We start from the raw sequence: 1,127,667 nt of genomic DNA on the forward strand, positions 1-1,127,667 counted from the left end.
AACCACTTTGGCATTATCCCTTCAAATGTATTAAAGGTACACCTGCAGTCAGGTTAAAAATAGTAAATGGTGATCAGCCAAAGTAAGGGAGGGTGAAAAAATGTGCCTGTAGGATGATCAATTTGAGATAACTTATTTCTTTCTTTATGTAATTATGTTCAGTATCAACAGGCAGTTTTTTTTAGCTATCAGATATCAGACAGGACTGCCAGCCAATCTACACCATGGAGTGGGCTGATTCTAATGTCTGGAACCAAGCAACCCGTGACCCCTGTCTATTTTCAGAGCTGTTCTTCAAAGTCCGTATTGTTGCTAGGTTACCCAACCATCTTCCAGTGCATCAACATTCCTCCACGGTGAACCTAAAGATTTTCCAATATTGATCCAGGTAACTCTTCAATCCCGGATTGTAAATAACATGCTGGAACCATGATCAATTTGTCCCCCATTACTGATGAAATTGTTGATATCACAAATTCAGCCTCTTATTGATTCTGTCTGTATATGGGAGAAATGTGATACTTATGAGCACAGCAGGGTGCTCCAAAAGTTAATTGAAACTGCTATAGGTTTTGTAGAACAATAAAAACTTGTTCGAAATAGAAACTTGGACACTCTCATCCTTGATATTAAAATCAAATTAATTCTGACTTTGAGAAAAAAAACAGTTCAGCGGTCTTAGTCAGTGCACTATAAATACAGCATATATCTTCACTAAGCGTTGTCCCTTTTGTTGGCAGAAATAGGAGTTCAGTTATATTGGTTGGCTTCCTGTCTATGGTTGTCAGATCTACTCCAAACCAAGATTTTATGTGCAGTCAGCATCTAGGTCTTAACTTCGAGAAGATGAACAGAAATTCCCTTGTTTTAAAAACAGCAAATAAGTGTTTGAGCAGATCAATATAAAACCTTCAGGTTGTAAAGGCATGTGGAGATTGTACCCAAAGATGAAGTCTGGTTTACCCCAGGTTGAGCCAGACTTTTCAGAGAGCCAAAGAGAGCCTAGGCCAGGCCAGCAATATTAGATTGTTATATTGTCTTATTTCCCATACACCAAACAGCAATGACAAAAAATCAAAGAATCCAAGTAAAATTACAACTCTCATTTACCCTAATAATTATAAATATGTATGCACAAAAACTTTCACATATTGTCTTTTGTGTTTAATGTTCCAGACATGCATATAAAAATGTCAACATTATTAAACAATTCAAGGCAAAACAAACAGGGAATAGGAGCTGTTCGTTCCTCCACTTGCAGATTTTGGTGTCTTTCACCAACATTATTTCCTATTCTTTGACAAAAAGCCATAATTGCATGCAACATGCTAATGCTAAGCGTCCAGCTGCCGACACATTTGCTAAATACAGAGAGCTAAGCACCTGAGAAACTGTGATAATTGAACACTGCAACATGATGCATGGCACCATAAAACCTTTGCACAGCTACTCGCCATGCTGTTGTAAGAAGCGCCTGCCAAAAAATAAAGCTGTTCAGGAAAATTAAGGCTTACGGGGACAGTTGTTGTGCACAGTGAATCCAATAATGTAGGAGCCATTTCCCATGTTTATTTATGCTAGCAAGCAGAGGAATTATCATCTCCACTGAGCTGACACTTACACATGCAGGGGTGCTTAGAATGCCTAGACAACTCAACATCCTCAACCATTTCTGAGCTGGATGTGTACCAATAAAAAAGAAAAAATCAAATTTATGTCACGACTAGGATTTAATATAATTGCATGAGAAATATTTGCTACTGTCTACTATTACACAGAGAACTTTGACAGTAATTCATAGCCAATTCAAGATGCCTTCGTATGTATTACCACATTTGTATTTGCTTATTTGTTTGATATTTTTGCCCTCATTGGCCTTTATTCAACAGCAATTTGACAGTAAAACAGGTGGGTTAAAGGAGAAAACCTACAACAAATGGCCTGTGGCCGTGAAATTAACCCTGAGCAACCATATGTAGACAGACTGTGTGACAGACTTGGGAACATAGAAAATTTTTTTTGTTTTTTTTTGGCACTAATGGTCTTTATTCATTTGTAGTTGCAAAGGAAGAAGAGCTCAGAGACAAGGGAAAGACATGCAGTAAATGAGTCGGGTCTGGGTATTGAACCGTGGACAGCTCCTCTGCATATGATGCGCCTGCTATACCACTGAGCTCTGTGGGGCCAAAAAAGTTTTGTTATTGGTGAGATACAGGACTTTTTGTTCCAGGAAGTTCTGGTCAAAAATGCCACCAAAAATATAAAACAGCTTCTAATTCAAAATTTAAGAAAAGGAGAAAAAAGACAACAGCAAGGCAATTCCAGAAGTTGATTCAAAATTCAAAGGACAGATGATAAATATTTCAAATATACATAGACTTCAACTTTAAGAATTTTTGTTCTAATATAGAAATAAATGAAAAAAAATGGAAATAAAAATATTCCCAACCTTTTGAAGGAATCCAGTAATGACTTGGATCCCCCTCAAAACATGTAGAATCAAACAATAAGGTGAGATTTACCAATATTCAATTGATAGTAATCATAAACTCATTTTTTTTATATTTTCAATTATTAGAAAATATTTGATGCTGGAAATACACTTTTTATTTTCTATGCTATTATGACAAAATGTTTTCAGTAAACTATTGAGGTGGATATGATTCATTACACAAAGTTAATTATCTTCATATTGATGACAGGCTTATTTAAAACAAGCTCTATATTGAATGGATTTAATCTAACACCATTATGTCTCCTATAATGTCTGTTTTTGAACTTTGGAGACTCACAGTGAGATGCAGTGTAATATTTTACATAAAGGCACAAACAAGCAATAGTGATTATAGCTACAACAAAAGCATTTTTAAGTTCAGTTCAAAATCTGGGAGCCCAAACTTTCTAAACCTGTTTGGATAATACAGATTATTGTGCCTAAAAGTTTTTGTTTTTAACCAGATGCACTCATGGCCACCCACAGTCAGTGGGCTTGTACCACAGCAGCCTACATCTCAGATTACATCAGCGACAGCAAAGTACAGCAAAGCAACACCTACAATTTCTCACCCACTGTGACCTAAATGCAAGGGCATATGGCAAATTTAAAAAAAAAACAAAAAACTTGTAATTACCTCATGTTATAAAGACGGCTGTAAAAGTTGGTGAAGAAGCCCATAATGAGTCACCACCTCCAACACAGTGGTCGTGACTGTTTGTGTGTCAGCTTGTGGGAGTGTCTCTGCCTGTTGTTTCTTTTTTAGTTTAAACAAGATTATGGTTTCTTTTACCTCACATTATTCACATTATATCAGTCTAAATTGGAACATCTGACTAATTTAACAGTGAAGAGAAATTCTTCTGCCAGAATATCAATTGCCATCCTCACCAGCTTAATTTGTCCTAGTGATTAGATGTAAAAAGATTGAGGCACAAGGTGAAAAAATGAAAGTATAAGCCAGCAAGTAAAAGTACAAAGTGTTTTTGCTCCAGGGTTTAAAAAGAGTCAGTAAAATCATTTGGTACATCAGCAGTATTAGTGGGTTAGTTCTGACAATGTATTGTAGTCTTCCATCCACATGTGTGCAAGAATACATGATCTTTTAATAACCACAAGACTGAAAAACTTACTGTGGCACACAGCAGAAGCTCTGCATAGATACACAAATAGAAGAAAGGAGAAAACCTGCAGCTTTGTGCTAAAACAGAGCCTCCTGAACAACTCTGCATTTCAGAAAGCTCTCTACTAACTGCACATAGTTTTTGCATAAATTGCAAAAGCATACACACTTATTAAAATGTTTATTTACAAAAAGTTTGGTTTAAGGCATTGTCATTGCATTTCAAGTTATTTAAAAATAGGAAGGGAAGATATCAAATTTGCAAAAGATTTAAGCAAGTACAAAAATAGAACTCATGCTTGACCTTTTTTTGGAATTCTCATTGGTTGGCTTGGGTCCAATCTGTATTGCTTGCTAGCTGCACCACTGGAAAGCTAAAGGAATGGTGCAAAGACTTCTTCTCTGCTTCTGACTTGATGCACGATAAATACTAGAACACATTATGTATTTTTGGAAATTACTTAAACACAGTCCTTATCTCTAGAGAACTACCTTAGGTATTGGATCAACTGTTGCAGTCTAATATGAAAATTAAAAAGAAAAAAAAGAATAAAAATAAACTCCTTTTCTGAACTGTCAACATACGTAATTTTTTGTACGTCAATTTATATAAAATAAATTTAAAATACAATACTATATCCAAACACTTCTAAAACACAGGAGCCATCATTGTTAAAGCTGAATTTTTACTTTATTAAGAACTTTAATCTGCTTTAACATTTTTCTTCTATCCTGGCATGTACACTGTCAAGTCATCAGTCTCATTTTTATCTCAAGCATCCAGTATCCTGAGGTGAGTGATGTATGACATTAAGTAATGCTATTATTGGTTTCTTAATAATTAGGTTGCGGTCGGAGCGGTTCTTGCATGTGTACTTGATGTGTGATGGCTGCAGTGCTGAAAAGGCATCAGTTTTTGATGTTAAACTTGGGGTATTCTGTCTTATCTGGTACTCAAGCTACTTGTCAAAAGAGTAGGATGCTGAAGTGTTTATCTGGCAGTGCGTCTTTGTACACCACCACAACAATAATGAGTACATATATGCAGACATACAGTACAGACCAAAAGTTTGGACACACCTTTTAATTCAATGAGTTTCCTTTATTTTCATGACTATTGACGTTGTAGATTCACACTGAAGACATCAAAACTATGAATAACACATGTGGAAATATACACTAAACAAAAAAGTGTAAAACAACTGAAAATACCCCTTATATTCTAGTTTCTTCAAAGTAGCAACCTTTTGCTGTGATTACTGCTTTGCACACTCTGCATTTTCTTGATGAGCTTCAAGAGGTAGTCACCTGAAATGGTTTTCACTTCATAGGTGTGCCCTGTCAGGTTAATAAGTGGGATTTCTTGCCTTATAAATAGTCATGAAAATAAAGAAAACCCATTGAATTAGAAGGTGTGTCCAAACTTATGGTCTGTACTGTATATAATTAGCAACAGCGGTTATACAATCAAACAGATTTTGAAAATAATATGCTGTAGCAGTTTCATTTGTTTAAGTTCTCAGCCATTAAACTGGATGAGGACCAAAGGTTTTCTTGGCACTATTCAGTGTGCAGAAAATATTTATATAAAGAAAAAAATATGCTGTTAACTGCAACACAGTTTGCATCATACAATTCTCAAGCCAACCTTAACGTCTAATAAAGCTCTCACACGGCTGCTTGGGTTTGATTAAAGTCCAAGAATCTGTTCTATCGCAACACACCTCAGCACAACCCATTCAAAGTATGTTAACAGCTCCAATTGAATGCAGCAAAGTGTTGTAAAGTCTTTAATACAAATATAAAGCACAATCTGCGTACCATTGGGTATGTCTGGGAGGCATGTTTCTAGCATCACAAGTGTAAATATGTCGCCCTTGCAAAACACTATTGAAATTTTAACTGGAATTATGGGCTCTGATCAGAAGAGGGTAAAAGTGAACATTTTTACTGTCCTGCATTCCTGCTGGCCTTGCATGAAAAACAGGATGAATATGTAAAAGAACAAGTAATGCTCAATTGTAAATATGGTGGAGAATCAGCGATGTTATGGGTGTGTTTTTCAAAAGCACTGGGGAGCTTGTTGTTGTTCTTGACATCATGAACTCTTTCAAATAGCAGGGTATTCTTTTTAAAGACCTGCTGCTGTCTGCCACAAAACGTCGTTGGATCTTTAGAAACTGCAATTTTAAGCTTAAGATCAAATTGACACAAAAAGGGATCCCCAGACACAAAGTCAACCTTCTTCCATGGCCAACCAAACCCTCAAACATCAATCCTTTAGTCAGGACCCTGGAAGTTGCAAGAGGTAAAGAATTCCTCTCACTAAAATATTACAGAAGACTATGCGCTTTCTAAAAAGAAAAGGGATTGATAAAAATATAAAAGCAGTCAGATGTATCACTACATGAAAAATCCGCCTACAAGCAAACAAGTTTTCACAGTGATGACAAGTTGTGTTTTTTCCTTACTGTCACACAAGTAACATGGCAGTTACTTCCCCAGTAATTAACAGCACATCCACAAGAACACTACATAATTCATCATTATGTCTTGCTTTGACAATTTTCTGCAACACTCCCTTAGTAAAGACAATGTGAAAATGCTGACAGAATAAAATGTTAGAAGGTATCTTAATAAGGAGCTTAAAAAGTTGATTCAGAGACACACAAACCAGCTTAGATTATTGCAACAAATTAAAAATGACAAAATAAATTAAAAGAAGGTTCTTTCGCATCACCAAGCAATTAAGTGTATGTTTGCATGAACGCTTAAAGACAAATAGTTCTTAAAAGTCATCATATTAAGTATGTGGTTACTAAGTCTGACTTTTTTGTGTTGCATGGATGTTTAAATGAAAGGTTCACAAAGAGAAAAAGCACAAAGACCACAACTAGAGTTGTCATCTTCAGAGGGAAATGCAAATTCTTGAGTTGCCTGACAGGCCATGGTTTCTACACTATTCTTTCTGTACTGGACTACATCATTATTAAATGCATTAGCATAAAACCTACCTGTCTGCTAGTTTATCACACTTTAAACAAAGAATAAATGGCTCTCTGCAAAGGAGGACAGACGGAATCTTTGAAAACGGGGACCTAGACAGAAATAATTGAGGCTGTCTTTACAGAATGCCTAAGCTTTTAAAGTCACATTGAAATCGAAATGAGTATTAACCTCCTGAGACCCGGGCTTTTGTTTGATGTGCATTTTTTATGTCTCCTTACTATTTGGGATTAGTATGACCTAATTTTAGTTGAAATTAAATTTTAGCTTTCTATGTGCTCTTGAACTATGTCAAAACCAATGCCCTCATATGAGGACAACGGGTCTGTTTTTGCATATACATTTCTCCTTGTCATTTGGGATCATAAGGACCCAATTGGCCTAAAAATGAAATTTCAGCTTTCTACAATAAGTGGTTTTCTCAAAACCCAATGTCCTCAGACGAGGACATTGGGTCTATCTGTGTGACGATAAGACCATTCAATCAATGTTATTATTTACATCTGTGTTTACAAAAATGTAATGTCCTCATATGAGGATGCAGGGTCTCAGGAGGTTAAAAGTATTTGTGGTAAGTCTCAAAATTTGTATCCGATCCATCCCTCTTTCTGTTTGTCTCTCCATTTTCTGCTTATCCAGTAGAAGGTGGGGAATCCTTTACAGGCTAGAAGAGGTAAATCATCCCCCCAACAGGCTGTGGGTCTGACCCAGGGACTCTTCCCATGCATGGGGCCTAGGAGACATCTTGATCGGATTCCCAAACCAGATCAATCATTGTTTTTGATGTGCAGGAGCAGAGGCTCTACTTCAAGTTCCTCCCAGATGGTTTAACTCCTAATCTTTACCTCTGAGGCTGAGCTCAGTGACCCAATAAAGGGTTTTCTATTCAGCATCACATCCTTTCAATCATGATCCATATGCCATGACCACAGGTGAGTGCTCACATTAATACAGATGAGGGTCCAATACGTCCCAATCCATCTGTTTCCCTATTCGGCTATGACTCCTAAACACAACACAACACCAAGACACTTGATTTTCTTTCTTGATGTAGAGAAGGGCCCTGGAGGAAGCATTTCATCTGTTTTCCTTTAAAATTAGTCAGGCCTTAGACTTTGAGTAGATGACTCTCGCTTTCAGTTACAAACTGCTCCACCACATACTCTGCAAATAGCAAAGATGAAACCCCCTGAAACTAGTTACACTTCACTCTGGGACTAAAACTCTGAACACAGCACACCAAAGGTAAATGAGTTTAATTATTTGTACAATTAAATAAAAGCTCCTTGATTGATGTTTAAAGATTATTTAGGCAAGAATGTGAGTGTTTTAGTCCATAGTTTTCTATGTAAGTGGGAAAAAATAAAAAGACAAAATATAGACTGAAGTTGTGAAAGAAGCTGATGAATAATCAAGATAAATATTTGAAAATCTGTATCCACAGGCTGTTTAATATTGCACTCTTTTCAGCGTATATATTATGTACAGTTTATCCATTCTAAATTCTTATAATGAGATATTTGTGTGTGGAATTTTGAGCAAAGATATTTATTTAATAGAATTTGGAATAAAGCTGTGTGAAAAAATGAACCCTTGAAATTACTTTCCGGATGCACTGTTGTGTAGTCGACTTTGAATCTGTCTGCATGACAGAATTCAATTTTATTTCATTTTTTTTAAGTACCTTCAAACACTATTTCTTGTAAATTGAGTCTGTTAAAATGAACTGAATCAGTCAAAACTGGACAGTTCATCTTTCATCTGCTGCATGTGGGAAGTCTAGTTCAACATGACAAAGTCAGGGACAGCTTCTGTAAAACAAAAGTGTCTCTCTTTGTGTACTTAAGGCACTAAAGACTTTTCTCTTTCTGTCTAACGTTGTTACTCACATCACCACCCTGGTCTTGGCCTATCTCAGAGGCAACAGGCTGTGGCAGCTTGACTTGCTGTGCTTTCATTCAGAATATTTTTATTTTATTTTTCTCTCCCAGTGTGTGGCGAGGCTTGACAACTTGGAGTATACATTGTCAAGTGCTTTTTCTTAAAATATCAATTTATGTAGCTTTTCAGCTGCATAAAGCAGAATATCTATTTGTGGTTTTAAATACAGAAGATACAGGAGTACAAAAAAAAAAAGAAAACTCCTGCCCCAAAGGAAAAAAAAGATTCACATTTGAAAGTTATAAAAATAAAAAAAAAGTGTTTTATGAATTAGCATTTTAAAATAATTTAAGGCTGATCTCAAGCTGTCAAAAGTACAAACCACTGATTCCAAAATTAACAGTTTATAATTATAGAATAAATGAAAAAAGGTCATGGGAAAAACTAATTACACCCCTGCTGTTTATTACGGATGTAGAAAAGAAAGGAGTTGTGAGGCGCTGCTCTTTTTTAAAAAAGTGAGAGCCTTCTTAGTTTGGAATAGTTAAAACAAATTAAACTGTGGACCAGCCCTTTTCTTGCCCTAAAAAGAAACAACAAAAAAAACCCACAAAACAAAACAAAAAATGATAGAGCAAAATTACACTTTTTATTAATCTTTCAAGGAATCCTGGTTCAAAATGGAGTTTTGGTCTGATTAGGATTTGGATTTTAGATACTGAATAAATGCAGTCTATCTCCCACTTACCATTGAGTTTACATGTCATTTGATGATGAGATCAGAAGAAAATAGAAAACATTTGGCCACAATGCACAGCACAATTTTTTTTCTGTAAGAAAAAATATTATTCTAACTTTTCAGTTTGGTGGTGGATGGGGTGACGTCATTTATTTGACCTCCTAAACCTTTATGTAACGTCAGGAGCTCAGGAGGCACGAGTTTGTCTTGTTAACCAGTGTATTGCCACACCAAAGCCCTGTTCTGTGAATAATACAAATGCAGGCCATTTACCATTTACCTACATATCCTTCAAATGTAAGGCCATCTGTAGAATGGCCATCTGTTGAATTGTCCTGGGTCATAAACAGGACAACTAATCACAGCAGAAAGCAAAAGAAAAGGAAAGACATTTCGTCAATCAACCTGGTGGGAATGGTGTTATGGAAGCTTAACAGACATGTGCATAAAAAAATGCCTGCAAACCTCAAAGAACTGATTCAAGTTTGTATCGAACAGTGAAGCAAAACCCTCCTCACAACAATGTAAAAGATCGTTAAAACCATGTTCCAGATGACCGAGTTATTTTTTTTTTTACCAAAAGTGCTTCCAAATCAAATGTATTATGTGGTATATTCTTATTTTTTCTCACTAGTATTAAAAAGTTGGAATCTGTTGTGTGTTTTGGTATACACAAACCTGGTTAAAAAAACAACAAAAATCCCCAAAAACTTTTCTAGTATAAAACCTGCCTTCGTTTCATATCTGTTCTTGAATTCCTTTAGATTGGATCGTAATCTTTTGCTTTTTTGAGATCTTCTAGTCAACGTCATGTTGTCAGGGTACTGATAAGGATATCCTTGAATTCTACAGTTCTGGAAGTAATCAAGAGAGAGAGAGAGAGTAGCTAATGAAACTTAACAAAAAAATTGGTTAATCACTGTGTATTCATAATTTACCAACAGGAGCCATTATGTTTTCAAACAGTACCAGACGGTTTTGGATAGCTTCTTTCCCATGACAAATGAAATCATAATTTGAAAACTGCTTTTTTTAATTTATTTACTTGAACTATCTTTGATGTCAAAATTTGCTTCATTATCTGAAACAAATAAGTGACAAAAAAAGAAGAAAGAAATCTGCAGGAGAGGGAGGCAAATACTTCTCTCTGCAACTTTGTTGGAAATGGAAGAGAGACTCTTTTGCTTATTCAGTAAAAGCGGAAATTAGTCATAAGTAAATTGCCCTGTAGTCATGTACGAGATGTACTGTGTGCAAATACAATATTAAACAGTATACGAATCACAAGCTTTCATATCTAAGGCAACAAAAGAGGATATTTCTTTCTAAACAAGACTAATATTTACCTTTAGAGAGAGAGACCCAGTTAAAGAAATTTTTGATGAAATCATTCAACATTTTTTCAAGAATATATAGCCTCACCTCGCCTGCCGTAACTCGCTGTGCTTTCGAAATGTCTGGACTACACTTACTATAAGGAAACCAAGAGCCTTAGATGGTGTGGAATATTAGCTTTAAAGTCCTAATTTCAGCTCTTGGACGTACCGAGGTCAGATATTGCAGAGTCATGGGTCGGTTAATAGCTCTCATAGTTCTTTCAAGTGAAGCGGCTGGTAATGTTACAAAGACATGAAATGAAGATGGTGGCAATAAATTGTCAGTAATGACCCCCCCATGCCAGATTAGCAATCAGCAACCTGTAGAAAAGCCTGGTACAGCTGCCAACTCTTATAGACTCAACACAAGTCCAATCACATTTCCTCACACTGCAACTCTTGATTATAATATAGTTGTCAAGCTAGAACATACAAATATGAACTAATAATGCATGTTTGTTATTATGTTTGCTCTAGCTGTTGTGCTAGCAGATTTGACTATCATCTTGCACCCTTCCTCTTCAGTAACACTTGATACAAAGACCCTTTTAATGCATCAAGGAATGTTATGAAAAAACCTGACTGTGATGCCTTTTTAATATTTTCACATTGCTACAATCCAAGTTTTACAATTGTAATTTTTTAATGAATTGTATGTAACATAATTGCGAAAGATTAACTGGAAAATTAACCCTCCACACAGCTCCCTGAACCAATAATCTCCAAGGTGAGAAATGGCATCAGAGCTGATAGGGAGATGTACAGCGCAAATACAGGACAACCCTTGAAGGTCACAACAGCTTCAAGAATACATACAGCACAAGCTCAGTTTACAGCAGCCTACATTATACTGTACTGCAGTCCAGTACTGGTGCATATATAAGTTTTTTTAATGAGAGTTTTGATGAAAAGCTTTTCAACAAGTCTAGACAAACGTTTTGTGAAGAATTAGAAGTCAAAAAATTTGACTGCAGCACAATGTATGTCTTTTTTAGTCACAATTTTCATAATAAAAAGGAACACCCATTATTAAACTTGAATTTAGTGGGGGTTTTTTAAAAACTGCGTTTTTATTTCTGAGAAGGGACAAAAGAAAGGAAAAAGTTAGGCAGGTTGGAATAACAAAACAAAAAAGAAGAAAAAACACCAAATGTTGAATTTGCATGGTACTTGCTGAAGACATAACCAGTTTTCCATTCTTATTTAAGTTGATTCGTAACGTTTGCCTGAGTCTTAGCAAAGTGGCAGAGTAACACAGAAATTACAGGGTGGATAAGAGAGAAGCAAAAAAAAAAATATATAGATCATGAAAGGAATTGGGCAGTATTGGCTCTCTGATGGTAACTTGTTTTCTTGGCCCTGGTTTATCTGGAGGTTTTTTTTATTACTTCTTTTCTGTAGAGTTTTAAAAGACTTGCCTCTGGAATGACCAAGATACATATAATGTCTAACATTTGGTCTTTCTGATGCACAGTTTCTGAAGCCATATTGCATATTCGCGTTTAGAGGTTATAGCTACAGAATATACACAATAAAGCGATGGATAAAACTTCTATGGAGATTGTCTGACCTATTGCGAAATATTGTCAAATTGATTCCAGGTTTTTACTGGGATTTTCTAATATGTGATTATGCCATTTATTTGTCGCTTTGGTTTTATATTTGGGACTGATTTCCTACTGGAAGGTAAGCCTCTGCCCCAGTTTCAAGTTTTCTGCACCCTCCCACAGCCTCATTAATTGTTCTCCATTTGCTTCCCATATCATCCCATCAATTAATTTCCTTCTCCAGCTGGAGAAAAAAAATTGAATAAATTCAGGTGTAACACCAGCAATGAGCCATGTTGGTTCACACAGATAAAGATATAAAAAATATATAAAACAAAATGAGGAATAATGTACTGTACATAAACAGGCTTATAATATAAAAGTACTGTGCAGTTATACCAGAAACTCTGATCCAAGGAATTTCCCAAATTAACAGGATAATTAAAAACAACAAAAAAAAACAACAACTTGCATGTGTACTTCTGCATTAAAAACAGACTTTTTAACAATATGTGAATAATAAAATTGCGCAGAAATTACCAAATAATTTTTGGAAATTTCAGTTGTTAACTTTTGAAAAGATAACAATAAAATATAACCACAAAAAGAGAGTGAGAGAAAAGAGAGAGAGAGAAATCCATAGTATAGCTACATTTTTCATGTTGTAATTCCCAATTTTTTAATATTTTTAAATAAAGATAACCAAATTTCTTGCATTGGCATGAATAAATGGGTTAACTTTTAAACTACAGCAAACAGTTCAACACTAGAAGTGCTGGAGTTAGTCCACTTTGACATTTACCTATGCAGTCTAGAGATAGGCCAAATGACCTGAAGGATTGCTTTTGTTCTGTAAATAAGGCCATTACCTTATAAGTACCCTGGTAATGGCCTCAACGCATCTCACAGTTGCACAATTGTTCCTTAGACTTCGACTTAGTCTTAGACTGGATAATGCAGCACAACATCAGCTGCAAAAGGTCACATCTCTCCAAAAACACTTCATGTATGCTTCAAAACTAGACTGAAGAGCATTACCTACAGGAGATCTGATCTCCTGTTGGTATCATAGATACCCACCCCCAACATGGACTATTCACACTCCTACCTTCTGGCCTGACGGTCAACGACCACATTTACATTTGAAGAATGGATGCTAATTTGAGCTATCAGAGTCGTCAGTTTGGACTCAGGTTCTTTTGGCACTGTTTCAGTAAGTCTGGGGAGAAATCGAAAACCTAGCACTCCTAGTGTCAAGTGGTCAGATCATATCTGTGGAAAATATTTATAAGTCTATAGTCCAGTATTTAATTTGATAAATAGGTAAACATATAAATAATCAAATTAAAAATATTACAGAAATAAAATAATTTATACATTTCAAATTTTTTTTAAAACAAATTAGTTAAAGCTATGGACGGAGCAGAATTCACATTTGCATCGGTCTTAAAGTATTTCCCATGTACTCATATTTTAAAATCTACCTGGTCTACATCAGCATAAAAACAAATTGATCTATTTTCCAGAGTGTAACCTTGAAAGTGAAGACTTGGGTCAAGATGGGATCTTAAATATTTTTTAAAATGGACAGTTTATATGTTGGTTATGTGTAATACCTTACCTAAACCTTTTCGACATATGCCTGCTTTATTCCTTACTCATCCAAACAAATTGTTGCATCTGCAAATATGTAGTAAATTAGTTTATTGTCGTATCAGATTCGTGGTTGCTATGGCACCGGGAGGCAGGCCAGGTTGGTGCGTTTGGCCCCAATGGGTGTGAGGGCCGCCAGCAAGGGGCGCTTTTCAGCTCCAGCTGAACCGGTGGTGAAAATGTCCACAGAGAGGATCGAGTTACTCTACGCCCCATCTTTAAGCCCCGGTCAGTGCGCCGTTAGCTGCAGGACAACAGAGGAAACCAAACGGGGAGGAAGACTGGCTGTCTGGGAAAGAAACAGCTCTACCCTCATGTAAGTAACTCGTTGAGGACATTTTTCGCTTGAGAAAACGTCCACAAATGTTTGGTGAATGACATTTGTAGCTAAATACACGCAGGGCCTTTGTTCGTTGCAGTGTTGGCTAATTAGAAGGAAATAATGAGGCGCCTGTTGCTGCTGCTGTCGGGAAATGTCTGTTTTAAACAAGGTAAAACCGGATTTATACTTTTGTTTCAAACGTAAAGCGTGCCACTGCGGCGTAAAACAGCGACCGCAGCCGCTGTTCTGTCAACAAATCTCCTGTACTATCAAACTTCTGCTCGGAAAGCCTGTTGCTTTTTCACTCCATGGAGAGATGGGGAGGAAGGAGCAGGAGGAGGAGTTGAAGAAAAGCGGATTGACCCAGACTAGTCTGTATTCAAAATACTAGCAAACATCGACTAGATTTACAAGCACTACTAACCAAAATAATAGTCTTTTAGCCACAGCGCAGCACAGCTCCCACTAAACCATAGATGTTACATTTAGAGACATTTATCGCCTCCCCCCAAAACTCCCTGACGTGTTTGTGGTTTAAGTCTCAGGCGTTTTAAAGTTAAAAGCTTTGTCAGACGTTGGGTGAATCATTACAAGCCACCTCAAGGGTAAAGCATTTCCTGCTTTATTGGAGAAACACGGCAGCTCTGCTTGCAGTAAATGTCAACATTATTTCACATGCTAGTGAAAAAAAATGTTTTTGTTTCATTATTGCTGTAAACACATGGCTGGGAGGTCAGAGTGCAAAAAGATAGGAAAAAAAAAAAAACGTAAAAGAAATATACTGTGGAGAACTTTAACAATCTACAGCCCTATATGGTTCACATCACCTGCTTTAGAGCTTTAGTTATTTGGCCAGTCGCCTTTAACTTGTGATGCGTCTCTGAGTCATGCCTTAACAAAGTCCTTTTGTTAAGTCTATTACAAGTTACAGTGCGGGGGAGTGGAGAGTCATCACGTCTTATTGTCCAAGGAATTTTCATTCTTTAAACTTTCTTACAATTTGTCACAATTCAAGCACAGACATCAATGCAACATTTGAACTCCGGCATTGGTGGTTGTTAAGGAGCAATGCTGTTCACGAATAGCTAAAATCAGCAAGAAGACAATGTTTACAATCGCTTAATTTAATAGTGTAACACTAAATATACGTAGTTTAAATATGCGTTAATATGCACAATGGAAACTGTGTCAGAAGCTAACATCTACAGTCTTCTGTTTTTGTTAGTACAGCCAGTCAGTCCCAAGGAAAATAAATGGCACTCCTGGATTGGCTGCTTTGCAAATGCCAGCCTACAATGTGTCAAATAGCGTTGCGCCAAGGTATTTTAGTTTCCCACGCTGTATTTCATTCAGGATATTTTACTCTACACGAATAATTAGGAGTCACATTGCACAGAAAAATATATCTGAATCTGCATTAACTACACAATGAATAATCAAGAGTCCATATTGCATCACTGTGAAGTAAAAAAAAAGTACAAACTACATAATTTAATAATTTTTTCCAAATGAAGAGATGGGACTAAATACACGACAATCCTGGAAGAAAAATTGTTAGAAGCACTAATCCCCAACATACAACCAGCACTACAATTAAAGTGTTTAGATCAAAGCTTACTAATGTGATTGAGTGGCCTAGTCAAAGTCCAGACATGAGCCAAATTGATATTTGACAAGAATTGAAAATTGCTGTTCATTATCGCTCTCTATTCTTACCAAGCAAGAAAGAATTTGCAAAGAAAAAAATTTATTTGGTAAAGTTATTCTTCAAAACAGTTGCTGTTACGGGAGAAAAAAAACGTGATTTTATGAAGTAGTGACTCCGTGGAGGTTATGTTTCATTTTTCTTCCAATTCAAAGGAGAGCTCTAGCACTGTAATGGCCTTGCATAGAAAATAATAAAATACATTTTAGTTTCTACTGGTAATTTGACCAAATGTCAAAATCTTTTGACCTTTTGAGGCTCTTAGGGGTACCAATACTTCTATAAAGCATTTAATCTAAAGCCAGTTCACAAGACATACGAAGACGTCTCTTCTCTAATGCCGCATTTCCACTGAGCAGTACGTCATAGGTCGATGTGGTTTGGTATGCTATTTCACGGTTCAGCGTATTCAGGAGAACTTCTCCACCACCACCTGGACTCTCATTGGGAAGGCGGGGTTAAACCCGAATGCTTGATGTGGTGTCATACTCGTGAGGCGACAAAAGTGGTTACGTCTCATGCTTGTTGTAAGCAGCGACATTTGTCTGTTCCCTTGTCAACTGACTGTATTGTGTGACCACAGTAGCGCCACCCTAACTGTCTGACTCTGGGAATGTTGTGGTGTAGTGCAGTTGTATCGGCGTCTTAAAGGAAAACAGATAAAGTAGCTTTCCAAACCAAATCAGTTAGAACGAGGCAAACTATAATCTGGCTTTTAAGGTTGCTTTTCAGGTAAAGCAAAAGCATGCTTAGACTTTATTTTTCTAGGTTTTTAAAAAATATATATTATTTCACACTAAAGCAAAAGGTCCAAATAAATAATACCTCTCAGATTAATGATTATGATCATTAAGACACAATAAAGTACCTCATTTGTTCACTACAGCTTTTTATTATGTGCTCTTGCTTTACTTTGTTTTCCTGACCTGATAGCAAATTGCTCAATTTTGTGGGATTTAAATATGTTCCTGGTTTGCAAATCTTCTATGTTTAGTGTGATGAGTCATGATAAGAATGAGTAATTTCAGTTCCTCATCTTCATTATACGTCCTATGAGACAACAAACGTGACGAACAGAACCATCTCTGAGCCTGAAGAAATGTCAAGCTGTGGTTATTTTCCCAAAAACTGTGGGAGAAAAGCTTGAGCGGGAGGCTGGATTGATCACATGAGACGGGTGTTACCTTGGTTTCAAAATAACTGATAAAACCATTAGCCTTCGTAGGACTCATGATGATCTGTTCTGCAAATGTGAACATCCAAACGTCTGATAAGATCAAATGTGTTTATTCCACATTTTAAACCCTTTGACTGACTGAGGTGTAAGAAATGTAAATTACCTGGCTTTAATTAATCTAAGATTAATCAAACAAAAACAACAGTTTGCTACAGCAGAAATGCTTTCATTCAGACTAATCTTTATTGTAAAAGCTTTTTCTGTTTTTCTGTTTAACTACAATTTCAGAAAACATGACAGTGGAGGTGAGGTTAAATCAATGCCCTATTTCATCTATAAATAATGTTCATCCATTTAATCCAAATTAGCATCTGCGCTCCTATAGTTAAAGTAACAGAAATGTGTGAACTTGTCCTCAGATGATCTAACGTAGCATGTTGATCATTTTCAGGCCTTGAAAAAGGGAGAAAACTTCATTATCACCTGGCAGCTGAAAGATGATAGAAACAATTGGTAAGTTTCTCCTTTTTCTTAATTCTGACTTGAATTAGGTCCGTAAGCTGTTACTTTACACATGCATGTTCTTTTTTTTAGTCTCACGTTCATCTCATACCCGTTAAATGTTTCAAGTATTGCTATAAAAGCAGAAATCTGAGTCTACATGTGATTCTTCAATTTTCAAATCTGCAACTTTTGCTCAGTGAGTTACGTTTCATGTTTTGTCCTAGCTCTGCTTTTCACATTTGACTCCTGCCGAGCTTCCTGAAGCCATGTAAGATGCTCTGGCTGCAGTTCAAGACATGTGGATAAAACTGACTGCGTTGCCGTCTCGTATACTGTTGCGGAAAATGTTATTTATTTGTTTGTCCTTTGAAAGATTTATTTGTCACGCACGGAGGCAAATTCTTGCTGCCAACTTCTTTCGGTAAAAGCTGCCAACATGCAGCCCAGGTTTTATTTACAGCTTTGGAAACTCACACTTCACCTCATTTAAATGAACTAATATTCATAATAAAGGTAAACTTTGCCATTATTTATTTAGAGGGGTTTAATCATTGTTTAGGTGTCTTAACAGAATCAGATACCTTTTCCTTTAAGTGGCTTGGCCAACAAATTCAACGCCAGATCACTTACTGCTTTGGTTCCTCTGACCGAACCCAGGCAAAAACTCTCTTAAAACAAATTGTGTCTTTACTGTAATTGACTGTAATATGAACCATTGAAAAGACTGGTTCAATGGTTAACTCTGAAGCAGTTATTTGCTTTAACTGCTTCAGAGTTAAAGCAAATAAATTATTTTCTTGTTCCTGGAATTTATCTTATTCACAAAGTTTAGTAAGGTTCTTTGTTGGTATATTTCACTCTAGATTCAAAGTTTGCCTGCAAAACAGCAATCTGTGCTTTCCTACTATTTTTAACATGCCTCCGGACTTCTCTGTTTTATTGGTCAAAAGCAAATAAAACTAGAACGGCTACATGTCATGGGCTGGTAGGACTCTTCATTATCTATGTTGAGGCAAAGATGATGAAAACAACAGAGCTACGTGCTTAGAACCAGAAGCGAGCAAGAACTAAATCTGTTCAAGCTCAAGTGTTATTGCCCTATTTGCAATCTTTGTTGCAACAATAAAGCTTCTCAGTTCAAAAAGAGCTCCAGCCCATTGTGCGTGTCCTGCTTGGTGTTAGTCACAGTTGGTCAGCTACAGAAATTGCTTTATTTTTGCTCAGAAGACTCCTGGCTGGCTTTTTCTCGCTAACAAGCCGCTCTGGAGTCGCTTGATTTGTGAAGCTTATGTGGGGTCCAGCCTGCTTCTCTTATCTCTTCGTCCTGATAGCCATTCTCTGCTCCCAGGCATACCCACTATTGACCCTAACAGCAAGAAAAGGAAGCAGAGCTTTTCTGTCAACAAGCAGAGCGTTAAAAATGGAGTTTTTACTTTTGTGCAAAACCTGTGGCGACACGATTTTGATACAGTAAGGTCTGTTAAGCATCAATCAGCCTTAGCTAAGCCTCGTTTGTGGATGTACAGCTCTATCCCTTCATTCTTGTGGGTTTCATGCATAAATGGATGTCAGAACTGCACGAGTAAAAGTGAAAAAAAGAAACTCTTTTAAAGCATAATACCCTATATAAGAAAAAGGAAAAAAAACAATGTACATGTCTTAACTTCCCTTCCAGCGTTCACAGTCTTTTCTAATAAAGAACTGTCTCTCCCACGCCTGCTTCTCTCTACCTCCACGCCTGCGCTTCGGCCGGCTCTGTCACTGAAATATGCGACGGCTTGCAGATACCCAGCGTGCCTTGCAGGCGGTGGAGCGTCTCCAGGCCAAACTGAAGGAGCGGGGGGAGGTGCCCACCGAGGAGAAGCTCAGCCTGCTCAGATCGGTGCTTCAAAGCCCACTCTTCCACCAGATCCTGGCCTTGCAAAAGTCTGTCCAGCATCTCAGAGATCAGGTTTGATATAACCCCTGCAATACCTCCTCTGACCTTATTTTTCTCTCTTTTTACCGCTTGAGTTGGTACTGCAGCTTACTCACCATTACTTTACGGCAGCATAAGAGTAATTATTACTTTCTCAGCACCCACAGTCTTGAAACATTTGCTTTTTCACAGTCAGAAACATATTTTATAGTTATTTTAGTAATGTTTGCTTTTCTCCATACATGGTTGGTGGAGAACTGCAAGCAGGACTTCTTATAGCTTTCTTTCAATGATGGCTTTGTTCTACAATAATTAATTAAATTAGAAATACACACAGGTGGATGATATTTATTAACTTCAGTTCTTTCGAAGGCTGAACATGTCCTGTCATCAGTTTGTCCCACCGTAACTCTGGAGTTTCACCAGAGTTACAATAAGCCTTTTCTATGTATTCATAAGTTCACAGTGGTACCATACTCTTTGCATTTAGGACAATTAGATTAAACCGTTCTCTATAAGCTTTTCAAAACTCCAGATATTGTTTTATAATCTGATCCTGGTTTAAACATCTTCACCGTATTAACCCTAATTTATCTGAGTTGGGGTTGATCAGATCTAATCCAGGTGAGTCTGAAGCTCATTGATTGCACATTATTTGATTTAAAGGCATCAAAGGGACCTGAAATGAATAAATCATATCAAAAGTTGTGATTTAATATGGCAAAATGTGAAAATGAAAGGGTGATTAATCCTTTGCTGCTATTTCCGCTCATTTTCTCAAAGTGGAGTATTAGAAAAGTTATTTAACATTTAATTGCTTTTGCCAACACTGAGTGTGGGCCTCTATGTTTAATTAGCTAGCATAATTTATATGGCTTTATACAAATAAGGCTCAGATTCCTCCCATTTCTAACTTCTTCATATCAGTAAAATTGCTCATCATGGCAAAAACAAAGATCTGATGCTAAAAGAGGAACTGCTTGCAAAAACGTGGAAATGGCTGCTGAATGACTATCATATTTTCACAAGTGACCTCCGTTTGGTCCATGTTGGAGGTGTGGACCCTGGACCTGATGGTCACTCTGGGGGAGTTTCAGAGATCTCGGAGACATTCCCAGAAGGATAGTCATCACTTCAATAAGCAGTCGCACCAAGATTTACGTCCCAGTTGCCAAATGGAAATCGTTCTTTAGTGAAAGCCAGAAAAATGTCCAATTGAGATTTGCAAAAAGAAAAAAAAATGTCTCTCAGGACTTTCTAGAGTGTTAGAAAATGATTTTAAATTAATATTACACTGACTGGCTTCTTGTTTTCATGTTGTGTCTCACACACTCGACCAGTCTGATAACCCACTTCACACTTTTTGTACATTAAAGTACGGTGAAAGCAGAATCGTGCTGATGATTGCCTTGTTTTGGATGGTAGGAGAGAAGTGTCATATCCAAAGACTGGGCTTTTTATTTATCCTCCTACAGGACAATGATACACATTCTTGTGTCCTAGTTGAAATGTATCTTTTGTCCAATTGTCTCTTTTTATCTAAGAAGTTTTGTTTTCGAGTGTAATCGGAACAAATATTCTTGACCTGTTAAAAAAGAAAATGGACAAACTCAGTACAGGACATCAGGAAGATTATATGTAGCCTATCAAATTCCTGATTTCTTCTTCCTATGTCTTTGCTGTCTTCACAGCAACCTCTCTTATTTAGTTTCTGCCTCACATCAAGACGCTGTGTTCCTCCTCTGCTTCCAGTCCTTATTTATCCCCAGTTGTGTTTTCTGTGGCCGAATTGCTATCAGGGTTCACACAAACCACATCCTACATCAGCAGAGATAGTTGGTACAAGTGGGAAAGTCATTTTTGTTCCTTTTGAGATGATTTTTCCCGCTGAGAGTGGATTTAGGTGGAAGTAAAGAGCTCTTAAGTCAAAGCGGAAAGGAACAGGGTAAGTATTTGAGAAGCAGGAGAAAATATGCGAGCTATGCAGTGGGAGGCACTGGGATGAGAGAGCTACCTCCCTCCTACAGAATTTTGATCATAAAGTGTCTTGTAACAGTCCTTTAAAAAAAAATAAATAAAAAATTGCTTTCGCGATTGAAGTTTCGCTCTTCATCATAGATTCCTTCCAGATCTAAAGCTGAACCACTTTTTTTCGAGCTAAAGGGACATATTTTAATAAAAGACGCAAATCTGCGAGTGTGTCTAACATCTTTATATTAGATTCAAACCCAACTGTGCTTGTTTGGCTCCCTAAAGCAGAAACAATTTAGAGAGGCATGTTGTGTTTTGTTCAGAGAAGAGAGCCAGACACAAAGGCATTCAGTTTGTCTTCTGGCTTCTGTTAGTTAGGCCTTGCTCGATCCATGTTGCCACGGTAACAGGGCCCCAGCTCCTCAATGAGAAAGAGGCCTGCACTGCCACCGCCGCTACTGCTATGTGAAGTGGGGCAGAAACAATTTCTTAAATGTGCAAGAACCAAACTGGAACTTTAATCCTCTTAGCCAGGCCTCGGCTAACAAAGCTCGCACATGAGGACAGCAACTTAGCCGCGTGCTACACTAACTTAAACCAGCCCGCAGGGTTTGGTTTGCAGCACTGATGCGTCCTGTTAAGTGGATTTTTGTTGCTTAGGACTAATCTGGGACTTTATTTATCTGAGACATTATAAACAAGTTCCAGATGCAAATTTAGGAACTCAAAAGGGATAGCTTTAGTTTATGTACATCCTCTTGAAGCCAATTTAAATCCTTTCGGCTAATAAAATCAGGAAAGCATTGTTTTGTACAGTTGTCTCATTTGTGCTATTCATCTGCCGCACAGCTAAAAGTCGGCGCACTAATTAAAACTCGAGCATATTATGGAATCCAGATGGCCTCCCTCCCCTCCCTGCCATGATAGAAATATTGTATTTGGAGCAGAGTCGTTGTTGGAACGTCGGCTAAGAGCCATTATCTCCTCAGGGATTAGATGGCCACAGATCCAGCTAATCGTGGTGGGATAACAAGCTATCCACTGTCCCAGTGGTTTTAGGCTGCCCACAGTCAGAAGCTTATTCTCTAAAATTAAACTCTTTAAATGTTTACGTTCACAGCAATGTAAACATTTAACGTTTACGTTGCTGTACTTTAAATGTAGAACTAGGTATGTTTAAAGTACCTAGTTCTACAAAAATGGAACTAGGTAAATATTACACAACAACCTTTTTTCCTCTTTTTTAAATTTTTTTATTCCAGCTTTCAGTCAAGCCACTACACAAAACTAAAATTCTTGGTTTTAATTGCTAGCAGGAGCTTTTGTTTAAGGATCTGTTTAGAAGAATATAGTGGCACGTAGCTCACGAGAAGTTTTTCTGTAAAATTTATATTTTTATTGCATTAATTTCATACAGTTAACATTTGACTTAGTTTTAGGTATGTAAAAAAAGTGCGTAAAACATTGCTGCATTTATAAATTTGGTTTTTCTTTTTAACTTGATGTGTTTTGTGTTATTTTATGGATTCTACTTTTCTCAATATAGCGCTTCACAAAAGATTTCACACCCGTTTTACACTTTCTTACACTGCAACCACAGATTTCAGTGCATTTTCTATGAATTGCATATGATAGACAAACAAAGCAATAAATTAGGGATGAAGTGGGAAGAAAACTCACAAAGATAAATCTGCAGTGTGTGGTTTGCATTTATATTTTTCCTTAAAGTCAATACATTGCAGAATCACCTTTCTCTGCAACTAGAGCTGGTAGTCCTTTGTGGCATGTCTCTACTAGCTTTGCAAATATAAAGACTGATGCTAAATAGCTCAAACTGTCAGATTGGACTCTGTATCCACATTCCCATCCCTAACTTGCCTGCTGTGCTCCTTGGTCTTCATGATGTGGTTCCTTCTTTAATGGCATCTAGCAAACCACTGTGGCCTTCACAGAACAACTGGAAGTATGCTAAGATGAAATTAGAAAGATGGAGTCAGTTTACCAATTAGACTGGCTTTATAGGCAATTGTTTGCTCTGGATTTTTTCTTTGGGTGTCAAACTAAAGGGCATGTTTGTATCATTTTTATTCCATTTTACCAGTTTGTATTGTTTTTCATTGAAGTAAGTGGCTATAACAGGGCAAAATGTGACAGAGAATCTATATATTCTTTTTATTCTTGCAGGGTAGTATCACATCATCCAGAGGAAGTGACCTCAATGATCACAGCATCAAAGCCAATGGCAGCCATGCTTCCTATTCGGATGACTCCGCAACTTCACATATCAACGGGAAAACCTCTTTGGAAGAATTTGAAGGCATTATCCACTCTATGGCCCAGGTAAAATCACATGAAGGGTGTAATTTTGAGCAAAAAGAGAATCAGCCCCCAAATATCTCTGAGTTTTAATTTTAAATTCATGTATTTGTGTTTGGATGACAAAGGGTCGCTATGTGACAAATGTGGAGCTGCAGAAACCAGCGTCAGGGGGTCTCGGCTTCAGCGTGGTGGGGCTAAAGAGTGAGAACCGTGGAGAGCTGGGAATCTTTATTCAAGAAATTCAACCAGGAAGTGTTGCCTACTGGTATGTAAAAAAACTGTTAACATGGCAGTGTTGACTTTAGGTACATATTCCAAAATTATGGATGTTTAGTCAAATTTTGCCTGAATTACCTAGTTACCATAATACCTTTGGATTAGACATTATTGATCCCATTTAATTTTCCAGGATTAGTGTAATCCATCCAGTTTTGAAAACTGAAAATTTGTGTCTAGAAAATGACTTGAAACATATGTAGGGACCCAATTTTGTGGAAAACAGCAGGAAACTACTCACCAATTTTGTGCATTATATCCTTTTTCTCTCTGAAAGTGACGGGAAGCTAAAGGAAGCGGACCAGATTCTGGCGATAAGCGGTCAACCTCTGGACCACACGGTCACCCACCAACAAGCCATCAGCATCCTGCAGAGAGCTTCAGAGAAGGTGCAGCTCACCGTGGCCAGAGGGCCGATACCTCAGCTGACCAGTCCAGTTGTGTCACGCACACCCTCTGCTGCTAGCACGTTATCAGCCCACTCCAGCAAGGTACAAAAAGAAAATATACACATACAGGACATTAGTTTGGATTTCACTGAATTTTACTAATTTCGCCAACACCTTTGAAATGTTCCCGTTTTATGGATAACACATCCAAATCAGTGTTTTTATTTTATTTTATTTTTTCCCAGTGGCAGCACGTGGAGACGATTGAGTTAGTAAATGACGGCACTGGTCTCGGCTTTGGGATTGTTGGAGGAAAAACTACGGGGGTTATTGTCAAAACCATAATTCCTGGAGGCGTCGCAGATCAGGTGATTGCACTGGTGTATTTCAGTTGGGTTTAGGATCGTCTAAGTTCCTAACTTTTGAAATCATGAAAACACATTTTTTAATCATAGGATGGACGCTTACGAAGTGGGGATCACATCCTGCGAATCGGAGACACCGACCTGTTTGGCATGGGCAGCGATCAGGTGGCCCAGGTCCTCAGGCTGTGTGGCAACAGGGTGAAACTGGTTGTTACCAGGGGGCCTGTGGAGGAGACGCCATCTGCCGTCATGTCTGTGGTGCTCCCCACTGTCACTGAGCAGCAGGTAAATGAGACTTTCACTAAAATATAGAAATGACAGTATAAAATGCAATACAACAGGTTCTCATTTTTTGCTACATCTGTGCTGCATTCTCAAATTACTGCTGAAAAATGTCAGTTATGCATTACATTTTCAGTACTGCACATGTTTTATTAACCCAATATATTAATTTATTAAGAATAATTTTATTTAAACTATGTTTTTTATTAAATAATATACATACAATTCTTGTACTCCCCAGTATCTATGTGAGTACAGCCATCAGTGCCCATCTATAGAATGCACATAATAGCTCCTCCATAACAAGTGGTTTACTGCACCGTATACACAGATTATACTCATTATTTTTCAGTAATTATACAGTGTAAGTCCTTGTAATTCCACTGGCTGACGTGCATCACAGATAGCCGTCAGCTTCAGGTGAGTTGCTTCTCACTAATATGCAGTTCTCTCTTCCAGTCTGTGGTTTGTTTGTTTAAGGCGTTAATTTAGACAGAACCTCACTGCCAGACTGTGTAAAAATACTGCTGAACATCTTTCACTTCAAATAAAGTTGGAAGACTGCATTTAGTTGTCCAATATGTTGAAATGATCTGACTAGTTGGATTTGTGCTATTCATCATGTGTTGGGTTGAGGTGAAAAAAAAAACTAAACTGGTTCCCTGTATCAATACTTAGATATTTTTTATTTTTACAAATAAAATGCTTGGTCTGTTATTTTCACCTCCTGCTGTCTGTTGCATCACTCACTAGCTCAGAGTTAGTGTAACATTTGTAATGCACCAATGGGAATTTTGTGGCCAATTTCAAGTTTTTATAAATAATAAAGCAACAATAGAAACAGAGAGTGTGAAAGAGAGAGCAGTTCTTACATTTATTTTAATCATTTTAAAACAAAAAAAAAATCCACAAATAAGCACATATTTGGCAAATAAGTTAGAGATACAGTCCAAAGAAAAATCTGAATAGGTGAATCTGCAAATAGTGAAATCTTGGAGATTTCATGGGAACTGAGACAATCACAGAAATAAACACAGAAACCAGAAAATTGTGCCCAACGGAACACGACCCAACATGAGAATGACTCAAAGACTAAACAAATCCTCAACATAACCAGATACCTTCACTAATTGGAAAAAGATCAAAATTTTCTGATTCCCTACTGGTGGTCATTAGTCAGGGTCAATCAAGCAATAAACCATTTATGGTCACCAGCCTGTTTCTCAGAATATCTCCGCATTACGCTGGGGAAAAAGAAAATACAAAGCTCTTAGCCATACACTTCAAACATAAAATTTTGGGCTGATATGAACAGTTTTAAACCTTCATACATTTTTAGGATTAACAGTTGAAAATAATTAAATACACCAGGAAGTTGCATAAGCTGTGAAGAAGCACGGAGGTGTCAATTTATTTCTGTTGAAATGTTTCGAGGATATGCACTTCAATATCCATTCTGTACCATAATCATGATGCAAAGATGAGTAACTTTTATTTACCCACAATAATAGAATTGTTTTAGTTTTTCTCCATTCAATGCAAGGTTAAAAGAAAAGGTTTTTGCTAATCTTGCTTTTGTTGACATTTACTTTAACAGGGAAGTGAAGAAGAGGAGATTGAAGCATTTGATGTGAGCCTAAGCAAGAACACACAGGGACTGGGCATCACTATTGCTGGCTATGTTGGCGATAAGAATTCAGGTGAGAATAAAGTGGAGGTTGAGTTCAGTTATTATCATATGACAGGATATCAAATTATATGCATGTATTTATATAAACACGGGTTTTTGTGGAAGTCACAAGCAAAAAGAAAAACTGCTGAATAATTAATGGAGTTATATAATTTTATAGGGGTATTTCTGTGCCAGATTGTGGACTCACAATCAAACAGTCCCTCCGAGATGCTGATTCATCTATGCACACATTAAATGTTTTTAATATTGCCATGATCATCGTTGTCAACTGGAAGAGAGTTTGAAAAGCTCCATGGAAAATATGATCAAAAAGACTAAATGAGGAGCAGCTCTGTATGGTGCCAGTCATGTTTTAATAAACATCGTTATAAAGGATATATATTCATTTGGTGGCGATTTTACCATCCTAAAGGAATGTTGGTTAAAAAATATCTACATTTTTTTTCTTGATAAAAGTTGCTCAACAATATATATATATTTGCTTGTTTATTGTGAGCTTATGTAACTCCCAAAGTTGAGCATATTTCAACTCAGAGAAAATAACTATAGTTTTAATTCCAAGGAGTTTAGTCTCACTCTTGCCTTGGCAACATACGCACGGCAGTATGTACATTGACAATATAGAGTGTTTAATAAAAACCAACAGGAATAAATGCAAAGGAAAACAGGTCAATGAAGGCAGGCAGACTAACAGAAGGAAGTAATAGAAACAGAGAGGCTTAAATACAAGAGAGTGTGATTGCTGACAAGATGGAGGTGGTTGATTACAAACAGGGTGCAGACGTGAGAGAAGATAAAGAGTAAAATAAGGAAAATAAAAGTAATGAATCCACAAACTGAACAGGGACTAAAAGGATCTAGAACCAAAGGGAAAACACTAACAAATAATATAAGAGAATCAAATGCAAAAATACAAGAAACAGAACAGAGGAATAAACTAGAAAACTCAATAGAAAGGAATTAATATATGGAAAGACCTGAAAAGCAGTACTTATGAAACTGTATGGGGCAAGACCTGTTAAGCAATAATAAGAAACACAAATATTCAAATATAGTGGAAATAGTGTGAAAACCGCTGATGCAAACACGAGGGGATAAAAACACATCAGGTGGGTTACCAGAATGGAGTTTGAACCACACTCTGTACCAGTAGGTAGCGGTAATGATTATATGATGGGGTTTTTGTCAACTGGCAATAAAAATCGAAAAGAAGAAGATAACAGTTGAGATGGAGAAATATGTTGACACAACTGAGGGAACTAGCTAAAGGGCATGACTAAATAAAACAAACATAAGCGAAAAGGTGTGAAAAACAAATGATTGGAAACCCTTTTGAACACTAAAGCAAAACTCCTTTGGGACATGATGTAAATATGGAAAACCTAAAAGTGAAATGATGTACAACCAATATCTATATCTAATTTCTCTTCATGTTTTTCTAAAGTTTAAAAGTAATTAAGATACAATTTCTGCTGAATAATTACAGTGAAATTATTTACATGACAAAATCAGTTTAAAGATGTGTAAATATTAGATATTATTTTTTTAAAAGTGCTAGATGTTTTACTACTGTACACCTGTACTTCTCTAAATATCATGTTTGACCTACACACATGATTTGTGTGAGTGTTTTCTAGTCTTCAAAAAGAAGATAAAGCACAGTGTAAAGTGCAAATTGCAAGTTGCTTAAGTTTAACTCTTAACTTTACAACTTGTACTGACTCCTCAGAGCCCTCTGGCATCTTTGTAAAGAGCATAACAAAAGACAGTGCAGTGGATCAGGATGGCCGGATTCATGTTGGAGACCAGATAATCGCCGTGAGTACCTTGATTATTCCCCTCGGAGGAAAGACTGTTTTTACTGTTTTCATTTGGTCTGGACTAAAATATGCAGTGAAAGGTTCAGGTTGCGTTTTGTGTTACATTTATCGCATTTACGCACTCGGCAGAGGGACGTTATGAGATGCATAATTTTGAATAATTCACAGTTTACAGATAGCAGCAGCTCTTTTTTGCAACCATGAATATAATGGAGTGTTTAATTAGCATATTGAGAAAATATGTTTTTAATATTCTTGCTGAGGATTTTTATGGTGCATTGTTTTCATAATGTTCAGACTGATTCCTCTAGTTTTATTCTGCTCTGTGAGAATCTTATAATTACTTAAATTCCTTTAATTTATTACCCATCTGAGAAGGATCTAATTAAATACTCCCAGCACATACTCCCAGCTCTCTCAATGTTTTCTACATAGCCCCTGGCGTTTACAAACTCTTAAATTACTTTAATTTCATTTTCTTGGAGCTAGAGTGCATTTGACAGCATTACTTCCCAAGAAATCTTTCTGACATTTTCATATCTGGGTTGACCCCAATGGTCGCCCCCTGTAGGTGGATGGCGTAAACATCCAGGGATGCACCAATCAACAGGCAGTGGAAGTTCTCAGACACACTGGCCAGACAGTCCACCTTAAGCTGATCCGGCGAGGCTTCAGGCCCGACGACGAGGAGGAACCCCCCACCGTGACCCCTATCGTCTCTATCTTGTCCCCTTCTGCCACCATCCCGACCACAGCCACCATCATGAAGGAGCTGGAGTTGGACAGGAGCACGGCTCAGCAGCCCACTCATGGTAGGAAAAAATTTATTTTCTAAAAAATACATACAGAAAAACAGAAAAACATACAGAAAAAAATGATCTATTATTCTGCTTATCTCAATGTGTCTAGAGAGGTTTTATCTTATGTGTAAATATGGCTTCGAAAACTTTTTTTTTCTTTTTTATGGGATCTCAGATTAAACATGCTATCTTGCTACAGTTAGATATTTTATTGTGAAAACTGATATTTCTTTGTATAATAAATTGACCTTAATTAAATGTAAAATTTATGACACACAAGGTGCTTTTGTTTCACCACACACCCATCTGGATTGTCCCAGTACAAATGGATTCCAAATGTTTACAGTAAAGGGTTATTCTATGGTTTGGTTAACCTAAGATAGCACTCCTTGTTGCAGCATACAGTTAGTTTTTCTTCATTGCGTTGTCCTCCCTACTTTGTGTCATAATTCAAAGTTTTTATTCCACATTGCTTAAAGTAAACAATCATTCTAAACTTTTTATATTTTGCTCTGACTGAAAATTAGGGCTAAGCTTATGCTAGTTCCTAATTTTTTGTAGCCATTTCCTGACTTTTGAAGATCAACACAAATCTGCCTTACTTGAATGGCTTGTTCTCTTGCCTTTGGCATTTGGAAGAATTTCACATATTTTTAGACAAGGGAAACAGGAAGTCATGGATTTCAATTAAGAAGCTTATTAACACTCTAATCAACGTTGAAACTAGGTGATCCATTAAAAATGCTTGTGTTTGTTTAACCTAGCTTTCTTGTTCTCCTTTAATGGGTCTAACAACTTTAATGAATGAGGATAAATCACATTTCTAAAAGTGTTTAAATTATATTAGAAACACCGGATTCTAATAAATGGACTTTTTTTTTTTTTTTTTTTACCATAGCCTCTAAAACCATTTCTTTTTAGTGTCACATTTGAAATGGGTTCTTATTTTTAGATTAAACCCCCTTAACTAATTTTTTTTTACTTAACTTTGTGTACAGGACAGTATTAATTTGTGCCATGTTTGTTTTAGACGTTTAACATTAATCAAGTTAGAGACAGGAAAGTGAAATGTTTTTGTCTCCAGCTGCACTGACGGAGCCTCCAGGGTTTTACAGAAGCAAGAAGCCAAGTTGCATAAGTGGCTTAGTGTCAACAAGGATTGATAGAAATTGGAAGTAATTAGATTTGGCATGGAGTGATAGTAGCCCAAAAGTCTGGACACAGACTTGATAAAAACTTTTATTTTTATGAGTGCTATGATACAAGTAAGAAAATGACAAATACAAAAACACATAAAAATTAAATAAATAAGATCTATGCATATTATATTGCTGAAGAGGCTGGTGGCGAAAACAGCTGGGCCCAGAATCTCCTCCACAGCTTAGGTCCTCCAACAAAGGGAAAAATGCTGAGACCTTACCAACTCTCTGCCGGGTTTCATAAGAAATCTTTCATTGCTATTTTATCCTTTGTTTCCACTGAGTGGTATGGAAAGGATTGATCCACTTTGGGATGCTATTTGTCTTTTTAAATTGTAAAAGAAACTACAACTGATCTGTACCACACCATCCCTGGGGCCCCTTCTGTTGAGTCAATAGAAATTGTTACTGAAATTCACTAAAATTGAAGGTATGGTAAGGGAGGAGCTACTGGTGCCACACAACACAGTCGATTGATTGGGGAACAGTGTGTCACATTTGTTGTCGCACAAGTATGACATGTTTGGGTTTATTCCCGTCTGCCTGGTGAGAGTCCAGCTATCAGTGGAAACAATCTCCTTAATTTCCCACACCACTGAACTTCACTGACCCATGCCGTACCACTCAGTGGAAACAAGAGTAAATAAACACTTATTTACTTAAATAAGTTTAACTTATTTATTTAAGTTAAACTACAGAAATAAAAAAGCGCAAAGTGCATTCAGCATGTTGTTTACAAAGTCCCGATCTGGTTAGATTTGTAAATCCTTCTTGCAACACTGGGGCAATGAGATCAGTACTGAGAACAAAGAAATCTAATCGTAGACTCTGATGTGCTGATGTTCATGAAGACAATTGCATTTTTGTGCACCTGTCACGGTTTCTCTGTGTTTCAGCAGCCGTCGTTGCTCAGAAGCAGTTCCAGACAACAGGAGAGGGATCTGATGTCAGCTCCGCTGTGGATCATCTAACAAAAGACAAACATGGTAGGAGGCTGGGATTATTCAAGTCATTCTGCCACAGAGCTACTGTTCCCACATTTAACAGATAAGGGCTATTGTTTACAGGACCACACAGACACACAATGGGAAGAAATACTGAGATGGGAGCAAAGCGCTAAAGTTAGATTTTTAGGCTGCCGCATATAAAAGAGGATTGATGTTTGTTTTTATAGAAAAGTTATTTTAAGTACTTAAAATATATTTACAATTAGGATGTTGTGATTCATGCTTTTTTTCTTTACATTAGGGCCGAAGTTAACCCCTACTGAAGAAGACGAACTGATGAAGAAATGGCAAGAGATTCTTGGTCCAAATAATGAAGTTGTGGTAAGGATGGATTATATATATATATATATATGTGTGTGTGTGTGTGTAGGGGTGTGTGTGTGTAAGAGTTACCATATTTGAAAAACAAAAGATATTGAGCACCTCACGAGTTATCATGATGTTGTCTGGGTGTTATAATTTCTTGTTTCCTCTGCAGGTGGCTCAGGTGGAGAAGTTTACTGAGAACAGCGGCCTGGGCATCAGTCTGGAAGCTAGCGGTGGTCATCATTACATCCGTTCAGTCCTTCCTGAGGGACCAGTCGGCCGCTGTACAAAGTTGTTTAGTGGGGATGAATTGCTGGAGGTAAACCTTTGCTCAAAGAAATAAAACCTTATTTTTGTCTTGATCTAAACATTGATTTTAGGGGATTTGTTCATGCTTCCATGTGATATAGCACTAGTATCATTTCGTAATGGGCTTTTTTTGTACAAATAGCTGCTGTAACAATAAATAAATGTTAACTTTTCTTTTCTTTAGAGAAGTTAAAAAACTAATTATTGGGTCAATAAGAAAATATTACTGGTTAAAATTGAAATGATTCCAAAAGTAAATGTGTTCAACATAAGTGCAATACAGGAACAGCATCATATCTACTATTGTATTCTTGATGTTCAGTCTTTAATCCAGGAGTTTCACCACAGCTCTAAGCTAGTCTAAATTTTAATCTCTAAAACAAATATGTAATTTCCAAGTCTACACAGTCTCACCAGCAACTTAAATCATTTTTAGAAATCTGTAATGTGGAAAGCTTTTTAAGAAAACAAAAACACAGTAGTTTTGCACAGTATCTAAGAGTGGACAGGGACTAATTTACTTGTCTTCATAAAATAAATAAACCATTGTGTTTGAACTTGGGCATATTACTTCCTCAGGGCCAAGTCTATAGTTCTTTAATAGTCCCGGAGAAGCCTGTGATGTTCAGCGGAAAATGTTTTCCAGCTGTTGAGTCTCACTAGAGTGGATTTTCTCACCTAACACCAGGTGTTAGAGTGTTGAAAGCATTAGTACCACAATCTAATTTCCTAATACAACGCAACCTGACTCTGAAGTGTTTATTTACTAAAGTCAAAGGTATTGGAGCTTTGTTTGTAGAGAACAGACTGTTGTTCTCAGGAGTTAAAGCTTAAAGATAGTTAAGCTTTAACTCCTATAATACAGGAAAATAAAAAAAAATTCAGTCAGCATGTCATGTTGGAAGTCATTGATCAGTTGCAATGAGTCCTAAAAAGGTCTAACTTCTACTAAAAATCTTTATTAATAAATATGTTTGTGGTAATTGAACTCATCCAATAATCTGACCTTCAACAACTGTCATAGTAATTGCACAAGACTCATTTCCCACTTCTGGTATGGTTATGCAGATGGTTTTGCTGATGAAATCTGTAAGTACACATGTAAAACAGCTGAGATTCAAAGATAAAGTGGTGACAGTTGTGGGCAGTTTTTGATCCAATATTTTAAAGTTAAAATTTCTTGACAATCCAAATCAAGTTATTGGTTTGATATTTTGTTATTTTAGCAGGGCATTTTTAGTCACAGTACATCTGAATCATAATGTTGTGCTGAGAAGTGAAGTGGTTGCTTGAAAGTCAGGCCTGAATGTCAGGTCTGATTAAAAAAAAAAAAGGAGTCTCCATGTGTTATAAAGTTAACACTGACATCTTCCTGTTTAGGTGAATGGGATTTCTCTGATCGGAGAGACCCATAAAGAGGTGGTGAGAATCTTGAAGGAACTTCCAATCTGTGTGTACATGACATGCTGCAGACCTGCTCCAGATATCCAGATAGATATGGATACAGTCCAACCAGAATCAGATGTGTTTCCTACAGAATATAAACTGAAGGTACAGTCATATATTTGTCTTTTTCTACAAAACATTTTCTGTTTAAAGAAAAAGACTAAAACACTAACAAACTATAAGGTTTTAGTAGCACGTTATGTAACATATTCATACATTTAAAACCTGGAGAAACAAATTTAAAGAAAACTAGTCCAACCTGACTGTCAGTGGCTCCTTTGGCTTTCCTCCTTGATAGCCATGATGGATTAAGACTTACTGATAAGAACAGGAGGCTTAAAGTTTATTAGAAACAGTCTCAGCAGCAATACCTCAGCAGTTGCCAGCATTACGGAGATATGAGACATCAAATACAGCTTTCCTTTGGGTAGAGGGGTTTTTCATCTCTGTAGCTTTATCTGTGATAATGTTCTGAAAGCTGAGCATCCCAGAGATGTTTCCCCTTTTTAACTACTGCCAGAAACCTGATCCACAAACAGACTTAGAGGGTAGGAGCCTGTGGGCTGGGAGGGAAAGGAAGGACGGCGTGCTGTCTCATTGTGGTTTTGGGTTTTTCCTCTCCCTGCAGAATAACATCAGCAGTGCACTGGTTTCTGAAGTTTCAGAGACGAATGACATAGAAGATCCACAGGATACAGTTACCGAAGAGGCAATTGGATCTCCTTTGGCCATGTGGGAGATGGAGATCCAGAATATCGAGCTGGAAAAGGGAGAAGGGGGATTGGGATTCAGTATTTTGGACTACCAGGTGGGACTACTTCCTTTAAAAATCTGTGAGAGGAAGCAGGTTTTTGTCTCATTTAGAATAAATCTTTTGTTTCTGTGTTTTCTAACTTCTAACACAATGGAGATCACCGGGTGATGTTACCGTTTTTACCGCCAGGACCCGCTGGATCCCTCCAAGACAGTGATCGTGATACGCTCGCTTGTTCCGAACGGTGTTGCGGAGATGGATGGCAGACTTCTGCCCGGCGACCGACTCATGTATGTGAACAGCACAAACCTGGAGAATGCCACCCTTGAGGATGCCGTCCAGGCCCTTAAGGGGGCCAAGGTTGGAAAAGTCCAGATTGGAGTTGCCAAACCTCTGCCTGTAAGCAACGTTATCTCAATTCTTGCTTTTGATTTTATTTTAGAGCTGTGTGAAATACTCAAATGTACTGCAGATCGTGGCTTATAGTTTAAAGAGGGTGCAAATGTTTTGGAATTAGTTATTTAATTTTCCAGCCACTGTGAGACTTAAGGAGGCAGACCTTTTCATGTCACACAACGTTGGGCCCAGTTACGAGGGCTCAACTTACAGACAGCTTGAATTTTTTATGCAGGAAAAAGTTGTGGAGGTAGGCTGCATGGTGTAGCGTTCCACCCAACCCTCTGTCTCAAAGGGTGATCAGCCCGGAACACTTTGCACGCTTAGTTCCATTATATTAGGGAATTTTCCATGAGCACCCACCCTCTTGAACACTTAAACACATGAAAGCACCTGTTATAACAGCGGGTCCATCGGACGGCATGTTTGTTGCTCCAGGCTCCCGAGATCTTTTTGCTATATCAAAAAAAAAAACAGCTTTCGTTTTTTTTCTTTTTCTACTGTAGAGATGCATTTTCCTGCATTGAATGTGCTGTTGGATTACTCAGCAAGACCTCTGGGCTGCTGGGGTTAGCTGGATTACTGAGCTGTAGGGAGCTCTCCTGCAGGATATGGAATGTGCTTTCTGAGGGGGATTTTTTGTCATATTGCCTTGACTCTGATGTGTGTTATCTTCCCTGTTTGCCTTGATCCTTTTCATATACAGATCCTTGCAAAAGTTACAGCCCTGGAACTTTTTCCACATTTTATCATGTTACAACTGCAAACTTTAATTGTTTTATTGGGATTTTATTTCATGACCTAACACAAAGTAGAACTTAATTGTGAAGCACTCCATTATGAAACCTAATTAAGTCCTTGTTGCTTATTCCTACCTCTCAATACTTCATTTATGAGGGGAATAATTTGTGGAGTGGGGAATGATCGACAAGAAATTGCTGTCCAGTGGTTGTTGACAGATTTATCTGAGGTATACTTGGAAATAAAAGGGTAGGAGCAGTGTTAAGATATATACAGATTAATATTTGTTAGTTAATATGCAATATAATGTAAATATAGCTCACACGTTTGAGGTTGTAAAGTGAGAAAATATGAACAGGTTCAAAGGGATTGAATATTTTGTCAAGGCACTGTATTTTTATGAGCTGAACCAATCAAGATAAGGAGCTTTTAACTGAGATTCCTTTCGGAGCTTTTCTGTTTCAAAATATTCTCATTTAGTTTTTTAACTTCAATCAATCCTAACCACTTCTTTTCATCTTCATCCCATACTAATACCTTCATCACTAGATTTGGTAACAGAAAAATCTCATTCCATAAAGCTGGAGACACTGAAAGAATTTCTCCACTTTCCTAGGGAATATGTGGATATTCCCATTCTCCACACCCTTTTGGTGAGCAGGAAATACCTTCATCACCCATCATCCATTCATTTGACTTCAGCAGTATTTTGATTGAAGAAGGAGAGGAAGGAGGACTGACTGAGGGCACCCTTTACCGAGCAGAACCTGCATTGGTTAGTTAGCTTTTGGAGACAAAAACAACTGCAAAAAATGAGAACACTTGAAAAGAGAAGCAGTTTGTGCTTCACTGTGATATTTACTTTTGTATAATTATTACAAAACATGGTCTGCTTAGTTGAAATTATGTAACAGCTCAGGGTATTTTGACAGAAAAAAATTTAATGAATGTTACAATGTGTTTTAGATAATTTTGCTGTTACATATTCATAACGTACCTTTTTGTAACTGCAAATCATGTTCAATAACTAACATTATTTTAGAGTCTCACTTAGATTTCAATCCGTTGTCCCAGATTGACACAAGTGAAGGAGACCTATCTGATGATAAGGTGTTAGATCATACTTACTCTGGGATGGAGGACGATACATTCCAGACATCAGTGATCGCTCTCCATGGCAGCAGCTGCAGTGCTGACTTGGATTGCCTGCAGTCATCCACACCCAAGGTAAAGAAAAACATTTCTCAAATCACAACTCCTGGAATAATGGAAATACTCTGTGTTTAATGCCTTCAGAGTGCTGAAACTTTTTTTTTTAACTGTTTTTACTACCTTTTTGTGCAATCCCTGTAGTTTTTAAAAAATATATATTTTCCAAGGAACCGTGGCAATTTTATCAGGCTTTAATAGGATGGTTTTGTGCTCTTGTTTCAGAGCCTGTAGTTTCTTAGCACTAAAAGAATCCATTAACGTCAGTGGCTCCAGTTTCAGCGCTACGTTGTTGAAAAGTTGAGAAAACGTCCAGGATGTAGAGGTCTTTCGGGAAACTCCAAGAAGGCCTGTCGAGGTGTATATTCTGACTTTCTAACATGCCCAAAATGTTTATAGGGGAGTTTTGACTCTATGTCATGAAGTGTTTGCAAATGTTAGTTCTGTGCAGAGCAGGATGGGCACTTGCACATTAAAATTGCCCAGGCACTCACTCCTGGGGAGGAGAGAACACACCTTCAAATTGCTCACGACCTCAGTTGTTTGCTGCAAGGCCAAAGGAAGTTGTAATTGTAACATCCTCAACTACATATCTCTTGTTCACTGAATTTGACAAGTTAATAAGTTAAGCAAGCCACACAACTCTTCTGAGTGGAGACATCTGAATCAGACAGATTTTCAGTTTTCTCAGCTCTCAGCGCTGACCGTGTTTACCGGAACATCCTGATTAATTTATGATGTTACAGGGCAGTCTGAAGGGACAGATATGTTCCTTGATGTCTGCAAACAGATTATAGCCTTTGTTTCGGGTGAGACAGTTCAGCCTTCAAGATGTGCTTTTCTTTAAAAGACAGACAACACGCCTGCTGATCATTCTTACAGCCAAGGTCAGTTGTGTCGGCTTCCTGAAATTTATCTAAGGTCACATTCTTCTCCGTTACATTAACAATTCTAGTTTTAAACGGGTAAACGGTCTTGGAGAGTTCTTGTTTCAAATCACAAAATTGGCTCCTTGAGTAACACCTGTACGTAATGCAAGCAAATTGGCTTGAGTTTAATGTTTGCAGACAAATTTTATTGTGAATCTGACTGCGCTATGTGCAATTCTAGTTGGGGAAAAATGGAGTTCATGATGGCTTGCAAAAGTATTTAAAACCCTTGAGTTTCTTCCAATTTGTTCATATTACAAGCCTCAGTCTAAGGTGACGTGTCATTGTAAAGTAGAGAGGAAATGATACATTAATAGTGCAAAGTTTTTAACTAATAATGTTGTGTGTATTGAGCCAATACTGTGCTCAAGACACAGTATTAGCCTTTAGAAAGATACTTCATACTGGTGGAATGTTACAGGCCATTTTTCTTGTCAATAGGTTAGAAACACATGTGTTACATGATGTAACAATTTTGGCTCTAAATTAGTTTTTGCTGAACTGAGAGGAAAAAAAATATATCTCCTTGGATTGTGAAGGTTGCAGATCCCTGATCCTGATTTCTATTGTAGCTCTGGCTTTATATTTAAGGTTGAAATCTTGCTAGGAGGTGAGCCTTACACAGTAACAATGGGCTCTTGGCTGCTTCCCCGTTGAATTCTCCCCTTGGCCGAACTGTCAGTTTAAGTAGCCTCCCCATCTTGGTATGTTTGCAGCTGTGCTATAGTCTTTCCATATTCAGATGATGGATTGAACAGAGAGATTTGGATACTATTTTATAACCTAACTGTGGTTTAAGCTTGTCCACAACTTTATCCCTGCTGTGTTCCTTGGCCTTCATGATGCTGTTTGTTCACTAAAGTTCTTTAAAAGACCTCAAAGGCCTAAAGTAAAAAAAGAAACCTTTACAAATTTTTATTTGTATCAAATATTTATTTGAAACAAATGCTGAAAATGTTACCTCATTTGCTTCCAAATGAAAATGCTGTCTTCTGATTGATTGTTACTCTTAGAATAATCAATCTCTTTCTCTCATAACTCTTAGAACAATTAATTTACTCTCTGCAAACATTTTTCTGAGCCACACTAACCTTTATTTTCAATAAAGCTGGACTGCTTTTATAACGAAAATGTAGAAATGAAGTTCATTTTACCCTTTAGATCAACCTTTTTCTATAGCCATTGAAGGCTTTTCTGTGGCTTGTTAAAAGAAGAGCAAGCTGGATGGAGCCTGAGTGTGATTTATCCTCCCTGAGTGGATGTTCATTCATCTGCCATGCTTTGTTTCACTGTAGCTGACAGCCCGTCTGAACGTGTTGGATGAACACCCCGGCTTCGCAGACGACGCTCTGGCGTTCTCCACAGAGAAGTCGGCCTCTTACACTCCAGCGACTTTGACAGGTCACATCCCGGCGATTAATACCATTCTAAGCAGCTCAGATCAATACTTGGCAAAGCACCCGAGTGAAGAACAAGAACCAGTCGGGTGCTCAGACTCCTACAGCCTGTTTGCAGAGATAGAGGCCAAACACATTGACCAGGAGGCACCTGTGGAGCACCCTCTCTGTCTGATCGAACCAGTCATCTCTTTTAGCGATACGGAAGACACAACGGTAACTTAAATTCTTTTAGAATCAGCTTTCGGGGGTTTAACTAAGCCATTAAACTTACTTTATCTCTGTTCATTTTTGTAACTTACTTAATGTTGTGCACTTTGTCTCAGTAAACTTCTCTTAGTTAAAGCATCCTCTCAGATTTTAGATACACAAAAGTAAGACATGAATTGCTCAAAATTAATTTTGACATTCAAATTGCTTCATTCTTCTCTCAAGTGGTAGCTGTGTTTGGAATCTGCTTTAGTATTTTTCAATTTGTCATGAACAAATGTGTTGAATTATCACTTTTAGGATAAGGAGAAGGCTGGTGTGAAAGAATCTGCTGAAGACGACAACAAAGCAGCTCTGACCTCTAAGAGCAATTTTGAGAGGACCATCACAGTTGTCAAGGGCAACTGCAGCCTCGGTGCGTGTTTAGTTCTTCACGTTCTTTAAATTATTTGTTTTTTCTTAGTTTTTGTTTTCCTCTCCTGCCCCACAGGGGGTTAATGAAGTGTCAGGCCTGAAAGCGGGAGCTGGCCTTTAGTTTTGTCTTTGGCTTTATAAAATGTAATTTTTCAGGCAGAAATGATGGCAGTAATATCTCGTAGTTTTTATACTTAGTGACGATGAGTCTGCTGCTATTCAAAACATTAGCATTTAAAAAAATGCCAGAGGGGCTCTTCCTAGCAAAAAGAAACTAAAGTTTGAACTTTAAGAACAAATGCGTATTTAAAATGGTCTCTTTTTTTAGCTTTGTTGTACTCTTTAAAGGCCTGTTTAGGGTAAATAATTAATATATCTGGCTTTTTTCCTGTTTTCTGTTTCTTTTTTCCTGTGCACATTTTTATTATGTCATGGTCAAAAATTTACACAACATTATTATTTCTTTCAACTTTATAAATAAACATTAAAAGATAATATGTGTGGTCAGTTTTTTAGATAAGCTTTTACACATTACTCCAGTTTCTAAGATGTTTTCTTATGGTACAAATATTTCATAACCACTGCTTGTGTGTGTGTTTATCTAATACAAATGTTAATGACGCTTTGTTTTACCATCTGCTCTAAAGGGATGACAGTGAGCGCCATGAAAGACGGGCTGGGGATGGTGATCCGCAGTATCATCCATGGGGGGTCCATTAGCCGCGACGGTCGTCTGGGAGTGGGCGATCTGATCCTGGCCATCAACGGAGAGCCCACCACCAACCTGTCTAACGTCCAAGCTCGTGCCATGCTCAGGAGGCACTCTCTCATTGGACCAGACCTCGGGTAAGAGGCGGAGTGGCTCAGTGCATTAGTGTGCATGAAACTTGACAGAATTATGCAGCATTACATAAATATGATGGCACATTTTCAAAACTGTAAGGGTTTTTTTTGTTATTAAGTGGCAGTGTGGCGTGCAGGTAGTCTTCTCCCAAAGATCATTGTATTTATGTAAGGATGTGCACTCACATATCCAATGAGTTTTTTTTGTTTTTACATCCTTCTCCTGACTGCAGGTGGGAAAAGTTTTCAAATGACTCAATGCGGTCTTGTTTTACATCCGACAAACATGCATTGTAACATGGGTCTGCACACTTTTTAGACAGACAAAAATATCTTCAGTTTCTGTGCTGCTGAACTGTATTCCCACAATCACTTTGAATCCTTGTTGGACCTGCAAATGAATTAGATGTGTAATTATGATGTTTTCATAAATTCTGCTTGCTGAACTAAACTTGGCAGTTTGTTAGCTTCGGTGCATAAAAAGCCAACTCTTCACATTCTAGATCTGCTTGTGCACCTGAGGACGATCTGTGCCCGTTTTATGTGTGAGTATGGCTAACTTCCACACCGACGGATTCTCAAAAAGACGCTGACACTTTGTTTTTTTTGTTTGTCTGGTGAGAGGTTTATCCAGAAGGATTAGGTCACTCGAGTGGTCATTTGTTTTCAACTTAAGAGTGAAAAAAATGTCTGAGGAAACAGAATGTGGACGATTGAATCTTAAAACATCCACCTGGATAAATCTTGACAGGCTGTGTCGCCTATTCATCCTACTAAATGTGCTGCCTAAAGTTATTTTCTTTCTAAGACCATTAATACCTTTTTCTAACTCACTTTTTCATGTGCATCACTGACATTTTGCTCACTGCATGTTTTGATGATTTTAATGAAGCAGCTCATCTTTCCCCTTTTTTTTTTGTAGGATTAATTTTCTTCCCCTGTCTGCATGCCATCAAGTAAAAAATAAAAAGGCGAAGAAAAAAAAAAACAATTGCACCCATCTGCTGAAGATCTGTCAGCCTTTCTCTGATGTGTTAATGTGCCCTTGAGAATCAGCTTCTCTGAATTGTTTTCAGATGGATTTGCGAGTAGATGGCAGTTTGTCACCCATCTCTCAGCTCGGCTCGTTCGACGTATGAGCCGTCTGCTCTCTTTCAATTAATAATAGATTAAAAGAATCCTTCAGATTTGTCACGTTTGTCCCACAATGGGTGACTGAAGACTTGATTTGCTTAGACTTTTATGAAGGTAAACAGCTGTTTTCAGCAGTCAGGTGTCAAAGTCCTGCATATATAATTCATGGACGATTCACCTTGAGCTTGATACGAGGAGAATGTGTTTACTGGAAGGCAAAGTGGGTTTGGTTTTGAAAAGTATGCCTCAGACTGTAAATGACAACAGCTGTAATGTTATTCTCTATTTATAGTAAACGGCGCACATTTCAGTCATGAGTAGAGTTACTAATTTTCACTATGGTGGGAAAATTAGTTTTTAAGTATGAATGCAGGTTTGTTGATAAAAAAACAACAAACATTTGTGAACATATCTTTGTGTGTGCATTTGGGTTTAGTGTTACATACGTCCCTGCTGAGTACCTGGAGGAGTACAAAGCCAGCCTCGAGCAAGCTACGGATGATATCTTCACTGAGACGGCTCAAGAGTAAGTTCCCATCCCACACACAAGGTCTGTAACCAATGCCTGTCCTCAAGATAAAATGTATAATGCCATAAAACATTTTTTTGTTTTATTTGTTTCGGATCAGCAAATTTCAATAGCAGACGAAGATGACCCGAGTTAATACAGGAAGCGTTTTTTCCAAGTTATGTGTTGAATTATATAATTTTGATTCTTACTTATTGCAGAACACTGCCAGTTTTTCTGTTGTGCTGATTAACCCAATTTATGGTGGGGAGTTAAATAATTTCCATTTCAACCAAAAAAAAAAATCTTTGATACCCGTCACATTGTTGCAGGCTGGAATTAGTTTCCTTCCATCTTTTGAAGCATAAGTTGTGGAAGCTGTTATCTATTTAAATTTCATTTTATTTAAGTCCTTATTATTGTACCTAGAGATACAGCCAAGGTTTTTCTAAGGACTATAACATATTTTGCAAGTTCTTTGATAGCGTTGGTAGTTTTGATTCTAAAAGACAATGAAAGAATTAAAATATAGTCTTTGCATCAGAATATGCATCTCTAACCTTTATTGGATTCTAATTAAACTAAAAGTAATAATAATAAATCCCAGGACATGGAGTTGCTTGTTGTATTTGCAGAACAAAAATAGTTTGAATTCTTGATTTTGGTGCCAAAATCCAAAGATTACTGATTAAAGGCGATCAAGAGAATCTCAGCTAGTCTTGATCTAAAGCCAATTGATTAGTGCACCTTTCATCTGAAATTTAATAATAGATTAGGTTGCCGCATATCTTTTATATCAAAATCATGCACCTTTCCAGACTGAAATGTCCAGGGCTCTCTGTCATCTTATAACCCCTTTTAATAGGATAAGTACATATGCTTACAATAAATCTCTCACGGGAGATGGTCAGTGTTGTTATAGATAGATAGGACAAATTACCTTTAGACTCTTATGTTGAAGTTTTGTCTAGAAAGCAACATTCATTTATCATCTTGGATTTACCTAGATTTCTTATCTGACTTTGTTTACTTGAACAACTTTAGGATGCCTTGAAATGACATTTGTTGTGAAGTGGCGCTATATGAACAAACTGAATTTAATTTGCTGTTTCCCTAAAGACACAATCTTAACGGATAAAGTTTGTTTTATATGTCTGCAGCTTTAATAATTTTCAAAATGTAAGCACATCATTTAATTTCTCTAGCTTGAATATAATATTCTTTCCTACCTCATTACGTTTTTAGAGATATTCCCAACCTCCCAGAGCGTGAAGATGGAGAGGGAGAGGAGAGTGCCTCATACAGCAACTGGAATCAGCCAAGGAAGTAAGTATACACTTAAAGTCTCAACTGTAATTGTCTGAACACATTTCATCAGCACAAATGGCCCAGCTTTTAAATAATAATTATGAAAAATGGGAATGCTGCCTTTTCTCAGAGTGGAGCTTTTCAGAGAGCCCGGTAAGTCCCTGGGGATCAGCATTGTCGGCGGCAGAGGGATGGGCAGCCGTCTGAGCAACGGGGAGGTGATGAGGGGCATTTTCATCAAGCACATCCTGGAGGACAGCCCTGCTGGACAAAATGGGACACTAAAGACTGGGGACCGGATAGTGGAGGTAATGAAGCATCTCAGTTCAGCTAGAGGTTATTTTCGGTTACAGTTTATGCTGTTATTTGTATTTTTATGATGTTTTTGTTTCAGGTGGATGGCGTCGATTTACGAGACGCAAGTCATGAGGAAGCTGTGGAAGCCATACGGAAGGCAGGCAACCCTGTTTCCTTCTTGGTCCAGAGTATTATTCACCGAGCCAGGGTGAGTCTGTAAAATAGAGCCAAACTAAGTGCTATTTAGCTTCCTCGTAATATAAAGGTCACTGCTGCCCCATGTTGCCTCTTTTTCTTTATCTCATGGGACAATTTATTCTGTTTTTTCAGGCTATTTAGGGCATTTTCAAAGCTAAAAAGTGCTATTTATGTGCCACCACTGTACTACAGTGGTTCTTAGCAGGCTGAAAGTAATTTTCAAACATTTTGTTTCTAAGAGCAACATATCCTGCTTGGAATATTAACTATAGTACAAAGGTTTAACCTTTTTAAAGAGCCCCCCATTTAAAAATCACCACATCAACAACACCGTTTGTTGTTTGAAAGTGCCCTCAGGCCTTCAAACCATGAGTAAGTACCTTCCTGCTGGGGCTGCCGCTGGCCTGGCTTCAGTGCCGTATCACTCTCAGTCAGATGCCTCTTAATTTTCACATATTCCCTTCTGCTTTTGCTAACAATTTATTTTCTCATTAGGCATGTTGCGACTCATAATCTAACACAGAGAAGACTACATTCCAGCTTGTACAGCAATTAGCATCCCTGTTAGAATGTGTTAAAACCTTAAGATAGGTGATTCTTTTAGGGAGTACATTTATTCAAGTCCAAAAACTGATATCTATAAATGAGGTTCTAAGACCCACTTGTTTGCTGTAGTTTCTATTTTATTACACAGAGATGAGTTGTGTTACTACTAATATATTTTCGAGAAATAAAGTAATTGTTTACATTGCATTTGCAAGTTCACACTTTTATTTTAGGAGCATAATGTAAAAAGTTAGCTTCTATTTTGAAAAATAAACAAAAAAAAAATACTGCAGTGATAGTTATCATTGTCTCCTACAGTTTATTTAAATGTTAGACTTTCCTGTCACAGTGCTGTTGATCATTTTTGCTTGGGTGACCATTGGATCAACTTAAGGCACATGTGTTTCAGGGGATTCAGATACCAAATATAATATGGAAAATCTGGTTTGTGAAAGGATTCCAGTAAGTTTAGGGACAGATTCTCATTCATACCTGAAATGAAAAGGCTTTATAAATACTATTATGTAAACTATATTATGAGTTGCCTCATTCCTGCATCTCTCCTCCTCTGCGCGACTCTCTCAGCCTGAGTCGATACATAGCCCAGCTCCATCTCCTGCTGTGGAGAAACGCACTGCAGTTTTCACATGCATGCCAAATCGCGCACGCCAGGTAATCCATCTCTCTCCTTTTGCCTCCTCCATCTCTGTTGCATCACCCATCCATCACATATAATCTTGGTCGTATTATCTCTCCTGTCTCCTCTTTCTTTTTGTGTCTCACACTGCTTAGCCAAGTCCCTCCTCTTTAGTTCTGCATTTGACGTACAAATAATGTTTGCTCTTATGTATATGAAGTAGACTTGGAAGTTTTCCCTGGAGAGAAACAAAACAGGGAAGGTGTGTTTTCATCTGGCGTCATGCAGCTCTGTTCTGTTGCAGAATAATGTGGCGGTAACTGAGAGTTCAGGCACAACGATGATGAAATGCCATTGTTACATTATTTATCGACACTCAGCTCTACAGTTTCAGGGTTGCCAACTTTCTCGTAAGAGATTTTTCAAATATGAGTCAAGAAGCGAGTCTTAAACACAATAAATCTTTTGGGAGGTGGAGGGTGCTTTACATGTCAGGTAAAATAGTATTCACCAAAAGCTGTGGGTTGCTTTTTTATATGACGTTCAGGTTATCAGCAAAAATACTAATTGTTGGCGTGCCGTGGTGGCGTAGGGGTTACCGCGACCCATATTTGGAGGCCTTGAGTCCTCGACGCGGCCGTCGCGGGTTCGACTCCCGGACCCGACGATATTTGCCGCATGTCTTCCCCCCTCTCCTTCCCCATTTCCTGTCAGCCTACTGTCATATAAGGGACACTTGAGCCCACAAAAGACCCCCTGGAGGGGTTAAAAAAACAACAACTAATTGTTAACATAAAACAACGAGTGTCAGGGCTTATTTATATTAAATATATAATTTATATTGTACCAATGTAGAGTCAAAGCACTTTACATCAAAAATATATACATCCAGTTGTTTAGAATTCAACTGTGTCCAAATGTAATTCAAATCAATCTAATTGTTTCAATGCTAGACAGCCAAATAGTTAGATGCATTTTCAAATTCAAACCTACTTAACACACATTACAGTCAAATTCAGTTGATCATAAAATGCCATTGGATAAAATGTTGGCTATCATAAAATGTGCAGACAATTGCATCGAGTCACTGCCTTTGGACATCCTGAGCAATCATTTGGTGACAGTGGAGAGAAACTCCTTTTTTACAGGAAGAAACTTTCAGCAGAACAAGGCTTAGCATGAGATGCACTGGAGAAGATGCACCTTATTTTGGAAAGAAGAAGAACAACAGAAAAGATACTTAGTAACTCTGCACCTTTAGAATAAGAAGCAGTTAGCGATTGGGTGGATGTCCTTTGCTTCACCAAGTAATGTAGCACAACTAAATAGTTGTGTAAGTGGGAAACAAAAGAAAGACCTTCCAAAAAAAGTCGTGCCACTTCAAAGACATTTTTGGTCATAAATTTAACAAAAGTGTATTAATTATTTAATTTCACAAATAAAAGCTAAATAAAATTAAGCCAGTATTTTCCAAACGCCCTGATTGTTTTAAGTGTCTTACCCATTGAAAAGTGAGGGAATGCATTTTCTGATTCCTTTTGCCTTCAGATGAAACAAACAATGGCGCTGTTTCTTAACAGTGTTTTATTTTCTGTTTTATTTTTCACAAAATGAGGCAAAGTTGTGGTCCACAAAATCATCCAAAGTTTTCTATGATTGTTAAAAAGACAAATCAAGAATCCTCCATGTTTCATCAGAGGCACTTTTATTAAGTGGTTGAAAAAGTGAGCCCCCAAAAGCATTTAATTGCTAAAAATGTCTGAAATGGTCCAATAGTTCATGGAAAACCTTTGCTGTCAGACATAAAAATTGATATCTAAACATGTTTTGCTTATCCTCTTTGTGTTTTCAAGTTTGTCTTTTCTTATTTTGTACTGCTTCTAATTTTTATTTGGTTGCATCAAACAAAAAGGGGATGTAATGTTTAAGGCTTTTACTGAAAGTGATTATCTTGTCTTGCCTGTATTTTTGAAAAGTATTTCTACACAAAGCACTGTGTTGTAACTTGACAAAAAAATACAGTTTTTTTTTAGCTGCTAAACGAGCCTTCAACCAGCTGTTTGTGTTGAATTCAAATGCAAGGTGAAATTTCTTCTGCAAGATGAAACAATGCATTTTTTTTATAAAAGACCAGCCAATAATAGAGAAAAAAAACATTAAAAAGGTAATGGTAGAGAAACTATTTATTGTTAATAAAAGAAATATCTCTGCAGGAAAACATAAATATGAAAATGTTATATTCATCCGCTGTCTATACTCGAGTTAACCTCTATCGTTCTGTGGGGTGCTACATGCATCTTTATTTTTTTTTATTGATTTGGCAACCTTAAACATGTAAAATGGTGATCAAACATATTTTAAATTAATTGTACCAGTACAATTGGTCAAATTCCCAGGTAGAATTTTGACATGATTTAGCTCTTTAAATTATGAATGGAATATAATTTCAGCCCGGAAAAGAAGCTGTTTAAGTGCATCATTAAAAGGCCAAAATTAATGGCATTCGTGACCTCGATGGCCAAAATACAAGCGATAATTTGTGCCGCTTTTCGTGGGGAAAAAAAAAATAAAAAATCTGTCCAGTCACTTACTGAAAGTGAATGAGTTCCACTAAAGAACTGTAATTTATTACCCTTGGCTGTAAAGTAAATGCAGATCATTCAGGGACCAGTTGTGCCGTGTAAAATGGAGCCTATCTGTTCAACCTTGAGCTCTTTCCCCATAAGATCCTGATATTTCTTTTGTGAGCAATAAATAATCTCAAGGTATCCTGCAGGTATCTTTAAACATTCTGCTAAAGTGTTTCAGAGAAAGTGGCCCCTCTCCAGTTTTTTTTTTTATGTTAAGGAAATTACTTTTCTCAAGCAAACCGTTCATTTTAATGGTTACTAATTCAAATTAAGCCTTTTGTGCTCATGTACGTCCTTTGTTCTTCTCCCTTCCAGCTTTTGATTGGATTCTGTCATTAAGTCAAAGCCATCCCATTATAGTGTCATGTTGTCAGCTTGTCCGTCTTGTGTTGCTTTTTAGAAGCTGCCCCTGCCCTTTCTGCAGCTAAATAGCCACCGTGACTCCAGCCTTTGCAGCACTAATCAAAGCTCCTTAGCGCCTGCCCTCCCTCAGGTTAGAAAGCCACCCTGTGTCTGTGTCCACTTTCCACTTGACCTTCTGTTCTGTTCTGACTTGGGAAATCAATGTTAACAAGCTGCACATTCGGAGTAAAAAAGTGTGGCAAAGAAGAAAACATATACATGAGTGTGTTGAGGTTTACCACAGCGGGGCACTTTTATTGAGGAAAATATCAGAAAGACGATCATTTTCCTTTTTCTTAATTTTGGACATTTTGTAGCTTGACTCCTCCAGTCAGAAGAGAACATATTTAAACAAATTCTTTTCTCATTTTCATTTGCAAGTTAACCATTTTCCCTTCCTGGTTTCATCAAACAAAAGGACAAATAATATTTGAGGCTTTTACTCTGAGAGCTTTTTCTTTTCCTCCTGATTCCCATGTTTGATAGGGAGTTTGGTTTATTATCACACCTCAAACATTATTATAACAGGCCTGGAGTCTGTATGAGAAAGACAACTTGCTTTGAGAGATGGCCAATAAAGATTTGTACGGACCTTAAAGTAACTACGCTTTGGGTTGTCAAATTCTGGACAAAGCCTTTTTAAGCCTGATTGCTGATCAAAAAAATTGTAGAAAAACAAGCAAAGAAAAAAAGAAGTATTTAAATTTTTATTACAGTACTATGAAAAACATATTTATCTCCTTCAGGATTCTTCTCTTTTTTTGTCACGGTGGTTATGTTCAGATTGTAAAGCAAATGTTAACATAATGAAAAGATAACTCCAGTAAATGCAAAAATATCACACCTTCAACCACTATTTTTGTTCAAAATGTCAAAAGCATCTCACACTGGTCATTTCCTACATATGATTTTGAGCTAAACTCCAGATTTTACCATAGTGTCTTTCCTCACAGCTGCTCTATGATATACTCTCCTTAACGCACTACTGACATTTCAGTTGATATCATGAATTTGCTCTCCCTTTAAAGTCTCTTCACACGCTATCTGCTGCAGAGCAGAGTGATTTACCTTCTCGTCTGTCTTTAAAGCAACCGCCATCGATAACAGACTCCGTCGAGGAGAGAGCCGTGCCGAATTACAGCAAGGACAAGGTTGGTATTCCAGCCGCTGCGCAGTGATATGTCGTCTCCGACGGCAAAGAGCGAACCAGCACCAGTACATGTCTGTTCATTCATGTTTGTTATTGTCCCGTGCGTGTTGCCCTCTAAAGTTGTTGCCCTTGTTTTCTTCTCTGTAGGAGGGTGACAGTCACAGTAGACTTTTTCTCCGCCTCTCCCCAACTAACCCTTTCACTCCTACCCCGTTTAAGGTTTGTGCGTCTTTGTGTTGTGCCTTCCACCTCTCACCTCTGTGAATGCTTGGACAGATGCGTTCACCTGCCGCAGTGAGTTGCGTGTATTTCCTTGCAACAATCTGTTCATGCATTCACACTGTCTAACTCCTCCTCTCTCTTTCTGAGCTCTTTTACATCTTGTAAAATCAACATTTGTCCTTCTATTTAGTTTTTGCATTTTGCGTTTAGTTGCTTATTTTAATCAGTCAGTACTTTATTACGAAATTACAAAAATTACAGCTTCAATGTAATTTACTTGGGAATATTAATTGCTAATGGGGTTTTTTATAAGGTAAGTAGAAATATCTATTTAATTTTCTGCACAAATTTATGGAAAAATTTGTCTCTAAGTCAAAACAATGTGCACGTTTTGGTTGAAGAGGTGTAATCAAGATTGGCTGGAATGAGCTAAATAGTCTAATGCTGATTCATAACCAAATGCCAGGGTTCCTATGCACTCTTGAAAAGTCTAAAAGAAAGTCTGTTTAGATTTCCATGTCTGGATAAATATGGAAAAAGAAAAAAATTAATATTTTCTTTTTTGCACCAAAGTCCATTAATTCTCAGTAAATGCAGTGGTTTTACGTTTGATTATGTTTTCTTCAATTTGTCTCATCACACATGAATTTAAAATTTATACCCATCAGTATTTAGATTTTTCTAATATTGACATAATTCATACTCATTAAAGAATGAAAGAACTGGCTATTTTACTTGATGTTTTATCTCCAAAACTGTAAATTCAGTTTGAACTGGATTTCTTGATCTTCAGAACTCAATAAAGAGAGACACCAAAGTGTAGTTGATTACAGTATTTTGAACCAGAGTGGAAAATAAATCTGGTTCAGTTTATAATGTGTAAACTCAATAGAGATTTCACTCTATTCATAACATTCCAGCTCATTTTATGTCCATAATGAGATAGGAGAAGTATAAACTTACTCAATCCTACCATGGCATTCTCAAAATAAAAGCTGTCCTTGTCTCATCATGTTAAAGGGCCAGTGGGTAGCCCTTAGCCACAATACTTTTGTTTTACCATTCAGCATTGTTGTTTGACTTTTGTCAATTTTTGCATTGAGTTTAGTTTATTTAGATACCACCATTTCGCAACAAATATTGTCTAAGCATACTTTATAAAAAAATAATTATTTCAATCCAATCATACAGACTAATTCAAAGTTCTTGTCATAACCTCCAGTTCAATCCTAATTATCAAAACATGTCGTCAAGGGCATGTTTCGTTTTTTAATTAAATTCAAAAAAAGGTTTCTATCTAATCGCATCATGTCATTTATACATTTGTTGAATCTGCAGATAAAAGACCATCTACGATTCAATCAGGTTCAGATCGAATGCTTTGTCTTTAAATGTTCAGATTTTCTTTTGAAAATATCAAAACTGTAAGTCTTGAAAACTGTGTAATTATGAAATTAAAAATGTGTAGGAACCCTGCTAACGCTTTGAAGACATGTCATTCATTTTCTGCCTGAAACTAACCTGAATCGAAGCCAGGCATATAACCCGTCGTTGATGACATCAATTGCTCTTATATGCCTTTGCGTCTTTGTAAAACAACTGATTAAAAACTGAAACGCAGAGACAAAACGTCCAATCTCTTCTTTATCTATTACTAATGAACTCTCCCTGCTTCCCCCTCCTGTGGCGTGACAGCCGGCGAAGCGTGAAGCGCCAAAGGCATCTCCCACCGGCTCCGTCCTCCCCCTGCCAGTGGTGCCCCATGTGGGAGAGAGCGATACAGACAAGCTCACTGATATTCCTGGAAGACCTGCAGAAACGGTTGAGCAGAGCGAGGAGGAGGAGGAGAAGGAAGAGGAGGACGAGTTTGGATACAATTGGAGTGAGTTCAGTTTGTCCTTTTCAGAAAACACAGCTTTTGCTATGTTAAATCCTAAAAGTATACATGTTGATAATAAAATGATTGCTTTTTCTTATGAAAATGAGACTGAAATTAATAGTTTAAGAAGTTTTCCACCTTTGTTGTAATGTCATACACCACTCAACTAGAAAAGTTGAGTGGTGTAGCTCAAATGCTTATTTACATCAGAATCAACAAAGAATGACTTCGCCGGGAGACAATTGTTTGGGATTACCTTGCCAGAGTCCAAAACCGAAAATTTGCAGGTTCACAAAGAATAATATAAGGAAAGACTTGATGTTGAAATTTAAATTAAAGGGGTTTCAACAACGATTGACAGCAAAAGATGTCCACACCCACGCAATCAGATATCAAATATAGTATTTTGTCACACTACAGGTTATTTTTATTAATGCAATGTGATTGATTTACATTTCAATCACATTAAAATGATTACCTCGCAGTGCAACAATGGCAAAGTACCATTAGAGGTCAGCCTTGCAACATGTTTGCCAAATGCACCACAGATGCTCAGCTTTAGGGTGAATTTAACACTTAAGAGAGAAGACTGCTGGCACTGGGGACAGACTCCCAACTTACAAACACCTGAGACTGTGGACGGCATCTGTGTGTCGATGCATGTGTGTGTTTGGTGGGAGATAGGCAGAGGCTCATCCTGCGGGAATAAGATTGATGAGGTTGGGCCTGGGGAGGGGAGTGGTGGAGATTAGCACGGGGCTGATGGTTTAACAGTGGCAGGGAGCCCAGAACAACAGAAGCCCGTTGAACCGAGAGGTTATCTAACACACCGGAGACAGAAGAGAAGAAGAGGAGAGACCCAAGATGGGAGCACAGATAGATGATGAAACAAAAGTCTCATTGGTTGGCAAAATCTTGAAAAGTTGTGAGCAATTCTATTTGAGCTAATGAGGTTCAGGACAAAGCTGCCAGTGGCAGGAAGCACAGACAGCTTAGAACATCTTCTGCCTCTTACAGAGAACATAATCCAGCGCTATGGCAGCCTCCCAGGGGTCCTACACATGATTGAGCTGGAGAAAGGCAAGACGGGCCTGGGTCTCAGCCTGGCAGGGAACAGGGACCGCTCCCGCATGAGTGTGTTCGTGGTGGGAATAGACCCCAACGGAGCAGCTGGCAGGGACGGACGGATGGGTGTGGGGGATGAGTTACTGGAAGTAAGATCTCTTGCTATTTGAAAGTCAGAGTTTTGTACTATTTAAAATGATGTCGATGTTTTAACTCACACAAGTGTCTTTTGGGCTGTGACTTGAAAGCTGTTCATAACCCTGTAACGTTTTACACATTTTCACGACCACAACGTTTATGATATGTTATTGAAATTTATATAAATCAACCAGCAAAAATCAGCCCTTAATCGTGAAGATGATGGAAAATTAAAAAATCTAAAATTGTGGCATTCTTTTATATTTAGAGCCCGTGAGTACTTTGTAGACACAGCTTTTCCAGAATTAGTTGGAAAATTGAGGTTACAGATTCTCAATTTGATTTAGCCCTGGACTTTGATATGTTAGAACGAGACATTCTAACATATCACAATGCTTCTAAATCATTTCATTGTACCTCTGGTTGTATGTTTAGGGTCAATGTTCTTCTATCCAAATCTAATGTCAGGTTGACAGGCAGAGATGGCCTGTATTTACTTCAACTGAATCCATTTTCCTACAGACTTTCACCCCTTCTCTGCTGAAGAACCCCCCCCCCTCTTCCCACAGCATTAGGATAACCACCATCCTACATTTCTTTAGGCAAATTGCTAACAGTACTTTTTAAGACTCTCTTTCAACAATGGTTTTCTTTTTGCCACTGTTCTATTAAGGCCATATTTATGGAGTTGTCCTGCTGACTGATTCTCTCTCCTGAGCTTTTTCTTAATAAAGTTCTCCTTGCCCTGACCTGTCAGTGATACTTTTTCCATTTTCAGATGATGGATTAAACTGTGCTCAATGAGTTGTTGTTCGAAGCACTTATTGTTTTATAACCTATCTCTGCTTTGAACTTCTCCACAACTTTATCTCTAAAGTCTGTCTGTTGTCTTCATGATGCTGTTTGTTCTTTAATGTTTTGCACACATATGGACTCTTTTAAGTATTCAGTAAGAATAAAGGAGGCTAAATACAAATATGTGACCCACTTTGCAGATTATTAGAAAAGTATTTTATAAACTATGGACCATTTTCTTTTCACTTCACAATCATGCACTGTTTTCTGCTGATCTGTAACATTAGTTGCAATAAAAATACTGAAGTTCTGGGTTAAAATGTAACAGAATGTGACAAAGTTTAACCAGAAAGTCATTACACATTTTATGTGCTTTCCAACACCCACATTTACTTAGCATTTTTTTCAGGCACTTGTGATCAACATTTCTCTGGCGTTCTGAACATGATTCAATTTATTTATTTATTTATTTTTTTTTACTTGGGCTAGATTTTAAGTTCACTTTCACACTTGTCTTTACGTTCTTTTAGATCAACGGACAAGTTCTTTATGGCCAAAGTCATCAGAACGCATCGTCCATTATCAAGAGCTCTCCATCCAAAGTTAAAATCATCTTCATCAGGTAGAAAACCATTACCTTTCTTTATTATTATTTTGATGATTATTATCATTATTATCAATATTACAAGATAGATAGCGTTAGAAGTACTGGTCATACATTAAGTGTAATGGTTTGTAGGAGTCACTAGAGGGAGCTGTTGTCATTCTGTATTTAAAGTGAAGCTTTACTTTTTGACATTCTAAGTAAATCTAACAGGTTCATTGGTTTGAAAATATGTAATATTATGTTAGTATTATGTTTATTATTTCTTTATCTATAAAAAAAATTATGGTATTGCTCTACTGGCTGCATTACATTTGAACTGAAAAGCAGTTTGTCCTCAAGTCCCACAGTTTTTATTTCACATAGCAAGTATGTTACTTTCTTCATTTCAAATGTTCTGACTTCCCAGTCTTTCTTGTTCATTTCGTACGTTTATGGCTGGCTGGATATGGAGTGGTACAGGAATTACCAATATATTTCCAGACTTCGGTTTCCCCCCACCCCCGTCTAATCCAGATCTGGAAAATACATGAACAAAGTTCCAAATGTTTTCCAAACTATGTCAAAACCCCTGTTAAATATCCATATAAAAATCCATGTTTGCAGACATCAGCTTGTTCATAAATGCCTGATTTTACTACCTCCAAATGATTGCTGTCTTGAAGCAGTAGAGTATCAGCTGCCACATCTCCAACAGATTCATTTGACCCCTGACCCATGTTTAGTCTTCACCAGGATCGCAGTACTTAACCTCCCACTTAACTCACATCCCAGTCCTGGTCCCCTCCAGACAGACACACTGTGATCAGCTTGAGTAAATTACCGTTCAGCTGTCCAGAGGCAGAAGAGCAGCGATTTATGTGAGTTATGACTCTGTGAAAACAGGAACACAGAGGCGCTGAACCAGATGGCTGTGGGACCTGTGAGAGAGCAAGAGGGAGACACGGCAGAGTCCCAAACTGAGGTACGAGTCAGCTCATGGCAACACACATAAAACACTCCTGACACCAACATCATGCAGCTATTATAGAGCAACGCTCGAGCTGCTTCACCATTTACAGCAATTATGACTCAATTTTTATCCCTATCTGTGGTCCTGGAATTTCCAGCGTCAAGCGAGTCTTAAGGCACCCTAACATCAAAAACCACTTGCTGTTTTTAGATTACATTCACGCAAGACTGAATTTCCAGCTGCTGTCTTTTCCTAAAAATGTGCCATCTTCTCTCACAGCCAAATACATCTCCCGCTGACGACGATGATACTTCAAAACATGTTCATCACATCATAAAGGTGGAGGTGAGGCAAACGCTGTTCACTGTTCAATTCAGTCATCGCAAATAAAAGGCAGAATGTAACTAGAAGGGCGGAAGCCTACAGGGTAAGACAAAACGAAGCCAGGGTAGACAGAAGCATTCAGGCTTGATGAGCTGCAAAAACCGGAGACAAGTAGTAGAAAAATTGTGAAATAAAAAGGGAGAAGTAAACAAATCCTGTAGTGAACAGAAGAAAAGGCATGTTGAGGGAATTCAAGGGTTCGGTTAGCTCATACAAAGATGAAAGGAACGGCTTTTTATCTCTTATAGTGGGACCTAACGGAAAGCTTTTTAAAGGTCGTTGTTTGATCTTTTCAGCATCACAGCTTTAAAATGTCAGATATCTATAGGAGACCCCTACACTCATAAACAAACAATGAAGAATAGTACAAAATCAACCTCTCCTATAGATAATTTATTTAAGAACATGAAAGCTGTAGAGGAAGTGAGAATGATCCGAGGTGAAGTTTGAGATAATTATACCCCTTGAGGTAGCACTTGTCAGTCATACCAGTTTTCGTTTGCAAATCGTTGCTTCGAAGGAAAGCAGAAAAGAAACTAATATTTAAGCATTTGCTGGAAAGGACCACATAGCAGCAAAATAAAGAGTTTATCCAAGCGAAGCTTCCACACAAAATCCTACAGGTTAAATGGACTGAACTTGTATAGCACCTTTCTAGTTGTATTGACCAATCAAAGAACTATATGTCCTATCCACCCGCTGCATTCTCAAATTAATATGCAGACAAGTAGGCAATATGGGGTTAAATGCCTTGCCGATGGGCATATTGTCATGTGACAGAGAGGAAGCAATAATCACACCCATAACTTTCCCATTGCAAAATAACTACTCTTGCCTCTGAGTCACATTTCTCCACAACCTTATCTGTAATTAAATCACCTTTTTATGGACATTGAGATGTAAACATTTCTAAATGAAGAGATTAATACTTATTGGGATGTCCTAACTTTTTTATGAAACATTTTTATTTTATTTTATTGTAGCTGCGATGTTTTTTGTCTGCTGCATTTTTCTGTGGATGTGTCATGTGGTTTGATGAATTACTTTCTTTTAAAGTTTAGTGTGTGGATTATCCCTGTCTTTCCAACTCTTACCTTCAGAGATATTCTATTTACAGGAGGATCTCTCTAAACTCTGAACTAATTGTGCGTTTTGGTTCTCTGACAGGAGGACGGGATTGCGTTTGTAGAAGGGAACACAGAGTCTGGCCTTGAGATTCAGAGCATATCTGAAGCAACCGAACACACAGGAAATGTATTAGGAGCTTTCAACATAAACTAAAAAAAAAATACCGAATGTGTGAAGGTTTTGCAAATCATATTTTCTACTTTATTACAAGGACGGCTGCATGAAACCAGGGGACAAACTGTTGGCTGTGAACGGGGAATCAGTTCTTGGATACACAGTTGAAAAGGTTTGCTCTGTTGTTGCAAACAAGGTCGAATTTGTGTCTCTGTAACATAAGCAGTCTAATTTTTTAAATGGCTCTCAGGTGAATTCTTTATTGAGAAAGGCCAAAGGTCCAGTGAAGCTCACATTTGTAACGAATGAGACCGAGTCCTCCTACCCAACTCCCCAGTCGGCTTGTCAGGACACCATTAGCTCAGATGGAGGACACACCAGCTCACCCAGCATGCTTAGCACCACGCCGAGTACTTTAAGTCAGCCAGAAGCAGAGATAAACACTGGTGAGTTAACATATCCACACCTCTTATTTACATCCCATATTTTACTGCATCTCACTTCCTTTGCTTGCTCTGTTTCAGGTCTGAGTCGCTCTTCCACCCCTTCCACGCTGGCCTGCGACCCGGCAACCTGCCCCATCATCCCCGGCTGCGAGACCACCATTGAAATCTCCAAAGGCTGCACCGGACTGGGCCTGAGCATCGTGGGGGGCTGCGACACCCTGCTGGTAGGAAACAGTGTGTGAAATGAGGCTTGCCCTTTACTCTTAACACGACTCTTACTGTCATGCTTCACATCCACACCAACAAGGGGAGTCGAGGCTTCACTAGCTTGTAAGAAAAATAAACTGTAAATGTACTTGGTCAGCTCCCACCCATGGCGCCAGCAGTATATCTCAGGTCTGAAATAGCCGTGGCCGTGGCGGCTGAGGAATGTAGGAAATGATGTTGTCACAGGCGTTCCTCCTCCTCCTGCCGTCGTCCTCTCAGTCCGTCCATTCTGTCTGCTCAGTCAGGCTTGGGGAGCCGCTTGCTCTTTGTTGGGCTTCGGCCGCAGCAGACAATGTTCAACCCAGGAATGTAACAACCCCTCTGGACCCCACAGGAACAAGTGCGCTAAAACACCAAAACTCTTGACAAGTTGTTCCCCCCAAAAAATACTTTTTATTTTAATGTATTGTCATATAGGGCTTTGCACATATATTGATGCTGAAATTTCTTTTTTGAATTTTGCCACAAACGTTGTTGCATTTTATTTAAATTTTCTATGACTTTTTGAATATGATCAAGTAGTGGAAACTTATGGTAACTAATCAGTTTGGACAATTGTCCAGGTCTGGATGAATATACGTAGAGCAAATGTGAATCTGGAAAAGACCAGAGTTTTTTTGTTTGTAGGTAGTACAAGAATTGTTGCCTGCATGTATTTAACCTTCTTTACTTTAATACCCCTAAAGAAAATCCAGGGAATCTGTTGACAGGAAAATAATGAGTGGTGTAAGACTTGACACTCTGACCTTGCTTCCATTTCGTGCTGCTCTATAACTTAATAAATTGCATTGACATTTGTGGTTATAACATGACAGAATTTGAATTATTTTGTGAGGCATAGTTACAAATAAACTCTTAAGGGTTCCTCTTTTCTCCTGTCTTTTGGTCATCCTCCCTTTTTTCTCTCTCTCTTTCTCTTCTCAGGGAGCCATCATAATCCACGAAGTGTATGAGGAAGGAGCAGCGTCCAAAGATGGCAGACTTTGGGCAGGAGATCAAATCCTAGAGGTTCTTTGTAAAAATAATAAGCTTTTCTGACCCAGATAATAAAAAGACCAAACAGATTTTAAGGAGACATTAGCAGAGACTTTGGCTTTCTTAATTTAAGGATCAACTTGTTTCATATGGCACATCTGAGAAACAGAAGTAGCTTCTTAGGGCTTGATCCACAATGCCTGTAGCTGTTAGTGAGATTCAAAACCCAAGTAAAACTTAATAGAAGGAGTAGGAGTGGTGTATGTCAAGTTAAGTATAAGACTCGATGTGGACGTGCCCTCCCTCTGACCTCCTGCTTTGTCACAGAGGGGCGGAGCTCATGATTGCAGTTATTGTAGCGCAGTCAGTAGACCTAAACTGAAAGACACACGCACACAGGCACACCCACACACACACATCATTATGACTTAATTGCCCCCTGCTATTCTCTTCTGCCTGTGAGCCAAGCTGCTGTGTTTAGAAAATAAGGTCAAAAGTAAGAAAAGAAAAAAAGTTTCCCAGTTAGCTGCTCTGGGAAAATTCCTTGCATGTCCACGGGGAAAGCTAATGTGGTATTTCCCCCTTTAATGTGGTGATAAACTCAAGTCCTGGACGTCGCTCGTTAAAGTGACCGCTGGTCTGTGGGAAGGCTTCCCTGTGGCTACTTTCTATCCCTCTGACAAATAGCAGCCCAGCCTGTTATTTCAGCCATCCAGTTTCCAAACATCTCAGCATTTTTGAAGCAGTTAAAAAAAAATTGTTTCAGCATTAAATTAGGCTATTAGTGCTTTTCATAGTCCCTCGCTGTAATTACATTTTATCTATAATGAGGAGAATGAGGTTGTGTTGTTCTTGCCGTTTAGCTATAGGGAGTAAACTTACAGACAGGGTTTTGAATTAATAAAAGTTTTTTTTTTTTCCCCCCCCACACTTCTCAGGTGAACAGCATTGACCTGCGAGCAGCCAGCCATGATGAAGCCATCAACGTGCTGCGGCAGACGCCCCAGAGGGTTCGGCTGACGGTCTACAGGGATGAAGCCCAGTACAAGGAGGAAGAGCTGTGGGACTCCTTCACTGTGGAGCTGCACAAGAAGCCGGGCCAGGGTCTGGGTCTGAGCATCGTAGGGAGGAGGTGGGAGAGATTTGTTAGTGTCAGTGTTTCTGCATAACATCCTCTGAAAAGCGAGGAAGAGCTCGTAGGCGCATCTCCATGCATTTGTTGAAGCCATGCGACTTAACAACATGTATTTTATTCAGATTCATTATGCACAGTAATATATTTTAAGTGTTTATTTCTGTAATGTTGATCGTCATATTGAATAAGATTAATAAGATCAGGATTTCCACTTCAGCAGCATTGTGGTCTAAATAATCACAAAGGCAGCCCAGCAAACTAGCTTGTTTGGCAATATGTTGACACAGATGTATACTAATATTGAGTAGAACAATGGAATTTATATGAAAATATAAAAATGATTAGTAATGGTCATTGTGTCATTGTTTTTTTCCAATGCAGATCGCGGGATCACAGGTAATTCGTTTATCAGAAGCAGTTATGCAAATAGAGCATTAAAATAAGGTTTAAATTTGCACAACAGTTTTCTGTTATCTTTGGGCTTCAGCTGCCATTAGAGCCATGGAATTGTAATAGTTGCCTCCTTTTAAGTCATTTTACAGTGAGATTTTTGGGGGTTTAAGTAGACAGTAGAATAAACCCTCAGCACCAGGCAGGATTTCTTTTTACGGCATTAATGTGAACAACAACAACAGTTCTGACCTCAGTGAATGAGGAAATCGGCAATTATGTGTCGTCTGTCTAGATTGTCAGATAAAAGCCCTAAAATGTCAATGCCTGCTGGTTTTTGAACCCTACATCTGAGCCAAAAAGCTCTACATGACAACATACCGAGTTTGCTTCTTCACTGGGTGCTTCAGGACTGCAGATGGAAACACACGAGTGAAATAACAATAATGTGATTATTACTGTTATTATAGATTTTTGTATTGTCTAGCCTTGTTTCTAACAGTTTCAATTGTTTTAGACTTTATTGCTCTTATTGCACATATTAGGAAGGTTCAACAAGAACATCTTTCCTTGTCTTTCCCATTTTGAAGAGTTAATGGTCCTCAGTGTGTCATGTCATACAGAAAGGCAATTTTTATTATTATTATTTATTATTAAGCATTCTTCATTCCTTGATCATGTTATTATGTTTGTAAGTGTGAATTACAAAAATGCTTCACATGGATTTTTCAGGAGGTTTTAGTGAAGTTGCATGTGTGAATCAGTGATTTAGTTAAAACTGTTATTTCTTCATGTGGGATATTTTTCCCCACAATATAAATAAATATTTTGCTACAATAAGGGATTAATTAATACATTAGTCATTGATCCCTTCATGTTTGTCCTTCCTTTCACTTTTCTTTAGAGTCTGATTTTTTTTTTCCATGTTCCACCTTGAGCTCTTTAAAATCTTGTGATTTTTTTCAATATATTTATTCTTAAAATAAAGCAAATCTGGAAACAAGAGTCTAGAAAACTCTCTAAGGCCACAGGAATACTGGAAGAAAAAAGTAGATGGAACCTTCAGTGTGCATGTGTGCAAATATTTCCTTTTATAACCCCAAATACTTTTTTTTAACCTATCCCAGTGTTGCTGTGTGCTGCGTTTTGTCCAACAAGACTACAGAGATGAAAGAACCACCCAGCAGTTTTATGCTTTTAATATACCTGTACATTGGTGTCTCTTCCCCAGTGGTTTTGCAGCACATGTGCATATAAAAAAAGAAATGCTGAAAAGAATGAAAATTGCTTAGATAACCTGAAACCTTGTGGGCCAAAAGGGAAAGTACAAGCTAGCAGTTAGTGGTGTAGAAGCTGCGACAGCCAAGTGTCTCTGGCCGTGGATATTGAGTTGAATTGAGCTGCTTTGCTTCATATCTTTCGTTTCTGTTTGTCTTTATCCACGTGGAGATTGGCACCTACGAAACGCGGTCTGCAGTAGCAGTGTCCTCTTTTTTTTCCTTCACCACTTCTCTTTTTCCTGTCCTTGTACTAAAACACACAGTAGCCTGAGAGATAAATGACGGTTAAAGGATACAGGGTACTATTTCATTCTCTGACAAATATATACCCGTTTTTTTTTTTTTTTCCTGTTTCCTGACAGGAATGACACAGGAGTGTTTGTATCCGACATTGTTAAAGGAGGTCTGGTGGACGTGGACGGCCGACTGATGCAGGGCGACCAGATTCTGTCGGTTAACAGTGAGGACGTCCGGTCAGCCACTCAGGAGGCCGTGGCTGCGCTGCTCAAGGTGACTGAACTCATGCTGCTCATCTACATGAGACTCAAATTCAAAAAATAACGAGGTGTACTGTGTTCAGTGCTGCGTTGGGCCAATAAAGATGGAAGTCGGGAGGTTTAAGGCCGGTCCATTTCACTCCGAGAGACGGCTTTCCCAAAGTAGTCAGGTGGTTCAACTCCGACCAAACTTGTATTTTTATGTGGTTTGTCTAAAATCTGAACTCTGAACACCTTCTCTTGTTAGATGAGTGAAACCGGCAGCTCCAAGGTGGCCAGTCAGTCTGGATCCGAATCAGAAAACCCTCCAAGTGATTCTGACATACCAAGCAAAAATCAAGAGTGTAAGTAAACTGTAAGACTTCAGCTACTGAAATAAGAGTCTTATCAAATCAGATCAGTCATTTTGGTCAGAAAAGTACTCATAAGTACTCGTAATCCTTAAACCTTTGAAAAAGCTCAAACTTCATTGAGGTTTTTGGGATTTTTTTTTCTGAAAGAACAACACAAATTGGAGCATAATTGTTAAGTGAAGGGAAAATGATGCATGTCTTTTTAAAACCACACATTGTATGTTTTTTTCCCCCTTTAATAAAATTTTACTAATTACAGTCTGGTGTCTTTGAAATTTATAATTAGTTATGCATTCTAGAAATCTGGCCTTCATGGAAAAGTTGAAAAGAATAAAACCGTTGAAGGAAAGTTAGATTGCCACAAACCAGGAACACATCAAATATGTGGAAGAAGATAGTTGGTCAGTTGAAGCCAAAATGAAATTGGTTGGTCTAAATGCAAGATGCAATGTATGCACATTATTAACAATATGCAATCATTATTGTATGCAATACAATACAATAAGACTACAACCCGAGGACCATGACCTTAAACATACAGCCATAGCCACAATGCAATGGTTTAGTTAGAAGAATAAAAATCCAAATCTAAATCCAGTTGATAAATCATGGCACATTTATGGCAAGACGTGAAAATTGATGTACAGACATTCTCCATCCAATCTTGAGTTTCAACTATTTAGCAGAGAAGAGCAGAGGGAAGTGGCAGTCAAAGGGGCCGACTGCAAATGCTTGCTACACTTTTCTTTTCTTTTTTTTATCTTTCTTTGTAAGGAAGATCCTTCAAGTCTTTATACTCTAATTTGTGTTGGTCTTTCACATACATTCTTAATAAAAAACTGGGAAGTTTATCAGTGTAGAGTTATGAATGCTTTTGTAAAGAAGTGTACCAAAACCCAAAAAATGCATTGAGGTCTATTATAAAGTTGTGTATTGTGACCAACCTTCCAGTTGCAGAGCACCAAGACACCAGAACGGTTGAGTTCACGAAAGGCCCTGGTGACTCTCTGGGAATCAGCATAGCCGGTGGAGTGGGCAGCCCTCTGGGTGACATACCCATCTTTATCGCCATGATGAATCCCAACGGCCTCGCTGCTCAGACGCAGCTCAAGGTAGAAGATTTGCCACGTTTTTGCTGATTGTTTTTGACCCTCAGTAAAATAAGAAATGTGCAGACTTCAAATTATGGGTTTTGTTTCAATACAAACAATCTCAGTTATGTGCCACAGTTTTACTCCTCGCCTCTTTGTTTGCGATTCCTAAAACTTTCAAAGGTCAGCGTTTAAGCAGTCGCTCTCTGAGAAGCACTGACAATTGTTTCTGTGTTCGACACAGACCGGGGGAGGACAATAGCTGTAGCTAACATAGATGATAAATCTCCCACTCTTTCATTTAAAACACAAAGATTCATTGAAGGGAAAAGAGAGAAACATTTCAGCACAAGTGAAAAATGAGAAGACTAAACAATGAAATTATTTAGCCAACATTAAATTTTAATTTGCTTTTGTGTGGCCTTGAGAAGAGAATTTGCACGTCATATAATAATAGGTTCACACAAAGTCACTATAGTGTGACCAAATTGTTGTTTTTGCACAAGCTTTAGTGGTGCTAGATCTTTTGGTGAGATTTTTCTGTGGTATATCAAAATTCAGTAATTTCAAATCTCAAAATGATCTTCTCTTTGAGAAATTGTAAGTATTTTCAGTATCTTAAGTTTCTAGATTTATCTGAACATTCTGGATAATACTGTATGGTGTCTTCACCTATTTTTGCCAATAACCACTAAGAAAACTAACTTTTGATAGCGAGAAAGAAACCACAATCTCTTCAACTCTTACAACACTATAAAAGCCTAGATTGTAAAATTGTGTGGATTACCTATATCTGTGCTAAATGTGTTCAGATCATATTTAGCATTCAGTGACTACTCTTATGTTGTTGAACAAAAATAAAGCCGATCAAACAAAAATTACACATCAGAGCTCCTATCTCAGGTCACTTTTATTTATTGACATACAACATACACTCCATTACAGTGACTAAATTAGTTTGTCCATAAATGGATGAGTCATAATTTACCGCAGCTCAATACAGAAAAGACAGAAATTATCTTTTGGGTCCGAAAAATTAGATGTTTGGGATCAGTGCTGAATTTGACCCTTGTGAAGCTAAAGATCACAGACGACTGTAACCTGTTTGACATCATGGATGAAAACTTTAATTTGATCCTTTTTTTTTTTTCCCCAGATGGGAGACCGAATTGTCAGCATATGCGGCACATCTGCTGAAGGCATGAGTCACTCGCAGGCTGTCACTCTGCTCAAGAACGCCACGGGAGCAATACAGCTGCAGGTCTCCCCGATCGCACACTCGTTCACTCTTCCTTATGTTCTACCGCATCCTCAACACAATGCCTTTGAGACGAGCAGGAGTAGCGCCAGCAGACGCGCCATAAAACCCTAGACCATAACAGGACACTAACAGCAGACTTTCAGTCTTTATCTCTACAGTAAATCAAGACTGGAACATAACAATGTCACTTTGTTTGTACGTACGTGTTATCGCACCTGTAGGTGGTAGCAGGTGGCGACACCACCGTGACGGGGCCCACTCTGAAGCAGGATGGGGGTTCTCTGACGCCCAGCTGCATCTTCCAGGATGATATTGGGTATTTGTTTCCTCTCAACAGAAAAAAAAGAACATTATGTTGTTGCCAAAGGACAGGAGGCTTAATGTGGAGAATGAAGGAGTAAACACTTTTTATATCTGCTTTGTTTTTCCTTCCAGCCCACCTCAGTATAAGACGATCACTCTCGAAAGGGGACCTGATGGACTTGGTTTCAGTATAGTCGGAGGGCACGGCAGCCCCCATGGAGATTTACCTATTTACGTCAAAACAGTGTTTGGAAAGGTAGTTGGAGCCCAGCTGCAGCCATTTTTCTTCCCTGAATCAACTTGTTTTTCCTGTCTTTTCTGAAAGGCCTAAATAGAAGACTTTGAAAACGTATTCCATTTGCTTTATTGGGATTTGACGTGATAGACCACTACAAAGTAGTTTTAAAGTAGAATTTAATTACTGACGCAGGAGTGGAAATGACAAAGAAAGCGAAGGGACTAATCAGAGGAAATGAGGAACAGCTGAGACAGAACGCAAGCAGGGAAAACAGAAGGAGGGAGACTTATTACACCAAAGCAGCCGAACCAGCAATTACAGAAACTATTTATCAAGAATGACAACAGTTTGTGAGGAAAAAATATACAAATGCAAGAAGGAGAAAAACACAAGAGTAAACTGAGAAATTAAAGAAAAGGGCATTAATTAAATACCGCAACACCTTTAAAGCAATACTAAACACAAGAATGAAATGAGTATGGCAAGACCTAAACAGATATAAATAAAAAATAAAACCAACATCCAGGACTGTGACACAATTGGTTGCAATATATTTATTTAGTGGTATTTGAGTAAAGGGAAGTGCATACAAATGTACTCTTGACTTTTCAGATTGTAATGGAAAAAAAAAAAATCTTTTTACAATTATGCATTAATGTGTGATGGTACATCACATAAAGTCCCTTTAAAATATTCTAAGGTTGGGCGTGCCGTGGTGGCGTAGTGGTTAGCGCGACCCGTATTTGGAGGCCTTTGAGTCCTCGTCGCGGGTTTGACTCCTGGACCCGACGACATTTGCCGCATGTCTTCCCCCTCTCCTTCCCCGTTTCCTGTCAGCCTACTGTGATATAAGGGACACTAGAGCCCACAAAAAGACCCCCTGGAGGGGTAATAAAAAAAATATATATATATTCTAAGGTTGGTGGCGTTAATGTGATACACTATTTTAAAAAATTAATTCAAGAGGTCTGAATACTTTTGAGGGACTGTATTACTGGCTCTCTTTGGATTCAGGGAGCGGCAGCCGAGGACGGCCGTCTGAAGCGGGGAGACCAGATCATCGCTGTGAACGGGCAGAGCCTGGACGGAGTCACGCATGAAGAAGCCGTCGGCATCCTGAAGAGGACCAAAGGAACCGTAACCCTCACTGTGCTTTCATAGACGACAAACCACAATCAACGTTTTGCTGTCCTGCAGAGACCGAGGCTGAATCCACAGTGATCTTGTTACTAAGGTGACCGTGTGCACCTAGAAGAGTTTAGATAATCATGAAGAAGCTTTTTGTTTACTGTAGGTCTGAACACTGTGGTTCATCTGACAGACTGAGAAGAGATCCCAACAATAAGTATTTTTAATTATGTGAAGCATTCCCTGACACTGGATCAAAGTATGTAAATGCTGCTCTGAAGAAACTTCCTGTTTTAAGCGTGTTTCGGATTTATTTGTTGAAGTATAGTGCTGCTAGCGCTCGTATGTAAGGTCTTATGACTCTGTATTTGTTTTTGTACTACGCGTCATTAAATGTACAGAAACATACATGAACTATTTTTAGAATCACGTCTGGAAAAAGTGGGTCGTCTGCACTTGTGATTATAAGGTTCTTGGTTGCCCAAAATAAAGTGATCCGGTGTGTAGTTCTGGAGGTCACTGGTGTGTGTTTTGGAGTCTAGGTGGAAAGATAACATGTCTGTTTTATCACTTTAAATGTATTTTTAGTACTGTTTATGTGAACACTGAAATTAAACAATAAAAGTGACCTTCGGCTTTAATTGGTCTTCAGCTCTTTCCTTCTTTCCTTCCTTCTTATGTTTTTCCCTTGTGCATTTCCTTTCTTTCCCTTCATACTTTTCAACATTGTGTCATTTCTTGCTTGGTTTTATTCATTTTTTTTATTTCTTTCATCTGTCCTTCTTTCCTTCCTGGTGTCCTTTTTTATGGCATTCTACTCTTGTGTCCTTCCTCCCTTCCTACCTTGTTTCCTGTCTTCCATCCTTTGTGATCCCTGACCTTTCTTTCCTTCCTTCGATCTTCCTTTTTTCCAGTTTCTTATTTTGCAGACTTTATCAAACTGAATCAATAGATGTTGTACCCACTGCAAAAGTAATTATCAAGAATTTCTAGTAAATTTTAATATAACGAAACGAAAGTACAGAAAATTCTGGAAAGCTGGCTAGCTGCAGTTACTTACTAGAAGAGATTCAGCAAAATAAATCTATATAACTGAATGAAGAGGAATTTGAAATTCAGACTAACCTTCCCAAAGCTGCAGCTGTTATAGGAAACACCACAACTGCCTTACATCCCCCAGATCAATTTCCTACCTAGGAGATAAAAGCATTTCACTGCTGACCCAGGTCCAGTTTATATTGAACCCAAATAGATCCAAGCCAGCTGCTACAGTTAGATGAAATGTATGAGCAAAGATTTATACAGGAAACATCTCATGTGGTTTTACTTGAGCTGAGCCTGTTGTTGCTAGAGACTCGGTATAGAGCTCTCCATTAAAACATGACACCCCTCCACCCCCCTTCTGTACTTCTGTAGCACAGAAAAGATCTCCCTTTAATGAGCTCTGGGGCTTGTTCGGAGTCTGTGAGTTGTAGTAGACAGACTTTTGTTGTAAAAGTGGGTTTGTTCAGGTTTTTCCTCCCCCCAGACTGAAACTCAGCACTCTTACCTGCAGCTGTTGCTAGCCAAAGAACTAGCAAGCTTCCTGTCTGCAGTTAACAGCTGGAGTTTCATTCAAGCACCTGTTGTTGTTTTAAAGGTCTCAGAGGGTTCAGAGGTTGCACAGCTGGACTATTGCAGTAGGAGATCCTGGAAAGCTCGGCTACACAAAGTCTACAAAAATTCAACCTAGCAACACTTTAGTGATCAAACTCGCTAAGCTAGAATGATTAAACTAAAACTACTCAAGATAAATCTGAAAAAATATATTAACAACTTAAAATTGAACCAATAAAATGATGCAAACAGTTCAGTATGTGAATTGCGACTATTGAGAAACCAAATTTATTTCATGATTAATTTTTAGTTAATTCATTAATTTCAGCTGATTGAGATTTGTTAAACCCAAAATAACATCACCTTCCTAAAGTAACAGTCCAAGTTATTTTTTGCCCAAAGATGATTTAGGAAAAAAAAAGACTTTGGGCAAAAACTGACTTTGGCCATTATTTTAGGAAGGTGACATATGTGCTGTGTTTTCTTCTCACAGCAACACCAGAAATATGTTCAAATATAAAATATCACGTCGAATGATCTGTTGTAATACCTTACTGTTGATTACTACAAAGAATCCTACTTTGGAAAAAAACAAAACATTTAATTTTCTATTGCACAATAAAGCAAAGCTGTCATGATGCCACTGTGTATCCCAAGGTTGATCAAACGAGTGCCTACATACCTCAGAATCATACCATGATTAGCCAACAAACAGTCTGAAGAGATAGCATCATGCTTGATCGACAGCAATTAAGGGAGAGCTGTTGGCTTTAAATGTGATGGGCTGCGGGTGAGCTTGATAGGGCTTGAAAACAGTGGATGTCTTTGACATGATGAATTTGTCATTTCTGCAATGACTTGAGGATTTGGCCACAAAACAGCTGATTTTAGAAAATTGATCTCTTAGCCATGAAGAGCCACTGTGTCAGTGCATGTAGCGTTACTGATGGTGCAGGGATGAGGGCGAATTCCACTCACCATTGGTAAATAAATGTTGCCATGGCATGACTTGTTGGCTGATGTTCTGTAAGTAGATATATAGATGTAACTAGACTTGTAAGTAGACTTGTAGATGTAACTGCCGCAAAAAGGGCGAGGAAGCAAATGCATGCCACACCTTTCTGATTTTATTTGCCGAGAAAAAAATACTAAGAAACCATCATTTTCCTTCCATCTTGCAATTATGCGTTACTTTGTCTTGGCCTGTCACGTAACATACAGTGAAGTTTGTGGTTGTACTGTGACAGAAATGTGGAAAACTTTTAAGAGGTATGACTCTTTTTACAGAGCACATCTCAGTTTCCTTTAGTCTCTCGTGGTGGATTCTCTTCCGCAGCCTGACCTCACATACGCAAGCTACCACACATAATTAAATTTCCACTGCGGTTCGTGGTCTTAAATTGCTTCTCGATGGACGCGCCACTTTACGCGGAGACGAGGCTTCCCCTCCAGCAGCTTCCAAGAGCGCAGCCGCTAGATAGAGCGACCTCCGGGGCAATCATTTGACCCGCCTGCAAGGTGACTCTGCGGCCTCTCGGTGTAGCTGTCAAAAAGATTTAACTCATCACGGGAACACGCATGCATTGTCTGAGTCATCACACATTAGCTACTCTTTAACAGTCCTTCCTCTCTCAAAAAACAAAGGCCTAACTGTAGGCATGCCAGAGTGGAGGCTGTCACTATCCATCTGACACAAATATGGCAGATTCAGAGGACATTTATCTAAATTAATATCTGGGACGGATGTATAATTATACGACAAGTACAGACGGGAATGCAAGGAAGCGGCTCACCGCGTTCTTTGAGGCTTACAATTGAAGGGCATGATTAAACTTTATCAATGTAATGATTAACAACAACTGCCAATTTGGTCAAATATTACCTGATGCGGCCGAGCAAGTTCTGTCACTTAAACTGAGTAAAATTGTTGGCTTCTAGTTTCAAATTATGCCACTTAGGCATATTGCTTTCAAGACAAACAAAGAAAGAAAAGAAAAACATCTAACTATTCTATTTTTATTCATATGGACACAATTATATTTCTGGGCAAACTGTGAAGATACAAACAAACACATATATTTACTTCCTCCACATGAGCCAGAATTATGCCAAAGTCATACTTTGCGAGCAGGAAGCCTGCTGTTATCATGATTTACAGTGAGGTCTTCCTCTTTGCTCGGTTAGCTGCGGCTAGGCACAAAGTCTCACATTCCTCTTCTGTCGAGTTGAACCTACAGAGTTAAAGCCAAATTACATCATGTGGGCGTCGTATTACCTCTGCACCTTCTCTGTGGTTGTCAGTGTTTAAACAGACAACAGAGTACATGCTCAACAAGGGAACACCAAACACTGGCATTAAATGTTTGCTGTCGATTCCCCCCCCCACGTCACCAGCATGCACTTCTAACATGTCAGCAGGACAAACTGTGCTCTCAGCTCAGACCGTGATAACAGACAACAGAGTTTAATGGTTCTTCTATATCAACAATGAGCTGCAGCTTCTGTCTGATCAGCTGCTCCACTGCTGCTCATCTCAAACACACCTACTGTGTCTCGCTTGATGTGTTTGCATTGGAGTTACAGCTCCAAATTACATCATTGCGACAAAGACCTGATAAGGCTGCCTGTGTAATCATTGCTTTATGAGCTGCGTGTGAAGCAATGGTGTGACACAGCCACCCTGAACTGTGTGCAGAGCCATTGGTGGCTGTGAGAAGGGCTCTTGTTTGACTTTTTGATGGCAGTACAAGGATGTTAGACGTGAGCAGAAAAAAAACAAAATGACAAGATGAAGTATCTGCATGCACACACGTATTCACTCATTCAAATAATTGAATTCCGGTCAAATCAACCGTCTAGGCGTGCAGAAACGTTTGAGAACAGTTTGGGAAGAACCCCTTTGTGTTCCAACATGACTCCATTCCACTGCACAAAGCAAATCTATGCCTGACTTCAGCCATGAAGTGTTAGACGTGCAAATCCGATGAGGTTTATAGTGCGCAGAGATCGAATATTTTTCACAAAGTCAATTGGTACAGTCTTGAAACTTCATATTATCTCAAGGCCATGTATAGCGTTTCATGCAATGGGTTTCCATGGGCAACACACTAAAAAGAACTGAACAACTGCACTCTAGAGAAGTAAAGACATGCTTTATGGAGTGACAATCATGAGAGTTGCTTGGACAAGGGCATTTGCCCGACTACATTGTGTCAAAGTGTGGTGCAAAGGAGATTACCATGTGAGGCAAGAAATTTACAACATTTTTATGCTCTCAAGCTTGCGAATTTTGGGAAGTGAAGACATGAGTAAGCAAGTTTGATTAAGAAGAACTTCACCACACAAAGTCTGGACCTTAACCCAGTGAAATTACAGTAGTTTTATATTTTATCCCATTATGACTGTGAGTCATTCCTTCTCATCCAACATCAGTGTCTGACCGAACAAATGAAGAAATTGTTTTAAAAAAAATCCTTTTCTAATCTTTTGGAAAGCCTTCCCAGTAGAGCTGAAGCTATTCAGCTCCAATAAGAGGCCGGTGTATTGCTGCACAAATATATTTGTTCCACATCTATAAGTGTCATGAAGCGGTGTGTAGAGGTGGTGAGGCAGACGCTGTAGACCCAGGTGGGATGAAAATGATGATTTTAATGGTGAAAATAAGTCCAGTAACAAGAAGCAGGCACAAGGAAACACTGACGAAACATAGACGAGGAACAAAGAACACAGGTGGAGTTAAATACACGGGAGGGTAATCACAGAACGAGACACACCTGGGAACAATCAAGGGGAGGACAGGACAACGAAGAGACTAAGGACACAGAAAACTCTAAATAAACACAGAAAAACACAGATCCTGACAGTACCCCTCCCTCAAGGGCGGCTACCAGACGCCCAAAAAAAAAAACCACAACAAGGGTGGGCGGAGGGGCGCCGGATGGGGGGCCAGAGTCCAGAAAAAACAAAAACACAACAAGGGTGGGCGGAGGGGCGCTGGACGGGGGGGCCAGAGTCCAGAAAAACAAAAAACTACCCACCATCGTGGGCGGAAACACAGGGAGGGCCAAGAGTCCAAAAACAACAAAAAACTACCCACAGGGTGGGCGGAGGCAAAGGAGGCGGGAACCACGGAAGTGGTCCGGCGGTCGTCCGCGGCGGCGGGAACCACGGAGGCGGTCCGGCGGCCGTCCGCGGCGCTGGAGGCGGGAACCACGGAGGCGGTCCGGCGGCCGTCCGCGGCGCTGGAGGCGGGAACCACGGAGGCGGTCCGGCGGCCGTCCGCGGCGCTGGAGGCGGGAACCACGGAGGCGGTCCGGCGGCCGTCCGCGGCGCTGGAGGCGGGAACCACGGAGGCGGGAACCACGGAGGCGGTCCGGCGGCCGTCCGCGGCGCTGGAGGCGGGAACCACGGAGGCGGTCCGGCAGCCGTCGGCGGCGCTGGAGGCGGGAATGATGAGTCCCTGGGGCCGCCCACAGACGGCGACGACGAGCCCCCCGAGGCAGGCTCTCTGGTGGAGCACAGAGAGTCGGGGTCTCGGTCAGAGCACAGGGGGTCTCAATCGGAACACATGGGGTCTGGGTCTCAGGTGGAACACTGGGGGTCAGGGTCTCGGGTGGAACACTGGGGGTCAGGGTCTCGGGTGGAACACTGGGGGTCAGGGTCTCGGGTGGAACGCAGAAGGTCAGGGTCTCGGGTGGAACGCAGAAGGTCAGGGTCTCGGGTGGAACGCAGAAGGTCAGGGTCTCGGGTGGAACGCTGGAGGTCAGGGTCTCGGGTGGAACGCTGGAGGTCAGGGTCTCGGGTGGAACGCTGGAGGTCAGGGTCTCGGGTGGAACGCTGGAGGTCAGGGTCTCGGGTGGAACGCTGGAGGTCAGGGTCTCGGGAGGAACGCTGGAGGTCAGGGTCTCGGGAGGAACGCTGGAGGTCAGGGTCTCAGGAGGAACGCTGGAGGTCAGGGTCTCAGGAGGAACACTGGAGGTCAGGGTCTCAGGAGGAACGCTGGAGGTCAGGGTCGGAACGCAGGGAGTCTCGGAAGGAACGCTGGGGGTCTGGGTCTCGGAAGGAACACTGGGAGTCTCGGAAGGAACACTGGGAGTCTCGGAAGGTGCGCCGGCTGGAACGCCGGCTGATTCGGCCTCGGGTGCGCCGGCTGGAACGCCGGCTGATTCGGCCTCGGGTGCGCCGGCTGGAGGTGAGCCGGAGCGGAGCCTCGGGGCCGGCTGCGGGGGCGAGCCGGAGCGGAGCCTGGGAACCGGCCGCGGGGGCGAGCCGCAGCGAAGCCTGGGAACCGGCCGCGGGGGCGAGCCGCAGCGAAGCCTTGGAACCGGCCGCGGGGGCGAGCCGCAGCGAAGCCTTGGAACCGGCCGCGGGGGCGAACCGCAGCGAAGCCTTGGAACCGGCCGCGGGGGCGAGCCGCAGCGAAGCCTTGGAACCGGCCGCGGGGGCGAGCCGCAGCGAAGCCTTGGAACCGGCCGCGGGGGCGAGCCGCAGCGAAACCTTGGAACCGGCCGCGGGGGCGAGCCGCAGCGAAGCCTTGGAAACGGCTGCGGGGGCGAGCCGCAGCGAAGCCTTGGAAACGGCTGCGGAGGTGACAGCTCCGGAAGGCGACGAGGGGCCGGGTCCACCGGCGGCTCACGTCGCTGTCTCCGGGCTGACCGTGGAGGTGGCGGCTCCGGAAAGCGACGAGGGGCCGGGTCTGCCGGCAGCGCACGTCGCTGTCTCCGAACGGGCAGCGGAGGTGACAGCTCCGGAAGGCGACGAGGGGCCGGGTCCACCGGCGGCTCACGTCGCTGTCTCCGGGCAGACAGCGGGGGAGGTGTCTCCGGAAAGCGACGAGGGGCCGGCTCCACCGGCGGCTCAGGTCGCTGGCTTCCCGGACGAAGGAATCTACGGGGGCCATATCCTGGGGGTGCCAACACCAGTCTTGTCCCCCGGAATAGCTCCCGCTGCAGGTCGGCGAGGGCTTCAGCTAGCTCCCTCTCCTCCCTGCCAGATCTCCGCCTCCTTCCGCTCTGCCTTTTTGGAGGGAACCTCACTCCAGCTGGGTCCATGATGTAAAAATAGCGTGCCTCACCGTACTTTCTGGTCGGGTCCTACTGTCATGAAGCGGTGTGTAGAGGTGGTGAGGCAGACGCTGTAGACCCAGGTGGGATGAAAATGATGATTTTAATGGTGAAAATAAGTCCAGTAACAAGAAGCAGGCACAAGGAAACACTGACGAAACATAGACGAGGACCCGACGAGGAACAAAGAACACAGGTGGAGTTAAATACACGGGAGGGTAATCACAGAACGAGACACACCTGGGAACAATCAAGGGGAGGACAGGACAACGAAGAGACTAAGGACACAGAAAACTCTAAATAAACACAGAAAAACACAGATCCTGACAATAAGTAGGTCATGCTATTGACTGATGTCTCTCTCCCCCTGCTCTGTTGCTTTTAAAAATATAGAACATCTATTGATTTTTAGGACATAATAGAAAATAAAGATCAATGATGAAAGTACCAGTCATGCATTGGACCTTCTTTGCTAGTGGAGTCATATTCAATCTTTTATCAGCAAGCGCAACCCCCCCACTCACATCCCCAATCACACTGAAGCAAATATTTCCTGAAATGACAGACTGTCGATTGCCTTTTCTAAAGTGGGACATGTGCAGGCTTTGACTTGCTTGTTGAAAGTTTGAGTTATGCTGGTCTCCTTATATCATCCTGACGTTGACATTTTTATAGCTGGTGTTTCTGACCCCGAGTTACAATCCTGGCGTTTATCCAGTCTTTAAAGACTGGCCTAAAGTTGTTTTTAAACACTTAAACCAGTAGAGCCCATCTTAAAACTTTCATGTTCAATGACAGGTTTCTGTGGGCTTTGATCTTATATGTCCCTGGGTCATTAGTTGCATCACATACCTGCTATCTGACTTTAATGATATGCTTTAATAAAGGCTTGATAAAGTAATAAAATCTTATTCTTTATGGAGTTAACACATAGCTCATTGCTTAAATGATGGAAAAGTAAAATGACACTAAAGTATCTGAAACCCATGGTAAAGAAGGCTCACTGTTGTAAAGCTGTTTTTAATGTTAGGTTATGTCATTTTAATTAGGCCTAACATGGAGCAACATGGAGGATATACTAAGTGAGCAAAGACAGGTTTCATGTTTGTAGCTACACTACAAAACTAAATCTAAATACTGAACTCTATTTTGATGAAGAGATTCATTGTATTAGACTGCTCTGAACTGTTGGGGGGGGAAAAAACACAACAAAAAAAACCTAACTCTACTGAAAGTGGAACTGGTGCAGAGGTGGAGAGCTGCAACCCAGGTAAAAGAAAAATAGAGCTGTATCATGTCATAAAGTGAAAGCTTCAGTGTTCACTAAAACACTTTTCACCTTTTTCACGCAAAACTCTTTTGCGTTCTTAAGATGTAATTATATTGCATTGATCATTCCTTGTTCAAACGAGGTAAAGACATTCTGACTATACGTTTCAGAACAAAACACGTTTATGTTCAGAAACACAATCAGTCGCCGCTGTGAGGATTTGGTGTTTTTCTGTGTGTTAATTTAGGTTTCTGTGTTCTGTTGAGTCTCCGTGTTGTACTGTCTACCCTAGATCGGTCCCAGCTGTGACTCGTATTCCCTGATTACCCTCCGTGGATTCAAATCCACCTGTGTCTCTTGTTTCCTTGTCGTCTAGTCTGTCCTTAGTTGTGTTATCCTGTTCAGTTGCTACCAGTGTGAGAGTTTTTGCCATTGCTCACCCTCGCTGCCTGGATTATTGAGTGCATTTCTCCATTAAAGTCATCATTTACTCTTCATGCCAGGGTGAACCGCGTCTACCTCACCACCACACATCATGACAGCCACATCTATGCATATTCAAGAGACTTGTGTTTGTCGTAAGAATCACATTCTTACGACAAACAATTTTGTAATTTTTGGTCAATTTTATCTTTGCTGAATCCTGTGTGCGTCCAGATATTTCTGTAAATCTTGCTGCAGAACAACATAACCAACCTGACTGCAGTTCATGTGTTTCTTCCTGTGCCCCTCAAGTTAATCAATGAGAAACCCTGTCACCTCAGTAGGATCAGACGCATTTGTCCTACAGCACCACATGTTTTAAGTTTCTTTTCAGTGGACACGTGATTACCACAATACCGCCTAAGCTGCTGAATTACTGCAAAATCTCTCCATGGCTCAATCTAGTCATGAAATGTATAACTGCTTATCTACTGAGTCATTGACTTCTTTATGTTAGATGAAATTATGTTCTAAGATTAAAAGCTGCTGTGTTGTATCATGAAAGCTTATTGTTTGAACAATTTAATTTTCATATTTGTGCAATATATCATCATGTTGCTATGTGACAATATTTATATTATAATAATGTGAAGTTTTTGTTTTAATGAGGTAAATATGGATGTTGTAATATTTTAATATACTGTTCTGTGAAAAGTATATGTATAACATAGTATATTGTACAGACAAGATATATATGTTATAAAACAATAAAATTTTCAAGTCATAAAATAAAATAGATCTATTATTATTAATTTTTTTTTGCCTAGGTGGCAGCTCTACACTTCTGTAGAAATACACTTTGAGTTACTTTCTTGTATGATTTACGAGAATGGCCCATGAGAGGGGAGGCAGAAAGGACTTCCACTGGGCTCTAAACCAGGACACTGAGCCGTGGTCTCAGTTGTGCTCTAAAACATGTTTAAACGTTGCTGACCAGACAAATGTATCCCTGGGCTTCATGTCTGGTTTTCCTGCTACTGTTTCCCCCCCCCCCCCCCGACTATAGATCACAGATGGCGGATAGTTCAGCATGCTTGACTTCTTTCGGTGTCTCCAAGTCTTTAGCAGGTCCGTGTTCCTTCCCTTTTATTTACTCATTTTCCATTTCTGCTTTTTCCTCTACAGGGTCACCAGGGGACGGATGGGGGACACTTTGGACAGATTCCACACAGTATCCACTTCAGCTGGCTTTCATCAAGGAAACCAGAGAACCCAGAACTTGTCCTGGGGTTTATCCTAATACTTAAGGTCAGTGCAATTTAAGAGTAGTATAAAAAACGGCAACAAACAAACCATAAAAGAAGCATAGAAAACAGAATGAAAAACTACTACTGCAAATAGTATCTAGAATTTATAATAGTAGTTTTAACAGATGTCGTCTGCAGGATAATAAAATAAATCAGCATGAATTAAAAGTCAGATTCTTATGTTGAAGTACAGTAAGTACTTCTTGAGATGACTCGTTGTCTTGACAGTCAACAAATTAACAATCAATGGGCTTCTTGATGCTAGTTGGGCTGATAATAAATCAAGTGTTGAATAAGCGTCCACCACTTTTAAAGATAAATTGTTTATTTGGCAGAATTGTGGGTATATGGTAGGAAAAAAAGTGGTGACTGTGACAGTGTAAAAACACAGAAACTTTCTAATATCAGAGGCTAATGTCGCTAGAGCTAGAATGTGCTATGTAGTTTCTTATCAGAGCTATGCTAATTGGATCTTCTCTAGTACCAAAAAGCAATAAAATTCAGTCTGACATTCATAAAACCCAGACACCTTTTGCTTGTGAGGCAACCGGTGTCCTGTAATCAAACAGTCAAAGCAGGAACAGACACACCCTGTTGTCATCTGCATTGCTACCAATGAAAAGATGTCAGAGATAATATTCCTGGACTGCACCGGTGTTATCTGCACCGGTAGCTGCCTGACATAACTTGGTCTGATGCTTGTATCTTGACGGGAGACATGCAACACCACAACAATGCTTTTTGGTATTTGAGTTTAAAAAAAATAAACACATACTGACAATATTTAAAGCCATCTCAAAGGATGTCTGGAACAGATAATCTGTCACAAATACATTTACAAAGTTGGAATGAGTGGATATCTCCATAAAGGATTTCTTCATAGCAACATTTTGAAGTCAAATCTGCATGTGAACAACTTCAATTAAGCAGCATTTTTCTTAACAACTCTCTTTGAGCAACTTATAAGTCAAGTTTGTTGTTTTTAGTGTATAGGTGGTGAGAAAGTGTCTACAAGGAATTTAATTTGCTAAAGCTCTAGGGAGTTGAAGGAAAACATTTCCATCAGACTTGTGTGGACTTGTATTTTTGGACCAATCTGAACTGTTTTTTGAAGTTTTTAAAGACTCATACATACCAACCGGTCAAACGGTGTGAAAGTAATAAAATCAGTACATTTGCACTTGTTGACAACCAATAGACATGACCGCAGGGCTAAACAAACACTGATGAGGGAGTCTTTCACATGACTTGATTGGCTTCCTTATGTCTTGGCCAGACCCGACTTCTACAAAGTAATAGACATTTAAATAGTAATTTACCAGTCACCTTTCCAAATTTCTCTAGGCAGTTGCATTAGTATACTTTAGTTTGCAAGGCAGTAAATCAGATCGCTCAGAGAACCAAACATCTTTTTTAAAACCTGTCTCAAGGAAATAGCATTCCTTTGTAATGACTTACGTCTTTGCTGTTGCTTTAAAAAGAATCCCTTTGAAATAATAGCAGACACTTTCCTTAACATTCGTCAAGCCGAGACAGAGACTCAAGGAACCAATGAAGTAGCTTCTATAAATATCAAAATTAGTTGTCTGTCTGCTTTAAGCTTAGCAATGTCGGTTGAGCTGGTAAATACTATACATAAATATGAAAAAGAAAATACAAATAATGCACATCAAGTGGTGCTATGAAATGTCTTCCACCACAATCTGTACAACAGAGAAAGCAGTCTACAGAGGCTTGAAGCCGCACATCTATCACCCAGCTGTTTTCTGAAGTGGGACGTAGTGGAATCTATGCAATGTAGCTCTGCTTGCCAAGATCCAGATTCCTCTTGAGTTTCTTGAGTTTCTTCCTCCAGTCCAATAAAAATAAGGAGATAATAATAACTGCAGCGCATTAATACACAATCTATATATGGACTGTAGTGACATTCCCGAAGAGTCATTATACGTAGAGCTGTACGCCACGACGATTAGTTATCTGGTTATAACCAAGTGTTCCGCGAGAATAACTTTAAATATGTTTGTTTGACACAAATTCCATTTAAAAGAATGATAAAAGAACTGGTACAAGATTTTAAAACTGGATTAAGAGAACTTTACGATAACTGCAAACAACCGTGAATTCACTCAGTAGGTCATAATAATTCTCAAAGAAATTATATACATCAACCCGTCTATTTTCCTTCAGTATATCCGTTGTAGTTGTTACATATTCATGGAAACAGAGAGGTCCCTTTGCCAAGTGACACTTTACAACTCATTCTTTGGGAATCCAATACAATCTAAAGGAATAGGGATCTTCTTCAGGGTCTCCTACCGAGAAGACGGGCCACACGAACCTTCAAAGGGATACTATAGGTATCCTAACCAGAAGCTCAAACTACCTCAGTTGAATCCCTTTGACAGAGGAGAGCAGGTCCTCTGTTATGAGCAAAAACAAGGAGGTTTTGCTTCAGGGTTGGCGATTGTGGGGCCATTATCATAACCTGACCTTGTGTCAGACAACTGGAGGAAACCTCATAAATAAAAGAGGTCACACAGATGGTAAAAGGGTTGTTTAGACTGTTCTTCTGTGAGAAGCCTAGGTTCGTATATCGTGTCGGTCACATTCCCATAGAGCTTTTTGGAGACTCAATCTGATGCAGCAATGCCAAAGTATAAAATAGATTGCAAAATAGCATGAGACATGGAAATGTTTCCGTAAGCAGAAGCATTACAACTGACTCGCGTGGAGGCTTATAAGCCCAGGAAATCTGCCTGACTCATCCAATACTTTAATTATTTATCATCATTATTTTATTTCTATAAAAGTAAAGCATCTTCATGTTTTTCAACGTAGACTTTGGATAACGCGAGGTCACAATGCACAGCCGTCTATCTGCATGAGGAGACAAGCTGTCAGTGAACACACCACATGCAACATGGATTCAAATAGCGATTTGGTCAAAGGCAATTATTAACACTGCCGCTGGCCTGAACATTGTTGGGTCAGCTCCAAATCACTGCATTGACTTTACTGTGTTTAACTGGTGATGTCATCTTAGCAGGTCTGCTTGTCGGCCATGTGGTTAAAACCTAAACATGGATTCGGGAGCTTTCATAAATAATAATTTAAAAAACCTAACCACAGCCGCAAAAATAAAAAATATACACACCAATAGTAACTTACTAATAAGACAGTAGGAGGTCCGTGCTACCATAAAAGACTCCCGTAAGCCCTCCCAGACAGCTGAAGTCCTCCTGAGTCCTATCAGCAACAGCCTGCTAAGAGGCTTTATCCTCCCAGTCCACCCCGCCCCGGCACAAAGAGTTGTCTGTTAGGACGGGGAGGCATCGCAGGAGTCAGCCGAGACAGGTGGCTATCCCCGCAGGGTATGAACGTGGGGGCTGGGAGGCTGAGCAGTGCAGTCATCAAAAAACAAGCCCAGACAAAACCCGGGTGTTATTTCAGCAGTGTGGTTTTTCTTGTAATAAGTAGAAGGAAGCAGCATTGGCTTTTTTCAAATTTGAATCAAATTGTTTGGTGGTGGAGCTAATATGTTGGTTTTGATTGAGCAAATGATCCTTACTGATAAACAGTGTCTATTTCCATAGCAGCTGAAAGTTAGACAACAAACTTAAATGTTGTAACGTATTTTTGGCCTGCTTCATCATGTGACACCAGAGGGGATTATACCAGGTCACTGCCAGGATGTGAACAACCTTTGTTTTCTACATTATAACCAGCAGGCAAACACTATGACTTATTGCTGGGACATGAGTCATGGAATCAGTCAACATTGTGGGTCAAGTAAGTCGTCTGCAAAAATGGTATTAAAAAAGATTACTGATATTTATATGCCAAAGTAATCATCATACAAAAAATGTAAACAGATAAACGATGATTTTAAAAGCAATTGATTATGGGAGTTTTTAACTTTTCTACAACAGATAACTGCAGCGCTAACACCAGTTTGTTCAAGAGAACAACAAGGGGAGAGTTGGCTTCAGCCGCACCCTCACTCATTACTTCCTGAGCAAAGAGCAAAACTGTTTTTGGTCACTTTGTATCACGTGATACTATAGTCGATCTATTAGTGGCTACCAATATTTATATGAATGTTTCCATGTTTGCAATTGCAACCAATATGTGACCTTAACGCATAGTGAGTGATCAGTGTGCTTAGCAAAATATCATGTAAGTTCAGTCCACTTGTTAGAGCTCAGGAAAGATTTAAAAAATCACTCAAAAGCAGACAGGATCACTTTCGTTTTGCACAAAGGCATTCTTTAAACGTCCCTGAGTCAGAGCAGCAGTAGAGATCCTCCAAATCCTACTCAAACAGACATGATCCTGTTTTTTAATCAAATTTCTATAATTGGAATATCGGGAGGCTGTCAATGAAACGTTGCCAGTTTTGCATCCTAATCACTCATTCGGATATTATGGCTGCTTGAAACCACAGAGCAAAAATATTGACAATGCTGTTACAGGGATTTTGAATTTTTTTTCCAAGAATTGAAGTCAGCCGTAGCTGAAAATACATTTTTGGCGATAAATGGTACTTACAGGATTTCAAATGCTGATGACTTGCTGGTGTGCCCTGGGAAGGCAGGACAGTAACAGGGGAGCACAGTGTTTGCTTCTTCCCAAGAGGATCGGATCTCTTTCACATTAGAGATGACAGTTAATGAGGGAGTGCAGACAGAATGGTTGAGAAAATGGGATCTGCAGGAAATCGGCTGTTTTGGGGATAATGTGCACAAAAATTATGGAGGAGAATCAAATGGAACATAGCTGATGATGAGTATTCAGAACTGAATATATGGCAGGATATCTTATGAAATGGAAATTTGGGGGAAAATTATGAGGGGTGAGCCAGCAAACATCGCTTTGAAACTGAAACCAACATTCATGGAAGAGGATTGATACAACCTCAAAATGCAGTCAATCAAAACAGCAACATGAGCTAACATTCAGCAGATTAGTCAAGTATCTAAATTACTTCACCACAAAAATTTATGTTTTTTTTTATTTATTTATTTTTTGACGACATTGAGTCAAATAAGCATTGCGGTTTCCTCCGTGACCGCAAGTTGCACTCTTAAGACCTAAAGGGGAGTTCTGGTAATTAAGGACCATTCTTCCACAGGGAATTATTTTCAGAGGGAACGAATGTGTTTGCCAATGACACGATTGATTGTCTCCTTTTTATGGCAGAGTCATCTTGTTGCCAGGAAACACTTCATATGGCTGCTGAACTTTAGGCCCATTGTCAGGAGAGCTTACCAGTCATACTGGGTTCTAAATAATTAATGTGGGGATAGTTGAGGAACCAGCAGCACAAAGCAGATTATTTTCTCAATTGAAATGGTAAAACTAAATAAATAAAAATCTCCTAACCTTAACACAAAAACAGTTATTTTACCTCTATCACTGGTCTAAATTTGGTTATGAACAAGTAAAGCAGAAGTCCTGCCAGGGTCAGTGTCTGCTGCCTTTGATTCCTATTATAGTCGTGGGGAGGACGCCAGGACATGAGGACTGAAACGGGTTTATCAAATGAAGTAAAGGTTTATTTTGTTACCTACTTTATCTTTGCCGAAAGGTTCCCGGCTGAAGTGTTTTACTGTTTAATCTCACAGCTCTGGCTGTGATCAGGAACAGGCACTCAGTCCAAAAATGCCTTTAAAGGTACACCACTGCAGCTCAAATCTACACAATGAGAAAATGAGCAGTGGAGGGAGAACAGTCCCTGAACAGCCCTGAACGGCACAGGCTCCTTCAGAGCCGCCGAAGTGAGGAGCTAGCTGTTAGCTGTGGCTCTGCAGCACAAACATAAAACCCTCCAGTAAGTAAATACTTAAAACAAAAGACATGTAACACCTTTTAAACTTTCTGAAAAAGGCTTAAAGATAAAGCAACTTAAGTTATAATTTAAACAGTCCATAACTTGTATTGGGAGTCATTTCAATAAACCAATGTTGATGAGGAAATTTTATTACGAGCAGTTACTCATTAAAGCCTTTTTTTATTTAGAACCTTAAATTTTTGTAAAGGTGTAGTAGAGATTAGATCAGTCAGACTGAACAAAACTCATATCTGAGCAACATCTGAATTTTAGTTTTACTTCTCAACAGGTTGCTTACTTAGAAAAACATGTTTGATGTGCATTACTGGTCATTTTTGGTCCTGCAGCTTGAATGTGGTTTAAAAACTTTTACGTTACATTTCACTGTAACTTTGCCGACCCCCCCAAAATTGGTCTTAAGAAATTTTCCTGTTTATGGTCCCCCCCAATAATGAGATGGGATTTACGCCCTTGTTTATGGTGTGCAAATTTTACTCTTCCAGAAAGTGAAATACAGGTGAAATGTAGATTTAAGGTTAAGGATTAGTGTTATGACGAATGATGAGTATGTTTTTCCAACCACAAGAGCTTAAAAGGAATTTTAGTCTTTGGAAAGCTTCATAATGTTTGTCTTTTGTTGACATTACCTGTGGTCATGGTGTGAAACTGGCTGCACCGGTTTATGTCTTCACAAAAGAGTATTTCACAGCTAGCACTAGATTTTGTTTGCACCTCACAATCATGAAACTAATAGTTGTGTCCTTGTGCTTCCAAATCCTGAAAGACATTTGGTTTGGAATATATTCTTTAATGCCAGATTTATTTTCATAGGCAGAGATAATCCCACTGTTTCTGATACTTATATAAAACATCTTCTTTGACTCCCAAAAGCACTCAAGAGCATTAAAGCTCATGAGTGACTTTTCATTAACCAGCAACATAAATTAATATTAATCAGAACGAGTTTATAAAAATAATTTACCAATAATTTTGTAATTGCCAAAATCTTGAACATCCTCATGACCTTGAGGCTCCTGCAGAGTTTTTACTTGAAACATTTCTAACTTCCCGCCTTAGCTAGCTGGACTGTGTACTAACAGTAGGTTAGTTGTTTAGCTAAGTCTATAAAGCGTTTACTCAAAGCAAGAGGGTTACAGTCCCTAACCCAAAATTGTTTAAAAGCTTACTAATTTGGTTAAGGGAGCTAATGTGTTTGACTTTACAGGCAATAAAATTTAAAAATGTTGTTTTTAAAATTATGTAGTTACGTAATTATGTAGTTTAAAATGATGCATTTACGTTTATCAAATTCTCAAATCTGTTTAGATTTGAGAATTTGAATACATTTAGCTTCCACCCTTCCATCTGGGTCTTCTGCTATATTTTGTCAAGAAGTATTTTATTGATAGCTAAATGCTCACTCTCTCTTAACTTCAAAATTGGTTATCTGTGCTAAAATGCTAACAAGCTAATGTTCATTTTGTCTGTTAGCTCTGTGGCAATCAGCTCGCTACAACAGCTGGCTGCAAAATTAATTAATCACAATTTAATCTGTGCATAACAAGGACTCGGTTGTGCTTCTAATTTAAAATATAAAATCTAACCTAGCGCGGTTTGATTAAAAAAGAAAAAAAAAAAAACAGCAAGATTTTCACTATAAACAAATGCTTTCCTTATTAACACCAAACAGCATTACAGTGAGTTACAACTAATTAATCTCTATAAATAGTATGCATGGAAATATAGAAGCCTATTATAATTTTTGAGACAAATTTGGAAAACTATACAAATCTGTTTTTGTACTTCTTTGTAGTATGCATGAAAGAATTCTGCCTTGCTCACTTTGACACTCAGTGATTTACTGATCTGTAAGGCATTGTGGTTCAGTGAATATATGAATATTATCTTCCAAGATGAGATTGCTCAGGGTTAGCTTAGTTTGACTGGGGTCAAGATCTGCAGAGATCATTAATTTGAGTACAACACCGGTGGCGTACGAGTACAAAATGTGGGACGGCAATTTTGATGAAGGTGGAAGTTGACATGGAGCTCTGATTATGTAAATTATAATTATATATATATACTTTATGTGTAAAAAAAAAAAAAAAAAAAAAAAGCTGCCTCGACATTGTTGGATGCTTCTTGTAGTGTTTACAGAATCTTCAACCATGGGTTAAATCTAAACCTCAGAGACCTTTAAAACAGCAGACTTAACCTCTGAAGTTTTTTTTTTATTAGCAGGAAGAGTTTCAAGCGTTCCCCTGCTCCTTCTGAATGCATTGGTTCCCAAGAGCAGCAGAGTTTAATGAGCCTCTCTAGAAGTGGCACTCAGATTCACAGCTTGGGAGATGGCCAACAACTGCTCCCTCAAGACTGTCTTCTCATAATGAATGTTTTCCTGATGGGAAGAAGTCAAACTTCCTCTTATGCGATAATTTAATGAAAGCTATTTGCTAGCCCTGAGAAGAAATGCTCTCAACATCACTAAATATTGAATAAAATGGACTTCAGGGTAAGGCAAGGCTTGGTGTACAGCTAAGTATTTTCCCTGGGTGAAACGAGATATTCTCCTTACGGGTAGGCCCTTTTCCACTGCATCATAAAAATTCTCAACATGCAGCTCTTTGGCCTGGAAATGCAATAAAGGAGGTAAAAGAAATATATTCTTATTTGCTGTGTCCTTTAAAACAGTGAACACACTGGCTTCACAATCATTTATTCTTCAGTTCACAGTACTTGGGACAAAACCTAGCAGATATGTTCACAGGAATCAGGAGTTTATTTATTGTTGAAAAATATAACATAGCTCTGGAATGAGCCGCAGCCTTGCAGAGAGTGAGACAAATTAAAACAGACTGAAGCAATTTCATAGTTAGTATATTCTGAATCCGTGGCTTCCTGTCTGAGGGGTCTGCTTTGTCTTCGGCTCGTTTGATGTTCCACATAAAACCCCAATCCAATAACCCATATCCCATAACCTCATTTGGTAGCATGGTGACAGTTTCCCAGATACCAAACAGTATCCGTTTCCCTTCATCGTGTGGCATGGGTCCAACCTTCATGACTAATTTGGCAAATGGATCTGCACTAGGAGTCATGGCTTGATTGTACAACTGTGTAATTACTGATGCTGAAGCAAATTTGCTTTGTTAATATGCATGTTAACAGAGAGGATAATAAATCTTTTTTTTATTTTTTTTTTAGCATTTTTCAGTAGCATTTTTTGCTTCTGAACTTAGGAAATTTGAGTTGATTTGTGATTGTTTGCTCTCCACACAGCCAGGATGTCACTGAACTTCAGATTGGGGTGAGCATAGCTGCTGATAACAAAGACGGTAGAACTTTACTCTGAAATATACACACAAAACAGTGTCTGTGTGTTCTCCATTTAATTTGACGAAGCGTGAGGTGTTTTGCAAAGAGGAGTAGGCATAGGTTTCTGCAGCATGATCAAATGTTCATGGAATACTCTGCCTTATTCCTAGAAAACATAAAGGTTAAGCTATTTCTTCCCATTTTACTTCACAGGATTTAGACCCTAGTGATCATTTTTCAGCCTTTCTGGAGATCTTTCAAAGATTTCCGTTTTGTATTTATGACTTTCGTCCTCATTCCCAGACATTTGACCTGACAAAGAAATGGGTTTAGATGTTGGTTGAGTCACTTGACACTCACCTATGACTTCTTCAAGCATAAAGGACAAAGATAAGCCAGAGGTTGTTTTTCTTCTTAAATGTTCAAAGAAAAACTGATTGACCCTCAAAAAGCCTGGAGAGCTGTTGCTCAGAACTACTCTGAAAGATAAGGTGTTCTTGGAAACCAAGATGTATAATAATGAAGGAGAACATCTACATTTTAGCACAGCATTGTATATTTCTGACGACTGTCTAGGCGCTTCAGGAGACACTTAGTGCCGCAACAAAAACTTGTTGTTTTAGTCGTTAGTGCAGCAAATGTACACCTAAAGTGCTGGTAAAACGCCCAAAATGTCACTCACTGTTCGTGTTTATTGTACCGTGTAAGACTCTGGAATTCTGCTTTAGACCGATCACAGCATTGACTGACAGAACCTGTTCTGACTGTCTCAATTATTTCACGGCCACTGGCTGCATGTATTCTTGGCTTTATGTTTCTTTTCTACTAAAGGAATATTAGTCAGCCAGCGCATAGCTGCATTTGTTTGGACATGACATTCAGGCAAGTTCGGAGCAGCTTTTTTGTGTGTGTTTTTAATTGAAGTGCTGACAAGGAGGTCGCCGTTCACGGAGCTCTTTTTGGTTTATTGGCCCGGGTCAGCCTGACTGAGAGCTTAAGCTTGTCAGAGCCCCTGGGAGGCAGAGATAAGGAAAGAAAAACCAAATAAAGCGGCTTTGCTCATGGACGAAGACAAAGTTACAAGTATGCTTAGTGTTCTAGGATAAAGTGATTATACCCGTCTGGACCAAATGCAACACTCCGAGTGTTTATGTGTAGTTTGGTTTTTGTCAACACTCTATTTAACACAAGAAGACTGAAACTCAAAAAACTAGTGATCTGTCGCAAGTGCTTTGTTCCAAATTAGAAGAGTTCTTTCTGATAAAGCAAGGGCGGAAGAAACTTATTCCTCCGCCTTTGCTTAGACAGGGATGTGGCATCCCTGTCTAAGAACTAACCCAACATTCACTGGCCAGGTTCTCATATTTCATATAATGACTTGTCCTATGTTCTGCGTCTGGAACCGAAATTATCACAAGAAAGATAAGAAGCAAATGACACAGAGTTTGAGATGAGAATACCTTTAGAGATAAAAAAAAAATGCTCTGCATGGTTGGCATTTCAAGTCCAATTTCGCCTCATTTCTTATTTTTGAATTGTTAAATCACTAATGAGATGCAGCAGTGAGGCACAGCAAAGGCTGACAAATTCAAGAGAGCCTGAACTGTAAAGATTTTAAGCAGCAAGAACGCTATGAAATTTCCAACTCATTTCAGGCAATCCACAGTGTTTCCATCTTGATATTTTTCACACTCAAATTTTCAGATGTTTATTTTTTTTTTAATCTTACTTCAAGCATGTATGCTTACAAACACTTTGTGTAACATGATGAGTTCTTTAACGCTTTCACTATAAGCATTAAAGAGTGAATAGAAAGACAAAGAACAAGATTTTTTCAACATGAATGGAAGGTTTAAGGTCTAATCACAACCATGGACTTTGACTAGTTCACTTTAAGGCCTTCATTTTATTTATTTATTTTTGTATATATGTAGAGGTGGACTTGGTGGTGATGGTTCCATCAGTTAAATGAAGTCATCTAGATCCTGAAGCAGCCCTTCACTATCACATGACCACCAGTATTTCTGACCTTGGGATGGTTTTTGATCTGCTCTTGTACTTCTTTAGATCAGAGCAACATGTGAAACAGATTCTATTTTATGTGATTACTTCAAAACTAAGCTCTTTTACCGTCATCATAGTGTTTGTAGAAATTAGGAACCACAGCCAGATGACGTCTGAAAGTACTTGAAACCTACTCCAAAAAAATGTAGGACTGCCTATTTTAGTAGAGAGCATTTTAGGACTACCACCGAAACTAACATTTTCAGTCTTCCTTATTTCTGCTCTTGGGGGTACAGCCAATCAGCACCGAACAAAATGAATGGTCCTTGTTGATTGGCTGCTTTGTGAACACCAGCCAATAGCATCTCAGATAGTACTGTGTCTAGGTATTTCAGCCTCTCATGCTGCATTTTCATCTAAATGTTGTAAATATGTAGTAGGAAAAAAAGCATACACAAATTTTCCATAAATAATTTAAGTCACATTCCACAGAAAAGACTAACAGCCAATAGGTGAATCCATGAACCATGGAGAGGCAGGGTTTATATTTCCCTGATATTAAGATTCGTAACTGCGATATGAAAATTTTAAATGTAAAAACAATACACAAAATAGTAAAAGAAAGCTGGAAGAAGGCACATACTTCATCACAGTATCAGTTATTTTGGGAATAAATATAGGGGCAAAACAACAAAAACACAATATATTATTTTATTTTCTCAACAAAGATAGCAACGTTGAATAAAATGTTTGTTTTTGCCGGCTTCAAAAGCAGACATCATTAAACACAAACATGTCGAGACGAATCAACAAAAGCAATTTTACAAACAAAGAACCTCATCAGAAGCCGAGACAACAAAAATGTGCCCTCAAAGCGAGCATGCGTTTCACACACGCCTACGGATAACAAATCTCTCATCTGGTGCTATAATGCAGTTTAGCCTCAGGTGTTAATGACCTCTGAGAGAAATTTCTTTGGTTTTCAGTCAAGCTTTGAATAAGACTACATGCTGAAGCTACCACTGATACCCGCTGGAGGCCAAAAGCTTTATTAACTCCAGTCAGTTAAAGCAATAAAACTGGAAAACATGTGCTGTAGGTGGCGCTCAGCATTTGGCATGGGGGAAAATTGCACTTGCTTTGAAGTTCAAAACTAATAACTTTGCCACCTGAAAGAGTTAAACTACTCGAATCGCTCAGCATGAAATGTCCAATTTTCCAATCGGCTGCAAAGTCCTAACCCGCTGGTTTTTCTCAGAGAGTGACGTTTTCCTTAGAAGGAGAGGAAAATCTGCTGCTCAGCTCAAGTGCAACTTTTGTTCAACCTGTTTTCAGATGGAAACCACAGACATACAGGGTAATTTAACAATAAATATAATCATAAATCGTAACTCGGCACCTTCTGAGTTATTTTTTTTTAAAGTAATACAAATATTAAGCAGTCATTGCTACAGAGAGGATTTCTCTTGCATCTTGTGACATTTGTTAAAAAAAATAAATAAATAAATGCTTGAGGTTTTGCTAATCCACTTCAGGAAAATGGTGTCAAGGGAAAATGGAACATTCCCAAACGTGCCCACGTCTTCAAAAACCTGAGAGAAAAATATGTGAATAAAAAAAAAGGACAAAGGAGGTTTTTTTTCTTCTATATATCTCAGTAGTCTTTGTCTATCTTATCACTATTATCTAAAGCAGTAGTATTCATCAGATTCCACCCTGAGTTTCAGCGGCGACTTGGTGAAGGATTCGCCAGAGATTACAGCTTTATCCATTAAACGGTCGAGGTCCGTGGGCGAGGACGAGTCTCCAGGTAGGTCCTCTGCCAGAGTGTCCAGGTAGCTGCCAACGGACAGGCCGTCCAGGCCGTCGCCGTTTCCATCGTTCAGGCTGTTGAAGCTGCCCCGCAGGGAGGAACCGTCCTGGCTGTCCGATAGGCTGTACAAGCTGCCCGTCAGGCTGCCGTCCTGGCTCGTTGCGTCCCCCTTGTCCTCCATCATCCAGCGGATGGACTCGATGCCGTCGTTGATCGACATGAGCTGCTGCATGAGCTTCACGTCGATGGCTCGCAGGTTTGCCTGTGTGATGGAAATAGAACATTGTAATTCAACATGGCGTAAATACCAAGTTACACCTCAATGTTTAATGTGTTACAAGGGGAAAAAAATGGAACTGGTTATCATCTAAATCGGCAAGTCTGAGCTGCACAATATATATTAAATCACAGGAGTCATCAGAGTACCAGTCTGCCATATCTTACTCACAAAGAATTGAGTAGGATTTGCACGATTTGGTTAAATAATGTATTATTACACCAATAAATTCTGCATGTAGATATTTATAGCTTGTTGAATGTCCAATTCACTGCCCTCGAATGTCACACTCGACTAAGAAAATGACTGTCTTAGTCGTTTTCCTGACTAAGACATTTTTCTTAGTCAGGAAAATGTGGGTTAATCTTAATCAATAATGTAGTTTCCATTTGATACAATGCATTCACATTTGCTCATTTACCAACAGAAGTTAAAGTCATTATCTGTCTTCCACTCACTGTCAGTACGGTTATTTAATAATCATAAGACTGAGTTGATCCAAACAGGGACCAGAACAGAAAAATAAATGTCAACAGAGGGCAGTAAAAGGTTTTCAGAAAATAATAGAATAAAAACTGTTCAGTAATAATGAGAATGTTATATGCTTAACTATAAAATAAACAGAATCTCATATGTAATGATTTGAGTGGATGAGTATAATATATAGTTGGTTGATGGAAATGAAATGAAAACAAGGACAGAAGGACGAGTATGTAAGAAATATTTATGCCTGTTGGCAAAGCGGTGGACTGACCTTGAGCCTCACTTATGAGATAGATGATTCATAACCAAAGAAATTGCCAAAATTCTGATGTAACAATAATAAAAATGTCAACTTGAATAACACATATTGGCAAAAAACAAAAAATAAATACTAATCAGTGCAAAACCTTGACTTCCAACTCCACTCTAATTACAGTGACTTAACTCCCCCCACAACTACAGTACAGACCAAACGTTTGGACACACCTTTCTAATTCAATGAGTTTCTTTTATTTTCATGACTATTGACATTGTAGATTCACACCGAAGGCATCAAAACTATGAATAACACATGTGGAAATATGCACTAAACAAAAAAGAGTAAAACAACTGAAAATACCCCTTATATTCTAGTTTCTTCAAAGCAGCAACCTTTTGCTGTGATCACTGCTTTGCACACACTCTGCATTTTCTTGATGAGCTTCAAGAGGTAGTCACCTGAAATGGTTTTCACTTCATAGGTGTGCCCTGTCAGGTTAATAAGTGGGATTTCTTGCCTTATAAATAGTCATGAAAATAAAGAAAACCCATTGAATTAGAAAGGTGTGTCCAAACTTTTGGTCTGTACTATATATTGGTTTCTTATATTTAGAAGGGAAAAACAAGAAGCAGGACGAACAAAACCATCACCACGACTTACTAACCAAACACTGGATCAAGTTGCAAAGCTCAGCTTAGACCTTGTAATGAGCAGATGCAGTTGGTGGCTGATGTTTTGTTTTTGTTTTGTTTCCTCTTAACTGTTAGTGTTCTCATGGTTGGAACAGTCAGTGCTGTTTTCTTTAGACTATCAGCCTTTACTACGTGGCACAGACCACTAGCAGTTTCCTTGCACGATAATGATATATGCCAAACACAGAGGGACCATTGATTGAACTCTCTGGCATGATGAACCGTGCCAGTGGGTGTGTGTGGGGGTGGAAGTGGACTGCATTTTTGCAGTGTTTTACAGGGATTCCCCCGTCTGTGGGTGACAATCAGCGTGAATGAAAAAGAACAAATGGGCAGCTGTTACATCCTGCCACCAGGACACGACAGCTCTTCTCTGTTCCTGCGAAACCGGTGGAAAATTTTCCATCAACATCTGTTTTAGGTCGTAGCATCCTGAACTTACGCCGTTTCTAAACTAATTGGTTTGTTTACTTATATGGCAATGACTATTTGGGATTTTTGAGGGTTTGTCCTGTGGAGAAGGCCAACTGAGATAATTGCAAGTGTAATAATATCCCTGACATTATAATAAATCAAATCCTAACAACACAAACTCTGTAGTGCCAGAACAGTCCACTGGTCATCTTAGATGGCTGCTTCACAGAGTAAAAACCCGGTCAACCAGACCATCTGCTCAGGACCCGTAATACTTTTGTGACCTTAGTCAGTCTAAACAGTAGTCAGCTGTCTGGGAAAGCTCCTGTGTAGAATATGTGAGAATAAGTATCTCTGGGTGTACTTAAAACAAAAAAAATAAGACAAAAAATGTATGACATCAGCTAACTACCTTTATTAAAAACAAAACAGGCAGAAAGTATTGTTACAGTGGCTAAGATGACAGTTATAATTATGTTACCTGTGACATTTTTATTGCTATTTTGATTTTGATACAAAGATCTAACCACAACACAGAACAAAGACCTGCTAAAATTATCTTTTTCCATTTTTACAGAATGACTGTCCATGTGTGTAACACATCTTAAAAAGGTTGTTGCTCAAAACATATTATTTTAGCTGAAATTAAACCATCTGATCATCCGTGGAAGTTAAAAATGAAGTTATTAAAATCAATTAAAAAACTGATTAATAACAACAAAATCGACAGGTTCAACAAATTCTATGAACAATAAGACTGGAAGAATACAGTAACTGCATCTTTTCTATCAGCAGGTCTGCCACTGCTGTTTGTCTCCCAATAACTTAATTTGTGATTACACTACGAGCTGAATTACCTCCTCAAAAACAGCTGTTTTTATTTGTTATTGGGATACCACAAATTTTATTAGCCCACACAACATCTTGATTTCACAAATATTTTTTTTTGTTATTTTTATTTCAGAAGTTTACTATGTGTCATTTAAAGGGTGAATGCCGTATTTGTTTTAGTGCAGACTATCCTGTCTTGCTGTTTGAACCACATCACAGCCCTTCCTCCACCTGTTGCTATGCACTCCCATCAGCTGGCTGAAAGAAAGCCCTTATATTTATTTAGAAACATAGCTGTTTATAAATTCCAAGAATAGCTGCCTAGATTTGTATTATCTTTAATATATTGTGTATCGTCAACCTGAGGTAAACATACATGTGATTCATTATTTTCATTCCTCTTAGCAACATTTAGCAACAAATGGAACAAATATTTAAGCTTTTTTGTCTTTGCTACTTTTCTCTTATTAAACTTTTTGAAGAGTTCTCTAACCAAAACTGATTGTTTTGTTCTCAAACAAAAAAGTTACTTTAAGTAAGTTACAAAAAAAAAAAAAATAGGTTTCAGTGTCACGACTCATTAAAAGGAAACTCATTTTAATGCAGGACGGAAGTTTGATTTAAAAACACGAAGAGAAGAAGTTCTATGCTCACCATCTCCTGTCTCAAGAACAGCATTTTACCCTGCAGTCTCTTCAGGTCCGTTGAATTTGCGCAGAATTTGCAGTTGGCTACGTGAGGCGCAGCTGACTTGTCATGCTCGTGCCTGTCGCTGCGTCTCCCTCCCGCGAGAGACCGAACGAGACCGTCCGGAACTTTTCGACCCAACTTGGTCTCTATGTCCGTCAGGTCCGGAGAGCCGCTGCGCTCCTCGTCCATCGTCACTCTCCCAGAAAAGCCGCAGTAAGTGCTCTCAATGTGCGGCTCTAGGGCAAGTTAAACTGAGGCGCTATGGCTGTTAAGGAAGTCAAATACAACTCGTATGTGATCCGCAGCCACACCAGCAGACCTCCCATTGAAGCCTGTAACCAGTAGGAGGACAGTTTAACACCAGCATGCTCTCTGAGGACACTCCCATTACAAGAAGGGCTGTCTCTGAAACCAGACACCCGCCAGGTAAGTGCTGCCGCTTACACCTCGCTCCCTTGGGTGGAGAGAACACGCTTTATGAACAATGTGAACTTAGGAGTCCGTGTTTTCGTGTACCTCTCTCTCTACGTTGGAACAGAATGAGTAAATAAATAAAAAAAATATACAAATAGTGCATGGCCTCCTTGTGACATTAAATAAAGGCCTATTTCTATATATTAATGGATCTATCTACCTTTGGTCAAAAAGTTTAAAATCCTAAATAATTGTACTCAATTTGTAGCTTAATTATGTTGCAATGCTCACATTCTCCAAAAACAGTTTATCAGTTTTAATAATATATTGTAGCAAGGATGTCACCATGTTGTTTACACTGCAATGCATTGGTGCTTGGTCCCATTCTGTCACCTCAGTCCAGTCAAATAAACAATGAGTAAGGTTGTTAAGCCTTTTCAGTTTGAACCGGAGCTCGTTGAAATAGATGGGAATGAAGGAATCACAAGAGGTGATGAAGTTGAGGAGGACCAAGAGGAAAGAGTTGACGGGTGAAGCTGGTGTTTGTGCTGCTGTTGTCACCTTCAGCTTCATAAATGAAACGATGAATGACACGTAGAACTGGTCGGACTGTATGATCCGGTATGTAAGTAGCTTTGTGTCCAATGAGGTAACAGCTGTTTAGGGTCTGATCTTCGGTCAGGTGTTGGGGCCCTAGTTTCACATTGTGTACCATCACGAAGCAATGGCTCCGTTATCATTGAAAAGAGCTTCCAGCGTTTCCTGGCTTTCGCTCACTAGCTGGCAGTGGGGTTTAGGTTCTTCGTGGATGAAGACAGTTGGCATGGTACTTGGTTTTAGCTTGTGAGGCTAACGACCACCTGTTAGCAGGGGTCTCAAACTCCGCAGTCCTGCAACTTTTAGATGTGCCTCTGCTGCACCACACCTGAAAAGAATAATTAGGTTGTTAGCAAGGCTCTGGAGAACTGATCTACACCAGGAGGAGGTAATTAAACCATTTCATTCCAGTGTTTTGTACCTGTGGCACATTTAAGAACTGGAGGACAGCGGCCCTCGAGGACTGGAGTTTGAGACCCCTGTGTTAGAGCCTTCATCAGTTTTGCTTGTACAAATGACTCAAAATCTTCTGGAGATAAATGTTGACGGCACAGATGTAGGCTCTTCGGAAGTTGTATTCAGCTCTCTCCCACATTATTTTTTTTTCAAATGGGAAATGATGAAGACTTACCTCACTATTTTTTATTTATTTTTTTTAGTTAAAGCCAACAGCGACACACTGTGGCATTGTCTAAATTTACACCAGTCAAAGGCAATACAATTCAGAACAGAAGGCTAACTTCTCTACAGAAGTAGAGAAGTTAGATAAGATAAATACAGGATCTGCTGGACTAATAAAGTGTGTAAAACAATATATTCTTTAAAACAGAGCTGGGGTTTTGAAACCTGCATTGTGCTGATATAAGATGCAAAATGGGGTGTTCTTAATGAGGATTTTTGGTATTCAGACCAACTTACAAGGGGTCCTGCTTTAAAACAGCAGTTGTTTGACAAGTAAAACCTGAAATGAAGTATTCTATATTGATGAAAGATGACCAAGAATAAAATTTATGAAAATATAATTTCTGCTTTTCTTTTCATTCTGTATTTAGACCACATTAGATAAGAAGCATATTAGAAAACCACTAAGCATAGATTTATCAAAAGTGAAAAGGCTCATTCAACAGATTTTTAAAAACAACTCATTTTGAATCTGCTTGTGAGAGTCAAAAGCAGAATCATCAATGATGAAAGTCAAAACATTCTTAAGTTAAAAAAAAGAACAGACATTAAACTTTTGACTTAATTTACTTTTAATTACCTCTTGTTTTTTTTTTTAGCAACTTTAATACATTAGTTGGCTAAATAAGGTGTAAAAAACAACGTGCAACTCTTTTTGTAAATTCTGCGCAAGCAAGATTCTTAGAAATTGAACAACAGCACCCTCTTGTGGGCATTTCTGCACCCTTAACTTGGACATGCTAGTTTCTCACTGGCAGAGATTGTTAAAAGCTGTGTTTATGACAAACCTTGGAGTGTATATTACAATTACATTGTACACCATGTAATAGGTTGGAAAGTAAATTACTTTAATATTTTTTACCTCATTATTTGACAGGGGATCATCTTGTATGAATTTTACTGGTTTTTCATTAAAAAAAACAACAGTTTTTTCAATGCACAGTAAAAATTGCTGTGATTGCACAATGCAAAACAACATAAGTACAAAGAGTTAGGAATTTTAACTTTTTAGGGGGTTGGGCATACCCACTGCAAGATTTCCTTTTTTTATGGAGAACTGAACAACATTGCTTTGTTGTTGGAAAAAACAGGAGAAAAGACACGTGTTGGGGCTGTGATCTCAGACTACAGATTGGCCTTTGTCGTCGTCGTAGCGCTGGTACTGATCCCCGAGCAGAGGCTGGTGGCCCTCCATCTTGTGAGATCGGGCACGCACAGCACACGTGGTTGCTGCGAAGATGAGTGCCACCAACACGAGGGCGGCAACTATGGCTATGGTTATTATTTCAGTCAGGGAGAAAGGTGTGCCTAGAGGAACAAAAGCAGATGATTATTACTTTCAATGTGCTTAACATAGCCAAAATCTTTATATTATAACCACAAACTTCAATGTTTTTTTATTTTGATATTGTGTAACAGAAGGCAAAGAGAAGAACACATAACCTATGTTTTGGGATTTTCTTCTTGGCAAATAAAAATCTGCATTTGTATTCAACTCCCTTTACTCTAATACTATTTAATATAATCAAGTACTCCCATTTGCCAGTTGATACTAATGTCCCCACCAACTTTGCACATCTTGAGGCTAACATTTTTGCTCATTCACTTTTGTGGAATAGCTTAAATGAAATAAAATTAGATGGAGAGCATCTATAGAAGTACTTTTTTAAGTCTTGCTACTGATTTTTAATTGGATTTATGTCCTGGATCAATCTACCAGATGCTTTGATCTGAACCATCCCATATGTTTGGGGGTTACAGTCTTGGAAGGTGAACCAATACAGCAATCTTAAATACTTTGCAGGCTCTTACAAGTTTTCTTCCAGAGTTATTTAATTCCATCAATCTTTAACTTTTGTTTTCTGTATTAGACAGTGTTTTTTGTATACCAAAATGCCATCTGACTTTGTTAATTTAACACAAATCCCAATAAATTACACATTTTGTGGTTGCAAAGCGGCAAATTCTGAAAACGTTTAAGAAGTAGACTTGCTTTTACAAGGAACTACAAGAGTAAATTAAAAAGAATTTGGCATACCTGGCCATTCAGCTTCATAAGAGTAACCCAGATTTTCGGGGGCAGTCACAAACATCTCTGCGTTTGTCACGGGAGGCCAGAAGGGTACCATGTTGTAACCCCTGTTATGACCAATAGGGGCGTTTTCTTCAGGATACACAGCTAAATCTGTTGGGAAATTACTCAAGTAAGAGAAAAAAATACTAGACATGCATAGACTGCATAACAGAATTAGTTGCTATGGCACCTGGACCGTGTCTCCTGAGCCATTCATCGAATATAGCGTCTGTAAAGGTGTGTAGCAAGACGAAGATGGGGTCATTGGGTGACAGGTGTGTCTGTCCTCCTGTTCCATTCAGGAACAAGTGAGCCAGGTTGTGGAGGCTCCTCACTATGGGGTCGTAGTTCCCCTTGGGGGCGCTGTAGCCTAACAAAACAACATGGGAGGCCTTTTAGTGACATATTATGTTCATGTAGTAAAGACTAAGACATCACTGAGCTCTAATTCACCTTCAACTGTGTTCCTGAAGCTCTCAGAGGAGGTGGAGTAGAAAGGTGGTGTGTCGAAGGTGCTAACTTGTAGGCAGTCGGCCACGTCCTGGGGCTCTGGGAGACGCTGGACCATGGGCCTGTTGACGTTTCCTGCTGGGTTTCTCCTGATGGGAGAGGTCTCTGTGCCTGACAGAGAACAGAAAAACTAACCACTGGTGTCGTCATTCGCACACTTGTTGTTCTCTTCTGAAAGAATAAAGGGAATTTAGCGTGGTCATGAACACTTGTCTTACTGTTACAGATGGTTCCCAGCGTGTCATAGTCCTCAACACTCTCGCAAACGACCCTCCACTCCGAGAAGATGGAGTTGGGGCTTAGGGAATTTATGTCAAAGCTGCTCCTGGCTCCCATCAGGTCGTCTGTGCAGATGTCACATGTGTTCCCGCCGATGGCAAAGTTCCAGTAGGGCAGGGCGAAGGAGGGATCCTGCAGCATGTCCTGCATGACAGAAACAAGAGTCCAAAGTTGCAATAGGTTTTGTTGTATTATGCTCAAAGCGGCAGATTAGGAGGAAAAAAACAAAACATTTACCTGGTAGTAACTTCATATGAAGGTGATGATTATTACATTCTAAATTTGCAATTTACAGTATCTGGAAAAGCATTTTTAGATTGAGATGCCTTAAAAAACAGAGACTTGTTAGTCAGAAATGACTGATCGGTGGTCTTGCTTACTAGCCTGTGCGTTCACCAGAGGCTCTGCTATGGCGGAGGACCTATAGAGCAGCAGGAGCCTACACAAGCATGATTGACAGTGATAAGACTCTCCTCCTGGTTCTAATTTGTTGTACCTGACTAGAAGAGGTGTAGTTCTGCAGATATCTGTAGGACCACTGAGAGGAGACAGAGGAGCTCTTTTTTTCACAGATTATCTGCCTCATTCTACTGTTAAGACAGTTTTATCAAATATGTAAAAAAACATATTTTTATGAAAGTGACCTACTGCAGGTTTAATTAAACTAGAAATAGGCCATCGACATTCTGAATTTAAGGTACTCTACCCCCTCTCTTGATACCGAGGAAAACAGAAATGTGATGCCATGAGGATTTTACTGATTCAAAAGCAAAAATAATACTTGAAGTAGACCTGATTTCATCTTTTATATGCACACAACCACCTTGACGCACATCAAAGAGGGCATATTTTTCCTTAAAACAGATAAGAATCATCCCCATGGTTCAAATGTAGGTTTTTGTTTTTCTCGTGTTTTTGTAGGATAGAAAGCTTCAGTGTTTCCCAAATTAGATTTTTCTCTAACTCTGTTTTGCCAGGTTTGAACAAAAGCCCCTAATTAAAGAGCTCAAGCAGCAAACCTGCACAGGATATAAGGATGGAGTTTCTCTGTAGGAGTCCAGTACTCTGCCAAGGTTTCAGCTCCACATGCCAGCCCCGTTTTCCACTCTCAGCTGTAACCCGCTTGTGAAAGGGATTATTAAAAATGTCTGGTACTGTATTTTCAAAAAAAGAAAACCCTTCTCACTCAAGATTTTATCGTTTCAGGGAAAAAGATAGAGTGTAAATTCAGTGGAACCAAACCAAAGATTGTTTATAGTAGCATTTTGCACGCTGCTTGTTTATTAAGGCGTGACATTGGAAAGTCAATTAGGGTTTTCTGGTAACTACAGAGGACTGAAGATACATTCAGTAAAAATAAACAAGCAGAGGAAGAAAGCAAAGTAGCGTATGAGCATAATCATTTAATATGTTTTATTAATTTCACCTCACCTGCATGTCTCGCTCAAGCTGCAGCAAATGGAACCTGTGCCAGGTGAGGAACCCGGGGCCTTCGTGAGAGAAGTCCACCCCGCCAAAGCTGGCCTGCCCAGCGCCCAGGAACGTCTTGCTGACAGAGTAGTAATGAGACCAAACGAAGTAGTTGTACACTGTGACGTCTTCAAACTGCGTGGCGTTCCCGCCAGGGCCGAAGATGTCCGAGTAGTGGCGCGTTGCGATCACCAGGTCAGGGTGCACTGTGCGCTTGGCCTGGTTCAGTGCATTCACAAAGGCGCGCTTCTCTTCAGAGCTGAGCTGCATCACGTTTCTCCTCACTGTAGGGAAATAAAAAGATCGTTTTTAGTTGCGAGTTGACGCCATTTTGTAAAGAGACTCCATCATGTTAATAAGTCAGTTGTGAAACTAATATACTGTCTGCTCAAACACAATGCATCCATTATGTAAAGCAGGAATCTCTCTTTTATTTAACAAATTTTTGTGGTTATTGTTATTTTATACACATATTAGAGTCAAATAAAGGTGGTCTAAACTGTCTTTCAAACTGGTTCCAGTCTGCATGCTCATTCTCATTATTGTGGGGAGATGAAAACGCAATTGACAGCTGACCACAATATTTATGAAAACAGGCAACAGTACATGTGATAAGTTGAAACTACTTGTCAGCTTCACCACAGAATGTCCACAATTTAACAGCAAAACAGTTATTTTAGGTATATCAGCTGCTGACAAACTTTGAAGGGGAGTAAGACAAATAAATTCACATGTCTATGAAATATTCAAATAAATACTAATATAACTGCATGGAGTGGTGGTTTTTGGTGCCCATGGCATAACCATTTGTTTGCACAAACCGTTTGTTTGTTTGACATTCCTTAGTTGCATGTCTAGTCAATGGATAGTGGACTCCCCTGGGTTAACAGTGTAGCCAGAGTATGAAAATGATGCTGAAGTTGATGCCTGAGTGTATTTTCAGATTAAGTGCTAAACTAAAGGGCTATTGCACTTTTTAAAAATGAATTTGGATAAAATTTAATCATAGTTCAAAACCTAAATAATTAGACTGAGCAAACCCAACCTGAGCTATTCTAGGTAGTATAAGGATGAAACCTTTAATCTATTTGTAAACAAGCACATAAGAAAAAAATATTGATGTTTTTTAGACATTAGGGCTACCTTATCAAAAGAAGTACAAAACCATCAGTATGTAGTTTTATTCAACTTAAAATTGACTATTTTATAGTTATTACAATTTCTATAAAATACAGTTTTTCCATTTCTGAAATCTTTATTTCAATGGTGAAAATAAGACCCAACATCAGTCAAACACATTGTTTTTGTTTTAAACGGATGTGGTAAAAGCAAAAAAGTCACTTTGTCTTGATGTTTTGGGCATAAAAACATCAACTGTCTTCACACTAGAGGCGCATGGGTTTGTGTATGGTTGCAGCTGCACAGATGTAGGGGGCTCAACCTGGATAAAATTCATGCAAGAGCTGCATTTAATGCGTGATTTACACGTGCAAATGTTTTTATAAATCACTGAAACATTTAGACAATTGTAGATAACTCGTTTATTTTATTCATTTCCTTGAAAATACCACTTTTATGAGTCTGATAGTAGTGCTATATTTATCATGTTTTGATCCATTTACTCAATTGTAGCACTTTTGGGCCTCGAATCCTTTCATGTTGTTTAATTTGATCTAAAATGATTAAATACTTAATAATAAAATAGAGAGAAATTATATTGTTTTAATTGAAACTCACCGACGGAAATCCTTTGATCACAGTTGGCTCCGGTCCATCCGTGTCTGCAGCGACCGCAGTTGTACCCGCTGAAGTTCCCGGTGCATTGGCAGGTGCGGTTGAAAAATCGGACCGGCCACCGTTCCCGGTCGTCCCGACCGTCGTGGGGATACTGCGGCCCGTGCGGCCGCGCGTCGGTCGAGATGGACACGCACTGTCCGCGCCCCGCGCTAGAACCGCAGGGGTCCCCGGGGAATCCGGCGGGCGCCGGGCAACACTGTCCGCTCCTGAGCCCCTCCGGTGTTGTGCACTCTCTGGGGAACTGGGCGCTCACCACCACCGCGCACACCAGCATAGAAACACAGTACGGCCACATTCTCCAAAACATGATGTCACCAGATTTTTACGCACGGGTGCTTCTGGATTTAACTCAGTTTGTGACCCTTTTTATACCTGAAAATTACAATCCTAAATTTTTACTCAAAAAATAAAAGTTCATTACTTCAACACACCTGAGCTTCAGCCAATATGAATGTTAAAAAAAAAACTGCCCGTCTTCGCTCGCCCATGCAGGCCTCTTTCTTGTCTTTCCCCCCAAAACACTGGAGCGTTGACCTTAAATACCAGATTAGCGCATGACTACCAGGATTTTCTGACTCCCGCGTGATTCCCTCGCATAACATCACATTTCCTACGGGAGGAAAGGGAAGGTAGTGTGATCCGGTCATGCAGAGTATTGTTCTTCTAAAAGTCATTGGGTGAAAGCAGCTTCTGAAAAGAATCAAAAAGAAATACCAGCGTGAATGAGAAAAGGCTTTTACTTTCTGCATACCTGACCTGCTATAACTCTGCCACGGATGAAAATATTTACAAAGTAAAATTAAAATGAAACGAACTTATACGACAGTAAATACGTTTATTTAATGAGAAATGCAAGAATGCAACTCTAAAATATCTTAAAACTTTGTGTTTACAAAAAAAGAAGTCATATTTGAGATCACTTGACCTCTCACTAAAGCCCCTCTTTTTGTTTCCCCTCCCCATTAGAGCATGTGAGATATTAGAGCACAAATGGCATTCACAAAGAAAAAAAAATCTCCTAATACAAAACTCTTTTTAGTCTTTAAGTGCTTATAATTTCAGACCCAAACTGGTGTTTGTGTGTTTCTGTGTGGTAGACCAAAACAAAACACAGTTTAGTAATGAAGGTAGAGAAAATGAGGCATGGGTTTAAAAAAATAAAATAAAAGAAGTGTGGCATGTATTTTAAAAAATAAAAATAGTAAAGATTAATAAGTTCTTTAGGTTCAGCTAAAAATATCCCTGTTATGTTATATATATATAAAAAAAGATTTGGTTTAAAATATACCATTTTGTCTGTTCCCAGTGCCACGGAAACGGTAAACGTCTACACTATCCTTTACGCTGGGTTGAAGCGTGATCTTCAACACAGTGTTATTATTGCAAACAAACCACCAAAACAAAATCTAGTCAATTTTTTTTCACAATTGTTTGTATGCACATTTTTGAAGCAGTGATAAAAAAAAAATATATAGAAAGCTCCCCCATCCCCTTTCTGTCAATTATGGGGTTTTAATGTCAAAATAAACAGGTGATCTTGCGTACTTTTGCACAATAACATCCTGTGACTTTGACCCTTTTTGCATGCAAGAGCTGAGTCGAATCCACAATGAGTTGACTCTGGAAACGCTTGATGACTGGAGTACGCACAACTCTACAGCGATGGGCTTGTTAGCGAAAGAGGGCATGCTGGGAAACTTTTCCAGTGACACATGGTGAATGATTAAAACATCTGCATGGTTAAATACATTTGTATTAAAGCATATAAAAAGTGAATAAAAAAATACCTTCAACATCACTGGCTGAAGAGGAAAGACGGTGACGAGATCGCAGCTTTAGAGACTGAGTATTTTTTAGTCCAAGATGATTATGACTTTTGTTGTGTGTACTGAGCTGTGGGTAATGTTGGTTCATGACATCCAGCTCCCATTATTTTAACAAATTTAATTCATGCCTCAGAAAATCCACCCAAAGCTGCCAGTTTATGATTCAGATTAGTGTGCCAGGCTATGCTTGTGATTTGTTTCTTTTGTACAACGAAATTGTAGTAGCAATCCACCACTGTTAACTGTTAACAGTTAAAGCCTATCCTTATCATCGCTGATGAAAATATCCTGCAATTAAAAGTCAAATAAAGCACATACTGTATGTTGCAAGAATATTTTTCATTGATACTATACAGTGTTTTCACAAAAATACAAGAATGTCACCTTTTTATGGAGGATTTTGCTTCAGAATCTAATATTCGCAGGTTTGTTTTAAAAGTTATTTGTACGGTTCTGCGGGACAAAGTTGTCACAACCTTTTATTTTGTTGCAGAAAACACCCCGACACACACACAAAGCAGTAAATCATTTAAATGTTATCCGGAGGCTCCTGAAACAATGAAGCATCTTTCTAAAAGAACGGGGAAGATTTCTCCAGTGTGAAATGGTTCCTTAATCCAGTCACATGTGCTTCACGTTGCCGACCAAAACTACAGTCGGGTAGCATCGTTTTATAATCAGGGCGTGACGGGCGGGATTACACAAAGCTGGCAGCTAAGCTCATTCTCATGTATTAGAAAAATGCCACCACATTCCTTATGCATGAGCCCTGTTGCATTTGAAAAATGGTAGGAGGCCTTCTGGGCATGGCTGTCAGGAGCATTTTAACTTTATATTTTTACGTCTCCATCTACTGCATGTTTAAACATCAGGAGGGGCACCGTGAGAGCATATTTATAAATTATTTTGATCTTTCAGTTGAGGCTTAAGCCTCCTGTTATGTTGCGGGTCAAATTGACCTGTTTTAAAGTTTAAATTTTTTGTTTTTTTAAATAATTGGAAGTATTTTTTTGCATGAAACTTTTTCTATTTGTCTTAATAGGTGCACTCTACATATAAGTTGAAAATTTATTCATTTTACACATTTGCACCAACCCCTGCATCTACTTTTTACATAGATACTGTTTGGGTCCACGTGACCCGGCAGTCAAGTTGAAGTGCAAAACAAGATAAAAAAAATGTCAAATTTTATATGTTTCCTTGCAGCTATGAACCATGTTTCACCACATACACAACACACCACACGCATACATGCACACGTGCACCCCCACAAGCCCACTTTCTCATTATTCTTTTTACTTCGCTAGGAAACTGCGAGAAAGCAGGTGTTCAAACAACTTTTGACAGGAACCTTTTCTGTTCCCGTGGACAAACTCCACCCTCTCTGAGCGGACACTCAGCAGAAGTGGGGGAAAGCATAAATACTCTCTGCATGATTGATTTATCTTGATTTTAATCAGCGGGTCAATTTGACCCTGAACAGTATGTGTGTCTCAAGTTCAATTATAAAGATCACCCATTGAAAAAAAAAAATCAAAATGTCATAATTTTTTTTTACAAAAGATCAATTTCAAGGAAATAATTGTTTTTCTGTGTCTAGGTTTTCTTCAATGAGTAACGAGTAAGTTGTCGTCATTGGTCCTTTATTTGTGAGAAATAGAAAAACATCATTGCACAAATATTGATTGAAATGTTAGTATTGGACTTAATAATCAAATACGAAAATGTTTTGGAGGAATTTTTTAGCTTCTGACACTATTGTATGATTAAACACTCTCCGGATCAAATTGACCCACGAACATTATTGCTGTACCCTAGAAACGAACACAATAGGAGGGTTAAATAGATTGTTGAGGATTATTCTTAATAAGAAACATGGATGCACTTAATAGGTCAACGTTTTAATAAATTGAAAGAGATTGCTGTTTTAAGGTCACATGTCAGGACCGGAAGAGCAAACTGGCTGCTGATTCTCTTTGATTTACTATGTATAATGGTTTTCACACACCCGTCTCTCTTTTCAGTTTCCTGTATGCAATATATTAGTTTTGAACCTTCAAAACAAAATACATTGAATGAATAATAAATAAAAATCATAGACTTCCACGTTTTTTATTCTTTTTTTTAAAAAAAAGGCAACTTGTCTTGACCTGCAGGGTGTAGAAAGAGGCTGCATTGATTCTGTTATACGTTTAAGTTTATCTTCTGGTTGTCCCATGACTGCACCTCAGCCGACTGCCTGTTTCGTCCCCATTCTCTCTCCCAGCTAACCATTCTGTGTGCACTCGCAGCTCAAACCTTGGGCAGTGAACGGGATCATGTGAGAAGATGTGACTCGGGCTTAATGGTAATCCTTGCCTTTAGTAAAAACGGCACAGTGGGAATCATTAGCAGGGAGCTATGTATGAGCTGTTCATATGACTACCTTGCTTCTTCCCTCTCCTCTTCCCTCGTACAACGGGGTTGTCATTCACTTCCTCATGAAAGGCTTCTTCAGGATGCTTGTTTTATAGTAGTCTCTATTCCTAGATTTCTTCTCATCTGGAGTATAAGGGAACCTGAAAGTAACCTCTGCAAGATTTGTTCAATGCGCAAATTAATGTAATTTAATAACACACAAGCGTGTGTGTTAGGTAGAACTAGCTGCTCATGTTGTTACTGCTAGTTGTTTTTTTTAACTACTAACATGCCTTTCTCTCACATCTTATATGGTATTTTCCACTATGTGTAGTGTACTATTATGCTATTTACGGCTACTTACAAGGCCCATTTTCTGTATTTACAATTAAAGAAGTAATCTGTCATGTCATATACAGTCACCCCCAAGAGCAGAAGTAAGGAGGACTCTAGGTGTTGCTTTCTGCTGGAGTCACAAGGTTTTCACTCTGCATATTAATGTATATTTAGGTATATTTGGTGGTTAAAACATTTTTACAGGGGTCTCAAGCATTTGAAAATTTTAGCTGTAGTCCTTTTTTAGTTGTGGTACTTTTTAGACCCACTTTTTAATATTTACATATGCACGTCTTTGGGGGTATGTCTCCACCAGGTTTTTGTTCATATTTTTATTTATTTTTTGTATAGAAAGGCTCAGTCAGCGTTCTGGGTACCTAGGCATTTGATCTCACATCTGAACTCTAACACTCGATGTTTGTTTGCTAATGTTCTCTAGCAAACCTCTGAGACCTTTACAAAACAGCTGGGTTTATATTGAGAATGATATACACATGAATGGACTCTAATCTATCAGTTGGGCGGATTTCTGAAGGCATTTGGTTGGACTGGATTTTACCAAAAGGTATTAGCATACAGAGTGCTGAAAAGAAAGGCACACCACATGTTTAGGATTTTAATCAATACAAATTACAGTAATAAAAATAAAATAAATAAATTTAAAAAATCAGCTGCTAGTTTTTTTTTTCAGTCTATTACATGAAATCCTAATAAATGTCTGTGTTTGTAACATGACAAAATTGAAGAATGTCAGAAGACTTTTGCAAGGTAGTTTGAATAACACAAGTGAAAGTAAGACCAGCCAGTTGGGCTGGTCTTACTTTGGGCCAGCCCAACTGGCCCAACTGTTTTTTAAACAGTTGGGCTGTTTAAAAAAAACCAAACTGTTTATTTAGGGCTCCATCAACCACATTGAAAGGAAGTAATCATTCATTCAATATATTAAGAAAATTACTTCCTTATGTTAAAGTGACCATAATGTGCAGAGGAATAATAATAGTTAACAAACATTGGCATCATATTAAAATACCTTTTTCCAAACCATCTAAAGGTAATCATGCTTTATAAATGAATGAGAACTAATTGTAAAAAGGTTTTGGACTGGATATGCAGTTCACTACTGAAGAGAGCAGGGAGCAAACAGAAGCCTGCGCTGTGGCAAAGACTGAATAAACCTCGTGACCAAAACCCCAGAGGCCGAGGTTGAAGGAGTGCGTCTGAGAATGTGGAGGGCTCTTATCTCTGTTCATGCAAGCTTGCTCCCAGGACAACATATTTTATTCCTTACACTGCATGAAAGATATTCATTGTTTATGCCAACAGCTGTAACCAGACAAGAACCCTGTGGGCCATGATCAATGGAAATCTATATTTTTCCAGAGCGCAATCTTAGATTAAAAACCAGAAGTAATAAAAAAAAAAACCTTGACATTTTTGCAGAATTAGAGTACTACAATCTCTTACTCAAATTGGTGATTGTTCCTATGTTCTTTCCATTTGTGGTTATGACCGAGGTGGTTGTGCTGAGGAGAAATTAATTTGTCTCTATGAATAGAAGGGAAAAAAATTTGCTTAGCACCATCTGCTCCTGGAATACTAATAAGTAGGATAATAAGAGGCTACATCTCTATTGGAAAATGCTTATGTGCTGGGAAACACAAAGACATTTTAAGCAATTAAATAAATAACCCAGAAGTAAGCAAATTAACAAGGCAGAGTCCTGCACTAATTACTAATGTCAAAAGTGAATCTTATGTTAATGATTTGTCACACACAGAGTGATCGAAAAATTTATTTCCAATTTTGAAAATGATGGCTTAGAAGAAATTAAAGTAATGTTTCTCAAAAATTCTGTTAAAAAAACAAATAAAATATGGATTTCTAATACAGAAATTTTATATTATTGGTAAAACTTCAACATCCTTCTTAACAATGGAATTCACAAAAGGTCATGGCTGTTCACAAAGTACTTATTTTTTACAACAATCCATTGACTCTGTATGGCGTTCAGGTGAGTGGCTTGGGCACCTTTTTCTATCACATTTTTTCCTTTCACCAACCTTTCCATTTATATTGTTGGATAAACTTTCATCATTACTTTCAGTAGCAATTTTGAGGGTTGTCATTTCTCCAGTCTTTCTCCTGAGTGTGTAGGCCCCAAAATGGCCACAACATAACAATATTTTATATATATATCTTCATATTAGACTCTAATATTTTACATTTGTGAGTAACCACATATTTTGTGTGTATGTTTCATGGCCTGTAATATTTATAAAACAAAAGACAGAACAAAAAATCCAGAATCCTATATAATATAAGTCTGCATCAAATTCAAGTTTCACTTGTGAATTGAAATGCGGTGTGTGATTTGTTGAAATGCAACATAAAACAAAGAAAAAAAAAACCCTACAAATCAAAGTTTGTCCAAAAGCAATCTACACACTGTAGACGCAATACACTCAGTAACCAGTAGAGGGCAGTCACGTTTCACTGAAAGATTTCCAGACGAGCCAAGTCGTTAGCTGACCTGGGTGGGGCTTTTATCTTCAGCAATTATGATGAACAGTTCAGACAGATTGAGGCGTCTATATTGTGGCATTTATTTAGTTTTAAAGGCATTCAACACATTATTGAAACTCCAAGAGACCAATAACTCATCATTGTTAAACTCCCCCCCCCACCAAGAAACCCCCCAGAACTTTAAGTTTACACTGGCGACGCATAATCTTTTTTATTGGGAAATTGAGAATTGTTCTGCTGATAAAATGCTTCCACTACAAGTTTGCTGGAGGTGAACTACATCCATCAGCTGCACACCAGTATTATTTTACACACAGTCAAAGAAGATTGACATTTGGGAAAAATCTCTACTCCATAAGCTGGTTGACAGAGAATGTAAAAGAAATTGACAAATACGTATCAGACCAGTCATGCATGTCACATAAAATTCTCCAGCTAAGCCCCAAAGCAGGTTATCGTGCAGATACCAACTGCATTATCATTGCAACACCATGGCACCCCGCAGAGGTATTTCAATTGGGAGTCACAAGTTGAACTTCATTTGTTCTAGAAGAGAACTTTTCAGAATACGGTGCCAGCTCAAGGTGGACCGACAAGCTGACAAATGGCAGGAGTTGGTCTCTCAAATGGAGACCTACACAAATATCGGGATGCTGTCTACTTAGCACACGCACCAGCATCTTAAATCTGCTTCCTCCCCTCCAACACCGAAGCACTTCAGGTGATTTACATACCAATAATTTAAACAGCTGAGGTGCCGCGACTGGGCCTCCAGCAATAAAACACAGAGATCTACTGCCCAGACTGCTGTTACGACTTGATTGCTTTTTAACAGTCATTAGTCTTGCTGAAGCCTCTTGAAAGCACATAGCTTTTTTTGGGAGGGGTGGGGGTCAAACCTTTGCTCCACGTCACAAGTTTCTTACTGAGGTATGAAAATGAGGAAGGATATTGACATGCGCTGTAAGTAGGAGTAGTAAGGGTAATTCATTCGGGGCCTGGCTGTGTCACAGATCAGGGGAGTCAGCAGTAGTAATTAGTGAAGAAAACTGTAGTCTTGCTCTGGGATGTGACAGGGAAAGAGCTGGATTTGGAGAGCTAAGCAAACCTCAGCCAATTAAATTAGCAGATAGGTGTAGATAATGACAAGGATAGAGGCTAAGAGCTCATCCATTTAGGACGAAAAACAGCTTTTTAAAAAGAATGTTTTTCAACTGTCTAATAAAATAAATACCATCTGGCACATTTAAAAAATGCTATTGAGATTTTCATCAAATTCTAGAGGTCTTCACTGGCCACTTTATGTTCACCTTCCTACTAGCATGTTGGATCACATTGTCTATAGTAGATTATCTATGTAGAGTCCCAGGGGTTGGTTAAAAATCTCCACTGGTTAGCAAAGTGATACAGTACACACTGGTCAGGCTGTCTGTCCATCATAGGGACACTTTAAAAGTGTATTGTTTTGTTAGGCTAAACAAAGTGGAAAAATCATTCCTCACAGATTTTGGTTTATTATAACTTAACTGCAAATAACCCCCTAAACCGTTACATTACCAGCAACCCAGCCTGGCCATTGCCTTCCTGTGCTCTGTCTAGGCTTTCTCCCATTCACTTGGATTCAGGGCCGGCCCAAGCCTCCATGGGGCCCTATGCGAAATTTGGTTTTGGGGCCCTCTAGTTCTGCTAACAATGTGGACTGGCTGCAATCAGCAGTTTAATCATTTGATCATTTACACACCTGCTATAAACATCATCCATAAGCATCTCTGGCAGTGCTGTTTACATTATATATATGTATAATATAGGACACATTTATTGGCCAACTGATTTATCGACCAGTTGATTTCTGGGCGCCGATTTCCTTAATTTTGGGGAATCGTGATCGGTCCATACTTACATGTGAAGTCCATCTTATCCCCTGATCTGATCTTTGTCAGCAAAGGTTTAAAAATCAGCCTCTGTCCTCTTCTGCTCTACAGTGAGAGGTTTGACTGACAGACCGGCCCACTAAGTCAGGTCTGAACGTTTACAGTTAACAATATTCACCCCACTGTTGCCAACTCAGAGACTTTCTTGCTATATTTAGTGACATTTCAGACAAAATAAATTCATATCAACTAAAATCAAAATGGGCAGATCAGGCTTTTTAAAAATCGGCTACCAGGGATTGGCCAGCAAACGGCAATCGGTGTTTAAGATGGAATACATACACACATACTCATGACATTCTTTGATTAAATTAATTTCTCTTAAGTGTTACTCCAATAGCTAAAACTTTAATTTATACTAGGTGAGTCTTTCTCCCCTGAGAATGTGGACCAGTACTGGGCTGATTCTGTGCCTTCAAATGATTTTAACAGAAGTTTCACATAACTTAGAAGTTGATGTAAAAATAATGTTTGTTTTAGCCACAAAATGTTTATGCTCAGCAGCAAACAACAAATCCCCCACTACAGCATTGAGCAGCTCATCCATGTAGCAGCCATATTGCCTGACTTAAAAACATGTTGCTAGACAATGTCAAACATTGAGAAGTTTTAATTCTTCTTATCAAACGTTATCAAACACGGCATTTCGAAGCCAAAAATACCTCAGAAATATACAGAGCCAATCATGAGAATCAACTCATTGAAAGTTTAAACTTAGTTTCACACAAACACAAAGACCCTAGCATAAATGTTTGGCTGTTCAACTGAACCGTTCCAGGATTTGTAGCAGCTTTACAAATCTTTTACATTACATTACGAAGACATATTAAAACAAACCTTTATCTTGGCTTTTTTCTATTCTTCCTCTTTCTTTTCTCCCTTCTTGAAGGATAAGTCCTTTTTGAGACATTATTTTGCTTACTTAAATTCTGACCAGAGCTTCAAACGTCTGGATGGGTACTGCACGTTGCACGGCAGCTCAAGTTACCGACGAAGCGTGCGGTACCTACCGCGACCACCAGGGGGCCCCAAGAGCAATTATTTTTTTCTTTTTATCCATAAAATAATGATTTTTACATATATTATCCAATATATATTATTGTAAAAACAAATCATTTCATGGTGAAATTGTGGGTTTTGATATTATAATGACAGAAATTATTACTAAAAAATAAAATAAAATAAGCTCCACTGAGGGATTAAGCCCAGATGCCCTTGGGCTTAATGGTTGGTCATTATAAAGTGTTTTATTTGTGGCAATATAGGAAACTGTGTGGCACACAATAGTGTTACAATAGCAGATTAAAAACAATGTGATGTCAGACCAAAGCTAAGATTACTTGGCCCATAGAAATTAAATATTACTCAAGTAAAACCCGAAATGCAAAAAGTGAGATTTCCACTACTTAGTCCTTCATAATGTTCCTAATGTTGACTTCATAAAGTCAACATTAGGGCTCATTTTCATTTTCCATTTGACACTGTATACATTTACCATATGGTATATATAGATTGGTCGTTACGTAATTTTCTTACTCTGCAACATCCTGCAGGGAAGAAACTTTCTTTAGCAACACATTTTTCTGCACTTTTGTGTAGAACTTCGAAAGACCATGACTACACCATCCCATTTTCTTTGAAAACAGGGTTTGTTGGAGCCTCTGTAAGGCTGTAGCTCTTACCTTGATGCTTCCCCAAGGCAGCTGGCTAAACCCTACATTACCATTACCAAAAAAAAAAAAAAAAAAACACTGGAAGAATGTGGAAAATCTAGGCTTTGGACAAGGATCTGAAAAGTCCCAGGGACAGATCAATGTCAGTGACTTTGTGCACATAGTTTGGAAAATGCTCTTTGAAAGTGCTCTTCAGACTTTGGTAAAAGTGAGACATGCATTATGTTGTAATGTATGGCAGGTGTTGCATTTCTGAGCATAGAGTGATTCAACCCTATCTGCAGGCAGATGAGAATTAGGCATTGATGTGGCATATTACTTGTCAGCATGAGACATGCGCGAACAATATAATAAATATAAAATGACTTCCCTGAGTCACTTTCTTTTCATTACAGTCTGAGGTCTGTGCATCTCAGTAAAAAAAAAAGTCACATTCCCTTTGTACCATGTCACACGTGGGGTTCTGAAAGTTTTATGACTGACACCAACTTTCTTCAAACTCGCTCAATGTGAACCGACAACATGTTAGTCTGAACTCAGTGAATAAACTTCCTCTCATCAGTAGGTGCAACTTTCCCTAAAGGAAATTAATTCAGCAGAACTTCTCAATATAGACGCCCATTGATCTGGTTCTGCAGCGCATCTCTCGCTGGTTTGACGGAAAAACTCCCATAACAATCCAAACTACAAAGACAAAACGAAGCATGGCTCCTCTGCATTGAGGATGTAGCAGTGTTGTGGGCTATTTATTATGAGAGCAGCTCCAGTTAAGTTTTGGAGCAGAGGCGCAGAGGTGATGGCGATGAGTCAAGATGTTTTAATGAGACGAAGCAAAATTAAACCTCACCCTGTACGGCTTTGCCGGAGTGAGACATAACCTGAAATGTGGGATGAGTCATGCTAGTTTATTATTATCTCCTTTGAACCCCGATGCTCTGCCTTCTCCTTAAAAATTTCCAGGAAATCATAATCGGGCAAATTTCACATCCTTCCTTCCTCTTTTCACACTCAGTGTCCTGCTACGGTCTCTGAACCTGACTCAGGTGGCGAGTTATTTTTCAGCACTCCATTATGTCACATAGCCCAGTGTATTTCATTTGTTATGCAAGCAGGGGTGACAAAGGTTGAAATGTTCCTGCTAATTTAATGCCTATTGAGACAGAAAATTGGATCTACTTCGGGGGAGCCACGATGAACGCCGGGATGCCAGAGCTGCCAATTTCTGCCCAGGATTATTAATTAAAATGAAATTTCCATGGGACCCACGACAGTTGCACTATCTTCTGCACATATTTCTTCATAATTGGAATCTTCATCAGTCTCTGGAGAAGAGGGGAGTTTTGTGGTTGCTTCCCTATTGGAACTTTGGGAGATTAGCTTAGTTGTATTTGTGTCTGGATAGCAAACACACAGGCACATCTTAATAAATTAGAATATTATGAAAAAAATAATTTATTTTAATTATCCAATTTAAAAAGTGAAAATATGGATTATTTTCTATTTTCTCATTTCCGGTGAGAGTTGAACTCTGCCAGGGCTGCCCTTTGTCACCGATTCTGTTCGTTACTTTCATGGAAAGAATTTCTAGGCGCAGCCAAGGTATTGAGGTGATCCGTTCTGGTGGCCTTAGGATCGCATCTCTGCTTTTTGCTGATCATGTTGTCCTATTGGCTTCATCAGGCCGTGATCTGCAGCTCTCGCTGGAGCAGTTCGCAGCCGGGATGAGGATCAGTGCCTATAAATCCGAGGTCATGGTCTTGAGCCGGAAAAGGGTAGAGTGCCTTCTCCGGGTCGGGGGTGGGGGGTGTCCTGCCCCAAGTTGAGGAGTTCAAGTATCTCGGGATCTTGTTCACAAATGAGGGAAGAAGGGAGCGGGAGATCGACAGGCGGATTGGCGCAGCGTCTGCTGTGAAGCGGGGGCTGTACCTGTCTGTCGTGGTGAAGAGAGAGCTGAGCCAAAAAGCAAAGCTCTCAATTTATAGATGAGGTTTCTCACCCTCATCCAAGGTCATGAGCTTTGGGTCATGACCGAAAGAACAAGATCGCAGATACAAGCGACCGAAACGGGTTTCCTCTGTAGGGTGTCTGGGCTCTCCCTTAGAGATAGGGTGAAAAGCTCAGTCATCCAGGAGGGTCTCAGAGTAGAGCTGTTGTTCCTTCATGTCGAGAGGAGCCAGTTGAGGTGGCTTGGGCATCTGGTCAGCATGCTTCCTGGACCTCCCTGGTGAGGTGGCACGTCCCACCGGGAGGAGGCCTCAGGGAAGACCCAGGACACGCTGGAGGGACTATGTCTCTCGGCTGGCCTGGGAATGCCTTGGGATTCCCCCGGAGGATCTGGAACAAGTGGCTGGGGAGAGGGAAGTCTGGGCCTCCCTTCTGAAACTGCTACCCCTGCGACCCAACCCCAGATAAAGCTGAAGAAAATGGATGGATGGATGGCCTTAAAGGCTTCAGTTGATAACTGAAGCCTTTAAGTTACTGACTTAAGTTACTGACTTAAAGGCTTGGGTAGGGTATGTTATTTCTGTATGTGGCTTGATAATTTACAGTAGTGGCAGATGGAAGGACAATGAAAGACAAGCTCACTTTCTTTCCAGCACTGAGATAAAAAAACAAAACAAACAAAAAACAAAGAGCATCAAGACAGAGCCAAACTGCAAGAGATCCAAGTCAATACGGCACACTCTTCAAGTTTTGTGGTGACTCATGCATAACTAAGAGACTGTAACACGACTAAAACCTACATTATTTAATATGCTGCTGTAGCTTGAAATAACAAACCCAAAACAAGCTGTGACACTCAGTGATTCAGGACAGGTGTGCTTCCTTCGCTCCTCTGGGTACTCTTCTGGAGCCACAGCAGTGAATCATTTCAAACAGCAGCTCTACAAAACAAAAAGATGTTTCACCACAGGGGCCTTCGTTTTCCACCTTTTGTTCTCCCGTTAGGTTCACGCATTCTGGGAAACAGGTATTCATCAACCAATATAAGGTGTCTGGTGCAAGTTTGATTTTTTTTCTTTTACCGCAATCCAGAAGTTGCAACCAACCGTAAAATTGTGGACTCATCAACTTTTACAGACCAAACATATCCAAAAGTATTATACTTTATCCAATCCAGTGGTGTATCATGAATAACTACATATTTAGAGGAACTAGGACACAATGCGTTACTAGCTTACTCAGCTAAAAATGTACTGCTATTAAAAACTTGATTATTCAATAAATAAATGTTTATTGAGTACATTTGCATAAATTTTACTTAAAGAACATCTTCAAAGGTTTAAGATGATGTTTGACATAAGATTGATCATTCTTATTTGACTCCAGGCCTGTTCATATCAGTAAATTTTTTTACGTTAGCCCAATCCAGTGATTTGAATGTTCCTTTCTTTGAAGACAGCATTTGGACCCATAAAACTCAGCGCTGGAATATTCACCTACATTTGGTATATGCATCATCGCTTGTGATGAAGTTTCACTCACGGTTGAACTGTGCTCCCTGCAAATTTCCATGTTTTAGGTTGAGATGGTTCTGTTACAGTACTCAACTTTATCCTAAATCATGAAAAGAACTGAGCTGACCCGAGCCATTGATGTGAACACAAAAAACATGGCATTCACCTTGAGGCACTTTGGTGTTGCTTCACTTCTCAGCTTCAGGTTCTACTTTCATCTTACATTTTAGATACAGTTCACACACAACTGAGGCTTATGTCGTAGAACAACGCCCTTTCATCACGAAAGCGGTGGTTTAGTCTACATTACACCAAAGAGTGTGATTTTTATCTTCTTAGATTTTTAAAAGCATTTGCTTAAAATATATCGCTGTAAAATGAGGCAGGACTTCTTTCATCTCTCCTAAAACATAATTTTGCTATATTTCAACCGGTCTATAGTTGTATAGCTCTGCATTTATTTATTTTTATCTGTACTGCCAAAGAAAATCATTTTATGGTGAAAATTCCCCAACAAGTAAAGCAAGATTTATTGGATTTTATTTTTCTCTTCCATCCTTTTTGTAATCCTCAGTCAAAAGATCAAGCTGCTGTCTTACCTTTTCAGGCTGACAGGAGCTTAAGCACTGCCACTGGATGGATTTGGACCATATGCAAGCTGTCTGAAGTTTCTTTTGAATTACTTGGTCAGATCACAACTCCTTAGAAATGCATGTTCTTGTCAAAGCAGGTGCACACAGATGAGCACACGCTGCACAACTCTTCTGAAATTACAAGATGTTATGAAATTACAAAATGGGAACAGAAATTAAGTAAAATATACCGTTGAAAAGATGTATGAAAGCAATAATTTTAAGAAGTTGGATTGATCTAAAATAAAATGCATAACCTCTATAGTCTGACATAAAGACAGTGAATGGAAGTACCCTTCAAATAGAGTGCTAATTAAGGGCCTACATAGCACATAAATCTGTCTTTATTTCCATTCCGGAGCTGCTCCTGGAGAACTGACGACTTCTGATGCAGACATAAACTTAATTACAGAAAAGGAGTTTTTGCAAGTGAAGGGAACCATATGTTTTTAGATCATTTCACTGTTTCCAATGCAGCTATTACAGTGCAAAATTATTTCAAATTCTGCTAGGCTTTGGATGTTTTTTGTTGAAACCAAATTGTCTGGAGACAGTAAATTGTTGAAACATAACAAGGAGCAATTAACCAACTCATTTCATCACCCCTCTACATTCAGTTTTTTTTTTTTTTCAATCATTCTTTTTGGAACTGGTGCCAAACAGATCCAATATCTGTATTGGATAGAGTACTAACTGATACTGTTCTCAGATCAGATATTAGGCTGATGCTTTTGCTCTAAGGATCGATCCAGACATTTTGGTTCTGATGTCATATTTAGTTGGAAGATTAAAATAACAACGGAAAAGTCGATGCAATAAAACATACTTAAAATTCAAACCAGCATTGCCACCTTAATAACTTATATATATATAAGCAATATTTAGCAGGTATTCAGACCCCTCCATCAGCTTATTGTTTTTAGAAATGCAACTATTGACAAACCTAGTTGCTTTTTATGGCGTTCATGTTAAAGCATTGATTATTCAACAGCAGGGGGTCCTGCAGTTCTCTTTCCAAAAACACTCACAGGTATACCTCTCCTCACAACACAATCTCTCTCAGCTGCAGTTATGGTTGTTTATGGTAAAACCTCATCAACCATGTTCAAATTATTTCTACACATTAATATGGAATGTTTTTTTTTTTTGGTAAACTGAACTTTATGTCACATGCTCATGCACGCTTTTCAAATCGTTTATTTTCTAAATACACGCAATATGCATTTTTTTTTTCATCATCCTCAGCATGCTCTTATTTCCATCACATTCTGATGAGCAAGGTATTTCTCAGGTCAGACAGACTCCAGAAGATCATACTTTTAGTCTACACCAGACTCCTACTGCTTCTGCTGATGTCTTCACTATCATAGAACTACATCATAGCTGTTTCTCAGTGCCATATTGACGTAATAATTTATAGTCTTTATGGGTTTGTGACTTTTGGGTTTGAACAAAAGTCACAAACCTAATACTTAAATATTTAAGTATTAGAAACAATAAGTAAAACCACAGACAATACATTTGCCTATAGGTATGTGTACATCTAAAAACAATATCAAGTTCAAAATATGTATTGAAATACAGACTGTAGGCTTTTAAATAGAAAGTTGTCATAGACAGAAATTTCACATATAAGTTTGCCAAAATGATCTTTTTAATAAAACTCAAACTCTTTTAGTTTTCCAGTTGTTCTTCTAGTTTCATTTCTTATTCCTTTTGCATATTATGGTCACAAAATGGTATGCATTTGGCCACAAATGTAATACATCGACGCATGAACATAACCTTTGGTACACCAGCCTTAATATCAAACTGTGCTAAATAATTAGCTAGATTTATTATCAAAATGTTACAAGCCAATGCTTTAGCAATGTGTGTCCTGCCTCTCTACCAGCATCTTCATCTGGTCAATTTGTTTATGCCATCTGTCAAAATACTTTGCTGGATGAGGGAAAGAAGCACAAAAGGGCGTTTGGCTAACCTGCACTTTGACCTCTGAAGCAGTCTCTTATATTCTTATGTCTACTTTTCTTTTGTTTAGACATCCTGCCACCTGGCTGTGCCTAATTACCAAAAACACATCACCAGACAGAACAAATATCCAACATGTTAACAATTTACAGGCAGATGAACAAGGATTCCTGGCCACCTACCAAAACACCAAAGAATATAGAGTGACCATGGGGATGGCCAATCACACGTTAGCAAGAAATGGCAGAGCCAATTGATGAGCTTGTCAGTGGCCTAAAGGGAAACAGGCTTCAGTTTGAGCAGCTGCTTTCTGCTTGGTTCTAGTCCTTGACCTGTATTCATTCAATATAGCATAACACTGTTTTTGGACTGCATAAACTGCAGCAGAACAAAATTCAATTTTGAAAAAGTGCAGGAGACATACAACACCCTTCCTAATCCACACAGACATCAGACAGAGGAGCAAAGACACTGAATTAATTCAACAAGCACAAAGAGCAGAGCAAGTCAACATCTTATGGGAGGGCCAGAGTGAATGTACCATGACGGAAACCTTAGAATATCTAAGAAGTGTCTGTTTGCTGCCGCCAACAGTGTCCCCAGTCTCCATGTTCCTTTCAGCTGACATGATCTCACAAAAAACACACATATGTAAGGCCACACACTCAGGGGCAGGGAAACATGGTGAAATAATGGAAGTGGACACCATAACACAAATCAAGAAAGGCACAGCCTCTGCCATTTCTAAAAGAGACAGTCATGTCTTTTTATCCCATTTGGGCCACTTACATAGAGCTGTTATCAATTATGCAAAGGCGACCGTATTTAATTTAAAACGCACGTCACGTTGAAGCAACTTTCATTCAGGGTTTGCATGTTCTGGTTTTCTGTGGAGTCAATGTGAGTTGGGTTACATAGGAGGAAAAGTTTCCAAAGTACAGTGTACTGCCTTGCTTCTGTGCGATGGAGCTCAAAGGTGCAAGCTAGATCCTTTCCATATAAATGGGAGGAGAGGACATCCATCCCCTGTCACAAGGAATTAAAAAAAAATTACACATTTCTGCTTCTTATAAAGTGTTCAGAAAGTTTCAGTGGTAAAAGAAAAAAAAAATCTAGCTGACTGAAGTCTGTTGACTCTGTGGCAGCTGTCACAAAGTTTGTCAGCTGTTGTTAAGCCCTGTGTATTTTCAGGGAACTACGTTGGAGGCTTTGGAGCCATAGAGCAGGTGTGCTAATTTACACAACTCTGTGGTTGAGCTAGTCAATCCCTTCTGATGCTACCTGCTGTGATTTTACACTTTTGCCATCAAAGATGTGCCTATGTGTCTCCAAACTATTCCTCAGAAAATAACATTTGAAGAAAAAAAAAAAAAAAAACTCCAGAAGGATGATACTGTTGTCAGGGAGACCTGAAGTAGAATCCCTTGGTGATTTCATGGGCAAAGTGATGCTATAATGATATTGAGAAGTTAATTAATGAAAAACTGTTGCTATAGTTAGGAGGAAATATGTATCATGAAAAAAAATAGCACTCCTAATGGAAACCTTTTTTATTCACCAACATATTTATGTACATGGCTACTTAATATCAGTTATAGCAATAGTGAAATATTTAAGTATTAGAAACGATAAGTAAAACCACAGACAATACATTTTAAATATCTAAAAACACGTTTTGTTGAAGGATAAATTAGGACACCTCTACATCTATTCCCCCTTTAAACGGCTAAAATTACACACGAGGTTTATCAAGTCTCTAGAATTAGAACATCCCGACTCAGCATTTTGAAGGAGGTTTGCCCTGTGTGTACCCCAGACATTGCATTTGGTATCCTTCTGAGTGTTCAAATGAGAGTGAAAACAAAGAGCCCTCTGAGGTCCTCACAAAAAAATTGCAGAAGCTTGTGAGTTTGGTGAGGGATCCAGAGAGGTCTCAAAAGGATCTGAAATTGTCAATTTTGCTGTATAAGAAAAGTTGTTCATGTGGAATGGAGGACATGTTTGGCATAAAATAAATACAGCATTCGCAGAAAAAGAATTCAAAACACCTGAAAACCACAGAGGTGGAAGTATCAAGATTTGCTTTGTTGTATCAGCAATTCAGACTACTCAAGTTCTGGTCTGCTCTGCATCCATGACCAAACATGGAGTAGCAGCATTCAGCTTCTATGCACCACAATCTGGAACAAACTTCCAGAAAACTGCAAAACAACTGAAACACTGATTTCCTTTAAATCAAGGCTAAAACCCCACCAGTTTAGAGTTGCTTTAGAACCATGAAAATGAAACACTGACCAACTTATTGATGTGCATCGATGATTTTGGTGATGACACTTATCAAAATGTAATGTTTGTTACTGGTTTTCTCAACTATTGTTTTCTAGAACTTTGTACTTTTGTGTTTTTATGATGAAAAAATTTTTGAACTTTGAACTTTTGAAAATTTTGAATTTTGAAAGTTCAAGGCATTGCTACCAAAAATGGAGGAAATATATATGCAAATTTCTGATTTGACAGACATTAATAAATAAACCTCTATATTCAGTGAATATATTACTTTTTGAATGCTTCTGATGAAGACAATGCTTTGGTCAAAATTGATTTTATTCAATTTAATTCATTTTTATTAAATTGTTAAGTAAAAAAAAATATCCTACTCCATAGCACATCATTTGTTATTCTTTGGCCAATTCCTGATTTTACAGTGGGATTTTTTTTTTTTACTGAAAGCAAGAAAGCAAGAGGATCTTAAGAAAACAAAAATGAATATTTACTTTTTCTGCCATTGTCTCACCTCATAGATAAAAACTCCACAAAAAGAACTAAGGAACAAAAGATCTTCAATATAATGCATGACATTTAGAGCCAAGATTTATGAGTATACGTGTGAACTCTCTGTCAGACCTCTGTGGCATTTGTTTTTCAGACATTCAAAAACTGGCGAACAAAAGAGGGGTCTTTCAGAAACATCCCCTTGGCTCCGTTAGGGCTGCTGATAATAAAATCCACTTACACAGTGAGTGCTATGACATCCCTGGCTCCCCCACAGGGATCATGAAATTTTAATCAGCATTTGCACAAAGAGGGCCTAAATACATTTTTCATTATCATTGTGTATATCATCCGCAGTCAGTGGCCCTTTAATTCTTAAATGTAGACAAGCTTCAGAACTTGCTGCTAGCTGAACTGAACCTTAAACGGATAGTCATATTTTAGAGCTATCCAATTTCTAAACTTTAGAAAATAAATCATAATTGGACTTTTTTTGTTTTTGATAGCTGCTCAGTAAGAACACGTTTTGTTATAAATAGACATTTGCAGCCTCAGCTCTCTTAAAATCTGGAAGTGAGCACCATTATGCCATTGCTGTACATCTTTTTAACAGGAATAGGTCAATTGGATGTGTGACTGCCATTTGATTTAGTAAAAAAAAAGGAAGAAATGAGCACTTTCAAGACAATCTATGAACAAAAAAAAAAAACATGGGTAAAACATGTTACTTGAAGAAACAAGTTACTTCAAATAACATAAACAGACCAGTTTCTGTACTATGTGTTTGAATTGAATTCAATTTTACTTAGTAGAAGAAATGGCAGAAAAGCAGACATTTAGAAATGTTCTACCCCCAGCCTGTGAGCAAGCTGTAAAAACAGAAGTGCTCGGACTGAAACTTAAACTGCTGGGTCTTCAGTTCTTGGCACAACACTGGCAACTGGCTGGACAAACCTTGTTTAAAACCTCAGAGAGACGGAGAGGCTCTGAGTGCCAGCCCAGCTTGTACAGAAAGTCGACCACTTTCTGCCTCAGATAAAGACACATCACTCAGATTCAAAGAACAAAACAAGACTGCAGCTGTATCATGCTATCTAAGCTGCATCTCTGTCATAAACTGCATATAAAAAATAATTTCCACAGGAAGATGGAGCCCAACGCATTTGAAAACTGGCAACAGTGAAATAGGGACCCATGGTTATTGTCAGAAAAGACATTTCCTACAAGGCTTCTGGTTAAGACAAACATGTCAGTCCTAATATGTGTTTAATTAGAAATCTGGGCAATTGGACAATGGTTTTGTTTTATTTTTGGACACACTAAACTCCAATGTGATGGCCGCAACTGACCATCACATTCAAGTCCTTTGTTGACTACACTTGGAGAGAAATGTCCCCACTGCTTTGGCAAAGTTAACTCAGTGACTTTGAGTCTAAGTGCATTTTAATTGCCTACTTTTTACTTTGATTGGATTAGATTATTTTCAAAGTATTTTTTTTATTCTACCAAAGCAAGATCTCCCAGTCCGTCTTTTATTTGAATACATTATTTTTTAGCTACTCGTAAAACATCTGCATATAGTGACATTAAAAAGAGAAGATTCAGACCTTTTGTGCTGATGCAGGCTGACAAAAAGAAAGGAAGGATTCTGTATCACAGCATTGATCAGGCCTGTCTGTGTCTGTTACTATGAGATGCCCTTAGGCCTAATTAAATATTAAACCTTTTATTGACTTCCACTGAGGTATTTGTAAATAAATTTCCAGCCAGTGAAGATTACAGTCTCCCCCCACCCCGCTCCACTTCCACCTTTCCTAAGTCAAAGTAGTGGTTATTGCTGCTCAGCCCCTCCCTCCAAAACCATTTAGGCACATTTAGAATGATGAAAGAGGAGCTAAATCGCTACCGATAGCTTCCAGGGGAACAGATAGTATATACATCTCAGTCTATCTGTGAGAAATTACATGTTCCCTTCTATGAGGTTATAAAAACGGGTTATAAAACAATGCGACATTCAGGGACTCGTCCTACTTTACAGTTATTGTAATTCTGATTATCAGATAAAAGAAGCCGTCAATTTCTATAAAGAAGCTTGAGGGCCAGATAGAGCGGAAATTGTGACTGGATGGCGCACTTTCTGTTTTACAGCTTCATGCCTCGGAGTAATCGCAGAGGAGCAGAACGGAGAACGGTCGTTTCTGCCGAGGTGGCGAGAGCACATCCAGTCAGCCATTAATCACAGGTGACGGTTGCATTTGACATGTCCATCCTGACAAAGTGCCTTAATTGATTGTCCTGCCTTTCCCAGGCCAATAAATCAGGAAGTCCATCATCAATGGGACTGAAAAACTATTAAGTCATAACCCTGGCTAAAATAAACAGAAGTAGTTGTGATGATATAAAACGCGCTGGCCTTCACTGGCTTCACGTGTCCATAATTCATGGGCATATATTACGCTGCCTCAACAGCCTCTGCTTGTCCCTCTTCGTCCAATGGGAGGAGGTGATGTGCGTCAGCCGGAGCTCTCATCAGGTCGAACAGCATGAAGTTCTCAAAGCCTAACAGTAGATGGAGCTCCTTGTATTGTCTTCCCATACACCGGAAACATTACATCAGTGATTTATTTTCCCCTCCAGCTCCATATCATCATCATTACATGCCATTTATGTCATTATGGTTGGTGTGTGTGTGTTCCACTTGAAGTCTCTGAATGGAGAGATAAAAAGCAGCACCCAAGCAACGCAAGGTAAAAGGCGTTTGGTTCTAAACAGCCAAGCAAAATATGAAAAATTATGCAAAAAAGGAAAAGGTTGTATACCAAATAACTTGGATTTGTCAAACTGAGTTTATATTGTATTTTGCCATCAAATCCCCTTAGGTTAGTTTCAGAATCAACTTTCTATCCATTTTTTCAACATGAAGTCTGTCTACCTCTAGGCTATTTGTTGTCTTTTTTCATTTTTCTGACTGCTTACTGAAATAAATTGGTGCATTTGTCCTTGACCTGCCTTAAAACCCTCACATAACCCTCCCCAGACTTGCAGCCTATGTTAAAATCATCACCAAAATCTGCCCCCCGTTTTTTTTTAGCATTTAAGATTCAACAAACAAAACTCCCACTTTTCCTAAACTGTAATCCTACACCACGTTAAAGAGTAGAAACTGACCCACACTGGATTACATTAGTGACAGTCCACTGGTGCATAGATGTTTGGTCGCCTTGGGAACACAACGAGACATGAATATGATGAGAGATGACATTTAAAGGAAGGGAAAGAAAAGATGAAGTAAGCAGAAGTAAAAGCTTTGTGGAGAGCTTTTGGCTCCGATGTTGAGGCACGGAAGACACGTCTTAGCTCCGATTACTGCCACTACTGAAGAAAGCTGTGAGTATGAGGAGAACCCACCGACATTTACAGCTTTCTTTAACAAAGCCTTGACAGAGTGGGATTGGAGTTGCTTGGACCACAAACAGCAAGCAAAGAATCTGAGCTCTTGCAACTCTGATTCAATGCCTTCAGCATGCAATTCTAGTCAGATCTATCTATCTCTATTGACACATCTGACTGAATATCTATCTATTTATACTTCTGGCTGAATATTTGACAACTGTTGGCAACATTGGTAGTTTTTTCATTTTAATTAGACATGTGCAAGATTGTGCCTAAGCTTGACTTGGCTGCTGCCTCAACAAAAACCACTTTGGTTTTTGTTGAGTTTACCCTTCTTGTAAAGAAGGGTAAACTTATTTTTTACTTTAGTTGTCTGGTTTTGTGGCATAGATCAGGCTTTTAAGCATAGTTTGCAGTTGTTTTATTGTCACACTTATGTCACAGTTATGATGTCTTTTGGGGATTATTGGCTATCTGACCCAAATTGTCATCATGTTCAGATAAAAGGAAGAATGAAGGACTAGGAGGAAACTGGAGACAATTCTCATCTGTAATGAAATGGTGACTACTGGCAGCGCTTAAGTGGTTAATAAATCGACTGAAATTTAATCATTGGAATTTACGGGTTTAAATTTTTTTATTTATCATTCAGTTAAATGTATTTCTTTTACTTTTTTGTAAAATAGCTGAAAGCATTCACTTATTATGTCTGTGCCTTGATACCAACCAATGAAGATCAACCTGTACTAAAAAACAATTTGCTACTAAATTGGATGGAAGTGGAACTATTTGAGCTGGACCCCATATGAGTTGGAAAAAAAACCCCACTCCAACTTTTACTCAAAATTATTGTTCCTAAAGATAATTCATGTCAAATGTTGTATCTTCATTTTAAAGAGAATGGTCAGTCTGCACATCTCCAGAGTCCAAGCAAAAACAATGGGTGCACAATTCAGGAGAGAATTGTAAATTTGATAACCAGCACTCACTATTAATCCTTCATCTAATTTTAGTGTAAACAAGGTGACCACTTGTAGGGCAGATGCCTTTGTCAGCTGAGGCCAGAAAGAAAAATCTACCAATTGTTACAGATGAGACAATCAATCTAAAATGAAATTTTATATGCCATTTTTAGTGCTCTACACAGTTTTCTATTTTTGGTTTATTGACTGATCTGCTTCTGATTCTGTGGGTTGTTTTCTCACCTGTTTGTAAACATACATATTTGTTCAACAGTGTGAATGGCATCTGGCCTAAATGTGTTCAACTTTCTCATATTAAGAAGTGAAGTAATATGAATACCGAGTGCTGATTTTCAGTTTTTGCATTATCATTCCTCGCTGCAAAAAGAAACGGCTCAAACACATCATTAAAAGCCTGAAATTAATATCGGAGTCATGCCCTCTTTGAAGGAATGTAAAGTTCAGTTTTTAATTGCATATACTGACACACATTTGTTACGTTTTATGTCTATCTTTCAGTCTCAAAAATATTCAGCTTCATATATCCAAATACCCGTCACATGCACACCCATAAAACAGGCGCAGTGCTGGTGGTGCCAGGCCAGATTGCTATAGCTGAAGATACATGGTGGAATCATCAATCACTGGAGCCTCCTTCTGGTCAAATCAAGTTTGTCCTGGTGTGAGCAGAACGCTGTGCCAGCCTAAGAAAGTCGGGGCCTCGCTGACTGGTGGGGTGCGTGGGGCACGGCAGGGCTTTTTTTTTTCCTTCCTCGACATCTGGGAGTGCATCGATCTCATAGCAGATGGATGAACGGACGATGATTAGGATGAGACTGCTGCTTCTGGAAGGCCGACTGGGACGCGTCTTCGACTTGTGACAGATTCTTCTACTCCGCAGTCCACCCCACAGCAAAAATTAGAAACAGCTGGAAAGATGGAGCGCTCATTGTTTAACCAGCATCTGTTCTCAAGATAAAAGACAACTTTTTGACTCTCTTTTCTCCTAGCTGAGAGTTATGGCACTGGATGAATAGCCAAGTGAAAGCCAAGGAGTATGTACGCCGTTCACATTCTGAGGCCAAATTGTGTGCCCTGACCTTATAGCAGAACTAATAAATATTATGAAGACCAAGTTAAATCATTGAATACATGACGACGAGCTTCCATTCGACTTCAAGAATGATTTGCAAATTCAAATTACAGCCGCATTCACATGAGCCTTCGGCAACAAAGCTGCTCTGTCCTCTGTTTATGAAAAATACATTTCATTCTGGCTCATACATGGAGTTGCAACAGCAGAGGAGTTCTCCTACCCCGAGCATCTGTGTTGCCACTTCCTGTCTGAATTCTGCCATTTGTCAAGGTCAACCAGTTCATGGGGATGAAATCAGGGTGAAAACCAGGTTTGAGCAGCGGGATTCAGGGAAATGAAAAAAAGCTGAAGTGCAGCTCAGGAGTGTAATTGGTCTCCCAGCATCTTCACACGCCGCATGATTAACATGCCTTTGATGGATTCCAGGCACATTTGCCAGCAGAACAAAGACACGGGAGATAATTATGATCCGAAATGTCTGAATTTCCACCAGTTATTGACGGACAAAGTATTCAAAATGTCTCGGACATTGGCCTTTGATGCAAATTGATAGATTTATTCAGTCCCTTTAAGGTGCAGTTATCTTCAAAAGACCAGGCGGGATTAAAAATGGTTAGAGGTGAGCAAGAGAGACGTTGCTCTTAAAGACAGGACGGAACAGAACAGTGCTTCCATTTGCTAAATTGATTTTGTAACTGGATAGGAGAAACATTAGTTAATAGATTTCACTCAGCCGTGGGACAAGATTGATAATTTATTAATTGGCTTCATCGCTAAAATTGTGTCAGGATTGCTAGAAGCAAGAAAGAAATATCAGCATAAAAGCTACAAGATATAAAAGAGGTTTTTCTGTGTAACCTAATTATATCGTCAGTGTATGGCAACCACAACCTTGGTAATTGCAAACCTGTATCACTGTTCAGTTGGCCAGAACTCACAATCTCTGCAGGGGGGCTTTCTGTGTAGTGTTTGCATGTTCTTCTTGTGCACGTGTGATAAACTTTGGGTGATCCAGTTTCCTGCGACAGTGCAAAAACAGCATTAGCTGGTAATTCTATAACTTACTGACCTTAGGTGTGCTTGTGAGCATGAGTGGTTGCTTATCTTGTGCGACCTCAGAAACCAGAGATAGAAAATAGAGGAAGGTTAGTCTTTTTTATGATATTTTTTAAACTCAATCCACACACGCAGCACTGTAAATATTTTCCCCATTCAGGGTATCCAGAACTGGCCGTACTGACTTAGCCTTTATCAACTGAAAACAGTCAATTACATAATGATTTTTTTAAAGTTCTTAAACACAAAACTTTTATGATTTTTAGTTTATTCATTGGTACCATAGAATCTCATTCCACTGTTACATACCTGAACAGCAACAGCTAGTTGAACATGACTTTGTCGAAGAGCGGATTTCGATAATGGACTTCTATAAAAGAAATGCGATATCTAATTAACACCATATTGGGGTAAGAAAATAAGTGCATTTATCTCCGGGCCAAATTACCAGGCCAAAGGCTGGTAATTTTTATAGTGGTATCATTAGAGGTACTGCATTACACCTTTAATAATTAGCTTGAGAATGGGGCAGAACCATCAACAGAACACGACGTGGTAATCAGAGACTCATGGAGGTTTGGTTGCCCAGTCCACATGTATTTCTTGTATCTCCAAATTGTGCCCCTGCTGTAGGAGTATAACTATCTTTGCCTATTTACTTCATTGCTATCCACTTACAGTATTTCTTCATGCAAATCTGTTCTCAGTCTAGGCTCTGCAAGTTCTCTGAGCTAAATGTCATCTTAAACCTTGGGTCTGTGATGCTCTATTCAAAGTGAGCAAAGAGACAGCAGTTACCAGATCTATATAGCATGCATGATTTGTGTTTAAAAGAAAAAAAAAGCAAAGTGGATTAACTCCTCAGAGTAGTTCACTGATACCTATAGAATAATGTTTACTCTGATCCCATGCTGTTCAGTCAATGAACACAACAGAAGCAGGTCCCAATACATCTAATATGTAGCATTTGTTTCTTTTTTACAAAAATACTTTTACATAAAAGGTACTTCTAAAACCAGATGATGTGATGAATAATTTATCTACTTTCCCCCACACAAGGTATTCCTTTGTTTTGTGGGTTTTTTTTATTCACTGCCAATAGAACACCAGCAAAATCTGAGCTACTTTAGTCCGTCTGTAATTTCTCACAGCAGCATGTTCACACAGCACAAGAAAGTATAAAAACCTTTTTCTGCCGTCATGTGAACCACCAGCCTCTTATATAACCGTACTATTCAAACACTGCACCAAGGCTGGAATGCAAATCAACGTTTGAGGGATCTGAAAAGCCGCAAAGGCAGTTCATGACAGTCACATCATGTTTTGGAGGGAGACAACATCAGTGATTCAGTCAGATATAATTCAACAACTTGCCTTGCTTGGTCAAAATATCTTATTTTCCTAAAATATATATGGCTATGTAAATGTTTTTAAAATATGTACAAACTGACAGTGAATTCCAGTAATCAAATGTACTGCAAGTGGAATAATGTTACATCAGTAAAGGTGAAAGGGTGAGTAAAAAAAAAAAATGTTAAAATTTTTACCGCCTTTTAAATCTGTTCTACTGAGATCAAGGCTGAAAACAAGGTTAACCCGGCGATGAAACTCCTCCAGTTTCAGACAGTTCTGTTTTTATCCAAGTTCACGCAGCATCCTTGGGAGTTGAAGTTCTCATTTTTCCGTTGCATGAATAGTCAAACAGAACAGAGAAGAAAGAGGGTAAACAATTAAAGAAATGCTGTTAATAACTCCAAATCTGGAGCGCCACACTGTTGAAAGAGCTAGAGTAAATGTAGAGCTACATGAATATTCTGGTGTACTATGCAAACGTGTAGAAGAGAACATGTTTGTCCTTAAAGAATGGTGAGTGTTTTTAATCCCTTTGGGACATAGTCTATATATTACAAAATTGTATTTGATCAGAATTATGCCAGAGATAACTACTATATGATTTCACAGTGGATATTATATATTTTTTATGTTTTCTCCAAAGTAAATCACATGACCATTTTGTTGTGAAAACCTCCAAAACATCCATGTTTTCGATTTTCTTTAGGACATTGCAGTGTTGTAGTCAAGACCACCTAACCCAAGACCAAGACCAGAGTGTATCGAGACCGAGACAAGACCAAGACTTCTAGGGTCCGAGACCAAGTCAAGACCAAGACCAGCGCCCCACGATAGACTCTAGTAGGGGACGTCTGGAAGTGGCTGGTTGCTAAATTTTATTTAGGAATATCCAATTAAGTCGAGAAAATAAATGCTATCCATATTTTTAGACTTCTGTGTGGAAAAAAAACCAAACATTTGAAAGCCATGTACCATTTTATTTCCGCTTCAGAATTTTGTTCTGATTTATGTTTCATCTATCACATAAAAACCCAACAAAATAAGTTTAAGTTTGTGGTTGTAGGGTGACAAAATGGGAAGAGGTACAGGAGGTATGAATACTGCAAGGCACTGTAAAGAAATGAGGGGTAATTTGGAATTTTTCTGTGGCAAGAGCAAGTAAAAATCTGTCACAAGCAGAGGGAAAGAGAAGGTCAATTAATAGTTAACCTCATCACACTCACTGAGAGTCCTTTGAAGCCCTTTAGAGAAGTTCTTTGTACAGATATGAAGTCAAAGACTGCCTGTTAAATAGAAGTGTGTTTTTCTAAGTGTTCTGTTCCACAGCATGTTTTGATGGCCATATGGGTACATAGAGAGGGGTGTGTGTGTGTCGCTGCTATGCCACAAATCTGTCCGAAAAGGGAAAGAAGAAAGAGAGGGAATGAATCATCGCATTCTGTTCTTAGTTGGTAAAAAGGAAAGCTGTGCTTTTGAAGTCACTTCGGAGTTTAAAACTCCCAATCTGAGGACAGTTTGAATCCATAGCTAACAGTTCAAACAGCAGCTTGAACAGCTGAGATGAGGGGAAGAGGAAAGGTTGTCCAAACACACTTGCTAATTATGTCTTTAAGCAAGTTATACATATATTCTGTAACTGCTGGTCTCCGATAAGCTCTAAATATAATAGTCCAGTGGAAGTAGTTTGCGTTTTTCCATGTGGCCTTCAGTTTTGTTAAAAGCCTTCACGTGGCACACAAAAGGGAGGAACAACATGTTGCATGGCTTCACTGCCGTGCTACTCACTTGTCTGAATCCCAGTCAATATTTGATGAGGTCAATATTTTCTTTTTGTTTCTCAGTGAAAAATGCATCAAAATATCAAACGACGCTTTGCTGTAACGTGACACATCCAGCGCTGTTTTCCATCTTGAAATGCTTGTCAGTTCTTGGGGAGCTTTTATGCCACAGATCAAAGCATCGCAAGGCTTCTGTTTTTACACTGACTGCATAAAAGATCAAGGCTCATAATGAGGCAACCTGAGAGGTGATAGTTCAGAAGATGAAAGTATATGGGCTGCTTTGGGTATGGTAAAGAGATGTGCCGCACTCTGAAGCATAACCGTCACACGAGTTGACTTTGATAGTGGCAGAGGTATTATTAACAGTATAATATGCACTTGATCTCTGCTCACATTCATTACATTAAGTAAAATCTATGCATGCCATCAGATAGGTTTTTATAGCCAGGAGTGAAGGGTCATTACCTTTATCCCAATGTGCCAAGACTTGAATCTTTTGTCAGCGCTTAAATTGTCTTTAAAAAAGACTTAAGATGTTGTTTGCCTTAAGAAGTCAAACAACTGCTCCAAATTGAAAAAAGTAAATATGTGCTTTAGACGTTTACTGACTGAGAGTGAAATTCAACTAAATCTCAGTTTTATCATTTCAAAAAAATTGAATACTATTAAAAAGTCAATATATTTCAATACCTGAATTAAAAAAAGTTAATTTTGTACAATTGAGAGCCCATGTTTACACTGCATTAAAATAACTTTTTTCACTGCCTAGAATTAAATGAGGCTCAGCCTTTCCTTTTAAGTTTATTACCAAAATAATTTCTCATTGTTGAATGTCATAAAAATGATAAAGATATGTTTAGTCAAAATTTTATCTTGGATTTGTTTTTGGTCACATGTGTCACCTTATATTATGGCCAAACATTTCCACTTGTTTTGTTTTTCCAGACAACATTGTGCTTAAATCCGTCTTTTTAGATCTTGTTCTTTTCAATGAGTAAAGGTTTCTTCCGGTCAACCCTAGAAAACAAGCTTTCCTTGTTCCTTCCTGGTGGTGCAGTCAGGAAGTTTAACATTTGACCTGCCAACTGAGGCAAGTAAAGTCTTTTATTTATTTGTTTTTGCTCTGTCCTTGAATGGAGTTCTGGATATTTCTAAAAGTCAATGTACTCCCCTTTTGATAACATTAGACTTTTTCTCTAACTAGGGTATATTTCATTGTAAAGGTGTTGGAAAGAGAAAGAAAATAATCCGCTGTGTGTTCTATTTTGTTTTAATTATATTGATATTCATATTTTAATGATGAGGCATTAAGGGATCAAATCTTTGGTCACTTCATGATTTAATTAGATTTTTATCCAGACGGTTCTGATGTGATTTAAACTGATTATCAATATGACATGCCAACTCTTCCCGCAAAACAAACCTTACACACAAAATTATAATTTGTCAGGCAAGACGTTTTAGTTTAATAAAACAAACAGGGATGTAATAAGTCAGACAAAAAAAAAAGTTCAGTTACAGAATACATTTAAAAATCCAGTACAACCAGCTATAAAAAATGTTCTGGACTGGTGCACACTCCGAACTAACAAACAGCTGACCTTGTTCACTAAGTAATGAGTTCAAGATCTTACTTGTAACAACAAAATCTTTAGAAGTTTTCAGTTTGTCTGCTACATTTTATAAAACCCATTCATATTTATATCTGTATGACTTTCTTTCACTTTTTCCGTTTGTCACACATCACATAAGTGTAGTCACTGTGATTCTGTGGGAATAGCTGTCTATGCATCACAAGCTATCTTACCTACTTGTAATTTTATGACCTTGTCTTTGATGTTGCTGTAGTAGTCTATGGGTGTTTCAGTGAAATACCTGGGATGTATTTCACTGAAACACAGAATTTTGTACTACTCCGAAGTACAAAATCCTGATTTAAAACAACTTCTGCTGTTGCAGATCCTTTGCAGTAACATTAGCAGTAAAATGTGTCCATATAGTTATTATGTTGGAGCTATTGGCCAAGCCAGTTTCATTTTGATGCAGAGGGAGCGCAACGTAACCTTAAATACTCAATATGAACTGTTTTGGTGAGGTGGTTCTGGGTCCTATTTTTAGGTTCCTCAAAATTACTTCACAAATTACCATTAAGATAAGATCCACCTTTTAATGCCTCTAAAAGAAGATTTTATCTCCCATTACTAGTTGCCATTTTGAATAATTTTTCTCACTTTACAAAAACAGTGGGAGAATTCCTGTGTAACGAGTGTTAAGGTATAGTTGGCAAGCTGTTCAGTCATTGGCAGTTTATCCAATCTTTTTAAAGATGAATGTCTTTAAAAAGAGAGTGAGACGAACTTGTTAGCAAGCTAACAACTTTGAGATTGTTATGTTTGTCTAGAAGTTGTAAAATACAAATATCAGAGGACGAAATCTGACAACAATATGGATAAATGTGTGGAAAAAATACTCAACTAAAATGTTTGGTTACAAATTTGTTCAATTCCAGAAAGAAACACTTGAAAGTTGGTCACTTTAAGACACACACCATGTATGCAATACTGTGACAACCCTCCTCCTGCACAAAGCTGTTTGCACTACTTTCCGCTCTCCTTCGGCCCCTCCCGTCCTGCCACACTTTCAGACACGCCCCTGATCACAACACCGGGCTTCTCAAGAACTCACCTGATTAGTCCGCCGTTCAAGCCCATTCCTTTTCCTCTTTGTAAAGATGGCGCTTTCCCTCAACACGTTGCACTAGCAACAACCGTCGCCCCATTTCGCCAGCGTTACGTCCCTTTCCAGGAACTATTACAATGAAATCCGAGGTTGTGTTTTCCCTTGCCTGTTCCTTATAGCATCACTGCCATGCTAGTGGCTACAATCACCATGGACCGATGAAAACAAAAGTTGTCTATCTCGCCGACTTGGCAAGCCGGAAGTCCTGGGAAGGGTGTGACGTCATCGGGTTAAAAGATACTCGTGTAAGTTCTAAAGTTAAACATCTAATATTACTAAAAGCAAATCATTTTTATGCTACATAATTTTAAAATTTTACATTTGTCCAGTGCAGATGACAGTAAAAAAAGAATGGATTCCTGGTTCTGATTTGTGAGACTATCATGTGGTTTAAACACTTGGATTCAATTGCTCTCGCTCATCAATTCTGTTAACAATAAAACTAAAACCAGCTGGTAGTTGGATTTGGATTCAATTGCTCCCGCTCATCAGTTCTGTTAACAATAAAACTAAAACCAGCTGGTAGTGTCACTGGCTACACCAAATGCATTATGACATCTCACAGATGAAAAAATGTTGGCTTTTCATTTTCAGCTGCCGGCTTACTGGGAAGTGATCCATTCTAACTCCTAAACATCATTAAGCTGTCACTCGCAAGCGAGTGGTTCCATGAACATGCGGCTTGTTAGGTCATTGATTTCCATGTAGTACTCTCATGTACTTCAGTCAAATCTGAATAAATAGTAACGGCTTAATGTTCTCGCAAATGTTTCTCTTTTAGAGGAATGAATAATCAGAGTCAATCAAAAATAAATGAGGACAGTGTGATGGCAGGGAAGAAAAAGAAATGACTGACATAAAGGTTTATATGTACCCAACATACAGCCAGGGCTCACCAGTGCCAGTCAGTGTTTAACTTGACCGCCCCTTGTTGTCTGTAAGCAATAATTTAAAACCCCTCAGTCATCCACGGGCCTTGAAACACAGCGGGTTTCTAATTTAGGTCTAGAAAATGCTCCCACCGTGTAACTAATTCTGTGAAGGGCACCGAAACTCACTCAAAATTTATATTGCTGCCAAAACTCTGAGAACTCACACTTGAGTGTGCTGAAAATGAAAAGCTTAATTGAGGGTGTCCATCTGGAGAATGCTTAGCAGTCAAACCCTTACAAATAACAATGGACTAGAGCATTATTATCTAAGGTCAGTTATTTCTGGTTCAAAAACCGAAATGTTTGTCTCTGTCTACATCAGGTCAGTTATTTCTTCTCTGTAGTATATTTATGTATGGTTGAACAGGTGCATTTTGGCAAAGTAGAATATTATTAAAAAGTTAAGGATCAAGTTATGACCATAATTGCAGTTACATAGATTTATCATTCATCAAAATTATATTTTTCAAGTGTTCTGGAAATTTTGATTATTAAATCTTAAAGCTGAAGAAAACCTAAAATTCAGTTCCTTAGAAGATTTCAAGTATTATATGCAAATAGGCTCAGCTGGGGTAGAGGGACAATCGTGTTGTTCCCCACAAGAAGCCGCCCTGAGTGGTTGCCCAAGTTAACAATGAGTTAAACAGCTGCAAAAGCTGAAAAAAGTGTAGAAGACAGAAGGCACAGATATAATAAGTGCGTCAGCCGCAACTGTATGAAAATGAGATAAGAATAATAGAAAGCTGGCAACTCGGAGGTAAAACAACAAAACGAAAATAAAATAAAGGGCTTCTAGTCCAGGGGTGCTGCCTTTCTGCATCGCGCTAAAGAACAGTGGATATGCCTCGATAGAGATCCCACCTCCCCCCAAATAGCTTTTGTTATACTTTCTGTTCTCTCTGAGATGATTTTTAAAGTATCACACTGGTACTGAAAAAAAGCAAAGTCTGAGTTTCCTTTCTAAAGTACCAACCTCAACACCAAAGAGTGCTGTCAGTTTGACTTGTTAGTTTCAGAGTGATTTTCCAAAAAGGATAGGTTTTATCTTTAGTTTCTACTGTTCAAGCTAAAAATGAAATAACCAATTCCATTATTTTTTATGTAGTTGTCTTTGCCGATGATCATTCAACAATGACAGAGATGTGATGGCAGGTTGAGGAGAGCGGAGAGCTTCTGTTCTCTTTTGAGAATAGCTAAATATGTTTGTGTAGGAGGGAAAATCTGGCTGAAGGAGAACCAAACAGAGCATTCTAGTTGTTTTTTTTTGCCTTAAATTTGTTTTGGTCTTTTAATTCACAATGTGAATATTGTTACTAAAACAACTGGTCATGGCAAATGTATTTTTATGTGTAACAAACAGATGTCAGAGATGGCTATTTATCACAAAGGGAAAAAAACTTGCATTTAGTCATTATTTGAGGGACTTATATGGGCAAAGGATGTAAAACCTGATCTTTCACCAGTTTAGCCTACGCATTACTGCTTGGTGATGTTAAATGCTGCAACTTTGGCGTATATAAATATTTGCAGTATAACTACTTGTTATAACAGCATTGCAAACAGTGACTTTTCCTTTTTTTTGTTTGTCTAAGCATGGATTAATTTTCTTTTCATCACACAGATCTGATATTTTAAAATAATGACTTTACATATTTGAGATGCTGTTTAGAGATTTTCAATTTACTCTGTTGTTGCAGCAGACATTTAAATGTAATATTCCCAAATATATGGGGTATCTTAGGCCATAGAAGGCCAGCTTACCACTTGGTAACTGTTATAGCCATAACAAAAGTAAGTAGTTTTCTCAGTATTTGTGACTGTATTTTACAAGTAGTAGTTTCTTGAAGAACATTTAAAACCACTTCATGGCTCACAATGCATTAGATGAGTATGAGTCTGACATTTAATGACGCATGTTCCTGAAATTGTTTTTCTCTTCCTTCGCTAAGAATTCATCAGGCTTTCTAAGAAAAGGTGACTTGTCAGGTTTGTGAAAGTGACCAGTAAAAGCTGACTCTGCATGTTTATGGTAATTTCGGGCTTCCCAGCTTCTGTTTCTGTAAGAAACATGGAAATGTGGAGCTAAATGGCGCTTTTGCAAGCAGTTTTTTGGGGAACTTCCAATGGGAGAGTCAAATAAGTGCGTACAACAGCTGTCATTTAACAAACCACTTAACGGTTGCTTCTTCTGAACAGAAGTAATTTGACACCGGCATTTTTGGTAACAAATACAGAATTTGTGACAAATGATTCAAACAGTGCAGTAATTTTAGAAGATTATTTTTCTAATTTAGTAAAGAAGCTGAATCTGTTGTACAGGGTTTCTATTTTACAGAGCCTCTCAAAATAATTAGTACTCCTTAAATTTCATTCACATTTTTCTCATATTATAGCCACACACTTGTATGTTTTATGTGGATTTTATGAGTTAAGTAAACAGAAAGTAGCACAATCCAAAGTTTTAAAATTTGCAAATAAAAATTTGAAAAGTGCGGTGTGCTATTAGATCGAACCCCCTGAATATTTTTGTTGAACCATGTATAGATTCCTCCAGCTTTCCCCCACTGTTAGTATTTATTTAAATGTTTTCCGCCCAATATTTCACTTTTTCTCATGTATATTTGGATTACAAATTATTTTTGTTTTGAGGATTTATAAAGGAGTGGCTGAGGGAAAGCACTGATTGTAAGGCAAAACCAGGAAGTGGAGCAAACCATCAGGCTGTTGGAAGCAGGGCCCTTGGTGCTGAAGACTCTATCTCTCTCTACTAACAGCACAATTGCTGAATATTTTTGGTGTTAGGTTATTCTTGTTTTTACATTAGTGTTGTAGTCCAAATTTGTTGGTTTAAATTAGTTGTTTAGGCATTGCTTGTCTTTGACTCCTCCCCCGTCCCTCCTCGTTTGTGTAGGCTAGCCTCTGTGTATAAATTTGCTCCACGACAAAAATCCTTCACCATATTGCCCTGTATTTAGGCCTGTCCACTCTGAGCAGCTTTTGTGTCTCTTCCAAAGAAAGACGGCCCTGCAGTATTATGCTCCCACCATCATAGATAGACTGATTCAACAGTCCTTTGTAAGATGTTAGGAAGCTAGGCATATTGTTTCATAACTTAACTGCTATAAAGTTCTCTACAACTTTCTCCTTGACCTTTTCTGCTGTGTTCTTTGTTCTTGATGATGCTGTTTGCTCCTTAACATTTTCTAGCGAACCTCTGAGACCTTCACAGAACATTTGTATGTATAGTGAGTTTAATTTAGGCCCAGGTGAACTTTATGTGCTAATTAAGTGTCTTTAGAACATATGTGATTGCTCTGTACTTTATTTTGGGAGTTGGGGGTAAAGCAGACCAGAAAGATGCTTTCTGAAATCTGAAAAAAATAAATAATATAATCATTAAAGATTTAAAATCTTTATCAAGCAGGAATATTTTTATTTATTTATTTATTTATTTATTTTTTTTTACAAATCATCAAACAAGAAGTAGAGCAAAAAAAAAATAACCCAGCAACAAACAACTCTCTTACAGGTTTCTGAAGAAACAGAATATTGCTTAAAAATGCAACTGCAAGTGGTAGAAACAAATATAACCAAGAAATTGTTTTTAGAGACCTTCATCATAAAAACTCTGCCTCAAACAATGCAATATATTCTTTCAGGGGGATTTTCTATTCCCAGCCTTCATTCTACAAGTTTCACATCAGATGCACAACAAAGCCTTTTCCTTTTTTATGTGTTAACTTTTTGATAAGCAAGGGGAGACATCTTAGCCACTTGTCAGTCACCCACCATTTCAGCCACATCAGTTTAAATGGACAAAAACAGCCAGAGAGCCAATATTTAAACCAACCAATTCAGCTTCAGGACACTCCAATGATATTGCAGATTTGGAGGTTTCATCCAGCCAAGTTTAAATAAGCATTTCTATGTTCTGCATTGGGTGTGTAACATGGTGTCAGGTAGCTGCAATGAACGCAGGAAGGCAGAGGGAGAGCAATCAGCCAGCCTTCGCCTGGCTGATATGGAAGGCCGTTGCCGCACACACAAACAACCAATCACCATGGGACAGTGATTGATGTCTCATCCCGCTTTGAAATCTATCACCCGACCAAGTGGCTGTCAAGAGCTTGCCTCATAGATTGTTAAACATGGCCTAATATGCATCACCCTGGCAAATAGTTCATTCATCCTTTATTATGTGGGTCTGAGTTGTGTAAGCAATTGTCTAAATGTCTTTTTAATGCACTAAGTGCTTCAGTGTCCACAATAGCATTTGTTTATAATTAAATTGATTTGGTGCGTTTTAAATTTGGCCAGATGCATTTCTGACTCTTGAAATTCAAAAGCAATGAAATTACTGGTGTGATCATGAGAGTAATTGAAAGGATCTTTATCTCATAATTATTTAATGCCAATGATGAAACTCTAGTGCAGACACACACCTCGCAGTTGACCTTTCATCCACAGGGGGCCTGTTTTCTTGTTTTCTTCAAAAAGGCTTTGCCAAGCTTTAGATTCAGTTAAAGCAAACTCTCTCTTGCTCCATCTTAATGAAGACAAATTGAAAAATACATGTTATGTAGCTCTAAATGTGAAAAAGCAGAAGATTCATATTTGAGAATCAGGTGATGTTCAGGGAATTAAGCTTCAAGGTTCAGTGAAAACCCCCAAGAGGTCAGATGATGATTAGCTGAGTTAATCAGGTAGCAGGTTAATTCACCTGTTTCATTTTCAGTTTCCTGATGTAAGTCTTTAGTAGTGCAGATAGCACAGTGTGATATCAGATTATTATTACTGTTGTCATATTTGTTTGCTGTCGCATCATTGCTGCTGTTTATGTTGCGTGTGAGAATTTTGTGATGGGTCTAAAAAAAAAAATCCAAAGTGGATAATTAAATTGAGAATGTTACAGTCTGAAATGCTAAGGAAGGCAATGCGTCATTTTTCCATAGTGCGTTTTCAAGTGCTATTGAAAAAACTGGCTAATATGCAGACGTAGAACTGTGGTATAAATGTTTATTTAATATAAAACAGGCCATAAGTCCCTCCATATATTAAGATGTTATCCTAAAAAAAATCTCCTTAATTGATGAGCGGATGAAGTAGAATTAGTGTAATATATTTAAGTCTTTGTATTTGTTTATGTTTCTCATGCTTAATCATTACCAAGAAGAGATTGGATGATTAATAATAAATGTACCTTTTGATTGTATTAGTGTTTAGCTCTTGTCAATTTCCCCCTTTTAGTTTAAGTATTTATTAATCTTGGTGTTGATTTTTAATCAATGCTAACACTGAAAAACAAGAAGGCCTAAGCAATTTCAAATACAGATTGCTCAGTGCAAAGACAGAAACAATCAGTCTGCTGAAGGATTGTTTTATGATGAACATAATTATAATTTTATGTGTAGCATTGCTGCAAACAAACTGGATTGGAAAGAGGAGGAAACAAAATAAGGATAGATGTTATGTAGAGACATAAAGCATGAAATCCACCCCTCCACAGTTAATTAGCAGAAATCAAACACAAGTCTACTTGCAAACTCAGTGAGACAACAGTCTGGTTTATTCTAAGATCTGTGAAATCACACTGCATCCTGCTTGTGTCATTTACCTCATCTCACCCTTTACTGAAAAAAGACTTGTGAACAATAATGTTTCTTGCTTTTCAGACTCACTCTGTTCCCCCAGTTTGGTTTCACAAAGGCATAAGGGTGCAGCAGGCAGATAACTATGATCTAGTGCACACGTATCTTGTGTAAACCTAGTGAAATGGTCTGAAAGATGTACATGAGTCTCATTCGTCACAGATGTGAGAAAAGCCGCCCAAGAGGGTCAGCAGTATCACTTAAACTCTCCACCCACGTGGAGTGTTCTGTTTATCATCCACCATCTTGACAAGTCTGTCCTCATCACCACACTTATGTCCTCTCCAGACGCTTGTCCTCTCCCACTGCAGGCTGAGGAAGACATCGGGAAAATGGGGGAGCAGAGGTACATTAACTGCGAGGGTTATTTTTCTCCCCTGATCCCTGTCAGATAACAGTGTTTGGTGTTTTTTTGTCTGCGGCTACCCTTAATCAAGAGGAGGTGGGATATCGAAGAAATTTGAGTGGGGTGTTTGTTTCCAGGGCCCAAGGATACAAATGATTTTTTTAAAGATTTTGGCTGCACCAGAGGAAGAAACTGTCACTTTAGAAAACGATGAAACTTTTTTTGTGCGTCGCTCCCTTGAGATACGACTTGCCCATTGTCTTCCAAGGGCTACATTGAGAGGTGAAAATTACCATTTGCCATAAGTCAAATTGCTTGAAAATTTGATCAAACAAGCCATAGTAAGGCATTTGAGAACTGGAAGAGAACTGACAGTTCCATGACTGACTAGATCTGGGTCATCTTTTTTCTGGTGTTTGGTAACCATTTTAACCACCAGCAATTCACAGCATGTTTCTATAATCTAATCATGTAGTCTGACATATGGAGATCTATCAGTTATTTATGTTTGATTAGGGATCGTGGTCTTGCCTCTACTTCATTAGCGTGAACTTGCTCAAAGACGCATCAAGCTTAATAGAAAGTGGATCAGATAAGAATTTTTAAAAGGAAAATATTCCGAAACAAATTCTTCAGAAAATAATTGTAACTAAATAAAATTATGTGCAATATGTTTTTTGTTTTTTTTTTTGGAGGGGGAAATTGTATACCTATATTTGTTATTAACCAACATGCACAGGTTAAGTTCATGTATTTAACATAAAATACATGTAACTCCAGTCACAAGAGACTGGAGTCTCTTGTGAACTCCAGTCCACAAGAGACAGTGAGCTGCAGGTTTTAGATTTGTCAACACAGCTGATTTAAATGCTTATGTTACCTCCTCAACATGTCTTGAAGTTTTCCAGAGGCCTGCATGGTCATAAGCCAATCATTTGATTTGGCTGTTATACCAGTGATGCATTTTTTTTTACCATGAAAAGATTAGCTTCATTTATTAGCTGAGGATGTTCACTGACCATGTGGTTTATTTAGTTCATAGTAACCTCTAATATTAACTTTCTTCTAGCATATTCTCTTACTGCGTCATTAAAGATACTTCATGCTTTCCAAAACTAAAGCTCCCTTTCCCAGCCTGTTCATTTAATAACTAGGTATTCTCTCTCATTAACTCTCTACACTATAAGTTACTCATTATGTTTAAATTTAATATGCAACTTGGAAGCACTTTGATTCATTCAGAAATTCTGAATTGCCAGCTGCTAGTCTTAATTATTATTTTAAACTCAAATGCATATTTAAAATTTCCATCAAGCTGGTTTTAATTTTGAAATGTTTGCAAGTTTAATAAGGCCATACATGATTTAAATTCTAACCTTACGGCAGTACAGTGTTAGGTCTTGGCTAGATGCCATGTGTTTGTTGAAATAAAAGTGTTCATTTCAATAATTTTAGACCCAAAATGTTACTTGATTTTAACCCTCAGACTTGTCATGGGAAAAATGACTCACAAAAACTGTCAGAATGGCATAATGGAAGATCACTTTCATCCCAACAATTGGAGCCCCACTTCCATACCATAAATGGAAGTAAACACTAGATCAGGATTCACTAAAATGGCAATTTACTCCTCCAAATCTATATGGTCTGCACTTCAGCTGTGAATAAAAATGCAGTTGCAGAATGCGTGGCACCTACAGGATTTTGAGGAGAGAACTACACAGAAAGTATATATGCAATATGGGTAACATGCAACCACTTTCATACAAGAAATTGGTGACATCTGATGACAGAAACAGTTTTTGAAGGAATTTCTCATTTGGAGAAAATTTTAACTGCAACTATGTGTGACTTCAAATTAGCTTCCAATGGAGATACAAGGAAATGAGATTTCACTGGCTTTACTGACTTGTAATACTTTACTGTTCCACAGTGTATTCACATTTTCTAAGATAAAACTCATGAAGAACTGGTACAGGGAGCAGGGACGACAAGAATTTAGCATTTCAAAGTTATTCCACAGTTAACATCAAACTTAACTCCAGTCATATAGCCCATCACAAATACATTTTTAGCCTCTTGAATTCTTCTATCCCTATAGGCTCTGCCCCCTGGGAAATATAACTATTCTCAGGACTGAAATCCTTGGTGTGTTCGCCATAGATCAAACAAGCCTGGTGGTGAATTGCCAAGGCCACTAGAACCTGTGCAGCCAGACACACAGAGCGCCTTTGTTAATCCCTGCTAGTCAGCCGCCAGCAGCTCCTCAAGAGGATTTACTTATTCTCCCAGGACACACCACTCTGGAAAGTATCACATGCTGGATGAAGTCACAAGATAAGAACCAAACTGAACTTGATATCCGGCATAAAAACAAGGGCTTGGAAGATATTTTCCCCCTCCTATGATGGAGATCAGACTTCACTGCCCACCCCCATTGTCTTCCTACTCGCTCTCATCCCTGAGACATCCCAATTAAGAGTGAAGTATTTGTGTGTGGGCTTCGTCTTGGTTCAAACAAAGACCTAATCATAGAGCTGCACTGGCACAGCAGTTGGCAAAGGGGTAAAGCATTGGCCTGGATTTTGATGAAAAGTTTGTTTCACTTTTTTCCCCCTCCACTTCTCACTGGTCTCAGAGTGCTTTCTGTTTGTTGCTCCGAAATCACAGATCAGCATAACTGTTTAATGTGAAATTTACCTTTGATCCTGCTGTGCTAAATTTAGCATGTCGCATGCAGAGCAGCAGTTTTTCTTTTTTGTTTGTTTTTTTTTTTTTTTAAAGCAGAGTGAAATGATGATGTGTCACACTTCAAGATATTTCAACAGAAAAAAAAGTGAAATGGCCATAAAAAAATGAAAAAGAAGGACTTTAAAGCCCACATTCCACCACTAGTGATCCCTCTAATTTATACTTGCCATGTTTAGGAATCAACATGTGCTGAAAAAAACTAGCTAAAGTTAAAAAGTATCAGAATGGGAAAAGAAAAGGGATAAAAGAGACTTTGAATGTAGCATGTTTGTTGGTGCCAGATGGGCTTATCTGAGTATTACAGAAGCTGCTGATGTACTTGGATTTTAACCAGTTTTTGAGTTGCAGTGAATAGTTTCAAAACTGAGAAAATGGTTTAGAAAATAAGAAAATATCCGTTAAGTAGCAGAAAAATGCCTCGTTAATGTCAGAGGACAGAGAAGAATGGGCAGACTAGTTCAAGAAGATGGCAAGCTCAAATATCCTGTCTTTATAAGAAAGGTATTCAGAAGGTTATGCACCTGTTCCTGTAGGGCAGTTTTAGCTCTGCTATGTGGCCCTGGCACATTTTGAACATTTGTTTTCCAGTATTGTTGGAGAGATGACTAAACTCAAACTGAAGGTTGCCCAAAACTGGTTAGGGTGGGGGTTCAAACTGGCAAACCACTGGATACAGGACAAGCCTCCTGAGCAACCGTCAACAGTTTTAGGAGTTAATTCTGTAACTGGTGGGTTGCTGGTTCGAAGCACCACTCCATTGGTCTCAGTCATTGTCGTTGCCCCAGGGAAGCTGTGGCTCCAATGTAGGAGGGTACCACTATTAGCGTGAATGGGCGAATGATTGAAGGTAGTAGAAAGCACTTTAGAGTCCTCTGGACTAAACAAAGTGCTAAACAAGTACAGATCATTTACCATTTGTACGTTGGCTCAGGAAGCACCAGCATTACTGCAGATGAGGTCACAATATTTCAATCCATCTCCTACTCCCATCAGTTATGAAAAAGTCTGCAAGGTATTTTAACTCCAATTTAACGCAAAAACTATCCTCCATTTTGGAGATGCAATCCACCCTTTTCAGGTTAGGACCTAAAGTCTCAAAATTGGATGTGAGCCACTGAGAGGGCACTGATGGTTATGTTTTCATCTGCAAAAAAACAAAAATGTTTCATGTCCTTTGTTTTACTTATTCTTTGTTTTATCCATTAAATTATAATGCAATGACAATTGAGCGTTTACTGGGTAGCTTTATGATTTATTCATTTATTTATTTTTTTAGAAATGTGAAAGGTCATTTATGTGTTGTTGAAGAATACTTCAGATATTTAGCCATTCTTAAGATCTTCTTTAGAATTCCTTAGTGCTGATGTTATTGCCACTTACTGGTGCAGAAAAGCTAGAACAGCATTTTTTGACCATGTGCCATGTGGCTGTAGAGTGGGTACCCAGTATACGAACCCCTTTAGTCTGATGACCTTTGCTATACCTCTTCCCTCCTTTATCTATCAGAGAAATCCCTTTTAAATTGTTAAGCTATTGATTTTTCAGTAGTAATTTCCAATTTACTGAGTTAATAAACAAGGCAATAACATTTTCTGTATGAAACTTTTAAGGTGACTCATTCATCCTACTTTGTCTAACTTTTCATGCTAGCAGCAACTCTGGCAATGGTCTACATAATCCAAAAGAAAACACTTAAAATATTTTCATTTATGTGTTTAGAGATGTTTATGAGATACATGAAACAAAACGGTACAAAGAGAAAATTTAAATAGCTCAATAGAACAACTTCTGAGATCATTCTTATAACTCTAATTTGTTTTATTTATTATTGATCAATTAAAAAAATGTAATCAGTATGCAGTCCATTCACACATGACTGTGTGCATTAAATGTATGGATTTTACATGCATAATGTTTAAAAAAGACCTTAGCTTCATAGGTAAAGATAGGTCAATGTTTGCAGTGTGATTATTTCAGACTTGCACACATTTACTCTCTTTAACTATTGCAGGCCCTCTGTAGACTTGAAATCTCCCATGGGCTGTCCCAAGGGTTTAATTATGCGAAAGTGCTGAGATAGGGAGAAATGAGTGAAATCTTAATTCATTCTGACTGCCAGTAAAAGAGAAATAAAGGAGCAATACCTCATGGTGAGACATGGGAGCAAATGCACCTTAAATTAAGTCAATGTGAGGTAGATTTAGTTGACTGATGCTTCACTTCTGATGTTTCACTTTTGAGCTTCTTATGTGAGAAAACAAAGCAGAGTAAAGCATTTCCCCCTTCGCCCCTGTTCACCAATGTTCACAAACACAAGCAACCACTGTGACCTTAATTAATATGATAAGATGCTTTAATAGTCTAGAGCAACGCATTGAAGGAGCAGAGAGTAGAAACGGTAGAAAGGTACTCAACTTTTTCTACTACTTTTACACGACTTCACAGGCCCTCGCATACAGGTGCTGGTGCGAGGGCTTTCACAGGCCAAGGCCTTCACATGCCTTCGCATCCAGGTGGCGGTGCGAGGGCCTTCACAGGCCAGGGCCTTCAAGGATCCCTGGCCTTCACAGGCCATCGCATCCACGTGGCGGTGCGAGGGCCTTCACAGGCCAGGTCCATGAAGGATCCCTGGCCTTCACAGTCCCCTCGCGTCCACGTGGCGGTGCGAGGGCCTTCACAGGTCAGGTCATTCAAGGATCCCTGGCCTTCACAGGCCCTCGCGTCCACGTTCGGTGCGAGGGCCTTCACAGGCCAGGTCCTTGAAGGATCCCAGGCCTTCACAGGCCCTCGTGTCCACGTTCGGTGCGAGGGCCTTCACAGGCCTTCACATTACCACGTGGTCGTCTTATTCAAGCACTTCTGAAGGAACAGCCTGCGATGTCATCGATGACATCACGTTTGTTTTGTCGGTCTGATGTCATCAGTGACAGTCAGGGACGGACGTGATGTCATCGATGACATCGCAGGCTGTTACCTCAGAAAAAATGTTTTTTATACCTATGTTACATGTCTCAGCTGTATTGAAACAGTTGTAACAATTGATGTTTGTTTTGTTTTGTCTCTTCTTCTCCTTTCTTCCGAGTGGGAAGCCTGGAAACAAGAACAGCTTTAGTGAACGAAGAACGACCGCCGTTTTCTTCCCCAAACTCTGTCTGTTTTATTACAAATTGTCAAAATCATGAAATCATGCAATTAAAAAAATATATTTTTAAGGGGGTACATCACTGAAAAAAGTTTGAGAACCACTGCTCTACAGCATGTATGCTTGAAATAGAAGATGAAACAGTGTTTGTATAACAACACCTTTATTATTCACATGTTTTATTTTCAAGTGGCCTCCTCATTAATCTAGGCTAATTACGGCTGTAACACTTAGGAGAGTGGATGGAAGAAACATGATTGGAGAGCACAAATGCTCTCTCAAAGATACACAAAACAACCACTAAGGGGGTGTGATTTGCAGCGAGTTGCCCTAGATAACACAGAAGTTTGTTTGTAGTCATGCATGAAACCTCAAACATACCGCTTAATTTGTACTTCTTGCTTTAGTCTAGGCTTTTTTTTTAGGTTGATTGTTTATTTTTTACTCTATATCAAAGAGTTTCCTTCTTTAATCTTGACCACAAGGAAAAAAGAAAAACTTTTAATGCCCAACCATCCAAAAAATATCAATAAACGTAATAAAAAAATGTTAAAAAAAAAACAAAATACAATGAACATTAGAAGAACAGGTTTGGTTTCTCAAACAACTTAGGCTTTCTTTTTTCCTCTGAATGTCAGTTAAAATTACTGATTGCAACAATCAATAATGAACTCGCCTATCAAGAATCTGTGGTGATAATTTGGCAAGATTGAACTCCAGTAAAGAACACAATTTAATTTGCAGACATGTCTAGAATGTACATGAGGAAGGAGTGCGGTAAGTGATGACTTTACAAGTGTTACAGGCAGTTGCTGGAGCATCCAAAGGCCAAAGTGCAAAGAAATCCCGTCCACAGAAAACATGCTGAATTATTAATAAAAGAAAAACATAAAAATCTGACCACATCTCAGAAGCAAGATGTAAAGTAAACGAGGGATGGCATCACATCCATGCACCTTTGTGTGAATGTCAATAGTATCTTACACAGTGGAGTTCGTAAAAAAAAACGCTAGTATAAGGCTGAACCTGCCACGCACATTTCCACATCTGGTAAAATTGAGTGAAAAAGCAAAATTAGGAAAAATTGTTGCAAACATCATAATTTATTCCTTAAATGAAAAATAAAGGACTAAGGATCGTCTGAAAACATTCGCCTGGCACTGTAGGTTCTGTTGAAACATATGCACTTTTCTTGGGCTTTTCCACCAGAACATGAATGTGTCTCCTCTGCATTCAGTTTTCCTGATCCCTTATAGGTTAAACACATACTGAAACACATACTGAAGATTCCATAGTCAATATCGCAGCTCCGATAATTACACTAGTGGTGCTTTTGCTTGTCGTAGTTCACCTCCGAGACAATATGTGCTCCACTAACTCGAGTAAAAACACTGAATTCCCTGTGAGACCTGCTGGCAGACTGCTGCTTGCTCTTTGAAAGTAAGTTAGAATATTTAATCAGGTTGTTTGTGATCCAGTTTGCACATTAACTATTGATATTCCAAGCCTTGTGCCATTACACTGCATGCGAAGACTAATTACATTATATTATAATACTAATTACAGTCCTAAGGGTTGCCTAAAATTGTTGGCTGTCATTTCCATACCAAACTAACATCCGAGGGGCAGGGTATGCATAGCTAGCCTTGAAAAGGAGATGTGTGTGTACTGTATCAAACTGTGCTGACCATTTTCTTTTTTTTTTCTCCTCCTAATTGACTGCACATATGAAAGCTGATTTGTGTATGCTTCTTAAAAAACGGCTATAAACATAAATGATAAATGTCATGTTCTTGTGAATTAATCTCAGAACCATAAACATGATATTGTTGGCTTTATTTCTAGAGTGGAGGGCCTTATTATTCTGGTTCTTCTGTTTGACACTTCTGGGTTGCGTCCCAGTAGAGAGCCTCGCAGAAACTGGGTCGAATGTTAAATCGGCTGTTGAATCAAGAACAAAGTGTTAGAGGCTCAAAAGGAGGCTTGATTTGCTGAAAAGAGGTATCATTGTATCAGCGTTTTCTTCTTATTTAAGCATACCTTAATTATGTGGACTTATTCCGTAACGAAAGGGCAAACCAGGGGAGTGAAAATAAGATTTTCTATCATAGAAAAATCACAATTTAATTTAAGTGGAATTAGTACAAGGTACAGTGCTTTGCCAAAGTATTCAAAATAATTTTTTCCACAAACTTTACAGCAATTTATTAGTGTCATTTGTGTGAGACAAGCAACATTTTGAAGTTTATTGAAAATTATACAAAAAAACACGATTAAATAAAATCTAAGTGGGGCTTGCATTTGTATTTAGCCTCGGGGTGATGCCATGGCATAAGCAGTGGGCAAATGCTATAAGTGTCAGCAGCCCACAGGGTGCCATAAAAAGGGGCAAGAAAAACAAGTAGCTTTCACTAAAAGGTTTATGAATCTTAGAGGTAATAAGAATATTAAGAACTACATCTAACAAAGATGATACTTTTTTTAGCCCCTCCTTCTCTGCTTTGAATAAATGATAAATACAAAGTCAACAAACACATAAAAAATGTCAGCCTTTTACATTTGTCTTGCTTCAGGTATGATCTGCTTATGCAAATTGATGTGAAGACATTCTGCAGACTTTGAGGATTTTTGGTTTCACCATCTCCTCCTAATAAATCTTCCTCTGGAACGATGGTGGTTGGGGGAGCACCACAGTGCATTTGTTCATAGGACACCCAAATGCCTAGCAATAGTCCTGCTTAAGAGGATGTTCACCTTCCAGCAACAGGAGCTAAAATGGAATGATTTGGATCAAAATATTTTTTTGTCTTTAAAAATGACATAGTCAAAGTCTAGATCTAAGTCCAATTGTTTTAAGGCAGGGTTGTCAAACTCCAGTCCTGGAGGGCCGGTGTCCTGCAACTTTTAGATGTGCCTCTGCTGCACCACACCTGAATAGAATAATTAGGTCATTAGCCAGGCTCTGGAGAACTTATCTACACAAGGAGGAGGTAATTAAGCCATTTCATTCCAGTGCTTTGTACCTGTGGCACATCTAAAAACTGCAGGACAGTGGCCCTTGAGGACTGAAGTTTGACACCTGTGTTTTAAGGGATGTGATTTATTTTTTTATTTTTTGCAAACCACTCCATTTCATCACCAGTTTTGTTTTCAATAACGTTCTTATCTTAATAAATAGTTCTGTTTTTGGCCAGGTGACATGCATGTTGCTAAGATTTCCAAGCTTTCTAATATCCGCTCAGAATGAACTTGATAATATTCTAAATATATGTGCACATAACTTTGGAGTGTTCCGTGCTAGTCACCTCCAGATGTAACACCTTCGAGGCTCCATCTTCTTGGTGTCATGATGTAAATTGGTCCCTGATGCAACGTCTCTTCTGCCTTGTGGTGCCCCCTCATTTGGCACAGAACTTTAGGGAAGTTTGCTACTGTACCAAACCTTGGGAGGTTTTTAAGGAAAGGGATCTGTGGCTTGGGAAGAAAAAGCAGTTTGACTTCCCTGTCTATTTTGTGCATCGTGACGTTTTCAACTGAGACTGTGCAGTTGATGGCTGAGTGACAAGTTACTCATCAAACACGGCAGGGAGAGCAGTCATTAGAAAGCCGCTTTGACAGATTCCAGGGTGTTTCTCTAATGCGACGGCAACAATGCATGCTAATTGTTACCTGAGGTTTAATGTGACTGTTGTTCAAGATGTCTTCTTTTTTTTTTTTAAATTCTGTGTTTTTTGTATACAGTAACTGTACATTTATGTGCAAATAATGCATCATAAAATAATTGGAACTTCATTGATGCAATAGATTGCAAAGACTTGGCAAACTTAAAATCAACTTGAACTGCACTGGGTAAAGTTAAACAAAAAAAGGAATTGTGTTGCAGAGCATTCTGTTTGTCAGGAACAATATCTTGGCTTATCTTGGAGATGCATTTTATTTTCCAGATTTATTGATAAAAATATAATCCGGAAAAGAAAACACTCTATGCAGGACATTAAAATTTATACAGAGAGGGAAATGGGAAATAAATAAAAAAATACAACAGAACACAAGAAAAATGAGACAGAGAAGAGTTCATTAAAAAGAAGAGACAATTGAAGAGGTGAGAGTGGTGGAGAAACAAGTTTCAGAAAGTGAAGCGTGAGGGACTGGGTCACAATGACAACGTCGAAGGAAAACACATCGGAAGCAATCTGACATGTAGCCCAAAAGTGAAAGACTTAGGAAGTGATTCAATAAAGGACGTACTCTGATTCTGCACTCTAGTATTGGGTCTTTTAAGCGCCATCATGCTGGAAGATATTTCGGTATGACGGGTTTCCATCTGTAGGTTTTATTATGTAATAAAATAAAAATAGTTATTTTGCCCTGATTAATTGTTTTGTCAATATGAGTTCTCAAAGGTTGAAAATTTAAAGAGAAGTCCCCTGAAGTTGGAATTCTGAACGGGAAAGTAGAACATTTCTTACTCACCCAGATGTCAAAATCTAATATGGCCGCTGTGGTTAATAGAAAACTTTACTCCACCTCCCAGATAATTCCTTTCCCCTTTCCTCACAAACAACTCTAGCAACTTTTTATAGTAAAGCCGGCCTTAATACCAACTGACAGACAATAATTGTGTATAATGCTTTAATCTTACTGGCATGACTTATGTACTTAATAAAGTCAGGGATAAGTGTATTTCACAACATGAACGTAATGCAATAGTTGGTTATCACAGTTATAAATGGTCTTCTATCACCTTTCCACTATGTGCTTGAACTGTCACCTTAACTTTTTGTCCTGCCAAATGTTTCACCAAGCCTTTTCTTTTGTTGTTGTTGTTGTTGTTTTTTTGCCTCAGTGCAGAAGCCAAAACCTATTGTGCAAGATTGCTATTTAAAGAGAGGAACCGTCAAGATGTCCAGACTGTATCAAAGAAAAACACCCCCTAAACTTCAGAGTGACCTCCCTGGGCAGACAGAGTAGCTTTTGGAGCCAAGACTGACACTCCCTCCAGCTGAGAGAGAAGAAGAAGAAAAGGCCTACAACTTACAACAGCAGAAACCCAGGATGGTACAGAGAAAGTACGGTAAGCAGCCATGCATAATCTGAGGCCGGTTTTTGGCATCGGAACCTACTGGATTTCAAAGGCCTTCTTCTGTTTGAGTTCATATTTCTACATTTTTTCAAAATTTCCATCAGGCTTTTAGTTGGGTTATTCAGACCTCAGATTAAGTGTAGAAATCCTGACTTTACATTTCAAAGAGAGTGACATTTAAGTAAGTTAAATATTGAATCACATAATGGTAATCTGAGCATTCCTTCCCAGGAAAAATCAACTCATGTTTGTATTATTTCTTCATTTAATTATTCATCAACATATACAGTACATAGTTATTGTTACCATTAAGAGAATTATTGACCCTTCAATTAGATCATTAAGTTCCAATAGCAATGTAAGTTTGTGAATATACATTTTTGTAATAAATTACTGTAAGTTTCTTTCCAGAAAGTATATAGGCTTTTTTTTTTTGCATATTTTCAACATCAAGAGCAGGGTATAAGTCACTCTTTCTTCCAATACTCTTGCTTTATTTTGCGAAATAAAAGGAACTAGTGCCCATAACTACTTTTGAGAGAAAGTCACTGAATATGTGTGGTCAAATTTGAAATTAAGTGAAAGCTAAATAAACTGTGGCCAATAAAAGGCAAATTATTGTGTTGCATAAAACATTTCCCATTTGAGGGAAGATCTACGTTGCTGGTGAAAATCTTGCCCCCCAAAATAGTTTAAAAACGAGCATCCTTCTGCATTAATCACTTATACTGGCCAGAAGTGTTACTTCTAAACTAAGTTAATCCACCTGAGTCTGCTCTGATTTCCAACCCAATTTGATTTCATATTTCACATTGAAATCACATTGAAATGTGATCACAAGGCCATAAAACACATGCGCACATTATGTAATTTATTTTTAAGTTTTCCTACACTATTATCCTATTGTAGCTCTGGAAACAGCACAGAATTTGTGTTATAATCTTGTTCGTACTCTACAGATTAATATTATTATTGTTCTTTAGAATTTTTGAGAAGACGTTTTGATCTTTGTGTGAAGATACATACCCCAATGCTGCTGTGACACTTGAATCTTCCTACAGTGAGACAAATACATTTCTATTCTACTCATAAACGTGTTCATGAAACCTGCTGTAAATATTTCCTTCTTTTAATGTCTTTGAGACCTTGTAGTTTATAATCTGTGGTCTATTGTCTACATGAAAGTAGTCTTATGGCATCATAATGTCTGTTTTTTGCCAAACATCCAGATAGGAGCCAGCAAGGTTGATAAAGGACATCTCACCGCGGCTCATTAATTACAGTCAGATACCAAATTCCATCTAGAAAATCCCAAACTACAGTTGGGGAGGAAAGAAGGAGGTAGAGAAAATCAAGTAATTCCAGGAACTGACAAGAGAAACATATTATCCTGGCCTTATCTTTACACAGAAAACAGGGTTTTGGAGCATTTCGTGCAAAGATAGAGGACGTACAAATTGCTGCACACTTCCTCGGTGCTGATGTAGAAAACCATCAGGGATAGAGACCATATCTGATGAGGTTCTCAGCGTGTAGAACGTGAGGGTTAAGAGCATTAGCAACACAGAGATGTAACTAGCATTAATTCCGTTTCAGTTCAATTCAGTTACTTTATATAGCACAACAAATATAATCTTAAGGCATCTCACAAGACAAACGGGTTAAAATTATATCAAAAGATACACAACCAAATTAATTTTTTAAAATAAGTTAATTTTGATACAATTTTATAGTCGGATTCATATCTGATTTAATCTGAATTACGATACAATGCAGTCAAGTTTTGAAATTTTTTCAATCCCAGTTGATAAAACGTTTTCTAAGAAGTACAAGACATTAAACATTAAAGCACTTTACCCAGTATACCTCTCAATAAATGACAAAAATTGTTGTGACAATGGATCATCGTATGAAAAACAGTTAAACACTGCATCCCTGAGCCACATGTACTTGTGTAAGAAAGAAAAAACTTAAAACAAAAATGGCAGCAACAGCTCAAAGACCCATCCAGGAACGACACAGGCACCACATTAAGTAGTTATTCAATCATTGCAAAGTTAAAAGCAGTAATATGTCAACCAATAACTCCAGCAGGAAAAACAAAGACACACTACTTTCTAAAGATAAAACGGCAATGAAGGCACATGCAGTTAATGGAGGCTAAAGCTTTGTGTCAACTCCATCAAGAAAAGAGACAAAGCTAAAAGATACATACAGCTACTTTTATTTTTCTGAGGAGAAAGATAAGAACACAACAATAGCAATGCCATCTGTGTGAGTGGCTGTGACACAGCTAACACTGAAACAATGCACCAGCAATGCCATCAAAAAATGAAAAGTGGATAGCAACAATAGCTCCCGTGAATGACTCGCTCTGGGAAAGAAACACAGCCAAACATGGAAGGACCGGGATTTTCTACGGGAGGGAAAAACAAGCAGCAGCATAATTAATTTCAGCAAAGGCGATGGCATCAAAAATACAAGTGATGCAGAAATGAAGAATGTGAGCTAGTGAGGAAAATTGGTTGTTAGGCCCTTCCTAGCCTAGCCTAACCACAAGAATGACTTTAGCCACCAGACCTATAAACTTAATCAAAAAGGAAAGTATTAAGGCTAGTTTCAAAGGGACCCATTCTGCTTGTTGAAGGTGTAAAACCTCCAGTAAGCCTGCATTTTAAGAGCAACCTCTATAGGTAATATATGAAACAGTCACGTTTAACATAAGATAGCATCAGTGGTGTTGCTCTTTGCATTTCAGGTTAGAGGTATTAGTTTCACTAGACAATTGAATCTACACATCCACTAGAGTCCAAAAATTTCAAAGTTTTGCTGACATGCTTTTTCTATTCCAATGTCTTTATAGTTCAGGGAACAAATTTATTCCCAACACCATCTTCCATTTTGCATGAGCTGAGAACAACGGCAATATTTTTCAAAAGAATTGTAATTAGGCCATGCACCTCGCAACTCACTGAGCTGATATAATTTAATAACAGCAGTATTCAGCTGAGAAATCCATCTGCTTGTGTTGAGTGTTGCCGACATTTTGCACATTCACACTTCCAAGCAGAAAAATGGAAGTTGTTTTTTCTGAGTAGCATAACTCGTGAAATTCTCACGCAGACCTGAATGATCGCAAAACAAGTGCGTGCACCTTTCATACTAGTACTTTTATCAAATTTGCAGCAGAGATTGAAACACTTTTTTGACACTTCTTTCCAAAAACAACAGTTGGGGGTAAAAGAAATAAATAAATAAAAAAAAGCTTTCTCTGTATAACACACACAAAGAGATCATGTCTTCAGTCATCAAACTTCTTTGGGAACCTTCCAAAGGGGCTGGAAACACATTCACTTCAAAATACTAAATAGAGAAAGACAGAATAGATCTTCTCACATTTTTTTCCTGTTAGCCCTGACTAAACAATCCGTTTTCCTTAGTGCAACTTCAGTCAGTAAGCTTCAGATTCCTTCCAGATGGAGAGGCCTACAAGATGCAGCAGAGTGACATTTCAAACAACAGACCGGTGTGGCAGGCATCATTATTATGCACCGTAACGGTACATCGGTTGAGATACATTGTGTACTTATGTATCTCAATTCTTACATGTATTGAATGTGGTATGCATGCATGTTTATATAAGTAAACTTTCTGCATAAAATGAAGCTATCTGCCCAAATTGAAGAAAGAAGAACTATGGATGGCACAGACTTTTACCACCAGCAAGAAATCCCAGAAATATCAAGAGCTGGATTATCTTGGAAAAGGCCACCAGCTGTTCCTGCTATGTCTCTAGCAATGCAGCAGGCCTATGGCAATTTCCTCTCCGTCACGAAGCTCACTTTCTAAAGTGTGCTGCCAAAATATCTGATATTTATCGTGGAATTGGCAAGCATTGCTAGCTTCTGTTCTGAAACATACCAGCAGCCAAGACCCTGCATTACTCATGCAGCACATTATGGTAGACTTTGGCCTATTCATTTTCTTACATGATATGACTAATGGCTCTGCCATTCTCTGTGTGCCCACGAGGGTATTTATTTTAGATCTCTCCATGTAGAAGCTTGAAAGTTAAAACAATCTTAAAGAGTTTGAGGTTGTTTTTTTTTTTTTCTATTTTGATAATAATGTTAATTTGGGCCAGCATATGTACATGTTAAGTGTAGCTTTACTAGGAATTAGGCTGTTTTAATGGCATAAATTGATTCTGTCACAACAGAAATTCAGTGGAATTTGTATTCACTGAAGGCCTGCTTCACAAGAAATGTCGTTTGTTCAAGGGCTTCATGTTCAGGTCACTGTATGCTAGCTGAATACAGCTATCTGTGTCAAGCACCTGAAGCTGCTCTGTCTTATTCTCTCTTTCCTGTCACTTAATGATTCAGACTTATCTCAGGAGCAGACAACAAAATATTACCAGTCATCTTGTTTAGACCTCTGCAGAGCAAAAATCCAAATCTGTGGGTGTATGTCCTTTTGTACACAACATGATGTGGTCTGAGGAGGTGGGATTTCCAGGCTTATCTACTAATCAGCTCTATAGGTGACTGATAGTTAAAAAAGGTGAAATGGTGGGCAAGAAAATGACTGAAAAAAATAAACAATCAGCAGGTCAGAATGCTGCTCAGAGTTCATTCACCATAAGACCAAAAATAAATAAAGAACCTGTGGCAAAACTGTAGAACTATTTAAATTCAGCAATTACTCAATGCTTTATGATGGGAAATTACATAAATTCCTGCTGAGAACTGATGGAAATGATCTGCATAATAAGGTGTGAACATTTGACTAAACTTCAGCTTGACTGAAGTATAGGTTAAGTTTAACATCCATCCATTATCATGTTTATTGTTTAGGGCGCCTATTGTTTGGAGAGGTGGGGTAGACTCTGGACAGTTCGTTAAGTTGAACAGTTCAACCTAAAAAAGCAGCTTACATAATGTCAAATGTTTCTGGATGAAGACACAAAATAAGTCAATGAATGCTATGTTACCTGCTAGTTCAATAGTTCAAGACTCTGGTAGACTAGACAAGCATCCTATGCCTTGTTCCCTTGTTGTTGCTCTGAGGAGGAGGTGCCCTAAAGCACAACTCTGGGATGTCAACAGGCCTGAAACTAAATTTGAGGGAAGCAGTTTCCTGTCCCCTTGATGCCTGAGGGAAGTATGAGTCCCAAAAATTGTATAATAAAGTCAGAACAAGTCAGTAGTTTATGGAATTAAGATTTCAAACTTCCTTTCTATCATTTTAAATCCTCTGCTTTGAATCAACAGCAGCTGGCCTCTTGGCTATTTGTCCCTAACGTTTTGCTCATTGTGTATGCCAGCTTCTTTGTCATTTTAGTTTTGTTAGTAAAAGAGTTTCATGATGTTTTTAAATCTTCTTAGGCTTCCCTGGTCAAGAAGAGATCATTTCAATTAAGTCTTAATTTGTAACAGAAGACAAAGTTTGAACCTGAATCGCAACCGGAAATAGTTGCTACTATATGTTTGATGGAACAAAACATTCCTGATGGTGAGGTATCTGAGGAAGCAGGACATCCTTCTTTTTTAAGATTTAGTTTTCTATTTTATTTTTTTTTTGGACCAAAAGCTGACCTTGCTCTGATTTAAAACAATGGTCAGGACAAGAAGGGGAAAAGTCGATAATTATAATGGAAAGCCCTTTGGGAGATCTTGGAGACCATTAATAATGGGTATAATTTCCCTACTGGCCACTCTGTTTCATGGCGTTTGATAGATTATTTTCCCACATGTGATGGAATAAAACATCAGCACACACGAAATGAACACAAATGTTTTAATGGATGGAAGAAGCATTGCTTTGTCCTTGTTCTGAAATAAGGAAGTTAACTGGTCAGAAACAGGCTTGTTCCTTTCTTCCTGGTGCTTTTGTAACAACCTGCCAGTTTTGTGCTGCAGTATATTACAAAAGTCGACACAGTCTTTGAACTTGTTCACATTTGTTAAAACTACAAACTAAAACCATTTCATTAGAATTTCATGTGATGGGATAGGCCAACAAAAAGTTGCGCATTACTGTGAAGGAGAAGAACCTTGTACTAAGACTATATTTTACTACTATTCAAAAACTTCAGACTACAGTGACACATCATTGAATATCCAGACTCCTGTACAATTGTGTGGTTCTTTAACTAGAACGCCTTAGACTTCAATTAGTAGCATAGAATATTCAAATAAGAAAAAATAAATGCATCTAACCAAACTTATTTTTCCCCAATTATAAGTGGAGGCTTTTAGAAGATGGATCAGGCTTTCCGTACCTCAGTCAGACCAGATCTTCTGGAAATGAAGGGTTCGTAAATATTCTTGGGTGGAACTGGAGCTTCAGCTCAAACTTTTTCTGCACCTTTGACTAAAAGTCTTGAACACCATGGATTTCTGGGGTTGGATCTCATACGCAAGGCAACATCGTCTTTGACCGACTATCGTCCTGATCTTTGGCCTCGATGTCTGCTTGGAGGATTTCTCCAACTTCTGCTCTGACTACATTCTTTTTTTATTCCCCCATGGAGCAGCTAGGATCAGCCCTCTGGCCATTCTATTGTCCACTGATGCTTGCTGCATTTTTTTTTTTTGATTGGTGCGTTTGGTGAGACAGCTTATCCTGTGTCTGCACCTCATGTCGACAAGATCCATCCTGTTAGCTCTCCAAGGCCTTTCTTCCACTCTCTCTCTGACTTGTTTCACTTCTGGTACATAATTAACCTTCCTCTCATAAGTACGCATATGCATTTGCAATCATCACAGATTTAATAGACACATGAATCATTGCTTTTTCAGTTTTAATCACATTTGAATTGATGCAAATGTATTACTGTAAAAGAAAACATGAATCATGATCTTTCTTACTCTTTGTCATACCAATCGTAATTACCACTCCTGTAGGAGAGAAATGAATACAGTTAATTTTATGCCTTTAGATTTTTGGCCTTGCACCACTTAGTTACTCAGAGTGACAAAACCTTTATGCTTTAATTATGTATTATTCAATTAGTTTATTAATGGGAATGTGGAATGATCTCACCTAATCTTTTGTGACATGTCTGGGCACACCAGATAAATTTGGATATCTACAAGCATAGGACTTTCTTTTCTTTTTTTTTGTCAAATAGCTCAAACTCTTTCAGATTGGATGAGGGAATTCTGTGAGCAACAATTTTTTGAGTCTTGCCACAGATTTTCAGAAACAATTTTGGCTGGATTTTTATTCAGTGTTTTCAACATATTTTCTGTGTCCTCTACCTTGCTCAAAGGGATGTGTTATGTAAAATCTAATTTTTTTTTTAACCTTACTTCAAGTAAAATTGTGAAATGCATGAATCTCTGCTAGAACCTGAACGTTTGCTCCTACATAGCTTGGTCTTTTGTCACAAACCTCCTCCTTGGAGCTCCAGCTTCACTGAGGACCCCTTCAGTGAGGCTCCATCAGACCAGCAACAGCAACAGTTAGCAAACATTTGGTGGAACTGCTCAGTCTGAACTACTTCTCACACAAGCGCTCCTATGAATGACTGTAAATGGGATAATGGACGAACGTTGTTGTCATGAGGTTGTTGTCGGGAAGAGGATTAGCTCCTTAAAAACAAACAGAGGCTCAATTTCAAAGCATCAAATTGTGAAGTGAAAGTTATGTCTAATATTTACAGCATTTTTGTGAGAACTAAAGGTAACGTAGTTGGTTGTTCTATAAAATGGCACCTTTTATAGTATGTATATAGTGGCCCTTTAAGGTAAAATGTAATTTTTAATGCTTTCTTTAAATAGTGACTTTTTTCATTGCCTCTATTTCACAAACTAGATTTGTGAAGAGGGCTGCACAGTGGCGCAGTTGGTAGCACTGTTGCCTTGCAGCAAGAAGGTCCTGGGTTCGATTCCCGGCCGGGGTCTTTCTGCATGGAGTTTGCATGTTCTCCCTGTGCATGCGTGGGTTCTCTCCGGGTACTCCGGCTTCCTCCCACAGTCCAAAAACATGACTGTTAGGTTAATTGGTCTATCTAAATTCTCCCTAGGGGTGTGTGTGTGTGAATGGTTGTTTGTCCTGTATGGTTGTTTGCCCTGCGACAGACTGGCGACCTGTCCAGGGTGTACCCCGCCTCCCGCCTGGAACGTAGCTGGAGATAGGCACCAGCAACCCTCCCGACCCCATTAGGGACAAAGGGTGAACAGGAAATGGATGGATGGATTTGTGAAGAACAACATACAAAGTTTTCCTGCCAACAGATAGTCCTACACGAGGTGTGGTTCTCTGTAGGTCCTACAGAGTGACCACATGCTTCTTAAATGAGAACTGTTAATATTCTCCTCGCAGACTTTTTTAGTGTCTGATGCAGGTGGTTTGTAATTGATTTTTTTTATGGGTGGTTAGAGTAGAGAGGAATTAAAATGGATTATTTTTCTGTTCTTCACAGTTAAACTCTATTTTGACTCGGTCTTTCTTGAAAATAAAACAAAAAATAAAATAAACATAAGTTTGTGGCTGTAACATGACAAAATGTGAAAGGGGGCATGGATTCTTTTGCGAGACACAGTATCTCCTGCATATTTGTACAGTCTTAATAAAAGATAAATGCTATAAAAAGCTGGGACGTTTGGGGCAATGAAGCACATTGGCGTAAACGTGTCATTTAAAAGAATAAACAAAAAAGAAGTTCTGCAAAGGTTATCTTAAGATATCTCCCGGTACATCTACTTGTACAGTTTATACATAACGCAGGCAAAAAGAAAAGCAGGTATGTCAGCAAGAAAACGACCAACTCCGTAGGGTCCAGGTGGGAGTGTTGAGAAGGAGGGGGCAGATGCTAAGAAAAGAGATGGCAGTGGGAACTGTTAATGAATGACTATTGGAAACTCTAGGCGGACACTGCGTTGAAATGCTTACTCGCCTGTGATTAATGACTACTAGGTTGCCGTAATAGGTACCACTGGGACCTCAGACACTGGCACCTTTTTATAGAATAGCCCCAAAAGCAAAGAGATGAAGTCCCCATTACAATGCTGCTTCAAGAAAAAAAAAAAAACATGAAGTCTCAAAGTGGCTCAGTGTGCAACTACAATCTTAATCCTAATATAGCTGGGGTTTTTTACTGCAAGTTAAAGTGTTTTTTGTTTTGTTGTTCAAATTTACTCAATTTATATCATGTGGAACTTGATTTTTTTTTCTTTTTTGGATTCAACAAAGCTGAGCAAGCTCAAGTGAAAATAGTGTCAAAATTTCTTTTTGTTATTGCTATTTGAGAATGCATAGTACAGAGAGGAAGATAACTTTATAGAAGTCACATTTCAATGTTTCGTATCCATCCATCCATTGTCTTAATCAGCACATGACTGCAGGGTCTATTGGTGGCTACTGCCTGTGGTCATTGGGTGAGAGGTGGGGAATGCCTTGGACAGGTCACCAGTCCTTCAGATGGCAACACACAGGAAAACACGACTGCACACACACACACACACACTGAAACCTTAGGACAACCTGGAGACAGACAGATTAACAGTCATGTCTTGGGACTAGGGAAGGAAGCCAAAGTACCCTCCCATGTGTGCATAGGGAGAATATGTAAACTCAATGCGGAAAGACCCCAGGATCTTCTTGCTGTAAGTCAACAGCACTACCATCTGCACCACTGTGCAACCCCATGTTTCATGTTATCAAATTAGATTTATTTTCAAACAAATACAACCAGACTGAGTATAAAATTCAGCTTTTAAATGTTGTCTTAACTGTTTTTCTGCAGAAACAAATCTATCCAGATCAAACTACTGTTGTTAAAAACTAATTGTAACACCTTTATTAAATCATCAGTATGCTGTTAGCATTTCTCAGAAAATGAATTGGATTTCACTAGCTACCTTCAAAATGATTCACTGCCAAACCTGTTGAATAAAGTATTCCCTTATATGAGAGATATTATCCATAATTGGGCACATCAACGACTCAGCCAGGAGGTCACAAGAAACTGAGAACATATAAGGCACCGAAGGCCTTAGTTACCTCAATTAAGGTCAGCTTATGTGATTAACAATAGAAACAGTTGGGCAGAAACTGGGAGTTGTGGGAGAGATATGATATCCAAACCACTATAGAGCAAAAAGAATACAAAGGCCATTTTACATTTGTCAAAAAATCGTCTTGATGATCCCTAAATTTTCTAAGAACCCGAGAAATTAAGAATCTTTTGGATGTTGTAGATTTCATAACGTCCGGTATAAAACAAACACAGGATTTCAAAAAAATCTTACTGACAGTCAAAAATGATAAAACATGATTGTGTCACAATGAATTCAAATTTTCCGTAATTACTGAAAGAATTACATTAATTCAGTAAATCCACCTATGAGTCCAATAAAACTCCTACAAAGTTACTATTATCACATTGTTAATGCTCTGAAAAGTTTTGACAGACTTCAAAGAAAGATTGGTCAAAATTCCTCCACTGATTACTGTAAACACCTGAGGACAGTTGCTGCTGCCAAAAATGGTAGACAAAGTAATTAGGTTTCATATTGTTTAGTTGATTTTCTTCTCTAACAAATAAAATCATTTGAAAACACCATTTCATATTTACTTGTTATTTTTGTCTGATATTAAAAGTGGACCGCAAGTAAGTAAAAATAGAAGTAATCTGTAAGTGTTTAAAGATTTCTTTTTTCCCAGCACCAGAAGGCAGCCATTTTCCAAAAAAAGAAATAAATAGAATTTTCTTTATGAAACACAAGTAAGGCTTTTATGTGTTTTGAAGACAAATTACTCACCTTAAAAGGGTCTCTGCTTTATCTCGGTAGAAAGTGTTTAGGGCTCACACACAGAAACGGAAACCAACACTTGTATGTCTATGACTGCACTGCATTTGAGTGGCAATAAATTATTCATATCTCTTTTGTTCTACACATTACCTAATCCTCGGAGTAAGAAACAGAGTGCTTCTTGGGTTTCTCCTGCAATCCATTTGACTTTAAAACAACTTTGACTACGAATGTTTGCATATGTGATTCTGTAGCACTGTAAACCGCTAGGGCCAGAAAGTGATGGAATATCTCAGTGGCTTTAAAACTGATTTAACGTTTGCTTTCTGTTTTTTTGTGTTTTTCCGTTCACTTTTGCAAAAGAAGATTTAAATTTACAAAAATGAATCGTGCTGAAGTCCTCTTGCAGCCAGAAACGGGCAATTCAGAATTGAATTAATCACACCAACGCTGCTGGCCTCTTTCAATTTTTAAGAAAATATATTGAGTTACTTTTTTCTAAGAGAGGCTGATTAAGGACAGAATATTACAAATATTTCTGGTTGAATTTCTTTAACTTAATTGCTTGACCAAGGAAAGGTGTTTTACTTTTTCATTTCAAGTCTCTTGAATTGTAATTTTGACTTATCTACAGGGACTGCAGGCTGCAAATTTGTAAATCTTCTGTACTGCATATTGATTAGCTTTAGACATAACAAAAAAAGTGAAGTTTATATTGCAGCAACTCGGAAAGAGTTTCATTTCAAGTCTGAAATTACTTGAAATTATGATGACTTGAATAGATATTAATTCCTTATTTAATATCTATTCAACAGTAGATATTAATTAAGAAATTAATATCTACTGTTGGAGTCAAGACCACCTAATCCAAGACCAAGTTCAGTGCCCCTCACTATGAAATCTGAACCATGATAAAAGGTACTTCCCAAATTGATCTCAAAGGTGAGGGTCAGGAAAAAAAAAAAATTATAGAGATTGCTAACATTAGTAAGCGTGCTTTGCCCAGACTGACACATGACTTATCTTTATTTGTGCTTCCTGTCTAAGCAGCGCTGTTGTCTACCTTTTGGAAGTGTGAGCTTCATCTTACATAGTCTTACACACTGTAGTTTTCTTGTATGGATATCCTGCTTAAAGCTGTAGGATGTAACTCTTACAAAAAAAAAATCGTTTACATATTTGTTAAAACTGTCTTTATGTTGTGACAGTATGGTATGAGACAGTTAAAATCTAAAAAAACATTAACTCCTCCACCTCCTCCCCAGTCTGGTAAGAACCAGCCCCTTGTCCTACGCTTTTTGCTCTCGGCTGTTGAGAAACGATTGCTTCCTGGAGACATGGACTGAGGTTTTAAATTTTACCCAACTGCTAATGTTTGCCTGTGAAATATGTAATGTGCTAGTTTGGTACTAAGAAATTTAGCAGCAATTGACTGCACTATGAACAACCATCCTCCACTACGAAGAGAGAAGTGCCGGTCCGAACGAGGACACTGTTAATGTTCATTCAATATTTGGAAGTGTAACTTACACGGACTGGGCGGATTTGTTCACTTCCTCCTCTACCTTTGCTAAAACTACAGGCAGACAATGATATTAAAACAGCACAGAAACCATCATCGTTCACCATTTCTCTTTCTGTTCACTGATTGACCCGGTCAAAGACTGACCAGAAAGAAACTGAAAACCCAAACTGTGCTGGAAGCAAGAATGTTTTTTGAGCAGAGTTGTGCAGGAGGGAAATGGCCAGGCTATGTCTTCCCAGGGCTACTATTGACGTATGCACAAGGGTTTTTGAGAGAGCTAAGAACCTCCTCCTGGCTGTGATTGGTTGTTTCTTACTGAGTTTTTATTTATTTTTATTTTTTTGCATATCTGCCTTATTCGGTCTTGACAAAAATAATAATTTTAACAAAATTTTATTTTTTTATATAAGTTACATTCAGACTTTGCCTAGACTAAATAAAAAACAAAACTATTTTACTTCTATTTTGTTTCTCAGTTCCATCATTTACAGGAAGTTGCCCGTGTGGCATTGCCGGTCAGATTGTCACAGGTCCTCCACTATGTCTTATACCTATATGTGATCATATGCAACAGAATGTGCACCAGTCCACAGAATATTTCCTCAAAATATTGTTTGGGAAATATGAGATGGGCCTTTGTGTTCTTTTTGGTCAGCAGTGGTTTTGGTTGTGTAAGTCTCCCATGGATGCCAGTCTTGCACCATCTGTATCTAGTGTTGAGTCATGAGTCTGCAGAGCTTTAGATGCTGTGCTAGTTTTTTGTGTCCTAAAAGGCTTAACAATGGTTTCTCAACCCCTTTTAGACCGAAACTTTTGATGTCAGAGACTGTAAATGCAGCTTTTTGTATTTATTCGAGTTAAATCTAAAGTCAGTTTGATCTGAAAAAAATTTTGTGACAAGAAACAAAAGAGAGAAAATCTGTAGTTGAGCAGGACTTTTTCTCACCACTGCATTCTTAAAACATTTTCATTGATATCAGAGTCAGTGTGCTTACACAAATGTAGAGCACATTATCAATAACTTTGCCATATGTTATAGCAATGATATTTGTAGTCTTATGATAGGAATTTAATAAATCGGACCTGCAAAGACATTTCCATAAACAGGTAGCCCACATTGTCTCATAATTATATTGGACTGATTTGTGACATTTTGGTTTTGACAAAGCCCAAATGTAAAGTTCAACCTGTGAATGTTCAGTTTCCCAGCAGGAAATTGTGTCAGACATGACAACAAAACACTATCTAGACATAATCATACTCATTGAGCTACATCCTATCTATCCCAGGTTACTCTGTATGACATAATACCTTTTTGTTCTCTTCCAACATGGGAGCCAACCTGTTCACAAGCCTTATTGAAAAAGTCTCTTTTCATGGTGTCCTTACAGGAGAAGATAAAAAAGATTTGGCTCTGAGATTAATTGAAGAGGGACCTTTACAAGAAATGAGACAGGGACAGTGTGATTGTCCCACTTCTTAGCCAGATAATGGTGTCTTGGCTGCAGCGATCCCTCTGGAGCTGTCTCTAAGCCTCAGACAATGGGAAAAAAAATAACCTTGCCGTATCCCATGCTGACACTGGGCCCACCCAGCACAGATTGGTACCATTGTGCCACGCAGGCAATCTTAATTAGATTTGACGTCACTATCCTGCCAGCTGTATTGATCTAGGCCTTAGGTTTATCTCTGGAGATCACAATTTGTGAAGAGAAATTGCAGTTTTAAGGGTTTCCAACCATGACCAATCAAGCCTTTCCAGGAATTCTTCTTCACTGGTCAGTGGGGTAAGTTGTCTTCTATTTGTATCTCTTATGATCACAGCAAAACCTCAGCTGACAAAATAAAACTAGCAAGGTATGTCTTAAAAGAATAGACATCTTTAGGAACCCTTGTTATAAATCAAATATCTGGTAATCAAATCTTAACTGCTTTTGACAAATTTGACACTCTAATTAAGACACATAATTAGGCCCTTTCACTGAGGAATTGACATATTATGTTGTTATAGTTCATATTTCTTGAGTTTTATTTTCAAGAAAAAAAAAAACTTTCACAACACATTTTCTGCCATATCACAGACATTTTCGTAGAGAAATTAAGGCAGTAAGTCAACCTGCTATGCATCACCACACTCATGTTATTCCATATTCTCCATCCTTACCGACTTTATTGAAACCACTCCCCACGGCTCCAAGGTGTTGTCATACATTCTTTATGATACTGTAATAACGGGGCAGAGGACTGGTCAGAAATGCAGCTTGGAAGGGGAAAAGAGAGACACATGCGACGCTCTCAATATATCTCCGATGCCCGGGGCAGATTTGATAATCGAGGTCTGAATGACACAAGTTTAAGAGGCAGCATCAGCAACCTGTTTGAATCTGCCAGTATCCTGACAGATAAGCAATCTGCCTGCAACTTAACCTCAACCCTGACATAATGTGATTCACTTTCAACAAGACATAGAAAGATGGCTCTCCGAGAGTCGACTGAGACTAAGCAGAAATCAATTTTAAACTTCTTTAAAGAAACTCAGTTTGTTGAAATCCTTTTACCGAAAATAAGAAAGGCATGATTACATCAGTATGGCGACGTTTGCGTATTTGCTGTGTCTATGCGTTATTAATCATTAGGGCCTGTGGAATAGCAAACCATATTAGGTTTTTCCTTTGCTAACCAAGTAAGGCATTGTTTGAAATGGCCATCAGTCTAATGGCAGCTGTATGACAATCTCTGACACAGAATCAGCAAACAAAGTTAGGGTCATGTCCAGCAACCGCAGCCCTCCTGTAAGTCATCCTCTGCATAGCATTCACAATGATCCCTAACAGGAGGAGAGATGGAATATTTATTTTATGAATTTTTTTTGTGGATGATTTCACTGAGAAATGCTTCAAAACGACACCAGGGATTGTCAAACAGCACCATTGTGAGATTTTATGGAGGTATCTAGATCTTTTCTGCTTCTGTAGAGCAGGTAATTTACCACAGATAAAAGTAAACACAGACTGAATCCCAATTAGCCCATCTGAGCATTCACAGCTAAGATTTGAGGGTTTGCCAATTTTCTGGTGATTGAAAAACATTAAGCATTTTTTCTTTTAGAAAATATGTTTGGTTAAAAACTTCAAGTGTTTAAATGCATTACCCACCGATATAACACACAGAAAAACAGAAAGTAAGGATATTCAACATGATTATAATTTCTAATTGTCACAACAATTGTAATGTTACTGATGCATTTTGTTCTGTCATTGTCAAATTTCTATTTTGTAGCAGGTAAACTTTGTGAATTTGAATTATGTGTTAAAGTTTAGGAGAAGGGCTCAGATAATGGGATTTGGCCAAGGTCATAGCACTGTAAGGCTGATTACATTATACAATAACATGTAAGCAGCCACTTTCTGAGACATAAATCTTTCTTACCTGAATCTTATAATATTGTTGTGAAAAATTATGATACACATCACAGCAAAATTTCAAAACCATGTAACCTTTTACTTTTATTGTATTTCCCGTTCATTCAGCACTTTGTGTTCGTTTGTCGCCTGAGATCCATTTGCATAAACCGATGTTTGTAGTTGTAACATGACGTGTAAAATTTAAAGTGGTATGGATATTTTTGCACAGCAAATTGTCATCAAACAAGACAAATAAACTTTTGTGTTTAGGTTAAAATATGTGTTCAACAAATCAATGCTGTTGCCACTAAATAAAGACGTATGAAACTACAGAGGCCTTTTCAATCAAATTGGTTGTGTTGCTGTGGTGCTAACTTTCCAGCAATTCTTAAGTTGTCTGGGTCAAAATCTGTGGGTCAAACAAATACTTTGATCGGGAAGTGGGCTACAATTAAAATGTGTAATGTTCCACGTATGAAATTCCAAAGTTATAAATGTTTCATATAAGATTTCACGTCCACTAACTTTTAGAGTCTCTTATTTTAGAAAACGGCTTCTTTCTTCTTCTTTGTGTGTTTGCAGGCCTGGTCTCACACCTTGAGGCACAGCTGAAATCACTTCTTCCTAATCAGTGGACTGCATAAAAGCTTCTGTCCTCCAGAAGGCATGTGTTGACTGTTAAACTTAATCATTGGTACTGAGAGCCATGCTGCAACTAGCTCTTTTGTGAACTTTTTAAATTCATCATATTTTGTTTTGGATGAGAGGTTTGGTAGGGATTTTCTGGAATTTTCTTGCAGCTAGTTCCTTTCTTGTAGTTAGCCAGGGTGTTTGTTTTGCCTTTCTTGATGAATGATCTGCTGGATCTATTTAGAGATGGTTTGTAAAATTCATCTCCAGACTGATGCCGTAAAGAAGATTCACACTCATTGAGTGTTGTTCAAAAGTTAATTTATAAAGGAAGATGCTGATGTTACATTTTTGTAAGGATACTAAGATAAATACAATGAGATTTTTAATTAAACTGGCTCCATGCAGTGTAATCTTTGAAAGAAAATTTATAAACAGCAGAGCAAAACGGACCATTTAAGGTCTGGCTCTGCTTTAAAAAAAGTAGCACAAACGCTGGCCAAACCTTTTTTTTTTTGTAGAACCAGTTAAGAATCAGGTGGGAAGGCCCACGAAAATCCCAAAATGTTCAACCCATCATTTAGTAACTACATGAATTTAATTTGAAAACATTTTAGAGTGACTGAGATCCAAACAACCTTGGCAAATTAGAATAATTGCAATAAAACATTATTCCAGGTACATAAACTCTCTGACAATTTCACTACCGGAGTGATGCTTTTCTTTTTTTATTAAGTGCTACTGACAGCTTTTGATGTGTTAAAATTTATTCATGCTCAATTGAAATGCAGTATATTTTATAATGAAGTCAGTTATAATCATGTGGAGGGAGAAAATGAGTGGTTCCCATTTGAGGATAAAAATGCTATACCTGCACTTACCATTCTTCACTATCCTCTTGCTTTACTCACTCACTCAGTCTTTGTCATGTGCACCTACAGCTGTCATTTATCTCACTCGTGTCCCCCATAATTTATAGTGACTTGTAAATGAACAGTAGGAGTAATTTTCTCAACACGGTTGGTCCGTTAATCAGCAGTCTACAAGCACGGATACTTTGGTAGTCCAGGTGGAAAAGGCGCCTATGTGTACTCAAATACACACATGCTCACTGTGATATGTAAATACAGGCAGATGCTCATGCATAACATTTCCAAGTCATCCCTTAAGGTGGATAAATGCGTGAAAGTGGAACTCTTCTACAAACCAGGTGCATTAGCTCTGATGCGCTGGATAGCAGCGTGGCAGAGGGTTAAGGATAGGAGGAAGTTGCTCAATGCTTTGAAAAACCATACTAATGGGGAATGAGGCCATTTTTTTTTCTTTTTCTTGACGTGATCCTAGAAAAAAAATAAAAATCTATGCCTGCTGGCTGCATGACATCTCTCTGCAGGACGTGAACCGTCAGGGATTCCAGCCCTTGAGCATCATTCCTGTGCTTGACAGAGAGATGACACGCTGTCAATCACTTATTCTCTCTGCAGCAGCCCATTCACAGTGATAGCATCCACAAGAAAGCAAAGAAACTTCTCACTATCTTAATGTGACAGAGTAAGGGCTCTTTTATAAGATTTGTGTTATCTATTTGAAGGATTTGCTTTGAGAATGTTCTCTACAGATACAAGTAAATGGAAAATCATAAAATTGACACAAAATACCTGTTTATTTGAGGTCTTAGAGGTATTCGGGGAGTAAAGGTCTAAAAACTGCATACAGATTTGAGTGTTCCTTGCTCAGAGGGGATGTATGTCTACATATATAAGTAGTCCTGCCCCACATGTTGGTAAATATCCACCTGATCCTCAATGCGTGGATTGAGGATCAGGTGTGATCAGAGTGAAGGATCAGGGTGTGAAGGCGTGAAGCCACACCTTCACACCCTGAAGGTGTGGCTTATTGCATCAAGATGTTAGCTGTAAGTTGCAAGGTATGTTCTTCATGGACAGGACTTGTTTGTCCTGGAACTTTCCTGAAACTGGAACTTTCCCATCGAAGCAGGGACATGTTGGCATTGCTGTGGGAACTGCCCAGGCTAACAATGTAATAAATAACATGTTTACGAATTTATGCTGTACAGTGGTACGTGTGTGGCAGATTTAATGAGGTAGTAACTTCTAGAAGTGCAAATGAGAAGTTGTGTTTTGCATCTTTCTCTCATGCTGGGCTGTTCTGGGATCGCTGACACTCAAGTTAAAATTCCAACTTTTTGCCTTTGTATTATGACTGAGGCTGCTTTGAAAGCTTCTGGGGTAAAATGATAAAATAACTGTCTTGTCCGGAATAATAGGAATATTTTGCACACCTGACATGTTTATTTGTGCAAGCATCATTTAACTGAATGCATGAGGCTTTGTAAATTGTGTTTTTTTTAAATCACTGACAGAACCCCAGTCATGTTCACTGTTGCTTTCTTCAAACTACACCAATGCCACTGGGTTCACGGGGTTTTAATGGTGTCACCATTAATTTCCAATGTATGATGAACAAATGATTGACTTCACACCATACATTTATATTTAAGAATATATTTGAAGTAAGAAAGTTCTTACGTTACCTTGTTGTGCTAGTTGGGTCGCTAACGAGAAGTTTTTGTTGGCTGGCAGGCTGGTTAAAAAACATGAAAAAAGCCTCCAGCACTTTTGAATTGTTTGCGTGGCAGCATTCTCGGTACTTGGGAGAAACAAAAGAAACAGTGCAAATTCAGTTTACAAATTGTTTGTAATAGAATACTGCAATTAGCTGATCATTAAAGGCTAACAATGCAAAATGTCATATTTAGCGTCTGCTTTGCAGCTTCCCAATGGTGCTTCTTACGCTGCTATTCTACAGTTTTTCAGGGAGTAACTGGAGGGCATTTGATCATTTGTAGTTCAAAATGTGAAATAAATGCACTGTTATAATTTGATCTGGTCTGTTTTACAGACAACCTTCTGAGATTATTTGGACCTTTTTATTCTATTGTTGAAAATGCAACAAATTTCAATGCTTTTTTGGCATTAGGACCAGAATACCTCAAAATAACAATGAAAGCAAAAAAAAAAGTGTATAATGTATTGTCTAAATCAACGCAATTTTCCCCAAAATATTTAAAAATCTTTTCTCCTCATTCTTAAACCCAATGTTTTATGTAGTCTCTCTCATGTTGTGAAGTGGATGCATCATTACATTTCATTACGTATTTCCTGTCATCACATTTTTTACTTAGAAAATCCTGTCAACAGTTTTAATTTTCTATTCTTTCTGAGTTCTGTCTGTGTGACTTTGAGAGTATCCAAGAGTATGAGTCATTCTTTGTTAGGAAAGTGTCCTAATTTTTAAATACACTGTAGACATGATACATCTTTTCAAAAAAGATTAACTGTGTCTTATTTTGATCTTTAAATAAGCCGATTATTTGGGCAGAGACAATGTCGTCGTTACTGATGTCCTTTGTGTTTATGCTAATTACAAGCTAATTAATCTTTACAAATACATTTTATTCTGCGATGGTATTAATTGGAATGCTCTCCACTCGCTTTTTCCCCCTTGTGTTCCTGCTGGGCCTGCTTGGGTCTTGTGTTTTGGTTTTTGATGCTATTAATGATGGATTTAGTTGCCAGAGTTTGCAGGAAAAGAAATGCAGAACCTAACTTTTTTTGTGGAATTACGTGAATGTATCCATTTTTCATTATTGCTGACACCCTGCAGTTGTTTTTGCATGTAAAAGGGATGCATTATTCAGTCAGGGAGCAGCTAAATATAAACAGATTAAATTTTGAGTGTTTGTCAAAGCCCTTCTCAGAAGAAAGTGTCAGTGTAACCCAGTTTTCAATGTGCCTCTTGTGCAATCATTTTTGACTCATTACACAATGGGGCTGCAGTATAGAGGGTCACAGACTCTTGACTAAATCTATGTATTGTTATTGATCCATGTTTGACTGAATCCTTTATCAAGTGCAGAGTCATTTGAACTTATTGGCACTTCTGTAAAAGATGTGTAAAAAAATCTTACAATTCATATTTTAGTAGCATAACAACATCTGGAATTTTTTTTTGAAAAGTCTGCCTTTGAAATTCCATCCATCCGTTGTCTAACACGCTTATCCTTCCAGGATAGCAAGGGGTTTGGTGCCTATCTCCAGCGGTCACCAGCCAAGAGGCTGGGTAGACTTTGGACGGGTTGCAAGTCCATTGCAGGACTCTTATAATTGTGTATGTTTATTAAATATAAAAATAATCACTTGTCAAAAAATATTTTTTTACAAGTCATACATGTGTTAAGTTATTTAATCAGCATGATTTAAAATAATGTTTGTCATATTGTCACTGAACTCTCCAAAAAGGCAACAAAAAGAAAATAAATCTGCTACCTGTTTAATGCTTTTTCTATTATTATTATTATTATTATTATTATTATTATTATTATTTGCCTTATCACCAAGTGTAGATCTTGCTTGAATGACTCCATGGTTAAACCCTTTATTTACTTTATAATGATTATTGAGATATGTATTTAATTAATATCACTGCTATTCATGGTAAATGGAGTGTACTTGTATTGCCCTTTATCAAGTTGAGAGGACCCCAAGTGCTTCACACTACATTCAGGTTCTTAAACTGCCTAGCAACAGAGAAAAACTAATTTAGATTGGATGTAAACTTGGCCAACGGGTTTGTTAATTCATTAAGAAAAAAAAAATCTTATTTGTCTTTTTTATTATTAAAAGATGCATTCAGAACATACTTAAAATGTTGTTAGGTTCTCAGAGAGGTACCTGTCAGTTCACCTCTGGTTTTAGTTATGCTTTATTCAGAAAAAATATCCAACATCTAAACAAAAATATTTTAGATTTTGGAGGATAAATGGTGAAATGAACTCTAAGGCAGTGGTCCCCAACCACCGGTCCGCGGACCAATTGGTACCGGGCCGCGCAAGAAATAATGAACTACTTCCGGATCTTTTATTTTGAAAATAATAAACCGGATTTTACCGGTTACGTCTTGCGCGTCAAAATTGAGCAGAATGAGTAACAAAACAACATCGGAGTACTGCGCGCGCACCCCCCCCCAATCTGCAATTGACATATGATCAATGAAAAATTTTATGATTTGGACCCAGTGTCATTAGACATATTGGGAAAATTGTGTCAATTTACAAAGTGCCTAATTTGAATGAGTTTCATTATATTCTTGGCTTCATAATTTGTAATTGATCCAAAATACACTTTGAGCATAAAATGTTTGAAACGTTAACTACAAGTAGTACAACAGGGTCTGTGAAAGAAGGCAATAACAAGAGGAAGAGAAAAACAATGTGGACTATTTCCATCATTTGTCATGGTGTTGTGACGTTCCATATGTTCAGCATCATCCACAGAGAGACAAAGAAATGTTGAGGCTTTGGTTTAAAGCCCTGAGCATAAAACTAACTGATCAAAGCAAAAGCTTTTCCTGAAAAACTTTTTTTTTGTTTTTTTTATCTGGATTTGCTGTCAAGAAGTAAATGCTCATTGTTGCTCCTTCATTATGTTATTCAGTCTTAAGGTTGCACATCAGAAATCTGTAGTTTTATCTTTCAAATTCAGATTTTTTGGCTACAAGTTTAATAATAATAATATTAATATTGAATTGGATTGCTTTTTCAGTGATTTCATCTGGATAGTGAAGAATGGTAAGTGCAGGTATAGCATTTTTATCCTCAACATCTTCCAAAGCATAGTGGGCTCATGGAAATAAACCGATTTCTACAAATACAGATGTGGATTCAGATGTTCTGTTCTTCTTGGCGTTGAAACAAATTATATCTCTTTCATACTTATGTCTGCACACTGCAATTTACTGGAAACAGACAGTAAAAGATGTTTTAATAGTTTGTCTCATTACATAGCCACTTATATAATGAGGCTCTGCAAAGTGAATAAAATGGGAACTCATTTGACCTTGGATCATTTTTGCACATAATCCTCCATTTCACAGATTACTAACAGATACATGACCTTCATATCTGATTATAGCAGATTAGTGGCTGAGTGTTTCTTAGTTAAATTTTCTTTTCTTCCATTTTTGCATGTCTTCAAGCTGAAGCACAAAATCATTTAAATATGATTCATGTTGACGAAGTAACATAGGGCTGAACAGTTCCAGTGGTGCTTGTTGTAGATTTTCCGCTGCTTGAACAAACATGAATGACATGAACTGGTCATTAACCAGTTCCCACAGAATTGCAAAAATGGCAAAAATAGAGATGCCAGTTCTGCAGGCTTCTGTAGATTAAGTTGATTCCCTTTTGGAGTAGGGACACACCTAAGCTCCTCCTTTTCCTCATCAACTTTGACCAGCTGTCCTGTCATAGCTGAAGAAAAGCATCACCGCACCACATCATGATGCACCCATCACTGTGTTTAACAGTGAAGAGGATGTGTTTAGAGCAGGGGTCTCAAACTCCAGGCCTCGAGGGCCACAGTCCTGCAGTTTTTAGATGTGCCACAGGTACAAAACACTGGAATGAAATGACTTAATGACCTCCTCCTTGTGTAGATCAGTTCTCCAGAGCCTTAATGACCTAATTATTCTGTTCAGCTGTGGTGCAGCAGAGGCACATCTAAAAGTTGCAGGACTGCGGCCCTCGAGGACTGGAGTTTGAGACCCCTGGTTTAGAGTAATGTACAGTCATAGGTTTTCACTCCAAATGGCGCTTTACATGTAGGCCTTAAAGTTCTGGTTTGTTCTTGTCAGATCACCTTTTTTCATTTTGCTTGCTGTGTTCCCACATGACTTGCGACAAACTGAAAATAAGACTTTAATGGCTTTCTTACAACAATTGCTTCTTCTTTTTGCCATTTTTGCCAGATTGTAGAGCAGAGGTGTCCGAAGTTGGTCCCCGAGGGCGGGTATTCTGCACGTTTTAGTTCTCTCCCTTATGGTAGTTACTACTTCGTCAGCATGGTGATGTTCTGAACAGGCCATTACTGTGGAGTAACTAAAACTTGTCCAATTGACACATTCTCCCACCGGAGCTGTGGATAAATGTATCTCCTCCAGAATAACAATGTTGCCCTTTAGATTATTCATCAGACATCTGAAGTTTTATCTTTCAACTCTGGATTTTCCACTTACAAAACTTAATACTATTATTGATTTGTAGACATGGATGCATATCTCCTAAGTAAATACTGCTTGCTATGCCTGTGAATGTAGGTGGACACTGTTGACATATAGATCTGCAGCTGTGCCATGCTCCTGTTTTCAGACATTTGAATGAACTGTGCTTCATGAGATGTTTGGAGCTTTGGAAATAGTTTCTTTTACTCCAATCTAACCTACAACTATCCCTGACCTTAATGACATTTTCTGACCTTTTTGACATTTTCTGACCTTTTGGCCATTTCCCTTGGTCTTCATGAAGCTGGTTATTAACCAAGCTTCTCTAACAAACTTCTGATATCTTCTCAACCTTTATTTTTTTTTGCTCCCTTAAGAGTAGATGTCATTAACTTTGCAAAAGAAAAATTGGATTGTTATTTTTTCAACTTAGCTTCAATTAATAATGCATATTTAAATGCGTTAGAAAGTCCCCCCACCCCGTGTCCATCAAAATATCACAGTGTAAATCTATTTCATTATTTTGAGCAACTAGATGTGTAAGAACCTCTAACTGACCATTTACATTCAGTGGAGAGCAGAGTATACAAGAGTGAACCACTGTATGTATTTTTCCTTTACACTTATATTGGTCCAGTTCAACTCCCAAAGGCTGCAAAGCTAACCAATAGGGGAGGGAGTAACTCCTGTTCGTTTGAGAATGACAAATATAACGCCTTTTCCTCACCCCAGTAATGGATTTTTCCTTGTAGCTCTGACAACTTTCTGCTGACCTTGGCACTCAGCAACTACACCTGGGGGTCAGCGACTCGCTTTCCTTTTCATATAAAGGGGAATGTGCTTTGTGAGGGGACAGGAGGCGAGTGATTCAGTAATCAGATATTATGGAAAAAGTTTGGATTCATCAAAATTTGGGCTTTTTGATGACATTATTTTCACACTGAGGACAAGCAGAAAATTTAATTATATGAAACTAAAGGCTGTTTGAGAGTGAGTAATCTTTTATCATACTCTTAATTAATGGGTAGACAGGTTACATATAAACAGGTCAAGTTGCAGATCTTTTGTGAAAAAACAAAAAAAAAGTATATCAGTTTTCTTAACCTTCCACTTAAATAATTACAATCCTTTCTTGTCTGTGAAGTACTCATTTTGAAAATGATAATATGGTATTTTTGAATGAAAACTTTTTCAAGTGTGGGAAGACCAGTGGCCAGTAAACACATCAATTTCATCTTAAACAGATTACTGTTTACTGAAACAGCCTCCCTCCCAATCTCTGTTTATCCTCTGGCTCATGTGCTAAATCCCAAACTGGATAGCGTTGCTCTGGCACGGCACAGTGCTGCGAGGCTCATCTCAGCCCCACAATGGAGGGGAGGACAAACGGACTGATGACCTGACATGTATGAGAGCAGATTGTGAAAGACAAATGAGATCAGGATGGTGGGAGGATGACCGTGTCACTCAGATGAGACACTCAGGGTGAAGCTACAAAGGCAGAAGATCATGATTGTCGGTTGTGCTCAAAAATGCCCAAAATGTTGTTATTTTTAAGTTGCTTTAATAACAGCTTGTCTTCACATTATCTAAAGCTCACAGTGCTTATGATGAATAACAGTTTAATGAGACATGTTTACCAATAATCTGTGTCTTGCAAACTTTGGTCTTAGGAAAAATTTATATATATATATATATATATATATATATATATATATATATATATATTTTTTTTTTTCAATTTACTGCATGACAATAATAATACTTTTATACTTCAGGGTGTATTAGAAGCTAATAATATGTCTATGGCTTTAAAGCCTCCATTGATGTGATACGTTTTGCAAGACAGCTTTAGGAAAACAAAGAAAGAAGATAACTTAAATCCACAGCACAACCAGCTACTTCACAACAAAAGGTGTAAGACTACGTTTAGCTCAGTGTTTGAAATACAGAATATTGCTACATTGTAAAAAATTGACTTAAATGCGCTGTCATAGGTATGTTACGCATATCCATATAAAGAAAACACAAGTCTCTTGATAACTCTTCCTTTTCCTGATATTTACCAACATAGTGATTCCTGCCATTAACTATGCATAGTTTTTCTTTGTCTCTTTTAAAGAAAGTATTCCTGGTCCTGAGCTCTTCTGGTTTATTATTATTATTATTATTATTATTATTTATTGTTATTAGTTTCATGTCCCCCCGACCTCCACCTGGGAGCAGCAGATGACCTTTCTTACATGCTGGGTTCTATTGTATATTGCTGTTTGCCAAAGTAAGAGCTTCTCCTCCACTGTCATCAGATGTTGCAGTAATGTCCGTAATTCAAAGCAATCAGTTGCATTGAATATCTCCTTAGATATATAAATTCTTACCCACTGCCATTATATAAACATCAGAATCTGAAAATATTACTGAATAATTTTATTTTAAACTTTAATTCGTGTAATTGGCCATGAATCAGAGTACTTGATTACATCCCATTGAGCTCAATTGCATTGATTTGAACTGAATTTGGGTCAAGGTGGACTCTATATGAAATGTACCTTTTTGTCTTGTAAAATACGTTGAGATGGCACTGATCTGAATTGAAGATTTTTTAAAATAAATTGCTTCTTTCTTCTCCCAGGTGAAAGGCCAACTCTTAATGAATCAATCTCTTCATATTTTTACAACTGCTGCATGTTTAAAAAAAAGTGTTATATTAAAGCAAAACATGTTGCTTAAGCTTTATTTCTCAATAAAAAAAAGATAAGACATTGATTGATTTGATAAGATTCTTGGTGTTTTTAAAAAAAAAAAATCCCACTGTATTTGTATTTAAAAAAAAAGCACAAATGAGCTGCACTGACACTGTTACCCTCGATGAACACCCAGGTAATTACTATAGATAAATGGATCTGCACAACTTAGGAGCTAACTACATAAAAAAACGACAGAATGTAACTTTCATTTTTTTTATTACAGCCACCCACACAAAATCATACCAAAGGGCAGATTAGGGTAAAAGATGTTTAGAATTGATGTAGCTGATTAATTCATAAAGTGCAGAACAAATGTTTTGACAGTTTATTACAAAACGAATCTGGAGAAAATATCAAATAGGACTGAGCCATAAACATTTTTTTTTAAGTTTATTTGCCCTTTTGGTTCAAATTTGAACCAATAATTTTCCAGAACAATTGCCCTTGAAAACAGCCTGATACAAATCCCAGAGATATTCTGTGTGATTCGTCCATAGATGGACCTTCAACATCCCTGGTGGCTGAGTGAGTCAGCAGCACAGGAAACACAACCCCAGTTTCAGCAGCTTGTGCATCACATTTGATAAGGAGGACACGTGGTCAAAGTATGTTCAGCTGGAAGTGTCAAAGTATTGATCTGCCATCAAGGAGGGAGACATTGAAATGCTTCACCATGTACGAGTCTCAAGGCATGTTGAGAAGGTGAGAGAGGTTTAACATGCCATACGCGCATCTTTTCATTCCTGTCTCATGCGTTGTGTCGGCTGGAGGAAAAACGATGGATCAAGAAACAGCTCAATCCTTCTCAACAATTTTTAGGACTCCTGGTGAAGATGTGCAAAAAATAACAAAATCCCTTTATAAATGGTTGAAACCAGTTGAAATGCACTGCATAAAGAGAAACCTGATTTTTCTTCTTTTTTTTCCCTCAATGCTGTTAGCATTAAATGAAACTAAATAGTTCCCTGTTCAGGTCAGACAGGGTTACCAAAATTATTTATATTTGCCAAAGTAATGACTCAGAGTGTCTTATTTTAAACTTTCATTAAATTATGAAATGTATAATGTATACATACAATTCTTTAGGATTTGCTTGAGCTACCTTTTAAACTCTTTCACTTGGCTCAGATTTTTTGGGTACCCTTTACAACCGTCTTACTATAGTTTGCTGGTATTTTGTCCCATTGTTTCTGACAGAACTGCAGTGACAAAATCCGTTCTGTCAATCACCTTGGTCACACACACTTTTTCAGGTCTGCTCATGCATTTTTATGACCCGGTTTTCCTTATGGTTCTTTGTACCTAATTTGTCAGTATTGGGGTCATTGTCCATTTTGGTCACCCAAATGTGTCCAAGATTTTATTTCTAGGATAATGTTGAGCATTAGTATTTTCTAGCATTGTCTTTCCTCGTAATGTCACATTCATTTTGTGAAGGGAACCAGACAGAAGTAAGTAGAACACCCAAAAATTGTACTCAAGTAAGAGTAATTGTACTGCAACATATTTTTACTGGAGTAAAAATAAAAGTAGTCATCCATGAAATTATTTGAGTAATAACATTTTTGATAAAAATGTTGCCAGTTGTTACTGATTCAATGTCGTACAATGATGTTGTGTATTAATTTATATGTAATATTTGATATTTAAAAGACTAAAACCACAGAAATATTGCAAATTAATTACAAAATAACAAATGCAGACAGCAGAAACTCTTTAACGAATGATTTTGTTTCAATATGAAACTCTAAACTCTTACTGATGGCAAGTACTAAATATATGTTAGAACAAGGTAAAGTACTTGCAGTGACAATACATAGTATTTACTGTATGTTCTTTTCCTAAAATGGCACAAAAGGCTCAGTAGATAGAAAACAGCATTAGAACAACAAATCTGGTGTACAAACAACAAATCTCACTGTGACATAAACTGTAGCTGTGTCTATTTGGTTCATTTTTGGTCACATATTTCTTCTTCATTCAGAGAATGTACTCCGTGTTGCATGTAAATACCTGGTTTTGACAATAAATGAATCTTTTAAGCAAAAACTTTGACCAGAATTCCAGAATTCAAGGAAACAAACAAAACACCTGATTAGCTTGTGGTATTTATTATATTAGGGCTTATTTTCACCTCTGTGACCACCGGGCTCTACAGTGAGCCGCTTGCGAAGAGTAATTTGTCTTTATCACTGGCACTCTGTAACAGACAAACTCCATGCTTCTGTGTGAAGCCATGCGCAGGGGAGAAGCCAACAGCAAAATATTATCATGTATTAAGACGGATTGTCAAACGACAGCAGGAACCAGAAGCAACATTAATCTTTGTGTTTGCAACCTTGCCTGCTTCAGACTCATTGTGAGCTCTGGGGACAATTCTGATGTCTGTCCGCACACAAATCAATCTGTGGCTAGAAGCATGTTTTGCCAGGCTCTTTATTGTTTCACATGTAAAGATAATCTTGACAAAAAAAACAGCACTACTTGGTGTGATACATTTTGAATGCACCTAATTTAAAACTACTTCTTAAAATCAAAACTGACTCATCTTTGCACTGATGTTGAATACACATTAAAAACAAATACCTACTTGGTGAAGAAGTTCTGAAGTAGAAGACATTTGCTAAAAGGGAGGTCATTTTAAAATAAAAGCTGTACTTTATAAGCTTTCAAATTCAGAAGACAAAGTTATTTGACTGCAGAAACAGACATGACACAAGGTTGTCACGTCAGGGCACAGAAGGACTTTAACGTCACATTGGTACAGTTCAGTGAAGGAAACAGGAGAGCAAAGTGACAGCCCGACTTGCCTGAATACTGTTTTGTAATGGCACATGTAGTGCGATCTAAAACCCTAACCTCTGGCTGTTGATTTCTGAATGAAAAAAAAAAAACTTGTTAAAGAACATTGGAAATCAAAAAGACTATGGGGTATTTACAGGGGTCCGGTCTGAACCTGGGCTACTTAGTAATATTGTGTACAATCTCAAGCTTATTCTGGATATATGACACACACACACACACTGTTAAAAAAATGCTAAACTTACACACCGTGACTAATAGTGACTATTGCAGAGGTGTGTAAAAAGGAAACGAAAATACATCATTTCCTAAAAGACAGAGGTAAGGCCATTCTCCAAAAGACACTGGTCAACTATAGACACACTTTTCACATTTTTAGTTGGAAAACATTTTTGAACATAGTGCCATTATCTTTCCACTATGCATTTCTGTCATTCTTGATTTGATCTATTATATAAAGTCCTAAGAAAAATACACAGTTTATAGATTTACATGAAAAAAAAAGTTCAAAGGTGTTCAACACTTTTACTAGGCACTGCTGTCTTCTGAATAAAAATCTTATTCCACATTAGGCGTAAAATATTGTATGCAACATTTTGATGTTCCTCAGCGCTCTGCAGAATGAGGTTGAGGTTCCTCATTAGGTTTATTTCCAACCAGAACTTGGTGCCAAAATGATGGCCTTTACTCCTCGGTGCCTTAAAAATCTACCCTGTGCCATGCTGCATGCTACAGCAGAAGCAAGCGGCCAATCAATAACATGTTTGTAAGCCTCAACAGAGCCATTGGCAGTGGTGCTGCATGTTTACTGGCCTGCAGTCACAACAAAATCCATCATGCGTAGTTTGAGGCACCTTTGCTCCATTGCATCAGTTTATCTTGCCAAGCATGTTAGTCATCTGTTTATGGTGGTAAAGTACCTAATAGCTCTGATCACGTTGAGAAGAAAAATAACTATTCATGATCAAATATTAGACAAAATCCCATTGGAATACATTTTATTTTGTCTCCTTTGCAAATATCAAAAAGGCAGGTATTTTTGCCAGGCTCTGTACTTTTCAACAAGACTAGTTTTGAACAAAATAACTTAAAGGATGAAAAAGCTCTGAATGTGGTCAGAAGATTTTCAGTGCCTCCAAAAATCAGCTTTATTCATCAAGACAAACCACCAGATGGGGAACTGGCAGTGCCACTCACACATCCTTGTCTTTTTTTGTTTTGTTTTGTTTGTTTTTTGCCAACTCTCTCAATCAATTCTAATGCTTCAATAAAAGCAGTTTGAAAAGACTGAAAACATATTCCTAAAGAGACCAATTTAGTCGTCACTCCTAGAGGAGGGCAGCCCATCGGCTTTAAAAAGATACGATAAACAATTGGAAATGTGGGTGACGGTTGTGATGGTGATGGTGTGAGTGGAAAACATTACGGAGTCAGTGGAGTTTCAGATGAATCAAGCAAGGATGTTTTTTCTAATAATATTCCTACGCATTATCTTTGTGAAAATTGCATATTTTTCCAGAATCAGAAATTCAAAGTTCTTTTTCCTTTGTAGGACATTTGATATTGTGAATAAAAACAAAAACTGTTACGGATAGATGGATTTAATAGGAGATAAAATCTGAACATTCTACTTATTTTCTATTGTCTGCTTCCTTTCTCCACATTGACCTGACCTGGAAAAACATCAGTCACATTCCAGAGTTTTCCTCACTTTCCCAGTAGAAACTCTTTGAACTGATCAGTTAGCCCCACAGAAATAGAAACAATAACTACGATAAACAGTTAATATTTAAGTTGCATTAAGATGTTTTGCAGAACACACTCTATCAAGAAAAGGACGCCGCTCACATCGATTTGGCCTGCATAGCCCTCCCGTTTTAGCACCACACATCTAGGATGACGACGTTCATCCTTTCTTTGAGTTTGCATGCAGGCATGGTGCAGGTGTTTGCGTATGTGTGTGGGCAAAGCTTGGCTCTGATGTGAAACCTGTTCCCAGACCTTGACGCTCAGGCTTGTGGGGGAAGAAGAGAGAGCAGATTGAAATGTAAGGAGCTGCCGCCCTGGCGCCAAAGCGATCTGAGAGGTGCCATGGAGATGCCTGTCACAGGTGGGGTGTCCTCAGAAGTTGACGTGCCTCTCTCTGCAAATGCTTGACAACCTGCTAAAGTCGAGCTCCTCTGATGATGTGCTCTATTTGTGTGTGTGTGTGCACATGTATAATCTACACATCATGAGTGTATTTGTGTTTAAGTTTCGCTCGGTGCGTAGGCGTGCACCCGCCCTTTATAGATGCCTGCTTTGATTTGAATATATCCAAAGAAGGTGCTGCCTGTGGCACAGTGACAGGTTCAAAGGAAGAACGACCCAATTACGACCAGAAATGGTGTTTTCATACAGAACCCATGAGTACCGGAAGAAGCTGCCACAGAGTCTTAAAACAACACTATATTATTCTTGTTCTACTTTAAAGATGGGAGAAAAATACTAGCATAATAATGTTTTTACCACCTGTGACTGAAGAAGTTGGCTTCCTCAGAGGATCTTATAAGATCTTATGTAACTGCAACTATCTGGAGCGCTTGTTTTCCAAGCTATTTTTTGAACAAATAATTGAAGTCATGACGAACTTGCCTCTTCTGAATAGCCTTTTAGGCAGAGATAAGAAGATTAACTGTTATATACAGTTATGCAGCCATTGAGGAGTTGTTACCTCTTTTTAAAAATGCGTGTATCTATAAAATCCAGTCTGCACACACAAAAATTGCATTTGATAGCCAAAAGATAATGATGAACATTTTTCCAAGGTCAAGTAGCACTCTGACCCACCCTAGCTCCAAAGGTTATAATCATTAGTTACTGATTTTCTCTTAATTAAAATGCCTTAGCTCTAGTGTTATTATTGTAATTTAGATCCTACTGCACACAGTTACTCTTTAATATTTTGGACTTTTGAGTTTCGTTATTCCCATGTTAGACTGTTTTATGTGATTTACAGTTTTCTGATTTCTGATTGTTGGTTTTTGTTCAGCCAGTCCATTTATCTTTAGATCAAGTTGTCTCTGTAGCAAGTTGACAACTCCGGGCTTCAAGGGTCAGCGTCCTGCAACGTTTAGATGTATCCCTGGGTAAACAGAGCTGACTCAAAATTCAAATCATAGTCAAGTACTATAGAGTCCTGCTAATGAGCTGATTATTTGACTCAGGTTTGTTGAAGAACAGGTACATCTAAAGATTGCAGGATACCAGCCCTCAAGGACTGGAATTGAATAACTACTAGACTCTGGTAGTTAGTCTCCCACCTGCTTTTCATTCCAGTGATCACTCCTTTCAGCATAAATTCATCTACGGTACAGTCAGTCATTAAGCTGACTGAAGAATAGCTGCTAACAACTTCCTCTCTAACAACAGAAGAAACACAACAGCCATTTATTTTATACATAAACTTTCAGAAATCCTGAATGTTCAGGCTATTAAATTGAAGCATCCCGGTTGTCCCGGGATACCATTGGGACTACAACCTGTTTGCTGGTGTCTCTTAAACTGCTTCATTTTTACAATGTATAGATTTCTTTGTGGTTCGGCCCAGGAGTGTTTTCTTGTGGTTTGTGGGGATATTTTTCACTGGAGACACGTGACCTCACACAGGACAAAGGAATTCAATCATTTTCTACTTCTCAGGAAGACTCAGTCCCATTGGCAACCTGTCCAGGGTGTAATGCGAATTTCGCCCAATGAGTGCTGGAGACACTCACAGGTGTTATGCACAGATAGTGATCCCCAAGAGAATTTGTGTCATACATACAGCAGGAAGAGTGGATGCCCCTTTAATCAAACCCATAAACCTATGCGGATAAGCAGGAATAACGATGGATGAATGGATTTAGTATATTTGATCTCCTTATTACTTATTGACATGAAATGTCAACCACCAGTTTTTGTCTGTATAAAAACTCATTGACAAAATATTCAGCCCCAGTAGTATTGCTTTATAAAACTAACTCTGGACTAGGACTGTTTTGTTATTTCTTCATCATGTCTCTCTGCCTGTCTGTATTCAACCCTACAGACAACACTGACAGGTGAAACTATGGAAATCAGAGAGACAACAGAGATCCTGACTTAGGATCACTTGCCATATAAATATGGTGTTTGCAGCTCCTGTATCTTAAATGTGTTGTGTTACAGCAAAAGTACTAATATTTCTATTTTCGACAAAGCAAACCAACTCAAATGTAAAAACAATGGCACTGCATTTACCTTTAATACACAATTTTCTTTCTATAAGTCTTCTCAACTTCCATCTCTGCCAGAAATCTCGACTGTAATTTTCCACTTGTCAGCTTCCGCTGTGATTAATTTGGGAGTCTGATAAATGGCAGCAACAGACTAGATTACTTTTTGTCTGTCGTTAATTTGTTTTTACTTAACATCTGCAAAATTTCAAAAGGATTTTGCAGGTTGTGTTTTTTGTTGTTGTTGTTGCTACCTCAACTAATACAAGTTCATCCTAACTGTGCCGTCTCTCTTCCAGGAGAATATTACATTTCTAGGTGTGATTGAGTCAGGCACTGCCTGTTCCTGGATGTTCTGAACTCTTGATTTGTGGTTTTGATGTAATACTTCCAAACTCCCAGCCAATCTGGGCTTGCGTTGCTAAATCAATACAGTCGCAGATGAATGTTCAACCGGACGGATTGCAGGTGACAAAAATCAACTCAAACATTTGCTGTGTGTCCATTCAGATATCCATTTGTATATGGGGGATGAGTTGATAGCACTGGGGCTTCAGCAGCTCCATCCCTGTTTCAATTACAGCAGTCATCCCTCTGGAGGATTGGGTTGAAACAGAGTTCACATCAGGAGATATGAAGAAAAGCATTTCTTATGAATGGAGAAGGCCTGATTTTAACAGAATAATATGCTCTGACTCGCATTTGACTCGGCTGGCTTACATTTGCTCCACGGAAGTGTGAAAACATGAACTTTTATATCTGAAAAAAAAAAGATCTTTTGAGATAAATTATTATAAACAAACATATGTATATGATCAAACTCGCTCACCTGAAATTTATGAAAGTATATTGTGATCTAATGTGTAAAAATAAAGTGTTATGACTTCAGAGAACAAACTGTGTGAACGTGTGAGAATCAGCAGGAGGAGGGAAGTTGTCACTGAGAAAATGTGTTATTTTTAAACTGTCTGACTCATCCCTATTTACTTGTACTGACTTGTCCTGTGTGACAAGATGCTAAACAGTTTTAAAAGTTACAAGAGTAAATCTGTGCAAACTTTTTTTTGTCTTGCACAGCAGCATACATAGATGACGCTTTGCACCAGTCCCTTGGAAGAAAGAACTATGGTGCACTCATAAATACATCGTCGCTGCAGGGAGTGTAGCTCTAAACAACTTTTGACAATGATTTTTGCCGGGAAAATATCTTGCATGTGTTACCCCACTACCATGTGGCGATGACACAAGATAAAGCAGAAGGTGTTGTCTCTGCAGAAGTATACAATATCACATCAATATTGCATATTGTAAACCTGATAAATCATTCCCTACTTGGTGCTCTAATTGTCCACAGCCAGTAAACGTACTTGGGCACAATAAGGCTGAAGACAGTCATATTCTCTGGTGGACCATAAGCAGTTTTCTACCTAAGCACATTTAATGTGTCTTGAGGGGCCCTAAACATGAATATCCTAATGGGTGAAACAGCAATTCAGTCATGAATCCAAAAATCAGAAGAGGGAAATATAAAAGGGGGGAAAAACGTGCCGTGAGGCAGATTGGGAATTAATACCATCTATGGTTTTAGGCCCATATATCAACATGATGGGAGTTGCCCTACTTCTGTAAGCAGCTGTTACATTTGCAGAGGGGATTTTTTCATCTTTTGAAAAACTCAAGCAGAAAAAGGACAGGAATAAGAATGGTTCCAATCCAGTGCTCAGTGTGCACTGAGGAAGCATTGTGTAATTACCAACAAAGTGAAGCCCTTTTCAGAAGTTGCATTATTGCTAACTGGTGACCCAGTTGGTCATGTCTGGGCTCATTCCATCCTACCCAACAGTACGAAAGTTTTGTAGTTAGATTTTATGGTATAGCTTACTTTGTTGATGATAAATGTACAAATAATTGCTGTTATAGATTATCATCTGAGAATAAAATATATGGATGTACATTCACAGGCTGAAAATTTTAATTATGTTTGGTCATAATCTTTTGGTAATACAGATTCAACAGGTTGACGACATCTTTACTATTAATAAAGAAATGCACAGCTTTGTGATGTCTACCTTCCATATTAAAAATGATGCTAATTTGATGTTGTTCTCCCACCCTTAAAACATAATCATTTCCTAGATGTGCATAGAACACTTGAATAGAAAAGCATTCCACCTAAAAATACACCCGAAAAAGACTCGCAGATGTGAGCTAGAATGTCAGAAAGCCTTTGTACAATATTATCAATGCTAACAACATGACAAACCTGTGCGATGAGAGGCAGCAGGTAAAGAATGCAGTCCTGAACTGCTCTGTGTCTCACACTCATCTGCATCTGTCAAAATCCCTGTTTACAGGCCCCCCGGTCATGTCACCGAGTGAGTGAAAATAGCTGCAGAAAGGGAGAAGTAGATGGGAAGAAGTAAGAAACAGGAGCTGGGAGTGGGAAATCAAGCAATGATGAAATGAGAGCAAGCAGGATAAACAAGGGAGAGAAATAAAGTGATAAGAAAAAGAAGAGTGAAACCGAGGTGGGAGGCTAGAGAGAAAATGTAGAAACAGTAAGAGAGCAAAATCCAATGGACATCGAATCTTGATAGCCAGATAGCTTCCACTTTAAAACACCTAAATCTCCCATCTGAACTGTGATTTAGAAACAAATTCAGATGACTTGAAGGTTTCGTATTCTCATGTCAACTTGTGCTCACTTATACTCAAGTGTTTTTCACAAAAATAAGCAAATATGTACATCCATGTGTGAACTAAACTTTAAATCAAAGAAATCTGGACTTTCTCCATCCTTAAAGCCGCAGTAGGTAATGTTTATAAAAATGTTTTTAAATATTTGTTAAAACTGTCACCAATGTTGTTACAGTAAAACATGAAACAAATAATCTGTAAAAAAAAAGATCCATCATCCCTACTTTATTCATCAGTCACCCGTAGTTTCGTCATCTATCGTCAATATCTCCTACATCCCTCATCCCTACCTCCTTCAAATATCATCTCTGCCTCATTTACTACCTACATTATTCCTACCTCCTTCATCCTTTATCCATACCACCTGCATTTGACACACCTGATCATCTGTCATCTGCTATCTGATCCATCCGTTATCCCTCTCTCTTTCATCCATCATCTCTACCTCCTTTATTCATACTGCCAGTCCACCATCATCCATTTCTTCTTTATCTATCAGACCTACCTCCTTCATCCATCATACCAAGCAGGTGTCAGTCCTACCTTCTTCTTCCATCATCCCTATCTCCTTCATCCATCGTCTTTACCTCCTTCATTCATCATCTCTGCCTCATTCATTTCCTACCAGCCATCATCCTGACATCCTTTATCCATTAGTCCTACCTTCTTCATTCAACACCCATTTGTCATTTTCATTTCATTCTGCTATCTGTGCCATCCATCAGTCCAACCTTCTTCACTCATTCATTCCTCATCCCTACCGTCTTCATCCTTTTCCACTACATCCTTCATCCCTCAATCCTGCCCTTTTCCCCTGTTTCAACCTTAAGTGTATATCTTTCAGTTGTCTTTGCTCTTCTCAAATCTTGAAAGCTTCTAGAGCTTGTACGTATTCACCTCTTGTAACACCATCCCAGTGACGGAACCTCCACACTCCGAGTCTTGAGCTCTGTAGCCTGTAGCAACACGTTTCCCCAGATGATCCCAACAAATACATTTTCAACCTCACATTGTTGTGAACCGTATATATATATATATATATATATATATATATATATATATATACAAAATGTGTTTATATAATTATATTGTTATTGCTCACCCTCTAGGACAAAGAGGTTTGAAAATGTTCAGATTACAAATTACTTCTGCTCATTGTTTTAATTCCTGAAAACAGTACAGCAGTAAAAACCTTGACGTCATATCGACACACTAATTATAGGAGTCATGTAACATCCTGCTGTAGTAGTATCATCAGACAATATCTCAGAGCAAAAATATAGTGATCAATAGATCAATAGAGACAGCCTTTTGAGGGAGAAATGCTGAGGGTGTGTATGTGTGTCTGAGGGTGCAAAGCTGAGCCTCATTGACTAGAAGCTGATCTGTGGAAAGAGAAAAAAGGTGGGAGAGAGCACAAGGAGGAGGAGGGTTCCCTAAGGGTAGCACCGTTTCATAGCACAGAGCTCAGTAGTACCTCCTGGGTTGGAACTAATTGGTGCGAGATTAACTCTGCAGTGAGATATAACAACCCAGAGCAATGCCACATATCTGTGGATCAGTGACATCGGAAAGGGCCACTCCTACACTACGTGCCCCACGAGATGATTACTTGGTCCCAGACTGTCTGGTTACCACTGTAGCTGGACATGGCAAAAAATAGCATCAGCATCTGAAAGAGGTGCCTGGCAGTGATTTCTGATTATGATGCAGTGATGAGGAGCTGCTGTGTGTTGCACTTGCAGATGAAGCATAGTGGTAAAATCAACATCAGACAGGATCTGAAGAAGACAAAAAGTTGTTGTTGGTTCTACTTCTGGACATTTTTTTATATGTCTCACTGCACTAATTCATGGTGCTAATAAAATAACTTCTTTTTTTTTAAATTGTGAAAGCTTCTTTTATTTTCACAAAGCATCCCTTTCGAAGAGGGTTCCTAAACTTGAGCCCTCCAGAGCCAGAAACTGTTTAGCAACAGCAGCCACTCCACCTACAGTCAGATGTGGAGGTAAAGATGCCGACAGAGTTATCTGCAGGTGCACAGATGTTCAAGCAACATCCACAGAAGAAAGTGTGCAGGCAGCCAATCTCACCTGTACTCAACACACAGAAAGCACAACACAGAAACACATGGCAACATGTCTCAGCCAAACAAGTTTCTGAACCTGCTGTTTACCCCTGCTTTTGTAGGGACCACCCTCTAGTGTCAGATGCTGACACACTTCATCCTGCCACACATACATAACAATAACTACAACATCTCTGTGAAGTACACAATACATGTTCATACAAGATTTGTTTAGTTTGTTTTGTTTAGAGCCTAATTTAATATATCAGAAAATACCCGTGGGTGTGTGTGTGTGGAAGGAGCAGTAGAGGGATATCAGGGATGTTGAGCGGGCCCCTACCCGAGCACCCAGCCCCAGACACTGAGAACCAATAGGGAGTGTGACAGAAGGAAATAGATCCCACATTTGGAAGGAGACGCAAGATGATCCAGGAAAGGGGGTAGTTCAATCTGACAGAAAAACAGGCACACACAGACTCAGTCACATGTTCCCACCTTCTTGCATTCACACACATACATTCACCCCCACTCACCCTGTGTAAACACAATGTAAACACACCGCCCAAACAACCCCGACCCACACATCAATCCCAGCCCCATCCAGAGACGGGGGGCCAAAAAAAAGTCCACACAGTGCAAACAAGCAGCAAGGAGAACCAGGAGAGGAAGGTCAGTGCAGTACACTGAAGACCAGGCACCCACTAACCCCACAACCCCCATTGCGATTTCCCACGCCAAGCCTACCGACCAGTCCCTCCACCAAAAGAAAGTGACACACCCAATTGCCGACACATTGGAACACTCCCTCAGATGACCAGCAGAGGGTTTTGGTAGAATTTTCCAGGTCTACAATATTCTAGAATGACCTGGAGAGTGTGCTTGTGGAGAGGGTAACATAAGTTTCCTTTATTGGATAAGCAGAAAATGATGGATGAATGATCCTCAAAACACTGCTTGTTATGTTTGCACCAACTCTCACCTTCTGATCGCAACAACCTGAGGGCATTCGTCAGTCGATTCCTTTGTTGATCCACTTGTTGGTATTGGACATTTCTTGTTGACATGTTGATCTGCACTTCCATTGATCGAGTCTCTGTTTGATCATTTGATGACAGCTTGTTTTCCCAGGATTAGGAGTCACACTCTGCTTCAGTCAGCTGCACTGCTGTGTGTTCTCTGTAAATATGTTGTTGATTCAAGTCAAGCATTTTACCTGGGTCAGAAAATGTTGCAGAAGTGACTTTTGTCTGGTGCAGCTCTAGGGCGTAAAATAGGGAAAGGAAGTAGCATATATCAATCGCTCTATCCTCATTATTGTATAATATTGTATTGGAAGTGAATATACTTAATATGTTGAGTCACTCTTCCAGATGCCAGTGGATATTAAACATTGAGAGAAACTATTTTAAAGGCAAACATAAATAGTACCGTTTAAGTCTTAATAAATGTACTATGACCCACCAGGTAGATTGTATTCTTTTTTTCAAAACGCCACAGAGGCTCATTTTAAACCTTACTGAACTCATTTCATCTGATATCCTCTCATCTCTCCAACCCATTAATGAAAACACTCTCACATGCAAAAATGTGCATAATTGCTGTCCTTTTCTGCCATATCTTTTTCACTTTATTGTTCATCCTCTGCATGGATATAATGGTCCCCCTTTTTGGCATAACTCACAGTAGCTTTAAGAAGAGTAAAAATATGAGGGAAGAAGACAGTAGCTGTTAGTTTCTTGAATTTGAGTCAGCTTCCCCAGTACTCATTGCATAATTTACAGTATATACCAACTTACCCCTGTATTGATGATGATGATTGACACTCAGTGGTAGAATGTATTTTGCCAGGGAACTAGACAATTTGTGGGTCATTTCTCCTTTCAGGGTGTGCAGTGTTTCATAACACCTCAGTGGCCTCCTACCATCTCAGAAATTGTTGTGTTTGCCTTCCAGCATGAGAGCTCGTCTTATAACAGCAAAGCCATCATACTGAGAGTTCTTAGACAACACTATACCCCACATTTTTACACTCACGTTTCAAAGGCAATGGTAAAAGAATGCAATGCAAGATTTTCATTGAAGACTACATACAACACACATACGTGCAACACTTATATATTGGATTAAAGTGGTGCCTGGTGTTCAGTGTCGATGATAAATGTGTTAATTTGATTTTAAACCAGACAGGTGTCCACTGCTGTGCAGAAGTAGCTCTGCATATATTTTCAAGGTCACAGCAGGATGGCATTTATGTAGGCGCAAACTGTGTATTTTCACAGTTTTACAATCATAAGTCTCTTCGTAATCAAATGGAAATGTCTTGTTTTTCAATGATATCATGCTGGTATAAGGTGTGTGCATTGTGAAGAAAAAATTCTACAGATTTTTTGACAAAGCTCTTCTGTAGACTGTGTTTTGTCTTGATCTAAAATGTCTGGTTTGTTGACCAGACGAATGAACAAGGCACAAATGCTTAAATGTCACCATTTATTACTTAACAGGAGATAGAGGTCATATCAGTGCAGCTGCAAATTCAATAAGTATCCCATGTTGTGTCTTCAGCCATGAAGGACTGAACTACACGAAACAAAGAGACTGCTATAAAAACTGTTAATCCCATTAAGCACTACATTAACAGACTTTTGGTTCCAGAAGGATGAAGAGGAGATTTTTCAGGAACGTAAATCCTGTGATGTCATAGGGACTATACAACCCTAGGAGAAAAACTTGGGTTGGACATATACAGTCCATCGTTTGTGCAACTTTATTTAGGTCAAACAAATAAGCCTTGGCCCCTAACATATATACAATTCTGCAGAAGGAATCATAGAACTATACCTTCCCCAAAAGGAGAGTTCGTCTCTGATTCCATTGCAAAACAGATGCTGCTGTCGATGCAGCCCTTTGGTTGCTCCAGTCCCAGAGATGCGAGGAGGATATACCGCAGCTCCAGATGCTATCCCCTCAACTAACCAAGCTGCAACTCCCTTTGTTCTCTCCAGTTACTAGATGAGCGGCCACACACACACACACTCTGCCCTGCCGCTGGCCGAACATCTAACCCCAACTGCTTCTCCTCACTTAGCTGCAAAAGCTCCTCTGATCACGTTTGCTTCAAGCCAGCGAGATGAAAGAAAAGCAACAAATCCAGCACAGGCTTCCAGTGTTTCATGAAATCTTAACAGGGATGAATGAAGTAAGACTTTGTATGGGCAAAGATAAATTAGCTAGGATAAAACTATTAAAATATTCTTGCGATCATGTATTACATTTTGATTTTTGCATTGTTGATGCTTAAAACTGTTTGTTTTGTTAGAATTTTTTCTTTCCTCTCTTCCCACTAAATTACATAAATGGCCCTTTAAGAGTAATATCCATTGTCCTTATGCTAACAGATAAAAGCCAAGCACTAGCCAAGCTAAGGTAACTATTATTGAATCAGCTGTACGCCTGCTTCCCTCATTTCATGCTGTGGTCAAAGATTCTTATTGTTGTTTGCTTAAACTAGATATTTTAAAAACACAAAACTATAGCTACTATGTATTAAGTAACCATCATCACATGAGAGGTGACATGTTTCATGATGCCAAAACCATCACTGTGGTGACTAATCAATAGCTTAAGACTCAATTGTCCAATATTTATAAATATAGACAGATACTGACTTGGTCACATCAAATATGTCTCTTTCTGTCTATCTATCTAGGTTCCTCATCTATCACCCCTTTTTAAATTCATAAAATTCACACAAACATACACAAATTATAACTATGCTTTGTATAATCTCCTGGTTGCACTTAAACCCATGAAACCAGCATGTTGCGACTGTGTGGGTGTTAAATTGTTGTCCCACTTAATTAGCCTTAAAGTTTTTATTTTTCATGGAGATAGCCCTTATTAGTCAAACACCTCTCTGTGTTTGACTTGGATACAGCTGGGTTTTGCAATATGTTCTGGAAAATGACCCAGAACAGACATTGAAAACAAATTGTAGAGTATATACATTGGGCATTTAGCTTATGGAATGGCCACGCAGAACCCCTTACATGAATCCTGTTAATAATGGTATTTTTGCTTACAGTTTTACAGTTAATTTAGTCCCTGTGTTGACGTGTCTACCCTCTGATTGTTTCCAGCTGTCTCTCGTCCCCCTGATTAATCCTTCATGTAATTAATCTCAACCTGTGATCCTGGTTCCCCGCTGGATCCTAGTCTTTTGTCGTTTGTCTTGGCCGAGTCATTGTCCTGCCTGTGCCACCTGAGTTCTTGTTCATCTCCTCACTCACTTGTACTTTCTGGATTTTGTAGCTTCAAAATCATCATTATCATCATTAAACTCTTTTCTTGCACTACACCCTGGGTGTGACCGCGCCTAAATCCTCACCTCTTAACCACCTATTCAAGACATAGACATTTGGAAAACAGTGAGTGCATTTCTCAAAACAATTTGTACAACCAGCAAAATACCATGGCATATTTGTCTCTGTCTGCCAATCTGTTTCTTAAAATCCTTAGTTCATCTCTCAAAAATCATCTTTTAGTGTCTTATCCAGCCACACACTGTTATGTAAGATAAAGTCAGGATTCATCTGAGAGCAATTTACCAATTCAGGACATATTTAGAAAAAACATCTAATTGAAATGTATAATAAGCATAATATGTTTGACATATGACAACTTGTTCGACCATTTTGCATGTTGAGGCATATGCAACAAACTTATGCTTAAATGCTTTGAATGTTGAGGCTTTTAAACAGACCTAATTTTTTATGTTATTTGAGACATAAGCAATATGACATAAGCAGTTAAATGTAAGAAAAAGCATAATCACTTGTGTGGATGTACAGAAGCATTGGCTCAGATATAAACAACTGCTTTTTTGATGTCCACAAGTGACACAATGAGGTGGAGACTGAAGTATTCTTGAACACTTCAAATCTATTCTGAGGAATACAGTGATCCCTCGTTTATCGCGGGGGTTACGTTCCGAAAATGACCCGCGATAAGTGAAATCCGCGAAATAGAAAACTTTTTTTTTTTTTTTTTTTTTTTTACAATTAGCAACTATTACATGTATACAAATACAGTGACTCACGTGTAGGCCGTTTCACTGCTCTTCAGACTGGGGCGCTGCATCCTGACTGCGCTCTGCAGTGTTCTCTTCTTCTGAAGCCCGCGGTGCAGGTGTGTTTGTTCGGGAGAAGAACATAGTGATAGGCAGCTGTTGTCGCTCTTTTTTCTTCTTTGCAAAAAGATCCTTGTAGACCGACATGCCACCATCGATTATGTTGGAGAACTGTAATGAACGGCTCATCAAAGGGTCCCATTCCTCAGCTACTCGCTTAAGTTCAGTGGCCATTCGCACCATGGTTGCTAAGCGGCCAAGCGTTAGTCCTTCCTCCTCATCTCTCGTGTCCTCTTCTCCCTCTTCTCTTTCATCGTCGCTTTGTGGCTTTGTCATTTCTGCCAGCTCTGCATCGGTCAGCGGCTGTGCGTCTCCATCAATCAGGGCGTTTATGTCATCCGGACTCATGTCATTAAAGCCGTCTCCTCCAATCTGTTTAGCCAGATTCACAGCTGTTTCTACGGCAGATTGGTGGACCTCGTCAAGCGAGCCTCCGGTTGCGTTTTGCACTGCCTCTAGCCATAGTTTTTTCCAGCAGGCCTTCAGAGTTTCCGTTTTCATTTCCTGAATGGCCCTCTGAATGTTTTGGAGACACAATGCGATGGTGTATCCACGCCAGTAGTCCTTCAGTGAGAAATCTTGATCCGAGTCCATAGCGTCAACAAGATGTTGCAGGGTGTTGCGCGTATAGAGAGCCTTGAAAGCACGGATGACTCCTTGGTCCATGGGCTGAATCAGGGATGTAGTGTTTGGCGGCAGAAATTCGATTTGCACACCATCATATGCCAAATCATTACCGTGACCTCCGGCGTTGTCAAGGAGCAGAAGCACTTTAAAGTCCAGTCCCTTTCCTCTCAAATAACACTTGACCTCCGGGATGAAACAGTTTTTGAACCAATCCAGATTGAGCGCTTTTGTCATCCAAGCCTTTGCATTGTACATCCAGTAAACAGGCAAATCATCCTTATTTTTGTTTTTCAGCGCCCTGGGATTTTTAGACCTGTAAATCAGCCCCGGTTTAATCATGAAACCTGCGGCATTTCCGCACATAGCCAGGGTCAAACGGTCTTTGTGAACTTTAAATCCTGGGGCTTTGGCTTCTTCCTGCATGATGAAGGTGCGGGAGGGCATTCGTTTCCAAAATAAGGCAGTCTCATCCATGTTAAAAACTTGTTCGGGCTTATATCCCCCCTCCTCAATGATCGCCTTGAATTTATTGTTCACGAAGGCTTCTGCCTCAGCGGTATCCGCAGACGCCATCTCACCGTGCAGACAAACATTTTTAAGTCCAAAGCGTTTCTTAAACTTTTCAAACCAGCCCTTGCTTGCATTAAATGCGCTTGGCACTTTGTCAGCAGCACTTGCTGAGGGCCCGGCATCCTCTCCCTCTTCCCCGTCACTGACAGCAAAGTTTTCATACAGCATTCTCGCTTTTGTGCAGATAACGTTTGTATCCAGGGTTATGTTTTTTTTCCTGCAGTCATTAATCCACAGAGCTAATGCCGTCTCCATCCGTACCATGGTCTTGTTGCGGACAGTTACAACCCTTTTTGCATTCGTATTAAAATTGACTGCTGCTGTCGTCCTTATGTTTTTTTCATCCTTCTTTATGTAACGAACGGAAGATTCATTGATTCCGTAATGGCGAGCAACGGCTGCATAGCTTTTACCTTCCCTTAGCATGTCCAGAAGTTTAACTTTATCTGAGATAGGTAGCATCTTCCGCCGTTTGGTCCCATCCGCAGGTGCTTTTGTCGGTCCAGGCCGTTTCGTCGACATTATGGGTTTAGGAGATGTTCGAAATTACAAGATAATTTTAAATTTGCCAAGCTGTTTTACGTACGTACACAACTGCACGAGACGACAAAATGATAGCACAATTCGTAGCATGTTTTGATACAAGAAGCGGGAGTGAGTTTTTAGCGAATCAGAATGCAGAGCACAATGCAAAAAAAAAAAAAAAAAAAAATGCATTATGAAAATCCGCGAAATAGCGAATCCGCGATAAGTGAACCGCGAAGTGGCGAGGGATCACTGTACACCAAAGAGAAAAACTGTAAACACTGGGTCTGTGCCAGGAAATCAACCAATTCAGATAAACTCTATAAAGTTCTGCAATAAGTCACTACTAGATGCTTATTGATGGCTAAAAATCCAGGTGTTTCCCAACTTCTTAATTGACATTTAACCAAATGTTTGCAAGGCTTTAAGCATATATTTGAGCTTGAATGTATATTTTCTAATCCTCTGAAGATTTGACTAAATGCACTATAAATTTCCAAGCTTTTGCACTCCATTCCTATTTTTGAAATTGAAGTTAAAATATACAACTCTTGAAAAAGATAAGTTTATATAAATAAGTAAAAGAACTAAAATTTATTTGAAATCTCTATGATGAGCATCGGTAAACTCAAGAAAAACTAAATCAAATTAACAATGTGGTTTTATCAAACACTTGACAAACGCGGCTCCATTACATATATATTTGCAGTGATGTTGCAACTCTTCTCGTCTCGACACTCCTGAGAAATCAACTGCCTGTCTGTGATTTGCCAGATGTTCATTTTTCATTAGTAGAGACTTGTTTACGTTGGCTCCTTTCCAACTATTTTGCACACAAGACAGTTAAAGGAATAAGTGGCAGTGGGGGCCGTTAACTGTTAGCGGGAACAACATGACCCTTTATTTCCATAAAGAATTTATTTTTGGTTAAGGTTGTGCATGCTTAGTCTTGCTATGCCAGAGTCTTTCCTTCTGTTATAACTATGCTCAGCAAAAATGCCTGAATTGGCAGTCCATTAGTGATATGAGGAGGATTTGGTATAGTTTTAGCAGAGGGATTTATTTGCAGTTGGTAAGACTATTTTAAAGCATTTAAATGGGAATGTCCAAAATTACATACATTACTGTCATAAGGTAGAAGACAATTACTTTCAGGTTTAAAAAGTAGCCAAGAAAAACACCCTTAATAATCCTTTTATGCAAGAGCCATACTGAACACAAATGACAACCATGTTTAATATTGTAATCCATATTGTAACACGTTAATCTGTTGTCTGCTCCTGTCACAGAGACTCCCTCTTGTAATTCAAGCCTGTCCCTTGTACTGGGATCCTGGGATTCATGTCATATGAAACGTCAAGCCAATTGTAGGAATGTCCCGATATACATGGTTTTAAATCATCTGCATGAGTCCCTAACTTTGTTCGACTTAGTTCCTGAGCTGAGGTACTGAGCTCAGGGAGACAGCGTTCTAGTTTTTAAGATTTACACTCTAAGCAAAACTGCAAGCTTACAAATTGGGGCGAAAACCTTTTACTGTAATGTTTATTCACGCACAATTTAAATGATCAAAATGTGTTACAAACAGGCAGAAAGAACTTAAAAACAATAGTGACATATGTCAAATCATACATATAAAAAATTAATTTATATATATATATACTGTATATATAGGCTCTTCTCATGAACCCTTAATTTTTTGTTCACGTTGCCAAATTGAAGGATATTTTAATACATTTCTTAGACATGTTTGTTTTTGTTTTTTTAATGCCTCACTCTTTGTCAGGTCCTGGGTTGTTTTGGAGTTTGATTTATTGATTCTAGTTTAATTCTTGGTCTCTGTCTCTTTAATTGGATCAGCCTTGTCTCAATTTTATTTTAGTCAGTCCTTTCTAAGTGATTCTAGTGTAATATGTTCATTTATTATGTCTAGTTATACAAATTTGCTCTGATTTTATTACATTCCTTAGGTCTAGTAATTCCTTTGTGCTAGATTTATTTCCTAATCCTCTGTGTACTTTCTCTCTCTCTCTCTAGCCTGCCTTCTGCTCTCTCCCCTCACACCTGCAATCAGTTACCCAATCAGCCCTGGTCCATTGTGCCACAGTCACTCTCCCAGTACTTAAAAACACTTCTGCTGCTGTCACGGTTTGCTGGTTCCTCCCGTCAAACCCTTTTACTTCCCAGTAGATTCTTTGCTGTTGGTTTACTTTGGATTACTGTTTTTGTTCTGATATGGCTCCCTGTGTTTCCCATGTTGTAAGTTTGATTTTTCCTTATTTTTTTTCATTAAATACCTAAATCTGATCAACTTTTAAAAAGGAATGATTTGAGCTGATAAATCATTTTAAGAATAATGAAATGCAACATGTTTTTAAGAGGCTATCTCTTTAATCGGGGAAAACAAATTGCAAAATACATAAACACTTTTATCAATTGAGAAGCCCATGTAATGTTTTTATTTTCTTTGCTGGTTGTGTTAAGTATCCAATTAATTTAATTAAAAACAATTTTTCAGCCATTGTTAATTGCATGGGAAGTTAAATCTTGATTTATGCCCAATGTTGAGTAGAATCAAAGCTTTAAGGCAGGCGTGTCAAACCCCAGTCCTCAAGGGCCGGTGTCCTGCAACTTTTAGATGTGCCTCTGCTGCACCACACCTGAATAGAATAATTAGGTCATTAACAAGGCTCTGGAGAACTGATCTACACAAGGAGGAGGTAATTAAGCCATTTGATTCCAATGTTTTGTACCTGTGGAACAGCTAAAAACTGCATGATAGTGGCCTTTGTGGACTGGAGTTTGGCACCTGTGCTTTAAGAGGTCCAATTTCTTATAATTACATCTTACAGTGTAGTTATCCACCCTATTATGAAACTGATGGAGTTAAATAGCTGCTCACTAAACTTTAACTGTTAAGAGCCTGTTAAGGAGGTAAAGAAATGGCACTAGAGCACAAAGATAAACCAATTTTACATCATGATAGCAAAAAGATGTTATGGATGTTGAAGAATGAAGAATGTTGATCTGGCACAAAAAAGGACAAACAAGATATTCTTTATTCAATTACTGGTATACAGCATTGATTACCAAAGTGCCAATGTTTTGTAATTCACTAAGAGGAAAACGGTGTTAGATTTAGAATATATCATCTGCCAAGTTTCTTCTTTTCTCAAATCAACATGAAAAATAGCATTGGAGTTGCTGCATTTCATTGTGCCAAGAGAGACTTGACCTACATTATATGAGAAACATTAAATGATGTAACATTCACAAACGGTGCCCTTCACAGGTCATGTTTTTCCAAGTCTTATCACAACCACAATTGATATAAATATCTCTATTTTCTTACAATTTCTGCCCCTTTTTTGTTTGATAGAAAGCAACACAAAGGTAAAGTGAGATTGTGCAGGATAACACCTGACTTCCTACATTCAGGCAGGGAGCTGCTGTTAAAAATAGCCACGAGCTGAACACACAAGTTTCCTCCTACTTGTCTCACTCAAAAAAAAAAAAACACACCACAGTGTTTGCCACTGAATTACATGCAGCGGCTCTGTGAAGACAAATATATCCCAAAACTGCACTGGCGGTGTGGAAGAAAATTACCATCTGTGTTTGGCTTTGTGATGAAGTACACCTGCTGGTTCTGGGTCCATTCTGAGGTTTGTGTAGCCCGGTTCTAACACAAAATCTCTGACAAGATTTACATGCCACAAGAGAGAAGTAATCAAACTCCTCCCATGCCTGCTGGTAAATCCAGATATTTGGAAGAGTAGTCAGACTTCACTCTGTGCACTTCACTTTGCTAAACTTTAAAAAAAAAAAAAGAAAATAGAAAAATGCCACCAAAGGGAAGAAAGGGCAAAAAAAATGAAACAGTGATCCAACAAGATTGCTGGCAAGACTGATTGTGAGATAACCTTGTAACATAATTTTCCACCATGTTGGCGTTGACAGCCGCAGGTTGCCTGAAAGTTTGGATTTTGTCAAACCAAACAAGTTTTCTTCTTTCAACCAAAGCAGCTGGAGGAAGCCCCTCATTTTAATTTCATACATGGTGCCCTCCATGTGTTGGCACTGCTAGTAAAGACATGTGAAAAATCTTAAAATGACTCGATAAATATAAACGGAAAATAAAACATTGCATTTTCCAAAACATTTCAGATCGTGGTTTGACCATAAAAAGGCAAAGAAAATTGTGTGTTTTTTCCTTTGATGGCTTTACCAAGGTAGCCAGTATGTCAGGGGTCAGTGTATAAAGCATTATTCTACACTCTCTTCATTACTGTTAAGTAGAATGGGCTTTAGGGCTCTTCTTTTCACATTAACTTGAAAAATTTCCACAGCGGCAATCAAATAGATGAGAAAAGAGGGCCAACCTGTGAAGAGGATTCCCAATTTAAGGTGCCAATCTGACAGTTTAAGGACAAAAGCAGAAATCACCATTGTGGTGTAGAAAGCTGGATTCATTAGTTTGACAGTGTGTCTGGGGTTCATTTTACTTTCAATTGCAGTCACAATGATGACACCCCATCATGCTATGTCCTTGGGCGATGTATAAGTCATTCCCGCCCCCATACACCCCAGTCCTTAATAGGCTGACCTCAGTTAAATGAGCCCCTACACAGGCTACTTTAGCTTTTTATTTGTATTTTTGCATCTATGTTAGATCTCTGAAGAACTAATTTACTGCAGTAAAAAGTGCATTTAAAAAAAAAAAGCCAATGATAAGTAAACATAATGAAAAAAACATGTATGGGGTTTGCATGTTCTCCCTGTGCATGAGTGGGTGGGTTCCCTCTGGCTTTTTCCAACAATCCAAAAACATGACTGTTGGGTTAACTTGTCTCTCTAAAGTGGGTAAAGAATCTACCTTACTGTTTGCCTAGTGACAGCTGGAGATAGGAACCCTGCAAGTATAAGTGGCTCTAGATCAGTGTTTCTCAAACCTTATCAGGCTGAGGACCACTTACCACATTTAACTAACTCTCAAGGACCACCTAATTTCCCCCGCTCTGCCCTCCAATAGCACAACATCTTACTATATATAACCTGAAATGAAAATATTAGTCTCTTAACTCATTGCTTTTGTTCCTCCTAATGTGAAAGATGGCGCTGTTTTATAAGTGTGACTGGCTACAATAAAACCATGAGCGTGTATGCTTGGGGCGTTTTGAGTTATTTACAGATCCTGAAAGTATGAATTCTAAACTTTCCAATTATAAAAAAAAAACGCTTGGAAATCAAAAAACTACTTTACTACAAGTATTGTGTGAACTGATGTTATTCATAAGCATAAATAATTTTACTTTAGGTGTTAAGATGCAGTCAGTCAGCATGGGGCTCAGTTCTGTTCACTGCCTTGACACCATCACATCACATTTAGCACACCCACAGACCTACATCTATGTATTGTAATGGTGTTCAAAAACAAAACTTCTGCAACTCACCCTGAGAAACTTTCCACTGATATCTTCAGGCTTTCTTTTTAGTGGCCCGATGAGAACGCACTTATCCATTATTATTTTTAAACGCAATCTTTTGGTAAGCTAACTGTAGCGTCGCACTTTGAGCTCACGTCAAGGGAAATAAATGGTTGTTTACATGTAGTGCCTCACATTGGGCACCCGCAGACCACCAGGAGTACGGGGACCACCTTTTGAGAAAAAACGATGATTGAATTAATTAATTTTGTAAATTGTTTTATTTTTTGCTTTGATTTTTATCTGAAAACCACTGGAAGTGGATACATGTCATAATATCACTTTTACTTCTGCTTTACCCATTAAATTACTTTTTTCCCCCCACAATTGTTGACTGTGAAGTCATTTCCCAAGGTTCAGCTACCTGCAGCTGATTTCAATATAACCCAACTATAAGGTCAAGTGGCCTTTTCAGTGGACGGAGAGTGGGCTGGTCTCATGTACGATGTTATAGATTGGTCTAAATGTGAGGTGAATATGTTTCAGAGCGAGAGAGGAGTAAGAAGAGACCACGACTGTGTTCCACCACTGCTGAGCTTCTTTGAGTGAATCATTTCCTCCCCCTCCTCTGTTTTTATTTTTCACTCTCACACTCAGACACAAACGGCCATACATCAAACCATGCATTTATGCCAAGCAATTGAATTCTTATTGGATATAAATCTGAGCAGTGACAAATGAGAGGTCCGCCTGTGTCTTGATCTTATAAACCGTGCGCATCTCTCATGACTGATACCTTTAATTAGCACAGCAGTCTCAGAGATGCAGAGCTCTGTCATTCACCTCTGGAGTCAACACACGCCCTATGAATGGAGTCACAGTTAAGAACCACCTTACCGCTGAGTTCACAAGAGCTGCAGGAGAGTCGCGTATCTTCTTCAAGCCAATAAAAATAAAAAATAGGTGTAGTTACTCAAAAAGCTAATTTATAAAGTCAAGTTCTTAACCAATTTAAAAATATCTGAATTCTGGCTGAATTTTGAATTCTTCATTTAATTTGTGCCAATAAAATGAAGTTGACATCTATATCTAAATAAAAGCTACGAGTTGTCAAGAAAATCCGAGCTCATCCCACTTCCCCATGCTGGAGATTTTAGTTTAACAGTAATAATAAATAAAGTTATCTTTAAATTGAATCACTCAAGTGACATCTAGGCCCAACAGTAGACTTAAGTGTCAATAAAATAAATCTGGTTGTGTGTGTTGTTTTTGTCTCATGCAAACTTTGCTTTAATTCTACTTTTTTCTATCTAATCATAAGAAATCATAGTCAGTCAGAGAGAGTCATTAAACAGGAAAAGCAGGTTTCCTGGAAAAAGAGGAAGTAAGTTTCCAGCCTGCAGATTTATAAAAATAGCTGAGACTACTCCTTATTTTAAAGCATGAAAGTTTGAATGAAATCTAAACATTTTGAGTAATTTGATAAGATTCAAAGTAAAATACTTATATTAATATTGGTTTACTTGTAATAATACTTACACGTACATTTGTGGGAACACTTACAAGAAAAACAAGTAACTGTAATTTTGGTACCAAATAATTAGAATCATGTATTATTCTTGGTTTCTTTTCAGAAAAACATCTGTAATAACTCACATTAAGATTATAATAAGGATAATTAATAAGTTGTGGTTATAAAATCATAAATGAATGCTAAATCAGAGAAGCTAAAGAAAATAAATGTGAGATAAATGTGATTTTGACATTAAACTTGAAATGGTGTAAAAAGGTGTAACTGCAATTAAACATCACTGATATGTTGGAGGTAGAGAGTAGGTGAAAGGTTGTGCAGGCAAGAGACATAGGAGGTTGAGCAACCCTGAGACATTAGCACAGACATCAGGACATAATGTCTGTAAGACAGTGATGGATATGAGATCATCTGTCTAAGCAGACAGCCAATGAAAACGCACCAAAAGGATGGATAAACCCTATAAAAGGTGGGTGCAAAAGAGGAACCTTTGGTTGGATCCTCCGGGCAGCTTCGAGCCAAGATCGAGATGGACAAAGAACTCTGCAGCTGAAGAAGAGCCGGAGCCACAGAGCCGAAGACTGTCCTGCCATGGGGACCAACCCGTCAGGCCCACAACCTGTGGCTTCACATCGCACTTCTCTCATCGGCTGGGTTCAGACCCCAAAGACAAAGATGAAGACAAAGACAAAGGCAAAGACAAAGAAGAAGAACTGGTGCCTTCCTTCCTGCCAGCACCAAGTCCTGTGTGACCTCACCATCCATGCGGAGAAGAAGCTCATCAGACCTACAGAGATTCCTGCCTTCGCCGATCAACTTCCTCCTCCTGCTGCAGCACCTTCTTCATCATCAGGCCAGGTCTAGGGTTCGAAACACCAAACTCCGTCCGTCTCTCTCAAAGGTTCCCTTTTTTAGTTCTCAGTGTCAGCAGTAGGGAAAGATAGACTAGATGATTGATTTTACTTATTTGATTATTTCTGCTACTGAATTAAGCTGTACTGACCCTTGCAAAAATGCCTTACTAATAAAATATTTAGCATAAAGAAAATCTAAAAGATGTTGTGGACATTCAGTTAATGAGTCACCTTAAAGTTCTTTGATGGTTGTAAAATAGCTATGATGTTTGATTCTGAAGAGGAAGAAGTGGAAAATGTTTTTAGGTTGCTGGTAGCTCAAATTTAAAACGTCATCCTTGGGACTCGCCCGAGTCACTAAAACCTACCTGGTTCAATAACAAATGCAAGTTGTAAAATAGAGAACGAGCGACCGTTAACAGGTGTGCTCTGTGAAACTAGTTGGCTGTAGGCTGCTCAGTCTGGCTAATTCACAGGGGGAAGAAGGGTGGGACACCTGGATGTAGGCAGTCAGATAACCAGGCGAATCGTTTCTCGAAACCAGCTTAAACAGAGTTTACTTCAGTTCTGGACAGGGTAAATCCCAGCAGATTTAGGAAACTCAATTAACCCGTTAGAAGGAGAGCTGGTAGCACATCTCCCCTCTCAGAAGAGGAAGTACGAGAGTGAGAGAGTAGAGACAGAAATGAGGGGGGGGGTGTTGCGCAACAACAGAGTAAATCAACATGAACACTGGAAGCAAAAAGCTGCAGCTTGGTGTTACAGAGTACGGGGAAAGATCATGACTTCTTAACGCCTCATTATGAGCCATAACACTCTGTCCTGCCAAAAGTGGTATTTCAGGCTTTTCTCAGATTAGTGAGAAAAACTGCATCCAGTTTGACAATAGAAGTATTGCACTGGCATGTCATTTTAATGCATTACAAGCCAGCGCCATCAGGTAATCATTTCCCATGTATTTATAGGAAAATAGTAAAAGGAGCACAATTTAAAATTAAGTTTATGTATAGCATTTTATGGAACTTTTCAGACCTTTAAAAATGAGGCAAAACTACCTTAGATGAAGTGTAAGACTGGGAATATTCATCTTAGAATTTAAAAGCAATCTGTGAAAATGCAATACTCCTCTAAGATGCTGTCACACTGTTTCTTCCCACATGTTTCCTTCTCTTCAAATCTGAAGAAGTAAAATGTATTTTGCAAAATGTCAAGCTCCGTCATATTTATGAAGGATATGTTTAGCTGTTGGCACACCTTGTTTTGTTCATGGTTATGCTTTGGAATGAAAAGGTGTAAAAATGTACAATGTTCTTTAGGTTTTTCTTTGATTGAAATAAAGAAATAGTTTCTTACTTGGAATAAATTAGCGTAACCTCACATTTAATCTCACTTAAAATTGAAAAAGGTCTCACAGAAGGGGTGCCACCTCAGGTGTGCACCCAAATGTTCTGAAGGCCATTTCAAAGCTTTTGAACCTCAAACATTTAGGTCTGTGTGCTCCTGACTGTTGAAGTGAGAGTGACAAACCAATTGAGGTTGCAAGATCTGTCTGAGGCCTTCAGAAAGTAGTGTATGAACTTTCAAAATAATTGGAAACAGCACTTGTGCTGTACAGTGGAACAGCTTAGAAGTTTACATATTGTCTGAAAATAATGACAGAAAGAAGAATAAATCTGTAATACATGTCCATAATTGTGAAATTCTGGATACTAATTAACCATTTGCATTCATATTGGAGCAAATATCCTCCATTGATCATTTGCACCATTGGTCATCTCCTGTCTGGATATTTATATGACTTACCCTGCGGTGGACTGGCGACCTGTGCAAGGTGTACCCTGCTTTTCGCCCACTGACCACTGGAGATAGACACCTGCATCCTCATGACCCTACAAGGATAGATAATGAATGTATGGATGGATGGATATTTGATGGATATTTATATGATTCAAGGATGTGTAAATTTCTGTTTTTAAACTGAGGTATTAACAATATTTCTGTTTAAAGATTACTAAACTCGAGCGAGAGAATTTTCCTAAGATAGAAGCAAAAAAAGTGAGCAAAATAGAAAGAGTGGTCAAAATTTAAATTCCACAGCAGCAGGATCTGAACCGTCCCAGCTTATCTTTCTTAGCTCAGCTTTCGCTTTTACAGGGATTTTTTCCCATCAGCCTCTTGAATTTCTCTTTCTTCAGCGCATGCTCTGCCGCGACAACACATAGTCAGAGAGTCTTGTCTTAGCACTTTATCTTCTTCACTTTTCCTTCATGCACTTCTCTCTTCTTTTTTTTTCTTTACACCGCATGCGTTCTCAAACAGGCAAGGATAAACACCCAAACACTGATGCTGCTCTCATTTACACGGGCCCTCACCGGACCAATCGTGGCCTGACATTTTGTCTCACAGTTCACTGCATGCTATTCCCAAAGGGATCTATTAAGTTATGGTACGCACTGAGCCAAGGAAAGGGAGAGCAAGGCTTCCAAGTGGATTAGTTAATCGATAATGTGCGGAAGCATTAAAACAGATGCTTTCTAGCACCGATACTGAGCAGCTCCGGGGAGCCATCCACCATTCAACACTCCCAGAGTTATTGATCTTGCGTAATTGTGGGTGGACTTTTGCAATGATTATCATCACAAGGGTACTTTTTTGGTATTTATGTAGGTCAGCATGGATTTCACTTTAAAAATGATCAGTTCTGTACTCCTATGTAGGAAAACAAGCACAACAATTATTTTCTTAATAACTTACATGAACCTGGACGAGCTTTGGACAAGTTATTTGTCCTAAATGCAGCAACCCAGTTACTTGTGTCTCTGTGGAACATTAGTGCTTTAAAAGGGTTGTTGTGTTGACGTTGTCTTCTTGCATTTAAAACATAATTTGATAACATCAATCACAAGGCTCTCTAACTTTAACACATTTGCTGAACAAGTTGTGTTTTGCTTGATGTGATTGTCAAACAAAAATTCATTATCAATTTGTTGGTTGTCTAAGCAACGCATGGAAGGAGCAGAGAGTAGAAACGGTAGAAAGGTACTCAACTTTTTCTACTACTTTTACACGACTTCACAGGCCCTCGCATACAGGTGCTGGTGCGAGGGCTTTCACAGGCCAGGGCCTTCACATGCCTTCGCATCCAGGTGGCGGTGCGAGGGCCTTCACAGGCCAGGGCCTTCAAGGATCCCTGGCCTTCACAGGCCATCGCATCCACGTGGCAGTGCGAGGGCCTTCACAGGCCAGGTCCTTGAAGGATCCCTGGCCTTCACAGTCCCCTCACGTCCACGTGGCGGTGCGAGGGCCTTCACAGGTCAGGTCATTCAAGGATCCCTGGCCTTCACAGGCCCTCGCGTCCACGTTCGGTGCGAGGGCCTTCACAGGCCAGGTCCATGAAGGATCCCTGGCCTTCACAGGCCCTCGCGTCCACGTTCGGTGCGAGGGCCTTCACAGGCCAGGTCCTTGAAGGATCCCAGGCCTTCACAGGTCCTCGCGTCCACGTTCGGTGCGAGGGCCTTCACAGGCCTTCACATTACCACGTGGTCATCTTATTCAAGCACTTCTGAAGGAACAGCCTGTGATGTCATCGATGACATCACGTTTGTTTTGTCGGTCTGATGTCATCAGTGACAGTCAGGGACGGACGTGATGTCATCGATGACATCGCAGGCTGTTACCTCAGAAAAAATGTTTTTTATACCTATGTTACATGTCTCAGCTGTATTGAAATAGTTGTAACAATTGATGTTTGTTTTGTTTTGTCTCTTCTTCTCCTTTCTTCAGAGTGGGAAGCCTGTAAACAAGAACAGCTTTAGCGAACGAAGAACGACCGCCGTTTTCTTCCCCAAACTCTGTCTGTTTTATTACAAATTGTCAAAATCATGAAATCATGCAATCATACATTGAACATTCCTTTGTGCATTCATGTCCATGTGTCCTTCCGTTGCTCCAAAACAACCATATTCCATCTACTTCAATAAACAACATCAGCCCACACCAGCTGTGACAGCATCCATGGGCCAAATCAAAACAATTCAACAATCGATTTAAATCTTACAGATTTACATAAAAAGAAAACTATTCCTCAAGTTCAGTGAAATTGTAAGGCTACTAATTTCTTTGAATTGTAATAACTCTGAAAAATGTAATCATATTATTAGTTCTATGATTTAATATGGGCATATTTAGAGGACTAGATCTAGCTTAAGCTAGTACAGTAGAATCAATTACAGGGTAGTAGGGGAAAAGTGGTAACGTCTATAATAAATGTTTGAAACTGATGAGAACTGATTTCCGGTACATGTAACAGAGTAACTTTAACACTTCCTATCAAAAGATAACACAACCCGTCAGGATACCACCGAAATCTTAATAAGGTTGGTTCGGAGAGTGTATCGAAGTTTAGATACATGTAGCAAACTTCTATAGCGGCTGTTTTACGACCGTTATAGCTACAAACCGTAATTATGAAACAAAATCACTCTTTTTCCCTCGAACGTCTAAACACGTCTAGCAAGTAATTACGAAATCAGCACCGAATGAACTTGTAAATTTACATTTTAGCGGGGACAGTTTCCACCAGCTTCACACTACTAACCTGTAAACAAGAACAGCTTCAGCGAACGAAGAACGACCGCCATCTTTTTCCCCAAACTCTGTCTGAGGCGCAAGGGGGAAAGGGGCGGGGCTCCTCACTCTAGGTCTCCTGGTTAAACGCTGTCTATAATTTGGCTCTAACAAAACTATAAACATCAGTATGAGACCTGAAAGAGCGTAGGGACACCCTAGAGCAGTGGTTCTCAAATGGGGGTACGTGTACCCCTGGGGGTACGTGAAGCTTTTCAAAATATCTTTAAAAAATCAGTAGGCTCTTCATAACAAGTCTTGGGAAAAATTATTTTGTGAAAAGTTCGATAAAATATAAATGTGTGTTCATGCACTAAATTTTATATTCAGTATTTAGTTTCAATATCCTTTAAAATAAAACGGTTTGACTGGTTTTATACCTTCCTGGTGGTCACTGTCTTCTGTTTTTCTTTTTTGTTTAACCATGCAATGTTTGCAATATGGATGTATTTGTCAGGTTCACTGATATAAGTTGTTTGGCTTTAATAAATCAGACAGTGATTTTACAGCACTGTACCCCTTTTTAATTCCAAAAATGTTTTGCCCGTGTCAGGGGGTACTTGACTAAAAATATATTTTTAAGGGGGTACATCACTGAAAAAAGTTTGAGAACCACTGTGTTAGAGGACCTGAACTTGCAGTGAAGCAACTGAAATTGTTTTAAATTGAGAGTTTTATGTATACATCCAAATAAGAATTAAGCATACCAGGAATATTCCAAAGAAAATTAAGTTTTGGAACATATAAAGATGATAAGACATCAAAATACAAAGAAGTTGAATATGAACGTAGCTTGTAATTTGTTCATAGCAACCAATGTTCCTTTTTGTAGCGCCTTTTTGACACAATCAGGATAAAACTTGACAGACTCACTGGAAATACACAAAGCAATACTGGACATGTGTAAAGTAAACTGCATTACAAATGTTTTCTAAAACTCTCAAAGGAAGCCCAGGTTCACTTTATGCACAAATATACGCAGCACAAAATGCCACTTAAGTGATACAGAAGTCCTGGTATGGAAAAGCCCTTCACCATTTGGTTCTCACTGCTAACTAACAATGCAATTGCTAAATTATTAAATTTGCTGTACAGTAGGAGCTTACAAGCTGTGTGAAACTGTTTCACAATGAATTAACTTCCTTTTTTTCCAACTCAGAGGTCAGCTTTAGGCAATTCAGTGGCAGCCAATCAAGCAGCTCTGTGTTTTACACAAGTTGGCAGTCTGTGGGGAAAGCGGCAAACATTTCCACACTAAGCAGCCGAGTTTATGGATTGTTTTACTCATTTCTTTGCCCACTGAGAGCGCTCCATGGGTTGTTAGCTGGCTTGTGTCACACTCCCCAGTCATAATTAGACTGGCACAGAAAAACAGACATTACCATACAAATATTTGTACATTATACAGCTGAGTGTGCATCGCAATGATTCCACAGGGAGTTTGAAATGTGACACGAAAAGAGGGAGATGTAAAGATGCTTGGTGGAGAGGCGGAGGCATAAAATTTGCAGAAGTGGCATAGAGAGGGAAGGCTTTCCCAGCAGAAGCAGGTGAACAATCAGTGAGATAAAGAAGCAATTTGTATTCAGTTTCTGATTGTGTTGCATGTGTCAACATTTGAATTCAGCATAATTAGTATTTCTTTACAGAAAATAATCAAAGTCTAACCAAGCAATGGCAGGAAAACAACAGCAACAACAATGCATGTTAGGCCTTAAGTTATGCTAAACAGGATCATGATTTAAAAACACAAACACCTCCAAAATAAACTATACAAGTTGTTGAACTAACATGAAATAACATAACATGATTATTTCATCACAAATAAGCAGTCATATATTGTTCTAGCTAATGTCTAACTGTAGCTCAACAGATAATGTGAAGGATTTACTTCACTTTCTTTTTCTTTACTGGATCTGCAAGAATACAACCTATTGTCCATCCAGTGAAATCTGGCTCTACTCCAGAGGCTCCTCCTAGATGTACATGTCCAGAAAACCTACAATCGAAGCAGCCCAGGAGGCATCTGATCAGGTGCTAGGAACGCCTCAGTTGACTCCTTTCAATGCAGTCGCACTACATTGAGCTAACACTGGATGATGAATTTTCTCGTTTGTCTTTAAGGCCACCCTTTGGAGGAAATTCATTTTAGCCTATTATATTCAGGATCTAGGGATCTTTGGTGAGGGTTTGAACACAAAGTGTTAATTCAAGATCTTCATGAAAAGTTAAGCTCTTTCTTCGCCATGTCACAATGCAGAAATCCCTTCAAACAGCAGATGAGGTCTCGATTCATCATTCCATTTCCTGCCAACACTGCAACTCATCCACTTGAGGCAGAGAATTATACCCTCAACCTTGGAGGAGCAGTCTATTTTAGACATTAGACGTTGAAAAATTGACTCTCATCCCAGCTGTTTGGCTAAAAACTGCCCAAGGGCTCTCTGTAGATTACGACTTGGAAGATGTCAACAGCATTACCTAATCTGCAAAAAGCTCAGAGGTGAAATCCTTGGGTTTGTTCTGCTCCATGACTACCCCTGTGGATCCTACCCATGAGCGCCACAAAAATCAGAGAAGGGGAATCTCCTGCACAGAGAACAGACTCAGTTTGGTGCAGGAAATATGCACAGTCTGCAAAAAACAAAAAACAAAAACCATAAACACAAAAAAAAACTGCACCCTGTACTGCAGCAACCCCAACAGAATGCCTCAGGTGACATAGATGTACAGTGCTCATGTAAATAGACCATGAGCACTGGACAACCAAATGTCTGTAGCTATCAAAATAACTTTATAGGTCTAATTGTGGTCCATTGCTCCTCAGCCAGGCTGAGTGTCACATTGCTGCTCCTGAATTTGACAGTCGTTTCTGTCATCTATTCCGACAACATGCGGAAGACCTTCCTAGGAGAGTTGAGAAGTGTAAGTCCTCACAAAGTTGGACCTTTCTCTAAAGTCCCCTGATCTGACAATCCACAAGTGTTGTCCCAGCACTATATGAGACATCAATTTTATTTTTCAACCATCACAGTGCTATAATGCCCAGATGTGTTATGAGCTGTTTGCTTATTTTGGCAGATAATGACTGTATTGCCGCAGTACAGTTGTTTTGAATGTTGGCACTGCTGCAGGCTTTACTTTAATAACCATTATAATAAAACTTATTCCTGCAGTGAGTCATCTGCTTCTAGTGTTAGCAGGATGGAATGACTCTGCAAAGCAAAAGCAACAACTCCACTTTAGCCATATGCAAACAAAATACACAAAATGCTGGTCATTCTTTTGCAGAATGCTACTTCCAATACCAGCTCCCACCCTCTGGGAAAGTTGTCAATCAAAGGTAACAAACTATTGCTAAGGTAAAAGTAGAATTTCATCAACTGATGCACAAGCTTACAAAACAAGGACAAAGAAAAGACTACAGGGTGCAACATCAGTATGTGTAGTATATTTATATTTATTGAATATAAGCATCACTTTCTGTGGAGTTGGCTCCAACATCGCCTCTCTGTTATTTATTTATGTTTTTAAGTAGGCTTTCTTCTGCCTTCAAAAGGTGCCATCATACATTGGATAAACTGCAAACAGCTGAAGAGTCCCTTCTTTGCTTTTCCAAACAACTGCTTGGTGAAAATTCACCCATCAAAGAACAAAAAGAACATCACACAGCACACTTTATTCCATGTGCTATAAAAGACAGATGAAGGGCACTTTGTATTTTACTGAGGCTACATTCACAAAAAAAAAGAAATAAATAAGACTACCTTTCAGCCTTTTGCTGTGTGGTAGTCGAATGGCTTATGATTAGTAGGAAGTGATTTATTTACCTTTTCAGCGAGATTGACACTGAAACCTGACACATTCTGCTGGGTTTCTTCTAAGACAAAATATTTCCAGCTCTCAGGATTTATTTCTTTCGTGTTTCTGAAATATCTTGCTATGACATCATGTCTGCATTGCAGTCAAATACCAGTCACTGATTTTGATTTGATTTTACCAGCATACTGACTGATAGAGTCTGGCAACAATGATGAAGAAGAAGTGGTTTTGCCAAGAGTGCCCCCTATTGTTGCTGTACATTATTCTTTGGGTCAAAGTTCCTTTAAGAAGATCATTTGTGAAGAAATATAAATAAATAAAGGAATCAAACACAATTAATTTTGCATGTCAAGGTTTTCTATTCTTCATTAAATCTGATTAAATCCTTATGCGCCTTGTTGAGATCTTTTACAGCTGACACCCTATAACAAAAAGCTGAGCAAAAGTTAACTTATGGTGAGTCCAGGATTTTCATTTAAAGGACCAAAGTGAATCATTTAAGCCTATAAATGTGTCAGAATAGGCATTAAGAAGCACAGTTTTAGTGCGGCTGTCAATGTTGTGATAGACAATTGTTTAAACAGACTTTGCCAAGAAGCACAAACCATTTAGAAGGTAAACTGGGGACACAACAAAATCACTACTAGAATCAACAAGTCTGCAGTGCTTTAAAAACAAAGTGCTTTTGTGAAAAATCGTTTCAGTTAATTCTTCTTGTGGTATGATGGAGATCTTTTTCTTCTCATATCAATTTGTATTTACAACCAAAAAGATGCAATTAAAACACTGTAGATGCTCTGTACTCCATCTTAGATGCCACACAGTTTATAGTTTTGTACAAGAGTGCTGGGATGGAGACTAGGAAGGTTTTATGAGGACATATCTCTTAGAAAACCCATAACTGTTATTTTAAGAATTCTTAAATTCTTTCACTGGACCTCACATCGAGTTAAATCTATATGAAATTAATTGCTTTTTAAACATTATTAATGTTTGTTTTGTTATTGCTATCGATCTGTACGCCCACCATGACATGTGGTCTTGCCCTTTGGCCAAGTCACCCTTATGAAAGGTCATCATTTCAATTGTTCTTTTATCTGGTTAAACAAAGATTTAATAAAATAAAGACCTCTTTTTTCTTTTTACCACTTTGTAAAACTCTATTTTCCCTTTATATTTATGCAGCATTCTTAATCAGGTGCAGATGCCTGCTCTTTTGGAGTGTTAGCAATGAAATATAACTGCACTTCAGGCGCCTTATACTTGCTTGTGAAACATAATATTATCATCATCGACTTTCTTTGTAAGTCTAAGTCGACCAGAAACTAGGTTAAGAAAATAGCTTTTCGAGTTCTTCCATAAGGCAGACGGTGACCCAAAATGATGAGCTTTCTTTGTTTCTTTAAAAAGACTGAATGCATTTTAATATGGCAGCACTATAAATGTACTATAAACGTGGCAGATTTGGCCAATTGATATTTAAATTTCCCTGTATCCGCTAGCAGGGAATACAGGGAATTCGCTAACACTTTTTAAAAATAAAAAGGTACATTATTCAAAGAGCAAATATTTAACAAAACGCACACAAGATAAGAGAGGAGTGCTTCTTCAGACGACAATAGTAGCTCAGCAAGGAGATGGAGGAGATGAGACTTTTCATCAGATTATGTGTCTTATAAACATATTGTCACAAGAAATGTTACTACAAATTGACTTAATTTCTAAAGCAGACCTTTAAAGACCTTTTCTTAAAGCCAGGTCTAATAAAGCAGGAAGCACTTCCATATTTTGATGATGACGTGTAATATTTTAAAATATGTCACTTTCTATGGATACAGACAGGAAAATGACTTTTCTTGATTACAACTGACAGAATTATGTCAAATAAATGTCTTGCCACTTTTGGGCGACATAGAGGAAGAATGCTTGGTGCACTCTTTCTCCAAAGACTCCTCTTTGCAAGAGACGTGGGTGTGTTGAGTGAAACTAAACACATGTGTGGAGGATGGATTTGCCATCGGTCACCAAAAACTGAGAACAATTCTTAACAGTTACCAGGCAGCTCTTCCAGGAAGAAGTGTGGAGAAGAAGCTTAGGAAGCAGTTGTGCTCTTACCTGGAAAGCAAAGTGTTTGAGCCCAGAGTAGTTGAATTTTATTTCATCTTTAAATACTGATAACGTAAGCAGCCAACTCAATGACAATCAAAAGTTTTGTATATGGAACGTAATATTTATGAGTATCATTCTCAAATCGTATTACCATGATGCAAGAACCTCTTTTAAAAAAGGTTTGAAAACTTTCTTTACAAGTGATAATGTTGTTTGACCCTACCGCTCAAAGCGTCTAAAACTAGAGTTCACATCATACACACTATAGTTTGTTTTTTTCGTTACTCATTAATAGACATTTTAAAAAGTTTATTGTGTCCTCACAGACAGAAAGATTTTGGGAACGTAGGATTTTTGTGTAATATTTTTTGCATCTGAAATAATCATTATATCATCTTCATATGATCGAACATCAACATTTGAACGGACAGCTGGAAAATTATTAATGTAAAATGTTAACAAGAATGGAGCTTTGATCATTCAGAGCAATATGAGTTGATTTAGACCAGTGGTTCTCAAACTTTTTTCAGTGATGTACCCCCTTAAAAATATATTTTTAGTCAAGTACCCCCTGACACGGGCAAAACATTTTTGGAATTAAAAAGGGGTACAGTGCTGTAAAATCACTGTCTGATTTTTTAAAGCCAAACAACTTATATCAGTGAACCTGACAAATACATCCATATTGCAAACATTGCATGGTTAAACAAAAAAGAAAAACAGAAGACGGTGACCACCAGGAAGGTATAAAACCAGTCAAACCGTTTTATTTTAAAGGATATTGAAACTAAATACTGAATATAAAATTCAATACATGAACACACATTTATATTTTATCAAACTTTTCACAAAATAATTTTTCCCAAGACTTATTATGAGGAGCCTACTGATTTTTTAAAGATATTTTGAAAAGCTTCACGTACCCCCTGCAGTACCTCCACGTACCCCCAGGGGTACACGTACCCCCATTTGAGAACCACTGCTCTAACAGAAGCCTGAAAGCATGAAGGTTCTCCACAGGGTTATAACATGGAGGTGTTTAAAGTGTGGCCGGGGCCCCATCTGCGACCTTTGGATTGATGCTGTGCCGCCCCCAATAATTAATTCAGGAGAGATGCAATTTGAGAAGAGCAGCACAGGTGTTTGATGCAGATAGAGACTTCTTGTATTTAATTCTTGTGTTCAGATTTAATTTAAATTTGAAGTCCTAAATATCGTTTCTTAAGAATTAAAGTTGTTAGTTCAGGTGTGAACTTCCTACTATTTGAGACATATCCCAGAGGAATAAACTAAAACTTTAACATCCCTAATATCATGGTTTTCCATGAAGCCTTTTGGCTATTGTATTTTTATTTACTTTTTTCCTCTGCGATAAAATAACCATGCTTTTCACTGTAAGCCTACTGGCCTGGAGTGTGGATAAAATTAGAAATCTATAATTCAGTTCAAACTTTGGAAAGTGTGCCCAGGAGAGTAAATGTTTGGCAACAGAAAGACACAGAACACACACGTGTACTTTACACACACCGAATAGAACAAGTAAGTAGTTAGAGGAAAGAGAAAAAGATTTAATTTCCTTCGCCTCAGCTGATCAAACTGCTTGCAGCACAGCACAGCAAAGTCCCACGAAACAGAACACCACCTTTAATAACATGTGCATAAGAAGATATTGCTTCTTCATTTTGAAGGGCAAGTGCAAAATGCAGAGCAGTAAGTAAAAAACACAGCAGCAAATAACAAGCTGGAATAAACTCCTACCACCAACAGTTTGACAAGTCTTCACAAGGAGCCTGGAGAGGAGTTCAATGCTTGATCTTCTGACATGATATTTGACACTTTTTCTGATATAATTGCTGATGGAGGAAGCTCCAAAGAGCCCCATCCACATTATAAACTTTTATTCTTTTTTTTTCTCTCCTTTTCTACAGAAGCCTCCGCCGCTGATATAGTCACTTCAAAGATTCGACTCAGAGGAAGGTTATTGAATTTCGACAGGGGTGGAAGGCGAGCTGGAAAAGATATTGCTCAAGAGTTTTTCACAAACACTCAGACCAATATTATCAGATATTAAACATGGGGAGAAATCACCGCCTTTGAAGAGCAATAGAGGTCCAAAGAATGAACAAAGGCAATGAAACACAAGATCTATTACCCAAGATGTTGACAGAAATAATAATTTTATATATTTCAAAGTTGGCTCCAGGTGAGAGGTGTTCTAACCAGATTCAGATGAACGCTCATCTTTTCATTCCATTTTATAGCCTTGTTGTACATTTCAGAGGATTTAGATACATAAAGTCTAATTGTTGTAGGACAAACTGAAATGGTGGGACTACTGTTAGAGGAATAATTTGCATAGAATCAGCACCAATATCAGCCCAGTTGTGGTTTGTACTGCTCACTTGATCTTGAAAGGACATGTTCTTCAACCTGTGCTGAAATAAAATACCCTTTTTGTGGCAGAGAAGCAGGGCTGCACAATGGATATGCCGCAGAGCAATGTCACTGAAATTTCAGGTCAACTGTCTGTAAACACATTTGTGGCTGATTTTGAAAGGTTGACTCATTCTGTGCTAGATGAGTGACAGTTAAACACAAAGCGGTGCTTTCCGCACGACATTCGTCATTTACCACATTTTTCTTTTTCTTGTATTTTAAGCAAAACCAATTATTCGTCTTTATTCACCTTGAAAATCAGAATTACACCACATCCCACTCAACCATGCTTCCACCTTAAGTTAGAAAATCCAGGCGATCTCCTCAGTGTATTTCTCTATAACATATGCATTCAGTGTTTTCCACACAGAAGCTGTTCAGGAGCATTTGCACTTCTGATTTACCAAAATACAATTAAACAGTTAATCACCCAAAATACACCCCATTTTTGTTTTCTCAGTCATTTTTGTTTGAGGTCAAAGTTGGTAAGTTGCCTACTCCTTCTTGAGAAAAGTGATGACTGGCTGTATTAAATGTTTCTGAATGACATCATGGCCTTTTTCGGATCATTGATGAGCTATAAGTAATTGTAATGGAGCCTGAAGATGAGGGGAAAGGAATCTCGGAGAAACACAATGTTGTAACAAATCTACTTTTTTCTTTTGATTCATGTATTTTTACAAGGTACCCTGGTGAAGAAAACTTTTTTTTTTGCCAACAACAGTCTGACCTTTGCCAGTTTTGCACATTTATATTCCACCTGGGCATAAACAGGGCAACATCTCTGGCTCGAACTACTGTGTGAGGCAAGGACTAAATTTTGTGTGTGGTTCCCAAAAAAAAGAGGAGAAACTGTGCTTTCCCATCAGCTCTGCAAAAGTTTCAACATTTGAAAAAGTTGCTAGAGCTCTCTTCATTGAAAACGTGGCTATACTAAATATAGCAGCAGTCAACAATGCAGGGTTGGTGGATAAAATTTGCAACTCAATTTTCTTATTTTTGTGGTCATCCTGCTTCATTTTTAGAAATAAGAAAACAGACATCCACCTTTTGAGTTCATAGCCTCTCAAATGGCAATGACTTCCTAAATGATATGTAAACATAGCTGAAAGTAAAATGTGAAAACACCAAAGCTGTCTCTCTATTACTGATTATGCTCATAAGCAGTAATAGAGTCTCTGTGTGGTGTGGGGACATTCCAGTGGCAGGCACCCAAGAGGCATCCTGATCAGGTGCCCACATGACTGCTTCCTTTCAGTTCAAAAGGTTCTGGCACTATGAACTTTGGACTTTTGAACTTTGGAGGACACTAATTTCAGCTGCTTGTGTCTGTGAATCACCATCATAATAGTGGAAAGGTGTGATGAGGACCCCTCTAATCATCTGGCAATGGAGTTCGGGTCTTTAGTTCTTAGTAGTGTGTCCACATTTCATATAAGAGCAGTCAGACTAAAAAGGATTTTAGCCTAGGTTTGCCTGTCGATGTATTTGGATTATCTGAGTGGCAATCACATACATCAATAGGCAAATCTAGCCTGCATTAGGAACACCAGGGCATGTTTCTTGAGCCAGGTCTATGAAAATAAATAGAAATGGGGCTCTGCATCTCACCGTATCGTATGAATAAATGTATTAGTTGTTTTAAGCAGAATTGTGCATTAAATGAACAGTTCTTTAAGTCCTTTGGTGTTAAATGCAAAAAATAATGTAACATCTTGAAAAAGGCGATTGAAAGAAATTATATGCCACTATGTAGTGCAACCCCACTGGAGCAGAGGTTACTGTATAAGTGTTCAGATCAGTTTAGTTTAATCAAGCAAATGAGCAGCTGACTGTACGAGTGCACTCCCCTTCACTCATCAGTGATAATTGAATCATGCTTATTTCCAGCTTCGAGTAATCAGACTTGATGATAAAGGCTAAGAGTTTGAGACAAGAAAAAGGTCTATGACTACAGAGCTTGGCAACACTGAATCATTAGTTAAAACTGCAATTTTGTGTGGCAACGGACCAACACAGCAGAACTAGCTGCTCTTTGTTCTGCAGGAACTGCGTGTGCTTTATATCTATAAAATTTCCCCTAATCAAAAAATGTTCTATGCTAAAAATAAATACAATTACACAGAGCCCAGCAAAATAACGAACGAGGAACGGATCAATGACCCACATGCTTTACCTCACCTTCTGTTTACAGACCCTTTTGCAGATTTTGTATTCTGTTTGAGAGCAATGCCACACAATGATATTAGAATTAACCAAAAATATTTTAGCTATTTTAATACACCAAATTCAAGGATGTTATCTCTGTTTTCTTGACCTTTCTAGGCAAAAAAACCCCCAAACAAAACAAACAAAAAAAAACAACTGTATACATTAAAATTTTCTGGAAACAACCTTTAAGCCAAGATCTGTTTTTAATGGAATTGCACAATGTATAAGAAAGTGGAAAATTTGGTCAGTCGGGCTGAGGTACCTCAACTATTTCAGCTCATTGGAGGAAGTAGGATGTCTGTGGCAGTTAGTAGCTGGCTGTGTAGACCCAAAAACTCTTTTTTTATTAGCATATTTAGAAGTCTAATAAGGTATGTCTAATTTAATTGTTCTTTTAAATTCTGACCCATTTTTCTGAACAGTACAAGTATCAAAACTCCAAGATCACCTACACCAGTGGTTCTCAAATGGGGGTATGTGTACCCCTGGGGGTACGTGGAGGTACTGTAGGGGGTACGTGAAGCTTTTCAAAATATCTTTAAAAAATCAGTAGGCTCCTCATAATAAGTCTTGGGAAAAATTATTTTGAGAAAAGTTCGATAAAATATAAATGTGTGTTCATGCACTGAATTTTATATTCAGTATTTAGTTTCAATAAATACTGAATACTACTTTTACACGACTTCACAGGCCCTCGCATGCAGGTGCTGGTGCGAGGGCTTTCACAGGCCAGGGCCTTCACATGCCTTCGCATCCAGGTGGCGGTGCGAGGGCCTTCACAGGTCAGGTCATTCAAGGATCCCTGGCCTTCACAGGCCCTCGCGTCCACGTTCGGTGCGAGGGCCTTCACAGGCCAGGTCCATGAAGGATCCCTGGCCTTCACAGGCCCTCGCGTCCACGTGGCGGTGCAAGGGCCTTCACAGGCCAGGTCCATGAAGGATCCCTGGCCTTCACAGTCCCCTCGCGTCCACGTGGCGGTGCAAGGGCCTTCACAGGTCAGGTCATTCAAGGATCCCTGGCCTTCACAGGCCCTCGCGTCCACGTTCGGTGCGAGGGCCTTCACAGGTCAGGTCATTCAAGGATCCCTGGCCTTCACAGGCCCTCGCGTCCACGTTCGGTGCGAGGGCCTTCACAGGCCAGGTCCATGAAGGATCCCTGGCCTTCACAGGCCCTCGCGTCCACGTTCGGTGCGAGGGCCTTCACAGGCCAGGTCCTTGAAGGATCCCAGGCCTTCACAGGCCCTCGCGTCCACGTTCGGTGCGAGGGCCTTCACAGGCCTTCACATTACCACGTGGTCGTCTTATTCAAGCACTTCTGAAGGAACAGCCTGCGATGTCATCGATGACATCACGTTCGTTTTGTCGGTCTGATGTCATCAGTGACAGTCAGGGACGGACGTGATGTCATCGATGACATCGCAGGCTGTTACCTCAGAAAAAATGTTTTTTATACCTATGTTACATGTCTCAGCTGTATTGAAACAGTTGTAACAATTGATGTTTGTTTTGTTTTGTCTCTTCTTCTCCTTTCTTCCGAGTGGGAAGCCTGGAAACAAGAACAGCTTTAGTGAACGAAGAACGACCGCCGTTTTCTTCCCCAAACTCTGTCTGTTTTATTACAAATTGTCAAAATCATGAAATCATGCAATCATACATTGAACATTCCTTTGTGCATTCATGTCCATGTGTCCTTCCGTTGCTCCAAAACAACCATATTCCATCTACTTCAATAAACATCAGCCCACACCAGCTGTGACAGCATCCATGGGCCAAATCAAAACAATTCAACAATCGATTTAAATCTTACAGATTTACATAAAAAGAAAAACTATTCCTCAAGTTCAGTGAAATTGTAAGGCTACTAATTTCTTTGAATTGTAATAACTCTGAAAAATGTAATCATATTATTAGTTCTATCATTTAATATGGGCATATTTAGAGGACTAGATCTAGCTTAAGCTAGTACAGTAGAATCAATTACAGGGTAGTAGGGGAAAAGTGGTAACGTCTATAATAAATGTTTGAAACTGATGAGAACTGATTTCCGGTACATGTAACAGAGTAACTATAACACTTCCTATCAAAAGATAACACAACCCATCAGGATACCACCGAAATCTTAATAAGGTTGGGTCGGAGAGTGTATCGAAGTTTAGATACATGTAGCAAACTTCTATAACGGCTGTTTTACGACCGTTATAGCTACAAACCGTAATTATGAAACAAAATCACTCTTTTTCCCTCGAACGTCTAAACACGTCTAGCAAGTAATTACGAAATCAGCACCGAATGAACTTGTAAATTTACATTTTAGCGGGGACAGTTTCCACCAGCTTCACACTACTAACCTGTAAACAAGAACAGCTTTAGTGAACGAAGAACGGCCGCCATCTTTTTCCCCAAACTCTGTCTGAGGCGCAAGGGGGAAAGGGGCGGGGCTCCTCACTCTAGGTCTCCTGGTGAAACGCTGTCTATTATTTGGCTCTAACAAAACTGGAAACATCAGTATGAGACCTGAAAGAGCGTAGGGACACCCTAGAGCAGTGGTTCTCAAATGGGGGTACGTGAAGCTTTTCAAAATATCTTTAAAAAATCAGTAGGCTCCTCGTAACAAGTCTTGGGAAAAATTATTTTGTGAAAAGTTCGATAAAATATAAATGTGTGTTCATGCACTGAATTTTATATTCAGTATTTAGTTTCAATAGCCTTTAAAATAAAACGGTTTGACTGGTTTTATACCTTCTTGGTGGTCACCGTCTTCTGTTTTTCTTTTTTGTTTAACCATGCAATGTTTGCAATATGGATGTATTTGTCAGGTTCACTGATATAAGTTGTTTGGCTTTAATAAATCAGACAGTGATTTTACAGCACTGTACCCCTTTTTAATTCCAAAAATGTTTTGCCCGTGTCAGGGGGTACTTGACTAATATATATTTTTAAGGGGGTACATCACTGAAAAAAGTTTGAGAACCACTGCCCTACACCATGTGTCCTCAACTCAAGGGAAAGAGTCCTGCAACTTTTAGATGTGTCCCTGGTCCAACACCACTGAATCAACTTGACAGCATGCAGTCAAGTTCCCCATGTTTCAGACTACTATTAAAAACTTGATTATTTGACTCAGGTGTGTTGAAGCAGAGAATCATCTAAAAGTTGGCCCTTGGGGCCTGGAATGGAAGACTTCTGACCTATACCATTATTATACAGCTGTCCGGATTCTGGTCTGTGTGTTTTTGTGTTCTCGTGAGACTCTTTTCTGAACAGAGTATCTCTGTTAGAGGGCGTGGCCTACCTACTGCAGACTCCACACTTGTCTGCAATAAGCTCACCACTTGCTGTGGACTTAAGGAGATAACAGACAAACCCTCTCAGTCTGATGAGGAACCTTTCTGGTTAGAGTCAAGCCACAAGTACTTTTCTTGTTCTCCGCCTCTTGTACTTCCTCTCCTCCTCAGCGGCAAGTGACAAACATACATCTCAAACTAAAGTCTGCATAATAAACAGGTATGTGTGAGTGCTAAATGTTGGCAATCCTAAGTTTACAGTCAGTTAGTCAGTACAGTCAATTAGTGAAAGGTAATCTAAGGAAAAAGTAGGTTGTAGTAGATATTCACTCTCACCCTATCCCATATCCTGAGAAAGAAAGTGATGACAGAGGAAAGAAACCAGGTTTTTGTTTGGGTAGAATATGCTGCAGTCCATCACGAAGGGGTGCCATCTCTCCATCAACTGCACATCCTGGTTCAACTTGTATCCTGTCCCAATGACACCCTGGGTATCTGCAAACACAGCTCATATTAAATTTTCCACTACTTACACAATATTTATAATAAATGGAATCTCAAGCAAGGTGGAAGACCAACCAGGTTTAATAAAGCCCAATTATGTGCCACTAAGATGAAGTCCATATTTATTTGATTCTGTCTATTGCAGTACAATACAGTCAGCCTCACCTGAACTGTCAAAGCCAATATAAAAAAAAAAACAGGTTCATCTTATGTGAGCAGGAAATTATTGTGAGAAGGACCTGTTCCCTCTTTTAAAAAGGAAAAAGAGAAGTACTGGATCTTAAGTTGCAAAACAGATCATGTCCTTTCTAATTGTAATGACAGAAATACTCAACTTGTACCAGCTAAAGAACAAACTTTGGCAGATATAAACTGATGGGAAAATACTTTTATATTCCAAAGCAAACTGATGTTCCTTGAGGTTTGGAATCACTCACTGTAAGCCTGGTTTATGACCCTGTCCTACTTCAGATAAAAAAAGAACATATATTTTACCAAAGTTTGTTCTCCACATTCTCTTTAAATCAGTACACAGACTCTTTTTCTCAGTTGAGACTTGGTATCAGCCATCATTCTTATTGTTTGCCTTTAGTAATGTAACTTAGTGGACACCTTCAGAGCAGCTGGCAAAGTTTAATTGCTTGGTTTTCTATGAAGACCTCAGGTCACAATGAAATCTATCACTAATTCCAATAAATCTACACTCCCCTATAAAATACAGTCTAAGCGGTGGGGAATCCAAGTTTTTCTCTATCAGGCAGTGTAATGACCTAATAAGCTGGTCATTATGGCCTAAATCCACAGTTTTCTTAAAATAATGACACTACTGCAAAATTGATTTCAGCTCTTTAAGAGGTGAAAATGTCAAACCTCTCAGATCTGCTGGTGTTCCACTGTGGGGTAAAATTTTTTCCACTCGGGGATCCAGTAATTATTTTTTTACTCAATACTTTTCTAATATTGACCTTATTTAAATATCAGTTTGATTAATCATGCTTCCACGGCCAGTAGTTTAAATTGTAATGTCTACAGTGTGCATTTAGAGACTAAAACCAATCTAATATTTGGATCATTGAGAGACTCTGTTCCTGGAAATCTTTCAGTGTTTTCAGTTGATCTGTGGAAAACTTTTGAATTATTTAGTTTTAAGATCTGCACAGTTTTATTGATACGCTTATTTGGCTGTGTATTGGGTTTCACTTTGAATTGATCTGTTCACCAGTAAAGAGACATTCTCAATCCACTGAAGAAGCATTTTAGAGGTTTGATGATGCCAAGCATCAACAAATTGCCTGGAAGAACTCTGGTCAAACCAGGTTATTCATATTTTCATATGCAATACATCACAGTGTTTGTTGGAAAAATATGAGTGAGATTTTTTTTAGTAATGCATATATAAAAGAACAAATGAGGGGTTTTAGTAATAATTCACATTCTTTAGGCATTCATGCAAAGCTACAACTGCCAAGCTTAATCTCTATGCAGCTGAAAAGTGCCAGACAATAAGGCAAGCGGCCACTTTAGTTAGCCCTGAAGGCCATCTGCCATGGACACACCTGAAAACCGTATCTGACAGGCAATCAATAAGAAAGCCTCTGGCTGTGGTGGCCAACCTCGGTGGCATATGTCGCTCTGATGACACCAGTTTGTCTCCCGTCCTTCTAGTGTGGTCTGAGGAAAAGATTGAAAAAGAGCACGCCTTGCAATGCGATTGCATTTTGTGGATTTGTTAACGAGAAAACGTCTCTTTCCTAAACAGCAGACGCCTTTATAAACAGCACAACAAACAGAATAGCAGATGCTGCTGAGCTTTATTTTATTTTAAAATTGAAATCATTGCTCTCTGCACTGCAACAATTTGTTTGTAAAGCGTTGCTATCCAACGGGTGTTCATGTTCGTTCATGTGTTCTGTTTAACTATTAATTCAAGGGTGTTCATGATTTACTTGATGAGAAATTCACTTTGGGAATGTTGCGTGATTTTAACCTTAAGATATTGAAATATCCTTGAACTTAGAGTTAGCCTGTAAAGGCATCTTGTGAGTTCTGCTTATTCAGCAGATGGTCCAGATGTTCCATCTGAGTCATTTCCCAAAGCAGTCTGTAAAGAAGGGGTTAGCATGTTTAAGATTGCTCTATGTAATTGTCACTTTCTGTGACCTGGATATCTACTGCTAATATATTACATGCTCGCATGACAGTTTTTTTTTCCTTTTTTTAGCAGCAGAAGCAACAATTAGCAAACACCTGGAGGAACTACATGTCTGCTGAGTTTATCTCATGAACTACTTCTCATTCTAACACTCCTAAGAATGGTTAACAGTAGTAAAATGAGAAGCAATATTGTGATGATGTGCTGAGGGTGGAGTGTCAAAAAGAGTAGGAGCTTCTTAAAGAGACAGAGGCCCAATTTCAATTAGAAAATTAGGAAGTCAAGTTCATTTTAAGTTAGGTTTGATATATTTATGACAAGTGAAGGTAACATAGTCACTCCATTGTGCTGTAAAAGGGCAATAAATGTGCCTGGAAAATCCATAAGTGTACCCCGTGAAAGGTTTATTATAGTTCAGATCTGTGGTTCATATTGTAGGGATTGCAAAAATAAAAAAATATATATATTCTGCACCAGCTACGGATAAGAGCACAAACAATTTTACAAAGGTGACTAGAGAGAGTATGTCAAATGGTTGGTGGAGTCCAACAATGAAGGGATTAAAGACCTTAATTCTTACACAACAGAGATATTATTAAAAACTTCATCTTTAAATTCAGCTTGTTTGAAAAATACTATTTGTATTAAGGTGGTCACCAAAGTTCTGCAATTAAGTGAGATTCTAAAAAGACAGTTTAGTCTTTGTGGGTGGAAAAGTGCAAGTAGAATATTTGACCAACATATTGACTTTCTGCAGACTGTCAACCCCAACAGTCATCTCCTACTCACATTCTTCTTCATGTATCGTGCAATGATAAACTCGTTACAGGATTGAGTGGGAATTGTAATGCAGATGAAAGCTGTGTGGGTTTTTGTGTTTTTTAACCATCAAGGCAAACAAGAGTGTTGAATTGGCTGTTTCATGGAGTGATTGAGCTATCCCATTACACACGTAGAACTTATAAGAGAGCAGTCACTTTTCATTTATATTCTTATTAGGCAAACAAATTGGTATTATATAAGTGCACAACCACCACACTGTGCATGCGGATCTTTGAATTGCCTTACAGTATCTCCTCCAGAATTCAGAATTAGCTGCAGCTATGAATCCCAGAGATTCATTGGAGTGTAGCCATTTTTTAAATAAAAAATATGTAAATGAGTGAGTTTTATGAGAGGATACTCAAAAACTTGCCAACCCAACAAAAAAACTAAGGTTTGCCAAAGTAAAAATGTACCTTTCAGTGCAGCAAAAGAAGTGTAAAATATTGATTCACCATATATGTCATCATAAGATAGGTGGAACGACTATACTGAGTTACTCAGAAAAGATGGTGGAAATAGTTTATCAGAGCCCAAGTTCAAATCTATTTCTTGTCTTGTGTTTGGATGCATAAAAGAGAAATATACTGTTAATTGCTTGTATTGCTAATAGCAGTTAGCAAGAAAACAAACAACAGATCCCAACTGTTCAACTTGTAACCACAATGCTTCTACCTCAGGTGTGACATCTACCCAGCACCAAGAACAACTTCTGAGACAATTGGAATGCTGTAGTAAATATACAGTTACATCTTCCTATATGTACAGATGTCTTACTCACAAAGTGCTATCCAGTCAGCAAATGGCTTCACCTCATGAATTAGTCTGAAAGTTGCAGAATAGGATCTCTTGAGTGCTGGAATTGAGCACTTGTGCAAAGCTGTTATGAACACAGGAAATTAAGTTCTTTTGCATCCTGCTGCACATCCTGTTTGTTACTTGTGTTTTGATATACAAAACCTGAGTAACATGAGTGACACAGGGTTATTGTGTTGAGATTGTTGCATATACATAGTTCTTGCCACTCAGTTACAAAAGAATTACAAGCTTTTTAGGTCACTTGTGAGGCAGCAGTTTGAGTTCTCAAAAGCAAGAAGAAGTGATGGCGGACATTTTCACCGTTAGTCGCTGAAAATTGTCACCATCTAACCAGTAGTTTCTAATGACGCTAAAGCCAGAGAGTAAGAGCTAAAGTGGCATGTGTTCAGTCAGACAGGATAGAAGGGACATCCCTATGACCCAACTGCTGAACAGATCAATTGGATAGCTCTGCAGTACAACTGTTGTGACAACATACTGAATAGAGGATTTATTTAAAAAGACCGTAAGGGTTTATCAATTAAAAAAAGAAGAGAATGTTTTAAAAAGCAGTGAGTTAGCCTTCAGGCACATCATTTAAAGGAATGTTTAATTTAACAATGACCTTTCCAAAGTCATTATTATAGCTTAATTATTTTTTTTTTAATGTTCTATCACACCAGATGCTCGATTCATTGACAAATGGTCAGAACTGCAAAATTATCAGAAAATATTAAGATAATACAATAATTTGCCAGCTTCAGCAGTCATCAGTATAAAAAATGAACAGGAAATACATAAACCTGAAGCAAACGAGAAGTGACGAACAGAGGTAAGAATAAACTCAGCAGGGTATAGTGTTAATCAAAATATACTTTTTAAAAAAAAGGTTATAAAGTGGGGTTCTTTTCCACTTTCACCACACTCTTACTCAGAATCAGGTGTTGCTGCAGAGCAAACAACTCATTTAAGAATGAATATGGTTGGTATGGGTTTCATTAGTGTGATTTCTGGATAAATGAACTAGACCTGCCTTTCCAGCCAATTGCCTTAAGAATTTGATTTGTTGTGAATTGACTCTGTGTAAAAGGGAAAAAAAATACTGAATAGCTCAGTAAAGGTCTTGTCCTGTAAATATACATCATGTTTATGAGATGAGGCTGCTGCAGTAGCAGTTTTTATTCTGCATGGCCTCACATTATGGTCAATAACGACTAGACACCAGCTTAGCAGTGTGATGTGTTCTGATTAACTGAAGGTGGTTTTGTGACACTTTTTCTAAGAGTAAATTTTTTTTTTAATTAGCTGCACAGATATACAACTTCATGGTGCTACAACTGGTGCCACCAAAGGTGAATTTGTTCCTTTTCTGATTTTTTTCCTGCAAATATATTTTAGTTGTTTGTTGAGACATCTAGAGATTTCACCCTTGCAAATTTTTTAAAACATTGACAATGGGTCTGTTATGCTGATAGCTATTTATCGATTACGAATCGCCTTCTAAAATAAACTACCTTAGGAATCACTTTGACTTTAAGCTACTAAAAACAGCATCTTATATGAGACATGCATATAGTTACAAGGCTGGAAGTAATATTTTGGTGTGGGGATTCTTCTTTCAGTACAGTCTTCATCAGTGGTTGGCAAATAACGCTGCATAAACTGGTAAGAAGTGTCAAACAAGATTCTAACATCTAAATGAATAAATAAATAATTATTGAATTAAAAAGGGGTTATTATTTTTCCTACTGACCTGGTTGTAATCACCAATCATCACATCTGCATCTCTTAAGTCCTTGCCTTACCTAGGATGTTGTACTCCTGAGTTTCGAGTATTACATGTACACAGGAGCACATGTTGCTTCATAACTCGTCCTTTTTCAAACCATGCCATGGATTACAAAAAATAATATGTAAAGTTGTTTTTTGTAAATCAACACCAGTGTCAACGGATGGGATCCAAAGGGGACTCAAACAGTGACGCACGTTCAGCTGATGGATGTTGTCAGAGTTTTGCAAATAGTTATCTCATGAATAAGTTTGTCTCTCTACTCTAAGCTGGGAATGGGGTGAGGTGGACCATCGTGTTCTTGGAGAAACCGGTTTCAGCTAGTTCAGAGAGACCCCTCTACTCCTTGTCTTTAAGTTTCTGTTTTATGACCGACCCACCGCCCCACTTTGAATAAAACCAGGATGCTGCAGGGGCACGAGTTGGAGTTGTCCTCAGGCACCACTGAGACGCTCCCCCTTTCCAAAGGCTGAAGTGATATTACTCTCTGTGTGGTTCTTTATATGTACAGGTAAAAATACCCAACAGATGTCCTTACTTTCTCTGTCACAGATGGCTGTCAGTCTAATAAAAAAGAGACTCCTGATGCAGCTGCATCACAGGTGTTCATGTATTCACACAGCACACAGAGTCAAAGAGGCTTTTACATCTATGCTTCTATTGTTGGACCTTTTTTTTTTTTTTAAACAAATGAAAAAATAATAAATGGAGAAAAATCATCATGAGAAGTCAAAAGGAAGGTATCCTTACAACTAAGTAACTGATTATTTCCTTGGTAGAAGTTCTGAAAGCTTGAGTGCCATTTATCTGTCATCAGATCTCGACGTAATTGTTACTTTCTTTGTGTGTGTGCTTTTCGTTTTGTTTTGTTTTTACATCACCATTTGTGGAGAACTGGAATGTGAGCCAAGGAAGAATCTCTCAAGGCCGTGTGCAAATCTGTTTTACTTCTTTAAAAACGGAGGCCACTCTTCCCCTCGACAGATGAGCCTGTTTGACTGGAGAAGAAACCGGTAAAAATGCTTTTATCTCAGTTTCCCTTCATCTCTCCTTCGAGCCTAACTTCTTTTGGTTAATACTCAAATTAAAACAGAGAGCACACAAGTAGAGACATTAAACATTTTGAAAGATAAAATCAGAACACGGCAGAGTACCTGGGTACAATTTTCATTTCCTTTTCTTGCCAGACAGCCAGTCGTATTCATTTAGACTTTTATCTGTGCTGGTAAGATTTGTTCACTTGAAATTGGGTTTCAAATCAGACTGTACAAGATTCTGAGCTTGGATAATAATGTTCACAACTGATGCATGAGATTTGCATCAGTTGTGAACTGATGCAAATCTCTTGGACAAACTGGCTTCTTGGCCAGTTTGTCCAAGAAGCCTGGCTGCAACATTCGAATTACAATTCAGTTAACTCAAAATGACTACACAAGTCATTTCACCCAAAAAAGATGATGTTGCATGAACTAAAGTCATCTGGTAAAAGTGTGCTTCCACAGATCAAAGACACCAGAGCTTAAAAAATGACTGGGACATCTGGCTGTGCTGATACCAACATGCCCCTGACAGCTGCTTTGCTACTATCATTATGTAATTCAGCACCTTGCTTTTGTGAGGCTCTAAGAAAAGTTTCAGTACATTATTTCCATGTGTTATATTTATTCATAACCTGGTTTGTTTTTTGGGACAAAAGAAGGAACTTGGACAATAATTCAAAATGCAGTTGGATTATTATTTATCCATCTGTTTGCTAATTTATTTGCCATGTTTTCCCAGCTAGAAAGCATGATTCTGTGTGACTTTAAGCTATGGTACACTTAACCACTTAAAGCCTACAGCAAGAATTAATTGTGGAAAAAAATAACATTCAATTGAGCTAGAGTTGAAAGGTTAAAACAATTCAAACATCGGCTGATTTTGCATGCTATCCTGTCATCACAGTCTAAAAGTACTTTTCAGACCGGAGTCTTCATTTACAATGTATTGAGATTAGTTGATACCGAACCTGAAGCTAACAGCAAATACAAGATCGGCCAAGAAAGAAGCAAATTTTACTGTCTTAAAATAACTCCAATCATGAAAGCATCCCAACAGTTCATGTAAATGATATAATAATGAAAATGTACACAGTCAACGTCAGACATTTTTAAAACTGTTTTGGCTAAGTAGATGCCCACGGTGTTTTTCACTTACTGAATAAACTTAAGTACCAAAAATTACAAATTAATTCAATACATGTATTTATCTTAAACTTTGGCAAAGTGAAACATGACTTGACAGTTAAAATAACTGATTTCACACACAATGCATTGCTAGCAACACTGCTAATAATCTTTAATAAGTTGCCACAGGACACCGATTAATTTTACTTACGTACTCCAGACATTAAGAAAATGTTAATTCAATTGTTTTCTCCAGAACTAAAATTACATTATTTCATTAAACTATTTTGGAATAATATAATGCAATATTTGTAGATCTTAAATGATTAATGTAAAAAAAATGTCTATCTGGATAGATTTAGGGACTGTTGTCCCTAAAACAAAAAACAAAACAAGCTAAATGCACCTTGGTAATACCACAATAATAAAGGGCAAAACGCTAACAAAAATCTATGTTTGAATCTTTCATATTAAACAAATTATGATTCACATAAAGATAACCAGTAAATATAGAATGCTGCTTGTTTAAAATTTTGTCAAAGTAAAAGAAAGTGATCCAAACCAACCTCTCCTTGTATATATATATTCCTTTATTTAATCAGGAAAACCCCGTTGAGATCTAGATCTCATTTTCAAGAGGGACCTGAGCAAAAAATTTGCAATACATAGCAACCTGGTTACAAAATAAAAACAATTAATATGAACTGTAAGCATTTATAAGAATTGGTAATCAGTGTTTCCCATCATTGTAGAGAAATGTGGCCCACTCCTCTTCAAAGAATTGCTTTATTTTCACTACAGTGAATAGTTTTCTAGAAAGGCTTTAATGATATCACAGCATCTCAATGCTCTTTAAATTTGGACTTTAAATAGGCCACTTCAAAGCTTTCGTTTTGGCCCTTTTTTGAGTAACTGAGACCCAAACTTGGTGGTGTGTGTCAAACCATTGTCCTGCTGTTTAACCCAGGAGTGTTCAAGCTTAAGGTGCCAATGACCACTGATGACCAGACATACGATTTTCTGCTTGAGAATTTACAGTGCAACGATTTAAAACCTGTTCTTCAGGTTATGAATTATGGGCAATTTTCTTTTTGCTCATGACAAACTTTTTTTTCTTTTTATCCAAGGCCTTCTGAGTTGAAGCTCCTACTTGCCCAGTCACATTTAGACTAGATCATTTGAATAATTGATTAAGCTGGGTTCTGTTGATGCAGTGCTAATGTCAGTCCAAATGCAACATCAGAATTCTGCTCAGCAAATGCGCTGGCCTTTTCATTATGGCTGTCTCCCTAATTCCAAATACTTTCATGATGTCTCGCTGAGTACTTTAACGCATCAAAATTAATGTCATCATCATGCATAATTGCACATAAAGGCAGCAGCCCAAGATACCAGAAACATTGTGGTAATTACTGCTCTAATAATGATGTTGTAAGATGTCTATGAAGCTGCCGCGGACCGGTAGTTTCATCTGGTTGGAAAGTGTTGTGTTATGCAGTCAGTTGCATGGCTGAAACTGCCATCTGGATGTCACGCTTGGTCGATAAACCACTCCTGTAAAGCATCCTGGTTTCTCTGTTAGTTTCTGCGGATACCCCTGTGAGTTAGTGGTTTAATACAGGGGTCCTCAAATCCAGGCCATAGACCTATCTTTTTATTCTAACTTTCTTTGGTGCCTGCAGCAAAAAAAAAGACAGTTCTATTAGTGCCATAGATAAATAATGTCCACTATAGGGTGATTTCATGCATATGCCTCCCAACGTAAGATCAGTGCTCCAATATGCTGAAGCTGCTAAGATGCTTCAGGAGTTCATTCAGTCTTGATACTGTCTGATTTTACAGTTGTTGTTGTTGTTGCTTGATTCATCTGTTTTTCTTGCTCTTGAATGTCATTTTCAGAATAATAAATATTTAGCCAAAAGCCCTAAAATATCAGTAAGAAGTTCAATTGCAGTTTTGAAGATGACTGACCCACCTCAACCACCTCAAAGGTGCTACAAGCTGGACCGAGCCGAGTAGTGCAGGCAAGCAATTTGATTTGCAGCTTATTACATTTGTGGAATCTCCTATGAAACCGCAAAGGTTGATGCAAATAAATAAAAAAAAATAGCCAAAACTGGAGGTCTTAACACTTTTTTATCAATTGTGGCTGAAGAGTGCATACAGCATCAGCTGGACTGGGCACCAGTTAACAAACAAAAATATACCGAGAGATTTTGGAGAAACTGACCGCCTAAGAGTACACAAGAGAAATGACATAATCAGAGCATTGACCACAGCTCATGGACGCCCATGGTCCATTTTCATGCCCTCATAGTGAGAAATAAACAAAATAACTAAGTGGAGACACACCCAATTTGGCTGAAAATGAACCAGATGTTAACTGGTTATAGTGAGACTTGACAATGGAAAAGGTCATAAGATTTGATGACAGCCAAAATGATTATTCTGTGAGATATTTCTTCATAATTCAAACCCAGCTTTGGTTTTCTTAGTCCTTTACTATCAAAAGTTTACACTTGCTGGCAAAATGCATGGCTTTGGTGTCTAAAAAAAATTAGACCATGGAAAAACTTTTCAATCTTTGTGACATTTATTACATATAATTAAACCAAACAAAAATTTTGATCAATAAAACTGGTTGCTTAAGAGTGGAGATGCTCAAATTAACACAGTGTGAATCCACATTTTGATTCAACAACAGTAACACTTGGTGCTTATCACAATACCACATGCTGTCGGACCACTCTGCCTTGCAAAAACGTTAGAAATCTAATTGTGAGGACATTTAGTCTATAGCCCACTTCAGGTAACCATTGTTTTGACTGATTCCTCTCTGCATTTCTAGTGGGACCCAAATGGCAGCAAGGCAGATGCAGGATGGAGATTGAATTTAATTATGAACTGAACAAACTAACAGAGAACAAAGGAACCAGGGTGGCAGCAAAAGTTTAATGGAAGAATCCAGCAGAGAGTGAATGAAACTTAAATGCTGTTGTTGCAGCACGCAAACCAGTTGATAACAATCAATGAATGCAAAGGAAATTGGGAGGAATCTAAGCAAGGTCCTAAGGGAATGTAGAATAATGGGCAAGGGAGAAACTGGATGGAAACACAGAAGATCTAAAGAGAAACAAAAGTAAACAAAACAGCTGTGGCAGAATCAAGGACAATAAGGGAGAGAGACTAACTCAAGAAAGAGCCAAACACAAATTCTAAAGGAACTAATATAGAGAGAAACTTCTAACACTGAAATGACATAAACACAAATAAGAACCAAAACATCAACATCCAGAGACCAAATCAAAAGGTGCATTAGAAGTATGTCTAGAAATGTGCACACTTAGATAAGTGGCATATTGTAGCATTTTATTACTATTTTACATTTAACTACAACAGAAAAGTTAATTTCATTTAATTTTCCAAGATTCCACAAGAAGAGGAAAAAGTTTTTAAACAATTTAGTCGCAACCTTTGCCCAAAATATTTGGGTGCTATGCACAGAAGTCCACTTTAAAAATGAAAGAAAATATAGCAGCACAGTTGATATAAACCTCCTATCTCAATTAATAACTCAGCCACAAATGATCTTGCTTCCTTGGTGACAATCATGGGAAAAAAAATCCTATTCCTATCCATTCAAAACTAAACCTGGAATTTTTTTAGGATACATTATTTAGGTTGTGATTTGGATGTGATTTTTGAAATTGTCATCTGTAAACGTGGCTTCTAACTCTAGGGGAAACTTATTTATTGCAATGTTTTCTTGTTATTCTCACCATCCACAGCCCTCTGCACCTCTGGTGAAGATGTGTAAAATAAGTGATAGTGGCTGTGTTTTGTAGGTCAACAAATGTTTACAGACATCTTGATTAAACAGTATCTTCTCATCCGTTTCTCATTTTAAAGAGCTTCTAAAAAGAATCTGCTACATCATACTTAAAGGGATTTATAATGTGACCTTCCTAAGAAGTAGAATAAAAATGGCTTCATTGTTGTTGGAAAGTCCAATCGCTATGGCACCAGTTATTGACAACACCAGTTATTTTTCAATATGGGATTTGCGTAATGTAGTAAATTAGGTGGTGGACTTATTTTACAGTGAGAGAGTATGTTACAGTAGCAAAAGATACATTTATTTAAAAAGCTTTTTAAACCTTTACTAGAGATAATGAGGATCCTTTTGCTTAAAACCCTCATAGAAGTATTACACAAAAAATATACTTTAAAAAAAATTCTCAACACAAGCACATTTGCAGGTGACGTGAGCACTGACACAATTGTGTATAAACTCAAGATTCCAGACCTTACAGATTGCTTGATGAAGATCTAACTGCAGGATGGATGCCTTGGAGGCTGAAAAGTTCTGGCAGGGCCACCATGACGTGAACAATCTAACTGGAGGGCATGAGTCTTTGAATGATTATGCGACTGTTCTCCATCTCCCTTAGCTGGAGACTCAAGAGACGTGATCTCTGAGGACAGGAGAACTTTAGACCAGTGTAATTGTTTGTGACAAGCAAGTTCACTTTGGTGCTTGCCCTACAAACTTGACTGTCAGACATTTTTGTAAAACGAGCAAATTGTTTTTAGAAACGCAAAACAACATGAAGGGCTTTCTACAGTTTTAGTGTTGGACATAACCAGCTTGCTTCAGGCAAGGACTGTGTGAAGTCTATGCTCTAATCTAAAGACCTATTAATAGCATTACACGGACTCTATTCTTTATTCTTTTCTACCATTTTTTTTCTGTACATTCACCAGACATCCTTTTACCAACAATAACACGTGTTGAAGATAGACTCTTAGCAGACTTCGCACTTGTAACATAAAATGCTGTAAAAGGTCAAATTAATTCATGGTAAAAATGTGAATATGAGTCTGTTTTGCTCGAACGCAGCAGTAATCACAAGTGGAACTGAAGTGCTGTGGAGGCTTGGAACTGCACCCCTTGAAACAAGTGTGAGCAAGAGAAAGCTCCAAAGTCTCCCAGAATAATGCAGTGACTCAGAAATATCACCTTGCTTCTGTGGACCAAAGTGAATATCAGATACAAAGCACCCAGCAAAGCTTCACCCACTCAGCTTTTATTTATATTGCACTTGGCAGAATCCCAGCTGCAAAGTTTTATTCAAGTCACATACTAAAAGTCAACATACCGCTTTAAAAGATGAATCCTATTTGTTGTTCTTAAATTAGAATATTCTAATGTTTTAACTTCATATTCAGCAACCACGACTTGATACTTTGCTGATCCACCTTTTCCTGGAATTACACCCGCAAGTGTTTTGAGAATGTCTGTGCCAGCCTTGGACATCTGGACACTAAAATCTGTGCAGTCTAAGCTCAGTCAGACTAGATGAAGAGCATCTATTGACATCAGTTTACCTCTAGCGCATGACTTTGGACTTTAATCCAAAGTATGGAGTCGTTGCTATGTTTAGATTTGTAGTACTGATGGTAGACAAACCTCTGCCACTTAAATGATTTCTTTCAGTATTCCCCCTGTATTTAGTTCACTCTATCTCCTGATCAAGTTTTATCAGCTTTCCAGTTCATGCTGAAAAGAATCCACACAGCAACATGCAGCCGCCAGTATGTTTCCATAGCTTATGAAACATTGCAAACATGCAGAGTTGTGTCAAGGCCTTAACAATTGTCTTATCAAGATTCTCCTACTTGAGCCGTTGGTCTTTGCAGCTCTCTTCAGACTATGTAGGCCATCTCCTGATAGGCCTCCATTGTGCTGTACTCTTCTTATCTCTGTATGATGGATTTTAACATCTTAGAGTGTCTCAGGATAGCATCTACACAGTATTTTGTTCACCATGTCTGCTTTTGTTGCCCTCAGTGATTTCTACTCTCTAAACAAAACAAAGCATACACATAGCAGTCAATCAACAGGTCACTGGATCTCTGTTGAAGCAATGGTAATGAAATCTTCATGAGACACAACATCTCTGTAAAAGGTCAAGAGCACTTTTGTAGTGCTGCTCTCCTGCTTGGACAGCATAACCTTCAGTGACAAATATTAAGGTTACATTAACCTCTTCAATTCAACTGATGAACTGATGCAAGCAGTGTGTTTATAGAATCCCGTTAAGAACCTAAACTTAGATTTCAAAATAATTTAGAGCCATTACACTGCACTTCTACGGTGATGATTTACTTTGGCTCTTCTTTCTAGGGATCTGTGTAAGTGCAGCATATCCACTTCAGAAAAAGGTTTCTCATAAAAATGTATGAAACACATTTTTTATTACTTTTGGTAAGCTTGTGCTATTGTTAATCAATGACTTGACTAATGAGAGAGCATGATTGGAAAGCACACAGCAGAAAGTTTATTGTGCGTTTTCTAATATCTTGTTGCATGAAAACACATGGTTTTTAATAATGACCAAAAATATTTCAAGTTTGATTGAATCACCTAAGAAGTTTTCTTTTGTTTATATTCCCACTATGAGAAGACAGTGTTTTGTTCTTTAAAGGTTGCTAATGTGGGCTTTAATCTTACTGATGTGAACAATATTTTGAGAAGGTTAAAAATGGTCAGAACTGCTGCCAGTCAAAAAAGTACTCTAAGGCGAATCCTTTTGTTTTTTATAAAGGCTGTCAAGTTCTTTGGTGATCCATCTCAATCGTGGGAATTGCTGCTCAGACATTATGTATATCTTAATCAGTTATTCCCCCTTTCATTCCACTGATGATTTACTTTAATATATAATCCCTCTCATATATTCTGAGAAATTGCCTTTTAAAAGAAACAAAAAAATGTGACTAACGGCATTTCAAGCTACATTATAAAAAGAATGTATTCACTTTAGTAGGTTTAGGGATATACTCGATTCTGTATAAGGTTTGCATAAACTGTCTGTACTGTACTTCAATGAAATTTCTCCCTGTGCTGTCTTCCCCCTCCAGTCCAAAGGCATGAGCTCTGGGTTAATTGGTGATTATAAATTTCCAGTGGATGTGAGCATTTATGGTTGGCTGTGTCTGTGTTAGCCGTTGCCTTTTACAGAGCTCTGGAGGGCTTTAGAATCCTTCAGGTTTCCAGCTGGAGTCATTGAGAATCATAGTTATTTACACTAATAAACTCAGATTTATATACTTCTTCTGGAGAGGATTTTTTCCCCTTCAAGTGTATAAGTAAATGCTAATTAGTGGCAACATATTATTCCATGCATTCAGGTCCATTCAGCAAATCCAAATCCATATTGTTGATTTTAGTTGGTAGAATACCGGATAAGGTACCAGGCAAACATTGAAAACATATACATAAATGTTAAAGCAGAAAACAAATTGCATATATATTGGATAAAGAAGAAAGCTAACAGATATGTAATAAACAATAAATCACTAACATTTGCAGAACAGGCAACTAAAATGAATTATAAAGCAATTAGATAAGTAGCATAATGCCCCCAGAAAGTATTCACACCCTATTTCCTTTTCTAAATGTTGTTTTGTTGCATTAAATAATTATTCATGACGCTGATTCATAAATAACACAGACAGAACGTTGCATAATGACAAAAGTAAAACCACATTTTCAGATGTTTATTCAAAATTATTAGTTATACTGTCGGATGTTATTTTATCTATAGCCTATTGATGCATTCTATTTACTAGTTGGTACATTTCGGAATTTTCCTGCTATGGGATTGATATTTTTTTTAAATATTATCTTACATTTTTGGATTTTTTTAAATTATTATTTATACAGCTAACCATAATTACCAAAGTATTCCCATCCTTAGCTATGACACTCAGATGTATCTGATGTCCAGTAAAGTGGTGGAGCAGAAAATACTTTCACACAATCATGTTCAATGAGCAACAGATTCTGCTGAGCTGCTCTACTGAGAGACTAAAGAACTTGTTTGTCCCTCATGCCACTGGTCTACTATAAGGATAGCTTCATATTGAATGATGACAATTCATCTTTCAAGACAGCTATGACTTGAAGCACATACTGTAGACCAGGATATGTAGGCTTGACTACAGTTAGCAGTCTGAACTTCAATGAAGGACCCAGCCGGTTCTCATACTTAAATCCAATTGAACATCTTTGGAAGGACTTATGAATTTCTAACAAGGCTGTCCAACCAGCCCGACTGAGCCTGAGTGTATCTGCAAAGTAACAACAGTGGAAGTTTACAAAAGAAATCCGCACTACGTTTCTAGAGACAGACTTAAAAAGATTTGAAACTGTCATTGCAGTCAATGTTATGGCCCTAGGTTATTTGGGTTGCATTGTTTTTTTATGACCACCTTGTTTGTTTATATTTATGTCTTGCCATATTCGATCCTGTCCTCTGTATTCATTATTGTTCAAAAGTTATTGCCGTGTATACACCCATTTGCTGTTTTATCTAATTTTTCAGTTTACTCTTGTTCTTTGTGGTTTTGTATTTTGTTCTCTTATTTCAGTGTTGCCTGACTGACTGTATTAATTTATTACTAACAGTGTTAATCTATTCCAAACACATCACTGTGCAAATTAAACCACAGCAAAGAATAATGTGTATGGAAACAATCATTCCAACTTCATGGGCAAGATTTTAAAGGAATAACCTTTATATTTCATTCCACAACTAAAGGATAAGTAATGCAAAGCTATTGTAAATAACAAATCCCAGATCAATATTGAATGAGTAACAGGTAAATTATATTTAGTAAGTAAAGCTATCTCAAGATAAGCAGACTTTGTTGGAAAAAAAATATTGCATTTAATCTGTGTTATCACTCTCTGGTCAACAGCAGTGAAAAGATAAAGAATAATGAATTCCTGCTTTTAAATGTCGAACATTAAATTGAAGCATTGATATGTCCACACCTGGCCAACTGCTTAAACACAATGTGATTAATAATTCTAAAGGAATCCTCACATTGTGCATCAAAATCCTTCCTCCTGCTGCAAAACTCATATGGTCATTCACAGAGAACATTACATTTAGTCATCTTGGATTAACTTGAGTTGTATTTCATTCCACTGCTGACCCAGTTTTCATTCCATGCGAAGAATTTGAGATTCTCAAGGTGCTCAAAGTGGGCAGGAAATCTGAAGACGTATGCGTGGAATGTGTGCAAAATTACATTTAGAGCTGATAGTTGGTCCAGTCAAACATTGGCTCTCGTGAAAGTATGACAATGAGTGAGTGAACTAATGGCAGGGAATCTGAGACACACAAATTAAATGATTTTTTACATCATGACTTGTAAGAAATCAGCTCTAAAATGATTTACTTAACCAACATTTTTTTTTCTTACAGTGGGTCTTCATTGGTAGCAATGTGGAATCATACTTTAAAGTTTTTCTCGCATTAAGGATATATAAAAATATTGTCTCTGAAGAATATACCAACTTGCCATTTGGTCTTTATGACAGGTGTGTATGCAATCAAGTGAAGCATGACCCTAAATTCAATAAATAGTAATTCTATAAAAACATCTGGGTGTGCCTTGGTGGCGTAGGAGATAGCGCTACCCATGTTTGGAGGCCTTGAGTCCTTGATGCGGCTGTCGCTGGTTCAACTCCTGGACCTAGCAACATTTGCCGCATGTCTTCCCCTTTCCTGTCAGCCTACTTTAAAAAAAAAAAAGGGACACTAGAGCCCACAAAAAGATCCCCTGGCAGGGTACAAAAAAACATCTAAATATCATTATGAGGATCATTACAGATAAAAAAAACCCAGCATTCCCTATGTTGCATTATGTTTTTGCTTAAACAGCTTTTCCCTGAACAAACGCTGAGAAGCCCTTTAAGTTTCACACTGTCATTGTTTGGTGATGATTGGACCCAAATACAAACAGGCTGAAGTGAGATGGTGAGTAATTTAATAAAAAATAAGAACTTGCAAAACAACAAGGAAAGGGAACAAACAGGGATTAGATACAAGAAAGTAATGGAATAATCTCGCAGTGAGTGAGAGGAGTTTTTAAACAGAGAATCTTAATTAGTAGTAGTCTCAGTGCTTCTCCACTGCTTTTATTATTTTCTTTTTTTTATTTCACCTTCCCTCAGCCTGCCAGTATGCTTCCCTTCACAGCTGTTTCCTATCACTCGATTTTCCTCTGCCCGCATTCTGCCTCAGGTGTTTGCCATTTGCCTCTAATTAGCTCTCCTGGTTGCTTTGTCATTTCCACCTCTGCCTCAGTATGTAAGCTCATCAGTACTCGTTGTTTAGGATCCTTTGCTTATCATGCCTGTTCATAACGTGTTCCATAACCTGCTCTCCCTACAAGTCCTCCTGTAAGTTTTCCTTTTTATTATTAAATATCTTCAGTTAACCTTTGTCTGTCTCTGGATTTTGGTTCTTTTCACAACATATGCAATATGACATTGAAAACACTTGTCTGTGTGTAATATTTCACTTAGTGAAGTAAGTTACTGAAATAAATGGCTTATCCAGTAATATTCTGAATGCATTTCCAGTATCAGTTCATTGGTAAGAATAAAATTAGAAGCAGAAAAGCTATAGGAAGCTTCTAGCAAGGGAACTGCATACAACCGAATATAGCTGCAGGCAAAATAGAAATCAAAGTAAAGTTCATTTATTTTGCTTCTTTTAGGGAGTTCACTTTTATCTGACATTGAACATATTGGATCAAAAAATGTCGGGCATCGTTCCCTTAATCTTTACAGTTAAGGTGAGGCTGTAAAAGAAAAGGGAAAACACATAGGCAAAGAGTTAGCTATATGCTAACCCTGCTGAGAACCAATAGATGCTAATGATAAAAGTATCTCTAAATATTATCTCATTAATTTTGTCTTCCTCTTGAATTAATTGTAAAATTATAACTAGAAAATTTCTGAATAAATTTAAATCGGGCCTGCCAAAGTGTGCCCATTGGTTGGACCCAGCGTTCTGATGCTAAAAACTAGTATCAATGCTAAAGTAAGCTACGATGTACAGCATGTGGAGAGTCACAAGCATGTTGAGTAACTTGGACTTACTCCATTCAGTGTGTTAAAATTAGTGTATAAGGTAAAATTATCCAAAATTCTCATGTTAGCCTAAATGCTGCCAATATTGTTTTACATTGACTTCGTCCACTAAGTGTGCTAAACATGACTAATAAATAAATGAATAAAAAAATAGCTAAAAAGCTTATTTTACAGAAAAGTGAAAATGTTTTTTGATTTGTTTTTCCTTTGGTGATGAATATATTATAAAACAGACATTCAACACAAAAGTAAAAATCAGGTTTATACTTCGTGGCAGTTCGTTACCAGAAAAAAACACACTCATCTCTTAACACCAAATTAATAATATTACTGTTTATAAAACATAAGCTCTTTTGAAATACTGCTTATCTGCTTAGAAAGAAGAAATTTACAATTGGTAAATTTTGCAAAAGTAAAAATCTGATGTTTACTTCGTGGCACTTTAAGAGAAAAACACGCTCAACTCTTAGCAACAGATTAACAACAAACAATAATAGCCTTAGGTGGCACACTAACCAGAGGAATATTGAAGCTTTTATTTTGAAATTTTCAGTCAGCTTCATTTTAAGGCAGTTGGACATTTTTGCTCGTTTTTTGTTTATTACGTTGCCATTTTTACTCGAAACCCCAATAAAAGTAATAGCCTTCGTTTTTAATTTTATTTGAAGATACTTATAGTCCACAGTGCATTATTTGCATTATTATTATTATTAATTACCAATGATGGAAAGAGAAAGCCCTGTAATGCCAGCCTGTTGTAGAGAAAATATTTGTTCTCCTTTTATACATGCTAATGTGTTTTTCTCAGAGGTGGGTAGAGTATCTAGAAATTCTGCTAAAGTACAGATTGCACTAGTTGTACATATTTTTACAGAAGTAAAAAGTAACAGTTCAACAAATTACTCAAAAATCTTTCATAAAAGATTTTTCAAGTATGTGTAACTGATCAGATCATCTGATTTGGTATTTAAAAGCAAAAAAAAATAAGCTTATATATATATATATATATATATATATATATATATATATAGAGTCTGTCATGGAAATATACTGTATGTTACAAAGCTTGCAGAGAAACAAGAGGTCTTACTTCATCTTAAGTAGGTAGCTCCACCATTTGGTGCTTTTGCTTCAGTTGGTGAAGATACTATTGGCGGAACTAGAACTTTCACTCGAGTAGTGATACTTTATAAAAGTACTAAAGAAAAAGTGAAAAGTACTGTGTAGTAAAACTACTCCGAAAAGTTTTTTTTCTCCCCATGAAGTTAATCAAGTAAATGTAACTTGTTACTTATTTACTTAGAATTTGTTATCTACCCACTTTTGATTTCAAATGAAAAATCACAATTCGCTGACTTTGTTTTGTCCAGGTCAGAGGTTCACAAATGAACTTGCTGCAAAACTGGTCTGTGAGTTTCTATGCAAAACGGAGCTCGTTTAATCAAACTGGACAACCAAATTTGCTTGTGATTATGTTTATTTAGGCATGAAAAGCCCTTTAGTAAGAGAAGTTGCATTTTGGAGGAGCTTTTATTTGACGTGCCACTGTGTCAGGTGCAATTATTACTGAATGGGGATAGTAGTCACCCCCTACTGCAGAATATCTTTAAAATATAACCTTAAATGTTGGTAGTTGTTTTAGGACCTTCTCAAAGGCCAGCGGTCTCGAAGTGTAGCGGTTAAATTGAGTATGTTGTGGAAACCGCCAGGTGCCAGGTGCCCTCCTCTAGCCGGCCATCCAGCGGCTCGTCTGAGCAGTGCAACTCAGAGCGCAGCAGCATCCCAAGGCTCCGCTCCGCTCGCCTCTTCCTCTTCCTTTTCTTCCTCCAGCAGTCTCCACGTCCGTTTGAATGTGTGCAGCTCGGGATGTGACAGCATTCTGGCTGCTGCGTTTCCACAGGAAAAAATAGAAACAAACTAAGAAGGAAAAAAAAGAAAAACAGCTCAGCTCTCTCTGTGTTTTCCGTCCGTCTTTTTGCTGCTCTTACTGTCTTTTGCCGACAGTGATAAAGAGAGCAGGTACACCTATTTGTCTATTTTGCCAATTTCTCACGAGTCGCGTTTTTTCCCCCCCTTTTCATTCCCGATGTTATGTCAACACTTTTTGGGTGGTGTGGGGTGGGGAAAGAGGAGGGGATGGGTTGGACTCTCGGTTCTAACGGAATTCTTGTGGGCTCTTTTGGTGTCTTATCTCTCTTTCAGTAAAAATCGGGGGTCCCTGTGTTTTTTGGAATAAGAACATAAGCATTGCTGTTTTCTGACTTTGAGACAGAAGAGAGGAGAGACTCCTTAGGAATTTCCCAAGGAATTTATCCGGACGGCTCCGGTAAGTACATATTTTCATATACATACGCTCTGTAAAATAAAGCACGCAAAAATGAGCACAATAATAAAACAATGCGCATTTGTTTTGCGTTCTGCTTTAATTACAGTCACCGGAGCTTTATGTTCTCCTGCCTGGGTGCATAGTAAGTAACAGCTACTTTTTTCCTCTAAATGGTTCTCGGTTAATGAGAGTAGCAATTGTGCATTTGTTTGGATGTAGATTTTATTTAACAATGCTGCATTCCGGATGGGGTCGAGACATTTTCAGCAGCATGGTCAAGTAATTAGTGCAAGCGCTGTTTGCTCCGTAGTGTTTTGGTTTTTGTTTTGTTTTTTCTCTCTCCCTCAAACATGCAGAGAAGACGTAGAAATGGCTGGAATTGCTGTTGTTGGGAAAGTTTAATTTTCACGGTTGGTTGTTGCTGTGTGAGTGGTCTGAGAAAATAAGTCCTAACTCGGGTAATGCAGACTGTGGGTGGGCTGTGACTCACCCAGTTTACTTATTTTTTTTCCCGCTCTTATCTGTCAGGCTTTGATGCCAGTTTTGACTGACTGACAGCGGATCATGCGCAGTAGGTGTCACCACAAGTCCGCTTTTTTTCTTCTTTGTAGTTTAGTCTATAATTAGACACTTAGCTGCTAATTTAGTCAACCTGCTTTCTTGTTTGGCTCTTTTAAAGGTGTGTATTGGTAATTGTTCCCTTACCTGCATTAGAGAAACAATGACGGTAGTTGAAGGCTAAGAGTTTCTCCTGGCATGTCAAGCCCTATTCTTCAGAAGCTGGTGTCCTGCATGTTTTGAATTCTCCCCTGGTTCAGGAAATCTGAAAGAAATTAAAGGTTAATTAAGAGAATTCTGCAGAACTCGATGACACACTGAGGAGTTAATTCAACCATTCATCTGGGTGTACTGTGGTAGGAATTCATCTAAAACATGCCAGACTGGAGCACTTGGTGACTGGAGTTGGACACCCCTGAGCTAATCAGAGGTACAGCCTCTGTTTTTGCTGGTTTCCTCTTCCTCAATTTAAATCAAATGAAAATGTTTGACACAGCTTTACTGTTAAGAAAGCATTTTTGTTCTAACATGTAAATGGCGCATGTAGGGTAGCGTTTGAATGTATTTGGTATAAAAGTAGAAGTTCTTGTAGACGTGAATAGGATTGGACATGTTTATAGCCCCCGCAGTCTAAATGTAGGCTTGGTAGATAAAATCAACGAGCATAAAAATCCGAAAGCATCAATACAGCAAGACTTGAACTCTAGATCTTTTTATTACCCGTACACTTTACATATGCTTCATTTGTACGAGTCACAGTTTTATTGTCATTCTCCTATTTGTTTTATTTAAAAACCCAAATTAAGCTCTTTACTATGTTTTTATTTTATTCATTTATGTTTTAATCTGCCCGGGGAATATTCCGTCTGCTTTCTTATGAGAAGTTGGCGAGTTAAGGGGATCGGTTGCTGCCATTGTATAAAACTGTACTGGTTCGAGTTGGAAATTATCATTTGTGCGGAACAATGCCATTTTGATGATGATGAAAGTTGGTCTCTCGTGATATCTAGAAAGCAACAATGTTGATGCCCACCCTAAATAACTGCAATGTTTAATGAAGTCCAAGATATCAATGAGTTTCCAACATTACTGCAAAGCACAAATATGTAAGAATTTTGTCATAGTTGCTTAATTATTCAGTTAGCTCTGAAATGAACAAAAATACATATTTCTGCACATTGATATTAATGCAGTAATATCACAACTAAAAATGATTACTTTAGTTCATAATTAATCAAATTCAGCTCTTACTGAGTTTTGCCTCAGGACTTCAAGACACAGATTTTCATATATTTGAATATCCTAAATCTCCATTGTTAGATTCCATTTAGACCAAGTAGTTTTGCTTTATCTAAGCTTGGATAAAATATGTAAATCTGGGTTATTTTTAGATATAACATTGTGTCATTTTTAACTTATTGTAGTCTCTGTTAAAATCAGGTCTGTTCCACAATGAGCTGTTGTTGAAAGTGCCATAATGGATTTGTATAAAAGTGAAGAAAACCTCAAAGTCGTGGAAGGCAATCTGCTAGTTAGATATGTGTCGCATTTAGATTTCCATTCAGCTGACCAGTAAATGCTGTTTACCGATCTGTTGTGAAAGTGTCATCTGTCCAATAAAGCCATGTATTTCAGCTTTGAGTTTTAAATGGCTAATGTAATTAAAAAGGGGCTATCCATCGGGCTACCATACCTTAGCTGCTTCTTAAGGACTGCTTGTGATTTCACCTCACACCATTACCACTCTAAGCATGGCCACTGGGAATCTTTATCCCATTGATGCCAATTGATAAAAACTCCACACATGCCAAGGATTACATTGGAAGCATTGGCAGAAATGCCCAAATTTAATGCCTTATACATGTGCTAAATTCAAATGAACAATCTGTAGTTAATTTGCATCTGCTTGACAGTGTGCATATACAGTATATATTTTAATATAATCTTTTTTAGTATATGTTTTTTTCTTTTTATATCATTTAAGTGAATTTAGACAAGGGGTTACAGAGTCTATCAGCCTATACTGCTGAGGAGTGATTCATATGTAGCCAATTACCCGTGATTTGCAGTCATACTTTGCTTCTGAGAAAGAAAAGGAAAAAAAAGCAAAAAAAAAAAACTCCTAAAAGGCGAGATAATGAACTGAAAAGTTTGTGTGGTTCAGTGTTTTTGTGGCAAGCTGAGCTGAAGAGCAGCAATTGCAAATGAGGTCCAAGGGCAGCACACTCACAGCCAGACAGATGCGTCTTCCCTGGCCAGTGTAGAGTGACAGAGGGCTAAGTGAGCATGACCATCGAGGAGAGAGGAGAGGTAATGGCATTACAGTCTGCCAGTCAGGAGGCGTGCGAGAGATGGGCTACTGTTGCATTTCTAAAGGAATTAAATGACAACACAGGAAACAGATATGAGGACACATGCTTGGTTGGTTTTAGATTTGAAAAAATGTTGCTTTGGTGTCTGTGGTCAGCACTACAGATGTGTCTCTGTCTGTCATTAATATTAACACTTTGATTATGCATTATGAATAAACAATTAATTTTTCAATGTAACATTGCCAAATTGAACCACAGCAGATGGATCTGCCAACAGTTTTCTCTTTTTGCACAGTAAATAGTAGCTGACAAAAATACTGTAAGACTGCAGTTTCTCAGGTCAGGTATCCTCAAGTTTAAGGGCACAAAGTAATTTGCTGTTGCTCAATGAACCTGCTTCATAGCTTTCTAGCTCTTTTCACAGTGAACAACATTTTATGAGAACATTCTGTCATTTTTTCATTTGTTCAAATCTAAAAACAAATTCAGTGAATCCACTTTTAGTGCCAGTGGGACCTTGAGCTGAAGCTGTGAGATGATCTGGTTGTGCACACCCTTCCACTGTGACTCCCAAGAACCACAGTCAGGAGAGTGATAAAGATGCATATCTTATTATTAGTTATTTTATTAATTATCCCTTAACATATGGGTGCTCTGGGGTTGACAGAATGCAGAGTTAACTATGCTTTACAAATGTAATTTATGAGACATAATCCAAGCATTTGCAGAAATAGAAATGGGACTGTCCCAACACCTGATCAGTTTGTTTTTTATTTATTTTATTTTTTAGAAATGCACCAATAACGCTTTTACTGCCCTGTTCTCATTTTCCTCAATGATCTGATTGACTTTGATTTTAACCATTACATTCATTCCAGTTTCCAATTTGATCATTATATCTCCTTGATAGTAGAAAATAAGGAAATTACAAAGAATAATCATTATTAATTCCCCAAAACATATGCCCATGTCTGCATTTAATTAATAGGAAAAAACAATTCTTCTGCAAATGACCTACCAATCACAGATCAGAGTCCATCGATGATGGTAGGTAATTCCCAAAATTTTCAGGCTATTTTCTTTCTGTACATAATCAAATTTGACAGTTTGAGGTTAATGTATTTCATTTCTATGTTCTTGAGAAACATGTAAAAACTGCCCAGTCAAGTACAAAAAATGAAAAAAGGTGAATGCACTTAATCTTCAAGAAAAGTATTGGCTTGTCATCCCTTTGTTTGTGATGAAAAGAGCATCTTGATTGCGGTCCAGGGCTCAGAACGCCGAGTCGCCCACTCCCATGGGCCGCTTTATAATGAGGATACGCTGTCAGATAATTAGATACACCTGGCGCAGGCGTTTTCAGGAAATTTTTGATTCATCCAAAAATAAAATGCCTGTGCCTGCCAACATGAAAGCGGGGGTAAAAAATCTCCTGCTGTCACATCGCCTCTCTGCTCACAGAGGCAATGTTTTATTTATTTATCCACATCTTGGCGCTTTTGGATATGGCGAGGCTTCATTTAGTAATAGCTGGAGCATTTGGTGCCAAAGTTTTTCGTCTCTCTTGCAGAGCTCTCTCTCAGAAGGGCGCTGTGGTCCCTCTGTGGACACAGTCCCCAAAACTGAATGTTCTGGTGGTGCTAAATATACCAGCTCTTCCTGGCTGCACAACACAAGATTCATCTCACATTTCTCATCCGAAGACAGTTGTATGACAAAGTAAATCCAGCTCCAAATAGATGTGGGTAAGCATGTCAGATAGCTTCAGAGAGTGCTGCACACAGGTGTGTAAACTGGAAGAGGTCCATATCAGAGGTGGATTTTTATGTAATGATATGCTAGCTGTCCCTTCTTTCCCTATTAAATACTGACACACAATGCTGCTGGAAGGTCACAATTGAGCAGACTTTTCATTCACACACTCTATGGAGTGAGTTTTAAATACCTTACTGAATTCCATACAGCACACAAACACAAAAAGCCGTTTCACAAGCTAATGTACTCGAACACAAACTTAAATACAAATGTTCTGCTTTTGGTGTTTACTAAAAGATCTTCAAAAGTCCTTTTCTCGTGCATTGTGCTTGATTAGACCAATGATTTGGTTATATAATGAACACTTTAGGTTTGTTAAAGAACAGCAAGAAGCCATCATTGCCGCTTGTACAGACTTAAGGCAGATGACCTAGTGGTAACAAGTTATAAAATACTCATGGAGGCTAATCATGTTGGGGCTCTATAAGCCTTCCAATCTAAAACTTGGAAAACATCACCAAAGATTGGTGTTTTTCTATGCTTTTACAGTTTTGGTTGGTTTGCACCAAACATTTTCTTGCACTAGATGGGGCTGTTATTATTTTTATTTTTTTTATTTTTAATGACAAACAAATAGTCAACTAGGAAGAATGAACATGTAGATACCAAACAGGACGTTCAGTCAGTTTGTGTTTGTAAAAAGTCAGTATCATATTGTATACAGTTAAACTCCAAATTATTTAATCCATAGGTGATTTAGGTTTAAAGTTATCTTTAAATCTGACCAATATGTCTCTTCTAACTGGTCAAGATTTTGGAGCAGCCCATCATCAAAATAGGAGTGGAAACATACACAAGAACTGTTAGCAGCCATATGAATGGCTTGATTGCTGTAATGCTAATAAAGAATTTGCTTTGGTTACTGGGAAGGAGGCCATTTTTTATTTAATTTTTTATAGAACAGAGTTGTTTGTTTAAATTTTTAGCAAAGTTATACTCCCTTTACATTGTATGTCTTTTGAGACACACCTGTCTCATTAGCCCTCAGAAACAAATGTTTTGGTTAAATATTTAATTTACATTTAATTCTGCCGGGGGGAGGTGTAAGGGGGAGTTTGGGCTTAAATGTAAGAAACTGATCAACCAGTTATCCACTATCTTAAGGAATAGAATATAATATCAAAACTTGAGGCTATACCCGGATTTAAAAAAATGTAGGTGCCATTCAAAACACCATTAATATTGTGTGCTGCCAACATTAATGGTGCAGTTCTTTTTTTTTTTAAGTTCTGTGAAGTTATTAATAAGCTTAAATGTAGTAGAAGGATATTGTTTATTCTTTGGATGACTTAAAGTTAATCGAACATATTCGATCATATTCTTGAACCTCAGACAGCCAGTTTTGGTGTCCAAACCCACAGAGTATTAGCAAATAAAAATTATCTGCATTCAATTTCTCCAAGAGTAAATGGCAGTTTCAAACAGGAATTGAATGAAATCCCTCTTATAATTCCCCTGCCAGCCTATGAATCTAAATTGCTTTATACTGATGTTTGATAATAGCTTTTGTTTCTGCCATCAGATATTGTCGCAGTCACCGTGTTAGAGCACAGATGCTAAGAAACCCTATTTGCTTTGACTAAAATACAGAAATAAATTCCCTGAGATTGAGTGACCAAAAATGGGCAATGCATAATACTCATCATTGTTTATTGTGTGGCAAGGTAATGTCTGATTCTGTGCTAATTCTATAAACACACATTACACCCTCAAAATGTGTGATATAGTTGTATAGGTTATTCGTTACCTCATTTTAAGTCATCTGTCTGAGTAGAACAAAGATCAGAGAAAATGTATATTGTGTCTGATGCAGATTTTAGTTCCGACGAGAAAAGCACCAGGTTCTTTCTTTATCAACCATTTTAAATATACCACTCCATTTTGACACAGTGTTTTATTGCACATACCTGACGGCATATACATTTAACCCCTTTCAATCACTTGAAGAATAACTTCTTGGTGTGAAACCGTGATTAAGTTCGGCCATAATTTCATGCATTTGTGGTAATGCAGTTAAGTAGATTCAGTCGTGCACAGGTCTCACACAGGTCTCAACCATAATTATTAGTTGTGTGGTTTAAACTCCTCCTAGTTTTTAGTAATGCACTGTATTCTGGTCTGTTTTGAACGGATATAATTCCAATCTACATATTCAGGTCTGAAATCTTTAGGTTTTATAAATAATGAGTTCTATAAAGTAGATTGCAATATCATCTGGCTTATATTCCAGTGTTCTTTCAAAGACCATCAGACATGCAAACTGAAATTATATGCATTAATTAAAAGGAAAAGAAATAGCTTGCTGTCTAATGGTGGTTTTGTTTTTTATACTCGATTCTGATTTTCAACTTCAGCCTGATTTATGAGATTGAATTAAGATTTCAAACTTGGCACTTTGTCAACACACTTCCCTGTTTTCCTTACCCCTCTTGGTGTGTTTCTACATGAGGATTAAAATGAGTGTGATATTTTAAAAATCATTATAGGTAAAATAACTAATATTGCAGTATGTGATATTTTAGCAATAATAGTAGATAATTAAAGAAAATCATATATCATAATTTCTGTTAAAGATTGTTCAAGGACATACATTGAAGCATTTTTGTTTAAGATTATCATTACCATTTAAACCCTAAAAACACCAGGCCCACTGCAGAGATTGAGTTTGGATGTTAATTTGTTTCAGACAGCTCTCTTGTCAGTGATAAGTGCTCGCTAAAAACATGATGTAGTTTCAATAGAGCAAATATCAGTTTAACCTTACAACATTTTAGTTAGCTACAAGTGCAGTACCATGGTTTGGTATTTTATCCCCAGCCATGGAAATGCTTTGGCAATCCTGTACTGTCTAGCACCTCGCGAGAGTTCCAAAGGTTCTGGTGTGTTGTGTATTGACAGCCGAGTCTATTGGGATTTGGAGGCAAAGAAGAAAACAGAGCAATAATGCAGGCAAGCTGGAGCCAGGGTACTCTGCACAGTTCGATGCTGCTGCCTCTAACCGACAAGAACAAGAGAAATCAATTAGACCTACTTCGGTTGCTATCCAAGGGACTTCCACCATTGGAAAGAGTAGAGAGAATCAAAGTGTTTGGCAAAAACAAAGGAGCAGAGGACAAAAGTAAACTCAAGTAACAGTTTTGTTTTTTTCTCAGACTAGCTGTTGACCTCAAAACAACTTTAAATTTCTCAGCTTTCACTTCTTGGAATTTTCCCACATTTTTTTTTAAAACCTGATCTGATGCAAGCCTTTTCTCTCATGGTTTCTTTGGTTCAGTTTATGAAACAAGATGGGGAGGTGAAGCTGTTCCCTGTACTTGATAGAAATTTCAAAGGAAATTCTTTAATCTCAGTTCCATTAGCCCTCGCGTATCGTTTGGTTTATGTACCTGATTTATTTTAAACCACTTGGAGGTCACTGTCAATAACATTTTCATTCCATAACATGCAGTGCTGCTTTGCCAAGTAAAAATGTAATATCTAGCTATAGCTGTATAGCTTTAAAACTCATATTTAAACAGGATTTAGATTTACTGAAGTCTTTATTTGGTTTTATAGGAAAGAAAAGTCCTTCAAGTCTAAAGGAAGAAATTTAAATCCAAAATTGGAAAAAGTCCAACTATGGGATCAGTGAGACTTGAATCCACAGGATATAATTTATTAATCATGTTTTAAAGCCGGCTAAACTACAGTCTGAATGTAATGGGCAAATGTGGGGAGTCTTAGTAAATACTGAAATAACTAGTGTCTACTTCTAAATGTGACCACAGGAACTTTCAGTGTAGCATTGCAAGCTTATTTTCCAAAAGATATAGAGGTGATCAAAAGGTTTATGCAGATAATGTGGTTTGCATATTTATTAAGTGCAGCTTAGACATATACTGTAAATACAGCTTCTAGGCTGAGAGTGCGTAGCATGAGTTTCGCCATCCTGAGGCTTCATTGACTTTGATACGAGTGAAAAGGGACAGTTTTGATCAAGCCTTACCTTGAACATTTTAAAGCAAATCCCTGACAAGATCACCAGCTCTTGGGCTGTGCAAAGTGTAATCTCCACACAAAGGGGAATGTGGACGTCCCTTGGAAGGATGTTGAAGCGTATTACATTGTGCATATTAAAGTCTTTTCCTCCTATCTATCTTGATGAATATCTAGGACATGGTGGACAGAGGACGGGGTGGTATTTTATAGAGTGGGAATTTAATTTAACAAAGGTGCCTGTCTGATAGTTTTTAAACGATTATGATTCCAAGTTGACTGCGGTTTAACGGCTCTGGGAGGATTACAAGAATTAGAGTTCAGTCCTTGTTACTTTCTTAACAACCAAATGAGTATTTTATGGTTTGAGGGACACTGAAAGCTTATAAAAGCTGTCAGTAAACATCTCTACTAAAATTGGGCTAAACACAATTTGCATGTGAAAGTAAAATGAACATCTAAGTCTTATTTAAAAGGTAAGCCAAACCTCATAGAAGAAGTTGTTTAGTTTTGAGCATATTGCTTTTTAGGCTTCTATTTGGAATTCATGCTTTTAAACAACTCCAAAGATGATTTTTACATATCCTTAAAAGTAGGGGTTAGGGGGTGAAATGGGGGTTGAGAGAGGCTATGTAAAAACTGTTTTTCTGAGCTTTATATCATGTCATGCTATTCCATCATCAAAAACATACCTGGTGTGTTGCTTTGAATCGTTCATGAATGTTTGAGAAACTGCTGAATCTCCAGTGGCAGCCATTTAGAGGTGCTAAAACATTTGCTCTCATAAAGTGCTGCCTATTTCCACAAAGCTCCTCCTTGGAGCTGCAGTCTTCAGCTCAACCTGCATCTCACTGAGTGCAAGTTTTGAGGCATCTTTCTGTTTCTGACATACAGAGAACATGTTATGCTCCATCTGAACATCAAAAACACGGAAACCCACAAAAGAGTTTAAACAAGCTTACAGCCATCACCATAGCCCCAATATCTATAACCACATCCGCAGATATTAACAAATAACTTTTGAAAATTCAGGCTCTGACATCACCATGTTTTTGAAAAGGGATATACAGTATATATGTATATATATATCTTTGTGAAACAATTTGCATCCACACAATTCACACAGGCGCTGTAATTTCTGCTAAAATAATTTGTTTTTAAAAACCCATACAAAATTCAAAGGCTAAAAATATTCTAAAACAGTGGCAGCTCTTCCCCTCATAAACGTTTCCTATTTTTCATACTTTGAATTTTAATGTGATCACAGTAAACATGGAAAACAGGCTGTGCAAACCAATAATAAAGGTTGTTTTTGTTTCCAGCAAAAATGAACATTGGGCATGCATAAAGTACAGTAGGGTGCTCACTGTCATTTGTAATTGCTATTGACCAGTCTTTTGGTTAGCGTTTTCCACAAATTGAAGTGTTAGTGGACAGGAGACACAAATACTGTATACTGTGAAAATATTAATGGGAGTATAGACATAGCCTGAATTTGAAAAAGTATTTTTCTAAAAATCACATTCACTGGCATGTCCAGCAAGATAGGAATGTACCTTTGGACTTTTTTAAAATTGAAACTAGTTTTTGCATCCAGTGAGTGTCATTGTTTATATTTTCTGATTTTAACCAGTAACTATGTAAATTTACTTTTAACTGATCAGTGCTGTGGTTTTACACCACTCAGTAATTTCTGGATCCCACTCTCACTGTCCATCCATAGTTGATTTTAAATATTCAGTAAAAGTGAATATAAGAAAAGAAGCGGCGCCAATCTGTTAAAATTTACCTTGACATTTAGCATAATTCCCAGACATGAGTTATGTGCTTCAGTAAAGTTTTTATGTAAATGAAGTGATATAAACTAAACTGTTTGGGTTTATTGCCATCTAAATTTAGCCAAAAATCAAGGCCAGATGAGTCTCTGATCTAGACTTGGCATTGAAATTGGCATCTCTTGCCCTTTTGAAATATAAAACTGAAGATTTAAAACGGGAAGACGGACTCATATTCTCATGAAATGGACACCTTTATAGCAAAACCCTCCAAAGTTGTTTCATCTGTAATCCTGTGTGTGTGATACCGCTGTCCCCTGAAAGAGCACACAAAGTAAACACAGCACACCCTCCTCCCACTCAGCCCTCCTGTAGGTTTGGCTGTGGGTGCTCAGCAGATCCCTTGGCATCACAGCAGAATAACAATGAGGGTTTTGGAAGGGATCAGTTCCCCAGCACAGAGTCATACTGGGTAGGGTTTTGTGTAAGACCCGGGATTCCTCAGCTTACTGCCAGTTTAAGACGACAAACAAATGGTAGCGAAAAGTTCAGAGTCGCTGGGGGTGAGGGGGAGTCAGTTTGCATCTCCTCATGCAACCCCTGCTGCTTCACACAGAAAACAGCTTCCTCTCTGTTCCTGCCTGGTTATATGTTGTGGCTTGTGATATCAGGTCTCATGTGTATCCATGCAGGCTGACGTGCGTTTCCTCACAATTCGTTGGTTCTGCAACCCTGTTTCCCACTTTGAAGCCTCTGCATGCCGTTATCCTCCACCTTCCTTCTTTTGTTTTCCTCATCATATGATCCAATGAAAGAGGCTAGGATCTGTCAAAATCACTCCTTTCTTCTGTCTGGCATGTCAGCTTTTTTTTTTCTTTTAGGTCTGCCAGAGAGATTCACTCACCAGCCCTGACACACCAACACCTCCTAAAATGTCAAAACGAGGTTGACATGTTGGCCTTTCTAATGATACAGTTTATGTTGTGATCAGCAGCTTCTTTTTCTTCATTTTTTCATTATCTAGATCTTTTCATGATGTCACAAACTACACCCATTTTAGGTTTTTAATAGGGAAGTTGTTTTTTTAAGCTTTCTAAGCACTTTAATTAGGTTACAATTTGACATATAACCTGGAACAAACTAGATATGCATTTTTGAATTATTAGTATTTTTGGTCAAATAAAATCTTAGTTTGACCTTTAAAATAACTTTGGTTTGGCAATTAAGAAACATGTAAATATAAAAAAAAAATCTTAACATGTTTCTTAATTGCCTAAAACAAGGACATATAAAGTATCGACCAGAAAAATGTGCAGGAACCCTGAATTTCACAAAAGTTGTTGAGCTGAAAAGGTGGTAAACACACATAAAAAAGTTTATAATCTTCCAAGTATAAATCCTAAAACCAAACCTGAGATTCAAGCTAATACAAGTTGTTAAAAATTGATTTTGGAACTGAGATAAGACCCGCACAGAAACACAAAACGGCTAGTTCTTCAATCATGTCACTCCCTAGTGTCTAGAGGAAGACATATTGTACCTAGTGTCTTCTGACATGTAGTAATCTACAGCAAGGTCTCCCTTTATTTGCACTTAGCACAAAGAAACACCATAGAAACATTAGGTTCCACTGAGCTGTGAGTAGGGAGAAAATCAATGTAAGGTGAAAATTAAATTTGGCCCAAAGAGCCTTTAGGCAAAGTGCAATTTGAAAACACATCTTTTATTTTCCCCTGACTGTCTAATAGGGCCTAGCATGAGATGGACAGTGGATTTAGCCAACAATGGGAAAAAAAAAAGTAGAGGTGTGCAATGTGCAAAAGGGACACGCCTTTCTCTAATGTGCATCCCCCCACTTGTCTAATTTGGTTAGGGTGAAGCGTCCCTTATTGGATCATATCAAAGGTCAGAGGCGTCCTGTAGACAAATCAATCTCTTCGTCTGAGGAGGTGCAGAGGAAGCATGGGGTGAGAGGGGGCTGATCCATCTAGAGGGTCTAAAATGAAAGTGGGTGAGGGAGAAGGGGTATTCCAGCAAGAAAGATTATAGCATCTGCTTCTTGAAGAGAAGTGGGCGATGAAGGTGAGATTGAGCTGTTGACTTGGGGAATGCAATGTGTTTTGGGGAAAAAACAGTTTAGATTATTGCTTGAAAAGGTAGGTGAAATTATCTGGGAAGATGGCAGATGTTTTGAGGTCACTACCATCTGGCACTCCACCGTTATTGATGTGTACGCTTCAGAAACGATTCTTTAGCAGCAGCTATTGAAATGCATAAAATTTTATCTGATTTTTTTAAGACCAGTCTTTCTCAAAATGTGGTCCATGGGACCACTGTTTTTCCATAGGCGCCCCCCAGTGGTCCTTAAGGTACTGCATCTATTTGCCATGATGTGAGCGCAAAGTGAAAAACATACAGCCAAAGAATTGCTTAATCGTATATCCATTCAAATTGATTCTAGTTATCCAACAATGCATTCAAGTTCAGTTCCTTATTCAAATTTATTGAGGCTTTCTATTGAAAGAAACCCTGCAGATTTCATCAAGTCATTGACAATCGCTTGCCTTGTGTTGTTGGCTTTGCAGGGATCTTTCCTACTGAGCATGCAAGTTGTGACAGTGGAGAGGAAAAGCTCCCCTTTAACAGGAGAAAACCTCTAGCAAAGCATAGTTCTGTGTGAACAGCACTGAACCAGGAATATCAGAAGTAGCAAAGTAATAAAGAAGTTATATTGTCCTTTCAGAATAAAACTTAAAAGTATTCCTAAATAAATTCCTGAATATGTTCAGGATTTTGTCAGTAGAAAGTTTGCGTAACATGTCTAATGGAGCTAATGAAGCCATAAGAATGGATGTTTTTCATGTAAAAAAAATATTAAATGTATTCCTCAAGATAACATATTATATCTAAAGACATTTAATTGCTTCCTTTTAGATTGGTTCCATTATGATGACTTGCAACAACAATAAAGTCCAACTTAGCAGCTCTTGAAATTTATGAGCCCTGACTCTTCCAGTTCCAGTCTTCCAGTGGCTTGCATCAGTCACAGCAATGCTATTTCTCTAAACACAGAAGAACACATTTACACTTTTGGCGGCCTCATTTCTCTGTGCATTGTGTTTAAAGAGCAGATTAGCAAAATCAGAAATGTTCTTCAGTCTGATGAGACGGATACCTAAATGACTGAATGACAGCTGCAGGGAAAAGTTGGGAGGAAAATTGCAACATAAAAAACATTGATATCAGACTTAATAACTGTTACGAATTATAAAAGTTGTACAGCTACTTGTATGCAAGATTTAAGGCACTACTAGACAGTTTCTGATAGTTATGCCTGGGGAGATGACAGATAAAACCAGATTAAAATGAAGAGACAAGTTTGGGATTAGAATTTAGCACTTTTTTTTTAAAGATTTTATTGGCTCTAGTGACCTTTATTTGACAGTGAGTTGATAGGAAAGAGGGTAATGAGAGAAGGGGGAAGACATGCGGCAAAGGTTGCCAGGCCGGGAATTGAACCTGCGACAGCCGCGTCGAGGACTAAGACCTCTATATGTAAGTTGTGCTTAACCCCTGCGCCACCACAGCACACCCCAGAATTTAGCACTTATGACAGCAAGCTAGTAATTTATAGCAGGGATAGAAGTTGCAAATTTTAGCTGAATATGTTTTACATAAATTTAACTTAAATCTGTTTTAACTTTTGCATCTATATGTGGAAAATATGAGCTACTTGACTGTCATAAAACATTTAAAATTGATGTTATACATTATTTTCCGTATTAATTTTCCATCACTGTGTGGATAAAATCAATACACTGGTGGATATATTAGTTAAGTGATTGATGGATGGAATAAAGGATGCATTGGTGCAACAGTAGATAGAAAATAGTCTTGAAATACAAATATTTTAGAGATTCTTTTTTTTCAATCTCAATGTTTTTCCAGGCATGGAAAATACATACTTTCACAATCCTTTACAAAGCTATAGTATCAACCCTGTGTAGCAGTTGGCTGAGGATAAAGTTGATCTTTTTAAGCTGGAAATTCTTTTTCAAATGTATTATTATAGGGGAAAATACCTACTTGATAATGCACATGTAAAAGTCAGTTATGTTATTCTACTAATGTATTTTCATATTGTATTATATTTAGAATGAGTTAAAAATGACTACAGTATTTTACTGATAATCCACTCCTCTTGGCTTGCCCAACACAAAACAGTCATAAATAAACCAATGATGCTTTTTCTGTTTTTGCTGTGAATGTTCTGTAACCTCTGTGTGCCTTTGCCAGTCTTGGTCAGATTTCTCTTGCAAAAGAGATTTTTCTTCTGTATGGGATTTTCCTGCTAAAATAAAGGTTAAATAAAAAATAAAATAAATACCTTCAGGTGAAGGGCATTAGTTATAGGTACAATTTTAGATGTGGGTATAAATCATCCAAAGTTTAATGCAAATGTGATTCTCAATTTGAATCTTTAGAGAGCATAATTAGTTTAATTAACTTCAGTTCTACTTAGAAAAGCATATTCAGGATGGACCCAGGTAGCCCACCAGTCTTCTGCCACTTAATGACAACAATGAATTCACCTCCACGGGATTAAAACTGACTGTGCATTAGAACATAACGTTTTTCGTCCAGCCGCCATTGAAGCAGGTCAGGGTGAGATAATGTTTTCTCAGCCAACACTCAATGAGAGGCAGCTCTCCAGTGACACCATTACTCTGATCAGGCTGGGTAGGTCTACCCTGCCTCGGAAAGTCAAAGCGCAGAGGCGCCAGAAGAGAGGGCACCTCTCGAGACAGATTACATGTCTGTGTGCAACCGCTCGTACTTCACCTCTGCCTGAGACGGGCAAGTTATTATCTTCTTTTCTTCTTGTGCTCTTGTCGGTCATGCAACGCATCTAGGACAAGGTGCTTCCTCGCCGGGGCTTGTAGGTGGACAACAAAGCAACTTGCACATCTTTTTTGCTAATAGCAGGCAGTTGCTGGAACATATCCAAAACGAAGATGACGGTGTGAGTCTGCAAAGGAAGTCTAAAGCCGCCTAGGCCTGAGCCAAAGTGTTTTAAATGGATTACACCAGTGTGTCATTGCAATTACATGCTCCTCGTAGACTCCGCAGCAAGATGAATTGTATTTAATGGCTTTACAGCAGATCTTTTCTCGTTTTTTTCCACCTAAAAGTTGAATGCCTTTATCCATTTTTTGTGCACCATGGGATGAATGAGGAATTGTATTTCCCTTCAAACTATCTCACAAATACTTAATCTCCTGTGTATTAAACTAGGCATTTAATGTTTATCTTTGTACAGAGTGCTTGGTAGAAGTGAAAATATAAATGCAATTTACCAGTTTGTAAATTACATTTCACATTAGTTTTGCCTTATGGTGTCAGACTAGAACACCAGAAATGACCTTTTTTGTGTTTAATACAGCTTGATCTCTTACCTTCTAGAAGCACACTCTCAAACTCAAACATCAAATTGCCTGGCAAATTAAAAACATATTTATACATGTTTTCCCCATGATTCTTTACAGCTTATGAAACCTTTGCACATAGAAGGTGAAGTGTGTTGCATACTGTGCGACTATAAGGAAAGCAACAAAAGCACAACTAGTGAACAGAATTGGAAAAATTTTACTGAAGATACATAAATAAATCTGCTATTGCCTAAAAGGTTTTTTAAAATGTTAATACGTATAATATAATGTAATGTTTGTCAGATTTCAGCAAGCCCATTAGTGAACATGTTTGACGTGGCTTTAAGAGTTATTGCTGGGAGGGAAAAAACATTTTGTGCAAACAACATAAAGGCCCTGAAAGTTAGCTTTCTCTTGCCAACATTTTAGAGTTAGTACAGAAGCATAACAAACAGCTTGATTTGACAACAAGCAACCTAACTGGATCACTGTTGATGTTTTGAGCTCTCCATGTTTTTCTGCCAAAGAAATTGTGGCCTGTTTGTACAGTTTAGGAGAATCTAGAAAATAAACAGCTGCAACTGTTGCACATTAGCAGTTCTAATCACTAATAAAAGTTACTAAAATAATTTAACTTTGTTTCAGAAAAATTGCAAGAATCTGATTTATTAAGCTGCTTGGTGGTCACACATGGTGTAACATCACCTCTGCACATGGATAACTAACAACGTTTAGTGGAAGAGCATCTTAAGTTGTGCTTTTCCAGTATTTTGGTGACCATGTATTGGTTTTTTGATCAATTTCCGAAACGTTTTTCCCCCACAAAACATCACAAGATGGTAGCACCAGGTTTAGAAAAAAAACCTGTTGAATAATTATAAATATGGGCATAAAATCATTGTGGAACTTCCTTACTACTCAATAATCTTGTAAATGTAAATGCAGCTGAAAATACAGCCTGAAATTTTTGGAGTTTCCTGTGTGATATATTTTCGCAAATGCAACACCTGGACCAAAAACAAAGCTCATTTTTTGGTATGAATTCCGGATCTGAAATTTTGCTCTGGGCAAATTTAACTATCCGGACTGGATAGCTAGAAAATAAATTCAAAGAAATGCCGATTTAAAAAGAAATTGAGGACAGAGCTGTACAAAAATTAAAAATTAGGTCACATAATTGCAATTGGGACATCTGTCACTCTTACTAGGTTCGTCTTGACATTTTTTTGTTTACACACACAGAGTTTTCACATATCAATTAGATTTGGCAAATATAGTTCATTTTGTTCCAAGCAGGGATCTGGCTCTGACCAATAAGTCCCTTAGTCCTTCATCTCATACCAACAGATTGTGGCGCTCTAACTTGATTTCAACCCACTGATATTCTTAAGTCCTCTGGCTACTTATAGTTCCAGCCCCTGTGAAACTATAGAAGCCCGAACAATGAGCACAGTGGCTCCTATTGAGAACTATACAAATTAGCCTCACTGCTGGTGACCACTGGGACAATGTATTGTGCAAGCTTTATCATATCTCGCCTGAGCCTGCTATTAATCTTGTGGAGAGCAAGTGATGAATTAATGCATTGAGGAATTTGAAAAGGTTATGTGTATGGATTACACTGAGTAGCACTTTATTTGAAATGGTATCCCTATGTAATTCCAGTGCCCTGAGATAAAAAATAATGATAATAATAATAATAATAATAATAATAATAATAATAATAGCAGATAATATACATCTGTGATGCACCACAAACTGATTTGTATTTTGTGCTTGGCAACTTAGCGTGACCCAATATTATCCTAGTCTTCAGGAGGAAGAAATGGTTGCATGGATTATCTTAAATTGGTTTATTTTTGGATCAAAATGACAGTTCTCTTCTGTTCTGGCTGAAAGTATTTGAATAACTGCACTGAAGATATCAATATTTAATAGGGACATCTGCATTTTTACAACATGTGCACATGTGGATATAATTGTTGGTACCCCTCTGTTAATGACTGAGAAACTCACAATGGTCACTGAAATAACATGGAAGTGACAAAAGTAATGAAGAAAAAACTACTGAACATTTACCAATGAAAATCAGACATTGATTTAAAACGATTAACAGAATCATTTAAAAAATAAACTAATGAAATAGGCCTGGACAAAAATAATGATATCTAGAAAAGACTGAATTTGACAATAGGGACATTTTAAACTGAGGCGTTCCCTCTAATTAGCATAGTAGGTGTCTTCAAGCTGATAATCAGTCTGCTTATTCAAAGTATGACAAGTAGTCACTGTGCTGTTTGAATGTGGACCACAGGAAGCAAAGAAGACAGCTGTCCCAGGAGAATAGAAAGGAAATCATAGACAAACAAGTTAAAGATTAAGGCTACAAGGCTTGAAGCTCCTGTGACTACAGTTGAGCATATTATGTTTAACATCCCCAAAGATTAAAAAAAAAAAATTCTAAGTTTAAAACCTCTTCAATTTTATGTCAAACCAGCTCCCTAGAGGTTAAAATCATTTAAGTAATATTCCAGATAAAGTACAGAAGACTCGAAATTCCTTCGGCAGGTGTAGAAATGGTTTCAGAATTGCAAAAAATACCATATTTTAAATTTCACGTAAGAGGCAAAAAGTGACAAAATTACCAGTTTTCTCTATTTTAAAAAGTGTTTCAAATCCATTTTAAAAAATTTAAGTGGTTTGCAATTATTATGCTGGTAACTTTTCAATCATGTCCGTCCCTATCAAATAAACTCAAAAAAAAAAAAAAAGGTTTAACAATGACCATGAATACTTTTAGCCTCACCAGCCTGATCTGTTCAGTGCAACTTAAGAGATATTAAGCTATAAACTATGTAAGATGCAAAGCCACCTTTCATTCAAACCCATTCCCCATGTCTAGACTGTGGCTGCTCTGTCCTTCCTCTGAGTCGTTCTGTTGCATTACATCGCATTACTGAATGCATAGCTCATTTTATCTTTCTCTGCACTTCATCCCTGACGTTTTCCATCTAACACCACCTAAAGTTTTATCTTTTCCCTCTTTGCCATTTCAGATCAACGTCCAACTGAATTCTTACAGATTCATAATTGTTCTCCAGCAGCAAAATATAAAGTTGTGGTTAAAAGTTAATGTAGTTCAAAGGATTTTTTTTTTTTTTTTTTTAAGAGTTACTTTTAAAACCTTCCAACAGCTGAAAAAAATCATATCTCGCTAACTACTATGACTATGAACATTTGGTCTAATTTTCTCAGGGTTATGTCATTCTGTACCTTGTAGTTTTCGTCAGACTGCAGTCAGATGCCAGCTAGGGAGTATGTGGAGGATGGGGGAAAATCAGCATTCAGCTCAAATCTGTGCAGTAATCAAGGTGGGGGATATCTACGGAGGAACACCAGCATCCAAATTCCAATCTTGTATATTCAACAGCAGCACTTCCACTTCTTTTTATGCACTTCCTTTTATGACTTGGCCACGCCAAGGGGAGCAGCTGTAGAATTTAGCTTTTTATGTTCCCCAAGGAGTCGGAGAATATTTGATTAGCTGTCGTGATAGGTTCACACACCTTCAGAGAATTTGTTGGGAGTTTCTTTTCACTTTGGCATTTATGCAAAATGCTCGCTTTCATTGGATTCACACAAACACCTTCTGTAACTGAACTGGGAGGTGTCGGCTCTCAACAAAACCTGTTCATTCAGGTTTATATTTTTTTGTTGTATTTAGAGCTGACCCTGGCATCGACTCGGCCTTGCTTTACGATCGCCACGGATGCCTGGATTGCCTGCATAAAAATTGCAGAGTGGAAATGAGGGCCTCTGCTTCCATTAGTGGCCTCTTTTTACTGGAAGGGCCAAGTGTATCCCTCGGGTAAAGGGGAAAAAAAACTTGCTATCCTCCTTGGTCTGTCAAATAGACTGTAATGAAGGAGTGAGCTAAGTGGATAGCTGCACTGATGGAGATGTTCATAAAATGATTATTCATCGTGCACAGAGTAACTGAGTGTATGTGTGTGTTTGGGAGATAACTGAGGGCAAGAGTGTTTTCACACAAGAATCATGATGGGAAAAAAATTAAAGTACCGTCATTGGCAATCATTTGATTTTGATAAACTGTTGAGTAACATTTGAATCATCATGATTTTGAGCCGTAGGAGGCAGTGGCTGAATCGATATGTGATCTTTCATTAGTTCTTATTTGCTGCTTGGATGCAAAGCAGGAGGAATACATATAAAACAGATACAACTATCTTAGAAAGAATCCATATAGATTGTTATACTTATTATGATATGTAAGCTACAAATATGAATAGGTCAAAACAATGTAAGAAGCCTGCTGTATGTCTATTGCAACCAACGCCTCAGATTAGTTACGTCATTTTAATTTTGGGAATAGAAATTTGTTTTACCAATTCTTCGGTAGAGTAAAAGTACATACAATAAACTTCCATTGTCTGATGGGTTAGACTTACCTGCTTTGCTTGGAGAAGATATATTTTTCAAGGAACTATTCAAAGAGGTAAAAAATTCAAAGGTTGTGCTGCATGTAAATCTCAAAGCAAAAAAAAAAAAACAAATCCCAGCAGCTTGGCAATTATTTTGAGTAGCATTGGGTGTGTGAAAAAAAAGGTACATTTTCCATTTCTTAAAGTCATTAGAATAAAATGTAAAACGACTCTTCGAGATTCTCAGAGGAAAATGGCGCATTAATATGTATAAACAGAAGGAGAGATCAATGTTGCGTCTTATTTCCAGGAACATTCTGACACTAAAATACTCATTAGCTCTAATGTGTGATATAAATCTGCCAACCTTTACTTTCATTGTAATGTATCCCAAAAGAAGAATAGAGCAATTTTGCATGAGTCAAAAGTGACAGATCTCCTTTGGCATGAGTATCCATGGGTAAAGTAAAAATTAGATCATAGGCATGAAAGATGGAGAAGGAATGGAAAATGCTTTTTTTTATTATTTGGGAAAGCTGTACAAACTTTGACCTACTTTGGCCAAGTTTGTTAGGAGTCTTTCTGCAACAAGTGAGGCAAGCAGCTCATTTGGAGGACTTTTAACAACAGGTTTTGGTGATGTACTAGTTTTTTCAAAGGCTGCTGTCAGTTTGATGTTGAAGCATGAAAAGCAGGTTTACATACAACCATTCCTCTCGCATAGTGTTTTTTTTTCTCTTCTGTTATGAAAAGGTACTACAGTTATAATGTCATGGTCTAGTTCAGGAAGTGACCACAGTGAATTACTACCTTCCTTAGCATGTCCTTGTTATTGCTGGATAAAAACACTTTTACTATGAAGTTTTTTGATTAAGTCCCTAGGAAAAAATCTGTGGCATATATACTACTAAATGCTATATAGAAAGTTGTTTCTGACATCTTTGTGACTATGGAGAACATAACAGACACAAGCTTCAATATACCTTAGAACAAATGCAACTGTAAACTCTTTAAAAAGAAAAAAAATATACTTTAGCTGCTCTCGTAACCAGCTACATACGATTAAAATATTAATCTTATAAATCAGAGCAAAACAATGGTTTCATGGAGCGATGAGAAAAAACAAAAGTAGCAGGAAACAGATTGCTACTTTGTTTGAATCAGTCATTAAAAGCCTCCCAACCAACTAGAGCAAAGCTCTAAACGAGGATATACAATATGCTGGTGCACATTGCCTTCAGTAACTGTGAGTTTTGTTAATCTTTTAGTAACATCATCATAAATTTCAGCTTGTTACATAATCTGTCAATGTTTTTTTTCTCCACAGCAGTTTTGTAAACATTGATCATGTCTTACTAATTGGCATTAAAAGTTAAATTTGACTGCATTACATTAAAGCTAAAATAAACTGGCATATATGTAACTGAACTTGAATGGATTTTACTTTTCTGTTTACAAATTAGACCCGTTTGTCTCGTAGAGTGCTTTCAGATTGTATTTGTTGTGAATTGCAGCTATATATAAATAAACTGAGCTGAGTTTAATTTGTGGTAAATGCTTCACTTTTTAATTTAATGACATCAGCGTTATTAGAGCCGAACGGACACATGCAGTAAGAAATAACTCAATTACAAGAAATTCTTGTGGGAAAATCTTTGATTAAATTCATCATTTAATCTGGGTGAGTGTGTGTGATGCTCAATAGTGAATGTGTTTTACTTTGTTGATTAAACTGTCGCACAACGTGGCTTGCTACATTTTTTGTTAAGGTGGAAGAGGGAAGCTGAATGGGACAAAACAAATGAAAATTGTTAGTATATTCTATATTGAATGTGAATGTAAATATCTGATTTCAGCTAGTACCTCCAGGATGAAAAACAGTGTGTTTGTGCTTGGGTAACAGTTATTTCAAGAAATGTTTCTTACAAAACAAAGGCAAGCAACTTCTCTTACCCTCCAGCCATAGTTTTGTTTTGGACACTTAAGATCAACAGTGCAGAGTTACACCCTCTAAGAGAGGAAAAATAATCTAACACTAGACTTTACTCTAACTTCTGTTATACATTGCAGACTTAAAGATAAATACTAACCTTTCAATGACAGTTTCTGTATTACAGTCTGAGATCATTGCTTCCTTTTACCTCAGTCATATTATTTATTCATCTCTAAAATCACATTGCTCTCCCGGCACGTTATAATAACCTGTCATATACTATAAAGGTCACCTTAATGCTCTTTAAGATGCTCATTGACTCCACAGAACCTCTGAATGTTTTTTTTGTGTTTCATCAGATACACTGAGTCTGCTAAGATGCAAAATGGGGCATCTAAAAACTCCAGTTTATTTATTTTTTTTATTTCACAGATTGAATGGACTGAAAGTGGGATAAAAGTAGCGGTCACCTGCCAACTAGTTTTTAAAAGTGCATGCCCTTTTCTGAATATGACTTCTGAGATGGATCTGTGTACCAAACCATCTGGCACATCCAGTTTGGGGATTTGGAAGATGAGTCGTAACCTTGAACTCAAGCTTCTTGAACCATCGCTGAATACTGAATGTCAGTGTTTGAGGGTACATTAACCTTATTTCAAAAATATATTCAGTGAAAGAAGACACAGGGGCCAGTCTGAAACCAGTAGAACAATAAAATAACCCATCTGAGAAATGAAAGGTTTTTCAAAAATATCAAGGTTTATCTAGTATAACTTTTTTGTCAAGACACGGTTAAATACAATTTCATTAAACGGGCCAATGATAGCCGTAGCGATACAGTTACATAAAGTTACAGAATATTTTAGAGTAGGCACAGCTCTGATTTTAAGAACCTTAATGTCGTATTTGGTCAGGAGCTGTTTACAACAAATGCCAAGTCCAAAATCACTCTATTTGGCTTCAGGGTCTGTCACTCTTGATCACAACATCCATACTTGTTATTTTACTGGGTTATATTCCCCAGCAGATAGCTTTTAGCAGCACTGCTTATATTTTATTATGGGTACACATGACAAACCAAATAGTTTGCAATAAATGTTCATTTAAAACCTTTAAAAAAAAAGTAGGTGATGTTCTTACAAGATCTTGGTTTGTTGTCAACTGAGTAGTCCATTGTAGTCGGAAGGTTTTAGATTCACTTGCAACTTCCTCCTGTCACATGGGATTAAGTTGACAAGGCAGTTAATCCCATGTTACCTATTAATCTGTGTTTAAATTTGTTTGTGAGAGTTCAAATAGGTGAATGTGGCTCTAGTGTAAAGCACTTTGAGTGGTCAGTATGACTGGAAAGGTGCTATGCAGATCCAGTTTGTTTACCATGTGAAAGATTAAAAGTTCATTGAGTTTTCTCTCATTCAAGTTTGTACACTGCTGATGGATGGCTGTAGATCGGGACGTGGCACATTAGACTACACTGAGCCTCAAAATCACCACTGTATCTGGTATCAGAACGTTTCTACACATTAAAACCACTGGTTTAGGGGTGGGCAATATGGCAAATGTACAGCTAATACCAGTTTTACTACAGCTGCTCTATATTAAAAAGTGAACTTTTTGAAAAAAATGAAAACATAAAAAGTCCAGAGAACATTTCTGTACTTATTTTCATCTGTTTTGCTGTTTTGCCTCTTGTAATAATTATAACTTATGTATATTTATCACTCTGACCTTGAATTACAAATAGTTGACTCAAAAATTGTCACTCCATTCAAACTTTGTCTATACCCACTTATCCTTGCAGTGTTGCGGAGGTTTTTTTTTGTTTTGTTTTAATTATTTAAATCCACCTAAATTTAAAATTCAGACCTACTTTCACAGAATTGAATACTCGCATGAATGTTCAGGCCCTGTTCAGTGTTTCTCAGCACACCACTCTGCTTCAAATACCTTCCTATTTTACTCTTTCTTTATAGCATTACACTCATTCCATATTCTAACATAATCCAGATATGGCACTTAGATGCCCAATGATAGATGTTTTAAGTGGTGGGCATGACTAGACTTACAGATACATAATCCCATAAACAGGAACTCTATGACATACATCATGTTTTAACACTTTGTTTCCCCTATAATAGGCAGCAAAAAGGGTTTTTAGCAGTTTGTCTGGTATCATAGCACACAATCGTATTACTGAGCCATTACTGACCATGAATCTCATTATCATTCCATGGAATAGTTTGACTATAAACTGTGAATGCACCAGAGGGCCGTCCTTTTTAGGAATGTTTTGAACCAGTTGCCTTGTTTTCACAGTTTGGTCCCTGTCAGCATCATTCAGTCAATAAACTCCATCCTCTGACCGATAACGTTGTGCTTAGATAACATTATTTAGTTCACTTTGCAATGTTTTTGATGATGCTGCTGATTACAGTGTCCATTATGTGCTCTCACTCTGTCCAACAATCCCATAACAACAGCTGAAATATTTTTATTTCCATTATTTCCAAACATTATTTCTGGAAAATTGGCTGAATTATGCAAACAGTTATGCCTCATAGGCAATTGGTTTGTCTTTTTAGACCGTCAAGTACAAATGCACTTTGCAAATAACTGTCTAGATTGGTAACCCAAAGTTGTGACTGCACAGATGCACATAAAGCTAAGATACTGGTAAGCAGGGAATTAAGCAGCAACAACAGCAAAACTAGATGATACATGACTGGTTAGAAGAGCGAAGAGGCAAAGAGACAGGAATTTTCCTCTGTGGGCATAAGTAATTCACATCTCTCCACAAACCAGCATGCAGCTGCATAATTACTGCTATTTTGCTCTACATTCTCAATTTTGACTTAGTTCTTTTTCTTGTTTGAGTTAAAATGTGATTGAATCTTTAACGAATAAGATATTTCATTATTTTAAAGGAATACAAGGTCAAGTCATATAGAAAGAGCAGCTGTAAACAGTGAAGTATTTGCCCCCTCAACAATGTGTTTTTACTCCTGAATGCTTTTATCATCGAACATATTTATGTCAAAGATAACCTGATTAAATACAGACAGGATTTTTTTTTATGTGATATCATTTATTTAGCATCTAGATTCCCAATCCAATCTGGCCCCATGTGAAAATGTAATTACCCTCTTTGTTAAATAATTAACTTCACCTTTTTTGTGGTTGAATTTCAAAAGCTACACCAAGCCCTAATTTTGCATGACACAAAGAATCAAATTCCCTAACTAGAACCTATTTGACATGAAGTATGCCAAAAGATCATAAAAAGCATAACAACATGGTCTGATCTGAAGCAGATGAAGACCAGCAATCTGGTTTGAAAGGGTTAGAAAGTTGTTTCTAATTCTTTGAGATCCCAGTGAACCACAGTGAATGCCAGTTTCCCCAAATGGTGAAAATATGGAAAAATGATGAACCTTCTAAAGAGCAAATGGTTTATCAAAGCTACTCAAACAATGCATTCATAACTCATTCAGGAGGTCACAGAACTCAGAAAATGTTTCTTTTTATCCCATCCATCAGTGTAGCAGTCAGTATTGTGGCCTGAGTGCCAAGGAGCAACCCAACAGATTTACTTTCGCAAGTGGAGCATTACAGGTAAAATGACATCCAAGACCAAGACCTCTGCTGACCAAAAAGAACATAAAGGCCCATCTCATATCTTCCACACATCATTGTGATAATCCACAAGATATCATTTGTTGAAAACTCATTTGTTTTTCTCCTTCAAAATTTTGATGCCCAATTGAGAGGGATGTTATTTTTTTGGGGCTCGTAAAATGCTTGGGACTTCAGACACAAATACTTTCAGCCATAGAAAGATGTGAAAAAATTCACAATATTTCAACTTTAAAACCCTTAAAAATCATGGTGCAACACAAATACATTTGCTGTTGAAGTGTAGTAGCACTAAAAAGGCTTTAATGGTAATCCATTCCAGTGATTGACAGCGAGGGTATTTTCCCTCTGCCCTTTGATCAACAGCAGGCTGTCTGGGTGCCGTGCACCCCTTCATATCATCACCATAATTGCCGTGCAGCAGAAGCAAAAATACTGTAACAAATATTGAATATTTTTACATTCCTGTGTTTTGCTAAGTATTGTGCACATCCTGTCTGTGGCCTGCAGTTCATAAATTTTCTCTATCAAAAGCAGTGGTGAAACACAGCAAACAAAAAAAAGAAGGGAAAAAAAAACAACAACCTGCCTCAAAGCTTTCAGCTCTCTGCTGTTACACCCAGCTGTCTCTGTTTTTGTATTTTCTGCTGAGAGACTCTGTGATTGCTCCAGCTCAGTGAAGGGAATTTGTATTTAACCTAAGGGTTAAAAATACCCCGTCATTGTTATAGATGCAACACATTGCAAAAGTATTTATATCCCTTGACTTTTTCATATTATGTCACTTTAACCAGAAGCTTCACTATATTTTGTTTGGGTTGTCTGTGATAAACTAACAGAAAATAGTGGATTTTTTTTTTTTTTTTTTTTTGATTAATGGCGTTAATTTGTATTAAGTTGATTTTATTTCAAGGTTTCTAAATAAAATACAACCAGTGCAACCAACAGTTTTAAAAAGTAATCTAATTAGTAGAAAGTGGCACGGTGGTAGCAGCATCTTTATGTGGGATGCCTTGCTTCACCAAGGAGAGGAAAACTCTACGGAGTTGATGGGAAGGTGGCTGAAGCTAATCAAAGGGCAATCCTGGAGGATCCTGGAAGACTCTGTAAAACCTGAGACTGAGACAGTGGTTCACCTTCCAACAGGAAAGCTACACTAAAGATAAAGCTAGAGATAAATAGGCTGGATTACAGTGGAGCTAAAGTCCAGACGTAGATTGAGTTAGAAATTTGCAGAGTGCAAAATTTCTTCTTAAACTCCTTTTGCAGATGTACAACAGAGATTTGTATTTGTTAAAACTTAAAAAGAAAAGTAAATCATTTTTGTTCCACTAAATACATACTAATTACTCCTTGTTGATTGATCACATTAAATCATAACCCAATATCTCATTGTTGGTTGTTTTTTCGCGCTGGTTTCCACCTGTTCACAGGACCTAAAATGAGAATTATGACAGGGATGGACTAAAGAGGTTGTAAGCTTTGAAAGTTTATTATTTTCATATACTATTACATGTGTCAAGGATGCATGTAGCCACAGCTATAAACCAACCTGAGATGATTAAACTTCCGAATTGTTAGTGTTACACGTTCGTTTAAATTTACGTATAAACTTAATTCAGTGGTGTCCCTTCTCACTAAGTGCGAGTGCATAATCACTTCTGCCAGGCTTGCACCTGCACAATTGCCAACGTCTAAGAACCATCTTCTGCTAAACTTACCCTGCAAATGTGTTTATAGTTCCTGCCCACTGCATGCATAATGATGTGCAGGTGTTTAAAAGTGTAAATACTGTCAGGAATTCATTACGCCTGGGGAGCTCCTTGCTTTTGGACTTGAAACATGATGTTGCTGAGATCTTCCAAAGAAGAAAAATTAGGCCAGTTCATGTGTTTGAAAAAAGAGAGGGAGCGGGAATTTCTTTTGGCGGAAACACAGAAAATGGAGCACATATTTTTATAGTTAGGTTGCAGGTATTGCTAGTTGAGAACTAATGATGATGTCAGATGGGAGTTTTAGAGATTCTTAAAGATTAAAGACTCTTCTTCTTTTAGTTCATTGTGTACCTCCTGATGGCAATCTCCCAGCATGTGCATTTTTACACTACCTTATTAAATTTGTCACTGGGTGATTTTTCTTTTCTGCTCATTTGGGCTTCTGTCCGTATGGGAGAAAAGTGCTAAATAGGATTATTTTTTCTTGGCTTCATGTTCCCTGACGTCACTTATCTGCTGCTTTTCTCCTCTAGTAGGAAGGTTTTTTGAAAAAGTTACTAAAAATTTACGCATCCTATCTATTTCTGTTGAATTCTTGAGCACAGCTAGTCATCATGTCAACCAACTGCAGCACTAGCACATCGAGAAGGTGGTAATAAATTTCGCCCCTTTGTCACATTGTGTGCTCATCGTGCTTTATGGAGAGTCTAAGAAATATAAGCGAAAGGTTGCTAGGGCACTGGAAAGGTCAGTGCCAAGCCATTAGCTAATGATAAGAGTAATAATAAGGAGATAAATGAATAATATAGGTCCAGTTTAATGAGACAGCATCAATCGATAAGCTCCTACGACAGCAATCACTGCAGCTTCCTTAACAGTGATTTAATGGGATGTCATTCGCGCTGCAGACTGCACGGCTCTACGCTCTTACATTAAAGCTCATCGAGCTCTATATGTGAACAAGTGCCCTTAAGTAAGACTATGATTACAAAATCTATGTTATGCATTTGTGTAAATGAACACATGCATCGGAGTTTGTATTTACAGCTTTCTCAGAGTCATTAGCATTGATTTTTTTTTTTTTTTTTTCTGACGGGGGGGGGGTGTGCTCGTCTGTCATCCCCCACATCTCTTCCCATTGCTCTCTACACCTGCAAAACACTATAATTTTGTTCTCACGGTCTTGGTCACTGTGGGGTTCGTGCCACCTGCAGAGTAAAAGATGGCAATCATCGATCGGGGGCATCTGGATGCTCTGCCTCCTGCATTGAAGAATCCCTCTGTCGATGCAATCTCAGGTAAGTTACGAGCACTCCTGCACGGCTTCCTAGAAGAAGACCCGATGGCATCCAGCCACTGTCTTGTCGTCTTTCTGCAAAGAAGCTCTCACCTTCCATGGGTCTTTCTGGACTACAGTGCATTGAATTAGAATTTTATGTGATGGACTAGTAAAACGTATTGTATGAGTATGAAGTAAAAGTGTGCGCAAAGTACAATGTGCTATTATATTAACTTCCTTTATCTGATTCCCTCAATTAAAATTCAGTCCAGTCATTTGCTTTGAGGAGTCAGAAATGTAAATTTCTAAATTGCCTTACTATAATTCCAGCTGCTCTGTGAAGGCCTCACAAGTGTGTTTGCAAACATGAATGAAAAAAACACCATCATGTAGGCCAAAAAGAGCAGGGGACAGGTCAGCTGGGTTGTGAACCCAAACTTTTAACATCTTAAAAGCAATGTTCAGTCTATCGTAATGGAATGGCATGCCTGTAAAGGCTTGTCCATCTACCAAAACCAAAGGTCTACAACTCCAGTCCTGGAGTGCCAATAATCTGCAACTTTTTAATGGGTTACATCCTCAATATTGTAATTTGTCACAGCTCCTTGCCATGCCGATCATTTTACAACATCATCTCTTTGATTTTGATGTGGACACTAAGCTATCAGGAATAAACTGTGATTGCATTCCTGTATAAACTTGCTTGACCTGACAAAAGGACCAATATAAAATAGGAGTATAGAACTCAAAACCAAACAGGACAGAGCAATGGTTGCTGTTGGCACAGTTCTGTCCATTTTCTGACAAATATTTCTCCTTTCCACCATCTTTTCACCATCTCCCCCGTTTAGGACAGTCTTAGGCTCTTAAAAGTATTCCACTGTTCCTATCATGTTGAGACCTCTCTTAAAGGCCAAGGTGATGTGTAAAGGATTTTTACCGTGAAAAAATTCTGACAAAAATTCTATGATTTTTTTTTTTCTTTTCTAAAATGACTTCAGAATACCGATCTGGGTCTTTGCAGAGCTTAGTGACACTACAAGGAGGTAATTTAACTTTTTGATTCACATTTGTTGGAGCAGCGATGCATTCAACAGTTGCAGGACAGTGGTTCTCTGGGACTGGAGTTGCAGACCACTGACCAAAACTGACTGCTCCGGCAAGGAGAAGCAGCTAGAGGCCCATGGTAACTGGATTAGCTGCAGGGATGCACAGTTCAGGTGGGGACTCTGACAACAGGAAAATAACGGGTTATGTACTTCACAAATCTGGCTTTCATGCAGGACAGGCAAGAGGATAGTCATAAGAAATCCTGTTTTCTGCTTACAGCAGGGTCAGCCAAAGTACAGACTTAAATTTGTTTTAGAATTTGTGACTAGACTTGAAAATTGATGTTCACAGACGTCTTCCATCCACTCTCACTGAGCCTGTTATTTTTTAATTTTTTTTTTTTTTTTTTTACCAAAATTCAGTTTCCTAGAAGTATAAACTTCTACAAAAGACTTGCAGCTGTAATTACAGTGAAAGTTTGTTGTGGTATTGACTTTAGAATATTTTAGCCATTAGAACGTACCTGCCTTCTTAAGAGCAGTAATAATCAGAACAGGCAAAGACGGCACCAGTGTGCAAGGAAATGTTAAAGCTAAACCAAAACCCTGGGCGCTTATGCTTCAATTAAAACTCCAAGCCAAAAATAATTATTTCACCATAGATTATTTCAAGTATCATTTGGGGGTTTTTCACCTTGTTGAAGAGGCAGCTAAAGAAGTGAAGCATTAAGCTTTTTCCCCCACTCTTCATTATAAATGACTAGATCTCTTTACAAGTCCCAGAACATTACGGCCTGATAACTCTAATTTTTTTTCTCCATTTTTACGAGTAAACCCAAAGATTCTGTCATTTTGCAGGCAGCTGCTGCTTTTCTTTTCGCCCAGTTTGCTTCCATCTCTCTGCAAACCTTCCCCACAGGCTCCTAAAGCCCAACGGGCCCAGCGGGGGTTAAGATCGAGCTATCCAGGTAATGTGAGCATAATAACGCCAACAAAACATCTCATTCCACAGCTAATTTGGAGTAGAGTCTGGGCCCGCTATGAGTAAAGATGGAAGACAATCATGTCTGCCTTTCCTCTTTACTACATCCTGTGGAGGGACTTCTCTTAATAGGTTTTTGTGGTTAAAAAAAAAAAGATCAGACAAATGCCTTCAAAGAATGCAGAGCTCATAGTGATCTTCTTTTTCCTCACCACCATTGTAATAGCACAGTTTGGGCTTTTGTGAGCCATCTTTCAGAAACAATGCAGTGAATGTAAAACCTACTTGATTTCAGCGGCCTTTTGCGTTATTGCATTATGAGAAGAGCCCAGGGCGTTGTAATCAAAGGCCTTCATGCTTTCTCTTTTGGAATTCCAGCCTATGGGTTCCTGGTTTCATCAGCTATATTACAGCCCTCATTACTTGAGAGAAAACACAGTGGCCCATATTTTAAGTCACTGCTCATTTTATGAGCTTCCTTTGCCCCGAGCATTGATATCATTGGGTCTTTATTGTCCGTCTCCCTTGTAGTGAGGATATTCGAATGGGGTATTTTGACTTGGCTCTTTCTGGCCTGCGGGATCCTTCTTCGGTGACGATAAATTCCCAGTTGATCTGTCAGCATGCATTAATTAATATGAATAAAATAAATTATTTGCTCTGAAATAGCTTGTACCGTCTATAGATTGTAAAGTTGAGTTGTTCTGACAATATAAAATGGTTTTTGTCTGCACCATAAAAAAGCAATAAGCATAAGAGAAAATTTACTGATTTTGTGCTTCACCTGTAAGTCGCTTGAATTCATTAACATGTATTCAGTTTTCTGCTCAACTGTCCGTTTGTCCATCTGACTAGCTGACCGACCGACTGGACAACCAAAAAGTGAAAATACTTTCACAGTATAAACAAACGGCTAAATGAATTTGTTCTGTCATTAATATGTTAAAGATAAATGTTATGTTAAATAAGGAACAAGAAACTCTAGCAGTTGGTTCAGATTTACCAAAACACGGTATGCTGTTTTTGTGTTCAGTTAGTTTATGTTTTTACTTAATTCAGTTTATTTATAAAGTGCCAATTTGCAACAAAATTTGTCATTGGACTTAAAAAATCTAAAGTTTACTTCAAACAATGAAAAAACAGAAATAATAATTTCTTGTAGCAGTGAAAGTTTTGACCGTGGATAATCCCTTTTACTGTATTTATATTAATGACCCAATCAGCATCCCTCATTTTTAATTTCTACTACAATTACCAGTTTACTGCTTTATTGCATAATAGGTAATCTGTATGAAGAGTCATCCAGAGAGGCTCAGAGGGACCTTGAAAACTGCTGCCTCCTAACTCTCATTAATTTTCCACTTATTACTTCTCTCCACATTCAGGGTTTGTCCATCACTTTTATGTCCCATGCACATTCGTTTTTTTGCTGTCCCATTTTCCTCCTTACATCTGAGTGTACTGGGACTCACGTCAGCCCTTGGTTTCCCAAAGCATAATGGAGCCAGCATTATTTTTTTTAAATAGCCAATCAAACTTAAAAGTTGTTCACCATCTTTTGAGGGAATTTAGTCATACTAGTAATTTAACAAAGCAATCAGTTATAGAGAAGAGCTCCAATGTGTTCCAGTAGACAGAACAGTGAGGTTTAAATTGATTTCTTATTTAAAATTTGTTGTTGATCAGCAGAGATGTTCCAGTCCAATGCAGTAAGTTGTGTCAGTAAGTCTGCCTTACAACAGAGAACAGTTCTTGAAGACTACAAGCATTCCCTGATTTTCAAATCTTGGAAAAGCTGCCCCTTGTGGTTCAGTCACTGTCCATTGTCCTGAACTTACCATTTTGTGTTGAGATAATGTACTCCTCATGCAAAATTAGATGGTTTACTTGTCCCAGGGTTGAATTAATCTAAAGCTTCAGTATGAAGAGCCTTTCTAAGACCAGTGAACCAAACCATTATTTTCCTACTTGCACTGAATGTTTCCTAAAAGTGCACACATTTTAAAACGGTGAGATATTGAAATGGCAAAGTTGTTTCTCTTGTTGTGTGTGTGTCAGATTACAGATTTTAAAATAGCACTTAGTTTTAGCCTGTTGCTGCTACTAGAACTCGGTGTGATAAAGGTGAGTATAAGCAAAATGCACATCTTGCATCCCTCTTTCTGTTATTCCCGGCCACAATTCCTATCATTGCGGAACCTTCCCATGAATAAATCTCTCTCCACACCGTTTGACCTCGCTTTCATCATGCCCCGACTCCCAAACATCTCTTTTAGAGGTGCAGGATTTGAGGCTGCACATTTCCTCCCCTGACACAGGACCTCTTCACCTCGCCTCCGTAGCGTCATTAATGGGTTGGGGTCGGGAGGTGCACTGGCGACAGGATGGAACTACTCTATACTCATTAAACTGACTTTTGCACGGGGGCCCATTGTTTGGACCCATCATCAATCGTACACTGAAATAAGCTGCGGCACCTCTGAGTTTTCTAACTCGCAGAAATGTGCTGAATGGGCGGCGAGCAAAACCCTCTATAATCTTCTCGTAGTGCAGCACGCACCACTTCCTGCTCTCCTCCATCCCTGCTTGTGTTTGATATCAAGCAGCTCTTTATTTGTGGTGCGGCACATAGGTGCGCCAACTGCAAGGCGTTGTTACAATTTCCATTACCCGGCCTACTTATGAGCGCAGAAATATCCACCTTCATTATGCATAGGACTCTTGACAATCTCCTCCTAGGATTAGATATGTGTGTGACGGGGAGGGTGCGAGCAAGTGGGGATCAGCCAAAAACGGAGAGAGAATATAAAAATATGCAAGGTAATGTGTATATTTCTCCCTCACCTCTGTCTTAGTGCTATGCTCACCCGTCTGGGTTGCATAGCGTATTATATGTTAAACTGCCTATAATAACAGTGATCCAGCATATTCCAAATGAAATGTGTGGGGGGAAAAAAAGCCTTTGGGATTTTTCAAAAAACCTGCCTGCATGCACAGGCATATCGAATTATAACGAGCCTAGAATGAATCTTCTCTTTGTATTTTAATCCTGATTGGCAATGAGAAAATGCTCAGGGATAATGAGGTAGATAACACACAGGGGTGTTTATAAAAAAGTCTTTGTTTTCGGTTTTTGCCTTTTCATATGACAGGGTTCCTAAGTTGTCCAGAAAAGTCTGGAAATGATAGAAATAATAAAATAAAAAAATCAAGTGCTTGAAAGGTTTGTTTTCAGATATTTACAAATTCTATTCTGTAAAAGACAAAATACATTTGAAACTTAGTTGATAATTACTTTTGATTAGTCACATCAAACTTTAAGTTTTTGTTCAAATGAATGAACATTTTGCTTTTTGACTATAACAATAAATGTACAAAAAGGCTACTGTAGCTATTTTTTGTTGGACTACAAATTCAACTGGTTTTGATTCGGATGCTAAGAAATGCATGAAAATTCCTAATTTTGTTTTTTTGTACCCACATTAGATCATCAACATTTTTTATATCAAAGATAACCTGAGTAAAAAGGCAGTTTTCAAATTGAAAAATGGACTTGTTAGTGTGCATTTAGCTTATGGTCAAAAAACTGATGGTTGAATATTCTTCTTTAGGATCTTTTCACTAGAAAGCAGTCTCTATGTCTCCATCCATTACAGCATGAAACCTTCTCCAGATTCCAGATCACACTACTGATATGTTTGTCAATGATTGCCGTTGATTTTCTTTTGCCTGAAAAGTTAGTTTTCCACCAGATGCTATGGGAAACACGCATTTTAAAAAGTTTCACTTTCATTTTCATTAGTCCACAAACTATTGTCCTAAAAGAGTTGTTCAAGATGTTTTCTTTTTGCAAATATGAGGCTTTGTAGTTTTTTTGGTCAGCTGTTATGATTCAATGTCTGTCTGGTCTATGAACCACCACACCCACCTCCTCCACTGCAATCAGTGCAATATCGCTCACCTGTGATCCACACTATATAAACGCCCTCCAGGCTCGTAGTCTCTGCCAGATTATTGAGAGCTACTGCCAGTGTTTTTTCCTTGCCCTCATCTGATCTCGTTACATTGTTTTTGTGCCTTGAATTCTCCTGCCTTGCTCTCATCTGACTTCCACAAAGATTCCCCATCTCTGATCATCAACTTTGTTTCTGTACCCGGACCTTAGGGTTTTGCCCTTCCCTTGGATAAGTCATCAGACCTCTGCCTCCTCATGTATGACCCTAGCCTGTCTGCTATTATTTTTATTTTTCCCTTTCTATTCCAAATATTAGTGACAGATTCCACTACATGTGTTTTTAACTGAATCAAGTCTGCCCATGACTCCATTTCCACTTTACCTACTGTGACCCTTGTCTGCCAATCCCTGGTTTCTTTCATGAAGCATGAGCTCTTTGAGGTGTATTCTGTTCACCAGATACACCTCAAGGCCCTTTTTGCAAGGCTCTTATACTTATCCTGAGAAGGAGAAGGTTAGTGGCTTTTGTTTTCAGTCGTTGACTCTTTATAAAGCCATTAATCTGTCTTCCCTCCTTACAGAGTCTATGGTATTCTCCTGCAGAGGTTTTCTGACTCCTGTGAGTTTTAGACTTAAAATATATTTAAATGTGCTCTGTATCTGGCTCAATGTCTAGGTCCTTTGTCTGGTTCATCCGCAGTAGTTTTGGTCTTTGAATGCTCCCAGTCGCCTTTATATTGTTGAATCAAGGACACCGACCCTAACCTAACCAAGACAAGGAACCTCGTAGTTGAATGATCTTCTGGATGAGTCATTGATGTGCCCTTGCAGTCATTTTCATAGGCTGGCCAATCCCAGTGATCCGTATTCCATGCTTTTGGGCCATTTGTGGATAACAGTTCTCCCTGTGATTTACTGGAGTCATAAAGGCTATGACTTACACTTGGTAACCTTTTCCAGGACTCATGGATGCCATTTAATTTCTCATCTTTTCTTGCATCCCTATAGATCAGGGTGCAATTGGTTGCTTCCTCCTACTTTATGTTTATTATTGCGTCATCTATGAATTCCTAAGGGCTGGCAGGAAGTGGACTTGACAGCTTCCTGCAGAAGCTCCATAAATTGCAGTCAACAGTGGTCAATTATTGGTTTAGCAAGAGGGCATTTTTTTTCCAAATATGGCCATGTTGGTTTGTAAAGGTAATAAATATTTGTAAACTGCATTTTGTGTTCTCACATCGTCTTTGTCCCATATTTAAATTAGTTTGATCCGTGACATTGAGTTTGGTCTTGCAAAAGGCGAAGACAGAAGAAATCTCTGAAGTAACACTTTCAGAGAAATGTAAGACATTCCCTTTATTAAGTCTGAAACTGCCAATGTTTTATACAATTATATGTTTGGGAAAGGTATATTTTTATTATTTCCATATCTACATGAGCATACTGTTAAAAGCATGTATTCAGTAAGAGTTGCTGCCTAATTTCCATACAGCTCTCTTACTACTGTTTTGAGGTGAATGAGATGGGTCGGACCGGGCCACAGTCGAGGTGGCTCTGGCTTCTACAAAAACTGTGGGAATCTTTCATGTCACCCACAAAGTGAAAATGAAGATCTTGTGTTTTAACACCTTAAGATTTTGCCCGTACATTAACATGTTCTTCCTCATTATCACATCATACATGCTATCTCCCCTCACAGCTTCCAGCGCAAGAGATTTTCATTAAAGTAGTGCCTTAATTATGTAGGTGTTGAAATTTAATTAATGAAAGAAGAGAGCAGCTCAATTACTCTGGCACATTTTTGACACTTGTTCAGACAAAGAGACAGATCTTGTATTAGCAGCTACGACGTCCCTTGAACATATCTGCTTTTTTTTCCCTCCAGCCATTGTGTGTGTAGCCTATGCTACCTGACTTCACAGTTGCTAAGCTTACACCTCGCCATCGATCATCCCCCAGCGCTGTCAGAAGACGTGGCAGCAAGATTCTCCTTTCACTAGTAAAGTAAAAAAAAAAAGTGTTCAGTGACAATGGGAGGAAGAAAAGCCCTTCTTTTTCTGAACTGCTTTTCGATATCAGATTTCCATGCAAAGAAAGTTTATGCTCACAGCACACAGTGTTCTTCATCACCTGAAACAGAGTAGAGGAGACATGTTCATTAGAAGTTGAATACAAGCCCTGAAAACAGAACATTTCTGTCTGCATCGCCACTAATTTTGTTGCCATGAAATGCGAACAGAGTTCAAATATTTGAAAATGTGGAAGTTTTGACTTGCTTTCTGTGTAAAAACCAATAATTCTTGGTTATTGGTTTTTATTATACCGACGTTAATATTCTGTATAATAATAATTTGAAGAGCATTGCTAATTAGATAATAAATTGAAACAACGAAAGATTTATTTGTCTTGACCAACGATTAGCTGCCAATATTACTGCTATGTAAAACCCTGAGATTACAAAATACCCACCAGAAGCAAAAGTCTAAGACAGGCAGATGATAGCTTTCCAGCTTAATATATTTTCTGATGTTACTTGCCGTATGTGTGTGTGTGTGTGTTTTTCCCAAATCCTTTGGTGTTTTTTTCTATTGTTTTGAATTTTGTTCCATCATTTTCTTCTCTTTTCCGCTAAAATCTGATCCGTAATGTGTGATAATTGTTCTTAAATTGGGATACATCTTTAAACACCTATGTAAAAAAGGGTTTACTCATTTGACAGTTATTTTAGCTGTTTTAAACAACATTACCTGTCAAGGATTGATTGGTGGGGTTTTGGTGGTAGCCAATGGATTACGTACTACTATGACTACTTCTGCTTACCAGAAAAAATCCCAAGCAACTGACTTGGAGTATTTCCAAGGGTGCTGGAAGGGCTAGTCAGAGTTTCATACACCTGGGAAAATTCTTCCAGTCTTTAGCATAATTTTAACAGTTAAAACCACAAAAAAATTATGTCACAGTGTGGTTTCTTTTATTTTTCCACACAAGGTTGTAAGGGTGTGTTTTCCTGTCCAACTCCACTACTGATTAACCCGGAGACAGGGAACACCCCAGATGGGTTGTCAGTCTTGCGTAAGGAGACACAGACCTACAGGTCTAATGGCAATGCACAGAAACACTTACGCCACTCTAGAGAGACCAATTAATGTTACATGTGTCGTTTTGTGCCATGAAAGAAAGCCAAAGTACTCAGAGGGAACCCATGTATTCATAGGGAGTCAGTTACAACTCCAATTAGAAGGTTTCTGGCTGGGACTGAGAACCAGGATCTTCTTGCAGCAAAGTAAAAACTGTGCCACTATGCTGTGTAACTAAATTAGTCTGTGAAAACATTACATTGAAATTTAGTTGTGTCCCAAAGTAGGTTTTTTTGATTGCAATTCAAGATATTCGACTTTTTTCTCTGAAGCATCGAAACATGCAGCCCTGTCCGAATCTTGATGTGTTCATAGCTTCCCAACAGGTGCCTACCTAGCCAGCTTCCCTGCTCCGTTCCTCAGAGATACAGTGTGTCCCACAAAGGGTCCTGAAGTGACCTCTCCTCATTTAGGATTGAAGTCTGGAACAAAGTGAACCACACAAGTCCAGAACTTTACGTTCCCGTTTTTCAAAGAAGCCTAACTTCTTTAAACTTGGCCTCAACAAAGATTAGCTGTGCTACTGCCACAGTCGGCTCTGTATTCCTCTGTGAAAGGTGCAGAATGGTAGGCACAATGGATGCAGGATTTCTCATTGAGGCATCTTTGATGGAGATTAGAGAAAAAACTCCAGGGAAACATTTGCCTCGGCAGGGTTATTTTTTCTTCTTCTTTTTTTCCCCTGGTGATGCCAGTGAGACGCTATTACACAACCCTCGGCAGCGTGATCTCTGAGAAAGCATAGGGACCGTGAGCATGCTGGTCCGTGCCAGAGCACCGGATGGAATATAATGAGACAAAAATAAAAGAACAAAGTTTGTGTCGTTCTTGCTTCACTGTGGGGATGTTCATATAGTACCAAACCCTGGATGGCCTTAAGTGCAGCAACTCCAGCCAGCCCAGTCAGCTCAGCTGAAGCCGTGTCACAGACTGCCTTTGATGTTGGGTGGGAGTCCAGAGGGAGGAGAAGACGAGGGGAGGAGGGATAAAGAGACAGAGTGTGGTGATGGTGGATAGACTGCAGCTGTTTTGGCCTCTTCATCGGCACAGCTGACATGGCGAGAGCTAACAATAATTCTTCTTTCTAACTCTGCGCCTCGACCCTCATCCTCCTTCATGCTAGCCCCCTCTTTCCAAAGCTTCCTCTCACTCCTCGTTGGGGTGGCTGCAAATGAACACGCCCACACCCACACACACACACACACACACACAACCATGTGAATCAAAGTAAAACTCCAAGCACCAGAAGAAAAGACTGTCTGATTGATTCCAAAGCTGCCCTGGTTCAGGCTCATAGAAGCACATAAGCTGTCCATGCACAAACGCAATCATCACCCAGTGAAGGCAAAAACGGCGAGAGAGCAGGGTCAGTTGTATTCTTATATTTCAGTTAATGTTCAAAGCATTAAATGATTTGTAGGAGCTTATCCCTGAGAGAGCACTTGGACAGTCAGCCACAGAACTGCAGCGTTCTTGTTAACTTCAAGTTCCCACCGCTGTGACATGGCAATACTCTGCACAAGACAAACCACATCCTTCTAATTTCTTTTCTTGCTCAGAAAACCTTTAGTGAAAGCATTTTTTGGAAGCTCAAGCTGATGCCTTTTGCTTGTCATTGTGTAGTGGAAGTATCCTGTGACACAATGAAATGGTTCAGATGACTTTGGCTTTATTTAAGAGTGCAGTTTCCTTAGCAATAATTGTGAAGAAGAAAAACACTTTTATGGCAATCTAAGTTATTTCTTTGCTGACTGTTCAGGGTAGAAATACATTATACTGTGTCATTAAAATGCAGTTGGTGAGTAAAACGTACCCTATTTATGGGTAAAAATTTACCAAAATCTTCACGGAAGCAAAACAAAAATTTTAAATTGACTTTCAATTTGCAGCTCTTGATAATCTTCCATCATTCAAAAATGGAAAGAGTGTGGCACAACAGCTAACCTACAAATACGGTACCTTCCACCTAAACTCAAACCGGGACCAAAAGAACTTCAATTAGAGAAGCGACCAAAAGGCCTATAACTCTAGTTGTATGAATCCACAGCTCTGGTAGAAAAATCTGTTTCCTGAAACAACTAGTTGTTGACATGAGGTGTAGAGTTTAAAGATAGTCCTCCTTTACTTTGTCGTGCAGCATGCTGTATCCCACAGCATGCTGCTGTCACCTCTTTTTGTGACAGTTTGTTTAGTGTTACTGTATTGCCAGCCTTGTGTTTAGTCCTTCAGACGTTCTTCTTTTCATTGTGGCTTTGTCTTTTCTCCCATGACGGTGTTCTGGTAAGATGAGATCAAGATAAAACTCTGGCTTCCATTTGTAACACGATGCGAGGCAAAACAAACTTTGGTGCAGTGTTGCCTAATCTGTGCATGGGCGTAAACGAACAGCACTATTCATAGGTACTGATTCATTTCCCATCCCTCCAATTCTATCTTTAAAGATGAATTCAAACATCTCTTTACAAACTTGGTTAAATAAAAGCCAGATATATTTATTTTAAGTTATTAAATCAAAGCTGCTGTCGGACTCTTATCTCTGTCTGTAGAAAAAAGTTGAGTGAAGCACATGAATATTGGCACTTTTTTTCTCCCCTGGGCTACTTGAGAGTCTGATTCATACTGTTCTGTATGATTTTTCTAACATAGCTAAAGACCCATTTCTCTTTAAAGTTGGTTTCTAGACGCCCACAGATTATGGTTGGTGCTCGATGGAATAGGTTAGATATGTCCAGATATTCTGTGAAGATATAAATGAACAGGGGACAATTTCCCCCCGTCTGAACTATTGTTAATTCTCAACTTTTTAATGATGCCCCTTAGCTCCAGAGAAACATCACACACCTACAGGCATTGGTACCAATGCAGAAGAAAAGAAAAAGTCATTATTGTAACAGTGAAAGCTAATTTCCCATGATGTTTAACATTACCTTTAAAGAAAAGGCATGACTATTGGGATTTAAGCCACTATCTGTGCCACTTTTACACACAAAAAAAGACGATTTCAGATTCAACAAATTACCAATATGACACTCATTTGCCAATAATTATGATTGGGAGAAACCTCTGCTGTTTGCATATAGTATTGTGGTGTTGGATATATTATTTTTACTGCCAGCAATACTTTGAAAGATATTTCAAGATGAAGTTTCTGTTTGATATTGACTACTCCAGCTCTTAAAATGGCTTCTCTATTAACATTAAATATTAGAAAGCGGCGAATTACATGTACTTTTATGAATGACTATGTTGATATTTTCACTTTTTTTTTTTCTTTTTTTTATTCATTTCATTCAATACAAATAAAAAAAATTTTAATACAAAGAAAAAAATAAAATAATTTAAAAAAATGAAATGAAAGGTAGCAGAAAGAAGAAAATAATCTTATAATATCTGCCCCTTTTTCTCAACTATGGATCAAAACAACAAAAAAAAAACAAACAAAAAAAAAAAAAAAACTAACATTTTTTTGATTTGTCTTATGTGACAAAAAAAATAAAACAAAGGAAGAACAAAGAAACAAGGTCAATCATCAATCTCAACTGAACAATACTATACTTTGACTTTATACTATTTCATACTTCTTCAAAAAAACAATCTTTAACATTCTTTTAAACATGTGTAATGATTTAGCATTTTTAACATCGTTTTGCAGGTCGTTCCACAGTTTGACTCCTTGCATCGAAGTACATCGTTCTTTCAAACAAGTTCTGAATTTAGGTTTCTTAAAAATCTGTGTCCCCTTAAGGTTATAACCACTCTCTCTCTTTTCAAAATTTTTTTGGATGTTTAAGGGTAATGTTTTTAGGTGTGCCTTATACATAACCAACAAAATATTATAATCAACTAAATCATTGAATTTCAAAAACCTCAAATTACAAAATAATGTATTTGTTGGATATTTACCATGTTTTCGAGCAATAACTCTTATTGCCCTTTTTTGCAAAACAAAAACAGATTTTATACTAGTATAACATGCCTTTCCCCATACCTCAACACAATAAACCAAGTGTGGAACAATTAGTGCATTAAACAACATAAATAGTGCATGATCATTCAGAAAATCCCGTACTTTATAAAGCACTGCAATTGATTTTGCTAATTTTGTTCTTAAATAATTCAAATGGGATTTCCATGATAATTTCTCGTCAATTATCACACCCAAAAATGTCACCTCACTAACTCTACAAATCTCTACACCATCAACTTTAAATGGAGTATTTACAATTCTTTGTCTCCTTGTAAATAACATATAATTTGTTTTGTCCAAATTTAAAGATAATTTATTTAGTTTGAACCATTTATTTATTTGCATAAATTCTATTTTCATTTCTTTTAACATCCCTTTTATATCATTGCCCTGACAAAAAAAAAAGTGGTATCATCCGCAAATAGAATACATTTGAAAAACCCTGATACATTTACCAAATCATTTACATATAAAATGAACAACTTTGGTCCAAGTACTGAGCCCTGTGGAACTCCACATGTAATTTCACAAAATTCGGATCTAGTATCATGTACTTGTACAAACTGTTTTCTATTCTCCAGGTAGCTCGAAATCCACTGTAATGCCGACTTTAATTTCTTCTGCTTCCATTCACTACTGTCACATCTTTACACACCTCTACATGGCTCGCTGACAAAAAGTATTCAATTGATTCAGTTTGTAGTAGCTAAAAATAAAAACTAAAAATATATATATTTTTTTCATGCTTTTTAATGTAACAATGGTGGCCACATCTGGTGCAGAAATAACCTCCACCCAAATTTCATCCAAAATCTCTTTCTATTTATTTATTTTTAATCAGAAGTGGTGTTTCAGCACTGTGGCAAGGAATGAAAGCAGATTGGGTCATTTTTAAATTCACAGATTCCAGCCTTTACATAACATTTCTTCTCATGTTCTTCCCCTCACTATATAAATGTTCATTTTATAAGTTAAAAGGCGACTTTTGTTTTGGATGCCCATTGATTCCAGAGTTTGGTGTTTTAAGTATAATGTCATTGCCTTTTGAAAGTTGTCGGATAATGATATATATATGATATATTGCAGTTATTTAATTTTTCACTAATTTGTCCACCTGGATGTTGCCATTTCAGTTTCCCGTCCCACACACATTTTTAGGCTATACAGTATGTTGCTCTCAGAATACATCCGCTTAAAATATATCTCCAAGCCACACCAAACTGTGTATAGCAATATATTTCGTCTTCATCAATATTTTATAAGAGCAGGTATTTTCATCCCGACAATGTTTGGATATTATAATGAAATAAAGATATTTGCTGTCACAGTGCAAATGAATCTGAGCACATTCTGAAGCATTTACTCTGGGCTCCCATCACAGTAACAGTTATATCCGAACATTTGCATAATTTTGTTGCAGCTATGGGCTCATTACGCTGCACAGCGGCAGAGCATCCATCAGTCCAGTGCAACCTTTATATCGATTTTGTTGTCTTTTTAAGGTGATGAGATTCTATCTGATTGCTTCTCTGTACAGTGGGTGAGAGTCTGCATTATTACCGTGTTGGTATTCTGGCCATGTTTCCCCTCGGCCATCCCAGGAGGAAGTTCATGCATAATGGATTAATTGTTGCGCACATCCACATGTAAAGGGCCTACAGGTTAGTATGCCCACAGTCTCACGCTGCTCAATAGGTCAACTAAAAGTCCATGCCCAGCAATATCGTTGCAAATCTATAAAAACAGTTCAATTAAGTCCACAAATGCTGAGCAGTAACCGGTGAGCGAGTGCTAAAGGGCCATAATAGGTACCTTTCGAGAAGTCCTCTATTTCCAGTATCTTCAAAACTGATATTTGTGCCCGGGTGTTCTGACACACACACACGCAGATGCGCGTATTTAAAGGCACTGGTCCCAGTGGAGAATGACTTTGTGAATGTCAATGCGATTCAGTGGTGACAGGGAGCCGTGTCAGCAGTGAAATGGGCCCTATGTTGAGAGGAATGTAATGACTCGCAAGACAATTGGAGTCGAATATGGAACGGCTTTCACTTTGTTGTGACGTGCTGAAAAAGGGTGACAGGCGGACTAGCAAAGCGAGCAAAGCAAGCAGGAGTCGTCCTCCTCCTTTCAGCCGGTGCTCCCTTGGAAATACGTTTCCACTCAGGCGTTTTTTATTTATGCCAGCTCCACTGTGGGAATGCTCTGGGATATTGGTTCTGTCTGAACCTGAGTGAAAGGCCCAACTCTGTTCTTTCTTGTTATACTTGCGTTCTTAGCTGCTGGTTTTATCGGTGCAGGAGACTCAGGCCCAGAGATAAAGCAGCACAAGGTTTTAAAGAGGATGATGAAGTAGTAAAAGGTGATTCAAACAATAGATCTCCCACATCCCAGGTAGACCTTAGTTTTTGTTGAACATATTTTTCCCTTCTACAACAGAAACTTAATTTAGTCTTTTGCCTGGAGAAGCACAGAGATATATGTCTTTTTCATTATTTTAAAATCCAGATGCATAGTTTAGATTTAGTGAACAAAACAAATGATATTCTTCTTAAAGTGTACCATTATTTATTTCATTAAAATGCTGACTTTTTTGTCAAAGCTGCAAAAATGTTCACATAAAAGATGCATTTTTGATAAAGTTTACATATACTCATGATTGGGAGGAATGTGATGTTAATTTTTTATTTATTTTTTTTACATAAACTGTTTTGCTTTGGTGTGGAATGAATACGTCAACCTGCTTCATCCATTCTGAAAACCAGTTCTGATGCCTGTGTGAGAAATCATTGTCCTGTTGAAACACTTGCTTTTGCTTATGCCAGCAGATAGTTTGTGTTTAGGTAAAGTTGAAGAATTTGGAGGTAGTCCAGTAACAACAGTGGCAGTGAAACAGGCCCACAGCACAATTCTGCCACCTCTGGTCTTAATAGTTGGGTCCTCGGGTGTAAAAGCCTCAGGGGTGTATGTAAATATGTGCTCCTCGGGATTAGAAGAAATCTGCAATAAATTCAAATATATTGAAAGAGCTGTGGTTTCTTAAAAAAATGCACTTCAGTTTTATGTTGCATTATTAGTTCACCCAAAACAGAACAGGTTCAAACATATCATTAAAAACTCAAAAATGATGAGCAAGGCATTTCCTTCAGTGAGTGTATGTAAACGTTTGATGTGTACAATGCATTTTTATTCTATCAATGACTTACACAAGCTGACAACAAATCACCAAATGCAGAACATTATTCTGCTGTGAATGAGAAAATCGAGCAATGAAAACATCTTTGTTAATGGTGCTTCATAAATGGTGTTGATGTTACGCGGTGCATAAATGCAATTTTTGCACAGTCTATTCATGAATGCAGAGCATCGAAACAAACACCACCAGCTGCCTCTCTCCAAGGATCTTTGTAAACATCACAATCAGGCGCTTGGAGATTTAAATCCTACACAAAAGCCTCCTCGTTTCAAACATCTCTTTGAACTCTCAGCTGACGAGAGCTATTATTTCTTATTTCACTTATGATATCTACATCATATTTGCTAATGTTGAGTGTGAAAGCACAGGAAACATCGAAAAGAGCTGCATATCGTCTATACTATTGAGGTGAATGTAAAGCCTGATGTAAAAGCTCTCACTGGTTTTGTGTAAACAGATGTCACAAAATGGCTGGCGAGGGGATCCAGCCGCCATTTTGTGCTGTAATGAGCTGATGATGAACATCGGCAGGCTCAGGCAAGCTGGAAAGTTCTCCACCAGGCCTGTGAAAGTTAAAATAAGTTTTACAGAAGGACAGTGTGGGAGAAGCGGCATAGTAGGGGTTTTGTTGGAGATTAATCAACACAGCCAAGTGCTGGAGTAAGTGGCCTCAGAATTAACAAGCTGCTTGCAGTTGTTCCACCCAGAGAGCAGTGTTCTTAGATCAAAGTTGGTCATTGTTGCTGTCAAGGACATCTTATCGCAACTATCTGTTTTTTGAATCTTTTAATTGCAGAAGTTTTCATGGGAGTGCTGAAACAACAAAAAGTTAACGGGCACAATTAGGGAAATCAGAAGCTGCATCCATTTTATTGCTTCTAACTTTGAAGATTGTGGAGCCATACTGACTTTTTAAAATTTCCTTGTCTTTGATGTTACTTCATTCAGTTCTGGTATATAAGCGTTAATAGCTGTAAGATCAGGGGCTATTCCAAATGTTTCTGAAATAAAGACTTTATTAGTGTTCGATTATTAATTACCATCCTTGGAATACGTTCTACCTGTTTTAGAATGTTATAGGTGTCAGATCATTTCACAGGAACTCACTATAGTATATTATAAATGACAGCAAAGTCTGGTGGGGGCTGTACAAGATTTCACTAAATAAGAAGCAACTACTACTAGGTGTGTGTTTTTACACTACACAAAACCATCTAATGCAAGCGTCTCCAACTCTGAATCCTAGAGCTACTGTCCTGAAGCTTTTAAATGCATTCCGGTTCCTGCACCAGAATCAGATTGTCTCATTACAGGCCTTTGTCAAACTAGATGGCATGCTGAAGGGGTCATTCAACTATTTGATTCAGCTTTGTTGGAGCAGGAATGCATCTAAATATTGCAGGACAGGAGCTATCAAGGCTGAAGTTGGAGCATTCCTGTTTACATAAATTAAAGTTTTGCTTGGGCACAAGCAAATCAATAAAGGTCCCCTTTACTTGGCTGCTTGATCACAGCAAATCTGTCATTGCCAAATGATTTATTTTTTCTTCTGCAGGTAGGATGTCTGCAACATTCCCAGACATCCTACTGAAATGCTATTGGATCACATCTACATGTACCCATCTAAAGAACCACCTAAAGAATTTCCTCTGAATAAAAGTGGGTGGTTTCAGCACCCTTTCAAAGAATTGCAGTCTTCAGTTAATGTCATCAGTCCTTTCAACAGATTATCAGGACCATAAGAGATTGTAAGTGGGTTTCTTTCTGTGAAACGTCCTGCAAACTTTTGATCTGGTCAGAGGCTCTCTCTGCACCATGATCAGTGCTGTCAAAAGAAATAATGCAAAAAAAATTGTAAGGGTCTTCCTTAAATGATGGCCCACAATAAGATTCTTTTATATGTTGTAGGATTATTAGCTTCTACTCAAGCTCTGTCCTTGCCCTGATATGAACCCTCTTTCTACCCCGTAAAATAAATACTATGTTAGATCTTTGAGATTGCAGGAATAGGCTTAAGTGCAATATTGAGTTGTGAATTTTCCATCTATTACATCATGAAATATTGCTCTCTGTGTGAAAAGCGAATCGTCATTGTGCTGAATTTAAGGGTAACTTATAGATCTTAGACAAGGAGACCAGGAAAGAGCACAGGCAGAGTAACAGGAGAAAAAAAACACAATGAAAACCAGCAAGCTTTTAATATACAGAGGGGAGAGTTCAGAATGTCACAGGAAGCAGGTGAGTTAATCAGAGCATTATGAACAGCTGTGGAAGAAAGCAAACAGGGGGAGTGCTGAGAAAATAAACTAAACTGAACTAGACACCAAGAAACAACAAACCAAGGTAAAAACAAAGACACAATGATGTAAGAAGGAAAGAAAATCCAAATGCACAAAGAATTGAACAAATTAACATTGTTGGCAATAATGAATACAGAAAAGTGAGCTGTATATGACAAAACCTTTTAACCTGCCCAGGATCTGAGCACGACGCTCAGGAGGGGTTGGCGGAGCAACGGTGGGAGGTTGATGGAGGTCTGTCTCGTCAGACCATCAGTTTCTATAACCACACCAAAACCAAAATCCTCATAAAAGCATATACTGGGTCAGTGCACCTGTGCCTGACCGCACACAGAGTAAAACACTTGTGGGATCAACAACCCTATTTCTTAAGACTGCGGGACGGTTAAACAACAATGAAGAATTCAGAAGTGATCAAAACCCAAACAAGGATAACAAGTTTGTAATCAAAAGTCTTCTCTTCAAATTAATGTAGTGTTAGAAAAGAATATAATTTGTATGTTGTTAGTCACATTGGCAGGTCAGAGCTTTGTAAAAATCAGCTATTTAAAAAAATAAAAGGTAAAGTTCACCTTGCAGATGTTATATTGTCACAATGAAAGCATTAGCAAGCTGACATACAGTATATTGTATCAAACATCAAACCAAATGTAAAATAATATAGCAAGCCAATGATTCTGAGCTTATTTCAAAAATTTGTTTTCATTCAACACAAAAACACAAAGGCAACCCACCAGTACTAATTCCCTCACCCCCAATGTGTTGCAGGGATTGAAACGTCTTTTAAGTGCTCAGCCACAGTCAATTACTGTTGACTTACAGTAAAAGACAAATCAATTCTTTCTCTTTCGCTGTGTGATGTTGACTCCTGCTGAGGCAACACAATGGCTTTTTGAGAGCCACAAAACAGTTTAAGCGCTCCACTTTTCTTATTTTCAGCAAGAACAGTTTGCTGCGGCGGTTGTCTCAGAATATCAAGCATGTCGACCAAAATGCTGGCTGGATGCATCATCAGTAACAAACTCGAGCTGCATCTATAGCTGTGTTTACTCTGGAAAATGCAGTGAAACTTGAGTGACAGAACCAGTGGACCTAGCTTTTCGGCTTTCACAAGGCACCTGTGCTCAAAAGTGCAACAAAATGAAAAAACATTATCTTGTCACTGTGGATGGCAGAAAATTCAATAATGAAATAGAGCTGCTGCAGACATGTGCAAAAGAAGAGCTGCATCATAGTTTGTTCATACATAATTCCAAAGTTTTTGTTTGCCCAGAATGCATGCTGGTGCAAAAACCAAAGGAAGAGTTGAAATTGCTTGTGGGGTAAATCTCTCAGCTATAAAATAATTAAAAAAAATGTTCATTTTCCAAGTCACGAAACATCTATGGCCATTTTTGCCAAATACATATTTTTGAGACTCAATGTTCAGTGGCCCATCCTGTAACAAGACCACCTTGTTTTGAAGGGGCAGTTAGGGTCAGTTAATACCTCAGAAGGTCGTAAGGTGCAGCCGCACACTGTGGCTTGCAGGTTAAAGCTACAGGGAGCAGCCTGTAATGGTTGTCACTCGAGCGCTTTTTTTTTCTTTTCATTTTTCTGTTTTGGGGAGAAAAAGGCCAAGGAAGTCTTCCTCTAAGCTGAATATTTTATAAATTCAGGTTAGAGAAGATGGTGTGATACTCAGAACAACTGACCTGCCACCTTCACGCTGCCAAATGAACTTCTTTCTTGTAGCCCTCTATAATCGTCTCAGCTTTCAGTGCAAGCTCACAGACAGGAGCGTCAAAACATAGCGCATTGGGAGTTGATTGTGTAAGAGTCCTTCTAAAAAAAGAGTGAGTTGCTTAGTAGATATATCCAGACTGTAGATTATTCTACACAAATGAGTTGCTGTTACCATAAACTGACATAATGAAGATAATGTTTCATTATTTTCACATACTTATCAAGACTGCAGAAAACAAATTATCTTTACTCTCAAACATGCTAATATGGTTAAGGATAAACTATGTAGGGATTGCTTTTTCCACATTGCTCCAAATAGATCCTGAGTGAAACATTTTCACTCTTTAAGAGAGCCCTTGCAATGTCTCAAATGAGGATGGTAAACCAAATAAAACTCAGTATACCATTTGTGAATTTCAAATCATGCCTCTGAGCCTAATAAGAATAATTACAATGGAGTATAGCTGAACTATCATGAACTTCGCTCTCTAGAAGAGAAAAGGCTAAACACAGATGGGATTGACAGCATGATTTTGCTGTTTGTATTTAAAAGGGGGTAATGGACTCACTTCGATGTTTTTCCAATCTGTTCTTTGATTTTGGTGAGGCTGTGTGAACGGTAGCCCCTGATGTGGTTTTCTGCTGCTGTAGCCTTTGCATCTAAGGTTGACAGGTTGGGTGTTCAGAGGTTTTCTGCATACCAGTTGTAAAGAGTGGTTAGCAGAGGTACTCTTGCCTATCATCTCAAATGAATCAGCCCAGCTCTGACGGCAATAAGGCATTTATATACACACAACTGTTGCTCACTGTTTAAAAAAGAGAAACTACCCGTTCTCTGTAAACGAAATGACTGGCCGAGAAAATCGCAGGAGATCAGACATTTTTAACATACTGAGAACATCTCATTGGACACAAACACCCACGCCAAGTTTAATAAATTCCATCATTTCCTGATGCTCTGTTTGAACTTCAGTAAGTTGTCTTCTCAACTATAAACTGAGTTGGTGGCATGTAGCCGATCCGACTCTGCCTGATTCAGTTTTTCTGTTAACAAGCTGTTGAAGAAGTGTATCTGCCTGAGAAGTATATTTGGAACAACAGAATATGTAACACTGAAAATAGTTCAGATGGAAATGCTACCCTGAACCATTGCACAGGTTTAAGCTAATGCTAATGTTAGCAAACAAAAAGTCAGCACAGTGGCAACAGTTCTATCTTACATAACACGTTTTGTACACCACTGTTAAACTAATGTTTAGTAAACTACTTAGATGAAAAACTACAGCTGAGATTTAAAATTCCAACTTAATGTGACAGTTAATGTTGTTACACAGAGTGTCAATTAGCATTACCTAGCAAAATATCAAAGGGATAAGCAGTAGTCATTAACTGTACTTAAAACTTAAATATATCTAAGTTCAACTGTGTGTACAACAGATACTTTATTCTCCATGTGTTGTTGGTTTGGTAATTCTGAGTATTAATTTACCTCTGTTATGTAAAAAAAAAAAAAAAAAACTATCCCAGTGGGCTACATAATTTACATTTGTTTGTATTTTTAACAGGTTAATCAGATATTAGCATTATAAAATTAAAAGTATAGTACGGGCATGAGTGGCTTTGACCTAAATTAATGCATGTCAAAAGATTATTTATTTAAACTAAAATCACAATGGATCCTATTGTCAACTATTTGTCCAATTTCTGAACTTTGTGTCCAGCATCTTGTAAATCAGCACAAGCCTTCATTATATCTTGTCTGACTCATAACATTTCAGATTTAAAAATTACCAAGCACATTGTAAAAAAAAGGAAAAAAAGATTCTCCTCCACAACTTAAACTTAACAAACCCACTCCTCCTCACTAACTGAGCATGCCGTCATAGTATAAAAGAGAGATAGGTGAAGCATCCACAGCAGGAGATGTTTATTATTTTGCCTTCTGCTAAGCAATGCACCTTTGGTGTCCCCGGAGCCAAACACCGTTGGGCAAATATAACAAGATGACCTGACCACAGTACTAAATAAGAAAGCATAGCAAGGGGCTGCAGAGCACAGTGTATGTCCATGTCAATCCATACCACTTGATCCAGCATTACCACATGCTCCCAGGTAGCTCACAGCGCTTCAGTGTTGTCTAGAAATCAGAGTGGAGGTGCATCCAGACTCTCATTAAAATTTCACCTCTTGACTAATGCTGACAGTCCATGCAGTTTTGCCCATATTTGTGTTAGTGATGATGCCTGCAGTAAAGGATAGGAGATAATTAAAACGGTTTCCAAAGCACAGTGATCTATTTCAGGATTTTTGAGTCAGTCAGGAGAGTTGGAGTAGGACGCTGTCATACTATATTTGGCAGATTTTACTATGGCATAGTCTGCTATGCGTTACAGAATTTAAAAACTCAACCTTTTTTTGTCAAAAAAAAAGAATTTATATTCAATTTAAAACTTAAACTAAGCGGAGATTAAATCCTAGGTAGCGATAAGCGATGTAAAACTGATCAGAGGTTCATTATCGCTAATCTTGAGTTTTGTGTAAATCTTTGACCTCTTTAGCAGATTGTCATTTCACTTTAAGAAATTAAAACCAATTAACAACAATAAAAATGCATATTTTCCCCCCTCATGCTTTGAGCCTTCTAATCATTTATATAAGTTGCAGTGGTGAGGTCACATTTTATGTGTGAGAGTAGCTGCTGTAAAACAAGCTTCTACCATGATTGTAAGGCAATAACCAAATAATGGAGGCCCCATTTGAAATGTTTTTAGCTAATACGTAGCACAGTCAGAGGGGCTAGCATTAAAAAAAACTGCAGTCTAAGTATTTCCCAACCCAAAATGTCAACCCATACTTTACCTCTCAGATTTGTCAGAAGGCTGTCATCACCTCTTTAACTACCAGAGGTTGAAAGCTCAAAAGCTTAAAGCATAAATGAATGCTCTTTTACATTTAGCCTTCCTTTATTCTGAAATTATTATTCTCTTAATTGCTATAAGGAATCAAATGTCTTGAAATACCTGGTTTCCTTTGAAATGGCTTGTTCCAGCTCTAAGCTTCCTCTGACTTAATTTAAAACACCTCACCGGACTCTTTAGTACTATATGGTGGCACCGTGTATGTAAGTACTATTATAGTGCTCTCATGTTCAGATAAAGTCTGTAAGTTTGCCAGAAAATTAAAATCTCTCTATATTTTGAAAAATATTTCACCCCAAATTAGAAAACAATTTTGCCGTACTGTCAACAATATTTTCTGTGGAGTCATAATCATTTGACATAAACCTTTACATTCACATTAACATGACATACAATTGAAGGAAATTGTGATTCAGACCTTTCAGAAATATCTGATGATGATGTTGCTTGATCTCACTGGCTCATATTCAGTTCCACAAAATGCTTTGTCCAATGTTCTGGGATATGAATCATAAAAAATATCATAAATTAACTCATTGCTCTTTGACAGTAACTTTTCTCATTTTTCACGTGGTTGGAAAAAAATGACTTACTGAAAGATCATGCAGTGTTTTGCTGCAAGATGCTTTTTTTTCCTGCAAGTGTGTAATTTGACACATGACAAAGTGTGGTGGGTTTTATGGTCGCTGGTTTGCGAGCAACCCGCATTTATTTGATTGTGAATTCCAGGGAGTTTTATATATCTTTATTTGGAGTTCATCTTTCACTTCTTCTTTTTTTAAATTTAGGGGTAAATGATTCAGGGGATAAGATGACAGACCTGTGAGCTTAAACAAGAAGTTGCTGCTTGCAATGATGGAATTGATGCCCAAGAGAAGGCAGGAAGAAAAACTGAGCACCGCTAAGAATGGAGGAGAAAATCATGCAGAAGAAAAACACATTTAATGCCTTTAAATGGACTCTGGAAGGATCATTAATCGAGGAGGTGCCGCTGTTCTTTTTATCTTTTCTTTCACACAGAATAATCCGCTGACGATAAATGTAGTTTATCTGCTAAATCCCATCTTCCCATCTAAAAACTTATTTCCTCCCGCAGAGTTCAAACGATGGCACCTTTGCGGCCACGTTGTCATTTGAAACAGATCGGCTGTGACAGGTCGGTATCTCTCTAGAACCGTGGCGCCTTCAAGAGGTTCATCATAAATTCATGATTTAACACCTGTTTTTCTTAAGATGCATGCTAAAATTTTTCCCCAGAAAGAACGTGAGGGGTTGAATTATTGTTAGTTTAACTCGAGCAGCAGCGGTTTTGGTTTGAACACGCGTGAAGCTCCGTCAGTGTTTTGGATGATTTTTGCTCTGTGAGGCTCTGACCATGAAGGTCACCTTTCTATCCCACTTGACTGGCTCTCAACATTAATCTGCAACAATAAGGGAGCAGAGGTCCATCTTAGCACTGATTCACGCCCATGTTGTCTGAGCATGTGGTTTTCCCAGAGGCTGTTCAGTGCGCTGTACTGCCAAACTCTCTTAAACATGCCAGGATGCACTCCTGCTTTGACGTACGTCACTTCCAAAACAACAACGCCTTGTCGAGTGAGCAACATAAATCCCTTTTTAAGAGGGCTGTAGAAACATTTATTTCTCCTCACGTGGTTCAGCATTCTGCCGGGTTCTCCGAGGTGCACCTGTTGATCTGCACCACAGGCCTTTTATGGTGTAATGATATGTATTTTTGCACCAATTAAGAAGAGTTTATTTGTCCATTTGCTGCAAAATCCCCTCCAGTCCTAAATGATCTCTTTTTGCAGTCGGGGCAACCTCAGCTTTCAGCTGTTATTGAGGTCGTGTCCTCTTACCATCTGTCTTTAGCTGCATCAGGAGTAATCCTTGAGTGCACTCCCTTAGCCTTATTTAAAAGATGAAGAGAGGCAAGCAACCACTGAAATTTAAATTTAGCAGGTATAGGAGCTAATTCTGCCTCTGAGTAGTGATATAATACCAGTTCTCTTTCCAGTTCTCCTGTTGGTATTACTTTTAAGTCAAAATTACATTCCGTCTTCACTAAGGGTTGGCAGTGAGATTCAACATTTAACAACCTTCGACTTTGTTAAGCATGATTTCAATAGTCTTCAACTCGTTAATTGTTGTTTCACTTGTAGCAAAGGGCAGATTTAGGAAACCAGCTTTTCTTTCAGCCATTTCCTGAACAATGAAAATCAACACTCATCTGTCTTACTTGGAAATGGGACGCTCTCTTGTCTTTCTCTTTTTGAATAGTGGTCAGCAGAACCTTTAGTGTCACATTTATAACCTAGGAAGACAGGAAGTAAAAGTTACCTGAGAAAAAAAACAACAAACAAAATCAGAAATAGTGCCTTTAGTCAATTACTTTACAAACGATAATCACGCAGAAAGTGTTAAACAACACTAACCCAAGCTGACCCGAAGCTGCCACTGGGCGAGATCTCTGCAGAATCCATATCAGGAGCTTAAATCTACCTGTCTGATATCAAATGTGATGGATAAAAGCCAGCCAATGCCGAAGTCAGCTTTTTCTGAGGAGCTATCTGGTTCAGATTCACTCAGGCTCAAATCTGAATGTCACAGCCTCGCTCACATCAAAGAGCTCTCCTTTTGGAGTCATTAATTCAAAGAGATGGTCCTCCCTATCAATTACTGCCAAGATTAAAATGTTTTCGAGTTGTCTTGCTCAGAGTTGGAATATTTTTTTTCACTCGAGGCATAACATCAAAGTACGGAGCTGTTTAAAAAAAAAAAAATCTTGTTTTTAGTTTATTGGGTAAACTGCTTTAAATCAAGTATACTGTAATGAAAAGGTATATTTCTAGTGAGCAGAAACCTTGAACACTGCTGCTTTAAAGCTAAAAGACGTAGAAGTTGTGTGTTATAATCAATAATTCATTTCTTGTCAAAATAATCTAGTAGCTGGTTTAAACCTTTCCCAACATACACGAGCTAAAGTTTCATTTTCTGCCCATGTTCCAAGGATATACAAATCAAATTTGATTAAAAAAAAGACAAACTATATATTTTTTTGCAATAACTACATATGACCACCCGATAATATGTCTTGTTTTTCCCCAACTTCAATATACAATGAAACATACAAACATTTTGGAGCAGGTACATTCAGAGTACATACGAGTCGAGATGTAAAAGAATTTTCGGTTTAAAGTGGAAACGCCTGGAGTTTTAGCCGATGAACGATTGAGGGATTTGAAGCCTTATGCACACTAAACAAAAAAAGCAAAGAAAACAAACCCTTCAGAATGTAAATAATGCTTTGGTAGGACTTGTTCCGAGAGCCGCCGCCACCCTTCCCAGCTCACCCTCCTCAGACTAATTTTCCTCATCTATCCATTTGGCTTTAAAGACTCTTTGAAGAATCTCTTTTGAGCTTGTTTGTGATGTTTATTTCGGCGGCGCATTGGCACTGCCTCGTGGTGGCACAGCTGGGAGTAAAAATGAAATTGATTGATGACATCTCCAGCTGCATTTTGATGAAGAGGGCAGCGTTTGTTTGTCGACTGATGGTGGAAGTGGGGGTGCGTTAGATCTTAATTGTTTGAAACAGAACTTTTAGCTGTCGCAGAATCAGCATGTTCACTTTTATGCATTACGTGGTTCTGACGTCTGAGGGGGCGGGGGGCTGGCTGCTTTGTTCAAAGTATTTTGTGTTGCTGATAATTCTGGATGTTTGGCATCAGTATCTATTGCTGTTAAATAAAGTCTAATATCAGCTAGAAGAAATTCAAGTTTTGACAAAACCTCCATACCAGGTTATATTTACAATAAAGCCCTATTCGCACAGGATGAGCATTATCTGGCCACCACATGTAATAAAAAAATGACTCCCCAACATCTGCTTTTTATGTATTTGCATGGCACAACCGGATCCTGAAATGTTGCCGAAATTTACAGATGTCTCCTGCATGGTAACGCATTGTTTCGCATTGAGTCGAGGAATGACTTGAGTTGCTCTGGAGTTGACTTGACATGGTGTGGAAAAAGGGAGAGCCCAAAAGCAAAGCTCTCAGTTCACCTGTTAATCTTTCAATATGCAGTATTTACATATATGGATCATGACAGAAAATAGAAGATCCCAGATCCAAGCAGCTGAAATGAGCTTCCTCTCGTAAGGTCGCTGTGTTCAGGAGCTCAGTCACTGTAAAACATGAAAAACATGGACAGAGGTGGGCAGAGTACACAGAGATTGAATTCAAGTAAGCGTAGCAATACTTAAGCATATTCTGAGCTTAAGTAAAAGTAAAAAGTGGCCATTCAAAATATTGCACCAGTGAGAGGAAAAATGTTTTTCTTTAAAAGGTTACTACTGAGTAACTGGTAATGCCTAATTGAATGTCTTATAACGAGGCCATCAGAGTAAATGTGACTAGTTACAATCCACCTCTTAACACAGACAGTAAGAATTCTGTGTTCACACCTGCCTTTTTTTTACATGTGAAGTTTCTGACAGCCAAACTGTCAAGCTGTAGTGATGGATGCCTTTTGTGTAAAGCACATAAAACAACCTTGAACATCAATCGTCTTTGCATTGTATGGTTTTCTTTCTTGCAGGACTGCGGTAGCTTTGTGTAGGCTAGAAAAGACAGTAACTTAAATGATAGTGAAAATGATGTCCTCCCATTTACAACGATAAGTTATTGGTGCACTCTCTTGCAAACCTCAGCAGTTGAAACCCTGTGTTCTGGGGGTAAAAAAAAAAGGCTCTTTGTCTGCCTCCTTTTTTCCTTCCTTCTTGTCCTTACGTCAGATGTGTTCCTGAAGGTGAGCAATCAATACTACAGCTCTCATGCTGCAAGGCTGTAAACCTGAAATAGTACCCATGACAAGCCCTTGCAGGTAATAGGTCAGATGTATTGACAGATCTGTTCATAAACACACATTTTAGGACGGCTCCGTGTAAAATGTTATGTTGAGGTACGGAGTGAGGAGCGATAAATTTACGTGGTTTACCCATCTCCAGGTGAAAATGTTGACGTTCACAAGCGCTGTGGCTCTGAGTGGTTTGTTGGCAGGAAAGACATGTTTGATAAATCACTGTTAGTGCCTCAACTTTTCTGAAATTTAAAGTAACCTTTACAGTCAAAGTAATTCTGCAGAACTGCAATCTGTACTTTGGACCACATACCATTTTCTCCTTGTGAGTTCACCTTGCAGTTCCCGGCAATTATATTTCAAAAAGTGCCATCATGAAAATGACTATGCAGTAATAAGAAGTTAATGCTACAGCACAAACTGACATTTACTGCTCACTTTAGTTGCATCATTGTGTTTGATTGGAGGGCTTCCATGCACTTGGGAGAAGCCATTTTTCTAAGTAAACAGCACTGGAGGCTTTTTCTGTAACATCGTATTAGCTCCTTCTTATCATTCATTCCCTTTAGAGACGATAGGAATAATTACACTTGGAAAAATGTGAACCGAGTCTTTGTTTATTTCATACATCTTATTAGCTCCTAAGTGCAGTAAAAGTTCGCAGAATATTTGCAGTTTCAGAGTTTGAACCAAATTTACTGTCTTTGTGTGTGTCCCGCTTTGCATAACTCATTTAATTTAATAATTTAAAACTTCAAGTAAATTGGGTGCTGTGGTGGTGCAGGGTTATATCGCACAACCTCGACGCGGTCATCACAAGTTCGCATCCCGGCCTTTTGACCTTTGCCGAATATTTTCCCCCTATCTCACAGCTTGCTTTCCTGTTCACTCACTGTCAAATAATAACCAGTAGAGCCAAGAAAATCCTTTAAAAATATAATAAAAGTCAACCAAGCAAAAAAAAAAACATTAAAAAATATCCTGGAGAGATTCATTAATTTTCAGTTCACCATTCTACATTTGTGAATATTGATTAGCTTGCATGTTGGTAAACAACATCTCAAAATATTAACTTGAGAAACATTACTTTGACTCTCAATTCAGTTATACAGAGAAACACAAAGCATCAGGATTACTTCCAATGGAGAAATTAAACAGACACAAAGTTAATGTCTGCAACAGTTTCGTCAACTGTTCTGTTCAGGAAAGAAACAATCGACACATTAGGGCTGGGCTAGGAGTACTTTCTATGGGGAAGAAAAAGAGCACACAAAACTTTTGTCAATGAAAGGAAATGCAGCCATAAAGATCAGCACTGAGCCAGGAGCAGTTCCTATGGAAATACGATCAAAGAATACATCCAAAGTCAATTGGAAATTGATGGCAGCAATAGCTCTGCCAGAAAGCTTATTTTTGCATCACTTTTAAGTGTTTGTGTTTTTGACACATTTTCTCGACGTGGAGGTGAACCACATAACCTGTCTTTAAGATTTTTTTTTTTTGTTGATAAACAGAGAAATTGTCAGGTGTCAAAGTATGCAGACCGCAGTTACCATCAAGACAACATTCTCAGGTGATTACCATTACACTGACTGGATCTCTGCCCATACACACAGAGTTAAGTTTTTACTGAGTTCTACGTCTCTTCTTTCTGTGCAGCAGGTCAATCTCACTATTTGACAATTTGCTTATTAAAATCTAATGGTGTGTATTCTAATAGTGAATGTAAAAATGAAGATCCATTCCTTGAATATCCATCCATCCATCTATTTTCTACTGGGGTCAGGTGGGGTGCCGGTGCCTATCTCTTGCTAAGGTTCCGGGCGAGAGGCGGGGTACACCCTGGACAGGTCGCCAGTCTGTCGCAGGGCAACACAGAGACAGAGAGGACAAACAACCATACACACAAACACTCAAACCTAGGGAGAATTTAGAGAGACCAATTAACCTGAGAGTCATATTTTTGGACCTTGGGAGGAAGCCGGAGTACCCGGAGAGAACCCACGCATGCAAACTCCGTGCAGAAAGACCCCGGGCCGGGAATCGAACCCAGGACCTTCTTGCTGCAAGGCAACAGTGCTATTCCTTGAATAACTTCCAGAAATTGTATTTTTTTAATTTTCTGAATGCAAATGTGGTAGGGTTTTGAAATCATCCTTGAAGGCATTAATATGGATATTGGCTCCATTTAAAAGTACAAATTATTGCTAAAAATTAAGACTAGTTAATGGTTAATAACATATAGCCTCAGATTTGATTGGCTTTGCCTGTAAACTCTTGTCTCATTAGAAGAAGGCTCCAGGTTTGAGTTTCTCCTGGGTTTGAGCTGTGGATTTTTCTCAGGGGAAACTGTGTGTTCTCACTCCGCATCCGTGAGATTTCTCAAAAATGCTCTAGCTTCCTTTTCCAGTTCAAATACGAGCCCGATAGAAAATCTATTCATTCTGAACCAAGTGTACTTGTAATTGTGCATGGCAGCCTCCGATAGGAATATCTTGGCTATGTTTAATGTTGTTACAGGAACTTATAGTTTCCATTTGGTTCTCTAATACTTCTAGAAATAGTCAAAAAAAAAAAAAAAACGGACATTTTCTGTCAATAAGTTTTTGGTATCTTTTCCTCCAGTCGTCCTTCTTCCTCTTTCATGTCCAAAATTCTTTCTTTGTCTCTTTAATTCGTTCATTTCGTCCTTCCGTTTTTTTGCCTTACTTTAATTCATTGCACTTGTCCTTCTTTTCTTTTCTTCACTGTATCATGCCATGCTTTTTTTGACTCCTTGAACTCTTGCCCGTGTCCTTTATTCCTTATTTTATGTCCTACCTTGAAAGTTTTCTACCTTACGAAGTTCCTTCCTTCCTTCCTTCATTGTGTCTATCCTCACTTTAACTTCTTTTCTGTGTCTTTCTCCCTTTCTATCTCTTTTTTTCTCACATTGCTCGTTTAAAGCCTGCCCACTGTTAAAATATTGACCCTAAATTTATGGTGAAATGTACTGCTTCTATTTTTAAACGATTTTAAAGCACTGGAAACCCAGCAAATATTTAGTATAGAAACAAAATTTGTAGGAATCTCAGAAAAAAATATTTAAATGCCTGAAAAATGTCATATGTAGACGTCTCGAAGTCAAAAATTTAATCCCAACATACGTTCAGTGGAGACCCTCACAAGGATGAAGCCATCTGCCCTCTCCCCCTCTTTGTCTTTCTGTCTCTCCTCACTAATAAGCTGTGCTCTTTTCTTCATGCATGAGGGACATGTTTGCTCCTGTCCTTCAGTCAGATAGATGGCAGGGGAGATGGATGTGTCAGTCAGCACTGCCTCATCTCTCGCCGGTGCCCTGTGTACTTCAGGTTGTTTAGAGGTCTTCCGGTTGCTAAACCACATACGGCTTGTTTTCGAAAGTCTTAGACTCTGTTTTGGGAAAGCAGGCTGGTTTATTTTTGCATACATGTTTTTGCAGCTGTTCTTAGATGTTGGGTTTCATGTATTTATTTTTATTTTTTTTAAAGATTTCAACACTTAAATATGTAAACAAACTAATAAATGCCCCAGATATTGTGATGATCTTAGCATTTGGTTGCATGGCTGTTTGTTCTTTATCTCTTTTTGTGTGACGACGTAGCCACCCCTCTCCAACAGGGACTGGAACAGTCAGTTCAGTACATCTCCCCATCTGCCTCTTTGCAGCGTCGTGTCAATGAATAACAAGCACCCAGCCACAATCTCCAATTATGCAAATCAATGACAGGATCCAGATATAGGGTTGCTTTTTGGCAGATTTTAATGCAGATGAACTGATGGTTTAGAGCTTTATAATACACCGCCTGGCATAGAAAAAAATAAAAAAACAATCATACTCCTTTCCATTGGTCCTGCTTCAGCCTTGATTACGGTGTGCATTTGCCAGGACATCATTTCTATAGGCTTTCGCAACATTTCCATACAAATTTCCTTTAATTGTTCACCAAAAATCATTTAATATTTCATTTATCCAGCTGACCTTTTTTGTCTGGGCAGATACTCAAAATAAACGGATCACCTTCAGCTCATAACGAGCAGAAAGCATTACCCAGGATGGTGCAGCGATTTAATCAACCCTTCCTTTCTTAATTTGGGTATCATTCAGGAACTGGGTATCATTTAAATGAATCAGTCCTTGTTTCCATTGCTCCTGTTGTGTGTTTGTGCTCCTCAGCAAACTGAAGTTTTGCCGTAGTATGTTTCATTCACTTCCCTCAAGATTTTCTTTCAATCGACTTTTTTACTTTGATGGTTCTCCACTATATTTCCACGTTTTACGAGCTTATTAAAATGACCCCGTATTGGACTGATATTGGTTTGATTCAGGCTAAGTAACTTACGCTTTATTTATTTTTATTTTTTTCTGGCCTGTACTTCTACAGCCCTTTATTAAGTCCAGAGGCCCTCGGAGCATTTCACATTACATTCAGTCATTCACACATACTTTTTTTTATATAGCAAAACAACATCTGGCTTGATTCTGATGGACTCATAAAGAAAATCTGTCTAGAATAGTTAGAATTAAAGAAAAATATTCCCATCTTTTCTCAGGTTACTGCTCTACCTGTTCATGTGTATGTAAGGTGAAGGAAAATAGATAAATTGATCTTAATGTTCAAATTGGAAGCTCTTGCACTTTTCCTTGGTTTAAAGGATGTGATACTTTTGTTCTGCTTTTGACCAGAAAGTGTAAAAAATAAAAAAAATCTTTGACTTCAGTCTATGTCATGTTTGTAAAATGAAGACACACTTTGTTTCCCCTTTGTGACATTTAAGATAAAGGTGCAGGGAGCTTTTTTTTTTTTCCTTCTTTAAAGACCATTAATTTTCTGCACATCATTAACATGCTTTTTGTTTGACAATGTGATTTCAAACAGGCCAGAAACTGATGAAAGGTGGCACGGTTGCAATTAGTTCCCTTCCTACATAAAGATTCTTTCACCACAGTTAGATCTCAGGTCTTTGTAGCAAGTCCACCCAATCAGCTCCCTTTTGTTTTGAGCAGTCCCTTGTAGAGACTCTTGTAATTTTCTGTCAGCTAATGACAGCTAAGAGCCACATTAAAAAATTTCACTCATTTGTTCTTGTGCTGAATACCATGAGCTCATGCTTAGTGGTGTATTGTTGCACAAATGACCCTTAGCAGTTTTCCTTTCAAATTCCTTAACCTTTTATAATGTATAAAGTGTCTTTTTCTGATCAGAGATCCAAAAAGTTTACTCACCACTTATACATGGAGGTTTTATTGAACTAAACATACCAGATGCTTTCAGAGTTAGCTGTACATTTCATGAATTTTCCAGACCAAGGGATCTAAGTTTTATAATTGCTGAGTTCCAGATTAAGAATCAAGGATATATAACCGATTGCCACACAGGAAAAATGAGCAAGTCAAACTAAAATAGTTTTTCAGAACTGAACAGTCTCGTACTCTTAATCTTGTTTATAGGTTTTATGTTGTAACCTTGAAAGACATTAACATTTTCGCAAATATGGCCATTCGGGTGTTCTAATTAGGTTTGTACTCGAAACACTAACTACAAGTTTATTCTTTTCATCATCTTAAATAAATAATATCTCTCTATTTCAGATAAAAGGAAACACTTTAAAAAATAGGAGTTGATACATTTTTTACAATATCTGTTTGTTTTTGGGGAGGAAGTGTTCATCTTGTTATATAAATTACTGAGTTATCCTGACATTGAGTCCCATGACAGAAATCTGAGCTCCTGTTAGTTGTTGGAAGTCATCAGGATGTCACTCTTGAATTTTTAGTCCCATATATTCCTCTATTTAATCAGGTAAAACCCGTTGAGATCTAGATTTCATTTTCAAGAGGGACCTGAGCAAAACATTTGACCCATGAAGAAGTATTTGTGTTCTTACAGACTGCTTATGTCAAGTGAAAGTGATCTTTAAGTGATGATGTTGTTTGAACAGATCCAATCTATCCAGAAATTAAAGTAATCACCCCCCAAAATTGAAAATCTGGTTGTCACTGTGGATTAATTTTAAACCGGATTGATCCCTTGCAGAAATGTTTAAATTTAGCTACATCAAGAGGGTGTTTGAAACATTAGCGACCTGTTTAATGTCATGCTCAATCAGTTTTCAGAACATATTTTGACTAGGCCACTCACACAACTTTTTAGTATCACTGACTTGCTGCGTTACCTAAGTGCACTTGAGCTTAAGGTCATACATCGATGGCTTTACTTTCTCTGTCAGGATTATCAGTCACAGAGCAAACTTTATGGTTCCATCTGTCGTGCATCCATCTGAAGCAGCAAATCAGCCGTAGACAATCACACTACCACCACTGTGTTTGACTGCCAGTTTGTTCTGTGCGAGATGTGAAGAGAGCTCCCCTTTGTTCTTGTCAGTATGCACCGTATTTCTACGAAAGTGTTGAGGATCATCAAAATCTTTTCTGGCAAATACCTTTGTTTTACTCCTCCATCCATTACAGCAAAATCAAAACTTAAAGTGAAGCAACTGAAAGCTGCAGAGCTTTAGCTGTTATCTTGTTTCAATGTTTTGCAACCTCCTTGATAAGTTGTCAATCCACTCCTGGTGCATCAGTCAGTCACATCTTTCATACTCTTCTTTTATGGCATCTTTATGAGATCTTTTTTCTTCCCTGTGGGTTGTTTTATATCTCTATGTATGTCCTATTATTTACTTGAATTGTTGTTTCTCATATGCCTCATTGGTTGTTCTTTTTTTTCTATTTTTAGATATCCTTCCTAGCACATTAAGTGTACGTTTGTCATATAAAATGTGCTTTATAGATGTCCTTAATGAGATCCTAGATACGTAAAATGCCTTTGTAAGCCTTTTCAGAGTGGCGCATGTTAACATGTTTGTCATCTGTTCTTGAATTTCTTAAATTAGAGCACGACGTGATGCTTTTTATCACATTTTAGCCTAATACAGGTTGTCAGGCAAGTTCTTAAGTTATTCACTGACTCCACATTTCAGGGAGTAATCTGACCTGGGTGTGATTAGTGAACTTAATCCTGCAGAATTTGATCAATACCACTAGATTTTTCACTCAAAAATTTGGACAGATTTTTTTGTTTTGTTTTGAACAAGGCCAGGTGTTTGAGCAACCTGTTTCAATTTTAAAAAGTGAAATAATCATTTAAAAATTACTTTTAGGCTGTACCTGCTGAACTGCATCACATTGGTAAATAATTTGCTCTTTACATCATATTTGGCACAAAAGAGCAACTCATTGATCTTAGTTTCAAATTAAGATTTTATCACAAAAATAATAAAATTATTATTAAAAGCTGTGAATGTACTCCTGTATGGATACATTTGATCAAATCTCAATCTCTATTCTCTGAACACCTTTTAAGAAAACTCGCATCATCCTCCCTACGGAGGTATCTTATTAAACATGCAAACCGCTGTGGGCCAGGCAAAAGAAAGGAAAAAAGAAACTAATTGAAACACTTTTCAGTTTATGAATAAGAGAACACCCATGCTTCTTGAATAACAGAACATCTTTAACGACCTTGCATCATCGCACAAGGATTGCTGGGCAGCCCTTCACATGAATGTAATACCCACCAATGTAGGTGCAGCTCTTACCGATTGGCCGTGAATGGCAGGTTGTAAGTGACGGTGCAGGCAAATGACAAGCGAGGAGTTTTACACGCCTCTACGAATCCCGAGGCAAAAAAAAATTAAATAAATTCTATTGAGCCAAAAGAGACGCGAGTTTGTCAAAGCACCGTCATGAAAGAGTTTGAGTGTTGACGTCAACACAGGACGCCCAAAGTGTCTGCTCTCAGACATCTAACAGGAATAAATCTGAAGGGTGATCACAGGAGAACAGTTTTTGTTTCCTCCATTAATACTTCATGACTGATAAGCCTCTAATGACACGTTTCTGTTAAAGTTAAATGCCGCATCAAACGGCACAAGCAGAGCTGGGTGCAGCTGAATTAGACTCGGTAAAAGATGGATGTGCTGAGGGCGTGAGCCGCTGCACACCCTCAGAGTTTCTAGCAGCTGTTTGGGGTAGGGACTTGGCAGGTACAGATCGCGAGGGATCTTGCAAGTAACTCTCTCCTCCTCCCTGAGCTAGAGATGGCCTCATTTATCTGTCGCCACCCCCCCATACACCCTTACCTTTCCCCCTCCCTCCTCTTCAATCCAGACGTCTTTGTCTAGCGCTCCTTCGGCCGTCGAGCTAAAACAATTCCTGTCACTTTTGCTTTTATTTCATCACCTACTTACCTGCTAAGCACTTTTTATCATTCACTCTGAAAGCTGCTCACTGTTCCAATAGCTTAACATCTTGGCTCCTGCTTGATTCCTGTCATTTAGTGACGTAGTACTAAGCTTGTACTAGTCATTTGTGTCAACTATTTCCCTCTAACATATGGTTTCAAAAATACCTGCACATGTTGTGCTGTTCTGAAACACGTCTTTTCAATTGCTAGTGAATGTATTCATGAACATTTTGAATTTAGTTTCTCACCTGACTGATACCTGCTTCTGAACTTTTATTGGGAATTTAATATCTTCTACAACATGCTCTAGCATTATTAAAACACAATATTTGTCTTGAAAATCGAGTTTGACTCATGTAGCTTCACCCTGTCGCTGTCAGCGTGAGACTTTGTCTGGTGGAGTAAGCATAAGCTATTATTAGAAGCCCCAGATATGACGGATATGATATCACTTTAATCTCAACAGTTTGCGTTTGCAATGACTCTCAAAAGTGAGCGCACTGCTGTTAAATGGCGAGGTATTTGTGACATTACTATAAGTCATCTTTAAACTTTTTCCGTATATGTCGCGACAAATATTCTGTAGTGTTGCATTATGGTGTGATGAAACTCTATAGACCTTTTGCCAAGGTAGTTGTTCTGATGAACAGATCCAAATAGCTGTCCGTTCTACTCCACAACCTTCAGTGTTGTGCTGGATAGCTGAGGGTAAGAGATTTTTCCGATAATACCTCTCAATCAACAAAAGAAGGCGAGAAAAATTAATGTTTCAGAATGGCCTTGCCAGAGTACATAAATAAATACGATAGATCTGTGGTGTAACTTGACGACGGCTGTGGATAAGAGGTGTCCTGGGAACCTGAACCCTCTCGACCTGAGCGCATGTCAGGTCAAGAGGGCAAATATTATGAAGTCGAGATGTGGAATGCTGCTAGATCCCTGCCAAAGAAGATGGAACTGAAACTAAATCCCAGAATACATGCAGAGAAGGATTAGTAATAATTTAAAATGTTTTGTTTTTAATAGGAGTGTTTATGCATTTGATTTTTCGTGGAGTCTGCTAATAGAGACCATATGTTTTTTAAGTGGTCCATAACTGGTTCCTTTTTCTACGGTGTACCAGAAATGCTCTCAGATGTGATGTGAAATTATTATTATCAACGCTAAACTATAACGTGCTAATTTATGTTTTGAATGAGTATAGTCAGTGAACATTTTCTGTCCAAAATGTAAAACCTTCAATCTGACTAAATGTCTTTACCTCTTTCTAATCACTTGTGTTGCAGCAACTTGAATATTCAGTCCTAAGAAAATGCAGAATATTTGTTAAACCTAAACTGGATAATTAACTTTACAATAAATGTTTTAAAATCATGTTCAATAATAATTTGGGAAAACAAAAGAAAAAGAAGGAGGATTTGCCATTAGGTGAGGGTCGCATTGTGACAACCTTTGGAATAAAAAACACATTGATAAATAGACTAGAGAAACCTGTGGGATGTTTTACACTTCATACAGATTCATTAAAGAGTTGTAAACTACAGATTCTGCATTTTCTTAGAATATTAGAAAATTTTGTCGTCTTGTTTATTGAATCTAGGCGACTAAGGCAGTATGTCTTCTTGTCTCCAATGCTGAATATATTGTTTCACTACTAGTAATTTTATTTTCACCAGTAATTCATTTGGTAATATAAACCACACACCTCAAAAAAAGTTTAAAACCTTTTTAATTACTAGAAAAGTTATTTAGATTTATTATTTTTTTACCTCAGCAATATGTTTTAAATTTAGAGTTGACACAGCTCAAAGCAAAACAGAGTGGGGAGTCTTCCATTCAGCAACATATGCTCATATTTTACTTTTTGCTGATGAGAGATGCAACCAAAACTAATTTAATTACTGTAATCTATAACTTTCTATTCATTGAACATGAGTGGCTCTACAAGGGTATCGAGCATGTATTTTTTTAGAATTTATTGCTGTGGCTCTCCAGCAGAGGTTTGAATTGTCCCAAAGTCTGACATCAATCATTGTGCTGCTGAAAGCTGAGCGTGTCGCCGTTTGGACGGCCTACGCCGATGACAGAGCTCCGAGTCTAACAATCAGGCCAAGCAGGTGTTTGGCATTGCATTGAGGGAATAGGGCAGCTCAACAGCACACTGGGAGATCAGAGGAGTGCTTCTGATTCGCCAAGGCCTCCCTCACCACGCAATCTGGCCTGTTCTGTTCCTGTTCCTGCTCGGTGGCAGACGCACCTCCACTGGCAGGCTCTGACGGACGTTAAACTCTTCTGGTGACAAATGTGGAGCTCATTCGCTCCTGCCCACGCGACTGTTTAATCATGATGCACTGCTACTGCTGCTCACACTCCAGATATTATACGGCATGAAGCCCTGTTATGCTTACATTCTGAGAGCTAAAGGAGAGTTTTGAATATATCAAAGGAAATGGCTGTAATTTTTATTCTGTTTTGTTTTAAGAAGAATTTTACAAATTGATTTATTTGGCAAACATCCTGGTTTATGGGCAGTGGAAAACACTTTGCCTGAGTGAACCAAGCGGTTCTTTTATCACATAAATAAGCATAGAAATCCTTTTCTGTGCATAAAATACATCCAATGTTGTCCATACAGGCCTTTAGCAGATAGCTTCCATCTGACTCCATCTAAATAAATAGACTGTTTATATGTTAAAAACTAATGCTTTGCAGAGCGAAACATTTATGCATAATATTGTAGCTAAACAATTTATCTTAACATTAAATCTCATTTATATACTTGATGGGAAATGACTTTTTTTCTTTTGGGTTTCGCCACATGCAGGGTGAAGAATAACCTCTGTGTGTTAATTTATTCATGCTTTTACATTACTTGAGTTGACATTGCTACAACTTAAATTGTACAATTTATCTTCAAACCTGCAAGCGGAGGCGAGTTTTATCTTGTACCAGAGGAAACGGGTCAGACTGAAGGATCATGGATCCTAAGAAAATAATTGAATGAAAGGGTATTTTACCCAATGTGGTGCCGTGATGGACGTGAAATCCAATCAGTTTGGATTATTAGTGCTTCAGCTACATTGTGTTATAATATAAACCCCCAGTCCCTTACTGGCAAGTGTAGATGTTTGTTACTAAATTTGAGATTTCTGGTACCAGCTTAGTGGGTTCACCAGTCAGAACTCATCAAGCCCTGGTTTTGGTCACTGACAGATTTATTGGTGAATTTCTGAACATTTCTTCAAGTTAAGTACATATAAGCTACCTTCCAATAACCTGGTTTTAAGAGTGGCATAGTGTCCACTCGTTAAACACAAAGGTATTGTGAGACTCCAATTTAGCACAGTCATAGTGAGGAATGGCCTGCTTAAGCATGCACAGCTGTACAAACTTGACCAGTTCTGATGAGAACAGCAGCTTTGTAGTGCAGTCTTCTAATCCACTTAAAATCTAACTCAAAAACATTTTCCTACTTCCTAATTTGTGTAGAAATACTGAATAAATGCCCCAAAATGCCCTGTTCTGATTCTGGTTCAGCCTTCAACTACTCAAAGCACATTTTTCTATTCATTTTTAAAATATTCAAAGGTTTTTTTTTTTCTTCCAGTGAACGCTTTGCCATTGGTTTTGCAGTTTGTATATATTCTTCGATTTCTAGTTAAGCTACACCGCGGGTTGGGATCCAGTTGATCTCTTGAAAGCCTAATAATTAAGCTTTATTTACAGCTCTGTCGTCAGTATCCTCTTTGCTTTGTTACATGATGTCCAGCTGGGTTGACACTGAGCTTTAAAACACCATGGGACATCAAGGACAATCAAGGTGAGGCCCACAGGAACAGAGTCTCTGGTACTTTTTATTGCACTAAAAACGTCCAATGGCACATCAACAGAACCTTGGTGGTAGAAGGTAACTTTTTTCCACGGCAGTAAAACTTGTCAATACCAATTAGCAGTGTGGATGCTTTAAAGCCTTAACTTTATTGCTGCTTTTGCTGTTTCGAGTGTTTCCTCAAAAGTTTTCCTTATTTGTTGCTATTCAGCTCTAAAGTGGGTTGAACTTCTTTCGTTACAGACAGTTTGTCTGTGGAGTTGATGTGTGCAAGAGTTGAGATACTGTATGCAGGCAGTGTGTTCATAAGGTGTTGCATGACAGCATGAATCGGCCGGGCTGTTTCTCGCTCAGAGCCATGATTGCTCAGAAGTGTGAACAGCAGGAGTGTGATTTTTCTTTTCAGCTTCACTCACACAAATGTTGATAATTGTACTGAAATGGATCTAGGAGAAAATAACATTTGAACTCAGACACACAGCAAGAGGTGAATAAGGTGCATTGAAAAAAGTATTTGTTCCCATATACATTTCCAGACTTACCTGAGTCTGTGTTGAAAAGAGTAGTAGCCCTACGGTGAGGTCATGAATGAAATGTTAAGTCCATTTTCTATGGTTCAGTTTCAGTCACCACACTGACAGCTGATTACTACCAGACCTGTAGAATCAAGAAATTACTTAAAGAGAACCCATCTGAGAACATGAAATAGAATATAAGATTTAAAGCTTTTCTCAAGTCCTGTCCTCCAGGACTTGTACTTGTAGTTGAACTTGTAGTTGTAGTTGTGTCACTTTTCCAACACACCAGAATCAAATGAAAGGCTCGTTACCAGGCCTCTGCAGAGATGAATGGCAGCCTGATGAGGAAATTTAGCCATTTGATTTGGATGTGTTGGATAGCAGGTCTGGAGGACTGGATTTGGGCACTGCTGGCCAAAAGAAATTGATGAACATTATAGTGACTTTCAATATGGAAAAGGGGTAAAAGACCATTTCCAGTTAACCACATAGGGCAAATACTGTTTTTCGTTGTTGGTACCACGGTTATACTCTGATGGTAATAACATTAAGAGGCATCTAAGCAGTTTTATGTTATATTAAAAGGTAACGCTGAAAATAAAGGTAGCGTTGAAAATCTACAGATTTGCTTCTCTCTCATTCTTGCTGTGATCTGATCTTTGGAGCAATTAGTTGTCAGAAACTGTAATCGCTCTGAGACTCTAAGCATGCATTTAATTACAGGAGCATTAACAAAAAAATAATCACTCTAACACCAGTCACACAGAATGAGATCTGGCGCGGGACTCTGAGATGATTACTGCCTGTAAATCCAGCCATAAAATTGGGGGCTATTATAGCTAGTGCTCAAATGGCTTGTTCAACAAAACTCTAATCGCATGCATAATTTTACACAGTTCATTACTGTAGTTCATTAGAATATGAGAGGTGCTTTGTGAGAGTCATGGCTGGGTCCTGTGTGCTGCACAAGGATTCATTCATGGCACTCTTTTAGGTCTAAATGGAAAAACAATGTAAACATCATACGGTGGCATTAATAACTGACATTACTGCAACCATACTCTACAAGGACTACAACAAATGACTAGATCTGCTTGTGAATGGCAGCAATAATGACATTGCTAACATCACCCTGAAATATCTATTAAATCAAGGGATGCCTCAAGCAGTTATTTGGGTTTCAACTTTACTGATCAAAATTGTATACTTTTTGGTTGTTAACATTCCAACTGCTGGTTGTTGCTTTCTTGTAGATTTGAAGTGGTAGTCTGTTGCTAACCTGGCTTTTGTTTTTTGTTTGAAATATCTGCTATGGATTTCTTCAGATGCACCACATGAGGCTCACTTTGTTCCTGCTTTGACATCTAATAATTTCAGTCCAATGTATGAAAATAGGCTGTGCCTCTGCCTATATACAGGCAGAGGCTTTTCTACATTCTCTCATACTTAAAAAGTCTCCATCAACTCAAAGAAGGATAAGAATTATAATGTCTGCCATTGCATTTATTAACTAGAGCAGTACTATATACTGAATTCTAATCAGCATTGTGGTTTCAGTGTTTGCAATATCCCATTCCCAAAAGATTACTTGGTATACTAGATCATTTCAGATGCCATGCATTTCAACCCAACCATTTTGTGGCGTTGACTTCGCCTCCAAATTGACCAGATCTCAATTCAATCGAGCATTTGTGGGGTGTACCGTACAAACAACTCTGATTCATGAAGGCAGTGCCTTGTATTTTTCAGTACTGAAAACAAATGGTGTTAAGATGTTCATGGCAGATGCCACAGCCCACCTTTAAGGCTTTAGTAGAGTCCATGCCCGTACAGGTTAGGGCCGATTTGACTGAAAAGCCAATATGTCATAAAGTTATACATGATGGGCGTATTCTTAACAGCATTCTGTTAAGAATGCAGCATACAGTATTCTTAGCAGTAATTTAAACAGCTGACGTAGTGTACTTGTCCACATTAAGGCCAACGCACATTGCCAGATGCCCATCAGAAAACAGGCGACTCTTGTTTTCTATCAACCACACAGGTAGCATTTTGTTGGCAGCTGATGCTCCAAGGAGCAGTGTCTATTTTGAAGCACTGTCATTTGATAAAGCTGATCAAAGCTGGAGTCCAGTCTTTAGCTTAGCATAATCCACCCAGGATGTGTTGAAAGCAACATTTGTCGTCAGTTAAAGAAACGCACCCTGGTGCTCTCCCCACACAGTGGGTGGATGAACTAAATCAAAGTTCCTCCCTTTTAAGGTGTAAGAAAAAGATCAGCCTTCCAGGCGTCTAATGGTACGAGGAGCAGGTTAGAGTATTGCAGTAACTGGAAATCACTAGATGTCAAGAAAATATTATGCTTGGCCATGTAATTAAAATAAAACCCTTGTAATTTGTGCAACAACGTCCAATGGCTGTGCTCCCCCACAGCTGCCCCCTACTTTACCTTAGCTGTGATCAGGCAATATGCAGCGCACCAGGCTGCACAGCAGGTGATTTCTGGGAACCGTGTGCTCTCTCTCCCTCTTGCTATGTCGCTTTCTTTCCCCCTCTCTCAGGCATCCGTCCTCTGGCAACCACTGACCTCATAACACCTGCACAAACTCATACGCTTCTAACCATCCGGCATGTCAGCCGTGGCATTGTAGCTGCCCGGGAAGCCTGTCCGACACGCTGAGTCGACAACAAGGCGAGCTCAAGTGGCAAAGAGGACAGCAGCCCCGGGGGCTCCCTTACAATGGACCTCTCACGCTGTAGCAGATAAAAAAAAAAGGAACAGAAGTTAGTGTAAGAATGTGAAATGTCCTCATAAGCCAAAGTTGCTGAGTCTTGCTGTTTGCACATTTGAGAAAGCAGTAAGTAAGCTTGGTCTAGGAGAAATTTGGGGCAATTCGTTAAGTATTTTAGGAGTAAAAACATACATAGCATAATCTTATGCAGATGTACTGTATAAATAAAACCATAGACGGTAATGTGGGAACAGTTGGCCATTTTTAAAGTATATTTCAGCTCAGACTATCTGCCCGTGTTTCTGGAAAGAACAAAAATCAGCATGCATATACACAGACTATAAATAACACTCCCACAGACGGAGGGAGAAAAAACAAAAGGAAGGCTTCCTTGGCTACACAAAACAACGACGACAAGTCGACCAGCAGTCATTTGTCTTCAGTCACCAAAATTGGTGTTGAAGCCTCATTCCCAGTCTTATCACACTTGGCAGTTTGTGTTATGTTCATATGCTGCTGCATACAGTCAGTGCCCTTCTGTGTGACGGCTGGGCAGCCGTGAAGAAGCGGACATATATTTGCGGGGGGGGAGTGTGCCCTGCTGCTCAAAGGCTCAGAGGCTTAATGTTGCGGGTTCATGGTATTTCCTCGGAGATTACCTTTGGTATAATCAGACACAAATGTGGCATCTGATTGACTGCACGGATGAAAACAAACACAGAAACAATCAACTGAGCTGCAATGAGATTTTGTGTTTTGCATTCATAGACCGATTTTTGTCTTGCAGAGAAATCCCTGAATTTGCACTTACAGTTTGTCGAAAAGAGGGTCATATTCATTTTTGGCTTCAAAGATTTACTATTTAGCTTTCTCAAGGGAACATCTAAAACGTTCACCTGATTTTAAATATTTTTTTAAACAGAAAGTAGATATTTAAAAATGAGTATTCTTCTGTAATGCATACGGTCAACATTATATATCAATATTTAAATATTTTCACTCATGTCCCTTTCCAACTTGAAGGTTAACAACACACTACTTGCAGCCATCATTGAGCCTCTGGTATAATTCAGCCTGAAAATATGACCTCTGTTCCCGGCAGATTTGTTAAATGTTTTGAAATGGCATTGCTTTCTGTCCCAAAATTGGCTGCATGGTTCAAAGCATTTCAATAGGTCTTGATTTGCAGATTTGTAAGACCTTTACATAAGATAATGTAAGACCTTTACATAAGATAATGCTTAGATGTGTCTTTTAGTTTCTATTATATCATTTTTTGTTTGAACATCCACTCATTTTCACGTTTCAATCATCTAAAGTAAAGTTTATCAGTCTGGACTCAGACATTATTTCATCTTACTTGCAAAATATGCTAACAGCAACATGCTACCATCTTTCACAGTTGGTACACAAACAAGAAAAAGAAGTTACATGTTAATTTATTTAACAAAACTTTTATAAACACCAGTGATGGACACCACTAATTAATGGTTGTTGTGCTTACCCTAAAGCACTAATCAAAACATTGGTTTAGTGAACAGAAAAGCACTACACTAAAATAGTATTTTAGTGAAAGCTAGTGCTAAGGCACAAATTTTAATTCAATTTACCCTTGAAAAACTACAACCTACAACCTTCGAACATCAATTTGATCTTATAATTTGGATGTAATTTAATGCTCTTAGATATTATTTTTATTTTTGCATCATGTTCTCTGGTGTCAGTGTTGTATTTTGTTCAGGTATGTTTCTTGTTTGAAATAAAATTAATAAGGACATGGAGAGAAATAACATGACAAGAAATAGAACTGCTGCATGAACCGTCTTTACCCCCCTTCAAAACAAGATGATAACCAAAATGTTGCTTTATACAATTGCTCAATTAAAAAAATAATAATAATAATCTGCAATTACACACTTTGATTAGAATTAGGAGAAAACGTGCAAATAGGCAAATTCTCAAGTACTAAACTGTGAATAGGTGGGGATCCACTGTATAAACTTGAAATAACAAAGTATTGACCCACTGTGCTGTCCAAGGTTTTCCTGTACTAACTGTGTAGTTCCAACTTAAAAGTAAAATTACTACCAGCGCTCCAAATGGTATGCATAAAAAACATAGAAAAAGCAGGGTTATACAATTCATGAACACTTTGTATAATAACAAACCTCTTGAATCCAGACGAATGTTATTTTTCCGCACTTTACTGGGAATTTTAAATTACCTAAAAGCAGCAATTCAGGAACATTTTTTCTTCCCTGAGACTTGGAATTATGCCACAATCAAAATGCCTTTTATCACACAGTAGATTAAATGACTCACTGAAATTACAGAGGACTTCAAGTGTCATTCAGCACACCGCATCAATGAGCATTCATCTGGCAAAAGCACTGCTGATTGAATGACCGGAAACTCTGGCACTTTTGCAGAGTAGCATTAAGCCAAACAATCCTTTTTGTACGCACTCAGACAGTAGCTAAAGAACTGCTTTTACCTACAATTAGTCATTCTTTTTTTTTTTTACTTTTTGCTTTTGTTTCGTACGACAGTGGCAGAAATGAGAGCAGGAATCACTCATGCCGCAACCTATTTCCTGCTGCTAGAGTGTATTTGCTGGAAAAGTAGTGCACTGAAACAGGGGAGAGCAGACACGGTTGGGTAGCAGATTGCAGCGAAGCCTTTCTCCCTGCAACCGTTCAATAGCAGGTTAAATCAATAGTCTCTCACCTGTTCTTTGTGCAACACTGCCTAACGCAGGCCTGCTTTTGATCTGCAAACATCGTACAATAATTAACCAAATTTAACAAAACCAAGTGTGGGAGATGGAGTGCAACTCCGGACTCATGGGCCTGTTTTATTCAATGAATAGAGCAAATCATCGTGGGGTGTTTAGTGCTTTAATTTGCACAGGTCAAGGCAGGGCGAAGCTTTATCTATAGTTATGATCCACAGGGTCTGGTTCACAGTCGTTCACCTCTAATTGAATGTGTGTTTTGAAAACTTAATCTCAGAAATATTTGACAGCACAGCAAAAAACAAGACTCCCATATATTAGACAAAAGGAAGGACTTACGCATGACATATTAAATTGTGTTATGCGAAAACTGTTGAGAGATAATGAGTAGTGCATACACATTATCGGCACCGCTGCGACCTTTTTCACCTTTGGGTTAGGTTACATTCAGGATTTTATCAGGATTTCAAAACAGTGTGATGTGAATTCACATTCAGTCTGCGTCTAGTCAGATGTTCTAAAATAAAACAGCACAACTTTCAACCTGCAAAGACATGCCAATTGAGGTAAACTGACAGTCTGAGACAGAAAAGCATTAATCAGAGAAGCAGTCAAGAGGGCCACGGGAGCTTTGGTGGAGCTGCAGAAATCCAACTGCTCACTTGCGTCAAGACAGTTGATCATTCTCTTCACAAATCTAGAAGAGTGGAAAGAGAAAAACTCTTGCTTAAAGGCAGCGTTTAGATGCCAGACTTCATTTTTCCAAGAGCAAGTTAAAATTAGTGGAAACATTATGTTTTGGATGTTGTTAAATGCATGGCAGATCCTTAAAGAGAACCAGTAAATGTGATTGTTCCAACTGCAATTTATGGAAAATCACAGATGCTCATCGTCCAGTCTGAATGAGGTTATTGGCAAAACTCTGTTGCCATTTGATGAAATTTGGAGAAGTTCAGCAAGTATGAATACTTTTTGAAAGGCAATGTAAGCATGCCTTTAGAGATGTGCATGCCTGTGTACATTCATATTTTTTGGTTCCATCAGTCTCTGTAATGTTCAGTGATAAAGTCTGCACTTATCTAGTGATTCAGAACCGATATGAGACGTAATTAGCTTGTTTATCTCCTCAGAAAACTCAGGGCCCTGGAGTATTTAAAGCTGCGTTTACAGCCAAAAGTTGCTTCTAAATTAATACTGTGAGTCTAATGTGGTATAGGATTTAGGTGCACCTGCAGGTATAAGAACTATGAGAAAATAATTATGCCTACAGGCAAAGAACACTTTCCGATAAAAATGTGTTAGTGATGAGAACAAATGACAGACCCTAACGAACTTTAAGTGCAGTGTAATCTGTCATCCATTGGTGTCTTGATAAAGGTCATCCCTTAAAAGACTATTTAAGTCTGTTCAGTTAGTGCCAGATGCTGTGATTCAGCTCACCAGTCTAGAGGGATGACAGCACCCTAGGTGTGATCACTTCACATTTCTGCAGAATAAAACTGACAAGAGGAGTTTGTAATCCCTCGCTTGTCCTGCTTCCAAATTTTGGCTATAATCTCAGATCAATGTCTAGGAAATATCTTTACAAGACGACTGCGCACAAGAGGGAGATGTTGCAGCATACTGTTAGTCACCTATTGTTGCACTGGAGATTGCAGATTTGTGTTCATGTTCTGAGGTCCCTCCAGATCTCACCAACCAAAACACTGTTGGAAAGCTGCCTGGTCAAAGAGAGAAGTCTGTCTAGTCATCTCATTCTTTCATTTTCTGTTCTCCTACACAGAAAGATATTTGCAGTTAAGCGATTCAAGGGTTTGAAGTTTAATTGCATATGAAGCCTCTCTAGAACTTTAAAAAGAGAGGCCTAATTATATATATATGTATATATATATATATAGTTTGAAATTTTTAATATATTGGTTAAAATTTTTAATTTAGGCCTATAAATGTATATATAATTACAGTGCTAATTTCTGAGCTGGCCAGTATATTTTAGAGAAACAGTAATGCGTCGCCTATAAGGTAAGCTATAACATAAAATCTAACTACCAGAATAACTGTAAAATCTAAGCTTTGGGCCCTCCAGCTGTCTATTGTCTCATCTGGGTCATCATCACTCAGTCTATATGTAAAAAAAAAATGGTATAGTTATTGTGTAAAGGGCTACATAAATAATATTCAACATCCATAACAACAGAAAAAAATAATTTAGAAAAATAAAACAATGCTAACTTGACTTAAGCTGCTGCAAGTACTGTCATCTGAGCTTTCATCATGTCTAGAGGAGATACCAGACCCAGAACTAGAGGAAGGATCACTAAACAGGTCAGAAAGTTTTGCACTTGCTACTCTACTCTCCTGGATGGCTTTCCTTTTTAACTCTCAACTTTATTTAATGTTGCTTGTAGCATCAGTGATTGGCAGGTAATATTCAACATAGTTATGACATGATGACATAGCTGGTCCAAGGCAAAGCAAGCTCAGCAGCTGCATAGGACCCTCAGACCTTCAGGGGCCTCCCCTAAATGCTTGAATTTTAACACAGACCATAAATCTAAAATTTTAACATTTGTTTACTAAAAATGAGAATGCTATTATGTTTAACGGATTTAGCACAAAGAGAGAGAGACTAAGAGAAAAAATTGTAAATGGCTTAAAATTTAAATTTAACATTTGATTGACAAGTTTACATTGTTGAAGTGTAGAGAATAATATTCGTAGCTTGATTATTCTTACCACAGCTTCAATCTGATGCTCAGGAAATAATTAATCAGTGATTGCTTTTAGGCTCTGCCAATTGATCTTGGCTCTCTTTACCAGATGAACTGCATTAAAATATTGTTAGTGGTGTTCGGAACAGGAAGAGAGGACCCCAATGGGGACCCGTTCTGCCTTGGGTCAGTCCTGCATGACACACTGGATCCAGACTTATCTCTCTGCTGGATGCGCAAGACACACAGGGCACTAGTAGGGACAGATTACATTTTCTGTTTTGTAATTGTTAAATTTTTAATAAACGCCATAGAGGCAGTTTGTTTATGTAGACCGGGCTGTATGGGACAAGTTCTTCTGACCTCCCCTGGCTGGTTCTGTAGTGCTCCTATACATATTTACAGGTCCATTCCGCTGCTGCGCGCTGCACCGCTAAACAACAGCATGCTGTGTTGCTATGGGATGGGCATGACTGCTTCTCTACGGGCCCACAAAACCACTGACCCACCAAGAAAATCCCTGGTAGTCCTGTATTCTAGTCTGCCCCTGCATGTGAGTAAAGCAGACTAGCATAAATAGCTGCTTAAAGATTAGGTTTTAGAAACAGTGATATAATACTGTCCATCTGTTCATTCATATTTGAATATCTCAAATTCAACAAATGTCACATTACAAAAGTAAACAAAACAAAAAGAACCAATGTTTCTTGACTTTTGCAAGATTAAAACAGACTTGCAAAAGTCTCTTTTAATTGGATTAATGTCAAATCAATCCAGTCCATTCCAACCATATTGGATATAGATCAAATTACACACAGTCCATTTGACTCCCATCAGTGTGAATTAAACTTTCTCTCAAAGTCTGTCCACCAAAACACACATTTAAGAACCAGAGGACCGTTCATCTTTTGTTGGTAAAAGATAGTAAAACTCCCTGTTGGACATTTTTCTGTTTGGATGAGGATTCGGGATGTGGTCTCTGCTTGTTTGTCTCCCTGTAAAGACTGGATGAGTTTATGGGAAAATGGTTTCAAGCATCACCGCATCTAACGTGTCCACATTCGCTGATGAGGTGGTGGCATGCTGATAAGCAAAAGTTTGTTTCTTTCTTTTATAAACTTTCCAAATCTTTACTTTTTTTGTTAAGTTTTCACTTCGGTTCTCTGTCCTCCTTCATCGCAGATGATGCAAGCTAATGTGCTGCTTAACAATGGTATTTGTTGCTATGATACAGGGATTGCTAAGTAATATGAGGTGCACATCGATTAAACGAAGCAAAAAAAAAAAGAATTTCAAGGATTTTATCTGACGGAGTTATTTAAGATTCAACTTTTGAGCCTCCAATTTGTTGAGCGAGCCATAAAAAGACAACATAAAGCTGTACAGGACAGTGGCAAAGCCTTGAACAGTGACTTAATGCACTCCGAGGCTGCTTCACATCCCCTCTAATGGATCATTTTTCACTTGGGACCTCACCTCTCTTAAGATCAACTGAGAGGTATCAGCTGTATCGACCTCCTTCCCCTACACCCATCTGAATCAATAAAGATTCCTCTATTATGAAGCTCTTGGCATCATTTCCAATGCTGCTGCAACCCATCATTATTTCACCCCTGTCACTTGAAATTGCGTAATGAATTACGCCGATACAACTCATTAGCTCAAAGAATGGCTGCAAGCTTGCTGATGCACTTTAAGCAAAGCCACACCTTGGAAATGATCCTCTCCCATAGTCCTCTAATTAAAAGTGATTGATTGTAAAAGCATTGTGATGTCCATCTTTAGCCTCGAATGCAGCACTTAAAATGACAACTGCTCCTGCAAGATGTCTTCATCAATACCCAGATGTATTCCTGGGAGCGTATTCTGGCGGTTGATTCATTGGCATGTTGAAATAGCAGTTGGACGTCTGCAAGATTGGTAAAACATGCAGGGAGGAAATACATGCACTCCAGTCGGTGTGCAATACATCAAAGATGCTGAGGCGCCCTGATGATTCGCTCGCCGGCATGATCAAAACAGCGTGCTCAAAATGCAAAATCCTCCTATAAGGCGGCAGGGTTGCAAAGGCAGCAGTAACACAAACAGCAATTGTGAAAGAAAACAAAAGGCATCTTTTTTTTTTCCCCTCCCCTTGCAACCGTATTTGATCTACACAAAAATGGAATCACACTCTAAAATCTGGAGATGAACATGAAAGAAGTTTCCTTTACAGCTTGTTGACACTGGTGTGAAAGGGGAATATTTTGGGATAATTTTACTGGCTATTGGGATTATTTTTGGGGTGATGTACCCCAAGAACAACAAAAAAAAGACATTGTAAACAATTAATTATTCAGATAAAAGTTTTGTTATGGAAAAATACATGGCTAAACACAGAAGAACTAAGCCAGGGATACTTTCTGTAGATGTGAGATATTGAGAAAACAAAATTAATGGCAGCAATAGCTCTGCCAGCAGCACCATCCAGGAAAGATGCACAACCAAACACAGAAAGGCTGACTTACCCAGGAGTACTCTTTATGGGAGACAAGAGAACATAAAGAGAAAAACAGATGCACTTAAAGACATGACTAAACTTTGGATTGAAAAGAAATGATCTCTACACCTTTTTGACACCAGCATTTAATATTCTAAGACATTCTTGATGGGTGAAGTGGTGCCAGGTGTGGTCGCAACTGCTCAATATCAAGACGCCTCCACAACAGTGAGGATTGACTATGCACTCCCACAAAACACCTTAAGAAAGGAAAACATTGTCTTTAGCTGAATAACAATAGTATATTATCCATGCTGTCTGGGGTGTGGTGGGAGTGATAGTTTATTTCACCATGCTATGTTTCATTTATGAGAAGCTTGTTAGACTTGGTTTATAGTCATGGTGTACACACAGAAATTTGAGGCAGAAAATATATTTTACATGAGGAAGGAGCGATGGATGCAGGGAAATGTCGATGCTTCGAACCCTGTGATATAAGCACTTTTCCCCCCACCCCCGAGTGGCTTTGGATTTTGTGAATGGATGCGTTCTTATCTTTGCTGCCGAGGCTGCCGATCACTAAATGCTGCCCTAGGCAAAGTCCTCTCTCCGGGGTGCAAAAGATTTCGAGCACATTTGCAAATGAGCCCGATTCCCCCGATTTTCAGAGCTTGGAGGTAAAACATATCAGCCTGGCCTGGCTGGACCATTACTTGATAGCAGCGTGCAGTATTCCCTCGGGTTAGACACGGAGCAAGGCTGCTGTGACACTGAGATGATGAGCTTGTGTTTCCCACCAAACCCGGTCACGTCAAGCGTAGCTTCGCCTTTTATAAGGTTAAACAGATGCCCCGAGCTGTGAATATGAATTGCCTTGCAAAAATGTTCAAATTTTGTCATTACCAAAATTTCAGTGTGTTAAAATACAACAACATAAAGTTTTGTTGAAGACGATGCATGCTTTTTTTAAATACCGATAAAAATCTGAAGTTTGACAAACATTTTGTATTCAGTTCTTTGTAATCTGACAGCCCTAAATAAAATATATTACAACAGTTATCTTGAGAAGTCCCCTAACTATTGAAGTCTACCTGAGTAATTGTCACGTCTGTAAGAAAAGACCAGGGCTAGAGTTGTGAAGTTTAAATTAGGATAAGGTGATGACACAATATTCTTAGTTTTCTCATGGAGTGCTGTTCAAATCCACAAGCAAAAGATAATGTGGTATAACTGCAAACCTACCAAAATATGGCTTTCAATCTAAACTGACAGGTGGGTCATGCTAACTTTGGAAGAGCAGCAGATAACCTCTCAGGAAGTAGAAACTGTTTCTGGGATTATTATTATTATTCATGCATTTCACACGTCTGGTCTTTGTGGAAGAATGGTAAGAAAACAAAGCAGGTGTTCCTATAAGATGAGACTAAAATTGAACTCACCGTCAGAAAACAAAGGATGATGAAGCATCGTGTGGCGGGGATGCTAACCTTCTGCTTAGACAGTAAAGCTAATCACTGTGGCAATGGGGATATGGATGGAGCTAAATACAGGACAGTCATGGAAAAAAAACAATTAGAGGCTGCGAAAGACGTAGAGCTGGTGTAAAGGTCTTTCTTCCAGTCCAGATCTAAATCCAGTTGAGAGTCTGTGGCAAGACCTAAAAATGTTCACGCTCCAGTCTTACTGGACTTGGGTTGTTTTGCATGAGGGAGTGGGCAGAATGTGACATGCACCACAAAAAAAGACGTGCAGCTCTAGATGCAGGAAAGCCGTGTCTCTACCACATATTGATTCAGATTTTATTTGTGATTTTCAATTCATGTGTTGCTTTCCTGTCACTTCAAACTTATGTTTTGCATCAAATTCACAAAAAATTTCAGTAGAGATATGTTGATGTTTTTGATGGTGATAAGACAAAACATTGAGCAAACAGAATTCTTGTTTGCTACAAGTCATTCTGCCATTCTACTAGTATTAGTAAAATATACAAAGTAAATCATTCATAGTTGCAATTTAGTTGCAAACCTTATGGATTTTTAATTAATTGCTACTGTGAAGCTAATATTGTGCAAAAAAATCTATTTTACTTGATAAGACAGCTTTTATATCTAGAGAAAGTGAGATGAATTTTAAGGATTTGCATGACAATCTGCGTGGTAATTTCATATTTATGTAGTAGAGAATTCGTATTTGGCTCTGGGTTTTTCATACTTTTCATTTTTTTTTTAGGTTTCAGCATATTTAGTTTAATCCAGTTCCTTATCAGCTGTCCTCCAGTAATAATGAGCACGCACTATAATTAGAGCCCGGCGGAGATAATACGGATTAAAAAAATTACACAAATTAGCAGTGCTCTGAAATCTAAGTGCAATCTAAGTACAACAGGGTTTATCAGGAAAATGTCTGTATTATGGCTAATTAGGAAATTATGCTTAGATTTGGAGTTGTAGAAACATGTATTAGCCAGTGGTACAGTTCATATCTGAGTCATCTGCTTTATGATGGCTTCTAAGTTCAACACTTAAGGTTTTAGAATTTTATTTTCTGCAAAGGTAAGGCTTATGTAATTACACAGCTCTTAATGTCCTTCATTTACATACAACTAAATATATTATTTGGCGCATATATAATATTTTAAACACATTTAGTAGGGGTTTTGCAGTGGAGGTTTATCGGGCCATGGACTGAATTAAGTGAAGTGACTGCCATAGACACACAATGTGAAGCCCCTTATGACGATGTGAAGAACTCCGTATGAATGCTCAAATGTTGCTCAATAGTGCTGTTCAATTATGCTTTCATTAAGATGTCTACTTTTGTAAAAGAAGCAAGAGATGCCTAGTTGGAGTTGGTTTATTTTAAATGTTTAAGCAAAAATAACTGCTGAGTTGGAACTGTTTGTCAAAAGAAAACAACCGTTTCTTTGTGTGAGCATCAAGGCTTCCAGACAATTCTACGCAGAAAACTGGAAAAACCATAAATTGTTCTGGAGTGAACCCAACATACAGAAAATAAACTGGTGAAAGTAAACTGTATGTAAGGTCTAGATGGCAACAGTACATATATAACTCATTTAAAAGATGGCAAAACATAGTTCTTAGTAATCCTGACTTGAAAAGCTTTGATTTAGTTTTGGTCTGTGGTTTATGGTATTTTGTGATTCAGTATTCTTGCATTCACATATTCAAGGATTTTTCTGTCATAGAGCACATTTAAAATATTCCAAAAAAAAAAAAAAAATGCAGCTTGGGAAGGTGAAATATCTCGGTGCAATACAACTTGATACACTGTTGGCTGGATTTTGCAAAGCCAGTCTAGAAGTGGCATTCTTTTTCCTTGGTTCTGATTGGCTTTACCCCCAAGAAAGACTGTAGATATTCTGTGGTGTTATTGTGCATATGAATGCATAATAAAGTATAATGTTTAATGGTTAATATAGGCAGTTGTTAGTATTTTAAAAAGGGTCTCAAGTATATGTGAATATTACCTATTGTGGCCCATAACCCCGTGAATACCATGGGTCGGCTATACTATAATTTACAGACTTGGATCCCACTTCAAACAGGGTAAATTGCTTTAGTGGGATGCTAAATTACCCGAGCTGAAATTGGTTGTATGTTTCTGAGAAATATTTAAGCTAAGTTATGGCAATGCTTGGTTTATAGTTTTGACTAAATTAGTTCCTCATGGAAATATTGTAGGCAAGGGCCACTTTCTGGTATGATGACAGGTAATAAGACTTGCATTTTCTTGCTGTTCCTGTGGTTATAAATTATTTTTATTGAGATGCCAGAGAAAACTAAAGTGTTTGAAGCCTGAAGTAACACAGTTCTACTTCCCCACTACGAAGTGATGTTGCTCACAAGAAATAAATATTAAGGTCTTCAGAAGAATTACCCATTGAATTGAATTGGTGTTACCCATTGAACCAAAACATGGACAGTCTTCATTTGGGAGAAAAAAAAAGGATTGTCACTCTTTCCTCTTTTTAACATAATAATGCTTTGAAAATGAGCAAAAATAAAAATTCCATTGGACATTATATTCTGGTTTCTGCCTTGAGCTACTTACTGGAGTTGTGACACCCTTGTGCAGAGTTTCTCCTCGTAATGCAAAAGCAAAAAAAAAAGGGTCAATTGAAGAAAATGAAGAAAATTGCAATTTAAATATTCATAAGGCTCTTTGTCTTTTCCTCCCATTGGTGTTGGAGAGAGATCATTTTATTCCACTGTGGATTTTGGCAATTACCTCTCACCGTAACCTCCCTATGTCCAAAGTCACCTCTGTGCTCTTGAGAGGCGTCAGCAACCCTAACATAATTGTGAGGTTAGGAGAGGATGCCGACAGATTGGATACCCCTCAAGCTGACATCATTTCACATTTATTGAATAGAGGCACGTCTTTGCTTTGTCTGCGGCGAATTAATCCTAATGCCATGGCTGTGCAGTCAGAAAAAGATTACATTGTATAATTGCGTGTCACGCTCTGGCAAAATGAGCCTTTGTTAAAGCCAAACACAGCCTTGTGATGTCAGATGAAAAGTACTTTGTTTTCTTTGTACCCACAACAGTTTTTAGTAGTTTGCACACCTTTTCTTTACAAAATCTAACCACGTCTACCAAAGAATGACTAAAATAAAATATGATGCACCTAACTATATGTTGTGACATCCCCTCCATTAGAGGGAACATGGCTCAGACAGGATCTTGGCAAAAAGCTGCAGCTAAAGGGCAACCTGCTGCCAACTCTGTCACACAATCATTCCTACATGCACCAACGGGAGTCCGCTCCCCAGTGTCTCCATTCTGAGTACCAATTACACAATCCAATTGAATTATGCCCTTGAGTGGTATTATTAGCAGTTGTTGAGGGATCTAAACATTGGATTCATTAAGAGTGGCTCACAGAAATGATTGACTGACCAGGCAATCTAATTGCCATATGAATAAACACAAATTAAAATGTTTATGACCTGCAAGCATTTCAAAAATGGCACTTTCCCTGGATTTGATTCTTTTCCTGAAAGGCAATTTTGGCCATCGACTGCAGCACTTTTAGTCATGCTCTCCCAAAATTATATTTCAAGTCGTAGCCAGAGCTTGGCTGGAGGTCAGAGCACAGTGGATTGTTCAATGTGCTGAAGCTGTGAATCAGAAGTCTGCAATTTTTTCCTGGCTAACTTTGTGTCCTAGGCTGAGTGCCTCTAACACAAAGATAATTTAGTCAATTTAAATTGACTAAAGTAATTTAGTCAAAATGACAGACCACAAAAACAGACGTGTTAAGCGTCTTCACTGGAAATAAAGAAATAAGGGACGTGGAAGTTGATAGTTTTCAAAATAAAAGATGCCTCAAAATAAAATAGCAGTTCCAATGAGAATCATGACAGACTAGTCAAGTTGACTTGAGCTGCACAGGAGTGAAAGAAAAGCTGCAAATAGTTTGTGAGCTAGTTGCTCGTTTACCACTCCTGCCTTTCTCAGTAGGTCAGTTCTAAACTGGACAATTTAGGAGAAGATGGATAGACCCAATAGTAGGGCAATCCAACACTTGTTGAGTCATTGTAACATTTTTTAATAATTTAAATGCTGTATTCCTTGTCTTGTGTTATTGTCACTCTGGAGAATATTGAAGGTTTGGCCAAATTTGATATTATGCATTTACAAACAGCAACAGCTGAGAAAATTTCAAACCATTTTTTCACTCCTGGTTAATGTAGGAATATACTCCAAAACAAACAGCCTAAATAAGAATTTTTAAAAAAAAATCTCATCATACCAGTTTTTCCTCCACTCTTGATCACAGCCAATTTATCTTTGGACTAGCTTTGATCATACTGTGACACAGCAAAAGAGCTTTGGGACACAAAGCCAGATGGCAGAATCCCTCCACTCATTCCAACAGCCTTGGTTCCTGCGTTGCCCTATCTGGGTCAGAATCAGCTTGCTCCGTCTTATGTGTGAATTCTACCCAATCAGGAAGTAAGGGTCTTTTCCTCACCTCTTTTTTTTTTTTTGCTCTTTCTGGAGATATGTGTTGAGTTTTAAGGCTGTTGGTTGCTGCAGAGTTGCTCTCTTTCCTACTTTCTTTCTTTCTTTCTTTATACATCTGTAAGGTTGTTGGTCTGCTCTCAGGATGAATGCAGCATACAAGTATACAAGGAATCTGACTGCGTGTTCTTGAGGAAAGTTTTCTTCCACAATAGCCATAAAAAAACTGTTACATGCCAGAAGCACTTCATCCATAGTTCCTCCTTTTTTGCTTCATAGCACCTGGTGGGGTTGTTAGGTGAAGGTTTATCAGAAAATTTACAATACAGTACATTGCAATCATATTCATACTTTTGATGTTCCACATTTTGTTTTGTTGCAATCTCAAATTTAATGTATTTTATTTAAATTTTATGAGATGGACTAACAGAAAGTAATCTCACCAAAAAGGAATATAAGCTCATATCTCATTCTGTGTCTCATTTAACCTCTTTACAGATGTAAAGATGTAACCTCTTCTGTGAGGTTCTCAAAGGTGCCTTAGTGACCATAGAGCATCATGAAGACCAAGGAACACACAGAGGTCAGGGATAAAGTTGTGAGGAAACTTAAAACAGGTTTAGGTTATAAAGCGATTTCTAAAGCTTTACATATTTCAGTGGTTCACAGTTCAGTCTATCATCTGGAAAATTAAAAGAATGTGGTAATTCCCAACAGCCATCATGCACATTTTAGATGTTGGGCTCATTACCAGGACTCTATAGAGCTTTATAGCATAAGTAGGACTTAGTGGAGTCATTATTTACCTGTGCTGGAGGAAGGACACGTGCAAATCATGCAGAGCACAAAATCTGGACTCGAGATGGATGCTGCTGATTTAGATCAAATCCAGATCTACAACTATGAAAAGTTGTTCATATATTATCTCCAACAGGGTTATCACAGCTGAAGCTTTTTTGCAAAGAATAATGGGTAAATTCTTTAGTTTGTAGTTGTCCGAAGATGATGGTTCTACAAAGTGTTAAGTGTGCATGGCACAAAATCACGGATCATTTTCCTTCTACTTTACTTAGTGTTGTTGTTTTTTCACACATTGCATAGAAATACATTGAATTCTATGGTTGCAACATAACAAAACTAATAAGATTGCAAGGTACAGTTGATACATTTTCTTTTTAGTATTTTTTGTGCATTACATTATCCATTCCAAACAGCTTATTTCAAAGCCACATTTGTAACATTTCCTGCCTTCAAGTTCAATTCTCACCAGTTCCTTTTCATGGAATGCAATCATGTACACTCCTTTGCTGGAAATGCAGATAGCTCCCCAAGATTTGATTAAAAGTGTAACAAAACCATGCCATGAAAATTGAATTAAGGACATGAATGCCTCAGTCAATCAAGTAGTAGGCTGTAAAAACCTATCAATGTCTTTCCAAGTTTAGTTTGTGTGTAAAGTGTTGGTGCTGGGGATGGGCGGGGTGTGTACGCGAATGTGTACATGACCCTGCCATCTCTGTGTGCTAGATAATCCACATCTTGCAGAGGCACAAACTGCAGTCTTCCAGAACACTGCAGAAGGTAATTACAAATTAGGCCAAGCCTTGGATCACGAGGCGAACAGAATTCTCCGGCACATCCTATCACCAGACTTTCCCTGGCCAGACCAGGCCTGGCCTGAGTGAACAATGACTCAGAACCGCCCCAATGTGACAAAAACACAGGCAGGCATCCTGTGCTAGGCCCAGTGGGGACTGTTGTCCGTGGTGAATGGCTTACCAGTGAATTAGCACAGAGGTCACTGGCAGGACGGCGCTACTGAGAAATCCTGAGGTGGTATATCTCAGACTATTGCAGAGACACTACTTCAAACTTTATGCAAGTTATTTTAATCTGTCTGCTGAATATACTTGATGTATTTTCCCCAAGGCAATGCTAAAAATAAACATTTAAAAAGTGTATCCAGCTGTTACATGTCTTCTGTTACTTTAAATAAGCCAGTAAACAGACACTGGAGGACCCAGAGGCGGAAGATAAGGCAAATGAAGAATTTAAACAAATTTACACGACGCCCAGTATGTGGCTGGTACCCAGAAAGTAGGTGGCTGAGTCATCACCCTCTGATAAATAGAACATCGTCATTAAGTGACAAGCCTACAGTAGATCTAGACTTTTGATACCAACCCTCAGAGAGCCTGTGGCAACGCAGACAAAATCGTGTGCCCACTTGTGTGTGTGTGAAAGAGAGAGAGGGAGGATGGGAGCCTACACAATGATTTTTTTTTTCAGTCTGTCATTGTGCGCTCACATGCATATGCCTCCAGTCATTGAGACTGTGCAGGTCATTGAGACTGATGATGCGCTCAAGGGGCCACGGCAGCTTTGGAATGGCGCATAGGGCAAACACGAAGGGGAATACCAGCCATTGAGACGTTCCAGTTCATGAAGTGTTCAAATCAGGTGTTTAGGGGAGGGTGGGGCAGAGATTATAGAGAAGGATGAAATAGCGAGGCCAGGGCCAGACCACCTCATCTGGGAGGAGATGGATGGATTAGAGAAAGAGGAGGCGGATAATGGAGGGAGGACAGAAGGAGAAAGAATGCTAAATATGGCGGACACTTGAAGTTTGCATTTCTTGATTTGATATCTCCAGTGGAGCAGATTTTTTGGTGTGTTGCTTAGCTTAGACAGTTTTTGGTCTGTTTTTTTTTTTGTTTGTTTGTTTTTGGTAAAACTAGTTACGGCATGAATTAACCAATGCACTGTGCAAACATGATACATTATACATTCTGCCCTCCTTTGGAAGTGATAAACAAGTCTGCACACAAAGTCGTCTTGCATGTCATTTTAGCCTTGGGCATCAAAAATACCGGGCCTACGATAGCTGGCTTTCCAGCATCAAGGTTTCAAATGAGGTCTTTGTATGTTGATTCCCCCCACACCCCAAATCCACCCCACTCCTTCACCCTTTTATAGTAACCATGGCAACATGACTTGAGGATTTGTCAAAAAAAAAGAAAAGAAAGCTTCTCAAGGGTTGCCAACATTCACAGACAAGTCCTTGGCTCCCTTTACACTTTCCTTTTATTTACAAACTCTATTTCCCCTCTTCATTTTACCCCCAACCATCCGCCATTTTCCTGTCAGTTTTCCAGTAATTTTCAAATAACCAGATTAGTGTGAAGAGCAGTGCTGGTGTGAAGTGGTGGATGGAAGGAAAGAGTGCCAACAGCAGAGCCTGGCAAAAGCAACAAGACACCAGGGTGCATTTTAATTTGCCTGTTTGATTTAACTTCCACCATTCAGCAAGAGTGCATTTGAAGAGTTTTCTAAAGGTTACATCAGACTAGTGCAAATAATAATAATTTCTATATGATAAATGTAATGCAAGACAAATTGTAAATATATATATATATATATATATATATATATATATATATATATATATATATCAAATAAAACTCCACTATATTTATCCTGTCTGTTTTCAGAACTTGCTACCATCCCAATTTAAAGATAGGTTTCACTGAGACTAAATCTTATAAGTGATTAAAACGAGTAACCGCTTGTTTCCAAGATGATAATATTAAGAAAAAAAACAAGCAAATTATAGTTGTCTGCGTCATTTCTGAGAAGCATGTGTGTGTGTTTCTGTGTTGTAATCCATCTTCTGTATAATTAGCAGTGAAAGAATAGAAGGACAGAGGTGCATACACTGTTATAAATGAAGGCTCTTTGCCTGTACATGAATCTAAGTTGTGTTTAGTAAGTGCAAATTATGTCAATTTCTCAAGGCCAAATTAGTTTCTTCTACCGTACCTGAGGACTCTAGAGCTCTTTTCATGTAATAGTTGTAACTTTGCAGATTAAAGAGGACAGAGCCTCTCGTTTAAGCTACTCTTGTTCTATTTTTGTACCCATGATGCGCTGTTTACACTCGATGAAATTCTGACACAATAAAGTCTTCACAAATTAATATACTGTCTTGCCTTAAACTAAGAAAGTAATATTCCTCATTGTAATTAATAGCATTTTAGGGATCCTTTACACATGCAATATGTTTTGACTTGCAGAAAAGTTTCATTTTTTCTGTGAAGTTGACTGACCAATAAATATAGAGGGCCCACTTTCAGCCCCGAACATGATATTGCTAGTAGCCCACCAACTAGGCTAGTTGACTTTTTCAGTTCTTAGGATTAAATGCAGAGAGCAATTTATTTCTGTAATCTGTGAATAGCTGACTCAATACTCCTTAGTACATTAATCCTTTAGCTCTGATTCTGCTTGTTTTTCCATTTTGTGTCCTCCAACCTCTGCTGCACCAATTTTTTCCCATTTGTGACCTTAACCTTTTCCAGGTTATATTTTGATTCTTACAAGCCTTTTGATGGCTACTGGACTTTTTGAAATAAGGGAGTCATTTCAGCATTGGAAAATTTCAGACATTGGCTCTTTTGGTCATTTTTTATCTGGATGGATGCATACATAGATGGTTGAGTGTGTGAATGGATGAATAGGTTGATGGGTGGATGTGTCAAAGCAGGCATGTGTTGAAATGATGACTGGTACATGAATGAATCGATAGCAGGATGAAACAAAAGATGGAAGGGCTGATGATGACGGACAATTGTCCGTGAACCATGGTTTAAAATATTTTAGAATAATTTAAGATGTAGACTTTTCAAGATTTTTCAGGAACCCAACACTTTCTCACTTATCTACGAAAAAGTCATTTAACTCCGTGTACGGCACAATTCAATTCTACGTGGAGTAGAAAAACCTTTGCATAAAAGCAATCCTCCATTGTCATCAGCAATGACGATGCTAGTAATAATACACAGACTGTAGACGCTTTTGCACATTATGACGTATAGTAGACAATATTAAGTACAGCAGTAGTCTGGGACACTTGGGATACAGTGCGGGCTGCATGTGAATTGAATGTCAATGTGACTCTTGCGGCGCAATTATAGCTTTCACATCCCATTGTAGAAACAGGGCACCCTCTGACAACCCAACTCTCACACAGCCTCATGCTCGCAGAAGACCAAACTTCATCGCTTCAGCGTGTCGGAATCAGATTTATTTCTGGAGCCTAAGATTAAATAAGAGCACGCAGGCACGGTGCTGACCAGCGACAAAATAAGTCTGCACTGGGAATATGCGGTGCAGGGGCTTGTTTCACTACATGTGCACTTCAGGCTATGTATAATTCATTTGAGTATTTCAAGATGATGAATGTAAACAAGAGGACATGTGTTTGTGCTTGTGCTGTTTCCACCAGTCAACAAGGCTGCCCTTCCTTCAATTAGAGACTCTACCAAGTTTCTTGTTTAAAAACAACAAAAAAAAAAAAAAAAAAACGCCTACTTATTAAACCCAAGCACATCCATCCACACAGACGCACAACATGTAATCATGCCTGCTTCTCTTGGAAGTGTGCGCGCTTTGTATTGGTGCTGCTGCTTTTTCCAGTAAGGTGCCTGTCAGGACTCCTGGGTGGGGTCAGATAGAGAGGCCATTAATCAAGACAGACAGGAGTAACCCTCCCTCGCGTACCCAGGATGATGGTGCTTCTGCGAGCAGCAGGTCCCGCAGCCCAGAGCTCTCCGCGATCAGAGCGCCAATTAAGAGACGGGCCGTTTCGCTCCTCGGCAGCAGCAGCGGGGTAGACAACCTTTTGTTCCCTGGCCTTACATCGCTCTCTGTGAAACAAGAGCCCAAGAGCATTAAGGTCCTGCTCACTTTTGCTGCAAAGAACACTTGCTACATTTTGAAGGGAAAATACATTGTTTCTCTAACTTACATTAAGGCAGCTAAAAGAAGAGAGGAGGAGAAAGGTCTATTTATACTTGAGATTACATCATGCTTGTAAAAATAAAAGACAATCAAGAGGTAGTAAGACGATCTCATCATTAACAGTAAAAATATCCTTCAGTGTTTTAATTTCACTCATCAAATTGTCGGGCCTTAAGTCATTTTTATTTTCCCAGAGAATACTAATGATCAGTTCTAGCCTTCAGCATATTTATTCATGTGTAAATTACACCTAGTTCCCTCTTTTGTTGCCAGTGCATTTCCTCAAGTATTGTGTGATGCTTTACCTCCCACACTCCTGGCTCTCTTCTCCTGCTCACCACCAGGCTTTGTTGAACCTCTCACGTGCACGCGTTCACATGCTGTCTCCTGGTTATTCTCATTGGAAAATGGGAGCTTGTTTACTTAGTCCTCCTCCAGTGTGAATCAATTTATTTCCAAGAGAAACTTCTGCCTTTCAAGTATTTTGCATCCACAGTTATTATTATTTCTTCTTTTTGTTACGTTCAACTCGTATATTTTCTTCTTAATTTAAATGTAGCCTATATGTGGCAGCATGCAGCAAGTTTGTGGAGCTGCTCTCATGCATACAGATAAGTGTATTCAGGGCTTTTTTGCATTTTATTGGAATGTTAAGGGATTTAATTACACAAAGTAGTACTTAATTGTGGTGGAGCGATTGTTTTTTATTTTAACCTACTTTACTTTTAAACTCAATCAAATATGTCCCAAAAGTCCCTAAAACAATGGACATTTTTATTTTGGTAAGTATGTTTTTTAGCAGATTTCTTGTCTTTGTCATGTGACATCACTGCCAGAAAACACTTGTTCCCACAGTCTGTCAAAAGTATTTCAATTGCTCTTGAGTTAACAAACTGCAAAGCACTTTTATCAAAATTTGATATATATGGACAATGTCAGAAAAAAAAGTTTACCTTGTCAATATGTCCATTTAACTTTCATTTAAGATTAAAAAGACAACCCTGTGAACACAATTACAAAAGCTATTGTGCACGCAGTTGGATAAAGAAACTACTGACCATTTAGACATTGAGACTATGTGAGGAACAGATGAAGTGAGAGGCTGGTGTGGGCTGAAAGAAAATTTCGCACTAATGTTATTTAAACTCATAGAGTGGTAAAGACGCCTGTACACCGAGTTAGTCCCACATGAGTCATGGACAAAATAACTTTTATTATGCTGGGAGTGAATCGCAGATATTAAAACAAATATCTCAGGAACATAAAAAGTTTTCTAATTCCTAGTTAATTTTGGGAACTAAATTCAAAACGTTCTGATCATGTTACCCACAAGCAGCTCCTCCATTATTGTGACGTTTACATTTAGCATAGTGTTACCTAGGCAAGTCCAGAACAGGCTGGTGTCTATTTCGGCTCGTTTGCTGGTAACAAGCTCATAGGCTCTGCTCTGCTGGCGGCAAAACAAGGAGGAGGCAGATGAAGAACTGGTTGAACTTTATTCCTCTTCTTGGCAAAAACGGACAACAACCACTCCACAGCTCGAGTCTCTAACAGCTAACACACTTGGCTCTTCTTCCCCGTGCTCCTACTCATTGCTCTCTACCGCCCCCCCTAGGGAGAGGCTGGGGCTGTAACAATAGTTTTGCTTGCAAATGGTGATTTCAAAGGTTGTCTAAGACAGAGTACCATCCTGGTTGAAACAGATTGAGTCTGTGAGACATGCTTAAAAAATATGCCTTTCATTGCTTTAGGTAATTCTAACCAAAACCAGAAACATCTGGAAGGCAGCCACCACCTGAAGTGGAGTACAGTGAAAGTTGAAGCTATTACAAGTCGCCTAAACAATCTGAAATTGGCAAACAAGATATAAAAGCTTTTAACAGTCAAATCCCAACCCATCTATCATTTTACGCTTATGGGAATTTTGGTCACCAAGGCAATAGAATATTTGAAAGACAGAAACCCAGACATCAATCTGACCTTCGGAATCCCAAAGCAGTAGCATTGTCTCTGCTTACTGGAGAGATGATGTGGTAATGTTAGCCAACATTATCACAATTACAATAGAACAATCTACTTAGATTGTGCTATTGAAATGAAGTAGAGGACTCACTTGTTCTGACCAAATATTCTGGACACAGATGTAACTTGGGCTGGAGTAAAGGCTGGAGGCTCATCGGTGAAGCTAAGAGAATAAAGAAATGTTTGTCATGAGACTGACCATTGTGACAAATGTTAGGGTGATGAGAGTTCGTTTAACAATGTTTCTCCCATTTGGCTTTTGAATCAAGGCTTTGAAAGTTCATAAACTATCATCTATGTAGATTTTCAGGTGTCAGAAGCAAAATGGCCAGGTGGAGATGCTGGTAGAGAAGCAAGAGACTCACAGCTGAAGTATTGTAAAAATGTGATGAGTATATTTAGCTAGTTATTTAGTACAGTTTGATATTAAGGCTGGTGTATTTTAGCTGCATTACAAATGTGGCCAAAGTCATATTGCAGAAAGAGTTGTAGTTGTAAGCAGTGAGTTTGTGAACAGGTTCAGGAAGACACAGCAGGGAAGGGATAACATCATATTTTGCAATATTATTTGTCATTATTGCAGTGAATTAAATGATGCGCTATGTATAAGCCGGAGCAGCAATCAGGATCAGCGGATGCTCAGGCCGTAGAGGAGTGTAAGATGGAAGAGCAGGGCCAGGTCAGATAGCTGAGCCATGTCAGCTCATTTCAAAAGAACCAGGAATTCAAATACTTGCAAGTAAAACTTCACTTCCAAGAGAAATTGTTAAAAGAATTCCCTGGGTTTACAACAGTCATAGTGTTTGTATTTAAAAGTGTCTAGGCTGTAGGGATTTACATAGTCATATTGTTTTCCCAGACTCAATCCAGTTGTACCCCTCACCCCACCTCTAAAATGAGCATTTTGTCGTTGTCACCTTGCATGTTGACTAAAGATGCAAAATCTGCTGAAAATTTGTGTTTTTCTAAAATAAAATAAAAATAAATAAATGTGACATGCTTAAATAGGCCCTTTGTTGCTTCCTATAGACAATTCAATGTGGATGATGGACAACAACAACTTCCGCTGCATTTTCTTCAAAAACCAGATGCATTTTTGTTTTCAGCTCATTTGTTTCACATTTGGCACTCTCTAGACTGTATCACATCCTTGAAGCAGTTACACAAATTAGATTTCCTTGCTCCTCACTGTTTTCTCTCTATATATCTCACTAGCTCATTGTATTTTACTTCTTTTGCACTTTCTCCCTCACTAACCTCATGCACCGCCGTCATAGATCAAGCTCAGTTTCCTGATATGATTATGTATCATTAGCCAGTTCAGGCTTTTTGGGCTAGCCCAACACTTAGCAAGAATAAGTAAGATTCATGGCGCAGCCTGCTTCAAACTGATAAGATTCTCCTCCAATCTTTGTCCTCATTTAACTCGAATTGAGCTATACTTATGTGACCTACTCTTAGGTTGGACGTTAAATAATAAAGAATGGCATGGCTATATGTCTACATATGGGTCTCCATTTGTCTCTGTATCTGTCCATCCATCTCCTGGTCTCTCTCCCTCGATGCCCTGCAGCCATCTCCACCCTCGGCGGTGTGGTCGCTGAAGAATATAAAGTTTAAGCCATGGCTGTCTCGCTTGGGAAATATGAGTTGACTGGCTATTGCATTACTGTTTCTGGGCTTCACATCAGGAGGTTATCAGATTCCCTGAGGTTGAAGGAAGAGAGGGGATGGAGTGGGGGAATGATGGAATGTGTGCTGCTCTCTTCTCTGCGTGTTATGTGGATTTATCTATTTTTTCTGTGCACTTTGCAGCTTTTACTTAACATTAAAGCAGTTGTAAAAAGCCATTTCCAAAAGTATCTTTGTTGGTCAACATATTATTTTGTGATGTACAGTACAGACCAAAAGTTTGGACACACCTTTTAATTCAATGAGTTTCCTTTATATTCATGACTATTAACATTGTAGTTTCACACTGAGGGCATCAAAACTATGAATAACACATGTGGAAATATGCACTAAACAAAAAAGTGTAAAACAACTGAAAATACCCCTTATATTCTAGTTTTTTCAAAGTAGCAACCTTTTGCTGTGATTACTGCTTTGCACACACTCTGCATTTTCTTGATGAACTTCAAGAGGTAGTCACCTGAAATGGTTTTCACTTCATAGGTGTGCCCTGTCAGGTTAATAAGTGGGATTTCTCGCCTTATAAATAGTCATGAAAATAAAGAAAACCCATTGAATTAGAAGGTGTGTCCAAACTTTTGGTCTGTATTGTACATGAAGAGTGAGAGCTCTTTCTTTACTTCATGCTCATCGTCATGATTGCAGCCAGTCCAGTGAGCTTATGTAAAGAAAAAGAAAATGTAGGTAGCTTTCACAAAACACCCTGGAAATGACATTGTGTGCACCCTAGTTAAGTCAAAATATGATGTAATTGTTAGTGCATTGACAGCATGGTTGTATTTTCAGAAATAGACCTCTGGACACCGCGCTATCAAGATTTTTGCTGCGGATGGTGTGTTACTTGGGAAGAGCTTGCAGTCAGCAATTTTTACAGGGAGAAACAACTTGTCACCGAGACAGACCTCTGAGACAGTGGCCAGAAACTATTTAGCTAACAGTAACAAGTGCAAGGACAAAAATATGTGCAATAAATTCAAAAGTAGATGATTTAAATGCAATCTTTGTGCATTTAAACCATGTACCAATGCAATACTGACAAAAAAAATGTACAATCCTTTTATTCTGAAAGCATCAATACTATTCACTCTGTCTGCATTCAATCCTTCAGTACAAGTCGAGCACCGTTCTAATGTTTTAGTATTCCTATCTCCTGAGAGTATGCACCATTTTATGATCAAACCTTTAAATTTTACAGTGCAACATAACATCAATCTCACATTGATTTTCTAGCAAGTACTCACCTTATGAACACACCATGCTTGTCCCATTACAACCACAAGCTTGGACATATTTCACTGGGAAATGCTAAGACATTTACGATAAATACTTTGCTCTAAATGATTCCATTGTAGCTCTGGTTGTGTGTTTATTGTCATTGTCCTGCTGGAAGGTAAACCTCTGCCCTATGTCTCAAGCCATTCCAAGCCTCAAACTGGATTCATTTCACAATGTGTTCTCCTTGTATTTGGCTTCATCCACCTGATCATCAATTCTAACTAGCTTCTCTTTCCCTGGTGAGAAAAAACTTATTCATGGCTTTTGGTGTTTGGTCATGTCTAGTTAGGTTTGCAGTTGTGTCATCATTCTCTTTACATTTTTGAATTGAATGATTGAACAGAACTCTGTGAGAAGTTTGGGTTATTTTGCTATAACCTAACCCAGTGATTCCCAAAGTGTGGGGCCATTGCAGGGGGAGGGGAGGTGTGGGAAGCAAAAACAAACAAACAAAAAAAAACAGTTACACAAAAGTGTTTCACTGTAAAGATGGTTTGTAGTGTGTTTTGTTGCAACCTAAAGTGTGAAATAAACTTTAGTGGAGTTTGAAAACCAAATATGTGTACCTATAGGTTTATGTCTGGTCATTCCAGACGATGTGTGTGCCCAGTTGTTGTTGTTTTTTTTTTTCCTTTTTTGGGGGGGATTTTACTGTAATCCATAGGGGGGCTCAGAAAATCTTTGGGAACCTCTGGGGGGGCCCAGAAGAAAATTTTTGGGAACCACTGACCTAACCTAATTGTTTTAAACTTCTGGACAACTTTATTCCTGATTTATCGTCTGTGTTCCTTGATCTTCCTGAGGTTTATTCACTGGTATTCTCCAACAGAAGTCCTTACAGAGCAGTTAAATAAATACTGAGATTAAATTACACACAAATGAACTCTATTTACTAATTAGATAAGTTATTAAGGGAATTTGTTGCCCAGGATTTCATTTAGGGGTGTGTTAGGGGATTGCTTTGTGGTTGTAATGTGAATGAAGTTTCCAAAGGTGAAAAAAGTTCCACTGAAAAAAATTAGCTGATGCTTGCCTTCTTTCTAAGCCTTCAGCTAATCTTTTGTGTATACAATCCACAATTTAAAATGTGTTAAGTTATGAACCAGCAATCATTAAAGGATGTCAGCTTAACCGATGGTCAGGGAAGTTTTGACTTTACCCAATAACTATATTTCACTTGACAAAATAATCAGTCCTAATATTGTTGTACGTTTTTCTAATTAGGAGGATCAACTATTATACCCTGGTTGAAGATTTTTTTAAAAACTGCTTTTTTAGATGGAAATCCACACTGATCATGACTGAAGCCCCTTGGCTGCTTATGCTTTACTAAGTCAGGGTAAGCACTTTATCCAGTAGCCTTTAACAGCATGGAGCAGCAATGCTGCGAGTGCGCGGAGTTCTGCTTTGACACTGAGTAGCAGCTTAACAGGCTTATATCGGAGCAGGGGAGCGAGTCAATCAGCTGCTATTGAGTGACTCTGTAATGGCCAGCCTGACCATCACACTCCCCAGAGAGCCAGTTTTATTTTCCATTAAGACTGTCATTACGCTGGGAGGCACGACACCGCCTCCATGTGAGACCATCTTGTGACAGAAGCAGAATTTTTACTTGTTGCTACAGCTGTGTGAGAGAAAATGTTTCCTAAAATTCAGGTAAACTGCAAGATGTATTCAGAACATGCAATGCTTCCATGTTTTAGTATAAATCATTGATGATTATCACTTTAATATATTCAGGGTCTGCTAAAAAAAAAAATAAATTCATTTAATCTAAGATCACCTCGTGTCCCAAAACAACTAGAGGAACATGATGCGATTTCTTTCATCCATTCCACCCCATAGAGAAATGGAGCCATTAGGTTTAATCATACATCACTGTAATTGAAGGGCCTCCCATCTTTATGAAGATAATTACTAGAAATGTCAGGCTACATAAATGCTGCCCAAACAACCGACCTTCAGCATAGACCACAAGGCTTGACATCCCTCTTTAAAAGAGGGCAAACCATGCCATGAAGTTGATTGGAACAATTAGTCAAAATTAGCCACGGATTGCCTACATAGAAGAATTAAATGCTGTTGAGTTGCTGATGATTACTCTTGTTTACGTCTTCAGTGGCTTATTGTTTCATTAACAAAAGAACAGAGGGGGCTTTGGATGACAACCCAATCTCTTTCTATAGCTTTGCATATGATTTACTCTAAATTGACATAGTTGCCCCATGATGACCTGGCAACCTGTGCAGGATGTAAACCGATCTTCAACCTATGACTCCAGGAGATAGGTGCCAGTCCCTTGACCCTGCAAGAATAAGTAGACAATGGGAGGATAGATAATTGACATCCAGTGATAAAATATAGATAAATAAATAAATAATCATACATTTACTGACTAATAGACTTTTGTGTGATGATACTTTCTAGACAGTTTGGAAAAGAATTCTGCTAAATTTCTTTGTATTTACTGTTTGTTTCTTTGAGTAGTGCAAAAATAATGTTCATTAGTTTAACTGACTTTAAACAAAGTTACTAAGCTAAACGAACAACCTTTGAATCACATTATCGTTCCTTATAGGGGGGTTATCATGTATTGTCCAGGGACACAGTGCTGATTTATATGGCAATCAAGCAACTATGTTACCTTCAGTTTTTTTGGAAGATGCACCATATGTCAAAGACATCTTAAAAGCCGTCCCAGGTATATGACTACTGGCCTTGGAATGACTCAGAATCTATTTGAATGAGATGGACGTTGTTGCTAGTGACAGACTACCTGTAAGACTTGATCTCAGATAAGCAGAAACGCATGGATGGATGCGTAGAATTTCAAAAACCAAGGTACATTGCATGCCTGACAACAGGAACAATACTCTCAGTAATCATTGTAGATCATTTTAACTGTACAAGTACTATAAGTACAACTGTCCAATGACTACATCAGTACTAAATGTAGAGCCACAGAAGCTTCCGTCCATGTAGTATAAAATCTATGGCACTTCAGTTGTGCTGGATGCCCAAAGATGAGCCACATTTAGAATGACAATAGCAGAGAGAGAGGCATGCGACTCTGAGGGACGTTTATTGTTGGGACGCAGATGGCAGCAGCTTCGGTCACAGAGCCTTCTCAACTTGTGCTACAGCAGTGACTGAACAAACACCTGTGAGTAGATCTTTATAAAAGACATGAGTAAATAGCAGATTTGAAAGCACACATTTGATGTCTGTGATACATCCTCAGCAGTGTATTATGTAAAGAAAAGCAGAAGAGCAACCTTTCCCCAGGCAACTAAGAACATAAATACACCCTAGTCTAGTCTAAGAATTATGCACCATAGAGGGGTTGTTATGATGGGACAAGTATGCAGACCTCTAATTACAAATTAAACTGGAGTGGGGGAAAGGTCCTGAGCTTTGGGTAAAGGGATGGAGTGAAAGATGAGTAGCCTGTCTTCATATTCTTAACTGGAAGATTTAGTTTTGTTGTAAAATTACCAAATAAAATGTTGGATTCCATATAGTATATTACATCAAGTATAGCCTCCACATTTACAACCCATTTAAACACCAATAATGACTCATAAACCTTTTTGAACACCATCAGTAAAATACCACAAAATTTGTGGTGACAGTAAGCAATCATTTGTGTTGTTTCATTGATTTTACAGCAATTCGTCCTGCTGAGCATGCATGTTGTGATAGTGGCGAGGAAAAACTCCCTTTTGAACAGGAAGAAACCTCTAGCAGAACCTGGCTCAGTGCAAGCTGTCATCTTCCATGACTGACTGTGGTTTGATGCACAAAAAAGAAACAGAAGAGCTGATGTAGGAGTATTTTCCATGTTAATAAAAACATAAAATGGTAATAGCAGGAGGGAGAGATTGTTTAATTGTTGGCAGGATTATCTCATCTGATGTCCTCTTCCAGGAAGGCACCACAGCCAAACTGAATGCCAGACCAGATGTAGCTTCTGTGGAGAGAAAAAAAGACTGAGAGAAAACATAATGATTACGGCTGAAATAACAGCAAATAATGTAAATTGGAGAACAGAAGAAGAAAAAAGTGGTCAGTTTGTCTTCCAGTAGCATAAGCCTATAAATGCATAAATACATAGACAGCTCAGCCTTAGAATGAGCACCAAAAGGGAGAAGGGAGAACCACATCTCCGGATTGTATGCTCCACCAGATCGGGCTGTACACTGTACCTCTCTCAACACCCCCACTGACCATAGTTTAGCCATCTTCTAATTGCTACTTCACGCAGAAAAATGCATCATCCCAAACCAAAAATCAACTCGAAATGTTATTTCAACATGACAAAGACTTAACTGTATTACAGAGGCCTCCGTAGTAACTAAATCAACCCAGTAGAGCACTTCTGGGTGGTGGTATAACCTCAAGGTAGCAAAACATCAAGTTGTGAAAGCCATATTTTCTGCAGTAGCTCATATCAATCATATCAATATTGATTAAAATGCTGCAAAGAATATTGGCATTTCTGAAGTCAACACAGGTTCCAGCCCAGTGAGAGCCAGATCTTCTTAATAAAGTGCCACGAGTGTAAAATGAATACAAGCATCGATTAAGCTGTTCTGCATAAAACTTCCACTGCTGCCAGCTTAGGTTAAAGACCAGCTGGAATATAGCTGTAGAATGTAGCTCTTTGTCCCAGCATCCCAAAGTCTCATCAGCCCTTTGATGAAATGTCCCTGTCCACTGAACTTTGAGTGATCGCTCTCTCTGGGACTCGGCAGAGTGTCAAGAGAATGGATGAGGTGGTGCAGACTGAGTGACAGCTAACAGGCAGTGGCTGCTCCCCCTCAGAAACAGCCATTCAGCCACGCCGACCTGACAATAATGGAATAATAAGTACATTTTAAGATGCAGACGATGCTTGGTGAATTTTGACACTTAACGGCTTCCCTTGACAACTTTCCAAAGATGCTTCTCCTTCTTATTGCTACCATTACTCATTATGAAGACAGAACTGTATCATTTCTTGACATACATCTGTTGTGCATGTTTTAATTAGTTGTGCACCAACAACCTGGTAGGATATCAAACATATGGTAACCAATACAAGTAAATTGTTATGGATCTTTGATATTCTTCCTGTACAGGTGATAATTTTGGCCGTCCCACGCACAGGATATCAGGAAATCAATATTGCTTTCCTGTGTCTATGCCCGTGCTAGGTGGATCTAATTGAAATGTATGAGGGAGCCTGCTAAATGATCTGTGCAGGCAAGGGAGCCAGAGTGATTGCAAACATATGGAATGGGTCCTTAGACAAAAGAAACATTTGTACAATGTTGTGAGAGAAAACAGACAGAGCAGCAACAGCGAGAAGGTGAGAGAAAGACAGAGAGACCTGAGAAAGCAGTCAGTCATTTCGCCCATTGGCACATGGTGCTGCTTAGCGTTCACGCAGGTGGACGCAGATTAGACATTTCCCGAGACTGTGACAGATTTATAGCTCACTGCACAAGATAGTCAGAAAGTGGAAGGTAAAAATTAAGGTTGAGATAGATGTGGGTGTCTGGTACATTACCAACCAATTAGAAACAAAAGAAGGCACAGCGCTGAAGCTCATTCTCGGAGGTTGTCACGTTTGCAGAAACATGAAGCTTTGACCCGCTTAGATGGGATTAGAACTTGTGAATTCAGGTTACAGTCATCTCTTCCGCTTTCCCTCGCTTATGCATCCATCTCTCTTACCATGTCTACATCTTTCAATAAACTATTGACATCTTGCTTAGCAATGACTGCAAGAATAATGGCTGTTGTACCATTCAGAATAAGCAATGAGAAGCTGGGGCATTTTTCCAGCTTTCGCCGCTGAGCTTGTTCAATTCCACACGTTTGGTTTAATTGGGCTTTCACCTTTAGGTAAAGAGTGTCATCCCCTGTGCAAGGAGCTGGCACATTAGCACTCCAGTGATCCATGATGGTTAGTCACAATCTTGTTGAGGTAATGTGTCACAACAAGACGGAGACATGTCCATCAGCCTCAAATCACCACACTGACATGCAGTTGTCTTTTAACGTGCTTAGAGGAGGATGTAATGACTAATGTAGTGATGCTGCCGCATTTAAATGATACTGATCATCATTTTTGCATGCACATTTAATTCAGAACATTGCTCTTAGCAATTGTTTCCACTCGTTTTGAGTTTTTGCATATTGCATTCAAACATCAAACTCATACCAAGGTCAGACTGAGCCCCTGTTTCATTAACTAAAGTGAAAAACAGCAAGTTTGCCTGAAAAACTAGTATTTTCCCTTTGCCGAAGCTACTTACAGATTTTCACAAAAATCTCAGTTGTAATGCATTCATGGTTTACAGATGAAAAGAAGAGTTTCACCTGCTTTTGCCATCACTTTGGTGCAACAGTAATTGCACTACATATAACTGAAATTATTGTTAAAAACAAGAACTGCATACACAAGTTTGAATTTTATTAGGGGTTTTATTTAACCCCTCTAATATTTAGTAAAATTTTCTTGAGAAAGTTGCAAAAAAGAGAAACTCTGGCAAGCTTTTTGCAGCCTTGAACAGGGTTTTGAAATTAGACTGCTGTGTATTTATTCTGGAACCAATTTGGATGTGCATTTGGGGTCATTATTATTTTCTCTTTTCCAACAAATTGGTGCACAATTTTCCAACAGATTGTTTTTAAAATTAATTAAATGTTTACCATGATACATAAAGAATGCATCAGTAAAAGTCGCAATACGAGCCCAACATTTTAAGTGAATGTAAACTTCTGAACTGAACTGTACTTTCATGAGCCAGTCCGAAAGAAATAAATCCTCTAAACTTGTCTGGGAAGAGTTTGCAACATTACCAAACTTAGGAGAAAGGGGATTATTTCATGACAGCCAACGGGTAATAATCATTGCTCGAGGCTATAAACAAAACTGGAGACACCTGCCTACGGCCTAAGTGAGGTTTATGGGGAAATGTCAAATGTGCTGATTGACATTCTTCACTGACCCTTGAAGGGGAAAAAATCCATGTGCAGTCATTCAGGATAAGTGTTTAGTCATGAATTGTAAAAATGTTTAGTATTACATAAGAGGTCTAATAGCATGAGCAGCTTGAGCTAATAGGACACCTTAGCCCAAGGGTATAGCAAAAGTCCATTCATTGGTACAGAAATCTCATGAATATTTGGCTAAGGCTTCAACAAATACTTATTCTGGTGAATACAATGTTAATGTGATAAATGTCAAATAAGTTAGCAAATAGATGTATGTTCTGCAAATCTGAACTATTTTTATGGATACTAACGTTTACATAAGTCTGTCTTTATTTATATGGGTTGAGGTAAAAAAAAAATAAGATTGACAGCCAGGAATGATTTGGCGAGCACAGAGTAGACATCATATGCACTAATGCAGAAGAGTTATTTTTTTCCCACTGTCATTTTTGGTATTTCACCAATTTTCCTGTTTTTCCACTCCATTCTCATTCCCAGTCTGCCACTGCAGTGTTTTTGGAGCGTGCATGATCCAGCAGAATGTGTACAGATTTGGTAATCCATTTGTTTAAATATATTTGACATGTTCATTAAGCTGCTAAGCCACACACCCTCACATTTTTCTCTTTTCTCTTTCAATCCTCCTACCAAAAGCTGCTTTTTCTTACCGCATTGAGACGGTAATTACCATGCAGTCAAATGAGAGGATGGCAAGCAGAAACACAAGCGTTTGTCTGTGGCTGCCTGCCAGCCGAGCTACTTACACTGTAGAGCACACAGTGCCCAGACACTACAGGCTAGATAGGGATTGCATATTATTCTGGCTTTATAAGCTTATAAAGATCGTATCTCTGACTGGGGACATTATGTGAACATAATATGGCACCCTGACATTCTGCAGATTATATATTTGTGGATTTTAGTTCAGTAACACAATAATATGCACTACAATAATCCTTTTTTTATTGAAAGAATGTTAAATATTTTCTCAAACACTTTAAATCGGGCTTGTTCAAGTTTCTAAGTCAAAATCAATGAAGAACTAGAGCTGTTCTAATTGATGCAGCACATTTTATCCACAAAAGGGAGGCAATGAAAAATAATCAAACTGTAAAGCAGAAATAAGGAAAACAATAGAAAATAAGCTAAATCAGACTAAGCACGGAAAAGAAAGATTTACAAATTGTACCACTAACAGAGTTAATGTTCTTTTGAAGGAGTAAGAGGAATAAATTATCCATAAATGGGAATATATCTAAAAATAAATAAATTAAAATAGGGATATAATTCAAACAGTTGGTAGAAAATTTCAGTAATCATAACAACAAAACAAAAAAAGCATTAAATGTTGATTTAAAATGCGTTGATTCTTGTATGCGTATTTAAGAAATCTTTTGACCTCCTGTGGCAAACACTCTGGTGTGCAAAGGGTTGACCTCGTGCGGCCTTTAAGGCGCAGCTCCTCCTTGAACCGACCAGTTCCCAAACTTCTGAGCTTCCGACTCACAGAGCAACTCTCAGCTCCTTCAGACTAGCCAGCAGCAATTGGCAAACAAATGGTGGAACTGCACATCTGCTGAGCTCATTATACAAGCTACTTCTCAGTGCAACGCTGGCAAAAACGTTATTAAAGGGTTACTAGAGAAGTAATGTTGTGATGACTTCCTGAAAGTGCAGTTTCAGAAAGAACAGGAGTGTTTAAAGAGACAGATGCCCAATTTTGAGGATTTAAATTACAAAGTCAAATTTCTTGTTAGTCATACTTTATATACAGTATACAGCATATTTAAGGTAAGACAGTTACTTGATTGTACTGTGGAATACCATTATGCCTGGGAAATGCACAATAGGCCCCCTTCAAAGGCCAGCTAACCTAAGGAAAGAGAAATGTCTTAACTTTACTTTTTAAAATCAACCGTGGTTTCCACTGACATCTTCAGGAAGAGATGCACAAAGAATCATTACAATTGACTGGCCATGATCTGCAATCAGCACGTCAAAATCTTAAAACTTGATTCAGTTGGTGAACAAATAATACAAATGCTTTAGCAGGTTGTACTGACACCATTACGCCTTAGTAGGACAGTTGTAACAGAGCTTAAGAAGACTTGAATAATCATCTTTAGCTTTGATAAGCTGTTTAAAAGTAAAATCTGAAGGTATTCAAAAGGAAACTGTACTTTTCTACAGATGAATGTTGGACATTCCTTCAGGTCACTACAGCAAATTTCCTGTGTCCCTTTTGAAGAGGCAAATTCTGTCTGCTATAAAAGAGGCTAAACAAGAAAATGATGTTAATCTTTAACGGTTAGAGGTCTACTTATTTCATTTATTTGAATTCCATGTTTTTTGTTAATCCGATTTGTTTTGAGCTTCAAATCAAAACAAATCTGATTCAGCTAAAATTTGTATTAGATGAGAGCTTTACTAAATCAGCAGACGACCACAAAATCTCTTAACGGTGCATCTCCATCTGTGACATTTTCATCGATTTTTGAATGAAGAAGATGTAACATTCTTCACCATCTTTCCTCTCCAGGAATGTTGGGCACTCTGCACTTGTTTACCCGCCTGCTTTTCAAGCATGCCCGCTGCCAACTTGGCATATTACCCGGCCGCTCCGCTGGTGTCGGCAGCGAGCCATCTCCGCCAGCTCCAAGATTGCCATGATCTGGGTCGGCAAGAGTATTACATGGCCACCTGGAAAGAGGCGAACACCTGGGTGCAGCTTAGTGCCCAGCTCAACCATAATGCAGGTCTTTTCTCTGCCAGTGTACACAAACTCCCTCCTTTCTTCCATCGCGCTCTCTCTGGGTGCGGACATGCGAGCTATAAAAAGAGGAAGAAAATCACTCTTTATTCAGTGTGCAACCTCTTTTTGGACCAGGTGAGCTGACTTGGATCTGCCAAATGATTATTCCGTGAAATGTATTGCAGTGAAGGAGTGACTAAATCTACCGCGGATGTTTTGCATGTTTTGTATTTTGGAGGCCTATTGCCAGAACAGAGATGAAAAGTGTGAGTTGTTTTTTGTGGACACGTACTTTAAATCTGTTGTTCGCATAACTACTTCAGTGGTCACGAATCAAAACTGAAGTATACCGACCAGCCTTTAAAGCTCTTGTAGCGCTTTACCGCTCGATGAAGAGTTTTTCTCAGTACTATTGTCTTTTGTAACGTCTTCCAGTTATATTAAATCAGGAAGGTTTGTTTATTAGTATTTGCATGCTCAATCTTGCAAAACAACCCCCCCACCCCCCAAAAAAAAACACAGTGACCTGCAGTCAACCTCGATGACATCACCATAATCCGGTTGACCTTTGTTGCCACATTTCATCAAGGAATGCCTTTTTCCTTGGCGGATTTATTATTTTTTAACAGAGGCTTAATCCATGCTTTTCTTACTTTAAGAGATAAATTCAGAATAGGGAAAAATCTATTTTGCTGCCTCATGCAAATAAATCTGTTCTTTTTTTCTGCTGGTGGTTGCTCTTAATAACACATACAACAAAATACAACCATGTAAGTGAATCAAAATAAACAATATGTGTTTTTTTATAAACGGATTGTGAGAGACAGAGTGAACACACAGATGAGTGTGTTTAAAAAAATTTATTTAGTTCAGTTTATTCCTATGGTGCCAATTTTTTACGTATGCTGTCTCAAGAACCTCCCCAAAGGGCATTCTGTTTGCATAAAAATGTGAACAGGTTATTCAGTCCAATCATATTTAAACTCTATGAAGTAAATACATATTTTATTGGGGGTTTTTATATAATTCTTAGGTATTTATATCTTACTTATTCTCAAGTTGGCATGGTCCCTCATGAGAATCTGATTATATGACAGCCTTTAGCAATAAATGCAGCTATACATTGTGGAATTTACACAAACGTTTCAAAAACATGTTGAATTTGATTAATAAATACTTTATTGTTCCCAAAGACAAATTGAATGTTGTTGTATCCCACTCTCCAAGGTCCTTCAAGAAGTAGTAGAAGCTAATTGCTGTGTGTGGGAAGAATCTCTTGTAGCTGTCTGGAATACAGCGGCTCTGTAGAAGCCTCTGACCGAAGACACTTTTGCTGAATAAATGTCTCACAAAGAGGATGTTTAGGGTTGTCTGCAATTTTCTTGACTTTATGAAGAATCCTTCTGTGTATCATAATCTCTAGATGTATTCCCCAGAACAGAACCAGCCTTCTTTGTGAGGTTGTTTAACCTTTGTAATTTCTTGGCTCTTATGCTGCTATCCCTACAGATGATGGCAGGAGAGATGACAGAGAGATGGCACTCAGCAGCAGACTTATAAAAGATATGTAGCATCTTTCTGCAAACACTGAAGGACCTCAGCTCCTTCAAGAAGTTCAGTCTACTGTGTCACTTATTCTAGATGACTCCAGTCTAGTCTGCTGTCCAGCTGAGCACCAAGACATTTAAATTCCTCCATCACCTCCACTTCATCCCATGATGGAAATAGGGTTCCAACTAAAACTTGCTTCTCTTGACATGTGCAATAAATTCCTTTGCCTTGTTTAGATTCAAGTTCAGATGATTGTGAACTTGAATCACAATCATCAGGCACAAAGAAAAATGTGTCTTCATTACATTTTCTTCCAGTACAAATTATTCCTAAAAGGAAACTTAATTAAGTATATGCTGCATTATTGCAGTTGTAACAAGGATTTTAAAGAGAAATTGAAATCCGAACTGAGTCCGTGCTAACAGTTCTCTTATTGGTCTGAAAATCAGTTCAATCATGCTTGGATTTCACAGAAAATCATTTTAGCACGCAATAATGATGACAATAGTAACATATGTTGGAATACCTAAAAAAGTAATGCATATTGTACATCTGCTCTTTATAAATTGCACAAGATAAAACTGACTGTCGGATACAAATGCTCAGATGGACAGCATATTATCCCGGAAGAGATGCTGCCAGTCTTCTATTTCTCTTTGTTTCTTTCTGAGAAATAAAAACTCACACACAGCGGGATACAAAACCATGCCAAAGAAAACCTGGGGAGGTAAAATGTCTAACCTCTAGTGATCTTGACAAAGGACGTCACTGGAGGCCATCAGACTCAGACGGCTCTCAAAGGCATTCATCAGAGCATCCAGGCTTATCTTTTGAAATCATCTGAAGCATTGTGGCTGTTTGGGGAGAGGGGGGGAAAGTACAGAGATATAAACAGTGATTGTACACAGATGCTCTGGAGCGATAATAACAGTAGCAGGAGAGTTACAGTGCATGGAGCACAACAGGAATCGCTTGGAAAGGTCATACAGGGGGGGAAACAGCATCAATAAACAAAACCATACCACTGCCCAGCTAATGAGGTGGGAGAAGCAGTTACTGGGTTTACCATACCTCAGGATTTGTGCTAATTACTAATCCTGTGGGTGATTGTAAGCAGGGAATGTCCACTGCCGATGTGTGCTTATATAAGCAATCAATGGCTTTAATTAGACTATTAGGTGGGATTCAGTCCCTGCAGACTACTCCCAAGCTTTAGGCAGGCTTATTGTTTGACTTTGTGATTACCGAAAATGCAGCACATCGGAGGTCGGAGGATTGAAACCGTTAACGATGTCTAGTCTGATTTTACACACAGCAGTAAAGGCCATACCTGATGCACTGCTTTGCTAATAGCAGCCATAGTCGAGGTGATTACAGCTTGCATAAGAGTAAGTCATCGTATTGCAGAAAAGGAGGGAATCCCAATACAGTTTTACTGTGACACTTATGATCCCAGTGAGTACATTTTCATCTTTTTTCCAATTTCATGAATATTGTACCAGCAAATTAAAGGCTTTGTTATTTTTCTTCTGGAAAATAAACAACTAGAATTTATTTATTCACTGAAGCAGATTGTGTACTAAATATATTGGGCTTATTAGGGCTTTTATCAGTGTTTTTGGATGTTTGTAATTTTCTCAAGCATTTATGCAAGAATTTAGCTTCCCCATGGGGTTCTGCTCTCCCATGAGGTGATAATTACTTCTGTCAATAAAACCTAGGAGGAAAAAAAAAATTGTCATCATTAAAAAAAAAAGTTGGCCTACATTAAAACATAGCAGTTTCCCATTCAAAAGAAAAATATAATCTAAAAGGAAACATTAAAATCAATCACCTGAATTAAATAAAAAACACAATGCTATCTGCAAAGAGTTTTATGCAAAAACAATCCCTAACGAACGTCTAAAGAGAATGTTCCATAAAGGAGGGGAAACACTTAAGTGCTTTATTGAGGTTAAAGGGAAATGTCAAATAACCTCTAATAAGAGTCACGGTAAACTTAAAACAAATCTGAAGGTGCATGTCAAGCTTTAATGCAGATGAGCTACAGCAGCAGAAGACCACACCAGGACCACTCCTGTCCACTCATTACAGACTAAAGCTTGTAATGAGTGGACATTACAAGCTTCCTAACTGTAATGCCTAACGGTTAACGTCCTACCAAAATAGGACGTTAACAGGTGTTATGACTCAAATTGGCCTCCAACAGTTGGATCATACACTCAAAATTAGGCTTCATCAATCTATTCTGCCTTGCTTCCACCTTTCCAGCTGGCATTGGTGGCATATTGGTGTGAGGAATATTTTCATGGCACACTTTGGTCCTTTCAGTATCATTTCACAAAAATTCCATTGTGGTATTTTTTTTAAACACCAGAGCCTGCTGAGCGTTGTTGCTGACAATGTCGAGCCCGTTATGTCTGTAGTGTATTCATCTGATCCAACAAAACTTCAGCAACTCCAAGACGCTGGGTGTAAATATGGATCAAAATCTCTGAGGAATGTCTTCAGAATCTTGCGTAGTGTATTCTATAAACAATGGGGGCAATTATGAATGTGAAAAGCTTTGATTCACATTAATATTGCTTGTTGGTCTGGTTTTTTTACATGCTGTCAGTCAGTCTTGCACCTGTCATCAAGAGCAGCTTTTTCATTGTGGTATTAGCAAAAATAAATAACAAATCAAACATAAGATTAAGAATTAGCAGATATATTATACTTATTGGGTGCTAGCTAAAGGGCATATTAAATATTTAAAAGGTTTATTTATCAGGGAATCATTGCTTAGCTTAAAGTCCCCTGAAATTTATTCCATTATCCTACAAATTTCATTTTTGTGGTGCACTGAAAGCCACAATTGGCTTCCTGCCTGAGTCGCGGTCGCAGGCACGTAGATCCAATAACGATGCGTTTACTGAGCAAACATGCTGAAAAAACACTATGGCGCTTCTGTCTTCATATTCAGTGTGCCACATCATGCAGATTCACTGACCCCCTTTAGAGCTGAAACGCTGTGAAATAGGAAACTTTAATGTGGGTATTATTTTCAGTGAGCCTTTTATCTTAAGGACTTGGATTTTTATAGAAACAACCAAGGTGACATAAAGAAGGGGTTCTTGGCAGGAGCTTTCATCCAGGAAAGAAAAAAAGAGATGTATTGTGGGAAGGTAAAAGACAACACTGGAAAAGCAGGTAATGAGGAAGGAGAGAGGATGATGCGAAAAGGGGAATGGAGTGAGCTCATTGAAAAACTAATGCATAGAGCAGCAAAAATGATCCAGGTGAAAGACCAAGTGAGAAACAGAACATCAGAGCTCAGGAGGAGGAGGGGAGCTCTGTAATAACTTCATGCATGTTTAGGCACAGAGGAAATACTGTTAAATGCCCAGAGGAAGAGGGTACCAGTATACACCACAAAAAGGAAGACCTTTTAAGATCCTGTGAGGTCGTGACCACAACACTGGAAATGTGGGTCCAACAAATACCTGGAGATACAAATGACATCCCAGTCCAAATAAGTTCAGAACAGCTAAGATGCTCCCAAAAAAAAGCATCAATCTCCCAGGCCTCTGGTAAAGAACCTTAGCTTACAATGAAGAGCCACCCACCCACCTGGCCCAGGGGAACAAATTGTTAGGCCAGGGCTGGTATAAGATTGTTTAAGCTTGTCATAGGATGATTGTATCTATATCTGCCCAGTTTTAACAATGCCATTACCTGTTCTCAGATAACACTTAAAGCTAGCACTGTTGGGTTTAAAATTTCTAAAGCTAAGGTTGAAATTTCAAATGTAAACTGTGATGGAACTGTACAGTATTTTGATGTTTTAAATTAGTCATAACGTTACTTGATAATGGAGATATTCACAACAGTTAATCACTTGTGAATGCCTACGTACACAAAAAAATGACTAATAACTGTGACTTTAACACATACAGATAGACACCTGGTTATGTGACTGGATTGTTTGGTGTATATAAGATAAATATTGTGTGCAGTTTACTTCCCCCTCCTTCACCGTCTCTCACTGCTAAGCACACACTCGCACACAAACTCCTCTCGTCTCACCAGGGAAAATATCCACTGTCAGTGCGAAAGATGGAGTGGAACAGATGGCATCAAAATGATTGAAACCACCTACAATAGTTTCCACAACTTCCCGATCCTTTTCTCCCTCACACGATGGATATCTCGCTCTCTTTCTCTTCACCCCCTTGTTATTTCCCAGCTCTAACCATCGTCTGGATGCATCATCCCAGCCCGTTTCAATGCCATCCAGTCTCAGAGTTCTTGCCAAAGAGAGTCATGCTTTTTGGAAGCCCCATGGTGAAGCACAAAGTCAGCCAAGAGGAGAAAGGGGGGAAGGGAGGGCAGGAAGAAGAGCCGTTATTTTTTTATTTTTTATTTTTTACCTAACAGCTTAAAATCATTCAGCTTAGGTGGACCATTTTTCAACCATCAACTAAATTTTGTTACTGCACACAATCCCAAGGAACCTCTTGCCTCTTAAACGTTCTTTTCTCTTCCCTCTCCGCTCCAATCCGCCTCTTCCTCTCTCCCAGCCACACCTCATCGCACCTCCTCAACACCAGGCCAGTTTGCTGAGCGCCACTCATGTAAATGAGATAGTTAGCAGATCAAAAGACATGGAGAAGAATTTTTAATCGCACAAGAGGTGTTGATTAGTCTCAGAGAAGGAGAGACGCGGCAAAGTGCAGCCAGTCTCTATTATACCCCGACGCTTTGATGCATATGCTCCGGTGTGCGCCTGCGAATGTGTGAGTGTATTATGATGGTGAGGTAGACAATAAAGCACAGAAATGCCCATCTGTGTGCTTATTTTTGCATTTTTGTACGACTGTGTGTGTATATCTTGGCATCAAAGTCGGCATGCCATCCCCTCTGGGAGATGGTTGTTAATGCATAATACATAACTCCATACTTCTGACTATAACAGCAATAATGTCGGCATGCGGAGTTTATGGAGAGAAGATCAGATGCAGGAGAAAGTGATTACAGGGCATAAACACTGCAAGCGATATGACTTTATTGTGAGCGGTAACTGGCAGGAGGATGACAGTAGCTGAGGAGGGTTTGAGAAAACACGCCAGCAGCAGTGCTAATTAAGTGCCGCTCTGCAGTGACAGGTACATAGTTGTGGAATAGTCAATTTTTCTGATGACTTAATTCAATGCTTATATCTTGAGTTTATGCATAAAAAACCACCACATTCTAGACAATCTGGTTTTAAAATGTGGGTCTGCACCATGTATGGCCGGCGTACATGACACATAACAGGAAGTTGAATTGAATATTTTTAATCCTTTTGAAGATATTCTTACAAATAATATCTGAAACATGTGGCATCCATTTATGTCCAGCCACCATGTGTCAATATTTTGCACATCCAGCTTGTGTTGCAATTACAGCTGCAATTGCTTTGGGGATAATGCTATGAATGATTTTGTGTCTCAGATAATCACACAAATGTATTATCTGATGTCGAAGAGTAGAGAAAATAAAAATACAGCGACAAATGACCCTAAGGCTTCACTCCCTAACCCTTTTAACTGGTTGTGCCAAAGTTTTGATTTTTTTAGCACACCGTTTCAGTTGAATTTCAGTTATTTAACTAGGGAATTCCCTTGTCAGATATTAAGGAAAATCAGCCAATTGGTTGGTTTTCATCAGCCAATGGGAGTGAACATTTTGCAAGAGAGAGTAAGGTCATAAACTGATGACCTGGTGTTCTTCTTCAGGAATTTCTTGTAAAAAGCAGAATTTGTGGTTTATAATTCAATTCAGTTACATAAAGTAGCCCAAATCCTGAAGTGGCAGATCAGTTTCTTTTCTATTGTTGAATCATGAACACTGACCTATTAATGCCAGTAACGCTTTGGATGTTGTTCTGCATTATTTTGTCATCTCCTGAATGAGTTGTTGATGGGCTCTTAGAGAAATGTTGTTTGTTACAGAGAATGTTTTCTCCACATCTGTAAAATGACTTTCACTGTATTTTTTTTTTCAAATCTTTAACCTACTTATTTCTGCTGTTTGTATTTCCCCAAGTTATATACTGTAGAATTCAATAAGTAATTGAGAAGAAATAATTATATTTTAGTCAAATCTGCTGCTTCTTTAATTAAACCTTCAAGGGTTTGTTTTTATTATTTTATCAGCCTTGCAATTATGTAACACTTGCCATTTGCCTTTTAAATTGGATCTGGTGGAGAATGTGATCGCCGCCAGCAGTCTTTATCTCTGAATCTAAATTTGAATCCTGCTTTCATTTAAGGTCTAGGAATAAATAAATGGCAGTTCAAAGCCGGGATATCGGCGGCTCTTCGTTCTGTCCGGGGGCTCGGCCGCACGCTCCTGGCCGTGTCAGAATTTTCATCTTCCTGAGCTCCCCAGCTGCTCCCAAGGCTGCTCCAGCTCGCTTGCACAGATGGCAGAAGGGTCGAGGCACTTTAATGAATTTTCAAAGGAGCTGCATCGGCAATATTAAAAGAAGCCCCTAAACTTAAACACGCCTGACACCAGAGTCACATGCATGCGCCCCGATGACAAGTACGATAAACACACAACATTTCCAAATTGCATGAGTGGATGCATGCCTCTCTCTCTTCCTTCACACATACACACACACACGCAAATACGGGCACGTATTTATATTACTGTCGGTAACTGAAAACATCCACAAACAAAAGACGAAAATGCCACATCCTACATAGTGCCGGACATGCTTAATTAACGACGTTGGCTTGAGCAGGAGGGGGTCACAGGTCGGTTTTAATGATGAGTTTACATATGGCAGCCACCGTGTTGCCTTGCAAGGGAAACGAGCAGCGCTTCTGCTGATCCATCTGTCCCTTGGTAATGACTGCACCTGGCCTCACATGGGCCGGCGTACACAGGTACCCGAGCGCACTGAACGTGCGCAGAGAGAAACACAATTAAAAAGCAATAAGCAAGCTCCCATCTTGCAGCCGCGTTGTTTACTCATTATGTCTAATTATGTGTTTGAGTCGAAGATATAAAGAACTCCTTTCCACGAGCCTTTCAGACAGTCAACGTAAATGTTTGCTGGGCAATGAGGCCCTAAATGACTCTGATCTTGGACCTGATGAATTTCATTTGGAAATGCACTCAGGTGTCAGGCATGTCCTTGTGACCCGCGTTAATGGGTTTTTAGTGGTGAGAGGCCTCTGTTTAGGAAGCTGATTTGCGAGTTAAGAGTTAAGTATCAAACGTATCAAACATCAATACAGCCTCTCTGGATATACTTCACCAGCTCACACCACTGAGAAAAGGAATCGCTCCAATCTGAGCTTTTTTTCTTTTTTTAAACTGCCCTTGATCAGGCCAGCTGACATGAAGCTGCCTGTCTTAACAAGAGGCTAATGGGCCAAATGTACGGGGCACCGCTAGGAGCATCAAGGCCTTTTCTATTCCCTCTTCATCCCTATTCCATCCTTTTTTGTTTGTCCTCTAGGCAAAAAAGTCTTTATCCCACCTGAACGTAGCTGAACTCAAGGTCAGAACTCAGCCTTGAGCTCCCAGGTCTCTAATCTCCCAACTTCTGATCAATCATCAAGGTCCGTCAGGCTAAAACCATTTCTGCATTTTAAAAAGTCTTTTTGTCTTCTGAAGCAAGAGGATGCCATATTATAAAGGAACAGAGACCATACAATGACTTTCAAAAGTATTCACATTTTGTCATATTTATAACCACAAACTAACAAATAATTTTTCTTCATTAAGAATTTATGTGATAGACAACAGAAGGTGGTGCATAATATTGAAGACAATTATACATAGTTTAATAAATAAAAAAATCAGGAAAGTATGCAGAGTGTCTTTTATATTTAGCTCCCTTTACTTTATTCCTAAATAAAATCCGATTAAACCAATTAGACCATTAGAGAGCGCAAGGGCGACACCTCACCACTATTACCATGTGCATAAAAAAATAATTTAAAAGAAATAATAAAAGTATTTTGAAATACATGTATACTATTTTTAGCTGTGCAAGGTAAATATTTTATAATTAAAGATGAGTAAAATTGTTTCGCATATCGATGTTGTCTGATTGGTGACGTATCTGCAGCTCCTCTTCAAAACAAGACGCACCTCGCCGGTTGATTTGCATACCACCACCCTCCCGCTATGAGGGCGAAGTCGGGGCTGACGTCACATCCGTCAGTGAGAAAGTTTGTCTGATGGACCGTCAATTCCTGTTATTGTCTAATTCGAAATGGAGCAAGAGAAATATAAAAATAATTTAAGAGATTGTTTTAAATCACAAAAAAAAAAAAAAAAATCGTTAAAGAGAAGAACTCATCAGGAGAAGCTAGAGCTGAAAGAGCTTGGACCTGATCAGCCGAACATCACAACAAGGCTTGGCTAACTGCACGTAGCAAGGCTAATGGTTTATTCTGCTCCCCCTGCCTCCGTTTTGGATCTGACCCAGCACGGATTAACAGAGGTATGACTGATGAGGTAAGATAGAAGCTAAATGTGTGGTGTAGGTCTTTAAAATGCTTTTAATCGTAGAAGAAGCTCTTTGTAATATAGTAGTCTACTTTTTTATAGGTGCTATCACAGATAGCATAGATACCCTCCACCGAATCTGACTTAGCTCCAGCAGTTTTGTGAAGGTGGTTTTAATTAAGCTACTTGTTTGTTAATGTTCTCCAAGAAACCTCTGCGTTCTCCACAGAATGACTGGATTCATTCTGAGATTAAATGACACACTGATAAACCCTGTTTGCAGCTGGATGCACTGGATTTTATGTGGAACTATCAGAGCAAAGGAGCTCATTGCATGTTGACATTTCTAGAATTATTAAAACAAGATTGGATTTTATTCTACTTCACTACTACAACTACTAATAAAAAAACATTACACGTTGTCTTGAAAACGATTCAGATATTTTTGCATGGAGCAGCAGCATATTCGACTCAGGCTATAAGTCCCTGAAAAGTAAACAGATGTACGATTATATTTTTCCTTTGCCTCCACACCTAATTAACTAAAATACTCCTGTTATTGTCTAGTTTTATTCTTACTTGAAAAGAAGAAAAATAAAAGGACAGAGTACAGTACAGCATTTGGGCTTTCAAACAGGAGACAGCTATAGCAGAAACAGAACATCTGCTGCAGCGCTAACATAAGCTTTCCTCGTTCCCTCACTGTCATGCCTGAGCAGGCTTTAAACCGGACAGCTCTGAGTCTGACAACCTCCTGATGAAGATTTTTTTCCCTTCTAACTACACTCATCAAACTGCCACAAAGAAAAGGGGTCGTTTTGCACCTCAACAAGACGAGGGAGTGTAAAACAAATCAGAGAACATATATATTTTCTTCTCGATACACAGCAAACTGACAGGGACTCTTGAAATCTTTGCTGCAACAGAAGAGAAAGACGTATTGTGTTTTTTCAGCCCAGGTAGAAGGGAGTGAGCGCTTACCAGCACTTCCTTTCTAATGTCTTTTTCACCCGTTTGTTCATTTCTCTCTTTACATCGAGGCCTTTCCGTCTGCAGCTAGCTGGATCATAGCCAGCAAGAGCCATTCTGTCCCATTATGTGGTGCTGTAAAAAAAAAAAAAAAGAAGAAAAACAGCTGTTCCAATTCCACCCCGGTGAATAGGTTAAATGGCGAAACAAGAAACGGGGGGCCTTTTTTGTCATGGTCTAAATTGAGCGACGAGTTCTTGAGGTTGGACTGTTCCTTCACGGCTGCCTTCCAACTTTTGATTTCCAATTAGAGACCACTCAGTCCTGCAGCCACTTCGGACAGCCAGCCCTCTGTCCTCCCTTGTGGATATGGATGTAACTGTGGCTGCAAACATAAGATCGGAAGAAAGATGGGGAACCATGCGGAAAACAATTGTTTTTTCCCCAACGATCAACATAAATTAATATTTATAAGCACTCCATAAACAAGAAAAATGAGTGTGCCAGGGAAGTTTAGGTCCTAACATTTGTATCGACGCCTCTCACGTTAAAATTACTCACTTACCTGTGCAGGGTCCTGGGGTTGGACTCACAGGACTCTCATGCCCACACTCACACCTGAGGGCAATTTAGACATGACCACCAAACCAATTGCAGTTGTTGCTATATTTTGAATGCAATTCACAAATGTCACTGCTAAATTAGATGTTTGTCTTGCTTCAAAGCTTATAAAGTTAAAGTTGAGCGGAAGGACAAAGTGTGGTAGAATAATGTGGACATGTTTCAGTGAAAATCAGTCTTGAGAAGTTAGAAGCACATTCAAGAGTTTGAGGAAGATTCAGCAGGCATAGATTTCAGCTATAGTCAAAGCTTTTTTCAGCCACCACACTGAGTTGTGTCCATGTCACTTCATGGAGAAGGAACTTTGACCAAGTACAAAGCATTTTTACTGTATAATGTATGGACATACTTTTCAATAAGCCAGCATAAACATTTTATTGGTCTTACAATGCAAAAACACAAAATCTCACCAAGTATTTTTGTTTAGTTTCTTGTGTAAATATCTTATTGCACTTGAAATAAGACAAATCTAACTTACAAGTAACCAGTCAGCAAAATATAGGAGTGTCTTTTAAATCAATAGTTCTCTAATATTGATGAAAACCTGCTAGTTCCACTGGCAGATTATTTCACTTGTAGCAAAGGAAAAATGTCTTGTCATAAGTGAAATAAATGAGAGAAACGAGTACTTATTCAAGAATTACTTACTGAAAACTATTCTTTGAACAGTCTTGCTGAAAGGTTGCTTAGAAGTTAGTTTTGGATTATTTTAAATGTGCTAAGAGGTACTTGGTAAGATTTTGTGTTTTTGCAGTGCATAAAATACTTTGATTTTCTGAAAACCTGTATTTTGAGCTTTCATTAGCCGCATCAGCCATATTTATCAAAACCAACAAAAATTAACTACTGAAATAGATACTTTGAAATACGATGCATCAACCTCTAAATCTTGGTTTTGAAGAATGAAAACTGTTAAGCAAACTGATGAGTGTAGAAATGAAGTAATGGACATATGCTGAATAAATTGAAAGGTAAGAGTAAGTGTTCAGTGCTCTCCACATGCAAACTGATGCCACTTTCCCTTTTGCCCCTCAATTGATCTCAGAGACAAATTTCCCTGACAGAATATTAACCTTCAGTCCTTTATCTCCAAGACATTAAAGACTATAGGTGTATATGAGCATAATGTAAAGCAGAATAAGGGTAAATCAGGTTTGGGCAGAACTTCCAGAACATGACTCGGAACGAGGAAGATTAACAACTTAACACCCATTTGTCTTTTTTATTTATTTATTTCTTAATGCACACAGTGTTCCCCATTGAGCATTCACTGAATTAATATATAAATTGAATGTGTGATTTATAATTTTTGGGAAGACTTGAACTGTATGTCAGGTAAGAATAGGTATGTTTTGACCAACAGAGCTACCATATCCCCTGTTTTTGCCTTAATCGTGTCCCTGCTGCTGCTGTGTGCTGACTGTTCTGTGATGAATGAGACAAGTCAAGACCAGTCGTGTCAAAACGACTGTCTCTTGAGAAAGCTGATGTCCTTGTCCAAGAGCTGCAGTCCCAGAGGGACGCACGATACACCACCTCACACTAAAAAATCCCACCATGGACAGATGATGTCTTAAATTTAATCCAAATTCTTGGATAGAGGTCAACCTTGCTAAGCCAAAAGATGTGTATAGTAAAAAGGCAATTTTGGCATACTGTATAATAAATTAAACACAATACCTGAACAGTGACAGTACGAATAAAAAAAGAAAATCTATTATTTTAGTTTATGAAGTCTTCTAACATTGATTGTAAACAAAAAAGGCATTTGGTTTATAGAGATGTGAGGTAAAATGCTGCAAAGACGAGATTTTTATTTGCTCTGTGTAACATAAGGTAGAGCTCCTCCTCCCCCACCTGTTACTGCTTGCTGTCACCCAGCTAACCAAAGCTAGCTTGTTTGTTGGAAACGTGTATATATAAAAAAATGTTCTTAATAATAGAAGAGCACCACCTTGCTCTACTTTAAACTATGTTCCACAAGCTGCTGTTGTATATATTTGCATTCAGATTAATCAACTAAGATAAGCAGATTGTTTATGGCAATGTTGATGTGTATATATATATATATATATATAGTCTCAGTTCAGTGCGAAGTTCTACCTTTTTACATTAATCGAAATGAAGTCCTTGGTAAACGTTGAGTAAATCAAGCTATGCTTTTTATATCACAAACAAAGAACTGCCACTATTCCATGCTTAATAACTTTTAGGGTCATCCATGGGAAATTATATTCCATTTTTATATGTCAGAAGTTTAGTAATTTTACATTACTGATATGTAACTGTTTTTATAGTTACAGTGACAACAAATATGTTCTGCTACTAATCAATATATTTTTGAATAGATGGACTCACTTTATACAGCTGAAACCACATACTTACAAACGCTGCATAAAAAAACACATCACCTTGTTTGTTTTTACAATCTGATTTTAAATCAAATTTTGGTCCACTCCTCCAGACAGAATTAGTGTAACTGAGTCAGGTAGTACATTTTCTAAGGAACTGAGATCAAGACTTTGCGATGGCCTAAACATTGACACGTTTGTCCCGAAACCACTTTGTAAGTAATTTTGTGGTATGCTTAGGTTTCATTTGGAAAAACTCTTTGTGCCTTGAGCCCAAGGTGAAACTTCCTAGCTAATGTCTTAAAAGGATTTTTCAGTATTTCCACAAATGATTCTGTCCTCATGATGTCTATTTTGTGAAGTATGCCAGTCCATCCGGCAGGAAATTGGCCCCTCAACATGATGCTGTCACCCCTCGTACTTTGCAGTCGGGATGGTGTTTTCAGGCTTGCAAGCTCCCTCTTTTCCCTCCAAATGTACCAATGGTCATTATGGCCAAACATGTGAAGTTTAGTTTTATCAGACTACATGCTGGTTATGCCATACTTGCATGTAAACCTTTTAGGCTTCTTGAAATGACATGCATAAGAATGAGTCAAACATGTGAGGGTGAACAGTTCTCTTCTTAATAACTCTGTGATTTCTTCTGAGTTTTTGATAATGTCATAGAAGGAATCAGTGTATTTGATTTGTTGCCTTAAAAAGAACATCCTTAGGTGTTCCTTCATTTATCTCAGAGGTGGTAAATTAAGGAGAAGCTTACAAAGCCATAAGATTATTTGGGATTTCACAAGTTGTTTAAAGGCACGTTAATCTTGGTGTATTAAATTTGAAGAAAGTAAGCCTTAGAAAGTAAATCCCTAAAATAAATGTCTCAATAATCATCATCAAATGCATATAATGGTTGCCATTATTTCCGACATACAGGAGAAAACCTTCAATCTGATGTGATGTTAAACAAGTCACATTGTGATAACTATACACTTATCCCAATATCATGTTAAGGGCTGAGCCAAGATTGTTTTGGGGCTTCAGAAGAATTTGATGTGGGGCACCTTTTGCTGTGAAGAACAGAAACAAAGGAGGAGGAATCTGGGTGAGAAGGTCAAGTGTAATTAGCTTAGCTTAAAACCAGCTATGGATAACTGATTGTTTGCTGGGGAGCAGTCGAGATCAAACCGAGCTCAAACACAGAAAAAATCTTTTACTCGTAACATCAGATTGTATCTACGATAACACAACAATCAATTATTGAAGATTATTCTGTCTTTTAAAAAAGTAAACTTGAAATTTTTACATTTTTGATATATTTACCATTTTAAAATATTTAAATCACTTTATATTGAAATCTTCAAATAAAATTTAACAGCATCTCTATCTCAAATAAATGCAAAAATTTTACGTCTATGGTCTATGGACAAAAAAAACAAAACATTCAAGGCATTTATGAGAGGCCCCTTATGGTTTGGGGGCCCTCAGCAGTGTCTTGGTTTGATACAGTTGCACGTCTTTATTTGACAGTATGTTGGAATAGCTTTGTTATGTTAGTTCCGATTTGTTGTAGTTTGTAATTTTTCGGTATGAGGTATCCAGTGATGTGCAGTGAGGTTCATAGCTGTTGAGGCACTGACTTAGGATTTATAAATATAGACACCATGCATGTTATTGTTTACGTACGGAAATTTTGCGCATGCATACAATGCTGAAGGGCAAAAAGACTATTCTTTTACATGTAATCCATAGCCACATTAACTCAGTGAAACTTGAAAATGTAGATATTAATTTCGTGCTATGATCCACAGCAAAGGGAAAAACCGAAACCACTTTCTCGCTCTGTATCGGACAAGCTACACGCAGACTCGTCATAGAAACCAACAACAATACCACTTTATGTTTTAGGATTTAATACCAAAAGAAACATTCAAGGATTTTGCACACAGAACAGAACATTCAGTCTGTATGTTTTAGGCTTAATGTTTTATTAATAAATGATTGCTGTGGTAGATGAGCTACCGCTTCTACTTTGCTGAATTCTTTAGAAACTGTAGCCCACAAAATGCACATTTCATTAAAAAACTAAACAAAAACTCGTTATTGCCATCTTACCTTTACTTATAAATTAAATCCACGCACCGTTAATTCTGCTCAAAAATATCCGTTCATCCAAAGCCAAGTCTTTATCCTCGGCATGTCTTTTCTTGTTTACCACTCCATTTGAGAATCATCAAACTGTCTCGAAGCAAACCTTTCAGCTGCGGTGTTGGTCTTCCTTTAGACCTGCTTCAATTGAAAATCCACTTTAGAAAACTGTTTAAGTGCAAAAATGTAGTCCTTCCATGTTGACGTCAGAAGAGAGGAGAAAACAAATATTGTTGTTACTTATTTACTGTATGGCTAGCTTGCTGTCACTCTGCAGTTGTGGAGTCACAATACCAATGTCTGGGATCATGAGCACCCCCTGCCATGAGGGCCTCTCCACTCATGGCCCCTAGACACTCCAAAATCTTTCAGACATTTTAACTACATAGTGAGACAGAGAAGGGCATCAAAAGCAAATTAGGTGGATTAGCAGTGCTTGTTACTGACTAATAGTGTCACCCAGGAAATGGGGAATATCATGACTTCTGACCAGGATGTTGATCTGTTATGTCGTGAGTCATGAGACTGTCACACAGGAACAGTCTTAAGTCTTCAGTCTTAAAAACTGACTGATACCAGAGATTCTTCTTGCCCACAATATCGCCATCCACAACAACCCTGAAAATGTTTGGTTGATATGAAGCCTAGGCGCAAATTCAAACTGGAAGACTCTTTTATCCCCACCGGCACCCGTTAATTGAAGCGACCTGCCCACAATCGTCGACCTATCAACCCTGAACCAAGCCACGTCACGTCCAATCATCGAACAAGTCCCAGCTGATAAGGACCTTCATTCATGGTGTCCTTCGTTCTCCAGCCGAGCTCAACCCACCTCCACCCCTTCTTCTCCATTCGCCCAGTCCTGAGGCCCACACCCTTCTTCAACCTCCACCAGCAGTGCCGGGCCCGGGGGGATGACATTCCTAACAGCATCGGGAATGCTCATCTGAAGCCTATCGCTAACGCTGCGATAACCGTTATCCCCAGCCGGGGCCCGAGCGCCAAAGACTTTAAATCCTGTTTGTCAATAAACTCTTCTAATTGTCTTCTTTTCTCCGTCTGAGTCTCTCCAGATTGAAATGAGTTATGGCAACATTTATTTTCTCTTTAGAATAAATAAAATATCTTTGAATTAAAAGGAATTATGCCTTGGGTTGGCTCTGATAAAGTTATCCTAATATTGTACAGCTTTAGCTAAAAGGGATTCAAACAAAGTCTTAAAGGACAAATTGCACTGTGTTTCTAAAACATGAACTAATGGTCAAACTAAGCAACTAATGGTTGAATAAAAAAAATCTGTGCATGAACAGTAACTTGCCCACTTTCTCACAACGCACAAGCTTTTTGTAATCCCCAGTACCACTACCACTGACCACTACAAACATCCCATAAATCCTTCTTGTCAGTTCAGACAAGACGGCACAAAGAACAGACTTCTCAGCTTTCTTTCTTTCTTTTTTGGGTGGGGGGAATTTTTTAAGTTTCCTGCTGTGCTGTGAGTTCTTCCCAGCATAACTAAGACGCTGAAAGCAGCTTATCTGCTTAAAACAGGAAACGGAGAACGGGCGGCGGGTGGGAAAAAAAAAAGGTGCTTGAGTCCTCCGTCTGTTTCCCGGTTCACAAAGAGGGCTTATTGAAGGAACTTGTTTCTCCCACTAGAGTCTCTCTCCACCATCCCCAGTCGTCTAATACATTTAGGCCCCCGCTTCCTCCATTGGTTTTGATAGACCAGGCGTCCAAATTTCCTCCGCAGGACTCAGGGAAAATCAATAATCCTCAGTTGAGTGCAGAAGGAAAACCCTCTATTAACAAGACAATGTAATTAGAGCAATAGGAGTGTGAACTGGGCTATGGGCATGGTAGTTATTCTACCTTCTACATATGAATGTCGTTGAATTCGAGCATTATCATTCTTCCCGAGTCAGGATTGTGGCACCAAGTATTACTTTTAAAAATGGTACCTCCTCCTGATTATCTCGTTTCCATTTTTATTAAGTTGGACCTTTCCCTTTCCATGCTGTTCTACTAAACAAGCCAAATGCTAATGTCATTGAAACCCCAGGTGCTTCTAGTGGCTCTTGAAGTTTGACATCAGTCCCTGCTACCCTCCTCCCCTGGGCCCAATTTTCCCTGCATGAAGCTTCAAGGTCCTCAGCTGAGCTCTCTGTTTAGCAACAACAGCCACACAACAGTATGAATGTGTGTCAGACAGAATGGTAATGAGTATCCGTGAGACCCAACCCCGATCTCTCCCCCTCCTCTCTGTCTGAAAATAGATTTGTTCCTACATGCAAAACGGATATTGTAATCACATTTTCTTGTCCCTGATCCACCTGGGGATTTGTACCGTGCACACCAAAAATGTAAATGAATGCAGTGAGATAGACATCACTGGTGATAAATCACATTACCTCCAAATTCTGCTTAGGAACACAACCAGACTGCACAGTAAGCAACACCGATGGTAGCATATTAGCTCACCAGTTAGCTATTTCTCTCACTGTACATCTTGTTTTACTTAATTTATCTTATTTTTTTGGTTTGCTTTATTGTTCATTTACAAGACAGCAGTTTTATGCTTTTGGGAGAAAATGGACAGAAAGGAGGCCAGTGCTGTACAAGGCCAATAGAATAAATTTAGAATTCAACAATCAGAAATTTTGTGATGGATTTCCAGTCTTTAATTTTGTTGGGCTCTGACCAGCCGATACCAATTTTACCACAATAACAAATTCTCTTTAGCAATTATTAACAACAAAAAAAACTCACACATTCTGGACAGATTGAAAATGCAACTGAATGAACAATGACTTGTTTATAGTAAACTAAAAGTATGATATCTTATATTTCATAAAATAAATGCAACTCTTGGATTTGTATCAGTAATCCCAGTTATATTGTATCCTTGACCTTGGGTACAAATATTCCCATTCTTTAAAACAGGAAATGCCGCTTAAGTGAGGCAAATGTACATTGATCTTCCAATATACAAGAAATAAGCTCCTCAACTTGCTCAGATGGATAGTCAGAGCAATTACTAAAACACTTGAAACAACTGGAACACTACTAGTCCTCATAAAATTTTCTGTAAATCATGGAAGTGATTACCATGTTGCTGTGACTTAATTAACACATTGCCAAAGGGACTATTCTTGGCCAGCTAGTTATTCTCTTGTTGTGGCACTGTGGAGTTTTTGTGGGACACATAGTCCAGGAGTTTATTACGCCTTTGGTTCTGTGAATTGAATGTCCGCAGTTAGACTAACAAGCTTTGGGAGAAGCAGGAAATCCAAGCACACAGGGTGAGATAATAAATTATCTTGGAGACTTACGGGAGAAGGAGCACTTTTGTGTGCATTTGTTTGAGCACATTTGTTTGCTCAGTGTGGTTATATAACACTGCGAAGAAAAAAAAGACTTACCGGTAATAGATGAGGTTCCTGCTTGCGCCCTTTTTGCCTCTACCCTTAAAATGTTGAAACAGCGACAAATATTAATGCAAGTTGGACAAACGTAGGATCCTCAAGGGAAACTATCTAAGATGTTTCATGTCCTCCTCCTCGTCACCCCCCTTCTGACAGGGACTGTTCCTAACCCCAAGTCTGTATAATGCTAGCAGACCGTCATTTTTCAACAGAACTTGTGACAACCTTCTAAAGTTTGGCTTTCTGTATGTTGTAATTTGCTGACATTTTCTTTTTCTTTCTCTTTCTCTCCTTCTTAACCCCACTGCCCACCCCTCCTTTGTTCCACCAACACCACGCTCACAGATGTTACCAACTTTTCCACACTAGGTAAGTCATTTTATTTTCCATAGCACAGTCCTCCAGAGTGAGTTGTCTTGTTATTTTGGGAGTGATGTGAATGGGTAAATATGATAGAGAATTACACAGGAGTTGGAGCTGAAGCGACTCAGAGATGCTGCTGTTGGCCTGGTTAAGATATTCAGTTTTCTGCCATCTTCGGCTATCCTAGTCCCTGCCTTTGCCCCCCCTACATGTGAGAACACACATTTTGAGCTGTGTACCTTCAATTTGAATTGTATTCAAATGAGAATCAAATGGCCCAGATGGTTCAAAGAACACGTCAGCAATGTTGACTTAAACAGGCATGGTGTTTGTTTTCACACTGTGGAGAGTGGGCGGACGTTTAAACCCAATCGTACCATTCACAATGCACCATCATCAAATCTATAGAATATACAACAGTGTTCGTATGAGGTCTGTATAATATATTTAATTGGATTTGGAATTGCAGTCAATGTTTGAAATATTGCATTCGCAAAAGGCTGTTTGGATGTTGTACTTTGGTAGGCGTTTGCACTCTGCATGTTGAAAACAGATTGGACAAGTTGATTGGACTCTATAAAGACTGAAAGACAAAACCTCAGAAATAATGGGGCAAATATGTTGATAATGGAGAACATAATTTTAATCACAATGGATATTATCATATCTCTACTTTATAGAAATCTTACTCTTAATACTGCCATCCATTCAAATGTTCTGTATGATATTATATAGTGCTATAAAGTAATGAACCCCTTAGAGATTTCTTCTATTTCCAGTGATGTTTCAAATAAGCAGTGTTGATGCACAGAGTACAGTAAATACAGTTTTTGAAATGACAATTTAATTTAAGAAGGGAAACAAGCTATTGAAATATATATTTCAATAGCTTGAAATATATATATTTTATATATATATATATATATATATATATTTTTTTTTTAGCATTTTAACTATGTTAACATTTTTGGAATAATTTTAGTTTCACCAACCAAAACAAGACCTCATTACTGCCAGATGTGTAAAAAGGATTTGCATAGCACATTTCAGGAACAAGGCAGTTCAAGGTGCTTTACATTATAAAATCACAAAAATACAAAAGTCATAGAAGCACAGTCAACAATTGAAGCATTGCATTGTGTCATTGAATTTCAAAATGTTGTTTGTTTCATTAATGATGTTTCCAGTGTCCAGTGCTGTTGGTGTGAGAGCTGGTTCTCAATATGGACTGGATAGTGAAGCATTGGAGGGCGAACAATTAGAAATGCTAGGTCATACAGATAGGAGCTTCATATTTCCAGCCATGAATGGAAGTTGTCTGAGGTTATAGCTCAAAAAGGTTTGAACAGCGACTTGATTCAAAAATGGCACAGATCAAAATATTTGTATTTTAAATTTTTTTATTTAAGAAAATAATCAAATTAATGCTGTCAGTTTTATTTTATTAAGATCCATTGTGGACTGTAGCGGTTCATCCTGAAAAGGTTGTCAATCAATCACAGGCCCAAGATTAACAGACCACTGCCCCACTCATAATACGTAGTGTGCTCAGAAGGACCTTCTCAGTCAACAATGAGTCTACAGCGCAAGAAATTTTATTATGTGACCATCTTTGAATATATTGCCTGAAATTGAGATGGAAAATTTTAGAAATCCAGTGATTCTACGGTGCAGCCCAAATAGTTTACCTTAGTGGTTCCTGTTTTTTCTTTTCAGCTCTCTTCTCCTCTCCCATTTACAGTCACCAGAAAATAAAATGCAGCCTCTTTCTTTAGACCTTAAAAGAAAAAATGTCTTGGTGTGTTATAAACTGTGTTGCTTTTATTGAGAACAACCACCTTCATTTTTACTGAATTGGAAATTTGAACAAAAATTGTTGTAGAAATGAATTAGATCTGTTTTTTTTAGAGTCTTCTCAGTATTGGAAAAAAAAGCCTGCTGAGGATAAAACATATAAAAGGAGTTTTAGTTTGGAGAAAAAAAAACAACCTTTCCTGTTAGAAAAAAAAAAAATCGTCGGGATTACAACTAAGAGGCTAAGAAGCACATGAGCTCACACAAGCACAAGAGCGAGGCCACAGGAGGATGACGGTCACCCTTGGTTTTATCTGAGACAGATGACAGCAAAGCCTGTATTGGAGCAAACGCTCCTGCACTCAGATCAGATGATCAGCAGGGAGACGGGTCTGCAGATGGACCGAGGTTGTTTTGTAAAGGGCAGAACACACTGGGGGTGAATGATGCAAGGGGGAAAAAAAACCACACACCTCCTTTAATTTATGTTTACCAACCCTAAACTCTGGCAGCTGCAGCAGACCGCAGCTCTGTGGAATGGCCTTCAGATTCTTCTTGGCTTAATGTGGCATCGCCTTTGTGCAAATATTATAGGCCACTCCTAATGTCATTTCTTTTTCTAATATGAAACCTTTTTTCTTTTGATCTTCTTAAACAATCATGACAGATTTTTTATTATTTTTTTTTTTTTCCAGCTTGTATAAGCTGTTCACATTCCCCACCTCACCCAGCTGGACCACTGTCAGCCTCCTGCTGCTGTAATTTCTGCTGTGAGTATGAGGTAATCCTTCCCCAACAAAGCACATATGCCTGCTATTGTTAAAAAGAAATGATTAGCGCCTTTTTGACTCAAGTGAGGAAGAACACGCATTGGCATGGAGAATCAGGGGAACGGAGGGGATCGTGACTCAAGCAACTAGAAAAAGAGGGTGAATTAATCCCTGGGCCCAGATACAGAAAAATTAATATAAACAAAACATTGTTCTGACTTTTAATACACACATGTAAAATACACATTTTGTCTCTTTGTCACAAACTCTAGTGCCTTTTATTGGGAACATCTGTAGTAAAAATACAAATATGGGGTTACAATGCTCGGTTTGTATAGCGGTAAATAAAATATGCTCACTCCGTAAATGAAAAGCAAAGAGCAAGAGAGGAGAAAAGGGGGAGTAGAGGTAAAAAGAGGTAAAAAGCATGCATTTGTTCTCCGTTATCCAGATCAACAAGTCATTTGTTGAACTGGATTTTGTTTAGGGGCATCATGTAAAGGGGGAGGTACACTAAGGAATGCAACACAATTAATTTCCTTCTTTTTCACTACAATGCACTACTTTTTCAACAATTCTATATGACTCTAAACTAAATAGCAGTTTAGCAGAGGATGGTGTTTTGTCTGTAGCTGTTATTGACGCGTCCGCACCCACAAAATAACGCAAAAACTCTTCATCATTTTACTTATTTTGGTCACGATCTCCTGCGCTTGCTGGAGTCCATACTTTGATGCATTTTCTTACTCGCTTGACTCAAAAAGACCCTAATCGCTTAGTAGTAGATATCTGTGCTTTGTTGTGGAAAGATTACATCACACTCAAAGCAGAAATTACAGCTGCAGTAACCTTAGAAGGCTAACAGTGGTCCATCCGGGTTAGATGGAATATGTGAAACCGAAAGGGAGTTGCAGCATCCTTTGTTTTCTCAGAGTGTTTTCAGAAATGCTCAGCGGGTGACAGGAGAGGGATAGAGGTTAACGGCATGACTGAATCCGCGGTAGCGGGGTGTCGGAACAGGACATGCAGAGCACCAGTGGTTCTTAGCATCTGCTCATGGGAAAAATCAATTGCCTAATTTCCAAGGTGAACCTGATGGATTTTACATGAAAAAAAAAAAAATTATAAAAATGTGTTGCATCTCAAATGCTTCTTTTTCTCTTTCTCTCTCTGAGAGCACCCAGATATCTCTTATTGTGTAATTGAAAACTCAGTGCCATGCCACTACAACCAGAACAGTTTGGCCAGTCGGTGAAGCATCTGCGAGCAGTTCTGGATCTGGCTCCACTCTTTTGAGGCAGGCGCTGGCAGACTGATTAAAAAAAAAAAGTAGGAAAAAAAAAAAAGAACACCCCTAGCTAGCTGAGAATAATAAGTACCCATGGGAAGCTGCCAGATGGACATTTACTGTGAGCCTAGCTGGAGAGGGAGGAATCTGTCAAACATCACACCGGGCATCTGTGGGGGGGCAGCGCAAGTTCACGTCCACTACAGTGTGTCGGATGAGAGAAGGGCTCTTTGTCGAGACTAAAAGCTGTTGGATTTTTTTTTTTTTTTTGAAATATCACATCTAGTTGATGCATTTACCTGCTTTTCAAGGTCAGCAATTCGCATTGCATTAAAGCACAGCAGTTAGAGTGAGAGCTTTAAATAATGTCCGGATAATGGATGCTGGAAAGATGCTTATCGCCTTTTTCCTCCCTGGACTCAAATGTTAGCCCAGTTTCCTGGCAGTCGCTGGCTGTTAATCAACACTTTACTTAATTTAAAGCTAGATTCAGCTGTGCCGCTCACAGGTGCTTCTCAGTAAATCGGACGATCATGGGAAAATTTTAATTCAGTAATTTAATTCAGAGTAATTCTACAAAACATAATGATGTATTTCAGGTGTTATGTTAATTTCCATCATTTTATGTTACAACTAATAAAACCCCAAAATTTAATTTCTCAGAAAATTAAAAAATTTTTCTGCAATATGTGTCCTTCCATGTGGGAGTGGCACAAAACAAAAAAATAAAAAAAATTTCTGTTGGGCTTTTAAAATTTTTTTTATAAAAGAATATGTTTTTTGTGTGTTTGCCCCTTGGACATCCAAATTTGCTGACTGGTCAGATATGACCTGATTATTCAGCAGTGGTCACTAAAGCTTTAGAACACACTTTTCAATATATTTAAAACATTTTTTAAATCATCTCAGCTGGAGCAGGACCATCCATCCATTGTCTATACCTGCTTCTGACTGGAGGGTCACCGTGAGACTGGTTCCTATCTGCAGTAGTTATTGGATAAGAGTTGGGATGCACACTGGACTGGTCACCGGTGCTTCACAGGGCAAAGAAACACCACTTTACTGGAATCCCAATTTCCATTTCTTGAAGGCCAGCTTATTGAAGTTGTTAATATACCAGACTCAAACAGTTATGGCATGCTCGGGAGGGAATTAAGCCATTTGGTTCAGATGTGTAGGACTATATACGCAATGGAATGCAGCAGTATTTTGTGCTCAAGGACTAGTTTGAAACCCTGGCCTTTCTATTCAGTGGGGTGCCTGTCGACATACAGGAGGGATAAGCCACAAAGGTTCATTGCTGAAGAAGCTGGCTGTTCAGAGTGTTGTGTCCAAGTATATAATTGGAAAGCTGAAGTGTGGAAAAAGTGTGGTAGAAAAAAGTTTAAAAGCAACCTTGAGAGGATTGTGAAGGGAAGTCCATTCAAAATACTTGTCAGTAAGCTGAAATTTCAGTATTAAAAATCATTTTTCTTCTTTTTTTTTGTGCGTGTTAAGCAATACTTTTCGTAGACGCTGGATTTTGGGCTTTTTTTTTTTGGCCGTCAGCCATCAAACATCAAAATGGACAGAAATATACAAAATTAATAACTTTAACTTGTGAAGATACAGTGTCTGTTTGTGATGGAAGTCAGGGTAATAATTGTTGGACACGTGCCTACCACAAAAAGAAGAAAAAAGTATGCTCTACCTCAAATAATTATTGCAAGTGTTATCTTTCTGACTTCCAGGAAAGACGTCCAGTCTATATATGTATTTTGCCCCCTCTTAGTTAGAAAGCTATAGGCGAGGAATTACAATTGCCTTATTATGCCGACGGAGGCTCGAGGGTTTTTGAGAACGAGCGAGAGAATAGGAGCACAAAGAGTTCATTTCAGCATTGTCAGCAGTGAAATAGGAGCTCGTTTCTCTTAGACAAGCTGTGCACCTGTTATGATTGCATTATGTCTGGCAGTCCTCCCTTCAAACAGGAATTGAGCCACAATAGATCAGTGATATATGACACTGGCAGAGAGGAGAGGAGAGTGATCGCTGGCTGCTTAGTTAAGCAGATACCATTGTGCCGTTGAAGTCTAAAAGTAGATCTGTGCTTGATAAAAGGCCAGCCTGGATGGAGTCCAAAACGCTGAGGGCTTTGTAATCCTGCATAGTGAATTCCTCTGAAACGTTCTTGCAGCACTTTTTAAGTCTCCATTTGGGCTTTCTCGTGCAAAACTACATTCAAAATACTGTATAAGAGAATAAATAAGATCACGGTGTTAAATTTTTAATCATTCCAGTTTGCGTGTCTCGGCTGTTCTGCTATTCACTGAAAGAATCCATAATTCAAAGATAATGTAGCATTGACCTCGTGTTTGCAGTTGGCATAAGATTTCTTGCAGCTATATCCTAAAATTATTAAAGTTTAACCATAAAGAGTTCTGTGGTCGGTTTTTAATGTCTTCCCTCATTTCCCACACTCGGCTCGGAGGGTAGTTAAAAAGGGCTTTGAATGATGGCTCTTTAGTGTGACTTGCATATATTTCTAGGGAATGAGACTTGAGTGACACATCTTCAAATCTTCACTTTTATAGTCATCTTTAGATGACTTTGCCACATGTCATCCGTTGCTTGTTTTTTGGTTTTCTGTAGGCTTAAGTCTAGGTGTTAGGACTTTTGCTGAAGAACGTGGATTTTAAACCAATGGTGACCTATTTATTGTTTTCTGGGAGAGATTTAAGCTCCCGTTAAATAAAAAAATAAGTTTCTTATCTTGGTCTCATTTGACCAAATCCTATTTTTTGAGAGTCACACTTGCAAGGCCATTACCTTCCTGTGGAATTTTGCTTGAGTCTCTTCTTCCTTCAGTGCTTTGTCTGGGATTTGTCCCATTGAGCTGGATTTCTTATTTTGCATTTCATCCTGGCCAATCAGCGAACAGAAGGGGGTGTAAACAACGGAGAAGAATCTGCTTGTTGTTGTTGTCCAACAGTATGATAATAAACCTTTGTAAAGAAGCGTTGCATGCTTCCCTTTTATAATATAAAAATATCTCAACGATACACACCACAAACACAAAACCACAAAAAAATTCAAAATAATAAAAGTGCACAGAGCACCGAGACATCGTTCAGTGTAAAAAGGGCTACAGAGACATATTTTGAATGGCAGCTCTTATTGTGAAACATAATACCTTTTCAAAGGTTAGTCATGTGGTCCTTGATTTCATAGAAACCAAAGTTTATTTGTCCAGCAGGATTCATAGGCAGGGTAACATGAAGTGTTTCCAGAAAAATAAAATAATATTACTGTAGCACCTCCCTTAGGAAAGAAGTGTGAAGAGGGTGGTTTGTTTGGATTGTTCATTTATGTTGCGAACCCCCTTGTTGACCATGGTGCTAGAAATGTCCCGTCTAGAAGGTGAAGTTACTCCAGAAATCTGATTACAGTTAGCGTCTGAGCATGTGCAAGAGGTATTTCACCATTGTTTTTGCTAAAAAATAGTGAACCATTTTTTATCATGGTGTTTTTTCCTCACTTCACAATTGTATCAAATTAAAGGCTGACATTTTCAAAATGGTTCATTTTCAGATCTGACTACTTATGATACAAGATTAATTTACTTAAAGTTTTTTTTTTTTTTGCACAAGTGAAGTTCCATGCCAAGCCCATACAGATGCTGTGACAATACATTACACAACCTTAGTTTGAGTAAACGGAGGTTTGGTTGACCCACTGCATTCAGGTGTCAGGAGGCTGTTTTAGCGAACAGATGGCTTATCTTTAATTTTAGCAGCAACGGCGTCAACTACCAAAGCTCTATAAGTTTAGCTGGGGAGTGTTGCATTCATCAGTAACTAACAGCATATGGCGGTGGCACATTAAGGTGTCATTTGCTCTTTTTCCCTGGTTTATTTGCTGTTGTATGAACTGTGCAGAAGCCAAGCATTAGATGCTCACTTCACAGGACAAAGTGTGTTTATTTGTTTGGTTGGGTGTTGGGCACTCAGCTTTAGATCCTATGCTTTCTGTTTGATCAGCTTTTCAAAGAGCTGCAGTAATTTATTTGCTTATTTATTAATTATGATAGTGAGAGTTAGCTTAAACCCTGGCCTGCAACCACATACATGCCCATTATTTTTGGCATTTGCTGCTATTTTACTACTTTTTCAAAGCTGTTTGAAGTTTTGGTTAAACTCATTTATGTTTAATTGGGAGACAAGTGGAAAGGCAATTTATAAAACTGTTTCTGTGTCAGGAAGGGTGTTATTTTTCCTGTTTGTCAAACTGAAAAAGTCTAGTACTGGCATTGCTTCTTGTCAACACTGGAAGAAGAAGCCTTATTAACAGATGTTCCACATGTCTTATTGTTATTACTGGCCCAGCTGTCAATTAATGTCTTGATTCTGATTATTGACTAGCTTGGTCTGTTCAGTCAGTTTTTAAATCGGAGAGGATCAAATTTACTTAAAATGCCTTGAAAAAGTTCCCGTTTCCCATCCAGCTTTGTCACATTTTGTCACATTACGACCACAAACTTTAAGATATTATTGTGGAATTGTACGGTAGAAAATCAAAACTTTTTTTGCCATTTCTTTTTTTTTATTCATAGAAATCTGAAAAGTTTCTGTGCATACACTTGAGTAATGCACATTATGTCATAGGAGATACTGTAAAAGAAAAAGACACGTATCCTCAGGCATACACAAAAAATCCAGTTTGCACACTTGTGTGTCTGGAAAAAAAAAGCCTTATTGTACCAGTTGTCTGCACTTTTTAACACCATGCCTAAAGGTTAGCCCTTATTTTAGAGTCACTGTTGTTCAGGAAGGAATTAATACTCTCTAATCACCTCCAGTGCTTTTTCAGTTTAGTCCTCCTTGCTCACTTTCTGTTTTGACACCCCTTTTATGCTTTCACTAAGCCTCTTCTTGTGATACGCCACAGCATGCATTCTTCTTAAAAAAAAAAAAAAAAAAACCTTCAGCCTCTCCCCACTTCCTTATTGTTATTCAAGCTCTCTCTAATAAAGCAGCATTAATTAGCCTTCTCTTCAAAAATATAACTTTCCATTTTGTCTTCAGGGTTTGGTCATTAAGTGAACAAAAGCAGTCAAACGGCTGACACAATAGGCTGAGCTGATTGAGTGTGCAGCCACAACAAAACCTGGCTGGGGAACAATCAGAGGGTTCTGCATCTTTTATAGCATATTGTCTGTGTGTTGTTTTTATGGATTGGATGGTTTGAGTTTTTACTTTCAGCTTGCTGTAAAAAAAAAAAGAAAAAAAAAGTGCTTGTTCCTAAGTTAAAATTAAGCTGATTATTTTTAGGAGATATAAAATTATTTCAATATTAAATTGCATATCTGCAACTGACCCCTCATCTTCTTCCTGTAGATATTTTTCCATCCCCTAATTTTCTTGATTTTCTGATTTGAAGGCTCTCTTTCTATTTGAAGAGAACATTTTATGTCAGGATTAATCCAGGGTTTGTTTTTGGAGAAACACTGTACCTTCCACCATGACAACCATTTGCAAACAAAAGTTTAGTTTGTCTCATGGAAATTCCCGGTTTTACCCACGGTGACATATCTTTACATGAATGAAGGGAAAATGGACTCCAAGAACTACTATGTAAATGACATAGTCAAAATCCAAATGAAAGACATGGAAGTGTACCCTAGACAAATTAAACCAGTGGATAATACAACCATGAGAAGATGTGAAACACAACAAGCTATGCAAACTTTGGAAATATCATCCTTGAAACACACAGAAAAACTCCATACAGAGACCAAGCTCTTGCTATGGGAAAAACCCCAGCACACATCACAGTGGTAGAGACATCCCTAGTCTCAAGTATGGATAGTTGGGCTGCACCAAGCCCCGACACGATCCATCCTAAGTGGCTTAAGAAACTGCTACCTCTCAAGGAATGCTTGGCACCATGGGTGCTCATCGATAGAACAAATTCAGGACCCCCTGAAATGGGGTATCTTATTCAACTTTCAATGAATAACATTCTAGAACATCTATAGTCACTAGACAGACTCTATAATGACAAAGATGAGCCAAAGCATAAGCTGTGCCATGGGGCAATTGGTAGGAACACCAAAGGTGTTAAACCTTAGCTAACACATTAGTCACTGTAAGACCAAACATCCTAACTTTTGCACTGCCTGAACTAACCTCAGGGATTTCCTATGGTTCAGTGATACACTTATATGGATCCTAAATGACTTGGAACTGTACAGCTTAAACAAGATGCTCTGAGGCTTCATAACAAGCTCAAAGGAAGTATGGAAGACAACTCTGGAGACCAACTCAAAGGTCTCTATTGGTCACCTTTGCTATATAAATATCAAGTTGCAGGCCAGAACTGAACCAAACATCAACTGACCCAATCAGAATATACATCAAGGGCATTGAATGTTATTCGGACTGGAGAAGTTCAGCCAATTAGTAATGAGGCAATATTTTCTGTTTTCTTTCTGAGACTGTGCAGTGCAGTTTTCCTCATGCTTTACCTGTTACAAGCTGTTATTTGAGATACTGTTGCTTTTCTGTCATTTGAACCAGTCTACTCATTCTCCTCTTGCCTCTTTAAACACATTTCCACCCATAAAACCGCTGCTCACTAGATATTTTCTCTTTTTTAAACCAAAAACATAACGCATAGAATCTGATTGGTGCCACTTCCACATGTTCTACTAAATTGGATATCGGATAGTTTTCAAAGCATCTGCAGCCTGAACAGTCATGTCACATTTGATCAGACTGCATCACAAGTATTCTGCAGAAAGAACCCAGACACAGTAAATCCAGACATAAACAATAGCTGCAGTAAGCAGTGGAGACCCTTCACTTTCTTTCTTTTCCCTCAGTTTCCGTCATAGTTTAATGACAATACCATCACCTCCCAACAACTTTAAAATCAATTGGGAGTTGGCGGCATCCATTATTACTAGGCCTGTTGCGATAAACGATAAATCAATTAATCGTACGATAAATTAAAACTATCGACGTCATTTCAATTATCGGCATTATCGTCTCTTCCGTCCTTTTTCTCTTTCTGTTGATGACACCAAATGAAAAAAGGCTCAACTCCGGTGATCTCCACTGACCCTCCCTTCCTCATTTCCTTAGTGTAAAGCCCAGTGCACACTACACGATCTTAGAGCTGTCGGCTGATTGTCGGCCCATTTTCAAAACCTGACAGACCACACATTAGCCGACAGAAATCCTAGGTATAACGGTTCGATCGGGTTCGTTCCTGCCGTGTGGTGTCCAACAATGGGCACAAAATAATGGCTACAAGTCCAGTTAACTAATTTTAAAACCAGGCATTAATCAATGCTTTACTACAATCTACCTGCAATGCATGTGGCTAGTGTCAGCGTAAAGTCCTGACTGAATGAAAATCATTATAACCTGTTTACGTCACGTTAACGAAGAACAGCTGAAAAGTTACCGGGTTTATCAACTGCGGTAGCAATTTCGCTCCAACTCCTCCTCTTGTCATTTCTATATTCTTTGCATGTTGAATAAACATTAATGTTGTTTCCACATATCATCTCCAATGTCCGCTGGACTTCGGGTTGCTCCGTGTCAGCTGTTTGGGATTCCCCGACGTAATTTCCCCTCAGAAAACAGGGAGGAGAATCCGCCTTTCTGATTGGCTACCTGTCACATTCAACAGGCTGCCTTAAGATCCCAGTCGGAGAAAACCCCTGATTTGGATCGGAGCGGCAACGACGACCTACCATAACACACCACACAATCTTAGAAAGACCATCTTCTAAGATTGTTTTAAGGGGAAAAATAGGAGCAAAAAATCATGTAGTGTGAACTATTGCATCAGGTTGTCGATGTGCCCATCTTCTCTATTTAAATCTAATTATTACTGAAGGGCAACATAGTATACACACTTCATAATCTGCACTCTTTAGGTTGAATGCAGTATTTATTTCCACTTTGGCTTTATGTTGTTTAGTTTTTATCAAGTACATTTTTTGTTAATGGAGACTGAGAATCCATTTTGTTTTTGGTTGTTTTGTTTATTTTGTTTATCAGTTCCATGTTAAATATTCTTTTGAAAATAAAGTGTATCTATCTTTGGCAGGAAATTGCATGCATTATTACATCATTTCCATCACATCAGTGTAAAAAGGTCTTCAAACAATATTATCGTTTATCGCAATAATTTTTTGAGACAATTAATCACTCAGCAAAATTTGCTATCGTGACAGGCCTAATTATTACTTAAGTAAACAGTGCACTCCTGCATGGCATCTATGTTCTTCTTCTGCACTTGTATGTCGCTTTGGGTTCGTAAACCGTTCACACAGGAGTCTGACTGTGGTTACATTTTATTGGTACATTTTATTGGTACCATTGGTTTTGGTATTTTAGCAAAACATTTTGGAATTGCGCTGTAAGACTTGCTGTGTATATGTAGCTGTAGAGTTGATAAATACCAATTTCTTCTCAATTCTTACGCTTGGTTTGTACTTCACAAGTTATTGTCACCACATCAAGCTATATAACTATTGCGTCGCTGCCCTGTATTTGGCTCATTCACTGTAAACTAAGCAATTGAATCAGTGTGCCTAATGAATGGGCCCTTTAGAATTTACTATGGATATTATTTTAAAGTCAGAGTTTATATTAAATGCTCTGGCAAAAAGGTACTGAAATTATTATAGCAGCTTAAGTCTTGTGGTCTCTTTTGAGAGGGCCTCAGGCCCAAGTAGGCTGGCTCATCCTTTGTCTATTTTGGCAGAACATTTGAGAGCGATGAAGACCACTGGACAGATTCCACAGCCTTGCCTCTCAGAAGGTTGAATGTCAGAGGTTACTGGGTGGACAACCCATCTGCCGCTCTGGCACTACTGTATAGAGTGCAGACCGAATGCTTGAAATGAGAGAGAGAAAGGGGGATATTTGGTGAGAATCTAAGTAGAGAGAGACTGTGGACATGGCTTGCTCAGTTGTACTCACTTGAACTGGGCATCAGCATCCCAATAGAGGCTGTCGCTGTCAACGATCAGCACAAACATGTCTAATATCTTTGCTGTAAGTTTGCATATCTACAGGCTATTGTCTTATGCTACAAATTGCACCTAGAAGCTGGGCTCCAAAAGTAACCATGACTGAATTAATGTCCAACATTTGTCACACTTTTGCTATCTGAACAAATTATGACAGTAAAACAAGAAAAAGCAAATATAAAGCTAAGAGCACTGCAACAAAGGAAACAGTGGTGCCTTCGGCATTAATCTCTTAATATCTTCCATTTTTTTCTTCCTTAAATTACCTTTTGCATTGCAGTGAAAGTCACTGCACTACAGTCAATAGAAGCAAAGATTGGATCTGCAGAGGATTCGCTGTGTTTACCCTGCAGAGTTCTCAGTACACAGAAAGCTGCTTCTCTATATCCCGGTACAACAACACACACTCTCTTTCTTGACCGACACCAAAGTAGAAACTTGTGTTAATTAGTCTATTGTGGCCTGACATAGTAAATCCAGGTTGGTAAATAGAGGTGTGAATGTGTCCTCAAAACATTGCTTTGTGCAGACTGAGACTTTGGGGCATATGGTAAATTTGAACCAAGTAGTTTTATTGTTTCATTTGTGTTTTGACATGCAACTGACATTCGTTCAGGTCAAATGCACTTCTACAAAGTGAAACCTAGGAAGATACTGCTGTTGGTTTTCTCTTAGCTGATTTATGAGCTTAACATTGGCCATATAAGAAAGAAATTCTTTTTCTTACAGATTTCTATATTTTTTTGTAATTTTATGATTCCATTGAATAATTCAGAGCTTGTATTACTTACTACCAAAGAAAACCAAAATGTTGACCTTTATTACAAAAAAAGGCATGGTTTTTTTTTGGAGCATCATAAATATGGTTTTGAACTATTTTAACTTCTTTTTTGGAACAGGAACTGCAAACCTACTTCCCTGCTCAACCACATTGGGATCTTTTTTTGGGGGGCAACGCATTGAAGCCATTACCTGTGTCAGAGCAACATGACACTTATTATTCCTTTTGCTATCTTGTTTGCCCCTCTCACCTCTTCTCTTCTCACTCCTTACTTTCCTCTTTGACTTTATAATCACGAAAGATGGCAGGCAAAGAAAATAAATCAAAGTTCTGAATGCAAGTATATCTAGCTGACATAGCACTGTTATCGACAATGAATAATATCTGTCACATTTTTATTCTTCCCTCTCAGGTTTCCACAAACAGACACAATGTGTTATCTGTTTATATTCTTTACAGTGAAATCACTGGATGGAATCCCCTTTCATATACAAATATAAAATAGGCTTTAAATGACAAAGCCAATCTAAGTAGGTTTTTAATTTAGGGGAGAAAATGTGGAGGAAAAAAAAAAATTAAGCTACATATGGCAAAATCATGTACCTGAAATCATATCAATTATTGGGGCAAGAACAATTCATTTATGAGCAGACATTCAATGAGGCTGATTTGAGTTTGGTGCATTGTGATTATATTAGCATAATCCAGTCATGTTAAATTGGATCAGTAACATTATTAAAGCAGACCCAGCTCTCATTCTGTGTCACTAATTCCCCTCACTCTGAGTCTTAATGAGAAATAAGGAAGCACTTACAAGCTGGCGCACAGACTGAACGGCAGGTAGAGATTATCTGCCGGCTTCGCTCAGCTTCAGTCTCACACTCTGTGCCCGGTGACATTCACTATTACAAAGAGCCCACCTCCTAACACACATGCACGTGCAGAAACAAAGAAAAACCCACATACATTTACACACTAAGGAGTAGACACTTGGTGCTCTTACTGATCTCCCATGAAAAGTACTTTGTAATGATGTCAGAAGAATTTTCAAACATAATCATAGGAATCTTAAAAAAACTGTATGCATTCGAATCTTGCTGAGGAGTCGGTACCTTTTTTATAAAACATTTTTTTTTAAATCATTTAACTGCTGATGGTTGTGCTTTGATTATTGCAATTTATATTAGTAAAAACCTAATATTAAGATTTGCATTCACGGCTGAATATCACATTTGAAATAATTCAATTTAAAATGATCATGTAAGCATGTGTATTGCATAGTTTAGGTTACAGATATCCACACATGCGTTGAAAAACAATTCATGTATTCACTCTAAAGTAAATCAACACTTTGAGATAGAACGATCAGATATTTTGTATTTTAACATGCAGTGTGATATACCCACAGAGATTTGAGCTAATTCTAATTTCTGAGAACTTTAGGAATACCCCTTCCCGCTGTGATCTATCATTTATTTAGATTATATGGAGTCATTTTGGATTAATCAATTGCTGTAAAACAAGGATTTACTATTCTAAAACTGAAAAAAATTAGGGTTTGGTATTTTTCTGTTGTAGTTACCATATTTAGTTAGTTAGCTTTAATAAAACAGAAGCTTTTGTGTCTAATTCACAAAGAGCATAGAACCTCACCCTAACACTGATATTTCCAGATGGCTTTTCAACATTTTCAGATTCATCGTGTTCCATGACTACCAGAAGTTGAGGGTGCGAAAGGGCAAAATTGAGCAGCTTTGCCATGCCGTCCTGTTATCTGCTGTAGACTTTCTTTTTCTCATTCTCTCACAGCTTAAATGAACCATTGACATGTTTTGATACATAGAAAGTAAAAACTCATTTTTAATAGCTTTTTGTAGCTAGTCTTTTTATTTCTTGCCTGTCTGTCACCAGACCAGACCATGTAAAATAAACATAATTGTGGTCAGCTGCTAATATCTTGGTTAATCTCTAATCAATAGTGAATTACATATAGCTTATACTTAATTGTGAAGCACCAACTATGTTATCCTGCTGGGGCCTCCAAAGCCGACGCTTTAGCTTTCACAATGTCCAAGAGTGGATCTAGTTGAAAGGATTGGCCTTGCCATCACTGCGCATGCCTTTTTCGTTGTCGTCGTCACACCTGTGGAAGAAGTGATAAAATAACACTAAAGTTGAAGTAATCATTATCAAACATATGTTAATTACAACTTACAGACAGTTGCATTGTAGTGACTGAATGGGGAGCATAATTAACCAAAAATAAGTCCTCTTCTCTGTTTATGTATATTGCAGACCACTAAATATACATGTCCCATTACTAGCTTAGACGGTAACAGCATAATATGTTTGAGTGTCAAACATGCAGAAATCAATCAATGATAATAATGAAAAACAATGACTATAAATAGATTGGCACAAGTTTAAGTTCTGAGGATCATTATCCCCGTCAGGATTGGCAATCACATTAGCATCCATCACGGCCTGCGGATCATCAGTCATTTTCTGGCTCAAACACATTCTGGCTCGAGGCCGAACCCCTTGAAACAGGAACACTCCCTCTGTTTGATCTTTTATTTTACTCCAGAGTTTTTGTCCTCTAGGGAAAAAAAGTCTACCCCATGACCCTAGTCAGCTAGACGTTCAATTGAAATGGAAAAGCTAATTTGATTAAACAACAATGTTATAGAAAAATGTGTATTTTTGGAGAAATTTGCATCGAAACTGATTATTTGCTATTCTGCTACATCTTTAGTATAATTGCAAAGTTAAAGAAATGCGTCTCATGCTTATGTCCTTTAAGGATATGAATAAATTCAAATTGCCCAGAGGTCTGTCTGCATTATTTACTCATGTATGCAGACTCGCGTAAATAGCATTTTTACTGCATGCTATTTATGATTCAGAACAATTATCCACCTGATTGTAGAAGACATCCAGCATCTAATGCAGACAACGCAGAGTCTGAGTGCAATCCAAGGGGAATCACTTATTCTCAGTCCTTTGCTAATTCAGAAGTAAACATTACACTCAGGTTTATATTGCTACTACCAACTACCATGCTGCTAAAATTGTAGAGATCGAGCGAATCCGGTGGCTTATCTGGTACTGTGTTGACAAAAAACTAATATCTTAACTAAATTGAGAATAAACTAAGATAAAAAGGATGATTCATTATGCATGAGCACAAAATGACAGTCAATACCCTATCAATCAGTGTGGAATTTTAATTTACCCATAATGACACAACATTAAGTGAACCTGATTGATAGTTTTTACACTTGGGAGGACACAATTATCTTCCACACAAGCTTCACGTGCCGGCACACGTCAGTATGTGCGCAACTTGCCGAGGATTCACACTCTGCCTTTCCACTGTGTTATTATCTCATTCTCCGTGGTCTCATTTTTCACAAAGCCCCGGGGGTGTGTGGGGGACAGTCAGGGTTGAGCTCACACAAGCCCCAACTCTGGAGCCGACTGCCAGCGAAGGTCTGTGTTAATACCAAGAGCAACACTGCCAGGAGGGACAGAGACGAGAAAATTGAGAAAAACCCAGATGATCCTGCAAAACGGTGTGTTGCCAAACAATGCGACAGCATGAAAGCAGCTCTTAGTCTCCGTTACTGCAGTTTATAGGTATAACAGGAGTAAAATTAATTTAAAAAAAAACCCAACAGATTTTAATAGTGGAGATGTGTTGGTTTACGTTTTTGTGGTCGTATAACAAAAATAACATGTTTGAGCATAAGTTGTTCACCAAAACCATTTGATTTTAGAGATGTTTGTTTGGCCTTAGATGTTCATTCAATAGTTTACCATGTGTTGCTCTTCCTAAGTGGTAAAGGGGCAAGAATCCCTCACCAGACTCAAGAATCTCCAAACAACATATGTTTTGGGCAGAAAATCTGGCAGTTCATTCTACCATCACCCACTAGCACGACATCAATATACTTTTTGGTAGAGATGCATCTTCAATCTGGATCAATTCCAATCTCATAACGTTATCTCTAGTCCAGACTTTTAACGTTTAAAGTGAGGCATGAATACGTTGCAAAATGCTATGGAAAGCACCACAAGGCAGAGTTGAACATGACACATACACGTCTAGTTGCTACCAGATTAATGAAGTAACATGAATTTTTTAGCACAGCTTTTCATGTGTCATAACAAACCCAACTACCAAGTCATGGTACAATCAGCAAATGTGTAAGGGATGTTGTGCTTGAGGCATGTGTGAGGTTATCTGCTGGCAACTTCAGACATGATTAGCGTCAGATCATTGACATCATTTAATGCGATGCCCCCGACATGGGCCAGCTGCTACTGTCGGCACTTGGGCATCATCATCACCTCTCAGGGTTTTTATTTGAGGCCACAGCAAGTAAAAAGAAGCTTTTGAAAAGCGATCTTCAATGCATACATCTTCGTCCCTTTGTTGTTTTGAAGCAAAGCTTCTCATTTACAGAAAAAAGATGTTTGGACAGAGAGATTGTACCTGCAAGGCCAAACCCTCAAATGAGATGTGAAGTCCCTTTCTCGCTGTTCGTAAAAGAAACTGAACGACTTCACTGAAAGTTAAAAGCTGCTTTTAACTTGTGCAGAAACACTGGCCGTTAACAGTCGTCTAAAGCACACAACAAAAAAAGCCTGAAGAGTAAAATTAGCTATATGAATAACACCCACTCATGATGCCAGTATGATTCTGAATAATACATTTCACTTGGGAGAGCATATCATAAAGCAGGACAACTTTACTTCTCCCACTTCTGTTGTTGGTAAAAACTCTTTTCCAACACCTTCACTAGAAAAGCAATTGCAGCTTCTATAAATTTAGAGTGGTGAATGACGCCCCCTGAACCTGTGATGAACACTAATTAACAACCTTTCAGCTAGAGAACACGCCAGTTTTTTGTCTGCTTGCATGTTGCATCCCCATGTTGTTGATGCAGTGCCGGGTAGAGTGTAAGACAAGGAAAAAAGGGGCTTTTCTCTTTTTTTTAGTGCTTCTGCTAGGATGCTTTCCGCACCTTGTCGAAAGTGTAAACTTGTTTATCCTCACGCATTTTTTCATGACATGCCATATGGTTTCATTCTCTTGAGTTTCACTTGGTTTCTTGAAAAAAAAGCTAAACAGATCAGAAGAACATGGGGAAATAAAAAGATGACCCGAGACTCATTTTTTTCACAGAATATATTTTATCTACATTGAAGGAAAAATCATCATTTGTTTAGTCATTCTTCTGTCAGCAAATTTGATTTTGTTTCACTGATATTTCCCTATCCACTGTACAGTAAACTAAAAGCATAACTTGATATAAGAAAAGTAACCAGCGTACTTGCATGTAGTTGTAAAGTGAAGGTGCTAGAGCTGTCAATCACAGTCCAGGAAACAACTTTCCGTTACAGGAAAACTGTTTATCCGCCGTCATTGGGGGCCATGCTAGCTAGCTTGGGCATTCATAACAGGCTCCATTCTGGGGAACTGGCTGTAGCATAGCAGAGAGCAAGAGGAAGGGTATGAGAAACCCCTACAAGAGGGTGATTGATGGTGCTTAGACCCTCCCTCTGGCTCTGATTGGTTGCCTAAGGGCCGAGCGGTGTATTTTTGCAGTGTTTTAAGAATTTATTTCCCTGTGCAATGACAGAAAAATACATTTAAAAAATTTCACTTCCTTCAAATTAACTTCTCAAAACAAATTTGAGATCATGAAATCATTACACCTGTGTGAACCTTAACACCAGTGCTAAAATAAATAAATAAATAAACCTTTATAAATGTAGCCCTCAGGTGAAATATGTTTTATTCCGCAATTTAGGGAGCAGTTAAATTTAGGACGCTTATGCTAATTTAAGAAAAATAATGCATTTTTAAACATTAATTAAATTAAAATTAATAAAAAAGCAAACAAACAATTTTTAAATATAAAAATGCCATTGTTTGGGGAAATATTTGTGCTCATTTTAAGGTTGATGGTACCGCCGTCCTTAATAAAATTGGAACTCTCATATGTTTACCTCTCTATTGCATCATCTCTTCTTTAAACAAGCATTTCACAGTTAAAAAGACCAAGTTTTTTTTTAATATATATATATTCTTGTTTAAACCAGGGCTTTTTCTATTCTTCAGGACCTTTTCTGTGTTTTTTGTTTTATAATATGTGGGGTTATTTGCGAATGTAGTAACTTTGACTCTTCATAATAAGCAATGCTCTTACAAAGCACGCATAATGTGGCGTGTATTATTACCGGTAGCATTCTGTAATAATGTGCAACAACGAACTGTGACCAAATCTACATAATTCACACCATTATAAAGAGCAACTTGCCAATTTTTAATCAACCCAATTTTCCCTTGGTCACTACGGAGGGCTGAAGGCAAACAGCCAGCAGACTTTCAAGTACAGACTTCACATCTCTGCTCAACATCTGTATGCAGAATCCCTGCACTGCATTTCTAAGGCTTGTGAAGAGTCTCGAAGGTGTATAATTCACAGAGAAATGGGGCTTACCACCACAGCCCCTCTTCCAACACTTTCTTTAAAAGGTGCCTGCTCTCCTGTTCTGACTGCTTACCCGTGTGCTTTTTATCCTGCCCTCTTTGACTGAGTCTTACAAGTTTTCTCCACTTCATGCCTTCTTCATCCACTCCATACTTTGCTTTTTTATGCTGTAGTTCTTGAACCTCAAACTCTGCTATCATAAAACAACGTCAGATTCCATCATTATTATGCAATGATTAAATTCTTGGTTGGAATGAAAAGAAAACTTTTGCTCAAATTGCTCAAACTCTATCAACAAGATGGAGAATTAAAGCTTCCCACAATCAAATAGATGGGTGGAACAAACACCAGCTATTAATGTTTATCGTATAATTGAATGTTCTACATGGCCTGACTTGTTTACGGTGATAATTGATGACTCTGATTTACAATTTGCTTGAAATGCAACACTTGATGCAGACAGGCAGAGAGAAAGTTGGCGACGGTCCACTCTGCAACTTTTATATTAAACATGCTTCTGAAAAGCTTGAGTGTCTGAAATGCTCAGAACTATGTTATTCTCCTCTTTTATTACTCATTGATGTTAGACTTATCATTAACAAGGTGCTTGGAAAAACACTGTTGGACCATTCAGAAAACAGAAACTGATATAAAAAAAAAGCTAGATTCTGCCCTATAATCAGACATTCTTTATTTTGCCTTGTATAGGGGAGGTGTGTAGAGATAGTTATGTTTGTTAATGCACACAACTGTTGTGAAGAAGTGAGCAACATTTCTTTGTAGTCAACAAAAGACTCTCTATATCACCCCGCAAATTCCTCGAGGCTTCGGAGAAAAATCTTTCTACTCTTGAAAATTTAAAGAGATGGTGTTTTGTAAAAGGTTGTTGGTCAGTTAGTTGTTGGTTTCTTCACAATCGTAAATTCGCAAGATTGTTATGAAATGTTTTTAAGGCAAAAAGAGGGAGCCGTCTCCCTCAGCCAGAGATAAACCTTGCCAGGGCTTATTAGTATGACCCTTTTGTACAACACAAACAGAGTGATAAATATGTTCAACAAATGGTGTATAATGAAGTTTTGAGCATATTTATTCTGTGCAATCCAATGAAGATAAACATGAGTTTCAAAAAGAGGCACAAATTGGTGAAGTTTCAAAATGATAGCGATGTAGTTGAAATATGGATTAAAACACATGCACTTCCTGTGGCTCTTTCTGCAGAAAATGAGGAATGAAAATCTGCATTTAGAAAAATTTAAATATACTGACTGAATAAGGCGATGTATTGTATAGTTCCAGTTTGTGCTGAGGTTCAGAACAACGTTTAATCATAATGAATAACCTAAAGCTTACTTTATTCATTCTGAAACATAACAATCTCTGCACACCTCCCCTATACAAGTCTATAGGTGTTCAATGTATGAATCCCTTCTTTCTTCAGCACAATTCAGTAACAGAACTTAGTGATCAAAAAGTAAAAAAAAAAAACAAAAAAACATAGTTTTGCCTCTTAAAGGCCACTGCTTTAGGTGAAGTAAAGTCTATATTTAACTCTAGCAAGCACATAGGTTGTTTTGTTCATTGAAGTAGAATGGTTAGAGAAAATTATATGAGCTAGCTAAGAATCATAGCACAAAATGTGCTGTTTAAATTATTTTTGACAGTTTTATCCATACGCCTCCCTTTGTTTCCTCCTCACTTCCCTCATTATTATAAGCTATCAATAATCAATGTGCATCTGGTGCCAAACGCTGGCCACCTGTATCACTGTTTACAGTGACTGGACAATAGCCAAGCCTTGATCAACACACAAAAGCACTTGGGGATGCTCCCTTTGTGCGTCTGCAGATCTTTCCACCCGGTGGAGAACCTTCTCTTCCTCTCCTTTCTCTTCTGTTCACATTGACTCCTTAACCGCGGTTGTCCCTTGCAGTCATTTACATTCCCCCCCAACTGGTTTGGAGTCAGTTTGAACTTAAAAGCATGTTTAAACTGATGAATAGCTTCTATTGAACGTGAATAAATTTAATAGGGATTGAGATTAGTCAGCGCCTTCTCCCCTGACGATCTGAGTAAGCCAGAGGATGCGTTCAGCATTCAAAACTGCACAGAAGGAAACAAATATGTGCTCACCTTCTATTGTAGGAGGAAGAGGGAGGGTACGCTCTGAGTGCCCGGCAATCTGGGGATCATAAACACCTGCTCATGATCCAGCGTGTGAAGGGAAATCCAAGGATGTCGAATATGTCCAAAATAATTTAGCTTTCTTCTTAGTAAGTTATCTTAATGAATTTGGTTGGGATTTCATCTGCTAGACCAACTCAAAGTAGAGCGTAACTATAAATTAGGAAGAAAACCCCTCCTCAATTTTCTATTTGTTTTACAAATATAAATCTGAAGTTTGAAATAAATTTTGTCCCCTGTATTTTGATTCACCAAAATAGAATCTAGGACTGAGCCTCCGTCTAAGTTTAGAAGAGCTTTGCAGCTGTAGCCATAATGCTCCACTTGTGAAAGTAAATCTGTTGGGTTTCATCTTGACACTCAGACAACAATTCTGATTAGACAGGACACATTAAAAAAGTATATAATTGCCTAACAAACTTTTCAAATTCTTATTTAAGAAATTATGGTTAGAAAAAATTAAAAATACCATTAAAAAGTATTCAGCCCTTGTTTCCTTTATTGCTTTAGCTCGTTTGTCACACCTACATTTCTTAAATCACAAGTTAAAACAAAGCAAATAACACAAACAAATACAAAAGGCACTTATCAAATGATACTTTCACAGCTTTGGAATCAAATGGCAAGAGACTTGCATTGATGTGAAAAGAGGAGGCTCTCAAGCTAGAAGGTTCAAGGTTAGGCTATAGAACCTGAAATGGATTTAAGACCAAGCTTTGATAAGGCCACTTTATGACAATTACTTTTTTTATTTTTTATTTTTTTAGGAGGTGGACATACTTATGTGCATTGTATCATTGTCCTACCTGATAACCCAAGCGAGTTTAAGCTTAAGGTTAGAAAATAATGGCTTGACATTTTGCTTGCGTGTTATCTGGTAGAAAAGCAGAATTTATGGTTTACCCAATTACGGCAAACTGTCCAGTTGCAGAAGAAGAAAAGAAGCCCTGGACCTGCACAGAAAATTGAAGGTTTTGGGCTCCAGAGACCCCACACCAATTTCACTGTCAGTCTTGCATTCTTTTCCCAAAATGCTGTGTTATGCTTAACAGATGCATCAAATTAAACAGATGCCTGCTCACCACAACAGTTCTGTTTTCATCTCATCGGTCCACCTAAAAGTTGCTGTGTAACCCTTTCCATACTGATGGGTATCAATGACTTTGTCTGATGTAATTCAATTTTACTTCATTTGAGACTTGGAAGTTTTTTTTTGAGAACTTTTTTTTTTTTAAATCCTACTTCATGTTGTGAGGTTCTATGGAATTTGAACCTACATAAAAGATAAGACTAAGGTCTGGCTCAAAACTCAACTCAGCTTTCTGATTAATAATAATAAAAAAGGTTATTCTTAAGCAGTTCCAAGAGGCCAAGTTTAGTTTGAATGATTTTTAAATTTTTTTTACATAAAATCATTAAAACCTGCTTTTTGTACTTGCGTTACCCTTTTTTGTCATAACATTTTCTGGTTACATTTATGTGTTACAACAAAGTACAAGAAAAATAAATCCTTTTCACAGCTCTACATTATTTTTTTTACCTGCGTCTTTGTGGTGTTGTTTTGCATAAATCCATCTAAAAAACATTTAAATGTACCGTGTTAAAGTGGCCATGTGAAAAGGCTGAAGGGAATACTATTGAAAAGCATTTTTAGTTTTCCTAATCTCTATTACTGTCTTATCTTTATCAGTCTGTTCATTTATAATCCATTATACCTATTGCTGTTATTTAGCAACAAAATTAACGTCTGTGACACAAGACGCCCCCCAGCATGAGAAACGTCACTGTTGACCTTCCCATCTTCTAAGCAGCCGGTGGTCTGATTGATCCCTCTGACGGCCTTGGTGGTAATCTTCCAAGTGACTGACTTGAAGTGGCGATATTTTACTCTTCAGTTCAGATAAAGCTGCTCTGAAGTTTTTTTTTTGTTTTTTTTTTGATTGCTATTGGGTTTCTGATGAAGGAATGAGGGTGTTGTAATATTTCTGCACGTATAAATCTTTTAAAGAAAGATTTATGAAACAAGCTGCACCTTAATCAGAACATTTCCCAGTGTCAGAGATAAGTGAACATTAATAAGCAATGCACGCAGATAACAAAACTATAAATGTCCCCTAAGGTTCAATGAAGCTCACTGCAAATTCATTTGTTGTCATTACCCTTTATTTCCTAATGAATTTTATCTCTTTCTCAAACTGTGGCCCATTAGATCGATATAAAATGAATTGAAGCTTTGTAAAACAAAAGTCCCTTTTGGCAAAGATATTAGGGCAGTGACAACAAATATGTATTAAACTGTATTAAACATGCGCTAAATTTAAGCAGCTGAATCTTCTCATTAGCAGTGACCCAGAGTTAGATTTTACCAAAGGGCAACGCACAGTGCTTTTTAAATAGTAAACCTTTGCAAACTGATGCATTCAGGCGTAGCCAGACATGAGCATTTCTTCCCTTTCAACAACTCCTGAAGAGAGGTTCTGCAGACGTCCCTGTGAGCGACTTTCTTTTACACAACAAATATGAGAGAGAGAATAATAATTTTAAAAAAATAATCAATAATCAACAATAAAGGAGCAGACATGTATCTGAGATCTGAAATCCAAGAGTGGAAAATAAATGAGGTATGTAGGAGAGTTCTGTTGATGTTTCAAGAACTTTATTACATTGACACAAAGGAGTCTGGAGTATGAATTTTTAAAACTATTCTTGAATTCTTCATATTTTGCATCCAAGGAGTCAGTTTCTTGTTGGGTTTTAAAGTGTTCTTGATCTATATTAGTCCTGGATTTCTGAGGGTTTGTTTTTTTTCTTATGGGACTTTTTTTTTTCATTTGTTTTCAGTAAACACCCGTACCTAACCATAACCGCTTGTTGCTTAGAAATGTGGAGGCCAGACTAGTGGAGGATAGAACAAATGTCAGGCCTAGAAACACTATCTCCAGTTCAAAATTTGTCATTTGATCATGTGTTGAAGGCTTGGTATTTGGCTAGTACCACTGTGAGAATCGCCTTAATAGAGATAAAACATTTACTGTCAAATTGTGTCGACTTTGGCTTTTTTTTTTTTATTCAGCTACATGAATGGGGGAAAGAATGTGAATTTGTGACAAGCCCTTTGTAAAAACAAATGAAAAAAAAGTGTGTAAAGATTCATTTTAAAATTAATTTTTTGCTAATTTGTCATTTGAGCACGCTTTACACCAGAATAAGATCACAATGAGAGAGAATGAGAGCCAGAACATACATGTGAAGAACAGAAGAAAAAGCAATGGCTGCAACTCATTGGCTGGATATCGTTGTACATCAGTCGCAGGGTGACTCTGGCATCTGAGACTCTGCTTGATCAGCTCACAATGGAGGATGACAAACACAGATTTTCAGGTTTCTGAGATATGCAGAATCCTGCACCAGGTTCAAATTATTGCACCAGATGGCAAGTGTGCAGCATTACAAAAATAAAAGCAATAAAAAAAAAAATGGAGCCCCTCCACCCCATCTGCATCTTTTTGTGGTGCTAGTAAGCAAATGACAATAAGACAATAAGACACGATCAAGCCAGAGTTTACAGTACAAGCCTTTCATGCCAGAAGGAGTCATACGGTCTAGGTTTATAAATTAACAAACCAAAATCATTGATTATTGTGAGGTACAACCCTGAATATGAGGGGCGAACAAAGTCCAAAAGACAAACTTTCACTGACCTCTAGAAAGTCTGAATGACTATAAAATTACAAGTATGTTTCTGTTCTTGTAGTTATTTTTGTTTTTCTAAATGAGGTGTAATTTACAAACCAACAGAACTGCATAATTCTCATGAGTAAATTGTGCAGACCTGCTAAATCTTGCCTCATTCCCTCAATCTGTTTTATGGTGCAAATGCTGCGAAACACCAGTGATCTCAAGAGGAAAGTAAAAACATCCCTCCTCCCTCAAAAATAAAAGCAGCCTTCAGCTGCACCAGCCAATATGCTCCTTGGCTTTAATTGTAAGCATGGATTGTATTGCAGAAGGACAGCAGGGCAATGAATTGGAGACATACGGGCTGAAATCTGGCGACTGTGATAGATGGACATTTTCCCTAACCATCATTCCCACTCTGCCTCTTCTATGGGAAAACATTTCCAACATGTGACAGTCGAAGGAAATTTTAGTCTCCAACTAAAACGCCGCCTTTCATCAATCTCTTATCTGCGACCCATTCTGAGCTGAATGCGGTGCGCATTTGATTGTAGTGAGATGGGCACCTGCCCATTCATGTGCACTACAGCGGCCTGTTGTTGGTAAGCTAAAGGGACAGCGACAAGCACTTAGCTGCTCCCTTAGCAACCAGTCCCATTTCCTTCCTCTTATCTAAAGTGACAAGAGGAGTTTTCCATCTCTTCTATGCCTCAGGCTCATCCTGCATTATCTCCAGCACTACATGCTATGTCCTCTGTCCCCAGCTCTTCGGTCTAAAAATATGTAAAAAAACAAAACAAAACAAAAAAAAACATTGACAGTAATGCTCGAGTTTCTACAATGTCAACAACTTTTGCTTCTCAGATATTCATTAAAACTTTTGATATCAACTGATGATGGACTTAGTGGGCAGAAAGCAGGTGGGGATTCAGTGGGGGTCCATTTTCTTTCTTTCTTTTTTTATTTTCCTCTTGCCTGTAGTTACCATTCCAATGCAGAGCGTGCAGAGAATGCGGAGTGACAAAACATGAACTAAAGCAGACGCTCTAATGAGATATTGATTGCCCACACTGATGCTTACACTTTTGCCAATCGAACAGTGTCCAAGTCCACCGTAAACAATCAAGTGTCTGCTCAAGCACTTTCAGAGATTGGTGGTGCAGTTTAGGTACATCTGATGTTTGAATGAGATAGTGGTAATTTTTTATAGTAAAACCAGCACGTATGGACAGGACTGCCCACACTCACTAACACTTACGATTCCCACAAAATAAATACAACCATACGCTTTCTTTCTGTATTATACTGTATATTGTCTGAGCTTCTGTTAGTAATCCATGACTTCAACCCATGAAAACATCAACTTGAACTTGTTTACACATGGAATTTTACATTTTTACTTTTAGCAAAGCTGAATCAGAGCTAGATAACAAAATAAATCTTATGTATATCAAATATGACTTAGAAACTTTTCTTCCTGATTTAACACCTTCAAATTGGGCCTCTGTCTCTTTAAAAAGTCATGCTCTTTCTGAAACTCCGCCTTCAGGAACTCATTGCAACATCACTCTATTAACTTTTTAACACTTTTACCAGCGTTCCACCACCAAGTAGATGGTATCATGAGCTCAGCAGATGTGCAGCTTCGCCAGGTGTTTGCTAATTGTTTCTGGCTAGTTTGAAGAAGCTGAGTGAGGGAGAGACGCAGAAAAACGAATGCTAGAGGGGGGGGGCTTGGAAACTGCTGCTTCGCAGTTTCCAAGACAACACTCCAGGTATGTTTTTAATGAGCAAGTGCCATTATTGAATGATGTAAGGCTCAAAGAAGTCAATTTAACTTGACTCTGCCCTGTTAAGAAAAGCACATCTGTAGCTACAACAAAAAAACTACACGCCTAAATTTATTATATTTCCCAGGTCAACAAACAATGTTTATCTTGATACAATGTAAACAATGCTGAAGGACATTAAAAAGAATCTCAGCGTATTCCAAGTTTCAGATAAAAAATAAAACAATACATTTTTCAAGCTTTTTTTCTCCCACTTGTGCCAGTAAATATTGAAGTCCTTCACTATTTTATGCTAGCATGTACTCCGGTTTCACAGAGAGGAACAAAGTAACCCACATTAACATAATAGGTATGGACCATTGCATTTAAGAAGCTTCACAATAAATCTGAAACTTTTACACTTCACAAAGGCAGCACAAGCTGCACACATAAAGGGGATGATTCAGGCTGCTTCAACACTACAAGAACAAAAACAGATTCTCCTTGAGACACGGACACCAGAAAAACAACACAATTACTTTCTACCCTTGCCCATCCTCTTTCTTTTGTTTTTTCACTTCTTTGTGCCCAATGATCCCAATTCTTTTTTTTTTTTTTTTTTAGCTTCATCTAAAATGTGTGTTAATTAGAAAAAAAAATGCCCTAAGGGGTTTAAGTCGTTTGGAAACCATTCATTATCCATGGCTTTTTTCTTCTTCTTATAGCCAGTGAATGCAAATGATTGTTTTAAACTACAAATGAATGCTCAGCCGGAGCTTCCTGTTGTTTTGCGCATTGGCCTGGCTGAGAGCTCCCTCATAATGAACCCGAGGAAGCTGCTCCACGTTGGAAATCAATAGCGACGAGCCGCTTTAAAACTCTCAACTTTGAGCCTTTGATAACAGGGAATACATTACCGCCGTTAACTAGGGCTTCTGTCCAACCAATCAGCATGCGGGTCACTCACACACAGCCTCCATTTACCGTTGCCCCGGACCTGCTCCACTGCCATTACAATAACAGCGCACATCAGAGGCACGGACGAGGAGTTGGTTTATTTATCGCCCTGATCATTCCTGCTCTGTGAATTTATCAAAAGTTACAGTTTTATTATGGCTCATCAATAAATCTTCAGACTGGCTGTGACAGCAGCTGTGAGCTAAAAAGATTGGTGCGCTATCAGCTCTGTCTATCCTGTAACTCCTTCAACCTGTATCAAGATTTCAAGTTTCTTATCTAGCGATGTAAAAAAAAAAATATGTTAGGGCTGTTGTAAAATAATATTTTAGTAATCGAGTACTCTATAGAATATTTTTACGATTATCCGAGGAATCAGATCTCTCTCTGTCTCATCGCCATTCCTACTGTTCGCTCCAAAACCGCGACGAAGCGATTCCGATGCCACAAAAGCTGTCGCACCGGAAAATTCAACAATCCTTATTTGTCCCCCAAACCCTCACAAAACGCCGCACAATTCAACACCATGCTGCTAGCGCTTCACAACAACTCAAGCGGAAGTAAGAGCGCTGCCCACCACAAATAATGATCCAGCCGAAACACGGTGCGCTTACATGACAAAACATAATTTAACGAAGCTTCAAGGCAGATAAGTTTTCCTCGATGAATTTTAATAATCAAGGTACTCGAATCATTCGAGGAATCGTTTCAGCCCTAAAAAAATATAAGTAATTGTAGCAGCACTGAGGGCTCTTGTTAAATCTACTAATGCATCAGCGCAGGATTGAGATGAAATAAAGTTTTGTCCACACACATTTGTACCCCTGGTCAAAACATGTACATTTTTAGAATACAAATACATTTATTTTTTTGCAGCAGCATAATCTCACACTAAACACTCCAATTTGAACACAATTATTTAAAATATACTTTTATAAATTAGAATGTAATCAAAAAGTTCATTTAAAAATACTTTTTCAGTGGGGTTTTTGATACCTTTGATGCGGTTTACTGACCGTTACATCAGGGGCTGCCAAAAGAACACAAATACTTTTTTGTGACATTAATACCCTGTTGTTTTTTTTCAACATAGATAGAAAGGTGCAAGACACTGATCTCTAAAAAGCTGCGTTCAAGAACTAATATCCTTCATTTATGTGTCACCCACTCCACCACGACAACATCTGGTGCCACTTTACCTGGATTTTTATCTTCAGACATTTTAAAGCAAAATTTGTTCATTGTGGATCATTTATACTGTCAATGAAGACACATAGATTACATGGCCCGGATCATATGTGCCCTTTTTTGCACCAGAGCCATTCAATAAATAAAAACTATGGTAGAAAAAGGCACTCAAACAACAGGCCATTTTGAAAATTGGTCAACAGACATGTGGCCATGTTGTGTTTTACCCCGGAAAAAAGCACTAAGGCTTTTTATTCACCTTTACTGGGAATACCAGTAAGTCTGGAGCACCATATGGAATTTAAAGCTATTTACCGCTTTTTGCTGGCAAAAAGTTAGCCCTTTATAGTTTGTCTTGGACATATTTTCCCTCCATAACTGTCACATGCTGAACCTTAATAATGCCTGGGATGCGCCTGTTAAGTGCTTTCTGTCTTTCTCAGCAGTGCTGAATTGTAAATGTGTGGAAATAAATTGGAAGCAAAAAAGGTTGGACTCTCCCTTCTCTGTGTGCCATTAACTAATTGGCAACATTGTGCACATAGTAAGGACCAGGAAAGGCAAGAGAATCAAGAGTCATCTTCAATGTTTGAGGGTGAAACAAATTTTGATACAGTAGAAGAGCTTCTCACGCGTCCTAATTTGTTACTCTACACTATAGTGTAGTGATTCACCGTTTTGAAAAACCTGGGCAATCAATAAATTAAATTGTTCAACCTGTGGCCTAGCTACATAGATGCTACCTTTTTCTGCAGTCACATATCAATAGAGCTTGCATGTAAATAGTGGTATTTCTAGATTTAATGCCTTGTGTAGCACATGGCCTAATAATTGCATGAAGGAATACCTGGACCCAGAGGTGACATGTGTGATATTACGTCTGTGCTGCAAAGCTCTTAAGGGTAAGAATAATAGTCGCATTGGATCTCCTGTGGGAGGATACGGGGGCTGAAAGCTATTTATACAGATTATAGCTGTGAATTAAGTGAAGGATGGAATGGACTATGGGTCTGATTTAGTGATATGCCATCATGAAAATATACCTTTTGAGGTTGTTATTTTTCTTGTAAGTTCTATTATTTCCAAGCGTGGCCATTGACTTCTTAAGTGACTCCATTTGATTCGAATCTCCCTTTACCGTTCGTCTGTGCTTCCTGGCTTTCTCCCATTGAAGTGAATTTCAACCAGGCCAATCACCAAAAAGAAGAAGTTTTGAACGCTGATGTTGATTTTCTGTGCTGTTTTTATTCCATTGCCTGTAGTTTTAGCAATGGCATATGCCATGTAAAATTCTTGAGCTTTATATCATGTTTTTTTGATATGCCCTCATCAAAAACATGAGGCTTTGATTCTTCCATGCATGTGTGAGATATCCTTGATTCCTGCATGGCAGTCATTCTTGTCCCCAGAAGACTGCTGGAGCCGAACTTCACCATCATAGAGAACCCCTTCCCCACTCAGCTCCTCCAGACTAGTGCCAGCAGCAATTAACCAACACCTGGTGGAACTACATGTTTGTTGAGCTTGTTACACTATATTATACCGCTTTATCTCTAAAGCACTTAAAATATAAAATAGCATCTGATCGAAATGATGTACAAACATATTTAAATGAAGAATAACAATAAACTAGGTATAAGAAAAAAAATAACTATTGCTAAGTCGAATGATACTAAAGCAGTGTTGGAAAGTTTTGGAGCTTCTTAAAGAGACAGATGCCCAAATTCAAAGCGTCAAATTACGAAGTCAAATTTCTGTGGAATTATATTTGATATATACAACTATAACAACTAAAGGCAACATAGTTACTTGTTTGTGCTATAACATGGCATTATGTACTTAGAGAATACATAATAACACACATTTAATGTTTCTTTATTGTTTAATGTAACTAAATGCCCAGTCTTGGTGTCACAACTACACATGCACTCCAATTTGAAAATACAGGAAGTAGTGGTAGGAGTTTTCCAACACTCACTATATCCAATACATTGTTTTTAGTTTCCTTCAGTTTAGTCAGCTGCAGTGACAATATGTCTAAATATATTCCATTCAAATATGGAAGAGGTTTTAGTAATCTTTACATTACCCTTATTTTTATATTATCCAATGCAATACATCAGTTTACATCAAAGGAGGACATTAAATACGTCAATATTTGTCAATCTATCTTTTCAACACAGTCTAAACATTTACATGGTTAACATTTGAATGCACATAGCAAAAGGCCTTGTTCTCATCATCTCCCCTTAAATCTACTGAAAGATTTAGCTAAACCCTGCTCCTTGACGCTTTCATGGTTTCAAGAGAAACTTGCTCCCCTGTGACATCAAGGATGGCCTTTTAAAACCAATTTAAGCAACAAGTTTCCAGCAAAGAATTTATAAGCTCCTGGATATGAAGAAAAACAAAAACACACACAAAAAAACAAAATCGTCTTTATTTGAAAAACGTATATGTTATCCTTTCCTGGGTTATTTTTGGATCACCTTCAATATTTTACTGACAGGTCCCTCACACAAGCTATATTCTTTATGTTCCATATATCTCAATATCTATCATTTGGGTCAAATTACAAAAGTCTTAGTTTCAGAATATGCAATCTAACTATGGTTCACACACTGACTGGATGCTTGCACTTCAAGTGAAATATAAAATTGTCCATATCTACCTATAATTTTTCAGTTTGACATACTTCTAGTTTGGAAATGATATCTTTGGTTACGTTTTGCATTCCTGCCTTGAGTTGTGTTCTTAGCATGCTAATGTTGGAAATGTTAGAATGCTAATCCTCATACCCTCTTAGCATTAATAAATAATGAGCCATACTTCTTCTAAGTACCTGCTTCTGGTTTAGCTGTAGACATGCCACTACTCTAAAAGCAGTTGTTTGATGCGACGTATTTAATGGCTTTTTAAATAAAAGCATTCATAATTGTTTATTGAATGTTGTTCTATAGGCCATGTTGCAGTCAATGCGTGGCTGAAATGGGACGTGAAAAATGCATAAGGGGAAATAAGTATCATGTCGCAAAATTTAATGTCTGTGTTATGGAGACAAATGATTATAGGAGGTTTTCAGACAAAAAAAGAAGTAAAACTCCTGCTGTCTGTCACTTCACATTCAAGTGCACATTCTGTTACATTTTGCTCCTGTTCGGACCATAATTATGTAGTACAGCTGCTCTAGAGCAGCGTGGGAAATGTGAAAGCAGCTGGCTATCCACTTTCTTGTCGCATAAAATTTGGGGATTGCATTGAGTGACAGAGTGAAGATTTTGAAACGGCTCACAATTTTGTTTCTAATTATGATTTTTCTCTTGTAAAATATATTTTCCCACATTTATTTTGTTCTTTGCCAGATTGTTGTGGCAATCTTACCAGTCCTGCTCCTGTATTCCGCAGTAGCCTTTGTTATGTTTGTCTTTGTAAGTTTAGGACTTGTTACACAATTATTTTGGTATTCACTTCTTGCTTGTCTTGTTCTTCGTTACTTCATAATGGATGACAGACGGTTTGTATTATCCAAAGCCATAAGAAGGTCCGATAAAGTTTCTGGTAAATAGTTATTCTAGTAGTTACTGAGATCTGGTTGAACAAAACTGAATCCAGTTGCTTAATCCTCTGTCCTGTTAGTGACAATTATTTTAATGTGTGTGCTAAAGCACAGAAAAGTCTGAAAGTTGTAGAACTGAAGTTTGAGATCCATATACTGAAGTTGAGCTGATCTTGTTTTCATATATTGCTTCATTTTGGAACTTGGTCTTTAAAGTGTTAATGCAAATGCTCTATTTTTGAAAGTAATGCTTTGTTCCAGGCAGTGGCTTTACTCACTGTCAGTGTGAGAATGGCATAAAACAACAATGAGAAGAAGATTTAGGTTAGCTATAGCACATGAAATAACTCATTGGGGAATCTTTGATGATGCCACGTTCTCAATTTTCATATATTAGATAACTTCTGAAGGCAATTTCTTGGACTAGAATTTATCTAAGGGCTTCTGAGTAAAGTGGGCTGAAAATATTTTTAAGACTTTTTTTTTTTTTTTGCGAAAACCGTATGTTCTTCTCCCCCCTCCCTACTCCTCTGTAATGCACTACTAAAAATTGTTTTTGGCAACAGAAGTTGAGGCTTGTAGTTGTAATTTGAAATGATGTGAGAAAAAGCTGAATACCCTTTTAGAGGAAATGTGTTTTGATGTAAAATTGTGCTTTGGGAAAGAAATAAATTGCCTAAATAAAAACTTGTTCAGACAACACACCCACCATCACACTTGACTGGGACGAAAAGAAAAGGGAAAAAAAAAAGCTTAACAGAGGCAATTTTAATGAGCTTCTTTCCCTCTCCATCTATCAGGATGAAATTAGGACAGCACTCAGCAGCTGAGGGGAGGGAAGCTGGGAGAATGGGGGCACATGGCAAAAGGAAAAAAGTCTTCATTAAGGACACTGAAGTGGAGGTAGGAGGAGGAAAAAGTGGACGAGGGGGAGAAAAGGAGGCGAGAGGCTTAAGTGATCCAGAAATGCTTCGTCTCTGCCACCTTATCGGAGAGACAAAGTTATGCTGGTCAGAGCGTTTGTTATTCAAGCTAATCCCTCATCGCGGTTTTTCATCAGGTTTGGCATTTGGCTATCTGCATTAATTAGACGATCAAATGAGCACGGCGTTAATAACCAACACACAGGCTGATCATGACTTGGGGAGAAAAGGTGGATGCTGTATCCTTTGCCCATCACCCTTGTCTTTGTGCGTACCGACACCTTCTGCAGCTGCAACAACATCCCGTTTGCCTGGGCCAGGTTTCATTTATTGATGATTCAGGCTGTTTTTAGTGCCACTGGCGATAATGTACTGTCTGCATTTTGGGAGATAAGTGTGCTTGGGCGCGATAGTTTGGACTTGTTTTGGATGTCTCTCCTTTCTGTCTTTTATTTTTATCTCTCTGCTTTTGTTTTATCCCACATTTTTCCTCACCCTCCTTTTTTTTTCTCATGCTCTGCTGTTCGCTCTATCTCACCTGTCTTTCTGTGCCTTTTTTGTTTTGTTTCTCAGAGCTTCCCAGAGGAGAATAGGAGCTGCTATCTCTCTTTTGCACACTCCACTCACTTTTAGACTGTTTCTTCATTCCTTACCTCCCACCCCAAAACTCCTTCATCGCATATCAACAGCAGGGTGAAAAGCCCCTCGTGACTAATATTCATTCACACTGTTTCCCTCCTTCTGTCTCTGGCTGTGTCTTCGTCTCTCTGTACCACTTTCAGGTTACAGCTCACTCTTTAATATTCCGCCACTCATGCTCATAATGCCTTCTCCCTCCTGCCTTTTGCCTCTACATCCTACCACCTTCCACTGTCTTTAATATTCTGTCAGTCAACCAAACGGCGGTTCGTTAAACTCGGTCATAAGTCTCAGATCAGCTACAGTTACGGAAGGCATGCTGTCCTTGACCTTTCTTTCATCTCTGATCTAAATGCTTTACTTTTTTGTGTCTAAAGCAGAAACAATCCTATGTAATGCCTAGTTCCATTCATTTTCTCACCGCTTTATGATTTATAGTTATGTTGCTTCTGTTCTTCACTATGCTAAAGCTATCTTTTGCTCCGTGTTTTGAAAACAAAATTCTTGAGATCTGTTTTTCTTTAGTGAGCCTCTCTGGACTTCTTAAATGTAGGTAAGCAAACGTATTTAGACAAATATGTAATGCTTTGGACATTAGCGTGAAGAGACTGAAGGACATAGTAAGTTTGCATAATCCAAAAATCTATTTGTAGGGCTCTCATAGGACAGAAACAAAAAATCCCAATGGAAAATAAATCTCTTCTTCTTGTTCTTCTGGCTAACAAATCGCTAGTATTGGCTAGATGCCATAGTGAGTTTCAAAAAGTTTGATCTCAAACAACTAGCTATTTTCCCCCAGCTGATAATATGTCCCTCCAACAAGATGAGATACCACCAACAATTAGCTGAGAGTAGCTATGTTTCCATTGTCCATGAAATTGTGCAAATTGGAATTACAAAAATAAATTCGCTGAATAGAAACATTTTCAAAAGAAATTCACGTTTTTGGATAAAGTCTGAGCGGTAGGACGAGGTGGTTTTTCAGCCATGTTGATATTGGTGTTTTTCGCTAAATTGCAATAGAAACACTTTTTTCACATTAGTTTTGTATACATCACTATTGAGCTTATTTGTAGGAGCTGGACTCTAAGGACAATGAGCAGCTGGCTCCACCAGAGATCTCACAGCAGGACACAGTTCTTCAAAAGTTGGGTTTGTCATTCGAAAGTGTTGAATCCTCAGCTCTTCTGTAAAATAGCAAACTTCAATTTCCCCAAAATATTGCATAGATGCTCCCAACGAGTTTGTTGCTCCAAAGTCTGAATAAGACCCTAACATCTCCTCTGACGGTTGATAGATGATGTGTGCACTGTCACACATTCGGAACAAGCTTATTTATGTGTGATTTTAATTGCATGTTTTATTTAATGGAAACACCACAATTGTGAAAGTGTGTTTCTTAAACATTTGTTGAATATCAAAAACGTTTATTACACATTTGTAAAGGAAACAGTGTTAGCAATGAGAGAATGTACACTCTACAACAACTCGCTTTTTTTGCAGTCCTTTATGATAAAATATTATTCAATTAAGGGTGTACATTATTACAATCCATAAAGATGAATGGATTTTGTAGGCGACCACAAAGCTGCACAGCAAAAAACCACACTTTGTGTTTATACACAACATTTTTTTTTGTGTGTGAACATGAAAAAAAAAAAACTTTTCCACTTTGCAGTCACTCGTAAATAGACCATTGTTTGATGTTGACATGCTTTGTAATTTCAAATCATCTAGTTATACTTAAAAATGTGTTTAGTTGAACACTGGTAGAGGTAATAAAAAGGCTGTAAGATGCCAATGCTTCCTGGCTTGCCAATTCTAAATTTGCTTCCCTAACACCAGAATGGAACAGTCCCTCTCCAGCATTCTTCCATTTAGGAGCCTGCAGCTTCAGTTGGAACGTGTCGCTCCCCCCATTAAATCCCATGTTATCAGAAGATTTTTATTTGTTCTTCAGGCATTTCTCGCATCTCCTCTGCCTTTGCATTCACTCCTCTCTCTGCTTGTCCCATCTGTCCCTCGTTGTCACACATCAGTTGTGTGTCGGTGACTGTTCGGAATATGTCAGCGCACCGTCTGGTCACCGACGCTTCATCTTGAACTGTACTTCATCTGTGAATGTTCCTTTCTATCTCATGCGATCTCTTTTTGCTCTTCCGTTCTCATTGTAAACAACTGATAATGTCTTTGAGGTATTTCATCATCTGTTTTGTTGTGTTTCCTGAAAACATTATTATTATTTTTTTGCCTGAAAATTGATGCGGACAGACACACATCCTCAGCCTTCATCTTTCAACTTTCAAATCCCAGAAGCTCTCAAGTCCTCTCTCTTTAGAGAGTCTGCACAAAAAGCTCAATCTTGCAGTCAATTTATCAGACGGCCAAGTCGTCATTATTTCGTTCACACTGCCATGATCTTGCTATCATTAAAATTCATCCCTTACATAACCATCAAGGACATGATACCTCTTGCTGAGAACAAGAGCAGAGTACACAAACATCCACACGTACACACTCGCTGTCTTCTTTTAATGTTTCTATACGTACTCACTTTCTCCACTTTGGGGAGACGCATTGATTAAACAGGAGAGAATGCACAATGAGCTCAAGCTGGATCCAAACGGTGTCCTATTTATAACGGCTGACAAGTCACACTGCCATATTTTTTTCAATGCAAAAAAAAAAAGAAAATCAGGCAGTAGCACCACCAGACCTCATGTATGGATTGTTAGGATCTTTTTATAGCAGCGCATCATGTTGCTGTTCTAAGACTGAATCAGAATTTGCAAGGTCTATACAAAAGTGAGGTAAAGTGTTATTTTTTGTTTTTTTTCCTAAAGGAGAAAGCTGCATCCTTGTGTCTGTGTTTGTTTTCGGTTTTGTGGGATGGTGCTTTGCATAATAGAACTCCAGCACCTCTATGCAAAGAAGCGTGTCTGGCTGCAAACTTCCTCTTCTTTTGGCCGGGCCACCAGATGTGATTTCTTGTTTGTTTCCTGTGATCATAGGTTAGATGGACAATGAAGCTGGTGAGGTGAACCGGTTACTTGAAGTTGTTATTCTTTCCCTGAAGTTTGATTTGGAAATTTGTCATGTTGTTCCGGCTTGCTGAGCCTCGTATGGCGGAATTCAGGGAAAGGTCTTGTGAGTTTATCAGTAGTCGACACAAGCAGATAGCCGATTGTTCATGCACAATCGGCTATACCTCTATACTTTAAAGTTCTTTACTAATAAATATCTTCAAAATGTCTCTGTTAATATAATACCCCTAAATAAAGTTCAGTGAACCCAACTGCATTGCTTATTGTCTAAAGAAATAGGCGTCCATGCCACTTGGCTGTCTATGTCAAGCTGAGCAGGACGGTATTGATCTGAGATGCAGACACAAAGTCCTTGATGATTGTGGAGGAGCTGGACTGATTCAAAGATCAGGTGGGATCTATTCACGACAAACTCTCCAAATCTGTTCTCGGATCTATGGAAGAATGCGAGAAAAAGTTCTGTTTGCAGTTTGCCACAAGTCATACACAGTATACAACAAAAAACATGCTCTTGTCACGTGTGGCCAAATCTGAACTTATTGGCTTGAATTCACTACACTATGCGATTGACTTTTATGGCATGTTCTCATAAAGATCTATCAGAATGCAACACTTCATTATTAGTTAATTAAAACCTCTGTTTCTCTTCCTCATTACCAGAAGATTCCTGTGTGATCCTCAGAAATTCCCTGGCCAGTGAAAGAAGACGGAGCATGAGTGAAAGGAACATTAATGTAGCATTAGTGAGGCAGGAAGGAAACGCAGGAAAGAGGCTGAGAAGCTCAAGAGTGATTCAGCCATTGTTACTCATCCCTTCCGTTTTTGCAAGAGAGCTCATGTAGCGTGTATTATAAGTACTCTCCTTCCGTTGTTCTCCTTTAATCCTGTTAGATAACTATTTTCCTCCCCTCCTCCTTCGGAGTCGTTTCTGTTCCTTTTCTCCTCCTCCACTTCCTCCTCCGCTTCCCACTGCCCACTCAGCAAACGGCGAGCCCTACTGTACGCTCACTGCCATGAGAATGGCCATAGTGTGCCTAAAGATGGAGGGTGGAGAGGGGGAACAAAAGAAGAGGTGAGGGTCTGAAAGCCAGAAGCGAGCGCGGGAGATGACAAACATGTGGAAGTGCTGGTAGGAAGGTGTTGGAGAAATCTGCTGGTCGGTGCAGGCTCATTTGTTATGAGGAGGGATGAGTGTGGATGAGAGCCAGGACGGAGGCAAGTGAGTTGTGAAGTGGAGCCTGCACACAGCATCGTAGTTGAGATGTGTGGAGACTAGCAGAAGAAATGGAGTGTGAGGGGTGGAAGGATATTCAAAGTTGAATAAATAAAAGCTGGTATAGCTGTGCATTAGGGGGGAAAAAATGGTGTACTGACATTAAGGTGCATGTGTAACCTCAAGACAAAGTCGTCTTTTTGTTCCCCATTTCTGTACTCTTTCACAGCGTCTTATGAAAGGAGGATCATGTTTGAGCACAGTCGGCGTGTTTGTGATGCAATGTTTCAAACCTGCCTTGTAATCGCCGGTCAAACAAAATCACCAACCTCTCCATCAACACGCAACCAGAGCACACTTCTACCTCCATGAGGACTGTGTTTCACATAAGTTACCGTCACACCCCTGGAACCCTCTATCATTTACATGAAGACAATAACAAATGAGGCCGCTTCAGGGCCGTACCCTGGCACGGCGTTGTGCCTTCGCCGATCGGTGCAGCCACTTAGCGCAGGTGAGGAGGAGGGAGTCACGTTCCCGCAGCTCCTCTGTAAAGTCAAAAAAGTGGGTCACAAGCAGAACAAGGAGGGGAAATTTGCTAGATCAATGGCACAGACTAGTGGTGAAGGTGTGAAACTGACAGGGAAGGAGAGCTTTGCCTGTGTCGAATGCAAGTCAGATTCAAAAATATCTCAAATTTTTATGCATATTTAAGCAGCACCTTCATCACCTTTTATTCACATAGGCTTCATACTCTGACTTGCACTCTGACCATCTGCTCTTTTCCACTTTCCCTAATAAATAAATGCAGCACAGAGAGAAGATAGTAGAGGCGGGAAGGATCTGCATGACCCAAAAAGATGCCCTGCATGTTCTCTGACTCAATAAATCAAAGGAGGAAAGAACAAGTCTGCCTCCATTTTTTTTTGTCCTCAAAGGTGATAAATTTAATCCAGGTTTTGTAATGAGCAACCAAAGATTTCTGTTCCAATAAGCGGCTTTACAAGGGAGGAAAATCGTGAGCGAGCTGTAGTGGAAAATCTATTTCATTCTTTCCTCCCTTCTTGCACTTGTGAGGTTTGACATTCTTTGGGGAAACTGGACTGTTGTGCTTGAGAACAACAGTAACTGAAAATATGCAACAAAGACGACAAATGTTAATTTTGGATAATGAACGTGTTTCTAATTCAGAGGATTTGTAAGCCATATGAACATACAGTAAATCATAAAAACAACCTTAGGACATGTTGACAATTTGTCCACCACCAATTTCAATACATTTTATTGGGGTTTTATGTAACAAAATTACACAATGTGGGCCATGTTTGTAAAGTGGAAGAAAAATGAGTAATTATCAACATTACAAATAGACATCTAAAAAGTAAAATGAGTATTTATAATTATAGAAAGTCTTTTGGGTTTTGTCTCTACCAGCTTTACACGTCTAGACTCTAGACCAGGGTTATTAAACTCATTTTCATTTTTGGCCATATCAAGATCACGGATGTTCTCAAAGAGCTGGTTGTGGCAGAACGTATTGATAAATCTCCCCATTAACAGACTGTTGAAACATTAATCAATAGAAGTCTCTGCATTCAATGAGCGATTATTGAAATTAAATGTCGGACACCTTTACACATTGATTTAATTTGCCGGTAAACAGATAAAAATTGCAGCTTTGATTTGAATAATGCAATAGTATTACTATCTTGAAAGTTAATACTTTAATGTTTGTGGTTATGTGACAAAATGCGTAAATATTTTTAGGAAGAACGCTTGTAAAAGCCACTGTATCCATTACTTATGGGTAGAGCCAAAGTCTGTTCTGCTTTGAGCAGTTTTTATTCAATAACTTCCCTTCTTTCTTCCACCTAATCTGAGCTGTAATAATACCCTTTATTGCAAATCAGCATTAGAGAGCCTTCTTAGGTTGACCTCAAATGAAAGGGGACTGGAGGATGTAGAGAGTGATCTCAGACCTGTTAGAAAGATGGGAAACCTTTTAAGGTAACTCAACCAGTCGTCTGATTGACGCGAGGTGACGCAGTGACGCGAAAGGTGGTCTTTTAAAAGGAGGATCAATGCTATCATTTTTTCCAAAGCTGAATGGGGAACAGGATGGCATATAGAGGCATAGAGTTTCATACCAGTGTCAAAAGAAAATGGAGCCACCTTTCAGCATTTTTTCTACTTTTCCTAATTCTTCCGCCTTCTTCTTAATGCCTTGAAGTCTCCTCTTCTGTTTCCTCAGGCTTCATAGCTTTACCACTTCCTTTTTATTTTTTTCTGCTCCCCACTATGTGTCTTCCATACACCACCTCACCCAGCCCGGTCTTTGCCCTTACTGCATGCTTATCCTGTTTGTGTTGATTACATATTTGAATGATTAACATTATATGCACGGCGAGCAGATTATGATAGCCTTTGGGAAGGAGCAGTTTCTGCATGATGGGAAGTTTTCAGCCTGACGGAAAACACGACTGATAAGTAGGATTTAGTAGAAGAAGCGGAAAGATGGAGTACAAAGATCTCATCTGCGCTCAACTTTTTATCAGCCACAGTACTAATACATGTGTAATCCTTAGGATTTTTTGCTTTTAAAGGAGAACATAAAATTGACTGTTAATGGGAGGGTACACTGCCTCGAAAAAGTAAAATACATTTAAGGTTGTAGATCTGAGACAAAATGTCAAAAACTATTATTTTCCAAGGCATTGTCCATATAACATAGTAGGGATGCAGTAGCCAGTTTTTTTAAACTAAACTCCACATAAACACGACACATTTAGATTCAAATATATAGCTTAATGCCTGATGAGCACATTTTATTAATTTTACCCTACTTACCTAAGCACATGTATTCTGTTAACGTCAGCCTGACTATGCGTCAAAAACATCCAAACTTGCTTCCCCCTAAAGTACATCTTTTTGCATAACGACTCTGAATATACACATGATGTAGCAGCACTTAAGTAATTCTGCAGATAGACGGGGGCTGAATTGGTACACACGCACAGAGAGGAGAACGTGAAAGGCATATCATTTTCCAAATGCTCATTTTTAGCTGCCGTGTTTTGGGCATGGTGCAGCCGAGCTGACGCGCTGAAACACAGAGTTTTTGACACAATGGTGTCATCGTTGAGGACTGTGATGTTCAGCTCACACAAGCAAAAGCGCTGCACCTGCTGGTAGCACACGAGCGCAGACAAAGTGTTATCAAAAACTGCGTTGCAATTAGTGTCTTTGGGAGATGTCGCGAATCTTTATGACTCATTTGTTTTACATTGTTTCATTAAGGAGACGTGTGGCATATGGTATCTGCTAAGAAAGGCTGCCACAATCTGGAAACTGCAAGGGCAGTGTTAATTTTTTTAGATGGGTAATAATAACATGAAAGTTTCTTCTCTTTGTACTCAGTGTTGGAGTATTAATTTCATCAGATAATTTAGAATAATCTGGGGTTAATGTGTAAGAAGTTACAGTTCCCAAACCACAGCTAATTACAATTAGATTTTTGGCATCTTTCAGTTTATGTGCTGTTGTTAGATGACGCGACTTTACATACTAATTACATCCTTATATATATCATTAAATAGTGCAAAAACTTTCAGTAAAAGTCACAAATGGATAGAGATAAAATAGTGGTCCAGAAAACTGTCTTTGTAAGGTCAGATACAAAAGGTCTCTGGGTGGATCAGTTGGTAGAGCACATGCACATTGTGCTGAAACTGTATTCCTCAACACAGTTGTCCTGGGTTCAATTCCCGGTCTCAGACCATTTCTTGTACGTCTTTCCCATTTTCTTTCTCCCCCATTTCCTGTCTATGCACTGTTAAGGAAAGCCCTCTAGAGCCAAAAAATATCTCAAAGAAAAATAAAAGTTTTGGCTAAAGAAAGTGGCCGTTCAGAGTGCTGTATTCAAGCATATTAGTGGAAGGTTGAATGGAAGGATAAATGAAGTAGAAAAAGTTTCACAAGCAGTAATTTATTCACATGATGTGAACTGCAGCTGAACTCATTCCTTTTAGAGCTACCAGACATCTATGCATAACATGAGCCAAACTGCTGCATTAGTTATGTTAAATCTTAAATGAACAACAAACATTGTCAGAAGTATCATACCTAGGATTAGAACAAAAAAGAGAATGGGACTGTTGCTCAGTTTTCCAAAGCCATCTTTTCAGATGAAAGTAAAGTTGACATTTCATTTGGAAATCAAGGTACCAGAGTCTGGAGGAAGAGGCATTGAATCTTCCACAGTCAGTGGTGATTTGGGGTGCCATGTCATCTGCTGGTGTTGGTCCACTGTGTTTCCAAAGTCCACAGTCAATGCAGCCGTCTACCAGGAAATTTTTCTCTCTATGCTTCCTTTTGCTGACTAGCTTTAAGGAGAGGTTGATTTAATTTTCCAGCAAGTCTTGGCACCTGCCTTCACTGCCAAAAGTACCAAAAGCTTGTTGAATGACAATAGTAATGCTGTGCCTGATTGGCCAGCAAAACTATCCTGACGGTAACTTTAGAGAATCTATTGTGTATTGTCAAGAACAAGATAATACACCAGGACCAACAAGCCAGATGACCTGAAATACAGGATTTCAAAAGAAATTAATTTTGGGGTTTCATTATCTTTATCTTCATTTATTCTGATAAATAAAAGCGTAACATATTCACTTTGTGTAATGAATCTATATGAGTTTTACTTTATGAAATAAGTGATGAAAAATATCGAACTTTTTCAAAAAAAAAATTGTTTTTTAAATGTACTTCTAGTTAGAAATTCCTCATGACAGTGCAAAATGTATTAAGCACTTCATCCATCAAGACAAGCAATCATGTTCTCTAAACTGATCAGGATAGGGAGGTAAATGCTAATTTTATTGTACTAAAATTTACCTTAGCATTCTATAAGCTAGCATGACAGTGATAACATCACTCAAGAGTAACATTATAATAACTAGATTAGCATTAGCATCCTCAATCTGATCGAGCTAAAAAAATATGATGTGTTCTGACTGATGTAGTGTAAAACAGTAACATTTAAATAGTAACAGCATGCTATCCTACGCGTAACAATGATAACATTAGCCTTTGCCTCCTCTACTCATGGTGGAGAACGTTAGCCTGTGTTAAATTTCCACTGCAACATACCAGTTACCAGTGAGAGAGTGAGAAACATGCATTGGATTTGTGAAACATTGATGTAATTTCAAGATAGGTGATAAATATTCATATGGTATGTGGACCAAAACTGTTCAGAGATATTTTGTGTGCTATTCAAAGGTGTGTGAGATTACACAATTTCAGTAAAGGGGTAACAGGTCAGTTTCACGTAGAAAGATGTTACCTCAGATTTACATGTTTACTCTGGTGTATCCTGACTGACACTTGACACATAATTATGTATCCCCACTGTGTTGAAGTAGAGTTGCAGAATGCAAAAACACTCAGTTCTAATAAAATTAGTAAATGAATGAGTGAACTATCTTGTGCAACATGATGTTATGAGCATTTCTGGGTATTTTATATTCTGTGGCAAGCCTGAAAATTTACACAATGTGCTCATGCATTAAGCACTAAACCAGCTGCAGTCGAACGTCATACTTACAGTTTTGTAGAAAGAAGCTGTCTCAGTGTTAGTGTGCAGTGAATTACCACTCGATTATTACTATGCGAGATCTTCTAAACATTCAGGTGTGGCACTGAAAAAAAAAAGAAGCAAATAAGGCTTACATTTTATCCAATTGCTACCACTTGGCACCCGTTTAAGAGGTCGTGTGTAGACAGGTAATATCTTCACCTCCATCTCAACATTCTGGTGGTTTTACGAGTTGAGCCGCTGTCTCTGTTGGTTACTGTTCAGCGGAAGGTCATAAATGGACGATTTATGTCTGAAGTGCAGCCAGGAATGCTGATGGTACTGTCAGAGAGCAGAGATACTGTCTGGTCTGACTCATATTTAATGGAATCTGTAACGTCCACAACTCCATGTCCTAACTCATGCACTTCACGCTGTGTGCTCACACAGAGAGAGGGAGTTAACATCCTCCAGCTGAGCGGCGGATATTATATAGAACAGCATAATATGACGGATAAAGATAAGGCTGTAAATTGGCTCCCTTGTTGCACTAAAAGCAGTTTTTGCACTTTCAGCGTCTTGCATCACTTTCGAAATCTAATTTAAGCGCGGAGTCTACTGCCGGCGCCAAAATTAATCGTCATAGCAAGAGCGCAGAACACTTCATTAGCTCCCAGCGTTCCAGTGCAGTCTGCAAAGTATTACCTAAATGAAATGCATGAAATTAAACGCATGAACACAGTCTGACAATGTGATAACTATAACAGAGTTCATTAACGTAACAACAGCTAATACAATGCTACATCGATTAGCACCTACTCTCCCCTCTGTGTCTGGTATCTGGACTTCCACAAACCACCCTTGTTAAGATATGGGCATTTTAATTGCTGCAGACAGGGGTCCATTAGCATAGCTTCTTGGGTGGCTGTGGCCATGTTTCTCTAAATCATTAAGCTAATTATACGAGCTAATTAATCAGTATGCTTGGAATGAGGTGCAAGAGCGGGGCTGCTCTTTGTTGGCTTGCATAATGAAAGGAGACCACTTTTAGATGAGAAAACTGAGGAAAGGGAGGGAGCAGAGCAGAACTTTGATCTGCTAAGTAAACATATGATTTCGTGTTTTTTTTTTGCATATCAAGCACTCGAGCTACGAAGAGATAAACTTGAAAAGTAAGAAGAAATGTTCTGAAGGAAAAAAAAAACGCCTTATTGATGCAGAATATTGGAGATGGTCAGGAAGGGAGGTTTCTGACATCCAATAATTGGTGTCATTTTCATGCAAGATAACGCACAGACTGGGGAAATGTCAATCACCGGTGCAGCTGTGACATTCTAGAATGCGCTTTACTTCTCTCATCTTGGTTAGTTCGATGCTGGACTACAAATAGCGAAGACAGGCATGGGGCTGTATGTAGTTTTGACAAGGTTTCATGCACAGTTTACCACTTTCTCAAAAAGCTAAGGTTGTTCTTTAAAGCATGCTGTCACTGTCAAAAATTAATACATACATGAGAAATCATCCTACCAACCTTTCTTTATTTTAAGATGAAGGTTATGTCAGCACACGTTGCTGGAGCCCATTTTTAGCTGCTCTTATTATGCACAGTGGGGAAAATCAGTTTATGAAATGTGCTTACACACTTAAAAAGAATGTGCTGATGACAAAGCTGCGTGTGTGTGCGGTTTTCAATTAATGTTTATCCCTGCTTTTGTTTTTTGTTGTATAAAACATTACGATACCCTAACGCATAATAAATCCTCACCTCTTTGTCTTTTTGCTTCCAGGGAAATTCTGAGGAGTTCTGTTCTGTCTTCGCTCTTTGTCTGAGGCAGCAGTCACAACCGTTTGTTCCAAACAGGGTAAGATCTACATTTATAATCCTGAAAGAAAAACAAAATAATAAAAAGATCATGAAGATTTTTTTTGTTTCCATTTCGTTTTTCCCACCAAACTTTTTCCAGTGCAACAACAGGCAAGAGCTAGTGCTGAAAACAATTGTAATTGTGGGCTTGTGGAGACTAGCAACTAGCAATAAATTAATAAATTAGGTAGCAACGAATTAAACGTTTGAAATTCACATATCTACTTGCAAAAGAAGTCCTACAGAATACACACTTTGTGTAGATAGTTTCTGTTCGCTATGATTCTCAGCTAAAACTGACACTATGACATTGGAAAGAGCAATTGCTTCCTAGAAGTGACCTTTTTCGTAATGCATTGATTTGTCTGTCCTGATCAAAACAGTTCTATGCTTTTTTTTTTTTTCTTTTTTTCTAAATAACATCTGCTCCGGCACAAATCCTGGTTTACAATGGAATCACTTTAGTTGTGGGGCGGGAGAGGGTAACTTCTATCGATGCATTTCTTCTTCTAAACAAATATTTTTCTCTGAGTTCAAATATCAATATGCCAAACAATATGAAAAGGAAAAGGGTAAACAAGTGAAGCCAGAGAAATCAAATAAGGGGTCAGACAACTAAATGGTGTTAGTATGGATTAATGCACAGAAAGCATGCATGTCTGGACATGATCTATTGCTTAGTCACAGTAAATTGGTTTGCCTTTTGATATTTGATTTCTTGCAATAATTCACTTTGGTGAATAAAGTAAGTTTAATCTCTTTGTCTCAGTCAATAGTGTGATATAAAACCACAACTCGCATTTTATTCAGTCTTAGTTACAGATTTTATTGTTTTGCCGACTGAAAATATCAGAACAGCACGGATTAGAGAAGCTAAAGCATGCTAATGGTGCCCTCTGGAGTGCAGAAATCACTACTGCTGCTGGTGTTTGTTTGTCACCGAGAAGAGAATGCGCCCACTCACACCTCTCCCAGCATTTTGCCTGAGGACTGACAGGTGCTGTCAGCAGTTTGTGGCAATTTGAGCACACATGCAAGCAAACACACACAGAGATGATTCCTGAGGAAAATCAGCAGTGAGCTCACCCGATTCGTGACCCAGAAGTGCCTCACACTCACCCTCGGTGTCAAAATAATTGTACCATTTACCGTGTGCAGTGTCACACATAAAGTACCACTTAACTCGCCACTCATTAGTTCACACAACCACAAAATGCTCCATATGCTCTCATAAATCAGCTCCTCTCAAAAATGTCTCATTATCATCGGCTTAACAGCGGTCTGGTCGGGATCATTAAAAGTGCAGTTCGTGTCCTCTGGAAGTTGAGTGAAGTTACCCACTATCACAGTGGTGTTTTTCAGATCAGTGAGCAGCGCTGCGGTTTTCCCCCCCCGAGGATTTGCGGGTGCAGCTGTAATTGGAGCGTTTGTGTTGCTGTGAGTTACTGTTCCCTGGGTAGAGGCCAGCACAGAGCAGAACATTCTTGTACACGTCCAAAGGATTTGCTGTGAACTTATCAAGTGCTCTTGCAGGGAAAGTAACGTGGAGATCGAATCATCGATGGACTGTTTCCCCTTTTTAAGACGAGGCTCTTTCTTTAATTCTCCTTCTTTCTCCCCCTGCCTTAAAATGTACAGGATTCCTTGTTTTCTGTTTCCCATACAGTGCTGGGAACAAAAACTAATCCATCTTCCAGATTTTTTCTGGTCTGTTTTTATCACACTTACAGTATTTACATCAAAATATATGCGAAAAAGATAACGTGCAATTACAAAAGCAGTTTTCAATTGATTTCATTGTCATAGAGAGAAAAAACTGTCCACATTGACCCAAGAGCCGTTTTTAAAGAAAGTTATTAAGTTGCAATGATTTTTTGGGTCCAATTTCATTTGCTACATTCAGGCCAAATAACTTCCAATCCTGTACAATGAAGAATACAAACAACTAGAGCTTGCATGCCAACATAAAGTAGACTGAAAGATAAAACAGTAGCACTTAAACTAATCTAAGAAAGTATAAGGAAGGAGAGCCCATGAAACCACCTAAAATACTGCAGATGTCAGTATTATGTTAAGTCGACTTTTTTGAGCTTTAACACTATGTTATGTTACTCCCATGTTATGTTGCATCAAAAACGCACCTGGAGTGCGCATTTTTGAGAAATCATTTAATGTCGCAGGGCAAGTCACTCAGCTGTGCAAAATGCCTGGTTGGACCTAGTGCTGCCTTCAAGGTGCAGCTCCTCCTCAGAGCTGCAGTTTCCGCCTCACAGAGCATTCCTTTCCTCAGCGCCGCCTCGATTCAGCTCCACCAGCCAGCAGCACTTAGCAAACACCTGGTGGAAATGCACATCTGCTGAGCTCGTTGTACAAGCTACTTCTTAGTGCTACCCTGGTAAAAGTGTTGTTAAAGGGCTAATAGAGGAGAAATGTTGCGATGACCTCCTGAAGGGAGAGTTTCAGAAAGAGTCGGAGATTTTAAAGAGACAGAGGCCCAAATTCAGGATGTTAAATATCGGACAATTTCTTCTATTATATATTTAATGTACAGTACAGACCAAAAGTTTGGACACACCTTTCTAATTCAATGGGTTTTCTTTATTTTCATGACTATTTATAAGGCAAGAAATCCCACTTATTAACCTGACAGGGCAACGCCTATGAAGTGAAAACCATTTCAGGTGACTACCTCTTGAAGCTCATCAAGAAAATGCAGAGTGTGTGCAAAGCAGTGATCACAGCAAAAGGTTGCTACTTTGAAGAAACTAGAATATAAGGGGTATTTTCAGTTGTTTTACACTTTTTTGTTTAGTGCATATTTCCACATGTGTTATTCATAGTTTTGATGCCTTCAGTGTGAATCTACAATGTCAATAGTCATGAAAATAAAGGAGACTAATTGAATAAAAGGTGTGTCCAAACTTTTGGTCTGCACTGTATATCAAATATTTCATATTTGATATATGTAGCATTTTCATGACAAATGAAGGTAACACAGTTTCTTGATTGTGCTATGAAATGACACAATGTGCCTGAAAAACACATAGTACTGTCCCTTTAAAATCAGTGTTCTTCATTAAAACATTAGTAAGAAACTGAGCAAAATGGGGTCCATGTAGATTCAAAGTGAAAAAGTCCACTGATCAACATTTCCAGAAAACCTTTTAACTGATCCCATGTATTCTGGGAAAATATTTTGTGACCTGAAGAAACAAAACTGCAACATTTTAGAACGTGTTGGTCTTGTTATATCTGCAGAAGAAAATTCTGGAAAAAGTCCAGCATAGTGGCGTTGGTGTGATGAGCTCAAGATGGCAGGCTGCTTCAGTTTCTGGACAGCCTGCTGTAACTGATGGTTGTAACTGTTCTCTTTCAGAAAATCCTGAAAGAGAACAAATGTAGCTTTGAGTTGTACTTAAACAGAGTGTTTGTGCTTAAAACCTTTCCACTGTGATAGGATTAAAACAACTGCAAAAGTAGGTTAAAATGATTTCAAAAACCTATTTCCAATTCAGTCACCAAGAGTGGCACAACTCATTAGGGGTGAATTACTTCTCCACAAAGGGTCAGGTTGGTTTGAATGGCTTCTTCCATTAATACATAAAATCATATTTTTGCATTGATTCAGGTTAACTGTCTGACATAATAATTTGTTTGATTGCATAAAACATTGTAACTGTGATTTAAAAAAAAACAAACTCAGAAACTCTCCTCCACAGCCTCGAGCTGTGCTCATTTTGAAGAATTGATTGGAGTCGTGATGGTAAAGTGATTTAAAGAAAATATGACAGGAAAAATATAACTTTGGTGGAAAGGCAAAACACCCTCTAAGTGCAGTCAAGTGAGTTTGACTAACTTTATAAAGCATAAAGTAAATGACAGAGGTAGGCTCGTCAGAGAAGCTCAGTCTGTTGGGAGTGGCATTTGAATGGTCTCTCGGAAAAGCATTGAGGCATTAAATTTAAATTGACTGAGCAGCTTCTTTGCAAAGACTTGAAAACACTTCATAAGTGATGGTTTTAGTGCATTTTTACTTTGAATGTGCATCCATCTACCTGTCACATGCACTTGTGCTATAAAAAACTGAACCCGTAGCAGTTTAGGGGAAAAAAAAAATAATTATACTCCCCAACCCTATGGAGAAAAGTCTATCAATGCTATTAAAACGACAACTGTCATGAAAAGATATATTGAAATCATGTATCATACTGATCTAAATGTCTTTCCACTAGTGAAGGCATAAATAAAGTCATGAATTAGCCTATAATAGCATCCAAACTTCTATGAGGTGTGACCTAACTGACCACTGGTCCATCCCGCTCCCTTGTAAGGTTAGAGAACCTGATATAATTGTGTCTCCACACTTCTTAGATTTGATGTATTGCTTCATGGCGGGCGTTGTGTCCATTTGAGAATGTGTATGCACAACCGGGCCTGTGTTGTGGGGCAGCCCTTGTACAGCCGGCTGGGATGATTTATTGTATGCCTTGGAGGGATTTTTACTTTCATGAGGTCACGACTGGCATGTCAGCCAAGCATGGTAAACAGTTATTTTTATTTTTTTTTGGGAGAGTGGGGGAGCTTCTGACAATGGGGAAGCACGCCAAAACAGCAAAAACAAGTTCCACCTTTCTACAACTATCAACATCCAGCTACTTATGAAAATAAAGCCCCCATCCAAAAATGCAATCCGCTTCAGTTAGTTCTGTTTTGTAATTTATACACTTCTGTTTCGCAGCAAAAACATCTAAATATATAAAATTAAGTTTAGTCTGGAGTAAATTAAAGTCAACATCAATTACCATACAAAACAATAAAATAATATATATATACTATTTAACTTTTTTCCCTATGCGTTTTACAATAGAGAGAGTTTCAGTTGACTTTTTAAGGCCAGTTTGTATGGAGCTATTTATCTCTCTAAGTTCAGTCCATCACTTCAAACCATTGACTTAGCAGCTCACCCTCATGTGGAGCCACTGAAGAACAGCAGCTCTCTTTGGGGAAAAAGAGACCTCCTATAAATCCTTATTCAGGGTTGAAAGAAAAGAAAAATGCAGAGTACTGAGCAAGTGAGTACTTTTTGTAGAAGATAAAAACCAAACGTACATGGAGTTGCTCCATGTTGGAGCAGTAGCTTTGATCAAGAGAAACACAGTTAAACCCTCAAGCACTGGAGTAATACTCGATTTCCACTATGCAGGCAGTCACGAATGCTAGTTTTAAAGAGAAGTTGCTTCTGATAGAACACCACAAGCTCATGCAAAAAGTTTTAAAAATTTCTCCAAAGGTATATGAAGCCAGAACTGATCACACCGACTTGTCCTTCTCTCCTAGGTGGGGGCAAAGGGAGCTTTAGTTGCAGCGGTGTGTCGGCGAGGTCGGCCTGCAGCAGCAGGGGCAGCATGGTGGCACCTGCATGAGCCCGACGGAGAAGCCTCGATTCTCTTGGTGAGTTTGTGTTCTTTCAAATAAATGAAACCAGAATGTCATCAGGACAGCTGATTACAACACTGATTTTAAATTAAATGTTAAAACAAAAGCATCATTATATATTTGAAGACAACACTTTAGATGAGAGTTCTAAAATCAACCATTGTTTGTTGGATAACAAAGAAGCTTTTGATTAAATTACATAATTCTTCCCCATCTGATTTCGCTAATCAGGGAGAGGGCGATAATCTGACGAACAAGATTATCACAATCATAATTTGCAGCTATGTATTCATAATATATTTTGTGATTTTCATGCAGTGTTTTTATGGTAATATGGTAAGCTTAAAATCACAATCATAATTAATATTGGATCTAAAAAGAGTACTATTGGCACAGAGTGAATAAAAACTGAGTTACATTTATCAACCAAAGAAAAAAATATTTTACGAGATAAAAAAATAGTCTTTTTTTTAATGATTGTGGTTCAGAATGATTTTTCTACCCATGAAAAACGTTTGCTTTCCATGGGTTACATCCTTAAACTATATTCACAATACCAATAACATATTTGAAGTTCAAAAATAGCAGTCATTGCTGAAAAAATTACTGATGGTGACTAAGATTATGTTTATAAATAATGGAAGCAGGCTCCATTATTTCTGCTGCTATCAAAAAATCAGGATATATAACTTCAAAGATCAGCCAATTGCATCAAATTGTTGGCTTAGCAGCATTTCCTCATGCTGGGCCTGCATGGGGCAATTCTACGAGGCCGCTATTAAGTCACAATGAGGAGGCAGGGCGGGCGAAGTGTCTTAGTCAAGTGATATGGACGGAACTGGCTTTGGACCAGCAACCCACCGTTTAAAGGCTGAGCCACCGCGTCCCAGGGGGAAGAAAGTAAATGAGAATAATGGCAGAAATAACTCCACTAATGGCCTTGCCTAAGAAAGAAAAACTTGTACAGCTGTACTTTCTATGGAAAAAAAGGGAGTAAGAAAATACAGTCAGTGCTACCAATAGGTCTTTCACTGGCTGTATCAAGAAACGAGACAGGCCAAAAAAACTATGATGTGTTCTTTCTATTAAAAAGAAAAACAAAGAGTACAAAAGGTTGTTGGCAGCATTAACTACTTTGTCCAGTTAATGGACAAAAACAAACGGGATCTGGCAAAGAAAAACAGGTAAACACAGAAGTATTGAGGGAGAATGTACATAGTAATAAATATATCAATAATTACTAATCAGCTGATTTTCCCAAGAAAACATCAGTAATTGTGTTTATCTTGTGAAAAAGAGGCAAACAGAAAAAAACATAATTAAGGCAAAGAATAAAGAAAAAAACATAAGGGGAAGAAAAACAAACACAAACAGAATCCTGGGAAATATCGGAGTAAATTTTGGCCACCATCCTTCAGTGTCAAACATTCTACGAACAAGATTCAACAAATAAATGACATTTAAACGAACTTTTGATTGTGGGTATTGGAAAAGTAACCCTAGTGAGCAGTAATGTGATCAGTTTCAAATTCTTGGTGTTATTTCCTCAAATTTAACCAAGGCACTGAACATTAATATGTGCTCAGAGGGAAGATACACCCTGACCTGAGCCCCTCGCGGTGATGTAGCTGAGGAAATACATTCGGCCTGGTCATAAATATTGCACTGTGAGTACACGGAGGGCTTTTGGGTCTATGAATTATTACGTAGTCCAATGGCTCTGCGCCAGCCACAGAGTGTATCTCGCTCAGCTTTCGCTCGGCAGTAAGCTGCGACTGGGGAATTGTGGTTATAGGCCCAGCACATATAACTGCCAATGATACCGGGAATCCATCACGGTCATCCCACATGTTGTGGTGTGTGCTACCACATGAGCAGACGCAGAAACAGTTAGTCTGAAAACAAACAAAACAATAAAAGCAAAGTAGGAAATGCTGCCGTTCTTCTGTATTTTCAGAGTAGCAAGTCGAAATGGATCTATTTGATCTACGTCAATGCACCAAGTATGTGGAATTAGCCCACCTTTTTGGGTCTTTCTACTAATTTGGTTTTCACATGCATGAGATAACTTTATGCTCTGTTGAGTTACAGGATTGACAGTTAAACGTACCTGATTATGCCAACACAATGAGAGCAAAAGGAGATCAAAATAAGCATCTAAATGGAGGAAAGAGGGACTTCTGCTCGACGCGCTATGTGTTCAGACTGAAAAAAAAAATACGCGGCAGGTTGGGCTCTTCTGGTGATTAGCAAAAAAAGAGAAGCATAATCTCCAGACTGCTGACACATTTCTTTTGAACAGCGCCTGTCTGAAAAAGGCAGATATGCTTAAAAAGAAAGAGAGAGAAAATGGATGAAATCTGTGTCAGGTCAGATAGCAGCCAGCAGCTTTCCGGAATAAGTCTCTACTAAGCCACAAACACACAGGATTAGGAGCTGAAGTACTGGCCGCGAAAATAAGGAGGACAATATTAAATGATTAGTGACAACTTAAGATAACCTTTAAATTACTTGGTTAAATACAGTCTACAGTGTGCTCTCTATGAATATGAAAGATTGAAGTTGTTGAAGAATGTGCGCTGGAAGCGATTCCTGAAAAACGTAGTTCTTTAAATTATGTCTCTAATGCGAAGAGGAAGCAGCTTTGTGATCAGAGGAGCTAAGTAGTGGTGGAAGAGGATTTAAGTCTCGTACACAGTTAATGGTGGTTGTTAGCATACTTGTTTATTTCATTATTCATGTAATTGGTCAAGTTTGTGTTCAAATGCATTGGATAAGGTTGTTTTATATACTGGCAAAGACATATATGCCCTGCGAAAATATTTACTCCCACTGAACTTCCACATTTTGTCACATTACAGCCTATACTTGAATCGGATTTCATACAACAAACCCACACAAAATAACCCACACCTGTACTTGAACCATTATTAGTGTAGTAGAAGAACTGCATTGATAAAAGGAAGTTAAAAGAAGATCCATTTGCAAAGTCATGTCAGAGTGGGGAACTTCGATCAAAGTTGAACTATTTTTACGTAGCTTGTGAAACACATTGTGTGCCAGAAAGCTAATGTAGGACGTCAAGTTAAAAAAAATATTCCAGCAATTGTGGCAACATCATATTGTGGGGACCTTTTCCTTCAACAGGAGTAGAAAATTTGGTCAGAGTTGAATGGAGGATGAGCGGTGCTGAACTGTTTGCTACTGTAACTTGATAAAGTATGAAAATGTAGAGGAGCTGTGATTGTAAAAACAAACACAAAACCACAGACAATTTTAAAAAGGACTCACCTGGTTTGCAAATGTGCAAAGAAAAAAACAAACAAACAAAACTAAAAAAACTAAACAGGAGCAAATGTCTGAAATGTTCAACAAATTACTTCAGTTCTGATTCAGAGAATCTGCCATTACATGGCATTAAATAACCACAAGATGGCGCTACACTTCATCGTTTCCCTTAGAAACAACTTAACTCTTGATGCGAACAACTGAAGCATATTGACTGACATGGCATTAACACTGGCTTCCATTCACTTTGCTCCGACAAGCTTTATCCATACTTGCAAGGCAAACTTCAACATATTTAGTCTCCATGAACTGATTATGGATCACAGAATAGGCACATCCTGATTCCTTCTCAAGTTTAGTCATTTAATGATAGACGAGACCTTACATTTCCTATTCAAACACAAGCGTTGCTTGCATGTACTGCAAATAGGGGGTCATAATAAAAAAGCATAGACTGAAATTACAGTTGAAACCAGTAGATGGCAGTCTGTCTACACAGAACCCTCCAAAAGATTTTGTCTTCTGACTTAGCCTTCCTTCCTCAGCAAAAGTTCCTGAGTGGCACCATCTTTGTGGAGTATGATGTAAATTAACCCTGGAAAGAAACATTTATTGATGCTGTAAGAAAGTACAAGAGAACAGATGTGTGAAAAAGATTTGAATAACAGCTGCACGCACATAAACTCTTCTTGTCTGTTTTTTTTCCCCCCTCCTTCCTCTCTTATTTCTTTCTTAGATCTCTCATGCTTCATCTCTCACACTTTTACTAAGCCAAATGGCATCACAACTCACCATTTGTGCACGCATGCACACCTCCCCGCCATCTGTGTGTGCAGCGGCCCGTGTCCCTTGCACTGGGAGCGGTCGGAGAGCACGAGAGTGAAAGAGAAAGTGTCTCCCGGCTCTCCGGCGCTCTCCAGTTGTCCCCCCCTTGCGCCGTTGCCTGTCAAACGGCCACGCGACAACATCGTCCTCGTCTTTCCCCGCCATCCTGTCACCTGCGCGCTCCACAGTCACGAAAGCGCATTTCGGCTTTGTTCATTAACTACACTCGCAAATGTTGGAACTCGGCGGGGGGGGGGGAGATAAACAAGCGCCAATGGTTAATTTATTAAAAGTCTCAGTGCCACAGATGGCACAATTACAGCCTCTATTTCTTCACCAGGCGGACTTATTTAGCTGAAAACACAGCGCACAGAGAGTGGATATTATCTGTCAATATTACCTCTGCCTGAGATGTAGAGAAGCAAAGTGATTTTCTCTGCATGGGTCTTCATTGTATCTAACAGCGCGAGTTTATTGTCTCTGTGAAAACAAAACACATAAAGTCAGGCACCGCAGTGCTTTCACCTAAAGGTGATTAAAATCAGCAGTGAAATTGGGGATGGTTATTATCACAAGCTGGACAAAATTTTCAGGGTTTTAAAAAAACATCTGTGCATGCAGCTTCTGCAGCTTTCACCTCTTTCCCAGCGTCCTCCTCCGTGTAGACGGCAAACGAGTGCAGTCATAAGAGCCATTTTCAGCTGAAGTGATAAGAAATAGCAGCAATCAGCAAGGGGTCCGGAAGCTGCCTATGCCCGTTCTAGTATGTGTTTGTGCTTATGTATTTGTAAAAATTGACGATAAAAAAAAAAAAAAAGATTTGTTGGAATTGTTACTTAGCAGGTGAATGAATGCGAGTTATTATGGAATGACTTGGGAGTCAGAAAAGGACCCAGGTGTTGCAAAAATGTAAAGAAATGAAAGGATAATTGCAACAATTTTGTTCTGGCTTGAAAACTGAAAAAGAAAAAAAAAAGTGGAGGAATTTTCTATGTAGAGCCAAAGTATTCTAATGCAACCAGCTTGTTCCTGAGCCACTAATCCTGTATTAATAACTGAATTTGCACAACGGCAGATACATTCAGCCTTTTTTTCCCCCCATAGGTATATACAAAAACACAGCTATTACTGCAAACTGAAAGAAAATAGTTTGAATGTCATAATGACTCAGCATGTTTTGGAACCTTATTTTCTTGCGATGGTAGGAACAAGCTCTGGTTCATTTCAGCTAACATGTGGAAGTTTCTTAAAGGTTTAAGCTTCAGCATTAATATGCAGTCCATGCTGAAGGTGGAAAGAAAGCAGGATTAACAAAATGGGGCCTCAATTATGGTTAAATCTATTATACGTATTTAAACTGTACTTGTTTATAATACTTTGACAATCAGATGCTTTTTTTTACCCTTCCTTGAAATACAAAATAGTAGCAAGAGCACAGCAATACTTTCTAATAATTGTTCTATCATTGTTCCCACCCTTATCTTAGTCTGTTGGTAATATTGCTCTTTGAGTTGTCTAGCATCCTAGCATAATAACTTGAACATGTTAGTAAGATTAGTCTTACTATGCTAATGTTAGCTTTATCTTGCTAACATTAGTGTTACATGCTCAGTGCTTACCTGAATATTTTAACTGTAGTCTTATATGACAGCAGTCCATCTAACAGTTAATGTACCTGCTGCAAAACAACAATTACCCACGAAAAACTGTTAAGTATCTCAGACCAAACAACTATTTCTATTATTTTTTATTGTAGCAAATGTTTAAATAGAAAACATAAATAAAACATCTGGGGAATTTCTGGTGCTTGGGCTAACATTCTTAGCGTTAGGATGCGGAGGTTAGCATGGCTTTCTCAAGTATGTATTGAAGCCTATCGTTAGGCTTCCATAAGCTGTTAGTCTTGGTGTGCTAAAACTATTTAATTAACATCCTCTCTTTAGCCTTAGCATGCCTCCATTTGCGGATGTTAATTTGGTCATAATATGCCAGTCTCATACCTAATATGTTAATGTTAGTCTTAGCTTAATAATAATAATAATAATAATAATAATAATAATAATAATAATAATAATAATAATAATAATAATACTAACAATTATTTATATGCTGAACTTACGTTTTGCCTAATACATATAGCCTGAATGTCCCAACTTTATTCTTAACATCCTAATGTTTGCCTTAATGTGTCACAGCTGCTCATCGTCTTTAATAATTGAAGTAATGTACTCAACATCTGAATAGCAGGCCTCATTAATGCCTGAGTCGCTGTACGAATGGCCAATTTGACAGTTTGACAAAAGATTGTGTTATCCCTTCTCATTAACTGGTTTGGCGAAAAATAAGCTGGGTAACAAACAATGTTGTGTTTAGCCTGTTGTAAAAAGAGGTTGCAACTCAGGCCCATTGAGGTAGCATAATGCTGATGATTATGACAACCAGGCGCAGGGGAGTTATAGAAAGATGCTGAGTTATGGACTGGTGGGAAGGATGCCCAGAACTAAAGAGTCTCACCAATTAAGAAGCAGTTTGACTGAATGCAAAGTCCCCCAGACTTACTCTGCATTACATGACAAAAATATATGTTACGTCACTGAAAACAAACAGCGATGTTTTTTGGGGGGGACTTCTTAAAAAAGAGCCTACTTAAAAAAAAATGTCATACTGAATACATGTTTGAAGTGTTTTGTTGCGTTGATAGGCAATTCATCACTTCACTAGGTGTCTCCAGGCTTTTAGTTTAATTCACTGTACTTTTTGTAAAATACTGTCTGCAATCTGTTCTGTTCATTCTACTCCTCTTTGTGTAAAAAAAAAAAAAAAATCATTCATTCATATTGATTGCCAGCCATAATAATATAATCAGACGTAAAGCCTGACAAGGCTGGCTGCTCCGATAGATCAGAGCTGCTGACAGTAGAACTATGCACAGGTCATAAACCCTCACCTTCCCCGTTTGACCCTCACATCCATTTGCCTCTGTCCAATATGAATGCAAATAACTCCGGGTTTTTGGTGACATGTTTATGGTTATATCTGTATCTCCCCCTCGCTCTGCCTAAAGTGCTGATGTTACTGAACTAATCGGATCTAAAAAGGTAACCTATTGCTCACCGGTGGTCAGCCCCTGCTCACGCTCATGCAGCCTCCCCCCCCAAACCATAAACGAAAGCATCAGAGCATGCCCATGCTTGCACACATACAGTATGCATGCCTACATGTCCTCTACCCCAGTCACTTCTGTATGCATTGAGCTGATAAGTACCGCAGTTCATTTTCTCCATGGCAAAGCACAGTAAAAAAAAAAAAAAAAAAATGAAGAAAAAAAAAAAACTCTGGAGTAATAATTGCTTGGAGTGGGGTTGGGGTTGTTGGTTTTCTGTGAGGGTGCAGGGAGGGAGGGACAATACGAGCTTGGTTAAATATGCTTGATTGCCTCCTAAGCTTCGGTGCTGTGTAATGAAATATGGCTGCTGCAGACAGAGGCTCCCTTTGCGATAGCTTTCTTGTCACTTTCTTCCTTGCCTTCTCTGATTTTTCTTCTTTTTTTTTTCTCTCCGTTGCACCTTTTCCCTCTTATGTCCTGGCATTTTCATCTTTGGCCGACTGAGTCCCTCAAAGCGTTTGTTGCCATTGAACAGTTATCTTTGCTATAATGTAATAATTATGGAGGCCAAATCCAGCCTAATTGAGTATTCCTTACCTCATCGAAACGACTACTGCCTTATTATTACGTTCTTCAATTTAATTTGCAAATTTATTAGCATGACAGACCGCATTCAAAAGCACGGTGATAGTAAAGAACTCAACCAAACAAGGGAGGTCAGACTGGAAGGGCCAGAAAGCAGCCATATCCTTACCCGGTTAATTATAGTCATCTACATATTAGAGAGGGGAAGATGATGCTATAAATATTAAAACAGCTTGTTGGCAATGTGGAAACCCTCTGGCCATTACCTTACTTAGCCTTAGGGAGCAACAACCAATTCATTCTGTTGTATAAAAAGCCTCAAAACGAACAAAATAAGATCTATCTTCAATTATCTTTGTCAGTTTTGAAACATCTATGATATGGAGTTAGAAACTCATGTTGGTGGGTAAACTTCGACGTAATAACACAAATCATTGGACATAAGATTATTATATTAAAGAGAAACGGCAATGAATCAACTAATGTGTAGTTTTAAAACCCACTGTTATATCAGTGAGTTTCTTAGGACAAAAAAATGTGTTTTATTGAAGAGCGTAGTCTGATAAGCTGTTAGCTGTTCTTCTTCAAGAGAATGCCTTACTCCCCCACTCGGAATCACTTCAGAAAATATTAGACTGCTGCATATAAGATCCTCACATGGGAAAGAGCTATAAATCGTAGACAAATACATGCAGCAACAGATGGGTTTACTCATGTTTATGTGTCAATTATCTTATTGGTCTCATTAATAAAACATATTTTTCTTCAGTCTCAAATCTATCAATCAGTCTTAAGGGTAAATTACATTACTTAATCATTAAGCTTTGGTAGCATATTTTATAGAAAGTAACAAGATGGATGCATCATAAAATCATATCTGCTCTCAGAACCACAATATTAACACCCTAACAGAATCGATAATTAAATTATTACTAATTACGTGAATATTTAGGCTTAAGCAAAGATTAAGTAAAGAAACTGGGTCACACTTTGACGGGTTGTGAGTAAGACTGTCATGACACCGTCATAAACATGACATAACACCTGTCATGAACATGAGTAAGTCTTCATGAATATTTCTGACTGTTGTCATAAAGTGTCATTCGGTAAATCATGACACTTTTAATACAAAGTTGGCATTATTCAAAATGTCTTCGTTATGACAACTTGACATTAACCAAGAAATCATGATCTGACATAAATTTGTTATAAAAGTATTACTGATTAAACTTTAGCTTTAATAACATAAAGCTACATAACTTTTAAAGTTTAATCAGTAATACTTTTATAACAAATTAATGTTGTTGTCTGCTATTCTTGTGGAATCACTATTAGCACTGAATACTGTTTAACTTAATACTGTTTATTTGTGCTTGTTGCACCTCTTTACTTCATAGCTCAAGCATAACTGCCCCGACTAAGTGAATAGTCTTAATGTAGAAATTATCTCCAGTGTGGAAAACTGAATTAACATTGTATGTTCTGTTATTTTTAAGCATAAACCAACAGGATGCCCTCATCATTCATTGCCTTCCCTGATGTGCAAATTGTACCTTCAAAGCAGCATTGTCTCATCTTGAAATAGTGTAAAAATCCAACGTTTTATTTCTGTACATTAAGAGAAGAAAAATATCTCACAGATTTGTTTTACACCAGTTATCACTTGTTCCACACTTATTAGTACCTCTAATAATTCACAATAATTACATACATTTTAGGTATTTCTTTAATTTATGAATAGATTCTAGAGTGCAGAAAGTGTTACCTCGGGAAATAAAAAAATAGATTTGTTTATCCCCTGTTCAAAATAGGAAGAACAAGAGAACAATCATTTTGAAGACTATGCGGTCTTATTTTTTTTTTTTTCTTTTAGAAGGTCTGAATAGGACTTTAATCCCTGCTCCTCTTTGTCTCTTCTCGTTGATGCAGTTCTCTTTCCTGAGATGTCAACCACAGGATGAGGCCTGAGGCCAGGTGAGGACCTGGGATAACCCCGACTCGTTGTTTTGATCTGTTTGCGTACATTTCCCGCCATTCTTCTGAGGGTGTTCACTGCTGCTTCCTATTAGCGTCATCTGAGGATTTAGGCTGATCTCGTCTGCGAGTATCCATCTTTGTTATAAAGAGGAATTGCCCATCTCGAGTGCCAAGACAACCCAGAGAATATGTCAAGTGATATCCAATCAAGAGCTGAGCTAAGTCTCTCGACTTGAGCTCGATCCCTCCCTGACCTGCAGCTGTGTAAGGGGGGCAGTGGGCGTAGGGGGCTCAGAAGGGGGTGGCAGGAGCTATATCTGGCAACCTAAACCTTTTTAAAGTGACTGAGGGAGTGAGGGAGAGTGACTGGCACTGATGGGACCGGACCGGGATTGTGCGATGCCGGCGTGCCGCGGCGTGCCCAGGCCTCAGAAAGCTTGATTGATAGAGTGTGATGAGACTGTCACAGAGCAAGGAGATAGGCTAGATGGAGGGAGGGAAGTGGGTTGACCAGCGGAGGGAGATAGGGGGAAATAAATTTGAGAACACGTGAAGGATGAAGTGGGGGAATGAAGTGGCTGGATGGAATGTGTTTCGGACACATGAAGGATGGGGAGGTGGGAGGCTTGGAGAGGGGGAGGCGACTCAGTGAGATACTGAGAGGCTGAAGGCTTCACTTAGATGTCACTTAGATCTGGCTTGAACCAATTCACCAACTATGATGGTGAATATATATATATATATATATATATATATATATATATATATATATATATATATATATATATATATATATATATATAGCTCAAAATGTTGAAATAGGTAGATTTATTTTAATACACTTTGCTAAGCATATCTTTTATTCATTAAGTTATAATGGTGAAAATTTGCCTAAGCTCAGAAAGTGAATATAATATTCTTAAAATACACTGTCTGGCCAAAAAGAGGCCACATGAATTTAACTAAGGAAATAGGTATGATCCTCCTACTGGATAGGTACTGCAGTAGGAGTAACTACAAGCTGGCAGCAAATTATTTAATCTTAATTGATGCAACGTGTAGCTTCTTATTTGCTAAGCAGCTTTACATCTTTTCCACAGGCTGTTTAAGATCAAGCATGGCAATGATGTAGATTAGAAACATCTAATGAGATTGCAGAAACTACTAACATTGGGTTGAGAACTGTCCAACGCTTTATTAAAAACTGGAAGGATAGTAAAGAAGCATTGTCTTTGAGGAAGAATTGTGGTTGGAAAAGAATCCTTAATAGTTTTGTCGGGGATCACTTTAACGCTTGGTGACATCAAATTGAGAAAACGGCTCTGCAAATTAAGAAAACCCCTAATCAGTGAGGCTAAGCAGAAAAAAAGGCCTCAAATTACAAGGGAGCATAAAAATTGGACATAAGAAAGTTATATGATCTGATCTGATCAATCTAGATTTACCCTCTTCCAGAGTCAGGGCCACATCAGGGTAAGAAGAGAGGTAGTGATGCTCCCACAGTACAAGCCGGTGGAGACGACACTGTGTAGTTGCTGCAGTTGGTCAGGCATTTTTATTTATTTTCAGGGTCCTGTTTGGTTGAGTAGGAATTATTGTCTAAAACCCAGAGAGAAATATATGTTAAGAGACTTCATTCATGCTTTGGGTTTATGTGAAAGCGTAGCAAAAGAAAGTTAAATTAAAGTTTTGGTAAAAATATATTAGACTAATAACGTAAAATTGAGCGGAAGGAAAAAGTATGGGAGAATAAGATGTACAATGATAAACACTGTCTTGAGAGTATTGTAAAGGCTTATTCTAGAATACTCATATGAATGTAAAACAGACTTCAAATTTTACTCGTTTTTGTATCACTCTGAAATCTTGAATATATTCACACTTTTGGAAAATAACTAAATTTAACTTCGACTTTATTGGGTGCAAATGCAATTAAAAAAATACATTAAAACACATTACTTTACTAAAACCTGACGTCAAGTGATGCTCCTACACAACATAATAATTACTGTAATAATAATTAGTGATTATATTTTTTAAGTATGTTAGACATTCTTAAATACAACTGAACCAATCTGAAACAGACTTCTGCATGTAAAAATCAACCCTTTTTCTTAGAATTTAAGCTATTGATATGATAAAATTGACTGTCTATTTTTAAAATATTCATATTTCTTTGTTTTCCACAAGAGAAAGTCATCTGTAGGTTTGATTACTATGTTTACCGCAAGATAATATTTCATATACAGTAAAAGGAGGTTGATTCTGTTAAATTTGTAACATCTAAATCATATTTACATGTACAGATCCCAAGGTGTCCCAAAAACAACAAAAAAAGCCCTCCTTAGCTCCTATTTCCCGTACAGTAAGATGCCCATGTGAATATAACTAGTTTACTGGGCTGTTTATTAGTTTATCAGCACCTGCTTTGGAGACTATATTAGATCTCGTGGACACATGGCGTGCTGGCAGTGAATGCAACACGGGCTGAGTTAATGCTCTGTTCTGGGAATTCCACAGTTAGTGAATTCAGACTCAATAAAGGCACCATGTTTTACTTTTATCCTTGCCTGAGGAAAGACGGCTGACTCACCCAGAATGCCTAAGTTATTATTAGTGCCTCACATCTGTGTGGAGAAGCCGCGTGTGTGTGTTTTTGTGTGTGAGCAGCCGAGCTCCAGCGGCAGTGGCGAGTTCATACAGGAGCAGCACGAGGAGCTCTTATCTGCCACCTGTCAAGCTCTGACCAGGGCCTCGATTCCTGCCCCCGCTCCCACCCTATCCCTCTGTTCTCGGTGGGGGCTTCCCACCAGTCTGCTATAGGCAAGTCAGCCAGGTGAAATGAGCAATTCCCTTTGAGGGACAGGAGTGCTGCATAGACTCACCGTGTGAAATGGCTGCTCACTTTGGCAGATCAATGCCCTCTCTTTCCTTCTCACGCTGCAGCTGAGTGATAGTCGGGCAGAAAACGGGGAAGGTGGGAGGGGATAGGTGGTCTTGCATGTGATGTTTGTTTGTGTGCGTGCGAGGTTGTCTGTGAATAGGAAGGATAGTCCGTTAGCCGGGCATTTAATTATATTTGCCACGGTTGCGCTGAGGGAGAGCTGTTGGGAGAGAAAATTTGAGGTGCTTTGCATAACCTCAAAAGACGTGCAATATTGCCATTACCCTGTGGAGAAGAGAGAGCAGCTCCCAGGCTTACCGGATATGAGAATATTCAGCCACTCAAGTGGAAATTTTGCCAATATGAGTGATATTAGTGACAATCGTATTAAAATGCTTAGTGGTGCCAAAATGAATCTAATACTTCAGTAGTCTCATATGTCACACATTTCTAACATGGAGCTGTTCACCATACATGCAGAGGGTTATGATTAATGGCTAAATCTTGACCAGACAATCGCGTTTTTTTTCTTCTTTTTAATTCTGCAGACCTTGGTTCTGTACATACTGGCAATGTGTTGTGTTCAGATTGGGACATTATACATATCAGGATTGTGAACATTACAACATTAATGAACATTTGTACAACTTGCCAGTTGTACCATGGCCGTTGTGCGTTAACATACAGTATAAAAAGGCCTTCTGCAATTAGTAACTCCTACATATCTGATCATAATTTTAGCAATATTTTTTTTTTCTGGTTGGGGCTTTATTCAACACCTTTTGAATAATTCAGGGTCTAACATGACAAATAAACCTCAGAACCAGTGTTGTGCTTGATTTATTATTAAAAATGAATCAAGTATTGTTTGATATTATTTCTAAAGATTGCAACATAAATACGTTTTGTCCTCTCAAAATTTAATCCATCCATTTCCATCTTTTCAAAACTGAGTTTGGGATCATCGTCCCGTTGGAGCACCAACGTGTATCTAAGTTTCACCATGACTTGATTTCCATTTTTATTACTATATTATAAAATAGCCAATTTTTTGTGCTTGGTCAGTGTTGCTTTGAGCAGTAAAATATTTTTGCTTGTGTCGCTAGCATTATAGTTGCAACCATGGGCAAAACAGTGTGGCACAGCAGGTGTTTGTGTCCATGTTTCAAATGCTAGTCATCAAATGAGTTTTCAAATGAGTCAGAAATGCATCTGGCATTAAAACATGTGCCAAGTCTGAGTGCACGCAGCTGTGGAGTGGGGAGGATATTCTGCTGTGGCCCATTGTTCTTATTCTTGCACAAATCATGAATACCACTTTGTTTTGTTTGATTTTGATAATGTGAAGTGACCTGGTTGACCTTTGATGGTTGACCCTTAAACTTTGGTTCATATGTTCAAAATAAATGCTCTCTGGCAATGAATGATGAATGTGTTAAAAGTCTTACCTCGACTCCTCTGAACACGTCTCACTTTGGCTTGTCTGGCCAGCAAACCTATCACCAGAAAGCATTTGGTTTTTGCTTTTGGGCAGCTAGAAATTTCAGTTCAGCTTGAAGGTTTTGGATTTCTGGCTTGACGCACTCTCAGCCCACAGACATGTAAGAGTGGCTTTGCTGTGGACAGACAGAGATTTCAGGAGCTCCCAGTTCAGATTGGAACAGTGATGTACATTTTAGACTTTGGCAAAAGGGCTACGTTCTAAGTCATGCTTTAATGGGATATCAAACACATAATTCACTAAATGACATGCCAACCAATTATTTTTACATGTAAGCACAATATTATTCACTCTCTTAGCAGATTTATAAGAAAGGAATCTTTTAATTTTTACCAACATGTTTCTTTTGCCCTAATGACCCTGTAAATTCTAGACACTAACAGGTACCATAGAATTGCACAAAAATCCGTGAGGGACGGCGGAGACCCTGCTCGAAATTCCGTGAAAGAGGTGTACGGAGCCTGGTGCCAGAAGCCCATTAAAATGCTGTCTACATCGTTTTAAACTGTGTGAGCGTGAATGGGAATAAAAATAGCAATAGGTATTTTGTTCCATATAACACAGTAGGAGTGTAACAGGTAAAACTTCTATGGATGCAAACTTGACTAAAAACCCACCTGTTTAGGATTGTATTTGAAACGTAATCAAAAACAAATTTATTGATGGAACCTGACTTAATGTCGTGTTTTGATTGTTGATTCTATGTTGCATTGTGTTTCTGTGTTTGATATGATGTAGAGCACTTTGAAATGATAATGATTTGATTTTTTTTAATGTAATGTGAATATGATGTAGAATATGTAGAGGGAGTTAGAAATTAGAGTGATGGGAAGGAGCTTGGCTCTCTGTGTTGCTGTGTGTAGGACGGGCGACCTGTTAAAGGTGTACACCTCTCGCCGGTGACTCTGGCAGGATAAGCAGGTGCAGAAAATAGATAGATAAATGTATGTAATGCATTTGTTTCATAATGTTGAATATTTTTTTTGCCTCCTCTGACTAAAATGAAACTACCATAAACATGGAGACATTTTGTTTGTTTGTGAGCAAACGGAAAAATCCGCAGGAGGTCAAATAAATTTGCCAGTCAGACAAAATTAGCAACAAATTCAAACGAGTACGCCCAATTTTTGTTTTCTAAAAGTTATTGAAGCTCTGATAAAAATATACATATATATATTTTTTTAGGTAAATCAAGTCTCAATTTTATCTAAAGTTTTATACCAATGATGAATGCAGATTAAACCCTGAACTCCTGAATGTTCTCAGAAACTCAATAGATGACTATGAACCTCTCTGGAGCAAAAGAACAACATTTCTTGGAAAATGAAGCCACTTATGGTTAATCATGAGGGTGCACTCGTCTCTGGGCGATTCAGACCACTTCACCTTCATTAACAAGTGTTTGCCAAGTTTCTGCTGACTTAAAATAACACAATGAACACCATTAAAAAAAACAAAAAAACAATTGTAATGAATATATACGACTCCTACTTAAAACAACCTATTCCAGACATAGTTAGCCTGATTATTATTCCGGGTACTCTTAGAAATCACTCTTTCTCAATCTAATCAAGCAAACCAAAAAAATTAAAAAGGTAGTTCTCAACAGCTTTACTATTTACAGACTAATGCAATAGATCCCTACGAAATTAAAACGGAACGCATAGTGACGGAAATGTTATATATGAAAGGCACAAGCCAGTGTCTTATAGAAGAGCATCAATTTCAGAGATTGATTAAACTTTTATTGCTGCTGTGCAGGGCAAAGACTTATTATGGATCTATACAGTTACAATTTAATTTCCTCTAAAGTATTTAGCTAGTCTCTTTATTCTAATCATCTTTATTCTAATAGTCAATCATCCTGTTTCCAGAGCCTCTATGTCTGCACCGAGCCTCTCAACACCAATGCATCTTGGGGTGAGTCTACAGCCTGTGGACGACGCAGCAGCAAATCTCACTTGATTGTATAGTTAAAAGTGAGGATGAGGAGACAGACGAGCAGAAGGACGAGGGGAAAAGAGACCAGAGGAGAACACGGCCTCTCAGCTTCGATCATGCTCCGACATCTTGATGCTAGAAAGAGTCCCATTTGTGTGCAGACTCTGCAGAGACGGGGCCCAGGAAGGTTAAATCTCGTTCCTCAGCCGTCAAAGCTGTAATGAACAGTGTTTAGCAGTAATAACATGCACCGTCACCTTCCAGCGGCCGTTTATTTCCACCAAAAGCGAGCCAAAAGTCAGAAACTGCGAACTGGATTCGGCTGTAAACGCCAGCGAGCGAGAGGGGAGGGGGTGGGGGGTGGGGGTGGGGGGGGGGGCTTTCTCAGTCAAAGTGAAAAAGAGCGAGAGTGTCGGGGCTTGAAGAGAACGAGGGGAGCAAGGGAGGAAGAAAAGCTGGTTTCAAATGGATTTCATTCTGTAGGCGCGTAATGATAGCTATTAAATAAAACTGAGGAAAGGGGGAGCGGCTGACAGAGACGCACGGAGACACGTAAGAGACGGACAGGAGGAGAGATGCCCGCTGTTGCATCACCTGCTGTAATAATGGTGTTGACATTCAAATGGAAAGCTGTGACAATAGGAGCCAAAGCTGAGGCAGCATCCGCCATTCAGACGGAAAGAAAGCATCAGGAAATATTAGCAGGCGTCAGGACTTTTCATTGCACACACTGAAAACCACTTGACCCTTCAGGGCGTCGCACAAGTGATTATCTATTATAACCGAGTCCTGCGAGTGTGTGTGTGTCTGTGCATGCAAACAGCTTCGGCTCGCACATTAAATAGGCCAGTTTGACACTTCATTCTTCCACATTTCCTATTAACTCCGCAGTGCCTTTTTCTTTTACTTTTTGCATTTCTGCAGCCACAAACTTTAATGTAATTTATTTGAGCTGAATATAATGGATCAACTCAAGATTCTTCGGAATTTGAAAGGGGAAAGATTCATGTTTTTTTATTTATATTTTCTACAAATATCTAAAAAGTGTAGTGTGGAATTGGGTTCAGAACCAATACAATATGAAACTTCTCATTGAAATTACAGCTGCAAGTCTTCTGCCGATTTTCCTTTGAACAATATCTTCAAGTACATTCAGCTTTCCTGTCCCTGCTGAAGAAAACAATCCTTATAGCATGATGCTGCCATCACCATGTTTTACCTAGATATTAGTGATGCTTGTTCTTAGTTTTCTACCATAGCATTTTGCACAAATCAAACTGTTCAGTCTAGGTATAATTTGAACTGCGGACTTTTTTCCACTTGCAACTTATTACATTTTTATTTCAACAATGACCTTCTTGATTTGATTTATTTGTTCAAAATGAGAGTGCAACATTATTAGACATGGCTATAAACCAGTAAATTACTTGGATTAGGCCACTGGGCAGGTGTCCGTCTGAAGTCTTCAGCAGGCTAATGGAATATTAGAAAGGGAATGAAAAAAGTCATGTACACATAAGTTGAAAGTGTCAGAAAACATTCACGATCAACCTCAAAACTGTGCAAATACCACCTCTTTTCCTCTGAGGTGGTGCAAATCCATGCAAAGTCTTAAGCAGGAGAATTTAAAATAAATACATTTCTAAAAACGTTCAAAAATCCTGATTCTAAAATGGTGGGATGATGAAATGGTGAAGGCTCTTCATCAAAAGCTTTGGTAGCTTTCCTGAATAGCGATTCTGTTGCTTAAAGGTCGGACCTCTTTGTGAATGACCATGTGGTGATGCAATAAAGTCAGAAGAAAATTTCACCGAGTGAAAATCAATCCAAGGTATGCGAGCTGTCAAATGTAATCTTATCCAGTTAAAGTTTTGAAGATTTGATCATGACTTTTGAAAAATAGAGTCAAGAATAATACCCAGCTATTAACATTCACCCACAATATGAATGTATTCATGCTCTGAAAGATACTTACAAACTAAAAAAAAACTCTGATTGTTCAGGAACCATCATATCCACAGGTTCTTCTTTTTCTTTTTTCAAATAATACAATACTAATATCATTTCATTGCTGAAAAGTCAGTCTTGAACTTGACTGGAAGCTCATGAAGATCTAAGAAGCTTTTGGGCTTATTTTTGACAGTGTAAAACTCAGAATGCTTTGCATGCTTTTGGGTATTTACATTTCTGTAGATATCATGCCTCTCCTAAAGGCCAGGTTTGTGGAATGCGCCATGAATAGATATTCTGTTAATAGGTTCTCCCACTGTAACTCTATGTCTAAAGCTAAATGAGACTTTCCAGAGGCCTCTGTTTGCTGAGTCTCTGGATAATGGTCTCCTTGCCCCATGTTTTACTTTAGAGACGTGCCACAAACCATGATCTGTCTACTGTTTCCTGGATTTCATTTTGCTTTTCTTTCCCCCAGTAAACCTCTGAGGCCTTAACAGGACAGTGAGATTCATAATGAGATTAAATTACTTACAGGTGGACCCTATCTGCTAATTACAGCGGACACCCAGTATTTTCAGCGGTTTACGACCACAACCGGCCGCAAATAGCGAAAATCAGCAAATACTTGACAGCTCCTCTGTTAAAATACTGATAGCTCCCTATTTTAATGGGCCATGTATGATAATAGGCATTAATACTCAACAGTTTAAACTATCTTAGCACAACTGCAGAAGGTTAGCGTTTACGGTCTTCCTTAACTGCTGTAGGGGGCACAGCCACTCAGCGCAGCCAAGGAAAATTATCATTGGTCTTGGATTGGCTGCTTTACAAACCACAGCCAACAGTGTGTCCAATAGGATTGCACCAAGGTATTTCAGTTGACCAACCTTGCTCTGCTTTCAAATATTTTAGATATACCATGTGGAAAAAATCCACAAATAGGTGACAATACAACAAAACGGTGAATATGCACAGGATGACTACTGAAATCAATAGGTTACATTGATGTTTATTTAGGAATAAGTAAAGGACATAAAACATAATTTCCGTAGCTCTATCACATAAAATCCCAATAGAATACATTAGTTTGTTGTAACATGACAGAATGTACAAATGTTCACAAGGCATGCAAAGGTTTTTGCAAGTCTGTACAATCAGGAATGTGAAAGGGTAAAACTAAGTCTGTTGATGGCATAACTATAGGTCATTGTTGTTAATGTAAGCTAATATCAGCTTTTTTACCATAAAAGCTGATATTTTTTTGGTATCATAAAAATATATGTGTTTGGTTTGGAAACCAAACACCAAAGATGTTTGGTTTCCTGATTGATGTCCCAGTTCTTCACATTCCTGTCATTTTAATACAACACTTAAAGATGAAATTGAGCATCAGTTTGCAAATTCTTCTGTCATGCCTTCTATCAGACACAATCTCGGCATGCGTTTTACTCCATTTTAAGCTGTTCAGCATTCTCTTGTATCGGTGTAGACCTCCGGTGATTGGGGTAGAAGCCGTTTGTGCCGGCATTTGAAGGACTGCAGATATCAGCAGATCCTTGCCGATGCAGAGGTCAATACCTATTATAGTAAAAAGCAATAGTCAATACAGTGCTCGTACATGACCAGTTCCAGATTTGACTGCCTTAAACAGCTGCAGACGTTTTACACAGTGTTTTGATGATGAATTTAATGGCTTAAAAGCATTCTGATTGCTCCTGTTATGAGAGCAGGAAAGTAAAATTGATGCACTCGTGTAGTCGAGCTTTGTGTCTTGGAAATCCATAAACAATGCTTTGTTATAAGGGCTAGAGTCAAGAATTATATAATGTCTGTCAATGCATTTTGGAACGAAGGTTGGCTAAAATCCTTTTTTATTTTAAGATGACCTGAAATTTCAGAAATTCTAGTTTGTTTGTTTTTTACCAGGCCTGGATACATATAAAACTTTAAAGTGTATGACGTCTATACAGTAGTTTGCAAAGTTGTTATATTTGCTTTTATTTTGCTGTCTCCCCAATGTTGTACTCCTGAGCAAGTATTTTCCTAATCGTAGTGTTTAAAGGACACCCATGATTTCAGTTTCCTTCCTTAAACTCCTTCTGGTCCTGCAGCTGGAAAAAAAGGGTTCAAATGAAGCGCATTGTCGAATCAATTTGTACCAGTCCATCTTGTATTCACTCCTTCATGGTCTGGTATAGATGGACGGATGAATGAAACAGTGAGTAGGCGGGAGAATGAAAAAGTGAAGAGATGAATTAATGGATGGATGGATGTATAAATGGTTGTATGCACTGATGGTGGGATGGATCAGCGGATGGTTGGATGGAACATGGAGAAATGGATGGAACGATCAACATAGGTTTATGTGGATAGATATCAGGAAACAAATGGAGAGATAGATGGTTGGTGGATGGATACATGACTGAAGCATCTTTTTTTCCCTTGAAATTAAAGTAACAACAGAAATCTGAGCCATGTGAAGCTGGATTGGAAGAAAGTATGTAATTGTTGTTCCCACTAATATTTGAATGATCTCATGTTTTCCTGGCAGCTGGGTGGACAAAGTGCTCTCTGCTTCACTGTGGTCAACTAGGAATCATTTTTTTGGTTTTCCTCTGCAGTAGTGAAAGGTCATTACCTCAGTGATAAAAAGTGCCAAAAATGACTTCAGTTATTATTTGTCATTATGTTAAATAAAATCCATTTTAGATTTTCACTTACCCCACAGTTACTTTACTTATTGTAGGAAAAGCTTAATTAAATGCAACAGCCAACATTTTTGGGGGTTTAGCAGAATTTTGTTTAAAGTGTGCACACACACACGCACACACACACACACACACACACACACACACACACGCATGTTGCTACAGCAAATAGACATTGTAACAAAAAAGGGAAAGGGGGCGGTTGATGTTATTGTACTTTTCTTGAGTTAAATCATGTCTCCATGAAGAGAAATGATGAAAAGAGGAGAAGACAAATCTAAATGTGTGCAAAAGGACAGAACAGAACTGCAGACAAACCTGAACAAGTTTCCCATTTTTTAAGGAAATGAGATTTGGAATATGACAGAACTCCTAATACCCTTACACACAGCTTCCCAGTATTTATGCTAATATCTTGGCCTAAGCACATTTACAGAGCGGGGGGAAGGTGAACTAAATAAAATGAAGGTAAGGCTTTGAGATGTAATTCTGAATTCTGCCTTTGACGAGCACAGTATCAGCCGTCCTGGATCTCTACTTCTTCATTCGGATGTTCTCATTTGTATCCACACCTGTGTCACTCACAGCTTTACGTCTTAACCTAATTTCATGGTCTGTGGGTTTGGATGGATGGCTCCGCTGCAACTTTTACACTCAGGAGACGAGGGAGAGAGAGCAAACTATAAATGTGTGTGTGTCGGCATGCACCTACGTGATAACACAATGGAGAAGAGGAGGAGGAGAGAAAAAGGGTCAAAAAGGGGGAGGGGAGGGGGAAGCTTCATTGGCACACAGGCCTGCAGGTCCAGCCTAATATTTACCCTCAAACTGTTAGCAAAAAAACACAAAGAGCTGTGGGATAGTGGACAGGAGAGTGTGGTTTTACAGAGTTTGACTGAGTGATCATGCCGCAGGGGAACCCATTTTGTGGTAATGAGATTGAGTTAAACAGTTGATAACAATATTTAAATATTTTTCCAGGGTGCAAGGTTTAAAGGAAAAATTAAACGGTTTGACTTTTTCTCTAGGAGGTGAAAGCAGTTTAATGCAATACAGAAATATTTTTTTGAAGTCTTTCAGTATCATAGTCAGCCATCAACTACAGGTTCATCCACAATTCCTGGAACTCCTGGTAAAGCGGTACACAGTATACCTCAATAGTTATCATTGCTGCAGTTCTACAGTGAGCTTTGGAGATTGTTTTACCTTCATTAATCCTCCTCAGCCTCGTTTGACTGTGACTGTGTTGCCTTTAAACGTTTTAATTATTGCTCTTGAAGTAGATGTAGAGAGGTTTAGAAGAGGCAGGTCATACGTCTGCCTTTTCTGCAACGCTTGTTCGCTTGTCTTATTTTGGGAGTGGCTGGAAGAAATTTGCCTTCGTGTGATGTGGCATTCATTAGCAGCTCTTTAATACACTGATTAATTTAAAATAGTAATGCAGAAATCACATAAGTTACTAATACAGTAAACTATTTGCCCTTTTACATTTCGCTTCTGTTTTTGTTGTATGGTAACCCCTTAAAGCTGATGTATGTATTTGTTACAAAAATAAGCGTCATAGCACTGTCAATCATGCTTGTGCACATACTCCTCAGTGTGCTAATGGTGGAGAAACAACTTATTATAGAAAAACTGTTTATCCACCATCATAGGTGGCCATGCTAAGTAGCCTTAGCATTCATGGCAAGCTATGTTGAGGTGAACCAGCTGTAGCGCAGCAGAGAGCATTAGGGGAAGATGGAATGGGGATTTGAGCAGCACATACAACACTGAAACCCTCCTCCTGGCTCTGATTGGTTGTTTCTGACTGAGTGGTCAGAAACACTCAGATGTAGAGTAGGAGGATCACTGCTAGGAGATGTGCTCCCAGCAGAGGTGCTAGTTTATTTCCACAGACTGTCTTATATCGTCACAACATAATGATAATTTAAACAAATATGTAAAAACCATATATTTTTTAATGATAGTTGCGTACTACAGCTTTAATTTTTCAGATAATCAAAAATGTGCCCATTACTGGATTTAAACCACCTACTTTAACAAGTTCCCTCGTCCGGGCTTCTTTGGCCTTTACATTTCATGTACATGTGATTTTTACTTACTTGTTTTGCACACTGTTTGCTCTTATTACTTCTTTTATATGCTGATTGAATCCTTTCAATTTTTTTGTACAGTACTTTGATGCCACTAACTCTGTTTTAAATGTGCTTTATAAATGAGGAAAAACTGCAATGCTTTCTGTATTTTGATTTATGAGAGGAAAACAAAAAGAATAGAGTCATGCCATTGAAGATATAAATTATGGCTTAACTATATTTCAGTGGGGGGGGAAGCAAGACTACTGATAGCTAATAAGAGGATTAAGACTGTGTCCCATGCAGAGCACAAAATAACCCAAAACAAAAGACTGGTAATCAGTTGGGTAAAAGTTTTGCAGCTCATTGTGAGCCATTCTCATTAATATGAAATGCCTCTCAGCCTTCTTCTCCTTGGTTTTCTCTGTAATTGCTCAACATTCTTTTGTGAGTGTGGTTTTAGTTTGCCCATGCATCTTTTGGTGTAACGGCTTATTTAGTGGAGCCAAGCATGGCACCAATTACACTGGATGGAAATCGATTTCAGCAAGGCTCAGTGCTGGGACAAACAATAACAGGATCAAAGAGAATGGCTGTTTTTGATTTCAAAATGCTACAAGATTAGTTTCTTCTTTTTAGCCAGTCAAAATGTGGACTGTAATAGTATTCTTGTGCTGGAATAAACTGGATAAACCAAAAAGAATTTTGCCTACTAAAAGTAGTTTTATTTTAAAATTCATTGGTGTTAATGACAACAAGCGCCATCTTTCAGTTTGGCCTTTTTGGTCAATCTGACCTCTAGAGGGCACCACAAGCTTGTTCCATCTTCACAGGCAATTTTGGCGTAAACATGTTTTGCAACTGAATAAGCCATATAAATGAAATAGGTTTGCAAAATTCAAGAGTTATGGAACAATGTCCATCAGATTTATGGAGTGTTAACCATAAATCGAAATACCTCATTAGCCCGTCAAGCACAGTGGTGGAGAAGTGATGATTTGGGTTTTGACTTGCATGATTTCATCTAGACGTCAAAGTGTTGTAGAGTCAAATGCAAGCCCATTTCTCCAACAGACGGCCTCCAGCAAATTTAGAACAACATTGGTAAAACGAGGAGAATTCAAGTGTGCCAGAACTTTTAGATTCAAAACAATCTGAAGGTTAATTGGGAGTTTTCATTGGAAGCCCCAGTGAAAACAGTCAAAGAAATTTTGTAAGTTTGAGTGGGCTAAAACTCCTTGACATAAGAATACAAATAAAGTGAGTGACTGATTGAAGACATTTGGATAATTAATGTCATGTTATTGCTGCTTAAGCTGTTGATTTGTAGTGTATTCAGTTTCCCATTGACTGTGTTGTCAAATATTTTTTGCATGATTATATATACAGTAAATTTTTATTTCTACATAACATGCACTGACACAATTTTATTGTTAATTGCTTCAAGATGGATAAACTTAAATTTGTAAGTCAAGCAGATATTTCTTGCCCATAGTTGAAATGCAGAAAGTTAATTAACCGGCAGATGACAGTTTTCATCCAACACCAACACTGCTGCACGGTGCATCTCCCACCTTGCTGTTTTGGCCTTCAGTTCTTATGAGTTTATACAGAAAATAAAAATGGTGAGTCACACAGTTTGCACCGAGCTTACTTTAATTACTGCGTCTCACTTGTGCCTGAAAGGTACTGTGTCCATTGGAATGTACAGTACTCTGAAAGATATTAAAATCATTATGAGTATGCTAATTATTCTTTATTACATTCACATTTTTCACAGTGGTTTTATATTGTAATGGCAATAGTTTGCTTTTATGTAAGCTTTATTAACTGCATCTAATTACTGAAATCTCAGTAATGTGTCTCTTAACACAGTGGCTGATTATGATCAACTTAAGCGGCAAATCTGCAGAATTACAGCCATCCATACAGTTATCCATAACTATTTGAGCGTTTCTGTTCCATTCAATTTTTAGGCGTCCTCCAGCTGGTGCCACTCACTGTCGGTCTTCATTCCTGGGTACCTGCCTGTCCAAGAAAGTTGTCAGAGAAACACTGAATATTTCCCACGGCCCGCTGAGGCTGCCATAAGCTCCACAGACAGTGAAAGTTTAAACTACCTCATTGTTTCATACTACATGTTCCTGCTTGGATGTATTTACAATTATTGGTCGGAGAGAGGGAAAGATGAGACTTTTTGCCAGTTCATTTTATGAATTGTATCAGATTCTCCCATGGAAAGATTTCATAATCCATATTTGATAACATTTGGCCACAGAACATTACAAAAGTATAGTCATAGACACTTTGGAGAATAATCCTGGAGCTATTGGTGGCCCAAAATGTTTTTACTTATGTATAGAAATCAGTCAATTACTGGATACTCTAACAAAACAAGAAGTGAGTGTCATCAGACACTGATGAAAGGAAGCTTTCTAGACATATTTCACAGCACTGGTAGGACTTTATAGCTCTTAATAAGGTTCTTGTGCACCTACATAAACCCAGGCAGTGCTGGGTGTCATTGGGCATTTTTCCACCAAAGGTCCAATGCTAAGCCAGGGCTGGTAGAGCGAGCTCTTAACTGGATTTACAAAAATAAATCTAGTTGATTTTCCACAGCCAGAATAGAACCACATGATTATGTAACTAAAAGCAACTTTCCTCACTCTGTAGTACTCTTTATAACTACGGAGGCACAGCTGAGCTCTGTGAATCAATGGATGTCATAATCTTACGAGGTTGCTAAGTGGTGGCATCAGAAGTATTAATGTGCAGTTGATATGGCGTTATTCATTCAAAAACAGGAAGCAACATAATAAATGCCTCATAGGAACATTTGATGACATTACGGACATTTGACTGTGATTAATATGGGTAACATAAGTCTACAAAAGCCCCAGCAGCTTTGTTGTCCTAGTGTTGAAAGTGAGAAGCTTGCAAGGTTATGGCAATTCAATTAGCTTCGCACAGCAATGTTCTTTATAATGTGAAACAAGCTCCCCAACATGTCAATACATCAGCATGCAGTATGAGGACACAGGTATTGGACTCTTTACAGTTTGACAAGGAAAGACACTAGGGTCCTCATCTACCCATCGATTTCCAACATTAAACCATTGAGACATTTGTACTACCCACATGAATAATAATTGTGCGATGTGACCATGAAAGCTCCAAATGCTAGGTCTTCCGAACTTCATCCAGAGCTGGTAATTCTGTTTAACACACATCCATCACACATACTCCTACTGTTGTGGCTGTGGGGCTTTTAACGAGTCCCTTGATTGTGAATGTCATTTAAATATCCATTGCCGGTTTCCATGTGTACCAAATTAACTATTCCTTCTGGTCTCCAGAATGCAAGCACTAACAATTCCTGCTGGTGTCTGGCAGACATACAGTAGCTGGTGCTTACATTTTATTAAATAATGCATTTATTTTGAAGCATAAAGCACTAAAAGACAACCTAAATCCAAGTATGACTTTTGAAATGGTTCCCTTTCCTGTCAGTGCTCCGTCTTGTCTTAACGAGAGTTGTCTGGAGCAGGAGTGGGGGCGGGGGGAGAAGAAGCCCAACTCTCTGTGGTACAATTACAGAAGTGCACCGCAGTCACTTAGCCCGCTAATACACGGTGTGATATTAATTACTGTTTGTAAACAATGCACTTTGCAGAGATTATTGCATGCACTCGGCGTCCTCCGTTTGTGTTTGGTAATTCTCACAAGTGATTAAGTGTTGCAGCTAGGACAGCTGTTCAAGATGAGTTCATTGGCATGTTTAATTAATTGCACTTGAGATAATTATTCAATCATTAGTTTGATTAATTTTCTGCGGCCCGGATAATGCATCAAACGTCTGCTTGGTGTCAATAGTTTTGAAAGAGTCCAACGAGGCTGACCAGTTTTTCAGAGGCTTCATTTGGGGAATGAATTCTGCTGGAGAAAATGATGTCAGTGCCAGGCATCCCTAATGGGATTCATTATTATGACCTCATGGCTGTTCTGAGCAATGCTAATGCTCACTTAACAACCAAACCGCAAACGCTGCTCTAATGTCCAGCACCTGCTCAATCTGCACTTATATTATTTGTTTCCAGGACATAAGTAATGTTTTCCTGCTACCAAGTCCACGTTTTTCATTGTTTTCGCACCATATTGTGCTAAAGACATCCTTATTCTACACTCTCTGAAACATTAAGGGTAGCAGCAACATCCAAGAGAAGGAAAGCCAGACAAATGGTTTGTGAGAGATCTTGTCAAACAGATTAATTCCCACCCTGGGCCTTGGGCTTCTGGACCGTTTTTCTGTCATGCTGTTTTGCCAGGCTCTCTCTTGATAATACCCCAAAGATAAAATTAATTGTGCAGGGAGATGTGGGATGGAGGGGTAGATGTGGGATGGGAGGGGGGGTTCTACAAGGACCTTGAGCAAGCATACTAAGCTTTCGTTTCCTCTTTGCGCTGTCTGTACATGTGAAAACATGCACACAATCAAACCGTCAGAAGCATGACAAGTTACATCAATTATGGCTAACTTTGTTATGAAGTTTCTGGAGGAAGGGAATAAGGTTCTGAGAGACATGTGAAAGAATAAAATCGCCCCTTGTGAGATATCCTAATCTTGAGAGGCTCAAATTATCATCAAAGTAGAATCCCTCACTCCATCAGTAATTTACAGAGAGGGACAATCCAGTAACACACCCAGCTGTACATGTGCTTGTTAAGTAGTAAACTTTTTTTTTTTCAAAATATGTAGCAGTATGATATTTTACAGCAAAAACAGGATTAAGAATTTTCAAATCAAAAGAATGACCAGTTGTTTTGTTTTTTTAACAAAGTTGATTTTACATAATACTGCCCCTTTATTCCTTCAGACAAAAATGTGAACAACCCCACATTGGGAGTTAACCTACAGTACCTGTTCCAGACAAGTTCCAGAGTTAGTGGTGTTTTACTAGTGTCATCCTCTGCAGTCCCCATCACTCATATTTCACTCAGTCATGGCGTAAACACAACAGTGCAGAAAGAATGAGAGCCACAAGTTGTGATCTTAAGTCACCTAGAAACTTTGACACGTCTTTAATAGGCAATTATGATTGAATACTGATGGGTTGCTCACATAAAAGGAACAGGAATGAACTAATTCGTGGAATTGGCATCACAATAGGTCGAGACAAATCCCTAAAGTCTTTCAAAAGAAAAACGAGTTTAGTTTAAAATTTAATCAAATGATCTTTAATTTGCTTTTTTTTTTTTTTTTTTTTTTGTCGATGAAATCTCACCAGTGAGATACCAAAAATATAATTCAAATTGCTTCACATAACAAGCTGATCTTTTGTGAGTTTATTGGATGTTTAAAACCTCCAGAATGCAGCAGGAATAACTTTAATAACTGCAGTTGACACCCAGCGCAGCGCTCTTGATAAAACACCTTTAAGTAATCAAGGCAAGGGTAGATAATAGCTTGGAAAAGGACCGAGCCGCTCTGTGACGGACATTTCCAATTAAAAAATGGTAAATAACTGAAGGTTCATCTATTTCACGCTGTCCGAAGACTTATCGGTGTATATCGTCTTTTTAGATCTGTTCACTCCTGAAACGCTACTATTACACATTTGGGTTTTCTTGACAAAGAAATGTGTCGTATAGTTCTGATATCCCTGCTTCTCTGTTTAAATCTCCCCTCCATAATTGTGAAACAGCATCTATGCCAACTCAAGAACGTCAGGAAGCTTGGGAAGTATCAATATCTTGTCTCTCTAGTGATTATTTTAGGTGATGTAATTAAAAAGTTATTTAATATTATGTAATAATATTTTGTGAAGTAAACTTTTGCAAGTACAGTATATGCTCGACATGCGGCTGCTACACAAATGGTCTTCCTCCCTGCTTCTCCTGTGCTTGGCATGCAAAACAGCTGACAGTAGAGGTGCCTAATTTCAGTGACATCATAGAAGTGTGTTCCAAGTTGGAAAGAAATCCAGTGCAGCATCAACAAGTTGGGTTTTTTTGTTGTTTTCTCCCCCCAAATTGCAGGCAAACAAAATTGTCTGTAAACCTCTCTGCAAGTCTGGAGAGAATAATTCTGTTTATGAAAGGCAGTTAGTATGGAATGTCAATGATGTCAAAATGTTTGGTAGTTGAGTTGGATTTGCGATCCATTGCTGCATGATCTATCATGGTCCAACAGCCATGAAATGTTTTCCTATATCATAAATGTGGTTGTTTTTCCAAGTAAAATAAATAAATAAATTATTTTAGATGCATATTTTTCATTATTAATTGTTTCACCATAAATTCACCTTACATTGTTCCAGTAATGTTATGAGATTAATTACTTTATTGTAATGCTGAAAACACATATTTTTAAAACACCAAATATACTTTTATTAGCATTTAAAAAATAAACATTTTTCATTAATATGTATAGTGAAAGATGTTTTTTCACTACCACAGAAGCTAATTTTGTTTTTTGTTTTTTATCTCCGTCTTGGGAGTACAGCCAATCACCACCCAGGACTACTGGACAAATGCTGTCCAGTAGTTGGTCAGGTAGCATTTCGCCTAGATATGCACTATAAAAAATCAACATGCTGGAGAAATTATCATAACAAATCTGGAAATATATGAATCTGTGAATTCTGAGCCATTACTAGGTTAATAAGTCCATTTGAAAGTTTTTTTCAGTCATAATTGATAAGGGTATACATAATTTTCAATATGCCATTTTTAATTAAATATAATTGAAAACAGATTCCCCCCCCCAAAATTGATACTCCTTACAATTTTAAACCTAAATCTCACAGGGATACCAGCAGTTTTAGACTTAACCTTCTTTGTAGTTTGTTGTTTATCAAATGATATCTCAAACTATTTTAAAATTAACTTTCAGTGTGAAAAAATATAAAAAAGTGCAAGAGGTATGAATATTTTAGGAAGGCACTGTGTCTGATAAACTGCAGCACAAGTGATAAATGAGATGTCTAGGACCTTGAGCTTACCAGTGCACAATTAACTAAAGCTCATTTTGAGTCCAAATTGCCCCACTTTTGCATCCCCATCCAAATTTGGACTCCTGGTGTTTAACTGTATATTTGCACAAAGCAGTTAATATGGCTGAGCTACCTGATTTAATCTCACACTGAAGTTTTTACTCAGTAAACCTCAGCATGAACAAAATACCACATTCATGACAGTAGCAGGATGGAGGGGTGTGTTGGTGTAGCGTGCATTTCTTTGTAAATAAGGTGACATGACTCATTAATGTGATGAATGACCATCCAATTCCCCAGATCCAGCATCAATCCCACCCTCCAACCCCCTTCAGGCGTCATTCGTTCTGGCCATTCCGGGTGAAAGCCAAACATTTAAACGTATGTCCGGTAAATGCTGAGGCAAGCAGGTCCAACGGCCAAATGGTTGCTCTTTTCAGCTCTCGAGGCTCCCAAGGACCCATTTCACTGTTCCCATCAAATCATTAAATTTAACCTGCTGCTGACTTAGAGTTATAGAGAGATCAGCAGAAAGACAGATACAGGAAAGCCATTGTTTGTTGTAAAGGCTGAATAAATAGTAACGTAAAAGCAAATTTGCCCCAGAATAGATAAAAAAAAAAAAAATTTCTTGGAATTTTGGCTCATTCTTTATCTAACCCACATTCATGTTTTTTTGAGAGTTGACATGTTGTTTAAAACATTACCACAGTCTCTCTCAGATTTAAATCCAATCATGGACTAGACCATTCAAGAACTTTTATTTGACTTTTGTTGAGCCGTTTAGAGGTGGAATTGCAGTGGGCTTCATGAAACTGTACATAACTGAAATTATGCAATCACTTTCTCTAAGCAGATTATGATCTTTTCTTTTTAAATGTTATACTCCAGATGTAATGGTGCACATCTTCCTTCTGTCTGCCCTGTTTTCAGATTATTTTTTCCCTTTAAATACATGTTGGTGATGGCGGAAAATAATTTCCAGAACATACTCGATTTCTTTGGGTAAAGGTAACCCTTAAGTAAGCAAATGTTTTCAAAGCTGCTGCTCCAAATTATCTTAAAGCCATCGCTAGCTACCCCAGTCTTCAGCTGTTGCTTTCAGTGCAGTGGGTGCATTCAGTTTGAAGACAATTTATGTGATGTGTGCCGGTGCAGGGTAGCAAACAACCAACTGGCCATGATTATGCAAGGAAACGGCCTGCGATCTGTAATGTATGTAATTTTAACTGTCAGAGTGTTTGAGTATTCTCTTTTACAAATCATGCGTTTTAGAGCCACACACTCATAACACAAACCTTTGCTCCATCCCTGTGCGCTTGCGTTTCGGGTTCCCGAGGTCCGCTTGGTGGAGAACATCTAAATATAACATCTAAATACAGCAGCCCCCTGCCTGCATGACACATAACACACTAAGTACTGGTCACTTGCAATTATGTTCAGAGACTGCTCACACAGCCGAGTCCATTATAATCCATCCACTTAAAGACACTTACAGAGATGTTGTACCCTCGCTGCCGTTGGGTGACTGGACTTAGTTTCTATGGGAACCAGCATGCATGGCAAGCCAGGAAAATGTGGATACAGCAGCTGCTGCTCAGATAAGCAGAAGAAAGGAGCCAAATGTTAAGTCACTAAAAGAAACGGAGCAAACACTTTGTTCAAAAGACAGACCGATTCTTCCCCCAGTCTGCTTAAGCCAACATGTCTTACTTGTGGAGAGAGCTGGAAAATGGGAATATATGGGACATTACAGAGTGGGTGTGGTAAACGTTCTATCTTGTGATTGTTTTAAGTGGAGTATTGCGTCTTACCTGTAGTAGATGATTCTTAGAATGATTTAAGTTTGGATAACTGGAAGGTTCATTTCGCCAGAGAGTTACGCTAATCCCTTCATGTTGTTGTCAATTAAACAGGTCTAATTTGTTCCCTACTATATAGAAATGCGTAATCAACATAATCAAATTCCAGCCAACTCAAGCCAATCTTATGCACAGATTCAGATTCAATTACCAATTCTGTCATAATTATGATTTAATACAAACAAATTAGACTGATCATATAAAACCAGTTGCTGAAACATTCTCGATCCAACACACGTACAATGTGAGCAGTGAGGTTGCATCCGAGCATCAGGTCGGACAGTGTGAGAACATGATTTGTGGACTGTGAATTGTCTTCGAAGTGAGCTGGAGATGAATAACACTACTGAAAATATTGTCCAGCTTGTTTTCCACAGCCAGAGAGCCATCTTGGTGCCATATAATTATTACTGTAAACATCTCTACAGTACATATTTCACCCTCCTTCTGTTACATTAGGAATTTCTATTGAGCATTACGACACAGAGAGCAGGTATAGCTATGCAAATCACACTGTTTATCTTAGTGTCCCAGCAATACAATCTCCTGATACGACCAACTTGGTTTATTTGCAATGTTTCCAACAGCAAACTGCACTTGTGATCATTACTTGCAGTCCTGACAAGCCGCTCTCTGATTTGTATTGACAATCAGAACCACAAACATGAATTACAAACATCATTTCGAGCATGAATAAAACCAAATGACAATATTACAATAGCAAACAGAGTTTTTACAGTCTAACGTGGAAATGACATTTTCAGCTACAGATGGTGCTTGTGCTGATTATCTGACCCTCATATACCTCTTTGATGGGCAAAGTCTAAACCTTTTAAAGAAGTCCTCATTATTTGAACTGACTTCTTATTACTTTTGAAAGCTGTTGTTTTTTTTAAATAGTAAACTAAAAGCAAAACTAAGTGTGGAGTTTTGCAAATGGCGCCCATAATAATGTTAATGGTGACCATCGAGCAATGCGACAGCGTTGGCACTCAAACAGGTTTGATGAATAAACGAGTGTTGGTTACCACAAGTAAAATACTTGCGAAAAAGTATCAGAAAAAGTCACAACTGTCTTTTTGACACAAACGGCAGGCACATTGAGCACAGTTTGGAGCATCATTTAAATAAAATGTGAACATAAAGATTTATGGTTACTTTTAAAATCACTGAAATTAAATTGTTGTTTTTTTTGTCTGTTTATAGGTCAAACTTTACTTGTTTAGCTCCTACAAGGCAGTGGAATTTAAAGTGTTTCACATATGAATATAATTATATTCAATATAAACCCAGCCACAAAGAGCCCATTCACAATGGCTCTTTTTCAGTCTTATTTAAAAGGGGGTTAAATTAACAAAAACACAAATATAACATTAAACAAGATAAATCATTAATTAGTAATTTGCATGTGTCTTTTGACTGTGAAGTTCTGCAAAGGGAAGAAGTTGGAACACCAGTCAGATGCTTCGCTCGAAGGGTAGGCTGTTTTTGGCAAGTGCTGCCCTCACCCGCGTGCACTTCTTGAATCGAGCAGAAAGCAAATGTGTCCCTCCTTCTGTTAGGTCAAACCGCAAGACAGCCCAGATTTTTGTTGGGGGAAAAAAAAATAAACCGCTGTGGCATATGAAGCTTATGCCTCTAGGGCCTGATTTCGTTGGTCTCTGGTGCTTCAACAATGAGGCTGTGACAGTGCAACTCAGGTAGGCAGTCATGTTTAAAGGCCTCTTGTGCTCACAGTTTTTTTTGTTTTTTTTTTTTTCTTTCTGCAAACAGCGTTAGAGTAGCTCAGAGGATCAGAATCTGGAAACAGCTTTCACCCTGATCCCTGTTGTACATCCAAAACACCTATTTTTGTATTGATTTTACATAGAAACTTATGCTGATCTATATTACTTAGTTGTATACAACACACACTACAGGACTAAAACCTTGCACTTAATGTAACACCAGTCTATTTTGAAGCAATTGCTTCAATCTTGTTTTTTTGTTTGTTTTTTTTGAAGTTCTTGATGATATCGACACTTTTCAGCTTTTTGACTGACCCATTAAACTTCTCCAGCTCTTTCAAGCTGCCACCTCTCTGCTCCTCTTATTGATGCTCATTTGGATCAAGATTGCTGCCCAGCAAGTCATTCTGTTTTGTTTTGTTTTTTTTTCTTTCCTAGTGGCTATCTGAGTATGGTAACATTGCTGTGCACGGTCCATTATTTTCTTTGTTCAAATACAAAGAAAATAAACCAAAAATAGCATGCCAACGTCAGGAAAACTTCCTCAGCTAAGATAGAGCATCTGCACAACATCTTATGAAAACAATGTTATTTGCCAGCTGTTTCTTCAATATGCACCAAACATTTTCATAAATTTGACAGCAGAGGAACATCTGTGTGTTATATAGCACACTGGAAAATTGTAACTTTCCTCTCATTGAAGTTGTGGACAGAGCGATGCTGAAACTTTTTTTTTTCAACAGTATTTTCTTTAATTATTTCTTTGCCTGTTGATGTGGGCAAATTTGTGCAAGTTGGTATTTTCATATAAATGTTTTGTCTTATTTAAATCACATGCTCTCTTTTCTTTCCTATCATGAAGAAATGGACTTTTGTGTTATGTTATGTTTATACTCCAGGAATAAAAGGAAGTCACAGACTAATACAAATGTTTACACATTTAACTTGAAGTAATATATGAATTTATGACATGCTTTTGGTTAAATTTACTATATAGGAAATGTCAGGAGGGGACACTATTTAGGGGTTTTGTAAAGAAATATACTTCCTAAAATAACATCCTGAAATTCAAGGTTGGATTGTTGCTAAAACTGAAAGATATTTGTGATTAATTATGTAACTATTTAAATTAACTTTTGCCTAATGAACTGTTTTCTCTCTATTTTGGGCTAGTGGAGGAATTTTTACACGTTAGTAATTTCCGGTTGGCTGTCTTGGGTTGGTTTATTTTAATGATGCATTCTTGTATTTCTTCATCTACACCTGCTTTATTGATCTTGTCGGACTTTTTGAAGAAAACTGCATTAAAAGCCATTCATCTGACCCATTTAAAAGCCAAATGTGCAACAAGTTTCCAAACTCCTTATTTGCTCCCGATTGACCTCACAAATATATCTTGGATTTGAAGAACATTTAGACAAACTTTTCATTTGAAATCCTGAACTGAGTTGTGCTGAGAAAGTGTGGCTGTGATGGACAAAACTATCATGCAACTTGTAATAGAGCCAACCGCATTTCAGGTGTAGTCAGTCAGCCACTTGTGCATACTGTATTGCTATCAATCCCTGTTCCTCTGCAGACAGGATGATCCTCTTAGCGCCTTAGCAGTCTGGGACACCGTCCCCACCTCTCACTTTTGCCAATTTGCTCCTGGAAGACCTGGAGTCCTTGTCTTCATTAAAGGAGTTCCTCATTGATCAATCACTGTCAGAGGAGTTGCTCTGTAATTGCGCTTTGGCCTAATCATGACTGACGTCTCATCCCCTCGCTCTGTCACAGGTCTCAGGAGAGAGAATGTTCCATGACTTTCACACCTTCAACCTCAAGGTAGGCCTCCCTTCCTCCTGTCTGTGTGGTTTATCTTTAAGTGTGTGTCATCCTCTAATGAATATTAAGACTCATTTACTCATTAGCGGCAATGAGGACATGTAAATGAAGACGGAAGTGACTTTTTGAATATTTTAGAGCTCCATTGACCTCAGGGGTTTGAGTCTTGGTTTGAGTCTTAGTTTTTAATATTTCTCACCAGTTCATTTTTTTCCTTGCTGCTGTCATTTTGAATCCATAAAACATTTTGTCAACACAGAGGCTACGTAGTTATTTTTTATTGTAATAATTCAGTATTTACTCATGAATTAGATAAATGAACATAAGTCTGTTATATTAATTTGTATATGTTTAAGTCTTTCAATTACACTTCATTTCCATTTGTTTTGGTTCTGATATTTTTTTGGACTGGATGATGAGACACATTATGGTCCCAGATCAAACCAAAATAAGTCTGAGTGACTTCCTGCTAGTAGATATAAATCAGCTGGTGTAGTGTAGGATAAAAGGTATTTGATTTATTATAAGCTACTGGTTACTTATGGTTTTGCTACAAAATGATTGTTTTAAGTTAGGATTGAATAATTCGTTGATGACTAATCATATCTGCAGCTGTTTAAAGTTTAAGACGCTTCTTTTTCTTTCTCTTTGTAATAGGATTTGTGGCTCATATAGTACATGCATGTTCTGTCGTTTGATTAGTTTGTGACATACCTAGAAATTAATCCAAAAGAAAAGATGCCATGAAAAAATTATACAGGCAGAAAGCTTTAAATGTTTAAAGGACTTTGTCAAATGTATCCATATGGCATGAATAAAAGCAGCTCGTGTTCATCAAGCAAATTTAAAAACAGGCAGAGAGCCAACATTTGCTGAACCAGTATTTAATCTACAGGTTGAACTAGAATGTTACAGAAAATGTTTGAACCTCACATTTAAAAATCATTTTAAAAAAAAGGACACGCTTAATGTTTGCAAGTTGCTCAGTCGATGCTCATTAGTGACTGCTGGCAGGATGTTAAATATGAAAAGTTGCTATATTCACTGACCAAAATTGACTGTCAGCACTCATAATTCTTTGCACACTACTGCGCTTTGCATACTAAAATGATTAACGGTGGCCACAAATTTCAGGCAAATGTCTTCTTAAGTGATGACATATTTTAGCCATATTGTGTGCCTGATGTCATCTAAAACACAAACGCAGAGAATCATTCGGATCGTGGTCCGTGATTCTTTTTGTCCAGACGCAACTTTTACTAAATGATGGAAAATCTGTTATGTGAACGATGTTGTGAGTGTAGCACACAGCTATATGAAAGCTCGGTGCCGACTGTGTTTTGAGTGTTAAACCTCTGCGGAATGTTAGGTTGTTTAAAATGAATATGAAGCGCATTAAAGGAGTGATTTTCCACTCTTAAATGGATAACTGTCCCTGAATATTAAACCCACCAGGCTGCAACAAACCAAAGAACATGATTTGTGAGTCTCGTATTTGTGCATCTGAAATAGGTTTTACATCGGTTTGATATCACAGATTACTCACTCTCTGTGTGTTCCTGCCTTAACACACGGTTACTTATTCTGTAAGTGTGATGTTTCTGAATGCCCACTCGGCTTGGGCTCAGTCCAGTGTTGAAATAAAAACAGTCAGGCTTGGCGTCTCACCCATATTATCATTATTTCATTCTTTGTCATTCTTACTGATATTTTTTTTAAACAATACCTGTCAGCTACTGTGAAAAACTCCACATGATCCGCCTCCCTCAGCAGAGCCAAAAGATATGACCCCAAAAAAAGCCTTTTACTGAGGAATACTTAATTCAGTGCCTGCTGGTCTAGTTTAATATTTCCAAATGTCATCTGTGTGACATTTGTTGCACAATCGTCCATGCTTTGACTATAGGGGGGGTTGCGTTGTAGATCCTAGTCATTCTGAAATCTGGTTGCACTCAGAGTCAGAAATGCTAAACTCTCTGTCCTTGCAAAATCAGGATTTTGTTGATGAACAGTGCTGCTCAGGCAATATACAAACAGCATAGTGTGAAAATTGCTTTTCACTGATTACACAATGCAACACAATCAGCATTTGCTTTATTTATCTGTCTGGCATAATTCTGTTTTAGTATAACTTTCATAACTTTCACCAGTGAAAGTAAAAAAAAAAGCATTAGGCTCTGCAAACAGCAAGTCTCTGCTGCCACGTTTTCCAATATTTAAATAAATAAATTCTGCCGTGCCTTTACTTATCAATAAATAGACAGATTACCAGATGTGACAGTGTGCTGAGATTTAGAGATGGTGGCATTTCATCGGGATTTCATTGTGAGCCACGGCTGTTTGGGACTGCACGCTCGAGGGGGAAAAAAAAGTTTTTAAATTTAAAATGCAATCAGCACAATCACCACAAGCAATCAGTTCCTCTTCATTTCACCTGATCGGGCCCCCTCCCGCTAAAGACGAGTTTGTTAAATGGAGCATCTTATCAGGCCTGGATTAAGTTTTGACTTTGATTAACACATGTAGTCTTAGTTTTGAATGTCAGAGTTCAAGTTTTTGAAACATTTTTTTTTTTTTATGGAAATGCCTCAAGTTTCACTGTAAGACAGGGTTTGTCTGTTTGAATAAAACATGCTAAAATTGCACAGGATTAAAATATTCTGGATGAATTTGTGTGAAAACTGTCAGGGGAGTTTGTTGTGTTCTGTACTTTCTTAGATCCGTTTCTTGCTGGCTTTGTTTCAACTAATCTTGCTTTCTGTCTGCCTCTCAACAACGCTCTCCTGGCTTTCCAAACATTAAACAAATATGTTGGAAATGTTTTGCTGGCAGTATTTAAGTAAGTTGCATCAGGCTGATGACGTTCTGAGTTGCTAAACATCATCAATATGCGACAGCAGTACACTTTATTTGAGAGTGTAGATGTTCACCTTAATTCAATGTTTCTAATACATTTCCTGTAACACAGAGGTTGACAAGGCGATAAACAGTGTAACTTTACTATACGCCGTTCAGTCTTCCTGGGATCTACTGAAGGTCTTGCTCTCTCACGCCGTCTTGCAGTCTGAATGAAACGCTGATTCAACATGTCAAAGAGAAAGAAATGGCACAGTTAAAGCATTCTTCTCTGTGTAACAACTTCCACACCAAAGAGCGATTTAAGAATTATAGGAGTGTTCATGTTAAAGTTTGGTATTGTGCATTCACCGTTGACAGCTGAGCACTGGTCAGGGAAAAATCATCCAGTTCTTGTCACCGGACGATTGCTCAGTGCATCTCTAGTGTACACGCATCAGATACAGTCAAATTGAATAAATTGGAATGTAAAGGAAAAGTTTATATGTATCAGTAACTCAGCTCACAAGTGAAAAACATTGTATAGAATAATTACACACACTCTAATGTTTTATAGCTTCCATCTGCGTTAATAATGAGGATTTCTTGCTTGCAGCTAATGGAAAAATGTAATTTAATATTAGAATATTTGATCTGACCAATAGAAGACATTCTTAATGCAGAAATGCGGGCGTAATAAAAATATGTTTAAAACCTGCTTAGATCTTGTTGACTTCAAAAAGATACTTTTTATCTGACAAACGAGCCTCGTCGGAACCCATGCTCGAAGTTATTGAACGTGACTGTATGTTAAGTGTCTGCAGTTGTTAAAAGCTGCCCTTCACCAAATGCATACAGTCATGTGTCTGTATAGGCAACTCAGGATTTAAGAGCTTAAACAATTTATATAGTCTCTCCACACTGCCTACACAGCCCAAAGCACTAACTGCACCAATTCTAATACCGCTACTGAAGGTTTTTTGCTCCGTGGTAGGCATTAAGTTAAAAGGGCTGATAAAGTGTGACAAGGTAGCACCTTTAAAGTGTCGTTGCTGAAGTTCATTATGGAAGCTACGTTAAGCTGAATTTTAATGTCACTAACGCTCATCTCCTCTGGGAAAAGTCAATCCAAGTGCACACAAGCTTCATCCACACATATTAAACTGTGGCCCCTGTTCACAGAGGGATAAAGAGGAGAGAACATCTCCTCAGACACAGCTGTGACCATGCCCCTAAAATCTAGGTTTGCTTCCCTCTAGAAACAGGTCAACTGTGAATACCTTGCATCTTCTACTCCAAATCTTTGCAGATTCTTAATTAACTATTACAGTACATAGAGTGTGTGTGCTGCTAAATGTTAAAAATGCTATTCGATACCGAAAGCTAAAGAGGGGGCATTTTGCCATAAATCTCACATCTGAGAATCAGCTTTAAGGACTGCAGAGGCACAAATATGCTAAGTTGATCCACATTTAGACAGTGAATCATTCAGATTGCACCGCTGCGGCTGCTTAATTAAACGCTCCACCGTGTAATGACTTTCCTTGAAAGGGAGTTAAATGTCTAAATGCTGCAGAATCGCTGTGGAGCTGAAGAGAAATCAATGGGACACAGTGCACGAAGTGAAGGTGTTTTCCGACTTGTTTTTAGAGTGGATGTTTTATATTGACGCTGTCCCTCACCCACGGAGCCAAAAGCTCATTTCTCTTGGTCCAGAGCATCGATCGGTGATGTACAAACGCTGTGCTTACTGTGTGCTTTCAGCAAACCCAGGCTTTTTTTTTGTTTTTGTTTTTTTTACTGCACTACTGTACATGTCAGGCTGCATTTGCATGTAGATATGTAAAACCAGTGACTTAGGGCAATATTCAACATAGTTCTTTCCACATGATGGACTGGAAACCCTAGGTTTATGTCTAACCCTTTATTACACAGGTCTAAAACTCCAGTCCTTGAGGGCCGCAGACCCACAGTTTTTAGATGTGCCACAGGTACAAAACACTGGAATGAAGTGGCTTAATTACCTCCTCCTTGTGTAGATCAGTTCTCCCAGCCTCGCTAATGACCTAATTATTCTATTCAGGTGCGGTGCAGCAGAGGCACATCTAAAAGTTGCAGGACTGCAGCCCTCAAGGACTGGAGTTTGAGACCCCTGCTTTATTTCATTCTATCTGTATTAAGTTGTTATTAAATGAGGCATCTTATGAAATGGGAATTAGTTGCAGCCAATCGGAGAACCTTTTTATAGCACATGATCAAGCCCATCTCAGACCCTAAGCTAGAAGTGCCCTCCATCCCTACAGTTGTGAAGTCTAGTGGTTAAAGAAAGGAAGTTCCCCACAGACACAGTTACCCGAGTTTGAATCCCCCACAAGGGTTCTTGTTTTGTTAGATTAGATGGTTAGATTTTTTTGGTTATCAGATAAGCTGAACAAATTTGAACCCTTTGAGTTAATTATTTCCTGTAAGTGCTTCATGTGCATCATTTATGATATTTTTAGAGTTCTGCTAATTATAGATCAGCATGAGTGTAAAGTTAACTAGTCATGCTATCTGCTCACCAGCCTGCAGGCTGCTGTTTAGCAGACCTGATACCTGTAGTTTGTCAGTTGTAGTTTTAAAATGAAGTTACCTTTATAAAAGTAATTGGTTGTGCCCCTTTGTAGCTTCCAAAGCATCCTGAAAAAATAAACTGCCTTTATCTTTCTTGTTTTGATGGGAAGGTCTAGCAGCTTCTTCCTGCCAGCTGAGTAGCAGTGCACAGCAACAGGTGGGAAATGGGCACCACTACATCATTCTATGCTCCATGCTTTTTATTGCATCTTTAGGGATGTTGTATATCTGAACTTGCCTACCTACTTATTGTAGGTAGGCACTTTCTTTGGGTCTTTTGATACTTTCTCAGGCATCATGTTAATGTTCTTTAAACTACAGAAGTGGTATGGTGGAAAAATCCTTTTGGTTTTTTAATTAACACAAAAATCAAAACTACTTTAAACCAAACTTATAACCTATATTTTTCAGAACAGATTATTGTAAACCATATTATTATTATATTGTCTATGGAAGCACAGACTTTTGGTAATTAACTGATATCGATAATAAAAGCCCACCCCCTAAATCAAGTTTAAGACTTCTTGCTTTTTGTGTCTACAGTCAGCTCATATCTTATATAACTGACTGCAATTTTATCCCAATCTTAGCAAATCAGAACGGGGACTTTTTTTTAGATCTACTTGTTTAAGTGTTCACATTTTCAAAAAAGGTAATACTCTGTTTTCCATACTTCTGCAGTTAGAGATTCGGTCTTTTCATCATAACTTGTAAATGAATCGTCTTTTTAACAGTACGAGGCAAAGACAGTCACTGCGGCCCATCCCCATAAAAAAATAAAAATAAAAAACAGTTCTTGAAATGAATACAGCCAACTTATCTCGCAAACATTTGATGGAATTGAAGACCTTCGGAAACAGCCAAAGCTGGCAGGGTCACATAACTCCAAAAATGACATGCGATTATCAAACTCCCTCTGGCTCGAGACACTGTAATCCCCCAGATGTTGCTGTCTGCACAGCATGAGAGTTCAAATTAGATCTCTCAGACAATGTGAGCTTGTCTGCATGTGTAAACCCTCGGCGTTTAGGTCCCAAAATTAAATTGACCCCATCAGAGAGCTTAAGGACATGTAACAAAGCCCCCGGCGCTCTTATTACTTCATCTGCTTTCATCTCATCTCCTCTTTGTAATAAGTTTCCACTCCAGCAAGACCAGTGGGGCTAATAAGAGTTTTATCTGCTTTTTGATATTAGATATTAGCACCTCATCAAAGTTAAGCCAGCGGTGCGCTCGTTCTGCCTCTGAAATTTACATCAGCCTGACAATGTCTCCAAAAGAAATCTTATCGAATTTAAATTAAGGGCGAGTTGAATAGCCAGAAGGGTACTGCTTTCCCGTCACTCACCAAACATAAATTGGTTTTCGTACAAGCTGGCTCTGTAAATCAGTGAGATCATAGTTTCTGTAAAATTGCGTATACCTTTAATTTGCTTCTTACGATCCTGAACCGCAGTTCATCTGGGTATGAAAACGCATCTAACCGATCTGTTTCTTTTGAAAATTAAACAGTAAACATGTTTTGACATCACTTTTTTTTTCTTTACTCTTATGTATGATTCTTGTTTCCTACAAAATAGATTTAGGTTATCGTTAACAGTGCACCATAATCATAATATTTGTAATAAAAATTAAAAGAAAAGAACACTTTTTCATTACGTGTGTAATAAATCTGTATGATATATGGTTTGCACATTTTGAATTAAATCAAATGAACAAATGTACTTTTCAATGATATTCTAATTTACTGGAACTCACATCATTTTGTGTTGCTTTCATCAGACGCAGGTTGTAAACGCATTTTCTCTCCGAATCGAGTAAACAAAACTATCAGGCAAAGTTAATTATTCCCAAATTGTGTGAAATGTAGTTCAAGCGCCTGTGGAATCCGTATTTCTTTACAAAAACAGGAGGGAAGAAAGGAAGCCCTACAGGTACATTTTGTTTGGAGAGTGCAAAGGTTTCACAATTCTTATCATCCCTTATGGCATCCGTTGTCAGGTTGTAGGGGAGAAAAATGACATATTAGCTGGAAAATATAGCTCTGAGAGATAGAAAATAAATTACTGCAGTGTGGCGAGGAAGAGAAGATTGTGAGATTTATCAAGTCGAGATGGAAATGCCTGCTAAAGTCTGTCTCCCTGCCTGGAAAAATTAAAAAGGAATCAAATGCCTTCAAGTGTGCAGAGATTGTAGCGTCAGGGAGTGTGTGCAAATTTTGTGACTATGTCTTCATGCTTGTTTTCTCATTGATTTGTTGCCCAAGTATTTTTTTTTTTGCCCTTTATTTATGTCAATCCCATTATGACATGTGCAAAAGGACGCAAAACCTCATACTAGTATGACGGTGTCTGTCAGCAAATCATATGGTAATATCAGTTTTTCTGGCTAAAATTCAGCTGACACACACTGTTCACAATTAGCCTAGCCTGTAGTCCCCCTGCGTCTTTTAACACTCAACAGATTTTGTGTGAAACAGCTTGACTGGCAAAATCTATAATTGTACAGATAAGTGAACATGTTGGTGAGATAAAGGTTAAACTATCAGGGATGTGTTCTCCATCCGTCTGAAGCCAATTTTCCACATTCAGCTCCAGCGTCAGTAGGTGGGAGAGAGGAAAAGGCAGGGAGGAAAAATGGCCAAGTCAATATTGATTGATCTGGAGCCTTAGCAATTACCTCCATGTGCAGAAGACCATGTTAAGGTCAGTATTATCTTAGCTCATTTTATGGGTCAGCGCTCTAGCTTTAGCAGAAATAAATTAATGGGGTAAACACTTTAGCTCACCTTGATGAAATTTACAGCAAGTGGAAAAGCTTAGGTGGAAGGTGCAGTGCTGGAGAGTGACCCTTGATTTTCACTGAACCGTTGTTAATTCAATGGTCTATAAATAACACTAAATTCAATTGTAAGAGGATGATTATATACCGTCTTAACAACATAATCTGTTTCATAGGACATCTCAGACTTTTCTTGAATGATGAGCAAACCTCATGTGCAAGTGTTATTCCTACGTTCACCCATCCTGCCCCCATAAACATTTGAAGTCTTGACGGAAGAGGTTAAGACTTTATGGGACAACCCTTCAAGAAGCCCAAACTTCATCATTCATTGCTGATTTGTTTTTAAATGCAAGCCAACATGGAAGTGCTGCCACGTAAACCATTCGGTCTGAATAGAATTTTTTTTTTTTTTTTTTTAAATCCAGCTGTGTCAGCAACAAGTTACAGTTAAACAGAAAAAAAAATTAAATAAAAGAATTGGATACCATACAATAAGGTCAAATGTGCAATAACGATGCAAGTAATTTTTTGCCAAGTGTTTTTGTTTTGTTTTGTTTTTGTCCTCCCTAAATGTTGGTGCCTCCAAATGTTTAAGTGCATTTCTGTGATCCATTTATTGCCTGCAGAGCGAAAGCAACGTTATATCGGTCTATTTTTGTTAGATCAGAAGTAATATTCCCTCAAGTCTGCTTTTGCAAGCAAGACCAGGAATCATATTAAATCAAATCTTGGTGCAATATAAATAATTAAGTATTCTATTGTTAAACAATATGTGAAATTTACACATTTTTATCTTATTGATCTTATTGATTTCTCAAAAAAGAAAACACATCAGGAGTCTGTTATTAATGGAGAATGAATAGCAGACTTTCCTCATTTTCTGATTGCTTTAAGGACTTGACAAGGAATCCAAAAACAATGCAATAAGAAGACATAAAAGTAGACTTTTTTTAATGTAATACTTATTATTACATTATGAGGTCATTTTTCTCACAATTACCTTTGCAAGTGTATTTGCAGCCAGCTCATTCCAACTCCTACCCCTGAAAAACTTTGTTTCAAGTTGCAGACAGCTCTATCTGTCTGTTATCCCCATCTGTTATTCTCAACGACTGGGGCAAACTGAGTGTTCCGAGGTGAACAACTAAAACGTTACCAGGAAGGAGAGAGTTAAGAATTGAGCCATAATCCAAAAGATACCATGAATTCAAAAGATACATTAATATTTATGAACTGAGGAGCAGGAAAAACCTAATATCTTGTGAATATGAAATATCATGAGCAGAATAGAACTAAAATATCCTATTTTAAAAACAAAACATCATATTTCTCCTTCTAACAGTTGGCATTGTAACAATCCATATATAAACCCCGAGGCTATGATCCAGCAAAGACTACATGGGTGCCGACAAGTTTTAACGTATTCAGACACTGCACTCTTTATTTGTGAGGCTGTGTGCCCAAGGCTGCAATCATCATTTTAACTAGGTAAACAGCATTAGGTACACTGGAAGAAACAACTGTAGCAGTCTGCGGCCAATACGGGTTGCAAATAACGCTAGCAGTCTTTAATTTTCACGTTGCTTTTTGACATCTTGTATGTATTTCACTGCAGGGGGAGAGGAGGGTTATTAGTCAAGCAAAACATTTGCTTTTCTGTGTATCGGCATTCCTCTGTGGCCCTCAGGCTGACTAGCAACTAGCTCTGTTATGTTCTTAAGTCCAAAATAAATTCAATTTCCAATGCAGTGATCTCCTTAATGAAAAGTCGATGTCTTTCTTTCTCTCTCTCTCTGGGTTGCTCCCACGGGGACAGCCGGAAAGATTAATTTGTCAACGGGACCGGAGACATCGCCCGTAGGGACAGATCTTTTCTTCTGATCAAAACATACTACACAGTGTGCGTCCAGTCACTTCCTGTATTATTACAAACAGCTTGTGTTGTGAAAATTAGCGGACACAGGAGGTATGGCTGCATCGATCTGAAGAAATTCCTATTTATTAATTCCACATGTTGAAACTATTGATTATAAAATGTGGCCACTACACTATTTTCTAATTGAGCAGAAGTATAACACATGCGGTGCCATCATAGCATGTGTTTCTTTCAAACTTGTCTAAATAGATTTTCTGCTCATCAGACAAAGTAATATCGAATTTTTCTGCTAGTATCTGAACAAAAATCTGCAATCCTTTTCCATTCAATGTTTGGATTAATTTTGAATCATCCTAGTCAAGATTATCTCCATACTTGTGAACACTTGGCAGTTTTTTTTTTATCATCATTATTAACAGGCAACAAAGTGTCTCATCGCCAGCGTAACCTTCTGATAAGCGGGACATGAGGTTTTGTCACAGCATATGGTAAACACTGCTACAGATAAGCTTTAATCCTTGTGTAGCCTGATGTAATGTACAATACAAAATGATGGGGGTACAGAAAAATAGCGCGTGTCAAAATATTTCCCATTCAACAATGCAAAAGGGTTCTAATTCAGAATCTGATGAGACCACATATTAAAAGCACCCATATTGCATATTTTTTGCCTATGTAAAGAAGAACAGGAAATGATATGTAATTTTGTAATTTGTAGACTTTTGAGTAAAACCAATCCTGCTTCTGGCTGTATATGCATACAAGCATAAAACATTGATAGTAAAATTGTTAACTTTATTTTATAAAATAAAGTTAATCTATAAAAGACTAATAGAAGTTTCATTTAAAAAATGCAACAGGCACATGATTGTGAACATTTGAGATAATTTTAAACAAGTATCTTTTAAACGGTTTATTGGATCATTTTTATTACAAATTATTTTCAGCTGTGCTCAGGCTTGTATTTCATAATAATTGCATTAATTTATTTTCCTGATGTTGAGAATTATATAAGAAATTAGGGATGCATTGTGAATTTATGATAGCATGAGTTACTTTTGAGGTTGTTAAAATAAGTATTTGAGAGCAACAGCTTGAAGACCTAGCAAACAAGCATTGTATCCATGGATTTAAAAGCTTTCTGTGGCAAGCCCAGTCTAGCTGTAAGGAATGAATAATTGACAAAAAAATGTAATTCAGAAATGTATTTATTTCATTTTTCTGAAAAAAAAAGAGGCAAACTCAAACTTCCATGTCTGATGTGCTACTGCTATACCCCTTCTCATCAAGACATTACTTAAATAGGACCTGCATGGTAAAGTGAAGTACAACAAAGGCCCTGAAATGCTAGACACCATGTCAAGATCCAGAGAAATTCAGGAACAAATAACAAAAATAATTGAGATCTATCAGTCTTGAAAGGTTTACAAAGTAATTTCTAAAGTTTTGGGACTCTAGCGAACCACAATGCGAGCCATTATCCACAAAGTGCTAAATATGGAACAGTGGTGAACCTTCCCACCAAAATTACCCCAAGAGCTCGTCAATGACTCATCCAACAAGTCATAAAAGACACACAACAACGTCCAAAGAGCTGCTGGCCTCACTTGCCTCAGTTATTGTCAGAGTCCACAGTAAGAAAGAGACAAATAAGGCCCGCATGGCAGAGTTCCACGACAAAAACCACTGATGAGCAAAAATGATTAAAAAAGAAGACATTATTATAAAATATTTAAATTTGCTTGAGGTTCACGCTACTGTGTTGTTGATTTCAGCTCTAAAACAGTCCACGCTCACTTTCATTTAATTGCTGCAGAAGTGTGCAATAGAAGAACTCAAAAAGTATGCAAAATTTTAAATATCATTTCCATTATACAACAAAAGTTTATTTCTATTCCTTTGGGCAAAATGCATGCCTTTCTCTGAGAGGTAGCTTTATTGAATGCATCAGAGATAGAAGATCTCTGTTCATCCTCATCTCCACAGTGTGACTCCCCCTCTCATGTTGCTGAACTGCCCATAAACAGACAGTGAGTGATTAACGCTGCTCTGCCATTGACATCATTTGCATTTTAATAGACCATAATTACAACCCTAGGAAAATAAATTGCAGTTTGAAGAATGTTTGAATTACTCCAACTCTGTGGCTCTCCTCGTGAGATAGCAGCAAGCATATGCAAGAGCTGCTGGGATGGTTAATGCTAGACAGAGAAAAGATAAGGGCTGCAGATTGCAAAGACCTTAAAATATTGACAATTTCAATGTCAATTTTGATGCAGAACATTTTCTATAAAGATGGTATGGAATGTTTCTACTTTTAGCAGTTTTCTCACTAAAGAAATGTCTGTAAACATAATCAGATTCAAAAAAGTACTTATGACCAGATACAAGCTGTAACACTAATGAAGTAGTCTCTCTAGCAATTTTTTGCAAGTTTTGATTTTTCATTAATAGCAGTGATAATTACTTTGTCCATTTCATTATCCCCCAGTGTGTGTTATCGGCGTACCTCACCTGCAGAGATGTGACACCTTCTTAGGATTTGCCGAGGGACGTCTAGACCTGGCAGTTAAAGCCCATGTGCCTCTGTAAGCTAGAGTGACAACACAATAATACTCCCCCACGTCTAATCTTTCATTGGTGGATTATCAGATTAGAGGCCCCAGTTGTTTATGGACTTGGGGACTATCGAAAAAGTTGATCTGTCAAGTTTATCTTACACTCGTCCTATCGAGGCAACGTCAGGCCATACAGTCGGCTGCGGACTGCGGATGGAAGATAAGGCAGACGTAGTTGAATGGAACCTTTGGAAAATGAGAAATGAGGCTTTTCTTTTGACTCTGGCAATGATGCACTTTATCTAGTTTGGGAAATGGACCTCACCAACAAGCATTACCCCTCTTTTGGGTTCTCTTGATTTCTTTGACCTCTATAGTGTGGCAGAGCTTCCCTCTTTTACTTCTGAAGGGTCGCTATTAGAAATCGTCCACCACTTTAAACTCAATTCAGTGATCTGGAATCAAGAATTGCCAAAGAAGACGTACACCATCCTCTTTCACCAGTTGTTTTGACAAAGCAACAGGCAGGTGAGGAAGGATGGAGGATGGATGGCTCACCTTTAAAATGAAATGGTTCTTTCTGTCACAAAGCAGAAACTCCCAGCGGAACGACTGCTAAGAATTTAATTGAAGTAGTTGTAGGCAATTTTATCGGTGTTGTTTTAAAGATGGTCTCTTCAGGTTTTGAAGAAAACGTGAAAATGTTCTTCATTAGCTCTGATTACATCATGATGCTGTTTTAGTAGTAAACCATTATTAGAATTTATAATAATTGACGGTGCAACTTATGTCAACAGTAATTCTAGACAAGCAGCAAGAAGCAACAATGTGAATGGGGTTTGTTCACAACAGTAAGATGTCACTTAACAAGAATATTAGTTATGAACGGGTCAAAGAGTCCCACATAGTTATCCGATATTTATAAGCTAAATTAATTGAAAAATAGGTGAGACTATAGCAGCAGCTGTAAACATTCATCGGATTGAGGTGAGTGACTCTATCAGATATTGTAACACGTGTCATTGGTACTGCAATCTATTTCAGTGCCACCTTAACATGCCCGCTATGTAGCTAAGCTACAGTATCAGATGCCTAGCAAGGCAATACAGATGTATGTTTTCTCATTGGGGCCTGCCATGCAAAGCAATGGCAGGAACCTATTACTATTGTCGGAGAGAAGCGTCTCTTTAATATTCTTTATTCTTCCGTAACCGTTAATGCGGCTCGTACCGCTGGGTGCACACCTACAAATGAGGTATCAAAACGTGCAGAAAATTCACGCCATTGGAGCTATTACTTGTGGTGGGATTTGGGCTTAACGTGGCGACATAATTCGCAAAAAACTACGAAAAAAACCCCATTATAACTCAATGGGAATAATCCTAGAAATACCCTATTTTTGAGGATTTGCTGTGTCGTCACAAATTCACCTAGAAATGCCATTCAAATTTCATTTTGTAGATACGTCTGTGATCTCTTCGAAAGTGAAGACGGCTCGTCGATACCAGTTATGGTTTGTCCACAATTTGCCTCTAAGCGACCCAAAGTTTCTCATTTTTGCTCATATTAGAGTGACAGCCGACCTCGGTTCAATCTGGGCACAACATTTCTTTCTCTCATCACTGTAAATGCTCTGAGTGAGGTACAGATATGAATCTCGGGACTATCGCAGAAGACACATTGAACTGTCATACGCTTAAAACGCTTTTCGAATATGTATTACGGTTCCCGAACAAGAAGGATTTGTTTCCAATGCTTTTTTTCAGGAAAGTGTGTTTGCTCAAACACACTTGTGTGTTTGAGAGCTCACAGCTCAGAGCTCACACCTGCTGAGACCATTATTTGCCATAGCAACGGAACTCAAGAGGCTATTGGCTGCTGGTTAGGACTACAAATACGCATCGTTGTAGTTCTATCTATCCTCAGTTGAAACAGATCAGGACTGAGAACTGGCCTTTACAACTACTTGCTGCTTTGGGCTGTATATAACTGATTTAACTCAGTAACTGTTACACATGGGATTAGTTTTACACTTTAAAATTAAGCATATTGAAAATTTCACAATAAAAGCCCTGAATATTTTTACATGACGTAATTGCTCTTTTTTGGCTTTATTTGACTTTTTCATCCAAAGCACTGTTACACATGGTATTAGTTTGGCCCTTTAAAATGAAGCTTAACAAAAATTTCAAAATAAAAGCCTTGAATATTTTTACATCAGCTACTTGTGTTTTGAGCATTATATAACTATTTTAACCGAAGGACTATTACGCATGGGATTAGTTTGGCCCTTTGAAATGAAGCATCCTGCAAATTTCAAAATAAAAGCCTTGAATATTTTTACATGACGTAATTGCTCTTTTTGGCTTTATTTGACTTTTTCATCCAAAGCACTGTTACACATGGGATTACTTTGGAACTTTAAAATGGAGAATAATAATAATTTCAAAATAAAAGCCTTGAATATTTTTACATCAGGTAATTGCTGTTTTTGGCTTTATATGACTTTTTCATCCAAAGCACTGTTACACATGGGATTAGTTTGGAACTTTAAAATGGAGCATAATAATAATTTCAAAATAAAAGCCTTGAATATTTTTACATCAGGTAATTGCTGTTTTTGGCTTTATGTGACTTTTTCATCCAAAGCAATGTTACACATGGGATTAGTTTGGAACTTTAAAATGGAGAATATTAATTTCAAAATAAAAGCCTTGAATATTTTTACATCAGGTAATTGCTGTTTTTGGCTTTATTTGACGTTTTCATCCAAATCACTGTTACACATGGGATTACTTTGGAACTTTAAAATGGAGAATAATAATAATTTCAAAATAAAAGCCTTGAATATTTTTACATCAGGTAATTGCTTTTTTTGGCCGTATATGACTTTTTCATCCAAAGCAATGTTACACATGGGATTAGTTTGGAACTCTAAAATGGAGAATAATAATTTCAAAATAAAAGCCTTGAATATTTTTACATCAGGTAATTGCTGTTTTTGGCTTTATTTGACGTTTTCATCCAAAGCGCTGTTACACATGGGATTACTTTGGAACTTTAAAATGGAGAATAATAATAATTTCAAAATAAAAGCCTTGAATATTTTTACATCAGGTAATTGCTGTTTGTGGCTTTATGTGACTTTTTCATCCAAAGCACTGTTATACATGGGATTAGTTTGGAACTTTAAAATTAAGCATACTGAAAATTTCAAAATAAAAGCCTTGAATATTTTACATGACGTAATTGCTTTTTTTGGCCGTATATGACTTTTTCATCCAAAGCACTGTTACACATGGTATTAGTTCGGAACTTTGAAATGAAGCATACTGAAAATTTCAAAATAAAAGCCTTGAATATTTTTACATCAGCTACTTGTGTTTTGAGCATTATATAACTATTTTAACCCAAGGACTATTACGCATGTTATTAGTTTGGGCCTTTGAAATGAAGTTTAACAAAACTTCCAAAATAAAAGCCTTGACAACATTTTAAATCGTACCGAATGGTGTACGTCCGCCTCGCTTAACGTTCTTGCGGTTCTCCGCGTGCCACTGATTACGTCGCGGCGTTCTTTAGCGTCGACGCCAATTTGTGGCGTGACGACGCCGGGCCCAAGCCCGACGGGCGCGCCTTGGCAGGCCCCGGCTAAATTTCTTCAGAAATTTTGTTTTTCTAGTTTTCTATTAAAATGCAAGGCAAATGTGTGATAGCAATGGTTAAAACTACCAATATAGTATACATTGATATATCAATATATTATGATATATGCTGGCATGATATATTGATATATTATGCTAGTTTTAAACATTGCTAATGAGTCAAACATTGACTCATTAACTGAGTTAATGTTAGTTAAGGAGTCAGTGTCATTAACTGACTCATGTCCTGTCAGTATTTGTAGGATAGGGAAGCTATTAAATGTAAAACAATAGCTTGAGGTTATGCAGAACATAGTAAATGGTAGCATACAGATTTTTAAACTTTTTCTGGCATAACTGTAACAAACACTTCTACAGGTGGCAGTTCAGTCATTTTGATTTTACTTAAATCCAAATGTCTTTACATCTGCTGTATTGTTTACATAACATTTCTAAAATAACAGTCAAATGTTAAGCATGTGCTGTAATTCTCATGTTTACAATTAAAATAAGATATATATGTGAATTCATCTCACAGAAACACAAGTCCAGCTGTTTAAGATTTATTCTGACAAGTACTATCTTTACTTTTATTATTAGAATGTAAGTAGAGGGCGCAACAGCACATGGTTTCTGTCTTTAAGTCCAAGATGAGGCTAAATTTATAGACTGTTTCGCAGCTGACGGCTAACTATTGACGGCTACATCATACTGTTTTTTAGTGAATCACATTGATCAGCTGGTGGCTAAAGTGTCTGAGGTCATATACTATTACGGTTTTATAGCCAGATAGCCTTTAAGTGTTGGAGCAAAGTGCCAGCAAGCAGTGGTTTGAATTTATATGTGCAAGCACAAGACTTGTATTTTAGAGTAGAAACTGCAGAACGCCCTCCTAAAGGGATAATAATAATTCCCCTGTCCCATTCCTATCTTATTTATGGCTTACCGCGCTGGTTTGTCATTCCGAGCGAGCATGATTATTCACGTGGCTAGCACATTATTCTAGCAAATACCAAAGCTATAAAATTTTTCATATCTCATTCCAGGATTCTGATGAGAATGCGCTCAAATCCATTTCCCAAACTATTGGGTATTCTATGCAACTAGAGTATGGCTCCCCTGATCACATTATGCCTCCCAGGTGTAATTAACCAAATGTGCATGGATTTCAAGTTAAAAGTATAAAAGGCTGGTGTTGGTAAAGAAAGAGGAAAATAAGACTGGGTGGAAGTTCACATTATTTCATTGAAATTAAAGTTCCAGTTGTCTTGTATCTCCTAACAACCTTTAGTTAAGGTTATCTTAAGATACTTTTAATTACAAAATGTTATCTCACAGTCTGGGTGGATTCAGTAATAAAATAGATTCCAGAGGTCTTAAGCAGACTCTGGTGTAGTGTATTTAATGCAAGAAACATCTAAGATATATAGGACACTTGCCTTCAAGGACTGGCTTACCCACTACTTCTTCAGACAATGGTTCTTCCAGCTAATTATTATTGTATGCCATCTAGAATAACCTCTGAGAAATATGTTCCTCCATTGCCATGTAGGTAAATGGAAGAACAGATGACCACCATATGGGCTGGACTCAACTCATTTGTAGCACTTTATAGTTAATTGTTTCCTATGGAGCTTTTTTGGAAGGACAACATCTTCCAGGATTGCCTAAGTGCCTGCTTATAGCTCACAAGGAGTAAGTTTCATTTTCAAGTATTCCCTAATGCTATTTGGCTTCCTGATCTCTAGCTCAGGTGCAGAAACCTGCTAGGGATTTGAAAAGCTCCAACGTAGCAATAGGACACCTGGAGACCTCATATGTGCCACTCGAATTAGCAGCACTCTGTGTGTTATGTGCTTTATTTCACAAATAATCCAAGTTATATTTCTAGTTTCGGTGCAATCAATAATGAATGCCAGCGTATGTCATTGTGATTTTGTAGATGCTTGTTTCCTTCTTTATATTAAAGACAACTATTTCTGGAGCGATTGCATGTTAGGGTGCAATTGCACAGACATTGCTAACCGTGCAGCTGGCTTGGTCAGTGTTGTAAAATTCCTTAATTGCTTCTGCGTCCCTCTCCATAGTCCTCATCTTAATGACAGTGAGCTACACACACCCAACCCCCACCCCAATCTACCCAAAGTTAATTAATTAAATTGGCATATCGCCATCCTTGTGATACGGAATCCGATGCTCACGTCTGAAGCATTTGAAGTGTCACCCAAGATAATAGATGTGGAAGAGGTTCCTTATTCTCAGAGACCAGCCTCCTAATAGCACCACAAGCCATCTGTATTCTCATTTCTACAGCAGTCACTAAATCAACACCCTCGACACAAGCCCGAGGATGTCTCCGCACAATCATGCATGACAACATCAAAGCTTTACTTTATTGCCTCTTCTCTTCTCAGCCGCCATTAACTGCTCTCTGAAACTAAAAGCAGTGGTGCCGCTGCAAATATTAAGTCAGGGTGAGGGCAAACGCACGCAAAAAAACAATTTGTGTTATTGTCAGTGGTTCCAGTCACGGCTGATGGATGTATTTTAAGATGGGTATGAATTTATCAAGAATTAGTAAAAACTATTTTTTTTGTGTGTGTTTTCTACTGGTAAATAGGAACTTGTCTCATCAAAGGCAGCCCGTTCTTAGAGACCTCCATATATTTTTTTTGTTTTGCATCCTAACTTGATAGACCGTTTGTGTTGCTACCTTTTCCACATGTAATCAATCATAAATCCATGCTATGTTGGATGAATGGAATCCCTAGACTTCTAAGAGGAGGATGTTTCAGTGATGAGCTGGATCTGTCACTGGGGAGCACCCACAAACAGATTGAGCTGGCACCCAAGATGGATATGTTGACACTTCATTCTACATGTCTCTATTTAATGATATTATATTTCATTTCCAGAGCAAAGAAAACACCATTACCCAAAGCAGTGAGTCGTAACAAGCCATTCTGCAGCACATTCCAGTCCTCCTTGGTGGTATTGTAATTGAATTAAAACAACACAAAGTTTTGAGGGAGATTGTATTTGGTACCGTGTGTTCTTTTTCGTTGTTGCATGCCAAATACATTTATTCGTGTACCATTTTAGGAAAAATGTTTTCCAGTGCAGTTCATGTGTAGCCAAACTTTGAGAGCAAGAAACGGAAAGTTGAACATGTTTCATGGCAACCTTATCAACAAGCTAGAACACCATCCACATAAATATTAATTTGTTATTGCTTTTATTGCTTCACAGAAATCATGTCAATTTGTATGCAGTGGCGCACATATTGGTAGGCACTGGCCTCCTTGGGTAATGCACATATCAATTCACCAGAGGTCTCACAGCATTGCACAGTTAGTCAAGAGTTGAGTTTGTAATTTGAAAGTGTTGAGTCCATAGTTCTTCTGTAACATTGCCGACTACAATTTCACAAGAAAGCCGTGCAGGTAGCTGTTCCCAGGTATAATGGGCTTTTTGCTCCAACTCCTGAATAAGACACTGGCGTCTCAGTCATTAGCCATCACTGACATCCGATGGCTAATGATGAGCACTATTGCTGTGTACGTGTTTGCGATCACCGCCATGCAATGAGTCTTCATTGACTCGTTGCGTGAACGGACTTTTTCATGTGTGTTTTTAATTGTTTTTCTTATTTAATGGAAACAAAAATTGTGGTTGAACAAGTTTTGTGCACATTTATAGTGGAAACGCAGCTTATTGGTTATGCTGTGGGCCCCTTTTTTTCAAAGGCTCTTGGATTCATGTTAGAGTCCATGGCATCTTTAATATAAAGGTACGTTTAAAATAAAAATTGGTTGGAGTGTAAAACTAAAGAATGGGTTCCAAGGGTTTCTTTTTAGCAACATAAGAAAACATATGGCCAAATTATCACATAATTATTTACCAGAACAAATCAACCAATTTATACGGATATCTCAGTCCCCAGATTTAATTCCTAAATAAAATCTGTGGGATGAGCTGACTAGAAGAGATATGTAAGAGAAGAATTGTGGCACTGCTACCCAAAGTGAAGGCTAGACTTCCACCTTTTTAGTATAAGAATACTACTGCTACTGCAGTTAGTTTGATTTATTTTGCACAGCTTTTCACACCTCTACCAGGAGTGCCAGCAAGTGTTAAGGGCGCTAAATAAATGATCAGCCTACCAGTAGGTCACCAGAATTTGTCCTCAGGCAACAATCGAGTTGATTTCGGACAATCCAATACATTCAGAGCCGGCACCGATTACTAACCTAAAATTGATTCCTCTGCTAACTTGTGTTAAGTGCTTTGAGAGCCATGGTGGCTTTTTAAATGTGTGGCCTGTTGTTTTGAGCACGCATTGAAAAAGCAGTTACAATTTCAATGGGTGTAATATTCTCACAGGGAAAGAACAAAGGTGGCAGCAGAAGTGGACTAAGTGCCCCCTGAGGCACAAATAGGAGGCCAATCAAAAGACCCCAACAAGGGACTGCAGGGAAATTGATTTCAGCTTTATTTCTGATCAGATGAATGCCTGCGCTGGGTGGGTGACCCAGTGGTGGGGTCGTCCACTCCAGTTAGGGTACCACTGCGGCACATATGAATGGCCAGTGACATCCCATGAGTATTGAACCACAGTGACACCATTTTACATATTTAAATGTTAAGAGGTAACCCAAAGCAAATGGTTTCTAAGTGACGATATTTAGGTTGGGGCAGAAACCCATTTAGTAAAGTAGTTTGCAGTAAGTGCACTACATGACCCCCATTGAAAAATGTAAGCCAAAAAAAAAATCTGAATTGTTTGTGGGGCAGTGTTATTGGCACAAACTACATAAAGACATAAAAGCTTTTGCGACTGGCTGCAGGCATTTCCATGAAAACTGAGAATGCCACATATTTTTGCTCTATTGATAATCTGAATGCTTTTTCACATCTAGCTGAGGCAGGAGAGGACATGTACATGTGAATGTCGGCTCACTGAAGAGGTTTTAAATAATTTTTTATTCATTCACTCCAGCTAATCTGAACTATTTAGTTATTTTTTTTCTAAAGCACATAAGCAGCAATTAACATCATGCTGAACTTAATGAGTTTTTTATGTCAAATGTTCAAACATTCCCGCACAATTACCTTCTTTGAACATTTTAATTTTAATTATGTTGAAGCTGGTTTTAAATTTAATGTAATGAATGGCCACTAGCCTTACACTGATCAAGTATAACATTATGGCCACTAACTGGTGAAGTGAATAACACTTTTGTTGTGGCACCTGTTCATGTTCATGAGATAAATTTAAGTGAAGATTTAAATCCTTGAGGGAAAGTTCTAATTGAAGTCTGAAATCTTTGAAGAGCATGTCTTAAGTCTCTAACTGAAATAAACATTTCTCATCAAGCATTTTAGAAAACATATGTTAAAAAAATAACATAATTGTTACATGTTGAAACATGTCGTGAGCTGCAGTTTTTAGAGGTTGAGTCAATCTTAAATTTTGAGTATTTTTGGCGCGAGTCCTTGTCTTTCTTACTTAACAGTTAGTCTGCTCAGTGAGTCTCTGACAGACTCACAGTGATAATAGTTTTCAGTTGGTGCCCACAAAACCATGTCTCTTAGAACAGTATTTGAAACAGTTGTTGAAGTTATTTTTTATTCTCCTGTACTCATTGTTTCATCTATTTCTTTATCTGGTTTTTCAGTGCCACTTATTCAAAGACTTTTAAAATTTCACCTGTATCACCAGTGCACAAAGTGATATCCATTCACTAAAATGAACACAAATTGGTTAATGTGACGCCTTTGGTCGATCATGTAAATGGTCCACATTTAGCCAAAAATGCAAATTTTCACCTGCAGCCTTTTTTTAAGCATGATACTAGATCAGCAGGGGAACGACTGCAAGCATGCTAGCAAACAAGTAAGAAGCAAGTTGTGAAATGTATATCGTATCGTAGTCCGACCCAAAACTACATTTTGCTTTATTTGACTTATCATTCTGTCTTATTCACTACACTTGACATTGTAAAGAGTGGGAATAAAATGGTGTGCATGGGTAAACCTGAAGTTTTTAACAGCATTTCAGGAAATCTGGGTAAATTAAGGTCAAAACAGGAAGAAAATACTTATTATTATTATTATTATTATTATTATTAGTATTGTTATTTTGTTTCAGGAACCATAATTGTGCACTGCATATCAGTGTATGAAGCAGGACAGGAGCACTGCTCTAGAAAGGAGTGTTGTATTGGCCATTTTCTGTGTTACTTCAACGCCACAAACCTCCAGGCTGTGCTGGCTGCCAAGCTGCAATCACCCACAGAGTTGTGTGCTTATTTTCTCTGCCCTCGTCTTGACCATATGGAGCATAAGGGTCACAGGGACACTGTGTTTCACAGATTTGTCTCTGCGTGCCACAGGGTGTGTACATGCACAAACACGTGGGTATATGTATTGTCGAGCCTGTGAAATGAGCCAAAATTTGCTCGCTGGGGCTGGTGCTCTTGGCAGTCAGAGGCACTATTTTTGTCAGCATTTGCATTTTTGTACAAGCAAAGAATTCTTTAATAGACTCACGAATATTATGAGAAGAGTCTAAAGATCACCCTTATCTTTCTAATTTAATGGGATATTAAAAACTAAACAAAAATGGCGCCGCTGCAGGTGTTGCTACTAAAATAATATTGCATACCACTATAACATTGAATATGTTAATGTGTTAGCATTTAGTGAAATATTAGAAGCAATATCATTATTAATATTTACTGTCTTAGTAAATATTTTGAGTTATTGTGATGCTGGTGAAGGGATAAATATCAGGAGATTAAGACACTGCAGACATGTTGAGTCATTTTCTCTGTAATAAAAGTCAGCAGCCTTGTTAGAAAGGTGTTTGGTAACAGATCCACACAGTGGTGGAAGGCTTGAGCAAAAATACTGAGTTGGACTTTGTTGAAAGCAAAATGAAAAGAAGTTATTTCACCTGAAGCTCTCTGTCATTCTTCATTTTTAAAGCTACTTGACAAATTGATGATTGTTGTTGGCTTAGTGTGCTTGATTGCCTTCCCCAGGCACTAACTGACCAATATATATTTTGGCTCAAAAGTTTTGCAGACATCTATTTTGGGGAATAAATTACTTAATTTAAGGCATTTAATTAAATAGACTTAGATACACATGTTTGAGTTTAATGCACATTCTGTGTTTAAAGGTTACCTATTCTAGGTCTATTATACACATATACCCATGCTAATATATGGATAAATGCACTCCAGCATGTTGCAGAAAAATGGCACTCATTATCTGGTCTTAGATAACCTTCTTTCAAAAGTCTATCATACAATGGATCACTTCTTTTCATTCTTGTATTGAGTGTTTATTCAACATTTTTTAGGTACTTTGCAGATTTTTTATTTAGCAAATAAAACCCAGCTTGGGAAGCTGAAATATGCAGATGCAATATCAATTGACACTCTATTGGCTGGTATTTGCAAAGCTGCCAATGCAAAAGCTGACTGGCTCTACACCCAAGAGCGGAAATATCAAAGACCATGGATGTTAGCTTTGGCAGAATTTGGCAGAAAATGCTTTCCACTGTGTGTATTAAAGCTTAACTCTAATAGTTTTTTTTTAAATATAGTTGTTAAAATGTCACAATATTATAACAGTAAAACATGTGACAGATGTGTGAAAAAAATCAAGCTTTTCCACCTCTTTCCTGTAGCCCTATTGCCACTGGTCAAAATAATAAACCAGAGCCAGGAGGAAGGTCTCAGCACTGTCAATCATGCTGGTATACCAACTGCAAACATGCCAATGGCGGAGAAACTACTTACTGTTACAGAAAACCTGTTTTTCCAGTATGGCCATGCTAACTAACCTGCACATTTACGGTAGGCTCTGCCGTAGGGGAGGAGCTGTAGCATAGCAGAGAACATCATTGAAACTAGAAACCAGCCAATGCCTGACTAGTGTACGCTGTTTTTCACTATTCCTGCTCATGGTGCATTCAATTATGCAAGTCCAAGGAAAACTCTACAGGCCGATGATGAATGTTAATGCCAAAGGCCAAAGACTCTATACGTGCAAAATGATAAAGTGTCTTCCATCCCATTTGTTTCTGGTCTGGGGTCTGCTTGTCAAAGCTGATGAGGTAACACAGTATCACCCTCTCATTTAATTGCCAAATTAATTCACCCATCACAAAGCCCTAATGACACCACCACTGGCCAATAAATCTCTGAATTTGATCCAGCAAGTCCACTATTCATCATAACTGACTGCTTCAGTATGCAATCAATATAGCCCTTCCAGCACTAGGAACATCTACACCTTACGAAGTACACTGTTGTGGCGCGAAGAGGGCTGTGAGAAAGTAAATGCATGGCCGGGCCAAAGGGGAGAAACATCAATCATAAACCGATGAATTCATCAACAGCACTTTTTTTAAAGCTGGTTTTCTTGATAGGAACTCATCTACAGTTGATCTTAAAAGTGACATCCCCCTTGTTAATCCTCAAGGGTCTGACATAAAAAAAAATTAAACCATAATAAATCATATATAATTTTTTTCCACCTTAAATGTGGCAAGTACCCCATACATAAACCAATCCTTTAGAAAGAAAAGCTGCATAACACAATTGACTAAAATACACTTTTTCTTTTTGAAGTGTTTTGAAGTGCTTTTTTTTTAGATTTTGTGGCGCTACCATCCTTTATTCACAGTGATCAGACAGGAAATTGGCTGAGCGAGAAGGGAGAAGACAGCGAGCAAGGGTCCTGGGAATCTGTGTTGGGAAACAGCTGCAATGATACGAAAAACGTCTTATTATAGAGCACCTGGTCTGCTGCTAACAGAGCTGGGTAGAGGGACATTAAAAAAGTACTTTACAAAGAGGCCACCTAGTAGCTGATCATATTGTATTATTTAATATTTAAAATTGTCATCAGGCAGGCATAAAATAGAAAAGTACACAAATTATAGTATTTTAAAGATTGAAATGAAAAACTCAAGCAGAAGCCTCATTTTGTTTCAGTATGCAGTATGATTTTTTTTCTTCCATTTTAAATGTATTAAACAGCAGGTACCGTGCATATACAAGTGTAAACAAGCTTAAATATAAAAATAGAAATATCGCTTTAGCATTAACTCTAGGTGAGTGTGTCTGGTTTCAACTTTGGTTAGAACATTATTGTTCTCCATAGAGTGAAGTTACTAGCAGCTGATATCTAGAAATTCTACTCAGAGTAGAATAAGAGTAGTGATGCTTCATGGTATTGCTCAGGTAAATATAAAAAGTAGAACAATATGTTGTAGAACAATATGTCCTAGCTTAATAAACCCGAACATGAAAGCTCTAGAATGGCTGAACTAGAGTACAGAGATAAATCTTGCAGAAACGTTTTGAGGTTATCTGATGAGGGTTGTGGGCAAGAGATGTTCTCACTATCTATTTAATATGGAGAAGGCCCAGTGGGCAATCATTTGCAGGTCAAGATTTGGGATGCTGACACATTCCTATTAAAGAAGTCTGACAATAAACAAAAGGTGATTTTAGTTTCGGCTCTGTAAGCCAGGTTACAGTACCTTTTTTTCTTCTTTGCTTTGTATATTTCCGCTTTAACAGTTTTGAGTGTTAAATTAAAGGTAGAAAAAGTTTCAAACTTATTTGTTGTGGTTCCATTCAAAAGAAAATCTGGACTTTGGAAACCTTGAGCTCCACGGTGACAATGTACTTTAGTTACATAAGAGTTGTTGTGTGGGAGTAGCAAGAAATCTGGAGGCCATTAATAATTTGTTGGGAGAACTTGCAGCATCCCGAGTGCGCTCCCCTTCCAGTTTTCTTGTTCACAGTTGCTTAAATGTTTGAATCTTGGAAAAGGCTGAATAACAAGTGCACCTTTCGGTGTTTGTCCATGCTCGTATTGGACACACACACCCACACACGCACGCAGGCAGCATCAAGCCGCAGGGTGAAAGCAGCTCTGCTCACTCAAGGGGAAAGTGAACAGCTGTGCCCGTGACAGCTGGAGCAGTCATGACATCCCTTCACCAAATATCGGGGACGGCTGTGGACACACAATGGCAAATCAGCCGAGAGGGGTCCATTTACAACCTGGACAGGCCGCCAAGGCTTCAGCATGCAACCAGGCCGAGCTTGGTTTTTCCGAAACACATTTCCAGTGATAATGTGAGAAGTAATGAGTTTCTCCTTGGTCTATATCCCATATAATAGTCCCTCATTTGCTACAAAACAAGCCAATGGAGAAAATTAGATAATGCTGCGGCTGTGAAAAATGACTTGAATGCTAATGTTTGTTTTTTGGAGGTCCGGTTTAAACGACTTCTCATCAGATTCTCACCAGAAACTTTCGCAGCATACTTTCCTAATCATTTCCGAAACAACAGGATGGTAATTCAATCAGGGGGAAAACATTTCCTAGACTCCTCAAAATAGGCTCTGCGCATTTTTATATTTAGTCTGCTTTACTAACTAACATGGGTGGCATGTCAATCATTTGCCTTACTCTGGGAAAACATTTAGGAATGAAAATTGTTATCAGATGCAAAACCCTTTCCTCTAATCAGAACAAAAGTTTAGCTTTTGCTTCAAATATTATCCGCGACGGATGCCTAAGATGTGCTAGAGCTAGTTGTAATTGTGCGGGAAGCATTAAAAAAAGAAATCAGTCTACTATGCAAATGAGCATAATCACCTTCAGCCCCTTTAGCACCAGACCGATTTTAATTACACCTTAATTTCATGTATAAATACCCCCCAATTCAGGCGAGCTGCTGCAGTAAGCTCCAGCAGAATAGACTGTGTGGGAGGACTGTATAGGTACAGATAATTACAGCTCACTGTTATGGACTTCTGATTATATGAGGTGGTGGCCAACATTCAGTGGGATTTTCTCCAAATACCACTAAATGGACTTCATCGGAATGATAGATGAAAGTACATCACGCTAATGGTAGTGGTGAACAGCAGAGCCAGAACAGGCTCCTGTAATGTTGACAGCACATGGAGGCCAGGCTATTCTAGGATGGCCAAAGACAAACAAGAAAGTAAGCTTGCTTTTGATACTGCAAAGCTGGGGTCTGCCTGATGGGGCTTATCACGGGTGGTCAACGGGGAAGAGACGGGAGACACTGTGGACTTGTCGCCAGTCCATCACAAATGTCAGCACACATGGGAGATTTAACTTACACTTGCCTTGGTGTGATTTGAGAGCAGAATTTATCATATGAGATGAATCTAAAGTGGCCCACAGAGGCATCAGAACTCACAATATCAAGTAACATGCAAAGGTTTCAGATCATAATATACCGTTTAAAAATGTTGTGGATCAGTATTCACAAAATTACTAAACCACAATTAAAGCAAACTGATATGCACCATGGTTTCATTGGGTAGCCTTTTGAGTCGTACACAAATGCCAACAGGTCACACAAACAACTGCAATGTGAACACTGAAAACTCGTAGCTAGCTATTTTCAGTTGCAAAGAGGTGTTTGAAAATAAAGGAAACAAATGTTAGAACCCATTTCAAAGGAAGATAATTTACGTGTCGACACATGTCTGGAAGTAATTCAAGCTACAAGAAAGTTAAACTTTCAGCTGACACAGAGTACCAGTCATTTCCTCTGTTATATCCATTTTAAACTTTAAACCCCTGATTGTTAAAGAACTACAGACTTCTGTCTTACACATGCTATGGTCTTGCCTATTTATTATAGATTAATACATTTAATCATAACTGCTTATGGTAGGTAGTGCTACAACAGCTTAATTTAAAATGTTGTTCTTGCAAGAAATGCACATTGGAAATCAGCCACACAATTGATTTGTGCATTTGGCGTATCGCACCGGAGTACCCGGAGAAATTACCAGAGTGACCTGGTACTACTGTAGCAGATACTGTAGATAATTCAGTTTGTGTAGTTGTATAAACACAGAGCTCCATGGGAATTGTATGGAAACTCCACATAGAAAGGCACCAACTGAAACTCCAGCTGATAAGCTGGTGTGAGGCAACAGTGCTGTAACCACCAGACCACCATGCAGCCGTGATGTGACTCAAAGCTGTACGAAATCAGGATGTTGGTAAAACCTACACTGACAATAAAGTTGGAATGATTCGTGTGCTGGATCTTTCCCCTGCTTTGAAAACTGCCCACTGAGTGGAATTTTATTGAGAACACCGATGTGTCAAATCTCCGCACATGTATATATTTTTCCCCCGAATTAGGTTATGAGACAACCAAAGACTCCTGCTTGTGTTTGCGGCCACTTCTGTTTTCCAGTTTAAGTGACATGACTTTGTAAGTTTCCTGCGTTTAATTAGTTCAATAAGGTTGAGCAATTTTACAGACTGAGCTCCATGTTTTGTGCTTTCCTCTGTGCATAAAATGCCACATACTGTGTTTTATAAGTTAAGAATATATACCAGGGAAGGAAAAAAAGCACCCACATCGAAGAGCACATCTTGAGGAGCTATTACAGTTGAATGACTGGATTTGCTCTATAAATAGTTTTGTTTTTTTTCTTCTTCTTCCAAGCAGGGATGGAAGATTGAGCTTTGTTAGGAGTGAGGGGGGAAGGAGGGGTGAAAGCATGAGGAGCATATGCTTGGGCACAGCTTTGTTCAGCCTCAGATGTTCCTTAACAGTTGATTTCCTCAAGTTGTGTTTCCTTTTTCACTAAGTTTATTGTACTAATTATTTTTCAGCACGTTACACTTGGGTGGTTCGCGGCTCGCTCCGAACGCACCCGGCCCAGCACGGGGCCTCCTGAATATCTGCTCAACTGTGTGACACGTTGGTTTTCTGAATACCGTGGGCTGTTTCTTTTTTTTTTGTGTGTGGGGGTGCGCGCGTGTGTGTGTCTTTATTGCAATGCTTGAGAGCTGATGGAGCGTTTTCTTGCTCTCAGCTTTTGCAGCCAATTAATATCTGCTCAGAGAATGAGTCACTCTCGCAGCGTTAATATTCAGGTAATCTCGTGTATATCAAAAAATCAAATTAGTGTTTTATATATTGTGTTCGGAGGTGATTTGTATTCTGCGGTACGCCACCTCCTGTCATGCTGAAAGGCTCAGAAAACATGAACCAAGCACTTTCATTATTCTCAAACTGCATTGTGATGCCACTTGTAATCACCGTAGACAACAGCGTACACGGACATGCAGGCAGAACAGCATCGTAGTCAAAAAAAAAAGGAGCATGTCTTTGTAATCCATGTCAGAGGAATTTTTTTTGCCTCTGCATTTTCCAATTCCTTCTCAAATGTTTAGATTTGCTTCCTGGGGCCTTTTCCTATTCCCCCTGGTGGGGAATGGTGCACACCTTTATGCCATTGTTCCCCACAATATCTGAACTTGTATTCATTTTCTGCTCCGAGTAACTTCTGTGGTTCGACCTGATTGGAAAAATTGAAGATTTCAGCGTCCCAGATATGGTGTTGTCTGAAATGTCAGCACAGAAAATCACATCGATTCTGCTGCTTTCTGTGTTGTTTCTGCTCTTCTCCACTTATTTATTCATATATTTCACTCTGGAGGGAAGATGGAAGGGAAAACAGCCAGATGGGTGGTTTTTTCTGCAAAAGAAGACAAAAATTAAAAATCAGAATAGGAAATAACAGCCAATGCAAGATCAGTTTTGTTTGTTTGTTTGTTTTTTCTGATTGAGAACTTGAATTCTGATTTTCATCTTTGACTCGGTTTCAGCCAGCGAAGAAGAAAAAACTTGCTGCAAATCCTGCGAGGTACAGAAGTGATAAAGCACAACAGCAGTCAGTGAAATGCTCATGCTCCACTGATCAGAGTGTGAAACTATTTTACCACAGCAGGATGTGCCTTAGTGCACAAAAACTGTACAAAAACGAAACCATTGTTCACTCATCCGCTCACTATAATGTGTTCACTAGATGGCTGTTTTTTTGCATTTTTGTTACAGCTGTTTGCAGAGATTTTATTGTATTTTTTTTTCTCAGTTATATGTTGCATAAATAAGCAGTGGGACAATAGAACCAGAATGTGCACCAAAAGTTCATCATTTCTTAGGAGAATTTATTTTATTTCCTTGTTCTATGTTTCTTAAAAACTGCATTTACATTATGACATAACTCCTATTTTACTTCTTTTTTTTAACCATAATGTTGTCTCTGGATTTGATCTGTGTCATAACAAATGTGCAAAACTTAACTTAATAAATATTATCTTTGAATAGATATTCGCTGCATTACTCATATGCGTTTTAGCAAAAACTGTATTGTGCCTTCTGTTCAGGATGACTTCATTGTGTAACTACAACAACAACAACAAAAAACCTATAAAACTGGTTCTTTAAAATACACCCCAAAAATTATTTCATGTACAAAATACTTAAACCAGATAAAATAAAGAATTACAATTTTAACGCATGTATACAGTTAACATTTGTGCAATTCTAATAACCCTCTCATAAAAGTGGACGTGTATTTTAATCTAATTGTGGTTTCAAATCCACATATTTGAATTCAAAATTTACTCAGTTTGTATTAATCAAACTTATATTCACATCATAAGTAAGGTTCACATCATTTTATGCCTTTAATGCCCTTTTTCCTCTGCCTTTTTACCCTTCCAAAATTGTCATTTAAGACCACAGTCAACCAATAGCATTTAAAATGAGTGTGCTTTGAACTTTGTCTTTCCCATGCTACTCCGATCTGAACCCATGCAGGCAAGGTGAAGTCTGCATCAGCTTCTCATATTTACATATGAACTATAGTGATTTCCCTGTGGCCTCCCCGTGGCCTTGCAAATTCTGCATGACACGAAAACCAGGGGTGATGCATGGTATTAATGTGAAACTAAAGCTGGTGGCTAAACCAGTGTGATACACCACGTAATTGCAGCTCCCAGCTGAATGGGCCATAAGCCACCAGAGACCTGCTGACCTTGGTGAAAGTTAAAATGGACCCCACGCTTTCACATGACCCAGTTTGTCACAGAAATATCAGCAGCACATTAAACAACTCTGGAATGATGTTGATAATGACCAGTTGCTGCACAGGTAGAGAGAAACCTGTTTTAAGAGGCAAGTTATTATCTGCCACGAACCCCGGGGAGTAAACTGTGAAGTCATATACTAACATTGCCTCGTTGATGTTTTAATATGTCGGTGTTAAAAAAAAAAAAAAAAAAAAAAAAGTTGTACAAAATGGCTTCAGAGAACATATTTATAAGTGACAGACCTCTGCTAACTGACCGAACAACTTACCGTTTCTCCTGGTGCACACTGCTGTTTGCAGCTCTTTCGTACTCATAGAAGAAATTTGCAGTGCTTGTGCTGCTGCCTCGCCATCATTTGGATGACAAATAACATGATGTCTTTCAAAGCGACAGATGCTTCCGACTTCGTTTCCTATCACTCTTCGTCCTTTCACACGGAGGCCTGCTTGGCACATCTGCTCCCTCAACAGTAAAGCAAAAGGCGGGAAAGATGGCTGAAAATGCCACTCTCATTAATTATCTTTGTGAAACTTAAACAACCAGTTTTATTGGGAGACAAGAGGTTAATTGTGAATGACACCTGAGTTATGAATCCAGCCGGAATTAAACAGGAAAAAAATCCCCTTGTCTTTCAAGTTGTACCGTTTCTGGAGACTTGTAGTCGAACACACCATGTTTTTGTTTAACAGGGTTCCCAGAACTAGTTTTAAAACTGTTGTACATGTGGAAGAGTGATAGGAGGGAATGAAATGTAATAGTAACTTCATCAGCTGGATAGAGCCATTTTGCTGGGTGAAGATATCTTAGAAATATTTCTACTTCCCTGCTCAGATTCACGACGAGAAGCATGTGCAAACACATTTTGTACCAGCAAATAATTTAGTGAATTTACCACAGAATGTTTATGGGGCAAATTGAGAAAAATGGAGAATAAATAAACATTTAAGCTTCTAATCCAACTTAAGGAAAATATGCCCCTGTGGTGTTAGGATACAGAACGTAAATAAGCTTTAATTATTCTTCCTAATGGGTTTGTTAAAAAAAAAAATTTCAACCAGTAGGAAATTTTTAATTCTCTAGCTGAACTTCATGAAAGTTGTTCTAAACAGAAACAGATGAAGGTTTCCAATAGACGTCTCTGTTATAACTTTTTTATAAAAGTAAGAACTACCCTATGAAGCATATAATATCCTGACAGGATATAACATCTCATAAAAACTTGGTGACTAAATGGTGCAGATTACAGTCTCTTGCGTGGAAGATTAAAGGCTCCCTCCCTGGTCCATTTAGAGAGGTGCCAGCCGCTCATGTACCTGTAACATACACTACAACTCCTAATTGATTTTACAAGGCAGCTTAGGCTCTAATTGCTGCTTTGCCTAGGGATATGGCTGATCCAAATGGCTTAACAACTTCTCTTTTTTGGGAGATTTCCATTCATGAGAGAGCCGGAGTGACGAGAACAGAATAAAAACACGTCAACAGCAAGTTCTAAAACACCTTTAGATCAAACTGATGCACAATGTGATTTTTACACGCATTCCATATGTGGTATTTAGGGGTGTTACTTGCGGTCTAATCAGTTACATGATAATAATAACTAAAAAGAAAGTAGAAAAACAGCATTTTGCTGCAGCAGTGCATCAATTGGCATTAATCAGCACAATGGGAATCTTGATTTTAATTCACATTCCCATTACGTTAACTCAGTCCATGAGACCAAAAAGTGGTTGCATGGCATGTGATTGTGTGGCTTCAAACATTACAGCTGCCATGTTGTGAATAAACTTATTTGTGAACTCCATTTTCACACCCCGAACAGATCTTATTAAGGGTCCCACACCATCTGTGTTATCCTCAAGTAAAGTATTGAAGTGTATTGCTGGCAGTATATAAATGTCACTGCACTAGTTTTTGCTTGGGGTCTCCTCCATTACAAATACTGAAGTTCCTACTATTTTAAAGTAATTAGTAGGAATTACTTTAGATAAGTTTGTCCTGTTGTAAGACTGGAAATTCTCTTCAAAAGGGGCCCATGAACAGGATTTATTAAATCTGAATGATGTCTAACATTAAAATTGCAAATTGCTGCAGACTGCTGTTTGTAAATAAACAGTTCTCTGGATGGTGATGGGAGAGTGGTTTTTGAAAGTAGCAAAGAGATGAAAACTAAAAACTTCTTCAGTTTAATTTCCCTGTTTATTGTATTCCTTTAGCTCAATGTTTTTTGTTTTTGAGTTTCGGGTCCACAAATGAGCTGATTTGGATCTGCTTATGAGGCAACTCTTCACCGTAATGTACCAGTCACTGGATATGATCATCAATTTTTGTCTGCATCATACGATGGATTTACCTGTCTTGTTTGTGTGATTATTACCAAAAAATATCCAGTTGTCTATTCACTTTTGGGGAAATGTGCTGATTTATTAAACAAGTACTTATTCTAACCCTCAAAAAAATCTATTCTCAGCTGAGACTAGAGTGATACAATTCAGATGAAATAATTTTCCAATGCAACTTAAAACATTATTCCAACTATATTCATAGCATCAAGGATCAGGTAAATGGATTTAATTTGTTAACCTCGAAGGTTTTGCTGTTAACTCTCTGAGGTCTGGGCTGTGTCTCTGATTGACCTCCATGTTTTTTTTTGTTTTTTTTTCTTTCCACATCCAAATCTGCCCTTCAAACAGCTGAGGTCTGAAGAGACAGGGAATTATGGATGGGGATATTCTGACAAATTAAATGCAGTTTCATGAGGCTGCTCAGGTGGAAAATAGATTGGATTATGATTTGAGACAGTCGGGATGCAAAGGGAAGAGATTGTAGAAAAATAATATATCACTCAGTGCACAAACTGCTGTCCCTGGAAATAAGGCCGAGGCTGCAGCCTCTTCTGTGTGATAAAAGAAGAGTATTTTACTGTCTACCTTTGGCAATCTTAAAGGCATAGTGCAAATGTTATTAAATGTGGTTCTTTGAAGCCATCAGTAATAGTTCCCTATTTTCTGGAAGAGAGATGTCATAGTGCAATGAGTTTGCAGAAAAGTAAAGAAACAGAAATGGGAGAAAAAGACAAAACTGTCTATTTATTTATCCATCCATCTCTCCACCGCATCCCGCTTCCTGTTTCTGTGTGTTGGTTGAAGGGTTCAGTAAATAAATGCACATTTCTAATTATACTTTAACTAGACATGAAAACTCAGACCTCTGGAAGTTTAAGCCTGGAAAAAATATGTTGTATTGGAAAATGTGTTCAAATCCTGAACACAGCAGAGTAGTAACTCAAAACGTTGTAAACAGACAATATATATAGCATTGTGTCCCAAAGACTTTAAATTTTCTTAATTGAGTTTTATTAAACTGCATAAATCTGATTAAAAGGAGGGTCCGTCTGACTACTTGTTAGTATTCCACAACTTTGAGAATTTATTCACTTTTCTACATACATATGCTGCATGCAAGGGAACAATTTCTAATAGTTACTTCACAGAACCTTAAGAAAAAAAAAACTCCACAATTTTCCTTTAAAATTTTCCTTTGAAAGCATTTGAGAGAAATAAACTCTGCAAAACAAGTATTTTTTTTTGGTTTTTTTTGTATGTGGCTTGTCAGAAGTGCAGGGTAATTATTGAAACATATGGGCGACTGGCCCTGCTCTTAACCCTCTCACTAATGATGCTTGGCTTTTACAGAAGGGCATGGGAAGGACACTCATGCCATTAAATGGTGTAGTTGTACCAATAGAGATCTATGACTTCTCTTGCAGCTAGACAGAGCACTGTGTGGAGGGGAAAAATAGTTTAAAATGAAACTATAAAACACTGAAAAGCAGCCACAAACCCCACATACTGCAGGCAAACAGCGTTTTGTGTCACTGCTAACATAATTTACTGCAATTGCATGATAAGATCTTCCCCAAATCAAACTTTTCCTTGGTAAATTTTCTGGTTATTGTCCAACTCTTAGCCACATGAATGAAACCCAGAATATATTCCTTCATCAAAATCTGTTTGGGTGGCTTAAGCAAGAAATAATGTTGACGTTTATTTGATGGATGAAGTCACTGTTCATGTATAGAAAATAAACCATTACCAAATATCTAATATTACTAATATTGTGCCCTCTGTCTAATTGTATCCTTTCATTTGAACACAAAACTACAACCCTACCCTAATTTTTGACACATCAAAGCCTTTCCTCGGACAGCAAATTTATTTTAATTTAATTCCAGATGACCCACTTCAACTCCATTAATTTTCTTTGCTGAATGAAATCAGGAAAGATGCCTGTCTATAACGCCAACTAGCTTGAGGCATGCCCCCCCCCACCCCAGCACCACAGCTCGGAAGTTGTAGCACTCTCTCATGTTAATGGACTCGACGATTACCATCCACAGTCCGTGCAAAACATGCATACATGCCCCAGGTACATCTCAGTGTGACCCAGCCAGCTCAAGCTTTTGTTCATGTGGTATTAAAAAAGAGGATCAAACAATGCTAGCTTTGGACAAAACGTTTGGCTCTTTTCCTCTTTAATCTTGCCCGGGATTGACGAGTGACGCTCTCCATGGGCGACGTGCAGCGACCGCGTGCTGGTAAAACGAAACAACAACACGTGTTGACGTCACAGATCACGAAGTTTAATCTCATACAAAAACAATCGACAACAAAGCTGCAGAGGAACAGAGATATGCATTTTCTCATAAAAATAAAAAACACACAAGGGGTAGACAGACAAACACAAAACACATAAGACAGACAAAGGCGCCCAAAATGTGGAGGAAAAGATGAAAAAACTTTCTGACTCTCCGGTGTTGACCTGAAATTTTAACCAAAGAGGCGTTTCCCTATTTAATATATGCAAAGAAGGCATTCCGTTGTCCGACTAATCAGAGCCCTGTCTCGGCCCCCCAGAGAAAGTTGGGACTTCCTGATTTATAGCAAAGGTGTCTGTTTTTTTATCTACGCAAACGGGCGGACCTCTTCGTCTTGGGCCGTGCCAGGTACGAGGGAGAGGCGCCAAAGAGTCTGTAACTCCTATCAGAGTGTAAATTTTATAGCTTTGTGTCTGTCAGCGGGGGAGGAAAAAAGGCCCTGCCTTGGCCTGCTTCTTCAGCTGAATTCCCAAATGTTCAACAGAAAACTATTCCAAATTAAAGTGTTGGCTATACCTTTACACATGTCGTGGATTAGCTATATTAAGCACCAAACAATAATTATTTTCTTTACAGTTCCCCCTTTTGAGGTCTTCAAAAAGACCTCAATAAAAATTGATTAAGCCTTCTAATGCAGAACCAAAACTATGTATTAAAAAAATAAAACAAAACAAAAAATAGAAAACAAAAGGTTGACGTAGCCTAATTATATACAGTTCCCCCTTTTCAAACAAAACCCAAGGGTAAAAACGACTTATCCTTACAGAAATATAAAATCATAAAACAAAAACACAGGATAAACAAAACCCAAAGTATACAATAAAAATAAAGCAGGGACATACATATAAAAACTAGTAAGAAATGCTCTGCAACTTCAAAGACAACATTCATCACAAAATTACAAACCGTCGAAACAAGAAACACACAAAATTACAATCTGCTGCACGTCTTTTCTGTTTTTTTTTTTTTTTTTTTAAATGTCCATCGACAGTCTCTCAAAAAATATGAAGTCTTCGTCAGGAATTGTTCAAAAAATGCGCGCAAAAAACAAAACGACAGTCCTTGTCAGAGTTCACAACGAACGAAAAAACACGCAATAAAAGTTTATGATGATCCTCTTGCAGCTTGATCTTCTTCGGTCGGAAACCTCAGGCTTCCACCTGAGCGTCCGTCGCTCACTGAAAATGGGATTATTAGGTCAATATTACAGAGAGATGTCAAGGAGAAAATGAAATCTCCTCGTTAGGAAACCAAATCTCGTGAAGCGACCTGTCACAGGTTATTAAACAGACATTTTGTGTCAACATGAATTTCATTAGCATCAGAAACACAATTACAACATCCTTTAATATCATCTCCATTAATGTCAGCGTAATCAAACGATGGTTTCACCTAAAAATAAGTTTGTTTTGTTATCTTCCATCCAGGGAAATTATTTTAATCCTTTTATCAAAGAACGCAGACTTTGAATGAGACCACATCCACAGGGCACCAGGAAAATGGCTGCAAACTGAAACGACAAACAGAGATCAGATTTTCCAAAAGCATCATTCATTTTGTGTATTCAACACAAACATCTTAAAGTCACCCCGTGTCAGAGTGAATCCTCCACCGTTCGTGACTCTGTGGCTGCTATCTTCGAAATAAGTGTGAAGCCGCTTCTCCAAGCAGCCCCACCCCCGCCTCGCATGACAACAGCTTGTGTGACAGAGTCCAAAGTTCGAAACTCCAGGGCAGTCTGCGTGTAAAACCATGAGCAACACATCACTTGAAACCTTATCTCCTAGTTTGTCCAGTTCTGTTCATCAAATGGTGGATGTGATCCCTTCAATTTACGTTTCTATTATGTTAAACTATTGTTCCTACCCGATGGAAAACAGCAAAACCTTGTAATCACCCGCTTCAAAAGACATGTTTCCAAAGTAACGTTTTGCCAGAATATTAAACAAATGCAGATCTTTTCTTAAACCAATCTTGTAAAAATAGGATCAAACAAACGAAACAAAACAAACACAAAAACCTAAAAATGTAGTTGTAAAGCTTACATTTACCATCAAAAATGAAAATCGCTGTGAATTAAACTGTCCCATTTAAATTACTTTTATAGAACAAACTAGATCTTATTGGTCATTTATCTAAATCATTTTACATGCGTTCCTTAAACAAAATTCAAAAGAGTTAGACCTGGAGAAATTATATGTAAATGTATGCCTTAACAAATCCAAACATTTTCAAAATATACCGACATTACCTCGGCTTTTACTTGTCGTCGAATTTAAAGTTTTATCCAAATTCGTTGTAAATGGATGTAAATCAAAAAATCAAAATCAAGTTTAGAAAAATCATTATAATCCCGCCTGTGTACTTTTACTGATTAGTGATAACTTTAATCAAGAACAGATTCTTCAAAACATTTCTTAAAACATTCATGCTCCATTAAATTAATGCTCTGAAAATGGCTGACACAATAATATCTTTAATTTCTATAATTATTTTCCCAAGTTAATTACCCAAAATATGCTTCATTATCACTATAAATTTTTCTATTGATTTCAAAATACTTTAGCCCATAGTCAGAACATCTTTTAATGGAGAACAACTCAAATCCATGCAAAATGAGCACATATCAGACATATTTTTCAAAGTAATATAAAAATAAACCCGTAAGATATTCTCCCCCTTGATGATACATTACTGGCTAATGTATCACTATTTCTAGTATGTGAAATAACGATGTTGATGAAACAGGGTTATTATTTTAGCTGAGAAAATCCACCCATATTCAATGCTGCCCCCGTCCTAACAGGCAAACTTTTCAAAACAAACAGAACAATGTAAGTTAGCATGCTTTAAACCTTCAAGATTACTATTTCCCCAAAACATTTCACATTACAGTTATAAAGCTCATTATTCAATTTTACTCTCATGATTTCCAAATAATTCATTGTAGAAGCTTCTCAAAAATTCTCAGCAGTGTTTGACAAAACGTGTTTGCCAATTAAGACTCTGTGAAGGTTATGCATAAACCAGCCAGAGAGACGTTGAAGAAGATTCAAAACACAGTCTCAGTTAAAAAATCAAAAAATGAGAAATTTCGAGAAATACTGGTCAGAATATTACCAAATCAACAAATGAAAGAAATTAAACTAAAGACCAAATTTCCCCCTCCCCTTTTCGAACGGGTCAAGAGGAAACTGGTAACTCAAAAGAAAGAGAGTAATTTGTTATATTTAACAAAATAGACAAAGAACTGACACAAATAGCTAAATAAAAAGTCAGACTAATGAAAACAAATTTAAAGATAAAATCTAAACCACTCACTACTCAATATATAAAGTAATATGAAGGGAAAACAGAAAACCATTAGAAATTGTTTCCCTAAATTTAGGAAACCATTCTGCATCAAAATCCTACTTCATGTGATGATAAGACTCTCTACAACTTTCTATAATCTATAATGTCAACCAAAACCCCAAAATTTAAACAGCCAATCCCCATGTTCCTTAGGAAAAAGAAAAATTAAATCCTTTTGTACCTTTAGATTCCACAATTTATATTTGAAAGCCACTACACTAGTCTGAGCAATCTCTATTGTCAGAGCACAAAGCAAATCTATAACCCCACCATAAAACCCCTCCCTCACCTCTCGGAGGGGCCGACTTTATGGCAGGAAAGAGAGCCGATAAGGATTTCAGGAGGAACTCCTAATTCTTCATTAGGCTTTGGCACATGAATCATCAGATATGTTTTAGTTTCTCTTAATTGTAAAATTTGAACTTAAAAACCTTTTGTCGTACCACTACTAAAATTGTAACTTATATTCAGACATTTTGTCAGGAGGTACTTTAAACGATGGGAGAGAAAATTATGTGCCTTACAGCTGCTCGTTCTCCCGTGCTGAACTTCTGTAAGTGGGGGTTGAAACTCCTCCTTGGGCTCCATTAGTCTCATATCTAAATAAACATAGTCGTCGCTTTTTCTTGTTTTGTACTATTTATTTATTTTCCTTAATTTTCTTATGTTATTTGCAGCCCTCTCGTCTGTCTACAGGCACTATTTAATCATCTCTTATTACAGTTTAATATTGATTCTCTACAATAGTTCCATATAATGTTTTTTATTAACCAATAAGTTATTTCAAACTTAATGTTATCCTTCAACAACAAATCTTGTAAATTTTAGCAAACTTTTCTATATTTAACCAATTTCTATTTAACAAGAGAGTGACTTCTAATTTATCCTGTCTAATTATCCGTAAGTCCTGTAAATTTAACAATATTTTATCTATCTTAAAGTGTTGGTCTGTTTGAAAAAGACTGATTGTGAAAATATCTAGAGTCAGTTGCATATTGCAGTTTGTTGTTATCTGAACAATTACCTCTTACAGTTAGAGCCTGTTTCTCTAAAAATCTTCGTTCTTTCTTTATCCTCAACTCATTAAAAAGGTCCTATTTCAACTCATTGTATTTTATTCTATTTTCCAGCTACCTTCTCAGCCTAGAATGAATAATTAACATTTTTATCTACTATTTTAGTTCTCAATTCTATATACCGTTTTATTTTATGTATTTCTCTACTTAATCAGTCATGTATTTAGCTATTTATCCATTCACTTCATTTATGTATTTATCTATTAATTTGCCAATACATCATTACTACAATCCTCCGTGACCTAATTTTCTTGGCTTATTCTTTCTTATTTTATTTATGTATTTATTCATTTATTTAACCTTAGAACCCATAATTTATTTTCAATTTGTTCAGATGATTTATTTTATCAAAATTCTATCCTTTAATCACCTTCCTAACTTTACACTGCAGTTCACACTTACTGCTGTTATTGTTTAATTTTAAGAAGTCAGTTCAATTTAACACAGAGGATGTTTGTAAAAACTAGAAATTTTGCACCATCAAACAGCACTGAGAAATTGCTCTGTATTTATATGACATAAAATACCAAATGGTATCTTATCTCCGATCACACACTCTTTCAGACCAACACGAATGACAACACAAACGAAGACAAAAAACACAAAACACAACACATCTGGCCAAGTTTTATAGTCAGTCAAAATTTCCTCAGTCAGTCATCATTTTATCAAAGTTTTACTGTAATTTATATCAAATTTACTGAAATTTATATCAAATTTACTGAAGCTTCAGGAATTGTCCAATGTTTTATTAACATATTTTCATGTGTCAATTTAATTAATTTTAAACTCCAATCTTAAGGAACCTTTTAATTCCCCGTGCACGTTTAAAAAGAGAGATCTCAAAGTTATGTTAAAATCAAACCACAACCAATAATTTTGTTTTCTGGTACCAGTTTTTATGTACTTAACTCCTATTTTATTTATTTAATTATTTATTTTTTAAACTAAAAGACCACGTTTCGCCATCGTTCTACTTTCCCCGTTAAGACTCTTCTACGAACCCCGACCATAAAATAGCGTATAGCACGTGTCGCAACTCAGTGTCCATAATAACTGTACAATAAAACGCAGCAAAATCAACTCACGTTCACGCGAACAGCGCTTTGCAAACAACTTAACACTCTGCTGAAACACACAGCCAGCCCGAACTCGTGCACGCGCACACACACGGCCACACAGATACACACGCACAGACACACACAGAGACACACATACACAATTACAAACAAACGTAAGAGACAAACGGGGGAATTAAAAATAAAATGCCGGCTTCAAAAATGCATCCATTTGCATCCATTTTCCAACTTGCAAAGTTAGTCCTCTGAGTGATTCAACTCGAAACCCAATATAAGTCCAACAGAGCGATTCAGCTCGAGTTCAATATAAGTCCTATTTCAAGAGCGATTCAACCCCTTTTTCAATGTTTGACCAGAGAAAAATTAATTTAACATACTTTTCAAGATTTAACCGATGAATAGAGCGATTCAACGCGAAACCCAATATAAGTCCAATAAAGCGATTCAGCTTGATTCCAATATAAGTCCTATTTCAAGAGCGATTCAACTCCTTTTCAATGTTTCACCAGAGAAAAATCAATTTAACATACTTTTCAAGATTTAACCGATGTAGGCCAATATAAGTCCGCTGGAGCTGAGTCAAATCTCCGGGCCGATTCAAGCCCAAACTACCAAATTGATACACAATTCCCAAATTGCTTTTTTAGGGACCCAGTAACGAATTCCCAGGGCACAAGAACATAATTAAGAAACCCAGCATTTTACGATAGAGGCAACGTAAACTCCTTCCATCTGAATCCGCCACGATTCCCTGTAATGCGCATCTTCCTGTCAAATTAGTAAACAACAGACTCTTTTAAAAAAACAAATCTATCTTCTCCTGCAGCGTCGAACCTCCGCGTGGCTGTACACAACAAAAGAGTAATTAAAAAACGTCTTACCGCACGAGCCGGACAGATCGATCGGGGAGAGACCGCCACCCGCCAAGATTCCAGAACCGGACGAAGCCCCCAATTATTAAAAAAGAGGATCAAACAATGCTAGCTTTGGACAAAACGTTTGGCTCTTTTCCTCTTTAATCTTGCCCGGGATTGACGAGTGACGCTCTCCATGGGCGACGTGCAGCGACCGCGTGCTGGTAAAACGAAACAACAACACGTGTTGACGTCACAGATCACGAAGTTTAATCTCATACAAAAACAATCGACAACAAAGCTGCAGAGGAACAGAGATATGCATTTTCTCATAAAAATAAAAAACACACAAGGGGTAGACAGACAAACACAAAACACATAAGACAGACAAAGGCGCCCAAAATGTGGAGGAAAAGATGAAAAAACTTTCTGACTCTCCGGTGTTGACCTGAAATTTTAACCAAAGAGGCGTTTCCCTATTTAATATATGCAAAGAAGGCATTCCGTTGTCCGACTAATCAGAGCCCTGTCTCGGCCCCCCAGAGAAAGTTGGGACTTCCTGATTTATAGCAAAGGTGTCTGTTTTTTTATCTACGCAAACGGGCGGACCTCTTCGTCTTGGGCCGTGCCAGGTACGAGGGAGAGGCGCCAAAGAGTCTGTAACTCCTATCAGAGTGTAAATTTTATAGCTTTGTGTCTGTCAGCGGGGGAGGAAAAAAGGCCCTGCCTTGGCCTGCTTCTTCAGCTGAATTCCCAAATGTTCAACAGAAAACTATTCCAAATTAAAGTGTTGGCTATACCTTTACACATGTCGTGGATTAGCTATATTAAGCACCAAACAATAATTATTTTCTTTACAGTGGTCTTCTGGCTACAGGCAAAAAGTGATGCTGCTACACAATGGACTAAAAGCTTTGGCAGACAGAAAGAGATCCCGACACAATGGCTGAGGCCGACCCAGAAACAGCAATTGAAAATATCTTCACAAAGTTCATCTGAAAGTTAGATGCGTTTGCTGCAGTGTGTCACCATGAGCGCCAGTTACTTGAAGGACTAAATAGTTGGATTTAACATATTTGGAAGTGGCAGCACAGTGGCACGGTTGGTAGCACTGTCACATTAATGGGCAAGAACTCTGAAAAGTTGATCATTTATGTGTTTAAGCCTTCGACATGATGGACGGCATACTTTTCTTTACCATCACTGTGTACAGTTTACAAGTGGAGAGTTTAAACACGATGGTCTCTTGTGAAGATGTATGTATACCCCAAATTCCAGAAACCCTAAAGATATACACGCTGTTATAATTATGAATTTTTGGTAAATATGAGTTAAGCTAGCCTTATTGTTGACTGCCAATCTGTCAGCTGTCTTCTTTATTTGATAATTTCCTGCTCCCACTATGAATTTCCCCAGGAAAAATCATGTAGATCTAATGGAAAGACGGAATATCAGATTGGAAAATAGATATGGTAAGGTATCCGGAGAATATAGTTGAAAATGTATTAGAACTACTGCAGTTCATAATGTGTAGCTGGTTACATCTTAAAACAGAGTACCACAGTCTAAAGCTGTGTCGCCAAAGGAAAACTGAAAGCCTGCAAGTCTGTCATGAGGCATTTCAGCACATTTCTCATTTAGCTCACACTACAAACTTTCCCTGACTAAACCTACAAAGTTGTTCTCGCATAAATATGCCAAGCTTGCTTACTGAGATTATATAGTGTTGACTAGTCTCCACTTTCTTTAAATCAGCATTGGACAATGGAGACCAGATGGTCCGGTCGGCCAGTTGTTACATTTGGCAGTGTGAGCTGATCTGTCGAATATCAGCGCAAAATTCTTAGCTGCTTTCACAACAGCGCAACTGAAAAAGCAGCTCTTGGATTGATTTCCTCCCTCATCCGACGCATGGTGAAGATTTCTGACAAAGACATATGGAGGAGAGAAATGCACAACAGCAGGTGGTCCAGACTCCAGTCTGAGATGTTTTCACTTGATTGTTTCGGACAACATGCACCTTCAGATGAGCAATGTATGCAGCGTTCGCAGGCAGGTGGGCGCACTGATTCAGCTCAAACACAAACTCAGCAGAAGGCGATGAATCTCTGCTGCAACGCAAATGGCCCAGGAGCTTTCTGCTTCAAAGAATCATGGACTAAAGGTTACAATTTCTGTTATTGTCAACTGAAAAAATGTAGGGCTTTCTTTCAAAATAGGCAAATTCCTTGGATTCCAAGTTTTATTTCTGCATCTTAATTTCGCCTCAGTTACTGTCTCCTCAGCTCAGCAGATCTTTGAGAAATTGTGTCTTTCACCTTCACTCCATTTGGATTTGTGGAGAGACGCTGTCTGGGCTTTGGCAGATGTACCGATAGCCAGCTCTGTGGAATGGCAGCTGTTAAAGGGCTTTTTAAATTGCACCCAGGTTGATGGGTGCCTGTCAGCAGGGCAATGGACAGAACTCGGAAAAGGAGAGGGAGAAAAAGCAGAAATCGGGGAGGTAAGGGTGAAGCAGAGAGCGGAGCTGGAGGACAGTGACCCTCACACCAAGGGATATAGAAGAAAAATGTTTTTGAAAATGTGAAACTACAAAGGCAGAAAAATCATAAGGGGGTTATTGGACTCACTGTGGCAAATTAAAGAGGTGACAATAGCAAATGAAGTACTAAGTCCTGCCATCACTGTAGTTATTTAGTTAGGGCCCACATCTACACTACATTTGCCAGCTTTAATGTTTCCCAAACTACAAATGCATTCAAAATAGTCGCTTGTCCAATCTATCATTAAAACCACAGTAAAAAGATAGTAATCCCCTTTAAAAGCATTGGTTTTAGAAATGTTGTACCCCCAAAGTCACAAAAAATATCTGCCTATATGCAGATTTTTTTCTTTATCACATTCAAATGCGTTAGACAAATTTCAACAGCTGACAGACAAACCCTGAGTAAAACCATGAAGCATATTACAGATATTTAATAAACTGGTATCCAAACCTACTTGTCCCATGTCAAAATAAAATAGCCCCTAACTTGCAGATCATGAGTAAACTGTTGACAATCAAATCTGTTTGTTCACTTTCACTTGCCACATTCATGTCTGATTTAATAAATAACAAATATCACCTAAGAGGAACTTTCTGGATGGTTGTATAATAATGTAGAGGAAAAGTACTTCAATAAGTCCCTTTCTTTATTTTTACGGGTTCTCTGTTTAGTATTTTAGGCACACCATAGGAAGATGGTTGCCTACATGTGCCGGGGTAGATTTGCTCTATAAAAGGGATATATGAAGATGCTTTCCTATTTGCATGTTAGACTTTATTAAATCAAGACTGCATCCAGCACCAAAGTAGGCAAATCACAACGATGCAATGGAAACTTGTTTCAATGACCTTCGACCACTTGGATTATGTGAGTGTTCATGCGTCTACTACTTCAACATTTCAGAGAAATATCCTCACACATTGTTGTGTTAGTGTGATGGTCTGGAGCTGCTTTGCTGGTTTAGGACATGAACGGTGTGGTGTAGTTAACAGAACCATAAATATTGCGACCGGAATATTTTTTTGGCTATCGGTTGGTGACCTTAAGTTCATGTCATGTAGCAGGACTAATTGCTAATTGCTGCGAGGTCGGCACAACTTATTAGTCTTTGGGGGAGAAATTATGTAAACTTGCCACAATCTTTTGTAAATTAACGGCCCTAAAAAAAATGTAATAACCATCTCACACCAACTTTCCAGGTTTAAAATTGAAGTTTGAATGTAAATAATGCTGATGCTAGACTTTTTATGTTGAAATGCAGTTAGCTTAGCTTTGGCATGTTTATTGTTTGACTTAATAGCAATGAAATGAAATATTAATCATACATCACATTTTCCTAATGAGCACTTTCCTTAGGCAACTTTCATAACTCGAAAGTTGCCTAACATCTGAGAAGTTTGGATAGCACCACAGCTTAGGCGTTTTCCAAAGGCATTAGCATGGTAATTTAAGCTTTAGTCTTAGCAGGTCTGGTGCTAGCATGCTCTTTAGGCTCACTCTGCAGCACATTTTTGTCTACTTTTAGCAATAGTGTACAGTTTCTATGTACTATTTATATTATTGTGTCAAAAATGTCCAAGGCATCATATTGCAGGTTTTTTTTTTTTTTTTACTCAAATTGAAATTCTACTGATTTCACAGTTGCAATTTGCAATGTGGAAAAACTGCTCTCTGCTACTTACATTGCAGGGGAACGCTGTTGTTGCCTTGTAATGCGACTCTTTCAGCCTGACTGCCTAATACTGCCTTGCTGTGGCTGTGCTGTGCAACAGATGGCGTTCTAAGAAGGTCATCATGTCTGTTTCAACAGTTGCTACACACCCTGGCAGCATTATTAGGGGCTATTTAGAGCATAATGTACTGTCAAGGTGTTGTCAAACAGCAGCTGAATAAATGTAGTCCTTGTTAGGAATTTACTTAACTTGCTGAAGATCCCTTTGAGAGTTTACGATCTGTTCACAGTAAAAAGCCAATTATGTGTAAATGATTCAAAAGTTTTTTAATTTTACTTGTCAAGTTCTCTATCCTTTGCTCTATTTCTGGAGGCTCTTGGTATTACACCTCGGGACACCATCAAAATTTAAAATAAGTTGATAATTATTATTTTTTTTTTCTTTCTTTTTTTCCAGGGACTTTTTCATGTAACACTTGGTTTCTCACATGCTTGGAAAATCTAAGCTGAAAATGGTTTTCCCCAAATCTACAAACACTCACATAGTGTGCCTCAGAAAACAAATTGTTTGCCCTCTTTATGTTGAAAAAACCCCAACTAACTCCATGAGGTCTTGAAAGAACTAGTGTGGCTACATTAAGGCCGGTTATTAGCCATAAATCTACAAAAGGTGGCTGGACCTCTCTCTTATTGCACACTGATTGCTGCGGTATAACTATTAATCATTTTCTGCATTCCCCACGGGTCAAAAAACCCTCTTTAGCAGAGGGATGGATCAGACACTGCAGGACTGGCAATTATCTGAATCCAAATTCTCTGTGGTGTTCTGCTCTCTCGTTTGCTTCTTTCCAAATTATGTTTGCATTGGATTCCACTAATGGAAGATGTGACTAATGCTGGGCATCATCCAAAACTGCTATTATTATTATTATTATTATTATTATTATTATTATTATTATTATTATTATTATTATTATTATTGTTGTATGTGTGTGTGTAGATAAGTTGTGATAAAAGTCACTTTTTGCTCAGTGTGTAACAGTCAAACCAATATTTGCTTATGATGATTGCGACAAGTGTTTCTCGGTTTTTCTATTTTTGAATGTGCAACTTCCTGCACAAGTAATTTTTTTCCATTACTCAGGTTTTTCATTTTGTTATAACTGCAAACTTAAAATTATTTTCTAAGGATTTGTGTAATAGATAAAGTTGAATTGTGAAGTGGAAGGAAAAATCAGATCAGACCAAAATTTGAACTTCATGGCCATCATGCAAAATTAGTTTTGGAAAACAAACACTGTACATAAAGCTTGAACACACTTCCTGAAAGATTTTGGCAGAAGTATCATGCTGTGTTGTTGCTTTTCCTTAGAAGTGGTAAGTAGGCTGGTCAGAGTTGAGGAGAATATAGATTTTACAAATGCTTCCCAAAAATTATGGGAAACATTCCCATTACTTTTGGGAATTCCTCTCTTTGGTAACTGTAACAACTGTAAAGTTGTCCGAGTTCATGGATCTTAAGTACAAAGCAAGAAGGTGGGTCAAAAAAATAATGGTAATTGCAATTCAGAAAGAAAAAACAGGACATGGTCGCAGCATCATAGTGCCATGGAAATACTATTTTTTCAGAAGTGCTCGGGAGACTGGCCTTCCTGTTCCAGCAGGATATCAAACTCCACACATACAGAGAGCAATGAGTTTCACAAAGTATTCACTTTGCAAATGAAGAGAAATCCAAACCACAATCATTGCATTTTTATTTTAGAAAGGACCCCCAAAATAGAAACATTTTTAACAATTTTCTTCCCTTCACAATTATGCACTATTCTGTGTTGGTATATCACATAAAATCCCAATTGAATCACACTGAAATTTGTGGTACAATGTGACAAAATGTGAAAAAGGTCAAAGAGTGGGAATACTTTTGCAATGTAAAATATAATTTATGTTCTTTCAAACTATCGCCAAGCCCAGGCATTGCACAGCTGTGTAGCTATCAAACCAAAGCTGTTTAGTCTCAGTAACTATGATATAGCGTGCATATAAACCAGGAATAAATCCCCCCTTCAGCATTATGACATCAACTGTTCAACCACTCAGCCTCTACACTCTGCAGCCATATTTCTCTGCCAGAATCAATTCTATCAACAACAACCGCTGGCAAGCTTGAATTTTATGTTGCGGTCTGAAAAAATATATACAGCAAAGTTGCATAGCATTGACATATTCTGCTCATCATTGTCACTTTTGTTTGATTTCCCTTTTCCCTTTCTTCTTACTTAGTTCTGAATTTGTTGGTGCCCAGACACCTAATCCGTGTAATGGTCATGATATTCTTCCAGTTGATCTTTAATTGTTTCAGGCAACCTTTCGGTGTGAACTTAACCAAGAAGTTCTCCTTCCTATTTCCAACTTTCTAATTTCTCCTTAATGAAATCTGCTGGAAATGTTCAACCAGTGACTTGGACGGCTGTGCCGGAGACTGAATTTTTGAAACAGACTGGAAAATTACAGAGCTTTAAGTGTCAGACACACAAGCCTGCCAAATGTAATCAGTGGGTAATAAATGTTTGCCCTTTAACACGGTAAGAGTCTGGAACAGTAGTGCATCAGTGCAAGGCAACAGATCATTGTGTCGGTCTGGGTTTGAGATTCAATCCATTATGAACCTTTTCCAATAAGTGGCATTAGTTTATAGTTTATGTTTTTTATTCTGTGCAGACCTTCATCTAATGTTTTGTGTTTTTCTCGTCTTACAGCTCATGATCTGCCGGGAAGTTTGCTTGAGTGGTGAAAGGTACGTTTTCTAATGGAAGATTTTCTACTGTTCAGCAAATGAAGTTTCCATTTCTTTATCAGTCTGATTATTGTCTTAATGCTGGTAGCAGCAAAATGGAAACGCTGAAGAAGTGAGACTGTTAGGGCCTTGAATTCTGGACTCCCTGCTGCTTAATTAATGTGGTCTCTGAACCCAGGAGGCATTGCTTTAGAAAGGCTTTCTTTGCAGCGTCTGGCAGAATTAAACGGCGTCACCTGCGCTGTTCCTCATGCTGCAGTGGATCTTGAACCTATTGGATTGCCAGCACTCGAAGTGTGCACGAGAGCAGTGACGCAGTATTGATATTTGTGTGTTTGTTAAGTGGTTGTTGACAGTAATATCTCTAAGTACACAGTGAGGGTGTCTTCTGAATAATGCATCCCTAACTCGAAATAGATTTTGTCAGACATCTGATCTTACGCCAAGATGACTCAGTTTCTAATAAACCACAGTTGTGACGTAACGGTGGTACTTTAATAAACTTTAAAATGCAAGGTTTTTTCTTATTAACAATATTGGAAGTTGTTATTTCTACCTAATCTCATTTGCCTGAGATTGAAATTTGACAGAACCTCCTCTTAAATTCAGAACTAGCTACAGCTTGTCGCATATCCTGTGACTGTATAGATGGTAATACAGTTGATGTACTGTATATTGTAAATGTAAACTTGTGATGGCTATACATCAACCAGTTTTATTTGGAGGAAAATGTATATCCTGGTTTGAATTAGTGGTGTCAATCGATTAAAAATGTACTTGGATTAATCACACTCTAGCGTTGTGATTAACCACAATTAATCTCTGTACCTAACTTTGTAGACTTGACAGGAATGGTGTTCCCCTCCTTCTGCCACATTACAACCAATTAAAATGCAATCAAATGTTAGATTTTTATTTCTTTTTTTATTATTTTTTTGCAGCAAAAAGCAGATCACTTTTTTGTACATGAATAATTAAGAATTTCAATAATCATGGCACCAGAGATTTGGTAAAACAAAAAGAAACCTTTTTTTTTTTTTTTACGTCAAAGTTTGGCCTTGTTGAATAAAACAATTTAAAGGTTAAATTTTCCTAACAAATTTTTGTTACTGAATCAATTATGCAATACTTAATTACATAATACAAATGCCAGCAAAGCCTTTGATTTAGGAATAAATGGCATGGATTTAAAAAAAAAAAAAAACACTTGAGGTTGTACTTGATTTAAAAAATATGCTGTCATTGGTTTTACATGTATTTGAATTGAACTATTCCATCAACTCCTGCGAGAAATGCTTTGATTAAAATAAAGACTTTAATTAAAGCATTTGGAATAACATTCGAGATTGCTTCTACCACTTCAGATGTTTACAGTTTAAAGTTAATTAGCTTGCTGAGTCCAGGAAGCTACGCCACATCACAAAGTCAACTATGGACCATAAACTCTACACCAGCCGGGTTTCTTAGATCGCTGCTTTAGTTTTCTTTATTTTATTTTTTCCACTCGCTGCCTTTGAGGTTACTATCTTTACAATCCAGCTCCGAGTTTCAATGGATGACTCACCGACTTCACCACGTCCAGCTGTGAGATGTTCCACCAGCCCACACCCTCATTTTCAGAAATATATTCTCCACCTGGAGCAAACATCAGTAAAATCTCCTCTGTTATAAAAAAACATTTGCTTTTATCAAAGCGCTTTAGAAGACAATGGCTTTTGAAAAAAGAAAAGAAAGAACGTTCTGATGGAGAAACATCAGTTGATGTGCTGGAGAGTTAGAGCATTGCTTCAGGCAACAACATGACAAGTAAAATCTGTTTTTTTTTTTCTTTCTTTTTTGGCTGATTACCATAGCTGCAATGTTAAACTAGTGGATGTAATTGTTTCCTCTTCAACCCAGAAAATGACTTTAGGATGCAAAGTGTTGTTACTGTACACTGAAAGCATCTTGCCAGAAACCACTTTTAACCTTTTTTGTAAACTACTAAAATAAGAAATTTAGCATAAGAAAATAAGTAAAACCTATTTCAAAAGTCTTACAATCATGAGCTTCCTTATTAACATTTCTTCATCTCTAGGGTTGTTGTAGATGTAACTGCTTTTTTCCTTGTTCCAGCTGATCATGATTTGGGAACAGTTTATAGCCTTGGGACATAATTATGATAAACCTTGGACATGCCATGCACTGTTAGTCAGCATCACTTTCACTCTGTTATCCTCTTCCTGCTTAGAGCGCTTAGGAAGTCTCTGTGTCTGAGGGAGTACATCTTTCTGCAGATACTTTTACTGTGTAGATTCAGACTTTGCGCCAGAACCGCAGGCGATCACATAGTTTAGGGACAGCAACCGCCCCAAAACACCTAATACTTAACACTCTGAATATTTAATCCACCTCAAACCACCTCAAAGAAATGCTTATAACTGCATAGTTTAACAGTTAAAACACCAAATACACCTTAAGAGTCATTGATATGCTCTGTGGAAACTGTCTTAGCACAATCACAGCAGCTAAAATATAATTATATTGTCATTAGAAATATCTTATCTTGTTTGTCATTTTAATTTGATACATAGAGTTGTTGCACTGCACTGACACCAAGCTTCAAACAGCTGGGAAAAACAAGAACAGTATGAGTAACTGTAATTACCCTTACACTTCAACACTAGTAACCAGTCCATGACTTTATGCTAAAGTAAAATATATTTAAGCTATTTGAAGGCTGCCCAACCCTGCTTGCAGCTTTAATTATAATTGTTTTATGTCTACGCTATAGTTTCATTCAAAATGACAGGAAGGCACACTGTCTGTTTCATGGATTTGAAAGCCAAACGCCTTCAATTTTCAGTTGGAAAATAATTGGCCTTTTTTTTTTTTTTAAAGAGGAACTTTTGCAAGAAATTGCATTAAGCAACTTTCTGTATTGTTGTTGTTCAGCTTGTGTCTTTGCAAGGCAGGTTTGCAGAGGGTTTTCTCCACCTATAGGCAGAACATGTGAGGGCAGATGAAAGCAGCTTTGAGGATGTTGCTCACGACTGGGAGGAACAGCTCTTCCTCCACCACCTTTCTCTTTCTGATCTCCATTTCCCCTCCTTTCTTCATCCCTGGTTTTTTTTCTAACCTCTCCTATTCCACTGCCACTCTACCTCGCTATCTCCTCTTGCCTGCCTCTCCCCTCCCTCTGTTGTTTGCCTATCCAATTTTCCCTGCACATCCAGCCCACTCCTTCTCCTCAGCCACTGCTGTCTCCATGCCGGTTCTCATCTCAAACTGCTCTGCTCCCTGTACTTACACACACGTACAGTATACATGTACATATATATAATATATATTTCTTTTCTCTTTTTTCCCATTAATTCTCAAGTTCTTATTCCCTTGCATCAGTGAAGCACTATTGATTAGAAATGTATTGAAGTTCGGGATTATACGGGCATGAATCATCATCTGAGACTAGCTTATTATTTATACTCGTAGCAAATTTTGTTCTACAGTATTCACTTCACGCTTTGCGTAATTTGTGCAGGGCTGTTGCTTTGAATCTGCGCTTGTTTAAAGATGTAAATTTATACATGTTAAACACAGGGTTCAGGTGTGAGCCCAGAGCCCTTTCAGGGAAAAATCCCCTTCAGTCACAGCACATGGCACACATGCGAGTGACAAGATTTGTGCTTCTGTGACTCCATCACAAATGATTAATGTTACAAAGTACAGGAAGGCAAAAAGAAAGTGGAAGAAACTAAACTAGGAACTTGGAAAGTAGAGATATTTACAGCTCTGCTTATAAGAAATACAGCACAAGAAAGACTGGATAAAGGTTATGTTGCTCTTGTACAGTATTTCCCTCTAGACCTACTTATTTTTGGCAAACTGTACTTATATGACATTGTCCAATGTACAGTGAGTTGGAGGTTTAAAGGTAAAGTTCTCCCAGTGACAATAACTACGGTATAGTCACTACCTCCAAATGGCACAACAGGCTCAGCCGATAGAGATTAACATTGAAATAACAGAGCTTGTGTACGAACAAGAAGTCTCACTTCAAACAGTAAACAGCGTAGATGTGAGTCCTTGTCTTCTACATTTTTTGCTCAAAACATGTAGACTCTTCATTTAGTGAAGAGAATTTTGATACTTAGTAATATCACTCACGTAAAAGTAACAAGTGTGGTAAAACTACCCCAAGAAGTGCATTTATTCCAAAATGTCATGACGGAAAATTCATACCAAGACGGTTATTATTTTTCGTCCGGTATTTTGACTTAAAGTATTTAGTGGAAACGGCTGCCAAATGTGTTGTACAAAATTTTCTGAAGACCTTTTCCTTTTTCATTATTACGCTGCGAGCATCTAAACAAATTATAGGGAAAAAGTCTCTGTCTTCCTCCTTCCCCTTTCTGTTGGTTGTCAGCATGTGTTATTGATTTTTAAATCTGAAACACACCGAGGTCCTTCTTAGATCTTAGATACTAAGGGAGTGGATCTCCCTCCAAACTAAGCTTAAAAACTAACATTGGTCTTTTGTGCAGTTGCCAAATAAAGAATGTATAAACGCTTGATGTAGCCAGACCATGAATAGACTCTACAAAAATTTAAAAAAAAGAAACAAAAGGGTTTATAGTATTTTTTTGTTTGTTTTTTAAGTAACTAATTAATTTAATGATAAAAAAAAAACTATCATGCCATCAGATTTTGCCTGTTTCATACAAACTATAAAACATTGTTTATTTCTATATGTAAAACAGATTTTAAAATGCATAGGTAATTTTGAGGTGATCATACTGTCTAGAAAAATTTGAGTAATTCATGCTTTTATTTATTTTAGCCTGGGATGTTATTAATGCTTTGATCACGTCACGTCATTTTGAACAGTGGCCAAAGCCTATTAGACTCTCTTCCAAATGGAAAAGACAAGAGAATGTCATTTTCGTAAGGCAGACTCATATTGATTCACGTAAGTGTGAGTAATGGCTCCAGATAATAAACAATAATAATGCCAGTTAATGACTACTTGCCTAAATTTGCCCATATCTACAGTCACAATTGGATTTATGATAAGTAAGGTCAGACAAGGTTCCAGATTATTCTCACCACCACACAGTGAGATTGTGAGAAAATTCTCAAAGATTTCTTCAATAGGAAGAAATGTTTTATCTTGTTATTTCAAAGTCCATATAACAGCAATTTATTTAGTTACCCTCATTTAAGGCGTGACAACAAATGTGAAAGGTGGTTTAAACTAGACCTTAATATGAACTAATGCTCAATAAAAGTGTGTGTCATCCACAAGTTCAAAATTGTGACTATGAAACAAACTAATATAAGATTGTTGTTTTTGTTTTTGCTTTTTATTGAACCACAAGGTTAAATATTTAATTTTCCTTAACCCTATACACAATGTCAGCTGACTAGTCCCCCCCCCATCTCTTAAGGAAATCTAGTGAATGTCTGCATCCAGATGTTCATGCACAACACAACAAGCAAAGATTGTCAGTTTTCATAGGTCATGCATGTTGAGGAAGAAACGCATGCATTTGTATCAATAACAAGTTCAGACCCAGTTCTTCAGGGAAAAAAACCTTCATGACATTGTAAAGTAGTGTAACATCTTGATGTCACCACAATGATCCACATTTGGTTCTAGCTTCTCCTTCTTAAGTGGACTGACAATGTTGCTGCCATTCTTGAAAAGACCTCATATGAACACAACGAAGCACAGCTCTGAACACAATATTTCCGTAAGTTTCTTCTTTACCTTTATCCCATTTCACCTCATGATAGAGTTTATAACCTTACCTGTTTTTTATGCCTGCTGATATCTCTACAGTTTTCTTCCTGAATGTAATTCACTGTTTGCTATTCAGAAAATCTGGGCAGCTTGTTTGCCATTGATTTTATTCGCAGGGATTCTATATTTTACTCTGTGCATATCAGAGCAATTGTTTCCAAGTGCTCGCATGAATCAATGCTTCCTTGGGTCCCGCTCTGCAGACTGCACACAGCTCAATACCTCCAATTTATGTTTTAATTACAATGATCCAGTTGCTAGCTGCTTGACCCAACTTTTACAATCAGCCCCAGCAATCCCACCAGCATGGATAGGATTTTAGGTAGTATTTTAGAATCTGAACATGTAGTAATTGTTCATCTTGACCATGCTTGTGATAATGACCATGGGGGGGTGATTTCAGATTAGCTGACTTTGACATATATTTGAGGCAAATTGAGGCGAGTCGCCCTGACTTGCAGTGACACTTTAAACAAATACAAGGCAAAATGTGGTACATTTGATCATTTGTTCTCATTTTTTGTGAACAAAAAAAACAGCTCTTTGATTTCTTTACAATATTTTTTCCAAATTGGAGTCGGTTCCCTCTCCCTGTTTGTTCTTTTTCTGCTTCCAATTGGCAAAAGCAGTATATCATTTGATCACTTGCCATTAGGACTGATTACTTCACTCCGTGTACCATATAAGTGGCTTCTGGCAATCTTAAAAGCCATAAATTCTATTGAGTCCTGTAATTAAGAGTGGATCAATGGCGGCAGTTGCTTTCACTGTTTCCCAGGAGTGTACACTTATATGTCTTAATCTCACTGCAGCCCCTTGATATCAAGACACAGTGCAAAAATACAAAAAGAAAAATATTTCCATAAAATGGCATCGTTTATGCAGCACTCTGCATAACTGCTAGCATCACCTGGTATAATGTGTAAAAAAAAAAAAAAAACATCTTAAAATAAATAACTCTTTCAAATGATTGGGTGGCATAGTAGAAGAGTGAATGCTCATACACAAAGGCTAATAACTGGAGCTCTTTTTCTTTTCTCACTCTGCAAATTTCCCTTCTGATTAGTGAGCTAAAAGGCCAGAAATGCCACAATTTTATTTTTTGACAAAAGGGTTGTTGCCAAATTTATTAGCGCCTCTGATGAAAACATTTTGTAATTTAATTTATTTTACTCCACAAAATCCTGGTTTCCTGGGGTATAAATGCAACTCGGATACAAAGTGTTGAGCCCACCGGTGTTTTGCTCAGTAAATGTATTTCTAATGGCGCTGTTGAAATGTTGGTAGTAGCCTTAGAAATACACGCATGCAAAAAAATCCAAACACACTAGTTCAAACCTCGTTATGTTTAATAAAGAAAGGAAGATACAAAAAACACACATAAATAACCAAGAAACCAGTTGCAATAGAAAGCAGTTCTCACCTCTGTGAAGATTATTATCAGTGGCTCACACCTAACTGTAAAATGGTTTCTCATTATAACAAGTTGATGTACAAGACAAATAAAATTGGATTAAAATACCTCTCAATACATTCACAGTTTCACTGTTGCAAAATGATATCACTAGTTCCAGAAACATTTCTGAATGTTTTAGTGAGCATTGTTGAGGCCATATTTTGAAGCCTATAGCTCATAATTTTACCACTAACCTTTCCTGGCTAGATGCTCCTCGCAAGATTTCTGACAGAGGAGTCAAAGAATTGCAAGAGAAGTTGCCCAACAGCCTTGAACTCCCTACAGTGAGTTTTAGAAATACCTGAAATTAGCAGGTACAGCTTTTCCTTGTAAACAATAAGTGCCTTGCAATGTAATCTATGCATGGTCATCGTTGAAGGAAATTTAAAGTTTGCTGCAGAAGGTGTTTTGATAAGAACTGTCGCTATCACCCTAACAAAGATTAACAGTAGAGTTTGGAGGTGGGAGCATCATGGAGAGGTGCAGATAGTCGCAGACGTTTTGTAATTATAGGAAAAATTACATGGAGAAATGAGCCGAGCCCACTTGAATTCAACTAAAAACTTTGAACTGAAGATAACATCCATCCATCCATTTTCTGTGCACCCTTGTCCCTACTGGGGTCCTGGTGATTCCAGCGAACGTTTTGGGCAAGAGGCGGGGTACACCCTGGACAGGTCGCCAGTCTGTCGCAGGGCAACACAGAAACAGACAGAACACACAACTATGAACACACACACTCACACCTAAGGAGAATTTAGAGAGACCAATTAACCTGACAGTCATGTTTTTGGACTGTGGGAGGAAGCCGGAGTACCCGGAGAGAATCCACGCATGCACAGGGAGAGCATGGAAGGCAGCAGTTCTACTAACTGTGCCACTGTGCAGCCCTTGAAGAAAACAATGAACAGAAAAACTAGTTTCTACATACAGGATACAGGAAATGGCAACTCAGGCTTTTCTAATAAGTATTTGATTGTTGCTAATTTCCTGAGTTATTCCAGTTTCACTTGGATTATTGCTGACATGCGGTGTCAATTTTATGCAAATCGATCTATTAGAAATGAAAATTTTGAATTTATTTTTTAAGACCTCTTTAGTGGAGACGCTGATAACCGTTTAGGCTGCTGTGAAATCAGTCTAAAAAATTCCTTTCACCAAGTTAGATCATCAGGGGCTCCAGTCTTCTACTTTATTCCTAATTCAAGACTGGTGTTTTATCATTTGCAGATGCCCCACCAGTAGCTCCTATTAGAAAACAAATGGGGGGGGGAACTCGTGGCATGTGGCTGTCAGGTCTCTTCAGTTGATAGCTGTGTCTTTGACAGAAAGGAATTCTTCCCCGCTGTGTGAAAACAACAGCTGGTGAAGACAACATGATGCGGCGGGGCCATGGATGAGTGAGCCATCAAACCCCAGTCTCTGACAGCGTTTTGGCAAGCCGTGTTACATGAGAGTCTGTTTCACCCTGCTCAACTTTTATGGTGTATCAATCAATAATGATTGCACCATGTTCTGACGTGGATGGCAGAATCATCCGCCCTGTGTGGTAACGTAGAGCAATGAAATAATACACAGAAATGTGTATGAATAAAATTAATCACTAACTGGGAAAGGTTATTTTAGATAGCATTGGTAGCAACCAGAAGAAAAAAACAACAACTTTGTATTCCAAGTTGTGGCAACTTTAAGAATTAATGCTGTAAAGTGTTCATGTTAATTTTCTCTGCATTTTTCACTTTACAACCAATGAAATGCAATGCGTTTTATTGGAATAATTTTCAAAGTACATCAAGATAAAGCGGTGCATTATTGTACTGCTTTGTAAAATCGCATCCTATTTATGTTTTAAAAAATGAAAGTGCCAAGAGACAAGTCAATATGTTGTTAAAGCCCTGTTTTGCTGCAGGTACAACTGCAAGTAATTCTGAATATGTCTCTCATATAGAAATCAGTATAGACTGAATTTTTCATGTTTTGCAAAGGATTATGAACTAAATTTAGATCTACAATTTGATTTGGACATCAAACCAGAGAAACATGCTTTGATATAAACCAATCGGCTGTAGCTCTGGCTGTATATCTACGCCTTGTATTGTACACAATGGAGAAAGTGACATAAACTTGAAAAATTAAAAGTGATATCATTTACTAAAAATAAAACGTATAATTTATTTGGCAGAGATGTGGGATGCCAGAGAGGTGTTTTCTTGGTATGTTTTAGAGCGTGCTTACTTTTCTGCTCTAGCATTCATGTCTCTACTAAAGAAAATTACCATCATACTTTACCAAGGAGCTGCTGTGTTTTATAAAACTGATAACTTCTGTACAAAGACCAAAAAAAATCATTTTTGGCCTCATCAGACAGGGCATCTTCTTTCACATTTTTGCTCCACCAACATTGTTTGTTGGTGAAAAACTTTAAACATGATTTCTATGGATTTCTATGGATTCTATGGATTTCCTTCAATGATTTTTTGTTGTTGTTCTCGCAACTCGTTCATATTGACCAAGTTTGTTGACTTCATGACTAGCAGCTGTCCCTTCAACGTATTGTCTTGCCTCAGTCTTGGGTCCCTGCAGCCTCTCCAAAGTTACTTGGGTGATATTACTTTGGTCTCGTTCATAAAATGCAAATAAATGACTCCTAAGTTATAAGTAAAAAATTTGAAAAAGTTCACTTTCTTTTGGAAGACTCAATATGAGGCAAGTCTGTTGCATTTGAAGAACATTTCAGAAAAGCTAATCAATTACAAGCTGCTATTGACCCATGGAAGTAAATAAAAGAATAACCACCTAACAAATCAATCTCCCCCTAGCTGAACAGCATATTTGACCAAATACGCCATTCACAAGCTTTCAAAGCAAACTGCATTATCAAAGCTTAACAATCTTATCTTGAACCCCATCAGAGCCTAATTCCAGTCCAAACCAAGCACCTATTCTCTTCCCCTTATCCCCCGTGAAAAGCCTAGTGATTAGAAGTGGACTTTAAGTCGACTATTGCCAAACCACCAACCCACGACTATACACCCATTCCCACCGGGACCTTGTTGAATCCTCAAAGCCCAGGCTACTTTATCAGCGTGAGGGGATCAGGCAATCTCTCTGCCTCCCTCTTCAAACGCGCAGCTCGGTGTGTTCCGCAGCTTTTGGTGTAATCTCTTTGGCTGTCGACAGATCTAGCAAGGGGTCAGCCGTGATAACAGGATCGCTCAGGTGAAGATAGTGAAAGGGACAGAAGCTAGAAATGAGAAATATGGGCAGAGAGAAAAATGAGCGCCATTCGTTTAGTCAACTGAATGCTGCAGCAGAGCGGGGCGAATAGCAGGCATCGAAAAGAATACGCTACTTTAATTCACAAATGAAGACGTAACAAAAAGTATTATTTTACGCATTCAAATATAATAAGTGCTATCTCATGAATTTTGACATAAAGATGGAAACTCCTTTGATCTGGTCTAAAATTAGTAACTCAGGTTTTCCCAGCACTGGAAATAATTCTAAGTAATAAGTATCACATTCTGAAATAAACAAAAAAAAAAAATATTGAAGCTTATCACAATATTCAACTTTTTAAAGATGTGCTCGTTTATGTCAGATTCTAAAATCTTATAGTCATGACTAACGATATTCAAACACTTTTGACATTGTAACAAATTTCATTATGATTTGTTACTTGACTTTGAATAAGGGCTTTATTTTCCAAATTAGATTCTTTCTCTGAACCAATTTAGTCCTTTTACAATTTAGAAAGGAGTCAGTCGACTATATAGTGAATATTCTTGAAGTACAAGTACAGGTGCAGGATGGACAAACAAGAAAATGATCTCATACCCAACAGAGTGATCAGTGAAAAAAATAATCATTTTCTGGGGAAAAATGGAACGGCATGTGGTAAAATGGCGACACCTGAAAGAAATGCAATTTTCTCCAGCCTTTTGAGGTGGAAATAATAACAATAATAATAATAAAAAAAAAATCCAATATTTGGATACAAAGTGAGTCCCATTTGACAAGGTTGGATGGCTTGCAAGCATAGGTTTCCTCCCCCAGCCCTGTCAGGGATGTTGTGACCTGTATCTCCCTTTTGTTGCAATCCGTTGCGGCCTGACTTGGCATCCTATTTAAACTGCTATCACCCAAAATGGAGTAGAAGAGCAGCACTAGACATAAATAGTGGAAAAAAATGGAAAGGCGAAAGGTCACATAAAACTGAGGAGCTCTGGTTTCAATTTTTACGCTTCCAGCTCAACATCAAGCAGGGAAATCAGAGGCCATTACTCACATTCTGCCACACATGTTAACATATGCACAAATATGTTTGCCACGCAAACTGACAACTCAACATTAACAGACTTCTTTATGTTTTTTTTTTTTTTTTTTGACTCCGTCGTCCCCATGCACACATGCTGAGAAGCAGCATGGTAGGCAGTGACACAAAGCTAATGCCTTGTCACACAGGCTGTCAGCAGATTAGCCAGTGGATTACACCCAAGCCATTAGATGTGCACAGAGCGAAAGGCCACAAACATGGCAGAGAGAGTGAGAGCGTGCAGCAGAGGAAGGGAGCGAGGCTGCGAGAGCAGAAGGCATCAGAATAGCTAATTTTTGAATGAGATCAGAAGACTAAGCGGTGAAAAGAGTAAAACTCGTCTGTAGGGCGAGATGTGTCGATTAGAAAAAGGACGAGGAAATTTACTGGTTGCCAGGCAATCAAGTAGACAGAAGAGAAAGGCAATAACAAGGGTAAACAAAGAGAAAGAGAATCGGTGTATTAGACCAGAAGCGGCAAGAGGACGAGTTGAGTCTTGATTGAAAGAAACCCGAGCAATTGAGGTGAAGAGACAGATTATAGTAAAAAAAACAAACTCAAAACCAGAAAGATCCATAAAAAGAGCAAACAAAATGAACTCATTTTATTTTATTCAGTTGTTCATTGTAAGCTTTGAACTCGAGACAAATGACACAGGGATTAAATGTTTCTGAGTTCACACACTGAATTCCACACCGAGGTCTGTTTGATTTAAATGCAACCGTACAGAATATAATGTTAAATAGTCCTAGACATATTAATAAAACATGTTGAATATTTACAAACAAACAAAATTTTTACCTCCACAAAATCTTTAGACGTCTTGCAGAGGAGGAGCTGCTTTTAAAACTATTCTTTCAAATAGGTTTATTTAGTGTCTCTGTTCATAGTCATGTTGGAAGAATTACATGACTAATGTAATTCTTCTTTCCTCTAGGAAAGACACCCCATGTCTTTCCTAACATTAGGACATGTCGAAATGTAACATCAACTTTAACAGTGCAGGGGACCCTTAGTGTTCGCAGGAGTTGGGAACCATCATCGTTTTTGTGTTTCATTGTTTTTACTCTGCTGGAACTCTATTCCGTCCAGCAACTGCTGTCACTTATTCTCATTATTTCTCTTAGCTTAGGTTTCAGTTTCTAAAACTGTAGGTTATATAATTAAGGAAAACTAAATGTTCCGGTTTGCCATCCTGATACACGGGTTGGTTTTTCCCTTTCAGCTGAAGTGGTCCCTCTGCCCTCAGCACCACCACTACTAACAGCCCCATCACAAAGCACTTTGCAGATGTAACAACATAATCGTCTGTTGGATTTGTCGTTAGGGGCCTAATTTTGAGCTGGTGTTTGCACAAGATTGGAACGGGAGATGTCAAGTTCAGGTGGGCTAACGTGAAACTCCAATCTTCATGCAGAATGAAAGTCGTACTGATGTTTGCCGAGTGCCGTGCGGTGTGCTGAGCTCCCACACACACGTGTATAAACTGCTGCTGTAGTCTCTAGTCCCTGGCTGTACTTTTGGAAATGTCTTTGTATGTTCTATGCTCAAGTTTTAAACCCCCAGCATGTCTTTACTACTCACAGTCAATGAGCTGAGCCTTACCTGTAGTTTTTTACTGTGGGCTTTGTGCTCCTTGTTTGCCGAGTTCTTGTGCCTGACAGTAGAGTATGCAAAGTGCACTTTAAATGCAGAAGGAAGGCATTGTAAAGACTTTCTGTTAAATGTAAAACTTTACAGTTTAGGTTTCGACCAGTTTAAGTATTTCCAAATGTATACTAGAAATAAAAATGCAGTCAGGACTCTTTAAAACCAAGAAAATTTCTGAAACAGCATCCAAAAACCTGGCTGCTTGGAAGAGCAGGAGGTTCACTAGAACCTTTTGCACAGCGTTGAGTGAGAAAACAAATGATTAGATTTAGTGTATTAGTACTTATATTTGACAAGAATGTCTATAAAAATCCTTACTGCTTCTCTCATTAATGCTGTTAATTTACTTACCAACTGTAGAACATTAAATTTCCCTACAACATTATCCCTCAACAGTCTAGTGTAGCTTGGTCTTCATGATGCTGTTTGCTCATCACCAACAAACCTCTGAAAGTATGGCAATACATTTTAATGTATTAAAATGTATCGAATGGCAAAAGAAGAAGATAAGTTGAAATGATAGGAGGCAAATGACAAAAGACATTAGAAATCCCATAAATTTTCCAGTGTTATTTCTATATTCATTTTTGAGCCTTTCAACACTCACTCAACACCATCCTGTCCACATCCACCTTATGTGGGAGCCATTCCACCTTTTAAACTCCGTCTCACTTAAAACTGGGCCCAAAGGCAAGGGGCTGCTTTGGATTAGGCAGAGAAAAGAGGAAAGAAAAACAACAAATTTCCTTTGTAATTTTATGAGCATTTAATTTGAAACAATTAAGATATTACAGCTGTGCGGATTCGCTGCAGAGAGTGACAGCTGGGAGCAATCCCATAAACCCCTGAGCCATGAACGAGGCACCTTGCTACTACTATTTTTTTTTTTAGGGCTTTTCCTACTCTCCCTCCTTCTCTCCTTTATCTCCTGACGTTTATTTAATCAAAGCAGTTCAAGAAAGGCTCTGCCGTCTGAGGCGAATGTGCTGAAATCTTGCCACTATCGTCCATTACTTTAGCAGCTCATAAACGCACCGGTTGGCTGATGATAGAAGTCCTAATTTCTCAAGACTAAACGGAGGAAGTGAGCGCAGAGGATGTTTACCTTCTGGATAGCCCCCCCCCACCGCAGCATTTATTGCATTACTGGATTTCTAGCAGCGGCTGCATGACTCATGTTTTGGAAATAACTAAATGGGCGTAAGGCTAACTACAGGGGGCAGCAAATAGTAAGCAAAAGATGTCATGAAAGCGGTGTTTCCCAACAACAATTCTGCACATATGAGAATAAATCACTTTCTTCACAGCACAAAATATTAATGACTGCCATCTCCTACACTGAAGTAACTCTGCTACCCTCTAACTTTGAATCTGAGCTCACTTTGTCACCCATCAATTCAGCTCCTCCTCTCTTCCACGCTGGCACAGAGGGGCGCCGGAGGTGTGAAATTGATGAAGGTGTGCTTGTGAAAATGCCAGCAGGGGATCACTGGTCAGAACGGTAGAGACTTGTGTGTGTGTGTGTGTATTTCAGGATGGAGGGGGCTTGTGACAGGTAGGAGTGGCAAACACCTCTTTTCATGAACACTGAACTGTAAAATCGAGGACCCAGCGCAAACAATGGTCGTGATCAATCGGCTACGGTGAGAGGCTTCTCGTAAATGCCTGGTGTCCAAACGCGCTGAAAAAGAGACAGGGGGCAGGAGGAAGACGGGAGAGGAAGGGAGACAGAGCGAAACATAGAGATGTGTGCAGAAATGAAGTATGAAACGTAGTTGTTCTTTTAAATGGCAGCAAAACTATGCAGGGTTTAAATCTCTGTAGCAGGTTATTAGTGATTCCTGATGACTATCTACCCTTCCAACTATTACTTTTTGATATGGAGCTTGTTTTTTCAGTTTGTTTAATTGGTTTCTATGGGTTTATGTGGCTTTTATTGGTTGCCAGTGACACAAGTGCAGCAAGTTCAACAAAGCTGGTCTTTCTTTGTGAAGGAATTTTGAATTTTGAATTCTGCTTAAAATATCGTGCACTATGAAAGTGTTTTTTTTTTTTTACTCTACATTTTCTGTTGCACTTTCACTCAGAAGTACGGTCGCAATATTTGAAGTTAAAAGTGTGTTTTTGGAAATTCCAGTGTACTTTGTGGTATTTTTAATAACTCACAAGGTTAAATTTCAGGAGCTAACAGAGCTGCTACTAGAAACAAATTAGTGTTAGGAACCGTTCAAAACAGAATCAAATCAGAGGCAGATACTCACAAATATTTGTTTCAAGCAATTTACCATGAGGGTTACTTTTCAAGGTCTACTAGGACTATTTTTAAGAACTAGCACTTACCAGGTTAACTACCTGGGTTAATTTACAGGAATCGACAGGATTACTTTGGATTTTCCAAGCTATGGATAAATAGATCCATATATATTTTACATACACCTTTTGAAAACAGTTCAATATCTTCTGAAAGGCAATTAAATGCATGCTAATCTGCAAAAAAAAAACATAGTTGGTGGCTTGTCAGAACTATTTAATCAATCATCTTGTATCATTGTCTAAAACCTTTGTTGTAGTATTAAACAAATAGATAATTAACTAGCATAGATTTGTTGGCAGCACATTCTTTGTGTTGCTCGATTATGTTTTTCCTTAAAAAAAATAATAAAATAAATAAAAAAACATAACATAATAAATGTTTGTTAATAACACAATTAAACATAACACAGACATATAATCGGCTTGTGTTGAGCCCAGAGCCAGGCTCGACTCTTCTGCCTCCTCAGCTGCTCTATTTAATAATAGACATGTTTATATTTATTTTTTACAACTTCACTAATCAATATAAACCCAATTCTATGTCATTGTTATTATGTTCTTCAGGAGTTCTTCTGCAGTGATCAGATTGTTCAGACGGGAGAGGCTACCATAGGGATTTTCATACATCCTCACAACAAGCACGCAGAGAGGCTGCTCATTGTGTTTAGACGATTTGCGTTTGAATGGAAACAGCCAGTAATATACCTCAAAAAGCAGAGCAATCAGTGCATCAGCACAGTATCCATGGTGACAAGTGTTTGGCCCTTATTCCCTTCTTAATAGGTAGCACTCTCCACCGCTGCAAAAGTGACTTCATGCTGATTGAATAGTGGCGAGGGGCAAATGTGTCTGGATCGGTTTGTGGAAAGGCCTTTCTCATCCACTCTGATCTGTTGACTTTCACTCTGCGAACCGACTGCGCCACCGATGCGTCAGAAATGCGAGCTTGAATTGTTTAGGTGGACAGATGTCCTGAGCCAGGTTCTGCAGAGCAACTCTGTCAGGCTAGAGTTGACTCAATCTGTCTAAACCTTCTCCCCCTCATTGCCTTTATCTCTCTCTTTGTCTCCACGCGCGCCGCGGCTGCTCATCGCCATCCCAGTTGATCTCTTAATGGACCTAATTGCTTTTCAGCTCATTGCACCCCTTTGGCTAGCACTAAACTAAATCAAACCAAAAGTCCTCCACACAAGCCTCGTCTCAAATTGGATTCTGCTTGACACCACAGTGAGGTGATACTGAACACTTCATGACTCAGAAAGTTGCAGGAAAGATGAGCAAGCACTTGGCTCATGTCATGCAATGTGTGACAGGCAAAACTTTTCAGGTCAGGGGTTCACTGTTCACCTGCATGCGAAAGCCTATGACCATATTCTACACCATACATGGCCTTCACTGCAGAAGCCACGACTCCACTCATGGTGACATGCTAAATTATGAATTCTCATCTCACAAGAATAAACAAGTACTTGCCAAATTTGGTGACATGTGAAGCATTTTTGAAAGCTCATCAAAGCCAATCAAACTCAAAACACAGGCTGCCAGTGAGCTAATGAAGCCGTCAGCACCATCATTTAGACACAATAAATGATCAGTGGTTCCTCAAGTTTTAATTTGCCTCGTCTAAACAGTTCAGCGTTACATCGTGTTTTAAAGATTTTATGTTTTCTGTGTCTCTTGCATCTTTGTGTTAGGAAGGTCCCAGCTGAGAAATACCAGAGGTACACGGAGTATCCCAGTCAAAGTGTGATGCCTGTTGGTGGAGCTGTATCAAATCTGACTATATAACATTTGTTTGCAGTGCTCAGCCTTAAAGTTATGACTGCCCTGAATAAAGAACTGATGATACATCGAGCTCAATGCGAGACAATACGGGATGTTAGTTTCACAGGAAGAAGACTAGATTAGAACAGATCAGGGGTCTGCAACCTGCGGCTCCGGAGCTGTAAGTCCCTCTGTGGACCTTCCATTATAACTCTTAATTACTTTGGCTAAAACGTATATAGAACAAACTAATCTTTCTAATTTTAGATAAATATAAATATAAATAAATAAATATAAATAAAGTTTCTATCTATTTATCTGTCTGTCTGTCTGTCTGTCTTAGGGGTTAGGGTTAGACCCTGAAGTTCAAATTGGATTTATAAAATGTCTGCTCAATGTAGAATCCATACAATTCAGGTTTGATTAGTGTAAGTGTGGCATTCCAAGCTCTTTAAAACAGTGGTCTGGCTCTTTAGTAACACAGATGCCTGTTAGCCAGTGACTATTTTGACAGGGCTTAAAAAGCATTTATCTTCTCTGTCCCTCTTACTGTTTCCTTTTCTATTGTTTCCTTCTGAACTTGCTAAAGTAAAGTGTCCCCACAGCATGATGGTGTCACCACTGTTGAAATGTTTGAAAGTTGTTTCCAGGCTCATCGTTTCTCTTCAGAGAAATAAGATTAGCCTCTGCCTTAAAAATCTTCACAATTTCATCCTGACTTGTCTGTTCTATTCTCCAACAAACCTCCAAAGACCTTCACAGAACAGCTGGATTTATACTCAGGAGGAATTGCACACAGTACTCTAAAGTCAATTGGCGGCACTGATTTTATTTAGGGGTGCCAAAGTAACAGAGGCTGAGTATTGCTGTGTGGTACATTATTCTGAAAACTTTGAAAACTTGCATTTTCCTTCTGCTTCGCAATTAAAAACTATTTAGTTTTCCTCTGTCACATACAATCCCAATAAAATACACTGAGGTTTGGGGTTGTAACATTAAAACATAAATATTTTTATGTTAAGACGTACAAGGCACTCCAAATACACACTGTAAGGTATAATCTTCTTCTTTTGGACTCAAGACTACTTTAATAATACCTGATTAATTGCAGCAAGTTTGTTCTTGTACAAGTTTAGGAAATTCTCCAGTGGAGTCATTGGGAAGGATAAGAGGGGTTAACCTAATACTCTGTCTTCCAAAAGGATTTGAGCATGTTTGCTTTGGGGGGGTGTTTGAAATGAATATGACGTCTTCAGGTATGTGGGTCAGTAAGTGATACATACATACATACATGCACAGTTACTGGATGCGTTAAGTAATTGTGTAAGGCTTAGTCTGACTTCTGACCAGTACTTCTTGTCAGTCTTGAACACAGTTATAACAATCAGTGTAACACAAGTAAAAGCCCATTTTGTCTGCAGTTTGAGGTGGCGAAGTCTTCCAGTTCTGGCTCACTCTTAATTGCTCATGAGAGTATGACTGCATTTTTAGCTATCAGTCACAACGGACAGATTCCAAGAAAAGTGGAAGTATTGGATATCTCAGTGAAGCACTAGCATTGGGTGTTGGCCTATATTTTTTGTGCCTTCAAGATATATCTAAGATCACCTTGACATTTGTTGCGCTTAACTCCCCCCTTTTTCCTTCCCTTGACTGCTTGGGCAACGGCCATAAACAAGTCAATCTCCATCCGTCTCAACACGTTGGATTAGATTTATCCTCTTAAGATAGATTGTTATCCCAAGGAGCATGAGTCTCGCTTGATGGGGGAAATTAATTTTACGATGACTGGTTTACTTGATCAGGGTTGGGGAGGGGAGGTAATGGGCTATAAATACAGCAACTATGAGGTGTTGGGAGCTGAAAGCAACAATTCCTGTTTTTTTGATTCAGATAAGTTGCCCCTCTTTTTATTACATACGGCATTGTCTTTGGGTCACAGAGTTGAGAGTAATGACTTGACTGACAGTCATTTGTAACGTGCCAGGAACTTGTCAAGGGTGAGAAGGCGTGCACCCCAGGCCTTTGGAAGATTGACAGTGAAACATATTGTATTTTTCTCTTCTGTCAGTTTGAAATAAAAAGTGGCGTTGTCCGTTTTGATCCAGAATTACAAAAGGACTGCATTGTTACGTCTGCAGTTCAACTTGTGGAGAAAGAAAGAAGGGAAAACTCTACACAGTAGCAGTCCTCACTCAGACCCATACGGCAGTTGTTGGTTTGAGAAAGCGACCTCCAGTCTATTGAGCAACAAAATCCAGTCTGAGCCTGTGATAACCTTTACTGTAGATTCAGCTGACTAGCATTACAGAGTACCTCTTTAAGCAGACTAAACGTGAAGCACTTTGCTTAAAGCTATGAAGATTATTCACAGGAGCCAAGCTTTCTTTTAATCTCATAAAGTGCTTTTGATTACAGTTTCTTTGAGTTTTCTGATGGTCTTTCAAAGTTTTTCTCTGACTGCTTTTCATACCAGATATCTACCCATTTTCAAACTTTATTCATGAACCTGTGATGTATAAGTTATTCACACATGGTAGTTCTGTTTCAACACATACTACTAAGCGTAGTAGTAAAACAATTTTCTGTTCTGAATCTTCTGACCTTTGCTCCAATGGAAAAAAACAGAAATGAGTATTTTAGCAATAGAAAGGTGATTTCCAAAGATCCTTTAGCTGAAAACCACAGGAAGAAATGACCAGTTATGCAAATGTTGGAGGGTTTTTCTTTTCTTTTGGAAGGAAACTTATGCTTTAACATTTTAATAGGACACAAGACATAGAAACGAATCAAAATTTACACTTCATTCTGATTTTGGTAATACTGCCTCACCTCATTACTCAAAATTACATTTAAATAATCTGTCAGCCAATTACCTTCATTGTTTCTTTCTCTCTTTTGAAAAATAATAACGTGAGCTGGGAAAAAAAGAGAAATTAACATAGTTTCAAAGAAGTGTGAAAATATTGCACTAATTAGCTCTATGAAGTCAGTATAACCTCCAAAGACTGGATGTGTGGGCAGGTACACAGTGCATCAAAAGATTTGCCTACATTATTCATCCAAAGCAAATGCATATTGATAACCTTTGGCATCAGTTGCTACATTTGAATCATATTTACATAGTGATTGTCAGTCAGGGATACACTTTGCATGACCTCCATGTGTGTTTAAATGTAAACATGCAGAACAACGAATGGAAAAACACTCCTCCCTTACATTATACCAGCCTAGTATCAGTGTCCTACAGCTTATTAAACACTCCATCCTTCTGTCCCTTCCTCCCTTCATCCATCCACCCATCCATCCATTTATCCATATGTCCATTTATCCAGGAGAGAAACCAAGATACTCTTCCATTCAAATGCATCTTTAGCTCATTCCTGCACATACCAGAGAGTTTCCTGGCCAGAAAGAAACTCTCCCTCTTCCTACTGTCCCTCAAGTTAATTTTTGGGTCTCCTGATAAGACTCTATCCTCTTATCGTCTTTTGGTGATACGAATGCCTATTGCATTTAGTTCTGAAGTTAGCCACGGCAGGCAGGAACCTTAAACTCTTTACCAACGCTAGCATAAAATAAAATCAAGGCCAGCTCTGTGGAAGGCTGTTGTGAACTTACTCTCTCCCACTTCTGTTTTTCTCTCCTACAGATAAAGGGCAATAGTTCACAAAACAGTAATTCCATTAAGTATCTTCATTGTCCATTGTCTCAAAACCAAACATTTCTCCTGAACTTGTGGAGACTATCAAGTTCTACCCTCAGGAAATGGAGCTTGTGTAATTTGCAGTCATAAATCCCTATCAGAGTTATCCAGTCAGATACCTGACATAACTTACTCTGTGTAAGAAAAAGATCTGCTGTCTTCAGAAGTCTCTCAAAGTTCCTCTTTCTGTGAGATTCTAGATCTTTGTGTCTTCGGGGCTGGGTTGTTCATCAAGGGGTTTGAGCTGCTGCCATAAAAACACAATTGGTCATAGGAATCTGTCTCCCAGGGCCATTGTTGTTATTTTTCCCCACTAACACATCAGAGAGACCATGCTTTTCCCTGTGTTATCAAGAGCTCCATCATCCCAAGTGTTGCTCAACATTATGTCTGTTTAGTGTTCATGACATGTATAAATCCCATCTTCAGGACATTGCATAAAATGTTTACCCATTACAAACCGAAATATGAGTTTACGGCTGAACAGGCTGACCTTGGAGTACACAACGCAGAATGGGTTCCCAAAATCTAAAAGCAATGCTATTGATGGAAAAAGTAAAACGGTAGATGAAATGCCTCCTGAACAGACAAGCACGCACATTTACGCTCAGCCTGACAACATAATCAATACCCTGTCCCTGCAGGGGTTTTCAATGTGCCTGTCGCTTTTACTGATGGGTTTATGGTGACCTTAATGTAGGAGATGGCGTTTTTAATGGAGTGACACCCATCTGACCACTGGAAGTCTGTTTACCAGCTTCCTCTGCATGAGGGATTTCTGGAAAAAAAAACTGTGAACATCTAGCTGATAGATAAATGCATTGCATGTGCTTTCTTCCTGTGTTTATCATTGTTGCCTGACATTGTAAAGGTTTGATGCTTTAATGTGTAAAATCTGAATAGTCAGTCTCTATTTGCATATGTCTCTGAATTATCACAGTCTAAAGATCCTCAGAGGATACTGGTGAATCCTGAATGAACTAGCAAACTACCCAGGCTGTCAACTAAAGTAAAAACAGACAAACATAAATACAATAAATACAGGAGGAGGCATCCTAGGACCAGCTTCCTTATCAGGAAGGTCTTCAATTCCTTCTCTCACCATAGAAGTTTTGTATTGCTACCTTAGAGTCAGAAATGCCTTCAAGGGCATCATCTGCACTCTAAAAGATTTCATTCTTCTTATAGTCTGTCTGGAAGCTTTGACAAACTTCTAGTGTTTCTGCTTGGAACATTGTTTCATTATCTATCCTTACTCTGAACTTGTCCACAGACCTGACATGTCTGCTGTGCTCCTTGCTCGTCATGATTTGTTCACGAATGTTCCAATAACAAAAACATCTGAGGCCTTCACAGAACAACTGGATTCATACTAAGATTAAAACACAGAAAGAGCCTCTGGGGATTGACCTTGTAGCCAGTCATTTAGGTCACCACTTGCTGGAGGGTAGCTGGTACAAACCCTCAAAATAAATGTTTTTTTTTTTGTTTTTTTTATGTAGGTAATGTGTGTATATATATATATATATATATATATATATATATATATATATATATATATATATATATATATATATATATACGTCTGGTTTAAAAACCATATATATATGTTTTTTTGTAACCATTTTTAGTGATAACTGGCATCTCTTCTACAAACTATGCCTTTTAAAAAAAGAAATGCACAGTGAAGGTAAATTTTCATCAGATACTCAAATTATTCACATTACTTACACATGGAACTCATGCTGTCCTCTTTGTCTGGAACACTTTTGTCTATTTGTCCACACATAGAGACCATGAGAGTATATTTTGCCATGCTAGGGAATTGGACAAAGATTTAAACATGTCTAAACATCAAATACAACAAAAAAATATTGTGTATGGTTTTGACACAAATCCTAATACAGTATTTATTTGCATGTTATACTGCGATATATGAAACAACGAAAATGGCAGTCCATCATTAAATTATTGCTGAAAGCTGTCCTATGTGGTTAACCCTAAAGTCAGTCATCAGGGTGTTGTCCAATATGTTTAGGGTGGTGTGTGCAGTCTTAAGAAATTGAGGGGACACCAAACCAATATATTGCAAGGGACACCCAAATGTCTCCAACATTTCATTTTCTGTTCATTTTTTGACTGAAACTATAATAACCGGCCTATATTTACAAATGAAAACTGCACCAAAACTACATAAAACATGAATGAAAATTATTATAAAAACAAGTACAGAATTTGAGAATGTTATTTATTTATTTATTTATTTTTTGTTACCCCAAACACTCTTTCGGGTAATGAGAGCTGAAAACAATTGCATGCCGCACTGTTCATATTTGTCATAGTTGAAGTTTGTGGTTGCCGCGCGATAGAAACGTAAAGCAGTTGAAGGGGTGTGAATACTTTTCAAGACCCCTTCGGTCTGACAATTAGGAGGTCAGACCTGCATAAACACGGAGACACGGAAAGCGCGCGCGCACTCCCACTTGGCCGCCTCCTCATTTCCGTCCAAATCTAATCATGTACAAGTGCGCATTCCTGCATAGGAATCCTCGGGGTGCTTGGTGTTGGTGGTGTGGTGTCTCGCGCGGACCGGGACCTCGCGGACTTACGTCACCCCCAGCCCGTCAAACAGTCAAACACACACGCGCACGTTACAGGCGGACCGAGCGTGGTTCGTGTTCGGAACAGAGAGAGAGAGAGAGAGAGAGAGAGTGAAGGAGGGAGAGAGGCTGAAGGAGGCAGGCAGTCGCACCGCGGCTCTCCAAACACAACCACAGTCTCGCCACGTCCAACACAATGAAGACCCGATGAGCGACACCCTCCAGCAGAGGGAATAAACCAGACGTGATTTCCAGCGCTTTGGTCGCGGACGACTCCAGTGGGAAAAGAGACGGAAAAACGTGGAAAAACAGCAAGAAGAAAAACCTGACAGCGGATTCTTTCTCTCTCTTTTTATTTTTTTTTAAACCCCCACCTTTAATTATTCTCTATGTGTGTGTTTTTTTGTTTGTTTGTTTGTTTGTTTTTACCCGACTCGCGTTGCTGGATGTAAAACAAAAAGAAGAAAAGAACTCTCTAAAGAAAAGCCAAGAAAAACATTCATAAAAAGAGCGGAGAACAAGTTTGAAAGTGACCGCAAAATGGTGCTAAGGTAAGGGGACTGTGTGAGTGCTGCAGTGATTTCAGGTGTGTTGACAGTGCTTTAATCTGTCCATCAGGCTTGCACATGCTGTTTTAGTGATCTTTTCTGTGTCCAGTTTATTAGAAACCACTTATTTCCTCTTTTAACCACTGTTTCTATATAAATGCGCCCGTTTTTCTATTCACGAGTCATTTTTTATCCCATTTCATATTGGCACGCAACTATTCATCTTTGCATAATGTCATCAAAAATATCTGAAATAGACAAGGGGACGTGTTATTTTTAAAGCTGTCATGCACATACAGTTCATACACCGCATCCTTTTAAAGTTGCACAAGACTCCTCTCTGCATGCGGCTGGATTGTGAAGAATTTTTCAAAGCGCATTCCTGCAACTCTCCAGAGATCCCCACGTCCAAAATAGAGGAGAGGGGAAAAAAAGAGATGGCTTATTATAGAATGCGTTTTATTTTTGTTTTGGCTGAGGAGGGAAGGGGAGGGGGCATGTTTTAAGTTAAAGTTGACGCAGAGTCGGTCAGTCACGCAAATGAAGTGCTGTCCTGTCAATCAGGTGATAGTGGATGTTTTTGTTCGCCTTTTTTCTTATCATTTCCAGTAGAAGCGCAGAGCACCTGTGCTCAGTGCGCCTGTTGAGCCACTAGGGGACTCATTCTTCCCAGACAGAGGAGGATGCAGTAGGAGCTTTTACAAGCCCTTAAACTGGATGTTTAAGGCACTAATATGAGGAAAAATCAACACAAGACGAGATACAAAACCATTTTTTTAGCCTACGTTCTAAAAGTAATAACTAAGCAAAAGGTCTTAAGCAAAATGCTCAAATATTTCTGTCAAATATGCATGAATGGATCTTTTATTTGTTGAACACAAAGAAAATATAAGTACTTAAAGGGGCCTGGGGAAAGTTTTAGCTTTTTAATGTCTTTCTTTATCACTACTCTTTAAAATTTACTTTATCTTATCTCAGCATATTTTTGATTTGATTTCATTAATGTTATAACATTTTAATTTTTGTCAGTGTGTTTGTGTGCTCCACACACTGATGTATAATTAAAAACAAATTATCCAAGCTCACAAATGTTCCAATTTATTTTATCTGTTTCTCCTACAGTGGTAAAAAAAAACAACCCTTTTTAGTGTTTATTATTATTATTATTATTATTATTATTATTATTATTATTATTATTATTATCCCCCAACTCCTTTTTTATACAATTGTCTTAGAGAATTATATTCAGAATTTTTTGTTTACACACAGTGGTGCCTAAAAGCATTTTTTAAAATTCTTCTCTACAACATGTTTCAGTTTAGGTTAGTTCATCATTTTTCTAAAACTATTAGTTTCTTATTCAAGTATGTTTCTTTCAGCCTCTGTGGATCAGATACAGTGGTGCATAGGTCTTTTTGTACAAAAACAATAAAAGAAAGATGAGGAAAACAATCACCAGTCCCACCCACTTCTTCCGCTCTTCTCTCCATCCAGTGAGACCCACCTGATGGCACACAACTAAATGGTTGGAAGTGCTTTAGGGCCTTGTTGTCTTATTGTTTTAATTATGAGAGACAATATTAAAGGTTTCCAAATTTTCATTAAACTGCTTAGGGTTGTCTCTGGCTACGTTCTTAAGACACTTCCTGGCAAAGGGAACAGATTTGTTCTATCGTCATGAGCAATAAGAATTATGTTTAGGGTTAATTACACATCAGGTTCTGGCTTAATTTGGGTTTCGACGTTCTTGAACAAAACGCCAAAGATAGGGTTAACGCTACATAATGCTTATGCTGTTCGTTTGACAGAAGACATTCAAAGGAGATCTAAATAAAACTAACATTTTTCATTCAATGGGAACAGCTTAACACATTATCTGTCCACATTTCTCCTACACGTACACACAGGAAATAAAACCCTGACTTTAGGTTATTGCTGCTTTTTAAAAAAAAATCTTATATGTTGAATTATGTTGTGAAATTCAACATAATTTAGTTTTTGATTAACTGCTTTTATGAATTGCTATTAGAGGTGGTTTGATTTCAGTAGTACTGTCACATTATTTTAAATATAATTGTTGGAGAGCCAGTGCATGGTTTATCTTATGGAGTGATCAGAAGATAGTGATTAAGGCTGGAGTGTGGAAAAGTGATGGCTGTTTGTTTTAAACATGCAAATCGGTGCGTATTTGTGTTTGTTCAGGTGCTTCCAGGTTGGAAGCCAGTAAGCACTCCAGTGCCCTCCCTCTGCAGTCAACGTCTTTCGACAAACGCTTTGCACTCTCCTGACCCAAAACAATTAGCAACGGCTGCCCAAATTTTGACACAAGGCAAATTAACGCTGCGCCGCAGTTGTTCGATTTCTTATTTTGCTGGTGCAAAAGGAGGAGAGTGCACTGAGGCGGTGCTCAGCCCGAGTCGCTGAAGGAAGGAAGTGGTCCAGTCATCAAAAAGAAGCAGTGGTGCTGACATGTTTATGCAGTCGACCCTTCTTTGCCTTTTGTTGTTTTCCAAAGTGAAACAATATCCTTAGGTAGAGACCTTCAGTTGAACTCAAACAAATAAAACACAATGAAGAGAGAAATTAATAATTAATGATTATGAGAATGTTTTAACCTCAGTTTATCAGGTTTTTTTGGAGAAGAGTCATGTTAGAAGATCCAAGCCTTTAAACCAAAAACAAAACATATGTGTTTGAAAGGAAATGTCCTACCTGTACGTTTTTATGCTTGTACCTCATTGTGATTCCATTAACACCCTCCTCATCCCCCAGTCCGCTTTTTCATACAGCACCTAGAAGAGAAAACAATTTTTGAGAGTGATAAACTATTACAATTTAAATATAAGCGAGAGATTTTAGTTTGTAAACATATTGGATGTACTGGTTAAATTCTAGAAAAAAAGAAAGTTCTTATAACAAAGCAGAGCCAAATTATTTTTGAGAATATGTTCAATAACTAGTAGGTAGTTTAGAAATAGCCCTAAAATGCTAAAGTCAAACTTGGTATTAATCTGGAGTCTTTAACCCTGTTGTAGTCGTTGCTTTTGAATGGCACACATTAGCTGAGGTTGACTGGGAGACTGTTTACAGGCCTTCTTGTTAGAACAGATTATAAAACAATGTTTCCAACTTTAAGTAGTTGAGTAACAGTTCTAATTCTAACTTTGCTAACAAACAAAGCCTCTAAGCTCTGTGGCAGTTGTTGCTAATGACACATTTTATTGGCAAGAATCCCAGGTTTAACTAGCTTAGTCTAGTTGAGCCCAATTTACTAGTAAGTTTAGGTCACACTATCAAGCCATGCTTCTTAACCCTGGGGCAATGATCATTTGTGTTAGTCCTGAACATCAAATCAGGGAAAAGGTTTACATGTTGCCTAATAAAAGTACATTTTAAAAGTTTGGAACCAATTTCAGTTAGTCCAAAAGCCCAATACGCTGCCGTGGTGGAATAGAGTCATAGTTTTTTTTTTTCCACTAATGTTTTATGCTTTAAGACAAAACTAGCAAACATAATTAGATAATATGTAAATAATTTAGTTGTGTAGGTTTTTGTGTTTGAAATCTGTTGATGTCATAGTTGCATATTGTTGTTTTTACTTAGCAATAACCTAATTATATTTTCATTAAATACATGTAGACAACTTGTTACATTTTATTGGTTAACTTCTGAAAGCGTGTTTTTACATATTATTTTTACACTTGTGTGCCTCTCAGGAGCAAAGCCGACCTCTCTTTACAACCAAGCGTGCCTGCACCTCACAGCCCCATTGTCTCAGCAGCACAGCCAAGTGGCTCTGACTCACTGGTTTACTTTCAAGTGTAGAGGACAGAGAAATAGAAAATATGAAAAGGAAAAAAAGGCCAGAGAAATTACTTCTTTTTTTTTTTTTTTTTTTTTGTCCTTTAGAGTGTGTTTGTGAGCACTGCTTTAGGAATTTCAAGGCCAGGTCCCCCCATTACAAGTGTTGGAATGAGAAATCAACACTTACATTACATAAATGGATACGCAAACACTGAGGCCACAATTATCAGGCGCCGTTGCGTTGGAAGTGGAGGGGATGGAGTGCCAATAGGTCTGTTAGCAATCAACCCCCACCCCCACCCACCCACCCACCCGCACCTCCTACCCCTTTCACTGCCTGGCCTCTATAATCCAGTGGGTGTATCCTATTTTATTTTGCACCAGCAGTAGCCCTCAACAGCTTTCTACTGAATGGCAGTCCAACTCGCTCTTTGGCAGGGTGGGTGGTTGACTGGATGTAGGAGATGAATATGACTGCTAGCTGCTGTATTGAGGGATAACAAGGCGTGTGTACTAATGAATGAGCTTATGTAGTCAAGTTTCCTCTGGTTAATAAGATGATGTTTTTGCCTTGACTTTGCGGTTTGGGCTGGCGGGGCTCCCACCAACTACAAAACCCACCTCACCGGGACCAAACCTGATGCAATGTGACAAATGAAAAAGCAGTTTGATTTCGCACAACACCGAGCTGCGCCGCGGCATAATGAAGTGATCATGACTTTACCCTTGGTTCACTTTGGCACCGGGTCCTGCTGTGTTTTCCCCCATCCTCTGTTCAATCGCTTCACTCATTTATTTACTTGGCAAGCATTTCCTCCCGTAACCTCTAGTACTGCATAACTAGCGTCAAGGGTGGGTTGCTTGATAAAAACCACCGCTACGGGGCATTGGTTTTACACATAGAGGGAACAGTGAGCAGCTCTTTTTTATTATTGATATTCAAGTTGCCACTGGGCTGGAATAATAAAAAGCCTATTTTCACGCCCAGGCAAAAATAACCTCTACTGTCCATCACCCTGTCGGGGCAAAAAAGCTGAGGCGTAAATATTATGGGCAGTGAAAGAAACAGAAGGTTGCGGCTGAACTCGATCTTGGCCTTGTTTCTTATGTGAAACTTTTGTCTTCATTGTTGATGTTTGAATAATATCATTTTAAGAAAACATCTCGAGCTATACATTCAGGTGGTCCTGCAGTCTGAAAGCATGTAGAAGAGAATGGAACTTGTTTTGTTTTTCCAGACCTAGACAAATACGGAAAAATGGAGAATTAAGTACTTGTAAATTCAGACTTAATTCAATGTTCCCACTGTTTATCTAATTCAGCCATCTGACCATTCATTTTTCCATCCAACAATAATCATTGTATTCATATATATATATATATATATATATATATATATATATATATAAATCCAATAACCTCTCCAGCCTTCAGTGTTCGTCCGTCCATCCGTCCATCCGTCCATCCGTCCATCCATCCAGTTCACCTGTCTACTTTGGTTCCATATTTAAAACCAGATCGTTGTATACATGTATAACATGTATAAACTTTTTTATGGCTTAGAAAAGTTGAGAAGCCCTAAAACTCTGGTAAAGATATTTTTTTCCTTAAAAGTTTGTAAAAATGCTCTAAATTTTCACTGCATAACATGCATCAACATCTGTGAAATCTTCCATCCATACATGTTACATTATGAAGCCCAAGTGTCAGTCCTTAGGGTCTGTCTCCAGGTCTTGTGTAGCCAAGGAAGCAAGCAGAGAGGACCACTTTTTTTTGTCCCAGCTGTCCCATTGGTCACTGATTAGGTTTCAGACCATATGATGGAGTCTAAATTCCTGTAGCCAGTTGTGAAGACATAAGCAAGAGAGCAAGTATGCTGGTATGGATTTGGATCAGGGTCAGTGGCACTGGGCTCTAATTCTTTTATTGACTCCTCTCATTTTTTGGATTGTCCCACAATAGCAACTCTCAGGGCACTGAAAAAGTTTGGTCTTGGGTAAATAAGAAGGATTTTAATTATGCAATTATAATTGTGGATAAAACAATGCAAGAACGAAGGTGATAGTCCGATCTAATCCCAAAATGGTATTTCATTTTATGTCCTCTTCATTGTCTCATCTTCCATCATCTTAATTTTTTTTTAAAAAAAGGCTGAGGGTAGAATTGGGTGAGGTTCATCTGAATAACCAGCTAAATGAGGAACTAAAAGCAGGGGAAAGAAATGAAAGTGGCGGGTAGCTCTGTGCATTCATGTCACACAGCTTTATCAAATTATTCCACAATGGCAGCCACACAAGTGATGGAATTTCAATTAAAGTATGACAGTTTTCAGAATTTGTTTCTGCTCGCCAGAGACTACGTGAGAGCTACGTTTCATGGACTGGAAAAGGGACGGGTGGGGGCTTTTGCTAGTTGAAATGGACGGTGAGGAGAGTCTACTATGTTTTTTTTATTTTCAAACCATCTACCCCATTCTCCATCGACGGTGAATGACTTACTAAAACACTTTTGTGCAGAGGCACTTTGCAATTAGAGCCTAAGAGGTAGGAGAAAGGGGGAAAAAAAGAAGGGTGTTATGAAGGTCTTCAAAGCAAGAAGTCAAAAATGGAGGCTTTGGTTGATAGCCTCGTTCCAAGAACAATTACACTTCCTGCTGTGCCAAATACAAGGCTGCAAGAGATAAGTCCAAAGACAGGCCTGGCCAGACTGGTGGCTACAAATAAACAGAGAGTTTCATACACACACACACATCAAACTATTACACTATTTTACAACCGTGTATGTATGTGTGACAGGGCTAGCTAGCTAGATAGATTGATTTTAATATTGAAATTATTTGTATTTTATTCCAACTGTTTAGCTTTATTGGGCCAATCTGGGCTTCCACTTGTTTATCAATTTGCTTTTAATACAAAGTTAAAACTTTCAGACAAAGAAACATCTAGCAAAACAAATAGAATTTCAAAACAAACATGGATCTGGAGGTTTCAAAACATGTTTTCCACGGTGAAAACAGAAATCTGCTCCATGAAAACGTATTCAGGAGCAACCATGTACGATTTCTATATTTCTGCTAATTTATCACAATATCAACAAGAGAGGCAGCAGGGTAGCTTGCTCTGGTTTTTATTTCTTCATTATTTCACAGCCCACTGAGCTGTCAACTGATTAACAGTGTCCTGCGTTAAACTCATGCCATAGAACAGAATTGTGGGATTCTGAAATTTGCAGCTTTGAAGTGCATCTCAGACAGACAGAACCCCAACACTGGGCCTTATGTGTCTGTGAAGCTAATATTTAAACATTTAGCGTTACCTTGCGTCGTCTGCGAATTTTCTGCTTCACTGCTACAAATACATGAATTTGACCTTTTCAAATATCAGTGTGGTAGTGTTAGCTTGTAGCTTTAAAATAGGTAGCATGTGGCATCCTTCTGCATTCCTGTCCGTCTGCCTAATGGGGAAAGTACCACTAGACAACTCTGTATGTAGACTTGAGAGGGTGGCTCATGTTTTTTCCTGGATGTTCTCACCATCTTGGCAGAGCTCAAAACTTGCAGCAGCTCTTTGTTTTGATTATATGACACTAATGAGCAAGTTTTACCTTCCAGCAGGACAAATAGCCTAAACATAACAGTCAGTGCTACAATGACATAGCTTAAATCAATGCATATGATGTGGCATAAGTCACTCAGTCGTCTTAAGAATTTTATGTTGTAGATGTGTAAAGCTGGCAGACAAATAATCCAGAATACCTGTAGCTCAAGTTCAACATGTGAATACGTTTGTGACCAGTTGCATAGCGTTTTTTGTCATTGGCATGCACAGAACCTAGAACGAAATGAGGATTATTTTAAACAAAGCTCAAGATTTGCATTTGGTGTCCATTTTTAAAAATTTTCCCCAAACTCGTATTGGAATTGACAAAGGGGAAAGAATTCTATTATAAAGTGCAGTGACATTGCCTCGTAGCAATTTCACGACTGAGGAATGCATTTAATAGGGGACGAATTTTTCATAATTTGGAAGTGTTTTCCTGAAGTCGCGCCAGAATTGAAGCAAGCTGTCCCTTCAAATGTTCAAAGGGACATGTTTAAATTTAGACGTAAAGTTGGGACTACAGCATATGTGGACCGATTTAGCATCAATCTGGTGTAAATATATTCTCCTCTTTATTCCTCCTATGTTCTCCCACCCCTTTGTATAAATCAAAATTAAATTTCCAGATTGCTGCAAGGTTAGGAGTCAATGTTTAAATTCTGCCTAACCCCGGCATTCTCTCTCCACTCAATCAGCAATTATAGCGAGTCGCTTTGAAGAAGCCAGGCGGAACTAAAATGACTTTTCATGTCCGGTATAATGACTGCCATTTGGAAGAAGACATGGGGAGAGAGGGCGAGAAAGACTGAGCTTCAGTGGGAGGGGGCGAAAAAAAAAAGGAAGTGTGGAGGGAGGGAGCAGTTAGAAAGGGGAGAAGTGGGAACAATCGGGGATGAAAATGGCTTAGGTCACCTTTGGTTGTGCCCATGCAGCCCAAACCAAGCCATCTTTTACTGCTCACGTATGAATTTGCCATGTTTGAACTCCTTTCTTTGTTGTCGGTGCCTCGTAGTGCAACTTTCTCACTCAACTCCCTCCCCCCTTATTTGCTGTTTGGTACGATTCATTTGCCTCCGGAAGCTCAGCTGCGCAATTGTGGATTACAGGATGAACGGCACAAAGAGAGTCGCCGTATATTCTCTTTAAGGGTGCCAAAGGCCAGAGATGAGCGCCTTCACCTGGACTGGCATCCGGCTATCTTTTACGCTTCCCACGCTAATGAGGCCAGACAGTTGGGGCTGAAGTTATAGTGCCGACTGGATGCTGTGCTGGTAATCTATTATTTAGAGTCTCATGGGGGAGCCTGGTCTCAAGAATTTCATGCATGCGTTTTGCAAAGCAAATGTTTGCCCAGGGGGAACATAGCTCTGTGTGGGAAAGTAATGAGTGAGTATTAGACATTAATGTGAGCTGCAGCTTTTTTTGTCCCGTCTCTTCCGCCAACCTGCCAAAACCTGCAAAGAAACATTTCATTTTACACAAGAATAGAAACATTTGCTGATTTGGGCACACTAGCAATGCTGACACCTCAAGTCTTTTTGTTATTTTTATTTTTTCCATTTTCATTACAATGTCGAGATATTTTAAGGATGATGATTGAAGATTGTGTTTGGGTCTTCAGTCAGAGAAGACCGGGTACATCTGGCACATCCCTTTTCATGTATATTTTAGGAACTATTTCAGAGGGGTTTCTTAGAGTTGCATCACCCTGTTACAGTTAACACTATGCAGATGGGACTTGTTTATATTTAGGCAGGCCAAAAGAATATGCCATACATGACCCCTTCACACCTCCACTATGTATTTATAGCTTCAATATCTTTAGATGTGTATATTCCAACACAACCATTCATGTAGAATGGTTATTTACAAATAAATGACCTAATGCTGATCATTAAATACAGAGTTGGGATTCTGGCAACATTTACAGTCCCAAGGAGCAATTAACTATATTTGGCCGTGGAGATTCGTAAATCTGCTGGGAGGGAAGATGGCAGCGGTTAAACATAGAGTGTCGGTTTTAGCCAGAGTTGTTGAGCAGACTTAAGTTACGCTAATATGAAGTTCATGCAGAATGGCGGATATAGAACCAAGTTACAGACCACATAAAAATGCTTTACATACAAATCCGCATGAAGTCACAAAGTTATTCATGTCTCCATATATACCAAGGATCGACGTCATGATAAATTCAATGTGAAGATTTACGACGGTAGTAAATGATTTATGAAGGAGGCTGAAGCTGTTTGAAGGTCAAGTGCGTAGGTTGTGCTGCTATCTAGTGGTCAAAATCACACTTAAATGAATAGTACCTGCCTAAAATTAAAGTGATGATAAAATCCACACCCCTAAAACCAACCCCTGTTTGTGTTGGTACTTAGAGGCCTATATTTGTATTTAACTTTCCAACATGAGAAAGATGTACAATAAATGACAGAGTATATTGGATTACAATGTTTTATGAAAACAATTGTTGTTTGACTTTATCCATCCAAACACTGGATGTCCATAGAGATCACTTCTTTACAGGTTTGTACTACATGATACATATTTTAATTTGTATCATGTAGTGTTTTGATTTTGAAACACAGATGAATAGATTCATTTATCTAGTTTACTTACCATTCTTTTTATTAGACTATCACAAGTTACCAAACTGTAAAAGCTAGTTAATCAGTATTATAACTATGAGCAGCAAAATGGTGTCCTTGTTGCAAGGGAGCAACAGGAGGCGCATAACTCCTTTACTTTTGATGCTCTGCACAATGGACAAAACTTTGATGTCTCAGACATCTCATTAAAAGGACTTTAAGACATCAAAGAAAGGTTTGTTTTTTTTGTTTTTTTTAAGTAGTTTTGAAAACTGGAAAAAATGTAAATTTTAGATTTATGGCTCGGCATCGGAAAAAAATCGTAGTATAAATATTTTAATTTTCATATTATTCCTTCTTTCATTGATTAAATTATAGTTCTGAATCTTACAAAACAATAACGATTTTTTGCATTGATTTTATAATTGGATTATGTATCTTGCCTTTTATCTAAAACTTATGTTTTAGTCTAACATTCACGGTTTAGGGGCTTGAGTTGCTGACACAGATTAACCCACACTTACAATAATACAAGGGGAAAAAAGGAATCCCTAGACATCCCTAGCTGAGCTTTAAAGAATTTACTTTTAAGATTATTTAAAGCCTACATCCGAGCACAATTATGAGAACTTCTGTGACCTCTTGTTGAAACTATTTCCATCAAATTCGTCTTGCGGTCAAGGGGAAGTCGATGTCAGGTGCAGTGCATTGTAATCCTAGATCCCAACCCTGCCTCCACCTACCTTGTCTCCGCATGTTTTCTCTCATGACTATGTACCCTAAAGAAACATTCCAGGAGTGTTTTAGACCTTCTTGCAACTGGACACCATCACATCATTTTGTATGCTTGGGTTAAACTGTGAGAAAAGGAGAATTTGTACGGGAATAGGAATGCTTTTCGCTGCCCTCCTCCTTTTTGTTGCTTCACTCCCATCTCTCTGAGTTTAATATTACATGCTTATTAGATTACATCATGAATTCCTGCAATTAAACATGAGCCCAGTTTCCCAGGTTAAGAAAAGGGTTTTAAAAACTTTGATATGAATGAAATGGAAGTTGAAAAAAAAAGTTCAAGATGGCTGGTACTGAAACTGAGATGAGGATCAGAGAGAAAACTTGAAGTAAAAATAAACGTTCTGCAATGTTTGCCGCTGAAACTGAGATTTATGCAGACTTTGAAATGAGAAATTAACTGCAAACATCCATATTTTGATGGGTTGCCTCCGGTCTATGAGAGGAAGGTGTCATTTTCAACACCCTTAATTGTAGAATTATTAAACCAATGAGACAGTTAATGCACTTTTGAAAAATTAATAATATTCATCTGGATGACATTTTAGCTGCCAAAGCTGGATGTGGCCCTCGAGCTTTAATATTCAAATGAATTTTCCTTTATGCTACGGCTGCTTTTTATTCTTGTGACAGTCCTGGAAGAGTGTGTGTGTGTGTCCTCAGTGCTGTGTCACAGTCGATACGAGGGTTCATTTGGTAGCCATGAAAACACATTACAATGTAATCCCTTCTTTTCCATCTTCCCACCCTCTGCCGTTTATTTGGACACCGTCCCGGCCATCCATTGTGATAATCTACGGACAAAGCTAGCAGCTAGCCTTGTTCTCATCCTGCTCCTCCGCTTGGACTGCCAGCCTGCATATCACTGCAAGGAATTAACCTCTGCTGCTGCTTCTTTCATATTGTGTACATTTTATTTTTTAACAGCCACTCCAATGGAGCTGCGAAGGGTGGCGGTACTGTAAATGTTGCCAAATTACTGACAGTTTTGCACCAAGTCCAAGTGCTTAAAACAGAAAAACGGGGAAAGCGTAGATAAACAGCTCGCCCTCTTTTTGCTTGTGGCTGTCTCCAGAGCAACCTTTACAGAAATAAAAGGGCATGACATTTTTTTTTTTTTTTAAGACAAGTTAGCTGACTCCAAAGTGGGAAGTTAAATAACAGAGAGTGTAGTTCATTGAATGGGACATTACCACACTGTCAGTGTGTGACCTTTCCCATTTGTTCTGACAGGACAGAGCTTCACTCTGTCAGAATGGTCCATGTCGTTTCAGAAGAGATTCTCCCTCCCTTCCCGTATGCTTTCGTGTTTTGTTTTTTTATTTCTCTCTCTCCCTTCGTTCTCATATCTACCATCTGCAGTGACTGCATGACGCCCCAGCTTTTGTGTCATCCGCGGAAAAACGCTCACGCACACACTGGCTGGGAAAGAACAGGAGGGAGAAAGAAAGGAAAGGGGGAGGCACAAGAGTTTAATCTTCAATCTTTAACTGTGCCTCGGACGTCATTACCTCAACATTCAAAGAAATCTCATTGTTTTCTCTTGGGGAGGCAAAAAAGTGTTGGTAGTTATTTTCATGTTGCTGCATTTGCACAAATGTTTAAGTCAGACTTAAAATTTTCTTTGTAGTACTGAATGACTGCTACTTAAAGTATTTATGTGCAGTTTTATAGGTTTAATGATCATTTATTAAGAGCTAAAAGATTTGTCAACAGCACAACTAAAGAACATTATTCTTGTAATCTAAGGTAATCTAAGAAATTAAATTTCTAGCATGTTCTTGCACAATTTGATATAATAAAGTTATATAGGTTTTAGTAGATATGTGTTGTTCAATCATTGCTATGACTGTAGATTTAAATAAGCAACAAGCAAGTGGCTATCAGTCTTATTTAAGAAGATCAACATACATCTGCTTTACTCGTTGAGTTGCAAGTTTTGTTCAGCCTATTTTGAAGAGTGACTTACATAAGTTAAAAGTGAAATATCGTTCCATATCATAACTGCTGGAAAACAAGAATTTATAAATTATTGATGAAAAGTTCCTAAAGAGATTTTGAGAAATTAGATGTGAACCAGCATCTGACAATTTGCTGTTTGATTTGGCCTGAGTGCCTGGCTCCTCAGAAACTCAAGAATCCAATAATTTTCCAATCAGTTACATGAATACAGAATTGAATACAGGATATATGGATTTATTGCAGCTTTTATGGCTGTAGAATTTTGAAAAATACACTGAGTGAGTGCTTTTGTCCCCTTTTTACAAGATCTTTTTTAGTATCTTTAATATCTATGCAATAACAGTTTAGAGGACAAACCAGGAAATATTTGACGAATCATGTTCATGATGACGTGATGGTAATATGAGGATTCAAAATGATGTTACTGTAATCACAGAGGTGTGAGAAACTATTTGAAAGGAATCTGTTTTTTCTCTGCAAGATGTTGAAACATGTTTGTGGTCTTTATTGAGGCTGTGGGAAAGCGAGAAAGAGCAAGTCTTTTAGCGGGTAACATGACCGAGTGCTGGAAAGTTGTACTGTTTATTTTATTTCGAGCTTACAACCTCTCAACCTCTGTCACTGAGCAGTTATCCTTTCGGAGGTAAAACTTTAAGGGAAAATAGTTTTTCTTTAGGCTGACAAAGCTAGTCATGTTAAAAGATGCTAAGAATGGTTAAAATGTGCTCTGTCACACACGGTGTTATGACACTTATACAGTAATAAAATGATAACATTTTCAGTGCTGTTCTTATACCTCCTTATATTATAGTTTGCATCGCCTCAATACTCTGGTCTGCTATAGATTAAATTACACATATTCTTCAAATACATTTACTTTATAGCCATTTTTATGAGTTCCAATAGTTATGACACCAGTGATTTTGTTGAAAATAATTACCCACTCTCAATAAATGTGGTCAAATTAAACGTTTTCCGTATGACTTCATTCTGCTGGAATAAAAAAGAAGCCCAAAAGATTTATTTTACACATCCTTACCTGGGGTGGTAATAGCTGCGGAGAGTATGGTAAAACTTGATTTAAAAACCTTAATCTTTTTAAAATACCTTTGTTTTTTTAAGAAAACACCCTAAATCCCTGAATTAGGTGCCATGTCTGTGCAGATAACACTTACTTTTATGACCTATAGACACATTTTTAGTGACACTTTTGGCATTTTACCAGAGGACTGAATTTAATTTCTGACTTCATTAAATCCAAGGGTAAAAATCTACAGCATCTCTGCATAAAAGCACAGCAGGAGAGGTGATTATCTTTGTAAATTAGCTCACTCATTTAGGGCTGTGTGGATGCAGATGCCTTCCGTTCAATGGAAGCCTATTATTCCAAACGACTCTCATTAAGCCGCAGTGAAATAAGGCAAGCTGTGGAAGCAGTGAAATAAAATCTTTAGACTGGCTGCGCAGAGAAAAAGGCTCCACCGTCTTCATTAAGAGGCCTGACGTCAGGAGTGAAACGCTGAAAACGACTCGGCGTAGAAAGAAAAAATTGTATGCGGCTGATTTCTGCCTCTTGTGCCCTATAGGTGGTTATTTGCTGTTTGCGCTCGGAGCCGAGGAAACTGACAATGCGGTCTGATCTTAATGAGTGAGTTTAATAAAAAACCCAACACCGAGGAGCATGAGTCACAGCTGATCTGTAATTTCTGTATTTCATTGCAGACCTGCTGTTTAGATGCTTTTTTTTCTTTCTGTTTTTGTTTGAATGGCATTCATCACAAGCCATTTTCCTGTTCAGTCAAGCTGTGCTGCGCTCACATTTACACGATATAAAGAGAGCCAGATCACAGTTTCTCATGACGGCAGTTCCCACAGTTAGTCATGAAGCTCCTCTATCCATCCATCTATTGCAGCTATTTACAGTCTGTATGGAGCTAAATTGAAGAACACAATCTTTTAACATCTCTGCTTCCTGATGACCTTCCTATTATTTCTCGCTCTACCTCTGTAGTTGCTGGTTGAGACTAGATGAGGTCAGTTACTGGTTTGGTAGCAGTGTTCGAAACATTTTTAATTTTTTCTGGTAATTGACTTTGTACATGTTACGTAGCCATCTGCTTAAAGAAAAGTTTCATCCAGAAAATGAGTCAGTCTATACCTTCCTCGACAACTGACCAATGGTTGGAAGAAGTTGGCATGTGACGACAATAAGAAATATCTAATAACTGGAGTTTGCTCACTGTTGTTTTGGTTTGATCACTATAGGTGTCTCATTTTGATCACCCAAACAGAAATCAAAATGGGTGTAAGGTGTTATTTGAAATCTTCATAACAAATGTCTAATCCAATACTACCAGGGATTTGAATATGTTTATGATAATTTATCTCTATAATTGTCCAACATGTCTGTCAAGCAAAATAAACTGATACAAAACAGCTGAAACTGTTTGTCTGCAGATAAGAAAAAGAAGAATAAAATAATTAAATGAGGTTATGAATGTGTGATTGGACAAACTGATCTGCAGTTAAATTTAAACAGTGATTGTATTGTGAGGAGGTCAAAGAACTAATTAACACATTTTGTGTTGTGGATAACACAAGAATTATATATCATAAGAATAAGTAAAAAATACTAATGGATAAACGAAATACAATAAACTAAAAAGTCATGTTAAAATGTGAAATATCACAATTTAAAACTAAGTTTAAGTAAAAGTAATATCATACCTAAACAGATGCAACAAACTAAAGATTTTGTACAACATGTTAAAACATTGGTCGTCAAAATAAACTTTATAAGTTAGACTAAATACATTTTTGCTTTTAAATGGACCAACATTCTCTATTATTCCAGTTGCATAGGGTTATACTGGTTTTGCTTTTGTTTAATAGAGAATCTTTCTATATGTAAGACTAGGTCAGCTGGTAGAAACCAAAATTAAGAATCTTAAAATCTGTTCAACATTACATTCACAGTGTATCCTGTCAATAGCAACCAGGAAATGGTAAATGTTGTAGTGCAGATAGTTAAAGCACTATACTAAGGATATAGTGCTTCAAATAGATAAGAAAGAAAGATTGTCAGTTTGCTGAATTTGTGGCAAAATCAATAGGAGTGCAGAATGAAGGTATTTTTGTAGCATAAAATTGATATTTGAAGTAATATTAAAATCCCATCCCGTCTCGTTCTTGTAAACTCAATATTGTGTCTCTTCTTGTGAGTTAACATCAATAAGAATCAAATATAACACCGACATTTTTCAGTTTTGAAGTACTCACTGCCAGTATTTGGAGATAAATTCTGTTTGGGTTTTACTGCCAATCCTTAACATGTTTAGATTTTTCCTTATTGAAAACAAATGTCATCAACGACTGCATTTCTGTAACACAGTTAAGAAGTCCATTCATCAATCATTCATTATTGGTCGTTTTGGAGTCAGTTGTAAAAGCTGTAGAATTGTAGAATTTCTTTGGTTGTTCTGGGACAAACAGGACGAATCCAGCACAGAGCCCTGGGAATCTACTGCATCTAGATGTGTTGTTTCGTCTCCTGAGTTGTTTTACACCGGGGGAGCACAGCTAGAGGAGCGAGCAGAGAAGAGAGATTAGATGAACTCTTGTCGGATGAGGGTAAATACTGATAGGCTTCCATATTCCCCATTGGCCTCACAGAGCAGGTGGCCTCCATTTGCATCCTCCTTCCTCTCCTTTGTTCGTTTATATATTACAATGGCTGCAGGTGGAGATGGGATGACTGTCAAATCTGCCTAATGTTCTGCGTTTCTTTAGCATGCTTTGGCGTACGCATGAATCACAAAAACACAGCAGAAAGGGAAGTGTTTATAGAGCGTTGCCCAGTTTATTACTGCTCAACGATAACCTCCATCCATACATCCATGCACTGTTTGGCAGCGGCCCTAAACAGCGGTAGTTTGTGCAAAGTGATGGAACGCAGACATTAAAATTCGATCTCTTGCATCAGTACATTCGGCGCTGGTCAGAATGGCAACTATAAATTGCTGGCCATTATTTTCCATTACCCACACTGACACCCACGGCCCCATCATTTCTTTCCATTTTTTAAGCCCCCTCCACTCCATCCTACCCACCACCATCTCTTTGTCACAGTTGCGCCACATTTCCAGAGCCGTTTCATTTTTAAATTGTCCCCCAAAATACGATAACAACGCAGTCCAGCAAATCTCGGGACAGAGGCGATCTTATTAATAGCTGAGCCACGATAACAGAAACTGTCCAGGTCCTCAGTTGTTATCTCCATCTTCAGGCACATCCTTTGCAGCGCCTTGAGAGGGGAACGTGCTCAGCGGGTGCACAGGGGGCAACAACTTGGCGGCATGTCGATGGTATGCTGAGCAGGAGTAACGCCTTGAATCCTAAACAGAGGGGAAATATTCCTCTATCAGGGGTCTGATGGTAGACAAAATAACTAATACAGCACAAATATGAATGAATCTGTATGTTGAGCTTCTGATGTTTTTGTTGGAATGATTGGACTGCAGAAGCATTAACTAGGTATAAGTTTGAATTTACTGTAGATATTGTCTTCCCCTGATAAATATGTATAGCCATTTGAGTTTTATTAGCCATCCTGGTATATTTATGGGCAGATATTTGAGCCCTCCTCTTAGTTGAATTAGTAGAGTTTCTTTAACTTATTTAATTTCTTGGAATAGGCCTATCTTTTTGTAATAGTCTGGGAATTTTCAAGGTAAGGGATTGGGAAGGCCAATCCAGGAACTTTTGTGACTCTCTTTTAATTAATCCAAAAACCAGTTTTTGATCTGTGTTGGCAATCATTTTGTTTGAACCTCACTGTTCAAGTTTCAACCATGTTGCTCTTGATTTGAAGTGCAGTCCCGACCACTTTATGTCATCTGCTAGTGCCACCGGGACCGCGTGGATAAAACTTTAATTCCTCTGACAGCTTCTAACGTATTTTACCTTGACAATAATAGTTGCTGCATATTAGTTTTGGAACAGGGCTAGAGTATCAGCAATTTCCAGTTAATTGGTTTGAACTTTAAAGGATCTCGATCTTCTCGGAAAACAAAATCCTAACTGGTTTTGTTTAAAGTCCATGTAGCTATAGACCTCTACAAAAGTTGTTTAAGTAAATGTCAAGAACTCGCACTAACGTGTAAATGTTTAAACCAATTGCATCTGGAGCTGTTAATAATGGTTCCACAACTCTAATTCTTTGATCTTCAGAGTTCCTTCAGCAGTTCAAATAAGTCATTATAAGCACCAAATTAATATGACATTCATGTCCATGTTGGGTGTTTGCATTTTTCTGACTCCAACTAGAATAGTGAGGGTTCCAAAGGAAATTAGTTGGCACAAAGGAATGTTGTTTATGCAAGATTTAATAAGAGGAAATAAGAATTAATAGGGAAAAACCTAAATTGGATTTAATTATCTAGAGCTAGATTTCACAACCGTAGACTGCAGATCAAGCAGGAAATGTGGGGAGAATACAAAGCGACGTTCTGGTCAGCTGCCAGCCAACACCAGGGATAACAGATGCACGACATGAGCGGCAGATATGACACTGTTATCATTTGCTCATTTTGCAAAATAATGGCAGCTGTCCCAAAGCAGGCGAACACTGGCAGGAATACAGTCGACGAGCTCGTCGTAGTACTTCCACCTGACGGGTGGAAACATGAGCTGACTTGGCTGGTAACAAACTCCGTCCACACTGAATGAAGGTATCTCTTGTTTTGCCGAACACCGAGTTCAAAAGGGCGGAAGAGTGAACTAAATCGGCGAAAGCAATCTCGCTGCTGAGCTTTTGTTTTGACAGAAACAAATTGTTGTGACACTGCAGAAGCTCCTTCTCTTAGTTCTTAATGAGTTTATGGGTAATCAATATGCTTTTCTTGTTTGCCGACATGTGACCCAAGAGGAGGTCCTGTGGATGGTGTAGTCGACGGGGTCAGTGAGGATTGGTAGGCATTTGCTCATGCTGAGGCATTTAGGATTCCCTGTTTTTAAGCAAGGGTGGAGGAAGCCAGGAAATTAAATCTGTAGCCTTCTGTGGAGCCTGCAAAGGAGGATCACAATAGTGAAGCATATACTGTACGTACATTTTACAAATGCATTAAAAACAAAATTTTATACACAGGCTTGAGAATGTGAAGCTAAAATCCTTGCACTATGCCACTCTTGAACCAAAATACGAAATGTTTAAGGAGAGAAAGAATTTGACTTTTGGATCATTTTTGTAATATTTTATGTTGCTCTTTCCATAAGTTTTTCTTTCTCTTAACTTTTCATTAAAACAATTCTTGTGGAGGAGAATATGTCTGCTTAATAACTGTGAAGTCTGAAGCTTTCCTTCCTAAATTTATGATATATTTTTTTTTTATATTGGTCCAATTTAATATTCTAAATGTTGGGGTTTTGATAGCTGAAAAGCAGATGTAATTATTTGAAATAAACAATTGAAGGCATCGTTCGGATAATAAGTCTATCCGAGTATTTTCTTTCTCTCTGGAAATAAATTTTTCTTGTGCATCAAAGCTTGTTAGTGCAACTCTCCTTGCATGATGGATTCTTGCCTCCCGTTGCGGGTCAAAGCACTTGACCTCACCCTTTCTGAAGACTTACTGTCCCCCACTCCAGCCATGATTTTTATTCAGCACCATTGAGTAACAGCAGTGGGTGTTTGACCCGGATCGATGCGACTCTGCCAAGGCGGATTTCATTGAGAGACCTGCAGCCCATTGAGAAACACGGATCGAGGGTGCCGGATGTTTTCTGATTCATGCTGCTACAGTCTCACTACATTCAACAGTCAAATCACTCTGATGAAACTGGGTTTTCTTCTCTGAAAACTCTGACTCAATGGAGCTGGCAGGGTGCAATAGAGCTGCGTTGCCATCCTCAAATAAAAGGAAAACAACATTGAGTCTTTCTATTATGGGTCGCCCCACACAAACATACCCTCTTCATTCAAGGCCCTCTTTTAGCACCACACAAAGGGGGACAAAGGATGGAGAGACTGGCATATCGGGCAAATGAAAAACAATTGGGCCAGGTGCCAGACTTAAATCAAGCGTACGAGCTCAATAAAGCACACTGCATCGATTTGGGAGTTATTCATTATTTGTTGTGGATGTAGAGAAAGTTCCCTGGAAAATGATTCTGCCGTGCAGCTCACACTCTGAAATAAATGGTTTGACAGCTCATCGATGACCATAGAATATGATAGTAAATAGCCTGATATGGATTTATTTCCCAGTGACCCTCACTCACTCTCTCCTTCCTCCTTAAAGCAAGACCAAGCACTCTCCTGTGTATTGGATTTCTTTTTTTTTTTTTTTTTCCTTTTTTGTCCAGCCTACTTTCAATTGTGAAAATGAGGATTTATTTTGCCCCCGCTGCTTGGCTTGAGAGAATGGATATACATCACATGGTGTTTAATATCTCTCGTGACAACAAACAGCCTTGCAAAAGCGGTAATATACAAGCAGCCAGCGCCTCAAAATGCAGAAATGGCAGCTTTGTTTACTGCATTCAGAATAAATGGCTGAGGCCCCGCTGTCACTCACAGATGGCACTTCCTCTGAGGAGGGAGGAAAACACACACACACTTGCACACGCATACACCAAAAAACTGCAGAGCTAGTGAATCGTGGTAATGCACTGGCATGGCCGCAGTCATTTTGCACAACCTCCGGAGGCGCTGATCGTCACAGGGAGGCGTTGGCATCGTCTTGGCACCGGCCGACTCCGGGCTGTGGAGTAGTAAGTGATAGCCAAACTGGAGCTTGTCAGGCCTGACGCTTATCACTTTTGACATCTGTCTGCACCACCTCGCTCCTCACTCCCTTCACCAGCTTGCCACATAATGCTGACCTTGGGATCTTTTTCTCAGCTGCACCGCTGCCCCAGACCTCCCGCCTGCCCTCCTCAGTCTCTGCATTTGGCACTGGTTTCATGTGCAAAGGTTTGAGGCTAGCGTTTACCCTTTTAGACCTTGCCCACTGATATTGCAACACTGCTGTATTTAGATGCTTGCTCTTATCCAATTTTAGTTTGTAGCTGACAGTGTTTTTACTGTTACCCGACTTGTTGGGTAACTGCCTTGCAGAAGTATTCATACCCTGTCAGCTTGCTCATATTTTGTCACCTAAATTGTAAGGAAGAAAATGACAGATGGTTTTCAATATATTTCACAACAAAGTTTTTGTATTCGCCCCCTTTGGCAGCAAAATGGTTCTAGTTCAGTCGGATTCGAAGAAAATTATCTATTAACATAAATGTCCTGTCTTGCCTCATATTTGTCAGAGATTAGCTCTAACTGTGTGCTTAGGGTTCCCACCAACTCTGACCGGCTTGAGTGTCCTGTCTGAAGAAAGACAAAACCCCAAGCATGATGTTGCCACCACCCTGTTTCACTGTGGGAATGTGATAAGATTCAGTGTTTTTAATTGAATTAAAGTTTAAATTGAAGAATACTATATTTATCCCAAAGGGGAATTAAATGTTGTTACTCATGTCTTCCAAGTCAAAGAGTTGTTGTCGATGGTGATGCTGTGGGCAAGAAGAATCTCTGGTAGCAGTCAGTCTTGCAACAAATCTGTAAACGCTTCTGACTGAATACTTGCTGCAGCAGGGACCATATTACACAGTAATTTCGAATGACACCATCAGTTGCTGCTAATCCACCTCATTTTCTTTTGCTTCTCCTCTTTAAATGTCACCAAACCTCCATTTTCCACTCCTCTGGGATTTCTAGTTGTCTTTAAGGTATGATATTCTGGTATCAAAGTGTCAAGCAGCCCTCATTTATACCGAGATTAAATTACAAATAGGACAAGTTTATTTACTTAGTGAGTTCTAAGGAGATTTACTTACCTGGGTTTTTATTTAGTAACTCTAAATTATAGGGGTACATCCAAATGCATGCCACACTTTTCAGATTTTTGGATCATATTTTAACATAAAGAAGTCCTTTTTGATCCCGGTGTTGTAAGCGTCAACCTACACTGACTGGTCTTAGCAGACTGATCAATATTCCGCATGTAAATATATCCTGATAACTCTCCTGCTGCTTTGTTGATAATTTGTTGAAAACGATAAATATATATCTAAAAGCCAAAAAAAGTTATGTTTCTTTTCACAATTATACAGTACAGTGTGTTGGTCTATCAGATAAAATCCTAATAAATTACACTTTGTGTGACAAAATCTATACTTCAGATTAAAGGTCATGAATATTTTTTGTGAATATGATTTTCTTTCACATTTCAAAATGTTTTTTTTTTTCTCTTTTCTTTTTTTTTTTTACAAGTATATTCCTACAAAACTAAAATAAACCAGGCTGGAACAAGTTAAGTTACCACACACAGCCTGAGTGTTGACATTCTGCCAAGAGATGTCAGACACGCTGCGCTGTGAGGAAGTGTCACCGTAAGCGACGTACATCGTCGTTCTTTAGCCGCCTAAAGAAAAGGTCAGTATGGCAAGCACAGGCGGACGCACACACACGTCCATATGGCATCTCAGATCAGCTTCTGTTGCATTCCCCCACCCCCCCACCCTCTCTAAGCTAAGCAGTCCAGAATCCCCAGCCTTGTGTTTGCACAAAGCAGCTGAAGTTGAAAGCGTGCTTGTTGGACCCTGACACTTCTCAAAGTCGCAGATCAGTTTAGCTGAATAATTCCTGCGACTGAGTCACAGCTTTTATCAGAATCCACAAAAACACAACGGAGCATCTCTTTCTCCTGTTGCCTCCCGTCCTACATTATTCCGCTCTGACTCATCGGCAGCCCTCACCCCCTAGCCTCCCTTACGAGGTAATTAAGCCCCTGGTTGTTTGTTTAGCTGTCTGCGTGTGTGTCCTGTATAAAACACACGAGAAAGAGGGGAGGGGGTGAGTATGTTCTGCCTACCATAAACCCACTGAAACAGCAGGACACGAAGTGGTGAGGAGGGGTCGGCGTGTGCGTGCATGTGTAAGTGTGTGTGCACTAATTAGGCAGGCAGACGTGTCTGTGCTTCACTGGGCAGCAGCCAGCTGGGAGCATCTGGAACCGTCTTTCATACTCGCTACACACAGTCTCTCACACACATGAAATTAGAAAAGATGTCTACTGAGCTTCAACAGGATAAAAGAGAGTGGAGGTCAGGCGTGACCGGTTGTATTTAGGTCTACATACATTTGAGGTACCCGTCCCCCTGAGTTAAAGAAACTATGCCATTCCAACACTCCCACTCCCAGAAGACCAAAATACCACCAGACGACAGGAGAGGATCTCCCTTCCCTAGAAGAACGAAAATTTACTTTGAAAGTGAGGTCAGCATCTCATAGGACCTCATAGATTTGGAGTTGGAGGCTTTAAAATAACAATCCATATCCACCTTCGTCTCCGTCTGTAGAAGTCTGTATCTCTCCAGTCCAGTTGCTGTTCCTGCGTCGGTGAGGGGCTGAGGTGCACCGCTTCCATCTGCATTGTCGTCAAAAGCTGTAGGGAGAGGCTGAGTAAGATAAAACTCAGACCGAGTTGGCACGCTCACTATTTCTTCTGTACGGAGAGCTCAATGAACCAGTTGAAATAGTGTTTCTCTGGGCTATTGATTAGCTGGTTAGGCCATGAAAAGCCAGGGACAACAGAGCCACTCAGCTCCCTTCCCCCTTTTTACCAAAGGATGCTTTTGTTTTGTTGCTTACTCCATTTTAATTCCCTTTTTTTTTTTTTTTTTAAACTAACTAAAGTATTTATCCCCCTAGTAGAAGTGGGCGATACAGATTCCGTTTTATTTTGACATTTTGTTGTACCATTGTGGTTACGATAAGTTGTCCCATCAACTCTGACCAGCTTCTTTGACGAAAATCTTTCCAACAACTTAATGCTGCCACCACCTTTCTTCACAATTCAAACTGTGTGCAGGGTGACTAAATTATTCACAAGTTGACTGTTTACTAAGTGGGTGACATCTGAAAGCAGTTGGTTTAATTTGAAATTACTTGGCTGAATAACATGCACGGCACTTGATCAGATTTTGGTCATCACAAAAAAAAAAAAGATAAAAGCCACTTATAATTTACCTTTGCAATACTTTATGTTGGTCTATCTCAAAATCCCCCTAAAAGTTGCATAGATGTGATGTATGTTATAGCAAATTGACTTTTTACTTGGTGTGCTTCTCAGTGATTTAGATCACAGCGAACCCAGCTGTTCTGTCAAGGGCCGCTTCTTTTATTAGCCTGGAGTAGCTGACCCGGCAGGGCATGTGAGAGAAGGAGGAGAGGTTGGCAGGGAGTGCAAGGGCAGCGGGGGGCACAGATTTCCCAGCTGTTAGTCCACAAACGTTGCCTCCCTGTCAGAGATTAAGGACGTCAGCAGCAATGGAAGCAGCTACACAGAGGTGAGACAGGACAGCTGATGCAAAATGGATTGATATGGCTCTCTTCAAGGGGAGGGTGGTAGTTTCCAGGGCACCCCGACTCGAATTCCTGCTGTTTTAGGCTTTAGACCAGACAGACGAGGCCGAATCCCGTTACCTAGCGTTGATCCTAACTCTGCTTGAGGGTCGCCTTTGACTTTACAAAATCAGACACCTCTTCAAGAAACTGACAGGCAGCAGCTGTTGACGATTCCTTTTAGGGAAACAAGACGACATGTATCTAGTCTGCTATGCAAATGATATTACAAGTTATGTTCTAGCATGATGGACCACACAAAATGCTTTTACATCATAAACTTCTCTCAACCATGCATGACGATCTTTGCCCACACTTTGATAAACATCCATACACTGCTTTGTAGATCTGTCGACAACTGCGCAATGGCACTCTGACACATTACACAGGACAACCTGGAGTCAAACTGACGACCTCCTAACAGGCAACAAGATTTTTTTGTTGTTGTTTTCAGGGAGACTACCCAAGACACCAAATATAACAAATCTAGTGCAAGTTTCTCTGGGTGCTCATGAAAAGAATTACACTAGCAGTATAGCAGAAAATTATATCTGTTTTAGACACAATCCAGCAAGCGTGCATTGTCTTAAACACTGAAAATCAACCTCTCTTTGTATTTACTGTTGCTTTTTGCTTTCTTGTAAGTCAGGGGAAAGTATAGTAATGTTTATTCTACAGTACACAGCAATAAGTGGAGGACAGCTAATCAGTGCTTCTTTAAACAGCCAAATTTGTCCTTTTTTGTAAGCAAGAGAAATTACAAGAATAGCCTTTTTCTGCCAACTGACCAGCAGTAAACAGGTGGGGGAGGGGCAGCACACTGTATGCTTTCACCGGCAGAGAAAACTGTAATTAAGTAATCCTGACACTTTTTCTGGCATGTCATCAACTGGACCTTATGCTCCAGTGCTACAGGAATACTTCTTTGTGATATTTAATTTTTTTCAATTCTTGAAATATCTTGATTTCAGGCCATCCCTGATATAGACTTGACCCCTTTATATGGGGAATGGTGAAACAAGAACCTTTCAAAGTCACAATCCAGCAGGCATTCATTGTTTTAAACCCTTGAAAATTGTCCTTTTTTATCCTGAGTAATATATATGTATGTATATATATATATATATATATATATATATATATATATATATATTTTTTTTTTTTTTCTTTCTCCAACCACCCCACAAACCCTTGCCGCCTCTCAGTCTGTTGAGGGCTGTTTTACTAGTGGGCCAGTGGTGCAAATGGACGCTGGGGGACCTGAGTGTAAAATTATATTTCAAGCCGTATAACCAGACCTCCGCTGTGCCATTTTAATGACATTATTTCATTAAGTTTGCATGGATAGTTTTCCATCCTTTACAGCTACTCCTCTACCCCCACCCCTTTTTGCTTCATAGCTAACCACACTGGAAACTGAAAAGACATCGGCATGGAGTAGAAAGGGACAGAATGCTGCCATTTTGTGTGGTTAAATTCATGGTGACAAGCAAATGTGTTCTTTTAGTAAAATGTTTTGCTAAAGGAATAAAAAAAATCACATTGTTCTCTTGGAGTGATTTTAAAAGGTTTTTACTTGAGGTTTCTGACATATCTTTGCTCTTAGACAGAATTTCCGTAAACATGCTCATAATGTCGGTGACGTATTTGCATATTTATGAGAAATAAGTGTCACAGTGATTAAGTTTACTTGGACCCAGCTCTGCAGACTGCAAAAGAAATTATATAAAACATTTTTTAAAAATCTCAGTATTTCCTTAAAAATCTGCTTTTAATTTTGCTGCCAACCTTCTTCACTTTGATTCTGGATTATTTTAATTACAGTTTTAAAATATTTTTGACAATTTGTTCCCAAGTCAGCAGTCACGGCAGATATTTCCAGCAACATTCATGCTCAGAGCTAATATGCTTCATTACTAGAAGTTGGAGACCAATGTAGCTCAGCGGCCCTAGACAAGTAATTAGAGTTCACACTGAGGCCTGTCTCTAAAATACAGTCATTATCCCAGCAAACATACAACCTTTCCAGGTCACATCACTTTGTCTGCCACTGTAAAAATAGTTTATTTCTGCATCGTGCCACCATTATGGCAGCCCCAATCTACTCGCCAGCATTTTATGGGGCACAGAGCGACCAGGGGGATGAAGGGCGGGAGGGGGCAACTGAGAGATTCAATAAAAGTGTGGTAAAACAATCGGCTCGGCTCGAGTGGGATCATTTCTGTCTGGGTTTTGTGCCTGAATATGGCAGTGTTCTCTTCACTGGCGTCCAGGTTGCAGGCAACGAGTTGTTTTTCATCCCAGTTAAACAAAGGGCTCATGAGTGGAAACCCCAGGAGAAGGCATGAATTTCTTTACAGCCCCCTTCAGGGCTAATCAGCCACCTCGCAATGAAACTCTAGTGTTTATGTTGTCCCTTTTCACACAGTGGTGTCAGTGGAAGGCTGTTTACAAGCTCGGGAGGTCTTGGTGGGAATGAAACTTGTCTCGTCTCGATGATTACTGGAAGAAAACAAGGCCTTAATCTGAGAGGACAAACATCAGCTCCACAATATTTTTTGATAACTTTAGCCTGAACTAAAAAAAAAAAAAAAAGAGAGAAGTAGTTGGGAAAACATCTCAAAGTAGGGGAAAAAATGTAATTTACCTGACATTACTTGCCTAATAACTCCACACAACTCTCCATCCATTCAACAACCATCTGTCTGTCATTCATCTGTTGATGTGCTATTTATTTATTGGTCCAGGCAACCCTCTTATCTAAGTGTTGACTCATCCATCTTCATTCCTTCCACCCTTTGCTTTATTAATTGGCTAAAGATAACTGAGCAAGGAACCCTCAAAGAAAGAAAAAAATATTTCTTTATAATTGATCAGATTTTTCTGAAAAGTAAAATCATATCATTTTTTTATTTAATTTAGCTTTTTTTCCCCCTGCAGAACTCCAAACTCAGCAGTATTTTTGCACTATTTTTCTGTAAGCAGCACAGTATAATTTTCAGTATAAAATACTATCTGCTTTATTTTTAAAGTGCCACGGGTTATAATAACGGTAGCCATGAAATAAGATGTGAGGACACTTTGAAGTTGAATCGGTATGTTACTGCGGGTCATAAAAATACATCATCTTTCAACGTTTTGGTGACTTGGTTCATCTTCACCATTTTCTTCAGCCCGTTTGACTTGCATGTGTCGACATATAGGAGGAACCTCCTTAGACATTCACACACGCATCCAAAAGATGTACTCTCTAAGTCAATATTCATATTCAAACAGACCACGAGGGGGAACATGAAGAAAATGACAATTGCATTTACACAACTGGCACTGGTGCCGATTCAACATTTAATTAAGTCAGCTCTTGACGTTTGACCCCTTCTTAGGGCAATGTTTGCTGTGAGGGCATTATATCACTGTCTGGACTGTCTGTCTGAAGTCATCCCAAAGACACAAGTCAGCGTTTGATGGAAGGAATATGCTGCATAAGCTCCTGGTGGTGAATCTGCTCTTGTTCCCATTGTGTGTTTCCTTTTTTGTCTCTCTTCTACAAGTCCGCCATTGTCTTCTCAGCCCACTAGTGTTTAATGCATGCTGCTCATTAGGCTAGACAATGGCTACTTAGGATGAAATGCCATTCAGGGCAATATGTCAGCAAACCCCTGGGATGAAAGATGGGAGAGTGGCAGCAGGAAGCCGTGTGCTTAGAAATTAATATATGGCCAGAGGGCAGCAGCTAAAAGGAAAGCCAACTGAATGTGAAAGACACAATGGACAGAGTCCAAGGAAAATTTTACAACTACAGAGGAAGATTTAAAGCTACTGTGATTTGCAGAAATGGTCACATCCATTGTACTTAATCAAATTTTGCCATGTTTTGTCAGGATAGCTATTAATTGTTCATTTCACAAATGTGGCATTTCAGAAATAATGGCTAGAAGAAAGTAATTTATGAAAGAAATCCATAGAAATTACCCTTTAAAAACCATGTAGGAAATACAGTAAACTACAACTCATTATTACACTATACCCTAATCTGTCTTTTCAGCGAAGCATGGGAGGGAAATCCTGGAAGAAATCTGGTAAGAGGCAGCAAAAGACTTGACACTGGTCAGGCAGAACAACGACCCTAAACACACCACAAAGGACAGTGTGGACTGGTTTAGACTGGTTTAGACACTCGTGTTTTAATATTTCACAAACATCCTGGACAAAGTCCAACTGAAAATCTGTGAAAAATATGTGCATCTCATCACTCAAAAAAACTTACAAAAACAAAAAAACAGGCCTTTAACATTGATCATGAGTCCAGTGGGTTGAAGTGTCCTTTCCCTGCTTGCTGTTCAAAACTAGCAGAACAAGCAGAGCCCCTCTTCCATTAGACGCCCCAGCCACACTGGTGCAGCCCCGTCCAATATCCCCTCGCTCCACCTTCCCCTTACATCATCGTGTCTGGAGGCAGGAGGAGGGGAGGGCCGCAAGATTAATGACGGTGCTAACCACGTATTTATCATCCGACTGGAGAGTAATGCGACACCTTTCTAATCTGAATATATTTCATTGGGCTGTTATGGCACCCAGCCCTGGGCTCCGTGTGCGTGTGTTTCTGAGTGACTGGACGTGAATTTGAATGTTAATCGTATCTTCATGGACTCGTGCGTATGAAAAAGTGTGCTCTTGTAAATAGGCACGAGATACCCAGCCATCCGCCATAAATGCTGTCTGTTGTGGTCAAAACAGGCCTGTGGTAATTAGATAAAGACGAAGCTCCTCCTTTTAGCACTTTGGGGCCAGGCTCCAGCTTCAGATGCTCTCCTCTGATTCTAAGCTGCCTTATCAGGGGATCACATCCTTCTCCATCCTCATCTCCTTCCGATTCTACTGCTACTTATTTTTTGGCACTCAGCAGAAATCAAGATGGATGTGTACCAACAGAGATGGGGAGATAGGGACTGCACAAGGCACAGATTGGACCTGATACGGCTCACATTGGGAACCTCCGTTAGATTCAACACTCTGCTACCAGGACCAGAGAGGTGTAGGTTGGACAATAATCTGCAGTGGGAGTTGTCACATTGCGAACACACACTCTTAAGTGGGAAATTGGTACGCAGTTTGGCAAAGGAACAACACCTAAGGCTCAAAATTATGTCATACCCTGCCTTTTAAAAGAGATTTCCCATGTTTATTGTTCTAAACTTGTTAAGTTAGGCACCACGTGATTATTTATATAAGTCGGACTGAAAAGAGATCACAATTAACTGGTACATTGGGGAAGAGAACTCAAGAGATGCAAACATGTCTGCTCATCTTCCCCTTCTCTCTTCTACAAGTTTCTTGGCCATTTACTGTAAAAAAACCAAACAAACAAAAAAAACAAAACGGCTAAAAGAGCCAAGAAATCTAAAACAAAAAACAATACTATGGGGCGACTGTGGCTGTATGGTAGAGAAGTCGTCTTGTGATCAGAAGGTTGTAGGTTCGATTCCAGCTTCCTCCTGCCACATGTCGATGTGCCTCTGGGCAAGGCACTTAACCCCAAATTGCCTACCGATCTGCTTATCGGTGTATAAATGTGTGTTTGTGAGTGCAACTGGGTGAATGTGACTCTAGTGTAAAGTGCTTTGAGTGGTCAAAATGACTGGAAAAGCGCTATATAAGTTCAGACCATTTACTACCTTAACTTAGTAGAGCCATTCGCACTCGAAGCACTTGGCCTGATCTTCATCAGTGCAGATGTATCTGTTGCACAGGGTAGCATGAGGTCAAGTCATGTTAAGGCCACTTTTATTGCATTAGCATTGGATTTTCTTAAATTTTGTAGCAGTGACACATGCAGCATGGGTCAAACTATCATTACTTAGTTGTAAAATTTTAGCAAAGGCAATTGTTGACACATTAAAAATATTTTAAGCAGCCTGGTCTAGTTGATGATTAAATTGTTTAATTTACAAGGTCGGATTTAGAGAAAGGCAATGGAGCAACCATTGTGTTTTAGTTATTTATAGTAGTGATTTGAGTAACAATGTAAAAATATTAAAAAAGGACAAATATTACAGCTAAAACAAGTCAAAACATTAACTTTTAACCCTATCCGATTAAGATTACCCATATGTGTGCAAACATTTTACTCTGCATTCGCACCAAGTACAAGGTCATAAAAAGAGTTGCTGCTTAAAGAGAGCCTACATGTTTGCACCTGTTGGATTCTGTACTTGAAATTAAATGTCTTGCTTTTTTCTCGTGCTCTCTGTTAATCAGCCATTTGTGTAAATATTTGCAGAGTTCGTTGTACGGCAGCAAAGCCAGACAGGAAAATCACTCAAGGATCTTTCTTTCAACAGATGGATTTAAATGAGACTTTCCAGAAATTAACCTTCCACTGACACGAGTTTACATTAAAGCAATCACGACAGGTCAAAGCAGCGCTTTATACTAACGTAAATGAAAGACTACTCAAAGCCAAATTTAATATTTAACATGCTGACAGCAGCTGCAGAACTCCTCCACTATTTGCTCACATGTATTAGTTTCTTAGAAACACATGTGAAATAAAACACTGTATTTATGTTTCCTGGATGGTGTACAAACACATTGTGTTCAACTCATCAGCAGACAGTTTTGATGCTGCAGAAGCACAAGCAGTGTAATGTCATTACAGCCCTGAGCGTCTTTGGCCAGACTTCAACACATACGAATCCCAAAGGTGGTGATGGGGAGGGTGGGGTGCAGTTTATCTGTTGCAGTCGAGCAGCTGGTGTCTGCCCCCCCCCAAGGCTCCAACAGCCCCGGGCTTTCATTGCCACTTCAGATGCGAGTCGTTTAGCGAACAAGTCAATCATGCGAGAGGCAACTGTTCGCAACTAGCCAGCGTCCCCGCTGACCCCCTGATATAGCAACTGTGTGTGTTGAGTGGGGCAAGCAGGAATCGTGGCATGACAGGTCATGGAAGAGTCGGGTCAAATTCGTCATCAGCAAAATATTTGGGTCGAGAACTTTCCTCGGTTGGTTGCGTTGGCTGAAACTGTTTCTGATAACACAGGATCAGGGGAACCCAGTCAGCAGCCCAGTTCAGCCTAGGACCAGTGCAGAGTTCTGGACTCCAGCAATTGGCTATATATTTATAGTTATAGATTTACTGGGCCCAACCAAATAAGGACCCAGTTATGTTGAGGGACTGCAAAAGAATGTGTTGCAACCAATAAAAAATGCACTAGTGTTGGTCTCTGCCAGGTTGTTTTTATGGTCTTAAAGGGGGGTATTATGTATTTTCCAGCCACTTAGTGCCCTTTTATAGCACAATCAAGAAACTATGCTTTCTTAATGCGTTGTAAAATGCTATACATATAAATAACTTGGAAGAATGATAAAAAACTATCCTTGGTCTCTTTAAGAGACTTCAGCATGTCATCCCATCAATGTTCTTCCATGGTGCTGTTTACAACTGTTCTCAGAAGTGTTGGACTGGGAAGTAGTTTGTATGATAAGTTCATTATGTTTACTAATGAAGATCAGCACATGTCAGTCTTAACTGAATGGCATGTCCTCCAGTTTTCTGGTTTTGAAGAGTAATTTAGGGAAATGGGCCTCAATATTTTTTATTGGAACATTATGCTATTTAAAGGATTTTGAAACTTTTTACCATGAGATTGCTTTGCATTCTGGGGAAAAAAAAAACTTCAGGCAGTTACCATTTACTTGATTTGTTTTGTCCTTCATTTTGTATGTTGCTCAATTAAATAAACTTTCAAGCCAAACAAAAATCCCCACAAATTGTCAGGATCTGTGTTTTTCTATGTTTATTTTGAGTTTCTGTGTCCGTAAGTCTCTTCGTTGTCCTGTCCTCCCCTTGATTGTTCCCAGGTGTGTCTCGTTCTGTGATTACCCCCTGTGTATTTAACTCCACCTGTGTTCTTTGTTCCTCGTCGGGTCCTCGTCTATGTTACGTCAATGTCCAGTCTAGTCGTCCTCAGTGTTTCCGTGTGCCTGCTACTCGTTGTTTGGACTGTGCTTCATCATTAAAACATCATTTTTCATCTTACCTGGGCCCGCTGCGTCTACCTCACCACTCTCACCACCCACCGCTTCATGACAGAAGGACCCGACCAGACCGATGGTGAGACAGCAGCTCATGGCCTAGCACGACCCGGAGGTGTGGTTCCAGCAGCAGTTGGAGTTGGCTCAGCGGGATCTCTACAGGGACGTAGAGATCCTGCCATCTCCGCTGCTGCTGGAAGAGATGGGACTGGAGTCGGACTACACCCTGGCGATTAGCCAACGCCAGATCCTACGAGTCACCACCCCAGAGCCCCCCGGATGCCGCCCCCGCCGTTACTCACGCAGGGGAAGACAGCGACATGAGCCGCCGGTGAACCCGGCCCCTCGTCGCCTTCCGGATCCGTCACCTCCGCTGTCAGCCCGGAGACGGCGACGTGAGCCGCCGGCAGACCCGGCCCCTCGTCGCTTTCCGGAGCCGCCACCTCCGCTGCCAGCGCGGAGACAGCGACGTGAGCCGCCGGTGCACCCGGCCCCTCGTCGCTTTTCGGAGCCGCAGCCGGTCCCCAGGCTTCGCCCCGGCTCGCCCCCGCGGCCGGTCCCCAGGCTTCGCCCCGGCTCGCCCCCGCGGCCGGTCCCCAGGCTTCGCCGCGGCTCGCCCCCGCGGCCGGTCCCCAGGCTTCGCCGCGGCTCGCCCCCGCGGCCGGTCCCCAGGCTTCGCCCCGGCTCGCCCCCGCGGCCGGTTCCAAGGCTTCGCCGCGGCTCGCCTCCGCGGCCGGTTCCCCGGCTTCGCCGCGGCTCGCCTCCGCGGCCTGTTCCAAGGCTTCGCTCCGGCCCACCCGAGGCCGAATCAGCCGGCGTTCCAGCCGGCGCACCCGAGGCCGAATCAGCCGGCGTTCCAGCCGGCGCACCCGAGGCCGAGTCAGCCGGCGTTCCAGCCAGCGTTCCGACCGAGACTCCCAGCGTTCTGACCGAGACTCCCAGCGTTCCGACTCAGACTCCCTGTGTTCCTCCAGAGACTCCCTGTGTTCCAACCGAGACCCTCTACGTTCCTACCGAGACTCCCGAGACCCTCTGCGTTCCTCCTGAGACCCTGACCCTCTGTGTTCCTCCTGAGACCCCGACTCCTGAGACCCCGACTCCCTGTGTTCCTCCAGAGACTCCCTGCGTTCCTCCTGAGACCCCGACTCCTGAGACCCCGACTCCCTGTGTTGCTCCAGAGACTCCCTGCGTTCCTCCCGAGACCCCGACTCCCGAGACCCTCTACGTTCCCTCCGAGACCCCGACTCCCGAGACCCCCAGTGTTCCGACCGAGACCTCCTGCGTTCCACCCTGCGTTCCACCCGAGACCGAGACCCCCTGCGTTCCACCCGAGACCGAGACCCCCTGTGTTCCGACCGAGACCCCCTGTGTTCCGACCGAGACCCCCAGTGTTCCGACCGAGACCGAGACCCCCTGTGCTCCGACCGAGACCCTGCCTCGGGGGGCTCGTCGTCGCTGTCTGTGGGCGGCCCCCGGGACTCATCATCGCCGCCTCCAGCGCCGCGGACGGCCGCTGACGGCCGCCGGACCGCCTCCGTGGTTCCCGCCTCCAGCGCCGCGGACGGCCGCCGGACCACCTCCGTGGTTCCCGCCTCCAGCGCTGCGGACGGCCGCCGGACCGCCTCCGTGGTTCCCGCCTCCAGCGCTGCGGACGGCCTCCGGACCGCCTCCGTGGTTCCCGCCTCCAGCGCCGCGGACGGCCTCCGGACCGCCTCCGTGGTTCCCGCCTCCAGCGCCGCGGACGGCCTCCGGACCGCCTCCGTGGTTCCCGCCTCCTTTGCCTCCGCCCACCCTGTGGGTAGTTTTTTGTTTCTTTTTGGACTCTTGGCCCTTCCCGTGTTTCCGCCCACAATGGTGGGTTGTTTTTTGTTATTTTGGACTCTGGCCCCCCGTCCGGCGCCCCTCCGCCCACCCTTGTTGTGTTTTTGTTTTGTGGGCGTCTGGTAGCCGCCCTTGAGGGGGGGGTACTGTCAGGATCTGTGTTTTTCTATGCTTATTTTGAGTTTCTGTGTCCGTAAGTCTCTTCGTTGTCCTGTCCTCCCCTTGATTGTTCCCAGGTGTGTCTCGTTCTGTGATTACCCCCTGTGTATTTAACTCCACCTGTGTTCTTTGTTCCTCGTCGGGTCCTCGTCTATGTTACGTCAATGTCCAGTCTAGTCGTCCTCAGTGTTTCCGTGTGCCTGCTACTCGTTGTTTGGACTGTGCTTCATCATTAAAACATCATTTTTCATCTTACCTGGGCCCGCTGCGTCTACCTCACCACTCTCACCACCCACCGCTTCATGACACAAATCCCCACAATGCAATTTGAACCCCTCTCTTACACCCACTTTTAATTGGAGCTACTGAAGGTTGAACACCTCATCTCTACTCATAGTCATGAGTAAACATGGGAAAGTTCCCCTTGTTTACTCATGACTATCAGTTTCTAAATGTCTGCTGGATTTACTTGCACAAACGCGTGCCGGGGCTAAATGCAATGTAAACAGAAAACAAGCGAAGGACCTTGCTGCTAGCAAGGTAGCCCTTGAATTCAAGGTGACAGTCCGTTGTGGATCCAAAACGCAGACACAAGCATATAGGTTCCAGCATCCTTGTGTCATCCCCGACCCGCAAGCATGCACTGACAAGTACGTCTCTCTCCCCTTTTCTCTGGCAAAAAAAATAAAAAATCTCTGCCAGTCTCTTAATGAAATGCTCAATTAGGGTCTTTAAATAGGTAATTATTCAGTACCTAATCCCTCAGCTCCTGGGCCCCTATCTCATTTAGATGACACTAACGTGGGAGGGGCAGGCGCTTGGGCCGTAGCTTCTGTCATCAAAGCCCCTTGTGGTGGCACAGGCAGCCCTGTTAATGATAAGGCACATCCAGGCAGTCAGTCAGCGGCTCCCGGTGAGGCCCGCTGACAGCACGGGAGATGGCAATGTCAGGCTTGACAGTGTCTTAATCATGTTTGTGAGTGTTCGGGGGCGGATTGCACGAGGTGGGACGAGATTATACGGAGGCTTCTGAGAGAGAGTCAGACGAAGGGTGGGGAAAGCTCCCTATTTATGGCATGTGCGAGTTCATGTACATCTTTTTTTCCGCAATTACCACGCTCGTTTTACATAGAAAACCGACACAGAGACAGAAAAATCACTCCTAAATGTCAAACTGAGCATGCTGCTTGATGCCGGGCGTGGACACGGCAGTCCTGATTTCTGTATTCTGACATTTGTCTGAAGGTGGCATTTGATTTGAATTTCAATCTTCAAGCTGTGGCTCCAGAGCTGGATTATTTATTCATTTTTCACCAGCATAATAAAACGTCTTGTTCATGGAGTTACGATATACCATTCACTGTCAGAGGACCATGCTTGTTTGGCTGCTAATGTTGTGGCGGCAAGCATTAGTCTTGGTGGAACGACAAAGGGGAGAATTGTTGTGTTTGCCTTGCGGGTGAACCATTGCTTTACCCTCCACAGAGTTGCGCAAACAATCCCCCTCCCCCCACCGCCTATTTTTCTGAGAACAATAGGTTTTTTGAGCTGCAACACCTTTCAAGGACGTCCAAGGCCTAATGGAAGTTTAGCTTTTCAAATCTAATAATCCCAGCACCAACATCAAAGTGCTCTGCAAACTTCAGTAAGGATCCTTTAAATATTAAAACATCTCTCAGTCCGGGTCCTCTGCTAGCCTTATCAGGAAATAGATGGAGGAGCAGAAACAACACAATTTCATCTCTGTGGATTCAGCAAAAACATATCTGTGATCATATTATTTTCTCGCATTGTCCTCAGCCGGTGACACTGATAAATTTTCATACAAAAAGCTTTGGCAAGCCGTTAGTTTGTTTTAGTTGTTGACTCAGCGTCGTTAAAATACAGAATCAATACAGGTGACTTAGTAAATAAGAATATTATTAAAAAGTTAATTTATTTCAGTAATTCATTTCAAAAAGTAAACCTCATTTTATATTGTCATTGTTGTATTCAATGCATTTATTTCTTTTCATTTATTTGGATTATTATGAATTTAGAGGAGAAAAAATCTTTAGAAAATTTGTGTTATAAAAGGCCAGTTCAATAAAGTATTTTGAAGACATAAATGTTCTACTATGGACAACACAATCATGAGGACTTCTGATTTGCCCATCAGACACCCTCCATGAGGAGGAATGCTGTATCCAAATGTAAAAAAAAAACTGCTAGAACCCAACAATCCAAATGGACTGAATGACCTGTTAAGGCAACCAAGGCTTCCTTAACAGCGCAGTAGCACCACAGGCTGATGGCGTTCATTGCATGTCACATTGATGCAGTAATTCATGCATACCTAACAATTGTGCCATACAATACACCAACATGCTGTTCAGGAGGCAGATATGTATGACATAAAAATACTCCTGCTGGAGTCTTTGCTTTATTTGTCCCAAACCATTTATTGATAGTTGTCACATTCCTCTGAACAGTGTTCTTTTAAGCCACATTGTTTTCCTTTCAATAAGTTTTCCATGAATACTTTTGTATACAGTGTGCTGTTTCATAAGAAGAATTCTTTTTAATTGGTTTTGTGTGTCAAAATGTCTAGGAAAGTTGATTTAAGGACTTTCTTATACATATTAAACCCATATTATCAGCACAAATAAACACTTGACATTTATCACTTTGAAGGAAATTACCCTACATATCAGTTTCACTTTTTAAATTAAATTACTGGAACAAATGAACTACTCATCAACATTACATTTCATCGTCATTCTACATAGAGGAAGGAACTTGATCTTGTATACTTACCAAGTCATGTGCATGGTCACAGGGGAAGCTGGAGTCCACCCCAACAGTGAACAGGGAGGAGACCCAAAGTACACGACACAAATGAAGCGCATAACTATCCACGCCTTCCCAAGGCCAATTCAGAATCACAATTTAACCTAACATCTGCATTAACGGCTAGAGAAGCCTCATGAAAACTCAGGGAAAAAATAGGACATCTGCACAAAGGAAAGGCCGAAGTCAAGATTCAGCCAGCAACCTTCCTTCTTTCTGTGAGGCATCGCTGTAAACCATGGTGGGGCTTTCAAGGAAAAAAAACAAGGCGTAACATTTAGGTCTGGGAAAGTTGAGTCAAATTTGCATTCAGATAATTGAAGATAAGCAGCATTTTAATTAATATAATGCCCTATGAGTGTTGCATGTAAGCCCCGGGCGCCTGTTTACATCCTTCATGTAAGCCTAAGTAGACGATTTCCATACCAAATGCTTTGGCGTGTGTACAAAAGGCTCTAAATGTCAGTAACAAACAATGCACCTCAGTGTCCAATTGTTTCAGCAGAGATAAGGAGGCATATTCTTGCTGACTTGTGTCATATGTTTTGGGGGTGAGGGGTGCAAATCCCTGTGCTGCATTTTTTCAGTTATTCTCAGCAGAGCTCTGTTGCCATGTGCTGTGCCATGTCGGCAAGTGGCAGAGAGGAATGTTGTTTTGTCTGTTCGGGGGCCCTCTGTACTTTCCATAAAGCGATGTGAGCTCCGGCTAGGAACAACCTCCCTCTCGCCCTCCTTCCTCTCTCTAATGTTCCTCTGCCTCACGGAAGTGAGATTATTCATCCTCCCACAGACCGTTGGTGTGCTGGGGGTAGATGTCAAAGTGCCAGCAGCATGTGGCGTAAAAGGCTATGCGTGCTTGTGCTCCGGCTGTATGCGTCTATCCGTGCAAATGAATGCCCGAGTCCATGTTTCTTAGCGTGTCTGTGTAGGAGTCGTGCATTTTTATTTTAAAGCGGCATGTATTTCTTTGTATGTGACCCTGATCCTCAGCGTGAGATTTTAAAGATAGAAGGAATTTGGTTTAATGTAAAAGTTTTACTCATTCGTTGTCATTATTCCTCGCTAAATTATTCACAACCCTTGAAAGCTTTCATATTTTCCCACAATGACAAGTTCCTTTGTATTTTACTGGAGTTTTATCTGCTAGACAACCACAAAATTGTGCATACTTGGAAGATTAAGGAAATTTCCCTTAATTCTCGGACTTGGATTAAATGCGATGGAACAAAACCAAGTCACAAGATCTGGCCTTTGACTAGGTCTTTGACTTAAACCATCCAATTGATTCACGAGGTATTTTTAGTGCCACTGTTGCTGTCGATAGGCGAACCTCTAGCTTCTCAGCCACCACTATGTTTTATTGTTGGGATGCTGGGTTCACAATGTTAGACTTTCTATTTCACGCAGTGTCATGTGACAAAATATGAACAAAAATTCAATACATGCACAAGAAGCAGCAGCTTTTCCTCGTCTTTTCCCCCTTTATTCCTCTTGCATTCCCCTCCGTTGGAGGTTGCAGGTACAAGCGAAGTGTGAAAATGCTGGCAGTGGCTGCCACACAACAATGCATCCTCCTCCCCTCATCTGTCCACAGTTCCTCCTCCTCCCTATTCGCTCGCCACCTCTGGCTCGTTGCACTTCTTATCCATTTTATTTCCAGCCCTCATCTCCACCCTCTTTTCCCTTCTCTCTCACCCCCCACTCCCTCTGAGCTTCATAATATGTAACATGATTTAGCCCTTCCCTGTTCATGCGGCGTAAATTTAATCCCAGCCATTCTAGGTTGGCTGCGGCTGCTGGTTTCCCCCCTTTTTTCTCATTTCTTCCCTCCTATCCCGACACACTCGCTGCTCCCCGACACAATAGACTCCTCGAGATTCAGCCTGTTTGCATGATAACACGTTCGTTCCTCACGCCAATCGCTGATTCACAAGGTCAAGCACAACCCAAGTGGCACACGCTCATCCTATAGAAGCCTCCCACGCCATGACAAAACAAACGAAGCAGAAGAGAAAGGCGTCCCAAAAATATAAATGACTAGTTTTCAACGTCTGAGTGAGGCATTAGAGGCATCCATTAGCAGCCGATGGGAAGCGTGTTTACCAGTGTCAACAAGGTCAGAGGAGGTGATCCAAACATGAAGACAGAGATAAAATAGGGCTGCTCTAAGTTCCCTCGTGTGCCCACAGATTGCCCAGTTAGCTCCATTCACCTTGTGTTGTGCTTTTGATATTGTTGGGATGCGTTTAAAGGGAGTGGCACGGGGGGATTATCAATCACCATATCAAAGGGTTAGGGTCTTGCACAGTGGGCACGATCCATCTGAATCTGGCAGCTGGCTGGCGGAGGAAGCAGCTGAGGTAGAAACATGAGGGAAAAGGCGAAAAGAGATGGCAAGATGGATCAGTCAGACAGGAAATCCGAGGAGAGGATGCTGGAGACAAAGATTTTGTAGTCAGACTAAAGTCAAGGTCTGCGTAGGTGGGCTGAACCTACCACCGCAACAAGGCAGCCGTTTTCAAATCATGAACACACCGTCCTTGACTTGAGCTTTTCATCTAAAATATTAACTCTGCAGCGATTTCGTCTTGATATACGTAGACGCCGGTCTTCGTATATCTTCAGAAGCTCACATCAGGATGACGTTCATGTTCTCTGTGGGACGGCTGATGATTTATCTCCTGCTACACAGAATTTGAATTGTGAATTTTCTTTAAACCATATAGAATCAAAATTATACAAATGTATACATACATACAGCTCTGCTCACAGCAGATCATTTTTACTTTCCTTCTTCCTCTTTTTCTTTATTTCCTTTCTTTCTTTTTCTCTTTTTCCTTCTTTATGTGTTTATATCTTTCTTTGTCCTTTTCTTTATTGTATATTGCATATACTAAAAGAAAAAAAGCTACATTTTTATATTGCATTTGTTTCCTTTTATCATTTTAGAGTTTGCCCCAGTTTATGCTACAACATGTTGTACTGACACTACAGCCAGCTGAAGGAGTCAGTGTAAGGCTTTGAAATGCAGCAATGTCACGCAAGCTGTCAAGCTTGGTAGTGGCAGCATCATGTTGTGCTTCTGCTTCGCTGACTGTCGTAAAGGTGCACTGCACAAGATGGATAGAGTAACTTTTTAACTTCATCTCCGTGACAGAGCTAGACGGTTGAAAGTTTAACTTTGTGTTCCAGCTGGACAATGATTCTGAACACAAAATAAAGCTTCAGGTCTTCTGAAGCCTGCAATTTCATTCCTGTTGGAAATGTGTGGAGTAATCTGAATGAACTCCACCAAGAAAAGTGGTCAATTATCCAACCACATTTATGTTAGAACCTTACAGATTGCTACTAAAAGCGTGTTATTTCTCTCCAGCTTGCTCAGAAACATTTACCATAATGTTAGTGAAGTTATATGTATAGATTTAAGGTTATGTATAGCTTTGATCCCGTTTGGATTTTAGGTTGAGATTTTTGGTGAAGTGCTATTGAAGCAGTGTTACATTTTCACCCGAAAACAGACGAGTTTAACTGTTTTTAGAAGAAAAATGATCCCAGAGGAGGTCTCAACATTATCATTGGATCAATTACAGCTTTCACACGCTGTAACAACAGAACTTAATTGTATTTCTGCCACAACATTACACATTTCAAAGGATTTCCTGATAGAAAAATGGAAACTATTTGGAAATCTGATAGTAATTTACCACATGACACATGAGCGAGATGGGACCGTGATAGCTCCCATCCTATCGTCGCAGCAGGTGCTTTTAAAGCAATTATTAGGCAGACAAATGCCACCAGACCCAATTAGCTTCCTGCTGCGTGCTTCACGTCGATGGATCCGTTCACAGCAAAGCAACATATAACCACACTAGAAAAACAGGAGCAGCATCGGGAGCATTTTTTTCGTCTGAGGCTTAAATCCTTTTCTTTCTCAAACAGAAGGTCTCACGGCGATGCCCCCGAAAGACCCTGAGAGGCCTGCTTCAGGGAGGTCAGGGGAGGCAATGGGGGGCAAGAGGTTGGTAGGGGAGTCGAGTAAATAAGTCAGCACAGCAAATAAACTCCTCTGATGTGCGGTTGTCAGGGTCTTTCATGTGGAGGATACACTGGAGGGCATAGCTTAGCCTAGCTTTAGGGATGTTATTACACATGCCGGCTGATCAAGAGCGATGTGTGAGAAACGGCCTTGTCACTCCGTCTTAAATCACATCAACGCGGGCGGAGGAAGAAATGAAAATACAGGAAAAATCTACAACAGAACAGCAGGGAGCAAAGGAATGAAGCTCATAAAGGAAAGAAAATAAAAGTTGACACTGTTCTTAGGGAAAAAAAAGACCAGATACAGTTTTAAAATAGCTCTGTCACCAGAAAAAAAAACCCACTAATGAAATAAAAATGAATATTAAAGGTATTAAAAGGTTGTAAGTGAGCGTAGATCTCTGAAGGTTTGCTCTGCTTTCAGTTTTTTGAGATGGGGTTCTGTGAAACTACTAGATTTCAGTGTCATATGTGTAATAAAATAGCAGTTTAAGCAAAGCCAGTTTGGAGAAATGTGTATGATACAGACAGTTTGTAACAACTCTCTGTGTGCAGCAACAAGTAAGGGAGGGGCGGTAATGTATCGCTCTGTGATCTATACAGTGAGCGAAAACCCCGGTCACTCCGGAATTTTCTCTGGCTTCTCTTCAGGAAGGACGTGAAACCGTGGAAACAATATTATGGAAAATGTTTGGCAAAAATCACTTATTTTGAAAAAAGCTATTTATTTATCTAATTTGAGGTTGAACTGAGGAGATTTTAAGAGTGCATATAAGGTACCAAGTTCTCATAACCTCTCCACAGAACCCATCTATCACACCAGAAATCCAGGCATATAGAAATATGTATCTCTACATATTTAATACTGAAATCTAAATCTCACCCACATTCTCTTTAGGGTTCAGTTTACATGAGTTGGTCATAGTACTTGTCTTAGTATATTAATGTGTCTCCATCAGTAAGTCAGCTTAAAAAGACCCGTTGCAGCTTTGCACCCCCAGTCCTGCATATGACGTTTCAAGAAAAAAGGGAAATCAGAGTGTGGAATGTAATTATTGCATTCTTTAACTTCTGAAGTCTGTAGGAAATGAAAAAAAGTCCAGCCTCACAAAAGTGATTTTGCTGTGCCTGCCTGGGCGTGATACTGATTATAATGCAGTGCAGCGCCGCTCTCTTTCTGTTTCCTTTTATTTGTGTCTTTTCTCTCCTTGCTTCTGTTTGGGCTAATTACAGAGGATTTGGCCTTAATAGATTTGATGGCGTTTTTGCTGCTTTTTAGATTGTGCGTTAGGACAACATGCGCAGCTCTGTTTCCTTTAAGATCGATTTGGTCTGTGCCTATGAGTCTAAAACAGAAAAAAAACCCACCCCATTTATGAATCGCTTTTAGCTACACTGAGTAGAGTTTCTCAGCTCGGACAAAGGAGCAGTATAAAGTTGTACTGCTGAAAATGTAACGTGTGAAATCACTGCTGGAGCGTTTTAATTGCTTGGCTTTATTTCAGGTCCTCTCTACTACTACTGGATGTGAGCAAACATAGAAATGTATAATAGCTGCAAAGTTGAAGTTATAAACTCACGGCTTCGGAGCCCTCATAACTATTCACCCTGCGTTTATCCCCATAATAAGTTTATTGCTGTATGGCTGCAATATGAGATAAATATAACTGATTCTTTTGTTCTTTTTCTTACTCTCTCTGTAATATTGCTCGTCTAAAAAAGAGCAGAATACCAAAACAGCACACTGAAATTAGAACGGCGGCCAGCCTTTATGTGGAATATAAACACGCCATCCTCATTCTTTTTCACATTTCTGATAAGAATCACCGGGAAGGAGAGAGTAGACAGTTCAACAGCTTCTTTCTTTTTCTCCCCCCTACCTCCTCTTTTTCTAATTAACATGGTGCATGTTGTCAGGCTTTGTTTAATAATGCATGATTGCTATCAGCACCGAAATCCTTTGACTGTGGCACTAGTGAATGGGAACACAACAATACCACCAGGGGCTCAGGAAGAAAGACGAGATTGTTTATTTTTCTTTTCCTTTTTTCTAATGTAATAAATCTTCAATGGAAAGCGTCAGAGTCACCGAGTATATGAATGTGAACGTGTTGCATCCAATGTTCAGCGGTGAAAAACTGAAGCAACCTCAGTAGGACTTGTACCCTGAAAAAAAGTTTCTAATTCTGAGCCAGAGCCAGAGTCAAAGCACCGACTCTGAACGAGGACCATCATGGCCCTTTCATAAGGTCCTGGGAATACGCTCATGGAAACCAACTACTAATTAAACTCCTACTAATGCCACTCCATATCCTTATCTTTAATGTTACTTATCATGTTACAAACAAAATCTTCAGCATATCTTATTTGGATTTTATATGACCAATGAACTGGAAGGAACTACAAAGACTGTACCAGAAAACTAATGTCATCATCAATTGCCATTGTTAATAAAGTTGGGTCTACTACTATATTTTAATACTTTATTTTCATTTTGACTTCACTTAATGTATGAATAAATAAATAAACCACGACTTTTAAAATATAACTGTTGGGTTTAGCCCTGGGCCAACGTATATTTGCTTGTAAAATCACCTGTAATGTCAGAAATGGAGTTCCAGAGGCTGTCTGATGCTCTCATAAAGCAGGCAAACGAACACAAATATGCTGAAGTTTGAAAAAGCAGAACATATTGCTCCGCTTGAGCTGTGGGTGATTTCATTGGAAGTGTTGACGTTCACTAGATGCAACATGCACTTGGGGGTGTGTGTTGACCTTCATTCTCCTTTGCTTCAAAATCATCCAGGTAGTTCAGGTATCTGATCAGTATTCTCCTCCTGGACACCTCTGTTTGGAGGTTTCCTAGGCACCTGTCACAGGCCTTCCTGAAGGTTCTACACATCCCCTAGTCTAAGAAGACCTTTGTACCTTCTGGAAAGGGCTAGAAAATGCCACTGGGTTGAAAGCTGTCTGTATTTCCCTCTAACCTGGTGTGGTCACTAAGCACCACATCAGGCTGAATTGCTTACTGCAGTTTTTAGCAGAGTTTATAAACACAGTTTGTGACTGGTTTTATAGGCACTGCTGGGTATTTTACAATCCACATCTGTTGTTTCTTTTTTTAAAATCCCGATTGAAACGGTGTGAGTAATTCAGAATCAGCTGTTCATAGTTGTTATTGAACTAGTTAGCAACAGTCCCGGTTCTTGATTGAAGATACCTTGGTGGAGGAATGTTTCACATGAAATAACTGAAGGAAAAAAGTCTCACTTGGACATGCTTACCCATGTGTCTTTATTTAAAAAGGTGCAAATTATGCATGATTCCGTATTTAGGCGACATTCATTTGACAAGCTGCTGGCTTTCTGGCTGGTGTCTTATCACACCTTAGCACATTATGAAGGAAAGTGCCCGAAAGCATTAACGGCAAACCAGCACCTCACAGTCCTCGCAGCTATGATTTTTGTGTGATAGTGTCTGTGGGTTGAGATTCTCCTCACATTTTCTCACATGGCACAGCCTTTTAGTTGTCTCCCTGCTTGTTACACAACACGCAGATGGTTGAGGTAGCCTCCGTCAGCGAGGTGGGGTGTGCGCGTGTGGTATTGGGAGTGTGTGCTGAGTGCTGCAAATTCTAACCTAATGTCATGTTGTTCTGTAGATTCACACTTCATCAATTAAATCAAAGGCAATCACTTAGCTTTGGAGAAGCAGAGCAGTGAAACGATAACCCAAGGAGAGGGACAGCTGCAGTGCAGCTTTGTCCGCTCGGACTGTTCAGGAGGGGGTTTTATTACTGTTGATTTGAATCCAGTTCACACAGCTGTGAAAAGTCATCCCAGTGTTTCTCAGAAGTGTTTACATAAAATGCTTTGCGTATTCACAGTTCTTTTTTTTCACATTGTAGCAAAGTTTTATTGTTTTATAGGTTTTACTTGAAAAAAACACACAGATAGTTTGACAGATATCTGCAATTTAGTAGGACCCTGAACTCATTGAACACTCCATCCAAACTGCTGTAGGGTCGCATCTCATCAGCAACAGGAAAGCCTTTGATGTTAATCAGACAGAAAAGGAGCACAAAGGAGGAGGGAAGACCTGCAGTAAAAAGGTCAAAAGGTCAGGAGTCATTCCTGCTGTACATGGGCCGCTGGCTCTACTTCTATGCCAGGGGTGTCAAGGTCCAGTCCTTTAGTGCCAGTGTCCTGTAACTTTTGGATGTGACCCAAGTCCAACACATCTGAATGAAGTGACTGAATTACCTCCTCATGCAGCCAAGTTCTACAGCATCTTGGTGTTGGCCTAACAGTTGCAGGACACTGCAGAGAACTTGAGGACTGGAGTTTGACACCTGTGCCAGATGCCGCTGCAGTACAAGACACTCCTGGAAGAAGACATGCTAAGAAACTGCAAATGACTTAAGACTGTGGTGGAGTTTAGTGTTCAAGCAGGGTATTGACGTGAAACATCATAGCTGCAACAGATCATTCTGTTGATCTAAATCAACAGAATGATTTAGATCCAGCTCAAGCTGTCGTGCAACATTTAGCTGCGTCTTTGGTCCAACACCTGAATCAAATGGTTAAACTGCCTCCTCAGCAGCCAGTTAAGTTCTACAGGGTCCTACTGATTGCCTAATTATTTGATACAAGTGTGTTTCAACTCATCTAAAAGTTACAAAACACCAGTTTGACACCTGTGGTTTAGCTCAAAGCCTTTTCGGCTCTTAGAAGAACCAAATCCAATCAAAATAAGATAAATGACTACACAATGATGCAATATTTATCTTATGTAAAATTTGCAAAGTTTGTGTTTTTAATGTGGAAAACCTTGAAAACCCTCAAGGGATGTGAAAACTTTTGGAGGACGCTATAGGTATGCATAGATATTAGCGATTGTGTGCTGTTTGCAGCATGAGTGAAAGCAGAGATTGCATTTTATAGATTCCCTTCGTTGTTGGCCCCTCACCACACACACACACACACGCCCGCATACTGATTCTCACTGTCCACCTTCCAGTTCTCACGCAGGTAGCCGTATCTGTCCTCCACCCAGCCCCCCCTCCTCCAAACACAAACACAAATCGACTGTGACAGGTGCGCTATCTCCCAGTCATTCCGCCATTTACAGCCCACAGGAGTGAAGGAGGGAAAGCCTGAAGTGGGAGAGAGGATGATTGGTAACAGGGAAATTAGGCACTTTGTCATCATCATCGCGCGTGGGGATTTGGCTTCAGCCTGTTTATGTCTTCCTTTTCTACGGTGGTCAGATCTGCCGATATGCAGCCAGCCAACTCAATACCATCGCAAAACTTTTTAGGAGATCTGATGAAGGCCTCCTGGCAGTAACAGCTGAAACAACACCTTCTTATAAGAACAACATCGCAGGCGGGCTCCGCAGTTACTAACCCCCTCTCAGCCACCCCCGCGACTACAGTGTGACGCTCAGATTAGCCGGGAGCCGTGTTATGAGCTGAAGCCTACCGCAAAGCATCCATCACTGAGGATCAAGCTCAGGCTTAAGCAAATGGATGACAAGGGATAGGAGGCAGGCGGCAGCTAATACCAGTTCACTGTATCGCATTGATTTTCCCTGCCGCACAGCGCCCCGTCGATAACAGGCTGCAACATGAAAGGAAAACAGCCCGGCCACTCTGTCTTAAAGATTTTATTTGGTGTTTGTGCTGCTGCGGATGAAAGGGAAAATCTGTGTGTGTGTGTGTGGGGGGGAATTAGAGCTAATAAAGCGTGTTATTTAAGGGGAAATATGATGTGAAAGAAGCTACGATTTGCTTCAGAGTAACTTAATATAATTAAAAAAGCATTAATGTCTCGTTTCTGTAATTTCTGCTAAATATTTAGATTGGGGATGATTTCTCAGGCTGTTATTTATTAGCAGCCGAGTTCCCTCTGTGATCTAAATGCTCTTTAATTATGAAGCTTGTTTGATTGGCGCTCGTGACCTAAGCCGTGAAGACAAAAATCAAGTCGACTCGCCCTTTTATCTGTGGGATTTTTCCCTTCGCTTGCTCTCGCTATCTCGGTCTCTCATGCACATATGCATCCGTGTGAAGTGACTATTCCATTTAGAGAACTGTCAGAATATACCCTGTGAGCACATCAGGCTGTTCCTATCCTCTGTCAGCTCCAGCCGAGGCTGTGTGGGGGTATGTCAGAAATGTGCAGGGATAGATAAAACCCGTGGAGCCAAACAGCTTTGTTTCATTCATTCTCTCTCTCTCTTTCTCTCTCCCTCTTCTCTTCCCTCCCTTCTCCATCTTCATCCTCCGTCCTCCCCTTCCCTCGCCTTGTGCAGGCTGTGAATACCCTGCATCTGAGAAATCAGACCAGACTGACTCACAGGGCTCTGTGAGCCAGTGCCACTGAGGCTGCCAAAGCATGCTGGTGCCAAGCTGTCCCACCATGCACAGAGCCAGACCCACGCTGCTGCTGCTGCCACCGCTGCTGCTGCTAATCCAGGGTCTGCTCCTCCACCTCGCCGACGCTCAAAGTAAGTGGACCGTACGTTTTGACTCGTGGGATGGGGGTGGGGAGGGCTCAAAGGAGTCATCCCGCTGAGTCGGAGAAAGGTTTGGATGTTCTGTTTTTAAATGTCCTCAAACACAAAAAATGACTGAAGCACAATGTGAGCACCAAACATGTACAACTTGTTCGTAAAACTTAAAACAGACACTCTGAAGCAGTATCACAGGGAAGAAACTTTGAGATCTTCTTACGACTTCCAAAGAAATATTAAATTCATGTAAGGTTTGGTTATTTGCATTGAAAGCACTCATGGCCCTTCAAACCATGGTCATCTGTCCCTTGATGATGAAAATAAAACAGGTTTTAAGACATTTCTGTACACAAGTATTCACACTTTTTCTGCTCAGGTTCATTTGAGTTCACTGATCCTCATTGAGATGCTCCTACAACTTGACTGGGGCCTACAGTTTGTAAATATGGCTAATTGGCCATGATTTGTACTGGAACAGACTGGTCTACATAAGGTTTGCCAGTGAGCAACAGAGCAGAACCAAAACAATGAAGCCAGATCAGTTATCTCTGAAACTCAGATACCAGACTGTCAAAGCACAAGGGATAGCAGCACTGGTGCTGCGGTGCCCGTTATTCTGAAATGTGGAACCACCAGAACCCTCACTGCTCTAACAAACTTAGTGCCTTTGAGATAGAGTACCCAGAGAGAAGCCACTCCTCACTACAAGATACGCCACAGTATGCTTGAATGATTTTTTTTTAAATTATCTGGAGAAACAAAATTCTCTGGTTGAATGAAGCACATAGTACCATATTTTGTGGAAAAGGCACTCTTAGTTACCTGCCTAACCCCATCCCTACAGTAAAACACGGTGGTGGCAGCATCGTGCTGTAGGAATGTTTTTCTGCTGCAGGGAAAGGGTGACTAGAGGGTGAGATGAGAAATACATCAGATATAGGAAAATCACAAATGAGTCACTTTGTTGAAGTCTTTCAGCATCCTTGAATTTTCAAAAAAGGAGAAAAAAATCTGCACCAAAGAAATGAACAACAAGGACACATACACCCTCATTTGTTGTTGCTTTTAGATGATTGAAAACATTTCCACCACTTCTCCATGAACAAACATTGACAGAACTGCTACATGTAATGAAAACACATTTAAACATCTTCAGGTATGGCAAATTAATTTAATTAAGTGTTTTTAAAGGTTTAAAATGGCTTGTTATGCTGATGGTGCTATACATTCCCGTAAGAAGTTTAACAATTCCTTAGCCAGGATCAGGCTGATTCTTATTGGCAGAATTGGGCATAAGAGTCAGCAAATGACTTATGTATTTATGAAGAAATTCACACTATTTTATTTTTCCTTCTGGTTTTGTGCAGACAATTTAATTGGTAAGGAAGTGAAATGGAAAATACAGATGAAAATAAACAGAAGTACATTAAAATTCAGAGTCATTACATAGAAAAGAGTATGCAACCTACTTATTTCATCTTTTGGACTCAAAAGCTTTTTAAACAAGCAATACCTTTCAGAGACAGAGTTACACTCCAAGATAAAAAGGAAATCTGACAGGGGAGTTAGTTAAATAACTGACCAAAAAATTGGTATCATTAAAGACATGGCAGGAACAAATACCACAGTTCCTTAAAAAAAAAAGCACAATATGCTTATTGTTGTTTTTTAAAAAGTAAATCTACAATAATTCCCACTACTGAAATTTTTGGTACAATTATGCTATTTATAAAAATAAGATATTTTCATATATATGTAGACTAAGCGACTGTATAGAATAAATACATGACTTGTGGCAGTTTTCAAGTTAAAGGTACTTATTGTGCAGAATATTACACCTTTTTGGTATTCAACTTTATATAGAGCAACACTACAAGCAACAGTGAAATTGTTACTTGAATGACTCAATTTGAAAAAAATCCCTGAGGCAAAATCTCCCCAATGCTTCATTTATGTCCTCTACAGTTACTGCATCCGTTTTACACACTCGTGTTTTACAGGAACAGTAATTGCAGTTGTGCAACGTCCTTCTGTTTACATTACATGTGAAGGAGAGAGACAAGGTTGGTGATGAGAGGCACATTTTAGAAAAAGATCACAATTGTCAAAGGTCTGGGATCACAACAAATAAAACAGAAGCAAATGTACCCTGTACTGAATTAGCATTGTATCTCTGGAGCAAGAGGTTGATGCATTGTCCTGACTAATCAAGGACAAACTGGATTATACACAGAAAATTATAAACATCAAGTGATGAAATGAAATATCCTGTAACAGACAGGGATCTTTCAACCATCTTAAGTTAGGTTCCATATTTGAGAGAGAGCTAAGTTCTGCTGATGAGTTCTTATAAAGAAATTTCAACTGGGTAGACTTTCATATCTCAAGCTCTGAATACCTGATGTTAAAGGAGAAATTAACATTTTGGGACATTTGATGAAAATTCAGGTACTCATTTGATGCATTGTTTCATAAAACATTGAGTAGCTGCAGCCCAAAGAGTAAGCAAAATAGTTAAGTGATGAGTTAAAAAGAACATCATTTAAAAAGTGATTGGTGGCCCTCTTTTTGTTTCTGCACCCTGATTGTCCATGTCTTTTAACACAAGAAGACAGACATTATTACTCTGTGCACATAAAACACATAAAACTCTGGTTTGTAGAAGGCTTTCTGTGGCAACGCCTTGAAAGGACTTTAAACCACGAGGGTAAGACAAAACAGCTGAAATAATTTTCAACCCATTTCTATAACTAGCACATCCCTATTATGAAATTAATATTTTAAGTACTGACATTTCAAAAAGCATTTTATTTACAGGATGGTAAATAGTATTATTGGAAATTAGAATTTTTTTTACATATATAAATTTCATATCCTTGGTCTAGCTTACACTTTATGCCTTGTAGTTCTTATTAAATGTGCTTTAAACAACAACAATAACAAAAAACATCAATATTTCCCACTGACCAAACTGCTCATCTCACTGAAGCTCAAAATATGTTTCTGTCCTTATTTTCTAATACCCCCATTTATTTTTTCTTCGTCATTTTTGTTCGGCCTGTGCCAAGAATATCACAATGAGAAATCTTCTGAATTGAGTTACTCGACATCAGACATCTGCTCAGTGATGTGTGACAACAGTTTTCAAACCTCATTGAGCTTTGGTCCTACACCAAAGATTCCCCCCCACCAACACCCCCTCATCCTCCTCCTCTTTCTTTTAACAGGAAGATCCATGAATCATTAGCTCCATAGTGAGATGAATAAAAATTTTATTGCTCCCTTTTGCACTGACTGAAATCCCCCCTCGGTTCAGCCGAATGTCTCCGACTGACTGAAGGGATCATTCACCCAAGGTCATATACAACGGAGCCACGCAAAGTGAAATTGATGGGCGAAATTTTAAACTTTGTGCTTGAGAAATGTTCCCTGCAATCTCTTCAAATGGCCTTTATTTTTCTTCTTCCCTTTTCTACCGCTACATATGTCTCTCAGCAGGAGAGGAAAAACAGTGTTACAGCGTATTCCTCTTTTTATGTACTGCTCTCCAGATTTATAGACATGGTTTCGTTTATGGGAACTTTGCAAACAGGGCATTATACACTATATTGTCAAAAGTATTCTCTAATCTATCCAGTTCATTGTATCAAGGTGTGCCAACCACTTTCTTGGTCACAGGAAATAGAAAATAGAAGATGTAGGCATGCAAAAGATTGTTGTTAGGAGCTCAATGAATTCCAATGTGGTACCAATTGTAAAATATCTCCAAAATATTTTACAATGAAATTTCCTAACAACAAATTTGAAGGAAATAGAAATGGCAGCAACTTGGCTACAAAGTGGTAGGCTTGTAGAGTCATTGCATGGGGCTGCAGGATCCTGAGCTTGGATAATCACCAACTTTCTGCAGATTCAGTAGGTACAGACCTTCGTGACCTTCATGTTGGCTCAGGAACACCGCCGAGAGCTTTATGGAATGGGATTTTATGTCACTGCAACAGCATCTAAGCCACACATGGGTATAAGACATGTTGCCACTGGACTCTAGAGTAGTTTCTGGAGTGATGAATAATCTCTCAGCTTCTCTGTCTGGGTTTGGCAGTTATCAGGAGAATAACTTTTTTTTCAAACATTTTGAGGACATCCTCTTTGTGTCATGATATGTGTCTGAACACAACACAAGGTCCACAAAGACATAAATGAACAAGCTTGCTGTGGAGGAACTTGACTTTCCTCCTTTCCAAGCTGACAAAACACCTTTGAGATGACTTGGAAAGTGAACTGTGAGCAAGATCTTCTTGCCCAACACCATCGTGCTTCTGGAAAGCCTTCCCAAAAGAGTAAAAGCTGTCACAGCTGTTAAGGGCTGTCTGACATCATATTAAACTCTACGGATTAGGAATGTGAGGTAACTCATGCCTGTGCGTGAAGGCAAATAAGCAATAACCTTTGACAATATAATGTACGTTACAGAGGAAGTTATCCGAAACGTTCATGTTCCGAAGCATAGTTTCAACTAAAATAACAGCTGTCACCATTCAGACATTCCTCCACTGCATTTGAGCCCAACTGTAACAGAGAGCTGCACAACTGTAATAGTTGACACCCCCACAACCCCCCTTAATCCTCCCAAAAAAAGAAAACTCGTGGCTAGTTTCCTTCCTCTAGCTGTCTGATCGCCTGCAGCTGCCATTACCCTCACACTCTACTTTAAACAGCTGTGCTGGGCCGTCGTTTCCAAGCCAAAACAAACGTCACATGAGGGGAGTCGTGGCAGCGGCTGTCTGTCTGTGACTGAAAGAGTGTCTGGGAGTTCGGCAAGGGGGGTTTATTGGGGTGAGGTGTGGAATACGTCTGGCAATACAAAAAATCGGGATTTTAGTCTTTGTTGCCATGCTGCCTGAACGCCCAGGTTTTTCAGCTTCCCTTCATTGTTTTTCTTCCTAATCGCTCTCTTGTCAGTTTTCTCATTTCTTTTTTCTTCCCCTACCCACTTCTTTGTTTTCCTCCTTCGTTTTCTGCTCGGCTGTTTTGGATGCTCTGCACCAGCCTCCGTTGAGCAGCTCACAGGAGCATTCATTTCCTCAGCTGTTCCGCTGCATAACCATATCCAGCCCAGACGAGCTCAGACTTTTTTCCTTATGTACGAAGGATTCACTAAAATTTAACGGTGGGCCTGAAGAGAAAACGGTGCTCTGTGTCCAAACCAGGTCCATTTGGGTGTGAGTAACCCTGGAGGCTGAGTCTGCCTGCTCAACAGATGGCACCATCATCAGCAATTCTCATCTTCTGCTCTCTTCTAAAAGAAAATGGCATAAGACATACTCAGTGAACATTTTAGTGATGAGTCCTACAATTTCTTGCAAAAGTATTCCTACTTTAACTTTTTTTTTTCAAATGTTACAGACATAAGCTTCAATATATCTTATAAGGATTTTATCTGGCACACCAAAGGAAAAAGAAAAGTGATTATCGTTTTCAAAAAGTGTATTCTGTGAAGAGTTTAGAGGTTTGTTAAAGAACAAATGTGAACAATCACTGTCGGCCAAGGAACACAGCAGACAATTAAGCTTTACTCTGTAATGTTATGCAGCAATACCCAAAGTTTTGATCAATGTGCAATTCATCATCTCAACACAGAACAGGCTTGGCTCAACTGAGAACCTATCAAGACATGGGTTGCACCTAAACTGACAGGCGAGGAGAACATTAACTGGGAAAGCAGACAATAAGCCAACGGTAGCAATGGAGGATTTGCAGATATCCTCAGCTCAGGTGGGGAAATCTGTGGACTGTACTATTAGAGGTTGGTCACTTCACAAACCTGATCTTTAAGGAAGAACAGGAAGAAGACGGCTTTGGTTGAAATTAACAAATCAGTTTACCTAAAACCTTGGAAGGGCCTCTTCAAATACATGGAAGACAATTCTGCGGTCAGTGGAGACATAAATTGACATATTTAACTTTTATTAGTATAAAAAAATATTAAAACATGATTTTTTCTCTTCCACTTCACAAGCATCCACCACTTTTTGTCTTTATGAAATAAAGACCTAATTAAGACTTTTACATTTGTTTGTAAAATCAGTGACAGATTTTCGAATCCAGTGAATTGATCATTTCAAACCAAATATTTTTAGAAGGTTATTTTTGATTTGCTTTCCCTAATCATCTTTTCTCTTTGGTAATTTCTCTATTGCTCTCCACCCTTTTTTTTCCCCTTCACTATTTTTCACCTTCTTCTACCCCTCAGTTGTGGCATTTTTAATTTGTGTGGCAAATTGGGCTTGGCGATGGTATGAAAGAGGGCCATAATTGCCTCTGGTGGGCTGAGAGGAGCAAGCACAAGAGAGGCAACATATAATTTACACCTTTCACTGTGAGGCGAAGCCAGAAGAAACCATCTGAGATGACAGTGGAGGTATTGAACAATAATAAAGGTGTCAAATTGCATTTTTAGGAAAATCCTGCCTCAGACACCAAACCGTCCATTTGAGGCCGTCCTCTGCTGGAACATGTCAAACGTGGGCCTAATAGCGTTTTAATTGATTACTCACTTTGGATGGCATGGTGAGTCACAGTGAGCCAGCATGATTCCCTTTAACACGTCAAATGAGTATTGACAGACTCAGCCAGCCTCTCGACATGAAGATGTTAGCACCCGCAGCCCATCTCTGTCTCTCTCTTTTTCATGAACAAACCAGAGCAGAACAAGCATTCCCAGCATTCACACCCGCTTAATGTATTAGCAAACGCTGCTTTAGAGCCAGCAATCAAAGGTGGGCCACATGGGATAAAATCAGCAGATCATCTATTGAAGTTCTCTTGATGCGCCGCAGGGTGAAAAAGGCAGAACAGAGAAGTGTGACAGCAGAATTATTTGCATGTTAAAGCCACAATGAGGAATTAAGACACATCTGTCTCTATAGTATGTTAGTGCACCGTTCTTTCATAATTGCATACTCATACTTCTCTCTTTTTTGGGGGTAGGGGGAATTGTAGATGTGACGAACCAATTAGTCATATACTCTGCATTGAAACTGCATCGGAAGATACAATGCAGTAGTTTCAATACAGTCTAGGGAAAAACTTAGCGATATATTAAATCAGTTGATTCTATCATAATTTGCTGTAAAAGAAAAGGTTTTAGCTTTTTACTGCTGTGGAGTACACAGATGCGTGTTAACAAAAACTCAAGGCATACAGACATCAGCTCCTTGTAGGAGCAATTCAGTCAAAATTTAGGCATTATTTTTTGACAGCAGTTCTAAAGGAAGATGCATTCTCATAAACCTCCTTGAAATAATCCAGGTGGGAGGAAAAATCCGTCAAAGAATAGAAACCTCTTTCGAAGAACAATAGCTTTAAGTTACTTGTGCTGAAGGTGTTTCTGCAAGCCATTAAATATTGAGATTTGCTCATATTTTTTCCCCAAACATGAATGTTAAACCACATTTCACAAGCATCCAATATCTAATGAGAGCTTGTTTGTTGAGTGACACTGCAACAGCAGTCAGCAATAATGGATATTTAATGTTTTGTTCTTCTTTGTTCTTTTTACACAAATATATTTGAGAAAAAAAGAACAAAAACATCAAAAAATGCAATTTTTGCAAAAGATCTTTTGCATGTTTTATGATGCAAAAGATTTTTTGCATCATAAAATAAAATTACGTCATATTCAAGATTATTCAGTCGTGACTGTTTTTTAATTAACGTTGCTTGCTTTTTTGTGTCAAGAATGAACTTTTTTTTTTTTTTTTTTTTTACCACATGGCCTCAAAGTAAAGCAATCTAGGTTTGTGGTAAATCTCTGCAGACAGCCAAAAAAAATACAAATTAAATAAATTGCTCCATTGTTGTCATTTGCACTGTATATGTGAACCAATAACTGTCTCTGGTCATTTTGTCAACTGTTTTTTTTTAAAGATTCAAAATTTCCTTATCAACTATAGATCTTTAGACCACTTATGAATCAACACGAGAAATTGTTCCCTCTGTGTGAACAGAGTCATGTGAAAAGCAATGAACCAACTCCAGTACTAACATGTATAAACTGTCAAAGTCCTAGTAATTGCCTCTGCACATACACTCACTAAACAAATTCACCTTGTAGCATGTCCAAAGGCTAATGATACTCTATTCCCCAGATTACGTCGGGTTATAATATGTGTGTTTTATGCATGCCCGGCCTAATATGAATTATTGTAAAATAGTCTCGTATTTGCATATAGGCTCCCGGGCTGTACTAAAATTAACATTTTTACAACAGCTCAAATTAAATCCCTATGCTTAATTTGCCTGCATGCTAATTTGAATTAAATTGAGTCTATTCCATTTGCTCTTCCACTCGTACCCACACAATCATGTACGAACGCACAGTATGTACTCTGAAGAGCTGCATCCTGCGATTCCCACACACCTCCCTTCTTACACACACGCACACCGCCTGGCACACATTACACCAGAAACACACAAAACACACCAAACCTTACATGTTCGTGGTCTCATATTAAATGACATTAAAAGCGAGAGGGGAACAGGACTCGAGGTTGGATCCAACTTTTAAATCACCACATTTCCTCAAGTCTGCCGCCCTCGTTCATCATCCTGCCGGACACTGCTCAAGTGGAAATCTCATTGTTGGCTCCACTCGTTCATTTCAAAACGTGTCCTGGTACAGTATATCTTTGAGAACGTGCATCGATATCCGCAAGGGGAGAGCATACATCAAAAATACATGTGGTGAAAACACCTTTGCCACTTGTGTATTGGAGAGCGCTAGGGCTAAATTATCGCCTAGTTAGTTGGGTGAAGACTGAGTCTAAGATAAAAACATGTTATCAAGGGTTTGCAAGATTCCGCTTGCTTGCAGATTGAACTAAATGAGAAAGAACTCATTATCATTTCGTCTGCTGTAAATTCCTGCGCCAACTGCTTGTCAACAACGTGCTGTGCAATTACGTCTAAAGGTTGTATTAGCCCCATTATTAACTCAATGAATGCCGACTTCTCCGGCAACTGTGCCCAAGTGTATTATTTAAGACCATTAGCCTGCACATGTGGATTGCGGTCATTTTCTTTCACATCAGGACAAAAAAATTACACAAAAGCCAAGCAATTTTCATCACACCCCTGACCTTCCCACTCAAGAAAAACAGATAATCACATACGACAGAGGCATGTTGTTCAGGGCCCACATGAAGGTAATTAAATGTTCGCCCTCATTTTCAAAGTGCACTTAAAAAATAACTGGCTTGAAAACGGTGGAGTCATTTATCTGCATTATAGCATTCACTTTTCAGTGTGGGAATATTGACAAAGTAAAAGTGCTTGAATCGAATTTGCGAATCCATTTTGGTGGTCGTCAACAAAACTCACAAATGCCCTTTTCAAAAGCCATGATCCACAAGATGTTCAAGAAACACAAGAAGTAACTAACCTCACAAAGTTTGAGGGAAACCCCCTCTCAAAATATAAATCCAGTCAAATATATTTTGCTCCCAGATGGATTTTCTTTAAGTCAGCCAAGAGTTGCTAATTAAATGCACTTAAAAAATTCAGCAAGAACGTTTTATTGTTTTAAGCAGCAGTTGAAGCCAACTAATGACAGATTGGCCAGACAGTAGCAATAACCAGAGTAAAAATGTAATACTCATCCATCTAAAATTGGTCATAAAAACATTTTCAGTCATAAAATTACATATGCAGACTTCTATCTATTTACAATGTATTTAAAAAATATTTTACTTTTTCAGATTTTTGCCCTGTCACTTTTAAATGTTTTAGATCATGAAACAAATTTTGATATTAGGTAAAAATAGCTGGAGTAAATACAAACAGCATTTTTTTTCCCCCTTTTAAATATTAAGATAAACTTTGTTATCCAAACCTATTTCACACAATGGGAATACGGTATGTAATTCACATCCGGTAGAGGAGACTAGTACTTTATCTCACTGAGAGATTTGGATGTCCTTTTTCCCTAAATAAGTGCAATTATTATTTGAAATTGGAACTTCATATTTATTGTGTCCATCTGCCTCTGATATTAGCACTACTTTGATGATATTTTGTTGGTTTGAAACATAGAAGCATGACACAAAAAAGCAACTACAGAATAAATCTGTCAGGGGGCGAATTCTTTGTCGTTTTACACCGCTGTGTAAACCTGGGGAAAGCTGGGAATAAAAGAACAATCTCCATGAAATAAAATACTGCCGTAAAGAGAAATGGTCATTTTTAAACAACAAGGTCGTAGAAAAGGTCATGCAGAAGACAATATGACGACTTGTAGTTTATTGGGCGTCCTACCCTATTGTCATTCAATGAATTTCCTCTCCATATGAAACAATGTATTTCAGTCAACCTGATACCGCCTTATCAGTCCTTGGAGCACTTAACATGCCATAAAAACAATGGCGGACCACAACAAAGGAGTGCACCTCACTCTCAGTTACTATACTTACACAAGCCTCTCCTGCCTCACACAAGCGCTCAAACAAAGCCGAGCTTGTCACATGTCTTTAGAGCCGGTGAGTTGAGCACAATGCCAGCTGTTTTGCATCTGCTGGGCTTACATTTGGCACAGCACCGGTGCTGCTGGCACGCGCACTAAATCCAAACACCCTTCACACGCCGTGCCAGTGAACCGTAGCAAAATGCAGGTGCTTTGTGACATTGCCGCAGTGACAGTGCAATTAATAGATTGATGTTGTAGCTGCTGCAATGGGATTACTTGGCCAGTCAGGTCTGAAATACATGAGCATTCAGTGTGCAGTTGATGTTTCATGGCAGCGTGAACAATGAAGAGCGTGAGATCATTTCGTCTGCACAAGCTACCTTTCCAACAAAGTGGGTGGAAAGAAGCAGACGAAAATAGAATAGGCTTTGTGTTTTTTTTGTTGTTTTTTTTTTTTTTAAATATATAGTCATTTGAAAACATCACCATAGAAAAACACTGCATTTGGAAACAAGGGATGCACCAAATGCGCAGCAGGTGGGGGTAACTAAATGATTTTCCTCTTCCACTTTAATTGCAGATCTGCTCAGTTGCACACAGCAACAGCGCATCTTTGGTTTGGAAGTGAGAAATAATTTATTTTGTAAAAACAGAGTTCAGAGGTGTGAGAGGTTCTTGTTTGAAAACTGAATTTTCTATCCAGGATGGATTATTGCTAATTTTTCTTCTCAGGAACGTATTTACATACTGTGGTTTCCCTTTAAAGGGCCAGCGTCCAGCTACTGGTGTCAAGTACTGGTAACTTGACAAAAGTACAGTTTTGTACTTTGGAAGAGATGAATACATATACAGTACTTGCAGATTTGTAGTACAAGCCTTTTATTAAGGCTTGTTAAATGTTCATATGTAAAAAAAAAAAAAAAAAATCATTTAAATCTATTTTAAATCCTTAGTCCTCAGATATGACCAATACTTTTACCCTTTTATTACAAAAATTTATTCCTCTGATGTAATGGTAAAAGTAATGTTGAGGTTACAGTGAAGGATCTGTGGTGCTGTGGGCCTGTTTCTTTTTTAAAAGACCTGGGAACCTCGAGAGAGTAAAACTCTTCAAAGCACCAGGATATTTTAAATCACAGATTTTGCTGCAGTGATAAAAGCTGATCTTATTTCGAGGCTTTTTCCACATTCTTCCCAGGGGTGCTGAGAAACGTCGCCGCCAGCGAGTGTCATGGTTAGAAAAATAAACGCCATTGAGTTGGATTCTTTTATGATTCATGCCATTAAAACTTCTCCAGTTTAAAGCTAATGCGTCCATGTGTGTGGCCGCGCACGCGAGCCGGTACGGGTAACACCTGGCCCTGGGCCAGAGCTTTGGTCTCACTCCAGGGGTCCTGCGAGGGCACCGTGATTCACTGATCTCAGCTCAGCACATTTGTGCGCCCAGGAGGCATGTTGGGATTCTGCAGTGGGGTTAATGTTCTAAACCATTCATCTCCATGAAAGTGCCGCAGGACTGTCTCTCAGTCCTTAGCCAGAAAGGCTCCCATCCCCATCTCCTTACCTAAAAGTTCTCACCAAAGGCTTGACTCGGATTGGGAATCTTTACGCCGCAAGCTCCTCCTGTCACAGCTGATTTGCATTCTGCCAAGTGATGGAGTGAGCGCTCAAAGTCCGTCTTTGGAGAGTAATTTCTCCACCCTCTCTCACACACACTGCATCTGTCACTCTGCCGTCACTCCACCCTCTTTTCTTGTTTGCACGCATGCTCGCTCATTAACTCGCACACTTATCCTCGCACACCCAGCGGCTCATGCTCCCTCCCTCTTTTGGCTTCTCCCTTCACTACCAGATGACTCACACCATTTGGGAGGCTGAGATTTATAGTGACGCACCACTTTAGTGTGGTTTATTAGTTATGGCAAGTGAGAATGAAAGCTTGCGCTGAGAGGTGAAAATGCTCTCACGCCGCAGCCAGACCCATAAGGCGTTTTAAATTAAAAACTAAGCCAAGTCCCTGTTTTCATAGGCACAGCGTTTCAAAATGTCCATCCTGTCACATCATGGAAACATGGAAAATGCGTTCCTACCTGCGCACTTTTACCAAAATGTGCCTGGATGTTTATGAGGTGTTTAGACAGCATCCATCATGGCACCCAGGATTCAAGTGTTTCTGTTAAGTTTTAAAACTCCCCTGGCTCTATCTTTCATGCCATTTGTTATTCTCCCATTGACAAATTAACGACCAATTTGTCTTTATTGCTTGAGTTATGATCAAATTTATGTAAGGTTAAGTGAAAGTACTTAATGTAAAAGGAAAAGGAACTCTTTCCTTTTAAAAGCAACCCGTCATATTTCTTGACAAAGCTGAACCCCCATAAGGTCACACTCTTTCAGCTCTTACACACTTTTTTTTTGTCTCGTTCAGTTTGCAACTTGGTACAGGAGATTTGTGCCTACATGGATTTCTTTAAGTCTGCACTCTAAATAAGATTTGCCCACTCACGTGCTTTTGCCGCCGAGAGAGAAAAAAAAACTCATGTGAGATCAGACTGTTGTAGAGGTTTCTCTTTAAATCTTTCAATTTAACTCCCTCCTGTGTTCAGTTTGCAACTCATTGCACAAATATGTGTATATTTTAATATGTGGATATCCTTGGATTAAAAGCATCCCACTGTAGATTTGGCTTCGTGTTTAGAGTTGCTGTCTTGCTGGAATGTGAAACCCTGCTCCAGTCTCCGGTGTTTTAAATCCTGTGGCACGTTTTCTTCCAGGATTACCTTATGATGCTGACACAATGAAGTTTTACAATGGTAATTGTATGTTTAGGGTCAGGTTTTTAATTTTGTTCCACAGGTAACATTTTGGATTTAGGCCAAAATATGCAGTTTTGCTGTCATCTGACCAGAACCCCTTCTTCCACATATTTTCAATGTTCCTACTTGGCTTGCTGCTGCCTGTAAACATGATTTTCTTTCAACAATGACATTCTTCTACTCTTTAATAAAGGGCACATTTCTGGAGCACATGGCTATTAGCTAGCTTGTTAATAGCTGCTTCCTTGATTAATGCTATCCTTTCCCAGCTGGTCAGTTTAGGTGGATCACGATGTTTTGGTGAGTCTGCAGTTGTGTCATTTTTTTTTTTCATTTCACCTGTAAAATACATTTAAGGTCAAAATCATATCCAGCAAATCTGACTCCACATATTCAAATCAGATTAAAGTCAAAATGTAATTGTCAGAGTAGGAAAGTTTAACTATAGCACCTTTAAAATCATTATTATTAGTATATTTGCCATGTTGTACGTTCAGCTTTAATAAGAATTAGTTATATGTTCAGCTCTCACTCAGACTAAATTAGTTTATGTTACAGTGCATTAAGATTTGGAGCAGCAACACTAGTTCACATTGATTTGTTTTTAGAAAGTTGTTGATGTCATTCTTGATTCAACATATTGAACTTCATTGATTCATAGATCACATTAAATATTGTTGTTCTTCTAAATGCGATATAGGCACAAATATTTGCTTTAAATAAAATATGGATTTATGTCAACTTCAGTTTGAACCAAATCAACATTAAATCATTGTCACCATGCTTATAAAACGTCAGCAATGTTCATCCTAGTAAATATGTGCATCATCCACAGACATGGTGAGCTACAAACTAACCCATGAGATGCCAAGTGTGGTATATGTGACAAAATGCTTTTAATCTTAATTATTTGAGATTTAAAGATCAGGAAAAAACGCTCATTTAGCACCTGCTTTACCAACACTTTTATGCGCAGAATGCACAAACAGGAATTAACTTGAAAGAAAGAAGCCAGAATGAATTTAAATGGAAGAATGAAAAACGGAGAGAATGGAGATTAAAGCGAAATTGTTGAGCAAACATGTAAATTCCGGCAAAAATAATTTGTCGGAAAAATCACAAGATGGAGAGATATTGGATTCCCAACATGCAACAGAAGAACTTTACATGGAGATTAAATAAATGAACAGCACGATTAACTTTCAAAGGAGTTGAGTTCACAGTAATAAAAGGAAGATAAGACTAATATGGTTTACAGGGATTTTTTATGTTTATTATTAAGATGAAAGATTATTTTTAAAATAATGAAGCCTTCAACTTTAATCCTTCTGACATGATTAGCTTTCTGGCACATTACAAAACAACCTAAGTTTTGTTTTTCAGTGGAATCAAAAAAAAGTTGAAAGAAAAGTTTAAGGTGAGCAGAACAAAACTCTTGACTTGCTTAGCATGAGTCAACTATTTTCCAGATTTTATTTATGAACAAAAAGTACCTGTCCAGGCTTCAGGAGAACCTAGTCTTGCAAGTGAATGAAATTAAAGATAAATATTGTTTGGAACTGATTTGCTGCCAGAAAATTGTGAAAACAACCAGATTCCATGTACCCTTTGTTGTAATCGTTTGGTTGCATACGGACTGCAATGATTCAGGAATGGAGATGGGAGTCACAATAACAGCAAACACACGAAAAAGGCAAAACACAACCATAAGAGCGTATTCTTATCTCAGATGACTGCTGTCTCGTGGCAGACAGCCACTTTTGTTTTGCCGTCCCTCATTGTAAGGCATCTTTGAAAGCCACCAGGACCTGTTACACAGTGTTCATTCTGTTTCATCACACACAAAAGCTTTGACTGGCATTATTTGAGATGGTTGGCTTCAGATGCAATGAGAGTAATTATTCGAGCCGAGGCGGGAACAAAGAGAACCTCAACAGAAAGTAAGTCATATTTTGGTCAGTGGCACAATATTATAACAAATTACTAATAAAAGGCTGTATGCCATCAGTACACCCTTTCTACATGAGCCACTGCTGTTTTTAGCTTTGATATTATTTTATTAGTCTTACTCCTACACACAGCCCCATTAGATTGTTTATTTGTGAAATGACAACCAAATATTGCTTGTGAAGAAGTCCTCCACCTCTGGTGTTTGAGGATAAATTCAGACTAAAAGCAAAATTAGGCTTCGAAAATGATTAAACCTAAAGTGTTATCAAAACAATCTGGTGATGAAGTATCAGCAAGGCAAAAGAACATTGTCACTGCTAAAATATTGGTGGCGAGAGAGAAACGGTGAAAGATCACGTTGTCTGTCCTACTGGGAGAAAAGAGTTGTTTTAGCAGCAGCAGCAGCAGCAATGACTGTCACTGCTAATTTTACTTTAAATTATTTCTCACCAGTGATATTTTCCAATGAACAGATCTATTAAAGTTTGAATTTTGAATCTCAGATTCTGCAACAAGACAAACTTCTTTTAAGGCTTTTTACATATTTTTACGTGTTTGCCAAGAAATTTGTGTGGGTCTACAAATATGGTTTCTATAAGGTTATATTAACTGAATGACATGATAAACACCCTTTAGGTCCTTCTCTTGTTATTAACTAATCCTCTACAAACCCAAATGTTAGCTGTATCCCGTAAAAGCTTTATTTCTGAAATCCTTTCCTTCCTGACCTATACAGTTTTACCTGGACAACTCTGTGGCCTCTTGCACTTATAGTGGAAATAAAAATGAAGTTAAGTGGCGCTGTTCCTCCAGAACCGAAGGCCTTGCTTCCCTCACTTCCAGACTTTGTGGAACGTCTCTTTCGGCCATTTTTATGTTTACCGCTGCCCTCTTTTGTCCCCTGTGCACAGCTTTCCAGATGAAAGGTCTCTCCACGCAGTCTTCGCTCTACGTCTGTGTGAGACCTGGAGGTATTGATTAGGCGATAATTAAATTGTCCACTTGATATGGATTCAGCTTGATATGGATTAATAATTGCCCACTAATGCCCTCTTGACATTTTATTGCATCAACTTGAGACTGTTTGCCGGAGAGCTCTGATAATTATGATGTATAGTATTCCTCATCTTGTCCCTAATGAGACCAATCAAACTCAGCTTGGCTTTTGCATAAGAATTAAAAAATGAAAACGGGAAAGATGGATTTTCTCCCCGGTCCTATAAGCGAGTGCTCTGGGGCTCTGAGCAGGTGTACTTTCTCCGTTTTCAGAGACATTTTTTGCCTTTTAAGGCTCTTTTCTTGATTTATAATTATTGCATTGTTTGACTAAATTGTTGTATCCTGCAACACCAGATCATGTAAAGAGGATGTCTCTGGATAAACAAGAGCACCGCTAAGAGTACTATAAATACCACGGTGAGAGGGTGGCATGGGCATTGCGCCACATCACTGCTTCGACTTCCTCAACGCCATCTGTGAGTGTTCCTCCTCTGGCATTCTCACGATGGCCTTTTGTGCATTTTTCTATCCCTTCTTTTGTGGCCATTTGCTGGGTTTAATTAGGTTATTTACTTAAGCCTCACCTTTTGGTGTTTCATTATGCTGGGCATAGGAGATAGAGCTTCGTACAGGGCAGGGGCAGATAAAAAGTTGGGACAAAAAAGATAATAAATGTCGCGAGCGGGGACAGGAATGCAATCTGGCCGCCATGATGCAGAGATGCTCTAATAGCTTCCCAGCAAGGAAAGGAGAAGGCGCTGTTGAGATGGCAATGTGATAAATGGTGCTGGGATGGCTGTAAGGACTCGAGGCAAGACAAAGAAAAAGAAGCAAGTCATGGAGGGAGAGAAAAAAACAAAACAAAGATGACCCAAAATGAAATCTAATTAATCTGGACTTGGTTCTTCCTCCTGACAAATTCAGTGGAGAAAGAATCGGAGGAATGGAAATAGTTTTTTTTTTTAGGGAGCCACCAGTCCTTCCTACGGTTCTATACTTTTTCCTTCTATCCACTTGAAAAAGGCAAAGGGACGTATGGATTCTGACAGCGTTCCTGCACCTGCAGGATGATTAATGGCGCCAGACTCGCCTAACATGCTGCAGTGTAAAAACACCGGCTTCAAAAAAAACCAAATGCTTCGGGGGAAACTTTGTCTTCCATAACATAAATGTGGGTTTAGGACGTTCTTTAGCAGATAAGTGATAATTATTTTGGAGCATTTGTTGTTGGCTAAAAATAATCCACCATGTTGTTTTGTGTTTTTTTTCTGTATACAGCAGCCTTAAGCAGGCTTTGTCATGAATGATCATTAATAATTAATCTAAGGAGACAAAGCCTGCTCAATATAATATATTGCGTGAGTTCTCATCACAATATCAATCTGTGTAATATTGCAAAGGACTGCTTGGAGACAATATTTGATGGTGTTATTGTAGCTGCCAGCTTTCTGTGATGGACAGAATAGGACTCTTTAATAGGATAAAACAAGGAAACCTGTGATAAAGAGCCAACATACCTCTGTAGAAAATGCTTACAACTTAAGTGACTTCTCGTAACTTTAAAATCCCTCATTCATTCTGAACATTGCTAACTTTGAGTCTTCTATCAGTTGTGAGTTCCACACCAAAAAGTGTTGTGCAGTGTCACCTCGCTTTTTATGTCCTCCTTCAAGAAAAAGAAGATCGGCTGTCAGCCAATCCCTCTCACCAGCTGATTTCGCTGAACCTATAGAGTGAGATCGTGGAAAGGCTTCGCTGTTTTAAAACTTCAACTTTTTAAATTGATATTTTTTGGAAACCAGTAACTGGCCCTCATCAACTCCTAAATTAAACTTTATTAAATTACTCAGAATTTTATGCAGTTTCATTGCAATAAAACTAATCTCTGCTTTTGCAAGGTGATGACAAAGTGGAGAGCCCAAAAAGCTAAGCAGTGGAAAAAGAGGGATAGAGGGATGAATTGTGATAAAACTGCAGTAGCGCCAACATCGCAGACGTAGGGTGAAGTGATGTAAAGACTTCTTAAAGTCGGTACTGAGGCTGACTACCTCTTCATCCATTTGATCCCACTCATGCTGAAAAATTAGCTACTCTGTTGACTTTAGAGCGTAAGTGCTCTGGATTTGCTGGAATATTCATGATGTTAACGATCAAAGTGAATCAATGCGCAGCCTTACGGTTTGTCGTTTAAACTATGCAAGGAAAAGAATAAAATCATTGCTTGTTCAGGATCAAAGTACCTCGTGGCATTTGCTTGGTCTCACTCACAGTTTAACAGCTCGTTGTTAAAAGGCAGCACTCACAACTTTGTTATTGGAATAATTCAGCTAAGTGTGATAAATGAGTTCTGGATCAATACGACTGAGATAAGAGGCAAACCTAAAAATAAATTCACAGTCTGTACAGTATTCCTATTCACACGCAGATGTCCTTACACTTAATATACACGTAAAAACATCACAATCACTTCCCTAGTGGAAAAAAGCCCAGTGGTCCTGGCAGGCATCTGTTCTTACGACTGGTGCCTTTTTTTTTATTCTTTAACTCTCTCATCTGAGGCTTTGTTTGGCGTTGGGTAAAAAGGAGTTGGAAAAGGAGTGCAGCCAACTCTATCAGTCCAAAGACCACATCTCCGGTCCTAAATGATCTTGCGTCCAGGCATGAGTCAGTTTGGGGCTTGAAGGTATACCACAGTTTTGAAAGGAAAAAAAAATCAAGGACATCAAACATAAAATTTGGTGTAAAATAACATTCTTTTGTAGAAGTCTTTTTAATTAGATACAGGTTCCAGAGGTCCACCACCTATTCGCGGTTCGGTATTCACAAATTTTTCTGTGGAATGTAACTCTAGATTATTATTGGAAAAATTCTCCTATTCATGACTTTTTTTTTCCAAAGAAAAAAAAACTTTCAAAATAAACTGCCGCTTGGGAAGCTAAAATACCCTGGATCAACGCTGCTTTACATGCTACTGGCTGGATTGCAAAACCGCCAATCCAGGAATGCTTTTCATTTTCCTTGCTGCCGATTGGCTGCCGATTATTTCTGTTTCCAAGTGCAGAAATAAGAAAAACTGTAGGTATTGGTTTTTGCAGTGGTGCTAAACCGGTTTCCATTGTGCCTTTATTTTTGCAGAATAAAATATACTTTGTTTGAACAATTGAAACAGGTTGTTATACGTGATGGGGTGTTAAGCTTTACACAGAGCTGACTGACAGCGCACACATTTAAGTTCCATCCCTAAACTCAAAGCTAACGGTTGGAAAACACTGACATGAAATACAACCTAAGAAACCAATTAGACCTCTGTATTTACGAAAGCTAGAAACCACAGGCGCCCGCAACCAGCTGAAATCTGCAAATACTTAGAAAGAAATCGTCTAAAACGTTCCCTTTGATACACTAAACAAATGTACTGGATATTTTTATGGTCCTACACAGTGATTGGAAATAACATTTTGACCACCTGCAAAATGGTGTTTTAATCACCTTCCCACTAACAGAAAAAAAATAAAACACCTCAAATTTGCATGGGCTCCACTGAACCCCTGAAAGTTTTCTGCGTTGTCTGGATTTAACATGTTAGATTGTGATCTTTCAGTCCTTGAAGTTGTGAGGGTGGACAGATTGGACTTGACTGTATCTTTTGATTTGATGATTGAAATGAAAAAATAAAAATACCACTTTATGTAAACATTTACTCTACTCGGCATTTTGATGAAATCTTTTATTCTGATGTTGGTTGCATTTTTATGTCCTGTGTGGCATAAAAAAGCCGTATCCACACACTTGCACCGTGTTATTACCTGTTCAGAAGGTGTCTTTATGCGTAGTTGTCTTTTCAAGAAGGCCAGTGACAGTTTTATATGCAAATGATTTTTTGAGATCATAGTTAGTGAAAACCTTTAAAATACGACTTTGCTCTCCTTGTTTTTATACGGCTGCGTAAAATTAGCAGCCTGTAAAAGGTCATTGTGGTCCTTGAGTGACGACTTGTGGCACCGCCGCTGCATATTCTCTGTCATGGTTCTGGGTTCTGGGTGTGAAGCTTGCTTTGATTACAGATGGCTGTGTTATATCCCCTTATGATTTCAGCAAGAAAAAAAACAAAAAACCTTTGAAAGTTAAAACGAGCTGAAAAAAAATGAGGGCGGAGGGGAGGAACACACTAAAAGGCTATTTTCCTTTTCCATAAAAAATGTTGGTTTTGTTCTGGCCTGCTTGGCTGAACCCGGGAACATTTGCAGGATAGCTGAGCCGCTGAAAGAAAGCCAGTTCCCATCGATGCAGCCTTCCTCCAGCCCCAGCCATTTTTGCCTGGGAAAAACAACACAGCTCCGGGAATGTGTCACTTCTCACGGCTTGACAACTGGCATCCATAAGAAAATGGCTTGGCACCGCTTATCCATAAAATTGGACTCTGTTTAAATATACAATGTTAAATCCGTGGAATGATTTGCCTCATAATCCATCTCTGCTCCTACAGAGGCAACATATGAAGCAAGCTTTTCCAGCTCCGTGGCTGAGGGCGAAGACAATTACATGAAGTTTATGCTGTAAGGAAATGGGACGGGCCTGAGCGTATTATAGTGTAATTCTCTGTTGGTTGGAGTTGAGATGAAAACGCTGCTTATTTGATTTTCCATTCCTCTCCCTTCCCCCTCACCCCTCCGTAGCTTTTGATTTCTGCTACACGTAGTGGAAAACCAGAATCTTTCAAGATTCTCATCTCCTCACGGTGATATCGGGCGCATCGTGTATATGTTAAAGGCATCAAAATCACACACAGTCAAGCTTTTGTTATTATTTTTGTAGTAGTTCCTCCACATTATTACTTCAGAAGTAATCTGACATGGTCAAAAAAAGTGTTTATCACTTGTGTCATTTTCCTCTCCTCTTCTTTTCAAGCCTGTGCAGGCCGGACGTGATAACTGTTGGCCGATTTGCCGTCGCGCTGCTATTTAATGAATCGTTCCATTGCCCGGTGGATAACAGAATGAACAAATGGCTTTCTGTGTTAGTGGCTGCCACTGCCTATCCTATCAGATAATTAACTTTTTGCAAATAGACTGCGCTGACTACCAAACAGAAGGAAGCCCCGCGCAATTAGAATAACTTATCTGTCTTCTTTCCTTTTTGTTTCCGTTATTTATTTATTTTGTTTTGGAGGGAAGCAAACAAGACAGGCAGACGAAGCTAATATTTCTTATCCATATTTCTTGTATGAGAAATTTGCACCACATTTGTGTGTTTTGCAAACGAAGAGCAGATGCGTCATATGCAGAGGCTAGAGTCCTTAACACAGTTGTTCCCTGTTTGATTCTTCTTTCTGCCTTCTTTTTGTCAAACTACTGTTGAACAAAACCCCATTAAAAAAACAGAAGCCTTCTTTTTTCTATAGGAGAAATATAGGAGCAATCTTTCGTCCAGCTGACTGGCAGTGTGCAGCAAGAGATGGGAGTGGAAAAGCAGTGCCTCTCAATATTTTTTAACACAGACGTCAAACCATATAAGAACAAAATTGTATAAAACTTTTAAAACTATGACTGCTTAGAAAAAGCTGTTCTATGCTACTTTGGTCCACACAGCCAGAGACGGCTCCAGGTACTCTGGTTCTACAAATATTTATTAAAATTTTAATGAAACCACAGAATCTCAGCAGCTTGGAAACTTTTTAAAGCTCAGACACCGAAAAAGGGATGTAAACTGCAACCTGAAAATAATGCAGAAGTTGTGATTAGTTGGCTTTTCTAACCGTTAAAGATATTTAATTATTTTATTTGTATCTTGTGGAACACATTTACATTCGTCATTATTACTATTTGTTTTTTTCATATTTATTTCTCAGCCTTCATCAGTGGATTATTCTTACTAATTGCAGTATTATCACAATGTAACCCCCCCCCCCCCCTGCCTTCACTTACTCTGATTTTATTGCTGCAATAATTGTTAAGACATGAAACAGAATTTGATATATCTCGCTGTAGTAGAGAGCACCATATGTGTGCGTTTGTAAACAGAAGATGAATGAGTAGGGAAGGGAAGTGAGGCCTTATTGTAAGCGGAGGCTCTGGATTATTTCGCCGCTGCGTTTGACAACCTCCTCCTGCATATTAGGAGTATCTGACAGGAGTGGGACAGGGGGCTTTTGGGGACTTGTGGAGTGCCTAGTGTTTCTCATCCATCCTCCAGCTTGTTCTCCATATTTAATTATTTATTTTTTTCCCTCTCTTTCAGATGGTCTCACACCGACGGTGGCGCGATTCAATATTTATAGGTTTCTTTCTGTTTGGTTTTTGCTGCGGGTTGGATGGCGGAGGGTGGGGGCGGCGCTTTCGTGTGTCTGATTTCCATGATTTCCAGCCTCTTTAAAAGTGTTGGTGTGTTTTGTTCGGTGGGGGGACTGCTGTGAACAAAGCCATCTGTTTGAGTGGGCTGTTTTATTAAGTGACAAACTGGATCCCTCTACCTTACTAATGCGTCCCGAGGGAGACGGTGGCGGAGGCTGCCGTCATTTGTGTGTTCTGAGCGCGGCTGGATGGAGAGAAACAGGAGAACGTTTTTTTTTTTTTTCCTGGCAAACGACGTGATACACCACAGAAGAGACATCACAGCCAGTGCAGCTGTGATTACAAAACTGATACGCTGTGGCTTTTATGAATCTGCAATGATAGTTTAATGGGGAACCTTTCAGCTTCCATCTCGTGACAAACGGATATCATAAATAACTCTCTATAACTTATTTATCAGATCCTTACACAACTGGCCCTAATTTATTAATCCATCCGTACGTCCATCCATCCTGAATGTTCCAACACTCCTGAGAGTCTGCGTGCATCCGTATGTGCATCCGTAGATTGTGGAAGCTTTTTTTTTTTTTCCGCCATTTCCCCAACCCCCAAACTCCCTCTGTCTCGTCAGTGAATCTGTTAGTGCCTCAGATGTGGGACAGGAACATCAAGCATTCTTTTTGAATCCGCTGCTGTTGTCTGTTGCAAAAAAGAAGTGTCCTTTCTCTCTCGCAGAGTTATAGCCGGCAGCTCCGACGTTCTCCACAGAGGGGCCGCTGAGCATGAGTAATACACACTGACTGGGGTTAAGAAAGTCCCAATCTGACTTCTGCCGGAGAGTCGTTGGGCTGAAAAGTCCACGAGAAGAATTCACCAGCCAGTTTGTGCAGCATAAGATCACAAGGCTTGATGTGGCTTATAGCTGTCGTTTAGGACTTGGTGTGAGTTATGTGTGTTTTTCCTTTTGGAGCTGGAGAAAGAATGAAACATCTGGAAATTTCGTTTTATAGTTCTGTTACTATGCTTAATATTAATTATCATCATAATTTCTTTTAATGGATTATGAGAGATTTTCTTTGCAAATAAGCACAATTTTATGGTATTTGACAAAAGAAAAAATTTAAAACGTGATTGCATTGCTTTTCTACAAAACCAAAAAGGTACCTTTTTTATCCTACTTATTCTAATCTACTGTTATCAATTTCATGCTATCAATTGAACCAAGAAGTTGAGTGAAAGTGTGAAGAGCACTTAAAAGTTGTAATGCCTGACGGTTTACCTTGTTGAACCATAATGATGAGCAGAGACGATGTAGATGCTGTTCTGCTGCAACATCTTAATCTGCGTCAAGTTGTTGGACATTTTTGGATGTGGGACATACAGTAGTTCTGCTCATCTTTTTTTTTTTTTCTTTTACACTTTTGCATCAGAATATTGAGTAAATTATATCTAACTCCAAAAATTATGGCATGATCTGTTATCTAATAACTGTGGGACGGAATATGCAATGGATCACCAGTATTCATGAGGGTTAGCGATAACAACCACACGCAAATAGTTAAAATTTGTGATTGCTTGAGACCCTACATGCCTATTTTAACAGTTCATACACCAATTATACCACATTATGCATTAATACACACACCAGAAACCGTCTCGGTACAAACCCAGAACCTATTTTCGCTCTTAGGGGTAGGAATGAAAATGAATGGCGCTTCTGTATTGGCTGCTTTGCAAACACTGGCCAAGTAGCATTTTAGATGTTTCATATAGATATTGGCATATAGATATTTCTATGTACTACAAAGTATTTTAGAAAAAAAAATTCACATACAAGTGTTTTCCGCAAATAAGTAGGAGTGACTTTCCACAGACAAATCTGTGATTGCCGGTCCACTTGAATTCACTACAAACAACATTGTTTGCAAAGATTATATTAAAATCCAAGAACTTTGTAAGTCACATATGAGTTTATTGAGATGCACACCTGCTTGGTGCAAGTCAGTTTCAAACCTTGTTAGACAATTAAAATATTACTTTCTTTATACCACATAATTCAAATACGATTTTAGCTTTAATATAATTTAAAATCTTGCAAACAAACATTTTCCCATAGTAACCACTCAAATAGGTAATTGTTTCTTACCGAAGGGATTCTACTGCGAAGGCTTTGAGACTGTTTCAAGTATTTTCCTGAATTAGTTGTACACAATGGATCAAATTTTGCTTGGAGAGCAGATTTAGGTGCTTGGAGAAGAAAGTCTGCAATATGGGAGAAGGTGGCTTGTATTATATGAGCTCCATTATGTGTGACAGGCAGCACAATATTGATGGAAGAGCAGGTCCCTATCATTGCCATGCATTAAAACCTCCGCCGTGAATTAATGTAGTATTCCTGATCCAGTAATTAACAATCATTCAGGGGCCGTATCCCTTTTCAACTAGTCACTAATTGCAATAAGAATTTCAGATTCCATTTAAGGCAAGATTACCGATGAGCATGCATTGCAAATCAGCCAACAGTTCTAATTAAGTCCCGATTCGTTCTCATTCTCTCTGCCTTGGCCCTTTGTGAGCTCGTACAATGTGGAGTTTGTTTCCTCAGCATTACAAAAGGGAAATTTTATCAGAATGCTGCAGAGAGAGAAGTGCGCGGCACCCCAGGAAAAATAATTTCTGCTTCTTGTTTTTGCCATAGATTAGCATGTTTTGTTTACCTTCATTACTTTTTTTTCCATGTTGCTTATCTCTACTTTTTGCTTGAGGTTTGTTCGGGTTTCTGGGTGTGCCATGGATCATAGGGAATTTACTTGCACAGGTTAAGCGTTTAAATGTGATTGAAACAATTATACGTTTTAATGATTCAAACTAAAAAATTGGAAGCAGAAATTATTTTAAGCATTTATTTTCTGTTTAATTTTATGATAAAAGCTTACAAGTGACAAAAAGTAAATGTTAATGTTTTGACTTGACAATGGGTTTTAAAATTAGAAGGAAGTCACCTGTCAAGAGTTCTGCAAGAATAGTAGTAGTAGCAGAAAAGTTGAGTGGAAGGAAAAATGTTTGGCTTCCTATCTGTTAATATTGATGATTATGGCTTTGAGATTTCTGATTTATATATTTTTAAATATTACATCAGCCAAATAAAGATTTTTCCTACAGAAATTAAGACATACTGTAAAAAGTACAACCATGTACTATTCAGTACTTTGTCAGGACTTCTTTGCATGAACACATTAGGAAATATGTACATGCAACATTTTCTAATTGTTCTAAACTTTAGCTTTAAAAAGGCCTTTAGCTACTCTGTGTTGTTCAGTCTTCTTTTTCTCATCTTCCTTTTGGCAGTTCTTGAACTTTCTGTTAATTTTATTGGATATAGAACAGCCAGTTACTTTAGAAGTGACCTTTAGTGTGTAGCGGTACTTGTCGAATGTTTGCTGGGGGTTGTATCTGTTGCATGTGCATCTCTTTTTTTTTTCATCACTCCACTAAACTTTCAATTAAGATACTTGGAGACAAGAAAATTAACATTTTCTGAAATACTTTGGGTTTGTACTTTTTCTAATGATATAAATTAATGAGAGTAAATGAAAAACATGTATTCAATGAATCTGATACGAGTCCAAATTTTTTGCTTTGAACTACTTGCATAAATCACCTTTTTAATTCTGATTTATTGAGACACAGTTGCAGTTCCGATTTCACAAAAGCTTCCTGAAATAGGCTTCTGAAAGTATTTTATCCTAAAGAATGTTATATAGACAGAAATCCAAAGTATTTGCTCCACTACATGTGTCACTTTCAACCCCTCAGTCTAATTTGCCTCGCTCGCTCGCTCGCTTGTGCCAATTCATCAATATCACAGCGCTGATATATTTGGGCTTTAAGATGTCAGATGGGGTTAATGGCATCTCTAAATGCTCCTTTCTTCCAGCCTTGTATCCAAAACCGAAGCTGGGGGATTTGCAGACTGCCACCCAGTGTGTTGGGATTAATTACCCCCGTCCTCCTCTTCCTCAACAACCCCACCTCACCCTACAAGTTAAAGATTCAGAAAGGAAATGGCCCCTTTCATGCAAATTAAATTGAATATGTCAGTCAGTGTAATTATGAAAGCAAAGCTGTCTTAGGCTCGGGGTTCATGCCAAAAAAAAAAAGAGGCGCAGAGAAAAAGTCAGTTTATTAATGTCCTCTGCAGTGTTTGATTCATGCTCTCTGTAATGGCTTGGCAGATCAAACGTCACTTCATTGTGGATTCCTGATGACTTAAAATGTTTCGGCCATTGTGCAGGAAAAGTCAGACTTGGAGCTTTGCGAGATCACTTAAATCTGATATTTGGCTGTAGGTTATGGCGATGTCAAACACGGCAGTAATGAATGCGCATCTGCTCTGGCTGCTGGGTAAAACTGATCAATGGAAAAATGTGCAGAAGCTGTCGGTTCTCAGTTGCAAAGTTCACTGAAGTTCAGAAGAGTCTGACCTTACAGCAGGTACAAGAGAAAGCTTTCAGGAATCATCTGTAACCGTAACCTTCCGCCATAAATGATGAACATCAGGTTTATTTTAATCTAAGCTGGAGTCAGATTCATATCAAGAATCTTTATTGCCATCTGTAAATTCATCTTTAGGATGGTTGAACTTGTTGGCTCAGTACTTTTCTACTAATCCAGGTTTTATGACTTGCAGGTGTGACTTTATTTTGAAAATCTCTAAGTTTCGCCTTACAAAGGCTGCTCGTCAGTTCACACCTAGATCTTTTTTGTACTTTTCCCGTTCTGATCATTTTGTACCCAACTTTTTGGGGGGTATTATGAACACCAGCTGTCTGCTCCCGGACATTTTGTATCCACCTCTAGCATGTTTCATACCTGCTTTGTCAACAATCTATTTTATTTTAACTGTGGGGAAATGTGCTTATGTCATTCCTATAAATAATATCTATGTACAGAAAGTAATACCTACTGTAGTTGTTTTTGGTTTGAACAGGAATTATAATGTCTTTTGTCTTATATGAGGGGGAAATATATAGTTTTAGTCACAAAACACCAAGTGTTAGAGTTTTGACGTTATCTCTAGAGAAAAAAACCTACATTTTAAGTGAATTGTTGCAGAACATCTAGTCAAAATTATATGAAGATTGGAAGGTGCTTGCTTTGCGATTTTCTTTTTAACCGGGGTGCAGAATAAAAAAAATCAGACCCAAATTTCTAGGTCTGTTAGCTAAATCTACTTATGTGACAAAAAAAATACTCTAACATTTACTCTATTAGTCTGGGTTTGTTCTCAATGAAATCCAAATGCAGGAATATAAATATACACGGCAGCCATTGCGCCTCATTACCTGCTTTTCTAATGAATGAATCATCCAACTCCCAGGCTAAAAGTCTTCTTTGGCTCAACATAATCTTTTTCTAAAACTTAATTCCCATTTTGAGTTTAAATAGGCCTTTTGGCTAACTTGCAGCTTCCAAATTTGGATATGTACATGCAAGATTTCCTAATTGTTCTAAACTTTTAAACTCAAATCTCCCCTTAGCCTTTCATGTTTCCTATCCAGACAGTGTGACTTTCTTTTAATCTTTAAAAATGGATCTTTGAAATTTGATTGTTGTGTGACACAAAAGATACTTTCTCCATCATGCCGCTATGAAATGGTAAGTAGCAAAGCATGAATTGCTTCTCTCACCAATGATTATCAGGTCAACTAATAAAATATTTTGACTTTGCTTATGCTATTTGATTCATTTAGCTATGAGTTTAGTAAAAGTCAGCCAAAGGTTAGGGACATAAATGAGAAGAAACACAGAACTTCTTTATTTTTATGTTTATTTTTACTATTTCTGTCTATTAACCTAAACATTTTGTCTTTTGTAAATGTTTGTTACATTTTCATGTTGAATTATACAAATTTAGCATGAATGAGCGAGGAAGCAAAACTGAAAAGCAGTCTCTGCCAGTTGAAGCCTGATCACTGCCTTTTTAGGTATTATTTCTGTTTCCATTAAGCCATCGTCAGCGAATCTTGAACCACTCCATGCAAAAAATAATTACTTGAAGTCATAAAACAGTCTGCTTTCCTTAACCCAGTCTCTCTGATGCCAAATTATAAAAATGACACTCAACAGAGGAACTGCGGGAATGCTCCGAAAAGCTCCCCACTCTTTTCGTGTGAACAAAGAATGATCAAGGTTATGTAATGACCTCCAGGGAGGGCAGTCGCAGACTCTCGTCACCAGCCTTTTAACTTGTGACAGGCTTTACGCTTCTCATTTGTTTGCCGGCAGCAGCTTAGCAGTGGATTAGCAGTTTCCCAGCCGCAGTATTAATTAATGCAGCTTATGGTTACCTCTCGGAGGAGATGTGCACGTGTGGCTTAGGTGAAAGGAGCATCTTTCAGTTTGGACTCATTGTGCGAAACAAAGCCCGCATGCTATTCTGAATGATAGTCTCTGTTAATGAAATTAATTTCTGTTCAGATTAGCAGCATTACAGTCAAACAGATGGGAGCAACAAATTTAGGAATGATGTCATCTTCTAAGACAGTCGCAGAAAAAGAGTCGGGGTTCTGTAGCTCAGTGTTTTTATGGTTTGCAAAATGTTCTTTTTCTTTCCTTTTCTTTTTTCATTCCTCTTCTTCACGGGCCATATCTTATTGCTCGCTGTCACGGTTCCAGTCGTGGCATTGTTGGAACAAAGACGAGGTTTCAATCAGCCTCCATCTACCTGAAGCCATACGAGGAGTCTCCCAAAATTGATGTTTGTCAGCAGCAGACCTAAAATGAGTGCATGATGGCGATATCAGCGGCCGTGTCTTTGAAAACACCATTACCTTCACGTCACGCCTCAATCATTCCCCATTGTGCGATGACATCAGCCCACCCAAACAACCCCATTCCCCTCACCTCCAGCGCTGATCTCCCGTACATGCTGTAGAAGTCTATTACAACCGGCGTATGGAGGTGCAGCGAGCCGTAATGCATGGCCCCGGAGCGAAAACAACCCCAATAGCATATCAATTACCCATCAGCACCTTCTTGGTCGGATGCCAGCGTGTACCGCACTCCGGCTAAGTCAAATTAGCTGGAGTGAAAATGCAGATACACCTGTGCACAAACAGCATACTGTACCCTCTGCTTCTAATTTTTCCAGACAGAAAAAGATTTACAGGAATACTTTTGCCTCAGCATTTTTATTATTATTATTATTATTGGAAAGCCCGAGGGGTTGCTGATGTCTGCGAGTAGTAAAGGAAATGGTATGCCGTGAGGAAATCAAGCGATTTCCCAGCCTCATTTGCCCAGTGGAAGGAAAGCCGCTTGCCTGTTTATCTGCTCGCCCTTTTGATTGCCAGCCACACATCCTTATGTCACCTCTCCACGAATCCTGCAGGTTAATTTGTCCCTCAATCGCACCGCTGCCTGCGCTGCTTCTGGGCAATACAATCCGAAAGAGGTTTCGGGGGAAAATCAGTTTGTACATGGTCAGACAGGGAGTAGAACGGGCTCAATGACATGTCGTCACACATACAGATGAGGCGATTGAGACGGTCGGCATCACTGCAGCCAGTCGGCCCTCTAACAGCCCACTGAATTGATTGATAAAAGGGAAGCAGTTGTTTCACAGATGGAGCTGCACCGCCCACAAAAGCCAGAGCTCAGGCTTTGTGCAAGTTTGTTTGTTTTGCACTGTTCATACGCAAGGTCATTCAGACAAGAAAATAAAGAATCAAAGGCAAAGAAAACAACATTAAATTTAAAATATTACTTAAATGAAAAATAGTAAAAATGGCATCACCTAAAAACACAAAAAAGTATTAAACAATTGCTTAGAGATGATTAAAGAAAGACCTGATTACTGGCCTCAAACATGCATGGATGAGTCAAAACAACATGTATTTCTTTCTCTTGTCATTTTCTAGAATTACTGAAAGACGCTAAGTAGCCCCAGACTGCCAATTAACACCTGTTAATCTGTTCAATTCAGTTTATTTATGTAGAGCCAACTAACAGTCAGTTCAGTTCAATCAAGTTAATTGCATACTTTCTTGTCTAAGTTATTTATCTAGTTATCAAACAATGCAGTTAAGTTCAGTTTATTATTCTGTTTGGTAAAATTACTATTCAATTCCACTGACTTTTCCAGTCTTGTCAATCAGTATATTTTGCATTCGCTTACAAAACTGTTACCTGTTGTAGTTATGCCAATAAAAATGTTGTAGATCTTTCACTACTAAGATGTAGGTCATTTAAAACAAACTTTTACCTGGAGTGTGAAGCCTACAAATAAGGATTTTTAGCTTCTCTGATGGGCAGTTGCATTTATTGGACTATAATAGAAGTCTGAGCTTTTTATTAATATTTTTAATTTCTGTTAAAGAGCTGCAACTCCATTATTATGAAAATCCAAACCACACCAGATCAACACAAAGCAAAGACGATTTCTATTGCACTTTTTGCTTTGATCAAGCTTTTCTTATTCACCACAGAGCTGTTAAATTGAACTTAGTGAATATTTCTAGCAACAGAAGGCTCACAGTGACAAACCATTTTGACACACATTCATTGTATTTCATGACCACAAAGCACTGTCTCTGGTTCCACCTTGTGTTATTTTGATTTAAAGCTTAGTAATGACTACAGCTGCTCAGGCCCTGCTTTTCTTTTTAAAAGCTGTAGCTAAGACTGGGGAATTATGAGAGAACAAAATGTTGACAGTGTAACATTGAGTAATCTTTCTTAATAAAACTGATAAAGGTGCAACTGCTTTACGGTCCTAAACAGAGAATTCAAGTCTAATCCATCAGCCAAGCAATATGTGATGGAAAAGCTTACCTTCTAAAACGCAATTGTTCTGCAATTTTGTAGGTAAAATAGCAAACGGGACTAATTCTTAATATCGTAAACTAAAATTTTTGTTGTTATCCCTTTTTTTTCACATCTAAATTTCTCTGCTTGTTTTAATAATTCATTTCTTTCTTTTATATTTTAAATGATTTAGTGGGAATGAAACTGAATACATCATTTAACAAGATTTCTTAAAAGCCACGTATTTGTGGCTGAGGCTCCGTTGATAGAGCGTACGCACCAAATGCAGAGGCTGTCGTCCTCGATGCGGTTGTCTTGGGTTTGATTCCCAGTCTCATGTCATTTGCAGCAACTTAATCTTTTGACTTAAGTGTGCAGATATGTTGACTCTGTAAGAAAGTAGAATGTCTCTGTGTCCACTTAATAAACGTGATCACTAACATTTTGCAATTTCCTTTCCATTCTGTCTCCGTGTCTTTCCAGCACCGCCAAAGTTTTTAAGAACCCCCAATGACCAAACAGGCGTGCAGGGAGGCGTGGCGTCCTTCATCTGCCAGGCCACCGGAGATCCACAGCCGAAGATTGTGTGGAACAAGAAGGGGAAGAGAGTCAGCAACCAGAGATTTGAGGTATTAGGTCTATTGTTCTGATGTAAAATGCTCGACAAAATGGGAATGTTTCAGCACCGCTCTTTTGGCTCCGCTTGCAACACAATCCATTGCACCACGTCCCATTTGCTTGCCTCCCCCCCCCTTGAATTGCCACTACGCATTAGCGGCCTCTAACAATCATGCTGACCCAGCTTTAAATATGCATGAGTTTTAACGAGAAAGATACAGTGATAAATTTGAATAAGTTGCAAACGGAAAGCAATTGGACAGATTAGGAAAAAAATCCTTGTGGTGTGACCCAGATCCTTACATTAGCATCACACCGCATTTTCCAGCTTCATGCAAAGTGAAAGGGGAAGCGGCACTTTCACTTGGAAAGATCCTTTTGCTTTGTGGCATCTTTATGCGAATGCATATCCCACCCTCTTTATTTTGGCCGAAGCTTTGATTTCTAGTCAGCATTAATCCACATTTGAGCTTAACACCATCACAAAATCATTGCAGAGCACTGATAAGATTTCTATTAATTTCTGTGTCAGTCCTCTGGACTTTTCTTTGCTCCGTAGCGGCCATATTTGTTAGCTCCCAAAGGCCTAATGGAGCTCAAACCTCTTTTTTGCGTCTCACGCCTACAGAAATCCAATCTTATCAGAGTTCATCGCGTTTGCATGGCACGTCCAGCTGAATGCTAACACGTTAGTTTCCATTCATCCACCCATTGCCCCGTGGGGGCTCGCTCTCTGCTACAATTCTGCACCCATTCAATCATGCACTGCCACCTCATCTTCTAACGAAAACCCATTTCCTTCTGGAAGCCCCACAACTTCCTTTCTAATTTGCTCTTTGGCCCAAACTCAGAAAGGAGGCTGTTTTTACCATCACCTGCTGACACCTGGAGTGCCAACACTGCTTTAGCTTGGCCAGTGAAATGTTGCAGAGTTTTGTTAACTAACACATGCCCAGATATACTGTGTACTTTTAAAATGTTTGTAGGCCTCGGTGTGTTTGTGTGTGGCAGGGTGTGCCTGTGTGTGGGAGAGAAAGTGGTCTCAGGCCTATTTTTTACTTGAATCTACCTCTATGCTTAAAAGAGATTGAGTTATGACACAGATCTTTCTAAAATCAGTGAGTATACAACACGTAGCATGCAACGATAGCTGAATAAGCTACAACAAACACCTGTTTGTGAAGCATTTTATGTGTCGTTCGTCCAGCAAAAGTTGGTCCTGTCTCTCGTACCACTACCTCACCTCATGGTGCAAAATGTCCGTAACCGAATACCAAGCCACCGTTTACTGTTTGTGCTTGTTTTCTGTCCCATTGACACGGTCCAGTGTGATGCATTTACTCTTCAGGAGACTGAATGTTAGCTTTAAGAGTGGGACACATTCAGACTTAAAATTCACTCTGCAACAAAATATCTGTGCAAAATAAACATCCAGCCCCATTCTTAAAGTTAGTCAGCCACATCAGTTAATGCACTAGGTTTCATTTACTAAAAGTGAATATCCATCATATGTAAATATATATCTGGAGTGGGCATGGGCCGGTTACCCGTAACAATATGTCAGTTTTGAAGGACTAAAACTGCTAAGATATTCCTTCACACAGTTGCTATATTATTACGTTTTCTTTTATTGAGATGGCAGAAAAAGCCTTTCTGTAGTTGTTTAGAGGAGCACTTTGCTGCCCCTAACATACCTGACACTAATCTTTTAGCTAGCAACATTAGTTAGCTAATGTTTTGGAAATCTAAAAATAGACAAGTGATGAGGGTTTTCGCCAGGTGTTTTGGAGTAGTGCAGCACTCTCCTAATCCACCTGTTCATGCACACTGCCCGTCAGCTAGCTGAAAGAAGGCAAACAGATGTTTTGTTACTTAACAGAAGGATATATTTGACTTTTTAGATATACTTTTGAACACACATTTCAGTGAAAGAGAGGTTGGGACTCAACATTTTCTTCTTGAAAACGGCAAAATACATTCTGTCAACTAAATACAATCATTAGTAATAGACAAGAAGACAAACCCAGCATTAAAATGACTAAAGATTTCTCAGGAAAAAAAATATGCCGCCATAATACATTTTACATGACTAGCTAGTGCCATACACTAGCTAGCTAATGATGCTATAAGCTAGCTTAGTGAAAGCTAAAAGGCATTTATATGTAAAACAGATTTGACCTTTTGAAAAAATGTTGTCATGCTTGTTAATTAATGCTGATTTAAGACAACAGTTGCAAGCCACAGGTAACATATTTACTAAGCTAATACCAGCTTGTTATACTTGTTAGTCTATGACGAGCAGAAACAGCAAAAACGCAATATTCAGTGCAATATGTACTTGAAAACCACTTGTAAATTGTCTATGGAATAGTTTTATTCATATAAATCAAACAAGAAATAAATCTTGTGGATAACATTATAATAAATGTAGTAATATATTACTAGGAATTATTGTTACTGCTTTAGATTGTCCATTATATTTTTGTTTTGCCTACTATTTTTGTGTTAGTTTTATAAAACTATGGTATTTTTACTTAAGGATATCACACCATGAGACTCTCATTCCGGCCCGTGCCTAACCTGGACACAACAAAAAGTCTTATTCATGTACAGATATCCTTACTTGTTCAATAAATATCCACAAATATACAAAAAAAAGTCTTTACATTAAGGTAGGCAAACGGCTGTTTCTGTCATAGGAAGCACATTTTGTCAGTCTCCATCATTGTTGTTGAACTGTCGTTAACTTTATTTTTCCGTTGTTGTTGATATTATTTTCTGTGGAAGGTCCCTCACTCATTGTGAACAAAAAAATCTCCTTTAACATATCCTGTCTCTCGCACCTGCAGGTGATAGAGTTCAGCGATGGCTCTGGCTCCGTGCTAAGAATTCAGCCGTTGCGCACGCCCCGAGACGAAGCCATATACGAATGCGTCGCCTCCAACAGTGTTGGAGAGACGAGCGCCACCACCAGGCTGACTGTTTTACGTGGTAGGTCTTTTGTATTCAGCCACCCCAAGGAAGAAATAAAAAAAAAAAATAACAAAGCAGTCCAACATGCATACACCTCTTACATGCACGTCTCTCTACCTGTAACAGGTAAGGTTACATTTATCTGTTTATTTGGTCTTCTTCGCTGTCGTTGTGTGCAAATAAACCCTGGTTCCTTTCACGCTGTATATCCTAACTTGATAAGATTTAGTCCATTAGCTGTGTAGCCGAGTAAGTTTTTGTTTCTAAGTGACTTAAGTCATTTGCATACCGATTCCTGACACAATAATTAAGATGCCAGTTAAATTATGCAAATAGCCATCCTTTTCTCTAGCCTGCAGAGGTTTAATGAAAAAAGCTCAGCAATGATTTTCAAATCAGTCATTTTTCATCTCCGTGTTTCAGCTTTGATATTCATTTGATCGTCTATGGAAAGACAAAAAAGAAAAAGAAAAGCATGCTATTCTTAACCGATTAACAGGCGTGCTGTTTATTGTTCACAGCGGCGTCCTAATGGCAGGTTGATTCAGGCTGTATCTTCCAGTGATCACTAGTTGTTAAAACGCATGCTTTACAAATCTGGACAGGAAAGGTCAGGGCAAGAGTTAGATGGAAAATAAGCTGGATGAGGGTGTCTTCCTTTGTAATTAGCTCTGTGTAAAATTTTATCTTGATTAGACATAACAATCCTTTCAAAGGCAAATTTGTGGTTGCCCTGAGCTCAAAAGACAGTGTAATATCTCTCTAAAACATGACTTGTTTGGGTTGTGAATGGAGAAAATAGCTTTGGATTAATAATAAAAAGGGTCTTGGGCTGTTTGAATGAGGTGTGCTCCATTATGTTGCGCAATTACACAACATGGAAAATGAGTTTCTATTGAAAGAGGTGCTTCTCACCTATAAAAAAAAAAAAAATGGCTCTGCGACTCTGAATCCCCACCACCACCATGAATCCCTCTCCCTCCCTTCTTATCTCACCAATGAGCCACCAAAAGAGCCCTTTGCACTGTCTCCAGGGGCCGATTGAAAGAGAAAGGTGGGCACATTCACATGCGGCTCTCTGCTGTTTTCTCAGGGAGTGCACACTGTGTGCAGGTGTGCTCACATACAACACCTTGCACAATTCTTTTTTCTTTTCACTCTCACTCTGTTTCTATCTCTGTATTTCCCCTTCACACACACACACGCACACACCCCAGCAGCAGATAGCTGAGGGATGGATTGAAGCTGCTCTTCCCGGCTTCACGGCCTAGCATTAGCATGTTTATTACTATTTCCATTTTGCTCTTCTGCTCTCTCTCCTTTTCCATCAATGTATTGAGGGTGAGTAGAGGCCTATCGGCAACTAAAAAAAAGAAAAACAGGAGCAAGCTTTTTTTTCCTCCTCCTCTCTTCTGCTTTTGTTCAAATACAAAACTGTGCTCTATCATATTACCTGCCACATATACACAATATCATCCTTGTGAATGATTCAGGTAATAATGTAAATCTTTTAAATAAATGTGCTCTAATTTTAATTGCTTGCAGAAATCTAGACTGAACAAAGTGTCAGCAGTGATGTGATGCATTGTTAAAATATATATATATATTTTTTAAAAATCAGCTAGTTCATGAAATCACAGCCTAATACAGCAGAGATTTGGTAGCAATGCCATCACAGCGGTTACATCTACAGGAAATTAACAGAAATGGAATACTATTTTATCAACCTTGGATAAACCAACATTAGTAGGGGGAACTGGAAGCTGAACTACATAGCAACCCACCTTAACAGGAGCTTTTCACTTGAAAGAAAATTGGTGTAGCATAATCCATTTGCGGTTGTCCCACCTTAGATAATGCTGTATAGAACCAGCTTTCACTGTAATTACAGCTGAATGTGTTTCGAGGTATCTCTCCACCAGCTTTGCACATCTAAAGACTGACATTTCAGCTCATTCTTCAAAAAAGCTCAAGCTTAGTCCGAATGAAGGGAGAACATCTGAGAAAAGCAATTGTCAAGTCTGTCTGCAGATTTGAAGTAAGAGTCATATCTGGACCTTGACTGGACCATTTTAAAATTTTTTTACGTGTTTTGATCTAAACAAAGAAAATGGGAACCTGCACCCTTGTCTCCTGTCTTTTCCAGGTTTCTTTCCTGCATTGCTCCGTATCATCCAACCAACTCTGACCGGCTTCCTGGTCTCTACGGCACGAAAGCGTTGCCACATCGTGCTGCTGTCACCACCATATGTCACATTTCAATAGTGTTTTAATGCTGATGTGCAGCGTTAGTTTTCTACAACACATACTCTAGAGTTGCAAGAGCTGAATGACACAACTCTTGCAACGTAATTTCCTAATCAAAGAAATACACAGTTTGGCTGAAAAAAGCATGTTTTTGTAAAATACAAACTTGCAGGAACTCTAGAAATAATTTTATGTGTGTCTGTGCATCGAAAAGTGTACAATAAAACCCTGATCCTGTCCTGACAAATACGATGGCTAGAGCGTAAGCTGTAGCCAAGATAAAAGCTCGGAGTGAAGTAACACAGCCAAGTGACGGCACACTATTCATACTGTATGCATAGAGATTCCAGAAATAACTCAAGAATGGTTTATCCATATTTTAGAATGCCAAAAAGCTTACTCTGTCCAAAAATACTCATCACGCTGTGTTAAATAGAGCAACGCTTGTATGTTATAATGCAGTCTTCAAATTTTTTTCCAATTTTGGCTATTTTCATAAAGGAAGATTAAGCTTCTAGGGAAGTGCGTGTTGCGGGATTGAAGAAATAAACAAGTCAAGCAAATGAAGATAAGTGCTATTACACCCAGCCTAATACATATAAAGTGACTGTTCTCTTAGTTCATTTAGGCTCCAATGGTCTGTGGAAACAACTGCAAAGCAGCTGCTGTGGGTCGCTCGCCATAGGGGGCGGGAGGCGTCTAATTCTATGAAAGAAAACCACATTGGTTGCGCGTTATGAGGAGATGGGGGACTGGAGGTGACAAAATCCGAAGCGCAGGGGGGATATTAGTATTCGGATGGCTCTCCAACTTGATGGGAACTGCCATTAGTAATGAACTTCCAGGCTTGGAGAGGTGATTTGCATGAAAGGCGAACCCTGAAACGTAATGATGTTCTGAGTCAAATCTGCCAGGCCACGCTATGAGATACAGGTTGGCTTATTTCACTGCCCCCCCGTTCATTCAGTGCTCGGTTTTGATTAACTGTGAGATGAACAGACTCCCATATGACTGGAGTCTTTAAATGTAACTTGTCTAGATTTGTTGCGTAATTCCACATGACATAAAAAAGGGTTGAAGATGAAGATACGGCACGTTATGGGAGTCACTGCTGCAATACAATTGGAGTTATGTTTTGTCTGATGTCGTTTAGAAGTGGAAGACTCTATATTTGCATATACACAAGTACGCCTGCAGAGCTTGTAACAATAGCATCAGCATACAGTATTAGCACAGCTGTAAATCTATTAACTATCTGGGAAGAAACAAACTTTGAAACATGTAGCTGCAACACTTTTCTGGGTTCCGTCCTCTCTGCTAATAGTTCCAGCAGAATGATGTGTGCATTTGAGTGCTGCGGTTCATGATTCAGGCATGATTAAGGATTTATACTGCATCTTCATAGTCCCATTATGCTGTCAACAGCCATTTCCTGTTGCCCCGCACACAAGCCAGCAAACTTATGCAGCTGTGCACAACTTGACAGTGGGAGCGGAAAATGGGAAGCCGCTCTCCTGTGACGGGAGAACAGAAAGCATCATTTCCATTTGTATGGAATGGTGCGACGGCGCGGTCAGAGCTCTGTAGTTACGACGAATGCTTCCCCTCCTCAGTGAAAAAGCTGCTACGTGATCAGTGATTATTTAGATACAATATATGCACTCCACTTCCTGTTGCCAATCTGGGGGGAAGAACATTCTTGCACTCAGCTAAAATACATTAATTCATTCCACACATTTGTAACTAATATCTATGAGTTGGTGATTACCATACCAGTACTGTAAAAAGAAAGTACATCCTTTTCCCATTCAAGGGTTTTCTTATCAGAACAATTACCTCATTTTTAACAGTTTTTGAAAAGATTTACATCTAACTCTAAGTGTTCAAAAACACAGATTTCACACTGCCAGTATTTATTAATTAAAAAAGGAATACAATTCAATTAAGAATTACTTATTTTATCCCAAATGGAAGTTAAATGCAACTCATGCCATCTAAGTATGTTCAGAGAGTCACTGTGGATGGAGAAAAGTTCTCTGGTAGAAGTCAGTCTTTCAATAAATGTGAAGAAGCCTCATACTGTAGACACTGTCGTTGTATTTAGTGACTGTGATGACATGCTAACATCTCAATATCCAGGTAGCAGGGAGAATATTTTACGGTAACTTGTCCTGGGTGAAAGTGGAAGGTAAACACTGCTAGTCCACCTTACTTGCTTTTGCTGCTCCTCTTTAAGTCTTTGTCTGGCTCTAATGTTTGAAAGTTGGCAAGAGAGGCGATGGGAGTGATGACCTGTGCAAAAACCTAAAAGTAAACTCCAAGGTCTAACTTTGGCAATGCATGTAGCAGGGAAAACATAAAGTAGTAATTTTTTGTATGGCAATCAGGATTTTGGCCCACACTTGCCACCGTTAATTCATTTGCAGACTTTTCACCTCTCTTAAAATCCCACCACAGTATTTAATCAGGACTTTGTCTGCTGTGTTTGGGATCATTGTGATATTGATCCCAGTTTTAGCCAAGCCTCACTGCTAGGCTCATATAAACTCTTTGGTGGACAGAAACGTTCATGGTTGACTCAAGATGCCCAGGGCAACAAACCTAAATCATTATCATCAGGTTTTGTGTCTATATGCTGAGTAGTCTTATCAAAGTTAGTCCTACAAAGGACATTGTTCCAGAAGCCTTGATGTTTAGAGACAATTTTGTGAAACTGATTTCATTATGCAATTGGGCCAGAGTTTTGGCATTGGACAGACAGTGTCACATTAGTCTCTTGGTAGACAGAAGAGTTTCATGGTTGAATTGATAGTTGAAAGATTCCCAGGTCTTGTGTCTAGAAAACAAGCACAAATCTGCATCACTCTACTGCTCTGCCCAACAGTTGGCTTGGATCACTTTTCAATTCATTAAGAAGCAACTTAGCAAACTTAAGTTTTGCCGCTATACTATTTTAGAAAGAATAGGCATTCTCTGGGCAACTGCTTCAAGCAACACCCACTAGTTCATTGCTTTTCTAATTATACTGCTGAGAACATATTTCACATGCTAACCCAGACCTATAGAGCCTGAGATGTAGCTTTAAGTTTTGAATTTGCCACTATGTTCTCTCTCTTGGAAAGACTGTGGGCTTTTTAAAATGTTTTCCAGTGGAGAATAGTCTTTCTTCATGAAAAAAGGGGACTTCTGATTGTCTTAGGAAGTGGGTTTATAACCCTTCCGTGACTTATAGGCAGCAACTATTGCTGTTTTAGAGACATTTCTGACGTTTTCCCTTCTTGGTGCCATGGTAGCTTTTGTCTGTATTCTCCATCATATCAAAAGTCCAGCTTTAATAGCGGGGCTCAAATGTTTTCATCATCAGTTTATGAAGTGCATTTAATCATCAAATTCTATTGAAGAAATAGTTTATCACAAACAACTTTGAAAACAAATTGCACTTGGTAGATGGTAAATGGCATAGCGATTCCATCAAGTCTGCAAACTCCAAAGCACTTTTATTGGTTGTTGAATATCATTTTACAGTTAGGTCAAAATCAGATCAGGTTTAGTATGTTATAATACTAAAAGCACTATAATTAATAGAGGAAATACTTTCTTCTTTTTTTGTTGTAAATTGTGCTTAATGTGTAAAGTCTAAGATAAAAGGCCTCATGTCCAGCAAATATAAAGAAAAAATCTGACTTTCTTATTAACAGTAATAATATAAACACTTCATTTGTCTCTTTGAAGCCTAGGGTCCTCTAGTACAGGGTGCAAAATGAAGAAAAGCCCGTCCACATCCTTAAACAGCTTAGGAAGATAAATGCTGTGTCAGCTGTCTCCGACTGTCGGAGCAAATGTAGCACCCGGAAAGAAGCGAGTGACCATTGTTAAATTGCTGTGTTCATGATCAGTGGCTTGAAAAAAAGGAGAGAAGTTAGCCAGCAGCTACTGTACAATTCTCTGGTTTAGTGGCAGAAAATCGGAAAATGGCAAGACCTGAGCTGCCGTGTGGAACATTCAATTTTGTCTGATTTCTTTTGTGGAAAAAAATAAAAAATATATATATTTATATATATATATATATATATATATATATATTGCTGATTTACTTTTATTCTTTAACTTTCTCAAACAAGTTATTCAGCACATTCTTGAACAAAATAATGAGGACGAAGTAGAGTACTGTTACTTTAATGCTTTGCATGTGAATGAGGTTTTCTTAAAGACTCTGCATCTTAGCATGCTGGGATATGGTGACTGAGTGAGAATGTCACACTGGAAGACAGTCTATTATCATCATGTCCATTAAATGTTTCATAAAATATAAAGCAATTTAAAAGATTAAGCTAACTGCTCTCACAGAAATCGATCTTTTCTTTAAAGAACAAAAAATGTATCCATTGCCAATGCAAAACCTTTGCATTTAATCACAAAAGTAAATCAGTATCTAAATAGTATTCAAGATGATTTAAAACGCAACCACTGTCAGCAAGATGGATGTCAGCGTTAAGAGTCTGCATAGTGTGTGAGAAAACATCTGCTGGAGCCTGTTGGGCATTTTAACTTCGCTCTGATCGTGATAGATAGTGCTTCTTCTGTCGTGGCTCTGTGCTCACTTTAAAAAAAGTGAAAGGCATCCAAAAATAATAAATATTGATTCTGACAAACGAGGTATTAGTTCTCTCATGCTTGATGCCGATAGATTGCCCCCTGACTTAGCTGCAGAAAAGACATGAGGGATTTCATGGCAAAAATATTTTTCAGACTCTTTGAATTAGATTGTTTAGAAAGTATATTGAAATTTGATACTACTTCATTACAATGTGTGGCCTGTAAAAATATCCACAACACGTTTCTGAATTTTTGTTCAATAATGGTTATAAAATACATTGTATTGTTGGCAAATATACAGACAAGAGCTAATGTCAGCATTCACACATGCTCACAAAATCCACTTGAAGGTTTATAGGCCAATTAAATGGAAATCATGTCCAGCTGTCACTCCCACACATATGGTCAAGAGGTGCCCTTGTCCATTTCCTGACATGCTTAGACAGGCGTCCTCATCAACCCTCATCGCCAATAAATCTAATAAACAGAAAACTATCCAGTTTACATCATGCATGTTAAACTCCGATTGTGTGAAACATTTCATATTAACCGATAAGACAGGAGGACAGGAAGACAACCTCTCAAAAAGGATAGAGGTTATGGACATATTTGGTGTCAATTTATGATGCTTTTCAAATTCTTGTGAAAAAGGTTTTGTGGAAAAACGACAAATATTTAATGACTCACTGCTTGAGGAGCTCCTATTATGGTTGCCTTTACATGGCAATATTAAAGCAACGTCCTTAGCAACACCATTGTTGAAAACAAATCCAAAACCCAAGCTTTACTTTTAGCAAACCATTCATATAAGTTGTAGATGACTACTTTTCTTACTTCCTGTAGCAGATGGCTGTACTGCAGTGTTAACACTAGCTTGTCAATAAGCAGGAAGTTTAGATTTCAGTTGCATTATTTTTTTGGTTTGGTCTCATCTGTAACAGCACTGTAGCTAACGATATGTTACCATTTAGGCTTGTAGAATTATGCATGATGGTCTAAAATTACTAGAGATAAATGTTTAGCTATGTCTGTCTAACGTTGGCAAATAAGCTTTATGGTTTAATTTTAAAAGAACCATAAACTGTGTCTTAGTGACACCTACAAGTGTAATTCTGTCCAACATATAGCTAACTCAAAATGGCTTCTACAGCATTGGTGATTGAGTGCAGTTCATGTAGAGTTGCTAATTTAGTGTTTATCATACATGCTAATAATTTTAGGATTTTGTGATAGCATGCTAACATCTGCTAAATCCAATGTTTAAAATATTTAAACATTGCTGTAATAGCAATAAGATTTTATACTGCAGTTTTTAGAACTTATTAAAATGTATAGTTTGTTCTCTAAATTTGTAAAGATAAGTCTTTATCAGACAGTGCTAAATTAACCAATTCACGGAAACTGCTTAATCCAGAATCTTGAAAGTTACCCTAGATGCAGCTTCTTGCAGCAATATTTTTCTGGCTAAAGTTGATCAATTTTCCTAGGAAAATATAAAAAAATATTTTATTGCCCAGAGGAAACACAAGGTCATAAAATAAGGAGTGTGTGTAAGTCGGAGCCAGGTAGTCAAGGGGTTGCTAATATTAGCAGCTTTGATCTTAGCGCCGCTCCAAAGTAATTTTCTACTAGATTAACTGGATACTGCAGGGTCATCCTTAATGCATCTAATGATCTTGAGAAACTTCTCAAGCTATGTAAGGGTGCTTGCTAATTGGAACCCAACAACTTTGTTGGAAGGTGGGAGTGCGATTAGATCTTTTGCATTATTTTACTAAGCGTTGATTAATTGAAGAGAAAGAAAAACGCATTGTTACATATTGTTGTTGCACGTTACATCACCTGCAAAATCTCAAAATGTGGCACTGCAGCCATTTCTATACTACAGCCACATCAGCTGCATCATGTTGAGATACCCATCATCTCCTAAAGTCACTTTTGCAAGAGAATGTCTGCAGGCTAAAGTTGAAAAGCCTGACATAACCCCATTTTCCATTAGGGCTCTTTGAAAGCCAATAGGTCCTCTCTGCAGGATGTTAGCAAGCTTGAATAATCTCTATACTTTGCCTGTTCTGTAGCAGGCTTTTAGTTAGATGAATTATTGAAATTCCTAGTGCTATGTTCTCCCTTTCTCAGAGAGAAGTCTAGCCCTATAAAGTCGGTTCCCACAGACATGTATGTCACACATCTCTTAGATTATTCGTCTCAGTCTAATGCTATACTATGTTCAAATGGAGCAATCCCAAGTCATGAATCGCAAAGGATATCTTGTGCTCTCAAGCAAGTTCTGCAAGTGATTAAAGTTCAAAGGCATTTATGTGGAGACATTTTAAAAGATGATTAGATGACATTTCATGAAGTAAAACAGACATCAGAGCCTTAAATACTGCCATATTTTGCTTTTGCATTTAATAGGAAATGACATTTTACAATCCGCACTGTGATGTAGAGATATATATTAACTCTTGCTTTGTTGCAACTAAAACAAAGCAAATTAATAATCATTTGAATACATGTTATAATCCTTGAGCTTTTCAGTTGTTTAACTTTCAAAACATCATATTCTTTCAGGCTTTGACTTTAGCTATTTATAAATTTTATGTTAGCAAACAATATTTCTGACATAATTTTATAGGGAAATCATTATAACAGTTTGAGATTTGTGCTCTTCTAAAACGTTCCTTTTTGTTTTGGTTTTGCAGACCAGCTTCTAACAGTAGTTCAAGAAATGTGATTCTTCTAATTCAGTTTCAGTTCATGACAAATGTGCACATGTTCATGACACGTAAACATTTTCAAACCTTTCTCATCAGCGTGAGGCAATAAACTTTAAGCTAGACAATCAAATACCTTATATGCCTTACATTATTTACTTCAAAGAGATAGGAGTGACTATTTTCCAATACTCACATTTTAAAGATTTAATACAGAGTTAAAGGCTGTTGTGGAAATGATTGGGGGGAAAATGCAAATACAAGTATTAAGTTTAATCCATGCTGTTGATGAAGACAATGCACAAAGTATTTCACTGCTAATTTGTATTGTGTTGACAATCAACCTATAGTGGCATCTTCTCAAGTATTTCTAATTAAAATAACTGGACCTACAGTCAGTAATGTAAGGAGTCCATGCCGTCCTTAGCAAGTCCGTCCAGGCGCTGCTCATGCCTGGTGGCCTTCTTAGCTCAAGCTCCAACCTTCTGTCAAGTGGACTTAGAAATTTTCTATAGCCTGTTATTAGCATCCCCTAGTGGTCAACCTTTTTTTTATTTTTCCTAATAAAGATTTACATAGTTTCAAGCTGATAATGGTCATCACTGAAGAGGACAGTCATAATCACATATTACACCTTTTATAACTATAAAAATGAACACCACATTTTGTGTGTAAAATTACAATCACAAATAATTTCTCTAATTAAATAGATGGACACCACGCTTGCAGGTTTTTCATGCAAGGAATTATTTCCCCTTGATGAACAGATTTTCAAAAAGTAGGGAAATGGAACAGAAAGAAAAAAAGTTGCAGAACATGTGGCCGAATCATAATTGATATCATAATATCACAGATCAGTGTTCATCACAATTGCATGTGTTCCTGTTGTTGTGGAATATTGCCAAAAAAATGTAATATTTCACTAAAAATGCAAAGTTTGGTCACATATCCTCAAAATAATTCTTAGATGGAAGTTTTGAAACATAAAGTAGATGTAGCATCTACATTTAAAACAAGGGACTCTTATAAGAAAACATTGTCTGCCTTTGCCCCTGGGTGATCTCTACTCAAAACCGTAAATCTGGTTGAGATGATGTGTGGTCCGTAAAGCAACAAGCGTGAAGGGAGGGAGGGGCAAAGGGGGTCATCAGAGTGTAAATAGAGTTTTGTGCCTGGCTTCCCGCCTGCTGTGCTTCTTGCCCAGCCAGGCCTGTAGAGAAAGCCCCCCCGCCCTCTCCGCCCTTTCTGCTTCATCTCTTCTATTCATCTCCCTCTTTACCCATCCATTCTGGCACCACCCCAAAGGGGCATCCGACACTAACACTCCCTCTCTGCTTTCGTTCTCTTCCTCCCACTCCCTTCACTTGCATTGTAAATGGAGGAATATCACAGCTAATCTGTCATGTTTATGAATGACACCGGGCCTGTGGAGAGTTGGAGTGCCTTGCCAGAAGTGGCGTATATCTCTGTTGCATGCCCTCCGCTTGGCTGATCCAATCTTGCCCTATCAGCAATGGCCGTGATAAATGTCTGTGGATGATGGCAGGTCAGATGAACACTTGGATGGGTCATTCCAGTGGTTTTTACATTCAAAACTAGAAATTTTTAATCAATAAATACTAAACTTAAGTGGCTCCACTATACAGAAGATCTGCCTCACATCCTGGTCAGTCTGTATATTCTGAAATCTTTGAAGGATGAGATGTTGTATGACTACATCACTATTATTCAAAAAAGCTGCTGCTGGCTGCGCCTCAAACTCAGTGCAACTCACTTTGTGCAAATGTAGGAAAAAGCCCTTCTGGATTGCCAATGCGGGAAATGATGAAAACTGCTTATTTTTCTACATATTTTTAGGCCCAAAGTCAAACTAAGAGTTTTCCAACTAGTTGCGCAATGTCATTTGATATAAGAAAAGCTTAGACTGTTCACCTGTGAAGGTTTTTCTGCAGGAAAAGCGCCTTGTGATTAATAAGATTGATTTTACGATGGTTCTCTCATAATCTCAGGCATTAGCTGAGGGATTTTTAATGACAAATAAGCGGCATTCAATTAATTACACAGTCTCAAAGGGGATTTATGGAAGAAACAATCAGTGTGGGGCAAAGGGGGGAGAAGATGCAATTTTTCACTCAGACAGACTGTTGGGAACCTTTTGGTAAGGAGAGAGTTTGTACCTTCATCTTCCTCCTCCTATTTTACTCTAACATTCATCATCACTTCAGTTTTGAAGAACAGTCCAGATAGTGTTTCATGGCTTGTTCTTTCTCTGCCTCTTAAGGCAACACAGCAAAATAACATCTTAGTGTGTAGTCGATGGCCGCTAGCTGCCTGCCTTTGGGCTTTTTTTTTTAACAGGTTTCATAAAAAGATTGTATTTGTTCAACGAATTACTGAACAACCTTTTAGAGGGCCCAAGCCTGGAAAACGTAATACCACTTTGTGCCAGACAGGCAATGTTCCCCTAAAACCTCTATTACAGTAAAATGAAATTAGCAGTTTGAGTCAACAGTGGTGCATTCATGGTAATATTCATTATCATGCTCTGTACCTGTAGATTCACCTAATAAGCTAAACTGAAGCATATTTTCCTCCAGCCCAGCTAAGCTTTTACTGCTGTTTTCTTTTTCTTTTTTACAGAGAAAAACATGAATTTTTGTCTCCACAACTTGTATTACAAAAATTTGTCTTTGGCCAAAAATCTGGACTGATTTGCTGAATTTCTTAAAGCATACACTCGTGGGAAGAATAATGACAAAGTGAAGCTAAATAATAAACCTTGTTGCTTTAGTAGAATTTTAGATTATGATCTGGAGCATACAGATGTGTGTTAGTACAACATAACGGCAAAGAGAAAGTGGTCAACAAAGATCTTAGAGAAGCGAATGTTAATTACCCATAAATGTGGAAAAGCTCAAAGGTCATTTGAACCAATTTTATGTGCATCATTTTTACAGTGAACAAGATTTTTCGCTTCTTTCCAGGACCAGAATAGCCAGCATATAGTCCTCCTTCGGCTGAGCTTTCCACAGAGAAACTAAAAAAAGGAATCAAAACCTCCATCAGGTTGTACACAAAATCAACTAAGACCAAACCATGTTTTTAAGTTATTAGATACAAGGTTGCTGCGGTTGCATCAAAATTTCCCCACTGAAGTATACTTCTGTTCTATATTTCTAAGATGGATTTCTAAGGATGGATTTTTCCATGTGAAAAAATCCATCCTTGTTTAAAGCGAACAGTTTATGAGTTTTAAAAGCAAACACAAATCTTCCAACATGATTACTTTGACCTCCAGGACGTCTACTGACTCATTTGTAAACTGGCAAGTAATTATCCATTATCTATTAACATTTTCTGAAATCAGGTTTGATTGTAAACAGTGACCTCAGCTGTGCAGTAACATATACATAGTTTCTAAAGTTTTGAGGTCATTTAAATTCTTGACTAGTTTGATCAAACCCTAAAATCAGGTTCAGTGTTCGTCACACAAGGAAGGCTTTGATTTAACTAAAGCTCAGTTGCCTTAAACCCTTAAAATCACAGCAGTATCGTATTTTCACTCACAAGCAAAAGCTGAGCACATTGTTCCTTAATATTTACTCTGAAAAAAAAAAAAGCATCCATCAAGTCAAGGTCCCAGAATGCTTAATTGGGAAATGTCCATGTGAAATCATAATCTTGAGTAACTCTGCTAGACCCATGACGGTGTGCTATGTGGTATCTGGTACTAGGTAGATGCAGGTGTGGCCTTCATGAATTGAATTTTTATCCAGTGCATCCAGGATATTTGAGGTGTCGCTGTTGTGCTCTTTAAACCATTTTTGAACCATTTTAGCTTTGAGGCAGTGCAGTGTATCCTTGAATAGACCGCAGCCATCGAGGGACACTGTTTCCATGAGCGTGGTCTGCAACAAAATATCATTTATCTCAATGGGATGAAGAAAACCACATCAAAATATCCTCAAATAAAAATGAATGTGTGAAATGAGCATTATCTGCAAATGTTTACAGGAAGGATTGACGAATGGTGTGTGGAGTAAAGAAACTAGGTTCATGTCCAATTTATAGACTGTTCTACCAAGCTGTGGGTACCTGATAAAGCAAAGCGGTGGGCACTGATTTAGAACCTGCCAATCATTAATCCGAATCCACCAGTAACAGCGTACCTTTTTATCGCAGCATAAAGTATAACTCGTAGGGAGAGCAAGAAAATCTGTGACAATGTTGGCAAAACTGTTAAACTGTTACAGAGGCTGTGGGGAGAGAGGAAAAATAGAACAGATGCCGTCATAGATTTGGCACAAAATAAAATTGCTGCCTCCCTTTGTTAATCGAGACCTCTTACATTTGGTTGAGTAATTTTGTTTGTGCGAAAACAAAAGTGTAATTAACAGTTCCGTCTCCTATGCCAGGCCAAAAAATAGAAAAATTATAATAATAATAATTGAATATGTCAGTGGAATTGGAGCTGAACGAACATTTTGTTAAAGAGGGCTCAGGTGGTCTCTGGACTGATGTACTAACCAGGCGTGTTGAAGAAAACAAAACTGTAAACAAATTGCATCAGGCATTGTTTTTGTGTTTACTGCAGTCTGAAATGAACAACCTTTTTCTGGAAAAATTAAACGGAAATTAAGTTTTGCACTACAGAGGTGCAAGTGTGAAAAAAATTTAATATTATGCTTTGAAATGTTAGACGTGAGCTGAAACTGTTGTCATCAACAAGGCAGTCCTGGATAAAATAATACAAAAGCTTAAAGGGGTAATATTGTGTTTTTTTTTATTTTTGGAGGCACAAGCAAATTAGCATGGTGGTGGAAGTATTATGCTGTGGAAATAACATTGCTTTAGATGGAACTAGAGTTCCAGATATGATTGAGTTTTAACCCTAAACATTCAGGTATCTTCTGAAAAGCTTAAGAAATTGAGGTTTTTAATATTTCAACATCACACCGCTAGAATAAAATAAATAAATGTTTAAGCATTCAATTCTCTCCTGCTGGGTTGTAATTATGAATATGGATTTTATTTTTAATAACATTTTTAGACCAGTTAATAAAACACTGGGTGTCAGTTCAATTTCGACATGCCAATGCACTTGCAAAGACTGAAAAAAGTCTGTTCCAATCAATGTTGTGCTCCGAGCAATATATGATTACCACCATGAGCACTGTCTTATTCACTTTCTAACTTCGTTTGGACTTTTGTGTGTGGAAAGATCTTTAATCACCGTCCCTCGGTTTCAAATTATATGTTTTGGTTTGTTGGGAAAATGGGTTTGGTTCAGGCTTCTGAGAAAAATAAGCACTGCTGTCATACTTTAAAGATTATATTTAGCGGATTTTTTATTTTGTTTTCCCTGGCAGATAACTTATAACGAGATCGTGAGAATCTGATTGATTTGAACCTGGGTGAAAATAATCTTTAGCGCTACGCTGTCTGGGCCTCAGTCATTTCTGACATCTTAGCACCAGATTCTTTTCTCTCTCTCTTTTTCTCTCTTTTTTTTTTTTCGCCCAGCATCTTTGGCTGGACGCTAGAAGAACAATGCGTCTCGACACACATTTTTCTCCTTCGTGCCACAGCAAGTGACCTGTGACAGCCTCTTTGAGCAGATTGTATCCACTCAAATAGATCCAACAAATATATCTTATTATGACCCACGGGGATTTTCCCTGAAGAATATCCTCAACCATGGGGTGAAAAGTCTTGTTCCGCTTGGTGGGGAAAAAAGGTCGGATCAAATCCAATCCTTGTGCAGCAACCACAGAACTAAAGCCAGATTGTGACCAGAAAGGTTTCTCTTTTTTTTAATCTTTTCTTCTTTTTTTTCCACTGAAACCAACCATTCGGTTCAACAAAGGCTTGTTTTCCTCTCAGACTCCCTTTACTGGGTTATTTTTGGAGCCTAATGTGTTTTCGGTCTCATAAAAGAGGAATTGTTATATTGCTTTGTGCTGCAGAATATTGTTAAGACATCTCCACAGGCAACTGTGTAAATATCAATATATGTGTTGCAGATAAATTGTCCAGTCTGCTCTACTTAAAGGTGTACACTAAAGTACATTAGGAGGACATCAATATCTGGCAGCACCAACCCACTTCAAGTTGAATAAAAAAACAGTGAGAAATGCAGATGAATCTCATGGCCCAGCAGTGGGGCTGAGTGTTGGGTTGGACACAGATATTTAATATTTGGTGTCACTCTGTATTGTTAGAAAGCTGTCAACATAAGGCACCAAATACATTTCTAGAAAGATACATATGCAATGCCTAGTCCAGACTTTGACTTGGCCGTTATACTTTGGTCATCATTCTGCTAGAAAAGGCATGTTCAAAGTGTACAAATCGATGCAGGTAGAGACTTTTTTATTTGTAATTAGGAAAACAAATTCTTACTGTGGAAAATGTTAAGTACAACAAAAATTATTCCTCTTTTAGTTACCACCCTGTTTTCATTCTCTTAATAGTAAATTAACATTTATTGAGGGACTTTTCTCTCAAAAGCAGACTTTGGTGCACCCAAATCTGCTTCTAATTAATTTGTCAAACTTTGATAATAACTCCCCGGGTGGCAATCATTTTAAAGAAACGGTGACCTAAATCCTGTTGTTGTTGAGAATAGACATTGTTTGGTTTTGTTATGTTTCTTTTCTTAAAGGAACATGCAAACCAGATGCCTTTCTGTTAATAAGGGAAATGTGGAAACCCTGTTTTTGATCAAACACATCACATTTATTATAGAAAGTCTGACTTTTTTAATTACACTATCACATGTTTAGTTTATATTTTACCACATTAAATTGCAACGTTAAAAAATTGATGTTTGTCCTATGAGTGCTTTTGATTTGGCAAATTTGTCCCATGGTACAAATTCTTTGGGCACCACTGTTTTGCAGTCTCCAAAATGTTTTCTTTCAGGGTTGCTCTTTATCAATTGTCATTCTTTGTCTATTACATCTGACGAATTCATCTATCCATGTGAATGAAAACCATCCCCAAAGCATAATGCTGCCACCACCATGTTCCAGAATGGGCATGGTGTGTTCGAGATAGTGTATTGTTCTTTAGAAACTAAAAGTTGGGTTTTCATCTTTACATTTCATTTTACAGTATGATAAAGCTCACGTCTTTACAAGGGTGGCTAATAACTGTGAAGGTTGTCGTATAGGAATTGTTTGTCTTTTTACCAGATTTAAGAGTTTAATCCATTCTAACCCTTCATAACATAATAGCAAAACTTGAAGTAAAATAAACTAAGCAAACATATAAAATACATTTCAAGCTCAATTAATCTGATTAACGGCACAAATATCTGTTTTTACCCTACTTGATAAAAAAAAAAAACTTCCTGTATACAGTTCACTGTCGATGTATAGTCAGATACTGGATTCTGGTGACAACTGCATTATAATTGCAAATTGTACAGAATTTATTGCAGCACTTAAGCAACACTTCGATAACTGCAGTGGCTCCCGTTGTCATACAAGGAAAATGTGATTTCACTTACGCTCATATTTCTGTGAGCGTGATCAATAGATATAATCTGCTAATGGGGTGAGTTTCTGTCCAATGGCCTTACGTATTCTGGAGAAAAATCTGCTCACCGAGGTACTTTTTGAGCCAATGTCCTTTTTATACTCGTCCAAATGCTTGGCACTACACACTCATAAGGCCTGATAGCCTGGCAGTGGCTAATGTGTGCAAATTGTCATTGGGGGTCTTTTTATATCAAGCACCAGTGCTCAGCACTTCTTTAGAAGGTGACTTCAGCATTTCTTTCCCTTCCATCTCATTTAGTGTGTAGATCCATTGTTGAATATACAGTATGGGTCTGTAAAGCAGAAATTGCCCTTGTCTTAGTGAATGTCCTTGAGATAGCAGCTTTCAGCGAGGTAGAATAGGATAAGCGAGGGAAATAAGTTAGAACCTTTTTTCCTTTTTTTGTATTAATCTCACCTTTCAGGTATGACTTTCATATATTGCATATGGTGTCTTTGTGCTCAAGTTAATTGCATTTGGTCTATTACCTGTAGTTGTACTCACGTCGAGGACGTTTGGTGCCCTATAAATAGGTTTTGTGCAACAATAAAATAACCTACATGCCATTAAACACACATTTCTAGCACAAATGATGCATCAAAGGGATTTTTACAACAATTGAGAATTTTGAATGACATTGGAAATTAAATGAGATTCATCCCAATTTTACACCCTCTATCCAGCCATTAATCCACCATCTTCTACTTATCCAAAAATGTGTTGCTGAAGTAGCAGATGTTTGGAAACCCAAACATGCCTCTCCTTAGCAACATTGAATCTGGGTGTCCTCTTAGTGGGAAGTAACCAGAATCCTCCACCCCTCCCCCAACAATAATTATAAGTAAGACTTTTCATTATGATAGGGATGAAGACATCCAGTTACAACCAATCAAAGGTCAAATGATTGTTGCTCTGGTTTGCAAGTTCCCTATAATTTTACACATTTCATCTTGGTGGGTTTCAGGAATCAGTGGGTTAAATAGATAGTCAGTGGTCATTTGAGGAAAATTCCCTGTCCTTCTAACAGATGGAATTAAGATACTTCTATGATACCGGTGGCCATGTTGTCTGGGTCTTTGCTGCCAGATGGGGTGCTATTGCACATTGGCCTCATGGAAGAGGTCAGACTTGAAGTGTTTTGGAATCATATTGGCAAATAGTCCCAAAAATCAGCAAACATGTCCTGGACTAGGGAGTAGGACGTTTCTGAACTCAACTTGTGGGAAAGTGTCCAGTCAAAACATCTGGTAGTCCAGCTTTGGCTAATTATAACCAGTTTTGTCATTTTTTTTGACATATGTCTTCATATTTGTTGGTCAAAAATTCCAGGAAATTTGATTTGTGGTAAATAAGGGAGCACAGACTGCATGTATCTAACTTTTACAGACCAATCATGTTGTCAGGTATGCAACCTCTTGGCAAGTTATCTCAACACAAACCTAAAACATTTTCTAGTTTTTTTTTCTTTTTCACTTGCACAAAGTAGCTCAGAGCTTATGTTGTGGTACTATTAAATCTGGTCCTCTGTGAAAAATGTATTTAGGTTGAAAATGGTCCTACAATTGTTACTAAAAATGCAAACATGGCACATGGGAAAAACCTCCAGCCACTTGGCCCCGGCTTGACTAATTATCTCAATCTTTACTTTAATGCTTTGTCAATAGCCCAACTTTTCCACAAAAAAACAAACAACAACTGTGATTAATCTGATTCCATTTAAATCTCTGGCTTTCTAAGGACAATACTGCCGCGGCCCTGTTCAGGAGACTTGTTAAAAACGGCGAAAGCTACCAGATGTATTCAATTTCCCTGCCCTTTATTTGTTGTCACAGTGGTAATTCGCTTCACAGCGAAATAAATACGGATAGGAGCAGCTTGAGAACATCAGAACACTTGTTTATTTTACCTAAATCACACAATCTGCTAGAGAAAAAAAAGTTTTCTGATACCAAACTGCTGATGTTATGACTTTGTGGCCTTTTTCAATGAGCATGAGCTTGCAAAGCAGTAGTAAAATGTACTTCTGGGCTAAGTGGCAATGCATTCAAAAGGCCAGAAAGTGTTGAGACAGTCCATTAATTTTAAATGCAATGCCTGGAGTCATATTAGCTTCCTGCTAGGAATCTGCAGACCAGTTTCATGTAGGATGAGTTGGGTTTGTTAACACATTTTGTTTACAAGTCGGATATAAATCCAGAATCTTTGCTAAATAAATTATTGCCAAAACATCTTTAAACCACTCTCTGTTTTCCAGTTACTTTTATTCAGAAGCAAAACATGCTGTAGCGTTAGACATTTTTAAAGGACAGCTAAATTAAGATCTCCCAAGCACTTTGTTTCTGAATACATTGCAATTTTTACAGTGGCTGCATTTAGTTTCGCATGGATTGTCACATCCAATTACTGTATTCAACAAGCATCCATGCTTGTAGCCCTGCTTTTGGCTATTGTGTTTGATCAGGTATACTTTGGACTTGCTGTAGAAATCTACTAATTGTGTATATGACCTTGAACAGGCTGCAGGGACAGGAACTACCTCCAATTAATTCCTTTTTCCCTCTTCAATAAGTTACATTTGAGCAGGCATTGTAGTTTCTAAAACGATATGGCATTTTACAATTATTTTTAGTCATTGAACAACAGAAAATCTTTATTTATTTATTTTTTTAAAAGTACTTTGAAGTAAAATTACTTTTTGATGGTTACTCTCTTACTGTGAGTTAAGTTATTCCTGACACTAAACTTGTTCCATCAGTTAACAACATTGATATATTTTTCCATCCTCTGAGTATTTCAAAACAAACTCCTAGTGATCAGAAATCTTTTTTAAATTCTAAGTTAAAATACCTAATTTACCTTTAGTACCTGAAACCCCAGACCGTGGGATGGCGTTTCTGACAGCACTGCCCTCTCATATCTTGGCTGCTACAACCATCTCTAGGTACTCCATTTTTCTCCTACAGTCCAAAATCATGCATGTTAGATTCATTGGAGATGCTAAATTACCCATAGTTGCACGGCTGTTTGAATATTGTCTGTTTTTCGAGTGTCTCTGTTATAGTAATAATCATAAAACCTTTATTTAGCCAAGAAAGTCCCATTGAGATACAACTGTTCTTCCATGACTTTGTGGTTAAAATGACGGCAAAACCAGATTTCAGCACAGTTAAATAACAATAAACATGATCAGAAAAAGTCAACTGTAGGAGTTGGTATATAAGTAAAAGACAGATGTTAGATCTGTGATGCACCAACCAAGATCAACTCCAGCCAACTGTAACCCTAAACCAGTCTGAGCACTTTTACTCTCTGACTGACTTGACATTTTTTTTCTTTTATAGATTTCTGTTGTTGTTTTTATTTCGTTTTATTGTTTGAGCCACTAGTGGCTTTTATTGAGTAGTATTCTGACAAGAAAGAGAGTGAAGAGAGAATGGGAGGCATGCATGAAAATGGCCTGGGTCCAATCGTCAAACCCGGGACTTTAGCCACAGTTTATGGAGCGTCTGCTCTACCTGCTTCACCTGCTTCACCTGCAGCGCTCCAACATTTTTTCCCCCCATTGAAATCATTTCTTTCTCTGTGTAGACCATAGAGTTTCCCATAAAAACGCTAAAATTTGAATACCCACCCAGGAGCTGCAGTAATGTTCACATTGGAGAGACATAAAAACACAAAGGAAGAACCTTCTGAGCAGGACTAAAGATTTTACTGAAGCTCAGCTCGTCTTTTCTGTTTACTGTTTTCCCCAAGTTATTCTGATTTAGAGTACAAAATAAGAGGAATACTCAGCACAGTCTTCTTGAATTATTATTTTCATATTTTTAACTACGGTAATTCAATTTGCCATTGACAAAGTTGTGAGATCTTGTTTCACAGTTTTTAAAGCAATTTCTTGCTTTAGGTCTGGATGTAAAAGATGCCTTGAACAAAGCATGATGGAGATAGTTTTACTATTGCTGTTTTTTGTGTTTTAAGTTGGAGTCTGCATTCCTATAAATGATTCAGTTCGGATTCAATCTTACTATTTTGAACTAGAGAAGGTTAAATACAGTCCACATTTTTTCAAAACTGAAAAATTACTTTTACAATATAGCATGAAATCTGAAACTGTTAGTTGACGTGATTGATTGTATTTTCCAAATTTTCCAATTCCAATTTTGTTTGGGGAGAAAAGATTACATCAGTCCCACCAAAATCTTCTTGGTGAGAGAAGATTTATTTTTGTTAAAAAAGTTAAAAAAAGAAAAAAAAATTAACAAAAAAAATATGGTACTTACCCTGGTTGGTAAGTTGCGTCACCGATATTCTCTGGTTTTTCTATGTGGGTGAAAGAAGCAAGTGTATCAGAGAACTGGATTAGCTAAATATCTGTCTTTGGATGAATAGAAGTAAAAAAAACAGACTTTTTAATGACACCTAAGCAGTACTTTCAGACCAAATTATAAGTTCTGTGAATTACAAGACGCTTCTAACGTTTCTAGTTCAGGATGTGCGCAGTGGCTTTTGATGTGTAGACTCCGGCCTCAGGCTGAATGGATTTTACTTATCAACGCTCTCAGCGGTGTTCTCTTTGTTCCTGGTTGACCTCTTCATACCACACTTTTTCCTTCCACTCAACTTTCTACAAATGTGTTTGACTGCATCACTCTGAACAGTTTTCTGTAATGACTTGGTATGAGCTTCTTGACCTTTTGTAGCTTACCACCCTTGTAAAGGCTTGAAATTTTCCACGTTGGGTAATTAATCTGTATAATATGAGTTTTACTTTCTGAAATGTCTGAAACACTATTTCAGTTTCACACCAGTTCAGGCAAGGACGCACAGAGTTGCGTCGGGAAAGTTTTGCAGTTCAGTATGAAGTCACTTGTTTGTAATGCGGTCTTATTTCTGAGAAGAATTATCCACAGACGTGGTTTTCCATGCCAGACAACCAAAGGCAGTGTTGGATGACAGCCACGTTTGTCGTCTTGCTGCATGCAGTACATGGCATCTCAAAGCGGGTTTCAAACTGATGACGCCTCATGAAAATTTAATGAAGGACCGATTTTCAAAAACAAGCAGTGTCGTTTACGAAAGCACGGGAAGATATTAATTAGCCGCATCACAGAGGGAAAAGGAAGACTTAAAGGTGTGCATAAGCCTCGTTGGCAGTCAGAATAAGCAGGTCTTGTTTGGGAGTTTAAGACTTGGCTATCACTGCAGGGAGGCAGCCGTTTTGCAAATTGGGATATTATGACGCATAGAATATTAAAACGTGCAACATTTCAGAGATCGTTGCTTGCTACAACCCAAACACACTTCGTCAAATGAATGGCAAGCGTCAAATAAAGCTGCTGCAGGCTTTGTTTCTGCTTTGTTTTGTTAAAAAAAAGAAAGAAAAACATGTTTGGAGCAAATGGGCCCTGTGAGTTTATCTTCTTTCACATCTCAACCCGCAGCGAGACGTTCCCCTGGCCCTGGTCAGGCTGAAAATTGAGACACGGACAGGAACAAGACAGCTTAGACAACACAGCACAGCCACATGCCATCATCAAAAGAACATCAAAGCTCCACCTCACCCGAATGGATTTGTAGTCGGGGTGTCAGGGTCCCTTCTTCTTCGGCATGCCGCCACTACAAAAAGAGTTTGACATTTCGGAAATACCTGCATTTTGACCACACTTAGCTGATAGGTTTAATAACACCCTGGTTGCTTGAGTCGAATAACATCCAGGAAGATTAACATTTTTTGCTGCTTTTAATGCATGTAAATAATTTTGTGTTAAAATTTTAAGTGACCATAGACGCGCCGTCCCGCAAATAAGGCAGCTTTAATTTACAAGCCTGTATATCTGCAGTTCAGCCTGCATAAAAAGCTTTTTACTAGCAGCTGTTGCCCATCATAAGCTTGAGGGAAGTCTGAAGTCATCCCTTCTAACTACAATATTATCAGTCCATCGAGACACCACAAGCAATGCAAAATTTATCAGTTACTTTATTTAGGCCTGTGCATGTCTGTAAAAACCTTGTTTAAACAGTGTTCCCAGATACAGCTTGCAAAATAAATACCACCGGCCTATACTGCACAGTAATTCACATGCAAATCTGAACTGATGGACTGTGTGACTTGGTTGTCTGTTCGACATGCTAAGTTTCATACTAGAAGTTTGTTTTCGCATTAATATATAGGGGTCAGTTATTGGTATCAAGGTATACCAAGTGTGTTAAAATTTACGGTAACACCATCCCTGGAGCCTGAGGTCCATTTTAATAAGAATTTTCTCTGAATGTTCAGAGCATAGAGTAATCAGCCACATCTGTTGCTGGTCACTGCTGGTCAGCTGGCTGAAAGAAGCAGGTGGCGGCATCACCTGGTTCAAGCATTGACCCTGGTTTTGATGAGTCGTCTCCCTGCTGCTCCTTTGTGTGTGCTCTGTCTCCCATGAAGCAGAGGGTATTTTAATGTTTCAGTGGGGAACTAATTAAAAATTCAAGAACGGGTCCAGAGCCTTAAAACTGATTTCTAGAGCATCTCGCTGTCAGATCGGTGCCTCTACGTACTGTATAACCCTTTTTAAAACACGGCTAATTAAATAGTTTTATTCATCTGTCACAATTTTATAAGGAAAATGACACAATTTTACACAGAGAATTAGCAGTGTAAGAAAACCCTTTGTTATATGTATTTAAATTGACTAATTTTCTACGTTCTCTACAGTCTGGTCTAATTTCTACTCCCCCGCCACCAGGTCATGGGTTCATTAAGACCGCCATCTCGCTGTCTCAGAGATCTTGCCAAAATGTCTCCAACTTGTTTTGCAGAGGACCAGCTGCCCCCTGGCTTCCCCACCATAGACATGGGCCCACAGTTAAAGGTGGTGGAGCGAACGCGCACTGCCACCATGCTCTGTGCTGCCAGCGGCAACCCCGACCCAGACATCACCTGGTTCAAAGACTTCCTCCCTGTCAACACCACCAACAACAACGGACGCATTAAGCAGCTCAGATCAGGTAGGTTTCCTCTGCTGAAAACTCAATTACCAAACAGGGAGACTCCTTTCTTTCTTTTTTTTTTCACTTTCTATCTGATCTGCTCCCACATTATATCCTCTGCTCTTTCATCTCCTCTTCTTCCTGCCCATGATTTAACTTCTCATTTGGCTTTTTGTTTTATAGGTAATGGCATTGTTTCGACTATTTCCTGTCCTCTACTTGCTGTACATCCCTGTTGTCTGTCTTATGTGCGTCTCCCTTTGTCTTCCAGTGTTGTCATGAGCTGTTGGGATTGTTTCCTTTCTGTGTTTGCTGGCTTTCGCCCTAACCTCTGCCCACATTGCTCACTGCTGTGACTTTTTAACAAACAATTGTTCTTATTTATTTATTTATTTATTTATTTATTCATTTATCTATTTATCTATTTATTTATTTATTTTTGCTCTTTCATCTTGGTTTTACTCTCCACTGCATTGGTGCAGTATTTCCTAGAACCATTATGCCCATTACTTACACCTTTCAGTCAACATTCGGCCACATTCAGAGCCCACAAATTAATGCACATGCTTTTAGAATAGGAAAACACGCAGAGAAGCAATTTAATTATCCTAACATATTTGTCCTGCAATATATGTTTGCTTTAAGAGCATTTCAGATTCAATGAGAAGAAGTTTATTTCTTGAAACTAATCAGCCACAGTAGTGCGTAAAACTTCATAAAGCTTTCCCTTTATCCCTTCATTCTGACTTTCTACAGTGCCATGCAAAAGAAAAAATCAAAAATGTTTAATGTCACATTTTCTCACCTTAAAACCACAAACTTGTCAATTTTGATTGTATTTTATTTGATAGACCAACATAAAGTAACAAACTTGAGAAAACTACTCCCCACAAAACATAGCGTAGAATGGAAGCTTCTTTTATTCAGCAGAGATAAATAAACTTGCCATAGAGGAAGAAAGGAAGATAAATGTACGTATAGTGGACCCCTCACTTATTCGCAATTTAGTATTTGCAGATTTTTTTTTCGTGGAACGTGACTCCACATGTTTGGAAAATCCACTTACTCACAGATTTTTCTTACAGAGCATATCTAAACTATTTTTAAAAATGCAGCATGTGATTGGCTGGGATTTGTGAAGCAGCCAATCCAGGAGCACATTTATTTTCTTTGATGCTGATGGTATGTGCAAATAAAAGTAATGATAAGGAAGACTGTAGATGTAGGCTTCTTCATTGGAGCTATATCTGTTTCCCCTGTGGGTATTATTGTATATAAAGGTATATATGACGCTTGAACAATTGAGATTGGTATTTATAAAGGTTTATGTAAGGGTTTCAAATATTTACATATGACTGTGGTTCCTAACCTTGTAAATACCAGGGTTTAACTATCAATAATAGATAATGGACAAGGCAAAAGACTTCACCTTTAACCAATTTAACAAGATAATCACTCTAAACATACAGCCAGAGTGGTTTAGAGGAACTGATATTTATTTCTTTGAATGCCCTAAGTAAAGTCCTGACCAAACCCTGTTGAAAATCTGTGGCAAGATTTGAAAGTTGTCCTTTAAATGGCCACCAGTCAGTCTATCTGGATAAGCTATTTTTCATAAAAGAAATGGTAAAACTTTTAGAAACATACTCCATAATATTTGTAGACGTAAAGAATCACATCTTTTTGGATTTTATTGGTGAAAATTAAAAACAGTATTTAATTATTTCATTCTTCATCATTATGCACTACTTTCTCTTGGTCTATCACTTTAAATGCCAGTTCAAAGAGTTGCAGTTACTGTTGTAACAAGACTACATGTGAGAAAATTGAAGTGGAGTGAATACTTTTGCAAAACACTGTAGTCCCTGCTTTAATGTGTAAATGGCAGTTTTGTTTTCATTTAATATATCAATAGAAAAATTATTCTAACTTTTAACCAGTTCTGTCCAGCTGATAACCCAATAGCATAACATCTTAAATTGGACGTCTTGTCTGTTTGACCACCTGTCTTCACAGATTTCACAGCTTTCCTTTTGTTAACTCATTGTGTTAACCTGACTTGTTTTTTTTATTTTTATTTTTTGTTTCAGTAGAACTGTGTCAGATTAACCTTAACTTCTAACGTGCGACTTTTATTCACGTGCAGTTTGCTAAAGCATTAACCAAACCTTGTTAACTAAACGTACTTAAGGAGTATAATCATAATTCTTATGCTGTCTTTCTTCTCTCTATATTTTTAAATTCTACAGAATCCTTTGGTAAGTGCTTAGCTCCAAAGCACACATCACCCCCACTAATTTCCATGTTCCAACAACTATTAAAATGCATGGCATGCATTTTACTAACAGATAGCTTAGAGTGTCAGGGTTAGAAAACACACAGAAACACACACACGCACACGCCCCTTACCCTCACAATGTGTAACTGTCTTACTGCTATTAATACCACTGCCAGCTGTAATACCACCTTATCTTGAGATTTTAACCATCAAGCTTCAGGCTACTGTGTTGTGAGAGAGTATTTGCCCCTTACAAATCTCTTCTGTTCTTGATTTTCTTTTTTTTTTTCTTTTGGTTGCTTTTAAATGTTTCAGATCTTCACACGATGTGTAATATCAGACAAATATCAGCTTTATCTGGGGTTGAGTTGTGGGAAAAACAGCCACTTGAGCTCCTCCAAGAGAACCTCTGATCTTTAAATAAGTGTCCTTAAAATTAATTTCAGCTGCTTGTAGCCACGATCTCATTCTTTTGGCCACTACCCAGGCATCGTGACTGTAGATGAGGGTAGGAACCAGGCATGGCAGGTTCAAGACTGATCTCCTGCTTTTTTCCCCTTGTCTTTGGCTCTGTCTTGGCCTCTGAAGAAACAGCCTTGATTCCATGTCTGATATGATGACAAGTCTTTCTAACTCTCTATACAACTATTGTGCAACGCAAGCTGATGAATTCAGTTTAGAGACTGTGTATCAATGCGTAGCTGAATTTAATAACTTAAATATTAGTTAATTATGGCAATTATTTGCTTAATACCAACAAGAAATGTTGGTTGAGTAACTAACTTTTTTCCCATTAATTCTTGCATTTTGTGGTGCCTTCCTCCCCAAAGAAATGGTGTCCTGAAATACTATTTGAACTCTAAACATACAGTATTGACTTTGGAGGGTTGGGTCTTAGTCTTAATCTTGGTCTCAGTCTCATAAGAACTGGTCTTGACTCCATGCCTAGTAGGAATATAAATCAACCAGATAAATGAAGAACTTTCCCTTTCGATTCTGCTTTTTCTTGACTACGACAAACCATCACTCCAGATTTCACATCAATCTGCATATTAATCTCCCAGTCTTTTTTTTCATGATTCATGAACAAGACCTCCTCCTCTTGAGACAGAAGAGGAGGTGCCTTCCCCAACCTGGAGAAGGCACTCTATTATTTTACAGCTCAAGCCCGTGATACCAACCGCAACCACACAATCACAGGCCAATTTGTAGAATCTGTAAATAACCTAAATAGAACATGTCTGGTCACTTGAGGTAGTAGAAGTTGCTGAGTAGATTTTATCAGTCTTTAATCGAACCACAGTGAAAGAAAATGTGATTTTGGTTAGATTTTGTCTAACCAAAATCACTGAGTGTGTCAACGACTCAACCTGGGAGTCACAACAGAATCCAGAATATCAATGAACATCATACCTAGAGTCAGAGATGGTAGTGTGATGGGGATGATTCAATGGAACTGCAATAAAATGAATTCGGCTCTTGAGCAAAAAATCCTGAATGAAAATGTCCGGCTATCACTTTGTGACTTTAACCTCAAGTGCACTTGTTTTATGCTGCAGGGCAATAATGCAACGGACACCAGCAAGTCCATCACTGAATGGCTCAAAAGACATTACATTTACCTTAGCATCGTCACCTTGAATCAGTTTCAGGTGTGGTGGTGTGACCATAAACAAGTTTTTTGTACTTGAAAACCTTCTAAGACTGAATTAAAACAGTGTACTTTTATTCCTCTACAGTGATGTAAATGCATCATTCCCAGCATTTTTTGCTACCAATGGTGATGCAAACAGTTATCAGGTTTAGATTTCCATTGCTGTTTCATACAGGGTAAGATTCCCTCAGAAATTAAATAATTACTTGAAAACTATTTGTTGTATTTACTCAGGCAGTAATTGTCAGATATTAAAATTTGTTTGAGATCTGAAACATTTTAATGTGACGAAATTAAGTAATAAACAGAAGAAATCTGAAAGAGGGCAATTATTTTTTCATAGTACTGTAAGTATTGTCGCATACTGACCTGAATAATAATCAATCCTCACATGTTTGTTCCTCACTCACTTATCCACTACTTTAATGTTTTAACACCAGCACCTTAAGTAGGAAAAAGTCCCCAAGAGCTTTTAGGGAGGCGGCCAGCTTTGCCTCTAGCTCAAACCCAAAGGTCAGCTCGCTTTCAGTCTCATGCACAAAGTCCTGAAAGGTCTTTTCCCCCTCAGTAGATGGTCTTCAGAAGCCACTTTGAAAAAAAAATATGGCACCACCTCCCCCCACGTGTTTCACAAGATCTTCTGACTTTATGATTTTTCTATGATGAATCCTGTCTTTTCACTGCCAATAGAGTACAGAAAGAAAAGTTCTCTCTTCTTCTCTCTCCTCTCTCTTTCCTGTAGTACCTTTATTTACGTACCCTGTTGAGTCTAATTTGATTCTTCTTCCAAAGCCCCCAACCTCTATCTACTCGTACTAATGCTTCTTCTTTCCAATCTTATTTGCATTCATATTATCCACCCAGGTGGTACGCCAATAAGAGGTAAGAGTGCTGAACTGACGTTCAAAGAATGAAAATAATACAAATTCATTCTTGCTGTCAAGCCATCCGTACGCACCCATTTTTGTCCTGTTTACAAAGACCGAATACCATTTCATTCATATGGACCCATCCTCCTTATTTGTCCTGGTTTTGGTTGACTAAAATTGTATTTCATCATTGTGTCTATGCCTTATTTACTCCTTTGTGTTCTTGTTTTTTTCTTGTTCTTTTAGCTCAGTTGTGATATGCTTGCCCTGGCTCTAATAAGCATATACAATGACAATTCTGTTTTTTTTCCCAAAACTATATTTTAATGCTCATTTTTGTTTTTGTTTTTTTTGTTTTTTTTTTTCCTTTTTGGCCATAGCCAATCATGTGTCCCTCTTTTTTGTCCAACTAAAACAACCAAGCATTTTTTCCCCCCTTAGCTGTTTCTTGTTCAGCACAAAAAAAACCGACATGCGCAGATGCTGTGGAAGACCTAACACCACCTCTCCCAAAGACTTCTTTCTATCTTTGCAAACTATTTTTTTCCCATTTCTTCTGTTTGCTTTCCTCTCCTGTACCTCTACAAAAAAGCCCAAACAACCACTTTTTTGATAAAGTTTCTACGGTGCTTTTTTCCCACCTTCCTCTTTCACCTATTTTTCTTACTTTTCTTGTTTTTTTTTTTTTTTTTAATCTTTTTTGACTTTTTTATTTTTTTTTCTTCAGGGTTTGTGGAAAAGGCAAACTGTAGAGTGTGGCGAGGACCTGATTGGCTCATTTTTGCCGTGTGAGATGGAGCGGGAGAGTTGTTGATGCATAAAGCCATTTTTCTTTGAGTCATGTGACACCACACTGCTGATCCCATTGGTGGATTTTTATGGGTGTCTTTTTGTGGCTGAAGCAGTGGATGGTTATACTTTCTTGTTGGCTCTGGCTGCATTTTGAATTTTGTCTTCTAATACAATTGCATTTTATTTTTCAGCTAAGGGTTGTCAGAAGGTTGTAAGTTGTGTCGACATACATTTCTTGCTAAGATTTGCATGTCAAGCCTTTTGTTAGAGGGTTATATGTTGGTTCTGCCTGAATTAATGATTCAATAAACATTTTTTTCCAGCTAATCTGAGCAGCACAAATTTTTGCACATGCTGCTGTTTTTTTTTTTTTTTTTTACTTTTTCCAAAGATACTTCACCCAGGTGAAGTCCAAATTATCCCATAGGCTGAATATTACAACTGATCTGTGATTGAATATGCTAAAAAAAAAAAAAATCATACCTAAATTTTCATTTTGTTTTGTTTTTTAAATTGTCCTCCCTTGTTGCGCTGCTTTCTTATACTGTAAACCTCTTTTGTTCGATCCATGTTTCCCTGAAGCAGTATCACTCATCCCCATACTGACCAGTCCAGTGACATGTTGTATATTGATGGGTTGCCCCTCCTATTCAAAGTAAAAATCGACCGTTTGTATTTTTTGTTGTCTTTGGCGCTAGGCATGGGTCGGTATGAGGCTCTCATGGTGTCGTAATCTAGAGTTAAATACCAAGGTTTCTTGTTATCAAGGTATTTAGATAGAAACACAAAGCAAAAAATGTAGAAGTTATTCTTATTACTGCAGTAATAATAATTTTATATCCAGTTTTAAGAAAATATACACAATTAATATATTAACAGCACTTAACATAAGCAGAATAAGCCAATATTAGCCGACAAATTAGTCAGTTTTAGCGTACCAAACGTAGTTTTAAAACAGTTTTCTTTTTTCTTTAAATGTTTTGCATACCGTCGAAATCAGATATTTACATTCACTGGATAACAGCACACAACCATCTGTCTCATTTTGTGGCATTAAATCATACAATTTTTCAGTGTCTAAGACCAGTTAGATGTGCCAAAATTATTTCAATTTGCTAAATGCCAGAAATGTAAGTCAGACTTTTGCAGCTCGTTAATTTCTCTCGTTGTTCCCAGTTGTACAGAATTTATGACATTGATCCTCCGTCTTTACTTGGCCCTGTCACTAGTGTGGCTAGGTCTACATTTTTCAGACATAGTCCAGCTTCTCTGCTCTTAGCAGTGATTGAAGTTTACATACACTAAGATTCCTTTTTATACAATTTGGGAAAGTCCAGATAGGAATGTCGTGGCTTTGTGTTAATCGGTGTCACACATGTGGAAATATTTTAAGGCAACACCACTGCTTCCTTTTTTGGAAATCCACTTCTCTGGTTCATCTTTGGATGCAATTTGCAGATACCAGAAGGTGCCACAATCTTCCGTTCACATGAAAATGAGCACTACAAGAATGTCCAGACATCACAACATTCAGGAAGAAGATGGGTTCTGTGTCCCAGAGATAATTGTATTTTTGGTAGTGAAGGTGGGCTAAAAAGAAAGAAGAAAAAACCCTCTTCCTACTAGGCCTGAAAGGCCATTCAGAGAGAAAAAAGCTACTACTAGAAAAGCAATAAAAAAGCCAAATTATGATTTGCAAACGTATTCAAGCAAAAAGTTGATTTCTGAAGACATTACATTAGGTCTAAATAAATTTAGACCTAATGTAATTTTAGGTGTTTTTGGCTTTTAAGATGTGTGATTTTACACCAAGAGGGACTAATGATCCTCACAAAACATATGACATTATAAGAAAATAACATTTTGTCAAAATATTGAAGCAACATCTCAAGATATCAGTCAGGAAATGAAAGCTTGGGTACAAATGGCCATTCCAAAGAATATTTGACAAAAATCATACCACCAAATGAGGCACAAAGTTGCATAAGGCTAAGACAGGAATGGTTTGGATGAAAGAGGAATGTATTGTAGTCTTCTTTTAGCCAGCTGACTACAGTAACAGCTGCTTTTACACTGTAACCTTAAAAAAAACAACCTCGACACCAGAAACCAACCCATGCCTAATTGGCACTCAGATGAGCGTGTTTTTTTTTTTTTTACAAAATCGACCTTTTTTTTTAACTCAGAAAAGGATCAAAATGATAAATTATAGCTTTTAAATATGTTAGGGTATACCTTGTTTTCATGAGTTACTTTCTTTTTCGTTTTTATTTATTTTTTTACTCTTTTGTTGGTTTGCTACTTTACCTCTAATAATAAAAATAAACAATTTTAGAAGTATTACAATGTTTTGCATGATTGTAATTTGCAGCTGTCCACATGCATAGAAGTCCCCATTTGACTTGATTCATATAATAACGACTAGCAGATAAAGTCTAAAACTTAATGTCTCTGAAGCAAGTTAACCTCCGACATGAAAGGAGAATGCAGAAGATAAAGAATTTTGTTTATGAACCAAGTTGACCACATGCCTTTTGTTACCCTGGTTTGTTATTCCAACTAGGAGCCCTGCAGATAGAGCACAGTGAGGAACCGGACCAGGGAAAGTACGAATGTGTGGCAACGAACAACGACGGGACTCGCTATTCTGCCCCGGCTAATCTTTACGTCAGAGGTAGGAAACAGCCTCCATGCTTGTTTTCGCCAAACATTAGTATCACACTACCTTTAAAACCTGATAAGGAGCGATTAAATCGCCACATTGTCTGCAAGGGTCCGTGTGCTATGAGGTCACTGTAAGTATGCTCTATTACAGTTTATTTTCTGTTCCTTGCACTTGCCTTACCTGCACTGTTTTGAACCTACGGTATCTGCTCTGCTATGTGTTTCCGGTCCATTTCCGTTGATTATCCCGAGCCTAACACCAGTGACGAGACTGCTTGCAGCATTTATCTACTAATTGCTTTTAAAAAGCTGACTGCTGGAGTTGGTGGAGGGAGTGAACGGACCTCCTTCATCAGCTCCAGCTGTGAAAAGATCCTTTTCTTTCCTCCTTCCTACTGATAAACACTAAGGCACCTGTAATCCCATTACTGAGGATGCAACTTAAAAGAATCAAGAAGCTGCATTTAATTTTACTCTACGGGTATTTTGAAATACACCTCTGTTCATGCAGCAGCCTGAACAGAGCTGTTAGGTTTTATCCTTAACTTATAATTTACTCTGGTTAAACAGGACTTGGTAATCCTTCATTTTACCTCACATTAGTTGAGCACAGTTAATTTAAAATATTATCAAATATACTTTAAAATGGCTAGCAGAAGAATGTATTTTCTTTCCTTCTAGGAGCTTTCGGGTGATGGTTCTCTTCACCTTTTAACCCAGTTTAAAGTCGTGTTTGCTTTCTCATTTCAGACGCAATGGCCATTTACGATTTTTAAACCTGCTTTTATTGGGCCTTCTATCACCTCACTGATAGTGAAGACCTTACTTCTGAGCTTTAGATGTCTCAGGGGACAATAATGTTACATTTATCCCCTTCGTGTAAAAAAAAAGACTTTTGGTCTTTTTGTGCACACCATGAAATGTTTAGTATCGACCATGTATCAATTCCTACTGACCTTAGGGATGTTTTGGGATCTGTAAGAAAGGGAATTAAAAAAATAAAGCTTACTTCTGAGGCAAAATCATCTTTTTTTATATCAGTTGCAACAACAAAATGTATAGTAGTTGGTGTCTTTTTATTTTTAGTTCTTAATCTGTGATAGTTGCAGCAAAATGTCACTTTGTACATACAAAATTTACTAACTCAGCCCCTTTTAGGCTAAGACATCTGTTTTCTCTCCATCTCCTTTCTTAAGCACAACTGATGGTGCAGTGACACCAATTTGTAAAACAGAAACCATTTGTGTCAGTTTAGAGTTTATGTTGAACCTGGTTATAATGATGCCTTAATACTTTCTTGATGATCACTTTAGAAGAAATAAAAATAATTGCAAAAGGTAGCATTATCCACTATAAATGTTGTCTAGTACCCTGAGAGATACTCTAGAATGCAATTAAATAACCCTCTATTCGTCCATCTGTGTTTGAAACTTGCTTTGTTGCAGCAGCCAAGAGAAATACCAGTCGAAAAAAAAAGTAATTAAAAATAAATCAACAACAAAAAGAAAAAATTAATTGGAATGAAAGAGTAGGTATTGTAAATATTAAGTGTTAATGCAAAAATGCACAAATTCAGAATAAATACTTTAAAAAAATTTTTGGAAAACTGAAACATATACAGAGATAAATCTGTGTGATGAACACTTTCCCTCCATTTTTTTTTTTTTTTTTTTTTTTTGCCCATACTTGATAGAAAGGACGAGGAACAAAACTGAACAGATTTTCCAAATTAGACAAAAACCAAAATGGCTAAAAATGTGAAACTTTTACTCCTCAGGTTTGATACTGTTACCTACTGAAACCTAAGGCTGTTCTTTGAACCCAGTGACTTTACTTAACTATCTTGTTTTTCCTGGTAAAATGACGACATCGAGGGTATTGCTTGCCAGACGTGTCCTATTACAAGTTTAGTGTGCTCGCCACTTGTCCCTCCTGCCAGGCTGCACTGCTGTTGTACCATTAGAAATCCAAACTCTTCCCACTGTTGGTGAAAAACAAGCTGACAGTTCTTCAACCTTCTGTTTGTCATTACCATTTCTATTCTTGCATTAGTTTGATGTGGGATGCCCTGTTAAATATCAGTAAAAACACATGTGTGAACCTGTAAGAGAGAGAATGCTGATAGTCTGTGATGACCATTAGCCAACTGTTGTGCAGCCATGGAAAACTTCTGACTCTGAGAAAGCAAATGAAAAGGAGACATAGTTTTTACGTTTTCTTGGGAAGCTAATCAAATGGTTTAAGGTCTCAAACTTCAGTCCTCACAGGCTGGTGTGCTGAGACACTTTGACAAGTCTTTACTTCAACACACTAGAATCAAAAAATATTGTTGTTGGGACTCCAGAGACAAAATGACAAAATGAAACAATGGAGCAACACAATTTAAGTGTTTTGGACATCAGTCCTCAAGAACTGGAGTTTGAGACCACTGGCTTTGGGTACAACACAGTCTATAAGTGAGTAAATGCTACTTCAAACGTTTTAGCTCCGACAAGGTGTCGCTGTTGGTGTTGGGGAGATTCACGGGTCCTTAAGGTCCTCCGAAATGTTTTCCACAGCATTTGAGCACCTGAAACATGGCCTTCTTACTCTCTGTGTTTCCCTTGTTTTTTCTCCTTCCCTTATTTCATTTTGTTCTGCATCCAAAATCCCTACATCCTTCAGAGCTACGAGAAGGTTGGTGTGCTTTTTACTTCTTCAACAAGTTACTTTTTATGGCAATCGATTTTCTTTATTTTCATCACCAAAAAGGAAATCACATCTTCCAGACATTGAAGCAAACATTCTTCCATTGGTTTTGCTATTGCCTCACCATATTGTTTTTTTTTGTCACACATTCAGTGTTGTTGTCCCTGTAGAGACTGTCCCTTGCTCTGTGTCAGAATTCATGACCGTCCAACAGGTGGCACATGTTGTTAACCTGGAGGCGGAACAGTGGGAGGTTGATTTTTGCATCTGCTTGACTGTCTGTTTGCATGCTCACTTGCTAACGTCTGACCCTCCCAGCCCTTTACCACGACAGTGTTCCTGCTTGGGTTTACTCCTAGCTTACAGAAAGTCTGGCTCGAGGAAGAACGGGGCTTACTCTGCATGCAGACATTCAAACATCTTTGCAAGTGTTTCCCATAGATTGACATATGTTCAAGAATTTAAACTAAAGTCGAGTGTCAGGCTGTAAAAACAATTCCACCCGCAGCGATTATGTACTGAGGATGTTACTGCTGGAGAAGTCGTGAAAGAATGATACATTCAGACCCTTATCCACAAGTCTTGACAAATGTAATGATATTCAAATGAGCAGGATAATATTATGTCTGTGGGGAGCGCAATCCAATTGGATATTAATTAAATATTGAGCGAGAGAAATGTTGTATTTAATAATGCAGTCAGTTCCCTTCGATTTCCTCTCCGGAGAGCTCTTTTCAGAGCGGGCTTCGAGAAATGGCAGCAGGAAGCACATGACGATGCGATAGCAGAGTAAAGCTAACGCATCCTCAGGTTAGAGACATTGAAACTAGAGGATCTTATGGGTTATGTGAAAATATTTTTTTGTTTTCTTTATTTTAAAAACATTTGTGGTCCATTTTGTAAATACTAGCAGTAACACTGAGCTCACCAGTACATATGAACCCATCCTTGAAGCTTGTCTGTTTTGTTTGCTTCTGTGTTCCATTATCCACTTTATTTGGTGATCCTAACCAAGTGAAGATGCTCAGAAGCAGCACAACTAGTCTATTTTCAAAAGAAATTTCTTATGCCTGTTTGAACTGCTAAGGCAACATTTTGACCATGTTTGAAGCAGTTTTCCTTTTTCATTTTGTCTCCAACAACCCCATATTCCTGTTTGCATGATGGGATTTCTTTCACCTCCAAAAATCCTTGAAGTCAACTTTGTGTCCATGATGTTCTACAGTTTTGTCCAGCTAAAAGTTGTTCATCTTTCTTCTTTAGTGTATTATTTATTATGTGCATCCACTGTTATAGTCAGATGTTATACATTCATAAACCCATATTGGAGTCTATATAGTTTGGAATTTCAGCACATTGGACTTAAATAAAAGAAAAATATGCTTTTATTACAGCCTAAAAGCTGCAAAGGTCAACTGAACTTTAACATACAGAGAAAATCCTGGTGTTCATGGAGGTCAGGGACCACAACCTTGCACTAATGAGTCAAATCTGCAAATATTTGAGATCCCCACAAAAAATTCTTATAACTGTCTATATTTAAAATCAAATATACATTAAAATGCATTATTAGCACTATTACGGAAGCTAACATTTATGGTTATTTTCATCTCTGCTTTTGGGGTTACAGTCAATCAACGCCAAGGAAAATAAATGCTGTTCCTAGATTGGCTGCTTTGTAAAAGCCAGCCAATAGTCTGTCAAGTAGAAATGTGCAGATCTGTTTCAGCTTCCAGTCTACTTAAAATTCTATGAATAAGTAAATTTTCCAAATCTGCAAAATGTAAATCCACAAATACTCAATCACAAATAGACAGGCATCCACTGTTTGATTTGAGTGTTTCATGTTTTTTCTATGACACACACGTTTTTCCTGAAACTCTTCCATTGTAGTCCTTTATGTCCCTTCACAGTTAGTAGGGTTATCCTTTGCAAACCCTTAAACGGATACCTCACCTGGAGTATGTAACACTCTTGGCATCTACATTTAGTAGAAATCTAGATTATAGTTTGTCCTGGAGGCTAAAACCAATGGTCTGTCTGAAAAGGGGCCAAGACCACAGAAGACTTCCAAGCTTTTAAAACAGCTTTTACCTCATAAATCTCATAGCGGTTTGGATAAATGCTATTTCATAAAGCTAAAAGGCCATAATTACATTGGATTGGGTGATTAGAAAAAAGAAGTGCAGTGTAAATTTGAACAAAATAGCCTTCACATAAACTGCTTTAATATTTTTGCTCTTTATGTGGCTTTGCTTCTGTATCCGACTATTACTCTGACTGGAAACACTTTTTATGTTCCATGTTTTACAGGAAAGTCTTTGGTGACGTGCCACCTCCAATTTCCATTTCCTCTGTAAAAAATTAAAAATAAATAAATCCTTGGATTCCCCACGAATGACCATCCGTTGCAAACATAAGTTTGGTTTTACAGTTCATGTAGTGCAGTAAACAGGCTATGACGTTTTTGATGTAGATGTTTTAAGACAGGGGAAGTGTGCTTAGGTCTCTTCCCCTCTTAGACTTGGCCTTAAGTTTTCCCTCCCTGGCCATCTAATTTGGGTTCAAGTCAAGTTGGCACTTCTAATGTTTGCTAACACATTATTGCAAATAACCTTTCAAGTTTTTTAAACTACATCTTTAATTCACCAACAGTTGGTACACATTATGTTCACTCGTTCTTATGCACACATTTTTGAGGTTCATTAAAACCTTCCTGTTAAAGTGTGAGACATAAAAGTGTTTATGATATCTTCTAGGCATACTTTCAAACATTTTTTTGCTCCTATGATGAGAGCAAAAAACCCCAGCTACATAGCAGAATTGCCTTGTTTTTTTTTATTATTTATTTTTTATCTTTTGTAAGCTGGTTGAGTTCTAAAGGGGAAATGCATAACATCTGACAGTCCTGTGTTTTGTTTGCACTGAACCTTAAAAGAATCCACAAAAAATGTTGACTTCTGGCTATTCTATGTGTTGTTCTGATATTTGTAATATATACGCCTGTGGTATGTAAGAATCAGTTTGTGTCTAAAAGTTGTTTCTTTGCATACAATTGCCTGGCAACAGTATTTATGTACAAATCTGATGCTGTATTTTGTACATAGTTCTCATATTGGTGTTCACCCATTCACCATTACCTTTACAGCTTGGATAAAATTTGCTTAAAATGTGTCTTTACAGATGATCTAAAACAGTTTTCATTTGAATTGTGCAGATAAAATCGCAATCTCCGAGCAATCAAACCCTTTGGAAACTACTACGAAGGATTTGATTTGTTTTATATCCATTGATTTTTTTCTTGGTTGGTTGTTCTAAACCTGGTAATTCCTTTTCAGTACGGCGAGTCCCACCCCGATTCTCCATCCCACCGACAGACAATGAGATCATGCCTGGTGGCAGCGTGAATATCACGTGTGTAGCTGTGGGCTCGCCCATGCCGTACGTCAAGTGGATGCTGGGCGCTGAGGATCTCACCCCGGAGGACGACATGCCCATTGGACGCAACGTCTTGGAGCTCACGGATGTGCGACAGTCGGCCAACTACACTTGTGTTGCCATGTCAACACTTGGGGTGATAGAAGCAATGGCCCAGATAACAGTAAAAGGTAAACATGCTGATTAAGATGGGTAGGATTTTACTAATGTTATTTAAAAATAAATAACACGCTATAATTGTTCAAACTGCTGTATTACATTGTCCAGAAGCAAAGTGAAATCTGCATATTGAAGACGTTTAATCTCAATAATATATCAATTGGTAAGATTTGCTTTTCTCTAAGGCATGTAGCTCAGATTCCTGAAGACGCTGTTATTTCAAAGTTACTCACTAACAAAGAGAGCAACCGTACCTATGACTTGATTTATAAATTGCTGATTTATGGTTAAAGTTGTGTAAGCAGGAAGAATTTATTTGCAAAAAAAAATTCAGTATAGGATTCCAGTTGAGCAGTAAAGCAGAAAATGTCTTTAGGACAAGATTTGGGGGGGACAAAAAGCAGTATCTTACCAAAAATCTAATAGAACATACATAATACCTTTTTAGAATACCAATTTTATAAAGTTGGAAGTCAAAATTGGAAATCAAAGAAGAAAGCGCTGATTTTCATTTTAGAACAAGCACATGCTAGCAGTAGGGATGACAGAGCAATGTTTTCAAACTCGTACCCTCATTATAGAAACCACACGAAGAAGTTCATATGATGCAGTTTTTAAGTTGAAGGCTATCGATCTGGCAGTAGATTTATCACTGCCAGATCAAGCAGATTTATCAAGGACGCTCCCCTCTGCTATGTCCTTGTGGAAAACCGAGAGCAGCGGATATACCAGCGGCTTATAGCCTTATATATGTATGTTTCCAGTTTTTTTTTGTTTTTTTTTTCCTGTGGGCGCGGCTTATATCGAGGTGCGCTCTGTAGTCCGGAAAATATGATAGTTAGTCTTCAGATAACATAATGTGTTTGACTGATTTGAAAGTCTGCATTTTCTTCATATAAAATTTTTTTTTAAGAAGATGACAATGTTCTAAATATGATACGTTTTAAACACAGTGATGATTCAGATTGAATGGTTGGAGTAAAATAAATCATGGAAAAGTAGTTAAGTATGTATGCGTCAATCACAATGTTCTTAGGACTTTCTGAGTTGCCATTTCTGGAATTATGCTAATGAAAGATATATAAGTTAATCACTTTTCAGAATGTTAAGAATGTTGATCATCTTCACTTCATACATAAGATTGAACAGTTTTGTCTGGTAACTTGGATGTTGTTTGATATTCAGAAAACATTCAAGTAGAGGCTATTGTTAGAAACATACCCACCTCTCTCAGTCAAAACAAGCCAATTTCAAAGCTTTTCTTAAAACTCTGGCACCAGACTTGGAACATATGATACAAGCTTAAGATTATAGCAATATGCTTATCTGTCAGACAGAGAACTACAAAGTAACGAGCTCCCTGTTTCTAAAAGGAGGGGTACAAAGTAGTGTCTACTTTTTGGTGCAGAAATAATAATCATTTGTCCCTTGTAATATACCAGAATGACAACCCAGATAGCGCTGCCACATTCACATGCACACAAGGGATAGACTTCAGCCTGCAAACGCGCTCACAGTTTGTTTTTCTGAGACAAAACATGAAGATATTAGTCACAATATACCAGCGTGGCAGAGGCTTCCCCCAGTAGTCTGCTTCAGATGGCATATAAACACGATCTATTGCTCTGATATCCTTTGCTGTGCGCCACGGTGTGGAGAATTAAAGCAATAAATTTACCTGTTTAATTATTAAAGTGATCTAAAGAAATCTAAAGATTAACAACATAAACAACGGCTCTGTAAAATGCTGAAAGCAGACAATGCAAGAAACTGTGGCTTCAGAAATAAATTACAGAGATAAAGTTTTCTGATATTTCCCATATTTTTGTATTTTTATTAATATTTATGAAATAATTGTCACTGCAGCACTACCCAAGGCTCCTGGCACTCCGGTGGTGACTGAGCGCACAGCCACCAGCATCACGCTGACTTGGGACTCTGGCAACCCCGAGCCAGTGTCCTACTACATCATCCAACACAAATCCAAGTACTCTGATGACCTGTACAAGGAGATAGATGGTGTTGCCACCACCCGGTACAGCGTGGGCGGCCTTAGCCCCTACTCCGACTACGAGTTCAGGGTGGTGGCTGTGAACAACATTGGACGAGGGCCACCCAGCGAGAGCATCGAGGCCAAAACAGCAGAGCAGGCCCCGAGCACCGCGCCGAGGCAGGTTCGAGGCCACATGATGAGCGCGACCACGGCGGTCATCCAATGGGACGAGCCAGAGGAGCCCAACGGGCAAATCATGGGCTACAGGGTGTACTACACCATGGATTACAGCCAGCATGTTAACGTCTGGGAGAAGCAGATAGTTCGGGGGTCTAACTTCGTCACCATCCAGGGCCTCATCCCGAATAAGACCTACTACATCAAAGTGTTGGCCTTCACCTCTGTGGGCGACGGACCCCTTTCTCCTGAGCTGCAAATCATCGCCAAGACTGGAGGTGGGTTTGGTGCCAGTGATGAATCAGTTTGTACCTGCTTTGACAATTGATGAAGTATGGAAGCGTGCTGTATGGAAAGGTGGATCGAAAACTCCATTACACAGTATTTTCCAGCAAGACGGAAATTAGAGTTATTCTGTTTTGATCTATGATCACTGACTGAGTCAACTTAAGTGATAGGATGTAAATTAACGTCAAATTATTTTTCTTAAATAATTGATAAAAGGGTTTCACGAAAATACCAAAATTAAAATAAAAAACTGATGCGCAAGATATTGTTACACAGGCTCTTACAACATTGGAGCAGCAAGCAGTAGCAGAGCTGACTGATAGTGGTGCAGAACCAGATGACAGAAACCACTCTCCAACTCAAAAATGATTGGATATGCTTGTCAATAATATAAAAACATCATGCAAACCTATTTAAAAAAACAAGCCAGCATTTCTTAACCAAAGTAGCCGTTCCTGAGTGCGATGATCCCCAGCAAGTGGCCTCACAAACTGCATTCATAGCTGCATAACACATTTCCCACAATTCAGATGATACAGAGCTGTGACTGCATCCTTTGGTGAGTGAGGGGCTTACCAGGAGTGGGTTGAATTCAACTCCCCTAACCACCTCAGTCCTTTAACAAAACACAGAGACTGCATGAGGGGGTCTTAATCCCACCTTGGAGTGTTTATGGAAAGTGTTGGAGAGTTTTTATTCAATATGTTCTAAATTAGTTCATAATAATACAGTAATGAAAAACATAATGTTAAAAGACTAGAAACCCCTTATATGCCATATATTTTATTCAGTAATAAAACAATAATAACAATATTGTATATTTGAGGATGGCATAGTGGTATCTATGAGACTGACATCCCTCTGGGCTGTAACCATTCCACTGTTGTGTCCACAAGTGTGACTGAAATCCCAATGAATTGTGTGTAATGTGGCTCATAATGAACTCATTTCTTTGTTCCCAGTTCCCTCCCAGCCGACTGACTTTAAAGGAGAAGCCAAATCAGAAACAAGCATTTTGCTTTCATGGAACGCTCCGGCCCAGACGGGACTGGAAAACCAAGTGACCGGATATGAGCTCACGTACAGAAAGAAGGACGACAAAGATGAGGTAATTACTTACAATTACCTCATCATTTCTCAGTTTGCATTTCAAGTCTACTTGCACATAAGAAATATTCTGAATCTATCCAGATTTTGCATAACAATATCAAGGCTGCAGTTGTTTTAATAGTGTTTTTAAGAGTTGCTTGCTACCCTCCTTAATTACTTACAGTACGGCTGTTAGTTTAACACTGCTGCGAGTAATTAACAGGGTATAATTGGCAACTTTTTCTCCTCTTCTCAAGCATTTTTATTTTTATGAGTTTGACATTTGGAGATTGTGGCTTGCAGTAGTGATTTAATTTTCCTTTGAATTATCATTGCAATATTAAACAATAAAAAGAGGAATGAGGGAAAATGTATTTTTCTATTTCAACACTCCCGGATATAAACAAAGTACATGTGTATCCTTGTAAAAGCTCAGTCCTGGTGTTATCTGACTGTACCACGCGGTTCCAGCTTCGAAATCAAACTTTACACTTATACATTGGTAATGGTAGGGCAGCAAAATCTGTTTCCTGGTATCCTAACCATTTGGTATAAAGTCAGTATCTGATGGTTGAGACTTGATGACCCCAAGATCTCACTGCTTCCTGCTGTTTTCTAATGTCAAGCTTTGGGGATTTTTAAACTCCTTAAACTGATTCGCTTGTCACTTTATAGTAGTTGCTCTTAATAAAGATTTTAGTAAGTTTAGGCAAGTAGCTATTTTCTTTTAGCCATTACGTCTAATTTTCAGATCAACACACAGCTGCTTTACTTGCACACCATGTTCTCTTGTATTGCCTGAAAGAAATGAATTTCTCTGTTGCATCATATTTACTCTCCAGCAAAAACGGATAATCATAATTCGCTAGATAAAAGTCCCTCAATGCTCTTATTAAGTTAAAATACCAAGGTATAGAAAAGAAAATGCTTCATTTATATTCAATTTAAATTGTTTGTGACGCCAACATTTTTGCCAACAATTAAAACATTTTTTTTTTTTGTTAACGTTGGATTCTTTCCACCACAAAATAAATGTGCTCAGATTTAAGATCAGATTATACTTCTGCAATAAAATATTAATTAATTTTTAAGTTTTTTTTAACTTTGCTAGGTGTACAGTGTAAAAGAAGAATTCCTTGGTGCTGTTGAAAAAGTTTTATGTATAAGATGAATTCTTCCATGTGTCTGCAGATGTTGGACTGATTTTGATGGAGTTCTTAGGTGTTTACGAAATCTCAACGGTCTTCTCTAGCACTGTTTTCATATATCCACCAGAATGCTAAACCACTGACACTTCTTGATTTACAAAGCTATTCTTGGGATTCTACCTGCATACATGCTAAGCCGCATCAATTAAAAACACTGAGGGGTTTCACATCAGACCTCTCTTTGTCCTGAGGGCTTTAGTGTAGATGCTTTTTATACTTCAGGTGTACGATTTTATGTTTGAAATTGTGTCAAAAGCTGTTTCTGTTAGAAGTGCACCAATTGCAGTTTTTGGCCTTTAGAAACAAACTGCCGATCTGTAGAAAGCCTGACCTGCTGATTCCAATTTTGACCGATTTTACCAATTTTGTTCTTAGTTGTCAGGTGTTAAAAGGTCACAATACACCTTCAATGTTCCAATCGTATTTTATTGAAAATCATTGAATACCATGAAATAATACAAACTTGTCTAGGCTGCAGGAAATTTTAGAGCATTCCTGTCCAAACTACTACATTAACTAATCAAAGAAAAAAAAGAAAAGTCTTTCATTTTTCACATGAAAGAAAAACTTGCGCAACAGGTTAAGCTGTAGACCTGTTTTGAGCCTTGACCTTGATTGCTGTGCCCCTTGTTTCCATGCTGGTCTCTTTGCCAGAATCTACTTGTAAAAGAGGTTCCATGTGTTAATGAGTGTTTCATAGCCAGGTAAAGAAGAAATGAAATGACAGAAGACCAAACTGTCTTCACAGAAACGAATCAGCTTCGAACCGACAACCACATACCTGCTGAAGGACTTGAAGCCCTTCACCACGTACACTTTTCGTCTGGCCGCCCGTAGTAAACATGGAATTGGAGCTTACACCAGTGACATCTCTGCAGAAACTCCACAGACGCGTAGGTGTTCTTCTTTACCTGACCAAGTTCAAACTATCTGGGAACAAACGTGTTTCAAATGCATTTTTCTTTGAAGTCCAAACATCTCAAAAGGGCGGAGATGTCAGTTATGCCTTTTGGTTTGCTTTTTCTTTTTTTTATCTATTAATGTTTGATGCATTTGAAAAATGTTTAAATCGAAGTTTGCAGATTGAAAAAAGGAAAACTGTGCAGCATTCCTTGTAATGGCTGTACTGACAGCCAACTGGGCTTTCTGCAAAGTCACTAGAATGGTTTACAAAAGCCCCTGCTCCTCTGCTTTGTTGTGCACAAAACAGTTTTGTGTAAAATTAATGCTCAAGTTCCTGAATTATTTATGCTAACGTCCACATATGTGTGAGTTTTATAATAATAAAACGGAGTGAAATGGAGCTTTGGAAACCATGTCTCCTGAAGCTGCCTGGCAGCCAAGACCAGGAGAATAAAGGTTTAGTTTGAGCTTTCTATGCAGCTACATGTTTAAAGACAAAAGGTTAAATCTCAAACTTGCTTGTTCTTTAATTCGCCATTTAAATTTTACGGAGAATTTCTGAGTTGCATCAGCATAGAAAGCTCAAAGCAACATTCTAGTTAGAGACATTCCTACCTCCTAAAAACCTCAGATTTATGTTGAAACAGACGAAAATAGACGTTTATATTCTGCTACTTTCTCCAAAAGCATCCAGCTTTTCATATCAGTTCACAGAATAGAAAAATCAAACCGATCAGTTTCTTTTGGGGTTTCTTTGAGTTAGGACTTTCAGCATAAATCTGAGGGGTCCGACAGTCAGAGGGAGGTAATCAGGTGGGTATAGACACTCAGAAATTTAAATCCTGCGAAGATATTAAAGAAGAGAAACTCATGCATGCCAATGTTGTCAGAATGTAATGAATCAGTCATATCTCCTTGCAAAGCTCTCTGTTGTACAGTCAGGCTTTTACCACAAACCAACAGGCTTCGGAAAGGTTGGTGACAAATACCACATTTTTTTCCCCCTTTTTTAAATTAACTTCAGCATCAACCTTTATGTTTTTGGATTGATGGTAACTGCTTGCAAAATGTAACATTTGAAAATGTCTATCTTTAACTGTTTATGACGTCAATGGGAAAGAAGTTTTCATTTTATTTTCATATGAATTTATATTTTTTCATGGCAAAGGTAGGTGACTTCTGGTGCAGCTGTCCTTTTTCCAATCATTCTTCCTTTCATTGTAAACTTAAAAACATGTATTTATTTTTACATTTGTTTTTTATTATTTCTGTTTTAAAGTTTGTGTTATTTATTCATCAAAGTCCTCGTGCTTTTTTTCATGTCATCATTTTATTTTCCTTTTTCTTTTTCTTTCAATTCTTCCATCATCAACCTCATCCAAAAAAAAAAAAAAACTGAACCTCCTTTAAAAACAAAACACAACAAATCCGACTAAATGAATGGCCTCAACCAACAAATCTAAACCAAATCGCAACGAAACGGATCTGCTACCAAACCATTTCGCCGTACAGAACCGGCCGGCCCACCTCAGGATGTAAAGTGCCACAGCCCCAGCTCGACCAGTATCCTGGTAAGTTGGCGGCCGCCAGCTGTGGAGCTGCAAAACGGGATCTTGACGCAGTACGCTATTCACTACGCCGCCACCGCAGGGGAGGACACCACCGCTCGCCGAATCTCTGGCATCCCTCCGGAGAGCACCAAGTATCTTTTGGAGAACCTGGAAAAATGGACTGAGTACCGTGTGTCGGTCACTGCCCACACAGATGTCGGAGCAGGACCTGAGAGCCTGCCGCAGCTTATCCGAACAGAGGAGGATGGTATGTGTTTGCTAAAATAAAAATAAAAAAAGCTCCAGCTGAAAATCCAGCCTGCTTTTCCTAACCTAACCAACCCCCCCAGATACTAACAGCCTCTATCTGCTGTTACCTCTTCTCTACCCCCTCTGCCTGCTTCTGAAATGACTGTGACCACTCAGTACTGTCGGCTCTGTTCTGGAAAATAATTTTTTTTAACCAAACTGACTCTCACAAGCACCTTTTTTTTGGCTTTTTCTACCCTTCACGCTGCTTAATTTCAACACATGGTATGGCTTTTTCACCCCTCCGGGCCTCTAACTTCCAGTCCCAACTGTCTATTTTTGTAACTTTTTTGTTCTTTTTAGATTTCAGATTTTTAAAAATCATGACAGTGGGAATAACAAAACGTGGAAGATTTTTCTTTTTAAAGGCCATTTTTAATATTTTTGTCAGCTCATGTGATAATAAATCATTTTTTGTTCTAATTTTTTTTCCCTTACATCACAGCCAAAACTCTTCTTGCACTTCAAGAATATGAAACTCTTGAAGTCTCTTTTGGCTCCACTTTTCTATTTTGACAAAACCCATTTTTTACGCCATATTTTTTACAATTCACCCGACTCGGTTTTAATGGTTTTACAAGATTAGGTCAGTGGTTGGACCTTCTTTTTGCTGTTGTTTTTTCCCCCTCTCTCCTTACCATTGTTGAAATAACTCTGTCATGCAGTGCTTGTTGCGGTTTTCTGCACTTTTGTGCATTTTTGTTTTTGTTTTTTTTTGGTTTTTGGTCACTGCAACATTTTTTGGGGGCGAAACTTAAGAGGGTGAAACAAAGATTGGGGGGGTTCTCTATAATTTTGACCTTATTTCTTTTATCCCATGGTGTTCCTCCAGTTCCTAGTGGGCCACCTCGTAAAGTCGAGGTGGAGGCTGTCAACTCTTCATCAATTAAAGTGATTTGGCGCTCACCGGTGCCCACCAAGCAGCACGGTCAGATCCGAGGATACCAGGTGCACTATGTCAGGATGGTTAATGGGGAGCCCACGGGACAGCCAGTCATCAAGGACATCCTGATTGATGATGCTCAGGTACAACAACACCCACCATCAACGCAACCAGACACACAACCTGCCGCCTCATTCCTCAGACATGTAGTACTGCTTTGTCTCATTCACCTCCTCACCTTCAAATGGGTAATGGCAATACCCTTTACTGTGTGCAAAAGTCTTGAGTCTTCTCTCATTTTGCTACAATTTGCTTCCAATAAGTGTTTGCACTTAGAACTCTAGCTTCTTGGAAGCTGAGTGTAAAGAAATCAGGGATGATGTAAAGCTTTTGCATTAACAAAAGGACTTGTTGGCATTTTATCATATTACTACTACAGACTGTATTTTGTTGGGATTTTATGTGACATCTAACACAAGCTAGTGCATAATTGTGAAGTGTCAGGAAAATGAAGCATGGTTGTATGAAGTAGTTGCCCTACCTCTGACCAGAGTTTCTTCTTCCACTGTGGGCAGCAGCGTTTCCTGCCTAAGGCCTCCACAGAACAACTGGCTTCATATGATGATGAAGCTCCACACAGATAGAATAGACATTACCTTTATTGTCCCTCAGTGGGGAAATTCAGATATACCAGCAGGAAAGTGACAGGCAAGTCGAAAGTACTCTCATTAAGTCACTTCTGCAGGCAATTGGTTGCACTGCATTTTATTTTGTGGTGTCAATGTAAAGATGACAAAATGGAAATCTATCCCACACCTTTGCGGATCTTTTTGTTAAAAAATTTGAAAACCACAAGTACTTCTTTTTACTTTTCACAATGATGGAGCACTTTGTGTCAGCCTATCACTTAAGATCCCAATAAAATCTCCTAATTAATAAATACTTTTGCCAGGCAGTGAGTGAGATTATTGTTAAACTTCACAGATCTTAGTTCAGTTGACAAACAAAGCACTTGTCTGTAGACATTCATGTGTTCGCTTATCGTTCACTTTTGCTACAAATATTCTTACCAACAAACATTTGGTGCTTATGGTTACAGATTAAATGGGTGTTAATACTTTCTTTGCACTGTTGTACCTTTGCTCACTTGTTGTCTCTGTCCTGTCCGCTCTTCGACATCACACAGTGGGACTATGATGATACAACTGAACATGTGAGTTGCTACGATACACTTTATTATTATTTATTACATTCACACAGCAGGAAAATGCTACCCATAAACTGCTTTTTCAAGGCAGTCTGAACAACCCATTTCCAATCTTTTCACCCATAAAAATCCAATTTGTGCCACTTCCATATTTGGCACTATATCAGATACATGTACAGAAGTTTTCAAAGTCTGGAGTCTGAACAGTCATCTAGCATTTTACCAAACTTTTACGTCGTTGACATGAGACATGGATTATAACTCTGCACCAGTAAATTTGGAAGTAAACCTTGGCTGAAGCAAGTAGTGCCGACACTTGTCTTTCTTTTGTCTTAACTTCCTTTGTCTTATGCTTTTGTGACAATACTGTCGGCTCCCATTGCTCAGCAATTTTAAAATCAATCCATAGACGGCGGCATCCATTGTTACTTCTGTAAACAGTTTGCCGCTATGTGACATCTACATTCTTCTTCTGCACATGCAGGTCGGTTTGGGGTCGTACATTTTTCACACAAAAGCCTGATTGCATTCGCATTTATTTAGCAGTATGAATGACAACTCAAAAACCATCAGACTTTAGCAAAAAATTAGAATTGAGGATCAAGACCTGTTGTGTGAACGTAACCCAAGACTGCTTAAACTGATACCTAACCAAATATTATGAATTAGATTTACTTAAATAAAGTTCAGTTGTAATAGGATTTTCATGAATTGTAGTCATGTTTATGCTTTAGCTAAAACGGTAGCTGACAGAGAGGTTACAAAGGATATGAAGGATCTCTGCTCACCTATGGGTACGGAGATGAACTCTGTTTAAGGTGCAGAGTTCAGCACCTCAAACTCTTGCATGTTTTCAGGAAATGATCATCACTGAGCTGCAGGCCGAAACCACGTACTCAGTCACAGTGGCAGCCTACACAACAAAGGGTGACGGTGCACGCAGCAAACCCAAACTGATCACCACCACTGGCGCAGGTAATCCAATCATCACTGATAAAGATGAACACTTTAAGTCAGTCTCTTTCCATCTTCTGTGACAGTGTAAGGCTATGAGCAATTCAAATAATAGAAACAGAAGTAGTCTTCTTTTGTCATCGATTAGGCACGGCGTTCTAATGGCATTTTCACAAAAGAAAATATGTGACATTATCCAACTACTTTTAACCCTCTGCTGTAGCATTTGAACGAGTGCCACCTTTAAATTTTCAACCAGTTTTCTTCTCTCTATCAGATTGGATTTGTTGTAGACAGAAGTATTATATTTCATCTTCCTTGTATGTGGAAAAAAGTGCGGTAGCCTACTACACCCCTGTTGACCAGCAGTGCGGTAGCATTTAGGAGAGTAGCAGCACTGCAAATAGGTAAACAAACAAATAAAAGCAAACTGAAGTCAATGAGAGCCTTACCACATTAATAAGAGACACTGATTGGATGTGATTATAATTCAGCTTTACAATGTACATGCTGTGAACAAGTTTATGGGTAGAACAACAGGGTTTAACTTTAACCCAAGGCAATCTAGGGATATAAGACAAACATCTGCATCAGCAAAATCCTTTTCCTTCTTAATAGACTTTATAGTGACTCTACATAAGTTATAAACTGCCATTGCGACAGTTTATTACCATTGGTTATTGGTTAAGTGTTATTGCGAAGAATCCCAGCTTTTATTTTCAAAATGGGTGTGTCAGTCTCCCACTCTCAGACCTTGGTAGACCACAGTAAAAATGCTCATCAAAACCTGCCAGAATAATGAAAGGAAAATTAGTCTTGAGAAAAACATTCTGGGTCTCCTAGTCGGAATGCATCTCGACACAGAAACGTTAAGATATATTGAAATTTTTATTTTTTTAAAACCCTTGAATAACCTTGATAGCGGCCCATGCTCTGATGAATGAAGAAAACACCATCCTTTATATTTCTAAAAACCTTTTCTCTATTCCCACCAATAGTTCCTGAGAAACCTCGCCTCACTGTCAGTACAACAAACATGGGAACAGCTCTTCTCCAGTGGTACCCCCCAGCAGTAATCCACGGCCCCCTGCAGGGCTACCGCCTTCGCTTTGGCCGCAAAGATGTTGACCCACTGACTGTTATCGAGTTCCCTGAGCGAGAGAACCACTACACCACCAAAGAGATCCACAAGGGAGCCTCGTACACATTCCGCCTTTCAGCGCGCAACAAGGTGGGCTTTGGGGAGGAGACAGTCAAAGAGGTCATCACAAACGAAGAAGTACCGAGTGGTTACCCACAAAACATTAAAGCAGAGGGAGCCAGCACCTCCACAGTTCAGGTCAGCTGGCAGCCTGTTCTCCTGGCAGAGCGAAATGGTCAAATAGTGAAATATGCTCTGCAGTACAAAGACATCAACAGCCCGCGGAGTCCATCAGAACTCTTCATCACTGCCCCGGAATCAACCGTCCTGCTGGATGGGCTCAGGGCAGACACTACTTATGATATTAAAATGTGTGCCTTCACCAGCAAGGGCTCTGGTCCCTATAGCCCAAGTGTCCAATTCAGAACACAGCCTGTGGATCAAGGTAGGACCAGACACTGAACTTCTTAGCCCCTTTTTCCTCTTAAAATCAACCTTTTCCTGCTCAGACCTGTTCAGCAACAACTTCCATCCTAATGTCTCAAAATGCTAAAGCTGACTCAACCAGAAGACTCTGGTATTAACATATTCCCCTATCATTAGTTTTTTTGTTATCCTATAATTTAAGACCTCCCATGGAGTAAGTATGTGTGTCTCTTTTTGTTTTGTCAGTTAAGTAAAGGTCAGTCATTACTGTATAAACGTGGTGTTGGTAAGAAGGTAAGAGGACAGTTTTCAGTTCAACATAGTACTGGTTTCAACCTGGTTTTGAAGGAGACTTTTCCAGGTAAGCACTAGTGTGCGGGGTCAAAGGAAGACAGACAGAAAGGCTGTTTTGTGTCTAAATCATCTGCTCCCCCTTTCTTTTAGCAGTGTTTGCAAAAAATTTCCACGTGAGAGCTGCTATGAAGTCGTCAGTGTTGCTGACGTGGGAAATTCCAGACACCTACAACCCCGCACAACCTTTTACTGTGAGTGTTCGCTTACCTTACACACGGCATATAACCCCAACAAATGAACAACGCACAACACATTCCTACAACATCTAAATGAAACTTTTCTTTCTCCCCACACAGATCCTCTATGATAATGGGCAGAGTGTGGAGGTGGATGGAAAGCTAACACAGAAGCTTATCACGGGTCTTCAACCAGAGACACAGTACTCCTTCCTGTTGACCAACCGTGGGAACAGCGCTGGAGGGCTTCAGCATCGCGTGTCCACCATGACGGCTCCAGACGTCCTTCGCACCAAGCCCTACATGATTGGCAAAACAAATTCAGACGGGATGGTGACCGTAGAGCTCCCGTCAGTCCAAACTTCTGAAAGAGTAAGGTGAGCTGGAGTGATGCCAGTTTGGAGTGATATGTATCTATATTTTAAGGTACTGTGTTTGCTAGCTACAGTAAGGAGGTTTACTTGCAACTTGCTGATAACCACGAGAGTTACCTGGTTTGATAAAATAAAAATACCACTGGAAATATTTCCAATCAGACAATGTTTTCCTTCTTTTAGTCAACTAAAACACAGTTTGCAGCCACACAGATGCCAGACAATATCCCAAGTAGTTTCTCTGGCATCTAAAAAAAAATTGAAATCACAGGTTAAGTGGTTTCAAGAAGACTTTGCCTTGTTTGAAATCATAAATTTTAAACAACGTTGGTACACCTTAGTTAGTAAGGGTCTTCCCTTACTAACCAATTATGCACAATACCTTGTCAGTAATGATGTATTTTCCCCTTAATTATTTTCATTCCTCCCTGCTTTTGAGACTAATATCCTCTTCACCTCAATCATTACATACTAAAGCAGGCCGACTCATTTGAGTGCACTCCCCTAAGCCCAGTAAAGTCTCTTACAGACTTTCAACAAAGCCCAGGATTGTCAGAAGGCTAGAGAGCACATTACATTGCACATGATGGCTTCAAACTCATCTTTTATATTATTATTTTTTGGATGCTGCTGGTTGCACTTGGCCCACTGGCTTTCATAATACCACTTAAGCTAATACGCTTTGTATTAGCCTGCTACACTGCCATTCTGGCTAATGTTAGCTGGCAAAATCACCAGAAAATCTCAAGTTTGGCAGTTTTGTTGCCACCTTGATGATGGGATGAGAATGCTTTAATTGTGTATCTTTTTTGACTTAATCCACTGGGGACCTGAGTAAGAAGTGATCCCACTGGCAAAGTACTCTGAGCATGCTAAGCCACACACAGAAACAGAAATGAGTGATTACACATCACATTTCTCCTTTAACAAAAACTCTTTTTCTGTGTATTTTCCAGGGGTTACTATATTGTGGTCGTACCTCTGAAGAAGCAACGCACTGGGAAGTTTTACAGTCCCTGGGACAGTCCAGATGAGATGAATCTGGAAGAGGTACGTTCTAGATCGTCTTGTGGCACTGAATTGAAGGAAATTTTTAAAATACTGGCACACTTCACATTCTGTTTGCAGTATTCTGTCAAGACTCACTTCATAACTCAGTCTGCAAAGTTGTGTGCGACTAGCACATATTTAATTTCTCAAAGCAGGAAAAAGTAAGTCGAGACAGGTAAGAGGACAGGAGAGACAGGCGATGAGTCTTTCTGATTGACGCAAATAGCTCCAGAGAGCACTGTTCATATGGAAATGAGAACATGAAGTAGCCATCAATTGGACTGCAAACTGCCATCCCATCTCCACCTTCTCCTCCTCCTCTTTGTATTTGCAGTAATTACCTGAAGAGCTGCATCAGGCCTTAGCGGCTCTTCGCGTTTCAGGAAAAACTAGCACACAAGCCACTTGACGTTTATATTTAGAACTACATGAACAAAGTTGGGTAATTTTGAAGCATCAAGATGTGCAGCAGTGTTGACTAAATGATGGCTTTTATAAATCAAAGTTTGAATCTCACGTGTTAAAAATATCAAATTTATGAGCATTATTTTTTTAAGCGTACTTTTCATTTGTTTTCAGACTTGAATCACAAAGAAGTTATATTCCATGTCTGAAGAGGGAAAAAATTGCATAAGGCAGCTGAACACATTTGTGAAAGTGGCCAAAGAATAAAGATATTTCAAATGGTACAGTGTATAACATAACCAATACCTTGCAGACCTAAGAAAATGACTCACTACCCAGTGATTTATGAACCCTCTGTGGTGAGTTATGTCTGCTGTTGACTCGCAATAGTGGCCGATAAGTGCTTGTGACGAAAACTGCAATTCAGAATCTATAATTTTGGCAACATTTAAGTTAGATTGTTTTAATTTTTGCTCCAGTTCTGACTCTGAAGCCGTCAACACCCTCGTTCCAATGAACGATGGTTTCACCAGAACACCAAGTCTATGTTCACACACAGGTGTCACTTCAAGCTAATGCTACACATGATGAATAGACATTAACACAACAGTAGATCATTTATTTGGCTCAAAAAAAAGAAAAAAAAAACCTGTAAATTAATTTAGTTTGAAGAGCTGAGTTAATTATAATTGAAGCCAAAGCATTTGCATAATGTTAGAAGAAAATTGTTTACAAACAAGACTCTTATTGGTGGGCCTCAATTTACTTTTGCAAAGCTTTGAGAATCTTTAGGGAAAGTAAATGTTCTCTCTCGATTAATTTCTGTGTTGCCTTCAGAAGGTATTTTTTGTTGATAAATGAATCTGTCCTTTGTTTAAAATAAAAGACAGTTGCTCTCTGAAGTTATGTCATCAATCAACATTTGGTGGCACCTTTTGATTTTAGAGTGCCACAGCTCCAAATGTTTCTTTTGTACACATTTTAAAGTTACTTAATCATTTTGTAAGGCAACTAAGCTTTTGGATTCTTAACCAAAAGCTTGGTTAAGAATCATACGTTTAATTGCTTTTATCCAGTTTCTGGATTGAACTGTGATGTCATTTGCCCTTTTTTAACTACAGTACGAAAAGATTGGTCCCTTTCGCTGCACAGCTATTTCAGAGTCTGGCAAAGGCAGTTACACTTCTGATGTTTATTTTATTGGTATGAACATCTCATTATATCATATGTACAGATGGATAAAAGAATACACAAGGGGTCTCATCCTGCAACACCGTTACGGCTCATGCCCAGAGGCCTGTGTCTGTAGCCTTGACCGATGGCCCCAAAAGTCACCCTCTCCGTCAGAATTTATTTGTTTGTCAATATTGGCACTCACCTTTTCACAACTTTTCCCAAGGGCAGCTAGATTTAGCCGTGTTGACAGGAGAGATGATTGAAGACATTATCGGGCAGCACCAACACCCCCGCAGCCAAAACAAAGCACACAACGGCCGAGGACACACACTCTGTAATGTGAATGGCAGCCACACACACACACGCGCACACCCCACCATTCACACAAGCTGGATATATGCATTCAGACAGAGAAATGGCTAACCAGGCTCCATTAGCATAATTATCATCCATGCTTTGTAACAGGAAATTTGAATTTGACGACACCGGCTTGCATGAAGGGCATTGTTTTCCTTTCAGCCTCGTAGGATCGTTATCACTTGTGGCTGGGAAAGAAAGGTGGTGGAACAATTTACCCAAATAACAGTTATGGAGTAAAAAAGGATCGGCGCGATGTCAAAACCCACAAATTCAAAGTCTGAAGCCACTTTGTTTGCTGCATTAGTAACTTTTCTTCTTTTTATTTGTGTTAGATTAATTTTCTGCAGAAAATGAGTGGAAAATAAATTACAGTACACTTATCAAACGCTGCTAAGTTTTCCCCAGATTTTACTTGTCGATACATTTAAGCAGAAACAAGCTTTTGATTGTATCAACAGAGCGATGTAAGTTTTGAATTAATTCAGTCTGTTCCTCACTGTTTGAAGCTGCTGGATAATCCTCAGCTGCTTTAAATGACGGAAATTCACGCAATCTTTTAATCTCTCAATCTTTTGTCGTCAAATAAAATAAAAGCAGATGAAATAAGAAAAAAGCTATTGATCTTTCTTCTCATGTTCTGCCTTTTTTGCAATCAGCATTTTCAGCTCAGCAATCAAAAGAGATTGTCAGATTCAGTGAGTGCTGGGTTTGTTTTTGTGTGCGTGCGGCTGGAATGTGTCCCGTGTTATCGGCTGTTCTTTTTTTTCTTTTTTCACTAAAGCTACTGAAGGAGATAAACCGAACGAGCAGAGCCCTTCGCTTCCAGAGGCACGCCGAGCCCAAAGCCTACATTGCTGCGCACTTCAAAGACCTGCCCAAAGAGTTCACCCTGGGAGATGGCAAGATCTACGACGACTTTGAAAACAAACAACTCCAGAACGGCCAGGAGTACATCTTCTTCGTGCTCGCCGTGCTGGAGATGTCTGAAAACGTAGGTTTGCTTCTCCAACTGTGTTTCAGTTTTGTCCTTTATATTCAAATAACGGTATTCTATAGACAAAGAAATGTAAATAGTTTCACATTGTCCCTGTACCACCCCAAATCTTGATGTAATTTGTTGGAATTTTAATAGTCCAACAAAAAGTATTATGTCGTTGTATCAACACAACAGACAAGTCAGGGATAAGGAGCTGGTTATAAGAAAATACCCAAAGTTTTGAGCATCTCATAGAACTGTCACAATTGCGTACTGACAAACACCTAAGCTATGCTATGCTATGCAAGGGGGCCATTAATCAGAAGAAAAGGCTCATGTTAACTTTGGATCAGCTGAGAAGGAGGAACTGTTAGCCAGAAGAAAACCGCTGTTGAAAGAGTGTCAACTTAAAAAGCTGAGTAGGATACACAGCAGACACACAAAGTACAGAAGGTGCTCTGGTTAGATGAGACCTAAACAAAAACCCTTTGAACTTCATGCTAACCCCTAATGTGTGAAAAAAGCTAATGCTGCACATCACACTGAACTCCATCATTATGCTGTGGGAATGCTCCTTATCAACAAGGAAATTCTCAAATATTCTCTACCTTGTTTGCGTTGCTGAATCATTTAAGATCTCGTGAACATACATTTAAGTTTATGGTTGGGGGGAAAAAAAAGTTGAAAGGTTGGATGTGAATACTTTTTCAAGGCACTGTGATCTTAAAGCTCAAGTTCTCTCCCTGATTTTTTATTTAGTTATAAAAACTGTTAAGAAAGGGTCAAATCCACTTCACCTCGGCCAAACGTCTCAGTCTGCCTCTGGTCGTGTGTTACTCTGAGGACTTGTGCAGCTTTTCCATGAAAACTTAAAGCAGCAGTGGGAACTGGTCCAAAGAGCTGACCCTGGACGCTTTAGGGAGAGAAACCCCCTGAAGACCTTCGCCGATCGCAGGAACACCTCGATAACAGAGCTCCTCTTTAATTGCATCCTACGTGTGGTCCACCTTATCTCCGCTGCTGCAGCCAGTGTGTCGGTGTGTGTGTGTGTGGGTGTGTGCGTGTGTGTGTGTGTGTGTGTCGGTGCAGACGAAAGAGCAGAAAGCAGCATGATTAGGCAGCTGCAGGCAAGATGATGGATTTGATGAGCTCCAGGGTTTACAGCTCTACCTCGTACTCTCTTCACTAACCCCGAGTTCAGGTAGATAATGACAGACAGACGCAAATCTCTAATTTGCCCACTAACACATACATTTTCTTCCCTGGAGACCATCTTTTTATCTCTGGTTTGAATATGAAATGGTTCAATCAGCTCTTTCCTTGAGAAGAAAGATACTCAGATAATTGCAGTTGGTCAAACAGCAGCTGTGCAAAAAATTACTCAAGAGAAGACTTTGAATTTGCCTTACTGAACTGCACTGCAAATGGATGCGATAGATAGGAAACACGTGGAGCAAAAGATCAGACGGGTATTAAAACAGCAAAAACTTCACCTGCTTTCTTCTTAATCCAGACCAAAGTTTTGATTTTTCCTTCTCAGATCATGTATGCCACCAGCCCGTACTCCGACCCAGTTGTTTCAGCAGACCTCAATCCCCAGCCAATCATGGACGAGGAGGAAGGTCTTATCTGGGTGGTGGGGCCCGTGCTGGCAGTTGTCTTCATCATATGCATCGTCATCGCCATCCTTCTTTATAAAAGGTGAGGAAATTGCAGCACATTAGAAACTCACAACAATCTGTCACAGATAGAAACGCTTAGCGTGTTCTGCATCACAGAGCCTCTACCATGCTTAACAGGGAGGTGCATGAGGTGCTTTTCTTGTGTCTTCAACATTTGTTTCAAACAAGAACCCCCCAGAGTGTTTGTTGTTAAAAAGCACAGTTTCAATCTTATCTGACCAAAGAGCAAAATTTATTTCATTATAAAAACTTTTAAAATAAAAAACTCAGATTCTTAAAATGTATTTCAAACACTATTATTTATGTTGTGTCTTTTTGTTGTTGTTTTTTCTTTTCGGGGTGGGGGGGTCACTACATCAAATCGTGAATTTTTCTCCCATCCATTTAAAATTTAAACTATCAGCCATTTTACTGCTTTCATTAGCTTCTATGTCTCCTTAATTCTGGGTTATAAAGAATAATGAAAATAAAGGAAAGGTGTGGTAAAGTAAAGTTGTAGGAACCCTGTTGTTTACATTAGCAGTTGTGGGAGGGAGTTGGCTTGGCTTGCCGTCTAATGGTTGTTATGGAAACCTGTTTAATCCTAATGCCTCTTTTCTGCTGAGCAGTACGGCTTTGGTTGGTGCGGTTCAGTACCCTGTTTTATGGTCTGGTGTATTGAGGAGAGCATTTTTGGCAGAGTTGTTGTCACTGCCAAAAAGTGGCAGTGACCTACCTAGTGGAAAGATAAAGTTGGATCCTCATCCAGCCTCGTCAGTCACAGTTCTAGTTTTTTTAATTATAGCTCTTACTGTAAATTTGACCAGGTTTTAGCAAGCAGCTATTTTCTTGCAGCCATTTCCTGACTAATAAAGATTAACACCCGTCCGGTTTTCTAAAAATTCCTTGTTCTCCTCTTGTTCCCACTTTGAAGAGTTTAGAAAAAATAGGATACTATGTCACATCATATTTGTTCACCGGGGAATCAAAAGTGAATCCATGAGGTAATAAACTCCTAGACACTGATCAATTTACTAGAATAATATAGTTTAGAAAATAGAAGAATATTGTTTTGTGAGGTTTGACGATAATGAGGTTTGTTTTTTGTCAGCTGGTCCTACTGCAGTATAATAATTATCTTAAGGCATTTTTACATCTTCACCAGGGTGGCTAATAATTATAAAAAATTCTATTTGAGTGGCAACAATGTAGTGCTGGATAAACTGAAACATTGAAACGAATTCCAGTGTTCAGATGTAGAAAATGTGATTTTTACCTTTAAGCCTGAGGCGCATCGATCCTTGGACTAAGTGTGACCTTCCTTCTCAGTAATTCACATTAATTCTAACATGAGTAATTCCAAACATGCATCTGCCCGAACTGTCAAGCCATCAAAGCTCAGGCGCCCACAGTCCTTCAAACAGACACGTCTGCTGACTGAAAGTTAATCACACGCCTCCCTCCACACTCAGGAACTCTCTTTAAACTGTAGCAAACACTGCTGTAATGCTCTTCCCACTGAATGAAAATATCCCTCCCCCCCTTTTTTTCTTTTAACTGGAACCCCCTAGTGATATTCTGAGCCCGTAATGTCACTGCTCATCAGTCAAGCGTAGGAGGGAAGAGCTTTGACTATCTGCTGCCTGTCACTGCATGTGTGTGAAGCTTTCAGAAGGACCCCGGGGTGTGGGCTCACTTCCCAGCCATCCTAACCTCCCCCCCTCCTCTCCCCACACCTTTCACCGCTACCCATCCAACTGGGGAACCTGAGCTACAGATCCTCATTTTTGACCTTATGCTCCCTTCTCCTGTGTCCTCCTGTTCCGCCAGGACACGCACAGCCTTTAAACATGCACCTGCACACCCCTACACTCCTGCGTCGTTCACTTCTTCGTCCGTCTCCTCTAGCCTTCTACATAACCAGCAGTTCATTCAGTCAAATATCTACGCCTAAGCATATTTTTATGGGAGCCCTCAAGCTACAACTTGTGGAGAGTAATTTTTTTCTTAACATAGCAACAGCACGGTATGTCTAATAAAAATCAGTTATAATTAGTCCTTTGCCATATTCTACTTTTCTGGATTGTCACTAGCATCAAAATGAACAAAAAAAAGTACATATTTCTCTATATTAAAACTAGAAAACATGTTTCATTTTTTTCAACTTATAAAACCCCCACTGAGATTCTTTTTTTTATTATGATTTATTTTCTTTAGCATCTATAAAAGTCTAGTAGATTTAAACATTGATTACTAGACTAGCTTTTGACAGGCAAGGGGACATTTAGCACTTGAACTAGGTGATATTTCTCTTGAAGATCAATATTTATGGGGTAGAGTGCAACTTTCATGCAACAACACAACAAAATTGTGGTGAGATCTGATGAGCCTGGACATAAAAGTAAATTGTACACCTCCAAATACAATCATGGCAATAAGACTGATGGATTTTGTTTCAAATGAAAAAAGAAATACCCACCACAAGCGCATGCCCCATCACACACATTTCATTAAACTCAATGATCCCACATGTTCTTTCATATAAAATACCAAATGCATGAATCTTTAGTGTGCATCGTTTCTGAGTTTTATAAATGCATAAAACAGTGGAGTACAGGAACAGACAGACATGCCAATTAGCAGTTAAGAGATGACTTTTATGCTTGAACAAGAAGCAATCATCTGAAACTGCTTGAAATAGCTGAGATACATTGTACGAATCTTGGCTGCACCTGGGAATCTGTAGTGTTTGAAACAAAGAACCTCAAGGCTGCATAATTGAGCATAATCCTCCGAAGTGAAGCATCACTAATCTTGCACACAAAGCAAAAAAAGTCAGGCGAGATGGATTCGTTTTTCCCTTGCTGCTTTTGATTTAGTTTCTGGAAGTCTCAGTAATATTAAAACTTAAAGGTCTCATTCCCTAATGTTGTTTTGCCATTTCTTTCTTTCTTTGCTGACCAATGGAGCAGCAAACCAGACAGGTAAGAGTACCAAAGAAATGAACAAAAAAAAGCAACCTAGAACGTCTTGGTCAGTTCTGTTCTTTTGCATGTCGCTAATGAACACATCTTTCCCTTGCAAGAGAGGCATGTTGCACATGTAAGAGCGTTTTGTTGTTGTTGTTGTTTTTTAAACATAAACAGGAAAACACTCATAACTGGGCATTGGCAGGGATGAGATTATCACTGTACGGTTTTGAGAAAAAACAGTTTTATGTTGTTTACACAAACATTTAAATCATAAAGGTGGAATGTCATCTTAAATACTTGCATGTAAAAGAGGACAGCAACAGTTATTTATACTACTGCTAAGATAATTCAGTATTATGAAAATTATTACAAGAAGAATCTTAGCCATGATATTTATTGGTTACTGTGGTACTAATAGGTAGACTTATGTTGGCAGGTTTATTACACAGGCTATCTGCTCCAGCAGGGCCTTCAGTCAACTGCTTAACAGACATGTACTTTGCCAACTGTAGTTTCAAAACATTGTTAGATTAATACAAATGTTAGATGCTACTTATTTAGTTTTGGCACCATGACTGTTAGTTTTTTAAAACCAGAAATATTTAAACTAAGGTAAATTTGACTTTCTTGTCATTGAGGGAAGAATGTTGGAGCCTTCATTGAGTGAGCTGGCCAGCAGTGTGCAGGCAACAACTGGTGAATTGGGACATTGCTGCAATATTCAGTACTTGGAAGAACTGGAGAAATGTCTGTTGCTCTGACAGTTTCCGTTGCATAAAAAGATGGCGGAAGACTGTTTGAATGGTTTGATGCTATTTTTAACCTGAACATTTTAAAACCCTGGAGCGTCTTTATACCAGTATCTGGTCTATACTTACACCAAAGATCCCTTTGAACTCAGATGTGTTATTTAACATTCCACATGTGACCTTTGGTACAACAGTCTTGATTTGTCCCTCATTTCTTTATAAACCACTTCTAGGACTTTTGAGTTTTCTTGTCAACTTGTCTTTAGAAATAATTCTTTATCCCTTTGAAGGTTTGTTTTTTTAGTTCTGTTCAGATGTTAGCAGGTTTTATTATTAGGATTTTAGGAGAACTTTTTAATTTTTCTTTCTTCTTTGCTAAACTACTTTAGTCTGACCTATTAATTAAGACAAGTAGAGGCTAATGTGGTGATGACATGTAATATAATTTGTCAAGAAAATCTTTTTTGGACAGTTGGTACATCATTTGTTGCAGTTTCTTTCGTCAAATATGAAAAACATACCATTGAAAACCCGGAAAGACAATGACACTTGAACATCCTCAAAAGGATTCACAAACTGAAAACAATTGTTGCAGTAGCTCATATGGTTGATTATGCTTAGTGTACAGTGGTCATAGTTGTGCACTTGTTAGCATTCTTGCCTTGTAGCTGAAAGGTTGTATCTCGATGCACTTCGCCTCTTAGCGAGGGGGGATCTAAGGCTTGTGATTTGTGCATCAAGTTGTTTAATCAGAATATAGTTTTAATTGGGGGCTCTTCCAGGATTCTTATATTTAATTTGTGATGACATCAGAAACAATGCTAAAAACTGGATATTAAAGGATTTAATATCAATTTAAAAACTGCAATGACAAAAAGCAAAGAGAGACTTTTATAGAATCTGATAGAGCAGGAAAGTTAATAACATAAACTAAAATAAATCTGGTCTCATTTTAAACATAAGACCAGATTTAGAGAAGCAAGGAAAGCGGAAAAGATAAGATAATAACTTGGGTTTTTTAAATACACTCTTAAAGCTTAAATGCAAGAGTTTCCCTGAATCGACATTAAAACATTATGCCTAAGCACAAAAAGAATAATCCTCAAAGAGCTGTTAGCTGAAAACCTATACAGTAGATCAACTAAAGGAAGATGATTTTTTGTAATTATTGTCTTTATCTGCTGTTACTTTTTTTTAAATGACATACTTTTGTACTCCTTGTCCACTTTCTTTGTTTTAAAGCAAATTACAGATTTTATGCTGAAAATGAATGAGAAAGTTGAAGTTCAAATAAAGACTAGTGAAGTTCTTCAGAAAGCTTACCGAAGTATTAAAGACTACTTTAAATGATTAAAAATAAAGCATGCTATGCAGGCTATGCAGAAGAAATAAGGACTGGTTTTGCACCATGCTATGTTATATAATTAAGCGTATGTACATTAACAAACTCTGGTTTCAGTATAATGCATATAAATCCTGGCCCCAACAAAGCTTCCAATTTTCTTAAAAGCTGAATGCATGACCTGACACTATCACTGAAACGTGAACATTAAGCTTCACTAAGGCTGGAATTAACCAGCTAGAAGCTATTGTACTGCAAGCCATTATACAATGAAGAGATGTTACTCAGACTATCCCCTGTAGTCCTGCATGCCGAGACAATGTAGTCCTGTCAGCTCCTTAATTACATATTTCCCCTCATTATTCATGGGACAACAAGGTGCATTTTGCGGTTATACAACAATAGAGGGAAAAAAAAGCATCTGTTTTCTTGGCTGAGATAATTTGAATTTGTTTTATATCCTGCAGAAAAAGAGCAGAAACCGAAGCCAGAAAAGGCAGCCTTCCAAACAGCAAAGAAATGCCTCTTCATCATCCCACTGATCCGGTTGAGCTCCGGCGTCTTAACTTCCAGACACCTGGTAAGTATTCCAGATCAAGCGTTGTGTGAAAAAAAAAAAACAATTGAATGTGCATCTTGGAAAAATGGTCTGAATGACACAGATTGCTTTCTTCGAGGGAACAAAACCAAATATTCCTCTTCATCACCCTTCCTTGGTAAGATTGACACTGAACAAGGGAGCGTTTTGTACAAGAGGCCGTGGACAGGTGCTCTGAACAGACAGAGGGGGTCAATACTGACATCGGTCTCTCTGGAGACGCCTCGCTGTGGAAAATCTGGAGGCAGGAATGCAGGCTCGACTCTTCAGTGGCATATGTCATCCCTGTCTGCATCTGGGTTGCACAGGTCATTACAGCTTGTCATGCTCACCCAGAATAGCACAGACCTGCATTGCAGGAGGCGAGCGAAATATGAAATTAATCACAGTTGTGTGAAAACCACGAGCTGGCGAGAGGATGACGAAACCCGTGTTTTTGCGGCTTCGAAGTCCTTCACATTTTGAAGGCATTCGCATTTTGTCACATTCCAATCATGCTGAGATTTTATCTGATAAGCCAACACACAAAATAATACAAGATTGATTTCAAATTATTTTCCTACATAAGTTTTAAAAGTGTGACATCAATTTGTATTCATTCCGCTTTACTCTGATACCCGTAAATAAAATCCAGTGCAACAAGCTGCACTTAGAAGTCACCAAGCTAGCAACGAGAGTCCACCTGTGTTTAACTGATTCTTGAGCAGGGATGGAGATTTGCCTTCCAGCAGGACAATACAGCAGCCAGAGCTATAATGGAACATTTTAGGTAAAAGCATTTTCTCCTGTTAGAAAAACCCAGTCATAAATCTTAAAAGATCATTTTTTGGCAAGATCAGCATTTTGATGTTAACAGGCATTCTCCAGCCAGTCTGACTGCTCAAAAAAGAATGTCTGCAAATGTGCAAAATTGACAGCATATCCTAAAAAGTTGCAGCTTTAATGACATTGACACATGCTCCTACAAACCAATGATTTTAAAACCCATTTCACACGTCACTCTACTTCATAATTCCGTACTATTTTCTGCTGGTTTATCAAATGACATCCCAATTACAAATGTGGAGTTGCTATGTGACAAAATGTGAAAACTTTGGCAAGACGCTGCATTACCAGGAAAGGAGATGCATATTTTTACTGTCTCAAGGGCCAAAAGTGGCACATTTTAATACAGTTTGACTTTCTTTGGATCTGACTGCTTAAGAGCGGGTGTTCAGACGCTGTCAATATAGTTGTAATATGAAACACGTACTTTTCAGGTCAGCTAGCCCGAAAGGGGGATAAATTATCCCGGCAGGCTCATTTGTGCATATTCAAAAAAGCTCCGTCGGGATTTTAGGGCCATTACAGATCATTCCATCCAAGCAGAGAAGTATTTTTACCTCAGCCTGGAACTGATTTCAACCATCCTTCCACTATTTTTCTCACCTCTCAAGCCCATCATATTTTTTTACTTAGAGCCAGTATCTTGGCTCTCTGAAGCTACAGAAAGAACCAAATATTTTTCTTCTCACCACAGGACCACTTTCCTCTGAAGCACTTCTACATAAGAACACCTCTCTCTGCACTTCCCCTCCTTTTCACCTCTTCACCCCTCTCATTGGACATTTTCATCCTAAGGATGCTTGATGTCTGAACGATGGCATGTCAGGAAAGGCACTCTCGTTGTTGCACCTCAACCCCCCCAATCCCTTTAGTAAAAATGGATTTTGAGTGGTGGACTGCAATAAAGGCAGTCCTTGCAGTCGTTCGAAGGGATGTATAAGTGGGTGTGAAAACGTTGCAGCTTCCATTTGCTAATGCCCACTTGTGCCAGAAACCAGAATGAAACGTAGTGTCGCATAGAGCGCCAGGCGCCCAGCTTGGCAAAATAGCACATCCTCTCTTCGGTCATAGCCACAGTGAAACACGTTGCTTTGGCGAACATCTATTCCTGGACCTATTTTATACAACCTTACTATAAGTTATTTATACATTGTAATTCTGCTTCGTGAAATCAAATCCATCTGAGCTGCCACAGCACATCAAGTCTGTTAAGTTAGTTTTAAATTATTGCAAACTGGAGATGGCCCACTCAAGATTATTTTATCCTAGTCATTTGACGTAACTTGTCACGTAATACTACATTAAACCCAGTAGAACCATTGTATGTGTATGTTTGAGATCTAACTTTCTAATACAACTTGCTCATCAGCAACGTTCTGGATTCTGCATTGTTCTTTGATGGCATGTGTTTTTTTTGTACCAACTGGGTTTTCTAATCCAACACTATGGCGGGCTTAAAAAGTTTCAACTAAAATAAGTATAAATTCTTCTGTTTCAGTACATCTGACGTGACACATACAACCCTAATAAGCTCTTACTTCCTCTGATGATGATCCACTTGCTTTAGCGCTAGGCTAACAATAGCATTTCTTGATAATTAAGTTTGTAATATATCTTATTGGAGTTCCAGTATTTATTTATTGAAAAGAAACTTACTTGAAACATTGTCTGACTTAAATTTATTGCTTTGTTTTAAAAATTATAGACGCTAATGATCAGAACTTCTTCTGCTCTTTGTATAACCCTCCCACAACGACAAAGACAGATGCCTGGGTCAGAACTGGTTTCATGAGACCATATGCTTAAACACACATATAAATATCATTCTAAAGGGAAAAAATACTTAGTCTTGTAGGGGAAATACACATTTGTTACATGTTACAAGAAAATAACATGCATTGTGTAAAATGCAATTTTCCATGCTGCACACATGAAAAGTTCGCTGTCAGTTTTGAGTATTGACCATGCAAAACACGGCCTCCATTCTTGCAGGCTAAGATTATAAATTGATGGCATCAGAATTTCAGGTCAGTCAGACAAACCTTCTTTTGATAACACAAGTCATTTACAAAGGACTGGTGGCTTGATCAGTGCATCTCTACCAGTTATTCTTCAGAACTGTCCCACCAGATAAAATTGAAATGAGAATTTTCTCTAATATTTATTGTCTGTAATAAAACATATTTATAGTTGGGATTAATCCTTGTATATATAGTCTCTGTTCAGTAAACTAAACAAATTATCAGATCATTCATTCTATCTCTTCCCTGTGAAATTAGCACAGTGGCATCGCAATACTTTGTATGTTACTAATACCCCATATAGAATAGACAAAATCAGTTATTTCTTATCCCTTTTCTACCTTTTTTTTTAACTAAAAACAGTCATCACATTGCTGTGACGTCTATAATAAAGTTAATTTCACCCACATTTCCTCCACAGGTTCAGGTGCGCCCAGTCACCCCAGTAACCTCCATTTGTCAAGTTAGTTGTTCTCGATTATGCTTTTGACATAACCCATAATCGTTTTCTTTAGCCTCAGTTCTTTCCTCCTTTTGTTCCTGCTAAGTTTGTATCCACATCCGCATCTAATTCATCTCGCGTTTAACACCATGTCATCTCAGGAGGCAGAGTTTGAAATGACATCACTCAAAGCAGATGTCAGCAGCCTAACATTCAACATGTGACGTTTGTGTGTTTTGGGGATGTTTGTGTCCGTGCACACGCTGTCATTGCTAACTACCCACTGCGTCGTTCTGCGTGAATAACGTTTTTCTCTCTCCGTAGGGAGTGGGGGCTAAAGTGTGCTCGATGGCCTCTCATTGGCTTTTGTGTCTTTTTATTAGCATGATCACTGCTTTGCGTAAACAAACTAGCCTAACAAGATTCACTCTTCCACCGCCACCTCTTATAATCATATGCTGGTAATCAAGGCTTGTACCTGAGCGATGATGATCAATCCATCTTGTTTTTTTGTTTTTTTGTGACAGGTATGGCGAACCACCCTCCGATCCCCATCATGGAATTGGCCGATCACGTAGAGCGCCTGAAAGCCAATGACAACCTAAAGTTTTCGCAGGAATATGAAGTGAGTGTCAACTCTTTGTTGAGACCATTTAAAAATAGGTCAAATTTAGTTAGGGTCAAAACTTCTTGTGGTTCTTGAGATTCACTTAAATATTTATGTGCAGTCACCACAAAAAACCCCATCAAGAAGCAAAGGTATATGTCTGCTGTAAAGTTTGTATGAAAACATTAAGACCAACAGTGTTTCCAAAGGTTTTGGCCTCACAAAGTTGAGTCAAGATCCTTCATAAAGTCGGTTCAACTGCTTTTTAAATAAAATATGTAAGAAGTCTCACAATGAGGATGCATGAAGAGTAAAACAAGCATAATGTTTGATATAACTGTAGAACCTAGAAGTGTAAAGCCCTTCTGGATCTTTTAGGAAATTCCCGTATGCAGTTGGTAATTTAGTACTATGCATTTCATAGATCCTTAAAAAAAATCAGCAAAAAAGGCCCCAGTTGCATTTGAAAAATAATTACCACTACCCTTTTCTGCCCGTCTCTCTGTGCTGATCATTCAGCTCCTCCATAATCTACGAGGTCACCTTGTGGGCCTCAAACTGCCAAGCTGCCAAATCATTAGTGCCGCTTAAGTACCTTTCAATTCCAATTTCATACTGCTTATTTCAGAGCATTGGAAAGCAATTTTATGAGCACAATGTAATAAAGATTTTTATATTGTAAGCAATGTTGCAGCCCATTGTTTGAACATATTTTGGTAAAAATCACACTGAGCCTGACTTTCCATGCCTTTGTTTAGGATAGATTTGTACGGGACATATGGTAAGAAAAATATGTCCTTGGGAGGCTAATGTTTGGGGGAATTATGCTAAAATTAAAGAGTTTAGCTTGGCAACGGCTATAGTATTGGAGTTTTTTTTTGTTTGTTTGCTTTTGGAGAAACCTCCATCTACACTTTCTCTGGGATCAGGTTACAAAAGCTTGGTAATACCTACGTTGTGCCAGTAGGGGGTGATAGCGTAAGTACTAAACGCATCAAAATTCAACAGAAGAAATTCCTGAACATGGCTAAAGTAGATCTGGGCTAAAGATTTGACCTAAAGAGTTGTGCCTTATGTTTTCCTCAACATCATTTATTCCTACCCACAGTCATATGCCCTCTTGAGCTTAAAACAGAAAACGCAGAGGATTTAATCATCTAAATCTTCAACAAAATCATCAGAAGATCTCAATATTGCTAACTATACACATAAGTGTGGACGTGGCCAGAGTTTTATGGTGATATGCTATAAGTTCGAATTTTAAAAAAAAATTATTTATTTATTTAAACAAATTGAAACACGTTATATAGATGAATTACACACTCACCCGCAGGACATTTTTCTTACCGGTTTTGATAATCAGTGATCAGTGAAATGCAGTTTTGTGACTCCATTAAGCAATATTTACCAACAGAAAGTTGATTGGTAATTTTAGTTTGACGAAGGGTCAAATTTCAAATGTCAAATTTAATGTCATATACATTTTTCTGGGCTACACAAGGATTAGAAACAAAACAAACGGAAAACCATACAGACTAAAATGATGATGATTCATAATTATTCATTATTAGTTACTTATTCACTTAGCAGAGAAATAAAGTGGTGCGCAATAAATACTAGCCTTTATGAGAGTGAAATTATTTGTTTATGGATAAAATAACTGAAGTACGAACGGACGAAATGGTAGCATAACTAGACGAAATAGGGGTATGATTTAGCAGACCAGTTAATTTACCTGGATCCTTATACCATACTGACTAATTCAGTCCTCATGGCTCAGGAAGTCATTTGTCATAAAAAAAAATAATAATTCTCTCTCCCAATGCAATTTGTGAATATTTTTTTATGTTTTACCTATTTCTTTTTTCAAAACAAAGGTAATCTTTAATACAAAAAACTTTGGGTGCAAGATTATTGCCACCACTGTAACTCTTTTAAGCTTGAGGGCTTGCAGTGTTTAGCAAGGCTAGTGTAAATGTAACTTTTCCATAGAGTAGTATTTCATTAATATTTCAAAGCCTTTCTGCTTCACTGTGTTTGTGCAGCCGAGAAGGTCTTACAGCAGCACAAAAAAGAAAAAAAAAAAATCAATATTATGCATAGCAGAAGCACATAATGTACGTTTTCAGCTTTTACTCTCCAACAAATGTGCTATTAGAGTCGGCAAAAGCTAAAATAGGATCTGGGGTCAACTGAAACAACAGACATACCAGGATGAAATATTTATAAGTGCTTTTACTTAAAAAAAAAAAAAAATCCCCACGTTCTAGCTAAACAGGACCTGGACAGTATCTGAATGCATAAAACTATGTATGACCCAAAGTTTTTCCAGAATACTCTTAAAGAAATTAATTAAACATAAGTCAAAACATCCGATCCAACTTTTATTTGCAGTTTTGTTGCTGAAAGGAGAATTTAAGAATGTGGAAACCTCCTAAATGTCAGAGAACTATCAATGTTCTCTCATGTAATTTTTATTCATTTTGTTTCAAAACTTTTTATTGTGGTAACAGTGTGATGCTCTTCTCCTTTCCAGTCCATTGACCCCGGTCAGCAGTTCACTTGGGAGCACTCCAACCTGGAGGTCAACAAACCAAAGAACAGATACGCCAACGTAATTGCCTACGATCACTCCAGAGTCCTACTCTCCGGTATCGATGGTACGCCTCCCTTCCTAACTGCTGGATTAATTGTAATGATGGCCCATAGAAACATGTTTTAAAGACCTCCTGGGCACTTTTACACTGTTAAATTTCATTATATTCATACATGAGAATCTGGTGGTGGCTCATATAAGAGACGCCGGTACATAACAGTGATGTTTGTAGTAAACATTACCTGTTTATTTGTGTTTTTGTAATCTTTTGCAAACAAAAAACAAAGTAGATTCTACAGGAAATGTCATTTTATAACATAAATGTACAAAAACAAACATATGGCAAATTTGGTTGCAGCTCAAATGTCACATTGTGACATAAATGATCTTTATTTAAATTGTGCCAATTCATTCAGTTTAAATCATTATGTAAACACCGTGTTATATAGTCAGAGTAAAATCATAGTACAGAATTTACTGCAGTATATTGATACACAAACTGGTAAAAAGCTGTTTGCCTAAGACATTTCAGTTGATTGCAGTTCTAGACTTTGTAGCAATCCCACCTCCTGAGCAAGCATGTGGTGACAATGGAGAGGAACCCATCTCTTTAAACAGGAAACACCTCTGCCAGAACCAGGAAGAGCAAATGGCTATCTGTTGTGACAGGCTAAGAAGGGAGTGCAAGAAGAATTCACAATGTTGATGACGGCAAAATCTGAGTCAATATCTTTGGTCAGGAAATAAATACAGTTACAAACATTAGTACTGGATTACCTCAAGAGAAACTCATCCTGAACATAGAATCTCTGGACAAGATACTTGATACTTTCTACAGTCAGGAATACTTTCAAGCTTCAAACATACTTTTCTAATCAGAGAAGTTATCGACAGTGATAGATTAGGCAGTAGTTTTGTCCAGGAGAGAAATTAAACTAAACACAAAAACACTGGGCTATGAATGCTATATTTTACCAGGAGTGCTGTTTATAAAAAGAATACACTGACTTCCTGGCAACAATAGCTCCATTAAGAACTTTTTTGAGATGTACTCTCTCTGATAAGAAAGTTCACAAAGTTATTGACAGCAGTAGCAATGTCAACAATCCAGAGAAGAAAAACATTACTTTCTATTAAAAGAATGTACAGTAAGTCAAAGGCAATATAATTTCTGTCAATAGCAACCATAAAGAAATTCAGCTACTTCTGGACCAGATATTCTTTTGATGACCAGGAGTACTTTCTATCTAAAGTCAGTTCCCAAAGTTATTTGCAGGAAAAACTCTCATCACAAATACACACAGAGCCAAAAATACTTTTTTTTTTTTTTTTAACCAGGCATACTCTCTATGAATGAGTGATTGAATCAGTACTGTTCCTGCACAGCACAAAAAGGACAATTGTTGGTGTGAACAGACAAAACTTAAGCTAAGGTATGAAATGGCATCTATAATGTGTTGCACATCAGTGCTTCTTATACATGAAAAGGTCTCTCTGAAACTTCCCTCCAAAGTACGAACTCATTCATCAGTTTACGATTAAACACAACTGCACCCACACAAACAGCTATTGATTAAGCATTTCCACTCAGCTGCTCACATCGAAGAAAATGGGAAATAAATAAAATAGTAAATGGATAAAGTGACTTAGAGAGCATCTTTTTCCAGTCTATTAGAAACCGCCCACAACTTAAAAGTGTTGATGGAGCTCCATTAGTGAGCCACTGGAAAAGAACACAAAAAAGACACTACTGCTTTCAGATGGACACAAGGGACGGTTCTCTATTCCTACTAAAGCCTTAACAAAAGCATTTTGGCAAGCAGTGCATCTGTTTCTTTATGTTCTCTGTGCAAACTAGTCCACAGAGAAGCAAAAAAGGGATTTGACTTTAGAGTTTGAAGTTAAAATTTACATATGTGGACATGAATCGGCAGGATCTCTGGAAAACAGGCGTTCTGTCTGCGATGACTTCACTGTATCTACTCAGGATGTCTGAAAGCATTCATCAAGTTCTGCTGGATTAAAGTTGGCTAGCCTTGATTAGGTTATTAGTTCTACTTAAACCCTGAAAAGTTTATATAAGCACTTTAATTAATTACAACATACCTGAAAAGTTTATTATTTCAGCAATCCTATTCAAATGAGGATACATCTTCATTTTGACGATTATGGCTCACACGTAGGGCTGCACAATGGTGAAAAATCATAGAAATCTGTTGGGGAAGTATTGCAGAGACAATATCAGTTGCAATAAATCCACATCTTCCTCACTGCTTTGGTTTCTCATCTTCCAAACACCTCTGTGACATTTACCATCCAGGAGACTGTAATCTGTGTCAAAAGTGTGCATCAGCTGCAGTGACATTCTGCACACCAGTGTCATATTCAGCCTGCTGGACAAGGTGCAAACTCATGAAACTTTGAGTATATTTGCCAACAAATATTATATTCCAGAGTTCTTTGCAATATAAACAGATGAAAATATAACAGCAACAAATTTAAGCATGCCTTCTTAGAAAATTTGAATATTACATGAGGGCAGTAACGTTTAATACAAAAAATGTTATGGCCTAAACACACACTGCTAACTCTACTGTTGCTTAGCATGCAGTTAGCAACTCCCCCACAAGGAGGGTAAGCCACCAAAGCTTGCTGGTCAAATTGTTGGAAAGTTAAGTTAAAGGGAAGAAATGTGGTAGAACAAGGTGCACAACATAAGGGATAACTTTACTGGCAACACTGTGTTGTGTTCAGCCCCTCTAAACCAGACAAGATGTCAGACGGATCTCATATGGAAGTGAGAAAAACGCATGTACTGCTGCTTTGTGGGCTGTGAGTTGTTTGCAAACAGCAACTCAACATAAATTTGTTATGAAAGCAACCTTCAGCAGGACCTCCAGGCCACACTGCATTGATGCATTAATTCATGCAAAAGGAACCCTGACTTCATATTCAGTACATTGCATAACTCTTAGCAGGCTGTCAATCTGTAATTAAAAAAAATAAAATTATGGCTGTTATTTCATGGTTCAACCTCCTGAGTAACTGAAGTTTATTTGTCAAATTGAAGCTTGACATACATCGTGAAATGAATCTATATAAGTTTTACTTTTTGAACCAAATTACTGAAGTAATAACCTTCTGATTTTCTAAGAAATCGAACTCTCTTTTTTTTTCTCCTGAGAGTTAGAGACATGAAACAATCCACATCTTTTCTGCTAATTGGTATTTAGCCTGGATGCTGCCATAAAAACATCTTTTTTTGTTGTTGTAAACAAAGAGTTTGATTCTTTTGTAACTCCTGGTTTTATTTAAAAAAAACAAAATCTAAAAACAAGCCGAAATCTGGAAGTAATTATCAAACCTTCGGCATGTTCTTTGAGTTACCTTCATCTTCCTCCAATGAGGGTCGAGTGCCAGCTGAGCAACGCTGTGAGAACATCAACGTTTTAAAGTCTTAATGGCTGCATTGACTTAGAAAATGGAGAAATTTACACAAATCCTGAGTGACAGAAGAAATAAAAGAAAAATCCATTTGCAAATGTACATTTAACCAACTCGCCTCATTCTCATTAAACCACCGTAATGTCTCTGTTTGTTTGGGTTTTTTTTTTCTTTTCAAATTGAGAACGCCCAAGGCTTAATTGTACTTATCCCTTGTCCATCACAGAAATGCACAGCCGCCTGTTTCTGTGCGGACGGCTTCAGCGAGGGTGGGTGGGATAGAAGCAAAAAAAAAAAAAAAAAAAACAATGTGGGTGGGTTCTTTTAATGTGTTCATATTCCATTTTCTTTCTCTTTTACACTGTTGAATGAGTTACCTGAGAGTAAAAGGAAGTCTGAGGGAGAGGAAGCAGCTGGAGTGAAGTGGAGGGGATGAGGAGAGGGGGGTATTTCTCTGAGACGTGGCGCCCATGCAGATGAGACTTATCTTGGTCGACCATGTGTGCACGGAGCCCCTAAACTGCCAGTCCTCAAGCATTGACTAGCTGTCAGCTCTGTCTGTTTTGCCTGGATTCGAAAAGGCTGCTGCGCCTTTCATTTATTATAAGCAAAGGGAAAAGGGAGAGCAGAGCTGGGGGAAAATTGTTTTGCTACTTTCTCGTCGGTTTGTTTTTCTCCGTGTGAGACCGAGCTTTATCTGTAAGTCAGTTGCAGATATGGAATAGGGAAATGTGTTGTTGATAGCAAACACAAATCCCTTCGGACGGGTAACACTGCCCCCCCTCCCCCTCCAAAAAAAAGGAGCGTTTCTGCTGCGTTGCTTACAGAAGACATTAGTCTGACTGAAATAATTTCAGGAAACGCATTAGAAAGTCTGACGATGTACTAAATAGGCGCAGTGATGGAGCTGTATGGAAAACAAAAACTTACACAAACTTCAGGATTTCTGTACTGTCTGGAAAAGTTAAGCCTTCAGTAGCTAGATTTTTTTTGGACATCCCATTTACTTTCTCTATTAAACTAGTAACTTTCCTTTCCGTCTTTAAGGAATCCCTGGAAGTGACTACATCAACGCTAACTACATAGATGGCTATAGGAAGCAAAATGCCTACATCGCCACCCAGGGAGCTCTGCCGGAGACGTTTGGTGAATTTTGGAGGATGATATGGGAGCAGAGGAGTGCCATCATTGTCATGATGACGAAACTGGAAGAGAGGTCGAGGGTATGAGACAAAAATTGACACCTGTTTATATCAAACACAACACAGTTCTCCTAATCATAAAATAAGGCCTGATAATATGTTGTTGTTCGATAGTTTTAACTCATTGTGGAATATAGATTATCGTGGTCTGGAAGAGTAAGTTTTAACTTGTGCTCACACTCATTGTAAAATATGTCATTTCAGCAGAGAATGATCCAGTTCATGTTTGTTAAAGGAAAATATTTTAAATCTTAGAAATTCCGGTGATAAAACTTTTCCCTCAAAAACAGTGAAATGACAGAGAGCAGGAGTCTGTGAATTTTTTTTTCAGTACTTACAAAACATTCTGGCATTGTCAGTCACTTTTTTATGTTTATTTTGATACTCATATGCTGCCACACAAATAATGGAAGAGTGGCAGGAGCTTCTCCGATGCTAATGTAGCCAAAAGGTCATGCTAACCGCACCAGAACTGCACTTTGAATTGCAGAATTTCTCTAAACAATAAAGATTGCTATAAATATGTTAATGTTGCTGAATCTTGTTAAGCTCATAGTAATTTAAAATAATTGAAAATCACTGCACTTCATAGTTGGGGCAAAAACATTGCTTTTATGTTTTGTTTTTCCGAAGCTCAAAATATTTAAAAGTAAAATATTACTAAACGGTGTGCTTCATGCTGGTGACATTTGGCTTAAGAGTCTCATAGAATCATATAGTGTATGTTAGGAAATATGATGATAATAACTACTCTTAAATATACTCCTTTGAGCCAATGAACACTTTAAATAACTCTTTAGGAGCTTGGTAATTTTCTCTCCAGCAGCGGTCGTGCTTCTTTTTGTCTACTGAAACAGTAACGCAGCAATTCAAGTGTTTTATTCGATACAAAGAGACCAGAGTGGCAATAAAGCAAAGACGCTAATATGACTGAACGTTGTGTTTAAATTTGTAATTATAGATTAAGTCATGGCAATTAATAGCACTGCTGGCTGCATGCAAATATCTCAGGCCATTTCATTGATTGGGAAATTAAAGCCAGTCAGCAGGAATGAGGGGCGAGGAGGTCAACGTTTGTTTTGTCCATTATTTGGCTGTGCAAAGTGGTCCTACAAATATCAGATAGTGACTTGCAACATTACTTATTACATTTTGTTTAGTAAAAAGCAGAAGGTTCAAGGTTTAGTATTCACTATTGTGATTTTACGGGATAGTCTAATTCAAAGTAGAGCATAATAATTAAATAGAAGTGAGATACTGTTAATAAATGGCATAAATAGTAATTAAAAAACCTTAGACATGTGGCATGCAGTGTATTCATTGTCACTTACTTTGAAAACTCTGATTACAATCCAGTGCATCCACCTGTCTAATAAGTCCCCAATTGGTCAACAAAGTTCAACAGTCTAAAATGTAATCTTAGATGATCTCCAACTATATTAGGATTATGTTCAGACACAAAGCCAATTGTTAATCTGCGGTCAGACTTGACTCGACAGGTGAACAAAGAACTGAGATTTTGAACAAGAAACGCACATTTCCAAAAAATAAGGTTTAAAACCATGGATTCTTTTCCTCTTCACAATCATGCGCTACTTTGCGTCTAAACATGGACTGATTACCTGAAATCTGTGGATCCTGCAGGTGAAATGTGATCAGTACTGGCCCACAAGAGGGACAGAGACCTACGGTCTCATCCAGATAACGTTGCTGGACACAGTAGAGTTGGCCACATACTGCGTCCGGACGTTCGCACTTTTTAAGGTGAGGATTTGTGAAGGTTTTTTTGGGGGGGGGGGGGGGGGGGGGGGGGGGTTTCCCGGCACGAAATGCGTTAGTCACTTCCGTTTGTTATTTCAGAACGGCTCCAGTGAGAAGAGGGAGGTGAGGCAGTTCCAGTTCACTGCCTGGCCAGACCACGGGGTACCGGAGCACCCCACGCCGTTCCTCGCCTTCCTCAGACGGGTGAAAGCTTGCAATCCTCCAGATGCGGGGCCCATGGTGGTGCACTGCAGGTGGGAAACATCACAGTTTTACAGAAACATCCTGAAGCATGAAATTGATTTCTTTCCTCTCCATTTGCTGGAATGAATAAATGAATACATATGACAAAAAAAATCATCACTTTCTTTGTAACTAAAGGCTCATATTTGAGTCATTTGTGTACTGATATTTAAAAACGAATGCACTAAAATGCACTACATTGCAGCCCAAAAAGGCCATCTAGCCACATTTTCCAGGAAGCACTCAAACGTAGAACGTGTTTGCAACGTCGTACCAGCTATATTTCCTGCAGCGATCCTCCCACTCACAGACACAGATACAGGCTGACCTGTCATCATTCCTTTCCTGCATCAACAAACCTACATGTCTGCTCATCTCATTTGGGTTGATGCATCCAAAACTGGCTCACCAACCTCACTTCCATCAGCTACATGAGCAGCCGGGCTTCCCATCAGTGAGGCACCACACAGTAACTGAGTCTTCTGGCTTTTCTTAACTCTCAAACTCATCGTGGGGGTGTGGGGATTAGGAAGTAGTGACAGTGTAAAAGATACAAACTTTTATCAAAGTGACAAAAAAGGAAGAAGGATTACTGTAGAATTACCACATGCTGAAGTTAATTAGTGCTAGTTGCCGAAAAGCTACAGCCCCCCCCCCCCCCCCCCCCCCCCAAAAAAAAGAAAGACTTTAAAGTCTGAAGAAAAATGTGGGAATTAATGTCATACTGCAGATTGGGGTTTTAAATTCCTCTGGCTTCCCATCAGATAGTTGTGTCCACCATCCAAATCCCCAATCAGGGCATTTTTATCATTCTATGTTTCATGTTAAATAGAAGAAACTGGTATATTTACATGCTTGCAGGATAACACAAAGCTAGTGTTGTGGTTAAGCTGTAAGCTGTTAAAAATAGGATAAAAGTATTTTGTGGCGATTAATTTAGTGCAGATCCTCCTGCTGAAGCTGTTTGTGCACATGCTAAAGGCTTAAAGCACAGCGAAGAACAGAAATGAAGCATGAATGCCAACAATTTACAAACAGGACCATCGTACGCGGATGTGACGGCACCTTTCTGTTAAGGCAGTTCAGTTAACATCCGATGGACTTCCATGAATATCCATCTGACAAAAACAGAGCTAACAAAGTTCATACAGTTATGTCACACATCCTTATCCAGCACTGTGCATTTGACTTTAGTGGATGGTTAATATGCAGGATATACTGTACATAAAAATGCATTTTTGTTGCAGTATCATAAAAAGATCCACTTTCAGGAGTGGATTTGCCATGCTTCCTTTTTAGATCGTTTTTTTTATTTAATTATATCCTCTAAATCAGCTGCCAGCTGGTAAATGAAAAACTGAATAAGGGGCATTTTGTGTGTGTGTGTGTTTTGTTTTTTAGTCTTTCGAGTACTAGAGTAGGCAAATCCAAGCAAATATCGGTTATTAAAACTTTTTATTTTATTTTGGACACTTAAGATTGAATTGTGGTTTTTAAAATATTTTTTTCTCAAAATGATGTTACTATGAATGTAGCCTCAGTCAGGTTCTTCCTGCTTAGATAGACATCTGTTTTGTTTCATGTCCTGATGCCTTGTTTGAAAGAATAGCACTACTTTCCTAGATAGACATGGATGCTGTTTTCATTTCATAAATTTCTATTAACAGTTTTTATATAATGGGACAAAAAGTTAGTGATGAGATGGAGCATACTAAGTCCTAGTGACCAGCCTGTAAATGATGACAAAATAAACGAGGTATGCTGTTAAGCTTGTAGTTTTGCTATAAAAATGTGTTGCACAACACGCCGTTGGACTCAATCTGCACTTTTGCACATAGCCAGGTATAACAGACAGTTATCAGAGCTGGCTTCCCTACAACCAAACACGTAATACTCCGTGAAATTCCAGCTTCACTGACAGGTTAAGCAACATGGGGGAAACATTCCCTGAGGAGAAGATTAAACATAGCCCCTTTTATTTCCGTTAAAGCCGAAAGAGCTGACACAATCTCAGAGACAAACTCTCCTAAGGCAAAAGACCAAAATCCACTGTTGTTCCCAAAATGCTCATCAGGAAAAAGGAAAAGGACAGCATGCTGTGTGCAAATGTGGAAAAGAATTAAGAAAACTGAGCATCCTCAAAGAGTTCTGGTTTTGCTTTTTTTTTCTGCCACAGTTAAATGTTTTAGAGAATCACATGACCATGCCATGAGGTAATAGTGAAAACTTCTCCTCACTGACAATCTACATGTCTTTAAAGGAATTTTGGCCCAGTCTTTGTCGAACTGCTTCACCCTCACAGTAAGATATTCAAACTTAACCGAATAAAGGTCAGGTTTCAGCTCGTTAGAGGATGTCTCAAAAGTCACAGATTTTAGCTGTTCCTGTTGGAGGGTGTGGTCCGTAACCCCCCAGGAACATCGGGTGTCAAATGTAATTCATAAATTAACACCGGGGCAATTTATTTTTTTTTTTCACACAAGGAAAGATTGGTTTGGAGAGCTTCTTTCATTGATTGAGATCATTTGAAAACTGCTGTTTGGATTTCTTTATTTTTGTCCAGTATTATAATTTGTTTAATCTGAATCATTCAGCTGGATAATCAAAAACAAATCGTATGGTTTTAACATCACTGTTGCATAAAACATACCAGTTATACTGATTTTTGCTCACAATTAAGTGCATTTAAAAAAAACAAACACCTTAGTTTAGGTTAAAAATCATTTAATGTCCAAATTTTGTTCACATACACTTGAGTAAAAGCCAGCCCTCAATTCGCAACCCAGATACCCCAGTGAGTTTAATTTATTATATGTGTGGATGTTTTTATAGACAGAGCAGCAAAAAAAACCAGTGACAGGCCAGCTGACAGCCACAGATTTGCCAACAATACATATGTAATTGCTTTTACTGCTACTAATGCTTTATCTTCACAGGACCCGTTGCAGCTGTGCTATGCGCTGCTTTTTCCTCCCCTTCCCACCCCCGTATTCCCTAAACTCCTGGAAAGCATATTAGCCTGACACTTTCGTGTGTGTGTGTGTGTGTGTGTGTGTGTCAACGTCCGAGGCGGCCGCTTTTGAATAGCTGAAAAGGCAGTGTCAGGTCATTAGCGTGGTCAGTGCGCCAGCTCCCCTTTAACTGCCAAGCGTACTGACAGCTTTCTGCACCAGCTCACCCCGACACCCCATCACTTCTCCAAAAAAGAAAGGAAAATTACACTCGCCTTTTGTGGTCTTACACTTAGTGGGGAAAAAAAAAAGTGTAGCCGATGTGTATTTCTGCCGCTCAGTCTTTAGAAAAACTAACTTGAGGGCGACACGAGTTCAAGATGAGTGTCTTCTCCTCACCTTCCTTTCCCATTCCTCATCTTCCTCCGTCTCCGTCCGTCTAGCTCCGTGCTGTCACTCTGTCATTTACTCTCTAGCAGGTCATCACTCTCCCACATTCAGGGCTGCTCTGAAAAATGTTTTCTGCTGCAGCAAAGGAAGAAATCTATAGGTTTTTTTTCTATCCTTACACCCAAGGGGTTTTAGGTGTTTTCAGACCTGGAAGTGACTCATTCCTCAGATTGCTCCACTGGGACACATTTACATTTCTTTAGGGCCCCCCCAAAAAACTTCCCCTTTCACTTAAGTGCACTTTCTAATTTCATCCTGGAGCAGTGAGGGGTTGTGTCAAAAAAGGCAAAGAAATGGTTCGCTTTCATCCATTTTGAAAGTGATCATCAGATCATTTGCTGTAGCCAGTGACTCCCATGTGTGTCTTTATGCCGTTTGCAGCAGAACGGTTTCTCTGCTGCAAGGCACATTAACTACACTCGGCCCCGGGGGACCAGCTCCGCTGCCTCTTGAGCTCCCCTACTCAACCTATTCTGTTTCTCACAGCAAATGAAAAACAAATGCCTCTTCAGGAGGAGGAAGAGGAAGGCACACAGGGCTGCCTCACACCTCATAGACACGTACAGCAAATGAATTGAATAACCTATTTGCTTCTGTGTGCCAAGTGCAAGGACTTGACTTGTCAAGGCCAAGCTCCGTGTGAGGTAGAAGAAAAACAAATGAAATATACAACATAATGCATTTTCCTTGCTAAGGTGTTCAACTTTATGTTATCATGGTTTGTGTGCTAGTCCAACATAACGTAAGGCGTAACTGTGACATGCATGTAAAATATTACATAGTTGATGATAGTTTTTACAAACAAATAAGTGGAGACTGAATTTGTTGTAGTTTATGGGCCATTGTAGCACCTACCTATGCTTTTTTTTGTAGTGGCTTCTTCAGGCTCATGTCAGATCTTCACCACACTGAGTGTTTTATAGACCAAAATGTGTAACTTTAGTCTAATCAGACCAGAGCACCAACTTTTTATTATCTCCCCTACATGGCTTGTGGTACTCTTTATATGGTTTTCTTACATCAGCTTTTTTTCTTGCCACTCATCCTTTAAGGACAGATTTGTTGAGTGTAAGTACTTGATGAATGTTTTCCCTGCGCAGCCTGCAAATTTAGGGAGGCCACCATATCGTGGCAGATTTGTCGACATTTTTAAATGATGGCTTTTACTTTCCATTTTGAACTTGGGAAGGAGGTTATAAAAGGAGGAAGTAGGGGTCATTTACTGTATGTGTTCTCCTCTTTCTGTGCTCTTCTTCTTGCCCAACTAGACCACTTCAGCCACAAAAACCTTGAAAGAAAAAAAAAAGCTGCTCTTCACTCTCAGCCCTGTTCTGCCTGAAATGCTCCTTGTTCTTCATGATTTTGTTTGTTCACTTAGGTCCTCTAACAAACCTCTGTGGGCTCTACTCACTACTCAGCTGCTTTTGAAAGCAGTTGGTTGCACTGGATTTTATTAAGGTTCATACCCGGCCCAAGGTCGTATGGAGCCTTAAGCAGATTTTGATTGGCCGCCCTTCTTCCTGTTATAGACGTCACTATCATTAACAATGCTTCAGTATAGATGTAATTTTGGAGAGAGAGCGGAGCCTAAAAGCAATAACAGATAACTGTTTTTTTTTTTTTGAGGGCATAAAAAGTAAACTTTGCTGAAGATAAAATAGGTCATACCTTCGAATTGAAACACCTCGTAATTTAACGATGCTGGTACCGTAAAGTCAATCTTGATTGTATTCTCATTCTTTCAAAATAAATATGAAAGTCGTAGATCTATGGTCGGCATTAAAATGCAAGCATGTATGGGAGCCCTCGTAATAGTTTCAGGTTCTATAAATTGTTTTCAGAAAACATCCCCTTAGTTGTGAATGTGGAACATAGAAAACATTTCTAAACCACCATCGGTCTGTTGAGGAGGCTGCATTCATCCAGTGACTCTGAATCTGGCTGCAAGGCCAGGTCAAAGAGAAACAGTAAAACAACTTTTGTTTCCACTTGTGCATTTTGCACATTAACGTAAAAATGCGGCAGTATGAATCTTAATGAAGAGACCGGCATTTCAGTGCCTCCTAATAAGCCCTTCTGCTGTTCAGGTGCACTGTACTAATCTAATAAGCCTAATTGTAGTCAGCTGCACTTCTCCAAAGTTGTCCGTAACCAATAACAAAGACGGGAAAATGGACGTTCCTCTCATGTTTGCTGCAGTGGATCACATTTAGTGTAGTGGCACTTTTCTGAACCAAGAGATAAAGGTGGAATATTTCTGTCGCATAAGTGCATTAAGTTCTGATCAGGTGGAGAGCACAGGTGGGGTCTAGAGGCGAAACAGTTTGGAGCCTGCTACAGGCTGAGTGCCAGCCCAGCGCCACTTCAGATTCAATTATGGTACAAGTTTAATGGCTCATTGTACAGGAGAAAACTTGGTGGAGAGTGTAACTTTTGGCCTTTAGCCGGAGAAATAAAAGATGTCTCTTCCTCTGTTACTGGAGATCAGGCCTGTCACATGCATTGTGTGCTTACAAAACTGCCAATTCAGCCCACTGTCCATGTCAAACCAAATCCAGTTTCTGTATGATTGCATTCAAAGATGTCGAGTTTCTTTCAAATTTAAATGGGCAATTTTTAAAACTTTTAACAGCAAATACAAATGTTTACGATCAGCTCATACAAGAAGAGTTGGGATTTTTAATTTTGCATTATTTTCTCAAAAAGAGGAACATCGGTTGTCATAAGATGCAGCTGAAAATGTTTGTTTATTAAAAATGTTTAGCCTACGATCTATTTTAGCTGTGGGCATAAAAAGCAGACAATGGCCATTCAACTGGGAAAATCTTGAAAATGTTGGCATTTAGAATATGAATGCATGGCTAATGAAATACTGTAGGAAAGAATGACAAACTACACATCCAATTGATTTTTTGTATTATTTTTTTTAATATAATTTTTTGCACACTGAAACTGCAAAGATGATTGTATTTTGTAGCAGCAAACCTAAGACAACAGCCAAAGAAATCACCCTGGGAAGAAAAAGTTGCATGAACTTGAATCTCCCAGGAAACAAAATACTGTACCGTACATCTTCCCTAAAAGTATCTTGACAACATACCTCTGATTGTTGTGATCACAGTGCCGGGGTGGGCCGCACCGGCTGCTTCATTGTGATTGATGCCATGCTGGAACGTATCAAGCACGAGAAGACCGTGGACATCTACGGACATGTAACGCTGATGCGCGCCCAGCGCAACTACATGGTGCAAACAGAAGACCAGTACGTCTTCATACACGACGCGCTCCAGGAGGCCGTCAACTGCGGCACAACCGAAGTGCCCGCCAGAAACCTGTACGCCTACATCCAGAAACTGACTCAGATAGAGGGTGGAGAGAATGTCACTGGCATGGAGCTGGAGTTCAAGGTACAAATCAGAACACGTCTAAAAAGTGTCATCCCAGTTCTGTTCTATCTCTGTATTTATCTATAGATATTATATCTTTCTGTTTGCATCGGTATTCCTGTGTATCCAGAGTGGGGCTTCTGGTTTCCTCTTTGATTACTTATTATACAACATATAATAAATCTTCACCTTTTGGGTCTTCTTTGTTAGAAACCATGGGTTTGGTTTACATAAAAATCTCCAGTGGTTTTTTTTTTCTGCCAGAGAACATAAGCAACAAACATGATAAAGCTGAGTCTATTGTATTGCTGATTTTCTCAGGGGGAGAAGGGGAAAACTTAATGATAGTGAGCATCTCTATTAGCAAATTACCAAGCTATTTAACAACAAAAATTTAAATTCACAGCAAATATGTTAAAGCACTCTTTACAAATCAGTCATTTTCATTTCTATGCAATCTAGTCATATAGTACATCCAATCCATTTCAGAAAAATTCAGTTGATCGTTTAATGGTAATTGATTAAAGTCAAGAAAGCTCAGCTGATGGTGTCAAGTCTGACTTTATAGAAATTATTCATCCTGGGCAAGACTGTGGTAACGGTGAAGAGGCGTCACTTCCTTTTGAATACGAAGATACCCTCCATCAGAACCAGGTTCTTAATGAGCAACCATTGAGAAACCAGGAAGAAGACATAGAAAGGACCAGTATAGAAGCACTTTCTATGGGAAGCAGAAGCAAAACATACACAAATCTTACGTCAGCAATAGTTCTGTCAGGGGATTCATCCAAGATAGACACCACTGAGCAAGTCAACGGAAGAGGGAGTTCAACATAAAACCATTGAGTTGAAAAGATTGTAAACAAAAGTAATGGCAGCAGTAACTCCATTAATGACTCTGCACAGCAATGAAGCATTGAATTAGGAGTACTTTATAGTAAGGGAAAAAGAGAGAAAGCACTAAAATATGAACAATATTTAGATATTTCTCTTGCAGTGTAGCCTTGATGTCAAACGCAGCCCGTCTCCAGAGGAGCATCTGTCATTGCATGTACCTATCATTTTGATGCTCATTAAGTTCTCCGTCTCTCCTTGCCCTTGCAGCGCTTAGCCAACACTAAAGCTCACACGTCGCGATTCATCAGTGCCAATCTCCCCTGCAACAAGTTTAAGAACCGCCTTGTCAACATAATGCCATACGAGTCCACACGAGTGTGTCTTCAGCCCATCCGAGGAGTGGAGGGCTCAGACTACATCAATGCAAGCTTCATTGATGGTTACAGGTAAGCTTCAAGGTACAATAATTTAATTAAAGCTGAGATTTAAAAAAAAGCTATTTTACACAGTTGCATCTGATTGTTTCCTCCAGGCAACAGAAAGCTTACATTGCAACACAGGGACCGTTGGCAGAGACCACAGAAGATTTCTGGAGAATGCTCTGGGAGCACAACTCCACCATTGTAGTCATGCTGACCAAGCTCAGAGAAATGGGCAGGGTAATTGATACTTCACTCCAAAGCCTTTGTTCTGACAGCTTTATAGAAAAGAATATACAACACAATGCATAAAATATTCCATAAACCTCCTGTGAAGAGGAATGTTGTGAGTCACTGTGGTCTGTTTTTCCAGGAAAAATGTCACCAGTACTGGCCAGCAGAGAGGTCAGCCAGATACCAGTACTTTGTGGTGGACCCCATGGCCGAGTATAACATGCCCCAGTATATCCTGAGAGAGTTCAAAGTGACTGATGCCAGGGTAAGCAGAGATTGCTTGTAAACTGAACGTTGAGGATTAAAACTGATCCAAGTCTGGGTTGTAACCCGTCTTTGACTCCACAGAATGACTGGCTAGAGGTCAGCTGGAAGATTGTACTGTTTTAGTCGCGCTGTTCTTTAATTTGGGCCTCTGGTGCAGCAAATGTCTAAACACAGAAAAGCCCACACTATCAAAGTATCAAATAATACAGTTTCCTGATTTTTAACTAGCTGTAGAGAAGGTATAGAAAAACAAGGTTGAGGACCGATTTTAATTACCCAGATCTGTTTGGATTAGTCATTACATCGACACATTGGCATTTTCTCAAATATTTGTTTACACCAGCTTGTGGCCTTAAGTGCAACGGAAAAGTACATCCAAATTTGCACAAATCATGACACTTGTCAGAGTGTAATAAAAATGAAAAAAAAAACACAAGCTAAAATGCAAGTGGTGCCGGCAGCAGTGAACTGCCACAGTTTTTAATTCCATCAAAGGCTCAGACAGATAAACGGTGCAGCATCCTGCCTTTGTGGAGCGTGTAACACTGTCTCGTCAATGGGATTGGTTTCCTTATCAAGGGGGTAGAACATCACTTAAGCAATGCACACCCTCAAACTAAAACTCTCCCCCAAAACCTGTCAAAAGCTGCACATCAAAGCAATCAGCATCTTCAGAGGGTATATTAAATACATTTGGGTGTAATAATGAAAGGCTTTCTTTGATGCCACCTTTGTGGCACATTTTCAAGACTAACATTTAGTAGCTGAAACCCAAACGCTTCGACGCCACATGGGTCAGAGTTATCGAAAACAAACAGAAGGTAAAAATACTTCCCATCAAAATGAACCTTTCAGGAATCTTAAACGTAATTTTCTCTGACAAACGAATGAAGTTGCTTTTATCGCATTTGCTTTAGTCTTTGATCTACAGATATCAACAAGTAAATCCATGCTATCTAAAAGAGATTGTGGATATCTTAAGCAGATTGCATGATTCAGATATCGGCATTTAGTATCAGCATATCGGTAGTTTTTAGCATTGGTTTCATTTTAGATATCAAACATAAAAACGGTCCATCTTCACAATACATCACATCCACAAGTTTTTATAATGAAATAATAAGCTATTAGTTTGACCAGTTTGTTGCCATATATAGATTCTGCATTAACTTATGACCAGTGCCTTGTTCAATGATTTTTTTTAATGTCTGTTAACTATTTTCGATGTATATAATAACCAGGTGACGTATTAAAAAACCTTTTTGGTAAAAACAACTTTTAAACAATTAACATGTAAAAGTAAATATTTTCTGACAACTGTTTTTTGTATCACGGTTGAGGATTTTCAGAAAACATTGGTTTCTTTGGCAGCAATTTCAGTTCTAAAGACCATGAAAGATGCTTATATCACTACGTATTTATTTCCCTCCTGACTATTAAGTGTATATTTTTTTTAAAGACGAATGACGTTGTTGTAATGTAGAAAAAAAATCAACTACAGATGGGAGTGTTTTCATTACAGCTTAACATGGCTTGCCATATGTCTCACCTTTTCTTCCCCGTGTTTTAGGATGGACAGTCACGAACAGTAAGGCAGTTTCAGTTCACTGACTGGCCTGAACAAGGAGTGCCAAAATCAGGAGAGGGTTTCATCGATTTCATTGGCCAAGTACATAAAACAAAAGAGCAGTTCGGCCAAGATGGTCCCATCTCTGTCCACTGTAGGTAAGTGGTCAGGCAACATTCCCAAACACACTGGGCATCCTTTTTGAATCATCGTGTGAATATTAAAATGTTGAATCACAACATGAACCTCTTCTCACTTGTTTGTCTGATTCGCACAGCGCTGGAGTTGGTAGAACCGGAGTTTTCATTACCCTCAGCATCGTCTTGGAACGGATGAGATACGAAGGTGTGGTGGACATCTTTCAGACAGTGAAAATGCTACGGACACAAAGACCAGCGATGGTACAGACAGAGGTGAGCCGGCGTAAAAACAAACTTCAGTGTGTTTTATTGGGATTTTATGTTACAGAAGAACAAAGAGTAGTGCGTATTTGTGAAACGGAATGAAAATTTTACACACTTTTTGAACACTTGCAAACAAAAGTCTTGTGTGTAGTTTCCTCCCCGGTCTTTTACGACAGTTGCAGCTGCTTTCAGAATCTAGAAACTGATTTTTCTGCAAACTCTGAGAAATTTAACTTGCAGCATAACTCAAGCTCACTCAGGAAGGAAGGACTTCAACTGTGCAATATTTCATTTTTAGAGGATGCTCTCTGTGGTATGCTCAGAGATTGGGATTTTGTTTTCCAAACCAGCCCTGCTTTAAATTTCCCCACAACTTTATCATCTTTCATTAAAGATGATAAAGTTGTGGGGAAATTTAATGATGTAATACTTTGATGACTTTATTAGGGTGTCTGAAGACAAACATATTTCACCCAAATTTTTTGAGCTTTTGTAAAAATAAAAAAAAAAGAGAGAAAAAAGACTTCAGCTTTCTTTCAATTTCACAATTATATGCTTGTCTCTATTGATTTATGTAAAATTTTAATAAAACATATTTGATGTTTTAATCTGATAAAAGTACATTTTGTACAAGATGCTGAAAAAATTAAGTAGAATAAAATAAAAAAAACTATTAATACTCAGAAAATATAAGTAGTGTGAATATCTTTGCATGGCCATGGAGGACACGGCCTTTCTGAAAGCGTGGGAGACTCATCAAATCATCTGCTGCGGTTCCAACACATTATTTTACTCCAGTTGTTTGAAAGGTCTAGGAAGATTTCAGGAGTCAGGATAACAAGCCTTTGTTAAAGAGTATGTTTAATTTAGTAGTTGAATATGTCTGCAGTAGCTGTGTGCGCTCTCAGCTCCAGTCTTACTGCATCGCTTCAGAAACAATGGCGAGCTGTAGTTTGTTTGTTTTTTTAAGTTGGATAACTACAATGTGTAAAATAAGCGATACAAAATGATTTGATTTAAAAGGCACTAAAGTGTTCTTTCTTTCCAGGATCAATACCAATTCTGCTACAGAGCCGGCTTGGAGTATTTGGGAAGCTTTGATCACTATGCAACGTAAAACGCCCAGTATTGGAAGATAAAACTGGAGGGCCCTTTGGGAGAAAAAAGAAATCCAAGCGAGCCTCTCTTCTGAGCCATAAATTCCTGCTTGAGAAAGTACTCCTTAACTCCTTGCTAACAATTCATTTAAGTGTTGGATGTGCGACATGACTCGTCAAAAAATGAAAAAGATGATTCCCGGAGGACCAAGTAATTTCCCCAACAAGCCCAAATAAAAAGAACCTCAGCTTAAGACGAGCATGAGGGTGGGAATCCTGACTGTTGAAGCATCATAGGGAATTACCTTTTCTTTTTTGCTTCAAGGATCCATTTTGGGGCTCATAAAACTAAATGAAACCAACGCAAGAAAAAAGTTAATGAACAATAATGACGTCGTCAGAAATGCATCAGTGATTATGACCCATAACGAGAGACAACGAGAAGCACACCGAAATAACAGGGGGAAGCAACTCAATGCACATTGTACAAAAAGAAAAAGAGGAAAAAACATCAAATCTGTTTCACAATCAAGTCCACACATCACATCAAGAAGACGATGCTTGGTCCACAGGAGCAGAACAGACTTAAAGTAATAATGAATAAATAAATACCCCTTTTATCTGGTCGCAATGTTGATTCATTTCAGTTTGGGGGAGAGGTTAAAGTTAAAATACAAAAGTATTGATTTAGTTTTTTATTATAAAGTTGATGTGCTTTTTTTCAAATGTCTTTTTCTTTTCTTTTACAGAGAAAAAGCGTTAAAAGATTTTTTTAAAGCTGTAGAACTGTTCTAATGTACGTGCTGTTTTTGCAGAGAATCCGTTTGCTAATTTTCATACACTTCAAAAATTCACACCATCCATAATGTAACTTCCTTCAGCAGTTTATTTTTTATTTTTTTATTTTAGCCTGGAATTGTTCATATATTTTTGTCAAGTTTTCTGTCTACAATCACTCACATTATAACCTGATTACTTCCATTTGATTAAAGGGCATATATCATCATTTTCTACAACTTCTTCAGTTTTCTGGGTTGAAACTTCACGTAGAAACTTTGATTAGCATGTGAGAAAGATGTTTAAGAGGATGAGCGAAGAACAGAGCACAATGCAGCTGAGAACGCAGCTGAATGTCGCTGAACAGCGATGACATCACATCTCAAACACCAAAATCAGGTGTAAAGTGAGACATTAAAACTAGTTTTCGCTGAACAACGACCGCCAGTATATTTTATACAGGCTAACCACGCAGAGCAATTCTCCATATTATTAGTCTGTTTGATAAATGAACTAACTTTCCTACAGTAATATCCTCTAGACCTTTTCTGACGTTTGATGTGGTGGATGTCAGAGAAAAACCTGATGTGTTCCCAAAGCAGCTGTAGTCACATACACTCCTTTATTTCTGTCAGACGTTAAGAAAGAAATTAAGCACAATGTAGTAAAAAAAATAAAATAATTGCATTTTCTTACCTGATGAAGCTCATAATCAACAGCTGCGGTTGCCTAAATGGTCTGGCTGTTGACTCCCTGGTGGACCTGTCTTTTGTAGCTGTACCACGAAGTGCGTTTTCTCATTTTTCAGACTTGGGTGGTGACGTCACTTGAAGCCGGGGCCAAAACACATTTGCGACAGACTGTTTTCGCAAGTATTTACCTCCCACATTTTTTGCATAGGTGATCTTTGAAGCAAAAGTGCTCACTTCATCCTTTCTGTAATAAGCAGCCACACATGCGTTCGACATATTTCTGTGTCAAAAGGTCTTTTCGTGTCAACAAAACAATCCATCGCGTTCAGAGATTTCCAGAAGGTGCCGTTACAGTCACTCTGTCATCATCCATATATGGTAGTGCCTTCCTGTTTTAGAGGACGTGACTCAGAAGGCTCTATGTGTTTCGGATAAGTGCATTTTTAAATTATTTAAGAAAAGGCAGTTGTGATTTGTTTCATACTTTGAAGCTTTTCAGGTTCTCTGGCTCTAAAAGATGATGATATATGCCCTTTAACCGGGGCCTTGTGGAATCAACAGGGGTGAGCAAAGTATGAAGTTGCTGCTACCGATTATCTTAGTTCTTCCATGTTACAATGAGAAGAGAAAACATGATGAATTTGGTATGAATATATAACTATATACTGTCAAATATGTGAAATATGTATATCAAAGTATAGATATAACAATATATAAAGTATATAGTTTAAAAGTATATAAAGTACAGATTGTGTTTGAAAGCCTTTAAGCGGGGAGTCGTGTGCCATGGGGGAGACAGATTTTTCACTGGAATGCACATCAGTAAAACAAAACTGTATTTTGATTCAGTGCATCTTTTCTTGTGCAATAAACGTGTTTTAGATTTAGATTTTTTTTTTTTGTTCCCTTTTAATATGTGGCGATGTCATTAACTCACCACTTTATTATACCCTCCCCGCCTCCTTACAAACAGGTGGCAGTCAAAACGATGCTGGTGCATCTTTGCTTTAAACAAATAGCCTAGTCAGTCAGAAATTAGAGGAAATCACACTCAGTCTCCACACAGTAGGGCAAGGTACAAAGACGTCAACTTATTCAGATAATATATATATATATATATATATATAGTTATTTTTCTTTTTGCATCTAGAGTGCCTTATATTTATGCCTGTTTTTATAATGTTTTATTTACCATTCATGTATCCTTTGAGTATTCTAGGCATTTAGTGGAGATTAAACTGTAAAGTTTATTTACCTTTAGTTTTTATTTGTCACATAATGCAAATAAGAACCTTTTAATGGTCAGTGTTCATTTTTGTGGCCTTACAGAGGCTGAGGGAATTGGAACAAAGCAACCACTACAGAAATGTAAAAACTCCCCAAAATACAAAAAAAGTGCACAGTTGGGGATGGGATGATAATGTAAAACTAAACATTACATTTGAAAAAGATTAATGCTAGTCTCCAAGCCCCCAACATACAGTTAAGTGTCAACTAACATTCTCAAGTGGATTTTGTTTACAAAAAAAAAAAAAACAGAATAACAAATGGATGCACAAACACAGGTCATCAATGACTGGTTTCTTCTTTATGCCTTTTGTCTTTATACACAACACCTCAGAGCAGACCTAGGGACAAAATGTCCCTTCTGTTAAACTGACAGTCTTTAACAGTGTGCTATCTTCTTTGTCTCCAAGTTAAAGAGAAGGTTTTTGCACCAGCTTGAGCACCATTACTCTCTAATGCTCCCTGAGAGCCGGGTTTTACCACCAAACTGTCACAACCTGAAAGAACTGACTCTGATTCTTGTAAAATTAGTATCAGGGGCCCGACTCTTCTCTGATAATAAAAGCTGAAAACTTGAGAAACACTCAAGTCATCTTATTTTTCTTTGAGAAGAGCTTTTAGAATCTGCCTAATTAAGACATAATCTAACAAAACACTGAACTCCAACGTTACTAAAAAGTTAGTGAGCTCACCGTCTCTTACCTCCTGCTTATCTTAATACCACCAGTCACTTCGTGATTGTAGTACAGCACAAAGTGGCATTCTCTGAATTTATAAGCGCAGTTTGTGATGGAGATTAGAAACGCTGATTTTTGTTTCTAGTGTTGTGGCCGTGTAACTGATGCTGTTCATCTTGCCTTAGAGGTAATTCATACTTTCCCTCTTTTGGTCTTTTCATGCCCAGATTTTGGGGGATAAACAGGAGCAATTTGACACTTAACCATTCATACTGACCACAAACCACTTGGTAACCACTTTGACCACAAATAATTTAATGCAATTCCCTTTGATCCAGTCATAGGTTCCCGCATGGAAATGTGGATATGAAGAATGAAGAGAATGATGAGCCAAAATTAGGGACTGGAAGCAAAAATAATTGGAAATGGCTTACAAATAAACCAACCAAATAAAATACCTAAAATGTTTAATTACTATTAATTACTATTTATCTCAAACGTGATATACATAGCTTACATGGGTACAAAATTGGATTGAATATAAGAAAATATATATTCATATTTTTTTGATAAAAATTATGCAATATTTAGCTTTATCATGACAATATCTTCTCCCCTCTCCATGAGCTTTAGCATCTCAGCTAATAAAAATGTACATCAGGTAGATCTACTCTAACTGGTTAAACTTATTAGTATGAGAAACATTTTCCCAACACTTATAATCTTCCGAAAATTAAATTCAAGCAGCTCTTTGACATTGTGATGTGATGATGATTGGTCTTCAATATATTGTGCAGCTTTAGTATCAAAAGGAAGTAAGTTGGAACAAAATGGCGACTCTGGGTACAACAGCAGATGCAAATTGAGCTGGAACCATCAAATTACTGTATAAATCAGTGTTTCTATATACCAATCAAAGCTCACGAAGGCCAGTTAGTGAGTCCAAAAAAAGAGTTTAGAAACATGAAACATTGCATATTTAAAACATCACTTACAAATTAGGCTGGTGATATTAATGCATCTGTTTACAGACCAATACTGTAATTAGCGTTGCATCTCCCCACACTCTGACCACTGGCAGAAATCGAGAGGATCAAACATCCTCTCGATTAAACAAATAGCTTATGGCGAGAAGAGTAGCCAAATAACTTCTGGTCAACATTAGGTTTGCACAATAAAAGCTGAAAATCAATCACTCAAGTCTGTTCTGTATTTCACAAATTTAACTACAGAGATTTAGATTTGGGTGGTGGGAAGAGCTGATGTGGTTCTGTGCCAGGTGAGAACCAGTTCTACCCACCAGCTTTGAAACTGGTTTGGTGGAAAAACCCCACTTGATGGCTTTGTGGATGTGCATTCCAGGTGCTTTCTTTCCCTTATTTCCTGAAGCAGCTGTGAGTTTTTGTTTTACTCCTTTTCCTGATTGTTTTGTCACAATAGTCTCGGAACATGTTAATTTTTTTTTTTCCTCATCTGATTTTTCTTATCAGTTATTAGTTTTTCATTATGCACGGTAAAGAACTTGCAGAGTGGCCAAAACCCGGCCAAGTAGGAAAGACTTGCACTTTCTCTTATCTTTGTACTATGCACTGCCCTATTGATTCTGAACCCAATAATGTATTACTTGAACCCATCTCTTAAAAAAGGAAACTCCTCAGACATTCACTTTGTGTGTATGTAAATAACACAGAAAAGGTATCAACCTGCTAAAAGGACAAAAAAAAATAAAAAGAGTCTGTGGCGAAAAAGAGCATTCGTTCTGATGCCACCATGGTTTACTCCAGCAGATGACTTCAGAGAAATCTGTTCCCCCAAACCATCTGTTCTTGTGGCTTTGCCATTCGAGCTTGGAGTGTCATTAACAGAAATAAACGTTGTGTTCTCTGCTCTCTCTCTATCTATCTCTCGTCTGGATGCATAGACTGATAACTAAATAATGAAATTGTAAAAAGAAAAAAAAATATGGCTTGTTAAAAAGATTATACGATTACCTCTGATTAGTTGTAAGCGTAAACTGTTTCTTTTTTCTGAATGAAAGGAGTGCTTTTTATTTTCTTACTTAGGTTACATTGGTGGAGAAAGAAGTCTGTAAGAAAACCAGTTCTTTGCTGACACGAGTTCCATTTGTTATAAATGAATTCTATTAAAAAATGTCAGTGTTATGCACCGGTGTTTCGCTTGTTTCCCTCCACCTCACTCTGCCTCAAAAGGAAAAAACGAAAAGACTGATGAAGCCATGTTACCCCCTGCTGGTCTGGGTCCAACACATTATCCACAGTTCTCTGGTGAAATGGGGGGAAATTTAGTCTCACCACATTTGAACAGATTTCCATAGCTCTGTTTTTTCTATTACTGATGGAGCCCAGAGTGAATCATCACAGGAACATTTGACAAGTGAAATTCAATGCTTTTTTTTTTTTCTAAATTACTTTGCCTTTTAACCCGCCCACCCCCGGTTACAGACTGTGTTATCAAAGGCGTAATAAGGTACATTAAACTACACTGACACACACAAATCATTCAGTCTCATCAAGGATGAGACTTCTTTATTTCCTTTATTTTAGTCAAATGTATTTACTTGCTTTCTTCCACCTTTGCATGTTCCTTTCTTTCTATCTTTGGTCCTTCATTCCTTCCTCCATAAACCACAGCTCTTTTCTTCATTCCTTCTGTCATTTACTTGTTTCCTTTTCTTCACTCTGTCCCTAAAAGCATCCGTCTCTTCCTTTCATCGACCGTTAATTCATTTCCTTGTTTCTTTTCATCCGTACTTCAAATATTTCTTCCCTTATTTAAGCATTTCCCTCATTCAAACTTCCTTCCTGCAAGCCTTCATTTTCTCTGGATTTAGTGCACAAAACAAAACTGCTTCCTTCTCTGACATAACGGGGTAAATGTTACGTTGTGTTGCGTACTTCAAGTCATACTCTACGCTTTTAAGTTAACTACACTTCTTGCAAACACAAGCAGGAATGGACATATAGATGTCTAGTGAAAATATGATTTATTTTTCCTCTCCGCACATCTATGTTGATCTTCAGGAAATCGCTACATGAGAATAGCTACTTGTCTGAACTTGCCAAAGTTTCACAAAACTAACTGTGACAAACAAAGGATGAAGGTCAAAGTTTATTTTGACATGAGAAGTTTGGTTAGAGAGGAGTTGTAGCAAATTTTAACTTGAGGCTTCCTTAGCCTTCTTTACCAGGGTTGCAGTAATTTGTTGAAGGCGCTGCATCCATCTGACCAACCAGCCAGATAACATGTTGTAAAATCTTTGAAATCTCTTCTGCTGCTTCTGTAGTGGTATGTAAAAATAGTGATTTTAATTGCGTTCCATTAGTTTACTTTGTACCATCTGTTGTGTCTATATTCCACAACAACATTTGGCTGCTTTATCCCATCTCTCTGGCAAATGGTAAAGATAAGTCGGTTGCCAGGACAGAGCTGAATGCAGAACTTCGACTCTTCAGTTTGTTGTTTTCTCACTGAAAATAAACTAAAAATAATTGGCAGGACTGCAGTGAATGGCACATACTCCGCCACACGCTGCAGTCCAGGATTTCTGCAGCGTGAAAGCCCCGCAACCAAGTGAAAGTTTGAGATGAGTTTTTTCACCGTTTCTCCTTTGGGTTGCCCGCAGGTAAAGACTTTCCTGCCACTGCTTTGGTAACCTCTAGCAGTTCAGCATCTGACCTCCGCTTTAGTTTCCACAGGGCATTCTTGAAATCTTCTGGACTGCATTTCTCCTTTGAGAAGTCAAAATCCTCCAAGCTAAAATATCTATCTTTAAATCTTAGCTCAGCTTAAAACAATTATTTTACCTAGCATCCCAACTAATAGACATCCTTTACGCCTGACATATTCAAATAAACACAGTCAGGTATGAGTGAGTTGGAAGCATGCTGTTCCTGAACTCACTGTCAGATATTTGTTATGTAGGAAATCAATATTTCAGCCCACAGATTGGTTGAAACGTTATAAATAACAACATGCACTTGCCTCAGACAGAAAACGTTGTCTGAGAGATTACGTGTCAAAAGCACTGACACCACAAGATGTACAGAGATGATGTTCCTGCCATGATTGCTCTGCGAGCGGAACGCCGTTGGCTGCTCTCTGTTTCTGTAAATCACATCTCAAACTGAAAACAGACTTGAACAAGAGTGAATATGATCCTATCACAATGCACTGTTTTATTCATCCTGATGTTTGATGTGCAAGGAAGCCTTAGAGTTGCATCAGCTTCCATCCTTTTGTATTTGTTTTAGCCCGAGCCACCCCCTCAAACATCTCATCATTACTCCCCAGCCTGAGGCAGAAGTGTTGGTGTTCTGTAGATTACTTAAGCAAGAAGCCCGGCTTCACTTTGTCTCTCATCTCACACAGTTTTGTTTTTGTTTTGTTTTTTTTAAAATCACCCAGCATGAACATAGAGTGTCCACATGGTCATAAACACCTTCTTTGCACCTGACAACGAACTCGTGCTGTCGTTGCGTTTTATTTTTTTCCCTCCAGAGACGGCAGTGCTCTGCAGATGTTCTGTCTCCATCTCTCTGCTGTTTCTGCAGAATTACGAAACCAATCAGTCGTCGCAAAAGTCGTCCTCCGTACAACCACCCCTTCTTTGCACGATGACAGCTTGTGCTTTTGCTTAACAACGCTAAATTTGCTGAAACATTTTGCCCCGATATAGGAGACTGTGAAAGTCTGAAATGCTCTCTTTTAACTCTGCAGCAACAAAAAACGTTATCTCGGTCCAGGAGAGTTTAATGACGTCAGAGCTGACCGGCGATCACTCAGACAGATGCTGGATTTGCTCTCGAAGCTCCAACGCTGTGTGAAAAACAATCACCTGCTCCCACTTCATTAATTCAAGTATTTTGTGATTCGTTTTACTCCAATTTTCAGTAATACAGCAGGACACTTATTGTAGTTATGTTCACCATGCATGAGGCCATTTTCATGTTAGCACTGCTGTGAGCTGCTAACTATTCAAATTAAATGTTATGTTGCAGGTGCATATTAAGTGCCAAATTAAATCAAAAGGAAAAGTTTCCCCTGAATAAAAAGCTTTTCTCAAGGTTTTTCTTTGAGAAGTTCATAATGGCTTCTGATTCTTGAGAAAGTATAGAGTGATTTACTATGGCTGTGACTCACTAATATTGTACGGCACTCAATATTACCTCCCCTATTGTGTCTCAGCATCTTATTCACAAAGCAAATACTGCTAATTAATTGCCAGTGCAGCACACGTTAACATCAACAGGTGCAAACAATTTACGTTGTTGTACATGTTCAAAGTGGCTTTTCTAAATCAATAATAGATTAGGATGATTTAAGTGAACTGATGTAGATCTGAAACGGAGTGACTCATCCACGGCTTCTTGAACAGATGAGTTCAATTAATTGGAACTGGAAATATATTAGATTTAGGAAATATGTATTCTATATAAACATGTTATAGCAATGCCTGATTGTCAGATTAAAAGAAAAACACTTTATTCACCATAATTACAGTCACTTTAAAAATTAGGAGACCACATACATTTTGGATTCTTTACTTAGAAATACTTATTTATTCATAACTATTTTTCAACCCTGGAAAAAAATATAGTGGCACTAAAAAAAAAGAAACAAAAAACTTACTCATTAAACAACACATCTGCTAGAAAACAACAGATGTGTTTTCTAGCTGTGGAAAAAGACATCCTACTTCACAATAGTGTTAATTTCATAGATACTCCTAGTAGCTGTCCACTCTGAAATCAGTCTGAGGAAAATTTGCTTCTCTCATCATTTTCTGCTATGAGATATTTTCTGGATGTGCAGCATTGTTTAATTTACTCCACGGATTCTGTGCTTTGACTCCGTCTGTGACTCCGTTTCTTACTCTTAGCCAGTCCTTAATGGATTGCCTGGTATGTTTAGGTCATTGTAATGTCAGAGGGTCCTGTTCTGGGTCAGCTTTATTTTTCTTACAGATGATGCAGAACTTTTCTCAACAACCCAGTCAATACACAGTAGAGCTCTTGTTGAGCTGGCCATGTCATCCTGGCAGCAGAACATCCCGAAATCACCTCCTTGCTTCCCAGTTTTCCATCTGTCCAGAGCATTATTCCATAAATCCATGTATTTGTCTATGTTCTCTCTGGTAAATATTAGGATATCTCTTGTGTTTTTTTGTTGTCTTTTTTTAGAAGAGTGTGAACCTTGTGCAGCCTCTTTTTGATTGTACAGGTACAAACATCCATATAAACAATATCAAAAGCCGGCAGCAATTGCAAAAATGACATTAACTATTTTGGAACTAATGTCCAAAATAACTATTTTGGAGACTTGACAGTTTCCTTTAACTGAATTGCGTGGTGATTTAGTCTAACACCTTGCATTCTGTTTTTATGACGAACCTTCCAGATCTTTGCATGTTGTTGGCTTTTTTTTTTAGGCAGGCAGTGTTTCAAAGTCCTCTACTTGCAGACACTTTTTCATACAGTGGATTAGTTTTGATATCTATTTAATTTATAAATTCCCCCAAACTTATTTTTGCAGGAAAAATTAAAACATGAGTAGATGGTGTTAATCTGAGGTAAACATTCTCCTCTGCAAGCTCTTTGAAAATTAGACGTAAAAACTCTGGTTTTCTCAGGTTTTATGGATGGAAAAGTCATGTCATCTTTCAGTGAATCAACCAGGCAGGTTTATTTTCCCTTTTACTGAATTGCATGGTGATTAGATGAAAATGAGAAAGCAATAACCATAATAAAAAGTACTGACATTGTATTTATATGGATCTGTGTTTGTAATATCATCAGATGAACATGGTCTGGTACAATTCAAACTCAGTGATTTATAGTTCAAGAGGTTTTTTTTTTGTTTGTTTTTTCTTTTTCCAAATTTACATTAGAGTCAGAATTATTACCCCAATATATTCATTTCTGTTCCTGGTGCTAAATTTTGCATGACTGCTGTAAGACATATGAAACTGCTTTCAGTTTGGCAGCTGATTAGAGGAGAGAAAAGCAACTGAACGCTGGCAAATAGTTTTAAGAGTAAGATTATATATTTGATCTTTTCCAGCGATAATTATACAACACAAAATTTGATTAGGATCTATGAGGTGGTCAAACCTGTGGAAGGGGCCCAAATTTTCCCAAGTGTCTTGTTATATTCGTGGCTAAAAAGTCAGCATCAGCAGATGTATTAAAGCGACTTTCAACTTTACAGTTAACAATGTCAACTGCAAAACCGTTACCGTGATTTTTATACACTTGTTAGGGGCAAAGCTCACAAATCCTCTATCACAGCTGGCTGCCAGCCTAGCTAATATTGCACTTGAGAGCTAAGCGTCTGAGTAAACAGACATTGCACCTCCTGGAATCCTGGCTTGACTGAACTGAATGCACAACGCAGGGCAAGCGGAGCGTCTGTGCACTGCAAATGAAACGGACAGCTATGGGTGTGTGAGCAGAGGGAAAACCCAGGGGCCTTTTGCCAGCAGAATGATGAAGAATGTTTGTGTGCAGCAGCGAGACAGGCACCATACCCTGCAGTCGGCCGATGATGATGACCCAAATGGCAATCCTCAATCGAGCGAGCTCTCAGTTCAGCGATGACAAACCCAGATAAAAGCCGACACTGCTGCCAAAGCCGCACTGATTTTGTGTGCATGTCACATTAGAGGTACTTCAGAAGCACAGAGAAGGTTTGACCTTTAGTTTCTCACTGCAACAAGAATGAAAAATAGAGAAATCCAAACATAAAGCTAAAAGAATGACGTTATTGGTTTGATTAAATATTAGTTGGGTTGTTTTTCTGTATAGGTGCAAGTAAAAATGCTTTTCTTGGCACTTTTATTTTCAACTGAAACGAAACAAGATACAGGGAGGAAAAGAAACGCACTGGAAGAGGGAAAAGGTAAAAACAACTTCAGCTGAAAGGTCGACCGGAGTGATGACGGAAGTGGTGAGGGGGAGTAGGGAGTAATCCAGGCTGGGCCAACGGTTTCCGCAGTGTATAAACCTATGAAGGTTAATTTCTCCAGCTCAGCATCTTGCCAACATCAGAACCTCTGTAGGCCGGCCATCTGCTTTCACTCCTTCTTTCTTTTTTTCTGGCTACGTTACTGAGTTCGGGCTGGCTTCATCTGGGAGTGGACATGCGTCAGGGCACGTTCATAAACTAATGTCTAAATGTAAAGGTGAGGGAGGGGTTGGGTATGTAGTTATTCTGCTGAAAAAACTCAGTTTTTAGTCAGTGAGATATGTTTGCATGTACAGCATATTAATAAGAGATTCTGCTAAGATTTGAACACCAGGAGGAATTTTTTAAAAAGCCTTAAACAGCTTTATTTTATAATTTAAAAGTGTAAACTCTGGCAACAACGGGCACACTGTTCAGCCAAGAGGCTATATTTTTTTTAAAACTATGAATTAAACTAAAAATGAACCCAATCCTTCTTGTTTTTGTTGTTAGCAGCCTGAGTAAATGGCTTTAAGAAAGAAACTGTGCATTTTCTGTTTTAGCAGAAATAACTCAGTGTTCTTTGTTTCACAAAAGAACATTTAAAATGACACATCTGATGTAAAAATAATGCAGACATATTACTATTATCTGGCTTTAAAATATAATAATATATACCGTATGTTTGACTCTAAAGTGCAAACGTCTTTTTGACCAGTGAGAACAAATGTTTCCTCTTTGTTGTTTTGACTTTCAATTTTCCTTCCTTTCAGTCAGTTTCTACAATTAAGATACTAACTTTTGATGAAATCACAAAACACTTTGTCAACTAATCAGAATTATCCCTTTGCCACACAGAAAACAAAACTTGACGGCACTCAAGTGAGAAAATCAAGTAAACCGAGGCAATGTCAGCAACTCCACAGGGCCCCACTTCAAAAAAAATTCCAAACTATCCCTTTAAGGCATTACCGCATTCGACCTAAATGCAAACCATTGACGTTCCAAGTGGCTATTATTTGTTCTGGATGACAACAAAAGAAAAATATACAATCAATAAGCTATTTGAAGCCATTTGGAAATCCACAGTGCACATCAATTATCCTGTCAACCGTGTGAAATAAAAGAAGAAATATAATTTATGAGTTCCCCCAACAGGTTTTTGTTGCAACCTAAAGCAATAATACACCTCCAGTCTGGTGCTCAGCTCCACTCTTTTCACACACTGCCACCTCACCAAGGGATACTTAGAGTATATATATATTTTTTGCAACCTCAGAGGACACTGTGTCAATTATTCTGGGTATGGTCCTATGGACTGCTTCATTCCCTAATCAAAATAAATGGCCAGGGCAGCAGAAAGTGAATGGAGTTAAGCCCTCAATATTCCTTCGAGACAGGCAGGAGGGGGTGCAGGGCCACAAACAAATCCATTACCACAAGGTAAATAGGACACATCAGCAGTTTTCATTTGAATAGTACAAGCCTTGTGACCAGCCCCTCCAAAGATGGTCCATTTTACAGCCAGGGACTGATTGCATGAATTTCCTTTTTTCCCCCTCTGCACGCCACCCTGCAGTCAAACTTACATAATGCATTCCAAACATAAAAAGTCTTCCGCATACGGCCGGCGAAAACTCAAAGTGTCTGTGACTAACTCACTGTAACGGGGAAAATCCAGCTACCTGCCTGGGAGATGTGGTGAAAGTGTAAGCTCAAACTTTAATGTTATGCTCTAGCTTAATATGGTCTCAAGAAATTCACGGGAGGATGAGTGGTTGGAGGGGGGGCTGGGGTCATTTTATTCAGCCATCATAAAATTAAGTGTTTTCCTTTCCCCCACACGTTCTCCTGGCTCACCAGCTGGTAGTGATTTCACTGTCAGGGTGTATATAATTTCGGCTGATATTGACACAGTTACGCTTCAGGGATCTAATTGTTTCCCCTCAGAGAACCTTTAAGGCTCCTGTGCTGCTTGGTAAAGTGTTCATATTGTCTCTCACTTTGCTTTTTCGTGACAAACAAACAACATAGAGTCAGTGTAGCAAAAAATCCAAGTTATGAAAAGTAATTAAGCAATGAATTATGAAAAATTCATTCTGCACCAGGTGGCCTGTTCGGGGACATCTCCAAACAGCCCTTTGCGATGTAAATATTGCAAATACTGTCTGACATGGCAACGACGACATATTCTCGATATTGTGCAGTCATATGTATATTATTTAGATTGTCAAATGGTTAAAAACTCCTGGATGGAAATGAGAACATTGTTGTTCATAGAAGACGGTTGTCTGCAGAAAGATGTGGTGCTCTTTCTGTGACTATTTTGTAAAAGCAAAATAAAGGATGAAGGGAGGGGACTGGGAACGCCAGCGGACAGGGGTAAGATGTATACTGAATCAGGAGAGGTGTACCCCAGGTGTAATACAAAGTGCGTGAGGATATGAATGGTCCGCAACCACGTGACTGCACTTCAACTGTTCCCCTTTTATCTGGATGAAGTATGTGGGAACCTTATGTGGTCCACCATGTGCTGACAAAACATTTAGAAAGGTTGTTCTCTTGATTTACAAATCTTGATAGCCCTGAGCCTTGCACTAATCTTTGGGTTTTTAATATTTTTTTGAAGGACTTTGACATTTCAATGAGGCTTGTCTTGGCATGGAGAACAGTTTATTCTGTGTTGAGGAGAGCTGAGCTGAATCAAGCCTTAACTTACTAGGTAATGACAGGTACAGTAGCTGCAGCGGCCAAAATGCTACAGAAACTACAATGTAGCTCCTCCTGATGGCGGCTTTTTGCTATGGATTGTGTTTTGTTTGTCAAATTATGTAATTCTGTCTGTGTTTTCCGCATCGCTAAAATCATAGGAGCCTGCATATTGGAGATGTTGCCATTACCAGCAGCAATGCACGTTGCCGTGTTTCATGCATTCATGCATCTAACCAAACTGTACACGCAAGCATACTAAATAACATTATTTTATTTTTTTTAAAGCAGCAGTGCTCAAGTCCAGTTCTCAAGAGCTGCCATCCTGCAACTTTTAGATGCATCCCTACTCCGAAACGCTCGAGTCAAAAGGCCGACTTCCCTCACCAGCAGCAACTCAGCTCTGCAGAGGCCTGGTAACGAGCCACTCATTTGATCCAGGTGTGTTCGGTAAGGAATGCCTCTCAAAGTTGCCATCTGGTAGCTCTCAAGAACCAGACAGGTTTAATGGATCACTCCCTAGTCCCTACCTAATGGAAAGTTTTTTTTTTCTTTACTGTATGCAAATTTCAGATTTAAGTGGCTTCATATGGCTAAAATGTACTTAATTGGTTTAACTAGTGTGAACATTTCTCCAAAATCACTGCTAATAATCTACTCCACTGCAGGTAAGCAATTAACTGCTGATAACTGCTTCACAGCACAGCACTTCAGGGAAAATCCAAAACAATCCTCTGTGTCAGCAGTTGAATGTGGCAAAGCTAAGGGGTCTATTTTTAACAGATAGATTTTTGTTACAGGATCTTGACAGCGTTGTGGGTGAAAAAGGCTCTGCTCGAGTGTTTCACAAGGTAAAGCCTTGCTATGACAACTCTTTGTAAATGTAACAAGAAGACAAAAGTCTAAGTGCGACTGAGCGCAGAGGCAGAATCTCAGGAAAAGAAAGGATGTCACAGAGAGATGCAATAAAAAGAAAAAGGTTTCACTCTAGAAAGAAGCAGTGGCTGGCATCCGCATATATCCCAACCGTAGTGACAAAACGTTGGGTCTCACATCGTGAGCTATCACAGACTGCATTCGGACCACCAGGACATGCTGTGCTGGGTGCTGATGTTTTGTCCGCATGCTCCGCAACACAGTAGACTTGCCTCGGATGGTAAAGACCTTTTCTCATAGGAAGAAGGCAACAGATAGACCTGCTGTGAGCGTGTGGAGACAGCTTGATTCACTCTATTCTTGCTCAGTTTCTACAAGCTTTTCTTTTTAAGCGCAAGTCTGGCTCAGACAAAAAGAGAAGGTCATCATGTTCAAACGCTCGGTCTGAAGGCCATCTGTCAAGCAGTTCAAAATGAGACGCATAAAGCCAGGAGCATCCTTTTGTCTGAGGCGCTTCTCTTCAGAATACAGTAAAGTCAGGTCTGGTTAGAATCGCTGTGAGATCTCCTCTTGTAAAATGTTGCATAACAAGCAACTCTTGGAGGACAAAACAGACATTGAAAGGGATGACACAGCTGAGACAGCAGAAAGAAGAACAACAAAAATGTTCTTCTGTGGGGTTTTCTTTCTGCTCGTTTGTCAGAGACTTAGAACAGGGTTCCTGCAGAGTCTTGACAAGTTTGGAGTTTGATTTGAGGATTTTCACCTCATGGGTAAAGGAAAAATGGAAAGCTGATTATAGAGAAACATTTGCATTTGAAGATGTTATTTCTTACTCCATAATCTAATGTAAAAAAAACATAGACTTCTGAGTATTTTTTATCACTTTACATTCACAGTGCCTTGAAACAAGCATTTGCTTTTCAGCCAATGTTAACGTCAAAGAAAATGTTCGTTTTACCTCGGAAGTTAGACCTGAGTTTGACATCAGAGCCGAAAGTTAGGAAGTGGGAATTTCATCAAGTCAGCCACAGAAATTGTTTGCAGTAGATTATTTTAAGCTTTAATTTCCATAAGAAAATGTGTTTTAATTTGATGTACCTATCAAGTGCTACGTGTAATACTGATTTTAGATTCACTCTTTTAGATTCACATGTTTTGTAATACACACTCTTCTTACTGCTATGTGAGGATTGACCATACTGAATCACAAAGTTGGCCTTACAAGTCGTAACTGGGGGTAATTGGAGTTGCCCCCAATTTCCCAGTGGAAACTGTGACTTCTGAGAGCGTTCCAGCTGAACCAACTGGTCACTCATTTAATTCAGTGTTGAGTTTATTCCAAAGCTTTACACCACTAACTGAAATGCACATTTTTGACAACCTGGTATGAGCACATAACATTTTGAACTTTAGATTACCCCTGAAATAATCTTATACCAGGAATATCAAGTTCTAAAAGAATGATAGAGGAAGTTGGATTGAAATTTAGTTTTTATCATTTTAGTTCTATCTGAAACCAATGGAGGCATACATATTTGCTTCGTAAAAGATGAAGTACATAAAGGGCAGCACATGTACTGTTGATATCCATCAGTGCTTTGACAAACTTAAACCAGGCACAACACTACAAACAATGTACCAAAACAGTCGCACATTAAATCAGTTACCACAGAGTACAAACCATAAACAGAGGCTCATAAACTGCTATTGTTAAGACACACTTAACTTTACCCAACGTGCAGCAATAAAAGAGTGCTGAACAAATTCCCCAGAGAAGGGAAAGACGAGAAGTTTGACTGCTGGAGCTCAGGGCCATACATGGGCATTTAACTAGTGGAGATTAACTACTGGATTTCCACTGCGATCCTGGATGTCCTGGTGTAGCGCCTGGGGGAGGAGAGATATCAGAGCAGCGGCAGAGGAGGGGGCTGAAGGAAAAGAGATGTGGGTGTAGATTGTCCATGTAAAGCTGACAGCTTTGGTCAGAGGGATATCTTCCTTATTTTCACTATTTCAGTCCCAGTGGGAGGGAGTAATTAATTTGTCATGATTATCAAATGACGCTGCTACCAAATGGTAACCTGATACCATCTTGATGAATAATTTCAAATGGTAAAAATTAAGCATTTATTCTCCTTGAACTAAGCATTTTGTCATGCCATCTATTATTGAGATTGTATGTCATAGAACACCAAAAGGTATTGCATGATGCGAAGAGGAAGAAAAACCATACTAGGTTCACAACTGAAATCCAGAAAAACTGACAGGACAGACAAGTATAGTACTAATCAGAGAAGCAGCAAAGCTGTCCATGGTGACTCTAGAAGCGCATATGACAACCTGTTGATAGGACTACTGTCAGTCAGCCTCTCTTTAAATCTGTCATTTATAAAGGTGTGGCAAGGAGAAAGTGATGGGATCAAAAGCACACAAAACTTGGGAGAAGGTGCTCGGGTCAGATGAGATTACAATTAAAATCATCCAATTGTTGGTGGTTGGGACCAACTGTAGCAATCTTGAAAATATATGTTCATAGATGCTCTCCATCTGGTCTCCCTTTTCGGCAACACCTTTGCAAAGAGAAATGTGCAATAATCCAAATTTTCACAACACACTGCAATAGGAGAATGTACTGTAGTTCTCTTAGAAGAACATCTTGAACTGGGCTCGCATTTAAACTTTCAAACCAACAGCACAGCGGCTGTTTTTATTAGTCAATTTATTCCCTGCTGAAAACTGTCCCTCATTTCTCCATCATGTCGCCTGAGCCCCGTGATTGCGACAGTCGGTCTAACTTGGATGGACACATTTATGGTACCTTCTCTGGTTGTTTCTGACATCTCGCCCGGCCAATGCTTGTTAGCATGCATAACGTCACATTCATATCCACTGGTCATTCTGTAAATAATACAGCACGTTAGAAATCGCTCAAAATAGTCAACAATCCATATGAACAGAGTTTGGTCAAAAAGGACGAAAACATTCCTCCAAACTTTGTAAAAACCATGCATAATTTCACAAAGTACAAAAAAAGAGATTTGTTTGAGGTTTTTGAAGGATCTGTTTGTAAGATGTCCTTTAATTTCTTCTTTTAAAAACATAAACATTTTTACATTACACTAACATATATTTGTATTTAACACAGCGGCCTACATTTTATTGAGTTAGGTTCAGGGTCTGCAGATAGCAACACATATTTTCAGTGATGTTTTATGTGACACAGTTCTTGAAGAGAAGATTGGAGTCAGCTAAAATATATATCGGCTTTTTTGTTTTTGCTGTGGATATGTCAAAACTTTATTAACAGATCAAGCTTTCATCAAGAAGATCAGAAATGGACTGCAAGTCTCTGATCAGTAAAAAGGTGATGGTCTAAATTTGAATGTTTGAAGTGTTGAGCACAACAAAGACAGCACATTCCTTCTGGTAGGAACATGTTGCAACAGCAGCTCACATTTCTTCTATATTTTCTATATGCCAAGTCTGAGGAAGAGCACGGTATGGATCCCTTTTATTAATCTAGCTCTTTTTTTTTCTTTCACAGGATGCAATCCTTCCTCCCATTCTATACATCTCCTTGTGCATTTCTTTTTCCCTTTCCTCTTCTCTGGAAGTGGAACCGATCATTCTGGACTCCCTCCACCAGAAAAAAGCTCCCCTTTACTTGTGATGCAGCGCAGGACATAAAGTACAGGGACGTGGCATATCTCCAACAATGCCGGTTCAGAGAGGAGGAGTGCAGCATTTTGCATGCAGGCGGGATTAGCCTAATTGAAGTGTCAGCCTGAGAAAATTGTGGATGCGTGCGGGTTAACGTCTGTGTATAGCAGAGGCTTCACTCATCTGGGTGATGATGAGAAATTTGGCCATCATTGCAGGCCCCATTTGATTGTGTGTGCGTGTGTTTGTGATGGCGATTGTAAATTCCACCATCATGTATATTTATGATGCTGAGATGGCAAGGTGGAAGCAGTAGGATATTTAATTACTCTCCACCGTTGGGCCATCTATATTCGCAATTAAAACCAGCATCAGTCTTGCGTATTTAAATGTATGTGTAAAAACCTATGAACAAACCAATCAGCACAGTGCTACCAACTTTTTTGCTTCAGTCCACATCCATCTTTCTGCTTGTATTATATTAGATGTCGTTTTAATTGAGATGTGTCAGTGTGATGGTAATAACTGCAAATCAACCGTCAGTCAAAGACAAGAAATGGTAAGAAAAAGATACCTGCTGCACTGATGGAGCAAAATGAGCTCTATTATTGTCTTGTCAAGTCGCAAAACCCAAATGACTACCTTAAGCAGGTCTCATTCACCACAGCACAGCAAATTTAGCAGAGATGAAACTGAGGGCTTTCTTTTCCTCCAGTGTTTTACTAGCAAGATGCAGTAAACTTGATCACTTTCATGTTGACTCTAAACAAATACAACTTAGTTTCTGTCTAATTTCTGTCCCACTCATAACAGTCATGTTTACAGGTCGTTTTCTGACCCACATTCAGAGTCAATCCAGGGACACCAGAGATAAAGGTAAGCAGGTTTATTTACAGTATGTACAAAGAGCTGAATGTGTATCTGATTATTTTTTTGCTGGTTTGTTTGGCAGGAGCATCTCGAAGCAGAAGGAACAGTTAATCTGGGATTTTAGCAGAGTTCGGAAGGAGACTGGGAAGTAACAGATGGATGATGGCTTACAGCTTTGAGGTGAGGATGCAGTATGAAGGGACGGCCAGTGTGCAGCTGGAGAGTAGTGAGTTCTAGAGCTGTATGGCGTTTGAAGTGGACATTAGAGTAGGGAGCAAGCCAGAGAAGATTCAGAGGTCACTGGAGATACAGAGGAAAACTATGGGTGATCAGTGGATTGCTGAGTCGAATCCCGCTCTGTCCATGTCCGTTGTTATGTCTTTGGGCAAGTAGCTGTGTCTACAGTTCCTTAAATCCCATGAACCCAATGAAGTAATTGATGCCAGGTGTGCCAGCTGCTCAAGGATGAAACACCAACCCGCAGAGATTCTCCAACAAAAGGTAAGACTCACTCACAAAAATACACAAACACACCAGAATCATGACATTTTCAAAGTTTGCATTATGTTAAAACAGACAAATCCTGCTTGAAAACCCAACAAGGTGGTTGGATTAAAACAAATCTGCAAATCAGAGTCGGCCAAAATGTCCTAAACAGAGATTTATTAGGCTTCCTCTCAGTTATAGCAAACACAAGCAGAGGTAACACAACCAGTTAGTGGATTTAAGTGCAATTACTTGAGCTGAAGCATTTAAGTTTGTCAACAAAGCAAATGCAAAAGAAATCTGCAAAGGGGCAAATACTTTTTCACAGCACTCTGGAACAATGAATATATTACTACATTACAGCTAGGAGCCCTTGAAAACCACCTTCCTTATCCAGTATTTCAAACAACCATCGGTGGGTCCCATACAGTATAAACTACGGCTTTTCTGATAGAATCAATTACCTTAATGTGCAGGAGATGGATTTGCTAGCATTGCTCATATCCAATGTAGCATTATCCCATAAGAAAACCACTTTGCACTTTCATATTGCTGAGTCACTGGATACTTGGGATGAGGTCAGCCTTAAATGCTGCCGTAGGGATCTGGCACAGTTTACCCTTGTGATTTCACTGAGAGGTTCAGCCATCAAGGTAAAGACCTCTAAGAGTCCTTCTGAACCGTATGTCAGGAAACTGTAGCATGAGTCCAACAATACCCAACCGTACCTTGGATTAGGCTTTCCTGCTCAAAATTAAATGCTTTTGTGTGGAAAACATCTTCATTTTCGTTACATTTTTTTTCAGTCTTACAATTAGATATACTCTAAACTGCTACTTTAAACTGAACAAAATGCACCACATGTCATGAATTCACAATTTACCGATACCCTTTCTTGTCCCTTTCATAGCAAAGTTGAATAAAGGCCAACCGTTTTTATGCTAAATTATGATTAATTTACACTCATCAATTCGAGTGGGTGAGTAACTGGTAAATACTTAGCTCTACTGTAGACAGTGTCTTACAGAGAGCTGGGCTCAGAGTTGGTGGAGGCACGAGTAGGAGGGATTAGTGTCTTCTTGTTTTCTGCGCTTTAACAGGATTTGATTATAGAGATTTTTGGGGGGGTAATTCCTCCACCAACACCATCGTCAGAGCCCAGAGATACATAATATTTAAGAAGAAATGGCTTGATAAAACAGAAATTTTGCTTTGCTCTGCTAAACAAGATGCATATTACAATCACAAGTTCACATTATGCTTTGTGCCAGAAAGTCAAGTTCTGTGTCAAAGTGAAATGCTAGATGAACAAAAGGTCTCCCAACAGGGATTGAATTACAGCTGATGAAGTAAATTTAAAAGTGATGAATGCAAAACTAGTAAAAAAAAAATTACAGTACAAGTTTTTCTCAGATTATATTCCACCTAGAGCAGATGAGACACTTTCCCATGACCCAAATTAAAAATGATGAATGGATGGACTCTACAATTGGATAAAAGGATGGAAGACAAAATCTCAACTGTTTGTTTTCCTTTTCAAAGCATATCCGGACCTCGAAAGTAATTAAATACAATACAAAACATTCCCATGCCATTTAAACTAACATACATAAGAAATTATGATTTCTGGGAAAAAGCTTTTCCCAGAGTCATTCTTCTCAGACATTCAAAAAGCAATGCTCCAAACTGCAGGAGATTCTGCATTTTAACCATATTGTCATTTAGGAACATTTGCTTCTTAAATTCCTTACTCTTGTTTTATTGCACCTATTTAACGCTGCAGAGCCTGAAGCTCTGTTAAGTAAATGAGGACAGACCAACAACAACAACATGAAGTAGTCATTTCCCATTAAAATAGAACTAGAATAAAGACGCAAGTGTCCCGAAAAATACTTTTACAAAATGTGTTACAATAATAAATGTAAGTCTAAAGAGCTTGGGGTGCTGATTAAGTTTGGACAGAGAGCAGATATAATTGGCTTTGGGTCTCTTCTAAACTCTAAGCTTCCAAAAGCAAGCTATTAACGATACCTCACCCCCCCCCTGGCCTCCCTTTCTTTCTCTCTCTTTTTTTTTTTTAGTCTCTCTTTAATATAATGAAGCAGTCGACAGAGCTTCCTTTCCACTACAGACCTTCAAACTTTTGTCATATATATTTTTTGTACCTTATCTGTATTAATTCTACTGACAGCCTGCAGATAAATTCAGAGCTGTCTCACTGCTGTAGTGACAGCTCGCCAAAATCCTATGTCAGGAAAAAAAATACAATTTTCTCCTCCCAGCTCACAGTGGAATGCAGCTGAAAAAGTCTAAAGCTGAAGTTGTTTGTTGTATGGTATAAGGAAGAAGAATAACATACCTAAAGCTCAAATAGCAAAAAACCAAAGTCATGCCAGTACTTGATAAAGGAGGTGCAGATGTTCTTCATTAACTTTTAGACTCAAGGTTGATAAAGGAGACAGTTTGCATTTCTTTTCCAACAGTGGTTCCTAACTTCAGGAAATATGTCAAATATGTGCTCAGTAGTAACCACAAGTTTTTAAAACATCCAGGTCAACTGCAATATTTTCCAGAAGTCTGGAAATATCCAAATATGATGCTCTGGTCCAATCTGAAAGTTTTTCTGAGAAACGCTATGTCCTCTACTACAAATTGGGGGATGTTATTTTTAAAGGTTTAATTTTTTTCTTGTCAAAATTCCACATGTCTTCTGCCACAAATTTGCAGTTCTTTTTTTTTCTTGAAGTTTGGCCTGGGTTCTTTCTGCATGGAGTTTGGATGTTCTTGCTGGTTATGTGTGGGTACACTGGCTTCTTCCCTCTAAATTATCCTTAAGTATGGGCATGTGTGTGTATGGTTGTTGTTCTCTGTGTTGCAAATTGTTGACAAAACCTCAGAACTGTGGCTTTCACAGATCTTAGGTTGTTGAAACTGGTTGATTTCCTATTGAAGTATGCACCACTCCAAACACATAATGCATGTAGGCTACTTCATCTTTCCAAACCCATTTCTGGTGTTTATTTGCATTCATCATCTTTCAGGAGCATCTAATTGTATCCTAAATTCAATTAGCTGCTGATTTTAGGTAAAGTTGAAAAATTTAGAAATAGTCCTCCTTCATTATTCCACCTAGATTGTGTAATTCCTGGCCATTGTCTTCCTCTGCAATTCCACTCGAAAAAAATTCTTGCTTGCAGCACAGTTTGGGCTTTCTCCCCTTTACTCAGATTGTCTCTGATGGATTTTTGACTGGACCGATCAGCAAACTGAAGGAGATGTTGAAAACAATGACATACATTTTCTGTGTTGTTTTCTAATTGTAATCTGCCTGTACTTTTAGCATTAACAGCCAAGGAAGGGAATGAAGTTGTGCTGGTCACTCTTACCAGTAGTGAATTAACATTCCACCTTGTTCTGATTGGCACTTCTCTCTTGCAGTGGTTGTATACACGCAGGCAATTTCTGGTAAGTTTCTTAGCATTGGATACGTTACGGTTAGAACTTAAAACCTCAACACAGTCCACGCCTCCAGGAGGCCATCATTTCTCAATGACTCTCTGAAAGAAACAAAATGTTGCACAAGGGGCTGGATTTTACCAGACCAACAATTCACCAGTGCAAACAACAAAACAGGTGAAATCTTGGTGACAACACAATCCTTCTCAGGTAGTCTGCCTGTGGAGGATGGTCACAGTGGCTGCCATCATGACTCCTCTAAAAATACTTCTCTTCATTCTTGGTGACATGTCACAAGAAACATTTAGTCTCCTGGAGGCATTTATCCTTTTCGTCTGAGCAGCTGCGAGTTAAACTTGTGCTTTAATTTTGGGAACTTTTGATGTTTTTTCTGAATCAGCACCTTCTGAGATCACATTGTTTTCTCAGAAAAACAATGTGTACTCTACTTATTTTAGAGTAGAGAGAGACACTGGTGTACCAGCAGATTCCAGTGAGTGGTATGCTTGGATGTTGGTGGTTTCCAGATGGTTCCTAAATGTGCCAACACTAAAGATGACATGTTGGCTCAGGACAATGATCCCAAACACACTACAAAACTGAGCTTACATGAAGCTTCCTGTAACTTCCTCAGGATGATTACAGTGCAACCAACAGGCACCTCATTAGTAAATACCACATGCATGAAATTAACACCAGTATTAATGTACTTTTAGCTTCCTCTACCTACAGTATTATGACTTTCTGGTGAACTGATGGTGAGTTACACATTAATGACAGACGCCTTTGTTTTTTCAGGCCTGCTGCATGATGTACTGTAGTGAGGTATTCTTTTAGCACCTGCTCTGCCTAATCATTTTAGAGCAGACTGATGCTCTGTCTCAAGAAAATAAATAGAAACGCTGGGACTTTTATTGCTCTGGTAATTGTCCAAGCATATGGTCACCATCAGCCTAAAAGGAAATACAGGAAATCCTGGGTTTCATTCAAAAACGGACTGGGAACAGCTGCTGCCTATGGAGTGGGAAATGAAGGTAAACTGAAAGGGTAGACAAATTCAGCACGGAAACCAGGCATTTTGCCTTATGATGTCATGTTCTTGTCCAAATATAAGGCGAGTGTGTGAGTGCAGGGAGCCAAGGGTCTGTTGTCTCTCACATTTATTTGGGTTGACTTCTGCCTAACAAAGCATCATGACCCCACTGTCGAAGAATGGAGACTTGGAAAGGAGCGGGGGAGTGAAAGTGGGAGCAACTACATCTGAGAAATGTTGACCTCCAAATCAACATAAAAGAAAAGGAAATCTTGGCAACCAAGCAGAGACTACAGCACAGTGCTTTACTTTACACAAACATGGTATTCTGAGTTTAAACGGAGCTTACTGTGGTTGTAACTAAAACTGACTGCAAGTATGACGCAAGCAACTTCATCAGTCAAACACTAAATGGGGAAAATTAAGTTTCTGTAGAAGTTGGAGGCACAGAAGAAGAAAATCAGTAGCCACTTGCAAAAAACATGTCTTGTATTAAACACCTGCTACCCATCAGTGATTAAAATATACTTTTTTTCTGACATCTAAATCTTCACCACCAAGATAAAAGTTGCTCTCTTTTATAGACCTGAAATGTTGTAAGAGACCATCACTATCACTAGGTTGCAGCTATTTATCAAAAACATTTCCTTCGCATAAAGTGCCACAACTGGATCAAGACTTCATTTGTTGGATTTATCCAGCTGTTGAAAGGGAGCTCAAGCTCTGACTCCGTATTGACAAATGTATTAATGTATTAAAGTATAGTGATAAAGAAAAGATTTTAAATACATTATATATCCAGCTCATATGGCAACATTAATTCTAAGCCACTACAGGCCAAATGCAACAACTTTTGCAGCTGTTTATCCACATAAGCCAACAGTAGATGTAATCTTTAACAAGTTCAGTTCCAAAGCAAAGCAGAAGTTTGGCTGCTCCGTCAAAAAACACACATAAGTATATATTTACCTGGAAAAAGAAGACATAACTCATGATCTAAGACAAAAATAAAAACCTCTGACTATTAATCAGACCACAAAGGTGCTAAGCAGTTACAAACATGCCATTATTAGCTCCCAATAAACACACACTAATTAAATGAAAACAGTTGACACAGTATAACAGTGTTCAGAAGCCAAACACCAAAACATCCAACTAATATTCAGGGATCAGTAACTGAAAGAGCAGCCTTTTTTCTTTATATCCCCACTTCTAATGAAATTGGGACATTGTATAAAACATAAATATTTTTAATGCCCGATCATGATATGATTGGACATTAAGAGTCTAATCATAAAAGTGAATATTTTCAGATATTCACTTTTAAAAACAAGGGGAGTACAGTTTTACATATAAGTATAATAAAATCTTGTGACAGTACAAAAAGTTAAAAACTGAAAATGCTTGTGTTGTTAGGCTTTTGTCATTTGCATGGAAATGTTCATTTAATTAATCACTGTTGGCACGTTGTAGCAAAGAGTGGCCTCTTAGGGGTCACCTTGTCTCCAAAACAACCTTAGTCCTACCATCACAAACATGTGGACTTTGCTAAATGGTATAGAGACTTTACCTGAAAGTGTAAAGATGAGACTAAGATTGAGCTTTTTGGTAACAACCGTTCATTGTTGTTGCAAGTTGAATATGTTGAAAACCATTTCTTTCCCACTGGTAAATGTGATGGAAGAGCTGTGACTGCTGTGGGTCTGTCGCATGACAACATGAACTGTATGACATACCAAAGTAAACATCTGGTGGACTCTGCCAAAAGAGTGGCTCTTTTTCCACAAGTTAAATGGTCTTTCAGCAGAGTAATGATCCAAGCATTCTTCTCTTGCTACCTCAGTCCTTAGTCCTATGTAATATGTGAAAAGAAGTGAGCTTAGGAAAAGAATATGATCTCTGAAAGATTTGGAGAGATTGTGCAAAGAGGAATGGTAGACCCCTGGGGAGGCAGAACCTCTTTGTGGAAAAATCTACTGACTTTACAATTAATTACAACACAATTTTTTAATCAACCATTTCTCTTTAAATGAATTTAGATTAGCATGCACAATCAAAAATGTAAGATATGACCAAGTTATTATTTTGAATCAGTCTGCTTCAGACTAGACCAGTAAAAGTATTCAGTGGCTTATAAATCAAGAACAAAGAGGATTTCCTTGATCATTTACAAGTAAGCCCCTGTGTTTTCAGCTTCATTAGGTGCTCTATATTTAAGGGATTTCGCCTGATCAATAAGCCTAAGAGATATCTGTCCTACATTGTGCACTTCTTATTGTGTTGAGTACAAAAACACAACAGCGAGACGAGACAGAACACTTCCTGCAGATAGCTGAACACATTCGTGTAGACATGATACAAGTAATAACAGGTTCATACAGAAGCACCGCTGGGAGAGGGCAATGCATGAGAAAGTGAAGGACTCCTGTTGTATAGAGGAACCCTATACAGTACAATAAAAAAACATTTGTCCCCTGCAACAAAATTTTCAAATAATTCCATAAAAAAAAAACAAAAAAAAAAAACTATCTTAACCTACCTGGCCCTTATTAAATCAGAATTCATTATTTGATCATAAATTTTGATTTGCTATGACCAGCTGTCCAGGTTTCATGTTTGACTGTCCATATGATCATCTTTTTCTGAAATGCTCCTAATTATCTATGGAAAATTTGCCTATTTTATAGACGAACATACCTAAAATATTTGAAAGAAAATGCAGGTTGGGAAGCACAACGCTAATTGACATGCTATTGGCTGGGTTTTGCAGCCAATTCAAGAGCTTTGTACATTTTTCTTGGCTCTGATTGGTTGTACCTCCAAAAGTGGAGATAAGGAAAATATTAGCTTCTGTGGTCATTCCAAGAAATGCATGTAACACATATTTGGTGTTTGAACTATTAAAATAGGTTAGTCGTGGTCCCAATAAATTCTGAAAGACCACTGTAAATAATTTCAGTATCACAAAAAAGAAAAGTGTTTTGATCATCACCACATTAACAAAAATACAAATATCCACATTTTCTGTTCTTGTTATAAACACGCCCGTGTAAAAAGTAAGAAACAGAACTCAAAAAGGCAGACGGGTAGAGAAACAGAATGTCAACATGAGTTTCTTCTGCATACCATCAGACTGCAAACATTAACCATAGTGTGTACATAGTAGAGAACTGGATTGTCTCACTGGAATTGGAAAAAGAAGAAAAAAAAAGTCACATTAAAAATCTCATTAAAATCGGGTAATCATGCTTTGCCGTAGGACCAGGATGGGGGTTAGGGAGAGGAAACGCTCACAAGTCGAATCAGCCTGGGGAGGAATACATCTGCTTTTGTTGCATGCCTTAATGCTCCGGAGTATTATTAATGTTGAGGGGAAATAGATCCCATGTGGTACACTGAAAGAAGAAATGGGATGTTGCCTCTCCTCATCCTGCATTAGGTCATCACCTAATTTATTACAGTGGCTGCTTTCGTAGTACAGTATGGGGAGCACTATCTGAGCTTGTATTCCCACACTGGATGTAACAGATGGCTCGGGGAAATAAAGCCATCGTGGGAGAGCGGTCACTCAGAGCATCATTTTGATGAATGCTGCAAATATTCCTCAGACTTTTTACCTCAGAGAATAGTGATTGCGCAGACATACATTATATAAATAAAAACATAAAAGTTGAATTAAAGTGTTTTGTTTCGTATAACTCAATGTGCCTGAATATATTAAAATGCATCAAGTGGGGGATGAGTTTCAAAGGTTTTCACAGGAAATAACTAAACAAGTGCAATGTTATTTGTTGTGGATGTCACCTAACTGTGACTGGAAAGAACATATATTAGTACTTTTTTCTATATTTTTACACGAGGCTGAATAGCAATATATAATAGGCAGAATTTTATCCCACTTCAGAGTTTTGGATCCCAGCTCGTGGAGCTTCCTGGGGGAATGTACTGCAGCAACAAGCTAGAATACACAAACTGTATGCAAATGTAAATAAACATACAAAATGCCATAAGCATGTTCCACATTAAACAAGTTTCCACTGTTTGTTCCACAGTTGCTTCTTGGATACACAAGTTTGGAACATTGTTGCTTACTATGCACTCAAAGAGCACCATCAGATTTTTACTTTAGAAAATAGTTTTGTTTCTAAGTTCATTTCAAAGCTGGCCATTGTCTATTGATCCCCTTAACTAGCTCTATTATGCCTGCTACGCAATAAATTCCCACAAAGTCATAGCTGTGGCTTTACTCTCCTCATCCTTGTTTTTTTGCACGTTGTTGCATTCATCTGCTTCTTATTTACATTTTACACAGATTCCAAACTTTTTTTTTCAGGACTGGAGGTTGTGTTCACCATGTGGTTTTAATGTTGTGATTTAGACACAGTGGCTGTATCATAAACCAGTGCTTCCCAAAGTTGAGGTCAGGACCTCATTCGGGTTCACAAATCAACAAGTTTGGGGCCATAGGTCCTTTGAAAGTTCAAACTAAATGTCCGAACTGATAATAGCGAAGCAGATTTCTTTTGTGAATGGGAAAAGATGAAAAACAAAACAGTATTTAAAGTTAAGCAAAGATAACCCCAATACAGTTGCTCTTTATGCTATTTTTGCTTCAATTTTGCCATGATTATTTGACTTGTCTAATTTTAATTTGGGTGGTAAGATAAAAAGTTATAAATTCTGTATTTAAAACACAACAGTAATGCAATCACTATGCAAAAATAATTTAAATAAGTTTTAGATAAAAAAAAAAAAATCTTATCTAAACTTAGCAGCTAAATAAAGACCATATTAGTACATAAACTACCATGACAGTATGGTGGTTTCTCCAAGAACTTTCCTTTTACTTTATTTTGCAAATTTAACAGTTTTCATGGTGGACGTGTGGTTAACAGACAAAACCTGCATACTTTGTGAAACTGTTGTATTGCTGTGCTCTTACTAACTTGTACATACAACACCAACTCTGCTAATACAAAATATTAATTTAACTGAATTTGGGCAAGCATTAATTACCTCTGACAATAAACAGAGAACTTCACCCTTAAACCAAATTGTGCACAAAGACAAACACCGAATTCTGGAGAAATTATTGCCAGTGTAGCTAGCAATAATTTACAACCTGGAGCAGCTTATTAGCATCTCAAAGCTCAAATATTATCTGAACTATGACCCCAAAGAGGTCGAGCAAAGACCAAAGAGCACAGAGAGAAGGAGGAAGTTCATGTCATCTTTTCCATTGATCATAATGAGAATGAATCATTCCTGACTTTCTGTCCAGCTTTCTAGCCATATGGCCAGATAAAGGTTTAAAAAGGAGCAGCAAATGCAAATGATGTGGATTAGCAGTGTTTGCCAACACAGTTATGACATTTAATTTCCAAATTAAACATACTATATGTTTTTGGGATACTTATAGTATTTTCAATTGAATTTAATCTGCTACATACAGTAGGAATAAAGCTAACGAAGTATAACATGCATGCCGTATGTTAGAAAATGAATGTTGAGAAGAAATAAAGTGTTTATCTTCAGTTTTTTCAAAGAGAATCGGGGTTATTTCTGTGACCACAGCTCAAGTGAAGCCTCCTAGATTACGCCTCATTTCAAAGAGCTTCTTGCTGAAGTCACAGAGAAAAATTATTTTTTGTCAGCTTCTCTGTGTTTGACAGCTGACATTAATTACAGTACTTGTGCCTTCTTTTAATTGTGCCAAATTATGCCGCATATGTTATAATTGTCCAGACATGCCAAACGCCAAATCTTTGACATGATAGGTAGATTGATAGCTGCATGAATCGGCAAAAGAGCTCCCTTTGTGCTCTCCCCAGAATTAACACACCAATTACAGCCCTTTTATAGCTCACACTACGAAGGCTAACTTGGACATCTCAACCATTATCTCCCAGCAGGATAGAGGAAACCAGCCCTAAATCAGGCAGTCCATCTTACAGAGGAGTATAACACACAAGGCCGCCGTAAACTCCAGAGACGTTAAGAAGGATATAGAGACCCTAAAGTGTGGGATTTATGAGAGTGAATTTATATTCTCATTGCTGCAGCAGGCCTACTTTGAAAGGATGATTGATTCCTCCTCCTCATTACGGAGCTATTCACACTCCACTATAGATTTTCTCTGCCTCATAATGATGCAAATGGGGAGAGATAAACAAAACAAAAACAGATCTGATAGAGCTGGAAATGCATTGTGCTCACATGAAATTGCGTGCTTATTCATATAAATACAGGGGATTTTATTTTACCGGCTGCCTTGGCGACACTAAAATAACAGCTGTCCGTATGTGTTTTCTTTAAATATTTATGTACGTTTCATCAAAGTTGAACAGCAGAGGAATTGTTTCATCTTGTGGTTCTCGTTGCATTGAAATAACTTCTGTGGTTGCTTTCAAGGTTTCAAGACAAAGAGCATTTAGAGGAAAGGCCTTGCACAAAATCAACAGGTCATTTTCAAAAAGGTAAACACACTCAGCTAAATCGAGCTTGGGGGCTTGAACTCATGAGAACTTTAAAGTGAGAAAGTCTTTTCATTTCTATGATTTCTCTTTTATCCCCCTACTATGAATCATATTTTCTTTCACTGCTTGTAAATCTTAATACCACAGAGGGGCAAAGCAACATTCACATGTAGCCATAAATTTTCACCCACAGTGATCTCTTAATGGTACATATGCATCAGGGATTGAATGTGAAACTTTTTAAGTATAGGTTCTTTTGACAGAAAGGGGAAGTTATGAACTGACAGAAGAAATTATTTCACTTGAAAACAGTAATTGCTTCTACTGAAAATGAGCTCAAGATTGCTTCTCTTCTCCTTAAAAAACTCCCAAGACATTAAGTGACAAAAACATCTGTGGAAATAAGTTTTGTGTTGGATTAGCCTTTAGCTGTGGATGTGATTCGTACAAACTATAATTCGTGTTTTTACTCACAGCAGAAAGTGTATGTTACAGTCTTTATAACATATATACATATGTTTTTAGTTAGTTTGTCTTGGTTGTTTTTCTGCAAAGGAGAGGTTGTTCGCCAACAATCAAATGACCACATTCTCAGGCTTACTCACCTGATACCTCTTTAACGTTTAGGTGTCAAAAGTCAGTCCTTCATCAACGGTATCCTGCATGTTTCATTTTTTTCCCCATTTCTACACAACCCCATCACATGATGAGGAGGTAATCAACTTACTTCAATCAGCTGTGTTGGAGCAGAGATGCATCTAAAAATGGCAGGACACTGGCCCTTGAGGACTTGAGAGCACTTTGCAGCAGAACGTGAAGCAGCCAGGTCAGGGGCCCAACTTTGCCTCAGTTCCAGTATCTTGGTGTGTTCTTCAGGTGATATAGGACAATGGAGCAGAAGGTGGATGGACGAAGCACAGCTCCAATCTTTTGTGGTAAAGTAAGGGTTGAGCCAAAAGGCAAACTGTTGATTTACAGGTCAGTATGTGCATTGACCTTCTCCTGTTGAGATAAGGTGCAAGACATGACAAAAAGAACAGCATTGTGGATGCAAGCTGACTGATGAATTCTTCAGACATGGTTTAAATGAAAGATTAGCTTTATCATCATGGGGACCTCAAGGTAGAGCTACTATTGCATCAAAATCTGGATCAGATAGATCCTGGACACGTCCCTTTGGAGGTTTCCTATAGATTGTGAACTGGCAGAAAGCGATATAGGTTTTGACCTGTGAAAGTCTTGGTATCCCACGAGTTGTGGGGAGTATTTCTCGGGAGAGGAATGTTTGAGATTCTCTCCTGAACCTGTTGCTTTTTCAACCCAACCTTGTTCATGCAGAAGGCAATAAATGGAAAACTTGGTGTATTTGAGGTCTGGTACGGGTTCTCCTTTGGCATGGTGTCAATTACAAGGTGAAAGGGAGTTTTGACCGCCCTACTGAAGACTTGGACCTCCCTAAAGGAGGTGACCATACCACATTGGTGGGTACAAAACATTTATAGATGTATCATAAATACAGTCTTCCTTGCTCATTCACTGCTGGAGATGGCTACCACCACCCTATACAAATAACTGGACATAGTGAAGTAATGAGTGGACGGTTTATTAAAAATAAATGTGGAGAAATTGTGTATTAGGTAACTCTTCAGACCCATTACTCCAACAACACAATGGTGGATGGCTGGATGGATAGATTTTGTTTCTAGAAATCATATTAAGAACACAAATACATATGAATATTCAAAATGTCTTAAAGCATTTTGATGTATTCTTAGGCTTTCAAATCCTTAGTTTGACGACAGCTTAAGGTCTTATCGTATTAAACTGCAGACAGTATTTTTCTTGGTTCTTACGTCCACTGATCTCCCTCAACTCGTCAGCTCAAAGCGCTTTGCCTTCTTCCTATTCATTTTTAATGAATTGCTTCAGGTGCGAGCTTGAGAAGAACAAATCACGGGGATATTTAGCACTGCGAGACAGGAGGGGACTATTGAGCCGATAAACCAAAGTAATGAAAACAGGGGCTCCAATCTTGACGCTCTCTGCAGGACGTTTGTCTTTTTCTCATAAGCTGAGCGCCAACTCGGTGGCCCTGTCTCCGATGAGCCATAAGTGTCAATAGTTGAGGTTGTAAAAGGGTGAGGCTTGGGTAAATCGCATGAATTGGTTATTCCCACATTTCCTGTCTTGGTCTGGATCATGTTTGGTGAACAGTTTGGCTTTGTGGTGCCTGTGTGCACACTTTGTCGGTGGTCTAAAATCTGCTCGTTTATGAGTGAGTGAGAGAGATGTTACTAGAGGAAAAATCACCATGAGGTCATCTTGGATGATAGGATAGGCTGAGTGGTGTGTGTGTGAGGAACTACTCAGCGTAGCTCATCAAGTCACATTTTGGCAGGATGAAGGATATTGTGTGCCATCATTCATTATCCTCACACGGATAGCCCAATAAACAGGGACGGAGAAGCCTAACAGTGCGGCTTTCCGAATGCTGGTTACTGTACAAACAACGTGATTATGTTGACATCATAGCACTTTGGTTATATGAGGTACCATTACTGCGTGACCACACTGTCCTCGAAGTTGGCCAGTCTTAGGGACACACTTACGTAATGGGGAGAAGCTGTGTGGGAATCAAACCAGGATCCAAGGCTGCTTTGGCAGCAAGGAAGACTGAAGCACACAATGCCAAGGCTTAAAATGAAACAAAAGCCACTGCTAATCACCATTTAATGCGTCTTAAGAAGATTTGACTGAAAATAAGTCAGTGTTTCCTCATGGCTCTCTAATACATAGGTAGTATATGTCATTCTTTATACTTTTCCACTTACATAAAAAATAGGTATTTGTGGTTTAACGCAATGGTAAGACTAAAACATGTCTGAGATGCTTTGTTATTACTGTGATGTTGCTGGGCAACCAGGAAAGCCCTGTGGAGGTTAAACAAGGGAAAAAAGTTTTAAACTTTATCCAAATATTCTGGCAGTTTAAGCTTATTACTAACTGTTAGAGAAATAGATACTACTTTAGGTAAATTAATAACTATACAGTGCCATACAGAAAAGCCTCAAAATAAATTAATCTTTCCTGGAATAGTATAAATCATGCTGAAAAAAATCAGACAACTGAACCTGTCATTTGACTACAATTATTTAGTGAGAATTGTCTTGACAAATTATTTATTTGTCAAAACGACCCCTTTAGAGAGATATAATTGTTCTTTTTTTATTGCTTATGTTTTAATGTTCTAAACTGATTAGAAAAACTTGCCATACTTCACTGTATTTTACATAGTCTGATTATTATGTCTTTATTTTAATTTCTGGAATAATAATCTCTTTTTCTCTTCAGATGCATTACTGAAATAGTTAAATCCCATCTCTGGGCCCTCTGCATTTCCTGTTGTCTCCTCCTCATAGGAGCTCATCCATGCATCAGAAATAAAGAGTTCACCAATATATCCTGCTGACTGGCCTTATGTTTAATGGTTTAACGAACGTGGATCAAATGATGGCTCATTAGAAGGTCTAAGAAGAACATTGACACGCTGAAAAGGTTGTTTCTACCAGCAGGGAGAGAACTAAAACACTTTGGGCACCCATGCTCTAAGTCAGGGGTGCCCAAAGTCGGTCCTCGAGGGCCGGCATCCTACATGGTTTAGTTCTCTCCCTGGTTTAATGCACCTGGATCAAATGATGGCTCATTAGAAGGCCTAAGAAGCACATTGACATGCTGAAAAGGTTGTTGGTAGTACCAGGGACAGAACTAAAACGTGCAGTATGCCGGCCCTTGAGGACCGACTTTGGGCACCCTAAGTGATCATGTCAGAATTCTTTGAAGATTTTCTGTTTACACAGAACTTGTGCTTTGGTGAACATATGTGTTGGTCAAACATTTTATGGTGGAGGAGGCACACAGAAGCTCGCAAAGGGCGCCAAATTGGCCTGATAAAAAGTTCCACCTTTTGGATTGTCAACAGCTTTTTTTTTTTGTAAAATGGACCTTTGTGGATGTATATATATATATATATATATTTTCACATGTATATATAACATTGTTGCAAATGAAAATGTTGCTAATGTTGAAGAATTACACTTATCAGAAATCAAGTTTTGATAGGTCAACATCCTCTTGTTTTCTTTCATCCTTTTCTATGATTCCTTTTTCAACAAAATGGCTTTGACTTTTGTTTTCTTGAAGCAGTAAATAAATAACCTCTAATTTACTATAATTGTCATAATTTTACCTAATTGTCTCCCTGGGCCACAGGCATTATGTTATTTTCGAAGCTGGTGTAGGATGCATACCTACAGTGCGTCAAAGTGACAAGCACAAACAACTTAGTCTGAGTTGCTTTGAGTCTCTATTTTTCCTACACAGATAAACTTCTTTACTCAAAGCATGAAAAAAAATATCACTGGAGAAAAACCCTCTTTGCATAAGTCCCAGCAGAGAAGACATTACACTTTAAATGCTGATGACAATCATAAGAAGATCACTTAAAAACCTTTTGGGGAAACTGTAGTCAATTCTCTGGAAAAGGGATGTTTTACTGCCTTCAAACAATCGTGAATCATAAAACTGAGGGATAATGATGTCAGTTCTGAGAGTTTGTTGCAAATGGATTTGCACCCGCTGTGAAAAGACAATCGCTTCAGCAGGGGGCCCGCCATCCGCAATGCACTCTATTATAACCTCACCTAATAAAACACATTTGTATGATGGAAATTCAATATAGAAATGATAATGGATAATCAGCACTTTGAGAATGATAGCAGTTGCCGGTCGACTTCAGAAACACTAAATCCATCTACAAGTGTTCACTCTCACCTCGCTGTTAGGTGCAGGATTTAATCTATTTATTGTCAAGGAGAATATTATTTGTAGCAGTAGTAGTTACTGTCTGTGTTCCTTTTGACTTTCATGGTCCATAAGTTTGAAGTAATGAATCAATTCTATAATCTGTATGTGTGAATGAGAAACAGAGAGAGGCAGTGCATTTTCTTTTTTGTGTTTAATTTAGCAACTAAAGCCAAATATTCTTGACTTTATGCTCAAATATTAATCAATGTAGTTCCTGTTGTCAAATTAAATGGTAAAATGGTAAATGGACTGAACTTATATAGCGCTTTTCCAGTCATTTTTGACCACTCAAAGCGCTTTACACTAGAGTCACATTCACCCAGTCGCACTCACAAACACACACACACACATTTATACACCGATACGCAGATCGGTAGGCAATTTGGGGTTAAGTGCCTTGCCCAGAGGTACATCAACATGTGGCAGGAGGAAGCTGGAATCGAACCTACAACCTTCCGATCACAAGACGACAATAGAGCCACAGTCGCCCATTAAGTGACTAATTATGCTAAAGTGATATCATTTTCCAGACATACAGTAATCACATAAAATGCATGTGAGCAAAGAGTAATTTTTTTTGAGTATTTTTTCCTTGCTCGGCATTTGAACTGAGTTAAATGCAGGGTCCATCCAGGCCTCACAGGCATCTACATGACAGGCACTTTTTCATTATATATATACAAAGGACCCCTTCATTAACATTGTCAGAAATTGGTTCAGTTGTACACAAAATCTGAACTTGTTGATCCCAAGATGTCAGTCTTTGCTGCACTTCTGCAGTGACTTTTGAATATTTCTCTTTACCTTCCCTACCATCCTGCTCCATGTGTGTTTCAGAAAGATTCACTTTTCTCTTGTGAAAGAAAATAATTATTCATACTGTTATAGATTAGTTTATTCATTTATCATAAGTGTTTTACTCATCTTACTCATGTACAGTACAGACCAAAAGTTTGGACACACCTTCTAATTCAATGGGTTTTCTTTATTTTCATGACTATTTATAAGGCAAGAAATCCCACTTATTAACCTGATAGGGCACACCTATGAAGTGAAAACCATTTCAGGTGACTACCTCTTGAAGCTCATCAAGAAAATGCAGAGTGTGTGCAAAGCAGTAATCACAGCAAAAGGTTGCTACTTTGAAGAAACTAGAATATAAGGGGTATTTTCAGTTGTTTTACACTTTTTTGTTTAGTGCATATTTCCACATGTGTTATTCATAGTTTTGATGCCTTCAGCGTGAATCTACAATGTCAATAGTCATGAAAATAAAGGAAATTCATTGAATTAAAAGGTGTGTCCAAACTTTTGGTCTGTACTGGAAGTCAGAAAGCATTTTACTCAGTTGAAGTGTCTCTGTCCAAATAACTAAATGTTCTTATAACAGGAAACACCTGCTTGTTCTGTTCTGGTACATCAACTCAAGGTGTCAAAACTGTCTCGTTTTTAATATATTTCTGCCCAGCAACTCATTCATAAAGAGACACCACAATAGTATTTGCACCTGTTGTCTCAACTGTTGAACTCTCAGTGGTGCGAGGTGAGTGAAGCAGTTACTATAAACCGCATGTTTTCCTCGTGCATAGGTCAATTTGTCATGACATTTCCCCTGAGAGGCGTTCTTCGGTTTGACTTCCAGGAACTGTTCAGCGCCTAAGACACCTAAGCGTCTTAAGGTGTGTATAAGAACTGATGTTCTGCGTGATGTATGGAGAGAGTTTATCTGATAGCGTCTGGCTGCACACATTCTCTCCCCTTGCGCAAGTGTTTAAACTGTCTTTTAAATAAAGTTGCGTTTTTGTTCTGCCTTTTCAATCCCAGTCATAGATCATTTTTGCGGGGGTTAACACTCTCTCGGCTTGTCACAGTTCCAGTTGTTCTAAATGGTATAACTGAGTAGCATCCATCTCTCTGTGTGTGTCCTCTTGTCTTTACTCTTTTTAAGAATGGCTAAAAAAAAAGTCACATTGTAATTATAGCCCAGAGAGCCACAAACAGCTTAAATTTCTAAATAGATGAGGTCACCTCTAAAAATGCTTAATAGTTCAAACAAACACCAAATATTTCTTGGTATGTATTAATATGCACAGTAGAAGCAGAAGGTAAACATCTACAATCTTCCTCACAAGGGGTACAGGGGTACAGCCAATCAGAGGAAATAATGCAGTTTCTAGATTGGGTGTTTTGCAAACATTGGTAAATGAGGTTTTGTTCATTTAAGTTGTACTGCATTATAAAATGCGTATGAACAATATTTAGAGAAAACATTTACAGATGAACCAACCTTTACATTTCACTTACAGAACAATAATACATTATGCTCTCAATGTGCTTCATTATGAGAAAAACAAAAAATTGGCTTCTGCATTCCTGAATACAGTCATACGGGTTTAACACAGCTCCTAGATCAATTTTTTTGACGGCAACATTTCTTCATTTATTCATATGTTAAGCAAAGAAACGGCTGCTGCACTTCAAAGTGACGCAGACAGAGGCTGAAGCCTCAGCGCAGCATTAATGCAGCAGGCCCACATGTGTCAGATACTGTTTACTTCAAGTGCAGAATTGAGGGAATTTGTCACTTATAATATCAAGTCAAATCCTTTTTCACTATTATGCTATAGCAATGAAAAGCACATTATACACCAACAAGTGGATTTTATTGAGGTTTATCCAATCTGTACACCGGATCAAAATCCTATAGAGCTTCAAGGGTTGCAAGGAAGCAAACTGTACTTTTCTCCCTGATTACAAAGTTAAGCTTTAAGTTTTGATGATTTCTTATCTCTTTACATGCTGCTTAAAGCAACAAATCATCAAGAGTCCTGAAAATTAAAATGAGATGTTCAGCAGCTGATGTGCTCTCAATCAAAACTGGCTGGAGCCCCTGTTCACCAAAGGAAGCTTAATCACTGTTTTTGTATCTAAAATGTGTATCTGCACAGCTAATTTGCATTTCTGTCATCTCCATGCGGTTTGGAGAATCTGCCTGAAGGGGGTGTGTTAATTATGTCTAATTTTACACTTCGTCTTTTTGAGAGGGACCCAATTTGGTGTCTGGCCCCCTTAGTTTTCTTAACCTGCCATTTACCACTCATCACCACCAAGTAAACAGCTTGAACAATGGATAATCAGAGAGGGGAATGATGAGGAGAGTGGCAGATGCGGCTCTGCATTGCAGAAATCTGCTGCCTCTGCTCCAAATCAATCGGCAATTAGCACCATTTCACCGCAGCTGTTATGGAGCGATTTATTTCGCTGGAGTGATCCCCCCTTCTCCTTTCCTGGGCGCCCAACACGTAATTGCAGAGCCTTCCGAGGCAAAGGTGAGGGAGGGAGAAAGGCAGAAAGAGGAATAGTGGAGGTGAGAAGGAGAGGATAAAACTCACACAGGAGAAAGGGATGAGTGAATTATCTGAGTTCAGCAGCACAGGAGACGGCAGCTCTGAGAAGGGGCTGATGTTTGAACAACTGAGTGTGTTTTTTTCCCCCAGAGTACCAAACACTGATGACCCTGGCTTTTTTTCAAAAGCATGAAAAAAGTTCAAATTTCATACTTTTTCATCCTTGATCAAACATTTCTAGAGAATCTGTAAACACTAATTCACCACAAGCACTAAGCCGACACCTAACCACACTTTTGCTGGCTTAATACTAAACTTCTCAGTTTTTGACCTACAAAATAGGTTTTCAAGACTTACACTATTGTTAGTGTAAGTTCACAAAGGATAATTAATCAAATAAATATCAATCAAATATTTTTAAGTCAAATAATGTTTTTAATCACCTTTTGGAGGAATAGCTGAAAATTTTTTAAGTGAGATACTTTCAAAACCTGGCAGGTATTGATATTTTACTTTACAAATAACTCTCATCATCTCTCGCATACAGTGAACCTGACTCAGTATTCATGAATTTATAAAGTTTATCTATTCACAGATTTTTTTTTTTTTTGTAGACTATTTCTAAAAACATTGAAAGAAAATGCAGCTTTTGATGATATGACATTGGCTGGCGTTCAAAAAGAAGTCAATCCAGGTTTGCCAGGCATTTTTCTTGCCCCTGATTGGCTGTTCCCCAGTGGATTTTTCCTTTCCTACTTCTTCATTTGTCATTTTAGTACACATTATGATATGTTTAGTATTTGTGCTATTAAAATATGAGTATGAGAAAATAAAAATAAAGTATGAGACATTTTAGAGGATTTCTCAAGTATTTGTTCATGGTCTTTCTTTAAATATAAATTAGCCGGTCCCAAAGTTTTAGTTAAGTGTGTAGTGTAAGAGGGCCCATGACCAAAGCATTTAAACAAAACTCTGACTCAAAAAGTCGGAGTTTATTCAAAGGTTGTTTGATGAAACTTGAAACCATCGTACTTTTTGCACTTATCGAAAAGTAGTGTGTCCCCCAATAATTTTCATAGGTTAAATATGCCTGGGGTTATTTTTATTTATTTTTTAAAATTGTTTTTGTGTTCTTCAAAAGACACATTAAAATTTAAAATTCAGTTCAACAAGGTAAAACAATTTCACCGACACGGTGAAAAGTGCATTAGCGAAAAAACAACATCAAATAGGGTTAAACTAAATAAAAAAAGCATTTTGGTATAATTGAGCACAATTCAAACAAAAAAGATATACATTTATATTTTTAAGGCAATACATAATTCATTTTAATATAATGACGGTTTTTAATGTTCTGACTCTTTCCAACACAAATAAAACGAACCACAAAAATTAAACGAGGCTCTTTTTTTTTGGAAGCAAATGGATAAAGTCAGTAGAGGATTTAATAATTAGTCACTAAACTGTATTTTAACTGTATTTTTTCTATGTAGATTTTTTTTATTATTATTTTATAGTGAAACGTGATTTTGTTTCTAGCATAAAAGAAATGTGTTCAATACCAAATGAGTTTTGCTCTTTGTGCTAGCATGCATGCTTCTTCCTGCTGTGTAAAACACATTACACAAGGGAACATTATTAAAGATCAATACATGTCTTTTTCTCCAGTTAAAGAGCCAAGTTCTTACCTCAGACAGCATGCAGAGGCACAATTTCTCGAGAAAAATCACACACAGAGCCAGAGCAGTTACCATCCATAACCTACAATTATGGTTGGCCTTATGTCATATTTGTCCCAACAGTCTTCATGGAAGGAATCTGGTTTCTATGGAAATGCTTTTACATACCATAATGGGAAATATAATTGTACTGACGCATTGGTTGGCGGGAGCAGCAGAGAACACGAGACATAACAGAGTGAATTCAGATTTTTTTTACCGCAATCAATTTGCTCAATATAACACCTACAGCTGAATTCAATGACATTGATCATCTCCTCATAATGACATCTGCCAAAAGAGATATCACAGTGTAGGATATTTGTTTTAAAAGTGAAGTTATCAGAAGAAAAATCATGTTCAAGCCAATGAATGTGAGCAAATTTCTAAAAATAATTTTGCTTTATCTAAATACCTTGATTAAGTCATCATTAAAAAACACCAGGTGTCAAATACATGCAGTTTTTAGATTATGCTATCGGTTATTAGGCAAGTCTGGTCTGTTCAAACCAACTTAAAAAAATAAAATAAAATAAGAAATGATCCTAATAACCTTTTGGTAGTGAAAACTGACAGGGGGTCTTCTAGATTGCTTTGAAAGAATTTGGGCCAAGTATTTTTTGCAGAATTTTCTTTAGCCAGTCTTGACTTTTACTAGGCCATTTTATTTATGTTTAGTCATTCAGAGATGAATTTACTGCTGCGCTTTGGATCATTGTTTTGCTCCATCAATGTCACCAGCTGATGAATATTGTCCTTCAGGAATTTCTGGTAGAGTGCAGAATTCATTAAGGCAAATCAGTCGTAGCCAAAAGCAGCAAATTAACCGGAACCGCCACACTACCAACTGCATTTGACTGTCTGTGTGATGTCCTTTTTCTGAATTATGATGTTAGTTTTATGGAAGATGTAACAACACTGAATCATTTAAATATTGAGGCCTGCAGGGCTTCCATAAAGTGCTTTCAGTGTTCCTGGTTCTTTTGTGACTTCCTGGATGAGTCGACAATGCACTCCTGGAATAATTTTGGTAGGCAAAGTTCACCAGTGTTTCATGTTTTTCCATGTGGTTGTTTCCAAATTGTTTCTTAACCCTTTTCCAGACTGTATATTAATACTTCTTTTTCATCTGTTCCTGAATTTCTTCAGATTAGTATTGATGTGCTGGTGTTTGGTATCTTCATGCCTTATGCATGTTTTCAGACAGATTCTATTAAGAGATTTCCAGATTCTGGTCAGGTATAGACTGGGCTTTGTGAAAGTTAACTCGGCTTCAAAAAATGTGCCAATCACACGTAATTCATGATGTATCTAACTAAAAAGGTTAAAACATTGCCATGACAATGAAAATGTTGAAATATGTCAGGGGACAAATACTTTTTCAGAGGTGGTATACTACTAATGACACACTCAGTGAGCCGTTGTGGTACTTACCAAGACCCCAAACAAAATGGCTCAAGTTAGATGTTACAGAAGCATTTTTCTGTGACATGACTGACGTGCCCCACATGTAAATGATGAGGGGAAAAATAACGTGTTGGGGAACTTGACATCTTCACTGAGTTCTCATCTCGATTATATTTTTCTTATGTGATAACCAGAAGTTGCCATCTCCAGGGCATATCTTTCTCCTCCCCATCATCAAGTCATCTGGCAAACTCAAACTCTTATCAGCCAGTCTAAGAAAAAAAAAGTATGAAATAAAGTTCTCATAAGAAATAGTGGTGATATGTTAGCCTGCTGCCAGCAGCTTGCTGATTTTATCTGCTGCAGTCAGGAAAGCACTAATTTAGAAAATTTCTATTTTTATTTCCCCCCCCCCCCATCTGCTTCTAACTTTACACACACAATCTTTTCTGGATTGTCCTGAATGTATGGTGTTCTCCACTGGTTACCTCCACTGGTTTGTGACCACCAGTGTTGTAGTACTCGAGACCGGTCTTGTCTCGTGACCATTTTTTGATGGTCTCGGTCTCATCTCGGCCTAAACCACATTTGGTCTCGGTCTTGTCTTGGTCTCGGGCGCTGAGGACTCGGGATTTTATTTCAATATACCAGTCAAGACCGCAACTGTGGAGATATCATTAAACTTACAGCATACTGTCCAGTTTATTTGTTAACATGTTTGTTTTCACTGGATGCAAAACGCACCGATTAAAATCCCAGCAATAACATGACGTACCAATTACGTGTTTCTGTTACTCCCCCAATCCCTTCCCCATCTTTCACTCCAAGACATGCGCAGTGGTTTTCTTTGAGCGGCAGAAGACATCTGTCTAATCGACAGTAATCAAATTGCGCAGCATAAATAATAAGAAATCTGATGGCGACAGCTAATTCAGCAGCGCTTCGCTTTCACAGACGGTGGGGACTACGTCTAACCTTTTTCGTCACTTAGGAAAGAAGCTCAAAGAAAGTTAAGCTCCGTTGACGTGATGTTAGCAAAGCTAGCTGTACAGAGACACATAAGCATTTGTGATGAAAAAAAGTCACTCACTGCACTGAATTATTGTGCAGAGGTGTTGACTAACGTGTCGCATATATGGGACAACACTGTGTCCAAAAATCTGCAATATAGTGACGTGACATTCACCAACAATCCGAGTCTTCTGAACTTCTCTTTACTAAGAAGACAGGACTGGAGCCTCACTGAGCCTCTTGTAATGCTCTGCGTACACTGCAGTAGCTATCATTATTTTATTTAATTATATACATTGATATTTATTTAATAAGCAAATAATAAAACACACGAACAAAAGAGCACGCAGAGCATGCGCATTGCTCTTTGATTGTTTTTGTTCTAAGTGGCCGCTGTAATGTCTGCCATGATGGTAGACATAACAGCATTGTGCTGCCTGGCTTCATGCAGTGGGAGAGAGGGTGAGAACAGTCATGGTGAGCGCCTTGTGCTTGGTTAATTCTTGCTTGTTGCTCTTTGGTCAGTGTTCATAGTTGAGTTGTTTACCGTCAGGGCATTGCCTCAATTGCTCTGTTTAATGGTGCAGACAGTGGTGATTTCTGACATGCATGACAGGGGCAAATGCCCAGGGCATTATCTTTTTAGATAAGCAGAACAAAGAGTTTGTTCTGCTTTTAATATTGGTTAAATTTTTTTCAGCTCTAAGTATTTAATATCTAGGTTTTTTTATGGGAATGCGAATCTTTCAGATCAATTTGATTAGGAATTTTGATCATATTTCACATTTTATTGTGTCATCTATTGTGCTGGTCTTGGTCTTGACTCGGTCTCAATACAGTCTGGTGTTGGTCTTGTCTTGATCTCGGGTTAGGTGGTCTTGACTATAACTCTGGTGACCACACCACTACACCGAAACTGGCGTGGAAAAGGTTTTGAACATCGTATATCTTAATAGTGATGAATGTAAAACTTCTGTGTTCTGATCTATTGATCGAGTTTTGATCAATAGATCAGAAGAGAGTGTGAGATCAGTCATGCTATAAAATTGCTGGATCTTATTTGACAGGCCATGCCTGCTATTTTTTCATAGGTGTCAACCTATGATTTAGATTCATGATCTAGTAATCATGAATCTAAGCAAACAATAAACATGACTGAGGTTCCTTAAGGGTCCTTTCATGATCTATTTTCATTTAATATCTCCCCTAACTCAGCCTTATGTCTAAAAGGTTATGTAAGTACTTTTTGAAAAACAGAGTGAGTATTACAACATTGTTTTTACAATATGCTGATAATGAGATTCTTCATATTAGCCTGGTAGAATTAAGCTAACTTTGCGCAGAAATACAGAACATTGAACATAATACTTGTTGTAGTGTTCGTTGATTCATAGTACAGACAGTAAACAGCAGTCAAAGAGCAAAATAAATGGATTTTGTATTTTCTGTGTCCATTTTTGCAAGACTTTGAAGAGCCCTGGTCTTGGATGTTATATTTTTCCCCCTTCGTCCACTTGCAATAGCAAAACAAGCCGTCCTCTAAGATGTATTGCCTCAAATTACGTGCAGAGTTTTTTTCCCCCCATTGCTGTTGCTGATGGCACTTTGGGAGAAAAGTGATAGCGAGTTGTGAAAAAGCAAAGTGGCTGCGTTTTATGACCTATTGCCTTGTCTGCTGTCTGCAGGGATCAATTAGTCTTCCTTGTGTAATGGCTGAGAGCAGAAAAAGCTCAAAAACATATACTTTCTCTGGAGTAATAACTGGCTTCTTGTGTCTGGGCAGCAGTGCAGTGGCGTTTTGTGTTTGTCAGATCGAGGCTCATAATACGAGTGTGGAAGACATTGTACACAAATACAAAAACGTCAAATTTGTTCCAGCTCATGTCGAAATGTGAAAAATCACAATTATGAGCTTTTCTGCTGTTACTCCACTATAATTCATCTAAGCTCATGTGGATGCATGTTCCCTGCTGTTGTGTTTTCACTGCTGTGATGGACTTCAGGAATAATGAAGTACTGTCAAGGCTGTGCAGCTGACACCATCAAAGCACTATATTTATTGGATCTCAGTCAGGAGGTAAACATCGCATGATTCAAGTGAGATGCTCTTTTCCCATGCTATATGTTCTCTCTGAACATCACAAAGTCCATCTTGTGCTAAACAATCAATAGCTTCCCCTCTGGCAGCCTCAGGGCTATCTGGCAGAGCAAAAGGAAGAGAGAAACATTGTATGTTTACCATAAAAAGAAAAAAAAACTGTCTGCAGGATTGTTTTCTTAACCCTGGGGCCAACTGGGGACAGAAACATTTTGCCTTTTTACCAACTTTTTTCTCCTTTGGATGACAACTCGTCGCTGCCATCAGGAGAACAAATGTTAATTGAGGGTGACACATTATTAATATTCAAAATGTTTTACAATCTAGAACACACTTTATTTCTAAACAGCATCTCACAAAGACACTAAATTATTTTCCATAGCATTCCATTTGACTTTGTGGTGAAGTCATTTTTTTTCTTGTTGGATTGGATGCAATCTTAGAATCTGAATCCAACAAAAAAAAAATCCCTTCTCCAGAAAGTAAAATTAATTTAAAGTTTTCTAAGATGGACTAGTCAGTCCAGAACCGAAATCTAACTGAAAACCTGAGTTCATCTGAAGAGGACTGAGAACAAGAGATGTTCTCACAATCTCGTAGGTTTTGAGACAGTTTGTAAGTTAGAGCAGAAACATATTGCTGAAGCCAGCCAAAGAAGAATGGGTGTTTGAATTAAATATAAAGGTGCTTCAACAAAATATTAATGGTCATCCTAGCATCACCTAACAGAATTTTTTACATACGTTTCTTTTGAATGGTCTAGTTTGTATCTCACATTTAAGGTGGGAATACTTCTGAAAAGAAATCTATTTAATTTTTTTCCTGTAATAGACCTGTAATTTGAAATAGCTGTGTGCTTTTATTTCCATTGTATTGTTTGATGACTGCACAGCTGTTTCTTTTCCCCTTTACTAGATTGTATAACTCGACTCAATGTGGCTTGCTTTTGTAATTGTATTATCTGTTGCTGCTCTCATCTACAGTAATTATTTTAATCTTTATTATAAAAACAAGACTATAAACCTTAGTAACCACAACTTCCTGTCAGTGTTCTGAAATTGCCAAATATGTTCTGTGAATACTATTAAAGATAATTAAATTCCTCTGTACATATATTTGTGCTGACAAAAGGACATTAAACCAAACTATCAGAGTTCAGAGACATACACTTGCGCCACACAAATGCTAAAACTTATGACTCTTACAGGAGTCTGCCAGTGTAACTATTATTGCCAGGACAACCATGACTAGAGCACTAAATAATGTACCACTAGACGTGTGTAATCAGTCCCAGTTGTCTGCAACAGAGCTAAAAATATTCTCTACCAAAACTATTTCTCAGCATAACCTGAACCTACTGAGTTTATCGAGAGTAAGAGAGACGTAGTAATTTCACATTACAAGTTAAATTAAGGTAATTAGTTAAAGGAATAGTTCAACATTTCTGAAAGGGGGCTCTGTTGAAATGTTATGAGGAATAAGACACAAATCTCTAACTCTCTCAGTTTTGTGGAAGTATATTTTATGTTTTCTGATATACAACAACTTTGTATGTGGTTGGTACCAATGCATTATAAAACTGGGTACTGGATATTTGCCATACAAATAGGTACAGTTGTGTAATGGCAGTACTGATAATTCTTCAACTTCATTGAAGAATTATCAATTATCATAACATAAATTTTGAATTTGAGAAAAGTTACCCCCCAAAAAATAAATAAATCCCTAAAAAAAAATTCTCTCTATGTTCTTTGGCACTTAGCAAATGTAAATGGTTTAGGTAATTCTAAGCTAAAACAAGAAAAGTTTGGTCTGATTCAACTTAAGACAGTGAGAAAAAATTTGCATGTGTCTTTTTACTTGGTGTAGGTAACTGTATACCGTTACACCCCTACTACTTCTAATGCGTACTTCCTGTACAATAACTTTTAGTAATCTCAAACTGGCGCACATGACGATTAGTCTACTCTATTTCAATGGCCTTCTCAGTCACCAGCTTTCATTCCAACAGACTGCCTTTGGGATGTGGTGGAATAGGAGATTCACGTCATTTGAAGCAACTGTGTGATGCTATCGTGTCAATATAGACCAAAATCTCGGAGGAAGCTTTCGAACACCTTGTGGGATTCATGCAATGAAGAATTGAGTTATTTCTTCATTGTTTCAGCCCTCTACTAAAAAAACACCTAATAAAGTGGCTGGTAAGTGGAACAGGTCATGTATTTTCTTATATTATTCGGATTATGAATTGTGTTTATTATCATAACCGCACCTTAAAATTTATGCCATATTGTAGATGTAGTAGAGTTACCGAAATATTGAAAGAGGCAGATGAATTATCGACCAGAATGTTTGTACGGGGCTAAAGTTTCACTAAAATGAGTGTCAGTGCAATTTATTAGCCAAGCCACAGCCTCAATCATGGAAACAAATGGGAAAGTTTAATCTGTATGCCATTATTTTGACAACAGCCATTTGTAGAGAAATCAGCTACGACCACATTTCGGAATACAAAAGGCACTTGGGATCATAAATGAGTTTGGAATATTTAGATTAATCTTGCAATGAATAACTCTATAAATCCCATTCGTTGGTAGGCAGTCTGAGCAAATGGCATTCATATTTTTAGTCACAAATTAATGCTTTGCTTATCTGACAAATGTCTGAACAGAGCTTAAGTCAGTGTTAAACTAAATGATAATTTTGATTGCAGTTTTCTCTTTTTTAGCGATTTGCAGAAACCTGCCAAGTCTACAGTGTGGTTTAATGAATGTGAAGTGACATTGTTAAACTAATGATAACAAAATGCCTTTTTTTCTCTCTTATTTTTTGTCAGCACAGCATGTGGAATAGTCCATCAAACATACAATTAAATGCTCAATATCATCGTACGCTGTGAAGCAGAACTACTTTTACAGATTCAAAAGCGAGTTATACGGCTATTAATATCAGGTAAGATTTGTTGTGCTGTCAAATACATGGAGAGGCAGAAAAACAAATGGTATAAGTGGCACGTTTCTAAATGAGGTGACCAGTGATACTTCTCAACCACAGGTATAGGGATTTTGCTCACAGTGCTTGCCGATTGCAGCTGCTTGATTGGGAACTGAAGTAAATAAGCGGCAAATTGTATGTATAAGGGGCCCCAGGATGGCTGCCATGGAAGCAAGGGCGTAGGAACAAGTTTGTCATTGGGGGGGATGCATATCAGAAACCTGACAGATCAGTAAATAGCTTGAGCAGAAATGTCATAAACAATTGTGCCATCAACACGTCAGTAATGCATTGCTCTAATCTGGCCCCTTGTTTCAGTAACAAGTATTCTAACATGTTACTATTTACAATCCAATAATTAGATTAAAGTTATGCATCCACGTAGCATAATGACTGTCATTCCAAGACAAACACTCACTTTGTCATTTGCCTCACAACTAGCAAGTTAAATACTATGGCAGCACACACAAGCTACCAGATTCTGATATATTTTATTGATCAACAGACGTTTGATTTTTGGTCAAAATGCTTTGATATAAGTTGACTAGCAATTGAACAGGTTCTGCGTCTTTCTAAAACTGAAGTAAAAAAAACAGCTCATAAAATAGGACTCAGAAGTTTTAAACTCAATACAGCACTTTGACCAACAAAAATAAAATCTAAAAGTTTTGTTCTTCTTGAACAACTCTCTACATCAGTGCAACAGTTTGATCTACAACATAAATAAAAATGATACTTTTCACATCTAACAGACACCTTAGCTCCTCACTGATAACTCAGTCTCACTTTCCAGCTCTGCATTCAGCAACTTACCAAACACGAGCCATGAAAAAAACTGAGGCAAAAAAGCCTAAATGGTTTTGTTTCCTATCATTTTCAGCCACAACATTTAACTAAAATATCTACTGATATGTGTTATTGTCTCTGCCTCCCTTTGACTCTCTGTAGCCTGATGACCCTGCATGGATTCATGTATTTACAACAGACACTACAGTAATGTACAGTATCAGAATGTGAATTAAAAAAACCTAAAATGTGACCTAAAAAAGTATGTTTTTATCATACAGAATGAGAATTTAAACAACTTAACAATTTTCAGATGTATACATTATAAGTGTGGCCAACATGAACTGAATGACTGCCTCCACTTCCTAGCCTGCGATGGCTAAAACTATAGGCAGACTACAATTCTAAAACAATGCAGAAAATAAACATCGGTCAGATCTCATTCTGTTTGCTTATTGACCTGGTCAAAAATTGACCTGAGAGTCAAGGGGAGAAATCCCAGACTCTGCTGGAAGTGAGAACTTTTTTGAGTTGAATTACACAGGAAGTCAGTGGTCAGACTACATAATACCCCCCTTTAAGCAAAACTATAACAACAATTTGAGGCTGTTAATGTTTTTGTATGTGAGAAAACTTGGAAAATCAGCTTGGGATCAAACTACGGTGGCCGACAGGTGCAAATGCGCAGCAAAAGAGAAAACATGCAAACAAAAAAGAAGACACCCCCGAATGAAATGCAGTAAACAAAAAGAGAGACGCAAACACCCCCGAATGAAATGCAGCAAATAAAAAGAGAGACGCAAACACCCCCGAATGAAATGCAGCAAATAAAAAGAGAGACGCAAACACCCCCGAAAGAAATGCAGCAAACAAAAAGTGTTGAAAACGGAAGTGCTCCAGACCACTAGGGGGAGTCAAAGAAAATAGTATTCATTTCTATGGAACCAGATGCAAGATTCAGAGAAAGAAATTTGAAAGAAAGTAAAGGTATCTCTCTGAATCTTGCATCTGGAAAGTGTGATTATTGTGAGAAGTCTGAAACAATAGAGCATGTTATTTTAGAGTGTTGTAAGTATGAAGAAGAGAGAAGATGCATGCTGAGAGAGTGTGTAGGTATTAAAGAAAGGTTTAATTTAATAGAATTTTTGAGGAGAGATTTCGGGAGTAGACATATTCAAATAATTATTCGGTATCTTAAAAAAACAAAGCTATTTCATAGGATATGAGTAGAGCAAGTTGGGTGTGAATGTGTAAAGAATATCAAAGAGGGGTATATAAAGTTGTAAGCAAGTTGGATAATATAAGCAGGTGTGTATGTGTGGGGGTATGTTTAATCAGGAGTTAATGGAGGGAAAAGGTAGAAAGTGAAAGTTTATAGACCATCTCGAACCACACTCCATACTGGTAAGTGGCGGTAATGCTACTGTAAGTTTGTTGCCAACCGCCAATAAATACCAAGAAGAAGAAGAAGAAGAAGAATCTTGCATCTGGTCCCATAGAAATGAATACTATTTTCTTTGACTCCCCCTAGTGGTCTGGAGCACTTCCGTTTTCAACACTTTTTGTTTGCTGCATTTCATTCGGGGGTGTTTGCGTCTCTCTTTTTATTTGCTGCATTTCATTCGGGGGTGTTTGCGTCTCTCTTTTTATTTGCTGCATTTCATTCGGGGGTGTCTTCTTTTTTGTTTGCATGTTTTCTCTTTTGCTGCGCATTTGCACCTGTCGGCCACCGTATCAAACACTTCTGCACTGAGTATTAAGAAAATGAGTTTATGTACATGATGGACATAAACAAGCTTTACTCAGAAGCCTCTCTTATCCACACTGTTAGGCTATTCTCTATTGGATTATGTGTCCCCAGTTGTTAAACATCTGCCAGTCAGCCAAAGGCAAATCCCTATCAGGATGAGGCCAAGACATTTTTTTACCATGTCTGTCAGTAAAACAAATGAAAACTGAGTTTATTTCAAACGAGGATTTGTTCAATTAAATGTTAAGTACTCACTTAATTATTTTGGAAGCTAGTACTGGACATATATTTGCCTCTATTTTTTTTTTCAAGGGGTATTAAAAGATTAGAGACCGTGACATTTGCTGAATAACCAGTGTTGCTGCCACAAGTGTTCCCCCTGCCTAAGAGGATTCAGCTGAACAGGTTCCTCCCTGAAGAAAAAGGAGGCTCTGGTTATGCGTCGTGCCCAAGAATGGAGGGCTTCACAGATGACTGCTTTCTATCATCGTTCCAGCGACATAATGAGTGATTGTTTGTGGGCTGATAAAATTAAATTGCAAGCTTCAGTGATTTTGGGAACAGGTGTTTTTCTTGTTTCATAATAACACCAGAGACAGGATTTTCTCCTCCTACTCAGGATAATAATGTAACCTGGTTTACAGGTTCTCTTGGTTTAATCCTGCATGTTTGTAGCTAGCCAGTTAGCAGGATGGCTTAAAATGGTAAGATCAGGTGCATTCCTTATTAAAAATGAATAAGGACAACACTTTGTGTATTTTTAAGAGTCAGTTTGTTTAAATGTAAATGATAGAGGTAAAAGTATTTATTTAATGGAATATCTTGCTCTGTGTTTGTAACATTTTCCCTCCAGAATCCATCACCCAACTGCTCATATTGTACAAATTGTGACCTAAAATGCATGAAAATTTGAAGTGCTGTAATCCATCACTTCAAATTAGGCGAACATGCTATTTGAGTAAAACTAATATATGTTGAACACATCCATATTTACAATCAGTGTGAAAATTAAAATATTTCTAAACTGCAGTTAAAAAAAGTAGCAACTCGGGATCATCAGATCTACATAGGCTTTACACACATCTTTACCAGACATGACGGTCTGTTAAAGATGTGCGCAAGAATGTCAAACACGAAAAACAAACTGTAGATAGTTGAAGTGAAAGTGTATCATTCCCTACCTTCTTATAATTACATCACCTTCCTACACTAGCTAGATCTCAAACAAAAAATAAACACAGCTGCAAGATGGAGCAGTTGATAGCAGTGTTGCATTGCAGCACTGCTATCAACCTGCCTGTCGGTCTTTCTTTCTGTCTTTCTAAAAATCCTAGGGCAGAACGGAAAATTTACATCTGGCCTGTTTACACCAGTTCTGTGAGGAGGAAATTCCAGCTATCTATTGTGAGAAGCTTGGTGGAATGAAACAAAAACATTTGACGTATGTCACAAAGCAGGGGGTCAGTCTTTGAGTAAGTCCTCAAAGGCCAGTATCCTGCATGTTTTAGATGCGTCTTTTCTCCAGCACAAATGATTAAAATGGTTCCAACTTCTTCCTCAGCGTGTCAGTGTTCTGCAGAGACCTGCTAACGAGCCATCATTTCATTTAGGTTCGTTAAATCAGGGAGAAAACTAAATTGTACGATACCACCGTCATACAATTTAGAGGGTAATGCTACCAAATACTATTAAAATGTATTTTAAGTGCTGAGTTTGAAGAAAGTAATATAAAATCATTTTTTTAAAAAAAGATTCTCTGTGTTTTGGTATTTAGAAAATGGGAATAATTTAAGCAATTCTAACTCACCTAAAACAGGAAAAGTTTAGTCTGATTTGATATCAGTGAGGGAAAAGACTACATGTGCTGCAGCTAAAGTGCGGGTTTAAACCAGCGTCTATGTGACCTTATTCAAAAAGAATTCAAATTGTTCTTTCATCCACGACACCGCCTAATGAAATCACATCTTCTGGTATTTAATATGATAATCTCAATTATGATCAACTGTTGAGGTGTGAATGTGGCGTGACTTCTGTAAACAAAAGTAGTTCTGCTCAGTGGCAAGATTCACTTCCAGGCCTTCGGAGAAATAAAATGTTTTAATAGCATCTTTTCCCGTTAATGATATTCCTCTCATTCTTAACACACCATTGCACCGATATTGAAACCATTCATTTCAGTAATAGGCAAAAGGGAGTCCACAGAGAACTCAATCTGAGTGTTGTCTTCCTGACAGTTTTCTGGGATAACAAATCTAATACACTGCGTGTTTATGATGTATTTACTGATTTTATGGATTTTCCTGCAACTTCCTGCATTGGTTTGATCCACACCCAAGAAAGAAATCTCTTATAAGATGTACAGTTGAAACCAGAATTTTACATACACCAAATGAAGAGACACTTGCACCTTTTGTTCTCACTGGCTGAAGTTGAATCAGACCAAACTGCTCTTTTTTTGGCTCAGTTTAAATGACCAAAATAATTTGTATTTACTGAATGTCAGAAATGTATTTATCAATGTCTTAAAAATCAGAAGTTTACATACAGAATAGTCGCCGTCTTTAAACAATGATGTCACGGCGATCTCATGGCTTTGCAGAACTTGCACACAACACTAGTCTTTTCCAGCGTTCCGTCAGATCATGTTTGGAAGTAAAACTTAACCCCTGTGGGTCAAGAGAGTTGGATTTGTCGTCCATTAACACGCCTTAAAACAACCTTTGTATCTAAAAAAAAAAAAGCAATTAATTATGTTATGAGCAGTATGATGTCCAACCATCATACATGTCCTGTGGTCTAGATGAAATTAAAGTAAAAAAAAAAGTAATGACGACACCATTGCCAGCTATATGGAGCTGAGTTTCATCAGGGACTCAGACAGTGAAACATGTCTTGACCAAGATCCCAATTCAGTACTTGGTTTCAGATTGGGACTGAAGTAGCATCTGTATTTTAGAACCTCTATGGATTTCTCTTACTGTTTCAATGCATTACATACACACAAATTAATTCCTGGCAACTCGTGTTGTTATTAGTTATTAGTCTGGTGACTGAGTAGAACATTAAGCAAATTTGATTAATTTTCCTACTTAAAATGAATTGTAGGGTTGGAGATAAATGGGTTCCAGCTTCTTTAGCTGTATTTGTATTTAGTGGGTCAAAGACTGACAAGTTTTGGAAGCGCTGCTCTGGATGCCTTCATGTAATCTCTTTAGCATGATGCAACGTATGAAGTCAGTGGGTGCATTCCCTGGAGCCATGTGCGGGATCCAAAAAGCTGGTTAAATCTAAAAATGAGCTGCTACAAATGGCAGCTGCGGGGCCTTTATTGAACACATCATCTGCGCTGTTAAGTAAAAGGCCTCATCGAGATCGATGGCCAACACATTAACCTTTAGATCTTCAGCATAACAGGATCGATGCATTCACACAGTTAACTCACTTTGCTACACCGAGGCAATGCTATGTCGCTGTGAACGATCCTGAAGGTCTAACTAGTTCATTAAACGAGCTCAGGAAATAATAATGGATTCCAAATTACCATTTTGGACTGCCGTTTACATTCATCCCAATAATGTGCATTTCAGAAATTGGCACTAGTGCACACAGCGCTTTCTTTAAGTTTGTACTTTCAAATCCAAAAGCAGAAGACTGAACATTAAAAGAGTCAGAACAGAAGGAGAAATGAAGTCTCAGTAAAATACAATATCAGTTAATTTATTTTAACAATTCAAATGGGAAATATACAGATTATGCATTTTATTTATTCATCCATTATCCAATGAATCCTCTTTATTTCTATGGACCTCTTTGTGTTTTTTATCCAAGTGGAACAGAAAAAATGATCTGCTTTAAGCTGACATTTGAAGACATCTGATATATTAGCATTTCAAAATCTATCAATCTAATCTTGAATGTCCAAGGATGTCCTTGTAGTTTTCTTCGATAAATCTACCATAAAAGCCCATTTCGATGCATTTATTTCTTTGTATCCAAGCAGGTGTAAACCCAAAGAGCAATGTTTCGCACTTGCATAGCTTGTGTGTATTTGAGTGGCATCTGTAGGCTGCCAGCATTTTTTGATCCGTGTTTTTTTTTTTTTAAATCTCAGCAAGCTGCAAATGTGAAACTGATTTGTCAAAACAAAGAGAAGTGTCAACATGTGAGGTTCTGTGATGTTTAATGCATCCCCTCAGAGCAATGCTTTTAACTAAGTGGCTTTGCAAAGTTCTGTGCTGTTATGGCAGAATTATATAACAAAGTCAGCCAAAATCGTCAAACTAAAATGGAAAAGGGGGGTTGGGGGAAGGGACCCATCATGGTAAACAATAAAGTCAACTGACTTTGACTTCCTGTGATAAGAGGAAATAAAACTTGCCCTCTAAATAAGCAGTTTGCTTTTACTTTAATGAAAGAAGATGTAATGAGAACAACTACTGGATTGCATACGTACATTCCCACAGTTGCAGCCCATGAGGCTGCTGCCGAACACCTTTAATGTGCTTATTACCATTGATGTTTTATTTCATCTTTAATATATAGTGTATGTTTTTCATGGATTGATGCGGGCCATTCTCTTTTCTCCTCATCTACAAGGGACAATCTTGACGTGTCATCTCGTCAGTTAATTTCACACTTGACTTGATGTTTTGTGATGTAATGGAAAGCCATATTGCGGCAGTCTTGCACAGTCAGCCCAGAATGAAAGAGAAATATGTGACTGTGTAAAAGCATTTAACTATGGGATACTATGGGATAGCTAGAATGTAGCCAGTAGAATAAAAGAAAGACAGGGCATTTAAAGGTGTGAATGTGTGGGGGACTGAGAGAATTTTGAAGTTTATGTACTTTTATATGAAAGTAATTTGATTTTACAGTGACCTGCAAAAGTATTCACACTCCTTGTTTCATTAGAAGCAAAAATTGGGATGTAATTGACAAAGTATACTTGTGAAGTAGAAGGAAAATGATAAAGGTTTTCAATCTTTTCTAAGGATAGAAATGTTCATGTACTAAGCACCTCTTACTTTGATACTAAATAAAATCCACTTTATCCAGTTGATGTAATACATTAGTAAATAGAGGTCACATATGTGTAAGTTAATCTCTGTATAAATCCAGCTGGCCTCGGAGGTTTATTAGAGAACTTTAGTGAGCAAACAGCATTATGGTGACCAAGACACACACAAGACAGATGAGGCAGAAATTTTATGAGAAGGTTAAAGCAGTTCAATTTTGAAGAAATTTAGCAAGGTTTGAACATATCACAGAAGAGAAGCAACCAACATGCCTATGGTAATTCTGGAGGCACTGCAGAGACCCACTACTTAGATTGGAGAATCCATCAGCATCTGTCTGCAGTTAGTCCTGAAATGCAAAAGTCTGGAAGGAGGACAAGAAGTTCATAGAAAGAAAGCCAAAATAAGCGCTATTTGCAGTTTGTGAAAAGAGACAGTAAACAGACACGTGTTTATATAGTCCTGTCAGCGTCAATAACCAAATCCAGTGTAACATTCTTTGTGCCAGTATCACTATATTGTAATTTCAAACTGTCCCAGACATCTGGAAACATACTTGAATTAAAAACAGACAAGTTAACAATTAATGGACATACAACCTTTTTGTATGTGTTGAATTAATTTGTGCACTGAAATGTCCCTATTGAGGGACAAATAAAGGATTACGCTACTTTAAAACGGATCTGTTTAGATGGCCCTTAAAAATACAACATATTTACAGTGACAAGAATCTGGTCCATTCAAATGCATAAAGCAGCAATTCAGTTTCAATCTTTCTGGTGATTTTACTTAATATTTTCTTTGGTGATCATCTACAGTTAGCTGGGTATGTTTCTACAGTTCTGACCACCAAAACAAATGGGATACGGTCACACAACGTGAGAGGGCAAGTTGACCCAAATTTAATTGTTTTGCCTAAGTGACACTTTTTTTTATGGCAGTCTGATTGACCCAGACCTCATAGTCCCTTCTATATGTGGCACTAAATCAGATACTGTACATGTTCAATAGTTTTCAAATATCTGCAGTCTGAACAGTAGTGGCATTTTATCTGACTTTTACATCTTGATGCGAGACAGGCACCAGAATTCTACACCAGAGGAAGCCAGATAATAATAAATCCAAACATAAACAATAGCTGCAGCGAGCACACTGTGGATGGACCTAAGCAATGGAAAGATCTTGGTTTAAGTTCTTGTGACAATGCCCAATGCCAGTCATGGGAACAGCTATCTAAAAGGTTAACCTTAAAGGACTAATAATTAACATGATTCAGCTAACACTAAATCACCATACCAACATTGTATTTAACTGAAGTTAATACTAAAGTGCTAAATTGAACCATGTTGATACCTGTCATGTGCCAACATCACAACATGTGTTACCCCCTCAACGGGGTCATCCTTGTTCTTGCACACCTACCTGTATGGTTGCGCTATCAGGTGGGTCATGTGAGAAGAGGAAATGAAACTGCTGCATAAACAGTCTTTACCAATTTCAAAATAAGAGCATGGACGTAAACATCTTAACTGCTTGAAGAATTTTAAAACTTTATTCAACTGAAAGTTTACAAAACAGTCAAGTAAATTAGAGCTTAAGGATTCATCTAGAAAAAAATATTTAGGGGGAGCTAACTGTGCAAAATGATTTCAAAGTTAGCAAAAACACTAAAGCGCAAAACAAAACATTAGCTCCCCTAATAGTGCATTAGTAGATTAGTGAAAGTGTTTTCCACCACTGCTCAATACCATTGCTGAATAATAGACGGCAGCATCCATTATTTCTTCCGGAAACAGTACGATGCTGTAAGTGGTCTCCGTTCTTCTTCTGCGCATGTGATGGTAAAACATTCACATGAATTCTGACAGTGATTGCATTTAATCGGTGGTGTGAACGACCATGCAAAAGAAAATTTAATTTCAGATTTGTACTTGTCAGAAATATTTAAACCAACTTGCTATATTTTGTATTATATTTAGTTACATGGTAACTAAATGAATGAAAATGTCCAATGGGTATAAATATTTCGTCAGCCATTGAAACAACTCCTTAAAGATGGGACAATCCATAAATAAATAAAGTAATCTGAATCATTCATCACACTTTCTATGCTTTGTGGGACAATGCAAGAGCCCAGTTATTGTCATACTGAAAAAAAGTGATGTAGACAAATAAATAACTGTTTTCCCATTTAAGTTAAAAAAATTCAACATAAATACCCAGTTGCCATGACAAACATGTACCATGCTGCACCTGCCAGCGTATTAATCAAGCAGGCCAAACCTCGACCATGTGCAGAACTGTGCAACACTTTTAACAAACTTAACCAAAAGCTAGCATTGATTACTTGGCCAGTGAATCCTTGTTTAGTTTGAACGGCTTAACGCTTATATTAATAACCCATTTTATGGATGACTTATTTGAAATCTGCATTTGTGACAAAACAATCACTAAAACATTTTATGTACTAACTAAAAATCAATGACCTCATGTGTGCAGTTTGCACCTACTTCTAAAGCAGAGCAGAATTTCCTACAAATATGATAGTATGCAAAAAAGGCTGACATGAGAAAGAACATTAGAAATGGCTTCCACAGTTATAGACCATAAACATGAGAGCAAACTCAGATCAATGAGATTCCATTACCATCCTATCTCATTTCCCAGAGCTGAATTGGAAATGGGTTAGAGATGGATTGTGTCATTACCAATTCCAGCGGATCCACGGGAGCCATACATGGGTGTGTGTAGGGGTGTGCGTGTGTGCGTCTGTCCTATCTGCAGCCGCTGCCAATGAATAGGTTTTTATCGACAAGCAGGAAGGTGAGCAGGAGTTCATGCGTTGCCATCATAGTTTTTAATATGCCAGGCTTGAGATGCAGAGCTTTATTCTTTTGAGGCTGCCAAACCAAACAGTTTCTGACAACTTTGTTTGGCATGCTTAAAATTGCTTTCTGATGATTATTAGGCTTCAATTTTGAAGATAAGTTTTACAATTTAGATTTCTGCTGGTTACTCTAGAAATATTTGTTATAGACCTCAATGTGGGCATTGTCAATTACTGAATGAAAATAAGTCATGCTTCAGATTATGCACTCGACTCTGCTGAAATAGTACGTTTTTAGACTGTCTGCTTCTTATTGAAGCAATTGCTTTTATTACCAGCCAGGTCAAGTAATACACCTAATATTTCAGTGGTTACGTCCTCACCAATACATTTTATTTGTATGTTTGTAATTGCACTCTGGCTTCAGAGAAAGGGAAATACAATTTAGGTTCAAGCCCATTAAAACTTTGCATAATACTGTTAGTGTCATCTGTTCCCTGTTCCCATTCATGCTGTTCCTCTTGCCTGCTGTATAAAGGAGGGGCTGACGCTAATTGCTGATGACTCTTACCTGTGCTGCTGCCTATGCAAACCCCTCCTCTGATCACTCATTTCCAAATTACATCATCATCTTTGTCACTGCCTTTTAGGAGTTTCATGGTTGTGTTTCTGATTATGTACCTGACCTGTTTGCTGCTTCCTGACCATACCCTTTGCCTCATTCATGCCTGTTCTGTGATTTGAACCTTACTTCACATGGCCTAATTACTGCCTCATAGATTCTGGGTCTGTTCTGCCTGTGTTTCCTGCCCTGTTGCAGACCAGAACTATTTCTCAGACCTTTGATTATTTGTATAGAGTGTTTATAGAAGATTATCCTCTATATTGTCCCACGGGTGGAACAATCCCTGGTAAAAGAACATTCTCCAATCTTCTATTGTTACACCACAGAGTATTCAAGTCTACTGAAGTCTGAACCACATAAGATGATTGTGTGTGTGTTACTTTGCCAGCTACTCATCAACCTATTTCCTTCTTAATCTGACCCGAGAGCCAATTCTGATAGGAAGCTGCTGATCACCTCTGAAATTATGATTGATTATAAAATCCAGGTAACCTTTCCTGTGGTGCGGTATTAGTTTTGAATCTGAGTCATACTCAAGTTATTAGACCTCATGTGGTTTAAAGTTGTTTTAGTGAAGTGCCAGGAACAGGCCATAATTCTTCAGTTTTATAAAGTAGAAAAGAGTTTTTCCCCTCCATCTAAGTTGGTTGTAGTTCAGACTATTGTGCCCAAACTGACCAAATATACAGTATTACATACATGGGAGAGAATAACCCGCTCCAGCAAATAAAAGTCCAACATTTCTCTGGAAAAAGAAACTACACTTGCGTGCAGCTTACAAGTACAGTTTTGAGCTGCTGCAGTGACAGACTGGATTTCAGCACCAAAAGGGGGAATGTCGTCATGCCGAGTTCTTACATCACTTTCCCTCGACAACATTTTAATTGCAAATAAAACATGCCTGCTCAGAACAGAGAGGAAAATGGAACAGGAGCTGTCACCTTCTGTAAAAGCCAACATGCTGTGCGCACCGCAGTCAACATCAGTAATGACAGCTGGCAAGACAACAGTGGCCCCGTACACTTCGCAGCCAAGGAAGAGTGCCTGCATCCCTTAGCACTGTTCAGTCTAATGTTGTCAACACTAAAAAGACCAAAACAAAAAAAGAGACCCAGTAACTTTGAAACGCACACCCACAATGTAGGACGGAGTGTTATAGGTGCTACATTTGAGGAGAGTAGATGATACATGACATGCTTAAGCAGAAAACAAATCTGAAAATGATCAAGAACAATTCATTGGATAATTTTCTGATGAAAGATTAATAAAATAACTAGTTAAGGAATGACAAAACGATGTTGTAATTTGGTCAGGAAGAACTGACTGAAAAATTAGGTCATCTTACTTCCTTTGTGGTTTTAACAATTTGACATTTTTTGTACAAAAGCAGTTATTCAAGACATTTAATACATCTGTGTACGTTTGTTTCTATTCGGGGTACATAATAATAGCATACCAACTTATATAATCCTAAACAATACACTTTAAGTATTCAAATATTACAGCATTAATTATTTTGAAAACAATGAACTGCAAGAAAGTGATAAAGAAAAGCTGATATAATTTTTAGAGACGTTGATTAACCTCTTCCCACTCTGCATCAATACCTAGTGAAAAATGTGAGCCGCTTCTCAATTTCATCTGCGATTTTTCTTTTTTTTAAAACTTTACTTGTAAGAAGTGTATTTCTCTTTGTTTTAGTACAAGTTGGCAGTTTATTGTCTAACTGAACATATTATGGAAATATGTATATAACCATCATTCTTTATGTTGGTTAAAAAGCAAAATTAGAAGAAATGTATCAAATGACCTACTAATAATAAAACCACACTGTGATTAGTTTAACTTCTTCTAAAGGAGAATAAATTATATTTTGTTAATTCAAACAGTTATGTTTATTACTTAAATAGTTATTCAATAAAGTAAATGTAATTTTAAGCAACACCTATAAGAGAAGGACTAAGCTTCTTGGATTTGCTGCTATAAAGACAACAAGAACTTAAACAAGTTTGAACTGAACTTGACAACTTACATAATGTAACATCTGTCTTTTCTCAAGTGGGATAATGCATTCTTAAACAATCTTATATACATACATTTTTCAGAACTGAATATCATATCCATTTCGTTTAAAAGTGTAAACAACACTAAGTGTCTTTTTATGCAATAAAGTTTATTTTGTATTTGCTACCTAATGTCGCTGGTTCAATTCCATGCCTTTTCCATTTCTTCCCAACCTACTTGTATTTCTTATCTCCAAACTATTTCATGCATGCTGTATTTTGCCATGCGTGAGTAAACACAAAAAGCAGTTTGCAAATGCAGATTTTGTTTATTATAGGGGGGAAAAAGCTATCCAAACCAATCTGACCCTATGTGAAAAAGTAAACCTTACTTGGCAGCAACAACTACCATGAAGTGTTTGCAATAACAAATGGTGGAGGCATTTTGACCCGCTCTTCTTTGCAGAATTGCTTTGGCCGTTTTAGCAAGCATGAATGCCTAGAGACCACTCAAACTATAACTGTGTAGCTTTCCAGGAGGAACTCCCTCCAGAATTTGAATTTCCACTTAGAAAGCTGTGCTTGAAACAACAGAAAAATATATATTTTTTAATAAATATGATTTAAAATATGTTTAAGCTATGAGTAAATGTGACTAAAATAACAAAAGAAAAACATAGATAAAATTATTCCTTAACTTGTTCAGGATCAAATTTGTCAGTAAGAGCTACATTTACTATTAAAGCAGTGAGTTTAGCAAAAACACGGAGCAGAACCAAAGCACCAGAAGTGGGCCGAGTTTGGGAAGATCACACAGCCTACAGACGGTGGTGCTTTGATGAGCAGAGCCGCCTGTATTTATGATTAAAAAACTGTCCGCTTCTCTTAGCCAATAAGCTCTTATCTCCACTGCATGCACATAAGTTTGATAGAGCCTCAAGCCATGGTGGAAGATAACAAAATAATTAACTAACATTCAGCTTCGTCGAGACAAAAATGTTCCTCCAGTGGAAGAAGACTACAGTACATTGCATGCAAAGGATGATGAGAGAAGTAGCAGTTTAACATATTGTATTTTTACAGTAAATATTTAATATTTGATTTGGTAAATCATGAAGTAATTGTGATTAACCTTACTACTTTATGTCAAAAATGACAAAAAAAGTTGATTGAAACAAAGTTTATCAATTGCAATTTACAGTGAGAAAAAAGGGTGTACATATGTCTTCATTCAGTGAGTGTAAGCTTCTGGTTTCAACTGAACCAGAAGCTTATTCTCATTGTCTAAATTTATGGTTAAGCAGCTCTTGTTTTAGGTCAAAATTACAAAAATTATGCCACAATAATGAGACAAAGACTATGTCAGAGATATATCTATGAAATTCTTTAAAATCAGTTTAGATACATTTCTTCTGTATCTGGTAGCCCGGTCATTGAACTGTAAGACAAGGGCCAAACTCTTTGGGTCTGATTTAATTTCAGACAGTAAGGGAAATAAAATGTGTGCCTATTTTTCATGTATATAAACTTCTGGATTTAAGGTTATTTAAAGCCAGAGAGGATGAGAGGATATTTATCATATCCTAGCAATAAGCAAAAAATGATTATTGACCCTAACTGACCTAAAACATGAAACAGTCTGATATATTGTGAGGATAAAAATGTTATTTTTTCCTAACATACAAGGTAGATATCTTGTTCCAGGTGTAAGAAAGTTCATTATATGGATTTACACAGTGAACAAAACCTGTATTTTTAATAAGAGTCTAAACTAATGACTACTCTGAGTCTACAGTAAGGTCGAATGAAAAGGTTTGGAATACCTTTTAACATTTTGACTCAGGGCTCAAGGCATTTACCTTTCGTAGTTTACATAATTGGGAAAGACCAAGGCAGCAAAATTAAACGTCTTGTTAAACCATCCACTGATTAGCTAGTGTTTTCAACTGCTGGTGCCATTACTAAATGAATGATGTTAGTATTTAAGAATGCTGATAGTAACATTATTACAATCTAACAAAAGACTCATCCAAGCGGCGGTGGCAATGATTGAGTAAATGCTGCTCTCACATGGATGAAACAACAAAGGCTGATTTCAGGCGAGATTCCTTGAGCGCCGTGTGACCATAATTGGATTATAGGGCTGGTTGCTGCAGACAGAATAGGAGAGATGCAGTAAGAAGCTTTTGCCATTTATTCTCCTTTGTGTGGTTGGAGGTGATTATGACTAATCAATGCAGGCAAGTTTAAAGGAGCTGCCAATGGAAATGAAGCGCCTTGTACAAGCAGTTGCCATTCTCTGTTTAACAGGGCCCAACTGTTTTAGCACAAAGTGACTCTGCATAGCTCTTTAGAAATCTGATGTCACATGCAATCTACTCACGTCTTTAAAACTAGAAACTCCATTTGTAAACTGGCGTGACTACTTTTAAGTCATGGTACTTAAAACCAAGTCTACGTTTAGCATCTGAAGAGGCGTTATATTTTTGTATTACAGTTACATGAGAATGGCCACTCCATCGGCTCTCATCTAGTCCCACATGAATTAATGTGGATAGGTTGAGGGTTAAGGCCTGGATGCTTGTTCTTGTAGTAGAATAAGTGATACCAATCGAATGAGCGTTGTCCTCAGGTCTTTTTCATAAACACAGCTGCAAAAGAAATATAGAAAGAAAAAAAGCAAAACTGCTATAGATTCAAACTTTGTCATCTATCGTCTCATCAAGTTAGAGTAATATAGCATGCTTCCAGGTTGCTGTAACAACACTCTTGAGTGTGGAAGTTGCTACAGCAGGGAAAGCACGGAAGTCAGTTGTTGCATCAGTGACATTTAAAAAAAAAAGACATGAAGCTCAAACAGCGTAAGAAACTATTAAAAAGGACACAGTTATTTTGCAACACTGGTGTGAGAAAGCACAGGACTAATTAAGTAGATACCAGTAGGGTAAACATATGACAGTCGTTTAATTTTAATGATCTAGAACTTGAAATGCTGGAAGACCTTTGGAAATGTTAATTATTTCTCTCTCTGTTGGACTCTCCTGGGTTTGATTCAGGCCTGACGTCTTGCTACACAAAGTTTGCATAATTCCCGAACTATTGAGCACAACTGAATATAAGCCACACCCGTCAATTTCAAAAAGAAATGTACATATATAGGCCACACTTGATTGCTACCTTCATCTTTCTCCTGCACAATAAAACCACTAAAATAGTCTTCTTTAATTGAAGAACCTTAGAATTAGTTAATCATGCTTTCTCAGTCTTCCTTCCTTGTCACTCTCAATGTCACTTTCATCTTGTGGAAAATTTGCCCTTAAGTTTGTGCTGTCTTGTTCATCAAGTAGCCGTGAAGCCTTTCGAAAGCTGTTGGTGATTCTAGTGGATTTTATCCATATACAAGCTGCATCACTGTTTAAGCCGCAGTGTTCAAAGCATTTGAAAAAAATGGTGGCTTATACTCTGGAAATTACAATATGTGCGAGTGCACTGTTTAACCTGTCCAAGGTGAACTCTGTCTCTCACCCAAGGACTGATGGAGAGAGGCACCAACAACCCCATGACGTTGCAAGGAAACAAAGGTATAACTTTTATTAATCTGGGTAAATATGGCAGAATTTCTTATGAACCCTAAATTCCTTGTTACATGTCAGTATATATTGGTTTTGATAACTGTGTTCCTCTGTAATTTTCTACAGTCTGCTGAAGTCCCAGGTGCTCATTTTATATCTCTGTCTGATGTGACAGTGTGACTCATTACTCAAATCCAATTCGCCTGCAAGCCTTTATGTTGCCTGTCCTTGCTCATGTGTCTTCCTGGCAAACACGATCCTTGGCACAGGCCGCATACTTTTCTCCACATTCTAGCAACATTGGTTTGGAGAGAGCAGCAGTGAGTGGACCAAGATGCCACTTTAACCGAGGGCAAGAGAAAATGAAGCCATTCATCTCCTGCTAGGTCATACAAAAAGATGGTAAATTCAGAAGAAAAACACTGGTACACTTTCCATGTTATTTCCGTAGATTGTGGAGCCTGTGTGGATGCCTCTCCCTCTTTGCCCGTCTGTATTCCTGTGGCACAGACTTTGGCCTGTACTTCCTGCTTCCACTGTGCCCAGCTGTGAACAGATGGGTGGCACAGTGTAGGCCAATATGTCAGGCCTGATGGTGCATTTCAAGAAATATTACAATTTTTCCCTGTGGCACGGTAAGTTCTGATTGAATAAATGTAGTAAGTAGCCTGGAACTGTGGCAAGCTAAGCTGCTGCTTTGATAGCACAACGTTTCACTATTAAGATTAAATGCTTAGTTTGGAAAATTGTCTCGTTAAAACTGTCGATTGCTATGCAACTGAAAAGAACAAACATAAGAAATCTAAAATGTCTTGGGTTTTTTTCACAAGAACCACAGTAATTTCTTTTATTTAAAAGACTAAATGAATCATTATACTGACAATAGATTTTGAATAATTTTTGAAAGTATTTTTAAGGACAATGGACCCAAGAGGGTGTTAAAGATAAAAGCGAGTACCATTCAATTTACAAATCAAAAAGAATTGAAACGACAAATATTTGATCAAAAGCAACAAAAGTGAAACAAAAGCAACCTTTCAGTGCAGTTTGGCACCTTACCTTGGTTCTGAAAACACAGTTCATGACCATATCTTGATTTCAAAGTCAAGAGTGTTTTCGTCCTGCAACAAAATGACTCACAAAACCAAAACCAGTATTAGGAAAGGACCTTTTGAATAGAGCTGATGACTAACACTGCACATTGAATTATTTTAATTATATTTAATTAAAATAATAATTATTTTAAAAAAGAGATGGCACTCTTTTTCTGAAGAGTTATTTTAACAAGTGTCTAGTACATCCACGCCCTGCCCTTCTCAGTTTAAATTTAAATATTTTAATGCAATTAAATATATTTCAAAGGTATAGTATTTTTTGATTAAAAAAAACAAAAGTACCACTAAAGCAGTCTCAAAAACATTAGAACATTGTATCTGTAGAGTCACGGCATTCGCAACAGACCCCCAATGTTTTCATTTCAACAAGCTCCATGAAGCCATCTTTCCATGCGGTCAAGTGTTGAAGCAGCCAGGGCTGCACAGCTTGTCCTCTACCCCCTCCAAAAAACACGATGAACTCCACTGATAAATGATTAGCTTGATGAGGAATCATGATCTAGATCAAGAGCAGGCTAATGTCAGCAATCTGTGTTGTCCATCTGTCTCATTACCCAACCAAGCACCTCACTCGCGCCACACCTTGAGACGAGAAAGCGCACCCAGCTGCAGCTGTGAATTAATTTCTGCTCAGTTTTGGTTGTTTCGCCCCAGTGGGCTAAACCTTTCGGAACAATACATGGACTGTGTGGTTTTCTTCCATAGCTTTTCCAAAAGAAATTAAAGCCAGCCCTGAAGCTTATATTTGCATGCGTCTCTGGTACATTTTAACTGTACCAGAGATAAAGTTAAACTGTTTAAAGCCAAAAGCAGATTATAGAAACAAAATAAATTGTCTCAGCAGTAGCAGTGAACAGTAAGGCTGATTTGTGAAATAACAATCTGTTACCAAAGTTTGCATTTCACAGTATAGACTGAACAGTATAGACTGAGGTGAAAAGGGGGGGATAGATTGTTGCTTAAAGTGTCATGCCTGACATTAAACAGCAACTTAAGTGATGTAGGAAGAAAATCTTGATATTAATTGTGCTCAAGCTTTTTCACTGGAAAATAATTTGGAACATAATAAAGTGAAAAACCTACAATCAGATCCATTTAAAAAATAATTTTAAATGTTTTGTCATAATCTTTAGACATTTACATGGACATATTTTGGACTAGATGAAGATGTATCCATCTTCCTGTAGTCTGAGTTCATTAAATCAAAGATTTTTAGTGGTTCCCAAATCCAGACAAAGCAAAGCAGCTCTTGAACAGAACTGAGATTCGTTCGCGCTTCACAGTGGCAACAGTCTTCATTTTCTGCATCTGTGAACTGATCTGATGTCCCTTAAAAAAAAAAAAGTTCTAGTTTTGTCTCAGCTGTCAAAAAGGACATTCGCCCAGAAGCTTCGGGGCTTGTCACATGCACTGTGGTAAATTCCAGTCTCGCTTTTTTTTATGCTTTTCTTTCCTCCTTGGTCGTCCGCCATGAAGTCCACTTTGGTTCAAATAACAATGGAACGGTGTGATCTGACACTGATGTATCCTAACCTTGTAGTTGACCTCTAATTTCTTTGGAGGATGTTCCGGACTCTTTGGTTACCTTTGGTATCATCCTTCTCTTCAATTTGTCCTCAATTTTCCTCCTGCGGCCATGACCAGCTCCAGTCCTGTTATAATATATTGATCAATCTTCCACTTATAATTAATCAATAGTAACTCAGAGGTACCATCAGGTGTTTTTCACTAGTTTATTTTTTTATGATTCTGTAGAAGTTTTATGCCAATAATGCATGATTTTCATTGGTTGATTTTCTGTAATTTATTATTTATTACTGCTTTTGTCAGTTTTAAGTTATGTCAGTGATCTCAGTGGTACAGCTTGTTGGTACATACATGTACCAACAATTTGGTCCATGAGTATCTAGTACCATCAACATAAACAATAGAACTCTTTAAACTTCCATGAATTTGGAAGGTTCCCATCTTGACACAGTCTATTATTAAGACATTAAGAAAAACCCAACTAAAGAAAAGAAAAGAAAACATACCCCAACACCAGAGAATAGTTTTCAATCATCATCATCACAAACATCTCACCTCTTCCACCACAGATTTCAGAGAAGTACCTGGAATGTGACAGCACACCGAGACAATATAAAGAATAATGATGAATGATATAGTGGAGTGTTTTACAAAATGAAGTCCTGGTCTCTCGAGATCCGGCGTAACCGTGTACCATCCATCTGAATTATCTGCAGCCCAGTAAACACATCTTGTGTGGCATCAAATGCTCATGTGAAAGCGTTTTAAAGACCTAAGAGCGGTATGTGAACCGACAAGGGTGAGCAGCGCACAGTGGGCCATTTTTCAACTTTTACATGACAAGATGGTTTTAACTTATCTCATGCAGGGTTTGTTCAGGAGGATTTTCTTTTAGAAAATAAATGGGAAGGCTTTTTTTTTGCACTCCCGTACATGATAGCTCATGCATTCTCTACGTAGAGAGGACAGAACAAAGCCAACAAAACATTCACATGTTAGAGTGGCCCAATCAAAGTTCAAACATAAGTCTAATTAAAAAAAGACTATATGGAATCAAGCTGAGCTTGAGCTATTTTGCAGAAGAGAAACTGCAAACTTTGATTTTACAAAGTTGGTTGCATCTAGGATTGTATTTGAAACGTAATCAATTACAAATTTATTGATGGAACCTGACTTAATGTCGTGCTTTGATTGTTGAGTCTATGTTGCATTGTGTTTCTGTGTTCGATATGATGTAAAGCACTTTGAAATGCCTTGCTGCTGAAATGTCCTATACAAATAAAATTTGATTTGATTTGATTAGATCTAACTACACTTTAAAATTTTTGGTTCTATGATAACAAAATGTGAAAATGGTTAAAGGTTATGACCACTTTTGTGGTAAGTGGTAAGGAATATCTTTTTCTTTTTAAGCTAAAAAACTATAAATTACAAAATTATAAATTAGACAAGCAGCTAACAGTATCAGTAAAACCCTCAATTTTATTTAACTCCGCATTGTTTAACAGCCTGGAATTACAACATTCAGACCATGTTAAATGCAAATTTAAACATTAAAGGTGTCACAAGTCACATCAATTGTCCCTCAAGTGCCTGACATCTGTGAGCTCTCTTTTGTCCATCCTGCAACTCAGTTTCTGGCAGTCAGCTGACCTGAACTGCTGCCGGTGGCACCAGCAGCAGCTTCCCCACCTTCCTTGGCAGGTGATGTCTGGCTAATCTCTCAGTGAGTTTGCTCTTGGATGAAGCCTGTCATGAGGTCTCTAAATCGGTAAGGCATTTGTGATTATAGAAGAAGTGAAAAGGGAAGGCGAGGTCTGACCAAGTTATTTCCTTTTAGAAGTTTATTTCAATGTAGAAAACTAGACGTTTTGTTCAACTTCGCATTATGTAGACAACGTGATAAAATACCACTTTATTATGCCTTTGATGTTTTTTTTTTTTTTTATGTTTGTGGTGCCCCACTGGTCATGCTGCTCTGTGCAGTGATCCATATTGACAAAATCAAAAACTGCCACTGGTGTCTGAAAACCAATCAGTTTACATGAACACCACCAATTCTACAAAGAAGTGGTTTATAGTTCCCAATGGGAAACTTACTCAGAAACGTACTTAACATATTTGTGCCTGTATGTATAGTTTTGATCTTTGTGGATTAGAGCAAATACACAATATGTACAATTCTTCGCAGCCAATGCTGTTGTACAAAAAAGCAGAAAGTCATATGAAATGTATGCCTAATTATAAGTGAATTGCTACCTGCGACTATAAGTTTGATTACAAAATTTTCAGTTATGCATTCTTAGGTAACATTATTCACGTTTGTGGTCAAACTTTTAATGTGTTCCAACTATTACCAATTTGCATGCTCAAAGGTGCACTGATTAGGTCTTTAGCAGCTCTGTGGCCCAGTGGAACTCAGATATCGCTAAAAGTGGAGACCTGACAGGCTGATGGAGTGACCATAGCTGCAAAAATGAAGACATATTATCTTTAGGGAAAGATTTTGAACCTAAAACCCAGAAGCCATACATTATCCTGTTAAGTCACGTCAACCTAAGCCAGAGGGACCATTGTCAAGCCACACCACTTAATGGCGGGAGACTGATAAGCAGTCATACCATGTCACTTGTGATGTAAAACAAAAATAGATTCTATTAATCATGTGAAATTGCCATTAATGACAAAAGGTGATTATGGGAAAGACTTGGAGCATAATGAAGAATAATCAGTCTGTGAATCATTAGGATTCAAGTAGAAGAACAGGAGATCTGCCATAGATAAAGAATGGTGTGTTGGACAATTAGACACCAAATAATTTACACCTGAAAATATCATTCCTAGGAGGTTATTCATTCCAGCATTTCCATATTTTTAAACATCATTTAGAGAAACTAATTAACATCGGAAAATAGTAATTCATTCACTGTGCATTAATATATGGCAGAGTTAGAAGAGTTTTCTTTTTTTTTTAAATAAGTGTTTTATTGGGCAGTGGAAAGTGGATCTGATTACAAGGACTAGGGAAAAGTTGAATCAAAAGTAACCAAGGCTCAAAGGAAAACTAGATCTTCATAACATGTTTACCCGTTATTCCTTGGAAGAAGAATTCAAATATATAATTGTTCGCTCATATTGCTGTAATTGGCCTCAGAGTCTCGTTACAATGCAGTCATCAAGCATCCGGTAATACTATTAATGCCAATTCTTACTTTGAGATATCAAGAAGGGTTTTGTTGTAAACAATAAAATGTCAGATGCTGAAAACAATCTTATGCATTTCTTTGGCTCGAATTCCTCATTTTTGTAGATCCACAGGACTCTCTTTTATCCCAGATATGAGGTGCAGCTGGGAGCAACTTGCTTGACTGAGATTTCAAAATGCTATCCACACCTCGCCACCACTTTGGCTCTCATACCATCCCGATCCATACCAGTTCTGTCATTTTTGTAACTTATTAGCACAAATCCAAATAAAAAGTGTCACAGCAAATGTTTATCCCCAAATTGGCTAAAAGGTGTTGACAAATCAATGACACGTTTGAGGCAGAAAATGGTACCATGTCTTGTAAACAGGGCCTTAAAATTGTTAACAAATAAGCCAATACTTGCGCCAAGTATGTCACCCTGTATGCATTTGGATCTTGTATACCCCAAGATAAAACAATGTCAAAAACAATGTCAAGCTGTTTATGTATTAATTCTATTCAAACACACAGTAAAGTGGTCCTGAAGGAGCTAAAAGCTGAACATGGCGCTAAAATAAACATGCCACTGCTATCTAAACAACCGCCAGGACGACATATTAACAGACAACAAATTCATGTCTAATATAAAGTTTGATGTCATCTTACTGTTGTTTGCAGCTTAACACTTTTTTGTGTCCATTATTTCCATAGACAGAAGGAACTGACCCTCCAGTCAAAGTCTTTTGGCAAAACCTTCTGATACTGGCATAGGTTGCTGAGCGCTCAAGGGCTTCATGCAAACAAAGTGAACTTTGTTCTTGGAAATGTAAGTGCATTTCCAAGAAAAATACAATTTAGCCTGCCACTTTGAATATGTTCTGATGCTGTGTAACTGTGTAATGAATTGTGTGGGTTAAAACACTCAAGAACCAAACACTTTGCTCGGTATCCTTGAACTTTGACTACAAAATCGTTGCAAGAAATAAAAATCGCAGATTCGTACCTCACATTTGTATCATCAGGCTAAACTGATTATTGTTGGGTCATTATAACCATTTTATAAACATTAGATAATCCTTAATATGATTCCCAGAGTAAATTTGCATATTAACTCATACTCATTTTGCCTGCAGGCAGATTAAACCATGTGACAGATAGTGTGTGCGTACAGTCCTTGGTTTTTCCCCTTTTTCTTCATTTTTCTGCTCTCGCACCTTGTTAACTTGACTTTTGTTCACTTGACTGATCCTTCTTTTATTCCTCAGCTGCAGTTCATATGTTGCTGCTCGACCTCATTTAATTCACTCTTTCTTCTGTCTCTGTCCTCTTCGTTTTCCCTTTTCTCTTTGTACTTCCACTATCTCATTCCCACAGAGGACGCACAAGCACAGTATTCTCGGGTTCTTGCAAAGCATCTGACTTCCACGCCTCTGACTGGCCAGCATGTTTGCTCCAACAAAGTCCTTGCACAAAGTGTACACTGCTTGCTTGAGTTGTCAAATACACCATTTGAGGCCATTGGAAAGTTTAAGCGCTGCTGTAGTTTGAAAGAACTAATCTCTGTGAATTCTTTCAGTTAACAAAACACATTGTAGATGACAACCATTTAGACATTTTGAGTTGACAGAACAAAGTCTTTCCAGTGCATTGAACTGACTGTTTAAACACTCAATTACAGTTGTTTGCCAGTTATTCAAATTAGCATAGTGAATACCATGTAGAAAATTGTACAAGGGGTCTGATTATGAGTATTAAAATGACCTCCTAAAGTAGTCTTAGCAAATGATGTCTGGGTGACGTTCAAAAGTAATTACAAATGACCTTACTCAAAGCTTTTAAATGTAGTTGGTATCAAACATGCTTTACTGTAACACTACAGCTTAAGATTGGGGTGATGTACCTCTGGAAACATGACACTAATTGCAGTGTTTTGAAAATTGCAGGTATAGTTCTCCTGCAGTCGGAAGGTTGTGGGTTCAATTCCAACTTTCAAGGCAAGCCCCAAGTTGCCTACTAATCTATGCTTTAGTGCATAAATGTGTGAATGTTTGTGAGCACCATTCGGTGAACGTTTTAGTGTAAAGTGGCTTGAGAGGTCGGTACAGTTTCAGCAAGAGTTAGCTAGGGGTGCACTGACTTATCAGAGCAGATTTCCTTCATTTTAGGAGATTGGTGATCGGCCAATACATGTCAAGCTGATCTTATTCCTGTCCTCTTCTGCTCTCAGAGATTTGACTGATACACCAGCCCACCAGGTTATTCTGCACATTTGCAGTTAATATTTGCCCCACTATTGCCGACTTAGCAAATGTCTTGCTATATTTAGCAATATTTCAGACACACAAACAAATTGGTATAGGCCAAAAGTAAGTTAAATCGGCAGGTCAGGCTTTTTAAAGATCGGTAATCGCCAGCCATCTAGAAAACTGCAGTCGGTGCACCCCTATTAGGAACCACAGGCGCCTAAAAGCTAGACACCCCTGTCAAAAATGCTTATATAACTGCCTATTTGACCAATTTTACTAGTTCAAACACCAAATATACCCTAATAAGGGAAAGTCAACAGAACATTAACATGCTCAAATGGCATGGGTTAAGCTTTTATTCTGAAGGCAGTTGTTCTGCTATTTGGGCCACCAAACAACAGGTGTAGCTCAATAAGTTGCCATGTTGTTAAAAGGTTTTTTATTTCAGTAAATCAATTCACTAACCGAAACACAGTACGTAGAGTCATTCTTTTGATGAGTTCCAGCTTACAATTTAAGATTTAAAATATTACATCAGACCAATTAAAAACATGTTTAATGCAAAAGTATTTTAATATCAGCTTAAAAGGTTATTTTTAAGTTACTTTAATCCTAGCAAATGAGCCTCGTTGCATTGCTTATTCTAATTTACAGAGATGCAGCTGCAGTACACTAATGTCAACTCATACTAAACTATCATGATCAGTATGTCAGTGTATGCACTAATGTTAATACAAAGGACTCTTTGGAACAGAGTTTTTCAAGTGGTTTTCCACTGTTCCTGTTAAGAATACACACTTTGCATGTCAACAATATATTTGGCCTAAAGTGCCTGTAGTAGATTGTTTTTTGTAAACTGCATTGAGAGAAGTTGTTGCACATTTGTAAAATATAAATGAACTGAATTGAATACATGCTGCCCTATGATGTGACAAATAGACATCAGGTTGTGAAAATGTTTATTAAGGAGTCTTGCGGCTCTATCAGCTTAAATTTGATTAGAAATAAATAAGTTAAGTGCTTTTTACAAAAATAACTTCAAAACCCTCCAGGGCAATTTTTTAGCTCATTAAAGCTTCAACAAGTCTACCTCGATTTTTACAGGCATTATAGCTGCTCACACGCTCTAAATTGGTCAAAGAGCAGAGAGGCATGTGAAAGGCACCTTTTCTTTCTGCTATTCATCCTCTTACTTGTTCATTTCACAGCCTGTTAATCATTGCTGTGATTATTTAATTAAATAACTTTGCTTTTACTCCGGCCTCGAGTCTATAAAGACGGCAGTTGCCAGGAGCAACCGCGTGTGTGCGAAGGAGGGCGTGTGACATAATGACAGTAGAAATGTCTGTAGAAGTGGTACGAAGGGCAGTGGAGGTGTCCTTCTGATTTGACTGCAACTGGATTCATTCGATGGAGAATGGCTCACGTCAGCAAGGTTTCCACAATGTTTAAAAGATCAAACTCATCCCAAGGACAACACACACGACCACCGTAATATACAGTACAAGTTCATCTGCCAGGTAATAGATTTATAGACATATTATTCTTGAAAATCCCAATAGGTCAGGTTTGGATGGACTGAACAAAAATAAGGAAGTTTTATATACACAGAATATGATGGTGCTTAACGGTAATACGTATATCATGGGACGCACATTACCATGGTGCACTATTAACAGGCCTGAATTACTTTCCTGGGAAAATGTCAAGCAAGTAAATATCACTGTAACCTACTGAAGAAAAATTAGTCTACCTACAGCATCAAATCAGATGAGATCAGCATCTCATCTGATTCAGATAGTCCAAATTTCAAAATGCCTTCAAAGTAATTTAAATATGTTTTACTCATAAACTGTCTTATGCAAATTGATTTGATAGTTTGTTTAGTCTTTACTGGGTTTTTGTTTGCTTTGATAATAGTAGATTTCCATTGTATTCTAACTCTTATTAAGGCCATATCAACTTCTAAAACTCTGGGCGATAACACGACTTCCAGGCCAATGTCCTCTGCTTGTCTCATTGAACAGATATTGGCATCTTTTCAGAAGAGTTGGGCCCTTCAGGTGCAAGCACTCCAATAGGGTCCATTCCTCTTCATTAACTCATCATCAATATGGATCTGCCTTTAGTTGATGGTGCTGCACCTGCACCCCGCTTTTGCCCCGCTGCACTGACCTGGACAGCCTCACCTGAATAAAAATGAAGCCAGTTTCGCTCACCGCGGCAGTCATTGTGCCATTTGTTGAGTAAAACACGCAGGTCCATTATTGAAGTGTCATGATACTGTGTGTTTGGAAGGCGACAAATCACCGCAGGCTGTCACCTCTGCAGTTTTGCGGCATTACTCTCAGCTGAGAGGGGCTCTGCTAATGCTGACAAACACTGTAGAGTGAGGGTCATTTACCACACATCCATTAAGCAGATGCCAATACTGCACTGGCAGCAAAGACATCTCTCAATTTGGACAAGTTTGCATGTTCATCTCCGTGCCCTACATGACAATTTACAGCAAATGTTGAATTTGGATTTCTATAAAAATGTGCGATAATGTGATTTGCAGCATAAGAAAGGACTTATGCTGCATAAGTTTTCTTATGAACTTATGCTGTGCAAATAAAAAAATATTGTGCAAATTTAAAAAAATTGTAAATATGTTGTTTTTTTTACTTTGAAAATAAAAAGCTTACAGGTATCTTAACTAACTGTGTTTGGATTTATTTTGCATGTCGGGCAAGTTGTCTTGTTCAAGCAAATAGCTAACCGTGCAGGTGGTATCCTGAATGCATTTAAACCTAAACAATCTTCATTTATTTGTTTGTAAATCCTGAAAGAGTTTAAGTAATATATAGTTTGCCATACCATTAATTAATATTGAGTGTGTCAAACGCTGATAATGAATGGCGTGTTAGTTCAGTGAGGTGATTACATGATTAGAGATGTTTGAGATGAGACAGAATAGAATAGAAATTGACTTTATTTTCCCTCAGAGGGGAAATTCAGTTGTACCATCAGAGGAGCGACAGGGAAGCTGAAGCACTTAGATTTACACAAATATAAGAATATATGAACAGAAGTAAGTAAATTACCAAATTAATGTGTAATTTGCAGCATAAGAAACTACTGTGCAAATAAAAAAAATAGCATACTCCAATTCAAAGAAATGTGCAAGTGAGTAGCTTATCTTCGAAACAATATGCATGTATTTTTGTGCATAAAAAAAAACATTTAAAAGAAGTGAAAGAAGTATTTGCTAATAAGAGCTGGGATGTTATTTAAATGAGAGAAACAGCAAATAACTGTAAACACTTCTTGCGTTTGTTTTGAGCATAGCATATGCTGGGAGAAAGGACTTATTATAACGCTCCTTCGTCCACTGAGGATGTAGTAATCTGTCACTGAAGGAACTCTCCAATTCAGCAACACTATTGTCAATCATTTTATTCTCCTTTGTTTTGTTTGCTTTAGTTAATCAGTCAAAACAAATGTTTAATTTGCTTATTTTTTTGCCTATCATTCTGTTTTAATTTCCATATTTACAGTGATTAAATGTATTCTGAACATAAAAAAACATACATAAATCTCGTATTATGTACAGAGGAAAAAAAAATCACTTCATGTCAAGAGTTTTGAGGCTTTGTGTTCTATGCAGTTTTAATCTGATACATTCATAAAAAAGGTACTCAAAGAACGATCATTGCTGTTTCTGTCTTCCACCAAAAACACTAATTAAACTAATATGTCACCTATTTGTTGTCATAAGCCTTTTAGGGTTTTTTCTATCTAAGAATTAAGATAGATCCTTTGCATAAAACACCTTTTAAAGATCTTGCTCAGGGCTTTCGTCAAAACTCATTAAAAAGTCTAATCAAAACACACCAATGCCGTAACTTGTGAAGTTAATTTGTCCTCTTTTTTTCTTTGATGTGCAGAAGACCATAACAATATGAACTGTTTTTGCCCTAACGAAAACTGAGCGATACGATCGCAGACAATTTCCTTATTTAAATTCTACGGAAAATGTAATTCATGACAAAAATAAAACGCTGATTTTCTTTTAATTGTTGAGATTGCCGGAGGGCACCTTCATTTTCTGGATTTCTAATTAACACAAATGAGTGAAAATTATGCTAATTTTTTTTTCCCCACCCTGAGCAAGTCAGGTGTAGAGACTCTTTATTTCCTTGGACAATTTACCCCAGTAACAATGCGTTTAACACTAGTTAAAGTGATACATTAATTTACCTCGATACCACTGATACTCTGTGATGCTTGTTGTTGGGTCTTTTGATGGATGGAGGAGACATTTCAAATCTTACATGAAAAATGAATCACTGGAAGTGACATTTGCTAACCTGTTCCCATGTGAAGAGTATAAAAGGTCCTTACTGAATAGACAAGTTGAATCTCATAAATATGACAAACGCACCTATGACCAACGACACAGTGCACTGAAATATAAAACTAATCATGCTAATCTTCACGTTTCATGCATCATTAAACATCATTTCATAATACGGAGGAACAGGTCATCCAAGAGTAATGTGGTCTATAATCAATAAAAATCAATCATTGATCACATTACCTTCTAACAAAACTCCATTTTCAGACAAACCTAAGATTTAGATTTTTTTTTATTCTATGTAAATATTTAACAGTTTGCGGAGGTCATATAGTTGGAAAAAAAAGATCATGTTGTATGAGATGCATAAATGCAATTACAAAGTTGTAAAAACTTCCTTCAGATTGTCAATCACACAAGAGAAACCTTCATGTTTTTACATGAAGGTTTAATTAGAAGAAACTAACATACCCTAATGTGAAAAAGTAATTCCATCCAAAAGCTAGTAACTTTTTGTGCTTTTGCCACAATCGGCAGCAACAAATGTTTGAGATAACTGGCAGAGTCTTTTTCATCACTATAGATAAATTGTGGCTGACTTGTACAGTATTCAGAAATTCATTTCAGCCACCATAGAGGGTTTTATAGCTTAAGTGACATCACAACGTCATTTCTGCTAGCAAGCTTTACCTCTAATGCGTTCCTTAAAGAAGCAACGATTTTGCATTTCAGTTGTAAAATCCCCAGCAAGTGATGTGTTCACTGACCTAAGCTGCAGTGCCCTTTATATCTGGTTAAAATGGAGCTCTACATTTTGCCTTGGTATATTCACTAGTCTGAAACTGATGTGTTGCTCTGTCACTGTTCCTTTTATTCAAGCTCTAGTCAAGTGGAGCTTGTGTTTATTAACCTACTTCGGCCATAACAGAGCAGGAGCCGTTTCTTGCCTGCTAATATGTGACAATATATTACATAAATCTCTAAGTAAGGTTCTACTGCTTCTGTGAGTTTTGAAAGGAAGCATTGAACAATTTGCCTCCTAATATTTGTGCAGCTTCTCATAAACTGACCTCTATATGATATCCTTTAGTTATTCATGGTTCCTTATTTGAAATGCCAAAGGTGGCAGCAGGCAGCATGTGACTCATCTGTGATGAGATCTCAGAAAGGAAAAATCTGTGAATCCTGTAAACCGGACCATGTAATTCAGCTTTATATTGTAGGTTTTTCTTGAACTTTTACTCCCAAATGAGTTCAGTACTTGGATCAGTCTCTGTTGTCTCTTGGATTTTTTTGGGGGGGAGGATTACAGTTAACCTCATCTATGACACTGGATATAAAACTGGGATGACGAGATTATGAACTGTGTTTATTTTTCTTTAGATGAAAACGTATTTCTTAAAGCCATGTTAGTTTTCCACAGTTATTCACAGAGCTGCCGTTTATTATAGAAGTGTTCAGAAAATCCAAATCTCAACTTTGCAAATACACACTATATAAAAAGGGTTATTCATACACCTGATAAATGGTTTGAAACTAAGTAAACCCAAAGGCTTTCAGAGTTTTGAAGCAAATATTTACTCACATGGAGACAGGTGACTTGATTCATTGCATTCATTGTTGAGCTTTTTATATACAAGTGGGGGAGGGCATGTCCAGTGGACTGCAAACGCTACAATTAAAAGCCGCATGGAAAATTAGTATAGTATAAGGATATCATTACCTCTCAGGGAAGTTAAAAACAAGGTGCTCTCCAGGGTGGGATCCAAAGTTAGGCCTCCTGTCCACTCTGTGTAGGTTCCTGCCACTGCAGGCATGTGGGAACGTTGTTATCTAGAATTTCAAAAGTCAGTAAAACTTTTAAAGGCGATAAATTAATTACAGTTGGACGTGAAAACCATCCAAACATGTGTCAATGCTCTGATACAACAGTCTCAACTGATGAGAAGCGCTCACCTGTCAACACTAATAAAATCTGAAAATGTAAATATAGAGCATTTTTGTCTTGGTTTCTTCTTCCTTTATGTTGTGATATTCGTCAACTGTTTACTTGATCTGATAAAGCCTTGCTGCATCATCTGTTCAGATGGCTAGCAAAGATTTTTGGCATCCTTTGTGTCGCCTCTGTGGTTTTCTTTTTTCACTTTTCAAACAACTTGAGCTCTTTTTGGTCATTTTTTAGTTAACCTGATTGTCCTTGTTGCTGTTTATACATCATTTAAACTAATGGGCCCAATCAGACAGTCTTTCTTCGTTGCTTTTCCCTCATCATGGCAGCCAACTCAATCTGCCAAAGCTTTTGTCTTCTCTTGACAGCTTTAGAGAAACAGTCATGACTGTAGATAATTTTCACACAGTATTTGCCAAATCCACATTGATTTTTTCCCCCCCTAAACGGTTATACTTCCCTCCCCTGCAGCACTGTGGATCTTATTCCAAACCTTTCACTTCAAAAAAGAGATTGTTTTAAGTACTGCAGTTTGAAAAGATCAAAGTTCTGAACTAAATCTAAAGTCAAGGGCTTTTTAACATCTTATTACTTTGATATTTTAGTCAGAGTGTGGCTAATATCTCATGTAGATAACATTTTGGAAGAAAGAGATAAGCTTTAAAACTATTTGCAGATTTGAGAATTTATATAAAGCACTTGTAAAGAAGAGTCATTCAGTTTGGCAAAGGGAAATATACTGAGCTTCATTTCCTGCAGACAACAGATTAGATAAATTCTCAGACCTAATTCTGGGAAAGAAAAGACAGACAAGAACCATTAGACTATTTATAGTCCACTTCAAGGATCACAAGTTAGTTTTCTAAAAGCCTCTAAATACCCTCCTCATCTCAATCAGTTACTGCCTGGCAACAGTACAAAGACTGGATTGCTAGGATCCTGCTGAAAGTTTGCAGTCGTGACTGTCTCATGTCCAACCGTCAGACATGTTAATTAGCTTGGTGGGATTTAGCTGCGTCATGTTGGACTAAAAGGCTTTGTTTGTAGATTTAGCTCCTTTATTTTGTTTTGTTTGTAGTCAGGACCAATGATGGTTTTTGATATAGACAATGTGGCTGCCGACACAGGGCACCAGGATTTAGAGGGACGCCACAAACGCTTGCAGTACAAAAAGAAAGTAACCTGCTAGGTGTGTTCACAAGTTTTCTAATGCCGTCCTCAGCTCAATCAGTCGGCAGCAGTACAAAGACTGTATTTCTAGCATCCTGCCACAAACGCTCAAGTATATGTTCACCCCTAGTCTGTTGTTATTCACTGGTGTTTGTGTCTTGGTTTTCCTTTGTGTTTGATCATTTCTGGGTTGTGTGTTATTGCCAGTTTGGTCTTGCTATTCTTTCAGTTCTACATTTTTTATCAGTAGGGTCTTTACAATTCCTTTGTGTTTAGTTTTGTACTTATTTTTTTGTGTTTTCTCTTCACATTCTCACGTGTTAAGCTTTTCCTCCTCTTTAACTGTAGATCATTTTGTGTTTGTCTCTTTCCCTCAGTTCCCCTGCTCAGTCCTCTCCCACTGCTGTTCAACATTCCCCGTCACCAGGGTGTAATGTCATCCATCACCAATCCACCATATTTAAGCTCCTTGATTTAATTGTTCACCACTGCTTCCTTCTCTTTCTTACAACCCGGTTCAGTCCTGTTCACCACCTGCGCTCAATGCACGTTTTTCCTCTCTGCTGTCATTAAAACTTCTACTCACCTTGCAGCTCTAAAACTCTCGTCTGTTGCTTGATCTAGCTCCAACCTTACGCACCAAAACATAAAAACACTTCACAGGTTCTCAAAAAGACAATGTGGAATTCATGAAATATAAAATCAGTTTGTAAAAAAAAAAACAAAAAAACTTTTTACACCAGATGCAATGTGAGCATTTTCACATTGCTAAAATCTGGTCTTATCTCAATTGAATAAAACCATTACTGTTGTCTCATTTTCTGAGCTGAAATTTACATCCCAAACTTGATTATAAGGTGCCTTGTTGAAAGAAGTGGTAATGGCCTAACACAGATATTGCAAATATTTCAAGGCTGATAGTTTACGAATTCAATATTTACAGCTAAGATTCCATTTGAGGGTTGAGCTTTTTGACTTATTGAATTTTAATAGCCCAATGTAAGTTGAGTGTATGTGCACAAAGTTCAAAAGTAAATTTGAAAAGCATACAAAGTGTACGGTTCGTCGGAGTTCAGTCGTCTTCACCCCATCTGAACTGCGTGGGAGGAAGAACAAGTGACTCATAGGTGTACAGTTTTGATTGGTGGTTTACTCCACTATGTGGTTTTGCCTTTCATCGTGATGGTTACTCACTGACCAAAATGAGAAAAGGAAAATATCTGCCTTGCTAAAAAACAGAAACTTTTAAGGCAAGCATTGCTCATATTGTTTACAGAGCAGAGATTAGATTTGGGCTGTTTATCCCGACTTGGATACAGTAGAAATGAAACTGAAATAAGCCACGTAAACACAAGGTATAATATAAAAGCTGTGATCACTTTAAAATCATTGTTATTGCCATATTAAGGAGAAAACTGGAGTCGGAGACAAAGGAGGAAATGAATCCAGAGCAACGGCTCGTTAAAATCTCTAAAATAGTCTCTTATTGGGCGTCCAAAAATGGCGTGTCTGCTGCCTACTGTTAGTTTTAGTACATAAGTCAAGACAATTTAAGATGGGAAGAACATTTAAACTCTTTAAAAGACCCATTTGAAAACAAACATTATCGCATAAGTGCTGAGAATGTCAACATGCATCACACTGAAGCATTATATACTTAGCAGCAATCAAGACTTCACATGCAGCTTTCAGGAAAAGACATTATCTAGACCAGGGGTTTTCAACCTCTACGTCCCTCAGAGCCATGTCTGACCTGAATTATTTTTGCCTTCAGTCCAGCCAAGCCACATTTTTCACAAATAGGCTTATTTTTTGTAATAAACTGTAGGCATATTGTTTATCTGGCCTTAACCCAGGTTCTTTCTTTTATGGTTTTATAAAACATATTTTTTGACTCTGGCATATTTTTATGATGATGGTGTTTTACGATGGAGGGTGGAGGTTGTGGCTTGTAGTGAAAAGTGAGCACTCAAGAGTGGATTAGGTTAGGTTTAGGAAATTAACGTTTCTGGAAGAACCTGCATTAAAAGAAATTGCTAAAGCTGAAGTGAACCACAGCAATTGCAAATTTTACAGACAGTCAAATAAATGGCAGAAAGGAAAAGGAAGAGATGGTGCAAAGGGTAGTCTGTTTGTGTGGGCTGTAGTAGAAAAAAAACAAGCAGAAAGGTAAAATGGGAAAACACACAGACGAGGCTGTTTGACAAAGATAAATTCTGCTTATTCAGAGGAACCAGAGGGTGCAAAACAAAAATAATAGGGCCATTTACAGGATGGAAGGTTGCCAGATCTTTTTGTTGAGCAGATGCTCAACAAAAATGCATCGGGGGAAGCCAATATGCATATGCCAAAATAGAGTTTATTCAGCTACGCTTTTTTTAAATGTAATTTTTCCTCATTTTGGATTCTTGTCCCGACAACAGGCCTGCAGGTTGGTTAGTCCACTTTGCATTTAAGAGGTAGTGTTGTTGCAACACAATCCATACATTCCTCTCTGTGCAGACATGATTGATTTCCCTGGTAAAGTTATCGATTCATGTCCAGTCATACTGTATACCCGCGCCTTCCTTTAAACTACATTTGAAGCAAATCATGCATGAATCATTGCTAAGTCAGACTGGACTTTCCAGATGGAATATCCTCTCTTTGAACCCTAATAGAAATTCCGCTTTTGAAAAACAGCCAAGAGGATCCCCTTCAATCAGTCTCCAAGGTCTGAAAACATCAAGTTGGACAGGAGCATTCAACATCATTTTATAAAGCTTTGGTTTGATCAGTATGTGGTGTTTGTGTTTATATCCCCCAACAGCTATGCTTTTAGATGGCATATTTAGAAGTTAACTCGGGCTGACCAGAATTTATGACCCACAATTCCTCAACATAACCAAGAACTGCTCAATCGTTCAACTCCAGCAAAGCAGGTTTGTCTAAGAGCATTGTTCATCGGATTGAAGTGTCAGAAGACCGACAAGTCTTGACAGAACTAACATAAATAATTTACAATAGATATTTCTAGTGATTTTCAAGGCAGACAAGCATTTTTTTAATGCAAAAAGTGCATTTGGATGCCATTCATGGAGTAATATTGTGATGTCTGGAAGTTAAGAAAACAGACTGATTTCCTGTCAACAAAACCCTTTCCAATATGAGTGGATGTGTGCTCCCTTACCCATCATACAAAACAGGATGAAGTGAGCACTTTACTTTTCCCAAGGAAACTTTTAGAGAGAAAACGTGGATGAAATTCTTGAAAGTAAATAGTTCTGTTCACTATAGTTATGTTTCACACAACCACTGTTAGTGGTAATGGGAAGTACCTACGAGAATTAATGAGAAGTGTTGATTCTGGTGGATGCCTATTAAAGTAACAATGCTGCTCATAACTAGAACAGAATCTGCCAGAACTTTACTTTAAGTTACAATTTTTGGCTCACCTGGTCTTTCACTGCAGTAGTTATGTTATAGACTGACTCAGCTTGTTACGAAAGTTTTTTATTTCTCAAGTAGAATGCTGGTTTGCTAGGTCTTCAAGCTACCATTCACTTTTTCCTCATTTCCTTCTTCTCATTAAATCACATAAATGTTAGCTTTGTTAACTCCTTGACTGTCCAATCTATCATTCGTTGATGTACTGATTGAGTTTGGTGATCCATTAATAACGTCACACTGCCAGTTCAGTTGCTTTGTGCTTGGTTTACTTTTTCCTTTTTTCCATTTTTCTAAGTTTTAGCCAGAAATAAATATTGCTTTGCTATGCTGAAAGCCTAACCAAAGTAGAAACTTTTTTTTTTAATCTATCTGGCAGCCTTTGTGGACATCGTTTTACAGCGTAAAAGCCAGTTACAACCACTTCAGTTTGTAAAAACTGACTATTTTTAAGGTCATCTGGGTACGCCCAAAAGATTCATATCAGAAATGGATACAAAAACAACAACCATTTTCAGTTTTCAGCCTTACACAATTTTATCAGTTATCCAGACATAAGAAAAATGTAGAACTGCTTAGCTATAAACATAAAATCCCTAAATATCTTTACACTTAATTCTTGTTTGTTACTGTGTTAGAACTAACTGGACGTTTATTTATATGTTGCAGATGGTTGGGGTAATATGAAGTAAACCATGTCTTGCCATGTCTTACATGCAATATGGTCACACAGCTGTGGATTCTGGTCTCATTGTTGGACAAGTCCACATTTTGCTGGCCAGTTGGCTGGCAAAGGCTGGCCCGCAGCATAACGCTTTCACCAGGCAGCCAAAATACAAAAGGGCTGTTCTGTGGGGATTCTGTTCGAAGCTTGATCATTTTGAACAAAGAATTATATTTAGTTTTACGAAAGGAATTCAGAAACATGTTAAAAGCCTGTTTAGTTTGCGTAACTATTTTATAACTTTGACATTACATTCATTAGAGTTATGACATAATAGTTGTAACGTTGGAAAGACTTTCATTTATTATAAACTAGAATCAACTTGAATCAGACTGACTTAGAAATACCTTTCCTCCACTAAATGAGGGGAGACCTCTATTAGTTCCCACAGTGCCTTGTACAAATAATCATTCCCTTTTTCATGCTACAACCACAGATTTTAATTTATTTTAGAGGAGAAATGTGTAAAAATCTGCTAGGTTCTACAGAGCCACATTGGTTGATTATTCAGGATGCTATTTAAATGGTGAGAGTCTTCATCTAACAGCAGGAAGTCAGCTGTATATCAGCAAAGATGCTGTGTTTTATTTTAGTAGAAAAGGCCAATTCTGTCATCCAACTTGCTGGATTAGATGTTGACGACCTTGTGGATATCGAACAGGGAATTCACATAGGGACTGATGTTAACTCTGCAATCATTTTATTTTGTATTGCAATAGTAGGTAAACTGGCATCTTGTTTACCTGCAGACCTGTGTAAAGTCTAGTAAAACTGTTGATCAGTTGCAGAAACATTGCTCAGCTCTAATGAATAAGTGAAAGATTTGGTCCGGAACACTTTAAAAGTTTCTAAATGACAAAGATTATTTTTTAAATGGATAAATTCTGTCATTAGTTGTACACAAAACAAATTTACAAAGGTATAAGCCTGTCGGGGCAATGGTGGTGACAGTGATGAGTTCACCCTGCAATTTTATGTTTTCAACAAAACACAGTTGCTTTCTCTTTGGTTCCTGTTAAAAATGTTTTCCAGTTCTACAAGATCTGGATCACATTAATGGATTATCAAACTGAAGAGGCTACTGTAATATTTGAAGCTTGAGGTGATAAAAGCCTCGTTCCAAGTTCTTTCCAAAACACTTCTCAGAGATTCCTACCTGAGCATTAACTGATGTTGAAATGTGCAGTGGATTTTATTGTCTAAATTTTACCTGTAAGGCATGTTTGTGTGAATTATGAAAAAGCTATCATATCTATAATAATTTTGACTCCATCAGATCCATAGAGAAACTGAAGCCGGAGTCATATACCTTGTGAAATAAACAGGTAGAAAATTTAATCCAAGAAAATAAAGTCTCTGAAACAGTCTGCAGAGGAAAGGAAGGGGGGATCTTTCTCTAAGCCTCATTACTCTCCTCATATAATGCCAAGTGCTGACCAAGCATCATCACAGCCCACCCCTCTTACACTCCTTTTGCCCTTCAACCTCACCCACCACCAGCCCTTTCAGTCCGTGACACCCATAAAGCAATACAGCGCCAGAGATTTTTCAGTACATTTGAAAGCAAGTGGCTACTTTAGTAGAGGGAAACCCGATTTAGTTTAATTCATGCTACGTTTCAGCCCTACAGGAAGGATTTGACCTCTCTTAGGTTAAATAATGGTCCCAGCGTAGATGGGTTGGTCAGGGGGCAAACGGGAGATAAATGTTCTGTGACAGCATGCTCACTCCAGCATTCCCCAATGTGTGATTTGAGATCAGTCTATTAGGCACACGCTTTTGCTTAAACATGGGAAGAGTTATTAGACGGGGCAGCAGTGACTGGGGGCTGCGCATAAAGCAGAGTTTGAGAAGAGGGATGGATAAAGTGGAACCCGACAGTTACTGATCAGAGCAAATAGGAAGAAAATACAGGTACAGTGAAAATGACAGCAGTGACAACTGTGTGTGTGTGCGTGGTTTTTTTTGTTGCTTCTTTTATGCGTCTCCTTGGTATCCAGAAAAAAGTTTTACTTTTTATTTGTAAATACATAAAACATATGTGGCGATCCAAAATTTCCACGATGGAAGCCAACTTCAGCCAACAGGCCAAATCCTGACTGATCATCCCATTCTTGTCTTAGTGCTTGGATGTGGTCACGGTCAGCTGGGGTCTGCTTCACAGTTCGCTTTTTGAAAACTGAGGGGAATTTCAAGGGTGACATCCTTAGAATCTCAGTGATAGCCATTTTATGTACTCTTTTGCCTTCATTAAGCCAGAAAGGTAACAGATTTTGGTACAAATTCTGCTTGAAGTGTTTCTTGAAGGGTATGTTGATCGAAGTATATGCTGTAGATGTTCTCAGGAAGAACTCAGAGGAAGACCAAAGAAGCATCCCTGCAGAGCTTAATTGTTGCAACAATACATGACTCAAGTTAGGTCTCAACATTCTGCAGATGACCTGAAGTGGGCAAGCCTTGTTTCGCTATCACCTGGGAAAATGTATTGCTTAGAGGAAAAATGCCTCAAAACTCAGGGTGGAAACCAAAACCACACAGCATTGTACAAAACAAAATTCTAAAAACTTTTACAAAGTAGTCATTTTAGTGTCAGCCCTTCGCCTCCGCATAAAACATTTCTTTCTGTCCTTAGGACAAGTTCCTCAGGTAGATTGATATTATGAAAAAAATGAACAGAACCCGTGAAATTGATACGTTGGTGTGAACAGGGTTTTTACTCTGTACATATATGCATCCATCTGCAAACTTGTAAAATATGAATAAATAATTTCTCTGCCACCATGGTCTCTCTTTCTGAGAAATTGTTGATGGCCACATGATGATTATACAGGGAAACCAGAGCATTATGTCATCGTATAACTTTACTTTCTACTAAAACCACTTCAGCCCCACCACGGTGGAACCACCGTGAACGCTGTGATTCACTCCTTCCTTCAGCTGTTTATGTTGCATTTCCAGTCACAGAAAAATAGACCGCAAGGACAAAAACTGTCATGTTTTTGTGAAGGCAATGCAAAGCAGTTGACAGAGATATATTTAGTCGTTTTCAAAAGCAGTGAAACATTAAAGGTCTGCTTCTATTCCTGTAGCAGCCCTCTCAACAGCCGGTCCTGATTTAAGATGGATGTTTGAAGATTTATCTCCAGTGTGTCTTTTAAAGAAACACTGGTGCGGGAGAAAGGAACACGGTAAAATCTTACTGCAGAGTAAAGGGTGAGGCAACAAGAGAGGGGTGTTTGGACAGGCCCGGTCGACGAAACCTTAGCTGCCTCTTTACCTGACACAGTGTCAAGATAAAGATGGGATGGCAGAGGCAGCGGACGGAGGTGTGGAGGGATAGCAGTCTGAAGAAAGAGGAAAGTAGAGCCCAGGCCTGGCCCTGATAACGCAGAGCTGTCGGGGCTCAGGAGAGGAGTGGGAGACATTAGCCAAATCCGGACAGATCACAAGGATGTGGATGCAATCCAGTTTTGTGGGGCTGCGATAAGGAGGCTGATTATGTGTCACCCATCAATTCACCCCCGCCCCTCTCTCCCTACTGTCTCCCCCAATTCTCCCCCAGCGATAAATCCACCCATGACAAGCTCTGTTGTTCAGAAATCACCCCACTCCACTTCCTTCCATTGCTCGACTCCGTCTGCACCACCCTCTCCGGTGCTTGGTACATAGAAAACGAGAAGGAGGGGATTATGCAAGACAGAAGTGACAGAGATTTAACTGACACATCCCCTCTGATTTAGTCAGTCTGTTTGATGGGCTGGAGATCACCAAAACAGTTACTTCCAAAATCTAATCTGGATTATTAGGTTAAATGAAATCTCTCCAGATTAATTTGCGTGTTTATTTAAAATTTTGGTTATCCAAAGCAATCACACATCAGCTTGGAGATGTTGCTAACATTGTAGATATTTTTTAGCTGCCATACTGTCCAATTTACCATGTCTGTTTGAATATTGAAAATAAAAAGTATGAGATGCTTTTCATGTGTTCCCATTGTGACGTGCTTTGGCATTAATTTAGTGTTTTATTGTCAGAATACAGTTTTCTTTATATTAAAGCCACCATATAGTGGCAGAATTTCAGGGCTGTATGCGTACCCGCCAAGCAGCTAGATAATTCTTTGCTGAATTAATCAGAAAGTAAGTCATGATAGCACTGTCCATTTCAAGCATCCAGCATCATGAGGTGAGTGAAGTTTGTCCATCGTATAAAGTGAGAATTTTCCAGTCCATTACTAGTCGAATAATTAAATTGTTTAGAGACAGACTTCTTCACACTATTTTCAGATTGATTTCTAAAATCCCTGCTGTTCTCTTTCCAACTTGGCACTTTGACGGAAGCTCACCGATACTTCCGTCTAGCAAAGTCCCAAGACTTGTGTTACTTCTGCTACATTTCTTTTTTAAACTCTGTGACCAGTTGGAGTCTACTTAGTGTTTTCCCCATAACTGTATTGACAAACAGGAAACCTCTCTTCTTTTTTTTTTAAAGACAGCTTTCAGCCCAATGTATTTTCCGCAACAGGCACACACACTTTTCCTTAAATACCCACTTCAAAGTGCCATCCGCAAATTACAGCTGGTTAAACGCTTTTAGCACTTATTAATTGCATTAGGAAGCCAAATTGGGCAGTCGAGGTTTGATTTATTACTGAGCTAACTAATTTTGTCACTCTGGGAATATGCAGATGGGCTAAGGTGTAGGGATGTTTGCTGAGAAAGATGGAGAGAGACAGCATGGTCTGACTTGGCCTGACCCTCCCTCTTCCTCAGACATGTCTTCATGCTAACCTGGATTTATAGCAGCACAACCTTTTTAAAGACCTTAAGGTGAATATGAGAATAATCAGAGAAATAATGAAGAAACTAACTTGGTGCTCGTGGGTCAATTACCTAATCCAAAAATTGTCATGAGTTTTTAGGCGTCTGTGCAACATGCTTCATTAGGTTATAAAAGTCAACAAAATCAACCGTACAGCAATTTTCATGAAACTAAAGACTTATTTGTGAATTATACAGCTTTGTGTTTTGTATTTGATTTTTTTCTAAAAAGCTTTTGCCATTTTAAATAATTGTCCTTTTTAGTTGTATCGTACTTTTTGTTGCAGTGGTATAATCTCACTGTGAACATCGTATTCTGCATGTTCTGCACAATGTGATTCCAAATTATTTGAAGGAAACCAGTTTACTTGTGGCTTTTTTGTAAAGTAGATATAAAATATTTGCAGTGCTGCTACATATTTGAGATGTTTTTGGCTGGCCTTACCAAATCAAGAAGTACCATTTATTTTTCTTGGCACTGATTGGCTGTACCTCAAAGAGTAGAGATAAAGGAAGAATTAGGATATCATCTTATATAATATTTGTAAGTCAGTTTCCACTGTGTGTATTAGGGCATATATGGTGCAAAAATTAGGGAGTAGAGGCTGTGTAACTCCCATCAGTGGCACAACATGCACATTTTTATCCATATTTCTGAAAATGAGAACAAGGTTACAATATTGATTGCAGTTTCCATCCTGAATGACAAAACAGCACCAGTAAATGTTGACATAGTACAATAAGCTCATTACTTAGAAAACATTACATTTGCATATAAATTGAGTAAAATCACAGCTCACTTTGCCATTTCTTCAGATTATTTGCCTTTATCTGTAACCGAGTTGGATGATTTTTACAAGGAAACGTGTTGACATTGCACTGGGGGAAAAAAGTAGAGGGTGAATGTGATTTTGTTTCATTGAAGAGCTCAAACAATACAACTTGTCGGTTCTATTTGCCTTTTGAGTAAAACTGCAAAGGTGGATGTCTAGGAGCTTAACATGGACATTTTATGGCCTTAACCTATATTAAGAGCCATGTGTAATAAATAAACCAACAATGACAAGTGATTTTAGATCAGCTGCTAAAACATACATCCTAAAAATACCCATCCAAGTTTTTTAGAACCAACCCCATACAGGTGTTTAAAAGCAAACTGTCTGTATTTATGTGTACCCAACATGCAACCCGCTGTTAATTTTTAAAAGTATTTTAAAATTAAGTTTTGCATCACAATTTGTTATCACAATTTATTTAGGTATCATTTTGTGAAATGCAGGAAAAGGGCCCCCAAGTGATTCCTTAAAGGAGCATGTAGACTACCCATCTTATTGTTCGTAAAATTGTAATTCTTTAGAGAGTTGTTAGTCCATCAAATATCATGTGGATATTTTTTTTCCAAGGTTGAATAATGATTGAATTCAGTTTACTTCACAGTGCGAGAAGGGCTTTTCATTTTCTTGAATGAGTGCACCATCATAGTCATTTGTCATCATGCAGCACAATCGCATATTGATCACCTAGAGTGGTCAACTTGATCCTATTTTATCTTAGTTGTCAACTACAGAGAAATTCTTCCAGCATTACTAGCATATGAGCTAAAACAACTCGGCAGCAAGAGCATGAATCATGCAGAACAATACTTTCATATCAAACACAAAGGTGACATTGCAATGATGGGCAGATTGAGGGATAAAATAGAGCTAAAATCAGTGTTTTTACTTGATGGTGAGAAAATTACAAGGAAAAAAATTACTTATCCTGCTTATACCTTGCTGCGCTTCTGGAGGATGGATTAATTTGGTTCTTTGAATATGACAGCGTAGCCTGGTGTTTTCACCCTTGTTCTACGCTTTGCTTCGCACAGAGGGTCTGGATCCACACCACTCTGGCAAGCAGAGTCACCACTGTTTAAAAGACTCTGTTGAACTTTTAAACAATTGGATCTTCTTTTACGCAGTTGCTAACGTTTGGCCATGACCAATGTAATGCACAAGTGCAATAAAGCTCACCGTAAAAAGTGGACGTTGGAAACAACCCCTTGAGGAGTAAGGGTCCACAACGTCTTTGCCAGCAATGTTTTAAACATTTCTCTTGCTCCGAATATAATTACTCGATATTTGGAAGCGTGGCCAACACAGAGTGAATGGCTTCGTTCAATACCTCTGACATTGCCAAACTATAAGCAGAGGCAGGCTACAATTCTAAAACAACTCAGAAAAATCAACATCTATCACAACTCCTACTCTGAAATTCCAGCTCAATGGGAGAAAGCCCAGATGGCAATGGCCAACCTAATGACAGTGGTAAAGTGGTTTATGTTGGTAAGTACATTGGACACCCAGTATTCGCAGGGGATTACACCTGGGCACAAAAAGACATTTAAATCGTCTTTATTGATAGTTCAAACACCAAATGTGCCTTACATTATCCTTCTTTCTGCTGATAAACTGGATGGAGATCCTTATTTAATTTTCCAGCAAGAAAATGGTAGAACCCTGACATGTTTTGTTAAGATAACCTTTTTTATCAATTTTCTGAAATATTACAATTTTCTGAGAGATACAGAGTACGGTTTTCATTATCTGTAAGCTTCAATCATTATAATGAAAAAAAATAAAGCTGTTAAATATTTATTAAGCATGTAGTGAATCTATATTCATATATGTTTCACTTTTTGAAATGAGCGATCAATAGTTTTATCTGCAGAACAAGGCCCAAATAAATAAATAATAATTACAATTTACCCAAAGTATGGAAACATTTTACATGTGTACTGATCTCTGATATAGATCTGCTACTGAAATAGTCAAATATTGAATTAAATGCTGGAGCTGTTGTAGGGTGCGTCTGTCAATAAAACCTAAGCGGTTCTGGAGAACCCAAGGCGGCTTCGCAAACATTAACATTTTCATTCTCCTCTCATCACCAACAGCCCCAGGGAGACCCAACCATGCGTATTCTATTAACAAAAAGGCACGCCCAGTGCTCCCACGTCTCAGTCTCAATTCATACACATCCACAAATCCCTTGGCGAAAACATTTTGTGTTCACCAGAGCCTTCAAGAGGGATACAAATAAAAAAAAAAAAAAAAGAGAGAGAAGAGAGAGAAAAAGGGAGAATGATTTCAATGCCGGAGAACAAATCCCTAAAAAAGTACAACTTTTTGCAACATCAGTCAGCCTTAGGTTGAAATCCCCTTTCGTCTTGTGTAACACCAATGTTTCTCTTTGTGGGCCTCGGTCTCGACTCTTCTATCGTCTAATTCGTTCACAAATGTACCATATGAGTTCAGCAACTAGACAACAGTGGTGCTTTTGAGTAAATCTCAGCATTATTCTATCCATTTACAAATAAACGTAGTCCTAAATTTTGTATGGTTTTGAGAAGCAAAAGTGCTACACTTTTCAGGAAAATTGCTTTAAAATTTGAAGGTAAGGCAGGAAAGGCTTTTGTGTCAAAAAACTAGAGCTTTGTACCTTGAAATCTGCTTGTTTGGAAGGCAGCCACTTTAAAAGGAAAAAAAAACAAGTGTATGACCTATTTCAGTCAGAGTACCTTTATTGTTGTGGAATTTTGTGATTTTAGAAATACTAACAAAGGACCATAATATTCATTGAATACTGAAAGTGTTTCTTCACAAGGTTTTCATATCTTTATGATTTATTTCAGGTATGTCCCAGTCAGAGGCTTTGCTAGACGGTCATGAGAAAAATCCTTTCAATCTATTTTTACCTGTCAATTTGTAAAATGTTGCATTTAATTTTCATTTGGTTTAATTCGAATTCTACAAGCTGTACAGAGAAATCACGTTAAGTAGATAAATGCCAGTAAAACCAGTGATTGTGGCCCTAGCAACCTCATACACAAATAAATTATTTAATGTTTATATAATGATTGGACTTAAATTATGAACGATTTACCTGTAGTGATTTAAATGCACATTCTCAACTTCTTCTTTGTCCACTTGCACCTGAATTGTGCACTTGCTCGTACATAATCAAACAAATCTGTCAGAGTTTTGTTGTTGCCAAAGTTTTGAAATGGTTTTGAAACCATTTGTTGATGGGTTTACTAATCCTTGCAAATGATGGGGGTTAACTGTATTAGAATGGCCCAGTTATAGAATTCATAAAAAAGCACATCATTTGTTTAGCATTTTTATTCATGAAATAAACTACCTTTTTATTTCACAATTATAACCCAGTGGGCATGAACCATTTTGCAAACTACTGTACTGTAGGCTCATACATAAGGATATTGTACTTCCTTCAGATGGAAAAACTGAGTCAAATGATTGAAAAGTTTCTTTAAAACCAGCAGACTGACAGCAGGAATTCAGGAATTCTATAAACAGGAAATAACCAAGAAGAAATTTGGGCAAATCTGTCATCGAGGAATGTAAAAAAAAAAAAAAAAAAAAGGTTTCTGCCTTACACTTTGGCAGAGTTAATTTCACAGCAGGTCAAAGTGGGGCCATGTAGAAATGCTGATGGCAGACGTAGTTCGCCCAGAAGTTAAGCAACACACCTTCTGGCATTTGCAGAAGGTCTTGGACTTGATGTGATCCAGACCAGTCAGGAAAGGTAAAACTGCCTCCAGAGTGGCTAAAGAAGAAAAACTTAGGATTTCAAGGAGAGATAAAATATGCACAGTCCCTGTCCAAACTATCTTTGCTAACTGCTAACACATATTTTAGCCATTTTGGATATTGCCTTTCTAGATATGTAGCAGTTGGCTTCTGTGAGTAAATGTGCAGCTTTTACTTTAACTGCAAAACTATTACTTTTTATGTAAACCCATACATGAGAAGTGCTCCAGTGTTCCAAAACATTTTGCCAAAACCTTCAAAAGGGAGCATAAGACTTGTGGACATCATTTACTATGTGGTAAACAATGTTCACAAATGCGTTTTAAAAATCTGACTGAATTTTAGCTATTTCAACAAAGGAGGGTGGGAAAAAACTTCACTTAGAGGTATCACAGTGTAGATTGCTGAAAACAAATACCTGCCACACTTTTCAGATAGTAGTTTTTCTAAAGACTTTTATTAACTACAATGGGTCGGCCTAAGAGATGCAGTCTTAATAAAACATATTTAAGTTTGTAGCTGTGAAAAGAATGTTACAAAGTAATGCAAATGTACATTGTTGTTTGTCACTTTTCAATCACAAAAACACAACAGAATCAATACAGCATAATGCCATAGTAAGTCCAACAAGTTTGCTGTTGCCGTTTCTGAGTCAAACTTTCTTGGACTGAGCTCTGCACTGCGCCTGTGAGTTGTGATAGTGAACAGTGTTTATCATGTAATGGTATCCACAGCGGAGCCACTGCAGGGTGCAGATAGCAAGCTGCTGTTTTCAGATCAGTTCTGTTCCAGCAGTCGTAAGGCTTGCTGCTATGATTAAAAGACGGGGACACAGTTCTCAGAATCTTCATCTTGCTCTCTCTGGGATCGGTTATGGCTGAGCCATGAAACACTCGCAATTGTCTTTAAAGATGTGCCCAAACTGTACGATCTTTTTGGAGCATGAAAAACAGAAAGTAAAGACAACACAGCATCAGCGACAGGAATAAGTAGTGGCTTAACATCTTGAATACATGTTTAACTTGTATTTTGCCCATCTGCTTGTCTGAAATGATATTTCACATCAGGGTGAGGATGAACAATTCCCATCAACCCAACAGCAAGGGAGAACCAACAAGGTAACAGACTAATGGCACATCCCTGTGTAGCACTACAAATGGAGTTATTCTGCAACCACACTGCCCCCTAGGTGTAGAGAAGGTAATGACAGCCAAAAAAAACGAGGTAATGGTAGAGGACATCAACTATTTACTGTTGTTATGTTTGGTTTTATTATCAAGGCCTGTTGAGGACAGATTAATGTTGCTGTGATACCGAGGTAGAGTTTAGCTATGATTAAAAAAAAAAGAGAGGTCCATAAATTTGAATGCATTAACTGATAAAACCTGAAAAGAATGAAAGAAAGAAGGAAAGTAAGAAAGAGAATCCAAGGATTTACTTCTGACAGAGAGATTACAATTATTTAATTTAAATCTGTGCCACATCTCTTGGAAAAAAATAAAATAAAATCAGTGGAGATGGACAACTACTCAAGTAAGAGTAACACTATTTTTTACATTTTACTGAAGTAAAAGTAACAGGTAACCATCCATGAAATCACTCAAGTAAGAGTAAAAAGTATATTGTAAAAAGGCTACTGTATTATTGAGTTACTAATCATAACATCAGATTTATTATGATTTAATAAATCAGATGTTATCAAATCATAAGATCTGATTTAATATTTAAAAGTGGTGTAATCAGACACATAAATATATAAAGCTATGCACAAATTCTGGTATTTAAAGACCACAATAAAAAAATTAAAAAACACAAGTAAATACTATAATTACAAAATATGAAATTCAGGCAGAAGAAACACTTATACAGATCATTTTTGAAGCATAAACATATAAAACAAATTTCTACAGTAGGTTCTAAGTATGTCAGAAATTAAAATGGTACTTCCAGTGACAATACCTACTCCTTTAGTTGATCTTCAAATGGCCCAAAATGCTGAGCAGATGGAAAACAAAATTAATACAAATAAGAAGTCTCACTGGTTAAAAAAAATACTGAAATTAGTCACAGTGGGTAGAGTATCCAGATATTTTTCTCTGGTAAGAGTAGTGATGCTTCATCTTAAAATGATAAGTACTACAGTAAAGCTATTTATAAAACTACATTTTATTCAAAAAGTTACTCAAATTAATGTAACTGAGTAAAAGTAACGAGTTACTATCCACTTCTGAAAATCAGTGTCTTTAACTTCATCTCTGTGTACTTTAGGAGCAAGGGCATAAAGGGGCTGCTGGTTTATGAAACAGAAAACTGAGGGGAGACAGGCAGTGATTGACGGCTATAATTAGCCTGCTGAAGTTACGCCAACGAAACAAGGCTAAGAGGAGGAGCTGGGCTGTTTACAGAGCATCTAGTGCTTTTCTAATTACACGCGCGCACACACCCACATGCATGTGTTGTTACATAGCTACAGTGACAATGCAAATACAAATAGAATACCACTTTTTATTTTTGTTGTATTCTGATTCAAGTGACCATGATGTTAAAAGACATCTCAACATATTTTTTCTGGACTTTGACTTGTTTTTCATGCTGATGAAACAGTTCTGAGAGTCAGGTCTTCAGGAAACAGACGGAGCCAAGAGATGCATCTGTCCTTTAGCTGATTGTTTAAAGTCTGCCAAGTGTTCAATAAATACAAATCACAAGAGTTCACGAGCCAGAACTAATTCAGGTGAATTGGTCTTCATGTAGACCAACTATGTGAATGTAAAATATCAAATGTCTGCACAAAACAGGGCAAAGGAGATTCAGGAATCTAATACTTTAACAGGAATCGCATGACTATTGCAAAGTACCTTATATACATTTAAAATTTTCTTGGTATTTAATAAAGAGTCATCAAAACAGTTTGTGTTTCACAATAAACAAACTGTGGGATTCCAAGTACCTTAAACAAACAAATGCGCTTTATGTTTTATGACTGAGAGTGTAGCTTTATTATGAAAAAAGTGATTTGGGCACAAAACAAGTTTTATAAGTCACAGCATGGGGCACACCTAAAAGCAAAATGAGCTTTGCAGTCAAAGAGAGAATCTCAGTAACAGCATTAGCACAATTTAAGCTGTAGCCTCCAGCCCCTGGCAAAGCAATAACGGACAAACCCTGTCAGGGCCTTGAAGCTACACAACTTCTGATCACGTTAATGGAAGTTTTGCACCCCCGTCTCGCTCCTCTTGGCTCCTTTTATGTGGAATATCACATCACTGTCAGCGTGGCCATTAAGGCAGAACAGGGAGAAGCAGAGAGGGGTGCGACTCTCTCTGCCAAATGGTCCACAGAAATGAGGATTCCATCAGGCTGACAGACCCCGTGCTGGTTTTCTGAAAAGGTGTCATTTGCTTTAATTTGATTGTTTTCTTGGTCTCCAATAATATAGCTTTTATTTAGCCCACCTGCAGATCTCCTCGCTGGTCTTTGCCAAAACGGCTTACGTTTGCCTGCACACGGGCGTCTTCAGACTGCTCAATATTCAGAAGTACAGCTGTGATCACGATCCGTTTGTTATAACAACGTTTTGCCAAAACACGTCCACGTGTTCGGATCTAACATGTTTTACGTACAAAGTGCAAAGAAGTTATTTTAGTCTCGCAATTTTAAGTAAGTGTAATTGTAAAGAAATAACTTTGAACTTATAAAGCGCACAATACTCTGCTTGAAGTTACCGCCTTGGGCCACATTGGGTGTTAACACAAGCAAAACTGCAATCAAACTGTCAGTAATTAAAGTGCATTATGGGTAGTGTAGGTCCCAGTTTCCAAAAATACAGACCAAAAACATCTGGTTCAGCAGCATTCATTTAATTGTGTATATGCAGACAGTTTATGCCCACTGCAATCTTACGATGCTTCCTCAGAGACACATTGGGTTTGGGGTTCAATTTGCACTCCAGCACAAGCACAAACCCTCCAGTCTGCTCTCAACTCTTCCTCAGTGTTTTTAAATAGTATTCACGCTGCTCAAACTTTTCCTTAGTTTGCTTTTCACAAACCTCCATCTATTTTATTGGAGTTTTATGAGTGGTTTGATTGTTTTTGATACAGCACCATTTGCCCACGGTGACTCTAGAAGGGATCCACATGAGTATCAGTTTAAAGAAAAGATTTACCTCTTTTGAGGTTTGTGTTGCATATTTTTTTTTACTATGCAGTCTGTAAGGAGTAGTCACCCCGCTGTGCTGAGTAGGCACACCCTGTTTGCTACTTACAGAGAAAGCAGGTCGCAAGTGTTAAGGAAATATGATTATTTTTGGTGCTTGATACAGTTAATCTTAAAAGATATATGGAACACTCTTATTTTGAACAGGTTTGTGTTAAGCATTTAAAACTAAACCAGATGGGTAAGCATTCAGAGACACAGGAACCAAATGCTGATTAAGGGAGATCTCTCAATGGGACCCCCGCTGTGTGGTCAGACCACAGGAGGCCATAAAATTAGCATTTTCCTTGGGAGACAGAGACTTTAGATTTCACAGGTATCTGTGAGATTGTATCTCAGGTCGTTCTGTACTCAGAATGACCGAGGGAGCCACGGGGGGTCAGAGCGCAGCGGTTTGCTTCTTTGTCTCGGTAGAAGGCAGATGGTCCTTTGATCTTTGCGTAGATCAGGGGGAGTTTCCAAGTTTCTCTGACTGCTTAAGGGAGTTTCCAGTTGGTCAAAAAGAGGAACGCCTTGAGTGCATAAATTAAATAGAGAAACACCTCTTTAGTATAAGATTTCGTGTTAGGAAAGAAAATCCAGAGAGAGCGGCCACCATTTTGCCTTTTTGCATTGGCTCTCTCTCCAAAGACGTCTTTGCTTTTTGTTTTGTGTTTGTCTGTCTTCCCCTTGTTTGTCTTTATTTTTATGAGGAAAATGCATATCTCTGTTCCTCTGCAGCTTTGTTGTTGATTGCTTTGTATGAGATTAAACTCTGTGATCTGTGACGTCAACACGCAGGGTTGTGGTTTCCTTGTCGCTGCACGTCGCCCACTGAGAGCGTCACTAGCGGAGAACGTCACTCGCCAAGGATCCCGGGAAGATTAAAAGAGGAAAGAGCCAAACGCTTTGTCCAAAGTTAATGTTAAATTATCCTCTTTTTTAACACAAGTTACTTTCACTGAGACATCTGTGATAAACCACATGCTTTATGTCCCAATTGGGCTGCACAGGATTTTCCCTAGCTCCATATCTAAAGTGATTTCCAATTTATTGTATATTGATGATTTCAGGAGGCATGACAGTCTTGTCAGTCGTACTGAGCCCATGTGGGACTCCACTCTGCCTTCACCTAGAAAGCCTTAGCCCTATATTAAGTAAAATCTGAACCTCTCCACAGGCATTTCTACCATGGAGAGGAGAAAATGTGGCGCTATAGCATGGCCCAGCTAACTGACCTGTTGCTGTTTAACTGTGCGTTAGGTGCAGCTTTATTTATGCACAGGTTTCAGCAAGTTGAATGTAAGATTTTTAAAGATTTTTTTAATGTCACCTTGAATTAAATCGAAGACTGAAAAAATAAATAAATACATGGGATAGTTGGGAGATCCTGCTGTATTACAATCAAGGACAGTATATATTATGAAATTTTTATAGTTTGTTTGTGGCTCTTGGCAGTAGATTTGTGCTTTTCACATTACATAAGGCTCTCTACAGCTTTAACCATCCATAGTGCCAAGCTTAAAAGTCACTGTTGAAAAGAATACATCTAGCCTTGTCTGGATTTGGTAACAGCAGTTTGCCAGTGGCAAAAACGAATGTCGTCCAGCTAAATGGTAGTAAATTTGCACTTGCCCATGATAGATGCAAAAAAAAAAGCTAACTAGCTATCTATTAGCAGCTAGTTACTGGTAGCCTCAACCGCCTCAAGTCACAGAATGCTGTGGAGCTCTCTGTGCGTGACTCAAACCTTTGCCTAATAGAAAACTGCATGACGCAATTTAAGACCTGAGATTGATGTATTTCAGGCCAACTTACTTTTTTAAAATAGATTTGAGACATTTTAAGGCCTTAATATTATATACATTAAATTAAGACTTTTTAAGGATGTTCTGACACCCGGAGCTTTGGATACAGCTGGAGTAAAAGGAAGCGAGGGATGCCACACATCCACGCAAAAAGTAAAATGATTATTCAAAGCAAGGTGGCCAAGGGTGGTTTGCTTGCATATACATTCAGTCAAGTCTAATAGTTGTATTTACCTTCAATTAGAAGACAATGCACACTGCAGATTCTGCTTAGTTTCAGTAGATGACTTTGTTAGAAAAGTTAATATTTCTCTGTCATAACTGCGGTGCAGCCAGAAACCTTTTAGAAGTTCTCAAAGCTAAACTTACATTAACAAACCTAGACAACAAGATGAGAAAAACTGAAGGAATATATAAATGATGGAAAAGAATTTTAGAGGGATGTTGCACCTGTTAGAATACTAAACAACAAAATCTTGTGGCCCCAAATCCAATCAGATCAATTTGCCCTCCCACCAATGTACCAGTGAATGAGCCACTCTATTAGTAATTCCTTATAAATCCAACAGCTCAGATGTTAGAAAACCCCTTCCGTTCATCTTTTTCAGCAGTGACCACGCTGCTTCCTGCAGGTAGTCAGTGACAGTTGATGTAATTCAGGACATCGCAGCTGCTATGATTCTCAGCACCCTTTTGACACATTAAATTCACAACCTCTTATTTTAATAACGCCCGACTGCTACCAGGCATAATTCTTGTTAGTGGCTGAATTTAAGAAAGCTGTCATAATCTAGTGCTGGCCCATTAACATTTGCTGATTTGTAACAGATTAGAGGGCAGCTCTTCCCCCGGAAGAGCTGGAAGAAGTGGCCGGGGAGAGGGAAGTCTGGGCCTCCCTTCTGAAGCTGCTACCCCCGCGACCCGACCCCAGATAAGCGGAAGATGGATGGATGGATGGATGGATGGATGGATGGATGGATGGATGGATGGATAGATAGAGGGCAGTTCCTTTAGCTTCTACTTTCACACACAGACATCTGTAAATAAGACTGTATACGGTATGTCTCCATTCTATAGACACACATAGTTCATTTTAAATTAAGAATTTGAAATATAAAAAAAGTATAGAACATAATTCTTAAAAACATACTTGCTTGAGACTATGTATCAAGGAGGAAGAAAGATGGATAATACAACCTTCCACAAATTACTGCTATGGTGGTCTTTTTTGCAACCATGACACTATATCCATTCTGCACAGCAGTACATTATGGCCTCACTGCAGGGCTCTCTATTGAAGCACAATATTCCAACAGTGTGACTGACAAGTGCTCACTCCTCAGAGACCTTGTTGGTACACTCAGGAAATTAGAAAATGAAAACAGATTAGAAAAATGCCACAGGACTGCCTCCATTCACGGCAGATAAAATGGCCTCACAGTATGTCACTGCGGTCACACATCAGCCATATCGACTTCACGCACCTTTCCAAAGCTGCACGGCAATCTCAAAAGCACAAACTTCACTTGCCTGCTGCTCCATCTCTGATGGTTTTGCTTGGGCCGACTAGCCTGCGGCCCAAAATGGCACGCTATTTGTCTTCCTTTGAAAAGTGTTCAAATGCAACGTTCAATGCCGGTAAAAGTTTTGAAACTACAACTGATACCGTGGGGGGATTTCACAGTGACAGTTCAGACTCACAGTGGGAACAGACCACATTAAAATTATATACAGTATATATATATATATATATATTTTTTTTTTTTTTTTGCCAACATAAACCCAGACTAATTAGCTCCAACAGAAATCCTGAGCAAAACATGCTTGGTTCAGTTTGAAAAGCTGGCATCACCTTTTTAATAACTGATTGTTGGTTGCAAAGTTTGGCAGTGTCTTTTTAACAATGTGATTTGGATATAAATCATTAGTGATGTAGGTCATGCTAAAATACTAAGTGATCCAATCAGTCAATGATACAATGCTCTAAAGAAGAGAGCCAAAAATGCTACACAATGGTGTAAGAGACTGATAAAAGTTGCAAAGAAAATGACATGTTATTACTACTAAAGGAGCTTCTACAAGCTAGAATGTTAGCTTTTATCTTTGGATTGATTGGATGTAGTGTGTTCTCAAACAATTGCGGAGAAATTTTTAATAATTTAATCAAGAACCTGGTAAAGACTAGATTATTTGTATTTGTCCAGTATAAGACCCTAAAACTGAAACAGCGTACTTTCCTTTCTACCATGACAATTTGTTTCCAAGAGCAAAATTAATGTATTCTAGTTTAAATGTTCTCAGTCAAGTACATTTATCAGTCACTCAGTTCTAAATTTACCAGCATCCATTCCTGAGAAAGTTTTTATTCTTTGTCAAACTTACCTAAGATTAATAAATAGTTTCTCTTGTGTGGCGATCATTAGTTTCTTATTTTAAAAAAAATAATAATAATCTGCAGTCACAATGTCATCTCCCACATAAATATGGCTCTCCCTTCTTCACTTTGCTGCCATAAAGTTTCTAAGTCCAATATCGTGGTGCTCTAAACCTACTGTTTACCAGCAGGTTTAATGCTGCAAGCCCTTAATTGCATTCATTATCTAAAGCCCCAGGTCTGGGCCAAGGTTGCTGAGAGATTGGGGATTTCATTTATCTCTTGTTTATTCAAAAATATATATATAATAACTGCCAGTTGTGTAGATAAGAAGTAATGAGCACATATTGTGAAAAATAATGAAAAAAGGAAAGACTTTCCTCCGCACTTTTATCATCCCTATTTTTCCATACAGAAAAGAAATAAGGATGCGTTGGCCGTTATAGCTAAGACCCACTGAAAGCCAGGGGGAAATGGAAGTTTCTTTGTGTGAGAAAACGCATAATAGAGCCCTGCCCCGGACCAAAGGTGAAGTGGAAAATGGGCATATAATTGAAAACCAGCACATGAACTTAAAAAAAAACTTTAAAAAAATCTACACAAAGGGAAGTATTTTCAGTTTCATAATGTCAGGCTAGATCATAGAATCGATGCTAGACAGAGATACGGAAAGACCTTTACTTAACGCTCATGTTTTGAACAATTGCAGCTAGCTACCAAGTGGGTTGAGCAAAAATATATTTGACCTATTACGTTTGGGAGAAGATATAAGATCTCAAGAGTTTCTAGAAACAAAGATGGCTTGATCAGGATTTCGGTTTTCTTTGGACTCTGACTTGACGATTAAAATCTGTTCTATACCGATTTCCTTTCTCAGGATATAAACACATAAAAACTCATTTGTGCTAACTTTGCATTCATTTAACATTACACTTTGCTATTAATTTACTGCAAATAAAGGCTTTATACATGGAAGTTAGAGAAACAAATGGATGGGTGGATAAATGGATACCAAATTTGTACAACAGGGCAGTGAAAAAAAAAAGCTTCTTCCATGCTTATCCACACTTCCATAAAGCAGAATTTGAGTCCTACAAAATGGATTCCTATAATTGCATGCTCCTCTGGTGAGACAGCAAGATTTTAAACAATGATGCTGGTGCTTTTCCTTTCCTTAATTAGACCCAACATTTCTAAGCTTACTGATGTTTGTTTCTCGTTTCAAGTGCAAAACATGAATCAGAGCCACGTCGAGTGGGAAGGTGCTTTTTATCAAAAAGCTTAAATGAGTCGCTGCTCTAAATTAAACCATTCCTACATTAGCCTCTCAATGAATAAATCCCATTACAGCCACCTGGCAGCCAAGATGTGCTGATATTCGCTCTGTATGGCGTAAACTCGCATCCCCATTGTGCTACATCAGATGGCATATGTATGGGCAGATGGGACTGGGTAGTTCTTCCAGGTTTATTTATCAGGCTTGTCGGAAAAAGTGTTGTACCAACTGATGGAGCCAGGTGCCAAATCAGATAACAACCTGATTGATGAAAGCCGCTGCAGCAAGCATCCAGGTAAATATGGAGACCACCCGTAATTGCAATCTGGTTATTTGACCTTAAATTGTGTTTATTTACTGTGCAGGCTTCTAATAACTGCAGAGGGCCTAATTGGAGGAGCTTCGCTTTTGTGACTTAACTCGTAGTAGAAGATCAGAGAATGTCTAAATTATCCACGACAAACATTGTGATAAAGTAAAGCAAAACTGTCAGTCAACTGTCTTTCTCCCCTCACTCTGCCGGTTCCCAATTGCTTTAAATATTCATTCTCCTCTCCTTATTACTAGAGTCTTCCACTCTATCGGCTCCAAACCTGGCAGTCATCCTAGGTGAGCCTTAATAGAATCTCTAGAAACTACCTTTCTTTCCATTACCTTCTCCCTGACACACACATACAGTCAGTCAACTGCCACACACACACACACACACACACACAAAAAGCCACGCATCCCACCTGCTCCTGAAATAGAAAGTCAGTAGGAAGAAACCCAGAAATATTGCATGAGTCATGTCACATGTCACGCTGACCCCTCTGCAAAAACACGGCAAGGAAATAGGGCTGTTATCCTCCTACTCGCCCCTTTAATCCAATTAGAGCTCTGAGTGATAAAGATGATAGAAGAGGCCTTCCCATCTCAACTATAACCTCCGCTGCATCATGGAGATGGCAAATTCAGCATATAAAACAGTGGTCGTTTTATGTACTCAAATAAAAACGCTGAATTTAATGATGCAGTGAAGTAGAATAAACAAACAAGTTGATAAAATTAGTGAGGAGGCAGATTTTAAAACAAATCTAACTGCATCTTTCTCTGTTTTTTTTTTTGTTTGTTTTGTCTACAGTAGCTATAAAAAAAATTATTTCAGTAATAGCGTTGCCACCTTGCTGAATATATAACCCTATTAATATGGCAGAAGATGGCAGGGACGAAAGAGGGAAGGCGGAAGACGATTTTTATCTAAGAAAGGAAGAATGACAGTTCCATTACCTAGAAGTCGCTCATGCTGCGTGCAATCCAACAAGTACACATTTTTCCCCCCTTTCCATCCTGTGAGTGCTTATCAATACTGAAAGCGTGCCATTTTGAACCATCAGTAGTCAGGGCTCTTATTGATCGCACCCTGAAAAGTCAATCATGTTTTTTTTTTTTTACTAATCAGAGGCCACAAAGATTTATGAGTCACCTTCTTGGCGCTCTCACATGGAGCAACATGTGAGCCATCACTGAGTACTGAAGTGGATCTCCTGAAGCTTGAGGCTTTATTGATTATTTCTTAGTGAACTGGAGATGGAGTAAATTCCTTCTGCTACTTGGTGCTTTGGTAATGCCAAAACATACACGAACATTAAGCAGCACGATTGTTTATTGAGTCTTTTTATTGTTTAAAAAGACTTCCCATGTCTCACTGATCGTTTTTGTGGAAGGAGAATGGAGTGTGGGATGCCATCAAGTCTTTCTAACTAAACCAAAAGTTGTAGGCAAAACATTGTCAAAGTTAATCAATCAAACATTATGTGCAACTTTAGTGTCAGAAAATCTCAGCATCAGAGTCATTATGTAGGAAGGCTGTTTTTCTTTTACCTTAAACTGGAATAATAATAATGAAAAACTGAACTTTTTTTATTATTATAAAAATAATGTAAAACTGGGACACGCAAGACATTTCAAGTTTCAACAGTCTATTTAAACAGCTAAACTAATATCATGTAATGTTAATGATCTTTATTCCAAACCCATACGACTCCAGACCTGAAAGTCGGCTGCTTTAAACTTTAATATGAATGAATAATTAAAGCCCTGGGAATAAGACCATTAAGCTGGCCAATAAAGATGACGAGAACTGCCATGTTAAATGCTGAAATTTCAAATAGGACTGGAATAGGCCTCATTTGTTGAGTATTAAATTACATTGATTCACTTCTTGGTCAATAGGGTTAAAAGCTATCAGTTCCACTAAGTAATGGAAGAGAGGATCCTCAAACTGTTTAAATACCCAACACTCTGTTACTAATCTCGGGGGCACCTTGCAGAACTAAAAGCGGCTTTTCAAACACATGAAGCTGTTAGGGTGTGTTTGTACCAACAGGATTACTGGGCTTTAAAGTCTTTGCACCTCTGAAACTCCAAAACCAAGCATGTGACGAATATGTGTGCATTTCATTTGAGCTGGAAAATGATGGTTACGATAAGTCTCGCTTTTCTAGGCTGTGGAGCTCCAGTTCTCAACATCCTAAATGGCAGGAAATAAATTAAATGGAGTCGTCACTGAGGATTGATGCCTGGTGCCATTACACACAGCAGGAGGAAGAAAATGACACGTCCTGAAGAAAACAAGTAGCATTTGCGCTCCGGCTTAATGTGAGTATTCTGTGTCATCATTTTTTGCGAGCATTAATGACATTTGCCATCACTACTGGGCAAAAAAAAAACCAAACTTCATTACACACGCATAAATGCATAAAGAGTCAAATTTCGTGCCGCTGGGTAAACGAGGCTCTTTTTTCCACTACTGGAATCCATAATGAGTATTCTCAATGTCAAATACTTTTGCTTGATGCATTAAAGCTTGGGGGGGAATGGGCAAGGCTATTTAGTTCAACTTCCTGTTGTAGCCCACATGTTTACTTATTTGATTTCTTTACATTTATCTCCTTTATATCAAAGAATATTTAGTAAAATTTGATATTTACAGATGAAGCAACTTCTACAGCTCTTTCTCTGGCCTACTGGACATCAACTTCTCGGCCAAATGTCGACTGATGGCGACCGCTTCACATGTGACAAGAATTAACGGAGTTTATCACCAACTTATCTACATCTCTGTTGGGGTAAGATTTGGAGTTTCCTAGACACAGATTGTAAGGTCAATATTATGATCTTTTGAGACACTTTCTTATTCCTTCTGACTTGCAACAGTGTACTCTATGATGCTGGAAGGCGCACAGATCCTGAATGTGCTTGCAATTTTAAAAATTGCTTTTAGAGGATGTTTTGATGCATCTGTTCATTCGGCTCCAGTGCTTTGCAAAGGTATTCTTATGTGCTAAACTTTTTCCGCATTGTAGCCAGACATTAAAGTGTCTTTGTTAGATTCACTTAAAAGGAAAACGTGGTTTTCAATATGTTTTAAATAGAAATCTGAAAAATGCTGTAAGCCGTTGTATCCAGCCCCTCTGAGTCAATACATTGTAGAACAATCTTTCTGCTTCAGCTCCAGCTGCCAAGTCTTTCTCTCAGTTTTGAACATCTCAACACTGGTGTGAACGCACAGCAAACATCAAAAGGCACTCCACAAACATGTGAATGTCGCAAATTCCAAAACACACAAACACATAAAAACCAAATGTAGCTGAAAATTGCTGCAAACAAAAAAAAGCGCAAACCACAAGAATTAGAACCGATGACAAAAATGCCGCAAATAGCAAATATGAAACACTGCAAACGTGCTCCACAAAAAGGAAATACTAGAGGACGGGCGGAGTCATCTGAATCTCAGAAGGATCCTAAGTCATCTCAAGTAGCAGCAAAACAGGAATGTAATAATCAACACAAATTGGGAAACAGACTGTTAAATAAAACGATTGTTCTTCCTGTCGGTCTCACCTTAATTTGTCCTCCAGACTAAAGAAAAGGGCAAACAAGTCAATTCTGGGCATTTGGGCAACTTTTAAAAGATTATTTGGGGGCATGTCAAATGTTAGGCCATAACAAATGAGATTTTAAACTGTTCTTTTATCTTTATATAGATGTCCATCATGTTTGTACAAGTAACCTTGTCAGTCAGTGAAGCCGGAACTGAGCAAAGAGTTGGAAGGGATGAGATCAGACACCCACAAATCAATCAAGCATAAACAACACGACAAGATGAACTTGCGTCTGATAACAATTCCAAAAGAATATTGCAACATAAAAAGGGATAATGAAAGCCAAGGAGCCCAGCCAGTAATAGCATCAAGCTAATAAAAGAGATAAGCAATCAAATGGAAAGCTGAGTTGCCATAAAGGGACCAATATCAGTGCTCATTCTCTCTGATGGCACATGAGGAAGGAAGTGGGGCTGGAGCACCGTGACAGAATGCAAAACATTACCAAACTTTGCAATAAAAATTCATCAAAACTCCATTTTACAAAGAAAAGCCTGGGCTGATGTGTGATGCGTGAAGTGGAAGATTTAATGATTAGGTATATTCTTCTTGGTATTTTACTCTAGTCTGCTACCATTCTGAGTACACCTTGAAGGCACCCTTTGAGCGTAAACCACAGAAGAAGCAAACTGTCCAAACAAGAAGGGTCGGGGAAAGGCTGAGAGCTGACAGGGGGGGAGAAAATTGGCAGAAAGGTACAGAATGGGAGCTGTGTAGCTGGAATCTGCGTCATCCTCCTCACTCCATCAACTCCAATACAGCCGCTCAGATGATGCATGAAAATCCATTTGCGGTAGGAGCAGGAGGGAAGACTTCAGAAAAGATTGGAATAGATACAAAGGATGGATAAATGGATCTCTAGTAGCAGATATGTGCGACCACAGCCAATGGCATCACAGAGCAAAGTCGTATTATTAAATGTAGGCTGTTCACTTCGGGGTTCTCGGTGGTTGATCAATACGAGGCAGGTGTCAGGTCTCCACTGTCTTGATGACAGTTTGTAACATATGCTTGTGGGTTGAAGGAATAAAAATAGGGTTTTAGGCTTTTAGCTCAAATGCTCATCTTTAGTATGATTTTTAACATTCCTTTTGACAATCCATCTACCTGAGGTTTACCTTTAGCCCAACCAAGGGAGAAGGAATCTGTGTTTTTCAGATTTTGTTCCCACACAGCCAGCTTTCGCTTGAAATGAGAAACAATGTGACGTGACCGAGCAGAACCATGCCATAAAACAATGTAACGGATATATTACACACTCATTTTAACATGGGCTACAGTTGCACAATATATCTAATCCCAACCGTACTATCAATGTTGGAAATATCAAAATTGAAACGACATGGATGACTACTGATAGAATCTATATTCAGAGCAACACATTAGCATCCTGGATGCCAGTCATTTACCTGCCAGCTGGATGGTCTGTAAGTAGCCTTGATGCCTATAGACAATGTGTATATTTAGTGGGCAAGATGCTAAAGCTCATCTTTGGGATTATATTAATTCATTGTTAATTATTGGTCATTAATTACAGCAATAGGTTTGCATTTGATGAGAGAATTTTATGTATTATTAAAGAGTTAATAGTCAACTTGGATTCAGAAAAAATACCCATGATCGTCTCTAATCTTCAACTGAAACAGTAAAACAAAAATCACAGGCAAGCCACAAAACTTATTTCAGTACAATAAGCAATTTGTTGCCCACAGATGCTGTTAATAGTATTGCTGCACACTGTTGGGTAAACAACACCAGTTCTGAAAAATCCACATTTCCTCGCTCGATTCTTTTTCTCCTGTTATTACAATAGTCACAGCGCTCTGCCTGTGCTACTCGCTTAGTCACCTAAAACAGCAAAGGGCCACTCTCACTGTACAAATATACTGTATATAATATATGAAGAATGGAGAGAACATTAACAAAAACAGTTATATATTAGAGCTGTAATGAGATAAAAGTAAGTAATTTGGAAGTGTTATTTAGTTGAGAACAAAACAAATTATACAGAAAGTGTCATGTCAAGGACTTTCTCTGTAATACTGTATGCCTTACCTCTAAAACATTTACAATAAAGCATCTCTCCTAGATTTTTGACTGCAAACATGATAAAAGTTATTGAGCGCTCTTGCAGGAAATGACACTTCATGTTCATAAGCTGTCATTTCAGTGGTGGACCCAGGTGTTGAGCGTAGCTTCTTATCACCCCCCTGCTGTTTGCTTGTTTAAAGAACATATGTACTTCATCAAAACAGTTATTGTCAAAAAAGCACAATGCACATGTCTGAGTACTAAAGCAATATTTCACATCCTAAATTAAATCTAAAACTTTAGTATACCATTTTTTAAGAACAATATTCATTAATACAATATGCTTTGTCAAAGTATTTCATACAAAGCCTTACGAAGGCGTTGCCTTTAATTGCTTCATGGTTGGCCACATTCCAAGAAAAAAAAAAATCCAAAAACTGCCCTGTTCATTGGTATTAAGAGCCCTGAGTCAACATTGCAGAACCATATTTTACAGCAAATACAACTAAAATCTTTTAGGTATGCGTCTACCTGCTTTGCACATCTATACATGAGGAGTGGGGATATGACAATATTAAATTGTAAAGAATTAGATAGTGCCAGCATTGTGGATCTCACCAACACCTCTAAAGATATTATGGACCTCCTGGCTTTTTCTGAATAATGCCAACCCAATCCGTCAGTTTAAACGGACCGCCATGTCTTGGTAGGTCTGACGTTGTGCTGAATTCTTTCCATTTTCTGATGTTAGACTGAACTATTCCCTGTGAGATATAATCAATGTTTGGGATTTAAAATCTAATCCTGCTCTGAAGTTTCCATAGCATTCACTCTGACTTGTCTGGTTGTTATAATGCTGTTTGTTCCTTCACATGATCTCTAATAAACAAAGGGTACACAAAAGAGGGCTCTGGGTTTGTTAAATCTGAAGTAACCTTATCAAACTGAATTTCATTTAGGGGTATCAAAGTAAAGTGTTATAAATATAAATGCTTACAAAACTTTTAAGATTTTTGAAAATATTTCAAGCCTGTACCTAAACCACTTTTTATGTGGGATACGTTTTACACTCCAATACCAATGGTCACCATGTGAATGTTTCGGAAAACGCTAAAGTGCAAGCACACAAGTGTTTGTTTATCAAAGCTGGGCCAGAGTGGGATCCTTCCTCTGTGTGTCAAAGTCCATTTATCTTGCTGAACAAGGTGGCAGAAGCTGACCGGGATTAAAGAACTGGGTCTCCAGCGGACTCTCACCTTCAGCACTCTCTCAAAGTGGAATGAGAGTGCTCCATCATCCCACGCACTCCGTGACACCGCCTGGCCAACCGGGTGGAAAGAGCAATGGGGTGTCGTGCTCCCCCCAGCACCTTCCTTTCTTGGTGAGACAAGGCCTGCTTTGATTTCAACTCACACATCAGCTCCATTCGGCAAGCATCTGTGTGACTGCTCATGATCGAGGCCATTATTCTTTCCCTCAACAAACACGAAAACAATTCCGGTTTTTGTTTTCACGAAAAAATAAATGTATATATTCTGGTTTTGAAAACCACGCCGGTTGTGAACTCTAAAATTAGCTTTAAAATAAAGTTAAAAAAAAAAGGTGAGTGTGGTTTGACTTTTTCCCCTTCAACTTGTTTTCTAACGAGAAAATACTTTCAGTTGTTTGCGACGCATTCATTCTAATTAAGGACTGTGGGCATCGCGAGATGACAACATGCATTTTAATTTAATCTAATTACCTGAAAAGCAGGACTCTATCCATAACTGTCACTTTTTAATCATGGGGTCCCATTAATAGAGAAAAAAAAAAAAAAAGAGAGAAAAGTAAAACTGGAAAATCGTCACAGTAAAGCAACCTACTGAGGAATGGGAATGTATTTTCATTTAATTAGTTTTACGTTTACCACCTTAAAAATCCTACAGTCAGGAGTGATTGTCAGCAGCACGAACACTTGCACTTTGAGACGGGAAACACTGAGGGGAATACACGTTCTTTCACATCTGGCCCCAAACAGTCATGCTGAAAATCTAAGGCAAATTTTCATTTTACGGCCTGTCAGCTTCCTGATACAGAGCAAATGAATACAGCAGCAAACAAATCTATCAAATCCTAAATCAAAACAACTGCGCTCTCCCTCTCTCCCCTTCTGTAACTTAAGGACAGCGTCATAGCACAAAAGACAAGCGGGGGAATAACTCGGAGGACGACAGACAGAAGCGAACAAGCTAACTTCACAAAGAAAGTCCTTTGAATTCCTTCATCACTGATTCCAGGACACAGATTTAAACATGAATAAAGTAAGGGTCAATATGTAAAAAAAAATAGTCCCACAAATGATTGTTTTAATGAGATATGGGCCAGTATAACAAAATACAACTCAAAAATATTTAACAAGTGTTTACGAGACGAGATACTTTGTTAGGTTGATGAGAACTGCATTCCAATTTTAGCAGCAGTTTAGGGAAAACTTACTATTCCCCTTTTTTGCTTTATATGTATAGTGTATATTTATCACAAATCACAATCTGAGTTTTAAAAAATCAGTAATAAGTGTACAGTACTAAGTCCAGTTTGATGTGTCCTTTTTTTTTTTAACATCCTCATGCTTGTCTAATTTTATGGTGGTCCCAAAGCTAGAAAAGTATCGAAAATGCTCCGATTTGTCTTCTCAAAGCTAGAATAATAGTTTGGTAAATATTAAAATGTGTTTTAAGTAATCTTTGTTTGTTGTATAATAATAGTTCAGGTCTGACAAGAAATCCAATTCAAATTCAAGAGTCTAAAACTTACCTTTATTGAGCAACGTAACATAACAGAGCAACCTAACAGCTGATTATGGTTTAGCATTTTAACTGAATTTCAAGTCACAAGATATCTTCACACCACTAGATCTAATAACTTGTAGACAAAGGTAAAAATGCAACTATCATAATGGTATCTACAATACCAGATAAAAATCCAGAATCTTTCAATAGTTTCTAAAATAACCCAGGTTTCCTGTCAGATTCCAATCAGACCTTTTCTTTTCCCTAATAATAATGCACGTTCACATTGTACCCCCATAAAGTACACAGAATATGGTTGCTGTAATGTTCCACAATGTGAAAAAGTTTAAGGACAACAAATAGTTATGTACGTCTCCATGCAGTCAAAACTTAAGCAGAAATAGTAGGAGCAAATCAGAGCTAAATATAGTGTGGACATCTCAGTGCTCTGGATTCCTTCCAGCTGTCAAACTGAGCTGAAGGACAGCTTAAGGCAACAAGTGAAGGAGGGGGAAAGTGCTATGCTGGGGAAACAAAAAAATATTCTACTTTCTCTTGGGTCACATTAAAAGCAATTAAAATCCCAGGGTTCTGGTCAAACCTAGCTGCAAATTAGATAATTGCATGTCGAGAATTAAGACGCTTCAGTCCTGAGTGTTGCTTGGGACTGAAGCTAAGCAACACTTCGCTCCAGTTGGGTTGGCGTCTTTCTAGTTCTGATAAAACGCTAAAGAAGACATACCGATTATTTTCTCCAGCAGACTGACAAAACAAGAGTCTTTTAGATGCTATGGTGCGTGAAGACGGCAAATTAAAATACAGGTTAGGAGAGCGTCGAGTGCATTGACGTATACCACAGGGCAGCATCAGTACAGTTCAATGCTCCTCAGGAGGCTGAAAATGTCAATTTCATGCCATAAAGACTTTGATTAAAGCACCTAATGGATACCTGTCTGGAAACATGACAGGTTAATCAGTTTCTTTTCATCAAGCTTTTTGTCTATTTCTGCTCCAGTGTTCGTCGCCTTCAACATGAATGGCAAAGAAAGGAACAGAGAAGGTGAGACATTAGACCTTTAATTAGAAGCCCACCTATTGAGGAACTGTGTCTGCCTCAGTGATTTCTCTAAATGCACACTGCGTGATGATGTTCTGGAAAACACATTAGGCTTGTTTTTGGTCCTCCAAGCATAAGGATGGAGCTGGACCTTTAATTTGAGATGATATGGGTTTATTTAATGTTGGAAGAACGACTCAGCCGTGCTGGATATTAAAGTCAACATATGCACAGGCTGTACACGTATATGAAAAAATGCTTCTTTTTTTTAAATAATACGACTTATAGATGGACATTTTTATTGCCAGCACTGATGAGGAGCTACTAAAATTAGACTCTCTTCATCTGAGTTTTATTTCACCAGCTTGTCACTTTACTTAAAATGATGAGTTTGGAGAAATTAATGCGCCGCTGGGTTACTTTCAGAAGGCTGGGAGCAGTGTGAGGGGAAGAAAAGCAATCAGTCATCAATGGACATACATTTCTTTGCAGAGCCAAGAGAAAATGCGGGATTTATGCTGACGTGGTGAAATAGTTCGACAGAGGCTGGTTTTACTGATAGTTTTTGCTAAATGAGTTTCTCCATTAGGGAAATACTCACTGCTGGTGAAAATCTCCCCAGAGGAGAAGTGAATGTGTGCATTCACAGTGAATTGCAAAAGAGTTCATGCATTTTTAAAAATTTTAGTACAAGCACAAACCTAAATGTATTCCACTGGGATTTTATGTGAGCCAAAACAAGCCACACTTTCAAGATTTTTATTTGGACTTTTTGTCTTCAAATCCTGCATTACTGTCCATTCACCTCATAATGATGCACCATTCTGAACTGAATGTGAACTGCAGTGAACTCGCTAGACTCATTTGTAGCAAAGCTCAGCTTCCTGGTTTGGACCTTGAAATGTTTCTTCAACAATTGCACATCACTTTTGCTGTGCAAAGGGCACTAGACCAATCCTGAAGTTAAAAACCCACAGAGGACATGGTTCCAAAAAATTAAGATCTTACCCGTGTGTGCATTTGCAAATTTTAATCTAACTTTCTATGTTGCTTTTATAGTGATGGCTATTTTCTCTGAATGGCCTTTCTGCCCATGTTACATGACACATTTTACTGTGGATTAAGACATTACTACTGGCCTCATCCAACATCTCCATGAAGTCTTTTGCTTTTGTTCTGGGTTGGTCAACACATATTACAACCAAAACATTTATTTCTGGGAGATAGAAATAAACTTCTGCTGTTTATACTTGAATACAACTGTATGAAGAGACGAATATGGCTCCATTCAGAAAAGGAATCCGACGATAAAGCAGACTTTTGGAGATCCACGACTTTCGTCCTGATATTTTGACAAAAAATTTTTTTTACGTCGTGTCACAAGAGGAAGCAGTGTCTTTGGGGGAGGTCAACAAAAAGTGTGTTAAAGTTCATAGGTATGTTGTAGGCTGGCCCAATTATTTAAAGTCTATAAGCTTCTAAACTGAAAGAAAAATTAAAAAGATAAATTAGGACATGTTTGTTCTGATTTAATGATAAATGAGAGAAAATAATGTCTTCTTATTCACCATCTTCCTTTAACTCATGATGCTTTGTGTGAATTTGGTTTGTCTCTATGAGAGCAAAACTCTTTTAAGGAAACAAAACAGTTTCTCTTTGAGGAAATGGAAACTATTGAGGAAGCTATTGACATGAGGACATGTAATTAGTTATTTAAATGTGATATTACCAGCTACTTCCACTGATTGGAAGAATGACCAAAAGAAACTGATTATGTTAACCTGCATTGCTGCCAAAAAAAAGAATTTAAATATTTATCTGGTTTCAAATGTTTTTAGAAGGTTTTCACTGTAGCAATAAAATGGTACAAGTAAATGTGAGGAAAACCGTCTCTACATCGTCACTGAAACAATTTATTTGTGCTGGCTGCAACTTATTGCGCTGCCAGAACATATTACTGAGAATCCTGAGCAATAAATCACACTTTAAAGTCAAAAGATTTTAATAAGAATGATCTTTTTAATAAGCATGTGGACTAAATTACCTGTCAACCTCCAGATAACAAACCCTAGATGTGAGGTTTAGACATTTTCTTCAAAGGTGGTTGCAAATTGGATTTTATTTGAGTCTTATCTTTTGCACCAAAATGGCAAGACCTTTGTGTTTGGGGATTTTGATTGATGAAAATGGGGAACATAAAGGTCTCTGTGTCTTCAGTTGTGGTCAGTGTTAGGGACAGTAACCGGACCAAAATAATATTAGATATCTGGTAAAACTTGAAAACTGATGTCCACAAAAATGCTCTCCACCAATCTGACCGAGGCATTTTCAAGGAAAAATGTTCAAATATTTCAATCTGTATATATTAAAGGCTGCTAGAAGCATACCCAAAACACCTGCAGCTGGAGCTCTTCAGTTTTCAGATCTATATTTATCATAAAAATGTGAAAACCATGCATAATTTTTTGCTCACTTCAAAATTATGACGCATGGATAAATTCACAAGGCACAGTTTGTCTTTCTTGCGGCTGTGTTTTTCTACCTGCGTACCTTCAGAGACATTTAGGATTCCTTGTCAGGTCTGAATGTACACATATTTCATGTTTGCCATTTTGACGGCTTTCGTACACACACAGCACATTTATTGTATTTGAAGCCACGTTATTGTCCTCCCAGCTGCACGGATCGACGCTTGCTGACAAAACGGCAAACAATAGCTGTGCTTTATGTCTTTTTGATACTGATTTTGTACACCGTCTCATCACCCTAACTCTCCTGCAAGTCCCCGCCATATCACTTCCCCCAATACCATGCAAACACGCACTTTAATCATTTAGATTTCCATTATCACCGCTTCCTCTTCTCATTATTCAAACTACTTCTCCCTCACTAGTGAGCCGTGAACCAAAATTAATTCACTGCCTTGTCTTCACCAGAGGATTTCTATCTTACCTGGCTCCCACGCATTTTTCCCTCAAACATAAATATTTGACATTTTACTTTATTTTCAATAAGAATCCAGGAAGATTATTTTGTATAACGTGCTTGAATAGAGGCTAGACATGACACAGAATAAATGCTCGGAGGAATTTTGGAAAGAAACATGAAAACAGGCTGAGATTGCCGGTTTCATTTAGGCTATTTCATTAAGTCAGAAAAGTGTGACTGGAAAGTTCCCAGTGGTGACTGGTTATCAGTCACAGAAACCTGTGCCTACTGGCTTTGAACACTGTGTGCGACCATGCTTAGCTTGTTCTTTACTCTTTTTGTCACTCCACTCTCCCATGGCCAAATTCCCTCCTGCTTCACCGCATTTCACATCTAAGGGGGAAAAACAAACAAGGAATGTCATTCCCGTATTATTTGCCGAGAAGCCCACTGCTCAAGTCTCGACACCTGCTTAATGAGAAGTAGATGTACATGCAGGCCCGCTCAGATGAGAGCTCTATTAAATAATCTGCAGCAGCACTTGAAGGAGCTTGGAGAAAAGGAAAGATACACAGAGAACTTGAAAGCAAACACACTGGGCCTTATTAGCATACTTTAATGCTGATTCCCACTTTTAGAGGCACAAAATGTTGCTTTTTCTTTTTGGGAAGAAGGTCAAGCTCAGATTTCCAGATGGATTTCGATCTGGACTTTGAGTGAGCTATTCTAGCACATGCATGTTTGATCTAATCCGTTTTGTTGTAGCTCTGGTCAAATGTCCTGCAGGAAGGTGTAAATCTGCCCCTGTCTGAGGGGAAGTTTTTAACTATATTCATCTTCCATCCACTCTCACCAGATTCCTGGGCCCCGCTCATAAAAGCACCTTAAGAGCATGATGCTGCCACCGCCATGTTTCATAATGGTGATCTTGAGTTCATTGTGACGTGTAGTGTTGGTTTTTCACAACAAATACCATTTTGAATGAGGGCCAAAATGTTTCATTTTGTTCTGATCTGGCCAGAGCGGCTTGTTCTACAAGTTCTAAAGTACTTGGATCAGAATTACGGACAAAAGAGAAACTTTGACCGAACATTCCATGCCGACGGCTGTCTAGGGTACAACCCTTCCCTGTAGATGGCTGTTAGAAGCTATTCTTTTGTTTTCGGCACAGCAGAAGAGCCTTGAACAGATTTAAATGTGCACAAAAAAAGGTGTGAGTAAAATACTTGAGTAGACACAGTCTTGAATAAAACAAACCAGGAAGTAATTTTAGTAAGTAATAAAGTGCTTTTACTTGAGTTAAAGCTGAGAAACATTAGATTTGCAATGTTTGGCTGCAACAGAACAAGTCTGAATGCGACTTAAAGAAGAGAATCAGAGGCACAGAGTGTGGCATGACCTCAACACTTTTGGATTGTGGCCAAACTAATAGGTTTGAATATATTGAGTTGGACTACTTGTAGTGGTTATGTAGCCTGCAGGGGGTGCCAAAAACAAGAGAGTGACACCTTTTAAAATAGAAAATAAAATAATTATAAAACAGCTCTGAAAGGAGAAGACAAATATTAATAGAAATGTAAATATGTTAAAGAAAAATGTGCAAGCATCATACCTGGTAAACATGTTTTGATGAAACAGAAGTATTCTACTTCTGCATCTACAAACATTCCACATAATCATCTGCTGAACCTTGATTATTTTGGTTTACTCAATTTGCGTCTCTCTATAAGGTCAAAACGGTTAGTATCTTAAATATACAAAAAGTAGTCTATATAGTCCACTTGAACAAAATCATAAGAGTAACATAAAAAAAAACTGCATCACATTTTCCTTTGGGGGTTGTATCCAACTGCTACAGCAGGTTCTCTCAGTATAGATGCTGGAATGGGAAATCTCAGGCTGCTAAGCATAGATGCTCTCCGGCTAACCCACAAAAAAAAAAAAAAAAAAAGAGGGAAATTAATTGGGAAACTCTGGTCTAGGGTGGTTTTGACTTTGATCAATGACTGGGGAAACTCATTACCAGCGTGGGCCAGTGCGTGAGGCGTACCCTAATTGTGTGCCAGTCTGTAATTCTGTGCTGTAATTGACAGCTGGATGAAGCAGGTGTGCCCGGTGACACCGCGGCACAACGAGGGAGACAGAGGAGAAAGGGACAGTGAGAGATCACAAGGCGGGCAAGGAAACTGGAGTGATAATGGATTAAAAACGACAAAGAGATTTTCAATATTTTTTGTGAATGATGTTCAAGGCTCAGGAGGATTTAATTGGATACATCAAAAGATTGCAAATCCGACCAAACTCGGTTACAAACATTAAAGCAGCCTCCACTGTTTTTTTAAATCACCTGTATGGCGGAGTGACACATGACATATGCAATATGAGATTAGTTATTATTACAAATGCTAAGGTTAGCATCTGCCTTTAGGCTTCCTATTTTTGCCAAATTAAAAGACTATTTTGCATTTACACAACCAGTTTATAATAAGGCTAAACTGCATTTCATCAGATTTGGTCGTATTGCCGCCCGCACCACCAGTTTTACCTCATTTTGAGAGCAACAGTCTCAGTCAAAATAAAAGACACAGTGACAGACAGAAAACTGTCACTGTGTCTTTGTGAAAACAAAGGATTTGTAAGTATTGTGACAGTGTTGCAACTAGCTAACCATTATCTACGTACATAGATGTGCCTTAAAGTGACTCTTAACAGCTATTGTTTAGAGCAGTGGTTCTCAAATGGGGGTACGTGTACCCCTGGGGGTACGTGGAGGTACTGCAGGGGGTACGTGAAGCTTTTCAAAATATCTTTAAAAAATCAGTAGGCTCCTCATAATAAGTCTTGGGAAAAATTATTTTGTGAAAAGTTCGATAAAATATAAATGTGTGTTCATGCACTGAATTTTATATTCAGTATTTAGTTTTAATAAATACTGAATACTACTTTTACACGACTTCACAGGCCCTCGCATGCAGGTGCTGGTGCGAGGACTTTCACAGGCCAGGGCCTTCACATGCCTTCGCATCCAGGTGGCGGTGCGAGGGCCTTCACAGGTCAGGTCATTCAAGGATCCCTGGCCTTCACAGGCCCTCGCATCCACGTGGCGGTGCGAGGGCCTTCACAGGCCAGGTCCTTGAAGGATCCCTGGCCTTCACAGGCCCTCGCATCCACGTGGCGGTGCGAGGGCCTTCACAGGTCAGGTCATTCAAGGATCCCTGGCCTTCACAGGCCCTCGCGTCCACGTTCTGTGCGAGGGCCTTCACAGGTCAGGTCATTCAAGGATCCCTGGCCTTCACAGGCCCTCGCGTCCACGTTCGGTGCGAGGGCCTTCACAGGCCAGGTCCATGAAGGATCCCTGGCCTTCACAGGCCCTCGCGTCCACGTTCGGTGCGAGGGCCTTCACAGGCCAGGTCCTTGAAGGATCCCAGGCCTTCACAAGCCCTCGCGTCCACGTTCGGTGCGAGGGCCTCCACATTACCACGTGGTCATCTTATTCAAGCACTTCTGAAGGAACAGCCTGCGATGTCATCGATGACATCACGTTCGTTTTGTCGGTCTGATGTCATCAGTGACAGTCAGGGACGGACGTGATGTCATCGATGACATCGCAGGCTGTTACCTCAGAAAAAATGTTTTTTATACCTATGTTACATGTCTCAGCTGTATTGAAACAGTTGTAACAATTGATGTTTGTTTTGTTTTGTCTCTTCTTCTCCTTTCTTCCGAGTGGGAAGCCTGTAAACAAGAACAGCTTTAGCGAACGAAGAACGACCGCCGTTTTCTTCCCCAAACTCTGTCTGTTTTATTACAAATTGTCAAAATCATGAAATCATGCAATCATACATTGAACATTCCTTTGTGCATTCATGTCCATGTGTCCTTCCGTTGCTCCAAAACAACCATATTCCATATACTTCAATAAACAACATCAGCCCACACCAGCTGTGACAGCATCCATGGGCCAAATCAAAACAATTCAACAATCGATTTAAATCTTACAGATTTACATAAAAAGAAAACTATTCCTCAAGTTCAGTGAAATTGTAAGGCTACTAATTTCTTTGAATTGTAATAACTCTGAAAAATGTAATCATATTGTTAGTTCTATAATTTAATATGGGCATATTTAGAGGACTAGATCTAGCTTAAGCTAGTACAGTAGAATCAATTACAGGGTAGTAGGGGAAAAGTGGTAACGTCTATAATAAATGTTTGAAACTGATGAGAACTGATTTCCGGTACATGTAACAGAGTAACTTTAACACTTCCTATCAAAAGATAACACAACCCGTCAGGATACCACCGAAATCTTAATAAGGTTGGGTCGGAGAGTGTATCGAAGTTTAGATACATGTAGCAAACTTCTATAGCGGCTGTTTTACGACCGTTATAGCTACAAACCGTAATTATGAAACAAAATCACTCTTTTTCCCTCGAACGTCTAAACACGTCTAGCAAGTAATTACGAAATCAGCACCGAATGAACTTGTAAATTTACATTTTAGCGGGGACAGTTTCCACCAGCTTCACACTACTAACCTGTAAACAAGAACAGCTTTAGCGAACGAAGAACGACCGCCATCTTTTTCCCCAAACTCTGTCTGAGGCGCAAGGGGCAAAGGGGCGGGGCTCCTCACTCTAGGTCTCCTGGTGAAACGCTGTCTATAATTTGGCTCTAACAAAACTGGAAACATCAGTATGAGACCTGAAAGAGCGTAGGGACACCCTAGAGCAGTGGTTCTCAAATGGGGGTACGTGGAGGTACTGCAGGGGGTACGTGAAGCTTTTCAAAATATCTTTAAAAAATCAGTAGGCTCCTCGTAACAAGTCTTGGGAAAAATTATTTTGTGAAAAGTTCGATAAAATATAAATGTGTGTTCATGCACTGAATTTTATATTCAGTATTTAGTTTCAATATCCTTTAAAATAAAACGGTTTGACTGGTTTTATACCTTCCTGGTGGTCACCGTCTTCTGTTTTTCTTTTTTGTTTAACCATGCAATGTTTGCAATATGGATGTATTTGTCAGGTTCACTGATATACGTTGTTTGGCTTTAATAAATCAGACAGTGATTTTACAGCACTGTACCCCTTTTTAATTCCAAAAATGTTTTGCCCGTGTCAGGGGGTACTTGACTAAAAATATATTTTTAAGGGGGTACATCACTGAAAAAAGTTTGAGAACCACTGGTTTAGAGTATGTGTCTCTCTACCTAGTGCATCTACTGACATCATCTCTATACTAAAACACTCAAAGAACTACTAGCTGCTAATAAACTAAAGTTAGGACCTGCTTTGATGCTAACTTCGAAGCAGGTTCAAATTACTATTTTATAAGAATACAAGCACCAAGTAAGTCAAAATAAATGATGACAGAAACAGAAGAAAATGTTTTGTCAGATCTGTTACTGGTCAACTGTTACCTGCTAGCCACACTAAAGTTGGCACTTGTCTTGAAACATGTTTAGGTCTTCAATAGAAACCAAAACAGTGAGATTCAAACAGAAAGAGAGGCCTCAGCAGATCTTTGCCGGCAATGTAAATAATTAATAACCAATCAAAGCAGGAAGACTACAAAAAATGTGTTCGATATCTTCCTAAGGAGAACAACAAATTGACTAAAATCAGAAATTGGAGATAAATTAGATGTAAAAAAAAAAAAATTCTCATACTATTTTACCCTTTTCCAAGATTTCTGAAACATACCAATGGCATACGCATGCATACAACACACTCCTGATCTATTTCTGTCCTAATGAAGGAATAAGTTTGAACGTGCACAACCTCGACTGACTGAAGAGCTCCTACTTATGGAGAAGGCGCAGCCGGCTCAGTGGATCATGTTGTCGAGCTCAAAGCTATGAAGTGCTCCATGTCTGCTGAAGAGCTCCCTGCAAACAAAGCTGCTCTCCTCGCTCCAAGTTATACATATGTAGAACGAGGCTTCTGTGGGCTTTTTATTTTATTCCCCTTTTTTCCCACCATCGTCTGGTAAGCTTCTACAGACCAGGGGCAAAGAATGTTAAATTCAATCAAGCACACCATAATTCCTTGCAGTGTATGAGTACGGCTGACTCACAGGATTCTAATGGCTGCTCATAATCAAGCACCATGATTAAGCACTTGGGGAAGTGGGCACATACAGAAAATCCGTTGGAGATGTCCTTTCCCTTAAAGCTAAGTACACTCATTACCTCGCAACAGCGGGTACGTGGGTGCTTCATTAGCTTTTATGCCGATTTGCCTCTATTCGCTTGTGTTTTTTTTTCTTCTTTCCATAGAGTAAAAAGGTGCCTGAAGAGCCCTTGATGGTAAAAGTTTGAAGTCTGTATGTGTACCAGGGAAAGTCGCAAATTGTAGGATTACCAAGTTTCATTGTCAAAGTCCAAGCTTGTTTTTTCTTTTTTCTTTTAATAAAGACCGGAACATTTCATTTCAGCCCTAACTATTTTACATAATGCACTTTAGGATTATTGAGGATGAAATTAAACTTTTACACAAATGGGCACCCTGCAGCTCTAACTGAAACTTGAGTGCACTTGTAAAATCTCCCTTCTGTAACCATTCCTCTGAACATTAAATGCAATATTTCATGAGTTGTGCAACAACCACAATCATTTCTGATGCGTTGGTGCATTTGTTTCTCCCTTTGAGTTAAGTGCTACCTTAATTTCTTGAAAGAAATGGCCGTTTTGATAAGTCTTGGTCAGCAAAAAGAAAGCAGAACCTCAGGTTGTTTTGATTGTGGCCTAATTATGACGTCAGCACTGCCTGTAGAGACTCAAGGAAAGCTACAAGCCAGACGGCAAATGACATTCCCCACATGGTGAGCTGCATTAGACATCCAGACAGATGCTTCAGCCACACAGACTCATTAGTAAGAGTCATCAAGGCTCTGAACCAACTAGAACTTTGACCACAGCCATCTGCATTGTAGAAAAATACAATGCAGTAATTTAAAGGGCATAATTAAGTTAACAGGATTGTAAATTCCGTTTCTATTATTTTTTCCTTCATTTTCATCACTTCTCCATATTGGTCTGTCTTTTTGTTCAGTATTCATATCAATGCAATGTTCCAACAGTTTGTCACAAATTTCAAAGAATTTTATTTCTGACTTTATGGGATAAATGGATTAGAATAGAAATAACCTTTTTTGGTCCTTCGGTGGGGAAAATTAGGTGTACCTGCAGCAAAGTAACAGGCAAGTCAAAGCATGTAGATTTAGACAAAATATACAAATAATAATAATAAGAAGATAAGCAGTAAATAAGTGTGGAGAGAAAGGACAGTAACATTATTTTTACAAATAAAAAAATCAGAAAAGTACCCCCTGAATCAACACAACTATTTCTCCTGTACCTACCGGCTTTGCACATTTAGAGCGTGATTTTTTTTTTCTTTGCAAAAAGCGCAGGCCCTTTAAAGTTTCCCCTGAGATTGCCCTGGATATAGCTCCCAGCTTGCATGTCTCAAAAAAAATAAAAACATACCCACACCACAATGCTGCCACCACAATGTTTCCACCACACATGGGCTAAAATGTTAAATACTGATCTCAATTTTACTCTCCTTTAGGCAAACATTGATCAAAGTCAAATGTGGACTTGTGCAGCTCCACTAGAGGTCTCATGGCCTCTTCTTGATAAAAGTTCTTCATGTCCCGTCTGTCAGTTTGGGTAGAAGGTTGTGTCTTGGTTGGTTTGTTGTTATTCCATACCCTTTCTATTTTCAGATGATGCATTGGTCCTCTGTGAGATGTTTCCCGCTTTAAATTTCTCCACAACCTCGTCCCTGATCTGCCTGTTGTGTTCCTCGGTCTTCACGATGCTGTAATGCTCCAGCGATCCTAACAGAACAGCTGGATTTATGCTGAGACTAAATTACACACGCGCTGACTCTTCACTAATTAAGCAACTTGTTGAGGTAATTGATTGCACAGGATCTTATTTAGGGATATCAGGATGCAAGGCCCTTTGTACTTTCTTTTAGATTTCTGCTTGTAAAACATTTTTAAAATGATGCATCATTATCTTGCAACTTAAACCTGTGTTTGTCACAAGAAGTACCAATAAAATTTATTGAAGTTTGTGGTTTCAGTAACAAACTGTGAAACTGTTCAAGGGATGTGAATACTTTAGCAAGGCACCACATAAACCTGCTCACTTTGCAAAATTCAGGCATCACAAAGGGCGTTTATTTGGATATGCACACGCACACAAACACATGCTATCAAAAAACAGCCTTGGGGTACGGTCAGAGATGGATTGCCACCTACTATTTCCTGCATCGGATCACAGTTCATATATTACAGCCATTATAGGTAATAATTCTAGCAAAGACATTAGTCTAATTAGCTTTTAGCACATGTTTTGTAAGACACAAGCTCACGATGCATTGCCTCGAAGATTTTGAAAATCGAGCAAAGCTCCGCTTTAACCAAGTCTTTTCCATCTTGCAATCTGTTTATCGTTGTCACAGCAATGGTGCTTGAAATGTTGTCCGAATGATTTACTGATAAGGATTTACATAATATCTGTTTGTGAAAGCTAGACCTTAAAAAAAATGACGGGGAAAAATACACAACCGTTAAGCCGCTGCGACTCTTCAACAAGAAAGACATCTTCCATCAAATTTTGATCCCCTTTCCTCCTCAGAAATATAGATTTGATGATACTCATCTCTCACTGCTAAAATAAGCACAGACAGATGTCTGATAGATATCAGGACATTTGTCAAACTACTACTTCCTTGTCTTCTTTCCCCCCCCCCTTCCTGTCCAGGCAGCTGCTGACAATAAATCACTGCATCTGATTCCGGCTGTCAAAATGTCTGCACAATGTCACGGGTTTTCAGACGGGTCGGCGTGAGCAGCGTAGGCAAACATTAGGTGATGCGGCCGCAGAGGTGGTGCGTGCAGTGAAAAACCCACGCACGGACACAAGGAGCATATGAACCTTGTATGACGTCTCTGCATGCAAGCATGTCTACACACGTGTGCAGGGGCCTTATCCAAAGAGGAATAAATCCAATCCATTACATGCCGCGGCTCAGGGCAGCTCAATCGATGGCACTCTCAGTGGCTGCTGATGAACTTCCCTCTCTGACAAGTTGTATCATTCAGACCCGTCGCTGAGCAACGCTCTGGCATTTCAGAGCCCCAAGGAGACTTGTAGGGAAAATTTTGACTTGTTTGTTTGTTTCTACTGTGCTGAGACGAGGTCAGAACTCGAGTGGGTTCACAGTGGGATTCTCAGTTAACCATAATGTCATCAAAAACAACTTTTCAGTAATTATTCTCACAGCGAAAGTAGTTTCAGTGTGTATTTCCTCCAGTTTTAATGAATGTGGCAGATGGCTAATGAGAACAAAAGATTTAGTTTGTACTAAAAGTCAATTCAAAAAGGATTTTTTATACAGAAATGTTATTCTATGGCCGACACGACAATGGGGATGACTGCTCACTATAAAGTTGTCCCAAAGAAAGTCGCTGATGACCTCCACAGAGACGGTAAGCAAGTTGCATCTGAGTGTTGTATCCAAGCACATTCGTGGAAGACTCAGTGGGAGGAAAAAGTGTGCATTCAAAAAACTATGCCAGTGAACTGCTGAGTATCATAGTGTCATAACCCTTTATGGACATTAAGCTGCCATGAATGCCAGTTGAGGCAAGTTGAGGCATATTTCAAACTTTAATGTAATTCAGCAGTCAGATCTAGAGAAAGCAATGGCTACTTTTATGTATCCGTTTATAAAATACATAGATTTCTTTCTATTATTTGTGCTACCTACAAATTAACCATCTTTATTCATCATCTGTGTCAACGACAACTGAAACAGTTGTTTTTAAACAGTTGTAAATAAATTCAGGTAATAAGGAGTTAAGAAAGTCCAGGTTGCTTTAATAGTAGCCGTCACCTCATCTTCATAGAGTCTGGTGTCTCATGTTCCTCTTGACAATTATCCATAGATTATGTTTGGGGATTATGTCTGCTGGCATAATCAACCACATGGTCATTAAAGCAGATATTGTTTTTTTGGGCAGTTTTAGCAGGTACCAAGCCCTGCTAGAGATTTCAATCAACTTCTACATAAACAGTGAGAACCATGCTCTGACATGCAGACGACAGCACTGACTGTTTTCATTATGAAAAGCAAAAACAAAAAAACTATATCGACTCCTTAAGCAATTTAAGATTATTTGCCTCTCCACTGTTCTCCAGACTCTGGGACCTTGATTTCTAAATTAAATCTAAAATTTGCTTTCATTTAAAAAGAGAACTTTGGACTAGTGCAGTCCTTTCTCTTTGTTTTCCAGGAAAGACGCTTCCTCTGTTGTCTCTGCTTCAGGAGTGGCAGAGCACAAATGACATGTGTAGCTCATGTCCTGGATAAGCTTCTTGAAGCCTTATGACCCAAAGTCTTCGCTTGCGCACCATTTTCTACTACACTTTTTCCTTCCACTTAACTTGGAAACGGCAGCATACAAACAGACAGCTTCATATACTGTTGTGGAAGGCGGTGTTGACTGTGTTCTAGACAATTTTCTCCTCAGTAGTCTTCCTCATGATTGTCATAAGATTGCTTCTGGGTAGTGAAACCTCTTTGCATTATTGACTTTGTGTAATATTAACATTTTCTGGAAGGCAGAATTTTTATTAGCTTTAAGTCAGAAACATCAAATTGAACTGAAATAAACACTTGAACAGAATTACTTTGTGTACGAGTTTCACTTTTTAAATTGTTTTACTGAATTATATCAACTTTTTGATGACATTCTAATTTACTTAGACTCGCACGTAAATATAATTTCTCCTCTTTTTGTGACTAGTTTGGCAGCGAGTGGAGCTACTATACATGGCCATGATGTTTGAGCAGTGCTCGGCGCCACTGAAAGCATGTATTATCAATTCATGCTTGGGTTGAACATAAACTGTAATTATATTCAGTCACACTGAATAGGAAAACACTGAATAATATCCCGTTGGCATGTCGAATCCGCACTCCTCTACAAGCGTGATTTCTTATCATCGAGCTGCCACTTCCCTTCAACCTGAAAAAACACGAGGGGGACGGAGACGACGCGGAGGAGCAGTCAGTGTGAAGGAGGAGATCAAATGGCGGGGCAGTTATGAGCTGTGGCTCTGAAGCCTTTTCAGGCTGCTCTGTTTTGGCTGCCACACCAGTCAATCACAATTACAATGGCAAAGAGAGATGGGAGCAGTGGTGCAGAAAGAGCAGGAGTGATAATTACAATGCAAGGGACAAGATAATGGGAACACGCTGCACTCTCCCAATCATTTCATGTATCAGCCTCTGACTGACCCACCCCCGCACCTCATACCCCCGCTGACAACCAGCAATCACAGGTCATATTTGTGAAATCCAAAATGAATTAATTCGATGACAGCGGTGGGGGCTGTGATCCGTCTTCGCGTTGCGCACGCGTTTGCCTGCGTGCATGGTTTTGTCAAATGCCAAAAAATATTTACCTCTCGCTTCCCATCTCCCCTGCGAAATAGGCTCTGCGTGGCGTTATCGCTGCGGGATGAAGAGGAGGGGGTGCAAACACAGCTCCCTAAGCTGCTTGTTGAGAATAGGGTGTCACCATGCTAGTCAGTCCTCCATCTGAGAGGGAATAAAGTTAGTCCTCTGCATTGTAGGCATACGGCACTGAATAAATATTGTTATTCGATGCAGGCCTTTTACATGTTTCACAGTTTAACAGACTAAAAATCTAAATTGCTCTAATTAGCCATGATCTGACTAATCTGGAATAACAACATTATACCAAGGCTTTAAAAGATATAGTTTCAAAACTGAACAAAAACAACTTTGATCACACTACTCTTACAGTTAAAAGCTGAGGCTACCTGTTGCACCAGGCTGCTGGCCCACTGGCTTAAAGAAGAATGCCACACTTCTACCTAGCTTACAAGAAATAACTTTGTTCAATAACATATGGAAAATATTTCCTGTTGAGAAAAATCACAAAATCTCATGGTTCAGAAATTAAACGCTAAAAAATACATCCACTCAAAGTTATGGTGACCAAACATCCTTTTTAAATCTTTTCTATTCTCATAAACCTATCTACAGCTTAAAGTTACAATAGGGTTGTTGTGAGAACACAGAGTTCCTCCCCTTTGCTCTCTGCTCCGCTCCCAAGCTCTTCCCCTACACAGTAGCCTGCTGAGAACTCCACATATGGAGAGTTTTTGTGCAATGTTAGGTTGTATGTCTGCCATTGGCACAGCTTCAGCACATCTGCAATCTTGAGTTTGAATGACTGCATCCGCTGTGCGAAGGAAGTGTGTGAGCAGCGCGTACACAAGCACTAAGACCTTCCTCCTGGCTCTGATTGGTCGTTTCTGACCGGGAGCTGTGTATTTCCGCAAACTGCATCAAGCCCACAGGGAGCAGACTGAGGAGCTTTTCTTGTTTGTTTTTTTTTTTATATTCTGCTTCTATTGTTCTGTTAGGACACAGTGACAGTTTTAACAAATATGTAAAGAATTTTTATAAAAGTTACCTTCTGCAGCCTTAAATACAGTTGTCAGTTTTGTGTGTTCCCTGCCTGCACTCTATGCATCACCTTTTTAGTAACAATGTTTAAAAATTACTATTAGCATTATTAGTAATATGGTGTGTTCAAGTGCAAAACACTGGAAGTTGAAAGAATACATTTTCATCTTAAACCAGACATGGCCAGATGCTCCTCAAGATTCGCCAACAAGGATTTCATTTGTACAATCGTCTCCCTACAATAAATTGAGAATTTCAGTAATACTTAGAAACCTCTGTATTTTGCTGATGTTCTGGAGAAAACAAAAATGTTACTATATGGAAGTCCCATTTTTACTTTAACCACAAATTACCAGAAAAATATAAAAACCGGCCAAAAACCTCAGTCAGCATATAATAGCTCGACGAACAAAGAAGGCTGCTGAAAATAACGCATCAGCCCATAAAATCAGATGTATATGTTGGATAGACGTACCAAACCTCCCTTGCTGGCTCTCAATCTGGATATTATTTTACTATGCAGAGAAGTTAATGTGTCCATTTGCTCCTCTCAAGTAAAGTCTGCTGGGAATTTTAATCATAGGATCATGTAAAATAAAAATACCCCAAAGCATAAAGTAGCCTAATGAAAATTAAGTTTTCCTATGGTCATTAGGGTTTGTGTCATAAGTCATGATACAATCCGAGGAAGATGAACATATAGTTTTTCTTTTAATTTTCTTGGTCAAAATGTTTTGTTTTTCTCCTCAAAAATTTTATGTTTCTACATTTGGGCCAAAGATATTGACACATCAGACAATTCCTTAGCGCATTCCAAAAAATATGTTTTAATGGCACATTTACTCCAGTTGCGGAGTAAAGCGGTAGGAGGGATCCAACCAGGCCACATCAAGACAGTTGTCCACATCATAGCACAATTTAAAGGTAAAAAGTTAACCTAACATGCATGTTTCGATTTGTGGAGAAAAAAATTCCCTGTATCCAGAAAAGTAGAGTGCCTTGATAATGTATGTTTTCTGATTACTTTTCCCACATTACAATGTATTTCATTTGGATTTTATAGAACAGACCAACACATCTTCCACCCAGTCAAGTAAGGTGGAGGCAGCATCCTGGTGTGAGGATGCTTTTCTCTGTGATGGGCACAGAAGCTGACCAGAGTTTATGAAGAGATGTATGGAAACTAATATTGTAGGAAAACTTGTAAAAAAAAAATATTTTTTTTTTTAAAAAAGCAGGGAAATGATCCCAAATGTGCAACCAGAGTGACAATGGAATGCCTCAGATCAAAGCATGTTGTGTTAGAATGGCCCGGCCAAAGTCCAGATCCAAATTCAAGTGAGAATTTGTGCCACCAAAAATTTTTGTTGATGACCAACAAAAATTAACAAAATTTTACTCTAAAGCGGTGGTTTTTGATAACATTCAATGTCTTCGTCAGCAAAATATCAATCGAGTGAATCTCGCATCCACAGCTCTGAGTCAATACACCAAGGAGGAGTGGAAACATTGTGCCTGCATTATCTGGTGAAATACTTGACTGTGGCAAGTATTCAAAAAAAGGAACAAAGTGTGTAAAGCCCTTTAAATAACTACAGGATAAACTACCATCTGTTTGAGCTGAAGTAGTCGTCAGCTCAGATCCCCCCCTCCACACACACTCAAATACAAACATCAGCGCTTGCGTTTTTGTACACATCCGTGCATCTTTGTATTTGGCACAAACACAGGGAGGGAAAGTTGAAGAGGCAGAGACCACACTGCTGTCAAGCCGCCTGAGGGAGAAGGCAGAGCTAATCCACAGTTATCAACACTTTTAAGCCTGCAGACTTCAGAGCCATTTGCAACCTCCTCCCCTCGCCCCCCCCGCTGTGTCGGCTCTGCATTGGCTTTTCACACGAAGGATGCTCCTGTTTCTACCTGAATCCATGACAGGCTGTCTGCCAGTGGTGGCTCACTTTTGGGTTTCCAGGGAGACGGTAAAAGCTTTGCGCCTGAACTACTGGGGGATGCAATGCGTCACGCCCCATTTCGGCTCCCAGGCACAAGCTGCAGAGTTCTCAATCCTGCAAAAGCTTCTCCTTCAACCGGTGTTTACCACATAATCTCAGCCAGTGACAAAGGACAAAACTGCTTTTGGTATGTGCATCATTCTAAGAACAAGACTTGGATATACACAATTCCTCTCTCTATATATGAGCCTTTTATTGTACCACAGCTTGTGTAGCATCTTTGTTGTCCCTGAATGGTAAAAAGACCAGTAACCACTAAAACCTTCAAAACTCCCTAGAAGGATTTAAGTTGTGATGTGATTCAAAATGAAATCCTAGTGTAAAAAGCATTCAGTGCAACATCATTGAAAATAATCATTATAAGCACTAAAATGTTATGAATATACATCCCATCATAATGCTACCCACATATGTGATTTTATAAATTCCTTTTTATCTTTAATGTATTATTTTTTTTAATTACATTTTTGTGCATTTGCTCATAATGGTATGAATTTTATTTTGATAATCATATTCTATAAATAAAGAAAAGCAGACAGTTAATATTTTAACTATAGTTTTGCATCTTTATATTTTGACTGATGTATTTACATCTTTTAAAATTAAAACCACTGGCAAGAAAAAGAATTTGTTTTGTTGTAAAATCCACATATCCAGTAAACAATTTTACAACAAATGAAAAAACAAACAAACAAAAAAAAACCTATAGGTTGAGAAAAGGATGCTTAAGGAAACTATGAAGATGTTTTTTCCTTTTTATGCAGATCGCATAAAACTGTTATATTTGAATAAATTTGTACAGTTCGCACCAACAACTTGACAGGGCTTATAAAGATCAAAGCAAACAAAAGGATGTGAACATTTTCCCTAAATGAGCATTAAGAAACCATCTGCCGGGGTCAAAGCAATAACATGCAATCAGTGTGGTCTCTGTGAAAGACTGCAAGATTACAGAGAGAGAAAAAAAATCTCAAATAATGAAAGGATTAGAAATTCAAATTGCAATTAAAAACACCCAAAAGTCACAGAGAGGGAAAGTTAACAGAGCAAGTACTTCTTAAAGGCGACAAGTCGAGTCTTTGCTCTGTACATTTTCTATCATTCTAATCCTCGTAAAACCGTTTGGCATAATAAAGAGTCTGAGCTTAAAGTCGCGACTGATATTGATTTGTCTGAGGTAAGGATGACTGATGACACTTGATGTAGTTTTAGAGAGACGAGGGCATCTGAAAAAAGCCAAACAACACCCAATCTGAGCAGCAACATGTGACAGATTCCAATATAGTCCAAAGAAGACAGAGTGGTCTTATGTGTCTAATTTCAGTCCATACATAGAAGGTACCTCCTTCAGTCTAAATCCAAAATGCCTTGTTTATATCCCAAAACAAAACTCTCTCCTCTAACACTCTCTGCATTCACAGTTGTGGTTTTATTTCATGCAAAAGTACTGAAACAAGGATAATGAGGGAAAATGTTTTGAAACTTGCAAATGAATTGACGGTGGATGTGATAGAAAAACATTATATTTTACCTCCCCCTAGTGGTAGATGGTGAGAATGCCAATGCGTGCACACAACCTACTAAAACAACATCCTGTTTTATTCACAAAAAGAGAATTGTGGTTTGTTTCCCACCGGCAAAGAATTTAGGAATACAATGATGACAAGGATCCAAGTATTATTTTGACAGCCACAAGAAATTACAAACATTACAGCGCATTAGCAAAGCAGGGCCTCTGAATCATTGCTTTCTGACATCTCAAGTTTGAAAACTGTCAAACGAACCCCAATGCCATGGCTTCCTCAGCCTCTTAAATTTTCCTCCAACCTCACAAGGTCCTGTTTTTCTTGCCGAGCAATCAGATTTCACACTTTCTTCTGCCCCGAGTGAGAGCAAGCCTCTTTCTGATAATCCTGTTCCTACTCCTTGTCAGATTGACAACAAGAACAGAGGCCCCTGTGGGCTGTGTGCACACGTTCACATACACATCTTCCATACTGGGCACAAGAAATACAGACAGGACAAAAAGAGCTGGGAGGGAAAAGAGCAAAAAGAAAATAAAGATTATAGGAAGAAGAAATGAATAGTGAAGAGTTTTATATCAGGACTGAAAATTTGACTAAAGAACATTTTTGAATAAATGGCAGTCAAATCCAACCAAAGATTTATATTGCTGTGTATTTTGCCTTATAAAATCCTTAGTAAACCTTAAAGTATATCCCATTTTGTTACATGACAATCACAGATTTAAATTTATGTGATAGACCAACACAAAGTGGGGCAGACTTGTAAAGCAGAAGGAAAACCATCCATATTCCCTATGACCTAGAGCAGTGGTTCTCAAACTTTTTTCAGTGATGTACCCCCTTAAAAATATATTTTTAGTCAAGTACCCCCTGACACGGGCAAAACATTTTTGGAATTAAAAAGAGGTACAGTGCTGTAAAATCACTGTCTGATTTATTAAAGCCAAACAACTTATATCAGTGAACCTGACAAATACATCCATATTGCAAACATTGCATGGTTAAACAAAAAAGAAAAACAGAAGACGGTGACCACCAGGAAGGTATAAAACCAGTCAAACCGTTTTATTTTAAAGGATATTGAAACTAAATACTGAATATAAAATTCAGTGCATGAACACACATTTATATTTTATCGAACTTTTTACAAAATAATTTTTCCCAAGACTTATTATGAGGAGCCTACTGATTTTTTAAAGATATTTTGAAAAGCTTCACATACCCCCTGCAGTACCTCCACGTACCCCCAGGGGTACACGTACCCCCATTTGAGAACCACTGACCTAGAGTAACTCTGGAGGAGATGCATACAGTCACCGCTCAACTGAATGAATGTACTCAATAGTTGTGCCACAAGATGAAGACGCAGTGTTCAGATGAGACCATAATTGAGGTTTTTGGGCAACATCTAAAATGCCAGCAGTGTCAACAAAACAAGAAAGATTCTTAATTTTCTACTTCATTTCAAGAGCTTGTTTGCATTCGCACTTACAGGAGTTGCACAGGTTAGCCATCCCATTTTATGATCAACATAAAATAGTATTTTATTTTTATGAAAATAAAAAAAGTATCTTCACACATAAATTGTGTGAAAATAAAGGGCCCCCCAATGTTTATCTACAAAGTTTAACACTGTCCCCAATGTTAAGCTCAATGGTTATCGTTATGTTTGATGTCTAACATTCCAGTGTTATTATGGCTGTTTAATGCCATCCGGGATGTTTAACTTTATCTCCGATGTTTAGCATTTAATATCCAGGATATTTAATGTTGTCCCCAATTTTTTATTTAATCAAAGATAATGCTCAACATTATCCTTGATGTTCAACATTACTCCCAATGTTTATCAAATGTCAAATTTAATCTCCAGAAAAGTTTCCTTGTGCATTTAACATTGGAGATAAAGTAACTTTACTTCAATCTGTCTTTACTGTCACTGGTGGAAAACAATACCCATTTTACCCATAACCTGGTGGAGGGAAAAATAAAACCTGGTGGCCCGCCAGGCTGATAAAACACTGTGAGAAACTCTGACTTCTGTCTATAGCTCTGGTTGTAAGCGGGAACCCTGTCTACATCACCATCTCTAAATAGTAACATTCTGTGTTTATATTTCTAAGCGATCTTTGGGCTGCTCTTGGTCCTATCCCTCACCTAGGAGCCGTTTGCCCCGGCAGACCCGACCCAGACAGAGGCACGTAGCCTCCGACGGCTCCAAGGATCATTGAGACACTCAAACCCCTCCACCACGATAAGGTGGCAGCCCACGGAGGGGGAAAAAACAAAGCCAGAAACAGTTCCCTGCTCTGAACTGATCTGGAAAGAAGCCAGAAGGTGGCACTCTGGTGTTTCTAACTAAACAAGAAGTTTAGTCAGAAACTAAACCTTTTCTAATTAAAAAGTTTAGTTAGAAACTAAGCTTTTTGCTTTCTCAGTTATTTTTCTCTCCACAGAAGCTACACCTGGTCTGGTCTGGTCTTCTGACTAGCTGTGGTTGCTTCCTGGAAAAGGGCATTGGCTGACATGATGCTGCCATCACCTAACTGTTCTCCCTCTCCTTTTCATTTACATGAACATGGAAAGTTCTCCTGATCAGTTGACCTGTTGTGTCTCTGCTCTGTTTTCTCTCAGCTCCAGTCGGTCATGGCAGATGGCTGCTGGTACTGAGCCCAGTTCTGGTTCTGCTGTTGGTTTGCTCCTCTTAGATGGGAGTTCTTCCTCTCCTCTGTCACAACATGCATGCCCTGTATGAGGGACTGCTGTAAAGTCAACAACTCAACACAAGCAATTTGTCACCCCCTGCTGGTCAGGGGGAGTGAATGCCATAAGTAATGACTTTGTACAATATGTTGGGTTTTATTTGGTACAAAAGTTTTAAACTACTTAACTACTTTACAATTAAGTGAACCTAATGAACTGATGATATCTTGGATCAATAGAAATCTGACTAAATTGAAATGACTTTTTGTAAAATGCCTTGAGAACAACATTGTTGTGAATTAATGTTATAATTATAAGCTTATAACCTTTTGATATCTACTTTGGGGGTTTTGAATGTTTTGGTATCTACTTTGGGGGGGGATTGAATGTTTTTGTATCTACTTTTGGTGTTTTGGTATCTACTTTTGGGGGTTTGAACTTTCTTGTATTGGTTGTTGGGGTTTTTTGTTTGTTTTTTATATTGTTTATTGGTGGGGCTCATTTGTTAATTTGAAAGTTCAATTTTATATATTGACAATTCACAACAAATGTCATGACAATGCACTTTGAGGTAATTTTAGTTCAATCACATGTACTCCAATTGCTAGTACAAAAAGCTCAGCTGATTATTAAAGTAGTTTAAAAGGTTTGTACCAAACGAAACCCAGCAGATTGTATGAAGTCATTACTTACAGCTTTCACTCAATCTGACCAGCAGAGGGCGACAGCAAATCGCTTGTGTTGAGTCGTTGACTTTACAGCAGATCCTCATACAGAGCATGCATGTAGCGACAGTGAAGAACAACTCCCTTCTACCAGGAAGAAACCTCCAGCAGAACCAGAACCGGGCTCAGTACAAGCAGCCATCTGCCATGACCGACGGGAGCTGAGAGAAGACAGAGCAGAGACACAACAGGTCAACTGATCCAGGAGAACTTTCCATGTTTGTGGAAATGAAAAGGAGAGGGAGAACGGTTAGGTGATGGGAGCATCATGTCGGTTAATGCCCTTTTCCAGGAAGCAACCACAGCTAGTCAGAACACCAGACCAGGTGTAGCTTCTGTGGAGAGAAAAATAACTGAGAAAACAAAAACAGTTGAAATAAATAATATAGTAGAAACAGAAAATGACAGCAGCATAAATACACAGATCCCACTTCTCATAATAAGTTGGCTTGTGCCCATAATAACGCTAGAATTATGCAAGAATACATTCTCAAAAATCAATATACATTAAATTCTAACATTTAACACTGAAATTGGAAGACATTTTACATATCTAAAATAAATAAACAAAACCAAATTAGTTATGAAGTCTCCAAACAAATCATCCATTAAACATAAAAGAAAGAAAATAAAACAGTTACAGCCAAAGTACCAGACTGAAGACTTATCCAGTTTTTGTTAGAAAGAAAAAAAAAAAAAAAAGATAAACTGAAGTCGTTTTGATACATGTTTTAAGTTCAGTCATTTTACTCTGTCGGCCGATGCGGGGGAATTTTGGGCGAAATCCGAGACAAAAAAGATGATCCAGGAGGATTCCTGAAGGAAAACAGGACAGAAAGACAAAGAGACTGGCACAGGTTTAAGGTCAAACCCTTTAACAACTCTGAATTTGTCACTTTTCAAAAACTCAAGAGACCTCTTAAATTTCTTTCTTAGTAATCTTTATAATGGATTCCATACACATATTTGACTGAAGAATCTAAGTTTGGCAATTGTTCACACCTTTACCCGTCGGTAGGGTTCGTTTTCGCACAAACCCGACCGAAGGGCAACCAACGCCTTACCCTAACCCTAACCCTTGCCCTAACCCGCCGGTAGGGTTCGTTTTCACACAAACCCGACCGAAGGGCAACCAACGCCTTACCCGCCGGTAGGGTTCATTTTCACACAAACCCGACCGAAGGGCAACTAATGCCTTACCCGTCGGTAGAGTTTATTTTCACACAAACCCAACCGAAGGGTAACCCTTTGGTACCCAGTCGTGTTTGTTTTCACACACCTGACCGAACTGTGTGTGAAAAACAAACACCATTGTGAAAGCAAAGCCCGAACACACAACCTTTTATTACCCTTGGTAACAAAAGATTACCAAGGGTAACCCATTTTGGTTTGGGTAACCAAAAGGATCTTGGTTACCCTTTTGTAACCACGATCAGAACTCCTACATTTCAAATAGCCTATCATGTTCTTCTTGCGTGTAGCATCGTGCATGGAATGGATCAACCCCTTCGTTGTACTCGTTTGTTACTAAACTCCTTGAACTCATCCAATGACTTCATAGCCTTGAGGAGTTGCTACCGGAAGTACCAAACCACATTTCCTGGCGTTGTATTCACACTCCTACCTTTCATAGTCCGAGGCCATCCGGTGTTTTCAGAGTTGTCGTTCCATCTCAACAAAAACTGTTGCTCTGCTTCCATATCTTCCCAGTCCATATACTATAGCTTCCTGACCATTTACCATGTCCATATACCGTAGTTTCCTGGTCCATATACCATGTCCATGATATACCATAGCTTCCCGGTCCATAAATCATGTGGTGTTGAGAAGGCCTTAAATTCTCAACCATGAGCTCAAAACTATCATTCACCACTATACAAATTGAAGTTGCATGTGGTGACAGGGGACAAAAAGAAACTCCCCTTTAACAGGAAGATTTACCAAAAAAACTGCAGTTATCAAACATTGATTCAAAGTTATGTACGCTGAAGCATAGACTCATACTGAAAATATATGCTGTGACAGTGGATAGGAAAAACTTCCCTTTAACAGGAAGACTATCCCAAAAAAGCCAAACAAAAAAAACAAAAAACAATGTACCAATTAAGTAAGCTTAAGCAATCCCTCCTACTGAGGATCCACGTGATAAGACTTTCCAAAATAAGGGTAATATTGCACCAATTATTTAAATTGGTTAAAAGTTAAGCTAAAGCAATGAGTCGTACTGAGGATCCCATCTGGTGACAGTGGAGAGGAAAAACTTCCCTTTAACAGGAAGACTGTCCAAAAGAAGTAAACATTGCACCAATATAAATTTATTAAGTCATACAAGTAAGCTTAGGAAATGCCTCATAATAAACATGCATGTTGTGACAGTAGAACGGAAAAGCTTCCCTTTAACAGGAAGACATTCCAAAAAAAAAAAAAAAAAAAACTGTTATCAAACATTGACTAAAAGTTATGAAAGCTTAAGCAATGCCTCATGTTGAGAATACATGTGGTGATAGTGGAGAGGAAAAACTTCCCTTTAACAGGAAGACTTCCAGAAAAACGCTGCACCAATTACATAAATTCATTATAAATAAGCTTAAGCAATGCCTCCTACTGAGGATCCAGGTGGTAACAAGAATGGAAAAACTGCCCTTTAACAGGAAGACTTTCCAAAAAATAATAATAATAATAATTATTATTATAATTTAATGAATTATTTAATGAATAATAATTAATGAATTATTTAAATTCATTAAAAGTAAAGTAAGCTTAAGCAAGGCCTCCTACTGAGGATGCAAGTTGTGACTGGAGAGGAAAAGCTTCCCTTTAACAGGAAGACTTTCCAAAATGAGGCTAACACTGCACCAATTATTTTAATTGGTTAACAGTTAATTAAGCTGAATCAATGCCTCATATTTAAGATGCATGTAGTGACAGTGGAGAGGATAAACTTCCCTTTAACAGGAAGAACTCTCCTGCAGTACCAGAAGTTGGCTCTGTATGAAAGGCAGTCTGTCACTACCCCCGGGGATTTGAAAGGACAAAAAAAAGAGAAAGACAGAAGAAGAAAAAGAGCTGCTCCAGGAGTGTTTCTATAGGAGAAAAGAGCATTAGTTGTAGGAGAAGCTCCTTTGGTGGCTTCATCTATGAGAAAAAAAAAAGTTATTTGCAACAGAAGGTCCACCAGCTGCTTAGTCTAGGAGAAAAAAAATGGGTTAAAACAAACTTAAAACACTGAAGGACAGGTCCCAGTTGATCCTCTCCAGAAGGAAAACATGGCGTTTAGCTGAATACTTGCAAATAAGAGATGGTGGATTACAGTGTGAACATTACCTCTGTGACCTCCGGCCTGCAGCTCCAGGAGATCTCTCTGTTGTCCTTCATCGACCAGAAGAAATGAAGTGGCAAAATCGCACGAGGCCAAGCATTGTTTCGGCGCAAAGATTAATCGGTTTTCACGTTTAAATTGAACGTAAATTAAATTTGTTTGAGTTGTTGAATTAATAAAGTATGGACCCTAAATTTCAAACTAAATATTAAATAGGTACAACAAATATTTTAAAAATTATGTATGTTGAAATATAAAGACCTCATCTTCACCCAAAAACACATTTGATATTCATTGGAAAGATAAATATTATCCTAATGCAGCTTCTAGTTGCACCTAAACCTCCACAGGTCACAATACCACAGCAACTGCTTCAAACACTAAAAATCCAAAGACAGAAGGATTTACAACAGCAGAATCCTTCTCAGCTCATTGACTCTCAGCAGAGAATCAAACCAAACCAGCACACCAAGAGGCCTAGCGTTGGCCTTCAACAAACATTAGCATCAGCAGCATAGCACAGCAAAACCCGCAACAGCTCCTACCCTGAGATGTCTTCTGGACCCGCCATTGGAACAGTTGCTTGACCTAACCAACCTTTGATGGGTCGGGCGGATCCGCCAGGCACCTTGTAGGGAATCCTCAGCTTGACGGAAGCGATCCTCACCTTCAGTGTAGTATATCCATAATCGATCAACTGCTAGCCATCCTCAGCTTGATTGTAGCATATCCATAATCAATCAATTGCTAGCTCCAGATGCCATTATGTCTCCAAAGATGTTTCAGGGACGCCAGCAACCAAACAAACCGCCGCCGAGAGGCCATGGTCGGGTCTCTCCTTGTGTGCTGCTCTGTTTAGACACACAAAAAAATGGCTTCACTAACGTCATCAGTGGAAAAAGACAAACAACTTAGAAAAAGGTTTCCGAAAAATAACTTACCGAATAACCAACGCAGTGATTTCAAACACGGTCCTCCCGCGGCCTACTTGCCATCACTGCGGCCTACTTGTAGGTCAAGTACTAGACGCCAAACTAGGCCTCGATGAACGCTGACACGATTTCAATCGGATGACCCACAAAAGTTTCAGTCATAAGGCTGGGCGTCCACTCGGATTCCGCGTCGTGGGAGATCAGAACATATCATTTTTAATCCAGGTCCCAAAGTTCATGAATATCAGACGGACAGTTTTGTGTCTCTGTGAGACCAGGTGCTCGCCGCATCTGTTTTTAAAAGCTCACGAAGAAGCTGCATATTTTACCCAGCATGGCGCATGCGCGTCACTTTCATTAATAACAAAAATGGCGCCATTCGCCACTGTTGCCAGATTTGAAATTCTCCAGTCCAAACTCCGGGTAAAATTAAACCTGTGAAACCTGCCCAACTACAAAGAAGCAGCACGAATCTAAACCTCTAATAAAACTCATGTTTATAGCACTAAATATTTTATTCATAATCTATCCCCAATATATTTTTAGAATAAATCAGACAAACAGCAAAAAATTATATTTATTTTTTATAATGTAGGACTGAAGATTTTTTTTAAGTATTCAAAATTTAAATTTTTCTAAGAACTAATACAGTTTTAGCAAAATTAAAAAAAGTTTTAAAAAAATTAGAAGAAAGAAATATATATATATACTTAGCTTTTAACCCTCTAACTGTATGAGGGATAAATTAGTTTTTATATTTTCAGAGCTTAATGCCAGACTGCTTATGGAGTCAGAGACTCTTATGGAGAGTGAAGATTGTCAAATGACAATAAATAACTTATGTAATAATTGTTTAAATGTGCCATTAATTTATTAAAACTCTTCTCTATCCATAGATCTGTCTTCTGATCTGCCTTTAAATAATATAAGTGTATTCATAAATTGCTTATTTAAAAATGTACAATAAAGTTTTGTAAAATAAATTTTTCTTTATCTTTGATTTTTTTTTGCAAGTATAAGTCAACAAATCTTCATTAAATGTTCAGGTTGGATTTAATTTAAATGTAGCTTCTTCTTGTCAACTTCTTGTCGTTTGGATGTTTCTGAACTAAACAAACTTTATTTACTGGTCAGAATCCAGAGCTGTGCGGATCATTGCCAACTTCTCTACAGAAGCAGAGACGCTCGGCCTTCAGCAAAACCACCTGTCAGATCCACATTTCTGTCAAAAAATCATCTAGTTTCAACCATATTTATTATCTTTAAAGTCCCTTACTTAACTATGAACCATTTACTTTAAAAAAAAGTTGTAAAATTACAAAATAAAAACAGAATTTTCCTCCACTTTTCAATTTTCTCTAATGTGTTTTGAAAAATAAAAAATACTGCTTACAATAGCAGTAAAGCTGAACTGACAATGTGCAGTGGTTGCATAAAACAACATAGCGATCAAATTGCATATTAACATGCAAGACAACAGCTCAGTCTGGCTACACCCCCAAAGAACTTTGTCAGTTGTCAGCTGTTATCCTGAATTATGTCACAGCATCATGGCAGCAAAAGTGCTTCCCATGCATGGAGGGGAAAATGTTATGAAGAATATATAAAATATCACCAAACCTAGATTTCCAAACCTGTCTTCCATCCACACAATTCTACATTTTTCAGCTTTTGGAAAAAAAATTTATTTACCACAAATTTAAGTCATTTCATATGCACATTACAACATTAAATCACTTCCTTTTCCAGATCAGTTAGGATTAACAAAAATATCTCTTATTTAAAAATGAGAATTCATTTTTATGTCATTTACACTCATAAAAATCAGACATTTACATACTCTTAAGATTAAATAATTGGAGAAAGCCCACAGAAGTGATCTCCATAAGTATGGTTTATTCTTGGTTGAATTACATACCCCTCAAGGTTAATCTTCTCAAATAGCGGACATCTTCCTTTGTTGTTTTTTCCCCCGATTATAAAAAGTTCTCAAAGAAAATCCAGAACTTCTTCAAACATGTTGAGGTTGCTGAGCTTAGATAACAGGAAAGCAATGAATAAATTCAGTTTTAATATTTTATCCAAAACGTAGTCTGAAATGATTAAAAAAAAAAAAAAAAAAACTTAATTTAAGAAATTGACCTGAAATTGATCAGAAATATCCTTTTTTTTAAAATAAATGGCAACTGGTTGCTCAACTTTTAAAGCAGAGGCAGTAAACACTAAATTCAGATACCTTTTTCTTTGTAAGCAAAAGAACATACCTGCTCCCTTCTGCACATACGTGTACTAGAGGGACTTGCAAGTTGGTAGTCTGCAAGGGGAAGATGACGGTGTAACCAGCAGGTGGCGGCAAATCATCACTTTTTACAGCATCATGTTAGACAAATCAGTATTTCTGCTCCAACGTGAAATATGACCACAGGTGATGCATACACATATGGTTAAATAAAACTGTTTATTTATACACCAGTTAATAAAAAATAAAATTGTATGTTACAAAAATTCTTTAAAATCAAAGAGCTGTACAAATCAAATCTTTATCATTTAACCTCAACATAGAAAAATACTAAAGGCACTGTGCATTAGTCTGAAATATATATATATCCAAACAGAAAGGAAAGATTGTTGCAACACTTTATCCTTAACCTCCTGTAAAAAGAATTAAGCCTTGACTGTTAAACTGCCCATGCACATAAACAGTGTTAAAGAACAATACAAAACAAATACAAAAACAGAATAAAAGTTAATACACAATTAAAAATAAGCAAGATAGCAGGATGTGCTGTACACGTGTCAATCAAATATTCTATTTATCATAATCACAAGTCGCCTCCTAATTTGTTTTCACCTTCACTGGCATTAGTGAAAGATCTTTTCAAACAAAAAGCCTCTCCTCCAAGATGGTTGAGTTACTTAAGGACACAGTAAAATAGTGGCTTGTTTAATGTTCCCCTAAAACAACCATGCAAATATCTCTCAAACAGAAACGAGAACGTCTCTGAACATCAGAAAAAGGGAGATCTGGGGCAACCGCCTCATGAACGCTACAATGGGAGTAGTTAAATAAAAGCTTCCATAAAATCTAGACAAAACACGGAGAAACATGATACATCTTTGACTGATTTTTTTTTCTAATCTCTTGTTTTTTAAAGTGACTTAATCTGACACATTCTTCACCGGTCTCAGGACGTTTTGTACCCTTCTAGCGCACTATTGTGCAAATTCACAAAATAAAGACAATCGTCTTCCTTTCTGCAATCTCTTTGGCATTCTGTTTTGCTATATCAAGCACACTGAGAGGAACCACACGTTCCACAGAAAGAGTTTGTGTAACAGTCAGTCCATTCAGCGTCCGGCTGCAGGAACATCCAAGTTCATTGTTCGATCATAGGAAACCGTGCTCATCCAGGAATTTGGGAGTAACTGGGTTCCACTTTGCAGTAGTCTTAGTTGTAGAGAAGCCTGCAAAAAGAAAAAATGAAAAGAAATTGTTCAAATAGATTAATGTGTCATGTCTCTACTAGGACTACCCTCAAGTAGTGCATTTTATTTATGTAACCAATTTCACAGATAAAAATCTAAAAATTTGAACAGTTTCCCTATTACCTGTAAAGAATTAAAGCCACAGAAACAATTCAAAAAACATTTCAATGGAGGACATAGGAATTCTCCGGCCATCTTTATGATTTCTAAATGGATTGTGGGAGGAAGAGTGTTTGAATTTAACTTCTAACCAACCAAACAATGTAATGACCAGTCTGTAAAGGTCAGCCTATGTCAGGCTAAGCCAACTTCGACTAGTCGGCCAAAGCCTACAGGGACTGCGAAGGTGCAAACAAAGCACATCTATTGTGGTTCAAAATGGTGGCTTCATTTATGAACTCGTTTGGTGATTTTTAAACAGCAAAATAAATTTTTAAAGAGTAATTTCATTTTTCAAGTGCAACTCTGCTGCAAATTCTGGTTGAATCTTAACTGCAACACACCTGAATCAAAAGGCTGAATTACTTCCTTGGCATTTAAAGCCTGGTCATTAACCATTTATTCTGTTCAGTTGTGTAGAAGCAGGGATGCATCCAGAAGTTGTACTCGAGGACTGGAGTTGCAGTCTAATATGCTCTGTACCTGATTCTGATGTATTGTGACCCCTTCCTTCTGCGTCGCTCTCCCCCGATGAGGTGTGGTCCTCTGCTCTTCTGTACAAGCCCGGTTTCCTGTGGTATTTGGCCCGGTAAGTATCTGTCATGCAGCTGTCCACAGAAAAGAAAGTGGTTGGGAGGACCATCTCTGTGAGGGAGGAGGATATGGAGTCTGCACCGTCATCCAGTCTGGGTTTTGGACTGGGTAATCTGTCCTCGCTCTCACTGGCTGACAGGTCGTTCCTCTCCTGGTCTGAAGACCCCGACTTAGAACTGGCGTCAGAGGAAAGTCTGTGCTCGACGGGCGTCTCGATCCATCGCCGGAGAACAGACAGACTGTTTTTGGGCTGGTTGCGGGGGCAGATGCCACCAGACAGTATGGGTTTGGGAGCTAGAGGTGGATAATAGCTCTGCAGAAAGTTTGTGTGGCCAGATTCGTCTTGCTCAGAGAGGGGTCCGGTGAGGTCATCCGAGCTGTTCCACTCAGAACTGCTGGTCTTCAGAGAGTAAGGAGGGACGGGGCTCGCAGGGCTGCCGTCCGGATTTTCCTCTTGCTTACTATCCAGGCCATTGTTCTTTTCTAGGATTCCAGGCGTATATCGGAAGGCTCTTTTTCTGTTAAAGTACAAAAAATAAAGACCCTGGTATTAGTCTTGAATTTGTCAAAAATATGTTTTCAACACCATAGAACTTCAAGAAATGTTTGCTACCTTTCAATAAGTCGACCAGTGAGGACGTTGACATTTTGTAGATCAGGGGATTTTCTTCCTTGTTCTGAATTAAAAAAAAAACAAGTAATGTGTGACTGTTTTCTGTTTGTACATGAATTTCTTTTGGTCTGTCAGCTAAGACATGTTATCCAACAGGGGTCATGGTGAGGCCCGCTCTGCCTGGTGCCGGGAGAGGAAGTATCAAACCAGCTAGTCTGGCAGAGCGCCCTCGGGCCCCCTGTGTACCACTCTGACTGTCTGACGCAGCCAAAGTACATGGCCCTTCAAAGGAGGGAATGTGAGTTAATGTGCAGGGCCAGTCAGCCCAGGCCACCAGGTCCTAAAAGCAGAACTGACCCAGAATGAACTCAAACAGAAACTAAGAGACACAAAGAAAGGAGAAAAAGTATATTTTCAGGGTCAAGCATGTGCTATAATGACTTGTATGGTGCTTTGCAAGTATTTTTACCTGTGGAATCTTTACCGTTTTGTTGGATTACAAAAACTTTAAAATTGTATTAGTATTCAGCCCCAATGAGAAAACACATTGTAGCAACCACCCGTAACTACAATTACAGCTGTAAGTGTTTTTGAGCTATGTGTCTTCGTTCATGTAGAAACTGACATTTTTGCCCAATTTCTTCCCCCAAATAGCTTAAAAGCTTTTTGGACAAAAAAAAATTCTGATTTATTCAAGTCCCGAATGGGCAATTAACAGTACAGCAAATGTATATCTATAAATATACCAAAAAACATAAAGTTAAAAAAAACAACAACAAGATATACCCCAAAAAAAAATAATCTGTTAACATCAGTTTTAAAGTCTTACCAGTGATTCTAAACTGGATTTCAGTCTGGACTTTGAGTTGGCCACTCTATCTCATAAATATTCTTGGATCATTATTGCTCTCTCTGGATATTTGGAGTTGTTTCCCTAAATAAGCATGTAACTCCATTCATCTTCCCCATTAACCCTCAGCAGCCTCCCTGTCCCTGCTGTTAGAAAGTATCCCTCTGCCCCACTGTCTGCCCAGAAACAAAGCCACCACCATGATGTTACATCAGATGCTTCAACTGACAACACATGGTTTCCTGTTATGCATGTAGGCCCCCCATGGGTGTTGATAGAATGAAGAAGATTTTGTGAAACATCAAGTTCTGTCAGGTTTTTGAAGTGTGTCGGTCAATTTTTTATGCAAATTTATGGCAAAGTAAAAAAAAAAAAAAAAGTTATGAAGGATAGGTCTCCTTTCACTTTAAGACTATTTGCTACTTTGAATGCGTCTATCACATAAAATACATTAAATTGCATGGTTGCTACAGGTTAAAGTGGAGAGGCCGAAAGGGTGAACTTCCTTCAACTTTCCGGAAAAAAAAAAAAACTAATTTAGAAACAAGTCTATGGATTGGTGGGGAGGGGGTGCTGGTGGTAAATGGTAAATGGACTGAACTTATATAGCGCTTTTCCAGTCATTTTGACCACTCAAAGCACTGTACACTAGAGTCACATTCACCCAGTTGCACTCACAAACACACACATTTATACACCAATACGCAGATCGGTAGGCAATTTGGGGTTAAGCGCCTTGCCCAGAGGCACATCGACATGTGGCAGGAGGAAGCTGGAATCGAACCTACAACCTTTCGATGGCAAGAAGACTACTCTACCATAGAGCCACAGTCGCCCACAGTGCTCGAGTTGAGCCAGGTTAGCATGGTGGGTGTGATTTAAGGTACTGGAGACAGACAACAGCTGACTAACAGAACAAGCAGGAGTGAGTGAGGACCATCTGTGATGTGTCAGCATAACCCCCTCTTTCCCTCCTGTCCCTCCTCCTCCTCCTCTCTCGCTCTCTCTCCAAAGCATTAGTGGCTAAATCCTTTGTGCTGGCATGCAATTACGCCGGGGTCAGACTCCCAGACTTTAGATCCCCTCCACAACACTATTGCATTTTTAAGCCACTAAGTCCATGTGGGCAGTTTACAATTTGATGCCCCTGATCTGGAGAGTTGGCAATCCACTGTTACAATACGATTCTCAAAAATAACAAAGAGGGATGAGAGTGTAAGTGTGTTCCCTTTGGGAAATCCCTGTGTCTTCATGATCACATCCACCTTTTCTAGTGAAATGCTTTCTGGAGAAAACAACTCTGGAAAAACCGCATAGGGCTGTTAAAACCAAAGCTTATTTACAACAAACATCTTTAACTCTAACATTAGCCAGTTTTATTAGATTTTTTTGTTGAAAGAAAACAACAAACTTTTTCCACTATGGTATTACAACTAGAGCAGCAGATGCCAGCGAAACAGATGTACTCTGAATGTCCTGCTGGGAAACCCTCTATGCGCGCCGATTGCATGGATTAAGCTGTGCTTCTGGAGCAATTAGGATCTAAAACTGCAGTAAGTGGTGTGCCATAAATTCCTCCCTTCCCAACATTCCTATTATAGCTGGAAAGGATCATGCCAAGTTGCTAAATAAGATTTGAAAAGGAACAAAGTAATGCTACTTCTGTTTGATAAAGATGGACCTTTTGAAGATAAAGAGGGAGAAATCCAATCACAAAGTCCTAAAGTACAGTTTTTAAGTTTATTTAAATGTTACTTTTCATATCAAAAAATCCCCAAAAACTAAAAAAAAAATTGTAAGTCTACAAAGTATCTATGCAGGCCTATAGTTATATCCATCACAAGAATTGATATGTGTGGTAAAAATGTAAACTGACAGCTGCCTCCCATATGAATGTGCTACCAGAGGGGAATTCAGATTTTAATGGACTTCTAGAATGTCCTGGTGTGACTCTGAAAAATGCTGTCCCTGTTGCTGAACTCCAGCCAAATTGACTCTGGACGCATTTACTGCAGCTTGTCATTTCAATTTGCAGGCAGTAGGGTGTAAATATCCCAGCTGGATCTTAAAATAGCTTAGAGGACCCTCATCAATTGGATTTTAGGTCAGGTTTAGCCTGAGCGGTTAATATTTTAGGACTTTGTGAAAAATCTAAACGAATCTTCTTAAATGCAGTAAGCCTTTCTTTGAAAAAAATAAAAAGAATGATGATACTGCAGTTATTCTCTAGAGACTGTAGGGGGCCTGTGTGAGTATATTTGAGTTACACGAGCTTCAGAAGCATCTTCTCTTTAGTTTTACCAAACATAGGTCTGAACAATGCTGGGCAACACCAACTAAAAATTAAGTTGTGCTAACCATAAAGCACTAATCATAAACATCGGTTTATGAAGAACTACACCAACACATTATTTAGAGGACGCTAATGCTAAATCACAACTTCAATTCTAATCCCTTCAAATATTGTTTTCTGTCAGAGTTTTATTTCATTCTTGTATGTTTCTTCTTTGGAAATAAAGTAATTCGGAAAGAAACGAGAGAGACCCCGAAGAGAAGTCTCTTGGAATTGCTGCATAAACAGTTCTCACCCACTCCAAAATATGAGCATGCATATAAACGTCTAACTACTTGATTGTCGATTTCCAAAACTTCGACAGGATGTCAAACTTTATTAAACTGAGAGTTAAACAGCCAAGTAAATTAGTGATTTAGAATTTATTCTGAAAAATGACATTAGGGGAAGTAAATATGCCAAATATTTTCAAAAAAATTAGCACCACTAGTTTTTGCAGCCATCATTTTTTGTATAAATTTATGAGTCATCATGGAACGCTCTTCTTTCTAATGCTGCTTTAATTAAACATGTTTTTTAGACATTCATGTCTGCACAGCTCTTTCAAAGTCCCATCAAAACATCTCAATTTGAAGTCTGAACTTTCAATGTTCACAACTTTTTGATGCTTCTCTTTTTCAGCCATTCTGTTGCAGATTTGCTGCTGTATTTGGTATTGTTGCCCGATTGATAACCAAACTTTGTCTTATAACTCCCCACAAACAATTCACTTTTATCTACTAATCAAGTGCCTTAATTAACCTCACCTGACTGGTATCCGCCACTTTGCTCCCCACAAATCCTACTGTATCGGTTTTTCTAGGACTATACAACTTACTATAGTAATTGTAAAACCATATTTAACTAATATAAATTACATATATATGAAATAAAACAAGTGTGGATTCAACAGCATCATGAAGTAACTGCTGTATTATTGAAACTGTACTTTGTTGAAGTCATGTTCTAACTCTTGGCAGGTAAACTCCTGATATTTTCTGCTTGGTAGGGCACAGCTGGGAAGTGTTTTATAAGTTCACTGATTGCCAGGTTTAAGTCAAAGCAGTCCTGTTGTGAAATTTAATGAGTGAGTTTTTTTTTTTTTTAAGGATTTAGCTAATCTGATATTTCTTTCTTTTTTGTGCATATGCTGTATACAGCTGTATGTAGAAAATATGTGCCAGAGATAAACCAGTCTAATCCTTCTGCACCCAAACTGAAAGATAAAATAAAACATCCCCACAGCATCATTCATACTAAGCTCACAGTTTATTAGGTTTCTTTATTTACCAGCTATGATTGTTTTCAAACTCATTTTCACAGCAGATTTTCCTAATAAATCTACATAATGATGGTGCTACCTTCCAGAGGAAGACATTTTTCACTGCAAGCAGCAAATTAAAATAAAACTACAAGTACACATTAAGCTGCACGTTGCACATGGTAAAGTCGACTCTGGTTGTAAACGGGTTAAATCCAGCCCATGAGGAGCCAAATCTCAGGCTGTGACCTTAACATTACTGATGGAACAATAAATCAAGAAAACTGCTCTCTGCTATCTTAACGCTGCAGATTCCTACAACATAGACGAGAGCTTTTCTTCAATGTCAAGCCAAAGCCAGGCTGAAAGGGAGATACCTCAGCCTTCAACATCATCATTCCTTCATTTACATCATGATGTAAATCAACAGCCATTCCTTCTGGCTGTTTATATAACAGCCAGAGTAATGTTTGTCTTCTGTAAAAAATTGTACAGTGCTCGACCTTTTTTGCATTTTGTTGTCGAGAAAAACCAACAATCACTGTCACTTCACCGTAGGTGAAGGGATCATCTTTCTGCCAGTCCAGAAGAAAACACGTCTTTGCAAACTGTCTCCAACATCTTATGGTCTATCTATATCAACTAACTTTCAACTTGTTTTTTTTAGTTGTTTTTTTTTGCTTTTCTTTCAAAGACTGATCGATTCTTATAATTTACAAAGATTGTAATAGTATGGTTTCATTTTAATATTCAAAGTTCAGAATGATGCGTCTCAGGGCTGTCTGAAAAACAAACTTAGATAATGTTCACTACGTGCACTGTCAAAGTACTACTGCACAGAAATTAACATAAAAAATAAGATGTTTAATTATATTAAAGGGAACCAATATAACAATACACCAGTTATAGTTTTGAGCCGTTATTTACAAAAGGAAAGTCACTTACCGGTGATAAAATCAGAGTACAACACATCAGGCTTCAAATCATCGTCTCCTCTTGGAGGAAAGTGATCCCTAAAATACAGAGGACATACATTATTCATGTATGTCTGGAAGCTGCAAAATGTTCTAAAACACTGGATTTTTACCAATCATTAAAATGAGATGCAAGGAGAGTACAAAAAAGCAAATTAACTCCAAAATAACCATGAGGCATCTTCACAGAATGATCTGCTGAAAAAGCAACATCTGTCAAGCTAGCAGGGTGAACAACTCTGACATGTTTACATTAAATCTCTATGGTCCAAAGTTATATACTTAAAGGTGTGTTGGAGCAGGAATGGACCAGGACCTGTCAGTTAACCGGGATCATTATCTTTAAACAGAACCTGTGTCATAATCAATCGGACGACAGCCCACCATAACAAGGTGTGTGAATAGGCCCTCACTATTCTTAGAGATGTTCTTTGTGTTGTGCCAGGGATGAAGTATGTCATACATGAAGTCAGTTTTGGGAAAGAAAAACTAAACTTGACGGTTGACCTTACCTCATTAGATGCAGCTCTGGTATGGGCCGGAGGTCCTTGGAGGAAAGACCATCAACAACGGGGGAGTCCAAGTTTGCTGAACCGTTGCTCAGCCTGTCACTGCTCTCATATCCAGATTCAGTTCTCTGGATCTTCCAGTTGTCGTTGCGCAATTTAAGGTTAGCCGAGCTCTTTGACCTGTCCGTGTCATTGTGTCCATCCCGGCTGTCTGAGTCCAGCGAGCTCCGGCTGCCCCCGGTTTCGTTCTTCTGTTCGTCTTCGTAGATGGTCATCAGGCTCTTCGGTTTGCGTTCTTCCAATGCCCCCCACGTGAGGTCTCTGTCCCGCTCATGGTCACGCGACGGCGAGTGACTGACAGTTTCTCTCCGTGGGCTGGGGAGCCGACGCTCCTCTATTCCTGCACTCCCTGCGTTCCCATCATCAACGCTGCTCAAAACGCTGTCCACGTTTAGTGCCTCCCGCATGGGCCTCCACGCTCTGCTGGAAGGGTTGTTGCTCCTCCCGTTTCGGTCCCGGGAATCTTGGCTGCTGTCCGTGTCGTATCCGTTGATGAGGTGCACCGGTCTCCGGCTCTGATGCCCGCTCCTCAAAGCGGCAGTGCTGGGCGGCACTTGAAGCCTGGTGTGGGTGCGGGGCGAGTCGTGAGAGGAGCGTGGTGACCGTGGCGGGTCATGAGAGGGCTGAGGTGAGCGTGGTGGGTCAGAAGAGCGCGGAGGGTCGTGAGAGGAGCGAGGTGGATCATGTGAGGAGCGGCCGCCAAGGTGCGGCACTCGCTCTGTCCTGATGGGTCCCTTCCCTTGGCTTTTGTACAGCCGAGTCTCCAGGTACTGCTTGAAGCCGTTCTCTGGAGGGGAGGCGGAGCGGGAGTAGGTCCTGTCATGAGCCGGATCTGAGGCAAATAAGATTTCAAGAGAGCACTTTAATTATTACATGGTATGATAATATAAAACATTAATAAACCTGAGCGATGCAACCAGGTCTCTGGATGAGACCCTAAAAACTTGCAGCTGTTATTGCAGAGAAACTAGTTCTCCAAAGGAAACAGGAAGACTAAATTCACATATCTGACACACTTCTTTTGTTCACAAAAATAAAACTTCAATCACAAAAGATTCCAATAAAATCCATGAAAGTTTGTGCATGTTACACGGCAAAATGTTAAAATCAAGAAACTGTAAATAACCTCATCCCAGTTGAAAGTGGACCTACACAGAGTTTTAAACACCAAGATGAAAAATCTCCAACAAGGACATCTCCTGTACACATTTCCTGTGTGCTCTGACCACAGGAGGCAGAGCACAAAGATAAAGGCAGAGGAGGAGGACAAAACAATTGGTGTTAGTTATGTTTGCAGATGACAAGAAAGTGTGAATTTGAGTCAACATGAAGTCAATTTTTTTCTGCAGAGTGTGCACAGAGGGGGGCAGTCAGTTCATTTAGAAATGTCAATGCAGTGATACTTTACTGCATAAATGTATGCTTGTTTTAGTGTGTTGTGGTGCCTGAAATACAATAAAAGCTACTTTTAAACACAAGTTTTAACGGTAGCTCTATGCATTTTGTGACTATGCAAGTTCAAATGACAAGTCCCACATATTTTTAAGAATTTTTCTTTCTAATGCTGACACCAGTGTCGTATTGGCATAACCATCTAAGTGGCTGAGAAAAATCAATCTACTCCAACTTTGTGTTTTAGTGCTCAAAAATTGAATTTACTACTTAATATAACTGGCAGTCCTTGGAAATAAGCCTGCAGGAGACTGAATCACTTCATTTTGCTGACAGTGTGCCAGAGCTAAATCACTTCAAACTTGGCCCTGTATACATATAAAATGTTGAAGAGTTTCTGCCGCCGGCTCAAAGTTATTAGCAGTATGCAGAGATAAGGATGGTTTTAAACATGTGGACTCAAAATCTGATTTTGTCCAGATCAGTGAATGCACTACAGCTACGAATTAACAAGTCACTCTGGAAACATAGCTCTTTGATTTGGAAGTTGTTGAATCAGAAAAGAAAACTCAGTTCTTTATTTAGTTATTTATGAGAAAAGTGGAGTCAGTAATAATAAATGAAATTCAGCCTCCCTCTTAAACAGCCAGAGACACTTCTGCAGATAACAGGAAGGCTGTTCTGTTTTACCATGTTGAAGGGACCAACATTAGGAAATGAAGGTAATCTTTTTGGAGTCCAAACCATATCTTTACCCTCACAACATTAAGCTTTACGTATTTTAAATGGATCTTGCTGAAAAACAATAAATGTGATATGGAGAACTTCTGCCTTTGCAGGTGTTAAAACAAAAGAAAAGAAAAAGTCTCTTATAGTAGTAAATGACACATGGTATAACTGACTGTTTTTAACCGCACACACAGCTCGGTTGCAAAACCTGGAACATTTTACAGTTTTAGTAAATAATCCAATAATCCAGGAGCTGTTTTTCTGAAGTTCATTTTAAAATAAACATTTTGTAATCAAGAAAGTTGGGGAAAAAAATAAATTAAAGTGTTGTTACTTATTTACACTCAAAAAGACAAAGCAATCATCTAAAATCTATATCAGCAGGCCAAAACCTTGGCCAAATGGTGATCAGAAATAGGCTTTTTTATATCTGCGTATCTTTACTTGTAGAAACTACAGTGTCACTCTCAGCAGAAGCATTTATCACATGAGTGACACTAACGTGTCGCTAACTGACGCCATAGCAAATGATATGTAGCATTAGATGTATGCTGCGAACTGTGCATAATCCCCCCCTTCCACACACATAAAAACACTTCATTAAGAGATGAATCAAATCAGTCAGGCACTGATAAAAACACAAACCCAAGTTCTGAATTGCAATAGAAAACCTAGGGCTAAAATATAAGTTAATAATAGATCAAATCTAAGGGTATTTTTCCGTCTGTGGATTTCAGCCGTTTTCTGTTTTTAGTAAAAGTTGTCAGTATTGGTGTAAACATGAGAAGAAAAAAAAAAGGGAGTATGAGAGCAAGGAGGATCAACTCTGGCTCAAACAGACGTCAGCAGCTTTAATCCCCTTTCTGACACATTGCTCCAAAACGGAAAGTTACGTAAGGGCTCGACGAGGGAAAAGGGACAGCTTTCTGTTCCACTATGCCTCATGTTTCTCATGCCGAGTCTCCCATAGACCCACATAGGGGTGAAAACCCACCTCTGTGGCGATGCTCCTGCCTACGCTGACCACCTCTGTCAGCATCTCTCCTGACTGGATGCATTCCTCTCGGATCTATCGCTTTCTGGGCAGCTTCTCTGGACAAATCCCTGAGGCGTCCTTTAGGATCACTGGTCTCACGTTTCACTAAAAAAAAAAGTACAAAAATAAATGAAAATCAGCAACAAAAGAAACAGCACAAAAATTCAGTATCCAACATGTTTTACTTTCTTGACCATGATTTATTGTTTGCACTCTGGAAATGATGATAGGAAAAATACCAGGAAATTCCTGAGCAGGATTTGGTGGAAAATTCCAACAGTGCTGAAATCCTTCAGTATCACATTACTTGGTAGGATCTGCGATCACTTCTTCCTCCTGCTTGTCACCTTTATGCTTTCAAGTCTCCAGCAGCCTGAAGGCATAAAGTGGCCCAGAGACCACTGTGCACAGGACACAACTGCTGGTGTATTTTTTTCCCTGTCTGTACCTTAATGTCATTGTTTATTTATATTTATATTAATTTATTAAATGTTGTTATTTCCATATTATTTAATAAATATTATGTATTTATTACTTAATAACTAAGCTTTGCAGTCTTATTTGTTTTTTTCTTGACATTATTTTAGGTTTCATCACAAATACTACATTTTGCATTTATTTTTTTATTTCTATTGTAACCATTTATGGCTGTTTTACACTTTCAGTGTCTTTCTACATACTACATTTTATTTCCTTAATTCTTCATTACATGGTTGTTTTTTTCTCAAGTACTCATCCTCAGAAATAGTGTGATGCATGTTCAATAATTCAAAAATAGTAAAAAATCAATTTCATAATTTCCGTTGTAATGTCTGTCTTGTCTGGTTTTAACATCTTTACACATTTACATAATAATAATAATAATGAAAAATTAGTAAAAAAATATGAGTACAGTAATCAATAATCAAGAACTATAACAAAATAACATTTAATTTTACAGCGATAAATGATATGATTTACAAAGATATTTAATCCTCCCTTCCAGTGACTGAAATGCCAAATTTCTACTTGTTGCCAGAAACCGAAGAGAAAAAGTGGTAAGAGAAATGTTAAAAGGTTAAAAAGGGACAGAAATTGAACAATATAATTCGTACTTCCAGTTTTCTGTTAGTCAGTAAATTCCAACAATTAGCTTTTTCTTGACCTCAACAATTTGCTCGTTCTTGCTCCTCTGCCTGCATTTTCTTTTCTTCTTTTACACTTTGTGATAATAATATTACGCTACACGTGTGCAGAAATGACGGGTCTTCGTGACCTTTCTCCCCTACACGAGTCCCCAATCTCCTCTGCGTTCCAAACATGGTCAGATTTAGTTTTACAGCAAAGACGTTTAATTATCACTACCCCTGGTTGCCATGCCAGGTCTCTGCTTGCTGCCAGATTCTGAGGACAAAAATATTTATCAGCGAGGCAGGCTTTTAATGAGCTGAAAAAGGACGGAAACTAAACAGTGTGACTCATCTAGTTCACACTTCTAGTTTTTCCCTTAAAAGATCTCAAAATGTTAGTGAATTTATTTTCTTGTCCTCTGCTATTTAATTCTTTGTTCTCATTATTCAACCTGCACTTTGAGTATTGTAAATTACTTAATTCCTTTACCTTGTCCCCGTCCACCGCTGGTCTGTCCGCTGCCCCTGCTGAGAGTCGAAGTGGTTTTCTTTTTGTGAGGCTCGTGGTCCAGCACAGCTTTCAGATTCTCTTTGGTCAATTCAATCTTCTTGGGTGCTGGAATTGGAGACTCAACACCTGCAGGAAAGAAAACACATTGTCAAGCTCAACTTTCTCACAGCGCTACTTTGTTCAGGAGTAAAAATAGAGACTTCAACCTTGAGCATTGAATGAGAATTGAAATGACAGTATCTTCAGTCATCATCATGTAGTTTTTCCGGCTGTTCTGACAGCTCTGATGGACACTGAGCAGCTGCCACAGATTGGAGCTGGGGCACAGCCAGCACAGAGAGTTGGAGGAGGATCTTTAAAGGGGATAAAAATAAAAAAAAAACCTCCCTAACTGCACAAATCCAGGGACAAATAATCCCAGCAGATAATATGTTTCCATCACTACCGCCTGGCTACAAATGGAACCAATATGGTTTTAAAAAGTGAAACACTTTCAGGTCTGATTTCAAGACTTTTCAAGATTCAACTTCCCAGATATTTAAGTAGGTCTGTAAAGATTTAACACCAAAGTTTACTATGTATTTACTCTGTTTGTACAGGTGTTGGTTTTACACATGGAACCAGAACAACTAGACTGTAGCAGAAAGAATGGATAAACAGACGGCTGGACAGATGGACAATGACCAGAGGGACAAACGGATTGAAGAAGGAAAAATTGATAGAGGACAGATGACCAATGGATGGAAAAATGGACTGACCAACAATGAAAAGGATGGACAAATTAACAGATTAATGGACAGCTGAAGAAAGTGATGAACAAAAGGACAGGTAGATGGCGGATGAATTGACAATGGGCCAAAACTGGGATGAATATAGAATGGACATACGAACAGACAGAAAATAGATGGATCAATAGGTAATGGAAAAATGAATGCCTAAACCATGGACAGAAATGGGATGGCTGGACAATGAAGAATGGAACAGATGGACAAATTGACTGAGTGACTACTGACAAGTGGATATGCAGACAATCAGAAACTAGATGGATGGACAGAGAATGAATGGGTGGACAACAGAAAATGAATAGAAGTAGAAAGATAATAGACAGATGGATGGAAAGACTGATGGACAATGAACAAAAGGCCAGACAGAGCTACAGACAATTAATTATGGAAAGATTGATGGAGAATGTACAAATGGATATATGGATGGACAATAGACATAAAAATGGGTTTGATGGAAAGACAGATTGAAGAATAGACTGAGAATGGAAAGTTGAATGGCCAGAGAGAAAAGTAATGGAAAAAGTGATAGACAATGGATAAAATGGTTGGATATATGTAATTATTTAGGGAAGAAAAGTCTTGAAGTATTAATATTTTCCCTACTCTATTTATTTGTTCAACTAAATCTAAAGAAAATAAAATCAAACTCTGGTTAAAAAAAAAAACAGTCAAATGGATTTACAAGATGTAATCAGTACCAAGAAACTGGTAAAGCGATCCTAGAACAGAAACCAAATCCAGACAATGGTAATTACTACAAAAAGTACAAACATTATATCAACATAATGGTTCCTGCTGACATCTTTACAAGGGATCCTCCCACTCCTTCCAGTAAAGGCAGGTGTTTTTATGGAAGAACATATAGATAGTCGTGACAGAGAAGAAAAAAAAAAAACAACACTGGGGAGCAAGTTATACCTGCCGCATCTCCGTTGACGTTGGTCTTGTGGGTGAGCGAGTGGGTGGTGTTGAGTCTCGAGGCATCTTCTGTGTGGATGGCACTCCCATCAGGGTTGGAGTAAAAGAGAAGTAGAGGCTGGAAGTGACCTTTAATACATTTGGTGACCACATCTTTCCACCGAGAACCAATCTGCAATAGGAAAAAGAAAACAAAAAATATTGCCAAAGGATTTAAAGTCTAAATAAATATGATCCACTGAGACAAAACTAGGCAAATACACCAAACTGAGTATGGCAAAAGGGTACAAAGGTAAGGTTGTTTGATTATAGAATAAAATATTATAATTATTTAGGTTAAATTATTATTTAAAGGATTTTTCACAGAGTTTGCAAAGAAATATGCATTTACTCCACTTGGAGAACAAGAAATTGGCTTGAAATTGAAACTCTCCCGATATCTTCCTGTTGAATCTTCACAGTTAAAAAGGCATTTCATCAAATGAAGGAAAAATAGATTTAGTGCCATTTTACAATCTTTGAGAAGAAAATTCTAAAAATGTAAAACTAAATTATTAGTGTTCATAAAAGAGAAAAAAATACATTAGATAAAAAGAATGTGTAGCAACTAATCAGAGTACAATTATTCTTTATTTGTTCCTTAATTTGGAAATGCAAATGTGTGTCAAGTGAAATAATAAAAAAAACACAAGTTACTTTGATCAAACCAATTTGTTCACATTTTAGGTCCCAATCAAGTTCATATCGAGGTCCAGTCAACTTCCCTGTTAGTTGTCAAATTTTACGTTTCAGATGAAAAATTTGAGGTTATGGGGGGTAAATCCTGTTAAATCATTTCGGTGAATTTTTAAATTCCAGCAGTTTTTTGTAAACTAGTTTAATAATTAGCTGTCAAAGTGAAACTTAAAATCACCACAATTTCTACAGCTGAATGATTTCTGAATAACCCTTTGCAAATATTCCACCAGTTATACTGGCCAATATAAGGAAACAATAAAACCCCCCCAGCTAATTGAAGCTCCAAAATGCTTACTGTGGTTCCTAATTTTCAGAAAAGGCTATTTTATGAAGCTGGAAGAAACAAAAAAAAAAACATGGCGAGGCGACAGTGTTGCAGTCGTTCTGTGACAACAGTTTGAGGACTCCTAGGAATCTAGGAATGCTGGCGAGCTGCGATTCAGGTACTTGGCAGGAGCTGAAGCGCAGTAGCTCCTCCATCTCGCTCAGGAGGGTTTGCACACGCAGCACAAGCTACTGATGGATTGACGCAGAGCCAGGCGGCCGCTGCGCCACCGTCCCCGAGAAAATAGTGAGCAGGATGTGAGACAATGGGCTTGCTCACACATTCGTATCATAAAAATGTTTTAAAAGAGAAAAAATCTGGGGAAAAAACAGAATTTCCTTACAATATATATAAATAATTCAGTATTCTGTGCGACATTTTCTCTAACACAATTGGAGGCATCCATTAAAAGCCTCAACACAGACTTTAATACTCTAAATACAGTCATAAAAGAATTGAGGAGCTTCTCTGTTCTGCTTTTAAACTAGGCCAATGCTCACCAACTCATTAGGCACTAATGATTTAAATCGTGACTAATGGTGCCATCTTAATCTTGCAATAATCACAAAAAATATCATATCTTTCTATAATTCTCCCTTTTAATGCGAAGGATCCTTGTCCTTACTAAGAACCAGCAATACATTCATGTACAAACAGTGGAAATTTAAGCAAGCCGCAATATGTAATTTAATAGTGCTTAAATTGCATATTGTGGCTTGCTTGAATTTTTTTGTTAAGGCTTCTTTAGAGCTTAAAGATAAATCTTCTGATCATTTGTTAGATTGCCCCGTAGGGATCACACAAGGCTTCTTTCTTGGAATGATCTTGCTGAATCTTTATATTAATGATTTACCAGTTACCTGCATAGATGTTCATGTTAAATGTAAGCAAGCAACACAGTTATTTTATACAAGCAGAAAATGTCCATGAAGCATATTCGAGTCTAGAATCATTTTTGAATCAAGTTCAGAGATGGCTTTATAAATCTGCAAGTTTCCTTTCATCTCAGTGTCTTTATAAGGGCTGAAAATCTTGGTATTATGAGTAATTTTGAGTATCTGTGTGATATTCTTGACTCCATTTTACCTTTTAAAAATCACAATAAGTCACCAAAACTGCTCAGTTTAATTTCAAACCAAATTTTAAACCTATAAGACCATAATTGAGTCTAATTGAGGGTAACTATAATCAATTGCACCATTTTGAAGAACTCAATTTAATGAGATTTGAGGATTGTATTAATTTTAAATATGCTTGTTTTGTACATAAAGTTTTGCATAGACTTATGCCACTCTTTTAAATGAGATTTCTTTAAATGAACGACTCTAGGGGACATAGGCACCAGACTCACATGTAGCGATGATTTAAGAAACCACATACAGGAACATTTGGACAAGAACTTATTAATAAGATGTTGTAAATATTGGAAAAGTTTACTATCATACAACGGGCATCCCCTCTACCTTGTTCTGTCTTTATATTGTCTTCATTGAATGGGCTTTACTGAAATAGATCTATATATCTAGGGTCTAACAACCCTAGATATATAATCTTCCGTAAGTAACCTCTGTGTCTAATGGACCAGCGAGTGTCCTCCTCACCTCTTTCACTGTTGCATCATCAAAGAAAACCCATTTGGAGGATTTGGTGTGGAAGGCGAAGGCACAGTAGTGGTGGCTGGAGTAGCAGATCATCCCCACAAGCAGCAGCTCTCCCTTTTTGGCATGCTCATCAGTCACCCTATAGAAGAGCTGCGGTCGCAAACACACAGACAAATAAAATATTTATACCCAGGTAATTGATGCAGAAGTAAGCATTAAATAAACCTAAAACTGTTGTTCCTTCCTAGCTTTAATAGGCCAATAGCAGGCCTTCACATCTATGCTCCAATCTTCCTTACATTTCTTGCTAAAACAAGGGTTATTTTCTGCATTTGTTCCACAAACATTATAAGGACAGTGTTGGTGAATAGTTTCTCTCGAACATGTTTCTTGAACAGTACGCTTTCTGTTTCCCGTTTTAAACTTAAAAAAGGAGAGCTTTCAAAGCAAATCAAGAAGGCGTAGGACTCGCTTTAACACCCAATAAAGTCACATGGACTGTTCCAAATGAATAAAAACTTTTGTGGTGGATTAATGTGAGGGCGGGTCTAACAAATTCTTCTGATGGTTTGGCTTTGAAACAACTCAAGAGGGAACTGTTAAGAAATCAGTCTGAAAAATGGTTTGTAATGTGTGGACTGTGTCCTGATCTGAACTCCACTGATTGATTTTTGCTTGTAAAGTTCAACCACACAGACAGTTGATGTTAATAGAGCCACTGAGGACTAATTTGTAAATTATGTCATATTGTAGTTTGTAGTTCAATATTAATGTCCAACAGGAGACATCAGGAAAAACATGGCCACATTTGGGCCTATTCCTGATTGAATGTTTATCTGTAAACAAGCTTCAGAGCATTTTCTTTCTTTCAGTAAAACACGTCGAACCTTCATGTTCACTTCACAGGAATTCTCTCACACAAAGATGAGAGGAGGGCCTTTCTGACGAACTGTTTGATCGCCGGGCATTGGGAGTCAACTGCTTATGCAGCTGCACAGAATTCCACAGAAGTAATTCCCCACTTTATTTCCAACAAATGTCCGATTGCGCTACAATAAACTGACCCTAGAGCAGTCAGAAGGCGTTGTAGTTGCGTAAATAGAAATCAGTACGCTCTCCATACTTTTAATCAAGTCTGATGTTTTGGTGGACCCCACAGAGCTATTTTAATTTAGCTGGAAACTAAATTACATGTAAACGACGGCTTAAAGGCGACTCACTGCAGAGAGGCTCAGATGAGGCCCCAGCGAACGGATGACTTCCTCTGTGAGATCCGATTGTTCAGAGTCCCACACAAAGCCGATGGTAACTATTTCTGGGCAGTTCATCAGGACCTGTCTGATCCGGATCTTCTGACCACAGTTGCTCTGAAAGAAAGAAAAAAGCAAAACAACAATTTCAGTCTCATTAAGACCACAGGTATAAAATATTTCAGAAACTGTGAGCAGTATCAAGTAGTTAAATATGTAGGTGCACCTCAATTTAGAATACAATAAAAATATATATATCACAGTTATACATATCACATTTTAACTGATTACAAAAAGCCTCCAACAAAATGACAAAGATGTAAAAACAAATGAATAAAAAAATACTTACTGGACAATTTCTAAGGTCCCCAATTGTACTTGCTGCTTGTAACAGTTCCCCAAAAGACTCATCACGACGCTGATGAGTCTGTTGACTAAGAAAGCAGAAAACATCAGCACAAGATTTTTTTCTATCAAATCATAATAAAAAAAAAATAGACATAATATGACCTATAGTGAATAGGATGTAGCAGCGGTAAATCCTATTCACTATAGGTTTCTTATTACCTCCTTTAATAGGAAAAAGGAGCTTTAAATATTCTGTCCCTTACCAGAGTGCTGTGGTGGAAATATAATGTACCAGCTCTGTAAACGGCAGAGGGTCAGACGACGCCCCACAGCTACGGCACACGGACTGAAGAGGAGAAGGTCAGTGAGCAAAAAGGCAATAAAAGAAAGCTTATATAACTTCTGCCAAGGACCATTTTATTATAGGCAGGAAATAAAAAAAAAAAAAACATTAAAGATGTATACAGATGACCAAATGTGTGATTAAGTTTCAGTATTATTTGCTGCTTTGGGGTCAAAAAGTTAAGGGAGTCAGGTCAAACGTGTTATCAGCCAGATGTAGAGAGAGTATTTGTTTAGGACAGAAACAGAGTCAGTGATGGGCATCAGTGCCACAGAACAGGCTGGTGTGCATGGTGTGCGTAGCTGGGATTTATGTATACAGCATCTGTGACACATCCGGTACTGCTGCTGCAGCAGCAGTAGCATCGTGCCGCCTGACAATAAAACACCCTCTGTAATCCACAAGGGGCAACCCAGTGTGAAAACATGATGGATTGGATTCCTATTGTCTCAACCACTGACTCATGTAGCACTGTGCAAGTGTATGTGTGCAGGATCATGACGCTGTCTTAAAGAAGGTTCAGACCGTCCACAGATCAACCATGAAGGCCAAACAGATAAAATCATATACAGTAGAATTGATTGACAATGACCTAAATAATAAAATATTGAATATTTGTGAGTGTTTACAGTTGACAATACAATGTTGGACTCCATAGTTTTCTCTGGTACCCTCCATGATTTGATGAGCTGTTAAGCAGGATGTTTTCACTCAGCATTTCTGGGGAACCTGATCTAATCCAGAGAGACACCAACCACTTAATCTCAGAAGGAGCAATTCTCCTTCCTCTAAATATGGTCTAACTTATTAGTCCAGTGACAATCCACGGTTCAGGCCACAATGGCAGATTTGTAGTTTAAACACACGTTTCAACACCATCTGCATCGTTATCCACCTCAGTGAGACACTCTGCAAAAGTCAAACCATGTAAATCATAGAAATCTCTACTTTTAAAAAATGCAATTAAATGTTGTAAATTGAACATAAAATCTATATTTCTCAAGTATTTTTTTCTTTAAAGACTTGATATGTAATAATCAGATTGGTTTATTTTGTCTTTGGCTGAAGCAGGAGGATTACATTGGTATAAATGAGTCAACTCCGTCCACTATTGACATTTTCACACTACTCCAAACACTAATCCAAAGTGTAAAGCACAAAGCTGTCCTCTGTTTATGGTTTTAGAGTCCATTTGCTCTTTAAAACATTTCATCAACTCTAAGACATATCTAATTTAATGCTAAATAATGGTGTCATCATAGTGGAATATTAAACATTTATGTATGCAATGGCCGTTAAAGTCATCTTGGACTCCATTGGCTTTACCAAAGGTCTTCACAGTCCTACTCACTACTGACATCATTCTTGTGCTGATCATGACAGACCGGTGCCTCTCCCTTTTATTTCTGTGTCCGTTTTCCTTCCTCTCAACCTTTTGAGGTTCTGGTTCTGCTGAAAGTGCCATCTCTTTAAAAGATTCAGTTTCTTCTTGCTTAGAATCAGGGATTGCTATGAAGTCAACAACCTAATGAAACATTTTACTATTTGACATTGTAAAATAAAATATTATTACACTGTAAAGTTCTGTATATAATTCAATCTGAATCTTTAAGATTGCATTGTATGGATTTGAAAATATATCACTGTATATAAATTTGATCTTTTTGCTGTGCATTAAGATGGCATTTGTTGTAAATTGATAGTAGGTAAGAAAATGTAGTTAAACTCAAAACAGTGATAAATGCCTTAAAGAAACATACTGACCTGCTCATAAAGTGACATAGCAAACTTCTGATGCGTGATACAAGAGTTGGAGGTGCAGGCATCTGTCTCCTCAGGCACAATATGCAGGTGGATCCTCTCCAGTATGTTTTCCTAAGAAAGACAAGGAAATGCCTCAGATATAAAACAACTAATTCAATTGGAGTTATTTCAATAACATCTGTAACATCATGGTGTAAACAAGCAGCTGCACTTCAGATTCTTTGTATTTTTACCAAGCCCTATAAAGTGCAAGAAATATTAAAGGCTTGCAAAATATTACGCTACACAGTACAGGCTCAACATCAGTTTTTAAACGTGACACTGGTTCACAATGTGCCTCTTGATGTGATAACACAGCAATAGAAAAACAAACATATAAGAAACAAGTTAAACCAAAACAACATGTGCACACGTCCTACTATCCTTGGAAACAACTTTAAAATGCCTGAAAGTAACCTGTTCATCTGGAGTACAATGGAATGCAAGTAAAAAAACAAGGAAACAATGCAGCAGTCACACCGCCCAGGGCTAATATGGTGAGAAAATTGTAATTCAATCCAGGAACAAAAGCTAGGGAGCTTGTGAGAATACAGAAGGAGACAGGTACAAATGAACCCCGCTCACAAGTAGAACCAGTCCGGTACTGAGATATTCTCAAAGGCCCAGAAAACGTCTGTAGTAGAAAAGATAGATTTTCTTGCAGCTTGCAAATATGCATCAGGAGAGTAACATTACATCCTGACACATTTTGGTTTAGAACATTTTTTACCCCTATGGTGGCTGCCACTTAAAAAGTGGCGTCTATGTTTTACCATTTTGTGCTGCACATTGGGGGACAAGATGTCCAGAAAACACAGATATGACATCCTTATGTCTGCTTAGGGCTCTTAGAATAAAAACAAGCCAAAAGCAGAAAACTGAAAGGGAAGTAAGTAGATATCGGCATCACTAAAACCTAAGTACATAAATAAGTAAGTAAGTAAATAATAAAGCGAGTTAATTAACTAGATAGAAGGTAAATATATAGACCTTTATATAAGTACATGTGCAAACATGATGGAAGTTAATAAGTCAGTAAGTAATAAACAAGTAAATAAATATTTCAGTTACTAAACCTAAAAATAAGTTAGCATGGGAAAAAATAAGCAAAAAGCAAAAAGGAATGGATCAATATCCATTAAATTGATTATCATGTAATGAGTACTTTTACTTTTTGGTCAATTATGGTGTCAAATAATGCAATTTTCTATTGTTTCCGATTTCTTAAAATTCCTACATATTGTCACACTTAATGACTATTTTGCATATTCAAACTAATGTGTGGTTCAGTGCCCCATCCAGGCACTTATAGTCCACAAGAAATTCATGTTGTTCTGTTTGAAACTCTCCCTTTAAATCCATTGTGATGAGGTTCATACAAAACTCTGATGAGTTTCTAGCGATTAACACTGTAAATAACATAAACTAATCCAAACAGACTAAAGAAAACCTTTCTATCAAAAATAATAAGCAGTGGTCCAAACACAGCCAACATGCTTATATAACCTGTCATGATAATATTTAGTCCTATTGTGGAAGAAGTTGAGAGGGGAGGGAATAGGGGGGACAGAAGCTCTTTCAGTGACCTCCCCCAACAGTTTGTTGCAGAGAGTTGCCCTCACTGCGTGGCAGCATAACACACAAACACTTACAAAGCACTCTGCGGCATCATCCATAAAGCCCAGCTGGAAGCGCTGCTCGTCCTTAAAGGTCTCTGCCAAGGCGTGACGCAGGTTGTCAGAAGGCAAGGCGCGCTCCCGACTCTGCTGGAACTGGGAGAAAAGGCCCTGACGAAGGAATAGAGGAGAGGTTCACACATGGACAGTGCCACATTGTCTTTACGGGCATTCATATATCTGGATTCATACCGCTAGACTTTTGTTAATAGTCATTTTGAAGTAAAAAAAAAAATTCAATGTGAAAAACACAAAGTAGCAAATAACACTTTTCAGACGTTTCCATTCCATCCCTATGTTGAAACATGGTGCTGGCAGCATCGTGCTGTTGGAAAGCTATTATTCTGTAAACACACACAAACTGGTCAGAATTAATTGAATTAAAAGATGGTTTTATGTAAGAGGGCTAATATTTAACTGAAAATCATGTTTTCTACTTTGTGTCGGTCCACTTCATAAAATCCCAATAAAACATGTTGATGTTTGTATTGCATGTTAATGAAGGGGTATGAATATTTTTGCAAGGTAATGTGCAATAATAATTTCTGTGACCAGGTGTACAATGCATCCATAACGGCAAAAAAAAAAAAGCTTCATGGACATTTTGGCGCTTACGCTTATTTAGGAAGTTGCTAGAAATGCCGTACCTTTAGTGCACAAAAAATGCATGAGTCTCCCAGACAGAAATGCCCCGGCAGCTGTCTCAAGCTGCGTCTGAAGATGTCCAGATGCCACAGGACCTACAAAAAGGAAACAGAGAAGCAAGTTAATCTCCAATCTCATAGTCAGAGGATTTCCTACAATCAAATCATGTAAACACTCTCAGAAATACAAACAAAATTCCAACGACCAGGAGCAGAAGTTTTGTTTTTGTTGAGTGTGAATAATCTTATTATGTAAGAGAGCCAAACACCCTTGGGTATATTTTGTTATATGCATGACATTCAAAATCATGTCTCCAAGGTCTCAGAATCGTCTCTCAGCCAAAAGCGATGATCATCTCCAACCAGCTCATGGGTTGTCTTAGCCTCTGAGTCATGGTCTTCTTTGAGACTGACTTAACTCATGATTGCTGCAATGAATCATCGCACCAGCCAGGGCTCCAGTGGTCAAAAGCAACTGTGGAGAACATTCATAAACTGCTGGGAAGCTCGGACAGATTTAGACGGTGACTAAGCCCCTGAAATCACTACAATAAAGACAGAGGGTGGAACATGTTGTACTGTGACACCAATAAAATAAATAAGCCAACAAAAATTCAGCTATTTGATATTTAGGACAGAATTTCGCGTTTTTTCCATAATTTATTTTAACAGTGTATTTTATTTGACTATTTTCCAGTTCTAAATAACTTAACGGCTGAAAGAAAGGTGACCAGCGGGGCCAGTTTTTAGGAAGTCCTCCTTTTGCGAGTTTCATGGCTTGTTTATGCATTCCTAACCAAGCAAGTCTTCAGATTCTGGGTTTTTAACCATTTGTCTTTCTGATGGTTTCCAGTTCTGTCAGATTCTTGGTTCCTTATACAAACACACCACTATTCTGGTGAGAGGGTTTCCTGGGTCAGTTTTGGTTAGAATCAGTGAAACTAAGAGTACTTTATGCCACTTGAGGTCTATTTTTAAGATTTTCCTCTTCCCGTCTTTAGTTCATTCTTAATACAAAGTTTCTGTTCGATTCTGGAATTTGTTGGCTTCTGGTCTACATTACTACAATGTTCTTCCTGTTTCTAGCTTATTCCAACTTGCTCTGGGTCACAAGAATGAGATAAGATTTTAGCATTTTTCATATACACTCAGAACAACAGTTTTCACAATCCTACTGATTCCTAGATTGGGTTGCGGTTTTCTCTTATTCAGTCCAGATTTCTCTCGGAGTTTTATAGCAGGGCTCCGTCAAATGCTTTCCTAATGTTAAAAACCGCACTAAAAAATAAATTAAAACAAATTACACTGCATCTACATTTAAAAATGTTTAACATATCGCAACAAGTATTTTATAAAATCTGATTCAGGTTTGATCAGTTTATGTATTTTACATTTTCATCTGTAATTGATCAAATTAAGTCCAGAACCTATAAAATCTACTAATCAGAATATTTGTTCATCTTAAAATCTAAATCTCAAACCACATCAAAACTTCAGTGCTTACAGACAACCCATAGACAAAGCAAAAATTATGATATCTAGCATAATTAAAGGTACTTTAATTCAACCAGGAAGTCTGTTACTAAAGGCTAAGATTGTTAGTGTTACTATTTTCAAATTATTAGTTTCATAACATCAGCAGAATATGTCCTTACTTTTTAAAAAGATTAATAAATGCAGTTATTGTGCGTTTTTTTGTGATAAGTAACTAAAGTAGTCGGGGACATGCAGCTTCAGCCAAAAAACCTATTCCCCGAAACAGACAGAAATATATTTTAAATACTTTTTATTATCAGTTATACTGTTACATATTAAATACCGCAAGATACAATTTGAAGTCTATATTGCCCTGTTTTTCTTCCAGTCAGAAGTAAATCTACCAGGGGTAGGAATAATTTTGGGCTTAACTGTAAATGATTGGTATCAGAGGTTCCCCATTGTTGGTGTGTTCTGTTTGTGCATGACTTTGCACATCTGCATGTTAAAAGTAGTTTTTTGTTTGTTTTATTTTTTTTTTAAATCACAGCCAATTTATGTCTGACCGACATGGCAAAACTGTATTACAGTGTGCCTCATTTGCTTGATCTCAGGAATCTGAGTTTTATGCGACTGTTTTTTCTCCCCTTTAAAATGACATTTGCAAAAAAAAAAGATGCTGTTGTCACTCAATGTTTGTCTTTTTTTTTTTTACACACATGAAGGCCTTCATCAAAATATAAATAAAAAAGTAGTAAGCTCAAAATGTAATAAAATCTGATATTCAGATGTTTTATTTTTATGCAAAGGAAAAATATATCTTGAATATCTAGGTAAAATTATATGTCAAATTTTCATCTATAGTCAGTTTATATTTGTTGATAATGCAGACCTGGAGATTATTAAAATTGAGTCCTTAAATTTTATTTTTATTTATTAATTTATTCCTAACTTTTTTGTGTCCTTTCTGGATGTTTAAGGTCCTGCAAACCTCTACCATTTATTTTTCCTTCCTGTACAATGAAACTTAAACTCACTAGTCTTGGTTTTAGCAATTATTTATTTATTTATTTATTTTAGTTTAAACTAACCATGTAAACAAGAGCATATGGCAATCTAGATTTTGGAAGTTTGAAATTATTATAAAGCTCTTAATCATTCCTGATGACTGAATAAGCCCCAACAGTCAAACTCAAGACCTAAGTACAGCTAAAGCCAAAATCTCCAACTTCTCAGACAAGCCACATTTTTGCCTGACACTCCTTTGCACCAACAAATGTTTCACCTACCTGCACAGCACTGTTGAGAAAGCAGCTATTCTGGCCCGGCTCATTTAGCAGTCCCTTGGTTGGGGCCAGAGACATCATGCTCCCTGGCTGGTAGGATTTCCCCAGATTGCCCCCCGGCTTCCTGAAGAACTTGGCCCATGCCATTGGTTAGTGGAGTCTGCTCTCAGATCGGTGGGATAGTTAACTAGATAGAGGATAAGGCAGGTTGTAGCTGGGATCAGATCCCGATTGGGCCCAATAGTCCAAGGTTAGGTTATTCCACAAGCTGCTGCAGCTCCCCAGCTACACATAGGATTCTAGTCAATGTCAGCAGCTCACAAGTTCTGTTTACCCTCTCTGCAGCTTTAATAATCTTAGTAAAATCCAAAGTAAACTTGCAATGGGGGAAAAAAAAGTTACAATCCACGTCTTTGTATAGGCAAGGCTTTAGTGGCGAGTTGTGTTTTTTCTTCTGAAAAAAATGCACTTTCTGAACTCAGAAAAACAGTTCAATCATCCGTTAAAATAGCAGGACAAAACTTCAAACTGCCTTCAAAAGGGGACGGTAAAGCTTTCAGCAAGTTCGCCATCATGGTGCACACTTCCAGCTTAAGTTACTCGTCTGCTGCAGAAGTTTTATCCAGGTAAAGCTGAAAATATGTCCACTCTGTGAGGGGGAAAAAAAGAGAGAGTTAGATCCAGAGAGCTTTATGAGGTCAATGTGCAGCTGATTACCAGTGACAGCAGTGAGTTCTGTATTATCATTTTACTTTTACTGTCGATTTGCCCATTTGGTTTTAAAAAAGGAAAACGTGCAACTGATCCAACCAATCACACAAGAATGTGCAGCCTCATTTCTGTTTTCATTGATGTCGAGCTGATCTTTGCAGGCATGTAAACAAAGCTTACACATTAACTTTTACAGATACCCTTTGCACCAGAGGAGTGTAACTGAACTCGGCACAAATTCAGACAGTGTTTTGAATTCAGACACGTTTATTTTTAATCGCCCAATGTGATTCCTTATTTAGTCTTTACTTAACTTCAGCTAAAAGATAATAACTAGTGTGTAGGATTGACAAGCCAAAATCTGATTTTGACAGATTATGATTGCTTTGAAAGCACTTTAATACATAAAAGAAAAAAAAACTATTTATGGTGGAAAATGGTGGTCTGTCCCATTTGGGTTGGCAGTCTGTCGGTCTTAAGTAAAGGGATTGAAAATATCTCTATCTTTTTCATGAATGATGGTATGATGATAGATGAACAAACAGATGTGGGCTTCATCTGCAGTAATGCAGGTACTGCTCCAGTTTATAAAGTTCTGATTTTTAATAAACTTAGAAAAGTGTATCTAAGTACATGTTGTTGGTTATAGATGAAAAATAGTTGGAGCTGCTGAGTTTTGGTACAATCAATTAATGGAAAAAAATACAGATCATTTGTATTTGATCTGGAAAAAAAAGGATATATGGTCAATGGATTGGTGCAACTCTACCAATTTCCCAAAGAGTTCAATGTCAAATGTTCACAAAAGCCAGGCATTTTTTTTCCTAATCCAACATTAACACTAGAATTTTATCAAGTCAAAACAATGTCATGATAGTCACTAAATCAACCATTTTTGAACCCATTTGCAATCAGAATGCAAGTTTCTTTTGTTAATTTGTTCTTGGCGTCCCTTCATAAGCTAAACAAAGACACACAGATCCAACCCATTTTCTATTTTTGTTCTTTTGATTAACAATTGAACACTTGGAGGACAATAAAAATGAAATTACCCATCAGATTTTTGGAACATGTAATTCAGAATTTTAAAAGCAAGACCTGGAACTCAAGAGGCATCAAAATCTGCAGCAATTGTGTGCATGCTATGCACTCTGGACTGAGAGGCTCACCAGCAGACTGTGTTGAAAGGTCTGATGGATGAATATGTTTGTGCTGAGCAAGGCAGTGGATGCTGTCTGGGTTATTACATTAGGGAATGCCCCAAGAGACTCATGGAGTCACAACTTGTGATTTTCCACAAGTTTGTTGGTGATTTTGAAGGCTGTTTTATTCTAAATGGAAACAAAGCTCATCTTGAGGCTCTCTTGAAATCTGCTCTATGAAAGATGTGGTTACAACTTCAATAATGTACAAAGCAGCGAAAGTGATAAATCCTCTGAATCAGTTAGTTTTGTTGTAAATTAGTTTCTTCATTTTAATCCCAGTCTACTTCCTTTTCATACCAGAAAAACAATTTTGTACCTTACCGCTATGTGTGAGTTTATTTATCTCAATAATTATACATTTTAATGAATTATGGACCAAGTTATAGAAATGAAAATGCTACTTTCTCACAAACAACTTTATATGATTTTCTGAAGATCAGAAAATAATATACTTCAATGTCACTTGACAGATTGTGACGGCTGATCAAACCAAAATAACTGCCATCATTTACTGGCATAAAATATTCACATTTATCTCTCTACTAAACTATAAAAAAAAACCATAAAAGACTCAAAGTGCATGTATAAAGCCCCCACCCAATGTGGGGACAAACTGATGCAGGGTACACACCAAACTTCAAAAAGGTGAGTGTTAGTTGATGCAAGTATAAAATGCCCTCATGGTTAATACGAAATCACAGAGGGTAGATGCTCAAGAAAGTCAAGCTAGCCATGACTAAAATAGTACAAGTATAAAATGACTAGAGGGTGAACTGACCACCGCCCACAATAATTTTTCCTGTTTTAAGCACAAACAAATCAAAGATTTTGTTTTGTGTCACTAAGCAGCACAACAAAACTTTCTTGTTGAAAGAGTCCCTCAAACCACCAGTTTCTGTCTAAACCTGCTAAACAACCCTGCCTTGGTGGAATTTCAGGAATCTTAAATGGATCGTTGGGTCGTCACAACATAGTGTATATACATATCCAACAGTTAATTTCACAACCTGAAGTTTAGTATTAATACAGCAGGATTACCATTCAAACAGGCGTTTCAACCAAGATGCCGTTTAAACTGGAAGCTGGCGCTCCGAAGGAACAGAATTCCAAAACAATCCCTACAGCTGTTTTAAAAATAGTTTCAGCAGAAGGAAGAAATGTGTACAAACCACCTGTACTGTACAGCACTGATGTCACATGTTCTTAACTGCTGGTATCAGTGTGACGCAAGCCTTCAAGCTGAGCCATATGTTGGAATACGATGGAAACATAGCAACTACACGAGAAGAGCTTGGAAACTTTCATGTTGCAATCCCTCTTTATTAAACTGTGACATTGCACAAGCATCCAACATGCTGTATGGGAGTTAAACTGGACTCATTTACCAGAGAAGGAAGCTACATCAGACATCGTTGAGTCAACATAACTCAACGTCAAGCTGATGGCATGAAGAGTGATGCCAGCACATGTTTTGTGTTGTGATACTGCTGACAACAGCCAGAGTGTATATATGGCTGTGCCTTTTATGAGTCTGGAAATTTTATTGCATTACAGTGGTTCATTTGAAAAGCTGCCAGCCTCAGTTACATTATTTATATCAGCGTTTTTGTCTCAGCAGAACTGACACTTGCTGACCTCAAGGCAGTAATGCTGTCACTCATCTGAAGAATCATACACTACTTTTTGGAAGATATGGAAATTAAGCTATGCCATTGCATTTTTCTGCAACAATTGTATTAATCTGAAAGCAGGATGTCCATGCAATTTTGCTAGCCTGAACTGACCGAGTTGCAGTCCGGGTTAGACAACTTGCTACATGTGTTTGGAGGATAGAAGGAAATATTAATGTGCCTGTTAAATTTAATCACAAGCTAAGTATTTCAAGGTAAACCAGAAAAAAAGGCTCCATTGTATTCAGCTACAAAGAAAAATAAAATGTCTGGCTCAATGTTCAGAAACCTTGGTGGAGAAAATGACTGCTGGCTGGTGTTCAGATGCCAGGTTTACATCATTTCGGTGGAAGCCAAAACGGCTGTTAACACCCTTCCGTTTCAAGTCCAAGGTGTGAAAATGAAATGCTTTTCCTGGGACTGATTTGTCTTCCAACGAACTCACCCTCATAAGTTCATACACAATGCGCTTTCCCACTAAAACCCTCCGACTTCATTTCCAGATGTAACTATAATGAGCCGTACCTCACATAACACCGATTTGTTTGTTTTCATGCATTTGACTTGCATAGCAACTTATTTAAGCTCAGAATGTCTTGATTGTATTTTTGCTGATTCTACATGCCAAAGCAGTTTTTTCTCCCCTTTGAATTTCAATTTGTCATGTTCTGAGTAATCGCATGCAAAAATCCAGCTCAGCTGGATGCAGCAGTGAGACAATGGAAGCAGAAGTATCTCTGATATGTGATGGGAAAAAATATAAAAACACATTTCTAAAATGAGACACACTGCTCAAACAGGAAAAGCCAACCCAGAAACAGGAAAACATACAGTGCACCTGGCTCATGTTCATAGCTTTTTAACATTTTGATACATTCAAATCAAAAATATTAATTTATTTCATTGGTATTATATGTGATCGAAGAGCACAAAGTACTTAACCACAGAGGAGTGTTAGAATAAATGGCTTTTAAACTTTTTTTAATACAAATCTTAAAAGTGTGGTTTGCCTTCGTATTTAGTCCTTTTTACTTGGATAGCCCTGAATAAAATCCACTAAAATCAAATATCTTCAGAAGTCACCTAGTAATAAAACAAGCACCATGTAGGGCTGGGCGATGTATCGCGTATCAAGTATACTCGATGTATCGCAATATTTTCCTAAAACTTATTTCTCACCTTGTTATCTAGAGTAGACAGTTCATAGCAAAACACTGCATCCCTTTTTATATGAGCTTACATTTAAGTCTAGCAGGGAAATGGGGGCGGAAACTTGCGTGGGTGAAATCATGCTGCAAGGAGTCTAGTTTAAAATAACAATGAAGCTCATTTAAGAATATCGTGATATATATTGTGTATCGTGATATATAGCAAAACTATATCAGGATATTAGATTTTCCTCATACCCCCCAGTCCTAACCATACGTGTACTTTGATCTCTCAGTATAAATCCAGCTCAGAAGTTGGAAAAAAAAACAGCATCAAAATCACCAGGAAACACAGCAGACAACTCATGGAGAAAGTTGAGAAGTTTGAAGCAGACTTGGATTATAAAACAAACCATCTCATATAACTCTGTTCAATAAATCAACTTAAAATGGCACATCTGCAAACCTACAAAAATATGTCACCTATAGTGACAGTTTGAGAAAGAACAACATTAATCAGAAAAGCATCAGAAAGCCTCATGGTACCCCTGGAGTAGATGCACACCATAAGCCTGGCTTTTTAATGGAAGAGCAGCAAAAAGAAAGCTTTCATATTGAACACCACAAACATGCAAGAAAATACTCTCATCAGGTGAGACTAAAAAAATTTAACTTCTTGGCCTAGTTGCACAAAAGTATGTACTTTAGTAAACTAGAACATTATATCAAACTAAGCATTTTATTAGCAGCATCAGGATGTGGGTGTGCTTTGATTAAACAGTGACAAGAAAGCAGGTGACAAGTGACAAGAAAGCAGGCAGAGAAGAAAAAAACTACTGGACTAAACAAAGCAAAAAGTATCTATAGAAAAACATGATGTACTTATTTCTGTAAATGTCCAAAGATAAAATGTATCTTAAGATATCAGTTACAGTAAAAAAAAAAACAAGAAAGCAAGGATGCAATGATAAATTAGCCCAGATATCCTTAATTTTGAGAGATAAGTGATTTGCAACATGAGAACCCAATCTTATCACCTCTGCAAAGGTTTGCAAGACTACTGTTACCAAATTAGTGACTGTATTTTGCAACTTTTCCAGGAAAAGAAAAAATCTGTATCCTCCAAAACCAGAATAGGCAGGTCAGGCTTTTTAAAGATTGTGACTAGCCAGAAAACTGCAATAAGTGCACCCCAACTAAAGCCTAATAAAATGGGTAAAAACTACATAACCCAATACAAAGAAAAAAATGAAAAAAAAATTACTTAAAAGAATACAGATTTATTAGCAAGTACTTTTACTGCAACATCTTTTATCCATCAAAACAGTGTCGCTGCATAAAATACTGCAGCTTGATAATTTAATAAGCCTAAAGACAAACCACTTTCTCGCTTCTTCCTGTTCCTTCTTCCTCTTCAACTCGATCAAAAATGTAGAACACCTCTTTGAGAAAGCCCAAAAAGATTTTTTTTTCTCTTCTTGTGAGCAGTGCTGCAGGAATCCCAGGTTTCCTTCAGTAAACAAAAGCTGTCTCGTACGTCAAACCCAGGGACGACTCATTCCCCCCCTCCACTTGTCAAAAATAAAACATCTCAGGCTGACACTTTAAAGCGTCAAACCAGAGTGAGGGGAGTATCAGCAGTATCGTAATGCCCAAGGAGTCTGTAAAATATGAAGAAATACGACAGAAATGCGTGGGCGGTCCTGTTCTAAGATTAATCTATCAGAGATCTGTTGATGGATTGCCTCATTAAGGAAGATTCAATTGATCTCCTATATATGGTCAATGCCAGGAGCTGCTGATGAATCAATCTGCGGTTAACTGAGTCACACTTATTTGATGTCATTATGAAGTGGGAACACAAACACGTCAAAGAGAGAAGAAGCACATAGTGTACTCAGAAGGCCTTCACTGTGACTGTTCAGCTATGACAATCCCCATAACATAAGTTAATAATTCAACCAAATCCTGCAAGTGTTTTAAAAGCAAATGCACAGCTTTTTACTATTTTAATCAAAAGCAGCTATATAATGTCTTTATGGCATTTTTTTGCCCTAACAGCTTCTATTAAACCAGAATCTTCAAAAAAATTAGAATTAAAGCTCCTTCACAGGTAGTTTAATTCAAAACATGACAAAGTTTGGGGAACGGATCATTAAATTCGAACTGAAACAATCTGGAGAAACTATTTATTTACCAGGTAGTAACTTGGAGCCTCTGTTTCAAGAAAGAGAAAAAAAAAAAAAACATCTTTTGTTTGTTTTTCTAATAAAATGCTGCTCCCCAAATCCAAAACATTCCTACTTTGACATTCAGTTCATGCAAAGTTTCCCACCACTGAATTCACATTCCTTCTACTGGGAAATGTGACAAATTACAACACTTTGTGTATTTATTAAGCCGCCACAACCTGTCAACACATGCTTCTCATTTCAGAAGCAGGCAAAGTTCTCAGAAGTCCAAAGCATTTCTTCAAATCAAAGAATGAAGTCACGTTTTTTTCCCCATTTCTACTGCTCTCTTTCCCTCTTTATACTGGCTTTAAGTTCAAGCCTTCCAGGAATTTCAGAGTTATTTCATTTGTGGAGCTCAGGCATATGCTGAGAAGCTTTTAAAGAAGCAACAATAAAAACCTGACCCTGCATCTAAAGAGAAAAAAAACAAAAAAGGAACCAGCGAAACATCTCTAATTCCCTTCGGACAGGATTCAAGCATTTGGGCAACAAAGAAGTTATCCTTTCCTGTGTCGGCTTCCTGCTCTTCAGCATACGGTCACCATGATCGGCCTTGTAAAACTAAACTGGCCAGTCACACTATGCAGGGTCAGCCATTATTTCCCACGGCCCACAGAGGAAAAGACTCTGTGGAGAACAAAAGCAGTTCTCCCAGTTCCAGGAACCAGCTCTTGAGTAAAAGTTTTGACTGAAATACAACATCCTCCTGTCTGCTCTTGGAACTACTTCCATAAGGTCTGCCGGTTTAAAAACACCTCGCTATGAAACCCAATGTAGGATTACCTCCAATCCTTCAACTGTACTAAGCTCAATTTTAGTCTTTAAGAAAAGACTTAAAATGGTTATTATTCAAAAGTATAAGGATGAACAGGGGTGATGAATTTGGCTGAGAATTACAGCACTGTGGATGACTTGGGCAATTGGGTACAGGCGTGTGTAGGCATGTGTAAATATATGTGGGTGTGTAAATAGGTAAATATTATTTATGTATATATGCAGGTAGATGCGTATGTATATATATATATATATATATATATGTATATATATATATATATATATATGGGTGTGTGTATTACTTTCATTTGGTTCAGGAAAACTTATAGTTATTATTATAATTGTTTTATTGTTTTGGAAAGGATACTAGAAATAGGAAGACTACTTATGCTATGAATTAATGAATGGAAAAGGGGTATGATTATATAAGTTAAACTTCATCATACTCCTTTTCAGACTTACACTCACCGAATAAGTGGTGCATTTACATGTATTTGAGTATGTAAATTTGATAGTAAGGTATTGTATTTATACTTAGAAACATGAAAGTCTTTATTATTATTACATTTGTTAGCAATATGTCTGTCTGAAATAAATGATCATCATAATCAAATTATGGCAACAGAGTGAGCACTTGCATGGATTTTACTTTTACACTTGCTACTAAGCATAATCCAGTTTCAAGGAATTCATTGTGGAGAGATTCCCCCAACAAGTGTTGCTGAGTCCTGTCAGCAACCTGTGTGTGACCCCGAATTAAAAAGAAGGAGGAATAACTAAAAACTGCTTTTAAAAGTTGTAAAATTATAAATAGTTTATCATTCTAAGCACAGCTTTAAACTAGACGAGAACATGAACAGGTCTGCATACACCCTATCAAAAGGAACGTCCTATATGAACTGAAGGAGCCTCCCTTACATTCTAGGAACTTAAAGAGTCATTCCTGACTTCTGTTACCTTCAGCTATAAAAATGACATATCCAGTATTATCTAATAAATGAACTGGCAGTCAAACAAAAATGATTTTTTTCCCACCTTTTTTTTTTTTTTACCATCCTGTTTACTATGCATACAGGCAAAATAAGTATCATAGGTCTCTGTTGGAAAACTGCAGATATGTCCGGCCTCTTGGGGATCACTAAAATAGTCATTTGATGCTACTAACAGGCCCACTGGTAGTTTGAGAATAATGCCCTCCCCTCTCAAATGCAAAAATGGTAAGTTAAAGTCCTTATGTGAAATAAAGAACGAATGTGGGAAAGCATCTCATTCCCACTGTTCAGCATGGCAGAGGATTCGTTATTATGTGGGTCTGTTCCTCTTCCAAAGCACAGGGGAACCTTCTTAGAGTGGATGGTATCATAAACATTATTAAATAACGGGGCATTTTCATAAAAATCTGGTGTTTTGGTTATTATCGAGTCTTCTAGCTTAATAAGGATCCAAAACATAATACAAAAATGAAAACAGTAATGACTTTTCAGCCAAAACCAAAGCCATATCCTGTAGATATGTAAAAATGAGTGAAGAGAGCTAACAAGACGAGAGCATGAGGACAGACCCAGGTTAATCTACAGAGTTCCTGCAAAGAGAAACGGCTAAAGATTCTTCCCTCTGGATCCCACAACCTAATGAAATGTCACAGGAGAAGATTAAGTTCTGTATTATTTGTAAAAGAGAGTTGAATTATAGGCCACAGGGTGCTAATAATTGACAATTGATTAATTGCAAAAAATATATATATATAAAAATACTACTCCTTTACATGGAACTGTTTCATTATGTAAATGCCATCAAATGAAAGGTTGTTATTTAATGATCTACCAGTACGAGATAATGGAGGAATTTATTTTTACCTATTTTATAAAGTTTTACATATGGGTTACTAGCAACCCACTATTGGTCAGACTCCAAACATGACAAAACTTGAGAGAGCAACAATTATTATTCTACACAACAGGCACTTTTTATTTCAGAACTACATTTTTACTTAATTTTAATGTTTCATGGTGCAGGTATAGCAATAAAATAAAGTAAAAGGCAAATACTTTTTTACCTTTCTAAATAGAAATGTAAAATATCTATCTTAGGATTTGCTATGCATTTCAACCACACAAGTCTATGATAAATATTTCACCATCAGAATCTTACACCTGTCATACCTTTTACACACTTGGCAAATCCAACAGAACATGATGGCGTCTGTGGCAATATATGTCGGACTCGTGCAACATTGCAAACACCTGAACAGCATCTTCAGGTGTTTGCAAAACACTAGGCAAACACCTGAACTGGATGTTTACTTCACGATTAGACACCTGTACCTGATAAATGTGCTTCTTTCAGGTACAATTGCTCAACACGCTTGCAAACGAAGACGTGACGGAGTGCTTGGAGAGACAAAACTGGTTTGTCAGCATGCCACTGTGTGTTTTTCCACGATGTTAAGTCTTTGTGGAAATGTTCCAAAAAAGACATGAGGACAAAAGCATGAGAGTCCGGGATGTATTCATGGCTAAAGATTCTATGATTTCATCATGATTGTGCTTTGTTTGAAGAAACTAATCTGAACTCTTTAAAATGGGAGTAAACTGACCCAGTTTACGTGGTGGATGAGACAAGTGTCGGCTTTGAGTTCTGAATGAGATCGTGAAAAAGATAAAATGTGTCACCAAAACATAATAAAAGTTGTGCAATATAAGTCTGCTCCCAGTTCCCATCCCTATCTGTTTAACCTGGTTTTACAGACCATAAAGAGGCACTAAACAGGAGATGTTTTGAACTGAAATGCATAATACTGTGTTGATAAATACATTAGAACTACTTAGTAAGATATTTTTGTGAAGAATAGGTGCTTAAAATGAGCCAAGTCATCTTTTTATTTAAATTAATATCAAGGTACGTTTAACACAAATGTTTAATACATAACAGACCAAATCGAATTTGTGGGGAATGTGAATGAATTATAACCCAGCTCCTTTATTTCACGGTGTTTGCGTACATAACTGGTACAGGTATCAAAATATATCAAAGGGCTGACATTTTGTTAACACTATTAAAAGCTCACATAACGTGTAAACATCCTAACAACTGTAAATATACTTAAACATTGGTATTGTCAGTAGCTTGTTTGTGTCAAAACATATGTTAAAAAAACAAACTATAATTGTTTAGTAGCTAAGTTAAGTTTGTGGTAAGAAATTTGTATTCGTCTTAATATTCTCAGGTATGTTGAGCCAAATGCTGAGATGGGCACGTAACTTGCGTCGGGACATCAACACTAAAATGTAAACATTTAAACATTTAAAATAGCCGTTTTACGCTTAATATTTTGTTGATAGCCGCATTACAGCTGTTTAGTAAAACCGCTTTTGTGATGTATATGGGTTAAATAAGAGAGATATTGAGAAAGTTGCGAATTTCAGTCTTAAACGTAAACGCATCTTCGTATTTACTGTGAAACATCGGGCAATGCTGACCTCTAGGCGTTAGGTTCAACCTAAACTTCTTTATTTTGCTGCTTAAGTAGCTACGTGACTTGCATCGACACGCGTACATGGACCTAATATCTAAACATAAGCGTAAAATATATCTCAAGATTAGCATTACCCCGTGTTTCACACTAAAAACGAAGATGCGTTAAAACCCAGTAACGTAACCATCAATATTTAGCATAAAACATACCGTAGCGTCAACTGGCGACTTTTAAAACTAACCACAATATGAACTCGTACAAGACAGACTGTCAAAATTACAACTATTTTGGATTTTTTTTTCTGTAAACATCTTCACTAGATATTTTTGAAACTTGAGAAGTTTTACGCTAAACATGGCTAACCAGGCTAGGCCTACCTGGTTTCACCTGAGCTCCAGGTACTACCTGCATTTCATTTCCGCCCCACGTAGCTACTAGTGCTGCCGCTAAACATCAGCTAAGAAAGTTTCAGCAACTACAGGAGTCATTAAAAACAAAAGGCGCTCACCTTTGCGAGAGTGTTTAGTCCAAATAAGCGACAGCAATATCCGTTAAAGTGCTAAAAAGCCGATAAACCGACGAACTCTGAATAAATGTGCGTCAAGGCGCAGAGAGACGCTGGAAAAGTACTCCACCAGTCCGGGAGTAAAAAAAATAAAAATAAATAAATAAGAAGTGTTGTTTTACAGCGCTGAAACTCTCGTATGACTTCCACTTCGGACACGTCTCGCTCAGTTCAGCTGCGATATTGTTCCCGGTGAGAAGCAGAAGCCACAGCTGCGGGCGGTGGTGGGGTTGAGGACTGACTGGTCGCTCCGTCGACTTCGGCACCTGAAATACTGGATTAGAGATGTTTTCAGAGCTGAGATGTCAAACCCCGCCTCTTCAACAACACTCGCTCTGCAGTCTGCCATGCTGCTGCTGCTGCTGCACACCGCTGCCACGGCTACTGCAGGCTGAGACTCACCCAGTTATACGGCACCTTACAGGCGGTTTGCACCCCTCTGTTCCACAGGCTACTCTTCATATTGTTAACGAACCTTTGCAAATGCACAGTCCGCTGCTAATATAGTCGTGTCGCTTGAACTTTCTCTCATTTTTATTAGAATGTAATTTGATTAATGTAGACCAGTTGTTTTCTGAAACAAAATCTGAAAAGTGTGGCATGCACATGAATTCAATTCAATTTTAAATATATATTTTATTGATCTTAAAGTGAAAATAAATATATTTGTAACTCATATTTTAAAAAAGAGTTTTAGATCCTGATGGCTGTGGGATCTCCTGTAGCAGTCTGTATTGCAGCGACTCTCAAGAGGCTTCTGATCTGACAGAAGTCACTTAACAGTCTCAGGAAGAGGATGCACAGGGTTGTATATGTTTTTAATTTGTTTTTTGCTCAATAATCTCCATGGGTTCCAGAGTGGTCCACAGAACAGACACAACCTTCTTTATCACCTTGTTGATACCCTTATCAAGTCTTCAGCTCTGATGTTGCTACTCCAATAGATTATCACAGAAAACAGTGCACTCTCCACAACAGATTTATAGAAGATCTTTAAGCCCCCTTTAACAGCATTCTCTGCAAATCTGTGACTTTCAGAAGCTGTAGCGATCCACTGCTCAGGGGGCATACTCAGAATTGTATCAAAAGATGTTTTCAGCTCAAGTGGGCATTTTTTATTTGTAAAAAAAAAAAAAAAACAATATTAATTTCTTTTCACTTCGAAATGAACTATGCAGCATAGGTCTACTTACATAAAATCTCAATTAAACAAATAGAAGTTTGTTTTACCACGAAAGGCATGGAATTCCTCGTTTATTAGAGAGGTTTTTGCTTATTTAGTCAGTAAGCAATCATGCATTCGTAATGCTTTGGCATTTGAAGAAAAGCTTATGTGTCGCAGTGTAGTGGCCTGGATTAAAACATGCTTTTTGGGGTGTTAAATGTTTACCTGCATGGTTACACACCAACAATGTGTTGACAGCTCAGACACAGATGATAATTATGGAGGGGTGGAAAAGAGTCATGTAAGGCTCCGGTACCCAGACACCATCTGCCTGATCCTGTTACATAAAGAAAGAAACTGGAAGGAGAGTGCAATTAAAGCATTTCTAGCCCCTCCTTTTAAGCACAAAAATAAATCCATGTCATGTACCACACCTTAAGCTGGTCACATCCCTTTTTTATTATTTAAAACACATATTAATTATATTAAGTAGTTTGGAATGCTGCCAGAGCAAAGAGAGGCCATTCATCATGTGGGGTTATTGAAACATCGAAGGTAATGAATTTAAATTCCTAGTGTTCGTGTGGGTTATCCTGATTATGAGTGTTAGCTGAGTACTGCATAATAATCTTAACAGCAAAAAGTCTGTATGACTAATAGAGCACACACTGGAGAGTAAGCTGCCATGGTCAGGTAGACAAATTGGAGAAATAAAATACTTTTAAATGAAAAACATTAGACTCTCCCAATTAGAGGTAAAATGTAAACTGCCCTTAATCTCTCTGTCTGTCTTCATTCTTACGCTTATGTGTGTTCCAGAGACATGAAACATGAGCGAAAGAACAAAATCCTGGATACAAGCGGCCGAATTGAGCTTCCTCTGTTTGGATATCAAGTTAAGAGCTCGTCTGTTGAGAGCAGCTCTGACAAAACCCACAACTGATTGAAACGGAGCTGCTGCTTCTTTAAATCAGAGGAGTCAGTTCACGAGGCCCCTGGAAGCCCCTGTATACTTGTGCCTCATCTCCACTGAGCAGTACAGCACAGGTTGGTGTCGTTCGGTACGGTTTCTCATGGTCCACCTTAAATCTCAATTTTGGATAAGTGGAAGACAGTTAGTGGTTAGCTGTTTTTTGGTTTTGAAAGGAGATGGGAACCTGTTCAGACAACTCCAAAGCCTCTCCCTTTTGAGCTTTTCCTAGTCACATTCCCCCTAAAAGCAAATTCTAAAGTACTGAGCCAAAGCACAAAACTATTGATGTACTTGTGTACGTCTCCCGTGACTTGTCTGAGAAGCTGCAAGATAAAAATCACCATCAAATATGTAATATATTGGATACAAGTAGCCGGAATGAGCCTTCCTTGTTATCTGATGGTAGCTCAGATTAGAGTTGCTGTTCCTCACAAAGGAGTGAGATTTAAAAAAAAAGTCCTTGATCAAGATGCCTCCTGGACGCCTCCCTATGGAGGGTTTTGTTATAGTCCCACTGGGAAAGACGCCCCTGGCAGACTTGGAGCTCACTGGAGGAATATCTGTTTGGATTTGGGAAGGCCATCTGGTCCTCCAGAGTGAACCAAGTGCCCATCACTGCAGAATACAGTCTGGGATGGAATCAAACGTGAGCTGAATCTAACATTTATGTCCACTAACAGCTCAGATCCTAATGTGCGTCCTGCTGGTAGTAGATGAAGAACATTTTCGCAAATCTTTTTTTGCTGCATTTGGTTATTTCAAGCCTAAAAGTTATAAAATGATCATTAAAAAGTATTTTTAAAAATAAGAAGAAGGGGTTGAAAAGTTTTATTAACTGCTTCTCAGTTGCAATATCACATAGTTTTGGTAATTTGGTGCTAAGCAAGCTGTTGCTTAGCACTTTTGTGTAAGATTTAAACCTAATCTAAGTCGCAATTGTTTGTTTGGTCATTTAAACTACAGAAACAATATGTCACAAGCTTAAAATGCGGCAGGAATATGTGTTATTAGAACATAAAACTGAAGATTGATTGGAGGTATAATCAAATAATAATGTACGGCAATTGTTTTAATAATCTACATGTTAAAAAGAAAAGAAGTCTCTGCTTTCCTATTATCTTTCATTCATTAGGATTGAGGAAATGGGCTGCCGTGATGGAGTGTGCACCGAGGGGTCACAATGTATCAGCATGATCCAGACTTTCCCCAGGAAGTACTTGAAAGAGCCCATTGAGGAGACGTTTCCCTCTGCACTTGTTTCCTCCGAGGACATAATGCTTCTGCTTCCTTTTAAAATAAAAAGGCAGCTCAAAAGAATGGTACTACAATGCTTGAGTGATGTAAAGCTTTTATGATTTTGTATTAACCTGTATGCACTTTATCACCTAATTAGATATTTCATTGCCTACAGTTTGGGAAAACATTGAGAGAGATGAAAAAACAAGGGAAGCATCCTGGACTTCTGGTGTTACATTTCATTTTATTTACATATGTTTTTTTGGATGTATTACTAACGATATTGCTCAGAGCACAGATTTACATCGCATGTTCCCCTCCCTTTCTTACTCTGTATGAAATACAGATGAGACAACCCTCAGATATTTTACTAAGATATAAAAACCTCTCTTATCTGACCTTGGTAGAGAGAGATTGAGATTAAGTTGCTGAATTTGTGCACTGTCAGCTTTGCGGCTTTGATTCGAGCCATAAGGCTACAAACGACTACATCATTGTGCTGATAAATCATCGCAGCTCTGGCTCGTTTGCTCTGGAATGGTGGCATTTTGACCTATGCCACCAGCTGTAGACCTGTGTAGATATCTGTGTCATTATTTTTGACTAATTGCCAAGAAAATCAAGTATTCATTGGGTTGCTTCAGTTGCTCAGTGTTGTGGAAGTATTTGTCCTGTTGTTACCAGTGACCTTTTAATATCAGACAAAGATAACATGAGTAAATACAAATTTCAGTTTTCAAATTCAAGGAAAATAATATCCAAATCAGCCTGGTCCCAAGAAAAACTTTCTTCTTAAGTTCAAACTTTGACTAAGCCAATGCAAAAGGTTTATTTAGTTTGTTTTTGAGCCACTGAGAGATGGAACTGCTTTGTTTTCGATCATTTCCTGCTGCATAACCCAAGTGTGCATGAGCTTAAATCACACACTGAAGGTCACATATTCTCATTCAGAATTTTCTTGCAAATAGCAGAATTCATGTTTGGGTTAACTCACAGACCATCAAACTACCAGCCCTATGCTTGACTGTAGGTATAATCTTTTTCTGAAGAATTTTCAGGATTGGTTTTAAACCAGGCGTAACCAAAGAAACTGAGGTCTGCAGTGTATTAGACCTTGTTCTGCTTTGTGATCTACCAAAATTGCGCTTGGAGTAATTTTGGTACGCTAACCAATCCTGGGAAGGTTCACCAAGAAAATAACCTTTTATGTTTATTTCTCGTCAATTTAGCTTAGACAGATAGGTGTAGCAAAAAGCATAAAACATTTAAAGTCTGTAATAAGCGAGAAATTCCTCTTTATACTACTTTGAATTGATTTTTAAATTAAGATTTATTTATCAACAACTTTGCCAGGTCTGCAACCTGACAGTATGCAAAATGGATGTTTCACAGGATGCCAGTGACAAAGCATTGACTTCTGACCTTGTGTTTTCCCCAATGACCAGGAAAATACTTGCTGAACACAGTAGGTAAACACAGCTCAAATGACAAACCTCCGTCCTCTTTTTGCCCGGGGTGCTATCTCTGCAGTGGCCAGTGTATTGAATCATTGATGATTTTGATTGTTTCTCTGGGTCACTAAATTCCACTTCATCCCAAATGTGCTGAAGCTTTTGAGCGGTGGTATTTTTAGCACTGATGTCTGCCTTTTCAGTCAATACATACAGTACTTTACAGATACAGTTGTGTTCTTCAAATGTGGAAAAGTCCGGCTTTTAGATATCTGAGCTCACAATAAATAACTGAAATGGACTTAACTTGACCAATGAAAAAAAAATGCTATTGCTGTTAGAACATGAAGGATTGATAATATATACAGAATACTTTTCTGTTCTAGAAACACCAAAATTTAAGTACCTAACTGAAATGTGAACTTAATCTGCTCCCACTTCAGCTTCAGTAATAAATGTCCTAGTTTGTGTGCATGTTTGAGTGTGCACACAAATTTTGGATGCGTTTTAGTTTCATGGGAAATGCAAATAGATCAAGAGGAGCAGCTTGCACTGGTGAAAAAGTCATGTTAGGGCAATTTATTTTGACCAAATACATAAACAAATAAATATGGGATATCTTTTTAAGTAAGCACTGGAAGGAGTTGGATTAATCTGAATCAACCAAGGTTAAACCTTTTATGTAATAGTTAGGGGGGGTAAACAAGATTAGGAAGACTAAACAAAGCAAAGCTTCTAATGTCTTCTGTGAATGCCATTCATTGTGTTCCTACCAAAGTACTTTTAATGAGGGAAAGCACAAAGGTAAAAATCCTTGCTATTACATAAGAGATTAAACATGCTCCAATGATACAATGAAGGAGGTTTCACCTCTAAAGCAGCTCATGATATCTAAAATAGGATTATCATCTAAAAATATTGAGTACGCTTAGCTGTTTGGAAGAAAAAAATTGACTTAAAAGTTTGTCAATAATTGGCAACTTTACTTTTACTTTAGAGAAATGACAGTCTGCTAGCGTAGCCTCAAGGTAACTAGCTTTTTCTGTTAGCCTGTTTTTGATAGCATGCTAGGTTATGAAAATACATAACTTCACAATTTCAAAAAACATCATGATTTCTTTTTATTGCTGTTTTGCTTTGAGTCTTACATGTAGCATCAATGGTAAAATCAGGTCTTTTGCTCAGTGAGCACCAGCTGCTATAAGAAAAGTCCAGCGATGTCTCTCCATAGTGCACTCTGACATTTTAGGGGCAACCTTACATTTCCACTAAACAGCAATTTATAGGTAGAAAACAGGAGAATATGAGGAGAAAATACAAAGTGCTGTTTTAGAATTGTAGCCTGTCTGTAGTTTTGTTTGTCATAAAAGAGGCTACAGTCCGTTATCATGACAATTCTTGACAGGCCACTCAGCAAACAGAAGAAATTGTGGACAATGACGTCGATTTTCTGCGCTGGTTTTGAATTGTAGCCTGCCCGTAGATTTAGCAATGGCAGCAGAGGAAGTGAACAAAGCCACTGAGTCTGTGTTGGTCACGCTTCTAAATATTTCATTAACATTAACAGCCACCTCATTCGGATTGGCACTATGACAACTGTATATCCTAACTTCTCCCTCTCTGTCTGGGCACAGAGGGATTTATTTGCGTTAATATCAGTACCATGTTGTAAAGACTAAATTTCTCACAGCTGGTGAGTCTTTCTTAATCTGCACTTGGCCTTTAAAGCCACTGGTGATTGTAATCATAAAATCATGATAAGCACCATTTTACATGGTTTCAAATGAACCTTAAATACAATGAAAATATTAAAGTATGACTCCAAGAGGAAGCAATATAAGAAAAAAACAAAAAGTTCTCAGGAGTTATCAAAGCGTGGAATGTACTTTGTGTGATTCTGGTCTGTTCTGCACTAGGAGCAAACAAACAAGAAAGTTCTTGGATAAGCTTAGATGTCTAAGCCTAAGTCAAACTGTGAGAAAAAAAATGTTCCTGAAGACTTTGAGTACTTTTAAACCTTCATCTAAGTTCTAACCAGATAAATAAAAAATATTTGTAATCCAACAAGGCAAAGAAGAGGGAAATAGCTCCAAAAGTCACTCCCATTTTGTTCTGTTGTGAGTTACAGATACACTTTGAAAATAAAACTTTTTCCAGGGAGTCGTCAGCTTCATTCACACATGGATTCACATTTTGGTGGTGGATTTTTTTTTCTTCTATCACAGAGAAGGCACCATTCAGAGTGACTCAATCAATATAATTAAGCTAGATTTAACAAAGATTGACTTCAATCAAGTCTCCTATTAAGTTTAAAAGTAAATTATGTTGATAAATGTAAGACGATGAAAATGTCACATGAGGTAATTTGTAAAAGAAAATATGCTCAAACCCGTTTGTCAATAAGAGTGCGATGTAACAAACTGTGGAAAAATCTAAGAAGTGTGAATACTATTTGGTGGCACAGTAATTTTGGTTCTTTTAATCATCATTTTACTTATGACTGACTTTGATATTACCAATAAATATCACCTTGACAAAAGTTCCTCCTAATGGCTTTCATATGAAAGAGCATTTCCACTGTCATTTGAATGGCATTTTTGTCATCATGATGACTTTGCAGTATAACAATACAGGCGCAATGACATCACAGCATTAGTAACATACTGAACAATAGAGAAAGTGAAGACCTTTCTTTATCTGTACCCATTTCTGTGCTCATTTGCATTTTCTTTTTACCCCCGAGTTGTTGTTTTGCTCCACACTGTTTTGGTTGCAGAAAAGTGGATGACATGAGCACATTCCTTCCCTTTCTTTCCTGCAACTGACCATGTTTCATTAATGCTGGAGTGCAGCCAAAGGGGTGACTGTGATATATTTCACTGCTGTGTCTGCTGTATCCACGGTAGCTACAGCACACAGGAAAGGCATGCTTCGGTGCGGAGTATAAGGAAACTGAAATGCTTCTTATTTCCCCCACAAAATAAAGTAACCAGAATGTGGTAGTTGATATAAACTAATTTAATGGAACCCGTTGTTTGTTTTAGATTAAAAAGTTTCCCGTCACATTTGTGTTTCAGCTTATTTAGCTATATGTCCCCATTGCGGTCGTCAGGCACTAATTCTCGACTGACCATTAACCAAACCAAGAAGGTTAACACATATTGACCATTTAAGAATATAGATGAGGCCCCTGAGGCAAAAATACAGAAGCTGGATTACTGTGAGAAAGCACAGCTATAATTGGTCTCAAGGGCTTGGTGAGTAAACAGGAACACTGTTTTGAAAGTTAATTTGACTGTAGAGGATACACACTTCCCAATGTGTGCATGAGGGTCCTTCATACAAGCTTGGTTCAAGAGTGGATAGTGGTTGTATTACGATAATTTATGCACTTGGCTGAGCTATAACTTTGTACCTTTAAAGATATTCAGTTAGAACCTAGTTTAAAAATAATAATTCATGAACTTCCAAAAGCAAGCACAGCCACAAGGACTGTTTGTTCATGTTAGGTGTGCAGAAATCCTCCTAACTAAAAGCTGACAGACAGGAACACATTCCCAAATTCTCTCTTCAGTCATTCAACCTCCTTGCCCTTACATCCCCACACCTAACCTCACCTCACCTCCACACTGTATCACAGCATATTAGCCATCTGCTTGCATAACAAATCTATCGTGGCATCAGTAGAGAGAGTAAAACTAAATTAGCGTTTGTTAGTTACAGTACCACACTGTTTTAGTTGCAGAAAAGTGGATGACATGAGCACATTCCTTCCCTTTCTTTCCTGCAACTGACCATGTTTCATTAATGCTGGAGTGCAGCCAAAGGGTTGACCACACAAAACATAGTTCATAATTGTGAAGGAGCAAGGCATGTTTTTTTTTTTTATTGCAAATAATTAAAAACAAAAGAAAAATGTGGCATGTATTTGTGTTTATGATTGAATACTTTGCACAACCACCTTTTGCAGCATTTACAGTTGCACTTTTTTCCTCATCTAGAGACTGATTTTTCTCTTCCTGCAACCCTGCAAAACAGCCTAAGCTCAGTCAAAATGAATGGAGAGCCTCTGTGAACATCATTTTTCAAGTCTTGTCACAGCCTCTTAATTGGATTTATGTCTAAGCTTTGACTTGGTCATTCCAAAACATAAATACGCTTTGACCTAAACCAGAGGTGTCAAAATCAATTTCATTTATGGTCACATCAAGATCATGAATGTCCTAAAAAGGGCCGGTTGTGGCAGAATCTAGTGAGGAAACGACCTATTAACAAACTGTAAAAATGTAGATGAGAACCTTTTATAATTAAACAATAGAGAACAACCTTTCACATTGAAGGTAATTTGACACAATAAAAATAAAAACTGATTTGATTAGGCTGATGGCATAACTCAAGTTAACACAACTTAACTTTATGTGACAACAGGGCCTCATAAAGAGCTGTGTCAGGCCAGATTTGACACACTGCACTTTGTAGACATAACGGAAGAACCTTAATGCTTTTTTACAAGGCAGTGTACACCGAAAAAGATTAAACTTGCATCTTGAAACTGCCAAGTTTCAGTGCAGATGAACACTGCACTGTTCATCTGTTTATGAACAGTGCAGTGAGTTCCACAAAAGTTTTTGTTTTTTGCCTAGTTGAAAGAGCAATAACTTCCTGCCCTTGTGGATGTTTCACAGCACATTTGTTTTCTTGTCGGCCCATGCGTACTTAAAGGACCCCTTCTGGGATAGCGGCTGGCCCAGTCAAGTGGCTCGGGCCTTTTAGCGGTTGTTTGTGTCAGCAGCATACAGCAGACTCAGCGCTCAGTGCTGAGTGTGCAAATGGAAACCCGAGGGAGTTCGAGCTTTAAAACATGACACTTACTGCAAAGGCAGCAAGGCTCATTGTTATGTGCCGATGAAGATACAGAAGTCTGGTGGACTTGGTTTTCCTGGTCACACAGAGGAAATTCAACACCTCTCAACTTTTGCACCTGTTGAACGCAGAAAAACAGACTGTTCTCATTTTGTCAGGTTTCATGTTACATAACATGTGGTCATTTTACACTTGGATGCCTGTCAGGTGTGTGCGATTACATTCCCTTGGTGCAGAGTCGCACACTAAGGTTCCTTCACACTGTCTGCTTTGCTTCAGAGAACAATTCAAGCACAATCCTGTGTAGGGGCTCTGCACGAGTAAAAATCGGATAATATTTGCATATGCAAACTGTATTCTATATTCAAACAACTTGTCTGTAATTCCTTCCATAATTTCTTCCTTTCTCATGTCCTCCCTTCTTTCCTTGACTTTCACTTCCTGTCTTTCCTCCTTAATTCCCCAACCAAACTCTTGTGGTTTTTGAGGTTCAGTATTCAAAGCCCAACTTTGATAGAATTAACTATAGTGAATTCATAGTGAACTTTTCTATTTATAATTTAATGTGGGATTTGATGCGGATTTGAGTGTGGAAAAGTAGGAAAAAATCTCAAGATTCATGCAAATAATTAAACACTAAACAAGCTCTACGCGGACAGCTCCAACTCCAATTCCATATTTGTGCCGCTTCATGCCGGGGGAAACAAGCTGGAAGGGAAACTGGCTGCAGATTAATTATCAAATCATCTGGGTTCCTCAGCCTCTGCTACACTCTCTGCTAATAACATTCCCGCTGCTGCATTTTTATACCCCCGATATGCAAAAGTTCAAAGAGAGTTCACGTCTCCTCTTTGATAAACATTGCTGGATGTTTCCTGTGGTCCTTGGCAGAGCCGGTGGCACCGGCTGCACTGCGCCGCCAGCGGCTTTGTGGAGTGTGCTGGCCGGAGGAATTCAGCAGGACCAGGAGAAGGGCGTGGCACCAGGAGCTGCGCATTCCAAAGGCCCTCTGACAGAGGCGAGGAATGCTGACACTGGACTTAGTCACAAGCCTCTAAGAAACATGAGACACATTTCCTAACTCAGTTTTGGAAACACACGGGACATCACTCGCCGTTGAGAAACTCTTCACACAAAACTGCAGCATTCTTCTAAAGATTCAGTTCAAAATATCTGGTGTCAAAAAAAAAAAAGGTACCACAGTCATTTCAATGGAATTTTAATTTGCACATTCACTGTTTTCTTGTGCTTCTAATGAAGTTTTTCTAAAGATAACAGAAACATCCTCCCTTCACAGCAACCTCGCCCCAACAAAGATTTAAACATTGTTTTGACTATTTAATTTTTTACGTAATCCAAAGAGATGGAAAGATGAGTCACGCGTTATGTAGTTATCTCTCATTAGGCAATATTTTGTAAGAGTTACCAGTGTTTGCATAGCAGCTAGCAAGAAAAGTCTGTACAGTCACTTGTCTGTACAGTCATTTTTCTTTAAAAAGTTGTCACTTGGAAAAAAAGTTATAAAAATGTATTTAAAAAAATGTTATTGTAAGTTGGAATACTTGATCAAAACGATCAAATCCACCAAACAGGATTTCCAAACACAAAAATAATCTGTGCAAGACAAATGACTGCTAATCTATTTTAATCATTGTGTTTGCAAAAAGGTTGTTATGTGTGACCTGGGGTTTAGAGTGGCCTTTCAAGGAGCTGTGTTTGTGATTATCGTCCTGTTGGTACACACCTATGTTTGCAGATTTTCAATCATATGATCCAAACGTCACCAAACTACCAACACTCAAACCAATAATAAACACTGTGCTGCATTCAAATGCAATTGGAGATCCAATCTGTCACAACTATACTCTTCATGTTCCTGTTTAACTCACTGTCCTTTATTTTATGCATCAGCTTGAATCTTATCTCCTCATCTCACTTTGATTTCATTTTTGCCTTATTCAGCTGTGCACCACAAGGGGTCAGAAAGACCAAGGGACCTCATCTACAATTAGAGCAGCTCAACAGACCAGAAAGCAAAGGTTAAAGTGGTAAAAGGAGAAATAAGTCAGAATAACCTTGACATGGCTGCAATTGAGACATCCATGGATAAGAGTAGAGAAAAAGAAAACCTCAATAGATATCCAGATTATTACTGCACTAAGAAATGGAGTTTTATGCAAAACTTTACTGATCAAGCATAAAATTCTGAATGTATTAGAAAACAAATTGTGACAATTTTCAATATAAAATAATACATCTGGTGCATAGTTTGATGAAATAAATTATTTTTATATTTATTTTATAATAGTGTGTTTAAATAAATTAAGGTAAATTCTGGATTTATTTGAAACCCTTGAACCGACAGCAAAATTTGGCTTTAGTTGCTCAATAACCAAGGTGTTGACGACTTGGCCTCCAGATTTCGACAATCTGAATCGAAACATGAATGTTTGAGAACTGATGCTCCGATCAACAGAAACAAAATATCCAACACGATTTAAAGGTTTTGCTGCCATTTTCTTGGTGACAGACTCCACAGGGGTCTTGGTCTTAAGATATCAGTGGTTTGGTACTGCTATTGAGTTGGTGGTCATAATGTTTACTCAATTGTTGCATAATAGTTACAGACTTCAAACTAATATCTGGAATTTTCGCCACATTTACTAATGAAAGGGAACAAATAAGTGGCAGAAACCCGTGAAAACAAGATAATAAAGCAATTTTCTCTTTAATTAGGATGCAAGCTTCAAAGTAACTGCAGTGAACATGAACTATGACATTTTTAGTCTAATGAGAAAGTAATTAATGGTTATATTTCATTTAAGTAGGACAGTTTCTTAAATTGCTGACAAACTTCAACCACAGCCTCATCCAACCTGGAAGCACCTTAAAGCCAGCCTGTTATGCATGAGAAAGTAGTGAAACGGGGCCGGGGGGATAAGCGTCTGGGCACAGCTCATCGAGCGGCTCAGCCATGAATCCCAGCCCAACAACCGGGTGCTGCCGCAAGGTGAAAGACACATCCGTCAGGTCGCTCGTGTCACTGGAGCAGATATGATTTGTCAAGATGCGAGACCTTGAGGCATGCAACACTGGCTCACATGCATCTTCTGCCTCCCACACGACACAATGTGAGACGGTAGCGCGCAGAAACTCAACTGAGAAGCCAGTGTCGCTCACTCTGGCATACTGGGAGCATGCTGTGAAACTGGCTACAAAGCTGCAGTTCAAAACTAAAGCATAAAGATAAATCTTATCATCAATATTATTAAACTACAAAGAAAACAAATCTAAAGATTGCTTCTGTTGTATTTTGCCTCACTTTATTTTGAGAAAAGCATTGTTGTGAACGTTGATATACAATCTCACTTTATTCCAATACAGCTTCTTCTTAAGTTACATGGTTACACTTTACCTTTCCCACCATCTGTGTGATAGTTACCAACAGGAGGTTTTCTCTCAAGCTCCTGCTCTGAAACAAATGTCACCATGTCCACAATAACCTTGGGTGAAGCTGCTACTTCCAAAGCCTCCCCTGTGATGTTTCTGCTTGGTTTCACAGGTCTTCTGACTCAGGGATGAGTGTGGGCTCGAGGGAGACATTCGGGAGTGTGACTGAGCCACCTGTTGACACCCACCCTAGAGCCGCTCTATTGAAGGATGGCCGGTTCGGAGCACAATCCCCCTGGAGAGCGGGGACCTCTGGGAACGTCTCCACCTGCAGCGCTGCGATGGGGTCGGGTCTCGGCGCCTTGCTGAAACCTCCGAAAGGGGTTGCCACCCTGGAGGTGACAGAGGGACGGTGTTAATGTTGGCTGCCATGTGCTAATGAGAGTCACTGCTGTGACATTTGAAGTTGTGTTACTAATTAAAGCCAGGATGTGACCAGGGGGTGTTCTGTAGGTTTGCATTGGATACAGAGAGGTACACAGCATGTTAGGTGTAGGCAGTGTTCTATATGATTAAATCGAAAAAGGTAAATTGCTACAAGATGCAAAAGTTACACATTTTTAACTTATAAAATGCTAGACTTTAGAATAGTAATGTTTTGGATAATGATAGCACAATGCAAGATGGCCACAAGGAGTGAATTTGGAGAAATATGTCTGCTATTATTAGGTAAAAGAAAACATGACCGGAAATATTAAATCGATAAATTGTGTATACAGTATATCACGTAATTGGATGTTATTAGATGTTTTTGGTTTTATTGGGAAGCTTCTTTTTCCTTGAAAACAAATTACATAAGGGCAAATTCTGCTGACACCTAGTGGGGAAGCTACAGAATGCAAACAGGTGAAGCTTCATCCCATATTTATATTTCAAGAAATTATTTATTATCGCTATGTAGTGTAAATATTTTTTAAAAGATAATTAAAGGAGATGTATAGAATATACTGACATCTGGTGGTGACGTTTTAAAATGCATCTATCTAAGCATATTCATCGAATTTGTTATTGATAAACTAGAAAAACAAAATTTCTGAAGAAATTTAGCCGGGGCCTGCCAAGGCGCGCCCGTCGGGCATGGGCCCGGCGTCGTCACGCCACAAATCGGCGTCGACGCTAAAGAACGCCGCGACGTAATCAGTGGCACGCGGAGAATCGCAAGAACGTTAAGCGAGGCGGACGTGCACCATTCAGTACGATTTAAAATGTTGTCAAGGCTTTTATTTTGGAAGTTTTGTTAAACTTCATTTCAAAGGGCCAAACTAATCCCATGCGTAATAGTCCTTGGGTTAAAATAGTTATATAATGCTCAAAACACAAGTAGCTGATGTAAAAATATTCAAGGCTTTTATTTTGAAATTTTCAGTATGCTTCATTTCAAAGGGCCAAACTAATACCACGTGTAACAGTGCTTTGGATGAAAAAGTCAAATAAAGCCAAAAAGAGCAATTACGTCATGTAAAATTATTCAAGGCTTTTATTTTGAAATTTTCAGAATGCTTCATTTCAAAGGGCCAAACTAATACCACGTGTAACAGTGCTTTGGATGAAAAAGTCAAATAAAGCCAAAAAGAGCAATTACCTGATGTAAAAATATTCAAGGCTTTTATTTTGAAATTATTATTATGCTCCATTTTAAAGTTCCAAACTAATCCCATGTGTAACAGTGCTTTGGATGAAAAAGTCATATAAAGCCAAAAACAGCAATTACCTGATGTAAAAATATTCAAGGCTTTTATTTTGAAATTTTCAGTATGCTTCATTTCAAAGTTCCAAAGTAATCCCATGTGTAACAGTGCTTTGGATGAAAACGTCAAATAAAGCCAAAAACAGCAATTACCTGATGTAAAAATATTCAAGGCTTTTATTTTGAAATTATTATTATGCTCCATTTTAAAGTTCCGAACTAATCCCATGTGTAACATTGCTTTGGATGAAAAAGTCATATACGGCCAAAAAGAGCAATTACTTCATGTAAAATATTCAAGGCTTTTATTTTGAAATTTTCAGTATGCTTCATTTTAAAGTTCTGAACTAATACCACGTGTAAGAGTGCTTTGGATGAAAAAGTCAAATAAAGCCAAAAAGAGCAATTACGTCATGTAAAAATATTCAAGGCTTTTATTTTGAAACTTTTGTTAAGCTTCATTTCAAAGGGCCAAACTAATACCACGTGTAACAGTGCTTTGGATGAAAAAGTCAAATAAAGCCAAAAAGAGCAATTACATGATGTAAAAATATTCAAGGCTTTAATTTTGAAATTTTTGTTAATATTCATTTCAAAGGGCCAAACTAATACCATGTGTAACAGTGCTTTGGATGAAAAAGTCAAATAAAGCCAAAAAGAGCAATTACGTCATGTAAAAATATTCAAGGCTTTTATTTTGAAATTTGCAGGATGCTTCATTTCAAAGGGCCAAACTAATCCCATGCGTAATAGTCCTTCGGTTAAAATAGTTATATAATGCTCAAAACACAAGTAGCTGATGTAAAAATATTCAAGGCTTTTATTTTGAAATTTTTGTTAAGCTTCATTTTAAAGGGCCAAACTAATACCATGTGTAACAGTGCTTTGGATGAAAAAGTCAAATAAAGCCAAAAAAGAGCAATTACGTCATGTAAAAATATTCAGGGCTTTTATTGTGAAATTTTCAATATGCTTAATTTTAAAGTGTAAAACTAATCCCATGTGTAACAGTTACTGAGTTAAATCAGTTATATACAGCCCAAAGCAGCAAGTAGTTGTAAAGGCCAGTTCTCAGTCCTGATCTGTTTCAACTGAGGATAGATAGAACTACAACGATGCGTATTCGTAGTCCTAACCAGCAGCCAATAGCCTCTTGAGTTCCGTTGCTATGGCAAATAATGGTCTCAGCAGGTGTGAGCTCTGAGCTGTGAGCTCTCAAACACACAAGTGTGTTTGAGCAAACACACTTTACTGAAAAAAAGCATTGGAAACAAATCCTTCTTGTTCGGGAACCGTAATACATATTCGAAAAGCGTTTTAAGCGTATGACAGTTCAATGTGTCTTCTGCGATAGTCCCGAGATTCATATCTGTACCTCACTCAGAGCATTTACAGTGATGAGAGAAAGAAATGTTGTGCCCAGATATGAACCGAGGTCGGCTGTCACTCTAATATGAGCAAAAATGAGAAACTTTGGGTCGCTTAGAGGCAAATTGTGGACAAACCATAACTGGTATCGACGAGCCGTCTTCACTTTCGAAGAGATCACAGACGTATCTACAAAATGAAATTTGAATGGCATTTCTAGGTGAATTTGTGACGACACAGCAAATCCTCAAAAATAGGGTATTTCTAGGATTTTTCCCATTGAGTTATAATGGGGTTTTTTTCGTAGTTTTTTGCGAATTATGTCGCCATGTTAATCCCGAATCCCACCAAAAGTAATAGCTGGAATGGCGTGAATTTTCTGCACGTTTTGATACCTCTTTTGTAGGTGTGCACGCAGCGGTATGAGCCGCATTAACGGTTACGGATGAAAAATAAAGAATAATAATAATAAAGAAACTTTTCTTGGGAGAATAGCAATAGGTTCCTGCCATTGCTTTGCATGGCAGGCCCCAATAAGCTATGTAATTAAATGGGCCATGTGGGACTCTGCTGACTCCTAGTGGTGAAGTTGCAGATTGCATCCCTCTGAATGTGTCCTACATCCCCAAATAATTTTATGGAAAATAAATAAATGAATAAGTAAATAAGTTCTTGATATATTAAGTAGAAATTTGTAATAAATAAGTTATAGAATTAAAGGGACAGACTTATCACACTACTAGAAAGTAGAAGGTGAATATACCGCAATTCACACTTAATTATCTACAAATAATAGATTTTGGAAATATATTGCAAAAATTTAGACTAAAGAAATTACCTAATGAAAAGAACAGTATATTAAATCTGACACCTAGTGAACTAAATATGCTACACATAGAGGATTAGTGCACACAGTCAAGCAGTGGTAGACGTATTTATGGATTAGATAATGTAAATCATCCTTATTTCAGCTGGAGTACCCTCCTGATGAGTGCTACCTGTTGAAGCTTTTGTATCCTGGCAGGTTTGTCTGGGGCTCCAGTTCCGGCATGTGGGAGACGAGCGTATCAGCCAAAGCAGGGTCACTGATGATGGCCTGCTCCCAAGGCGAGTGGTATGACTTTGGCACAGCTGTACAGTTGAACTTCTCTGGCGGGATGTCCTTCAAAGGACCTCCATATCCTGAGCAGGTCATATAACACAGATAAGAATTTTCTTCATTTTCTGATTTTTTTCTGTATTTTTAATCTCTCATTTTCTTCTTAAATGCTTTTGAAAATGCAAATAATAAAGGAGAACAGATGTTATTGTACAGTGTCTGGCAAAAGAAGCTGTACTCCTTAAACTTTTGTCCCAACCACAAACCTCATGTCACAATCCTAAAATGTTTGAGATTTGGTTTTCTTTTGTGTTTGAATTTTGATCATTTCTTTGTGGATTATTTACGTTCTGTAAACTGGTAAAAACAACTCCCATGTCCTACATTTTGTTTCGTACAGAGGGTCTGGGCTGTCGGCTATTGAGAAACAAATGCTTCTTGGACGTGTGGACTCTTTTGAAGTTTTAAATGTCACGCAATCGCTAACGTTTGTACTTGACGTATGTATTGAGCTAGTTCTATGCTATGAAGTTTACCGGTAATTTCATATGCTGTAAACAATCATCCCCCACTGTGAAGAGAAAAGTGCTGAACTGAATGAGGCACGTTCACTTCCACCACTGTCTTTGCTAAAACTAGAGGCAGACTACAATACAAAAAAAGGCAGAAAAACGATTTCTCGTTCTCAACTTCTCCTTCTCTTCGCTGACTGGCCTGGTAGAAATTCCACCAGAGGAATCCAAGTAAATGGGAGAAAGCACAAACTGTGCTGCAAGCGAGAATTGAATTGAGCGGAATAGTGCAGAAAGGCAATAGCCAGCCTAATGTCCTATAGCAGTGGTTCTCAAATGGGGGTATGTGTACCCCTGGGGGTACGTGGAGGTACTGCAGGGGGTACGTGAAGCTTTTCAAAATATCTTTAAAAAATCAGTAGGCTCCTCATAATAAGTCTTGGGAAAAATTATTTTGTGAAAAGTTCGATAAAATATAAATGTGTGTTCATGCACTGAATTTTATATTCAGTATTTAGTTTCAATATCCTTTAAAATAAAACGGTTTGACTGGTTTTATACCTTCCTGGTGGTCACCATCTTCTGTTTTTCGTTTTTGTTTAACCATGCAATGTTTGCAATATGGATGTATTTGTCAGGTTCACTGATATAAGTTGTTTGGCTTTAATAAATCAGACAGTGATTTTACAGCACTGTACCCCTTTTTAATTGCCCATGTCAGGGGGTACTTGACTAAAAATATATTTTTAAGGGGGTACATCACTGAAAAAGTTTGAGAACCACTGCCCTAGAGCAACGCATGGAAGGAGCAGAGAGTAGAAACGGTAGAAAGGTACTCAACTTTTTCTACTACTTTTACACGACTTCACAGGCCCTCGCATACAGGTGCTGGTGCGAGGGCTTTCACAGGCCAGGGCCTTCACATGCCTTCGCATCCAGGTGGCGGTGCGAGGGCCTTCACAGGTCAGGGCCTTCAAGGATCCCTGGCCTTCACAGGCCCTCACGTCCACGTGGCGGTGCAAGGGCCTTCACAGGTCAGGTCATTCAAGGATCCCTGGCCTTCACAGTCCCCTCGTGGCGATGCGAGAGCCTTCACAGGTCAGGTCATTCAAGGATCCCTGGCCTTCACAGGCCCTCGCGTCCACGTTCGGTGCGAGGGCCTTCACAGGTCAGGTCATTCAAGGATCCCTGGCCTTCACAGGCCCTCGCGTCCACGTTCGGTGCGAGGGCCTTCACAGGCCAGGTCCATGAAGGATCCCTGGCCTTCACAGGCCCTCGCGTCCACGTTCGGTGCGAGGGCCTTCACAGGCCAGGTCCTTGAAGGATCCCAGGCCTTCACAGGCCCTCGCGTCCACGTTCGGTGCGAGGGCCTCCACAGGCCTTCACATTACCTCGTGGTCATCTTATTCAAGCACTTCTGAAGGAACAGCCTGCGATGTCATCGATGACATCACGTTCGTTTTGTCGGTCTGATGTCATCAGTGACAGTCAGGGACGGACGTGATGTCATCGATGACATCGCAGGCTGTTACCTCAGAAAAAATGTTTTTTATACCTATGTTACATGTCTCAGCTGTATTGAAACAGTTGTAACAATTGATGTTTGTTTTGTTTTGTCTCTTCTTCTCCTTTCTTCCGAGTGGGAAGCCTGTAAACAAGAACAGCTTTAGCGAACGAAGAACGACCGCCATCTTTTTCACCAAACTCTGTCTGAGGCGCAAGGGGGAAAGGAGCGGGGCTCCTCACTCTAGGTCTCCTGGTGAAACGCTGTCTATAATTTGGCTCTAACAAAACTGGAAACATCAGTATGAGACCTGAAAGAGCGTAGGGACACCCTAGAGCAGTGGTTCTCAAATGGGGGTACGTGAAGCTTTTCAAAATATCTTTAAAAAATCAGTAGGCTCCTCATAATAAGTCTTGGGAAAAATTATTTTGTGAAAAGTTCGATAAAATATAAATGTGTGTTCATGCACTGAATTTTATATTCAGTATTTAGTTTCAATATCCTTTAAAATAAAACGGTTTGACTGGTTTTATACCTTCCTGGTGGTCACCGTCTTCTGTTTTTCTTTTTTGTTTAACCATGCAATGTTTGCAATATGGATGTATTTGTCAGGTTCACTGATATAAGTTGTTTGGCTTTAATAAATCAGACAGTGATTTTACAGCACTGTACCCCTTTTTAATTCCAAAAATGTTTTGCCCGTGTCAGGGGGTACTTGACTAAAAATATATTTTTAAGGGGGTACATCACTGAAAAAAGTTTGAGAATCACTGCCCTAGAGCAACGCATGGAAGGAGCAGAGAGTAGAAACGGTAGAAAGGTACTCAACTTTTTCTACTACTTTTACACGACTTCACAGGCCCTCGCATACAGGTGCTGGTGCGAGGGCTTTCACAGGCCAGGGCCTTCACATGCCTTCACATCCAGGTGGCGGTGCGAGGGCCTTCACAGGTCAGGGCCTTCACATGCCTTCACATCCAGGTGGCGGTGCGAGGGCCTTCACAGGTCAGGTCATTCAAGGATCCCTGGCCTTCACAGGCCCTCGCGTCCACGTTCGGTGCGAGGGCCTTCACAGGCCAGGTCCATGAAGGATCCCTGGCCTTCACAGGCCCTCGCGTCCACGTTCGGTGCGAGGGCCTTCACAGGTCAGGTCATTCAAGGATCCCTGGCCTTCACAGGCCCTCGCGTCCACGTTCGGTGCGAGGGCCTTCACAGGCCAGGTCCATGAAGGATCCCTGGCCTTCACAGGCCCTCGCGTCCATGTTCGGTGCGAGGGCCTTCACAGGCCAGGTCCTTGAAGGATCCCAGGCCTTCACAGGCCCTCGCGTCCACGTTCGGTGCGAGGGCCTCCACAGGCCTTCACATTACCTCGTGGTCGTCTTATTCAAGCACTTCTGAAGGAACAGCCTGCGATGTCATCGATGACATCACGTTCGTTTTGTCGGTCTGATGTCATCAGTGACAGTCAGGGACGGACGTGATGTCATCGATGACATCGCAGGCTGTTACCTCAGAAAAAATGTTTTTTATACCTATGTTACATGTCTCAGCTGTATTGAAACAGTTGTAACAATTGATGTTTGTTTTGTTTTGTCTCTTCTTCTCCTTTCTTCCGAGTGGGAAGCCTGTAAACAAGAACAGCTTTAGCGAACGAAGAACGACCGCCGTTTTCTTCCCCAAACTCTGTCTGTTTTATTACAAATTGTCAAAATCATGAAATCATGCAATCATACATTGAACATTCCTTTGTGCATTCATGTCCATGTGTCCTTCCGTTGCTCCAAAACAACCATATTCCATCTACTTCAATAAACAACATCAGCCCACACCAGCTGTGACAGCATCCATGGGCCAAATCAAAACAATTCAACAATCGATTTAAATCTTACAGATTTACATAAAAAGAAAACTATTCCTCAAGTTCAGTGAAATTGTAAGGCTACTAATTTCTTTGAATTGTAATAACTCTGAAAAATGTAATCATATTATTAGTTCTATAATTTAATATGGGCATATTTAGAGGACTAGATCTAGCTTAAGCTAGTACAGTAGAATCAATTACAGGGTAGTAGGGGAAAAGCGGTAACGTCTATAATAAATGTTTGAAACTGATGAGAACTGATTTCCGGTACATGTAACAGAGTAACTTTAACACTTCCTATCAAAAGATAACACAACCCGTCAGGATACCACCGAAATCTTAATAAGGTTGGGTCGGAGAGTGTATCGAAGTTTAGATACATGTAGCAAACTTCTATAACGGCTGTTTTACGACCGTTATAGTTACAAACCGTAATTATGAAACAAAATCACTCTTTTTCCCTCGAACGTCTAAACACGTCTAGCAAGTAATTACGAAATCAGCACCGAATGAACTTGTAAATTTACATTTTAGCGGGGACAGTTCCCACCAGCTTCACACTACTAACCTGTAAACAAGAACAGCTTTAGCGAACGAAGAACGACCGCCATCTTTTTCCCCAAACTCTGTCTGAGGCGCAAGGGGCAAAGGGGCGGGGCTCCTCACTCTAGGTCTCCTGGTGAAACGCTGTCTATAATTTGGCTCTAACAAAACTGGAAACATCAGTATGAGACCTGAAAGAGCGTAGGGACACCCTAGAGCAGTGGTTCTCAAATGGGGGTACGTGAAGCTTTTCAAAATATCTTTAAAAAATCAGTAGGCTCCTCATAATAAGTCTTGGGAAAAATTATTTTGTGAAAAGTTCGATAAAATATAAATGTGTGTTCATGCACTGAATTCTATATTCAGTATTTAGTTTCAATATCCTTTAAAATAAAACGGTTTGACTGGTTTTATACCTTCCTGGTGGTCACCGTCTTCTGTTTTTCTTTTTTGTTTAACCATGCAATGTTTGCAATATGGATGTATTTGTCAGGTTCACTGATATAAGTTGTTTGGCTTTAATAAATCAGACAGTGATTTTACAGCACTGTACCCCTTTTTAATTCCGAAAATGTTTTGCCCGTGTCAGGGGGTACTTGACTAAAAATATATTTTTAAGGGGGTACATCACTGAAAAAAGTTTGAGAACCACTGTTCTATAGGTATTGTCATATTATGTATTATTTCTCAACAGGTCTTGCTATGCTATATTCTGTTCATCAGTACGGTTTTAAAGATTTTACTGTATCTTCTGTACTTGGTTTGTTCATTATTCCTTTGTTCTGCATATAATAAACCTTCTCTGTTTACTTAGGAGAATGCTGAGGCATGAACAGGCTCTAAAATTATATGTCATGCTTTTAACTTCAGACTGGGGACAGTTCAATCAATCACATAGAAACCCCCAAAAACAATGCACACCACACTTCAGTTTTGTTAGTGGAAAAAAGGGAAAAATATTCATCATTTTCCTTCCGCTTAACAGATTATACAATATGTTGTGTTGGATGATTACATAAAATACCAATAAAATAAATTGTTTGTGGTTGAAATGGGGAAAAATGTGAAGAAAGTTCAAGCTGTGGCAATATTATTGCAAAAAAAAAAAAAAAATGTGTAAGAGGTTCTGTTTGAACAATAATATCAACTGAAGATTCCTTGCAGACGATAGAATGTGTAAAATGTTCACGTGGGCGTGTGATATCGTTGTTTTTGTTAAAGTTCACAGCAAAACAAAAAGACGCTGGGTTAATAAAGAGACAAGCAAGCATGTCTCCTCGCTTTGTACATGGATGTTGTCGGGGAGAGGCCTTTCCAAAGCACTATCCTTCAAGCTCAGCGCTTCACTGAGGGGGGGCTCAACCGTTATGTAATGTGCTGGGGGGTGGCGGGTTGTCTGTTCACCTCCTAACCTCATACAATGAACAATTCCCCCTCCTTTCCTGAGTTTATGTTTCACCCTGCAGGAAGCAGGAGGGAGCAAACAGAACTGAAGCGGAAGTTTACACATTTTCGGGGAGAATCTGTAACAAAGCACTGTGTTATTATTTTATTTTATTTTTTTGAAGAATACTGTAGCAAGGGTCAAACATTTGGGTGATACTTTTTCTTGCACAACCGGCTAATTGAAGCGAGAGAGGAACACGGATTTCTGAAGAAGAGTTTAATATTTATGACCACAGTCTTATTAAGAGCCTCCGAAGCTTCAAATTAAAACGAAACATGCGCCTCTGTGGGAGTCGGAGGTGCTATTTTAAGACTTTTTAACCATCCGACACCGTTTGCACTTTGGCCCGGTTTCTGCAACAGCTGGAGTGACTTCATTCAGATACAGTAGGGATGGTGTCTGGTCCAGAAATAACTGGCCCTACCCCATCCCAGGATGCACTGATCCTTAACGCAGCGTTGGTTTTCTGTCAGCTGGACTAAACTTTAGGACATGAAGGGAGGATGTGGGCGCAAAGCAGATGGTATCTGTGGCCGGAGAGGCAAACAGGAAACATGTCCTGTGGGGCAAAACTCAACAAATTTTTAAAAAGATGTTCAAGGCTGATAGGGAGGGGACCGAGGTTAAGAACTATAAAACCGATGGACAAAGAAAGGAATGTGAAGGCGGAAAAACAAAGCAGTGGAATGATAACAAAAAAAAAGTGTAATCTTATTTTTGCCTGAGAGCAGCAGATTCCAGGCAAGAAGAAACTGTTTTGCTTTGTGATCAAAGCCTGCGTCCGGACAAACAATGAAAACGGTCGAATCCTTATCAAAACAGGGAACATCCAGTACTCTGTGCACACCACGTCCTCTCGTCGTCTCCACCCAAAGCAAAAGCTGCATTGCACAGTTAATGCATATATAATCAGAAATAAAATAAAGTAAACGAAGCTTGTTCAAAGTTTGTTTTGACTGAATTATGGAAATAATGTAAATATTCTCACCGGGACACTGGTTGCAAGAGAGAGCAGAGCGATAGAACAGAGCTCTGCCAGACACTTTTAGCCACAGCGTATCAACAGCACATGATTCCACAGGGTCCTTGAAACATGTTGCAGTGTATTGTATCAGCAATGTTACTGACCCGGGGCGATGCTGTCCGGATTTGGCACCATTGTGGTATCTGATGCATTGGATGTCACTTGACAAGGCTGCTCGACACCCAAGTCATTCCCACCGCCGGTAGCGGGGTTGTACTCGGTCTGGAAAACGTCTTGGCTCTGTAAGAGAGATCAAAGAAATGGAAAAAAAGTTGATTTTTGTTTTCCATTAACCTTTGTTTTTAATCTGTATTTTTACTCAAAGTCCTGACGGCCTATTTTCAAATTCTGATGGAGTCCAACATATTTTTACTGTTTGGAAAAAAATTATTGGTACTTCAAAAACTCTATGTACTCAGCTTACAAGGTTAAAGGGCTTTTAAATGGATCTGGCCCACAGCATCACCGATCCTCCTTTGTGCAGTGGGCATTACACCACTCTTTGCTTATGTTCTCTAATAGTTGGCATATATATATATATATGCCAACTGCTTTATTGGCATATATATATGCCAATATATACATGGCATATATATATGCCATATATATATATGCCATATATATATATATGGCATATATATAATGCCAACTGTTATATATGCCAATATAACAGTTGGCATATTGTTATATATATATATATATATATATATATATATATATATATATATATATTTTTTTTTTTTTTCCTCTCCTCCATCCTCCAGGCTAGTGGCCAGTTTGTATAATCAAGAAAAACAGACTCTTACTTACCAAAAAGTGAAAAACTAATTGTTACATTGGCTTTAAATTGATTATTATGGGGGTAATGGTCTTAAAAATACTCATATCTCCATGATAAAATGTTGTTTTCACTAACTGTTAGAGTCCAGCATGGGGTAATGAAGGAAATCAAAGTGTGTTAAAGGTTTGATTTGAGGTATTTTTCTGCACTATACATACTGGACATGTCTTGTGGATATATTTTCCCACTTTTGATTGCTACTTTTTTTTCTGGTGAGTAGATAAAATACATTTTCACAATGTTCTTGCTAAACAGTCAATTCTCTGCCAACTTTTTGACACATTGTTTTCTTGGCTCGGGATGAATTATACTGCAGCGTAGGCTCTCGGCTTTCATCCATCGGAAAGATATTTATGATGATTTACTCTGGGACTTCCTCAGGAAATGTTGACAACTTGAAACAAAATGCCCCCCATCGCCCAGAGCAATAAATAAAGCAAGATGTGTGAGTCTTTCTTTTCAGTTCGACGCTAGGGAGTTCAAATCTTAGATATAGCTAAAGCAGAATAATTACCTTATTTACAAAATTCAAGGGGGCAAAGTAATGTATACAAAGCTAACAGAGAGGGAAAAGGAAACAAGAGCTCTATCATTTAATTAAATGTAACAAAGAGAAACTTGGTGTGCCTTGATTGCATTTTACAAGAGACGGGTCAGGCAGAGAGGAGGAAGAGCGGACTTGGCACACACATGAAGCACATTAATAAGGCTACTCATGTCCTGGTGAATTATATATAAATTAAGTTATAACTAGTTTTAGGTGACTCTGTTTCAGTGACTGCATTACATCACCACACGCAGGCCTGGCATAGTTCGTTTTAATGATTGAGGTCTTGTATTGATGAAGGCATTTATAAAAACGATTCAGAATTTCTGAATCTTTTGGCAAATATACAGTTGTAGAAAAACTCACAAGTGGGGGTTCTAGACACCTAGTTGCTGTCATTTTCTGTCTTTCGCTGTTATTTTTTAGTGTTTTCTGCTTTGGGACAGGCTGTCGAGCAACAGATCCTCTAAAGATCAAAATTTTAAACTCCTTCAATACAAAGTTATTTCTTAACCCGTTTATCTAGATGGAGAAATTAGTCATGCTATAATTCAGCAAAATATAGCTAGTACTTTCATTGTATGTTGTTTTTATTAAAATTTTAATGGATGTCTTCTTTTATAATTATATTTCTTCTTCCTCTGTTTACTCAGGCAAAAAGTTACATTTTATGTGCACAACTGTGGCCTAAAAAATGCTTTACCTTTGATGGAGAAAGAAAGGGAGCTTGAAAACAAAAATTTAAAAGGACACAAAAGAATAAAAAAACAAAAACTAATAAACTAATTACAACATTCACCTAAACATTATACACACACACAAAATGTGATTTTCAGAGGTTTTCATAAATGCTTTCTTTTTAATCTGTGGTTTATCTGCAAAGTGATAGTGACTTTTCTACATTTTTGATGCAAAATAAGTTTTTCAATAAACTGAAGCTGAGTTTAGAAGGACTTAGGAGATCCTGAAGACATGCTAATCAGGATGACTTACAAAATTGACACAGGTCTGGTTTCTTGAAAACCAGTCAACAACCCCATATTTGTTGACCCATCAACAAATATGGGGAATTTGCACTGTACTGCTCCCATAGTATATATTTTCCCACAGTAGCATCTATCTGCTACCCTTGCTAAACTCAATAATTAAGAGCTTGTGCCTCAACCGTAAAAACTGTTTTTGCACATAAGCTTTTGTTTAAATTAAACAATCTGATGGCCACAATTGGGATATTTTGTGGATCTGCATTCAGAGAAGCCGTGCTGTGACTTCATCCACACTTTAAAGTCAAAGCTCTGTACTAACACTGTATAATGTGTATACTAGGGTGATTACAGTTCTATTACAGTTACACTTCTATTTGTGTTTTTTCCTTACATTTAGCTGGTTGTTGGTTTCATTTTGGATTTTCTCAAAAGTGTATTTTTCAGAGCGTCTCTGGCGCATTTTGAAGAGTCGGGAGCCCCGGTTGGAGGCGAGCGACAGCTCCTCCAGCATGATGTCTTTAGGCACACTCACTTTCTTCCCAAGGTCCATGTGTGCATCTGTGAGGGAGTGAGAGGAGACTTTATTAGATATTTTGTGCATTTGTGCAAAAATGGTGATCAGACCACTTTTGCCTGATTTTATGCGGGCAACAGTAGCAAAGATGTCTGTTCCTCTTGAACTTTTTCTCATTTTCTAAATCAATGTATTTTATTAGAATTTTATTTTTCTGATATCCGAACCCCTCTAAAGTCGATAACTCTCGTGCACTTTCATTTATCCAAGCACAATGACATTTTTAATTGATCAATTGGTTTCAATACGCTTGTTCTGTTTATAAGTCGACGGATGTATTTTTATCAACTAATTTCTCCTCTTTAATTCATGATTACGACCAAGTTTTGCTTCTTTTACTGGTTTCTTCTTATCTGCCATTCATCTTCCCACCAATGACCAGCTTCTATATTCCTGCTGAAATAAAAGCATTCATACATCATGACGCTTCTGTCTCCATAATTATCGTGGAGCTATGACTCACACAATACTTTGCATGTAGGCCAAACAGCTGAATTTTGGTCTCACACCTGCAGTCCTTATAAGAATGGGTTGTGGCAAACCTGTAACTAGACATTGTGTATTTCTATGATGTTTGCCCAGTTAAAAGAAGAAAAAAAACCCAGATAAAACAGCAAAAGATATACAACGTTTTTGCATCACTTTTTTTGTCGTTTCTGCAAGAAGAAGAGGATATGGCTCAGTCTTACTTTATTTTGCCAAGTTTAATACTGGGTGCTCTAAAGTCTGCTCCTCAGTAAAAGTCACTGGATGTTTCCCATCTTATTAACTATTAACTTAAATTAAAGCCAAAAATGTGATTAATAAAAAGAGAATAATATTTATTGCACCTTATATTTCCCATTTTGCCTGGATCCTTTGAGCCATGTTGCTCCAGAATGTCAAATCCATTTAGTGTTTCTTTTATACCTAAGAGCTTTTACCTGCAGGTAAAACTTAAAAAATAACTAAGACCTAAAAGTATAATCAGGTGGTGCCTCGGCTTGGTAACTTTGATCTAAATTACTAATTTTGTTAGTAATTTGCTTTGGCATTTATTAGTAGTTCTTCATTGCCAAACGAAAACTATTTTTGCACAACATGCAACTACTGTACATTCAGAATGATGAATGATGAGATTTCTTCTCTGCACATCAACTCATGTCCACCACTTGTTTTGCGGTTAGCTCCTCATGCTACTGCATGCTGAGCATGTAGATGTCACAGGCCTGCATCTGAATACGAGATCTATAATTTGCCAGAATAACTTTCAGCTGTCAGCAGCCTTCAGACTCCCCCCACCTCCCCAACCCTGCAGAGCACAGTTGTCCTCCCCCTGGAATAACATGTTCGAGTGACAAAGACAAAGGGATTATTTCTTGGGCCTATAAACGCATTGACTTGTTTGTTTGTTTGTTTGTTTATAGTCAAATTTGAACATTAGAGAGAAAGTAAATGGATAAAATGGTTGGAATGCGAGTTAAAACCAAAAGAACAGACCAGTCAAGGTGAGGATGTATCAGACAGGTACCTTCCTGGCCTTGCACCTCTCTGCAGATTGCTGCCGCCTGGATTTTCCTCTCCCTGGTTGTCATGGTGGAAAACTGCGACATGATGGCTGCCCCTGGGAATTTGTTGCCGTGAGTCACAGGAAAGTCACAGGAGACACCTCACATCAGTACAAGCTGTTCAGATAAAAAACGGCAGACCAAACACAAGCCATTCTAGGCATTGATTGGCCAACATATAGCATCCACTGCACGCACAAAAACCCACCGAAGCAGACAGAATTTATTAGGGTGGTGAAAAGGGCAAAGTTAGCACATCCCTTTAAATAACCTTGGGTTGTTAAACGCCAAGCACATGCTCTTCAGACGTGGCAGCCAGCCGTGTCAGGGGTATCTGGGAATCAATATGTTTGAAATTGCCCGGGCAGCCTGATGGTGGGGACGTGGCTGGAGAACAAGGTGCTGTCACAGCTAACATGCGAGGCAGTGGATAAAAATCAGCAGAAAGTTTTACCCCAAGTTGTACAGCAACACAAGCAGCCACATACAGTCAAAACAAAGGAATTACTCATTGTTATTCATATTTCAAATTAAAAGGTGTAACCTATGAGTTTCCCAAAATTATTTTTAACAATCCTGAAAATTTGTGGGCGAGTAAAGCAAACATGCATATTTGTTAAAACTAGCTGACAAACAGTGAGGAGCACCAGGAAAATCCAGTGGAAACAATTCCAAGTGGTAAGCAAGGTCGTGTTTGACCCAAAGCACAAGTGTCACATCAGAGGTGGAAAGCACACCTGCGGAGAGGCCCCTGTGATGCTTACCTGTCCTGAAGGCCCCTCAGGGGGTCGCCTCAAGTTGTGCCTGTCTCCTCAGGGTGGGAAGCCGGAAAGGTGAGAGGCTGCCGTAGAGTAGAGCAGAGTGGGTGCTCGCGATCCCCAATACAGGAGTTCGTGGCGGGGAGGGGGGTTGAATCCTGACCTGACTGACTGTGTGACTGAGTAAGTGGGCAAGTGGTTGGGTGGGTGTCAGTTTGTCTGTTGTCATTGGTATTTAGTTCACAAGCTCTAAATTTAGACCCCTGCGCCAACTGCCTACTTTGCCTTCCACTGCGCCTCTCTTAGCCAGCAGCAACCCAGGATTGTGGGCGCTGATTTATGAATGAATAGTAGCTTAAATAGTATTTTTGTTTCCATTGAGACCTAAGTGGTATGTTTGTATTGAACAGAATTAATGAATTAATGCAAACAGAATTTGAATATGCCTTAAAAGTAGCTATGAACAATTAAAGCTCATTTAAGGATGACAAACCAAAACTGAATGTGTTTATTTTAAGCTAACATTTTCCCCCCCGAGTCACTTGAACATGTACCTTTTAATAAATCTTTTAAATTTGGCTATCTTGGAAATTAAAACATAAAGTGTTCAGGCTCTTTCTATGTGGGGTTCTGTTATCAGGAGTGAATATTAGCCTTAATCTCAGTTTCATGGAAAATTTGTGGGCAGAACTGAAAAGCGTGTGAGCAAGGTGACCGACAAACCAAACTCTGTTGCACCAGTTCTGTCAGGAAGAATGGGACAAAATTCTTACCTACTATTGTAAGAAGCTTGAAAAATATCCAAACCAAAGTCAGTCAGTTTAAAGGTAATTCAACAAGATATTGAAATATAAATTTTTGACTTTAAAAATAAAACACTAACATTTTTGTACTGCAAATAATGCACACATTTCACAATAGCAATTGTGGAAAAGCACAACAATCTCTGGAAATTTTTATCTTATATTCTGACATTTAGCAAATATAAATTGCTTTGATAATCCTTGCAGACCTAAAACTTCAAAGGTTTTGTCTGATTTTACAACAGACAGCGAGAATCAGTTGTGTCCCCCTAGGGAGTCTATGTAAGTATCTGGTTTTAGCTGTGTCTGTTGTGCAGTAGTGTTTTGCCAACATGGGGCATAACTGACATACTGGACATGCACTTTAAAACACTTTGCTCAAAAGAATTAAAACAGAATTAGTTGTAATCTTCCAAAACAGTTCTTGAAAAGTGCAATAAGTGGTGAAAATCTGTTGGGAATGTGGTCTTGAATGTTTGTTTTGAATGCAGTTATGGGGGGGAAAAAAGTCACTCATTTGTCTTAAATTATCATCTCTATGTTTTTGTTAACCTATGTAAGTCTTACCTATATGTAATTGATTTATTACTTTAAGAGACATAAGGGAGGGCGACAGAGTTTTCACCTGAGAGCAACAGGATTATTGTATGTACTGCCATCTTAAACATTTTCTAATTTGTTGGTGCTGCTCTGTATGGCGCTTACTCACATTCCATTTCTACAAAAGGCAAATCATTTCCCAGATCTAAATTGTTATGGGACATTTCTGTTTATAGCCTCCCCTTATTCTGTTATCTCTCGTTCTCTAATGCTCCAGCTACAGTAGGTTGACCCTGTTTTTACATAACCAGCGGTCACCATGGAAATGAGTCCTGCTCCCCACCCCCCACCGCGCTGTACGTGGAGCAACTCTTATTAAAAGAAATCCTTCTGGGGAGGTACAGCAAGCAACAAATGGCCCAAAGCAAATTTCTTTTCAGCTTGGAGTGAAATGCAAAGAACACAAACACAAATAATTACAGGTTGAAAAGCAGTGCTACTTAGCTGTGTTTATTTTGTTAAAAAACACTTCGGAAAGAATGTTTCCGTATCAAACAGCACTATGAATTATGGCTATTATTTGGAAGCAACCTGTGCTATCACAACCTCCCCACCCACAATAATGGGAAACGGTAAAGATGTGCACGAAACCCCTTAAAATAAACAGTTTTAATAAAAACTTTCCCATAGTTGCCAACTGAATTGCTAATTAAAAATTAGCACCTCACCCCAATCAACATGTATGTGTAAAAAGTAAGGTACACATTACTGTGACAGGACTGATTTTGTCAAAAAAGATTAAATATGTATATATATTTTACATTTTGTGTTTCCGCCGCTAAATAAAAGTACCCAAACTTAACTTTAATTTTGTTACCGCAATAGAGGAAGAGATATTTTAGAGGTTTTTACACATCTTTATAAGAAGGTAGCATAAATCACCAATCAAATAAACTATAGCTAAACAAAACATCAAGTGGAAACAACAAATGACCTGTGAGATAAATCCTACTCATGTTACTGGCATTGCCCAGAGAGAATCACGTCAAAACAACATTTACCCTATGCAGAAAACACACGAACCACACTTTAATTTTTGGAGATTATTACAAATTTTTAACAAAGCACACCCCGCACACAGTTTTCATAAAACCTTTTCACAGTGAACCTGTTATCTAAGCAAAGTTTTTGATCCAACGCTTAATGCCAGCTTAAAGTCCATTGCCTCTCGAAGTAGTGTAGTTGATTTATTCCATTTGCTACAAACTCCAAAGGAGCCTTTACTCATTTTTTCCAATTAACTAATGAAAACAGTCGGGCAGTCATTAAGTCCTCTTAAGCCCATTTTGGCCACATGTTAAAGCATAGCACTCCAAAAAATGAAGAAAAAGGCCTCTTCTCGTTTGGAGGTCACTTGACATATCTGCCTTCAGCGAATCGAATTGTGGTGCTAACCTTTTCTCAAGTTACAAGGTCTCATTTCAAACACATACCTGATCGCAAAATGACATGATGATGTCTACCAGTGGAGAAATCTAGCCAACTCTTCACTTTCTCCTCAAGCTTTGTGTTTCAAACACTAATCAAAATGACCAATTGGAAATGTATAAACACTTCAAGAATGACCACACATATAAAAGGTTGACAGTAAAATGGGGGTGAGTTGCAGATGCATAAAATACAACACAATTTTTAAAGAAAAAAAAAAGCCAAATGGGCTATAGATTATTTTCCTTACTTTTTAGCCTCATGTCTTTTCTCAAAAACATCAAACAGAAAGCATCGCTGAAATGGATTCCTTCATTTACTGGTTGAAATCTTAGTTGGGGCCTTTGCGTAAAGTTTGTATCAAACAATACTATGAATTACGGCTATTAATAGCCGTAATTCATAGTATTACGGCTATTAATTGCCGTAATTCATAATTCGTAATTTATTAAGTGCAAGTAAGCCTGGACATACAGGCTTACTTGCACTTTTGTTCAGGTTTGATCTCACATTGCAGACTGAAGCATATTAGGGTAATTAACAACATCAATTACAAATCATTGAATATTTACCTTGTTTCAAAAAAAGAAAAAAAAATCTAATCCTGCAGCTTCACCTTTCTACACATAAGATAGTGTAATACATCTAATCTAATAATCTAATCTCCATGCAGCATGGCAGCTTGGATATAAAAAAAATCTAACATGTAAAAGAACTTATATGAATGCTGCAAAAATTAATCAGTAATAACATTACTTACATGTTACGCTATGCAGAAACTCTGTCTGCACTGATGAAGGTACATTCTCTCATGCTCCAACGGTAAGGCAGCCAACCTATTATCTGAGTAATTCTGCTAATACCTATTAAACCACAATTGTACATTTATAGACTGTGTTTAAAGGATTGGACCTTCATCCCAAGATGGCCAAGTAAACATTTTGTATGAAAAAAAGCACACACACACACTGTGGAATACATGAACACATAATATAATTAATGTGAAAGCATTTTATGTTTCACAAAATGTGTTAAATTTCTTGAGATTAAGATCCATCTAAGAAAAGTTTTTAGACAGTGAAATATATCCAACAAGAAACAGAAACTGTGTGGAGGATTCAGTGATGGACTGACAAACTTTGGTGTACCCCTCCTCTCACCTACTGAATGCTTGGAGACCCAGCCGCAACCCTGAAGAGGAGTAAGCAGATCCTTAAGGGTGAAGGAAAAGTCTGAAATTAAAAGACCTTATATAGCATGGTAGTGCCTTTCCAAATGTATTGTGTGTTGTGCTCCATGTGGTCGGTTTTGTTTTTGAGTGTCACAAATAATTCCAATAATGTACAGACATTACTATGTTTTGGTTGTGCATTTCTCTAAAGTGACAAACAAAAAATATGCCTCATTTTACATTCTTTAGTGTGGAAATAACTAATCATTTCTGGACCCAAGAGAATGTTGAATTTGTCCTGTCCAAACTCAAGTGGAACAAGTTAAGACTAACAATAAATATCGAAAATTAGCTGTTGCGGTTATTTAATTATGCTGACAACACACAGTTATTGACATCTTTTCTAATCTCTCATGCTTATATCAATTTGTCCAAATCATCATCTATACCAAAGCTGAACGTAGCTGATGGATGTCCATCCTCACTCATACATCTCTTCTAACCAACATACTCATTCCTTCAACAAGGTACACATTTCTTGGATATTACTGCCCCTCCTGGTAAAGATGGAAAAGCTTGAAAAATGAGTTAATCTTTAATTGCCTCACAAATATATATATATATATATATATATATATATTTTTTTTTTTTACACAATCATCTGCACAATAGTTCACTGCAGATCTAATAATTTATAAAAGAACTGTAACTGAAGCATTTTCTTAATGTATAATTTAGTTTTCTTAAAAGTTGATCAGTATCTAGGAACTTTTCATCTGTAATTTACAGAATCTTGTACATTAGTATTTAAAAATTGCCTTTACTGTATTTACTCCAGTTGTCTCATATATTAAAATGACAGAAAAGCAAACCTGAAAAGAATTTGGAAAGCAAACACTTTCTTTTGCTGCAGTGTATATGTAAAACCCGGGGTACCCACTTTCTCTTTACTACTCTTCAACTTTGGAAAAACAAGAGAACATGCCATTCAAGTACGATAGATGTGTACTTAATAATAAAAAATGATCAAGAAAAAAGCTTCTTATTTAAAGTTGCCCTCATCTACAGGAAGAGTAATGATTGACAAGTTTAAAAGAACTGAAACTGTGAAAAACGAGGCTGGAAAAGCACCCAGATACATCTGGCTACCAAGCACAGTGTGGACGATGCTGTGGGAGTTAAAAAACATCCAAAGATCACAGTAAGAGAACAAAGCCATGTTTTTTATGGATTTTGTGCACATCTTAACCAGGAGGTGCCAATAGTTGTAGAAGTCTCTGACTCAGTCTAGTTAGAATCCAACTGAATGTTACAGACACCCTTTATTTACATTCATATAAGCTAGTTGTGTTAATCACCTTTTTCTTCATTTAACTGTAACATGCATTGTCACTTATTTGATGAAACAATAAGTGAAACATTAAATTATCGTTTTGAAAGCAAAACTGTCACACAATCTCTCATCTACTGGCTTGTTTTGTTCAGAGGTGAAAAGGATATGGGATGAGACACTCGTTACCAAACGTCTCGGCTGTATTCTACCGCCTCCAGCTCCAGGTATTGCTGGGGTATGCAGACATGTATGTTGGCCTCTCAGATGAAGACACAGAGTGTCTCTGATTAGCCTCGACCACGTACTTCTGAGGCTGCCACTGCCTTGGCAGCGACCTGTAACCTTGCAGGCCAACTGGGCTGGAGGCAGGGCTCCTCGATGGAGACACGAACGATGGAATCGGAGCTCGGCCCTGATTGCTGCTTTGGCTCCAAGTCCGGCTGCCTGGTTTCAGTTGGGCTGTGTAACAGATTCTTCCTTTCCACTCTACAGGTGGCTCAGGTAGGATTTTACGCCGGGCAGCAAAGTGGACATTTGAGGCAAGAGCATGCTGCAGATCTTGAAAAGCAAAGGCTTCGTCTACCAGACCCAGGGGATGGCGGGAGGCAGCTTCCCAGGGGGTGAGGGGTTTGAAGCCTTTGTCCAAACGGGATGTCTGCCTCACCGGGAGGTTGGTGGAGGCTCGGGTTGGAGGCTTGGGAGAGGAAGAAGCAGACGCCGAAATCTGGCCTGTGAATGGCACCCTGGCTGGTGGAGAAAGGGTGTAGCCCCTGCCAGTTGCCTGCAGAGAGGAATTCATAGAGGCTTATTTTAGTAAAGGCATATTTTTATGGGGCTTGGCTGCATATTGACTCAGAAAACATTAGCAACTAAGCAAATCCGTATTAAAATGTTTCTCATAAGGGTTGTATTTCATGATTAGAAATAATAAACTAAATGCACTTGTAGGCTACAATAGCCATTTTTATCAGAACATAATAGGCTAACCTTATGTCTCAAGCAGCTAAAGATCAGGCCCTCTTTAGACTGTATTCAGTGAACTTGTTTTGCTAGACTTCATAATTGTGGCACTCCACTGATTAATGCTACTGTCTGCCCTTTAATTAATATGTGTCAAAGGGATAACAGTGAAGGGTGGTCTGAGATGAATAGGCACTCCTACGCTCCTCATAGGCTCCTTGATTACAGTACAGTCTGTGAAAAGGTGAACCAAACAAACGGTGGGTGCTGCCATCTTCTGGTGAGTCTTACGTACTGTCAGAAACACAGGCTATATTTGGGAAAGAAGAAAGTTCAAGAATAACAGGGGAAAAGCAAAATATGTGAAAGCACAAAAAAACAAAAGAGAAAAACACCTCTGTTTGAAACTAAAGATTTCATCAAGCAGAAGAAGTTGATGAAGAGTTAAAAAGGCGATGAAAGTCAAGCCTAAGAAATAGCAAAAATATTGCAACAGACCCTGAGAAATGCATTATCCTTCAGTCAAAATCCAGTCCTCAAGGGGAGGTGTTCTGCATCCTTTTGACATGTCTCTGCATCAACACACTTGATTCACATAATCATGTCATCAACTGAACTTTGAAGGTTTGAATTCATGAGTTGATTCAGTTATTCGATTCAGATGTGTTGCACTTAAAACACATTCAAAAGTTGCAGGACACAACCCCTTTAGGAATGGATTTTGACATCCGTGATCTACTGTATGAGAAGTTTCAGCCTAAGGCTTTTTGAACGTCACCTCACTGGTTATAAGATATTACACGTCTCTTATTTTGAAGAGCAGTAAATGTCTCTGCAGTGATGACAGTTCAACAGCAAGAGAATAAGATGTCAGAGGTGTGTTTCTTACTCAAAATGATGCAAGGAAAGCCTAAAAGCCAAGGTACACCTAAAATTATGTTTACTCAGTTATTTGCTATGTAATGAAAACACAGGCTTTGTGGATCTATGAATCATTTTATGCCTAATGATTCATAGATCAGGGTTCTGAGGTTTGGAAAACAATGGCAAGTAAGTGAAAACAATAGAAAATAAAGCCAAAGTCAGAAGAAAAACTCTCAAAAATTGTCAGAAAGCCTGGAGAACTCTCAATCCAGACAGAGGAGCCTGTCTAAATATGCATATCTTTTGAACCATATGTGGTTGTGAAATTGTGAAGTGAAAGGAAAATGACACGATTTTAAAATTTGTTGGCAAAAAGAAAAATTGTTGTTGACTCCAAACTTTCCAGATTTTATTTGTAAAGAAAGTACGAAAAGACTGCACCACTTTCCATCTATTTCACAATTGCACGTGGCTTTATGATACTCTGTCACATCACATGCCAATATAGTACATTAAAGTTATGGGTTGTAATGAAACAAAATGTGCAAAAGTTCAAGGGGCTTTAATTCTTTTGAAATTCTTTCACATGCTTGTGAAAAGATGATGTACTGTTATTCTACATTAACAATTGAGTATATTAATAAACTACCCAGTGACTCTATATCTGGGTTTGCATCTCCCTGTCTAGGTAACATTAACATAGTGGATTTTGGAAATGTGGCAGAAATGTGTAAGAGATTAAAACGTGATGTACAAGAGAGTTTTCAAACAAAAAAAAGCCCATCAATTCCAAACTTAAATTTCTAAAATATTTTCTTTTCTTTGTTCTTTCTTGTATGGACACTGTAAGACCAAAGTGAAGAGACATGTGATGTAAAAGTCCTAAATAAGAAATAGCTCATCTTTTGAAAAATGCATGACACACTTGACCTCCTCTCCTAATGAGACCATACTGAAATCAACTATTAATCCCCTCATAAAAACATCATCAGGTTGTCATTCTACAGGAATGTGCTTCTCAAGCACAAACCTGCCTAACCTTTACAAAACCAGCTTATTGGGATGGTCAGACGTTTCTGACAAAGTCTTTTAGGAGATCACCAGAGTAAAACCAAGACATAGCACTATTCATTGCTTTTTATAGCATGGATGGAAAACATGATCAGAAGAAAAAGTTGGGAATAGAAAGTAAAACATAAAGAATACCCAAAGGAGAAGAAAAGGGAAACCAAACACGAAAAAGAGATAGTTTAATGGCACTGCAGTGAATCATACATAAAGTGCACAATGAAGAGAGAAAAACAAAAACAAGAGAAGAAGCCCTGCACCAAATATACATCTAACTCAGTTTTACTCATAAACCTACACCTTCATTAATTCTATTTTGAAAATTAATTCTGATGCAACCATATTATATTGTTGAAAGATGGGGGAAAGATGCATTAACACAGACATGTGAAAGTTTGAATGATAGTAGCTTTCAGTTGCATGGGCTGAAATCTAAGCCTACAATAGTATGTGGACCTCAGAACTGGACTTCTCTTAAGGCACTTTAAATATAGCATCTAACATGACGCAACAGCTGGTAAGGAGTTTAAAATAACACCCATCTGCCTAAGAAGGAGACATGAAAAAAAAAACAACATAAAATTAAAATACACAACCAGAAACACAACCTCGCTACCCCCGAATTAATAATCTTTTAAAGTTATTTTAAGCAATCTTTTTTTAATTATCACAAAGAGTTTCTGTCTCATGAGCTTAAGTTGACCTACATAAGTAAAGTTGCTTGCCAATGTCATTACTTGACTTTATTGATTATGTATTACTGCATACAAACCATACCCTTCTCCCACTGCACCATTCCTTCAACTGCTTAATTTTACCATTTTTTTAGATTTGATTTTCTTTTAAGACACTTTTATGAGTTTACTATATAAAACTCAGCAATATCATATTTCCTAAATTAAACCTTTTTCTCAGTCCATACACCATTCACTTCTGACCCCTTCTTGCTTTCTTCCTATTCTGACCAAAATACTCCCCTACATTCCTAACATCATCAAGTTAGATTTGCACAAAACTGCATTTGTTTAGCATAAAAAACATCAACCTTTGTTGACCCTCTTGTGGGTAACCTAAAGGTCTTAATGTGCTACTGAACTAATTTAAGTAAGTGCTGAACAATTGTGACCTGACACACTTTGTTCTACAACAATAGAAAGCCAACAGGTCAGAGACATTGACTGCTTGAATAAGTTTATACAATGTGCTTTTCAAGTCTTCCACTGGCCAGTGTATTGTAAGTGCACTGTTTTGACACAACTAGGCAATGAACCTGCCATTTGCCTATGAGAATCACTCTTTTTCAACCAATGTTGGCTTCCACACCTGAGCTGAGCTCTTGTTAGCAGTAAATTTAGGCTTGGGGGCAGCTCCAATACCACCACCAGTTACAGATTCAGGCCTAGCAGCCACAGGAAAACTTGGGGCTATGTAGCTATTAGTAGGCAGTGCTTTGTATGGTACTGAGGGAGTTGCCAGATAGGGAGGGCTGCTGGCTGGCTGGTAAGCAGCCTGTTGGTAGGGATGGTTTAAAGGCTGAGGGGCTTGGGGATGATAAGTTGGTGGAACAGCCTGCAGATACTGCTGGTTATATTCTTGTTGGTATGGACTACCCGGAGATGGCTGATAAGGATAACTATTACCTTGGGCTTGCTGGTAGTGGGGATCATGCATTACAGGCTGCATGAGTATCCCATAGCCTTGCGGGGGATATGGAGGAGTAAATGGTCCAACTTGTTGCGCAGGAGCCATTTGATCATATCTAATTGTTTGGCTGTCAAGAAGTGAGTTAGGAGGTGAGCTGGGCTTTGGTACAGGGGGCTTAGCAGCCTCTGCTCCTGTACCAAAGATAAAGAGTGAAGAATCTAGTTTATATGGTTGATGCTTCATGACATCAATAACATTCAGTGGTTTAGGGGCAGGTATTGGTTTCTCCTGGTCTTTTTTCTTTGCTTTGATTGAAGGACTACTTGCAGGGGGCTGTTTTGTTGCTGCTGGGGGATAAAAAGGAGATTGAATAGGATTGTAAGCCCTGGGAGGCGGAGCACGTACATTAGGTGTATACTTCCATTCATTTGGTAAGGATGCAGCTGGCGATGTTGAACGACTTGCTTTGTTGGCTTCCACAGTCTCAGAATCCACAACAAACTTCTCCATGCGAGATTGCCTCTTAGCAAACATGTCAGCTCCTTTTCCTTTGACCACTGGCATCTCAAAAGCTGGACCCTGGGACAATTTAGGATTCAAGACAGTGGCCATTGGGTTGACAGGCGATGCAGCTTTTTGACCAACAGCATAAGAGAACATTCGCCGTGGTGGAGGGGGAGGAGTCTGGTTTTGCGGTGGGTGCCATGGTTTAGGAGAAGGTTGTCTGTTTACTGTAGACAATGGAACATTCAAAGATGATTGCTGTAGCTGTGGTCGCCAGTCATTAACTGGTGTTGGGGGCTGGGCTTGAGCTGATGGCCATGTATTGAGTTGTGGTTGTTGAGATGTATTTGAAAGGGACTGTTGCCAGTTGGACTGGGGTGTGGGCGGTGAAGGAACTGATTGAGCCCAGGGTGGCTGATGTTGGGCCTGACTTTGGTCCTGAGCCCATGAATTTATAGGTTGCTCACCACCATGTTCTGGAGGTTGTGGAGCCCATGATGTCTGAGATGGAGTATGTGCAGGAACTGGTGCCCATGGATTCAGATTAACTTGAACCTGTGCTTGAGGTTGTACCTGAGCTGCATTCATCCATGGTGGCTGAGTTTGGGCTTGTGTTTGCGATTGTGCCCATGGATTGGCAGGAGGTTGAGGTTGAGATTGAGGTTGAGGTGGAGTTGAGACCCAGGGTGGTTGAGGCTGACCTGGAACTTGGGTATTTGCCCATGCTTGTGGGACTGCCTGATGATGTTGTTGTCCCCAAGATGGTTGTTGCTGTGCTTCTGGTTGAACTTGTTGAACCCAAGGGGGTTGTGGTTGTATTTCTGGCTGAACTTGTTGAACCCATGGTGGCTGTACTTGAGATTTTTGCTGAGGTTGTTGAGCCCATGGCAGCTGCTGTTGAGAGTCTGTATGGGGAGGCTGCATCCATTGATTCTGGGGTTGTGTCTGTACTGGTTCTTGGGCTTGACTCCAGGATGCCTGTGTTTGCTGCAAGTGTTGCTTCTCCTTCATGAGAGTCCATGGTGGTTGAACCTGTGGATGGGACTGAAGCTGCTCTTGAGGCTGGGCCCAGGATGGTTGAGCGTTTGTCTGAGGTTGTGCTTGCTCTTCATGCGGAGTCCAAGATGGTTGCCCCTGAGGGGTCCAAGTATTTGAGCTTAGTTGAATCTGCGTTTGGCTTTGAGTAGACTGATGTGTTACCCATGGTGGCTGTGGTGGGGACTGACTTGGAGGTGGGTTCTGAGGTTGCACTTGGGCTGATTGCCATGAACAAGCAGCTGACTGTTGATGTGCTTGTACCTGTACTGAACCCCAGGTGGCCATTTGAGAGGACTCACAATGCTGAGCAGAAATGACTTGGCCATGTGTCTCTTGAGATGTCACTTGTGCAGGCTGCTGTTGAGACTCTGGTTCAGGGAGAGTCCATGAATGCTGCTCGGCTGGGGTGGGATTGGAAGTGGTTTCCTCAGGGGTAGGAAGGGTAGAGGGGTCAGGGACAGGTGCAGGAGTTGGCTCTAGTTCTTGAGCAGGGGCAGTTTCTGTGGTGGGGGCTGCAGCAGGTGTGGACAGACTATTTTCAGAACACTGAGGCATGTCCTGGTTGGCTGCTTCTATCTGAGCAGACCAAGGAGGAGAGTTGGGGTTGATCAAAGGCTTTGGTGCAACTGGTGGAGGAATCTTAGGTTTAAGTCTTTGGGACTGGAGGAAATTGCAAGCTTCCGCTCCAAGGCTAAGATAGTCTTCTTCAGGACCATACTCAAAACCTTTTTTGTCACTTCTATTGAGAAGGTTCAGCAATGCAGGGTTAGGTGATACTTTTGGGGCCTCTTTAAAAGTAAACATAGGCTTGCCGGTAGTCTTTCTCCTAGAGTCCGACAGCAGGCCTGTCCTAATTGCAGGAGTAGAAATGCGCTCATCACGGGAAGCTATCTGCTCTCCTTGGCCAACAGAATCTTGATTGGTCCCACTTGCTCCATGAGAATAAGGTGTTGCCACCATGTTTTCTGTTGTGAAAGGTTTGGCAGTACGATTGTTGTAAGAACTCTGAATTTCATTAGTTTGATGCTGGACTGTACCATTGATATTTGTAGAATACTGCTGCATTTGCTGGTGCTCTTGATATTGTTGCTGTTGCTTATACAGTAGCTGTTGCTTGTATTGTTGTTGCTCATACTGCTGCTGCTGATATTGTTGATACTGTTGCTGCTGTTGGTAATTTTGCTGTTGCTCATAATACTGTTGCTCCTGATATTGCTGGTACTGCTGTTGGTTTTGTTGGTGCATATTCACATCCAAATAACCATGACCCTCTGTTGCGGACTGGATGTAGGACTGCTCCGTTACTTTCTTCTCCAACTCTTGCACTGCTTCCACAGGTAGTCCTTGACGCCGGAGTTCCTCATGTTCAGCAGTGATCTCATCCATCCTCTGACGCCTTTGAGCAAACATCGCTGCACCCTTGCCTTTGGTTTCAGGCAAACATTCCATCTCAGCTTGGTTGTTCAAGTTGTTGTTAATTTCAACAAGACTCTTTCCTAACTTAAAAGTTAGCACGCCTTTACTACCTGGAGCATTCAAAAGAAAAGGCCCGTTTGATTCACAATCGATAGCAGCTTCAAAGCTAAATTCACCAGCTGGGATTTCTTGCTTATCGTCTCCGTTCACTTCGTCTTCTTCGTCACTGTAGTCTGGTTCGTCCTCTCCTGTGCCGTAGCTTACAAGCGTGTATTTCTTGGCCCTCTGACGATGTTTCTTGAACATCAACACCCCCTTATTATTGGGGTTTGAAGGAGCGGCCGACAGAAGGAGAGCAATACGTTTACATTTGGATTTGGCCTCCTTCACCTGTTTCTCTGACAGACTCTCGTTACGTCTGAGCCCTGTGTAGAAAATAAAAAAACATATTCAGCAAAAAGGACAATTACATTGCCAAATTAAATATATTTGGCAATATTAATATTAATGCCAATATTAATATTGAGTAGATTGCATCTCAGTATAAAGCTATTAATCACTTACAAAAAATCTAAAAACAAAAAAGAGAAATGTAGCAAAAATATCAGAGATTACATAAAAAGTCTCATGTAGAAAAACCTAAATCAAGGCAGGGACATAAAATATTGCTTCATAGTGCAATCATCTGGAACCTCCAAAGTACATGAAAAGCTAAGAAAAATAATTATTACAAACTGGGACACAGGAGAGAGTAATTAAAGTGACAGTATGACAAAGTGCAACATGAGCTTGGAAGCACAAGCAGTGCTCCAGAGAAGACTTCAAATTATGGGACAAGGCTTATATTTTAGACATTTAAAGTGTTTTCTTAGAATATGGTTGCAATTATTTAAACATGCAATGAACCATAAAATAAGCTAACTTTTTCATTTGCATGATCATGGCTTATATTCTTATTTCAAACAAAATGTCCTGCTTGTGATAAGAAAATATTAATATATGAAAGAAGCAGTAAAATTTCCTGACCCGTATATAATGTTTTTATTGGTTCACCCACTAAGCATTCAACGCCATACATCAAATTAACCTTTCAGACAAACAAGCCAAAAATATGAACCACAAAAATAACTTGCACGCAATAAATTTAAGTCTGATCATCCTTAGAAGTAGCTATTTGTAACTTTAAAGTAGCTCCTTTTTTGTTTAGACTTCTGACACCTGCTCAAACAACTCACACCATATAACCAACGCAACAACTGACAATGAAAAGTTATTCCTACAAAATAAATCAAACAGTCTTACTTCTTAATGCTCACGCAGGAGAAACCAGAGGGTGGAGAAGACAACGAGAGTGAACGACACCCGCACTTTTTCAGCCCTGTTAAAGCACCCAGTTTGAAAGGATCAGGTAACAGATGAAGGGGACATATGCTGGTGTCTGTCAAAGAGCCACTTCTGCAGGCATCATCAGTGTGCTCTTGTGATATTTCTGTCTTTTAGACAGCTCAGAAGAGCTCCTCACTATATGTATTTCCCCCCCATAAAGTTTATAGTGTTTGAAAAACTTACTGGAGTTACGTGTAATCATTCTTTTTCATTTATAAAAGTTTAACAGTTTATGTTATGCTTCTTAAAAATATCCTTTCTGTTTTTGTCATATCTGCTTTCACTGAAAGGAATGAGCTTCCTCCTCCGTGAGCAGTAAGACGCATCCTATTTTAAGGCTTACACACACAGGGCATCAGTCTATGGAATGCACACACTAAACATAGTTTAGTGATGTAATACTACATGGTATAAAAAGAAAAAAGTTTCTTCAAAGTTACTTACTTGCGTGTTTTGCCCGATGCTTGTTGGGTTTTTCTTGATCCCCTTCTGATTCGGAGTCTTCTTGCTCTTCTGCTAGAGTTGCCTCGTCCGATGGAATTTCGAATGAGACAGTGAAAGACGCAGGAACAGGCTGACTGGGTCCCCCTCCTTCCTCCTCTTCACTTTGTGACCCAATGTTTTCGGTGACATCGGGGCCACCCACGCTAAGAGTGCTCCTCCCCGTTCCTGATGCATCTGGCGGCTGCAAAATGTCCTCCACAGTGGGAGCGCGGACCACCACGCCATGCTGCCCGAGCGGCTCTCTAACGGGGCATTGCACATGGTGGGATGAGGTGGTGTGAACGGGTTCGATTGCTGAGAAGTCCTCCTCAATCCCTCGAGCACTCCCGAGAGAGGTGCAGCCCCCATACGCCAAGGTTTGGTCAGACAGGGACACCTGAAGCTCCACAAACTCTCCTGGGGTACAGCATTGTTGCACTTCCTTGTTGTGCTTAAAAACCAGCTCATGGCCTCCCAAATCATCTGACAATTTACCTCTGGGGAGAGCTTCTGTGTCGCTGTCCAACTCCCGATGGAGCACCTTACCTTGGGGATCAGATATGTAGACCTCCCTTGGGGTTTCAGACTTTGGGGAAATGATGTGGAGGGTGGTGCTTTTTAAATTCTCATCTGAAGAGACCTTTTCACCAAGGGACATCCCTTCTGAGTCGCTGTCTTCAGAGGGGAGGAAATTGCATCTTTGAAAGAAAAAAGGGAGAACATTAATGAAAATAACATAAAGAATATTTTTGCTATTTTAATCATTTAAACTATTTTCTTACTTGTAAAAGACAGAAAAATATCTAAAAAGTAGCACTTAGGCAGAATGCATGAACTTAGGCAGAAGCAATAAGTTGCAAGTTATAAATGGTTAAAGCAATAAAATAGACCAAATCCTCAGTCTGAACCTTAACCAAAATGTCAGAGCCATAAAGTGAAACGTAATTACATTTACACCTCACTGGCACTAATTTCCACTTTAAATGAGCTCCGTGAAGAGCATTACAAAATGTCATTATCATACTGGGGTCAGTGAATTCCAGTCAATGCGATTTTACAGAGACCAGATCTTATCTATAAATAAAATAGAGGGCAATATTTTTATGTATTTTATATTACTAGACGTAAAAAGTCCACAGGTCCCTTATAAGGGGTGTTACACTGTGCATACACAACATAAATAGAAAGAAAAAAATAGTAATATGAATACAAATCCATTGGTGTCTTACACAGATTAGCCATAATAATTTGAGTACCGTACATGTCTAAGTTTAAGTGTACTGTCAAGTTAGTGTGTCCAGTGCCAATACAAACTATTTGACCAGTCAGTGCAAAGACCATTGTGAAACATAAGGTCCAACTTTAACTCTGCCAGAGAACTTTCAAAAGTATTTTCTTCAATGTTCAGTTCTAATTCTTTGTGGTTGGAGGGCCTCCTAATAAGGACGACTGTCCCTTCTTGAACAATAGTTTTGATCACTAATCATAGAGGTGTATTATGTGCAGATTCACAATATGTTCTTAAGCTTAGGCAGTTTGAAAGCCAATTAAAGCTCTTTAGTCTTTAATGAGTTTCTTCAGACTCACTGAAGCTTGTATTTTGAAAAGTTTGTAATAAAATGCTACAGTTTACACAAACACATATTATTATTTTGTTATCCAAACCACTAATTATGTGTTGTCGGGAAAGATGAATCATGCCTCTCTTTGTGGGAAACCAACGAACAAGTCGGGGCATTTTAGCTGTCTGGACGAAAGAACTTGCCTGACTGCATCGTGCCTAGTGTAAAGTCTGGTGCACAGTGGATTATGGTGTGGAGCTGTTTTCAGTAAAATAGAATTTTAATGCCTTAGCATACCATAACATTTTGAATAATCCTAAAAACTGACTGTTCTCAAACTGACAGAGAACAGTTTCAACACAATAAATGAGCCAGTGTAGTGTAGAAAAAATTTACTACAGCCTAGAGGCCTGATTTCAAAATGAAAAATCACCTTAGGGATAAATTTAACCACAAACTTCAAGCCTTCTTGTCCATGTTCAGTGACTATCCTGACAAATGGGCAAAAATCCAACAAATACAGTCCTAAGTCTTGTAGAAAGCCCTCTCAAAAGAGTTTAAGTTGTTTTAAGTGCAAAAGGGTAGGCCAACATCATATCAAACCCAATGGATTAAGAATAAGATGCCACACAAGATCATGTACAAGTATGGAGGAAGACAGATGAGTGAATACTTTTGACAATATATTCTATGCTTTCATTTATGCAGCAAAAAATGAAGTATTATTTTTGCCAGTCACTGTTCATTTGATCAAATTATGGTAAGGCTGAACAACCTTTTCAGAAGTAACTGCAGGATGCTGGTAGATGTTTCGATGAGTGCTAAAGCTTGTAAAAGCGTGAGATCAGCGCAGGGTTCTCCGTTGATCGACACCACCTCATCATCCTCCTGGACTCCAGCCAGGTAGGCGCAACTGCCATCTTCCACCTGCAGAGGGAAAAAGCAGAGAGAACAAAATCACCATCAGATGACATGTATCTCCAATCAAATGACATTTGATCTGATAACAGTAATTCAACATGCATGAACATAACTTACAGTTACAGTTGGTGCAAACAGAGGAAGAGAACATGACCTACAAGTGAGAACTGCTAGCTATCACTCATCCCAATCAATCAACAATTGTTTCACTGTCAGACTGCCTCTGACCAATGTGAGTTTAAAACCTTATTAAGAAGTATATAAAAATTTAAGATTTTTACAGAGTTCTCTGTTCTTTCAATTTGTTTCAAACATAAAATAAAAATGTTCAAAATAAATTTTTGCTTAATGGAATTTGAAAACTTCAAATACTGGATGAGGGGAAATAAAATGAATGAGGATATGGAGGTAGGACATAAGGAATGACAGGAAGGAGCAAAGATGGAAGGGCAACAAAGGTGCCAGGAAGGGCAATGCAATCTTTCCCAAATCTTAATTTGTCTTTTCATACTTATCCAGACCTGGGCAAAATTGAAATAGAATATAATACTTTATATATTTCTGCAAACCAAGTTGCAGAAATATAGAAGGTAGGTGAGGATGTACGACACATTGATGAGGGAGAAATAAGGAAGAGCTAAAAGAGACACAGATGTAGGATTACATATTAAAACCTTTTACTATAGTTAAAGTTATATATGAGAAAGAAGAAAATATTAGTATTTTTCTTTTGACATGGCAATAATAATACATTTTATTTGTATAGCACTTTTCTAAGTACTCAAAGAAACTTAATTATGTCAGTGAACATATATGAAAATCATGTTCAAGGGCTAACATGGATGATTTCCACCAATTTTATTAAAATTAGATGACAACACAAAAATTACATCTACTCATCATAATTATTATTTGAGCAGTTTTTTTAAACAAGAACTGTAATCTGTACTATGCTGTCCCTACTGTCTGTGCAGGCCAACACAGTGGAAATCCATTTAAAGGGCATTTCTTTAACCAGTTAAGCTATTGACTGATGACCTCATTTTCTAGTAATCGGTTCTTGCTACCTAATGGTTCATTAATAAGAAATTGTAATAGGCTGCAATAAGCTATTAAATCAGCTGAAAAGGCCACTCATACACATGGAGACAAATTATCATATTAGTACCACACAATTAGATGATACAAATCTAGATATGCAGGACCTATTTCAAATAGCATAACTTCTTATATTTTGTATGTTGTGCAAGGACTGCAGTTGTTTGTAGGTTTATTGGGGTTTGGAAACTCTTGAACATATCAATTCCTGTTCTTTCAGGTAAAATGATTATATATATTCATCTAAATAAGATCATACTCAAATGTCCTCAAGAGTTCAATACACTAAGCAGGAGTGAAAAAAAAGAGTTATGACATGAGAATAAAAAAGAGTTAACTGGTGACACTAAGCACGAGTACGTATATAGATAGATGAATGGCTTCCTTTGTTTAAGTGGACACAAATCCAGCAAAGTAGCATTTAACGGTACAGTAGCCTTCAACTATTTTATTACTTCGAATGCACTTTAAATAATTACCATTACTGTATAGTGCAAGGATATGCGGGGAAAGATATGGATGTATTTCTTAAAAAACGGCTCATTCTTTTGATGCAGTAAAATCAGTATTGATTTTACTGCATCAATAGTTGCAGTAACATTTACTTGTCACTAGATGGCGTGCGAATAGCATAGAATAAGTGAAACTGCTTTTTCCTCGTTTTGGGATTGTTCCCTCCATTTTTTATTCACTTAAATTTAGCATGCAGAATTTCGCATTTTCTAAAAACAACGAACTCAAACACAAAGGAATTTGTGTTGCATAAGGAAATTTCAAAAAAATCTTGAGCCTGGTTACTATAATAAAGTGTTTTACATGTTATGTTATACAGCTGGTAAGTTTAATATGAGCCCCTTGACTTTATCTCCAGTTTTTACAACTGGATAAACAGACCCTAAAAAGGCAGTCGGCGCAGCGATCCATCAGGACTCTCACCTCAATACAGGGAGGATGGGTCCTGCTGGAACCTAACCGTAACCTATCCAAACTCCAAAAAAGGAGGGAGAATGTTTGTCGCTGCTCTCCTTGGAAGCCAAATATACACAGTCCGACCCATTTCTCCCTCTCCCTGTCCTGGTTGAAATTTACTGCTCATAAAAGCTAGGCCTGAGTCATTTGTTTGGAAATCTAACGGGTAAATACAGCTGGTGATGACAGGGGAGCAGTGTCCACTGTTGTGGAAGTAAAGACTTGCCAGAAACAATCACATTTACGGCTGTCTTTGTGAACGGTTCTGATTAAACATGTCAAGGAAACATGTTTTCTCCAAGTTTCAACTAGGCAGATTAAAACTGCAATTCAAAATCGCCTTGCAAAGCCCTACAGCTTTCACACTCTTTGGGACTTTTTTTTTTTTACCCCTAAAACTTTAATCTATTTCACTTGGTCTATTTTATGTGATAGACCAAGTAGGGAGTCTATAAAAAAAAATGTTATATATTTTTTTCCTGAAACAGCTAAAATGTGTGATGTTATTCATCCTCCTTTGCTCTGATAAATGTAGTACTAATATCGGATATCAATATCGGGCCAAATTTTCTATGCATTCGTAACTACTCATTAACTTACAAAAATAGTTCATTTTTAAGTCAACCTGGACAAAAATTATCCAAAAATTTGAAATGACATTCAACTAAAAATAAGCAGCAGGCTGACAAAGTCAATTATGTTTGGCGCCTTCGTCATACACAGAAACTCTTATGTCAGCTTTGTACAAAACACTGTGCACAGTCTCCACCACGCATTTGTTGCGACCAGGATGGTATAACATGTATTTTCCGCTTCATCTATATGGGCTACACGTGTTAAGCATTAGCCACAGAGCTAGAGCGCAGCTCATTGCGTTTGTTCCGTATGCGTCCGTCTATCCGCGTCACACACCGTGCTCTTCGCAGCTGTTCGCTCAGAACCAGCTACTATGCAGCAGCACCGGGAGAAAGGCTATGGTTGGCCAGTCAATTTAAGGATGTCTACTGTACCCACAAATAACGACGAAAACCTGGACATGTCAATGGGAAAGAGGACGTTTATTCAGTCGCACTTGCGTTCGTCAACAACTCACTAGCGGAAGTGGGAGGAACATAAATAATTATCCGGCGGGAACACCTGGCGCTAAACAACAAATTTCGGAAGCAGATAATTTGCCTCGTTTTAATAATAGAGATACGCGAATCATTGGATGGATCGTTGCAGCCCTGATCCCATCCATTTATTGTCGTTTAATTATCCAAAAGGTAAAGGAAGGAACCCCACATATCTCTCTCGGCAGCAACATCGTTCTGGTCATTCAGGGAATCCCAAGGCATTCCGTGGCCAGACGGGGTATATAATCCCTCCTGCGAGTTCTGAATTCTCTTCCCAGTAGGATGTGCCTCCAAAGGGCCCAGATGCCTGAACCACCTCCTAAACTCAATCATTTTGGTTTTGCATCAACATTGTAAAAGGTACGGTAATTTAACTACATAAAGCATCTACTTAAGCCTAAATAAAGTGTTTTTGGGCAAAGTTGACACATCACGGTGTATCAAGGAGCAAAGACATAGATATGCAACCGTACACACTCACCCTAGTCATTTAAAGTTACTAAAACAAACATAGTATGCTTTTTTTACCTGTGGGAGGAAAGCATGATGTCTGCAGAAACCAGCATGATGTATGGTAAACTGGACCAAGGCCAAACTATGCCTGTCAGAGTACTAAGAGCAAACGTTAATGTTTTCTAGCATCATTCAGATTCAGCTGCTATGGAGACCTAATCTTAATTTACTTACATGTGAAAACAAAACAAACAAAAAAGTTTTCACATAGTCCTCATGACTTTCTGTCAGAAGAGAAGTACAGAACCTCTACTTGTGCAGTTCAAGTTGTTAAGGGGGGCAGGAAAACGCCCCTGAATGACTGAAGCTGTGGCATTTTGCTGACTTTTTAATAGCTTAATAAGGTTCCTAAGGTGCACTATTATGGCTTGAATAACCAAAACAAGAGGCCTCTTGGTCCCCATTTAATTCAATAATCCAGGCAAAGAGTAGTATTTATCCATGTTAGGAATCTGATTTTGCTGTAGAGATATGCAATTGTAAATAATACACACATTTGGCAGATTTAAGGTCTCACAGTTTGCTTTATACCTGATCTGATCCATGTTGACGTTCCATTCTAGGATGAAATACCTTTCTAATTAGGCAGCAACATTGTTAAGCTAGTAGTTTTTTTTAAAGATCTCGTTTCAAATACTTTGCTGTTTCTGTAGCTTTAAAAAAATGACCTCATCAGCTTCCTACTTGGAGCCAGGACTCACAATAAGAAGAAAAATACAACCTCCCTTATAAGGAAAGGAGAATTAAGAAGTCATGCACTTACACTCCTCTCCACAGCTCTGAGCATTCACTGAGTCTGAGCAAACAAAACAAAACACTGCTCCCACTGAATTCAGCAGAATTTGACCCAACACAGCAAAATCTATTCTTTATATTTCTCCTGGGTTACTGATCTGGCTTTTTGTCCTTTCCACAAAAAATAAAAGCTTAATAGAGTCCTGGCTTCCAGATGATTTAGACTGATCTCCGGATGACAAGCAAACCGATGAAGTCAAACTCAGTGTTTAGCACCATGATTGGACCATAATATTTAAGTGGGGAAGTAAAACTTAAATAAACTTTTCGGAATACGAAGTTTTGTCCCCATATGGGCCCTGTGTTTGGCACAGCATTTTGCGAGACTGAGTGCAGAATTTGTTTACTTATGGGTGGAAATTAAATGATTTGTAAAGGTGTTAGATAATTTTTCCTGAGTTTATATTTTCATATTCTTTTGGTTACCTCTGGGGTAGACATATCCAAAATATGATGAAAAATACAGTCTTTTCTTTTGAACATTGTTTAGAGATCTGGGTGCCTGTAAAATGCACTGTTTCTGAAGGAGAAATATGAACACGTGACCTTAAATGGCAGAAAACTCTTAATGAAAGTCAGAAACAAACATCATGATTTGATTATTGCATGTTCATCTGTCACTAAAAATAATCCCTGGCAAATTTTTTTTTCAGTCTCTGAGGCTTTTCTTTCAACTACAGCTTTGATGTTGCAAGTTTAACAAAAACATTTCCATCTTCAGTATTTTGACAACGAGTTGATGAGTGATCACTGCAGCTTGCATTACCATACCATATATAGAGCCACAGCATCTCCTCAAGGGTAAAGGCACCTGGTTTTGCCACTGCGACTGCACTGTAGTATCAGAAAGCAGTCTTCAAGAAGTTATTTGGATGCTGTGTATTTCTTTTTCAAAAGATACTGAAACACTAAAGCAATTAATTTGGAGAGGACTAGATTTCTTTTTGTTATTCTCTTGCTATGTGCTGCTATTTGTTGTTTTACTTGAAGGCTGGAGTTCAAAATATTTAATATTTTTCTTTTATTTCCCTCATAAATGCAGGAAATACCAATCTGACCATCTGAAAGTATTCTTACTCATGAAAAAATATGGACAGTAGAGGAGCAGAAACAAAAATGTTACTTGTAGTTACCTGTTTAAAGGTGTAGCAAGATTATAAACAGTTACCATTTCAAAATTGCTAAAATTTGACTTCATATTTTTAGCTCAAAGATGTTTAAGCTAGCTGTGAAAACACAGACAGTGAAGCTGTGGAAGCTAAAACCACAGTTCAGATACTGGTACAAAGGTGTATAAGGCACTTTAAAAGTTCCAGCCTTAAAACTCCTAAAACTTTCTGTCATACTGTTTCTACTATTTAAAGTCCCTTTAAGGTCTGACAGAAAGTACCAGAATGTGTGGAGGATTTTCTGGCTTTTTAAAACATAGATCAGTAGTCATGCACCTTTCCCACTTGTTGCTGTACTCTGCTGCACAGCTGGCTGAAAGAGTGGCGTTTGCCTTGTTTAGACAAAAGACCTATTTGGCTGTTTGGAAATGCTTCTGGTCACAAAAAAACACAAATGGCCAAGTTGTTGAAACTGAAGGAGTCCCACCCCAGTTAAAGCAAAGTTGTTTTCGAAGTTGGCAAGCAAGGGGTTGATTAATAATGGTTTAAAAATAAAAGCAATTACATCATGCTAAGCATTTATTTTAGACCTTTGTGTTTTACATCATGAAACTGTGAGCGTTATCATACCATGAAAATATTAGATCATGCATATATTGTTTTATTTTTTTAAAGTCTGCTGCACATTTAAAAAAGTCTTAATGCTTGACATACAGCAAACCACAATGCTATGTTTATTCCCTCCTTCTTATTAACTGCACCTTCACCCTTTTGGAAAGGTTTCAGCTCTACCTTCATCACTTTTAGTTCATCTGCATCTGTGCATGACGCACACACACGTTTCTCTTGCCCAGTTTAGTCCATATCCTGAATAATGCCTTGTTTTCTTACAAGAGCCTCTGCAAACCCATGAAAGATCACACTGCCCTGAGCTTCGCACTCTCTCTTTGGCCTTGCCCATATAAGGATGCTGAGGAATCTCTCACCAAAACACGACCAAAGCACACAAAAATGCACCCAATAGAAAAAGTTTCACCACACAGATTTTCAATAAGTAGTTAGGAATTTTTTTTTCATTGCTATTTCTTAACAGGTATGTTACTACTTGGTAATACACCAAGCTTATTTTATTTTAAAAAAGAATAGATAAATACCTGGGAAGCGAGTATAGGTCTGTAAATATCCCCCTCTCCCTGTCTTAGGCTGAACCCCCACGGTGCGCCACCACGCAGGGTCACGCAGATGTAGTCCCCGGTGCCCATGCTGTACGCAGCCACCCTCTGCCAAGCTACGACGGCGCGCTCATAGCGATGTCAACCGTGCAAGCAGCGCTCCACAGTAACCACATCCACCGCACCGCCGAATAATCCCCCCATCATCTGAGTTCTGACTGAGTCCGGCCCGCTTTTTGGAAACGTCACCACGCAGAGACCCGCCCGCCTGCAACTGGTGGGTTCACGCGAAGCTTCTGGAGGGGCAACATCCACAAATCCACATCATGCTGCAGACCATCCAAGCCCACCTTTAACATTTAAATTGAGCGTTACGCGTCAACTATATGTAGTCAAATATTTTAAAACAACATTTTAAACATTTAAAATGTATAGATTCTTTTTTTTTTTTGTTTAGCATTATTTGTCAGCTACAGCACGTTGGCCGCATAAAAAGTCTCCAAAAAGTTTAGAAAACTTTTTGTCAGGAGTTTGTTGTAAAGAATACATAAATAAATAAATAAATCATAAAAGAGGCCATGCAACTCTGGTTGACCAACCCTTAGGTGGCGCCAAGCTCTGTTTTAAACTGCCTTGTAAATAAACTACGTAGCTTAATTGGCTTGTTTTTGTGTTAATCGTTTTGTTTTATCCGGTGTTTTTAATTCTTCTTATTCTACCTGTTTTGTTGCTTATTTTACCTGTGAAGGTCATTGGTCACTTTGTTATGTGTAATAATGCTACATAAGTACAGATTGATTTATTAATTGATACTAACCTGCATCTGCACTAAAGGTGAATGGTGCACAAAATTAGCAAAAGTAGCAGAATTTCAACTCTACCTGTAAACGACCAGAGGATTTTTAAAAAATGTTAAAATTAGTTTAAATATGCTTAATAAATGAATTTATTTGATAATTACCATAGTAAAACAAAAACAACTATATATGAAATTTGAACGTTTTTAAGAAGATTTAATACATAATAAATCAAAAATGTTTACTTAGCATAATAAATAAACCTGAAAACTAGTGTAAGTACAAGGTAGGTAGGCTGTTGAGGTGATGAAACGCTCACTGTGCTGACGTGTATGGGTTCCCTCAGTTCCACGCATGCGCAACACCAGAAGCCCAGTCTGTAAAGTTAGCTCGACTGCTTTACACAAAAACGAAAGTTAGACGGCGAACTCTTCAGAGTAAAAATTACTATCTGATTATGATAAAGTGTCCATATCTAAAGACACTAGATTAATTCTACTTGGCTGTAAAATGTTGATTTGAGACAGGTTCAGTGTGATTCTTTGAGAAAACGACGTCGAGTTTACTTTAATTCCCTCGTGCGAGAGCGTGTCTTCCTCATTAGTGCTTTTATTTTGAAAAGCTTTAACGCCCCGTAAAGATGGCTGGTTTGTCGTCGTCACGGCAGCGGAGCGACCCGGTGCTCTGTCGAGTTTGACGTGGCACTCCGATTTTCTCAGAGAAGAAGAGGATCTCTCTCTGCCCCGCTGTTCAGGTAAATAACACAAACCAGGAATGATGACACCATTACAGCTCAAATGAATAATATTTCTTCCTCAGGTAACATTTAATTTGAAGCGTGTGCTCACAGCTGGAAACTTTGCAGCGCTTTCCGGTTACTCGCAAAGATTCCTTAATATATAGTAACAATGTGATGTCATGTTTTTTTTATAAAACATATATAAAGGTCAATGTTATTAAAGTACAATTCCATCTACAAAATGGTAAACATGCTCGGTAAATTGCGTTTTGATTAATGAAGAGTTGTAACGCCTTTTTTCCACCCTTTCTTTCGTTTTTTTTACCCATCATAACGGACTTTGACGTGGCAATTTTCGGAAGTTGCGCAGTCTTCTAAATACAGAACCTCAAACCCCACCAAAACTGTCACAATGTATATGTTAAATAGGTCGAATTGTGTTTAAAATAACATATTTCCGGGGTTTAAAAGCATTAGATGAAGTTGTTGATACGCAGCTGTTGCTTAATGGCCCAGCTGTGCCCAGTGGCTGGTTTTTAAAAAGTTAATTATAGCTGCAGCGTTATAATCTTTCTGTTTGAATACGTAGATTTAGTTGAAACGTATCCACTCACGATTTTTAAATGGCAAGATCCCGTACAAGTATTGTGAGGTATTTGTGTTGTAATTTATGCAACGAGCCTGTGCACTAAAAAACCCAGCAGCACATGTTAATTTTCACTTTAAAACTATATAGTCACTTCCATTTATTAACTGTAGGTCTACTCACATATTATTTTTTTTGTATTAATTCATTTGAGATAATTTGTAATTCTGCTTGATTTGCTTAGAGTTCCCCATAATCTGATTAGAAGATTAATACAATTTTTATTGACTACAGCTGATTGTGTTCTAATAAGCCAGTTATTAGTAATGGTATTATAACTTTTTTTCCAGAGTAATCTTAATTACATTTTCAATCTCAAATTGCAGTAGATATGGCAATTGTTAAAACAACACCATGTAAAACGATGCTGACTCTAGTCTTATCATCTGAGACCTCCCACAGCAGTGAACGCCAAGCTTTTTTGCATATTTTTTAAATGCTAGTGGAGTTTAAACCCACATAGGACTATCTTCTGTAATCTTGAGAAAATGTGTACAGGTCTGTGAAATAGTTGTTTATATTCACTAGGCACACCCAAGCCTGATTACTGCCATACTTGTGAAATCAATGAAGCCGAACCTATCTGACAGCACGAAGTAGGCTAAAAGTTATTGAAAATCAACAATAATTCCCTAATCTAAGAAATAAGATCAGTTTCAAACAAAGTCATTAGTGTCTATAAAATAAAAGGATTAGAAAGGAATTTCGAAAGCTTTCAGCCTCACAGTGAAAGACTGTAGACCTACGTCTGCTAAAAGTTCACTTGTAAAGGTATTTTCAGAGTATTCACAATATGTTGTAGAAGTTATTTAAGCTTTGAAACATATTTTCAATTTGGATCAAATAAATAAAACATAAACTGTTGTCCTAAATGAACCAAGCTGGTACATCTAGTTTTCTTCCCTTAAATGTATTTTCTTATTTAATTTTTATTTATTTTAATTGTTTAAATAAAAACTTCTTTTTAGGTTAATAAAAGTATGTTTAAATTAAGCAGTGACAGTCGATTTTGAATAAGCATTAAACCATACACTTTATGCTTTAATGCATAAAGTGCTAAAGAGTCAACACTTTAATTGTTTGATTTGATTTTAGTTGAACTTACTGGGTTTTACAGGGTGGTGTTCTAAAGCAATGCTGCTTTATCTGTCAGGAAGTAAAGTCAAAGGTCTGCCACACATGGTTGATAACAGAATGAGGTCAAATCTCAGCTGAGGTTCACGTTGCTTGTTTACATTTGGTTTACAGAAAAATACAAAATTAAATGAGCATCCACAAAGAACTAATTCATGTATTTTATAAACTTTATGTTTTACCATTCCAGCTTGGTATGAGCAGACAGTGACAGCCGTCCCATCAGAATGAGCCAACAGGGTTACGTAGCTGCGCCCCCATACTCCCAGGCCCAGCCGGGAATAGGGGGGTACCAAGGTGGATTTGGAGCTCCCCCTGCCCAGCCCCTCTATGGACATTATGGAGGACCACCTCAGGGATTTAATGCTCCACCAGCAGGTACGATCACATTTACAAAAGAATGCTAAATGTTGTATAAGTTTGTGTGAATAGAATCTGCTCAATCCAGCACGTTGTCAATATTTTATTGAAATATTTCATTTTTTCCCACTGCGTGCAAGTTTCCCTGTTCCATTAAATCACTGCTGCAACCAGCTATTATGTACAGAATTATTCTGACATTTTACCAATTTAAATGCTACTACAAAAAGCTTTAGGCCTACCTTTGAAATGTTATCAGTGACACAAAACTAACACTGCATCAGTGCTGAGGCTGAACGGTTATGAATACTTTTGCAAAGCACTGTATGTATGTACATCTTCTTTTAGTTTCTCCCTTTTGGCACTGCCAGTGCCAAAAGGATCATGAAGATGATCTACAGTGGATCATCTTCATCTCTTTCTAGCTGTGAAATGACATTGACTGAAAACATCAGCAGACTTGTTGACCTGTTTATTTCTCTGCTGACAACTCACTAAGTGATGTTGCTCTGCACTGATTTGCATGTAAAGTGGGTAACAGAGATCTGATCACACAAGACAGCTTCTAATGTCAGCTATGAGTGGACTTGCTTAGCCCTGTCTACATTTCTCTTAGTCAGCCAGGGTGCATGTTAATCTCAAACCTCAACACAGACAGCGATTCATGTGTGGATTTACACTGGATTGGATGTTTGCAGTAGTCTAGTCTAAACTAGTCTCAACCCACTTGTATAGGCATCCTTGTATTTCTCCCTGTTAATTTTAAAATAATTTTGTTTATGTTTTTATAAACCATTAAATAAGTTAACAGCTTCTTACTCAACAAATCTCCTGACTTTACAAACTTCTAGGTGAAAAGCATCTGTTTCCCAGCCACAGGAAAAAGTGTCAGAGCTGGACATACATTTTAGGATCTCTCTACTACCTAATACTTTCAAGCTTTGTTTAAAGAGTCATTCCATTAAATAATTTCACTTTGCAGGGTGTTTTAATAATTTTTCAAACATAATCCTGCCATTTTCCTCTGCCACATCTCTCTACAGATATTCCATCACTATATCCATGAACCTTCTCTGTTGTCTTTCTTTTTTTCTTGTCAGATTTAACATCTTTTGTCCAATGCATCAACATACCTCCAATTCACATACCAAAACCATCTAAGTGTTGCTTCCTCCATGCTTGATAATATGTATTTATGTAATACATAGCAGCAAAAGACCATCTGTTATTCATTGCAGGTGTGATGAAGTCACCACCTACATCGCCTGCAGGAATGCCACCGTCTCCTGTATCCAGTCAGTACAATCCAAGTGTGCAGCAGAACGGTGCTCATCCCCAAAGGTAAATTTCTTGGAACAGCAGCTGGATAGAAAGGAAAATCATAAGATTTGACTACGGTATAAAACATTGACCTTACACCATAAAAGGTCATGAGCACAAATACTTTCTAAATATTACTTTAAGACTACTACTGACAGAATACCTTAGGTAGGAGGTATTCTGTCATTAGGAGAACCCACTGAATCAGTTTTATTTAATTGATCTGTTCTAACATTCCACAGGTATGCCTCTCCATCAGCTGCCTCTCCTCCCTATGGTCAGCCTTCACACTCTGTGTACAACAATATGGCATCGCCTGCCCCTCCAACGCAGCAGCTTGCTAATCAGATGAGTGCTATGAACCTGGGCAGCTATGGTAAAGTTGTTGTTTATTGATGCTTCAGTTTTACATTATCTTTAACACCTGACATATCTTAATGTTTTGCCTTGTCCTCAAAGCTCCAGGTACCATGCAGAGCCAACCCCTTCCTCCAACAAGCTCTGTTGCCCAGCAACATTTCCAGACACCAGCTCCAGCAATGGGTCAGCCACAGATACATCCAGCCCCACAGGCACCACACATGGCCTCTCAGAATCAGATGTCTCCGCCACAGTCACCCCTTACAAATATGCTGGCATCAGGACAACCAATGGGAGGACAGTCGATGGCTGGGCCGCCAATGGGAGGACAGTCGATGACTGGGCCGCCAATGGGAGGACAGTCGATGGCTGGGCCACCAATGGGAGGACAGTCGATGGCTGGGCCGCCAATGGGAGGACAGTCGATGACTGGGCCGCCAATGGCAGGCATGAACATGCCTTTTCCTGGACCTCCACCTTCAGGCCAAGGAGCTTTCCAGCAACATGGTACAGGACCCACTGCTCCGTCAGGTTACCCACAGCAATCAGGTAACAAGCTTGCAATAACTTTCACAGCAGGGTTTTTTTGTTGTATTAAATGATATATTTTTCACATGCATTATATTAATTTTATATTTATTCACTATAATGTCAGAACTAAGAATCAAACCCTTTATAGGACAGAACATACAGTCTTTCTACACTTAGACCCTCTAATCACTTTACATCACTGACTGTGAAGTATAAAGTACACAGGTGAAAGAAAAACCTGGTTTTGATTTGTTAACACTTAAAATGTTAACATGCAGATAAAGATTTTAAAAACATACAACATGTAAAATCTTCCCATTAAAAATGGAGTAGAATATTTGTCTGCATAGTTCTACAGTTAGACGGAGCAAGAAGTTCCTACCATGGCCTCCTGGAGGTAGCAAATCTTTGTCTGTGGTTCTGCATTCAGGAGCTTGGTAGCAGGGGTGGAAGCTTATCCATGATGTCTGTTTACCACTATGACTTGGTCTCCAGAGAATCTTAAGCAGGATTGGCAACACTGGACTCATTCCAAGTCTTCATAAGCCATAAGAAAAATTTAAATATTAATCAAAGGCAAATGTTTTGAGTATAACTTAAATTTTTTTTTTCTTTGATTCATTATTCTGATTATGATGCATTTCTTAAACTTGCAGGTCAGTTTGGGGGACTCATGTCTGGACCCCAGCCAGGCATGTCAGGGGGCTTTCCTGGAACTTCAGGAGGACTTGCTGGTCCCCCTCAAAAGAAACTGGATCCTGATTCTATACCGAGCACAGTGAGTGTGCATAAACTATACCTGCTGTATTACAATATTTTCTGCTGTAGTTGTTCATTCTGACCCAAATGTTTGTTTTGTTGGCAAATCCATAAACAATCTCTCTTTAATTTCATATGTGTGTTTGTTCTACTCTCATATTCTGAAAGATTATCAAATAAACTTTTTTACTCCAACCTTTCTGCTTTTAGACCCAGGTTATTGAGGATGACAAAGCGAGGCTGGGAGGACATGTCTTTAGCACAAACATGAGAGGACAGGTCCCACCTCTTGTCACCACTGACTTCACAGTTCAGGATCAAGGTACTAATATTTTTGATTTGAAACAAGCCTAAATGACTATTCAGTTAACTGGTATTGGTTTGTGTTTTATTCATACATTATTGATTCAATGGCAAGTTTCAACGGTTGCTTCAAAAGCTTCACAATTGAGGGAAACTTTTGTCAGGGTTTGTGAGGCTCTCTGACGTCACAGAAGACAAGCTCCTGTGATTGGCTTGTTTGCAGCTCCATTTGATCTACTGGCTGGATTATATGAATATGAAGTACATCCCACATTGTCCAACATACCCAATATAATTGGCTTGTTATTTCTGGTTGATGTGTCTGAGCTTCGGTTGAAAGTGATCCTCAAAGCAGTAATCTTAAAAATCTTTCATTTAATGCAGAAATGGGAGCTATCAGGTCAACCAATAGGAATGTATTCAATATGAACATTTGTTCTTAGTTTTAAGTATCATAACTACCAGAAATACATTTCTTCTCTTTCCCTTTTAGAGCAACATCAGTGTTTGATTTAAGATGAATTTTATTATGCTATGAAATATAATTTTTAATACATTTTCAATGTCTGGATAAGTTGCAACATTACTTTGACAGTGATAAATAGATTATATACAATTAGAACAAAAGTGTTTCTCATTTTGATGTGTCCAATGATATGTTGTTTTGTTGACTTCAGGGAACGCCAGTCCAAGATTTATACGCTGCACGACTTACTCACTGCCCTGCACCGCTGAGCTGGCCAAACAGTGCCAAGTGCCTCTCGCTTCCATCATTAAACCATTTGCAAAGTTGCCAAAAAATGAGGTAAGCTTCATTTTTACTCAGACCATCACACAGAGAAGGAAGATAAGATTACAGCAATGTTTTGATGTTAGTCAAGCGTTTATTCAACACTTGGATGGTTCTTTTGTTGTACTGTTTTGTCTGTCTACAAAAGAAATTTACTTTTTCCTTTGCAATGCAGCATGAACTCTAAATTATGCAGAGTTCAGGAAAGCTGTTTATATCTATCTGCTTGTAGTGGCATTTACACTTGGTTTTATTCAATTAGTGAACACAATTATTACCATATGCCTGAATTTCACTTCTTTTTTTTTTAAAGAAATTGTCATTGTTCTGAAGGACTTAATTTGTCCTTTGAATAACCTCCTATAGATGATTATTGGAAGAAGAATACTCACTTAGATATTTTCCACCTCCACTCACTCTGTCCCAGATGCTACATGGCCTTTTTGGGAAATGTTAGCTCTCCTCATCTGGCTTTTAGACCTAGCACTTAGTGTTAGATCTGCTGGGGCAAATAAAAACAAATGTGGTTTAGACAAAAAGCCTCAAAGGTGATATTTTCTCCTCACTTATTGAGCACATTGCATTTGGACGTAGCTCAAAAATCATCTTAGCGGGCATAAGAGTTACTTTGTGCAACTGGTTTTAATATGTGAATCTAGAAAACGCCTGTAGAATACAAAACTCTTTCAAATATTGTAGTTCTAGTAGCAAACTATTTTCTTAACATAATTTAAAGCAACGTTTAGTTTCTCATGCATAAAAGAATCACTGGAAAACTCTTTAGTAGATATGAAGATGGCAGAGTGCCTTGCAAAAGAATCCATGTCCTTTGAACTTTTTTACATTATAACCAAAAACTTTAATATATGGCTACCTTGTAGGACCTCTTTTAACAGGTTTCTTCTTTTGTTCAGACTCCTCTGTATGTTGTGAACCATGGTGAGACGGGCCCAATACGCTGCAATCGATGTAAGGCCTACATGTGCCCCTACATGCAGTTCATCGACGGCGGTCGTCGCTATCAGTGTAGTTTCTGCAACTGTGTCAGTGAAGGTATAGCATGAAGAAAATGAGACTGTGTTAAATTCTGTTAATATAATGAGGAGTGAAATAGTATATGAGAGAATTTTACATTAAGTGTCATTCTTTGCTTTCTCGTCAAGTGCCAGTCTTCTACTTTCAACACCTGGACCACATGGGCCGTAGGGTGGACTTCTATGAGAGGCCTGAGCTTTCCCAGGGATCCTATGAGTTTGTTGCCACACTTGATTATTGCAAGGTAAACTACAAGAACAGATCTGGCTGCAGTTATCCTGTTTACACAATGCTGACTTAAAATGATCTGATTAATACAGACAAATAACTACATTTATCAGCTCAGTTCCTGTTTATGGCAATAATTATAAACACCACGGTTGGATCCGACCATAAGAGCTTCAATACTGTGCGCAAGATTTTCCAGAGACTGTTATTCATTGTACAAATTAGTCTGGCAAGGACATATGGTTGGACAAAAGTCTTGAGCACACTGAAAACAGAGGACAATGGGGAGACGGTGATGTAAATTAATTGTGTCCCCCATGAGGACGTCTACTAATGTAAACAACATGAGAGGTTTCAACTTAGTCACTCCACTGATCTATCTTTATTCTGCTTACAACAAATGAAACAAAGCAATCAGAGTTAAACCTTTCAAACACAAGTACAACTCTTGTGTTTTACAGAACTAAAACAAAATGTGGACATGGATCTTTTTTTATTTGCAAATATAAGTCTGACAATTCTGGCATCCATATATATTCAGCCCCCTTCCTTTGAGGTTGCTAAATAAAACCTATTTTTTTACCAATCATTTGCCTTCAGAAGTCACTTGATTGGTAAAATATGGAGGACCAAAACAGACAAAATTAAATAAATGCCTCTTTAATAACTACATGTACAATTAAATAAAGTTTAATTAAGTGCTTAAATTATTGCATATGTCATAAAATCATTAAAATGCAACCTTATTATATGTGATGCAGATAATTAATTAACTGTGTATTTATTTCATGATTCCTGTTCCAGCAGTGACACCATGAAATAATCTTATCTGTCAAACTCGCAAGTCAAGGAGTGGGGCTTACACTGAACTGTTTAACTCCATTAGTTAAACGGAGAATTGTCATGGAAACCGTTTTGTGACCACCTCTCTTTACGTATCAACTTAAGAAATTGTTACTGTGTGCTTATAGCAAGAGGAAATCACTTTTATATAATTTGTTGTCCACCTTGAGAGAATAAAAATATTGATCAACACAACTGCATTTTTCCCCTCGCAGAACAATAAGCCTCCCAATCCTCCTGCCTATATCTTCATGATTGATGTGTCCTACACCAATATCAAAAGCGGACTGGTCAAACTGGTATGCGATGAGCTCAAGAGTCTGCTGGAGAAGCTGCCCAGGTACAAATAATAATACTAACAACTGGTTTGTTTATTCCCAGCCGAGTAAATCAGTGCTACAATTCGCATCCAACATGTGACTAATTGGGGGGGAAAAGCGCTTTTCTGATTTAAAAAAAAAAAACAACAAAAAAAACAAAACAGTTTGTTCTTTGAGTCAAGTGAAGGTTTCATAGTTTTGCTATCAGTGAAATGATAAAAAACAGAACTGCGTGAGCTTCATCCACCTTTTGCTGACATTTCGATTTATCTTCGAGAACAGCTTTCTCTTCTCCAGGTTACTCCTTACATGCTTCTTTAGTGCCAGCAACAATATCTCTGTTCTTTTTGCTGTCATGACTTTATAGCTTAGATGACGGCAAATTCACACTGTGGATAAAAATCTGTCAGTTCAGTTTGACATGCTTTATGTTGGTCACCTGTTCTCCCAAATGTGTGCTGAATTAATATGGCATTCATTAAAAAGTTACATTAAAAAGCAAACCAAATTATGTAGTTTGAGGACCCAGCTGAACATTAGCTCTTCTGAAGTGATGTTCTAGGCTATAATGGAAGAGTTGTTAATGAGTCATACCTTTCCTTTAATGTGAATGTGAATAATTTGAATAGAACTATATGGAAATAGCATTTGGCACTTGCAGTGTTGGCAAAGTATAATTTTCTTCTGTGTTGTGGTAAATATCAGTGGGTTTTTGTGGAATATCTACAGACTCGCAGAATATCTGTAGACTGAGCCAACTCTAATGGTGAGATTAAGAGGTTCTTTATTCGTGTGTCGGTGAATCACAAATATAGCTCTCAATAGAATCCAAACATCACCAAGCAAACCCCTCTTGGATCGTATTCCAGTCCTGCAGGGATGTTTATACTTGACTTGGAAGGTCTTCTTGTTAAACGAAACAAGGCCTGACAATGAAGCACAAAGATAAGCCAGGTTCTTGTCTAAACTGTTCTTCTGTTTTGCCTCATACAGCTAAAACCTTTTGATTCAGAGGTTTTCAAAGTCAGATTTAGTACGAATCCTCTTTTGTAATTTACAGTTCAGTTCTAGATGATTTCATAGTCTCGTAGACGTTCTATTATAGTTTTAACCGTTTTGTTGGATGGCATTTTCTTAATTTACAGGGTCAGAAATATAAATACAAGTTTGAATAAAGCTAAAATATTTTGCTAAATATTTTCCAGCATGCTGCAGAGAAACCACTAGCAACAAACTTCTATCTAGTATATTATTAGAAGGATATTTGGTTATTCTATTGACAGTTTTGGCAGCTCATGTAACTGTAATTACTGCTGTAATTAATCTCTCAATTTAGGAGCATCAGAAATCCACACAAATAAAAGGGTAACAGGAAGTTCTGAAAAAAACAATCAAGAAGCAATAGTTGGAACTTGCCTTCAGTGTTGCCAAGCAACTAATTGTTTGTCTCCTTTCACCGCTGAGCTTTTTTCAAGATGGCGTTGAGCTGGTTTTTCTGGAGTTCAGTCCAGTATGAAGGTTTTGGGCCAGGGGTTCCCCTCTCAGCTGTGTTGTAACATCCATTTGACTGTGGAGAAGACACACATGCTCCAGTTTATGAGTCATCATTTTCAACCAGAATTGTGCCAGAAGTTTGATGGTTACCCATTGTTGGCGTGTCTGTTTATATTTGTATTGTTACCATGTGTGGATCAGAGACTTGCAACCGGTTATGACACTGCACCCTAACAAAAGAACAAATTATTAAACCTTGCATATTAATATTTGGATCACAATTGTAGGTTTGCTATATCCAAGATATCCAGGTTAACAAATTTGTGTCTTTATGAGAGAAAATAACTTACTCCCCCCACCCCCAGAACTAATCCAGGTATTTGTTTTCTTAACTAATAGAATATTTACTCTCCTTCATTCACTGCATCTGGCCTGATACTAGTTAAGGCCACCCTGAAGGAAACCTGATGCCCTTCTTAAAGTCTTCTATTGCTGTTTTTGGCTGATTCCAGGGAGGATGGAGCAGAGGCCTCAGCAATAAAAGTGGGCTTTGTTACTTATAACAAGGTGCTTCACTTCTACAACGTGAAGAGCGCTCTGGCCCAGCCGCAGATGATGGTGGTGTCAGACATAGTCGAAATGTTCGTCCCGCTGCTCGACGGCTTTCTCGTGAATTACCAGGACTCCAGGGCCGTCATCTACAAGTAAGACACGTATTATAACATATCTCAAAAATGAGTGTCCGTGGACCTCAAGTTGGAAGCAAGCAAATGTCTCCATTGACTGTCCCCATTCAGTCAACAGGACTGGCACCTGTTGGCTTTGACCAGTTCTTAATCTCTCCTCTCTTCAGCCTCTTGGATCAGATCCCCGACATGTTTGCAGACACCAACGAGAGTGAGACGGTCTTCGCTCCCGTCATCCAGGCTGGAGTGGAGGCGTTTAAGGTTAGCAACAGTCTGACATGTGTCAGCATGTAGGGGGACACGTTGGCACTTCCTGTCATCATCCATGTCGTCATGCACTGTTTTGAGTTTATATGTAACCTGAAACGTGTTTCCATTTGTGTGTTGGGTTCTCACAGGTCGAAGGATTCTGTTTTCTATATTTCTAGTAGAAATATGTGCTCTTGTAGGTCCCCTCCATGACTTATGGAAAACTTTAGTACTTAGCGCTTTCTCCCAGTCAATCGTCCTGTACTTCTGAATAGCACTGCATGCAGTTCATTCAAACTTTATTAGCAGTTCATGGTTACACAAAGTAAAATTAGACAAACCAGAATACAAATAAAAAAATATCAATTTAAAATATAAAACCACAGGGCAATAAAAACTAAAATCACACACAAACACTGAAACAGTGTTTTTAGTGTTCATTGTTTCAGATTTATGGGACTACAGACCCTGACACTGGAGTCCACTTAGGCAAGCATTTTCTCAATCTATTGTTTGTGGTCAGTTAAAGCTAACAGACGGCTTGTTTCTCTGATGTAAGATCAGGGTTTATGGTTAACTTGAAGTAGTAGATGGAACACAATATTGCGGAACTAGAATATTTACATATCAGTTTGCCCACTTCTGGATTTTTTTGCACAGATTTTTGTTGCTACACAAACCAAATTGTGACAACCCAGTCAGATTTGCATGTAATCTGTTGTCGTCCTTCCAGGCAGCAGAATGCAGCGGGAAGCTCTTCATCTTCCACTCGTCCATGCCCACCGCTGAGGCTCCAGGGAAACTGAAGAACAGAGACGACAAAAAGCTGGTCAACACCGACAAGGAGAAAGTGAGCTCCTTTTTTAGATGAACTTTCTTTAAATGTCGGTTTATAACCTGCTCATTACGAATCAACGATGTCTTACCCAACACTGATGGCCTTGTTTGTACAATAGACCCTTTTCCAGCCTCAGAAAGGAGTGTATGAGCAGCTGTCTAAAGACTGCGTGGCACAAGGATGCTGCGTTGATCTCTTCCTCTTCCCCAGCCAGTACCTTGATTTGGCCTCCATGGCCGATGTGCCTTCACACACCGGAGGCTCCGTCTACAAGTACAATAACTTCCAGGTAAAGAGCTCAGCCTCAATACCTCCTGGCTTGTTGCACAACAAGCTCTCAAGACACTGCAGAAACACAATTTGCAACTCTTATGGTTCTCTTCTGAGTCATTTTTATAATTACGTGAGCTGTGTCAGTGTTACCTTATGCTCAAACAGGAGGAGGGATTGCTGCAAAGTAAAGAGCTGAATGGAAACAGCTGTGCTTCCTGAGATGGAAAACTAGCATTTGGCTGCTTTGTATTCTCACTAGAACCAAAGTGAAAGGCTTTTGATTAAAGTGGAACCCATTTAGTTTGATTGATATGGCCTTAAATTTCTTTTACAAATGGAATCGGTTTGTTCTCTGAAGTGCCTTGAGACGACATGTGCACTAAACTAATGAAATGAATAACTTTGTAATTTAAACAGATCTAGAAAAATGTCTAAATTATGCTACAAAAATATCTACATAATTCAGAGGAAAAAATAACCTCAAATAGTTCTGTAAAAGTAACTCTCTTATAAAGACGATAAGCAGGAATCTTGTTAGTAAAACTGAATTCTCTAAAGCCACATATAAAATAATTGATTCTTGTTTTCGCAAGTCCAGATCTTTTATTTGTCTTCTGCCCTCTGGTGGAGTATCTAAGTATTACAAATAGCAGGAGAGTTTTATTCAAGACGGACTATTCACTCACTGTGTAGGAAACAGAGTCCAGTTTTTAGATTGTGACAGAAAGTAAAATGTCACAAAGATTATTTAAAAAAAATGTTAATAGTTACAGAACAAATAAACAATAAGGATTGTTTTCATAAACAACTGAAAAGATGTGCATTAATTCTGATGCTTACGTTATGCAGGGGTCCATAAAATATACCTTTAGAGCTTTCTTATTTAGTAGCTAGATTTAATTTGTAAAAACCGTAATACATTTACACCTTGATTTATACTTGAACAACAACATTTAAATAATAAAAATAAATTGTCAAAGCATCTAACAAAGTCCTAAAAGATGTTTAAAGTACAGAGTTTTCTATTTCTTGTACCCAGTTTTTTAAAGATAATATAAACATATTCTTCATGCAGAGTTTTATTAAGTCACAAAGTGAAATCTGAATTCCGCTGAGATGTCAGGATGTATTTACTTTTACTAATTTCTCAGGCTGTTTAGCCAAACAAGACCAAATAGTGACAATAGTGCCATCTGCTGACAGGTGGCGACCGATGGGGAGCACTTCCTCAGAGACCTGAGGAAGGATTTGCAGAAGAGCCTGGGATTCGATGCCGTAATGAGAGTCCGCACCAGTACAGGTAAAGAAAAGCAAACCTTTACGTCCTATTGTTAAAGTTGGCCACCAGATTTTTTGCACAGTGCCGTGTGTGTGACCCTCCAGGCTTCAGGGCCACAGACTTCTTCGGGGCCATTTACATGAACAACACCACAGACGTGGAGATGGCAGCTGTGGACTGCGACAAGGCTGTGACCGTGGAGTTCAAGCACGATGACACTCTCAGCGAGGAGTCGGGGGCTTTTATGCAGGTCCGCCTCTCAGAAACAAAATCCGCTTAATACATGGCGACGGATCCTGTTGAAAACATTTCATTGTTCTTTAATTCCCAGTGTGCTTTGCTGTACACCACCATCAGCGGTCAGCGACGCCTCCGCATCCACAACCTGAGCCTGAACTGCACCTCACAGCTGTCTGAGCTGTACAAGTGCTGCGAGACGGACTCGCTCATCAACTTTTTCGCCAAATCAGGTCAGCTCCTGTTTTAATGCTTAAAGTAGAAAAAAAGTCTCCTCTTAAGAGGGTTAAATATCCTAGTTGAACCCACAAAGGAGAAGCTGGTGCAGGCACACGCTGGCTCACCAGTCAGGAATGTGAAAACAGCTATTTGTGTCTGAATTACAAAAACGAGGACAAGGCATCGGATATCATTCAGGCAGACGAGACTCAAACAAAACATCTCGTCGTATGTGACACACAGGTTTCCAAAACAATTCTTCAAACTTTATTAGTTTTATTTCTTATAGTTTCTGCTATATCAGCCTTTTTTGAAAGGTGATTGGAGCAAATTTAGTGTAAATATTTCTACCTAGATGACAAGAATGTTCTTCTTTTCATTGAAATTGGAGTAAATGTGAAGGAACACTGAACTTATGTCTTAAAGGTCATTTTTAAAGAATTGCATAAGTGTTTAAAAGTTCAGCCTTACTGCTTCCAGCTTACCGTGCCATACTGAACCAGCCTGTGAAGAACGTGAGGGACATCCTGGTCAACCAGACGGCCCACATGCTGGCCTGCTACAGGAAGAACTGCGCCAGTCCATCAGCTGCAAGCCAGGTTGGAGAAATAAAGAAAAACATTTAGTGATTCTCATTTTAGCATAAAAAGCTCCTGTTTAACTGTATTTTTCTGTATGCAGCTGATCCTGCCTGATTCCATGAGAGTGTTCCCAGTCTACATGAACAGCCTGATGAAAACTGCTCCACTAGTGGGCAGCACTGAGCTTTCCACAGACGACAGGGCCCACCAGCGGCTGTCCGTCATGGCTATGGGGGTGGAGGACAGCCAGCTGCAGCTCTACCCACGCCTCATCCCGCTGGTAGGTGCAGGCAGACAAACTGTGCATGGTCAGCGGTTCTTTGATCAAAACGTCAGCGAACCATGCTTCCTGTCTCCCAGCACAACGTGGACGTTGGCAGCGAGGCGGTGCCCGATCCGGTCCGCTGCTCTGAGGAACGCCTCTCAGACTCCGGCCTGTTTCTGCTGGAGAATGGGCACTCCATCTTTCTGTGGCTGGGCCAAGCGAGCCCGCCGGATCTGATCCAGAGCCTCTTCAACGCGCCCTCGCTCGCCCATTTGCAGCAAGAACACATGGTGAGAAGTCATCTCATTACACACAGGATGAAACAGTTTGTCTCTTTAGTCTCCAGATGAATTTAATGGGAATTAGAACGACTGGGTGTGTTAATGTGGCCTAGAATCACAAATGCCACTTCTTCTGCTCTTGTAACCATTAGCAGAATCAATATTACAAACCTTTGCTTTAAACTTTAACCTTCTTTGTGTGGTTAGTTCACGCTGCCAGAGCTGGACAACCCGCTGTCAAAGAAGGTCCGAGCCATCATCAGTGAGCTGCTGGAGAAAAGGCCAAACTCTATGAAGGTAACAACTAAAACAACAACAAGCTGCTTTCAAAGGAGGAGATAAAGAATAAAAGATACACTTTTAAATGATAAAACAGCAACCTACAAGAAGAGATCATACATGTAAAGTGGAAGGAAAATAATTTGTAATTTCCATGTTTTTTGACAATACATGCTAGTAATATGTGTTCAACCCAAGATACTTTAGTAGAAACACCTTGAGCTTGAAATGAACCTCGGAGCTTTAAGAGAATGAAATGTCTGCCCATTCTTTGCAACATAACTAAATATGATTAGATGGACAGGATAATGATTTGAAAGTCTTGCCTCTGATTCTAAATTTCCATTTAAGTCTGGACTTTGACTGGGCCACACAAACACTTTGATCTAAGCCATTCCATTTTAGCAGTGAGTTTGGAGTTGTCCTGCTATAATGAGGACCTCCAGCCCATCTCAAGTCTTCTGGAGCCTCTTAACAGGTTTTCTTTTTGTTTCGCTATAAATTGTTCAAAGCATATATTATTTTATAACCAAACCCTTCTTCAAATGTCTGCATATGTTTGTGTTTACATTACCTACCGGTGGATTCCAATTACTAATTAGACAACTGGTTACACGGACCTAATTTTTGGGGATAGACACAAATGCACACAGATTTTCAGATATTTTTAGAAGTTAAATCATACATATTTTTTCTTCTACTTCACAATCATCTACCATTGTGTTATAGATTGAATTTTGCAATTGTAATGTGACAAAAAGTGAAAGTTCAGAATTTGAGTTAATTTGTAAGGCGGTGTATAGTGTAAGTGTTGGTGAGAAACATGTAGATGTAAAGTAAAATAAATAAACTACACAGTTTCTAGAATATTAGTTACAAAAATCATGTAGAATTAATCCTGTACTACTCTGCCACATAAAATCCCAGTAAAATAAGAGGAAGTGAGAAAGTCGTAACAGTATGAATAAGTTACAAACTACTGTGAAGTGACGACCACAGCAGAGGCTCCCCTCCTCAGGTTACCTGGAGTTCTTACATCATCATGAAGTTTCCAGCTCCTTCACAAACTGCAAACTTGTAACATTTCTCTCATCCTGCTCAGCTGCAGATCGTGAGGCAGAGAGACAAACCGGAGATGTTGTTCCGTCAGTTCCTGGTGGAGGACAAAGGCCTGCACGGCGGCGCCTCCTACATGGACTTCCTGTGCTACGTTCACCGGGAAATCAGGCAGCTGCTCACCTAAGCTGACACACCTGGCCTCAGAACATTTCAGATGATCCATAACAAATTTCTAAGAGATATGAATGATAACGTGACTGCAGACAGCCTTCATGAAGCCCGGAGCCCAAAGCTGCCTCTGGGATGGTTTGATGTGCAAATAACATCTTTTCATTAAGAACTTGCAGTAAATGAGGATCTAAAATCAACTTTGGCCTCAGCAATACATAATCCAGTCTAATTTCATTACTTTGTAAATTATTTTCTGGAAAAGACAAAGGGTTATTTGTGTAGACATTCTGTGTTAATCTTCCAAGAAGAAGTATTTAAGTTGTTATTTTTCAAACAATAAATACTCAATGTTTAAATGGCTTTTAGATGTTTATCATGTTTACTTTATCATCTAACTGGAAAGTGCTTTACAGTAACCAGATGAAAAACTCAAAAATGTAAGAAGGATGACGGCAAAAAAAAAAAAAAAGCTTCTGGCTGCAGGAGCTGAAATTCTGTCCTGCTTTTACGCCAGGAGTGACTCAAAGTGTTCGATTCTCACGTGCTTCCTCTGAAAGTCGCATTCTTTGTCCATTTATGGCTGAGCTTCCATGCGACCTGCAGCGATGCAGAAAGAGCTTTGTTTTGCTGTTCTGAGCTCACGACGAAGCGAACGCAGCTGTCGCTCGGCAGCAAACAAGGGCAGGAGGAGAAAAGACATTTCTTCTCTCCTCTTCCCTCAAGTCCTTGAGCTGCTGCTGCTGAAAGGGAAAACATCTAGTGAGACAAACGACTGGATGGCTGGAAGACATCAAAAAGATTTTTAATTTGTTCCTGTCATGAGTTGCACATTTTTATAGAAAGTTAATTTAAAACCAAATTAAAAACAGTCGAACTTATCCAATAAATGCAAAATCAAATGTAGCCGAAGTGTCAGCCTACCTTCAGTGTATAGATCCATTAAATCTATGTAGAAAGAGCTTTCAGTACTGTATCATCTCACTGTATTGCATTTCATGCTATTCAAAATATTATCCTGCCCTGTGTTGATGCAGCCAGTATATTCGTTCCTTTTTTTTTGTATTTACACAAAATTACCAAATGCCTTAAGTTGATTTATTTGTTAATATTTCTGCCAGAGAGGTAAATGACCAGCAGTTGTGTCACATTAGTTTGTATGCAAACTTATCTCAGGTGATTTCTGTCCATTACCATTTCAAGTTGAAAGCAGTGATTTGGTTTGAGCTGGAATGATGGAGTGACTCAACGGTCGTTGACGCTCGTTCTGTTTCCTGACTGTAAACAACTTTTTGTTTTTGGTAATTAAACTTTTGACTGAAACAGTTTCGCTCATTTGTTTCTTTACAGTCACCACAGTAAAGAAATTAGGATATCATCAAAAATTTAATTCAAGTAGTAATATTTAGAATATTGAATAAGATAAATTGTTTTAATACAAAAATGTTCTGTCTAGAAACATTATGGGAAAAACAGCCGACTTGACAGGCATTGACACACTACACAAGGAGTTTAAGTCACAAAATGTCAAGTGTCTGGCTGTCCATAAGGTGGATATGTACAGATAATGAACCACAACCATTCAAACAGCTGAAATCCTCGAATATCTGAGGTCTCCTCTTGAAATGCTTATAACTGCCCATTTCACAAATTACTAAGGACAAATTATTTGCTAGTGAAAGCTGATTTTTTAAAGTAAACGTTTTAAATTAATTAGAGAAAAACACATCTAATTAGTTTGTATTAAAAAAAAATAAATAAACATAAAATTATGACCATGAAAATAAACTGCAGGCATTGGAAAACATTTGAATGACCCTAGCACCGTGAGTCTTAATTTCCGTGTGTGATAACCTGTTGCTACCACAAGGGGGCATGAGCTAATCTTTATTTAGTTTGAAGCAACTCTCAGCTGCTTTTTAACCTGGAAAATCAAAAATGTGTTAATATAATTTTAATTAAATGAATAACTTGTTATTCTGTAAACGGAGATGAACCCTTCACATGATCTCTACTTCATGGACGATTCTTATTTTCACAGAGTGGAAAATAACAAGTGGTCAGAAAATAATCAATGACAAGCTATGATATTTAAAATGGTGAATCCAATAAAATCAATGTTGACCAACTCAATGCAACTAAACCTTGTTCTCTGTTGTGACAAAGCCCCCAACAATCAGTGGCTCACATCAGTAAATAAATTAAAATAATATAAATATAAAAGCTCAAAACCCTAAAAAATAAAGAAAAAAATATTTTACTCTAAAGAAATGTATATGAAGATAATTAGTTTTTAATTTTAATACTTTAGGTCTAAAAAAAAAAAGCTAAAATTTAAATACATTTAATAACTGTTTTAAAACTAAAACAAAAATAAAGATGACATCTTGAAAGCCAAAATTAAATATAAAGTTCTTAAGTGTACCTGCATTTATAGATAGTTTGGAGTCTTTTTGATTTCAAATATCCAGGTTGTGTGAGAGAGAAACAACAGAAATATTGTCTAATGAAAACCAATTCGTCCATATAGAATGCTATAATGCCCAGACAAGTAGTTTCCATCCATCAGATTGTTACCCAGCATGCTTAGCTTTTTCCTCCATTTAGTGCCACTCAAATCCTTCACTCAGGAACCAATCACGTTGATCCAGACGCTGCCCTGCAGGGAATGAAGGAGGGAAAAAAAACTGCAAGAAACAACTTTGCAGACAACAAAGAAACAATGCATAAAATCTGAGATCACCCACCAAACTCCAGTGGTTTTTACTGTTAAAGCAGCAAATTACAAGAACAAGTCTGAAGACCTGGAATTCCTCAGAGAGCAAGTTTTCATTTAATACTGTACAGTTGACAATTGTTTTATACAATGACCATGACCTGGAGACGACGCTGCCGAGAACTCCTCTACATGAAAAGAAGAGTAAAAATCAAATAAAAACATGTTGATGCTTTACAAGAAATTTACATACATCATCTCAAAAAATACATCAAAAGCAGCTTATCCTCTCATTTCATTTTTATAAAGTTGCTGTCATCTCCCATGATACTTGCGGTAAAATCTTGCTACAGATGCAAATAAATTTGCTGCAACCTCCAGTAAAGATATCCAAAAGACCTTTAAATAGGTAGATTTATTTCATTTGCAATGTGGAAATTCTGTAGAAATGTCCTCAAATTAAGGTTTGGATTTCTTGTAATGTTTTTCAAACTGGGAAAAGAATCTCTTAAAAATATGATCTTGGCAACTTTTTAAAGTTAAACTGAGTTTCTGGGAGTTTTTAATTTGTAAAAGGAGAGTATTATACCTCCTTAGGTATAAACATGGCATGACATATTAGCTGCTCTTCAACATGGGAATGACTTCATAAGACCTGATGCAGCCTGATATAGATACAAGAAAAAGCTATTCACCCAAACCTGCCCATATGTACAGTTAGAGCAATAACCAAGCAATAACCAAGGTTATAATCTCTATAACCGTGGACGCTGTACAGATAGCATGTTTGTCTTACCATCAGAAATGTAAAGATGGTGTTTGTTAAACTCTACAGTAGTTTTAACTGGAAATGTGCACTTGGACCAGATGAGTCTAACCTTCTTTTTTTTCCTTATTTATTTTATTTTTTAGCAAAAACCACTCCAGGTGGTTCTGCTGTGCAGCTCAAGATGAATATCTGGGGGAACAAAACAAGCACCTCTTTAAGCACAGCGGAGGATCTGTGATGCTGCGGGCATTTTTGTTTTCCATGGGCCTTGGAATGTTGTTAGAGTCTAAAGCATCTTGAACTATTTGAATTGCAAGAATGTGAGATTTAAAATTAGTGATGTACCATTACAAAATGTGGCAGAAAGAATCAGTGGGAGTTTTTGATATGGTCATTAAGGGCCTTTGCCCAGGAGAGCATTAGAAAGAGGGCGGACGAGTACATTAAGAAAATCTACTGTTTTTATCCGTCAGTTGTGCATTGAATAAGTTTTCTGATGTTTTTATGTAGATGGAGACATTCTGTGGTTCAGTAGGCAACCCTACTTGTTGCTCAGGAGCAGAGAGATCAAGTCTGTTACTTTACATGGATAACTATGCCTGACTGGGAAATTTGAAGAAATGTTCTCTTTGCAAACAGTAACCATCTAGTCTGGTCAAAAGTGCATGCTAAACACTTAAGTTACAGATTACAAACTCATTCAAAAACATCAGAGATGTTTAAATGATTTGAAAGCATGATTCGCTCATCACAACAGGTTTTTCTTGTTTAAGAAGAGTTTCATATTTTAAAAGGTATAAAAGTTAAACAGCTGAAAAATCTTAAAACAGCTGGTGCGTTTTGTACAAAAAGTAGTTAGCCAAAAAAAAAAATCATCAGGAGGAATAGGATCTTTAGAGTGTGAATATTTTACGGCATTCTTGGAATCAACATAGTCATGTTAAAGGCTCTATTTTCAACATTTTCTGCTGTGAGATTGTGCTACTGCAATAAGAGAATAATTTATTTTAAGGCTTTATATACATCTTTACCAGGAGTACCAACAAATTTGTCCACGTCTGTACCCATGTGTTTAAGTTACGGTCCAACTTTGACATCGATACAATCCTTGTGTTGTCTAGTTGGCAAGTAAACATGAGCAGAATTGAGATATTTTCAAATAGACTTCTCATCTAATGTCATATCTTTGAATGTACATCTTAAAATGGTACAACTTGGTTTTTTTCCCTCTCTAAATTAAGAGTAAAATCACAGACCACACTCGTCTAAGTCAGGTAAGAACACTCTGGACCTTAGAGCAGGTTGTTCAACATTCCTAAAGCTGTGAGTCACAGGGATTTCACTTGGCAGTAAATAAAACAAGGCAGAAAATTTGAATTTAATGTGTGATTTTATTTTACCGCATTTTTAAATATTAATTTGAACCCTATTTTGATAACTTAAAACAAACGATGAATTCCAGAGTGTTCCCAACATGCTGCCTATTTCTACTTGTGGCCCAACAGCAATAATGAACAAGATTTTATCTATGGTCAAAAGTCTGCATAGCACACTGTACACAGTATGAGTCCAAGTCAGTAACTGGGCCATGCTAAAGATGATGTTCCTCTCCAAAGCTCCGGCTGGCGGCCAAAAGTTAGAGAACGTTTTCAAAGAGATGCATCGATCGCATGATGTTTTCATCCTGGGGATTATAAAAAAGAAAAGGGGAGACAATATGACGGACAACAGTGAGTTTAAGCCAACAGTAGTGAAAAGTCGGGGAGTGGGGGATCCAGCTTACATTTTGGCAACAGTCAATGAACTCGTCTATGGTTACCACACCGTCTTTATTTTTATCCATCTTCTGTTAGAAAGGGAGGATAGAAAAGATGAACAAAACAAAACAAACACACCAAAGGGGGGAGGGGGCAGAGTTTTCAGAAACTATAAATACAGAAAACAAACAAAACAAACAAAGACACTTGCCTGGAAGAATACTTCTACATGCTGACGAGGCGTCTCCTCTTTCAGGACGGGATATGTGCATTTACCCATCATGTCGTAGATAGCCTTCATGATGTCCAGCATTTCCTGTCATGCGCACACACAGACAAAGCCCTAAAATGTTAAAGAAACAAACAAACAAAAAAAAACAAGAACCTGGAAACAAAATTTTAACTCTAACACAAATTACTAAAACAGAGCCTTTTGTGGTTTTCCAAAGCAAATAAAAATTTGAGCATAAAAGTGGTCAAACTATGTTGCCTTACTGTGGTTTTACTTTCGTATGCAGCTTCTGTCAAACTATGTTTACAGCAGTGACTTAGTTTTCCTCAGTGTCTGAGCCAAATGAGTGATAAATAATACATCAGTGTAATGACTTTACTTCCAGCCACCACATGCGCCATTTGCTTGAAGTGACTTTTAAAGGCCAAATAATATGAGAGGGCTTTTTACTTAACTTCCTGCTTCTTCCTGAGAAAATCACCACAGAAATAGTCACCTTATGAACATGCATTCAAGTTTCTTCTTCACTATTTCTTGTATGTTTATTGTCCTACTTATTGATGGCAGAGTTTGGTGTTCTATGTTCAACCTCATTGCATTTCTGCAACTTTTGCCTGTGTTCATGGGATTTAAAGCCCAAACACGGCTGCAAAGGAAAGGTTACAAAACGTAGTGATGTGTCTTTTGAATCACCCTCCATTCAACTGAAATAAACTTTCCACATTAAAAGCATCGACAGTGATGCTGCTGAAGTATGCCCAGTGTGAAGGAGACTGTGGATTATTCAGACACTGTTCAAAGATGGGAGACATTATATAAAATTGAAGCCCATCAACAGTCACAAAGTTTAATTCATGCTCATTTAATCCCTTTGTGAATTATATCTGCTGGCAGTAGCTTTTCATCCAGAGCCAGATAAAGCAATCAACTGCCAGACACTTTGAGTTTTGTCCAAGAACTTCAAAACTACTGGCAATCCTTGGAGTGCTGGCTGTTAAAAGTTAATTATTTCTTTCTAAGTTTTGTTTGTCTCTTGCAAAGCACTTTGAAATATGCTTCAAATAAAGATGAAAGTACTGACTTGTTAAATAATCAACCTCTGCTACGGACTAAGCTGAGGGGGCGTGAACATGACATAAATACAACCCCGGCAATCTAAGAGACAGAATATTTCTCAGCGAGAACTATGGGTCAGTTTCTGGTTTCAAGACATTGTTTTCAGAACAACAAAAGTAACATAGCGTGCCAATTTAATGACATAACAAATCTAACTGTGGAGTTTTACAGGTTACTAAAGTGTTAATCAAAATGCTTGACCTTGATTGGTTGACGTCAAGTCAAGTCCATTAACAGAGCACTCTAAAAACATCCAAAGCTAGCAACAGTGGTTAATAAATGAACAATATTTAGAACAGAACAAAGAAAGAACAACACAGAATCTCTATGTAGATGAAAAAAGTCCAAAAAAACAAAGACCCTCCCAAACTTATGTTTGATATGCGTTTTCCTAAATGCTATTATACTGGCTGAAGCATAATGGGGAAAAAAAAACAAAAACTGAGATGAATTGGAAACATCAGGAATTAATATTAAAAAGTCAAAAGGTTGGAGCCACTGATTAAATCCCTGAGATTGTTTGAAACCAAGGATGTTTTGATCATTCATTCCTGCGGTCTTCCTTTATTAAAAGAGATAATTATATCATAATGTACCTCTTTAGTGATGTATCCATCTTTATTGATGTCATAAAGGTTGAAAGCCCAAATGAGCTTTTCCTGCACCGTGCCTCGCAGCAGGATCGAAAGCCCCATAACAAAATCCTGGAACAGAAACAAGAACTGCTTACACGTGTACAAAATATCACACCAGGAAAAAAATAAAAACAAAAAAACTAAACACAACAACAACACATCTCAGATTTTAAAATCCCATGAGGTAAACAAAACCAGCCTTGATGCCTCTACTACATTTCTGCTAGCGCACACAATCCACGTCGGTTATTAATTAGAGATGAATGATGAAACAGCAAAAGTGGAGACGCCATAAATCAAAAATACCTAATTATTCAAATGATCAGAAAGCTTATGCTCTGTGTGGGACCCCACAGGGAATCACTGTGTTTCTGCAGGACTAACCGAGCAAAAAGCAAGAGGGGGGGAGTTAATTTGGAGTCATGACAGCTCCTCTGTCCTAATAAGCAAATATCTGTCCCTCATAAATATTAATAAAATGCTGCCAGCATCACAAGTAAACTTGGTTGGGCTGAATAAAAAAATGATAGAAGAGACATTTTTGACTTGATTCTTGGGAGAAATCCAGGTTTAGTGTACTGATGGACTTTATAATAAACTGTCAGCAATTAAGTCAAATATTATTTGAGTTCCACCACTACTACTTAAATAAACGTACCATGCCAAACAATGGTGCTGTCTATGAAATCAACCAGTAGGTTTGGAAACTTATTCTGAAAAAAAAAAAAATAAAATCATATTTTGCCCTCATAAAAGTAAACATATACTTTAGATTAAGCTTTCTGGTAACAAACATTCAACATCCTTTGAATAAAAGTTTGTATGTGTGTGAAAAACACCTCATGCTTCCTGCATGGTGGAGGATCTGTGATGCCATGGGCCTGATTCTCTTCAGTAGAATCCACTTAGACAGCAGAGTGTTACACATTTTTTTTAAGTGAGTAAGCCAATTAAATTAAAGCACTTTTTCTCCACAAAACTCCATCCAAACATATCAGGGCATGTAAAGCAATGGCTCTTTAACAGGCGATTTTTCTGAGGTAAATTTCTAGCCTAGTAATTTGGTTTTCACCTGATACATTGAGTGACCCAGAAATCTACCAATATAAGGAGTAGAAGTGTCACAATCCATAAAATACATCATTTATAAATAAATATTTACATATTAGATAGTTCAAATTGAGTGTAATAAATGTTGGATAAGTGGAAAAATGAATCAATATTTATATAAATGTTAATACTTTATTAAAAACACAAATAATTAAAAGAGAAATTAACTGACTAGAAATCAAATTCATTTTAAGTTTAAAATGATGTATATTTAATTCAATGTTAGTATAAATATTTCTGATTTAACTTTCCACAGTCCATCATTAAGCAATTTGAATTGCCACTGTTGCTAATCACATAAACCCCAACAGAAGATCAACTCGCCCGGCACTTTAAAACAGTGACAGGTCGTCCTGGAAGATGAAATAAATTCATGATATGAAGCAACATGGAGGTCCAAAGGTGAGTTAAGAATTGTATTTGTTATTAGCCGTATGGGCAGTTGCCCAGGGCGGCGTTAGGAGGAGGAATTGCACCACATGTTATAAAACATAACTTATCTTAGCTGCAAACTTTCCACTGCTTTCATGAATGTGCCGTCAACAGACAGCTGGCGCTCGTGTTGAAAATGCCTTCAGCTTACTGCTAAGAAATAGGGAGATCAGGCATCTACTGTGGAGATGCTGTCAATCACACTCTGCACACAAGGGGTGATGCTCAAGATATCTTATGTATCTTTTCTTATTTTTTTCTTTCTCCCCTGTCTGGGGGCTTTATTTAGCAGAGCCCATAACTATCTGGAACATTTTAAAAACAATGTTTTTTTAGGTACTGTATATGTAAACTGGGACCATTTCTGTGAGTTTATGTGATGCACCCAAAACCAGAAAGAAATTCTGCAACAATAGAGAAATTCGTTAGTGCATTCATTTCGCAAGTCAAACGAAAAAGCCTCGCATACAATTCATGTACAAGCCTACAGACTAATGCAAAAAGTAAAAAGGGTATTCAAGGTTCGGTGACATTTGTTTTTGTAATATTATGAACGTGTGTTACTAGTTTTAAAGGCCAAGTCGGGGGTGTTTTGCCATTTTCTTGCGAAACACAATCTGTAGGTTTTATGATGGAGGTCGATGCTAGGAGAGAGAGGAGCAATGTTCCTGAAAGAATCATTGCTAAGATGGATGTAGAAAATGGATGGTCACAATAGAAACCCAGAGTTATGTCCTGTTGGTAAATGGGAGCTGCAAAAACTCTAAACAGGAGGACAAGAAGTGTAGCAGTGGTGATTTTGTAAAAAACATCTCAGAATAATACTAGTCTATACTGCTATAGTTGATATTTTTAAGTTTTTTTTTGTTGTCACATCTACCACGGGTGTTAATTAATATAGAGGGAATTCTTTACTATGAGAATATACTATGAAAATAAGAATACCAGTTCTTATTTTTGGTTAGACTGCATTATTCTCACCTCAAAGCTCACAGAGCCATTGTGATCTGTGTCAAACGCGTTGAACAGGAAATGTGCATACGTCGAAGCATCTATAAAGAGGAAAAAATACACAAAATCAAAAATCATTCGTGACCATTACAGCTCATCTAACATCAAAAGTAGCACCTTCTGATAACAAGAAAATAGTTCAAAGCCTTATTATTACTTTCTTTAGTAGTTATCTGTGCAGCTTCAAAGAAAAGAAGCTCTTGTAGAGAGAAGAAGAAAACACAGACTTGGAGCTGAGAGTTTTCTCCTGGTTTCCTGTGTGGGGGAGCTTATGTGTTTACTGGTCTGCCTGTCTTCTCTCTGAGTGCATGAATCAAAGCCTCCTAATGCTTCCTCTATTTTTCCTTGAGTGGGAACAATAATGATGAAAGCTTAAGGCTGCACATGTATAATCTCAATTTTTTAAGCATTGGCTGTGGTTAGAATTTTAGTACACTGGACTTGGTGAGACAAATGAACTTGTTATTAAAACAGGTCACACAGGAAATGGGACATAGTTATGTCCTACTCCGTACCTCCTTGTGGAAAAAACTGTGCGTAGATATCTTTAAAGGTTTCTTCATTGACGACGCCACTTGGACACTCCTGAAAGACACGGTGAATTAACAAAGGTCATTTCCCAATCATAAAAAAGACTCTTCTAGTTTGAAGCTTGGCTTAAACATGCCAATTCTAAACACATTTGCACTGAACAACCTCCTCTGAATGGGAAAGTTTTGATTATTTTTCTTCCTCACTTTTCTTCTTTCTGTGCCTCTTTGTGCCGGCCATAATCCCAAGCTAAGACCAGTGGCATTCAACTGCAAACCCTCCACACCTCGACAGAGATTTTATCTAGAGCCTTTTGAAGCCACCCACCTTTGCCGGTGGCATTCACTGAAAAGACATTTATGTAACGCCTCCAAGAAAGACACTTTTGTGCCATTTTAGAGAACCAAAGATATTGCAGATGACCTTGGTCAGAAGCAGAGCGCTGAAAGAAAGTTCGTTGTTGCAGGCTCGGTTTGGCTCTCCTGCTGCAAATCTGCAGCACACTGAATATTTAAGATATAAGGAACTGAAATGGAGAGAACAAGGTCAATGCTCTGAATATACTTGAGATTTTCAGAGTGGAAACCATTTCTTTTCTTTTTTTTTGCATGTAGAAATAACCAAAACGGAGGTAGCAGCTGTAAACTTAACAGCAGCATAGATCACTGAAGGAAGAGTTGCTGCTATGTGATTGGCTGATTCACAATTGTCATTAAACAACTATGCAGGTATACGTAAGAAGGTAGTAAGCAATTATACACCACAACATCTGGATACAAGTTTCCCAGCAGAAGGATCGCCTCATTGTCTGTACAAGAGGATGTCAGCTTACTGCTTAATACAGTTGGATACAATGGGACTGCTACAAAAATGTCAAAATCAAAACACAGCAATCTGTTAGATATGTCATTTGATTTGTTCATCATATCAAAAGAATAAACAATAATAGGAAAAGGAGGTGTTGTAGCCATTTTCTGCAGGCAATGCATATTTTCCTACAGAACTAGTTGTGAAACATCACTATTTTCCCAATTTCTAGCCCCAAAACAATCAGATTTTTCTCTGGAGAAAGAAAAGCTACAATTAATTCTGCCCCATCACTCTCGAGAAAGACTGTGTGCCGGTCAGATGCTTGACAGTTTGTTGATTGACAATTTTGTGAATTAAAACAAGTGTCCCAGTAGCTCAAAAGGAAAATCAACCAACACAAATGATGTTTAATCATCATCTTTTTCTCCAAAGCGAATAAAACATTGGATTTTTGTAAAAACACCTTTGATTGGTGTTTAGTTCGAAGGCAAAATTAGATGCAAAACATTTAAATTTGTGCGTTATCACTGAGGTTACTGTGAAGAGCAGGGTTGTGTCACTGGCTGACATTCTGCATGGATTTAGATAAGATGGACATTCATAAAGACCAGAAGAACAAAAGTAGCTGAAAAATAGAAAAAAACCCCCAACAAAGTTTGGATTCGACTGCTTGGCTGTAAGGTTCAGTATAAGCTGGAAAATGTGAATCTATTCTCTCTAGAGCAGTGGTCCCCAAACTACGGCCCGCGGGCCAGATGCGGCCCGCCTCCACATTTGGTCCTGCCCCCTGAACAATACCAGAGTATTTTCATATATGTGCATTTTTATTTGATAAGTTGGACTTTTGCAATAAAATAAATGTTCCTTAGTAATGAACTTTATTTATTATTAACTACTAATTAGTAACTATTTTATACATGCATATAATTGACCCTAACCCTTTTTTTTATGTGGAGAATCCAGTGTTATTTGGTTATTATTTATTTCATAAATAGTGTTATTTCCTGACTTTTGTTCTCTGAAGAATCCAGAAAAGGTTATTTGATTGTGCTTTCTGAAAAACAATGCATTTTTATGTTTAGCACTCTTACAATCGTCACACTTTTTCTGTTACAAACTGACCCCGGCCCCCCATCAGAGAAGGGACAAGTTATGTGGCCCTCACAGGAGAAAGTTTGGGGACCCCTGCTCTAGAAGGTAGGTCTAATTCCTTTCTGGCATTAGCAAATAATTGTGTTCATATTTCACCATTAGAGAACCCTGAGCAACAATGGTGCGACTGCCGAGGATAAAAGGAGAAAAAAAGCTGCTGCTCTGTTGTCAGACTTTAGTTTGCTAAACATTAGATTCAATAAACAAGTCAGAAAGCTGGCAGGAAAACATCGTTCTGCAAACAACCGAGACCGAAATAGAAAGCTTTAAGGAATGCTAAAGTTAGGAAGAAGATTAGAATGCATTCCAGCAAACACAGGGACATCTGTCTACAAGCTAAAGCTCATAAAAGAACCAGGAAGGAAGGCAAAACCTACCTCTCCTAAGAAGGAGAACGAACTTAATATTTTAGACTGACAAAAAAAGAAGCAACAGTAGATTGTCTGAAAACCAAGAAGCCAAACCTTCTTGTCACTTTAAAAGCTGACAAGAAGGTCTGGCTGCTTGAAAGAACAATATAAATCAAAGATGACAGATGACTCAACACCTTTGAGATTTTCCAACTATAAAGCAATGCTGCTGTGGCTGAAATGAGTGTAAAAACATTATAAGAAAATCTTTGAGTATAAGAAATTTTGATTTAACCCCCCCTGCTATTAATTACCAGCTATGGTCATAAAATTTAGGAAAAAAGATGAAGAAATAAAAAAGTAAAGCTAAAACATTATAGTTCTGCTTTAAACAAGTGTTTTGTGTTTGGAATCTCAAAGAATAAGAGGAAGTATTCAATTCCTCTGAGAGTCTTTTGTGTCTAACCTACTTTTAGAAAGAGGATTTTTATTTTATTTTAGGTAAGACAGAAATCAGGGAAAGACAAGTCAGCCTTAATATTTTCCATCAGTCTGGAAACTGAGACATTCATTTATCTGGCCATCTTCAATGAAGTGCCATACTGATATCATCTATTTTTGCTTTTGTTTCAGACTTGGAACATCAAAAATACTTATTATAAACAGAGTAAATGCAAAATGCAGGTTTCAAATGATGTTTAGGGTAAAAAAGACACCCATCACACATTTCTTTAGAATACATTTCACTAGCCATCCTAAAGACCGATTACTGCAGAGCACGTAGAATCAAGACAACCCATAAACTCAACTTCTCTGACTGCTGCAAGTAGGATAAAAACTCAAAAACCAAATGAGGAACATACTTACTAATATCTATCAGTCTGAAAAGTGTTTTAAATGCATTTCCAGGAGCATCGAGATTCAAGTGGACAAGAGTGTGCGCCATTGTTAACAGACGGAGAAAATATGAAACAGTGGTGAATTTTTCCATGAGACGACAAATACTTAAAGAGTACCTCAACGACTCATCCAGGAGGTCCCAAAGAATTACTGGCCTCATGTGGCTCAGTTAACCTCACTGTTCACGATTCAAACAACAAAGAAACAGAAACTTAGCAAAAGTTGTATTAATCACAGTTGATCATGGAAAACACAAAAACCTGGCACACATTTGCATAAAAAATGATCTACCTGATTTTCAAGACTTTTAGGATATTATTCTGTGGACTGAAGAGACAAAGGCTGAACTTTCTGGAAAGTGTGTTTCTCACTCCAAAAGGCGTAAAAAAAATCATTTCAGAAAACACCATCCAAGGACTACTGACAATGTGGTGCTACTCATTTAAGCATGATTTCTTCTCTGTATTAGAAATACTAAAGGAGAATATATTACCTCTGGCTTGTGACCTCAAGTTCAAATTTCAGGACAAGAATGATCAGAAAGTTCACCTCTAAATTGTTTAAAACACAGTGAAGGTTTTGCATTGGCCTCCAAGCAGCAGTTTCAGTTCAAAAACATCTAATATGACTGAACTAAAATCCTCCACACTGATATAAAAGATCATAAATGCTTTATAACACCTGGGCAAGTTGATGGCAGAAGGGCGATTAGGCTGCTTTAACATTACCCCGGTTAGTTTGAATTACTTTACTTCTCTTAATAACTGAAGTCATAAGTTTTTAATTTTAACTCGGGTTATCATTGAGGTTAAAGTTTGTTTTATGACATTAAACACTTGATTTAAAAACTCAGCAAAGCAGAAGGAAATTGCCGCATATGAATTCCTCCTCAATCTGATTCAGTCAGAAATGATGTTACTTTAAAAAAAGGCTTGGATCTGGCCAGCTCAGAACTTACATTTTATTTATCTATTTAGAACATGATAGATGTATAAAATCACACGCATGAACAAGGAACGCAAAAGACACAATAATTTTAAGATGCTCAAAAAGCAGTAGGTAGAAGTAAGAAACTTATGAACTCCTACCCCATAAACTCATCCAATATTTTCAGATGGACTCTCATTATTAAATCAAATAAAAAAAACCTCTAGACTTTGTATTTCAATTTTAACATAATTTGTATAATTTGAGGATATTGAGGACAAAAAAAATGAGAGCATCTTGTTCGGAGCATAGTTTCCCATTGGCCAATGAATGAATATTTATAGAGATAATGGGATGTTTACCCGCACAGTTTAACCTCACTTCAACATGCACTTTAGATTACAGCCTACCACACCATTAGCACGCTAATGTATCCTGCTAACATAGCCTTTCTCTGGGTCCTCTGCTTCCTCTGAAATGTGTGGCTCTTTGTGACAAACACTTTGGGAACCTGAAGGTCAGCAATCAGAGTGATGTTTTACCGAACAACACCGATGACATAATTCATCAGCGGTTACATTTTATATTTTTATTCTCGTGACGACGCTCGTTTTAGAGGCAATTTATCAACTGAGTGCTGCCTGCTGGTCATCAAGTTAGGATGAAGTGCTCTTGCAATTCAATTTGAGGTTAACGGTAATAGCGACATCATCACGATTGGCCACATCAGGATAGCAATGTTCTCATAGCCTTGTTTTGAATGTTTTTAATTTTGTAATCATAAATGTAACCATAAACCAAGAACAAACAAGAAATGACTATGTAATTAATTTAGTTTGCTCATATCTCATTGACTTTGTCAGCGAATACAAGCGACTCAAAAAATGTATCTGTATTTGTTTGGCATGCTTGTCTTCCATGATGAGCAAATCACAAACACAATCTCTGAAAGACAAAACTGACCAGGCGTGACATCTGGGAGTGAACTCACGATGTGAAAGGAGACATCAGGAACAATGCAACACAAATTGAGAGCTCTTAGTCAAGTGCCTGAATTGATGACCTCAGGTGACCTCCAGGAGTAGAGGTCAGAATCAGAGGGCTTGTTTTGTTCCCCATTAGGTTCATTTCCAGATCTAGAGCTAAAGCTCCGAGCGGCTGCTTCATAAAGTCAGCTGTCAAAATAAACGCCCTCCATCTGCCACCTGCATCGGAGGCATTCGATTTGCCTCAAATCTCTGGACAACAAGGACAAAGGGGCCAAACTTCTCATCATGGGAAGCCGGCCAGCTTCTATTAGTCTGCTGCCCTTAAAAGCTCTCCTTCACTCTGCCAATGACACCAGAACAAGACAAAGTGGAGCTGTTTGTCTCCAGGGCTTCAACGAGGGAGAAGGATGAAAAACATTCAGCAGCAGTAATCCGAGCGCCATCACTATTTGCTTCTTTACAAAGACTTTTGCTCCAGCATAATGTAATTATACAAGAGGGATAAATAATGCGTAAACAACATTAAATAATATTTGTACAAACTATGAAGTTTAAGTGGAAATGAGAAGCCTGAGAGAGACTGATAATGCAAAGTTTACCATCCTTTGGAGGAAAGCATCAGTAGATTGGCTTCATCATTGTTGCTCTCACAGGTATATGCACCAACTATGCAGAGTGTTTGAGCTGCTTTGAGGCGGGTTGAGTTATTGTTTCAAACTGTGCACAATTCACAGTCATATGTTTTTGCACTTCAGAGATATTATAGTCACCCTGTAAATGATTGTGCAACAACCTCAATTTATCAGCAAACTGTACATTTGGTACTTAATGCATCTGTCCCACAAGTGAGCTAGTTTGCAGTCACGTCTTGAGTCAAAAGTAGATATTGCAATGCATCATGGGATATGAGCAAGTGCTACTTTATGGTCGTTGCTCATGACTTTCCTCTTTAGGACTGTTAACACACACATGCATCCTCCTGACCAGCAAACTGCCTAAAAGCCATACTGTTGTACGTGATCTCAACTGCAGTTTTTCCATTTTAGTTTCTATTTTGATAAGAAAAAATGAAACAATACTATCTGTTATGAGTTTTCATACACCAATGGCTAGGTTTAAATAAATTTCATAACAACCAGATCATCTGTAATACGCACTGATACATTAAAACAAGGATGCAATTTCTTTTTAATACTTTGAAATATTTTTTTTTATATTTTCTCTCTCTACATAAGCTGGGCTAAAGCTCTATATTCACATCTGACAAATATTTAGAATCATTGACATGATTTAGTGCAGTGATGTCAAACTCCAGTCCTCAAGAGACTTTTAGTCCTCTACAGCTTCGAGATGTGTCCCTGGTCCATCACACCTGAATCAAATGGCTGAATTACCTCCTCAGCATTTGGTCAAGTTCTCCAGAGTCTTGCTAATGACCTAATTATTTGACTCAAGCGCCTTCAAGCGAAGACGCATCTAAAAATTGCAGGACAACGGCCCTCGAGGGCTGGAGTTTGACATCTGTGATATAACGGAAGAGACGAAAGTAAATCACAGAGTCCAAGATGCTTGAGATGAAAGTTTCCACATCACCTGCTGGTGTTGGTTCACTGTGTTTTATAAAACTGGAAATCAATGGAAACTTAGAGATTTTATGGTTCCCTGATGACAAGCTCTAGGAAGACGCTAAATTCAATTTCACACTGCCAGAAGTAACCATACCTGGTTTATTGACCATCTTATCGATGTACTAGAGCGGCCATAACCCTCACTTGACCAAAAGCCAATAGATTATCTATGGACTATTGTCAAGAGGGAGATGAAAGACACCAGAGCTAGTAACTCAGATAAACAGCATTAAAGAAACCCGGAATTGCAGAACACTTCAGAAGAACCAGAGGCTGATTCATTCATTTAAAAAAGCCAAGAGTGAATTTATACTGCGCTGTACCTGGGCATACTGTTCAATAGGCTGGCATTTCAAATCTAATTGGGTCTAGAGACAAAAAAAGCTGTAAAATTGCCCTTTTTTAATTATTCTTTTAATGGCTGATTTATCTGCTGGTTCTCCGTCAGAAACTAAAGTGATCAATAGAAATATGCCGTGACAAATGAAGAGCAATGATAAAAGTAAAGTTGCCTAAAAATAGATCAATGCTAAAAGCACATTTTTCATCTCCTAACTAATGGGATCGGGAATAGTCCTTTCTGTACTTATCCAGACTTGGGAAATGATCAAAAGTAATTCCAATATTTCTCAGTGTTTCAAAGACTGCAGTGATCCTGAAACTCTAACCTGAATTACTAATAGGTAATCTGAACTATTTATCCAAAATACAGTTAATAACGGAAAGTAACTTTAAAATCCTCAGATAAGCACAATTGAGCTTTTATAACAATTGGTGCAAAATGTAAAGAATGCAGCAAAGAAAATTAGGTATGTTAGTTTAAGGAGGAAATCCTCCAGTCAACCTCTGCAGTGGAGCTTGTGAAAGAATAAATCAATAAAAAAAAAAAATCAAAGACAGGCAAATGTTTTAGATATGTTGGAGAGAGGGGTGCTGGAATAGAGACGAAAGAATAGTGTTGTACATATTACGTAGCTCCACAGTGGGTGTATCACTTACATTCTTGAAGCCGCGGTAAAGGATCTGGAGCTCCTTCCGAGAGAATCGTGTCTGTGCCTCGAGCTGCTCCAGGCCCTCGGGGCGATGACGGACTGCAGAGAGTTCCAGCTCATCTTCAACGCTGTCTGAAAGAGAGAAGGAGCCAACGGTCAAACTAGATCAAACCCTCACTGGAATAAATCTGCAACCAGGAAAGCAAATATACAGCGTTCTGCAAAATTATTAATGAGCTAAAAAGTTTAGCATTTTAACAACAACACAATCCAGTGTTTTTCATAGACCAACAAAACGTGATGCATACACATGAATAGAAAAGAAAATGAAATGCGTACATTTGTATTCGACCCCCACCTTCCACCCCCGATCTGATAAAATAAAATTTGAGCTCAACCTAAAAGTCACCTTCTATGTTAAAAGAGTCCACATGTGTTTAATGTAATCTATGTATGAATTCAGTTGTTCCATGAAGGCCTCAGGTGTGTAAGAGAACATCGGTAAACAAACATCATGAAGATCAAGGGGCACAGCAGACAGGTCAAAATACATTTGTGATTCATTTTAAAGCACCGATAGGATATGAAAGGCCTATAAAATCCAGTTTGGTTAGATTAGAAATAGAAATATTTTAACCACATAAAAAAATAAATGAAGCATAGTGGGGGCAGCATCATGCTGTGGGAATTATTTTCTTCAATAGAGTTGAAGTTGGTCAGAGCTGATGGGGAGATGAACACAGGTCAATCATGGCAGAAAAATTTTAATAGGCTGTTAGGGGTGTTATGAAGACCTAGTCAAAGTACAGATCTAAATCCAAGTGACAACCTGATTGAAGTTGATTTTGCTAAAATGAACCGGCATAAAAAAAAGTTTGTTACAAACTCCAAAATATCTGTAGCAGCTGTTTTAGCAACATTTGACCACCAGGTTGGACACAAATTAACAATTTTTATTTAGGCAACCATTTTCATCCCATTTCAAGAATGTGAAGACGTTCTAGAGTTACTAAAACCAATACATTTCAAGGCACTGTAATTTTTCAAAACTACAATATTGAGGATAAACATTTAGCCATAAAATGCTATACATCTGATAAAATACCTTCTGGCAGTCTGTTGTACCTTATTTTATCAGGTTTCTCATCTAGCCTTTGATGAAAGCCAAACAAAACACTCATTTCTTCTCTACAACAAATATATCAGAAGTAATTAGTGTAGTTGAGACCCCTGAACACAAGTCAGTGTGGCAGAGAGCCTCTGGATGAGAGTGCACAGTAATAAACCCTGAGGAATGCTTTAATGGGCTTATTATGATGGCAGACGCTGTCTGGGCACCGTCACTGCACTGCAGCGCTGCGCTCCATTCTCATACACCTGAAGTGTGACATCCTGTCTAAGTGCCTCATTAGCATCAAAGAGTTTTGCTGCACCCAACAATAAAAAGCCAAATATTCCAGCAGACCACATTTCACCTGTTGCTGTGGAGCAAAAGCGGCGCTGTCACAGGTGATGTTTTCCCTAAACCTGGTCGAGATGAAATGGAGAAAACAGGTAGCACCTATAACATTTTGAACATTCAAGCATTATTTTTATGTTTGGAAATAAATCTGCAAACATTTCTCAGTGAATTGGTGAAAGGCAGATAATCAAAGCCTTGAAGGCCACAAGGAGAAAAACAAACAAAAAAAAACCTATACAAATCATCATAGAGAGGAACAGCCACTTGCTTTGATTGCAGGAGGATGGCTTTTTGCCTGTGGAGCATGGAAAGAGCCTCATGAGTCGAGCTCTCACCCCTCGCTTGTGGACAATCTGAGGGTAACCTGGGAAATACAGCATCATCTCTCGTGGTTACCCAGGCAACAGCCTAAGGTACATTTGCTACAGGAAGCTGGGCATGCAGGAGATGAGGGGTGCATTAATGATCAAGGAGACAAAATTGGTCTCTCTGGTTTTTCAGGACAACACCACAAGTACTAAGGTTACATCTGGTGGCCTAAAGACAGGGCAGAAGACCAGCACTGACAATAGCTGGTTTTAAATAAAACTGGTGACTGGTGGGTTTGTTAGTCTTACTACAGCTAAGCTGGAGACTGTATTGGCTACTGCAGCTTACTGTGAGTGTGCTAAAACACGACTCATTAAACTTTAGAGGCATTAAATTTATGAAGTATATCACATCAAGCTGTCCAGGAGTTGTTCTAGTTTCTCAAACTTCCAATGTGAAATTATGATTTACTTTTATACCAGATGTAACAAAAAGCTAAAATTTTATTTTGTTATTCCACAAAATATTTTCCTAAAAGTCTCCAACATGTTTTTGGTCAAACTGAGACCTTGAAGGCTATTATTATTTTTTTCATTTAAGGATAAGAGCTCAGTGGTTCTCTGGAGCCTCAAAGCTTTAGAAATGGCTTTTTTTTTTCTCCATTTCCAATCTGATAAATATAAAATGTTCCTCATCTATTCCTGAACTCCTTTAGATCATTACTTAAAGTGATTTTTGAGATCTATTAGCCTACTTCAATTTGTCATGGAGGTACTACTTATTTGATTTCTTGATTGAGGTTTTGCTGTCATTGGGTTACATACTATAATTCAAACTCAAGGATCACTGTGCTGAAATTGTTCACATCTGGCCATTAGAACCAAGAGAAATTAGTACATAAATAGTTAAAATACATAGCATCCAAGTATTAATACTGAAATCGTACACCTGTCACGCTCAGCACCACATTGTCAGTTTAAGTAACACCGCTGTTTAAAATTAAACACCATTTCCCCTCCTACTCTGAGCCATTCTTAAAGATTTAGTGTGTCTCTAATGACACCTCTGGGTGCTCAGATAAGGCCTCTGGTACTTCAAACTATTTCTCAATCATTTGATGATTGGTGGAGACAAGGGCAGAGGGCACAGCGTGTTTGTGGCTAGTCAATACGACGCCAGGAGTGCTGATAAACCTCTACAAACCTGAGCTATAAAGAGGTGTCGCAGAAACAATTACCTCACAGAGTAGAGGCAGTGAAAATTGTCTCATAAATCTGCAGTCTGGCCTGGCGACATTGTGGAGGTTTCAGGGAAAAGAGGAAAACTTGTCAGGAGGAAAATGACACATGGAAAGGTGAAATACATCAATCTAGACTTCATATTATTCCTTTGTCATTATGCTAAGTTGATTTGTAAAACCACAAAGACTACTTCAGCTGACTATAATATAAACTTGACCAGACTAGCTTCTCATTCCAACACAACTAGACTTTGCAGGTCCTGCTCAGCGTGACAACAGACTAAAAGCAGAATCGGGACTGGCACAGTCTTCATAATGATGAACAGAACTGTTAAACAAACTTCTCTACCTTAAAAGATAGTTGTTTTACTTCAGTTGAAGGTTGCTTCATAGCACAGTAAATAATAGCACAGTAACTCCAAAGCTTAGTGGATGAAACTCATAGGTTCCCGTTACCTCGTTGCCAGCTTTCCTTTCTAACCTGATTGGAGAGGACACGTCTCAGTGCCTTCACCGAGACTGAACTGGACAGATGTTCATTTTATAACAAAGATATATTAGTCTTGACAGCTGACTGGCTGTACTCAGAAGCATTAGGTTACTACAGAGGGACATCCGTTCAAATTTAGAGCTCAAGGACGATGTGGCAGGGTTGGAGATCACGAGTGTCTGCAAACAATGAGGCTAGAAGAAAAATGTTGCATAAAATGTTGCTGCTAAAAAAACTGAAGTCAGGGCGGTTGACAAAAAGCCAAACCAATACCAGGGACACTCGGTTTCATGAAGGTGAAATGAAAATTCAGTTGGTGATATGAATTGGCCCTGACAGAATCTCCAAACACCCAGCCTTTTTCAGCCGGCCAAAACATCATACTGACAGGTTGTTCAAAACTACAACACTCTTCGGTGTATAAGTTCCCACTGAGAGAGGATGATTCAAAGTTAGCCATTTTTAGTGTCACAAGTTAGACATCTGTAGCAAAAGAGAATAAGTGGTAGATCTGGAGACTTCAAGATCTCCTAGATGATAACTCAACACACCAGCTTCTACCCTGGATCCCTCAAACACTGAGTTTGCACCCAGGAGATGCTGTTGTGAGACAGGAAGAGCCCAAATCTCTTAAATGTATCACTTCAGTCTTACATGTCTTATCACTTTTTGCCGTAAATGTCTGACTTTACAATCCGTTTCTGTTTTAGTGGCCTTTATTAAATAGCAAACTTACATGGAACGGGGAGGAACAAAGAAGGGGAACAAAGTCTACAACCTCTCCACATTGGGGAACATGCGCTCCAAAATGAGCACTCGTTTATTTTGGATTTGTGCTCATTTCTGACTTTGCAGAATTTCCTAGTTTTTTTTGGAAATTATGTGAAATTAATTTCAAAACTTCTCAGTTTTTAGCAGTACATTTTTTTCCTTTTATCTATGATGGCCTTAACACTTTGTCATCCATTGGTGAGTGAGATAAACAAAATATCACAATACTAATGAAACTCATGTAATTACTAATGAAGCCTTTACTTGGCTTTGATTTCGACTTACTCCAACATAACATTGGATTGATAATTTGACAAATGCCAGGCCTTAAATGGATCAGGTTATTATCTGGGGCAAAATCTTAGATCAAGTAATCTCTTCTTCAAAGATTTATTTATTTTTGTTGTAAAATTACAAATCTTAAATTGAACAAGAAATTGAGAAGTAATTTGAAAAACACTACTTTTAGTTCTAGTAGATACAGTAAATCTGCATTTCCTAAAATCCTTATGAGCAGGTTAGAGCATTACAACAATCAGAAGTTGGAATAGACCTACATAAATTTGACTGGAGCATCTCTAATAAGGACTGATAGGTGGAGAGAAATAAAGCCAAAGTTCAGTCACTCAGGGGTTGATAAAGGCAGTCATGAGAGCAGATAAACAGTACTGGTCATCTAAAGTTTGTTTGTTTTACTGAGAAACATGTGACAAAGAAGAATCACTGTACCCTGATACTCTTTCCATTTTGATGCAAAATGGCACAAAAGGTGTTGTTGTCCTGAAGAATCCATGTTAAGGGTGATCAAATTCTAAACATTTATTAATTATGTAGTTGTGAGCCGCAAACAAATATCATGCTGTACTTTTGCCTTCCTTGAAAGAAAAAAAAAAAAAGGATCGTTGGACCTTTTTGAGTGGCAGCTCTTTAATTGGACGCTTTAGCAGAATATGCAGCTCATCAAATTTATAATTCACAGCTACCTCAAAGCAACAATGCTGCCCCAGCCATTCTGCCATGCAGCGAATGAGGCTGCGAGAGAATGAGGCTGCGAGAGCCCCATGAGGGTCTTAAACAAAGAAAAATCTCTCAGCAAAATCTAATTACCATGGGACACAGTGTAACTAGCTTTCTGGTCTATAGCCATAAAGTAGTCTACCACCCGGTGTCATCTTCTCCAACGAGCCAACAGAACTGCCTTAAAACCTAAAAATATTGGCATTAGAACTTTCCCCTTTCCTCCCCATCCTGGCTGAGTTACTCTCTAGAGCTTCATAAATCAGCTCTTAAAAGTAAGGTTGAGCTGGAGGGTAAAACCTTACAAGCCTTAAATCAATGTCACAACCCCCCTGAAAAGAGTGGCTTTTAAATAATACATACATTTACATCGAGCACAAACTAGAATTATTCAAAAAGCTCCTTAAAAATCAATAAATCTTGGATCAGTGCTTATGTCGACGTCCACATCTTGATGAACGGTGCTGCTGAGCTTGCAGCTTCAGCTTGAGATTTAAACCTCTTTTTTCTTGCATATTATGTATTAATACTGAGGGCAGCGGAAAAAAAATGAATGAGCTCAATACAGTAAATACAGTGGCCTTGGTTCAGCCCGGGGCTCAAATCATGTTCACCGAATGAACCGTTGACCAACAGAGAGCTGCTCTTATACTTTCATTTCAAGTCTGGAGTGGAGTCGCATGTTCAATCATTTTAATAAAAGATACAATAAGCACTGGAGTAGTCTTTAATACAGAACAGAGGAGAGTTGAAGTCATAAAAAAAGTTTCCTTTCCTTTTTTAAGTTAAAATGTTAGTTAAGTCTTTACTTTTAACATTTCGCTCAGTGTGAAACTTTAGAAACTTTCTGGACATCAGCAATGTCATTATGAGGGGTTTGCTTTACATTAATACAAAACTTACTTGTAACATTGTGACGTTAATGCTACATACGTAGGTGGTGTTAAAATCAATTAAGATCTGAAGAGATTTAACAGTAAATGAACCTGTCTCCAATTGCAATGTCATATTTTAATTAGAGTTGTGTCACGAAAAACCGAAGGAGGGAATCGGTTTTCTGACATTTACACAGCAAAAAGCTGTGAGCCCTTGATATGCTCCTGATGACACCTCACCCCACTGATGCTGACAAACCGATCTAATCTCAACCTGGGCTCACTCCTAATATGGCCGGTTCTGAGTTCTGGCAGTGAATCACAGAGAAGCAACCAGCTGAGGTTCTGAGGGTATCGGCCTCATCGCGGCACTCTGGTGCTCATTTCCATTTAAGGGTGAGCTAAGAAAACATAGTAGAATATTATAATGGTGGTTTAGCTGTCCTAGATGTGTTCAGGACTTAAATGTGTCAAGACTCAATAATTTTTGTTTTGTGCTAACCTGATGTTTTCATTTCCTTTAGGCACTTCACAAACCACAGTCATCATCCAAGATGAGTTTTGTAATCAGGCTTTGGGAATTGTTGGCACAAATCATCTCTCAGCTTCTTTCTAGGACTTCAGATTACAAGCACTGGCAGCCAAAAACGTCTTTGCAATACATTGCAGTAAGTGAAAATTTCCTAAAGAACCTCACTTCTGACAGTGTCGGCTGACCTTGTTATAACAATGAGTTAAACATTAATATCAAATATTACTAAGCAGTGATTTATCTTAGTATAAAAAAAATATTTTTTAACAAGGCATATTTTATATTTACATCCACCCCGTTTGAGAGAGGACCAAAAGCAGATCAGCTTCATGCATGTACAATTAATTTACAACATAATTCCAATGAGGCTCTGACTGCAGCTGGGAGGGACTGCTCAGCACAGAGTTGGCCGCCAGTGAGTACTTTTGGACGTCGATTTTGAAAAGACTGCATTTTTTGTTAGCAGCTTAACTTCTGAACAATTGTTTTCCTTGCTGCTTTTTTTTTTTTCCAACTTTAGGAACTATAACAACTTTAACTGGTGAATAATCAGATCAAAGTAATCAGAATCCTAGTTGAAGCATGTAAAAAGCTGGTGAGAAATTATAGGAAAGGTCTGATTGCTGCAATGCCAAAATTATATAAATATATTTTTGCTTCTTATCAAGAGTATATAAATAATTATTGGTATATGACTTTCATTAATGTGTACATAATTTTTTTTCCAAGCGTGATATGCATTTTGCAACTATTTTAATATCTTATCAGATGTCTGTCTCATTTCGCATCACAAATAAATGTCTTGAATAAAAACATATTTTCAGTTTGCAGAGACTGAAAATATGTCCCTGCAAACTTAACTTAGATATTCCTGTCTGGGACTATTGAAGCAATCTGCTACAGCAGCCATTTTCAGCTCTATTTTTAGGAAAGGAAACTTAAAAAACTCAATTTGCTTTTAATTCAATAGAAATATCAAGTATGATTAATTATTTTATCTAAGTAGTTCTGAATCAGGTATGAAAGTCGATATCTCAGCTTCTTTCTTTTTCTCCATCAAGCTCCCAGTTACACATTATCAAAGTCAAAATCAGAGTTGCTTCCTGACAAAGTCACTGCACTTGCAAAATCAAGTGGATATCAAAATTATATTTTCTTCTTTTTTTTTATATCAATGTTGAGTAATTGGCTCCAAAGCAGCTACTTGGTTTGGTCCAACATGTTTCACATTAAACCAGAACAACAGAACTTAATAAAATTATTTGATTGCATGATATTTAGGCCTGAAGCTAATGAAGCAGTCGTCAATAGAGCTTCGATTTTTAATTTAGACTCCACCATCTCTGTAAAGGTCAACTCGGCATTAGCAATAGCTTCTGCAGGAAGCCATGCTGTCCAATGACGAGATGCACAAATGCAGAGGCAAAACCATCTGGTGCAATTAATTCTAACCGAATCACCAACAGCAAAATCAGGATTTACTCAAAATGCTGTTTACTTTTTCAGTAAAAAAAAAGGAGGAAATGTGACAGACACTTGGCAGCTTGCAATTAGATGAAATTCAACCAGAAGCAGCTGATGAGTCTGGCAACCTGCACTGACAGAATTATCTCTTTGTGATATCAAAGTGACCTGAAGGTCTGATGTTTCACGGGCGCTACAGGCACAAACGGTCTCAATGATGAGTGCTAAAACGGGAAGGATTTTCTTTGCGGAGCCTGTATTGCCTTTTTGTTCACAGAAAGCCTCTGTCAACACCAGGCATTTTCTCACAGATGATCCCTCGGCTTCAGGCATTAAACATAATAAGGGGGAAATCTAATGATTACGTAAATCCCGCTTACACTTGTAGGTAAACCAGAAAGACGGAAATAATGTGACAATTAAAGTGTTTTCTGTTCAGAATTTAAACCATCAGCATGTTTTATCCTTTTTGACTTTTGCAAGCAATGCAAAACTATGTCACAGAATGCATCAGCCCAGTACAAATCTGTTTAATTTAATGAGGGGTGTTTGAAAGTATGAGTATAGGTGAAGCATTGTGGCAAAGCTGGATTCTTCTGATCTGCTTACAGTCAGAAGATAAAACAGCAGGCTTCGTTGCAGTGACAGACTGTCCTGAAATGTAATAAATTCCTCTATCGCTGTGCAAAATACTTTCTTGCACTGCGAGATAAATGACAGCCAAAAATCCAGAACGCCAAAGATGACAACAGCAGACACGACACTTTGGCTTTTTGGAGCAGAACATTCATTCATGGCGATATGAGAAAAGTAATTTGAACATAGCGAGGAGCTGCGTAATAAGAAAGCCTGATTTCACGATCAGATAAATCAGACAACCCAAGGAGGAGAAGGATACAGATATGCTATTTGTTCCCATTTGGTGGGCCACAAAAAAACAACAACCCCTAAACAAATAAACCTCAGAGACTGCAGTCTGGTAAAGCGATATATCATTGCTTTTATTTAATAAAAACAACCTCTGAGAATAAAATGGTTATTCATCTGACTGACAGATCGAAAGGAAAGGAAAGCAGAGTCTCTGGTTTGTTCTGAAACCAAACAAATGGAGAAAACTACAGAGATCACAAATGCAAGTGTAGATTTTTGCTAAGACACATTTACTTATCTTAGGACACAAAATGTTCTTCCTCGCCATCTACAGTCAGAGATGAGATGAAAGGCAAATTTTATAACTTAGAATGTGGGAACACTGGAAAGAGGCAATTACCACCACTTGTTTCCTGGTTCTGTGTCCCCAGAGTTGAATGTGTTTCGGTACAACATGTGCGTGTCAACCACAAAACAATCAACTGACGATGACTGAAGATTAGTGTCTTTATCCACAGTGAAACAAATATACAAGCTGAAAGGCCAAGTAGAGAGGAATAAGCTAGTACTGCAACAGCAGCATAAAAAGCCAGTTTGCAGGTTGCAATTGAAATCAAGTATTAAAACCTACGTTTTTGAGACAAAATTCAGGTGTTTGGCCATCACTACATTTTGGATGCCTTGGAATGTTATCCGAACTGAGAGCACTATGTTAGGTGGATGTTTTGATGCAAGAAATATTGGATAAATATTTCACAACATGATGGGTAAAAAACTTTGCGTGGAAATAATTGGGAAAATTTCAGAAAATCACCCATAAAGTTAAAGCTAGTGCTTAAATGATTTATGGCCCTAAAGTCAAAAACAGTTATGAAGTTATGGATGACAAAGTCAGTGTTTGCTAGTAGCCATTGAAAAGTTCTGATCACACTGTGGACTATAAATACTTTTTGGAATCCAAACTGACCTAAAAATGAATTAATGTCAGACAGTTGGCCAAAAATATATTTTAATTAAATGTATAAATATTTGATATGAGGTAAGGGAAAAAAAAAACTTTTTCAGTCTTGGAAAATTATTAATTAAAAAAAAAAAATTCTCCAGATTTTTCAAAACTTGGGAATATGGCACTTCACTTTCCACCACAAAAGACAGGGACCAATCCTGCAAAGATAAGTGGGTATAGAAAATAGACGGCTGGAGGTCTTTTGTTGCCATTTCTTTTTTTTTCTACTGAAGACATTGACGTTCAACCTTTTGTATAAAATATCACAGCAATTTTTCTTTTGACTAACTGTTGAATTGTACAGTTGTAATAATAGTTTTTGGTCTTCAAAGCATTGATAAATCGTCGCATTCTTCTGAGCACACAAATTTGGAAAGGGAGCTTTCAAAATGGCATTTTTAAGGCTTACGGCAGGCATTAAGACAGAAAAGCAATCATTTATTCTCAGATGTGTGAGACTAACTTTACCGAAGAATGGTCCAGAGACTAGGCTTCAAGGTTCCTTATGAGAAAACGTGGACGCTTATGCTGGCCATAATGACACACCATCAGAGAGTGGAAGTATTTCTTGGTATCTCAGGGAAAAGAACAGTCTATGATTTTAATTGCAATAATTTGTCAAGTTGAAGTGCTTCAGTAATAGTCCGTCAATGAAAAACCTTTCAGCAGGTACAGTGGGGAAGGTTCTTTGCCCTTTACACAATTATTTCCAAGACTGAAAGAGAGGACATCGCTGGAAGATGTTTTGTCCAACTTGAGTTTAGTGCTTTCAATACAAAACTGATTTATAAAGAAAGAGGCATTCTGTCTGATTTACTTTCAAGTGTGTCATCATTGTTCCAGAGGCTGAGAATAAACCTTTCCACTCACTTAAGTGCATTTTACTTTGACAGGACAGAACAGTGTTTACACTCCATAAGAACTGCTTGAGATCCCAAAAAATGTCCTTCAGAACATCACGTCGATTTTCTACCAAAAGACACAAATTACATTCAGAGTGGCACAACGCAGCTTCCATGTGGAAAATCGTAAGTCAAAAATCTCCAAAAGCAAAACTAAAATGCCCTGATGGTGAATTGGCCTCTATTACATGTTTGACAGTGAGGCTTTTAAATTGCCACTACTGTTGTGAAGAAAAGGTGCGAGATGACAGCCTGATTTATGCTCTGTAACACCAGTCAATACTACTGCAATTTTCCTTTCTCTTTTTTATGGTTATCTCTTCTTTACAGAGAAGTAGAAGTTGCCCAAAGTAGAAAATTAGCATTTTGATTTGCTGATAAAACTTTAATTACACCAGATTAATAACTTAATATCCATCCACTTTTTTTCACGTTAGATTTCATGACATTTCTTATTTCACGTTGTTACAGAAAAACAGCGTGGGCTGTAAAATATCGGCCCATCTAGACAAAAACACAGATCATAATCAGCAGTAAGGTAGGCCAATGATTACTGCATTATGCATGAGAACCCATGTCCTCGGTTTAATATGGAGAATATTCTTCCTTGATTTATGTGGCAACAAGGTTACTCATATCGCCACGTAATTAACACAATGGGCGTCTTAAATGATGATCCTGCTTGTGGAGACTTGATAGAAGCTAAACAATAAATCCATTCTAAGGTGGTGAAAGGTTTGACTGGTTTCTCTTTCAGCAACACCTTTAAGAACACAAACATCTTCTTCATCTACACCTGCTGCATGAGGTATGAATTAAGCTCAACTTAAACTCCAAAACCAATCTCATGTTAAATATCTCCAGATTGTGCTTTAAATGCAATGGCATATAGAAAAAAAAAATAAAAACATGTATTCATAGGGACCATGCACTATATGAAGAACCCATTGTCATAAGCCCACTTGCTGAGCAACTTATTCGTAGAAATTCAAATATTTCTTATGTAGTCACTAGGTCGAGAACTAAATATTTAAAGACAAGCTCGGGATTCTGCAATCTTCCACATTAGATAATTGGCTCTGATGCATCTCAAATTCCTCCCCTATCGGAATATATTATACGCAATGTTTTAATCAAAACTGACTGCTTGAATGATGATGTTCATCTTCTCTTTCCTGACCTAAACTGACAGGTCTCTTCCTTTCAATTTGCTTTTTTCTTTCTATGTCCTTCATGTGTCTGAAGACTCCAGAGGGACCTGCCGCCAGGACGCTCAGACAAAGGTCAAATCGCTCCTCTAAATAGGCATCATGGAAAATAGCCTAAGGGTAATTGAGCTTGTCGAAAAATCCTTAAACGGATTGGCTCGTGGGTGAACATTTGCAGGCTGTAAGAGAGCTGCTTGCAACAACAACTAAAAAAACTAACTCCATCTTAAACTCAATTACCTGTTTTTAAGTCTTTTATTAAGCAAGATGTGTTGCCAAGCTAAACATCCTCAGTTAGGTTTGATGGATGCATGGTGAATACAAACAGCTGAAATATTAAAAGCAAACTCGGCTTACTCAACTACAATGATTAAAGCTCGACTTGAAACAATCGCATAAAAATGCAGCAACTGCACTTAACAAAATGAAAAAACATGGCTCTGATGTTTTATTGTAGTGGTTCTGAAATCTATCACACACTGCTTACTTTTAACAATATTAAACTGAACATGAACAGCGTGACGATCACAGTGGGTTACTGTGTTTGAGACAAAACAAAGAGCGACTGCAGGGCGTACCATCAGGAAGATCTGATCATCTGTGACACACATCAAACCTGCTTGATCACGGTAAATACCAGAAAACAGCAGCAAAAAAGACCACTCAGTCTCGTTGCATTAAAAAGTTAGTCTTTAGGCTTTCAAACCAGACTGAACGCTGAAAAAGTAAATGGTAAACGGATTAAAATTTCTGGTCATAGAAACTCTGCTGCAAGTCCTGAATGACGGTTTTCATCATCTGTACCCAAACGGCAAAGATAACATGGATTCAAAAACTGTGTTGACAGTTTGTCTTTTATTTTTTTCTTCGGGTTATTTTCATTTCCTTCTTCTCTGACTTGAGTAAGCATAAAAAGTAGCCATCCATTCTAATATTTACAGTAGATTTGTAGTATGAATGCAGGTATACAGTATGTAGGTTATAGTACTCCTTGTGACAATGTATATGGTGTTTATTGTGTCACAAAGTGGCACAAAATACTCAGATAGAATAAAACAGAAGAACAAAGCTCATGGATAAGCAAGAGATCTCACTTTGATGTGAATATTAGGTCAAAACATGTTGGCTCTTTACTCAGTGAAACTACTTGCACTGGATACAGTATTCAGAAATTTCACTCAAGTAAAGTGAAAGGTACAACGCAGTAAAACTACTCCCAGAGGTACATTGTGTTACTATCTACCTCTGAACATGTGTTCATGCTAATACCAGCACACAAATAAAATGGCAATCTACCGGGGTTGGTTGCCTCGTCGATCTCCACGTCTCACCCACTCAAACACAAACAGGATAGACTGTCTCTAAACATGTTAGAAAAATTAAGTAAATGGTAAACAGTAAAAAAACAAAACAAAACAAACAAAAACATTCATGTATCATTTTCCACACCAGGTTAAGGAAAACCAAGCTACAATTACTTTTTAACACCATTCGTAAGGCAGGCAGCAGGAGCATAAACTCTTTTGCTGCCTGTATTTACAGTTGAACGCTTTGGTGAGTGCAGAGTCTGATGCAACGACCTTGTTAAGGTTCCGAGAAAATGAAAGCATGTCAGTGAAAGGGAGAGGCTGATGATAAACTTCCTTTCCAGTCTTTGCAGCAGAGGAACAGAGGAAAATCCCTGCTGGAATTTCAATGTGCTTATCTGCTCTGACTCAATTTTTACAAAGCGTACAGTTTCATTTAGCAGCCAACTGACGCTATACAGTAATCTGAGCAATGTAAAACACATGGGGGACATGCTTTTCAGCTTGCTGCCTCTGTGCTGTTACTATTTCAAATCTGAAGCCCAGCTGTGAAGCCCCCTAAAACATTTACTCCGCTGAGTCTTTTCAAGTACTATCTTCTTCCCCCCAGAGGCCCCCATGGAGCTGCTCAGGTGGCCGAGAGTGGAGAGACGTGATCGGACTGAGCAGCGTCCAGCTGTGCACACATCGCTCAGTGTGAATGCCAAGCAGAGCATGCATTTTCAATGTAACTGTGTCCATAGGGGATTGAATAAAAACAACAAAAAGGTATTAAAACTCTGAGGTACGACACAAGGTAATGTTGCCACAAATCTTGGATTTATGGATAAGTGAAGAACATAAATAATTGTGCTTAAAACTAACCGCAGTTGTAACTGATGGAAGTATGAATTCTGCTCTTCACCAGCAAATCCTGCAGCACAATGTCTTCTTGACCTTCTGGTCAGAAGTATTTTAGTTATGAAGCTCCAGATCAGACCAACAAGTCCAACATGGAACAACCCCAAGAGGTTTTTCCATGTCCTAGTCAAAGTTCAAGCTTAAATTCCACTAAGATGCTGTGTTGCAATTTTAACAGGGAGTTCAGGCTCAGAAAACAATCAGTGTTGACTCGAGTCAGTGTTTAAAAAGCCAGTTTTTAGTGTGCTAAAAAAATGTCTTTAGAAATGCGAAACACTGACTGCAAAATACTGGCTATGCTTCAAACACTTAAATGAGACCATAAAAGCAAAATCAAGAATCTTCAGGTGTGTAGAGCTGTAAAGAAAAACTGTGCATGTATAAATGATCAACAAAGTTAAAATGTCTGCAAACTCTAAGTCAAGAAATGACAGAGATGAATTTGTTACTGGTGGCAATAAATGCGTTACGGTGAAATAACATTTTCTATTTTAATATATTTAACATCCATGTTGGCAGGTCAATCCTGTCATTACATAAAATATAAAACCTATTAGAGAAATTCAACAACATGAACATGAGGATGTAGTCAACAATTTGACAAACTGAATATACCTCAATATTTAAAATCAGACCAGGACTTGATCATTAAAATATGTTCGCCAGAAGCTTAGTCATTGCAACTTCATTCATATCATCCACAATCGATATCCCATGCACAAAAACATAGCCATAATATTAAGAAAATCAAAATGTCCATCATATGTGATGTTTAGCTGTCATAGTTACTGACACATCTACTGATAGAGATACATAAGCAGCAATAAAATAAATTCATCTTTTTACTAAAGATGTATGAGCTGTAAAAATGTAGATGATGTGTTATTTTAATTTTAATATGAGCATTTAATGGAGAGAGATACTGTGTTAAGATATTGTTTTTACAAAATAGCCGACACTACAGTTTCTATCAAACTAATATAATCTGGGTATTATTAACATATAATAAATGCTGAGACTTAAATTTCCTTTGAAGAGTAGATAAGTTTGAACAAAATGGTAAAGTCTTTTATCTTTTACTTGAGTGATTAAAAAAGTAAGACAAAATGACCAGAAATATTTTTTTGTAAATTCTTTAAAACAGAAAATTACCTACAATAAAATAAAAATACCATTTTAAATATGCATAAAAGAACCATTTGAAGAAATCTATATAATCAAAGTCCCATTTTTATGCCACTGAAATACTTCCAGTAAACATAGTAGTAAGATTATATTTTTAAGCACTTTTGGCTTGATTTTTAATCACACTTACTATTAAATCACCTTAAGACCATTGTTATTAAACAGATCTGTGATGTCACACTCAAAACTATTCACCTCACAGTGAAAAATCATTTCAGACTCGTTTTAAACCCCATTCCTCATCTTTCACTCTCTCCCTTTCTATTCCACAGCCGGTTTTCTTTCTCCAGATGACATGATTGGAAACACATGCAGACATCAATTCCTCAACCGTCTGCTTGCCAAGCTCCATGATTTCAGGGACTTTCTGAAAGTAATGAGACTTTGGGACGTGTGTGAAAAACGGATCGCGTCGACAGGCGAAACAGAAGCAGGGAGGGAGTTAGCTCAAGCGTTAGCTCCCTGCAGAAGTCTATATGTTGGGAAAGCAACTTGTATCTGTTTAATGAAGCATATGAAAAGAGTTTCAATGAAATGTCTTTCCTTTTGAAATAGCTCCATAAAAACACGTCTCTCAGCTCGGGTCACAAAAGCTTGGTCCTTAAAGCTGCTGCAGCATTTGATGTATCATTCTAAGTAGACGAATCTAAAACATGTTTATTGAGAAGTTCTCCAGGAAGCTGGTTTTGAAAACTTTGCAAAGTGTTTTTTAAAAAAAGGCTAAAAATTAGGATATTCTCAAGAGTTTGGATCTGCAGGATAACTTCTCACCTCAAGGCACATTATAAGCTCAAAGAAAGCAGGATTTCTGACACATTTTCTGTTTTAATATTAAAATAAAAGATGATTTGCTTCTTATAAATCTGGCATATTTTTGAGGATTTAAAAAAAACAAATAAACCCTATAACTTAAAGAAACACACAAGAATCCAGGGTGGCAGTGTTTACATTCATTTCAATCTTTCTCCTTAAGTCCCTTGTTCTCGCCCTCATCCTCTGAGTCTTACCCTCTGAGAAGCTGATGAGCCCCAGGATGTGCAGGAGCTTGATGGAAGCGAACACTAGCACCACAATGCCCACCGTCTGCAGTCCTTCTGTCTCCCAGATGGCACTCAGCATCGCTCCACCCTCCGCCCACTCTGGGCCACCATACCCCGACCCAAACCCGGAGCCCGAGCCGGCCTCTTCCCCTTCCGAGCCGTCGCCAGGACCAGGACTAGGACCAGGACCAGGACCAGCACTCCCACCCGGTCCTGCACTCCAGTTCCCCTGCACCCACTCCAGCGCTGCCCCAGCCTGCGAGCACCGGCCGGGCGAGTCCCAGCAACCTCCCTCTACCCCTCTGCTCCCTAAATCCAGTCTGGGGTCAGGTTAAGCCGAGCCCACTCCCTTCCGGTTAAGAGCCAGACAAGAAGAATCATAAACTCACAAAGAAGTCGGTTAAAAGTTAGAATAGATGACCTTAAAAGTCCACGTCTTCCCCCTCAAATGAGAGAAGTGGCAGCTGTGTAAAAGCAGGACAGAGGAAAATCTGGCTCCTTCCTGACAGTTTATGGCTTTCTGCTGCTCCTCCACGCGAACACCCTGCCTCTCTGCGATGTAAAGGGGAGGGAAGATGAGAGGGAGTGGATTTGAGCGAGGGAGCGGTGAAGGGAGGGCAGCGGCAAGAGGCGCTCTGCAAGAACTTCTCTATGGAAGTGCTTAAATTAACTTCAACTGCAGCTCCTGAAATATGAAAGGGAGCCCAGAAAGTGTCACAAGATTATAATATCATCGTTGACTACTGTGCTGTTTAGCCATATTAATAAATCAAGTAAACGGTGCGCTTCTGTGGTTGCAGAAAGGACTGAGGAAGCAGAAAACAGGGAACAAAAAGATGAAAGTGAGCACGATAATTGCATTTGAACAGACAGACCATTCTGAAAAGCGTGCATGTTAATCAATCATGCACAACTCACTTATAGCAGTTGATAACACAATGTTTTTGTCAGTTCATCTAAAAAGGAAGCTCAAAGTGAGAGCAAACAAACACATTTAAAAATAAAATATTTTTTAAAAAGTGTATATTTGGGGGAAAAAAATGTCCGAGGTGAGTCAGAATGTGTCTGCTGAAACAGGTTTCATTAAAACAGCTGACTTTACCTCAAGTCCACCTGCATGAAGCAGAGAGAAAAGGAAAACCAGACACAGAAAGTGGCTCAATGAGAGAAAGTGGCTGATTTATGTGGTTAGTATTTGGCAACAAAGGAGAGAAAATACTACCATCTGCTGGCCTTCTCCAGAGAGTCTGTTTTCTCCTAATCCACAGTGATTTCTCTACATGTGCATATTAATAAATGAGAATATTACAGAAAAGTAATGTAATTTAAAGATTCTGTTAAAAAGGCAAAAACGTCCAACATGGCATTACAGTCATAAAGTGACACGCGCCAAGTGTGTCTTCCTGTTAGTTCTGATGTTGATGACTTAATTCTGTACAAAACCCAAAATGCAGGTTGTCAGCAATTTGAATATTAGACGAGGGCAATAAAAAGGAATATTTAAAACAGAAATGTTATGACCCAACATCAGTCAACATCAGAAGGAAGATGTCTGACTCAGCAGACAGTCGATGACAGCGTCCACCGACTGTCTGGTCAATGGCCGTTCTATTACTTCTTGTTTTCTTCACAAGGAGAAATAGACTAAAGACAGGCCATTGCTAAAGAAGCTCACAGTGCAAAAGCATATTAGAGGAAAATTTAGTAGAAGGAAAAAAAATCTTGGTAAAAACACTTGAAGAAGCAACAGGGAGAATTTCGGCGTGGATATGACTGTGAAGTAAACCCCACTCACAAGGAACAGACTGCAGAGCTGCGAGAGCCACAGCATGTGGGCTCCAACTGTATTAAACCTCTCTGGAACCAGAGACAATGTAAGTATGTTCCCTCGGCAAACCAAAAACAAAGAATTACATGTTACAAAAACATAATCAAAGTTAACAGCAACTTGAAATTTGAAGTTTTTATTCATATTTCAATGTACTGCAATGCACCATTTCTAAAAGTATCTAAAACATACTTTCAAACTTTTTTTTAATGTTTTCTGAGTAAAATAAGTAGCTCTTTATGGCTGGAACAACAATATGTCTGCACTCTATTTGATTATTTTGACTGCTCTGCTTTCCCATCCTTGCTTCAGTCACACAACCCTGTTGTAAAATGCAAAAAAAACCTCCCAGCTTAACTGCAATCATCACTGCAGAATATTATGTTGCCTCCCTGAAAGGAATCGTAACTCACCGCTTATTCAATTGCCCTGTGATAAACGATGCATGGATGGAAAAGCTAACAAACACATTTTATTTACATTCAGCGGCCCAGACCTGGTCTACGCTCCAAACCACATCACACAAAGGAATGCAAGATAGGTTGGATTCTGCTTTTCTTTGATCAAATATTTTTCACATTGAAGAGGTGAAGTAAAACAAAAACGTAAAGAAATGCACCGGATAGTGCAGAAAACACCTGAACTGTAACTTTTTCTGGGTGCAGTCTAACACTGGGGCTTAAAACTACTTTAAAAGACTTTCTCCCTGCTAGTTGTTGAAGGGACAAGTATTAGGACTCCTACACTGGATGGAAAAGCAGTAAGAAAAATTTGATTTAAGTATTTTTCGCTATGCAAATACATCTGATTATAAAATCCAACACTACGAGTTTCATTTTTTGAAATGCTGTCAGTTTTACAAAAGTCATCTGCCTTTGTGTTCTTTTGGGTCAGCAGAGGTCTTCACCTCAGAACTCTCATAGATGGCACTTTTGCCATCTACAAATTTGCTTACAACAAATAGTTCATTTAGCAAGGGGGAGGACGGCTGCAATTACATCGAGCCAGGTTGTGTTGAAAGGCTTATTAAAACATAACACAAAAAGACCTAAGGTTAGATTTTATGTCAAATAATCAGTCATTGTGACATTTAAGTATGACAATTTAAAACTCTTCACGTAAGAATGATTAGACTGATGAAAACTTGAACTTTCCTGCAATCAAACCACACTGAAATCCAACATGTTTCCATTTGTTGGGCAAGTCCTTTATCTTAGACACACAGCAGCAGCTTCACTCACAAAACCAAGATATTTTACTATTCTGCTTTTCATGGCAGGTAGAAACCAATCTGAAACCACATTCTTCTGAACAAATTGCTCCTGTGAACAGAAGGTACATTAAATGCAATAAATACTGGGAACTACTGTTAATCACCATTTTCTTGCAAACATTGTTTCTTCTGTATGATTTTGAAAGCAAATTTGAGGAAAACAGCAGAAAATTGAGATAAAACCTAAATTGAGCAGCATTAGCTTTATACCTACCTTTATTTACGGCTATAATAAACTGTGGTGTTTAACTTCTAGTATTATTTTGTTCCACACAGCCACTAAATGTAGATACTAAGTACCACCAAACAACTCAATTTCCATAATTCAACAAGTTTTATCTGTCCTATAGCTTAGAGCAACACTCAGTGAAAAAATTATTCCAGCAAAAATAAAGTAGCTTTCATTAAAAGCATCATCAATCAAAGTGAAGCTGGTGTGCCGGACGAGCAGAGATGAGGTCGTCTTGTTGTTTACACATCAGCTTAAGCTCAAAGTTTGATATAATTAGGTGGCACCTGTAGGGGGTTTGCTCAGGCATGCAAAGCAGCAGAAAGCATCCAGTCTGTTTTTTTTCCCTAACGCAAAATAAATGAGGTTGTCATACTTACAGAGGTGGCGCCTACGAGGGGGTTGGCAATTATGTGTTGTGAACCAAAGCAACCCTCGGTGAAGCGGCATGGGCAATCAGGCATGGAGTGCCATGGGGTGACTGATACCACTGAGTTATTTGTGGGCTCACGCCGACAATTGTCTCTCTGCACATAAAAATTTGTCATTTTCATCTCTTTACCCTTTTTTATGCTAAAACAATAAATGGGACGAAAACCTGAACATGGATTACTCGACTGATTTCAGCTCATCCTATTCACTGTGGATCACTTTCAGCTTCTAGAAACCTCTCTCTCAGGACCAGAGCTGGTCCTCACACAGGGACAAAGCTTGGAAGAATGCCCAGCAGAGACTATTCATCCTTTGGCAAATCAAGAAGCAACATTTCACAGATGCTGCTGGTCGTCTTCTACAGTACACTGCCATTATTCAGTCCGTCCTGTGTTTGTCCAAACAGGACAGGTCCACTCCAAACTGCGACAAATAATAATAATAATGTCTACATTAAAGTAAGAAGCAGACTGTCAGTGTCTGCAGCAAAATACTGCAGATCTTGTGGAGTGTAGTCTCCCGTGCCATCGTCTGTTGGGCTAGCAGCACCAGAGCCAGAGACTTAAAAAGGCTAAGCAAGCTAATAAAGAAGGCTGGCTAGTGGGGAACATTGATAGCTTCTTGTGAAAAGGACGATTCTTCATAAAATAAGAAATTACAGACCACATCCTCTTTATGAGACTATTACACAACACCAGATTGTTCTCAAAGGCTTCGCTGTATACCTGACTGCTACAGGAGGATCCTTTCCCCCCACAGCATCTACAACTTCTTAAAACAAATTCATAATGTGAGTTATAACATTTAAATTCCTTCTGGGATTAATAAGGTATTTCTAAAATAAATTTAATTCATATAATTCTCTGTTAAAGTGAGGCCTGACCAGGTCAATTTATTGGTTTGTAAAAAAGTACAGTAAGAAAGTTCTGAAAATGTTCATTTAAAGAGAGTATAGAAAGTGATTGCAGTAAAACAGAGCTGAAAGTACTCCAAATGTTGTCACTTAAAGCAGAAACATTGAGGCATTTTTATTGCGATGAGATCAACAGTGTGTAACTGTGAAGTAAACTACATAATACCTCCCCTTTAAACCTATTTATTAAATTAAAATTATTTATGTTATGGATAGAATTGTTGTCACTGTATGTGCGCTTAAGCAGCAGTAGGTCTCTGTTTGGAAGGAAATACATAGTTACATAATTTTGTACAATGTAAACACCAAGACATCATAAGACCAGGGTAATTTTATTCAAGATTACCATACAGGCCAGAGTCTACTTTAGATTAGACAATATGGTCAATATTTTTGACCAGTCAGCAGCTCAAACTCATATTACTTTGTTCTCTTGGATTTGGAGCCTCATGTTTGTGAATATTTTCTTTTTGCTGTTGTTGGATTGTTTGGGCTAAGCATACTCTCATTTTTCTCAACCAATAGAATAGAATAGAATAGAATTCAACTTTATTGTCATTGCACTGTCACAAGTACAAGCAACGAGATGTAGTTTGCATCTATCCAGAAGTGCTCTACGAGATATAATATTTATTTACAGATGTACAAGACTATGTATGTATGGACTATAAGGGGTTATAGCAAGAGATATAGATATTGTGTATAAATATAAGTATGGGAGCTACAGTATATGCACAGATTATACAGATTATACAAGAATGTTAGGGAATGGATTATAGATAAATAATGGCAGATAAAATTTACAGGTTGTATGTGTGTGTGAAGAAAACAGTCCATGATGTGTATGTGTGTGTGTGAGGATAGTCCATGTGTTATTGTTGTATGATCGGTCGGTAGGAAAACTAACTACATAAAGAAAATAGTAACAAAACCTTTTAACATCAGCCACAAATCAAGGTTAATGCAGAAGTTTCATAGGACTAAGAAGCTGAATATATGACTTAGACTTAGACTTAGACTGACTTTATTGTCGTTTTGCATGCACAGGGGGTATACAGGACGAAATTTCGTTGCATACGGCTCAGGACAGTGTTTTGAGCTTTCAATGTTGTGAGGTTACTCCAGAATAAAAATAAAATACAGTATAAAATATGAATATAAATATAAATATAAAATATAAAGTGCAGGACTGACAGTAAAAAGGTGCTGAAGTAAAATGACAACGTCTGTCCTGCAGCAGTTCTACTCAGATTGTTCATCATAATGTTACAGGGAAAAGTCAATGCCTTGATGAAAAGGACAGTAGCACAAAGCTTGCTGCAATGTGCTTTAGCAGATAACATTGACCTGCTCGTCTCCCTGTTTTTTCCAACATCAACCCCACTGTTGCACAGTAAAGGCAACATGTTGCGACACAGAGCAGGACATCTGGTTTCTCTGGAGACAGCTTGTCATGTAATTTACAGTGGAGTATCCTTCAGAAGCAAAGTGCCAGTGATGATTAACCTTTAGGTGCAAAAGGCAGTGTGAAACAAGCATTAGCTGGGGACAGTAAATGCAGTGGTGCAAAGGTGAAATGAAATGGCAGAGAGAAAACAGGAAGGCTGGAGCCACTGTCCGCACATTAAATATGTACAGCACAGTTCACCAGCAAGACAGAGAGGAAATCAATACAAGTGGAATATTTGCTATGAGGTTATGTAATTGCAGATATGAAAGTGTTTAATAGCTGTTTCTGTTTTATCAGCACTACTACAACAGTAGATGCATCTCCTTTGAAGGAGTCCCATTGATCTGTTTAAACACAAATACTGTAAAATTTTCACAGAGGTAAAAAAAAAGTCAAGAGGCAACAGAGCTGAAAATATGCATAATACATTTTTTTTGTACAACTTATTTCTTGTAAATGAGGTTTTGTGGAAAGTTGTTTTTTACTATAGTAATGTGCTCTTGGCAAGCTGAGATTTTGAGGAAATAATGACTAGCAGCCATCTTATGCCTATATCAGAGCAGTGCAGGAACACTTTCAAATGCTCCCTTTTTTCGAGATCTTCTAACAAAGCTATTTTTACTTCACAAACATGAAGTGAGTGCAGCTCAAAATGGCACTGAAGTGAATGAAAGATGCAACCTGAATTTTTAAGAGGGAATGAGTTTTTGATATCCAGTTGAGACAAGGTGTGGAAGCTGAAGCTGAATGAATTCTAATTTTCCCTCAGACCTTTTTAGAAGAGGTTCACCTGTTGCCCCTGAAGTAAGCAATGTTTCCTAATCTTATATGCTTAATCAGATATTGGATATATTTAAAAGAAACATCAGCCTTGCATTGATTTCAAAATGTAGATGATATAAAAGTAATTTTGAAAGACAAATCGGGTAAAGGCTAGGTTTCAAATAATGTTGAAAAACATACATCACTGATAATAATTGACTATTGTCAGCATTTGCATATTATTTAAAAATGTATTTCTGATTTGATTAATGAAAACAACCTTCTTCACTTTGGAGTAATGAATTAGTTCAGAAAGTTTAGGTGTTTTAACCTGAACAGTTCAATATAATTCTTGCTAATAATGGACTGGTACAACACTGTGCTTTTAATGGAACCAGTATGTATAAATAATGAAGTTTTTACAAAAAAAAGGCAACGTGATCATAAAACATTTTACCAAGCATTTAGTTCACCACTGCAACCGAGCTTCACAACAATATAATGAATGGCAAAAACATCTAATTGAAACCTTCTGGTTTTCAGTTGCTTTTTCTTTCATAAGTGTAGTAAAGTACCCTGTGTTAAATAAATGCCTATGTAATCAAAATCAGATTCATTTCTGCAGAGAGCTATCTGTTCACACATCCTTCCAAGTGATGTAAAATAGTGCTGTATAAGAGCTTTCCAAATTAACTAACCAAAAATAAAAAATGCCATATTGAAGTACAAAATTCAAAAAGGTTTTTGAAACCATTTCTGCAAATAAAAAAAAATATATCTGGCTCAGTGGACTCCTGAGGTAATTTTTAAACAATTTTAATAATCTATGTTTGGAAATAATGGGATGCCTTATTTTGATTTAATTGTGTGGAGACATTCATTGCTGGAAGAGTATTAAATTAGATATTATAATTTATCTATTTGGTCCATGAATCTAATAAGGAACTGAGTAAGATAACACTAATAAGCAAAGAAGATATTAATGAGAAACAGTTTTAGAGACAATTAAAAAGTAGGACAAAAAATGGGGGGGAAATCAGTAAGTACAATATCAAAGATTTTAATATCACCCCCAAAAACATTTAATTATGTGAAGCCCTGTGGAGGAAAAACCTCAGCAATTTAATGAGCCAACAAGTCTCTAAAATTCAAGGCAAATGTAGATGAACTATCTTCTGCAGGACTTGCAGTGTTTTCAGCTCCAGTAAGAGTGAAGAATCACACCAAGGCTTGGAATAATACATAGCGCCATGGTTTTGTTGTACAGGTTTTGTGTTATATTGGGAAGTGTCAAAGTTATGTGAGAATTCTGCACAAACACAGGAACAGAGAGGACATGAAGCTACAACAGTACACAGAATAAACTAGTATTTTCACTGAACCCATTCTAAGTAACATAGGTTCATGTCTAATAGTCTAAATCCACTAAGGCCATGTGTTCTTACATTTTATTCCACTTAGAGTGTAAGCAGTCAGGTATACTTTAAGAAGAAGGGCAACTATTCAATTCAGTAAGATTTAGATTGTTTTTATAGCACTATTTATTAAATGTATAAACAAGCCTGCTGAGTCTGAAAGACAGCTTTATTTCTTCGGACCACCTGGTCCTGATGAAAACTACCTTTCTCAGAGATCATATCCAAAATTATAGATTTTTGTTCTGCAAGTTATATAGCCAAGCTCATAAAATATAACTAATTTTGTACACATGAAACTTTGTTGACAAGTTACCAAAATAGCTGCTAGTGAAAGACATATTCAGACAATGAACAAGAATAGAACTAGAAAAACAAAATTTCTGAAGAAATTTAGCCGGGGCCTGCCAAGGCGCGCCCGTCTGGTTTGTGCCCGGCGTCGTCACGCTACAAATTGGCATCGACGCTAAAGGATGCTGCAATGTAATCAAGTTCAGATTTCTTTAGCCGAAATCTCTTTGCTTCCTTGTCTTTCGTTAGGCGATGAAATACGTTCATGTTTGGTTCGGTTCAGTTCTACTCTAGTGGGCAGACTGTACCGCAGCTGCTGCGCTACAGATATTTCTCCGCTGATTTTCAGTAAAACTCTACAACGGAGAACCTGGAGGTTCTGGTTCGGATGAACAAAATAAACCCAGATATTTTATGTTTTATTATTTGAAATTATTGATAGGCCAAGCATAATGAAAAAAAACTCAGATCATGAAGTTATTTTATGTAATTCAAACAAAAATTATAATTTACATCATACCAAGCTAATATTATGTAGTTCTGCTGTTTTTCACTGTCGGCACAAGACGGCAGCTGAGAGTATCTGTATCCGAAGCAACTGATTCAGTGAAGTAGCTTAATATGCTAGTTCCGGTTATTTGTGGCAATTTCTGCAAGTCACAATAGCTCTAGGTTGAGGTAAAACAAAATTGCCTTATTTCAGCTGATCAGATTGATGTTAACAGAGATTTTGTAGCCTAACTGGTTTCACGAAAGCCAGTTAGCAAAGTGCTAACATGTGAACAAATTGTGGTTCCATCAAGCTAGCAGCTACGCTATCAGAGCCACAACAAAATATCCCACAGCAGTCAAACTTTTAAAATCGATCACATTTCTTAAAGAACACATTACATTTAACAACTGTAAGCAGTTCTAATAATATAGTAATGAAATTAAATAGTATATTTTATGGACATAACACAAACACTTCTTACCTTAACCAAACAGTCGGAAGCAGAAAGCTCTTCTTCTTCTTTTTGTTTTTAATGGCGGTTGGCAAGCAACTTAATGGTGTGCATTACCGCCACCTACTGGTATGGAGTGTGGATCAGGGCGCAACTTAAAAAAAAAAAACACTAAATCCTTTCTATCAGTTTAGTTTTCTTAAGAAATTTTATGAAATAACATAAATATTCATGGGGCGTGCTGTGGTGGCGCAGGGGGTTAGCACGCCCCACGTTTCAGTTAACCGCTCCCCAATCTAAAGTCTTACATATAATCCTGTTACCTTCAAACATGTAATAACCGCTTTATTTATTTTGTGTTTAATTAATATCTTATTAAGTTTAAATGTCTCTATATCATATTTCCTAATTTATTGTACTTGCTTTATATTTTCCACAATTAATTATTACATGTTCTACTGTTTCCATATCCATACCACACTCACATCTACCTGTTGGATGTTTACCAATCAAATTTAAAGTTTTGTTTAATCCAGTATATCCAAGGCACAATCTTTTTTTTTTTCATACTTGCTCTTTTCGCTTTTCAGACTTACAATACTTCATTTGAGCCAGCTGGGGGAGACAATTCTCTGTTTTAGCCAGTAGGGTATTAGGGTTTTCAATGGATTTTCCCCATTGAATTATAATGGGGTTTTTTTCGTAGTTTTTTGCGAATTATGTCGCCATGTTCATCCCGAATCCCACCAAAAGTAATAGCTGGAATGGCGTGAATTTTCTGCAGGTTTTGATACCTCTTTTGTAGGTGTGCACGCAGCGGTATGAGCCGCATTAACGGTTACGGATGAAAAATAAAGAATTATAATAATAACTAGAAAAACAAAATTTCTGAAGAAATTTAGCCGGGGCCTGCCAAGGCGCGCCCGTCGGGCTTGGGCCCGGCGTCGTCACGCCACAAATCGGCGTCGACGCTAAAGAACGCCGCAACGTAATCAGTGGCACGCGGAGAACCACAAGAACGTTAAGCGAGGCGGACGTGCACCATTCAGTACGATTTAAAATGTTGTCAAGGCTTTTATTTTGGAAGTTTTGTTAAACTTCATTTCAAAGGGCCAAACTAATCCCATGCGTAATAGTCCTTGGGTTAAAATAGTTATATAATGCTGAAAACACAAGTAGCTGATGTAAAAATATTCAAGGCTTTTATTTTGAAATTTTCAGTATGCTCCATTTTAAAGTTCCGAACTAATCCCATGTGTAACAGTGCTTTGCATGAAAAAGTCATATACGGCCAAAAAAAGCAATTACGTCATGTAAAATCTTCAAGGCTTTTATTTTGAAATTTTCAGTATGCTTAATTTTAAAGTTCCAAACTAATCCCATGTGTAACAGTGCTTTGGATGAAAAAGTCACATAAAGCCACAAACAGCAATTACGTCATGTAAAAATATTCAAGGCTTTTATTTTAAAATTTTCAGTATGCTTCATTTCAAAGGGCCAAACTAATCCCATGTGTAACAGTGCTTTGGATGAAAAAGTCAAATAAAGCCAAAAACAGCAATTACATGATGTAAAAATATTCAAGGCTTTTATTTTGAAATTATTATTATGCTCCATTTTAAAGTTCCAAACTAATACCATGTGTAACAGTGCTTTGGATGAAAAAGTCAAATAAAGCCAAAAAGAGCAATTACATGATGTAAAAATATTCAAGGCTTTTATTTTGAAATTTTCAGTATGCTTCATTTTAAAGTTCTGAACTAATACCATGTGTAACAGTGCTTTGGATGAAAAAGTCAAATAAAGCCAAAAAGAGCAATTATGTCATGTAAAAATATTCAAGGCTTTTATTTTGAAATTTTTGTTAAGCTTCATTTTAAAGGGCCAAACTAATACCATGTGTAACAGTGCTTTGGATGAAAAAGTCAAATGAAGCCAAAAAAGAGCAATTACGTCATGTAAAAATATTCAGGGCTTTTATTGTGAAATTTTCAATATGCTTAATTTTAAAGTGTAAAACTAATCCCATGTGTAACAGTTACTGAGTTAAATCAGTTATATACAGCCCAAAGCAGCAATTAGTTGTAAAGGCCAGTTCAGTCCTGATCTGTTTCAACTGAGGATAGATAGAACTACAGCGATGCGTATTCGTAGTCCAAATCAGCAGCCAATAGCCTCTTGAGTTCCGTTGCTATGGCAAATAATGGTCTCAGCAGGTGTGAGCTGTGAGCTCTGAGCTCTCAAACACACAAGTGTGTTTGAGCAAACACACTTTACTGAAAAAAAGCATTGGAAACAAATCCTTCTTGTTCGGGAACCGTAATACATATTCGAAAAGCGTTTCGAGCGTATGACAGTTCAATGTGTCTTCTGCGATAGTCCCGAGATTCATATCTGTACCTCACTCAGAGCATTTACAGTGATGAGAGAAAGAAATGTTGTGCCCATATCTGATCCGAGGTCTGCTGTCACTCTAATTTGAGCAAAAATGAGAAACTTTGGGTCGCTTAGAGGCAAATTGTGGACAAACCGTAACTGGTATCGACGAGCCGTCTTCACTTTCGAAGAGATCACAGACGTATCTACAAAATGAAATTTGAATGGCATTTCTAGGTGAATTTGTGACGACACAGCAAATCCTCAAAAATAGGGTATTTCTAGGATTTTTCCCATTGACTTATAATGGGGGTTTTTTCGTAGTTTTTTGCGAATTATGTCGCCACGTTAAGCCCAAATCCCACCAGAAGTAATAGCTGGAATGGCGTGAATTTTCTGCAGGTTTTGATACCTCATTTGTAGGTGTGCACCAAGCGGTATGAGCCGCATTAACGGTTACGGAAGAAAAATAAAGAAGAACTAGAAAATTTCGGAAGAAATTTAGCCGGGGCCTGCCAAGGCGCGCCCGTCGGGCATGGGCCCGGCGTCGTCGCGCCACAAATCGGCGTCGACGCCAAAGGACGCCGCGACGTGATCAGTGGCACGCGGAGAACCGCAAGAACGTTAAGCGAGGCGGACGTGCACCGTTCGGTACGATTTAAAATGTTGTCAAGGCTTTTATTTTGGAAGTTTTGTTAACCTTCATTTCAAAGGGCCAAACTAATCCCATGCGTAATAGTCCTTGGGTTAAAATAGTTATATAATGCTCAAAACACAAGTAGCTGATGTAAAAATATTCAAGGCTTTTATTTTGAAATTTTCAGTATGCTTCATTTCAAAGGGCCAAACTAATACCACGTGTAACAGTGCTTTGGATGAAAAAGTCAAATAAAGCCAAAAAGAGCAATTACGTCATGTAAAATTATTCAAGGCTTTTATTTTGAAATTTTCAGAATGCTTCATTTCAAAGGGCCAAACTAATACCACGTGTAACAGTGCTTTGGATGAAAAAGTCAAATAAAGCCAAAAAGAGCAATTACCTGATGTAAAAATATTCAAGGCTTTTATTTTGAAATTATTATTATGCTCCATTTTAAAGTTCCAAACTAATCCCATGTGTAACAGTGCTTTGGATGAAAAAGTCATATAAAGCCAAAAACAGCAATTACCTGATGTAAAAATATTCAAGGCTTTTATTTTGAAATTTTCAGTATGCTTCATTTCAAAGTTCCAAAGTAATCCCATGTGTAACAGTGCTTTGGATGAAAACGTCAAATAAAGCCAAAAACAGCAATTACCTGATGTAAAAATATTCAAGGCTTTTATTTTGAAATTATTATTATGCTCCATTTTAAAGTTCCGAACTAATCCCATGTGTAACATTGCTTTGGATGAAAAAGTCATATACGGCCAAAAAGAGCAATTACTTCATGTAAAATATTCAAGGCTTTTATTTTGAAATTTTCAGTATGCTTCATTTTAAAGTTCTGAACTAATACCACGTGTAAGAGTGCTTTGGATGAAAAAGTCAAATAAAGCCAAAAAGAGCAATTACGTCATGTAAAAATATTCAAGGCTTTTATTTTGAAACTTTTGTTAAGCTTCATTTCAAAGGGCCAAACTAATACCACGTGTAACAGTGCTTTGGATGAAAAAGTCAAATAAAGCCAAAAAGAGCAATTACATGATGTAAAAATATTCAAGGCTTTAATTTTGAAATTTTTGTTAATATTCATTTCAAAGGGCCAAACTAATACCATGTGTAACAGTGCTTTGGATGAAAAAGTCAAATAAAGCCAAAAAGAGCAATTACGTCATGTAAAAATATTCAAGGCTTTTATTTTGAAATTTGCAGGATGCTTCATTTCAAAGGGCCAAACTAATCCCATGCGTAATAGTCCTTCGGTTAAAATAGTTATATAATGCTCAAAACACAAGTAGCTGATGTAAAAATATTCAAGGCTTTTATTTTGAAATTTTTGTTAAGCTTCATTTTAAAGGGCCAAACTAATACCATGTGTAACAGTGCTTTGGATGAAAAAGTCAAATAAAGCCAAAAAAGAGCAATTACGTCATGTAAAAATATTCAGGGCTTTTATTGTGAAATTTTCAATATGCTTAATTTTAAAGTGTAAAACTAATCCCATGTGTAACAGTTACTGAGTTAAATCAGTTATATACAGCCCAAAGCAGCAAGTAGTTGTAAAGGCCAGTTCTCAGTCCTGATCTGTTTCAACTGAGGATAGATAGAACTACAACGATGCGTATTCGTAGTCCTAACCAGCAGCCAATAGCCTCTTGAGTTCCGTTGCTATGGCAAATAATGGTCTCAGCAGGTGTGAGCTCTGAGCTGTGAGCTCTCAAACACACAAGTGTGTTTGAGCAAACACACTTTACTGAAAAAAAGCATTGGAAACAAATCCTTCTTGTTCGGGAACCGTAATACATATTCGAAAAGCGTTTTAAGCGTATGACAGTTCAATGTGTCTTCTGCGATAGTCCCGAGATTCATATCTGTACCTCACTCAGAGCATTTACAGCGATGAGAGAAAGAAATGTTGTGCCCAGATATGAACCGAGGTCGGCTGTCACTCTAATATGAGCAAAAATGAGAAACTTTGGGTCGCTTAGAGGCAAATTGTGGACAAACCATAACTGGTATCGACGAGCCGTCTTCACTTTCGAAGAGATCACAGACGTATCTACAAAATGAAATTTGAATGGCATTTCTAGGTGAATTTGTGACGACACAGCAAATCCTCAAAAATAGGGTATTTCTAGGATTTTTCCCATTGAGTTATAATGGGGTTTTTTTCGTAGTTTTTTGCGAATTATGTCGCCATGTTAATCCCGAATCCCACCAAAAGTAATAGCTGGAATGGCGTGAATTTTCTGCACGTTTTGATACCTCTTTTGTAGGTGTGCACGCAGCGGTATGAGCCGCATTAACGGTTACGGATGAAAAATAAAGAATAACTAGAAAATTTCTGAAGAAATTTAGCCGGGGCCTGCCAAAGCTTGCCCGTCGGTTTGGGCCCGGCGTTGTCATGCTACAAATTAGCATCGATGCTAAAGAACGCTTCAATGTAATCAATAACTGGCTTTCACGAAAGCCAGTTAGCAAATTGCTAACATGTGAACAAATTGTGATTCCGGTTTTTGTCGTAGAAAAAATATTCCATCAAGGTAGCAGCTACGCTATCAGAGCCACAACAAAATATCCCACAGCAGTCAAACTTTTAAAATCAATCACATTTCTTAAAGAACACATTACATTTAACAACTGTAAGCAGTTCTAATAATATAGTAATTAAATTAAATAGTATATTTTATGGACAGAACACAAACACTTCTTACCTCAAATTTAAAGTTTTGTTTAATCCAGTATATCCAAGGCACAATCTTTTTTTTTTTCATACTTGCTCTTTTCGCTTTTCAGACTTACAATACTTCATTTGAGCCAGCTGGGGGAGACAATTCTCTGTTTTAGCCAGTAGGGTATTAGGGTTTTCAATGGATTTTCCCCATTGACTTATAATGGGTTTTTTTTCGTAGTTTTTTGCGAATTATGTCGCCATGTTCATCCCGAATCCCACCAAAAGTAATAGCTGGAATGGCGTGAATTTTCTGCAGGTTTTGATACCTCTTTTGTAGGTGTGCACGCAGCGGTATGAGCCGCATTAACGGTTACGGATGAAAAATAAAGAATTATAATAATAACTAGAAAATTTCGGAAGAAATTTAGCCGGGGCCTGCCAAGGCGCGCCCGTGGGGTTCGGGCCCGGCGTCGTCACGCCACAAATCGGCATCGACGCTAAAGAACGCCGCAACGTAATCAGTGGCACGCGGAGAACCGCAAGAACGTTAAGCGAGGCGGACGTGCACCGTTCGGTACGATTTAAAATTTTTGTCGAGGCTTTTATTTTGGAAGTTTTGTTAAACTTCATTTCAAAGGGCCAACCTAATCCCATGAATAACAGTCATTGGATAAAATCAGTTATATAGTGCTCAAAACAGCAATAATCTCATGTAAAAATTCTCAAGGCTTTTATTTTGAAATTTTCAGTATGCTCCATTTTAAAGTTCCGAACGAATCCCATGTGTAACAGTGCTTTGGATAAAAAAGTCACATAAAGCCAAAAAGCGCAATTACCTGATGTAAAAATATGCAAGGCTTTTATTTTGAAATTATTATTATGCTCCATTTTAAAGTTCCGAACTAATCCCATGTGTAACAGTGCTTTGGATGAAAAAGTCACATAAAGCCAAAAAGCGCAATTACCTGATGTAAAAATATTCAAGGCTTTTATTTTGAAATTATTATTATGCTCCATTTTAAAGTTCCAAAGTAATCCCATGTGTAACAGTGCTTTGGATGAAAAAGTCATATACGGCCAAAAAGAGCAATTACATGACGTAAAAATATTCAAGGCTTTTATTTTGAAATTTTCAGTATGCTTCATTTCAGAGGGCCAAACTATTCCATTGTGTAACAGTGCTTTGGATAAAAAAGTCACATAAAGCCAAAAAGCGCAATTACCTGATGTAAAAATATTCAAGGCTTTTATTTTGAAATTATTATTATGCTCCATTTTAAAGTTCCGAACTAATCCCATGTGTAACATTGCTTTGGATGAAAAAGTCAAATAAAGCCAAAAAGAGCAATTACCTGATGTAAAAATATTCAAGGCTTTTATTTTGAAATTATTATTATGCTCCATTTTAAAGTTCCAAACTAATCCCATGTGTAACAGTGCTTTGGATGAAAAAGTCATATAAAGCCAAAAACAGCAATTACCTGATGTAAAAATATTCAAGGCTTTTATTTTGAAATTATTATTATTCTCCATTTTAAAGTTCCAAAGTAATCCCATGTGTAACAGTGCTTTGGATGAAAAAGTCATATAAAGCCAAAAACAGCAATTACCTGATGTAAAAATATTCAAGGCTTTTATTTTGAAATTATTATTATTCTCCATTTTAAAGTTCCAAAGTAATCCCATGTGTAACAGTGCTTTGGATGAAAAAGTCATATAAAGCCAAAAACAGCAATTACCTGATGTAAAAATATTCAAGGCTTTTATTTTGAAATTATTATTATTCTCCATTTTAAAGTTCCGAACTAATCCCATGTGTAACATTGCTTTGGATGAAAAAGTCATATACGGCCAATAAGAGCAATTACGTCATGTAAAATATTCAAGGCTTTTATTTTGAAATTATTATTATGCTCCATTTTAAAGTTCCAAACTAATCCCATGTGTAACATTGCTTCGGATGAAAAAGTCATATACGGCCAAAAAGAGCAATTACGTCATGTAAAATATTCAAGGCTTTTATTTTGAAATTTTCAGTATGCTTAATTTTAAAGTTCCAAACTAATCCCATGTGTAACAGTTACTGAGTTCAATCAGTTATATACAGCCCATAGCAGCAGGTAGTTCTAAAGGCCAGTTCTCAGTCCTGATCTGTTTCAACTGAGGATAGATAGAACTACAGCGATGCGTATCTGTAGTCCAAATCAGCAGCCAATAGCCTCTTGAGTTCCGTTGCTATGGTAAATAATGGTCTCAGCAGGTGTGAGCTCTGAGCGCTGAGCTCTCAAACACACAATTGTGTGTTTGAGCAAACACATTTTACTGACAAAAAAGCATTGGAAACAAATCCTTCTTGTTCGGGAACCGTAATACATATTCGAAAAGCGTTTGCAGCGTATGACAGTTCAATGTGTCTTCTGCGATAGTCCCGAGATTCATATCTGTACCTCACTCAGAACATTTACAGCGATGAGAGAAAGAAATGTTGTGCCCAGATCTGAAATTCTATTCAAATACATGGGAGAGAGCCTCAGACAGCCTCAGAAAATCCTGTCGCATGACTTTGCTCTGAAGCACCGTGACAGAAAACCGTACGGTCTAGATAAATTTCGAAAACATTTTACCGGAGCAGACAGGCGTATCAATGTCAGGACCGATTTTGATACTAATCGTGCGATATTTGTGGGCGTGATGGCGATTTCAAAAATGATTTGGGTTGAAAAAGTTGTCTTCATCTCTCACTCTAAGCAGCCAGAAACGCACTCTAACTTGAGCAAAAATGAGAAACTTTGGGTCGCTTAGAGGAAAATTGTGGACAAACCGTAACTGGTATCGACGAGCCGTCTTCACTTTCGAAGAGATCACAGACGTATCTACAAAATGAAATTTGAATGGCATTTCTAGGTGAATTTGTGACGACACAGCAAATCCTCAAAAATAGGGTATTTCTAGGATTTTTCCCATTGAGTTATAATGGGGTTTTTTTCGCAGTTTTTTGCGAATTATGTCGCCACGTTAAGCCCAAATCCCACCAAAAATAATAGCTCCAATGGCGTGAATTTTCTGCACGTTTTGATACCTCATTTGTAGGTGTGCACCCAGCGGTATGAGCCGCATTAACGGTTACGGAAGAAAAATAAAGAATAATACTAGAAAATTTCGGAAGAAATTTAGCCGGGGCCTGCCAAGGCGCGGCCGTGGGGTTCGGGCCCGGCGTCGTCGCGCCACAAATCGGCGTCGACGCCAAAGAACGCCGCGACGTAAGCAGTGGCACGCGGAGAACCGCAAGAACGTTAAGCGAGGCGGACGTGCACCGTTCGGTACGATTTAAAATGTTGTCAAGGCTTTTATTTTGGAAGTTTTGTTAAACTTCATTTCAAAGGGCCAAACTAATCCCATGCGTAATAGTCCTTGGGTTAAAATAGTTATATAATGCTCAAAACACAAGTAGCTGATGTAAAAAATATTCAAGGCTTTTATTTTGAAATTTTCAGTATGCTTCATTTCAAAGGGCCAAACTAATACCACGTGTAACAGTGCTTTGGATGAAAAAGTCAAATAAAGCCAAAAAGAGCAATTACGTCATGTAAAATTATTCAAGGCTTTTATTTTGAAATTTTCAGAATGCTTCATTTCAAAGGGCCAAACTAATACCACGTGTAACAGTGCTTTGGATGAAAAAGTCAAATAAAGCCAAAAAGAGCAATTACCTGATGTAAAAATATTCAAGGCTTTTATTTTGAAATTATTATTATGCTCCATTTTAAAGTTCCAAACTAATCCCATGTGTAACAGTGCTTTGGATGAAAAAGTCATATAAAGCCAAAAACAGCAATTACCTGATGTAAAAATATTCAAGGCTTTTATTTTGAAATTATTATTATTCTCCATTTTAAAGTTCCAAAGTAATCCCATGTGTAACAGTGCTTTGGATGAAAACGTCAAATAAAGCCAAAAACAGCAATTACCTGATGTAAAAATATTCAAGGCTTTTATTTTGAAATTATTATTCTCCATTTTAAAGTTCCAAACTAATCCCATGTGTAACATTGCTTGTGATGAAAAAGTCATATACGGCCAAAAAAAGCAATTACCTGATGTAAAAATATTCAAGGCTTTTATTTTGAAATTATTATTATTCTCCATTTTAAAGTTCCAAAGTAATCCCATGTGTAACAGTGCTTTGGATGAAAACGTCAAATAAAGCCAAAAACAGCAATTACCTGATGTAAAACTATTCAAGGCTTTTATTTTGAAATTATTATTATGCTCCATTTTAAAGTTCCAAACTAATCCCATGTGTAACAGTTACTGAGTTAAATCAGTTATATACAGCCCATAGCAGCAGTAGTTCTAAAGGCCAGTTCTCAGTCCTGATCTGTTTCAACTGAGGATAGATAGAACTACAGCGATGCGTATTCGTAGTCCAAATCAGCAGCCAATAGCCTCTTGAGTTCCGTTGCTATGGCAAATAATGGTCTCAGCAGGTGTGAGCTGTGAGCTGTGAGCTCTCAAACACACAAGTGTGTTTGAGCAAACACACTTTACTGAAAAAAAGCATTGGAAACAAATCCTTCTTGTTCGGGAACCGTAATACATATTCGAAAAGCGTTTCGAGCGTATGACAGTTCAATGTGTCTTCTGCGATAGTCCCGAGATTCATATCTGTACCTCACTCAGAGCATTTACAGTGATGAGAGAAAGAAATGTTATGCCCAGATCTGAACCGAGATCGGCTGTCACTGTAATTTCAGCAAAAATGAGAAAGTTTGGGTCGCTTAGAGGCAAATTGTGGACAAACCGTAACTGGTATCGACGAGCCGTCTTCACTTTCGAAGAGATCACAGACGTATCTACAAAATGAAATTTGAATGGCATTTCTAGGTGAATTTGTGACGACACAGCAAATCCTCAAAAATAGGGTATTTCTAGGATTTTTCCCATTGAGTTATAATGGGGGTTTTTTCGTAGTTTTTTGCGAATTATGTCGCCACGTTAAGCCCAAATCCCACCAGAAGTAATAGCTCCAATGGCGTGAATTTTCTGCACGTTTTGATACCTCATTTGTAGGTGTGCACCCAGCGGTACGAGCCGCATTAACGGTTACGGAAGAAAAATAAAGAATTATAATAATATTAAAGAGACACTTTGTTGGGTGTAGAGTAATAGGTTCCTGCCATTGCTTTGCATGGCAGGCCCCAAATACTTAAAGAGACGCTTCTCTCCGACAATAGTAATAGGTTCCTGCCATTGCTTTGCATGGCAGGCCCCAACTAGAAAATTTCGGAAGAAATTTAGCCGGGGCCTGCCGAGGCGCGCCCGTCGGGCATGGGCCCGGCGTCGTCGCGCCACAAATCGGCGTCGACGCCAAAGGACGCCGCGACGTGATCAGTGGCACGCGGAGAACCGCAAGAACGTTAAGCGAGGCGGACGTGCACCGTTCGGTACGATTTAAAATGTTGTCGAGGCTTTTATTTTGGAAGTTTTGTTAACCTTCATTTCAAAGGGCCAAACTAATCCCATGCGTAATAGTCCTTGGGTTAAAATAGTTATATAATGCTCAAAACACAAGTAGCTGATGTAAAAATATTCAAGGCTTTTATTTTGAAATTTTCAGTATGCTTCATTTCAAAGGGCCAAACTAATACCACGTGTAACAGTGCTTTGGATGAAAAAGTCAAATAAAGCCAAAAAGAGCAATTACGTCATGTAAAATTATTCAAGGCTTTTATTTTGAAATTTTCAGAATGCTTCATTTCAAAGGGCCAAACTAATACCACGTGTAACAGTGCTTTGGATGAAAAAGTCAAATAAAGCCAAAAAGAGCAATTACCTGATGTAAAAATATTCAAGGCTTTTATTTTGAAATTATTATTATGCTCCATTTTAAAGTTCCAAACTAATCCCATGTGTAACAGTGCTTTGGATGAAAAAGTCATATAAAGCCAAAAACAGCAATTACCTGATGTAAAAATATTCAAGGCTTTTATTTTGAAATTATTATTATTCTCCATTTTAAAGTTCCAAAGTAATCCCATGTGTAACAGTGCTTTGGATGAAAACGTCAAATAAAGCCAAAAACAGCAATTACCTGATGTAAAAATATTCAAGGCTTTTATTTTGAAATTATTATTATGCTCCATTTTAAAGTTCCGAACTAATCCCATGTGTAACATTGCTTTGGATGAAAAAGTCATATACGGCCAAAAAGAGCAATTACTTCATGTAAAATATTCAAGGCTTTTATTGTGAAATTTTTGTTAAGCTTCATTTTAAAGTTCCAAACTAATCCCATGTGTAACAGTGCTTTGGATGAAAAAGTCAAATAAAGCCAAAAAGAGCAATTACATGATGTAAAAATATTCAAGGCTTTTATTGTGAAATTTTTGTTAAGCTTCATTTTAAAGTTCCAAACTAATCCCATGTGTAACAGTTACTGAGTTAAATCAGTTATATACAGCCCATAGCAGCAATTAGTTATAAAGGCCAGTTCAGTCCTGATCTGTTTCAACTGAGGATAGATAGAACTACAATGATGCGTATTTGTAGTCCAAACCAGCAGCCAATAGCCTCTTGAGCTCCGTTGCTATGTTAAATAAGTTTCACACCAAGGTGTGAAGTGTTAGTGAAAGAGCCTGAGAGCCTCAGAAAATCCTGTCGCATGACTTTGCTCTGAAGCACCGTGACAGAAAACCGTACGGTCTAGATAAATTTCGAAAACATTTTACCGGAGCAGACAGGCGTATCAATGTCAGGACCGATTTTGATACTAATCGTGCGATATTTGTGGCCGTGATGGCGATTTCAAAAATGATTTGGGTGGAAAAAGTTGTCTTGATCTCTCACTCTAATCAGCGAGAGAAGCACTCTAACTTTAGGAAAAATGAGAAACTTTGGGTCGCTTAGAGGCAAATTGTGGACAAACCGTAACTGGTATCGACAAGCCGTCTTCACTTTCGAAGAGATCACAGACGTATCTACAAAATGAAATTTGAATGGCATTTCTAGGTGAATTTGTGACGACACAGAAAATCCTCAAAAATAGGGTATTTCCAGGATTTTTCCCATTGACTTATAATGGGTTTTTTTTCGTAGTTTTTTGCGAATTATGTCGCCACGTTAAGCCCAAATCCCACCACAAATAATAGCTCCAATGGCGTGAATTTTCTGCACGTTTTGATACCTCATTTGTAGGTGTGCACCCAGCGGTATGAGCCGCATTAACGGTGACGGAAGAAAAATAAAGAATTATAATAAAGAGACACTTTGTTGGGTGTAGAGTAATAGGTTCCTGCCATTGCTTTGCATGGCAGGCCCCAATAAAGAAACACTTTCTCCGACAATAGCAATAGGTTCCTGCCATTGCTTTGCATGGCAGGCCCCAACTAGAAAATTTCGGAAGAAATTTAGCCGGGGCCTGCCAAGGCGCGCCCGTCGGGCATGGGCCCGGCGTCGTCGCGCCACAAATCGGCGTCGACGCCAAAGAACGCCGCGACGTGATCAGCGGCACGCGGAGAACCGCAAGAACGTTAAGCGAGGCGGACGTGCACCGTTCGGTACAATTTAAAATGTTGTCGAGGCTTTTATTTTGGAAGTTTTGTTAAACTTCATTTCAAAGGGCCAAACTAATCCCAAGCGTAATAGTCCTTGGGTTAAAATAGTTATATAATGCTCAAAACACAAGTAGCTGATGTAAAAGTATTCAAGGCTTTTATTTTGAAATTTTCAGTATGCTTCATTTTAAAGTTCTGAACTAATACCACGTGTAAGAGTGCTTTGGATGAAAAAGTCAAATAAAGCCAAAAAGAGCAATTACGTCATGTAAAAATATTCAAGGCTTTTATTTTGAAATTTTCTGTATGCTTCATTTCAAAGGGCCAAACTAATACCATGTGTAACAGTGCTTTGGATGAAAAAGTCAAATAAAGCCAAAAAGAGCAATTACGTCATGTAAAAATATTCAAGGCTTTTATTTTGAAACTTTTGTAAAGCTTCATTTCAAAGGGCCAAACTAATACCATGTGTAACAGTGCTTTGGATGAAAAAGTCAAATAAAGCCAAAAAGAGCAATTACGTCATGTAAAAATATTCAAGGCTTTTATTTTGAAATTTTTGTTAATCTTCATTTCAAAGGGCCAAACTAATACCATGTGTAACAGTGCTTTGGATGAAAAAGTCAAATAAAGCCAAAATGAGCAATTACATGATGTAAAAATATTCAAGGCTTTTATTTTGAAACTTTTGTTAAGCTTCATTTCAAAGGGCCAAACTAATACCATGTGTAACAGTGCTTTGGATGAAAAAGTCAAATAAAGCCAAAAAGAGCAATTACGTCATGTAAAAATATTCAAGGCTTTTATTTTGAAATTTTCTGTATGCTTCATTTCAAAGGGCCAAACTAATACCATGTGTAACAGTGCTTTGGATGAAAAAGTCAAATAAAGCCAAAAAGAGCAATTACGTCATGTAAAAATATTCAAGGCTTTTATTTTGAAATTATCAGTATGCTTCATTTTAAAGTTCTGAACTAATACCACGTGTAAGAGTGCTTTGGATGAAAAAGTCAAATAAAGCCAAAAAGAGCAATTACGTCATGTAAAAATATTCAAGGCTTTTATTTTGAAATTTTCAGTATGCTTCATTTCAAAGGGCCAAACTAATACCATGTGTAACAGTGCTTTGGATGAAAAAGTCAAATAAAGCCAAAATGAGCAATTACATGATGTAAAAATATTCAAGGCTTTTATTTTGAAACTTTTGTTAAGCTTCATTTCAAAGGGCCAAACTAATACCATGTGTAACAGTGCTTTGGATGAAAAAGTCAAATAAAGCCAAAAAGAGCAATTACGTCATGTAAAAATATTCAAGGCTTTTATTTTGAAATTTTCTGTATGCTTCATTTCAAAGGGCCAAACTAATACCATGTGTAACAGTGCTTTGGATGAAAAAGTCAAATAAAGCCAAAAAGAGCAATTACGTCATGTAAAAATATTCAAGGCTTTTATTTTGAAATTTTCAGTATGCTTCATTTCAAAGGGCCAAACTAATACCACGTGTAACAGTGCTTTGGATGAAAAAGTCAAATAAAGCCAAAAAGAGCAATTACCTGATGTAAAAATATTCAAGGCTTTTATTTTGAAATTATTATTATGCTCCATTTTAAAGTTCCAAACTAATCCCATGTGTAACATTGCTTTGGATGAAAAAGTCATATACGGCCAAAAAAAGCAATTACCTGATGTAAAAATATTCAAGGCTTTTATTTTGAAATTATTATTATTCTCCATTTTAAAGTTCCAAAGTAATCCCATGTGTAACAGTGCTTTGGATGAAAACGTCAAATAAAGCCAAAAACAGCAATTACCTGATGTAAAACTATTCAAGGCTTTTATTTTGAAATTATTATTATGCTCCATTTTAAAGTTCCAAACTAAACCCATGTGTAACAGTTACTGAGTTAAATCAGTTATATACAGCCCAAAGCAGCAAGTAGTTGTAAAGGCCAGTTCTCAGTCCTGATCTGTTTCAACTGAGGATAGATAGAACTACAGTGATGCGTTTTTGTAGTCCAAATCACCAGCCAATAGCCTCTTGAGTTCCGTTGCTATGGCAAATAATGGTCTCAGCAGGTGTGAGCTCTGAGCTGTGAGCTCTCAAACACACAAGTGTGTTTGAGCAAACACACTTTACTGAAAAAAAGCATTGGAAACAAATCCTTCTTGTTCGGGAACCGTAATACATATTCGAAAAGCGTTTTAAGCGTATGACAGTTCAATGTGTCTTCTGCGATAGTCCCGAGATTCATATCTGTACCTCACTCAGAGCATTTACAGTGATGAGAGAAAGAAATGTTGTGCCCATATCTGATCCGAGGTCGGCTGTCACTCTAATATGACCAAAAATGAGAAACTTTGGGTCGCTTAGAGGCAAATTGTGGACAAACCGTAACTGGTATCGACGAGCCGTCTTCACTTTCGAAGAGATCACAGACGTATCTACAAAATGAAATTTGAATGGCATTTCTAGGTGAATTTGTGACGACACAGCAAATCCTCAAAAATAGGGTATTTCTAGGATTTTTCCCATTGACTTATAATGGGATTTTTTTCGTAGTTTTTTGCGAATTATGTCGCCACGTTAAGCCCAAATCCCACCAAAAGTAATAGCAATCATGGCGTGAATTTTCTGCACGTTTTGATACCTCATTTGTAGGTGTGCACCCAGCGGTATGAGCCGCATTAACGGTTACGGAAGAAAAATAAATAAAGAGACGCTTCTCTCCGACAATAGCAATAGGTTCCTGCCATTGCTTTGCATGGCAGGCCCCAATAACTAGAAAATTTCGGAAGAAATTTAGCCGGGGCCTGCCGAGGCGCGCCCGTGGGGTTTGGGCACGGCGTCGTCACTACAAATCGGCATTGACGCTAAAGAACGCCGCGACGTAATCAGTGGCACGCGGAGAACCGCAAGAACGTTAAGCGAGGTGGACGTGCACCATTCGGTACGATTTAAAATGTTGTCAAGGCTTTTATTTTGGAAGTTTTGTTAAACTTCATTTCAAAGGGCCAAACTAATCCCATGCGTAATAGTCCTTGGGTGAAAATAGTTATATAATGCTCAAAACACAAGTAGCTGATGTAAAAATATTCAAGGCTTTTATTTTGAAATTTTCAGTATGCTTCATTTTAAAGTTCCGAACTAATACCACGTGTAAGAGTGCTTTGGATGAAAAAGTCAAATAAAGCCAAAAAGAGCAATTACGTCATGTAAAAATATTCAAGGCTTTTATTTTGAAATTGATGAAAAAGTCAAATAAAGCCAAAAAGAGCAATTACATGATGTAAAAATATTCAAGGCTTTTATTTTTGGAAGTTTTGTTAAACTTCATTTCAAAGGGCCAAACTAATCCCATGTGTAATAGTCCTTGGGTTAAAATAGTTATATAATGCTCAAAACACAAGTAGCTGATGTAAAAATATTAAAGGCTTTTATTTTGAAATTTGCAGTATGCTTTATTTTAAAGTTCTGAACTAATACCACGTGTAAGAGTGCTTTGGATGAAAAAGTCAAATAAAGCCAAAAAGAGCAATTACGTCATGTAAAAATATGCAAGGCTTTTATTTTGAAATTTTCAGTATGCTTCATTACGTCATGTAAAAATATTCAAGGCTTTTATTTTGAAATTGATGAAAAAGTCAAATAAAGCCAAAAAGAGCAATTACATGATGTAAAAATATTCAAGGCTTTTATTTTGAAATTATTATTCTCCATTTTAAAGTTCCAAAGTAATCCCATGTGTAACAGTGCTTTGGATGAAAACGTCAAATAAAGCCAAAAACAGCAATTACCTGATGTAAAAATATTCAAGGCTTTTATTTTGAAATTATTATTATGCTCCATTTTAAAGTTCCAAACTAATCCCATGTGTAACAGTTACTGAGTTAAATCAGTTATATACAGCCCATAGCAGCAGTAGTTCTAAAGGCCAGTTCTCAGTCCTGATCTGTTTCAACTGAGGATAGATAGAACTACAGTGATGCGTATTCGTAGTCCTAACCAGCAGCCAATAGCCTCTTGAGTTCCGTTGCTATGGCAAATAATGGTCTCAGCAGGTGTGAGCTCTGAGCTGTGAGCTCTCAAACACACAAGTGTGTTTGAGCAAACACACTTTACTGAAAAAAAGCATTGGAAACAAATCCTTCTTGTTCGGGAACCGTAATACATATTCGAAAAGCGTTTCGAGCGTATGACAGTTCAATGTGTCTTCTGCGATAGTCCCGAGATTCATATCTGTACCTCACTCAGAGCATTTACAGCGATGAGAGAAAGAAATGTTGTGCCCAGATATGAACCGAGATGGGCTGTCACTGTAATTTCAGCAAAAATGAGAAAGTTTGGGTCGCTTAGAGGCAAATTGTGGACAAACCGTAACTGGTATCGACGAGCCGTCTTCACTTTCGAAGAGATCACAGACGTATCTACAAAATGAAATTTGAATGGCATTTCTAGGTGAATTTGTGACGACACAGCAAATCCTCAAAAATAGGGTATTTCTAGGATTTTTCCCATTGAGTTATAATGGGGTTTTTTTCGTAGTTTTTTGCGAATTATGTCGCCACGTTAAGCCCAAATCCCACCAAAAATAATAGCTCCAATGGCGTGAATTTTCTGCACGTTTTGATACCTCATTTGTAGGTGTGCACCCAGCGGTATGAGCCGCATTAACGGTTACGGAAGAAAAATAAAGTTCTATAATAAAGAGACGCTTCTCTCCGACAATAGTAATAGGTTCCTGCCATTGCTTTGCATGGCAGGCCCCAATAAAGAAACTTTTCTTGGGAGAATAGCAATAGGTTCCTGCCATTGCTTTGCATGGCAGGCCCCAATTAGACACCCTTAGAGAGGCTGAGTCCAAACAGTCATGAAAAAAACTAAATTAAAAGAAGCCCTATAGTTAAATTAATATTAAGACTATAATAAATGAGAATGCCGTAGCATCATGTTCTTGATAAGAGAGGCCAATATTAAACTTGTAATTAAGAAAGCTGTTTCTCCAGAGCTGAAAGGAAGCCAACTGTAATCCTTGGTTTAAGAGGGTCACTGAGTGCAAATAAATTGCACTGTTAAAAGTCCAGCCTTAGACGTTTGGGAGGCAAAACAAATCCTTCTGCACGTATAAGAGATCCTGCTGGCAAAGACAAAATTACATCTTCATTCATTCAGTTTCTTAAAACTCTCAGGTTATGTAGATCCCTTATTGCTAAGATTAATGACATGTTAGAGTTAATGCTGGTGGAAACATCACTAACATTGTTAAAATCCAGTAGAGAGAAATAAAACACAACACCACCGCTTCCATGTCTACTCAAGACCCCCGCCAAGTACTGTGCAAATTGTCCTGGAGTTCACTTTGTTTTATTACCCTTTCATTGAATAACATTTTCCAGATAGTAAAATGAAAGCAATAAGGAACACTCTTCCCAGGTTATGAATAGCAATAATAGGACAAATATGAAAAAGAGACAGATTAGTCACATAATATTTAATAAAAGAGCACCGCTGTGATTCATTTTGTCATGTTGATTAACTTGCTCTATTCAAACAGCCTCCCTGTTATCTGTTCTTTTCTACATTCCTAACATTACAGGCTTATGAGGTGTAAACAGTAATCATCCCTTTATGCATGCAAGAGTAAACCTGCTCTAAATTAGCTGTAACCTTTTGTACGACCTGGCATTCCGAATGCGGGAAATTATCTTTATAGAAGATGTGACCGGATAGACTAGATGCAACACACCCCACATTAATCCGAAGCCGTACACACTGTAAGCATTTTCTAGTAACACATACAAAGATGAGGAGTGAGACGAAAATCCAACTGGTCCCTGCAACTAATATCAAACACGCTGTATTATCTCTTTTTCACCAGTAGATGGGAAAATAATTAAGTTGAATACAATAAAAGCTCAAAAGAAGATAATGCATGATGCAATTCAAGGCTGAAGATTTGTATTTTCTTTGATACAGTTTATCCTTTTCTTTCACTTGCTGAGGCAACCTCTTCAGCACACATTTAAAGTTTAATTCTGGCCCCACTATTGTTGGGATTTGCCGCTCAGAAAGTTTGATCTTTCCTATTCATATCTGGACATCCAGTTGGCAACTCTCACACCACAATTACGTTTTGTTTGATTTTTCTTTAATATCAGCCGTCCTCTCTGGAAACACAGACATCCTGCTCCAAAGTAAACTGTTTCAGGGCTTGAAGGGGAACCAAACTGAGCTTTGCTTCTTGATTGGGCTCTTTTGTCACAAGCAGCATCATCAGACAAATGGCAGACAAAACCCCAGTCAGTCTGTTCTAGTATTATTTGTGAATAAGATACCAAATTACTTTAATTCATCTGCCCAAGTGGAACTAGAGCTCTGCACACAACTGTTTTTTAAATGCTGCTCTGTCTGTTTCCTTTAGTCCTCCCCTCTCTGGCAATATTTGTCACAAATCCTGCCCATCCTCATCACTTTAACTGATGCACTGTATGATTCAATAATTATACATCCACTTAATGTTTTACCGCAGTTGAACAAGAGCGGAATAAATAAGTTATATTCAACTAGAACCTCTCAGCTTTGGTTGACAAATTCTCACATTAACTGAGCCCAAATATCAAATACAACATATCTATGGAGTACAAAAACTAAATATATAAATAAGGAAATCTATCATGTCAATATCACAGGTGGATCCCAGAAAATGTTTGAATAGGCTAGATTGAGAATTGCTGAACATCAAAACAAACCAATGGTTCAGAAACCAGGACATCAGTCTTACTTGTGATTATTGTGCAGAGTAAGAATATACTACAGAAAGGCTCTGGTGTCAGACTTCTTTCTAAAATACACACACAGACTCTAAATCCTCTCCGTCATGGTGCACTGACACACATGCAAAATTAACCTTTCAAGCTTTGACAGAGCAGGAATGGATGCTATGTGAATTATCCTCTTAGGTAGTTCTGGTTTGTCCTACGATTGGGTCATCCAGTTAATTCTACGTCATCACGCGCCAACCCTGAACTTTAAGGAGGGATCATCTTCCTTTTCTGAAAATCGGTGAAGGTTTTAAACTTTTATCTTTAGCCTCTGTTCAGACCAGGTCAAGTTTCATGTTCTGAATGATTTGTTTGGCATCTTTGGATGAAATTAGGCATATTAAACATACAAATTACTCAAAAATACAAGCAGATTGTCCAATGACTTGCTGACAACTAAGAATGTGAAAGTCCTGGGCAGAGCCAGAACAAGATGCCCCTTAAAAATCTCACAATAGAAGGCGAGACAAACAACGTCTCCAAGTGTTTGCTGCAGTTACTTCAACCAGACAGGGTACAACTAGGTGTTAGAGAGCAGGGTCTTCTGAATGCTACGTCCGCTAGGAAAATTTCAGTTTAAGAGTTTTGTTTTTTTGAGTAAACTAAGCTTGATTTACATTTGACTCAAATTTAGCCCCTTCCTTCACCTGAGATCATTGATAAAACAAAAGATGCTTAAAAAAAGAACACATATAAGCACAGAAGCAAAAGCAGGAGAGGTCCCAGATTGTTTCAGTTAGTTAAATGAAACCATTAAGGCAGCATGTGTAATTCTTCACATAGCTCAGCTATTTTAAGACAACATGTAAAGCATACACGTTAGTGTGGCCTTGACTAATTATCGTTAAAGCCACTAATTCAAAAGTGCCGGCTGATAAAAGCCACACCTTCAGCAGGATAATTTGCCGTCCTTGTCAGCTGTCACATCCCCATGCACTGGTGGTACTCCACTGTCACTCACTGTCTCACAACTAAAGAGGAGCACAGAGAATGAAAAGAGCCATTTGCGTCAGGCTGTGTTCCAAGTCTATTTTTATCTAAAAGCCATCAAGTGAGAGAATACCACAGAGTAATAATCAACCTTTACAAGTTTCTGTGCAACATCTTGGCTGATTGGGCTTGTGTTGTAAAAGTCTGTTGTTTATACCGTCGAGCCATCCTAGTTAAAACAATGACCTTTTATTGGCAGAAATGTGAGGAAAAATGTCAATCCTACTTACTTTAGGTTAAGAAGTGAATTATGCACAATAAAAAAGTAAAATAAAAATCTCTCAATTTGAGAAAGATTAAGTTTCTTTCATTTGGTCTTTGCATTTTTAAATCAGTGTTACCAGGTCTGTTCACAATATTTAGCTGCTTTGCATTTGTAAAAAAGTAAAAACCCTCTTTGATAACTTGTGAATGAACTTGGATTGTGATTTTTTTCTTCAATTTTAATAGCAAACAAAAAAAAAAGATCAGTAGAAAACAATAATTAAGGATCGAACATATTACTGACATGAGAAAATCTTTATTTGCTTTCCAAAAACCATAACCAGATCTAATTTCTGAAAGGACACGTTTGCTTGTTGCATGTGAAAGCTCAGCCATACGGCAAGCAGCTTGGCAGCCTGTGCAGAAAACAGATCTTATAAATACCAGGTGGTCTTCAGAGCCTGAGAGACCCAACTACTCAATATTAGATTCTCACACTGGTGACAAAAATTCAGTGTGGCACCTTGACAAATCTCTAGTGGGCATTGCTTCAGCTATTGTTCCCCATTAAGCTACACAGAAACTACCCCAAAAAAAGTCCTTCCATGAAAAAGGCACCTTTCACTGTGACTGCAATTTACTTAACTTATCTCACTCTACAACCTTAGCATTGATTTACTGCAACTCCGGACCAATTTTCTTCTTTATAGTGAGAAACAGAGAACTTTCTTTGAATGGGCAGCATCTTACTCAGTTTGAGATAAGATTTATCCTTCTCATCAATAAACAATAAAAATTATACCTCTAGAGGTGAGTCAGCAGCCAGACCATTTGGGGCAACCACGGGTGTTTGTCAACGAGGTTTCCTGGGTGAGAAAATGTCTTATTTTGCAGTTTTTACGTTTCTTTTTGCGTCAGGACAAAACATATCATATCAACTTCTTTCCCAGCCATCACATGTGTAGCATTAGCCTTTCTTTTTAAGGCTAAGCAGTGTGTTGGTGTGAGGAAAAGTAACTGTAGATGGACTTATTGTTTAAGTAGCATAGAACGTAGCTTCAACAGTTTGGTAAATTCTCACAAGTAAAACATGGGATTATTTGTAGAAAAGTAGGATTCTCCACTATTTACAGTCACTACTGCTATGTTCCAGCTTGTTTTTTTTATGTTGAGCAAACAGGAGAAATGTCATTTTTCCAGATAGTTCCAGTTTTTAAGCTTCCAGCTGCTCCAGCATGACATTTGGTCCTCAGCTGTCTCACTCTCATTTGGATAAACAGGTTATCCAGCTCACAGATGATGCGAGCTTTCACAAACAATCCACGTTTATCCTAATTTGATAAGCAACCGTCAAACTGAGCACAGGATCACACAACGGTTGCCAAATATGAAAAATGATCCCAAAATAACACCAGAAGCAGGATGGAATCATTAAAAGGAGGATGGTAAATCATAATAGTTGGTCAAATGTGCAATGCATGAGTCATCTTTAACTATTGAGGTAATAAGCAGCCGTCAGGTGAGTCAGGGAGACAGAACGTGGGAAATTAAAATAGCTTAAAAGACATGTGTGGCGGCTGAATGAGCAGAAGATAGAAAACCAGCTTTTTAATTATATATTAAACTGTACAATCACACAACAAAACAAAAAACTAAACATTCTTCCACACATACCACTTGTATAACTCAGAGTTTGTAGAATAATTCTATCATGAAATTTATAAAAGAACAACTTCCTGTGAGCAACATGTGGCATCTCTGAAAGACCTCCAAGCAAACCAAACTATCAAATTCCTCCAACTAGTGCAAATGAATCACCATTAAGGTAAACAAAAACAAAACCTGGTCACCAACAAGTTCGCCAAAAGGAGAAATAAAAAGTAAAGCCAACAGTTTATCATTTCCTTACCGTCATAGCCCGCTTCCAGCAGCCCAAACTGCTCCAGCACCTTCACAAACACAACCACAACTACCAGCACGGCGATCATTTCCAGTCCCTCCAAGTTCATAGTCAACATGTCGCTCGGGTCACAGCCTGCCCATGGCCGGTGACGCTTAAAAACCCAGTGCACAGCACTGCTAGCGGGCCATTTAGCTCCACTTTAAGAGCCCTGCATCTGTGGCTCTGATTAGAGACCGGCACAAGTCAGAGAGGGAGCGAGGGGGAGAAAAGTGAGTGGTAGAGAGACGGAGCAAAAGAGGGAGGAGGGGGGAGGCAAAGATAAAATACATGCAGAGCTGTGAAGGGAGAATGGGTGAAGGAGAAAGGAGAATGAATGAAGTAATCACATTGAGAAAGATAAATAATAGACCGAAGGGCAGAAGAGAAGATGCATCCTAATGATGGATGATTGTCCACTAATGCTCACTTTCAGTGCAAGTCACCAGTGACAGATGCTAGCAGCGAGATCTAAGTCACAAGAGATTGAGAAAAGCATTGATGTTTACCTAAAATTAAGATGGGTTTGTTTTTATGTTTTTCCAGGGGGAGTTTGTTCCAACATTTGCGACAACCTAAACTATGCTTTCATGTTGAATAGCAGCTGAGTTTTGTTTTCAACAAATTTTTCTGACTGCACAATGTGGAGGCTGCCTTTGGTTTAATCTGGTTTATTTATTTTACTTTATGCCATTATGTTATTTTAGTTTTGCTGTAATTAATCTAAAAGTTTTTGGTGTCAATTTGCCTCCACTCAGCTCCACTGATTTAAGTCAGTCGATTTTCCCAGGATAGGGTTTCATCAGCAGGTTAAAGGAAAAATCTGTAACTTTCCTATAAAATACCTCAAACTAAAATTTCACTGCTTGTTTTGTTCTTTTTGGGAAGGGGGTCACAGAGTGAAGGGGAAGATATGGAGGAAAATGTCCAAGCTGGGAATCCGATGAGAGGACTCAGAGTTTTACAACATCTAAAGTGTGCCATGCTGGTTCTCTTTAACCGATTTCTCAATTCAACAAGTTTGGCAATGATCAGACCTGGGTGTGGCTGACGAAACTTTACAAAGAGGTGGTTAATTATTGTTAATTCATACTTTCACAGGGATAGAGATTGCTTTTCCCACATAGGGCCATATTGATTCGGAAACTATCCTCTTACATTTACTCATGTTGTCTCTGTCTCCTATTATTTTTTTAACAATCTGAAAAAAATTAAGCATGACAAAATAATAAATGAAGCCAGCACAAAAGAAAAGTGTAATGGAGGCAAAAATACATTTCCCCTGTATTTGATAAGTTCTACAATAAATTCCATCAGTTCACCTCACGTAATTTCTACCTTTAGTCAATAAAGCCCTTTAATTCAGCACCAAATTATAATCTGCGAACTAGATACCCAGAGTGTACGACAATCCACTGTGCGTATAGCACATACAGCACAATGGATTTGATTGGAAAGCTCCTTAACAAAACAAAGAAAAACAAAAACAGCTTGCTGTGCTGCCCAGGCTAAGCCTTTATGATCCTCTGTCATTGTCTGAGCTCAGCAAGCCTGTTGCTTTAGAGCACAGGTGTCAAACTCCAGTCCTCAAGGGCCGCTGTCCTGCAGTTTTTAGATGTGCCACAGGTACAAAACACTGGAATGAAATGGCTTAATTTCCTCCTTCTTGTGTAAATAAGTTCTCCAGAGCCTTAATGACCTAATTATTCTATTCAGGTGTGGTGCAGCAGAGGCACATCTAAAAGTTGCAGGACAGCGGCCCTCCAGGACTGGAGTTTGAGACCCCTGCTAGAGCGTGCAACACAATAATCCCTCATTACAATGCTTCAGCTTTGACTTGAAGCCTGATCGTGTGTTTTTAAAAAAAAGTGATGTCTGATTGGCTGGCACACTCTGATTAACAAATCTTTTTAAGCAAGGTCACAACTGAATTTATGACGAACTATATATCGTTAAGCAAGACGGGTCTAATATGATTCATTTTAGTTTTGTTCTGAAACTATCAGTGGTGAGAACTGCTAACTAAAAGTTAGTTGTTCTTACAGTGCAGGGCAATATGACTCAAATTCGACACAAGTCGATAATTATTATTGATTTGTTGGGGTTTTTTTGTTTCAAGTATCCAAAATACTGCCAAACTGGTGACATCACTTTTCCTTTTTGATTCACAATTTCCATTTGTGTCATTTTTTCAGGTCAGTCCATTCCGATCTTTTTTTTTTTAGTTAGCTCCGACCTCCTCAGGCAAACTGTGTGTGTTCTTTGGACGGCTGGTGTCAGCGGACGGCTGGAATTTAATTGCCTAAATTTTTTTGCGACAAACTCCTTCATTTCCCACAATCCAAATGGGTATTAGCAAGTCTGGTCATCTAGACCCATTTCTGCTCTGTTTCTACTTAATTTGTTCTAAGAATTTATTCTAAGAAAAAATTAGGTTAGACCATCTAGTGATCGAAATAGTATTTCTCATTTGTTTATTAGAACCTTTGAAAAAAATTTTTCATTTCAAACTTTGCTATTTTGGGTTTCAAAGCTTTGATTGCAGTGAGTTTATGAAGAGGCTCCTGAATGACAGTTTTTAAAGTTCAGCTGGAGATATAACTCCAGTTTTTTCAAGTGCCTGGTTTAGATAGACTTTATCCTTTTTAAGCAATCTATACTCATATTATTCAATATCATGGATACTAAACATTTCTGGAATGTATACTGCAAATATTTCTCAACATGAGTAGTTTTGGCATGGATCTACAGTGAATCTCTGGATGTTTCAGATTTTTTTTTGTGTGCATACGTTTCTGCAGTAGTTGGCCTTGAACCACAGACGATGGATGGATGGATAAAAAGATACATTAGACACTAAAAGAAAAACCAACTTGTAGATGTGTTTATGCTTCAACACACCTGACTCAAATAATTATGTCATTACTTTTACTCTGGAGAACTTGACTAAGGACACGATTCAGCCATTTGTTTCAGGTGTGTTGGACCAGAGATGCATCTAAAAGTTGTAGGACACAAACCCTCAAGGCCTGGATTTGAAGATCCCTGAAATAAACAACGGGACATGTAAGAAAGTTAACAGTCTTCTTTTTCTTTATGCAGACCTAAAAAACATCTTCTGATCAATTCCAAACATTTCTGGATCTTGGTAGACTGTTATCCAGAGGAACACAGAAAGATCATCTTTTCAAGAGACTTGAAGCGTGTTTTGAATACGCTCAGCACATAAGATCCTCTCAGAAAAGAAGCCTAAACGATGTGGTCAAAAAAAATTCTTTGTGTTTCCTCTGTTTCTTTGTGAAAGCCGAGTATTTGTTCAATATAGCAGACACTGAGTGTGTGTGCTCTGTAAATGAACTATGCGGCACACACAACTGTGTGGGAAGCTTCTCGGGAGCAAAGATTAGAAAGGTGAAAGAAAAATGTTGTAGAAGTCTGCTGAGAGGAGGTGTAGCAAGACAGGAGGCACATCCAAGCTAATAGAATTTCTTTCAGTTTTTCTAACCTAAGAGACCTAAGATTTTACAGTTTGTTTTTTTACATTTCTTTTCAACTCTAATAGGAGAACATTAGCTCATCTCAGAGAATCTTCCTCCAAGTTCTAACATCTGTTCTCCAATCACCTCAGGACTTGGCGCAGGGTATAATCAAGGCCTTGGGCTAATGGTAATGAAAATAATCAAGGTTTTGCATGTCATCATCACACACAGTATGCTACATCAATCAGTGTATGATTGGTGATGAAGGTAATTGCCGCTGCATAGCATTGTGGTGAGCTGGCTGAAGCGGGGGAGCTTGGTTGCTCTGTGGTGTAGGTGGCAATGTCAGTAGCACCTGCAAACTGATTAGATGGTAACATGAGAAAGGTTTCAGACTAAATATGAGAAGGAAGTGACTCATACTAGCAGGAAAAGTGAACTAGGATAATGAAGCGCAGACTGGCCAAGTGATTTACCTATAGAAAGTTAAAAATGAACATTTGAAATGAGACAAAAAGTATGTTCATTGTTTTAATTGCAAGTATTTTGCATTTGATGGTGAGAACAAATAATCTCAGTACTCTTACTCACTGGTCAGTTTATTAATTACAAGTGTTAAATTGCTGAGAACAGGAAACTGTACCTACAGGTACGAAAACTGAGTAACTACAGGATCTGTATTATGCTGCAATAGACAATCCTTCCTGCCCTCAAATATCAGCATCTATAATAACTCTTTGAAGAAACTTCAGTATGAATTACAACCTATAATTTCACTTTAAAAGTAATAACGGATATTTTTTTTTTAATTAAAGGGACTGAAATGCTCCACCCAACAAGAGTATTGTTAGTGATTACATCCATCCTCATGGCCAGTTTCCCCTTTCTCTCAAACTCCATTTGGAGCACACTGTTTAGGAACTCACTGACCAGATTCAAACTAATTTTGTTCTTTGGATAATTCATCAAGTTTCTAGTGAAAGACTAAAGCTGCTCAGATTGCTCTCTTCTTTGTCCTGAACAAGGAATAAACAGAAACTTATAAATAAAACGGCATGCAGCCAGGTAAATCCCTATGTTAAAAAGAAAGTGTTTTCAATAAATCCAGTTACAATTGATTGACCTTCTGGAGACAAAGCACAGGTCAGCAACCTGACACTAAAACAAATGAATGTCTTATTTGTTTGGAGGAACTGTCAACGTAGGCCGGTGTGGCCAGAACTCTACAAATAAAATGGTTAATTCCAAACAAATGTGATTTGAATCGTGTTAAATTCAGGCACAAGTTAGTCTGAAGACAAAACATCTTCCTGGAAAGAAAACACAACCTTATATTTGCTCCTCACAGGTAATCAAATTGAAGAAGAAGAGAAAAAAAGGTGTTTTAACTCTATAGGGAAAACCGCTGACTCTTCAGTATTCTGCTGGGACCAATAAGATCTGAATAAAGTAACTTAATATTCTTCTAAATGTGCTCCGATGCTTCATTGAAATTGATTCATTTGTGCTAGGTCAGATTTAAACAGTTCTAAGTTGCACTAATCAAACATCCCACAATACAAGTAGCTCTTATCTATCAGCATTTTGAACGTCCATTCCTGATGTTCATTCTAAATCCAAATCTCAGCCTCTTGCAGGAAAATCAGTAGTTGTATTTGATTTGAGTTTGCTGCCATCAAGTGGAAACAACCAGAGTCTACAATTTAAAAACCTGTTGGGGTGAACATGTGAAGAAACACTTCACACACTCTGATATTAAAAAAATAACTGATATCATTTTGACACATACTGGTACATCTAAAAAAATTAATATAGCAGAAAAGTGTCATATTTCTTGCCAGACATCTCAAAGTATGACCTATTCATCACCTGGTGATTTCAAGCTTTTATTTTTCACCACTCTAGTGATTATAGCACACTGACAAATCAAAAACAGATGTATGTCAGGCTTCTGAAAAGTATGCACATTTTTATGAGCTCAATACTTTGTTGGGCCTCCTCTAGCGTGAATTAGTGCATCAATAAACCATGGCATGGAGGTGACCAACCTGTGGCACTGTGTTGCTTTGAAAACTGCCTTCAGGTCATCTACCTTGTTGGGTCTGGTGTCTCATCTTCCTTTTGACAACAGCCCATGGGTTTTCTATGGAGTTTAGGTCAGGGACATTTGCTGGCCAATCAAGAACAGGAACACTATGGTCATTGGCAGGCTGAGCAGGTGCTAAGTCCTGCAAGTCAGCGTCTTGTCACAGCTCGTCAGTAGAGGGAAGCATGATGAGCTCTAGTTCTATGGTAGATGGCTGTGTTGACAGTAGATTTCAGAGAACACACTGGACAAACACCGGCACGTGACATGGCACCCAGAGTGGAAACTTTACACTGAACTTCAAGCAACGACGATTCTGTGCTTCTCCATCTTTCCAGACCCTGCGATCTTGATTTTGCAGAATTTACTTTCATCTGAAAACAGGACTCTAGAGCAATGTGCAGCAGTCCTGTTCCTTTTCTCCTTAGTGTGTCGCTGTTGATGACTGCCGTCTGTTCATCTGTCAAGTCAGCAGTCTTCCCCATGATTGTGCATCCTACTGACCCAGACTGTTTACAGGCTTGGAACACCTTCGCAGGTGTTTTGAGTTAGTTAGCTGATTGAGGAACCATGAGTTTCTATTAATGATCTTTTTCATAGTTTTCACATTTTCTGGGAGGGAATTTTTGGCTTTCTTTAACTGTGAGCCATAATCAGCAATATTTCAAGAAACAAAGGCTTGGACTATGTCACTAAGACTGATAATTCTAGTTTCCCTTTCTGAGATGACTAGCAAGAAATATTGCAATTTTACACAGTATTTTATTTTTGGAGATGTACTAGTACTTTATTGCCAGAAGAGTTCTATCATGTACATGGTAAATCATTTTACAGTGTATGACGTTAAGACTTCATATTGTTTTCTGGGTCCAATTTCCACAGTTCAGTCAGTTTTTGTGGAATTTAAAGTAAGTAACTTTAGGGATAAAAAAACAAAAGTTCATACATTTATTACAGACATTTCTACAATAAGGCTTTCGATACTAAACACTAAAAAAATAAAAAATTACTAGACATGAACAGATGGACTTAATTTTAATCAAATTGAAAGTTAAGAGTCCTATTGTCTCTGTACTTGCTTAATAAAGTCATATCATTGGAGAAATGATTCCAGCGAGTATCCTTTAGGTGTTAAAATTATTTCTTTTTTTTCAACTGCATCAGCAAAATAAAAAAATAAAAAAATCACACTTTTTCACACCAAGCCTTGATATCTTGGTGTTGAAGAAGTTGGATCACAGCTGCTGTCATTAAAACAAGATTAACTGTGTTACTGCATGTAACAGTGAGAGTAAAATTATTCAATTGGAACTGGACTTTTCTGGCACCATTTCACAAGTTGTCTTCCTTTCTTTTTTTTTTTCTTTTTTGTTTAAAGTTACTCAAAAACTTTTAAAACCAACCAAAATACAAATGTAGCACAGGCCAACAAATCTGTTTTGCAGGAGTGATTACTTAATTATATACATTCTGCTTAATGACTGTATAATTTGTTTTCTGAGTGCAATGCTGATAACCCTTAGCTGTCTGACACCAGCTGACTTAGAAAACTGAACTAAAACCCAAACCCTATATTGGCTACTTCGTAATGTAAAAGATTATTATTATTTTCAATAGTGACAGTCTCAACGCTACCATCTTGTTGCTTCTTCCCATGAAAATTGCTTTAACTGAGATGCCAAAGAAAGGGTTGGAGAGTTGTCTCTAGCTCAGGGTAGCGTTGACATCCACCCCCAGTCAACTACGTTGTGTGCTGTCAATTAGCTGGCTAAAGGGAATACTGTCACACTTTTCCCTTCATTAAAAGTCAGACAAAGTGGATAGTTTGGAAATATATTTGCCCATGACACATGAGAGTTAGTGTGTTTGATGGTCTAATAAACTGGCAGTGTGGCAGCTTATCTGGCTGAATATGTGTCAGCTTGTAAGATTTGCAATAAAATATTCCTGTAAAGACATATTTACAGCAAACATATGTCCATGTCCAACAAAAAATATATAAATGACTTATTAATTTGACTTTCATTTAATTGTATTACAGTTTAAACAATGTGTACTGTTGATTTCGATTGATTTGTGAATCTCTAGCAACACAAAGAGTATGGAAAAAATATTAACATGTACAGTATGTTCATATTTAGTTACTATTATTGGTATAAGCAAGGATTTGTTTATGGTGTATTTCGGAAATCTATTTTTTTCTTAAAAAATGGCAAGGCATCAAAGGTTCAAAGAAAAACTTTAAAAGAGCTTCAGAAACTGTGAAGATCTATTGATTGCATCCCCCTTAAAAGTCTGGCTCCTTGAGGTTAAAACCTGAAAAAATGAGGCACAACTCAAGTCTTTGTAGTTGCATGTTTTTCAACTGTAGTAATGCATTCAGGCATTTTAAACTCCATCTAAATACTTAATGGCTTATGAAAAACATCACTGTGGGTAGAGCGTGTCTCCAATACACTCAGTGCTGTCTGTTTGCAGAAAGTCAATTCAAACACTTAATTTTCTGAGCATCCATCTGTAGCTGCTAAAGGGACACACTGAATCTAAATGAAGCTAACCCTACAACTAGCGCACAGAGCAATGGCAACATCTTCAGATGAACCCATTTGGACCTGGCATGTTTTTACTAAATGCTGTTCTTTTTTATCATAAGCATTATAGTGATGCTAACACCAGGACTGCATCCTCAGGTGCAGTGGATGGTCTTCATGATGACTCACTTTTCTATCTACCAATACGCAATAAATTCAGTCTGGAGGAAGGCAAGACCATTTTTATTCACCCACAGAGCTCATCTATGCTGATTGCTCATCGCTTCTAACAGAACTATCTTCGTTGTGCTTTAGGAATGCAGCGATAAAGGCTGCCCCAAAATATCAGAGCAATACTAAAAAAAAAAACTAGTCTGAACATTTCTAACTCTAGAGCTACTGAGTGATATACATGTAATCATTTTAATAACCATCACACTCATAGTATGCATTATGTCTGTGCAATTAAAAATTAAAGTACTGATATGAGAATCTAAGGACTGGGGTCAGGACCACAGACAAGTGATCTAATAATAACTGAAACCTCCATACAGAAACCAAAGCAAGTTTCCATCCAGAACTTGGGGTTAGAGATGCACCAGAAGATCGCATAGGGCCTAGAATTTGTCCAATTTTGAGTTTTCTGACAGAAACTCAGTACTCCAATCTTTAAGTGAATGCACCACACAGGTGATGGTAGCAACAGCATTTGTAGTGGATGTTGTTACTGATAGCAAAATATTTTCTAAGTTGTTTAAATAAAGTCTAAAAGGAGAAAAGAGATGTAAAAGGTAATTTAAAGGAAATTGTATTTTCTGTGAAAGCTCAGGAAGTCATCCCTGATTCTCGTATCAAAAATTAAACGGTATGTAACTCAGTGGACCCTCAGTGTTTGTTTAAGCTAAGAATCACAATAAAGGGTTTTTAGACCCCCCTCTAAAAACGCAGATAATACCCTTTAATATTTTAATATTTCAAACACCAACTACACCAATATCAATTAATTCAAACCACTGAAAGCGTCTCATCACTGCCATCAAAGCTAACATTAACAATCTTCCTTATTTCTGCTTTTAGGGGGCACAGCCAATGAGGACCCAGGTACATTAATGGCAATCCCTGATTGGAAACGCCAGCCAATAACATGTCAAGAAGTATTGCTTCTACATATAAAAATAAACAATGCCTCCTCCAGAAAATATGCAACTTTTTTGCTAAATATTTTGGAGTTACTTTACACAGAAAAAAACATTAATACTGAACCTCAAATAGTCAGTGACCCACTATCCTTTTAATGTTCTCATAACTGATTTTGTTATGGTTCAAGACATCTAAATCTCCTAAAATGAGTCAAAACCAAAAGGTAGGTCAAAGTTTCACAGAGATCAGAAATCAGCCACTATGTTCTGATCAGTGAATCTCTACCTGTGGTGTGTCGCTGCTTTTCTTAAATTACATGTGAAGTTAGCAATAAAAAAAAAAGCAATACGCGATGAAAGAGCTCCTTTTTAAAAGGGCAAATATTACATGTTGCTAAAATCAAGAATAAAATCAAAATTAGAAAGGAAATTGATTTACCCCCTGCTAAGTTTGTTTCAAGAAAAGAGTGTCCTGAATGTATTCAAACGCCTTGAGCTTTTTCACCTTTTGTTACATAACCTCAGCTTCAGTGCAGGGTACTGGGATTTTATTTGCTACACCAACACAAAGTCATAATGTGTTGTAAAGTGAAAGAACAGGAATATATTGTTCAATTTTGACCATTCTTTCTTGCAAAATCTTCTCAATTACTGTTACTGGATTTTATCAGTTGTATCAGATCAAATGGGGACTGAATACAAATGGTTGATACACTTTTATATTCTATTTTTATCTGTGTAATTGGTATTCCATTTAACCATTATGCTCTATTTTGGTTTTCACATACAATCTCAGTGAAAAGCACTGGAGTTTGTAACAGAAAACAAATACTTAATGTCCACACTGGCTAATAAAAACACTTTTTTCCCCCAGCAGAAAAATCAAAAATTTTAAAGCAATTCCAATTGGATTTCTGAAGAGATCATTTTATTTTTGTTAACATTTGTTCTGTTAAATTAGACTTCAGCCTTTGCTTCAGTGGAAAACTGTTTTTTTGATAAATGGCTGCACAGGAGATCCAGCTTAGTGATTTATCCAGAAATAATTAAGGAGTAGAAAACACACACCTCATATCAATAACTACTCTGTTTTTATAGGAGTCCATAGGGCAAATCTCACTGGTCAGTGGTTAATGATGCGATCTGCATCAATAGGCTCATATCTGCTAAGATATGAACAATAAATTATCATGTGAATGCTAACTGTTCTCTCAATCCTCAATCACACCAAGGCACTTCTGAACAAGAGGAGTATTTCTGTGAACAGTGTTGCATGTCACAGATGGGTTGGAAGAAAAATTAATGAGATAAATTCAAAGTGCCTTTGGCAGACAGTCCTTTTTAAATTTTACAGTCATTATTTGCCTTTGACTGAAAGACTTGGGGTCTTTTCAAGTTCGAGGAAAGCAATAATTGAATTTAATTTTAATTTATGCAGCGCTAATACAGCAAGTTCAGCTCGCTTTCTCCGTGGTTGTTACAGTGAGCAGAGGGTCAGGAACAGCTTATATAACAGACGATTGTTGTATTCCACCAAGCTTTTCCTGTTTTTTTGTGTAATGTGATCAGATGGGGCAGTAAGCGAACATGGGAAATTGGTGGGATGGCTACCTTTAAAGTGACAGCTGCTCTCGCCGTGGTTGGCCACCGTCTTCAATCAGTCCTGTAAACACCAGAAGGCCTGAAAGGAGACGAGGGCCAGCAACACGCAGCAAAACTGGACAACCCAATCACCCCTACGAGTTACCGCCATTAAAAATTCAACCGAAAAGGCGACACCGAAAGTTCAGAGTTTGCTCTAAATTCAGGCAGCTGCTTCTGACTGACAACATTTCAGAGTGGCGACGTGACTCATACTGTATTTAATGTTCTGCTGCTTCCATTTGAGCAGCTGAGCGTACCTCTCTCACTCCTACACAGATTTCAGCTCATAACAGCTCCCAATGACACAAACAGGCAAGACATTTTAGATGATTGAAAGCGCAAGGACAAACCCACCACAGCAGCACCGGCAGGTCTCTTATCTTCGGGGCATTTCACGCACGGTGGGAACACTCACAGCTGAGCCAGAAGAGTTGGAGAAGGTTACAATTTGAGTAGGTGCTTATTGGACTATCATTTCTCTACACAAGGATAAATGCAGCAGGAGAAAAAAATTAAATTATTTCAAACCAGAGTGGGTAGAGAACCTGAACTGCAAGCTTTTAAAGAGTGAGTGTATTATTTGCCTTACATGGTGTGAGGCAGAGTGCGACACCATTTGCAAGCATATAGAAAATTCTATTTTCTATATGCTACAAACCCATGCAAAGACTGACATCATTCTTTAATCGTGTATAGGGTTGAGGTCACCAATCAATCAATCGGTTACACTTTAGTTGCTGCAGGTAGTTTTCAAGCTGATTTTACAGTAAACGTTTAAGCTTACAGCCAAAATAGTTGTACATAAATATTTAAATAGTCAGTATTTTTTGTCAGGTAGTAACGTTAGCGATGGTGACCGAGTGAACCACCAATAAAGGCTTACAAATGTTTATTAATAAACTATACTGTGTGCACATTTATTAGAAAAATCTTCTTTTTGGGAATTATTTTTTATTAATCAATAACTACAGTGCTCTCGGTTAATCCAAAATGTTAATAAATTTCAAACATGAATACATAAACTAAAAGTGAGGTTAAAAGTGGGGCAACTAGTGCATAACGATTAAGCAAAAAAAAAAAAAAAATAAGGACGTTTTCCTACCTCACTTTCTTATTTTCATCTAAGTGAGAATTATAAACAAATCTCAATACTTTCCAATAAACATTTCAGACCTCTCTCTCTCTCCAGTAACAGTGATCAGACTCTTTCAGGGATTCTGACAGTTTCTTGAACTTTTGACTATCAACTTTTTGTGCAGCAGCAACCGCAACCTCTCACTCTCTGTTCAGAGAGGCTGTTTTATTTCACTGGAAATCTCACACTTAAAAAAAGAAAACTGTCCAGAACTTCTCAATTGGGTTCAGGTCAGATGGTGGCCAAGTCGTACATTTTTCATATTTAATATTTTTACTGGCTGGCCACACAGAGGAGTACTTGGATGCATGTGATGGAAGATTGCCCTGCATGAACATCATTGTCTGATTGAAATATGCAGATAGTTTGAAGAAAGTCCCTTCTAAGAACTGGACGAAGGTTTGGGAGATTATTTTGAGCCCATATTCAACCCAAAAAGGTCATAAATCATACCAGCAAACATCAGTACCCCACCTCCATCTCGCTAGCATTTGATTAAGAAACTATGCCTAAAAATAATAATATAGTTAAAATACTTGAAATTCATTTGCTTAACAATTGTGCACACAGCATTTTACATTTTATTTAACTGATTGGAGTGACATTTCTAAATCTTACTCAGAAATTAATTTTATAATTTGAGAGTTGAAGTTCCTGGCTGGCTCTAGAAATGTGCAAGTTCAAATTACTTCAGTAAAAAAAAGTCATTTTAATTAAGTGCAATTGTGGGAAAAAGACTACCTTCCATAACCCAACCTTCAATGTTGCTAGTGTTAGTAGTTATTGTTTAATCTTAGGACTGCTTTAGCCATGCTCAGAAAGTTCCACCTTACAAATTGTATTATGTTAATGTGATAAATATCACCACCTTTTGCCTAAGCATTAGAATTACTGGTGACCTGTGTAAATGTCAATCAACACACTGTTTTCTAATTCTCCTGTACAAGACATATCTCTCCTGTGTGTGTTTGGATAAAAGTCAGAATAACCACAACTTGCTAAAAAACTTAAATAAAAAGCTATTGGAAAAATAATACAGCAAAATCTGATCATTTTATTCAAAAAACCCCTCCGTTTAATCTGAATGACACATTCTTACTGCATTACTGTAGAACAGTAGCGTTTTCACTCAAAGTCAACAAAAACATCAGACTCCGACACCTGCCTGTACAAGTGAGAAATGATTCATTTAGTTTGCTCTATTGGTGAAAAGATAAAAAAAGGTTCATTCTTAATCTTTTACTATCTTGTTAAAATCCTCTCTCATTGCTGTGAGCCTAATATTGTGGATCGTCTTGTGAGCTGAATATTTCTTTACATCCTCACATTGTTGTAATGCAGTTTCAGTGTTTATATAACAGTATATTCATTTTTTTAATTGTTTTTTAATTTTAAATATCTAAATTAATTTTATATTTGTATTTTAACAGGGTTTTTATAGCCATATCTATTTTTATTGGCTGTTACTATAAAACACTTTCATTTAATAAATCTTTACTACTTTTACCAATAAAGCAGAGCAAAACAAGTTTTGAAATGGTCATATTTGGATTTTATCTGAACTTATTTTTACATTTCCCCCAGTAATTAATAGCAAACAATGTTTGTTTGTATTTTTTTTTATTTTTTTTTATTTAGGGATACCAAAGAAACATGAACCACCATTTTGGATGAGAAAATTCTCAATTAATCTGCTGTATCTCTTATTACAGTAGAGATAATTGTACCTCTACTGTATCCAAGCTGCAGTATATTATCTTAATGAAGTCCACTGCAGGACTTTATTTCTGTATTCCATGTTCTCCTTTCTAGGTCTCTATGAAATATGCTTACATAGCACATTACCGTGAGCTCAGTGATCTATTGCTTCACTGAGTTTTACAGAGTCCCTCATTCATTTTGCTCTCTGGCTCTCCAACAAACCCCCCGAGTGAAATATGATTTACCGTCCTTTAAGTGTCATCTCTTCTGTCTTTCCCCACCACACCACTAAATATAACCCCTGGCAGTTATTGTCTGCCAGCTGCCCCACTAAATCTTTTATCGTTCTTTAATGAAGAACTGACTTCTATGTCTTTTGTTATGGTGGCCTGCCGTGATGTTGATTGGAATAATAATGCAGGGAGTAAAAACACAATACAAGCGTCAGCTCTCTGGTGTGCTGCGTGTGCTCCTACTGCAAAAGCAACATTAGGCAAAGCAAATTGGGGAAAAAGTCAAGCGAGTTTGTGGAGTTCGGCGTGTGGCGTTTAGCAAAATGTAGCCAATTTCAAGGTAATTTCATGCACTGCTGATGTGGCAACATGAATGTTTGGGATTGTAGAGAAAAAAAACAAGATTAACAGGAGAATTTTCTGGACCAGATGATGACATTTTCTAATCCTAAGACAAATAAGCTAAAAAGCAAACAGATGACATCTCAAATTATTCTACATCATCCTCTTTGAATCTTGCCTACCTGTCGTCTTGCGTCTTTGTTTCGGCTGAAGAGAGAAGATGACCATTAAAGCTCCCATGATGCCCTGCAGACTTTCTCACTTACTGATCTCCAAGTCCTGCAAGCTTTCACACACTTTCACTCCCACACTTGACAGGCTTCAAAAGCTTCAGATTGAGCGGAAAAAAAGAAACACAGAGAGATGGATAGAGAAAGATGCGTGGAGCTTCGCATGAAAACCCAGTCCAATACACTCCAAACTTCTCCTTTATATCCAGCTTATGAGGTGGGCTGTACATCGAGGGAAAGGAGTGGGTGTAAAAAAGAAAAAAAAAAAGCCCTCGGTTGAGTTTTGAATTTGACGCGCACGCTCTGCAGCCTCCCTCCCTTCCCCTGTTTTTTCCCACTCTGAAGTGAGAGCTTGCCAGCTGATCTCTGCTCTGCAAATGCTACTTTGTACCAGTTGAGCATTCGGAGTACTCGAGCGCTCGGAGAGAAAGCCAGCAACTGGCACTGTTACTGGCACTCCTCTCTCGGGAAAAGAGAGAGAGGGCGAGCTCGAGCGGCAGATAGTCGTTTTCCGTACGAGCTACTCTGTTTTCACCACGTCTCCTGCTGTGGACTGTGGGAGAAATCAAGCTGACTCTGAGACCCAGAGTGCGTACGGCGGGAGCTGAGGGCTTCACCTGGAAGCAGCTTGGGTAAATATTTAAATTATCTGCAGGCAATCACCGGTGAGCCATTTCATCAACACATTAATGACAGAACAGGAGCACTCCTGTGCTCGCGGATGTTATTCAATCCACCCACTGCAGATGATGTGCACCTTTGAACCCTTGAAAACAGGAATAAAACATTATGGATGTCCCAAATTCTAGTCCCTTGCAAACACCACACACACTCTTTACCCTTCCCCCCTCCCCCTTTTTTCATGTAACAACTACAAACGTAGGTGTATTATATTGAGATTTTATCTGAAAAGTGTGGCCTACACATGTATTCAGCAATTTGAGTCAATACTTTCATACTGTCAATAGCTTTTCACATATAGAGACTCAAATTTTTGCCCATTATTCTTCTGCAAAACAATTTAAATTCAGTCAGATTCATCAAATGTAGTTCTAGACTTTGACCAGATCATTCTAACACACATATAGCATTTGATAAAAACCATTCCACTGTAGATCTAGTGGTATTTTTGGAGTCGTTTTCCTGCTCCGATCTAAAGTCTTCCAACATTTACCTGTTTTTGGTTCCACTGATTTCCCATCAACAATCATTAACTCTCCTACTAATAAAGACAATGTATCTCTAAAACACAATACTGCCATCACTATCTTTAACAGTGGAGCACCTTCTTCCACATTTTTGTTGCGTCCATACAAAATGATTGCATATTGCAAATATGACTTCTTATCTCTGTTAGCATTAGCCGTCTTGTTTCCATTTATCCAAAAAGTCCAGATTTGTGGAATTCAGAACATACAGCGATCGTGTAAATCAGAGAGCTGATTTAAGCTCTCTAAAAATTCAACATCACATTCAAGAGATAAACAGATTATTGATTTACTGTCAGCATCTACTGGCTTGATTTCCTTCTTTCATCTTAAAGATATTTCCCATGCTGTCACACACCCACTGAAATGAAGAGATTACCTCCTAGGTGTTGATCCTTTTTGCTGCTTATTCTGCAGAAACTGGCTGACTTTCAGAATAAACTTGGGGATTACAGTGAGGGTCTACAGGTCAGAGAAAAGAAGCAGCTCCCACATCTTTTCCAGTTTCAACTCTTTCCTTATATTGCTGGGATAAAAAAATAAAATAAAATAAAAAAAGCGGCACAGACATGAGCCTGATGTGTCACATCAAAAGGAGAAAATAGAATGAAAAACACTTCCGCTCCCAAGCCTCCCACGCGCAGTTCAATTCATGAACTGTGTGACGGCGGTCCAATTCAGGAGCGGAACAACCGACAACTGCAATCAAGCACCAATTTGTGCCCACTCCATTAACCTGCTTCCTGTGAACCGCAAGTGCTTCGTCTGAGCTGCAGGAAGTCTTGGTGAAGCACAGGGTAAGGTCAGACTGAAACAGTACAGTTACCAGCATCTACTGTATCCTTCCAGTTTACTGGAAACAGCATACAAACCTAAGCTGCACCCAACGCCTTTTGAAATAAATGCAGTTTTTTTCTTTGTGCAGTCACAATAGTTGCAAATCTAAAAGAGTGGATCACCACAGTAGGAAAGCCAGATGGCTACTCCAGGTTCAGAACTTAAAATCTGAGGTTATGTGAGCGCTGTAGTGGAGAAAAGAGAGATTAATCAAAAGGCAAAACTCTCAATTTTGTCCGCTCACAAGCGGAAACTCCACACCCCAATCTCGCCCCATCTTCCTTAGAAATGGGGCGAGAAACTCCGACAAGGGAATTTGTAGCCGTGTTGCTCAGTTCTCTGCACAGAACAGAACTTCCATAAACTGCATAAGTCAGACCAACTAAAATTAGACACTCCCTTCATTAGATTTCCAGCCTTTTACAGTGAAGCTGCAGCCATCATACACTGCCAAAGTTTACATCAAGCAGTGTCTTACAGTTCAGAACTGGTGAAAAATAAGTGATGGAACAGACCAGGAAGGGACAAGGAGAAGCAGAGCTTCCTGTGTATTGCTGGGCTCCTGCTGTCTATAACAACATTACTAAGGATACACTTCTCCTTCTGTGTGTGCACTACAGCAAATTCTCAAATCCAATCTGTACCTGAGAAGTTTGCAGCCTCCAGAAAGTCAAAGTGAACTGGAAAAAGTTTTTCTTAAGGTTGTTTGTTCTAAAAGAAGCAGAACTCCCTAGATGTTTTGGATGTTCAAGGTTATCTCTAAGGGGACCCATGGAGAGAATTGAACAACAAATACTTTCCATTTCCTTTTTCCTCGCAGGCCAATTTTATAGACACCTCGTAACCCTGCTGCAACTTTTCAAACAGCTGTCAGGTAACCTGCACATTTCTCACACTAAGAGGATTTTTTTTCTACAAAGCAGTTCCAGAGCCAAAATAAAATAAAAAAAAAAACACTGTTTTTCCACAGCCTGAAAACCTCTACACAGAAACAGATCTTGGAAAAAAAAAGACCTTCAATTGATTTTCCGTTTTGGTAGATGACTGCAGTGCAGAGGGAACATTTATCTAAAAAGAAAAATAAATAAATTAAAGAAAAAGATAAACTTTTGTTTTTTCCTGCAAACAAATGACCTAATGTCAGCAACTGTCTGATTTATAGATGCCGTTTTAAAAAAACAACGTTTGTGAACGCTTTGTAAAGCATCAGCAAATATAAATGGGGGCTACACACACCATTTTAAGCAGAATTAACAACAATCAGCTGCTGATGCATAAAATTATTGTTTTAAAATGGACTGAAAACAGAAATTCCAAGAAAACAGACCGGAGCAACATGTGAAGTGCAATAAAAGAACTAGAAAATTTCTGAAGAAATGTAAGCAGGCTCTCCCAAAAATGTGCTCGTCGGTTGGAACCCAGCGTTCTGATGCTAACAATTAGCATCAATGCTAAAGTAAGTACAATGTACTCAATAGCATGTGGAGAGTTACAAGCATGTTGAGTAACATGGATTTACTCCATTCAATATGTTAAAATAAGTGTATAAGCTAAAATTAGCCAAAATGCTAATTTTAGCCTAAATGCTGCCAGTGATATGTTGGGTATAACTAGCATATTGTCTTACATTGACTTCCTCCATTCACTGTACTAAACATGGCTAATAAATAACAAAAAAAAAACTAAAAAGCTTATTTTAGGGAAAAGTCACTGCCTGCTAACATTTTACTAAAGTTAATGCACTGTTTACTTCGTGCCACTTGATTACCAGAAAACGAGCTCATCTCATAGCACCAGATTAAAAACAAATATTGTTATTGTTCAAAAAAACAAGCTTTCCTCTGCTCTTTTGAAATACTACTCATCTTATACAACTCAAGAATTGTGCAGTTGGTGAATTTTGCAGAAAAAAGGAAATGTTTGGGGTTTTTTTTGTCATTGGTGATGAATACATTATACGTAAAACAGACATTTAACACAAAAGTTAAATCCTGGTTTATACTTCGTGGCCAGAAAAGAAACCAGAAAAGAAACAGTCATGTCCAGAAAAGAATTACCAGATTTTACCAGAAAAGAAACAGTCTTGTCTTAACACCAAATTAATAAGTAACATTGTTGTTTATAAAACAATTTCATCTTTTGAAATACTGCGTATCTGATTAGACACAACAAATTTAGAGTTGGTCAATTTTGCAAAAGTAGAAACCAGATGTTTACTTTCTGGTACTTGGTTTCCAGAAAACGCGCTCATCTCTTAGCAACAGATTAATAACAAATATTATTGTTCAAAAAACATAAGATTTCCTCTGCTCTTTTGAAATATCACTTAGGAATTGTGCAGTTGGTGAATTTTGTAGAAAGGAGAACAAAAGTGCTTTGTCAAGGTGGCGTCACTTCAGTTCAAAAATTCTGCTCAGCCTGCTCTGTACTGATTGTTCTGCCATCTTTAGTACGTCTGCCCTCCTCTGTTGCTATGGTAATTAATTGTCTCTGAAAACCGTCATGTGTAAGAGGGGCAGACAACACTCTCCCTCTGTTTTGAGTCCAACTGACACAAAACAGTGTCAGTTAGACTTTGTTTTGATTTGAATTTACTTACTTCACCATGGTTACTCGAAACGCTAACAAAAGGAATAGCACCACTCATGGGATCGAGCCGCACATTTTGAAATATATCATGCGAGGGGGCACGCAGCGGTACGAGCCGCATTAAATGTGAAAGGAAGCGGCAGTTACTTTGAGGGGTAGAATAATAGGTGCCTTCCATGCTTTGCTATGGCAGGCCCCAAAAACTAAATAGAGAACCAGTGCTATTTAAATGCTAATCTGACTGTAAAACACATTTTCTCCTTGTGTAACTAATGGCTAACCTCTGATCTGAACTGAAGGGAAACAATAAAATTGTTCTGCCATGTTTCTCTCAGCTTTTGAACCAATGATCAAACATCTGCAGCACAGCAGCACATGTCCCAGCTCCATGTTTGACAGTGAATTAAGAGCATAATGTGAGGTTGATAATCAGTTAATCAGCTGCTTATACACATGCATAATTGTGCTCATTATTGGATTTTCGACCCTGCTTCATGATGATAAGGATCATAGTGTAGAAGCGTATCTCCGCTGTCTCAGAATGAGAGGTTTAATCTGAACAGGAAGTGGAGAACATCAGAGAGAGACGACCATCCTCATCCTCTATTCTAGGGATGTAACAATATAGGAAGTTTGGTATCATAATTACAGGCCCGGCGGCATGGGCGGGCATTGCCCGCCCACAGAGTCAGAGGCTGCATAATTGTGCAAATTCATCTCTGTGATCAAAATTATGGATTTGATCAAATGCGTGAAAACATGCAAAAATACCTGACAAAAATTCTGACTCAGTTTTTCTCACCTACACACAGCATGTTGTCTGTATAGCATTATGTCAATTAAGAAGCTTTGCTTTGACAGTGATTCATTATGTCCCTTTGCTGTTAAAATAAAAGGCAAAATAACATAAAATAACGAATAAAATGACTAAACAACTTCTATATTTGCCACATTTGCACATATATTTTCATAACACCAATGGTTCTTAAATAAAATAAACATAGACCAACCAGAGACGTGATTTATGCAAAAGATTGCTTTTATCAAATGGAAATGCAAAGATCAACTGAAGCAGTATGCTAAATTAAACAAATACTTACTTTCTGCCTGCAGTTCGTCACTCATGATGAACCTAACATTAAGATCGTTTTTAGGGTTTTGACAAGACGTGATTAACAAATTTGAGAGCTGTCTTTTGATAAATGATATAAGAAACAAAGACAGTTTGCCACTTACTATGCACAATGTACATTGGGACTGCTGCACCTTATAAGCTGAGAGAATGTGTAAGCTGTTTTAAATTGGTTTAAAAAACATTGAGAGCATATGTGAAAGTATAAAGTGCATTCTGTCTTAGATTATCTGATGTATTGATGGCTATGGAGAAAAAAAATAAAATCTCTGCAGATTAGTGTTTCTGCAGTTGATGGGTATTTTCAGAGCCACGGCCACAATCCTGTTAATTAGAGAAATCTAGTATGTTCATAAGTTAAAGATGAAGATGTTCAGAAAGCCGTTAACTTATAAACATCTCCAAAACACACATTCGGGTTTGTTTGGTGGTTGACATAATAATAACCGAGCTTACCTGATACCTTTTAGACCCATGAAAGACAGAGACGCCACCACACAATAAGCAGATATTTACATTTTCTTGCAGAGAAACACTGTAGTTCCAGCTTATTTTCTCTATTAAAAATAATAAACTGCATAGAATGAATCATCAGTGAAATCAGATGAGCATGGCTGCTCAAAGAGTTGCTTAATTATGTCGGAGCTGTGATGGCTTTTCATTAGACGAGACGCTCCACAAATTGGGATGTTTTAAACAGATGTCCCCTCCGAGGCTTACACAACACCAATCTACTGGCTGTAAACAGTCAGAATCACCACTTCTGTGAGATGCAAACTGGAATAAAAACATGTTTTAAAATCAAGATGAAGTCTGGAGAACACCATTCTTGCTGGACACTGCAGTTCATTTAATAATACTAATTTAATAGTAATAAATACAGAACACTGATAGAAATGCAGGCTAAATCATGGGTTTTATGGGCTTTTTTCTTGCTGCTTCCTCCATCTGTCTGTCTTTCTGTCCTCCATTCATCTCATGCTGTACAGCACTTCGTTAAGAGACATCCTGTTAGTCAGTAGCTCTTCGTGACTCACACAGAATGGTGAGCCACAGGTGGGCTCTTGCCCTCACTGTCGTTTGAACTGCGAACAACGAAAAAAAGGAAATAAAGCCCAGCCACGGCTCCTGCAAGCTTATGAGCAGCAGTTAAAGTTAGACAGAGGTCGTGAATCTGATAAGTCGAGCGGTGAGTTGAGGGTTCAGACCAAGACAGGAGATTTAAATAAAAAGTAAAAGAAAGGATAAAGATGTTTTGTTTTAAATGCAGGCATGCTTATACCCATTTAGGTTATCTTTAGATCATCCCCATTAGGAGATGCAGAAACAGCTAAGAGTTTTCTAATAAAGAGCTGCATTGGTTTTACTGCTCTCTTTAAACCATCACACTCCAACAAAAGCAGTAATTTCATCTTGTGGAAAATAAAAGCTGCGAATTGTGTCCTGGTTCTGTGAGGTGGAATTATCTGTTTAACCACTCGGATGCCTTTTAAGCCTGCAATATAAATCAAGCTCTTAAATTTGTCATATTATTCTGAATATAGCCTTCACTTAATATCACTTTCCTCTTGTTCAAGGCAATTAAAATGAACTTTCACTGAATTTAATCCCCCAACTAGAAATAAGTACCTAATAAAGCTCCACTTTAAATAAATCAAGCCTTTAAGATGCATATGTCCTTAAACTATATCATGAAAAAAAACAACTTTCAAATTATTTACTTTGGTAAGATTTGGTTGAGGCAAATTTTTAAAAGATCATAAAAATAGGAAAAGCTAAGTAATCAACCATTAAGGACAGAAGATGTAATAGCATTTATCACAAACTGTTGATCCAAGCAGTTACTTAATGGAGTCTATTTAAGATGCCTTGTAAAAGTATTAACATCCCTTAAATTTTGCCAGAAAATTCAGTACATTTTATTTGCATTTTTTTGTTTACAAACACAGAGAAGCACATAATTGTGAAGTAGAAAGTGACATATGGCTTTAGAAGGTTTCCAGAAATAAAAACGGTGTAAAGTATGTATTTGTATACACTTCTCTTTAATCTAATACCCCTAAATAAGATCCAGTGCAGGAAAATTGCCTTCTAATTTGTAAACGTGTGTGCAATACCTTCTCATTATAAATCCACTGGTTCCCTAAAAGGTTTATTAGAGAAGATTTGTAAACAAACATCATAATGGAGACCAAGAAACACAACAAAGTCAGGGAGAAAGTTGTGGAGATGCTTAAAGCAGGATTAGGTGATGACATTCAACTGAAAATATATTGCTCAAAAAAAATAAAGGGAACACTTTAAGTGTTAAACATCTGTTTAAGTGTCCCCTTTATTTTTTTGAGCAGTGTAGAAAGAGTGCAGCTCAGCTTGCAAACCTTCCAGCTAAACTGAAAGGGCAGACAAGAACGGCATTAATCGGGGAAGCCTTTAGTGAGTCTGGAGGAGCTGCAGAGGTCCACAGCTCAGGTGAAAGAAAGAAAACTACGGTACACAACGTGTTTGATGTTTGCAATAGGTCAGGTCTGATCAACACTGAATTTTTTCCTAAAAGCAATTTCTTTGAGCAGCTAAAAGTTAACTGTGTTCATCACCTGAAGCAGGTGAGAGCTGATGAAAAGATGGATGGAGCTACATACAGGGTGCTCCATGAAAACCTGATAGAGACCGCAAAGCAGCTGAGACAACAAACTCCTAATCTAACAAACACCCTGAACTACAATGAAACGAAAACTGAACGCATATGAAGAGTATTCAAGGTATACCATTGTTCTTACCTACTGACATGTGACCTTGAAAAGGATTACACAGATATAGGAAACCAGTTGGCAGACAGTTCAGGATATGAAGGGCAAACAATAAAAATACATTACTGTAGTATTGTAGAATAGAGAAGGTGTTTCAATGTAGAGCTCACATTAAACCACTGAAAAATATAATTCTTGTGTCATTTCTCAGTTTAAACAATTTATATATTTCTAAATTATTATATTTTATCTACAACCTTTAATTTAACCTCTCACAAACACTAGTCTTGTTGTCCACTAAGGGGCAGCAAAACTGCACCAGTCTCTGAACTTCTTGCTATAACAATGATAGCAGATTTCCCACCGAGGAAGATTGTATTGAACCATCTTTTCCCCTGCTGCCCAAACTGAAATAAGTCAAGAAATTAAACACAATTTTCAATTTTTGTGTTTGGTTTCAGTATGAAATGAGGGAAAAATACATTTCCTTCAGAAGAGCAAAGTCATAGCTCTGTTTACAAATGATACATAAACAAGAAGCAATCCTTTAACAATTAATGTTATTTTTCATTTGAAAGTTCTCTGCAGATTTTGTGTGACCAAGAAATAAACTAACCCAACTAGTCTTACCTATCTACATAAAACCTAAACCATTTCTTTTTTCCCCCCAAACTCCATTCAAGTCACAGAGTAAAACCCTGGTTTGACAATTTAAAGCAGATCGTTGATGATGGCCTTTAGTTCCTGCAACCAAAACAAAAAACAAACTAAATGTAGCCTTAACTGAGCAAAATATCATTTCAAACAATATTTTATACTTATTATTGTGTCTTATGTAACAATGTATAGCTCTGGCTACTACTACCACAAACTACTGCTGTATTCCAAACAGAAGAGGGCGCCAACGATCTTCAAACAGTGTTCAGAGCTCCTGTACATGCTCCGTCTGGATGGAGTCAATTCTTTGGTGGTTCACTGCAAAGTAAAGAGCTCCAAAGTTATCCTGCTAAAAGCCTACATGCTGCGATAACATTTCCCCCCATATAAACAGCACGTAGATGAAAATCACACTGCCTTCAAACAAACACACATCACTCGCAGCACGGATTTTACAACCAAGATTAGAAGCCCTTGACAAAAGGAACAATGTAAATAACAGAGAGCAGACATCCCTGGGTTTTTTATTTTATTTTCCATGACGTCTACACACAGTCTGCGAGGTGTCAGAAGGGTTAGGTGTCAGAAAAACTATAAATCTTTTTTTTTTTGTTTTTCCAACCAGAATTCTGTGTCGGCTCTGGATGAGAGAACAAATGTACCACAAAGACACGGCGTGATGACCAACTCTGTCTGATGGCTGCAGAGAGCTGTGAGGGAAAGCTCTCTGGAACAATCAGTACTTTCCAGCTACACTCTCCTGAAACTATCTGAGAACTGCAAGCAAAGCCAGAGAAAATAAGATTGAGAAAAGATAAGAAAATGTAAGGCGTTATATGGTTTTTGTGGGAGATTATACAGGGTGAGCTGAAAGAAGGAAGAAATACAAGTCAAAAAGCCTTTTTTTCATGAGATATAAGGAAACAAGATGGTCACTGTAGTCCAAGCAGCAACTTGGACTACAACTTGAACAGAACTGTTCTGTTCTACATATTTATATTAAGGACTGATGGGAATAACAATAATATTTCCAGGTTATAAAACTCTGCTATATAAAACACATAAAAATTACAGTAGACATGGGTTTTAAAATGTAGTACAGATCATATACTGAGTGGTGAAAGAAAAAAAAAAAAGAACATCACAGAACGCAGCAATAAAAATAGCTAAATTTGCATGCTCAGCAGTTTTATGCCTCCAGAGTGGCACAACCGTTCCTCTGCTGTCTACAACCCATTCATCTGTAAAGTGACTTGGCTATGTTGCTGCATATCCTGCCCCATATGGTCCTAATCAGTGGCCATCAGGCCTCATGATGAGCCCTGCATCCACCTGCCATCACTTCAGACAAATGCTCTCTGGGAACAAAGGTTATTTCTCCTCTGATGACGGAGCTAAATTAAAATGCTAATTTTCAAACGCCACAGCTCTGCTACTTATTAAAATGTGTTTTATGAATCACAATAAACCACCAAATGTTTAAATCATTTCAGCAAACAAAACACTTCTTGTCCAGAAACCTGTGGCTGTGATAATAATGCTTTCAGAGGTATATTATATGTGCATGTGATTTTTTTTCATTATCATCTTTCATTTACAACTGCTAATTGTGAAGAAAAAACATGCAAAAAAAAAAAAACAAACAAAAAAAAAACTGCCAAGATTGGCACAACATGTTTTTGTTTTTATTGCTTTTGGTTCACTAGTTAACTTTTCTACCATCTTGAGAGATTTTGTGGCAGATATTCACTCACAGATCATTTATCTTGCTATTATTTTTTTTTACGGAGTAAGAATTCAGCGGATAACTTTAGGCTAGGCGCTTTAAATTCCCATCTGTCATGGAGTGTTGTGAAATGCTGTGAGTTTTCTGGAGATCTCAGAAGCAGTCTACAACCTACACAGACTGAAAATCATAAACAACAGAGCTGCTTATGAAGAAAATGGTTTTCTTTCTTTAACCTACTAAAAGCTTTTGTGCTTCTTGTAATTTCATTTTTGGCTGTAGGAGTAGGAGTATGCAGGAGTCTTGATTGCTCACCTTCAGGAACATTGTTTTTACGTCTTTATATATAAGGCCTACTCTCAGTTTAACCTTCCTGTCCATGTTATCATCTTACCATGAAACATGCTGGTCGTTATTCACTTGTTGCTTTATGTTGTATTTGGACTCCCTGAACTTGGTTAAAGAGATTCTTTCCACTCAGCAGCTTTAGCATTTTCCATAATGACTGGAAAATGTCAGAGTTCATCTCATTGAGTGCTTCTAAATCAAAACCAAGAGTCTTTGAGGCCAATTCCAAACATGCGATGATTTCAAACAGATTGCTTGCAATTTTTTATTTATTTGTCCTTGTTCAAGAGGGTAATTGTTGTAATTGTTTTTGATAATTGCTGCTCCCTATCATGGCTAGGTCTTCCTTGAAATTGAGGTTTTTAATCTTACACCTTCTTGCTTAAATAGAGGTTAACTAAAATTTAAAAAGTTTTGAATACCATGATAAAATGCAAATTAGTTTTCAGTCTTTTTCATTCAGGAAAAACTTTCACTGAATGAAAAAGTGAAAGTTTTTCACTTTTTATTTATTTTTCAGAAATTATTTATGCTTGACCACAGCACAAATTATTTTATGCTGTGGTCAAGCATAAAATAATTGCTTTACCAGATCATAAAAAATAATATGATTATAATCATCCATATTCACAGCAGGTTAGGTCAGAGATTTTATTGATAAAAGAAAAAGTTTAGGAGAAGATTCAGTGTTCTATAACAGTAAATCAAGTCATGCATGTGATGGAGTCATTTTATTTTATTATTTGAGAATAATTCATCACTGGAAAAGGGGATTTCAGACCAAAAGACATGGGTTTGAGTACTGTTTTAGATGACTTTCTTTAAAACTACATTCAACTGAATAAATAAATCAGCCTTTAAAATGAATTGTGTGTTTAACACGTCTAACAAGGGCTTGCTTTTGGTGAAAGCAACTGGTAGAATATTGGCTCCACTGGTCAACCTGTTTTTTCCTAATCAGTAAAAACACATCATGTGGAAAGTGCCAACCGGTTGTGCTGAAAACGCTTTTTGAGGTTGACAATGTTGCTGAGTGAACCAGATTCGAAGTTAGCAATTTATGTCAGTGAGGTGTTTAAAGGTCATGCCAGAGGAAAGACAGAAATTCAAAATGCTATGTAAAAAGAAACGGTTTTCAATGTCTGCAGCTCATTAAGGCTCTGAGAGAGGATGCACCAGGAAAGCTAAGCAGAGAACAGAAAACTGGCTCTGTTTTTTCCTATTGATCCTTCAGTCTCTGTCATGGATCATGTTGGATTTTAAAATGTTGACAGCCTTTTGAAAATCTCAGTTTTAAAGGGATGATTTGTGTTCACTACAATATACTACGGCTGCTGTTTTAGAGATACCTGTGCTAACATAAGATGCTGAACTGTAATCATTTTGTTTTTCCTTTAAAACAGCGACTGCTCATACGTGGCATGACATCGCTTCTGTTTCAGAAATAATTACTGATTGCCCCATGTAGGGAGGTTCAAAATATATTTTAAAAGCAGTTTATATATATGTATATATGTCACAAATTATAGCTGTTAAGAAAAAGGCAAGCAACTAAAATTGTCATTGCCAGTATTATTTTACTTTTTGATGAAGCCTCCCTCCATTGTGTGACCTTTCAAATCCAGTTTTGGCATATTCTGAACTGTAACTCGTACAACGGCAGTTGTGTAAATGTTGACTTCATTCAACAAGTAAACGTGACAAATATTGAGCATAAGAGAAGACATGCTGCAAATTTCTTGATAGTTTGTAACTTTAAATCCAACCAAAATGAACTACAGGATCATCCACATATCAGATAGACACAAGCTTAATTTAGGTTTTACTAATCTCAAATCAAAGTGGATAAATGAATAAACTGTAAAAAAATACTTTTTTTTTAGTACTTTGTGAACTAGTCAAGGCTATCTCTAATTTTCAAAGAGAAATCAAAGTCAAAACTTTACCACAAAACTGCAAATGGTGCACTTTTGTAAGTATGCTGGAAAATCAGTTAAAAACTAACTCTTCTTTAACTGCAGTGAGCCGACAGCTCGGCCACATCCCACAAGTCCCAAGCTAACATCCTGCACCAGCAGTTAAATGTCCAACATGGACGCCGGCCAAGCAGTTCCTGTCAGGCGTGAGGTTCGATTGCACCTGCTTGACTTGATCTGTTATTAAGGAAACCTCATCTACTGGCGCTGTGCACCCTTTAGTCCCGTGTCACATTCTTTTGTTAGAAGCAAACACAAAGTTTCTGTCAGTGTGATACCCATCCAATTGTCACAGTCCACTGAGCTGGATGACATGTAAAAATTGTCTAAGAGAGTCAAAGACGACACAAGAAAGGCAATAATTTGCCCAATTCGGTTATAAATTTATGAAGTCATGCCAAAATAAATCTTCAGTGAGCAGCACCAAATGAAAAATCAGCACAGATGGCCTTGAGCTGATAAAAAAAAAGTCTGTTTCTACTCTTGCAACCCAGACTCCTTTGTCTTTTCTTAATGCTGTGAATATTGCATTCCACTGTCGTAATGAGCAGTGTTCTCACACCAGAGTCATCTCCAAATAAAAAGCTATGAAATTCACACTGTGATGTGAAGAGGAGCAAAATAAACCTTTCGGTACAGTAAGCGCCTGCGTGGTTGCCGCATTTATTTGGGGGACAAAAATGCTCCAAAACAAGCAGCTCGGACGCGAGATGAAAGTAAGATTTAATGCTCTTTTGAACCGGTGCGGTCCAAAACCCCCAGCAGCAATAAACATCACTCCTCACTCTGCTTCGGTTTACTGATATTCCATATACTGTACATTACCATTCAACACATTATCTCATCCAATTATGTTCCGCTTGAGATGGTAAGTGAGCAGTTCAGTCCACTGCATGAGGATTTATACTGTGCTCTAAAAGGCAGTATTAAATATGCACTGTTGAATCAGCTGGCTCTGTTTAAGACCCATATCTTGCTCAGCTTAGAGGGTGGGGATTTATTCAGGACGTATAAACATACCAGGGAAAGAGCAGCAGTGGTTGCTGCTCATGCTGAATATGTAATAAGACTTTTTAATGGCACCTGTGCTATACTGGGTGACAATTAAAACAAGAGAAACAAGAAAAAAAAAAATGCTGGTTTTACAATAACTTGCCGTTACAGCAAATTTTTTTTTTTACATGTTACGTCCAGAAATATATTTATATACAAGTTATATTTGATATATATAGTAATTTTATACAAACTGAAGATAACATAGTTACTTGATTGTGCTATGAAATGACACTATGTGACAGGAAAATACATAATATTAGCTCCTTAAGATGTATGTGACCAATTTGTTCTAAATATATCATCATGGTCTGTTCATATGGTTTGTAGTTGCTAGACACTGAAGTAATTAAATAAAAAAAGCAAAAAGAAAGAAAAAACAATATAGCATATAGTTTTTCCTAAGTTGAGATACATCATGCATCTGGCTTAATGTCAGGTATAAATCATTTTGATAGAACTTTGTGTTAAGTTGAATCAGGATGTAACTTGGAAAAAGAAACTGCTCTTTGAATTAACCATACATTTTTATAGTAAAAGTTTATGTCTGAGTATTTATGTGGCTCCTAATTTTTTTTTTTTTTGCAGGACTGAGGGGAAATGGCTTTTTGAAGTGCACCGTTTGCCCACCCCTGCCTTCAACAGGCACCCTTGAACGGTCCTTGGATCACATGAAGTTGCATGGATGACACATTCATCAAGTGCATCGGGCCACCGTCTCATCTGAAACCTATTAGGCTGGTTCTGATGACAGCTTATCAGCAGCAGTGACAGGGGAAACACAAACCGTGTAAATGATGCTAACACAGACGACGGGCTGCAGTTGCCAACAGCTTTCTATTTTTAAACCGCAGAGGAGAGGGGAAATCCTTCTTACTCACATAAATAGCAAGACAAGTTGGGAAACCTTCAGTACGTAATCCAACACTCGTGCAGCACTCAAGTGCTCCTATACTCTTATTTCTCTATACTCTTATTTTCATCATATTTTGGAACACATTACATGTCAGTGTGGGGGATTGTTGCAGCAAAAGTATCATAATGAGAAACCAGCCTTCAGCTCACTTTCAAAGGCTGGGAAAACGATGATGTTTACTGGAAAGGGTATTTAATTTACCATCTGTTTTATCTGATGGACTGCAGAAAGACAAAGAATTCAAATAGCAGCAAAGCAAAATAAGATTAGATGCACATTCTTTGAGAAGATGAGCTCAGTATCCAATTTAAAAGCTGAACTCAAGCCAGAAGCCTTCGGTCATTAATCCTCTGTGATTGAAAAGAGGATATCAGAGAGCGTCTTTATTCCATGCTTCTCCAAATCAGCACAGTTTGACGGTACTAATATACTCGTCGTGACGGTGGGATTCTGAAGATCTCTGAATCATTTATGTAATGAAGGACAGAAGTCAATGTAAAACATCCAACAAGACCGTCAAAAAATGTTTTCAAAGGTTTAGTCTAATTAACCCAAACCTAATATCTTTAGAAGAGAAGATGATCTGCACACAGGAGGACTGCATTTTTTTCTAATTCTTTATCACCTGATTAAGCTCATCCATTTTACTGCAAAAGTTTCCCAACTCTGCAGAAGCAGAGACAAAAACAAACCACTGATGGTGACTGTTGTACAGAGGCACTACTACAGTATTACATCCTTATCAGATTCACACCAAAAGCAGGAAACAGGTAATTTCATAACATGCTTTCATTTCAATAGAAATCTTCTACTCCATTCTTCATTCACTGCTCCTCTATATACATGCCAACCAAATTAAGATGTTCTGGTTTCCAATTTTTTTTTCTCTTCAAAGTTAGCTCATATACAGTACTTGGCAAAGTGTTGATTTAAAAAAAATCATTTTCTATTTGTAAAAATGGAAGGAATGTAATGGAACTACAAACCAAAACATGGCCATCCACTTAAAACTCACAGACTGATTAAGGAGAGCAGTGATCACAGAAGCAGCAGGAGGCCTATCGTAACTCTGGAGGAGCTGCAGAGATCCACAGCCCAGGACTTGTGGATGCACTTTTGAAAGAGCGTCAATAAGAAAGCCAAATATGGAAGTAGTCCTGTTGTCACAACAATTCAGGGGTTGTGACAAACTTTAAACCGCAGCGAAACTGTGGAAGAAGGTTCGATACTCAAACGAGACAAAAACAACTTTTTTCCCAGCATATAAAATGTAGTGTCTGATGGAAATCTATCTTTGTGCTCAACACACCATCCTTGCAATAAAACTTGGTGATGGCAGTATTATGCTGTGGGGATTCAAAATTATTTTATCTACTGTTTAATCAATTGAGAAGAGTCATTAGAAGTATTTGTGTTTTGGTTCAGAAAAGGGTCTCATCATTATTATCATCTTCCTTTAATTGCTATGTTGTCTAGTGTCCAAAATCATGCAAGCCTTCAAACTCTTATTGGCTCTGCTAAGAGAACCCAGTGCAGCTTCTTCCACGGAGTTCTTCAACAAACTCCAGGTCATCTTAAGAAAAGGCACAGAGATTGTTTTGTTCAGCCATTGTAGTGCATTTCCTCCACTTATGTGTGAGAGTCTCCAGACCTCATAGACGGATGCATCCACTTATACGTAAATTATTTACTGCCTGTCCACAGTTTACGAGTGTAAGGGTGTCTGAGTGGGTGGTAATCTTCACAGGGGCAGCTCAAGGGCCCTGTGTTTGTTCTTAAATTGGACTCCTCCTCACTCAGCAAGTGTTCCAGTTCATACCAAACCTGCATTTGCAAAATTCTCTCAATTCTTCATAGGAATCTCAGGTATATATGTCAATATTGTTTTTATTTTAGTAATGAAACAGCTATTCAAAGGTATTAATTTATTGACTATCTACAAAACTAAATTTTTTTTTTTTTTTTCATCGACATTTCTACTTTATTCTACAAAAAAAATAAAAGACCACAAAAACACACATTCACCATATTTCTTATCCAGGTGCACCAAATGGATTTTTAGTTCGGATGCATTTTCACGCATGTGATCAATGTCAGACATGTAGAAATTTGAGTGTGGAAGAGAATGTAATTTAGAAAGTATTATTAGCACCAGGCTTTAGACGCTTTAGACTATCTAGTAGTTTTTTTTAAATCTTTGAAATGTCAACTTACAAAACAAATGAATCCAAACATCTGATAACTACTTTGGCACTACTTCAGCATCTCACGCCTAAGAGGCTGAATATTATTTATTTAAGATCAGTAATAGGACAAAAGTAAATTTACTGTTCACCTCAACCAAACAGAGAGCTCACATTTTAAAACTACGAAAGTTTACAAGAACTGACACTGCAGTTAACTTTTTGAAAAAGAATACTATGTTCTTTGGGGGTTGCAGCAAGATGCAAGTCTGTGAAGAAGAAAGCAATTTTCTTTGCAGCAGTTTGCTGGTACAGCAGAATCAGACTCTAAACACCTGAACAAACTGAAAAAGAGGGCTGCACTGTAGTCTGTATTGCTGATAACAAGATCAGGAATGTTGCATGAACTGATAGAAATGGACAATATGCACCCCGGCCATGCCTTTTGGTATAGTGGGATGAGGGAGTCTTCAGAAATATTTCAGTTGCAACTTTTATTTAGGTTTCTTTTAAATTAAAAAAGCACATATACAACTTTTCAATATGCGTTATCCAAATGTTTTATCAAATAAATCTAGATTTTGTCAATAAAAGCTTTTGTAAATCAGTCTGTATAATCAGTCAAAGTTACTCATTTTGTCTGAATATTGCCATTTGCCCTAATGTGTCCTTTCCTCTTTTTTATTTTATTTTGTTAGAAACTGTACTAACTTTTAACCCAGAAAAGGAATTAGAACAAACTTGGAATCCAGAGACTCAAGTTCATTAGTCACTCTTTAGCTTATTTCTTAGAAACTGTAGAGTACTCACTATTTAGATGTAGAGAGACTAATATTATTGCAACTCAGAAAAGGAATTCGAACAAACATAGAATCCAGAAAAAAGTCTTCCAGAACAGGAGCATTTAGTTTTTATTATTACTTAGAAACTGTGGAGTACTCATTACTTTTACAAATTTAGAGCATAATTAGAAAGTCCAGAGAATACCTACTTATACTTATCAAGCATCCCAGAAGTCCAGAAGACACTTACTTACTTACACTTATTTAGCAACCCAGAACAGGGATTAGAACTTGGAACCCAGAAAAACTACCTTAGCAACTATTTTTTAGACTCCTATTCTCCCAACCCAGAAAAAGAATTAGACCTGAGGATACTTACTTATACTTATTTACCAACCCTGAATAGTAGTATCTAGTTTATTTATTTTGGATATTTTGGATAATATTACTAGCTTTTTCTTCTTTTGCTCTTTCCTTTGGTTTGTTATTTTGTTTTCATTTCCTTTTAATTCCTGTAAAGCACTTTGTATTGCCTTGTTGCTGAAAATGTGCTATATAAATAAAATTACCTTCACCTGAATCATGTGGCAACTAAGGCTGCACAATATATGTATACTGTTATCAAACTCTCAATGTGGATAAGGTAATTTTTTAACAAAAAACTGTATAATTTTAAAGTTAATTAAAGTTAGTTAATCATATAAGTAAAAGAAAATCAGCCTTATGGCAGTAATATATTTAGGGATGCTTGTTGTTAATAGAGCAGAAAATCTATTAGGACATTAGATGTCATCAAGAAACTACACAAAACTGCAGATATAGTTAACTTTTTCAACTAAGTATATCATTGAGATAAAAAGGATTCATTTACTTTTTTATTCAGCAGCTGGATATGCGCACTATTGGATTATATGCGAGTTTAACAAGCTCCCCAAACTTTGAAATTCACCTTCACACTATCCTGCAGTGGCTGAACTTTCACCCCCATTGAGCTTTTTCCATAAACAGCCGATCAGTTCAGTAACAGAACCAGGATGAGCTCGAGCTCATAAAATTTAAATGATGCCAACATGACTGCAGATACAGTATAACTGCATGAATTATGCACAATATTGTAAACACTGACCTCACGACTACGAAGATCATTTCTGTTCAGTTTGAGGTGAAAGTAAAACGCTTCCCTTGGGGCCAGGTGGCAAATGCTACTCAACAGATATGAATTAGGTAAACGGAAACGTTGCCATGATGGCAGCAGAGACCGTTAATGTGAACTAAAGCGTTTGGGTTGTGTTTAAGTGATCCGGTCATGGCTCATTGAGGATCCATATGTAGATGCGAGGGAACATGTGGTGAGAGCAATTAGGAAGAAGCAATGGCATCTGTCAGTTTGTGAGTCAAAACATTTTTTCTGAGAGCAAAACGAGAGAAACATACAGGTCCACAATCAAAATTTGAATTATTTAAAATTAAGATAGAAAACAGAAAACAATATTTAATATACACGTTTGTTTAGATTTTTATGCATACATAAAAATGACACATAATACATTTGATAGGTAAAACAATCTGAGAAATATGCAGAAATCTTTTCTCATTACATTTGAGATAAAGATCCTGAGATAGGAGAAAAATGTATTCAAAAGACAAAAGAATAAATTATGAGCCTATTAGAAAATTATTGCATATTCAAACTAAAATGTTCAACGTAGCATATCAGCTACTAGAGCTTTTTATGAGTAAAGCAAATTGTGCCCTTACTTTTGCATGTTATCAAGTTGATTTAAATGGCATCACCATTATTGTGAAACCAGATCAGGTTTGAAAAGTAATTACTTAAAAAAATGGGGGGGTTTTGTAGATCATTTGACTTTATTACCATCTTTAAAGTAAAATAGGATTTTTGCTGTGACAGTGGTTGTTTATGGAAACAGTAAGAATTGTTCACATGGTGGATGGTGCATGGTGTAGCTCAACCTTGGTGATTCTCTCTTCACTTTTCCTGCCTGACAACTATAATTAAAAGGCCACAAAATGTCTCAACAAATATTTATGAGAGGTTATTAAAAGTAGGACAACTAGGGAACAATGAAAATTTGAATGTGAAAACAACAAAAAGAAAATATTCCTTGAGGGAGATGCGAGACAAAATGAACCGATGCAGAGCAATTACAAAGAGATGTGAAAGGAAAAACAAACCCACTTTGCAACAGTCTTCAATGGAGCGTGTTTTCTATTAATTCGTCCATGGAAGCAGTCAGCCTTTTTTTCCCCTCTCGTCAAACTCCCTTTCACCGAGCCCCGTCAGGCTGATGCAGTCTCTGAATCATGTGGTCTGTCCATTATTATTAATGTAAATACAGACTCGCACACAAACACAAGCAGAGAGCTCTTTTCACTGTACTCCCCTTCACATTCACCACACTCCTCCCCAGCATCCACCCACTGACTGTATCTGACAAATACAGCAGGTGAATTCATTCCTGAATGTCGTCCCAGGCAAGAATTCATCTTCCCCAAGCAGCCCCCACAACACCGTCAGCCATGACAACACTTGCTTAGAGGCGGGCTTTTCATGACTTCAGCTCTAAAAGTCACAACAATGTCGGAAACGAGAAATTCCCAGGACGATTGTGCAGCTAAGTTCTATGAAGACGACTGCAGCGGACTGTGAAAGCAACTCATTCTACAGGCTAACTGGCCCCAACCTAGTTTCAATGCGAGGTCACCTCAAATTGCAGCGAGTGCCATTTAGCATTCACTCGTTACGGCGGTACAAGCACACACCACTCATGTGTTAATACATTTATTTCCAGGGAACAGGAAATTTTCCTTTTCACGATGCAGGCAGCGACGTACACACTGAAGCTGGAGAACTCCCCAAAACACACACACACACACACCCAAGGTGATTCTTTTTAAACCCCAGAACTTAAATTTGTCTGCTCCCTAGAGGAGAAAAATGTTGAAATTGGCCTCTTTTAATGCAGTTAGAGTGCTCTGCGCAGTCTGATTTGTCTGGTGAAGGACATACATTCATCTGTGATTCTCCACTCCAGCCTCAGAGTCAGTCATCTCATGTGCTGTCTAGGAAGGACTGAGTAAGAAAAATGTTTAAATCAGAGTTCACAGCAGCAGGAAAACAGACAGGACTGAAGAACTGCCAGGTTTGTTATCCTCAAAATTACTAAATAAAAGTTAGGAGAGTGAAAGAAGGCTATTAAACAAAAAGTTTTTAAAAAATCAGCTCTGAAAAATGATTGTGTTTTGCCTTTGTTATTCTTTGATGTAAATTAAAACAGAAAAAAGGCTGATCAAAACGATTTGTTCTTAGTATAGATTTTGTTGATTATTTCCTGTGTTTAAAAATGGGTGCTGCCTTCTGTGGATATATTTTAAAGCAATGAGATGAGCAATAAGAGCAGACTGTATTGTCACAAGATCATAAGAACTACTTGCTTCAGCCATTGTTTATGTTCAGATTCACCACATCTGGCTTCTTCTGGTGCAGAATTATGTCTCACATCAATGAGGTAAAAGTCAGTCAGAATGTGACATGACCAGACGCCTAGCAAACTATTTTATATTTATCTGAGTTCATACCACAGGCGGACGTGGTGCAAATCAGATTATTTCTGAGAGTGAAAAGAATGCAATATGGCTGAATTTCTGCTTCAGTCACAGAAAATATCCTGTAGTTGAGGTCTAAGATTTCTGCTGACAGGATTTTTGTTCATTTCTAATCCAGTGTCTTAAGTGAATGTTCAGGAATAATTACTATAAATGAAGCTTAATTTATTAAAAGCAATCATCTCTTGAAGTGTTTAGGCTACAAACTGGTATCTGGATCACCTGAATCGTTAGGCTTCCTCACCTATTGTATCAGGAGGGGAAAACAGACGCACACAACCAATAAGAAGAGCTACTTGCTGGCAGGAAGCTTGTGACAGCAGTTAAACAGCAATTATAAAGGTCACACATCTGATAACATGGTTGCAATATACTCATTCTGCAAGCATATAGCTCTTCACCTTGATGCATCCTGGTTGTGGCAGGTGTGTAAGTTGCTGAAGTGTAATGCTGTAGAGTACCAGCTGCACTGTTGGCTTTTTTTAAACAACATTCTGACATAAACAAATCTTTACCTCCTGCTCTCTACAGAGAATCAGCATTTTAACCGAGCCATCTTACAGAAATTATTAAAAGTCAGAATAAATGTGCAGCTTTTCCCAGGGTTATAAAAACCTATTTCACGAGCTGGCTGGCATTGCAGCCCTGCTCCAGATCTCAGCTTTAGGTCAATAGGCAATCAATGAATTTCATTTTCTGACTTCAAAGCTCTGCAACAGAAACTGACCAAAATTTATGAGCTCGGATAAGAACTGAGCAGATATAGTTATTATTGACACAAATGTGTTTTTAAGGCAGTGGACCTCATCACTCTGTACGCTTGTTTATGTGAAAGACCTCAAACATCTGTGGTTGACGACAGGCAGTGAAATCTGCAAGCGTCTCTCGCATCAGCGTTGCACTTCATCGAGCTTTCCATCGGCTTGCAAAACTCGACTGGGACGTACTGGCCTAAATCTCAACCATATCTTTAGACGGATTCAACCAAAAAGTAAAAATTGATTTAAAGTAACTTAACTTGCTGTCAGAAACTAGAAGAAAATATGTTTTTTGGTAATTTCTCTACACTTGATGCTTATGTGCAAATTTTAAGATGTCCACTCCAGGAAAAATTTGCAAGTCACTTGAAAGTTTTCCAAAAGTGAACAATCTTTGCACTGTATGTCTATATACACTTACTCCAGGGAACATTGACATTCATTGCCCTTTTTATCACTTATTCTAAAAGCACATTACAGCGTTATGGTAGATTGAGCAGAATCACTCATGGGGCAGCTAATATCAGCCTAGATTATAAAACAGTGGTGTGCAAAATGAGATGCATGTGAGGTGAGAACATACACTGACCACAGGGGAATCCTGTTGCTTCATTTAGGATCATAGCTTTTGCTTTAATTGTCTAACAACCCAAATTGAGCTAATCTCCCTTGGTGTTGTACTACACGTAATTAGGAAGTCTAGTAATCACTTTATTTTCTAAAGGCTGCACATTTAGATCAAAGGCAAAGGGGGGAAAAACTCAATCTGCTGCCCCAGTTAAAGAAACTCGTATAAGCCCACTGCCATTTCAAGCTGAAGGCATTGACCGTCTTTGCACATAAAAAAAAATTACCTTTTGAACTCCTCTCCTCCTTTTTATTTAACAGCTTCATTCAGGCAACCAGAAAGTCTATTTTAGCATGTTCCAGCTTGTGCTGTTCAAACACAGTGAGCACATTGATCGCTTTGTTAGAGGACGTGTAATTGTAGGCCAGTGGTGAGCTCTGATTGCTTCTGGGCTTCTTCAGGACCAATTTGTCTGCATGTCACTTGGGGGTGAGGCTCTGAGCTCTACGTGGAGCAAGGGGAGGAGGAGACTAATGGGAAATGTGATCTCCTGACGTGTGAAGTACTCTCTCTTTGTTTGTGAAAGTTTGTTTGCCGAGTCTATTATGTGTATATCTAGGCCCTCATGGCAGCGAGAGAGATCTCTTTGTTTGCGTTTCTGTTTGAAGAGTTGCACAGCATAGTGTTCTGGGGTAAAACTTGGGCTGCCAGGCATGTAAATGTTCAATGAATGTTATATATACGTATAAAAATATATGCAGTGATGTGTGAATGTTAGTATATCCAGCTAATTATTCATGCTTTAGAATGAAAATGAAATAATATCAGATTTTCACAATAGACAGCTCAAGTTAATGTACGATGTTCTCCCACACGGAACAGCTTCAACTCCATTAGGTTGTTGGGCTTACTCCATCAAGTACTCACTTCACATACTAACACAACATGTTTATTGGATTAGTCAGGACTTGGCCATTAGAAGACATTGATTTTACTCTAACAATTTCTTGATGCAACAATGTGGCTTTTTGGGCTCATGTCCACACATTTTCCACTCACGACTTACTGCTTTAAGTCCTACTTCCTTCATTAACGACTCAAAGACATTGCGGTCGAGATGACGCAGAGGAAGCTCAAACTACCACAAAACTACCTCCCCGCCCCCAAGAGGCTGATATTTCTATATTAAAATGCATCTTTTATTTTCTTTTTAATGCATGTTGACAAAAAGAATGTTTTACGTTCAAAATAATTATTAAAAGTCTTCAGAAGTTGAAAGACAGCAGTTGTCACAAAGTGAACTGGTGGATCCCAAACTCTTTACAAATTGTTTTATGACCATTTGTTTCCTGAATGGCTACAGAAATGTGATTTTTAAATCTGCAAATTCTTGTTCTTTTTTATGAAGGTTAACTTGAATGAAATCAGAAACTAAAAACAGGAAATACCAACGCTACAAAGCTTGGCGCTAAAAACTTCACACGTCATACTAAGAAAAACACATTCCTCCAAAGAAAAAGGTTATGCATTTACAGATTATAGGTCAGATCATAAGGTATCAAACATAAGGTAGACACTTGTTTTTTTGTCATTTATCTAAGCTTTGTTCAGACTCATTTTGGGCAACCTTAATCAATATTTCACACTTGTGAATAATCCTCCCCTACAGTGGAATGATGGTGTTAGAATTTTGCATAAATTCTCTTATTAAACTTCCCAGACTGACTGGCAACAATCTTTAAAAAATGATCATGTAATTTCAGAAGTATGAGAGTAAAAAGTCAATAGACTCTTCCTCAGTTTCTTTTATTTATAGTCCATAATCAACACAGATTTCAAACCTCACCTCATCTAAACAAATAACCTGCATCAAACCAGCAGAATCTTATAAAGGTATCCGTCAATATGCCGATGCTAACCTTGCACTTCTGCACCATGAAAAATCCATAAAGAGCTCATCTTTTGCAGGATAAATTAAATTTCACACAGCCCGTTGGTCTTTCTCTCCAATAAAAAAACTACAACATTTAGAGTGGGTAATATTCAGCGTGGCAGCACCTGAAAATACATTCTTACAAAGGCTCATCAGAAAATATTGGGCAGTATCTTCAGTAGAGAAATCATCACCTTGCTATGCTGCATCGTGACTCTTAAGAGCATCTTGTGTGGCTGCTCCAGGGCCTGGATTTATTCAGCCATTACGGCACAGGGGCCATTTTTCATCTGTAATAGGGTCCTCCATTAAACATGAACCAGGAGGTACTATCATTTAGCTTGGCGCCATCGCTTATACAAACCAGCAGCAGATGCTACAAAAGAAGATTTTCTGTGGAAAATTATGGCAAAAGGGTAAAGTTTCATTCTAAGAAAAAAAAAAAAGAAGCTTGAATAAAATGGCTGCTTATATTAAATCACAAATATTTTACAGTGTGTGGCCCGAAAGCTGTAAAAGCAGTCAAGCTCATATAGCAGTACCGGTTTAAAAAAAGACATCTTAAAACCTTACTATAAAGGGAATTAAGGAACTAGATGTGTGCAACTTCTGAAGACAAACTAAAAACTAGGGATGCACCGATCCAGATATTATTTTGTCCCTGATTATGATCAGGTTAATAAAGCTTAAGTAATTGAGTCTGTTTTAAACCTGCATTTCTTTGTTAAACTTAGGATCTGTTCAGATTGCAGTGATTGCATAAAAATGCTCCACAGTACAAGTTCCATGCTGTGTAACCTGCTATGATCACTGTCTGCACAAGAATCAAGCCACTGCTTTTGTTAGATCAAGGAGTAACAGGTCAGAGATGGAAATCCAGATATCCCTCTGTCCAGCTCATCCTCCGGGATCCTCAGATGTTCCCAGGCTAGAAAGGATAAGGTGTCTCTCCAGTCCGGTCCCAGTGAGGTGACCCTTAAAAACCTTTAAAGGAAGGAACAACAGAGGTACATGCAGGCGGATCGAGACATTTGTACTCAGCACTATATCTGGTATTCAAAGCATTTGTACTTGTTTTGTAAAGAAACTATTGATGTTTCTTTTACGTTGATTGAAATTTACTTTAAAGTTAGCAGAGCAGAGAATGTGAACATAAAAAAAGAAAGCTACTACTCCACTTTTAAAATTACTTGCAGGAAACTCCAAGGTTTCAACTTGGACTCAGATTATAAAAATAAGTCACCAAAATTATGGCAACTTAGATAATACACTAGATAATACATTAAACCAATAATTGTTGAAAAGATGCATATAATAAATCAACGTATACATGTGCCATAACTTTCCTCAGTTTACCACTGAACAGTTTGCTGTGTGACAGTGTGTGGGAGTAAAAACTGACATTTGTCTGACGTATCCAGCAGACATCTGTTTTGATTCACCTCAAGTACCCACGGACCTACGCAGTGTCAAGTAGAATGATATTAGACTTCAAGTAACTTCAAGAGATTGCATAAAGCTTAAATTAGGCCTTTTAAATCAGACAATTGTTTTTATTTTTTCCCCAGTATATAGCAGCTTCTATATCCCTCTGAACACTTCTAAAATGTATCAAAGCTGGGTAGATATAATGAATAACACCATGAGGTCAAGCTATCGTACATAATGTTAAACATAAATTCATAATCGACCATACCAATGTCCAACATGAGGTCCAGCCTCCTCCTGTTCCATGATGAAATCATACATCTTTGCCTCTCTCTCTATAACAGACAATATCAGCGATCCTCAAGAGGACCTCATCTTTAATGCCCTTCCCATCATCACACAGTTTCAGCTCCAGCCAATGAAAGAACATCAGCATTTAATATGTGCCTTTTATGTATGAAGTCATCGCTCATCAGTCAGCCTGAGTGAAGTGACAGACATTAAATCAAAAAGCTAATCAAAGCGTAAAAAAAGAACTAATAAAAATTCATAAAAGGCTAATCTGCAGCCAAAGAAGGTAAAAGTGGGAAAGTAATGCTAATGTGATTGAAGCACCTTAATATATAATTTATATTTAAAGTATTGTTCATTATTCTGCCAAGCATTAGAGGAGTCAGTCAAATGCTTACATCAGACACAAGCATAAATGCATGCAACACTCTACATTGTGGACATTTATCATCAAGCAGCATCAGGTAGGATTATTGGTGTTCAAAAAAAAGAAATCTTATAACAATATGTGACATGCAAACTTTGGGACAGATGGGCACAGCATTATGAAGAAGGTTAATATCTAAAGTCACCAAGCTGCTGCAACCAAACTGAAACTTTGCTCTTGTTTATTTCTCAGTTAATATTGACCTTTTCAGAGATAAACATTTATTCACTGAACAAATCAAGAAATTTATCCAGCCCAGATATTTAGGTGAAATAAACACAATTTTAGGACCTACATTTGTGCCAACGTTTTCTTTGTTTTACATAGCAAAAAAAAAAAAAAAAAGTTTGACAAAATCATTTAATTTAACAGAAATGAGAATATTCAAATCAAACAGATAAATAATTAGGTAAAATGAGGTTAAGAGACATGGGGAAGAAATTAAAATTATTTAAGACCTTAAAATAAAACTATATCTAAACAAAATGCATTATCAACTGATCTGAATGGTGCCGGAGGTGTAGAAGTTTGAATTTCTGTTTTTGTAATGTATGTTCATTTTTGGCTGTTGTGTATTACAAGCAGGTTGAAATGACCATAGAGTATTTTTAATACCCTCTATAAGGTTAGCTCTCCAAGCTACTCCTCACAGACAAGATATATCCAATCTTCTTCTGTAATTACCTCATAAATGTTTAATTTATGAACTCAAATCAAAGCTGGACACTTTTTGTCTTGGGTAAACATCACTCTCTGCTTTGACACCAGAGTTTTGCATTTCAAACATAATATCATCCCTTCTTTAACTTTTGGTTGCTTTCTTGCAGTTTTTGTGCTGACTTTTTTCCCCCCCTCGCTTGTTTACATTTCACACATTTCAAAATGTAACTATTTGCAGCCTGAAGATTTGTAGAAGATCTTACAAATCTTCTAGATTCTGCTCTATATGAAACTTTATGTGGGATGTGAAACACTTGTTTAAAAATGCTTTCAGTTTTATCTTTTTCTAGTTAAGAATTTATTTAAATTATCTTTGGATCGTCCTTCCATCACTTCTTCTGTCTCCAAGGATTTTCTGCCATTATTAAATATCAGAATATCTCATGAGACCCTAAACTCCAACTTGCTCATTACAAACTTACATAAGATACTATATTTGTTTTATTGTTCTCTTTTTGTCTGAAGCTAAAGAAAATAAAATTTGAAGTACAGAAAATTTTTTTATCTTTTATGGGTTTATTTTTTTTTAACTTTACAAAAAGAAACCGATGCCTGCTACTACAAAATGGGCAACTCTGAAAACAGCCTGCTGGCTCACACTCATGAAACGAAACATTTTACAAAAACGACAAGAATGGAAATAAAGGCTTTGCTTGTATCTCTGCTTTTTCCACTCCAGTGATTCCATTCTGTTTACTCCAACAAAGCTCAAATTACTCATTTCCCTCTTTTTACCACATATCTTTTTGTTCAATAACTGGGCTGTCTCTGCACCGTCTGTGGGAGATTAGAAGAATTTTCAAGGAAAATGCGATTCTCTACTATATATGATATTTATTACTGCGGAGCATTTACCGGAGATGTTCTCCAAGTTCATTTTCCATCAGTTTCTTATACTTCAGTCTTAAAAAGCTCGCCAATCTATTTTTGTCATATTAGCTGTAATGTAGCATTTTGCCATTCAATTGGTTCATGGAGTCACTAGCATAAGCATGAAGCTATAGACCCGTTTACCAGAAACACAAAGATTTTAAAATATTAAGTCACTCTGTTCTTACAGTTCAAAGTTTGTCATTCTACATTTTTATATAAAAAGATAGAAAAATATTCAAACAAAGCCAAACTGAGCATAGCTTTGTCAAACTTAAGCCCACAAAAGTGCATTTTGTACATAAAATCATTACAAATGTTTTTTCTTTTCTTTTTTTATCTCACCTGTCGTGGTTAAATAATGCAGCTCATTGCACAACATGTTTGACCTGCAAGTAATTTTGAGATGACATTCTTGGCTTAAAAATTAACCATGTGAAGCGCTGGCATCATGCAGCTACAAGAACTGTTTTTTGATCTACAACATTAAGTTGATGTATTAAACAACTTGTGTTGTGCACGGATGTAAATGTAAGGAAGTGAAGGTGTTTTTGAGGAACATAAATTTGTATCTCGGAAAAGTGAGATAAAAAAAACATTCTTTAGCAGAAGAAAAGTTAAGACACTGTACTACTCAATTCTTGTAACTGCCTACTGAACTCTGACATTCATCAGAGGAAAGTTTTACTCTTCACCTTTGGCAGTGAGATGTTGGGGGGATTTCTCTTCAGGTACAACCCTTTTTTGTGTTACTGCACTAAATCCCAATGATCAAGATTTTCCATTCCTCAGCTTTCATCTGGTCTTTGTGGACTCACTGGTCAGTTTCTGGGCCATTGTCATGTTGGAGTGTCCAGATTAATAATAATTTTCTTATTGGCTCTTTGTCACATGGCATGTTGGACCTTCAGCGCTCATGTGGCATTTTAATAAAACATCCACTCTAACCTGGGTTATTTGTGGCTTCAAGTGTGGATACTTTGGTCTCAAATACATAATAAATTGATGGCTGAGCCAATGAAAGGAAAGGCAGATACACAAGAGTGTGACATAATCACACTGCTGAATCTCTGAACAAAACAAAAATCATTCCACCATTGTACCTACTCATGGTATGAGATGAAGTCAGCAGTGGGTTAAGTTCTACAAAACTGCATTTTACTGCTTTACTAAAAAGTGATGGAACAACTCCCAAATTGAACCAGACGTGTTTTGGTCTAGGTGGCCTTTAACACATCACACTGTTTAGTTTTTGTCAAAGATCTCATCACAAAATTTCACACCACCTTCACACTGACCTGACCTGTCCTGAGAGACTGTGGTCTAATCTGATGTGGCATTTAGAGTCAACAGCAATATTCAGTGAAAGAAGACTTGCTGACTTTTTGCTTCAGGTGTTTGTCAGACAGAAAACATTTGTCTTGCATTTAATGAAAATGATTGTGAGGACACAGTGGGGGCCCTGATGAACCTGGTGAGTCAAAGGTGTTCAAGAAATGTTCAGGATTTCTGAGGACACAGTGGGCCTTCGATATTTCAGAATATATGGAGATTATTCAACTCTCTGGGATCTCTTTGGTTTGTCCTCCAAGAATGCAAATTTAAATATTGCAATTTTGAGACATTTAGGAATTTGTTTTTCTAAGTCATCCAAATCAATGTTATCATATTCATCAATCCCAGACCTATTTAGTGCAAATCTGTGCCATCCAGCATGCAAAGAGAGGTGAAAAAGAATAAAAGATTGAGCAAAAGCCATGGATTTCCTCTGGAGGCACCATTTAATCACAGAATATGTCAAACGGAAAAATAGGCTGAGACACCTGAAAGGAAGAAGAAGACCAAAAGGGTGATCCATCCTTATTAGGTCGAGATCTAATATATTGAGCAGCCAGTCAGGGGCAATTGACTGGTCAGGGTGATCTGTGGTATGGTATAAAAGCAGATGGACATTTTCTATATGGGCCAAAGCTTGGAGGATTGCTGAGGCAGACCTACTGTAAATGACAAACAAAAAACCTCCTCCTCTGTTGCTTTGCATTTAAATTGAATATACTATGGTTGCAGCAGTGCATAAAAAACACAGCATAGATAAAATTTCAAATGACACCTTGCTTCCATGGTGGATGTGCTGCTGCTGCTGCTGCTGCTGCTCAGAGCATGATGCATCACATCCAGTCCTTGTCGCTACATTAACAGCTTCAATCTGTTTTAAAATTATTTTCCACCGTCATACCCCTAGGGAACAGCTTGGCATCCTGTGGCACCAGCAAGATTGAGTGAAGAAGCAAAACAAGCTTAGCACATTCTGAATTTAGGAGTAAATGTGGATTGATCTACAGCTTTGTACAACATTTGGAGGACCAAATATTAAATGTCAAGCTCAAGTTGAATGCAATGCCAGGAGACAATACATTGTCTCTCTGATGGAACAGTTAGAGCAACACAGTATAAGACGGATATACAGAAATACAAATCATGAAAATTTAAATCTATAGAAACAATAAGGCAGATTTTGTGGTGGTGATGAGGATGAATAGGATGAGAAATTAGTTAATTTGCATTGTTCCAATTAAGGCATTTGTGCTTCTGTACTAGGCTTCAACTCTGACCACAGATGATTCCCTCAGCTTTTACCTCCCTGGTGTGATACATAGAGCCAGCCATGTAAGAGATGAGGCCAAGGGTCAATGTGTGGAGAAATGGAAACGGGGCTTTATTTCCCACATAGCCATTCAGGACAACCTCTGCAGGAGAGCGGAGGAGATTACACTGGTTTATAGCAAAGGTGTGAAGAGATGATGTGCAGAAACATACTCCTGCAAATATGAGCCTACAGGGTTTTAGTGCCCTTGACTTAAAGCTTAAAATGTGGAGATCACGGATCAGCCGAGAGAGGATAGGATAGGATGAAAATATTCTGTTCACACAATTTATTTCTTACACCCTCTCTTGGAGAGATAGCACAATCAAACAGTTACATAGGGAGTTTATTTTCTCTGTTTGACCTCCAGAGCAGCTGCGGTTACTCAAATGCAATTACAATCAAGAGAATCATTTAATTACAGAGAGCAGAGTCACACCTAAACTAAAACACAAGGCGAGGCGTGACAGAAAAATCTATGCACACATTCAAAATCTGAGATTACATCAGTTCTTAACAGAACTGACACAGGAAGGAGCACACAGGCTCTGTCTGTGGCCAGCCTGCAAATCAAAACTGTATCACAGTATTTGGGTTCGGCTGCTTTTACTCTTATCCCTCCAAAATAAAATTTGGAGCGGCAAATTGTGTTCAGAAGACGCCCAATTTAATTTTGTGTCTAATTTGATCTCAGTATTACTCCTGCTGTTCTGTGAAGGCCTCCGAGGTTGGTTAGAGAATGTTAAATGCATTAACAAATAGCATCATGAAGAGCAAGGAACACAGCAGACATGTCATAGATAAAGTTGTGGAGAAGTTTAAGGCAGGGTTAGGTTTTAAATCAGTATCTCAAGCTTTGAACATAAAACAAAGTGCTGTTCAAGCCATCATCATAAAGTTTAACAAGCATAGCACAACTCCAAAACCTACAAAAACAACCACCTTGCTTCTGGCAGTGTAGGCATTCATTAGAGAAGCAGCCAAGAGGCCCACAGTAACTCTGGAGAAACTGCAGAGATCCACAGATTAGATGGCAGAATCTACACTGAACACCCTATCCCCATGGTGAAACAAGGTGTCGGAAGGATCATGCTGTGAGGATGATGTTTCATAACACAGAGGAAAGCTGGCAAAGTTGATGCAAAGATGGATAGAGGTAAATAGAAAGAAATCCAGAAAAAGTTGTGAAACTGCAAAGGATTGTGGTTGAAGTTTACCTTCCAGCAGGACACAAACATAAAGTGATAGCTACAGTGAAATGGTTTTCATCAAAGCTGAGTCAAGTGTTAAAATGGCTGGAGTTATCTGAAAAATGCATGTTCACAGCTGCTGTCCATCACAAGATGCCTTTTTATTTATCTTAATTTTTTAACAGAGAAGAATGGACAAAAAACTGTTCATATTTGCCAGGCGGGTAGAGACATAACTAGAAACAATAAAGTTGTAATTGAAACAAAATGTGGTTTTAGTGCTGACTGAGGAGGGCTTAATTTAAATAAAAAAAAAACATGCTCATTTATTTGTAAAGCTTTGAGAAACATTTAGGATTTTCCTTACACTTAAAATATGGACTACTTTGTGCTGGTTTGTCAACTGAAACCCCAGTAAATTTCATTGAAGATTGCAAATATTACTAAACATAATATATTTCAAATGGTATGAATGCCAATGTAAGGGAGCCTTAACCTGCATTTTGCAGATTCTTGTAAAATAAAGTCTTGGCCTTAAACATCATTTCCTGGCTACAGCTTCAGTCACTATGTCAAAGCAGCAGTGTGGCATAGCTTAAATGTCAAAAAGTCTCATATGAGGAAACAACAGCCTGTCATTTATATCCACCTCTTCATTCCAGATGTTTATCCAACCGTTTGACATTTTTTCACAAAGCCCCTCCTTTTCTTTTAAGGAAGATTGATCTTTTAGAAATTTTCAATCTGCAACCAATCACCGAGAACATGGAAACCATTTTCAGAGGAGTCATTTTCATCCATGGATCCAAGCAGTGCCCGAGGAAAATAAAATATGAAAGAAGAAGAAGAAAAAAATACAGGAACCAGAGTTCTTGTTGGACTGCAGCGAGAAAAGTGTTTCAATAAAACATTTGATGTTCAATATCATTTTCAACAAATATTTCTGATTGTGTTTCAGAACTTTATTAAAACTACCAAGAATGTGCAGCATCTATGCATGACTAAATTAATATAAACTGGTGAAACCCGCTTAATATTTACAATAACTAACAGCTCGTGGTGCAAAAAGGATGTTCTCATGGAAATACGATCGACAGTAGGGTACACTGAGCACACACAGACCTGAAAATGATTGCATGAGAACGAGAACAGTACTGAGCAGTGGACTAAGAATGAAAGTGCAAACTGCAATAATAAACTAAGAAGCAATCCAGTTTTATTTACATTTTTCAATTAAATTAAGGCCATATTTCAGTCCTCTGTCCTTCTTTTATACAAGTAATTACAACAGGAGCTTGTGATCTAGCTGATTGGTGTTGGTTGTGATTGGTATAATCATAGCTTTCAACAAAAATATTCATGCAACTCATCTCAGTCTAGCAAAAAAGGAACTACATCTCGTATTACATGTAGAGCTGCAAAAGATATAAACCACCCCAATTATTTTTTTTAATTTCCTTTCTAGGAGCTACTCTTCATTTTAGAATGTATTGCATTCCTAATCAGGAAATGTTCAGACTTTGAGGAGTTTCAGACTTTAGCAGTTTTTGTATACCCCCCAATGCATTGACCACTGAACAGTAGATTGAGCCAAAAGTGAAACCCAACTAATTAACTCTTTTTAGAGGGCCGAGTCCAAAGAAAACCTGATGTATTTAAAACTGCTTTCGTTTTAATATAACCCTTTCTTTGTTCTCTGCTGGCAGAGTAGTGTAACTTCTCCCATTTAGGCTACAGATCTAAACTAACCAGTAGGAGCTATGCTTTAAATTATTTTGAGCAGCTCAAAGTGAAAGAGATGAAAAAGAAAACAACCAGGAAATCGAAGAAAATTACTGGCTAGCTCAGTGATGTGACATGGTTGAAGTTTTCTTAAATGCAACTTTAAACTAACTGGCATGAACAGAGCAGATACTTGGTGTACTGATTAATGAATTAATTAATAAAAGGTGCAATATGTATTGATTCAAGTATTTTTTTTAAAGTAAAGGTATGTAAACAAGGTTGATTAAAGGTTAAAACCTCAAATTTTATCCTGAAATCAGTCAAGAGTGATTTCTTTGAACACCAGAGCTCACATCTCAACAGATGAACACCCGACTAAAAATAACCCCGCCATTCCTTTCACTCAAAGAGACTCTCGTTTACAAACATTAGAGCAAATGGGAAAACTGATTATGTGCCCCGGCCAGGGATGAATCAAATGGGCAGTGAAAAAAAAAGATAAGAGAGAGACAACCCCACAGGCTGGGGATGAATGCAAATCCAGGCAAAAGTGCAGAAATGCCACCAAGGGTATCTGAAGGATCGCTGGAAGCTGCGGCGGCGACATGGAGCCAATTGATACAAGTGCAAACAAACACGACTCCTGTGGCTGAGTACCTGTGCAGCCACAGCCCCCTCATTCATTTCAATAAGATCAGCTTGACAGCACAGTGGGCTCGGAGCACAACCATGAGAAAAACAAAAAACAAAACAAAAAAATAAGATATGAGAAAAACCCAGCCAAATCAAAACAAGATGGCAGATTTGGAGAACGAAGAGAAGGGCATTCATTTCAGCAACTGCTGTTAATGTATGAGATTGTACTGTACACAAATTTCCTGAGAGGAGTCCCTGGACGTGTAAAACTGTAATCACCTTTTTCAATTTTGATGGTGACACTCAAGTGACAAGCTAATCATTAGCTAATTGCTTCTGGTAATTAATAAGGTTTATAATTAGAGGGCTGCTGAAGGACGCAAACTTCTCCAATAGAAGAGTTTGACTGCGGCGGAGAAAATAGTGTTAGATGGACAATTAAATAGATGATTTCTTTTCTTTTAGCACAAGAACAAATGTATTTAAGCCAGCATGACAACCAGTGGTTCAGACAAAGCAACCACCGTGTGGAAGTTTGGTTTCTAAGCAAAATCAGCTGCAAGTTTCAATAAAATCTGCGATGCAGCCGAGTGGAGGAGAGCTAAAGAATCTGTGCAGCTCTGGTTTGGAAGCAGAAACCAGAAACCAGGGAGGCTGAAACAGAGACAGCGAACGAACCTGTGAAGAGGCCGATACAGTTACACATATCACAGTCGACATTCTGCGGCCGACAAAGGCAGTCAAGCTGGAAAAGGGAGTCATGGTGAAAGGTTAAGGGGAGAAGCTAAAACAATTCTGTTTCCAGTTGACACCGATACTGTCCTTTTTTCCATTTTGCAAGAGACTCAACAGCTGTACTTTGATGTCGCAGATTGGCACCTGAAATCTTTATTTTCTCTGCAGCTCCTCCAGAGTTGACTTCTCTGATTAATGCTATCCTTGCCTTCAATAGCTAGATTAAATGAACAGCTTTTCTGACTACGTTTAAGATCATGCTATGTTCTTTCCATTTCTAATCTACCAAGAAGTTATCTGGTAGATGTTCAAAGTTTGGAATATTGTTCTTCTTTGTTCTTTTGTCTCTATTTACTAATTAGGTGACTTCTGAATGGGACTGGTTGCACTAGATTTTTATTCAAGGATAATAATCCAGAGGGAAAAGGTGGGGGGAAAAAAATAATAATAATAAATTCAAGCCTAACTTTCCATGTGTGTTCTAATTGATTCACATAAAAAACAAACACTCTAAATGTTGTGGTTGTACCATGACAGAATGCAAAAATGCTACTTTTGCAAGGCACTATATTTGATTTATTTGGGGATAGTTTCAGAGTCACGGGTTTACTTAAAACATATTGCATTCCAAGTTAGCTGAATGTGCGCCAGCAGGAGCACAAACATTTAACTTCTGATCTTAATATACTTAGATTGGGGTATATTAAAGGAAGTGAGGAAGATCTGATCTTGGTACACTGAACTAGAAAGGAAATGTTACGCAACACAGATTACCATCTGCTGCAGTTTTGCTTATCCAAGCAAGAGAAGAGAAAAGTTCAGGTATCACACAGAGATGCACTGGTTTATTACACGGCATTAAAAGCGATTTTTACTTTAAAATCATTTTAATCAAAGGTCTTAAGGTTCCATGAAATAATTTATGTATATGGATTTTGAAGAACGGCTCAAATTAAATCGCTGAGTACAATGTCTTATTGCTGACTGAATGAATCAATATTCACAGACTCTGTACTAAAAGAACAATCTACCTATAAACCACTGGCCATAAATGCTGTGTGCGGCATAAAACCGCACTGCTTATAGCGTCCAGAAAGAAGGTATTGTTTGGCAGACTTGATTGCCAACCTTAGCTGCCTCCAGGTATCAAATATTCAGTGTTTGGCTGGGGATAGTGGGCTTTGAACGTGCTGTCCTCATGGGACAGGTGGAACATGAACTGCTAATAGCTATCAGGAAACCAAAGAGAGGGAAACAAAGACGGGCTCTAGCGTCATTGTGCAGAAGTTTGCACACACAGACGCTCACAAGTGCTGGCTGAGGAGTAAGTGAATGCTTTTTTTATATAGCGGTATACTGGATGAGTAACTTAACATGTCATGGCACTAAAAACACAAGACTACTTTCTCACAGGAGACTGAAATATTTTACAATTTCTTAATATGACAAAGTTCAGTTTCTAAGATTTACCAAACAATATTGAAAACATAGTTGGCCTTTCGACAACATTTTTCAAAGACTTTGAACACAAACCGTCAAGAATATAAGAAAACTTCCTGCTGTGAATTGTTAATGAGGATAACCCCACATTTAAGAATCTGATAAAAGTTAAAGTGGAAAGCCATTTTTCTTTGGCAAGTTGCTTCTTGGTGTACCTGAATTAAAACATTTAAAAACTTATATTTGCAATTGAACAAGAAACAGAATTGGAAACCCAATTTTAGAGGTGAAAATTAAAGCTTGAGGTTTCTCTAGCTACCTTTGGCAGCCATTTGGAGATGCCTTAGTGCCTGCTCATACAATGCACCGCCTAGTCACAGCCTTGGAGCTTCAGTTCCCAGCTGAGCTCCTGTCCAGCAAAGTGGACTGCTCCAGGGTCTCCTTCCCTCTGGAGTGTGCTCAGAAAACCTCCAAAGGAAATTGCCCTGGAGGAATCTTGAGCACCTGCCCAAACAATCTTGGAAGACTCCTTTTAATGTGAAGGAGCATAGGCCCTCCTTCTAAGGACATTTTTATCTGAGCTCATAAGCCAAGTGATTATACCAGTGCTTACAGAAGCACGGTATCATTTGCACCAATGTTTTTACGTTTCAAATTCAGCCTATATACCTCAAGGTGATGAAGTTGGACAGCACTGTTGCATTGAAGCAAAGTGGTCACAAATTGAACTCTTGGCCAATCCATAAGTTCTGCATGAAATTTGTATGTTCTCCCTGCACATAGATGGGATCTCTCTAGGTACTCTGGACACATGGTTACTGAGAAATATTTGTGCAACTGACCATTTTCTGAAGCATTATCAAGACACTAATTTATACGTTGCTGATGTACAACCTCTTTTCTCTTAGGAAATTATTTATGCAGATACTTCAAGCTCTGTCTTTGCACATAAGGAACATCAAGCAGCTGAGCTGTCAATTAACTCACGGACAAATGGATTTTAGAAAAATAACAAGAAGCAGTATGTGGAAACGAAATCCAATTGAGCTGACTTGGCAATAAAGCATCTTGAGAAAAAGCAGTGTGAAAAAGTTGCTTAGGATTTACTGCGGGCCATTGCACCCAATATGCAGGCATTTGAATGCTAAACATTGTAATAGTCCAACATTGTTTAATTATGAAGAACACAGCCAACAAATGATTCAGCTGCAGTGAACACCAAACAAAGACAAGTTGAACGAAACAGGATCAATGCAGGCTTTAAAGGCTTAGCAAAGCTTAGTTACTGCAGCAACAACAAACCTTCACTAGTTTTTATTTTAAAACGAGTAATAGGATACATTTAGGAGAGCAAGTCCTGTTATCTAAAATATTTTGCCAGTACATGTGTGTACGCTGGTCCTGATGAGAGGAGAAGAATGATGCATTGCAGATGTTTAGGCATTTGACAGCTAGGCTCCTGGGGGAGGAAGCAAAGTGTAAAGAGGTGGTGAAAGACTTAAAGAAAAGAATCCTATTAACCCAGAGTAAATGCCGTACTTAGTAGTGAAAAAATGTTTAAAAGAATCGCATTGAACAACCAAAAGGTATTGATTGAATCACAAACTGATGCTGAAAAGGGTCTTAAGATAGCCAAGCTTTAGGAGATCAACATGATCTTGATGGATGCCCGCAGCTCTAACTGCTCATATATCACAGTGGCCATGCTGCAGACGTTGGAAATGATGAAGATTTGTCTTGGTGTGTGCAGCCAATCACTTTCTGCTTTTCAAAAGGGCTGAAAATGTGCTGACACTGCTGTTTGGATTTATAACCTGGAAACATGCGCATCTGTAATTTGCTTCCCCACTCCTCAACATTCAAAAACTTCAAGGTCCGCCTGTGCTGCAGCACTGGGATGAATACCAATGATTTCCTAATGTAGTCTTTATTAATCGGCTTTTCTGTAAATCTGTTTTCATCATTAAGTGATTTCCTGTGCTCAGTGAAGATATCTGGCGAATTCTTCCTATTGATTTTATACCAGGATGACGACTGTGCACACAAGAATAACAACAAGGAGCAAACATTTAACACACATGTTGTTCATATGTGTTTAAGTACAAGGAGGAGACATGGTGGCACAAATGTGATAGACAAACTAAATCTGGTCATGAATGTGTGTCTACTGGCTTTGAACACTAATTGATCAATGAAAGTAATAGGGATGTTCTAGGACAGTGAACACTGTAATTAATCCCCCCGTCCAGTCTGATAACCGACTTCATCTGTTATTCTTGTCCATTGGTCACCCAGATACAACCATTCCTGCTTCACTCTCATCAAACTCCATTTATATTAATCTGCAACTTAGAATGGGTAAAAAAAAAGATGTTTTATAGTTAAATGAAACTACCCTATTGAAGACCATAAACTAAATGAGAGGTGCTGGGTTTGAACATTTCCCCACAGAAATCTTATTCTAAAACATCTTTACATACATCAGAATCATATTGGACTCTATACTGTATACTTGAATTTGACTACAGTATAGTATTAAAATAAGATTAATTATATTTTTTGGTTGCCCTAAAAACCAAATGGCAACCGTTGGTTAGCCCAGTAAATAGGGCCCTTTATTTACTGTAAATAAGGGGCTCTAGTATTTTTTGAGTCAGAAGTGGCTAAATGACGCCACATTAGTCCTGAATGTTCCCAAAAAACCCTCTAGGCATGAGGCATCCAGTCTACTGTACCACCACAACTTAAATTAAATATTTATATTATGTTTGGATATTAATTGGAACCAGTTATCTTGTAAAGTCCATTGAAATAAAATTAGTTTTAATTTGGTGCTATATAAACTGAATCTAAGTAAGAGAGATCCAACATTTATTAAAAATGTTTAGTCAAAATGTAGATATGCAGCAAAACATAGATCAGAATCTTTGAATTATGGGCACAGGGATGGTACACGGGTAAACCCATATACAAATGTATTAGCCTGTGAAGGACTTCTCACGGGTTCGAGTCCTGACCCATTGACCTTTGCTGCATGTCTTCCCCCTCTCTCTCATAACCTGTTTTTCTGTCTGATCACATTGAAAAAAACGTTAAAATAAAGAATTTTTGATTAGTAGAGGTTTTGTTTTCTTCACATAGAAAACCTAGGATGGATGTAAATTCATAATCAAGTCAATAAGCAGATTCTGCAGCGGGAACTCATATCAGTGTTTGCTTTCTTTTTCAGCAACCAGGGGTGCGTTCATGTTAAGCACATAACTCTCGTATCTCTCCCCTCCTACAGATGGGTTGTGAAAATCTCATTCTCACTCCTGCCCGATTCATGAGAAATATTTAAAAGTGTCTCAGTTATTTTTATTAAATCTGAATGTCCCACTTCTACTTGGTTAGCCACAAGCAACTGAGCAGCACAAGCACGTATGAATTCAGGTTTTTGCTTCAAAGTTACAATATAGAAGAGAAATCCATTTTATGTCAAATCCAGCTTTAATCTACATCAAATCATTTTAAATAAGATTCTGCAGTCCTTTAAAGTTTGGTACTTTGGGAAACAATCAACTGACGGATATTTGATTGTTTTAGAGAAATACAATCCCCCAGAAGAAAGTATATTTTTCTGACTCATGCCTTGAACAGCGTTAGTCCCAGGGGAAATGTTGTCCAGTCTCATGTATTACAGGATCAATAATTAATATCTAATGAAATTTCCAAGAGAGCACAGAAGAAGGACAAACTAATTTCACATTTCACAACAGGAGGTTTGAAATGATCCATATAAATTAGTGCAGAACACAACAATTATTTTATCTGTTGCGACTTTCAATATGACTCAAAATGACCTGCTGATATCCATGAAAACAAGTTATGAGGAATATGTAGTGAACAATTTATTTTGAGCTTTGCTACATTAATATGATCAGAGACCTTGTATTCATTTTGTCAGACTGTCCACTTGTGGGAACTTATTTTATCCTCTGCTATTCCTCCCCATCTCTGAGGTCAAAGAGACTTAAGAAAATAGGCCACAGTTGAGTTCAAAAAACCTGACTCACTTTAGATTAGTTCTGCAATCAAACCAATGTTGATGGAGGAGGCAGCCTTAGATAAAAATCTTTTAAATCTCTGCATCTAAAATAATCAAAGCCACATCTTAATTTGGTTCAATTTATTTAGAGCTAAAACTACAACAAATGTACTCTCCAACATCTTTACAGACAGGTACAATTCATATACATGATGCAATTGAGAAGAGATGCAACAAGACATTTACCAGATTGTGTTAAAACACCCTTCAGTGTAGAAGATGTTGCTGTGTGATAAGTTAATCTATTTGCAGTATCAGGAAAACATTTTAAAATGACAAGAAGTACAAAAACAGTTATACAATGTTTAAAATAAATCTATTTTACACAGAAGCATGTTGGGGCGTTTCACTGAAACTGACACAAAAGAGAGTTACTGGATTCTGGTCATTTTGTTCCAGACTTTTTGGAAAGAGAAAAAGCTGTGTGTCACAAAATATTGATATGCAATCTTTAGACAAGTTCTGAAGATAGCGATGTGAACATTTTAGAGCAAAGTGGTTCTGCTTTAAAATATGTTATGTTACATAGGCAGCCTGAAAATTAAGGGAAGGACCTACATTCTCTACATGGACTATAAATACAGACTAATCTCGTAATGCTAACCATGTTAAATGTGCAAATATAAAGCCCTAACCCTAAACACACTTTAAAAAGTGTCAATTGAAAACGATAGTCTTTTTTAAAATAGAAACGCAATGTTTCACAGTGATATGGAGGGACAAGGCTACACCAGAATGACTAGAAATAAATATTTTGAAAATACGAGTTGGATAAAAGTGACAGGTCAAAGTAAATAACATTCCAGAGGATGGAAATTTGGCCATAAAACTCTGATCACATCTTTGTAATACTGTCCAAAGTCAACTTGAATAAAAAAAATACATTTAAATGGCAAGAGAAAGGCCACATATGTAGCCTCTCACAAGTACAAAATTCCACAATAAGAAGCAGCCAAAAAATCACTTTCTGCATGTCCAGTATAAGCATAAATGGTTGCTGCAAACTTAATGTATAATGTTCAATAACTAATAAGAACTGTAGCTCAGTAGATGTTAACCCTTATTCTTTATTGAAACCAATCTACCTATAATCCTCCATAATCCAAGGTTTATTTTTAAAGCTGTTGATTCACTACATGCCTTATTAGAAAACTCCCAATGTCTCTTATAGTTTGCTGCATCAGACCAACACACATTTTATGATTGGGAACTTTCTCCTCAGAGATGGGCTTAAAATGATTGTTTATATCAGTTTCCTATTTCATACCAGATATATTCAATTGTGTCTTAACCCAGAGCAGATTAATAAATTGTCCAAATTGATCCGCTGCTGCTCTCTGATAAAGAGCGGGCTGATAATCAGTGATAATCACCTTTACCTTAATTCCAGTGAAACGGAGACAATGATTACAGCCCAGCTGAAACACACTCCAACATTAGCCAAGAATTTGTATCCTCCTCTACATCCACTTAGTGTTTATTACTTTGGAGTAATTTTTTATTCCAACTCTGGATTCATACGTAACATCCCTCGCACTGTTTTTTTCCAAGTAAAGAAAACATTACAAAACTGGAACCTCTTCTGCTGTCCGCTTAACTAAAGAAAACTTGCTTATGTTGGGTTCATTTCCTACACAAAGAAGAAGTAAAAAGGATCAAGTCTTTAAGGTTGTAGAATAACTTGTCTCCAGATGAATGTGGCTTTGTTACATAATTATTTAAACTTTTTATAGCCTGAAGAAATAATTGGGTAAAGATATCTGATTTTACAAAAGTGATATATTCCTTGGATAATTTAAATATAAAACAAACTGGCTTTCTTGAGTTTTGTGTTTCATATCTAATACATTATGCTTCCGTAAGGTTTGTAATTAATATAACCAATAATCTGCCATTTCTTATGAATGCCTTTTGCATTGTATGAGAAGTGTGTAAAATATGCTTAGCAATGTATGTAATGAATCTGAACGTTTAATTAAAAGAATAACAAACTTTGAGAGGTGGAACTATATTTATACAGGTAAAAATATGTTGACTCGTCTATTTTGCCAGAATTTTTCTCTGTATTAATCATCTTATGCATGTTCTTATCCAGGTGACAGTTTTAGATTGTGGTGTTTGGTGTTGATTTTGCATTTTACATTAGCATTAGTACTTATGTTATATTCATCTTCTCATGCAGGGTGTCAACTATACTGTCACAGTTGTGGGGCTCAAACTATTCAACACAACACTGCTCTGCACTGGTGCAGTAATTGATTCTGACTCCTATTTTCTAATGTTAATTGTCTAACTTGATCAAGTTTTAATAATTAAGGAGAAAACAACTTTTTATTCTTATTACCTTTTTCTCATTTTGTACTGAACTTTTAACATGATACAATGCATTAACAATTTACAAAAAAGTGAAAACTTTTACGTCTGCGGATATCTTGAAATGCCAATATCCTGATTACTGTAAATGAGATGTGCAGTATGTTTCATGTTTCATCTAGATCTAGAAGTCTTCCACAATACATCCTGAGTCATAAATCCAACTCTGGACATCCTCAAAGTTCACAAGCAGGCTTTGCAGGCACTCACATTTTAAATCTCGTTCAAGACTGATGAACTTGGACAAAACCTCAGCAGATCTAATTAAAAAATGGCAACACAAAGTCTTACCGGTGTTGAGCGTGCCTGTGATAAGTCTGAACAGGTACTGTGCGAATTTGAAGATCTCACGCTTGCACCGTTTCCTGCAGCTCATCTTTGCTCCTAGAGGAAGGGGGATGTTTGAAGGGGCCAGCACAAAACCAGAACTCAGCCGTCAAGTTAAAAGGAGAGAATTATCCAGGAAAGACTAGTTGCCACAAAAGGGCAAGTGTCCACTTCTATCCTCCAGACTTCTGGCTGTGTCAGTGTGGCCCCTGAGTCCGCCTGCAGCTGGAGAGATGCTCATCAGTGAGTGGAGGGCAGCGGGTGGTGGGGGCTAGGGTGTAAAGGTGTCCGAGTTCAGCTCCACGGTATGCCTGGCTGATCAACACCGTGAAGCAGTGTGGTCTTTTGTCAGGTCATTAATGTTTGCTTTTCCAGCTCTCTACCCGTCAGAAGATAAAAAGAAGATTCTCTGTTTTCTTTTCCTCCAAAACTCTCACCTCCTCTTCACACTTTTCCCCTGCTCAAACAAGAAACTATCCTGTTGGCTTTACAACACAGTGGGTCTCTCCCTTGCCGTCTCTCACATACAAATACACACACCCACACTTGATCTCGTAGTGAGCCTGCTGCTCGCTCTACTCAACACCATCTGTGGATGTTTTACCCTCGCTGACGGTTGCCATGGAGGTGTGGCCTGATTGGCTCAAGCTGAAGAGGAGGAGGAGGAGAAGGGAGAGATAGAAGGTACGCCAGGAGACGGAGAGAAATAAAGGAGAATTAAGGGGAAAGTGTCCACTTCAATGAATCAGCACTGACAGTACATTATAGCCCTGTTGTGTGATGTGTAACTGGACATTTTTTTCAATGGGTGACAGTAATGGACAATTGTACCGGCGCAGCAGGGACGACAGTGACACTCAAACGATGAGAAACTGTGTCCATAAATTTAAAAGCCAGGAGAACGAAGCAACGAGGTTTTAGAGCCCCTGCCTTCCAACATCAAGGTCAGCAAATAATGACTGACAGGCCACGCCTAACATCTGTGATGGCGCTAGGAAGAGCCAAGAGCATCATCATCACCACTAATTAGTCTACACTGTACCTCAGTTGTGCTCATCCATCAATGCCAACCTCTCCCAGCTGAAATGATGGTCATTAAGTGAAGTCCTTAAGTGTTGGGTGAAGTGAAACTATTGCAGAAACAAAGCGTGAAACATCATCTCGGTATCACCTGACCACACTGAAGACTCCCATGGTTCTTACAACTGAAAAAGTCAGGTAAATATAAAAAAACCTACAAAATGGAAAAATATTTATTTTTCCTGATTTTTTTATTTTCTGAAAAGTTAAATCCAATCATTCAATCATCAGTCCTTCCATCCAAGCTTTTGTCCAGAATCCATCCAATCGTCAATGCGTGGTTTCCCCATTATTCATCCACCCATTTGTCAGAAATTAATTCCATTATTCACTTATTTACCATCTATAATAATTGGTTTATTTACACTAAGAATAAGCTGAGGAAGGAGTGAACACTGATAATTTAAGTCCAAAAATGGATGGAATTTTGACATGTAAAATATGAAGGATCTCTTTACTTAGCTGTGAAATTTATTGAGCCCAAACATCTGGTAAAATGGGTCTAAGACTCAATGGGTCACCAGACAGAGGCATTGTTCTATTTTAGTGTAGAGACTCTGCAGATTCTGACCTTGGAGTTTTTCCAAGGTTTGTAACTGCACACATTTTACAGACCCAAAACGAGCAGCAAGGGATTTTCTCCATAGGCAGGAGTAAAAAAAAAAAAAAAAGTGAATGCGTGCTTGGAGAAAAATACAGATTTCAAGAACTTGAAATAATGTATGAAACTTTTTTGCTGGGCCAGAGTGCCACAGGAAAGTAGTACAGCGTCTCCACTGGGTGAATAATTTACGAGGTACCTGTGGCGAGATGAAGAGTTTTTGTGGTTGAACTTATTTTAATTGACATAAGGAAATGGCACTGATATGAAAAAAGATACATAATATATAGATATATTTTTTCTAAAAGGGCCTCATATTTCATTTGATTTTGTTTTGAAAGTCAATGAATTTTTAACTCCAAGTCCTCAATGCCATATTTCTGAAATCTAGTAAGAGGAGCTCCATCCTTTTTCCAGAAGATTCATTTCATAATCCAGAGAGTTTAGACAGTGATAATTAACAAGTGAAACTTTAAATTAGTATCTATAATCCAACAATGAACCAAATATTATAGAACTTTTTCATTAGTCTGAACATAAAGTAATGTTAAGGTTTGAGAAGTTACGCAGCTTTTATATTACTATGCCACCTCAGAAAGTAAATTAAACTTAAGTCAGCTTCCGGCTTAAAATGTACCATTGTTTAAGAAAGTTCAGGAATCCAAGTTTGCCGTCTTTTAATCAAAGTTGTTGCAATTCATTTTTCTTAGTAAGATTTAAGACAGTCAAGAGTTTTTCTTCCTGCCAGCCATTTATAGAATATGGATCTCTATATCAATGTGTTTGTGATTTGTTTTATCTTCTTTTTATGTTTTCAATTGTTTGCTTCTTTATATGGCCATTTAGTGCCAATTCCAACCCCTTACATGCTTACTGGTCTCCCTGTAAGTGTTTTATTGCAGAATTACACCATTTCTACCCAAGTATAAGGTGTTGTTTCGTCATGACCCTGATTAAGTCGGTGAACAAAAATGTATTCATCTCCTAAAGTTTGTTTCCCAGTATTTCATGTTTTCCAGTTTCACTTTGTAAGAAGTTAAATTAGAGAAAAAACAGAACATTCTGCTCAGTAACCTGCATTACTTCAGAAGGAGCTAAACAATTAATAAAATTACAATATTTTTCTCAATTTCATTATCCCAAATACTGCAATTGAATAGGACTGATTAAAATCCATATTTTCAACCATTTAAAAAGTTCAGCTTCCATGCAGTAAAACTTTGCTTCCGATAACTTATATTGCTTCTTGGATCAATTTTTACTGTCCTTTATACCCACAACTGCTGTAGATCACAGTGACTCAAAGCCTATGGAGAGTGGTGAGGACTGAAAAGAGAGCCTACTGAGAAAAAGGTGGGTTAATTGTAATTAATATCATGCTGCAAAATCCAGCAACAATATTTAAATGCCCCACTTTCCTAACATAGTGCAGCTCTACTGCAAAAGTGTAATTATCATCATCATACATTTATTCTGGTATTCTGTGTCAAAACTAAATGCTAAATACTAAACTAAATTTTAAGTCATTCATTGCAAGACATCAGCTTGCATCTGATTTCAGCCCACCCACCTATTAGCCCCAGGGAAAATAAAAACCTAATTTTAATATCTGAGCAAGTCCATCACCTGTCACACAGTCCCATAGACTCCATTTCTATCCGGGTTCCCATTAAACACACACATCCCCGGAGTCTCTAATGTCCACAGAGACGCTCTGCAGCAGCGACACTGAAGCATTTTCAGGTCAAACAATGAGAATAAAAAACACCAAATGTGTTCATGACAAATTGAGTTCAGTGAGGTTTGTCGCCTCACTATTTCTGAGCTGAACAGATGGCCTGGGGCGCTGCAGTGGCAAACACACACTCTGACCAAAACACAGCGTTCAGGTACACTATGTTGCTGGCAAACACTCTACTTAAACTAAAAAGTGTGTTATTTTCCAAGTCTAAAGGTAACTAGGAGATCACTCTCAAGGCCTTCCCAGCCTCCTTATTGGGTGGGAAGTGTTAAGTGTGGAACAAATCACAGCATTCCAAGCCCAAATATAGTCATAAAGAAAAACTCAGTGGGGATCCTCTTTGGATTAATAAGTAGGGTCGGAATAAAAAGTGATTTCAAAGTTATGAAGCTGATAGACTTAAGTAGGTTCTAAAGGCAAAAACTGTAATTGTTTCATTTAGGTAAATAAGGAGCTTATGTTTAAAAATATTTTCTTACAGGAACTGGATCTGAGAAAAATCAAGTCAGGCAGACCATCTGGATGATCCCAACTCTAAATCACAATGGACACACATTGCTAATTTAATGGGTGAGAAATCTTCCTATTGATTCATGGGTAGTCCACAAACATTAACATTACAGTCGATTAAAATCTGGGACTGGTTAAGGTTTGTTTCAAGGCTTTTTCAATTTCAAACCTCGTATAAAAAAGGTTCCATCTCTGTGCATAAGACCCTGCTTTAATAAAATCTGTGATCCTGAGGACATTCAAAGTGCTTTTATTTTTTTTTATCTCTGAGGTATGATCACATATGCTGTGAGGCATTTAGATAAATGGACAGAAACCAAAGCCAGACCATAGCCTCCTCATGTTAAGGGAATTGATGTTCCTATGACACCATATGAAGTAGTGTGTATAAATAAAACTCTGCAGCTCACAGGCTACAGTGTGCTTTGCAATTTGATCAAAAGAATCTGAATTGTTTTTCAGTGAAATTGAAAACTTAACTGCCCTCTAAACCATATCAGTATTAAAAAATGGCCTCATTTTCAGTTTTGCTGCATACGCAGCCTTCGGGGTTTTGCTCAAACATATCATCTTCAGTTTAAGATAACCACTTTAATTTCAGCTGTATAGACAGATACAGCTAGTGAACTGTATCTGATTGCTGACATAACAGAACATAAAATCAGAAAAATGCCTTTAAGCGGTGTTTAACAACTCTCCTGATGGAATAAAGAGGAATGATGTTTCTTTTCCTGCAGAAAATTACCTAATGTAAAAGTTGTTTTGCATATCTAACATTAACTATACCAGTGTGTCTTTGCCGGTTCTTTGAAGCGAGATAAAAGAGGAGAATAAAATGATTACTTTAATTGTTCCACAACACTCAAAAATCAAATAATCTTTATGAAGCCCAAAAGAAACCTTTTATTTCCTGCAGACTTGCAAGACATGAGGCTTCAGCGTTGCACTCTGCAGCAGTGACTGAACGAACATAAAATAGGTGCCATTCAAGGAGAACTTGACAGATATATTGATCCACCTAGAAAACCCAAACTCCAGGTGCCCTGCGGTGGCAACCATGATTACCACAGAGGCTTTGTTTCTCCCACTATGTCATAGCAGCTTACCTTCCTGGAAAACACTGCAGTGAGTAGCTTGTCATTCGGCATGTTACCTCAGCTCAAACTCACAGATGCTCAACCTTAAATTATTTTAATGGCAATAAAGAGGAAAACTGCTCATAAAATGGCTAAACGGCACACAATATAAATTCAGAACTGGAAAGAAACAGGTAAATTTAGGCAAAGTGGTCAGAAAACTGACCATAAGGAATGACAGTGCAGTGAGTTAAACAGCAAATCTATCACCAAGTGGGACTTAATGAGCTTCGAAAACAGCTCCACCTGTTCACCAGGTTTGCCTGGCAATAGCACAAAAAATGCTTCTGAGCCCTGATCTCTTCACTATCCACCTCTTCTCAATGCATTTTGTATCTTTGATATTAAATATGATTCTGAAATTTGCTAAGCAGTTATCGAGTTGGTCTTGGAAATAAGTCAATTGACAAGTAAGACACTGAAAAGAAACTATAAAAAGCTTAAGACCGATAGAAATGAAGTTTGGATTAAGATTATGAAAATAGTTTGAAGAACCTATTTTTTCAAACAGATATTCAGAGTAGACATCTTCCAGATTGAAGACGGAGGGTAAAAACATTGTATGTAAACTGAAATTTTACAAAACTGAAAATCTTTACTTCAGATTCCTAGACTACTGTAGATTTTTTTTACACCATCTGTAAATAAAATTTGCAAAACTACTAGATATGAAAAATGAAGACAATTCAACTTTTCTTCCACACACAAATGACAGAGGAAACCTCACAGAAAAGCTAAACTCAACCCTGCAGCAACAATAAGTGCAGGCTGTCACTGGACAGGCATCAAGCCTAAAGTCTTCCAGCTCCTAGACCTATCGCTCAACTCCAGATTGCTGAAAAAGGAAAATGTCTTCTGCAGCTCAGAAAAGCTGAGTTTTGATAAACAAAATGAACGCCAATATGCCAACAGCAGAAAATGGAAATCTGTGAAACAACCAGATGGCAAAGTGTTCACAGACAAACGTGTTCAAATCTTCATGCAAACTTTTAACTGTATTCCAGAAGAGATCAAGTGTTTCACAAAAATCCTAAAAGAACTTGTCAAAAAAAAAACAAACATTTTGACCTTTTTGTGGTCTTAAGCTCCTAAACTCAGTACCTTGTGAAGGTTTCCCACAATAAAACCTAGTGTCATTTTCTGTGGCTTTTTTCTCCAGGAGGGACAGGGAAGCTGGTCTGAGTCAAATTGCAGATAGATGGGAATAAATACAGGAGGCATTCATCCTCTTTTCCCCGATACTACTAAATACAATCCAACCTTAAAAAGTTACCTAAATAGTAAAAGCATACCTCAACCTTTGGTATTCTGCTGCGTACACAAGGGCTGGAAATCTGCACTTTTACTTTTACTTTTCTGTTTTATTTCAAAACAAATCATCAGACCTGTCTGCAGACAATTTTAGTACTAAAAGAGGAAAAATATGACTGGACAGAGTGGATATACTGTAGGCCCCCGGTGATTCATTCAGTTCCTAATAGAACAGTTAGGTCTGGGCTTCCTGCCCAGATGTGCTTACCGAGTACACATCATTTTAAAAATAAGGTGGTTATATGATGCATCATCACCAGACACACAATGACAGTAAAACAAGAGAAAATGATATCCTCCCAGATCTGCACTGCACACCCCTACACACACACCCCTCCACACACACACACAACTTAACCTCTGCGACATCAATGCAGTCAAACATTTAGAAACTATAATTCAACCACATCTCTGATTATACAACCGAAAAAATATTACATTAGATGAAAGGTTGTGAGGTGCTCTGACGTTTAAGTACACACGTCTTTAGCATTGATACTGCAGCACAAAAAACCTTCAATTTAATAGTCAATGATCCAAGCTGCAACGTATTGCAGCATGCAAGGCTTAACTCACTTTACACTCAGCATTTGGATTGTACAGACGAGAAAACACAGACAAATATATAATCATCATTCCAAGCACAGCGAAAAAGGAACACAACTGATTAATTTTGTTAAAATGTGATTAGGGGAAAAAATGAGTCAATTTGTTTATGCATATTAAGAAGAAAGATGGGCTTCAGAATATAAACAGTCAAATAAAACCAGATTACTAGCTGCTGTATTTTGCTGCTTACCATCTTCAGGGGATTAATTTGAAGGCAACAATGACAAACCAGTACAGGTGGTAGACAGTATAAAAGTAAATCACCAATGATTCATGACAAATAATTGTTGCTCTTTACTGCATAAGACAAAACAGAACGATAAAAAATATTTAATTTGACTCAATATTTTTAATATAAGACAGACAGCATCTTCCATCATTATAGCTTTTTTCTTTAAATTTGAGAGGTCAAAGTAAAAAAATAAAAAAGTTCTATGTTTTTTGTCTGAGTAATATTTTCAACTACAAAACAAGCGCATAATTTATGAACGCGGGAGTCTCAGAATACATCCTCAGGGAGAGTGTCCTGCCACTTTTAAATACAAATGCCCGCAAAAATGGCCGCATGCTGAGGTGGTGATTCATCCATTTGATTCAGTTGCATTGGACCAGATATCCATCTACCAGCCACCGAGTACTGGAGTTTAAAACCCCTGCAGTAACGGATTGGAGGCCTGGGCATCTGAAACAGAAGCATCTGATACATTCTCAAAGCTTTTGCAGGGAAAGATGTGTGAATTAAATTGCATTACCAAGTAGCCTTTATCTCTATGCTATGAAGCAGTTGAGTAACATATACATCTTACTTTCCATGCATTTCAAGAAATATTTACCTTATTTATCTTCATTTAAGCAAAAGGTTTGAAATGATCAAAGAGCAAATCTGCCTGTGTGAAATATTTAGTCTCCTGAAAACTGGGAGAATAAAATACAAAAGAACACATAAAAAGTGTATGCCTCCAATTTGCTAGTCAGGATATGGATTTCACTGCAGGAACCATGTTATCCGTCTTTCCCTTTTATCCATGATGGGTTGCTCAGGTATGGTGGACTTGATATAATCCTCATTATTGATTTTGCCAACGAGAAACTGATGGAGCACAAATCTAATGCAAAAACTATGAAAGCATAACCATTAACATAAGGTCCACTGCAATCTTCATTAAACAGGCTGTAGGTGTGTAAAACATGAAGAACTGGCATTGAAGAATAAAGCACTGATAGTTTATCAAAACAAGAATAGGTGTAAGACTTAAATGAATGGGTTTTCTTAAAGCCACTCCACTGGACAGTGACAATTCATTTAAAAATGGCAGCTAACGTGAATAAATTCACCTCCAGGAAATTCTGAAGTCATTTACAAATGTTGAACACATCCATTTGTAGCTTTTCTTGTACAAAAGGTTAACAGTAGCAGTGAAAATGCAGAATGTTTCAGGAGATAAGAACCTGGTCGATATCTGAAGACAGTAATGAATTGCTAATGACATCAGCGTACTAATGTTAGCCTGACTGCTCTTTTCGGCATCCGTGAAAAGCTTATGACATGCCCCTTACTTTCCTATTAACTTTACAAAAACACTAACTGTATGTATTCTGCTTTAAGAATGATACATTATCATTATAAATGTATGACAGCTTAAAAATTGCTTTATACATGTGCTTGTAAAGATATTTACAGCGATCCGTCTTCATTGGCATTCATGACCATTCTTTTAGACTTTAGTTTGCTTTTAAAAAGGTCATTATGGGAACCTAATGTAATCCCCTTCATTATAAATCTGCTGATGGGATACTCAGAACGGCACCTGAAACCTGAAATGCTATCTCCACTTCGTTCCAGTGAGAACACGCCGCTGTATATCTCTGTCATTACTACTCAGACTCACAGCAGACATTTTATCTACACTGTGATATCTTGCAGGGCTATTTGGGGAGATGAAGGCCCTTGAACGAGACGCAGATAGCGGTGACTTGCTTTGTACTTTGTGTCCCCTCACACAGAGCTTAAAAAAAAGAAAAGGAGTCCGACTGGAAAACTCTTCCATTCAGAGAAATTTCAGCCCGGAACAGGATAAGACACCTCTTTAAAGATGAATGCTTTATTTCCTCCTGCTGGCATTTTGATTGGCTTTGAAATGGCAAACTTAACTTCCTGCTCTTTTCCAAGGGGCATTAGGTCTTATATTACTGGCTGCTGACAAAAGCTACTTTTTGCACTGCGAGGCTTAATGCCCAATTCACATTCACTGTTGGGATCACATTTTTCCATTACACACACTGTGAACTCAGCATACTAGCCAGTAGGGCTTGCAAGGGTTAGATGTGCAATATCAACCAGCAATTTTTCTTTTGTTGGGTACAAACCCTAAGGCTCTTAAAATGTGCAGAAACACTGAAATCACTTTCACCTTTGTCCCATTTCTTTTCATACTTTTCAAAATACTGGGCAGTCAAAATTAAACTCCTTTGGATTGTGCTTGAAGGCTTACTGAGGATACTTTCAAGATTCAACACTCTGCTATCCCTCCTTCTGTAAGCCTTACGCTCTTTATTATTCTACTAGCTACATTTTAGGAGACCACAATTTAGGTAAGACTTGGCACCAACAAAGATTTCAAGCCGACAGAAAAATTGGCCCAAGTGTGGTAATAAATAAGTGTGTTGACTAGACTTGTATTGTCTAGTAAATACAAAGCTGCTTGTATCTCTGTACCCCAAAACCCTCAGTGACCTGGGAGGGATGCAATGCCTCAGCAAAAAATAAGACTTGCGAACAGCAAGAGACGTTGTCATCAAACTGGAACTGATGTGGCAGCCGCTATCCCTAACTTTCTGTGAAGAGTGCATGCAAATAAAAAAAGAAAGAAACCAATGACCACCCTTTGGTTGATGTCTGGCGTTGGATAATAACTCTTGCGAGTGTGAATGGTCATTACCACCCAAGATTTGCCTTTTACGGAATATCTCACCAATAACACAGAGACTCTCTTGAGATCCTTGTTTTGAAATAAACAGAAAAAAATTCCAAATTTACAGATCACTTTGTTCTTTAACATCACAGAAGTTGATTTGTAAAAAGCCTGGCCCGTGTGTGCTTTCACAGCATGTTGCAGAGCCTGCAGAAACAAAGACTTACAACTCATTGCATTCAGCAATGCAGAAAGAGAAACACGTTGCATAATGATCCCCATGCAAGCTTTTCAAATCCGCTCAGTGCCTAAAATACAAAGAAAGTTGTTTGTACTACTAACATGTTATCTCCAAAGCAACAGATCAGCTGGACTCTGGTGGATCATAATGTGCCTCTGCTCTGTGCATACTTTGTACTTTATCTACTTCGGCAGTCATTTATCGCTACATCACACAGTGATGCAGTGGGCATCTCCTGAGCACAGTAATAACTTCTATCCCCATTCTTTATCGGGGTAAAAAAACAAAGTGTAAATACAAGCAAAAACAAAAACACATGGATCACAGATTAAAAATGATCTCAAAATGACGATTAGAGGTCAAGTGTCTGAGTTTGCTTAAGGGATTTGATCAGGAAAAGTTGCTGGTGAATGATGACATCAAGTATGTAATACCAAATCCAAATATTAGTGTTCAACAGAACAGAAGCCCCACTCTAGAACAAAGTTTAGTTATCAAAATCTCTAGCACACAGGTGTAAAGCTCCAGTCCTGGAGCGTCACTGCCCTACGACTTTTAGATGTGCCTCTGCTGCACCACACCTGAATAGAATAATTAGGTCATTAGCAAGACTCTGGAGAACTGATCTACACAAGAAGGAGGTAATTAAGAATTTCATTTCAGTGTTTTGTACCTGTGGCACATCTAAAAACTGCAGGACAGCGGCCCTTGAGGACTGGAGTTTGACACCTCTGCTCTAGCACAAACAATGCTGCAGAGGTTTTGAATGAACTGTTGAGGAAACCTAGCCACAGTAACACAGGGTGAAGTAACCGGATCACAAACCATCAGCCTTTCCTCTGTGAGGTGATCTTCTGTCAGTGTTACTTAGATTAGGTGTATAGCAAGAAGAGAAACCAAGGTGTGAATGAGAGATGACTGCATCTGCTACATTATTTACAAGTGAAGAGCACCTAGAACAATTCTCAGTTTTACAAAACGTTACACCGGCTTTTCAGCATTCAAAAAAATACTGCTGTACCAATCTTACATTTTACTTGGTGGGGTTTGTTTAATACCAAGGTAGTGCAAACAAAAAAATTGAAGAAAAACTTTTAAAAAGTGAGAAAAGTTTATTAGTTCGTCAATAATTCATTGACGAACTAATAAACTTCAACCTCCTTTTCACAATCTCACTCATTCTGACTGCGCATGTAAACAGTGATCCTAAAACTGCCAGCACCTCATGTTTACAGAGCTGATGCCCACCACCTCTTTAGATTGGCAAACTAAAAAGAGAAACATTTGCAATTTCAAAGGACATTCAGAGACACAATGGGGCGAAAAGGACACCAGGTAAATGCAAATGACATTTAAATTTAAGGGTTTTATGCTGCTGCTGCTGCTGCTTTTATCTGAAATGAGGATGATGCAGTAGGTTTGCCCTTCACTGACAGCATAATCAATTATGATGCATAGGAAAACAGCTTAATCTCAGTATTTTTATTTACAGCCCAGGAAAGTTCAAAAATGTTGCTGCGTGTGTGGAATTAAGTGGAAACATGTCCAAATATAGGATGTGAATAAAATCAAAGATTTTCTAGGGCATTGATCTTGATATTCTGGCCAAGGAAACTGATCAGGGAGGTTGAACTCAATTTCGCTTTTCTAGAAGAAAACACTTCTGTCCTTTAGGACTGAATTAACATGTTTTATATCTTCCTACTTTTAGGTAAAGAAAAACAAATAATTTCATGGTTTTATAATGAAGTTTGTTATGTGACAGAACTGATTAAAAGTGAATTGGTCTTACTAAAACTCTCCAGAGCTTTGAATGTGGGGCAAAACAGAGGCTTTTTGTTATGAAAATTGTCGTATGTGGATGAACACCTGTAAAAGTACAACTTTACATGCACAGAATTCATATTGGTACAACAGCCAGGAAAGTGCTGCATCCTGCTGCATAGCAAGGAAGAGATGTGTTGTCAGAGGTGTTTGTGTGTTTGTCAGCAAGATAACACAGAAAAAAAAAGCTTCAGCCCCAAACCACATTTCACAGCTGGGGGAAGGAGAGTGGAGGGGGAGCGTGCAGAGGTGGAGCAAGCAGAACCAATTACATTTTGGTTCAGATTCAGATCAGTCTCTAAAACTGGAAGACAAGGCACTGGCCTTGGTGAAGGACTGCATACTCCAAGCAGCTTTTGTTTATAGCGACATTTTCCTCCTTGTATGGCCTTTAACAACAGATTTCCTGCAAAGCTTGGAGTCGCTGAAGCACAGGATAGATTGGACATTAGGCTCGAGTGAGAACATTAATCCTGAAACTCTAAATCATTGATAAGAACTATTGTCTGCTGGAGCAAACTCACCAAGGCCACCTTTTGGATGGCTCTCTAATAATGTAGCAGACGCAGCCTCGAGCCTTGACGGAGAGGAGGAAAGAGAACAAAGCTGAAGGTTTACTGCTTCACACCTCAATAGCCAACTCATCATTTTCTTATTTTTATTTGTGTTGTATGTCTCTTAACATTTTCTTAAGAAGTGTGGGAATAAAATACATTTCGTATTGACAAATTTCCTCTAAATGACCAAATGATCATCAACATATTCAGGATTTCATTATTTTTTCTTTTTTTTTTGCAAAAAATCTTGAATATTTCACATATTTCAATTTTGGCAAAGGTCTTACAAAGGCTGAACAGCTAATGCTTTCTTTAAGGTTTTTAGTAGATCAGGCAATGTGGTAGCAACACTATGCTATGTTTACCTACTGGTGATACAGGTACACTACACAGTAAATGATAAGGGATCAGCACCTCAAAATTCTTAAACTAAATGGTAAAATTGTATTTTGAAGACAAATGGATGTTTGACCAGTTTCATGCAGAAATCAAAACCAATACATGAATGGATACAATTAAGCTACTGCAATGGCCTCAATCCTAATGGAAATTCACAGACTTGGCTTGACAGGACAGGTGCCAAGAAATCTGAAGGGCTCCAAGCTAAGTTGTAACAATAGACTATATTTCAGAAACATTTATTTCAGATGTAAAAACAGTAAACTTACTGCAGGTTGAGTTTTTATAAATTTAAATAAAACGTGGATGTCATGTTGCCATAACAGTAATTTTTGCGTGATTTTGAGTAATTAAAGAAATGAATAATTTCAAACTTTTGCACCCTGTTTTTGTTTATAAATCACATATTACTGGTTATTACATCCATATCTATGACACTTGTCACAGGAAACTTGCATGACAAAACTCAAACCTGAATTTTTTTTACTAAAACATCAAATCTAACTATTCTCAAACATTTTAAAAATATTTAATCTTTGAGATATGTCGACACTTGTGCATAGTTTCTTTAGATGTGTACATACACATCTGCTTCTTACTTCACACACTACAGTGTTCAGCCCCATCTGAGGTATAAATGTGTTCTTAATATTTACAGTAAGGGTGGTGAAACAACCTTGCTTAATAATCAAAGTCTGGAGGTCTCCAGGGAACAACTAGAATTTGGTGAATGGTCCCTTTTATAATTAACCAGCCCAGAGCAAAAGGAGCTGCACACAGCGTTCTAATACAGAGAGAAAATTACTTTGCGCTGCAAGAGAAGAAAGGAGATATTTTTTCCCCCCATTTTGGAAAAAATAAAAGAATAAACCGCCTCACATGTAGCAACTCTGTTTTCTTCATCCTTTATTGCTTTGAAGAACAAAAACACTTTCCACTGCAGCTTGAGGTTTGGGGGTTTTTTTTCCAATGAAATTATCAATAAGTGCGTGCCTGGAATAGTTAATTCATTAAAGAATGGACAAAAATCAGGATGTTATTTCATTAACTCCTTCAAACCCACAACAGTTGTTTACACTTTGTGATGGACCTGAAGTTAGAGATATTGTAGAACCAAAGAGAGTTAATTATATATTTTCCATTTAAAGTTTTAACAGATTTTTTTTTTCACCAAATAAAAAGAACCAAAATGTCACAAAGGACTGTGTTAGCATCTTGGAGCAAACAAGAAAATGTTTTTGTGCATGTTTTTCAAATCATCCTCCTCTCTTTTTGCAACCCTTGAGGAATAGTACACATGATAAAAATTACATTACACAGAAAAAAGCAGCTGTGCAATCTAAGATTGCCTTTTATTTTTAAGGGTGATGCCATTAAAAATAAAAGGATTTTCAAAAGTTATGTCCAAAACAAATGCAGCTATGTAAACATAACACATAGAAGCTCCTACAAACACAAATGAGAATTAATTTTTAAGTCATTGCACTAACAAGTATTAGAAATAACTATTGGAAATGTTCTTTGAACAAGGTACTTATTGCATTACTTTACTCATTGACATGATTGTGGCCAGTTTGTTAGCTTCTTGCTTAGACTGTACTGTATTTGTTCCACCTACAGGTGTGGTTCAATGCAATGAACACAGCAACTGTGCCAAGAGCTGTACATGCAGTTTGGGAGTGATCACTGGCACGATGCCACTGTGACCAGTGCTGCTCTTTACTCTTATCTTCTGCCACCACTACAACAAACAATATCACAATTTATGTTCTAAAAAATGTTCAAAATTGTAGGAGTGTCACAGCCCATAATATGTAAGGGAAGAGTGCATTCTTCGAGAAGTCTTCTAAGAAAAACCCTGCATTTTTCCTTACTTTCTGTGGAGAGTGATAAAATAGTAATTAGTATGAAAATATAAGCTACATGAGTTTTGATATTAGCAAAATTTTTAAACATACTGTTATTTTTAACAATAGTCAAACTACAGTTAATTAGCTACGCAAGTGTTTGGGAACATAAAAACAAAGAACAGGTCGATTAATTAGGTTTGCCATAGCAATACGTCTTGCTTGCAATAGTTTTATCTGCAGAGTGTTAAACAGTAGAATTGCCTGAGTAAGTGTGAAGGAAGTAAACATTTCTGATTACATGACACGTCTGTAAAATGGTGGCCCGCAGCCTCTCTCTGCCAGATGTGGCCCTGTACCCATCTGTGGCTATTTATAGATAAGCATGAGCCCAGAGGTGGGTGTAACAGACCGTAAATACTGTCTGCCGCACCTCTACCAAGAGGAACACTTTACTCCCAACAAATCAATTTGATCCTTTCTTGAAACATAAAGCTGACTCAACTTGTTTTCGTCCATCACTTTAACATGTGCAGCTAAGCAGCACTAGTGTTCAGCAGCTACTTTAGGCACAGTGAGCCATTTGCTCCAATAATGTATGCATGCTGTTAGGTATGTAGAGGGAATTTGTAGTGAGAGAGGCTAATATCTGATTAAAGGGTAATACTGCAGCTTATTTACTTGCGGGCTACCATATTAGCGCTGAAGGAGAAATGGGTCAGACATTTCCTTATTTGTTTGATTATCTAATTTATAGCTGGAAGCCATGCAGCTGCTGTTCATACTATCTAGTTTCAAAAAAGAAAAAAGTAACCCTAAATTGGATTGCAGCTCCCAGTTGTAGTAAGACACACATCCCATCAACAAACTTTTAATTCACTACAGCCGCAACCAAAGTGCCTTCTTTGAACCCTTTTGTCACTTTAGGGTAAAACTGTAATTTCTCATCCAAGGGGCTATTTACTGAATGACTGCCTTCAAAATGAGAAAAATAAAATAACTTAGTTGCCACCAAGGGAATGGTCAAATTACACCCGCCACCATGCAGTACAAATGATCATTAGTGCTATAATTACTGGGGGGGCCATCATGTTCGAAATTCATCTGTAGGAGTGTACTGCCAGTAACACTCTTAAGAACTAGAAGGAAATGCTTAGATATGTGGTGGGCTAATGTGCTACCAAACACGCATTTAGCTGTTATAACACCATGTCTTGTAAACAGCATTAGTAATTTCAGTTTCACTGTGATATGCAAAGGTTTTCATGTGTAACACAGCTATTCAATCAATGAAGAGACGTTTAGAGACTTAACTCCTGGCTTGTGTACTTTATTCTGGGTATAATGAGGAAGTATTAGTATTCTATAATAGCTACTGTTATTTTAAGAGGTCTAACAATGTCAAACACAAAGAGAACTCGTAGGCAATTTATTCTGGTGAGCCGTCGTGTTAGTGTTGAGATGGACTTAACTGTCATAACAAAGAATATATTGTGCCATGCTAAAAAGCTCCGCAGGCCAACAGGGAATCGTCTTTTTCCATGACCTCATTTTGTTTGGTGTCCCGCAGCAGGCCTGGTGTGGTCTGTTGACCTAATTTCAACAGGGCGTGCTTCTGCTACAGACCGACATGCATAAGCCACAATGGTTACTTGAGAAAGATGGGCCTCGCCTGCTGGGAGCACCGGCGCTCCAGGTTTCCCCCCTCAAGTGAAAGAAAATGGGATAGGTGGTGTTAAGAGAGCAGAAACAGACAGAGGACGTCCTTAATGTGTCGTTGCATTAATGGAAAACTGCTATGTTTAACGTGAAACTGAAAAGTGTCTTTGAAAATGGTAAAGATGAACAAGTGGAAAGTTAATACAACAAGAACTTCACTTGATCGTCTCCTGCAACCCAACCCTGGTCCTCAAGCCACACTGCCCTGCATGTCTGAAGTGATTCCCTGCTTCTTCACATCCAATTTCAATTGATGGGCGATAAACAGGATTTTACTGAACTGTAATCATCTGAATCAGGTGTGTTAAAACAGGAAAACATCTGAAACATGCAGAGCAGTATGCCATGATGACCAGGGCAGGAATGCACTAATCTACTGTATGCCAAGTTTTCGGCCAAAAGGAATTTGGGAATCATCCAATTTCCCCCCATAAAATGTCACTTTCCTGTCCCACTTTGGACAGAGCATCCACCTTCAGCCATCTATCTCTTTTTACACTGTGTACTGCTTCATTATCCAATCCGCCCACTCCTCCCATTTATTCGACCCTTCCTCCCATTCGCTCCATTGTCTCAAATGTAGTCCTTTAAGTCTTCTATTCTTTTCTCTAGATCACGTAATGCCTCACATGTCTTTCTCTGGTGCAGTGGTGAACATGAAGATGAGAACATCAACATTTTTACTGCAGGATACTTGAACAGAACACTGAAATAATAAAAAATGTATACTTAATCTGTTGTTTTGAGATCAGAGTACAGGACAAAGAGGACTGACATAATAAAACGAAGGCTCCTCTTTCAGAAAAAAAATCAATATCATGTTAATATTTTAACCTCAGTAGGATTGCATTTAGGACTTCATTTAAAACGAAAATCACTTCATTTTACTGAGACCATGTTGGTTTTAGAAACTATACAACAGCTAGTTGAGCAATTCATACTGTTAAAGCAGTGTTAATGAATAAAATAACCATTATCTGTGGTACTTAATTCAGAATAATTTATCTATTCTCTTCTCAAACAGAACAAAAACCTCACACTTAAACATAAAATCTCTGTAAGAGATCAACAGACTCAGTGACTTTCTCTGAAAGTAATCTATAAATCTGCTTATGTTTCCTGTATCTTAGGTTTATATTACCTGGTCGTTGAAGCACTTAGTAATTTTTATCTTAAAATGTTCTTTATTAATAAAGTTTTGCTTCGTTACTTTACATGTGATGCATAGACTGCCATTGCAGCAGAAATATGTCACCCTCTCCACTCATTTTCTGATTTGAAGGAGATAACGTGCTCCAAACAAGAGCAGAACAAACCCGACATGGAATTATAAATGAGCTGTAGCAGGATGCACCACTAATCATGTGATCACGTATGCTCACCCAAACGTGTGGGTGTGATTCAGCTTGTAATTGTATCCCACGCAACAGTCATATGATATTTAGAGTGGATCACCTAACCCTCATTCTGAAATACCTAATTAACGTTGGCCAGGGACACTCATTAGCAGTGTTGCACATTAAATACATCACTCCTTAATATACACCATCTCGGGGACGGAAAGGGAAGTAACCCGCTCTCTGAGGCCTGGTGGTAAACTTGGGGCTGCTGCACTGGTGCTTGACCAGAGCAAGGGAGATAAATTAGGCCGTAATAGAGACAGGTGTTTTACAGCAGAGTGATTCATGGAGACGAAAGTCAGTTTTGCCCTGCAGCAACCAAAGTCTTGCATGGTTTCACTGTGCCTGGAACTAATCAGGAGAGTCTATTTATAGATGGCCCAGGACGGCGCTACAAAAAGTTGACTGAAGTAGGTTACCGGCAAAAGACTTTATCACCTGTATAAATGTGGAAAAGAAAGTCACAAAGTTTATATTCAGTTTTGCTGAAGCAGCTGATGATTAATGAGTTTTAGCTTAGTACCAACTTCTATATATTCTTGCAGTCTCTAAATAGATGCAGAACATTCAAATCTCTGAAGATTTTGTGTTGTTCCATTTAATGAATTAATAGTTTACAGAGAATCTTTTTTTCAAAAATTATTTTAAGATTTATCATGATTGTTTTGGTTAGAGCTCAACTTGCAATGGTTCAATAGATAACTGATACAATGTAGAGCATTAAGTATAAATTGTGATTCATTTATTCTGCTCTGCTCCTATATTTATTATTTTAAGTCAGAAAGCCAGATTCACAATTATAACTATTTTCAGTATTTTAAATAGCAACTTAAAGGCTATTTAAGAAAACAAAGAACCTACAAAGCACTAATTGACCACTCTTTGAATTAAATAAAACCCGGTTTGTGCAAAATGAACAGCGTGTAGCAGGAAATGCATCTTTAATGATGAACAGTGAGCTCCTCAAATGACCTGGACAATAAGACCCAGATTGGTTTCAGCCAATGCCAGTGGACTGTCTTTGTGTTGAAAAGCATCTCAGTTTCTAAACTCAATCGACAGGATAAAGTGCGAGAGTTTTCGTCTGTCAACATGCTAGTTAAGGTGCCAAAAAAAGCAAATAGTTGCCCATTACCTGCTAATCCCTGCTGTTGGCTGCTAATCCCCATTTATCTACAGAAACGTGAAGGTTGAAGGTGATGCCAGTAAAGAATCAGAGGGCTCATTCATGTGCAACTTTGTTGAAAGTCCTTCTTGAATCCTGAATTTTGTAGCTTCTAAAAGCTGTTCATTTGTAAAGTTTTAAGCGTGTATCAGCAGAATCAAACAATTGCTAGCAATTATTTTCTAAAATAACCCATAATAAATGCCAAATATTTCTAATTTTATAAATTAAACCAAAATAAATAAATTCAAAGCTTGTCTTCCTCCTTTAAGCTACATTTTGCAATTGAACAAAAAAAGTTTGTTTTGGAGCTATTCAAAGAAATGAGACTAAGTTTTAAAAGTCTAAACGGTTGTTAAAAATTGGTTTTTAAACAACGGCGGATCAGTTGATTGATATTTATGCATCTCTGGATACAAGAATGCAGAGACGGTATTTCAACAACTATTTCTTTTTCTCATTGATGTAACATCCTATCTCTGGCTATTAACTGCATAAGCCAGCTCTATAAATAACACCAACGTCAGAGAAAAAGTATCACCTTTGGATCCCCTTCACTCTTTCCCCAGACGTAATTTTTCCCAACACATGAATCAAATGACAACAGCCTGATGTGTGCATCTCGGCCGGCCAGCAGTCCCCCCTGGCAATCGCTCTTCTTTCTCCTACACTCCAAACTGAGAGGCTGCATGCTGCCTCAACTTCTCCTCCAATCCATCACTGCCTCTTTCAATTTCCACCTTGGCCCTACAGAGGCCTGGACTCTTGACCAAGTGGGAAAAAGATTAAAATGGAAAAATGTTGCTTCCCTGCAGCAAGAGATTTGCTTTTGCGGTTTGTGGGTCTCCCTCACTCCCACTGTGTCAGTGGGCATAAATATGCTAATCAAGGACAAACTTCCCAGGAGTCTTTTAATAAAGGCTTACAGGTTCTGCATAATGTAGCATTGGATCTCAAGGTTCAAGGGTCTTGTAGGCAACTGATATTCCAACTTCTGGATGGGGCTGTAAATTCTCCGCAGCTCATTTCAACTTATTCTCAGCTAACTGTGGGATTTGAATTGGACAATGCTGAAGATATTAGAGTACCACATGTACTTTCTCATGTGGATTCATTAACCTCAAATTGGTTGAAGCAGAAATAAATCAATTTGCCCATTCCCCCTGCTCCCTGAAGGACACGACCCTCAGCCGCAGCCTGAAGGTGAACGTATTCTGCAGCACACCCCTCCACAGTGAACTACAGCCTGCACATACTCTGTGTCTGCAGAACAGCGTGTCAAAGCCTGCACGTCTGAAGTGTTTTATTGATCTGTGTAATACTGGCCACATTGTTTAAAAGGTGAAAAAGCTATTTAAAAAAAAGTGGGATTAAGATGCAACATGGATGAAATTTCAGGTTAAATAAATCTTTTAAAGCATGTTAGGCAAACCATGTTTTAATATGTTGAATGCTCCATAAAGCAGTTAAGTACCATGAATCAAAGCTAATGGTCCTTTGTTATGGATGTCCAGGCATAGCAGAATGCAGAATAGTACCCTTATTTGCATCTCCTGATCTTCATAATAAAAATCTGGGCTGAATCACTATTCACTGCAACAGGGGGAGCTTTTAGAGCCACTGAGTTACTGGTGCAGTGCAGCGACTTAGAAAATTTATGACAGTTTCAGAACCAGACTGTTGGAGGGGCTGTTATGATATTGGGGAGGGTCTCATCCTGCAGAGCTGGTGAATTAAATTTTGTTGCACAGCAATGATATTGATATTCTATCCACAGTGATTCTATGTGGACACAAACATACATGTAGTGCATACTTGGTGAGTTTTAAATTCTGTTTTTATGTGTGTGCAGCAAATTACAGACATGTATAACAATTACTCTATATTGTACTTTATGAGTTAAATTAGTAAATTAAGCTCACAATCAATTCTGAATGCAGTTACTGGCAAAATTACATGTGCTTTGCTGCCATCTCCTGGCAGCTGAGATTATGAGCATGAATGTATATCTACCATGGCAGATATGGTAGATATATGATGGCAATGAAAAAGTCTCAAGCATACAGTCATACAGAAACATTATTTTTCACAAGATTTGCAGTTTTATAACAGCTTCATCTATTCTAGGAAGTTCTATGGAATAATGAAGTTCAATAATAATTTCACAGGCTTTAATTTTGAAATGTTTATGTAAAGAATAAATATTCATAGTGTTGACCTTTCCATTTTGAGACTTCTGCAGTTTGCCCAGGGAACATTTTTCACATGCCTAGGTTTTGTTGTGCAACTGTTTTTTGGGGACAAACCACAGTTTCTTTATGCTTTCAAGATGTGGAAAGTTTTCAGACCATAAAAATGTAAATATTGATCCCTGAGCCACTTATTTGTCATTTTTGCCTTATGACATGTCACTCCATGTTAAAAAAAAATCTCAAGTTCTTAATGACTTGATAAATGGTTTAATGGGTTGAAATATCAATAGCACCAGTGAAGTCACTTTTCAATATTTTCGAGTTGAGGAAAACAATTATTTCAAGCACCACTATATCTTAAAGCAACTTCAATTCAGCCAGTATGCAAAGTAATTTAACCTGCCCTATCATCACAGTAAGTTCATTAAAATAATCTGGACTAAAACAAGTTGAAAGTTGTTCCTTTTCCTATTATCTTTCATTGCATTTGAATACATTTTAATAAATTAATTGCATTTTATCTAATAATTCTTTACATAAATACATGTATATATGCAAAATATCTAACATGGAAAAACATTTTTTATCTGAGTTTAAATCACCAATGCACTGAACTGTACTGTGCAACTGATTCATTTCAAATGAAAAGAAAAATTTTTTGGTTAACTAATAAGTATACAGTTCTTGTGATGTCACACATGAATATCAGAATTAAGACAGTCTTTAACCCAAAATATTACAGTTCTTATGTAAGCCTGCATTGAAGTGACAGCAGTGATTCATTAAATCTCCTCTTCAAGCACGAGAAAACAACATGGGGTTTGCTTATTCCTGGACGCTCTATTGAACATGGCCATGTTCGGGAGCCAGAACATCCAGAGGGTACTACTGCCACCTGGCAGGTTTACAGCATGATCATTTGCCTGCTGAGAGGTTATTTTGAGCAACACAGGAGGGAAGATATCATTAATATAAGACACCACCTAATGAGAAGAGACAAGAGACCCATATGTTGTGTGAACAAGCGGGAAAATTGTGAGGCGCAACTCAAAAACATGTCTCCATTACATGGAAAACTGGAGAAAAAAATTAACTATGCAATGATTTCATAGTGACCTGTGGAAAAATAAAGTACCTTAAAAACATTTTGTACCCCTTACATCTTTGAATTACAAACATAAACTTTGGTTTCTTTGAATAGATCAACACAAAATAGTGAATATTGTGAACATTAAAGTTGAAAATAATAAGAAAAATGTTTAATACATTTCCTACAAAATACAAATTTATTTATAAAAATATATGCACACCCCACAATTAAAATTAAGTTCAAAATAAAAACTGCAGAAAAAATAACTATGTATTATTTTCCTTCTCCTTCACACTTATTTGCCTCTTTGTGTTGGGTTAGTCATAAAGCACAATTAAATGCATTAAGCTTTATGGCAGTAATGTGACAAAATGTTGTAAACTTTAAGAGGTACGAATTCCTTTGACAAAAGTTGCAGTGGTTTGTCACAGTTTCTTGCAGCTACCTATAACTACAACAGCATAGCACAGTCAAAGAAAAGCAGTCTGCTTTGGGATAGAAGAATTAATTTCCAATAAGTAAGAAAGGAAAATCTAATATCAACGAAGCTAGCAGCAACACCTGGACCCTGCTGCAGTTCCAGGTGCCTGTCTAATATGAATAGAAATAAAGATTCAAATGACAACTTCACAGCTACACACAAAAATGGAGTATATACACAACAACAAGAAAAGGTTGATTATGTGGTCTACAAACTGCACCTGCCCTGTTGACATAAACCTAATCAGCACCAACTACAAATAATCAAGACAAGAAAATCGCTTTTTGTCATTTTCCTTCCTCTGCAGGGAAACAAATAATCACAGATGTGCTTTAGGATTCCCTACAGTAATATTCATCACAGTCTATTAGCATGCTAAATTAAAGCCAAACTCAACTCGTTTATCATAACAACTGACAAGGCACAACAGAATTGGAGAACATCTGTCTCCACGTTTTATGGTAATGTCAGACATGCAGCTGATATACACAGCAAATCCAAGGAAGCGACTAGATTGATGAAGACAAAACTGCCTTCTCCAACTATCTATTTTTTTTTCTGACTACACTAGTGGCCAGCAATAAAGTTAAAGTAGAAAGAAAAATTGCTATTTTTTTAGGAGACAAATAAATCTGCATACATCAATGAAATCTTTTTGGGTTTAACGCTGGGGTAACAATTTGATTTGTATGTTTAAAAAGTAATGCATCTAAGATTGTCAGTGAATTAAACAACTCATTTAAAGTTTAAATACAAATCAATTTATTAAATTGACTTTTAAAAACAAGATCACAGCAGAAAAGATTTGTCTTTTTTCATAAAAGAGAAAGGCTTTAATTCTGTACTGAAGGGTTTCTTCATAATAACCTCTTTCGGCAGAAAAATGTCAGAGGTCTGTTGAGATTATATGTCCTGGCGAGGAATCAATACAGAATGAGATACAAATGAAAGTAATTCACAGGACCTGTTCAAGGCACCATCAGTTCTAGGCATATTTCACTGGTGATCCTTTACAATCAAACAAGCAGAGGGATTTTTTAAATTTAGATTTAGCTGTTGGATCTTTGAAATTCTGTCACTATTAATTTCAGGTTAAAACTGTCAATTAATAAATGAACTACTTTATGCCAATGATTTCTTTGCTAATGCCAGTCAACAATGTGTCAAATAGCATTGTGCCCATGCATGACTATTTCGTCTTGCTCTGACAAAATATCAGTAAATTGGCAAATTTCTGTGATTTGATGTTCTACAGAAAAATCCAAAAACACAAAACTGCAAATAGGTTAATTATCAAAAAGGTTTTCACATTTTTACATCTGCATTATCATTCTTATCTTGAGTAATTTGTTGCTATAATACCTTTAGGGTTTGGAGAGGCCCAGGTTACGATGCGGCGCACCAACCAACAATTAAGCAGGACTTTCTTGGAGAAGCCATGGTTCTTACGCAAGTGCAGCTGGTCTTCCATCCACTGGGTCCCCTTGGTTGGTGAACACATGCCTCACAGCTCACTAATGTATCAGTGGAAACAAAATACACAGCTTTATATAAAAAGCATGCCAAAAGTGCTTTCAAACAGATTTCTGTGAATTTTCTGCATTTATTTCTGCAAGATAAGTAATCATGAGAGCTTAATCAGACATGTACCCATTTACACTGGCTAATAAGAACACAAACAGCTCCTTCCAAGGTGGTTTCCAAAAATAATTATAAGTTAAAGTACCAGTACCGTACCTGATTTATGAAAGTACCAGTACTATACCTGGTACTTTAACTATGCCTTGAAACCAAGGGTGTTACAAGATCTCATACCTTAATATCGTGAATTATTAAAACAACCTGATATTCTTTTGTCAAAATGAAGTCTGTGCCACAAAGCTAATGGTTAACCAGTAGTGTCTCTTCGGGACCTATTTGTTAATGCTAAATTAAAGGGTAAACACTAATTCCAGACTGAATACAGTATAAGATTTATAAAACATTTTCTATTTATGGAAAATAAAAAGGAACATTTTCAAATTAGTTGAGTCAGAAGCCATATTAGACTATTTTTAAGCATGGTGAATATGCAAATCTGGTTAACAGTTAGCCACTGAAGTTACAGACAGTATCTGTTTGTAACTTCATTTTAACATGAACATGTTAACACAAATAACTTCTGTCCTAATTTGCTAAATCATCAACAATTATTATCACAACAGTTATTACATCAATATGCAAAACATATCATGGGTTTTCCTAATACAGTGTAGCCTTACTTTGAAGCACTTTTTTAAATTGTGCTAATCTAAAAGGCTATTTACTGGTTATATACATATTTCCTTTTACACTTCAGAACTTCAACAAGAAACTGGATAATCATAAAAACAGCTTGAGATTTATTAAATCTCTATTCTATTTTATTCATGCAAAACACAAAAAGGATCAGCTAATGTTTTTGAGCCACTTTTTATTGACTTTTGTAAGCACTGTGAAAGTTTAATGTTTGGCAAACCATAAGCTGCTAATGATGATAAAGATGGCATCTGATTTTTAGTTTCTATTGGATGCCAAAATAGTCAGGAGCACAAGAGCTTTTCCACAGTTTTTAATGAGTCCAGCTTGCATTTAATCATCTTTAGATCAGAAACTAAAATGCTTAGACTGATAAAACCTGAACTGGATTATTCTCTGAACAGATTTGGCACACTGTTTGCAATCCATGAAATCTTGTTCTAGCGACAAATACAAAACAAGGAGCAGGTTCAGTTTCGTTTCTACTACAAAATTAGACAAGAATCTACAATATGTGAACAAGTCAAACATGTCCACAATTCTTTTACACCCCTTATTTAAGGTTCCTTAAAGCCAGTTTATGATTTGTAAAGATTTACTCTAGGCAAATCAAAACATTAGATTTTCCCCAAAATAGTTAAAATCTCATTTCACCGAATTCTCCAGAGCCAGATGTGCCTCTACTGGGAGAGATGCTAATTTTAGGATGCTTCACCCTCCAGTTATACACAAGCATAATAAAGTGCAAAACATTGCAGTGTGCCCTTTCTAAGAAAAATAATTCCTTATCTCATGTGTACTGAGCTGTAGCTTCAAGAAGATAAATTTTTCTTTTAATGTTTTCACATTGGGTTAGAAGACATAAATAAAGCAAGCAATACCCTCTTGCTTACTTCTTGCTTAACAACATCCAATTTTTAAATAATAGCAGCAAATATGTTTGACGTGATTAGAAGGAAGAAAAATAATACATCAAGAATGAAAACAATGCTAAATAAAACACAATCAAATGACACCCAGCCTTGGATGAGCCATGAATGCATCACCCTGAAGGTCCAATTACACAAACAGAAGTTAAATCCAAACATCACTGATCACTCAGCTGCTCCAACTGCAGAGCTTTTTGTTCGGTTCCCTCAGATCAGAGATTAGCATCATTCTATGCAAAGAAATTTAGATCAAGCAACTATCAGCTGTTCCTTCAGGCATTGCCTTACCTTGAGGTAAAAGAGAGAGTGTGTGTTTCTTCTGCTTTCTTAGGTCTGCAAGTGATCCTCAGGTTTCACACAAGCTTTTTCCCTTTCCTGAGCTGATCAACAGAGTGTAAAGCGGGTGGAAGGAGGAGGAGGAGGAAGAGGAGACTGGGGGCTGTACAATAAAGCAGCATCAATGAATGGAAGAGAGAGTGATACACTTCCTAAAGAACACTGTGGCTACAAGTTAGAGGTGATATTCAGAGAGTCTGGAAGCTCCATTGACAGGAAAAGTCTTCGATCATCTCTCTCGAGTCCCTGAGCTCCCTCCAATACATTAGGGTCACAAAATTGTAAATTTTACTGAGACAGATCAGCAATGGTCTGTAGTTTATTCTTTGATGTAACACTGATATTTTTATGCTAAAATACTTTCAATTCTATGCAATTAATTTGTTGGTCAATTTATCTGGAACTGTTATCAGGAACTGTGTTTATCTGCAGGACTTTCATGGTCACACTTGTCAGATTGTACAAAATAGCATCACATTTCTGAAATAAATATTTTTCTTAGCATAAAACTTTTATTTTTTGTTTTTTACACCTGATTAAGGTCAGGATATGACATTGATAATCAGGTAGCACATCAGTAGTGTTTGTACAATTAATTTTTGGGAGTTCCACAATTGTTTTTTGAGCAATTACCAAAACTTCTGCAGCAAGGCAGGTGGTTTGTTACTGGGGTGGCAGCATACAGAGGAGAGTGGCATCAATTTCAATGTCAATGTCAATTGTATTTATATAGCACTTTATAACAACAAGGGCTGCACCAAGGTGATTTACAGCAAGCAATATAGATGGCAAAGAGGAGACAAAGGATCAAAAGACTGTGAAATACATTAAACACATAGGAAAGGCTGAAAAGCAAAATCCGATTATCAATATTAACTAGGGTTCAAAGTCAATGAGTAAAAAATGGTCTTTGAGAGTTTCTTAAAGTGATTGATGCCCTGAACAAATTAATGTGAAGAGGTAGGTTGATATAGAGAACAGTGCCAGCTACCCAAATAAATTTGGTTATCTGACCCTAGGGTTCTGCAGATTGTTAAAGGTCACAGCAAAAAGATGGTTCCAGACCATGAAGAGTCTTGAACAGTAAGAGAAGCTTGAAATTATCCTATAAAAAGCCAACACCAGTGTTATTAGCTTACGTTTTCGCATACCTTCAAGGAGCAAAATGCAGCATTTCTAACAACCTGTAAACGATGGAAGGACTGATCAAACCCGTACAAATGCAATATTCTAAAGAGTGTAATAGATAAAGTATGGGAGTATGGGTCCTTGGGCAGAAATACAATCTTACCTTTACTAAACTCACAGCTGAAAGAAACTTCATTAACAGTGGCACCAAACAAAGTAAGTCACTGAAGCTAGACGACCAGTTCCTAGAAAACACATAACGGATCTTAAAAACCTATGATTTAAAAAGCAATATTCTACCACACCCTTTCTTTAAAATATTTTAATAATAAACCAATGAAGTGATCATGTAACCAGTTTTCTCACATTCTTTTTCGTGTTTGTAAGCAATACAATTATGACTGTTTGATGGCATTGAGTGTATATGTATTCACAAACATCAGATCCTGTACCTTGATAAATAGTTAAGCTTAACAGGATACAGCAGGATTCTCTAATTGCTTCCACTGAGTGGATCAAGGGATGTTCTGTACCTGAGAAGACGGTGGGGGGGGGAACCTGAACAGGGAATCGGGAATGCAGCCACAGTTTCTCAGCAGGACAAGACTGAACTGCTTGGTCCCTTGTTGTGGGATGTGGGCTGATGAATGTATGTACAGATATTTTGTTCATTGTGTCGTAATGTGCAAGATAAACTGGCATTGAAAAGGCCTGGACAGCTTAGTGCCAAATGCTGAATTATTTATGTACAAGCATCAGCTGATATCAGCTCACTGATATTTAAGACCACCCAAGCTCACAACATATCAACTGTAAACCAGGTATCTTTTACTCTCAAGTCCAGACATTCAAACTCAATAGCAATGTCATTTTCTTCTATACAAAGTAATGTTTAGTAAAGTTTATTTGGAATGTGCTGTGGGTTATAGCTGTTTTGACAACTTTAAAATTGTCCTAACATGAAACTGCAAAATGTTGTACAATGTTTCCCTTGGTTTCTCATTTCCAACAATGGATTTAGTGAATCTCTTTAAACTATGAGATTTAAGCCCTTTGTGAAAGATTCATTGTAGATTGATCTAGCTTTGGTAGTAATTATTAGATCGATATTTCTCCTAAAAATTTCCTATACCCCACACTGGCAATCAAACTATGCAATATGCATGGTCTTTATGTATAAATTTGAGAAAAATAAAAAAATAGTTTCATAATAACCCATTCTGAATGTATGTCAACAATTCTAGGCTCCACTTAAAAATCATACCAGAATCACATATTCAGACCAGAAATTAAGAGACAAAGGCCTACAAAATTCAAATTATTTTTACTTTTGAAAAAAAAATCCTAGTGATGATCAATATATTATTTTATGAAATTGACTTAAAACATATCTGAACAACACTACTAGTTTTTAATGTTGCATACCAGTAATATTCATGGGCTCTGTCTGCTCACAACTCAAAGCTTTCCGGGAATGCCCTGAGGGTAAGTCTAAACTGTTATTATGAGCTCAGGATATGAAGGCGAGTGCTTTCAGCTTGGCATCATGTTACATCCACATGTGAAACTCTTATTTTGAGGAAAAACAGGAAGTAGTTTTTGGGCCGCTTTGTTGTGAAGCAGTAAACTACTAAGTTCAACAGTACATTCTTACAAAAAGCATTAAATAAGTCCAATTTAAATAATTTATCTAGCAACATCTTGGACATCTGAAAGAAAAAAAGACATTTGTAACTAAACCACCAATGATTCTATTATTTTTTTTTTAGTGTGTGTTTGTTCATCTCTAGCTTACATTCAACTTAAAATAAAGTAAATATTTAAATAATTAGTAATATCAGAAAAAGAGCATTTTCAAATCCTGACTGACAAAAGGACCACTTCTGTATTAAACATTCATAAGGACAGTAATAGACCAGTCAAACCTAAATTTGATTATTCTACAACAGCTATGGATTTTATGTACAAATGAGTGATTTTCAAACTCCAACTCACAATGTAAAAATGTAAATAAAAATAAGGTATTCTTAGTTTTAAGAAAATATTGCTAACGTAATTTTTTTTTATTGTGCATCATATCTTTTAATAAGCTGGATTTGTCTTCACACCTCTACTATTTAAAAACTTGAATTTTGTATTCAAGTGAAATCAAGGGTGATATTAGATAGATAGATAGATAGATAGATAGATAGATAGATAGATAGATAGATAGATAGATAGATAGATAGATAGATAGATAGATAGATAGATAGATAGATAGATAGATAGATAGATAGATAGATAGATAGATAGATAGATAGATAGATAGATAGATAGATAGATAGATAGATAGATAGATAGATAGATAGATAGATAGATAGATAGATAGATAGATAGATAGATAGATAGATAGATAGATAGATAGATAGATAGATAGATAGATAGATAGATAGATAGATAGATAGATAGATAGATAGATAGATAGATAGCATTTATTGTCATTGAACAGGATTCAACAAAATTTCTATTGCAACTCCCATGCAAAAAGTCAAATATATATAATAAATAAAATAAACAAACACACAATAATAATAATAACAATATATGCAACTAAAATTAACTAAAGGCACTCAACCACACTAAAGAAGTAGCAGCAGGTCCAATTATGCCAACACAGACTTATCAGTGAGTACCTAAACCACAGGAGAGATGTGGAAATTAGACTCTCAGTAATGAAACCCGTTAACTGCAATAAGATAATAAGTAGTAAACAATCACCAGAGCCTGCTGCCAAAATAAAGCCATTAAAAACTCTCAACAGAACACCATCAGTGCAAAGATGAGTATTAAAACCAGGCTTGGTTGAAAGATTACATGCTGAACCAGAAAGCAATACAGCACATCCAGTCAGGCATACTACAGCATATTTCATGCAGACTAAAACGGACTACAAATATGTAAGTGGGGTGGAGCCCTAATCACAAGTCATCCTCTCAGATTTGATTGTCTGTCCTGCTCAAGATGCCCAATGAAAAATTCCTGAAATATAATCCACATACATTAGATGCTAACAGCAGTCCTTAAGATGCTTTGTGGTTTGCGTAAGAGAAATAAGAGTGAAGCTTCGGATCTCCTCCACACTTTTCCACTGCCTCTCTAATACAGATATCCACCTACAAGATTTATCTTAAAATCAATTCATGCAGCTCATGCGTAATGGAAATGTTTGTGTTCTATATGAAAGCTCTTGCTATATCTGTGCATAAACAACAGGGACTGTAGAGGGGGAAAAACAATCTAGCACATTTTCTATGCTGATTGAAACTGCAGTTCACCTTGTTAAAAAGCTTTCTCAGAGTACTGAGGAAAAGTATAAACACTAGAAACATCTTCCAGAAGAAACAAGTAATCTAAAGTAACATCATACTATGAGTCTTGTTATAGTTCCTTCTTTTAACCTCTAACTATTTGTAAGAATTTAAGGGGATTCTAAACCTCAGAATCCACAGATGGATTTGGAGAATATTAATAATGTAGAACATTGTAAAGAATGAAAAACGCAGACAAAAGACAAAAGTTTTTTTTTTAAAACAATCAGTGCATTTTCAGAGAGTGATCCAGGATAAAGAACAGGCTCATTACAGAGGCCATTACTGATAGATAAACCAAAAAGTGTCCACTGAAATAAACATGCTCACCTCTATTATCTTTAACGACCACTGAAAACTTTACTGAACATAGTTAGCTTCTTTTACTCATTATCTGAATAGTAAGGAATTTTATGGATCAGTGAAACAAAATGTTGGGGTTCTGGGAAGTAAACTTTTATTTTGGCCTAATAAAAATCCTCAGAAAATGTAATTTGTCAGAAAGATGAAATAAGATTGGGTAGGATATAAACATGGATGTAATTTTCTTGGCTTGTGGCAGGGCATCTGTGGTGCTCATTTTACTAAAAAGTTGAGTTTTCTTATTGTTCCTGGTCAAATGTTTGTACTGCTTCAGTAATAGTAGGCTAATATATGATCCATCCAGCAAATTGCACAGATATTTGTCTTTGAAATAACTTTCAGTCTGAGCATAGTTTAGTGGTAAATATAAAGTTGGCAACTGATGTAAGAGTGAATATCATATTTTAGCAATTATGTAAGAAAAAATAGAAACAAAAAGGAAAATTAAAAAATTAACTGAGACTGAGCTTTCTTGGCATCATTGCCCAATTAGAAAGTCAGTTGGATTGAAATTTCTATCAGTGTCTCTCTGAAACTTAGACTTTGGGTATAATTTCAATTTCTTAATACCTGAAGATCAAGCTGCTCCACCTCCTTCTGATGCTCCTATTGCCATCTGCTCCCAGTCAGAAACAACCAATCAGAGCAAGGAGAAAGATCACCACTGTCAATCATGCTTGTGTACTTGCTACTCAATGTGCTAATAGCGACAACTTACCTTTACGAAAAACTAGAAAGGCAGGCAGGGGAGCTTGATTTTTTCCACAGATTATCTTTCTCTTATACAGTCAACACATAGAAAATAGACAATATGTAAAAAAAAAAACCATACTGTTTATAAAAGTTACCTACTGGAGCTTTAAACATTTTGCTCTTTGCAATGTAAACTGACAACATCTGACAGAACAGATGAAGTAATGAATTTGCAAACTTTTAAAAACTGCTGCTTTATCTTTCCAAGCCTTTTATGAATTTTTATAAAATCCACATGAATTACACAGAGACTGCAGAACACCCAGCACAGTTGGGAGCCATAAACCAGAGCGCTCGTTATTCTCTTCTACAATTACTTGAAGCAAGCTGCTCCTTTCTATGAAACTTCCTAGTTCCAATGTGAAGGTGGGTAGAGTCCCTGTGGTTCAAAGTTACTGGGTCAGCTAGCAGTCAGAGAAAGATATTTCAGCAAACACACACCTGTTTCTTCCTGATTTCTCACACACTGACCGTGCCCTTGTCCAATGACGATGAAGCTAAAATTAGAATACATGAGGGAGGCAGCCTGAGGGATTAAGGAAACTGTAATGCAGTAGTTCAGGGAAGGGACCTTCAGTTGGTAAATATAATCCTATTTACTGGTGGTTTATTGTGATTTCAATTAAAAAATGACTTGATGACATTCAAAACTCAGTTCATCTTCTTTTGAATAAAACATCTGTATTTTGGGGAAGCAAATATAGGTTTATTTCATTTCTTCTGCAATTTTTAAAAAAAGCCTTATTTTGGTATATTATACAAAGTATACTAATACTACAGCAAATGTAACAACCTAATTTAGACTACATAAAAGAGACAAGTTAACAAACATTACCACAGAGTTTTACATAAAGCACAAATATTGAAGTGAAATGGTGACATGTATGCAAAGTGTGTGCAGATTTCTCTGTAAAAAATGTGTTGGAATGTCTCCATAAATTATTGAACCACAGTGTCTGCCATCTGAAGATAACGGTGAGTCTTTATCGGTCAGCGTGTACACAGGCTATACAAGTGTCTAGAGGGAATCAGGGCCACTTTCTGTGAAAGGATGCGTGTCAGTGTGGTAGTCAAGCAGACAAAAGGACCTATCGTATCCAGAGGTTTATGTTGTAAGGTCACTTTCATTTTCTCAGGAGACACACTTAATTTTCAGGTCATTAAACAAAAGGGGCGAGTTGTTTCTCACTGCATAGCTAATGCAGGCTTATCAGGATAGTTGCCTACCATTTCTAATTGTTTGGAGTGCCATAAAGCACTATACAAGCAACTAATGCAGAATTTCAAGTTTATTTAACTTGCTCAAGTACCCACTCAACAAAGCAAAGTTAAAAGTGCAAAGTTGCAGTAAAAAGTAATTATGTTTTGATGTATTGAATTAAACTCTGTACACTATAACATCCATTTTGGTTTTCTGCTAATCGAGATCAACTCACTTGGGTAACACGAATAGGCCAACAAAACCGCATCATTTAGAGATGCAAAGATTACAATCTTGAATGCCCATTTTCTAATGAGACAATACTGGAATAGCATTCATTCAAACCTTTCTGCTAAAAATAGTGATTAAAGAGACAAAGTCAAACTATCTGTGCGAACATGTGCTGTGCTGTAAATAATTTAATCAATGACAAAAGGCTGACATTTTAAACTGTCTTGCATCTTACATTGGGGACTAGCATAGTAAGAATTACTAAACCAGCAGTGTCTGTATTTCAGATTTCTGAAATGCTGCCAAATCCAGTGTGTTTTTTGACAGACGGTTCATAAAACCCCCGGATAAAATAGAGTAACTGTACTGGTCAGCCTTTTTTGCATCTACTTAAAGTCTCGCTCACTCCGACTCTCCTTCAGCAACAATAAATTTCAGATGTCGACTTCTTCTTATATCTTGTCTCTTCGTTTAACTTCATTTTCAAGCACCTGACTGATACTATAATGGCAGACAACAAGTCATCTCTGCTTAGCAACTGTACCCATACCTTAAAGTGTTTTGACCAGTTAAACGGGGCAGTGGTTATATATATTGCTAATTTGAAAAAGATCTGATTTTTGAATTTCAGACCAATTGCTAAGTCTGATTTTCCAATTATGCTCACCAGCTGATTTCTTGGTGTATAATGTGCAAAAAGCACAAGATGTGTACAGTCTCAAACCATACACCCTCTAAATCCAGTGCATAAACACCACAAACAGCATCTGGCATAACAGGAAGCCTTGGCTGCTTCACAGTGCAGTCGATTGTACCCTACCATACCCTAAAGCACTTCTTCCCTGTTCAGAGAGTTGAACTGGGAGAAAATAATAAACTAGAATGGCTGAACAGAACTCTATATTCTGTTTCCAAATTAAACCGGTTTTAAATAATTAGTTTCAGCTTGATTTTACATACAAGCCAATCCAAACCAACAATCATAACAAATGACAAAGCTAATTAGAAGATGAGATGATTATTTTTGATGCCAAGAAAGAAGCATTTTTCTTTATGTTAAAGAAAGATGCTTTCTTTAACATAAAAAAACATAAAAAGCACTTGGTGAGAGAATACATAAAAGGAACAGAAACAAAAAGAGAACTCTTTATACTTCATTGTATTTCCACAATCAACCACATGGTGGCAGCCTTGCACACTGAATAGAAAAAACGTACAGTAGATCATTCTTTACCTTGCTTTTTTACTAGGTGTTTTATTTTCACAGATCTGATTTAGTCTACCGATAGTGTAAAAAAAATGTATTCAAGTTTCATTAACTGATGCATTTTGCTGCTTTTCTTCTGAGTTATTTTTAGACTAACCCTAATTATTAAGACAGACTCATTACGACTGCACATGTTTGTGTGCTCCACGTCATAATCTCCAGATGGATTCAAAGATATGTTTATTATTGTGCTGTTGGCCATCTATATTAAGCATTGGCAGCCACCTAGTAGGACATGGACTTTGGGAGAAACCAGTTTCCAGAAAAGGCTTATGAGCCACCCGCCTACTGGGACGAGACAGACGGACCCTTCAGTTGGCCGCTCATGACTCCACATATGGCCTGCATGATGTTCAGCAATGACACCATTTCATTTCATGAAGGAGTTCTTGGTCAAGTCGTTCTATTGGTTTGAAAACGTAAAAAACTAAGATGATCTACAAACAGATTTTCTTGTGGAAAAGCTAAATGACAGCCAATTTCTGCTTTTGTATGTTAAGAACAGCAGGGTATACTTTCATTATCTTTTCACAGACAATAAAACAAAACAAAATCTGCTTCCCAGCAGAAGACCAGCAAATATCAAAGAAATACTTTAAAATAAGTTGACAAAGCACCACTTAGCACTGACAAGTACTTTCTATTCTTGATGCACACAAGTTAGAAAACCCCACTTTAGTTAGAAATAGCTTAGTAGAAGTATAATTTAATATTTAAAATAGACCCATTGATTTATTTACATCAGAGCTCCAAAACCTTTAACATTTACAGTCAACTAGTGAGCTCCTTTTTAGAATATGTACAGTTTTCCCTGTTCTCCAAAATAGCACAGATCCTCAAGCAAACATATTTGAAGTCTAATCTATTAACTCAAACATTTCAATTACATCTTTTACTTTGATTCAGCAAATAAAACTGTTTATTTTAGATTGTAATTCTCTAAAATGTTTTTATAAATTAAAACATAGAAGAGAGTCTGGATATACAAATGTACTTTTTCATACTTTTCCACATTGGAAAGCATTCAAGGAAAATGTTGCACTTAATGTAGGGACCAGATGTTCAAATAATCTCAATATATTTTCTTATAAACAAAACATTCTTATCAGTTCTGGCTAAAAGTGGACATTATGCTGCACACATAAAGACCATATAACCTCAATAATAAATAATAACATTACTGTAAGCCATTTTCCCCAAACCTAAAGAAGGCTGCTTTGGACAAATACAAATATGAGTCCTGAATTACCATGCAGAAGAAATGCTAAGATATACATCACCCTTCACAAAAACTGCACTCTTCGTAAACTCTTTACACAAGGAAAGTATAAACTTGTGTAAAAAGCCCCACAAGTTTATACATTCCTCTAACATAGAGCACTATTTCTCTTATCCACACTTCAAACTACGAAAGACAAAAGAACATGTTTTTCAAATGAGTCAGAAATGCAATGATCCAAGAAATTCAGGAATCAACTACCAGAAAATAGCTGCTTGACTAAACTCGCATATCAAAGAAAAAAAATCAAAAAGCTTAACATTGGACACTATGAAAAAGAAAGCTGGATGACGACCCAAGTTTTTCTTGACACCATATGTACTGAGAAAGATGGCAACAAATTTGAGAAGAAAAAAAAAGACACCTTTCTGTTAGACCAATCATGTTACAACTAATGTGGATAGCTTGAGATGGAAGGGTATGGACTTTTTTAAACACTAATATCTATTTTAAGAAGTAGCTGTCTAGTTTTAGAGATGCCTTTTAGTTGACAGGACAAAAATAAATGGGCAACAATGTGTTATGTTTCCTTTTTTTTTCCAAAGTGAATGTAGTCCATCTATAGCATGACCTTGGCAACAGAAAAGAAACACATTTTCAAGCTGCATCTAAGCATTTCTACCCAGTTGGCACCAACTTTTTGGCACTCTATACAAAGTCGGCAAATAGAGTGGATCTGTGGCATAAACAAGCCAGTGGGTGGAAACAAACATTTGAGATTGTCCACTTTTTTCAGTGTTCACACACCTCAGAGCATTTATAGCAACAAAAATCGCCATAATGTCTTTCGCAGATCTGTTCTACATCCCAGTCACCCAGCTTGTGTTCATATATTCAGCTCCATGTCTCCCTTTCTTGTCTCTGCGTCCACCCTCTTTACTTTGGACTACTTATTCCCTTATTATTTTATGGCTTGATTCCCAAGGCAGATGGTCCTTACAAGCAGATGCTCTCCACCCAATCCACATGACGGAACAAACAAAGGCTGGAAGCAAAGCAAACAAAATCTGCTTCCCAGCAGAAGACCAGCAAATATCAAAGAAAGACTTTGAAATAAGATGACAAAGCATCTTTAGTGTAAAAGGGACAAGATTAAGAACAGAACAGAGAACTCTGACTCAGTATACAGTAAAATGATACAAAAAGTGTAGTGACCATCTGTATTTAGCCCCCTTTACTGTGTTACCCGTTACAACAAATCCACTGCGGCCACTGTGCTTCAAAAGTCTCTTAATTAGTCAACAGCCTAAAGTACCCCTGTGTGTAATTAAGGGTTATGAAAACATGAATGGAAAAGACACAGGACAAAGGCAGAGGTCCACTACTCAACAGGATAACTACCATAAATAAAGCAAAACCTGGTGCCCATCTCCAGCAACCATTACGTGAGACACAGGGCTCACTCTGGATGCCAGTTCATCACAGGAAAATGCAGAGACATAAAGGACTAAACCATGGACACACACTCATAACTAGACAACTTAAAGAGATCAATTAACCTTGGTCATGTTTCCTGAACTGCAGCAAGAAGTTGGAGTACATGGAGAGAACTCATGCATGCATGGAGAGAACCTACAAACTCCATGCAGAAAGACCATTCAAACCCAGGACCTTCTTGCTGACTGCACCACTGTGCAGCCCAGTTTGCCAACACAAACTTTTCAATCAAAGAACGTTAAAGCCACAAGACAAACAAAAAAGAAATATTTATATGTAAAGAAAGTCACCGATAACAGTTTGCCATGAAGGACAGAACATGGAGATCATGAGTGATGCAGATTACAGTACTTTGCAGCAGAAAAGGGAAATGCCTTGCGAAGATGTTATGGAAGTTATGATAATGATTTAAAAGAGTGTCAAGGCAGTGATGCAAAGAACTGTTGCACCAAAGAAGCAGCTGTTAGTAACAAACCTCATGGCTCAGCAGATCAACAATAATCTTAATAGGTGGTGGTTGTAAGGCATAAAAAATTATCCCATTATACCATGTGGGACATATTGAAGAGTAAATGCTAAGGAATTGAGGAATCACAATGATTTAGAAAAGAAAACGCAAACATCTGCTCATGTTTTTAACCCTAAGTTTGTAGTGCTCATGATATTCCTCCCACCTAAATTATAAGAAACACAAACAGAAAATAGAATAAGAGCAAAAAGCAATGCAGGCCATACTAAAGGAGGCAAACTTTGTAATAATGACTACAGATATTCAAGGGAAAAAAAAACGTAGATAATCATAAATTCACCCAAAATATATTTAACCACAACAAACGACAAAATGCAAGACGTCTTCATTTGCTCCAACTCTGTGATCGTACTGTGCACATTTACAGTCTGGATTATTTATCCCTTCATGACTAATGCATTAGTTTGCCGAGCTTTACTCCTTAACGGCACTTAGATCTGTGGATGCAATGAGTATTGTTTCTCATTTTTACAACATGTATGGTAATTGCTGGTAATGAGAACACGCCATTTCCCAATAACGACTCTGAAAATATCTAAGAGCACAAAATAAATGTCAAATCAGGTACAAATGCTGAATCTGTAATTCTTATCTTTAACACAAGATAATGAGAAGTCAGTTAGGTGAGCAAATAAACATTTTCCTGAGTCAGGCATAATTGGGAGTTAACTACCTTCTGGCTTATGTGAAACAACTGAGGAGCCTCAGGGGAAGCTATGGACTCTAACTGAGCCATCATTTTTCTGAATGAAAGCCAAGTACTGCAGAGAGGGGAAACCATCAGAGAATTAATGCAAATTGTGTGTGCAAATATACAGAAAAAGTACTTTCAAACTCGTTCATATCCAAATAATTTGCCGAGATTAAAAGATAGTCAAACTATATAAAACATTACAACAATGATAAAATATGAAACAAGGATGTTTCATATTTTATATGACATAGGATGTCATTATTGAGTTGCAGTAGCAAATAAATATGAAAAACAACATTCTTTTGCAGTTTAGCGTTGCTTTCGATTATCGTAGAGAAGCACAGAAGTGTTAATATTAAAGCTGAATTTTACCTAAAAAATGGGTTCTGCTGCTGGGCCCGTTTTTTTTATTATTACTTTAACATTAATGAGTTTCTGGGACACTGTGGACCCATCTCTGCATTTTATTATGCAAACAAGAGAAAAGTCAGACACAGAGATGATGTTTATGAAGCCATGTAAATAAACAGACCCTATTCTGTCTTGGTTGTGAACTAAACTTAGGCTTTATGAAGATTATAATTTCTTCTAATTCACATTTTCATTTATGTTTCTATTTCTACTCATATTGCATGTTTACTTAAACATGTTCCCTTAATAAAAACTTCAAGATGTCTCTTAAATACAAAAGAACCTTGAGGTCATTTGTACAACGCTGAGAAATTAACTATTAGTGCAAAACAACTGTCACGTTTATGATTAGTTGTATTTTTGAAGTAGCATTCTGTGGAGTGCAGCAGATCACGCCCTGAGCACCTCAGTTTAAATAAAGAGAAATAAGTTCTCACAAATACTTTTTTCTGTTGCACAATAAGAAACTGGATCATGCATCAGTGCTATGACACAATAAAATTACAACTGTAGAATTTTTTCACGAGTTGTAACAAAAATACTGCAGTACTGCAGCCTATACCTTTATACAACATAAAAACGTTGTCTAACCGCTTGTAAATTCAAGCTGTTACCCACTATGGGACAATATAAGATATTTCTATTCTATTTACAAGAAATACAGGAATTAAATTTTCACCAGTATTTCAACCCATTAAGATGCACCTATAGGACCAAAAATGGATCTGCTTAACAGACACATAACAGATAACATGATAGGCTATTTAAGCATGTAATTATTTTAAAAATACTGTTGTATAAGCACACTGAGGGTGTTAGCTTCTCTGTGTTGGTGGCACTTTATGGCTTCTCCAATCAAGCTGCTCATATTGTTGGCGCGTCATCTCCTAATTAACGTTATCACTTACACCTGTTTCCTTCCCGCTTCAACCCAACTCCCAGATTTTTTTGGAAGTCAGTTCATGAAGCTTCATAAATGTAACATGCGTCATTGTCTATTTATTTCTTCAGAGAAGGCAAAAGTCCAGACATGACAAAAATTGATTGAAAAAAGAAAATAAACCCAAATTTAAGAAGCAAATAAACCTGAGCAAAACATAAACAAAAAGGTCAATTTAATATTGCCTGTCAGAAAATTACCTTATATTAAAAACATGTACTTTAAATGAGTTTATAAATTCCAATTCTTTAAAAAAAAAAAAACTTTCCCACAACGGATCTTCTTACACGAGGCAATATTAAAGTGACTGGTGCCCGACAGGCGTTTATGTCAAACCAACTGCATGCCTAGAGCCAGCAGACGGATCATAAATTAATAAATAATATAAATAACAATGGCAAAGGGGTTAAAACATGCCACATCTGTCCTACCAGTAGATGAAACCGCAGCATCCACACGGGCAGAAACTGTCACCACTCTCTTTGCATCCATTCCAGACAGGAGAGGAACTGGTTCCAGTCGAAAATGTTTTGTTTCTAAGCCACGGGAGCTTTAACCAAGCTGAAACTGAGGGAGCGGATGAGAGACGAGGACTTGCTGCTCGTTCTTAACTCAAGTTTCGTTGAGGGGCGCATGTTCGTGCACGCGGTTCTCTCAGGCACGACACGTACAGGTAGGCGTGTACGTTGGAAGGTGACGACGTTGACGTTGGTTGGACCGTAGACTCGCGTTCTTAGTCAACTGTGAGTGAAAACATTGTAAAAACCACTTTTAACTTTAAATTACGGGTGCAAGATAAGTAGTTATGTCTACCAGCTCTCCACATCTAGAAACTAAAACGTATTCCAGTTCCTAATTTGCAAGATAAATAAAGCTCATGGTTGTATGAAGACGTCAATTTTCAAGCATTGTCACATATTTTGACTCACTTAACTCATGAATATGATTTGATCTGTATTACAGCTGTGCCTAAACCAAGAGAGTTCATGGTGTGGGTCGTGGACCATTTGCAGCTCCTGAACTGATTCTGAGTGGCTCCTGGGTCCAGTTCCAAAAAGACACAAATTTGACCCACCAGCACAAATTAATGCAGATGGACGCTTCTAATATTTTCCATAATGGAAAAGTATTTGTGTTGTGTTATAAAGAGTTACCAAAATTCTGTAACTATTATGAATAAGCTAAATTTGTTGCTATTTAGGGACTCAGAGTAGAGCCGCTGCTCCTTCACATCGAGAGGAGCCAGTTGAGGTGGCTCGGGCATCTGGTCAGGATGCCTCCTGGACGCCTCCCTGGTGAGGTGTTCCGGGCACGTCCCACCGGGAGGAGGCCCCGGGGAAGACCCAGGACACGCTGGAGGGACTATGTCTCTCGGCTGGCCTGGGAACGCCTCGGGATTCCCCCGGAGGAGCTAGAAGAAGTGGCTGGGGAGAGGGAAGTCTGGGCCTCCCTTCTGAAGCTGCTACCCCCGCGACCCGACCTCGGATAAGCGGAAGAAGATGGATGGATGGATGGATGGATGGATGGATGGATGGATGTTGCTATTTCACCCTCACACCCCATAAATTATGGTTAAACAACCAAACCAAAAACCTTTGGTCTGTGAGTGCTTTACTTGACGATCTTGGAACCTGTGACAAAAGTTTTGGACACCCCTGGATTTTGCCACTTTGACCAAAATCATCCAAGTATTGGCTGGAATGTCAGACATGTTTGTCTTAAAATAAAAAAGGAAATCTAAACTTTTTGGGTCCACTGTTCTCAATTTTCTTAGTCTAGATAGAATCATTATTTAGTCAATTATAAGCAACAAGAACTGACACAGATCACATCTTCTTTTCCAAACCCCCAACATCTGATAAATAAAAGACAAATGGCTTGTGTTATACCGGGATTTTTTTGTTTTGTTTTCAATTTTAAGATTTGTTTGACTGCATCTTCTTTGAAAGTTCAGTTAAAATATTGTCCTTAAAAATTACAGTTTTGGTTTGTTCTGTTCACAAATATTGTGGAACTTCTGAAGGCACTTTTGCATGTGATTTGGGTTGATTACAGATACATATCATACTTTTAAGTTATTTGTGGAAAAATGAAAACTGCACATATCAATTCTCTACTACCCAACAGTATCATGTAAAATCCAAATAAAATATTGGAAATCTGTTGAGATTTTAATCTGAATGTTTAAAAGCTCAAAACATATGAATACTTTGTGCTGCCTGCAGCCAGTGTCCATAAACTTCTGTAATTATTTTCCGTGGCGAAAAGAAGAGATGCATTTACTCTCTGCTTTGAATTTACTTCTTCTTCAGCAATGTCTGGTCTCAATGTTCTGCATCACTTTCCCATTCAAGTTTATTCTTGAAAGGTGCTCCTTGCTGAAACTGTCCAAAACAGTTGTATCCATTGCAATATACAGTATTAAACACATGCATATCTATTGTGGTGCTTGTTTGGCATGCTGCAGGCTGTAATAAACCCAAACCATGCTTCTGAGACCACCAAAGGGGTCTTTTAACTGTGTTTTCATCATAAATCTTTAGAAGCCTTCTCGATATACCACTGGTTTCAAGGGTTATATAATTCTGCACCAAACAATTCCTCTGGGTGCCGCCTATCGAAGAGGGGATTCTGGATTCTGCATAACAGTTGCTACAGGTCATGAACAGTCAGTGCTTAGTAATCTCACTGGCTTTTTCCTGTATACACACACACATCCACACACACACACACACACACGCACGCACGGATGTTTGCGTGGCTATCTTTGTGGGGACTTTCCATTGACTTCCATTCATTTCTACAGCCTAAACCTTACCCTTATCCTAACCTTAACCATTACATACCTAACCCTAACCAAAACTCAATTCACACCTTAGTCCTAAATCTGACCCCTGAGCCAAAAACAGTGCTTCGGATTATGTTAAGCAGGATATTATTTTAAAAATATTGTTGTATAAGCACACTGAGGGTGTTAGCTTCTCTGTGTTGGTGGCACTTTATGGCTTCTCCAATCAAGCTGCTCATATTGTTGGCGAGTCACAAAGCACAGTCCCCACAGTTGTATGCGTAGTATGCGTCAGGAAAATGGTCCCCACAAGGTATTACAAAAACGTGCACGCACACACACACACACACACACACACACACACAGTGTTATAAGCAACAAATTATGTAAGTTGATGGAAAAAAGACTTAACATCTGCTCGAAACAGCAAAGAATAAAACGTTACTATGGAAAGTCAAGCCTGGCGTGCTTCTTGGCAAATCAGCTGTTCTAATGATCAAAACATTTTTCATGAACGCTGCACATATCCGTCTTGGCAGCCAAAAACAGCAAATGCAAATGATTGTTTAGCTCCGTCTCCCCAAAGTACCACAAAACAAGAGAGGTTTCCGTCAGACAGTAAAACTTCCTCTGTTCAATTAAACACAGTAGACGGCTTTGGACAAACAGGAAGCTATTTATTCAGCAGATCCAAGTGGAAACGGCTGACGTTTCTAAAATAAAATCATAAAACTGTAGCTTCATCCTTGTTCTGGCCTTGATGTGCGTTTCAGCCTCTGAAAGTAATTTTTAGACATTTATTTCTGGAATATGCTCTCTCATATGCAGATAAGAGAATGTGAAGTGTGCCTCTAGAACTCATTTGCTTCATATAATCAGGTGAGGTGAAGACTCCTGCAACACTTGGAAGTAAAGAAACACATTTATTTGTAGACCAATACATTTGGCGATTTGTAATGACCTTGATGAATGCCACAAAACCAAAGAAAATCTATAATAAAGTTCTCTTTGCTGGAGTCTTTGATCCTTTGGTATTAAAAAAGGTCATGAAGTGACTTTTTTACACTTAAGATCAAACATTTCAGATGAGGAAACCTAATTTAAAGAGACAACTTTCAGTTTATTAGATGTGTGTCGATGAGAAAGGGATATTATTGTCTGCAGCCGTCACTCGTATTTCTGTTGAGATTACTATAAATATCTGAGGACCTGGACAGAAAAATGAAGCCAAACATCTCCAGACAGACTGGCACAGGTAGAATAATGGCAATAGAAGGACATTAATGAGGACACATGGCGATGAGAGATTAGCAGATGGCTTCATGTCATAATTTCAAGGCAGTGTGTGTGTGTGTGTGTGTATTTGGGTTACACTTGCACTTGAAAGTGAACTTCAATGCAATAAAAACAGCTTACATATTTAGGTCAACTGAAATTTTGGAGCCTATTTTTGTAGTGAAATGCTTTTTTTAGCCATCTCACTGTAAACAATTTGCATTTAAAATGTCCTGGACTCTACAGTCCTGCATATACACAAGCATAATTTGGATCTAATGACCATACCAGAAGCAGAACCCCCCGCCTGCGAGATCACCAAATGAGCATCTATTTCTGTCCTCAGCTGTGACGGTGTCCTAAGTTTAATCATGATATATTTGGGCTTGCACAAGGTCTCTGCAGTGTATTTAATGAGGAGACTGTGCTGATATTAGCATGAATAACTTTGATTCATCACAGAGCACAGATAGAATACGAAGGCAAAATACCTTTATGTAAAGTTTTCGGAAAAAATAAATAAATAAGTTCCGGCCTTAGATTGGAGGAAAGGCCATGATAAGGTTATTTTACGGTCAGGCATGACGGATGATCGGAGGACACGCGATTTACAACCGAAGCCTGGAAGATTCCATTACTCAACATGGCACTTACAGACAGCTTTCCTGCTAATAAGTCCTTCTGACGAATTAATCAGCCTGAATGGAATCAGACAAGACGGTTAGGGCATTAATCTCATAAGAGCTCACAGCTGAGAGTGATCACAGAAGCCATTTATACTGTCATAATGCAAGGAACGTCCTCCACAAGTAAAGTCGAGGTAAAACGAAAGCATACCGATTCACTTCTAGGGTTTTACATATCAAGGCATAACCCACCAGGTTCTGAAATGATTAAATTCTAACTTAATTTAATTTTGTCGGAGGAGATGCGACAAAATTAAAAATGTTTTGGCAGTTTTGATCGCCCATTAGTCTGCGAGGGGTTTGGTTGTTTGAAGTCCATCAATCTGCAGTGAGAGGGATTATTCACAAGTATGAAACATTAAATCGACATTGATTGACAGTGATTTTTTGCAGTGCTCAAAGGAACTGCAAAACAGTAAACAAACTACCTCCGCAGTGGTGGAGGGGTAGTGATGTGGGCTAATTTTTGCAGTCATTAAGTTGAACACAAGCTCCAAACGTGGCTGAATCTGGATCATGCAATTAATAAAAATGCAGAACAACAAAAAGAGACCAAAAAATTCTCAACATTGGTTTGGTTTATTGCTGCTAATGGTGGTTTTCCCCTATAAGAAACTAAATCACGACAACAGTGTGATGAATGCATTTTTGTACAGCTGAGGTTAGATTGAAATTTTGTTTTTAGAATCTGTTTAAAGCCAGATAACCTTCCACATATGTGAAGTCAGACTTAAAAGAGGTGTACTTTCTTTAAAGAGTTATGGTTAAATGTTTTCTTTATCCCACGCAACTGCCTATGAAATGCAACAAACAACTTTTGAGAAGCAGCTTTGATGCAAATACAATAGAGTAAGTGCTGGGAAACGTCTATTTCTGAGTAACTTGATTCCATTACATGCTCCTTAGCACCACCATTATGGGAATAAACAATTTTACTGTCAGAATGTTTCAATTTCAAATATTTTAAATGTCTTTAGTCTAACATTAAAAATCATCCTGAAGTCTAACAAAATGAGCAGTATGACTGAGGTTTGCAAGACATCTAAATGAACCACAAGGTTTCAAGAACAAGAACTTTAATCAGATGAGACCGATATGCATATTTGGTCATTTCTCCTGGATCTATTTCTGGAGAAAACCAAAAGCAGCCTTTCAGCACAAACGCCTCACATGCACTGTCGAACACAAACCGGGACAGTTTGTGTTCGACAGATATGGCTATGATTTAGCCATATCTGAAAAATGAAGCATGCTTATTTCCCCCTTTAAATGCTTCTATCCCCCATGAGGAAGACATCAGTGTGAATAATTGTATTTCACAATGTTTTCCTCCCTACTTTAAGGCACACAAATCCAGTTTGAGGTCAGATATTACCATGTGTTTTAAGTTTTTGTGGTTAAATGTTTGAAAAAGCCTTTGCCTAATTTGCAAATAAACCCTCCCCATCTGAAAACTCACCAATTATCTCAGCAGACGGTCGCTTAAAAGTCCGTAAACATTGAAAGCTAATTAAAAGCTTTACTCCATATGTCAGTTCTGTAAGCTCTACTTTTTTCCCTCGTTAACACAGATGAAACTAAAAATAGTCGGTATGTCCTGGAGACATAGAGCTCCCCGGTTACAATCTGCAGCGTGAGATTCATGTTCTTCCTCGCAAAGGTTTATTTCTACATCAAAGACACATGTTGCCTCCAGACGTCATGACCAGAATGCAGGTAACTGTATTCATCTCAGTGCCTTTAAAAAAAAAAAAAAAAAAACAGTAAAAATTTGTTGAAATTTAACTTCTTCAAAAATCTATTTTCCCCATTAATCCCAGTATTCCAAGTGATTATTTTATCAGATGATTGCAACTCCTTTCACTACTTTTAGGCACAAAAGCCTCCAGGTTGTCATGGCCTCTCCACTGTCAAGCTTTGGACAAACACAACAGATGGTGGAGCGTCAGAATCCTGGCGATAATCTGAAGAATGCTTCTTGATGCCTAGAGGGAATCAACGAGGCCGTCACTAACCAAGGCGTTAACTGCGCTTTTCATAATTCAAAAGTCTTATTACGGCTTGTCGCGTCTAGGATGGCTGGGCGATAAATCTTTGCCAGGGTGAAATATGCATTTTATTAATGTGTCGTTAATGAAAAATTGAAGCTACAGGAGCCGTGATGCGTTTGCGTGTCTGCTGTGACTAAAATCAGCAGCGGTGGCTGATCAGGTTTCACATGGGCGTGATCATCAGCCTGACCTTTGAGTCTCAGGCTAGGAGGTTGATGAGAATTTGGTCAAAAGCAGGGTCTGCAGCAGAATACGTCTAGACTTTTAAGGAGTTTTTCCAGATCTAGTCATGTTTTTCCGACGAGGTGGAAGTCATCTTTGGGAGATCCATCAGCCAAGAAATTTGTCATTCTTTCAAAAACTAAAGACATTAAGGAATTTTAGCAGTTCTGTTTTCTTTATGCCAACATGTTCAGTCATGGACAGTGTCTCTCACCCTCCCATGCATGAAGCTGTTACAGAACTGTTACATCCTATGTGCACAAAGCAGCGTTATCAAAGATCCCTCCTCGCAGCTGCTGCTAGAATCACCACTGCTCCCAACTTAACTCTTCACATATCTGCCGTTATTTCCAGTTCTTCTCCATTTCTACTCGTCTGTTGGATTTTAAGCACAAATATACATGTAAACATTTTGTATGTCTTTCTAAATGGTCCTGCTCATCCTGGTCTTATATTGTGAATCTGCCATTACTCTTATTGATAGTTTTGCCTTTGTGTTGTTTGATCAAAAGACCAAAAAAGTTATTTTCTTTTTAAATTTAAACAAAAACTGAAAAGGCTCAATTGGCATTTACTAAAAAAAAAAAAAAAAAAAAAAGGTTTTCTTTAAAATAGGAAATTGTGGATGTGTAATTTTACCAACGTTTTTTTTTTTTTACATGGTTGTTTATAAAACTTGAAAGTCTTACAAACTTCAGTGATCGACAAGCACTTGAGTTTCAGCGTTTTCCAGTTTCGATCAGCAAAAGCTTTTATTATTACCTGGTTCATGTGAGAGAGACAGTTTGGTTCATAAGGCTGAAACATTGCCACCATGACATCGGTTAACAGGTGGTTGCCCTCCCCTCTGTCTAGGATGGCCAGAACAAAGACAGCTGACCTCGAGTGGTGTTGAAAATCAAGTCAGCTCCATGGTCTCCGTCAGAAAAACAACCAGTTTAGCTGAAATGATGATACAGGTTGTTAATCACTCCACCCTGGAAAACAAAGCTGTTCAAATAAATCATGAAAATCATAAAACCGATGGCATTTCACCCCTTAAATTTATGCATTCAACCACCTGACCAGAACTGGCTGTATCCAGCATGAGATTTAAATTAGCTGCTGTTGGAACAGTAAATCAGGAACACGGCGCTCCCACAGCAAAAAGTGACGCTGATTCCTGTCAAATGCTCTGCCGTGTCTCATTTGAGCGCGCGGGACCCAGGTTCAGCAGGCCTGCTGCTGCGGAGGACACTTGGAATGAGCTGCAGGAGAAGGAAGACGGCTCGTCTCTCATTATCTCCTCTTTTCCCTGCAGCCTTTCCCTGCCCCAGAGAGTCAGCTGTCAATCACATCCTGAGAGGAAATGAAGTCGGCTGGA

The 1,127,667-nt window shown here is 38.3% G+C and overlaps 10 protein-coding genes across 55 annotated transcripts; 3 read left to right on the plus strand and 7 right to left on the minus strand.

Annotated features, from left to right (window-relative positions):
* The first annotated feature begins 13,992 nt into the window (after window positions 1-13,992).
* On the plus strand, window positions 13,993-66,610 carry mpdz (multiple PDZ domain crumbs cell polarity complex component). Of its 6 annotated transcripts, XM_023346135.1 has the most exons (50): window positions 13,993-14,135; window positions 17,475-17,536; window positions 19,312-19,478; window positions 23,601-23,756; window positions 23,861-24,000; window positions 24,289-24,502; window positions 24,646-24,768; window positions 24,856-25,050; window positions 26,645-26,747; window positions 28,470-28,558; window positions 29,132-29,372; window positions 31,456-31,545; window positions 31,808-31,887; window positions 32,045-32,191; window positions 33,562-33,732; window positions 34,256-34,435; window positions 34,571-34,780; window positions 36,135-36,293; window positions 36,593-36,745; window positions 38,952-39,269; window positions 39,564-39,678; window positions 40,325-40,523; window positions 41,024-41,065; window positions 42,091-42,180; window positions 43,408-43,488; window positions 43,601-43,778; window positions 43,865-43,975; window positions 48,179-48,271; window positions 49,269-49,331; window positions 49,478-49,549; window positions 51,248-51,434; window positions 52,449-52,645; window positions 53,960-54,051; window positions 54,919-54,997; window positions 55,265-55,330; window positions 56,537-56,623; window positions 56,709-56,783; window positions 56,862-57,057; window positions 57,136-57,281; window positions 58,249-58,332; window positions 59,238-59,431; window positions 59,816-59,830; window positions 61,467-61,614; window positions 61,685-61,771; window positions 61,849-61,945; window positions 62,906-63,066; window positions 64,202-64,306; window positions 64,528-64,622; window positions 64,742-64,865; window positions 65,862-66,610. In XM_023346135.1, the coding sequence occupies exons 2-50, from the start codon at window positions 17,521-17,523 to the stop codon at window positions 66,006-66,008; spliced, it is 6,378 nt and encodes a 2,125-aa protein (XP_023201903.1). In that variant the 5' UTR covers window positions 13,993-14,135; window positions 17,475-17,520; the 3' UTR covers window positions 66,009-66,610. The 6 variants fall into 6 exon arrangements, with proteins under 6 accessions (XP_023201903.1, XP_023201904.1, XP_023201905.1 ...); XM_023346136.1 differs by lacking the exon at window positions 59,816-59,830; XM_023346137.1 differs by lacking the exon at window positions 49,478-49,549.
* A 21,869-nt stretch (window positions 66,611-88,479) lies between these two features.
* Window positions 88,480-93,603, minus strand: lurap1l (leucine rich adaptor protein 1 like). Its single transcript, XM_005804111.2, has 2 exons — window positions 93,206-93,603; window positions 88,480-89,857 (listed from the first exon to the last, which is right to left on the minus strand). Exons 1-2 carry the CDS (start codon window positions 93,428-93,430, stop codon window positions 89,465-89,467), a joined length of 618 nt encoding a protein of 205 aa, XP_005804168.1. The 5' UTR covers window positions 93,431-93,603; the 3' UTR covers window positions 88,480-89,464.
* Window positions 93,604-95,487: 1,884 nt separating this feature from the next.
* On the minus strand, window positions 95,488-101,591 carry tyrp1 (tyrosinase related protein 1). The gene is made up of 7 exons (XM_005804101.3): window positions 101,004-101,591; window positions 99,228-99,550; window positions 97,736-97,940; window positions 97,461-97,628; window positions 97,198-97,377; window positions 96,972-97,118; window positions 95,488-96,241 (listed from the first exon to the last, which is right to left on the minus strand). Exons 1-7 carry the CDS (start codon window positions 101,368-101,370, stop codon window positions 96,054-96,056), a joined length of 1,578 nt encoding a protein of 525 aa, XP_005804158.2. The 5' UTR covers window positions 101,371-101,591; the 3' UTR covers window positions 95,488-96,053.
* A 92,331-nt stretch (window positions 101,592-193,922) lies between these two features.
* Window positions 193,923-195,365, minus strand: LOC111611085 (tigger transposable element-derived protein 1-like). The gene has a single exon (XM_023346712.1). It carries the CDS (start codon window positions 195,363-195,365, stop codon window positions 193,923-193,925), a length of 1,443 nt encoding a protein of 480 aa, XP_023202480.1.
* Window positions 195,366-242,962: 47,597 nt separating this feature from the next.
* On the plus strand, window positions 242,963-706,884 carry ptprd (protein tyrosine phosphatase, receptor type D). 33 transcript variants are annotated; one of them, XM_023346230.1, is made up of 45 exons: window positions 242,964-243,220; window positions 243,404-243,527; window positions 243,634-243,669; window positions 370,164-370,187; window positions 416,856-416,930; window positions 422,270-422,383; window positions 432,102-432,146; window positions 457,578-457,625; window positions 506,909-506,946; window positions 578,480-578,674; window positions 610,489-610,637; window positions 613,473-613,614; window positions 637,503-637,691; window positions 639,923-639,931; window positions 642,470-642,487; window positions 645,830-645,940; window positions 648,595-648,606; window positions 651,957-652,226; window positions 654,082-654,663; window positions 655,636-655,781; window positions 657,719-657,863; window positions 659,386-659,691; window positions 660,565-660,758; window positions 661,802-661,828; window positions 662,680-662,797; window positions 663,775-664,362; window positions 664,788-664,888; window positions 664,994-665,250; window positions 666,204-666,297; window positions 669,020-669,229; window positions 670,755-670,915; window positions 673,848-673,859; window positions 676,406-676,518; window positions 680,352-680,449; window positions 682,968-683,091; window positions 687,519-687,694; window positions 689,318-689,437; window positions 689,534-689,688; window positions 696,200-696,485; window positions 697,569-697,747; window positions 697,834-697,960; window positions 698,094-698,219; window positions 699,792-699,946; window positions 700,066-700,201; window positions 701,241-706,884. In XM_023346230.1, exons 10-45 carry the CDS (start codon window positions 578,563-578,565, stop codon window positions 701,307-701,309), a joined length of 5,817 nt encoding a protein of 1,938 aa, XP_023201998.1. In that variant the 5' UTR covers window positions 242,964-243,220; window positions 243,404-243,527; window positions 243,634-243,669; window positions 370,164-370,187; window positions 416,856-416,930; window positions 422,270-422,383; window positions 432,102-432,146; window positions 457,578-457,625; window positions 506,909-506,946; window positions 578,480-578,562; the 3' UTR covers window positions 701,310-706,884. The 33 variants fall into 33 exon arrangements, with proteins under 33 accessions (XP_023202011.1, XP_023202029.1, XP_023202028.1 ...); XM_023346235.1 differs by having other exon boundaries at window positions 664,791-664,888; XM_023346234.1 differs by having other exon boundaries at window positions 610,489-610,634.
* Window positions 706,885-843,195: 136,311 nt separating this feature from the next.
* Window positions 843,196-882,343, minus strand: LOC102233624 (inactive ubiquitin carboxyl-terminal hydrolase 53-like). Its single transcript, XM_023346428.1, has 17 exons — window positions 882,005-882,343; window positions 870,283-870,928; window positions 867,521-867,613; window positions 866,850-866,984; window positions 865,159-865,269; window positions 863,315-863,397; window positions 863,053-863,137; window positions 862,674-862,820; window positions 861,454-861,603; window positions 858,790-858,961; window positions 857,066-857,212; window positions 855,425-855,571; window positions 852,253-853,141; window positions 851,712-851,779; window positions 846,324-846,387; window positions 845,600-846,228; window positions 843,196-844,936 (listed from the first exon to the last, which is right to left on the minus strand). The coding sequence occupies exons 2-17, from the start codon at window positions 870,424-870,426 to the stop codon at window positions 844,860-844,862; spliced, it is 3,141 nt and encodes a 1,046-aa protein (XP_023202196.1). The 5' UTR covers window positions 870,427-870,928; window positions 882,005-882,343; the 3' UTR covers window positions 843,196-844,859.
* Window positions 882,344-895,040: 12,697 nt separating this feature from the next.
* On the minus strand, window positions 895,041-911,684 carry myoz2 (myozenin 2). The gene is made up of 6 exons (XM_023345954.1): window positions 911,504-911,684; window positions 910,703-910,795; window positions 909,010-909,176; window positions 906,349-906,484; window positions 899,253-899,436; window positions 895,041-895,531 (listed from the first exon to the last, which is right to left on the minus strand). The coding sequence occupies exons 2-6, from the start codon at window positions 910,782-910,784 to the stop codon at window positions 895,306-895,308; spliced, it is 795 nt and encodes a 264-aa protein (XP_023201722.1). The 5' UTR covers window positions 910,785-910,795; window positions 911,504-911,684; the 3' UTR covers window positions 895,041-895,305.
* A 1,632-nt stretch (window positions 911,685-913,316) lies between these two features.
* LOC102229195 (synaptopodin-2-like) lies at window positions 913,317-935,633 on the minus strand. 2 transcript variants are annotated; one of them, XM_023345953.1, is made up of 5 exons: window positions 935,432-935,633; window positions 928,533-928,684; window positions 926,157-926,893; window positions 921,774-924,751; window positions 913,317-917,613 (listed from the first exon to the last, which is right to left on the minus strand). In XM_023345953.1, exons 1-5 carry the CDS (start codon window positions 935,537-935,539, stop codon window positions 917,038-917,040), a joined length of 4,551 nt encoding a protein of 1,516 aa, XP_023201721.1. In that variant the 5' UTR covers window positions 935,540-935,633; the 3' UTR covers window positions 913,317-917,037. The 2 variants fall into 2 exon arrangements, with proteins under 2 accessions (XP_023201721.1, XP_014330317.1); XM_014474831.2 differs by lacking the exon at window positions 913,317-917,613 and having other exon boundaries at window positions 919,890-924,751.
* Window positions 935,634-936,903: 1,270 nt separating this feature from the next.
* On the plus strand, window positions 936,904-954,847 carry sec24d (SEC24 homolog D, COPII coat complex component). Its single transcript, XM_023346592.1, has 23 exons — window positions 936,904-937,000; window positions 938,956-939,143; window positions 940,364-940,466; window positions 940,688-940,821; window positions 940,905-941,354; window positions 941,993-942,114; window positions 942,306-942,417; window positions 943,076-943,203; window positions 944,103-944,241; window positions 944,352-944,467; window positions 945,510-945,634; window positions 947,621-947,812; window positions 947,962-948,055; window positions 948,777-948,893; window positions 949,000-949,170; window positions 950,358-950,454; window positions 950,538-950,683; window positions 950,765-950,903; window positions 951,370-951,488; window positions 951,571-951,750; window positions 951,831-952,025; window positions 952,224-952,313; window positions 953,398-954,847. Exons 2-23 carry the CDS (start codon window positions 938,993-938,995, stop codon window positions 953,536-953,538), a joined length of 3,261 nt encoding a protein of 1,086 aa, XP_023202360.1. The 5' UTR covers window positions 936,904-937,000; window positions 938,956-938,992; the 3' UTR covers window positions 953,539-954,847.
* A 1,485-nt stretch (window positions 954,848-956,332) lies between these two features.
* Window positions 956,333-1,119,902, minus strand: kcnip4 (potassium voltage-gated channel interacting protein 4). Of its 8 annotated transcripts, none has more exons than XM_023347141.1 (9): window positions 1,119,714-1,119,902; window positions 973,310-973,405; window positions 971,587-971,711; window positions 963,816-963,885; window positions 963,271-963,341; window positions 960,709-960,816; window positions 958,976-959,080; window positions 958,791-958,853; window positions 956,333-958,691 (listed from the first exon to the last, which is right to left on the minus strand). In XM_023347141.1, the coding sequence occupies exons 1-9, from the start codon at window positions 1,119,772-1,119,774 to the stop codon at window positions 958,644-958,646; spliced, it is 747 nt and encodes a 248-aa protein (XP_023202909.1). In that variant the 5' UTR covers window positions 1,119,775-1,119,902; the 3' UTR covers window positions 956,333-958,643. The 8 variants fall into 8 exon arrangements, with proteins under 8 accessions (XP_023202909.1, XP_023202911.1, XP_023202910.1 ...); XM_023347143.1 differs by lacking the exon at window positions 973,310-973,405 and adding an exon at window positions 1,103,523-1,103,674; XM_023347142.1 differs by lacking the exons at window positions 973,310-973,405; window positions 1,119,714-1,119,902 and adding exons at window positions 1,103,523-1,103,674; window positions 1,105,655-1,105,736.
* Window positions 1,119,903-1,127,667: the final 7,765 nt, after the last annotated feature.

Source organism: Xiphophorus maculatus, chromosome 14 (assembly GCF_002775205.1).
Source record: "Xiphophorus maculatus strain JP 163 A chromosome 14, X_maculatus-5.0-male, whole genome shotgun sequence".
NCBI lineage: Eukaryota > Metazoa > Chordata > Actinopteri > Cyprinodontiformes > Poeciliidae > Xiphophorus > Xiphophorus maculatus.

Coding starts and splice junctions, on each gene's coding strand:
- mpdz (XM_023346135.1), top strand. Junction 39,679..40,324: donor CAAGGGCAACTGCAGCCTCG/GTGCGTGTTTAG, acceptor TCTGCTCTAAAG/GGATGACAGTGAGCGCCATG. Junction 58,333..59,237: donor CAGGAGATCAAATCCTAGAG/GTTCTTTGTAAA, acceptor CACACTTCTCAG/GTGAACAGCATTGACCTGCG.
- lurap1l (XM_005804111.2), bottom strand. CDS start 93,430: ATGGACGAGGAGCGCAGCGGCTCTCCGGACCTGACGGACATAGAGACC. Junction 89,858..93,205: donor TGTTCTTGAGACAGGAGATG/GTGAGCATAGAA, acceptor TCCATCACACAG/GCAAACCTGCGAGCCATCGA.
- tyrp1 (XM_005804101.3), bottom strand. CDS start 101,370: ATGTTTTGGAGAATGTGGCCGTACTGTGTTTCTATGCTGGTGTGCGCG. Junction 97,941..99,227: donor AGCTTGAGCGAGACATGCAG/GTGAGGTGAAAT, acceptor TCTGTCATGCAG/GACATGCTGCAGGATCCCTC. Junction 96,242..96,971: donor TTATGAAGCTGAATGGCCAG/GTATGCCAAATT, acceptor TTGTTCCTCTAG/GCACACCTTTCTCCCTGACT.
- LOC111611085 (XM_023346712.1), bottom strand. CDS start 195,365: ATGCTGTATGAAAACTTTGCTGTCAGTGACGGGGAAGAGGGAGAGGAT.
- ptprd (XM_023346230.1), top strand. CDS start 578,563: ATGCTGGTGCCAAGCTGTCCCACCATGCACAGAGCCAGACCCACGCTG. Junction 610,638..613,472: donor GCAACCAGAGATTTGAGGTA/TTAGGTCTATTG, acceptor TCGCACCTGCAG/GTGATAGAGTTCAGCGATGG. Junction 676,519..680,351: donor TCTTAACTTCCAGACACCTG/GTAAGTATTCCA, acceptor TTTTTGTGACAG/GTATGGCGAACCACCCTCCG.
- LOC102233624 (XM_023346428.1), bottom strand. CDS start 870,426: ATGGCATGGGCCAAGTTCTTCAGGAAGCCGGGGGGCAATCTGGGGAAA. Junction 863,138..863,314: donor ATTTCCACCACAGCACTCTG/GTAAGGGACAGA, acceptor CTGCTTTCTTAG/TCAACAGACTCATCAGCGTC. Junction 861,604..862,673: donor CTCATCTGAGCCTCTCTGCA/GTGAGTCGCCTT, acceptor TTGCGACCGCAG/CTCTTCTATAGGGTGACTGA.
- myoz2 (XM_023345954.1), bottom strand. CDS start 910,784: ATGTCGCAGTTTTCCACCATGACAACCAGGGAGAGGAAAATCCAGGCG. Junction 909,177..910,702: donor AGAGGTGCAAGGCCAGGAAG/GTACCTGTCTGA, acceptor ACTCCCTCACAG/ATGCACACATGGACCTTGGG. Junction 906,485..909,009: donor AAACCAACAACCAGCTAAAT/GTAAGGAAAAAA, acceptor TCTCTCTTACAG/AGCCAAGACGTTTTCCAGAC.
- LOC102229195 (XM_014474831.2), bottom strand. CDS start 935,539: ATGGGCACCGGGGACTACATCTGCGTGACCCTGCGTGGTGGCGCACCG. Junction 928,685..935,431: donor GACCTATACTCGCTTCCCAG/GTATTTATCTAT, acceptor TTCCCTCTGCAG/GTGGAAGATGGCAGTTGCGC. Junction 926,894..928,532: donor CTGCAGTTACTTCTGAAAAG/GTTGTTCAGCCT, acceptor TTTCTTTCAAAG/ATGCAATTTCCTCCCCTCTG.
- sec24d (XM_023346592.1), top strand. CDS start 938,993: ATGAGCCAACAGGGTTACGTAGCTGCGCCCCCATACTCCCAGGCCCAG. Junction 945,635..947,620: donor CTGCTGGAGAAGCTGCCCAG/GTACAAATAATA, acceptor GGCTGATTCCAG/GGAGGATGGAGCAGAGGCCT. Junction 948,894..948,999: donor TCAACACCGACAAGGAGAAA/GTGAGCTCCTTT, acceptor TTTGTACAATAG/ACCCTTTTCCAGCCTCAGAA.
- kcnip4 (XM_023347141.1), bottom strand. CDS start 1,119,774: ATGGATGCAAAGAGAGTGGTGACAGTTTCTGCCCGTGTGGATGCTGCG. Junction 973,406..1,119,713: donor TGCTGCGGTTTCATCTACTG/GTAGGACAGATG, acceptor TGTATTTCCCAG/GTTACCCTCAGATTGTCCAC. Junction 959,081..960,708: donor ATGGATACATCACTAAAGAG/GTACATTATGAT, acceptor TGCGCATGACAG/GAAATGCTGGACATCATGAA.